The following is a 1153433-nucleotide window of genomic DNA, read 5'->3' as shown; positions in this document are numbered from 1 at the left end:
AATCTCATTGTAACCACTAATTAAGAATCTACAATAGGATTACCAGAGGCAATAAGCAAGAAATCGAAGTATTTCACTAAGAAATCATTTAACTAAGATGAAGATTGTAAAAGAAGGAGAAAGAAAGCAAGGAACTGTAATAAATACAAAACAATTATCAAAATGGTAGTTGAGGGGTCAGAAATGTGGTAGAGCGTACTAAGTCACAACTTCCCACACCAGCATCCCATAAGGGAGTGCTGATGTGAGTCCTAGCAGCTCTGCTTCTGATCCAGGTTCCCACTAAACTGTTTGGAAAGGCAGCAGAAGATAGCCCAGTGATTGGACTCTTAACACTCATATGGGAAAGTAGGATGGAGTTTCGGACCCCTGGTGTTGGCTTGCCTATGCCTGGCTCTTGCAAAATGAAGTAGCCTATGGAGGATCAGTTTTTCTCCCCCTCTCCTTGACAATCTGCCTTTCAAATAAAGAAAGAAAGAAATCTTTAATAAAATGGAAATAGCAATTCCTTACTTAATAATTGACTAAAATGTCACAGGATTAAATTCTCCAAATAAGGGAGAGGGGGTGAATAAATGGGTTAAAAAGCAGGGCCCAATTACAACTATATTGCTTACAAAAACCTCATTTCACTTCTAAGGACACATATAGACTGAAAATGAAAGGCTGGAACAAGAAAATCCATGCATATTGAGGCCAAAGAAAGAAATAGTAGTCATATTTGGATAATAAAGATTTCAAATCAAAAGGAGTGAAAGGAGACCAGAAAGGTCATTATATAATGACAAAGGATTTAATAAGGCAAGAAGGGGAAACATTTATAAATATATGTGTTCCCATTGTTGGAGCACTAGAATATACAAAGAGAGATAGACTCCGATATAATAACAGAAATAAAAGGAGAGATAGACTCTGATATAATAATACTAAGGAACTTTAACACTGCACTTTCAGAAGTGGGCAGAGGATATACAAAGAAAATCAACAAGGAAAATAGAGTTAAATCCCAACCTACAGCAACTGGACATAATGGACATCTACAGAACTTTCCTTTCAACAGTTGCAGAATAAATACTCTTCTCAATAACACATGGAATATTTTCCAGAATAGACCATAAGAGGTCATAGAACAAGTCCCAACAGATTAACAACAACAAAAAAAATGGAAATCATATCTGACCACAACGTAATAAAACTAATTATCAACAGCAAGAAAAACTTTGGAAACTATATAAATACGATGCATGGAAAATAAGCAACTTGCTTTGAGCAATCAATTAATCAAAGAAGAAGTTAAGGAGGAAGTTTAAAAAGTTCTTTGAAGGCAAGAAAATGGAAACACAACATCCCAGCAGCAAAAGTGATAGTAAGAAGGAAGTTTATAGAACTCAATACTTGTATCAAAACAACAACAGAAACAGGAGGAGGATCTCAAATAAGGAACTCATTGCTACACCTCAAGGAACTAGAAAAACAGGAGCAAACCAAATCCAAAATTGGCAGAAATAAATAAATAATAAAATACATAACACAAATAAAAGACATAGAGGCTACAAAAAGAATACCAAAAAATCAGAGAAATGAAGATATGGTTCTTAGCTAGACCAGCCAAGAGAAAAGAGAGAGAATTCAAGTATATAGAGCCAGAAGTGAGAATGTATATGTTACCACTGACACTGCAAAATAGAAGGGATTGTTATGGATTACTGTGAACAGTATTAAGATAACAATCTTGATAACCTAAGAAAAATGGAAAAATCCATACCTTACAAAATTGAATCATAAGGAGATATAATACCAATGCAGATCAATAAAAAAGTAATGAGTTATATCAATAATAATAATAATAATAATAATAATAATAATAAATTCCATCAAGGAATATTTGAGGAGCAAATGGTTTCAACAATGAATTCTACCAAACGATTTTAAAAGAATTAACAACAACCCTTCTTTTTTTAAAGATTTATTTATTTGAAAGTCTGAGAAACACAGAGAAAGAAACAGAAGCAGAGGGAGAATGAGAGAGAGAGGTCTGCCATCCACTGGTTCACTTCTCAGATTGCTGCAAGGACTGGAGCTGCACTGATCCAAAGCCAGGAGCCAGGAGCTTCCTCCAGGTCCTCCCACATGGGTGCAGGGGCCCAAGGACCTGGGCATCTTCTACTGCTTTTCCAGGCCACAGCAGAGAGCTGAATTGGAAGTGGAGCAGCCGGGACTAGAACCGGCACCCATTTGGGATGCCTGCATTGCAGGTGGTGGCTTTACCTGCTACGCCACAGCACCGGGACCAGCAATCCTCTTTAAATTAGCAGAGAAGTGAGAGAAGTGTGATTGTCTTCCTCAAACTGTACCTATGGAATGAATAAACGCTGTTCTCTTATTATTAATAATTTTTAAAAAAAACTCTTTCAAAAACTACATGTGGAAGAATTCTTCCAAATTCATTCTATGAAACCAGCATTAACTTGATTCCAAAACCAGACAAAAATGCAACATGGTCAATATCCTTGATGCACAGCTGTACAAAACACCCCCAAAATACTAGGAAATCAAATGTAATATACATTACAATATATTCATGATCAAGCAGAATTCACCCTAGGGATTTAAGGATGATTCAACAAATTCAAATCAAATATGTGATACATCACTTCAACAGAATAAAGGACATAAATCCTCTGATCATCTCAGTAGACGCAGAAAAAGCATTTGATAAAAATTTAACATCCCTTCATTATAAAAGCTCTGAATAAAGTAGGTATAGAATGAACATACCTCAACATAATGAGGTCATAAATAAAAAGCCAGCAGCTAGCATCATATTGAATGGCAAAAAGCTGAAGTGTTTCATTCTAAGATTTGGAGCAAGGCATGGAGGCCCACTATAACCACTTTTATTCAGTATAGTATTGAGATTTCTAGCAATTAGGCAAGACAAAGAGTTAAAAGACATGGACATGAAAGGAGGCAATAGAATTGGCATTGTTGTAGATGGCATCATGATCTTATATACAGACAACCCCAGAGAGTCTACCAAACACATTTTAGAACTAATAAATTCAGCGAAGTTGCAGGATATAAAATCACTATACAAAATTAATTGACATTATACACCAAAACTGAATCATCTGAAAAAGAAATTCAGAAAGCAATTCCATTTCCAATAACTACAAAATAAATAAAATATATGGGGATAAACGTAACCAAGTAAGTGAAGGATCTCTATAGTGAAAACTGTAAAATATTGATGTAATAAATTGAAATTAACACTAAAAAATCAAAAGATATTACCTGTTCATGCAGTGGAAGAACCGATATCATTAAAAATAAGTACCATATAAAGTGATTACAGATTCAATACAATTCCTATCAGAATCTCAGTGACAATTTTCACAGGACTAGAAAGAAGACTACTAAGATTTCCATGGAACTTCACATGACTCAGAAGAGTCAAAAGCAGGGGGAAATTATACTACCTGACTTTAAAATAAATTGCAAAGCTACAATGATTAAAACATGTTATTGGCATAAAAATAACCAATTCATAATTCAATGGAACAGAATAGAGACCGTAGAAATAAATCCACACAATTACAGCTAGCCAACCTTTGACAAAAGTTCTAAGAACATGCATTGGAAAATGATATTATTTTTATTACATGACTGGGAAAATTGAATAATGGCATGTAGAAAAAGGGAAATAGGCACTTATCTCTCAAAATCAATTAAAGACCTAAACTGAAACAAACTATTAGAAGCATAGTTATTGAAAACACTTCAAGACGTGTATTGGGCAGGGATTTTCTGTAACAGACACGAGAAGTTGAAAGAAAAAACAAACAAATGGATTTTTACCAAAGAGGTTTTGAACAGCAAAGGCAAAAATCAACAGAATGGGAGAAAATATTTGCAAACCACACATCTGCTGTGGACTAATGTCCAGAATATATAAATAACTCAACTTATAGCCAATAAAAAAAATTCAGTTTAAAAGTGGACCAAAAATTTAAACATTTTACATACAAATGGCCAACAGGTATCCGAAAAATTGCTTAACATGGCTAGTCCTCAGTGAAATGTAAATCAATACCACAAGGAGCAATCATTTTGTTCCAGTAAAATTGGCTGTTGTTAAAAAGACAAAAGATGAAAATTATTGGTGAGGATGTAGAAATTCTTGGGGAAAACTATGTTAGTGCAGTCATTGTAGAAATTAGTATGGAGTTTCCTCAAAAAGCTAAAAATAGAATTATCATATGATGTGGCAATCCCACTCCTGGATGTATATCCATGGAAATAAAATCCATCTGTCTAGGAGACATCTACATTCAGAATTTTATGCAGCACTATTCACAAAGCCAAGAAATGGAAATGCCTAACTGTACATCCATCAATGGACAAGGAAAATGTAGTACATATGCACAATGGAATAAAAAATATGAAATCCTGTCATTTGCAGCAACATACACAGAATCAGAGTTTTTTATGTTAAAATAAGCCAACACAGAAAGACAAATATCACAAATATCACATGATCAATCATATGTGATATGTAAAATATAGGTTATCTCTTAGATGTTAAAAATAATAATGGTGGTTATCAGAGGTGAGTGAATTTAGAAGGGAAGTTCTAGGGTTCTATCGCACAATAGGGTGACTATAAGAAATGCAAATGTACTGTATATTTCTCTATTAAATACAACCTAGAGGATAGGATCTTAGATGCTTCATTATCAGGATATGTTAAATTTTTGAAAGAATATATATGTTTTATCATGATTGTATGTTACTTGAAGCACACAAATAATAGAACATTGCATGGAGTCTCATAAATATGCACAATATTAATATGTCTATAATTTTTTGTAAGATTTATGTTATGTATTTGAAAGGCAGAGTTACACAAAGAAACCTTCCATCCATTTGTTCACTAGCCAAATGTCTTCAATGGCCAGGGCTGGGCCAAGCCAAAACCAGGAGTCTGGAACTACTCTATGTCTCCAATGTGAGTGGCATGGGCAAAAGTTCTTGGGCAAACTGTGCTGCTTTTCCAAGCACATTAGACCAGGACTTGATCAGCAGCAGAGCAGCCAGGATTTGAACCAGCACTCATGTAATATGCCAGTGTTGCAGGTGATGGCTCAATCTGCTGAGTCAGTTCTGGCCTGGGGACTGTAAAAATTTAAAGAAAAACCTGTATGACTATAGAAATCAAAACAGTATGATATGATATTGGCATATGGATAAGTACAAAGATGAATGGAATAGAACTGACAGCCCAAAAATAAATCTATTTTTAAAAATTATTTATTTGAAATGTAAAGGTACAGAGACAGAAGAAGACACACACACACACACACACTCAGATATCTTCCATCCACTCATTCACTCCTTAGCCAGGGCTGTGCCAAACTGAAGCCACCAGTTTCTTCTGGTTCTTCCATGTGGCTGCATTGGCCCAAACACTTGGGCCATCCTCTGCTACTTTCTCAGGTACATTAGCAGGGAGCTAGATTGGAAATGGAGCAGCTGAGACTATCACTAAAGCACATATGGGATCCCAGCATCATAGGGAACTGCTTAACCAGCTACTCCACAATTCTGGGGCCTCAGCAATAAATCTATATGGATAAGTTCAATTAATTTTTAATGAAGTTCCCAAAGTCATTCGAATTAGGAACAGTCCCTAACAAATGATGCTGGGGCAACCAGATGACCACAGGCAAAACATTGAATTTGCAACCTTACTTGCATCACAGAAGAAAACGTAAGAGAATGGTGACATGAATATATACTGAGTGAAAAAGAAAATATAGAAAAGATAGAATCAAACTAACTGAATCTGGTGATTGGATGTTCTCCCATGTGCTTTGGATTTTAATAAAATAGATTGGGATTCATTTCATTGACATTAGTGACAAGGACAGAGGAAAGCTCTGGAGTGAGATTCTGATGTCACTTTCACAAATAGGAAGTTGAATAATCTATTAAAAATAAAGTATATGCTAGGAATATGGCTGTCAATCTGGGATATATAAACATAATGTTGACCACTCAATTGATGTAATTGAAAGAGATTTGTCTGTAAAATAAGTAACAATGCCAATGATGGATCCCTGAGAAAACCAACAATGTAGATATTGACATAAGAAAAGTAGAAAACCATGAGTGTTATCGTGGAAGGCAAGGAAATACAGTATTCCAAGTATAAAGTAGAATTATTGGAAATGTTTACTTGTTCAAAACACCTTATTTTTTGGTTGAAAAGACTTAATATTTATTGAAATTAGTTCACTTACATAACTGAGACAGGGAATAGTGTCAACTCAATTTAAATGAAGCAGGTTTTCAAATTAATTTGATTCAGAACTTATTCATTATGAAATGGCTGTAAACACTGTAAACACACACACACACATTTATCAATTTAAAGCTTTTTTAGGGTCCAGTGCTGTGGCATAGTGGGTAAAGCCGTGGCTTGCAGTGCTGGCATCCCATATGGGCGCTAGTTCAAGTCCCGGCTGCTCCACTTCCAATCCAGCTCTCTGCGATGGTCTGGGAAAGCAGTGGAAGATGGCCCAAGTCCTTGGACCCCTGCACCCGCATGTGAGACCCAGAAGAAGCTCCTGGCTTCTGCTTTGGATCAGTGCAGCTCCAGCCGTTGCAGCCAACTGGGGAGTGAACCAGTGGATGGAAGACTTCTCTCCCTATCTCTGCCTCTCCTTCTCTCTGTGTGTAACTCTGACTTTCAAATAAATAAATAAATCTTTAAAAAAAAGTTAGATTTAAATATACAAAAGCCAGATGATATAACCAAGATAAGGAAACACTAAAAAATCATTAAATTATTTTCCCTAATGTGGGAAATTCACTTGACTATCAATATTGATCAAGTTTTAAAGGTATCACATTGACTGTATGAGTGAATATGTCATCTACTAAATGGTGGAACCAGAATGTGGACCCAGGTTTTAGATTTAAGAGCCTTTGCTAACAATCACTCTGCAACACTATCTAGACTGATCAGCAAAGAGAATATTGAGTTACTTCACTAAACATTAAAGCCTAGGGACATATAGCAGCCTGTACATCTGGATTCACATTTCTTACAATGGGATTTGATGTATGATGTTATTTAAGTTTGACTCTCAGGGAAAAGTAACTATTGTTAGGTAGCAAGTCATGCAGCAGTGTTGGAGCCACTGGTGGGCTTTCCATTTTCAGAGTCACTTCTGAAGAAGAAGCACTTGTGACTTAAGTGGCACCATACACTATATTTACCACAGCATAATTTTGTGAGATGAAGCAATTTACCATCCTTGGTGTGTACAAAAGTTATGGAATAGACCCAAACTACAGGTACTCATGCTGGAAGCCTCACCTCTGGGCTGCTTTTCCATGTTCCTTCTGTCAGCTACAAAACATGCTCTCTTCCAGAAACTCTTGTGGAAAATAAAATATTTGAAATTATTCTAGCATTATTTATTACATTGCTCTGTATACTCCCACTATAAGAATTACTTAACCTGCCACAGTTCTGTAGTGGTATCTAAACTCTGATGACAATTGTATTTTTATCAGTTGCTCTTTTCATTTGCTTTTTTTTCTTTTGGCCAGGAAAATTAGACAGTGAGAGAGAGACACACAGAGAGAGTTATAGACAGTGAGAGAGAGACAGAGAGAAAGGTCTTCCTTCTGTTGGTTCACTCCCCTAATGGCTGCTATGGCCGGAGCACCGCTGACCCAAAGCCAGGAGACGGGTACTTCCTCCTAGTCTCCCATGCGGGTGCAGGGACCCAAGCACTTGGGCCATCCTCCTCCACTGCCCTCCCGGGCCACAGCAGAGAGCTAGCTGGATTGGAAGTGGAGCAGCAGAGACTCAAACTGGCACATATGTGGAATGCTGGCACTGCAGGCAGCAGCTTTACCTGCTACACCACAGTGCTGGAAACAATGGGGTAATCTTCCTCTTTTTAGGTTAGCTGACCAATTATTGTTACTTTTGATTGAGGTTATAAATGCATGTAGTCAATTCTTTCTCCTTTTCATTTATTTTCTTTAACAAATCTTAAGATCTTTTGTAATATAATTAACTTGAGAGTTCATACTGAAGTATGTAGGTTCTCAATTATTTGGTGAATCTTGAATTTTGATTTCATTGTTTTGGAATTGATTTGAAAAATATTCTATTTTAAGCATTTTATTGTACTCAAAACATAAACATTTAATGGATACAGTACAATAGTCAGCATATATGTACACTGTAAAGAATCAAACAAGGCAACTAGCCTTTCCATTTACTTATTTTTTTTATGGATGGAATCTTTCAGTTTTTCTATAATATATAATACGTTATTCTTTTTTAAAACTTTTATATAGTAAATATAAATTTCCAAAGTATATTTTTTTGATTATAGTGGCTTTTTCCCCCCATAACCACCCTCCCACCCGCAACCATCCCATCTCCCACTCCCTCTCCCATCCCATTCAGATCAAGACTCATTTTCAATTATCTTTATATACAGAATTTAGTATATACTACCTAAAGATTTCAACAGTTTGCACCCACACAGAAACACAAAGTGTAAAGTACTGTTTGAGTACTAGTTAACTCGTAACCCATTAATTCACATTGTACAGCACATTAAGGACAGAGATCCTACATGGGGAGTAAGTGCACAGTGACTCCTTTTTGTTGATTTAACAATTGACACTCTTATTTATGATGTCAGTAATCACCCGAGGTTCTTGTCATGAGCTGCCAAGACTACAGAACCCTCTTGAGTTCACCAGCTCTGATCTTATTTAGAGAAGGCCATAGTCAAAGTGGAAGTTCACTCCTCCTTTTAGAGAAAGGTACTTCCTTCTTTGATGGCCCATTCTTTCTACTGGGATCTCACTCACAGAAAACTTAAATTTAGGTCATTTTTTTTCCACAGTGTCTTGGCTTTCCATGCCTGAAATACTCTCATGCTCTTTTCAGCCGGATCTGAATGCCTTAAGGGCTGATTCTGAGGCCAGAGTGCTGTTTAGGACATCTGCCATTCTATGAGTATGTGTATCCTGCTTCCCATGTTGGATTGTTCTCTCCTTTTTAATTCTCTCAGTTAGTGTTAGCAGACATAAGTCTTGTTTATGGGCTCCCTTTGACTCTTAATCCTATCATTGTGATCAATTGTGAACTTAAACTGATCCCTTTGACTAGTAAGATGGCATTGGTACATGCCACCTTGAAGGGATTGAATTGGAATCCCCTGGCACATTTCTAACTCTACCATTTGGGGCAAGTCTGATTGAGCATGTGCCAAACTGTACATCTCCTCCTTCTCTTATTCCCACTCTTATATTTAACAGGGATCACTGAAACTTAATAAATAACATTAATAGTGTGTTAATTAAAGAGTTCAACCAATGGTATTAACAAAAAATACTAAAAGGAATAAAGTAGTAAGTTGTTCCTTGACAGTCAGGACAAGGGCTGATCAAGTCACTGTTTCTCATAGTGTCCATTTCACTTCAAAAGGTTTCCTTTTAGGTGCTCATTTAGTTGTCACAGATCAGGGAGAACATATAATATTTATCGCTTTGGGACTGGCTTATTTCACTCAGCATGATATATTCCAGATTCCTCCATTTTGTTGCAAATGACCGGAATTCATTTTTCATTGCTGTATAGTATTCTGTAGAGTACATATCCCATAATTTCTTTATCCAGTCTTCTGTTGATGGGCATTTAGGTTGATTCCATGTCTTAGCTATTGTGATTTGAGCTGCAATAAACATTGTGGTGCAGACAGCTCTTTGATTTGGCAATTTAATTTCCTTTGAGTAATTTCCAAGGAGTGGGATGACTGGGTTGTATGACTGGGTTATATTCAGGTTTCTGAGGAATCTTCAAATTGACTTCCATAGTGGCTTTACCAGATTGCATCCCATCAACAGTGGGTTAGTGTCCCTTTTCCCCACATCCTTGCCAGCATCTGTTGTTGGGAGATTTCTTTTTTTTTTCTTTCTTTTTTTTTTTTTTTTTTGACAGGCAGAGTGGATAGTGAGAGAGAGAGACAGAGAGAAAGGTCTTCTTTTTGCCATTGGTTCACCCTCCAATGGCCGCTGCGGCCGGCGCATCACATCCTGATCTGAAGCCAGGAGCCAGGTGCTTCGCCTGGTCTCCCATGCGGGTGCAGGGCCCAAGGACTTGGGCCATCTTCCACTGCCTTCCCAGGCCATAGCAGAGAGCTGGCATGGAAAAGGGGCAATCGGGATAGAATCCGGTGCCCCAACCGGGACTAGAACCCGGTGAGCCGGCACCGCAAGGCGGAGGATTAACCTGTTAAGCCACGCTGCCGGCCTGGGAGATTTCTCTATGTAAGCCATTCTAACCAGGGTGACATGAAACCTCATTGTGGTTTTGATTTTCATTTCCCTGATTGCTAGTGATCCTGAACATTTTTTCATTTGTATGCTGGCCATTTGGATTTCCTCTTTTGAAAAAATGTCTATTGAGGGCCTTGGCCCATCTCTTTTTTTTTTTTTTTTTTTTTGACAGGCAGAGTGGATAGTAAGAGAGAGAGAGACAGAGAGAAGGGTCTTCCTTTGCCGTTGATTCACCCTCCAATGGCCGCCGCGGCCAGTGCGCTGTGGCCGGCGCACCGCGCTGATCCGATGGCAGGAGCCAGGTGCTTCTCCTGGTCTCCCATGGTGTGCAGGGCCCAAGCACTTGGGCCATCCTCCACTGCACTCCCAGGCCACAGCAGAGAGCTGGCCTGGAAGAGGGGCAACCAGGACAGAATCCAGAGCCCCAACCGGGACTAGAACCCGGTGTGCCGGCACCGACAAGGCGGAGGATTAGCCTGTTGAGCCTGGCCCATCTCTTAAGTGGGTTGTTTGTTCTGTTGTTTTGGAGATTCTTGATCTCTTTGTAGATTCTGGGTATTAATCATTTATCGGTTGCATAGTTTGTAAATAATTTTTCCCACTCTGTTGGTTACCTCTTCACTTCCTGACTGTTTCTTTTGCAGTACAGAAACTTCTCAATTTGATGCAATCCCAATTGTTAATTATGGCTTTTACTGTCTGTGCCTCTGGGGTCTTTTCCAAGAAGTCTTTACCTGTGCCTATATCTTGCAGGGTTTCTCCAATGTTCTCTAATAATTTGATGGTGTCTGGTCATAAATTGAAATCTTTAATTCATGTTAAGTGGAGTTTTGTGTAAGGTGAAAGGTAGGGGTCTTGCTTCATGCTTCTGCATATGGAAATCCAATTTTCCCAGCACCATTTATTGAATAGACTGTCCTTACTCCAGAGATTAGTTTTGGATCCTTGATCAAATATAAGTTGGCTGTAGATGTTTGGATTGATTTCTGGTGTTTCTATTCTGTTCCATTGGTCCATCCATCTGTTTCTGTAGCAGTACTATGTTGTTTTGATAACAACTGCCCTGTAGTATATCCTGAAATCTGGTATTGTGATGCCTCTGGCTTTGTTTTTGTTGTACAAGATTGCTTTATCTATTCGAGGTCTCCTGTGTCTCCATATGAATTTCAACATCATTTTTTCCAGATCTAAGAAGAATGTCTTTGGTGTTTTGATTGGTATTGTATTGAATCTATAAATTGCTTTTGGGAGAATGGACATTTTGATGATATTGATTTTCCAATGCATGAGCATGGAAGATTTTTCCATTGTTTGGTATCCTCTTCTATTTCTTTCTTTAAGATTTTCTAATTCTCATCGTAGAGATCTTTAACATCCTTGGTTAAGTTTATTCCAAGGTATTTGATTGTTTTTGTGGCTATTGTGAATGGGATGGATCTTAGAAGTTTTTTCTCAGCTCTGGCATTGCCTGTGTATACAAAGGCTGTTGATTTTTGTGCATTGATTTTATATCCTGCTACTTTGCCAAACTCTTCTATGAGTTCCAATAGTCTCTTAGAAGAGTTCTTTGGGTCCCCTAAATAAAGAATCATATCATCTACAAAGAGGGATATTTACTTCTCCCTTCCCAAATTGTATCATTTTAATTTCTTTTTCTTGCCTAATGTCTCTGGCTAAAACATCTAGTACTATATTGAATAGCAATGGTGAGAGTGGGCATTCCTGTCTGGTACCAAATCTCAGTGGAAATGCTTCCATCTTTTCCCCATTCAATAGAATGCTAGCAGTGGATTTTCCTTCTATACTCAATTTGCTTAGAGTTTTCATCATGAAAGGGTGTTGTATTTTATTGAATGCTTTCTCTGCGTCTATTGAGATAATCATATGGTTTTTCTTCTGCAGTTTGTTAATGTGGTGTATCACATTGATTGATTTGAAAACATTGAACCATCCCTGCATAGTAGGTCTAAATCATACTGTTCTGAGTGGATGATATTTCTGATCTGTTATTTTATTCTATTGGCCAGAATCTTATTGAGGATTTTTGCATCTATGTTCATCAGAGAAATTGGTCTGTAATTCTCTTTGTCTGCTGCATCTTTTTCAGTTTTAGGAATGAAGGTCATGCTGGCTTCATAGAAAGAATTTGGGAGGATTCTCTCTTTTTTTTGTTCTGAATAGTTTGAAAAGAACTGGAGTTAGTTCTTTAAACGTCTAGAAGAATACAGCAGTGAATCCATCTGGTCCTGGGCTTTTCTTTGTTGGGAGGGCCTTTATTACTGATTCAATTTCTGTCTCAGTTATGGATCTGTTTAGGTTTTCTATGTCTTCATGGTTCAATTTAGGTAGGTTGTATCTATCCATTTCTGATAGATTTCCCTGTTTGCTGGCATACAACTCTTTGTAGTAATTTCTGATGATTCTTTTTATTTCTGTGGTGTCTATTGTTACATTTACTTTTTCATCTCTGATTATTATTGAATTGAGTGTTTTATCTTTTTTTTTTTTTTTTAGTTAACTGGGCCAGTGGGGTGTCGATTTTGTTTATTTTTTTCAAAAAAGCCAGCTCTTTGTTTTGCTGATCATTTGTAATGTTTTTTGCGTTTAATTTTATTGATTTCTTCTCTGATTTTAATTATTTCTCTTCTCCTACTAGTTTTGGGTCTGGTTGCTGCAGATCAAATTCTTCTGAATTTGCTAAGACTTGATTTATGTCCTAGTATGTGGTCAATCCTAGAGTAGGTTCCATGTACTGCTCAGAAGAATGTGTATTCTGTAATTGTAGGATGAAAAGTTTTGTAAATATCTGTTAGATCCATTTGGTCTATATTGTTGATTAAATCTGCTGTTTCCTTGTTGATCTTCAGTCTGGTTGATCTGTCTATTGCTAAAAGTGGAATATTAAAGTCCCCCAATACTGTTGTATTGGAGTCTAAGTCTCCCTTTAAGTTCCTTAACCCATATTTAAAATAAACCGGTGCCCTGTAATTAAGTTCATATACGTTTATAATAGTTACATCTTCCTGTTGAATTACTCCCTTAATCATTATATAATGCCCCTCTTTGTCTCTCTTAACAGTTTTTGTGTTAATGTTTATTTTGTCTGATATTAAGATCTCTATGCCAGCTCTTTTTTTGTTTCTGTTGACATGGAATATCTTTTTCCAACCTTTCACTTTCAGTATTCATGCATCTTTGTTGGAAAGATGTGTTTCTTGGAAGCAGCAAATAAATGGGTTTTGTTTTTTAATCCATTCAGCCAGTCTGTATATTTTAACTGGAGAGTTGACACCGTTAACATTCAATGTGACTATTGATATGTAATGACTCTGCCCTGCTATTTTTCCAAAGTTATTTCTAATATATGCTTTGAATTTCCTGTGATCTTTTACTGTGAGATTTTCTTCCTTTACCGTCTTTCATATTGATGGCTGTGTTTCTGTGTGTAACACATTTTTAAGCATCTTTTCAGGGCTGGACGAGTGTTGACAAATTCCTTCAATATCTGTTTGCTATGAAAGATCTTTATTTGACCTACATTCAGAAATGATAGCTTTGCAGGATATAATATTCTGGGATGGCATTTTTTTCTCTTAGTACCTGGGCTATCTCTCGCCATTCCCTCCTAGCCTGTAGGGTTTCTAATGAGAAGTCTGCTGTGAGTCTATTTGGAGATCTTCTGAAAGTAATCTGACATTTCTCTCTTGCCCATTTAAGAATCTTTTCTTGATGGTTCACTGTGGTGAGTTTGATTACAACGTGTCATGGTAAGGATCTCTTTTGGTCATGTTTATTGGGGGTTCTATGTGCTTCCTGTACTTGGATGTTTCTTTCCTTCTCCAAACCCAGGAAGTTCTCTGCTAGTATTTCACTAAAAAGGCCTTCTAAACCTTTCTCCCTCTCTATGCCTTCAGGAACTCCTAGAACCCAAATGTTGGTTTTTTTAATAGTACCCTGTAGATTCCCACAATATTTTTTAGATTTCTAATTTCCTCTTCTTTTCTTTGGTTTGACTGTGTGCTTTCCTGTGCTCTGTCTTCTAAATCTGATATTTTCTCTTCTACCTCACTGATTCTGTTTTTAAGGCTCTCATATATGTTTTTCATTTTTTCTATTGAATTCTTCATTTCATTCTGATTTCTCATCACTATCACACTTTCCTGTTCTACTAGTTTCTGCATTTCATTTTGATTCCTCCTTAAGATTTCACTTTCATGAGAGAGATTTTCTATCCTATCCAGTATGGATTTCTATAGTTCATGCATTTGCTTTTGATAACTTCTAAAGGTTCTTATCATAATTTTTTTTTAATTCTGTATCTTGCATTTCTTCTATCTCATCATCTTCATAATCTTGTGTTGGAGTGCCATGTTCATTTGGGAGCATCATGATTTCTTCCTTGTTCTTGTTTTTCTCAGTTACTGAGTTTACTGTTTGACATTGTGGAGATATACCTTGGTTCCTTCTTCTTCTGCTGCTTCTTCTTCTTCTTCTTCTTCTTATTATTATTATTATTATTATTTTTCACTCTGGTGGTATTTCTTGTTATACTATGGCTCTAGATTAAATGGACTGTCTGCTTTTGGTGAATCTCTAGAGGCTTCTCGTGGGTGTGGCCAGAGGGCTCTGTTCAGTTCTTCAGGATTACGGGTGTGCCAAATGTGACATACCCAGGTTTGGTGTGGTAAATCCTCTCTCCCTCTTTTTTTGTTTTTAATGCAGAAGATAAGTAATTCCACTCAGCTGAGCTCTTCTCCTTGATGGCAATCAGTGCCTTCATTGACATTTTTGCCTGAAGTAGAATTGTCACTCTGTGCTATGGAGGCCAAAATCTTTCTTTTATCTGAGTGTTTTGGTACCAATATCCTCCATCCATTCATCCTCCCCCAACCATTGCCGACCTGCATCAAGTTCAGATTGGCTTCATTTTTAAACTTCTATATTCAAGGAAGACTGTATGATAATTTTTGATTTGTGTCTAGCTTATTTCATTTAAAGTAATCATCTCCAGTTCCATTGTTTTGCTGCAAACATCAGGATTTTATTTTTATTACTGACTCCATTTTGCATAAATAACACTTTTTATCCATTAACCTATTGATGGATGTCTGTTTTAATTCAAAATCTTGGCTATTGTGAAGAGTGCTACAATGAACAAGGGGGTACAAGTGTCTTTCAAATGCAGATTTCATTTCTTTCAGATATATATGCACAAGAGTGATAGCTGAGTCATGTGGTCAAACTTTAAAAAAAAAGTTTTTGAGGAAGCACCATATTGTTCTCCATAACATTCATAATTTGCATTCCCACTGAAATTATGTGAGTGTCTTTTTCTCCACATCCAAACTGGCATGTGTTATTTCTTGCCTTTTTATCATAGTTATACTAACTGGATTGAGATGACACCTGCTGTGAGTTTGAAATGAATTTCCCTGATGACTAATAACATTGAACATTTTTTCACATATGTGTTGCCAATTTTTTTTTTCAGAGAAAAGTCTATTCTGATACTTTGACCATTTCTTTTCTTCTTCTTTTTTTAATAGGGGAGAGAGCAAACACAGTCCCCCACTACCACAAATTATGCAGTCGATTTTCCCACATTTGGGAAAATCACAAGGGTCAGCACTTCTGCAATGCAATGGAAGAGCCTTGCCCTGGGAAAACCACCTGCATGATCATGGTATCTCCCCTGCCAGCTAAGTATTTACCATTTCTTAACTGGATTGAATTATTTGTTGTCAGTGTTGAGATTTTTGTGTTCTTTATATATTCTGAATATTAAATTTTGCCAGTATTTTTCCCACTGTATCAGTTGTCTTAATCTTATTGACTGTTATTTTTGCTGTGCAGAAGATTTTTAATGTGATATAAGCCATTTATCTATGTTTGCATTGTTGTCTGTGCTTTTTGTGTCTTACACAAAAATAGTTGCCTATGACACTGTCCTGAAGTGTTTACTCTAAGTTTTTTTCCTAGTAGTTTCATACTTCTATGTACTATGTTTACAGCTTTCATATATTTTATTAATATATTTTGAGTTTGTTTTTGTGTAGGATGAATGGAGGGATGAAGCAAGTATGTGATAGGCTGTACTTTCTGAATATATCTTTAAAGAGTGATACAAAAATTATATGATTATATTTTTATTGACTAGGATATTGGAGGAACCCTTCTCAGGCAAAAATCCAAGAAGGGTGTGTAACATATGTTTTAATACATCCGGAATGTCTTTAAAAAACAAATTTGTGATCTACTCTCAGGCAAAAAATGTCAATGAAGGCATGGGTCTTCAGAGGGAACGAGAGGTGAAACCTTTAACTCTGAAGACGATTGCAAAAACTAGGGAGCTTATTCAACTATTTATGTGACCTCAAGGTCTGTGGAGGAAAGAGGACAAAGTAAATGCAGTTAAATTGTGAGATGATACAGAAATGAAACTGACCTTCCCTCTGTACATGGAAGGTTAAACAAAGAAATTGCCTTGTTGCTGATTTATGCAGGAGTTAAAAATTTCCCCAATGGAATTGTAACTCTGAGATGACCCTCCCACAGATGTGTACGCATAATTCACATTAGCTGTTGGTCAATAAAAACTCAATCTTTGCTTTTAATTTAGAGTGGTCCTGGAGACCATAGTTCTCCTATGTCTCTTTGAGCTCAAACACAAATCTCTAGAAATTGCGCATTCCACTTTAGACCTCAATAATTCCTAGAAATCAGGTTCCAAGTGTAATGCATAACTGACGGTCAGAAATCACTAATTCTATAAAGATATAAGAGCATCAGAAAAGTGAAAAAAGCATAAATGATAGATGCTATGTGTCACTTCACAAAATGTATTATTTCCAACAATTATAAATTTGTATGCATCAACATAGCTGAAAATGCAAGTAAACTTTGAAGGTGTGTATAGAGACCAAGAAACAGAAGGTAATGGAATTTTTAAAAATTGAATTTAAAGATTAACTATTAATATAATAATTAACAATTTGATGGAGAAATTTTTGCTTCTAGTTATAACTGGTGCTGGACATACCCTCTGAGATTACGTACAAAACCACACAAAACTATAGATATCAAAGATGAGACAGTGCAGGACTCTATGTACCAAGAAAACAAATCAAATGGCGAAAGTTATCCTCAGATATTTCTTTTCAAATTTTTGAGAAGAGAGGCTAACACAAACAGAATAACAATGCTGCATGGCCAATTGAAGGAGACTGCGATTGCAAATTACAGATATCAGGAATTACTACAAAGAACTGTACGCCAACAAATCAGGAGCCTAGAATAAATGAATAGATTCCTGGATGCATACAACCTACCTACAATGAGCCATGAAGACACAGAATATCTAAACAGACCAATAACCAAGACGGAAACTGAATCAGTAATAAAAACCCTCCAAGCTAAGAAAAGTCCACGAAAGGTTTGCTTCAGTGCCATGAAATAGGTAAAGGATTAATATCCAGAATATGTAAAGAACTCAAGAAACTCAAAAACAACAAAACAAACATCCAAGTTAAGAAATGGACAAAGGACTTAAGCAGGCATTTTTCAAGAGAGGAAAGCCAAAGACACAAGAAAAGATGCTCAGAATCACTAACCATCTGAGCAATGCAATTCAAAACCACAATGAAGTTTCACCTCAGCCCCACTAGAATGACTTTTATTGAGAAATCAACAAACAACAAATGCTGACAAGTATGTGGGGAAAAAGGTACCCTAATCTACTGTTGATGGGAATGTAAACTGCTACAACTACTGTGGAAGACAGTATGGAGATGCCACAGGAATCTGAATATAGACCTAGCATACGACCCAGGATCCCATTCCTGGTAATTTACCCCAGGGAAATAAAATAAGCATATGAAAGAGTTATCTGTACCCCATGTTAATTGCAGCTCATTTAACAATAGCTAAATATGGAATCAACCCACATGTCTGTCAACTGAAGAGTGACATAAAGAATTATAGAATATGTAGATCATGGAATCCTGTCATTTGCAACATAATGAAATAAGCCAGTCCCAAAAGGACAAACACTGTATGTTCTCCCTGATCTGTGGTAATTAATAGAGTACTTAAAAGATAATCTATAGAAGTGAAATTGACACCTTGAGATGCAATGACTTTGAACAGCCCTTGTCTTGACTGTTGAGGAAGTTTTTTGTTGTTGCTGTTGAACTGTTTGCTTTGTATAGGGTCAACATTATGTGTAAAAAGTTAATTGAAATAGATCTTAGTTAAAAATAAGAATAGGAATTGCAAAGGGAAGAGGAAGAAGGGTGGGAGAGTGGTTTTTTGTGAGAATCACTTTGTTCCTAGAGTTTTATTTATGAAATGCATGGAGTTTGTATACCTTAAATAAACATTTTCTAGGTTAAAAAAATAAAATTATCATTATCATTATTATTATTAAACAGGGCCTGTGTATAGGACAGCAAAAATTATTATAAATAATTTTTAGGTTTTAGATGAGTGCACCTTTCTTTTTGTGGACTTTTACTGTGCGGGTTTGTGTTGCTCTGGTTAAGAGTTGAGTTGAATTTGACATTGCTATGATTAACTTCAACACACCAGAGACTTTAACTTTTCATTGATGGCTTTATTTATGGTAAGACCTAACTTTCCTGAGGATTTTTCTTAATATCTGCTCCCATCTTTGCTTTGTACTTTTCATTTTACTGTCCCACAGAAAGTAGCTATCTCATTGTATTCTGCTGTGATTCTTGATTTTATCCTTGTTAGCATGATGCTGAGCAGAAGATGGGCACGTTCTTTGACATTCAGTTTTAGTTATCTGATTTTGTTTCAATCTTAATCAGAGTTTGTGAATATATATGCCCTGAGATTGCATAGTTCAAAGGCTTTCTAATATCATCCAGATAAAATGCTGGTCCTAGCTCTTATTTCTGTTCTAGCATCAAGACATGTTTCCTATATGCCTTCTCCACCTCCAGCAGGCTTTCATCAGTCTTCTGGCTGCAGTTTTCATACCTATCATTCCTGCTGGAAGATTCCAGCAAGGTGAGTCTGGATGGATTCTCAGTGTGTGTATGTTGGGGCATAGTATTATTCCACAATTATTTCCACCTGTATTCTCAGGCTACGGTTTTAGCTGTCTTCCTTCTATACAGAGTAAGCATGCAAAGCATGCATTTAATACCAGACACAAGGGGAAAATGTTCTTGGTGGAGTTTCTAATGTAAATGCTGTTCTCCCACAACCAGGATCATAAGAAAGCTATCTCCAGATTCTTACCTGTATTACCTGTGAGTGCCTGGCAAAGTCTCTAGATCAAAAGATTTGTAAGATGACATGATATCAAATATCTTCCCCTATAGGGGCTTCAAATTCTCTTAAAATTATAGACGTGGCTTTTGAGATTTTGTTAATAATTAGCTGAATCTTATTGTCCTTGGTGAGATATATTAACATTTGTCTCAGGAAAGGAAATGCTCAATCTTGTTTTTCCCAGTAAGCACCTGTCTGTATCCAGATTTCTTATTAAATGTTTGTTCAGGATCTCAGCATTTTGATAGCTTCAATAGAAATGGTTTGTAATACATACAGTGTTGTCCTCATTGTAAATGGTGGAATGATGCTCTTTACAGTCCTGTCTCTGAAGGGAATCCTGCAGTTAATTTCCATTGTACATCCCTCAGGTATTTATATTAGTCACTCCTTTTTACATTAGCAATGCCCCCAAAATTTAGTAGCTTCAGATAATAAATATTTGCAGTCATTCATGTCATCCATGTGTCTGTTGTATATACATCCATGTGTCTGTTGTATATACATCCATGTGTCTGTTGACAGTACTCAGTAGCTTGTAGATTGTTAGACTGAGAGCATTTGGTTCTCAAAGGCTGACAAAGTGAGATGGAGGAAGAAGAAATGTGGAAGGAGAAACATATTGATAGAACGATGCACATAGAGACAGAGACAGAGACTGTGTGAGGGGATTGGGAGGAGGGGGAGAAGATCATGCACATATTGTAACAAGAAAGAAGCTACAGTCACGAATCATATTTTCTGAAGTGATATTCCATGGTGCTTATCTTATTCTATTAAAGATAATGTCATTGGATACAGTCCAAAGTGAAAAAAAATGACTACACAAAGCATGGTTATTGGGAGAGGCTAATTAGGTTGGTGTATCTGGAGCTTGATTGAGAATGACAGAAAACAAAAACAAATGATTAGAATTGGGAAGAAAAATGGAGATGTACTTTCAAATCCTACACATATTTTCAAAAGGAAGAAATAGTAGTGTGTAACTTTATGTACATTATATCACAACTTGGATGAATTGGAAAAATTATTTGATCAGCGCAAATTACAAAATTAGCCAATAAGTCATTTCATGACTAATGTTATAATCAATAGAGGGACCAGCGCTGTGACTTGGCAGGTAAAGCCACTGCCTGCAGTGCTGGCATCCCATATGGGAACCTGTTGGAAACCACTCTGTTGCACCTCTGATCCAGCTCCCTGTGAATGCACCTGGGAAAACAGTAAAATATGGCCCAAGTCCTTGGCAATGCCTACATCCTATGGTCCTGCACTAATTACAATGGGGATCATTGGTGGGATGACTGTGCCCAGAGACCAAGGACTCTGGGGTTGGGCACCCCTCCTCAGATGATCCAACAGGACTGCAAGGGCCTAGGGATTCTCCTACAAATTCCTACCAACCAGACCCTCTGCACTCAGGAGCCCCAGGCGGTCCTGTCAAAGGGAAGGAAATTGACTTCCTTCGATATTACAGAGCTGTCATTTATGTATTCCTCTCAAATCTAGGTCTCCCAGGGTGGTGCTGTAGCTTGGTGGGTAAAGCTGCCGACTGCACTGCCGCCATCCCATATGGGTGCCGGTTCAAGTCCCAGCTGCTCCACTTCTGATCCAGCTCTCTGCTATGCTCTGGGAGAGCAGTAGAAGATGTCCCGAGTCCTTGGGCCCCTGCACCAGCATGGGAGACCCAGAAGAAGCTCCTGGCTCCAGGCTTTGGATCAGCTCAGCTCTGTCCTTTGCAAGACCTCTCTCTCTTTCTCTCTCTCTCTCTCTCTCTCTGCCTCTCTTTCTCTGTAACTTTCAAATAAATAAACAAATAAATAAATTTTTTAAAAAAAGCATCAATGTAAGTGTTTAGTTGCCCTTTTTTCCTTAACTTTTCTACTTTCTATTTGAAACTTTCTGCTTCTGTGTCTTTCTGGTTTTTCAGGTTTTTATGTTTTTTTTTTTAAATATTTATTTTATTTATTTGAGAGACAAAGTTACAGGAGAGGCAGAGCCAGAGAGAGAAAGAAAGGTCTTCTATTTGTTGGTACATTCCCCAAGTGATCGCAACGGCCAGAGCTGAGTGGATCTGAAACGAGGAGCCAGGAGCTTCTTCCAGGTCTCTCACATGGGTGCAGAGGCCTAAGAACATGAGCCATCATCTATTGCTTCTCCAGGCCATAGCAGAGAGCTGGATTGGAAGTGGAGCAGCCGGGGCTCAATCAGCGCCCATATGGGATTCTGGCACTGCAGACTGGGACTTTAATCCACTGTGCAACAGGGCCTGCCCTCCTCAGTTCTTTTTAATGCTAATACTTTTTCAATATACTCACACTTGCTTAGCAATTGGAGCTCTATTTTCTCCTCTGGCTATGTGCACATTCTGCACTCAATAATTACTCTTCTGTTATTCTGTCTTTCCATATTTAAAACATAATCAAACAACCAATTTTTTTTACTTATAAAAGACAGTATGTTTAATGCAGCATTTTTGAAAATTCAGAAAATACAAATACACACACATAGAACACAAATGCATAAAAATTAAAATTCCTTCTATTGCATTTTCATTCTAATAACCTTTAGGTAAGCCCAGTTTCATTATTTAGAAGTTTATCATTATTTATTTTATTTTAAAATTATGTTTTTATTAGATAGTTCTCTCCTATTGCTAGCTTACCCCCCAAGTGAGTGGGTTTGGGGTGGGATTAGAGCCAAAACTCGATTACTTAAGTTATCATCACTGCCTCCCAAGATACATGAGCAAGAAGCTGAAGTAAGGAGCTGGAGCAAGCAATGTAACCTAAGTACTCCAATGTGGGATACAGATATCTTAATAAGTAGGTTAAAAAGCTAGTCTTACTATATTTACATATATATATATATATATAAACAAAATCTCATATGTGTCTTGATTCTTCATTTATCTATATAATAATTTTTACATAAAAGGTATCTAAAGTTAATTTTAGTGTTTCATATTGCATATTAATAGTTTTTATGATTTACATTTATGTATATGGGTAGTTTCCTACTGGTATGTTATTTTAAGTGGCATTGTAGCATGATTATAAAATATTTTCAGTCTTATAGATATCTTTACATACACATCTTTGCGGTAACTCTTCCTCATCACCGCCAGAGAATTAGGCAGGCTGCCTGCAGCTTGCCTTGGCTGAGGAGGGGAAGTGCGCCACCCGCCACCCAGCCCTCCTGAATCCCGGGAGACAATCAGACGTGGTGGGGAGCCCAGTCGAAGAAGGATCTCACTTTATTGTAAAAGGGAGGTGTTTATAGAGCTGAGGTACAGAGCAGATGCAGGTAAAGGGTGGGGTGATGTGATGCAAAAGAGTTTTAGCCAATCCTATCATATCACCTCAGCGGTTGCTAAGTAACAGCACTCTAGGGCTGGGTTGTTTACCACAAGGGAGGCAGACAGGTCCTCAAACTTGAGGCAGGCCTAGAAAGTTCTTCTAGGCCTCTCCAGATTCAGCCTCCCCCACATATCTTTATTATTCTAATTAACTTTTGGATACTTTAAATTTATATACATATTTTGTGCCCCTAACACGTGTGTGTACTCATTATATATACAAAATAACTTTTCAAATAGTGTATGGTGATTTATGCTTATTACTTTGAAAACACTAGATGATATTATTTTTATTTTAGTAATCAAAGATGTGAATTTTAATATATAATTCTAGTACACATTTACTTGATTAAAATTTAAGTAATAATATCTTTCTTTTATATGCAATAGGAAAGAGAATTTTTATTATCTATTAATATAAGCACAAATATATACATATATATTTACATGCATTCACATATGAATATGAATATATATTAGGGGTCTCCTTTTTACTTCCCTCCCCAATTTTTGTAAGGTTTGTTCTTTAACTTTTACTTAATAAATATATATTTCCAAGGTATAACTTTTGGATTATAGTGGCTTTTCCCCCCCCAAAACCTCTCTCCCACCCACAACCATCCCATCTCCCACTCCCCCTCCCATCCCATTCCTCATCAAGATTTATTTTCAATTATCTTTATATATAGAAGATCTACTTAGTATTTACTAAGTAAAGATTTCAACAGTTTGTACCCACATAGACACACCAAGTATAGAGTTCTGTTTGAGTAATAGTTTTACCATTAATTCACATATTACAACACATTAAGGACAGAGATCCTACATGGGGAGTAAGTGCACAGTGACTCCCGTTGTTGATTTAACAAGTGACACTCTTATTTATGATGTCAGTAATCACTCGAGACTCTTGTCATGAGCTGCCATGGCTATGGAAGTCTCTTGAATTCACCAACTCCAATAATATTTTTCATATGTAACTGCTTATTTGTAACTTTGAATCAATTTTTGTTCAGATTTTGAGAGTCAATTGTTAAATGAATTACTTTTTCCCCTCATTATGTGAAATGTGCTTCATATTTATTTCAGTTCTTGAATTGCAAAAGTGACATACATTCCCTGGAAATACTCAAATAATACTAAGCTTAAAAAGTACCAAAAATCTGGCCGGCGCCGTGGCTCAACAGGCTAATCCTCCGCCTTGCGGCGCTGGCACACCGGGTTCTAGTCCCGGTCGGGGCACCGATCCTGTCCCGGTTGTCCCTCTTCCAGGCCAGCTCTCTGCTGTGGCCAGGGAGTGCAGTGGAGGATGGCCCAAGTGTTTGGGCTCTGCACCCCATGGGAGACCAGGATAAGCACCTGGCTCCTGCCATCGGAACAGCGTGGTGTGCCGGCCGCAGCGCGCTACCGCGGCGGCCATTGGAGGGTGAACCAACGGCAAAAGGAAGACCTTTCTCTCTGTCTCTCTCTCACTGTCCACTCTGCCTGTCAAAAAAAAAAAAAAAAAAAAAGTACCAAAAATCTATATTTCATTAAATAGTTCAGTGTAAAGCTGAATTGCAGGGTATCTGTCTCTAATGAATTATTAGGAAAAGTGGTTTAACAGACTTTCTAATAGCAGTCAAAGCAACAGCAGTAACAACAACAAACTCTCTAACTTCATATTATAATTGTAAAAGCAGGACTTGTTCATGAGACCAATATTAGGAGTTGAAATACTACTTCTTTTTCCTCCCTTCCAAAATTGTCCAGGAAAATGAGCATTTCCTATAATATAGTGATTAGGAAAACAGAAGTCAAAGACAAAATCTCAGGAACAGAAACCAAGAAATTTTCAGAAACTGAGGAAAAATAGAAATGACTAACAAAGTTAGTTCAGTCCTGGAATCTGAGTAAATTACAGTAATGAGTCCAATATTTTATTTCTGAGTAACCTGATAGGGATTATTAAATAAAAATCTTAAGAGAAAAAAAGCAAATCTGATGCACAAAGGATACATGAATTATGACTTAACCCATCCATATATCCATACAAATGTGCAGAAATTCAAGAATGGGCAAGTATTTGAATAATTTATAAAGGAAAATATATAGATGGTACAGTGGAAAATATTTGAAGAAATATTTGTCAACATTTTTTTAATTTAATGAACACAGAAATTCACAGCTACTAGGTAATAAATGAATATCAAGAAGAGTAAATACAAAACAATCATGTCTCAAGACATAATTTAGTAAAAACGAAAGGTAAGATACAGAATGGGAGAAAATTTGCACAATGTATATTTGACAAAGGAAATGTATACAGAACGTGCAAACAGCTCTTACCCATCACCAATTAAAAAGCAAAATATTTGAGTAAACACATTACCAAAGATGTAAATCAGACAAGGCCCATGAAAAAATGTTCAATTATGTTAGTCAACCAGAAATGAAAATTAAAACAATAGAGATTCTGCTAACAACACAGAAAGCTAAGATTCTCCCTAAGAAATAAAAAGCTGTTTATAAGGCAACCAATTATCTCAAATATGAAGAAATAAGGGAGCCTCCAGGGAGATATGTGATGTAAATATTTGTTTATCTGGCACAGGTGCAAAAGCTGTATAAACTTATAAGAAAACAGAATATCCCTCTCCCCTACTACACTACTACCTCTAAAAAAAATGAATGTGATTTTGGTTTTTTTTGAGTCCTGTGGTTCTCTAACAGCCTCCATATCTGTCACAAAAGCCAAACCCTGATCTATTACTGACTCAATCCACTCCACACTAAAGACCCAGCAAGCTGGGCGGCATTGTGGCATAGCAGGTAAAGTTGCTGCCTGAGATTCTGGCATTCCATATGGACACTGGTTCATTCTCCTGCTGCTTCACCTCTGATCCTGCACCCTGCTAGTGGCCTGGGAAAAGCAGAGGGAGATGGTGTAAGTACTTGAGCTCCTGCCACCCAAGTGGGAGACCCAGATGAAGCCTCTGGCTCTTGGGTTTGACTTGGCCCACCCCAGGCCATTGTGACCATCTGGAGACTGAGCGGATGCATGTAAGATATCTCTCTCTTTCTCTCTCCCTCTGTGAGTGTGTGTGTGTGTGTATGTGTGTGTGTCCCTTCCCCTCTGGAAAAAAAAAAAAAAAAAAACCTTAGCAAGCAAAGAGTTCTGCCCATTTCCAGGTACAAATACTGTGTCCCTCCTGTAAACAATATATCTGATTTTAGATAAGGATAGGAATGCCCACAATTACAACAAGCACAGCAACAAATGACAGGTGTAGAAAGAAATAGTGAAATAATGAAAGGAAAAGTGTGAAGAGCCAAATGAATCAAGAGAATCAGAATCAGGTATGAAACTCATCTTAGGTCCCTAATGTTCTGTTTTTGAACCCAGGGTGTTATTTAAAAACATGTCATTAACATTTTCAAAAATTTTGGTATTTTAAGACGCTTGTCTTCAATTCATTTATATTCTAATTGAATTCAAATTTTATTTGACATCAATCCTTTTAGAGTTACTGGGATATATTCAATAGGCTTTGTCTTTGGAGTTCCCCATGCACTTTGAGAAGAGTATGTATTCTGTTGGCAATACTATCTGTCAATTACATCAATGTATAGCTTTGATCAATCATGTTTTACTAATTTTCTGCCCTAATATTCTTTAAATCTCTAAAAGAGTGACCAAATGCCCAACTGTTTTTCTGAAATTTAAATTGCTTTCAATTCTGAATGTTCTTCCTTCTGATATATGAAAGCTCTTTATTACATGGATATATATCAGCGCTGTGTCTTTCTGATGTTATGTTTTTATCATGGTAAAATACCTGTCTATTCATCTGGTAACATTATTTTTCTGGAGATCCATTTTTTTTTCTGTTATTTCAGAGTCACCCCAGCTTGCTTATGAGCAGTGTTTATATTATATGTGTGTGGGTGTATGTGTCACCCTTTAGTTTTTAACATAGTCCTTTATGCTTAAGATCTCTTCTTCTAGACAACACACACACACACACACACACATTTTCTATGTGCTGGATTACTCCCCAATGCCTTCAACAGCCAGGGCTAGGCCAGGCCAAAGTGAGGATCTGGGTTCTCCATCCAGATCTCCTGTAAGCATGGCAGGGGTGCAAGTACTTTAACTATTATCTGCTGCCTTCCAAGACTCATTAGTTGGAAGTTGGATTAAAAGTATAGCTGAGACTTGAACCATAAATTCCAATATGAGATGTGAGCATCCTAAGTGGTGGCTTAACTCACTGTATCACCAGGCCCATCCTGTATTGATCAATGTTAGGGAAATGGATCAGACTCTGTTGCTGTCATGACAACTGACAGACTTGAACTGGTACATTTTTTTTAGTCAGTCACCCAAAAGCTGACATAATTATGTTGTGTCCCTTCTTGATTGAGTGTCACTGTTGTATGTATGTATATGCAAGAAATTGAGGGTAGAACAGAGTAAAATGCTCTTTCCATTTTTGTCTGCTGCCATAGCATAGCAGATTTCCTGTATGTGTTCACCCACCACTGTGAGAATAAGGGAGTTTGAATCTAAGCTGTGAAAATGTTGTTTGGTCTGTCCAGATCCAGACATAATCTTTGTGGAATTGAGTCCCTGCATTACACTTGGCATAATTGGCAGGCTTCATCTCAGGCCAGTATGGAGTCTTGCACCCTGCCAGAAGGTGGGACTCATGGGTGGCAGATCACAAGTGTGTGGTTCTCAGTTGCCAGTCTTTTTTTGCCTGGATGCCCCACCACCACCAAAGAATGGGCCTAAATGGACGGCTCCCCCACTATTATAGGATAGGCATTGATAGCTTTGGAGAAATATTGGGTAAGAAGAAGGTCCGGGCAATGGCTATAGCCACAGGATGGGTCTTTAAACTGCCTTGTGAGAGGAAACTAATGCTAGATTCCAAGAATGGAGCCTATGGTACACCTTAGAGGAGATGAAAAATGATCAGAAACTAAGGAAGATAGCATTCTAACCCCAAAAGGAGGGGTTGTCACCTTCTGAGCTATACCTGATGCCAGAAACAACTGTTGATTGTGGCGGTTGATTCTACTAGTGAAAAGCACAACACCGAACTTCTGGTGTTGTTCAAGGCCCATTCAATGGTTGCCCAAAGATAAAAACCCAACAACCAAGGGTTCCCCTGCACCCTGAGGTGGTAGAGTATTTAGTGTTCCACCTTTACACTCTGGAAGTGGTGGTTCTTCTGGGTGCTAAGTTTAGGCAAATGGCCTGTGAATCCATTGCTGCTTTGTTGGTCTGATGATGGAATGCTGAGGTGGTTGGAGTTTTGCTCAAGGAGCTGAAAATGAAAAACAGGACTGCACTGACCATCCACTCATTACATAGGGAATCACTATTTTAGAATGGATTATGGCAGAAGCTCATATAGTATAGCCCAGTGCCAGAGATTTATCTGGACCATCAACAGATGACAGCTCTATGCTGAGTTACAACAAGAGTTTCAAGGTCAAACAAATGCAGTGCCATCTTTAATGATAGGACCCATGGGCAAGATGAGGATGTTTGCCCTGTTTGGACTCTTGGGAATACAAAGATATAAAATAGGGATGTTTGCCCTATGTGTGGGACAGCCTATCAATGTAATTTCCTGTAAAATTGCTGATCTGGGAAAGCCTGAGACAGAGGACACTCATAAAGCATAAAGGGGTGTAGGCCATGATGTAGGATGAGAGAGAAGGGAAAGATGAAGCTCACGTCACTCAAACCTATATGTGGGCCATCTCCTGGCAGCAGGTCCAGATAGGGTAATATTAGAAGGGCAGACTAATAAGACCTTGCTAGAATTATGGCAACAATTAAAACTGGAACAATGGCTTCAGTCATTTAAAAGATCTAATTGGAGTAAAGCACCCAAGTGGGCACCAGGGGTTTGAGTAGTACACCTACAGAATTCTTGAGTGACCCTGAGTCATCTAAACTGGAATTGACAATTGGGCATTTAAATTTGATTGGAGGGAGGGCAAGGTACCTGTTTGGCAGGAACAGATGTGACTGGAGACCTCAGGGGCTGGTTGCTACTCACTGCCCCCCTTCTAATGTTTAGAGAGTATTGGCACTGGTTGACACAGGTGTTGAATGTATCTTACTGTATTCAACTCTGAGATATTTCCCAGGCTTCCAGTAGTCATAGATGGCTATGGAGGATGAACTCTACCTATGTAAATGCAGTAACTTTTCTTGAGGCATAGGGTATCTACCACCTGAGTACATTCTGTGCATTGATATCCTGTATGACCTTTGATAAAAGACTACAGTGGGGGATTTCCACCTGTGAATTAGCATAGGTAAAACTTTACTAAGAAGGCATGTTACTGCCCACCCACCATTACAATTACCCATGTCTATGTGGGTTACAATACCAAGCAGTACAAACTTCTGGGGATTTAAGATGAAAGTACTTGAACCACTCGAGAGTTGGAGAAGGCAGACATTATTAGACCCACACATAGCCCATTTAAATCACCAGTAAGGTTGATCAAAGTCAGATAGGGGGTGCTGGCATTGTAGCATAATGGGTAAAGTTGCTGTGTGCAATGCTGTCCTCCTATTTGCGTGCCAGTTTGAAGCCCAGCTGTTCCACTTCTGATCCAGATCCCTGCTAATGTGTCTGGAAAAGCAGCAGATGGTGCATAAGTCCTTGGGGCCCTTGCAGCCCATGTGGGAGACCCAAGAGAAGCTCTTGGGTACTGGCTCAGACTGGCCCAGCTGGCTCTGGCAGTTGCAGCCATTTGGGGAGTGAACCATCAGATGAAAGATCTGTCTCTCTCTGCCATTGTGTTTTTCTCTCCCTCTCTTTCTGTAAAACACTCTGCCTTTTAAATAAATAAATAGATTTTTTATTAAAAAAAGTCAGACAGGCATTGATGGTGGATTATTGAGAGCTTAATAAAGTTGCTTCACTACATTCAATGATTCCATCATTGAGTGACATGATGGACTGCCTCAGCTATGAACTTGGAAATCATCATTATGTTATAAATATAGTTAATGCTTTCTTCATTATTGGTATATCTCCTGAGAGTCAAGACTATTTTACTCTCACTTGGGATGATCAGCAATGACCCATCACTGTTCTTCTGCAAGGCTATCTACATAGCTCCAACTTCTGTCATGATTGGGTTAACAGCAGATTTGCGTGATGGTCTATGTCTTCAACAATGTATATGTTGCATTATGAAGATGATGTTGCATTAACCTGTGACTGTCTTGTAGGCATTAACCTATGACTTTCCTGTAGATTTGGAAGCCAACATGTCTACTTTGATGAGCCATCTAATGTTATAGGGCTGGGTGGTCAGTAAGTCCAAAATTCATGGACCGGAACTCTGCTTAATTCTTAGGAATTTTCTGGTTAGATAAGACAAAGGTCAAGGCAGTCATAGATAAAATCTAGGCCTTTCCAATCCCAATGATTATAAAATAATTACAAGAGTCTGTAGGGTTTTCAATATTAGAGAGTGTTTTTCCCACCTCCAGCACAAATTCTGAGGCCCTTGTACCACTTGGTAAAAAGGGCAACAGATGGGAATGAGAGGAAGAAGACCAAGTGGCCTTCAACAGACTAAGCCAAATGTACAAGTTTCCCAAGCCCTCAACATGTTTGATCCAATCTGCTAGTGTGTGAACTTGATGTACATGTTTGGGTGAGGGCTGGTATTGTGGTGTAGCAGGTTAAAGCCACTACTTAGGAAGCGCGCATCCCACAAGGACACCAATTCATGTCCTGGATACCCTGATTCTGATCCAGCTCCCTACTAACAGCCTGGGAATGGCAATGGAGGATAGTCCAAGTGCTTGGGTCTCTGCCACCCATGTTGGAGACCTAGATGAAGCTTTGGCTCCTGGCTTCAACATGGTTAAGCCCTTGTCATTGAAGTTTCTTGTGAACCACTGGATGGAAGCTCTCTGAGGTTCCTCCCCTACCCCATAACTCTGAATTTCAATTGAATAAATAATTTTTTAAAAATTAAATAAAACTTTAAAAGAAAGCTTTGAATGGGGCATTTGGCAGTGACAAAAATGAGACATCCTATTGTCTTTTTTTAAAAGATTTTATTTTATTTATTTGAGAGACATAGTTACAGACAGTTCAGAGAGAGAGAGAGAGAAAGGTCTTTCTTTTCCGTTGGTTCACTCCCCAAATGGCCGCAAATGGCTGGAGCTGCACTGATCCGAAGACAGGAGCCGGAAGCTTCTTCCTGGTCTCCCACGTGGGTGCAGGGGCGCAAGCACTTGGGCGATCTTCTACTGCTTTCGCAGGACACAGCTGAGAGCTGGATTGGAAGGGGAGCAGCTGAGACTAGAACCAGCGCCCGTATGGGATGCTCACTTTGCAGGTGGAGGATTAACCTACTGCGCCACAGTGCCAGCCCCCCTATTGTGTTTTTTAAACTGTTATTTATTTATTTTTTTTTTTGACAGGCAGAGTGGACAGTGAGAGAGAGACAGAGAGAAAGGTCTTCCTTTTGCCGTTGGTTCACCCTCCAATGGCCGCCGCGGCTGGCGCACTGCGGCCGGCGCACCACGCTGAGCCGATGGCAGGAGCCAGGTGCTTCTCCTGGTCTCCCATGGGGTGCAGGGCCCAAGCACTTGGGCCATCCTCCACTGCACTCCCTGGCCACAGCAGAGAGCTGGCCTGGAAGAGGGGCAACCGGGACAGGATTGGTGCCCCGACCGGGACTAGAACCCGGTGTGCCGGCGCCGCAAGGCGGAGGATTAGCCTAGTGAGCCGCGGCGCCGGCCTAAACTGTTATTTTTTTAATTCTTATTTATTTATTTATTTGACAGATAGAGTTAGACAGTGAAAGAGAGAGATAGAGAGAAAGGTCTTCCTTCTGTTGGTTCACTCCTCAAATGGCCACTATGGCTGGAACTATGCTGATCCAAAGACAGGAGCCAGTTGCTTCTTCCTGGTCTCCCATGCAGGTGCAGGGGCCCACACAACTGGGCCATCCTCCACCGACTTCCTGGGTCACAGCAGAGAGCTGGCCTGGAAGAGGAGCAACCAGGACTAGAATCCGGCGCCCATACGGGATGCTGGTGCTTCAGGCAGAGGATTAACTAAGTGAACCATGGCGCTGGCCCCATGTTTTAATTTCAGTTATAGAAAGGAGAAGAAATGCCATACTCCTTAATTGAAAAGAAGATTTCTGCTTTGATTCTACTGAAAGCAAAATGATCATTGCCCATAGCATTTTGTGCACTTCTTACACTATTGTTGGTTGGATAAGAGATTGGGCAGTGAAATCACATAGCAGTACTGCATAAACACCCACACTTACAAATATGGAACAATAGATGTAAAAATGGTGTGTTCTTTTTTTTTTTTTTTTTGACAGGCAGAGTGGATAGTGAGAGAGAGAGAGAGACAGAGAGAAAGGTCTTCCTTTGCCATTGGTTCACCCTCCAATGGCCGCCACGGAGCACCGCGCTGATCTGAAGGCAGGAGCCAGGTGCTTCTCCTGGTCTCCCATGCGGGTGCAGGGCCCAAGGACTTGGGCCATCCTCCACTGCACTCCCGGGCCATAGCAGAGAGCTGGCCTGGAAGAGGGGCAACTGGGATAGAATCCGGCACCCAACCGGGACTAGAACCCCGTGTGCTAGTGCCGCAAGGCGGAGGATTAGCCTGTTGAGCCATGGCGCCGGCCGTAACTCTGCCTTTCATATAAATAAATAATTTTTTTAAAAAATAGTATATCAGATAGAGTTAGACAGTGAAAGAGAGAGATAGAGAGAAAGGTCTTCCTTCTGTTGGTTCACTCCCCAAATGGCCACTATGACTGGAACTATGCTGAACCAAAGACAGGAGCCAGGTGCTTCTCCTGGTCTCCCATGGGGTGCAGGGCCCAAGGACTTGGGCCATCCTCCACTGCACTCCCTGGCCACAGCAGAGAGCTGGCCTGGAAGAGGGGCAACCGGGATAGAATCCGGCGCCCCAACCGGGACTAGAACCCGGTGTGCCGGTGCAGCAAGGCAGAGGATTAGCCTAGTGAGCCGTGGCGCTGGCGAAATGGTGAGTTCTAAATGCAAACCCATTGCGGTCTGAATTACAGGGATTTAGGGGCCTGTAAATTATTTGACTGACAGCATGCTCCCCAAAGGTCTGTGCACCTTGGAACAAATACCTGGTTCATACCATAATGGGGCTTGACCAATCCCTGTGGAGGACTGGCACAAGGACATCACATGAAGTGGACAGTAGTAGCCTTCTAGCCTTCTACTGAGAGAATTTGGTGTTGATCAGATAATCATCAAACCAATAAATAGGTTTAACTACCAGCAGCATGGATGGTTACTATCAATGATGTCTCACTTATTGTTATTTGCACAGACAGTTGGATCATCTATTGAGGCCTAAGTGTATAGTAATATTAGTGATATACTATGCAAAAAAATGAATGGCTATGTACCAAACTTTATGGGGCCAAGCCAGTGGCAGGACCTATGTGAGATGGGGTACCAGATGAAAATCACCATATATCATGTAATGGGGCACATGCCACTTGCCCATCCAAGGAATGATGAGGTGATACCCTAGCTAAGGAAGTTGGTTAGAAAAGATCACAGAAACTGATGAGTCTTAATGATCACATCAGTGGCTGCTCTACACAGGACAAAAGATGATGTCAGCTACACTAACAGCCTGGAACCCACCTGGAACTTACCAAGAGGTTCTGGATGCTTGAAAAAGTTATATTGTCTATCCCTAGGAACATCCCCACCAAGTGCCAGTGGCCACCAGAGTTGTGATGTTATGCCCGAAGTCCGTGGTCCCCCGAAAATCACACCACCAGAGACCGAAGTTGAAGCTAATAAGCAGGGTCGTTTTTATTTCGAGTTCGAACTCAGGCCTCTCAGTGCCTCCAGGAGAGGAAGCCCCCTGAGAAGCCTCGAGCCTAATTTTTACAGAGCTTTTATTATCATGTACAAGCAAGTGTTAAGGGGATGCTGTAGATCAAATTGACACTTATGATAAGTCCCGACATCGCCGCTGACTCCGGGGTAGTGGCTGGTTATCTAAAGCTTTGAACCCTATAGGTATAGATAATTACTTTACATTCCTGGACCTGGGTCAGGGTAGGGTCACATCTGGCCAGATGGAGGGAGGAGAAGTGTGCGATAGTGAGTGCCAGGAATGGGCAGGGGTCAGCTTAATACAGTCACTGGGTTAAATATCCAAGACATCTAGCATTGCTTCTTTTTACTAATGGTTGCCTAACAAGCTAACGTGGTTACACTTTAGGTTACATTAAAATAATGATAGCACTAGTACAATGGATAATAAGGGTATAGTAAAAGCTGGTTGTGCAGGTGCCTTCTCAGTGATATGCTGGCAGGTACCTCTTGAAAGGTGGTAAATAGACTTTACTGGGTCATTGTCCAAGTATTATGCTGTCACCTGTGTAGACATGCCCATAGACTCTTTTTTTGCCACTTCTGTAAATCAGTCTGAATGGTGGGCAGTCCTACATGCTTGGAAAGATTATGTGCTATTTATGCAAGAACACAAGTTATTGAGAGTGGCTGTGGGACCCAACTTCTGGACTCCAGAGTGCAGAGTTGTGCTAAGGACCAAGGTATAGACTGGAAGCTGCAAGCACCATACCGTCCACAAGGAGCTGGATGACTCAACATAATAATGGCCTATTAAAGCAAGGCCTCAGAATGGAAGCTGACTCAGGCTCCCTGGTGGACTGTACCAAGAGGCTGTGGTCTGTCTTTTGGTTGTTGAAAGAATGGCCCAAGTTAAGAAGCACTCACTCCCATTAAATATTTGCTATTTTATGCATCATCACCCATTCAACTACATTTGTAAACCACTGACCTCCTGTTGAAACTAGGTTTTGGAAGACAAAGCACTGTGTTCTTTCCTGCTCCCCCAGCCCTTGAGCCAACAAAGCTTGTCACCTGGCAGTGGCCATGGAAAAAAACAAAAGCCAGCAAGGCCTAGCTTGCCTTACTGTTGCAGAGGGGAACAGGAATAGTGACACAATGAGTAATGGCCATTTGGCCCTCTGTGATCAAGGCACATTACACAGGCAAGGAAGTGGTCACTGACTTGCTCAGGGGCACATTTGTGTTAGTTTATGGACAATGTTAGACTCTCTAGGATCCTTATATTTAGAAGAGTACATGGTAAATCTTTGTCTCTCCAAGACTGGTATACATGGCTGCGGTGCCCCTTTTGCCAGTTGTAGTGTTGTCTCAAGATAAATCCCTTGGTTGCATATTACCTGATGGTCAGGGTTTGCCATTGTTGGGTCCAGTAATGTCTTGGTCTTCTTTAGCGTTAGCTTGTTGACTGTGGAATGGGCACACACTTTTGCCATGTTGCCTACCATTTGGATTTGGGTGTGCACTGAGTTGCTATCAGCTGTAAAACTGGACTGCTTTGAAAGGCAAGCACAGTCATTTGCCAATATTAGACTCAGCTGGAAGGATGATATTTTGGGATGGTTTTCTGCGGAGGAAATAGAATGAACCCAACAAGTGCCAAAATGCATGGAACAAACAGGGGATGGGTCCAATACCTTATGTGTGACCATACAAAAATGACTAAAGACACCAAGTGGGGAAGGAAGCATCCCAAAGTCAGAGTCATAGTGTTTACCTCTCCCATAGCCTCAGGTGCTTTGAGGGCCTGTGGATCCTATGGATGGCTTTATTTGCCTTATCACTAGTTGGGACTCTGTACATGAAGATGACCCTGTTTATCCAGGCTATAGACTCCTATAATTTCTCAATTGTCTTCCAATTAGGGAGATTTTACACTCAAAATCATGCAAAACATACAGCATTGTGGCAATATGCACCCATCCTCTTCTTGCTGATTGTAGTTACCATAAAAACTGAAGCTATTGAATTAGCCTTTAACATGAGTAACAAAGCATTAGGCCTTTTAAATTAAGAAGTATATCAAACGAGAAAGGTTATTTTACAAAATAACATGGCATTAGACATCCTTACAGCAATTCAAGGTTATAATGTAATGCAACCCATGTCCTATCTGCTTTGAAGAAAGAAGCATCACACACTGAGAAACTGACAAGTGATACCCTCTGAGACTGGAGGGTATTCCTAATGGATGGCAGGTGGACAGCCCTGTTCATTGTATGTGATGCTACAAACTCCCTCATTTTTTTTTGTTGCTATAGCCTATAATGTTGTTGCGGAATTTGGATGCCTTGTCCCATACTCCTCACACAAGGAAACTTCCAGAAGATAACATATGCATACACTGTGAAACGAGGAACCCTGAGGAGTAGAGTGTCAGGAAAATGAAGTCATTCAGGTCCCCTGGCTATCATGGCAACTAGAAAGTCTAGGAGTTGGTAAGTTTTCTGTTAGTGGACTCAAAAGCTGATCCAGTTTTGCTATGTATCTCTTTAGCTGCCTGCCACTGTTGTGGAAAGTTGATGGAAAATATAGTTTTCAAAATGGATATTTTCATGCAAAAATTTTTGAAATCATGAGCATATATTTTATAATGTTCATTTTCCATGAACTTTTTGAAAGCTTCCTATAATGGGATTACCTCATCTGTTTCATTTTTTTTTCAGAGAATATGTTTTGTGCCATCTGTTATCTTTTTGTTAAATATTTTTTCCCAGAGCCTAATTTTCAAGTGAGAGCATAACTCCAGTCCTATTCATTTTGTTATAATTGGGTATGAAAATCCGTACCACCATTTTTTTTTTGTCACAAAAGTTCTTTATTTGACCAAACTTTAGTCAGCCTCCTAAATCTTTTTTTTTTTAACTTTTATTTAATGAATATAAATTTCCAGTGTACAGTTTATGGATTACAATGGCTTCCCCCTCCCATAACTTCCCTCCCACCCACAACCCTCCCCTCTCCCGCTCCCTCTCCCCTTCCATTCACATCAAGATTCATTTTCAATTCTCTTTATATACAGAAGATCAATTTAGTATAAAGATTTCAACAGTTTGCACCGTACCACCATTTTTAAAATACTCATTCTTTTATAAAAGAATACTTAAATATAATGAATAGAAACTAGACTATTTAGCATAAATGTTTTTACAAATTCAAATGATTTAAGAAAAAAGCACAGATATGTGTTGTACTTTATTATTATTCTATGTCATACTCCATCTATAACAACAAACAAAATGATACTGTATTGAACATAGGCCATCAGAGTTTTATGCTACAGCTGGAATAATCTTTAAGCCAGAGGTTTTATAGGGATAAAACCTATCATATTCCATAAAACAATCATATTCCTATTTACTCCCTACTTTTGGTGACTCCGCATTCCCTGGGCTAATATTTGAATTTAGAGGATCTGCTGGGTAATGTGAATTTTATTGTTCTTGTTGTTGCTTACATTTTGATGGAATAAGGATCTTTTACTAACCCACAAATATAATCAAGACTAATGAAATAATTAATCCCATACTGACAATATATTACAGATTGATCCTTTTTTTTTTTTCTTTTTGAGGTACTGTTTCCTGTTTTCTAGCACTATTCCAGATACAGAAGCTCATTTTTGTATTTCTTTTGCTAAGGGAATTTAAAGGTAATTAAATGTTTTGGCTCATACATCTATCATGAAATAAAAATCTTCTTTTTTTTTTTTTTTTTTTTGACAGGCAGAGTGGACAGTGAGAGAGAGACAGAGAGAAAGGTCTTCCTTTTGCAGTTGGTTCACCCTCCAATGGCCGCCGCGGTAGCGCGCTGCGGCCGGCGCACCGTGCTGTTCCGATGGCAGGAGCCAGGTGCTTATCCTGGTCTCCCATGGGGTGCAGGGCCCAAGCACTTGGGCCATCCTCCACTGCACTCCCTGGCCACAGCAGAGAGCTGGCCTGGAAGAGGGGCAACCGGGACAGGATCGGTGCCCCGACCGGGACTAGAGCCCACTGTGCCGGCGCCGCAAGGCGGAGGATTAGCCTGTTGAGCCACGGCGCCAGCCTGAAATAAAAATCTTCTACAAATTTATTGACTGTTATAGTCAGTAAATACCAACAAAATATAGTATTAAGAATAAAATTGATAGAAAACTCATGTAACAATCTAAATTTATAATTAGTAGGTGCATTTTATGTCGTTTGTCACATAAAGAAAAAATAGGCAGTGTGGCATTCCTAGAGGGAAGTCCAATCTCAGGATCAATGATCAAGATTCAAATTAAAATAATTTTAAGGAACAATCATATTCCTATTTAGCCATCAAATACAAAGTAAAATGTAAAAGCCATATATATTGCCTTTTTGGGTACATGGCATTTGCATGTCTAGTATGACACTTTATATTTGGTATGCTTTTTGTTCCAGGATTAAATTTTGCCATAAATGAAACAATCAACACAACTATCTGCATACTTTAAATTCAACCTCCAGAAAAAAATTATAGCAATGTAATCAAATATTTTGTAGTCTCACTACTACTACAAGATAGTCAGAATAGTACAAATGTCCAAATGTGATATCATTTCTGCACAATGTGTATCCCAAGTCTAAAGATGAAAATATTTACAGGAAATCCTAATTAATGTGAGATGCAAAGGAATATTGAGCCAATTATGTTATACTATGTGTATAGCTATACAAATATTACAATGCTTGCATTGTATGTTGAAGCTAAATAGACCATGGACAATATTCATAGTATTCAGCAGTTTACACACTTTTTTAGTTTTAAAGCATTATAGTATTTTATACTAATTTTAGCATTAATTTTGCATGCCAAACTTGAAATTCTTTTTAAGCAATTTTATTTCAAATTGTTCAACATAAATTTTAAATACTATGCGTTTTTATAAAACAGTTGCCTTTTTCAAATTTGTCATTTTGAAATTAAAAAAATATTTTCCAAAAATAATCAAAAAATAAAAATAAGAATTACATCAACTTTAATGGGAGAGGGAGGAGGTATTATAAACTTGAGAATTTTTTCTACTGAGTTACTGTTTAAGGAAATTTATTATGATGTTTCAGAGACAATAGACTTTCTCTTGCAATTACCATCATTTTCTGCAGTTTCTTATTATTTGCAAAACAATAACCACTTGGGCAGTGGTTAATTGTTTCTCTTCAAACATTTGACACAGTCTTCATTACTTTTAGTGAATGTGAATCTTTTACTAAACCGCAAATATAATTAAGACTGATGAAATCATTAGGCTTGTAGTAAACACTGGGTTTTTCCAAATAGAGTTTGGCAACATTTTAAAGGTCTTCTGTCAGGTTCATTCAGTGTTTAATTATTTGTTGTTGATGTTGAATTCCTGCTCGATTGTTGTCATTTGTCATTAAGTGTTATTGGAATAAATCAACTAATTTTGTTTTTAATATATCTGAACCACATTCATTTAAAATAATGGTAAATATTATTTTTTAAAAGAGTTAATTCATCTCTTCCATTATTTTTGATGTAGTGGCTTCTAAAAATTGTTGTGATGGTCTTTATTTGCTTTTAAATAAATAGGTATTTAACATTTGCTAGGGACCAAGAGCAGTGAGACATTGAAGTGAAAAATGGTCTCTGACATCAAGGTTCTTATATTCTAGTGTACTGACCATGTCATCACACAAAGTATTGTGGATAACCTGGGAAACTGTCTAAATACCAACCAGGTTAAGGATTTCTGATTCATAGCTAGCTCCTCTGACTTGTACTATATACTGTAAGAATAGATGTTGTTTACACAATTAAACATTGTGTTTGGAAGGTTGAGTTGCAACCTATTCAATTTCTATTACTGGTTCATCTTTTTATAAACATATATATTTTTAAAGATTGGTGTTTTATTTATTTGAAAGGCAGAGTCACAGAGAGAGCAGGAGAGACAGAGAAGGAGAGATCTTCCATCTGCTGGTCCACTCCCTAAATGGCCACAACAACCAGGGCTGGGCCAGGCCAAAGCCACGATCCTGGACCCTTCTGGGTCTCCCACATAAGTGTCAGGGCCCATGGATCCAGGCCATTTTCTGCTGCTTTCTCAGGCTGGATCTGAAGTCTAACAGCAGGATCTTGTACCCACACCTATAAAGGATGCGAGTGTCACTGACTGAGGCCTAACCTGCTATGCCATAATGCCAGGCTCCCAACTTTAAGGATTCTACAAAGCTTGTGGAAATTTGTTAGGCAGTGTTCCTTCTTTGTCAATCACAAATAATAAATCAAAAGGTGCAGCTTTCACTTCAAAGGTCTTGTCCCTTAAAATACTTTTAGAGAGTTAGGCTAATCTCTTTTATGTCTACGATCTTGTTCTTGACCTTTAAATATTGAAAGGCAACACTATTTAGCTTGAAATAAAAATAAAAACAATAATGGTAAATGTGATATCAAATACTCTACTTCATCAAAATCTAAAATATTTGGTGAATCCAATTATTGATTGTCAAACTTCTCAATAGCATCCTCAGCCAGCAATTAGATATTTAAGTTAACAAAGGGAGCTAAAGTCTGAGGTTCTTCCTTAATTTTTTTTCAGTGAGTGTATGATCATATTTTAAACAAAATAAGTTTATATAAAATGGCTTAAATTTTCTTTGATGTGTTAATTCTTCCAGAGGATCTCTTGATAGAAATAATTTTGATATTTTCCAATTGCTCATGTTTTTTTCCCCAAAGATCTTTTTTTAGGAAAATTATTTTGTTACTAAGTTTATAAGGACAGGTTAAAATAAGTGTTCTATAAACATTATTGATATAGATTTTTTTTTAAACATCACAGTACTGAAATCTAAACCTTACCATGGATCAGGTAATATGCTGGCACTCAGCTGTGGTTGTACCATATAATCGATTGGATAATTTTTGAAAAACATAGATGCATTAAACAACTACACAGCAGTTAATCCAAAATTTTAGGAATAAGACCCTAACAAACATACTTTTAAATTCCTGGAGTATTGCAAATGTAGTCTGGTCTGGAAATCTCTTTGTTAAGAGTAAGTAATGCATAATAAGACTTCAAATGACCACACAAGGCCTGGGTTTATGGAGTGAATTGGGAGAAATACAGAGTCTGTGAAATGAAGTGCTATTTTTATAGAAAAATCCTATAAAAACTGTAATATTAAGTTAATAACTTCAACAACCACGGACTTCGTATCATCTTGACTATTTCCCAAAGAGGAAAATTTCTAGTTTTTATTTTGGTAAGGAATCAAGCAAATGTTGCTTTAACATAATCACATTAGAGAAATTAAGGTTTTTATTCACTTATAAATACTGAGCAGAGTATAGATGTATCAGGTTCTCAAAATAAGTTAATTGGATACTCAAAATAAGTTAATTGGATCCTTTACTTATTTTCATTCATTTTATGTACAATAAATTCTTATTATATACTGAGGATTTATTTCAATGTTCCTAATGAAGTGTCAATTCTATGACAATGGAAGAACAACAGTAAGAAATTTTTATTTATATATAATAAGTGCAAAAATGTTAGAACTGTATAGATTGTTGGAGAACAAGTAACAAAAGTATTTTACATAGGAATGATTCTTAGCAGTTGGATTATTTTATATGGTCATGCACACGATTAGTGTCCTACTCTGTTTTCACCAATTTATTTTATTGTATTTTATTATTATAGAAATAGAAAGATAAAAAACTGGAGATACACAGAGAGATATTTTCTATCTGCTGGTTCACTCTATAAATGCCAGCAACAGCCAGGGCTGTCAGGTTTCCAGAACTCAATCTGGTCTCTCGCATGGGCAGCAGGGATCCAAGTATGTGAGCTGTAACCTGCTGCCTGTGAGAGTGCACATCTACTATGGCATGTGGGCCTCCTAAATAGCATGCGAACAGTGCGCCAACCTCCACCTGTATTTCAAATGACCATTAGTGAAGATGAAAACACACTCTCTGGAGTACATAAATAATAGCAATATTTTCTTTCATTCTCTTGTTCTTATAGAATAAGAACACAATTCTCAGTAGTCCATATGGTCATTTGTAACGAGCATGAGTTTGGGAAGCATGAAGTCCTATGTTTTAATTATACCCAGATAGTTCATGTACCAAGGTTCACATGCCATAGTGCATTATTCCTCTCCCAACATTTTAAGCATCAGCATGCCTCCTCATCTGTTGTTTCCCTGCTCCCTCTCCATTTGATATCAGGACATCAAAAACGTTTACAAACTGAAGATGTCACCATAGCCTAATTGTATTCTGATGCCTTTACTGACTTAAATATCTTATTGTGTCTGAGATATATTTATTAAGTTTTCTCCAAGTATCTTATAAATTAGCAAATCTTAATTTTTTTCTCTGTTCCCTAAAAGGCTCTTTCTCATGTATTCCTAAATCAGTAAGTACTAGTTCTGAAGAGTAAGTCTGATTTAACTCAAGCCAAAAACAGAAAGACACTCAGATAGATTCCACTTCATTCACAATATCCAATCATCAATTTATGCCAGTCTTCCACTTCACATGCCTTTGATTATATCCACTCATACTCCATTCTCATTATTACTTTCTTAGTTTAGGTTAATCACGTCAGGTTAATTACTATAAAATTCTTCTAAATGACTTGCTAATCTCCATGGAGTTGGGTTCAGTGGCCATAATTATCTTTTAAATACAAGTCTCACCACAATTTTTTGAGATCATTACTTTCCAGTGACTCTCCAAGAGATTCATTTTAAGACACTTTGATCTAGTAATCTAGAACTTCATTTCATCTCTTCACATTTCTTCTTTCATGATTCCAGCACATTCAACTTCCTCACCTCTAGTCCTATTCACAGGCTACTCCAATTGCTTGACTCTCCACGTCCACATTCCAAGTTTGTGTAAACTCAGGCTCATTCATCACAACTGAAATTTCTATTTAAAGCTGAGTAAAAATTAATAGGATATATACTGCAGTTGTCCTGTCCTAGCAGTATTGCATCTTGATGTGTACATATTTTTATGTTCATATGTGTCAGTGTTCAAAGGAGACACAGCCTCATTTGGATTCAGTTTAATTCATGAGATTCTGTTTTCCAATATAATGCCACAGTTGCATGAGACTGTTTGTTCATGAAAACATGTAAGCATACTTTGCATGTTGGGGACAAGCAATTTTTAGCTACAAATATTGCCACATAAGTTGCCACTCCTTCTCTAAAAACGGGAGAATATAATTCTGTATTCCTTAAATTTGGATTTTTTTTTTTTACAATAAAATTTGGCCAACAGACTGTGGCAGACATGAAGTTATTCATTGAACTGAGTACTAACCCTAGGCTTCAAGAGACCTTGGGTCTTCTTGCTGCTTCTTGTAATAACTAGATGAACAGTGAATATAACCAGGGCCCTAGACTGGATGATTAGAGAATGTGTGAAATACAGGTAAGCCATTTAGGCTGGGATGTGCTACCTCCTCCTGCAACCAACCAACCTCAGATCTCCCAGGAACTAACTACAGACTTTTAAGTGGAGCCAATCAAGAACAGCAGAAGGAGACTCCAGCTTATCTGGACCAAGTTGTCACCCGTAGAAATACCAGCTAAATATGTGGTTATTGCTTTAACCTGCTATGTTTTGGATGGCTTGTTATGCAGCACACTCTTATAAGCTAGGTAAAACACACTGCATACCCATTTTAAATGAAAAACTGCATTGGACATATCATTGAAGAGTCTAGAACATACAGCATATGTGAAGATCTTTTTTTTTTTTTTCCAAACTCACTAATAGTTTCCATATATACTTGTCCAAAATATAGCTTCTTCTCCTTGGGGTATGAATATTTTCTTCCTGTTTTTCAAAATAATAAACTGTCTTGTTTTTCTTACAAATTACATGGAACCCCTTTTCAGTCTCCTTTGCAGATCCATCCTCTTTCCCTCTGCCTCAATAAACAAGAGGGTTCAGGACTCATCTGTGAAGCTTCCTCTCTAGCTCAAGTCTTTCCTTAGGTGACCTCAGTTAGTCTTACAAATTTTATAAATTTTGCCAATACTCTAATGCTTCTGATATATTCATCTCTAATTAGATACTTAATCAACCACTTAAATGCCATTTATTTAAAAATAAAATTTTGTTTTCCTCAAAGCTTGCTTCATAATCATCCATTCCCATTTTTGTTGATGTTAACTTAATTTTGCTAGTTAAAAAATTTAAAATTAAGGGTTGGCATTTTGGTGTCACAGGTTAAACTTCCACCCAGCTGCTCCACTTCTGATCCAGCTCTGTGCTAATATACCTGGGAAAACAGCAGAAGATAAGTTCTTACACTGATGTGGGAGACTGAAGGAGATCCAGGCTCCTGGCTTTGGCCTGGCCAACTCTGGCTATTGCAGTAATTTGGGGACTGGACAAGCAGATTGAAGATCGATTTCTCTCTCTCTCTCTTTCTCTCTCTCTCTCTCTCTCCCCTTTTTTTCGATAACTCTGTCAATTAAATAAAAAATCTTTTTCTTTTCAAAAAAAAATGGAAATCATCCTTGATTTCTCTCTTCAGATATTTGCATTGTGTTGACTTTCTTTTTTTTTTTAAGATTTATTTATTTACATGAGAGGTGGAGTTACAGTTAGAGGGAGAGACAAGAGAGAAAGGTCTCCCATCCATTGGTTCTCTCCCCAGATGGCCCCAACGGCCAGAGCTGCACCTATCCAAAGCCAGGAGCCAGGTGCTTCTTCTGGGTCTCCCATGTGGGTGCAGGGGCCCAAGGATTTAGTAAATCTTCTACTGCTTTCCCAGGCCACAGCAAAGAGCTGGATTTGAAGAGGAGCAGCCAGGACTAGAACCAATATCCATATGGGATGCAGGCACTGCAGGCGGGGGATTAACTTATTGTGCAGAGACGCTAGCCCCTCTGTTTACTTTCAATCAAAATTTATCGGAAACTTGACATTCTTTATCTCACCTATATCTCTACCCTTGCTACCATATCCTTTGCCTGGATTACTGATATAATTTTCTTGATTCTATGCTGTTTTACCTACAAAAGCAGCCAGATTAATACTTTCAAAATTAGTCATCCCACTCGCCAGTTCCAAAAATTAAAATCTTTCTCTATGTCTCTTAGCATAAAACCCATCTCACTCAAGGTCAAAGCCTGATATGATTTGGTACCCCATTACCTCTCTCTCTCTCTCTTTTTTTTTTTTTTTTTTTTTGACAGGCAAGAGTTGGATAGTGAGACAGAGAGAAAGGTCTTCCTTCCATTGGTTCACCTCCCCAAATGGCCGCTACGACCCGTGTGCTGTGCCGATCCGAAGCCAGGAGCCAGGTGCTTCCTCCTGGTCTCCCATGCGGGTGCAGGGCCCAAGCACTTGGGCCATCCTCCACTGCTTTTCCAGGCCACAGCAGAGAGCTGGCCTGGAAGAGGAGCAACCAGGACAGAATCCGGCACCCCAACTGGGACTAGAACCCTGGGTACCGGTGCCGCAGGTGGAGGATTAGCCTAGTGAGCCACGGTGCCAGCTCTTTTTTTTTTTTTTTTTTCTACTGATGTCCTTGCCCTTCAGTTCTATCCACATTAGCTTCATTGATTGTTCCTCCAACTGGCAGGCACAGTCCTTTATTGTCACAATTGAGGGTAGCCCTAATGTTCTTCCCAGCAAACCACTTGACTAACTTCCTCAACACCCTCAAACTTTGCTTGACTATCACCCATTGCGGTTTCGGTTGACATTTACATCAATCTGAAGCCTTTCAGCGTTCCTTCCTTAACTCACTTACCCCCAAAGCTTTATAACCCTACAACAAACTGTAAATAAAAAGAGATATCATGTATACAGAGATTTATTCTCTTATATTTTTCATTTAACTTTATATTCTGGACATTTCACTGAGTTTTCAAGTATGTAATTATTTGAATAAGTACAAACTGGATTTATCCAACCAGTGATTATTGAAGTTAAGCTTCACACTTTTAGATGTAATGCATGAATGAAAATCCTATTAAATGAGTTTACATATGAGAATAAAATCAATAATTAAATGTAATGGATCAGAGGATATAAACATTTTATAGTCACTTTTTTCTAAATGTAAGTGTAATGAATGCTCAATACTAGTCTGTTTGTAAAAGGTGAAAATAGCGTTTTAGTTAAGTGAATAAATACTTTTTCCTGTCTCTTAAATTCATAAACAAATACCATTCAAAAACATCAAAAACTAGACCAGTATTCTAATATCAGCATCAGTTTGCACTTAATAATACTTAAATATAACTTATGTTCCATAAAAGAGGATGCTTGGGTAAAATTGGAATTCTATGTTTTCAATAACATGTTACATGAATATATTTCAGAAAAGGAAGACCAGCACCTACTGCTGCTTACAAAGTCCTACTACTGCACTTACAAAGTCCTGATGGGATCCTGATGACCTTCCAGGGAGTCCTGACTCTTCGACCTGGCCTGATAAACATCCTTCCTCTAAGATGGGCGACACCAGCCAGGTTTCCCCTGTCCTTCAGAGGGAAAAACTCAGAAAGGAATTTTTTGTATTTACACCCAAGAAGTCCTTTGTTCAGGAGGAGGAGAGGGGGATAGAAAAGGCAAGAAGGCAAGACCCATCCCCTTTAAAACCCCAGTCTAAATGTGAACTGGACACTCTCTCTCAGGTTCTGTCTGGAGAGGTGCCCATCCATTCTTTTTTTTTCTTTTCTTTTCTTTTCTTTTTGACAGGCAGAGTGGATAGTGAGAGAGAGAGAGACAGAGAGAAAGGTCTTCCTTTTTGCCGTTGGTTCACCCTCCAATGGCCACTGCGGCTGGCACATCTCGCTGATCCGAAGCCAGGAGCCAGGTGCTTCTCCTGGTCTCCCATGCGGGTGCAGGGTCCAAGCACTTGGGCCATCCTCCACTGCCTTCCCGGGCCATAGCAGAGAGCTGGCCTGGAAGAGGGGCAACCGGGATAGAATCCGGTGCCCCGACAGGGACTAGAACCTGGTGTGCCAGTTCTGCAAGGCGGATTAGCCTGTTAAGCCACAGCGCTGGACGCCCATCCATTCTTACAGATGTCCCTACCCTAATAAGCCTTACTATTTGCTTTCTACTACTCTCTGTCTCATGCCTGAATTCTTTCTTGCATGAAGAAAAGGACCCTTTGCTTCTCCGGTAACATGTATGATGGCCACGAAGGGATTTTAAGAAGACATTGAAGGTCAGTATTCCTTCCCTCTAGTGGGACTGGATCTGTGGGAATGACTGTTGATAGTCCGACACCCCACAGCTCTCCGAGAACGTAGAGTGCCCCAGGCCATTGCTTAGTTACCCCTGGAACTCCAGAGGGATTGTAAGAAACAGGAGGGGAACCAGGAAGGGCAGTTGGCTGAGAGCCTGGAGACCCCCTGATCTTGCTTTGGCTTCCCCGAAGCTGGACTGCGACCTGAGGACCTAGCCTCTCTTGGAGGAGATACCTGGTCATGCTGCCTACTACTACGTGAGCAGGCCTTAGCTTTGGTGGAGGCTAGTATTGGCCTTCCAGGTAAACTCGGACAACTAGGTAGTGGGCAATCATGAACAATAGATTCTGAAAACCCACTCAGTCCCAAGACTTCAGGGTGAACTTGTATTGTGATATAGAGGATTTGCTAGCTCATATTGAGCTTACCCAAGGGTATAGTTCCTTACGTGCTATTAATGGGACACAGCTTCAGAGTTGACCTCATCCCCTGTGGGTTTTTATGTCAGGTCTGGCTTGCTCTGCGTATTGAATCTTGTGATAGTAAAGGCAGTGGGATGCGTGTGCCCTCCCTCCTTCTGGTGTCTGACCAGGGCCATGTTGGTACCAGGACAGGGAGTTGGCTGCCTCTCCCCACTGCACTCCTGTCTTTACTCATGGCCCTCCCCTGTCCCCTTTAGGCATCTCACTGAAAACATAGGAGTCCTGGTGGGGCACCCACTGGAAGCCTCCGCTCCTAAACTACGTACTACGTTTAGGACAGGGAGCCACCAGATAGACTTTGCTATTGGACTGCACTCTTCAAAGCAAAAAGAGCACTTCGGTTTAGTCTGAGCAGATTTGCAGGCCGGATTCTATTGTTTCAGAAGGAGGACTGCCAGGCCAAGCCAAATTAACATTAAGATAGCTAGGGGCCATCAGGCCAAGTCAGATTAAAGGATAAAACTGAGAATGGATCCCAAAAGGGAGAGATTTAGAGACGTTTGGAAACGGTTATGCAGCAGATACAAGATCTCTGTGTTCCAGGAACCCCAAGAAAGTTTGCAGGTTACACAGTGAAGCCTGGCAACCCAGACCCATAACCCACTGGCTACACAGCAAGCCAAGGTGTAAATTGGAGGTTGGCGGGGATACCTGCTCCTTCCCTAGGGAGGCGGAAACTTCTGCCATGATGTCGCCTCTATTCTCTTTCAGATGGGAAACCAGCTCTCATTACCACCATGTGACTCACTAGGATGCATTCTCAGAAAGTGGTCTCGGTTCAACCCCAGGGTCTTAAAGAAGGAATTGCTAGTTTCCTTTGGCCACAATATAAACTAGGTGATCAGAGAGTGTGGCCAGGAAACGGGACTTTAGATTCTAATACCATTTCTTGTTTGTATCTATACTGCCCTGAGCATGGTAAATGGACAGAAATCTCTTATATACAGGTCTGTATATCACTCAGAGAAAATCATGAGCTCTGAAAAGTTGCAAACTAGACTCAACAATGCTAACTTCTTTTGATTTATTACCAGGATTCCACTGTAAAGCTAAGCCAAAAGAGCTGCCATCACAAGATAGCTCTCCCATAGATGCCCCCGGAGCCACCACACCCTCAGACTCCTGTTGAGCCAACAGCGCCCCCCTTAGCCAGAGCCCAGGCAGGACCCCGAGCCCGCGCACAAGCCCAATCAGGAGCACGAGCACAGAGGGTGCAAGAATGTTTTCCTTACAGGAAGTTGTAGGACCCAATGGCCCCACCAAAATATGGGTCCCTTTAAAATGCAGGATTTAAATGAGATGAAAGCAGAAATGGGAAGCTTCACTGAGCACACCAACAGTGGTTAGAGGGATGGTATAAGATAACTGGCATGTTTGAGCTTACTTGGAAGGACGTAGTATTCCTTCTAAACACTACCCTAACTCATGGGGAAAAGCAGATGGTGTTGCAGCATGCTAATGATTATGCATACGCCTTACATAGGCAAGATGACGGACACCCCGTTGCAGAGACAGCAGTCTCAATTAAGGAATGTCCATGGAACTATAATACTCCTGAGGGAAGGAAAGGTAGAGACTACATGCTGGCTTGTATTCTAGCAGGACTAAGGGCAGCCAGTAAGACAAGATCAAAGAATTTTAATAAGCTATCAATGATAGAACAGCGGCTGCAGGAAAATCCAGCTGCCTTTCTAGAAAGGCTTAAAGAGGGCCTTGGTAAGTATATTGATTTAGATCATGACTCTGCTGTAGGAAATGCCATATTAGGGAATAGATTCCTAACTCAAGCTGCCCCTGATATTAGAAGAAAGCTTCACAAATTAGGGATGGGACCAAGCTCCCCTATGGCTGACCTTATTAAGGCTGATTCTACCATTTATCTTAACAGAGACAAGGAGGAGGAGGAATGAGACAAACAAAAGGAACAACGTAAGGATAGGCGGCAGGCCCAGTTGATAGCTGCTCTGCGTGGTAATCTGCCATCAAAGGGACACAGCAAGGCCAGCCCACCTCCATGTGGTAACTGTTTTCAATGCGTGAAGCCAGGGCACTGGGCAAGAGGCTGTCGTAGCAGCAGCTGCCTTCTGAAGAAGCCCTGTCTGCTTTGCCAAAAGTCTAGCCACCTGAAGTGACACTGCCCTGAGTCGAAGGACCCCCAGATCAGGATCGCAAAACCTGTTGGCCCTAAACTGAAGGAGCCCTTCGCTCTGTCCGGCTCCCAAAGCAACCATCGCCATTGAGGGGGCAGAGCCTAGGGTCATGGTTGATGTGGCAGGTAGGACTATCATCTTTTTCTTAGACACAGGAGCTGCCTATTCAGTACTCATTTCTTATTCCAGCCAACTCTCCTCACAGTCCAGCCAAGTAATGGGAGTCAACGGGGTGCCCTCCCTAAGGAGACTCACACCCCCCTTATGTTGCCTTTGGGGGAAGACCATTTTTCCATCAGTTCCTAGTAATGGTTGAATGTCCCACACCTCTATTGGGAAGGGACCTCCTAAGCAAGTTGGGAACTCGAGTGACTTTCTCTGCACATGACGATGGCCAAATTCATACTATTGCCATATGCTGTCCCCTGTCTTCTGACATACTATGTGAAGAGCTAGAGCTACAAGTTAACCCATAGGTTTGGGCCCCAGACATAGCTGACGGGGCCTTGAAGGCTCGCCCAATCATTATTAAATTTAAGGACCCTAATAATTTCCAAAATCGGAAACAATATTCTATAAAGCCAGAAGCTAGAGAAGGTCTACAGCCACTAATTGACAATTTCCTAAAGCATGGGTTGTTAACACCCTGCAATTCACCTTGCAATATGCCTATCCTGCCAGTTAAAAAGAAAGATGGGGAATACAGATTAGTTCAAGACTTATGGGTCATTAATTAGGCAGTAATACCCATTCATCCTATTGTGCCCAATCCCTATACAACACTGGGAGAAATACCTCTAGGGATTAAAATGGTTTTCAATCTTAGACCTTAAAGATGTTTTTTTCTGTATTCCTATAGACCCCTCCTGTCAGCTTCTATTTGCCTTCAAATGGGTCAACAAACAGAATCTAAAGCAACAGCTAATCTGGACCGTATTACTACAGGGGTTTCGGGATGTGCCACACCTATATGGACAGGCCCTTTCAGAAGACTTAAAGGACATATCTCTTGAGGGGAGTGTAAAAATACTCCATTATGTAGATGACTTGTTTATCTGTTCTCACACTTGAGACTCTGGCCTTCAGCATTTAATCAAAACCCTTAACTTCCTGGCAAAACGTGGCTACCGAGTATCCTAGAAAAAGGCACAGCTAGTTCACCAGAAGTTAACTATTTAGGGCTCATCCTCACTCCAGGGGAGAGAAGACTAAGCCCAGAGAGAATACAGGCTATACAGCAAATCCCTACCCCTACCACTTTAAGGCAACTCCGAGCATTCCTCAGACTGACTGGGTATTGCAGGTTATGGATTCTAAAATATGGAGAAGTAGCAAGGCCTCTATACCAGGCCCTAAAAGACAGCCCAGAACAAGGCCCCCTCCTTTGGGAGAAAGAGCAAACCACAGCCTTTGTTCAGCTAAAAGATGCTATGACTAAAGCCCCTGTGCTAGGACTGCCAAACTCAGAGAAACCCAGCAGCTGTATGTCACTGGGAGGCAGGAAGTCACCTTAGGAGTGTCAACTCAGGATCTGGGACCTGTTAAGTGACCTGTGGGCTACTTTTCTAAAACCTTAGACATGGTTGCACAAGGATGGCCTCACTGCCTAAGGATAATAGCAGCAGCTGCCTTGCTGACAGAGGAGACATCTAAAATTACATTAGGACAAGATATTGCCCTTTATACCTCACATCAAATAAATTAGAGTAAAAGGGCTCTCACTGGCTCACAGATAGTAGAGTACTAAAATATCAGACCCTCCTTCTAGAAAACCCTCAGGTAAAAATAATGCATTGCTCTACTTTAAATCCAGCTACCTTAATGCCAGTTCCAGGGAAAGTGGTCCCCTCCACTCCTGTACTGAGACTAGAGACTTGATCTATGCCAGAAGAAAGGACCTATAAGACGGCTTCGCCCCCCGCCCCCCCCGCCTCAGCTCTCCTGAGTTTCCACAAGGGCACCCTGTGGGATCCCTAAATAGCTCTTTTTGTAACTTTACTGTAAAGGTACCCACCAAGGACTGGGCACTCTCACTCAAGCCCCCCTTTCTTTCTCCTCTCCAGCAAACATATCTGTGGCACATCGGCTCCATTACACTGGGGGCTTCTACCAGGGAAGGCGTGTGTCATGTAAATGTTTTACTCTAACGGCTGATTCTAATTGGGGCGGCATAGGAATAGATAATTGCACCCTCATTCACGAGGATGGCAAGTTGGCCCGGACATTCATTAACACCACTAAACGGGGAATGTTCTGGGAAGTTCGGATGAGCAGTACTTCCAACAACAACACCCCATGCTTCAGTCCACTAACTGCAGCTTCCTTTGCTGCCACGTACTTCTTCAAACACACCACTACTGAAAATTCCCAACTTAGGGAATTTTCTCTCTGGATGCCTCCCTCCCACAGGGGGGATATACGTTGTGGAACTCTTGCTTATCAATGCTTACCTTCTAACTGGACAGGGCTCTGTACCCTGGCCTATGTCCTGTCTACTATATCTGTTGCTAATGCTTCAGCCCCCATACCGATTCCCTTACACACTACTTCTCAACTCTCCAAGAGAATTCTCCCTCTGATCCCTGTCCTGGTAGGGATCAGCAAGGTGGCTGGAGTGGCAGGAGCTGCTACAGGCACAACAGGGGCAGTATCAGCAAACAATATGCGTACTAGCCTCTCCTCTGAACTGGCTGGTCTTAACACCCAAATAGCAGCTTCTCTCTTCACCCTCCAAAATCAGATCAACTCTTTGGCTACAGTTTTTCTCCAAAACAGATGAGCATTGGATATACTAACTGCCGCTCAGGGAGGTGTCTGTGCCATGCTCCAGGAAGAATGTTGTTTCTGGGTCAATCAGACAGGGAAGGTACAAACCCAAATTCGTATTTTCCTGAACTAAGCCAAACAGCTCCAGGACCAGGCCAAGTAGGGCTGAGATTTCTGGCCTGACATCTGGTCATGGAAATCCTGGCTATCTCCTCTCACTTCTGTAATCTTGCTGCTTCTCTTTGGACTGTGTTTTTAATGCCCTTGTTTGTCTCTAACAAAATAAAAGCTGTTGAACTTAAATGGTCGTCAGACAAGGCTTCCAGCCCATTCCATTGGATGACCTGAGCAGCCCTCTGGACCAAGCAGGACAGTCTTTCCAAGGCCGCTGTCCACACCATAGGACTGATAGCAAGAGGAAATACCCCTATCCATCTCTATGCCCATATGTCAGCTTCGACATAGCTATAGAAAACAGAACTCCATCCATTTATCCCAAAAAGAATTATGGGTATTTCTCTCTCGAGGTGGGGAATGTTAGGTAAGAAGTCAGAAATGAGCTTATGTGTATGTAACAAGGGCCTAAGGAATTGACATCTACAGCTATCCAGCATCTGCATCTCAAAGTCATCCCAATAACCTTCCAGGTGCAGCCCAGTATCTTCACTTCAAAGTCCCGCCCAGATCCTGATGACCTTCCAGGGAGTCCTGACCCTTCTACCTGGCCTGATAAACATCCTTCCTCTAAGGCGAGGCGACACCAGCCAGGTTTCCCCTGTCTGATAACTTCAGTGGGAAAAAGTCAGAAAGGAATTTTTTGTATATACACCCAACAAGTCCTTTGTTCCGGAGGTGAAGAAGGAGAGGGGGATAGAAAAGGCAAGAAGGCAAGACCCATCCCCTTTAAAATTCCAGCCTAAATGTGAACTGGATACTCTCTCTCAGGTTCTGTCTGGAGAGGTGCCCATCCCTTCTTACAGATGTCCCTACCCTAATAAACCTTACTATTTTGCTTTCCACTGCTGTCTCATGCCTGAATTCTTTCTTGCACGAAGACAAGGACCCTTTGCTTCTCCAGTAACAAACCCGACCCTGATTTTTGAAGATTTCTTTAATGTCATCAGGGTGAGCTAGAAAACTATGGCCATGGGCAAATTTTGACAGGATTTTGGAGATTGGTCCAAGTACTTGGGCCCCTGCACCTGCATGGGAGACCAGGAGGAAACACTTGGCCCCTGGCTTTGGATCAGCATAGCTCCAGCCTTAGCAGCCATTTTGGGGGTGAATCAATGAAGGAAGACCTTTCTCTCTGTCTCTCCCTCACTGTCTAACTCTATTTGTCAAATAAATAAAAAAAAGAAAAATTTTATCATATTTTGCTATACTTACATGATTGAATGCAAATGTTATAAACTTTTCTGGTTTGAAAATAATACTATTTTGGAAGAATTTGGTACTGGAGGGAGAAGATTCTAGAAACATAGAGCAATAAGTTAACATACAAAAAACAAACAAAAACAAAAGTTTTTAGAGGCTAGCAAAATAAAGAATTACATATATTGTAATAGAAATAAGTATTGTACATAAGTTTACATACATAGAATGATTTTGGTCTGTATACAACTTTGGGAATTTGCATGCTGATTACAGATGAGGAAGGTATAAGGATCATCCTTTTCTTGCTGAAAATTATTGAGAATATGCAGCATCTATGCCACATGAGTCTCATTATTGTACAACTCTTACACTCCTTTCTGGATTCATCTGAAATCAATTTGTGCTAAAAATTTACCCTCCAGTAAGCTTGAATTTCTTTTGGCTTTCTCTCATGCATTATGGTTTCTTTTGGTTCTGTTTGTTTTTTGTTTTACACCACATGCTTTCATTAATTTGCTTTCTTTCATTATGGATTTACCTGCCTCAGAACTATTGACTTGTTGACAAGAACTCTGTCCTGCCTAACTTATGTCCCAAAGCCAGCAAAAAATAAATAGGATAAATATGGAATTCTATAGATTGGTAAATGGATAAATCAAATCTTGATTGTATATATTGGTTTGTTTATCATCAGTTTTGGGACAGCTGAACCATTTCCACTACTTGGACAATATAAATAAAGATTCTAAAATATCTGTAAGTTATTCCATTACCTTTGTGTAAAAACTGAGAAATGGGATTGCTGGATCAGTTTAAATACATTTTAAATTCCTAGGAAATCAGTAAATAGTCTTCTAGATAGGCTGCGACAATTTATATTCCTAGCAGTTTTGTTGGAGCTCCATATCCTCTTCAATAACTGGTAAAGTTGATCTTTTAAATTTCTAGCATTCTAATATGCATAATTTAGTAATTTCCATGTGTTTTTCCTTATTGACTAATGACAAAAAACCCTTCTATGTGTTAATTTGCCATATGTTTTAAGATAATATATCTGTTCAAACCTTTTCGAATTAAAAAAAAAAACTTGTTATTTTTTCCTTATACATATAAGTTGCTACCATAGTATAGCATAAATGAACTTCCAGAGCTTTATCCCAATGGAAAGAACTCAGAAATATATACACTGTGTTATTATATAAATGAAAAGACTACCTTGATAGAAAACAGATCAGTGATTGTCAGGAGCCACTTATTTTTTTAAGCTAATCTTCACTGAAAAGACCTTTGGGGAGGTAGAAATATTAGATACTATGAGTGTTGTAGATGAACAAAATCTTATAAAATCGTGCACTTACCAATGATGAATTCTATCACATCTCAGTAAAACAGATGAAATTAAGCTAAATATAAAGATGACATTAATTTTCATAGCACACTTAAATAAATATATTGAATTATTTATCACAATATAATGTGACAGGTCTAGATATTTTAAAGTGGAAATTCCACTAGACTACTGAACAACACTAAACTGTCCAGGGGTAGAGAATTTGAATTTCCTAGGTTTTTTTTTTTTAAGGCAATTTCACCTTGATATTAAAATTTGACAAATATTACACATAGCAATAAAGATCAGATTCAAATTTCACCTTAGTATATACCCAAAATTTTCTTCAAATAGGGTACATGCAAATGGAATACAGCATAGCCTTAAAATAATCACAACAAAAGTGATATTTTGGTCAAGTAAGATTAGAAATGGGACTGTAATCTCACAAAATTATAATGCTGCTGAAAAATCCCTGTTTCTTGTTGACGTTGTAGGCTATTGTACTGTCAATGCACAATGTATTATTATTATTTTCTTTTGACAGGCAGATTGGACAGTGAGAGAGAGTGATACTGCACTCCCGGGCCACAGTAGAGAGCTGGACTGGAAAAGGAGCAACTGGGGCAGAATATGGGGCCAAGACCAGGACTAGAACCCAGGGTGCTGGCGCCGCAAGCGGAGGATTAGCCTACTGAGCCGCAGCACCGGCTGCACAATGTATTATTCATGTGCTTGTGGTGCTGCTGGTTTAAACCCACCCAGAGTGCTGACAATCCTACAAACAGGATAGCATATAGAGTTAAGTACAGTATGTGATACATGATAATAAGTGACTATGTTATTTACTGGCATACACATTTACTATTCCATACATTTTAGTCATTATTTTAGACTGACTTTTATATTTAGAAATTAAAAAAAAATGTTTAGTGTAAAACAAAATGTCATTTTACTCTAGTGGCAGCCTACAACGTGTAATGTCTACTGTATCTTTTAAAAGATTTATTTATTTATTTGAAAGTAAGTGTTAGAGAGTGAAAGGCACACACACAGAGCTCTTACACCTGCTGGTTCTTTCCTCACATGGCTGCAGTGGCTGGGGTTGGGTCATACTGAAGTCAAGAGCCAAAGCTTCTTCCAGGTCTCCCAAATGAGTAGCAGGAGCTCAAGCATTGGGGTCATCTTCTGCTGCTTTTCCTTGGCTTTTAGCAGGGAGTTAAATTAGAAGTAGAGCAGCCAGGACACAAACTAGGTCCCACATGGAATGCCACATTGGGCATTATATGTGGCAGCTTTACCCATCTCTTGATTGCCCCAAAGGGCCACGTTGAGGGACTGACGTATATCACCTAGGTTTCTCTCTGTCTCTGTCTCTGTCTCTCTCTCTGTCTCTGTCTCTCTCTCTCTGTATGTGTGTGTGTGAAAATAATCTTATCTTTTAACTTCATTTTTCTCTGCCTCTACATTCACTATTTCTTACAACGCTTCCTTTGTGTTTATTTTAATTGAGTCACTTCCAGATGTCCTTCCCTGATAGCATAGAAAAGCTAGATTTTTCAAAGTATTCCTCTGGTAGACATCCAGATGTTTTTAACCTGAAGACAGTGTATTTTGTAGTCTTAAATGACAGGTAAGGTAGTCAGATGAGGCTACAGAGGAGACAGAAGAGAGACTCAGAAGCACAATGCTTATTATATTCCGAGCTTCTAGATACAGGTGTCATGACACTCCACACATGGCCATGTGGGACAGAATCAGTCAGGAGGTAGAGGGGCAGAGGCAAGGGGAGAGCTTACACCATGGCCTTATGGGGATTTCAACAGAGAGTGCAGTGTAAGGGAAACAATTGAGGACATGCTTGGTTGAATAAATTGCAGAAGGCTTTGATCTGGCTCTAGTTGTTTGGTACCTATCTTGAGAAAGACAAAGGCAGAGGATTTAGTCTTCCTGTGGTTTAATGAGAGGTGGAAGATGTGTCTTAATTGGTTAGTGGGCATATCAAAGATGATTTTGGATGAGCCCTTTGCTTCTCTAAGAATTGGCTAGACCCAAAAGAAAATCTTTTCTCAAACAGAAAGATTTTTAAGATACCCAAATAAATTAATATAAATAAAACATATAATATAAAAAGGAATCTTGTGAAATGGGGAAAAAAAATTCCTAATGGTTTCATGAATTGATGTTACAAGCTCAAGGAGATCAGTTTTAGAGAGGAATACATGGGTAAGTAGAGATGGTAGAGTGATTTGCTTCAGATGCCCCTTTGACATGTCAAATGCAGAAACAAGTTTATAAATATCTTCTATTAAAAAACATGGACTTAAAATTAAAAATACTTGGTTTTGGCTCAAATTTAAAAAGTGCCTAATTGTGCTCAGATAAACTGCTTTACTAGTCCAAAATACATTTGTCATGGGTTAGCTCCATCAAGGAGGGAATGAGGGCAAGCACTGTTTATGAATTCCCAGACCACAGATGATTAGCTGCCTACCAATTGCCTGCAAATGATCCAATTATGATAAAATTTACAATGCTGAATTTGTTTAATATGGCTATTATGTAATTTTACCAAAAATCAATTATATGTGTTTTTAAAAGTATACACACACACACAAACACACACACACCTATGCAGTAAAAGTGCATGCATGTACTTATCATATTTCCATTTTTATAAATATGTTTATTTCAGTGGCTTGATCAGCCCTTGTCCGGACTGTTGATGAACAACTTAATACTTTATCCCTTTTAGTATTTTTTTGTTCTACTTAATACTATTGGTTGAACTCTATAATTAACACACAATTATTCTTAGGTGTTTAAAGTTAACTAAAAAGTGATCTCTATTAAATATAAGAGTGGGAATAAGAAAAGGAGGAGATGTACAGTTTGGGACATGCACAATCAGACTTGACCCAAATGGTAGTTAGAAATGTGCCAGGGGATTCCAATACAATCCCATCAAGGTGGCATGTACCAATGCCATCTCACTAGTCAAAGTGATCAGTTTCAGTTCACAATTGATCATAATGATAGGACTAAGAGTCAAAGGGATCACATAAACAATACTAATGTCTGCAAATACTAACTGATAGAATAAAAAAGGCAGAGAATGATCCAACATGGGAAGCGGGATACACAGCAGACTCATAGAATGGCAGATGTCCTAAATAGCACTCTGGCCTCAGAATCAGCCCTTAAGGCATCCAGATCTGCCTGATGAGCCCATGAGAGTTTCACAGGCATGGAAAGCCAAGACACTTTGGCAAAAAAAAAAAAAAAAAAAAAAAAAAAAAAAAAAAAAACCCTAAATGAAAGATCTCTGTTAGTGAGATCCCAGTGGAAAGAACAGGCCATCAAAGAAGGAGGTACCTTTCTCTGAAGGGAGGAGAGAACTTCCACTTTGACTATGACTTTGTCTAAAGAAGATCAGAGTCAGTGAACTCAAAAGGCCTCCATAGCCTTGGCAACTCATGACAAGAGCCTAGGGTGATTATTGACACCATAAACAAGAGTGTCAATTTGTTAAGTCGACTACAGGAGTCACTGTGCACTTACTACCCATGTGGGATCTCTGTCCTTAATGTGTTGTTCAATGTGAATTAATGCTATAACTAGTACTCAAACAGTATTTTACACTTTGTGTTTCTGTGTGGATGCAAACTGTTGAAATCTTTACTTAGTATATACTAAATCGATCTTCTGTATATAAAGAGAATTGAAAATGAATCTTGATGTGAATGGGATGGGAGAGGGAGCGGGAGAGGGGAGGGTTGCGGGTGGGAGGGAAGTTATGGGGGGAAGCCATTGTAATCCATAAGCTGTACTTTGGAAATTTATATTTATTAAATAAAAGTTTAAAAAAATGTTTATTTATTTGGGACACAGGGTTACAGACAGAAGGAGAGACAGAGAGGTTGTCCATTTGTTGGTTCACTGCTCAAATGGCCTCAATGACCAGAGCTGGCTGATCTGAAGGCAGGAACCAGGAGTTTGATCTGGGTCTCTCATGTGGGTACCAGGGTCCAAGCATTTGGGCCATCTTCCACTGCTTTCCTAAGTGCATTATTGTAGTAAGCGGGACCAGAAGTGAAGCAGCTGAGTCTCAAACTGGTGCTGATATAGGATTCCATCACCGCAGTTGGAGGCTTAAATTACTATGCCACAGAGCTGGCCCTGATATTTTCATTCTTACTTTCTATATTTTCATCAGTGAGTCACCCTCATTATCACTGTGGTACATTCACTTCCAGACCCTAATCAATGTCTGTATTATCACTGTACCTTCTTTAAGAGGTCGGCACTGTGGCGTGGCAGTTAAAGCTGCCGCCTGCAGTGTTAGCACACCATATGGGCACCAGTTCTAGTCCTGGCTATTCCACTTACCATTCAGCTCTCTGCTATGGCCTGGGAAAGCAGTAGAAGATGGCCCAAGTCCTTGCACCCCTGCATCTGTGTGGGAGATCCAGTAGAGGCTCCTGGCTCCTGGCCATCTGGGGAGTGAACCGGCAGATGGAGGACCTCTTTCTCTCTGTCTTTCCTTCTCTCTCCAGGTAACTGTGATTTTTCAAATAAATAAATAAAATCTTTTAAAAAAAAGAAATAAATATTCTTTAAAGAATGTGAATTGTCAGCTCCAAAAGCCACAATTACGTTACCAACAAATGATCAGACTATAGTCAAAGAATTTGCATCAATATCAAAACTGTAACCTTAACAATAATTGCAAAAGAGCCACCTAATAAACACAACATTTTTGTTACTTCATTTTTTAAAATTCCAAATGTTAATATATTTTTTAAAATCTCTGGTTTTCTTGATTCTGATCAAAATTATGATTTGTTTTCTCAGTTTAACCATTCTTTTACATGTATTAGTTTACATTGTGAGCAGCAGCGTATTTCAGTATCTTTTGTGTTTATGTCATTTTAAACAATCTTGGAACCAAGTAGATTAATGACTATTTAGAAAAATATCGTGAAAATTATGAAATGAAATATGAACATAGTACAGTTGAGATATAATCTTGTTGAAGACAGTGCTCATATGATTCTTGTTATTATCATTTTATGATTTTCTGTTTATACATTCTATTTATCTTTCTGAAAATAAACCTTCCATTGTTGCTTAATCAAATTCAGAAGTATGCATATTTTTCTCTCATGTATTCTCATGTATTCTTTTGTAACCTTTCTTTTTAAAAGTACTATACTTCTATTAAATAATTGATTCATATTTATGACTTTCTGTTTTTTTTAATAATCAATGGAAACCTTTTAACTGGCAAATGATAATATAGTTAGTCATTATTGTAAAAGTTTGACAGTTATTTAATATAATTGAATTGGTAATTCTAGGTTTATTTGAAATTTATTGAACAATAAATTCTAAAAAGAAATTTTTACAATAAACATGTTGCTCTCTATCAAAATGTTCTTGGTGAAAGTCCATTAAACCTTTATTTTTAATAAATAAATACATAAATAAATAATTTAGAAGCACCATTTTTAATGGTGTTTTCCACATGCTCTTTGCACAGGATCTTGAACGCTACTCCATCTGCTTTGACATGGTTGGCCCAGACTGCCTTTGCTAATAATGAGTTGATAATTTATGATGACTTGTCACCAGGAAACAGGGCTATAATTCTATTTCACTAGCACCTCTATGTAGTTCAAGGAGACAACAATGCCAGGAAGTAAAAGGTAAAGAGCAACTTCTCTCATCCTATGCCCAAAAAAGTTATCAGTTTCACTGTTGTCTGCGATTTTTATCTGGAAACTGATATAAAATTTGAAAATAAAACAATCTACTAGGAGTTATTGCACTGATAAATTTTCAGTTAAACTACCTTGTAAAATACCTTAGCATCTGTTTTCTACACATATGTTCACCTACATGGTTCCGTTTATTAAATTCATTGTTATGTTAAATGAAGGTACATGAAAAGGTCACCCACACTCCAGCACTTTTCCTGACCTTGAAAGTGATGGGAAATTTGGACAACAATCTGCGCTTGGCAGTGGAGTACTTAGCATCCAAATCAGACGCGGAAGAGAAATATTAAAAGATGTATCATTATAAATCAATAAATATGAAATAATAATTACCTCTATTTCTCAAGATTGGATTTTAAAATGACCTTTTCCCATTGCTATGCTTTTAATTTTGGATAAATAGTAAGGAACACCTAAAATAAAGAAAATAAAAGGTTTACTCATTGCTTGATTGCCTCTTTTTTTAGCATGTATATTTTTCTGACAACCTTAGGAAAAAGCTGTAAGTCTCTGTAAATGCTGTCTTCACAATTTACACAGACATGTTTTGACTCTGAGAAGATTACACTTACATTGGATAATTTGATCTATTCCCACTCTTTCCCCCTCTTAAACCGTCATTATTTTTGTCCTGTTTGCCCTTCTCTCTCTTGAATAAAATCCAACCCTCACCACTCTGAAAAGCAGCAGAAGCTACTGATCTTTTCAACATTCATCTCGCTCATATTAATGATAACACTGTGGCTTTTTCCATTGTTCTCTCCTTCTCTTTCTCTCTCTCTCTCTCTCTCTCTCTCTGGAAATATGTAAGTTACACAGAGGGTGTACCTTACATCAAAACCTGAAGTGGTAGCGAGCCTCTCTGGGTTTGTGATTTATTAATCTAGCTGGAAATACTGTTTGGAAAATAACATTATAAGTGTCTTTCTATTGCTCTAAATGCTTTACCATGCAACATTATCACAGAATACTTTCTCTAATTACTATTTCACGAACGTTTTGCTTAACTAAATTTCATATGGCCATGTAATTTAACTGAAGTATTTGAAGAAATAGCAAAGTTAGATCAATTAAAAATATTGAGGTGGGGAGCAATGTGGTACAGCAAGTCAAGTCACTGCTTGGGACAAAGCATCCCATATTAGAATACCTGGGATTAAGTTCAATCCCCACTTTGGATCCAATGTCCTGCTAATGTTCCTGGAAGACAACAAATGATGGAAGAGTACTTGGGTTAATGCTATCCATATCAGAAAACCTTGATGGAGTTTCTGGCTTCTGGTTTAGGCTTAGACAGCTCTAGCTTTTGAGCACATTTGGGGAGTGTATAAGCAGATGGTAGATCACTCTCTCTCTCCCTCTCTTTCCCAATTTCTATCTCTTTCTGTCACTTTTTCAAATAAATATATAAATAAACACAACTTAAAGAAAACAATCAGAACCACTTTAGTTAAACTTGATAACCAGCTTTCTTTTTAAATATTTATTTATCTATATTTTTTAGAGATTTATTTATTTGAAAGGCAGAGTTACAAAAAGGCAGAGGCAGAGAGAGAGAGGTCTTCCAGCTGCTGGTTCACTCCAATGGCCTGAGCTGTGCTGATCTGAAGCCAGGAGCCTGGAGCCAGGAGCTTCCTCGTGGTACTCCATGCAGGTGCAGGGCCCAAGGACTTAGACCATCTTCTGCTGCCCAGGCCATAGCAGAGAGCTGAATTGGAAATGGAGCAGCCAGGACCCAAACTGGCACTCATATGGGATGCCAGCATTGGAGGCAGTGGCCTTATCCACTATGCCACAGTACCAGCCCTTCTATGTATCTATTTGAATGGTAGAGTTACAGAGAGTGAGAGATGGAGACAGAGAGAGAGCTTCCATCCACTGGTTCACTTTCCAAATGGTTGCGATAGCATAGCTCCATCTGGAGCCAGGAGCTTCTCATGGTTCTCCCATGGGGGTGCAGTTGGGTCATTCTCCACTGCTTTCCCAGGTGCATTAGCAGGGAGCTGGATTGGAAGTGGAGCAGCAGGGTCAGCAACTGGTTCCCGTATGTGATGCAGGCACCAAAGGCAGAAGCTTTACCTGATATGTGCGACAGCACTGGCCCCAACTTCTCATTTTCCTTTTAATCTTTTATGAACCACCAAATGTGACTTATTAAACATATTAAAGAGAGGCTAATTAACAGTAGTTATTTTTCCCAAAAATGCATCAAATATATTTTCTCAAAAATATATATTAATTTTAACATCTGTTCCAAAAAAAGGACTCTTGGAAATTCAAGCTATCTTATTTAAAAGATAACCAGTGATTTCCTTGAAATTATTCATTTACTCATAAATTACATTAGCTTTCTATGATATATAATTCATCACTTGTAAGATACAGTGTTTAATATTGTATTCTCTATATACTACTAAAATGTCAATCACTCTGTCTCTTCATTAGCAAATTAACTATCATACCTTGCATAAGTTGCCTAATCAATATCACTATATGGACTAAATGGCATAGAATAATAGCTGGTATATGCAATTTATTATTATTATTTTTCTTGCATTTGGCAAAATAGAGTGCCAAAGAAGGTAGATAACATTTGTGATATTACAAAGTTTATACATTATTTAACCTTATAGATAAAAATTAACTAATAAACTTATTACATAACTAAATGTGACAAGTGTAGGGAATAAAGTTGTAATATCATGAAGAAATACCTGAATAAGATACAGCCTTCCCTGAATAGAACCATTTTTAAGAAGGAAAAATACACTATCACTCAGTTAAGTTTAATATGTGATTAAAAGAAAACTAGGAAAATAATTTGGTAGCAGAGCAGGAGAGATACTATTGCTATTAAAATCTGGAACAGTTTTGTGACTATTTTAGCCATTGATCTGGGTTTTCTAGGATTGTTAAGGTTTCAGATTTACTTTGTAAATTGAAGAGAAGGAACTGCAGACAGAGGGAGCAGGGTGAGTAAAGGCATATATGTAACATAATACTATGTAAATAAATAAACCTTTGCATGATAAATGTTTTCACTTTATTTAATTTAAAAAATAAGAAACAATTTCAATGAATGATAGCCTCTGTCTTTGGTATGCCACAGCAAAGTACCATTGATTGGGGTACTTACACATAATATAAATGTATTTCTCACAATTCTGGAGAAGAGGTAAGTTCAAGGCCAAGGTGCCAACAGATTTTGCTTATGGTGCAGGCTTACTTCTTCATAGCATCTTATTATTCTGATATGAAATGGACAAAGGCAGTAGAGTGTTCTCTGGGGTCTTACTTATAAGAACACTAATCTATTTGTTCAGGCTCTGCCCCATGACCTCAACACCAAAGATATACATCTAATACCATCACCTTGGATGTGAGGGTTTCAGTATATGACTCTTGGGGGTCATAAACATTTAGACTACAGCAGTCTCCCTCTCCCATATAAAAAAAGTTCCCATGGATGTAATAAATGAAATAAAGAGTCTCACAAAATGAAATATAACATGCTAATAGGTTTTATTTTTGTTTTCTTTTTAAGTGCCATTAAAATTCTTTAACTGTTAACACATAGTAGAAATTGTTGTGCCTTCATACACTTACTTATAGGCATCCTTTGTTGGAGTTCCCTCAAGAGTGTGATCTAAGGACCAATGTTGGTCTTAAAACTGTCATCAGTCTTCAATAGGATGAGTACAGAAATTGAAAGTGAGCATGTCAGAAATTATATAAAGCTTGACAGAGCAATTTTAGGTTAAATTGTTATTTCATATTTGGCTAGTGTTTATTTTCAAATAATTTGCTTTTATTATTCATATAGATTAAAAATTAAGCAAGAAAACCAAATACTATCTTTGCCACTGAATATTTGAAAACACTGTGTTAATAAATTGTTTTTAAAAGTCTTCATGGTATAATGCATTTGTACTTGCTATGTACACTGACTTTGCCACAGATCAAACTGACTCTTAGTTGAAACATGGGGTTGGAGATGGCTCTGAAAAGATACAATAAGATTGTACGAGAATCATGATCACTAGATGTCAGGTTAGCTGTTATCCCCAAGCTCAATTTTGCAGTGAAATCAGTAAACAGATGCTAATGTCAAGTTAGAATAGCATAAACTACATTTATACATTCTAAGTATGTGTAGATTCTTTTGTTAAATTAATATGTAACATAGAATAATATGGTAATTCTCAAAATGACACAAAAATCAATTTCTGAGCATTCCTGGGTTAATTCTTTACTTGCAAGACTGAATCTAGCCAAATTACACAAAGTATAAAGATGACGCTATATTCTTTTAAAAGTTCTTCTGGCTGTTACTGGGAAGAATTTTCTTTTAGACAATAGCTTGAGGGTAAAATTAACCAGTCTTCCTCTACTGAGAGATTCTAATTATGCACTAGTTTGTCAGTGAATTTTCTGGAGGTGCAGAGAAAAACCATTAAATTTATAGCCAGAAACAGTTTGGTTGGCAGGCTCTTCCTTTCACAGCCTGGTGAGCTGCAAGTCGTGTTATTTTTCTGTGACCTTTGCAGTAAGTAGGAGATCCACTGGAAGTTTCCTGTAAAAGTCTGAATTGAGGAAGCCAGGGGTCAAAGCAACTTTCAGATATGAAGATGAATCCTTAGTTTGTTGATATTCATGTGTTATGATTTGAATATTGATTTTGCTTTCTGGAATTCATGCTGAAATTTACTCCAATTATTGGATATCAAGAGGTGGGACCAGGTTTGACTTTTGAGAGTTGCTTAAGGTTCCACTTCCATGGTTAACCTATTCATGTGACTAATGGTTTAATAGGCTATCTTGAGGGTGGATAGGCTATAATGCTAGTTCCACAAGGTGTCTCCCACACTTTGTCTCTTACCATGTGCTGTGGTAATTCTGCCGGCATGAAGGCAGTCACCAGATGTGACCTCTAGACTGGAGCAGAACAGAGAGTCAAAATAAACGTTTTTATTGAGTTTCTTTTTAGAAACATTTTTATTTAAAAAAAAACAAAAAACAAACAAACAAAAAAACTTCAAAGGTGTGAAAGAGAGAGAGAGATCTTCCCTGTGTTGGTTCACTTCCACAATGCCTGTAACGGCCGGTGGTGGGCCAGGCCGAAGCCAAGTGGCAGTGACCCAAACACTTGAGCAATTGCCTGCTAACTCCCAGCGTGCACATTAGCAGGAAGTCATATAAGAAACAGAGGGACAGGGACCTGAATTCAGGCACCCTGATATAGCATGTGGGCACCCCAAACAGTGTCTTAACTGTTGCACCAAATGGCTGCTCCAAAAACCTTTATAACTTAGCAACTATAGGGTATTGTGCTTTCAGTAATAGAAAATGGACTAAGCTACAAAATAAAAGTTTGATAGATACAACACAGTTGTTTTATAAAATGCATGTATCGCATCTTAGGATTCAACAAAAGACTTTCTTGGGAACAAATGAAATAATGATTCCTATACTATTACCTTCTGTAAATAATAAGAATAGAGAATGATTGGAGCTTTAACTACATATTAATTTACATTCTTGAGACTCAAATCATACATTACTGTACTAGAGAATATTCTATACCTTTATTAAAAATGTTTGCAGGGCCGGCGTCACGGCTCAATAGGCTAATCCTCCGCCTTGCGGCGCCAGCACACCAGGTTCTAGTCCCAGTCGGGGCGCCGGATTCTGTCCCGGTTGCCTCTCTTCCAGGCCAGCTCTCTGCTGTGTCCTGGGAGTACAGTGGAGGATGGCCCAAGTGCTTGGGCCCTGCACCTGCATGGGAGACCAGGAGAAGCACCTGGGTCCTGGCTTCGGATCAGTGCGGTGTGCTGGCCGCAGTGTGCCAGCCGTGGCGGCCATTGGAGGGTGAACCAACGACAAAGGAAGATCTTTCTCTCTGTCTCTCTCTCTCACTGTCCACTCTGCCTGTCAAAAAAAAATGTTTGCATAGATTACTTTGATCTGTGTAATAATGATAAAGGTATAGCTTGAGCATTTATAATAACCAGTCCTCTTTCTATCTGCTTATTCAGCCAAAGCCCATCAATCTTTCTTTCTTTTTTTTTTACAGATAATTTCTTTGTCTTTATTTTTTTTATCTTTTATTTAATGAATATAAATTTCCAAAGTACAGCTTATGGATTACAATGGCTTCCCCCCCCCCATAACTTCCCTCCCACCCGCAACCCTCCCCTTGCCCACTCGCTCTCCCCTTCCATTCACATCAAGATTCATTTTCAATTCTCTTTATATACAGAAAATCAGTTTAGTATATATAAAGATTTCAACAGTTTGCCCTCACATAGCAACACAAAGTGAAAAAATACTGTTGGAGTACTAGTTATAGCATTAAACAACAGTGTACAGCACATTAATGACAGAGATCCTGCATGATATATTTTAAAAAAATTGATCAATTTTCTATGTAATTTCCAATTTAACACCAAGGTTTTTTTTTTTTTCATTTTCTATTATCTTTATATACAGGAGATCGATTCAGTACATACTAAGTAAAGTTTTCATCAGTTTGCACCCACACAAATGATGGAGTTAGAAACATGCCAGGGGATTCCAATACAATCCCATCAAGGTGGCATGTACCAATGCCATCTCACTAGTCCAGGTGATCAATTTCAGTTCACAATTGATGGCTCTGATAGGTCTAAGAGTCAAAGGGATCACACAAACAAGACTAATGTCTGCTGATACTAACTGATAAAACCAAAAAGGGAGAGAAGGATCCAACATGGGAAGGGAGAGACACAGCAGACTCATAGAATGGCAGATGTCCTAAATAGCACTCTGGCCTCAGAATCAGCCCTTAAGGCATTTGGATCTGGCTCAAGAGCCCATGAGAGACACTCTGGGAAAAAAAAAAGAAGAAGAAGAAGAAGAAGACCTAAATGAAGGATCTCAGCGAGTGTGATCCCAGTAGAAAGAACAGGGCCATCAAAGAAGGAGGTACCTTTCTCTGAAGGGAGGAGAGAACTTCCACTTTGACTATGACCCTGTCGGAATAAGATTGAAGTCTGCGAAACCTAAACGCTTCCATAGCCTCGGCCACTCATGACTAGAGCCTAGGGAGATTACTGACGCCATAAACAGGAGTGTTAAATTGTAAAATCAACATCAAGAGTCACTGTGTACTTATGTCCCTTGTGGGATCTGTCCTTAATTGGTTGTCCAATGTGAAGTAATGATATAGCTAGTACTGAAACAGTATTTTTACACTTTGTGTTTTTTTTTTTTTTTTTGACAGGCAGAGTGGATAGTGAGAGAGAGAGAGAGACAGAGAGAAAGGTCTTCCTTTTTGCCCTTGGTTCACCCTCCAATGGCCGCTGCAGCCAGCGCATCTTGCTAATCCGAAGCCAGGATCCAGGTGCTTCTCCTGGTCTCCCATGGGGTGCAGGGCCCAAGCACTTGGGCCATCCTCCACTGCCTTCCCAGGCCATAGCAGGGAGCTGGCCTGGAAGAGGGGCAACTGGGTTAGAATCCAGTGCCCCAACCGGGGCTAGAACATGGTGTGCCAGTGCCGCAAGGCGGAGGATTAGCCTGTAAGCCACGGCGCCGGCCTACAAAGCCCATCAATCTTTCAAGGTTGAGACTAGAGGCAATGTGCCTAGAAATGTGCTTGAGAATCAAATATGATTTCATCAAAGAAGCTGGAAGGCAAAGAAGATAGAGAAGAAATTCACCAAGAAATCTCTGGAAATGGAATTTGGCTCTCTGGAACTAACTGAAGGAATAGTAGGAAACAGAAAGGTTGGCAGAGAAATAACCACAATTGGAAACCAATATTCTAGAAATTTCATCTAATTTGATTGATTATAGTCATTTCTGTATAATAATTTTAACTTTTGAGCACTTCTCAAGAGGCTTTCTAAAATTCTGAATGCAAGCAAAGCCAATTGGACTCAATCCTTACACATACACAGGTCAGAGATAGCCACAGGCATTGTTCTACTCTTATGCAAGAAGCCAGTACAAGGATGATTGGGTTCCTTTATAAGATTGTGGTGATTACTTCTTCATTTTGTTACACATTACTTATATTTCCAATAACCTAAAAATGGTAACATTTTTGGTGGTGTAGAGTATATCTCTTGGGTATACACATTTCCTATATAAATCAAGCAGAGAAACACACTTAAAAGAAGTAATATAATGTTGATTCTCATAAGGAAAATTTTTTATGTAAAACACATAAGTAGTCAAATGTTCTGTCTGTAAAATACTGAAGATTAATAACTTGGAGCTCTTATCTAAAGTAGAAATTATTTGACATGTTGGACTTTAGCTAACACAAGCAAATGAGATTTATTGAAGTGTACATTACTTTGTAAAAAAGTAGAAGTGCTGGGAGATATTAAACCAATCCATGTAATACTTATACTAGAGTTCTAGTCTCTGCTTAAAGACTGTTTATTTGATTCCTGAATCATAAAATCCTTTGTCACAGACAGAATTATTTCCCATCAAAGTTAGTTACTGTGGAAGTTGAAGGTGCCATCACCATTGTTTCCTAAAGGGGTATCATTATGGTTTGCAATCTTGCTCTAGCTTCTTGCATCCCATGTAGAAGGGCAAGGCCTACCATGGCTGTAATTTTGTACAGATGTAAGGATTGAACTCATGTATTTTTGCTTGCACTCAGTTTTGTAAGAACTCTTGGACAGTTTTCATAAGCCTCAATTATTACACAGAATGTCATGGTAAAGAAATCTTTACCTTTAGTACTAGAGTCTCATTTTTAAGTTAAATAAACTCAAAGCATATGTAACCAAATCAGATAGCAGCCCGTATCTTTAATACTGTCTTTTCCAGGTCTTTAAATCTTACCAAACTGTGATACCATCTCCCTTTTACAAACAAGATCCTTTGCTCAGCTCTCATTGTAAGTAGGTAATGGATGGGGAGTCAAATGTGGGAAAATTCCATATGATCTAAATCCTTGCTTGACCAGATAAAATGTTCTACCACAAAATGAAGTAAATGATTTTTTTTATCTTAAAAGTTAAATGTTTAAATTAAAATGTCAATATATCATTTGTAAAATATGACTCTTTAGAATACAAGGCAGTTTTGAAGCATTACAAATTGTATTGGAAATGAATTTTTAATGTTTATTAATATAAAGAGAACAAATATTATGTATTTCATATGTACAATTCTAAGAATATAACCATATTTCCTTCCCTTAATCCCCCTCCTTCCTGACTTTCTTTAATTTTTGCAAAAATGTAATTTCAGTGCACTCTATAATCACAGACTTAATTCACCAATAACCATAATATTCAACAAGTAATAAATAGACACCACAGTTTCACAGGAGTATAACAAGGGCTGAAAACAAGATTCAAATCACAACATGTCTATTGCATTCCTATACATTTTTCTGTTAAATGTCTTTCAACTTGTTGCAATGTCACTTTTACATTATAATCACAATGGAATTCTTTAATTTCCTATCTAGGTGATATCATGATTGAGATTCACTTGCACCTTACACTTGAATTTGCATTGCCATCAATATTTCTGAGAGAGAGAAAGAAAGAGTGAGAGAAAAAGAGAGAGAGAGAAGGAGAGAGAGAGAGAGAGAGAGAGAGAGAGAGAGAGAGAGAGAAGGAGAGAGAGAGAGAGAGAGAGAGAGAGAGAGAGAGAGAGAGAGACTCTGCTGATTAATTCTCCCAAAGGGTTGTAACTGCTAGATCTGGGCCTGTGTGAAGACAGAGTCAGGAACTCCATTCTTATCTCCCACATGGGTGGTAGGTATTCTAGTATTTGAGCCATGTTCTGCTACCTTCCTAGGCACATTAGCAGGGAAGTCATTTTGAAGCAGGATTTGAGCCAACTCTAATATGGGATGCTGGCATCACGACAGTGGCTTAACCCACTGTGCCACAATGCTGGCCCCACTGTGTTGTACTTCAAATAGAAGAGGGGAAGCTATTTTAAAAAGTATCCTTCTGTGTATATATTAAAAAAGATATGAAATTCATCTATTAAAGAGATATCTGCACTTCTATCTTCACTGATGTACTCTCCACAGTGACAAAGGACTGGGATCAAGCTAGATATCAATCAGTTGATAAATGAATAAAGAAAATGTGGTATAAATATACAATAAAATATTATTTAATCATTGAAAAGAATGCTGAAATTTTCAGTCAATCCAATTAAACTGAAAAAAGAACTAGAGAGGAGGAGCTGGTAGGCTCCAAACCCAATGAACAGAACAGGAAATGGAAATGCCAAACACTTGATTTGATCAGTTCATACTGTATACATGTGTTGAAATATTTCATAGTACCTCATAAAAATGTACAAGTATTGCATGTTAACAATAATTTATCAAAAATTCACTTTAAAATAGTAGTTTGGAGCCTTGAATTATACTCAGTAGCGTTCAAAGGAAAACCACTATTACTATTACTTCTTTTCACTATTTAAAATCGTCATGTGAACTACTCTTTTTCTTTACCCTTGAATATAATGTTAAACAATTGTCATAGTTTTTCTCATCACTCTTGACTAGCAAAAAGTCCTTCAGATAGCTTCTGTACCAAAAATACTCTTGTTTATTCAGGGAAATTATCAAAATGCAGGATACATTACAAGTTGTGTCTTTTTGGCAATCCTGCATTGAGGGGGGGAACGATAGGAGACTTCTCTTCCATGTCCCCACAATGCTTTTGTATTTCTTCTTCCCTACGTTACCGTGGTTTAGACTTACCTAAGGTTTGAGCTAGGAAAAGTTGAGTAAGGATCTCTTTTTTGGCCACTGCTGCCTTGTGTCTGACAGCTGTTTAAAGTTCACAGTCTTCTTAGAAATATTTTTGATAAACCACATTATTTACACTTATTCTTAAAGCAAAACATAGACTACTTCAAAAAGTTGACAGAAGGGACCGGTGTGTGGTGCAGCCAGTAAAGCAACCACCTGCAATGCTTTCATCCCATGTGGGCACGGGATAAGACTTCTAAGTTCTCGAGAGCTTCAAATTTTAAGATCGAAAACCACAAATTCGTACTTATTTGTACTTCACTATACTTTGCTATGTGAAATCCACCTTGGAGAGAAAGTCTCTCCTTTGGAGTTCCATAGCCCCCACAGATGGTCATGGTTGACTAAGTCTTCACTTAGATCCAACTCCCTGCTAACAGCATTAAAAAGGCAGCAGAAGATTTCCCAAGTACTTGGGCCTCTGCCACTCATGTGGGAGATCAAGAAGCTTCTGGCTCTTGACTTCATCTTGGACCAACCCCAGCCATTACAGAGAGTAAACCTGCAGATGGAAGATTTCCCTCTCTGCCTCTCCCTCTGTCTGTAGCTTTGACTTTCAAATTAATAAATCATTTCTTTAAAAATGTTGGTAGAAAATGTGATGAACATATAAGTTTATATTTTTGAAATCCATATAAAGTTTTTTTACAATATGAATATCCACAAAATTTTTGTAGTACTTTCATATTACAAACCATTATTAGCTATGTGTTCATTATCACCTTTCACTAACTGAATAAGAATTGAAAGAAATAATAAAATAATGAAATAATCTATACTAAAGCAATGAAGTAGAATCAGAGATGAAGGGCTATTAATAAGCCAGATGTGATGGAATAACTTCATGTTGAGAGTTACACAAAAAGTAATATCCCATTATTGTGTGTTTATTTTTTACACAGATAGGTCTAATTAACTCCCTTGATTGAAAATACAGACATTATTTTCACTATGTCTTTCCATAGGAGTGATGAGGAAGGGGCATGACTCAAGCTGGATAGTGTTTCCTGTGGCTGAAACTTGCAGAAAGCAAAAAGCATCACACATTTTTAACTGGTAACGCTGGCATTGTATAGCTTTGGAAATTGCCAGTGAGATCATTGTTAAAAATGCTAGTGATTTTTTATAAAGTCCATAATTACTTAACTCATCAGGAAAATACAGTATCAGAATACCAAATATTTGAAAATATAATTCTTGGGAAATAATTTTAAAAGACCTTTGAGGAGTGAAAAAATGTCAAAGGTATTTGATATATTCATTCCTCTTATAAAAATGTACCACAAACTGTGGTTTATCAACATCAAAAAATGTATCTCTCTGACATGGAGGCTAGAAGTCCTAGATAATGGCACCAATATGGCCATGTTTTGGGGCTGGAACTTTTCTCTGGGTTGTGGGTTTCCATCTTGCAGCATCATTTGGCATAAAAAGACAACAGTTCTCTTGGGACCCTATATAGGGCACTAATCCTATTTATGAAGGTTCTGTCTCCATAACTAATCTCTTATTAATTTATCAAAGACTAATCAGTAATTCATCAAAGGCCCCACCTTCTAATACCATCACATTGAAGGGTTAGAATTTCAAGTCATGAACTTTGGAAGATCACATGTATTCGATCTGTTGCAATCGACATCTCGATGGCCCTTATTTTTCTAACACCACAGAAATGATGCTGCAAAGTTGTGAATATAATATCAATTCTGAGAAATCCAAAGGAGGAGCAGTCATAAGCACTCAGAAACGACATCTGTGGAGTGAGACACAGAGGTGGAAACCAAACTGTCCATTCAGAAATGAGAATAGCCAGCTGGAATTCAATTGCCTATCAGATGAGATGCATTCTTGCAAATTTGGGAAGGTGTGCAGGCAATTTGCATTTACATTTGATTATGCCCTTTTTTAGGATCTACACAATATTCTTGGAGGCAAGATGAGGAATGATAATTCAGAGCTGCTTTCAATATATTCTTCAGTTGCTGACATATTTTGCTTTTGCTCTGATTATCTAGACAGAGGTGACTAATGGTTTTACTTGGAAATTTTGATGTATCTGTTCTGTCATTTCCATTTTAAAATAACAATTTATACAAACACATGGATTTTTGAATAAACATTAGTAGTTCAAAGTTCAAACAATTCAATTTGATGAAAAATCAAAATTTTTGACAGCTTTGAACAAAGGGCAGACTTTAATTGAAAGACTTTTAATGAATGCCCTTACATTAAGAAAAAACACAAATAAAGGTTCAGTTTAGTAAGCAGAATACATTAGAAGATTTTCTTTTAATTTTGATCCAAAGATTCCAAGGATAATAAATTATATGTTGTCATACATAAATATAAATAGGAGCCACACAGAAAATTTTTATTATTTATTTATTTATTTGAAGGTCATAATTATAAGAGAAGAAGAGAGATAGAGAGAGAGAGACAAAGAGAGAGAGAGAGATTGAGAGACAGAGAGAGAAAAGAGTAGATTTTTCATTTGTTGGTTCATTCCTGAGATGGTTGCAACTACCAGGGCTGGGCCAGACTGAAGCCAGGAGTCAGGAACTTCTTCCAAATCTCCCATGTGGGTGACAAGGGCCCAAGAAATTGGGCCATCATTTGCTGTTTTCCCAGGCACGTTAGCAGGAAGCCGGACCAGAAGTAGAACAATCAGATCTTGAACTGGCACTTATATAGGATACCAACATCACAGATGATGGCTTTACTCTACACCATAATGCCAGAGCGCACACATAAATTTCTAGAACCCAGTTAATTGTGTATTTTGCAGGACGCTTTTTTAATACAGAATTTGAAAATGTTATGTATTTTATTAAAGGACACAAATAAGTTAAAAAGAAATATAAATATTTTAAATGAAAAAAAGTCATTCAGAAAATATGTTATTGAACTCAATTTAAATTATTTTAAAGTGGATATCCAGTAGTTTTGGATTTTTCTTATAACATCTGGGATACTGCAAAGAGAATAAATATAAATAATAGTAATTAATATGAATCATTCTGATACTTAAAACATGCAAAGATTATTATCCTTGTGGATTTAAAAGATGATCAGAAATGTGAAGGTGCTGATAGTGCAATATTCATTTAGCCAATATATGTTCTCTATTTCTTGTACCATAATGAAGCTATCTAACTATCTACGGGGGATGTTATAAAGATTAATTACTTCATTTTTGTGAGAGTTCATAAAGTTTAATAATATTAAATAAAAAGACAAATGAAACATTGAAGTAAGAGCTATTAAACATTGTCACAAAGCCATCCATTCGTATTAGTTACAGGAATGAAGGTCAGAATTTTGCCTGCAACATCTATTAATGTACAGTCACAAAACATTGTAAAATTCTATTAAAAATTTGAAAAATATGCTATATACATTCTGAGCACAAAAATTTTACGAAGATTTTAAATAAGGCATGACAGTGGCTTAACAGGCTAATCCTCTGCCTTGCGGCGCCAGCACACCGGGTTCTAGTCCCGGTCGGGGCGCCGGATTCTATCCCGGTTGCCCCTCTTCCAGGCCAGCTCTCTGATATGGCCCGGGAGTGCAGTGGAGGATGGCCCAAGTGCTTGGGCCCTGCACCTGCATGGGAGACCAGGAGAAGCACCTGGCTCCTGGCTTCTGATCAGCGAGATGCGCCGGCCGCAGCGGCCATTGGAGGGTGAACCAATGGCAAAAAGGAAGACCTTTCTCTCTCTCTCTCTCTCTCTCTCCCTCTCACTATCCACTCTGCCTGTCAAAAATAAATAAATAAATAAATAAATAAATAAATAAATAAATAAGGCATGACAAGCCCCATTCTTTTTACCACCTTTCTCATTCAGGACAAGTGAATGCTTTGTCTTTTCTCTCTGGTCCTTTTCATGTCTATTCTGCATTAGTACTTCTGGAAAGAAGTTACTTCTCAGTGTTCTCTCGTGTATGCCAGTAAAACTTTATATCAGTTATCATCCTCATTTGGTGCACTTCAAAATATTTAAAGTATTAGCATTTACCATCTTTGTTATTGTAGATACAAAATTCCAATCACATTCAAAATTGTTCCACATAGCTTATGAGTTCTTGGAAATTAATATGTGAATAAGGAACTGCTTTTCTTACTTATAGAACTTACATTTTCTGGTAACAGCTTGCATAATATCAGTTAAATTCTCTGGAGCAACAACCTTTTATTATACCCCTCATTTTCCACTGACTAACTGCTTGATACTGTGCATGTAACATCCCTTCTCTGTGCCATACACTTGTTTATAAAGGAGAATGTAAAGGGCTAAGGGTTATTATTAAAGTTTAATGAATTAATAATTGTGAAATCTTTTGAATCACACTTAAATCATTGCAAGCATTAACATATAAATTATATGGTTATCATCTTCTCTATAGTGGCAAAAAATAAAGAGCTTCTTTCTGGCCACTGAAACTCAGAAAAATCCATCAAACTTAACTTCTCAATGCATTACATTTTTTTAAAAACCATCATGATCTTTTTTATTTTGATTAGTCAGGAAATGACATTAAATCTTCAAACACATGATGATGATGATGATGTTTTAATCTCTGGAATTCTCATCTCACTCTGACTCTGCATGTAATCCCGGACTATCCTTTCAACCTATGCACAGAGTCAATAGCACAGAAAAGCCTTCTTTTTCTTTTAAGCCTATCAAAACTTTCTCTCTCCTTTCCAATGACAACAATGACCACCACGATGGCTACTACTATATGCATGTATATATAATACACACACACACACACATACACATACATGTACACCTCTCTCTCTCCCTCACAACATACCCGATCTGCAAATGATTTACTAACCCTCTGCCACTACACTTGATATTGCTCTCCAGTAAGAATATGGACCAAAAGCCATTTATCACTGAATCTATAGACAATTCTGTGTTGTGTGTGTGTATGTGTGTGCATGAAGAAAGAAGTCCACCACCAGGAACTTTGGAAATTCTACCAGTTCAGCTCTGTTTACTGCATTGTAATTGATACAGTTAACAAACAACACAATTTTGAGATAAAGATACTTTATGTTTCAAGGGAATCATGGTATAGTGTTTGAGAAATGTGAACTTCATGCATGCAATCATAGGCTGTATTTTCTTCAGTGTACTCCTCCTTAAGCCATGATAGTGATAATTTCCTAATGGAGTTGTTTTAGTTCTTAAATTGAATCACATATAAGATGTAAGTGGAAAAACTGCATTAAAATGTTGATCCTAAAGAAAAAATCATGTTTGCTATGGTGATTTTTTTTCTTCTAATCAATAGATTTATAATAAATCTACTTATGTTTGTACAGCAGCATTTTTGAAAATTCATTTTCTAGCAGATATATCTGTATGTATATTTTGTGCCAAGTTAAGGGATATCCCTGAGAAAATAACAGTCAACTTATAAAGTTCTTTCTCCCATGGATGCAAGTGTCAATTGAAGAAAATATACAGTTAACACATAATGACATATAACTATACAATGATACAGTGATAAATTATAAAAAGGAATATACAAGATGTTATAGGATACTACAATAAGAAGCTTTGATATCCAATATCACAAGTGATATTTACAGTACATATATTATGGGGAGTTGATATTTAAGTTGAGACCTGAAAAATTATTAAGATTGACAATGTGATGTGAGTAATATATTACAAGGAGGAAAATCAATATATTTATGAGCTTTTTGGAATGTCTCATAAAACAAAGTGATTACAGCTTTAAATACAGTTGATTTCTATTTTCTTATTTTACTTCAATTTTGTAACATAATCAATTATCTACTATTTATGGAATTAGTAAACATGAACAACAGATGACAGCATTCTAAGAAAATGTAATGATAATGTAATCAAACCTACTCTGAGTAAAGGAGTTCAACAAATAGTATGAAGAGAAAGAAAACAGAACAGGGCAAAACAAAACACTGTTCCTCAATGGAAATGAAAAGGGCTATAAGCAATCATTGAATCTCAAAATGTCTGTTTCATTCCAATACATTACATTTCAGGTATTATATTAGTCAAATCGAATCAGGGGAACTATATGATATATGTCTTTTGGGTACTGGCTTACTGGCTTATTTCACTAAGTATAATGGTTTCCAGTTGCGTCCATCTTATTGCAATAGATATAATTTCACTTTTTTTTTTTTTATAGCTGAGTAATACTCTGTAGTGTATATATACAATAATGTCTTTATCCAGTCAACAGTTGATGGATATCTGGGTTGATTACTACCGTGGATTGTGCTGCAATGAACATGGGGCTACAGATAACACTTTCATAAACTGATTTCTTTTGATTTAGGTAAGTTCCCTGGAATAGGATGGCTGGATCATATGGTAGGTCTATATTCAGATTTCTGAGGTATCTCCACACTGTCTTCCACAGTAGTTGCACCAGATTACATTCCCACCAACAGTGCATCAGGGTACCTTTTTCCTCACCTCCTTGCCGGAATATGTTGTTTGTTGATTTCTGTATGGCAGCCATTTTAACTGGAGTGAAGTGAAACGTCATTGTGGTTTTGATTTTGCATTTCCCTTATGGCTAGTGATTCTGAGAATTTTTGCAAGTGTGTTGGCCACTAGAATTTCCTCTCTTGAAAAATGCCTGTTGAATTCCTTTGCCCATTTCTTAACTAGATCATTTGTTTTATTGTTCTCAAATTTCAGGCCAGCGCTGTGGCTCACTAGGCTAATCCTTTGCCTGCGACGCTGGCACACTGGGTTCTAGTCCCTGTCGGGGCGCCGGATTCTGTCATGGTTGCTCCTCTTCCAGTCCAGCTCTCTGCTGTGGCCCGGGAGTGCAGTGCAGGATGGCCAAGTCCTTGAGTCCTGCACCTGCATGGGAGACCAGGAGAAGCACCTGGCTCCTGGCTTTGGATCAGTGCCGTGCGCCACAGCAGCCGTTGAGGGGTGAACCAATGGAAAAAAAAAAGAAAGACCTATTGTGTTCAAATTTCTTGAGCTCTTTATCTATTCTGGATGTTAACTCTTCCTCAGTTGCATAGTTTGCAAATATTGTGTCCTATTTTGTTGGCTATCTCTTCACTTAGCTGAGTGTTTCTTTTTCAGTGTAGAAGCTTCTAAGCTTGATGTAATCCCATTTGTCCATTTTAGCTTTGGTTGCTTGTGCTTTTGAGGTCTTTTCCAAGAAGTCTTTGGCTATGCTAATGTCTTGTAGAGTTTCCCACATCTTCTCTAATGATTTGTTGGTATCGGTCATAGATTTAGATCTTTGATCCACTTTGAATGGATTTTTGTGTAAGATGTAAGGTAGGGGTCTAGTTTCATACTTCTTCACCTTTAAGACCCAGTTTTCTCAGCATCATGAAATATGTTTTCTAAAGACTTATTTATTTATTTGACACCCCCAGTATCTGTAACACCTGGAAATAAATCAATCCTTTAAGAAATATTTATAAGTAATATTGAATTTCATCTAGAATGTTTGATTGTGGATTCCAAGTGTTAAACATTAACATGTGCATTTTTCTCTATGGAGATACAGAAACAAAACCATGTTTTCAACATAAAATTTGATTAAACTATTTAAAGATGTTGTTAATACACTAGGATTGGGGCAGATAGGAGTAAATGAATTAAGATTTCATTTTTAAGAAACTGATATGGTGATGACAATAAATCTATGTATTAACAGTTGGTGATGATGTGAGGCATTGTGACTAGTGGAAAATAGAAAAAGTAGATAAATTAGGGGCACTGTTCTGGCGCAACAGGGTAAGCCACCACTTGCAGCTTTGCCATCTGGTATGGGCTTGACTTTGCATCCTGGCTGCTCTACTTCTGATCCAGCTCCCTGCTAATGTGCCTGAAAAATCAGTGGAATGTGGCACAAGTGCTTAGATCCCTGCAGCCACGTAGAACACTCGGATGAAGCTCCTGGCTTCTGGCTTTGGCCTGGCACAACCCCAACCATTGTGACAATTTGGGGAATGAACCAGCAGATGGAAGATTTTCTCTCTCTCTCTCTCTCTGTCTCTCTCTCTTTCTCTCTCTCTCTCTGTGTGTGCTTCTCTCTCTTTGTAAATGTGCCTTTCAAATATATAATTATATCTTTAAGAGCAAAAACAAAAAAAATAAATTAGACGTTCTAATATGATTATATGTTTGTTAGACTAAGAGAAAGTTAACCAGTAGAAATGAGATGATATTCAGAGGATTTGGAAGGGAACACATTATTAATGTTTTAATTACAAGTATAGGTGGTTGAGGAATGGTGGATTATTACAGTTTAATGAAGAAACAAACTGTTGCTATTGAAATTGTCTATAATACTAACGGAATTCAAGTGAAGATTAATTCCTAAAATGATCTAGTAATTATTGCAGGGACAGGAACAGAGGTTGGTAGTTGAGAGCAGCAGAATTGATAAAGTCAAATATTAGGGGGCCAATACTGTGGCATAGTGGGCAAAACCTCCACCTGCAGTGCTGGCATCCAACATGGGCACCAGCTAATTTCCTGGCTGCTCCTCTTCTGATCCAACTCTGTGCTATGTCCTCGGAAAACTGTAGAAGAAAGCCCAAGTTCTTGATCACCTGCACCCACGTGGGAGACCTAGAAGAAGCTCCTAGTTCCAGAATGGCCCAGCTCCAGCAACTGCGGTCTTTTGGGGAATGAACCACCAGGTGGAATATCTCTTTGTCTTTCCATTTCTCTGTCAGTAACTCTACCTCTTAAATAAATACATAAATCTTTTAAAAAGTTTATTAGTGGAAACATCAAAGAAGCCTTAGTATTTAAAGTAGGAGGCAGGAGAAAAGAATGGAAATGATACAAAAAGCAAAGGAGATAATATACTCATGGAGGAAATAGGTTCCTTTCTAGTTAGTGGAGCTGTCCAGGGAACTAGTCTCTAGCATCCAAGAAGCTTTACAGCCTTTTTTCCTGCAGTAGAATGAGGTGGCAGGTTGTGGATGATGTGTTTCATCACTAGGAGCAGTAGGCAATGGAATCACAAGAGAAAAAAATGTAAAAATTATCTCTTATCTAGTAAAGTGATGTGAGACTAAATGTATTTAAAAAGTTAATTGTCACTAAAGGTCATATTTAATTTGAAAAAACAAAATTGAAGTTGCTCTCTCATATTTCTGGGGTGGTGGGGAAGGCAAGTTGTTTATCGAAAGGGAATTAATTAGCAGGTGTCTCTTGAATTTTAGGAGAAGTGATGATAACTCTATCTAATGTAATACTACTAGAGAAAAGAAGTAGATAAAGATAGCACACGCATTGCTATTTACAGCTACATACAATAGATCTGGCTTAATGTTCTGCACAGAGCAGTAAGCCTATGGTTGGAGGAGCCAGCAGACAGATAACTTAGTGAGAAAATCAATCCTTGTCACTTGACAGCAATTGGGGAAATAAAAGTTTTGGGTTGCTACAAAATGTAGATTAAGGAGAATTAATGTAAATTTTCTCAAAACTTTATAATTTAGGTGTGTCCTGGAAGAAAAAAGAAAAAGTGTAATGTTATGTTGTTATGTGACCTTGTGTTTATCTATATAATCACAAACACCATATAATGCTAAACAATTTATATATTAAAAATACTATTTGTTGCCTGTACCGCGGCTCAATAGGCTAATCCTCCACCTGTGGCACCGGCGCCCTGGGGTTCTAGTCCTGGGTCGGAGCGCGGATTCTGTCCCGGTCTCTCCTCTTCCAGTCCTGCTCTCTGCTGTGGCTCGGGAGTGCAGTGGAGGATGGCCCAGGTCCTTGGGTCCTGCACCCGCATGGGCAACCAGGAGAAGCAACCTGGCTCCTGGCTTCGGATCAGCATGGTGCGCCGGCTGCAGCGCGCCAGCCGTGGTGGCCATTGGAGGGTGAACCAACGGCAAAGGAAGACCTTTTTCTCTGTCTCTCTCTCTCACTGTCCACTCTGCCTGTCAAAAAAAAATACTATTTGTTCAGAAGAGACTTTATTTTTAATCCAATCTTTAATGTATTTGATTTCATGTTTAGTTCAGTGGCAATAATTGCGATATCAACAATCTAGCTCTGAAATTCAAACTTTATAGAAATTATAGTATCATTGTTTTACCATTCTTATAAAATGTGTCATAAATTTAGGCTTTTATATTATTTTATTTTTATTTTATTAAATTTTGCTCATTTATAAATTGTATTTTATGTTTAATTTATTGAATTTAATAATTTTTAAAGTTATTTTGTATAATTACGATTTTATATAGTTCTTACTTCATGTTAGGTGTGAATACCTCTATAACTATTAATTAAATCAGATTAATTTCTGTTTATAATTCTTTCTGTGTTGACTCCTAAAACTATATTGATATATTAAAATTTATCATGCCTACTTCTCATTTTATAATGCTTTAAGTATAAATTCAGCTTCTGTACATCATGCAGAACACTATGCACTTAACTTGTTGCTATCTTGAAGGTGTTTCTCATGTGTTTGTAGTATATTTCAAAACGCAAAAAAACAATCAGTTCATTTATTTCATTTTGATATCTATGCATGAGGACTGTATTTCTTCATTTCTGGTAATAACCAAGGGTCTTAAAGAATAATTTTGAAATGTATAAGGGAAGGTAAAATGCAAAATCACAAAATATTTTTAGTATTTCCAACTCAAAATCTCAACAATTTCCATCTGGAAAAAAGTGCATGGGATAAAAGCCATTTATGATAGGGAGCTTATAATTCCTGTTAACTATGCAAATAGAATGTTCTCTATGATGATTCTGACTTTGTGATCTAAAATAGAAGATTTATTTTCCTCAAGATAAAGTCCTTTATATGAATGAATTTATTACCCAGAAATGCAAAAAGAAATAAATATGAGGTCAATCTGGATTAAAAATGTAAAAAGTCTATCAAGCAAAATGACATAATAAAATTGCCAAAACAACAAGGAAAGGGATAATTGGACAATGTTTTTTTCATATAAATTACTTAAAAGGATTGCTAAGACATGCTTTGCATTTATGACACAGTTACATCATGCACAAAATTTTCATGGAACATTCTTATGATAAAATACTCGGTGAATGTTAAAATTATGTTGTAAAAGCAACATATAAACTATTGCAATACAATTTGGTAAGTGAGAGAAAAGAAATTTCAGGAAAGAGTATATGATACAATTTTTTTAAAAAAGGTAAATCTACATACTATGTCAGTTAACACAAAGTACTGTGTTTTACCTTCAGAACGAAGGCATCATTGCCCCGCATGACACAATGGAGCTGGGTGTTGTAATAATTTTGGTAATGCCACATAAGATGCTGTAGGCACATTAACAATGAGGACGTTATGCTGATTCTGCTGTCCTTCTTTCATGTAGCTGTTGAAGGACGTAGCCAGCTGTCCAAAAGCACAGTGGTGCTCAACTTCCACTGTATGCAGTACACAGTTTTTTGCACACAGTCTTGATCTGCTAGCTGTAAACTGGTTCTATCCCAGGGTAATGCAACAAGTTTTGCACTGTCTAGGATGCTGGGGCTCTGACCCTCCAATGGCTTCCAAACGTCGTCTTTAAGAGATGGAGTTTCATTGTCCAGTGGATTCCTTCTTTGATTACTCCAGCTCTGCTCTACATTTTTATTTACAGTTCTCTTTTATTTCCTATTGGTAGCTAATCTCCTTTAAATAGTAAAACACCTGTATGGCAAGTCTCTCTTCTTCGTTTTACTGGTGTGGTTTGTCTCTTTTGACTGGTCCATGACTGATACACCTACACACACCAAATCACCCACACAGGGGACTGAAAAGGTATATATGAAATAGGTAGCAGTGATTATTACTGAATGCTTGCCTTTCAGGCCTTTTTTATTTTCTTCTGTAAATTTTCTGTACTGCATTATTTTGAAACGTGAAAACATACAACAAATTTTGCAAAACATTAGTAAACTCTCCTAAATTTACTTATTTAAAAGTTTTATTTTATTTATTTTAAAGGCAGAGTGACAGAGACAGAGGAAGAAATAGAATAAGAAGAGCTAATTCACCTGATGGTTCACTCCCTAAATGGCGGCATCAGCCAGGGCTGGGTCAGGCTGAATCCAGAATTCCGTAACTTCATCCAGGTATTCTTCATTGGTAATGGGCCAAAGTACTTGGCACATCTTCCACTGCTTTCTCAAGTACATTAGCAGGAAGCTGCATTGGAATCAGAGAAGCTGTGACTGGAATCCACACTCTGATATGGGATATCTATATTGTAAGCAGCAGCTAGCCCATTATACTACAATGCCTACCACTCCCCCATGTTTAGAAAATAAAATATATCCCCTATCTCTAAATAATACTGATAGCTAAACTCACAAGACATAGCCTGAGAGATATTTTAAATTATCCTTTTTTAAGTATAAAATAATGTTAGGATGGAGTTAGCACAATCAAATGAATTCAGTGAAAAATAAACACTTATGATACAGCAATTGTTATAAACTAATTGCTATTGCAGAAAAGAAAGCAAAAATGTGGAATTGCTTTTACAAACTTGTCTTAGATCAAAATTGCTCTATTAAGTACCCTTTAAATGGAAAGTGACAGAATATAAACCAAGCAGACAAGACAGTGCAGTGGATGTATTATCAGCATGCTGGCATGGCCTCCTTTGCTTGATCTTGCTGATTTAATACTATCAGACACAAGGTGATTTAGAACATTCTTGGTAATAATGGAGAGGTTGAAAGCAGATGTGTAGATATTTTTAGTGCCTTTTGCCTCCCTTAAGGTTTTCTCTTTAGTTAAGGCAATACTGTGGAGACAATCAGCATGTTACAGAATATAATGAAAATGAATATCAGGAGCAGTTACTCTGACAGAGGGGAAAAAAGAAGTTCCTTTTAGGTCTGCCCAGTAAAAAGTGAGCTTTCCATTGAGATTTCTCTGTATTGAGTTCCAAAAACCTGGCAATGTCTAATGTGCCACTGAAGTGAAAGAATAATGTGTAAGTTAAAAAAGGACATGAAAACTCATATTTTAGCTTTTTGTTAAGATGTTCAAACCAAGGATACATAGGGAAACTAAGAAAATCTACAAGTTTCATAGTTTTATTTTATAGTATCCTAAACCAGAAAATGTTCTAAAAACTAATTTCTTCTAAGATTTCTTGTAAGCAACCTTGAATCACATACCTTTTTGTAAATCTATGTACCAATGGGCCTTCCCATACAAAATGAGGATAGGTATTTTTCTCAATTATTGTAATAGAAAATTGAAACTTATCTAAATTTTCCCAAGGCTGGTACAGGTGACAAATTGATAAAATTGATATAAATATTTTTCAAATTTACTTTTAAAACAACATATGCTATCATACATTTTTATCAATCTGTGATGGTTTCACATATGTGTAAAGGCACAACAAAGACAAACACACTGAAACATACCCCTCATCTACAAGTCTACAGAGGTGACAAAAATTGTCAAATAAAATCATTTGCATCTAGGGCAATGAAAATTTGCTGCCTGTTTTTCATGTTATTTCATAACATTTTTAAGAGCTTGCTGTAGGCCAAATCATCATCCCCCTAACCTATACTATGTTTTGAGATGCAGCCCAGCAAACACACAAACTCTCAGAAGACATAATCTTCTGTGTTTCTATCCTTGAGCAGCAGGCTAGGCACAACTCCCACAAGACAGGAACTAGCTGTGAACTCAGCAGAAAGCAATGCAAAGCCCTATTGCTTCTTTTTTGGTGGGCTCTCAAGTGGCGTTTGTACTCTTACTCGGTGTCCTAAACACCTGAAGCCAGAGCAAGGCTACTTTTTGACTTCCTCATCCGCAGGCAAATTTGCTTTATAAAATTATCTTATTGCTTACTAGCAGCTGTGCTTGTCAATCTGTCAAAGAGACTGAGGTCTGGATAGAATTCTTCCTTCAGCTACAATTATTTAAGCTTCATATTCCCTCCAATACCCTAAACCACCGGTCTTCCAAGGGGAGAAAGGTGCCTGCAGCTATAGTAAATAGACTCAAATAGACTCTTCACTTTACAATACTGTTTCGTTATTTCAATTATCACTATCAAAGACATTTTTCATTTTTCTGATACTTCAATATTTTACTTTTTTTCCTTTCCTTTTTATTTATTTATTTGACAGTCAGAGTTAGACAGTGAGAGAGAGAGAGACAGAGAGAAAAGTCTTCCTTTTTGTTGGTTTACCCCCCAAATGGCTGCCATGGCTGGCGCACTGCGCCAATCCGAAGCCAGGAGCCAGGTGCTTCTCCTGATCTCCCATGGGATGCAGGGCCCAAGCACTTGGGCCATCCTCCACTGCCTTTCCAGGCCACAGCAGAGAGCTGGACTGGAAGAGGAGCAACCAGGACAGAATCCGGCGCCCCAATTGGGACTACAACCCAGGGTGCAGGTGCCGCAGGCGGAGGATTAGCCAAGTGAGCCGCGGCACCGGCCAATTTTTTACTCTTTAACCTACTAAAACTTCCTTTTCACTTCACAGATATATTTAAATTCAGAAAGTCTAAATTATCTTTCAAATATATGGTTATGAATCTGCTTTTATCTGTCCATAAAAATTAATTTTAGTTTTCCTGTCTGAAAAACTTGAAAGCCGTCATAATCTTGTATGTATTATCTCTAAATTATTACTTCTGCTCCAATTAGCTACCGTTTAAGATTCTGTTTATGGCTCATTTACCCACGTTGGAATCTAAAACTACATTAGGTATTTGCCTTATCCTGGTATGTTCTTGGGTATTTGCTTATGCATACTTCTATCTTTCTAGTGAAAAAAGTATCAGATAGTAAATATATTAACATAGCAATATGAAAATAGATGTCCTAACCAATATCTATTAAATATTTGACATGTATACAATCAATTATGTAGTCATTAACATAGCAAACTAGGGCAGAAATATTAATATTTGGATTTAGAATAAATAGAAGGCAAAATTAGCAACACATAGGATGAAGTTTCATCTTTTATGCCAGTGAAAGAATAACTGGAATATAAGAAAAATACCTTAATTAAATCATGTGTGTACCTCTTTGGAAGTGATTAGAGCCTTGTGCATATACATTAAAAATAACTAGTAAATGTGAAATTTTCTCAATGAGAAAGCAACTAAAATAAATAAGAAACACTTAAGGCAAGGTTTTCTTTAAAAATGGTGATTAATAATAAGCATCATAGTCGATGCCCTCACCCCCCAATAAAGCCAATATGAAGAAATGGGTGGAACACTAGTATTCCAGAGCATTATAATGAGTCAGTTCATGATTCATGTCAAACTGCATTGCTTAAAATCAGAGTGACTTGAGAGTTCATTTGAATGATCTTAACGATTTTATTTATTTCTTTGAAAGGCAGAGTTACCGAGGGGCAGAGGCAGAGAGAGAGAGAGAGAGAGAGGGAAAGAGAGAGAGAGAGAAGGAGAGAAAGAGAGATCTTCCATCTGCTGGTTCACTCCCAAATGGCCACAGTGGCCAGAGATATGCTGTTCCAAAGCCAGGAGCCAGGAGCTTATTCCAGGTCGCCCATGCAGGTGTAGGGGCCCAAGGACTGGGCCATCTTATACTGCTTTTCCAGGCCATCAGAGAGCTGGATTGGGAGTAGATTGAAGTATAGCAGTAAGGACTCAAACCAGCACCCTTATGGGATGCCAGCTCTGCAGGCGGCAACTTTTCCCTCTATGCCACAGTGCTGGCCTTGTGCAGCCTCTCTATATTTCTCCCATATATTCAATTTTTCATTCTTGAAAACAACTTTTCATCATTATTCATTCCTCTCTACTACAAACATCTGTGTCACTATCCATTCTTCCACCAAAAAGTGATGTCCTTTCTGTAAAATAATAAATGTTGAAATCCATCAACATTATGACAATAAATTTTGCACCTTACCTACATCTATGTGTATCCAATACTTAAATTAACACTCTTTTCCTCTCCTTCCACTATGTTAAATGCCCTTATAGTTAAAGCAAAGACATTCATTTTTAGCTCTGAGTGTTATCTTTTTATTTTTTATTTTTTTAATTTAATTTTTATTTAATGAATATAAATTTCCAAAGTACAGCTTATGGGTTACAATGGCTTCCCCCTCCCAAAACTTCCCTCCCACCCACAACCCTTCCCTTTCCCGCTCCCTCTCCCCTTCCAATCACATCATGATTCATTTTCAATTCTCTTTATATACAGAAGATCAGTTTAGTATATATTTGGTAAAGATTTCAACAGTTTGCCCCCATATAGCAACACAAAGTGAAAAAAAATATTGTGGAGTACTAGTTATAGCATTAAATAAGAGTGTACAGCACATTAAAGACAGAGATCCTATATAATATTTTTTTAAAAAAATAAATAATTTTCTATGCCATTTCCAATTTAACACCAGGTTTTTGTTTTTTCATTTCCAATTATCTTTATATACAGAAGATCGATTCAGTATAAAATTAGTAAAGATCTCATCAGTTTGTACCCACGCAGAACCACAAAGTGTAAAAATACTGTTTCAGTACTAGTTATAGCATCACTGCACATTAGACAACACATTAAGGACAGATCCCACATGGGATGTAAGTACCTTTTTAGTATTTGTTGTTGTTGTTGTTCTAGTACTAGTGGTTGAACTCTGTAATTAACACACAATTATTCTTAGGTGTTGAAATTTTAACTGAAAAGTGATCCCTGTTAAATTTAAGAGTGGAAAAAGAGAGGGAGGAGATGTACAATTTGGGACATGCACAATCAGACTTGCCCCAAATGATGGAGTTAGAAATGTGCCAGGGGATTCCAATACAATCCCATCAAGGTGGCATGTACCAATGCCATCTCACTAGTCCAAGTGATCAATTTCAGTTCACATTCGATGGCTCGGATAGGTCTAAGAATCAAAGGGATCACACAAACAAGACAAGTGTCTGCTAATACTAACTGATAGAATCAAAAAGGGAGAGAAAGATCCAACATGGGAAGCGGGATACACAGCAGACTCATAGAATGGCAGACGTCCTAAACAACACTCTGGCCTCAGAATCAGCCCTTAAGGCATTTGGATCTGGCTGAAGAGCCCATGAGAGTACTGTAGGCATGGAAAGCCAAGATACCATGGAAAAGAAAAAAAAAAAAGACCTAAATGAAAGATCTCTGCGAGTGAGATCCCAGTGGAAAGAATGGGGCCATCAAAGAAGGAGGTACCTTTCTCTGAAGGGAGGAGAGAACTTCCAATTTGACTATGACCCTATCGGAATAAGATCAAAGTCAGCAAACTCTAAAGGCTTCCATAGCCCTGGCAACTCATGACTAGAGCCTGGGGAGATTACTGACGCCATGAACAGGAGTGTCAAATTGTTAAGTCAGCAACAGAAGTCACTGTGTACTTATTTTTTATTTTTTTAAAGATTTATTTTATTTATTTGAAATAGTTACAGAAAAAGCTAGAGACAGAGAGAGAGGTCTTCCATCTGCTGGTGCACTCCCCAGATGGCTGCAATGGCCAGAGCTATGCCAATTTGAAGCCAGGAGCCAAGAGCTTCTTCTGGGTCTCTCACGTGGATGCAGGGGCCCAAGCCTTTAGGCCATCTTCCACTGCTTTACCAGATCATAGCAGAGAGCTGGATTGGAAGAGGAGCAGCTGGGACTATAACTGGCGCCTACATGGGATGCCAGTGCTTCAGGCCAGGACTTTAATCTGCTGTGTCACAGTGCCAGCCCTGTGTTATCTTTTTATATACTTGTACCTTTCAGTGATTAAATTACTGCATTAGCAATTTTGATTCTATAGGATATTCCTATCAGCTTAGAATCATGTATAGTATATGCTAAATTTAATAAAGATCTTCTCTAAACCATTATTTTTTTCAAGTTTTATTTATTCATTTGAAAGAGTTTCACAGAGAAAGAAAGAGATTCAGAGAGAGAGAGGGGTCATCCATCTGCTGGTTCACTCGCCAATTGGCTGCTGCAGATCTGAAGCCAGGAGGCAAGAGCTTCCTCCAGGTCTCCCATGTGGGTGCAGGGGCCCAAGCAGTTGGGCCATCTTCTACTATTTTCCTAGGCCATAGCTTGATCGAAAGTGGAGCAGCTGGTCTCCAACCATTATTCATATGGGATGCAGGCACCACAGGCAGAGGCTTTACCTGCTATGCCACAGCGCAGGCGCCCTCTGAGTCATTATTATACAGAAAGTCTGCCCTCCTTTCCATAAAAACAAACTCCTCAAATGAGTTTTCAATGCATTAAAAATCCCTTTTCTTTACTGTTTTTTTTTCTTTTTCTTTAATTTTTCTTTATTTATTTAATCTGAAAGTCAGAGTAGCAGAAAGAGACAGAAGCAGAGTGATCTTCCTTCCACTGGCTTATTCCTTAAATTCCTGCAGTAGCTGAGAATAGCGCCAGGCCAAAGTCAGGAGCTTGAAACTCAATCTGTGTGTTCTGCATGGGTAACAAGGACTCAAGCATTTAAGCAATCACCTACTATGCACCAGGGTGCACATTAAGCAGGAAATGGGCTCAGAAACAGAGCTGGGATTTGAACCCAGGGGCTCTTAACATGAGATGCAGGCATCACAGAAAATGACTTAAGTATGCCGAGCAGTTGCTCTCTTACTTGTTAATCAAGAATTTATTTCTGTATCACCATTATGAAATTTTATTATGTCCACTGAAGATATCAAATCAATGGGGCCCATTTTTGGCTATTTTATATTGAGTTTGCTTGCAGCAAAAACAATGGTGAATTTTTCTTTTCTTCCGTAACAGCTAAGATGTTCCCTGTTTTTCTTCCGCTTCATTGGCTGCTGTGATTCATTAATGTAATACATTTATCTCCTTCCTTAGGTGGAATTGGAATTTATTGACTCTATAAGTACCTTTGTACCTAGGTATCTAGGGGGGATTTGTACCATTCATTTTTCCACCAAAAAGTGATGTCCTTTCTGTAAAATAATAAATGTTGAAATCCATCAACAGTCTGACAATAAATTTTGCATCTTACTTACATCTACGTGTACCCAATACTTAAATTCACACCCTTTCCCTCTTATTCTAATACGTTAAATGCCTCTCAGTTAATGCAAAAGGCCTTCCATTTTAGTTCTGTTATCTTTTTATTTTTCATTTTTAAGATTTATTTTATTTATGTTAACACAGAGTTACAGAGAGAGGTAGAGGCAGAGAAAGTCTTCCATCTGCCTGAGAAGAGCAGAATTCTCAGGTGTTTAAGTCCTATTTATAAAGTGGCATAAACTTTGCATATAATCTACACAATATAGTCCCTTACACTTCAATCATCAGCATCCCATATGAGTGCTGGTTTGAGACCTGGCTGCTCCACTTCTGATCCAGCTCTCTAGAATGGCCTGGGAAGTCATTGGAAGATGTCCTTAGGGCCTCTGCACTGGTGGGGGAGACCTGAAGGAAGCAACAGGGTTTAGACTTCAGATTGACCCAGCTCTGGCCTTTGCTACAATTTGGGAAATGAATTGGCAGATGGAAGACCTCTCTTTCCTTCTCGGCCTCTGCCTCTTTATAACTCTGCCTTTCAAGTAAGTCTTTAAAAAAATACAATGTAAATACTATGTAAATCATCATTATACTATCTCGTTTAAAAATAATAACAAGAAAATTCAGTCTGCACATGTTCATTACAGACAAAATTTTAGTAGGCATACCTGCAGAGGACATGAAGATGTGAAGTCGTACTGCTCAAAATGAGTGTTGGAGAGGGACTGATGATTTGTGAAATGTAAAGAGGCTACAGCAGGGTGCATATGTACATCTCCTCATTCTCATGGATTAAGTGTAATGCTCAATGCATATAAAGTAGAATTTGTCTTCGTTCAAACTACCTGAATTTTTTTTTTCTGAATATTTTTGACTTACGGTTTATCAAATCTACACACAAAATCAATGGATAGGGAAGGATGACTGTGTTTATTTTAAAACTTATGGGAGATGAGATACTTCAGACATTTCAGAAAAATAAAAAGAAAAGGAGACAAATACCATTTCAGGAGCTTACATGATACCGTATAAAATACAGGAGGAGAAATCAAGTTACAAATTACATGGCACCTTAAAAGTAACAAAACGTATTTAAAAGAAAATTGGATGGAAAATAAGCATATGGAAAGATTTCTCAGTATAATTTCTCCTTAGGAAATTGAAAGTTAAAACAGCAATGAGATATTACCACATTCTTATCAGGGTGTTTAAATGGGAAAGCTTAATAATACCAACTGCTGATGAGAACATAGAAGAGCATGTTTTTCTTAACAAAGAAGATATATTCTGAGAAATGAATCTTTACATGATTTTTTCATGTACAAACAAGATAGAATGCAACTATGCAGACTTTGTCAGTGTAACATACTATACCTTTATTGCACATAATTGTATGTGCTATATCTTTATATGATTGGTTTACGCTAACATCATCCCAAACACGATTAATGCATTGAAGTACACTGCTTTGCTGTCACTAGGTGATAGGAATTTCTCCATTATCATTTATGAAACTATCATACCCACATAAGCATTCTGTCATTGACTAAAACATCATTATACAGTTCGTGAATATATATGAAACTGTACTGCTGAAGGAATGGACAAATTGGTACAAATATAAGTAACTGGAGATTGGTAGATTATGTAAGAATAAAGGCAAAATGAATTGTTCATTATATTGTAGTTTAGTTGATAAAATTGCTTTCCATTGGGAAAGATACAGGAGTATAGGTTAATAATTATGAAACTTTTATTATTGTGTAGACAACTGTGAAAAGTTAAGCAAATGTATGGCAGTTAATGTGAACCATATTTTTCACTGTTAGAATGGGAAGTTACAAATAAGAAAGGGAAAGAACTTAGAATTAAACATGTGATGATAGATTAAAGTGGGAGACATCAGTATGTACTCAGGATTAGCTTAATATAAACAAAAATGACTACGTAGAGAAAATTTATAGTTATAACTTGACCCATGGATAATTGTACACTTATATTTCCTTGTTCTGTCAGATAAGAGGGCTTAGAAACAACATCTCCCCCAAAACAAATGCATCTAGTGTCCAGATCTTGGTTTCTAATGCCATCTTTCAGTAACAGGAGCCATGATTAAATTAGATGTCCTTTGATGCACTGAGCAGAGGACCTACATGGGCTAACTGATAGAAGTGACTGTTTGCCTCTTTTGTTGAAAACAGAGTATATGTGTTGGGTGCAGTGTAGGAGGAAGAAATGGGAGCATAGAAAATAGGTGATAATTGCTGTAATCTAGCTAAAATATATTTCCAACTGGCATCAGATTTATAAAAAATCAGAGTTAATGAGAAAAGGTCAGATTTCTGTACATACTTTAAATTAGAACTAAATGCTTATTACTGGCATGTATATAGCATGATAAAAAGGGTACCTCTGTGTGTGTTTATATACATGCATATGTATTATCTTTAAAGTATATATAAATATATATATATATATATGTTTTGATCTGAATAATTTAATGTGCATATTAGGGTTGTTAATATCTATTATATCTCAAAGTGTAATTATTAAGTAAATGGTTGGATACTCATCTGAAACTCAAAGGGGCCAGCCAGACACAGGTTAGTAAGTCATAAACATATGGACAGGGTATAAAGTCATGAACATGGCTAACATCTGCAAAGAAGTAAGGGTAATGAAAAAAAAGATGAAAAAGGATGAAGCTCTGGAGAACTGCACAATGAAAAGACCAAGGAGAAGATGATAAACTACTGAAATGAGTGAGGCATTGTGGCACTGCAGGTATAAGAAAATCCAAGAGTGCATGGTATATGGGAAAATAGTCAGAGGAATAGAATCAAGGAATAGGAAGTTAATAGCTGTGTCAGATGTTGGGAGAGAATAGCATTGCTCATATATGAGAGGTTGAGACTGAAAGTTTCATATCTATTTATGTAGAGATCACTGGTGACAGTGATAAAAGAAATATGGATGAAATAATGTGGATGACAGCCTGATTCATGTAGATTTTTTAGAATGTGAGCAAAGGGCTTGGGAAGAGATTAGGTTTATTGCAAATAAGAATAAAAATGCTATTGTATTTGGTGAGAGATATTCAACAGGTATATTTAAATAAATAGCATATTTACATTTAGTGAAAATTATTTAATATGAAGGGTAAATGATGACATAGAGAAGAGAATATTTGCTCAAGTGGTGCTGTAAAACAGTTATAGTAAGTTTAGTTATTAAAACAAATGGGGAAATATTGGCTTTATATATGAAACTAATATATATATGCATATATATGTATATATATGAATGTGGATGGTTATAGTTAATAAATAGAGGTTGACAATCTCTGGATTACCTGAATTTTTTTTCACAAATAGAAAATTGAGGTCATCATCTGAGAATGAAAATTAAACAGATAATGTTGAACAGTTCAAGAAGGATTAGAAACTATTAAATTCACATTTTGCGTGCCAGGAAAATAAATGCACTTAGGGAAGGTTGCTAAAATTACCAGGAAGCATTAAAGACTCGATTGGCAACTATGAATTTATAGTGAAGTAGGCAAAGTAGTTCAGTACTTTTTTTTTTTCTTTTATATTCATGTTTCACCAATTCCATTTGAAAAGAGGACAGAGAGGTCTATAAAATAGGTTTTTATTTTGCTGGGTGAGTACAACAGGCAAAGCTAAACAGGTCAGGAGGTAGGAGTTGTGTTCATCAACACCATATTAATTGAAGATATTATTAGGAGAAAGGCCAAAATATCAACTATAGGAATAAAGAGAAAATTGGTACCGTCAGTAAGTTAGGAGAGTGAAGAAACAGAGAAAGTTGAAAACATAGAGTAAGCAAGGTGTAGTAGTGAGTGGGTTTGCATTTATTGCCGATATTAGGTTCCTGAACAAGATTATGTAAATGTGTACTAAAGGTGGAATGGTTGGCAAACTCCTCAGAAAGAAGACTAAGGTAATTAGAGATCTAGGGGTTAACATGTTCATGCAGATATATACCAAAATAATCAAGAATGAAAATGGGTGTAGTGGGGAATATGACAACAGGTCTGGAGCACATAGCGTAGGAACACACTTGGTAAAATACCTGGGATTTGAAAATGACAGCCACTACTGAAGAGTAGTAATAAAAAACAGACATGAGATCCAAGACTGGAAGTTTTAAAGAGGTATATTGCTGTTCAAAAATGAAGCAAAAAGATCAAAATCTTTATCATCATACAACACAACCCAGCCTAACAGTCACAATATCTTCTACTATCTAGGAGATATTCAGGAAAAACAGTGACCTCAGAGAGAAGCCAAGGCTTTTTGATTGTACAATAAAATAGAAATTTTCATAAGACGTTCAGAAAATTGGATATTTTGCTGTTGATGGTCTTTAAATTACACGTGACACAATAGGAGAATCCTTTTGTTTAAGAGAGATGTGAGAATGACATAGACCAGGAAATGTTCAGAAATTCTATAGCTTAAAGTGTGGGAAAGAAGCAAGTTATCAGTTGCTTGGGGTTTCTAAATTTGAATGTATAATAGGAAAACAATCATAATTAGAGTTTCTGTGGTAGAATCGAATTTGGGAATGTCACTCAAACTGAACAATGAGAGGTAGGAATTGTGTCTAGGCTACCCTTCACTCCTTTCAGACACCTTTGTCTGAACTACAATGTATGTGAGTAACTTGCTTGACCTCAAAAAGGACGTACAGCAGGTGTAATCTTTCAAGTTTGGGGACCTTAAAATTCACCTGGAACCTGCATCTGAGTTCATTTTCACACTAGGGATTCTCTTCTCCTGTCACTTATTCTGATGATTTTCAAGTTTATATTCTCAAACTTGATACTTCCTTGGGACTTTAGATTTGTTTATCAAACTACATAATCGTCATCTTTACTTTAACATATTTTAAGTATCCCAGAAAGAAACCTTGATCATTATTCGCTTCAAAGCATTATCTTATATCTTCTACATCTCAGTAAATAAACTGCCTCCCAAGTCATAGTTCAAGACAAGTATTTGTGAGCTTCCTTTGTTTCTCATTTCTTACATTCAGGATATCAACATGTGTTCTTGAATACCTATCCACTTGAGATCAATCTCCTTGCATTCATCTCATATATAATCTATGCAATCATGTCTAGATAACAGTAAGAAGTTCTGGGGGTTTGTACTGTACAGTACGGTGACAGTAGATAATGTTCTGTATATTTCTTATGAAAACAAACTGAAAGGATTTTGCATGTTTTATACATAAAGAAGAGTTTAATGTGTGGAGAAATATTTATACTGATTCACCATCATACAATGTATACATGTTTCAGAACATCACATAGTATCCTGCAAATATGTATTGTATGTATTATAAATAATCATTCAATGCCCAGACTGATTCAACATCTAAATATTCTTGATTTTGGACCTGTGGGACCCACTATACATCCATTTTATCTTAAAAAAATAAATTAGAGGGTCTGTCATTGTGGCATGGAAGGTAAAGCTGTTACCTGTGATGCTGTCACCCCATGTGGGCACCGGTTCATGTCCTGGCTACTACAGTCTCCAGCTCCCTGCTAATAGCCCGGGAAAGGAGTAGAAGATGGCCCAAGTGTTTGGATCCCTGCACCCATGTGGGAGACCTAGAAGGAGCTCCTGGTTCCTGGCTTTGGTCTGGCCCAGCCCTGGGCTGTTGTGGCCACCTGGGGAGTGAAGCAGTGGTTGGAGAATCTCTCTCCTTCTCTCTGTGTCTGTCTTCCCTTATCTCTGTATAAGTCAACTGTCAAATAAACAGATAAATTTTTAAAAATAAAATTAGATGTTATATTACTGTATTGCCTCTTCTCACATTCCATTCCTATTATCAGCACATACTCAGCAGTGGCATAATACCACACAACTAAATCTCTGACCAACACACACCTAAATCTCTGAATCCAGTCTATAAAATCCTGTGTTTTCTTTTTTTTTATTTAGTGAATATAAATTTCCAAAGTACAGCTTATGGATTACAAAGGCTTCCCCCACCCACAACTTCCCCCCCACCCGCAACCCTCCCCTTTCCCACTCGCTCTCCCCTTCCATTCACATCAAGATTCATTTTCAATTCTCTTTATACACAGAAAATGAGTTTAGTATATATAAAGATTTCAACAGTTTGCCCCCACATAGCAACACAAAGTGAAAAAATACTGTTGGAGTACCAGTTATAGCATTAAATAACAGTGCACATCACATTAATGACAGAGATTCTGCAAGATATTTTTTTAAAAAAAGATTGATTATTTTTCTATGTAATTTCCAATATAAAACCAAGGTTTTTTTTTTTTTTTCATTTTCAATTATCTTTATATACAGAAGATCACTTTAGTATATACTAAGTAAAGAGAAAATCCTGTGTTTTCTAACTCCTGCTCTTCTCTCCAGTGTGAATTCAGTCCACTTTCTCTCTTGTCCACTATGCTTTAGGCACATTTGTCTTTTTTTCTGATCTTTGAAATTAAGGTTTTTCACTTTCTCCAGGCAGTTCACCAGCTATTTCTCCGTGGGAGATGCTCTCTGTCTCTTGTTATCACAAATAACTCTTCCTTTTCTTCCCCATTAAATGTCACTTCTTCAGGAAACTTTTTTTATCACTCAGTTTCAACTAAAATTCGCTGTGCTCATCATTTTTGCCTGCTTTAACTCTATGCAAGCTATTTAATGCCATGTGGTGCTATTTTTTTTTTTTTAGAAAGTTTCAGGTTGTGCTTACTGCTGTAGTCTCAGCCTTCCAAAAGTGACTAACACCTCATTAGTTCTCAATATGTGTTCATTGAACAAAGAGAAAAATGAATGAGTAAATGAATGATCAACGATAGTCTTATGTGATTACCTCTCTCTTCACCTCCTAATCTGGCCATCATTGGAATTTCTGTTAGTACATTTTAATGTGGTAAGATGCTCTCTGTATCAGAACATTTCTGTCTCTTATAATTCTCTCCTTATCTGGTTAAATTGTCTTGAGCTTTCGAATACTGCCTCAAATCTCTTCTCCTGGGGAAAATCTTCCCTGAATTGCATGATGAAGGAGCTTTTATCAGTATGAAGTTTCATAACATCCTGTGCCACTATTTTGAAGGACTCAGACTTTTCCAATTCTTTTATTCTCTTCTTTCTCTTCAATGAAATTACAAGTTTCAATAAATATGGACCATGTCTGTAGTCCCACTTGATTGCAGCTTTACAAACTAGAGAATATTTGGTGTTTCTGAAAATTGTCCTTACTTTAATCTCTATAACACTTTTTGAGCATATGTATAAAAATGAACATTTAAAATATCATAGAAGTAATCAATAAATGCAAGCCCCATCACAGTTCATCTATTTCTCTTCCTATCAAGTGCCTGACCCAGGTCAACAGTTAGAGTATTTTGTAGCTGCTTAGTTCAGCTATCAGCTCACAAAAAAGACAAGTTGTGGGCAAACAGTAATTAAGGGGCAGAGCTATACTAACCATTTGGTAATCCTTCTCTGCACCTGGATGCTTCCAGTAACAGCAACAGTGGAAAGCTGGATGTGGCAAGACTTAGCTTACCTGCATGGTGAAGACCCCTTGTTTACACTTGGTACAGGTGGAAATTTCTAAGACATTCAGACCTTACTCCTTATGATGTGTCTTAAGTTGCCAACAGAATAGGTCAAGTATTGGTATCTCTGATTCTTATTTTATTTTAGTTTCTTGTGATTGGGGACGGGGAGCTACCATCTACTGGTTTACTCCTCAAATGCCCACAACAGCTAGGGCTTGGAAAGGCTGAAGCTAGGAGCCAGATTTTCAAAACATATCTGGCACCTGGGTGGCAAAGACTAAACCACTTGAGTCACCATTTGCTGCATACTATAGTGCACTGTAGCAGGAAACTGGAGTCAGAGTCCAGAGTTGGAACTACACCCTGGAATGTGGGGAATGTGATGTGCATATCTTAGTTGGCATCTTAACTGCTAGGATAAACTCCTATTCTGAAGCTGTATTTTAAAGAAAACCTAGATCAGCATGAAAAAGGGTGCTCTTCTGTTTTCTAGAACATGCTTTTGTGGATCCTATTTCTTCATTCTGATGGATTTTGTATTTTTTAATGAAATGTAGTAGTTGATAACTAACCAGGATTTATAAATTTGAATAGAATTAAATAAAGACTTCTTGCAACAGTATTTTTTTCCTCTTAGAATTTCTTTGAATTAGTGCAGGCCTAGAGAATAAAAAAAAAAAAAAAAAAAAAAAAAAAAAAAAAAAAAAGCTAGATGCAAAGTATTTGGTGCACCTAAGGGCCTGGAAACCTATTTGGAAATTCTGAATTATACATGCTCTTTTTGCCACAGGAAATGCCCTTAGATTGGGTCAATAAATGTTTCAGTTTGAAAACAATTAAATTGTAACTTTTCTCAGCTCAAAACAATGTAATACCTGTAAGAGGACTCCTCCAGCAGATGCCAACATTTTGGTGCACCCAGGATAGTCTACCTGCTGATGTAAGCTCTTGCTGTACATTCTCATTTAATCTTCACAATCAGTTCATATAGTTTTATTTTCCTAATAATAAATTTCAATCTGAAACAAATTTAATCTCTTGCCAAAATACGTGCCAACAGTGAAATTTGAAACTCCACCGACTTTCATTGTGAGAACATTAAAAAAAAAAACTCCCCCAAAACTAAGATTAAACAATAACCCTTGCTAACATAATTAACATCTGTTGAACAAAAAGAACAAATAAACACTGTGATAAGCAAAGGGAGGATTGGAGGATTAGAGGCTTTATTTCCAATACTCTTTTGTGTACATCTGAACATGATAATTCGCATTTAGCATTACAACAGCTAGAGGAGAATTATTGTCATTTTTCTTTGCGATTCAATAATATTTAGTAAAAAGAATATCAGATGCTGTGACTATGAAGCTTATGAACACCCTACAGTAGTCAATCAAGAACTCCTTCACAGTTGATTGCTACAGCTTCATCCATCTGTACTTGGGAAATCTCTGAAACATGAGTTATGGCCAAGTATTGTATCATATTTTGTTTATATTTACCTGTTATAATTATTGCCAGACTATATCAAGATAAATGTCAGTGCAAAAATCTTAACACAAATTTTCAATCATCATGAATTTTGTTTAGTGTTTAAGATGCTTCAGATCAAATGCACTGAGATATTTTTGTTCTCCTTATAACTGTCTTTATTTGCAATCAAAATGTGCTTTTTTTAATATCTCTTTCATTTTATTTTTTTGAAAGACCAAGTGACAGTGAAAAGAGGGAGGGACACAAAGATAGAAAGAGAGCAAGAAAGAGAGCACGCTTCCTTTCCCTTCTGCTAGTTCACTCCCCAAATGACAAATGAGTACAACAGATAGAGCTGGCTGAACCAGGCTGAAGTCAGGAGCCTAGAGATCTATCCAGTCCATCCAGGCCTCCTGTATGGGTAGCAGTAGTTCCAGCAATTGGGCCATTGTTGGCTGGTTTTCCAGAATAAGAGCAGGGAGCTGTATTGGAAGCAGAGCGGCCAGGACTTGATTCAGTGCCCTAATGTGAAATCCTAGTATGGCAATGCTTGTATATCTTAAGATGCTATACCATTGGCCGGCGCAGTGGTTCACTTGGCTAATCCTCTGCCTGTGGTGCCAGCACCCCAGGTTCTACTCCCTTTTGGGGCACCAGATTATGCCCTCATTGTTCATCTTCCAGTCCAGCTCTCTGCTGTGGCCCAGAAAGGCAGTGGAGGATGGCTGAAGTGCTTGGGCCCTGACCCGCTTAGGAGACCAGGAGGAAGCACCTGGCTCCTGGCTTCAAATCAGTACAGTGTGCCAGCCGCAGAGGCCATTTCGGGGGTGAACCAAATGAAGGAAGACCTTTCTCTCTGTCTCTCTCTCTCTCACTGTCTAACTCTGCCTGTCAAAAAAAAAAAAAAAAAAAAAGATGCTATGCCATAACACCAACACAGAAAATATAATATTGAGCCTGAATGAACTCTGGAACTGGTATAGATGTGAGGCAAGATGATTTTATGTAATTCTATGTCATGTTTATAATTTTTAGTATTACAATATGAGGTGTTACAGAGTATAACAAAATCAGTAAGCAATTGAATTATCTTTGGGATCATGCTGAAATATAACTGATGATTTTGGCAGGATAATATAGCCTAGGTGAAACAGGAACAAAATGAAGACTTCAGTTTGCTTATACCTGGGCCTCAGACAATGTAATAGTGTAACATGATTTTATATGGCTTTTGGTTATTATTATTTGTTCAAATTTATAAAAAAAGTTATTTAATTTGTTTGAAAGGCAGAGTTACAGATAAAAAGAGGGAGTGAGAGCTAAGAGAAATTTTACATCCATTGGTTCATCCCAAAATGACGACAAAAATCTAAGCCTAGACCAGCGCAAAGTCAGGATCCAGATGTTTTTTTTTTTTTAACTTTTATTTAATGAATATAAATTTCCAATGTACAGCTTATGGATTACAATGGCTCCCCCCCCCATAACTTCCCTCCCACCCGTAACCAGCCCCTTTCCCGCTCCCTCTCCCCTTCCATTCACATCAAGATTCATTTTCAATTCTCTTTATATACAGAAGATCAATTTAGTATATATAAAGTAAAGATTTCAACTGTTTGCACCCACATTGAAACATACTGTTTGAGTACTAGTTATAGCATTAAATCACAATGTACAGCACATTAAGGACAGAGATCCTACATGAGGAGCAAGTGCACAGTGACTCCTGTTGTTGACCCAACAAATTGACACTCTAGTTTATGGCACCAGTAACCACCCTAGGCTCTCATCAAGAGCTACAAAGACTATGGAAGCCTTCCAAGTTTGCCGACTCTGATCATATTTAGACAAGGTCACAAAAGACAGGGTGAGGATAGTAACCAATGATCCTAAGAGTGGCATTTACCAGGTTTGAACAATTATACAGCATTAAGTGGGGAAGAGGACCATCAGTACACACAGGTTGGGAGTAGAGCCATTGGTGGTAGAGTAGAGGTTATGATTACAAAGGAATGAGACCCAAGTGCGCAAGACAGGGTCTAGAACAAAGGACAGAGTCATTATTAGAGGAGCTAAGAAAGGTGCTGTCTAAGCTACAATTAAATTTTTTGATTGAGGGGCAAATAGAACCTGACAGAAGGGGCTTGATAATAATCTGGTGGGCTTTAGGCCTTGTAAGTGAAGAGGCCCAGACCTATCTATCTCTTCACGTGGGGTTCATCCTAAGGGAGGTGTGAACCTCCTAGGGGAAGGCACACTGTTGACTTTCATGACTTAGCTGGCCTGGGAGGAGAGCTGGCCAGGTAAAGGCAGGGGGCATCTCTAACAAGAAATTTACAGTCCTGCCTGCAATGTTGCTGACCCTACTTGGCTGTCCCCTCAGCTGCAGTGGTCACTTTGAAAATTGGGCTGAGTGAAGGGCTTTTCAGCTTAGAGCCAATAAGATCTGTGGCTCTGACCTGGGCATCCTTCGACTCCAGAGCAGATCCATTTCCAGTGATCCAACTCTTGGCATAGCTGCCAAGACTCTTCGCAAGTTGACTTCTGCTGAAGCCCAGGCTTACCACATTGAAAGCCACTGCAGTAGACTGGCTTTTTGGGTCTCCTTGAGAGCAGATCACTGTACAGATCAGCCATTAATAGGCCGCCACCCGTTGCTTCTGATGCCTAGCTTTCTTTTCCTCCTGGTTTGTGTTAAAGCAGACCAGAGGATGCAAGTCAAGGGAGTGCCCAAGTCCCATCTCTAATCTTCGGTGGCCTGAACTACGAGTCTATAGTCACAAGCATGTTCTGTAGTAGTTTTTCTAAGGTAGACAATGCCCATGAGGAAAATTATATTCTCACTTTAAAACTTTCTTTCCCTTTGGTCTGAAAGGGAGGTTTTTTCTGAAATTATTATAATCTTTACTATTACTGAAGTTATATTATTTTTATTTTTGACAGGCAGAGTTAGTGATAGAGAGAGACAGAGAGAAAGGTCTTCCTTTTCCGTTGGTTCACCCCCAAAATGGCCACTATGGCCAGCGTGCTGCGCTGATCCGAAACCAACAGCTAGATGCTTCCTCCTGGTCTCCTAAGCGGGTACAGGGCCCAAGCACTTGAGCCATCCTCCACTGCCTTCCCGGGCGATAGCAGAGAGCTGGACTGGAAGAGGAGCAACCAGGACAGAATCTGGCACCTCGACCAGGACTAGAACCTGGGGTGCCGGTGCCACAGGTGGTAATCATTACTGTTACTGAATTTATAAATTTCTTAACATGTTGTTATGTTGTTGAGTTTTTTGAGCTCCTTATATAATCTGGATATTAAACCTTCCTTGGCTCCATGGTTTGAAAATATTTTCTCCCATTCTGTTGGTTAGCTCTTCACTTCATTGGATATTTCCTTTGCTGTACAGAAGCATCTTAAACTTGATGGAATCCATTTGTCTATTTTTGTTTTTATTGCCTAAGCTATGGGGTCTTAGCCAAGAATTCTTTGACTCAGGCAATGTCTTACATCATTTTCACTATTTTTTTACTTTAGTAATTTGATGGTTTCAAGTATTAAGTTTATATCCCTGATCCAGTGTGAGATTATTTTTGGTTAGGCTTAAGGTAGGGACCTTGTTTCATATTTCTGCATGTGGATATCTACTTTTTCCAACACCATTTGTTGAAGAAACTGTCCTTTCTCCAGGGAGTAATTTAGTTTTTTGTTAAAGATTAGTTAAGTTGGGCAGGCGCCGTGGTTCAACAGGCTAATCCTCCGCCTTGCAGCGCCGGCACACCGGGTTCTAGTCCCGTTCGTGGCGCTGGATTCTGTCCCGGTTGCCCCTCTTCCAGGCAAGTTCTCTATTGTGGCCAGGGAGTGCAGTGGAGGATGGCCCAAGTGCTTGGGTCCTGCACCTAATGGAGACCAGGAGAAGCACCTGGCTCCTGCCAGCGGATCAGCGCGGTGCGCCGGCCGCAGCGTGCCAGCCGCGGTGGCCATTGGAGGGTGAACCAACAGCAAAAAAAGGAAGACCTTTCTCTCTGTCTCTCTCTCTCACTGTCCACTCTGCCTTTCAAAAAAAAAAGATTAGTTAAGTTGTAGATGTGCGAATGAATTTGTTTTTTTGTGGTTGTTGTTGTTGTTGCTGTTATAGCATATTCTATTTGTCCATGTATCTATTTATGTAACAGAACCAGATTGTTTTGATTATGGCAGTCTTGTAGTATGTCTTGAAATCTAGTATTGTGATACCTCCAGCTTTGTTTTCTTTATACTTTTTTTTTTAGTTTTATTCATTCATTTATTTGAAAGGCAGATTTACAGAGAGGCAGAGAAAGAGAAACACACACACACACAGAGGGAGAGAGAGAGAAAGAGAGAGAGAGAGAGGTCTCCATCTATAGGTTCTCTCCCCAAATGGTGGAAATGGCTGGAGTTGAGCCAATCCGGAGCCGAGAGTCAGGAGTTTCCTCCAGGTCCCCAGTGAGGATGAGGGGCCCTAGCACTTGAGCTGCATCTGCAGTGGAGTAGTTGGCACAGGAACCAGCTCTGAGGCAGTGGTTTTACATACTATGACACAGAACAGGGCCCTCCAGCTTTGTTTTCATCATTTAAGATCAGTTTGGATATTCAGAGTCTCTTGTATTTCCATATGAATCTTTGGATCATTTTTCATAGATCTAAGGAGAATGTCCTTGGTATTTTGATTGGGATCACACTAATGTGTACATTACTTGGGGTAGTATGGACATTTTGATGTTATATATCTAATACAAATTGCTAATAGTCAGATTAAAAATGCTCAGGATCATTAGTCTTCAGGAAAATGTATATATAAACCATAATTAAGTATATCCCTACTCTAGTCAGATTTCCTGCTATCCAAAATCAAATATAACAAATGAGGGTGGTGATGTAGAGAAAGAGGTACCCTAATATGTTGTGAATGTAAACTTGTATAACCACTATGAAAGACAGTATTAAGATTCTTTTGAAAACCAAAAATGTATTTCAGTATGACCCTGCTCTCTCATTCTTGGAAATGTACTCAAAGGAAATGAAATCAAATTTTAATTAATGTATGAAAATTGCCATATTTGCATTGGATCATCGTAAACAGCCCTGTCTATATTCCTGCTAAACTATGGTCTGTCTGCTTTTTACTTCTTATATTCTTTTGTTTTAAGAATTATTTTATTTATTTGAAAGAGTTACAGAGAGAGGTAGAAACAGAGATAGAGGTCTTCCTTCTGCTGGTTCACTCCTCAAATGGCCACAATGGCTGGAGCTGCACTGATCTGAAGCCAGGAGCCAGGAGCTTCTTCCAGGTCTCCCATGAGGTTGAAAGGGCCCAAGGACTTGGGCCATCTTCTACTGCTTTCCCAGGCCTACAGCAGGGAGCTGGTTCAAAACAGAGGAGCCGGGACAAGAACCGGCGCCCAATGGGATGCCAGCAATTCATGCCTGGGCTTTAACCAGTGTGCCTCAGTGCTGACCCATCTTATATACTTTATTTAGTGGAACATTAAGGCTTTGGCAAAAAAAGTGAATTAAAATATTTTATCACAAAAATTAAAAAAAAGTAATAAATAAGGAAGGTGAAGGGAAAGAGGAAGGGGAGAAGCATTATATTCTTAGAAATGTATTTATGAACTACATTAAATTATTCTTTTTATATTAATAAAATATGTAAAGGGACACTAACCCACTGTTGGTGGGAATCCAAACTGGTAAAGCCACTTTGGAAGTCAGTCTGGAGATTCCTCAGAAACCTGAATATAACCCTACCATACAACCCAGCCATCCCACACCTTGGAATTTACCCAAAGGAAATTAAATTGCCAAATCAAAGAGCTGTCTGCACCTCAATGTTTATTGCAGCTCAAATCACAATAGCTAAGACCTGGAATCAACCTAAATGCCCATCAACAAAAGACTGGATAAAGAAGTTATGGGATATGTACTCTATAGAATACTATACAGCAGTAAAAAATGAAATCCGGTCATTTGCAAGAAATAGAGGAATCTGGAAAACATCATGCTGAGTGAAATAAGCCAGTCCCAGAGGGACAAATATCATATATTCTCCCTGATTGGTGACAACTAACCGAGCACCAAAAAGGAAACCTGTTGAAGTGAAGTGGACACTATGAGAAACGGTGACTTGATCAGCCCTTGTCCTGACTGTCGATAAACAACTTACTATTTTATTCCTTTTAGTATTTTTTTGTTCTACTCAATACCATTGGTTGAACTCTGTAATTAACACACAATTATTCTTAGATGTTTAAATTTAACTGAAAGGTTATCCCTATTAAATATGAGTGGGAATAAGAGAGGGAGGAGATGTACAGTTCAGCACATGCTCACTCGGACTTACCCCAATAGTAGAGCTAGAAACGTGAAAAGGGATTCCATTTCAATCCCATCAAGGTGGCATGTACCATTGCCATCTACTAGTCAAAGTGATCAGTTTCACTTCATAATTGATCAAAAAGATAGGATTAAGTGTCAAAGGGATCACATAAACAAGACTAGTATCTGCTAATACCAACTGATAAAATTAAAAAGGAGAGAACAATCCAATGTGGGAAGTAGGATTCACAGCAGATTCATAGAATGGCAGGTGTTCTAAATAGCACTCTGGACTCAGAATCCGCCCTTAAGGCATTCGGATCTGGCTAAAAAAGCCCATGAGAGCATGGGAGTATTTCAGGCATGGAAAACCAAGACACTCTGGCAAAAAAACAAAAAACAAAAACCAAAAACAAAACAAAACAAAAAAACAACACCTAAATGAAAGGTCTCTGTAAGTGAGATCCCAGTGGAAAGAATGGGCCATCAAAGAAGGAGGTGCCTTTCTCTGAAGTGAGGAGAGAACTTCCACTTTGACTATGACCTTGTCTAAGTAAGATCAGATTTGGCAAACTCAAGAGGCTTCCATAGCCTTGGCAACTCATGACAAGAGCCTTGGGTGATTACTGACGTCATAATTAAATGTGTCAATTGTTAAATAAACAACAGGAATCACTGTGAATTTACTCCCCATGTAGGATCTCTGTCCTTAATGTATTGTACTGTGTGAATTAACGGTATAACTAGTACTCAAACAGTACTTTATACTGTGTTTCTGTGTAGGTGCAAACTGTTGAAATCTTTACTTACTATATACTAAATTGATCTCCTGTTTATAAAGATAATTGAAAATGCATTTTGATGTGAATTGGATGGGAGAGGGAATGGAACATGGGATGGTTGTGGGTGGGAGGGTGGTTATGGGGAGGAAAAGCCACTATAATCCAAAAGTTGTACTTTGGAAATTTATATTTATTAAATAAAAAAAATTTTAAATGTGCATTTTAAAAAGTACTCCAAATAATATGGTCCATTCTCAAAAGATTTCAGTGGAGAAGTCTCTCAACCATTAAAAAAAATAACACCAATTATATACTATATCTCCAGAAAATATAGGAGTTAGTTATTACCTTGTTTTCCAAAACCAAGATAATAAAAATAAGAAAACTACACATCAATGCCTTACACGAACTAAGAAAGCAAAATCCCCAACATAATATTAGTAAATAGAAACCAATGATGTATAAAAAGATTTATGTGCCATAATAAATTGGAATTTATTGATGTGCAAGCATCATACAACATAAAAATCAATCAAGACTGTTCCACTATATCAATAGAGCAAAGAAAAATTGTATGGTCATATAAACTCCAGAAAAAAGCACTTGACAATTACCAACATCCATTCATAATAAAAACTCTCAGTCAACCTGAAATAGAGTAAAACTACCTTATCTTTGACAACGAAATAGCTGCAGCTTCTGCAAAAAACATCTAGCTAATAATATATGTAATGGTTAGTTATTGAACATTTTCCCCCTAAATTAGGTAACAATGTATAGGTATTCTACTCTTACCACTGTTACTCAACATAGTACTAAAATAGGAAACAAATAAGGTGTGCAGTCTGAAAGGAAGAAATAAAAGGATCTCTATTGCCATTGGGATGATTGCTTATTGAAATTTCAAGGAATCTATAAAAATACACCATGAAATAATTAGGGAGTTCAGAAATTTTATAGAATAAAGCTCAGTAAACATAAATATCTCCTACTTCTAATGACTGACACTGAACATGTAGAAACTGAATTTTAAAACTCAGTACTATTTTCCAAGAAAATGAAATTTGCTATTCATTTAACAAAATGTGTGTATAGTCTGTATGCTGAGAATTAAATGCTGATATGAAATTTGGGACAGATTTTTGGAATGGGATTAAGATGTTGCTTGATATGTTCGCTGATTCTGACTTCGTACAAATGTACATGTTGGGAGACAGCAGGAATGGTCCAGAGATCCTCTTAGTGATGAGACTTCTCTTTATCTTTACTATGGCATTGGGTACAGTCACAGGTACACATGACATTATTGTATAAAACTAAACACACATAAAAATGAGTATAAATAAAATAGGAATTTTCTGAAATTTATAGATTTTATTAATGTGAATACCTTTTAAAGTCAATGAATTTTTATTTATTTTTAAGGCAGAGCAAGAGAGAGAGAGAGAGAGAGAGACTGGGACAGAGACAGAATGATATTTTTCCATCCATTGGTCCACAGCTTAAATTTTCATAACAGTTATGACCAGGCAAGGCTGAAGCCAGGGATCTGGAACTCCACCCAGGTCTCCCACATGAGTGGCAGGGCCCCAGGTGTTTGAGCCGTCACCTGTTGTCTCTCGAGGTACACAGTAGCAGGAAGCTGCATTGGAAGCAAAGCAATGGGGACATGAACCCTGGAATGCAGGTTTGAGATACAACTTCCCAATTGGTATTTTAATTGATGCAACATAAGCCAGTTCACATAATTGTCATTTTTTCTTGTCTTCCTGTATAAAATAACTGGTTTCTCTAAACCTATTTTTAAGTGAAACTAGTTATTAATTGTGATACTGCATCATAATATTGCAAGATAGTACCACTGGGAAAAGCTAAGAATTGAGAACATAAAACCTTTCTGAATTACACCTCACAAAGGTGTATGAATCCAGAATTACTTCAATTAAAATATTAAATGAAAAATAATGATGGCATAATAAAAAGGCACAGGAATTATTTTGAAGAGACTTCAGCTGGTCCCATCTGAGACACTTGGACATCAAAAAATAAGATAATGATTCTCAAAAACCCTTAATAATACAACTTCTCAGGAATTACACTGACACAAATAAATAAATAAGGAAATCTTTGTCTTAGAGTAAAATTACAATTAATAAATCTGAAAACTTAAGCATATATTGTTATAAGGAATGAGATATTTCCATAATCTTTTTCTGAATTCCTTTCTAGTTGCAGGAGTAAAGTGGGAACTTCATCGCAAAGAAATAAGAAGCTGCTCTGAATGAAGAAAGTTCCCAGGTATAAAATCACTAATACTGGGACAAAATTACATCATATGCTTCCATGTAAGATGGACACGGGGAAGTCTACATTTTTGTTTTTCTGCCAAAATATATAATCTAAATCGAATCATAAGGAAACAACAAATCCAGACAGAGGGACATCAAACAATTTTTTTCTCGAACTTCCAACAAGGTCAATGACAAGTAACAGGGGAATGCTGAGAACATACTCCAGAGTAATTGATGCTAATGATAACTACTCGATTTGCAAATTTGATACGGTATGGGAAAATAGTAAAACAAAATATCGGCACATTTGATAAAATTTAACTGCTGATAATAATTTAGACAATACTTTTATCTTTCTGGTATTTTTATTTTAAAAACTACATTGTTTTTTGAAGGAAATGTCTTTGTTAGGGAAAACTTAGTGAAATATTAAGGATACATACACACGTACATCAGGAGTTTTTCAAATATGTCCCTTTAAGCTGTGTTTTAAGTGTGGGGTTTCTCAAACTTCAGAGACTATATTCCATTATTCATCAGTGGCAATTGAGAATTGATTTACTGGGCCATCGGTTATCTGTTATTTTTTATTTCTAATAGCATTTAATCTTGATTCACTGGAGAGCTATGTTGGTGTGACATTAAAATTGTAAAAATGAAATAAAGAAAATTCTGCTCATTCTCACATAAATCTCTAAAACTAAACCTTAGAAAACACACACACACAGACACGCACACATATTCCTGGAATCTGTCAAAATACAGAAGCTATGTAATGGTAAGTGAAATCTCAGCACCAACTGGAAATTGAATAACATTTTTTGAAGGAAAAGTGCAATAATAATTCATACATTATTTTTATGAATAGCCTCGCAACACTTTAAGAACTGCTAACTCCCTTTTATAATGATGTGTTTTAAGTTAGATGAGTATAAGATTGGATTACAAAGAGATGTCATTGTCTTTCTTTTCCCTAAAGGTCACAGTTCATCCCCGGTGTACTATTTGTCCTTACAAATGCATTAAAAGTTGTAAGTTTTCCGGCTTTAAAGGCACTCAGCGAAGAATTTACATGTGAAAATGTAGGAGATGTCAGTTCTGTCAATGGTGCCAGAATTCTGTGACGATATGGGATGACTGAAATTATGTGTTTCTCTCTATGGAATCTGCCTAAAGCACATTTTATACAACCAGCATAATGTAACTCTCATAGCTAATTTATGTGAAATATTTATACTCTGCTAGATTTTATATTAAATTATTTGTGTCTCTACTCGGTAGTTCTTAAACCACAAAATTTCTACTGCAACAATTGATATCAAGCCTTAAAGTATCTTCCTTTTTACTGATGCTGTGGAGGACAAACCAAAACTGATACCTGCACAATCTCTGAATGAGTGCTCAATTTGTTTACTTTGACCTTCTGAAGCAACTAGGGCATGGCTTTGGAGCTGACTATCCTTTAATAAACTATATAGAAAAATGAGCCGTAGCTTTCTCCAAGTATGCAACACACACACACACACACACACACACAATAAGCCACCCTCATCGCAGTAATTGGGATATTAATCACATTATATTTTAATACATAAGTGAATGAAATTAATAACTCCAGTGAAATAAAGAAATTTTCTAAAAATTCTTATTTTTAAGTTAGACAGTAAAGTGGGAAGAAAAATTGAAAATCAAATCAAAGCTAATACATGGCTCTAAGAATGGAACTTATTTTACAAATGAATCACGTGATAACAGTACAGAATATGGAAAGAATCATTGTAATTTAATGTGATCCCTAAGTAACTTGAGGTATTGAACTCATTGTTGTCTTCCAATAGAAACAGAAAGCAAATAAACCTAGGTTATTAGAGAAGCCTTAAAAATTATCATTGTCTTATTGAACACTGTCTGTGTCATAGATTCACAATATAGTCATTGATCAAAGAAGGAATGGTAATGTTGACCTTGGAATATCTCAACATAGTGAAATAAGTTAATAAACAAGCAATGACATGTTAATTCTTTGTGTTTACTTCAAACAGGGCTTTTGTTGATGGAGTGTGGCAAAGTGAGACCAGGCAATTTTGTTTAGATGGAGAGTACTTGAGTGACACGTTTTGTGGGTGTGGGGTTACATCTAGGGTAAAACTCATGCACACTAATTTCTGATTCTGTTTTTCCCTTTTATTTTTGTCAACATCTTAGTTTATAAAGGATAACTATATTTTTATTACATTGTCATACACCTCCTGTAGTTTTCCATCAATTCCTATATTTCATTGTTTGAAAAATACTCCACCACTTGTGTCTATCTCTCCCTTAATCTGCTTTCTTTCTCATTTATGCAGCTGCTTTATTGTATAACAAAGCTTCATTTTTTCTATCAGAATAATAATATCTAAGTGTTAGAGGGTGACCTCCAATTTCTTCCATGTATATATAAGTATATTTTATAACATAATAATACTTTTTAAAATGCTGCTACACCTAGTAATTATGACCCATATTCACAGTGGCATATTAGCCCTGTCAGTATGGTGATGACAAAATGATATCCCTCTACCAAACTCAACATATCTTAATCAGACATATATTTTTAGAATAGGAATTTATAAAATACTATTATCAAATCAAGCTATATAATGCTGAAAGGCATATCATTTTTTCCAACTCAAAATTATAAACAAAATTTTGTGGTTTTCCTATTCTTTAAGGTATTTTTAGTTCTTCTACATCTTTTGAATTCCAGTAAAGTATATGTGAGATGTAAAGATCATAGGTATACTAACTCACATGTGTACTTATCAAAACTTGTGGAAAAAATTCATCTCACATATGTAAAACCCAGAAATTTTCTGTTTTTTACATATAAGTAACATCTGGATCTCTGATGGGAAGTAAAGAGATTTGCTTTTGCTTTAACCACTTCATTGCATTAGCTCATGGAGAAAAGGCCTAGCCGGAATTTTTCACTATGTTTTGTGTCCCTAATACAACTTTTAGAATATGGGCAGTGCTTGCATTTGATTCTGGCTCTAAATTCTTTCAACTGCCTACGTGTCATAATCCACAGAATCCCTAAGGCTTTTGTACTGTGAATGTCTTAGTTCTGAAAGATTGTTCCCCATGATTATGCATTTTAGCTATTGAACCATGGCAAAAATGCTAGAAAGTATTCCAGAGATAAACCTTCATTTTACAGATGAACAAATGTGAGACAGAAAAAGGAAGTAGCTTGACTAACAGAACATGGATCAGAACTGAGTACCCTCTCCAGCACTAGAACGTAAATGTATTGATTCACATCTCACTGCACATCTCATTATACCAATATTTTCAAAATATTCTTAGACAAAATTGGAAATAGTTTTCAACATGGTCTTGCTTGGTTTTACTTGTTTGAGAGATGTGTAACACTGGTTGTATAGAAATTCTTTAGTGGCCTAGGTGAAGCCTATATTTGTGGGTTGGACTCTTCCAAGTTTTGTCCAGCCCACTTATTCTTTTAGGTTTTGGAGCTTGGATTTTCTTCTAATATAAACAGCAAGGCATAAGAAATTAAAAAAGTAATGAGTAAAATCAAGACTAGGGTTTAATAGTATTGGTCTGCTTGCTGTGATGGGGAAGAAGTCTCTTAACTGCACGGGATTTCTAAATACCTAAGCCTCAGGAAATGTTAAGTTGCTACAAAAAACTTGAATAATTACCTGGGGAGCAGAGATTATGGGGAAGTTAGTTTGAGGAAGAGAACAGGGAGCTGTTAGCAAATTGTAACTCTTCCTAGGGTCAATCTCTCAAACTTTTAAGGGATGGAATTAATCACTTTGGTCACCTAGAAGATGTCTTTCTGACTCTGTAAAGATAAGGTGTATCAATACAGATGACATTTTGCACTTACACCATATAAAAATACCAATGGAATGAAGATTTATTTTAAAACTGGAATAGAGCTGCCATATTATCCTGTAATCCCACTAGTGGATCGTGAAATCATTTTATCAAAGAGATATCCGTTCCACCATATTTTATTGCAGAACTGTTCACAATAACAAAGATATTGAGTCAAACAAGGTATTCATTATCAGATGACTAGATAAGTAAAATGTAGTATATATACAAAATGGAATACTCTTAAGACATAAAATGCATGAAATCCTGGTATTGGCAGCACACCGGGAGGTACTAGAAGGCATCATGTTAATTGAAATAAGTCAGAAACAAAAAGATCAATACTGCATGTTCTCCCTCAAACGTGGGAGCTAAAAAACAAACACACAAAAAGCACACCTTAATCTGAACACAGAGTGGTGATTGCTAGAGATGGGTGGCGTGGGGGGATAGAGTGCATTTGGAAAAAAATTGGGGAAGCTGAGTGGGGTTTAGTAATTGTGACAAATATACTAAAAAAGATGCTAATGATACTAGAAGCTGTATGTGAGGTATATTGGAACTCTTTATAAGACACAATATCTGTGCTGTACATTTAAAACTTTTCTGAAATAAAATGTTTATTTAAAAATTAAAAAAATTTAAAAAATCAATGAAACTTTTTCTTTTTTACTGAAATATTTAAGGAATTTATTAATACATTAGATTCTCAGCCGGTGCCATGGCTCACTTGGCTAATCCTCCACCTGTGGCACCGACACCCCAGGATTCTAGTCCCGGTTGAGGCGCCGGATTCTGTCCCGGTTGCTCCTCTTCCAGTCCAGCTCTCTGCTATGGCCCGGGAAGGCAGTGGAGGATGGCCCAAGTGCTTGGGCCCTGCACCCACATGGGAGACCAAGAGGAAGCACCTGGCTCCTGGCTTCAGATCAGCACAGTGCGCTGGCAGTTGCGGCCTCTTGTGGGGTGAACCAACGGAAAAGGAAGACCTTTCTGTCTCTCTCACTAACTCTGCCTGTCAAAAAAAAAAAATAGATTCTCAGTGTCACAGCAAGTATATTTGCTGGTATACATTTTTAAAATCAATACAACATACAGCATCAGCATTAAACCTTACAACAATATTAGGGATTTTGGTGGGCTTATCTCAATGAAGTTTCATTGATTACAATAAGTGTTCCAATCTGCTGTTGGATGTATGAAAGTAGGGGAGACTATGTAGGGTGGTGAGGACATTTGGTATATGTAAACTCTGTACATTCCAGCGTATTTTGCTGCTAAAATAGCTCTAAAATTAAAGTCAATTAAGATTAATTGTAGACATTTATATAAAAGTGATTATAATTTTAAACTTGGAACATGAATACATTAAGTAGAAAAATATACCTTTCGTTTTTGCTGTGCCAAGATAATGGTTGAAAACTACATTTTGAGTGCTCATGGAATGAAAGGCATTGGCCTCTGAGGCTGGCTCTTGTTATATAGTAGACCTTAAGGCAAAATCTACACATTGCACTGTATAAGATAAACAATAGGCTGTGTTGTGGAAATGGAGATGCCAAGATCATTAGAGAGTGAACATTCAATATCCCTTGTCGTTGTGTGCTAAGCTTCATGTATGTTGCTGTATGTGGCATGCTGTATGTCTCAGGGTAAGAACTCTGTCTAGTATTTCTATTGCTTTCTCTAGGGCAAATATGGAAGTGGTCTTATTGGAGGAATAAATTATATGCTTAATACCAGGCAGCCTGGATCTTCTTGTGAGGATTTTCATGAGAACATGACCATTTGGAAAACCTGTTGTTCAGCATGTCAAGACTTTTGAGCATATGTGACAATTATTTTGGGGAGAGTTACAGTGAAAAGGGAGAAATTCCATCACAGAGAGGTTTTTGCTCATGCAATGAAAAATGACATATTTTCTAGGATTATCTGGGTTATACTACCTGTTACAAGTTCAGGGTCCAACCCATGTTACTTGGGAATCATTACTCATATCTACAAAGGAGTAACTGGCAAGATATTTGCATAACTTCTTTACCCTTTGTTGCCTGTAATTGAAAACTTAGGTGTCTAACAGTCAGGTGGAGTACCCTAGGTCCCTTAGGAGGTGAGCTACAATGTCTTTCTTGGAAAAGTAAGTTAAGTAGAAATCCAGGGGTTATTGTTTTATCACCATGGAGTTGTTCTGAGGGTATAAAAGCATGGTTGCAAAGGTGTAACTGTTTTTTTAAATACACTGAAATTGATCTATAAAAAGTACATGGGTATAGGGCCAGCACTTTGGCTCATTGGGTTAATGCCCTGGCCTGTGGCGCCAGCATCTCAGATGGGTGCCAGTTAGGGACCCAACTGCTCCACTTCTGATCCAGCTCTCCGCTATGGCCTGGGAAAGCAGTAGAGGAGTAGAGGATGGCCCAAGTCCTTGGGCCCCTGCACCCACGTGGGGGACCTGGGGGAAGCTCCTGGCTCCTGGCTTCTGAGTGGTGCTGCTCTGGCCATTGCAGCCAATTGGGGAGTGAACCAGTGGACGAAAGCACTCTCTCTCTCTCTCTCTCTCTCTCTCTCTGTCTCTCCTCTCTCTGTGTAACTCTGATTTTCAAATAAATAAATAAATCTTTTTTTAAAAAGTATAGGGGAATATTACTTCTCTCTGAATGCTGTGTCTGAATTTTTTCATTTAGAAAAAATTAATATAGGAATTAGTATTTAATACAGAAGTTAAAATGCTGGTTGGGATGCCCACATCCCATATTGAATGCCAGGGCTTATGTCTTGAGTTCATTGCTGACTTGAACTTTTTGCTAATGTAGATTCTGGAAGGCAGCAAGTGATGGCACATTTGGGGTGTGGAACAGCAGATGGAATTGTTTCTTTCTCTCCCCCCCCCCCACACGTACATACATATCCCCCTCTCCATCTCCCTCTGTTTCTACATCTTCCACTCTCACTCTTCTTCTATCTTTTAGAGAGGAAATTATTTATTGGATTTGCTTATTAGCCAAGTTTTCACTTAAATTTTGACTGAAAATTTCCACAAAACTATAGACATTATAACTATTTAAAGTGGGTCAAAAACTGGATATTAAGTCGTTGCATAGGAGAGAGATCTCATACCAATGAAGTAAGTTGAAAATCACCTATTTTAAATTTTAATGTAAAGAATGTGGGAAGTTTGTGTCAATGGTGACAGTATAGCTTAGGAATATTCTGAAAGCTCACAAAAAAAAAAAAACATTAAAAACAACTAATAAGTAAAAACACAGCAGTCAGCCAGCGCCGCGGCTAACTAGGCTAATCCTCTGCCTTGCGGCGCCAGCACACCGGGTTCTAGTCCCGGTTGGGGAGCCGGATTCTGTCCCGGTTGCCCCTCTTCGAGGCCAGCTCTCTGCTATGGCCTGGGAAGGCAGTGGAGGATGGCCCAAGTCCTTGGGCCCTGCACCCGCATGGGAGACCAGGAGAAGCACCTGGCTCCTGCCATCAGATCAGCGTGGTGTGCTGGCCGCAGTGCGCCGGCCCCGGTGGCCATTGGAGGGTGAACCAATGGCAAAGGAAGACCTTTCTCTCTGTCTCTCTCACTGTCCACTCTGCCTGTCAAAAAAAAAAAAAAAAAAAAAGCAGTCAAAACGTTGAAAATAGTAGTATCAAATACTTAATGAATGGTATCCTTTATGGAAACATCAGTGACCATGAATTTTTTTTTTTTTTTGACAAGCAGAGTGGACAGTGAGAGAGAGAGATAGACAGAGAGAAAGGTCTTCCTTTGCCGTTGGTTCACCCTGCAATGGCTGCTGCGGCCGGCGCGCTGTGCTGATCTGAAGCCAGGAGCCAGGTGCTTCTCCTGGTCTCCCATGCGGGTGCAGGGCCCAAGGACTTGGGCCATCCTCCACTGCCTTCCCGGGCCATAGCAGAGAGCTGGACTGGAAGAGGAGCAACCAGGACAGAATCTGGCACCCTGACTGGGACTAGAACCCCAGGTGCCGGCCCTGCAGGCAGAGGATTAGCCTATTGAGCCACAGCACCGGCCGACCATGAATTTTGAAGCATCAGCAGCTATAGTCACAAATATAGCATGTTATTGGCATGGGACCAGTGTCTAACTAATCCAGCATTATACTACGTGAAAGAAAAAGAGAAATAAAGAAAGAAAGGAAGGAAGGAAGGAAGGAAGGAAGGAAGGAAGGAAGGAAGGAAGGAAGGAAGGCCAGCGCTGTGGCGCAGTGGGTTAAAGCCTTGGCCTGAAGCACCGACATCCCATATGGACGCTGGTTCTGGTCCTGGCTGCTCCTCTTCTGTTACAGCACTGTGCTATGGCCTGGGAAAGCAGTAGAAAATGGCCCAAGTCCTTGGGCCCCTGCACCCACATGGGAGACACAGAAAGGCTCCTGGCTCCTAGCTTTGGATTGGCACAGCTCTGGTCATTTTGGTCAATTGGAAGTGAACCTGAGGATAGAAGACCTCTCTCTGTCTCTACCTCTCTCTGTAACTCTTTCAAATAAATAAAATAAATTTTAAAAAATAAAAGAAAGGAAGGAAGGGAAGAAAGGAAGGAAGGAAGGGAAGAAAGGAAGGAAGGAAGAAAGAAGGGAAGGGATGGAAGGAAGGGAGGATTGGAGGGAGAGAAAGGAAAAAAAAAAAACAAAAAACACCTTTTGGTTTTATATAGACAAGAGCCCTGAAGGAGGGAGAAACAGGGAAGGGAGACATTGACCTTCTCCGCGGTCACTTTCTGCAGAGAGGGGACATCTTCAAGGTTGTGTTTTTTTTTTCCTTATCTCAGTCCTGCTATCTCTGGAGTGTTGTCTGGAACTGCGTGGCCTTTAGCAGGATATTGTCAACATGAGTCTAAGTGTCATTTTGGACCACTGAATGAATGAACCATTTCAAAAGCTGAAAGGTACATGGCTATAGATAAACATGAAGCAAATTGTTATGAGGCGTGAGGAGGGACACAAGTCATAAACTGAAAACTCCAAGGGTGGAATCACTACTTCCTTGTTATTCTTATGATAAAACCGGAAACCTCAGTGGAGTGGGATCTGCACTTTTGTTTTCCTAAGGCAGCTTTGAAAAAAAAATTTTTTTTTGGTCTATATACCAAAGAACATTAAAATAAAGCATGATATATAGAAAAAAAAAACAATAAACAAAAAAACCTGCAGTTGTTATTCACTGGTTTCAGTTTTAAGTATATTAACAAAATCATCCATCACTTTTCTTATGAGTATAAAATTAACTGAAAATCGATCTCTGTAAAAAATAAGAATGGGAAAGGGAGAGGGAGGAGAGTATGGGTGGGAAGGAGGTAGGGGAAGAGTCAACATAGAGGCAGTTTTAGGGGGAAGTGCGCAGTGGAATTCCGCACTTTCATTCTGCTAAGCATAGCTTTTGAAGGGGAAGAAAGAATGTTGCTCCTTCTTAAAGACATTTCCCCTTTTCTCACACCAACCAGAAGGACCGTACTGCCTATTAGCCCATCTATGTCCTCACAACTCCACAGCCAGTCTCTTGGGTCTTCCTCTGTTGGAGCCCCCACCCTCCCTCCTTAACTGCTGCAGCAGGAGGTTTATGACTTAAATAAATCTTGCTTTGCTCATTGCCTTGTCTGCATGGAAATTCTTCTTCTACATGCCACACATTACATCACCTTTCTTTGTTGCAGTTTTACCTGCAACATTGTCAACCCAAGCATTCTCTGGGGCAGGTACTGTGGTGTAAGAGGAGGATAGAGGGAGACATAGTCAGCAATCCTTTGCAAGATTGGTGGTTGAGTTATTTAAAAGTGAGATGGTGAAATTGAGTGTACATGCTAAGTGAATGCAGCAAGAAAATGCTGCATGGGTCCAGACAGTAGGGAGGCAGGGCAGTGTTCAAGAGAAGCAGCATGAAAATCATCTTTTGGGTGTTAGGGCTCAAAATAAGCAGAAAAACTTGACCAGGGATAAAGTCACTCAGGAATATCAATAAAATGCATGGAGGAAACAGTCCCACAGGAAAGTGAAAAGTTGTCTGTTCATTTGTTTTGATTGAATATGGGGGTGGCAGCCTTGGGGGCAGTCAGGACAAGATAATGTGACTGCCCAAGATCTGACTTGGGGGAGTGGTCTCACGGTTTTGTGAGTAGCCATCTCTTCAGAGTTTTCTGGAACAACAGTGCAGGGAAGACATGGGTATCACGGTTTGTAATCTCCATGTCTTCAGGTTCTCACCCTAGTTATCATCTTGGGTGAGGGCAAGTTTTTAACACTATCCAAAAATAGTAGAATTAGCCGGCGCCGTGGCTCAACAGGCTAATCCTCCGCCTTGCGGCGCCGGCACACCGGGTTCTAGTCCCGGTTGGGGCACCGATCCTGTCCCGGTTGCCCCTCTTCCAGGCCAGCTCTCTGTTGTGGCTAGGGAGTGCAGTGGAAGATGGCCCAAGTCCTTGGGTCCTGCACCCCATGGGAGACCAGGAGAAGCACCTGGCTCCTGCCATCGGATCAGCGCGGTGCGCCGGCCGCAGCGCGCTACCGCGGCGGCCATTGGAGGGTGAACCAACGGCAAAAGGAAGACCTTTCTCTCTGTCTCTCTCTCTCACTGTCCACTCTGCCTGTCAAAAAAAAAAAAAAAAAAAAAGAGAGAGAAAAAAAATAGTAGAATTAGATTTCTGTGGGGTGGTAAAAACCAAGTCTCCTTAATGAGTAACAGACAAGCACAGCACACGCTATACAATGTTTCCACAGGATGAAGGAAATGAAGCAGCAGAATGACCTCAAAGCAGACAACTAGGTATGTTTATATGGGAACCAAAGCCACAATATTTAAAAAAGTTCCATAGCTAATGAAAGAGACTAAGAAAATGAAGCAAGGCATGAATGAACAGTTAGGAAAACATTTACAAATGAGGTGATTTGACTAATGAAATACTTGATATTTTAGCCATGAGGATTAAATGAGAGCAAACAATACAGTAAATCAATATAACGAATAATGCCTTAAAAGACAATCCCTACCTAAATGAGCATTGTAGAGTCTAATAAATGTACTCGGCTTAAAACGTGTTTGCTATTAAGGATATGTGCAACACAAATTAAAAATAAAAGATAACCAAGTCCTTTTTCAGTAACACATTTTCCTAGAAAAATAAGAAATGTTTAAAAACTCAAGGGAAGAAAATCTGAGGCAAAGCAAAATGCATAAAATAATATCTCATGTTCTGTTCTGTTTATTATCTCAATTATCATACCTCTTATATAAGTTTTATTCTCATATTCTGAAGAGCCCACATAATTTCTTCTTTTGTGTTTTCAATATTTTTTTCAATAACATGTAATAGTGCACCCAATTCTGGGACACAGTACAACACTTTTTTTTTTTTTTTTTTTTTTTTTTACAGGCAGAGTGGACAGTGAGAGAGAGAGAAACAGAGAGAAAGGTCTTCCTTTGCCGTTGGTTCACCCTCCAATGGCCGCTGCGGCTGGCGCATCATGCTGATCCGAAGCCAGGAGCCAGGTGCTTCTCCTGGTCTCCCATGCGGGTGCAGGGCCCAAGCACTTGGGCCATCCTCCACTGCCTTCCTGCGCCACAGCAGAGAGCTGGCCTGGAAGAGGAGCAACCGGGACAGAATCCGGCGCCCTGACCGGGACTAGAACCTGGTGTGCTGGCGCCGCTAGGCGGAGGATTAGCCTAGTGAGCCGCAGCGCCGGCACAGTACAACACTTCCAACACGTGCATCTGATCAAATATGACAATCAGCATCGCCACCTCCCCTTCTCCCCTCTACATTGCATATTGTAACCTTCCAGCTCCTCTCTCCCATTCTTTATAAAGCATGCAACTGTTATGATCTCTATCCACCCCATTGTACTGTGTACACCTAGAATCTAATCTTTCCAATTGGGTTTTAGCGTCCTTTATCCAGTATCCCTCCACCCCTTCACTTGCCACCTTTCCCAGTCTCTTCTGATTGCTATTCTAAGTTCTTATAACTTTTAAAGAAGGCTTCTAAGAACTCAGGAAAGAATGTATATATACTAGTGAGGTAACTCATTTCCAAATCAAGAAAAAAAAATGAACATGAAAGTAATTGTACTTGCTATTTCCAACAAAGTGATTTTAAATTATCTTTTCATGATTCAGTTTTAGAAATTATCTTGGCCTACTCTTAGTCTTCTGAAAAGAAATATTTTAGATTATATTTTGTTGTTAAGCATTGTCCAGTGTTAGTTAGGAATATGTAGGAAATGACCTCTATTTCAGGATACCATATTTAAATGATGAATTCTTATTGAAAATAATTTTCTCCACGGTTTTATAGTAATGGAACAGAAAATCTTTTATCCTCTTTGTTTTCACACTAGGCAGAACTATAGACTTCATTTCAAGAGAAATAATGTAACCTCTTAAAAAGGAAAGAAAAAATAAATATCACTATCTGAATCCACATTGTTCGTAAGATGCAGTTTTAGTTGAGAAGGAAAATATAGTTCTATAGAGACACACAAGGCAGTAGCATAAAGTCTATATTACAGTTTATTTCAATGCTATTATAACAAAAAAGAGTCCAAAAATTTTAGGCATACTTCACAAGCTACTAAACCTAGATTTTCATAACATTTGAAATTTAAATATAAATTAAATTAATTATTTCTATCATTTTTCTGGATCTTTTCCTTTATATATAGGAAGACAGCAACATATACAGTTGAGGGGGAATTTCTGGATTTATCCACCTCAATCTTTCATTTTTTTCAGTTCTCAAACTAAGATTCAGACACCACTTATAATATTCAGTGTGTGCTGGGATAAAGAAACTCAGTGCTAAATTGACTTATCTTCCAATAATGTGCTTTGGAATATTTATTGCCAACTAATTAAGCAATTTGCTTTATTCAACATACGATAATACTATTCTATTTTTCTATAGATTGGGAATACTCTATTCCTTAGGGACATTGAAATTATAGACATTATACTATAGAATACATGCAATTATAGATCTTATAGAGGATGATATAAATAAAATTGATAAAATAAATTACAGAGTTTTTGTTAATGCCATGAAGTCAGTGAAAGGCATGCTAATATCAAGGTTGAGTATTTTAGACAGAATACTCCTGGTATACTGACATTGAAGCTAATGTGAAAAGAGCAGCAGATCAGTCTTTTGAAGACCTGTCCAGCGAGGGCTGTAGGGAAAGCTAAGGTGAATAGGACTTTAGGTTTTGGTAGTGGAGAAGGGCACTTAATCTAGCAGTTAAAACACCTAAATTCCACATTGCAGTGCATGGCTTTAATATCTGGCTTTGGATCATGACTCCAGACCCCTGCCAATGCTGACCCTGCAATGCTCAAGTGATTGGACTCCTGCCACTCACCCACAGGAGAGACCAGATTGCATTCCTAGCTACTGGCTTGGGTCACAGTCTAGCCCTGGCCGCTGTGAGCATTTGGGCAGTTTAACAGAACATGGGAGCTCTCTCTTTTTCTCTCTCTGTAAAATTAAACAACAACAACAAAAAAGACTTTATGAACTGTAATATTAGTGCTTATCGAGCAGGCAAGAATGCTGTGATGATGAGAGAATGGCAGTTGTAAATCTGGGAATGTATGACCTTTGTTTTGGAAAGGATTCCTATCAAGGGAGTGTGGCATGTCACTATACTCACTCTACTGAACAGTAAATTACTTTATTCCTTATGACAAGATGTCACATATTTATATAATAATTTAAAATTTATTTTGGTAAGTAATTATTTTTCAAAAGGTAAATTAGAAGGCTGGCACTGTCGTGTAGAAGGTTAAGCCTCTGCCTGCAGTGCTGGCATCCCATATGGACGTGAGTTCAAGTACCCAGCTGCTCCACTTCTGGTCCAGCTCCCTGCCAATGTGCCTGGGAAAGCAGAGGAAGATGTTCCAAGTCCTTGGGTCATCACACCCATGTGGGAGACCCAGAAGTTCCTGGGATCCTGGCTTTGGCCTAGCACAGCCCCAGGTGTTGTGTGATGTGAACCAGCAATGGAAGATTTTTCTGGATCTGAAGTCAAGAGCTAGGAGCTTCTTCTGGGTTTCCCATGCGGATTCAGGGGCCCAAAGACTTGAGCTATCTTCTACTGCTTTCCCAGACTATAGCAGAGAGCTGGGGTGGAAGTGGAGCAGCTGAGACTCGAACTGGCCCTACCTGTTATGCCACAGTGCCAGCCCAAACAGTGGTTTTTGATAATATGGATCCAATTCCCTTGTCAAAATTATGAGTTATCGATTGGTATATGCTTAGAATTCCTTTGCTTTTGGATATACTATGCAAAATCAATTATATTCTTGAACAAAACTTATAAATAAAATCATAATAGATAATTTATTTACGGGGCTAGCACCATGGATCACTTGGTTAATCCTCCACCTGCGGCTCCAGCATCCCATATGGGCACTGGGTTTTAGTCCTGGTTGCTCCTCTTCCAGTCCAGTTCTCTGCTGTGGCCGGGAAGGCAGTGGAGGATGGCCCAAGTGCTTGGGCCCCTGCACCCACATGGGAGACCTGGAGGAAGCACCTGGCTCCTGGCTTTGGATCGGTGCAGTGCTGACCACTTGGGGTCCATTTGGGGTATCGGCCCATTTGGGGGGGTGGTGAACCAACGGAAGTTAGACCTTTCTCCCTGTCTCTCTCTCTGTCTATATCTCTACCTTTCAAAAAATAGTTTAATAAAAAAAATAAAGAAGATAATTTATTTACAATGTCATAAAAGTATAACCTCAGAATACACATAACAAATGAATGTATCCATGAGGACACTCAGAATAATATGATGCATTATAAACTTAGGTAAAGGAAGAGATGTACCAAGTGCACACATTGGAATCCCCTGCATTTTAAGGCTATTGCCCGGAAATTATATAGAATTAAGTTTAATCCAAATTAAAAATGCAGTTTTTTTATATAATTTAATAAATATGTTATAAAACAGACTTAGAAGCACAAACTTTTAAGAGTAGTTTTTTTTTAATTATCTCTCTTTATATATTAACTCCCCAAAATAAAAGAAAACATGATGTTTTTCTCTCTGAATCTGAAATATTTCACTTAGCATAATGTTCTCCAATTCCATTTATTTTGTTGTGAATGTCAAGATTTCATTCTTTTATGGCTGTGTAATATTCTGCCACATGTATGTGTATATATTTATGTAGTTCTATTTTTAGTTTTCTGAAGAATATCCATAGTGTTTACCGAAATGGTTGTAGCAATTTTCATTCCCACCAACAATGTATTAGGGTACTTTTTTCTCCATATCCTCACCAAAATTTATTATTACTTGATTTTTGGACAATAGCCATCCTAACTGAGATGAGTTGAGTGATCCTGAGTAGTTTTCATGTTTCTGTTGGCCATTTGTATTTCATCATAGAAAATACATATGTTCATATTCTATGACTATTTCTTAACTGGATTGTTTTGTGTTGTTGAATGTCTTAAATGCCTTGTATATTCTAGATATTAATTCTTTACCTGATGCATACTTTACAAATGTTTTCTCCCATTCTGTTGGTTGCCCTTTCATTTTGCTAATTTTTTCCTTTGTTGTGATTTGTCTAATTTTTACTCATCTTGCTTGTCTATTTTTACTTACCTTGCTTCTGCTGTTGTGGTCTTAACCCAAGAAGTCTTTGCCTAGGCCTATGTCTAGAACTTTATATCTTTATTTTTCTCTACTAACTTGATGGCTTCAAGTTTAAGTTTAGATATTTGATACATTTTGAGATGATTTTTCTGTAGGATTTAAGGTAGGAGTTTTTGTTTCAAAAAACTTCTATATGTGGAGATTAATTTTGACAACACCAATTGTCGAAGAGACTGTCTTTTCTTTTATTTTAGCCTGTTTGTCAAAGAATGGTTGATTGTAAATGTATGGGTTAATTTCTAGTGTTTCTATTCTGTCCCATAGATACACATTTCCATTTTTATGCAAGTACCAGGTTGTTTGCATTGTAAGAGCTCTCCAGTATGTCTTTAAATTTTGTATGATGATGCTTCCAGGTTTATTTTTATTGTTTAAGTTTGCCATGGCTTTTTTGCTTTCATAAGAATTTTAAGATTGTTTTTCTAGTCCTTCTATTTTCCTTGAGGTTGCATTGAAGTGTAAATTATTTCAGGTTGTATGGACATTTTGATAACACTAATTCTTCCATTTCATGAACATGGAAGATTTTTTTCCAGTTTTTGTGTCTTATTCTATTACTTTCATTAATATTTTATAGTTTTCATTGTAGAGCTCTTTGACATTCTTGGTTAAATTTATCCAAGGTATCTGTGTTTTTTATTGTTTCTGTGAATGAGACTGCTGTTATAAATTGCTTCTCAGAACATTGTTGGTGTGTAAGAATGCATTGGCTTTTCTTTGTTAACTTTATATTCAACAAATTTGCTGAATTCTCTTATGACTTCTAAGAGTCTTATGTGAAATATTTTGTTTTCTCTATGTATAAAGAACAATGCCATCAGCAAACAGGATAATTTGACTTTCTCCTCTGCAATTTGTACCCCTTTGATTTATTTTTCATGCCTAATGGCTCTGGTTAAAACCTCCAGAACTATATTTACTAGTGGTAGTGAGAATGGGCAGCATTATATGGTCTTAGATCCATTTCTTAAGTTGCCTGCACTATTCTACACATTCGCACTTGAGCAAAGAGAATTGAGACCAAAATTCATATATATATTCTCTCACATGAAATATAAAATACAATTTTGTATACATATGTCTTCATACAAAATACAAATACATTCTTGGAGAAGAAAAAATATAAAGCAGGGAAGGGATACAGGGAGCAAGATTGGTATGAGGGAGGGAGCAGTAGTATCTTTAACAAAGGCTTCACTGGCAATGTGTATGAACAAATGTATGAAGAAGTTAAGATATTCTGGAGGTGTCTATGAGTGTCAGGAAGTGTGTTCTAAGTGGAGAACATCAGCTGCAATGACAGTGACATTATATTTTTTCTGGTAAATGTGATGAAAATTAAGGTTTGGGAAAGTGAGAGTAGGAAATGCGTTCAAATAAGTGATAAGTAATACATATAAGGAAGGTATAAATTAAAGGAGTCAATATAATTGTGAAGTTCTAGGCCAAAACAATCCAAAATTGAAGAAAACATTGTTTTGTGCAGGCTTGTTTTCATTCATTCAATATTTTAAGGGTCCATCAGTTATCCAATTGAAGATATCAAATAAGCAGTCTGAAGCTCAGGGAATAGGTACAGCATGGTGTGTGTGTGTGGGTGGGTGGGTGTGTATCCTTCTCAACACAGAAATGGCATCTAAACCAAAAAACTGAATGAGATCACCTATTGAATAAGTGAGACTGGAGCATTACCAATATCTGAGAACTTGGTGATTTTGTCATTCATAAATAAGAGTAATGGGCTGAAACAGGACATGAAAATAAAAAAAGGAGCAACAAGTTTAATGGAAAAAATAAGACATTGGAAGAAAATGAGAAGAACAACTGTGTTAAATAAGTCAAAAAGATAAGGATCTTCCTTAATTGTTGAATTTAGCAACCTAGAATATACAGGAAAAACAATAATTTCTCAGTCTTTAATGATAAGGTTAAATAAAACCTGTTTATGGCCTAATCACTGCTATCAGACCCTCACTTCCCACAATCATCATAATGGAAATGTTTGTTAACTTGTGATAGGACTTTAAAGGTCTATTGCAATGCAATGATGATAATGAATTTGTTTCGTATTTCTTCAAATTGCTTAATTAATTTTACATGGCATAACAGAAACTTTGGAACTCTGATTATTCTAATTAGGTATGAACACTTTGTAAGAACTAGAACACTCTCAGGTACCGATATTTCCATCTCTGGACTTGATAATTTTCCCAGTATTGTACGATCATACCAATTACACATAAACACAGACTGGGAGTGCTTTGTAAAGGACCAAGTTTGTAGAACAGAGTGTATAGAACTGAATAAAGAGTTTAATTCTGCTTACCAGTCTTCCTGTTGCTTGTATAAATTCATTTGCTATTGCTTAACAAAACACCTGAGGTTGAGTGCTTTTTATAGGGAAGATGTTTATTTGCTTCATGATTTTGGCTACTGGAGGGTCCAAAAATTATGGCACCATTGTTCCAGTGAGGGCCCTTTGTGCCACAACATGGTGGATAAGCATAAAGGTAACTGGCCCCATACAGAAAGGGATGGGTTAGCCTTGGCTGTAACAACCCTCTCTTTGAAGAAATCATGAAATCTGCAAGACTTATATTGATCCTTTCCCAGGTTAGTTCTCCCATGATTTAATCACTTTGCACTAGGTTTTATTTCCTAAGGGTCTCACCACCTCAATATGGCCCACTGGTGACAAAACTTAAGCACATAACATACGTCCTGCAAGCCACAGTGTGTCTCATTTGTAGAGCTTGTTTATCATGAACCATATCACTGTTTATACTCCCTTCAGCCTTCTGAATTTTCCAATTCCATACCAGAGTCCCCTCCAACTTTCAAGTAAATCAATGTGTTTTTAAACCATGCCTTTTTAATGAGTTTTATATATTTATTGGGCAGTGTAATATTTCCATACATTTATACGATATATACCGATCAAATCATGGTGAGCACATTTACTCTTCTTTGATTACTATGTGATTGAGTCCTTGACGCTTCCTTTTTTTTTTCTTGCTCATAAAACACATAATAAGTAGTTCATGCTTCACAAATGTTTGCACTCATATTCCCAAGACGTCTTTTTTGGCTTTCCAAACTAACAACACAGGATAATCTATTTGTTAACTTTATTGAGAAAAGAAAACGCATCAAGGGGATCTCAACACTCTCCAATTCTTTTTAGGCCTAACAAGAGGAAAATTTTCCTTGGACAATGTTTTCCATCAACCAACTACTTCGGATTTTTGAAAGGAACAGTATTAATTTCATATTGTTATTTAGAAAATTTCAACAAACCTAATGGCTTAAAACAAGACAAACTTATTCTATCACGGAATGTAGAACTCAGCCACTGAACAGGTTCCTCTTTTTCAGATATTGCAAGACCCAAATCAAAGATCTTGCAGGGTTGTGCACTTTCTGGAGGCTCAAGGAATGACTCTATTTCCAGCTCCTTGAGTTGATGGGCAGAATTCAGATCTCTGCACCTGGAGAGAAGGGGATTTCTCAGAATCTTTTCCTTAGCATGAGACATTTTTCACTTTTGATCTTGCAACCTAACAATGGAGAAGTGGATCTTTCTCACACTTTGATATTTTAGGCTACCTTTTACCCTTATGTTTCTCACATCAGTCAGAAAAATATTTTTTTTTAAAACTGACATTTATTTTTAAAGCAATATATTGAAACATTAGATTCTAAGGGTAAGAGCAAATTTATGATAATTACTAAAATTCACACATTAATGTTATATTAACACAAAGAACAGAGTCAATGGAGTTTCTAGATACAGTTCTACTGTATATACATATATATATCCACACAAACACACACATAAATATATATACATATATATATATATATATATATATATATATAGTGAATCTTGCCATACTTCTGCCCTTCTTCTTTCCCTCCTTACTCCCACCTTTCCTTCATTCTCACTTTCTTTTTCTTTGTTTCTTTCTCTCTTTCTCTCCTCTTTCTTTTTTCTCTTTTATTTTTAGATAACATTTTAAATTTACATTATAGTGAAAGGTTTTATACTCCATTAAATAAATGTTCAACAAGAAAAAAAGACTACAGTTCAGTGGGAATATAGGAAAGGGCTATAAACAGTAATCAAGTGAATAGATGTCTACTTCAGTGATATACATTACATTATAAAGTAATCACAGATTATCAAAAAAATAGTAGAATATCACTCCAAACCTTTGGTTTGATAAAGATACAAAGCAAAGTTTGACACAACTATACTTGCAGTGGTACTACTACATGCAGACATTTCTTTTTTTAATTTTTGATTTCTTTTCTTTTAGCTCCTACATATAAGAAAGAATATGCCTCTCACCATATATAAAGAAACAACTCAAAATGGATCAAAGACCTAAATTTAAGACTTGAGATTATGAAACTGCTGGAAGAAAATGTAACAGAAAAACTTCAAGACATTGGTGTAGGTGTTGAGTTCTTGAACAGGACTGCCAAAGCATAGGCAACAAAGACAGAACTAGACAAATGTGACTATATCAAAGTCAGAAGCTCCTGCACAGCAAAGGAAACAATAGCAAATAATATATAGAGTGAAGAGGCAACCAACAGAATGGGAAAGATATTTATAAGCTGCCTATCCAACAAAGGATTAATATCTAGAATACATCTGCACCTCAAAAATCTAAACAACAAAAGCAACGAATTCAGTGAAGAAATTGGCAAAGAACCTCAACAGATAGTTCTCAAAGGAAGAAATACAGATGATTAATAAATATGTGAAAACGTGCTCAACATCACTAGCCATCAGGAATCTGCTACAAATCAAAATCACAATGAGGTGTCACCTCACCCCTGTCAGGATGGCTGTCATTCAAAAGACAGGAAATAACAAATGCTGGGCAATACATGAAGAAAGGTGAACTCTTAAACACTGTTGGTGGAGATATAAATTAATGCAGACACTGTGGAAAACAGTATGAAATTTCTTTGAAAGTAGAAGTAGACTTGCTATATGATCTAGCAATTTCACTACAGGGTATATATACAAAAGACCTGAACACACTGCATCAAGACGATACCTGCAACACCATGTTTATAACAACACTGTTCACAATAGGCAAAACATGAACTCAACCACGGTGTCCATCATCAGATAGATGAATAAAGAAAACATTTTATACACACACACAAAATACACGCACAAAATGTGCATACAATGGAATATTATTCAGGTATAAAATAATTAAATTCTACCATTTACATCAAAATGTATTCAACTGAAGGACAGCATGTTGAGGGAAATAGGCTGGGCACAGAAAAATAATTAGGAAAATATCTTTGCTTTATGGACTCATTTGTATAGATTGGTCACATGTAAAATCCAGGATAAAAGTCCTATTTTAAGATTTGAAATTTTTATTATATTTACAAAATCTTGTCACAGAAACAAACTAAATTAGTGATTAATTGAATAATCAAAGGAGAAGTATCTTGCTGGGGCATGTTTAGAATTTTGCCTGCCACAAATGCCACACCATTCATTTGCCCCTACTGTCCTGAACACTTAGAGCTAGCAGAAAGTGAAACTATGAAACCAACCTGCAGGCAGTCATACCAACTTCAACACCCAAGGGTATGCCCGGGGTGGTAGGGGGATCTTAGCAGTTTAAAGGTCTCTATCTTTGCGCAGTCTTCCATTATGTGGTGGAGTGTATCTTATCTCTAATTCTATATCATGATTAATCAACTCAACATAGTATCATGCTGAAACTAGACATTCGTCATTCATTAAATCTGAATATGGAAGGTAGATTTTAAAAGTAGATAAACCAAAGTCCCCTAGCCAAAAACAAATTAGGATATAAGCCTAAAGAAAAAGCTAAAATCTCTTATGTTTTCCAGGTGATAATATTATTTACAAGTTCCATGAACAGATATCAGGTACAGAACCTTATGAAGTGGACCCAATCATTTCTGAATGACATTAACCATCTTTACTCACCTGCAATTGATTAGATTCAAGGCTGAAAATCCTGAGACTCTGTTAGATATTTAACACTTATTTTATTATCAGGGTTGTTCTACAGAGAATTAGTTTATAATTCACACTTTTTACATTTGTGGGTCTAAGCCATTATAAATATTTACAGAAAACTTAGTGTCACTATATTGATAGAGAAACTAAAATATTTTCTCCTACTCTCATTAAAAATATTTATGTATTTGTAAGGTAGAGCCAAAGAGAGAGAGAGAGAGAAAGAGAGAGAGAATCTTTCATCTGCTAATTCACTCCTCAAAAGACTGCAAGAGCTAGGACTAGAAAAGCTGAAGCCAGGAGGCAGGAACTCCATCCAAGGTTTCTACAAGGTTCACAGGGATTCAAGTGTAGGAACCAGCATCATGTGTTGCCTCCCAAGGTGTGCATTAATATCAAGAAACATAATAGCTGGGACTCAAATGAGACCCTCTGATATGGTATGTAGGATTGTGGCTTAATTGTTGTACCACACACTTGTCCCATGATTTTATAATTTGGGTGTTTATCTTCATGGTCTTTGACTATTTTGAGTTTTTAAAAATATTCTCAGCAAGCTAACTTCACTTTATTTTTTTGCACACGGATATTCAGTTTTCCCAAGAACAATTAAAAATATTTTCCTCCCATTGAATGGTCCCCGCACTCTCATGAAAAATCACTTGACCTCATGTACAGAGTTTGTTTCTGAGTTCTTTTTTTTTCTTTTATATCGTTCTGTGCGTCTGCTTAAAAGCTTATATCATACAGCTATGATGACTGCAGCTTTGTAGTAAGCTTCGAAATCAACACTGTGATACTCTTAACCTTATTTTTTTCTAAGATAGTTTGGTTATTTGGGTAACTCTGAGATGATTTTAGCATAGATGTTTCTATTACTGACAAAAGGACTGGGACTTTGAAGTGGTAACATCCATTCTATACATTATTTTGTTTAATATTTACATCTTAACAATATTGTTTTTGTGTTTTCCATTTATTGAAGTTTTGATTTTTTTTCAACGACAGCTTATTGTTTTCAATATGCAATTTTTCCCCTGTTTGGTTAAACTTATTCGTAAGTAATTTATTCTTTTGGAGCTATTGTAACCAGAACATTTTTCTGAATTTCCTTTTCAAAATGTTAATTGTTAATGTAATGATACATAACTGTTTTTGTGGATTAATTTTTATCCTTGCTGAAGTTTTAAATTCTAATCACATTTTTGTGGAAAAATAATTTTTATTTTAAAGTAATATTACCATAATGGCATATACATATTCTTTTTTCATATTGTTAACTGATATTTTAAAAAATTATGAACAATGATTGTACAAATGTGTGGAATACCTACAATATTCCAATACATGTATGTGTATTAATCAAATCAGTGTAGTCAATGTTTCTCCTTCTTTGACATTACTTTATGATTAGAGGCTTGGAGCTCCATTCTTCTAGTTGCACATAAAATATACACTAGTTACTGTGAACTACAGTTACCCTCCTATATTGCATAGCATTAGGGAGTTATTTCTTTGATAACCCTGCTTTTGTAGCTATTATTCAAGAATCCATTTTTTAGCCAGATGTCACAGGGCAAATATCTGAGTTTAGGTCATGTATGGCTTTGATAACCCCAATTAGAAGCATATATCTATCATTTGTATAAAATGTTAGGGACAGTTAATATTGAAAATATATTTGCTGAATAAAACCACACACTCATGTTGGAATGCATTTGGCTTATTTTGATGTTTTTAATCCCATGGCAAACCTATGCCATTTGTATTTAATGTGTACTAGGTTAGGTTAAAATTATATAATCATATGCACATTGCTATTTCCAGTTTTTAAAAAAAGAATACTTTTTATGAAATCACTGTTTATTTTTTAATCAAAACATTCAGCATGCACCATAATTTCAAAATTAATTTTTAGGACATGTAATTATTATCATATTATTATCCAAGATGTACGTCTTGAGAATATTTTTGATGATTCATTTATGATTAATTCCTTCAAGCATTTCCCATAGAATTATGATGTAGCTTTCTAAGATATTTAAACCAGTCAATATAATTTTACCTCATAATACTAGTTCTATAAAATGCAAATTAACAAGTAAAGTATTAGGCAAATTGAATTTTTCATGCATATTATGTATATACATAAAATGATTCAGAATATTGGATATCATTGCCAAATCATTTCACTTATAGGCCATAATAAGGATCAAGAAGAATTTCCCATATAAAAGATATTAACAAAATGGAAATTTTTACAGACATGCAATTTGCATCCTAATCCCAGACAGGACCTGAATGTCAAAACCAATATAGCTAAGAAAATAAAGTTAAAAACATTTGTTTCAGCTTGGAAGAAGATGTCCATAGAGAATAAAATTAATGAGGTTGAATATTATCTAAATCCCCTCAAAATAACTAGAAAATACACCACTTGTTAAATTTCTAATTGAACATTTGAATAACTCACTAAAGTGAACATGTAGTACAGTAATTGAAAGGATAGGAGCATATTTTTGAAATTAGACATCTGAATGTTGAAGTGTGGATTTACTGCTTAACACTATCTTATATGCATTTCTTCATTTAAATTTCTTTCTCATAAAATCTAGAATATGTAATCATGAAGATGTTAATACAGTATATAGTAAATGCTCAGTATGCGTTACTTGTTATTTTTTCAGGTGAAACAGAAAATCACTCTCTGTCTTTTCAAATGCTTTCTGAATCAAAGCAATGCTACCATAAAATATAAATATTTAAACATTTATTTTGTTTGGTATGATCTATAAGTTAAATGTAGATAAGGTTTTCTATTCTTGTAATCTTTGAACTTAACATGTACATTTAAATTTATTTAGAAAATAAAAACTATAGTACTACTGTTCACAATAGCCAAAATTTACAGTCAACCAAGATATCCCTCATCAGATGAATGGATAAAGAAAATGTAGTATATATACTCAATGGAATATTATTCAGCTGTAGTAAAGAATGAAATTCTACCATTTGCAGCAAAAATGGATACAACTGGGGGATATCATGCTGTATGAAGTAAGCCAGATCAAGAAAGACAAATGCCGCGTGTTCTCTCTTATATTATATATATATATATATATACATATATATATTTTATTTTTAAATAAAACTTAAAAAACAAAAAAGGAAAAAAGAAAGAGATATCTGTGTGTATCAGTATTGCTGCAAATATAGTTTTGTAAACTATATTTTATGCCTTTGTCAAACCAATGGTTAAGACTGTTATACCACTATAGTTTTAATAATTTGGGATTACTTTAAAATTTACTGCATATGGCTGAAATGGTCATTTCTTCATTTGATTGCTGTTTATAGCCATTGTCTATATTCCTACTCAACTAAAGTCTTTTTGCTTTTTAGCTGACTAAGCTTCTTGGTCACTGAACTATTAAGCTACTGGGAGTTTATTTGCCCACAATCCTGCAGGCTAGAATTCAAGATCAAGTCGTCAGCAGTATTAGCATCATTCTGAAATCTCTTACTTCGATTCATAGATGACTAGATTCTCCCTCTTTCTTCATATGATGTATCCATTGCACATTTAGATGGCTATGCCATAATCTTTTGTTCTGGAAAGAACATCAGTAATATTGGATTAGAGTCACATTGGTACATAGGAACTCATTTTATCTTAAATATTTCATAAGAATTCTACCTTCAAACCCGAGGACTTTTAACATTTGAATTTTGGGGAGGAAAATATTTCAATCCATGAGTACAGGGTGCTTGGAATTAAGATTGGAGGAAAATTACTAAGTAATAGTAAGGTGTAGGCCATGACTATGCAAGAGAATGGCTGAGGTAGTGTGCATAGTAAAATCATTGGAAGGGATGGGTTGATGGGAATACTATCTTTGTACAATGAAATCACTAATATTTAATTAAAGATCATCATGGAAGAATGGCAGTAAGAAGAAAGTTAATATAAATTGGACTGTTCCATGAGTGTGGAGAAATTAACAAGTATATATATATAAATGACATAAACTCATTATTCTGTAGAAAAAATAAAAGAAATAATCTAAGATCAAGTGTGGAACTCAAAGGGAACACTTATCCCAAATTCAGGACCATTAGTTTATGAATATGGTGGAGAAATGATCCACCAGTTGAGAAGAGGAAAGTAGGAAACTACAGGAAAGACTCACCATCCAAAAGATGCCCAGAACATTCAGGGAAGAGATTGATGATTTAATGCAGTTGAGACATGGGAAAATATAGTAATATTTAAATTCTTAGGAATAGAATACACACAGACAACGTACCACAAGTGTACATCAAAATGATAATGCAAAAAAGTGATTAAAAAACAAAGATTACAGAGCTTATTTTTTAAATATTTATTATTTTATTTATTTGAAAGAGAGTTACCGAGAGAGGTAGAGACAGAAAGAGAGGTCTTCCATCCACTGGTTCACCCACAAGATGGCTGCAACGGCTGGAGCTGTGCAGATCCGAAGCCAGGAGCCAGGAGCTTCTTCCCGGTCTCCAACATGGGTGCAGGTGCCCAAGCACTTAGGCTATCTTCTACTGCTTTCCCAGGCCATAGCAGAGAGCTGGATTGGAAGAGGAGCATCAGGACTCGAACAGGCGCCCATATGCGATGCTGCCGCTTCAGGCCACGGCTTTAATGCACTGCGCCACAATACCTGCCCCAGAGCTTATTTTTCAATACAATCTTAGCCAAGTTGAAGACAGTTAGTAAGTGATGACACAAGATAATGTAAGCAATCTTCGAATAATTGAGGGTCTTCAGAATTTAACCATGTCAGTGCAGTCTTTCTTACATTATTAACTGAAGAAAAATGAGTGTATTTCAAGGATATTTTAAGATTAGGCAACAAGATGAAGCCAGAAGGAGTCAAATCAGGACTGTAAGGTGGATGCTGAGGATTTCTAATTTAACTTTTCATAATATGATGCATGATAAGAGGAACAAGCAGGAGCACTGCTGTGGTTAAGAAGGACTCTTTGGTGAAGCTTTCTCAGGCTTTATTCTGCTAATTTTTTTTTTTTGCCAACTTTTCCTAAATATTCCATAAGAAGCAGATATTATTCTTCAGCTCTCCAGAAAGCTAATAAAAATGCCATGAGCATCCTCAAACAGTCACCTTGGCTTTTGCTCTTGACTCGTGCGCTTTGGCTTTGGTTGGACCATTTCCACATCTTGGTAGTTACTGCTTTGACTATGCTTTGTCTTCAGCTTAATACTGATAAAGCAAAGTTTCATCTCCTATTACAATTTTTCCAGGAACTATTTGAAGATCTTGATTTAACTTACTTAAAATTTCCCTGAAAAGCTCCATTTTTGTCTGCAGCTGACCTGGGCACAGCAGTTTCGGCATCCATTGAAGAGTTTGCACTACTGTAATCTTTCAGTAGGAACTGTGGCGAGGCTGAACCAATGCAGACATTTATGTGGCTGCCTTTTATTTGTGCTGCTAATCATTGCTCCTTTTCAATTAGGCCTTGCACAAAATTAGTTTTTTCCTTGCTAATTGAAGTGTATGATCTGTGCTGAGAGCTTATCTTCAGCATAAAAAGTCCCTCATTAAAATGAGTACCAATTTGTAAATTGATGATTGAGAGGGACATTCTCTCCACAAAATTTCCCAAAATATCAATGATTTTAATATTCCACAAACAAAGCTTCACTATAGTTTTCATGCTTGGTCTTGCGGAAAATTTAGCAGACCTTATGTTGCTGTGATTGAGGTTCTTTTTAAATTTATGTCATTCTTCCTGACGACTCAAACTAGACCCTGTCTATAAATGTTATAATAAGTTAGTGCTACTTTATTTTGGTCCAAATGTTTTTTTAATTCAATTTTTGTTTTATTGCTTACATATGAATTGCACAGTGAATTTTTACACTTCAAAAAAAAACTACTTCATTATATTTAATACACAGATAAGACAAATTCCATTTCTAGACAGAAAGAAGAGAAATATTTCGGGAAGGGATTGGAATTTAATTGCTAGTAAAGTGTAGTATTAGTATCCTAAAAGATAATTAGTTTAGAAGTACCAAGCAAGTACATGAATATGTATGTGACAATCAAACACTACCAATGCAGTGATGGTCAATACACATATAGAAGGAACATTCAAATATTACCTGTTCAACGTCAAGGAAAAAAATAAAGTGATATAAGCAACTGTATACAGCAAAAATGAGAATGATTAACAATTTATTGAGTTTTATATACTACAAAAATAGAGCAAGACAGTGAACTTCAGCAAATCCTAGCTTTCATTGTCTGAACTGGCTACGATACAGTATGCTCTCCTAGTCTCTGGAGAACCTCCCACAGACATGGTAGGTCACCAGAAAAAAGATCCATATCTTGGGAATCCTTGTCAACAAGACCACTTCACTGACCCAAGATTTACGAAATCTTCTGTGATTCCAAAACAACATCAACAAAAATCCCAAAAAAACCAAGTCAACAGTTTACAAAGACGGAGAGAACAGTGACGAACATGAACTGTGATGGTTTTCCTATGCATGCAGTACGTGCATTTCTAAATCACTGAGAAATGGGAAATTTTATAGAGCAAAGTTTATGTTTTGCATGAAAGCAAATTAATATATATCTTTTCTTAAACTATGAAATTTATGTATCTTCATACAAAAGCACACAGTGTTGATCTATAAAATGACATCCAAGTGGATGATGATTGTTTTGTATGTCCCCCTGCTTAGATTTTTTAAATGTACAGCAGGGATTCGCATCCTTCTTTAGAAATACAAAAGATAAAAAGAAAAACCATAACATAAACTTTGACTTATTAACTGGTGACGCATTTTATCTGATCAGAGGCAGTGACAGTGACAACAGGGCCATCTAGTCCTCCAGTGGCGACTGCACTGTTGCTCTGAACACAAGTCTTGTGCACTGACATTTAATTCACCGTTTTAGCACCAGTTTCCAGCTTAAAATAACTATTCTTTTCAATCGGTTGCCCTTTGGTTTCAATATTCAACAATTTTCAAGTATTTCATTATCATTTCCTTACTTTTTTTTTCTGCTTCTACTAATGATGACCAAATAACTATAGAACGAAGTTAAAACATTCCATTATTCATGATGATTTTTCAAACAAAAACCAAAACTGAATTATATTTTAAGGTACAATTTTTGATGTGTAAGAGGAAATTGAATCTGAACTATAAACATTTTATAAAAATGTCTTAAGATAATTTTATTAGAGTTGGGAAGAGAATTGTTCATTTTTACAATGTGATGGAATTCACTAAAATGTACCTAGTTTCATGTCCATCAGTATATGTATAAGGTACACCTGTGATCCTGATAGTGGAAATCAAAAGAAGCTCACAAATTAAAAGTCCACTTGAAGAATTTTTGACCATGAATATTTAAACCAATGCACAATATGAAACTATAAATTCATGTGCTCCTAACAGAAATCAAATGTACAAACTCCTCACAGCTGAACTAGTGGCTGTTTTAAATGTCCTTTTTTTCCTATACTAAATATACATATATATATATATATATTTACATGTATTTATATATATATTTTTTGACAGGCTGAGTGGACAGTGAGAGAGAGAGACAGAAAGGTCTTCCTTTGCCATTGGTTCACCCTTCAATGGCCACCATGGCCAGTGCTCTGCAGCTGGCGCACCGCGCTGATCTGAAGCCAGGAGCCAGGTGCTGCTCCTGGTCTCCCATGGGGTGCAGGACCCAAGCACTTGGGCCATCCTCCACTGCACTCCCGGGCCACAGCAGAGAGCTGGCCTGGAAGAGGGGCAACCGGGACAGAATCCAGCGCCCTGACCAGGACTAGAACCTGGTGTGCCGGCGCCACTAGGCGGAGGATTAGCCTATTGAGCCGCGGCGCCGGCCAAGTATATATTAATATACATATATATATCATATAATTAATGAAGCCACAGCAAAATACTATTATAATTTCAAAGCATGGCCTGTAAACGAATACATCTTATGATATAAAAAAAAAAAAGTATTGCACATTTCAGTATTCCAAGAGCAAGATCTAAGCCTCTCAAGTAGAATGGTCAAACTTTTAGCAAAAACACACAGTATTACAAAAACTAGATGCTTTAATATGGCTATTCTTAGGGTCATGTTCTAGGAAACTATTCCACAAGATGTCATTACTGTAAACACATTAAGGAATAGCTACCCAATATTATCACAGTAAATGACTAGAGATGCTTGTCACAACTTACCTAAGTTAGCATGGGAATGGGAAGCCACAGGACAGTTTTGCATCCCCAGGAGTAGGAATATAATTGTATGTATTTGCTTTGGAAGATAAAAAATTAAAAGTAATTCTATTTCTAAACAGTTCTGTTGACATTTAAGAAATACAGTAGACACATCACACGTTTTCAATCCTCTGGAGGCTTACTATTTGCAAAAAAAGTTGTTTCTGAAAAGAATAAAATACACCGTTTAATAATGGAATAATGTGAGACCAATACATATTCAACTTTAAATGTCAAAAGAAACCTCAAAACAAATTACATGGTATAAATCTAACTTCAAAAGTACTCTAAATCATATATAGTTCCAAAACTTCTTATATGATATGCTAAGCATTTGGTTAAAGATAATTTCCATCATTATTTTCAACAAGTATGTTAATATGCATTAAGTAAACCCTGAAAACTCAACTTGGCCTTAATTTTAAGCTTTAAAATCCTATGCTGAGGTCTTCCTGGGCCACTCAGTACACACACAGATCTGGAAACTTCATCTCATACACTGGGACAGACTGGTATTGGGCATGCCCAGAAGTAACGGTCAGTGTTCCTGATGGACTGGGAGGAGGACTTATGGTGAGCTCCAATATTTGAGCAAGTCTATCATGAAGCAAATTTGCTTTGGATTCACACTGTGCTGCTATTTCTTCAAAAGGTGCTTTCTGGAATTTCTCTATGACAAGACGTCTCTTTTCCTTTTCTTGTTCTTCCATCCCACTGGTATCAATTGCTTTCTTCAATGTTTCAAAGGTTATTTCTTCAGTATTATTAGCCACGTCATCAGGATTAATGCCATTCAGTAAAATATCCACCTGAATGGACACAGTGTCTCCAACGCTTTTTCTTCTGGAAAGTTGATCTTCATCTGTTACCTGTGGTACATGTGGAACTGACAGCCTCTCCACGCTGTACCCACTTCCTCCCAGCGACTCTGCAATCTTGTTGGTCAGAAAATACATTTTTTTCATGTTTCTCTAAAGATTTTGGAAGCAGGCACTTACCTCTGAAAATATGCTCTGGTAGAAAATAAGGGGCTTCCATAGTTCGAATTTCAATAACCTTGCTAACATGCTGGCAAAATGTAGGGACCGCTATCATCTGACTTACAAAGTTGAGGTACGCTGCAACCAGTGCCATGATTCCACACCAATGGAACATTGGCAAATTATCCTCATTGATAATCACACTGTCCTGTAAGGCAGTGACCAGGTGGATGAGATCAATAACCACTTCTTCATTGGCCAGTTCAATGATTATAAGAGCAAGAGAAGTGTAAAGTAGCTCATAGTTTTTCTGAACGTTGTCTTCCTCTTTACAGCTCAAATATTTGTGCTGATACAGTTGTTGCCCATTCTTCTTCATGAAACTTGTATCTTGTCTACAGATTTTTTCTCTTTTTATCTTTAGGTCAGCCACATCTGGTATTATTCTGATCTCCCAGAGCTTGGCTCTATTGTCATGGAGATCCATGAGGTTGTGCATGACTGCCAGAACTAACTGTCTCAGTTCACAATCTTCCATGAGAGCTGGAGACAACAAAGGATCCAGAAAAGACCCTGGAAGTGCAGTAACAATTGTCTTTGCTTTGTATCCAAAGATTACCGTGAGTAAAGACCTCGGCAACATTATCTGAATCCACCTCGTTCCCAAATCCCCTAGTTGACTGATATACAAAGTATGGGTAGATGTTCCAAAAACTGGTACTTTCCCCATGATGAACATCATGATTCCTGACCTCTGAAAATCTGGCAGCTTACTTCCAAAAAATCCTATATTTGGATGATAGCGTTCTGCACAATCTTCTCGTCATTGTCTTTGGAACTTGTGTTTAGGTTGGCACTACCTATAGGTCCCCCCTGTAAATCATTTGCTTCAAATTCAACACTGAGATGCAGATGCTTCAATAGAGTATTGAACACTTCCAGCACGGTGGGCCCTATGGAGCCTTTAGCAGCAATGGCAACAGCCTCTAATAGAACCTGAATAATACCCGCTCGAACCCGTGGAGAATCTTTTTTACAAGCATCAAGGTGTCCTAGAATCTCCTGGATTACATGATAATACTGAGCCTGAATAGAGTACATTATAATTTTAAAGCAGTGAACCGCAAATTCATTGGGATCCCACAGTTTGCGATGATCTAAATGCGCAAAAACTGGTCTAACAGTATTATTCATATTCCCAAAAGTCGCTCTACCCAGCAGTTCTCTGAAACAGCTCTAGGCCAGCACAGCAGGATTCTCCTCTTTGTCAGCTGCAGAAAGAGAAGAAGGAGGGCCCAGGCGACTGTCAACTTCTTCTATCTTTTGCATGTTAAACAGGAGGGATGGAACAATCTTATCCATACGCTGAGGTTCCCAGATGGTCGCCCGAAGTTCATCATTAACTGTTTTGCGAACCACACCTTGAATACCCCTGATTCCAGCAATTCAGATTTCTGTTCGTATTTCTGGATCACTATGACTGGAATGACACATGGCACTAAATCAAGACACAAAAAAGTCATAACGCCTGTTTGCAAATTTCACTGAAGAATTTGTCCCAAGAACTTGCAGCTTTGCTTCCCCTGATTCCAGCAGCTTCGCCACCATATGAAGAAAGCTTTCTACAAATGCTTTGATGCTTTGAGAACGGCAAGCCATGAGAAGCTGGTCCAATGCCTCCATGGCAATTAAAACACACCAGGAGCGATGCCTGACAGCATCCCTGCTCAGTCTTTCTGCCAGGTATGCACCAATTCGATCCAACTTCTCTGGAGCAGATACTGCATAAAATGTCAATTTCTCCATATCAGCTTTAAGAAGGCCATCTTTTGGATCGTCAGGGAATATGTTGTCCACCAGGCGTTTGTAGCGAGGACGCAATGCAGAACAGCAGCAACAAGCTGGGGTAGGCATTGTGATCCCAAGCCGCGCTCGCCGCCGCACCAAGGCTTGGTGGGGCCGCGCAGTCCTCGCCATTGGCATCTTGAGGGCCGGCGGAGGCGCAGCCCAGGTGAAAGTCGAGGAAGCAAGAGCGGATAGAACAGACACGGAAACCACAGCTCCGGCAACGAAGCCAGCAACAGGGGGCCCACGGCGGCCCCGCTCCGTGCCGGACGACGCGCTCCAAATGTTTTTTGAAGTCTATCCATTTTTATTATATTAATTTTCTGTTAATGTTTTAAAGGCCCCACATATGCCCATGATTCATTTGTATGTGTGAGACAGAATGGACATTTTTCCAAAATATTCAATACATGTCCTTTTTGTAATTAGATGATATATAAAGAACTTCAAGAGGAATATCAAATATTAGGCAGTTTTATAATTCCAGAAATTATTGATGTGATATGAAGTGTATTTAAACTGTTCCAGAAAAATCTATTTTGGCTTTTTATGCTATCTCACACTTTCTCCTTAAGTCTCTGTTATTTCCCATGTATGTTACTCATCTCCTTAAATGCTCTCAACGTACATTTGCTCTTTTACTTTGGAATTTAAGAGAAATTACTTAAGTCTACATTTACTATATTTGAAAGGAAAAAGACAGGACAGATACACAATGAGATCTTTTTTTGTTGGTTTACTGCCCAAATGTCCTCAATAGCCAGGGCTGGGCCATGCCAAAGCTAAGGGCCTGTTTCTCATTCAAGGTCTTCTACTTGGATGACAGGACTCAGGTTCCTTGAGCCATCAGTACTCCAAGGTGTGCATTACCTGCAACCTGGAATTGAAGCAGAGCTTGAACCCAGGTGCTTCAAAATGACACATGGGCATCCCAAGTGGTGTCTTAACTGCTGTATCACGTGATTGCCTCTCAGGAACAAAATCCAGTATCAATAATAGAGAACAGATGAACACATTTAGATTTGGGATAAATCCCAGAACAACTCAGTACTTGCCTGAATTTTCTCATAAGAAATGAAGTGCCAGAAAACTGTGGTAGCATTTCTAAATTTGTCAAATATTTTAATTTTGTATCTCTTCTCTTTATTTTAAGGTTTTCATATCTTGGTTGGTTGTGTTGGTTTATTTGCCTCCTGGTTTCTGTTGAATTCAACTCAATAAAATTATAAATTTAATGTTCTGAAAGTATCATGAAGTAAGTTAAATGCAGTATTTAAAACCAGAAGCAAATATTCTAGATATAATTTGTATAATGCACAGAAAATAAGTTAAAAAAAAACAGAAAAAAACCCACCAAAATTTCAAATCTGCTAAAATCATCATTCATGTTCCAGCTAGAATGGTCAGGAAGCAACATTGATATTTTATAGCACCTCTCAACAATAATATTATGGCTGTGGAATTTTGTTATAATGCATCACAATATATTATCTGAGATGACCAAGAGTTAGTATTTCTATTTGTTTCTAATATCCTGTGGTATTCTGTTTTAGAAGAATTCACTGTTTTATAACTAAAATCAATAAAAATTATATTGGCCAGTGCCGCAGCTCAATAGAGTAATCCTCCACCTGCGGTGCCGGCACACCAGGTTCTAGTCCTGGTCAGGGCGCCGGATTCTGTCCTGGTTGCCCCTCTTCCAGTCCAGCTCTCTGCTATGGCCCAGGAGTGCAGTGGAGGATGGCCCAAGTGCTTGGGACCTGCACCCGCATGGGAGATCAGGAGAAGCACCTGGCTCCTGGCTTCAGATCAGCGCAGTGCACTGCCCACAGCGCACCGGCCACAGTGGCCATTGGAGGGTGAACCAACGGAAAAGGAAGACCTTTTTCTCTGTCCCTCTCTCTCTCTCACTGGCCATTCTGCCTGTCCAAAAATAAATAAATAAATAAATAAATAAATAAATAATATTTATATTTAGATCCTTAATATATTAGAATTTATTTTAAAGCACAATCATCTGACTGTAATAGATAAATGTGTTTTATGAGATTGCAAAATTTTAATTCTATTTTATGTTAAAATTATGTATATTTACAGTCCTCAGTGTGACATTTCAATACATTAAAAAAATAGTTCCATTAACAAATGAGTTACCTTTCCATTGAGTCACTTGTATTCTAAAGTTATTTTTCTTCATGTTTACCCTCTTCACATGAACCACATGAACCTGTTTGCTTAATTTTCTTGTTTTCATATCTCAACAGAGAAGCAGGCGCTAGTGAAAGTACAGATGTTCTTAGATAATCATCTTCCAGAAATGTGGAGAATGGAGAATCTCAGTGGATATGAAACATTTTCTAAAATTGGATCAGAAACTTTTTAACACATTTTGGTCCCCTGAAGTAGAAGCTTAAAGGATTGAGAGTAAATCCACTTGTCTCTTATCATATTAAAATGGCAGCATTCCTGTTGTGCTAAAATAGTTTGTTCTGTTAAGCTGAAAAACTAATTCTGTTTTGTTTTGTCTAGAAGAAAACACTTGGACTCAAGATATAGATTCTTAATCTTGATGCTTATTTGGAATTATTATCTTAGAAGAGAAGAATGTGAATAATAATTGATGTTTGGTATAAATACTATCAAATATCGTTCATTTGTTTTACTTCTTTCCAAAGATCCATCTGGTTCATATTTACTGTTCTTTAATTTCTTAACTTTGTTTCTTTCTCTTCGTAAATGCATTTCTGGTTTTGGATGAATTTTTAGTTCAAATCATATGAATGGATTTTTAAAAAAAAAATTTGCCCACATATGAGTTAAAACTTGAAAACTTATATATGTATGTTTACATGTATAGTAATCCCAAGTATTTTCCATCCCTAAATAATCAGAAATAGTATTAATCCATATGCATCTTTCTACTTATAAACATATGTCTTTCCCTTTTTTTGTAAGAGTTTTGACATGTAATATTCTTAAATAATATCTGTAAGGATCTACAAGGGATACTAATCAAATTATTTATCAGAGCCCGCTATTGGGAGAATACTTCCTATGCCAATGAAAAAAAGATATGTAGAATGAAGTCTGTATGGTTAAATCATTTGATTTAACCTTATTTCTCTTTGAACATGACTTTTCCACAGTTTACCTGATGATAAATTGTATAATTTATGCTGCTACAATTGCTCTCCAGGATTTTCCAATTGTGTATATGTTTTCACTTTCCAGCTTTTGCAGGTAATTGAAAGTAGAGACTATGTTTTTGTACCCCTAGAGTATCCACAAAGGCATTTAATAAATAGAACTGATTATAAATTTATATTTTTACTTTGACCATTAAATATTTTATTAGTTATCAATTGCTATTGGTAAGAAACCATATTAATAACTTTGGAAAGTATAAATATTGCAGTTATCTGAAAGGTAAAACTGTGACCATCAAGGAGAGCATGATAAGGAAAAACCATTTCTTTGAAGTGCTCATTTACAAGCATTAATTTTACTATTAAACATATATATCCTATGTGAGGTTAGGAAAGCAGGACAACTGTTTCTTTTCGTGTATGGGGACAATACAATGACAGTATATTTGCGCAAGGCAGGAGTCTCAATTCTATCATGCTCTCCAGTGTTTGCTGTTCTGGCAAATATATATCCTATGTTACAAGTGTGGAAGCATGGGCGAGTGTCGATAATACGTGCCAGTCCCACCTTAAACTTCAGCCCTTCTCTGTGGGCTTCACTGCAAGTCTGGATACCCTAGACAACAAGAGAGTTTGAGAGACATCGCAAACTCAGGAGATAAAAGCTGAAAGATTCTTCTGTTTTTATCCTCTTTTTCCAAATGGAAAACAAACCCACCCAGAGCAGGCACTCCCTTGATGTGCATCCTCAGATACTGAACTTACTTTGAAATGCCAGAGCTTAAAGAAAAAATAAAACAAAACAAAGCAAAAAAAAAACAAAACAAAACAAACAAAAACCTAGCTTTGCACCATAGCCTGGCCTGGTTACAAACTAGAGGAAAGAGAAAGTTAGCTTCCAGAGGGAATTACTAACTACAATGTGGCAGTTCTAGCTCCTCGGGGACCAAAACAAACTCCTTGTAATCCTCCCACTGGCCCTATTTGTCCTCTATCCCCAAGTCTTTAGCTACCCCAGAGCCTCATGCCAATTTATTAGGTAGTAAATTGAGGTCTTCAGAAAATGACTGGGTGGCCGGCGCCGCGGCTCACTAGGCTAATCCTCCGCCTTGCGGTGCCGGCACACCAGGTTCTAGTCCCGGTCGGGGTGCCGGATTCTATCCTGGTTGCCCCTCTTCCAGGCCAGCTCTCTGCTGTGGCCAGGGAGTGCAGTGGAGGATGGCCCAAGTCCTTGGGCCCTGCACCCCATGGGAGACCAGGAGAAGTACCTGGCTCCTGCCATCAGATCAGCGTGGTGCGCCAGCCACAGCACGCCTACCGCAGCGGCCATGGGAGGGTGAACCAACGGCAAAAAGGAAGACCTTTCTGTCTCTCTCTCACTGTCCACTCTGCCTGTCAAAAATTAAAAAAAAAAAAAGAAAAGAAAATGACTGGGTGGTGGGGACCTATTCAGAGCCAACTCTCTTTTACCTCTGTAAGACCTTAGACAAATTAAAGGAGGTCTGGGTAGCTTCACAGATGACCCAGATCATTACAGAGAGGTCGTCCAGAACCTAACACAGGTATATGAGCTACCCTGGAAGGATGTAGTGCTGTTCCTCAGCTAGACTCTAACAAGGTCACAAAAGCTTCCAGTCAAACAAGCAGCAGAGCAATTTGGGGATGCATTGTATGTATCCCATGGACATGACCCTAAATTTGTAATATATGATCAAGAGGTCCAACTCCCCATTGGTCAACAGGGGGTTCCAGAGAATGACTGTAATTAGGACCCTAACAATCCTGCAGACGACTGGAGAAGAAGCAATCTTGTTGTCTGTGTTGCAGAGGACCAAAAGAGAACTCGAACAAAACCGCCTAACTACTCTAAATTATCTCAGATTGATCAAGGGCCTAAGGGAAACTTTAAAGAAATATGCCCTATTGGACCACGATTCTGTAGAAGGACAGGTGATTTTTAAAGGGTGGTTCCAGATCCAGCTGGGTTCAGACATCAGTAGAAAACTTCAAAAACTTGCACTGAAACCTGAAAGCAGCCTAGATAATCTCTTCGGGGGGGGGGGGGGGGGGCACCAGAGTCTTTTATAACAGAGATGAGGATGCCATTTCAAGTCCCGACTGCTCCAATTCCTATCCAGCTCTCTGCTATGGCCTGAGAAAGCAATAGAAGATGGTCCAAGTTCTTGGGCCCCAGCACCCATGTGGGAGACCCAGTAGAAGCTCCTGGATCCTGGCTTCATATCGGTACAGCTCCGGCTACTGGGAAGTGAACCATCAAATGGAAGACCTCTCTCTCTCTCCCTCTCTCTGCCTCTTCTCTTTCTGTGTAACTCTGACTTTCAAATAAATAAATAAATCTTTAAAAAAGTAATAGAGGGTCTTGCAGTTCAGATCAAGACAAGCTTCTCTCCTAATATTGCCACATGCTTCCAGAGGTAATGGAAGGTCCAGGATACAAGTTTGAACAGGTAATCTCCCATACATTATACAGCCAGGAATATCTTAAGGAAACCCCCCAGAAAATGTAGGCTGGGTCCTCTTCACAGAAGGGAATTCCTTCATGGAGCACAGAACCTGCAGGCTGGAAAAGGGCTCAGGCCATAATGCCTGAGACCCGTCACGCTTGAGTAAAATCTGAGCCTCTGAAGCTCCAGCAGACTAGAACCTGGACGAGCACCCCGGATTTGATATGAGCAAGGGCAACCACGCATGTGAAGCCACTGAGGGACTCGAGCAGTTGTTTAAGAATATTCCACCTCCAGATAAGTAATAAATTCAAATCAGCTTTTTGCAGCTGAAATTCTGGGCCTTCCTTTAGTCCTCAGTTCTCTGATCATCTTTATTTCTTATCTTCCATCCCATAAACTATGATATCACTTTCAAAAATACTCCTACAGTTGTCTCAACTTTTACAGTATAAACACTTTTACTGCATTTGAATATGCCATAGCAAGGCCCACGCACACAACCCCGGTTGATGTTAATGTTAACACAGAAGATATGCATAGTACAATGAGCTTTGCAATGAGTAAATATAATAAGGGAAACAATGACATGTACTACTGCCACTCAATACACTTGATAAATGTTTGAAAGCAATCTGTAGCTGCGGTGATGTTCTACCTAAATGTGGAGACAGGCCACACTGCATAAACCAACTCCCAGCTTGATCTGACCAACTGTCCCAAGTCCAGCCTGACCTCCAGAGAAAGATGCTCTTTTCCTTTAAGATCTTTAACTTGCCAAGTCAGAATAAATTTCACTGGTAAAATCAAAATGTCAAGACTGTAGCTGAGAACCCCACTCCCACTACATTTATAGTATATACATGTCATTCTCTTGATTTACACTGTAAAAATGAATGTACAGCCAGTGCCGCAGCTCACTAGGCTAATCCTCCACCTATGGCAACAGCACCCCAGGTTCTAGTCCCCGCTGGGGCACGGGGTACTAGTCTTGGTTGCTCCTCTTCCAGTCCAGCTCTCTGCTGTGTCCCGGGAGGGCAGTGGAGGATGGCCCAAGTGCTTGGGCCCTGCACCCGCATGGGAGACCAGGAGGAAGCACCTGGCTCCTAGCTTTGGATCGGCGCAGCACACTGGCTGTAGCGGCCATTTGGGGGGTAGACCAACGGAAGGAAGACCTTTCTCTCTGTCTCTCTCTCTCTCACTAACTCTGCCTGTCAAAAAAAAAATGAATGCACAAAGTTAACAAGAACTGTCCTCTGGATAAGAGATGAAGCAGAAGTGTTTAGCCCAATCAGATGCCAACCTGAATGGTATAACACAGCAGATGAGAACAGACTAGGTAATAAAGACCATGGAATTGGTAGAGCAGGGGCCACGATGCATGCTATGCGCTGAAGGAGTTTCCTACTAATACCACCTACTTAATGGCAAATACCTCTGCCACTATCCTCACCAAGACTATCTTACTCCTACTAAAAATTCGTGGACTCATGTAGCTTCAAATGTGTAAAATCAAGCATTCTCTTATATGCTTGAAAGAACCTTCCCTACCATGCACAATAAACTTTCTTACATGCTTTGTATCCTTGAGGATTAACAACTAGAAGCCATCAAACTCCAGGGGCTTTTCCAGATGAAGCCCCCACGGAAATCTGCATTCTACCAGGGACCTTCAGACTTACCCTCAGAGAACTGCTCTGCTGCCATTTCTTAATGATGTCCCCTTTCAGCATGAAACAGACAGAGCAGTATTTACCCCATATCCTTGACTGCAGTTAGGTCCCATTCTTTGCTGGGAGTGAAAGAGATGTGGGTGTGAAGAGTTATGCTAAAGGGCAGTTAGTCCATTTAGAAGACAGATCAGTTGGAAGACAGTCAGTTAAGTGCACTTAGTTTTACCAAAGCTAGACAAGATTGCAATCCCCACTTTATTATTGGTTATTATTCTACTACTCCCCTGATTAGTTAAATCTGGGTTTGATTTGCAGAAAAACATCAATCAGAGGGAGTCGCTTCATGTTTATAAAGGGAAGACACTGGCAAGCTTCTTTAGCAACTTCTGTCTTGGGGCTCCACTCCCGATCGCTGCAGCAGGAAGTTTCTGACTTTCAATAAATCTTGCTTTGCTCACTGTCCCTGTCTGCATGGAAATTCTTTAACATGAGACAAGAACTGAGATTGCCTTCATCCTTGTCTTCCCACAACAACACTACAGCATGGTGTATAGGCTAGCTTTAGGTAAATAGCTTGTACAGAATTGTGTAGAGTTAAAGGAAAGTAAGCTGGATTGCCTTAGAAAAAGTCTATTAAATGCAAGTGCAGAATAAGGGCCCCAAGAAGGTAACTGGTGTTCAGATCAGTACAATCAAACTGAAGGCCAGAACGAGTAATTAAAAACAAACAAAACAAAATAAAAGGACAAACTCAGGCAGCATGAGTTATTTCACAGTCTCTGGGAGTGTTGTATAAAGGGATATATTTGGCTCCATTACCTTTTATAGGAATGGCTTTGAAGATAGGATGGATTGAAAGTGAAACCTGGGAGCTTCCCTCTGCTCATAACTTGGTAAATCCAATGTAGTACTGTGTCTGGGAGAAACACAAAAGTAACACACAATATCAAAAAAATGAGATATGCAGTAGTAGATATTTTATTGCATTCCAATTTAACTTGTCATTTATTTTCAATTTAGAAGATGAAAAAAAAAAATAGGTCCTGGCCGGCACCATGGCTCACTAGGCTAATCCTCCGCCCGCGGCACCGGCACCCTGGGTTCTAGTCCCGGCTGGGGCACCTGGTACTGGTCTCGGTTGCTCCTCTTCCAGTCCAGCTCTCTGCTGTGTCCCTGGAGGGCAGTGGAGGATGGCCCAAGTACTTGAGTCTCTGCACCCTCATGGGAGACTGGGAGGAAGTACCTGGCTCCTTGCTTCAGATCGGCGCAGTGCTGGCCATAGCGGCCATTAGGGGAGTGAACCAACGGAAGGAAGACCTTTCTCTCTGTCTCTCTCTCACTGTCTATAACTCCCTCTCTGTCTCTCTCTCTCACTAACTCTGCCTGAAAAAAAAATAGGTCCTGAGAGATGACAAGACATGTTTCATTAATTCAACGATATACATTAATCACAAACATGAAATTCATATTTTACTAGCATGTTCTAATAAGAACAGTGAGATAAATAAGAACACTATCATAAAAGTAAGTTGTTTATATATAAGAAGGTAATGAGTATGATGGGAAAAGCAACATGCAAGATGAAGAAGGGGAAGGATTAGGTAGGCCAAATGTGGGAGTTTGAGAGAAGAAATTTTACTTTAAATGAGTGGAAAGATTACATAATGTATTTTAAATGCACTTTTCATATTATAAAATTGATATGAAATCCTAACAGAACATTTACAATATACAGAAAAAAAGAAGAAAAATAAAATTGCTGCTTATTCAGATATGTTTCCTTCTTTCCTTCCTCTCCCTACCTCCCTCCTTCCCTCCTCCCTCCTTCCTTCCTTCCTTCTTTCTTTCTTCCTTTCTTTCTCTCTCTTTCTCTCATTCTTCCTTTCTACACATTTTTGTCTTTTTTGTCTCTTTACTTTGCATTGGAAAATAGAATAAATGTTCTAATTGAAAATCTTTATTTATTTATTTACTTAAGAGAAGGACAGACTGGCACAGAGATCCAATCTAATGCATCATTATGCATTTTCCAGCAAAATCTGGGCTGGGCTAGTGGAAACCAGGAGAGGGGAACTTAAGCCAGATTTTCCATATGTGTAGCAGGCATAAGCCATCCTGTACTGCCTCCCAGGTATAGGTTAGCAGGAAGCTGAAATCATGAGTTGTCCAGGTACTCCATCAGAGGATGCAAGTGTCTTAACTGGTATCTATCCTTAGCCCAGATGCTTACCCATATTCTACTTTTCATAAACTCTCTGTTTTTTTTATTGGACTTTCAACATTATACATTGATTTATAAATTTACTCTCCCTTATCAACCATAATATGAAATAAAGCAAATTACAATGATAATGCAATAACAAAGCTATTTATTTAAAACAACTTCTTCATTACTTTGTTGATAGAACTTACGGTCCTATTCCCCAGAGGTTATCAATATCTGAATTTCTATTTCTGCCTCATTTTCTGTTTTGTTCTCCTACATTGGAACATCTAAGACTGGGTAATACAAAGAACAGAAATATCACAGTTGTGGAGGTTGAGAAGTCCAGCATGAAATTTGTGGCGTCTGGCAAGGTCCTTCTTACTGCATCATCATTTGGCAGAAGATGGAGAGCCAGACAAAAGGGGGCACATCTGCCCCTGTATCACAACACTAATTCCACTCACGGGGCAGAACCCTTATGGCCAACCTTCTAACATCACCATAGCAGGAACTGAATTTCACATGAATTTTTGCAGAAGAAACATGCAAACTAGAGCATATTCTCCCAGATTATTTCTCATGCATACTCAAGCATATACATATATATTGTAAAGAAAGATTGGATATGAATTTTTTATTATAATAGAACTTTTCTAAACCTTAATTTTAGAGAATCTCATTACTATGCTTTTAAGAAAAAGATTAATTTTAAAGGTAGACAGAGAAAGCAAGAGAGACACCACAGTGAAACATAAAGAAAAGATCCTAAAATGTGCAAGAGAGAAACTTCAGATTACTCTCAGAGGATCTCCAATTAGACTCACTGGAGACTTCTCAGCAGAAACCCTACAGGATAGGTGGGAATGGTGAGACAAACCCAGGTGCTAAGAGAAAAAAACTGCCAGCCCAGAATATTATATCCTGCAAAGCTCTCATTTGTAAATGAAGGTGAAATGAAGACTTTTCATAGCAAACAGAAATTGAAAGAATTTGTCGCCATTCATCCAGCCCTGCAAAAGATGCTTAAAGATGTGTTACACACAGAAACACAGAAACACGGTCATCAATATGAAAGAAGGTAAAGGAAGGAAACCTCACAGCAAAAGATTACAGGAAGCTCAAAACGTATATTAGAAAATATCTTTGGGAAAATGGCAGGGCAAAGTCACTACTTATCAATAGTCACATTGAACGTTAATGGTCTTAACTCTCAAGTTAAAAGGCACAGATTGGCTGATTTGGTTAAGGAACAAAACCCATCTATTTGCTGCTTACAAGAAACACATCTTTCCAACAAAGATGCATGCAGACTGAAAGTGAAAGGCTGTAAAAAGATATACCAGGCCAACAGAAATGAAAAAAGAGCAGGCGTAGCCATTTTAATATCAGACAAAATAAATTTTAACACAAAAACTGTTAAGAGAGACAAAAAGGGGCACTATATAATGATTAAGGGATCCATTCAACAGGAAGATATAACGATTATCAATGTATATGCACCTAAGTACAGGGCACTGGTTCATTTAAAAGACTTGTTAAGGGACTTAAAGAGAGACTTAGACTCTAATACAATAGTACTGGGGGACTTCAATACTCAACTCTCAGAAATAGACAGATCAACTGGACAGAAGATCAACAAGGAGACAGTAGATTTAAATGACACCATTGCCCAAATGGATCTAACAGATATCTACAAAACTTTTCATCCTACACATAAAGAATTTACATTCTTCTCAGCATTACATGGAACCTTCCCTAGGATTGACCACATACTAGGCCATAAAGCAAGTCTCAGAAAATTCAAAATAATTAGAATCATATGATGCAGCTTCTCAGACCATAGTGGAATGAAGTAGGAAATTAGCAACTCAGGAATCCCTAGAGCATATGCAAACAGATGGAGATTGAACAACATGCTCCTGAATGAACAATGGGTCATAGAAGAAATCAAAAGAGAAATCAAAAACTTTATGGAAGTAAATGAGGATAACAGCACATCATACCAAAACTTATGGGATACAGCAAAAGCAGTGTTAGGAGGAAAGTTTATAGCAATAGGTGCCTACATCAAGAAATTGGAAAGGCACCAAATAAATGAGCTTTCAAGTCATCTCAAGGATCTAGAAAAACTGCAGCAAACAGGACCCAAATCTAGTAGGAGAAGAGAAATAATTAAAATCAGAGAAGAAATCAACAAGATTGAATCCAAAAAAAAATTACAAAAAATCAGCCAAAGAGGAGCTGCTTTTTTGAAAAAATAAACAAAATTGACACTCCATTGGCCTAACTAACTGAACAAAAAAGAGAAAAGACTCACATCAATAAAATCAGAGATGAAAAAGTAAATGTAATAACAGACACTACAGAAATAAAAAGAATCATCAGAAATTACTACAAGGACTTGTATGCCAGCAAACAGGGCAATCTATTAGAAATGGATAGATTCCTAGACACATACAACCTACCTAAATTGAACCAGGAAGACATAGAAAACCTAAACAGACCCATAACTGAGTCAGAAATTGAAACAGTAATAAAGGCCCTCCCAACAAAGAAAAGCCCAGGACCAGATGGATTCACTGCTGAATTCTATCAAACATTTAAAGAACCAACTCCAATTCTTCTCAAACTATTCAGAACAATCAAAAAAGAGGGAATCCTCCTAAATTCTTTCTATGAAGCCAGCATCACCTTAATTCCAAAGCCGAAGAAAGATGAAGCATTGAAACAAAATTACAGACCAATATCCCTGATGAACATAGATGCAAAAATCCTCAATAACATTCTGGCCAATACAATGCAACAACACATCAGAAAGATCATCCACCCTGACCAAGTGGGATTTATCCCTAGTATGCAGGGATGGTTCAATGTTCACAAATCAATCAATGTGATACGCAACATTAATAGAATGCAGAAGAAAAATCATATGATTATCTCAATAGATGCAGAGAAAGCTTTTGATAAAATACAATACCCTTTCATGATGAAAACTCTAAGCAAACTGGGTATGGAAGGAACATTCCTCAATACAATCAAAGCAATTTATGAAAAAACCACGGCCAACATCCTATTGAATGGGGAAAATTTGGAAGCATTTCCACTGAGATCTGGTATCAGACAGGGATGCCCACTCTCACCACTGCTATTCAATATAGTTCTGGAAGTTTTAGCCAGAGCCATCAGGCAAGAAAAAGAAATTAAAGGGATACAAATTGGGAAGGAAGAACTCAAACTATCCCTCTTGGCAGATGATAGGATTCTTTATTTAGGGGATCCAAAGAACTCTACTAAGAGACTATTGGAACTTATAGAAGAGTTTGGCAAAGTAACAGGATATAAAATCAATGCACAAAAATCAACAGCCTTTGTATACACAGGCAATGCCACAGCTGAGAAAGAACTTCTAAGATCTATCCCATTCACAATAGCCACAAAAACAATCAAATACCTTGGAATAAACTTAACCAAGGACGTTAAAGATCTCTACGATGAGAATTACAAAATCTTAAAGAAAGAAATAGAAGAGGATACCAAAAAAAATGGAAAAATCTTCCATGCTCATGGATTGGAAGATTCAATATCATCGAAATGTCCATTCTCCCAAAAGCAATTTACAGATTCAATGTGATACCAATCAAAATACCAAAGACATTCTTCTTAGATGTGGAAAAAATGATGCTTAAATTCATATGGAGAAACACGAGACCTTGAATAGCTAAAGCAATCTTATATAACAAAAACAAAGCTGGAGGCATCACGATACCAGATTTCAGGACATACTGCAGGGCAATTGTAATCAAAACAGTATGGTACTGGTACAGAAACAGATGGATAGATCAACTGAACAGAATAGAAACACCAGAAATCAATCCAAACATTTACAGCCAACTTATATTCGATCAAGGATTCAAAACCAATCCCTGGAGTAAAGACAGTCTTTTCAATAAATGGTACTGGGAAAACTGGATTTCCACATGCAGAATCATGAAGCAAGACCCCTACCTTTCACCTTACACAAAAATCCACTCAACATGGATTAAAGACTTAAATCTACGACCCGTAACCATCAAATTATTAGAGAGCATTGGAGAAACCCTGCAAGATATAGGTACAGGCAAAGAATTCTTGGAAAAGACCCCAGAAGCACAGGGAGTCAAAGCCAAAATTAACATTTGGGCTTGCATCAAGTTGAGAAGTTTCTGTACTTCAAAAGATACAGTCAGGAAAGTGAAGAGGCAAGCAACAGAATGGGAAAAAATATTTGCAAGCTATGCAACAGATAAAGGGTTAATAAACAGAATCTACAAAGAGATCAAGAAACTCCACAACATCAAACAAACAACCCACTTAAGAGATGGGCCAATGACCTCAATAGACATTTTTCCGAAGAGGAAATCCAAATGGCCAACAGACACATGAAAAAAATGTTCAGCATTACTAGCAATGAGGTAAATGCAAATCAAAACCACAATGAGGTTGCATTTCACCCAGATATAATGGCTCACATTCAGAAATCTACCAACAATGGATGCTGGCAAGGGGGTATGGAAAAGGGACACTAAACCACTATTGGTGGGAATGCAAACTGGTTAAGCCACTATGGAAGACAGTCTGGAGATTCCTCAGAAATCTGAATATAACCCTACCATTCAATCCAGCCATCCCACTCTTTGGAATTTACCCAAAGGAAATTAAACTGGCAAACACAAAAGCTGTCTGCACATTGATGTTTATTGCAGCTCAATTCACAATAGCTAAGACCTGGAACCAACCCAAATGCCCATCAACAGTAGACTGGATAAAGAAATTATGGGACATGTACTCTACAGAATACTATACAGCAGTAAAAAGCAATGAAATCCGATCATTTGCAAAAAAATGGAGGAACCTGGAAAACATCATGCTGAGTGAAATAAGCCAGTCCCAAATGGACAAATATAATATGTTTGCCCTGATTGGTGATAACTAACTGAGCATCAAAAAGGAAACCTGTTGAAGTGAAATGGACACTATGAAGAACAATGACTTGATCAGCCCTTATCATCACTGTTGATGTAAAATTTAATACTATATCCCTTTTAGTATTTTTGTTTGTTCTACTTAATACCATTGGTTGAGCTATGTAATTAACACACAATTACTATTAGGTGTTTAAAGTTAACTGAAAAGTGATCTCTGTTAAATATAAGAGTGGGAATAAGAGATGGCGGAGATGTACAATTTGGGACATGCTCAATCGGACTCGCCCCAAATGGTGAAGTTAGAAATGTGCCAGGGGATTCCAAGTCAATCCCATCAAGGTGGCATGTACCAATGCCATCTCACTAGTCCAAATGATCAATTTCAGGTCACAATAGATCATACTCATATGTCTAAGAGTCAAAGGGATCACATAAACAAGACTAGTGCCTGCTAATACTAACGGATAGAATTAAAAAGGGAGAGAATGATCCAACATGGGAAGCGGGATGCACAGCAGACTCATAGAATGGCAGTTGTCCTAATCAGTACTCTGGCCTTGGAATTGGCCCTTGAGGCATTCGGATCTGGCTGAAGAGCCCATGAGAGTATTTTAGGCATGGAAAGCCAAGACAATCTTGCAAAAAAAAAAAAAAAAAAAAAAGAGAGAGAGAGAGAGAGAGAGGAGGAAGACCTAAATGAAAGATCTCCGTGAATGAGATCCCAGTAGAAAGAACAGGCCATCGAAGAAGGAGGTACCTTTCTCTGAAAGGAGGAGAGAAACTTTCACTTTGACTATGGCCTTGTCGAAATAAGATCAAAGTCGGTGAGCTCAGAGGGCTTCCATAGCCTTGGCAACTCATGACTAGGGCCTGGGGAGATTGCTGATGCCTTAAACAAGAGTTTCAAACTGTTAAGTCAACAGCAGGAGTCACTGTGCACTTATTCCCCATGTAGGATCTCTGTCCTTAATATGTAGTTCAATGTGAATTGATGATATGACTAGTGCTCTAACAGTAGTTGGCAATTTGTGTTCCGTGTGGGGGCAAAATGATGAAATCTTTACTCAATGTGTACTAAATTGATCTTCTGTATTCAAAGATAATCAAAAATGAATCTTGATATGAATGGAATGGGAGAGGGAGCGGGAGATAGGAGGGTTGTGGGTGGGTGGGAAGTTATGGGGGGTGGAAAGCCATTGCAATCCATAAACTGTACTTTGGAAATTTATATCTACTAAATAAAAGTTTAAAAAAAAAGAAATAAAGAGAGAGAGCCTGAGTGAGATTGATCTCCCATCCACCCATGCACTTCCCAGATGCCTACAACTGCCAGGGCTGTGTCAGGCTGAAAATAGGAGCCTGGACCTCTATCCAGGTCTCCCATGAGTGTGAAAGAAATTTCCAATACTTGAATTATCATCCGTTGCCACAAGGTATATTAGCAAAAAGCTCGATTGGAAGAATGGTGGAGCTGGAAATTGAAGCAGGCACTTCAGTTAGGTTGTAGGTATCCAAAATAGGTACCTAACTTGCTCTATCAAAATGTCTACCTCTCATTATCTCTAAAATGCTTTTTATCATTGTGATTGACATACATATAGCCATGCATATTTAGTGTCTATATCATGATAAGTTTGGAGATAAACTATGCATGATACAGTAGACATAGCCAAGTATATGAAATTATCTGTTATCTCAAAAATTTTCAATAATTTATTTAACCATTTAAAATTATTATTTAGATTATTATTTTTCTTTTATGGAGAAAAAACTCCACATGAATGTGCGCTCCTAGCAACTTTTCTAATTACACAATATACTATTGTTAACTACAGATTTTATGATATATAGATCTCCAGAACTTGTTTATCTTGCATAACTGAAATTTTGTAGTCCTTGACCAACATATCCTCATTTCTCCCTCCCCTAAGTTCTTCTATCCACTGTTTTATCCTCTGATTTTATGAATTTGTCAATTTCAGATTTCTCATAAAATGGAGCCATGCAACATTTGTCCTTATTGGGGCAGCTTCTGTCTCCTTAAAACATCATGGAATTGGGCTGGCACCGGGGCTCAATAGGCTAATCCTCTGCCTTGCAGCACCGGCACCCCAGGTTCTAGTCCGGATCGGGGAACTGGATTCTGTCCCAGTTGCTCCTCTTCCTGTCCAGCTCTCTGCTGTGGCCCGGAGGTGCGGTGGAGGATGGCCCAAGTCCTTGGGCCCTGCACCCGCATGGGAGACCAGGAGAAGCACCTGGCTCCTGCCTTCGGATCAGCATGGTGCGCTGGCCGCAGCGTGCCAGTCGTGGTGGCCATTCGAGGGGGAACCAATGGTAAAGGAAGACCTTTCTTTCTGTCTCTCTCTCTCTCTCTCTCTCTCTCACTGTCCACTCTGCCTGTCCAAGAAAAAAAGAAAACATCATGGAATTGGAATGTATCTTGGGTAATTTTTTTTCAACTTCTATATTATAAATATAAATTTCTAAAGGACAATTTTTGTATTCTAGAAGCATCTTTCCCACATAACCTCCTTCACAGCTGCAACCATCCCATCTCCCGCTCCCTCTCCCATCCCATTCTTCATCAAGATTCATTTTCAATTATCTTTAAATACAGAAGATCAACTTAGTATATACTAAGTAAAGATTTCAACAGTTTGCACCCACCCAGAAACACAAAGTATAAAGTACTGTTTGAGTAGTAGGTTTTTTTTTTATTAATTAATTAAATTTTTTTGACAGGCAGAGTGGACAGTGAGAGAGAGAGACAGAGAGAAAGGTCTTCCTTTTTTTGCCGTTGGTTCACCCTCCAATGGCTGCTGCAGCCAGCGCACGGCGGCAGGTGCACCATGCTGATCCGAAGCCAGGAGCCAGGTGCTTATCTGGTCTCTCATGGGGTGCAGGTCCCAAGCACTTGGGCCATCCTCCAATGCACTCCTGGGCCACAGCAGAGAGCTGGCCTGGAAGAGGGCCAACCGGGACAGAATCTGGTGCCCCAACCGGGACAAGAACCTGGGGTGCCGGCGCCACAGGCAGAGGATTAGCCTAGTGAGCCACGGCGCTGGCCTGAGTAGTAGTTTTACCATTAATTCTCATAGTACAACACATTAAAGACAGAGATCCTACATGGGAAGTAGGTGCACAGTAACTCCCATTGTTGATTTAACAATTGACATCCTTATTTATGACACCAGTAATCACCAGAGGCTCTTGTCATGAGCTGCCAAGGCTATGGAAGCCTCTTGAGTTCACCAACTCCGATCTTATTTAGACAAGGTCATAGTCAAAGTGGAAGTTCTCTCCTTCCTTCAGAGAAAGGTACATCCTTCTTTGATGGCCCATTCTTTTTGCTAGGATCTCACTCACAGAGATCTTTCATTTAGGTCATTTTTTTTTTTTGAAAGAGTGTCTTGCCTTTCCATGCCTAAAATACTCTCATAGGCTTTTTTATCCAGATCCGAATGTCTTAAGGGCTGATTCTGAGACCTGAGTGCTGTTCAGGACACTTACCCCTCTATGAGTCTGCTGTGTATCCTTCTTCCCACATTGGATCATTCTTTCCTTTTTAATTTTATCAGTTACTATTAGCAGACAGTAGTCTTTTTTATGTGATCCCTTTGACATTTAATCCTATCATTATGATCAATTATGAACTGAAACTGATCACTTTGACTAGTAAAATGGCATTGGTATGTGCCACCTTGATGGGATTGAATTGGAATCCCCTGGCACGTTTCTAGCTCTACCATTAGGGGTAAGTCTGAGTGAGCATGTGCCAAACTGTACATCTCCTCCCTCCAAGACTGGCCTGAAGGCAGTACACAGTATTTCCATCTACATTACTCAGTGCAAAACTCAGTCGTATGTCTACACCTAAGTTTATGGTGGCTAGAATGTGCAATTCAGATGTATGATGAAATGAGATGAATACAGGTGAGTAACTTATCACCCCATGACTCATACAGTCACTTTTCTCTTACATGGAAACATATTTTCTTCCACCCAAAGGGAGATAATGCAAAATCCTCTTCAGCCCTAGTTAAGTTCAGTGTTGCCAACGATATTGACAGAGAAGGTCTTTTCTGGTCTGGTAGATTTTAATGGAAAGACAGTTCATCTTTCCTTACCTCCTAATCTTGGTATGGATCCAGGATACTTCATATGAATTCCAGCAATTATACTGCCTTATCTTTTTTTAATTAAGAGGATTTCTCTCCAACTGTTTTAAATGCATTAATTTTTATTAGAAACCCATTTATTTTCACATATATGTTTATAATATAATTGTTTCATTGCTTCATAAATATAGTAATTTTAGTGAATACATAAATATTTTAAATGTATAATTTTTATACATTTTGTCTTAAAGTTACATTTGGATTGTAAATAATTAATGTGAAGACTGTACCTTGAACAGCTATACTACCAAATTTACCTTCTATTTTATAGTGTGAAGTCTCCGGCAGGCAGACTTCAAGGGAAAGATCAAAGATTCAATGATGGAGTTGCTAATTTTGAAATTTGGGTTAAAATCCTAGAAGCTATTTTCATATGGCAGTTAAATTTGAGAAGAGAGAAATGTAGTATAAATTTGGTAGACAGAGAAAGTCAATAATATCATAAGCTACTATGCCTTCACCAACAATGGAATGAACACAGAAAATATGGTGATGAAGTAAACCGTAGCTCCCACCAGTCAGTCACATTACCAGAGGATAAAAAGCTCTTCAATGTACTGTGTTGCTAAGCAGAATTCTTGATGAGTTGGGTGTTGTAAAAACGTACATTTTAAATTCACAGCAGATTTATTGTGACAGATATAATTCCATCATAAACTGACAAGCATGTATGCCTCTTTCTGCTGAAGGAATATTTCTAAAATCCTTTAAGAATTGGGGAAAGCAGGGAGCGGCAAGATGGCGGAATAGGAAGGGAGCACACTATTTGTCCGGGAGAGAGACAGGTTAATAAAAGTGGAGATACTGCATGGTCAATGAAGAGTAGGGGAAGAAACAGCAGAGGAAACTCTTCTGGAACTAGTGATTCACTGTGGACCTGCGTGGAGAGCGTGGGAGCCCAAGTTTGGGACACCAGCAGCAGACTCAACATACCAGCGCTGGAACGCCAGGTGAGCCGAACCTCAATAGCCCAAGATACCAGCGGGCAAGCAGAAAGAGGAGACTAGAGGGAACGAGGCTTGAAACTCCGTGGGGAAAAGTTCACCAGGCTAGCTAGAAGAGAGAGAGAGGGAAAAAAAAAGTGACCAATACGGACACGAGTTTCTCTCTCTCTGCTCACTCCTCAAAGGTGAGCAAGACAAAGAACAGGCACCATTTTGGACATACATCATAAGCAGGGCGACCTCAGGTCTGCACTGGCCCTGAGCCTAGCAGAAAAACCTGGCTCTGGGGGGAGGGGTGAAATAACAGGAGATTAGGATCTAACTTGGCAACCCAGTGGGAGACTGCAGGAGAATTGGAGCCCACACTGAGGGCAGCACAGATTCCCTGCGTGGTCCTTGGGAGAGAGCTTCCAATCTCTGGCTCCTGTGGGTATATCATTTGCCTAACTACCTCCAATTACGTTCAGCTGTGTGGAATTACTTCCCATTTGAATCAAAAAAAGAAAGAAAGAAAGAGAGATTTACCACACCTAACCTGGGAGTGTCATCTTTGACACACCCTCAACACTGAGGAACCAAACACAGCTCTCAGTCCACACTCATCTCAAGCCTCTAAGGCTCCACCCAAAGCAGACAGTCCACTTAATATAGAGCCATAGTATAACAAGAAAAAACACCACAGTGAAGAAACCAAATATCTCCAACATGCCAAACAACAAACGCAAAAACTGAGGTAACAAGAACAAGGAAGACACTATGACGCCCCCAAATGAAAAAGACACCCCAATTCAAGATTATGAAGAAGATGAGATAGAGAAATGCAAGAAGCAGATCTCAAAAAATTGATAAGAACATTAAGAAGTTCTCAAAAACAAATTCTTGAACTACAGAAATCCTTAATGGACAAGATAGAAAATCTCTCTCATGAAAACGAAATATTAAGGAGGAATCAAAATGAAATGAAACAACTAGTAGAACAAGAAACTGTGATAGTGACAAGAAATCATAATGAAATGAAGAATTCAATAGATCAAATGACAAACACATTAGAGAGACTTAAAAACAGAATGGGTGAAGCAGAAGAGAGAATATCAGACTTAGAAGACAGAGAACAGGAAAGGAAACAGTCAAATCAAAGAAAAGAAGAAGAAATTAGAAATCTAAAAAATATTGTCGGGAATCTACAGGATACTATTAAAAAACCCAAAATTCGGGTTCTAGGAGTTCCTGAAGGCATGGAGAGGGAGAAAGGATTAGAAGGCCTTTTTAGTGAGATACTAGCAGAAAATTTCCCAGGTTTGGAGAAGGACAGAGGCATCTTAGTACAGGAAGCTTATAGAACCCCTAATAAACATGACCAAAAGAGATCCTCACCACGACATGTTGTAATCAACTCACCACAGTGAAACACAAAGGAAAGATCCTAAAATGTGCAAGAGAGAAATGTCAGATTACTCTTAGAGGATCTCCAATTAGACTCACAGCAGACTTCTCATCAGAAACCCTACAAGCTAGAAGGGAATGGCGAGACATAGCCCAGGTACTAAGAGAGAAAAACTGCCAGCCCAGAATATTATATCCTGCAAAGCTCTCATTTGTGAATGAAGGTGAAATTAAGACTTTTCATAGCAAACAGAAACTGAAAGAATTTGTTGCCACTCATCCTGCCCTGCAAAAGATGCTTAAAGATATGTTACACACAGAAACACAGAAACATGGTCACCAATATGAAAGAAGGTAAAAGAAGGAAACCTCACAGCAAAAGATCACAGGAAGCTCAATTTCTCTTTGACATAGAAATAAACTCTGATGCTCTGTTAAAGCAATGTGTTAAAGTAATCTATTATGTTCTCTTGATGTCTGTTAAATTCTAATTGTTCAAAAACAGCTGAATTTTTATTAAGAGCTATGGGTTATTTAAATATGTGCTTATTTTCAAAGTTTTGAATAATCAACTGTAACAATGTTCAAATTTGGTCTATGTTATGTCATGATTTTAAGGAATCTTATTTCAACCAGATATTATGGATTTTGAGCCTTCTTGGCATTCTTGACAGGCATTCAAAATATTAGAAGTACTGTCAAGATGTGATGTGGTACCAAACTTTAAGTTTCTATAATAGAAAGTGCTATTAATACAAATGTTTGAGAATTAAAAAGTCTAATGACACGATAGTTATATTAATGAGAAAGGCCCAGAGGCCTAAAGGGTTAAATACTTGTAAAATCCTACAGGTGTTTTCAAAAATACTGTGAAGTAAGCAAGTACCTCTTGTTGGTTGATGAGTTTATAATTTTAAACATGGCAACTTAATGTCTTTTGTCATCCACAGTTATATATGATTAGCTGCTCATAAAACTAAAGTGTTGTTGGTTCTGTGTTTAGCTGTCCTCCTATAGGTTCCTATGGACTTTTTTCAGCCACTCCTATTGTATTCAGTACTTTGGGATGGCTCTGTAAACAGATGAAGCCAATAATGTATTAACAGTACAAACTGAGAGAAAGTATGGTTAACTGAGGTTACTAAAAACAAAAAGCAAGTCAAATCAATTGGCAATCTACAAAAAGAGTTAAAGATTTTAAAAGCTATTATTAAAATTGCTATATTGGTCTATTATGTTATGTTGTATCTGTGTACATATTGTATGTCCACATGGGGAAATTTTATTAAGAGTTTTATTTTAAATGGCTTATAGATAAGATAGTCCATAAATTTAAGCTGCTAAAATCAATCAAAGATACATTTTAATTTGTGTGACCTAAATCTGTGTATCATATGTTTTAAACTTGTTGGTAGAAAGAAACTAAAAACATTTTATATGGTTGTGCTTAAGTTTACTGGTTAAACAAACTACACCATGTTAGATATTTAAGAGGTGTTTTCAAATACATGATTCTTAAAATTTATAGAAGGCATTGGACCTTCTGGTAAATGTTTTCTTAAGCTGTTTTCTAATGGTTGAAACTGTTTGCTAAGTATTCATGTGATATTGCTATTGTCAGCAAGCGATCTAGGACTTGCTCCCTCATTTCTCTATTCTAAGCCCAACTTGTTCTTTCATTTCTCTATTCTCTTCAAGGTAGGAAACTAATTCTATTATGAAGGAATCTGTAGGATGCACAATTTAATCTTTAGACCTTATAAAAGAGATGGCTAACATTTTTCTGTAATAGCATAGCCAAATTAAGAACTTAAATAATAATCTCATAGCTAGATTCTCTTCGCTATCAGCGAAGTATACAGTAAGTAGAAAAAACCTCCCTTTCAGACCAAAGGGAAAGAAAGTTTTAAAGTGAGAATATAATTTTCCTCATGGGCATTGTCTACCTTAGAAAAACTACTACAGAACATGCCTGTGACTATAGACTTGTAGTTCAGGCCACAGAAGAATAGAGATGGGACACGGGCACTCCCTTGACTTGCATCCTCTGGTCTGCTTTAACACAAACCAGGAGGAAAAGAAAGCTAGGCATCAGAAGCAATGGGTGGCAGGCCTATTAATGGCTGATCTGTACAGTGATCTGCCCTCAAGGAGACCCAACAGGCCAGTCCACTGCAGTGGCTTTCAAAGTGGTAAGCCTGGGCTTCAGCAGAAGTCAGCTTGTGAAGAGCCCTGGCAGCTCTGCCAAGAGTTGGATCACTGGAAATGGACCTGCCCTGGAGTCGAAGGATGCCCAGGTCAGAGCCACAGATCTTATTGGCTCTAAGCTGAAAAGCCCTTCACTCAGCCCAACTTCCAAAGTGACCACTGCAGCTGAGGGGATGGTCAAGTAGGGTCAGCAACATTGCAGGCAGAACTGTAAATTTCTTGTTAGAGATGCCCCCTGCCTTTACCTGGCCAGCTCTCCTCCCAGGCCAGCCAAGTAATGAAAGTCAACAGAGTGCCTTCCCCTAGGAGGTTCACACCTCCCTTAGGATATACCCCATGTGAAGAGATAGGTAGGTCTGGGCCTCTTAACTTACAAGGCCTAAAGCCCACCAGATTATTATCAAGCCCCTTCTATCAGGTTCTATTTGCCTCTCAATCAGAAAAATTACTTGTAGCTTAGCACCTTTCTTAGCTCCTCTAATAATGACTCTGTCCTTTTTTCTAGTCCCTGTCTAGCGTACTTGGGCCTCATTCCTTTGTAATCATAACCTCTACTCTACCACCAATGGCTCTACTCCCAACCTGTGTGTACTGATGGTTCTCTTCCCCACTTAATGCTGTATAATTGTTCAAACCTGGTAAATGCCACTCTTAGGATCATTGGTTAGTATCCTCACCCTGTCTTTTATGACCTTGTCTAAATATGATCAGAGTCGGCAAACTTGGAAGGCTTCCATAGCCTTGGCAACTCATGACGACAGCCTAGGGTGGTTACTGGCGCCATAAACTAGAGTATCAATTTGTTGGGTCAACAACAGGAGCCACTGTGCACTTGCTCCTCATGTGGGATCTCTGTCCTTGATGTGCTGTACATTTTGATTTGATGCTATAACTAGTACTCAAACAGTATGTTTCACTTTGTGTTTCTATGTGGGTGCAAACTGTTGAAATCTTTATACTAAATTGATCTTCTGTATATAAAGAGAATTGAAAATGAATCTTGATGTGAATGGAAGGGGAGAGGGAGTGGGAGAGGGGAGGGTTGTGGGTGGGAGGGAAGTTATGGGAGGGGGAAGCCATTGTAATCCATAAGCTGTACACTGGAAATTTATATTCATTAAATAAAAGTTAAAAAAAAAGAATTGGGGAAAGCAGAACTAGACCCATTATGGTAGTCTGTATAATAATAGTCTTTATAAATACTTTCAAATTCCTTTCATCATTATACAACATTAATGATTTATTTAGCATTTCTAATATAATAATATATTTTAAACATTTATTTATTTATCTGAGAGGTAGAGGCAGAGGCAGAGAGAGAGAGAGAGAGAGAGAGAGAGAGAGAGAAGATAGAGAAAGATTTCAATTTACTGGTTCATTCCCCAGATGGCAGCAAAGGATGGAGCTGAGCAGATACAAAGCTAGGAGCCAGGAGCTTCATTCAGATCTCCCACGTGGGTGCAGGGGCCCAACGACTTGGGCCCACTTCTATTGTTTCCCAGGCCATAGCAGAGAGCTGGATCAGAATTGGAGCTGCTGGGACTCAAACTGGTGACCACATGGGATGCTGGCACTGCAAGTGGCCTTACCTGCTATGTCACAGTGCTGGCCCCTAATATAATAGTATTTTACACTACAATCAATATTCAATTTTAAAAAATTCACCCTTATGAAATTACCTTTAGGTTGTGATTACATAGCTTATGTAATTAATTAAGCAGCTGCTTTGAAATCCATATCACACTACTTGATTTTATAACCTCTCATAAAAATGATCTCCTAACCTACCATTAAAAGCCTTTCCTCTAGACCTAATTTTGCCTTTATTGAAATTTACTTTAACCATTCATTATTGGATTGTAGTACAATATAAGAAGAAAAACAGAAGATCGATTTTCATTATATCTTCTAGTCACAATAAGGGTTTTCTACTTTTTGAATAATAGAGTCATATCTAGCATTTTTAATAAAGGATAAAGAGCTGCCATGTTAGTATATGATGTCATATTTAAACACCTCCCAGAGCTTCATTTCACTATCTTTTGAAGTACTGGTTTGATTATCTTTCTGAATTCTGATGTTCTTAAAACTATTAAGTGTCTTCCTAGATATTTATGTTCATCTAATAGTAACAAAGTCAAGAGCCTTGTCATATGTCTTGCATTTTGCTGCCAATTTTCTAACCTTACTCATAATAAGTTATAAAAATAATAATAAAATATCAAATAGCATTTTGTGGGTCTACCACGTATCACATGTTGTGCTGTGCAATTTGCATTTATCATATAATTATAATACTATGAAATAGATGTTAATTATACCTACACAGCTTAGGTAATTGTAGGATACTGTGGTTATGTAACTGAGACATTATGAATAGTATTACAATTTAGACATGGGTCTGTATCCAGTAATTATATCAACCTTTTATAAGTACTTGGAGATCTTGATGTCCAAGAATTCACTAATCATATATTTAAAACTAATCTTTACTTGTGACACTTAAGTACCTATCAAGCAATAAATTATACTTATTTATTTAATGATACTTATACCTATGGATACTTATAACCTATGCCTAGATAACTGGAGTGTTAAACATTTGATAATAATGAAGCTATTATTGATTTTTTTAACAACTGCCTTGTAATACATCACTTACTTATATCACAGACTACAAATTTGTATCATTGATTAAATCTAAGTTTAGGGAAAATTCCTCTAAAATCTGTCCAGACAGTTATAAGTGTAGATTCTATCACGATGGTCATATTTAAGCACATACCACACATGCATGGGAAATGTTGTAGTGAACAAGTTAGTCCCTTTTGTACAACTGTGAACTGTCTTTCTAATTTACACTTTTTGCACAAGAGTGATGGGTAGTACCTCCAAAGAATTAGTCTTGACCTCAATTTCAGTATTTCTACAAGGGTAAGGATGACTGTAACAATCAGACGTAATATAGCATGCAGAACCTTCAGGAATTCCAACGCAAAAACAATAGTTTTCCATTAATTGAAACAGAAAGCAAAAAAAGAATGAACCGCTTAATTTTACATTATTAATTTCTATCACTCTTGACCACTGCCAAAAATGAAGTCAATTTCCTTAGCTATCTTATTTCTCACTTACACTGGACAAGAAATAGTCATAGAGATGACTCATACAGATGCATAGATTATCACTTCTATATCTGGGTGAGATTCTCCAAATCTGTGTCTCTAGACAACTTTATCCCATGTTTTTAATGCCATCCTCACTTTCACTGTATATTATGAAGATATCACATTTATCATTAAACAAAATTCCCTCACATTTTTATTTTCTGGAAGAATATTTTCATTCTGTTGCCTTAATCAAATTCTGGTTCTTCTGTGTGAGTGTGGCGTCTTTAGGGCTGCTCAGAGCACTGCTACCATGTATTGGAGCCAGGATACAAACGTTCTTCTAAGACTACTCCCTAAGTTGTTTTCAAGCTACTCTGCTTAAATTCCTTGCTATTATTTACCAATCACTACATTTTTTGATCACTACCATCGACCTCGATCACTCCTGTGAGTTTTCAAGACGTTATTATTTTTTAAAGTTTTATTTATTCATTTAGAAGGCAGAGTTACAGAAAGGCAGAGGCAAAGGCAGAGGTGACAGAGGTTTTCCATCCACTGGTTCTCTCTCTAGATGGCTGCAACAGCTGGGGCTGAGCTGATCTGAAGCCAGGAGCCAGGAACTTCTTCCAGGTCTCCCATGTGGGTGCCGGGGCCCAAGGATTTGGGTCATCTTCTGCTACTTTCCCAGGGCATAGTAAATATCTAGATTGGAAGAGGAGTATCCAGGACTCGAACTGGTGCCCATATGGGATGCTGGCACTTCAAGTGGTGGCTTTACCCACTACACCACAGCTCCAGCCCCGAAGACTTTAATATGTGGTTCTTCTTCATACAAACGGACTGTGAGTATTAGTCCAAGAAACTCAGTGTGCATATGGATTTTTTTTCCAGCCATCACTCATAATGTCTGGACATTTCCAAGCCTACATTCATGATCTTATTAGAGCTGAATATGAATATTCCACACATACTCCTTATGATGAGGACAAATGCAAATTGTATTCCATTTATTCTATTCAGATTTATTATAACTACAGACATCAGAAAAAATATGAGGAATTCCTTCCCAGGTATTCTGGCTTGATGACTGTTAGAAAAAGGATAGGAGATATATTTTTAAGAAATATTTATTTATTTGAGATGTATCAACAGAGGGAAAGAATGCTCCCATTAACTGGTTTACTCCCTGGTTGATTCCAGAGCCCGTACACTAGTCAGTATCTGGGAACACAATTCGTGTATCCATATGGGTAGAAGAAACTCAATATTCAGCTATCATCACTGTCGCCTAGGCTGTGCATTTACAGGAAGGCTTGAATCAGGTGCTAGAACTAAGTATCAGACTCAGGCACTCCAATGTGACACTGTTGCTGTAATTTACTCCCTGACAGGGCAAATATCGGCTCCAGTATAGTTTTTTAAAAAATATTTAAAGATATATTTATTGATTTGAAAGGCAGAGTTATACAGACAGAGAGGGAGACATTGAGAGAGAGAGAGAGAGAGAGAGAGAGAGAGAGAGAGAGACCTTCTACTGGCTGGTTCACTTACCAAATAGCCACAATGTTTGGGGTTGGGACAGGAAGGGATTAGGAGTCTGGATCCCCATCTGGGTCTCCTACCTGGGTGGCAGAGGCCCAAGTACTTGGGTCATCTCCACTGCTTTCCAAGGCACATTAGCAGGGAGCTAAATCAGAAGTAGAGCAGCTCGAAGTTGAACTGGGGTGTTGGCATCACATGCATCAGCCTAACACACTGTGCCACAATGTTGGCACCCAGAGATAGATTTTAAGAATGAAACTGACATCTTGTGATTTGATTGTTTTTAGCCCTTATTATAGCTAGTGGAATATTGAATCTATGATTATAAAGTAAATTGAAATTATTTTATTGCAAAAATTAAAGGGAAAAAAGGGATGGAAGGAGGGGGTATTGAAGGAGAGAGGGAAGGAGAGAAGTATGGTACATATGAAATCTGGTCTCTATATTAATAAAAAAATTAAAAAAAAATAAAAAGAAAAAATAGCACTTTTCCTTCCAGAATTACAAACTGTTTTTAATTTTAGGGCTCAAAATGGTAATTAGGACACTAATATGTTAATGTTTTCTATTGTACCTACATAATGTTTTGGGTATCTGTACATTTTGTTAACTGAAATATTCTGCCTTTGAAATCTTAGACACTAATAGTCACACCTGGCAATTAGCATCTCATCTTTACATATTGTTACTCATTGACTCTTAGTTCACTATTTTAGAAGACATTTTGACACTTAGTCCCTTTCACTAGTTTTAACTACTTGATATTAGTGTGAATCTGAGTTTTTTTTTGTTGTTGTTGTTGTTTTGTTTTGTTTTGTGTTTTTTAATAGGTAGAGTTACAGAGAGGAGAAGGAGAAACAGAGAGAAAGGTCTTCCATCCAGTGGTTCACTCCCCAAATGGCCACAATGACCAGAGCTGTCAATCTGAAGCTAGAAGCTAGGGGCTTCTTTCTGGTCTCCCTCACAGGTGCAGGGGCCCAAGCACTAGGGCCATCTTCTACTGCTTTCTCAGGCCATAGCAGAGAGCTGGATCAGAAGTGGAGCAGCCAAGACTAGAACCAGCATCCATATAGGAATGCTGGTGCCTCAGGTAGAGGATTAATCCACTGAGCCACAGAGCCAGTCCGGTCCCAAGCCCGAGTTTTTTACTTAATTTTTTTTTTTGTTTCAGCTAATTGTAAAATGAGTTAATATTGACATCACCCTAATATGCTAGTTGTAAGAATTCATCAAGAACAACGAGAACAATGCCTGACACATAGTAACCATGAAATAATTATTAGCAATTCACATGAATCATCTTATTAACATCATTGGCATTATTCTATTATTATTTTATGGATTCTCTAACTTAGGTTTTCCTCAGTTCTCTTCCATCTTTCACAGGATCCGTCATGTTCTCTCCCTTGCATGTTCCATGACATTACTCATTTTACTTCATCCTGGACACATGCAGCAAAATGTCAGTTATAATATATTCCCAAAGTCACTTTCTCTGCTGTGCTTCTAAGTGCTGCTGAAGAAGCATCACATAGCAAAGATACCAGTGTCTGTAGAAACTCATAGTTTCCCACGTCAGCTGCCAGTTCAATACCATTTGGCAATTCTATTGCAGCTCATCAGTCAGAGAGTGTGGTGATCGGAAACCTTCACTGCACCCTTAATTGTCTTTTGTGCATTTTCTCCTCTTTAACTAGAGTTGATCTTGTTTCCTGAATTCCTGTATGTCTCTTGTTAACATATTCCTCTACACTTGAACTTATGAATATTCCTTTTTTTTCCATGTTTGAGGAAAAAGTAGTCTTTTGACGTCTATGTCATCACTCAGGGTTTAATTTTATCATTGTATACCCTACATCTTTTGGGGAATTACTTTATCATGCATGATTGTTACTTTCAATTGAAATAAACATGTTCTAATGTGTTACATTAAGCAAACACACACACACACACATACACACAAACACATACACTCAAACTTTAACTATTTTTCCTTCAAGCTCTATCTTGCTGTAGCCAAACTCTCAGAAAGTGAAATCTGTGGTCTTTGTCTTTATTGTTTCTGCACTTAGTCCGTAGCAATTTGGTTTATTCTATCAATGCACTGAATCAACTGTGGTAAATGAGCTTATGAAAAATTACTCTAATGATGAATAACCTATATAGTTACTATAGAATCTATTTTGGGGCCAGAGCTGTGGCATAGCATGTAAAGCCGCAGCCTGCAGTGCCAGCATCCCATATGGGTGCTGGTTCTAGTCCCAGCTGCTCCACTTATGATCCAGCTCTCTGGTATGGCCTAGGAAAGCAGTGGAAGATGGCCCCAGTCCTTGGGCCCCTGCACCAGCATGGGAGACCCAGGAGGAAGCTCCTGGCTCCTGGCTGTTGTGACCAATTGGGGATTGAACCAGTGAATGGAAAACCTCTTTCTCTCCCTGTCTCTCCTCTGTGTAACTCTGACCTTCAAATAAATAAATAAATCTTAAGAAAAAAAGTATTGTTTCTGTCTGTCAATCTATCCCCTATCTAACTCTGATGACCTCGATCACCAGAAGTTATACAAATTCATTTTTAGAAAGAAAACAAGAGCCTCTAGAGCAAGCACACACGGTGCAACCTCTTTTCACTGTGCAGAAACTTAGACTTCCAAGGGATGGCAAAATATTCTTATCTAAAGCAAATGCGGCAAATGACGCAACTGATGCTGCTTTAAGAAGTTGTGATATTTTCCTTCCTTTTTCTGTTTTAATTTTGGCAGAAATTTAAAAAATCGGATGTTAGAGGAGCTTCCTCCATCATGGTATGCTTTGGCTAAAGATTGTAGTGGTTTAGATAGTCACTGTCAGGCTCTACACTGGCTCTGGGCATTGTGCAGGGCCTTGTTATGGCTGCAGTGAGAGATAATGGCTACAGATAGAGAGACTGGTGAATATCTTCCCATAGACTCCAGAAGTAGCATCTTCAACCAAAGCTTCAACCCCATCATAGCTTATCAGTGTATTCAATTGCTCCTTAATTTTTATTCATAGAAAGCTTTCAGGAATGAAAACTAATGGATTGCACTGGGATTTTGGTGTCAGATACACCTGTGGTTTAGCTTTATATATCCCATTTTTTAGCTAAACGATTTTTGCCAAATTATTTATTTTTGGACCTCATAAAAGGGCTTATGCTTTCAAATTTCAAGGCTGTAATATATAAACCTATAATATAAATAATAGAAACTTCATTTTATTTACAAAGTTGTATTAGTATTATTGCACTATTTGTATAAACAATCATGACTTTCTGGCATAACAGAAATGCTACAGATAGAATGGAATTCAAATCAGTACCGTATGGGATCTGTCACTAATACAGCTTTACTTGGGACTCAGGATAAATGAGTGGATTTTCATTGCTCTTTCCACAAAAGCAAAACAAATAAAAGGATAATCATGAGAGATGATTGGATGTTAACATTTTTTACCTTGTAAACTTTTGAATATCCATCCCATTAAATCATAAGGTATACCTTAAGTGAAAAATGAAATTTATTTTTAAAATATTTAATTTTATTCATATTTACTTCTTAGAACCTTCAGTAAGCTAAGCCACTGTGATGCTTCAGTGTATACTCTTTATAGTTTCTGAGTATTCGCTGAATTGTAACAAAAAATGCTAACCTGTTCTTAAGGTAGAAATTGTGGTCCAAATGTTCACAGTTGAAATCTCAAAGTGGCAGGATCAGCACTGTGATGTGGCTGATAAAGCCACCGCCTGCAGTGCCAGCATCCAAAAAGGGAGCCAGTTCAAATCCAGGGTGCTCCATTTCCCATCCAGCTCCCTCCTAATGTGTCTGGGAATGTAGTAGAAGATAGTCCAAGTCCTTGGGCTTCTGCACCCATGTGGACAACCTGGATGAAGCTCCTGGCTCCTGGCTTCAGTTGGCCCAACCCTGGCCAACTGAAGTGAAGCAGCATATAGAAGATTCTCTCACCGTCCCTCTGCCTCTGCCTCTCCCTCTCCCCTTTTGTAACTCTCACTTTAAAATAAAGTAAAAAAAAAAAAATTCAGAGTGACAATACAAGCTAAAAGGAATTATTCTATAATAACATAATAATAATCACATGAAATATATTTATTAAAATGAAGACAGTTTTCTACTCTTAGATATTCTAAAGAATCAGTTCAATAATGTACAGATTTGTGATAGTAAATGCCTTCATACTGAGTTCTGCTATAACATCCTTTATGTTATTAGTTGAAAAAATATCAAATTGATTAAAAATGATAGTCAGACTTTGAAATTTACTACAGTAATTGTTGATCATTTATAGTGTGAAAATTTAGACTTGTGGAAATAATGTCCATCATATTGACATATACGACAAACAGAGGGTTTGGTAGTTATCAAACAGCTCTGCTCTGTTTTGGCATTCCATCATCTTCAAGAGCTGTTTATGGACTCATATATTCTACAACCATGAAAATTATGCCTTATTTGGAAAATGTATTATGACAGAAAAAATAATAGCAGAACATTAGTCAAGTAGTGATTTATAGCCTGAAAGTGCTTTATCGTGTAATTCAGTGTATGAATACATTGAAATAAAATACCTATATCAAATGATCAAATGGGGATTTGATTTTATTTACTTTATTTGTACCTGATCTTAATTTTTTGATTATATTATAAATTATATAAACAGATTTAAGATACATATCTGAACATTATTGAGCAATATATAAATTACAGGTCACCCAACATGATTTCATTATTTTACATAACTATATAAACAACTTCTTGCACAACAAAAATATTTTAGAGATTATTTTTATATTAAAGCAATACAAACCTTTGCTTTGTTTGTATTGCTTTCTGTAATTGTGTTGATTGTCAAATAATAATTGTATATATGTGTTAGGTACAATGTTTTACCTTATGTAAACATTGTGTAATGATAAAATAAAGATAGTTAGCATATCCTTAAATATTTATCATTTACTTTTTGTGAAAATATTCATAATCTACTTACCTCATTATTTTGTAATATGTAATTCATTATATTAAATCATAATTGTATTATTGTGCAATAAGACACCATAACTTATTTTTTTCTATTTTACCAAAACACTGGGAAATTAAAAAAAACACAACAATATATCACTGTATTCCAATTAAAATAGCTATTTTTTCAACTTTTATTTAATAAATACAAATTTCCAAAATACAGCTTTTGAATTATAGCAGCTTTCCCCCATAACTTCCCTCCCATGCACAACCATCCCATTTCTCACTCCCTCTCCCGTCCCATTCTTCATTAAGATTCATTTTCAATTATCTTTATATACAGAAGATCAACTTAGTATAAACTAAGTAAAGATTTCAACAGACTGCAACCACACAAACACAAAGTATACTGTTTGAGTAATAATTTTACCGTTAATTTGCATACTAGAGCACATTAAGGACAGAGGTCCTACAAGGGAAGTAGGTGCACAGTGACTCCCATTGTTGATTTAATAATTGACACTCTCATGTATGACACCAGTAATCACCTGAGGCTCTTGTCATGAGCTGCCAAGACTATGGAAGCCTCTTGAGTTCACCAACTCTGATCGTATTTAGACAAGGCCATAGTCAAAGTGGAAGTTCTCTCCTCTCTTCAGAGAAAGGTACCTCCTTCTTTGGTGGGATCTCACTCACAGAGATCTTTCATTAGGTCATTTTCTTGCCACAGTGACTTGACTTTCCATGCCTGAAATACTCTCATGGGATTTTTAGCCAGATCAGAATGTCTTAAGGGTTGATTCTGAGGCCAGAGTGCTGTTTAGGGCACTTACCATTCTATGTGCCTGCTGTGTATCCTGCATCCCATGGAGGATGATTCTCTCCTTTTTAATTCTATCAGTTATTATTTGTAGACACTGATTTACTGATTTTATTTATGTAATCCCTTTGACACTTAATCCTATCTGTTTGATCAATTATGAACTGAAACTGACCACTTTGACTAATAAGATGGCATTGGTACATGCCACCTTGATGGGGTTGAATTGGAATCCCTTGGCATGTTTCTAGCTCTACCATTAGTGGTAAGTCTGAGTGAGCATGTGCCAAACTGTACACCTCCTCCCTCTATTATTCCCATTCTTATATTTAACAGGGATCACTTTTCAATTAATTTTAAATGCCTAAGAATAATTGTGTGTTAATTAAAGAGTTCGACCAATGATATTAAATTATGCAACCAATAAAGATTTAATAACCAGAATCTATCAAGATATCAAGAGACTCTACAACAAGAAAACAAAGAATGCACTTAAGAGATGGGCCAAGGAGTTAAATAGACATTTTTCTTTTTTTTTTGTTTTTTTTTTTTAAATTTTTTATTTATTTATTTATTTTTTGACAGGCAGAGTGGACAGAGAGAGAGAGAGAGACAGAGAGAAAGGTCTTCCTTTGCCGTTGGTTCATCCTCCAATGGCTGCTGCGGCTGGTGCGCTGCGGCCGGCGCACCGCGCTAATCCGATGGCAGGAGCCAGGTGCCTATCCTGGTCTCCCATGGGGTGCAGGGCCCAAGCACTTGAGCCATCCTCCACTGCACTCCCTGGCCACAGCAGAGAGCTGGCCTGGAAGAGGGGCAGCCGGGACAGAACTGGCGCCCTGCCTGGGGTTAGAACCCGGTTTGCCGGCGCCGCAAGGTGGAGGATTAGGCTAGTGAGCCGCAGCGCCGGCTTAAATAGGCATTTTTCAAAAGAGGAAATCCAATTGGCCAACAAAAGCATGAAACAATGTTCAGATGTTCAGGATCGCTAGCCATCAGGGAAATGCAAATCAAAACCACAATGAGGTTTCACCTCACCCTGGTTAGAATGGCTTACATACAGAAATCTACCAACAACAGATGCTGGTGAGGATGTGAGGAAAAAGGGACATTAATCTACTGTTGGTGGGAATACAAACAGGCAAAGCCACTATGGATGTCACTTAGAAGATTGCACAGAAACATGAATATAGCCCAACATACAACCCAGGCATCACACTCCTTGGAATTTACCCAAAGGAAATTAAATTGGAAATTATAAGAGCTGTCTGCACCTCAATGTTTATTGCAGCTCAATTCACAATAGCTAAGACATGGAATCAACCCAAATGCCCATCAACAGAAGACTGGATAAAGAAATTATGGTATGTGTACTCTCTAGAATACTATACAGCAGTAAAAAATGAAATCTGGTCATTTGCAACAAAATGGAAGAATCTGGAAAACACCATGCTGAGTGAAATAAGCCAGTCCCAGAGGGACAAATATCATATGTTCTCCCTGATCGGTGATAACTAACCGAGCACCAAAAAGGAAACCTGTTGAAGTGAAATAGACACTATGAGAAACAATGTCTTTATCAGCTCTTTTCTTGACTGTTGAGGAACAACTTACTATTTTATTTCTTTTAGTATTTTTGTTCTATTTAATACCAATATACCTATTTTAAAAAGACAAAAAGCCACATATGCTGGCAGGGATGTGGATAAATGCTACCTTTTCAAGTACATTGTTATTTGGATTGCAATTTAGTACATATCCAAATAAAATCAAAATGTCACAGAGACATTTGCATTATCATGTTTTATTACAGTACTATTCATGATAGCAAACCTAAAGTCCTACATGAGGAGTAAGTGCACAGTGACTCCTGCTGTTAATTAAACAATTAACACTCTTATTTATGATGTCAGTGATCACCTGAGGCTCTTGCCATGAGCTGCCCAGGCTATGGAAGCCTTGAGTCCACAAACTCCTTCAGTATTTAGGTCATAAGCAAAGTGGAAGTTCTGTCCTCCCTTCACAGTAAGTACATCCTTCTTTGATGACCCCTTTTTGATGACCCCTTCTTTCCACCAGAGTCTCACTCAGAGATCCTTAATATAGGTGTTTTTTCTTGTTTTGTTTTGTTATTTGATCACTCTCTTGGCTTCCCATGCCACAGATGCTCTCATGGGCTTATCAGCCAGTCCAGAGTGCCTTAGAACTGATCCTGAAGTCGGAGTGCTGTATAGGGTGTTTGCCATTCCATTAGCCTGCTGTGCAGACTGTTTCCCATGTTGGAAATTCTCTCACTTTTAACACTATCTATTGTTACTACTAGACACTTGGTCTTATTTATGTGACCCATTTAACATTTAATCATATCTATATGATCATTTAAACACTTAATATGATCACTTTAACATGTAAGAAGGCATTAGTACCACCCAGCTTAATGGGATTTGGAGTCCCATTGCAAGTTTTTAGCTTTACCCTTAAGAGTAAGTCTGTAGGAATGTGTGCATAAATGTGCATCTCCTCCCTCTTTTATTCCCACTCTTATTTTTGCTGGGGTCTATTTTCAATTGACATTATATATCTATGTTTAATTCTATGTTAAGTAAAGAGTTCAACCAACAGTATTAAGTAGAAAACAAAACAAAAAAAAAAATTTTCCTCGACAGCCAAGACAAGGGTTATTCAAGTCATTGCTTCTCATAGTGTCAATTTTACTCCTACAGATTTCCTTTTAGGTACTCTATTAGTTATCACATCAGAGACAACATATGGTATTTCTCCCTTTGGGACTGTCTTATTTCATTAAGTATGATGTTTTCCATTCATCCATTTTGTTGCAAATGACCGGATTTCATTTTTTTAACAGCTATGTAGTATTCAAAGTTAAACGGATAAACAAGACTAATGTCTGCTAATACTAATTGAAAGAATTAAAAATGAGAGAACGATCCAATCTGGGAAGTAGGTTACATAGCAGACTCACAGAATCGCAGATGTCCTAAAAAGCACTCTGGCTCAGAATCAGCCTTTAAGGCATTCAGATCCGGCTAAAAAGCCCAAAAGAGTATTTCAGGCATAGAAAGCCAAGACACTCTTGCAAAAAAAAAAAATGATCTAAATGAAAGATCTCTGTGAGTGAGATCTCAGCAGGAAGAATGGGCCATCAAAGAAGGAGATACCTTTCTCTGAAGGGAGGAGAGAACTTCCACTTTGACTATGACCTTGTCTAAATAAGATCAGAGTTGGCAAACTCAAGAGGCTTCCGTAGCTTGGCAACTCATGACAAGAGCCTCGGATGATTACTGATGCCATAAATATGAGTGTCAATTGTTAAATCAACAACAGGAGTCACTGTGCGCTTACTTCCCATGTAGGAACTCTGTCCTTAATGTGTCATACTATGTGAATTAACAGTAAAACTAGTACTCAAACAGTACTTTATACTTTGTGTTTCTGGGTGGGTGCAAACTTTTGAACTCTTTACTTAGTATATACTAAATTGATCTTCTGTATATAAAGATAATTGAAAATGAATCTTGATGTGAATAGGATGGGAGAGGGAGTAGGAGATGGGATGGTTGCGGTTTAGAAGGAGCTTATGTGGGGAAAAGCTGCTATAATCTAGAGGTTGTACTTTGGAAATTTATATTTATTAAATAAAAGTTAAAAAACAAACAAAGTTAAATGGATAAATAATATATGGCATATGGATTCAGAGAATACTCTTGGTCATAAACAGGATGAAGTCTTGCCATATGTAGCAATATAGACAGATTAAAGGACATTAGGTATATTAACTTTAAAAGGCACATAAATCAAAATTGCAAGTGATAGCATTTATATACATAATCTAAAAACGTTGGGGATCCCAATACAATCCCATCAAGATTGCATGTACCAATGCCATCTCACTAGTCCAAGTGATCAATTTCTATTCATATTGATCACACTGACAGTCAAAGGGTCACAATGATAGTCTAAGACTCAAAGGGATCACACAAACAAGACTAGTGTCTGCAAATACTAAATGATAGAATAAAAAAGGGAGAGAACAATCCAACATGGGAAGTGGGATACACAGCAGACTCGTAGAATGGCAGATGTCCTAAACAGCACTCTGGCCTCAGAATCAGCCCTTAAGGCATTCAGATCTGGCTGAAGAGCCCATGAGAGTAACTTAGGCATGGAAAGCCAAGAGACTGTGGAAAAAAAACAAAAAACAAAAAACAAAAAAACCTAAATGAAAGGTCTCTGCGAGTGAGATCCCAGTGGAAAGAATGGGTCGTCAAAGAAGGAGGTACCTTTCTCTGAAGGGAGGAGAGAACTTTCACTTTGACTATGGCCTTGTCTAAATAAGATTGAAGTCAGAGTACTCAAGAGGCTTCCATAGCCTTGGCAACTCATGACTAGAGCCTAGGGAGATTTCTGATGCCATAAACAAGAGTGTCAAATTGTTAAGTCAACAACAGGAGTCACTGTGTACTTACTCCTTATGTGGGATCTCTGTCCTTAATGTGTTGTCCAATGTGATTTAATGCTATAACTAGTACTGAAACAGTATTTTACACTTAATGTTCTGTGTGGGTGCAAACTGATGAAATCTTTACTTAGTATATACTAAATTGATCTTCTGTATATAAAGATAATTGAAAATAATTCTTGATTTGATTGGAATGGGAGAGGGAGTGGTGCAGGTGAGAGGGAAGTTATGGGGGGAGGAAAGCCATCGTAATCCATAAACTGTACTTTGGAAAATTATATTTACTAAGTAAAAGTTTTAAAAAAATAAAAACGTTGTTCTTATAGTAATTGGAAATGGAATAGTGGTTATGCGAGATTGGGGAGAGTAGGAAGAAGAGAAAATGGGAACTTTTTTTAACTTAATGGTATTCACAATTTATTTTATTTATTTGAAAGGCAGAATGACAAAGAAAGAGAGACAAAGAGAGAAAGAGATCTTTCATCTATTGGTTCACTCCTCCCCCCAAATAGCCATGAAGGCTAGGACTGGGGCACAACAGAACCAGAGCCTGAAACTCCATCTGGGTTTCCCACATGGGTAGCAGGTGCCAAAGCATTTCAACCATTATCTTCTACTGCTTTCCAAGATTCATTAGCAGCAAGCCTGATTGGATGTGGAGTATCTGGAACTTGAACCTTTGCTCTGACATGGGATGCCTCTGGCATAGCAAGTCCCAGCATAACCTTCTGCATTACAATGCAAACCCAAACTTCTTATTGCATTTTATTTTGTATTTCATTTTTCAAATTTGAAAGGCAGAATGACAGACACAGACAGTCAGAGACAGAGAGATCTTCGATCCACTGGTTCACTCCCCAAATGCTTGCCACAGCTGGACCTGGGTCATGGCTAAATAGGGAGATAGGAACTCTACCTGCATCCCACAGCCCCCACTTACACGGATGGCAGGATCCCAAGTACTTGGTCCCTTCTCTGCTGCCTCCCAGGCTCATTGGAAGGAAGTTTGATGGGAAGCAGGGGTGGGGCTTGATCTCAGTCTGATATGAAAGCTTAAATACCTGTGCTGCAATGTTCATCCGTTTTGTATCTCATTATTAAAAGCCTTACCTATACTTATGAGGTGCATAACAGAAATACAATTTTGAATTCAGAGATTTACAGGCCTGATGTTTGGACTGAACCCTGTTTAGACAATTTCTTTGATCACTCCATGACATCCTGATGGTGAAGGGGAAGATGGGCAGGACATCCTGCAATCAAGAGGAAGTAAAACTTAAGTGCCATGATGGAAACACTAACTAATGTTAGGTGAGCATTACATATTATATACATTTATAATAATATCACACTGGTACCCCAAAATCATGCATAGTTATTGTGTATCAATTAAGCGGAGTATTGCAAGAATCCTTCCCAAAGGAGCCTCATCCATGCTAAGAGGGTATATATACAAAGATTTTGTCATTTTCTCTGAACAGTGGATTCATTTATACTTTATAACAAGTAATGATTTCAGGACATTATTCCTTCTTCCTGAAGTATGACACATATTATTTAATTATAGCATCTGCTTTTTAGTCAGAAGAGAAGAAAGTAATTAATAACAGCTGTTGTAAACAGTCTGCATTTGATCTTTGGTTTACCAAGGTTGAAGATTCAACTAAGTTCTGCAAAAATAGCAAATACAGATCATGTAATTTCTTTTGCTAAAATTTCATCTTAACGATGCATCATATCCTACCTTACCTACCATATACTTAGTGTCCATATGCTCACATTAAGACAACTAAAATAGTGGTGTTTTCTGAATTTGCCAGTTTTGAGGATAAACTGGGCTTAAGCAATGGCACACCTGTGTGACAATTGGGAAAACATGATTAAATTTAGTTAGTATCAATTATTACATGTTAATAAATTAAAATTAATTTAGATTAGTATTACAAATCATAAATCAATATTTGACATATTAATATTCATAATATATTTTCCATGTTTTGTCTATTGCTCTTGTCAAAATTGTGTTATTTAAAATTTTAAAAATTAATTATTCAACTTTTTTTTTTGACAGGCAGAGTGGATAGTGAGAGAGAGAGAGACAGAGAGGAAGGTTTCCTTTTTGCCGTTGGTTCACCCTACATTGGCTGTTGCTGTTGGTTCACCCTCCAATGGCCCCTTAGCTGGCGCATCTCGCTAATCCAAAGCCAGGAGCCAGGTGCTTCTCTGGTCTCCCATGTGGGTGCAGGGCCCAAGGACTTGGGCCAACCTCCACTGCCTTCCCGGGCCATAGCAGAGAGCTGGCCTGGAAGAGGGGCAACTGGGATAGAATCCGGCTCCCCAACCGGGACTAGAACCTGGTGTGCCGGCACAACAAGGCAGAGGATTAGCCTGTTAAGCCACGACGCCGGGCAATTATTCAACTTTTAACTTGCAAAAAAGTTATAATAACTATATGGATATTTTTATGCTTTTAGCCAATTCTGAAATATGTCGCATAAAAAGGTTCTATGGATCTAATGAGAGATGGATCAGTTAGTAGAATATAGAATGTTTTGTTAATTTACATTTATGTGTTGTCCATGGATTTTTGATGCATATTAATGTTCTATAAAATGTCTCTAAAACACAGAGGTAGATCCATTTCCAAAATGGATAATGAAATGTAAAATTAATGAAATATAATAACTAAAAAGTAAGTGTTACAAGAACTTCGTAAAATGCTCCTATTAAACATTACTATTGGAGCACAGTGGATTAAAACCCTAGCCTGCAGTGCCAGCATCCCATATGGGTGCCTGTTTGAGTCCTGGCTGCTCCTCTTCTGATCCAGCTCTCTGCTATGGCCTGTGAAAGCAATAGAAGATGGCCCAGGTTCTTGGAATCCTGCACCCATGTGGGAGACCCAGTAGAAGCTTCTAGATCTTTTATTTATTTAGTAAATATAAATTTAAAAAGTAAAGTTTATGGATTACAATGGCTTCCCCCCCCATAATTTCCCTCCCACTCACACCCCTCCCATCTCCCGCTCCCTCTCCCATTCCATTCACATCAAGATTCATTTTCAATTCTCTTTATATACAGAAGATCGATTTAGTATATATTAAGTAAAGATTGCATCAATTTGCACCCACCCAGAAACACAAAGTGTAAAAATACTGTTTGAGTACTAGTTATAGCATTACTTCACATTGGACAACACATTAAGGGCAGATCCCACATGAGACGTAAGTACACAGTGACTCCTGTTGCTGACTTAACAATTTGACACTCTTGTTTATGGCATCAGTAATATCCCTAGGCTCTAGTCATGAGTTGCCAAGGCTATGGAAGCCTCTTGAGTTCACCAACTTCGATCTTATTCCAACAGGGTCATAGTAAAAGTGAAAGTTCTCTCCTCCCTTCAGAGAAAGGTACCTCCTTCTTTGAGACCTGTTCTTTCCACTGGGATCTCACTAGCAGAGACCTTTCATTTAGGTCTTTTTTTTTTGCCACAGTGTCTTGGCTTTCCATGCCTAAGTTACTCTCATGGGCTCTTCAGCCAGATCTGAATGCCTTAAGGGCTGATTCTGAGGCCAGAGTGCTATTTAGGACATCTGCCATTCTACGAGTCTGCTGTGTATCCCACTTCCCATGATGGATTGTTCTCTCCTTTTTTGATTCTATGAGTTAGTATTAGCACACACTAAATTTAAATTTTAACTGAAAAGTAAGCCCTGTTAAATATAAGAGTGGGAATAAGAGACAGAGGAGATGTACAATTTGGGACATGCTCAAGTGGACTTGCCCCAAATGGTGGGGTTAGAAACGTGCCAGGGGATTCCAATACAATCCCATTAAGGCGGCATGTACCAATGCCATCTCACTAGTCCAAGTGATCAATTTCAGTTCACAATTGATCACACTGATAGGTCTAAGAGTCAAAGGGATCACACAAATAAGACTAGTGTCTGCTTCTAGCTCTTGACTTTGGATCAGCTCAGCTCTGGCCATTGCATTCATTTGGGGAGTGAACCAGCAGAATGGAAAACATCTCTCTCTCTCTCTCTAGCTCAGCCTCCCTCTATAACTCTTGAAATAAAGTAAATTTTTAAAAAACAATAAATCAAACACCAAAAAACATTACTATCATATCTGTGTGGAATATGAATTGTATTGCTGAAGTGAGAAGCACTGTCTTCTCTACTCTGCCAGTATAACCACAGGTCCTCTTACCAATCCTGTGATTAGAAGCCTTATTTCTGATGGCCAACACCTCTGTCATGGTCAGAGTATCACCCTAGGATTCCTGGAATATGCTTTGTTCACAAGTACAACAGGTTCAACTCGACTAGGATTTAGTATCTCTATAGAGGCAGTCATTAAACAATGAAAGACTGATGGATATGAAACTATCAGTTTTCCACCTCACTTGCCTGAGTGATTTTGAAGCACACATTTTAAAGTGTTGCCAAGATGTCCCCCGGAATTAAGGTTCGGTCACTCATAACCACCTTTATTGTCTGCCTTCACTCTCCTTTGGTCCATTCCCCCTCTCCTTCCTCTCCCATTAATAACATGTGTTTGTGTCTTAGAGTTTGTCTCTTGAGGCGGAGCAGGGAGATCGATCAAAGCAATACGTATCAAGGATTATGTTATTGCTTACTATGGAGACTGATACATTTTCTCCTAAAACATTCAGTTTTCCAGATTCTGGTATGATGCACTCATTACTTTTCAAACAGTGAATAGTTTAGTGACTATTCTCTCTAATGTACCTGGATTCTCTTCTAAAGGAATATTCAAAAGTCTCCAACAAAACTCTAAAAATTGAGTCTTAATGACTTATGGCTGCTGACATCTTCTAATTTAGTATATATAAACTGTCATAAAAGACTCTGAAAAATTGGAAACATTTTTCAAGCTGTTTGTCAGCTAACCAAACATCCATTGATGTGTTGAAAAACAATGTAATTCCTGTCAATGATATTAAGCATTGATAGCTACTACTGTAAAGGTATCTAAAATATTTGTTTCTGTAGTAGGCAGATTTTTTAAGCAATTCTTTTATTTGGGAGGCAGAGTTAGAGAGAGAGAGAGAGAGAGAGAGAGAGAGAGAGAAAGATCTTCCATCTGCTGTTTCATTCCTCTTGTGACTGCAAGGCCTGGAGTTGGGCCAGACCAAAGCCACTGGCCAGGAGCTTCTTCTGGTCTTCCTAGTGGATACAGGGGCCCAAGCACTTGGGTCATCTTCCACTCTTTCCCAGGTCATTAGCAGGGAGCTGGATCAGAAGAGAGGTTGCCGGAGCTCAAACCAATGCCTTATGGGATGCCAGCACCGCAGGCAGAGGCTCAATTACGCCACAGCATGGGCCTCACATATGTTTATTAAAAAGAGATCAAGTGCCCAAACTTAGGATACCTATGTGATACTCTTAACTACAACTGTCAAACAACGGAAACAAAGCTGTAGCTACTTAGGAATTCATATTCATTCGAAGAGGAAGGCAGGGTAAAAATGAGTTTTAATAAGAACAATGAAAAGAATATTTGCATCTGTCTTTATCTATCTTATTCAACCTTATAATTTATTTCCTTTTACTTTACATTTTCCTTGTTTGGAGAACAAAACAAATCTCTCAGAGGGAAATTCATCATCAGCATCAACATTAATTGTTGCAGAATTTAATTTTCACTGTGACTCATTAATGTGAATTTTTAAAATGTGCTTTGTCACTCTCTTCTTATGCTTAATCCTCAGTTTTTAGGGGTAAAAATGACATATTTTATATTAAAAAACTGGTTACCTGTTTCTGTTATCTACCAATCTCTCATTTTACCCTAATCGTCCAGCATTTAAAAACATCCCTTTTTATCATTCTTTGTTGTGAGAATTAGATTGTTATTTTCCACAGTAGCTGGTAAACAAAAAAAGACAACCTTCTCCTTGACTTTTCTCAGTAGGCCAAGATTATCAAAATTATTTTTAAATGATTAAAGTCATATGAAATTAATTTTATAACAATTCTGTATTTCCTGGTCCTGGTAAAATCAAGCTGTCATCAGACAGTATGAACTCAACAGTTATCTCAGCAGAATGTTATCCTAATGCATTGTCATAAATGGAAAAAAAAAGGATTTTACAAGTTTCTTTCACTTTCTGTTTAATATTCTATCTTTGTAAACCAGATATATTCTTAGTTGTTGATAAATGAGCTACTGAGAATCTTAAAATTCAACTTCATACTCCCCTGAATGGCTGTTGCTTAATTTATGGTAACCTGCCATTCCTTATCTAACAGCTCTGCCTTCAGTGTTTCTCTTAATGGACTCCATTTAGCTCAGGAAATTTATGTTTCACATTATCATGGGTTTTGTTTTTCTGGTAAGACGAGCATCAAAATATCATAAAGAAAGGGAGAAGAAAGAAAATTCAAAGGAAAAATTGTACTTGCAGGCCTATAAGAGATGATTGGTTTTATTTTCTACTCCATAATAAATAAAATAGCTAATATTGTCTTAACTCTAGAGGTGACCTGATGACTTTAAATAATGAAAGGGAAATGATTTATGGTGCAGCATTTTATGCTATTACATTTGGACATGTACAAATGATGTGCAGAATTTCTATAATGCATCAATTTGCCCATGTTATCTAAAGGTACAGTACCTTTCTCTTTTTGGAAGAATATGTACTTCTGCTGTATAAAAATTACCTAAAGTAATACTCAGAACAAAATATCACCAATTTAAATTGAAATATCAGTACAACCTGGGAGATATGCATTGCATTTAACTTTATGTAATGAAGCAAAACTGAGCTTCATATAAATACTTAATTAAATTTTGGAAAGAAATAAGGGTATATCTATATGAAATATTTTCTAGATATTGGTATTAACAATATGTTAATTTTCATAGTATTCATACTATTTTATATAATTTATATTTGGTAGTTCAGTTAAAAATTTTTTTACAAAGGTGACTCCTTATTAAGATTCAGACAAAATGCTTTAAAAGTCCAGACAGCTTCTTCTATTTCAAAAAATAATAATTTGTGCATATATATGTACACACATATACATATGTTGACAGAAATATACATATATTTATATATAATATATTATGTCAGGATTCCATGATTAAAATTCAAAAGAAGTTAATGTAATCTATAGCCACCTGGGAATATTTAACTTAATCAGGTAGTTTTTCTCTGTCTTTGTAAATGATAAAAAGACAATCTTCCTGGAATACTCTAGGAACAGTAAGGGTCACTAGATCAGAGGAAGCAATGGGACTTAAGAATGGTATAAAGGTTCAAATTATTATCATTGCTTTTAGTAAATAATGAGAAGTTAATTAAAACTAATTTGACATCAAGAAAATTCATTGATCTGGAAGAATCAGAAATATGGTACTGTTGGATGTGTGTTTTTCTTATTTATCTACTGACTTAAGCTCGCTAACATTTGACTTTACAGAGATTAATTTCTTTAGTTCAGAAAAGTGTTAGTTCACTTTCAGAATACTACATCAACTTTTTTCTCAAAAAGCATTGATTTATTTAATGCTTTCTTTGTAACTTTCTTGATTGAAAGAAAGTACACGGGCCAGGGCTGTGGCCTAGCAGGTAAAGCTGTAAAAAGCTGCTGCCTGCATCCCATATGGGCGTAAGTTCCAGACCTCGCTTCTCCACTTTTGATCCAGCTCTCTGCTATGGCCTGGGAAAGCGCTAGAAGGTAGTCCAAGTCCTTGGGCCCCTGCACCTGCATGGGACACCTGGAAGAAGCTCCTGGCTCCTGGCTTCAGATCTACGCAGTTCCAGCCTTTGCAGCCAACTGGGGAGTGAACCAGTGGATGGAAGACCTCTCTCTCTCCTTCTCTCTCTGTATAACTCTGACTTTCAAATAAATAAATAAATATTTTTAAAAAAGAAAGAACACAGACATAGAAATATGCTAATGTATCACACTTTTAAACATTGTCACTTGTTTTTAAGTTTCAGTAAATTTTAATTTGAATCATTCTTAAAGTGTGATGGTTACATACCTTAGAAAAATGATTGCTTGTTTTTTCTATTAAATTAGTGTCAACATTTGCTTGGATGTTCATTAGCTGATAGTCTTTGTGAGCAAAAAATAGAGATTTGTAATATTTGATCATTTAAAGAAGAGTGACAGATATTAAAATCTGGCTTTGGTTTTCAGGTGAATCAGTAGGTTTAGCAATTCAGACTGGTGTTCCTATAGGAAGAAGAGGCGGAGACAGCTCAAGTGAGTGCCCACAGAGAGAGGGTCTGTGAGGGTAAACCAAGAAGGTGAACATCTGGCAGCCAGGAAGAAAGGCTTCACAGACACTGATCTTTCCAGCAACTTGATCAGGGACTTTGAATCTCTGGAAATACAAACAAACAAGAACAAAAACCAACGTGAGCAAAACAAAAGAAAAAACTTTTTTTTAAAGCTACCTACTTAAGGGTGTTTTGTTATAGTAGCCTTAGCCAACTAATACTGAGTGCCTAGACTTGTTATTCCATGACTGTTATAACACCCTACATTGGGTGTGGGAGCAGTAGATATTTCTCTTTTAATTTTATAAGAGGAAGTGCACCTGAAGATGCCTTTCCACATGTGGGCCTGATATAGAGCATAAGTATGTCAATTTTTGGGAATCATTGAGCTAAACTTGTAATGGGCTGAGACTGTTGGTTATAGAGGGGAAATGAGTATATTTTTCACACAGAAATGATGTGAGCTGTGGCCAGTGAACAGACGGTGACAGATTTTATTTTTCATTGCTTGTAAACTCAAATTCAGACATGCCACACATTTTCTGCAATGAGATCTTTATGGTTCTCCTGTCAAGAAATGGCTGAGTGACCTGTTTTCTTGAATTTAGGCCACCTGTAACTTATTTTGTAATGAAGAGAATGAGGGAGAACTGTTGCCATATTATGAAGCTAGGTTATAAGAGGTGATGTTCTTTACCCTTGTTTGCTGATATACTTTGCTTTGGAGCCTTGGGTTACCATGTAAAAATTTCAATTATTAGGGCCGGCATTGTGATATAATGGGTAAGCCACTGCCTGTAATGCCAGCATCCCATATGGGAGGCAGTTTGAGCCACAGCTGCTCCACTTCTCATGCAGCTCCCTTTCAATGTGCATGGGAAAGTAGAGGAAAATGGCCTAAATCCTTGACTTTTGGCTTCAGCATTTGGAGAGAGAACCAGTTGAAATAAGATCTCTCTCTCTCTCTCTCTCTCTCTCTCTCTCTCTGTAACTCTGCCTTTCAAATAAATAAATCTTAAAAAAAAATCCATTTATCACTGGCCCAGGTCACTTAGAAAAAATTTCTTTTCCAAAATTTTCTACCAAGGACTCTGTGAACATAGCAAAATTATTATTTTAAGCCATAATATAACATGTTACATTAACCACAACATAGTATGTTTTCCATGAAAATTAATAGCTTAATATGTAAGTTGTATGAAGAGAACAAGATGTTTACACATTATGAGGAAAATCAAGTGCTTGTGTGCAAGTGAAAAGGGAAAAAAATCACACGATATTACATGTGGATGACTTAGACAATTATGACTGTGTCAGGAGTAGCAGAGTATTTTTGTAATTTAATTTTGCACACTAGTAGGAGTTGTAAAGGTTAGTATTTAATTGGTAGTCCTTATGTTAAAGAGTAACTTAGTAAGTCACCTGTCCGAGTAATTTTAGAAGCCATAGGATGGCTTCATAAATTTTGTTGAAAGAGTACATGTATAGGAAAGGGAAGAAAGTGTATTTATAGAATAATAAGATAAGGGCACGCTGTGAAACAAGCTGTCAAATAAGAGACATTGAAAATGCTTTAAAATGAGAACTTTTCTAACAGTAAAGAAATTTTGATATGTCCACTGGCATTGCATTTTGCATGTGTTAATTGGTATTTGGAATCAATCATTAAACTTCAACCTCTTCAAACTTGTGGTTAACAAGGCAGGGACTTATTATTGAGTAAAACTTCAAGATAATTTTTATTAAAAAACATATTTGACATTTCTGGGCATGGTATGAAGTTTGATTAAAAACTCAGAGATATCAATAAGTAGACATTTCTACAACCTGAAAAATGTTCAGTATAATATATTGCAGGTATGAAGGAGAACATTCTTCACCTAAGTGGAATTTGACCCCAGAGACTTTTGTATTGCTGTGATTATGTAGATTCTTAATTGTGCCAAAAATGCCTTAGCACCCCAAGTTGCCCAGGAACACATACTAGAATAGGGTTTTAGCTATAGAAGTTTCAGGATAATGAAACATGATGATTTAAATATGACATCCAGGAATATTTCAGGATAGGTTAAAAATTTTAGTTAGTAAAATTGCATTAATTTATTTTAGGGACAAAAAGCACAAATAAATACCTTCTTTAATTCTATCCATCCTGCACATACTATGATCTTTAATTGCATTTAAACAAAGGGTTACTATTTTCATTACTAAATGAAAGCAATTTTTTTAATTTTGGATATTTCTGGATTTTAATTCAAATGACAACTAGGCATGTGCCTGATTTTTAAAATTTTTGAATTCCTAAATGTTATATAAATTCTAGGTGACAACCATCACAGTGTAAAGTTCATAATGCATTAAAAGGAAAACCCAATCTATTTGAAAGCTTAATATAAAATAATTTTATATGTTTGTTTCTTAAATAGCATGTTTCTCATCTATTCAATTAGATTATTTTTTCTTAAAGATTTAGTTATGTATTTTTAAAGAGTTACAGAGAGAGAGACAGAGACAGAAACAGAGACAGAGAGGTATTCCTTCTGCTGATTAACTCTCCAGATAACCACAATAGAGTGGGAGCTAGATAGGAAGTGGAGCAGCCAGGTCTCAAAGTGGTGCCCATATGGGATGATAGCCTCCAAGGTAGCAGCTTTATGTGCTACACCACAATGCAGATCCCAGGTTATTTCTTATAGCAAGACTACCTTCCGTTATAAACACTTAAGATTCTTCCTTTACATGAAGTGTTCTTTTGCTTATGGCTTTGTTTTATACATTCTTTGATCACTTGACTGTGAAATCATACAGTCTGTGCTGAAGGGGGTAATAAAGTCTATTATTCAGCAAAGATATACCTAATATTCCTAGGCTAATCATACGCAGTATTTTGCTTCATTATTCTAGATAAAAGTTTTATACAAAGAAAGCTAACCTAAGGTTAGGGATTTGTTGATACAACTGTGAAGGGAAGGAAATATTTCCTAAGAAAATTGCTTGTATATTTATCTAAGAAATCAAGAATTAAAACATTGAAAACATCATCTATGCAATTATTTTTTCCAATGTAGATATTCCTTCTTCAGCAGGCCAGAAAGATAGTGACCATTTTAGGCTTGAATTCTGTTAACAATTGCACATTTTCCACTGTGTGTACCCACTTGGCATTCCTTAGAGCTGATTGATGTAGGACTTCATCCAAATGAGCCAAAACTTACATTTCTATAACTCCCAGTCATGTATCCTGTTCTTTGGGCACACATGAAATAAAACTGACTGCCACTCTCCACACCTGTCATAAAGCATCATGACATGGGGAAGATATATTTTCTTCTGATGAATAATTTTACCCAATTTCAGCAGTGTTACCTTTTTCCTAAGAAATTCTGGTTTGTACATCATTGTACAATTTATTATCCAGTGTTTCCTGGGTGGTTTTTCCCTGCTTTCATACATGTTTTACTTTCTTATTTTATTGTTTACCTGGCCTTGATATAAGACTGACTTATTTTTATATACATGTGAAATGAAAATAATTTTATACATATATCACTAAGCACACATATATATGAAGATACATATCAGAATATCTTTGCTAGTATATGATTTTTCCTTTTTTATTTAGTTTTAAAAACATCCTACAAATGAAATTTTCCAGAGCACTTATAATTTTGATCATTCTCTGAGGGCAAGTCCGTTTATGGAAGAATTATGGGAAAACAGACAAATGGATGAGTAAGAAGAAAAAAATCTTCACCATAAATGAATAAGGATTTTTTTCAGTCTTTTTAAACTCTGAGCAGTGAATTAATGGCTTCTAGTTTCATACTGGCAAAGTCTTTTACCTATCTCCATCTCAAATTGTCTACTAATTTTGTAAATGTGAGAGTTGCATATGAAATATGAAACAACTTTTTAAAACATACCTAGTGCACTGTTAAAAGGATTACATTCCATTTTCAGAGCAGCCTCATTTCTAGAAACCAAAACGTTTCATACTTAAACAGGGAATATTAGCAGTTAGGAATGGTGAAAGAATACCTGTAGGAGGTAGCAGAGTGAATTTTTAGACCTGAGTCATCTGTCTTCACAGATAATGGATATCCTCTATGTAATACATATTCTGATGATGTCCATTATTAAATTTATTTTAAAAATGAGAATTGAACATTCTTTGATGCTCCTGAGAAACAGCTGGGAAATTAATGTATTGAATCAAAGATAAATTTCTAATATTACTTTATTAAAGTGGATATAGTAGATTATAAATGTGCTTAATTAATTGATGAACTATGAACCAATGAATATGACACTTCTAGCTCTGTATTGCAAAGCTTTCTTTCCACTAAAGTGAAGATACAGTAAAAGTATAAAATACCTGATTTAAAACCAAAATAATTGCAAGTTTTAGTAAGTCCATGATGGGAATAATAGGAGATTGAAGAAAGATTTGTATTAGGTGATCTGGGACATCCTTTTGAGAATCTGACACTTAAAGCAGCTGAGGAAAGTAAAGGAATCAATTATCTAAAATGTGCAAAATGTATTCCAGGCACAATTGTTTATGTGTTGAAAATGATTAATAAAGAACAACATGTCTTGATAGATATGAGACTGAGAGTGGACAAACGATGTTTCAAATATAAGCCATAATGAATTAGTCACAGTAAAAAGTGAGATATGATTTTAAAAGTGCGATGAGGATCCACCAAAAAATTTAATTAGTAGGAAGTGGTATGACATGATTAAGGTTTGAGAACTTTGGTTTCATTAATACCAAATACTGATTAGAATAGGTGAAATGAGATCACTAGGGGAGTTGTTATGTTGTGTAGTGATACATATAAGCAGTCATGTATGAAAGAGATGGCAGGGGCTGGTGACCCCGCATTACATATGGATGCTGGTTAAATCCTGGCTGTTCCACTTTCAACCCAGTTCCGTCCTAATGTGTCTGGGAAAGCAGCAGAAAATGATCCAAATTTCTGGCCTCTGACACCCATGTGGGAGACCCAGAAGAAACTCCTGTCTCTGGCTCCTGATTTTAGCCTGACCAAACCTCAAGCATCACAGCCATTAGGGGAGTGAACCAACAGATGGAAGATCTCTCTCTCTCTCTCTCTCTCTCTCTTTCCTCTCTTTCCCTCTATCTCTCTCTTGCTTTCAAATTAATAAAATATATTTTTATAAATAAATCGGTAAACTCGTAAAAAGAAAAGGGAATAGCAGTGTTGATTAAGAGCAAAAGAGGGTAGAAATTGAAGCATGCCTTAAAATATTAACCAGCAGGCTGGCGCCACGGCTCACTAGGCTAATCCTCCGCCTTGCGGCGCCGGCACACCGGGTTCTAGTCCCGGTTGGGGCACCGATCCTGTCCTGGTTGCCCCTCTTCCAGGCCAGCTCTCTGCTGTGGCCAGGGAGTGCAGTGGAGGATGGCCCAAGTCCTTGGGCCCTGCACCCCATGGGAGACCAGGAGAAGCACCTGGCTCCTGCCATCAGAACAGCGCGGGGAGCTGGCTGCAGCGCGCCTACCGCGGCGGCCATTGGAGGGTGAACCAACGGCAAAAAGGAAGACCTTTCTCTGTCTCCCTCTACTGTCCACTCTGCCTGTCAAAAAAAAATTAAAAAAAAAATTAAAAATATTAACCAGCAAAAATGCTGCCTTTGTCAGTCATTGCTGACTTATGGAAATTTTTGTCCTAATGAACCAAACAACATCTGCTTCTCTTCAACCTCTGAGAACTGATTTTTTTTGTCTTTGTAGGTACACAAAATAAGAATAACCCATCTTTGTCCTATCTATCATAAAACTCTGATGCATTCTTTTTTTCAAGATTTATTTTAAATATAAAGTTACAGAAAGAGGTAGAGACAGAGAGAGAGGTCCTCCATCCGCTGGTTCACTCCCCAGATGGCTGCAATGGCTGCAGCTGCCCCGATCCGAAACCAGGAGCCAGGAGCTTCCACTGGGTCTTCCACACTGGTGCAGGGGCCCAAGGACTTGGGCCATATTCTACTGCTTTCCCAGGCCACAGCAGAGAGCTGGGTCAGAAGAAGAGTAGCTGGGAACAGATGCTGGGATGCTGGTGCCAGCCCGCCCCAAAATTCCGATACATTCTTGAAACTCCATTATACAGAAAAAATACTATTTATTCTGATAGATATGTGGATAGAAGTGAGAGCTCTAATAATTCTTGGGTTTCACACTTGAATGGATGCTGGTGCTACTTAATTTGATGAGAGATGTGAAGTAGAAAGCAGGTTACTGAGAATAGTCTAGATTTCTTATTCACACATCTTAAATTTGATACCAAGTTGTGAGTTCCAAGAAAATGTGATCAAAGATGAGAAGTGTCAACTTATATATAATCGTGTTTTGAGCTTGGAAGACAGGTTAAGATTGAAAGTACAAATTTTGAAATCATCCACCTGAGGATGGTATTGAAATCTTGGGGAAATGATGAATTCATTGGAATGTGTAGTGTGAAAGAAGGTTCCAGTTCGTGAAAAATAAAATTTTTAGGTACAGCCAAAAACCAAAACCCAGAATTCCATTATAGTTAAAGAGAAAGTCCTGTGTATAACGGAACTATAAAACCAGCATTTCTGAGCCACACTCTCCCATTTCTTGCTCATTCATGATCTACTTTAATGTGTATAGTCAAAATGAATGTTCATAGATTCTGGTAGAAATATTAGTGTGAAAACTGCTGGGTTGGACTAAATGGCTGTTCAGCAGGATTTTTTTAAGATTAATTAATTTATTTGAAAGGCAGAGTTACAGAAAAAGATGACAGAGAGAGAGAGAGAGAGAGAGAGAGAGAGAGATCTTGCATTAGCTGGTTCACTCCCCAGATGGTTACAACCACCAGAGCTGGGCCGATCAAAAGCCAGGAGCCAGGAGTTTCTTCCATGTCTCACAAATGGGCACAGAGGCTCAAGTACATGGGCTGTCTTATGCTGCCTTCCTTGTCACATTAGCAGGGAGCTTGATCAGAAGTGGAGCAGCTGGGACTTGAACTGCACCCATAGGGGATGCTGGCTCCACAGGCTATGCACAGCACTGGACCCAGGAATTTGTTTAAACATAAATAGTGCATAGCATACAGTTACAACTGTAAGATATCTGCCAATCAACCTCTGAATGATATACGGATCTTGGAGAAGTGGAGAAGTGTCCTCAGTGTCACTTTACTCACTCTTATGTTAACTTGGCTTGGAAACCTCAGGTGAGAAATATTGCACTTAAATAAAAGAAAAGAGAATGTAGTTCATTATGATAATGCTTAGTTTTGAGATTATTTCACGTGTATTGATTTCATGCTTGAAATCCAGAGGTAATAGTTTACTGTGAAACTAGTCTTAAGTTATTCACAGCAGGTTAAAAATAAAGATTATCAAAATAGGTTTGAAAAACCTTCTTTAGATATCAATGCTCATATATTTGAAACAGTATATTTTATTTTATCCTCAGAAATTCTTGTTACACTAATCATCCTCTTATATGTATCCAGTTATTTTGATTCCCATGGATTAAGTTTGCAAAAATTATTTGGGTAAATGCAGATATAAAATCTAGAAAATAATTATTATAAATATTAATAGAGTAATAGCATATAGCTTACAACTAAACTAACATAATAAAATATTATTAATATTAATGATGTATGATGTAAGTGAAGTAAAACTTTCAAATTCTATTTCATGTAAAATACAACCTGAGATAGGTTTTTGGATAATTTTAAATACTCTTTTTAAAATAAAGAATATTGACTTTAAACTAGATTCTCTAAAAAAATGTTGACATTGTAAAATATGAGCTATTTCATTTTAATAGCTGAAGTTGTTTATGATAAAATCTCCTTTTTGAAAATGTGCTGGGGAACAAACAGTGATTTATCAGTATAGTATTTCAGACTACAAAGGAAAAGCAGAATGCTTACAATTTAAGATAAGAGGAAATGTACTCTGAAAACTTCAACATTTTCCTGTTATTTGGAAACTTCTAACATTCTGTAACATGAGAAGCTATATTTATTTATATTATGTTTAACTTATATTATTGCAAAAAACAAGACAATAACACCTTTATTAACTAGTGCTGATTTCTCTCCATCTCCAGCAATTAACTCCTTGTATCCTCTCCTGGTACACATAAGACACTTTTAAAAATTTAAATTCAGCAATACATATGCCACTTATATTAATGTTGAAAAAATTTTATGTTTTTATAATTGTATTTTTTACTTTTTATTTTAATGTGGTGATAATACAACCAGAATGCAATGTAGTCCATTGAAACAATTTCGAGAATATAATGATATTCACTTCCTGACTCCCTACCTGTCTCTCTTTCTTTCTTTCTAAATTTTGGAGATAACATAGGGACACTATGAGAAACAGTGACTTGATCAGCCCTTGTCCTGACTGTTGATGTACAATTTAATACTTTATCCCTTTTAGTATTTTTTTTTTGTTCTAGTTAATACTATGGGTTGAACTCTGTAATTAACACACAATTATTCTTAGATGTTTAAAGTTAACTGAAAAGTGATCCATGTTAAATATAAGAGTGGGAATAAGAGAGGGAGGATATGTACAATTTGGGACATGAGCAATCGGACTCGCCCCAAATGGTGAAGTTAGAAATGTACCAGGGGATTCCAATACAATCCCATCAAGGTTGCATGTACCAATGCCATCTCACTAGTCCAAGTGATCAATTTCAGTTCACAATTGATCATACTGATAGGTCTAAGAGTCAAAGGGATCACAGAAACAAGACTAGTGTCTGCTAATACTAACTGATAGAATCATAAAGGGGAAAAATGATCCAACATGGGAAGCAGGATACACAGCAGACTCATAGAATGCCAGATGTCCTAAACAGCCTCAAAATCAGTCCCTAAGGCATTTGGATCTGGCTGAAGAGCCCATGAGAATATTTCACTTCAACAGGTTTCCTTTTTGGTGCTAGGTTAGTTGTCACCGATCAGGGAGAACATATGATATTTGTCCCTTTGGGACTGGCTTAATTCACTCAGTAAAATGGAGGAATCTGTTTTTCATTCTAATTTGGCCCATTTACAAATGTATTTACCTTATGGAGTGTCTTACTAACAAGTTTTAGCTTGGGGTAATGAAAAGAATGTATAAAGACTGAAATAATTGCAAGGTTCTCTGTAGCTGACATTATGCACCTCTTTCTGAGTGCCTCATAGCAAGAATAGGAACTTGCAAACAGAATTTTGAATATCTGCCAAGTATATTAACCTGTTCAGCTCATCATATAATTTTAATAGTCTCATAGAGAGTATACCCAAATTCTCCCTTATTTTCTTTTAGTTTTTAGACTATTTATTTCATAAGATTTCCTTCTGCTTAATGGACCCCAGACTCTCTAGTAATTTAGTCTTCCCTAGATCTTAAGAAGCAGACAAAGGTCCATTAACTTCTTCAGTTCTCCAGGGATCACTTACTTTGCTCCAGCGAGTACTAACACTGAAGAAAACACATAACTTACTTTAAAGAGCTGCTATTCATACCATCAGATACTGTAAATTTAATTTTTATATTCATCAAGGTGATATTTATGCATTTGTAAAAATGAAATAGTGTTAAAAGACTGTTAATAAGATGATTAACATCCTACTCCCTCCCTGGTTAACTCTACAATGGGTAATTACAATGAACGTCTGCCAAATTTTTAACATTTCTTTTGGTTTATGTTTTTCTATTTTAAATGCTATTGAGTTCTTAACTTGTTGAGTTTTTATGTGATATAACAATTTTATTGTATTCATTGAATGTCTCATGTTTTTTCAAAAAATGTGTCATAATTTTATAATTTTTTGTTCCTTACAGTTTCTGAATATATTCTAATGAGGTGGGGTTTGATATAAATCAATTCTCGGTGCTCTATTATTGTCATAATAGAAATATGATGAATAACGGAGCTAAATAATATATTAAAATTACATTTCACCTCCTCTGGAAATTAATTTTCCAAAGTTTGCTTTCTTATGTTTTAATGGTTTATGTCTTTCTAACCTAATGTCAAACATTTTTTGGTAATACTTGTATATTTCAGCTCATTTTTTCACAAGAAGAACATCTCTGTTCTCCATAAAGATTTAGCTTATGAGACTTGAACCTCCAGTTCAGATTTGGCCTGATAATTTCCAATTCCTCCCCATTCACATTTTGAATTGAAGCCTTAGAACTCCAATAGGATGCTATGTGCACATAGGCAGAATATTAAGTAGGTACATCAATATAGGTCAATTGTGCAATGAGGTAGTTGTTTCCTTGTGAACCTTCAAAATTTATATCGGCTTGATTTTTCTAGAGCAATTTCATTGTTCTCCAGAGTGATTGCTCACTCCTCTGCCTAAGTGATTATATTTGCTTTTTATATCTGCATTTTAAAATACCACAGATTTGGTAGCTTAAAAAAAAAAAACTTTGTTTTGCAAAACAGGAATCTGGGCATTGCTAAATTGGATCATCTGAGGAATCACAAAGCTGACATTGAGATGTTGGTTGAAATGAGTTCTCATGAAGAGCTTGAGATTGTCTTTCAAGTGCAAATTGCTGGCAGAATTTAGCTCATTGCGTTTGTGGACTGAGGATCACAGCTCTTAGAAACTCCACTTCTTCAGAAACTGGGTAAAACCGCTAATAGCCTGTATGGACTAAAGCAGTGATTTTGTGTTTAGGGAAATATTAAGCCTTTTTCCAAAGTGCTAATCTGATTGGGTGGGACTACGCAGGATAATCAGCCTTTCATTAGCGCAAAGTCAACCTATTAGGAGCCTTCATTACATCTACAAATCACGCGCACCTTTGTAAGGTAATATGGAGACAATGATACCATAGTCACAGAGCTGCATACACACAAGGTGAAAATATATATGGCTTTGATCACTGCATATCATCTTAAGAACTCTGATTACCATAGAATTCTAAGCCTGTCTGACAGTTTTCATTAGTGGAGGGATAATGAAACTCTCAATATATCCCAGTGAACCCCACTTTCTTTTTCTTTTTTAAAGATTTTATTTACTTATTTGAGAGGTAGAGTTACAGACAGTGAGAGGGAGAGACAGAGAGAAAGGTCTTCCCTCCGCTGATTCACTCCCCAGATGTCCACAGTGGCTGGAGCTGTGCTGATCCGAAGCCAAGAGCCAGGTGCTTCTTCCCAGTCTCATTATGTGGGTGCAGGAGCCCAAGCACATGGGCCATCCTCTACTGCTTTCCTAGGCCATAGCAGATAGCTGGACTGGAAGAGGGGCAGCTGGGACTAGAACAGGCGCCCATATGAGGTGCTGGCACCGCAGGCAGAGAATCAACTTACTGAACCAAGGCGCCGGCCCCATCCTCGTTTTTTTTTAGAGCAGGACTTCATCTCTGTTCTCAGCTGTCTGCTGTCACTCAAGTGGGAGAATATGCCATAACTCTCCTACAAGTGTAAATATGGAATCCTGCAATTTTCAAATCTTTCCTGGTTTCAGCAGCGTACTTATTCTGCCTTTCCATGACACCTACACCTCCAATCCATGAGCAGAGTCAGATTTCTGCAGAGTGAAATGGCTTGCCTATCATAGAAACGTCCATCTGTAGCTATTTATGTTTACACTGCTCCTGCTCTGCCAAGACAGTTAGCACCTTCTCCATCTGTTCTTCATCTTTATATATTGTTGTAAAAGGGTAGAATTTTGTTTTCAGCTTTTATTTTAAGTTGTGCTTGCTAAAAGCCATTTCTCTTAGCCCTTGTATATGATTTCTGAGAGAAAAATAGTACAGAAAGCTCTTTCATTGGTCTTAAATATTTCAAAACATATTTATGATTATAGATGTTAGAGAAGCTTGGTATTAGTATATTAGGCATTTTTAAAATATTGTAAATTTCCACTCCTTAAGATTTCTCTTTTTCTTTTGGAAAATTAATTCATTTGTTTTAAATGAAAATTACAGAGAGAGGGAAGGAAATACAGAGGGAGAAGAGAGATCTCCCAATTACTGGTTCATTCACCAAATGGCTACAATGGGTGAACTGGGTGAAGCTGATGTCAGGACCCAAGAACTCCATCCAGGTCTCCCACAATGGTGGCAGGGGAGCATGAATTGAACCAGTCTCTGTGGCTTTCCCAGGCACATTTGTAGAGAGCTGGATCTGAAGAGGAGCAGCCAGGACTTGAAAAGTCACTCAGAGGATGCTGTTGTTGTAGGCCGTGTCTTAACCCAGAGTGCCACAATACTGACTACCCTTAACAATTTTCTAAGGAAAGATCAAGGATTGGAGCACTCATTTTGGATATAATTTTCAAATAGCATTGTTGAACATAGATTTTTCTTTTGAAGTACCATATATAGAAATGTGCAACAGCCCAAAATTCATATCAAAGCAAATAAAAATAATTTAATCATTGATAAAATACAAGAATATGACATTAATTCTGCTGTTGAGATTTGCCCTGTATGCTCTGCAATGTTGTAAAAGAAAAAAAGTCGGGGCCAGTGCCATGGATCACTTGGTTAATTCTCCGCCTGTAGCGCCGGCATCCCATATGGGCGCCAGGTTCTAGTCCCAGTTGTTCCTCTTCGAGTCCAGTTCTTTGCTGTGGCCCGGGAGGGCAGTGGAGGATGGCCCAAGTGCTTTGGTGCCTGTACCCGCATGGGAGACCAGGAGGAAGCACCTGGCTCCTGGCTTTGGATAAGCACAGTGCCGGCCATAGCGGCCATTTGGGGAGTGAACCAACGAAAGGATGACCTTTCTCTCTGTCTCTCTCTTTCACTGTCTGTAACTCTACCTGTCAAATAATAAAAAAAAAAAGTTAACCCAGAATAATGTAGCGAAGATGTCATTAATTAATAAAGAAAATAGACTATTAGGAATGATGAAGACATGAAAATATAGAGTTATGATGTGGTTCGACCCACTCACCCAAATTGATTTATAAGTTAAAAATGTGTTTTTTAGGGTATACAACATGATGTTATGATATATGTGCACATTAGGGAAGAGCTAAATAAAACCACTTTATAAGTTTAAAAAAGAAACACTAAGACTTAAAACACAATGTAATTAATATGTACAATATACAGTGCAACATAGAAAAAGTAAAATGGCCTTTAAATGGAAAATAAAAGTACATGGAAGTGAAATAAAGACCTATGGGCCGGCGCCGTGGCTTAACAGGCTAATCCTCCACCTTGCAGCACCGGCACACCAGGTTCTAGTCCCGGTTGGGGCGCCAGATTCTATCCCGGTTGCCCCTCTTCCAGGCCAGGTCTCTGCTATGGCCCAGGAAGGCAGTGGAGGATGGCCCAAGTGCTTGGGCCCTGCACCCGCATGGGAGACCAGGAGAAGCACCTGGCTCCTGGCTTCGGATCAGCGAGATGCGCTGGCTGCAGCGGCCATTGGAGGGTGAACCAAGGGCAAAAAGGAAAACCTTTCTCTCTGTCTCTCTCTCTCACTATCCACTCTGCCTGTCAAAAAAAAAAAAAAAGAAAGAAATAAAGACCTATGAAATGAACAGAAATGAAAGTACTTGTCACCACACAGAGTTAACTGTGGTACTTGTTCTCAAACAGATTTTTTATGTGTGAGTTTGTATGCAAATTGTTGACTTCTTTACTGAGTATAGATTTGATCTTCTGTGTGCAAAGTTATTTGAAAATGAATCTTAATGTAGAATGGGACTGGGAAGGGGAGGAAGTATAGGAGGATAAGGAGTGGCAGTGGGAGTGGGAGGAATAACTATATACCTGAAGCTGTACGTAGGAAATTTGTATTTTCTAAAAATAAATAAATTAAAGAAATCTGCTGTAAAAAATGCTACTTAAAGATATGCTACACACAGAAACAGAAATAGTCAGCATCATGAAATAATGTGAAGGAAAAAAATCTGATAGTAAAATTACAAAGAAGATCCAAAACAAATAATAGGAATATTTATGGAACAATGACAGGATCCAATCATTACTTATAATAATCTTGAATGTAAATGGCCTACAATCTCTAATTAAAAGATACAGATTGGCTGAATGGATTAAAAAATAAGGCCCATCTATTTGGTGCCTAAAAGAAACACATCTTAACAAAGGTGCAGGCAGACTCAAAGTAAAAGGATGGAAAATTATTCCATGGTAAAGGAAATAAAAAATGAGCAGGACAAGTCGTCCTAATCATACAAAATAGACTTTAAGACAAACCTAATAAAAGATATGAAATATGCATTATGAAATAATTAAAGGATCAGATCAAAAGAAGTTGTGACTGCAATAAATATGTATATACAAATGCTAGGGCACACAGTTATTTAAAACAAATGTTAATGTATCTGAAAAGAGACATAGGTTCTGATACAATTATAAAGAGGGAATTCAATACATCACTTTCATAAATGAATAAATCAGCTGAACAAAAAGACAACAAAGAAGCAACAGAGCTAAGCTACCCTATTAACCAAATGGATCTAGTTGATATCTACTGTATGTATCATCTACCAAAAATTTGCTCTCAATATATTAATAAAATTAAAAATAAAAGAATTTAAATAATTTAAGAAAAAAAAAAACCTGGAGGCTTCACGATACCAGGTGTCAAGATGTACTATAAGGTATTTGTAATCAAACCAGACTGATATTGGCATAAAAATAGCCAAATAGACATGTGGACCAAATGAATAGATCAGAAACCCCAGAAATTAATCCGCACATCTACAACTAATTTTTGACAAATTAGCTAAAATAGTTCCCTAGAGAAAGGACACTCTCTTCAACAAATGGTGTTGGAAAATGGGAACTCTATGCACAGGTATAAAAGACCACTGCCTTATAATTTATACAAAAATTAACTCACAATAGATCAGGATCCTAACCCCAAAACTGAATTCATCATATCACTAGAGAAAAATAGTGTAAACACTGCAAGACATTGTTATAGGCAAGGACTTCTTGGATAAGACCACAGAAGTACAGGCAATAAAAGCAAAAAAACAGATAATGAGATTACATCAAGCTAAGAAGCTTCTGCACAGCTTCAACAAAATAAAGAAGCAACTAACAGAATGGGAGAAAATACTTGCAAACTATACATCTGATAAAGGATTAATATCCAGAATTTATAAATAGCCCATGAAATTGATCAAGCTAAAGAGCTAGTGACATGAACAGACATTTTTCAAATGGCAAATAGGCACATGAGATTAACCCTCTATTAAGTAGAGAATTCAACAAAAAATAAGAAAAACAAATACTGTTCCACAACAGTAGAGACAAGGGCTGTAATAATTTATATTATATTTCTTATGCTGCATAAAATAATGATCCTAAAACTGTACACTTTTGTGTTTTGTTGAAATAAGTTGTATACAATTAATTTTATGTGTTATTTCACATTATTTCACATATGTTATTGTATATTAATTATATATTATGCATTATTTTGATGTATTATGCATTAAGTATGTATTGTGTATTAGTTGTATGCATTATGCATTATTTTATTTATTTGTTTATTTTTAAGGAATTTATTTATTTGAGAGGCAAAGTTATAGACAATGAGAGACAAAGTTAGAGGTCTTCCACTTGTCAGGTGGCCACAATGGCTGGAACTGAGTTGATCTGAAGCCAGGAGCCAGGAGCTTCTTCCGTGTTTCTGATGCAGGTTCAGGAGCCCAAACACTCGGGGTATCTTCTACTGCTTTCCTAGACCATAGTAGAGAACTGGATTGGAAGAGGAGCAACTGGGTCTCGAACTGGCATCAACATGGGATGCTGGCACTGCAGGCAGGGGATGAACCTACTGTGACAATCTACCCGGTCGCATATTATTTATTTTAATTGAATTTTTTTTATTTTTTAAATTTTTAAAAATTATTTATTTATTTATTTATTTATTTTTTGACAGGCGGAGTGGATAGTGAGAGAGAGACAGAGAGAAAGGTCTTCCTTTTTGCCGTTGGTTCACCCTCCAACGGCTGCTGCGGCCAGCACATCTCGCTGATTCGAAGCCAGGAGCCAGGTACTTCTCCTGGTCTCCCATGCGGGTGCAGGGCCCAAGCACTTGGTCCATCCTCCACTGCCTTCCCGGGCCATAGCAGAGACCTGGCCTGGAAGAGGGGCAACCGGGATAGAATCTGCCGCCCCAACCGGGACTAGAACCTGGTGTGCCGGTGCCGCTAGGTAGAGGATTAGCCTGTTAAGCCATGGCACCGGCCTATTTTAATTGAAATTTAACATATTTACTAATTTATTACAGCTGTGAGTAAAGGAAAGCAAGAATATATTGGTCTTGTTAATGATTTCCCTATGTCATAGCAGTTTTAAGAATTGATACTAAAGTTTCCAGAAGGTTATACTAAAGGATTTCAGAGCTAAGACTGGATTCAGCGGAAAATATGCAAATGCTGATGGATAACATTCACATGAAGAGCAAAAGGGATAGCAGTAGTACATATATGCAGCTATGCTTTAAATTCTGCTTTACTAAACGCAGTTTTACATTGTAAAATATTTTACAATAAGCTCAGGCACATTTTCAAAATCCTCATGAGAAAAATAAGTTTATAGATTTTTGAAATAATCCTTATTTACATATTATTTGATTTATTAGTAAATACAAACAATACTTCAATATATTTTAAGCACTTATGGAATTTAAATATAGTGCATTATCAAAACAATCTGTAATAGAATTTTTTAAGATAACATAATCAAGCCAATTCTTCTCACGTAAGAGTTTGCATTTTATTTTCATGCTTTGCAGTTGCTATTTTAATGGATTACTTTAACCACATATTTGTTCCAGGACCACCTGCTCAGTTCTGCTATGTTACACCTAAACACTGGGAGTCATTGTGTTAAATCATCTATAGAATCTTCCAAAATGGTACATTGGAGAAAGAAAGCAAAGATTAGGAATGCAAATGATCCAATTGTGCTTTGGGTGGTGTTATATTAACTTTTTCTTTCTTTAATGTACTTTGTGATAGAAAATCAGATGATTTTGAATTATTCACCACATTCTCTTCCAGTGTGAACCTTTTTTTTTATTGTGATCAGACTTTTACATTAAGTGTTAATGCTTTTTACTAAGAAGCAGGTTAATTGTGCCATCTATTTTCAATTAGCCCTAATAGAGAGCATGTATAGCTGTAGAGTCTATTGTGCATGTCCTTACAGAAGTGAGGAAATGGAGTAAAAGTCATTATTTTGATGTCCTGATATATTATACTCTGTATTATTTTAGATTAACAAAATGAATGACTAATGTTCCGTGCACATTTGAGCCATGACAGCATTTTTGATTCTTAATAAATCTGAAGACTGGATGATAGTCAATCCTTTTTTTATAGTAAACTTAAATTTAATTTATATAATTTCAATACTTTCAGTCCCTTATATATAAAATTTGATTTATAGTCCTTATTGACTTTTCAGCACTAACCAGTAAATTTTAAATTATTTAGGTCCTTTGTTATTTTACAGAACATATATACTAAACTTTAATGAGAGTTACTGAAAGATACAGTTATTACTACAAATGGAATGCAAACTTTTTACTTTTGTAGTTGTTTTAAAGCACACAAGCACATGCATAATTATGAGGACATGTGTATGTGTATGTGTGTGTGTGTGTGTGTGTAAAATTTTATTCTGTGTACTCATGAAAACTTTCTAAATAACAATAAATGCTTATTTTAATGAGTGCAAAAATTAGAATATTTAATAACTGCGGATGCTTTCACTACACTTTTAAAGTGATGTGGGCATCATGGTGCAACAAGCTAAGCCACCAGACACCTGTGTTCCCCACTAGAGTGCCTGGTTTTAGCCCTGGCTACTCCTCACTTCTTTCCTTATATTAAGGAATTTATCAATACATCCGCTTCTCATGATCAGAAAAAAATGTATGGTCATTACAACAAGATGATTCTCAATGATTCTTGTGTTAATATAATATTAAAGGAATAGAATCCATGTAGTTCATAGATAGAATCTGAAGAACATAATCATATGATACTTCCCTTCTTTCCTCCCTCTTTTCCCTCTCATCTCTCTTCCTTTCTCCCTCCCTCTCTCCTTCCTTCCTTTTATTCTTTAATTTTTGAAATAACAGTGTTAACTTACTTTATAGTGAAAGGCTTACTGCTGCAATAAATAAATAGTTCAGCAAGTAAAAAATAAAATGAACATATTTCGGGGGGAGCATAGACAAAGGCTATAAATAATAATCAAATGTAAAGATGATAAAACTTTAATCACAGATCATTAAAACTAGAATTGTATTTAATTCCCTTTTAAAAAAGATTTATTTTAGTTATTTGAAAGGTAAGGTTACAGAAAGAGAGAGGGGTAGAAGGGTTGAGGGAAGGAGGGAGGGGGAGCAGAGAGAGAGTGAGAGAGAGAGAGATCTTCCATCTACTGGTTCACTTCCCAAACAGCTGTAACTTTCAGGAATGGGCCAGGCTGAAGCCAAAAGCCAGGAGCTTCATCCTGGTCTCCCACGTGGGTGCAGGAGCCCATGCACTTGGGCCATTTTCCATTGCATTTACAGATGTGTTAGCAGGGGACAAGATCAGCAATGGAGCACCTGGGACTTGGACCAGTGACACTGTAGGCAGCAGCTTAACCCGCTATGCCACAACACCAATCCCAGGAGTATTTAATTCTTCACTACTGGATTTACAAAGATATAAACCAAGTGTGACAAAACTATGAACTATATTTGCAGCAATATTGATGCAAATATATGTTTCTTGTTTTTATTTTTATTTTTTAATTTTGGCTACCACATATAAAGTAGAATATGTGGTATTAGATTTTGTGTGTCTGGCCTATTTCACTCGACATGATGTCCTCCAGTTGCATCCATTTTTATGAAAATAGTAGAATTTCTCCCTTTTTAGATCAGGATAATTGCCTGTGTGTGAGTGTGTATGTTTGTGTGTATACATACATATATATGTATATATAATTTTTAATTCATTTATTTGATGATGGACACCTTTATTGATTCTGTATTTTGGCTATTGTGAATATTGTTGCTTTAAACATGGTGGAGCTGGTATCTCTGACACAAAATGCTCATATCATTTGGATATATACCCAGAAGTGGGGCATCTGGATCATATGGCAAGTCTATTTCTAGATTTTTAAGATATATCCAGATTCTTTTCCAAAGGGGCTGCACTAATTTACATTGTTTCCAACAGTGCATAAGTGTTTTCCTTTCTCCACATTCCTACCAGCATTTGTTAGTTTCTATCTTTTAGAAAACAGCCATTCTGACAGGGGTGGCATGTTATCTCTATTTGGTATTCGTTTGCATTTCTTGATGTTAGTGATTTTGAGCATTTTATTCAAATTCTTTGCTTGCCACTTATATTTCTTCTTCCTTTTCATCCAGCTTCATGATAATGCACCCCTTGGAGGCAGTCAATTATGGCTCAAGTTTTTGGATTCCTTACACCCATACAGAACACCTGAAATAAATCCTGGGCTCCTAGGTTTGGCCTGCCCCAATCTGGGGAACCCAACACCCTCTCCCCCAAAACTCACTGCTTTTTCTGTCCTTAAATTTGGACAATTTTACTAAAATGTACTTTGGAGAAGATCTTTTTTGGTTGATCTACATGATATCCTTTGAATTTCATGCATCTGAATGATCTATTCTGCTATTGAAGTCCATTAATATTTTTTATTTCATTGATTATTTCATCTGCAAAATTTCTTTTTTGGTTCTCCTTAATAATGTTTATCTCATTAATTAATGTTTCATACATGTCACTATTGTTTTCTTTGAGTTATCTAATTGTATTCTCCCGTGTCACACTGAGTTTCTTTACAATCATTATTTTGAATTTATTTCTGGCATTTCATTAATCTTCATTTTGGGATCTATTTCTGGAGAACTATTGTGTTCTTTTGGAAGTGTTATGCTACCATGTTTCTTCATTTTTCCTGTGCTACTACCATGGCATCTGCATATCAAGTGTAATAATCCCCTCTTCCTTATAAGTTACGCTTTATTTCAAAAGAGTTTATGCTTTAAACAAAATAAGATGTTAATTAGCTTGTTATTTTGTTTTTCAGTGTAGGTGAGCCCAGAATTGTAACCTTTGGATGATTTATTTTATTTAATTCAATGTCAATGTCAACTGTCTCAACAAGTAACTTTGAAGCAGTTCATAGAGGTAGAATTGTGACTTTGAGGTGAATGTAGGTTTCTCAGGTTATGTATCCTCGATCCCTATAGAGTTGACTGTTGGTTACACTAGGAATTGTGATAGCCAGTGACATAATTGGTGCTGAGTGACACAAAGTGAATTGTCCCTTTCTGCCACTGGAAAATCTGTGTGAGACTGGGGCTTCTGCCACACTAGTTTTATGACAGCGTGTCCTGTAAGGGACCTTCACAGGTGCTTCTGGGAAAGTGAGACTGGGGCTAGGCTTATAACATGAAAAACCTGAGAACCAGTGCTGAAGGATGTGAACTGAACCTTGCTCCAGTCCTATGGGTGGCTACAAGGTATAAAGGAGATTTTGCATTGGCAGGTTTGGGTCTGCAGAGATAAAACTCAGGTTCTTCCCTACTAACTGCTTGGTAGATTCCAATGAATTTGAGGAAATTACTACTGATTGCTGTATTTCTGGTGTTTCAGGATACAGTGGGATTATTATTCAGACCTCTCTGGATGGGATCCAGGCACAACAATAGTGGTAGCCACCTACCTGGAACAGAACAAAGCAGTAGAGCACTACAAATACTGCCTGTGGGTTAGAGTACTCCAAATACTGTAATACTGACATCAACAGTACTGGTTCTACAAGGCACAGATGGAATAACCCCTATTTCTCATGAGGAATGCAAAGATGATTCTGGTTTTATGCCTGGGTTTCTCAGCACCATGAGCTATATGTTCAAAGGGAACTTCCCAGACTGGGTACTGATGTTTTATGGGCTAATGCAAGTGCTAGTCCCAAGAAGCTGAGGGGAACCACCCTGAATTATATAGAGTGAATGATCACAACTCCAGGGCTTGTGCCCTAAACTTCTGCATTCTGTGATCTGGTTCCTTTTGGTAGCAGCTTGATGACTTGCTGTCTGTTGAATCAGAGCACAATTCAACCAGGATTCTGCTACATCAAATTGGGACTGGTACTTAATGAGGTGGGATGTAGGTGGGATGGAGGCAATTTACCTTCAGAGCAAAGTAGTCACTCAGAACCTAATCAGCTTCCCTGGCTGGACTTTAAGTCAGTTCTAGTTGGTATTGTAGTGCAACAGAAACTTCTTTCTATCTTGTATGGGGAATGCAGGTTTTTCCAGGTGGTAGGCACATGCAAGTCATGTTTCTTTGAGCATTCAAATTCTATATCAGAGTGCCTATGATCGATTCCCTCCCATACTTTTGATCAAGCTTCCCACTAGTATGCACTGTGGGAGCAAGAAACAAGGACGTTGCTTCCATAAGCAAAGTACGTCTAGTCAAACCATCAAATCAACATTGAAAAAAGACTTATTCACTTTTGGTGTTAGAGCCAGTATCACATATTGCATTGGGACATTATGCCTGGAAGTATCCTTCAATGTGTAACTACTCCTCAGTCTTTGCTTTGTTGTTTTTTTATGACTTCAATATTTAAAGATCTACAGGTGGGAATAAGAGAGGGAGAATATGTACAATTTGAGACATGCTCAATCGGACTCGCCCCAAATGGTGGAATTAGAATCGTGCCAGGGGATTCCAATTCAATCCCATCAAGGTGGCAGGTACCAATGCCATCTCACTGGTCTAAGTGATCAATTTCAGTTCACAATTGATCATAATGATAGGTCTAAGAGTCAAAGGGATCACACAAACAAGACTAATGTCTGCGAATACTAACTGATAGAATCAAAAAGGGAGAGAACAATCCATCATGGGAAGCGGGATACACAGCAGACTCATAGAATGGCAGATGTCCTAAATAGCACTCTGGCCTCAGAATCAGCCCTTAAGGCATTCGGATCTGGCTGAAGAGCCCATGAGAGTATTTTAGGCATGGAAAGACAAGACACTCTGGGAAAAAAAAAACAAAAAACAAAAAACAAAAAGCAAAAACGAAGACCTAAATGAAAGATCTCTGCAAGTGAGATCCCAGTGGAAAGAACGAGGCCATCAAAGAAGGAGGTAACTTTCTCAGAAGTGAGGAGAGAACTTCCACTTTGACTATGACCCTGTCAGAATAAGATCAAAGTCGGCGAACTCAAACGGCTTCCATAGCCTTGGCAACTCATGACTAGAGCCTAGGGAGATTACTGACACCATAAACAAGAGTTTCAAATTGTTAAGTCAGCAACAGGAGTCACTGTGTACTTATGTCTCATGTGGGATCTGTCCTTAATGTGTTGTCCAATGTGAAGTAATGCTGTAAATAGTACTCAAACAGTATTTTTACACTTTGTGTTTCTGGGTGGGTGCAAACTGATGCAATCTTTACTTAATATATACTGAATCGATCTTCTGTATATAAAGATAATTGAAAATTAATCTTGATGTGAATCGAATGGGAGAGAGAGTGGGAGATGGGAAGGGTGTGAATGGGAGTGAAATTATCGGGGGGGGGGGAAGCCATTGTAATCCATAAACTGAATTTTGGAACTTTATATTTAATAAATAAATAAAAAAAGAAAGCCAAACCTCACCAAGAACATGAAAGCAAAAAAAAAAAAAAAAAGATCTACAGGTTAGTCACTATGTACAGCATGCATATTGTGTTTGCTAATAGTTCCTGGTGATTAAATTTTGATTCTATTTTGAGGGCAGTAATACCACAGGATAATGCAGTTACTGCTCTGTCAGTGAAATTTTTTCTATAGGCACACAGTGTGTCCCATTACTCATGCTGCTACTTTTTATCATACTTTTAATATGTTGTCTACAGTATGTACATTAATATTAATGGAAGTTAAAGAGTTAAAGGCACATAACACTTTTAGTTTGTATAAATAACCTGCTTCCGACAGAACAAACACCAGGTAATATTGGAAGTCATTTTGAGTTTCACTTGAATCTATTGTTGTTGTGACTATAGACTATTGGTGGCCATATTGGTTACCTGCTTGTTATTGCAATGGAAAACAACTGAGGCACCTGAGAAAAGGTTTAATGGGGTCACAGTGTTGCATATCCAAGTCTAAGATTGTATGGTAGAGTTGGTTTGGCCTCTGATGATATTAGTGAATGGTAGCTGTGGAGTGAGAGCAGAGGAAGGATCAAATGATGTGTTAGGAAGGAATGAGAATGACTTGGCACAACTCAGGCCTGTGTATGTCAACTGTCTTCCAAGGATCACCATTCAAAGGACACACCTCCCATGACCTAAAGGCTTCCCACTAGACCTATCTCCCAAACACCATAATTAATTGAATTCCCACTCTTTTGGTATCATTAACTTATCATATTGGCCGGCGCCATGACTCAACAGGCTAATTCTCCACCTTGCAGCACCGGCACACCGGGTTCTAGTCCTGGTTGGGGTGCCGGATTCTATCCCGGTTGCCCCTCTTCCAGGCCAGCTCTCTGCTATGGCCCGGGAGTGCAGTGGAGGATGGCCCAAGTCCTTGGGCCCTGCACCCCATGGGAGACCAGGAGAAGTACCTGGCTCCTGGCTTTGGATCAGCGCAATGCGCCGGCCGCAGTGGCCATTGGAGGGTGAACCAACAGCAAAAAGGAAGACCTTTCTCTGTCTCTCTCTCTCTCACTATCCACTCTGCCTGTCAAAAAAAAAAAAAAAAGTAGAGGTTAAATATGCTTGATTTTATTGTTCTTTGTTTCTTGGTTTTTCCCTCCATTGTCAGTATGAACTTCTAGACTTTTTTTTATTTTTCAGGTAACAATAAACAACAACAATAAAGCATATTACTTTCACTACATTTTTAGAATACTTGAAGTAGTCAGATTTGGTCAATTCCTATTCTGTCATTCATAGAACATTTTATTAATTTTTGAAGAACAAATATTTCAGCTTCAATTTATACTAATTTTTGTCCCAGCACTGCAAATAACCATTTATTTTCAATAATCACTGTTTCCTATTTCTGGATAATAAGTACTTTTTTTTGTTAGTGACAAATATGGATGGGATTAACAGTTTCCAAACAGTTTTCAACTGGTGTTATAATTATTGGTAAATATTTTAACTTTATAAGTTTGTAACAATGTTCTTTTTTTTTTTTTTACAGGCAGAGTGGACAGTGAGAGAGAGAGACAGAGAGAAAGGTCTTCCTTTTGCCGTTGGTTCACCCTCCAATGGCCGCCGCGGTAGCGCGCTGCGGCCGGCGCACCGCGCTGTTCTGATGGCAGGAGCCAGGTGCTTATCCTGGTCTCCCATGGGGTGCAGGGCCCAAGGACTTGGGCCATCCTCCACTGCACTCCCTGGCAATGTACAATGTTCTTTAATAAATGTCGCTGGTAGAAACTGATTTTTTGAGATACCTCCGTTTGCTATTAAAATAGATAAATTTATAATCATAATAATGGTTTATAACAAATATTCCATATGTTTGTTGTGGTGGAATTTTACATGAACAAGGAATAATTCAAGAATTGAATCTGATTATATAACATTAGTTTGGAATTATTTATAAGGAAGAAAAGCTGTTAAAATTAACCCAAATGGCCAACATTACGGTTTAAAAGAAACATGTACTTTAATTTGTTAAACTATAACCTTTCTGTATTAGAAAAATACTTTGACACAAACACTTTAGAAATGCTAGCAGAAAATCCATACTCTATTTCTTCACATTGGTTTTGTGACATTGTGTTTGCTGATATTCGACAAGGGATAAGTTGGGATTGATTTCTTCTGCCACTGCTCTTTTCTGTTGTATTATGGGAAATTAAGGAGCTAAAATGAACTGAGTCCCTCATAACCCCATAGTCACTCATGTGCGCAAAGCTATAAAAGGCAAACCCGTGTGCTTTCTTGGACTTAAAGGTCAACAGACGAGTTTAAATTGAAACAATTATGAAAATGTTAAAGTCTATGAAGAAAAGAAGTGATTTGTGCTCACTTTACGAAAATTGATTTTAAAATCTAAATTGATTTTCTATATTTTTTGTGAAATTATCTGACCCCATTTCTGGATTATCATCAGGTAAATGCCTCCACATTTGAATACTGAAGTCCAACCACTCCAACCTTGATTATTGTAGAAAATTATGGAAATTGAAGGGCACTCAAAGAATATTCAAAGATGTTTCTATGTCAGGAAAATTAGATGTAAAGGAAGAGTTATATTTAATCAATGGAAGAATAATTTAATCTAGATAGATGAAAAAGTATATTCTTTTCTTATCTCAAAGATAATTTAAATCCATTAATTTTTGATAAAAATCTAAATTGGTTTATTTTTTTGGAGAGAAATTTAGTAAACTCTTTCAAATTAAGGTTTATGTATAGTTTTTGACAGACATTTAATTACAAGAAACACACTATTTAAAAGTACTTGCAAAATTATATTTAATTATATTCCTTGGGAAATTAATTGTAATATTTTGGAGTAGATGGAAAATTATTAAATTTCCATATTATAGGATGACTTAGATACTTTTTGCTATATCTATGTAATGAAATTATATGTAACCATTTAAGTTACTTTTATAACTTTTAAAGGAAGACTCCCAAGAGTTCAATACTTAATATAAATATGGGACATGTTTATAACGATGTGTTTATTGTGTTTACTTCTCTTTGAAAAATAGATACACAGTATGAAGAGTGTATATGCATGATGTAGTTATTGTGAATAGTTGCTACCTATGGAAAGAAATATTATTACACATGGGTTGGGTAGAATTTATTTTTCATTATGGATATTTTCCCACATTGTAATTTTCTAATTAGACAAATTATAGATAAATAGATAGTACCTATTCTTACAAAATACATATTTAAGCTAGTACTACTATGATAGAACGATTTCCGTAAAAGTTTTTACTAAATATTTGAATGAGAATTGAGAGAATTAATGAATATTGTGAAGCTTCTGAAAATTGATTTGAATTGATGCATTTTTAGGGTCCTTTTTTTTTGACAGGCAAAGTTAGACAGTGAGAGAGACAGAGAGAAAGGTCTTCCTTCCATTGATTCACCCCCAAATGGCTGCTACTGCTGGTGTACTGCGCCGATCTGAAGCCAGGGGCCAGGTGCTTCCTCCTGGTCTCCCATGCAGGTGCAGGGCCCAAGGACTTGGGCCATCCTCCACTACACCCCCGGGCCATAGCAGAAAACTCAGAGAGCTGGACTGGAAGAAGAGCAACAGGGACAGAATCCATAGCCCCAAGCGGGACTAGAATCCGGGGTACCAGCGCCGCAGGCCGAGGATTAGCCTAGTGAGCTGTGGTGCCAGCCAGGGTCCATGTTTTAATAAAACAAAATTCTGGGTTAAAAACAGGAATTGTAGGGTTCAGTAATATAGCTTGTAGGGTTAAACCAGTGTCTGTAATGCCAGCATCCTATACAGACACCCATTTGATTCCTGGCTGCTCCACTTCCAGTCCAACTCCTGGTTAATATATCTGGGAAAGCGGTGGAAGACGGTGCAAGTGCTTGTGCCTCTGCATCCACTTGGGAGGCCTAGATAAAGCTCCTGGATCCTGGATTTGGTCTGGCCCACTAATGGCTGGGAGTGTATCAGTAGATGGAAGATTTCTGTAACACAGCCTTTCAAATAATCTAAAAAAAAATTAAAAATAAAAAGGAATTTTATATTAACATGCATTTTAATTAAAAATATCTTCTTTCCATTCAACATAATCAAATAAAAAATAAGTTCAAATTAAATCTACAGCAAGAATATATTTGTACTTTCACTTTTAGGTGTTTGCTTCAAATATGATCATTATCATATAATTTGCATACAAATATAAAATGGAAATATGCTCAATTATTAACAGTTTATGGCTTTGTTTATTGGACCACTTGTTCATTAAATTTAGCAACTCCATATATCTTAACTTCAACAAAAGGCAAAGAAATGCTGACTCAACTTGTAGAGAAACCATTGGTTTGTTACATGGCCTTAACATTTCACTGATACATACGCATATTCCTCTACTTCTTCTAACCCAATACATCCATATGTTTTGAACAATAAATTGACAGATATATGAAATCAGGATATATTGCGTATTTTTCAAGTAAAAGCTATTTATTTGTTGATTCTATGTTTTGACAAAGAGGATGTTTCTGGATGAGACTAGCATTTTTGTCAGCAGAGAAAAGCAGATTGCCTTCTGTAATGAGTAGTCTTTAAACAATCAACTGAAAGAATAGAAAAAAAAGTTTGACTTTCCCTTGAATAATGGAGAATTCTCCAGCAGACGTCTTTTAAGACATGGGCTTTTGTCACCTGACAGTCTTTGAACATAAAAATCAACTGTTCCTGGACTTCTTGACACCACCTTGCACATTAGACTAACCAGGCTCCATGACCACAACTGTATAAGTTAAGTCTTCATAGTGAATATATATCTGGAGATATGTCAAAATGTTTGTGAAAATGCGATCTAGTGATAATTTTCATTACATTTAATATAAATTTAATTACTTTTTTTTTGTACTCAATGTATATGAGTTTTTAGAATAGGCATTTTCTTGGGCTGGAACTCACTGCTTGCAGTGCCGACATTTCATATGGGTGCTGGTACGAGGTCCAGCTGCTCCACTTCTGATCCAGCTCTCTGCTATGGCCTTTGAAAACAGCAGAAGGTGGTCCAAGTCCTTAGGCCTCACATATATGAGGGAGACCCAGAAGAAGCTCCTGGCTCCTGGCTTCGGATCGGCTCAGCTCCAGTCATTGCAGCCATTTGGGGATTGAACCAGCAGATAGAAGACCCTCCCCCACCTCAGGCTCTCTGTAAATCTGCCGTTCAAATAAAGAAATATTTAAAAATAGAGTATGCATTTTCCATGAACTTTTTGAAGACCTCAGTATGTTTCTGTGTGTGTGTGTGTGTACGTGTGCATATGTATCTCCTACAGGTTCTGTTCCATTCTAATGATTCAGACTATTATCTGAGTTATTGGCTTGCTTAATCAAATTGATGTGGTCTTTTGTAATGATTTTTTTTGCTTAATAATATTTAAAAGATGTAGAAAACATTTGCAGAAATTTATAGATAATCCAACTTTGTACTCTGAAGGCTTTTTTCTTAATATTTTTCATATCAATCGACACAGAGTAAAGAAATAAAGAACCAGTAAGCGTGGATTAAGAAAATAAAAAGTAATGTACAATTCAAATATCAATATATATTTATTTAAATAAAGTTGCTTATTATTAGCTTATGAATGTGCATTCATATTTTTCATTGTCAGTGGGAAGCAGTAAATCTTTAATGCATTTGAACCTAATGCCTATTTTTTGAAGTTCATAGAGCAAGAGGCACGGAAAAACAATTCTTTGAAAACTGAGTCTGGGTGGCCATCAGAACTGGTATTTATGGATAACAGAAATACTCATACATTTTACAGTGATGTGTATGTGTGTGTGTGTGTGTGTATGATTTTAAAAACTACATGGGAAGCAGGATACACAGCAGACTCATAGAATGACAGATGTCCTAAATAGCACTCTGGCCTCAGAATCAGCCCTTAAGGCATTAGGATCTGGCTCAAGAGCCTATGAGAGTATTTTAGGCATGGAAAGCCAACACGCTGGGGAAAAAAAAAAAAAAGATGAAGAAGAAGACATAAATGAAGGATCTCAGTGAGTGTGATCCCAGTGGAAAGAACGGGGCCATAAGAGTAGGAGGTAACTTTCTCTGAAGGGAGGAGAGAACTTCCACTTTGACTATGACCCTGTCTGAATAGGATCAAAGTCGGTGAACCCTAAAGGCTTCCATAGCCTCGGCAACTCATGGCTAGAGCCTAGGGAGATTACTGATGCCGTAAACAAGAGTGTTAAATTGTTAAATCAACATCAGGAGTCACTGTGTACTTGCGTCCCATGTGGGATCTGTCCTTAATGTGTTGTCCAATGTGAAGTAATGCTATAAATAGTACTCAAACAGTATTTTTATACTTTGTGGTTATGTGTGGGTGCAAACTGATGAAAGCTTTGCTTAGTATATACTGAAGCGATCTTCTGTATATAAAGATAATTGAAAATGAAAAAAAAAAAAACCTTGGTTTTAAATTGGAAATTACATAGAAAAATAATCAACCTTTTTTTTAAAAAAAATATCTTGCAGAATCTCGGTCATTAATGTGATGTACACTGTTACTTAATGCTATGACTAGTACTCCAACAGTATTTTTTCACTTTGTGTTGCTATGGGAGGACAAACTGTTGAAATATATATATATATATATATATATATATATATATATATATATACTAAACTGATTTTCTATATATAAAGAGAATTGAAAATGAATCTTGATGGGAATGGAAGGGGAGAGCGAGTGGGAGGGGGGAGGGTTGCGGGTGGGGGGTAAGTTGTGTTGTGGGGAAGCCTTTATAATCCATGAGCTGTACTTTGGAAATTTATATTCACTAAATAAAAAAAAATAAAAATAAAAAAATATTTATCAATTGCAGAACTTGTAGATGAGTTCCTCTTCCCCAGGTCCAAGGACAGAGTTAACAAAATTTACATGCAGCTTGGGTATTGAGACTTGGATGTTTGTGCTTTCTTTTGTATGAATAACAAAGACTGAATTAAATAACTACACATATGCTTATTAATTTTTTATTTGATTCACATTTCAGTGTTCTGTATATTACAGCATTCATCTTACAGGCATCAGAATGAATTATTTGTATGTTGTAAATATTACTTCAAAATATATCCCCTTGCTACTTTCCAGGAAAATTATTTCTGGATTATTACCTGGCATTACTTTTTTAAATAACATGGATCAATGACCAACAAACTTAATTATTTATTTCCCTGGATATATATTATCCTATTGCTTAGTAGATGTCAATGATATGATACTTACTGCTTTCTGATTAAGTGTCTGTTGAACCTCAGATTGCAATAATCAAAGGGTTGTTCAATTTAAATTTTAGATTATTTAAGGAGCCTTCAGCAAAAAAAAGACATTATAATATGCAATGATTACTGTGATGTTTTGAAAAAGGCTGTTAAATCCAGTGGGAATGTTCATCAGCATACTGTAATCAGCAAGTACAGAAAATGTCTAATTACAGTTATTTGGGTGACAAGTTGATGTCATAGTGGCATTGAAAACAGAAAAGGATGCCTGGCTAAACACTTGTAACCATAAGAGGATTTGAAAATACATCAGTATCTAAGAGGATGTCTCATTATATGTCTGTATTAATTTGTCTTACTCTACAAATTCCAAATGCAGTCATCACCATTTCTTGGCTAAGCTTTTTCTATGGGAGAAATATTATATTTTGTAGGGAAAAACAAAATTCTTGATATTAAAAAGGCTGCCTTTATTCACTTTATTTTATTTTTAATGATTAAATCGGTGCTTATTCATTTCAAAATACCATTGATATGACAACCATCATCTTGTAAATACAGAACATACACCATTATTTCTTACTTATTAAGTAAAATGTTAATATAACCTATGTACTTAAAGGGAGACTTAATTTGAACTATTCTTTTTTGTGTCAAAGAAAGCACCTTTTAAATACTGGTTCATTAGCCTCTTATGGCTACTGTAACAAATCACTTCAATCTTGTGACACTATTTCTCTCACCATTCTGGTGGCCACAGCTTCAAAAATTACAGTGTAAGGGCCAGTGCTGTGGTGCAGTGTGTTAAAACCCCAGCCCCCAGCGCTGGCATCCCATATGGGCTCCAGTTCATGTCCTGGAGGCTCCTCTTCTGATCCAGCTCTCTGCAATGGCCTGGGAAAGCAGTAGAAGATGGCCCAAGTCCTTGGGCTCCTGTACTTGCATGGGAGACCTGGAGGAAGCTCCTGGCTTTTGGCTTCGGATCAGCTCAGCTTTGGCTGTTGCGGTCATTTGGGGAGTGAACCAGTGGAATGGACCTCCCTCCCCCACGCTCTACTTTTCTCGGTAACTCTATCTTTCAAAATAATTAAAATAAAATAATTCTTTAAAAAATTACAGTGTGGACAGGACCATATTCCTTGTAAGCCTCTGGAAGAATTTCAATTCCTTGTATATTCCAGTCTCTGTAAGCTCTAGACAAAAACCAGCATTTCTGGACTTGTGGCCATATTATTTCACTTGTGAAACAATATCTGTTCTCCTCTGTGTACCTCTCCTCTATATCTCTGATAGAACATTTGACATTAGATTTAGGGTTCACCCAGATCATCCACATTCACCTCCTCACCTCAAGATCCTTAACTGGTATATGTTTTCCAATGCTCTTTTTTCAAATAGGGTAACATTAATAGGTTACAATCATTAGGGTAAGAGCATATGCTTTTGAGCGTAGCCCTACAAAAATAGCTTAATGATAGCATAATCATTATGTTTTGTATTGGAAACAACATATAGGTTTTAAAATCAGATTTCAATAGGATTTGGCCAATCATTTAAGTTAATACAATGTACATGGAAAGACTGCATGAGGTAATGTAATATGTTTATTTAAAGTTTTTAATTAATTACTTTTTAAGGACTATAAATTTCATATGTACAACTTCAGGAATACAGTTATTCTTCCAACCATACCTGCCCTCCCACCCACACTCCTCCTCCACCTCACTCTCCCCTTTCCAGTACCATTCTCCATTAAGATTCATTTTTAATTTAACTTTGTATACAGAAGACCAACTTTATACTAAGTAAATATTTCAACAATTTGCACACACATACACACATAAACTGTTTGAGAACAAGTATTACAGTTAACTCTCATAATACAACTCATTGAGGACAGAGGTCCTACATGGGGAGTTAGTGCACAGTGACTCTTGTTGTTAATTTAAAAATTAACCTCTTATGTATGACATCAGTGATCACCGAGACTCTTGACCTGAGCTGCTAGGGAAGACTTTATTTATTTATTTATTTATTTATTTTGACAGAGTTAGACAGTGAGAGAGAGAGAGAGAGAGAGAGAGAGAGAGAGAGAGAGAGAGAGAAAGGTCTTACCTTTTTCCATTGGTTCACTCCCAAGTGGCTGCCACGGCCAGTGCGCTGTGCCAATCTGAAGCCAGGAGCCAGGTGCTTCCTCCTGCTCTCCCATGTGGGTGCAGGGCCCAAGCACTTGCACCATCCTCCACTGCCTTCCTGGGCCACAGCAGAGTGCTGGACTGGAAGAGGAGCAACCAGGACAGAATCTGGCACCCTGACTGGGACTAGAACCCCAGGTGCCAGTGCCGCAGGCGGAGGATTAACCTAGTGAGCTGCAGCACTGGCCCATGGAAGACTTTTGAATCCACAATCTCTGTCAGTATTTAGAAAAGGCCATAAGCAAAGTGGAAGCACTCTCTTCCCTTTAGAGAAAAGTGCATCCTTCTTTGATGGCCACTTCTTTCCCTTGGGATCTCATTCACAGAGATCCTTCATTTAGAATACTTTTGCCACTGTGTCTTGGTTTTCCATCCCTGGAATGCTCTCACTGTCTTTTTAGCCTGACAAGGAAGCCTTAAGGGCTGATTCTGAGGTCAGAGTGTTACTTAAAGCAATTGTCATTCTATGAATTTGCTGTGTGGACTGCTTCCCATGTTGGAACGTTCTCTCCTTTTTAATTCTCTCTATTATAATTACCTGACACTACATCTCACATGTTGTAGTTTAAGAAAAAAAAATGTACAGGAAGCAGTCATTTAGCCTAGAAGTTAAAATGACCACATCAGTGTACCTGGGTTGAGTTCCTGGCTATGGCTTCTCACTCCATTATCCTGCTTTTACAGATCATGGGAGGCAGTGGTGATGGCCTAAGCAATTGGGATGCTGCCACTTACGTTGGAGACAAAGATTACATTTCTACCTCCTGGCTTCTTGTCCGTTGTAGGCATTTGGGGACCGAACAGGTACACAGGAGCTCTCTCTTGTCTCTGTTTATTTGACTCATTTGTCTCCCTCTGTGAAACTGTAATCTTCCTACATTTTGCTTGTCGAATATCATGGCCAGTGGTGAATTAAGCCTGTGAATATAGAGCAGATTGAAACTACATTTTTGCAAAAAATTAAATTAAAAAATGACAGAAGGAAGGATATTGAGGATGGATTGGGGAAAAGAGGAATCATGGTTACCTTCTTAGAATTGTACCCATGAAATATGTGAAATCTATTCCCCTTATATTAATAACAAATAATAAAAATAAGTAAATGAAAAGAAAAATAAGTAAATTAAATTTGAAAAGGAAAGAAAACAGAGACAAACTGCACACAGCTTAGTTGCGTGTTTTCAAAGTTAAAAATCTTGAGCATGTAATATTTAAGAATGTATATTTAGATGCTACAGATACAAAAGAAAATATAAATTTATGGAAATTTCTTTGAAGTCTACATATTGGCAATTTTCATGGTAATGATGAGGTTGTACAACTAAAACAAAGTTATTTTTAGGTAGGGCACAAGTAATTCCTCTGTGATTACTGTCCTATTTGATCTGATACTGACCTATTTCTTAACATGAGTGGTTTCCATGTGGTTGATGACATTGTACTTAACAATTTATCAGTATTTTGGATATTTTATAGACTTTATGTTGATTTTATTTTGATACACAGTATTTAAAATGTATTAGCAAAATTTATTAATTTAATTTTAAATTTATAAATTATGGTTTTATATTTACAAGGTTCTGTAATTTATGAAAATAATGTGTGTTTGTGATGAGAACATGTATTCTGTTAGTAATTTTGAAGAATACATTAATACAATATTCACCATGCCTGGCAATAGATTTCAAAGTAGCTAAAAACCTTACCCCTGTGGAACTGAAAATTTGTACCCTTTGTGCACCAGTTATGATTCTCTCAAACTCCCAGTCTCTGGTAACCACACTTCTTTTACACTTCATTGAGTTTGATTGTATGCTTACTTCAACAAATACATTTTTCAGGTAACAATAAAGCATGGTGTGTTGAAATAGCATGAATTTTCAGGGGTTGCAATTTCCTTTTTCTTCAAGTAGCAAGAATGATCTTAAATATTTACTAATAAAATAGTAAAATAATCTTACAGATGTATTGGAAAATTTACCTACATTATAAGAGATCATGGGTCTTTAAAATAGTAATTGTGTTATATATTCATTTCAAAATACAACATGAACTACAAAAATAAAAATGCTGTTCTAATTTTACATACAAAAGATTAATATGTGGATTTGTTCTTTTTAAACTTTAAACTCACTATAAATCTTCAAAGCGTTTCATTTGAAAAAAATATGGTTGAACGTATTAAGTTTAGTAAAACTATACTTGAATATATAGATATACTTTGCTTTTCTGTTATGATAGTGCACAGTTTTGCATAATGTTTGAGAAAAATCCATTTCATTGACTCTTCTTTGCTTTTCTCTAAGTGTATTTTATTATTATTTAAACCTTATGTCTCTAATCCAAAGAAAAAATACACATTTACTTTATTGCCTTCTGACACAAATTCAGTGTGTAACTGGCTATTTAGGGAGAATCTTATTTTCCATAACTGTAAATGGTGTGTAACCACAGAAAAAACAGATTTGCAAGAGATTTGAAGGTCAAGAAATCCCAAATAGTCAAAAGTCAGGAAATTTGAAATGAATCAATTCCAGGTGTGTTCCTATTCCAGTATTTTCAATACCTATTCAAAAGGTTACCTGTCATCTTCTCACTTTTGATCATACTTTAATTCTGTAACACTCTAGCCCTCTTCTCTACACTGATTTATGTTTTCTTTTTCTAGCTTCACATCTTTAACCTCATTCTTCAGATCTTATTTTTCTCCAATTCATCTCATTATTAAGAAACATCTCTCAATTAAATTTTATTCTTTGCCAAATTCCCTCTTCACCTGCATATGCAAAGTAAGCAAGCATATAATAACAAACTTGACTATTCCTTAGTTTACAGATTCTCATAAAATTGACACTAAGATATCTCTTACAGAGGCTGGTGATGTGGCACACTTGGTTAAAGCCCCAGCCTGCAACATCAGTATTCCATGCTGCTGGTTCGAGTCCAACCTGTTCCACTTCACATCTAGCTCCTAGTCAATGCATCTGGGAAAGCAGTGGAGGATGGCCCAAGTATCTGGGCCCCTACACCCACATGGGAAACCTGGAAGAAACTCCTAACTCCTGGCTTTAGATCTGTTTATATTTGGTGTTGAGGCCTTTTGAGGGGTGAACCAGCAGGTGGAAGACCTCTCTCTCTCTCTACCTCTTTTTGTCACTCTGTCTTACAAATAAAGAAATCTTTAAAGGAAAATCTCCTTAAATCCCAAATACAATATCATGTCTTGTCAGTAAAATCCTTGTATTCTAACTTACCGAGTCAGACATAGGACTCTATGACCTGGAAGAAATCTTCCTCTTCTTCACTGTATTCAATCATTTGCATACAGTTTATGTAAACTATTTACCCCATATTCTCCCTACACTTACTCCATAGATTATGATTCACCACTGGTTGAAAACTCTCCATATTTCTAAACTCAGTATCTTGTCAGCTGTAATGAATGAAGCTGTGAAATTAAGTATCTCACAGTACAGCTATAAAAAGCTTCCCTTTCAGTTTCCTGTGCAAGTTTAACCAATTATTTGTTCTTTATTCATAAGACATTTATATATTTATTACAGAACAAAATATTTAATTTACCTTCTAAATAACTTACTAAACCTCAATGATTGATTTCATGAACTATGCTCCTTATAGTTTCCATTGAATTTTTGCTCAATTCAATCTATAGGATTTCTCTTTGAGTTGTCATTTTTCAACTTTTATTTAATAAATATGAATTTCAAAGTATAGCTTTTGGAATACAGGGGCTTTTTTGCCCTCCTACCAGCAACCCTCCCATCTCCCAATATCTCTTCCATCCCACTCACATCAAGATCCATTTTTAATTAATTTATATACAGCAGATCAATTTAGTATATGCTAAGTAAAGATTTCAACAGCCTGCACCCACACAGAAACACAAAGTGTAAAGTAGTGTTTCAGTACTAGTTATAGCATTAATTCACAATGTACAACACATTAAGGACAGAGATCCTACATGGGGAATAAGTGCACAGTGACTCCTGGTGTTGATTTAATAATTGACACTCATATTTATGGCATCAGTAATCTCCCTAGGCTCTTGTCATGAGTTGCCAAGGCTATGGAAGCCTTTTGGGTTCGCCAACTCCGATCTTATTTAGACAAGGTTATAGTCAGAGTGGTAGTTCTCTCCTGCCTTCAGAGAGATTCTGCTCAAATCTCACTCACAGAGATTTTTCATTTAGGTCTTTTTTTTTTTTTTCCCACAATGTCTTGGCTTTCCATACCTGTGAAACTCTCATAGGCTTTTTAGCCAGATCTGAATGCCTTAAGGGCTGATTCTGAGGCCAGAGTGATGTTTAGGGCATCTGCCATTCTATGAGTCTGCTGTGTATCCTGCTTCCCTTGATGAATTGTTCTCTCCCTTTTTGATTCTATCAGTTAGTATTCGCAGACACTTGTCTTGTTTGTGTGATCCCTTTGACTCTTAGATCTATCAGTGTGATCAATTGTAAACTGAAACTGATCACTTGGACTAATGAGATGGCATTGGTACATGCCATCTTGACGGGATTGAATGGGAATCCCTTGGCACGTTTCTAACTCTACCGTTTGGGGCAAGTCCGATTGAGCATGTCCCAAATTGTACATCTCCTCCCTCTCTTTTTCCCACTCTTATATTTAACAGGGATCACTTTTCAGTTAAAATTTAAACACCTAAGAATAATTGTGTTTTAATTAAAGAGTTCAAACAATAGTTTTAAATAGAACAAAAAAATACTAAAATGGATAAATTATTAAGTTGTTCCTCAACAGTCAGGACAAGGGCTGATCAAGTCATTGTTTCTCATAGTGTCTATTTCACTTCAACAGGTTTCCTTTTTGGTGCTCGGTTAGTTGTCACCGATCAGGGAGAACATACGATATGTGACACTTTGGGACTGGCTTAATTCACTCAGCATGTTTTCCAGATTCCTCTATTTTGTTGTCCTTGTTTAAAGAAGAAAAAAATAGTTTCCTAAAGAAACTATGCTTTTGGGCCTTCACCGTTGACTCCATAGGCTAATCCTCTGCCTGCGGCACTGGCACCTCGGGTTCTAATCCCGGTCAGGGCTCTGGATTTTGTCCCGGTTGCTCCTCTTCCAGTCCAGCTCTCTGCTATGGCCTGGGAGTGCAGTTGACGATGGCCCAAGACCCTGGGTCCTGCACCTGCATGGGAGACCAGGAGAAGCACCTGGCTCCTGGCTTCGGATCAGCCCAGTGCGCAGTGTGTTGGCCGCAGTGGCCATTGTGGGGGTGAACAAACTGAAAGGAAGAACTTTCTCTCTGTCTCTCTCTCTCATTGTCCACTCTGCCTGTCAAAAAAAAATAATAAAACAAACAAAAAAAGAGAAACTATTCTTCTATTATGGTTGTTTTGTCTAGAATCTTATCTTCCTTTAAAAAAAGTATCCTAATGCAAATAATTAGCATGTTGACAAGTGACATTTATTCTCATTTCTAATTATAACATTTTAATTGTGTAGACTCAGGGAGTATAGATTTTTCATTCTGTCTTTGGCTATTCCTCACTAAAATCTGGAAGGTGGACTATTCATATAACACAGTAGTTCATTGACTCTGTAAGATCAATTTTGTAATTGTGCCAAACATTAAAGTTCATATTGTAGCAGTTATCAATCAAAAATTTCAAAACTTCTCTAACCTTTAGGGTAATATCGCCTTGTTAGTTTAATAGCATAAATGAGTTTACCAATGGGAACACATTTAATATGTACCCACATTATTTTTTCCATCAACTTCACAGTAATGCAAGGCAATTCTTTTGTTTCTTTTTTCTTTCCAATGTGATTTTAGCATACCGTATCCACAAGTGTCACTTCTCTGAGTGTAGTAAAAGAAGGAAGAACATTTGAGTGATTTATCTATCAAGCAATCAGGATTTTTTTCTACATGTTTCTTCTACTTTTGTTCTGTCTCGTTCATGTTGTTTAGTAGGAGCAGGCAACATTGCCATGGGGTTACATTCTATTTCAGTTTTTGCTTTTATTTTAAATCCTCTATTTCTGATGTAAGGCCATTCACCAAGTGTGAGGAGAGAACTGAGTTTGCAGCTTTTTCAGGAACTATTCCTGAATGTTTTCTAAAGGTTTTATAACAAAGACTATTCCTGATACCTGAGTGAGAGATATTTTCAGACTGCATGATTTTATTTTAATTGATGTCAATTCCATTCCATCACTGAGCTAAATTACACAAGAATCTCTTCTGTTGATATATCCTTGGGAATGTCAGATTTCAAAAAGGAAAATGGGCAAACTGTCTCATATATACAATGATGTCATCTTTCTAATTTTTCTCTCTGGAATTGTGTCTTTTTATCAAATTCATATTTATAGTGAGTAGAGGTGATTTATTAATCTAGAATTGGCTAAATAATTAGAGGGTTCATTGCAAAATAAAAAAGGCTGGGGCGGGGGGGCAGGCAATTGGTACAATGGTTAAGCTTCTGCTTGGGACACCAGCATCTCATATATGAGTGTCTGTCTTGAGTTTTGTCTACTAGGATTCTGATCCAGCTCTCTACTAATGAATACACTAGAGGCAGCAGATGACTGGTCATATATTAGGGTCCTTGCCAGGCATGTGGGAAACCTTTATAGAATTGTGGACTCCTGGTTTCCACCTGTCCTAGCTCTGACTTTAGAGGTAGGAGGGGAGTGAGCCAGCAATGGAGGATATAACTTTGTCTCTGTTTCTGCCTTTGAAATAAAATAAAAATAAAGCTATATAATAAAATTTAAAAATAATCTCCTCCCTCTCTTTTTCCCACTCTTGTATTTAACAGGGATCACTTTTCAGTTAAAATTTAAACACCTAAGAATAACTGTATGTTAATTACAGAGTTCAACAAATAGTACTAGAACAAAAAAATACTAAAATGGATAAAGTATTACATTGTAGATCTAGAGTCAGGACAAGAGCTGATCAAGTCACTGTTTCTCGTAGTGTCCATTTCACTTCAACAGGTTTCCCCTTTGGTGCTCAGTTAGTTGTCGCCAATCAGGGAGAACATATGATACTTGTCCCTTTGGGACTGGCTTATTTCACTCAGCATGATGTTTTCCAGATTCCTCCATTTTGTTGCAAATGATCGGATTTCATTGTTTTTGACTGCTGTATAGCATTCTATAGAGTACATGTCCCATAATTTCTTTATCCAGTCTACTGTTGATGGGCATTTGGGTTGGTTCCAGATCTTAGCTATTGTGAATTGAGCTGCAATAAACATTAATGTGCAGACGGCTTTTTTGTTTGCAAATTTAAATTCCTTTGGGTAAATCCCAGGGAGTGGGATGGCTGGGTTGTATGGTAGGGTTATATTCAGGTTTCTGAGGAATATCCAGACTGACTTCCATAGTGGCTTAACTAGTTTGCATTCCCACCAACAGTGGGTTAGTGTCCCTTTCTCCCCACATCCTCTCCAGTATCTATTGTTGGTAGATTTCTGAATGTGAGCCATTCTGACCGGAGTGAGGTGAAACCTCATTGTGGTTTTGATTTGCATTTCCCTGATTGCTAGTGATCTTGAACATTTTTTCATGTGTCTGTTGGCCATTTGGATTTCCCCTTTTGAAAAATGTCTATTGAGGTCCTTGGCCCATCTCTTAAGTGGGTTGTTTGTTTTGATGTTGTGGGGTTTCTTGATTTCTTTGTAGATACTGGTTATCAACCCTTTATCTGTAGTATAGTTTGCAAATATTTTTTCCCATTCTATCAGTTGCCTATTCACTTTCTTTCTTTTTTTCTTTCTTTTTTTTTTTTTGACAGGCAGAGTGGATAGTGAGAGAGAGAGACAGAGGGAAAGGTCTTCCTTTTTGTCGTTGGTTCACCCTCCAATGGCCGCTGTGGCCAGCGCATCTCACTGATCCGAGGCCAGGAGCCAGGTGCTTCTCTTGATCTCCCATGCGGGTGCAAAGCCCAAAGACTTGGGCCATCCTCTACTGCCTTCCTGGGCCATAGCAGAGAGCCGGCCTGGAAGAGGGGCAACCGGGATAGAATCCGGTGCCCCGACCGGGTCTAGAACCTGGTGTGCCGGCATCACAAGGCAGAGGATTATCCTGTTAAGCCATGGCACCGGCCGCCTATTTACTTTCCTGACTGTTTCTTTTGAAGTACAGAAACTTCTCAGTTTGATGCAATCCCAAATGGAAAGCCATGACACTCTGTCAAAAAAAAAAAAAAAAAAAAAGAAGAAGAAATAAAAGACCTAAATGAAAGATTTCTGCAAGTGAGATCCCAGTGGAAAGAACGGGGCCATCAAAGAAGGAGGTACCTTCCTCTGATGGAGGAGAGAACTTCCACTTTTACTATGACTCTGTCGAAATAAGATTGAAGTCAGTGAACCTAGCCTAAAGGCTTCCATAGCCTTGGCATCTCATGACTAGAGTCTAGGGAGATTACTGATGCCATAAACAAGAGTGTCAAATTGTTAAGTCAACAACAGGAGTCACTGTGTACTTTTGTCTCATGTGGGATCTCTGTCCTTAATGTGTTGTCCAATGAGAAGTAATGCTATAACTAGTACTGAAACAGTATTTTTACACTTTGTGTTTATGTGTGGGTGCAAAATGATGAAATGCTTACCTAGTATATTCTGAATCGATCTTCTGTATATAAAGATAATAAAAAAAATTAAAAAAAACTTGGTTTTAAATTGGAAATTGCATAGAAAATTAATCAATTTTTTAAAAATATCATGTAGGATCTATGTCCTTAATGTGTTGTACAATTTGATTTAATGCTATAAGTAGTACTCCAATAGTATTTTTTCACTTTGTGTTACTATGTGGGGCAGACTCTTGAAATCTTTACTTAATATATACTAAACTGATCTTCTGTATATAAAGAGAATTGAAAATGAATCTTGATGTGAATGGAAGGGGAGAGGGAGCAGGAAAAGGGAGGGTTGTGGGTGGGAGGGAATTTTTTTTGGGGGGAAGCCATTGTAATCCATAAGCTGTACTTTGGAAATTTATATTCATTAAATAAAAGTTTAAAAAAATAAAATTTAAAAATAAAGAATTGTAATCAAAAGTTATTAATAATTTTAAGATGACAACATCAGAAGCATAAAGTAACCATGTGGTCTTTTCTGGAAGGGACTTGTGTGATTGCACAAATTGAGTATCTATGAAGTTGGCATTGAATTAATGTTTTCAAAAGCCAAACAGTTACATTAGTTTTCTAATTCACTTAATTAATTTTTCCATTCCTTAAATTTCAATTTATCTGTTCAGTGATCTATTCAGGTTCAATATCTACCCACGGTCAAAGTGATTCTTATCATGTCTTATCATTTCTTTTCTCCCTTTGGATACTAGTAACTACATCACTCAGTCTTGAATGTGTGTGTTAAATTGGCATAAACTGACATAAAATTTGTAATGCCTAGTAGGTAAACATTTATTGTAAATCTGTTGGACTGACATTCTACATTGTTTTCTGTGTATCAGTTCTTATAATAAACAACAGAGGCAAATCTAAATTGCTGCTTTTCAGCAGTGTACCATATTGCAACCATCAATCCACATCACTTCAAATATTAGAGTACTAAAAGAACATACTCCCGTGCCTGTTCTCTATCAACGCTGCAGTTAATAAAAATATTTTGTGACCATTAGCATGTGGAGTTTTCTAATCATTAGTATTGAGAGAGTTTCATTATATATTTTATACTTTTTCTTGGTTGAGAAGGCATATGACGAGTTTATTCCTAGAATTATCTTGAAAATTCTTACAACATTTAATAGTGTAGTGTTCAGATATTTTCTCTGTTGAGATTATCTAACCTTATGTTCACTTTATATCATCCACTGTTGGATCATGCTTAATGATCCTCACTAATCATCATCCATTCACTATCAAAAAAATAGTGATCCTTAATATATTCTCTCAGAGCTCTCTTACAATTATGTAATTTCTCCTTCAAAAATGTTTTCCATTAACATACTTTCAACTACACCATAACTATGAATACCAAAAGTACTTTGCACTTTGAAATTCAAATATATGTTTTTTGATGTTTAAAACTAGTAATGTCAGTATTAAACCTATAATCCTTCCAGACAAAGTGGTTCTCCATTTGCATTGTCTAATTCTGTTACTTGCAAAATTTTAAAAAAATTTTTGGAATTTTCCCAAAGGAAATTAAACTGGCAAACAAAAAAGCTGTCTGCACATTAATGTTTATTGCAGCTCAATTCACAATAGCTAAGATCTGGAACCAACCCAAATGCCCATCAACAGTAGACTGGATAAAGAAATTATGGGACATGTACTCTATAGAATGCTATACAGCAGTCAAAAACAATGAAATCCGGTCATTTGCAACAAGATGGAGGAATCTGGAAAACGTTATGCTGAGTGAATTAAGCCAGTCCAAAAGGGACAAATATCATATGTTCTCCCTAATCGGTGACAACTAACTGAGTATAAAAGGGGAAACCTGTTGAAGTGAAATGGACACTACGAGAAACAGTGACTTGAACAGCTCTTGTCCTGACTGTTGATGTGCAAAGTAATACTTTACCCATTTTAGTATTTTTTGTTGTTGTTGTTCTAGTACTATCTGTAATTAACAACACAATTATTCTTAGGTGTTTAAATTTTAACTGAAAAGTGATCTCTGTTAAATATAAGAGTGGGAATAAGAGAGGGAGGAGATGTACAATTTGGGACATGCTCCATCAGACTTGCCCCAAATGGTGGAGTTAGAAATGTGCCAGGGGATTCCAATACAATCCCATCAAGGTTGCATGTACCAATGCCGTCTCACTAGTCCAAGTGATCAGTTTCAGTTTACAATTGATCACACTGATAGATCTAAGAGTCAAAGGGATCACACAAACAAGACTAGTGTCTGCGAATACTAACTGATAGAATCAAAAAGGGAAAGAAGGATCCAACATGGGAAGCGGGATACACAGCAGACTCATAGAATGGCAGATGCCCTAAACATCACTCTGGCCTCAGAATCAGCCCTTAAGGCATTCAGATCTGGCTAAAAAGCCCATGAGAGTTTCGCAGGCATGGAAAGCCAAGACACTCTGGAAAAAAAACAATAAGTGAAGACCTAAATGAAAGATCTCTGCAAGTGAGATTCCAGTGGAAAGAACAGGGCCATCAAAGAAGAAAGTACCTTTCTCTGAAGGGAGGAGAGAACTTCCACTTTGACTATGACTCTGTCGGAATAAGATTTAAGTTGGCGGACTGAAAAGGCTTCCATAGCCTTGGCATCTCATGACTAGAGTCTAGGGAGATTACTGACGCCATAAACAAGAGTGTCAAATTGTTAAGTCAACAACAGGAGTCACTGTGTACTTTTGTCTCATGTGGGATCACTGTCCTTAATGTGTTGTCCAATGTAAAGTAATGCTATAACTAGTACTGAAACAGTACTTTACACTTTGTGTTTCTGTGTGGGTGCAAACTGATGAAATCTTTACTTAATATATACTAAATCGATCTTCTGTATATAAAGATAATTGAAAATAAAAAAAATGCATTGATTTATATGGATACAATTAGATTCACATATAAAACATGAAATAAACTTATTTTCACTGAAATTAAGATGTTGAATTAGGGATAATGTACTATCAAAGATTTCCTTTCCTTAAATTTTCTGTGCAGTTTAATCCCAATATATTTATTTGTACTAGATATGTTATCTGGCATTGATTAATTTAATTTGGGCTGAATTTGACTGTGTTTTTTTTTTCTTTTTTAACTTTTATTTAATGACTATAAATTTCCAAACTACAGCTTATGGATTAATGGCTTCCCCCTCCCATAACTTCCCTCCCACCCACAACCCTCCCCTCTCCCACTCCCTCTCCCCTTCTACTCACATCAATATTCATTTTCAATTCTCTTTATATACAGAAGATCAATTTAGTATAAAGATTTCAACAGTTTTCACCCACATAGCAACACAAAGTGAAACATACTGTTTGAGTACTAGTTATAGCATTAAATCAGATTGTACAGCACATTAAGGACAGAGATCCCACATGAGGAGCAAGTGCACAGTGGCTCCTGTTGTTGACCCAACAAATTGGCACTCTAGTTTATGGTACCAGTAACCACCCTAGGCTGTCGTCATGAGTTGCCAAGGCTATGGAAGCCTTCCAAGTTTGCCGACTCTGATCATATTTAGACAAGGTCTTAAAAGACAAGGTGAGGATACTAACCAATGATCCTAAGAGTGGCATTTACCAGGTTTGAACAATTATACAGCATTAAGTGGGGAAGAGGACCATCAGTACACACAGGTTGGGAGTAGAGCCATTGGTGGTAGAGTAGAGGTTCTGATTACAAAGGAATGAGGCCCAAGTGTGCTAGACAGGGTCTAGAACAAAGGACAATTTGACTGTGTTTAAGCTTTTGAAACGCCTCTGTTCATTTGTGTAATGGCTTACAACTTTTTTGTAATTTGCATAATAGTCTTTATTGAGTAAAACAAAAATCATTGCTTAAAACAATGCTTTTTTTCTAATAGTTTATTTATTTGAAAGGCAGAGTTACACTGAGAGAGAAGGAGAGACACAGAAAGAAATATTCCATTGACTGATTCACTCTCCAATTGGCCTCCACGGCCAGAGCTGGACTGATGCAAAGCCTGTAAATCAGGAGTATCATCCACGTTCCCATATGGGTACAGGGGCCCAAGGACCTGGGACATCCTCCACTACTGTCCCAGAGTAGTGCATCAGCAGGAAGCTAGATTTTGAAGTGGGGCGGCTAGCCAGAGCTGAACTGGCACCCACATGGGATATTAGTCCTGAGGCTGCGGCTCGACCTGTGAGGCCATCAGCCCCCTAAAACAATGTTAAGGTCAATTGTTGAATAGCACTTCAAAGAACAGACATAACTAATCAATGTTATGTTTCTCTATTTTCAAAAATATGTACAAAAATTACAATTATTGATACATTTTTTAATGTAACTAACGTAGATTTACACTATTTCAGAAAAAAATATACTTGGAGGATATTAATGAAACAAATTATAATAATTAAAGATAAATAAAACCTTAAATATTTTAATCTAGTACACTGTATATTAGCTTGTTTTGTGTTACTATAACAAAGTACTTGAAGGTGCATATATTACAAAATGAAAAATTTAAAGAGCTTGTAGTTCTGAAGGTTCAAGAGCATAGTGATGAACTTGGCTCAGCTCTGAGCAACGGTTCTGAGGACATCACAGCATGGTAGCTGGCATTTAGGCAGAATGCAGGCAAGAGGGAGATTATTGTATGGTGAGGCAGGAAGCCAGAGCAAGGGGAGGAGAGTAGGCTTTTTTTTTTTTTTTTTTTTTGCTATTTTATAACAACCTCTCATGAGCACTAACCAAGGTCTTGTAAGAAATGTAGTAATTCCTTCTGAAAGCAGCACTCCGAATGATCTAACCAATCCATACCAGGTTAAAAGTCTCAACACCATTTAAAATCACCCCACTGGGGATCAGTCTTCCAGAACATGAACTTCTCAGGGACAAACTCTTTCCAAACCTTAGTACCACACTTACATTAACTATGATTTTCATTTGTTCCAACATTATTATACTTTTAACATATGTAAAAGACAAAATGATTATAAGAATTGGAATGGTGTTTATAGTTAAGATTTTGAAGGAAAAGCTACAGGTATACTATGTTCTCTTTGGACTAAATGTGATGGATTTTATTCAAAATGTGTATTTCATTGCATAATAGATTCAGATGTTTATAAGACATTTAGCTATCGTAGTATTGGAAATCATTTCTGCTCTGCCTTTCAGTGACTATAATATTGTGAGGAGTCAGTCAGATGACTAGTAGGCAGATAGACTGAGAAAATAATGGGTTCTGAAATAAGGAATTGTCCTGTTGCCTTAGTTAACAGTAAGAGACCAGGTTCTAGCATAAACCAGACCACATACATTTTTAACTTGTCAGCAACATTTTCAACTGTGACATCTTTGAAGTTGTCAGTGAGATAACATCTTTCAAGTGTTTGTGGTCAGCAAGATAACATTTCTTTTTTCTTTTCTTTTTTTTTTTTTTGACAGGCAGAGTGGACAGTGAGAGAGAGACAGAGAGTAAGGTCTTCCTTTTGCCATTGGTTCACCCTCCAATGGCCGCCGCGGTAGGCGCGCTGTGGCCAGCGCACCGCACTGATCCGATGGCAGGAGCCAGGTGTTTCTCCTGGTCTCCCATGGGGTGCAGGGCCCAAGCACTTGGGCCATCCTCCACTGCACTCCCTGGCCACAGCAGAGAGCTGGCCTGACAGAGGGGCAACCGGGACAGGATCGGTGCCCTGACCGGGACTAGAACCCGGTGTGCCAGCGCCGCAAGGCGGAGGATTAGCCTAGTGAGCCGTGGCGCCGGCCAGCAAGATAACATTTCTTAACTGATCAGAGAACATGACCATTTCATGAGATGTGTAGAAAAAAAAAAATCCGGATCTCTGCCGCCACACTAGAGCTCAATAGTAAGATAATCTTGTCAGAGACCATGACTACTTTCCAATGTATGTATGATAAAACTTTCTCAACTGGCCAGAATCAGATCCCCGACATAAATGTATGGAAAAACCAGTTCCTTAAGTTACAGAAACTAGAGGGGGATTGATCAATTGCTAGGCACTCCCTATACAAAATCCCTTGTCTAAGACCTTGCTGGAACCCTTCCTTGGATCCTCTCCTGGTTAGCAGGAGTTTTTGTTACTCATTTAAACCTTAGTTTTACTTCTGATCACTCTATTGTCAGCATTATTTTGTCACTGTAAGATGAAGAACTGACTTGAACTCCTGAAATAATATTAAATGAACTCTTTTAAAAAGAAAATATCAAGATGTCAGTTATACAGATTATTATACTATTTGGCTAAATATTACTTTAGTCTTTAGAAAAGTCTGCAAATAGGTAGAAATATTACAAATTGAAACACTTTCTTATGTTTAATTAAAACAAAGATTGAAGTGCAGTTCTAAATACTTAGCTTGATATCCATCTCTGTTATCTTCTATTTATGTTATTTCAAGGATATTAATTACACTTTCTGAGACTGTTTATTTTTCTGGGAAGCCCTAAAATATTTATTTGGACGATGAAATAAAAACATTAATTCGTGCTCCGCATAAATAGATACATGATAACCATTATGTAATGCACTACCTTTTTTATTAGTTTACATTCTGGGTCTATGGAGGGGTGTTACTTTTGGAATGTGAGAATTTTGGATGAGAGAAAACAATTTTATCTGAATCGAGTGCAATAAATGAGAATTACTGTTGCTCATCACAAGGCATTGTGATTCACTTTTCCCTTTCCTGTAGACCAGGATTAGACTTACAAGGAAATGAATTTTGAACTCTTTTTAGGCAAAAGAGGATTGCATGATTCTTGCTTGAGGATAGATGTGAATATAGGAGCACAACTTTTAAATTGAGGAGGCATATTTACAAAGAAACCTAAGTACAAAAAGGCATGCTTTGTTTAAAAAAATAAAGTGCTACTTAATATAAAGTATCTTGTCCACAAAACAGAAATTTAGAATGTTCATAAAACTTAGCTGACTTAGTCTTAACTGGCCAGAAAGAAAGAAAGCTCATACAAATAGACATATCCCTTTATGGTTTTAACTCCTTAATTATGCATATGCATGACATTTTGATAGTGGAATATTAACATACTTGGCTGTGAATGCTGCTTCAAACATCACTGAAGATTAAATTATTTTTAAAATGCATTGTATAATGCTTCCAAAATCTGAAAATTTTCTGAACTTTCTAATTATTTGGCCTGAAATATTTTGAAAATTCAATTATAAACCATTGATATTTCATACCAACATAATATTATCACTACAGAAAAAATGTCAAACTAAAGCAGGAATGGGCAGTTGCTCCTAGCTATGCGTAGACACTTAAGGGTAAGTGAATATTGAAATAATGTTTAATGAACATTAAACATCCTATTGGCAACTCATTTCATTGGGACACAAAGAGACTTAAAGTGAAAAAATGGAAAAAAATCTCAATACAAAATATTGAAATCAAAATTGTGCAGAGGTAGCTGTGTCATTATCAGAATAATTAGAATTTGCATCAAAAACTATAAAATAGGCCAAGGGAGGTCATTGTAAATAAGTAAAAAGGAAATAACAATTGTAAATATATGTGCACAGAATATCAAAGTACTAAATAATACAGATATTATTATTAGATTTACAAGGATAGACTCCAATTCATTAACACTTAAATATTCAATACTCACTTTTCTCAATGGGAAGATAATCTAGACGAAAATTCAATGAAGAAACATTGAAGTCAAACTTCACTGTAGACCAATGTAACCCAACAAGTATTTGTAGAATTTTTCATCCAATAGATGCAGAACACACATTTTTTCACATTAGCATACGGAATTTTATCTGAGATAGACCATTTACTAGGCTATGAAATTAAGCTGAACAGCAACAAATAAAATTTAAAATCATATTACATATATTTTCTGACCACAGGGAAATTAAACCAAATATCGATAGCAAAGAATTATAAAATTTACCAATACAAGGAAAGTAAATAGCAACCTACTTAACAAACAGTATGACATTGAAGAACTCAAAAGGAAAATTGAAAATAATTTGCAATAAATGAAAATGGAATCACAAAAATCATATTTGTATAACATGATAAAAGCATAACTTGGAGGCAATTTAAGAAAAATAATTTCCCATATCACAAAGTAGACATACTTCTAACAAGCAGCTAATACTGCAAGTCCACCAGTAGAAAATTAAGAACAAACCAAACCCTAAGTTGTTAAAAGGAAAGAAACAAAGATCACAGCAGAAATAAATGAGGCCGGTGCTGGGGATCAATAGACTAGTCCTCCACCGGGTTCTAGTCCCGGGTCGGGGAGCCGGATTCTGTCCCGGTCGCTCCTCTTCCCATCCAGCTCTCTGCTGTGGCCCGGGAGTGCAGTGGAGGATGGCCCAAGTCCTAGGGTCCTGCACCCCCATGGGAGACCAGGAGAAGCACCTGACTCCTGGATTTGGATCAGCGTGGTACACCGGCCACAGCGGCCATTGGAGGGTGAACCAACGGAAAAAGGAAGACCTTTCTTTCTGTTTCTGTTTCTCTCTCACTGTCCACTCTGCCTGTCAAAAAAAAAAATGAAATGAAATAGATAAAAATATAAAACTTCAACAAAACAGAATCAGTTTTATCAAGGTAAACAAAATTAACATACCTTTTGATAGAGTAAGAAAAAAAAAGAGAAAAGACACAATTAACAGAAATAAAACCAGAAGTAAAAAAGGAGATTTTGTGGTATACTACTTATACAGCAAAAATGATGGCTGGCGCCGCAGCTCACTAGGCTAATCCTCTGCAGCACCCCAGGTTCTAGTCCCGGTTGGTACACAGGATTCTGTCCCAGTTGTTCCTCTTTCAGTCCAGCTCTCTGCTGTGGCCTGGGAAAGCAGTGGAGTATGGCCCAAGTGCACCGGGGTGGGAGACCAGGAGGAAGCACCTGGCTCCTGGCTTTGGATTGTGCAGCACACCGGCCATAGCGGTCATTTGGGGAGTGAACCAATGGAAAGAAGAACTTTCTCTCTGTCTGTCTCTTTTACTGTCTAACTCTGCCTGTCCAAAAAAAAAAAAAAATGAAAAGACTAACAATAGAGTATAATAAGCAATTATATTCCAACAAATATTGAAAACCAAGAAGAAATGGATACATTTTAACACACAATGTAGCAATATTGAAACATGACAAAACAGAAAACATGAAAAATAAGATGGCATCTTTAATAAATTACCCAACAAAGAAAAGCCCAGGATTGGATTATATTATTACTAAAATTTTATGAAATGTTTAACAAAGTAAAACTAATGTTTTAAAAAATATCCCAAAAATTTTGAAGGAATGAAATTTTTCCAAAACTTACACTATGAGACCAGCATTGCCCTAATAACCAAAATCAGACAAGGACAATACAAAAGGATTAAAAAAAACCCCAAAACTACAGAAAGAATATTTCAATATGAATCCAACATCACAACCCAATTATTTCACACCAATATTAAGTGGGGAGTATTATAAGGATGTAAGTTTGTCTTCATATTCAAATGATAAAATTTAACAGATCACAAGAATTGAGTAATAGTCACAACGCATATAATCATCTCATTTGAGACAAAAGAAGCATTTGAGAAAATTCAACATTCCTCATTCAACAAATTAGGTGTAGAGGAATGTTCCCCATGTGAATTAAAGTTATTCAAGACTAACCCATATCAACATTATACTAATGTGAGAAAGATAAAATAATTTATTCTTTTTTTAACATTTATTTAATGAATATAAATTTCCAAAGTACAGTTTATGGATTACAATGGCTTCCCCCTCCCACAATTTCCCTCCCACCCGCAACCCTCCTCTCTCCCGCTCCCTCTCCCCTTCCATTTGCATCAAGATTCATTTTCGATTCTCTTTATATACAGAAGATCAATTTAGTATATATTAAGTAAAGATTTCAACAGTTTGCCCCCACATAGCAAAACAAAGTGAAACATACTGTTTGAGTACTAGTTATAGCATTAAATCACAATGTACAGCACATTAAGGACAGAGATCCCACATGAGGAGCAAGTGCACAGTGGCTCCTGTTGTTGACCCAACAAATTGACACTCTAGTTTATGGCGCCAGTAACCACCCTAGGCTGTCGTCATGAGTTGCCAAGGCTATGGAAGCATTCCAAGTTCACCGACTCTGATCATACTTGGACAAGGTCATAAAAGACAGGGTGAGGATAGTAACCAATGACCCTAAGAGTGGCATTTACCAGGTTTGAACAATTATACAGCATTAAGTGGGGAAGAGGACCATCAGTACACACAGGCTGGCAGTAGAGCCATTGGACGTAGAGTAGAGGTTATGATTACAAAGGAATGAGGCCCAAGTGGACTAGACAGGGTCTAGAACAAAGGACAGAGTCATTATTAGGGGAGCTAAGAAAGGTGCTAAGCTACAATTAAGTTTTCTGATTTAGAGGCAAATAGAACCTGACAGAAGGGGCTTGATAATAATCTGGTGGGCTTTAGGCCTTGTAAGTTAAGAGGCCCAGACCTACCTATCTCTTCACATGGGGTATATCCTAAGGGAGGTGTGAACCTCCCAGGGGAAGGCACTCTGTTGACTTTCATGACTTAGCTGGCCTGGGAAGAGAGCTGGCCAGGTAAAGGCAGGGGGCATCTCTAACAAGAAATTTACAGTTCTGCCTGGAATGTTGCTGACCCTACTTGACCATCCCCTCAGCTGCAGTGGTCACTTTGGAAGTTGGGCTGAGTGAAGGGCTTTTCAGCTTAGAGCCAATAAGATCTGTGGCTCTGACCTGGGCATCCTTCGAATCCAGGGCAGGTCCATTTCCAGTGATCCAACTCTTGGCAGAGCTGCCAGGGCTCTTCACAAGCTGACTTCTGCTGAAGCCCAGGCTTACCACATTGAAAGCCACTGCAGTAGACTGGCCTGTTGGGTCTCCTTGAGGGCAGATCACTGTACAGATCAGCCATTAATAGGCCTGCCACCCATTGCTTCTGATGCCTAGCTTTCTTTTCCTCCTGGTTTGTGTTAAAGCAGACCAGAGGATGCAAGTCAAGGGAGTGCCCAAGTCCCATCTGTAATCTTCGGTGGCCTGAACTACAAGTCTATAGTCACAGGCATGTTCTGTAGTAGTTTTTCTAAGGTAGACAATGCCCATGAGTGTCAAAGATGACACTCCCAGGTTAGGTGTGGTAAATCTTTCTTTCATTCTTTTATTTATTTATTTATTTATTGATTCAAAAGGGAAGTAATTCCACACAGCTGAATGGAATTGGAGGTAGTTATCAGCTGAATGATATACCCACAGGAGCCAGAGATCGGAAGCTCTTTCCCAAGGACCACACAGGGAATCTGTGCTGCCCTCAGTATGGGCTCCTATTCTCCTTTAGTCTCCTACTGGGTTGCCAAGTTAGATCCTAATCTCCTGTTATTTCCCCCCCCCCCCCAGAGTCAGGTTTTTCTGCTAGGCTCAGGGCTGGTACAGACCTGAGGTCGCCCTGCTTATGACTTATGTCCAAAATGGTGCCTGCTCTTTGTCTTGCTTGCCTTTGAGGGGTGAGCGCAGAGAGAGAAACTCGTGTCCGTATTGGTCACTTTTTTTTTCTCTCTCTCTCTCTCTTCTAGTTAGCCTGGTGATCTTTTCCCCACGGAGTTATAAGCCTCGTTCCCTCTAGTCTCCTCTTTCCGCTTTCCCGCTATTGAGGTTCGGCTCACCTTGCGTTCCCTCACTGGTGTGTTGATTCTGCTGCTGGTGTCCTGAACTTGGGCTCCCACACTGTCCATGCAGGTCCACTGTGAATCAGTAGTTCCAGAAGAGTTTCCTCTGCTGTTTCTTCCCCTACTCTTCCTTGAACTTGTAGTATCTCCACTTTTATTAAACTGTCTCTTCCCTGATAAGTGTGCTCCCTTCCTATTCTGCCATCTTGCTGACGCAATCTCCCAAAATAATTTATTCTTAAACTGGAAGGAAACAAGGATACCCACTATCACCATCTTTATTCAGCATATTAATGGAAGTCGTAGTAAGATTCATAAGGCAAGAGAAATATATAAATATTTTCCAATTTGGAAAGGAATTAAAAGTACCCCTGGTTATAAATCACACTATTTTATTTAAAGTTTCCCACAAAACTGTTAGAATAAATAGTCAGGGGCTGCCGTGTGGCATAGCAGGTAAAGCTGCTGCCTACAATGTCAGCATCCCATATGGGTGCTTGTTTGAGTTCCAGGTGCTCTATTTCTAATCCAGCTCCCTGCTAACATACCTGGGAAAGCAGCAGAAAATGGCCTAAGTCCTTGGGAACTGTGACCCATGAGGGAGACCTGGTAGACGCTCCTGGCTCCTAGGTTTGGACTGGCCCAACTTCTGGGGAATGAACCAGTGGATGGAAGATTCTCTTTATCTCTTTCCCTTTGCTTTTCAAATAAGTAAATAAATCTTTTTTAAAAAAATAGGAACAGATAAGCAAATTGAATAAGATTGCACGATATAAAAATCAACCTAAAATAAGTAATGCTTCTATAACATAATTTTTTTTAAAAAAAAGTTAATCAAAATGAAATCAAGGAAGTAATTATATTCAAATATTCACAAAAGCTAAAATGAAAAATAAACCCTTTGGAACAAATTTTTGTAAAGGAGTGAAAGATTTTGTCAATGAAAAATTTAAGGCACCGGTGAAAGGCATTGAATAGGGTACACTGACACAAATGAAAGTGCACCTCTTGATCAGGATTGGAAGAGTTATTACTATTACATAGGCAAATGGGGGTATATTAAACTGAATACAGTAGAATCATCTTACCTCAGTGAAAATGGCTATTTCATATAGTCACTAAGGAAACCAGAATGGAGAAACATAAAAATGAAACCATATTTTACAATACCATCACTGAGTATACATCTGAAGTTTATCAAAGTTATTCTTGAACTCTTTATTGTAGCACTATTCACAATGGCTGAGATACTGAATTAGTTATGGTATCCCTCAATGGGTAAATTGATAAGGAGTATGTGTATTCAGTGTGTAATATTATTCATCCATAGAAAAGAAGGAAATCTGATAATTGCTAGCAGTGTTAAAGGGATTGGAATGCTAAGTGAAATAATGCAGGCACAGAAAGGCATATACCATATGTTCTCACTCTTAGGTGGAAGCCAAGAAAATTGATCTCGCAAAAGTAGAGAGTGGAATAATGCTCACTAGAGTCTTGAAAAGGTAGAGTGGATAGAGAACGGAGGTTGGAATCAGGTCCCCAAACACAGGTTTCATGTGTGTTAATTTCTAGTATCACTGACAGCAGCACTTTAGTGGGACTGTGCATAATAATTTATGCTATATCTCAAAATAACTTGATGCGAGGAATATAAGAGTTCTAAATACTAAGGGATGCTAATTATTCTGATTTGATAGTGATGCCTTATGTACATGTACTGAATTACCACATTGTAGATCATGAATATGAGTATACACAGCTATTATATGTTAAATAGAAATAAAAGTAAATGACATACCAGGTGAAGTCTTTTTTTTTCTTTTTTTTTTAACAGGCAGAGTGGACAGTGAGAGAGGGAGAGACAGAGAGAAAGGTCTTCCTTTGCCATTGGTTCACCCCTAAATGGCTTCCGCCGGCCGGCGCACCGCGCTGATCCAAAGCCAGGAGTCAGGTGCTTCTCCTGGTCTCCCATGCGGGTGCAGGGCCCAAGGACTTAGGCCATCCTCCATTGCACTCCCGGGCCACAGCAGAGAGCTGGACTGGAAGAGGAGCAACCGGGACAGAATCCGGCGCCCCGACCGGGACTAGGACCTATTGAGCCTATTGAGCCGTGGCGCCGGCCCAGGTGAAGCCTTTTAAAAATATAAGGTGGAAAATGAAGGCCAGCTAAAATTCGTTGTTAGCAAGCGATACAAGTTCAGCTCATATATGTTAAAAAGTGAAATACTGGCCACAGCGGATTTGAAATAGGCTTGTACTATTATCTTCTGCACATTACACTGTTTATCTCAAGTGACTCTTCTGGATACTGTGGGGAACCACAGGCCGGCTGCTCGTGACAACCATTCCCTGCGGCTGCAGGGCACGTAGCCTGGCTCACTTAAAAACTACGGACTGAAGTACATCCTGCTTTTCATGCAGGACTCAAACTGAAACAATAGTTTGAGGAAGAACATCCTGTTTTTCATGCCCATTTTGGGTAATCGGGCTGTGGGCTATATAAGAGACGCTTGGGGAGAACAAGGGAGGAAGGAGAGAGAGGAAGGAGAGAAGCAATAAAGAAAAGCTGAAAAGCGCATAAATGTCGTGGATTCTTGCTTGCTATACGGATCTCGGTCTTGTCGGAGACCCACTGATTTCCTACAGATACCATTTAAATATCATCATTTTTCCACAGAGATGAAACTCCAATATAATTTGCTGCTTATAATTTCTGGAATAAATTGATAATTCCTTTGCTTACAGGCATATTTGCTATCAGAGGAACAATTATTCTAATGAAAAATCCATTTTGATTGCTAAAATTTTGTATAGTACGGGCAGAGGATATGGAAGATATAGAAAAATTTGTTTATTGTATCAGGTGACTGCATCTGTTGATGTATATTTGAGTGGTTTCCAATTTCAGTAATTACAAATAAAGTGCTATAAAAAAAACTGTAGGGTAATTTGCTAACATCTAGACAGAGAAAAAAGAATATCAAAACATTAAGTTCTTTTTTCAGGAAAAGAAAAACTGGCTCTCCTCAATCCTTTGTAATGATATGAACTGGTTTTCCATTCTTTTTTGCCTATTACATTTTAATAATGCAAGAATTAATTTCTCACTATATAAATATTCTATATGTAAATAAAGGAGCAACATATTCAAAGTTCATGACCACAGAATGAAGTTTCAGTGAGATACACATGAAGAAAACTAATTTCTTACATATCCAATATCCAGAATTAGACACTGGACAATAAACCAGAAAAGAACTGAGAGATTAATAACAATATTCTATTGTAAAGCACATATGTTTAATATCCTATATTTTTGACAAAAGAAACGATTCATTTCCCATCAAATTAACCACCCACTAAATAAAATGACTATTAATGCCTTATTGGAAAATCATTCCATAGTTTCCTGACAACATAGTAATATTGCATCAGGATAAAGGAATACTGAGTACCTCTAGCAGTGCTTTGCTGACCCATAGACATTCTGAGTACAGGGGCAACACAAAACAAGGCCCACACTAGGCCACCCCAAGATTATGCCATCTGAATTCTTTATTCAAGCGGTTTGCTTAATCTATTACAGGTAAACAGCTATTCACATTTATTTTTCATCAGAGCTTCCATTTCTTTTCATTCCATTTCATTTCATTTCAGAGCTTTCCATTCTGTGTATTAATGACTGATTATTATGTTCCCTTGGGTTTTTGATGGATTCAAGCAAAGTTGCCAAGCTCACTGTTGCTCTAAGACTGGAAATGACATTCTTTCCAGCTTTCTTACTTCCTTATGTTGATACATGAAATCTTATCAGGATTGAAAGAGATTTCTTTAGAAATAAAGGCTAGATTTTCCTGCATGGGTTAAATATTATGAGCCGCTTCCTAAGGCCCTATAGAAACCAGTACTTTTCCTCATTTTTTGTGGTTTATTTTGGACTATTTCAACATGTATACAATTTTTTTTTTTAATTTTCAGACTCATCAATTTCAAAATATTCTATTTTAACTTTACTGTAGAGATATTATTCAATTTCTTTTTTTAAGAATGATTTTATTTATCTGAATGTCAGAGTTACAGAGAACAATCTTCCATCCAGTGCTTTACTCTCCAGATGGTGGCAACAACCAGGCCTGAGCCAGACTAAAGCCAGGAATCAGGAGCTTCTTCTTCCAGGTCTCCCACGTGGATTAAGGGGCTCAAACTTCAGCCATCCTCTGCTGCTTTCCCAAGCACATTTGCAGGGAGCTGGATGGGAAACGGAGCACCCAGTATCAAACTGGAGCCCATGTGTGATTCTAGCATCACAAGTGGTGCCTTTACCTGCTACACCACAATGCTGGCCCCTCTACAATCTATTAACATGTTTCAGTACAATATAAATGTACTTTTTGCATTTTCATATATGTTCTTACTGATTATGTATATTTATCATCTATCATTTTTTTATCATCTCTATCATCTATATATCTCTATCTATAATTTATCTATTTTTTTATGGTGTATACCACGGTGTTCTAAAATTAGGCTGTAGTTGTTAGCCTCAAATGCTGACTTTGTTATTTATTCAACAAATAGATAACGTTGTTTATTTCTAAAAGTTTTTTTTATTATAATTTATTTGAAAAGAGAGAGGATCTCTCTCTCTCTCTCTCTCTCTCTCTCTCTCTCTCTCTCTGTCTTAAACACACACACACACACGCAGCAGAGTCTGAACTGGACCAAAGCCAGGAGCCAGAAACTTCATCTGAATCTCTTATATGGGTGGCAGGCAGCTAAGCACTTAGACATGAAAGTGTATTGGGAATTGAGTAGCCTGGACTCTAAGCCATGTACTGCAATGTGAGATATGGGTGTCTCAATTGTTGACATTATCTGTTACAACAGAATCACATCCCACAAACATTGTTTTGAATATGAATTCAAACAGTTCTTGAAGCTTCTGTTTGTCCGTAAGATAATCATATTTTATCAGCAAACAAATTCATGTAAAATTAAAAAAAAACTAAATGTGTAACATTTTGGCTTTATTAGTACTGAATTTTAAATTGTCAATAGCTGTAGATCAACTTGTTCTAATCATGATGTTGAAAAAGTGAAGAGAAAAATGAAGATATTTGGGAGATAAGTAAGTAAAAAAATTCTCTTTCACTTTGAGTTATACTTTTTTGCAACTCATGAATATAGGGAGTATTGAATTTATTTCTTAGTGTAGCACTTAAGAAGCATGTATTACTACTGCCTCCAGAAGCATCGAATTCTTGCTTTCCAAAAGAAATTACAAGAATGAGCCAAAAACAATATTCAGAGCCTATCTCTTCTGCTGTGATAGTGTAGTGAATAAAGATGGTATTATTGCTATATTTCACATTTTTATGAAATACTGTAGGGTGTAGATGAATCTCAAAAATTCCAAGAAATCTAGGTCAAGGTCCTTTAGAAGTTTCAGAGACTTTTCTGCTTGTATCAACACTTTAATTTCCAAAATTCACAAGCAAGCTCTTTCTATTAGAGTCAAGAAAAATATTTCTCTTCACTTGTTTTTACATATTGATAGATTTTCATTTAATCTCTCTGCAAGCTTGTCATATTCTTTGGAAGATTTCTCTTATTCTTTATGCCAGATTGTCATATGGTGATCCTAAACTGCTATACTTCACTTGCAATCTTTAAAATGCTACTTGAATATAGGGTTCTATTTTAACATTCCATCATTATTCTTCATGAAAGCTTTAAATAAAATATTGACACTTTCTATATGCATTTAAAATATCATATGTACGCTCTGCAGTTCTTCACATTTTTGCATGAAATAATTTCAAACACAGGGACATATAATTTTGCAGATCATTCATATCAGTTTGAGCTCTCCATGACAGGCTATTAATCTTTGAAATATTTTGCCCAGTGCTATGATGTACTGTCAGTGAAGAAGTGGGATTCATTGCACCTAAATTCATTTGGGCAGAAATAGAACATCGTTATAGACATTTATCATTTTTCACACACTCAAAATTTTGATAAATGGAGTGCATCTGGGTCTTCTGTTGGGTCATCACAATTAGCACCTAAAAATGTTAAGTGTGGAGTCTTATTCATCAGATTTTATTAAGAATGAATGTGATTTTCCATGTCTACGGTATTTATATCTCACAAGCTGCTTCAACTTCAGTGTTTAAAATCTCCTGTCGGGGCAGATGTGAAGGGTAGCATTTAAGCCGTGACTTGAAATGTGCACCTCACATTGCAAGGTGCCTCTGTTTGAGTCCTGGCTCCAGTCCGCATTACAGCTTCCTGCTAATGTGCACCCTGGAATGGAGCAGGTAGTGAGTATATATATATAGTGAGTATTTGGGGGAGTGAGTCAGCAGATGGAGGGTCTCTGTCTCTGTCTCTGCCTTAAAATAAAATAAATGGGGGTCGACACTGTGATGGTGTGGGCAGCCTGTAGCACCAGGATCTCAAATGGGTGCCGGTTCGAGTCCTGGCTGCTCCATTTTGATCCAGTTCCCTGCTAACATGTATAGAAAAGCATTGGAAGATGACTCAAAGTCTTTGTGCCCCCGTACTGACAAATGACACCCCGAATAAGCTCCTGACTTCTGGCTTCTGGCTTCGGACCTTCCAAACTCTGGCCATTGATGACCATTTAGAGAGTAAACCAACAGATGGATGATTTATCTCTCTTTTTCTCTCTTTCTGTGTAATTCTTTGAAATAAATAATCTTTTAAAAAATTAAAAATATGATACATAATTTCATTCTACAAACAAAATCAAAATGGACATAATTACTGTGGATTAAACTATGACTGGGATATTATTGATAGCAATTTAAAAATGCAAATGATTAATATTCTTTTAATTCACTTTTACTGAACTAGTCATGATTTGCATGACAAAATTACTTTCAAGATTGTTGTTTACATGGTTATGGAAATAATTTTCTTTTCTACACTTTAAGCATCTAAGAGAAGGATAAATATATATTATGAGTTGCTAAGTAGATATTGCTGAATTAAATGTATGAATCAAAGACTGAATTGCTGGAGCTGGCACTGTGGCATAGTAGGTAAAGATTGAATTGGTTCCTATAACTTCGACGTTAATTGAATTTTTGGATGTTAATGTCCTTGTCAGGATGATGCAAATGTGTAGTTTGTTGGTTTCCATGATATCTTTTAAAAGAAATAGCTAAATAATTAATAATCTTGTTTTCAAAGTTTACTATTTTTTTACTAATTAGTGACATCATGTTGTTTTCTATGTATGTTACCTCATTGTTAATTAAAATAAAAATGTGGAAAATACAGCACAGTGCCTAATAATCTAAATTAAGCATATTTCATCAAATATGATCATTGATTCTCAGCTTGTTTTCATATTTTGAGTGATTTTTTTAGAGTACCTTTATAATTATTCTTTTTCTTCTTTCAATTAGAGATGTATTGTTTTAGATTTTGTTGACACTTGAAGTCTAGTTTTATTAAATAATTTATCTCAAAGACAATAGGATGATTATTCAATTATTCCTTAGAACTGTTGTGATATTTACCATACAGTACATAGTACACGTGACATACAGTAAACATTTAATTTTAGTGAGTACATAAAAGTAACTTAACATTTTTACCAAGTTGAACAAGATTTCTTTTTTTAAAAAATTAGATTACTGTTTCCCTTGGTTATAAATACAATTTACCATATCAATAAGTGTAGAAAATCCACTTGATAAAATTCAACATCTGCTCATTATTTTAAAAATTAGAACAAAGTAGGTATGCAAAGGCTGTAACTCAGTCTATTAAGGGGCACATATATCAGGCAAACAGCTAACATCATACGGAATGGGGAAATATTGAAGACAATCTCCCTTATATTTGGATGTCCACTTGCACCACTTTTTTTTTCAAAACCAGTACTGAGAGTCCAGAGCAAACAGGAAAGAGAGAGAAAGAGTTGATAAGGAGATAAAAGCATTTTCACTGTACGTAGATGACACAATTTTATATAGCAAAAACCTCAAAGACTGCAGTGCAAAACTTTTAGGCTGGGACTGGCACTGTGGCATGGTATGCTAAGCTTCTGCCTGTGGTGTTGGCATCCCATATAGCTACCAGTTCTTGTCCCAGCTGCTTCTCTTCTGATCCATTTCTCTGCCTATGGCAGTGGAACTTGGCCTAAATGCTTGGGTCCTTTTACCTGCATGGGAAACCCAGAGGAAGCTCCTGGCTCCTGATTTCAGATCAGCCTGACTCTGGCCATTGCAGCAATTTGGAGAGTGAACCAATGGATGGAAGACGTCTCTCTCTGTAGCTATAATTCTCAAATAAATAACTGAAATCTTAAACAAACAAACAAACAAACAAACTCTTAGGTGAATAAATGAATATAGCCAAGTTATAGGATACAAAGTCAGTGTACAAAAAATCAATAGCATTATTGCACACCAATAGAAAGTTACCTAAAAATAAATCAAGAAAGCAATCCTCTTTCCAACAACAACAACAACAACAAAATAACAACAACACTAAATAATGAATTTAACCAGCACTAAAAGAACTCTACAAAGATGACCATAAATATCAATGAAAACAACTGAAGAGAATACAGATAAATGGACAGACATTCCATGTTCATGGACAGAAACAGTGAAATATATTGAAATGTCCATTCTACTAAGGTGATTTACTGATTTAACACAATCTATATTTTAAAATGACATTTTTAAGACAGAATTAGAAGCATTGCTACTAAAATTTATGCAGAACAAAAAATATTCCAAACCGCCAATTTAATCTTCAAAAAATGAGCAAAGCAAGATATATTGTACTATCTGACTCTGAAGTATGTTATACTGGCAGGCATTTGACATAGTGGGTATTATGCTGTTTGGGATGCCTGTATCTCATATTGGAATGCATATTGGGATTGGGATTGGACCTGCTCTGTTTTCTGTACCAACTCAATGTGTAAGGTAGCAGGAGAGAGCTTAATTATTAAGGTCATTGTCACACTTATGGAAGAACCAGACTGACTGCCCAATTCTAGTTTACTCTGGCTCAGTCCTTGGTATTTCATGTATTTGGGAAATGAGCCAATGGATGTGACATCTTTCTGTTTGTCAGCACTTCAAGTAAACAATATAAATATATAAATAAAAGATCAGGTTTGGACATTTGTTACAAATGCTAAGATGCCCATATCATACTACCTGGGTTTGACTCTTTACTATGCTTTTTTTTTAAATTTATTAGACAGGTAGAGTTATAGACAGTGAGAGAGAGACAGAGAGAAAGGTCTTCCTTCCGTTGGTTCACCCCTGAAATGGCCGCTATGGCCGGCGCTGCACCGATCCAAAGCCAGGTGCAGGGTGCTTCCTCCTGGTCTCCCATGCGGATGCAGGGGCCCAAGCACTTGGACCATCCTCCACTTCCCTTCCAGGTCACAGCAGAGAGCTGGACTGGAAGAGGAGCAACTGGGACTACAAACTGGCACCCATATGGGATGCTGGTACAGCAGGCAGAGGATTAACCAAGTGAGCCAAGGCGCCGGTCCCCGGATCTGCTTTTGACTGCAGCTTCACTCTGCTGTGTACTTGGAGGCAGCTGTGGTGGCACAGGTACTTAAGTCCCTACCACTTACATGGGAGACTCTCTATCTCTCTCTGTTTTTAAATAAATACAAGTAAACTTAAAAAATAAAAGTTATATACAAATTTAGAAATAAAATATATGACAAAGCTACTGTAATTAAAACAGCAATATTTTGGCATGCAACAGACACATAGACCAAGTGAACAGAATAGAAAGTTCTTTTGTCATTGCTTATGGATAACATTATATTGTGTATAGAAAACCACAGGAATTCCATCAAAAAGCGTTTTGAACTTATAAACAAATCAATTAAACTTTCAGGGTATGGAATCAATATTCAAAAATTAATAATGTTGCTATATCCCAATGGCAAAGTTTTTGAAATGGGGTTCAAGAAAATAATTCCATTTTCTGTCAGTACAAATAAAACTAAATTCCTAGGAAAAATATAATGAAGCAAATGAAATTTCTATGATGAAAACTATAGATCATTGAGGAAAGAAATTGAAGACAACACAACGAAATGGAATGACACTCCTTTTGCTACATTGGGATAATCAATATTCATTAAAATGTCCATATACAATGCAATTCCTGTTGAAGCACCAATGATATTTTGCACAGAACTAGGTAACAGACTACTAAAATGTGTATGGATGGAGAAAATAGCACAAATAGCAAAATCAATCTTGATCAAGAATAAAAAACATGGGACTCAAGGTGGCCAAATAGTCAGAAGCCACACTAACTTCATCTGTAGAAGCGTATGAGAAATTAAAGGAAGGACTATATGTCTAGCTCATTGGCGGATGGAAATCTGCAATGCACTTCTAGAGCTGGCGATGTGGCACTGCCAGCTCCCTCCTGGGAGAAACTGTCTTCCCCAGTCAAGGTAGAGAGAAGTTGCCAGACATCCAGTACTGGCAGCTTCAGCTGAAAAACTCCACAGTGTCCCACTGATAGTAACTCCTGCAGGGGAGCTAACTTCAGTCTGAATGCTTGGCTCTGAGAAGACCACAGTGACTCCCTCCTCTCCCACACCCCACAGTCCATCAGATGGAACTGTACAAAGATCTGCAGCTTCTCTCTGTCCTGCTGCTATCAGAAGCAGCCAGAGCCAGAGTCCAGGCAACTTGTGTGGTGGTGGTGGTGGGGGGGGGGGGGCATACACCTACATCATGCAACAGTGGGAGCTTTTTAAATTAGTCCTAGGGCTGTGCGCACTTACTTTGCATGATTCAAGGTATTTGCCTCAGCTTCTTAAGGCTGGCACCAGCAGTAGCCAATGAAATATCCAGACCCCCCTGAAGAAACTTTCTCTGCTCATAGTGCTGGGAAATTCAGCCACAAACCCCACCACAGCATGCCTTGTGAGAAATAGGGGGACTTTCATCTGTGCCCTGTGGAATGGGGGCTGTTGATGTTGGTGGTATAATGTAGTAATTTAGACTCACTCACTGTATTAAGATGGCCCTACCTGTATTGCTCTTCTTCAGACAGGTGGTTACCGCTATCCCCATCATCTGATCCCCAGCCTGGTAGATCTGGGTAATGACTCCACTGTAACTTGCAATACCATGACTGTAGCAAATAGTCCTAATTTCCTCAAACCCACTTGCATCTACTCAGTGGACCTAGAGAGAACCTGACTGCATTCCCGTTTTCTGGACTCATACCTGACAGTACAAAATCTTTATAACTTATAGCCACTCAGTAGTATTGGAGCATGGCTCAATTCACATTCCCTGGTTCTGGAATGAGGGCTGTTGGTTTTATAAGATCAAGCACAAGCTGCATTCTCCTAGTGGAATCTCGGGAAGCGTCCGTTCACATCACACAGTCCTAGAGATACAGATATTCGTGCCTCAAGTCCAGTTGTCAACCAGGCTTGGCAGTAAGACAAATGGACAGCAGCCGTGGTCTCCCACAGCACCAAGAACACAGCACTGGTAATAAAATCCCCAGTGTAACTGACGTCAAGCTCTCTGTGGACTAAAAATATAAACCAATGAAGCCCACGTTCACCTAAAAGTCATGTTTCTACCCTTTACAAACTCAGCAGATTAAGCACCTGTGTCAATTATAGACACAGTTGAGATTGATTAATGTGAAAGAAATCATTTGGAAGCTATACTTCTGGGCTCATCTAGAACCAAAGCCAAAGCAAGAAGTCAAGTGATAACTTGCATCCCATCTAAACCATAAAGTGCTTTCAAAAAAAAAACTAATTTAAAATTGGCTATTACAGCAGACATGCAGATATCAATATAGGGATATAGGAAACAACGAAGAAGAAAGATAGTGTGATAACCTCAAAAAAAAAAAAAAAAGAAGAAAAATCACATAGGTCTCCAGAATTAGATCCTGATCTGAAAGATATCTATAAAATGGAATAGATAGAATTCAAAATAATGACTTTAAGGAATTTGAATGTGATGCAAAGGAATACAGATAACTTAAAATATGAAGAAATCAGTGAATTACATAAGTGAAAAATTGATTATGGGGATAGAAATCTTTAAGAAGAACTAAATAAAAATTTTGAAGATGGAATTCTCACTATTAAAATAAAGAATTTGATTGAGAGCACTAACAGCAAAAAAGACCAAGTAGAGGAAAGAGTTTCCTATCTGAAGGACAAGACTTGAAATAACCAGACTGTACACAAAAAGAGAAGAGAATTAAAAAGAATGAAGAAAGTTTATGTGAAATATGGAATATTACTAAGTGACTATTCATATTATAGGACTTTCTGAAAGAGAAGAGAATATAAAAGCATTGAGAATCTGCAAAATCAAATAACAGTTGAAATTTTCCAAGGTCCTGTAAGACACATGGAAATCCAGATACAAGAAGTTCAAAGGATCCCAAATATATTCGGTTAGAAAACAGTTTCTCCAAAGTATACTGTAGCTAAAATGTCAAAATTTAAGGAAAAAGAGAGAAACCTAAAGACAGTAGAAGTCAAGTTGTATTTCAAGTAAAGCAAATTAGCCTATTGACTGACTTCTCACCAGAAATCCCATGTGCAAAAGAGGATGGGATGATATGTTGGAAGTATTAAAGAAAAAAAAATTTCCAACCAAGGCAGGAGCCAGGAAGTTCATCTTGGTCCCCAACATGGGTGAAGATGAACTAGGTACTTGGACCAACTGCTGCTGTTTTCCCAGAATATTGTATCTGCTGAAGCTATCCTTTATAAGTGAGGAGAATTAAGGTATTTCACAGATAAGCAAAACCTCAAATAATTCATCACCTAGACCAGTCTTAAAAGAAATACTGAAGTAGTCCTGTGTTAGAAGTGAACATCATTAAAACATGGGACACTATCAAAATCACTAACATAGCAGATATAATCAGTGACCAATCAACAAAACTATAGGTGTTAGTTCTTATCTATCATTGCTATCTATTAATGTAAAAGAATTAAATTCCCCACCAAAAGATTTAAGTTAGCTGAATAGATAAAAATCTAAGACTCCACTGCTTGCTGCCTACAAGAGACTCACTTCACAAATCAAGATACACCAAGAATGAAAATGAAGGTCTGGAAAAAGATATACCAGGGAAACAGAAACTAAAAACCTCAATAGTAGCTATCCTTGTATCAGAGAAAACTGACTTTAAGTAAGAAACTATAAAAAGAGATAAAGAAGGATATTATATATACATATAAGTGATGTGGGTGAGATGGGGTTTAATTTTTATTACGGAAAGTTGTGAGGCATAAAGAAAGATTTCTTAACGCTGGCATATATAAAGTAGATTTGATTTAGAAGGTGGGAAAGCAGTATTGGTATTGTGGCATAATGGATTAAGTCACTGCCTACCATGCTGGCCACCCATATGGGCACCAGCTCAGGTCCTAGCAGCTGTACTGCTGACCAAGTTTCCTGCTTATGCACCTGGGAAAGCAGAAGCAGCAGCAGTTGGTCCAATTACCTAGGTCATCTCCACCCATGTTGGGGACCAAGATGAACTTCCTGGCTCCTGCCTTTGGCCTGGCCCAGCTCTAGCCACTGTGGCCATTGGGGAGTATAAATCAACAAATGGAAGATCTCTCCTCTCTGTCTCTCTCTCTCTCTCTCTCTCTCTCTCTCTCAGACACACACACACACACACACACACTCTTCTCTCTCTCAATCTCTCTCTCTCTCTCTCTCTCTCTCTCTGTTTCTTTCTCTTTGTAACTATGTCTTTCACAGAACAAAAGAAATCTTTTTTCTTATTTTTTTTTTACCTAGAAACCTTTAATTTAAGGTATACAAACTTCATTAATTTCATAAATAGAAATTTAGGAACAGAGAAGATGAGAAAGCAAACACATAAACATATGTGTGTAGGTGGGAGTGGGTCAGAAGGAGAAAAGAGCTGCGGAGAGATAGTGAGTGAGTAACTCACTACCTCCTCCAGTACTGGTCAGCAGAGAAAGAAAACATTTTCCAGTTGTAGTCTCTTTTGATGAGATTGGAATGCAAATAGCTATTTGCATGGCTTTCCTCCAGGTCCTGGATGAAACAGGGAATCCAATAAGCAGTAAAATAGAATTACAAGGGGCAAAGGTGGTGGCTTTTGACTTTCAGCTCCTTGATCCTAATCTAGCTAACTAGCCCATCTCATATAAAGTGATTGGTTCAGCAAGAAGTTACAACAATCATAAATAAATATTCAGCAATATAAGACCATCCATATAAATATACAGCAAATATTATTAGACCTAAAAGGAGAGATAGACTCCAATATAACAATTATGGGGTACTTCAACACCCCATTATCATCAATGGACAGATCATCAAGACAAAACAAATGAAGATACATCTGAGTTGAACCATACTATTGAATAAATGGGCTTAACAGAATAAATGGACTTAGCAGAACATTTTCCCCAAACGCTACAGAATACCCATTTTTCTCATTAGTATACACAACATTCTCTAGGATAGATCATATACAATTCACAAATCAAAACTCAGTAAATCTAAAAAGATTGACACTTTGTGTTTCTATGTGGGTGCGAACTGTTGAAATCTTTATACTAAATTGATCTTCTGTATATAAAGAGAATTGAAAATGAATATTGATGTGAGTAGAAGGGGAGAGGGAGCGGGAGAGGGGAGGGTTGCGGGTGGGAGGGAAGTTATGGGAGGGGGAAGCCATTGTAATCCATAAGCTGTACACTGGAAATTTATATATATATAAAAAAAAAGATTGAAATCATACCATGTATCTTTTCAGATAACAAAGGAAAAAAATGGAAACAAAAAGAATAGCAGACCATTCACAAATGCATGGAAATTCAACAGCATGTTACTGAATATTCAATGGGTGATTGTAGAAAATAAAAATTAAATTAAAAACTTTCTTTAAAAAACTGAAAATTAAAATACAACATACCAAAATCTGTGAGATACAGCAAAAACAGTATTAAGAGGGAAGTTTATAGCGTTAAGTGCTTACAATGAGAAAAAAAAAAAGTCTAAAATCATTGATAAAATGATGCATCCTGAAGACTTAGAATCACAAGAACAAATCAAACCCAAAATCAGCAGGATGTGAGAAATAGTAATTGGAGCAGAAATAAATAAAATTCTGCAAATCTAAGAATTGTTTCTAGGAACTTCATTGAATCTATTGTCTTTATACCAAGATCACATTAGGGCCAGCGCCATGGCTCAATAGGCTAATCCTCCACCTGCGGCACCGGCACCCCAGGTTCTAGTCCTGGTCGGGGCACCGGATTCTGTCCCGGTTGCCCCTCTTCCAGGCCAGCTCTCTGCTGTGGCCCAGGAGTGCAGTGGAGGATGGCGCAAGTGCTTGGGCCCTGCACCCACATAGGAGACCAGGAGGAAGCACCTGGCTGCTGGCCTCGGATCAGCACGGTGCGCCTGCGGCAGTGGCCATGGGGCGTGAACCAACGGAAAAAAGGAAGATCTTTCTCTCTGTCTCTCTCTCTCTCACTGTCCACTCTGCCTGTCAAAAAAAAAAAAAAAAAAAAAGAGATCACATTAATGTAGAGTTGGTGAGAATTATGTTGTAGTAATTATCATGCATTTACAGAGACCCCGAGAATCTAATATATTAATAAATTTCTTTAAAAAAAAACAAAGCAGGATGTGTTGCATAATCTGGCCTTAAAATATGTTAAAATTACAGTAATAAAAACAGCACGGTATTGGCATAAAAATAGGCAGATACATCATTGGAAAAGAATCCATTCTTGAGAAAAAGTCCACATACCTATAAGCAGATGATCTTTAACAACATGTTTGGAACAGGCAGGTCACTTTGTCACATGAAATAAAAAAGCACAGAAAGATAAATAATATATGTTTGCTCATTATCAATCTAAACTAATTTTTCTCACAGAAGTTAAGAGCATGGTGGGAGTTACCAGAGGCTAGGGAGAGGAGCATGGGGGAAGGATGAGGATCGACTGATTAACTGGTGCTAACATGTGGTTAGACGTGAACAGGGAATTTCTATATTTTATTGTATAGTAGTATGATTGTAAATTACCCTGTATGTTTCTTTGAAGAATTCTAGAGGGAGAATTATTAATGTTTTTCCAAAAATAATGCTAAATATTTAAGAAGATAAATATATTTACCTTGATTGGACACTGCATTATGTACACAGCTATCAAGACATCACATCATAACTGATACATATATACAATTTTACATGCTTGCAACATATTGAAAAATTATAAAATAAATAGTAATAAATTATATAGCAGTCATTTAAACATTAAAAAAGGGTTTGTTTTAGGAAATTATGAAATCACAGCAGAACATTTTATGAGACACTTTATTAAAGTAAATAAATAATTAAACCATGTTTGAAAACATTTTTCATTTTCTTGAATATTTATTTATGCATTTGAAAGGCAGATACACATAGAGCCAAGGAGGGAGAGAGAGAGAGAGGGAGGGAGAATCTTCCATTCATTGGATCATTCACCAAATGGCCTCAATGGCAAGAGCTGTTCCATCCCAAGCCAAGAACCAGGAGATTCTACAGGTCTCCCTTGTGGGTGCAGGGTCCCAAGCATTTGGGCCATCCTCCACTTCTTTCCCAGGCACATTAGCAACTAGTTGAATCGGAAGTGGATCATCCTGAACAGCAGCACCTATATAGGATGCTGGCAGTACAGACGGAGACTTAACCTTTTCTATGCCACAGTGCCAGCTCCAAAGTACTGAGTTACAAGAAAGATATTTGCACAAATACAATAATTGAGTACAAGAAGCATATTCTTGAAGAGTTCAACAATAAAAAAATGTATAAACACAAGCCACTATGGTTTGTAATTGTGTATATTCTGCTTTATAACAACATTCATCTGAAATACTGTGACTGGTAGTCAGTCTTTTGGCAAAATCAGTGAAACAACATGATGGGTCCTCAAAGAACCAATATCCCAAGAAATTTTATCTGCCATTAATGCCATGTACCAAAAATACATTTATTTTTTTAAAAAAATAAAGATTCATGTATTTATTTGAAAGTCAGAGCTGCAGAGAGAGGGAGACACAGAGAGAGGTCTTCCATCCACTAGTTCACTCCCCAGATTGTCACAACAGCAATGGCCTGGCCAGGCCAAAGCCAAGAGCCCAGAGCTTCCTCTGATCTCTGGCAATGGTGGCGGAGATCCGAGCACTTGGACATCTGCTATTTTTTCCACAGAGCTGGATCGGAAGTGGAGCAGCCGAGACACAAATCTGTGCCCCAGATGGGATGTCCAATCGCAGGCAGCAGCTTTCCCTGCTACACTGCAACACTGGTCCCATCACTTTATTTATTGAGGAGGTTTCAATGATGTTACACACGCAATGTTTACACATGACATCAGTGTGGTTATGTACTTTGCTGAGTATCATTTGCATAAAATGTCTAACATAAATGGAACTCTATACAATTTATACCCACAGTATTCAAAATGATTCAAAGACGAAATGCACAGAAATTACAAAAAGAATAAAATATGCTGAAATTTTAAAACAGTTAATAAAAACTAAAGTCAAACAGACAAACTAAAAAGAAAATTTCACCTATGAAAACATTTTAGTACAGGGGAGATACAAGATGGCTGAAAAAGGAAAAATTGTGACTATTTGGACCATAGGAAGACACGGGAAGAGCAAGAGATGATTGCTTTTCTAGGGGACGGATGGAGGAAATTTTTCAGTGGAAAGCATACGGAAGAGAAGAGGGCCTCCATGGAGCAGTGAAGACAATGTCCGAACATGCAGCAGCTAGCAGGACACTACAACAGCTCTTGTGGCTGGGGGCTGGAGGCAAGTTGCCATCTTACATGAGTGAGGTCAGAGTAGTCTCCATCAGCATGCGTGCAACTGATGATCATGTCTGAGGGAAAGCACTGTGCTCCCATTGACTCTGAATCTGGCTTAGAGAGCTGGCGAGGTCAGGACACATACCTACCTCTGGGGTATGGGGGTATGCTGTTTCCCTTCCCCACCCACCAAGGCATCTAGCAGGTGGTTGGGGAAACACCATATTCCCAGAGCAAGGTGACTGGAGGCTGCAGAGGCCCACCTGGTACTGGAGGAATTTGAGACAGAACTCTGTGGTCCCCACTGACTTTGAGCCCCACCTGGAGAACTGGCAGGGTACAGGGTACCCACTTTGATACAGGAAGTGAGGGAATATGCTTCCCTCCCTTGTGACGACCAAACCAGCAGACTCAGTTTGCTGAGGCAGAGTACCAATAGTCTTCTGTCACGCAGGAGGTTGGCCCTGGGAATAGCAGCTACCCCTGTGAACAAAAACTTACCAAGGTAGAGATCAGATCCTCTGCATCCCTAGACTGATGTAGCCCTGCATCCTATGACTGTGGGAATCCTATTGCTATGTGTCTATATACACCAGGAAACTGATAGTGTGTGGGATGTGGCTCAGTCTTCGAGAAATTACCCAATTCCTGAACCTCAGAACCGCCTGAACACAGGGTAGGGACCTTGCAGAGAGCTCAGCACTTAAACTGTGGAATGCATAGTCTGTGATTTTCCTGCACTGTGAGTTCACCACAGTTGGTGGGAATGTATACTTATAACCATTATGAAAGACAGTCTGAAGATTCCTCAGGAATCTGACAATGTTTGTCCCATATGACACAGCCATGCCACTCCTAGTAATTTACCTAAAGGAAATTAAATTGACCTATGAAAGTTATCTGTACCCCAATGTTTATAACAGCTAAATTCACAATAGCTAAGTATGGAATCAGCTGATGACTAGATTAAGAAAATGTGGTATACATACATGATTGACTATTACTCAGCTACAAAAAGAATGAAATTCTATCTTTTGCAACAAAATGGATGCACCTGGAGATAATTATGCTTAGTAAAATAAGCCAAACCCCCCAAAACAAATATCATGGTATCTCTGATAGGTGATAGTTAAAATAAAATATAAACAAGTGTACGAATTAAAATGAGTTGTTATTATTTGGTTTTTATTTATAACCATTCTCTGTATTCCTGCGCAACAGTGGTCTTTGTTTTTATCTGTAGAGTTCTTTGTTCAGAGGGACTTTAAATATAAAACTATTAAGTAACTTTAAATGTGTTATAACAGTAAATTAAAAGAATTTAAAGAAAGGAATGAGTATGGAATGAGGGAGCAAAGTGAAATCATGTTCTTGTAATAATACCTATGAAATTCATGAAATATGCTTTCTTATATTAATAAATAAACATTGTAAAAAAGAAAATATATTGACACTCCAGACAGTGATAGGATATGAGATGTATTTTCTCCTTTTTTGTGTAAAGTTTCTTCAAAATTTGTAGACATCTTGGAGGAAATAAATTCTAATTCATGCCACAATTTGCACTACAGAGGCTAGAATGTGGAAATTTTATAGATGTAGTTTTTAAGTGCCATGCAACTTTTCTGATCATTAATTTCAATTTGAAATCTTACATCCTTACAAATAACTTATTTTTTTCTCTTTTAGGGGATAGCTTTCCTTGGAGAATGCACTCACATTCATTTTCTATGTGGCACTGCACTTTGTGTAAAAATACTGTTTCAGTACTAGTTATAGCATCACTTCACATTAGACAACACATTAAGGACAGATCCCACATGAGATGTAAGTACACAGTGACTCCTGTTGCTGACTTAACAATTGGACACTCTTGTTTATGGCGTCAGTAACCTCCCTAGGCTCTAGTCATGAGTTGCCAAGGCTATGGAAGCCTTTAGAGTTCGCTGACTTTGATCTTATTCCGATAGGGTCATAGTCAAAGTGGAAGTTCTCTCCTCCCTTCACAGAAAGGTACCTCCTACCTTGATGGCCCCGTTCTTTCCACTGGGATCTCACTCGCAGAGATCTTTCATCTAGGTCTTGTTCTTTTTTTTTCTTTTCCATGGTGTCTTGGCTTTCCATGCCTACAATACTCTCATGGGCTCTTCAGCCAGATCTGAATGCCTTAAGGGCTGATTCTGAGGCCAGAGTGTTGTTTAGGACATCTGCCATTCTATGAGGCTGCTGTGTATCCCGCTTCCCATGTTGGATCCTTCTCTCCCATTTTGATTCTACCAGTTAGTATTAGCAGACACTAGTCTTGTTTGTGTGATCCCTTTGACTCTTAGACCTATCAGAGCCATCGATTGTGAACTGAACTTGATCACTTGGACTAGTGAGATGGCATTGGTACATGCCACCTTGATGGGATTGTATTGGAATCCCCTGGCACGTTTCTAACTCCACCATTTGGGGCAAGTCTGATTGAGCATGTCCCAAATTGTACATCTCCTCCCTCTCTTTTTCCCACTCTTATATTTAACAGGGATCACTTTTCAGTTAAAATTTAAACACCTAAGAATAATTGTGTGTTAATTACAGAGTTCAACCACTAGTACTAGAACAACAACAACAACAAAAAAATACTGAAAAGGATAAAGTATTACATTGTACATCAAGAGTCAGGACAAGAGCTAATCAGGTCATTGTTTCTTATGGTGTCCATTTCACTTCAACAGGTTTCCCCTTTGGTACTCAGTTGTCACCGATCAGGGAAAACAAATGATATTTGTCTCTCTGGGAATGGCTTAATTCACTCAGCATGATGTTTTCCAGATTCCTCCATCTTGTTGCAAATGACCAGGTTTCATTGTTTCTTACTGCTGTATAGTATTCTATGGAGTACATGTCCCATAATTTCTTTATCCAGTCCACTGTTGATGGGCATTTGGGTTGGTTCCAGGTCTTAGCTATTGTGAATTGAGCTATAATAAACATTAATATGCAGATGGCTTTTTTATTTGCCAAATTAATTTCCTTTGGGTAAATTCCAAGGAGTGGGTTTGCTGGGTTGTGTGGTAGGGTTATGTTCAGGTTTCTGAGGAATCTCCAGACTGACTTCCATAGTGGCTTAACCAGTTTGCATTGCCACTAACAGTGGGTTAGTGTCCCCATTTCCCCACATACTCTCCAGCATCTATTGTTGGTAGATTTCTGAATGTGAGCCATTCTCACCGGGGTGAGTTGAAACCTCATTGTGGTTTTGATTTGCATTTCTCTGATTGCTAGTGATCTTGAACATTTTTTCATGTGTCTGTTGGCCATTTGGATTTCCTCTTTTGAAAAATGTCTATTGAGGTCCTTGGCCCATCTCTTAAGTGGGTTGTTTGTTTTGTTGTTGTGGAGTTTCTTGATTTCTTTGTAGATTCTTGTTATCAACCCTTTATCTGTAGTATAGTTTGCAAATATTTTTTCCCATTCTGTTGGTTGCCTCTTCACTTTCCTGACTGTTTCTTTGGAAGTACAGAAACTTCTCAATTTGATGCAATCCCAAATGTTAATTTTGGTTTTGACTGCCTGTGCTCCTGGGGTCTTTTCCAAGAAGTCTTTGCCTGTACCTATATCTTGCAGGGTTTCTCCAATGCTCTCTAATAATTTGATGGTGTTGGGTCATAGATTTAAGTCTTTAATCCATGTTGAGTGAATTTTTGTGTAAGGTGAAAGGTAGGGGTCTTTCTTCATGCTTCTGCATGTAGAAATCCAATTTTCCCAGAACCATTTATTGAATAGACTATATCCTTATTCCAGGGATTAATTTTGGATCTTTGATCAAATATAAGTTGGCTGTAGATGTTTGGATTGATTTCTGGTGTTTCTATTCTGTTCCATTGTTCTATCCATCTGTTTCTTTACCAGTACCACGCTGTTTTGATAACAACTGCCCTGTAGTATGTCCTGAAATCTGGTATTGTGATGCCTCCAGCTTTGTTTTTGTTGTACAAGATTGCTTTGGCTATTCGAGGTCTTCTGTGTCTCCATATGAATTTCAGCATAATGCATTGTTTTAAAAGATTTATTTATTTATTTGAAAGTCAGATTTACACAGAGAGAGAGGGAGAGGCAAAGAGAGAGAGAGAGACAGAGAGAGAGAGAGAGAGACTCTTCCATCTGCTGGCTCACTCCTTATCTCCTTATCTGGCACCCATAGCCATAGCTATGGACCAGCTGTGCTGGTCCGAAGCCAGCAGCCAGGAGCATACTCCAGGTCTTCCCACGTGGGTGCTGGGGCCCAAGGAATTGGTCCATCTTCCATTGCTTTCCCAGGCCATAGCAGAGCTGGATCATAATTGGAACAGTCAGGACTCAAACCAGTGCCCATATGGGATACCAGCACCACAGGCGATGACTTTACCCACTATGCCACAGCACTGGCCCCAAATAATTCATTATTAATCTGAAGCTTTAACCATTATTTTATCATATTGCCAATCCCTCAGAATTCACCCTTCTACTTCTTTTTATAGTCGTCTTTTCCCCATGGCAATTTTGGTTTAAGATATCTTGGCTTTTAAATTTTGAATATTCAGGATTTTATTCTATCGGATTGAGTTTTGGAATTTTAAGTTTCAGGATTTTTATTTTTCTGGATCTCAACATTTCAGGTTATGGTATTATGGCTCATATCTTTCATGAGTATAACATGTCTCCTTACTGAATACTACTGTATGTAGTAAGTAATGTTGTAGTCTTGTTTAGAATGAGTTGTATTGGAGCTTAGTACTTAATGTGCCTACAGATTTAAATCTTTATCCAAATTTTAAAATATTTCAGTATTTATTTCTTAAATAAAAATTTTATTTATTTGAAATGCAGAGTTATACACCCACACACACGGAGAGAGAGAGAGAGAGAGAGAGAGAGAGAAGAGCGAGTGAGCAAATATTTCACCTACTGGTTCACTCCTCAAAAGGCTGCAATGCCTGAAGCCACCAGGAGCCAGGAACTTCATCCAGGTCACCCACATGGGTGCAGGGGCCCAAGGACTTGGGCCACCCTCTGCTCTTTCCTTGGTTCATTAACAGAGGGTTGGATTAGAAGTGAAGCAGCTGGGACTCAGGCAGTGGATTTACCCACTATGCTGCAACAAGGGCCCCTGAATAAAATTTATAATGTTTGTGTTCTCTTGTCCTTCACAAAACTCTGTAAATCCAACATTTTCTCCTTAGATGACATCCCACAAACTTCATTAGCTTCTTTAATTTCTTCTCATTGCTTTTCATTTTTTTCCTAACATTTATCATCAATTAGCCTATCTAATATCAAAAAATTGTTTCTTCTGTTTTATCAACCTTGTCATTCATACTCTCTATTGCATTTTCACTCCATTCATGGTAATTTTTACCTGCAGAAATTCATTGATGTCTTCTTTTAAAATAATTTCAATCTCATTGCTAAATTTCTTATTGGATCATTCATTGTTTTCCTAATTTCATTGAGTTGTTTCTCAGTGTTTTCTTGACATTCTCTGAACTTCTCTGTCTTCTTTGTCAAGCAGTTTGTTTTTCTCCATTTCTTCTCATTCAGTTACCTTGGAGATTATAATACATTAGATAGTGTTAGATTTTGGTTTTTCTTGATTCTTCTTGTCTTAATATTTGCACATTTGAAAAAATAAATACTTACTACCAGTCCTCCCATCTAGAGATCCTAAACAAACAATTTGACATGGTGGACTTGATGTTAGAGTCCTTCAGAAGGCTGAATTGTTGCAAGGTTAGTAGGTAGCTAACTCTGGATCCACTTAACTCTGGATTTGGACTTGAAGCTTGGGTTCACTGAGATGTATTTATTTATAGAGTCTTTAGGTCTGGATCCTGTGTCCATTAGGGTAAACATAATGCTTGCTACTGTGATAGTTGACCTAAAGTCTAGGTCCAAGTGATTGACTTTATACTGTGGTAGATTTTGAAAGGAGACATTGGGATGGGCATGGAAACTTTTCTTGAGTCTAGGCAATAAGATCGTGCATGGAGACTCACTTTATGAGGTGAGTATTACATCTGATTGGCCAGTGAGCAGCTCACTTGGCTAATCCTCCACCTGCGGCACCGGCACCCCTGGTTTTAGTCCTGGTTGGTGTGCCGGATTCTGTCCCAGTTGCTCCTCTTCCAGTCCAGCTCTCTGCTGTGGCCTGGGAAGGCAGTGGAGGATGGCCCAGGTGCTTGGGCCCCTGCACCTGCATGGAAGACCAGGAAGAAGCACCTGGCTCCTGGCTTCAGATCAGCGCAGTGCGCCGGCCTTAGCAGCCATTTGGGCAGTGAACCAACAGAAGGAAGACCTTTCTCTCTGTCTCTCTCTCTCTCACTGTCTATAACTCTGCCTGTCAAAAATAAATAAATAAATAAAAAGTATCTGATGGTTAGGCCTTTGTCCTGGGCCTGCAGGAGAAGGACTGGACATTTGATATTCAGGAATCTAGATCAGTAGAAATCAACCCGTAACTCAAGTTCTCAGGGGAGAGCCTGTGCTTGGTGAACCTGCAGCCTTCATCTATAGGGGCCAGCCTAGTGGCTAATCTGATGACACTGACTGGAAACTAGAGTTTGAGGCAGAAGAGGGTCAGATATATACTGCAGCATGCCTTATACTCATTGCAATGGGGACAGTCCAGAAACCAGGGCCACTGCGCTTCTCTTGATGCTGTGGAAGTCAGAGTCTGAAGTAGTTGAGGCTAGTCTGGCATAGAGAACAGTCTAGAGCCTGGGATCACTGAGAATTTCCAGGTGGAAGGGTAGTCTGGAGATCAAGTGTCCTACACAGGCTAAGATCTAGGATTTCTGAATCTATACCGCTTTAGGGGAGGCTTGGCATTCCAGTCCACAGGGGGCACCCTGAGTCAGGGACAGCTGGGCCTGAGTCTGGGCTTTAAGATAAGCTTGGTTTGGGGGTCCAGTGCTCAACTACTTTTATTTTGCATAGTTAGAGGTTATCTTTGTCTGTGCCATGCGTGAGGTCTAGGGTTAAGTGAAGGATAAAATGGGAAAAAAACAAACAAACAAACAAACAAACAAAAACCCTGCTCTTCCTAGAGTTGTCGACTCATCTTTTCTTATTTTTGTCTTGGACCCAGATGTCTGGGTCTTACCTAGTATCCTTAGTTCTTATAAAAATGTTTTTTTGTGTGTGAATAGTTGTTTGAATTGATGTTTTTGCCAAGTAATGAATGCTGGAATTTCCTATTTAGAAATCGTATTGATGCTGTTCATAAGAAACTATTAAAAAGATTGAGTAATATAGTCTACTTTAATTTAAATCAAACAGTTTGCTATATTGTATGATAGGTCTTCAAAATGTCTATGGGAAATGCATATTATTAGAAAATAATCCTAGGTCTCAGAGAAATTTTGCTTTAGAATAAACATCTTTTAATTACATTTTCCAGATTTTGGTTCGATTCCAGCTGCTCCACTTTTGATCAAACTCTCTGCTCTGGCCTTGAATATTAGTAGAGGATGGCCCAAGTCCTTGGGACCCCTGCAACCACGTGGGAAACCAGGAAGAAGCTCCTGGCTCCTTTTTCTATTGGCGCAGTTATGGCCATTGCGGTCACCTGGGAAATGAATCAGCAGATGGAAGAAACCTCACTCTCTCTTTGCCTCTCTTCTCTCTCTTTATAACTCTGACTTTCAAATAAATAAGAAAATCTTAAAAAAAATAAAGTGAAAGTGTCTTCTTTCTCTAGTGCCCACAACATATTTAGAAAATTTTGATCACAATGAAAGCAAGAATACTTTCAATGAAATAAGAACATTATAATTACCACTATCTAATAACAACATAATCAAACCATGAATTACTAGTAGAAACAAAAAGCAAATTCTCTTTTACCTGGATTCCAGGGAAACAGAACCAAGAGGAAACATACACACACACACAGAGAGCACTATTTGGGATGATGCATCTTATATCTGTAATACAGAGGATAAAATGTGGCATCCAAAAGGAAAGAGAAGGAGATTTGTTTATAAACTTCTTCAAGAAGCAATTTTTTTTCTTGAAAAATAACTATAGGCATTTTCTCTTCCTAGTCTAACTTTACTGTTGTCAGATGTGTACCATCCACCTTTATTTAAACATGGAATACAAAAGGAATTGCTTTGTTTATCAGGAAATACGCAGAACAAATACATTTTCTACCTCTGCTTAAAGTTTGAATCTCTAGTGAACAGCTTGCTCATTTCTACAGCGAGCATGTTGCAGTAGTATGAATATCACTGGAGTGATTCTGACATTTGGTTGATAAGATTTACATTAAAATATATTTACAGAAATTCTGTTTAGCTGTTATATAGCTCTTCACAACCTTTATCAATTTCAGACATGCTTGGTTTTCTCATGCATAAAACTTACTGAAATGTTTGCTAAGAAAAGCAATTCTAAATAAGAGAGAAAATAGGTAAGAATATATAACTGAATAGTTCTCCATTGGGCTGAGATAAAGCAAAGAATCCATGACAAATACTAAATTCTTGTTTTATTCATCTAAATTTATTTTACAACAATGCCAGATGCAAATGTACACCATTAGCATCATCTTTTTTGATGCAGTATTTTATATATTTCCCTCAATGGTGTTCCATAATTCTACTCTAAAGCTCTAAAAAATGAACTATCACAATTATTTTTCTCTCTTTCTAAAACATATTATCTCTTCACTTGTAAAAGAGTTAAGACGCATGGATAGCATTTACTAAGCTAGAGTGTTTTGATTTTAAACAATTTTGATCTATACATAGTGCTACATATTATGGACTACCACATCCTAGTTCAAGTACAAAGTGTAGTTTATATAGAATTTCCATGTATAAAATTTTGGATAATTTTTCCTCCAAATTAAGATGTAAATTAAGTTTTGGGTGTTAAATAAGCAATTAAATAGTTGTAATAAGGAGTATAGCCGCTGTATTTTGACATATGCATTACAGTATAGATTAAATTTTTGAAATGCAAAATAAAAGTGGTAGAAATCTTATCTTCAGAACATTGCATTGGTTTTGCAATACATGAATGTATATTACATAGATACATTAATGCAATAGCTTTCAACAATACATTCTCTTTTTTAAAATATTTATTTTATTTATTTGAAGGATAGAGTTACAGAGAGAGGTGGAGAAAGAGAGAGAGGTCTTCCATCTGCTGGTTCACTCCCCAGATGACCACAACAGCTGGAGCTGTGCCTATCTGAAGCCAGGAGCCAGGAGTTTCTTCCAGGTCTTCCATGGGGGTGCAGGGGCCCAAGGACTTGGACCATCTTCTACTGTTATCCCATGCTATATCAGAGAGCTGAATCAGAAGAGAAGCAGCTGGGACTAAAACTAGCGTCCACATGGGATGCCAGCGCTTCAGGCCAGGGCTTTAACCTGCTGCTCTACAGTGCTAGGCCCCTCAATGTTACAGTGTCACTACTTAAATTTCAATAGGAAAATGAGATTGTCTTTATCAAATAGCAGAGAGCAGTTTGAAATATTATTTATGTGAATAAGAAAGAGGTAAGGAGAGTGAGAGAAGAGAGAGAGAGAGAGAGAGAGAGAACTTCCTTCAGTTGGTTCACTTCCCAACTGCCCACACCTGCTGGTGCTGGATCAGGACAAAACCAGGAGCCCAGAATTTAATAATTTTCACACAGCTGGTGGAGACTAAACTACTTGAGTTTTAAAATATTGCTTCGTAGGGGCCACATTGGTGGAAGGTTGGAATTGGAAGTGGACTTATGAGTGGAACATACTCACTTTGACATGGTATGCAGGATGTTCAAGGGATGTCTTAATCACTGTGCCAAACACTAATCCCAGCAAGAGCAGTTTTAAAGGGCTAAAATTATATTTTCCGAAGTATAGAAATATAAAGATTCAATGCATAAAATCAAAAAACAGTTATGAAAGATTCTCAAAACTTTTCTTACTTATTAATATAATCCATTTTTAAAGTTGCTTCACTGAATATTTTGCTTACCACAATTATCATTCAAGTATTTAGAAATAATATCTGTCCTAAGCGGCATCATAATCACTTCACCAAATGCCCTGTCCTTGGAAATAATACTTCTCATCAGAAATTCCAGCTACACTGATCATAGCTGTACTTACTGCAATTGATAAATGTTTAGTTGTATTACTTCACTTCATTTTCTAAATCTGTATTACAACTGCATGCATGATTTCCCTTATTTTCTTAACTCCATGATATAATTTGAGTTTCTAATTTGTTGTGTATGCTAAAAGTGAATCAATGCTTGCTCACTGCTTGAAAACTTATGCTTACAAGTAATTCTTACAGAGTATCAGAATAGTACTAATGATAACAATGATAATGAAGATCCCGGGGTGGCATCCCTAAAACATTAATTTTGCTAAGAGAATAGCCATCCCCCATCCTCTTGAAAATTAATTTTAGGGTAACTGAGGTGAGAATATTAATAGCAAGTGTCTGTCTACCAGAAAACTAATCATCCATGATGAAATTTTAGGTAATGTGATTTGAACCATTCAAAGAATTGTCTCAAAGCAACACTCTGAATGTCCTTTTCTGTATTCCTTGATGTTTCTTTTCTAACAGATTAATATAAACTTTTGTCACAAGTTAATTGCTGCTCTTCTAGTCCAGCTATCTGCTGGACCCCCGCCCTTTCAATTGTTTTGATTAGTTTATGATGAGTTGGAGTTAGTTCTTTTTGAAAAGTCTGGCAGGCACCGAGGCTTACTTGGCTAATCCTTTACCTGCAGCACTGGCATCCCGGGTTCTAGTCCAGTTGGGGCACCAGATTCTGTCACAGTTGCCCCTTTTCCAGGCCATCTCTCTGCTGTGGCCCGGGAAGGCAGTGGAGGATGGCCTAAGTGCTTGAGCCCCTGCACCCACATGGGAGACCAGGAGGAGGCACCTGGCTCCTGGCTTCGGATCAGCACAGCACTGGCTGTGGCAGCCATTTGGGGAGTGAACCAACGGAAGGAAGACCTTTCTCTCTGTCTCTCTCTCACTGTCTAACTCTGCCTATCAAAATAAATAAATAAATAAATAATATTTGTTTCCAAACTAGGGTACTATAAATTTGTTCAGATTTCTTTTAAATACGAAGTATTTAAGTATTTAAGTGTCCCTTACAAGACTGTTTCCTGTTCCTCCATCCCTTGCTACTCCCCTCAGCCTTTGGTAGCTACCATTTCAAGCTGACCTTCTATGAGATTGCCTTTTTAGATTTCATATATTAATGAGTTCATATGCTACTTATCTTTTCTGCTCTTGGCTTATTTCACTTAACAAAACCCTGTGTTGTTACAAATGGAAAGCCTTCATCATTTTTGGGTGAATAATACGCCAGTGGACATGTGTACAACATTACTTCATTTTCTTTATTCATCAGTTGATGGTAACATGGGAGTTTTCCATTTTGTGGCTGTTGTGAATAGTGCTGCAAGAAACATGGGGGAATGAATGTTTCTTCAACAGAGTATTTTATTTCCTTTGATGTGTAGGGAGCAGTGCGACTGCTGGATCATATAAGAGTACTATTTTAAGTGTTCTGAAGAACTCCCATTCTACTTTCCATGGTGAATATAATTATTTACCTTCCCAGTGGTATTCAGTGGTTCCTTTTTCTCTACATTCTCACGAACAGTTTTTTTTTTAAATATTTTGAAAATAATTTAACTTAGGAGCATCACATCAAATTATGATTTTGATCTGCATTTCCCTGGTGGCTAGTTATGTTGAGCATTAAATACTTAAACAGCAGTGTGTTTCTATATCTTCTTCTTTATTTTTTTTTTTATTTTTGACAGAGTGGACAGTGAGAGACAGAGAGAAAGGTCTTCTTTTACCGTTGGTTCAACCCCCAGTGGCCGCTGTGGCCAACGGGCTGTGGCCAGCACACCGCGCTGATCTGAAGCCAGGAACCAGGTTTTTCTCCTGGTCTCCCACGCAGGTGCAGGGCCCAAGCACTTGGGCCATCCTCCACTGCACTCCCAGGCCACAGCAGAGAGCTGGCCTGGAAGAGGGGCAACTGGTACAGAATCTGGTGCTCCGACCGGGACTAGAACCCGGGGTGCCGGTGCCACAGGCGGAGGATTAGCCTATTGAGCCACGGTGCAGGCCCTCTATATCTTCTTTTGAAATTATTTGTAACCTACTGTTCATTTGTTATTGGCATATTTGGGAGATTTTTGCTACTGATTTTTTTTTTTTTAGTTTCTTATACATTGTAGTTATTGACCCTTTTAGAATTGTCTAGTTTTCAGATTATCTCATTCTGTAGATTATCTCTATTATGGGTTGTTCTCTTTACTATAAAGGATTACTGTAGGCTGATGACATCTCATTTTCCTGTCTCTGTTTTATTCTTGTGCTTTTGAAGTCTGAAAAAAAAATCTCTTGCAAATCCTAATTTCTTGAATAATTTCCCTTGTGTACTCCAAGAAGTTTCAAATTTTCAGGTCCTGTATTTAGATGTAGCATCTATTTTTAATTGATTTTGTATATGGCAGGGAGTGGAGAGATGGGGGTCTATTTTCATAATATCCAATTTTCAAACTTTCATGTTCTTAGATTGGATGAATTAATAGCATTAAAATATTTATATTACCATAAGCAATTTATAGATTCAATGAGTTTCCAAAGGACATTCTTCTAAGATCAAGGAAAAAATGATGCTAAAATGCATATGGAAACATGAGAGACCCTGAACAGCAAAGGAATCTTATCCAACAAAAACAAAGTCAGAGGCATCAGAATACCAGATTTCAAGATATAATGCAAGGAAGTTCTATTTATACTGCCTGGTACTTGCCAAAATTAGTCCTGTAGACCAATGGAACATAATAGAAATTCCAAAAATCAACCCAAGAATCTAAAACCAATTTTATTTGACAACAGAGCTAAAATCCATCCCTGGAACATGGACAGTATCTTCAACAAATTGTTCTGGGAAAACTGGATCTCCACATGTGGAAGTATATAACTTCACTCCTATCTAAACCTTACACAAAAATCCACTCAAAATGGATTAGAGTCATAAATATGCACCTAATATCATCAAAGTACTGGGGAACATTGGGGAAATTCTACAAGATATTGGCATAGGCAAAGATTTCTTGGAAAAGACCAGAGAAGCACAGTCAAAGCCAAAATTGACAAATGGGATTACATCAAATTTAGAAGCTTCTGTACTACAAAAGAAACACTCAGAATAGTGAAGAGGCAATTGAGAGAACTGGGGAAAATATTTGCATATTACGCAATTTATGAGGGATTAGTAGCCAGAATATAGATAGAGCTCAAGAAATTCAACAACAACAAAACAAACAATCCAGTTAAGAAAAGGGCATGAACTTGAACAGGCATTTTTCAAAAGAGGAAATTCAAAAAATGCTCAGAATCAGTAGCTATCTGGGGAATGCAAATCAATACCACACTGAGGCTTTATCTCATCCCAGTTAGAAGAACCCTCAAACAGAAATCTACAAACAACAAATGCTGAGTAGGATTTGGTGAAAAAGGTACCTCAATACACTTTTGGTGAGAATGTAAACTGATCTAGCCATTTTGAAGACAGTATGGAGATATCTCAGACATCTGAAAATAGATCTACCATATGACCCAGCAGTCCCTCTCCTGGCAATTTACCCAAGGGATATGAAATCAGCATATGAAAGGGGGCAGTACCATGTCATAGTGGGTAAACCCGCCATCTGCAGTGCCAGCAACACAGATGGGAGCCAGTTTGTGTCCTGGCTATTCCATTTATGATCCAGCTCCCTAATTTGGCCTGGGAATGCAGTGGAAGTGGGCCCAAGTCCTTGGGCCCCTACACCTGTGTGGGAGACATGGAAGAAGTTCCTGCCTCTTGGCTTTGGATCTGTGCAGCTCCAGTCGTTGCAGACATCTGGAGAGTGAACCAGTGGATGGAAGACATTCTTTCTCTTTCTCTCTCCGCCTTTGCCTCTCTGAAACTCTGCCTTTCAAATAAATAAAAAGATCTTTTAAAAAGGTATGATCTGTACCCCCATATTTATTGCAGCTCAGTTCACAATAGCTAAGATCAACCAGATGTCCAACAACTGATGACTGGATAAAGAAATTATGGTATAGATACACTATGGAATATTGACAGCTATTAAAAATGATATTTACTGAAAGTAGATCTTTTTAAAAATTAAGAGTGGGGATAGTAGAGGAAGGAAGAAGAAATGTGGGAGTGTGGGTGGGAGAGAGGGAGGGATGGGAAGTATCACTGTGTTCCTAAATCTGTGTTTATAAGAAATACATGTAAGATTTAAAAAATAATAACTAGTTTCCCAGCACGAATGATTGAAATATTTTCCTTTTTGCAGTGTATGTTTCCAACAGCTTTTTCAAAGATAATTCAGCTGTTGATGTCTCTAAGATCTCTATTTGTTTCATTGGTCTATGTGTCTATTTTATGCTATTTCTTCCTATTTATACTTACTGTAATTTTTTAATATATTTTAAATGCTAGAAGTATTACATCCTTTGCACTTTCTTTGTTGTTCAGAATTCTTTGGGCTATTTGGTATCCTTGATGAATCCACACGTATTTAGTAGTGATTTTTCTACTTCTGTAAAAATATAGTTACTATTTTCAAAAATATTGCACTATGTCTTAATTGCTTGAGTATTATGGTCATTTCAATGGCACTGATTCTTCTAACACATGAATATGGGATGACTTTCCTTTTGTGTGTGTGTGTGTCTTCTTTCTTTTATAAATATTTTATAGATTTCATTACAGAGATTTTCTCAATTTTAAGTACACTCACTGGAGAGTGAACCAGTGGATGGACGACATCTCTCTTTCTCTCTCCCTCTCTCTCTCCACCTCCGTCTCTTTGAAACTCTGCCTTTCAAATAAATAAAGAGACTAAAAAAAAGTGTGATTCGTTATTTTGCTCTTTGCATCTGTAAGAAATATAATTGATTTCTAATTTATTTTCAGATGATTTAGGATCTATGTATTACAATGATATTGACTTTCATATATTGACTAAGCATTTTAAGCATTTTCATATATCTATTTCTTAAAATAATCATATATCTTGCATTAGACATTGGTAGAAATTTAAACAAATAGATTAATTAAAATACAAAACTAGTTAAATAAAGAAAATGGTAAATGATAATAATTCCACTAAATCAAACTTCTTACCTGAAATTACCTTGAGATCCTATACACCGTCTTTGTAAAAACTCTTCTTAAGATTATTTATAAGAAAGGTAGATAAAAAACAAAGAGTAAAAGACAGTTATCTTTTCTGTAATTTCACTCCTCCACAGGTCTGCAACAATTAGGAAAGGGCCAGATTATAACTAGAAGCCAGAAACCAGGAGCTCAATTCAAGTCCCCTGTAGCTTTGTAGTGGCAGGGATCTACCGACCTGACCCATAAGTTTCTGCCTCCCAGAGTTTGCATTACCAGGAAGATAAAATTGAGAGAAAAGCCTAGACATGAATACAAGCACTCTGATATGGGATGTGGGTGTCCCAAGTGGTGTCGTAACTACTACACCAAACGCTCACACCAGAAGTTCTACTTTACTTTTATTTCAAGAATCTCAATGTCTTTCTATGACTATTCTATAATAAAACTCAAGTGAGGTTATTGCACATATAGGAATTTAGAGTTGCACATGCTTATTGAATGCTAAGAAAATATGCGTGTCAATTTTTTATCTCAGGATTCTACTGGAAAGAACATTAGTATTTGTGTTCTAGGATCTCCAAGTGAACTGTTCTTTGGCATGTCAGCCTTTACTCTGCTGCATCCTGCCTCCCTGGCGTTGATTTGTTGCATGTTAGCAGCAGTGACAGCAATAACTTTTTAAAAAAGCCTGCATTCATCATAAAGAAAAGTAGATCTGCATTATAATTTCAGTAAATTACTTACTTTTCCCCAGCTTTCAAAAGTGAGCTCCCCACTTCTGGCTTTTCCTATATTCATATTACAATTCAGCAACAATTTCCATGTCTTATTCGCTGTCACACAGAAAATAAAAATCCTACCATCTTAATACATTCTATTCCCTACTGACAGATTCTTGTGTGAATTACCTTAGTAGAAATTTTCTTAACACTCCTCTTATGGTTGGTTTAAGTATTAAGTTCTGCTGGAGATAAAAACATTTTCTTTAAAATTAAGCATGCTTTTTAAATCCTATACTTCCCAGAGGTCATCTTTCAAAAATATGCCAATTTGATTGGCATATTAATTTATTATACATTTTTAAAATGAAATTTACAAAATCAGATTTTGTAGAATGGAAAGCTTTTATTTTTATTTATTTATTTGTGACAGGCAGAGTGGATAGTGAGAGAGAGAGACAGAGAGAAAGGTCTTCTTTTTTGCCGTTGGTTCACCCTCCAATGGCTGCTGCGGCTGGCGCATCTCACTGATCCGAAGCCAGGAGCCGGGTGCTTCTCCTGGTCTCCCATGGGGTGCAGGGCCCAAGCACTTGGGCCATCCTCCACTGCCTTCCTGGGCCATAGCAGAGAGCTGGCCTGGAAGAGGGGCAACCGGGATAGAATCCAGCGCCCCAACCAGGACTAGAACCCCGTGTGCTGGCGCCGCAAGGTGGAGGATTAGCCTGTTAAGCCATGGCACCGGCCTGAATGGAAAGCTTTTAAACACCTAAATTATTTCCCCTGAAGGCTGCAATACCACTTTTAGAATTGGTGCTTCTTTCAGATTTGTGAAATATTCAAGGATACGACATTTTAGTTTATTAGTAATACAAATGTTATGCCAGAATTAGAAAAGCTTTCCTAATCACTGAAAGGTCTTTGAAAGCGTCAAAGTAATTATATCTTGTAATTATCAGAAAGTAAAGTTCCCCAATCATTCAGACAGTCAAGTATTTACTGGTTCTGAGCCTGCAGCTATGTGTGGATAAGATTAGCTGCTAATTATAGGGAGGGAAATAATTAAGGTGAAATGTATTTTCATTTTAACTAGCATATGATATTGGAAATAAAGATGTTTACTGCCCTTTTGAAGCCATTTCTAGCCTTGAAGTCTTGAAGATGGAATACGATGGCATTTTAAGAAACAATGGACAGCAAGGTAAGAAACCATGTATCAAATACCTTTTAAAATAAGTAATATGCTGAATTGGAATGTTTTGGGTGGTTTAGTTTTATTGTGTAAACTAATTTATTGAGCTGATTCAATTTGTGACATGTATAAGCACATAAACAAATGCTTGTAATTAAGGAAGATTGCCATATTGTTTGGAAGAGCAACATAAAAATATATTTTTAATGAATTATCCACTTTTATGTCCCAGAATTAGGAAGCCAATATATTTCTTTCCAAAATGTCTTCCACTGATGACAAATTTTGCTAGTAAAAACAAGTATTAAGTGCCATAAAAGCAACAGCAGTTTTGAAAATATTTGAACAAATGAGATTTTTATATTTGTTATGTATTTTTCTATGCATTGTAACTCTTCATTTGGGGATTATATAAAGAAAAATTCCCCAAATTTTCTTACTAGACTGCTAGAGTTATTTTAAAATATAGTGATCTACTTTTCATCCACTTACTTGATTTAAATATAAAGCAAATAAATTTTATTTATTGATAGAGCAAACTATTATCTATGTGATAGTAGCTCTTCAGAGTTCCACCTACTCATTTATACTTTATGATATTATTTTATTATTCTAGGTTAAATTCTTTACAACAATACTTCTCAAATGTAATATCTTAACCAATTTTATCAATGATCAAGTTGTATAAACCAAGTTATTACAGATCTTACATAATGTCAAATTATTCTTTTAATAAATATTTATTAAATTACACAAAAAAGTGCTAAAATTTTGTAACTTCAGCCATTTTACATATTCAATTTGATGGATAAAGAAATGTTTGTCAGATTCCACAATCAGTGAGTTTCTTCTGCTACATGTGTATACCTACTAAATGCAACTACAAGTATAAGTCATTAAGAATGGCATCCAGGGTTCAGATAATATGTCAGATATTTAGGCATATTCAAAAAACATTTGGAATCAGAAATTGTGATATGTTTTCTTACTGAATTTTATTTTCTGTTTCCAACAGACACAAAGATGACATTTCATCAAAAACTCTAATGTCCAATCTTTCAATTTGGCAGAATTGGTTTTTCAGAATTTCTTATCTTGCCTTGATTTCTTCATGATGTGCTGCAGTCTTTAGATTGATTTAAACATATCTTAATTATATTTAATTAGCTCTTTTCACCAATGAGTGATGGTAATTACCATGTATTGGGAAAGAAGAGCACTGTTGGCTATCTCTGCTTGAAGCTCAGTTCAATCTTCTGAAGACATTGTGTTTTTGTCTTATTAACATTAATAATGTGTCACATTTAACAGGCCTGTAGGTTCAAGGAATGTGGATAATGAAAATGTCATTGAAATTCCATTCAAGAAACACTTTATAAAAGAAATTGATTCAATGACACTACTCACATCATGAAGAGATTATTTTATCTCATTCCTTAATTTTCAATCTCACATTGGAGACCTAAAAAAAAATTTAGTGGGAGATAGTTGCAAAGAATTATAGTCATGAACAACAATTTTTGTCAGAATGCTAAAAAATTGGATAGTCAGTGACTAAGAAAGGAATACCCTTACAATATTCATTATTTCTTTCAAGACCAATGAGAAAAGAGGAAGTATATTAATAATGACCATTTTTATTATCTTTCAGAATGACTAATGTTTCTATTGGAATTCAGAGAAAATTTTTTTGTTTATTTATATTTAAAGGTTTATTGTACTTAAATGATACATAAAATATGAATAAATATATATGTACAAAAACCAAAGTTATATATACATATGCATGTATAATAGAAGTTGTTGCATGTTGGTTTTAAATAATACCTACATTTCTTTTTAAATTTTTATTTATTTGAAAGTTAGAGTGACAGAGAAAGAAAGAGACAGAAAGAGAGAGAGACAGACAGACAGAGAAAGAGATCTTCCTTCTGCTGCTTCACTCACCAAATGGCTGCAGTGACCAAGACTGGGCCATCATGAAACCAGGAGAATGGTACCCCATTCAAGTCTCCTATGTGGGTAGTAAGGGTCCAGTCACTTGGGCCATCTTCCACTTCTTTTCCAGGTGCATTAGCAGGAAGTTGACTCAGAAGCAGAGCAGCTAAGACTAGAACTGGCATTTTGATTATGGGGTGCTGGCTACACAACCAGTGGCTTACCATCCTGTTCCACCATGCTGATTCTGTAAATTGATTATTTCTCTAATATGTATGATTTTTCTTGTAGCACAAACAGAAAAAACATAATCAGGAATGATCTCAATGTACTTTTCAGTATATTTTACAACATAAAATGTGATCACTATCCAAAAACACAGATAATTTCTTGTTACTTGCATTATTATTTTCAGGCAGGTTATTTTTACCAAATATTCTTTTACTGATATTTATTTGAAAATCAGAGATATAGAGATACAGGTAGAAAGACAGAGATCCTCTATCTGCTGGTTCATTCTTCCAAATATCCACAATAACCAGGACTGTTCCAAGTAGAAGCTGGTATCCACAACTTAGTCCTAATATCCCATATCTGTGGCAGGAACTCACGTACTGAGGTCATCACCTGCTGCCTGCTGAAATGCATGTTAACAGAAAGCTAGAATCAACAGTAGACTTAGAATTTGAACCCATGTATTCTGATCTTGGATCTAGGCAGCCCAATTGGCAGCTCAACCACTAGACCAAATGCCTGCCCTTCAAGCATCATGTTATTTTGTATGCCTTTACAAAGGATTTTTGTATCAGAAGTATTTTCTCAAAACATCTAACAGGTAAGATACCTTTGGGGAGGCAACATCCTAACTGAAAATGTGGGGCTGAGTATAGCTCTACCTTCAATACTAATGCCTAATACAGCAATATATCTTTGGCATTAACAATTTATTGTGTTAACTCTTCATAGAAATTTGTAATGCACAGATTTACATGATTAAATAAAGATGAGAGAGAGAGAGAGAGAAAACAAAAGTGCTATGTAATGGCTGGGGGGCAAAACAGAACTGGAAAATCAATTCAAATCTCCAGTGTAGATTGTTATTGCCCAGTTAATTCAGCCATCACCAATGCTTCTTTGGTCTGCATTACCAGGAAGCTGGAGTCAGGAGCACAGTTGGGTATCAATTCTGCTATGTGATGTGGGCATTTTAACACCCAACTATTTTTTTTTCAAGTTAGGTTGGGGTTGATTGGGGTTGATTGTTTCATCCTTGCTTCCATAGGGTCTGGATAACTAAATTATTGGCATAAAATAAAAGGAAGCTTGAAATATGTGGATCTGGTTTATTTAACTCTAGAACATAAAATTGCAAACGAAATTGATTTGGTTAATACAGTTAAGAAATCAAAATACTTTAGCAAAAATTTTGTTTATCAAATGCAGGTGTATAATTTATTGTTTCTTATTATAATTTTCCCAGCAAAAACTATCATTGCCTGATAATAATTTGCTTATTATTTTCAATTACATATATATATGCAGTACATATAAAATTCAATTATATCATTCCTTCCATAATGTTTATCTTTGTAATTTCATAATGTGAACTATATAACATAAATTTCTATGAAAAATTAACATGATAAACTATTAACACCCAAGTTATATTTGAAATTAGAAAAATGGTTGAGATTAAAATAATTATTACTGGGTTACTTTAAAACGAAAGTAAAAGATCTTGAGGGAATGAATTTCAATAAACTTCAACTGTCTCACATTTGGCTCTTATCAGTAGAAAAGAAGAGTGCTGCCTCCAGGGAGTTTTGAAAATACTTACCTATAAAAACATGAGTTAAAAATACCTATATTAATATTTAATGTGAAACTTGAAACAAGGGTGTATATATTCAGCAATCATACCCTAAAACAATATTGATAGTTCTTATATACATATATTATTTTACATTCTATAGGAATGCAACACAATTTTTTATATCAGACTAATAATTGTACCATATTAAGGTAAGAAAATTGAAAATAAACATATTGAGAATTTTTATCATGACAAGCTTATTTTAGATTCTAAATCTGCTGTCCTTCTACAAATGTTTGCCACCTCTTTGTTTCTTAAGGAAACTTTAGGTGCCAGGAAGTTGTAAAATAAATTAAGAAATGGCACCTAGCTTGAAGGAGCTTAAAATGCAATTGGAAAAAAGGACATGTACAAGCTATGCATATGCAAATAGCCCCTAGCTACTATTGTATAGATCTAATGTGAAAAAATCATTACTACGATAAGTATTAGGTGGACTGTTCTTCCACATCAGCTGCAATGTACAACATATTAATCAAATGTCAAATAGTTTCACCTGGTATTTGTGTAAAATTTTTTAAATACATGTCCATGAATAGCCTTGGCAACTCATGACAAGGGCCTAGGGAGATTACTGATGCCATAAACAAGAGTGTCAAATTGTTAAGTCAACAACAGGAGACACTGTGCACTTACTCCTCATGTAGGATCTCTGTCCTTAATGTGTTGTTCAGTGTGAATTAATGCTATAACTAGTACTCAAACAGTATTTTACACTTTATGTTCTGTGTGGGTACAAACTGTTGAAATCTTTACTTAATATATACTAAATTGATCTTCTGTATATAAAGATAATTGAAAATGAATCTGGATGTGAATGGAATGGGAGAGGGAGCAGGAGATGGGAAGGTTGCGGGTGGGAGGGAAGTTATGGGGGGGAAAGCCATTGTAATCCATAAACTGTACTTTGGAAATTTATATTTACTAAATAAAATTTTAAAAAAGACTAAGAACATTTTCAAAGTGTTTTTCAACTTACATATTTAACTATTATGTATGCTCATATCCTGTGCATATGCAGTGAATACACGGGGCAAAATAAATAAATGGAATGTCACTTTTTCATTTGATTTTATAAAGTATAGGTGTGTACATATTTCAAATTTGTCTTTTTAATTATGAATTTCTTAATAAAATAGCCATTACTGAAAAAAAAAGAAAAAGAAAACTATTAAATTCAAAACAAAAGAAGACAAATTTTGGATACAGGGCTGTAAGAGGAAGTATGTAGCATGATTTCTGTATGGTTCCAGGAAAAGCAGAAATAATTAAAACTTTTTAATAATTAGCACTTTCCAAATGGAATTGGGCATCACTCAGTATAAATATTTTAATAAATATTTATTTAATTTCATTTTATTAGAAATGCAGAGAGATGGAGACATGTTTCATCCATCAGTTCACTCTAAAAATATATGCAACAGCCAGAACTGGGCCAGGCCACAGCCAGGGGCCTGACACTCTATCCAGGTCTCTTTCATTATTGGCATGGCTCCAAGCATTTGACCTGTCATCTGCCCCACCAGGGAGCACATTACCAGAAAGTTGAATTAGAATAAAAAAAGCCAGGGATTGAACCAGGCACTCTAACATAGGATATGGATACACCAGGGTTTGACTTAAGCCACTATGTCAAACATCCACTAAGAATTTTAAAGCAGAGGATGAGTTAAGAATTAAGAATCTTAAAGCAGAGGGTGAATTATTTCCTTAAGATTAAATATTTGAAGAATTGAACTCCTTTCATTTCAGTTTTTCTTGATTCTAAGCACCTAAATAGTACAACTAGTAACAAATCCCAACTTTTTTTTATCATAATATCTGTTAGAGTTCATATTTATACTTAAACTAAATGACCATTTATAGAATAAGATGTGCAGGTCACTGATACTGGGATTAGAAATACATATTTTTCCAGTAGAATTAAAGAAACAGAAGTAATCACAGTATGGTATGGCCAGTGCTTGTTGCAGAAAATGCTAGTTGGTTGCCTATAATGTTGCTTCATTTTCATTCCCTGATTAAAATATTTAGTGTTTTTCTTATTGCCATAGGTATGTTTTTCCTTGATCTGAAGTTCTAAAATAAACCTCTTTATCATCTCTGTGAATGAATCACAATGAAGTTAACCTCATTCATTTTTGCCAGACATCTCTCTTCCCAGTCTTCTTATGGCTCATTTGTCGATTGATAACATTGTAGCAATTGTTGTTGATGACAGAGCCACATAAATTAAAGGCCCTGATCTTCCTAACTTACTTCCTTTTCATATATAGTTCCGATTCCCTGAGTTTATACAATTATTACGTAACTATGAGGCAGCAAAAATAAGAATGAAATGCAAACGCTTTAAGAATTGTGGCTCCTATATTTAGAAAAGGCTTGGATCTTTGTTGACATCACAAAGTTGTTAACAAAGATTACTCTGCACTGCACTTGTGTTTATGAAATTAAAGAATGTGTTTATTTGTCAGCTATTCTGTCAATCACCAGTTGAATAATTCGCAATTTGTACAATAATGTGTATGTTTGAGAGAGAGATAGAAAGATGTGCACACACACACATGGCACACGGGGGAGGGGGGAGAGAGAGGGAGAGGGGGACGGAGAGGGAGAGAGAGAGACTATATCATACACCTCTGGCAACAAGAAATTAAAACTAAAGTTGCAAGAGGATATGAATTGCTGGACAAGTCATGGAAACACCAATTCCTCAAAATTTAGATCTGTTCAAAGTGCAGTACACCACATGGCATCTACTTGTCCTTAGAGGCAACCATTGACAGAGTAAGATGTTCTGTGCAAGTTGGAAGCACGGGATCTCTGTAACTTCATTGTGCAGTTGACATCACACCACTTTTGCCATATGATATGCACAAAAACAAACACTCAGGCCCACACTCAAGGAGAGGATTGAATAAGGGCACGGGGACCAGGAAGATGACATCATTAGAGCCATTTTAGCTGCTTTACACCACAGATGTTATCAGTCCAAAGGCTCATTCCTAAAAGTTGGAGCAGTGACTTTTACAGATAATATTGGCATAATATGGCTGAAAGATGGTAAATAAGCAAGAAATCTGAGATATAATGTTAGAGAATCCCATGAAATAAATCATTCAGGTACCAGTAATAGAATGACTTATAGATTATGGAAATCAGTTTGGATATTATAATACGTATTTAGCTGGAATTAATTGCAGCATTTAAAAAACACAAAATAACTACTTTATATATTGAAAATCATGCTTTACCTATGGATGGAAAATGAGTTGCAAAAAGGTAAAATTAGAAAAAGGAAAATCAGTTTGGAAGGCAATAGCATAAACTCAGGTTAGATGCAGTTTCTCTTTGGTCTAGAGTGATGATAATGATAAGTGGGTTGATTTCATAAGGAAGTGTTTCTGTGAATTGTCTTGCTGAGTTTTTAATATAGAGAAAGGAAGTACAACTCAAAATTCTATCCTAGACTTCTGGTCCTAACTTCCAAGTGACTTACATTACTAGACAAGGAGTAGAACACACTTGTTATAAAACTAGACTCCATCTATTCTAAGTTTGGCAAACTAATAAGCAACCAAAGGGTGATAATAGATCATAGGCTGAATAGAAGAGTTTGGACTTAATGCCATTCATCTGGGCTAGGGATAACTCTGAGAAACACAATAGAAAAGTGATTTAATTAATTTATTTTTTTTACATCTGCCACTTCATTTATTGTTTTTATTTGCAGGAGGAGTTGAAACAAATTTTAAGGATGTTTTTCATTTTTCCCCCCTAAACATGAATCATCCAAGTAAAACCAACTTAACTATAGAAATGTAGCAAATAAGAGGAAAGTAGCACAACAACCCAAGAGGCAAAAGCAGGGGAAGAGGTGGGTGCAGTCCGCATATAACATATGCATAAATGCCATATGACTCACCTGCTCAGGACCACCTCCCCAGAAGGCAAGCACGGGACCCATTTAAGAGGATGCTCTCCCCCCAAATATCTGAGAATGTTTCAACTTAAAGCTTACGGTTAAAAAGAGAAAGGGGAAAAAAAACTAACCAAAAACACACACCAAAAAAACCCCACGAACCACCCAGCCATAACTACCTTCCTTGATCGATCATAGGAGTTTCTTTTCATTTTATAAAAAGATTACTAAAAATATTGAAAAAGTTATTTTCTCATCTTATATTCGTAAAGATAATAGAATTCAGAAGTTTCTTAGAAAACAGATCCAGAAACTGCCCTCCAGTTTCCACCCATTGCTGAGAGGATCAGCAGGACTAGAAAGTTTAGGAACTGGAGCTGCTGGTGGAGAAGGGGAAGCCCAGCCCAGAAGAAATCAGAAAGTTCAGGGGCAGGGTGTGGGGGTGTGGCCAGGAGCAACTCCATGCGAACATGGCTGCGCAGAAAAGGGGAACACTAGGTGGTCAGACAGGCCTTAAACTCCTCCTTCACATACAAAACCAGTTTTTATAAAGATCCAAGCAGTTTGGTCCCAAACTGAGGTGAACACTTCAATATTTGTAAAATATACTGTCTTGTAAAGTCATCTGCACAGTGAAAAATCTTCAAATGTTGAGAGCTTACTTTCTGATTCTGTGGTTTTCAGTGTCTGGGACACATTAGAAATTGTATCTATATTACTTCTGTAAACTAGGTATTGGTTTTTAATTGTCATTTTTTTGTCACTGCTTGGTTGAAGATCTCTAGGGTAAACAGTAGATTCATCAATATTTTTCTTTGTATTAAAGAGATTTCTTAGTTTCTTTGGTATTTTTTGTTTAATTTTATCTTCATCAGGTCCTGCTTCAGTCTCTTGTTTTCTCTTGTTTGTCTTTTTGGCGGACTTTCCAGTGGAAGATCAACTTTTTCCATTGACCGACAGAGCTTCTCTGCCAAGCTGCGTTGGTTTATGGCCTTCAGGACTTGTTGTGTGACAGTGTTGGAGTATTCTTCCCCAGAGTACTGGATCAGTAGGTCAGCAAGTTTCACGGCTTTCGCCTGCTCAAAAGTGATTTAATTATGATAATACAGCATGTTTTGTGTAGATTATTTTTTTCCAGCAGCAAAGCTGTAAAATCTTTTGTAGTCTACACTTGAAAGTTGCATCATTTATGTTGTCCGACCGGAAAACACATTCTTTCTAAACTTCCTTTTCTCCTGACATATGTGACATCACCATTTTCTTCAAGAATGGTGTTTTCATACTTTTTTGGAAATTTAGGTAAATAAATGATGAACTAAATTACTTCATAACCTAAAGAGGCTATCTAGACCAATAATAAGGTTTCCATTCTTTCACGGCAGACTTTGTCAGGATCTCCACCTGCAGGAACTGTCCAGGTTGCTGCGAAGAAAGAGTCGAGGAGACTGAGGAAATCAAGCTAAACACAGTTTATTGGTACTCTATGGGACCAGGAGGAGAGATCGCTTAAGCCTACTCCTGCGGGTATAAGGTGCTATGGACCAGGAGCTTCTCCCCGCGAGCACAAGGCGCTACAGACCGGGGAGAGAGGCTGAGCAACCTCTGCTTTACAGCGTCTAAGGGTCCCCTTAAATACAGTTTCTAGAGATCAGCCGAACCCTCTCGCCGACCTCCCAGGGTACCGTAATCATGGCAACGAAGGTGATGATGGTTGGTTTGCGGTTTGCGGTTAGGCCATTATAACGGTTTTGCGGTTAGGCAGTTTCCTCTTTGAAACCGCGCTATAGCGCGGTTATTTTCTCCGTGAATGGGTCCCTAACAGAATTGCTTGCCAATTTGATATTAAATTAGTACAGTTTCTAGAGTTTAAATTCACAAAAACATTTAGAGCTAAGTATAAGATATCATATTAAACCTATGAGGATACAGTATTTATTAATTTTATATTTTTATCATGTTATGAAATAAAACCTTACATATTTAATTGCCTAAGTGATCATTTAGCCTCGTGTTTAAGATGCCAACATTCCATCTGGGGGTTCTTGGTTTGGATTCCCAGTCCCAGCTCCTGACTCCAAGTCATTCCCAATGCAGAATGTCAGAGGAAGCTATGATAAGCCCAGTCATTTTGTTCCTGCCACCCACACTGGTGACCTGAATTGTGTTTTCTGCACCCTACTTCAGTCCTCGCTGAAAGCCCTTTGACCGTGAACCAGATTTATGATCTCTCTATTCCTCTTTCTCTATGCTCTGAAATAAATTAAAAAGTGAATGTCATTGAAAATTTATGATGAACATAATTTTAATCAGTGTTGTAAAACAAAAAAGTATATGTATGACATTTAAAACAATAAGTAGAAAACAGGATATTTTAGGCAATAAATCATGACTTCCAGACTTATATCATCAGGAATTAGTATTAGGACATTGGACAATTTTCATGAAAAAATAATTAATTACATGCATAGTTATCCATGATATAGCAAAAACCATATTTTTGACCCTAGAGGATGCAATAATAAATAAGAAATAGTTGTTTTATTTTAAGAAATTTATATCCAAGTGGAAGATCCAGCGTGCCAAGCAGATAACCACACAGAGGCAAATATATCTCATAAATCAGCATGAATCATGACCACCTGTGTTTCTTCTCTAAAGGAAGACAAATCTCCTAGTAGAAGCACTACAAATCAGCCTTTTATAATAGAAGGGTTAGAGATATTTTTCAAACACTTTATTTTAAACATTGACATATAATATAGTTGAATATTGCACTAAAGATTATTGATAGTTTATAACTAAAGCAGGAAAGGACCCTAATTTGACTTTAAGATACCAGGAAAATTGTTTTTAAAAATGAACTTTTCCATAACTTTTCATTGTCAGAACAGAAGAGTAAATGGGATTATTGAGTCTCACACTGCTAGGCAAGTCCTTTATCCTAACTTAGACACAATTCCCCAAACAAAGACCTTAAACAGCACTTATTTTCTTCACAGTTCTTGAGGTTAGAAGCCTGTGAACCAGGTGCCAGATGGTCTCTGGCAGGAACTCTGGCTTGCAGACACTGCCTTTCTGTCTTATCCTTGCATGGCCTTTTCACTGTGCCACAGCAGAAAAAGAAGGAGGCCTTTGGTGTTTCTTCCTTTCCTCGGAAAGGTATCAGTCTTATTGGAGTAAATCCTGCTGTGATCTGAGTGTTTGTGTCCCCCTAATATTCCTATGCTGAAACTCAGTCAACAATGTGAGAGTTTCAGGAGGCAGGACCCTTGGGAGGTGAGTAATCCATGAGGGAAGAGCTCTGATAGGAGCCCCACAGATGGCCTTGTCCCTTTCACAATGTGAAGAGACACAGCCAGGACGCATCATCTGTACAGACCAGGAAACAGTCCCACTTCAGACACTGAATCTGTCAGTGATTCAGACTTGGTCTTTCCAATCTACCATATTTTCTAATAGCAGCCCCAAAAGGCAAACATGTTACCCCCAGCCATACGACCTCATTTAACCTTGATTATTTTTTTAAATTATATCACACTGGAGTTATAGGCTCAATTTATAGAACTTGAAAGCACAAAATTCAGCCTAAAGCAGCATTTAAATGAATCATTAATTAAACAAAAATACAAATGCATAGAAAGTAAGATTGATATTGTTAAGATTTGGTTCAGTAGACATAAAATTAGTTTGTCAATTTGCATTACAATATTCTAAATCTGTACTCTCAAATTCTATACTCAGTTTACTACAGAGAGGTAGAAATTTTCAGACCACCACAAGCTCATAGTACATATTTTTACTAACATTATTCTTAGTCATTTAGATAAAAACTAAATAAATACTACACAGAAATACTGACTAAAAACAAAATTCTAATCACACATACACACACACACACACAACAAAGACCTATATCCATCTGGTATAGTGAAAGGAAATGGATCATGATGGTGTTTATAAGATTTGGACTTTCAGGAGTGCCTACATATTCAAATATGTGTGTAAAGAGGTATGGCCTACTGGGGCGGGAAATAAGAATTTAAGAACTGCATTAATCAAACAAAGAATGCAATATAGAAGATCTTTCTCCTTACATTTTAAATTAATATATCATATTTTACTTTAACAACTGCAAATATTTACATAAAACTTGTTAAAGTATATTGACATTATTATTTTAGTCCATTAGTAGTAATAGTTTTGACTTTTATTTCTAAAAAAAGATATGTCAAAAACCATCATAGAAATATGTATCCAGAATATAGAATATTTCTTTAACTACTCCCCATAGGAATGAAGGGAGGAAGTATAAGGGCAGGAGGCTAAGAAGGGAAAGAAGCAAGTCTCAATTGCAGCTATCAATGGACATTCAGAGACATGAATTACCCTTAGCAATTATGAATGGTTATTTGATATTTCCCGAGAGACTCCTCCTATAAAACTGCCTATTTCTCTCATTTAATTCCTCTAGTATCAATTAGGCTTGATAAAGCATAAAAAACTGAATGTCACATTTGGTGTGTTTCTGGATGACTGCATTGATTTTTGGCTTGTGGATAAATTCAATTACATGCAGCATTCAGAGGTTTCTGTAATTGTAATTTTGTTGGATCTCCTCACTCAATAACTTCTCAATTTCCTAATCTCCTGTAAGGTCAAAGGTGGCAGAGTGTAGAGTAATTTCTTAAAAGCAATACATGAGTAAAATTCAATATCCAATAGCAGGCAAAGTAAATGCTATTGTACACATGGCATTCAGTTTAAAAATTCATATTAATTGCAAAGTACCATCTGCTCAAGTTCTGTGGTTCTGTAGTACCTGAAACCCTGGGCACTTATTTATAAAATAAGCTATTTTATGCATGAGTGGTGCGATAGTAAAAATTTGAGAGGATGAATTTTAAATTATTGGAGTTTAAATTTAAATGATGAAATTCATAATAATGGAAAACACATATTTTAAAATGTGTTAGGAATATATCACAAAATCCAAAAAAGGAGAGGAAAGATGATTTATCCTGGGGTATGAATTGGGAGAGAGGGAAGAATCAAAACAAGAGAAACTGGAGGGGAGCAAGCCTTAGGGGAGAAGGAGGAACAAGGAGTCAAGGAGGAAGGGGGTGGGGAAATAAAGAGAGGAAAGATGAAAGGGGGAAATGAGAGAGGGAGAGACATGGTGGTTGGAGGGAGGGACAGAAGAGGAGGGGGGCCCTAAGAATCAGTTATTTATGGTGTAAGGATTATAGTTATTGTTACAGACATTACATTTTTTTATTTTTAAAGATTTATTTATTTATTTGAAAGTCAGAGTTATACAGAGAGAGGGTATACAGGGAGAGAGAGAGGTCTTCCATCCGCAGGTTCACTCTCCAACTGGCAACAATGGCTAGAGCTGCACCAATGCAAAGCCAGGAGCCAGGAGCCAGGAGCTTCTTCTTCCAGGTCTCCCATGTGGTGCAGGCGCCCAAGGAATTGTGCCATCTTCTACTGCTTTCCTAGGCCATAGCAAAGAGCTGGATCAGAAGAGGAGCAGCCAGGACTAGAACCGGTGCCCATATGGGATACCGGCACTGCAGGTGGCGGCTTTACCTGCTATGCCACAGTGCAAGCCCCACACGTTGCTGTATAATATACTTATATATTTTAATGAAGGCTATTGTTAGACTACAATGAAAGCTGGTAAAGGAGGCTAACCTGGCTTTATGGGAGAAAGAGTGAGAGAGGAACATTGGTACACACCTACATATACTTGTATACACAAGTGTATCACCTATGGTGCCATACAACTGCAATTCATTTAGCTCTGATAGCTATGGTATGAGGCTGTGGCTATTCTATCTCCTAATGTCCATCTGTGTTGATGATACAATACACTTGAATGCACTGGAAAAGAATTTTGTGCATTAAGCTTCTTAAGGAATCATAAAAACTTTCTCCAATGTGGGTGTCAGGGTACAGAGAAAAGGTCACATTCCTTAGAGATGGAGACAGATATTTCAAGAACATGTGACACTCACCTGAGGAATGGTCCAGGAAAAGGTTCAGGGATCAAGAGTATGTACAGGTGATACAGTATAATTAGAAGGCAGGATGTCACCTTGTCTTAGAGGGTGTGGAGAATATCAAGAAGGCTTAGGATAATTATTCACTAATCTTGTAGTGAATCTCCTAGTGTAAAATTCATTCATTTATTAGGATAGTTTAAATTATGTTTTGGAGATGCTGGGAAAAATGTCAGTAACAGAAACCTAAAGGATAACCATGGGAATGCTTGCTTTGATTGAGATAATGACAAGATCTGAAGATGGGGATAGCCCAGATGGAAAGTTGTTGAATTAATATTTTATGTAGATACTGAAATTTGCAAAATAATAATGAGAAAAACAAGGTATATAGAAAAGGAGCCACATGTTTTACATAAATATTTTAATGTGCTTGACAGGGTTTTTTTTTTTTTTTATGCAATGGGTATATTTTTTCTCATGTATAATTTTTATATTACCTTGATATATTTCTAACATGTTTTTACTTGAAAGGGTATCAGCGAGGAGAGAAGGAGAATGAGAGTGAGAGAGAGAGAGAGAGAGAATCTTCCATCTATAGACTCACTTCCTAACTGGCCACAAAGCAAAGGCTGAGAAAGATGGAAGCCAGGAGCTAAGAATCCCATCCCAGTTTCCTCAATGGTGGCAGGGGCCTAAGACTTGGATTATCACCTACTCTCCTCACAACCACATTCACAGGAAGCTGGATGGGAACCAGTAACCAGTACTGGAACAACACTACGAAATGGAGTGTTGACATCACAAACTTCTGCCTAACCTGCTGTTGGTGCTCCTCCATTTTGTTGCAAATGACCGGATTTCATTGTCTTTTACTGCTGTATAGTATTCTATAGAGTATATGTCCCATAATTTCTTTTTCTTTTTTTGACAGGCAGAGTGGATAGTGAGAGAGAGAGAGAGAGAGAAAGGTCTTCCTTTTTTGCCGTTGGTTCACCCTCCAATGGCCGCTGCGGCAGGCACATCTCGCTGATCCGAAGCCAGGAGCCAGGTGCTTCTCCTGGTCTCCCATGCAGGTGCAGGGCCCAAGGACTTGGGCCATCCTCCACTGCCTTCCCGGGGCCATAGCAAAGAGCTGGCCTGGAAGAGGGGCAACCGGGACAGAATCCGGTGCCCCGACCGGGACTAGAACCCGGTGTGCCGGCGCCGCAAGGTGGAGGATTAGCCTGTTAAGCCACGGCGCCAGCCCCCATAATTTCTTTATCCAGTCTACTGATGATGGGAATTTAGGTTGATTCCAGGTCTTAGCTATTGTGAATTGAGCTGCAATAAACATTAAGGTGCAGACAGCTTTTTTGTTTGCCAGGAATCTGGAAAAATCATGCTGAGTGAAATAAGCCAGCCCCAAAAGGGACAAATATCATATGTTCTCCATGATCGGTGACAACTAACCAAGTACCAAAAAGGAAACCTGTTGAAGTGAAATGGACACTATGAGAAACAGTGACTTGATTAGCCCTTGTCCTGACTCTTGATATACAACTTAATACTTTATCCCTTTCAGTATTTTTTTTTTGTTCTACTTAATACTATTGGTTGAACTCTGTATTTAACACAAAATTATTCTTAGGTGTTTAAATTTAACTGAAAAGTGATCCCTGTTAAATATAAGAATGGGAATTAGAGAGGGAGGAGATGTACAGTTTGGCACATGCTCAATCTGACTTACCCCAAACAGTAGAGTTAGAAATGTGCCAGGGGGTTCTAATTCAATCCCATCAAGGTGGCATGTACCAATGCCACCTCACTAGTCAAACTGATCAGTTTCAGTTCACAATTGATCATAATGATAAGATTAAGAGTCAAGGGTATCACATACACAGGGCTAGTATCTGCTAATACTAACAGATAGAATAAAAAAGGGAGAGAACGATCCAACATGGGAAGTGGGATACACAGCAGACTCATAGAATGGCAGATGCCCTAAACAGCACTCTGGCCTCAGAATCAGCCTTTAAGGAATTTGGATCTGGCTTGAAGAGCCCATGAGAGTATTTTAGGCATGGAAAGCCAATACTCTCTGGCAAAAAACAAACAAACAAACAAACAAAAACACAAAACACAAATGAAAGGTCTCTGTGAGTGAGATCCCATGAGATCCCAGTAGAAAGAATGGGCCATCAAAGAAGGAGGTACCTTTCTCTGAAGGGAGGAGAGAACTTTCATTTTGACTATGAACTTGTCTAAATAAGATCAAAGTTGGTGATCTCAAACGGCTTCCATAGCCTTGGCATCTCATGACTAGAGCCTAGGGAGATTACCGACGCCATAAACAAGAGTGTCAAATTGTTAAGTCAACAACAGGAGTCCCTGTGCACTTACTCCTCATGTAGGATCTCTGTCCTTAATGTGTTGTACAATGTGAATAAATGCTATAACTAGTACTGAAATAGTATTTTACACTTTATGTTCTGTGTTGGTGCAAACTGTTGAAAACTTTATTTAATATATGCTAAAATGATCTGTATATAAAGATATTGAAAATGAATCTTGATGTGAATGGAATGGGAGAGGAAGCAGGAGATGGGAGGGTTGTGGGTGGGAGGGAAGTTAGGGGAGAGGGAGCCATTGTAATCCATAAACTGTACTTTGGAAATTTATATTTATTAAATAAAATTAAAAAGAAATTCATGCTGCTATACAGACCTGAAACTCCATTAAAGTGAACCAAACTTAATAAAACTGAATTGTGATGTCTGCATGTGCAATTTGATGAAATAAAATGTTTTGTTTGAATTCAATGAAAGGTATTGTGCAGTCATGACAGAATAAAAGTTAGACAAAAGATAGTTTAATATTATTATAAAGTTGTATTGAACTTCTGAACTTTGAGTGGAACTCTCTGAATTATCCATGTCTTGAGAGTTCATAACTTACAAAATCTTTCTCTCCCTCTCACTCAGTAGAACCATGGAGTATTGAAAACACTTTAGCTGAAGTAGATGCAGTTAGGTAGAAAAAGAGATAACAGAGAAAATAGAGTTGGGAGGTGTTAGTTAGATACAAGAAGTATTCTTTAAGGAAAACATGGTCCATAGCATACAAAGTATTCAAATACTATTGATTAGGGTTGTATGAAACAGAAATAACCTGTACTAACAACAGTCAGGTACAATAAGGCCTCAAAATGAATATGGTTTGGCAAACCCTGTAGGACATGGTCAGAACATATGATTAAACATTTTATCTTATTTTCTGAAAATTGAAAAATGAAAAATGAGACTCTAAATGCTCTAAAACTAGTTGTTGCACACATTACAATATACAGTAAATGATAAGTACTATCATAGTTTAATACAATAAGCAGACAGCAGGAAGCATCAAAAGGCTTCTGATCTCAGAGTTTGAAACCCCAGAACACACACACACAGACACACACACAGCTGCTTCTTGAAGGACATACAGTGCTTTCACTGTGCCTTAGCCTTTTCACTCACGATGAATACAAACTTGATCAAAATTTAAGATGACAAAATAGAATAACCATTACCATCTCATTGGTCTTACTGTCACATAAGTAGTAGCATAACAATGCTTGATTTGACATCACCTCCATATCTTCCCTCCCCCTTACCAATCAACTGTTCTTGTTGTTACTACACTTAACATGATAAGATAGGAATCTGATCAAGACAGCACTGCACAGGATCTTTCTCTGACTTATCTCAGATCCTGTGATAAACATCAAACTTCTAATGAAATTCTTATCCTGTCCAGGAACACGAGCTCACCTTCACATGTCACAGAGATTTTTTTTAATTGACTAATAATTGCTCAGAATCTTTCTCTCTCTCTCTCTCTCTCTCTCTCTCTCTCTCTCTCTCTCTCACACACACACACACACACACACACACACACGTGTCTCAGACAGGAAACAGTGGGACCTACACATCCAACTACCCATTGTTATTTTTCATTGCAAAAACAAAGAGAAACCAGAGGAACCCGCATCCCCCAACCCAATTAAATCAGAACGGAAGAAGGGACGCCAAACTTCTTCCATAAGAGTGACAAATACAATTGCTTCTCTGCCCATGAACAAAACTGCTACATGATAACAAAAGCAGAGAAGTAAATGTGCACAATAGCACTCCATAGATATTATGAACTATCAAAACTTCTGGCTTTATGGAAATGAACTGTATTGATAGATCATTCCTGAGAGGACTGACTACATGGGGGAACACAGCAAAGCAAGTTATTAAAAACCATTTGTGAGAAAGAACAAGAGATAAAGAGAAGGAGAACACTTCCATCCAGGTGTTTGCTCCTTAAAGGCTTCCAGTGGTCTATGCGGCAAAGCTGGGAGCTATCAACTCAATCCAGTTCTCCTGTGTGAGTGGCAGGCACCCAACTGCTAGAGCTATCACCAATGTCTTGCGGAGTCTGCATTAGCAGGGGCTGGAATCTAGAGCTGAGAACAGGTGTCAATCCAGGTATTCTGGTGAGATACAGTGGTCCTAACTGGGTATATTAACCACTAGCACAAATGCCCATCCCATGGCTGGTTCTACGTTTCCAATAGACGTTCTCTTAATCCTAGTACAAAAACTCCCAGATAGGAAGATTGAGAAATGAGGATAATTGCCTTTGGTTTGCTAGTAATAAAAAGTGTATAAAAAGGTCAAAGTACACTTATTTGAGTAGTTACTTATTTTGTTTCAACAGTGGATCATTAAGAGTTTATATTTCCTGATCTGGTATGTGATTAGGGAATATTGTAGGAACAAGTAGAGTTCCTGAGTAACAGGATAGTATTTTACCAAACTCTGAGAAGAGAAGAACCACAAACACTGTGATCCTAAATAAATAATACATAAATTTCTTCCTTTATCTTCCTCTTAAAAAGGAAGAAAAATAATCTACTTATTTAGGGGTAGACATGCAATATTCTATATTGTAAATATTCTTCACCAATATGAAAATATCAAACAACTATAAAAATAATAATTACTCACACCCTGCTTGAAAACACATGCTTTCAGTATGTGGTATCACTTAAATGGAAAACCAAAATTACAGCCATGATATCAATATCGAGCGTGAATATGCAGGCAGAACCAATTGCCTCACAGTGTACATTAGAGTACCTATGCAGACTCTTGAAACTATATTTTAATGGATCCAAAACACAGCTAAGAAATTTTTCATTTTATTTTATTTTTAATGTTTTTATATATATAAAGTGGACAAATTTAATTAGTTTAATATATACATATTTAGGAGCATAGTGATATTCCCTACCCTATCCTTCTTCCAACCCATATTCTCTCCCTACCTCCTTCTTCCTTTCTTATTCTTTCAATATTTACAATGACATACTTACAGTTTATTTTTAAAATGATTTATTTATTTATTTATTTGAATGTCAGAGTTACACAGAGAAAAGGGAGAGAGAGAGTAAGAGAGAGAGAGAGAGAGAGAGTTCTTCTTTCTGCTGGTTCACTCCCCAGTTGGCAGCAATAGCTGGAGCTGTGCCAATCCGAAGCCAGGAACCAGGAACTTCTTCTGGGCTTCCCACATAGTTGCAGGGTTCCAAGGACTTGGGCCATTTTCAGCTGCTCTCCCAGGCCATAGAGATAGCTGGATTGGAAGTACAGTAGCTGGGATTAGAACCAGTGCCCATATGGGATGCTGGCCCTGAAGGCAGTAGCTTTATGAACTACGCCACAGTGATGGCCCCACAATTTATTTTAAAATCAAAAGCTTAGCTGTCCATTAAGGAAATAAATCAACAACTAATAAGAAGTCAAAACAAAAAACAAAAATAATGTTACTCAACAGTATATACAAGGAATATAAACAATAATTGATTCTAAAAATGTTAAATTTTTTCATATAAATTACTTTTTTTAGTTACCACAGAACAGAAAAAACATATGATATTTGTCTTTTGGGGACTGGCTTATTTCTCTAAGTATAATGATTTCCAGATGCATCCAATTTGTGGCAGAAGACAGGTTTTCATTCTTTTTTATGGATGAGTAATATCTCATATATACCACAATTTGTTTATCCAGTCCTCAATTGATGGATATCTGGGTTGATTCCATATCTTAGCTGTTGTGAATTCAGCTGCAATACATATGGTAGTACAGATAGTCTTTCCTATGCTGATTTCATTTACTTTTAGTAAATTTCCATAGTTGGATTGCCAGGTCATGTGGTAGATCTATTTTCAGATTTCTGAGGAATCTCCATACTGTCTTCAACAATGGCTGTACTAGTTTACATTCCCACCAAAAATGGATTCAGTACCTTTTCTCCACATCCTTGCTAGAATTTACTATTTTTTTACAGTACAAATTTATTGACTCCAATCATCTCAGGTTTAAGCAAAGTAAATGGAAAACAGAATTGGGTACAAGTAAGCAATGGATTAACATCAGATAGAAATCCCACTTCACTACGAAACAGCGAGTCCATAAAAGCTTATACCTAAGTAACATTGAACGGTTCACTCTGCTAAGGCATAGGACGACAAAACAGTTATAAAACCACTCATTTGTAACAGCAAATATGTATTCGGTGGAAAACTGCAAAGTCTTGGATTAACGTCAGTAAGAAATGACAATTAGTGTTAACCACGGAGGGCTCTGTGGGGAGTCTGCGTAGCACAGAACCCGGAGCCCTGAGTTCAACTGTTACAGTAAAACACTTTGGTTCCCAAATGACTGCTTCTGAAAGGAACTGGAACACCCTGCCGTTACCGCATTTTTCTCCCTCCCCCAGAATCCAGACTCGGATTCTCCCCGTTGTGGCGGGGCGGGGCCGGGGCACACCCGGACTGGTGGGGGCGCCTGGGAATTGCACAAACACCCAAGTGTCTTAAAGTGCGGAAGCCACGGGGAGGGAAAAACCTGCTCCAAAAACTCAAGTTCAGTAGCCAGTGTTAACACTTTTAGTGTCAATCACGCCAGCACTGCCTTCTGACCTCAGAGACATCAGAACGATGGGCTGATTTGTAATATTCCAGTGATGGCTGACCAGACAATTTAAAGTGAAGTGTTAGGAATGATGAATAGTTGTTGTACTAAGAAAATTTGGGCAATTTTACTTCGTAAGAAGTTCCAGGTTATGGCGCGTGCGCACACACACACACACGCAACAAGGGCCAACTTTGGTTCTGCTGCTTGTCTGCCCCTCCCTGACCAGGCCCTCGGTCTCGCTCGCAGCCGCTGCTCTCCTTAGCACCAGTGGGGCCACGTGTGGCTCTGGAGGGTGCTGAGGACCAATTTTCACAGAGAAGGGGAAAAACAAACCCCCAGGATTCCGCTCACCTCTCCAGAAATGCAAACAAGTCACTGAACGGTTCTGGCAAAGTGACAAATGCAGGCCAACTCCAACCAGTTTAAAGGTGAACACTGGGCGACCCATCCTGAACCAGGACAGTCTAGGGCCAGCCATGCTGTTTGTTATCTCCTTTGCTTACTCGAATGATAAAAGCACGTTTCCTGTGATCCCCTCCCCCACATAAAGAAAATGACTCAATAAGATTCTTAGATTAACAAAGAATATATTAAAACATTTTACATTCTTTCCACAACGTCATAAAAAAGCAGGCATCCTCAATACTCACAAGGAACAGTGCGTTTTCTACACATCCAGATATTAATTACAGTCAGGAAAAACATCCCCAGAGTGTCTTCCCCAGCCACGGAGCTCCGGTAAGGAGAGGCCAACGCCTGCCTACAGGCGAGATGAGCACTCTCTAACTGAATAAAACAACGAATGTGTCTTTTATTATTTTACTTCGCAACATTTGAAATAGTTTACACGAGTAGAAGCATATTTTATTTTTTTTGACCACCAAAATAAACTCTCTCAACCTACTGCTTTTTAAGGTACAGTATAAAAAGTAATAGAAAACCCAGAACTGCGGTATAAATTGATTTCTATATGAGAGACATTCTAATTGGGGTGTGGTGAAACCTCATCGTGATTTTTTTTTTATTTGACAGATATAGTTACATAGTGAGAGAGAGGGAGAGAGAGAGGGAGAGAGAGAGGGAGAGAGAGAGAGAGAGAAATGTCTTCCTTCCATTGATTCACCCCTCAAATGGCCACCACAGCCGGCATGCTGTGTTGATCTGGAGCCAGAAGCCAGGTGCTTCTTCCTGGTCTCCAAAAATGGTGCAGGGATCCAAGCACTTGGGGCATCCTCCACTGCCCTCCAGGGCCACAGAAGAGAGCTGGAATGGAAGAGGAGCAACTGGGACCAGAATCCGGCGCCCATATGGGATGCCTGCACCACAGGCGGAGAATTAACCTAGTGTACCAGGGCACCAGCCCCCTCATTGTGATTTTGATTTGCATTTCCCTGATGCCTAGTGATGCTGAGCATTGTTTCATATGCTTGTTGACCATTTGTATTTCCTCTTTTGAAAAATGACTGTTCAAGCCCTTTGCCCATTTCTTAACTGGATCGTTTATTTTGTTGTTGAGTTTCTTGATATTAACCCTTTACCAGTGGCATAGTTTATGAATATTTTCTCCCATTCTGTCATTTCCTCTTAACTTTGTTAAATGTTTCCTTTGCAATGCAGAAGCTTCTTAGTTTAATGTAAGCCCATTCAACTATTTTTGCTTTGATTGCCTGTGCTTCTGAGATATATTCAAAAACGTTTTGCCTATGCCAGTGTCTGGCATAATTCTCTCAATTTTCTCCTCTAGCAGTTTGATGGTATCAGGTTGTAGATTCAGATCGTTGATCCATTTTGAGTTGAATATTGTATTAGTGGTAGGCATGTTCTTGCTTCATATTTCTGCATATGGAGATCCAATTTTCCCAGCATGATGTTTTGAAGTGATTGTCTTTCTCCAGGAATAATTTTGGCTCCTTTGTTGAAGATGAGTTAGTTGCACATGTGTAGGTTGAGTTCTGGAGTTTCTATTTTTTTCCATTCTTCTACATGGCTGTTTTTGTTTCAGTACCAGACGGTTTTGATTAAAACTACCAAGTGGTATGTCTTGAAATTTGGTGTTGTGATGCCTCTGGTTTTATTTTTGTTAAGATTGCTTCAGAGCATCAGGGTCTTTTGTGATTCTATATGAATTTTAGCATTGCTTCCTCTAGATCTGAGAATACCAGTATTTTTATTGCAAGCTGTAAATTGAATCTGTAAATTGTTTTGATTAGTATGGCTATTTTCATATTAATTCTTTCAATCCAATGAACATAGAAAACATCCAAGTTTAATGTATTATTTATTTTTTAATACTTTGACATTTTTATTGTAGAGATCATTCACCTTCTTGGTCAAATTTATTTCAATATTTTTAAATTTTTTGTAGGTATTGTGAATGGTACTGACGTTACAAGTTTTTTCTCAGCTATGACAGAGTCTAGGTATATAAAGCTGTTTATTTTATATCCTGCAACTTTACCAAACTCTCTTATGATTTCCAACATTCTCTTAGTGAAGCCTTTTGATTTCATTCTATATAGGACCATGTCATCTGCAAACATGGATAATTTAATTTCATCTTTTCCAATTTGTATCCCATTGATTTCTCTTTCTTGCCTAATGGTTCTGGCTAAAACTTCCAATATTATACTGAAAAGCAATGGTTAAAGTTGACATCTAGTCTGGTTCTGGCTCTTAGTTAAAATGATACCAGCTGTACTCCATTAAAAATGATCCTGGCTGGGGTTTGTCATATATTACCTTGATTACATTGAAGGAGTTTCCTTATATATCCAATATTCTTAATGCTATTATCATGAAAGGATGTACTTTATCAAATGCTTTCTCTGTATCTATTGAAATAATCGTATGGTTTTTGTTCTTCAATTTGTTAATGTGATGTACCCCCATTTATTGACTTCCGTATGTTAAACCATCGCTGTATACCAGGTTAAATCATACTTGGTCCAAGTGAATGAGCTTTCTAAAGTGCTGTCACTTTAGATTAGGTAACAGTTTGTTGAGGATTTTTGCATCTATGTTACTTAGTTATATTGATCAAAAGCTATCTCTTTTTGTTGTAATGGTTTTTTTTTTTGTCGTTTTGTTTTGTTTTGGTTTGGTTTGGTTTTTGGAATTAAGATGATTCTGGCCTCATACAAAGAATTTAGGAAGAGCCCCACCCTTTCAATTGTTTTGAATAGTTTATGATGAGTTGGAGTAAGTTCTTTTTGAAAAGTCTGGCAGGCACTAAGGCTCACTTGGCTAATCCTCCATTTGCAGCACCGGCACCCCAGGTTCTAGTCTGGTTGGGGCACCAGATTCTGCCCTGGTTGCCCCTCTTCCAGTCCATCTCTCTGCTGTGGCCCGGGAAGGCAGTGGAGGATGGCCCAGGTGCTTGGGCCCTCCAAGACTCTATTTTTGTAACTTCCATGTGTCCAGAAATCTATACATTTCTTCTGGATTTTCCAATTTACTGGCCTTTGGCTGTTTGTAGTAAATCTTGATGATTTTTTTTTAATTTCTGTCATATCCTTTATAACATCTCCTTTTTCTTCTCTTATTTTGTTAATTTGTTTCTTGGTTTTTTGGTTAGTTGGACTAATGATATATCAGTTTTCTTTATTTTTTTTTTCAAAACAGCATCTCTTCATTTAATGGATATTTTGCATTGCTTTTTGGTCTCAGTTTTGATTATTTCTTCTCTAATGTTAATTATTTCTTTCCTCCTGCTAATTTTGCGTTTGGTGTGTGCTTGTTTTTTATGTTCATGAGATGTATTGTTAAATCATTTTGATGACTTTCCAATTTCTTGATGTAAGCACCAATTACTCTAAACTTCTCTCTCAACACTGCTTTTGCTGTATCCCATGGTATTTTATTTTGTATGTTTGTTTCTTGTGTTTTTTTCCCTCTGGATTAATTTAGTTTTTTGAAAGGCAGAGTTACAGAGAGGAAGAGGCAGAGAGAGAGAGAGAGAGAGAGGTCTTCCATCATCTCGTTCACTCCCCAAAGGCCGCAATGGGTGGAGCTGGGGGGTTCCAAAGTCAGGATCCTGGAGCTTCTTCCAAGTACACCATGGGGGTGCAGGGCCCCAAAGACTTGGGTCATCTTTCACTGCTTTCTCAGACACATTAGCAGGGAGCTAGATCAGAAGTGGAGCACCTGGGACTTGAACCTGCACCTACATGGAATGACAACACTGCAGGCAGCAGATTTACCCACTATGCCACAATGTCCCCCCTCCACAGGTTTTAATATGAGTGTTGTCATTTTCATTCATTCTCAGGATTTTTTTTTCATTTACCTTTTGATTTAATCTATGGCCCACTGTTCATTCAGGAGCATGTTGTTCAATCTCCATGTTTTTGCATAGTTTTTTGAGTCTCTTAGGTTTTTTTTTTTCAGGTGGAGCCACATTTTTTTTTAACTTTTATTTAATGAATATAAATTTCCAGTGTACAGCTTATGGATTACAATGGCTTCCCCCTCCCATAACTTCCCTCCCACCCGCAACCCTCCCCTCTCCCACTCCCTCTCCCCTTCCATTTGCATCAAGATTCATTTTCAATTCTCTTTATATACAGAAGATCAATTTAGTATAAAGATTTCAACAGTCTGCACCCACATAGAAACACAAAGTGAAACATACTGTTTGAGTACTAGTTATAGCATTAAATCAAAATGTACAGCACATTAAGGACAGAGATCCCACATGAGGAGCAAGTGCACAGTGGCTCCTGTTGTTGACCCAACAAATTGACACTCTAGTTTATGGCACCAGTAACCACCCTAGGCTGTCATCATGAGTTGCCAAGGCTATGGAAGCCTTCCAAGTTTGCCGACTCTGATCAAATTTAGACAAGGTCATAAAAGACAGAGTGAGGATAGTAACCAATGATCCTAAGAGTGGCATTTACCAGGTTTGAACAATTATACAGCATTAAGTGGGGAAGAGGACCATCAGTACACGCAGGTTGGGAGTAGAGCCATTGGTGGTAGAGTAGAGGTTATGATTACAAAGGAATGAGGCCCAAGTGGACTAGACAGGGCCTAGAACAAAGGACAGAGTCATTATTAGAGGAGCTAAGAAAGGTGCTGTCTAAGCTACAAGTGATTTTTCTGATTGAGAGGCAAATAGAACCTGATAGAAGGGGCTTGATAATAATCTGGTGGGCTTTAGGCCTTGAAAATTCAGAGGCCCAGACCTATCTATCTCTTCACATGGGGTATATCCTAAGGGAGGTGTGAACCTCCTAGGGGAAGGCACTCTGTTGACTTTCATTACTTGGCTGGCCTGGGAGGAGAGCTGGCCAGGTAAAGGCAGGGGGCATCTCTAACAAGAAATTTACAGTCCTGCCTGCAATGTTGCTGACCCTACTTGACCATACCCTCTCTCTGCCAAGAGTTGGATCACTGGAAATGGACCTGCCCTGGAGTTGAAGGATGCCCAGGTCAGAGCCACAGATCTTATTGGCTCTAAGCTGAAAAGCCCTTCATTCAGCCCAACTTCCAAAGTGACCACTGCAGCTGAGGGTATGGTTAAGTAGGGTCAGCAACATTGCAGGCAGAACTCTTAGGTTGTTAATTCAGCTTCATTCCATAATGATCAAAAAAAAAAGAGATACACAATATGATTTCATTTTTTAAATTTGCTTAGATTTTTTATAGCATAGCATATAATCTATCCTAGAAGAGAGTTCCATACACTGATAAAAATAATGTGTATTATTCATCTGTGGTATAAAATGTTCTGTAGATATCAATTAAGTTCATTGTTACATAGTTCTGTCATTTCTTTTTGATTTTTTTTTTATCTAGTTGATCTGCCCATTGATGAAAACATGTGTTGAAGTTCCCCACTATTATTATATTGGGATCCAGATCTCCCTTTAGATCCATTAATATTGATTTTAAATAGCTAGACACTCTGGTACTGCATTTAAATACATTTACTGTAGTTACATCTTCTTGTTGAATTGATCCCTTAATCATTAGATTATGACCTTCTTTGTCTAACAATTCTTTTTGTTAATGTCTATTTTGTCTGCTATAAGGATGGCTGTTCCTACTCTTTTTTTGCTTTCCATTAGCATAAAATATTTTCCATCCTTTTCCTTTCAGTTTATATCCTTGTTGGTGAGGTGTGTTTCTTGCAGCCAACAGATAGATGGATCCTTTTTTTTTTAATTAAATCGGCCAGTCTATATCATTATTTGGAGAATTGCAGGACGCTATAACATATTTGTAAAATCTCTCTCTTCTCTTGAAGAGTGTTTGGATGAACATTGCTGAAAGTTACTTCTGATTTTTTTGTACATTTATTCCACTCTACTACAACAGTGTCAAATCGATTGTCTTTCTTTTTTTTTTTTTTTAACTTTTATTTAATGAATATAAATTTCCAGTGTACAGCTTATGGATTACAATGGCTTCCCCCCACCCAATAACTTCCCTCCCACCCGCAACCCTCCCCCCTCCCGCTCCCTCTCCCCTTCCATTTGCATCAAGATTCATTTTCAATTCTCTTTATATACAGAAGATCAATTTAGTATAAAGATTTCAACAGTTTGCACCCACATAGAAACACAAAGTGAAACATACTGTTTGAGTACTAGTTATAGCATTAAATCACAATGTACAGCACATTAAGGACAGAGATCCCACATGAGGAGCAAGTGCACAGTGGCTCCTGTTGTTGACCCAACAAATTGACACTCTAGTTTATGGCGCCAGTAACCATCCTAGGCTGTCGTCATGAGTTGCCAAGGCTATGGAAGCCTTCCAAGTTTGCCGACTCTGATCATATTTAGACAAGGTCATAAAAGACAGAGTGAGGATAGTAACCAATGATCCTAAGAGTGGCATTAACCAGGTCTGAACAATTATACAGCATTAAGTGGGGAAGAGGACCATCAGTACACACAGGTTGGGAGTAGAGCCATTGGTGGTAGAGTAGAGGTTATGATTACAAAGGAATGAGGCCCAAGTGGACTAGACAGGGCCTAGAACAAAGGACAGAGTCATTATTAGAGGAGCTAAGAAAGGTGCTGTCTAAGCTACAATTAAGTTTTCTGATTGAGAGGCAAATAGAACCTGATAGAAGGGGCTTGATAATAATCTGGTGGGCTTTAGGCCTTGTAAATTCAGAGGCCCAGACCTACTATCTCTTCACATGGGGTATATCCTAAGGGAGGTGTGAACCTCCTAGGGGAAGGCACTCTGTTGACTTTCATTACTTGGCTGGCCTGGGAGGAGAGGTGGCATCTCTAACAAGAAATTTACAGTCCTGCCTGCAATGTTGCTGACCCTACTTGACCATCCCCTCAGCTGCAGTGGTCACTTTGGAAGTTGGGCTGAGTGAAGGGCTTTTCAGCTTAGAGCCAATAAGATCTGTGGCTCTGACCTGGGCATCCTTCGACTCCAGGGCAGGTCCATTACCAGTGATCCAACTCTTGGCAGAGCTGCCAGGGCTCTTCACAAGCTGACTTCTGCTGAAGCCCAGGCTTACCACATTGAAAGCCACTGCAGTGGACTGGCCTGTTGGGTCTCCTTGAGGGCAGATCACTGTACAGATCAGCCATTAATAGGCCTGCCACCCATTGCTTCTGATGCCGAGCTTTCTTTTCCTCCTGGTTTGTGTTAAAGCAGACCAGAGGATGCAAGTCAAGGGAGTGCCCGTTTCCCATCTCTAATCTTCGGTGGCCTGAACTACAAGTCTATAGTCACAGGCATGTTCTGTAGTAGTTTTTCTAAGGTAGACAATGCCCATGAGGAAAATTATATTCTCGCTTAAAAACTTTCTTTCCCTTTTGTCTGAAAGGGAGGTTTTTTCTGCTTACTGTATACTTCGCTGATGGCGAAGTGAATCTAGCTATGAGATTATTATTTAAGTTCTTATTTTGGCTATGCTATTACAGAAAAATGTTAGCCATCTCTTTTATAAGGTCTAAAGATTAAATTGTGCATCCTACAGATTCCTTCATAATAGAATTAGTTTCCTACCTTGAAGAGAATAGAGAAATGAAAGAACAAGTTGGGCTTAGAATAGAGAAATGAGGGAGCAAGTCCTAGATCGCTTGCTGACAATAGCAATATCACATGAATACTTAGCAAACCATTTCAACCATTAGATAACAACTTAAGAAAACATTTACCAGAAGGTCCAATGCCTTCTATAAATTTTAAGAATCATGTATTTGAAAACACCTCTTAAATATCTAACATGGTGTAGTTTGTTTAGCCAGTAAACTTAAGCACAACCATCTAAAATGCTTTTAGTTTCTTTCTACCAACAAGTCTAAAACATATGATACACAGATTCAGGTCCCACAAATTAAAATGTATCTTTGATTGCTTTTAGCAGCTTAAATTTATGGACAATCTTATCTATAAGCCATTTAAAATAAAACTCTTAATAAAATTTCCCCATGTGGACATACAATATGTACACACATATAATATAGTATAATAGACCAATACATCAATTTTAATAATAGCTTTTAAAATCTTTAACTCTTTTTGTAGATTGCCAATTGATTTGAATTGCTTTTTCTTTTTAGTAACCTCAGCTAACCATACTTTCTCTCAGTTGGTACTGTTAATACATTATTGGCTTCATCTGTTTACAGAGCCATCCCAAAGTACTGAATACAATAAAAGTGGCTGGAAAAAGTCCATAGGAACCTATAGGAGGACAGCTAAACACAGAACCAACAACGCTTTAGTTTTATGAGCAGCAGATATTCAAATTTTTGAAAAAAGCACATATTTAAATAACCCATAGCTCTTAATAAAAATTCAGCTGTTTTTGAACAATTAGAATTTAACAGACATCAAGAGAACATAATAGATTACTTTAACACATTGCTTTAACAGAGCATCAAAGTTTAATTCTATGTCAAAGAGAAATTGAGCTTCCTGTGATCTTTTGCTGTGAGGTTTCCTTCCTTTACCTTCTTTCATATTGGTGACCATGTTTCTGTGTTTCTGTGTGTAACACATCTTTAAGCATCTTTTGCAGGGCAGGATGAGTGGCAACAAATTCTTTCAGTTTCTGTTTGCTGTGAAAAGTCTTAATTTCACCTTCATTCACAAATGAGAGCTTTGCAGGATATAGTATTCTGGGCTGGCAGTTTTTCTCTCTTAGTACCTGGGCTATGTCTCGCCATTCCCTTCTAGCTTGTAGGGTTTCTGATGAGAAGTCTGCTGTGAGTCTAATTGGAGATCCTCTAAGAGTGATCCGACGTTTCTCTCTTGCACCTTTTAGGATCTTTTCTTTATGTTTCACTGTGGTGAGTTTGATTACAACATGTCGTGGTGAGGATCTCTTTTGGTCATGTTTATTAGGGGTTCTATAAGCTTCCTGTACTAAGATGCCTCTGTCCTTCTCCAAACCTGGGAAATTTTCTGCTAGTATCTCACTGAAAATGCCTTCTAATCCTTTCTCCCTCTCCATGCCTTCAGGAACTCCTAGAACCCGAATGTTAGGTTTTTTAATAGTATCCTGTAGATTCCCGACAATATTTTTTATATTTCTAATTTCTTCTTCTTTTCTTTGGTTTGCCTGTTTCCTTTCCTGTTCTCTGTCTTCTAAGTCTGATATTCTCTCTTCTGCTTCGCCCATTCTGTTTTTAAGGCTCTCTAATGTGTTTGTCATTGGATCTATTGAACTCTTCATTTCATTATGATTTCTAGTCACTATCAGAGTTTCTTGTTCCACTAGTTGTTTCATTTCATTTTGATTCCTCCTTAATATTTCACTTTCACGAGAGAGATTTTCTATCTTGTCCATGAAGGATTTCTGTAGTTCAAGAATTTGTTTTTGAGAACTTCTTAATGTTCTTATCAATTTTTTGAGATCTGCTTCTTGCATTTCTTCGATCTTATCATCTTCATAATCTTGAATTGGGGTGTCTTTTTCATTTGGGGGCGTCATAGTTTCTTTCTTGTTCTTGTTAGCTTGGTTTTTGCGTTTGTTGTTTGGCATGTTGGAGATATTTGGTTTCTTCACTGTGGTGTTTTTTCTTGTTACACTATGGCTCTATATTAAGTGGACTGTCTGCTTTCAGTGGAGCCTTAGAGGCTTGAGATGAGTGTGGACTGAGAGCTGTGTTTGGTTCCTCAGGGTTGAGGGTGTGTCAAGGATGACACTCCCAGGTTAGGTGTGGTAAATCTCTCTTTCTTTTTTTGATTTAAAAGGGAAGTAATTCCGCACAGCTGAAAGTAATTGGAGGTAGTTAGCAGGCAAATGATATACCCACAGGAGCCAGAGATCGGAAGCTCTTTCCCAAGGACCACACAGGGAATCTCTGCTGCCCTCAGTGTGGGCTCCAATTCTCCTGCAGTCTCCCACTGGGTTGCCAAGTTAGATGCTAATCTCCTGTTATTTCACCCCTCCCCACAGAGTCAGGTTTTTCTGCTAGGCTCAGGGCTGGTGCAGACCTGAGGTCGCCCTGCTTATGACGTATGTCCAAAATGGCGCCTGCTCTGTCTTGCTCGCCTGTGAGAGGTGAGCGGAGAGAGAGAAACTTGTGTCCGTATCAGTCACTTTTTTTATTTTTTTTTTCTCTCTCTTCTAGTTAGCCTGGTGAACTTTTCCCCACGGAGTTTCAAGCCTCGTTCCCTCTAGCCTCCTCTTTCTGCTTGAGGAGGCGGCAAGATGGCGGAATAGGCAGGAAGCACACTTAGTCCGGGGGGAAAGAAAGTTTAATATAAGTGGAGATACTGCAGTGTCAAGGAAGAGTAGGGGATGAAACAGCAGAGGAAACTCTTCCGGAACTAGTGATTCACAGTGGACCTGCGTGGAGAGCGTGGGAGCCCAAGTTCGGGACACCAGCAGCAGACTCAACGCGCCAGCGCTGGAACGCGAGGTGAAATCGATTGTCTTTCAGGTAAATTTGCACTCCTTTTGCTAACAAAATATGCATTGATTTTAGAGTTCAATACTCTGAAAACAATCTTATGTCCCTTATATTTGTATTATTAAATGACTCTTAACAGCAACCTCCATAATAATCCTCTTCCTTTTTATTACTCTTAAGAAATGAATATAGCATATTTATCGACTGCCTAGAAGGCACTTCAAATAAATAATCACTTTGAAATCACTCAGTAACACAGAGAAACAGATATTAATATGTATACATTGATGAGGAAAGTGGAAAGCACAGCTATTGAATAACTTACGTAAGTTCATGTAGTTATTAAGAAGCAGACCTGATATGGAATTTAAGTCTGGTTCAGGACACACTCTGTACTGCTCATTCAAATTTGCTCAGTATATAATCTATACATAATTACATATGAAAGGAATTAAATTATATATTTAAAAATAAACTGAAGTCTTAAATATTGTGCATGAAATAAGTATGAAGAGATGTCATATAAGAAATATATATACACATTTAAATAATTATGGAAATAATAGAAATAAGGAGTAAGAGTCAAACTATGTCATAAATCAAAGTGATTTTGTGTGTTCCATACTATGACAATATTGTTCCTGGAAATGATTTTGTAGTTTACCTATCAGTAATTTTAATTTGAAAAGTGAAGACGGGCTTTGGCATTAGTGCAATATGATTCATGACAAGGGAGATATGGGACTTCAGTTTGAGAATGACAAAAGTTAAACTTAATTCTGTTGATGATTCATTTTGCCTAATCAACATCTTAATAACAGGTGAATAGATTAAGAGTAATAAGTAGTCTCAGTTTCTTATTGCTGATTGCTGTGATATTTTAAAGTTTCAAATCAATAATTAAGATAATTAAGTCATTCAATGTCAACCTTCTATGGAGACATTTTAAACTACTTAAATAAATATCTGTCATGCGTTCATATGATGTGTGGGTTACTATGAGAAGCATTGCTGTATACATTATTAGATATAAAGACACTAAAAATACATTTAATGGCGGGTGCCATGGCTCACTTGGCTAATCCTCTGCCTGTGGTTTCAGCACACCGGGTTCTAGTCCCGGTTAGGGCACCAGATTCTGTCCCAGTTGCTCCTCTTCCAGTCCAACTCTCTGCTGTGGCCCGGGAAGGCAGTGGAGGATGGCCCAAGTGCTTGGGCCCTGCACCTTTTCGAGAGACCAGGAGGAAGCACCTGGCTCCTGGCTTTGGATCGGCGCAATGTGCAGGCCACAGCGCGCCAGCCGTGGTGGCCACTTTGGGGGTGAACCAATGGAAAAGGAAGACCTTTCTCTCTCTCTCGGTCTAACTCTGCCTGTCAAAATATATTTAATGATTCACTAAATTCATAAGAATTTGCAGTAGGACATCTTAAACTTGACTTTGAAAGAGAAACAGGAAGATACTGTCTGACTTGGATGCAAAATGCTTTTACAGTTCCATTTTCATGAATTGTTTTATTCATATTTCTTATTTGTTATCCATCATCATTCACAGGATTGAAGACAGCTGATAGGACACCGAATGGTGTACTCAATCCATCTGTTCATCTATCAACCTTATGGTAAATGTGCAAAATGAAAGCTTCATCTTAGGTCACAAACCAAAGGCAAAATTTAGTCAGGGCAATTTCTTTTTTTTTCTTTTTTTTTTTTATTGACAGAGTGGACAGTGAGAGAGAGAGAGACAGAGAGAAAGGTCTTCCTTTTGCCATTGGTTCACCCTCCAATGGCCACCACAGCCGGCGCGCTGCGGGCAGCGCATCACGCTGATCCAAGGCCGGGAGCCAGGTGTTTCTCCTGGTCTCCCATGCAGGTGCAGGGCCCAAGCACTTGGGCCATCCTCTCAGGCCATAGCAGAGAGCTGGCCTGGAAGAGGGGCAACCGGGAAGAATCCGGTTCCCCAACCAGGACTAGAACCCGGTGTGCCAGTGCTGCAAGACGGAGGATTAGCCTATTGAACCGCAGCACCGGCCAGTCAGGGCAATTTCTAATAAAGTAAAAAATACTTTCCATCTATTTGAATTTGTGCCTACATCATCTTGTTGTCTTTATAAAGCATTCCAATAGTAATAAGAATGATGCATCTTACATGTAATTTATTTCATAAAAAATTTCCAGTCAATTGAATTCAAGTATTAAAAATATTTTAAAGACATTATATCTATATACTAATGCATTCATATGTGCTCATATAGAAGCACAGATAAATTTCTGTGGATAGTATAAAATCATACTATATCCTAGATGAATTATAAAGTAATTCAACCTACCACAAGCAGTCCATCTGGTCTCTTCTTTAAAAGAGAAAATATCCATTTACAATGATTAGTTTTCATAGCTTCAAATATCTGAAACATTATTATGCTAAACATTATTTATGTTAAACTATCAAAATATTTATACCTATGCAATTAAAGTTACATGTGCATATGTATCAAGAAAGTACTTAATTTGTCTAGCAATATAATCACTAAAGGCAGACTGGTATGTTCTGTCTTAATATTTGCTGTCAGACCAATTGGTATCCATATGATATGAATAAATTATAAATCTATGCTTTGCTCCTATTTAAACATTAATATTTCCTGATAAATTCTTTCATTTAATCCAAATATGTTATGAAACCCTTTAGTGCTGAAGAATATTTTCTCACACTGGGAAGGATATAAGAAATCAGTTGATATCTGCCCTCAAACTCCTAATAGATGAGACAGGTAAGCACATTTGCATTTTATTTACAATAAAAATGTCATCTGAGACAAAGAAAAAACAGGATTCAGAGAAGCAAAGATTTCTGTAGGTAGCAGAAATTGAATGTGTAAAACCTGAGAGGAGGTAAAGTGTGTGGTATTTTTTTTTCTTTTTTTAAATTTATTTGACAGGTAGAGTTATAGACAGAGAGAAAGAGAGAGAGAAAGGTCTTCCTTCCATTGGTTCACCCCTCAAATGCCCACACGGCCAGCGTGCTGCGCCAATCTGAAGAGCCAGGTGCTTCTTCCTGGTCTTCCATGTGGGTGCAGGGGCCCAAGCACTTGGGCCATCCTCCACTACCTTCCCGGGCCACAGCAGAGAGCTGGACTGGAAGAGGAGCAACCGGGACTAGAACCTGGTGCCCATATGGGATGCCGGCGCCGCAGGCAGAGGATTAACCAAGTGAGCCATTGCGCCAGCCACTTGTATGGTATTTTTAAAAGCCATACATTTATTAAAGTTATATATTTCTAATTTTTAGGGACTTAATTTTATTTCTTTGAAATGCAGAGTTACAGAAAGAGAGGGGGAGATAGAGAGATTTTTCATCTGCTGAATCATTACCCAAAGGACCACAACAACTGGAGCTGGAGCCTGGAATATCATCTGGGTCTCCTGCATGGCTGGTAGAGACGCAAACATTTGTGCCATCTTCCACTTCTTTCCCAGGTGCATAAACAGGGAACTGGATCAGGAGGGGAACAGCCAGGACTCCATGACTCTAATGTGTGCCAGCCTGCAGATTTTTTATTTATTTGAAAGAGAGGAGAGACAGGAGAGATGGGGGGTTTAGGGGTACACAACAAACCTGTCAGGTCATGACGAGGTCAAAGCCAGGAGCCAGGAGCCAAGAGGCAGGAGCTATATCCTAGTCTCCCACAAGAGTGGCAGGGACCTTAGTGCTTTGGTCATCTTCTGCTACCATTCCAGGTGCATTAGCAGGAAACTGGTTCATAACTGGTTCATCTAGGAGTTGAACACGCACTCCAGTTGCAGTCTAGCAAGTGGTGCACCACAATACCAGCCCTCAAAATCCACAAAGTTTCAAACATGAATAAGATGGATTATAAACTGCAAGGGCATGAGATGATACTGTGAAGGTAGTGACAGGTGAGGATGATGGACAATTCACACAAGAGATAATTACTATCTTACCAAAATAGTGATGATAAGAATGAGGAAAGTATAGAGGGATGTCAATCACAATTGTGACTGATTTTTCACAAGACTGAATGAAGGAAATTTTGGACACAGCAAATTCCAACAACCATATATTAAAAATTAATGTGGGGACGCTGGTAAGCAATGAGTGGAAAGCTCAGAAGTGAATTCATTAACACAGAGATGGTTTGGGAAGCAGAAACAAATAAGAGATGGAAAGAAATGACATTTTACATATTATGTTTCCTTCTTTTGATATTTTTCTTATTTGAGTGATTGGTGCTCTATGTCTTATGGAAGGATATGACAGGTAAATCAGAGATAAAGAAGAGGTACTTTTCTGACATTTCTAGATTCAATATGTAATTTCTAGGCAGAAAACAGAAATAACTCAATACAGATAGAAAGGTTTCAGGCAAGATATTGTGAAGAAGAAGAAATCTCCAGCTCCTATTTAACACCTAGTATTTAAGGAAAATGACCATGAGAATAAGGAGAGCATAGTTTTGTGTGTGTGCGTGTGCGTGTGTGCATGTGTAGAGGGAGAAGTTTTCACAGGAAGCAGAAATTTGGGGCAGATTAGATGTGTTTGTATAATCTGTGGCCAGTAATCTATATGCCAGATTTCTTTTTCTCAATGTAAATATAAGGTGTATTTACTCATTTACACATTTCTAAGCAATAACTCTAACAATAATTAAAAAAGATAGGATTGAGAAGGAAGACATGGGTAGAATCCTTGAATGCCCAATAAGTGAGATATGAAAGTAATATGAACACATTATTGAGCTTTATGAACAGTATGTGACCTGAAAAAATTTATTCTAAGTATGCTTAAAAGCTGTCATAGCTTTTAATTTTTCATTGTTACAGAATTTGGGGAGCAGCATTGTGGCGTAATGGGTAAAGCTGCGACTTGTGACACTGGCAACCTATATGGGCTGTGCTTTGATCCACCTCTCTGCTAATGGCCTGGGAAAAGCAGCAAAAATGGCTCAAGTGTTTGGGCCCTGACACCTACATGAGAGACTTGAAGAAGCTCCTGGCTCCTGACTACAGTTAGACCCACCCCTGGCAATTGTGACTATCTGGGGAGTGAAGTAGCAGATGGAAGATGTCTCTGGATACCTCTCTCTCTGTCTCTTTCTCTCTCTTTCCTCCACCCCTCCCACTCAATAACTGACTTTCAAATTAAAAAAAAAATCTTTAAAAAATTAGGGAGTTTCCAATTTCTTGATAAGGATTTGACAGAGCTAGAATTCTCAGAGGAAAGAAATAACCATATCTGGGAAAGAGGTGATAACCAAAAGAAATTCCTAAGATTGATCATGCCACAGAAGAGTAATTGTAGTGTTTCAAAATTGAAATTGAGCCATTGGAAACGATATTCGAAATTCGTACTTTGAAAACCAGAATTTAAATGATATTAAGAGAAAGAAATGTGGTTGATTAGTCTTATACAATTGAAAAATTTTCATTCAATGTTAAAATTATAAAAAAACTAATATATGTTTCTATGTATAGCTTAATTATATGGTTGACTTTCATATTGTATATATGGTTATATTTATTTTTACTGAGGTATAATTTACATACCAAAAAACTGCAACCTTAAATATTGTTACTTCATTTTGAAAATATTTGTAAACTTCACAACAACCAAGATAAAGAACAAATCTCCCATTCCTCCACCCAAATTTTAATATCACTTTGTATTCAAATTCTTACCTTATTTAAAACAACTCATTGGAATAGCTTTTTTTTAACTGCATTTCATAGAATGCCCTGGCTTCTTAATTTAGACAATGTTTTTTAGATTAATAATGTGTTTTCATTTATCTGTAGTTTATATTTTGTGGTTCAGTAAGATTTTTAGTAATATACTATACTTTCTTTAATATTTTGTGTTTTATAGTAATCATTATTATTGTAAATATTTGGATATTAGGAGAAAACAGTCTTCTTCATATCCTTTTATGTACAAATATTTCCTTCATTTGCTTAAATTCATGAGGGTTTAAATGCCGTAAATGTAAATGACTACTTTTGAAAGAAATGCCACAGGTATATATAATTATATCATTGTTCAATCTAATATATAATGCATAAATGGATGTATGTTCAAAGTGGCTTAACTCCTTGTAGACACTATTTTATTTTCTTTTTTTTTTAATTAAACTTTTATTTAATGAATATAAATTTCCAAAGTACAGCTTATGGGTTACAATGGCTTCCCCCTCCCAAAACTTCCCTCCCACCCACAACCCTCCCCTTTCCCGCTCCCTTTCCCCCTTCCAATCACATCATGATTCATTTTAAATTCTCTTCATATACAGAAGATCTGTTTAGTATATATTAGGTAACGATTTCAACAGTTTGCCCCCATATAGCAACACAAAGTGAAAAAAAATACTGTTGGAGTACTAGTTATAGCATTAAATAAGAGTGTACAGCACATTAAAGACAGAGATCCTACATAATATTTTTTTAAAAAATAATTAATTTTCTATGCCATTTCCAATTTAACACCAGGTTTTTTTTTTTCATTTCCAATTATCTTTATATACAGAAGATTGATTCAGTATATAATTAGTAAAGATCTCATCAGTTTGTACCCACGCAGAACCACAAAATGTAAAAATACTGTTTCAGTACTAGTTATAGCATCACTGCCCATTTTTAAGAACTTTTCAACTTGTTCTACAAGTTAAAGTTTATTGATAGATTTATTGTGGCACTGTACTTTTTAAAACTGTTGATTCAAATGTAATTGGCATACAGTCATAGCAAGTGTTTAAGTGTAAATTTTCACAAATTTTGGTATATGTGGAATTTAAGAAACCATAACTAGAATCAAGCTAATGACCATATACATTCTCAAAAATATTCATTGTGTTTCTTTGTAATCATTCACTCTTTTTCCTTCCTACCCATCATAATGCAAGCATTTGTCTATTAATGTCAATTTAGATGAGTTTTTATTTTATATAGTTTTATGTACATGGAATCTTACAGTCTATAGTCCTCATTGCCTTTTTCTCTAAATATAACATTTTTGAAAACCATCCATATTTTTGTTTGTCTCAATAATTCATTAATTTTTATTAATGATCAGAATTTTGCTGAGTGGATAACTACTTTATGCCAGACATTTTGGTTAAATCACTAGTTGATAATTTAGTGGTTTTAGATCTTTCATGTCTAACTACATTTTTAATATATGTGATAGAGATATATTGAGTATTCTAATGTCCTCATCTGCTAATACTTTATTTATGCCATTTTGAGATTAATTTTATTTTTAAATTTATAGATTCATGGTTCCTTTTTAATTATTTTTGTTATTTCAATTCAATTATTTAATTATTTCTATTTAATGATTTGTATCACAGCTTACTGCAAGTATCAAATAATAGAAAGCAAAACTTGATAAAGGATGAAATAATCTGGAAATAATTTCCTATTCCTTTTAGTGTTGAAAAGCTATTCCTTATTCATGTTAATTAAGATGTAATAGTTTTACAGCTTACTGAGTAAGGTACAATATTTCTTTATTTTTTAACTTTTTTTTAATTAAACTTTTATTTAATGAATATAAATTTCCAAAGTACAGCTTATGGGTTACAATGGCTTCCCCCTCCCAAAACTTCCCTCCCACCCACAACCCTCCCCTTTCCCGCTCCCTCTCCCCCTCCAATCACATCATGATTCATTTTAAATTCTCTTCATATACAGAAGATCAGTTTAGTATATATTAGGTAACGATTTCAACAGTTTGCCCCCATATAGCAACACAAAGTGAAAAAAAATACTGTTGGAGTACTAGTTATAGCATTAAATAAGAGTGTACAGCACATTAAAGACAGAGATCCTACATAATATTTTTTTAAAAAAATAATTAATTTTCTATGCCATTTCCAATTTAACACCAGGTTTTTTTTTTTCATTTACAGAAGATCGATTCAATATATAATTAGTAAAGATCTCATCAGTTTGTACGCACGCAGAAACACAAAGTGTAAAAATATTGTTTCAGTACTAGTTATAGCACCACTGCACATTAGACAACACATTAAGGACAGATCCCACATGGGATGTAAGTACACAGTGACTTCTGCAGCAACAAGGTACAATTTTTCAACACACACACAGATACACATAAATTGCTCAAACTAGGCCACTAGCTGTTACATTTTTTTCTTTTCTTTGTGTTTTGGGTCTACTAGTTCTCACTCCCACTTCTTTTTATAGTATATAATGCATTATTTTGACCTATAATAAATCCCTTAAAGCACTGTAGAGCACTAGAACTTATTGCTTATATCTCAATATGTTTAGGTATCCATTATGCAATCTCCTTCTACTTACACTCTTTACCCACTACCTACCTTATAATATTCACTAATATAAGTTTAGATTTAACATTGTTTTTAGCTTCCACATATTAAAAAGAACATTTGGTATTTGTCTTTCTGTGACTGCCTTATTTCACATAATATAGTGAATTCTGATTCTATTGTTTTTACTTCATATATCATGATATTATTTTATTAGCTAAATAGTTTTCATATTGATACATATACTATATATATGTATGTATGTATACAATCTTCTTTACTCATTACCTATTGATGAACCTCCAGATAGATTCTGCAGCTTAGCTATTGTATATAGTGGTTCGGTGAACCTGAGCTTGAATATCCAGACATGGAATAGCTGGGTTGTGATGTAGGTATTTAATATTACCTCTTTTTTAGACTTATATTTATTTGAAAGGCAGAGTGACAGAGAGGGTGAGAGACAGAGAGAGAAGGAGATGATCCATTTGCTAGTTCACTCCATAAATGGTCACATAATTGGGTCCAGGCTGAAGCCAGGAGCCAAGGACTTTATCTGGGCGTCCCATATGGGTGGCAAGGACTCCAAGAAATTGGGCCATCTTCTGCTGTTTTTCCAGGTACATTAGTCAGGAACTGAATCTGAGGTAGAGCAGGAAAAAAATCTTCATATTGGCTGTCTTATTGTGTCTTATCACCAACAATGTATGAATTCTGTTTCTCTGCAAATTTTCCACCACTTTTATTCATATCCATAATAATCCAAGTAAGTTACATATCCAAGGTAATCTCTGTCAAAGTGTCAATGACACTTTTTTTCCAGTCCTGACATCACTGACAGAACTGAAAATAGATCCTGAAATGCAGATTGAAGCAAAAAAATAGTAAATAGCCAAAGAAATCTTGAACTAAAAGAACAAATGCCTCATTATTCAAGACATACTACAGAGCTGTTATGACCAAAACAGCATAGTAATGGCACAAAAACTGACCTATTGACAGTTGACAGCGAGTAGAGATCTTTGAGCTCAATCCATGTGTCTGAGGGCAACTAATCTTTGAAAGTAGACATCAAAATTAAACATTGGAGAGAGAACAACATCTTCAATAAATGATACTAGGAAAACTGGATATCCATGAGTGATTGATAACCCAGTACATCCATAAAGTAAGACATTCAGCATGTCAACAAAGGAGCATTGAATCAAGTACTGGGTCTTACACGGCCCTGTGTCCATGCAGCTTCCTGAGTTCCTCTTTTTTTTTATTATCTCAAACCTGATTATTGATGTCTTTCTTTTTTCCAATTTCCTTTTTTTACCTTTTTTATAATTTTGCCACAATAACTTCAAATGTAGACACTACATATATGCATGTACTATTTTTTTAAAGCAGTGATGCTACAATTACAAGGTACGGATTCATGACAATGTGCATAAAGTGGAGAAATAATTGTACTGTAATTAATATTCAGCAAAGCAATGTTTATAACTAAATAGACAACGATGTGACATCCACACAATTTTTATACTCTCTATTCTTATTAATTTCCTCAAATAAGAGAAAGCAGTGAAATTTATCTTTCTGAGTTTAGGTTATTTCACTTAGCAAAGTGATCTCCATTTGTATCCATTTTGGTGCAAATATCAGGATTTCATTCTTTTTCATATTTTCTTTATCCAGTCATCAGTTGATGAACATCTGAGCTTATTTCATATCTTGGCTATTGTGAATTGAGCTGCAATAAAAATGGGAATGCAGGTAATCCTTTCATATGTTGATTTTATTTCCTTTGGATATATTCCCAGGAGTGGGACAGCAGAATCCTATGGTGAGTCTATTTTAGTTTTCTGAGAAATCTTCATACTATTATGCATAATTGTTATACTAGTTTGCATTCCCACAATGTATTAGTGTATTCCTTTTTCTACAACTTCACCAGCACTTGGGTTTTTTTTTTGTTGTTGTTGTTATTTTTGGATAATAGCCATCCTAATGCACTGATATGATACCTCATTGATGTTTTTCTTAGAGTCCCTGATTTCTGGTGATCCTGCCATTTTGTTATGTGTCTATTGGCAATTTGTATGTCATTCTTTGAAAGGTGACTATTCATTTCCCATTCCTTTGCGCATGTCTTCCTTTGACCCAAATACTCTTCAATGAGCATTTTCAAGTCGCACTCTTCAGACCACCTGATTTAATAGCATTTATCTCATATTTTTTTGTTTTTCTTCATGTAACTTATCCTTAGTTTCTACTTTCCAGGAGCCCAGAGATTTTTTCAGGTCTCCTACAGGGTAGCAGGGACCCAAGCACTTGAGCCATCTTCTGTTGGTTTCTCGGGTCATTAGTAGGGAGCTGGATTGGAAGTAGAGCTGCTGGGTCTCCAACTGGTGTCCATATAGGATGCTGGCGTTCCAGGTGGCCACTTAACTTACTATGCCATAATGCTAGCCATTACAGTTTCTTTTTTCAATACACTTATATAAAGGATCTCTATAAGCCTAATAAAAATTAATGTTATAAAAATGCTGGGCATGGGTGTCTAAATTTTTTGCACCAAAGTGAACTTCTTTTAAATTTCATTTTATGTGACTTTTTGAAGTACATTGGTAGTCTTAAAACCACTTGGAACATGCCTGTGACCTTAAATAGCAGTTTGTTTTAATGGTGATTTTTAATGAATTATGATTTAGGTTGAGTTATAAACAATTCAAAAATAATTTTTTCAATTGGAAATATTTATGATTTATTTGAAACTGATTTTTCCTCTTTCTGTTGTTATTAAAAGAAAATTTTCTGGATTAAAAAGCTATATTAAAAGTTGGTTTTCTACATAATAGATATTTCCTTTAAAGAAGCTATTTATTTAATGTGTTGAAATCTATTTAAGAATGCCTTTTATTTTTTAATGTGATAATTATTACTGACCAAAAAGACTCTAATTTCCCCTCTTGGCCCCTGACCTCCATTTCTCCCAATTCACTTCAGATATTTTCTAAATCATGCCTGTGCTTCTTTGGTATATAAATATGATTTTAATGCCTCTAGCCAGTTTTATAACTCAGGAACATCTTTCAGGCAGATCTGGAAACTTTTTGAGATGTAATCATCAAGGAACATAGCATTCTCATCCCCTAGTTTCTGTGGGAGCGTGAGAACCTAAGATTTGTTGGATTGTTTTGCCACATGGTGAAACTGCCTAGTATCATGAACATGCTACACACTTTTACTTTTTCTTTGTGTAAGCCAAGCTAGTAAAGTACAGGTAGCCTATGACACCCCCTGCAGACCCCAGCTCTTAAAATCCTTCCAGTCATTGTTCTGGCAAAGCTTGATATTTGGTAGCACTAAAATCAAAATAAAATTGGCTCTGTCTGTTTACCTTGTCCAAATCAATGTTCTAACACTGGTTTGCTTTTTCTTCCATATTTCAAAATCCTAAAGCAAAACAAAATAAAATATTCTTGTTTACATTAACTTATTTTTCTGTTGATCACATAGGTGTATACATATATTTGTATTTGTGTCAACCATGCAAATAAATGTATATGTATATATATATATATATTTCTGAGTTCAAAAATAATTTATTCAGAGTACAAACATCAGCATTCCTTACACACTTTCACTAATTCAACCATTTTATCAGTAGGAGATTGAAATCTAAATATTTAAAACACTGAAACCAAAATAAAATGACTCGTAATATGTTGTCATGATAGAAACATATGTATAAACTCATGATGACAGCCTAGGGTGGTTACTGGCGCCATAAACTAGAGTGTCAATTTGTTGGGTCAACAACAAGAGCCACTGTGCACTTGCTCCTCATGTGGGATCTCTGTCCTTAATGTGCTGTACATTGTGATTTAATGCTATAACTAGTACTCAAACAGTATGTTTCACTTTGTGTTTCTATGTGGGTGCAAACTGTTGAAATCTTTATACTAAATTGATCTTCTGTATATAAAGAGAATTGAAAATGAATCTTGATGCAAATGGAAGGGGAGAGGGAGCGGGAGAGGGGAGGGTTGTGGGTGGGAGGGAAGTCATGGGAGGGGGAAGCCATTGTAATCCATAAGCTGTACACTGGAAATTTATATTCATTAAATTAAAGTTAAAAAAAAAGAAACATATGTATAGCCACATCACACTGAAGGTCGGTGCATAAGGCAATGAATCTCATAATTTGAGTCATTCTTTCAAATCATTACTGATCTGCATTCAATACACAATTTTGAAAGGAGGTACTGTCTAAATTGAACTCTTCATCCCCAAGAAATGTTTGGTCTTTTGATTTTTGAAGCTACCACTTGGATAATGCATACTGACTAGAAGAGTATATAGCTATTTTCTAGTCAAATACTGTTTTTGTATATAATTATTTTTATTATCAGAGATCAGGTTCTCCTATTTGTGTGCACATAGTTATTAATATAAAACACTGCATTTACCTTCTGAGAAATAGAACATTTATTATTATCATTAATATTATTAGAAACCTGTAGAAAGAGGTTGACAATCCATTTTTCCATTCAGAAAGGGATTGGGAATTTATGGAATCAGAGTAAATGAGGCATAACTGGGTTAAACACAATGACAGATCATGATAGTTGCAATGGAATACATGGGGGGAAATCCTCCCAAGCATTTATCTTGGCAAATCATGCCATTTAATATGTTGAGTTCCAAGATGGCTGCTGAAACATCATCAGAGATGTGTCATTTAGCATCATCATGAACCATATATTAACTCAAGTCAACTGAGTGGATTTGCACAGTCTCCAGTTACAAAGTTAGCTTCAGCCAGCTCTGTCTAGTTTTAGCAGGGACCCTGGAAGCTTAGCAGATGTTTTCAGCAGAACAGCTAATATGGGATTGCAGGTTACTGTGTAACTAACAGTTAGGCAAATGAACATCATGCCCTGTTAATATGTTAGGCAGCCGAGGGAAGCTTGCTGTTAACCAAGGGCAGAGAAATATTTATTTTCCAACATTTCATGTTTATCAATTATGCATCACTGTCATGTAAAATACTCATGTCTTGCTATTTAAATGCAAGATAATTTATTTTTGTTTGTCAGAGTATTTTAAACATAAAATGTTAGTTTATTATGAGTGAAAAAAATTAATATTTATGCCATTTTTCTACATGTAAGTAAATATTATTGGTATTTTCCCACTTTATTTTTAATGTTTTAATTATTTTGATTAAAAGTCAAATTCCTTTTAAACATATTTAGTTGCATATTGTTATAGAACTTAAACTGGACATAGATATTGACTTCAAATAATGAGAAAACTATTTAAATGTTAAAGCATTCATGAAAAACATGAACACATAAAAATGATATGTAATTTGAACTTAACATTTATTACAATGATGTAAATGTAAAGTGTTTGCTTTTTTTTAAATGATTTATTAATTCTTCTGACATTCAGAGGCAGAGACAGAGAGAGAGAGAGGGAGAGAGGTCTTCCATCTGCTGGTTCACTCCCAAAATGGCCGTAACAGCCAGAGCTGTACCGATCTGAAGCCAGGAGCCAGGAGCTTCTTCTGGGTCTCCCACACAGGTACAAGAGCCCAAGGACTTGGGCCATCTTCTACTGCTTTCCCAAGCCATAGCAGAGAGCTGGATCAGAAGTGGAACGGTCTGGACTCCAGCTGGTACCCATTTAGGATGTCAGCACTGTAGTCTGCGACTTTTACCTGCTATGCCACAGAGCTGGCCTCAAGTGCCCACTTTTAACTCATGGACTCTGATTTTTTGTGCCAATGTCAAAATTCATATAATTTCTATTCTAATTTCTCAATAAGGACAAAGTGATCATAATAATTTCCATTATGATATTCTCTTCATTTTACATAATTTTGTTTCGTTAAGGTTTCTTGTATTAAGAATATCTATTCATTTATTTGAAAACCAGAGTAAGGGGGAGCTGGGCACAGAGATTGAGAGAGATCTTCCTTCCTTTGATTCATTTCCTGCCCCTCAAATGGCTGCAATGGTGGGGTTGGGCCAGGCCAAAGCCAGGAGCCTGGAACTCCACCCAGATTTCCCACTTGACTGACAGGGGCCCACTTGCTGAAGCTATCATCTGCTGTTTTTCCAGGTGCCTCAGTGGAGTCAGATAGATAATTGCATGAATGGGGAAGGGCCACCAAACCCTCTGTAAGTGGAGGATCAGGAACTCTGCCAGCTACCAGGGTGCACCCAGGACTTCTACTTTATGGTTTAAATTGTGGTTATGGTATTCTGATAAATGGGGACTCAGCTACACCAGAAATATCTAGTTTATGGCATATCTGATGTGAGACCCAGTGTGACGCTGGAGTGACCCTGATTCATTATATGATAACTCGCAGTGTTGTTTTGTGTCCGTTCCCCTCTTTCTCAGTGTACCCCACCCCCTACACACACACCAGCAGACATTCTCAGAACAGGTTCTGGAAGCCACCTATGAAGAGAGCTGGAGATATGCAATTCTAAATGTCCATCTGATATGTCAGTCCTGTGCCTCATGGATGCAACATCACCAGTCAATTTCCCTCACCCTTCAGAGATAGAATCCTAAACCAGGAAAAAAGTGTGCTATGTAGTGCCATGGAGTCTTGCCCATTCCTTCCTTGGGAGATGCTTCAGTAAAATTTGTGTTACTATCCCTACTTTCGTGTCTGAACTAAAATTCATTACTCCATGGTGTATGGAATGCAGGCAAGTCAATCATCTGAGACAGTGGGTAACTATCAGACACGGAGCAGCCAGGGTGCCAATGTCACGTCCTGTGATTTTACACACTGCACAAGACCGACCCCTTCTTTACCTTTTCTTTTATTCCAGCTTGTCTCCATTAAGGCTACTTCCCTATTCATTTCTAAGATGCAGCCTCTTCAGTTTTGTTAATGTTGAGCTCCTCTTTCAATTTCTTGATAATGGTAATTTCTATTAGAAAACACTTTAGAGTTTACAAAAATGCATTTAATTAGTTTTTTCAGCTATTTTCTTAGAAGCTTCAGGAGAGATGATGGAATTCTATTTCTACTGTGAAACTTACATGAACTTGATTGCCAACTTTTTCTCTTCCTGTCTGTTCCTAAGCAAAAATCAAATGACTAGCAGCTGCTAAGCCACAAGGAAAATTATTTCTTATTTTGAGAACTGTTTGTTCCAACTTTCAAGGAAATAAACTAGATTATTATTGCTAAGGTTCTACAAAAATTCATTTTTCCTCCTTCAAGAAAAAAATCACTGCATTATGAGTCATTTTCATGTTGCAACATTTGCAGGTTGAAGTTTTATGCCTACTGGTGCTGCAGTTATTATTATTATTGCCCTAAAATATTGAGTCACTCCATTTTCATAGGTTTTCATTGTGTCTAATGGCTTAAAATATCATTCACAATTACTTACTATACAGCTATAGAATAAACAATTTGAATCCACATTGGCATTTTCTAAACATATTTAGCAATAAATCTTAGCTTACTTATTATAAATATTAAAAATACTCTAAAAACACATAAAACTCCTGGAAAACTTCATCAATGAAATCTTTTGTGTGGATTGCATTATAATGTTCAACAGGAAGGTAACTTACACAAAAATTAACATAGGTGGGCAATATTCATGATTCACCAGCCTTTCCATTTCTTGTTTTTTTCCGTGAAGAACATATCTTACGAGCAAAGAATGAGCTCTTTCCAGACATCAGTTCTGCTGGTACCTTTATCGTAGACATCCTAGACTTCAGAACACTGAGAAATAAATTCTGTTATTCTTTAATACCCACGTCAAACCAAAGACATATGGAAATGCCTCGATTTCTCCCTAAGAGTCAAAGGACAATTTTGGAGGATATAGCTTTCTTGGATGACACATACTTGGCCTTACATTCCACTACTTTCTACTGCTCCAGGCTTTCTGATGAGTAATCTGATGATAGTCTCAGGGAAAATGATGATGAAAGATATATTCTTCTCAGCTCTGTAGATGTGAATAATATGCCTGATGGAGTCTTAAGCAACAGAACATTTTGTCACTGGGCCATTATGCCAGAGAAGTTGTAAGACCATTTTGAGACTTATCATTCAGAGGTTAAAGAGAAAAGAGTAGATATTTCAAGTGCAGACATTAGGAGTTCTTAAACTGCCACAAGTTTCTATCACTTTTTAAACTAGAAATACAAAACTATTGAAACATCCTGTAAGTTTTAATTACCAAAAAATAAACATCGTTCTCTATCACCAACCTAAGCAAATAATTTTTAGGTCCTCATTTTTGTTTAAGTGGAAAGTTCTTGAGAAAAGCCCTGTGGATTACCTGCAGCTGCAATTGCCCCATATCTTGTTCTGACTTTACAAGGAGCTGGATCGTTACATAATTCCTCAAGCCTACATAAGCCAGTGACCGGGACCAAGTTTTTGCTTCCACTTACCCAAGGAGATATTTTGGTGATCTGTGTGACTTTGACCGAGCAATTGTGCTTTCCTGTGTCCTGCTTGTTTGATTGTTTCTTGGTCTATTTGGTTTATTTTTTTCAGTTTATTTTAGTTTGCTTTTTCCACCCATTTGTTTTTTCCCATTTTGGCTTTTTTTGTTGCAGTGTTATTCACATTTTGCTAGATATTCAGTTAGATAGCACTGTTCGCTGTGTGCATATTGGTTTAGTGTATAGTGCTTTCTTGTGCAGCCATACTTTTCTGTTTTTAGTTAGCACTTAGTTTGTTTGTTTGTTTGTTTTTTTAATTTTTTTGACAGGCAGAGTGGACAGTGAGAGAGAGAGATAGAGAGAAAGGTCTTCCTTTTGCCGTTGGTTCACCCTCCAATGGCTGCCACGGCCAGCTTGCTGCGGCCGGCTTAGTTTCAGTGTAGTTCAGATGGCTGGTGTTGTACATTAGTTAGTATTCTGTTATCCGTTTGTGTCATTAGGCATTATAGTCAGGGCAGCTGATTAGTTGGCGTTGTTTCTTGATAGAGTGGTTAATAAAGAGTAGATTAGGGAGAATAGTTAGGTGGATGCCAGAAAGGAATGGTCCAAGATTTTAGTCATGAAGGGAGCACTCAGGATGAGTACCACTTCCTGTATATCTCTGGCCAGGGCAGCTTCAGGCTGGCGATGCTCCCCTGCCATGTGGCAACTGGGCAGCATCTGGCTATGAAACTGTTCCTGCAAAACCACATGAAGCTCTCCAGCTCATGCAGCTACCAGAGAAGTGGCCAACCTGGTGGGCTCAGAGGTGAGGCACAAGGCCAACCATGAGTCCCTGCCCCAGCAACTAGCTCTACCATATGATACAGAAAAGTAGCTCCTCTGTGGTCTAACTTGGCAAATCAAGAGGAGGGGTCTATAAGCTGAGTTGCCTAAGAAATTTTCATTTTCTTGATCATCTTGTGAATGCTGATGAATAAAAATCATAACTGCATGCAAAAACACATGGGGCTCCCTTTTCTTTGTAAAACCATTTACTATTAAGATTGATTATTAAAATTAAGATTTACTTTTAAAGATTTATTATTGAGGTTTCATTATTTGAAAGAACAACAGAGAGAGAGGGAGAAACAGAGAGAGAGGAAGGAAGAAAAGGAGGAAGGGAGGTAGGGAGGGAGGGAGGGAAAAGCCAGTATCTCCAGGAGACTGGTATCGCATCCTGGTCTCCTCCATAGATGACACTAATCCACATATATGTACCATCACCTGTTGCCTTCCTAGTTGTCTTGTCAGAAAACTGATTGGAAGTGGAGTAGCCTGGATTCAAACTGGCAATTCAAAATCAGATGCCAGTGTTGTAAGTGGTGGCATAACCTGCTGTGGCACAACACAGGCCTCCAAATGTCCTTTCATCACATTTCCCCATGCTGTATGTATGTTGTTTTGAAACAATAATTAACCTCTTTAGAAAGGAAATTTCAGAAACATTTTCATTTTCATAGTGATAATGAACATTCTGGCCTTGACTTTGAATTTATTTATTTGTAAGTCAGAAAGACAGAGATGTGTTGGTTCACATTCTAGATGCGCACATCTGGTTCTGGATCAGTGCAAAGCAAGTAGCCAGAAACTTGATCCGAGTCTCCCACGTGAATGTCAGCAATCTCAGAATGTGGGCCATCATTTGGCACATTAATAGGAAGCCAGATCAGAAGTGAATGTGGGACCCTCTCCCAGGCGTGCTTGTATGGGATTGTGAACATCCCAGGTAGTGCATTAATCTGCTGCAACACAATGTCTGCCCTTGATCTTGATTTTATTTCTTTATTTTTATTTATCTGAAGGCAGGTGACAAAGGAGAGGCAGTGAGATATTTTCCATCTGCTGGCTTAACTCCTGAATGCCCATAATAGTCAGAATTATGCTAGGCTGAAGCCTGGAGCCATGAATTCCTGAGTCTCCCATGTGAGTGGCAGAGACCCACATACTTAGGCCATCATCTGCTTCCTCCCCGGCACTTTTGCAGGAAGCTCCATCAGAAGCATGGAACAGCTGAGACTCTCAGTCTGATACGAATGCAGGAATCCAAAGCAGCAGCTTACCCACTGTGCCAGGATGCCTATATCTGATCTTGACTTCAAATAGGATGCTTGTTACTCAGGTTTAGCTACAAAATTCCTAATACATTGAATAAATAATTAATAATATGTACAATAAGTGTCTTTCTTATTTCCACACAATTGAATGTTTCTTATTTTTTATTTTAAGATTTTAAAAGTAAGGTGTTTTTGCTTTTCTTTCAATTTATGTTTTCAATAAAATATCTTAATAAATTATAGATTATTAAATATTTTATATTCAGAAAATAATTTGCAGGTACATTATTTAAATACCATTTTAATTATATCTCAAACGAATTGAAAAATATGTTTTAATATTAGAAACCAACCTAATGTGAATAGATCAATCAGGAATCTTTCTATATTAATTTTATTTACTAAATGCATTTTAACTTGATTTAGAGTATTACATGAAAATTTGATTTTTAAATGAGCATGATCACATCAGACATCACCTAGAGAAAGTATACAGTCCTTTTATTTGTCACAGCTAGAGACATAATTACTAAGAATGATTTGTAATCTTGCTCAGTTATTCTGTTGGATCCTATGAGATCTCAACTCCAGTCAGACATAGACATCCTTCCAGTTCTAATCAGCTATATGACAAACATTCTGGGCTTTGAATAAGTAATGTGCTTTCTTCCTTTAAACCCTATTTATGGGGTAGGTGAAAGAGGTGAAAAGATAATATCAGCTCATTGTTTGTATTAAGTAACTTCAATATGAATTTTTCAGCAGTTGTCAAGACTCAATTATTTGCATGGTAGAGACCGAGAAATATTACTCCCCACAAGTAAAAAGGTATCCGTCAGATTTGTTACTGGATAAATATGTTTGTTGGATAAATAAACAAGTAATACAATTAAAATTAACAATAAAATTAATCTAACAATACATATAAATTAATAATAAATGGCCATACTGAGTTTGTCAATTCCACTTATTAAATATTTGGGCTTTAGGTATGGTTTCCTTAGTTTTATACACCTTAAAAGAATGAGGAGAGTGGTTACACATTAAGAAATGAAGAACAAGCATAAAAGGTTATAATAATTAAGTGTCTGTATATGCATACATGTGGTAATCCATAATCTTTTGTTATGACTGTTGGAAATTCAAGTAATTTTTCATTATTAAGAAAAATATATATTTCTATTCATTTCAGCAACACACTGATGATTGTCATTAATCTTAATGGACCATTGAGGATCACTTACCCTTGTAAATGAGTTTAGAGTGTAATTTAAGTAGAAAATCAATTCCCCAAACTATTTATGCTTTACTCACATAAATATAAATGGAGTCTATTTGTCATAAAGGACTAAGAATTCAGAAATCTTATAAGCCGGGATTTTTTAAAAACTTACAATCAAGACGTAGTTAAACAATTTATTTGCGTACTTCCTGAAGTTCCTGTAAGTGTAATATCACTTCAAAACCTTTGAAATAGAAGTGAGAATTTGACCTGGCATTCAAGATGCCAAGTGGGACACCCATACCCCATACAGAAGTGCCTGGGTGTGAGTACCGTCTCTATTTCACCTTCCTGCTAATGCATACCCTGGAGGACAGCAGGTAAAGGCTCAAGTGTTCTAAAATAAGAATAAAAATAGCAATAATGATATAACTAATAAACAACTCAATACAATAACATAAATTTTGGGTAATTATTTAAAATTAGAAGGAAATTGAAATGATAATCTCTAAATAGGTAGATCAGAAAAGAGTAATAGTTCGAAATACTAGAATAGGTAAACTGAAGAGTTGGGAATAGTTTTGGATTTGTGGTCAAAGCTCAGGTGAGATGATATCAGAACTAGGGAAGGTACCTAGGAAGATCTCAATTTATTGCTTTCTAAATAAAATTTATTTATTTATTCATTTAGAAAATCAGAGTGAAATAGATAGAGGCAGGCACACACACAGAGATACAGAAAGAGAGACAGAGAGACAGAGGGAAAGAGACAGGAGAGGTTTTCCTTCCACTGCTACATTTAGAGAAGCCAGGACTCTGCCAGTTTTTTCTTTGCTTTTGTTTTCTAAGAAAACAGTTTTAGAAGATAAAACATGAAGTCCAAGAAGGCTGTGATTAGGTTATCTAGAAATTCAGGTAGCATGGAGGATAGCCTATGAGTCCTTCTGAAACAGATTATGGAAGGGTGTCCCTCATCAAAGTCCTAGCAAGTATACTAAATTTAAAAAAGTACTTAAACTGAAATCCCTTTTATTTAAACTAGTGTATGCAGATTTTTATCTTTGGATTCATGTGTCATTCAAATTGTATCCCTTAATTCTCAATAATATGGTCCCATAAGGAAAGAAGCAAATAATAGGTATATTAACAACACAAAGCAAAAAATGTGTCCTGAGTATTGGTCTGTTCCTCCCTGATATATTCAGTTGCTTTGACATGTTACTGTATATACGTTATGATGAACTACCTACCTAGTGATGCTTCTGCTATAAGAATAATAGTACACTAAATCTAACCTGTTAACATCATTCTTCCAATAATTATGGCCTTAAATGTATTTTTTGAAGTTGGTTTTTCTTTCATTCTTTTTTTTTTTTTGAAAGTCAGAGTTACACAGAGAGAGAGAGAAGAGCCGAGAGAGAGAGAGAGATAGGTCTTCCATCCAATGGTTCACTCTCCAATTGGCCGCAACGGCCGGAACTGTGCTGATCTGAAGCCAGGAGCCAGGAGCTTCTTCTTCTACGCTGGTACAGGGGCCCAAGGTCTTGGGCCATTTTCCACTTCCCTCCCAGGCCATAGCAGAGAGCTGGATCAGAAGTAGAGCAGCAGGGTCTTGAACCAGGGCCATATGGGATGTCAGCACTTTAGGCCAGGGTGTTAACATACTGCGCCACAGTGCTGGCCCCAGAAGTTGGTTTTTCTTTAAAACTAATATTATTAAGATCGTTTCAGAAAAACTTAAAGAACTATTGTGTAAAGAAGATGCCTCTTATTGAATCAGCTTCTTTTTATTTCTTTTCTCAGGGTTATTTTCCATAAATATTTACATACCCTGAGTGAATGACTCAATAAATTGTACAACATTGGATTTGCATTTGTCTTTTATTTTAAATGTTCTATTGATTAAATATTGCATATTTAATAATGCTGCTAGAATTACTCACATGCTTCTTTAGTAAATCAAATGCTAAATACATTAAAAATAAAATTTATGAAATATATAAATCTAGGATGTGACTTACATTTTACACTGCTACAATTTAGCTCAGGAGATGTATTGTGAAGTAGTTTCTTGAGTAAAAGAAATCAATGTGTTAAAATAGAAATTTTACTTATGGCAATAAAACATTCAACAATAATGACCACATTTGTATAAACAACTTCAAAAGTGCCTATAAATTACCATTGAAATTATATTCACTTAAAGATATATATTACCATCAAAAGTATGCCCACTGAACGATAGCCATAACTCTGTGTATCTGTAATTTGCTTGTTCTGCTTTTATTATTCTGGTGACTTCACGAATAATAGTTTTCAACATGAATTATGAATGGGATTTACTGATAAAGAATATATTTATTAAATACATATTAACCACCAACTATATGTGAAACATTCTGCTAGTATCTGGACATAATCTGTTAGATAAACAAACAAGGGGCAAGAAGATTTACATTTGGAATGGCGGTCAAATTGATCTATGTGTAGGTGCAATGTAAGTTAACAGAGAAGGCTGAAAAAACTATATGACTTTTATTGTGAAGAAAGCCTCCTAGGGAAAAAAAAATAGCATATTCAAAGACCCTGAACTGATGAGTCATTAGGCATCAAACAATGATTTAAAAAGTAGTACCAATCATGGAACCCCTGAAAATTTCATATGCTACACTGAACATTATGCTTTTCTTCAATGTGCACTCATTAACTAATACAATGATTACTTCCAGATAAATATTGCATAACAAAAGGAAAGAATGCAGTTCCAAGATGGATGGATGACTAGTGAAAAACCTCCATGACCTCCACTGCAGAAAGAAACCATAAGATCAGGACAAAGTTCGCAGGTGATTTATTGACAGAAATCTTCAATAGAGAAGTGCAGAACAGAACAGAGACTCCATGAGGCAGCAAGGAAAGAGGATAGATATGCTCCCTTGTCCAGCCATGGGTAAATGCAGCCACACCCTGAATCTACTGCCAGATGGGAGTCATCTTCTTCTCCAGGTGGGTGAAGTTGCTGTGCGCCCCACTGCTGGCAACTCACCTGAGAGGGAATTCCAAAATTCCCTACTGACTTCAACTCCAGCCAGAGTGGCTAACTGGACTGAGTGGCTAATTTGCTCTTAGAAGACATACTGTCGCTCTGTTATCCCCCACGCGGACAGTACCAGACACAGCTGGCTGTGTAGAGTCATTCAACTCTGCTCCAACAGCCCAAAGCAACCAGCACCAGAGGCAGGGCAGTTTACAGGAAGGAGAGCCGGCCCGTGCCTCCTTAATGTAGGAGTTTTAGGGATAAGCTTCTGAGCTGCATTCACTCACTGTATGTCATTCAAGAGCATTTTCCTCAGCTTCTTGGAACTAGCACAAACAGTACACCACAAACAATCCAGCTGGGGACTGAGGCAGTTTGCTCTGCACCTCCTAGCTCACGGTGCTGGGAGCTCTAGTCACAAACCCCAGCATCACCTTTTCATGCCTCAAGAAAACTGCTGAATTCTATCTGTGCCTTGTGGAACTGGGGCTGTTAATGTTAGAAGTTCCATAGCTGGGGTAATTTGCACACACCCATACTATATGGAGTTTTTCTTTTTGCATCATTCTGCTTCAGGCAAATGACAACTGCCATCCACAATACCTGGATCCCACTCTGGGAGAACTGTGTAATGTCATCACTGTATCCTGCAATACCCATACTGTCACAGTGACTGCATTTCTCAGATCTGCTGGAAGATACCTGGAGGGACCTAAGGAAGAAGCTGCATGCTCTCCACCTCTCCAGAACCACATACTTGCCAGGGGAAAATGTCCTGTATGCTGTGTATTCACCTTGAAAGACTGGAGCAGAGTTCAGTTCATATCCTTCAGTACCGGGACTACGATTATTGGTGTTATGAGGCCAGCAGCAGAGGCACACACGCAGCAGGTCCTGGGGAAGGGCCCGTTCACATCACAGAGTTATAAAGAGAATGCTAGTGGTGCCGTAAGCCCCAGAATCACTTGATTGCCAGTGGAATGAGGGGACAGACTCCTTTATTTTCTCATCACCTAGAACAAGGCTCTATTCAAATTTCTACCATAACTGAAACCAAAATCTCTGAGGGCTGTGATACATAACCTAAGAAGTCCACAATCACCTTAAAAAATATGGTCTGAAGGAAAGGAAATCTATGGAATGTCAGGGATGGAATTCAAAAGAATGAGTGTAAAGAAACTCAATGTATTGCAAGAGAATACAGATGGACCTCTTAAAGAAATGGGGAAGCCAAGAGTTGACATGCCTGAAAAATTCATTGAACATGACATCATTAACAAGAAAAAATGAACTTTGGAGTTGAAAACTTTATTCAGTAAAAGCTTTACATCAAACTTTTAAAATAAAGCTCACAAGAACTTTTTAAATAATGATTTTAGGAAAATGCAAAGAGCAATCCTTAAAGAAGAATTATATAAAGACATCCTTACAGGAAACCATGAGAAAATTATAACAATTCCATCAAGGTGACCATCTCACTAGTCCAAGTGATCAATTTCAGTTCACAATTGATCACACTGATAGGTCTAAGAGTCAAAGGGATCACACAAACAAGACTAACGTCTGCTAATACTAACTGATAGAATCAAAAAGGGAGAGAAGGATCCATCATGGGAAGCGGGATACACAGCAGACTCATAGAATGGCAGATGTCCTAAATAGCACTCTGGCCTCAGAATCAGCTCTTAAGGCATTCGGATCTGGCTGAAGAGCTCATGAGAGTATTTTAGGCATGGAAAGCCAAGGCACTCTGGAAAAAAAAAAAAACCTAAATGAAAGATTTCTGCGAGGGAGATCCCAGTGGAAAGAACGGGGCATCAAAGAAGGAAGTACCTTTCTCTGAAGGGAGGAGAGAACTTCCACTTTGACTATGACCCTATCAGAATAAGATCAGAGTCGGTGAACCCTAAAGGCTTCCATAGCCTCGGCAAACCATGACTAGAGCCTAGGGAGATTACTGACGCCATAAACAAGAGTGTCAAATTTTAAGTCAGCAACAGGAGTCACTGTGTACTTACACCCCATGTGGGATCTGTCCTTAATGTGTTGTCCAATGTGAAGTGATGCTATAACTAGTACTAAAACAGTATTTTTACACTTTGTGTTTCTGTGTGGGTGCAGACTGATGAAATATTTACTTAGTATATACTGAAGAGATCTTCTGTATATAAAGATAATTGAAAATGAAAAAAAAAAAAACCCTGGTGTTAAATTGGAAATTGCATAGAAAATTAATTAATTTTTTAAAAAATATAACATGTAGGATCTCTGTCTTTAAGGTGCTGTACACTGTTATTTAATGCTATAAGTAGTACTCCAATAGTATTTTTTCACTTTGTGTTGCTATGTGGGGGCAAACTGTTGAAATCTTTACTTAATATATACTAAACTGATCTTCTGTATATAAAGAGAATTGAAAATGAATCTTGTTGTGAATGGAAGGGGAGAGGGAGCAGGAAAGGGGAGGGTTGCGGGTAGGAGGGAAGTTATGGGGGGGGGAGCCATTGTAATCCATAAGCTGTACTTTGGAAAATCATATTCATTAAATAAAAGCTAAAAAAAAATTTAAAAAAAGAGTAAGATTTTTAAAAATGTTGGTGTCTCTTGGGATGAACAAACTTCACATCAACGTAACCATTTCTTCCTCTTTTGATCCAGGTTCCTTCTGAATTGCTCCCTGGAGGTGGCAAGTGATGGTTCAAGTGTGTGTGTTCCTGCCATTCGTGTGGGAGACCCAGGTTGACATTCAGGCTTGTGATTCTGGCATGGTCAAACTTTGCTATAGTGGGCATTCTGGGAGTGAGCCAATGGATGGATGATCTCTGTCTTTGAAATAAAATGAAAAATAAATTTTAAAATTTAAAATAACAAATCCTCAAAATTTACATGTATACTAAATGTTTTCACAATTAAGATGGTAGCAGATCATAGTTGAAATTAGCAATCTGACTTTGAAATATGCGTAGAAATTCAGTTTGGGATACTACCTGATAATTTGGAGAAGACAAGTACTGATCTTAGAGCAAAACTTACAGCAGAAAAATTATAATGCAAAACAATATGTTTTGAAAGTGAATTGAACAACTTGGATGTTTCAGTGAATTTGAAAATTTATCATTGTTAACTACTCCTATTTTACAGTGCTTGAGACATGAAGTGTTACAGAATTAGTTCCTTAACAGCCTTTAACATTAGAAATATTCCTGTACTCTTCTCTCTCCTGAGTTGCTAATCATAAGTTTTATTTAAATCACATAATTTCTCTGACAGTAGCAGTTTTTACTGCATGAATTAAGCCTAGAATTAAGCACATACATAATAAATAAAACAAAATATGGGTATTTAAAGGGTAGTATTTCATATATTTCCTCATATTATGTAAAATAGAAAATATTATTTGTGCTTAATCTAAGAAATGTTATTTTAAAAGCTTCATAGTTATTTTGACTTGATTTGATAAAATTGTTTTTTTCTTTTGTAGTATATTTGGAAATGATATTGTTCACTTACTGCTTGTTAAATGATGCCTCATGTTATTTCTTCCTATTCTGGAATGTCAGCTCACATACATTATTCACATGAAGCAGAGTGAACTTTAAATAGGGAGATCATATCGGAGGCAAATGAGAAAGACATACGTCTCAGCTTTACCCCATACTGCTATAAAGGTTAGAAAGGAGGTGACTTTAATTTTCCCACTTTTTAAAAGCTTTATCTTCATTCTTCTTTTCTTTCTGACTCTCTGTCTTATTCCTTTTCATCCCTCATAATATCCACATATTTCCACTTCATTTTTTATATTGTGTGAAGTGTTTGAATGAGTTATTTTAAATGATTTACCATTTCATGTTGTGAACTAGACATTTAAATAACTTGTGATGAATAAGACATTGCACTCCATATGATTTACTTCTGCTCATTGCCTAGAAAGTGAGAGAGGTACCTTAAAAACACTAAATATGACATATTTTCCTGAAGAATTTGAATGTCAAGTTTTTAAGATAAATTCCTTCACTAAAGGATGGCAACAGAGATGAAAATGATACGAGAGTTTCAATAAATTACACCATTATAGACAGTGTTTCCTGACAGTCATGTGCTTACTTATCAGCAAAATGTTATGGCTGATTTGCCTAAATAAGAAGGTAAATATAAAAAGTGTATTTGATATTTAAATACCAGTCTATGATTTATGGGGACGTCAATACATGAAGTTTATAAAACAAAATATTCAATTTATTTCTATTAAATTTTTCTCATTCATATAAAGTCATATATTAAATGATAGCCTAGATAAATGATTAGATATAATAATTAGCTTACCAATAATCACTAAATTAATTTATAGCTCTTTAATATGCTTCATATCTGAACATATTAGAAAAAGAAGAAAAAATATTTCAGTGTCAACAAGTGGTCTATCCTCTTGAAATTCTTATATATACAGGAATACACTGCTTTAGAGATGTGTTTTTTTTTCCTTTTACTTAACAAAAAAGGAAGTACTTTAACAAGACTGAAATTCATGGGGCCAGCATTATGGTTCAATTGGATTAAGCTTTCAATGCCAAGTATCCAAATTCAGAATGTAGCTTTAGTACCAGATGCTCTGCTTCCTATCTTGCTCCATATCAATGTGCCTGGGTAAACAGCAGATGAAGGCCCCTTGCCACATATGTGGGAGACCTTGATCAAGTTTCTGGCTCTCAGCTTCACCAGGGTCCAGCCCCGGTTGTTGTACCATTTGAGGAGTGAACCAGTGAACCAGTATTTGAAAGATCTCTCTCCCTCCATGTCACTCTGCCAAATAAATAAAAAAAAAAAAACTAAAATTCATTTTCTTTATTGATATTAAATGGAAATCAAACTTTTTTCCAAATGAGATAAAGAAGTGATCCTTAATTCTTCTTTGTTTTAAGATTTCTTTACTTATTTGAAGGGCAGAGTTACAGAGAGAGAAAGGAGAGACACAGAGAGATCTTCTATCCACTGGTTCACTCCCCAAATGGCTGCAATGTCCAGAGCTTAGTCGATCTGATCCTAGGAGCCTGGAGTTTCTTCCAGATCTCTCACATGGGTGCAGGGGCCCAAGCACTTGGGCCATTTTCTGCTGCTTTCTCAGTCACATTGGCAGGGAGGTGTATTAGAAGCAGAGCAGCTGGAACTTGAACTGGCCCCCATATTCGATGTTGGCACTGCAGGTGTCATTTTTATTCATACACCACAGTGATAGTCCCCCTTAAGACTTCTCAAAAATTCACTTCTCTACAAGTATCCTTAATTTTTTTTCTGGTTCCAAAACTGTTCTTCCATGTCTTTTCACTTTGTATGTATTAGAGATAACTCTTGTCTTTCTAGTTTTCTAAAACTTTTCACTTAAAGTCCTTCAAGTGTAGTATTTAGGTTTCAAATGCTTTTTGACCTTTTCAAACTTTTGAACTCTTGTGGCAAATATTTGGCTAATGAGTGGCATCTTGCCTTGGATTATCATCATCAACTGAATTTCCTAGGTTATTACAGCACCTACTTGAAAATGTGTATCCACACAAAATCTTGCAGACATATGTTATGGCTCATCTTTTCTGATGCATAGATGGGAGTATCCTCTTGAGGTTATATTGATATATACAAATGATTTAATAAATAGATCCATAAATTTGTACATATTTATATAAATGTGGGATGAATGGACAAATCTCCCATGCTGAACATTATCAAATAATTTGTACTTCACCTCCTTTTAGGAGGTGAACAACTATTCTCCATCTTTTATGGACTATGAATAGACACTTAACTCCAAACTGTATAGTACTTGTAGGTAGCAGGTGTTTAGTAATTTCATAGTAGAGAAACACTGCAGGCAGTATTTTGGCCAGATAATCAAGATTAATATCTGGGGCCAGGGTGTGGCGCAGCAGGTTAAGCCCCCGTCCACACACCCATTAGCATCTGCACATTGTGAATTGTTATTTACTTTTGTGTGCTGATTTTATGTCCTGTAATTTTGCCATACTCTCTTATGTGTTCCAATGGTTTCTTGGTGTAGTCTTTTGGTTCCCCTATATGTAGGACCATGTCGTGTATAAACAGAGATAATTTTAATTCCTCCTTTCCCATTTGTGTCCCTTTAATTTATTTTTCTTGTCTAATGGATTTGGTTTAGAATTCTAGCAATATATTGAATGGTAGCATTGACACTGGGTATAATTGCTTGTTTCTGGATTGTAGTGTAAGCTCTTCCAATTCTTCCATGTTCAATATTATGTTGCCTGTAGTTTATCATATATTGCCTTAATTGGGTTGAGAATATTTCTTCTATACCCAATTTGCTTAACTTTTTTTTTTCTCATGAAAGGTTATTGAATTTTATCAAATGCTTTATATGCATCTGTTGAGATAATCATATAATTTTTATTATTTAATTTGTTAAGGCAATATATCATGCTTATTGATTTGTATAAGTTGAACCATCCTTACATCTCAAAGATAAATCCCACTTAGTAAAGGTATATGATCTTTTTGATGTTTTGGTGAGTTTGATTAGAGAACACCTTTTTAAGGATTTTTGCATGAATGTTCAGAAGGGATATTAGTCTATATTTCTGCTTTTTCTTTATATTTTTGTCTGGTTTGGAGTTAAAGTGTTGCTGGTCTTATAGAATTAGTTTGGGAAGATCCCATTTTTTTCATTTGTCTTATATAGTTTTAGAAGACTTGGGGTTAATTATTTAAAGGCTTGGAATAATTCAGCTATGAACCCACCCTGCTCTATGCTTTTCTTTGTTGGAAAGGCACTTATAACTGAATCAGTCTTTGTCTTGGTTATTGGCCTATTTAGGTTTTCTATGTCTTCATGCCTCAATTTTGATCACATTTATCCTTAAATATTTTCATTGATAGAGTGGGATGGAAGAAACCCTCTTACAAACTATTTTTAAATTGTTTTATATGGAAACTATTTACTTATTTCATGTATGATTTCCAATGTTTCCTATATTGGTATTCAGTAATATTCTGTGAATACTTTTATAATATTTTTCTTACTACATCAAAAATATTTGTTCAGTTGACTCATAAACTCTAATCTTGTAAAAGGAGGAATATATTTGGTGAATATTTAAAACAGTGGGACATTCAAATAAACTGAGATATCTATAACTGAAGTTTTGCAACTGTATTCATGTTTCCTAAAACCTACTTCTTATTAGAATTTAATATATTTAAGAATACTTCTATTTCTATATATTATGTTTTTCTTTATAACTTTTTCAAAAATTGAATAACTTTAAACTTAGCCCTTTTACTTTTAGCTACTCCTTCTTTCAATTTTTCATAAGACATGCTGCTAGACTTTTCTATTAAGAATTACTATTCAACCATGCCAAGTATAGAGACTGTATTTTTCTCAACTATCAAGTAAGTGGTTAGAAACAACAAATAGAAAAAGTTCAAAGAAACAGGCCAGAAGGTTATTCAGCTATGGGTGAGAAGCAAAATTATTTTGTTAGTATGTCCCTGTTTTATAGTGTAACAATAAAGCAGAGTATAAACTTTGCAACTCAGGAAGCTAGATTTAGATAATGTAGTCTAAGTTGATCAGAAAATCTTTTATTTGATTTCACGAGCTAAATCTAATGGAAACTTGCACACATACACAAAAGCACATAAACACAGGCACACATAAATAAAAATATATATATGCACATATATATGTATGTATATTCTGTATTTCATCTTACAGAATTACATAATATTGATTGAACAAAATATTATCATATGTATGATAATTTTGGCATGTTGTTTTAATAAAGCTATGGATAAGAATTATGCTTTGCAACATAAATGTGTTAACTTATCTTTTTGTTGAATTACCAATATAATTCTTGTTCAAGAATAAATCACTGCCTAAATCCACTTGAGATAGATGAATAGCCTTCTACTACAATGGTTGGAAGCACTCACATGTCTATTTGCATAAAAAGAAACCAACTCTATGCTTACATATATGTTTACATATTTACATATATTATATTTGTATATTTATACATTTATATTATTTATATTTTATATGATATATATTTTATATTATATTTGTATATGCTTATTTGTATATATCCATGTGGATTTGCAGTATTTCCTAACTTTACTGGAAATTCAAGGTTCTATTCAGGAGATTATTTTAATTTGTAGAATTCTAAATTCCACCCTGCCACTCATCTCGATAAACCTCATTGACAACAAGTTTATATGGAGAAGGAGGAAAATGTCTATTCCATGAGCTTGATAAGAAAGGCTGTTGGGCTGCTTAAGAAGTCTGAAAGCGTTTGGAGTCTGGCTCTGCCACTCATTACATATGAGATTATTTGCAATTTAACTAATCATTCTGTACATAACTTTAATTCTATTAAGTTAAGCTAATTAGGAGACCACGGTCTACTTTAAAAGAGTTTTGTGAAGATTAAAGATGATTAAGAGCCCCTAATACACGAAATGTTGAATAGGAAGTACTTGGTGAGAGGGGGGTACTAGCAGTGCTCGCTTTCAGTATACTGATTTAAAGATGTATGGAATAATCAGGGCACCATGTAATTTGGCAGCATACGAGTTTCTGCTGAATTTGTGGTACAAATGTTAAATATCCACAATTTTATATGTATTTGCAGTAGAATGGAACATCTGGAATATGTGAAACCATCATTTCAACCTGGCCTAAACAAAAATTGAATAAAAATTAAATTCTCCTTTTACATACTCGTAGTACAAATTTATAATATACCAATAATAAAATAATTCACTAGTAAATTAAATTCATTAGCGAAGAGTGCAAAAATAATTGTTAGCATTCCATCAGTCTCATGTGTTAGCTATCCTCTTGCTTTGTATTTTTATAATTTTATTAATGAGTCCTCAAGTGAAGGCATCATTTGTTTACTAATTTTGTTTCAGTTATCTTTGAACGTGAAGCAGTACATCAAATGATCACATAATGTGTAACATATGAACATATATTTTTATTATGCTTCATGTTAAAATAGTTGTTAAACCAACTGGTTTTAAGATTTTGATAATGCTTCTTCCAAGTGTTGATGAAAAAAATTTTATGTTTCAGTATTAGCATTTAATAAAAGTCACACTGACTGTTTATGATCACATGACTTGTTTCTGAGCATGTTAATGATTCTTTAAATAAATGAAAAAAATTAAATATGGAAAATAATTATAAAAAATAACTGTGAAAACTCTATGAAAGTTAAGCTTTTTCTACTTTTATGTGTTTTATGTTATAGTATTAAAAGACCTAATTTGATGCAAGGGAAACATTCTAAAATAAAAATAACGACTAACATTGAATAATTCCCTTTGTTCTAAATAAATTATGATAATAGAAAACAGTGACTTAAGGAGTTATGTTTAATTGTCATTAGATTAATCCTTTCATTATTGACTAATTATTCAAATGAGCTCTGATTTGAAAAAGTCATCCTTTTTACAGACTTTTAACAAATACCACTAGGTACCATGTATCCACATCCCTAGTTCAATAATTCATGCTCGTAATTTGGTTGCCAGATGGACACTGGTGTTTCTGAGACCATTCTGAGACAAGTGATTATAATAGAAGAACTTCATGTCTGATTTGAACTTGTAACATCCCTGGGCTTTGTTAAAAGATGTTCCTATTTCAGATATCTGAAAACCAAGCCAACATTGCCAACATATTTCACCAGAACACGATACGTTTATTACATGGTGAAAGATTGAATGAGAGAGCATAGAAGTGCCAGTTCATGGAACGGTTGAAGCTGGGTCTCTGCTCCAGGGCAATGCTGCTATTGCTGAGAGCTGCACTCTGGAGGGTCCCCTTCTGTGAGCAGGCTGACAGCTGACTCGGTTCTGCTTCGTCACATAGCTGCCCAGGAGCCCAGCTGCCTCTTACTGGGGAAGTGGTCAGCAAGAGGACTGATGAGATTTCAGTTAATCAAATTTCACACAGGCCAGTACGTTGCATTCTGCTACTCCTAAGCAGAATCCTGCCAAGTCCATTTTATATAAGTCCTGAGCTGTGAACTTAAAAAGATGCAGCCCCTGCTTTCCCGGGAAAGTTCTCTGGTTATAAGCCCTTCCAGACAGGTCACTCTTTGTTAATGATTTTGCAAACACTGGAAAACATATGAGAAGTGAAATGGTGGCAAGGGGCATGTCCAATTATATTTCCCATAAATCAAGAGACTTCTCATCAGGGGCAAAAGTATCAAGAGACTCAGTACATATCAAGCAAACCTGAATGACATGATTGACTCTTTATTTTACCTTTATGTTGGCTGAAAGCTGATTTCTTGAGTATAGGAATCCCTTCACAGTAAAGCCCACAAACTAAGGCCAGGTGATGACCATTTTTAAAAGTTTTTTTTTTTTTTTACTTGAAAGGCAGCATGACAGGGAGAGGAGATATCTATCTCCCTCTATATAGAGAGATACGCATACCTATATATATATATATATATATATATATATATATATATATATATATATATAGTGATATATATAAAGATAGATGGAGATAGACATAAATAGATAAATAGAAGGATGGATGGATAGATATGTAGATAGATAGATAGATAGAGATCTTCCATCCTCCAATTCACTCTCTAAATGGTCCCAATGGTTGGAACTGGGTCAAGTTGAAGCCAGGAGTCGGGGAACCTGGATCTCCCATATAGATGTCAGGGTTCTAGGTACTTTGGTCATCTTCGGCTGCCTTTCCAGGTAAATTAGCATGGAGCTGGATCAGAAGCAGTGAGCCAAGATTCAAATCAGTACTCAGATATGGTATGATGACTATGCAAGGAATAGTTTTAAACTGCCTGCCTGGTTCCCAATTCTAGTGGAAATGCTTTCAGCTTTCCTTTATTCAATATAATGTCAGCTCTGGTTTTGTCATATATAGCTTTTTTGTAGTGAGATATGCTCCTTCTCCACCTAGTTTTATCATGAACAGTTGTTGTATTTGGTCAAATGTTTTCTTTTTTCTTTTTCTATTTGTTTTGTTGATGTAATATATTGCATTTATCTACCACCCACATGGAGACCCAAATGAGTTCTGAGTTTGGATTTGGCCTGGTGCAGCCTGCCCTGGCTTTTGTGGACAGTTGGAGAGTGAATGAATAAGTGCAATATCTCTTTCTTAATGTCTCTGTGAATATGTCTCTTTATTTAAAATAAAATAAAAATTTTAAATAAATGCTATAATAAATAAAGTATGAATTTACATTTGAGAATAGCTTTAGCTACACTAGACACATTTTAATATAATTTTAGCCATTATAACTGAAAATTTAAAAATGTACATATATATGTGTATATATGTATATATATATATATGGGTACCATGTGATATTTTGACATGTATATACACTATATAATGTTCAACCAGGATACATATAGGATTTTTCTAAAATGTGAACCTTGAGGCTGGGGTATATATTATCCTCATCAACTAGTCCTGACACATAGCCAGACATTCAATGATTTTTAGTTTCTTTCTTTCGTTCTTTTTCTTTTTTCTTTTTTTCTTTTTTTTTTTTTTTTTTTTTTTTTGACAGGCAGAGTGGACAGTGAGAGAGAAAGACAAAGAGAGAAAGGTCTTCCTTTTCCATTGGTTCACCCCCCAGTGGCCGCTACGGACAGTGCGCTGTGGCTGGCGCACTGCGCTGATCCTGATCCGAAGCCAGGAGCCAGGTGCTTCCCCCTGATCTCCCATGCGGGTACAGGGCCCAAGCACTTGGGCCATCCTCCACTGCCTTCCTGGGCCACAGCAGAAAGCTGCACTGGAAGAGGAGCAACCGGACAGAATCTGGCGCCCTGACAGGGACTAGAACCCGGGGTGCCAGCGCCACAGGTGGAGTATTAGCCTAGTGAGCTGTGGCACCGGCCTTTAGTTTCTTTTTAAAGAGTTATTTTGTTTATTTGAAAAAAAAATGGCAAAGAGGGAGGGAGGGAGGGAGGGAGGGAGGGAACAGAGAGACACTGCCTTCCTGGGCCACAGCAGAAAGCTGCACTGGAAGAGGAGCAACCTGACAGAATCTGGCGCCCTGACAGGGACTAGAACCCGGGGTGCCAGCGCCACAGGTGGAGGATTAGCCTAGTGAGCTGTGGCACCGGCCTTTAGTTTCTTTTTAAAGAGTTATTTTGTTTATTTGAAAAAAAAAATGGCAAAGAGGGAGGGAGGGAGGGAACAGAGAGACAGGGAGAGAGAGAGAGAGAGGGAGAGAGAGAAAGGGAGAATCTTCTATCTTACGGTTCACTCCACAAATTACCACAGTGGAAGGGGCTGTACCATGCTGAACACAGAATTTCATCTGTGTTTCCCACATGGGGAGCAGGGGCCCAGGCAGTTGGAACATCCTCTGTGCTTTCCCAGCCCTGCAGCAGGGAGCAGGGTGGGAAGTGGAGCACCCAGGATCACAATGGAAGCAATGGTCTAACTTGCTGCACAAAAACACTGGCCTCTAAATGGTTTACTAATGTATTTAAAAATACAATAACTAAGTGGTATTAACTATTTAGAAAAAAATAGATATGAGAAAATGCCCACTAAGGAACCCTGGAAACCTCCAACAAATAGAAGTCTGGTAGTATAAAGGGACAAGTAAGAAAACCTAGAGACCAATGAGATATATGTGGGACCATTGATAGATAGATAGATAGATATACAGATAGATATACAGATATATATATATATATATATATATACATATATATATATATACATACACACACATATATATATATATATATAAATTAGTATCATGTAACATAATAAATGAGAATTCGGGGAAAATATTCTTGTTTGCTACAAAATGCTATTGAGGGATATATAAAATTGACATAAAATAAGTGGTTACTGTCCTGTAATGAATTGCTATTTCCAGCATGAGGGAATTGTTAAAGTTAAAAATGGTAGCTTCACCAGACTATGGGGTTGTAATCATACTGATATACACTGATCATCCAATGAATAAATATAAAATATCAACTAGATTGCATCAAAGACAGAACGTAGAATGTGTGGAAGCTATGTAAAAGAGATTGCAAAAATAAAAATGAAGAAGACTAAAAAAATTAGAGAAACAAAAAATATTTATTAAGGAAATACGAGCATTTCAAGCAATTCAATATTTAGATCAAAAATAAGTCAAATACTATAAATACCAAATAATATTCTTTGGCTATGGCAACAATATTTATCAAGGATATGATAGCAAACTCCAGGAAAACAAGTAATTTTAGGAGATGGCATTCTGGCAGAGTGAGTAAAGCCACCACCTGCGATTCTGGCACTGGTTTGAGACCTGGCTGCTCCACTTCTGATCCAGCTCCCTACTTATATGCTTGATAAAGCAAAGGAAGATAGATGGCCCAAGACTTGGGGCCATGTACTCACATAGTACTTGGGGCCATGTACTCACATGTACTCTGAAGAAGTATCTGACTTCTGGTTTTAGCCTGGTCCAGCCCCGGCCATTGCAGCCATTTGGGGAGTGATCCAATGGATGGAAGACCTCTCTCTCTCTCTCTCTCTCTCTCTCTCTCTGAATGTGTGTGTAACTTTTTCAAAGAAATGTTCAAAAAAAAAAAAAAAAGACTTAGTAGGAACCAGAGCTGTGTTGTGGTGAGTTAAGCTTCTGCATGTGGTGCTGGCATCCCATATGGGCACTTGTTCGTGACCCAGCTGCTCCACTTCGGATTCAGCTCCCTGCTGATGGCCTCATATGGCAGTGGAGGATAGCCCAAGTCCTTGTACCCACGTGGGAGACCAAGAAGAATGTCCTGGCTTCATTCAGAATAAACAATGGCCCAACTCCAGCCGTTGTCACCATTTGGGTAGTGAACCTTTCTCTCTGTTTCTCCCTTTCTCTGTCTGTGACTCTGCCTTTCAAATAAATAAATTAATTAAAAATTTAAAAAAAAAACCTAGTAATTATATACCATGAAGGGATCAAGACAACAGATCTAACAGGCCTGAGAGAACTTCACCAGCAGGCATGCATGTCACCAGCATTATTCCACCTTTGCTCAAAAAGAAAAAAGCAAAAAACAATCAAACAAATAAAAAACGAAATCTTCAAGGAAAAAGAAAATCACCACAGTTTGAATGTTGTGTGAAGATCATAGTCATCACAAGTAGTTATTAAATAAGAATATAAGAATTTTACCATGCTTAAGCTTAGCTTCTGTACTTGAACTAGAGTTTCTGAGAAATTCAGGGCTCTAGCAAAACCCTCTTATTATCATGGACATATGTTTCAATTACCATCTATATTCAGTAGAAATTCAGTTTTACCTTTAGGTGAAGAATATAAATCTGGGATTTTGAAAAAATCTATTAACTGAATAGAATAATTAGAACAGAGAATACCTGCTTCCATCTAAATCAATTTTTAGCTTAGAAAATGTAACCAGCTGAGTCAACAGAATTTTTTGTTGTGAGTTCCAGGATGTTCTTGCTCAGAGGATCAGACACCAAATCAACACAAGAAATTCCCATTTGGGCAAATTAATCTATTTCCATGACAACATACTTATAAAGATTCACATCTTCCTATTCCTACATTATTAAATGATATCTTCTGAGCCCTAAAATTCTGTTTAAAATACTCTATTGAATCAGTCATAGCAAAATGTTAAGTTTAAGTAAATAGTCTTTCCTAATTTACTTTATTTGAGAAGTACTGAGACTGCCTAAGTGCTGTTTTATCCTGCTGCCGAAATTTTTATAAAAACAACTTTGCTTGATTGGTAGATATTTCCTAGTGCATCTGGATTTTGGTTGAAATGCTTGATGGTATAACATGTGAATCAAAACAAAAACCACATCAATCTATCCTGAATATCTGGAGAATCAAGATACAAGTCACTTATTTTAAAAAAAAGTAATTTTAATTTAGACTACCACAATTTATTAGGGAATATAAATAATAATACAAATGTAAATATTTATATGAAATTTACATGCAAAAATTAAAATTTTAAATGGATCCCTTGAGCTAACTTCATGATCAAAAAGCATAATGTAGCAACATTTTTCTCAAGAAGCTTACATAATGTTATATATTTTGAATACTCTTTTTTATTAGATTTGATTAGTTTTCTTTGTTATAATTTATTTGAAGAAACATAATCCCTTACTCCTTAGGAATAAAAATACAAAAAAAATTGAGGGAAAATAAAAATATTAAGGAAACTAATAATTAAAAGTGGATTTCAAATTGTTAATAATTACCTGCATGTTCTAGGAAATTTTAGTGCATTCAGTGTTGTGTAACTAAAGATTAAGTGAGTTTGAGTTAGTTGCTGTTTGATTAGCTAAGCTGCCACTAGCATTTCTATAAGCCATCCCATATTGGAGCCATTCGTTCAAGTCCTGGTTTCTCAATTTCTGATCCAATGTCCTGCTAATTCACCTGGGAAGGGGTTTGATCCACTGCCACAGGAGTGGGAGATCTGGATGGGGTTCCAGGCTCCTTTTTCAACCTGTGCCAAGCCTGGCTATCATGGCCTTTTGGGGAGTGAACCCCAGGGTGGAAGATCTCTTTCTCTCTCTGTCTTTCTTTCTCTCTCTGCTAGTTATCCTTTCAAATATATAAAGTTTAAAAAAAAGGATTGTAGCTATGATTTTAATATATGTATATATGTACATTTAAATACATACAGAAATGTATATATATATAATTTTATTTTTTCTTTACATATATTTTGTATATATATATATATATATATATATATATATATATATATATGGAACTATGGCTTTTGTATTTGGATATATTAATGTTAAAGAAACAGGCTAGTATCAGTATTTTTAAGGGTTTAATATGATATTAAAATCAAAGCCTAACATTTAATAAGCTAAATAATTGGTTAGGCTATGTGTATTTCTTTAGTAATACATGCTGGTAATGCATAAAATATTCCTGCTGGTATAAACAATGACTTAACTAACCTTGGATAGGAAAAACAAACAGGAAAATAAATCCTGTCATGTTTAGTTTCATAGTTTCATAAAATGTCAACACACCAGCTTGTATGTTAACAGTATCAAGTTCCAATAAAGTGTTTAGAGTGGAAAATTAAATTATTGGGTACTGATTTTTTAGCAGATTTGATTTTTCCCTTGAGAGATTTGATGGGACCATCAGACATAGTCATATTTTATGAATCTGAACTCTATATTTTATTTTGAAATTCCTATTCATTCATGTCTGGTTTATGAAAAAGTGTGTAAAAACCAAGAAAAAGCCAAAAATATATATTGTTATAATTGTATATTCTTATTTAATAATTATACATTGACTATGTAATAGATATCCCATGCTTTGTCCCATTTAAACTATACCCAAGGAATAACTATTTGCAATAAAAACACTTCATTAAGAAATATATGAAACATTTGTACACTAAAAGAGTAGAAATATTCTCCTATTTAAGTTTAATAAATTAATATTCAATGCAATTCATAGGCTTATAGTCTTATAAGTCAAAATAGAAATAATTATAATATAAATAATCATTAACATTTTAGAATCTCATTGTATTTGTGCTATTTTTCCACTTCATGTAGCTTATTTTACTTTGTTCATAAAAGGCTATTGACTAATATGTATTGAATAAATGACAGCATCTCATTTATAAGACTAATAAAGATGAGAATGGCAGCTACTTACTACAAAAAACAAGTCAAAAATTCATATTATTTATATTTTCAAACAAAAGGAAAATCCTTCAATGATGTTTTTGATATAGAGGTAAAAAAGATATTTGAGCAAAAGTAACTATCAGTTAAACAACATTTTTAGAGAGCTATCAAAAAAAAAAAAGTCCCTTCATCTGAATAGGTCTATCTAAAAAACATACAAAATCAAAATCCTTATGTAAATGTAATACTTTGTGCTGACATGTTAATGTTGTTCTTTAAATACTTTACAATTCTAGACTATCTTATCATTGAGAAATTAAATTGTGTTGATGGTTTATAGATATACCCTCCTAGCTCTGTCTTGTTCTAAATTGTCTTTCTAATCTTTGTTTTCTTCATTTATATATATATTCTAGAATAAAATTGTCAAATCTTTTCAAAGAAATATTATAATTTTTATTGGTTTTGAACTGGATCTTCAGTATTCTTACATTATTTTACATTTTTAAGGATTCTAATCCATGAATATGGTATTTTGCAAAAAATAAACTGATTAAATAATCACAAAATAGAGATCACAGGAACCAGGCCACTTGATATACAACAAGATTGGCTTTGTAGAACTGAGGCATTTTCTCTAAGTTATTTTCTATGAGTTACAGTCTTTTCAGTAAATTATTATTCTTAACAGTGATGTATTGGTTGGCCTTGTGTTGGTTAAGATGCCCATGTTCCACATTGAAGCACCTGGGTTCATGTTCCAGCACAGATTCCTGATCCCAGCTTCTTAATAATGCACACACAGGAGGCAGTGGTAATGGCTCAAGTAATGATGTCCCTGCCATCCATGTCACAGACCTGGATTCTGTTCCTGTATTCCAGCGTCAGCCTGACCCTACTTCAGATCTCACAGGCACTTGGTGAGTGAACCAGTACTTGATAACTCTGTCTGTCTATGTGTCTCTTAAAACAAAACAAAATATGCTGATTATCTTAGTGTTCATATGGAGGGGATACAGCCTCTACATTATACTGTAAACTAGAAATGATGACAAGGAAATTTTATATTTAAATTTAAAGGTAAAACAACAAGTTTTTTGGGGAGAGTAATTAGTTTGATTATCAATATGATCCTGGGACTGGGAACTAGCATAAAGTATATAAAGCATGCAACTTCCCCAGATGAAGATTGTTTAAGTACAGTACAATCAAACCCAATAATGAAGAAAGGACATTAAAAGACTAAAAAGGCAGGCTACCATGTTACAGAATATAAATAACCTCCGTGAAGTAATAATGTCACATAGTCCAAACACAAGTAAGAGACTCAGTTGGTATTTCACCAAAGACACACAAGTAATGATTAAAATTATGAATTGACAGTCACTTCTATTAGTCATAAAGAGAAAAAATAGTGTGATAATATTGGGTATTGGTATGATGGGATAATGGAATCTCTGATCAGTAATTGTGAGAACAGATATTAGCACTACAGGTTTGGATGTATTCACTACATTTGAATATAGATATATATTATTTAAAAACAGCAAAATACTTGCATGTATGTATAATGATATTGGTCAAAAAAAGGGTGTTTATGACCACGTGGTTTCTTAAATGGGAAAAATTATAAACATTTATCAAAAGTGTAATAGATAAATAATTGCAGTATAATAGTACCATGAAACATATTTTGTCAGAAAGAAAAGTGGACTCTATGCACAACAAGTATGACTGCAATATACACAATGCTCAGTGAAAGAAGCTAGCCATAAAAGGAGACACTAAAGGATAACCTGTATGTTAATTTAAGTTCAAAAAATGCAAAGCTAGACCAATTCTACATATTAAAACAGTGGCTTTTTTTTAATTTATTAATTTGAAAGGCAGAATTGCAGAGAGGCAGAGGCAGAGAGAGAGAGAGAGAAAGAGAGAGAGAGAGGTCTTCCATCTGATGGTTCACTCCCCAAATTGCTACAACAGTCAGCAATCTGAAGCCAGCAGCCTGGAGTTTCTTCTGGTTCTCCCACATGGGTACAGGGGCCTAAGCACTTGGGCTATTTTCTACTGTCTTTCCAAGATATAGCAGAGAGCTGGATTGAAAGTGGAGCAATTGGGACTCAAGCACGCACAAATAAGGGATGCCAGCACTACAGGCGGTGGCTTTACCTGCTATGCCATAGAGGCAGCCCCTAAAACAGTTTTTTAGCATGGTATAAAATTAGTTAAAACTCAGTACTTGGGGCTGGTTCTGTGGTGCAGTGTGTTAAAGCCCTTGCCTGAAGTGCCAGCATCCCATATGGGCATTGGTTCTAGTCCCGGCTGCTCCTCTTCTGATCCAGCTCTCTGCTGTGGCCTGGAATAGCAGTAGAAGATGGCCCAAGTCATTGGGCACCTGCACCCGTGTGAGGGACCTGGAAGAAGCCTCTGGCTTCTGGCTTCAGGAGTGAACCAGTGGATGGAAGATCTCTCTTTACCTCTCTCTGTAACCCTGTCTTTCAAATAAATAAAATGAATCTTTAAAAAAAAAAAAAGACTCAGTACCAATCTCAGCAGCGTGGAAGTTATTTTAAAATTGAGAATTTTGTACATTCTTGTTTGCATTTCATATTTGTGTATATTTTTAATTTTTTGTATTTAAGAGCGAGAGAGAAAGAAAGTCCAATCTGCTAGTTCACTCTTCAAATATCCACAAGGGACAGGGCTGGGCTTGGGCCAAAGCCAGCAGCTGGGAGTACAATCGAGGTCTCTCACATCAGTGACAGTAATCCAATTACTTGAGCTATCACCACTGGCTCTCAGTGTCTACATAGTCAAGAAACTGATTGGAAGTTGGAGCTGGGAATCGAATTAAGGTATGCCAATGTCAGATTCTGGTATCTAAACTGCTGGGTAAATATTCAGAAAATATTTCACATTTTAATATTTAAATATGAGATACCTATTCTGCTGTGTTCATTGCAGCACTGTTTACAAAAACCAAGATACAGTATAACAACCAAGGTGTCAAAAATCAGATGACTTAGGGCTGGCATTGTTGCATAGCTGGTAAAGCCTCTGCCTGTGATTCCAGCATCCCAAGATGCTGGCTGCTCCACTTTCAATCCAGCTCTCCGATAATGTGCCTGAGAAAGCAGCAGAGGATGGCCAAGTGCTTGGATCCCCACATATACCTGGGAAATCTGGATGAAGCTCTTGGCTTCTGTCTTTGGCAGGACCAGCCCCAGCCAATGTGGTCATTTGAGGAGTTAAACAACAAACAGAAGATTTTGCTCTGTCTCGCTCTGTCTCTCCTCCTCTGTAACTCTACCTTTCAAGTAATTAAAAAATATTAAAATGTGGTGTATATATATATATATATATATACGGAATGAAATATTATTCAGTCATAACAAGAATTAACTGCTTTCACTTGCAATAGAATGAAGAGAACTAAAGGACAACTTTGTTAAATGAAATAAACAAGACACAGAAAGGGTAATACCAATGTTCTCCCTCAATTTGGACCCAGAAAAGTGATTATTAGAGGGAGCGAGGGTTGGGGAGTGTAGAGGGAGTTGAGATAATCAGTACTAAACCAGAGTTAGATCTCAGGAATAAATCCCTAGTGTTACACAGCATGGTGCGGAGAATATATTCACAAAAAATTTCTCAAAATTATATTCACAAAAATTTTCTCATATTTTATGAGAAAATAGAATAAAGTAGCTCCAAGGCTTAAATAATAAAGCAATATGCATAAAGGAGAAATGCTAATTACCTAGATTTGATCAGTACACATTGAATATATATAGTGAAATATCACAATGTAACCCATAAATATATACAATTATTATTAAATTTTAAAAAATATACCAACAAACAAAAAGTACTATAATTTCATATTTTAAATGTTTTTGTATATTAATTACTGGCATTTTTATTTAAGGAAATAAAAGTAAATTTTGGTATGACACAAAGTATTTATGTTGGTTGAACACATGGGAGAAAATAATTCACATAACGTTGATATATAACAGTTTGAAAAGCATTTATTACCAGTAATGTAAACCAAATAGAAAACATTTGTATATCCCAATTGCATACAACAATAATTTTAAACAATAATACTTTGGAATATTTCTATTATCTTCCAAGTATCAGACAAAGGGTGATACCACCTCTTCCACAGTCTAAAATTTTCCAATTTGATTGAACCAAATTCTCTCCTCACAGCTTTTATGAACTCTGTTGTACCATTTGTCTGATATCCCTGTCTGCTGCATTTTCTTCTGTGCTTCCTTAATTTCTCAGGTAAAATTCATGTCTTGTGGAGTGAACATTTGGTGTTATCAATCTTGAAGCCACCTGGGATGCACACATCCAGATTAGATTGTGTGACTTTTCAAGTCCTGGCTCCAATTCTCATTCCAGTTTCCTTCTAATGCACACCCTTGGAGGTAGAAGGTGATGGACCACGTACTTGGTTCCTTGGCACCTATGTGAGGATCTCTTACTGAGTTCCAGGCATCTGGCTTTGGCCTGATCATGCCCTGGCTGTTGCAGGCATTGGCAAGTGAAAAATTGGTTGGAGTATCTATCTGTATCTCTCTCTGCCTTTCTAATACATTTTCATAATAACTTAAAATTTTAAAAAATATGTCTCCTCAACGCTGTGTATATTTGTGTGCTTTTTAGCTCTGGACTTTAATAATGCCAAATTACACTAACTGTCTTGGTTCAGGATGCTGTAACAAAATATTATTACTTAGGTAGCTAACAAACAGTAACTATTTATTTATTATAGTTTGGGTGCCTGGAAAGCCCAAAATAAAGATTGTTGCAGATTCAATGTCTGCTAAGTACTCACTTTCTCATAGACAGTACATTTTTGCTATACCTTCACAGGGTGGAAAAGATGAATATCGATGGTTTTAGTCTCTTATGAGAATACTAATTCCATTTGTAAGGTCTCTCTGCTCATGACATAATCACCTGCCCAAAACCCTAATTCTTAATACAATCACCCTGAGGTTGATATTTCAATATTTAAATTTGAAGGAAGACACACCTATGCTAATTTATATTTTCACCAACTAGATGCAATTGTTCTGTTTTCTCCATATTCTTGCCAACACTTGCTTTCTTTTATCTTTTATAACCAATCTAATTGAAGTACAATTTCATTGTAGGTTTGATTTGCATTTCCTTGATGATTTAGTGATGTTGAGCATTTTAAAATTAATGACAGTGATGTTTGTGTGAGTTAAAAATGACAGCTCCCTTAAGTACATCAGGATTTTGTATAACCTACTGTGTTATAGAGTGGACATTGTGTAACCACTAACTCTGGATAATGCTTGAATACTTTGGAAAGTTGTCAATGATTGTGACTCAGCTATGACTGTTTTCCACTCAGAGCTTTCTTAATTTTTCTTTCTTTTCATATCTCTATTTGATCTACAGGGTGTGTTCAGATTGACACTTCTTTGAGGAACAAATAGTAATTCCCCTATAGTTTGTCCATCACTGTAAATGTGGTATGGAAGATATTCTTATCTAAGGTTGCTTATCTCAGATAACTATTTGAAATCTTGGTGTCAAAGTGCACTCTAATAATGTATTAATTTATGTCACTTTATGTTATTTGTGGTTATTCCTCAGAGAGTCTTCAGTACAAGTGGTTTTTCTGGAACAAAAATCTATTGGTTGTGTGCTCCAACAATCAGTCAATATTAAGAATAGTTAGAAAATTTGGAAATAACCTACAGTAGAATATACTTTGTCTATGAATTTTATACAGTAGGCCATCCAAATTATTAACATTGTAAAGCTGCAGTCTCAAATAGCTAGAAACAAATGTGCTTATCAAAGCAAAATATTGGGAAGCAGCACAGGATTGTAGTGTCAACCACAATAAAAATACTAAAAGGAATTAATTCGCAGCCTATGTACTATATGACAAGGCTCATAAATTTCACATAGTAAATTGTACTTACCATTATTCAGGAGACACAGAAATGATAGCAAGTAGTGATCAACAATATACCTCTTTAAACTATTACTGCCTTATTTTCTCTTCTACTATAGCTTCCTCTACATGTAGATATAATTCAAATGCATCCTGGCAAGCACTGCTACCTAAACAACTCTACATAACTGTCAATTGGATCTTCTTATTCATCACAAAACATATATACTTTATCACTCAGAAGAACTCACTTTTAAAACTGATATTGGGACCCACACTGTGGCGCATCAGTTTAGCGCCTTGGCCTGAAGCGCCGACGTCTCATATGGGCGCCACTTCTAACCCTGTCTGCTCCTCTTCCAATCCCGCTTTCTGCTGTGATCTGGGAAAGCAGTAGAAGATGGCCCAAGTCCTTGGGCCCCTGCGTCCACTTGGGAGACCAAAGGAGCCTCCTGGCTCCTAGCTTTGGATCGGCGCATCTCTAGCTGTTGCGGCCAACTAGGAAGTGAACCACCAGATGGAGGACCTCTCTCTGCCTCTCCTCTCTCTGTGTAACTCTGACTTTTAAATAAATAAATAAATCTTTAAAAAATTGATATTTTGAGAGTTGTCTTTGTGGTGCAGTAGGTTCAGCTACCATCTGGCATTCCATATGGGTGTGTGTACAAGTTCCTGCTGTTTCACTTCCAATCTAGCTCCCATAATATGCATAGGAAGGCAGCAAAAGATGGCCCAAGTGTTTGGGCCACCGCAACCAAAGTGGGAGACCCAGATAGAATTCCTGACCCCTGGATTCAGCCTGGTCCATCATTATCATTGTGGTCACTTGGTAAATGAAGCAGTAGATAGAAGAACTCTCTTCATCTCTCTCTCTCTAACTCTGCCTTCCAAATAAAAAAAAAATTAAAAATGGCATATTTTATAACATCTTCTATTTTGCCACAAAATAAGTGAATACACAAAATATCTCCCCCTCTCCACCCTCAAAAGCATTTAGAATGTAATACTAAAAGTTGTGGTATTGTTTTCAGGTAAAGTATGAAACATGGTTCATTGCTTTGAATAATATTCGTATTAATAAAATACACTTTAGTACATATGTGATAGATACATAAAAATGTCTTTTTAAAAATACTTTCGGGACTGATGATGTGGCTCTGCAGGTGAGGCCGCTGCTAGGGTACCTGCATCCCATATGGGTGCAGGATCAAGTTCCAGCTGCTTCACTTCCAGCTCTCTGCTTTGGCCTGGGAAACCAGGGGAAGATGCCCAAGTCCTCCTTGGGCCCTTACCCATGTGGGAGACCTGGAAGAAGCTCCTGATTCCTGGCTCCTGGCTTCAGAGTGGCACAGCTCTGGCCATTGTGGCCATCTGGGGAGCGAACAAGCAGATGGAAGACTTCTCTCTCTTACTGCCTCTGCCTCTCTGTGACTCTGTCTTTCAAAAATAAATAAATCTTTAAACGAAAAAATATTGTCATATTCTTGGGAGTTGATTACACACTGATAATGTTATTTTCTGAGAGAAAAGCAGAAGGAGAGATGGTGGGAAGGAGAGGGAGAGGGATGAAGGAAGGGAGTATCACTGTGATATTAGAATTGTGTCTACAACTCATAGAATGGCAGATGTCCTAAACAGCACTCTGGCCTCAGAATCAGCTCTTAAGGCACTCAGATCTGGCTGAAAAGCCCATGAGAGTATTTCAGGCATGGAAAGCCAAGACACTGGGGCAAAAAAACAAACAAACAAACAAACAAACAAAAAACAACTAAATGAAAGATCTCTGTGAGTGGTGAGTGAGATCCCAGTGGAAGGAACAGGCCATCAAAGAAGGAGGTACCTTTTTCTGAAGGGAGGAGAGAACTTCCACTTTGACTATGGCCTTGTCTAAATAAGACAGGAGTTGGCAAACTCAAAAGGCTTTCATAGCCTTGGAAACTCATGATAAGAGCCTACAGTGATTACTGATGCCAGAAACAAGAGTGTCAGTTGTTAAATCAACAACAGGAGTCCCTGTGCACTTACTCCTCATGTAGGATCTCTGTCCTTAATGTGTTGTCCAATGTGAAGTAATGCTATAACTAGTACTCAAACAGTATTTCACACTTTATGTTCTGTGTGGGTGCAAACTGTTGAAATCTTTACTTAATATATACTAAATTGATCTTCTGTATATAAAGAGAATTGAAAATGAATTTTGATGTGAATGGAATGGGAGAGGGAACGAGAGATGAGATGGTTGCGGGTGGGAGGGAGGTTACTGGGGGAAAAAAGCCACTGTAATCCAAAAGCTGTACTTTGGAAATTTATATTTATTAAATAAATGTTTAAAAAACTAAAAAAGAATTGTGTCTAAAAATCACATTTGAATTGAATCTATTAGAATAATTTAAATTAAATACAAAATTTAAAAAGTTATCTGAAACAAGATTGGGTACAATATCTTTAATTTGTAGATTTGTTCATATATAGAGAGTCAGGATAAACATTTTGTTACATAAAATTAAAATGATAACTGACAAAAATAATATAGGATTTTATTTATGTTTTTCTTGGTTTTAGTTATATTGCAGTTGAATGTCTCTCTCTCTCCCTCTCTCTCTCCCCCTCTCTCTCTCTCTTCCTCTCTCTCTCTCTCTCTCTCTCTCTCTCTCTCTCTATTTTCCCATTAGTCCACACTTAAATTTAAGTCACAGCATGCAATGAGGCTTAAAAATTATGAAATCATTGAAAACACAGTATGGCTCCTTTAAAAATATTTGTGAAAATTGGAGTAATGTGCTGCTTTATCCAACAGGACATGAGATGGGTCTTTCTATTTTTGAAATGCATAATCAGGTGTTGCCATTCATCTTTAATTTCCTGGCGACTCTAAGGCAAGCCATTAATGTGTTTATTTATAGGACTCACAGTTTGTTTTGATTTCATTTGTTTTAACTGACATTTTAGAGGTCAAATACATAACTTGGTTATTTCATTGTGGACTTACACAGTAAAATGTCTCATTTCTACTTTCCACACACAAATTTAATTCATTTTATACTCTTTATTTTAGTTAACAGCTCTTCAAAATAGACCAGAAAAACAGAAAAAAGAACATTAAAATTATTATTTAGTAACAAATATCAGTTTTGTTGTGTTAAAATCTGTCATCTCTAATTGTGACTTACAGATGTAAATTTAGAAATGTTTATTATTTTAAAAGTACCATCAGCAAATGATTTTGTGATGTAAAGCAATAGCTTCCCTTTGGGAAAAAAAAAAAAAAAAAAAAAAAAGGATTGTTTTTATCTCATTCTTGCTTTTACTTGGAACCCAAATCCTATCGTAACAAAAAATTACAGAAAATATTTTACTATTCTTGAATCCTGCAGCAACTTTTTTTCTGTGTTCTAGGAGTAGGGAGCATCTAGTGTGCAGGTCGTTTATGACCTACAAAATTATTTGACCTATCCTTGCCAAGGCAAATATAAATGGGATTCAAAATTTAAAGAGACTATAGCAGTCTAATTTTTAAATTGATAATTTTGCGTGACCCATGGATGGATGATGTTATAAATATCCAATGACCCTTGGCAGAAAAAAAAAATGTCCCCCCACTCCTCTTGGTTATTATGATTATACAAGTGTATTAGTCTATTTTGTTGGTTACCCTTACTGAACCACCAGATATCCACCAATAATCCCTTTGTGGAATCCCCTCATGCAGAACCTATGATTGACAGGTGACTTGTTTCAGACATTTGAACCTAGCAAAATGTATGCTGAGCTGGTTTGGACCTTAAACTTGATAAAGATAAGTAGCCTGTCATCTTCCATGTGCAAAAGGTAGCTATCTTGCTGGAGCTTCCAAGTAGAACACACCAGATGGAGAGAATGTACATATTAGATGGTTAAAAACTACTTGGAATGACACAGAAGCCCAGAATTTACCAGCTATACACTGCTGTTTCATAACCACCATGGAGGTATGCTATGGGGATTTCTAGCTATGTCCAGAACAAATCAAAGAATGCTGATAAGTATTTATTAAGATAATATATTTTGAGGATATTTGTTACAAAGTGAACATTAACTAACTTGGAAAATGTTACTAGAAGTGGACAGACATTAGTACTTTGTGATCATGCAGTTAGTAATGGTTTTAAGACTATTAGTAAGACTGGAAAGACAATGAGAAAATTACTATAAGAACTTCAAGAAAATAGGATTCATGCCATATGCTGACACTAAACTTATGTTATTCTTTGCAGTAATATAAGCAACAGAATATTTAATAAACTTATGGCCATGGTTTATAGGAGGGCAAAAATGAGTTCAGGAAGGAAATGTTGAGTTTTCAAACAGAGTAGAGGAGAAATATAAAGAAAAATATTCTATAACATATCTTAAGAATATGCCTTGACAACCTTTGGAACACTATAATAGGATAATAGGGACTTCTAAGGACTCTGTTGGCTCATTGCACTCTGAGTGACAGAGGGAAGTAGACAGAAATATGTTTTCTTTTCCTCTTAATGGAATCCATTTTAATCAAATATATAGCAAGCCACAAAGTTTGAAAAGTATAAAACTTGTATCAAAATAGACTCAGGCATTTCAAAATTCAAAGAAGCCCTTAGCCTAAAAGACTGCTATGAATAGGAAAAAGGTAGAAATAGCATTTCAGTTGCCAAGAAAAATAATGTAAATGGGAAATTATGAATGACCCACAGGGAGGAGCTCAACTTGGAGGACATAGTCGTGAAGCACAGAAAAGCATTCCTTAGAAGAGAACTGAATATTAAACAGCTGCAACAGATTGGATTCTTTAAAGATTTATTTATTTGAGAGGCAGACTTACAGACACAGAAGGGAAAGACACAGAGAAAGATATCCCATCCTATGATTCACTCCCCAGATGGCCATAATGGCCAGAGCTGAGCAGATCTGAAGCCAAGAGCCAGGAGCTTCGTCTAGTCTCACATGTGGGTACAGGGGCCCAATCACTTGGGCCATCATCTACTGCTTTTCTAGGTGATTTTCTGCTGCTTTTCCAGGCCATTGCAGAGAGCTGGGTCAAAATTAGAGCAGCTGAGACTCGAACTGGCAAACATATGGCATGCTAGCAATGCAGGGGGAGGCTTAGTTTACTATGCTACAGTTCCATCCCCTAGGCTGGATTCTAAATGCCTAAGGAATTTGACTACTGTGCTTCCTTTCTGTTTATTTCTTTCTGATGTTAATGTGCTTTGCAGCTGACTCATCTCTCTTTTACACTTGTATGTTGACTCTGTTGAAAACAGTTTGTGTTGTATTCACAATTCATTGGATTGAGAAAAGCTATATCTAAAGAGCTTTATCCCTCCTGAAATTGACTTAGATAACTATGTCCTCATTTTTCAAGTTCAAGTGTGATGTCATAGATCATGCATATTTTCCAGATGGGAATTATATAAATCAATCAAAACAAAAGGTTGAACTCTGTTTATTATTGGTCCCTAAATGTACCATCATTTCCAATATTCAAGATTTTATACCATATTTTCCTTCAAATACTGACTATGTTTGGAACTTAGATGACAAACACATTATAGCAGAAGTAACATTGCAGCTTCTGGAGTCAGTACTTGAGGAATGCTGCCAACTTTAAGCATGGTTACATCAAAGAGAAACATAAAGGTGAGAGTTAACCATAACATTGTAAATCATACAGAAGAAAACAGAACTTCTTTTTGACTTTGGTTTTTGGCAAAGACATATTAGAAACAGCACTGTAAGCACCAGCAACAAATGAATAACTACAAATTGGAGTGCATGATCACAACTAAAAATATCTACCTTGAACTTCTGGTTTAGTTTCCAATATGCAAAGTTTAAAATCATCACTCCAATTATCACAACAAGAAACAATTCTAAGCCAATCAAAAATCAACAACTTTGCTTGTGCTCATTTGAAAAGTGAGGCTACAGGGGAAATATTATCTTTAAATTCTTAGAGACATCAAATATAGAGAAAAAGTTTATCAGCTTAACAAGATCAAAAGCCATAGGAAAAAGAATTTAATAGAATCTGAGCTCACACTGTCATATGGGCAATTACCCAGTTTCAACCCTCTGTACCTTTGCCATCTTAACTAAATGAGAGACATAGAAAAAAATCTTAGAAATAATGTAGGCATCAAAGCCAATGGTGACAGACCTTCTCAAATACTGGTTCTTTATCAGATGACTGTTCACTGTTTCCTTTCACTTACATCTACTGCCACATCAAGGGAACCCATTTATAACAGTGGATCAGAGCCAAAAGAGTTGTAAGAGGCAGACTGTTTAAGAAGACCCAAAGACAGCATGGTGAACAAAAACTCAGAAAATTGAAGCCCCTGATACTTATAGTTACAGAAATTTTTTTTTTTTAAAGTCAGCCAACACATGGGCAGATTAATATAAAACCTCCCACGAACAACCTGCTAACATCAAATCATATTTCATTCATTGTTGTCTTTCAACAACATGCTACAAGGCATACCTATGAAAAGACAGTAAAATCATAGTTTGAAGAAACAAAGCAAACACTAGAACCACAAAGAGATAGGCTGCACACTTTGAAGTTAATTTAACCAAATATTATTGAAATATTAGGGACTGAAATAGGAAAGACAAGACTCATATAAAGAACAGAAGAGTGAAGTTAAGCAGAGACATACAAACTACAAGAATTAGTACAGAAAGTTTGGTTTCAAACACAATTTTTTTTTTTTTTTTTTGGACAGGCAGAGTGGATAGTGAGAGAGAGACAGAGAGAAAGGTCTTCCTTTTTGCCGTTGGTTTACCCTCCAATGGCCGCTGCGACCGGCACATCTTGCTGATCCGAAGCCAGGAGCCAGGTGCTTATCCTGGTCTCCCATGCAGGTGCAGGGCCCAAGGACCTGGGCCATCCTCCACTGCCTTCCTGAGCCATAGCAGAGAGCTGGCCTGGAAGACGGGCAACCGGGATAGAATCTGGCGCCCCAACCGGGACTAGAACCTGGTGTGCCGGCGCCGCTAGGCAGAGGATTAGCCTGTTAAGCCACGGAGCCGGCCTCAAACACAATTTTAAAATGAATGGTATCCTGAATTCTATGAGAAATATCTGATTCTAAGGACCAGGAAGTAAATATAAAAGGTGCTTCTGGAGAACCCTTCATTGTTAATAAGAGAGTTCTAACAAACCAAGGCAAAAACAAAATAAACTGGGAGAATTACTTTAATTGGGATATATCAAATGGAAATGGGAGCCAGCTGAAAATAACTCTAATAACTACATGCTGGAACCGGGACAGATATTTGTACTGTGGTTAAGACATTGGTTGGAACCCATGTTCCCCATCAGAGTGCCTGAGCTTTATTTCCTCTGGCTTCAGGTGTCAACTTCTCACCAGTACAGACTATGAAACACAGCCGATGTTGGCTCAGATATTTGGGTCTTTGCCACTTATTTGAAATACCTGGATTAAGTCCCTAACTTCTGCCTTTGACAGAGCCTCAGTTGTTTGGGAAGCGAATCTGCATATGGATTCACTCTCTCCCCCAAAATAATGGAAAACACAAACATTGGGGTGGGGGTTTAGTCTAATGGTTAAGACACTGGTTAGACACCCTTTTTCCACGTGAGTGCCTGAGTTCTGTAATCAACTATTGACTCAATTTTCTACTAATGTAGACCCTAGAAAAAAGTGGTGATGGTAAAAGCAGTTGGGTTACTGATACCCATGTGGGAGACCTGGATTGAGTTCCCAGCTTGCAGCTTGGGCTTCAGTATATCTACACCACTTGTGGACATTTGAGGAAAGAATCAATGTATGGGAGCTCCTCTTTATTTCTCTCTCTATGTCTTTCTGTCTTTCAAATAAATAAATAATTTTAAAATATGGAATAATTTGATGAAATAAACAAAGTACTGTTGGATTATACTGTAGGATATAGAATGAATTTCCATAAATCTAGACTAATATGAATAATTGGATGAATAAATAAATGGGGAAAGATCTGTAGTTTACTTTTAGAAGAAACCTAAATAATCATATATGAGGGTACATCAAAATGTCATGAAAAATGGGGACATGTGTTTGGCACAGCAGTTAAGACTCCACTGGTGAAGCTTGCATCCCATTTCTGAGTACCTGGGTATGAGACTTGGTAGTACTCACCATTCCAGATTCCTGCTAACATACATGCTAGCATGCAGCAGATGACGTCTCAAGTCATTGAATCCCTGTCACCCACATAAGAAATGTGATCTCATGTGTCACCCACATGAGAAAATGTAGATTAAATTCCTGGCTCCTGGTTTCATCATGGCCTAGCCCTAGCTGTGGCAGGCAATTGGGCAATTGGTGAAGATATGAAATTCTCTCTCTCTCCCTCTGTCTCTCTCTCTTTCTCTATTTTTCTCTCTCTCCCTTTCACCCCTTCTCTCTCTCTCTCTTCCTCCCTTTCATATAACTAAAGTAACTAAATTAAAACATAAAATAATGAAATAAGTTGTTTAAAAATACTACATATTTTCATGAACTTTTTGAAGACTCCCACATAGCTACACCGCACTCAATGAAAGAGAGCATGTAGACTCACTTCTTATGTGTAGAATATATGTAGTAACCATATGTAGTAACTATGTCAAAGTGCAATCTATGTAAAAGAAGCAGGGACAATTTTTGAGTGAAAAATTTGAGAAATATTTGGATCTGACAAGAGGAAAATAGCACTTTATTTCCATTTCCTTCCTCCCTAATCCAATAACTCCCATCTGATCATAAAATATCTTAGGTACTAATATACTAGCCATCAATATGTTAGGTATTTTCCAATAGAGGGGAAGCTAAAAAAACTTGACCATCAGAAAAAATGAAAGTGAGAAATAATCACAGTTAAAAGTACCCTAAGGAGACTTGACAAGTACATTTTATATTGTACACTGGATGAGATCAATGTCAGCAACCATTAGGTAAAACTGAGATAATATAAATGGATTCCAATAATGTTATATATCAGATTTTAATTAATTTTAATAATTATATATTTATTTGTATTTGTATATTTAGTATTTGTTAACAATAGATTATAATGCATGCTTCCACCCTGTATTATCTTCTCAATTTTCTGTGAAACTGAAACTATCCTAAAAATAAAGTTTATTTAACATTAAACATATATGTGCATCTCCTCTTTAAAAGGCCATCTCAGAGCAACGTTAATGCTTATCTAGCTACTTTTTTCCTGTTGAATTTATGTTTCACATTGTCTATACAAACTTTCTATAGCATGGTTTTGCTTTTCAAGCGGGTCATATACATGTATTGAACACTCTGATTATTCATATGTGTTAAATACACTACTTCATGCATTTGCTCCTTTTAGTTGCAAGTTCTACCAGCTCAGTACCATATGTAATTGCAGTTTGCATTTCCATTGTTTTAGCACATAGTGAGTACAGAAAAATGTCTTTATATGAATCCCTGACTTTGTAGATAGGACTTAGTACATCCTATCTCAATGCACTTAAATCTGTACCTTTATTATTTATATCTTGGTCAAATATGGTGGTATTATTTCACAGAGAAAGTATTTTTCAGATTATATCTCTATTTTTCTCTATTTTCATTCTATGCTATTTGCTACTTGAGTATATTTAATTTAGCTATTAATATTATGTAGCTTCTTGATTACTGAAATTTATGTTGATTGTACATAGAAATGTCTATTAACTTGGCCGGCGCCCTGGCTCAACAGGCTAATCCTCCTCCTAGCGGTGCCGGCACACCGGGTTCTAGTCCCGGTTGGGGGGCCCGATTCTGTCCCGGTTGCCCCTCTTCCAGGCCAGCTCTCTGCTATGGCCCGGGAGTGCAGTGGAGGATGGCCCAAGTGCTTGGGTCCTGCACCCCATGGGAGACCAGGAGAAGGACCTGGCTCCCAACTTTGGATCATCGCAATGCGCCAGCCGAAGCACTGGCCGCGGCGGCCATTGGAGGGTGAACCAACAGCAAAAGGAAGACCTTTCTCTCTGTCTCTCTCTCTCTCACTGTCCACTCTGCCTGTCAAAAAAAAAAAAAAAAAAAAAAAAGAAATGTGTATTAACTAAAAGTTGGACCGTGGTTACTTGTGCAATTTGAGGTAAATACTGCAATCTAACTTATTTTGTAAATATCTCAAAAGTAATTAGGAGCATAAAAACAGCAGAATTTCAGTCAACAAAGAGCAGCCAAGCACCAACAACAGGAAGCCAATTCATAAAACATGACGACATAGAACAAGTGCATTATGAAGTCAATCAAGATGAATCTCAACTTTGATTTTTTATATGAGGAAGCTCACTGTCTGCACTACTGTGGAAAGCCCTCTGATCCTCTTATGGTTCTGTATCCTGCTTAATCTATGAATCCCTAGCTTAAATGCTTAAATCAATTCTTCTACATTATACTTATAGAACATTTTTCTTTTCTTTCTTTTTTTTTTTTTTTTTTTTGGACAGGCAGATTTAGACAGTGAGAGAGAGAGACAGAGAGAAAGGTCTTCATTTTCCATTGTTTCACCCCCCAAATGGCTGCTACTTCCAGCACTGTGCCGACCCGAAGCCAGGAGTCATGTGCTTCTCCTGGTCTCCCACCCGGGTGCAGGGCCCAAGCACTTGGGCCATCCTCCACTGAACTCCTGGGCCACAGCAGAGAGCTGGACTGGAAGAGGAGCAATCGGTACAGAATCCAGCACCCCAACCGGGACTAGAACCCGGTGTGCCGGCACCGCAGGCGGAGGATTAGCCAAGTGAGCAGCGGCACTGGCCAAACATTTTTCTTTTAAAGCATTTATGATCAAATAATATGTATGCTTTGCCCAAGCAATACAATGCCTCTCTGACAACCCTTCAGTACCCAATTCTGCTCTTCATTGTGTTTTATATCTTTCTAAGAAAAGATACATTATATGATTTCCTTCATAACAATACTATAATCAAATTTCTTATTTACTGTATCTGTTGTGTGGAATAGTTTCTATTCTTCTTAGAGAAGTTCTTGGGATCTTTGACTATTTCCATGCTTAGAGCTGATTTCAAAATTTTCTCCCTAATACTTAGAGAAATTTTAAAAAATCAAAATTCTTCATATATTCCACAGCTTCTGCTTTCTTGCTGCTTACCATTCTCTTTTTTACGTGTCAGGGAGATGTGCCACAGGATGTGTATGCGTGTGTGTGTGTGTATGTGTAGCTTACTGTGAAGTCCTCATTACACAATACCCAATTTCACCCTATCTTTGTAAGCAATCTTGCGTTTTTTAGCCCTAGATATCATGAACACACTATCATGGCAAGTAGGAGCATGCTCAGTACATGATGGAAGAAATGTGTATGTCTTTATCAAGAGTAAAACAACTACACATTAATTTTAAAAGTTAATCATGTTCGGGTCCATTTCTGAAACACTGTATCCCAGAAGCTTCTGTGGAAATTCCCATTCTAAATCATTTTTTGTGCTTCTGGCTTCTAAATGTATCTGTTAGATTGCATTATTTTCAAAGCAAAAAATCTTTTATTCTTATGTTAAATATATAGATTTTGTCTGTTGCTTTATATACATATATATGTGGAGGAGAGAGCTAGAGAGAAAGAGAGAGAAGGAACAGAGATATCTCATGGTAGAAAGATTCATAAAAGAGTAAAGACTCATGTTAAGAAATGGAACGTCACTGTAATGTCAACAACTACAGAGGCAGATGATGTCTTATGCTTTTGATCTTTTTTTTAAGACTGAGGACTGCCAACTATGCCAATTTTTACCCTAGTGTACATTTGACCATCCTACAGATTAGTTACTTACACAGCATATTATTTTGTTTCTTTAAGTGTAGGCAAACAAGGTATTACTATGTCTAAAGTTCTGACTGTTTGAATTTCAGATATGTTGAAGACAAAAATCAGTATTACATAGTACTGAAAACTGCATTCTGATAGGGACTCTTTTTTGTTGCTACTGTTACTTTTTTTTTTTTTTTTTTGACAGGTAGAGATACAGACAGTAAGAGAGAGAGAGACAAAGAGAAAGGTCTTCCTTCCATTGGTTCACACCCCAGGTGTCCACTACAGCCGGCGCTGTGCCGATCTGAAGCCAGGAGCCAGGTGCTTCCTCCTGGTCTCCCATGCGGGTGCAGGGCTCAAGCACTTGGGCCATCCTCCACTGTCTTACCGAGCCACAGCAGAGAGCTGGACTGCAAGAGGAGCAACCGGGATTAGAACCCGGCACCCATATGGGATGCCAGCACCGCAGGCAGAGGATTAACCAAGTGAGCCACAGTGCCGGGCCTTCTGCTATATTTGTTTGCTCACATAGTGACAATCCAGAGCAGAATCTGTAAAATATTAATTTCTCGTAGTTTGCAGTCATAGAAATCAATGTTAATATATAGCTCAGATCAAGTTTGTCAGAATTTCCTTAAATACCTTACACAATAAGCTTCTACACTTTGCTAAATGCTCTGTGTGTTGGGCTATGCCTCTTTAAAAAAAAAAAAATCTGCCTAGGGGACAGTGCTGTGGCATAGTAGGTTAAGCCTGCTCCTGTGGTGCTGGCATCCTAAATAGGCTCCATTTTCTGTCCCAGTTTCTCCACTTCTGACCCAGCTCCCTGATGATGGCTTGGGAAAGAAGAGGAAGATGGCCTAACTGCTTTTGGCCCCTGCACGCATGTGGAAGACCAGTGGAAGCTCCTGGCTCTTGGCTTTATGTCTTTCCAGCTCCAGCTGTTGGGGCCATTTGGGGAGTGAACCAGTGGATGGAAGATCTTTCTCTCTCTCTCTCTCTCTCTCTCTCTCTCTCTCTCTCTCTCTCCCTCCCCTCTCTTCCTCCTCTCTCTCTCTCTTTTTAACTCTTCCTCTCAAATAAATAAATAAATAAATCTTTAAAAAAATAAAAATCTACCTTAGCCATCCCTTCCTGCTGTGTACAATCTAAAACAATTACAAGCAAGGAGATTAGAGACCTCTCAATGTATCTGGCCATATGCATAGCTTTGCATACATGTGCTCAGTCTCCTAAATTCCTAGGAATGGTAAAGATTTTCAAGACCCTCTTTTCATGTCTCATTTTCATATCCGCCTTTTATGTTTTTGGCCAGGATCTTGTTTGAACCAACTGGTATCACAGCTTCAGTCTTATCCTTGAGGATAAACAATTGCAGCTATTTCTGTGTTGACAAATTCCCTAGAGATGCTTCTCAACTCATGGGGCTGGATTCCAGTTTGGCAAACAATCAGAGCCTGGAAATGGACATTTCCAGAAAACTGTGAGACACATCCTAATAATGATAATGCCCAGTGGTAGGAAATCTTGCAGGTTTCCAAATTCAATCTTTCTCTTCCAGAATGTGCAAAGCTATTGGTTTTCAAGGTTGCCCCAATGTTGTGGACAAGATGATGAGGATATGCCAGGTTTAAATGCCAGAAATCATGCTGTTAAGTTCTTGAGGAAACATCACTCAGAGCTTGGAAAGTTTTTTCCAAGCAGAATTTCCAGTGAAGACTGGTTTTAGCAATGTTATTTTCATTGATTTTTTAAAAATTTTTCTGGAGGAGCAGAATTTTGGAGGTTTTCACTGTGCCACTCTAGGAGTACTGCTAAGACACCTTCTTACCTAGAATAATTTTCTAGAAGCAATACCATTTGTAATCATCCCATATAGCATGCCAAATTTGTTTTAGGAAGCCTGTAATAGTTATTATTATCACCAAAAGAACAAGAGTAACCATCTTGCAACATGTAATCATCTTTTCATATTAGTAAATGTATTTCTTTATTTTTAATATAAATCATATATCTTTGTACATTGATATATATCCTATAAATATAAATAATTATTTTGTACACTTAAGTATGCATTACTTGCTTATTTAATACGGATAATAATACAAGGTTTCCATATCTTCAATGAATTCTTAGAGCATTTTCGGAAAGGCTTGGCCCGTCAAACTGTGTGTTCTGCTTGTCCAAATGATGGAAAATTCAGAAGCACTCACTCCTGTACTTAGTAAGTCACAGAAAATCAGCCTGACAAAATGGTTTAATAATAGTGATTCTACTGGTTTTCCATAGTCCCCATTTTGTGACTTTTTGGTAGTAACTTGCATGTTTATAACCTGTGTTCTTTAACTTTGCATAATTATCATGGTTTTTCTGAGACAAAGAATACCTGACAAGATCCAATAGAAGAATCTCTAAGAGAAGAAGGATTGAAAACAGAATTTGAGGGCCAACATTGTGGCACTGCTGATTAAGCTGCCATTTGTTCTGCCAGCATTCCATTTCAGAGTCCTGACTGCTCCACTTCTAATCCAATCTCCTGCTAATGTGCCTGAGAAGGGTGTTGGAAGATGGCCCACCAAGGCAACTAACACACACATAAGAGGCCAAGACGAGTTCCTGGCTTCTCACTAAGACTTAGTTGTTTCAGCTTTGTGAGGAGTGAATTGGTATATGTAAGATTTATCTCTCTGTTTCTCTCTCTCTCTCTCTCTCTCTCTCTGTTGTTCTGCTTTATAAACAAATAAATGAATACATAAATAAATACATCTTTTAAAAAGGGAATTTGTGTAGAAGTAGGCTGTGCAGAGAGAAAAAAATTATGAAAACTCTTATAAACATGTTAAGAAATTGCTTTACAAATGCATTGGAACTTTCTGTTAACTCTTAAATCTCTAAAGGTTCAGAGTTTTATACATACAGACATATCTAGTATGCACAAGCCATGAATATGAGATGCAGAGCATTTCTTTTTTCTTTCTTAAAAATTTGTATTAAGAGAGCAGATCACATGTATTTGATACAATTCTAAGATGACCATTGTGACTTCCCTTCCTCCCTCAATCTCTGTCCTTCTTTCCTTTATTTTTTTAATTTAATTTTCATAAAAACAAAGTTTCAATCTACTCTATAGTCACAGGCTTGATGCACCACTAAACATACTATTCAATAAGTAAGAAGTAGAAAGACCACATTTCCACAGGAGTATAAACAAGTGCTAAAAACAAAAATCAAATCACAAGTTGTTTGTTTCATTCCTATATATTTTTGACAGCATAATATCTCCTTGATATCAGTTGATTTGATTGGAAAGTGAGAATTGTATGAAAAGTTGACTCATAATATATTATATGAATAAACAAACTGAACTGACAACTGTGTATACATTGAATATATACAACTGGAGATTTCACCCCAGACATTTCACCCCTTTATCACCATTTTCTAAATGAGTTGAAACAAATGTGTAGTTTGAACCCTTTGAATAACAGGAATGCTTGAGTACAGCACTGTTTTAACTGTGAAGCTTTTACTCCCACCAACATTTTTGAAGAAAAATTACCTGAGTTCATTTTTTGCTTTTCTCAAAAGATATTTTGCAGCAATTTCTGAAGTAACTTGCTTTTGTCAACATACTGTAATTAGTCACTTATATTTAGAGCTGAAAGCTAATGAGTCAGTTCATGTTCTTAATTAAAAATGTTCTGGAATGGCATGGAGATATAGAACAAATGGACAAATTAAGTCCATTCTGCATGACACCTCATTTACCTCTTTAAATACATAATATATTTTAAATATTTAAATTAAGCACTAAGATTAACACTATAATAAATAAAACTAAAGAGTTTTTTCAAGAAAAATCACTGCAAGGACATACTTCTCCATCTAATAGCATTTTCAAAAATTCTAAATAAATGAATCTCAATTATCATTCCCTTTTCATCTCTCATCTTCAATCACCTAGCAACTCACATATTCCTACTGTCCTACTCACCCTTATGAAACTAAGCCATTTTATGACCATTTATTTAGTAAGCACTTAATTTAATTTAATATTCACAACCATTCTGACTAATTTACTAAGACTATTTCATTTACTGCTTATTTCTTCTTTAATTCCTACTTTTTAAAATTACAGAGGGAATAATTTTAATGATAAATTTTTTGCAAATTTAATTAGTATTATTTGTAGAACTGTTGCTTAGATTTAAGGAATGTGAAAATATGGGAACACACTATGTTGTTAGCTTCTCGAGCATCAGGCTGATTATTTCTTAATTCTAAGTTTTACCTTAAAATGCCAGAAATGGTTTATTTCTCTGCTAATGCTATTTTTGATTCACTGAGGCTTAAGGTATAACTATAAACTCAGTATTATTTCAAATTGTATTCCTGCACCTATAGCAAATGTCCTCTGTTATATCTTACATGTTGAGGATGGTGAACAAATCACGCTGGAAAATACATTTATTTGAGTATTTGTGTATGTTGAGGTGTGGCTACCAGAAAAATAATCTTATATTTGGGCACAGTGTTGTTTTAAATTAATGTTTATTTGTCACATGATATTTTCAAATGTTTATATCATAAAGCATGGCAGTTGATATGTGCATACAATGTATAATGATTGGGGCTGGTGATATGGCACAATGAGTTAAGTCACAGCTTGCTATCCCAGGATCCTCTATTAGAGCGCTGGTCTGAGTCCTAGATGTTCCTTTTATGTCTGGGAAGCAGCAGAGGATGGCTTGAGTACCTGGGGCCCTGCCATCCTCATGGGAGAGTTGAGTGGAATTCTTAGCTCCTGGCTTCAGCCTGTCCCAGACCTGGTTGTGGCAGCTATTTGGAGAGTGGACCACTGGATGGAACATACCTCTTTCTCTCACTCTCAATCTCAGTCTTTCTCTGTCTCTCCAGCCCTGTCCCATTCTTTCTCTCTTTCTCCCTTTGGCAATGCCTTTCTAATGAAGAAATACCCATTTTGAAAATCTTCAATGATCAAATTAGAGTCCTTACATTTCCATCTCTTCTAATGTTTACCACTTCTATTGTGTTGGGAAATTTCACTTTTCTAGGTATTTTGACACATGCAATAAATTATGACAAATTATACTTGTTCTACTGTAAAGTTACACCAGAACTAAATCTATTGAACCATCTTTTAAAAGCCATTTTTCAATCTCTGTATCTTTCCTACAAACTACAGTCCCTAGCTTCTATGACCATTATTATAGCCATTACTTCTATAAGATCCAGTTATTTAATTTCACCTCTGATTGAGAACATGTGGTATTTGTCCTGTGTGTGACTTATATCACTTAAAAATGGTATTAAATAGCATTCATGTTGCTACAAATGACATGAATTCATTTTTTTCTTTAAAATATTTTAAAAAGATATACAATTTTATGTAATTATGATATATGCTGTCATGTTTCATACATTTATACATAATATTATATTCAAACAAGGTAACTACTTAATAATATTGAACTCTTTAATTAACACACAATTATTCTTAGTCATTTAACTTTAAATGAAAAATGATCCTTGATAGCCGGCACCGCGGCTCACTAGGCTAATCCTCCACCTTGCGGCCCCGGCACACCGGATTCTAGTCCCGTTATGGGTGCTGGATTCTGTCCCGGTTGCCCCTCTGTCAGGCCAGCTCTCTGCTGTGGCCAGGGAGTGCAGTGGAGGATGGCCCAAGTGCTTGGGCCCTGCACCCCATGGGAGATCAGGATAATACCTGTCTCCTGCCATTGGATCAGCGCGGTGCGCCGGCTGCAGCGCGCCGGCCATGGCGGCCATTGGAGGGTGAACCAACGGCAAAAGGAAGACCTTTCTCTCTGTCACTTTCTCACTGTCCACTCTGCCTGTCAAAAAAAAAAAAAAAATGATCCCTGTTAAATATAAGAGTGGGGATAAGAGAAGGAGGAGATGTATAGTTTGGCACACGCTCATTCGGACTTACCCCTAATGGTAGAGCTAGAAACGTGCCAGGGGATTCCAAGTCAATCCCATCAAGATGGCATATGCCATCTCACTAGTCAAAGTGATCAGTTTCAGTTCGTAATTGGTCATAATGATAGGATTAAGTGTCAAAGGGATCACATAAACAAGACTAGTGTCTGTTAATACTAACTGATAGAATTAAAAGGGAGAAAACAATCCAACAAGGGAAATGGGATACACAGAAGACTCATAGAATGGCAAATGTCCTAAACAGCACTCTGGTTGGATAATGAAATTATGGGATATGCACCATGGAATACTACACAATAAAAAAAATGAAATCCTGTCATTTGCAACAAAATGGTTGCAACTGGAAAACGTTATATTTATTGAAATAAGCCAGTCCCAAAAAGACAAGTACCGTATTTTCACCCTGAACTTTGATAACTTATAAAACACCTAAAAGATAACCTGCAGAAGTGAAATTGACACTTTGAGATGCAATGACTTTGAATGGCCCATGTCTTGACTTTTGAGGAACAATTTTCTTTTTCCATGCAATGTGTGAAACACTTTACTTAGTGTAGTGTTAATCTTATGTGTATAAAGTTAATTGAAAATAGATCTTAGTAAAGAATTAGAATGGGAATAGAAGAGGGAGGAGGAAGAACAGTGGGAGTGCAGATGGGAAGAATCACTATGTCCCTGAAGTTGTAATTATGAAATGCATGAAGTTTGTATAACTTAAATAAAAGGGTAAAAAAAAATTCATACCCCATACCTACAAGTCTTGCTGGGGTAGATGTAGGTCCAGATACCCAGTGATGTGACCACTAATGAATGTCAGGATGCAAGATTATACTCATGATTGCAATTCACAGCCCACAATGACCAATGCTGCTTGGAGATAGTACCAAAGCCTACCTTTTATAAATCACTCCTGAATCTCACAGTCTTTAGATCCTCTGCAAACCTAGAGGCCTATGTGAAACCAGGCCTATGTGAAGCTGGCAGTGATACATGACAAGATGAATTTTTCTATCCTGGATATGATCTCTATTTGTTAATGAGGCAAATCTAAATATAACACAGGCATCAATCTCTTAAAGAGGCAATGAGGAACTGCACTGTGTTGGACTTTACTAGCCTGGTACTGAGTCTCAAACCATATTGTTTTTGTTTCCCTGCTGTCTGCCCAAGGATGGAGGGGAAGGGATAAAGGCAGCCCTCTGACTGCCTAGACTGATATTTTACTGGATTATACAAGAGTCTCTGAGTCATTGGACTCCACGATATCCTAGGAGTACATGCCATTCTTGCTTGAGGATGGTGGTGATACATGCTGAAATAACTTTGTTCTACAAGAACGCAGCTTCAGTTGTGATGCCAGGGACTCTAGTGTCTCTGTCTGCTTGCAATTGTCAGTAAGAGAGCCCTTTGTTCTTTGTCAGGGTAGTGGGCCAGCTCTAAATTCCAAGGCACGAGGCTAAGCTTCTTATCCTGCCTTAATCTAAAGGGGCTTGAATGTTGCTTTATTTTCTGTTGGATGGTAGTGGAGTGATAATGGAGGCCGTCTGGCTATGGAGGTTCTGTAGAGCTCCGTTTTCAGCCATGGGCATAGGGTTGGGGCTTTAGGTTCCTGTCCAACTCTGAATTTTACCTCAATAAGTTTTTATCTGGGATTCAATTAACTCTCCCTTCCTTCGTTTAGGCATTCTGTCTGTCCGCACTGCCGTACTTGTAGCTGGAGATAGGGGTTGCAGGCACCGCTATATTTCTCCATGCTTGCATAGTATTATTGTTATAATTCCAAAAGGACTTGCTGTAGCCTCTCAGCTGGTATCTGTAACTCCCCTGCTAATGACTTGTGTGAATACATGTTCAAATTGTTGTCTCTGTTGGGTAGTACTCATATGCTGTCTTGCTCTGCCTCCAGAGTCAGTGATTGTGAAAGCTTTGACTCTATTCCCTTTGATCTTGGTCCTTGTGGATATTCTGAGCCTTTTGCATTTCCACATGGATTTATTTTTTTTTCTGTTTCTGTGTTCATTCTGCTAGTATTTATATGAGCAATATACTTAATTTGTAGGTTGCTTGGATAGTATGTACATTTTAACAATATAATCCTTCCTAGTTCCTTAATACAATGTATCTTTTGATGTCTTCTCCAATTTCTATCATAAGTATTATATATATTTCATTGTAGAGACAATCATTAAGGACTGTAATAAACAATTGTGAGCAATAACACACTACAAAATTCAAAGACCCAGAAGTAATGGGTATATTCTCGGACACATACAACCTATTAAGATTGAATTAAAGGGGCCAGCACTGTGGTGTAACAGGTAAAGCCGCCACGTTGCAGTGCCAGAATCCCATATGGAGACTAATTTGAAACCTGGCTGTTCCACTTCCAATCCAGCTCTCTGCTATGGCCTGGGAAAGCAGTAGAAGATGGCCCAAGTCCTTTGGCCCCTGCAACCGTGTGGGAGACCGGGAAGAATCTCCAATCTCCTGGTTTTGGATTGACGCAGCTCCAGCCATTGCGGCCAATTGGGCAGTGAATCAGTGGATGGAAGATCTCTCTCTCTCTCTCGCTCTCTCTCTGCCTCTGCTTCTCTCTGTGTAACTGTAACTTTCAAATAAAATAAATAAATCTTTTAAAAAAGATTGAATTAAAAAGAAATAGAATCTAAACAGGCCAATAATGAGTAACAAGATTGAATCATTGATAATGTCTCCCACCAAACAAAAGTACAGGACCTGATGGATTCATGTTATATTCAACCAAATATTCAGAGTAGACCTAATTTCAATTCTTCTCAGAATATTCAAAAAAAATTGAAAAGGAGACACTTCCATTGAGCTCATTTTGAGGCTATCATTTCTCTGATACCAAACCAAAACAAGAGTTCACTCCAAAAAGGGAACTACAAGCTAATATCCTAGATAAACATAATGTAATATTTCTGAGGTAATACTATCAGAGTTAAATAATACATCAAACAGATTATACTCTGTGACAAGTGAGATTTATCATAGAGGTCCAAGAATTGTTTTACATATAGCAAATTATAAATGTGATAAATCACAACAAGAGAATGAAGACCCAAAATCATAAAATCATCTCAGTAGATGCAGAGAAAGTATTCAATGATATTATGAGTATATTTAGGATAAAACTCAACAAATTAAGCATAAAATAGATTGTACTTTAACATCATAAACACTACATATAACAAACCCGTAGCCAACATCCTACTAAATGGGGTATATCTAAGAGATTTTTTAAAAAGATTTATTTATTTTGAAAGTCAGAGTTACACAGAGAAGGAGAGGCAGAGAGAAAGAGAGAGGTCTTCCATCCACTGGGTCACTCCTCAGATGGCTGCAATGGCTGGAGCCATGCTGATCTGAAGCCAGGAGCCAGGAGCTTCTTCCTGGTCTCCTACATGGGTGTAGGAACTGAAGGACTTAGGCCATCTTCCACTGCTTTCCAAGGCATAGCAGAGAGCTGGATTGGAAATGGAGCAGCTGGGACTTGAACCAGCACCCATATGGGATGACGGCCCTGGAGGCGGGGGCTTTACCCACTACACCACAGTGTTGGCCCCCATCTTAAAGATTTTTTTTAAGACCTGGAACAAGACACTTCTCTATGGGATTTTTATTGGATGGGAAGTCATTTCATACAGCTGTAGTACAAAATGGCATGCATGCACATCTGTAGATGTTTATACACTTGCCATTCAGTGTGAGTTTATGTTTGTAATGCACTTCTTTTATACTTGTGTATGCTTGCTCTCCCTAATGAAATATGTTCCAAGTTCAGTGTCTTCTCTCTTGGAAATACTTCTCATCTTCTCTCTCTTTTGAATGACTACTCTCTTCAACTTTTCATTGCTATATATCATCATTTCATTCCTGCCTCATTCTCATAGAAACCTTGAAGTTGGACTGCAAATGATTCTGTGAGCATGGTTTACTCCTGCTTACAGAGATTATAACCCTGATACAGATTGAAATTCAGTTTTCCTGCTCACTTCCCAGCCTGTCCAACAACTTTAAGTTAAAAGTATTATGCAAATATTTTAAAATAGAATATTTTCCTTTTTTTTTAATTTTTAACAGGCAGAGTGGACAGTGAGAGAGAGACAGAGAGAAAGGTCTTCCTTTTGCCGTTGGTTCACCCTCCAATGGCCGCCGCGGTAGCACGCTGCGGCCGGCGCACCGCACTGATCCGATGGCAGGAGCCAGTGGCTTCCCCTGGTCTCCCATGGGGTGCAGGACCCAAGGACTTGGGCCATCCTCCACTGCACTCCCTGGCCACAGCAGAGAGCTGGCCTGGAAGAGGGGCAACCGGGACAGGATCGGTGCCCCGACCGGAACTAGAACCCGGTGTGCCAGCGCCGCAAGGTGGAGGATTAAGAATATTTTCTAATGGCTATAAAAGTCACCAGGGCAGAATATGACAGGACATACCAGACCCTAGCAGTTGTACACGTATTAATTCAGATTTGAATTTCACAATTTACTCCATTTGCCTATTATGAAATCTAATCAGGCTAAATTCTTGATATAACCTCTCAAATGAAAATGTCTTAGCCAAAAATCTGGCTTGTGTGACTGTGATCAGATGAAATTCATATTGGTTTTCTTTCTCTTTATAAGAAGCAACAGCAACATTTTCATCATGAGTTACAGACATATTTTGATACATATTTTCAATGAAACAATTGCAAAAGTTTGTGAGAATGAAAATTAGACAGCTGGCATACTGCATAACCAATATAATGGCCCTGTTATTATACATCTATGCCTGTAGAGCATTTTAAGTCTCATTAGTTTCCATTCACTTGTCAATTAGAAAACATTTCTTCAGCCTGTTCCTTTCTCTCTATCCTTGTCACCACTGTCGTGGTTAAAATATTAATTATTTCTGCTGTGGAGTATTATTGACTTCATATAAACTGTTCCACATCTTTCCAGTGTATAATAGAATTCCTCAGCTATTAATAAACATGTTATTTCTAAATGCCACTATCAATGCCATCATATATAATCCAGTATATTCAGTCAACAAAATTTATCTGACAACTATTATGTAGAACAAAAATAAATAGAAAAATTGCTCCTTTTAATTTGAAATACCAACATTATAGAGGACAATAAAGAGTGGCAAAATAAAAAAATCAAATAAAACAACATTATAAGAATTTCACTAAAATTTTCCATAGCATGGGCAAATGTGCTTCTTAAGGTAGTGGTCCCATGGTGCAGCAGGTTAAAGCCCTGGTTAAAACACCAGCATCCCATATCGGCACCTCTTCAAGTCTGGCTGCTCCACTTCTGATCTCGCTTCCTGCTAACGTTCCTGGGAAAGCAGTGGAGGATGACCCAAATCCTTAGGCTCTTGCACCCACATGGGAGTAAGGAGGAAGCTCCTAGCTCCTGACTTCAGATCAGCTCAGCTCTGGCCATTGCAGTCATTTGGCGCTTATACTGGTGGATGGAAGACCTCTCTGTCTCTGCCTCTCTCCACAATTCTGTCTTTCAAATGAATCAAATAAATGTTATTTTAAAGACAAAGACAGTATGGCTGTTGTGGTTGTGGGTGAATGGAGCTGAAAGAAAACTATCAGTGATTGAACATCAGGACAACAGTTTTGTGATAATGAGAACAAAAGGCTACCTGTTTGGCACAAAAACTCCTTTTTGAGTACTTAAAAAATTTGTTGAGAACTTTTTTATTTATAAAAAAAGGAATGCATATCATGTGTGTATATGAATTTAGAGCTTTTAAAAAGTTTTTTAAAATTTTTATTAATAAAACGACGACAACAAATTTAATGTATTTCACAGGTACACTTCTTTTTTTTTTTTTTTTTTTTTTTTTTTTTTTACAGGCAGAGTGGACAGTGAGAGAGAGAGACAGAGAGTCTTCCTTTGCCGTTGGTTCACCCTCCAAAGGCCGCCGCGGCCGGTGTGTTGCAGCTGGCATGTCACGCTGATCCTAAGCCAGGAACCAGATGCTTCTCCTGGTCTCCCATGTGGGTACAGGGCCCACGCACTTGGGCCATCCTCCACTGCACTTCCGGGCCACAGCAGAGAGCTGGTCTGGAAGAGGGGCAACCGGGACAGAATCCGGCACCCCGACTGGGACTAGAACCCGGTGTGCCAGCGCCGCAAGTTGGAGGATTAGCCTGTTGAGCCACGGAGTGTACACTTCTATGAGGATGAGCATACTTCTTTCCCTCCCCTTATTTCTCCCTCAGTATTCCTCCTTCTTTCTTTGTTTTCCTTTATTTTTTTTCACACAGAATTTCAATCCCCTCTGTAATCATAGGCTTAATCCATCACTAAGCATACCATTCAAAAAGTATAAAGTAGGGCGAGGACTTGAATGGAACCTGTGTGAAAGGACAGTAATGATTTGGGAACAACATATTGTTGGATGATTTCAGAATGCTAGGCAGAGACCTGACCAGGTAAGACTCACCTGTAGAAGTGAAATGGACACTATGAGAAACAATTACTTGATCAGCCCTTGTCCTGACTGTCAAGGAACAACTTATTATTTTATTCCTTTTAGTATATTTTAGTTCTACTTAATACCATTGGCTGAACTCTTTGACTAACACATAATTAATCTTAGTAATTTAACTTTAAATGAAAAATGATCCCTGTTAAATATAGGAGTGGGAAAAAGAGAGTGAAGGGATGTACAATTTGGGACATTCTCAAGCTAACTTGCCCCAAATGGTAGAGTTAGAAACATACCAGGGGATTCCAATTCAATCCCATCAAGGTGGCAAGTACCAATGCCATCTCACTAGTCCATTTGATCAATTTCAGTTCACAATTGATCATAATGATAGGACTAAGAATCAAAGGGATCACATAAACCAGACTAGTGTCTGAAAATAATAACCAATAGGACAAACAAGGGAGAGAACGATCAACATGGGAAATGGGAGACACAGCAGACTCATAGAATGGCGGATTCCTAAACAGTACTCTGGCCTCAGAATCAGCCCTTAAGGCATTTGGATCTGGCTGAAAAGCCCATGAGAGTATTTCAGGCATGGAAAGCCAAGACAATCTGGAAAAAAAATGACCTAAATGAAAGATCTCCGTGAGTGAGATCCCAATGGAAAGAACAGGTCATCAAAGAAGGAGGTACATTTCTCTGAAGGGAGGAGAGAACTTCCACTTTGTTTATGACCTTGTCGAAATATGATAAGAGTTGGAGAACTCAAAAGGCTTCCATAACCTTGGCAACTCATGACAAGAGCCTAGGGTGATTACTGATGCCATAAACAAGAGTTTCAATTTGGTAAGTCAACAACAGGAGTCACTGTGCACTTACTCCTCATGTAGGATCTCTGTCCTTAATGTGCTGTACATTGTGATTTAATGCTACAACTAGTACTCCAACAGTATTTTTCACTTTGTGTTACTATGTGGGTTCAAATTGTTGAAATCTTTACTTAATATATACTAAATTGATCTTCTGTATATAAAGAGAATTGAAAATGAATCTTGATGTGAATGGAAGGGGAGAGGGAGCGGGAAAGGGGAGGGTTGCAGGTGGGAGGGAAGTTATGGGAGGGAAAGCCATTGTAATCCATAAACTGTACTTTGGAAATTTATATTCATTAAATAAAAGTTAAAAAAATTTAAAAAAATAAAATGAATCTTGATGAAGAATGGGATGGGAGAGGGAGTGGGAGATGGGATGCTTGCAGGTGGGAGAGAGGTTATGGGGGGAAAAGCTGCTATAATCCAAAGTTTACTTTGGAAATTTATATTTATTAAATAAAAGTTAAAAAAAGAAGTAAAAAATTAAGTATTAATTCTAAATGAAATGAGAAGAATTGAAGGGTTTTAAGTAGAGAAGTGATGTGATCTGTTTTTCATTTTTAGCAAGTCATTGTGGCTGCTCTAAGGAGAACAATTAGAAGAAAGTCAGTTTCAGGGAAGAGAGACCAATTAGGAAGCCTCCTGCAATAGCTTAGGTCTGAAGTGCTGACTGCTAGGACTAGGGCTTCACTAAGAAATGGAGCAAAGTAAGCAAATTTGCAAAATATTTTATAGTTAGATGTGAGAGAATGCTGACGGCTGATGGAGAGTAGACAAAGAAGAAAAGAAAAATTAAGGATGACTCTGAAGCATATGCTGTGGGTGACTGGAGAGATGGCAAACTAATTTAGTGTGACAGAGATGCCTGAGATCGCAAGTAATTTGTGGCAGGAAGAGCCAAGTTTTATTTTGCAAATGTGAAATTTGCCATATCTTTCTGATGCCACGTACATAGTCAAGTAGGCAATATAATTCTGGACCCAAAGAAGTTAGTATCCCAAATAGAATTTTGATATTTACTAGCACAGAGGAAATGATTGATGTTTTATCCTCCCTAATGATGTTTCATGGTAGCGATGATTGTCTGCCATTATATATTTTATGTAATCTATTTATATTCTGCCTATATTCTCTAGAAAGTTAAGTCTTCTGTTTTATCATAGATGACTACTGAAGTTCCAGAAAGGTCTATAACAGTGATTACTCAAAAAATACTCACATATTCACAACGTGAAATTATGGTATAGTGGGTTAAGCTGCTGCCAATGGCACTGGCATCCCACAAGGGCACCAATTCTAGTCCCGGCTGCTCCACTTCTGATCCAGCTTTCAGACAATGCGCCTAGGAAAGCAGTAGAAGATGGCTCAAGTGCTAGGGTACTTTAACCGTCGAGAGAGATCCAGAAGAGGCTCCTGCCTCCTGGCTTTGGAGTGGTCCAGCTCTTCCTGTTGCAGCCATTTGGAGAATGAACCAGCACATGGAAGATCTCTCTCTCTCTCTCTCTCTCTCTCTCTCTCTCTAATTCTGCCTTTCAAATAAATAAAATATTAGAAAATTTTCATGGAATGAATGCCAGAAATGAGTGATTTTTCTCTTTTTTTTCCAATAGTCTAGGATGCCTTTCATGGACGAAAATGCCCATGGTGACCCATAATACAAAGCTTCTTCAAAAAGTTCATAGTAAAATTGAATTAGTTTAAGAATTTCATTTTGGTGCAAAAAAAAGAAAACCTTTGAAATTGATACATAGTTTTTTCATAGTGTACACTTTATAGGAAGTTTTTGAAGAACCCTCACATGAATGGGTTTAAAAGTTTATTGGAACCTCAATAAACATCTTTCAATTCAATTTTTCATAAACTTGCTAAATTATTCTCATAGATGTCTAAGGTATATAAGTTGAATTTTACACAACTGGCAATTGGTCTGTAACTGTAATTAACTGAGGCTTGTTTGTCTTTATGGCACAATCATCTTTTTGTGTTCTCATGCTTGTTCAATATCACCATGTATGCCTGAATATAAAATATTTCTTAGTATGAAATAGTTCCATGTGCACTTTCCAAATTATCAGAGCTCAGATTTTCAAGTTTTCCTTAATAAAAATAGCCCTGTCTTTGAAAAAAAATCATTGAAAGTGATAGTCTTTTACAAAACTATTCTTTTTCAAGGGGAAATTTTCCAATTTTCAATAGTAACATAATGTAAACGGTATGATGACTCCATTTAGAATGAAAAGGAAACTATGGATAAATTTTACTTCACTTCTTTACTTTACAGAAATGAAAAATCAGGGCTCAAAATATAACCAAACATTGCAATTTTTGTGCTAATAGTAGCTACATTTTGTAGGTAGTATACATTTCAACATTATTTGGATATTCATATTTCTATATTCTCATTCTTACCATAATACTGGGAAGTCAGTGCCACCCAACTGTGATCATTTTTAAATATCCATTAATTTTTATTTTAAAGACATGAATACAGAGGGAGACAGAGACAGATATTTTTCATCTGCTGGTTCACTCCACAAATGCCTACAAGGTATGGCTTGTCCAGGCCAAAGCCACGAGATGAGAAATCTCTCTGTATCTCCCAGAGTAGGGACAGACAGCAAGCTACTTGAGCTATCGATTGTGGCCTACCAGAGTGGGCATTATCAGTAAACTGGAATTGGAAGCAAAGCTAGGACTTGAACCCATGCACTCTGATCTAGGATATTGGAATCCCAAGAGGACATGACAACTGCTGTGCCAACGGCATGCCCCCATTATGATCAATATTTTGATGAGAAAATTGAGATAAGATAACATTTCTGAGATCACATAGTTTATCAGTGGCCAAAGTCAAGATGTTTCTGCCAAAACATTTAGCTTAGATATGTAAACATTCCTTGAAACACAGAATATGATAAATTAGATCAAAATAATATAAACAACTTTTTTGATAAACTTTTATTTACTTCAGTTATTTGAGGAGAGACAAACGAGAGAGTGAGAGTGAGAATCAGAGCAAGAGATCTCTCATCTTCAGGTACTTCCCAAATTCTCAAAACAGGTACAGCTGGGCTAGATTAAATTCGGAGATCAGGGGCGTAATCTGGGTCTCCACGTAGGCAGCTAAGATCTAACTATGTGAACCATGACCTGCTTCCTCTCAGGAAGCACATGAACAATAAACTAGAACTGTAATAGTGAATGGAGCCAGGACCCAACCCAAGCATTCTGATAGGGGATTTGATGTCCCAATTGGCATCTCAATTTCCATATCTAATATCTGCCTATGAATAACTAATTTTAGCTTAAATTTTAATTAGTAATAAATGATCATGCTCAAAATAAAATTTGAGGCTAAATTGTTAAGAAATTGTTAACAAAAATAAAGAGGAACTATTATAAAAAAGCTAATAATATAAAAAGCTCTTTTCTCAGAAAACAGAGGAGGTGATATTCTATCATAAGTTTTACAAGCCTAGCATAATCATGATATAAAAGTGACAAATAGATGCAATATACTAAAACCATAAATCTATAATAAATATAGACACAAAGTTTGTGATCAAATAGTGTCAGTTTATGTACAGCAGCATCAAAAATATTTTATGATGACAACATGATTTTTATTGCTAGGAGGCAAGTTTGTTTTATCACCTGAAAATCCATCAAAATAATCAGTCATCTTGTACAGAATAAAGGAAAATCTTCAATAAAAAATCCCTTGACATATAATAATTTTTGTATTAAAATTTTCTATAAATAAACTAAATGTAGATTCTTATATAGATCTATGAAAAACCCACTTAATGGTAAAATACAGAAGCTATGCATTATCAAAAACATTTAACTATGGTTTGATATTTGTCCAATATCAATGTCTTACATTAGTGGCATGAAATAGGCTAGAAACTTAATCTAATTATATTGCTTAGGTTGTGCTTTTGGGAAGAGACTAAGACATGTTTGATTCCTAGTGGTTTCTCTCAGGCATATAGAAATACATCCTCCTTGCTTCTTGCCAAGTGATGAACTTGCCACCTCAGAACTCTGACAGCAAAAACACCACCACCAGGGCCAGCGCTGTGGCACAGCAGGTAAAGCTGCTGCCTGCAGTGCCGACATCCCATATGGGCGCCAGTTCGAGTCCCTGCTGCTCCACTTCTGATCCAGCTTTCTGCTGTGGCCTGGGAAAACAGTGGAGGATGACTTAAATCCTTGGGCCCCTGCATTCACGTGGGAGACCTGGAAAAAGCTCCTGGCTCCTGGCTTCGGATCGGTGCAGCTCTGGCCCTTTGCAGCCAATTGGAGAGTGAGCCAGCGGATGGTAGACCTCTCTCTCTCTCTCTCTCTCTACCTCTCCTTCTCTCTCTGTGTAACTCTTTCAATAAATAAATAAATCTTTAAAAAAAAAAACAGCAGAAGATAACCCAGTGGAGCCCATCCAAACTTGTTCCATTAACCTTCGAAACCAGGATACTCCCAAATCTCTTTTCTTTATTAAGTACCCTACCTCGGGTATTTCACTCAGGTATATTTGCCATGACCACTTCTATTTAGCAATGCACTGAAGATCAGTCCCAGAAATCACAAAGCTTCTCATGAATTATAGAAATTCTCAAGAAAGATCCATAGTTGATCATCTTTTTTCAGCATTGCAATTTTATTTTTTATTTTTTTTCTGAAATGATGCAATCATTAAATATTTTTGTACGCTGTGAATATATTTTAACTGCTTAATTTGCAGAAAATCATTTTTCAGGTGAAGAATGGAGTTGTACTTGGTTTTCTTACCAATTTTTAAAAAGATTCATTTTATTTATTTGAGAGACAAAGTTAAAGAGAGAGATAGAGACAGAGAGAGAGAGGTCTTGCATGCACTGGTTCATTCCCCAAATGGCTGAACGGCTGGAACTGAGCCAATCTGAAGCCAGGAGCCAGGAGCTTCTTTCAGGTCTCCCAAATGGATACAGGGGCCCACAAACCTGGCCAATATTCTACTGCTTTCCCAGGCACATTAGCAAGGAGATGTATTGGAAGTGGAGCAGGTGGGACTTGAATTGGCACCCACATGGGGTACTGGCACAGCAGGATGTGGTTTTAACCTGCTACGTCACAGTGAACCTGTTTGAGAGATGGAGAGAAAAAAGACAGATCAACAGAGAGTGAATAGTCTTAGCCACTGGTTCACTGTCCAAATGTCTGGAAGGGCCTATCGTTAGAATTGAAATAAGTAGCCAAGATCTCAGTCCAAGTCTTCCCATTGGAAGACTTTGTCAGAGATCTGACCTCTTGTGCTATCGGTACTGTCTCCTAAGGTCTGCATTAGCAGAAAGCTGGAGTAAGGATCTGGCGCCAGGAGTGGAACTCAGGCACTCTGTGGGACATCTTAACAGGCGTCTTAACCACTAGACAAAGTGGCCACTATGTAATTTAAGAGAAGTACAATTATTTTCCCTTAATAGTGCATCCCAAAAGCACAATTAAATTTAAAAGTACATCATCATTTCATTGCATTGTTTTTCAAAAAAATTATTCGTAATTTTGTTATATAATATTTTTCTTAGAAATATGTAAGTTTATAAAGAATTACAACTCATGCTTTTATGAGGTACAAAAATAGTTAATGAAAATCTGATAAAATTTTACTATGAGGCATTTTTCCTATTTTCTGTTGTAGAAATGGATGAACTAGTTATAAAGTATATTTGAAAATGCGAAGGGTATAGAACTAAAATATTTCCCTTTAAAAATCATGCACTTTTCTTTAGTGTGGCTTATATAGTCTTATTCTCTGTGCTCAACTCCTACCCCCTCCTTTTTTTAAAGAAATGCCACTTAAAATTAAGATAGAAAGTGGTGATTTGCTTCTCAGGCTTTTAGTACTGATAACCCCGCATTAGAAGCTAAGAGGATGTTTTGTAATGCTGTAAACAAGCAAAGTCTTGATGTACACTGGAGATAAAAAGTGCCTTTTAGGTGAACATTCGATGTGTTTATTCTTAAGTAAATCTACTTCTCAGATGGGAATGTACAAATGTGGAGTCAAGTTGCGCATGTTAAGCTCAAACTTAATTTTGTGCTCATTTTTTAACCATTTTCACATATGAGACTCTGGATTTAGATTTAAACATAGATCATGGTATCAAATTAACAGTAGAAATTATTTCAAATATACTAATGGATATTTTAAAATGTTGCTTCTAAATCATAGTTTTTTAAAAAAACCTAAATGATGATAAGTGTTTTACCTTTAAAATATCCCACTTGACTTCAATATTATATATCGAGGATTTACTCTGTAGCACTAGCTGTTATTGGCTTAACTGACAGTTTCCATGAGAAATGCTGAGAATATGCCTGTTCTGAAGGAAGACTCATGGGTCAGGGTCTCACCATTGACATTCACTATTTATTGGGGCAATATTTCATTTGCTAATGGTTAACAATTCCCTTGATAATTTATGTATAGGGTATCTTTTTATTTATTCTCAAGTAAATATCACTCTAGCAAGTATAGTCATGTAATATTACATAAATAAATAAAATTTTACTATGCATGTTGCAGCTTTTAAACAATTTATTTTGGAACTAAGGAATACTGAATTATCTCTTTGTAACTGATTTAAATGTTCATTGTGTGAATAGTTCATTTGGAATAAAATGACATTATTTTATGTATTTACCTGATGTCTCTGAGAAAAGATCTTTTGATAAGCCAATAATGTAAATTTCAAAAAAGCAACTATTTTACCCTTATTAGTAGTACATTTTTGGTACTTTTAAAGGAAATTGAGTATCTGTCCATTTTATTGAAAAATCTATTTTTCCCTGTCATTCCTATAAGCTATTTGTGTCCATTGGAAATTTAGTAATAAAAATTCTTCAAAGGGAATAAATAAAGTAAGAGATAATGATTTATAATTGTGAATAGAGGCTACTATTTAAAATGTTTAAACATTATTCATTCTATTCTTTAAAATGATACTTTTCACAAAAAAAGAAGAGGGATTACTTAAATAATGAACCTTTTTAATTCCACTATCATTTTCAGAGAATGGTTATGCTTCTCACAAAAAAATAATATAAAATATGTAAAGCAACAGTAATAGTAACTACCATGTGGAATTTGTTTATGCTAGAATCTCTAGAACAAATGAGATGTGTCAATCATAATGTTGAAGGTATACTGCAAGCTCATGAATGCTTTAGGTTATTCTGTAGGGGGCAGCAAAATCTAAACAAACCACCTAGTGGAAGAGTACTGACAGGGACCATTTAACAGCTGGTTTGTACTATGAGGAGGGGAGTGGAATATACCTGAATTGCTGTAAAATTATCATCATGGCTAATTAAAATTCTTTACATTAGCAACAGGGTTGCTTGTATTCCCCTTAATCTAATCTCTTCTTTTATATACACAACTACTGAAGCTGAACAAAACCAGTGAGATAAAATTAACACACAAATTGTTTTTCCTCCCTTTGGGCTGGAAAAATCCTGTTTACAAGAAAAATAATATTATACATAAATATTTATGAAAAACAACAGAGTCAAACAGAATCATTGGGTTTATGTAAAGTAGCAAAATAACATGAGGTAGAATATTTGATATATTTTTAACAGTTCTACAGTGTCCTAAAATAAAACCTATTCAGAAAATAGAACCATTTGCTATAAATAATCAGTTTTAGCTTTTGTCAGACAAGAGAAACTGAAAGCCTTATTAACTAATATAGAAAATTTGTTCAAGTTTACTATCCATCATATAATGCTTTCATTTCAGTATTCTATCAAAAGATGAGCCCTGCATTTTCTTTAGTCTCACAAAATTTGTTTGGAAGAAATCAAGAAAGCAAAGGAATATATTATCATCATTAGGATTCCAAAGAACAGTTTAATCTAGTCAATGATGTAAGTAGAATGATTTAACAAAAGGGAAATTTCTCCATCAACCTATTAAGTCATGTGCTTTCTAAACTGCAGAATTCATTGTGTTTCAGAGGTAAATATCAGCTTTTGTAAGAAAATTTATGCAAAAAGCTCCCGGATTTTATAATTTTTTCATGTTCTTTTGCTTTCCATTTCCATTATTGATTTTGTATTATTTGTTATCATATATTATGTGCACTAATATTAGACATTAGTCATACTTCTTAAGTAGATAATACTCATAAAACATAGATGGTAAATTAAAGAAACAAAATTGTATGACAAAAAATCCAATGAATATTTTCTTTGCTTAATAATAGAACGTGAAAGATTAAATGAGCATTAAACTAAGAAAAAATTGATTCATGTTAATTCATTTCCGTAATATTAAAAACATATTCTAGATCTAATTTTCATTCTCATGATCTTAGTTCTTATAATTTCAATATGATTTACTATGATATTTTACTTAATATGAGGGCACAAGTTGTGGGTGGTATAGAGAGTACACAAATAAATTGTTTCTTTATTTACAAATTATTGTGAACTACATTGTAAAATTTATATTCCAAGAAAGTAAAAATCTCCTGTCACTAACGGAAGTAGAATTTTTACACTGATATATTTGCTGTAAGAAGCGGTTTGTAATGGCTCTAAAAAATATGATCACCTGGTATATTTTAGAAAGAATTGATCACGGAACCAGAAGAACTCTTAATTAGGAGATATGGATTAACTTTGAAACAAGTTATAGTGTTTCTGTATTTAAATTTAAATATTTTGATTTTATTTTATTCTCAGCCTGCTTTTTAGAGTAAGTTGATATATCTAATTAACCAATTTATAAAATATGTTTCCTTTGACATGTACTGGTTCAGCAATCAGAAACTGCTTGCTATAAGTTAAGATGTTTCATCGCACTCTGGTCTCAATGAGAAGAACAAAGCTGCTATAGGAACTTTTTCATTAAGCCAGATGCCAGATGTTCTTCACTCACCAGATATTGTATATTCAATATTTGGGAATTGGGATACTTAAATAAATTATTGTGATGGTATTGTTTAATAGAAATACTCTATGGCTATTTGACCTTGATGAACTAATTTAGGAGTCAAATAGATGTGTGTATATATATATATATATATATATATATATATAGACTTGAAATTATGTTCTTTCTACATCCTTAGTCATAAACAGATGCTTTATTTAATAAGTGGGAAACAAATAGTTATGTGTAGAGTCCCAGCTGCTCCACTTCTCATTCAGTTCCCTGCTAGTGTGACTGGGAAAGCAGTGGAAGTGTGCTCGTGCTCGTGTCCCTGCACCCATGTGAGAGACCCAGAAGAAGCTCCTTGCTGCTGGCTTCTGCTTGGCCCAGCCCTAGCCATTGTGGCCATTTGGGGACTGAACCAGTGCATGGTTATTTCTCTGTTCCTGCCTCTCTTTGTCTTTGTAATTGTGAGTTTCAAATAAATAAAATAAATCTTTTAAAAAGCATATGTATTGCTCTAATTGACTCCACACTGAAAGATATGTTCTCAACAGACTATCATTGGGAGTGCAAAAATATACCACTCATGATAATGAAACATTATAGATCAAATTTCGTGGAGTTTCTCAGTTACCATCTTGGCCAACTCACAGAATATTAGTTGTTAAAATAATACTCCTTATTTTCTGTTGATCTGTAATACTCCTAATGGTACAATCATTTCTTAGAGTTGGGCTAGCAAATGCCTATACCCATGTTCTGTTTTCATGCTCCTTTATTTCTGAAAGAAACAGACTTTCTGATTTCCATACTGAAGTAATTCTTGCTTAAAAGAAAAAAAAAATAATACTTGAGAACATTTTTTTTTTTTTAAATCGAGGTGGACATTTGGCTCGGTGGTTAAGTTACCAATGAGCATTTTCTTTTTTTTTTTAACTTTTATTTAATGAATATAAATTTTCAAAGTACAGCTTATGGATTACAATGGCTTCCCCCCTATAACTTCCCTCCCACCTGCAACCCTCCCCTTTCCCACTCGCTCTCCCCTTCCATTCACATCAAGATTCATTTTCAATTCTCTTTATATACAGAAGATCAGTTTAGCATATATTAAGTAAAGATTTCAACAGGTTTCACCCACATAGCAACACAAAGTGAAAAATACTGTTTGAGTCCTAGTTATAGCATTAAATTACAATGTACAGCACATTAAGGACAGAGATCCTACATGATATTTTTAAAATTGATTAATTTTCTATGCAATGTCCAATTAAAAAAAAACAAGTTTTTCTTTTTCATTTTCAATTATCTTTATATACGAATATCGATTCAGTATATACTAAGTAAAGATTTCATCAGTTTGCACCCACACAGAAACACAAAGGGTAAAAATACTGTTTCAGTACTAGTTATAGCTAAGGACAGATCCCACATGAGACCAAAGTACACAGTGACGCCTGTTGTTGATTTAACAATTTGAGACTCTTGTTTATGGTGTCAGTAATCTCCCTAGGCTCTAGTGATGAATTGCCAAGGCTATGGAAGCCTTTAGGGTTCACTGACTTCGATCTTATTCTGACAGGGTCATAGTCAAAGTGGAAATTCTCCCCTCCCTTCAGAGAAAGGTACCTCCTTCTTTGATGGCCCCATTCTTTCCACTGGGATCTCACTCACAGAGATCTTTCATTTAGGTATTCTTTTTTTTTTCTTTTTTTTCCAGTGTGTCTTGGCTTTCCATGCCTAAAATACTCTCATGGGCTCTTCAGCCAGATCCGAATGCCTTAAGGGCTGATTCTGAGGCCAGAGTGTTGTTTAGGACGTCTGCCCTTCTGAGTCTGCTGTGTATCCCACTTCCCACGTTGGATCTTTCTCTCCCTTTTTGATTCTATCAGTTAGTATTAGCAGACACTTGTCTTGTTTGTGTGATCCCTTTGACTCTTAGACCTATCAGAGCCATCAATTGTGAACTGAAATTGATCACTTTGACTAGTGAGATGGCATTGGTACATGCCACCTTGACGGAATTGTATTGGAATCCCCTGGCACATTTCTTTTTTCTTTTTTTTTTTTTGACAGGCAGAGTGGACAGTAGAGGGAGACAGAGAGAAAGGTCTTCCTTTTTGCCCTTGGTTCACCCTCCAATGGCCACCGTGGTAGGCACGCTGTGGCCAGCACACCGCGCTGTTCTGATGGCAGGAGCCAGGTGCTTCTCCTGGTCTCCCATGGGGTGCAGGGCCCAAGAAGTTGGGCCATCCTCCACTGCACTCCCTGGCCACAGCAGAGAGCTGGCCTGGAAGAGAGGCAACCGGGACAGAATCGGTACCCTGACTGGGACTAGAACCCGGTGTGCCGGCGCCGCAAGGTGGAGGATTAGCCTACTGAGCCACGGCGCCGGCCTCCCCTGGCACATTTCTAACTCCACCCTTTGGGGCAAGTCTGATTGAGCATGTCCCAAATTGTACATCTCCTCCCTCTCTTTTTCCCACTCTTATATTTAACAGGGATCACTTTTCAGTTAAAATTTAAACACCTAAGAATAATTGTGTGTTAATTACAGAGTTCAAACAATAGTACTAGAACAAAAAAATACTATAATGGATAAAGTATTGCATTGTACATCAACAGTCAGGACAAGAGTTGATCAAGTCACTATGTCCAATTCACTTCAACAGGTTTCCCCTTTGGTGCTCAGTTAGTTGTCGCCGATCAGGGAGAACATATGATATTTGTCCCTTTGGGACTGGCTTATTTCACTCAGCATAATGTTTTCCAGATCCCTCCATCTTGTTGCAAATGATCGGATTTCATTGTTTTTGACTGCTGTATAGTATTCTATAGAGTACATGTCCCATAATTTCTTTATCCAGTCTACTGTTGATGGGCATTTGGGTTGGTTCCAGGTCTTAGCTATTGTGAATTGGGCTGCAATAACATTAAGGTGCAGATGGTTTTTTTGTTTGCCAATTTAATTTCCTCTGGGTAAATTCCAAGGAGTGGGATGGCTGGGTTGTATGGTAGGGTAATATTCAGGTTTCTGAGGAATCTCCAGACTGAATTCCACAGTGGCTTAACCAGTTTGCATTCCCAACAACAGTGGGTTATTGTCCCTTTCTAGCCACATCCTCTTCAGCATCTATTGTTGGTAGATTTCTGAATGTGAGCCATTCTCACCGGGGTGGGGTGAAACCTCACTGTGGTTTTGATTTGCATTTCCCTGATTGCTAGTGATCTTGAACATTTTTTCATGTGTCTGTTGGCCATTTGGATTTCCTCTTTTGAAAAATGTCTATTGAGGTCCTTGGCTAGTCTCTTAGGTAGGTTGTTTGTTTTGATGTTGTGGAGTTTCTTGATTTCTTTGTAGATTCTGGTTATCAACCCTTTATCTGTTGCATAATTTGCAAATATTTTTTCCCATTCTGTTGGTTGCCTCTTCACTCTCCTGACTGTTTCTTTTGCAGTACAGAAGCTTCTCAATTTGATGCAATCCCAACTGTTAATTTTGGCTTTCACTGCCTGTGCTTCTGGAGTCTTTTCCAAGAAGTCTTTGCCTGTGCCTATATCTTGCAGGGTTTCTCCAATGCTCTCTAATAATTTGATGGTGTTCGGTCGTAGATTTAAGTGTTTAATCCATGTTGATTGAATTTTTGTGTAAGATGAAAGGTAGGGGTTTCGCTTAAGGTTTCTTTTTCTTTTTCTTTTTCTTTTTTGACAGGCAGAGTAGACAGTGAGAGAGACAGAGAGAAAGGTCTTCCTTTTTGCCGTTGGTTCACCCGCCAATGGCCGCTGCGGCCAGCGCATCTCGCTGATCCGAAGCCAGGAGCTAGGTGCTTCTCCTAGTCTCCCATGTGGGTGCAGGTCCCAAGGACTTGGGCCATCCTCCACTGCCTTCCCTGGCCATAGCAGAGAGCTGGCCTGGAAGAGGGGCAACCAGGATAGAATCCGGCAGCCCGACTGGGACTAGAACCCGGTGTGCCAGTGCCACAATGCGGAAGATTAGCCTGTTAAGCCACGGTGCCGGCCTTACTTCATGTTTCTACATGTGGAAATCCTATTTTCCCAGCACCATTTATTGAATAGACTCTCCTTACTCCAGGGATTGGTTTTGTGTCCTTGATCAAATATAAGTTGGCTGTAGATGTTTGGATTGATTTCTGGTGTTTCTTCTATTCCATTGGTCTATCCATTTGTTTCTGTAGCAGTACTATGCTGTTTTGATAACAACTGCCCTGTAATATGTCCTGAAATCTGGTATTGTGATGCCTCAGGCTTTGTTTTTGTTGTACAAGATTGCTTTAGCTATTCGAGGTCTCCTGCATCTCCATATGAATTTCAGCATCATTTTTTTAGATCAAAGAAGAATGTCTTTGGTATCTTGAATGTTAATTCATTGAATGTATAAATTACTTTTGGGAGAATGGACATTTTGATGATATTGATTCTTCCAATCCATGAGCATGGAAGCTTTTTCCATTTTTTCGTATCTTCTTCTATTTCTTTCTTTAAGGTTTTGTAATTTCACCGTAGAGATCTTTAACGTCCTTGGTTAAGGTTATTCAGAGGTATTTGATTGTTTTTGTAGCTACTGTGAATGGGATTGATCATAGAAGTTCTTCCTCATCTGTGGCATTGCCTGCATATACAAAGGCTGTTGATTTTTCTGCATTGATTTTATATCCTGCTACTTTTCCAAACTCTTCTATAAGTTCCAATAGTCTCTTAGTAGAGTTCTTTGAGTCCCCTAAATAAAGAATCATATCATCTGCAAAGAGGGATAGTTTGAGTTCTTCCTTCCCAATTTGTATCCCTTTAACTTCTTTTTCTTGCCTAATAGCTCAGGCTAAAACTTCGGAAACTACATTGAATAGCAGTGGTGAGAGTGGGCATCCCTGTCTGGTACGAGATCTCAGTGGAAATGCTTCCAACTTTTCCCCATTCATAGGATGTTGGCCGTGGGTTTTTCATAAATTGCTTTGATTGTATTGAGGAATGTTCCTTCCATACCCAGTTTGGTTAGAGTTTTCATCATGAAAGGGTGTTGTATTTTATCAAATGCTTTCTCTGTGTCTAATGAAATAATCATATGGTTTTTTTGTTTTGTTTTGTTTTTTTTTTTTTTTTGTTTTTGTTTTCAGTCTGATAACTGGTGTATCACATTGATTGTTTTGCAAACATGGAACCATCCCTGCATACCAAGGATAAATCCCACTTGTTCTGGGTGGATGATCTTTCTGATGTGTTGTTGCATTTTATAGGCCAGAATTTTATTGAGTATTTTTGCATCTATGTTCATCAGGGATATTGTTCTGTAATTCTCTTTCAATGCTGCATCTTTTTCTGGCTTAAGAATTAAAGTAGTGCTGGCTTTATAGAAAGAATTTGAGAGGATTCCCTCTTTTTCGACTTTTCTGAATAGTTTGAGAACAGTTGGAGTTAGTTCTTCTTTAAATGTCTGGTAGAATTCAGCAGTGAATTCATCTGGTCCTGGGCTTTTCTTTGTTGGGAGGGCCTTTATTATTGTTTCAATTTCTGTCTCAGTTATGGATCTGTTTAGGTCTTCTATGTCTTCCTGGTTCAATTTAGGTAGGTTGCATGTGTCCAGGAATCTATCCATTTCTGATAGATTTCGCTGTTTGCTGGCATACAAGTCCTTGTAGTAATTTCTGGTGATTCATTCTATTTCTGTGGTGTCTGTTGTTACGTTTCCGTTTTCACCTCTGATCCTATTGATTTGGGTCTTTTCTCTTCAATGGGGTGTCAATTTTGTTTATTTTTTCAAAAAACCAGCTCCTCCTTCAGCTCATTATTGTAATTTTTTTTTCAAACCTGTTGATTTCTTCTCTAATTTTAATTATTTCTCTTCTCCTACTAGATTTGGGTCTGGTTTGCTGCAGATTTTCTAGATCCTTGAGATGAATTGAAAGCTCATCTATTTGGTGCCTTTCTGATTTCTTGATGTAGGCACCTATTGATATAAACTTTCCTCTTAACACTGCTTTTGCTGTATCCCATAGGTTTTGGTATGTTGTGCTGTTATCCTCATTTACTTCCAGAAAATTTTTGATTTCTCTTTTAATTTCTTCTATGACCCATTGTTCATTCAGGAGCATGTTGTTCAATCTCCATGTGTTTGCATATGCTCTAGGGATTCATGAGTTGCTAATTTCGAACTTCATTCCTTTATGGTCTGAGAAGCTGCATGGGATGATTCTAATTCTTTTGAATTTGCTGACACTTGCTTTATGGCCTAGTATGTGGTCAATACTAGAGAAGGTTCCATGTATTGCTGAGAAGAATGTAAATTCTTTATGTGTAGGATAAAAAGTTCTGTAGATATATGTTACATCCATTTGGGCTATAGTGTCATTTAAATCTACTGTCTCCTTGTTGATCTTCTGTCCTGTTGATCTGTCTCTTTCTGAGAGTGGAGTATTGAAGTTCCCCAGTACTATTGTATTGGGGTCTAAATCTCCCTTTAAGTCCCTTAACAAATCTTTTAAATAAATCGGTGCCCTGTAATTAGGTGCATATACATTGATAATCATTATATCTTCCTGTTGAATTGATCCCTTAATCATTATATACTGCCCCTCTTTGTCTCTCTTAAAAGTTTTTATGTTAAAGTTTATGTTTTCTGATATTAAGTTGGCTATGCCCACTCTTTTTTCATTTCTGTTGGCCTGGTATGTCTTTTTCCAGCCTTTCACTTTCAGTCTGTATGCATCTTTGTTGGAAAGATGTGTTTCTTGTAAGCAGAAAATAGATGGGCTTTGTTCCTTAACCCAATCAGCCAATCTGTGTCTTAACTGGGGTGGAGCCAAGATGGTAGAATAGTGAGGGTGCACACCAATAGTCCAGGAAAAGATAGGTTAATAAAAGTGGAGTTACTGTAGTCTCAGGAAAAGCCTCAGGAAAAAACTGTAGAGGAAACTCTTCCGGATCTAGTGGATGTGACACGAAGGACCTATGGGGAGATCAAGGTTGCCCACCACATGGAAGCTGAGCCACAGAGTCTGTGCACCAACGCTGGAAGTGGAGGTGAGACAAAAACCTCAGTAACCTGAGACATTGGCGGGGAAAGGCAGAACGAGGCCTGAGGCCCCACTTGGGAAAGTTCACCAGGCTGACTGGAGGAGATACAAAAATGAATAAATAAGGGGAACCGGCATGGACACTAGCCTCTCTCTCCACTCACCTTACAAAGCCGAGCAAGACAAAGAGCAGGCACCATTTTACATATGTAAAGCGGTGCCCACCATTAGCAAAGCAGAAAAACCTGACTCTGGTGGGGAGAAATAACAGAAAGTTAGGATCTAGTCAAAGTGTGGAGCTAACAGACTGAGACTGTGAAAATCTGAATGGGCGCGAGAGAACTCACCAAGTACACAAACTTGGTAACCTTGGCAACCTGGTGAGAGACTGCGGAGAAATTTCAGACAACACTGAGGGCTTCATCAACTCTTTGTGTGGTCCCAGGGGTAGATCAGACGAATACCCACAGGGCCCAGACTTCATACATCAAGTACCCTCAATTCCACTCAGCTGTGCGGAATTACTTCCCAACTGAATAAAAGAGAGAGAGAGAGAGAGAGAGAGAGAGAGAGAGAGAGAGATCTGGGTGAGTCACCTTTGGCACACCCTTAACCCTGTAGAACCAAACAGAGCTCTCTGGCCACACCCATCACAGCCTCTAAGGATCCATCAAAAGCAGACAGTCCACTTAATCTAGAGTCACAGTATTATGAGAAAAAGCACCACTGTGAAGAAACCAAAGAATATCCTCAATATGCCAAACAAACGCAGAAACCAAGGTAACAAGAACAAGGAAGACACTACAATGCCCTCAAATGAAAAAGACACCCCAATTCAAGATAATGAAGATGATGAGATAGAAGAATTGCAAGAAGCAGGTTTCAAAAAATTGATAAGAACATTAAGAAGTTCTCAAAAACAAATTCTTGAACTACAGAAATCCTTAATGGACAAGATAGAAAATCTCTCTTGCGAAAATGAAATATTAAGGAGGAATCAAAATGAAATGAAACAACTAGTAGAACATGAAACTGTGATAGTGATGAGAAATCAAAATGAAATGAAGAATTCAATAGATCAAATGACAAACACATTAGAGAGCCTTAAAAACAGAATGGGCAAAGCAGAAGAGATAATATTGGACTTAGAAGACAGAGCACAGGAAAGTATACAGTGAAACCAAAGAAAAGAAGAGGAAATTAGAAATCTAACAAATATGGGCTGGTGCCATGGCTTAACAGGCTAATCCTCCACCTTGCAGTGCCGGCACACCGGGTTCTAGTCCCAGTTGGGGGGCCCGATTCTGTCCCGGTTGCCCCTCTTCCAGGCCAGCTCTCTGCTATGGCTCGGGAGTGCAGTGGAGGATGGCCCAAGTGCTTGGGTCCTGCACCCCATGGGAGACCAGGAGAAGCACCTGGCTCCTGGCTTCAGATCAGCAAGATGTGCTGGCTGCAGCGGCCATTGGAGGGTGAACCAATGGCAAAAAGGAAAACCTTTCTCTTTGTCTCTCTCTCTCTCACTATCACTCTCCTGTCAAAAAAAAAAAAAAGAAATCTAAAAAATATTGTCGGGAATCTACAGGATACTATTAAAAAAACAAACATTCGGGTTCTAGGAGTTCCTGAAGGCATGGAGAGGGAGAAAGGATTAGAAGGCCTTTTTAGTGAAATACTAGTAGAGAATTTCCCAGGTTTGGAGAAGGACGGAGACATCCTAGTACAGGAAGCTTATAGAACCCCTAATAAACATGACCAAAAGAGATCCTCACCACGACATGTTGTAATCAAACTCACCACAGTTAAACATAAAGAAAAGATTCTAAAATGTGCAAGAGAGAAACGTCAGATTACTCTCAGAGGATCTCCAATTAGACTCAGAGCAGACTTCTCATCAGAAACCATACAAGCTAGGAGGGAATGGCAGATATATCCCAGGTACTAAGAGAGGAAAACTGCCAGCCCAAAATATTATATCCTGCAAGGCTCTCATTTGTGAATGAAGGTGAAATAAAGACTTTTCATAGCAAACAGAAATTGAAAGAATTTGTTGCCACTTGTCCAGCCCTGAAAAAGTTGCTTAAAGATGTGTTACACACAGAAACACAGAATCATGGTCATCACTATGAAAGAAGGTAAAGGAAGGAAACCTCACAGCCAAAGATCACAGGGAATTCAAAGCATATACTAGAAAATATCTTTGGGAAATGGCAGGGCAAAGTTACTCCTTCTCAATAGTCACATTGAAGGTTAATGGCCTGAACTGTCCAGTTAAAAGACCAATGAGCATTTTCACATTCAATTTTGGAGTGCCAGTTTCAATCAAGACCCAAATATTCTTTTGATGAATCTTCCTGCTAGTTCACAGTCTGGGAAGCAGGGGTACTCAAGTGTATGGCCCCCATCTACTCACTTGGGAGAAGTGATTGGACTTCTGGGAACACCAGGAAACTTCAGCTGGGCACCTGTGGAGCAAATAAACTCTCTCTCTCTCTCTCTCTCCTCTCTCTTTTTCTGTCTTCTCCTTTCAAATAATTAAAAATAACTTCATTTTAAAAGTGCTTAAATGTAATACAATTGCTTATATTATCACATAACATCTCAAATCACCAATAAGTAATTCTGATACACTGAGATTAAACACATTATTTGGAAGGTAGCATATATGTAACAATTTGCCTTTTGTTGATATAAATGTAACTAAAGTACCCTTTTGGGAGACATGAATTGTCAGTCAATTTCTAGTGATACTGGGTAATGAAGTGCACCCTTTTATTTTTTGATTGAAATCAGAGATTTTAAAGGTGAAGGCAAGGATGCAAAGGATGCAGTAGGTAAGATAAACATATGCTAATAATGCTAAAGCGCTTTTATGAATAGATTGCTGGTACAGTGTGGCCTTTGGAAACTAACTAGAGCCACCTCTTTTTAGCAGATAGAAAGTGAAAGCCTTACAGAGATAGTGGATTACTTAAGATAAGAAAGCCATCTAATTCATGAACAAGAATCTCATCTGAAGTCTCCTTTATCGTACCTATTGCAGGTCACCTAGGCTGCAATATCCTTATCCTCTTTTTCTTATCTCTTAAGAAAGTATAATAATAGTATCTACCTGATAATAAAGTTAATACTTTCACCAAAAGGCTGTTCACTTGCTAAATACACCAAGAATTTTTATTAAAATTATTAACGAATCAGTATTTTTTCTATTTTAGTTCAGTTTACATGCTCTTTCTTTTTGGAATATTTACTACCTATAAGTAAAACACTTATCAATAGCACTTTAAATATAAATATAAATAATCACCTATATATACATGTATTCTCTACTATGTATAATATGACTATGTAATGACTGAGTATATGTGTAAGAAAATAATCCCACACTCACATTTTATAGTTAACTTTATTGTCAGGATTTCATTTTGATTTCTTTTGATTTTGAACAAGTTGATTACTTGCTCTACAGAGTTTCCCATGAAAATTTTGGAATGACTAGCTTAAAATATCTCCATTATATGTATTGCCCCATAAATTCTCACATACAACATTAGATGTGTTCAGGTAAGGTGGTCACTATATGTGATGCTGGTTTGAAAACAAAACTTTCATAAGTGACATTTCAGTGATCATTAGTAGGCATTAAAGATTGATAAGTCAGATATATGTCACTGTTCTACTTTTGGATTTTCTCACATCATTGGATAATTTAACTTTTTTATTTGCAATATCTAGAGATCTGTAAAACTTCACTTGTTTTACAACCTGTCAAATTATTAAATCTGTCAAGAATTCAAATTCCTTGTAATTCAATACTAAATTTTACTTGTCATTTAAAAAATACTGAAGACAATTTTCCCCAAATCAAGGTGGAAATGTCAAAAAATTCTCAGCTCTAACATTTTAAATATTATATTAATAAATGTCAATCAATAATATTCTATCAGGTCATCTTCTTTTATGAAGTGTCATTTAAAAATAAAAGTGTTCTGATACACTGGAGATTACTCCTGTATATATTTGCATCTGAGACAAGATCTATTCTTGGAGTAGAGGGCTGAAAAGGTCATTCTTGTTGGACAATATTCTAACATCAAAAGAAATAAAGGTTAAGTCAGGAAAGGAGCAAGTAATAGCTTATTTAAGAATATGAAGTGCTATTTTAGAAAACTCAAAATAGCATTGCTTCAAAATTTTCTGTTATGAAAACCTGGATATAATGGGCCTTATTTTCTAATCTTAGATTCAAAAATTTTGCTTTTGGCTTTTGACTTTATCTACTCTATATTCCAATAAAGATTTATCTCCACCTAGTAAATGTAGACAATCTCTCAGCATCGGCTACATAAAGGTTTTTCTCTAGGTTATTCATCTAGTAGAAAGTTCTTTTATGTGTTGGCTTCAGTTTTAAACCACTACATCACACTTATACCTCCTGATTATATCTGTAATTCAGAGTTGTTGCTCATTTTTCAATCATATTTCCAACTGCCCTTGGTTAGTGAGGAAATAATTATTTCTTTCTTGTGTGGAATTTTGAATACAATGTTATTCATACTACTTCCTAAAGCAGATTATGTCTGTGAGCTTTTTGTCATCATTTACTATAATGGCACCAATGCACAATAGCATTTTGTTTTGTTTTGTTTTTGTTTTTTTTTGATATTTTTTATTTAGTAAATATAAATTTCCAAAGTACAGTTTATGGGTTTCAATGGCTCCCCCCATAATTTCCCTCCCACTCGCACCCCCCCATCTCCCGCTCCTTCTCCCATTTCATTCACATCAAGATTTATTTTCAATTATCTTTATATACATAAGATCGATTTAGTATATATTAAGTAAAGATTTCATCAGTTTGCACCCACACAGAAACACAAAGGGTAAAAATACTGTTTCAGTACTAGTTATAGCATTATTTCACATTGGACAACACATTAAGGACAGATCCCACATGAGAAGTAAGTGCACAGTGACTCCTGTTGTTGATTTAACAATTTGACACTCTTTATTATGGCATCAGTAATCTCCCTAGGATCTAGTCATGAGTTGCCAAGGCTATGGAAGCCTTTTGAGTTCATCAACTTCGAACTTATTCCGACAGGGTCATAGTCAAAGTGGAAGTTCTCTTCTCCCTTCAGAGAAAGGTACCTCCTTCTTTGATGGCCCCATTCTTTCCACTGGGATCTCACTCACAGAGATCTTTCATTTAGGTCTTCTTCTTTTTTTTCTTTTCCATGGTGTCTTGGCTTTTCATGCCTAAAATACTCTCATGGGCTCTTCAGCCAGATCCGAATGCTTTAAAGGCTGATTCTGAGGCCAGATTGCTATTTAGGACATTTGCCATTCTACGAGTCTGCTGTGTATCCAGCTTCCCCTGTTGGATCATTTTTTTCCCCTTTTTGATTCTATCAGTTAGTATTAGCAGACACTAGTCTTGTTTATGTGATCCCTTTGACTCTTAGACTTATCAGTGTGGTCCGACTAAAGCAAGGTTTCCCAGCATTCTCTCTCTCTCTCTCTCTCTCTCTCTCTCTCTCTCTCTCTCTGTCTGTCTTTCAGTAATAACTGTAAATGAAAGACAGGGAAACTTTGAATACTTGTTCCAGTGTAAATTGGGAAAATGCAGTTTGTAATTTCTATTTTTTAATGACTCTCTTTATCTTATTTAAATGATCATCTGCATTATATTCACATAATAAGATATCTAAAGTTCTCCTTAAGAGGGAGATACTATTGTGTTTTATTGACCTATATTTATCAATGAGTAAATAATATAATCCATTTAAAAATATCAATGAACAAAATACTTCAACACAAAATAAGGATACCAGATGAGATATTTTGCTATGTTAATGGATTGCAGGTTTGCACGGAAAACTAGATCTCCAATTCCCACGGTTTTTGAAAGTATGTGAGTGAGATTTATGTGCTGGTGCCATGTTTTCGAAACTCCTCTCTGCAGGTGGTTCTCAGTGGTTCTTGGTTTTGGGTATGCTTCAGCACAGTATTAAACACAGAAGGTTGGGATTTGCACTGGGTCCTAGTGCCACAATCACTCAAGTGACACCAGGATTAGGGACCAGACATTCTGCCTAGAATTCCTAGATGGGTCAGTTTTTGCAAGGCATAAAGCCAGTGTTCAATGTTTAGAATAGCATCTACTACTTCAATCGTGCAGAGTTCAATGAATATGACATTAATCAAGCAAATTCTGGGACATGATTATAAGTGGAGCAAAATGAGTACCAGTGATGCATCACAAAACAATGCAGGTATATGAAGTTCCTTGGAAAAACTCCAAGTATCAGTTAACTTAACATCAGTAAACTTCAAGAAACAAAGAGAAACAACTCATCAAAATGAGGAAAATGATAAAAGTAGAATTACAAATTTAATAAAAATTCAAAATAATTTAAAAACTCACACAGAAAACTAGGCATTGAAATGCAGTGAAAAATGTGAAAAATGTTATGATTAAACAGAAGAAATAATTTGTGAAAAAAGCTTACAATACTGGGAAAGAGCATCAAAAGAATGAATTTAAATTCCTAAAGATTCTAAAGAAAAAGAGATAAAAAGGTAAAAAATATTTAGAGGAGTAGTAATAGAAAATTTTCTAAATATGGAGAAAGAGGTATTTATGTACAGGAATGTCACAGCTCACCTATCAAAACCATTCTAAACAAACCTACATCCAAAATCCTATCCCCAAACTGTTGAAATCAAAGACATGAAGAGATACCAGAAGTAGGAAATGAAACAAATTAAATATGAATGAGTTCTTTTTTTTTTTTTTTTTTTGACAGGCATAGTAGACAGTGAGAGAGAGAGACAGAGAGAAAGGTCTTCCTTTACTGTTGGTTTACCCTCCAATGGCCGCAGTGGCCAGCGCGCTCGGCCGTTGCATTGCACTGATCCGAAGCCAGAAGCCAGGTACTTCTCCTGGTCTCCCATATAGGTGCAGGGCCCAAGGACTTGGGCCATCCTCCGCTGCCTTCCTGGGCCACAGCAGAGAGCTGGACTGGAAGAGGAGCAACCGGGACAGAATTCGGCGTCCTGACTGGAACTAGAACCCTGTGTGCTGGAGCCAGAGGCAGAGGATTAGCCTATTGAGCCACAGTGCTGGCCTGAGTGAGTTCTAATATGTCTAGCCATAGATTTTTCAGCAGAAACTGTGGAGATGAAGACAGATGTGATGATATATTCAAATTATTTAAGGCGAAAAGGTAAGCAGCCAACTCAAAATACTGAAGGTCAAAATTGTCCTTCAGAAAAAAGAGCATATAAACAAAACTGAAGGAGTTCATTGTCTCCAGACCTAAACCATCACCACCAACAGCAACAACAACTAAAGGGGTTTCTTCATGAGGAAAGAACAAAGACACCTACCAGTAATACAATAACCTCAGCAAGTATAAAACTGTCTTATAAGAGAAATAAGCCAAATTCAGAATACTCAAATGTAGCACATCAATAATTTATATTTTCAGCTTACTAAGTGATAAACAGTAAAGGATGTAAATTAGGGTACTAAAGATGGAAATACAGGAGGATGTGTGAAAGTGTAGAGTTATTTTGTTTGTGCGACCCTATTTATCAGCTTCAGATAACTTGCTATACCTGTAAGTTTTTTTAAGCTTCATGGTAATCACAGAAACATATCATAGAGAATGCACAATAAATAGAAATCAAGGATTAAAAACACACCAGTAGAAAAAAAATCACTTAATCATGAAGGAATACATTAAGAGAGAGAAATGCACAAGAAAGGATCTACAAAATAAGTCTGAAACAATGTATGTAACAGAGAGGGAGAAACACATAGTGAGAAAAAGAGAGAGAGAGAAGGAGAAAATCTTCCATCTGCTGATTCACTCTCCATATGGCTGCAACAGAAAAGGTCTGGGCTAAGCCAAAGCCAGAAGACTTCCTTAGGGTCTCCTACATGGGTATAGGGCCCAAGGATATAGTTCATCCTCCACTGCTTTCCCAGGCACATTAGCAGGGAGCTGGATGAGAAGTGAAACAGATAGGCCTCCAACTGGCACCCATAAAGGATGCTGGCACTGCAGAAGGCAGTCAAATCCGTGGTACCACAGTGCCAGCCCCCAAAATAAATTTTTACCTAATAATAATCTCACCGAAAGTAAGTTAACTTCTCCAATGAAAAGATATAGAGTGGCTTAAGGAATTGAAAAAAAATATATATGCAGTTATATGTTACTTAAAGAGACTCACATCAATCTCCAAGGAGACACACAGACACATAGACACTCATATGCAAGTGGATGGAAAATGATTTTTTTCATGGTAGTGGGAAGCAAAAGGTAGTAGGAGTAATTACATTAATATTGTATAAAAGAGAGTTTCAATTATAAACTGTAGAAAGGGACAGGATAGTTGTATTGATAAAGGTGTCCATGTATCAAGAGGTTACAACAGTAAACGTGCATGAATGCAACATCAGATCACCTAAATCTTTGAAGAAAATGTTAATAGAGTAGGATGGAGAGATGGACTCCAAATTTATTGCTTCACTCTGTTATCAGCAATGTATAGATGATCCAGACAGATTGTCAACAAGAAAGTATTGAACTTAAACTACTATTTTGAGTGAATGGACCCAACGTGCATATATAGAATATGCCATTTTACAGATGAAGAACAAACATTCTTCTCAAATACAGACCACATGTTAAGTCACAAGACAGGTCTTAACAGTTTAACAATAGTACAATGATATCAAGTATGTTTCTGACCACAGTGGAATAAAATTAGAATTCAGTAACAGGAAAAACATTAGATGAAATTACAACTACATGGAAATTAAACAACATATGCCTGAACAATCAACATGGATTATCTTCCATGAAGATATTTGTTTATCAGTTTTGCTGAAAATTTCTGTTTGTTTAAATTTGTGTTAATCATTGTCAAATTGCAGTATACTTTTATAGTTTTAACAATTACGTACCTTAAACTTTATAAGAGAGAAATTGAACATCTTATCATTTGATTATTTTTTACACCTCTTGCATATTCCCATGTTGAGCTATGGTATTTTTATTGTTATTTTTTTGACAGGCAGAGTGGACAGTGAGAGAGAGAAAGACAAAGAGAGAAAGGTCTTCCTTTTGCCATTGGTTCACCCTCCAATGCCGCCGCGGCTGGCGCGCAGCGGCCAGTGCACCGCGCTGATCCGATGGCAGGAGCCAGTGGCTTATCCTGGTCTCCCATGGGGTGCAGGGCCCAAGCACTTGGGCCATCCTCCACTGTACTCCCTGGCCACAGCAGAGAGCTGGCCTGGAAGAGGGGCAACTGGGATAGAATCCGGCGCCCCGACTGGGACTAGAACCCGGTGTGCCGGCGCCGCAAGGCAGAGGATTAGCCTAATGAGCCGCGGTGCCAGCCGGTATTTTTACTTTTTATTTGCTGAATTCTTTTTAATTTTTGGAACATTAGATCTTTGACTATAATTTAAATTAGAAATACATTATCTCAAAATAATTATAACCTAATTATATTCAGCATTGTGTTCATTAAAATATAAATAAAATAATAAATTAATGAGAAGCTAAAAAATGTCTAGAGATGACAAAATGAAAACAGTGCATCAAACCTGTGGGATACATCAAAAATATTTGTAAACAGAACTTATAGTAAAGAATCCTTATATCAGAACAGAAGAAAGCCTCAAGCTAAGAAAATAAATTGCACATTAAGGATTATAAAAATAAAACAAAGCACAAAGTAATGTCCTTATTTGGCTTTAGTTATTAGAGTAAAGGAAGAGTACATCAGAAACAAATGAAATAAATACTATAGAAGCAGTAACTGAAATTGACAACCTGAGTTGCTGGTTTTTTTTTTTTTTTCCTTAAAGGCATGCAAATTCAACAAACCTTTAGGTGGCCTAATGAAGAAATTAAAAAAAAAAATCACAATTAAAGAGATATTGTAGTTGATAACAGGGAAATACACAGAACCAAAATAACTATGCTGAGTAATAATATGCCAATACATTGGATAACCCAGAAGAAATGGATAATTTCCTACACACAAAGAATCAATAAAGACTAAATCAGAGAGAAACAGTAAATCAGATCAAATCAATAACAAGTAAGGAGATGGATTCAGTTATCAAGACTGCAACCAAATAAACTATAGAATCTGATTTTTCACTATAGTCTCTTAGACGTTGACAGAGAAACTAGCACAAATCCTTTCCAAATTCTTTTTACAAGTTGAAAGAGGAACGAATTCCAAACTCATTTTATAAAGTGAGCAGGATCATGATGCCAAAGCTAGACAAGGACACAACAAGAAAAAAAAAAATTAAAGGTCAATATCCTCAATGCAAAGAGATGCAAAAACACCACAAAAGTAGTAGCAAGCTGAATCAAACAATATATTTACAGGATCTTTCAGCATGACCAAATGGGATTTACCACAGGGATGCAAGCATGGCTGAACACATGCAATTCAATCATAAATTAATACAATGACAGAAAAAAAAAACCAATATGATCATCCCATCAAATTTAAAAGAATGAAAAATTCAAAAACCTTTCATAATACATGCTCAATGAATTGAGTATAAAAGGAATGTATTACCACAAAGTAAGGTCAAACTGGATAAACCAACAGTTAACAACATACTTACTGTTAAAAATTGGAAGATTTTGTAAGATCAAGAACAGGACAAGAATGCTTATTCATTCAAAATGATTCCAAAATCCCAGTTAAATAAATTAAGCAAGCAAACATGAAAAAAAGCATTCAAATTGAAAAAGAAGAAATTAAATTCCTTCTGTTTGCAGACATCATGATGTTATATATTGAAAATCCTGAAGATACTAGGAAAAGTATTTGAACTAATACATAAATTCAGTAAAATTTCAATTTCAGAATGTACAGTCAACATTAAAAATTAATAGCATTTCTTTACACTAACAGTGAACTATCTGAAATACTCATAAACAAATTAATACAGACAGTCATGCTTTCTGAATTGAAAATTATAAAATACTGATGAAAGAAAATAAACAAAAACTAACAAAAATATTTTTCAAGGTCAAAGAGAGAAAAATCAATATTGTTAAAGTGTCTATACTATACTTATCAATTTATATATTCAGAGTATGCCCTATCAATATGCTACTTCATAGGCTTCCCAGTACTAGGAAAAAAAAATCTTAAAATTTGCATGCTATATGGGGGCAAACTGTTGAAATCTCTACTTAATATATACTAAACTGATCTTCTGTATATAAAGAGAATTGAAAATGAATCTTGATGTGAATGGAAGGGGAGAGGGAGCGGGAAAGGGGAGGGTTGCGGGTGGGAGGGAAGTTATGGGAGGGGGAAGCCATTGTAAATAAAAATAAAAAATTGCATGGAATCACAGAAGATCTCAAATAGGAACTGAGGAATAAAGAACAAATTTTAACACTATCTGACTTTAATATATACTTCAATTTTGTAGTAGCAAAATAAGCACAGTATTAACTGCAAATACAAAGCCTCACAGAACAGATTGAGAACACAAATCTATTTATTTATAGCTACTGATTTTTGTTGAAGATGCTAAAAAAATGGAATGAAGAAAGCATAGACAAATAGAAAAATAGAGAAATTAAATTACAAGAGAACTAAAAAGTTCTGTAGAGCAAAGAAAGCAACTAAGAGGATAAGACAACCTTTAAGATAAAAGCAAATATTTGAAACTGAACATCTGTTAATGGTTTTATTTCCTAAAATTTAAAAGCAATTCTACTCAATTACAAAAATAACCCAAATACATACAGAAATATATATACATATATATCAAAAGAAGAAAAATAAATAACCAAAAAAGTATACTTAAATGGCCTACAGTTACTAATTATCAGGAAAATGTAAATGTAAACCATGAAATACAGCTACAAAATTTTTAGAGTGGCTATCATCCAAAAAAAAAAAAAAGCAAGTGTAAAACAGGATGTTGAAAGAAGGAAATGTTTTCACACTGCTGTATGGAATGTAATCAGTATAGACACTTGGAAAAATAACATAGAGGTCCCCCCAAAATTGGGAATAGAACTTACACATTATTCAGCGATCTCACAACTATGTGTATTGCCAAAGGAAATGGAATCACTACATTGAAGAGATAATTGTGGTTCTATTTATTGCAGCATTATTCAAAACAGCCAAGACTGAATCAACCTGTGTCTATCAACTGTTGAATGTTTGCTAGAATATTAGCCAGTCATAAGAATGGAGATGTGTAATATGTGTAATATGGGTGGAATGGGAGGACACTATGTTTAATAAATTAAGGCAGGCATAGAAAGATAAATGTAACATAGTCTCATTCATATGTGAGATATAAAGAAATTGACCCTGTAATGGACATTTGGCAAGCAGCTCAGGTACCATTTGAGACAACCATATCCCACGACACAGTGTCTGAGTTTGAGTCTAGTCACTGTTCCTGATTCTTACAACCTGCTGATGTACACCCAGGGTGGCAGCTGTCACCCATGTAGGGCACCTCGATTGAGTCCCCAAGTTCTGGTTTCAGCCTGACCCACTCTTGTCTGTTTCAGGCATTTGGGGAGTAAACTAGTGGATTGAAGATCTTTCTCTCTTTCTCTCTTTCAATGAAGTAAGTACATAAATAAAAATAAATAAAAATTTTAACAAAATAAATTAAGAATATATCATAAAAATAGAGAGTTGTGGTTAACAGGGGCTGAGTTAGTGCATAAGAGAGTTGTTGGTCAAAGGATACAAAATCAGTTCTATTAAGAAGGAGTGTCCAAGAAATAAAATATGGGGCAGGCATTATGGTTATGTGATTAAGCTGCCACTTGTGATATCAGTATCTCAGTCTTTGCTGGATTGTATTCTAGTACAGCTTACTGTTAATGAACTTAGAGGCAGCAGATGGTGGCCTAAGTGCTTGGGCCCATGCCACTTCTGTAGGAGACCCAGATGGAGTTCCAGGTTTTGGGATTACAAAGGGCTTCCTTTCCTGTTTTGCAAAGATATTGGCAGACACTTGTAAACCTTAAACATAGGCTTTGGTGAACTGTTTTAGTTCCATGTCATATTATTGGTCTAGATAGTTTTGGCAAATAGCATGTAGTATCAGGGAATTTAGGATTCATCTGATTTAGCTTTAAGTGTCATTACTCCACAGAAAAGCCAGTGTAGATCATTTCCCAGATGCAAATATGCATGCATATGTATGTACTCACATGGTGGGACAGTTTTGTTTCACTGAGCCAAACCTAGGGTTGCTGATTTTCCCTAAGGATGGAATCTGCATGTATTCATATGTTTGTCTATGTAAAATAAGCCAGACTTCCACATGAAGTATGAGCATTCATATACTTTTAAACTATCTATAAGCGAAAACTAGTGTTAAGTCAGAGTGAAGAAAGTAAATAACAAAGTATGCTTCCTGAAATTTTCTTTCCTAGAGGCTTGTACCACAGAAGTCCTATAATAGGTAGTCTTGGTTTGCTGGGTTGAGCGATGTTAGTAACAGAGAAGTAGTAATCTATCTAGTGTTCTGTTAATTGATGATGAATATTGTAGTGAATTTATGAGAAGGACTGTGACGGAAATGTGCACAGTAACTAATGAGACTGTTGCTGTATTAGGATGTGCATAGAGGAAGGAACACTGAACTCAGGACTTGTAAGAAACCAAAATTTGTCAAATAGTAAAGGGAAGAGAGTAAACTCTTAAGGATATAGCAGTATCATTCATAATATTAAAGACACATAAATATATAAAATATATTTATTTTTTAAGTTTTTACCTATTATTTTGAGAAGAGGGCTGAGAGACAGAGAGAAAGTCTTCCATCTGTAGATTCACTTCCCAGATGACCACAATGGTTGGAGCTGGGCCGATCTAAAGCCAGGAGCCAGGGACTTCTTCTTCATTGTGGAAACAGGTATTCAGCATGTTGAGATGAAGCTTGCTATATAGTGCTTATTTCCAATAAAATTATACATTGACAATTTTCTTTCAATGTATGAAATACAATTCTGTATGCCCTATGTGTATATGATTATATCCATATAATACTTATAATTATTTATAGATCATTAATAAATGTACGTGAAAATACAACTATGTAAGAGTATCAAATAGACTTTACTTTAATGGAAACTGAATTGTTGAGCCATCTTTATTTGATTGCTGGGGATTTCAAAGTGTTATATTCTTCAAGTAGTAAAGTTAATCAAGTTAAACTGAAGCATGAGCACTGGATACTATAACAAAAGAACCTCATGTAAAGTAAGGAAGTAGTTATTTCTATGAAAGAAGACACATGACACATGTGTTAGTTATTTGGTAAAGGAAGTTAATTCCAAAATGTTTCTATATATGCACATTCCTATATGAACACACACATCAATAGCCTCATCTAGAGTGTTGTGAATATTCTCAAATTACATTTCAGTACCAGTAGAGTGACTGTTCATAATGTGCACTATAATTATTTATTAAAAACAAGAAAATATGATTTTGGATGTTTTACCATGAAGTAATTTTCGATTATTTTACTAAAATTAATAATAATGTAACAGTGTACAAAAACTTTAATAAAATTTGGAAAAATATTTTATTTATGATTTTCATAAATTAAGAAGAATGAATATATTAAATGGTCATTCAATGTATTCTATGTATGTATGTATTCTATGTATTCAATTCATTCTGTTTAGTGGTAAAAATGAGAAAAAATTGGTATGAAAGAATTTGGAAGTCAAGAGTAAGATTCTGGATAGTGAATTATGCTATGTTATATCAGAGCATATTAAGGACAATATGGTCTAACCAAAGACAATATGCACACAAACACATACATCCAGCTAAATTGAAGAATGACATTGTATATTAGGATCCAATTTGCCAAAATGCACTTTTGTTGTTGTTTTCAAATGTAAAATTTTAACTTGTCACACTGTAGTACATATAAGTGGGTTGTTTATTATTTAATCAAATCTTAAATATATTTTTGCTTAACTTATTGTCTGAAATCTTTCCTGTTAAGGTGAAAAAAGAGTTGAAAGGGTAAAAAACCATGTGTGTGTGTGTGTGTGTCATATATAAGAAGAGATATACATACACAATGGGATATTTTTTAGCCACAGAAGAAAAGTGAAATTTTGTCATTCGCAGTAACATTGACATAAGAGGAGGACATTATATTAAGCGAAATAAGCCAGACACAAACATACAAATGCTACCTGTTCACCCTCATATGTGAAAGCTAAACAAGACAAAACAAAACATCTCAATCTGAATACTGAATAGTAATTAATATTAGCTGAAAGGGGTGGAGATGATAGAGAGCTTGAATAGTGAGTATAATATAAGAGTCAGATCAAGGAATGAGATCCCAGTGTTACACAGCATAATGGAAAAGACTACGGTTCACAATAACCTAGTATTTACTGTATGAATAAGTACGAGAGAGGCTCTAAGCATCCAGTCATAAAGTAATGTTAAAAACTGCAAATTTGGATTGCCCTGTTTTGATCAATACATGTTATTTGTATATTTTTGTTGATGTATTCATTTTGCTATATCCAATCTAGATTTATGTATTTCCTTTTAATTATTTAAAATTTCTTTATAGTGAAAGCATCTAATATTTTATGATTACTTGAAACTAGAAAGGGTGTAGCTGGGGATGCCGAGGAGGAGAGATAGAGGGCAGTTGGAGAATAGGTCCCACAGCACAGTTAGAAAGAATGACTGCTATTGTTCTTCAGCATGGTGTGATGCCCACAAATCACAATAACCCATTTTGTATTTATGAGCAAGTAAAAGAGAGGAACTCAACACCATTAAATAAAAGTAATGAAAATGAGAGAAAATGAGAAGGAAATATTAATTGCCATGATTTAGTAAGTATCCACTGTATACATTCATACACTGTATTTCACTGATATGCACAAGTTTATTAACCAAAATACTTTTGAAGAATGTGGAGATGGAAATCCTCAATAACCATACATGATCACCACACTTTGAATATTTATATGAAGTTATTATATTAAGCCCCACAAATAATTAAAATTAAAATGATAATAAAAGATAAATCAAACTTTAACGAAGATAATTGATGATGACTTGACCCAAATTGTGGAATATTTTAAAATTTGGAAGGTTTAAAAATGCTACCTTAAAATCAAAGCAAACATAAAATATTGAACCTTTATAGTTTAAGTATTTCAATTAAGAATCCTTGAATACAAGCTACACTAAACTCACGTGAGTGGATGCATATAGTAACCTCATCTATAAAGAGCAAGTTATCATTGTGCGAGCATATGTGTAAAGAGAGTAATGAATTTATTTTATAATACCATATATGAGTGTATATATACATACATACACATTCAAACAATGCACACACACACAGAGTATGTAAGTTGATTTTTATATCACATGTAAGATGAAAGTACGTTTTTTCTTCCATCTTTGGAGCCCTCTTCCAATGCTTTCCTTATGAAACAATCATTTATTTTTCAAATTCCTGGTCAAGTGACCTTTTCAGAGAGTCCTTCCCTAAGTAAAGTATTGTGCTTATTCCCTTATCAGCTTTGTTTCTCTGCACCATTACTGCCACCTACAATAATATTCTAGTCATGTCTCAGTATCTGTAAGCTGGTGGTTCCCAGATATCCCAAGGATACCAAATTCTGTGGGATATTCAAGTCTCTATAAAACATGGCTTGGTGTTTGCATATAACTTACGCATGACCTCATATATATTTTAAATCATCTCTAGATTGTTTATAATTCATAATTTGTTATGTAAATGCTATGTAAGTATTTGTTATTCTGTATTGTTTAGGAAATAACAAAGAACAAAAGGTCTGAACAGGTTCAACATATATGGTTTATATATCAAATGCTTTTGATTCGTGATGGTTGTATCCACAGATGCAGAACCCACAGCTCTGAGGACTTTACTGTGTTTAACTTACTTTTACTCAGTTTCTCCCCACTTAAATTGAAAGCACAAGGTAGACAGAATTTGGCCTTTTACAAACCGTAATGTCAAGAGCTTTGCAAGTGGTAGATGTTCAATTAATATTAGATACTGAGCAGAATACTCAATTAGTTGAGGATTTGTCTGCAGAGAGTACACTAGCCAGGATGTTTAATGGACACCAGGACAGAGTTATTTGGAGAGTAAGGAAATATGCATTTTGTTTTAGCTAGTTATGTAACCTTTATAGAATTACTTTCTTTGCTCTGGCTTTCTCATGTCCAACATGAGGATTGAGATATATTATTATTTTTACTCTCTCAGGGAATATTTCTAAAATAAGTGAGGTATATAAATCTAACTTTTCGAAAGCCTGAATTTTATACTCTGATGTATAAAATTATGATGACTAAACCCAATTAATTTTATTACAAAAGCACATAACTATAAAAAACCTATTTTTTCCACACACAGATTTACCTTTGTTGTTACTTGTATTTCCAAACAATTAATAATTTATTTATATAACCCTAGTTCTAATTTAGGCATTAGGAAACTGAATATTATCACATCAAGACATTTTGGAAACTTTATTTTTCTTCATGTGGATCCTGGACAGTATTCAATACTCCACAGACCAAGTTAAAGTTTCAAATAATGAAATTACTATACACAGATATACCTCTGTGCATTACTCATTACAACTTTTTAAAATCAAACTTGTTAGTGACTTACATCTCTGGGGAATACTAATCCAGAGTAAGTCTGAGCTTGACTCTAACTCTAATGCTGACTCTAACTCAGAATGACTAGGGAAAGACAGCATTGGATTATATTGGCTTCTAGCATGTGACTACTGTCATTGCGTTGACAGTGAGGTGCACTGACAGGTGTATTGGAGCTGTGAGCAGTATCAAATATATCTAGGACATTATGCAATAATAAAGAAGTAAAACAGTCTTTTCTCTGAGTGTAATATTCCCTTCTGCCTAAAATCAGAAAATACACACATGTAGATTTCAGGATACTGACTATGACACGGCGGAAGTTGGTTAAATTTATGCTGAATCAGCCTGTAGCCGAACTCTAAATTTAGTCATCTCTGACTGCAAGATACTGCTGATGCAGCTTTCAACTTATTTTATGCAACACTCTAAATATTATCTCAAGGCAATTTCTAAATAGACACTTAAATCGGGATTCACTAACATATCATCTAGCCTATTGTCATCAACTGTAAATATAGTTAACATGCTTAAATTTGAAATAAATATATACACTTTTATTTTATATGTTGGGGTAAGGAATAAAGTTACAAAAAGCAGTTAAGTTTAAGGTAATTGACTTTGCCAATAGTTTTGAAAGAACAATTTGAAGTAGCATATAATTCTTTCTTCCTCTAACTTTTATAAACCATTTTAGGTCCCATATTTTCCCTCTTCTTAATGTTTGCTGTTTCAGTTATTATTATTGAGTTTTAACCTAGCATAATGTTAATTTTATGTGACTGACTGCAAAGTGTACAATGAAACATTATTTCTGGGTGTTTCTGTGAGATTGTTTCTAGATAATATCAGAAATTGTATTGGTAGACTTAGTCAAGTTGATTGCTCTCTCCAGTGTTAGTAGATATCATCAGATCATCTACAGGCATGACTAGAAGTAACAACCAAGGAAAGAAGTATATATCCCATTTTGCCTGCCTCACTGTTTAAACTGCAACATCTCATCTCATTTTCTAAGCCCTTAAACAGGGATTTATATTTTGTAGCTATTCAAATACAACATTGCTTTTCTTACCTATGAATTCCAGATTTTAAATGATCAGTCAAATTCAATATATTTCAAATTTTTTTAAAACAGTGATATTAATAAGAAAAATGCTACTCTGTAGTCTACCTCTAATGTTAAAGGAATTAAGTAGCCATTGAAAGAATTTGTTCATGTATGCATTGTTTGAATTAATATTTTTCAAAGCTTTAGGACAAAATAATGCTCTGTAACATCCAAGAATAAATGGAATAAAGATTTTCCATTTCTTCAGTTTATTTAGGCACTCAGATTGTTGTTTTATAGTCCTTAGCACCTTTGTGTAACATTGTATCTAAATACCGAGTGAAAGACTTAAAGAAACTTGGGTCTTTCATAATTTAAATACTATATATTCATTATTAATGTTTTGCTATAATTTCACAATGAGCCACAAATTAAGCTCTTGCTAAAGGTTTTGGCTGATTTGAGTGAATTTTGGTTTGTGTGACTTTTCATGCTCCTGTATATGTTAAAATATAGTATCACATTACCCTTGCATTTCTGAATCACGACTTTTAGCCAGGGAGAAACAATAAGTTGTCTGTTAATATTTAACTGTCACTGCAGATAGTAAGCAGGCATCAAATCTGCAATGCTGCTAGTGTTACATATATTGGTCTTTAGAATTCCTCTTTCTCCTTGAATCACTCTGTTGTTAATTATACAGAATGTAACTTGTACTTTTTTCTATTAAATTTGTCTACTATAATAATTTCCCTGTTCTTCAATATTTCTTCAAATCTCAAGCTTAACTCACAAAATACAGTAGCTAGAGATTTGAATTACTTATTATACTCATTTGAAAAGAACGTATCTTGTGTTTTTTCTTGTAGATTAGGCAGACACAAATCACATATTGAGACTAATATTTTGGATTTACCTAGCTCAATGAAATGCCGCATGTGTACTTAATGACAACACCTTCATGGTTATTATGACACACTGTGTGTGAATAAATATACAACCATAGTTAATTATTTCATAATTTATCTCCAAAAATTTTATATGAATGGCATGGTTTTTTGTTTTTGTTTTTTAGGTTTTGTATTGTGAACTTAGGAGCCAGTGCTGTGGCGTAGCAGGTAAAGCCATTGCCTTCAGCCATGGCATCCCATATGTGAACCGGTTAGAGTGCCAGCTGCTCTACTTCTGATCTAGCTCCCTGCTAATGTGCCTGGGAAAACAGTTAAAATAGCCCAAATGCTTAGGCCCCTGCATGGGAAACCAGCAAAAAGCTCCTGGCTCCTGGCTATGAATCTGACCTGCTTTGACTGGTGCAACCATTTAGTGAGTGAACCAGTGGATGGAAGGTCTCTCTCTCTCTCTCTCTCTCTCTCTCTTTTGGCCTCTGCCTCTCTGTAACTCTGACTTGCAAATAAATAAATAAACAAATATTTTTCTAAAAAATGTGTTTCTAATTGATTAATAATAATGTGGCTGACATCATATTATTGAAATTTATTTGCCCTTGAAGCAATATTTTTAACTTTTATTTAATAGATATGAATTTACAAAGTACAGTTTATGGATTGCAATGGTTCCCCCCCCCCATAACTTCCCTCCCACCTGCAACCCTCCCATCTCCCACTCCCTCTCCTATCCCATTAACATCAAAATTCATTTTCAATTCTCTTTATATGTAGAAGATCGATTTAGTATACAATAAATAAAGATTTCAACAGTTTGCACCCACACCAAAACACAAAGTGTAAAATACTGTTTAAGTACTAGTTATAGCATTTATTCACATTGTACAACACATTAAGGACAGAGATCCTACATGAGGAGTAAGTGCACAGGGACTCCTGTTGTTGACTTAACAATTTGACACTCTTGTTTATGGCGTCAGTAATCTCCCTAGGCTCTAGTCACGAGTTGACAAGGATATGGAAGCCTTTTGAGTTTGCCAACTCCGATCTTATTTAGAGAAGGTCATAAACAAAGTGGAAGTTCTCTCCTCCCTTCAGAGTAATGTACCTCCTTCTTTGATGGCCTGTTCTTTCTGCTGGGATCTCACTCACAGAGATCTTTCATTTAGGTGTTTTTTTTTTTTTTTTTCCCACAGTGTATTGGCTTTCCATGCTTGAGAAACTCTTGTGGGCTTTTTAGCCATATCTGAATGCCTTAAGGGCTGAAACTGAGGCCAGAGTGCTGTTCAGGACATCTGCCATTCTATGAGTCTGCTGTGTATCCTGTTTCCCATGTTGGATCATTCTCTCCTTCTTAATTCTATCAGTTAATATTAGCAGACACTAGTCTTGTTAATGTGATCTCTTTGACTCTTAGACCTATCATTATGATCCATTGTGAACTGAAATTGATCGCTTGGACTAGTGAGGTGGCATTGGTACATACCACCTTGATGGGATTGAATTGGAATCCCCTGGCACTTTTCTAACTCTACCATTTGGGGCAATTCCAATTGAGCATGTCCCAATCTGTACCTCTCAATATTTTATAACAATTCTATAGGTGAGCGTATACCATTTTGTCAGTTCTACTCTCTGCTACCACTTGGAAAGAAATGTGATTTTTAAAAACCTAGAATACAGGGGAGAGTGTTGTTGTACAACAGATTAAGCAGCAGCCAGCCATTCCACAATCCCATTTCAGAGCTCCAGTTTGAGTTCCAGCTGCTTTGCTTCTGATCTAGCTCCCTGATAATACAACTGGAAATGGAGCAGGAGATGGCCAAGTCATGTGGGAGTCCCATGTGGAGTTCCAGGCTCCTGGTTTCAGCCTGGACCTGCATTGGCCAATGTGGCCATCTGGCAAGTGAATCAACAGGGGGATCATTTCCCCTCCCAGCCGCTTGTCTTCCCAATAAATAAAATATGTATAAATAAATATATAAAATATATTACAAACCAAAGATACAGTAGGAAACATGATAGCTAATTGTTAAGAAATATATTCCTTGATTTTTCAAATTTCAGGAACTCATCTCAAAACTCTAATTATTTCTACCTTTTTCCTAAATGTCAAAACAAGTGGTAAAAAACTCACATTCTGTATTAACAATCTGAATGTTTCATTTTATCAGCTAGTAAGATATATCTCATGATGGAATATAGTGTTCAATTTTCAATACTTTATATCCTTATCTTTCATATTCATGTCTGTGTCACTCCAGTTCTTGATCTTTGTTAATAACATCGTCATCATTTCTGTCACTGAAATCAAATCTTCAAGTCATCTTTGGCCTCTCTTCAACCCCTAGCCTCTGTGTAATCCAGAGCAAATTTCTGGCAATTTCACATCTTCACCTTCTTTAATCTCAATGTCTTATATTTATTTCTATCATTGTAGTCATATACCCAGGTGTTGATACCTCTTTCCTCAACTGTTGATGTTGTTTCCTAAAGATTTTCTGATTTAAAACTATGTGTTTCTTATTCTGTAGACTGTGCTTTCTTCTTAAATCATATCAATCATTAAGTAGTTCTCCTTTTCAAGAATGAATAATTATTCTTTGCATTGTGTAACAAGCAGCACAGCTTTTAACCTCTCACTAAATGTAACCACTACCCAAATTTCACAGTTGTTATTTGTTAAGTACATTTACTGGATATTTTATTGTAAATTAAGAAATAGAAGACACATACTTGATTTAAAATTCCTCTATGATGAGATACCATAACTCATATTGATCTCTAGTATTTTATGAAGAAATATACATATATTTCTTGATTTTCTCATACTCATTGTATTGTTTTTCCTAAAAAACAAAATTTAGTGAAAGAATACTAGAGTTGGCATAATGATCAAATTGATAGTAGGATAGTGTGTCTGTATCTTTTGTCTCCTCTCACTGTCTTTCTAATTAATAATATATTATAAATACATATATTTCTAAACTACTAGTGAATCAAAAGACAGAAAGTGAAATTAATAATTTTCAGAAAACCAATAAACATTTTAAACATTACAATATATGCAGAACCCCTACTCATAGGACAACTTACAGATTTTTTTCTCTTAAAGACAGATTAAAGAATAAAATGCTACAGTAAAATGTTTAAATAATTTTAACTTTTTCATTTAAGAATGCAAAAAAATGATAGTAAAAGTAAATATAGCACATGAAAGGCAGTGTAAACTAAATTTTAAAAGATTAAAAAAGAGCTGGCTTAAGATTGAATTCACATATCATAAAATTCCCTCTTGTAAAATATACAATTCAATTATTTTCATATATTTACAAGACTATGCAAATACTGTCACCTTCATATTTTAGAACATTTCATTCACTCCCAAAACAACTCCATGTAGGCTAACAGTTACCTCATCCTCTTGCTCTTTCTCCAGGCTTAACCACTAATCCACTTTCGAAATCTATAGATTTTATTGTCCTGTAAATGTAATAAAAATTTAATTTATGTAACATTTATGAATATATTATTCCACTTAATAATATGTTCAAAATTAATCTATTAATATGATCACTTGACTTTATTCCTAATAGCCTATTGATATAATGGAGTACCTTAATTGGTTTTGAAATAGTGGACTGAATTTGCCTTTCTATGCTGAATGTGATGTGCAATTCTTTCCATAAATTCTTGGATTCAATTATTCACTATTTTGCATTGAGTATTTTTGCATTTCTGCTCAAGTATTATTGGTCTCAGGTTTTCCTTCCTTCAAATGTCTTTGTCAGATTTTAATATCAGGGCCGGAGCTGAGGAGTAGCAAGTAAGACCACCACCTGTGGTGCCAGAATCCCATATGGGTGCCTGTTCGAAACCTGGCAGCTCCACTTCCGATCTAGTTCTCTGCTATGGCCTGGGAAAGCAGTAAAGATGGCCCAAGTACTTGGGCCCCTACACCTGTATGGGAGACCTGGAAGAAGCTCCTGGCTCTTGGCTTCATATTGGCCCAGCTCTGGTCTTTGCAGCCATCTAGGGGGTGAACCAGCAGCTGGAAAGTCATTCTCTCTCTCTCCCTCTCCCTCTCCCTCTCCCTATCCCTCTCCCTCTCTCCCTCTCTCCCTCTCTCCCTCTCTCCCTCTCTCTCCCTCTGTGTTTGTGTGTATGGGTCTCTGTCTCTCTCCCTCTCTTTCTCTCTCTCTGCATCTACCTTCCTCTCTCTGTCTCTGGCTCTTTGTAACTCTGCCTTTCAAATAAATAAATAAATCTTTTATAAAAAGATTTTAATATCGGGGAAATGCAAGCCTGATAAAATGATTTAGGGACTGTTTCTAACAGTACATTCTGGAATGAAAGATAGTTAAACATTCTGTAGCAATTGGCTGTTTGAATAGCAACAATGATCCATGGAGGCTGCAGCAGCGCTTAGTAGAATATTAGGCAAGGAAATGAAGAAAAGCACAGAGGGCAGCTTGTAAGCTATGGTTATGATGTTAACTTCTGCTGTAAATGAAAAAAAAATGAAAAACCATGGATGATTTCATTAGATGAGAAAAAATAATAAAGATATATAATAGGGACTTCAAGAAGCTCATAGAAAAATACATTAAAAGATAAAAAATAATTTTATTTCTTAGCATCAATGTTAATAAGCTCTATATAATTTTGTAAGACATAATATCGCCCACATATTTAGTAGGTAGATTTCTTATTTTTTTTTTTTTTTTTTTGACAGGCAGAGTGGATAGTGAGAGAGAGAGACAGAGAGAAAGGTCTTCCTTTGCCATTGGTTCACCTTCCAATGGCCGCTGCGGCCAGCACATCGTGCTGATCTGAAGCCAGGAGCCAGGTTCTTTTCCTCGTCTCCCATGCGAGTGCAGGGCCCAAGGACTTGGGCCATCCTCCACTGCCTTCCCGGGCCATAGCAGAGAGCTGGCCTGGAAGAGGGGCAACCGGGATAGAATCCGGCACCCCAACCGGGACTAGAACCCAGTGTGCCGGCGCCGCAAGGCGGAGGATTAGCCTGTTAAGCTACAGCGCCGGCCAGTATGTAGATTTCTAAACTAGATATTACACATTTAGTAAGTAGATCCATGAAAAACTAAAGATCCTGGAAATTTAATGATGCCAATGTAGTTTATGGCATTATTAATGACATGACTGAGAAAGAACATGTATTACCAGTCCCATTCACAATACCTATGGAAAATTTAAATACCTTGATTTAAGCAAATAAGTGAAATATCTCCATGATGAAAATTATAAAACATTAAAGAAGAAACAGAGGAAGACACACACAGAAAATGGAAAAATCTTCCATGTTTGTGGGTTGGAACAATTAATATCATCAAAATGCTCATACTGTACCAAAAACAATTTACAGATTCAATGTTATTCCAATCAAGATGCTAATGACATTCTTTTTAGATCTAGAAAAAGTAGTGCTAAAGTTCATATGGAAACACAAGAGATCATGAATATCTAAAGCAATATTAAATAACAAAAACAAAACCAGAAGAATCACAGTATCAGATTACAAGATATATTACACGACAGTTATAATAAAACAATCTGATACTGGCACGGAAATAAACACTTATACCTATATATTAGAGTAGAATTTCCAGAAATCAATCCACACATCTACAACAACAATCTTTGACAAAGGAGCTAAAATAAATCCCTGGAGAAAGGATTACCTTTTCAACAAATGGTGCTGGATAAATAGGATCTCCATAAGCAGAAGTACGAAATAAGACCCCCAAATTATACCTTATACAGAAGTCAGCTCCCAAACTGACAATGTTGTAAATCTTCGATCTGATACCAACAAATTACTAGGAGAACATTGGGGAAACACTGCAACACATTAGACTAGACAAAGACTTCTTGTAAAAGACCTCAGCAGCACAGGCAATCAAAGCCAGAATTGACAAATGGGATTGCATCAAGTTAATAAACTTCTGCACTCTAAAGGAAAAGTAGTTCTAATCTATGCAACTGATAAAAGATTAATATACATAATCTTTAAGCAGCTCGAACAACTCAACAACTGCAAAACAGAGAATTCAATTAAGAAATGGGCAAAAAAAATTGATTAGACATTTTTTAAGAGAGGAAATTCAAATGCCCAACAGACTCAGGAAAAAAATGCTAGGATCACTAGCCATCAGGGAATTACAAATCAAAATCACAATGAGGTTTCACTTCATGCAAGTTAGAATGACTCTCATACAGAAATCAAAAAACAAAAATGCTGGTGAGGATTGGAATGGAGGTTTTCCTAATCCACTATTAGTGGAAATGCAAGCTAGTGCAGCCACTGTGGAAGACCGTATGGAGAATCTACAGAAAACTGAAAATACATCTACAATATTTCCCAGCAATCTTACTCCTGGGAATGTATCCAAACAAAATAAAATGAAATCAGCATATAAAATAATTATTTGTAATTCCGTGTTTATTGTAGCTCAATTCACTATAGCTAAAATATGGAATCAGGGGAAAGCACTGTGGCACAGCTGGTTAATGCCCTGAACTGAAGTGCCAGCATCCCATATGGGTGTCGGTTTGAGACCCAGCTGCCCCACTTCCAGTTCAGCTCTCTGCTATGGCCTGGGAAAGAAGTAGCAGATAGCCCAAGTCCTTGGGCCCCTGCACCCACATGAGAGACCCAGAAGAAGCTCCTAGCTCCTGGCTTCAGATCTGCTCTGGCAGTTGCAGCCAACTGGGAAGTGAACCATCTCATGGAAGGCCTCTCTCTCTCTGCCTCTCCTCTCTCTGTGTAACTCTGAATTTCAAATAAATAAATAAATAAAATCTTTTAAAATTTAAAAAAAATTATAAAAATAGAATACAATAAAATATGGAATCAACACAGATTCCCATTAACCAGTGGTTGGATTAAGAAAATGTGATATATATATATATATATATAATGTTATATATATGTATATATATATGAATATATGATGTGGTATATATATATATACATAGTATATATACTATATATATACTATATATATACTATATATATATACTATGTATTATTACTTAGTGATAACAAATAATGAAATTCTATCTTTCACAACAAAATAGATGCAACTGGAAACAATTTTACTTAAGGAATTAAACCAGTCCCAAAACGACAAATATATTTTTCCATGATGTGGTAACTAATAGAGTGCAAAAAATGTACTGTATAATTATTTGCTTTGTCATATGTGTATAATTATTCTTGTGTATAAAGTGTTGAGAAGAAATGGCTTAAAGCCTAAATGAATTTAATTATTGTCTTATAATCACACAAGAAATATTTAGATATGTGAGTGTCATTGTTTGTATTTCTTTGAAAGAAATTATGAATGACTAATTGACTAAAAATTTTAAATGGGTGAAATGGTCATTTGTACATTTAATTCAATTATTACAACTGTATTTGTGTGAAATGGTCATTTATACAGTCAATTACTATTTATAGCTATCGTTTATATTCCCACTAAACTAAGATCTCTTTTTGCTTTTTACTTGTTAAACTTCTTATTTGGTGAATTATTAAGCCCTTTTTCTGTAATACAAATGTAAAATGTTATTTCAGAGACAAAAGAAAGAAAGAAAGGTAAAAGGAAGTACAATGGGAGAGAGGAAGGAAATTCTTAGGAATGCTCTTAGACTTCTATCTACAAATCTTATTGAATCTATTAAAATTATTTAAAAGAAAATAAAAATTAAAAATAGCAGATATATTTTTTAACTCTGAGCAAAAAGAAACAAAAGAAAACCAGGAGCTAACTTAAAACTGTAAGTTGGAGACCTAATGATTTTCAAAAAAATACTCAGAATTTCCCATTTGATGAGTATAACAAATGAAAACATGATGGTGAGACTCCCTGGTAAGTTCGTCCAGACATGTTTATGCCAAGGGTTTATGTCACTTTCTCAACACACTCTAATAATAAGTAGATATTATCTTTCTTTGACTCTTCACAAATTCAGTCAGCAATATGTTTACAGCATTCAATAATACAGTTACGCTGACCTCTGCTTTGACTGGTTCATGTTAGCTGTGACTTTCATCTTCAGGAGCAAATGCTTTGATTGTTCTTTGTCCTTGTGATTGTACTGATAAAGATACATTTCATCTCCTGTTACAAGACTTTGAAGAAATGCTTCAGGATCTTTGTCTCATTTGTTTCACATTTCCATTGAAAGTTTTGTTCTTGACTATAGTTGATCAGTAGAGTTTGCTCCATTTGAATTTTCATTGAGAATTGTATAAGTTGAACCAATTGAGAAGTCTTTGCTATTGGCTATTGTGGTTAATCACTGGTCTTCTTTAAGTGGGGCATGAACAAGATTATTTTTCCATCATATATGTATGGGGGTAGTTTATTGCTGAGAGCTTCATTTTCAATATTGTTGTGTCCATTCTTAAAATCAGTTATCTATTTACAAACTTGTGGTTTCTTTGGTATGTTGTCCCATAAACTTTCCATAAAGCATGAATGATTCAGCATTTTTTCACACAAAGTCACAATCAATTTTATATTACTGCTTGCTTCAATTTTAGCAGAATTCACTTTGTTGTGATGGGGGCAATTTTTGAATTGGATCCTAGTAATCTTATTGCTTCAAGTAGATCCTACTCATGCATTCTAGAATAAGCTAATACCAGATTATTTGTGTTGCTGTGGATTTGTTCTGAGAGGAGGAATGTGGTGGGGGCAAGAGGCACCAGAGTCACCACAGAGAACCTGGGAGTTGGGTGAAAGTGGGCCAGAGGTGAGCAGCCCGCAGACTCGTTTATTTCACTTGGTACAGCAGCTTATATAGCCAAGGCAGCAATCCGGTCAAGGAACAGTTTATGCCCTAACCAATCACAGCCTGTTGCCAGGCAGGCTCCATTGCCATGTGGGTTTTGAAGCCATTTGTGAATAACACGCTTGCTTGCCAGAGGCCATCTTGGCATGGCCTTCTCATTCCACCACAGATTTGGATGCAAAAAAGATCTTGAAAGTTATGAGTACTTTTATTAATATTTATTTATGTATTTCTGAAAGTCAGATTTACAGAAAGAGAATATCTTCCACCTTTTGAGTCACTACCCAAATGGCCACAACACCTACAACCAGGCCAGGCCAATGCCAAGAAGTAGGAGATTCAGCTGGGTCTCTCACATAGGTGGCAGGGACCCAAACAATTGGGCTGTCTTCAGCTGCTTCTCCCAGGTGATTATCAGGGAGCTGAATGACAAGTGGAGTAGGCCAGACATGAACTGTTGTCTATATGAGATGCCCATATTGCCAGGGGCAGCTTTATTTGGTACACCAGGATACCAGCATTAATACTTGTTTTTTTTTTTTTTTAAATACACATTTGCCATGTTTTTTGAGCATAGCATAGAAATGTGATGATGATAATAAGAAGGATGAAGGCAATGAAAACAATGATCATGATGATTTAGTTGTTGGCTTTAAATTTCTAAACAACTCATTTCATCTGGTGTACCTCTGGCTGTAGAATCTTTTTTTTTTTTTCTTTTAAGTTGAGACTATATTGACTTTCTCAGGCTTCTCTTAAACCTACCTTCTTTACAGTCACAGATATAAAAGTGAATATTTCATCAACATGCTAATTTTCCAACTAGTTGAAGAAACTATTTTACTATCCTGTTTTTTGGATCAAATGTCTACATTTTACTTTCAATAACTAATGGTAACTTCAAAAGTACCTACTAACTTAATTAACTTTCCAAGGTCACTTCTGATATTAGTAAACTGGTACATATTATATTTAGGGAGAAATAATGCATCTGAATTTTTATGGAATGATCCCAATGTGCATATTATTGTGCTTGAAGGCATCAATAATGAGGACATGGACCCTGGGATCATAGACTTGACATTCACATAAAAATACATATATTGATATATAAGTGAATATGTTACTGTGTCCATATATGCTTATATATATGGGTGTATACATCACTCTACCTTCCAGTTTTGAGAAATATATGTATATTTACTTGGGTGTTCATATATATGTATATATATGCATACACACATGCGCAATATATGACATGCACATATATGACAATATTTCAAAAATTCATTGAAATGCAATTAAAAGATCAGCTTAAGGGCAAACAGTGTCACTTGGTGGATTAAGCTTCAGCTTGTGACACAAGCATCCCATATAAGAACGCTGGTTCATACCTTGGATGCTCTTTTTCCTTCTTCCAATCCTGCTTTCCGCTAATGTGCTTAGGAAGGCAGTAGAAGAGTGCACAACGTTTTGGGCCCCTGATACCCTTGTGGATGACTACCATGGAGTTTCTGGCTCCTGGCTTCAGCTTGGCCCACGCTTGGCTGCTTTGTCCAGACTTGGCTGTTGCAGCTATTTGGTGAGTGAATCACCAATGGAAGATATCTTTCTCTCTCCCTCTCTTAATGATATTTTGCCTTTCACATAAATGGATTTTTTAAAAGATAAGTTTATTTTGGTGAATAAATTCAGAAATCCATGCATAATAGGGGTCTTGAAGAATTTATATAAAAATGTGTTATTCAAAAACTATGCATGACTTTTGAAAAGTTTGTATTAAAACTTACTTTTTAATTCAATTTTCTATAAATGTTTGAAGTACTCTTCTATGTATTACTCTCTCATAAATTTTTGTTCATACCTACAATACACACACACACATACAAACACAAATAATTCTCTTTCTGTCACCTGAACATATAATTAATGTCAATTTTATACATAGTCTTTTACTTATTATTCAATGTTTATATATTCTACGTTTTTGTCTTATCTGTACTGCACGTTCTTTTTTTTGCTTTTTTCTATGTTTATCTATATATGCATTATTTATTTATTTTAGTGCTGACACTTATATAAATTACCCTGTTCTACCTCTTTCATTTCAGCTGTTTCAGCTCTTTGGCATTCTGTTTTCCATTTTCCTGCCTTACAGATTTGACCTCTCACATCTGCCTTATTAGTTGGCATGCCTTTGCTTTTTTCTATATCAGTGAGCATTTAAGAGATGGGAAATGTCTAGAATGGCAATTTTACCTTGCTTTCACTAGCTTTTAGTAGGTCATGAATCATAAATTGGCCATCTTTCTGAGGACATGAAGTTTTTGGACATGTTTTCTGCAGCCCTTCCCCTGGTCTTCCTGTTCCCCCTGTAAAATGCATTGATTTGCTTAGTACATTTCCACTGTGTCTATTTTAGCATCTAATTCTGCAGTCTGGATATCATTAGGTGAATAATTTTTATTAACAAGTTAAGAACCCTGTCTCCTGATAGCCTATGTTTAAATAGATAGCTATTTATATCAAGCAATACTTTACTTTTAGTAAATAAATGATATCCATATTTTTTAAAATATCATATGCATGCTCCCAGTAGTTTAAGTATATCTTACATATATACATATATATATATATATACATGTGTGTATATATATATATATATATATATAACTTGTTGAACTCTTTGTTTATTGGAGCTTTACGCAGTTGACAGTAAATTAAAGATGTTTTCTAAAAATAAAAAAATACCTTAAAAACCTTATTATAACAATGATCTATTTATTTTTCTCCTCCTCTTTATAGACAGATTACCAGATAGATCCAGGGGCCCCTCTCACCATCTGGGGATAGGTCTTGGAAGACCTTAGCCAAGAAGCAGGCTTCTGTGAATGATACTGATATAATGTGATAGTCCTTGTAATCAAAGTTTTTGAAGATTTTTATGTTTTCTGTTGTCTCCATTGAGTTTTGAATGGAACTTGCACCCAATTAGCCAATCAGAGTTGTCTCTTTCCCAGACCAGTCACAAGAACTCTCCCTTTTATATCTTATAAAAACCCCTAGACAATCAATGCTCAATGGCTGCATTCTTTAGGTAGCCCTTATAGTGCTGTTGGGAGTGTTCTCTTTCACTTTCGCTTTCTCTGCTTTCTTTCAATAAACCACTCCTGATTTACAAAATTTTCCTTGTCTATGCTCCTCATTCTTGGTAATGCAAGACATGATCCCAGCAAAGAAAAAGAATTGTAACAATCTTGGTTCAAATTATTCATTAAGTAAATTCCAATTGACTCAATTAATGTCACTGATTACTCCTAGTGGAATGTATGGAAATGCCAATGATATTCCAAATAACATATCAGACATTTATAAGGTATGCTATTTTGATTGTATTGAGGAATGTTCCTTCCATACCCAGTTTGCTTAGAGTTTTCATTATGAAAGGGTGTTGTATTTTATCAAATGCTTTCTCTGCGTCTATTGAGAGAATCATATGGTTTTTCTTCTGCAGTCTGTTAATGTGGTGTATCACGTTGATTGTTTTGCGAACATTGAACCATCCCTGCATACCAGGGATAATCCCACTTGGTCTGGGTGGATGATCTTTCTGATGTGTTGTTGCATTTTGTCTTTAGGTTAAATTTTATAACTAATAAAGATAAAATTCTTTATTTAACTACACTATAAAAACCACAACATATTTTAAATGGCAATTATTCCTTTTCCCCTTCAATCTATACTAGTATAATCCTTAATTTTATACTATACAATATCATATAGATACCATTTAGAAAAAAGATAAAAGTATGTCTTCTATAAATTAGTTATAATATTGGTATTGTTAATCTCATCTGAAGCTGCTTATATCAATAATCTTAGTAAAGTTAAATTTTAAAGATTTTTTTTATTCATCAGTTTATTATAAGGCAAAGTGCCAGAAGCAGAGAGATTTTCCATCTAATGTTTCATTACCAAAATATCTGAAATAGCCAACCTCAGAAGCCTGAAACTCAATTCATACCTCCTCCATGGGTGGTACAGCCCCAAATCTTAAAGCCATCACCTACTCCCTTCTAAGGTGTGCATTACCAGGAATCTAGAACTGAGAAAGATATTCTATAAAGTTTTAAACATGATTCTCAAGATCTGTTCTAGCAAATACGTTGTTTTCTTCTCATAATATTGTAACTTCTTTCACCTATAAAGTAAGATGTTATCAACCCAAAGGACCTAATCAGTGTGCATAGGTCTGAATTACTATATGGGATTTTATTCAATGCTTAGTATTGACACAAAGAAATACTTGTATTATAGAATCCTTAACATCTGATGGTATCCAAGCCATGCAACAAACTGGCAAAGCAGTTTTGATCATTGCTCATCTATAGACTTTTTGACACCAACTGTAATAAACCTTCAGAAATTAGATCTCTTGATTTTGATATAGGTAAATCATAAAGAAATGTACCTCCTAGTGTTAATAAAAAATGAAAAAGTGATTTTTGAATATGCAAAATACCTCTTAAGTAAAAGTATATGTTAATGGATAAATAATAAATTAAGAAAATGATTGTATCCCCTGAGAATTTAAGGTTAAAAGCATATTAACTCAACCATATAATATTTTAAATAACATTTGGCATTAAATTTTACCCATAAAATAAAATAAAATTTCTCTTATAGAGCTCTTTAATATTTGTAAACAAGTATTTTGACCTGATAAAGTGCTCTCTCACATGGATATCCAGTCTATAAACTATATCTTAACATTTGTTACTACTGCAGAAAATGAATTAAATTTTCCTCATTTAGTGAAGAGTACTTTTGCAAGTATTATGTGTTTTCTCTGTTAATAAATAATTCATAAAAGTATAAAATTAATCTGACATTTTATAATTTAAATATTATTTATAGCATTTGTCTATTTTCTGTGTTTTTCTACTTTGTACTTGTGAATATATGGCTAGTAGTACATTAAGAATGTAATTAAAAATTATATTGAAGGCATGTTATTGCAAAAAATAAAGGAAAAATAAAGAAGGGAAGGATGAGGTATTATGGGATGGAGAAAGAGGGAGGGAAATATGGTTACCTTCTTAGAATTATATCTAATAATTACATGAAATCCATTCTTTTTATATTAATATTAAAAAGTCAAAATGGAAGTAATTAAATGATATGAAAGATTGTGTTCATTTGAAATGAAGAATATATGGAACCACAATCACATGAGATAGTTTTGCATTCTAACTGAGTGAATTTAGCACTGAAAATCAGTGAATCTCCGTGACTATTAATATCAAAACGATCTTGAGAAAAAGAAATAGGCTGGAGGCATTACAATACCTGACTTCAAAGTATATTATAAAGCTATAGTAAATAAGACAGACTGGTATGTGTTGCCATTGATTTCTCAACAATGTTGCAGTGGATTCATTTCTGAGAGGAGCAGCGTGGTGGGGGCAAGAGGTGCGGAGTCACCACACAGACCCCAGGAGTCGGGTGAAAGCAGGCTTGAGGCGAGCAGCCGGCAGACTCGTTTATTACAGTTGGTACAACAGCTTATATAGCCAAGACCAGCCAATCTGGTCAAGGGGCGGTCTATGCCCCAACCAGTCACAGCCTGTTGCCAGGCAGTTTCAAATCTATCCAATCACAGCCTGTCATCAGGCAGTTTCCAAAGCCATCCAATCACAACCTGTTGCCAGGCAGTTTCAAATCCATCCAATCACAACCTGTTGCCAGGCAGTTTCCAAAATCATCCAATCACAGCCTGTTGTCAGGCAGGCTCCATTGCCAGGTGGGTTTCAAAGCCATTCCTGAGTAACTGATGCTCGCTTGCCAGTGGCCACCTTGGCATGGCCTTCTGATTCCACTACAGGTATGGACAGAAAACCCCACACATTCTTCAATGGAAGAGATTAGAGAGTACAGAAATTAATTCATGTATGTATGGTGTATTAATTTTTGACAAAAGTTCCCAGACAATACACTGGAGAAAAGATAACCTACAGTGCCGGCATCTCTTGAACTTGAAGTTCAAGTCCTGGCTGCTCCTCTTCCGATCCAGTTCTCTGCTATGGCCTGGGAAAGCAGTAGAAGATGGCCCAAGTCCTTGGGCCCCTGCACACTTGTGGGAGACCTGGAGGTAGCTCCTGGTTTCAGATCAGCTCAACTCCAGCCCTTGCTGTCATTGGGGAGTGAGCCAGCCAAATGGAAGAGCTCTCTCTGGCTCTACCTCTCTCTGTAACTCTGTCTTTCAAATAAATGAAATATTTTTAAAAAGAAAGGTTAGCGGAAACAGTTTGAAGACATTTGTAAGTGATGAGTGATTCCCTAAGTACAAGTAACAAAGGCAAAATTAGAAAAAAAGGATTAAGTCAAACTCCAGAAACTTTTGCACAGCAAAAGAAACAACAAATAGAATTAAAAAGCAGCCAACAGAATAGGAAAGAATATTCACAAGCTACTAACCCAATATAAGGTTTAATAATCACAATATATCAACAACCCAAAAAACTGAACAATAACAACAAACAATCCTGTTAACAAATGGGCAAAGGACCTTGATAGACAGTTGTCAAAAGAAGAATTACAAATGGCCAAAAATATGAAAAAAAAATTCTATTGATTACCAGTTATCATGGAAATGCAAAACAATACCACAATGAGAAATCACCTCACCCCTGTAAGAATGGCTAAAATCCAAATCCCAGAGTAACAGATGTTAGTGAAGATGTTGAAAAAGGGTAACACTTATGCATTGTTGGTCAGAATGTAAATTGGCGCAGCCACTGCAGAAAACAGTAATGAGATTTTTTCAAAAATACTGGAAATATAATCCAGCAATCCCACTACCAGATATATGGCAGGGACCACCACATGGCCTAAATTCTATTAAAGGCCTAGATTTCGGGGACGACCACATGGCCTGAATTCTACTGACGGCTGGGCCAGATTGCAAAGGTAATTGGTCAAGTTATGTGAACGATGGCAAAGATCATTTAACAGATATGAGGAAATGCTGTGCACGCTGGTGAAGAGCAAGTGGGATGTCCACCCCAGTTAATAACTAGTCCCCCTCAAGGTTCCTCCACATTGTGTGTCTTAATCCCAGCTTCCAATCAGACATGTTCTCATAAACACCAAAACTCTCCACTGTCCCCTGTTCCATTGAGTCTAAATTCCTTCATCGGAAAATCCTGAAATTTGTATACCTTAAATAAAAGGTTTCTGGCTGAAGCAAACAAAAAACTAGCTATTTGGTAACACAAAATAGAATTCTGCACATTTTTTATGATTAATTAATCACATCACTGTTACCACGCAGTAACGAGATATCTAGGCCTCTGGCTCCACCTCTACCTTTGTCAGTGGACCGAGTGCCCCCTAATTTCCCCACCTTAAAACCTTTAATCTGAGTCTGCTTCCTCCTTCTATGCCACATCGTTCCTTTTTCAGACTTACCTGACACAGGTATATACCTGACAGCAGGTGTATACCCAAAAGACATGAACACAGTGCTGTTTTTTTTTTTTTTGTCTTGTTTTGTTTTGTTCTTGTATGTCGAGATATATTGTATCTGTGGTACAGTCAATATATCTGCAACTTTTCTACTTAAATTCTCTGTAAAAAGTCATTGCCTATTGATAATGCTCACTGATAGCAAAGGGCTTTGAATAACCAAAAGTATAAAAAAGTTTGCAGCCTTGCCCCAAGATAGAACACGTTGTTTCTAAGAGTTACTACACCATATTTATAGCATCATGAATCACACTAGCCAAATTTGGAATCAAACAAAGTGTGTATCATTAGATGACTGGATAAAGGAAATTGAGCGAGGGGTTATTATTTAGCAACCACAACATGAAATTCTGTATTTGCGTTAAGTGGAGAACTGGAGGACATCACGTTAAGTGAAATAAGTCAGACACAGGAAAAATATCACATGTTCTCTCTTACACATAGGGATTAAAATTAAAAACAAATAAAAAATGCCTGTGTGTAACAGTATTGCTGCCTATATCATTTTGTCAAGTTTTGTTTTGTATCTTTGTTGAACAAATTGTTAAGAATGATATACTCTAGGGCCAGTGCTGCCCTGCGCTGGGTAAAGCTACTTCTTGAGGTGCTGGCATCCCATCTGGGTGCCAATTCAGGTCCTGGCTGCTACCCTTTCCTATCCATATCCCTGTTAATGTACCTGGGAAAGCAGCAAAAGATGGACCATGTCCTTGTGGCCCTGCACCCATGAGGGAGACCTGGAAGAAGCTCCTGGCTCCTGGTTTTGGACCTGCTCAGCTCTGACCATTGCAGCCACTTGGGGAGTGAACCAGCGGATCAAAGACTCTCTCTCTCTCTTTCTGCCTCTGCCTCTAATGTACCTCTGCCATTCTGTATCTCTGCCTTTCAAATAAATAAATAAATCTTTTCAAATAAAAGAATTATATATCCCTATAGTTTTAATCATCTGTGTATATTTTAAAATTAAAATATATAAATGAATGAAATTCATATATCTTCATTTGATTACCATTTATAGTTCTTGCCTATATTCATGCTGATCTATGATGTTTATACTTGTTGAACTCTTTGTGTAGTGGAACGCTAACCTAGACTATAATGTAAAAAAATTGTCTTAGAAATAATAAAATAAAATTTAAAAAGTATAGTTGAGTTTCAGATACATTAATTTTAATTGCATGAGTCTGTCACAATGGAGTAATAAGAATCATGGAAAATATTTAACAAACGAGGTGTACATAAGAATAAGAATATATTTAATAGGAAAAAAATAAAGCAGTCAACTTTGTTTCCTGATATGAATAGAATAAAAGTAGTGATTTTGTAAATAACTTTTTCCAGTTTTTAGTTGGAGGAGGATGCTTTTCCCTCAGTAGAAGCTGTCTGAACCCAGTACATTTGCTGATGATACTTTAGTAATATTCATTTCTAGAAGCTATAATCATAAATCTAATCATTGCATCCAAGTATACATAAATGTTTGTTATCATAAGTTATCCATTTAAGCATATTATTGAAAAACTTTTCCCCCATGAAATAAATTTTATGCTTGACAAGAAATATTTCTTTAATTCTGAGTTACAGAGAAAAACATTTGAGCAATGTAACTCTAACATGAAATGAAATTTTTATTAGTAACAGCAATATTTTATAGTTCTCATCTTTGAATTATTCATCGTTCCTAGAATTTAGGGGTTGGGAAGGGCATTAGATATTATCTATTCCTGTAAAGTATTTAATGCAAATTATGCAACTCTAGAAAAAAGAATCTTAATACTTCAATGCTGGGGCCAGTGTTGTGGGATAGCAGGTAAAGTTGCCACCTGCAGTGCCTGCATCCCATATGGGTGCCAGTTCAAGTCCCAGCTACTCCACTTCCTATCCAGCTCTCTGCTGTGGCCTGGGAAGGCAATAGAAGATGGCACAAGTCTTTGGGCCCCTGTATCCATGTGGGAGATCGGGAAGAAGCTCCTGGCTTCTGGCTTCAGATTGGCCCAGCTCTGGCTGTTGTGGCCAATTACAGAGTGGATCAGCAGGTGGAAGATCTCTCTCTCTCTCTCTCTCTCTCTCTCTGCCTCTCTGTCTCTCTCTGTGTAACTCTGACTTTCAAATAAAGTTCTAATTTATATCAGAAAAAAAAAAACCTTCAATTCTGTTGTAAAAATCAACAATAAGAAAACTGTTGGAGTAATGTACTATTATTACTAAATAATATAGACATTGTATAGTATACATTTTGTACATGCTGAACTAATTCCAGGTGTCCGATGTGGATTGCAGGATCTCTGTATGTTGGGAAATCAATGATGTCTCCCAGCGTGTGCATTAGCAGGAAAATGTAGTTCAGAGTTTGAGCCAGTCAACACATCTAAGTACTCCTAAGAAGTGTACAGGCCTTTTAGTAGTGTCTGAACTGGTTAAGGCTACATATCTGCTCCTTGAGTTGTACTTCTGATTGGCATAAACACCTTCTTGGTTTTTGAAAATTCCTTAGTATAGAACTCTTTAATCTTACAGGTGCTATATCTTTAGGCACTTAATATATTAATTATGTCACTGAAAGTTTTTGCTTATGGTGACAGATTCATCTGAAATCTTTTTGTCTCTGTCTTTATAGAGAATTTCACTCATTTCAGGTTTATCCTTGCGTATCCTTTCATCATTTTTTGTTACATTCCAGAAAGTAAACCTGATATATTTACATATTTTTAAAAAGAGCAAAGTAATCTGGTAGAGCAGGAGAGTCTGTGATGTGGGAACAAAAGGCTCCTGAGAGAGTCTTCAAGCTCTTGTTCTTTAACCCTCTTCATTCAATCCTATCTGTCTTTCTTTAAACTGATGCATTTTTTTCTTATTTTTCCCAGTGTTCTAAATTAATTATGAGTGGAACATTTAATAGACTTCTCAAAATCTTAATTAGACTTGTTTCTCTCTCTCTCTCTCTCTCTCTCTCTCTCTCTCTCTCTCTCTTTTTTTTTTGAAAAGCAGATTTAGACAGTGAGAGAGAGAGAGAGGGAGAAAGGTCTTCATTTTCCATTGTTTCACCCCCCAAATGGCTCCTACAGCAGGCGCATTGTGACTGGCACGCTGCAACGATCCGAAGCCAGGAGCCAGGTGCTTCCTCCCAGTCTCCCATGCAGGTGCAGGGGACCAAGGACTCGGGTCATCCTCCACTGCACTCCTGGGCTACAGCAGAGAGCTGGACTGGAAGACGAGCAACCGGGACAGAATCTGGTGCCACAACCGGGACTAGAACCTGGGGTGCCGGTGCCGCAGACGGAGGATTAGCCAAGTGAGCTGCGGCACCGGCCTAGACTTGTTTCTCTTAATAACTGTTGACTGATTTATTTCTCTCTTGTGTGGCTCTTAATGGGAAGAAAAAAATAATCCAAGTCTGTGGGACCCAAGTCTGACATTACTAAAAATAGTTTGAATCACAGTATCTTTTTACTATCAATTCATGAAAATCAGTAATAGTCAACCATAAACAGTTTTCAGACACAAATGAAACACTAATAAAGCACACAAATCAGGGACTAGTGCTGTGGCATAGTGGGTAAAACAGCTGCCTGAAATGCCAGCATCCTATATTGGTGGCAGTGTGAGACCTGGCTGCCCTACTTCCACTCTCCTAGATGAAGTAATCTTGGTAGTATTAGCTTAAGCATGGGAGTGTTGCCATGAATCTCACTATTCATCAATACTTTTTCATTCGATTTGCTCAGATTTACATTTTTGCCTGAATTTCTGCATCTGGTTTCCTTTCTGGACCTCATTTGTAATAACAGAATTGCCTCTGTCCAGCTTTGACAGAGACACATATTTGCCTGATGGTTGAAACCTGTTTAATGGGAAATAAGTGTAATTTAACTCCATTGAACAGATTTAAACCACTCCTCCTTATTTTATGCATAATTCTGCTTTTATTCCAAGTACTAAACTTTTTGTAGTCACAAGAAATAAACAGTATATTGCTTGTTTGTTTCTCCATATGAAGAAGCTTTCATTTATTGGTTATTAACAAAACTTTCATCTAGTCAGCTTCCATTTTACATAATTGTTTTACATAATTGATATCTCTAGAATCTTGATAATTTGCAATTCTTCATGCTTTTAATTTTAATAGGAATTGAATAAGAAACAGAGATAAATGTGAGCATTCAATATCTGCTTTCTATCTTACATAAAGGACAGATAATAAATAATATTGCATTGATAGTAAATGTAATGAAAAAACCTTAGTGATAGCATTACTCTTCAGAGCAAATGAAGGGTACTAATAAGTTTCTAGCATTTATAAAGCAAGTTTGTATATGGTTACTTCATTCAAAAAGTCCATACAAGATTTCAATTGTAATACTCATCTTCTAATCACATTTACATGTGAAGATTGTTGAAGTCTTACTAGAAATTGACTAATTTATTTTGCAATAAATCATCACTTCATAATTACTATAGAATTAAGAATAAAACAAATATTATCCTATTTGTTACTCCTTTAATCTAACATATTTTCCCAGAAGAATGCATACTCTGTGGGTAGCCAAAACATGTGATCTATAAGGTTATATTTTATTCTACCGGGCAGCCTGTTTTCATAGCACACTTTCTCGTGATAGATTTGTTTTTTTCTAAGAATTACTAGAGATAGAATGTTGTTCATTGTCTACCAAAGAGGCAGTCAGATAATTGACACATTCTACATTTACTTTTAGAACTATTAAAATTAGTATTATTGGTCACATGTTTAAACAGCAGTAAGACTTTTTTGCTGTATTAGTTTTGAAGGTGGGAGAAAATTTATTGGACCACAGGTATGATTAGTGTATGATAATAAGTGTAGAGATTAGAAATGCAAAGATGAATTAATTTGAAAATACAGCTTGATTATTTGAGAAAATAATTGAAGCATGACTTTCCAAAACATGGATTTCTATATTCACCTAAGGAATTCTCATAATATCACTGAAATTTAGTGTAGGTAGTTTACAGAAGTGGAAACAATATTAACATGTTCAGGCTTTCTAAAAATGTCACTCTAATATTTAATGTAGTTTTTGAAGAAGTAATTTAATGCTGTTTTGGGTAACAGGTTAATACTCATGTGTAAATTCCTCTTTAAATTTTGAGAACATGATTGTATCAGAGTGCTAAGACAAAATTTTGATTAAATCAGACTTAAGCCAATATTGGATATGAAGATATTTCAAAACTTCTTGGAAAAAGTTGAATTAAGACATTTGTTTTAGTGTAAAAAAAAACACTGAAATTCCTCCATAGCTTTTCTATAATATACATGTGCAATAAACTTCTAGGAAATCATTTTTAAATGTTGCCAATATTTCAACACATATACACAGTGTAAATTGGTCAAAACGGGCAACTGACTGCAATTTTCTTATATTTCCTATGTATTTAAAGGTCATCAGCTCCTGCCTTGCAAACCTAAAATTATTTAACTACCAGAACAGAAGATTTTAAGACACTTTAAGACATTGGCAAAAGGAGTGGTTATTTTCAAACGTTTGTAACCAGAAGCAGGCAACAAAGTGATACTAGACAAATAGAATTATATCAAACCCAGGAACTTCAGCAACCTAAAGGAAATATAATCAACAGAGGGATGAGACAGCTGGCACAATGGGAGGAACAATTTGCAAATTATTCATCTGAAAAAGATTCATATTCAGAGTCAGTAAGGAATCCAAAATTTGAACAACAACAAAAAACATGTGAACACTCTAGTTAAGAAATGGACACAGAAATTTTACAGACATTTCCAAAAATAAGAAATAGAAATGGTCAAAAAACCCATAAAGTTTTGGAAGATCCCTCCTACAGATAGCAAGAATATCAGTCTTGCCACACACTATTGGAAGTTTTGCTTTTGATGGTAACAGAACTCATTCTACCTGGGTACTAGCAGGATGTCTTTTCATCCAAGGCTTTGGAGGTAAGTTTCAGAGCTACTGAATATTCCGAGGCGTGGGAAAGTCAAATGAGAGATGCTCTTGAGTATTTTGAGTACTGGAAGTATAGCTAGCAGATGTATTTAAATCATAAAGGCTCTCATTTTTGACATTTATCTAATTTTGTAATTGTGAATATGATATTTTTCACTCTTGCACATTAAAATGTCAAATACTTACACACGTGGTTTTCAGGCAGTGTAAAGGTCCCACTCCCTGAATCTATGGAAAGTAGGGTTTGTTCAGTACACCTGGAATTTATCTGATACTAGGCCCTTATAGTCATTAGATACTCAATGTGGCATCTATCCTAAAAATTATTTAAAAATGAGCTTGATGATACCACTGATAAGAAGTAAAGCTAGTGAGTTTTATGAAATGGGATGTTAAACTGTTTTTGAGAATTGAATCAGACTTCCATAAACTAGAAGTACTGAATAACAGACTAGTAGTTATATCTATGCTGATAGGTATACAACTATTTCAGTATATAATTAAATATATATTGCTAATGCAAAGAAAATAATCCAAATACCAACTCAAGGCAGAAGTTGCTCTTACAGCAAGTTTCATTTTCAGCAGTATTTTACAAATTTCCCTTAATTGTTTTAATGTTAGAAATACAGCAGGATAGGAAAAGACACAAACATCAAGATGGACAGAGATCCTATCTGCTGGTTCACTCCACAAATGCCTGCAACATCCAGGGATGAACCAGAATGAATAGTGGAGCTGGGAACTTGAACTTGATCTCTCACTTAGGTGTCAGGAAATCAACCACGTGAGCCATACCTTCTGCTTCTCAGGATCTGCATCAACAGAAGCTATACTTAGGAGCCAGAGAGGGGGCTCAGACTCTTACCAGTACGCCTTTGTAGGAAGTGGGAATACCAACCAGCTTCCTATCAACTAGGACAAACTCCTGCTCCTCATTTTAATTTTAATGATATTTCTCTCTACATGAATTTATATCTTGTGAGGATCTGGTGATCTCTAAACACACAGAAAATATAAGGAAGTGACAAACTCAGTTGCCTGTTTTGACCAGTTTACACTGAGTATATGTGTTGAAATATTGCACTGGACTTCACAAAATTTAATCAAATTATATGGATACTTGAAAATGCATGACAGGTTTAAATGCACCTTCAGACAGAAGATTAATTTCATGTGATGATTTTGTAATCAATAAGATGATATACAGTGATCAGGATTTAAAAAGTAGTTAGTTTTTTTATTTAATAGAGATTAAAAATATAGGTTACCTATATTTATTATGTATTTCCTATTACTTAATGAAATGTTACAATTTTGAAAAATGCCTTATAAATAGCAGGACCTTTCCAAACAACAGTTTATATAAATATTGCTAATGATCTGCAAGCAAGAAATTTGAATCTGTTTTCAGGATCTCAGTTTGAAAGGAACAATTCTGGAAAAGTTAACATGTTTTAGGCTCCTATATTTTCCCCTTGCAGATCTTGATATTGCTTATAAGTGGAACCCATGTAATTTGTCTCAAAGTGATGATATAGCTCTGTGACAGCAGGTAATATATTATATTAACATCTTTTATCTCCTTTAAGTCTGTAAAGAAGTGTTTTGTAAAGGACAAAGTCAAGAGATAAGTAACACAAAAGCAAAGTATTCTTATTGCATCATAGTATGAGCAAATTGTCCTTGAGAAAACTTTATTATTCCTTGTAATTGGAACATTTATTTTGATAGCACTTAATGAAAGATGACAAACAGAAAAAAAATCAGTTTTTCAACATTAAGTGGAAAATAAAAGCAAAGCTTTCTTCCCAACAGAGTGTTTACAAATATCTAAGGAAAATGTATTTAAATATACCTGTAAATTGTAGATTGAAGAAAAAGCCAAAAATATCTTACTATTAGAATCAATACAATGAAAAGCAGTTATTCCGTGTTACATAATTCCAACTTACACCTTTTTTCAAAGACATCTTCACATTCATATGCACAACAAAAATAAGTAAATTTTATTATTCCAATTTCACATATATAGAAGCAAACTTAAAGGTGTGATAGGTACAAAATAACACATGATAAGAGTAGACTCATCATTGATACTATTCTCTCAAAATTCTCATCATGTTTTTGAACATAATTACATATATCCATCTTGAAAACATATGTAAATATATTGAATATATATATATTAATTATATATTAAAATATATTGAAGTGACACCAGGACAGTGGGGACTCCATTTTAGAGACAGAAGAGATTCCATCTTTTAAAAGTCCCTCCAACATGAAACCATGGTCAAAACTAAAAACTAAGACCATAGCACTGCAAACTACAACCTGCCTAGCAGAACATAAAAATCCCCTATCATGGTTGCTCAAGTTTAAAACAGATAGACTGTACCTAGATTAATGTCAAGATCGTTATTGATATTAGTTTTGCATATACTTTAGCTCAGCTTGATCCTAACAACCAGGTATTCTGCGACCCTAGCAACCATATATTCCCCCTCCTACCTTGTGGTTTTTGCCTTTATAAACCCCAATGCATTAAGCTTCAGGATGAGGAGTTCTTTAAGACATAAGCCTACCCTTGACCTCCAAGTAAAATAAAGGATTCATTCCAAATTTCATTGGGTGGTATTTCTCCTGTGACTTGCTTTGGGTATAACAATATGAAAGATGCAATTACAAATTAAAGTATAATAATTACAGAATGTAATTATTATAAAATGCGCTTTGTTAAAACTCTACAATATACATTCAAGTAAAGCCTAAACTTCCAATTTTAACTATATTGAGACAAAAAAATAAACATTAAAGAAATCAGTTTCCTGAAATTGCTATTTTTAAGTGCTTTTGTTCCACCCAAACATTTTACAGGTCTTCGTTTTTGCGTTGGTTCACCCCCAAGTGGCTGCTACGGCCGGTGTGTTATGACTGGCGTGCTGCACCAATCTGAAGCCAGGAGCCAGGTGCTTCTTCCTGGTCTCCCATGTGGGTGCAAGGCCCAAGGACCCGAGTCATCCTCCTCTGCACTCCTGGGCCACAGCAGAGAGCTGGCCTGGAAGAGGAGCAACCAGGACAGAATCCGGTGCCCCAACCGGGACTAGAACCCGGGGTGCCAGCACTGCAGGCGGAGGATTAGCCTAGTGAGCTGTGGCACTGGCCATATCCAAAGCTTTTATTATCTTTTAAATTGATCTGGGGGGACATAAGGGAACCCAAACAGGTACACCTGAAACCATCTGAAATCATTAAAGATGATCAACTTTTTGACAAATGCTATACCCTATTTAAACTTAGATGTGAAATTTATTAAACAGATTAAAGAAGACATACCAGTTGACAAATCTGTGATAAGTCACCTTTCTCTACAAGAGAATTTGTATAGGGCAAGGAATATCCACTGTATCCACCTCCCTGTGACTGGGTCTTGACACCATACTCCAGTTTTGATTTGTACATTTTCTTTCCACCTGAAGTTATATTCAATACATTGACTGATCTATATTCAGACACTCAGGAACATGCCTGGTGAAAGTCTGAAGTGGAAGATGAAGCAGGAAGAAATTGAATCAACTTAGATGTGCAAACCAGAGACCCATTGAACACACTGATTTGCCTTGGCCTTGAGTGGATTATGATTGTCCTGATCAGAACTTGCTAAGAAGGTATTCAAAAGTTTCATGTTTTCTGAGTTCTGATGGTCAAAGTTAGTTGTATTTATTTATTTATTTAATTAATTAGTTAGTTAATTGTATTTAAAAACTGCTCCTTTAACCAACCAGCTCCCTCTTCTTCAAAAACCTTTCACTCAAATTCCTAGGCCATTATAAAAGGATTCTGGCATAATTGTCTTTAAAAGAATACATAAAAAACTAATAAATGTTTCCTGAAATGTTTTAATTTAACCTTTTGGCAGAGTCAATTCAGAGATGAAGGTCAGCGTGTTATGAAGTTTTAATTACTAGATATGCAATGAAATGTAATAAATTAAATGTTCCTGTTATTGTTTTGAATATAAAAAGACAAAGTAAATATATATATATATATATATATATATATATATATATATATATATTTCCAAAGGGAAAGGTAAATAAAATACAAGCCATTTTGATAACTTGTGCATGAAAGAGTTAAGGTAGATTGCTTTGTTTAATGTATTGAAGTTCTAATTTAATCTTATAATAATACACCTCACTATTATATACAGAGTCCAGTTAAGTGTACTAAATCCTAGATAGCATAATAAATTCTAGTCTTTAAACACCTGACATCTAAATTAGAAACTAAAATGGCATATTGTGGTTAGTTAATCAAAATTAATTGTTGTAGCTGGAGAAAATATGCCTATCTGTGATAGTTTCTTGACAAATATAATCCAGGAAATAACCAAGACCAATACACTTTACACTGTAGTAACAGCAATTTTAGAGGTGCCACCATTTTTTTTTTTCAATTTGAACTGCCAATCATCCTATAAGTAAAATTAGATAACAGTTGGATTTGGTTATGTAACAAATTTTGGAATATATTTAAATGAAAGGATTACTAAATTTTATTCATTTATCAAATCCAACAGTAGCTTGGGCACTTTTCTATAAGCCATCTAAAAATTTTCATTGAAGATTCATACTGTGAAAAAATATGCATGGCTTTTGCAGTTTTTTCACCAAAATAAACTTATCTCAATTTTGTTTTTACACAAATTTTTAAAGTAATCTCATATTTACTGCCCTCAACTAAATAAGCATTTAATTCACATTATATTTTGCAAATTAATACAGAAGCAGAAGTGCACATTCAAGTGTGTACACACAAAAGCAAATGATTTATTAGTCTCTCTACTTGATAGATGTTGATTAACTTTCTTCAAGACTGGGTATTGGTCATAAGGTTGTTCTCATATGATTTATGCCCACTCATCATTGATGAAAATAACAAATCTCGGGGGTGGGAATCTGGCGCAGTAGTTAAGACACTGCATGAGATGCTTGCCTCTCATTTCAAAGTGTGTGCTTCAAATCCTAGCTTTGATTCCAATTCCAGCTTCTTTCTACTGGGACCCATGGGAAGCAGTAGGCAATGGCTCAGTTATGCCATCCACGTGAGAAACTCAGATTGAGTTCCCAGTTCCTGGCTTCAGTGTAGCCCAACCCTTGCTGTTGCAGACAGTTGGAGGAATGAATCACCAGCTGAGAGATCTCTCTATTACTCTTCATCATTCAAATGAAATGAAAACTAATAGAATAAATGAAATAATCAATTGTGCCCTGAAATTTTTATAAACAGTATCAACATGATAACCACTTAACTTTAAATTCAAAATAACCACTCTGTTAAATATATATATATATATATATATATATATATATACACATATATATATATATGGCACATTTATTCTGAATCTTCTCAGAGAGTTTAACATCTGATCTTTAAAACAACTATTTGCAGATACTCGCTGTTATCCCCAATTTATAGGATACTCAGGCATCAAAAAGAAAATAAGGATGTCTATATTATACCATTTACCATCATAGCCATTTTGACTATTTTATGAAATCAGAAATCATAAGCACAATTTACTCTTCAATAATACATTTGAAATAATTTTAAATTACCAAGGTGTTTTAATCTCCTTTAGAAAGAAATCTACAAAAATTTTCTCAAAGTTATAGTCTGACAGTCAAATATTAAAAGATGATATACTGTCCTCAATGAGTTATATTTTGAGTTAAAAGTAATACTTATTCTCAGTTTGTGTGTGTGTGTGCAAATTGTTAAAATCTTTAGTATAGAGTTGATCTTCTACATACAAAGTTAATTGAAAATGAATCTTAATGGAGAATGGGACTGGGAAGGAGAGATGGAGGAGGATGAGGGATGGGAGTGGGGGTGGGAGGGCGGGTATGGTGAGAATAACTATATTCCTAAAGTTGTACATATGAAATTTGTATTCCTTAAATAATAAATAAATGAATTTTTAAAAAGAAGAAAAAAATTTAAAAAGATGGTATAAAGTAAAACAGATTTACAGCCAAGTGATTCACCTAAAGGTATTTCCTAGGAAAATAATTGTTTTAAAAAAAATCTCGAGATTTTCAGAAGGCTGTCAGGCCATTTAAATGCAACAAGCACATACCCTGGACTCTATATTAATTTGCATTTTCACACCAAAAGAGCTCTTTGAGGTAGATATATAAAGTATTAAATTTTGCAAAAGAACATTCCTGGAAAACTGCTTCCCACTGAACAGAAAGATCCCAGTTTTAAGATGAAGTCTTTCAAAATTATATTAAAGCTCCTCCCACAATTTTTATGTTGGGACAAGGCAAGACTTTCTACATCTCTATCTACCTTGCAAATTTATTCCAAATCCACTGAGCCATGACAATAATCACCAAAGGTATAGGGTAATCCCTTACTTTTATTTTATTTTTATTTTTTTAAAGATACATTTATTTATTTGAAAGAGTTTCGGAGAAGAGAAGGAGAGACAGAGGCAGAGAGAGAGAGAGAGGTCTTCCATCCACTGATTCACTCTCCAACTGGCCACAACAGCTGGAGCTGTGCTAACTCAAAGCCAGGAGTCAGGAGCTTCCTCTGGATCTCTCATGTGGGTGCAGGGGCCCAAGCATTTGGGCCATCTTCTACTGCTTTCCCAGGCTGTAGCTGAGCTGGATCAGAATTGGAGCAGCCAGGACTTGAATCGGCGTCCACAAGGGATGCCTGTGCCATAGGCAACACCCTTACACACTGACACATCACTGGCCCCAGGTAATCTTTTACTAGTTTGTTTGTTTGTTTGTTTGTTTTTGGTGCCATGTTGTGGTAGGCTTATCCTTTGCCTGCAGAGCCAGCATCCAACATGGGCACCAACTCTAGTCCAGCTCTCTGCAGTGGTCTAGGAAAGCAGTAGAAGATGGCCCAAGTCCTTGGGCCGTGTACCTACATTGGGAACCCAGAAGAAGCCCTTGGCTCCTGGCTTCGGATAGGCTCAGCTCCAGCCATTGTGACCATTTGATAGTGAACCAGCAGATGGAAAATCTTTCTCTCTGTCTCTCCTTACTTTCTCTAGTGCTACTGCTCAAATAAAAAAAGATCTTCTAAAAATTAAAAGAAAAAAAGAAAGAGAGAGGAAGAGCGAGAGAGGAAAGAAGGAAAGAAGGAATGAAGGAAGAAGAGAAAGCCTTTTTCCCCAGAATCTCCTACTGCCTTTGCGCTGAATATGATGAGTACAGCTTCAGAAAACCCATTTGTTTGGAACAGTATTTTTCCTCCAAATTAGAAATTATGATTTTGCATATGAAAGGAAGGAAGGAAAGAAATAAGACAAGGAAGGAAGGGCGAGAAGGAAGGAATCAGGTAACGGAAGCCGAAACTCCTACGCGAATAAATACCAAGAACTTTTTAGTCAGTACACTAAAATATTACATCACTACAAATATACTCATATCCCATTTCAGACAAAATTATTATGTAACAAAATCTCAAAGGCATATCAATCAGCTTTGTAAATCAACTTTGAGAATGATGTAGTGCTTGTTTTTTTAAAATCAAAATCTTCATGAAGGCAGAAAAATCTAAAAATAAGATATGTTAGTGTTAAGAAAACTTAAAAAAAGTTGAAATAAACTAATTGTTTAGTGTAATTTAAAAGCAAGTTCTTAATCTACACTTTACTCATATTGCATATTTTAAAGGAATAAAGCTATTTTATAGCATAGTTTCTTTTGTTACTAAATTACATATATATAGTATGATATACATATACACCATTAATTAAGTAAATACCATCTCCTTGCCTGTGGCATACAATTGGTTTGATTAATTTTAGACTTTATATGGTGTGTAAATAGTTAAAAAATAAATTTCCTGGGGGCCGGTGCAGTGGGTTAAAGCTCCAGCCTGCAGCACTAGCATCCCATGTAGGCTTTGGTTTGAGTCCTGGCTGCTCCATTTCTGACCCAGCTCCCTGCCAATGTGCCTTGGAAAGCAGTGGAGGATGGCCAGAGTACTTGAGTTCCTGCACCCATGTGCAGACCGGGAGGAGGCCCCTGGCTTCAGATCTGCTCAGCTCTGGCTGTCGTGGCCATTTGGGGAGTGAACCAGCAGATGGAATAATTCTCTTTCTCTGTCTCTCCCTCTCTCTGTAACTCTTTCAAATAAATAAAATATTTTAAAAAGTAAATTTCCTGCACCTCAGTTAGCAAGTCCTTTCCACTTTCATGGCCTAATTTATATTCACTACCTTAAGTATAATATTTTGTGAGGAATATAATATAATATAATATAATATAATATAATATAATAACTACTCTAATAGTGAATTGTAGAGATAATTAGTATATGGAATAATATATATTATGAGGGAAAGGGAACACCCATCCTCTGTCAGATAGAACTGTGATTGAATCTAAAATGTATAACTTAATGTGACTGTGGAAAATATTCTAAACCTCTCTTAGTCTCAAATTCCCAACTGTGTAAAATCGGAATAATAATACCTATGTTGAAAAGTATTTAGAAAAATTTGAAATTGTATTTTTAATGCATCAGAAGATACGTGGTATTCTAAATCTCTAGTAGGGTAGCCTCCAACTACATGTTGATATTAAGGGAATAAAATGAAGCCAGTGCCATTGAGGTATGGAATTTAGAAAATTTTGTTTAATTTGCTAATATACAATTAAGTGTTGCTTAAGAGAAATGTATTAGACTATTTCTTCATTGTGCAAACATCATAGGGTATACTTCATTACATTACAAGATATGATCAGTTAATAGACAATCTTCTTGATGCAATCTAGAAATGCACTAAACCTGGGATAAACTCAGATGAAGCTGATGATGGGATAGTGTAGCATCCTGTTTTACAGTACACATTTTATAAGTAGGAGAACTCTAGTGATAGTGATAAGATTATGGTATAGTAAATAGGCAATCCAATAACATAGTTGCTTATTTTTATTATCAATTATTGTGTTATACATAACTGTATTGTGATACTTTTATGTGGCTGGCATCATAATAGGTTTGCTTACACCAGCATCACCAGACACATGCAATAATGCCTTTTGCCATGATGCTAGGACATTGATGGTGCCACTAGCCAATAGGAATTGGTCAGCTCTATTATAATCTTATGGAACCATTGTCATAAACTTGTTCCTTCTGTGACTAAAACATTATAAAGCACATTACTGTCCATTAAAATTTAAATACAAACTAACAATACTTCAATATATAATCAACATGAAAACTTTTTAATGAGGCTTTAATGGAGAATCTGTGTATAATATTTGTGTGCTTGAACAAGTTGGGAATGTAACTCTTTCTATAATTTTAAATTTAATGAAGCAAAGACCAAGCATTGTCCATAAAAATTATTAAAACATTAGAGATTTACTATAAGTGTATAGTATGCTGGAATTCAAAAAGGTTTTAAATATCTTATTAAAAATGTTGTAGAGCCTGGAGTTCTGATGCAGTGGGTTAGGCTGCGGTTTTCAGTGCTGGAATCATATTGGCTTTGCTTTAAGTCCAACCGCTCTACTTCCAATCCAGCTCCCAGCTAATGTACCAGGGGAATCAGCTAGGCACGGCTCAAGTGCTTGGACCCCTGAACCCATGGGGGAGACCTGGAAGAAGGTCCTGGTTCCTAATTTCAGCCTGGTCTAGTGCTAGCCAAGTGCGCCTTTGGGGGAGTGATGCAGTAGATGGAAAATTCTCTCTCTCTCTCTCTCTCTCTCTCTCTAACTATGGATTCAAATAAATCAATAAATCTTTGAAAAGATTTTTATATGCTTGTAACATTGATTTTGATTATATTTGTTGTAGCAAGTTCAATTATATATCTTATTATAATTATTTTCACCTCATTCTCTACATTTTAAATTGTAACTACTAGAAAATTACATATTACAAATGTGTTACAATGCTCTATATTACTATACAGATGATAATTATTATTAAAACTACTGGGGAAAAAAAGAAAGGTTTAATTCTGCAAGAAGCAAAGATACCTGCTTTGTATTTGCCCAACCACTGGTTCTTTATTTTGGCTCTGTATTAGGCTTACTTGGAGAGTTCAATGATCTATACCTGAGTTTCACCCTAAAATGACAGGTGGAGAACTCAGGTTCTAGACATAGAAATGCATAGTCTTTGGCTTGAGAGGGCCTTATCAAATAATTTCATGTAAGGGAATTTTTTAAACTTTAATTTAATAAATATAAATTTCCAAAGTACAGCTTATGGATTACAATGGCTTTTTCCCCCGTATAACTTTCCTTCCACCCACAACCCTCCCATCTCCCGCGCCCTCTCCCCTTCCATTCAAATCAAGATTCATTTTCAATTATCTTTATATACAGAAGATAAATTTTGTATACAATAAGTAAATATTTCAACAGTTTGCACTCACACAGAAATACAAAGTGTAAAGTACTGTTTGAGTACTAGTTATAGCATTTATTCACATTGTACAACACATTAATGTCAAGGATCCTACACGAGGAGTAAGTGCACAGTGACTCCTGTTGTTGACTTAACAAATTGACACTCTTGTTTATGGCAGCAGTAATCACCCAAGGCTCTTGTCATGAGTTGCCAAGGCTATGGAAGCCTTTTGAGTTCACCAACTCTGATCGTTTTTAGACAAGGTCATAGTCAAAGTGGAAGTTCTCTCCTCCCTTCAGAGAAAGGTACCACCTTCTTGATGTCCCGTTCTTTCCGTTGGGATCTCATTCACAGAGATCTTTCATTTAGTTTTTTTTTTTTTTTCCCCAGAGTGTCTTGGCTTTCTATGCCTAAAATACTGTCATGGGCTCTTCAGCCAGATCCGAATGCCTTAAGGGCTGATTCTGAGGCCAGAGTTCTGTTTAGGACATGAGTCTGCTGTGTATCCTGCTTCCCATGTTGGATTGTTCTCTCCTTTTTTTATTCTATCAGTTAGTACTAGCAGAAACTAGTCTTGTTTGTGTGATCCCTTTGACTCTTAGACCTATCATTATAGTCAGTTGTGAAGTGAAATTGATCAAATGGACTAGTGAGATGGCATTGGTACATGCCACCTTGATGGGATTGAATTGGAATCTCCTGGCATGTTTCTAACTCTACCATTTGTGGCAAGTTTGAGTGAACATGTGCCAAACTGTATATCTCCTCCATCTCTTATTCCCATTCGTATATTTAACAGGAATCACTTTTCAGTTAAATTTCAACACCTAAGAATAATTGTGTGTTAATTATAGAGTTCAACCAATAGTATTAATTGGAACAAAAAAATATCAAAAGAGATAATAGTATTAAGTTGTTCATCAATAGTCTGGACAAGGGCTGATCAAGTCATTTTTTCTCATAGTGTCCATTTCACTTCAATAGGTTTCCTTTTTGGTGCTTGGTTAGTTGTCACTGATCAGGGAGAACATATGATATTTATCCCTTTGGGACTGGCTTAGTTCACTCAGCATGATGTTTTCCAGATTCCTACATTTTGTTGCAAATGACTGGATTTTATTGTGTGGTTTTTTTTTTTTTTCTGCTGCATAGTATTTTTTTTTTTTGACAGGCAGAGTGGACAGTGACAGAGAGAAAGAGAGAAAGGTCTTCCTTTAACGTTGATTCACCCTCCAATGGCTGCTGTGGCCAGCTCATTGCACTGATCCAAAGCCAGGAGCCAGGTGCTTCTCCTTGTCTCCCATGTGGGTGCAGGGCCCAAGGACTGGGGCCATCCTCCACTGCACTCCCGGACCACAGCAGAGAGCTGAACTGAAAGAGGGGCAACTGGGATAGAATCCAGCACCCTGACCAGGTGTGCCGGCACCTCAGGCAGAGGATTAGCCTATTGAGCCGTGGTGATTGCCACTGTACAGTATTCTATAGAGTACATGCCCCATAGTTTCTTTGTCCAGTCTACTGTTGATGGGCATTTGGGTTGGTTCCAGGTCTTAGCTATTGTGAATTGAGCTGCAATAAACTTTGAGGTGCAGACAGCTTTTTTGTTTGCCAATTTAATTTCCTTTGGGTAAATTCCAAGGAGTGGGATGGCTGGGTTGTATGGTAGGGTTGTATTCAGGCTTCTGAGGAATCTCCAGACAGACTTCCATAGTGGCTTTACCAGTTTGCATTCCCACCAACAGTGGGTTAGTGTCCCTATTTCCCCACATCCTCGCCAGCATCTTTTGTTGGTAGATGTCTGAATGTGAGCCATTCTCACTGGGTTGAGGTGAAACCTCATTGTGGTTTTGATTTGCATTTCCCTGATTGTTAGTGATCCTGAACATTTTTTCATGTGTCTGTTGGCCATTTGGATTTCCTCTTTGGAAAAATGTCTATTGAGGTCCTTGGCCCATCTCTTAGGTGGGTTGTTTGTTTTGTTGTTGTGGATTTTCTTGATCTCTTTGTAGATTATGGTTATTAACCCTTTATCTGTTGCATAGTTTGCAAATACTTTTTCCCATTCTGTTTGTTGCCTCTTCACTTTCCTGACTGTTTCTTTTGCAGTACAGACACTTCTCAATTTGATGCAATCCCAAATGTTAATTTTGGTTTTGACTGCCTGTGCCTCTGGGGTCTTTTCCAGGAAGTCTTTGCTGGTGCTTATATCTTTCAGAGTTTCTCCAATGTTCTCTAATAATTTGATGGTGTCTGTTCATAGATTTAGGTCTTTAATCCATGTTAGTGGATTTTTGTGTAAAGTGAATGGTATGGGTCTTGCTTCATGCTTCTGTATGTGTAAATCCAGTTTTCCCAGCACCATTTGTTGAATAGACTGTCCTTACTCCAGGGATTGGTTTTGGATCCTTGATCAAATATAAGTTGGCTGTAGATGTTTGGATTGATTTCTGGTGTTTCTATTCTGTTCCATTGGTCTATACATCTGTTTCTGTACCAGTACCATGCTGTTTTGATAACAACTTCCTGTAGTATGTCCTGAAATCTGGTATTGTGATGCCTCCGGCTTTGTTTTTTGTTGTACAAGATTGCTTTAGCTATTCGAGGTCTCCTGCATCTCCATATGAATTTCAGCATCATTTTTTCCAGATCTGAGAAAAAGGTCTTTGGTATCTTGATTGGTATTGCATTGAATCTATAAATTGCTTTTGGGAGAATGGACATTTTGATGAAGTTGATTCTTCCAATCCATGAGCATGGAAGATTTTTCCATTTTTTGGTATCCTCTTCTATTTCTTTCTTTTTGAGATTTTGTAATTCTCTTTTTTTTCTTTTTTTTAACTTTTATTTAATGAATATAAATTTCCAGTGTACACCTTATGGATTACAATGGCTTCCCCCTCCCATAACTTCCCTCCCACCCACAACCCTCCCCTTTCCCGCTCCCTCTCCCCTTCCATTCACATCAAGATTCATTTTCAATTCTCTTTATATACAGAAGATCAATTTAGTATAAAGATTTCAACAGTTTGCACCCACATAGAAACACAAAGTGAAACATACTGTTTGAGTACTAGTTATAGCATTAAATAAAAATGTACAGCACATTAAGGACAGAGATCCCATATGAGGAGCAAGTGCACAGTGGCTCCTGTTGTTGACCCAACAAATTGACACTCTAGTTTATGGCACCAGTAACCACCCTAGGCTGTCGTCATGAGTTGCCAAGGCTATGGAAGCCTTCCAAGTTTGCCGACTCTGATCATATTTAGACAAGGTCATAAAAGACAGAGTGAGGATAGTAACCAATGATCCCAAGAGTGGCATTTACCAGGTTTGAACAATTATACAGCATTAAGTGGGGAAGAGGACCATCAGTACACACATGTTGGGAGTAGAGCCATTGGTGGTAGAGGAGAGGTTATGATTACAAAGGAATGAGGCCCAAGTACGCTAGACAGGGTCTAGAACAAAGGACAGAGTCATTATTAGAGGAGCTAAGAAAGGTGCTGTCTAAGCTACAATTAAGTTTTCTGATTGAGAGGCAAATAGAACCTGATAGAAGGGGCTTGATAATAATCTGGTGGGCGTTAGGCCTTGTAAGTTCAGAGGCCCAGACCTATCTATCTCTTCACATGGGGTATATCCTAAGGGAGGTGTGAACCTCCTAGGGGAAGTCACTCTGTTGACTTTCATGACTTGGCTGGCCTGGGAGGAGAGCTGGCCAGGTAAAGGCAGGGGGCATCTCTAAGGAGAAATTTACAGTTCTGCCTGCAATGTTGCTGACCCCACTTGACCATCCCCTCAGCTGCAGTGGTCACTTTGGAAGTTGGGCTGAGTGAAGGGCTTTTCAGCTTAGAGCCAATAAGATCTGTGGCTCTGACCTGGGCATCCTTCGACTCCAGGGCAGGTCCATTTCCAGCGATGCAACTCTTGGTAGAGCTGCCAGGGCTCTTCGTAGAGGTCTTTAACATCCTTGCTTATGTTTATTCCAAGGTATTTTATTGTTTTTGTGGATATTGTGAATGGGATTCTTTTAACATTTTTTAGAGAACACAGTAAATCAGTATTCAAATGAATCGAATATTCATCTCCATTCTCTTTCCTCCATTGCTTCTTAGTTTCTGCATGGTGAAAAGACCCTTTCAGAATCATGCTCCATTAAAGTTGGAAAAGACTTTGAGGTCAACCATGATAACTTTGGAACCACTGTAGCTGCCTTTAATAACCTGCCTATTGTATTTACCCAGACTCAGTCTGGATCCTTGTGATAGGAATAATTTGAATTATTTTATTCATGGATGGTGGGTGAAGGTCATGGCTTATGATAACTGAGACAAATGAAATCACCTGACTTTCTGCTATGATTTTTGGCCACATTCAGATATCAATTTTCAAGGAATGACATCATTCACTATCCAATTAGAAAAGGTATAAAGTAGGATACATATTGGCTGCCTCATCTTCCTCAATTAACACCAAATCTCTGTTCTTGACACTTCTGTCAATTTCTAGTCCATCAACATACTCAAAGCTATCATGGTTTGTGACCTGGGATTGTAGAGAAGGGTTGTTCCAAAAGTTAATGGCAAACGCATCTTATGAAGAAAGCTGCATGTGTTCAACATTTTTGCTCCAAAACACACTTATCTTGTAATTTCATTTTTTTCTGGAACTTCTTGAAGTACTTTCATTTACACTAACACTGCTGATTCCAAATCTGTTTAGACATATTTAAAAAAAAAAATCAATCCTTCGCAATCAAGCTGAGCTTCTCAGAATACACCAAATCTTGTCACCTTGGTGCTTAAAATCCTTTAATTGCTTCTCATTTTTTATGGATAATGCCTAGACATTGAATCATCTGAATCATCCAGGCTCATTCTTATCATTTCAAGAACTTCCCCTGCCTACAATCTAGCTTCTCACAGTCTCATGCTCCCATGCTCCCATGCTCCTTTAAGGCACACAGATTTCCAGTGAGATTTTGCTCAATGAACATTTTTTAAAAATATTTATTTATTTGAAAGGAAGAGTTACAAAGAGGCAGAGGCAGAGAGAGAGAGAGAGAGAATCGCAGATGGCCACAATGACTAGAGCTGGGCCAATCCGAAGCCAGGATCCAGAAGCTTCCTCCGGGTCTCCCACGTGGGTGCAGGGGCCCAAAAACTTGGGCCATCTTCTACTGCTTTCCCAGGCTATAGCAGAGGAGTGGATCAGAAGTGGAGCATCCAGGACTAGAACTGGCCCCCACACGGAATGCTGGCACTGCAGGCAGTGGCTTTACCCGCTACACCACAGCACCGGCCCGCCCTGAGCATTTTTTGGTGAAGATAAATATGCTTTGTTTTCAGATTTTATGTCAAGGTCACTACTCAAGTCTTTCTGCCTGATGTATAGTCAGCCTCCAGCCATTCTCCGGACTGCTCTGAAGGGTTAGAGCACTGACCTGTCCGGACCTTCTCCTCACCTGGCCATCCAGTGCTATCTCCCCTCCTCCCTCCTCTTCAGGCCCCAGCATGTCTTTATCAGTGATGCCATCCTGTATCTTTAATCACCTGATGTGCTCTTCCATAGTATTTTATATCTTCTTAATTCTCTAGTCCCAAATATTTTTTATTTGTGATATTTCTTCATTTGTTTTCTTGATTGGAAGTATTTTATATTTTTTAACTCAGTAGTATTTTTTTCAAATCATATCACCCAGTACTATTTGCAAGTGAGTATTTGCAAAATTAGTAAGTTAAGGTGGCAGGTGTTGTGGTACATCAGGTTAAAGCTGCTGCTTACTATGTTGAAGTTCTGTTCTGAGTCCTAACTTCACTTCCTGTCCAGCATCCTGCTAGTGCACCAGGGAAGGCAGCAAAGGATGACTCAAGTACTTGAGTTTCTGACACCCACGTGGGAGACTCAGATTTGAGTTCCTGGCTGTTGGCTTCACCATGGCCCAGCCTCAGCTTTTAAAGGCCATTTGGAGAGTGAACCAGTTCTGTCTCTTTCATTCTGCTTTTCAAATAAATAGATACAACTTTCAAACTATTTTAAAAGATAATGTGTTAATATGCTAATGCATAAAGAATATACATTAGAATAATATATAAATTTACAACTTTGTTCTTTTTAAGAAATATGAATAATTCACAATCATATATTGTCAGACCACTAATCCTATACTTCAAATAAAATCTGTTTTTGTGTGATTTTTGGCCATTCACATCTCTGCATCTTTTCCTACTATGGCAAAGATATGAGGATTTTTTTTAATCATGAATCATCAGGAATTTTAGAGATACTTTAATTTCTGTCTTTCCTCAAATGTAGATCTGAGACAGAAGGGCAACTTATTTTTCAACAAAATGAACTGAAACAAACTTCATGACATTTTTATGAGTCACATAAAAGTGATACTTTTCCCCATGTCAAGGGTATCCTAAAACGCACCATCTGCTCTAAAAATTCTATGCTCTTGGTCAGTTTTCTGTCATCCTAAGTTTTTTTTTTTCTCTTGAAAATATGCTGAGTTCTTTCCATATTTGAAGAGCTATCTAAATTGGATTTAGCTAGAATGTTAGAGCATTTTATATACATGTAATAAATGGCCTCATTTATGGTAATATATTAGTATTTAAGAAATTGAAATCCAATGACATATGTCTAATTAGTAGTAGCCAATTATTTTCCCCAATTTTGGCTGATATCCTTAAGAAAATTAATCTAATATTAAAAATTATATTAGAAAATGACAAAGTTTTATGCTGTTCTTTTGGCACAGTGGGTTAAGCTGCTGCTCATGACAGTGCCATCCCATATCAAGGTTCCAGTTCAAGTCCTGGCTGCTCCAGTTACTGTCAATGCACCTGGGTAGGCAATGGACAATGGTCCAAGTGATTAGGACCCTGCCACCCTAATGGGAAATTTAGATGCAGTTTCAGTCTCCTGAATTTAACCATACCCAGTCCTGGCCATCACACCATCTGTGGATTGAACAAACAGTTGGAAGATATCTCTGTCTCTCCCTTTTTTCTCTCTGTCACTCTGCCATTCAAATACATAAATGAATCTTAAAAGGAAAATGATTAAGTCTAGTACCTTGTTTTCAACTTCTAGCACATACCATTCATGCTTGCTTTTCTAGTTGTGAGCCCATTTGTCTTTCTAAATCATGACTTGTTCTGACATCTTAACTATGTTCTAACTGAAAATCAAAAAAAAAATGTTGTAGTTATCAATTAATAAAAATATTGCTAAATCAATAAATTTGAAAACAACAAACCTTGCCCCCATGATATGTCCTTTCACAAAAGTTTCTATAACGCTTTCATACTCATGAAATCAATGTAATATTGAACACCAAACATTGAATTAAGGAAAAAACACTGGAATATAGTAGCTTGTCCAGTGGATTAGTATCTAATTAGTAACATTCACCAATAGCTAGTGTCCATAAAGGAGTACCAACTGATAGTGTTATAAACCAAGCTCCAACAATAGAACACGGGAGTGCTAATGGAGTTGAAAGGATAAGAAAAGACTACAGTGCAATCAGATGAAACTATTAGGAGAGAGGACATTCTAGAAGGGAGATTTTTTAAAGATTTATTTATTTTATTTGAAATTCAGAGTTACACACAGAGAGAAGGAAAGGCAGAGGCAGAGAGATCTTCCATCTGTTGGTTCACTCCCCAACTGGCCACAATGGCCTGAGTTGTGCCTATCTGAAACCAGGAGCCAGGAGCTTCTTCCCTGTCTCTCACATGGGTGCAGGGGCCCAAGCACTTTGGCCTTCTTCTACTTCTTTCCCAGGCCATAGCAGAGAGCTGGATCATTAGTGGGGCAGCTGTGACTCGAACCTGAGCCCATATGGAATGACAGCACTGCAGAAAGCAGCTTTGCTGGCTACTCCACAGTGCCGGCCCCTAGATAGGAGATATTTTATGATTAGCTATGGGAAAGAGAGATATGTTCAATAAAGGATGCTGGAAATAAAACTATTTTAATTGAATGATGCTTTGATAGAATGACTAGTTGATTTATTTATTCAGATAATTAAGTTGACTTTTGGAATATACTTACTCAATTCCTTCTCTGTGTCAGGGCTGTTTGTAACACTTAAAGAAAAAAGAAATGTGGCCCCAGTTTTCATACTAGTGGCAGAGGCACACAGCGAATGGAACATTTAAGTGAAAATAAGGGAGGAACCTTAGTTTCCATTTGAAACAGTGTCATAGGTCAGAGATTTACTCTGAATTCTTAAAATAAACTAATAAAAATAATAATAATCAAAAAATTAATGAAATTCTATACCTAAGGAATTAGTAAAGAAAGGCAAACTTAAACTTTCTTGCCAAAAGAAGCAATGACATGGATGTTATTTTGTTGTCCATTATTTTAAAAAAAAAGACATACAAAAAAGGACAGATACTTGGTTACAGCTTTATGGCATCCCACAAATTGAATACATTGCATTCAAAGTAACTGGATTGCAAACTATAAGGTCATAAGTGTGCTTAATGTATTTCTTTAGTCTTTCCCAGATTTGACATATGCAATGATAGACAGACTTCTGATTTCTAACACACCTAATGGGTTTTGCATGTTTTTAAATTGTATATGTCCTTAGCCTTGGACTCCCACGCCCTCCACGCACGTCCACCATGAATCACTAGTTCCGAAAGAGATTCCTCTGCAGTTTCTTCCCCAACTCTTCCTTGAACCTGCAGTATCTCCACTTTTATTAAAATGTCTCTTTCAGGACTTTCAGTCTGCTCCCTCCTATTCCACCATGCTTGATCAGCCCTTGTCTTAACTGTTGATGTACAATGTAATACTTTATCCATTTTAGTATTTTTTTTCTACTTAATACTATTGGTTGTACTCTGTAATTAACACACAATTATTCTTAGGTGTTGAAATTTAACTGAAAAGTGATCCTTGTTAAATATAAGAGTGGAAATAAGACAGGGAGGAGATGTACAATTTGGGACATGCTCAATTGGGTTTACCCCAAATGGTGGAGTTAGAAACATGCCAGGGGATTCCAATACAATCCCATCAAGGTGGCATGTGCCAATGCCATCTCACTAGTCCATTTGATCAATTTCAGTTCTCAATTGACCATAACGATAGGTCTAAGAGTCAAAGGGATCACATAAACAAGACTAGTGTCTGCTAATACTAACTGATAGAATCAAAAAGGGAGAGAAAGATCCAACATGGGAAGCGGGATACACAGCAGACTCATAGAATGGCAGATGTCCTAAACAGCACTCTAGCCTCAGAATCAGCCCTTAAGGCATTCGGATCTGGCTGAAGAGCCTATTAGAATATTTTAGGCATGGAAAACCAAGACACTTTGGCAAAAAAAAAAAAAAAAAAAAAAAAAAAAAAAAAAAAAAAAAAAAAAAAACAACAACAAAAAAAAAAACCAAAAACTAAATGAAAGATCTCTGTGAATGAGATCCCGATAGAAAGAACGGGCCATCAAAGAAGGAGGTACCTTTCTCTGAAGGGAGGAGAGAACTTCCACTTTGACTATGACCTTGTCTAAATAAGATCAAAGTCGGCGAACTCAAAAGGCTTCCATAGCCTTGGCAACTCATGACTAGAGCCTAGGGAGATTATTGACGCCATAAACGAGAATGTCAAATTGTTAAGTCAACAACAAGAGTCACTTTGTACTTACTCCTCATGTAGAATCTCTGTCCTTACTGTATTGTTCAATGTGAATTAATGCTATAACTAGTACTGAAACAATATTTTACACTTTATGTTCTGTGTGGGTGAAAATTGTTGAAATCTTTACTTAATATATACTAAATTGATCTTCTGTATATAAAGATAATTGAAAGTGAATCTTGATGTGAACAGAATGGGAGAGAGAGAGGGAGATGGGAGGGTTGCGGGTGGGATGGAAGTTATGGTTGGGAAAAAGCCATTGTAATCCATAAACTGTACTTTGGAAATTTATATTTACTAAATAAAAGTTAAAAAACTTGTATATGTATGAAATCAACCATGGGCATTGTTCAATTTCAGATTGTCTTTACATTTGTATGTGACATCCATCTATGTGTTGCATGTATCACTTTTTATTTTAATTGCTGTATATATTTTTCAATTACATGAATGAAAATGGTGTACTTATTCATCATATGTATTATGTATATTTGCCTTGATTTCAATTTTAATTCCTATAGCTACTGCTAATATGAATATTATTTTCTTTGCATTTTTATATAAATATGTACAGACATAATAGGTGAAAACAAGAAGTATAATTTCTGGGTCATATAATTGGCATATGATTGGCTAGGTAGATATTGCTGGTTCTTCAATTTTCTATTTATATTCTATCAGAAATGTTTGTCTTCTGGTTGTTAAATATCCTCACCAGTATATTTTCTTATCTAATATTTATTCATTTTAGCTATTCTGGTGAAATTATAATGGCACATCACTGTGATTTTAAATTTCATTTCCATTTGAACTAGAAATTAAATACCATTCTATATGTTTATTGACCTTTAGATATCTTTATCTATTAAGTAATATTTAGTACTTTGTTCCCTTTTTGTAATTTATTATACACTAAGTTTTATTGATGGATATTGTCTATCCAAATATGAACTGTCAAATATGTGTATATCATAAATTTTTCTTATCTTTTCCTTGCTACTTAGTTATATTAACATTTAGGTATCTGAAAGCTATAACAAAATTGAAAAACTGTCAATTGAACTGAATATTCTATAAATATGTACACAAAACACACACAATGCTATATAAAATGAAATTTTACCTTAAAGATTATTTGATCTAACATAAATACAGCTTTGCCACTTTCTCTTCATTAGTATCTCCTTGTCACATATAATTTTCATGCATTCAACTTTGAAATTAAAAGCCATATATATTAGTTATCTTTCATTTTAAATTATGTTGCTGGATTTTTTTATTTATTTGACAGGTAGATTTACAGACAGTGAGAGAGACAGTGAGAAAGGTTTTCCTTCCGTTGATTCACTCCCCAAATGGCTGCTATGGCTGGCACTGATGCCAATCTGAAGCCAGGAGTCAGGTGCGTCTTCCTGGTCTCCCATGTGGGTGCAGGGGCCCAAGCACTTGGGCCACCCTCCACTGCTCTCCCCCGGGTCACAGCAGAGAGCTGGCCTAGAAGAGGAGCAGCTGGGACTAGAACCCGGTGCCCATATGGGATGCCTGTGCCACAGGCAGAGGATTAATCAAGTGAGCCATGTTGCTTGCTGCTGGATTTTTTTTTAATTTCACTATGGTTCATTCCTCACAATTTAACATGATATAGCCCACTAATATTTTAATAATTAATAATAAAATTATGTTGATTTCTGACATCACACTTAGAACTTTATATTTATCCATTTGTCTATGAATTTTTTTGTTTGTTTTTGTTTTTTGTGTTTTTTTTTTTTGTTTGTTTGTTTTTGACAGGCAGAGTGGACAGTGAGAGAGAGAGACAGAGAGAAAGGTCTTCCTTTGCCGTTGGTTCACCCTCCAATGGCTGCCGCGGCTGGTCCGATAGCAGGAGCCAGGTGCTTACCCTGGTCTCCCACAGGGTGCAGGGCCCAAGGACTTGGGCCATCCTCCACTGCACTCCTGGGCCACAGAAGAGAGCTGGCCTGGAAGAGGGGCAACCGGGACAGAATCCGACGCCTCTACTGGGACTAGAACCGGGTGTGCCGGCGCCGCAAGTGGAGAATTAGCCTATTGAGCTGCGGTGCAGGCTGTCTATGAATTTTATAACAATTTCTTTTCCTGCTGCACTTTCTATGTGCATAACCTTCTTAGATACTCCCCTATAGTTACTTATATCCCCTTGTTGATTATGTATCCTAATTTATTTGGAAACTACAGCTTTTACTTTTATTTGCTTATAAAATTCACGTTCATATATAACTGAATAAATTCAAAACTTACATCTTCAATGCTCTTTGTGAACCAAAGAACTTTAAAATATTTACACTTATAATTTCAATCTTATATTCATACCACCTTATTAAATACATGAGTTATAACCAAGTTTTAAACATCAAAAATATTTATTTCTTAAAATGAGGTAAGTGCAAATCAATGATGTAACCGGAAGTAGCATAACGTTTTCTTTTTCTAATCTGTTTGGAGAACCTAATATCTCTTCTGTTATGTTTTTCTTCCTTCTGAGAATTTTTGAGAGAGAGAAAGTGTTATATCCATTGGCCTACTCCCTAAATATTATAAACAGCTGTGGGTTAGTGAGGTTGAAACCAGGAGCCCAGGACTCAAACTGGGTCGCTTATATGGCTGGGAGAGACCCAAGTTCTTGAGCCATCACTTTCTGGCCCTCCCCCAAGTTGCACATTAGATAGAAGCCAGACAGAAGCCAGACTCAAAAGCAGAAGTAGGACTCAAACTCAGATAGGGGATGTGGACATTCCAAGTGGTATATTATCCCATCCACCAAAATGTCCACACCACATTTTTTGAATTATTTGTATGTAATTCATTATTATTACATGTACTCACTGTGCCGTGCATTAAAGTGAAGCCTATTTTTTCTGTGTGATAGAATTCGCACTGTTTTGTCAGCCTCCCCCTAATTCCTAGCGCTTATCATCTGCTAAAAATCATTCTATCCTCTATGTCTATTGGCCGAATTCCTTAAAATTCTCCAAAGAAATGAGATCAAGTAGTGTTTGTCTTTCTGTGCCTGGTTTGTTTCATTCAGTAGCATGTCCTCCAGATTCATCCATGTTGTCACAAATCACCAATTTTCTTTTAAGATTGAATAGCATTCCATATAAATATGAATATGAATATGAATATAAATATAAATATAAATATCACATGTTCTTTACCCACTCATCCGTTGATGGATACTTAGGTTGACTGATTATAGATCTTGAAAATTTGAATAATGCTGCAATGGACTTAGTACGAATGTCTTTTCAGCATACTGATCTTGCATCCTTTGAATGCAGATGCTCCTTGACTTACATTGTAATAAACTCATCATAAGCTGGAGTACACCCACAGGTGTCCTTCTCTCAAACACAGCATCAATTTTCTTCCTCAAATCCAATATAGTTATACATTGATGACTTCAACATATTTATGTTTAGAGAGCTGTTATACGCACTTTCACTCTGTATTGCCCATCAGCATACTTCAGAGAAACACTCTAACTATGCCTACACATCAAATCAATTGTGTTCAATTAAAGATCTATTCTTTTAACTAAAATTTTCATTTATCAGATTGTACCAACATTATTCTCTTAGAGTTAATAATTGTTGTAAGTTTCTGCTTCGGGTTTCTTTATATGCTTTTTCCCAGACACATAATGTATGTTCAGGAAGTTTGCATACATCATCTCCTTCTCTTGGTTCCTCTATACATGATGCCATATCTTCTTTATTTCAACACCTTCTAACTGTCTCGTAATTGCTGCTGTTAAGAGAACAAAATATATTTTATATGAAGTTAGTTTGAAAACTTCATGAAACATGAAATTTAAAAAATTAATTCTATGATAAATGTTTTGAAATCCATGTACCTTTTCTATAATGTGCGTTTTCATGAACTTTACACAGATCCCACATATGTGCAACTTTCCAGTTTCTTTTTTTTACTACACTCATCTGTTAATTCCATATTCCACAAGCATTTTGAAGAATGCTTATAATTCACTATGGCATCAACTAAAGTCAAATTTAACTGTTATAGTTGCATAATAATATACATACCACACTATAAAAACATAATTTAATTTTAATTATATAGCACTCATATTGTAAACTGCACTTTATAAAAGTTCCTTGCTTTTACATATTATATTACTCCATGTACAATAAAATGATCCCTTGAATGGATCACTTTGTAGAGTTAAGTTTCCCTTGTCTGTTTTCTTAAAATCTTTATATATATATATATATATATATTTTTTTTTTTACTTTTACACCAATAATCTTTTATAATGAACAGCCGTTTATGTGTCTCAAGGTATGATAGCCTCAAGGGCAGAGACAACGTCTTTGTCATCCTTATTTCCTAGGACATAATACTGTAGACACTACCTAGTACCTGTATGCTAACAGTTTGTCAATTAGGCTGAAATTGGTTCACAAGTGCTTCTCAAAATTAAAACTCCAATAAACATGTAGTTCTCAAATTATTCTAGTAATTGAAACTGAATATATCATATAACTTTTCTTAGATTAATATCTATTGTAACACAAATATTGACTTTTATTATATTTTAATAGATACTTAGAAAGTACATGCTACTATACTTTTAACTGATAGTAATCAGACATTTTACATAAATAAAAGTGCCATTAAGTTACAATTTACTATTACATAATGTTATTTTAAGAATTGGACACAATGTTGCATTAAGTTTCTAATTATTTTGATTAAAGGTATATGAGTTCTCATTACTCCGCAACATTCTCAGGAAATATTCCTAATAAGTTTTTTCTTACTCTATTAACTTCTACAATTTAAGGACAGAATTTAAGAGAGTATAAACACTCAACTCAAGTAATCAGGACTGATGAATAAGAACATGTTTGTGCCTGATACTTCAGCAGATATTAGCAAATTCACATAATTAACAAAGAAATTGTTTTTTTAGTTGTTTCTGAAGGCTGGTAAAGACTTCCAGATATTATGGTCCCTGTGCCATTCAAATGAGTTTAAATAAAATATAAAACTTTTTTTTTTCTAAATGAAGTACAAAAATAAACATTGGGCCAAATATTAAGAGTATCTAATTAGTTCCACCTCAACATTTTTAGCATATTTCTGAATATCCTCCCTCACTTACTTCCCTCACCTCTTTTTCAGTTGTGTTGAGCCTTGAATAAGGTACCAAAATATAACAGACTGTCATAGGCTCTGTGGTGCCGGCATGCCATAAGGACAAAGTTCGAGTACTGGCCACCCCACTTCCGATCCAGAGCCCTACTAATGTGCCTGGAAAAGCAGCAGAGATGGCCCAAGCCCTTGGGCCCCTGCATCCACATGGGAGACCTGGAAGAAGCTCCTGGCTCCTGGCTTTGGCCTGGTCCAGCCCTGGTTGTTGCGGACATTTGGGGAGTGAACCTTCAGATGGAAAATCTCTCTCACTCTCTTTGACTCTCATTCTCTCTCTGTGTAACCCTGCCTTTCAAATAAATAAGATAAATTTTTTAAAAAAGAAGATAATAGACTATCAGCAGAATAGTTTGGTTTCTAAATGTCCATATGATTGTAAAGAGCTGTTTCCTTCCTATTGTTTCCAAATTATGGACAAAAATACTTAAATTAAATTAGAGTAGTTAATGATTTTCCTCCAATGCTTTCAGTCTTATTTCTGTTTTACTGTCTTTGAATATGTTGTTCACTTACACTCCAATATCATATCCTATGATATGCACCTCTGAACAGATATAGATGTAGGTAAAAATAGATATAGGTGTAGAGTAATTGACTTGGACAGAAAGTTATAAGATTTAATGATTACAAATTGTCCAACTGTAGAGAACAAAGTAGATACAATTTGCATTAGTTCAGGATATGATCCCCTGAAGTTTGCAATATGTAATCTGCATATCAGCAGGGGCTATTCAGCTCTATGGACAACTGCTTTTTTTTTTTCCCCTTTGTCTAGCTCATTTCAGAGAAGTAAATATTTTGCATTATTTTTGACACAAATCTTCTGTGTTTAGAGGTAGGCATATATAACAGAAGATAGTCAAACATATTTTTGTTTTAATGCCCTATTTGTATTTTCTGTCAAAGTATTTAACAACTTATTAAATATATGCATGATTATTATATATTTTTAAATTGTTAGGGTGAATTTCAAATGACTTTACCATAAAAGATGAATATGTGAGGTGATAGATATATTATTTTCTCTGGTTTAATCATTCCACAATGTATACATATATCAGAACATCAAATAGTGCATAAATATATATATATGTTATTTTTAAATAAAACTTTATGGAGCAGACATTTCGTTTAGCAGTTAAGATGCTCGTGTCTCTTATTGCATGGTTTCAGTATCCAGCTGCTTCTCCTGACTGCAGCTTCTTGCTAATGCAGACCACGGTATGCAGAGGTGATGACTATCAGGCAATAGGGTGTGTGCCACCCATATGGAGACCTAAACTACATTCTTCGCTCCCAGCTTTGACCTTAGGCTGGCCAGGTCATTGAAGGCATTTGGAGTGTAAGTCAGTCAGTGAATGGGAGATTTTTCTCTCCATTTCGCTCTCTCAAATAGATATGTACACTTTCAAAAAGAAAAAGAATGTTTTCCATTAGCAATCTATTTGTTGAATGTGTTCCCTAAATTGTATTTTCAATGGCTATACCAATTTAATTGTATATCCCATATTGTTTTTGAAGCCATTTCTTTTAGCCTTAATTTTACATTCACTTTGCATTGCATATTAATTCATTAATTTTTATTTTTCTTCCTGAGCATTTCAACTTACACAGTAAGCAGAGAGTGCAAGATGGCCAAATAGAGAAGCCCAGCATTCGCCTGCACTTCAGCTGAGAACTCAATGCATTTATGTCTCAAAGTGAGTGTGGAAGGGAGAACACTTGAAGGTAAGAAGGGAATATGAGAACAACATAGAACACTAAGACCAGGCAGAGCAGCACATATCCAGGAAGAAGTCTACTGGCGGTTGAATCTCTGGCCCCTTGGCCAGAGCTGACTCTGTTGCAGGAGAAGGAGTAGGCAGGGAGCCACAGCAGAGCCATCTGCACATTTACCTTTCGCAGGCAGTCCTCACCAGAGAGGAGTCTGTCACTACAGACTAGCAGCTCAGTGAGCAGTGCTCCCTGCAGAACTCACTGCTGTTTGCTTCAGAGAAGGAACTCCCATCTTCCCCTTCCCTCAAACTTCAGAGCACAGGCTGTGGCAGTCTGGCACCATTTTGAGAAAGGAGTTACTGTGGGAATCCACACTGCAGTAGGGGACAGAAACTCTTGCACATCGCCTTCCTCAGGACCCCAAGGACATCCTTGCAACTCCAGCAGGAAAGGCTTAGTTTCAAAGTTGCGCCTGGGCTCAACACAGCAAGCAGAATCCCAGGACTATTTTCTACCCAGTGCTCTGTCATCCAGGAGACAGTAGGAGCAGGGAAACTGCTGAAACATGTGTGTACACTGGAATTCAGGTTTTCCAAGGCCTTGTCTCTGCCCACGAGGCTTAGAGCCCACCGAAGCTCAGAGCTGCCTGAACATTGGAGGCAGTTCTTGCAGTAGGGTCTGAACGTGCAATAGGCAGTGAGCCCATGCCCTGCACAGTGTGCAGATTTGAGAGGGTAAATACACTCAGGATAATACACTCATTTAGGACAATGCACCTAGATGCTTCCTAACATCAGAACAGTGATCTGCAGACTGAATTCACCACTGCTCAGCTTCAGGCTTTTCCACTAATAGCAGCAGAGTTCCTGTGCCCTATCTATCATAGGTGTTACTCTTGGCTCTTGCTTCCCCCGTGAATAACTCCCTGTGTTATCCAGCCCCGCCCAGCATGTTCACTCAGGGTGCTGGGCTGGATATTCCCTGCCCTCCAGCACAGCATGCAGTTCACTCATTCAGGACTGTGGCCTGGGCTTTCGGTGTCACACACAGCAAAATGTGATGCTAGCTCACTGTTTAGGGTTCTAGCACAAGTTTGGGCTATCTGTGCACTGCCCAGTGCAGCGTGCATCATGCTGTCTCAGGGCTTTGGCCCAGACTTTCTGGGCTCGACCCAGTCCCATGTTTTGCTCACTCAGGGCCCTGACCTGGGTTTTCTATGCCATACTCATTCCAGCACTGCTGGCGGGGGAATCTGCCCTAAAGTTTCTGTGATCTACCCAAGCCCAGTGTGAGGCTCAAGGATCAAGCTCCTCCCACAGAGCCGTCCAGTTTTCTATGCCCCTCCAAAGCCAGTGCAGTGATGTTTGTGGTGGTGTCCTGGTGTTCCTACACCCCAACCGGCTAAGAAAACAGCTCAGGGAGAGTGGTGTAGGACAGATTTCCCTGCACTGCCAGAGCTAAAGGCGAGTTCGTGGACACAGTCGCTGTCAGACAACATCTGGAGGACTGCCTCTTCTACTTGCATTAGTGCTACACTCGGTGCTCTGTAGTCAGGCACCTCCTGTGAGTCTATGAGCTAAGCTGCTCTGAGGCCTGTGCGGATCTTGTAACTCCAGCTTCTGACGTGGATATTGCTAGGGAGTCCATGTATTAAGCCATCCATAAGCAGCAGCAAGGCATGCCAAAATACCTGAGAAGCTGCTGACCCCAGTCTGTGCCCTAGAACTGTAGCTTGAGATCCGTATAAAAAGGATCTCAGCAATTGTACTGGGCCACAGGAGCACATCGAATCATTACTACTGCTACAATCAACTTAAGCAAAAATTTATGGGAAGGCTATCCTATGGAATCCAACCGGAACTAAGACCAAATTACTCCGTAAAACAAATATCCAAAGGCATGTATGCAGGAAAAATCCTTCAAAATGTGAAAATCACCCTCTAAAAGTGATAGAAACAGCTGATTCCCCAAATACACAAAAATCATTATAGGATCAGACATATGACTAAGCAAGATGTTTGGCATTCCCAAAGAAATATAATAATGCTTTAGTATCAGCCTATGAAGGAAGAGAGATTGATGAAAGCATAAGATTCAAAGAATGATTATAAGGTAATCCAAAGATATACAAGAAAATATGGATAAACAGTTCAACAAAATTAGAAAATCAGTGCATGATAAAAATGAGAAATTCAGCAAAGAGAGACACTGAAGAATAGAAATATTAGAAATGAAGTATTCAATATGTATAATAGATAATACTGCTGAAAGCAACAGAGTGGATCAAGCAGAATCATATTCCACATCCGTCAGAGTCAATATTGGATATGACCCCACAAAAATATAACTATCATTCATTTTATTTTTAAATTTTTAATTTATTAAAAAAACACAACAGAGTCAGAGTCACATTATGAGAGCAAAAGCTTCTATTGGCAGGTTCACTCCCCAGATATCTACAAGTACCTGGGTTGACCACGTTGAATCTCAAGCCTAGACCTTCCAAATGGATCGCAGGGACCTAATTACCTCAGCCAGAACCTGCTGTCTCCCAGAATGCGCATTAGCAGGAACCTGAATTCAAAAGAAGACCAAGAACTCAAATCCAGACACTGTGACAGAGGATGCAGGCATCCCAAGTGGTCTCTTTTTTTTTTTTTTTTTTTTTTTTTAATTTGATGGGTAGAGTTATAGACAGTGAGAGAGAGAAAAACAGAGAGAAAAGTCTTCCTTCCATTGGTTCACTCCACAAATGGCTGCCACGGCCGGTGCTCCGCTGATCCGAAGCCAGGAGTCAGGTGCTTCTTCCTGGTCTCCTATGCGGGTGCAGGGGCCCAAGCACTTGAGCCATCCTCCACTACCCTCCTGGGACACAGCAGAGAGCTGGCCAGGAAGAGGAGCAGTTCTAGAGTTCTAGACTAGACTAGACTAGTTCTAGACTAGAACCCGGTGCCTATATGGGATGCCGGCGCCACAGGTGGAGGATTAACCAAGTGAGCCACGGCGCTGGCCCCACCAAGTGGTGTCTTTTAATGGTCATTCTGAACTCCTGTCCTTTATTTTTATTTTTGCTTTCATCTCTTGTGAATTTCCTAGATGGATAAGTTTGTGCACGTTAGAAGTTAAATTTCCTAATTCCCTACTGTTGCTGAACAGACTGAATTATTGGTGTAATATTACCACTGAATTCCATTGCTTTCCATGAAATATGGATGTTTTTCAACTTTACCTGCTATTGCCAATGTAACCAGCACTTACAAGATATAAGTACACCATCTATATTTCCGGAGGATTCCCTAGTGTATTTCTTACTTTTTGGTTACTTTGAAATTTTCTGAAATACAGCCATACCACCTTTAGTGAGCCTGATCCTGTCTGAAATTGGCTGAATACATCACATAGATTTAATTATATAAAAATAATAAAAATATTTTATTGATAACAGTCATTTCAACCTATGTTATGAAAAATTTCTTGACTTTTTATGGTTTATTAACTTAAATAAATTTAATCTATACGAGTTTTTCAGTTGCATTATAAAAAGAAGGAAAGAAGAGAGTATGCTCTGAACCTGTACATTTTGTTTCTGGACAAGAAAAAATGTTTTATTTGTAATCACTGCCACTTGAGATCTGGCACTCATCAGTGGAGCAGCATGACATATAACTTAAAACCCAGTCTTCAAGGGGTCAATTATGAAATCATCTTCATATTTCTAGACATATGTTTATACTACGAAAGAATAATGCAATCAAACATTATAGAGATTTTGAATCTGGCATTATTGACTGACACAAGTACAGGGAGAATTCCAAGGATAAGGGTGCGCAGTTGGCAATAAAAATAATTACTCTGTCAAACAGTTCCCATCAAATATCATGAATGCAGATTTCTTGCTTAATAAATTACTGTTGTATAATTTTCTAATAAAGCAAAATGTGAATTTTATTACATTTCTTAATGTTTCAACCCAATGTTTCAAAGGGGTGGCTGAATGAAAAATATTGAAAAGACAAACATAGCATCTGAGGAATAATTTGAATAATAAATAATTAGGATTACTTTTGAAATTTATGTGGATAAGTCAAGAATTAACAGGTATAAAGGATTTTTTTTTTTTTTTGCATTGGAACCTCTAAGGACTTTAAATATCAGAATTTGTATCTTAAAATCTTTCAATGTTTTCATGACACATACACATTATGTGTATATAATTAAGGTATATAACAAGATGGTTCAAATACTTATTATGATTATATATGATCAGCACAATCAAATCAATTAGCACATCAACTGCCACATATATTAACCATCTGTGGGTAGGGAGCAAGCAAGAAATTTAAAACCATTCTATTTTCAAATTTTAAGTAGATAATAGAGTGTCATTAAGTAGAGTCCTTGCTCTACATTTAATTTCCACAACTTATTCATATAACTGACCAACACCTCCCTATTTTCCAGAACCTCTATCCTCTGCTACTACCCTTTTACTCTCTGCTTTTGTATTTTCAACAACTTTAGATTCCATATGTAAATCAGACCATGTAGCATTTTTATTATTATTTCTGGTTTTTTTGCAGTTCATTATTGTCCTCTGTATTCATTTATATTACCACAAATGGTAAGATATTCTTTTTACAGTTGAATAATATTACACCTTATAAATTTTATATCTGTCATCCATCTATCATCTATCATATATACATATGAGGTATTTTCTTTATTTATTCATCTGTTGCTGGACACATTTGTTTCCATGCCTTTACTATTGTGGATAATATTGCAATGAACATGGGATGGAGGTATTTCTTTGAGTTGCTGATATCTTTTCCTTTGAATATACCAGCATATCCAGAAAGGAATTGCTAGGTGACATTGCATGTTTATTTTTAAATTTTTGAGAAGCCTCTATAATATTTTCCATAATAGCCATACCAACCTTCATTGCCACTAAACTGAAAGGATTAGCTTTTCTTCCTATCTTTGATAACATCTGTTTCACTTGCTTTTTTGATAACATCCAACCTGTGTGAGATGATATATAATGGGGTATTAATATATTTTCCCTGACAATTAATTACACTGAGCGCTGTTTCCTATATCTGCTTGTTATTATGTCTTATTTGGAAAAATGTGTATTCATATCCTTTTCCATTTTTACATAAAGTTATTTGTATTATTTCCTTTGTTTTGCAATTAATTTGTGAGAGTCTCACCTATTTTGGATATTGATCTTATATTTACATATATCTATATATATAACTATATAACATATATATATATATATATGTTCGCAAATATTTGCTCCCATTCCTTGAATTACATTTTTGTTTTGTTACCTGTTTCTTTTCATATCAAGAATTGTTCTAGTTGTATGTAGTCCTATTCGTTTAGTTTTGCTTTTATTCCCTGTGGATTTAGTGTTATTTAATACATTTTCCATGTCAAAATGGTTTTTCACTATGAGATTTAGGGCTCCTCATCTTATAATTATCTTTAATTTATTTGAATATAGTTTTTGCATTTGGTGTAAGACATTTCATTCCACTTTTATAAATACAATGAAGATACATGTTAATGTTTTTAATAAATATTGAAAATTTTAAATGCAAATATCTTAAAAATTATCATTCAGATTTTAATTCAAATACCAACTAATTATACTTTATCTCTTAATTTTATTGCGTAAAATATAATAATATAAAACACTATTTAAATTATTAGAATACTTTAAATCTACTGATTTCTCTCCTTTGTATAATTCACATTTGTTTTTAACTAAATAGTGTATTTTGATTTTGGACATTTTAGTGCAGTTTTGTATATTTTTAGGGATGCACTATTTCCTAATTCCAATATTATCTACATTCTTCAAGTTAAAAACCTAATAATATAATTTTCTTACCACTAAACATGACTATTATTTTGGTAGAAGTAACTTTGAAACCTAACAGAAGCTGTACTGGTTCATAATAAATAACAGTAAATTTTCTTAACTAAATTTACATACTAATTTTGTCCAGTTTTATTATTATTATTATATTAAACAGATAACAATCTCTTTCAAAAATATTTCCAGTTATTTAGCATCTATACCCTACAATGTAATTATAATCCACCAGGTTTTGGTCTATTTGGAAAACATAAGGGAGCCTGCATTGTGGCATAGAGTGTTATGCAGCCACATGCAACACCAACATCCCATATGGGTACTCAAGTCCCAGCTGTTCCACTTCCGTTCTAACACCCTGGGAAGGCAGCAGCAGGTGGCCCAAGAGTTTGGGCCCCTGCCATCCAAATAGGAAACCCAGAAGACGCTTCTGGCTCCTGGCTTTGGCCTATCCCAGTCCCTGCCACTGAGGTCATGTAAGGAGTGAACCAGCAACTGGAAGGTGTTCTTTCTCTCTGTCTCTGTCTCTGTCTCTGTCTCTTTCTCTCTCTGACTTTAAAACAAATAAATAAAGCTTTCAAAAAATAAGGAGTCTCAGGGCCGGTGCTTTGGTGTAGCAGGTAAAGCCTCCGCCTGCAGTGCCAGCATCCCATATAACCGCCGGTTCTAGTCCCCACTGTTCCACTTCCTATCCAGCTCTCTGCTGTGGCCTGGGAAAGCAGTAGAAGATGGCCCAAGCACTTGGACCCCTGCACCCATGTGAGAGACCCGGAAGAAGTTCCTGGCTCCTGGCTTCGGATTGGCACAGTTCCAGCCGTTGCGGCCAACTGGGGAGTGAACCAGCGGATGGAAGACCTCTCTCTCTCTCTCTGCCTCTCCTTCTCTCTCTGTGTAACTCTGACTTTCAAGTAAAATAAATAAATCTTTAAAAAAAAAATAAGGAGTCTCAAATCTTAATATTCAGAACATCATATTCTAGACTGATGAATATTTTCTAATTTCTTAATTTCTAATTTCTTTAAATTGCTCTTGAAATCCTAACCTAATTGCTTTGAATTTGAATTCTGATTCTTATCTCTAATCTAGTTTATAATTTTTCAATAAATCTGTCCACTATTAATGTGACAGAGTATTAAATACAAGTTAGGGAAAAAAATTACATTCACACAAAGTGTTCTGACAATTCCTAATTTCCCTTGATCACACAAAAAGCTTCTAAACCTTCTCAATCCAAGATTATATTTATTCATCCTTAACCTAAAGTCTTTGCCTAATAAAGTTCCTATTCATTTAGTTAACTGAATAGTAAAACATAAAATTGTATAAATGAATAATAATTCTTTCCATAAAATTATAAAAATATTATAAAATTATTAAAAATACATAAAATTATAAAAGGTTGTGAAGCAAGAATCTTGAGGAAGTGTGTGATCAATAGATGACTGATGATTCTCCACTAGCAACATTATAAAGTTGTCTTGTTACTATTTTGTGATGAACGTCTATATTCATAAAACTTCTGATATCACTCCCAATGGGTCTCCATTGCTCAATCACAATTTATATGGTGTCATATAGGCTTCAACTATGAATTTTAGTTTACAATATATGTTTTGCCATTGTATTTTGATAACCATTTCCTTATTTGTGGGACATTTTCTGAATCATGCCCGATATCTACTGAACAAGATTTGTTTAAAGATATTATGCATCTGTTCTTTTTTACTATTGAGTAAAATAATTGGAGAGCTTACATCTTATTTCTCATTCAAGTCAGGATATTTTCAATATATTATTTTTAGAGAGAGCGAATTCTATAACTATTATGACATTGTCTTAAATAATGCTTTACTTAAATTCCTTGTTTTCTGTGAAAAATTTTTATTATTGAATAACATAATACCAAGTATTAATTATATATGTAAATAATACTATTAATTTAATTTTATAAATAATTATAAAAATGTGTAAAATAAATCACACGCACATACACACATCTCACACACCCCCACATGCACACACACACACTACAGTGGAGAAGGAAATCACTGTCCTTTAAACACTTAAATTAAAAATGAATATGAAAACACTGTATGATTTTCAACTTCCTGTGTTAAATCAATTATAATCCCTAAGGAACATCACAATTATTGTTCTTCAAATTGTGTTTTATACTGTGGTAGACGTAGTTTTGTAGTTTAACATGAGGGAAAACTGCTCATTTTGCATTTTCTGAAAGTGCAAGCTAAATTATGCTAAAGAAGATGTAAAGTTGTGTCATCTACATCTAAATTGGTTTTGGAACCTGAGGGAGGGCTGAATTTTGCATATATTATTTTAAGATCCTATCATAGAATCTAATGGAATAGATTTTATTAAGTATAGTAAAACAACATGCTTTTTGAGGAAATTAAATTGAACTACATAATTAATTGCCAAAACTCTTTAGTTCCCTCACAATACAACACAGTTATAAAACACAGTAAAAGTGTAATGTTTTATGAACTTTAAAGTATACACTTGCCTAATGAAAGTTTTAACCCTCTAGCTACTAAATAAATGAGAGTTTTAAATTAAATTATGTCTTAAACGATTTTCAAACTTACAACAGCTAATGAAACAAAATTGTTTTTACTGCCTTTCTGTGCAATCAGAGCATTGCCATTGATAATTTCTTGAGGAAGTCTCCCTGTGAGAAGTCTTTAGAATATCAACTATAAAACCTTTTGCAAATGTAGGAGCAACCTGCTAAATTTCGAATGCTTTAAGACGGATTTTAGGCAAAGTGTTTCAAATAAACTTACACAATATATTGTGTCCTTGAGCAAAAAACATTTTATAAATATTTGTCATTCGACCAAGATTTCAATTGCAAAAACATTTATGTTTTAGAATGTCATCATAATGATATGTGTAATAGGTTCTAAAATAAGTTTGCCTTATTTTTAACCAACTTTGTGGTTAGTGCAATACTTGGTGGTTAAAATATGCACATAGTTAATTGGAATGTATGCTTTAAAATGCATATACATGATTTGAAAAAATAATTAAAATGAAAAAAATAACTATAAAAACTAGGAGATTAGTTTAACATTTTCTTATCTACAGATTAGATTACTGAGGCCAAGATCAACTAAAAAATTTCATAGGGTTTTTGTAGCAAGTTGATGTCAGGCTGGGATTACAACTCTTGAGTGATACCAATGTAGCAACATATTCTGTTTATTCCATAAACACCTGGTCACCAAGATTTCTGTCCCCTCTCCATAGTATTGAACTACTCACTATGTAGGTGTTCAAATCATCCAGAGGTGCTCATTTGACTTGTTCTAGAAACCTAATGAATGTGTTAGTAGAGGATTATTTTCAGGTCAATTAAAAAAATAAAAAGACTGGATATGCCTTAACCCCTCTTTTATGCCAGTTGCATATGAACAACAAAAATAGAAAGATGTGAAGTTAGGGGGCCAGCGCCTTGGCTCACTTGGTTAATCCTCCGCCTGCAGCACTGGTATCCCATATGGGTACCGGGTTCTAGTCCCGGTTGCTCCTCTTCCAGTCCAGCTCTCTGCTGTGGCTCAGAGAGCAGTGGAGGATGGCTCAAGTGCTTGGTCCCCTGCACCCACGTGGGAGAACAGAAAGAAGCACCTGGCTCCTGGCTTCAAATTGGCACAGCGCCAGCCATGGTGGCCATTTGGGGAGTGAACCAACGGAAGGAAGACCTTTCTCTCTGTCTCTCTCTCTTACTGTCTATAACTCTACCTGTCAAATAAATTTTAAAAAAATTTAAAAAAATATGTGAAGTCCACAAAACCAAAGATGGGGCCTCTGAATCACACTAGGGGATTGGAGAATTGTCTTCCACCTTAAGACTTCAACCTTTTTATTGTGAGTGAGAAATTAACTTCTATAGTATAAGTCACTGAAGATGGGGGCCCTTGTTTGACACTGCAGCCTTGTAACTTAATACAATACTTTTTCATATGCAAAATGATATGTTTAAATAGAACTGACTCAACTCTTTCTGATTTTACTTTTGTTTTTAATTTATTTCATGAGTTTAATATAAAATAATAGATTTTGATAATTTTAATAATTAATATTTGCTATTTATTTTATAAATATTTTATTGAAAGAGTACAAATGAGAAATTTATATAAATTTTTTTCATTTTATAACAGGCATTAGAAAAAGATTTGATTTAACAACATCTTCTGTTTTGATAATTTTCTTGATAAGTATATCTGTATTTAAAATATGATTCTTACTGATAGAATAAAGATTTATATATCCATTTTAGACTAATATTTCCTTCAGAATTCAGACTTTATATTATTATTGATATGATAAAATATGTATCATATTTAAATAAATGACACATAAAATCAATTTATAAAATACGGTTATATCCAAATACATTATTTTCCTTAAAATGCTAAAATATAGAAATGTTAATATTAGATCACTTAATATAGATATTTCTACTTACTTAAGTAGCAATCATTTCAAATTACTATACTGAAATAAGAGATGATTTGATTGTTAAATCAAAATAAGAACTTTAACCATTATCAAGCTTTCATAATAATTGCAACTATGCTAACAATCACAAATTAGGTTTAAATAGGAAAAGATCTGAAATATTGAGGACAGCTCAGGGGTCTTCTTTCCCCAAATCTGATGAGTAATTCTTTGGCCTAATTTAACATCTGAGATCTGCAATCAAATTTTATCAGATCAATTCTCATAACCAAGATGTTTCTGACTATGAAATAAATTTACTTTCTTCCAAAGATTCTTGCCTGGCTTATGTGATACTCTCAGGTAAACTATACACACAAATCCATAAATTGTAAATTTGTTTACCACAAACAAATCTAAATGAATTCTTCCATGTTAAAGTTTTCTATAGCTAAGGAATATCCTCTTAAAATATAACCCATCTGTAGTTATTAGCGTATTTATAGGGGGGCTATACATATCTTGTTTGCTTGCCTTCTTACTCTACCCCATTCCTAGGAATTTCTAGGAAATATATGAAGAGATAGACCACACATTCTACACCAAATGCAGCTTCTTTTAGATAAGCTATATGTTTCCCATAAACATAATTTACTTAACTGTGCAGTAGAGGTATATATAGTTCTAGGCTATCAAATTGTGTTTCTATTCATCTTGCTTAAGTCTGTCTGCTTTCAATATACTCTTTAAAATTGTTTCCATTCACTATCATATTTTACTCTCTACGCAGTATTAAAGAAAGGCGTTGAGTGAGAGTCTTAGCTCCCACCTTCTGCCATCTATATACTTACTAGTTCTGTCCTGATATACATGTGTGGCAAAATCAGAATTATCTACATAAATTTTGCTTTTAATTTGTAGAAGTTAAGGCTCACACTCTGATGTAAATTCTCTGGGTTTTGTCAAATGCATGATATCATGATATTTTATTTTTCACTTAGAAATATTTATTTAAGATATGCACCTTCTTTTATGGATTGATAGCTTATTTCTTTTTTTGTTTTTGCTAAACAATAGACCATTGTACATATATACCTCAATTTGTTAATAGATTCAGATACCACAAAATAATTTTACGTTCCAGTTTTTATGATTATGACAAATTTGCCATAAATATGTATATAAAAGTTTTTGTTTTGATATAAATGTTCAAGTCAATTGGATATTTACTTAGGCATACAATTGCTAAATGCTATGGTGTAAAAACATGTTCTTACTTCTAAAGAACTGCCAAAGTAATTTTAAAATAACTCATGTCTTTTGACATTCCCAACAGTCATGAATAACAGTCCGTTTGGTGCACCATCTAGTGAGTATCATTTCTAGAATTTTTGGATTTTAATCACTGAAAAGGAATGTAGTAATGCATCATTTTTGTTTTGGTTTGAAATTCCCTAATGATAAATTATGATGACAACATCTCCATATGCTTGTATGCCAACTACATAACTTCCTTGTAGGCCTACTCAAATATTTTGCCTCTTCTAGGGTTGTTTATCATTGAGATTTAAGAGCTCTTTAAACACCTTTGATAAAACTCCTTTATCTGATATGTATTTCATCTGTGATTAAATATTTTACCACAGTGTTTGACTTAACTTTTCATTCACTAGACCATGTCTTTTCACAATGGAAATTTTCCTTTCAAAATATTAAATATCAAGTTTGATGGACCATATGAGTATTTTAACTATGTATTTAAAATTAATTTCCAAATTTGTGGTCACCTAGATTTTATCATATTTTTCTAGAGGTTTTATAATTTGGCAGTTTACTTTTAGGTGTAACTGAAGTTGATTTTTTTTTCCGTGAAGGAGTAATTGCATATCTATGATTATTCATTCTTAACATGAATATAAATTTTTCTAATGTCACTATTTAAAAGGCTTTATTTTTCTGCCCTTCATCCACTTTCAAGGATCAGCTAATTCTCTTTGTGTGATTCTATTTCAGGGTCTTCTGTTCTATTCCAGTAACCTATGTCTTCATCCTCTCACTAATGCATTATTATATTGATTACTAGAGATTTACAGTAAGTCTTGAAATCAATTAATGTGTCATCCAATCTTATTCTTCACTGTTTTACAAGGGGACTTCAAAATGATCATGAAAAACATATATTATGAAAAAATGTGCATGAGCATAAAAACTTCTACTAAAATAAACCAAACAACTTCTTATAAAATGTTGATATAGGATTTATTTTGAAGAATTAAGAAAGATATACATTGGTTTGAAAAGAGACTCTAGAGTGTAATATGAACTATACTGACATTTAAACAAAAATAAATACCAATTAAATACCACGGTAAAATTAAGGTGAAGGAATTATGAAATCATTGAGGCTTTACAGAAAGTTTATTTTGAAAAAACTTCACATACATCAGCAGTGTATATGGTGGGCATTAGATGCAGTACTAAAGATGCAACTTGGAATGCCCACATTCCATATCAGAGTGGCTGAGTTCAATTCCTAGCCTTAGTTTATTATTCAAGTTTCCTGCTAATGCATATTTTAGAAGGCATCAGGTGATGACACAAGTACTTGGAACCATGAATCAACATGGGGACCTGGAATGAGTTCGAGTCTCCTAGTTTTGGCCTGGCCAAGTCTTGGCTTCTGTGGGCATTTGGGTAGTGAATGAACTAGATGGAAGATTCTCTCTCTCTCTCTCTCTCTCTCTCTCTCTCTCTCCCCCTCTCCCTCTCCCTCTCTCTCCCTCCCCTTACCTCTCAAAAAAATATCAGCACTATACAAATAGATAGCTTTTTTAAGAAGGAATAACATACTGTTAAAGATTAATCCCATGGCAATTGGTGGTCTATATGTTTGTGAGGAAAAAAAATAAATATTTTTTATTCCCTAATTGAATAGGAGTTATAATTAACACCAGAAACAATAGCCAGTATCTCAATTGGTTCAGATTAAATAATTCTGAATGAAGAATTAAAGTGGAGCAAATTTTCTGATCCATGAGTATCACAACTGTTATTCCAAGATAAACTGCAGACAAAAACACATCTCTTAATATAAATTTGAAACTAGTGAACTAAAGATCTTGTAGCATTTCTTTCAGGAATTTTAACAGGAGAGAAAAGACAACATTACTGGGATGATCCTGAAGGTAAAACACAATCACAGCAATAACGTCAAGAGGTGAAAGTGGTCCAGTCAAAGCCAAAGCACAATGATCAAAAACAAAGGTCATGGCAACAGGTATGGGGGAAACTCAAGTCATTTTCCTTGTTGATTTTCCAGTGGAATACACATGATAACATCTACTTATTATGATGGCATTTTGCGGAAGTTGCCCAAAACTCTAGTAGAAAAATAAAATACAAAGGAAATCTTCACAGGAGAATCCTTCTCAATCACAATAGTGTTTCTATTTATTCATCTCCTTTAAGAATGGCAAATTGGGGAGAGTTATGATGGGAAATCATTAGATAACTACATTATAGTACGGATTTGACTCCTTCTGACTTATTTTTTTTCCTCGTCTACAAATAGCTGCTATCACTACTTACATAAGCATCAAAAGCTTGATAGAAAATTGTATATATTATATATTCCTTAATGAGATGCAAGGAGAAAAGCACTTCTTCTTTATGGTATTCTTCTCCAAAATTCATAACCCTCATATACTCAGGAAAACAACAGACAAATCCAAATTAAACACATTACACAAAATATATGACCTTTATTGTTCCAAACTGTCAAGGCCATGAATAACAAAGACTCAAAAATAAACTTTAAATCTTCCTGTCAAAACAGCCCTTTATTTTCCAACTTGAATAAATTCACTTCTAATTATGAGGATTGAAATTTATAATGGAAAATATATCCAAAAAAAAGTTGTAAACGTTATCTCAGAAGTTAAAACATAGTATTTCAACAAATTTGAAAATGAAAAAAAAAAAAAAAGGATAGGATCCATTTTTCTGAAACTTGAATCATAGGAGATCAAAAAACAGCCTGAGATTAGTGTGTAATTTTTTCAAAAAAAGTTATGTTATGTGTAGAGACATAGAGAGGGAGAGAGAAAGAGAGAGGGAGAGAACGAAAGAGAGACAGACTGACAGATAGAGTTCCTTTCTGCTGCTTCACTCCTAACATGAATAGTTGGCAAGGCCAGAAGTTGGTAATCAAACCCAGGTCACCCATATAAGTGGCAGAAACCCCAAAACTTGAGCCACCACCTTCTGCATACCAGGTTGCACATTAGCAGGAAGTTGCAATAGGAAGTACAGCTGATTCTCAAACCCAGGCACACCAGCATAGGCTGTGGATGTCCCAATTGATGTCTTAACTGATACGCAAAACACCTGCCTCCAGTATGCAGAATTGTTTTTAATACATTTGTGTACTGTAATTTTGCAAAGGTTGATACTAGAAGATGTCATAGTGATGAATGAAATAATAAATTATGCATGACTTAAAAACTGACATACACAATCCTCTTGGTTATACCACAATTATTGGGATGCATAATTAGAAACAATATTTTGTGAAAATGGAATTCCCTGTCTTTTCAGTTCTTATATGGAATTTTAAATTAAGAATACATTTTGCCAAAGTTTTATGTATATTTTAAAGGCAGACATGTGAGTCTCAAGAAAGAGTTGGGGAGAAAACAGAAGAAACTACGTAAACTGGAGGAACACAGTGAACCTATGTAGAGGATGAAGACATGTGCAATTTAGGACCCCACTAGCCAAGAGCCTCCACACCATCATTGGAGAGCAAGGTGAGACCAGAATGCAGCAGCCCAAGCCACTGGTGAAAAATGCTGCAGGGAGAGCCTAGAGAGAATCTGGCTTGGAGCCCCATGGGTGATAGTGTACCCACCAAACTAGAGGAGAAAAAACAAAGGTGGGGGCACATTTACCGTCTCCCTGATCATCCTACAAAGGCATCCTGTAATAAGCTGACAGAGAGCAGGTGCCATTTTGTATATACAAAACAACTGTGCCAGCTCATTTCTGCACCTAGCAACCAGCTAAGTGGAGACTCCTAAGTCTGATGGGGAGAATAGACAGGGGGCTGGTGCTCATGAATGTGGGACTGTGAATACACTGAGGCTGTATTGGAGAACTCAGACTGTGGCTGGGACTTTGGGCAGTCAATATAAGAGGCTCTACCTGATCAGGGCTCCCTGGGTAGTTGGCGAGGGACATTGCTGGGGAATCTGAGCTTAGACTGAGGACTGCACAGATCCTTTGTGTGGCCCTTGTGGAAGAGTAGATGAATAACAGACACACTGGGGCTAGTGCCTGGGCACAGGTCTCCTTTGAGGAGAGGAGCTCAGCTGAGTCTGTCAACTGACAAGAAGAAACCTCCCCTCTGATAAAAAGAAAAAACAAAAACAAAAACAAAAGCAAAAACAAACAGCCGACCGGCACCGTGGCTCAGTAGGCTAATTCTCCACCTTGCGGCGCTGGCACACCGGGTTCTAGTCCTGGTCAAGGCGCCGGATTCTGTCCGGGTTGCCCCTCTTCCAGGCCAGCTCTCTGCTATGGCCTGGGAGTGCAGTGGAGAATGGCCCAAGTCCTTGGGCCCTGCACCCCATGGGAGACCAGGAGAAGCACCTGGCTCCTGGCTTCGGATCAGAGTGGTGTGCCGGCCGCAGCACGCAGGCTGCGGTGGCCATTGGAGGGTGGACCATCGGTAAAGGAAGACCTTTCTCTCTGTCTCTCTCTCTCTCTCACTGTCCACTCTGCCTGTAAAAAACAAAAACAAAAACAAATAAACAAACAAAAAAACAACTGAGAGGGGATTTACCACAAGAAACCTGGGTGTGTTACCTCAGACACAGCCTTCGTCCTGGAGCACTGAACAGAGCTCCCTGGCACCTCCCTCCACATGCCTCTAGCTATTCCCTGAAAGCAGACACTCCACTAATTCAACCTGAAGTAGTCCAAGGATAAAAGCTGTCACAACAACGATAACAAAAAAATTGAAGAAACCAATGAGTATCCCCACAAATGCTGAATAACAAACATATCAACCCAATAAACAAGAACAAGAAAGGCAACACGACACTCTCAAAAGAACAAACCACCTCAATACTAGATTGTGAAGATGATACATTGAAGAAATGCCAGAAATAGAATTCAAAAATTTGATCATAGGATTACTTAGAAGTAATCAGAAGGATATGCATGAACTAATGAAATCCATATATGACATGACAGCTCATATTTGACAAAGCGTCTAAAACCAATCCCTGGAGCAAGGACAAACTCTCCAACAAATGGTGCTGGGAAAACTAGATTTCCACATGCAGGAGTATGAAACAGGACCACTACCTTACACCTTACACAAAAATCCATACAAAATGGATTGAAGACCTAAATCTACTACCTAATTCCATCAAATTAGTAGAGAGCATTGGGGAAGCACTGCAAGACATTGGCACAGGCAAAGAGTTCTTGGAAAAGACCCCAGAGGCACAGGCAGTCAAAGCTAAAATGGACAAATGGGATTATTTCAAGCTGAGAAGATACTGTACTGAAAAAGAAACACTTAGGAAAGTGAAGAGGCAACTGAAAGAATGGAAGAAATTATTTGCAAACAATGCAAATGATAAAGGATTGATAACCAGAATAAAGATATCAAGAAATTCAACAACAAAAAACAAACAACCCAGTTAAAAAATGGGCAAAGGACTTAAGCAGACATTTTTCAAAAGATGAAATCCAAATGGCTAACAGACATATGAAAAAATGTTCAGGATCACTAGCCATCATGGAAATGCAAATTAAAACCACAATGTGGTTTCACCTCACCCTCTTTAGAATGGTTTTCATACAGAAATCAATAGGCCAGCCTTGGGATGCTCCCCTTTGCATAGACTCCAGCCTGGCCATCTAAGGAGTTCAATGTGGGTGTTATTATTCTCCCCTAGTCATAGGAAATATAATACTCACAGATGTGCTTTTCAGTGCTTGTGACATCTGACCATTGCAGGCATTTGGGGAGTGAAACAGCGAATGGAAGATTTCTCCCTCTTCCTCTTTCTCTTGTTAAACTTCAAAAGTGTTTAGTATCCTTGTTATGGTTTGAACAGGATTTGACTTCCCAAAGTCATGCAGAAATTCAAAATCCAAAATCTTAAATTAATGGTTATGGGTTGATGTGAATTATTGATGAATTTAGGGTTTAAACGTAATAGAATTGTAGCCAGGAGCTAAATGTAATTAGATCTTTAGGCCACTGGGAGCTGCCCTCATAATGTAGTTCTGGCTTTGTAAGTGCATCCTCTCAATATCTCTCTCTCCTCCCTAGATCACAACATGGTCATTCCTCAACACATACTCACCATTTTCAGTCTCTACCAGAAGTCAGACTGTACAGGACAGCCTGATCCTGGATTGTGAATCTCCAAATTGTGAGGTTAAATAGATCTACTTCCCCGTAGGCTGATCCTTTTGGATATTTTAATTACAATAATGCAAACATATGTAGATTCTGATTAATACAGTGTGGAAATGCTGATATAAAAATTCCTTAGAAAAAGGAACAGAAATTTAAGAACTTAGTCATTCATATGGTCAATAATGAATGAGTGGCATGCATGCCCTATTAAATTCAAGGTACTACCAAGTTTATAAAATGTTTGTCAACCACAAGGACAGGAGTAACCAAGAACATGTATTGAACTTTTTTTTTTTTAATTTTTTGACAGACAGAGTTAGACAATGAGAGAGAGAGACAGAGAGAGAGGTCTTCCTTCCGTTGGTCACCCCAATGGCTGCTACGGCCGGCGCACCAAGAACCAGGTGCTTCCTCCTGGCCTCCCATGTGGATGCAGGGCCCAAGCACTTGGGCCATCCTCCACTGCCTTCCCAGGCCACAGCAGAGAGCTGGACTGGAAGAGGAGCAACTGGGACAGGATCCGGCGCCCCGACTGGTACTAGAACCCAGAGTGCCAGCGCCGCAGGCAGAGGATTAGTCTAGTGAGCCATGGCACCTGCCCACATGTATTGAACTTTAAGAAATAATTGTTTCATACTGACAAAATCATATACAGGAAGTTTGGAATTGATGAGTCTATTTGTGTTTGGACAAAATAGCATTGCATACTTATGCACATATCTGATCCCCAATTCATTCACAAATTCACCAGTAATAAATGAGAATTGGAATGAGACTTCAAGCAGAATCCAACAATAAATGTTTCACAAAGGTTTATGGCCCAGGCATTCCCAATGGTATCTTATGATCTGACTACTCAGGTGCTTTCAACAGTGACTGCAACTAGAAAGCTCAACAGGAGCTTTCGGCAGAAAATGAATACTCTGGCTCAGCACGCACCACTGGGATTTTAGATTCAAAAAATGCCTAATGCAGCCATTCATTATAGTCCTTTGAAGGGCAATTGTGAGTTTTTCATTGAACATTTATCGAAAATGTCCTCACTATTGAAGTACTTATAACAGTTCTTAGATAGGTAATAAACACATGGAACACTTTGAGTAATTTAAGAGAAACATTCAAATACAGAAGTTGCTACTCGGGAGAACTCATTGACAAAATGGATATGTTGTATTTAAGATAATGAACATGGAGATCAAGGTGAATTTACCACATAGAGAAAAGATTGCCTGAAGGGTCACAAGTTTCTCTCTCTAAGGATCTCCCTGCTCATTGTTCTATTTTTGAATCCTGTAATCATCTCCTAGCCAAGACAACACAAGCTGCCTGATTCTCTGATGGTTGTTCCCAGATGGAGGTTTGTCTCTCTTTGTGCAATTGGCTTTGATATACTCTACAGATCATAACAATCTTCCAGAAAAAAAAATAAAGTCAAAATTCTACACTGCGCAGAGTTGCAGGCTATTTGTGTAGGGAAGTAGGATATATTATATCTGTATCCTCAGAGAAGTATTTGGTTATTTTTATAATCTTGCTTCCATTCAGTGATATTGTGGAGAGGTGAAAAGGTCAGGCAAATGACACCAAGATAATAAGATAGTTTTTCTTTTCTTTTTTTTTTCTTGAATAAATCCTTTATCTGGAAATCTTGTTATAGAATGTACAGGATGTTGAATTGAATGAAAATACTAAAAGTAGACCTTGAAAATAGACTTCAGAGAATATCTGTACTGGAATTCTCAGTGATTTTATACAGGCGTCACTTATCAAATGTCAGAAGGAACCATAGAGAATATAGGTAAAGTTAGGAAATTTTAAATTGCTTATCATTTTGGTCTACTTAATATACTTCATCCGATAAAGCATGTCACTGCATAATTTTCCTTGGTTTACTTTACCATTTCATTGCAACTGACATACAAAACAGCATGAAAGCATTGTTTTACATGGACATATCACATTCCTTCTCACTGCAAGAACAGAAGTCACATATAAAGTTGATATGGATAATGAAAATATCTACTTTTAATTGGAGGGAAAAATTTTGGGAAAGTTGAGCATGTTGATTAAAAAGTACCATTTCACACTGAATAAAAAAGGAGATGACATGTGTTGGAAAATATTCTGAAAAATTTTCTCAGATGATCACGTTGAAATGAGACTTTAAGGATGTTGCTGCACATAACTTTGTGCTTGTACCATCTCACATGTTTTTCTCCAGTCCTTCTTGATCTGGTTTCCCAGAAACTGGTTGTGATTGCATACATTACTAGAGAGGACTGTCAACACACAAAGGCAAACATAAGATGTTTGTGTGTATTTTTCCTAAGGAACTTCACAATGAGCAAAAATTTTACCCTATATAACTCTATTAGGATTAACTGAATGTAGACATTTTTTTTTTGTTCTACTTAATACTATCGGTTGAACTCTGTAATTAACACACATTTATTCTTAAGTGTTTAAATTTAACTGAAAAGTGATCCCTGTTAAATATAAGGGTGGAATGAGAGAGGGAGGAGATGTACAATTTGGGACATGCTCAATCAGACTTGCCCCCAAATGGTGGAGTTAGAATTGTGCCAGGGGATTCCAATACAATCCCATCAAGATAGCATGTACTAATGCCATCTCACTAGTCCATGTGATCAATTTCAGTTCACAATTGAACACTCTGATAGGTCTAAAAGTCAAAGGGATCACACAAACAAGACTAGTGTCTGCTAATACTAACTGATAGAATCAAAAAAGGAGAGAAGGATCCAACATGGGAAGCGGGATACACAGCAGACTCATAGAATGGCAGATGTCCTAAACAGCACTCTGGCCTCAGAATCAGCCCTTAAGGCATTCGGATATGGCTGAAGAAACCATGAGAGTATTTTAGGCATGGAATGCCAAGACACTTTGGCAAAAAAAAAAAAAAACCGACCTAAATGAAAGATCTCTGCGAGTGAGACCCCAGTGGAAAGAACAGGGCCATCAAAGAAGGAGGTTCCTTTCTCTGAAGGGAGGAGAGAACTTCCACTTTGACTATGACCTTGTCTAAATAAGATCAAAGTCAGCGAACTCAAGAGGCTTCCATAGCCTTGGAAACTCATGACTGGAGCCTAGGGTGATTTCTGACTCCATAAACAAGAGTGTCAAATTGTTAAGTCAACAACAGGAGTCACTGTGTACTTACTCCTCATGTGGGATCTCTGTCCTTAATGTGTTGTTCAATGTGAATTAATGCTATAACTAGTACTAAAACAGTATTTTACACTTTATGTGCTGTGTGGGTGCAAACTGATGAAATCTTTACTTAATATATACTAAATTGATCTTCTGTATATAAAGATAATTGAAAATGAATCTTGATGTGAACAGAATGGGAGAGGGAGTGGGAGATGGGAGGGGTTTGGGTGGGATGGAAGTTATGGTTGGGGAAAAAGCCATTGTAATCCATAAATTGTACTTTGGAAAATTATATTTACTAAATAAAAGTTTAAAAAAATAAGAAAAACAAAAAAGACAAAAAAATTAAAATGAGGGAACTGTGTAATTGAAATTAATTTTTTAAAAATGATTTATTTATGTACTTGAAAGGCCGAGTGACAGAGAGAGAAGACCAGACAAAGACATGGAAAGAGAGAGAGAGAGAAAGGGAAAAAAGGTGGGGGGGGAGAGAATCTTCCATCTATTGCCTCATGTCCCATGTTCCTGTCTGCAATGCCAGGTCTGAGCCAAGTGATAGGAGCCTGGACCTCCATCCAGGTCTCCCATGTGGGTGGTAGGGACCCAAGTACAAGGGCCACTCTCTGCTGCCTTTCCAGACTCATTAGCAGGGAGCTGGATCAGAAGTGGAGCAGCCGAGATAAACTGGTACTCTTTTAGGCTGCTGGCATCTCAGGCAGCAGCTTTGGAATGCTGTGCACAACATCAGCTTTTCAATGTACTCAAATATGATTACATTGTTTTATCTCAAAATATCTATAATCATTCTGTCATTCAGCCATAGAATGATTTTTTGAAAAATGTTGTATGTAGATACAAATTCATAATGTTAGCCTCTATGTATGTATCATACAAATGCACAATTTTTATAATTAAACAAACATTAATTGTCCTCAAAAGAAGTAGACAAGAAACAAAGTAGATGTTGCTGAGTCATGAGGTAATAGCTCCAGCAGCAAACAATTTACCTCATTTCATTGCAAACATTTCCTCCAGCTCACCAAATTCTGTGCTTTGTAGTGCTTTATGGTGTATTTTATCTTCTGACAATTTGTAATATTCCTTTAATGTTTTCTTTATCTACTTATTTAATTAGAGCTTTGTTCCTTGTGACTAGTTTCTGTGTTGCTAGTAAAGAAATCCACCTACTGATAGATTCTGAATGCTTAAAATAGTATCTAGCATGTAGTTTGTGCACTAAAAACATTTCTTGAATCAAAGAGGTGACTGAACACGACTAGAACATAATCAGCACAATTAATATGTGAATAAAGTCAGGGAATATGAGATATAATCTATGAACATTCATTTACCACCGAAGATATGGGTACTTCAAACACTTCTTGCCAAATAGAATTCACAAATAAATTCATTTTGTTACGACAATGTTTTCATGCATAGTTTTATTCTCATAATATACACTTTCCATGAACTTTTTTTGGAGATCCATGCATTTTAATTTTTTGCACTGAAACATAATCATTGTATCTATTTTCTATATACTTTTTTAAGTTATTTAGGAAAAATTCTCTTGCAGTAAGCAGTTACTGTCTCAAATGAATTAACAGGGAATGAATGCTAGTACTAGAGGTTAGAATGGCTACCTCAATAAGCACCAATCATATAAAATGTGAAAACAAAATTCCATTTCATATAATAAATGATATCCAAATGCTCTTGACAAGATAATTCTTTACCATTTGTATCTGAGTGCTCAAAATTAAGCTCAAAATTCAATCTTTGTGATACTGAATTTCAGCTTTAGCTGGATACGTGATATTATGTCTTTTATGTGCAGTACATTCATTGCAAGAGGATGAAGAAATATGAAAAATGCAACTGGGAAAACTGAGGGATTTGAAAAGTTACCTGATTAAAATCCCCAATATGTTTGAATATTTTTTCTACATATCCCAATTTTCTGGAGGAGGTAGTTATTTTTCTTTGCAGGAGAATGTGATAACATATTACATTGTTCTATATCTCATTGATTGAAACTGTAGACCCAGCTTGATGGTATGAAGTGCTATTAATATAGGGAAGGTTCATATTATACTCAAATAGAATTACAAAGAAGTACTAAGTTGTATACATGAAAATTTAGAAAAAAAATATAGGAATAGATTTTGGAATGCATAGGCAAGGAGAATGGAATAAAGTCTAATTAAAACTGAGCATATAAAAATATGAGTCACATTCTGATCCTTTATCACTAAGAAAGGTCAGAAAGTCTCATAACACAATACAGATGACAAAAATTAATGTTTTTATATTACCTTCTTTTCACTCACTCACTCATACATGTTTTCACAGAGTTCCTGTGGTTTTGCTTCTCTCCTGCCATGAACTACCAGGATTCTAAAGCAACCACAGATTCTATATGTTTTCTCCAGACTTGGAGAACTAATGGAAAGAGGTGTAAGTGAAATATGACCTTGAAATTAGCAAGAATCTCAATGTTACCCAGACCAAATCACAAAACAAGCATCCAATGTAAAGAAGGAATATGTATGAGAATAAGTATCAATTGACCAGGAAATAATCCCCAACACAATGGTGCTACTCATTTGCTTAATGGATAAGTGAATCATCTGATTATAAAGATAAAACATTGACTCAGATTGAGTGATTGTGGGATGGGGTCTCAGACTCTGCATTTCTGCCAACTGCCATCTGCTTGTTTATGGGACTACAGTTTTGAATACCTGGGTCTTTGTCAAACAGATAGATCTCAGAAACTACCGGAAAATAACACAAAAATTTTTCTGAGGATAGTAAATCAAAGCCTTACTTTGTTTATATAATAAAATCTTTAAAGACTACCTTTTGGATCCAGTGAACAAAATTAACCTGGTATTATTCTCCATTCAATTGCTAATATGCCCAATTTTCTATTGGATAACACTGACCTCATCTATTTTCTAGAATCTATTTTTAAACGAATGACATTTTGAATGAAAGAAAAGCAGATTTCCAATTACAATCTCCAAAATCCATAGTATATATTTTCTTACTCTCCACCGTGTATATCCGTAGCCATTTACTGTGAAAAGGGAAATCTCCAACTTGCATGAAGCTTCTAGACCCCTATGTGACATTTAATCTCTAAGGACATAGAAGCACTATAGTACAGCATTCAGTGTGACAGCCAGAAATGCAGGTGATAAATGTATTTTGATTTGAATTGACTTCACAGAAGGTCCAGTGGGTCCCTGAACTCATCATGCAGTTATTTCCCTAGTTCCTGGGTATATGATTAGAATTGCGAACTTCAGCAACTGGAAAAATTCCCACAAGGCCATTGTAGGAAGACCCAACTGAAAAACATCCATCCCCCCTCTCCTTGCCAAAGAGTACAACAAATCCATGACTGAGTCCCTTTAGAAACAGCAAAGAACAGAGCCACCATAAAATATATGAAATAAGGTTCACAGCTGATATTTGTGCAAAAAATCAATAATTTGACTTACATAATGACATAGCATTATCATAAATCAACTTTGAAGTTGAATTTAATAGATATACTATCCTAAATGCAATATGCATACTAGACAAATCAACACAAGCTTACAACTTATATATTCACCTATTGATATGACAAAGGCACTTTTCTCCATGCTGATTTGGAAAAAAAATTAAAAATATGTCTCCTTGGCTTACTATAGTGTGTATTCCTTCAGTGGATATTCAGAAGCATGAGCTGGGTGGGGACAGGGAGCCCTGGTCAGTGTTTAGGTAAGGTACAATGGTCCAGGGTGACACCCATATTCAGCGTGGTAGATCTCCTTTATTGTCAGCAGCAGGGAGGGTAAGATCATATGGACTGTTGTGAACACTGCCTCACCTCCTCTCTGCCAAGGTGATCAGTGCCCAGGGCAAGTACAAAGAGCCTACACACTCCACCCACACATTCAGGCCCTCCAGGCCAGACTCGAAATCGGTGTGGATTGTAGATTTATCCCTCAGAAAAAAATACCCTACTCACATATGTGAGAGCCATGGCAGCCTGTAATTGTTTTTTAAGACAGTACTTCTTCAGCCGGCGCCGTGGCTCACTTAGCTAATCCTCCGCCTGCAGCGCCGGCACCCCGGGTTCTAGTCCCGGTTGGGGCGCCGGGTACTAGTCCCAGTTGCTCCTCTTCCAGTCCAGGTCTCTGCTGTGGACCGAGAAGGCAGTGGAGAATGGCCCAAGTGCTTCGGATTGGTGCAGCGCCGGCTGTGGCGGCCATTAGGGGAATGAACCAAGGGAAGGAAGACCTTTCTCTCTGTTTCTCTCTCAACTCTACCTGTCAAATAAAAACAATAAAAAAAAAAAGATAGTACTTCTTCTCTGGAAGCCCTTGTGGGTGGGATGAGAATCAGACAATGTTTTTTTGTTTGTTTGTTTTTAAGATTTTTACTTTTTTTTTTTTTTTTTTTTGACAGGCAGAGTGGACAGTGAGAGAGAGAGAGAGACAGAGAGAAAGGTCTTCCTTTTGCCGTTGGTTCACCCTCCAATGGCCGCCGCGGTAGCGCGCTGCGGCCGGTGCACCGCGCTGATCCGATGGCAGGAGCCAGGTGCTTCTCCTGGTCTCCCATGGGGTGCAGGGCCCAAGCACTTGGGCCATTCTCCACTGCACTCCCTGGCCACAGCAGAGAGCTGGCCTGGAAGAGGGGCAACCGGGACAGAATCCGGTGCCCTGACTGGGACTAGAACCCGGTGTGCCGGTGCCGCAAGGCGGAGGATTAGCCTAGTGAGCTACGGCGCAGGCCCAAGATTTTTACTTATTTAATGAGAGGTAGAGTTACAGAAAGAAAGAGGAAGAAACAGAGAGAGGTCTTCCATACACTGGCTACAGTGGCCTGAGCTGAGCTGATCCAGGAGTTAGGAGCTTCTTCCAGGTCTCACATGTGGACGCAGGGGCCCAAGCACTTGGACTGTCTTCCACTGCCTTCCCAGGCCGTTGGCAGAGAGATGGATCTGAAGAGCAGTAGCTGAGACTCGAACTGGTGCCCATCTGGGATACCAGCACCACAAGCAGAAGCTTAGCATCCTATGCCACAGCACCAGCCCCAGGCAATGAGCTTTCATTTTTTAAAATTTTCATTAAGTTATAAAAATGTCATGTATTTCATATATGCAGATTTAGGAACATAGTGATATTTCCCATTGGAACTCCAACACCTCTTCCTCTTCCCTCTCTACTCCCACTCGATTTTTACAAAGATCTATTTTCAGTATACTTAATACTCATAAGGTTAACCCTAGACTAAGCACAGTTCAATACATAATATTAAAAAAAAAAAAAACAGAAAGCACTTTTTCTCAACAGAAGAGACAAGGGCTGTAAACAATCATCAAATTGCAACATGTCTATTTCACTCTAATACATTACATTTTCGGTACTCTACTAGTTACCCTAGATCAGGGAAACATATCATATCTGTCTCTTTGGAACTGGCTTATTTCACTAAGTATAATCGTTTCCAGTTGTACCCATTTTGTTGCAAAAGACAGAATTTTATTAATTATTTTTATATCTGAGTAGTAGCCCATAGTTTATACATATATATCATAATTTTTTATCCAGTCACTAGTTGATGGACATCTGATTTTTTTAAAGATTTATTTTATTTATTTGAAAGACAGAGTTAGAGAGAGAGGTAGAGACAGAGAGAGAGGTCTCCCATCCATTGATTCACTCCCCAGACGGCTGCAACAGCTGGAGCTGCATCCATCTGAAGCCAGGAGCCAGGAGCTTCCTCCAGGTCTCCCACGTAGGGGCAGGGGCCCAAGGACTTGAGCCATCTTCTATTACTTTCCCGGGCCATAGCAGAGAGCTGGATCAGAAGAGGAGCAGCTGGGACTAGAAGCGGCGCCCATATGGGATGCCGGCGCTTCAGGCCAGGGCTTTAACCCAGTGCACCACAGCGCCAACCCCTTGACAAATGATTTGATTCCATGTCAGCTATTGTGAATTGAAATGCAATGAACATGGACAATGTGCTTGCTCTTGCTTCCCTGTTTTAGGTGGGCACTCTGCTCTCTGCTAGCACTCCAGGGTGCACAGAAAAAGTCCCTATGGTCCTCAAGGTTATCCCTTAGGCAATATTAGCAGTAACACTGGCTACTTGCAGTCTCCTCTCATTTCTTTTTGAATAGTTTGCATCCCTTCCTGATGCTCATTCTGGCACTGGTAATTGCACAATAGGTGGGCACAGCCCAACTTTTATTTGTGGAGTATGGTGCTCTATGTGAGTTAAGGAGAGGGAGAAGCAGGTTGACTTCTCTGCTCCAAGCCTGATAGTTGCTCAGACCCCATCAGCTCCCAAGGCAAGTAAAAGTCAGTGGGTGACTATGGAATTCCCTCTTAGCTAAAATAGCAAACAGCAGGGAGTGCAGAATGTGCAGAGATTTCTTCCTGCCTTGTTGTGGTAGCTTGGCAGCTCACAGCTGGTACGCTGCTGGTTGCAGGGGTATCCCTGTCCTCTCTACTTCTGTCCCACAGAGTCTTTGCTGTTTTTTTTTCAGTTCTTGGGTGAATATTTGCTTCAGTTTGGTCCCTGGAAACATGGTCAACCCTTTGTTCTTTTCATATCCCAGAGCAGCTTAAGTTAGTGTGGCTACATCCTATTCAGTCATTTTGGATCTTGCAAGCATCTATCTTCTAAACGTGTTCAGTGATTATTTTGGGACTCATCACGGTTTTCAATGTGTCAAGGATGGAAATTATGCCTTAATTTAACAGTGAAGTTCTCCTTGTGAATCTATTCAGTGCTAATACTTTTCAGACCTCAGTTTGCCTGTGAAAGCATTCTTGTCTAAACTTTCAAATGATACCTCACCAGGAAAAGAGTAGTGATTTCTCATTTGCTACATTATTTATAATTTATTATATTTTAAGGATGATTCTTTCAATTGCAGCTCACAATTGCATATCTACGAAATATAATTTATCAGGTCATGATTTTAAAATTGTACAATGAACATAATTTCAAGTATATCTGGTTCTAGGTGATTATGCAATGTTATTAGATACGTATGCTTTCATCTCACATCCCTTTGTTGATTTCCTTCTCAGGCATCTTTTCCAGTAGAGCTAAAAATGGTCACCAGCTGTTTATCCACAGATAAAATTGAAGATTGTGGGGAAAGTGTAGATTATTAATTTCTGTAGCTCAATTTACTTGCTTTTCTCAAGACTATCCCCCCTCAGTATAACGCTATCCAGGGAAATGAGATTCTAGAAAAGAAACATCTAAGAGGATCCGTCTTGTGACAGTGAATGTGAGTTAACTGATTAATAAGCTTGGGAAAGCATCAATGAACTTGGGTTGCAGTAATTTCTAAAAGGAAAACTCACAAACAAAAATAAAATAAACTTATAAACTTTAAACACATAGAGAGCCATGATTTGTCCAAAATGGGACAGAAATTTTCTCTTTATTTAGATTTTCATTCACAATATATTCTTCCTCAAAAATTACTTAAAGATTACTAGAGTCTTATAATAATTTTGTATTTTATATAATATTGCTTGACAGTGAGAAATCAGTTTAGACTAATAGAAATCAAAAGTCAATAAATAATACACGGATATCAATGAGTCTGTCATAAAAATTAGCACATCTCTTAGAACAGGAATGCCTGGTTGGGTGTGATCCCTGTGCACTTAAGGAAACTTTTGAAAGATGCAATTTAGTAGTTGAACCAATGATCAATATGTTCTATTTTCCCTGCTAGTTAGAATGGAATGGAAAGCCTGGAAAAATAGACTTATGGGTACAGTTGGACCTAGTTGTGATGGCACTTAGGTACTTAGGTACACTAAATATTTTGTTTCTCTCTACCTTACCTCCAATGAATTAAATCACAGGTCTAGACTGAACATTTAGCATGTCATTGAAGATCCTGGTTAAGACATCTGTGCCCAAGATTACTTGTGTTATGGTTCTGGCTCTGTCTCCCAGTTCTAGCTTCCTGCAGATGCAGACCTTTTGATCCAGCATATGACAGCATAAGTAGTTGGGCCTCTACCATCCAAATGGGAGACCTGGATTGAATTCTTGACTCCAAGCTTTGGGTCAGAACTATAACCGAGGAATGGAAGAAGTTCTATGTGTCTGTCTGCTTGCCTGTCTTTTTGTCTTATTATCTCAGAAATAACTTAGAAAGAAATTTTAAATCATGGGTCAGCAAATCACATTTCACAGCAAAAATCTAACTTTGTGCCTATTTCCAAAGAAAAGGAAGGAAAAGGCTGGAATCTAATGGTGTGCTCTGGAATATGGCCCATTCATTCTTGTGGCTCTAACCCACAAAGCTAAACTGTTCCTTGTTTACAATTAGAATTTTGGCCCAGTTTTCCCTACAGGTTTATGAAATTTGCACTTTTGTGTCTTAAATAAGTCTGCCAAATATAATTTCTGCTACTTACAACTGTAATTGAACCATAAAAATACATGCACGAATAAGGCAATGCCCTTGTCCTTGAGGAGGTCACATTTTAATTGTGAAACAAATATTTATAAATTTCATAATAATAGTAATTGATAAATTCTGTCACATAATCTAATGATTAGGAACTGTTTGTTTACTCATTCATTAATAATTTCATCCCATAACTTTAATCTACTAGTTAATTATTTTAAATTTAAAAAATTTTTGACTTTCCAAATTTATGCTTATTGATAATATAAACATGAAATATATAGTATAAAGAATCTATAAATAGAACTGATCATTATCTTTTAAATTTTTATATTTATAAAATAAAAAATAGTTTTGTAATTCCAAAACCATGCTGAAGTGTGATAAATGTTATATAACAAATACGAGCTCTTAAGTGTGTAATAGTACTATGGAGTACTGGGAATGTCATGTGACTCTTAAGAAGGATTTCCCTTAGAAGAAATTATGATCAGTTCTCAAAGAATGCATAAAATTTAGCTAAGTGGAAAAGTAGTAAGCATCAGAATCCAAGACAAACCAATTTTATTATGAAAGAAGTTGATATAATTATAAAATAACAAGCAGGATGAAATATATTGAACCTACTCATTACATTTAACAAACATATGCATAGCACAAAATCTTTCAAAGGCATGCTTAAAAGATTTACTCATCTGAGTTTCATAAGTTCTAAACTTATTTTCTATTATAATTTAAGTTGCTTTGTAATATATTTCTTTACTTTTACATGAATAAAAATGACTAAGTGAATATAAAATATGCTTAACAAACTATAATTCAAGTAATCATTTATTTCATCAAGTTACATCAACCTTGTATTAAAAGTTCAACCTGAAAGTTATGTTAATTGATATCATAAATTATTCATACTATTAGAAAATGTTTCTTCTATTATTTTTTAATTCTGCACCAATTTATTGATCCAAGTTGCATAGTCATGTCTTTGAATATCTTTATTGAAAATGATTTGCCTATTTTTATGTTTTTATTTAATATACATAATAGAGCTCTGCAAGAGATTTTTATACTTTTTTCTCAACGTTATATATTTAAAGTCTCATTTTGTTTAGGTATTGTTTTGAGTGTCAATAAAAAAAGCATTTATACTATTTCTAAAAACAAATTGCTTTTAAAATGTCATTTCTCTAATCCTTTAAAAATAATAACTACTATGTTTGTCTTTAACAAGGAATGGCTTCCTATTTTTATTAGATCAGAAATTAAAGTTTTCTGTCATTCTGATGTCATATTGAAAACTGTGTGAAACAATAATGAACTACCTATTCACCTGACAATTTCAGATATCCATGACTATCACAGTCATTAGATTCACTTCGCCATCAGCGAAGTATACAGTAAGTAGAAGAAACCTCCCTTTCAGACCAAAGGGAATGAAAGTTTTTAAGTGAGAATATAATTTTCCTCATGGGCATTGTCTACCTTAGAAAAACTACTACAGAACATGCCTGTGACTATAGACTTGTAGTTCAGGCCACTGAAGATTAGAGATGGGACTTGGGCACTCCCTTGACTTGCATCCTCTGGTCTGCTTTAACACAAACCAGGAGGAAAAGAAAGCTAGGCATCAGAAGCAATGGGTGGCAGGCCTATTAATGGCTGATCTGTACAGTGATCTGCCCTCAAGGAGACCCAACAGGCCAGTCCACTGCAGTGGATTTCAATGTGGTAAGCCTGGGCTTCAGCAGAAGTCAGCTTGTGAAGAGCCCTGGCAGCTCTGCCAAGAGTTGGATCACTGGAAATGGACCTGCCCTGGAGTCGAAGGATGCCCAGGTCAGAGCCACAGATCTTACTGGCTCTAAGCTGAAAAGCCCTTCACTCAGCCCAACTTCCAAAGTGACCACTGCAGCTGAGGGGATGGTCAAGTAGGGTCAGCAACATTCCAGGCAGAACTGTAAATTTCTTGTTAGAGATGCCCCCTGCCTTTACCTGGCCAGCTCTCCTCCCAGGCCAGCCAAGTAATGAAAGTCAACAGAGTGCCTTCCCCTAGGAGGTTCACACCTCCCTTAGGATATACCCCATGTGAAGAGATAGATAGGTCTGGGCCTCTGAATTTACAAGGCCTAAAGCCCACCAGATTATTATCAAGCCCCTTCTATCAGGTTCTATTTGCCTCTCAATCAGAAAACTTAATTGTACCTCAGACAGCACCTTTCTTAGCTCCTCTAATAATGACTCTGTCCTTTGTTCTAGGCCCTGTCTAGTGCACTTGGGCCTCATTCCTTTGTAATCATAACCTCTACTCTACCACCAATGGCTCTACTCCCAACCTGTGTGTACTGATGGTCCTCTTCCCCACTTAATGCTGTATAATTGTTCAAACCTGGTAAATGCCACTCTTAGGATCATTGGTTACTATCCTCACTCTGTCTTTTATGACCTTGTCTAAATATGATCAGAGTCGGCAAACTTGGAAGGCTTCCATAGCCTTGGCAACTCATGACGACAGCCTAGGATGGTTACTGGCGCCATAAACTAGAGTGTCAATTTGTTGGGTCAACAACAGGAGCCACTGTGCACTTGCTCCTCATGTGGGATCTCTGTCCTTAATGTGCTGTATTTGTGATTTAATGCTATAACTAGTACTCCAACAGTATGTTTCACTTTGTGTTTCTATGTGGGTGCAAACTGTTGAAATCTTTATACTTAATTGATCTTCTGTATATAAAGAGAATTGAAAATGAATCTTGATGCAAATGGAAGGGGAGAGGGAGCAGGAAAGGGGAGGGTTGCGGGTGGGAGGGAAGTTATGGGAGGGGGAAGCCATTGTAATCCATAAGCTGTACACTGGAAATTTATATTCATTAAATAAAAGTTAAAAAAATTAAAAAAAAAGAAAAAGAAAACTGTGTGAAACACTAATGAACTGCCTGTTCACCTGACAATTTCAGATATCCATGACTATCACAGTCATTTTAGAAAATTTTACTGTTTTTGGCTCTACATTAAAAAAGGTTGATACAAAAGCATCTATAAGTATTTTGATTTAATATCTACCAGTTGATGAATTTTATTATTTCTTTTTTTAGATTTACCATTTCAAACTTAATATTAGAAATCCTGAAATGAATTGAATTAATATGCTTGATGAAAATGAGAACACCTGTAATTTCCATGCCATGCCACAGCAGAGTACTTGAATCTGTGGACAGCCAATCATCATCCATTGAAGGACTAATTAAATAATTTTGATGATCTCTCTTCATCTACACTATTTAGATCCCCATTGAATCTTAACTCTCAGGAGCTACTCTCTGTAGACTTTAAATGGACAAGTGACTGATTTTGTAACAGGTTCAGTTGTCTAAATTAATATAAAAAGAGAAATAAAAACGTACCTACATCCTGGCAGCACCTACTCTGATTAGTTTATGTTACTAATTAATTGTTCATGGTTTGAAAGACTTTTGTTTCTTCTCCTGCAGTCATGTTCTCTGCCAGTATACATTAACCTTTCTTTAGATGGTTTATCAATTAAAAGCACTAGTACCTATCCTAGTTTTAACAGTCTTAAATTTCTGAGGAAGAATCATCTTGTAGTACAGATCACTGCTTAAATGAACTAGTCAGTTGGACTACTTACTAAATTTGACCTCTTCTTCCGTTTGATGACCAGGGTTGAGTTTCATTTCTCTTAGGTCTTGAATCTTTACAATTTTTATCAAGTTTAATGGAAAGAAAACAACCTTCTTGTAATCCCATTGGTCCTGGAGAACAAATGCCTTAAGGAAGATATGAAGCAAATGTTGGATATTTTGTTTAAATTGTTTCCTAGGTTAGCAGTTTTCAAAATATTGTTTAGAGACCTCCAGGGCGGTCTGGGATTTTTCAGATTCTGTAAGGTCAAAACTCTTTTCATAATAATACTAAGTTTTATTTAGCTTTTTCACTTTCATACTCTCATGGGTGTATAGTTGAGCTTTCTGGAGGCTATCGGGTGGATGAATTCACAGCAAATTGAATGTGGAAGCTAATAGGAGATTCCAGACACCTTCTATTAAGCCACACATTGAAGAAAGTTGTGGAAGAATAAAACAATGCAAACCGTCTAACATTTTTCTGGAAATTATTTCCACTTTTCAGTACATAATTTTGAAATAATATTTAATTAAAATCATAATTATAAACAGGTATGGGGTACAATATGATGTTTTGATATAGTGTACATATTTTAGAATGATTAACCAAGTTAGCTCACAAATAAATCATTTCATAATCGTTTTCTGAAAAGACATTTGCAGTTTGCACTTATTTATTTTTGAAATAAACAGTATAGAGTATGCTCACTGTGCTGTGCAATAGATCTCAAAGTATCTTTGTCTTACCTATTGGAAACTTTGTACTCACCAACAATTGATGACTTCCCCCTCACCAATTTCTGTGACATCAAGTACTTTAGAATCTACTTGTAAGTGACATCAGAAGGTATTTGTAATCCACGCCACTGCTTTCTCAGGCCAAAGCAAGAACTGGATTGGGAGAAGAGCAGCTGGGACTTGAACCGGTGTCCATGTGGGATTCCAGCACCACAGGCAGAGGTTGAGCTCACTACACCACAGCGCCGGCCCCTCCACTTCTGATTAGCTCCCTACTAATGTCCTCAGAAAGCAGTGGAACACGGCCTAAGTTCTTGGGCCTCTGTTCTCATGTGGGATACCTGGAGGAAGCTTCTGGCTCATGGCTTTGGATTGTTCCAACGCCAGTTGCAGCCATTTGGTCAGTGAATCAGAAGGTGGAAGACCTTTCTCCTTCTGTCTCTCCCTCTCTCCTTCTGTAACTCTGCTTGTCAAATAAGCAAGTCTTTAACAAATGGCAACTGTTTATCTAGCTGGAACATACAGTATGAGATTGTCATGTTAACAAAATGACCAATTTTGCATATATTACTGGAGAATAAACATGCTGAAATACCATGTGAGATTATCATATATCATTTCAATGCTGCTTACTTAGATTAGACAATACAATGTACTAATGAGATAATAATGATTTTTGAATGTGTTTTGCTAGCACTAATATGAAGGTAGTCTCAATATTATTTATACATCTTCTAAAATTTTTAAAGCAAAAAGAACTCTAGCATAACTATTTCAGCAGCATTCAAGTGTCTCTTAATTTCCTTTTAGAGCATGGGATAGAACTGTACAACAATGGGACCACACTACACCTAGCAAAAATTCATAGAACCTTTTTTTTAAAGATTTTATTTGTTTTATTTGAGAGTTAGAGTTACAGTCAGTGAGAGGGAGAGACAGAGAGAAAGGTCTCCCTTCCATTGGTTCACTCCCCAAATGACTGCAATGGCTGGAGCTGTGCCAATCCGAAGCCAGGAGCCAGGTGCTTCTTCCTGGTCTCTCACATGGATACAGGGGCCCAAGGACTTGGGTCATCTTCTACTGCTTTGCCAGGCCATAGCAGAGAGCTGGACAGGAAGAGAGGCAGCCGGGACTGGAACCGGTGCCCATATGGGATGCTGGTGCCGCAGGTGGAGGATTAACCTACTGTGCCATGGCATCGGCCCCCATAGAGACTTTTATGTGAAGAACACTCACTGTAGCTATGGACTGAAAGCTAAACTACCATATTCAACAGCCAAAACTTTTCTTCCTTTGTTGTATATGTGTGTGTGTGAACCTATTAACATATGTGGGTATTGATATGTAATATAGTATTACATAAAATATTGTATATTTACTTTTGTACACATTTGTATATTTAGATTTGTACAATATGTACACATATTATTCTGTGCTGGTCATATTGTTCTGTACTGATTTTATCAGAGAGTCTAAATTCTCTCCCATTTCAATTCTCCATGATTCAGAATTTGGCTACTATTATGTGTTGACTATATCAATTGATATTTCTCATAAGGAAGGAAACAATGCAATCATTTAAAATATGTCATTATTTTTCACAACTGGAGACACTTGTGCCATAGTCGTCATGAAGAATTCATTCAAGATCTCTCTAGCACCATGATATTAATTTACCTACACTAAAACTTGAATCATATTAACCTCTGGGGAATTTAATCCTATGACTGCATCTCATTATGATAGCTATTGTAAGATCAACATTCCCTGAAATATTTTGTTCTAAATTAAAATTATTCTTTTACTGAACAATATAGTCAAGAAAGAAAAACAAATCTCTATATAACCACTTCTGGATTAAGTTGAAATATTAAATTGATGGTGAGTTGATATAATAAAAATAAATAAATACTAAATAAATAAAACTACTTCATTTATTAATAGTTAAATCATAAGTGAAACCTTTGTTGAATTAGTCAATGGTAAAGACTCTGAGAATGATTTGCTGGCTATTTACTTCCCTTAAAAATGTGTTTGCTTGTTTATTTAAAACTTCATCTCACGATGAGGCAAGTGATAGAAGACTAAAGGCAATGACTTCATCTTAAAATTTTCTCAAAATTTGGGGCTGTGTTATAGAGTGAATTGGAAATCAGCAGACAATTATTTGAACTGATCCCCAGGGATCAGCCATAAACATGGTCTGTTTCACAAACAAACAACTTCTCCTACAGTGCCATGATAAGGGATGATCCCATGAAGACAGCGATTGTTGAAAGGCTGTTCAGTGTCCTAGGTAGAATGAGAAACTGCTCAAGTTATAAATAGCTCTGATGACTAGGACACAGAGACTCAGCTTTTTCCTTTATCTGCATGTATAGAAGTAAAATAATAGCTTTTTAATTTATTTTACAAACTATAATTACTTTCTCATGCAATATATCATAATTAAAATTAATTCTCTTTTAGCAATTAAGCTTTATTGCATAAAACTGAGTATAATTTGTAAATAAGTATTGGAAACATCTCAGTATAAATTCTTGCTTTATTGTTCACAAGTGATATGATGAGGCTCAATTTTCTCACTTTTGAAGAACAAGAATAATATCTATTACTAGTGGATTTTTATGAGTATTGCCTGACTAGAATATATAATAAAGAAGAAGAAACTGTCATAACAATAGCATAGTAGAAATATTTTTTAAAAATTTATTTTATTGGGCAGGCGCCATGGCACATTTGGTTAATCCTCCGCCTGTAGTACTTGCATCCCATATGGGTGCTGGGTTCTAAACCTGGTTGCCCCTCTTCCAGTCCAGCTTTCTGTTATGGCCCGGGAGGGCAGTGGAGGATGGCCCAAGTGCTTGGGCCTCTGCATGCACATGGGAGACTGGTGGGGAAAGCACATGGCTTCTGGCTTCGGATCGGCACAGCACCGGCTATAGCGGCCATTTGGGGAGTGAACCAATGGAAGGAGGACCTTTCTCTCTGTCTCTCTCTCTCTCACTGTCTGTAATTTTTCCTATTAAATAAATTAAAAAAACAAATATTTATTTTATTTATTTAAAATGCAGAGTTACAGAGAAAGAAATAGAAAGAGAGAGACAGAGAGATCTCCCATCCTATTTTCCATTCTGCATATGGCTGCAACAGCCAAGGATTTGTCAGACTGAAGCCAGAAGCCAAGAGCCTCATCTGGGTCTCTTACATGGGTAGCAGGGGCTCAAGCACTTGGACTATTCTCTGCTGCTTTCCCAGGCGCATTAGCTCTGAGGAGGATTGGAAATGGAGCAACAAGAGCTTGAAGCTGTGCATATATATATATATATATATATATACAAATATATAAACACACACAAATGTAGGAATGTATATGCATATATTTGTATGTATATCTAGATATATTTTGAGTCCCAAGTATATAAATTTAGAGGGATCCATATGTAGATTTTACTCAGAGTATTTGAGTATGTATATACATATATAATGTAATTTCACTGCATTTTGTAATAATAATCCCATTAACAATTATATCATTTGCAATAAAGCTGGTCAGAATTAAAATGTGGAGTTGTTTTGTCATTATATGCTTTTTTTTAGAAAATTTTATTTATTTACTTGAGAGTCAGAGTTACAGACAGAGAGGGAGAGACAGAGAGAAAAAGGTCTTCCATCCACTGGTTTACTCCCCAAATTGCAGGAGCTTCTTCTGGGTCTCCCACGTGAGTGCAGGGGCCCAAGCATTGGGGACATCTTTCACTGCTTCATAGGCCATGCAGGCAGCTGAATCAGAAGTGGAGCAGCTAGGACATGAACCAGTCTCCATACAGAATTTTGCCACCATTTGCAGAGACTTAACCTCCTATGCCACAGTGCAAGCCCCCATTATAAGCTTTTTGGAAAGGGAAGCAAACGTTGACTTAATAGAATAATATTAGAGGGGGTCAAGATGGCTGAATAGAAATTCCCAGCTTTCACTTCTTCCTTCACAGGGAGGAGTGACAGGAGAATAGCTATATTGTGAAGTGAGTGGTGGAGAGTACCAGAACTCTCTAGGCAGAAATCTTGCAGGACAAGGAAAACATGAATTGAAGCATACAGCAGGAAGCAAAAACGGGTAACTGAATCCCTAAACCCACAGCTGGGGGTCATTGCTATTGCCTGGAAAAGAGTGAGCAGGAAAGCCACAGAAGAGCCCTTCTGAATGAATTTATTAGATGGATAATCTTCAGTGGAGAGGGATCCAGTTAGCACTGACCATGAGCTCAGTAAGGAGGGCTACCTGAGGAACTCACAGCAGCTTTGCCTCAGAGATGGAACTTATGGTATGTCCTCTGTCCTGCACCCCGAGCATTATCTGTGGCCATGTGGCACTATTTTGAGAAGGGAGTCACTATTGAAATTATACTATGTTAGGAGGCAGAATGCCTCTATCCCAACACTCTAGCAAGGAAATTGGAAGCCTCACAAGTCCAATTGGGCCCAGCATTACAGCTCACAGAGCTCTATGACTCAAGACCCAGTGGGTGTAGAGCAGCTTGGAAATCTGGCCCCCAGGACACTCAAAGTAGAAAATGCCTGACTTCTCAGAATTGGAGACTATCCTCCATCATCCCCCCCCCCTATATTTCAGCAACCAAGGTCAACGTATGCTGTACTGTAACCCATGCATACCATTACTTCAAGTCATCATTGCCTTGACTCCTTCCAGTCTATCCCTAATTGCTCAAAGATGTGCACAAACTCTTGACCATGTATCTATTCAGAATTGTACATACACCAAGCCCTTTCACAAGGTTAGATCATCAAAGGATTGGAAGACCAGGCTCATGTAGTATTCAGGGCTCTGACCCTTCCCTCTGACACTGGCTGACTTGCTGAGTCCTGCCCACTCCATTAGATGACTTCAGGTTCCTTCCTCTTCCACAGATTACTGCCAGGTGTCTGCACCCTGCTCAGATTCCATGGGGCTCCAGCTCTTCGTACAAAATCTCCCTGGATTTCTACAACCCACCCAGCCAAAGTAGAGCTCAAAATTCAATGTCCCTCCCAAGGAAATGACTTGGAATTTGCTTGCTATTCTTATCAGATGTATATTTAGCCTTTCCATAATGCAGAAAGTGAGTGACCTGTCTTCCTCATCCACAGTTATTGCTGCTTCTGGGGATTCAGACTCAGACAGAGGCTGGCTCAATCTGCACAGGCCACTTGCAGTACCAGTCCAGCCTTCCTTTGGCACCAATGCTGTTCTTGTAACTGTAGCTCCTGTCTTGGCTGGAATTCAGCATATCAGATTTGTTGGCAGCAGATTAGAGACCACAGAAATTTATGTACACATCCACCACCAATGAGCTAAGATCACTCCCTGCAGATAGGACACTCTCTTCAATAAATGTTGTTTGGAAAATTAGATTTCTGCATACAGAAGTATGAAAAAAGACCCCTACCTTACACGCTATAAAAAAAAAATCAACTCACAATGGATCAGGGATCTTATCTAATGCCTGAAACCCTCAAATTACTAGAGGAAAACATAAGGGAAACACTGAAAGCCACTGGCATAGACAAAGACTTCCCGAATAAAACCCCAGATGCAAAGGCAATAAAGTAAAAAATAGGCAATAAGGATTACATCAAGCAAAGAAGCATCAGCACAACAATGTAAATGGTTACCAAAGAGAAGAGGCAACAACAGAATGGGAGGAAATATTTGCAAACTATACATCTGATAAAGGACTAATATCCAGTTTTTGTAAGGAGTTCAAAATACTCAACTACAACAAAACAAGAATTCCAACTAAGAAGTGGGCTAAGGACTTAAACGGGCATCTGTCAAAGGATGAAATACAATGTCCATCAGAGACAAGAATAGATGCTCAAGATCACCAGCCCTAAGGGAAATGCAAATATAAACAACAGTGGGGTTTCACCACACTTTAGTTAGAATGATTATCATCCAACAACCAAAAAATAACAAATGCTGATGAGAATGTGGGGAAAAAGTTGCCCTTATACACTACTGGTGGGAATGTAAACTAATACAACCATTATGGAAGACAGTATGAAAATTCCTCCGAAATCTGAAAATAGACCTGTCTTGTGACTCAGCCATTTTACTTGTGAGAATTTACTCAAAGGAAATGAAATCAGCATATGAATGCATTACCTGTGTCCCCATGTTTACTGCAACACAGCTCACTAGCTAAGATATGGAATCAACGCAGATGTCCATCAACTGATGACTGGATAGATAGATAGATCTCAGATATATCTATATCTATATCTATATCTATATCTATATCTATATCTATATCTATATATGTATATATATTTCTCAGATATATATATATGTATTGAGTAAATTCTCATATATATATATATATCTATATCTATCTATCTATCTATCTATCTATATATATAAAATGAAATGGAATACTACTCAGCCATAAAAAGAATGAAATCTTGTTTTTCACAACAAAACACGTGCAACAAGTAACCATTATGCTTAGTGACATAAGACATTCCCAAAAAGACAAATGTGATTTTCTTTGATTTGTGCTAACTACTACGCAGAGTAGAAAAAAATGTAATGCATATGAGTGAAAATGACTTAGTAAGATTTGATTGTTGTTTATATATCTGCCCTATAATCTTGAGCAATAGTTATTTTTCTACTATTCGTAATTTTTTTATTTAGTTGGAAGTTAAGCTTGTGATTATATAGTAAATTGAAATTACATTGCTGTGAAAATTAAAAGAGGGGCTAGCTCTATGGCATATCCAATAAAATTGCTGCCTGCTTTCCACATGGGTACTGGTTCAAGTACTGGCCATACCACTTCTGATCCAGGCCTCTGCTAGTGGGACTGGGAGCAACAGAAGCTGGTCCAAGTACTTGGGCCCCTGAACCCAATTGGGAGACCTGGAGGAAGTTCCTGGCTCCTGGCTTCGGATTGGCCCAGCTCTGGCTGTTGTGGCCATTTAGGTGAGTGAATCAGCAGTTAGAATGTTGGTTTCTCTCTCTCTCTCTTTATCTCTCTCTCTCTCTCTCTCTCTAACTCTGCCTTGCCTTCCAACTAAATAAATGAATATTTTTAAAGAAATTTAAAAGATAAAAAAGAAAGTAAGGAGGAGGGAGGGTTGGAGTCAGCGAGGGTAGTGTGACAAGTATCAGTGTACTTTTTTTTTTTTTTCAGATTTATTTATTTAGTCAGTTACACCAAGAGAGAAGGAGAGGGAGAGAGAGAGAGAGAGAGTCTTCCATTCCGTTGGTTCACTCCCTAAATGACTGCATCCAGAGCTCCATGGATCCGAAGCCAGGAGCCAGGAGCTTCTTCGAGGTCTCCCACATGGGTGCAGGGGCCAAGGACTTGGGCCATCTTCCACTGCCTTCCCAGGCCATAGCAGAGAGCTGGATCAGAAGAGGAGCAGCCGGCACTCAAATTGGTGCCCATCTGTGGTACCAGCACTGCAGCATTACAGCAGCTTTACCTGCTACACCACAGCATCTGCCCCCAGTATCAGTATACTCTTAAAACTGTACATGAAATTTGTTCCCCTTATATAATTTTTTAAAATAGTTTTTTACCTTTCTTTGAATACTACACCATGCATACATGTACTGAAATATCAGTACCTCATATGTATGTATAATTGATTTGTAACAGTTAAAAATAAATAAAAGTGAACTCACTGTATCCTAATGTTACCCATTCTCAAATTTATTTCTCCTATGTTCTCTACAGAGTACATGATCATCACTGCAGTTATCAAACCAGGAACATGAATCATATCCATAACATCTTTCTTCTTATTTTCTTGAAGAGCTTCACAATACTTCAACAAATCCCAAGATATTTACATCTTAGATATTTGCTAAATGCATTTGTTTTCTTTTTATTTCTATTCAATATTCTAAATGATTGTAATCTTTCCTACTGATCTCACATTTTGACTAGCTTATTTTAAATGTTTGTTCTGTAAGCTGCTATCAGAACATCCCTTTGTTATATAAATCTGTTTATATCGTCTTCTCACAATAAGATCAAAATTAATATATGATTTTTTAACTTAGCCTAACTTTAAGTCTCCAGCCTTCATTTTGTCTCTCTCTCAAGCTGACTTCCCAACAGATTGCATTTGTTCCTCTTGTATAGTAAGACTAATTTTCAGAGCTTTAATAATTTGGAAATATGTTAATACTTTCATTCTACGCAAACTATGAGAACAATGAAAACATTATACATGGTGCATTATACATTAAAATAATTATTTTTCTTCATTCATCATCTGCCAATTTTTCCACAGGACTTAACTGGAGTAAGGTGAATATTTTTCATATTATCAAATAAAGGAGAGAGTATAACTGATACTGTTTAAATATCCATATCTAGAATCAATTTGTGTAAATTGCAGACCCTCGAAGCTTCTGTGTTCATCTAACTAATATTTGATACCTGGTTCTATAAATCTGATAATATAGTGAGAATAGATCCTGTTTTAGTACAGTAAGTAATATACCATTTACATATCTAACGAGATCCCAATGATCAGCAGGACAACTATTTTCTTAAATATCTACATTTTGGAATTTTAATTTAAATACTTTTTGTTTACAAAGTTTTAGCAGCAGTAAGCACAGGGTGAAAAAAAATTGTGTTACTATCATGTTTCTTTGTATTTTGTACATGTAAGGCCATATCCAATATCCAATATTTAATACCCATGTATCTAGGAAACTATGATACTTTCTGTTATACAATTAAGTTTATTCTCTCACTTTTATATGTCAACTCAATACTTAATTATCCAATAACAGATCAAAGTGTAAAACTTATTGCCCTTAAATGAATTAGTCACCCTCTTCCTCATTCCTAATGCTCCTCTAAAACTGTGTTACTATGGTGTAATTCAATGAAAATTCCCAGAATATTGTTATGAGGTGGTATCCATGGCTAGACTGGGTCCCAGGTTCTTTTCTCCACACATGAAGGAGTTTATAAAGCGATGTAGCTAAACATCAGCAGAGGTGCAAGATCTATTTAATAAAATGTGCCCTCAGGAATGAGTGCAGGAAAGCTAGACAATGAGCTATAATCAACCATGATCAGGGTTATCTTTTTATACCATCCTGTAGGCATGAATGGTGCTCTCTGTGGCAGAGTTTAACTAAGTATTCCAGGAGGGTGGAGTTCAGGATGGTCTTGAGTGCCATTCATGCCCTTGTCATTTTTTTTTTTTTTTTTTTTTTTTTTTTTTTTTTATTAAACTTTTATTTAATGAATATAGATTTCCAAAGTATAGCTTACACAAAAATCCACTCAACATGGATTAAAGACTTAAATCTACGACCCGAAACCATCAAATTATTAGAGAGCATTGGAGAAACCCTGCAAGATATAGGCACAGGCAAAGACTTCCTGGAAAATACTCCAACAGCACAGGCAGTCAAAACCAAAATTAACATTTGGGATTGCATCAAATTGAGAAGTTTCTGTACTTCAAAAGAAACAGTCAGGAAAGTGAAGAGGCAACCAACAGAATGGGAAAAAATATTTGCAAACTATACTACAGATAAAGGATTGATAACCAGAATCTACAAAGAAATCAAGAAAATCCACAACAACAAAACAAACAACCCACTAAAGAGATGGGCCAAAGACCTCAATAGACATTTTTCGAAAGAGGAAATACAAATGGCCAACAGACACATGAAAAAATGTTCAAGATCACTAGCAATCAGAGAAATGCAAATCAAAACCACAATGAGGTTCCATCTCACCCCGGTGAGAATGGCTCACATTCAGAAATCTACCAACAACAGATGCTGGAGAGGATGTGGGGAAAAAGGGACACTAACCCACTGTTGGTGGGAATGCAAACTGGTTAAGCCACTATGGAAGTCTGTCTGGAGATTCCTCAGAAACCTGAACATAACCCTACCATACAACCCAGCCATCCCACTCCTTGGAATTTACCCAAAGGAAATTAATTTGGCTAATAAAAAAGCCATCTGCACGTTAATGTTTATTGCAGCTCAATTCACAATAGCTAAGACCTGGAACCAACCCAAATGCCCATCAACAGTAGACTGGATAAAGAAATTATGGGACATGTACTCCATAGAATACTATACAGCAGTAAGAAACAACGAAACCCAGTCATTTGCAACAAGATGGAGCAATCTGGAAAACATCATGCTGAGTGAATTAAGCCAGACCCAAAGAGAAAAATATCATTTGTTTTCCCTGATCGGTGACAACTGAGCACCAAAGGGGAAACCTGTTAAGTGAAACGGACACTATAAGCAACAATGAACTGATCAGCTCCTGTCCTGACTTTAGATGTACAATGTAATACTTTATCCATTTTAGTATTTGTTGTTATTGTTGTTGTTCTAGTACTATTGGTTGAACTCAGTAATTAACACACAATTATTCTTAGGTGTTTAAATTTTAACTGAAAAGTGATCCCTGTTAAATCTAAGAGTGGAAAAAGAGAGGGAGGAGATGAACAATTTGGAACATGCCCTTGTCATTTTTTGGAAAACTTGACGTGTCATGTTATCAGGTGCATGAAGGCTGTGAGAATGCTGGCCTTGGTAATTGTATTGTAATTAGATAATAATGAAATAAAGGTCATCACAGGTGTGTAATTGGATAGTCTTAGCTGGAGCCAATTTTATGTGACAAAATCATTGAAGTTGTGGTTTTCTGCTATACTGAAGAAAAGGTTTGGCAATGAATTAAAAGAATTGACTGCACCAAAAGGGCCTTTGGGTGGTGATGGAAAGGGGATTTGGCTGGTGCACTGAAGGGGGTGGTTTGGGGTGAGGCAGGGAAGTGGTGTGGTTTGAGCAGATGGGCCAGGGCAAGTGTACTGATGAGCCTGTGCTAGCAAACCTCAGCTTCTCCTTTCTAGTGCTGTCTCCATGCCTACATCAACGTTACTACTCGTTTAAGTATACCAAACCTTTTGGGAGATTGGCAAAATGATTTGGGCATCAACCTGGAGGTAAGTTACAGGGCACACATACAGGAAATATTATTATGAATGCACAGTGTCTGGTCATCTCAATGATGTTATTGGAAAAAAAAAAGAAAACTTTTGGTAACTGCTCACCATTACTGTTATGTACATCAGGCAATTTGCAAAGATCAATTTTCGAATTTGTTTTGTTTCAGCAGAAAGGAAACGAAAACAATAATTGACAATACTAGCATATTTGGTTCTAAATGTTGTTTTGTAAGCTTCAATCATAAACTGCATTCACATTACTTTTAAATCGCACAACATGATCATCCAAACTGCAGATCTGGATTGCCGCCCAAGATAAGTGATTCCTGTCACAACACAACTCGGCTTCAGCAGATATGCAGAGGGTGGATGACAGCAAGATGTCCAACAGCAGCTGGGTGCTGAACTGACGTGATGATGCAGGGCTGGCAGGCAGAATAAATTCTTTTAAAGATACACTGAAATGAAGCACGACTACAGGTAGGTGAAAAAAAAACAGGAAATAATAAAAGACCAACTTACAACTGAGGTTATTCTTAAAATCATAGAAGTCGGAAAGCAAGTATGACTACACTACATATCAGTAAGGTCTGCAGGTAAAACAGACAGGATTCATGTGTTTGCAGAAGACAAGTTTTCAGGAGCTGATGTCTATTCCGAACATGGACATAAATATGCTCTGTTTTGAGTATATAAAATGGCTTGAAGTTTTATGATATTTTTGATAACATTTTTAAGCAGGTTTACTCTATTTTCTGGTAAAGTATATAATACTGAGTTAAGCTTGCTTTTTAGACAAAAACATACAACATTCCTACAAACCATCTTAGAACACTGGTGTTTTAGTATCTTTTCATGATTAATCTCAGTAAGCCTGTCTTCTTTATCTGACAGTTACAGTTTATCTTTGCAGTAAATGCTCTTTCTCTTCTGGAAAATTGACAAGGAACACATCCACAGTTCTTACAGTTAATGGCTGTTATCATTCTATGTTTACAGATGATAGATTTTTCTTCTCAGTGCCCTCAAAGGTGGTCTTGATTTTCATTGTATATATTACTGCTGTCCCCTACATTTGTATATATTTGATGGAATTAGAGTAGAAGAGTAGCAGTAAAATTTCTTCAAACTATTTTAAGCATGTCCATATTTAACATGTTTCACATTGATAATATTATCAAGGACATTATTTTATTGTACCAAATGATGCATAAATGCTACATAAATATGCAAACCTATAAAAAGATTATAAAACAAATACTGTAAAATATTTTTCATGGAATTATGTAAAATAGGGATTCAACAAAAGAAATAGCAAATCACATAAAAATTACATTTACAATGATTACTTTTTAATTTATTTTCATTGAATTGAAAATAAAAGTAGAAGAGAGGACATAAAGTTCAATGTTTAAATTTTAATTTTAGAAAAAAATTATAGAATTTTTAAATTCTATAGAGTACATATCCCATAATTTGTTTATCCAGTCCACTGTTGATGGGCATTTAGGCTGAATCCAAGTCTTAGCTATTGTGAATTGAGCTGCAATAAGCATTAAGGTGCAATATCCCTGATGAACATAGACACAAAAATCTTCAATAAAATTCTGACCAATAAGATGCAACAACACATCAGAAAGATCATCCACCCAGACCAGGTGGGATTTATCCCTGGTATGCAGGGGTGGTTCAATGTTTGCAAATCAATCAATGTTGATACATCACATTAACAAACTGCAGAAGAAAAACCATATGATTATCTCAATAGATGCAGAGAAAGCATTTGATAAAATTCAACACCCTTTCATGATGAAAACTCTAAGCAAATTGGGTATAGAAGGAACATTCCTCAATACAATCAAAGCAATTTATGAAAAACCCATGGCCAGAATCTTATTAAATAGGGAAAAGTTGAAAGCATTTTCACTAAGATCTGGTACCAGACAGAGATGCCCACTCTCACCACTGCTATTCAATATAGTTCTGGAAGTTTTACCCAAAGCCATTAGGCAAGGAAAAAAAAAATTAAAGGGATATAAATTGGGAAGGAAGAACTCAAACTATCCCTCTTTGTATATATGATTTTTTATTTAGGGGATCCAAAGAACTTTGCTAAGAGACTATTGGAACTCATAGAAGAGTTTGGAAAAGTAGCAGGATATAAAATCAATGCACAAAAATCAACAGCCTTTGTATACACAGGCAATGCCACGGCTGAGGAAGAACTTCTACGATCAATCCCATTCACAATAGCTATGAAAACAATCAAATACCTTGGAATAAACTTAACCAAGGACGTTAAAGATCTCTACGATGACAATTACAAAATCTTAAAGAAAGAAATAGAAGAGGATACCAAAAAATGGAGAAATCTTCCATGCTCATGGATTGGAAGAATCAACATCATCAAAATGTCCATTCTTTCAAAAGCAATTTATAGATTCAATGTGATACCAATCAAAATACCAAAGACATTCATCTCAGATCTGGAAAAAATGATGCTGAAATTCATATGGAGACACAGGAGACCTTGAATAGCTAAAGCAATCTTGTACAATAAAAACAAAGCCGGAGGCATCACAATACCAGATTTCAGGACATATTACAGGGCAGTTGTTATCAAAACAGCATGGTACTGCTACAGAAACAGATAGATAGACCAATGGAACAGAAGAGAAACACCAGAAATCAACCCAAACATCTATAGCCAACTTATATTTGACCAAGGAGCTAAAACCATTTCCTTGAGCAAGGACAGTCTATTCAACAAATGGTGCTGGGAAAACTGGATTTCCACGTGCAGAAGCATGAAGCAAGACCCCTACCTTACACCTTACACAAAAATCCACTCAACATGGATTAAAGATCTAATTCTACAGCCCAGCACCATCAAATTATAGAGAACATTGGAGAAACCCTGCAAGAAACAGGCACAGGCAAACACTTTTTGGAAAAGACCCCAGAGTCACAGGCAATCAAACCCGAAATTAACAACTGGGATTACATCAAATTGAGAAGCTTCTGTACTGCAAAAGAAACAGTCAGGAAAGTGAAAATACAAGTTTTGAGCAGATCTTCTTTGGTATTTTTATTGGTATCGCATTGAATCTACAAATTTTTTTTCAGAAAAATGGACATTTTGATGATATTGATTCTTTCAATACACAAACATGGAAGATTTTTATATTTTTTGTATCTTCTATTTATTTATTTGAAGTTTAGTAATTCTCATTGTAGAGAACTTTGACATCCTTGGTTAAATTTACTCAAAGGTATTTGATTTTTTGTAGCTATTGTGAACAGGATTGATTTTAGAAGTTCTATCTCAGTCCCAGTAGAAAGAATGGGCCATCAAAGAAGGAGGTACCTTTCTCTGAAAGGAGGAGAAAACTTCCACTTTGACTATGACCCTGTCAGAATAAGATCAAAGTCAGCGAACTCTAAAGGCTTCCATAGCCTTGGCAACTCATGACTGGAGCCTAGGGAGATTACTGACGCCATAAACAAGAGTGTCAAATTGTTAAGTCAACAACAGGAGTCACTTTGTACTTACTCCTCATGTGGGATCTCTGTCCTTACTGTGTTGTTCAATGTGAAGTAATGCTATAACTAGTACTGAAACAGTATTTTACCCTTTATGTGCTGTGTGGGTGCAAACTGATGAAATCTTTACTTAATATATACTAAATTGATCTTCTGTATGTAAATATAATTGAAAATGAATCTTGATATGAATGGAATGGGAGAGGGAGCAGGAGATGGGAGGGTTGTGGGTGGAGGGAAGTTATGAGCGGGAAAGCCATTGTAATCCATAAACTGTACTTTGGAAATTTATATTTACTAAATAAAAGTTCAAAAAAAAGAAGCTCTATCTCAGCTATGGCATTGTCTGTGTATACAAAGTATATTGTTTTTTTGTGTTTTTATTTTATACCCTGCTACTTTGCCAAAGTCTTCTATGAGTTCCAATTGTCTCTTGATGGAGTCTTTTGGATCTCCTAAAAATAAAATAATGTCATCTCCAAATAGGAATAATTTGACTTCCTCTTTCCCAATTTGTGTCCCTTTAAGTTATTTTTCTTGCCTAATGGTTCTAGCTAATACTTCCAGGATATTCTGAATAGCAATGGTGAAAGTAGGCATCTTTGTCTGGTTCTAGAACTCACTGGGACTGCTTCTAACTTTTCCCCATTCAACAGGATGCTTGTCATGTGTTTCTCATAAATTGCCTTGATTGTGTTGAGGAATGTTCCTTCTATACCCAATTTGCTTAGAGTTTTCATCATGAAAGGGTTTTGTATTTTAAGAAATGCTTTCTCTGCATCTGTTGAGATAATCATATGGTTTTTGTTTAGTAATTTGTTAATGTTGAATCATCCAAGCATACTAGGGATATATCCCACTTCTTCCGGGTGAATGGTCTTTCTGATGTGTTGTTCAATTAGCTAGAATTTTGTTGAGGATTTTTGCATATATCTTCATCAAGGGAATTGGCCCACAGTTCTCTTTCTCTTTTGATCTTTTCTGGGTTTAGGAATTAAGGTGATGCTGGCTTCATTGAAAGACTTTGGAAGGATTCCTTCTCTTTCAATTGTTTTTGAATAACTTGAGAAGAATTTGGAGTTAGTTGTTCTTTAAATGTCTGGCAGAATTCAGTGACGCCATCCAGTCCTGGGCTTTTCTTTGTTGGAGAGTCTTTATTACTGATTCAATTCCATTTTGGTATTGAATATGTCTAGGTTTTCTATGTCTCCATGGCTCAATTGAGGTAAGTTGTATGTGTCCAGGAATTTCTCCATTTCTTCCAGGTTTCCCAGTTTGTTGGCATATTGCTCTTTGTAGTAATTTATAATGATTCTTTTTATTTATGTGATGAGTTGTATCATGAGAATTAAGTGTAAAATTTGGTCTCAGTTTGTGTGTGTGCAAATTGTTGAAATCTTTACTTAGTAAACAGTTGGTCTTCTGTGTATAAAGTTAATTGAAAATGAATGATAATGGAGAATGGGACTGGGAATGCAAGACAGAGGAAGACATGGGGTGTAAATGTGGGTGGGAATGTGGGTATGGTGGGATGAATCACTATATTCCTAATTTGTACTTATGAAATTTGTACTTATTAAATAAAAGTTTTTTGGGAAATAAACACATGTGCAATTAAAAAATGAAAATACAAGTTTTTTTTTTTTTAAGATTTATCTATTTATTTGAAAGTTAGAGTTACATAGAGTAAGAGAGAGAGAGAGAGAGAAAGAGAGAGATCCATCATCTGCTGGTTCACTACCCAAATGACCACAATACCTGGGACTTGGCCAAGCTGAAGCTAGGAGCTAGGAGCTTAATCCATGTCTCTCTCGTGGGTGACAGGGACCCATCACTTGGTCCATCCTCTGCTTTTCTTAGGCCAGCAGCATGGAGCTGGATTGGAAATGAAGCAATCAGGACATGAAATTGCCTATACGGTATGTGGGCATCACAAGTGATTGTTTTAGCCTCTATGCCACAATGCCAGCCCTAAATCACAAATTTAGAAATAAGTATTAAGACCGAATTGGAGTTCTTACTTATGACATACTTTATTTGACAATATGAATGTCATTTGTGTAACACAAAATGAAATATTCAGCATGGCAATCATTCAAAATAAGTAACAGGTTTACTATATAAAGAAACATGTCCATTTTACTATGTTAAAACATTTAATTTCTAGATTTTTGCACAGTACTGAAATAAAAATGGAATATATAGGGACTCATAAACATTAAGTAAATTCTATCCTTTATAGTTGAAAATTTCTATTTTTATTGATTGATATGGATTAAAAATATATTACCAAAGGAGAACACATACCTAAAAATAAAATCTTTATATGTCCACATATATGCCCACATACAACTATTTAAAATTTAAAATATTTAACATATAAGATGCAAGATATTATTTCACAAATATCCAAAATTATAATGAATAAAATATCTCTGCTCAGTCTAATTTAATGGTCATTAAGTTTTTTGTTATGAGAAATATAAACTTGTTTTCGCTAATTTAGTTAGGAATTCAAATTACTCTGTCTTTTGACAGGGCAGCTTATGATTATAATTGCTGAAATTTTTAAATTGATATAAACCTAGTACATTATTGTCATCTATCACACACAAATAGGAGCTAGAACACACCCAGTTCTGAATGAAGATTGGAAAGCTGTGAAACAAGCTTCTTAATGATTCAAACACTGATAAGCACCACTAGTCTCAAGGAAACTGTTGTTGTCTACTGAGTAAAACCCAAATTGTTAAGAGGCATGACTGGGGCCAGTCATTCAAGATAGTTGGCTGAAAATCATACAGTGAAAGGAATCTTGTAGTTGTGTAGTCAAACCTGACCATATAAAAGGAAGAGTCAGTATATGCTGCCTTGTTATAGACTCTGTAGTCCTTTTGCCTACATTGATTATAATGGGAGACTTGCAGAAACATTCAGTGCATTTACTCAGGATCATCCTTTTGTAGCAGCTAACAGAAGACAGAACAGACAATGAACTCCACTGCTGAATTTCTGTAGTTTCTATTACTAGGTGGAAATGAAACTCTAGAAAGTGCAAATATAATCATCTTTATTATATTTTATATAGTTATAATTTAATTTTTAAAAAATTTAAGAAATTATAGCACATCATATACTTACCTTGTAAAATATAATGTTGTGTAGTATATATACAATGTGGAAGGAATATTCATTCATGCAATATTGGATGATTATCTTCACAATGGAACTTTAGACGTCATGTATTAGCATGGTGGTGATAGTGGTGCTCGTGATGCTGTATGTGTGTCTGAGAGAGAGAGCTAAGGAGAAAGAAGGGGAGTTGCACTTTCTCACTTTCTAAACTGAAATAATTTGGAGGGATTCTAGAAACCCTAAAGTCTACCATATTCTAAACTTTTATATATCTGATAAAGCCTTTTATAAGACAACTGCTAAATGCATATAAAATATTTTGGTGTTATATTTCCATTAGTTGTTTTGTTTAACTGTTAATGGAGCTCTGTAATGGACTTCTATGTGTGTGTGTATTCTAATTCTATAATTATTATGAATAAACGTTTAGATTTCAAGATAAGGATACAGCCATCTAGAAAAGTTTTCACATGTATTACAATGTTTATCATCCAGCTTAGCCACTCTCTCCAACCAGAAACTGAGGAAAAGACACAATAACATTTTTACAAGTATCCTAATAGGAATTTATCTTTTTTGCTGAAGGCAAATAAAGATTTGATATCATCAATTTGGAAGTAAAGACATTCGTAACTTAGATTTAAGAAAGTTTTTTTTTTTTTAAATCTGAAAGAGATCTTAGATTTTAGTTAGTTACTATCATATTGAGGATAATTAATAGGGGTTAAAAAAATTACATCACCAGACTGATAAAGAGTAATCTTTATATTTTTTGCTTACTTTACAAAGTCACATTGCAACTATTCTCTATTGATCTGAGATTTCTTTGCATGATTTGATGATCTGGCTCCAGGGTTAATTGCCTGCCTCTTATCTTCAGAAAGTTATTGCTTTGGCCATCTAGCTTTGTGATTGTTGCCTTTTTGAATACTGAATTGTTGACATTTATTTCCTCATGGAAAGTAATTGCATTTATATTTGATTTTGACATGTGAACAAAAAATGGAAGAAAACAGCAGGATACTAAAATCCAATTCTAAGTTAATTGTTGCACTATACTTAATTTGTATACATAAATTATGTTTTAGCTTGTAATTTCATCTTAAGCTTCCCTAAATATAACAAGGAGTTTCATGGAAATATCATTGCATCCATTTATTTATGTATACATTTAGATTTTTGAAGGGAATTGGGCAAACATATCAGAATTAACATTATAAAATTGAAGTAAATTAAACAAGTAAAATTTAAAATTATTTATTGAGACAGCAACAAAGGCTAAGTTTATCATTCAGACTAACATCAAAATTCTTTCAGTAAATTAAATGGGTTAAAAATGTACATTAGATTTTATCAACTCCTTCTCTCTTGCAAAGTTAAATATCTAAAAGTATACAGCCCTAAAATATGCCTTTTATGTATTTATAATACCCACTTCACTTATTTGCTGCATTATTAGCAATTACATATTTTCTTATATTCAAAAAGTAAATAAATAAATGTATCAAATTAGCTATATCAGAAATTGTTATTCTATGCTCATTTCATAAAATACTTGAATTATAAGAACTTGCATAAGTAAGTATCAGTGACCATCATCTGCCTTAAATTGTGAGTCTGTGAAATTGAAGAAGCAAGCTCATAAATTGAGAACAGGAAAACTTACACCTTAAAACTTGGATGCTGATCACCCTAACTACTTCATCTTGGATTATTTAATTTTCAGAATCTCAACTTTATAATCTATAAATTTTCATTGAGGTTGTTATGTGAATTATAAATAGGGACAGTATTTGGATTAGATAAAATGCTTAGTGCAACACAAATTGCTCCAAATGCAACTTTGTATGATTTTCTATCTATCTATTTATCTATCTATCTTTCTATCTATCTATCTATCTATCTGTCTGTCTTTCTATCTATCTACCAATATATCTACCATCACCTGTTTATATCTGCTGGTCAAATAAAAATATACAAATTTGAGTAGAATTTGGTCATTATACATTGTATCTTTATACTTAACATTTAAAGGAAAACAATGAAGCAAAAACAATTTAGTATATCCACTGGACTTTAGAACAGTGCATGATTAAAATTTTTTTGAAGAAGATCAAATTGATATTTGCAGATGAAACCAATAATGTTCTACAGGTTCCAACTTAAAATATGGTTAACTCAGATTACTAAGAGTAGAAAGTAATTCTAATTGGCTGATGGTAATAAAAAAAAAAACAGCTAAAGATCTTAGGAAACTGTTACTGAAGCTGCTTTATTGTTCTATCATATATGTTATGTTACATGTATACACATACTGTATGTATACATGGGAAATTTATTAAGAGCTTTGTTAATTGGCTTATAGATAAAATATCGCTCATAAATCCAACTGCTAAGTTAATCAAAGATGCCCTTTTGGTTTGTGTGACCTAAATTTCTGCAGCAGATGTTATAAATTTGTTGACATGTTTGCACTTGTGTTTGCTGGTCAAACAAGTTACACTTGTGTTATATATTTAAACAATGTTTCTAAATATATTGTCTTAATTTATAGAAGGCATTGGACCTTCAGGTAAATGTTTTCATAAGTTGTTATTTAAAAGTTAAAATTGTTGGTTTTCATTTGATATTATTGTCAGTAAGCGATCTGGGAAGCCTAACTTGTTCCCTCATTTCTCTATTTTCTTCAAGATAGGAAACTAATTCTATTCTGAAGAACTCTCTAGAATGTACAATTTGATCTTTAGACCTTATAAAAGGGATGACTAATACTTTTTTGTAATAATAGCATAGCCAAAATGAGAGCTTAAATTATGATTCCGCAGCTAGATTTACTTGCAATGGGCACAGTAAATAGGCAAAATATCCCTTTTTAAAACCAAAGAGAGAGAGTTTTACTAATGACTTAAAATGTAATAAATAAGGTGGACGTCATTTGTGACATAGCTTTCCTCTTGGGCATTGTCTGCCTCAAAGGAGAACCACTATCAGAACATGGCTGTGACTACAAATTTCTAGTGTAGGCCACCAAAGATTATGTTCAGAGCACCCCCTTGACTTGCATTCTCTTAAAGGCTGCCTCTGGTCTGTGTTTACAAAAACCAGAAGGAGGAGGAAGCTAGGCAGCAGAAGCAATATAAAGATAGGTGACAGGCCAATTAATGGCTGCTTTACACAGTGATCTGCTATCAAAGAGATACAGTGGGCCAGTCCACTGCATTGGTTTTCGATGTGGAAAGCCAGAGCTTCAAGTCAGCTTATGAAGAGCCCTGGCAGCTATGCCAACCAGGAGTTGGGTCACTGGAAATGGACCTGACCTGGAGTCGAAGGGCTCCAGGTCAGAGCGCCAGACCTTGTTCACTCTAAGCTGTAAAGCCAAGCCCTTCACTTGTCCCAGCTTCCAAAGTAACCACTGCTGTCAAGTAGGGTCAACAACATTGTAAGCAGAACTGTATATTAACTGATAAATGTTTTCCTTTTAAAAATGCAACCTACGTTCTCTTCCATCCAACTCTTCTCCCAGGCCAGCTAAGTAATGGAAGTCAACAGGGTGTCTCCCTTATGATGTACCACATGTAAAGAGACATAGGTCTGAGCCTCATAATTGACAAGACCTTAAATCCACCTGATTATTTTCAAGCCCTTTTTGTCAGTTTTTATCTGTCTCTCCATGAAAAAACTGGCTCATGATTTAGACACTTTTCTTAGGGCCTCTAATAATGACTCTGTCCTTGATCCTGTGATTTTTAAATTCTGTGAGTTTAAACTTCTTGTTAGATTCATTTTCTATGGACTTAAAAAAGTAAAATTCTAGGTGGCCATGTACATGAAACCTCCAAGGAAAGCAGTTTCTGCAAGCTGGCACTGCATCCCCCTGGAGAAGTCACCTTCTGCTGAGAAGCCACCTCCTGCTGCAACCCTGACTTGACTCCCCTTCCCAAAGACACCCCTTTTCAGCATGAAGCAGCCAGAGTGATCATCGCCCAGTTCCCCCTAACAGATGTTAGGGTTTCCATCTTCCGGAGGAGGGAATGTGAGGAGTCAGATGGGTTAATAGATAGTCAGGGATCCCAAAGCAATTTGGGGTGTGAAATATTTGCTTCCTTCTCCAAAACATTATCTTCAACAAGAACTAATAGGCCACCCCCCTTCCTTTGGAATCTCCAAATTTACCATGAGAATAGCAAGGGAGCTGTCCAGAGCTCACAGCTTATTGTGAAAACAAGTTATCTACCCAACCTTTAGCAGCCAAACTGGATGGAGTATTGTAAATGGGGTCTTTGGATTTTTTTTCCCCCATAAGTTATTTTTTTTTCTTTCAAAATTGTACTTAAAGCTGACTGCCACCAGTCCCCTTCGGGTTTTTCCTCTCTTGGAAGCCCCCCTACACGCTGCTCTGACTGGAGGTCCTTGATTCTAATAAATACTTTTAAATATTAAAAAACAAAACAAAACAAAAAAAACAAATTTTTTGGCCTGCACCACAGTTCACTTGGCTAAGCCTCAGCCTGCGGCACCAGCACCCCAGGTTCTAGTCTCTGTTGGGGCGCCGGATTCTGTCCCGGTTGCTCCTCTTCCAGTCCAGCTCACTGCTGTGGCCCGGGGACTGCAGTGGAGGATGGCCCAAGTGCTTGGGCTCCTGAACCCGCCTAGGAGACCAGAAGGAAGCACCTGGTTCCTGGCTTCAGATCAGCACAGTGCCGGCCATGCTGGACATTTGGGGGGTGAACCAATGGAAAAAGGAAGACCTTTAGCTCTCTCTCTCTCTCTCTCTCTCTCTCACTGTCTAACTCTGCTTGTCCCCCCCCCCCCAAAAAAAAGAAAAGAAAGCTAAATTTATGATATTTGCTTCAAAACATAAATATTCTAATTACCAAAATCTTTGCCATTAATGATAACTTCCAGTACTGTACACTAGAAAATGGATGAAGGTGATTTATGTTGAGTGGAAATCCCTTGTTCAGGTTATAACTATTCCAAAATTAAGATTGACAAGTTTTCTTTCACTTCTGAATACAACAAAGTTAAACACGAAAACTTAGAAAGTTTTTGGCCCCTTTATTTCTTCAGAGTGTGCATATGTGAACTAAAATAGAGTAAAAGTATAAAAATAATAAGGTATAGGCAAATCTTTGTTGACACAACATTAATTTATAAGACCTTGGAACTTTAAGACACTTGCTTATAGAAGGGTTAAAGAAAATTTGCAATGATGTGTTATACAAATTTCTGAATAAATATTTATGTATTTGGCTGTCTTTTACCTTTCAAGAGTGATATCATATTAGGATCATATATGGATAAAATTTGTACCACTTTCTTTATTCTAATTACTTTCTCCAAAATGTACTGAGTCTCTTTCTATTTTTGTTAACATCTTTGTCAGATCAATTGGAACACACAGTGCAATGAGCTGTAAGAGTATAAAGTTCTTTAATAATGCATTCTTCTGAAGAAAGAAAGGAAAACTACAGAGAATTAATTTATTCTCCTGGCAATTGTGAAATCACAGTGTAATGGAAACAGAATAAGGGACAAAATCTATTAGGCCCCTGAAATGAAATGAGAAAATGGTTAGAAATTAATCTGTACTTGGATCTCCAATGTTTTCATTTTATAACTCCTCTTTAATGCCATTCAGTTAAAAAATAATTGTAAGTTGTAGTCTATGTATTGATTCTGTGGGTAAAATTCTTGTCCTTTTAATTGAATAATCCAATTGAATTTAATTAATTTAGGTTTATCACTGGTAAATATGAACAGAGATAAAGTTATTTATATTGATTTGCTTAGGATATTTTAATATGACATTGTTCATTGAGAATAAAACTTGATTGCTATAAACAAAAATATAATATACAGTCAGATGATTTTTTAGTTGATAGAAGATAGGTTTATAGATAGATGATATATCAATGCTTTCATTTTTCAACAGTGTTGCAGATAATCTGAGAGATTAGTGATTTTAAAACTAGGAATAGATGCCCTAAATATAAAAATTAAATAACTTAAAACTTATGGATTTTTATGATTCAGAGAAAATAATTATTATGTGAAGTAACAATGAATTAAGAGTTAATTTCCATATACTCACAGAAATGCACATACATATATGTCTGTCAAGACTTCTACCATTGTATCTCAATTATTCGAATGAGGAATTCTGTTAGTTGAAATTTTTCCAATTTTCAGTGTAGGGTTTTTTTTTTTTTTTTTGAAAGTCAAAGAGAGTGAGAGAGAGAGAGACACTTACACTCTTAATTCACTTCCGAAATGACAACACTATCCAGGCCTAGACTAGGCTAAGCAAGTATCACAAACTCAATCCAGGCCTCCCATGTGGGTGGTAGGGAGCAATGTACTTAAACCATTACCTGCTGCTTTTGCAAAATGAACCCTAGAGAAAGCTAGAATCAGAAGTAGGGTTGGGATTCAAACCTATGTTCTTTGATATGGGATGCAGGCCTCTCAAGCAGCAACTTAACCACTGCATCAAATATCTTTCTGAAAATTATATTTAACATTGAAGTATGTTAGAGTTTTTTTTAATGTGAACCTTTGTTTTTAAGTGGCTACTTCCATTTTCATAAAATGGATTATTACATCTATTTATGTGCCATAAATTACGAAATACAAATATTATTATTACAAACAATTCTATTCTAAGCATTGTTATTTCTGCCTTTGGTTATTGTAAGCAACATTTCAATGAATAATTTTATTATTGTATTTGTGTTTTCATGTGACCATGTTTATAAAATAGAATCATAGAATTGTAAATGCTGGCTCAATGAACACACACACTAAATTGTTTATTTGTTTGATCTTTTTAAGTTACTCCCCTAAATGTGATATTAATACCCATTCTCAATAACAAAATATATTTATTTCACAAGTTTATTTTGAAAACAGAGTAGCATTTAATTTTTGTGTTAATCCCTATGTGTTTTTCTGATTTGCAGGATACTTGAGTATCATAATCTCATTTTTTAAAAGCTAAGTGTATGCCTTATCTGGATGCCTTTCTTAATCATTTATAATAACTCAAGTAAATGGGATTTGCACTGTCAAGCAGGACAAAATTCGTTTTAGCAATAAAGAGAAAAGGGAGGCAAAATGATTCAATTGTTTTCAGGAAAACTAGTGTGAATCAATGCAAGCTGGTCAGAAGGGCACTACTTCAACCCAGAACCAATTTGTGCTGAATGTAGATAAAGTGTGCTTGTGTCTGAGTAATTAATTCAATATAGATAACTTTTATGTGTCCTAGAGGAGGTCTTCAACTAGTAAATTTATAAACATATTTGACAGCTTATTTTTGCTGTGGGCAAGGGCATTTTAAGTCATGATAACCATAAGAGAAGGACAAGATCTTGAGTCAACTCATAAATGATGTGCAGAGAGTTTCCATATTTTATAATATAATCATAACCTGGCTTAAACTCTATGCAAGGCATTCACATTTAAAAACTCTGGATTAAGGCATGCTAATGTAATCATAGATATCAGAACAATGTTAATACAGGCGCAATTACAGAGGCACTTGAGAAGTTCATCTTTCCAGAGAAAGCTAAAATTACTTTTGTGTATTTAAAGTTATTAGCCATAGTTTCAAACTTATCTTATTTTATAATTTTCTCAGGAGACAGATAATATGATATTTTCACAGCATGAATATATTATAGTCCTTCCCAATCCTATTGCCAGTAATAGGAATTATACTTGAACCTCACATTAACCTGAGATTTAAAAACGCCATTATACATATGTTTTCTTTTCTTATATTTTTTCAAAGATTTATTTGTTTATTTGAAAGGTGGAGTTACAGAGAGGGAGACAGAGAGGCAGAGAGTAAGAAGTCATCCAGCCACTGGTTAACTTCCCAAATGGCCTCAATGGCCAGGGCTGGGTCAGGCCGAAACATCAAGCCAGAAGCTTCATCCGGATCTCCCAGGTGGGTGCAGGGGTCCAACTACTTGGGCCATCCAGTGCTGCTTTCCCAGACACAGTAGCAAGGACCTGGGTTCCAACAGGTGCTCATATGGGATGCTGGGGCTGTAGGCTGCCACTTAACTGACTATGCCACAGCGCCAACCTACTATAAATATGATAGTGGCTCACTAGGCTGATCCTCCGTCTGCAGTGCTGGCACCCTGGGTTCTAGTCCCGGTCCGGGCGCCGGATTCTGTCCTGGTTGCTTCTCTTCCAGTCTAGCTCTCTTCTGTGGCCCAGGAAGGCAGTGGAGAATGGCCCAGGTCTTTGGGCCCTGCATCTGCATGGGAGACCAGGAGAAGCGCCTGGCTCCTGGCTTCGGATAGCTCAGTGCGCCAGCCACAATGTGCCGGCCATGGCGGCCACTTGGGGGGTGAACCAACGGTAAAGGAAGACCTTTCTCTCTGTCTCTATCTCTCTGTCTCTATCTCTCACTGTCTAACTGCCTGTCCAAAAAAAAAAAAAAAAAAAGCCAATGGAATAAACCCAAAGTTTCAAAATAGTAACTGCCTGTCCTGTGCATCCAAAGTCTGTTTTCTCTGAATGTCATGACCAGTAGAATGAAACCTATGAAGGTCAAGGTTCAATGGATATACTTTCCTAGAAGGAACTTAACATCAAATTACTATACAAACTATTGCCATCTGAAGGAATGATACATATATTTTCCGTAACATTTGTATATTTAAATCAATATACACATAAATCAGAGTGTAGCCAGTTTTAGAAATCACAGGAGCACTTATACAGGTGTTATCATATTATAATTTCTGTATCTTCACAACTTCTTTGTTTTAACCATAGAGCTAAAATCTTATGCTTTAAAACATACGTGTGTGTGTGTGTGTGTGCGTTTTGTTTTTTAACAACTTCACTACTGTTCTTTTGGCTAAGATTCTCCTGCTTATTAGTGATAGTTTCGTAAAGAATTCCCCACGTAGGATCTCTGTCCTTAATGTGTTTTACTATGAGAGTTAATGACAACACTACTAGTCGAACAGTACTCTATATCTTGTACGGTTCTGTGGGTGCAGTATGTTGAAATCTTTGCTTAATATATACTAAGTTGATCTTCTGTATATAAAGATAATTGAAAATGAATCCTGAGGAAGAATGGGATGAGGGAGTGGGAGATGGGATGGCTGCTGGTGGGAGGGAGGTTATGGGGGAAAAATCCACAACAATGCAAAAGTTGCACTTTGTAAATTTGCATTTATTAAATAAAAAAATCTTGCATATTTTGAAGTATTTTTCACTTTATAAGTGAATGAAACTTTGGCAGAATGTAAACTTAATGGATTACACCATAGCTTTTGATGACTTGGTAGCTGTTGTTTTGTTTTCTTCTCTATTCTAATCTTGCTTTGAAGAAGGCTGAAAACATACCAATGTTTTTCCCCTGTCTCTGACTCTTACTCTTTTATTGCCTTTTTCTTCAAAAATGCATTTCTCAGTAGCTTCACTAACTACTCTACTAGCTTCACTCGGGATTAATATTTTTTAATATTCTAGCTTATAATGTGCAATTTTCATCACTGAATTCTAGTTTTATTTACTCAGAAAAATTAAGTTCTCTTTTACAAAGTTTTATTTTATTTATTCTTGAAGGTTTCAATAACATAGTTACCTTTATAGCACATTTCTTTTAGCAGTTTGATATCTCTGTTATTTGTCTATGAACATTTAAAATTTTAAGTTAATTTTAAAGTTTTATTTATTTATTTGAAAGATAGAGTTACAATGAGAGGAAGAGACAGAGAGAAAGAGACAGAGAGATCTTCCATTAGCTGGTTCATTCTCTACATGGACGGGGCTGGGACAGGCTGAAGCAAGAGCCAGGAATTCCATGCAAGTCTCTTCTGTGGGTGGCAGGTGTTCATGCATTTGCTATGTCAGAAGTAGAGCTGCAGGACATAATGCAGGTCCTGCTTTTTACCCCACCCTCTTTTTTTCTTTTTTCTGTGTGAAAAGCCTTTCTTGGTTACCAAGTGAAATACTCCTGGGAAAGTGTCTGAAGATTTGCTCACTGCCTTCTGAAAGCTCACTTTTAAGTTATTTTGCTCAATATCCTTAAGACTCATTCATATTTCCTCAACAGTGCCACTTGTCTTTTATTTGTTCTAATGAATACTTTATTGCCGTGAGTGATCTTATGTTTCTTCTGCACATTTTTAAGTCTAAAATCACCATTGTTCACTTAGAGCCATGGAAATTTTATCATTTTTGCATATTTTTTCCATTGATCTAACAGATTTTTCTTGTGTTTTTGTACATGTTATATTTTATCTCTTTACAGATTTTTCTCCCTATCTCTTAGTTTTCTGAATCCTTTTAAACTAATATTTACATTTCAATGTAGTGACCTTTCCTGAAAATGCTCAGGTGGAGGGAGTGTTTGACAGAGGTGATGGCCGAAGTCTCAGGGCTCCAAGTTTTACTGACTTAAGGCATAAATAAATCCCTATGATGTTTGTGAAAGTTTTGGCAATGTGAATATTTTTTGGTTTGGGAGAGTTCTCTTGACTTTGCTTAACTTTAAAGAATTGAGAGTAACTGCTACCTGATATATTTCTTTTTGCAAATACAATGCTTCTGGAACCTGCCTTGTTTTCCCCATGCTATTTTACCATTCTGTGATATTAATAAATTTCTTTCTGAGAGACTTCAGCAATTCATGTTCCCAACAAATGTTTCCTGACTTTGTCTGTCAGGATACACTCTTTTATTTTTGAGAATTTTGTGTTTTACTGATTTGCTTATAAATATCACCACTAGCATTTTGTTTCTGCTGGATTCTGAGCAGGATCCTGAATAGGAGTGCTGTTATTTTACAGTTGCAGTAGGAATACCATTGTCTTAGAGAGGCACCACCAACTTAGGAGACAGCCCAGCCCAAAGCTTGAAAAAACGAGTGCCTGCCAAGTTTGCAAAGCCTCCCCTGCCTAAAGCCACACACCCAGAACCAAAAGCAGCTCTGATTATGTAAACCCATCGTATGTACAAGAATGGCGCTCTCTACCCTTTCCATTAATGTGTCCCTCTCAGCTTTGTCTCTGGATAAACCTATTCTGGCTGTTCAGTTTGTGTTCTGTCTCCTTTTTATTTTTTCTTCTATTCCTAACTGTTTCATCCTATTCAATTTTGTCAACTTTTATCAAATTTCTCCATTTGTATACTGTTGTCACAGTTTAACTTACAAGTGATTTCTAATTGCATTGAATATTGTTTCTGTTTCCTGAGTGTTTTACTTGTGTTTGGTTTCAGAGAAGAGAAGGAAAAGAATGATAGTTTTCCATGAAGAAGTGTATTTTGAATTGAAATAAATAGAAATAAAAGGACAATGATTGGGAGAATGGGACTGAATGTCTTAAAACATTGAAACCATAATAATAAAAATATTTTGGATAAAACCAGTCTGGGTTTTTAATTTTAAAACAATGCTTTAGAGTTTTATGGTGAACAACATAAATATTTCTTGAAAAGGAAATTGGGAAATAGATTTGATAATAACAGATCAATAAAAGCATAAATAGGAATATGTTTATATTTATGGACTTTACCAAGTTTTCAGAATGAATTATAGAAGTAAATTGTGATTTGAAGCAAATGAGTTCCTAACCTCTGAATGGAGTATTTGGAGACAAGCATGGATAATGAGTAAGTCATTAGCAGTTGAAGATCTGATAACTTTATTGGAAACAAAATATTCAGTGTACTTTGATGTTTTTCATTCAGTATCATTAAAACTTTTGCTAATTTAAGATTTTTTATAGAAAATAAAAGATGTCAAATTGGCTAGTCTAACAAGTCCCATTTATAATTCCCACTGATCAGCATGCTTTGACCTTTTTAATTTTATAGAAATGCAGACTGATTCTAATTGCTGTACCTAAGTCAACCTAATGAGACACCTGGTGAGAGAATCAAAATGAAAGGAAAAAATGAGGAAAAGTTACATCATTCAGTCATTCTTACACAAATGCTTTAGCATCATTTAAGTAAGTGATATGCCAGTAGATTTCTGAAAATAACACTGCTAGACCTTTTGAAAATCCTCAAATATTTCTTTCTCTCTTCATTATGCCTTATTAATTGCAAAATTATTATTTTTTGGCTATATGAAATTCAGTTGGATTTTTCTCCTTTTATTATATTTGTGCATGTTAATCAATGTAGATGAGTAACTTTAGAAACAAATCTTCAATGGTCAATATTGTGGCATAATGGGTAAATTCATGGCCTATGATGTCAGCATTCCGTATGGGCACCAGTTCAATTCTGTTCTGCTCCAATTCTGATCCAGCTCTCTGCTAATGGCCTGGAAAAGCACCGGAAGATGGCCCAAGTGCTTTGGTCTCTACCTGGATGTGGATAACCTGGCTGAAGCTCCTAAATCTTGGCTTTAGCCTGCTCAGCCATGGCTATTGCAGCCTCTTGTGGAGTGAACCAGTGGAGAGAAAAAAAATGTTCTCTTTCTGTCTCCCTCTTTCTCTGTAACTCTTACATGTAAATAAATAAATATTTTTTTAAATAAATCTTCAACAAAATAAAGTTCTTTTTTTTTTTTTTTTGACAGGATGAGTGGACAGTGAGAGAGAAAGAGACAGAGAGAAAGGTCTTCCTTTACCGTTGGTTCACCCCTCAGTGGCCACTGCGGCTGGCACGCTGTGGCCAGCGCACCACGTTGATCCGAAGCCAGGAGCCAGGTGCTTCCTCCTGGTCTCCCATGGGGTGCAGGGCCCAAGGACTTGGGCCGTCCTCCACTGCACTCCCGGGCCACAGCAGAGAGCTGGACTGGAAGAGGGGCAACCGGGACAGAACCGGCGCCCCAACCAGGACTAGAGCTCTTATTTACTACAAAGAATCCAGAAGCATAGACACCTGGGATCTTATTATCTAGTGAGCTGGCTCAGTGTTCATGGAAATCCACAAAAAATTGGGATAAAAGTAACACTGTAACATGCTATTTGGATGACAGAGAAATAGCTACTTAATCCCCTTTGATCTTATTAACACCATTAAAGCAAGATTAATTTATTTATACCTTGATTGTAAAACCTGTTGACAGTATACTCAGATATAATTAAAATAGAAAAATCTGCACATATTTAATATGTATGCTTAGGTGGGTTTGCATACGTTCAGACAAGTTGATACCATCACCACAATAAAGGTAATAAATATGCTACTCTTTTCCCTTCATCCCTTCTCTCTTTCATTTTCTCTCTCCCTTCCATGTCTTTCTGGTGTGTGACAAAAACCCTTAAGAAGAGATTTTCCTTTTGAACAGAGTTTTAAATGTAAGACACTGAATTAACTGTGAGTTCTATCTTGTACAGCTAATATCTAGGATTTACACAAGTTGTAAAACAGTGACTTTATATTTACTACAGAAAAATCCCTAGAAGATGGTGATGAAGGGGTAACGGGGGTCGTGGTTTGGGGGTTTAACATATTTTTGAGCAAGTTCTTTATTTTGGATAAAATTCCAGGCTATGGAGATACGGTTGTGAACACAAACACCATAGCTAAGAGCTCTGTTCTTATGACTCATCTATCAGGGAGAGGAGAATAGCAAGAAGGTGACAAGATTAATAATATAATTACCAGGGAATGAGAAGTGGTAGAAAGACAACAAAAGCAAGTGGTGGGAGACAATGAGTGAAAAGAGAAGTGTTAATCTAGATTTAGTTTAAAAGAACTCTATGACAAATGGTACTTAAACTGAGACCTGAAACATAATTAGAGTGAACCGTGTAAAAAATCCAAAAGATAGTAGCATCCTGAAAAATAAAGTTGTTCCAGGAGAATGAAGGAAGTGCACAGCGAGTGGTAACAAGAAAGATTAAATTATAACCATTGATGGATTTTAGTGAGTTCAGTGTGGCTGTACAAGTAATGCGTGTGAGATAGTGCAGAAAAAGACATGTCTTAAGAGGAAGGTATGTATTAGGACATACGGGGGTGACCTGCTAGGCCACAGAAATGATTTGAAACTTTGTGTTGTTTGCAGCAGGAGTGCTATCTGTTTTAATATGATCACTTTAATGTTAAAAGAGAAATGTGAACATAAGGGAAATTTTTAAATATATTTTTTCACATAGTAATTTTGACTTTATACATGATAATTTGTAAACACCACTTGGCATAATATTTCTGCCTTCATTATCCCTAGTGCCTCTATTTTTGGTTCCCGCATTGAAAACATAGGGCTTTGTAAAGAAGAAATCAAAGACTAGAATGATGTATGAGTCAACTATTGCTATGGAAAAGAAAAGAAAAAATATTACCTGAATATTCCAATGTCATGTATTTTTCCTATCACTGTGGATAAGCTGGAGAGATTCTATTGTTTCACCAGGATGAGTGTCTATGAAAGAACATGTTAGGACAGAGTCATCTGCATGAGTTACTAGTACTCATTAGACCACTGGGTTAGCAAGGACAATTACTCCACATGACAGTGGCACAGATGCAAGACGATGTTGGAATATGGAGGTCACTTTTAGCTTTGGTGCAAAATGGACACAATTTATTTCACATATATTTTGTAAGGAAGAGAAATTCACATAGCCAAGAATGAAACAAGAAACAAGGGAGTGTACTTTGAATTTAAAGGGAGAAAATGCAAACTTACAAGACAATGGTATTGGGTGAAAGAAGAAGGAAAAGCTGAACAACAATTCACTATACCAGGTAAAGAAAGATTCTCTTTTCTAGATTAGAATAAGAATACCGAAACTGAAGTGGATAAAATAAAGCAAAACAAAATGAAAAGTTTAGTAAGCAAACCTTTTTTTTTTTAGTCTTTAGTTTCAAACATACTCCAGGTAATATTATTTACCGTGGCATTCAAATTCAAAAATCAAGACAACTGTGTTCATCATTTTACATCTCAAAAATTCATACTCCACACCCACTGGCTAAAATCCCTTAATGACTTTTTCTTTAATTAAATGGAAACATTATTTCTCACGTCAATAGCAGCCTTTTGGTGGCTTTATACATTGGCGTTTAACCATGTCACTTATTCCTCTCCACAATTTGTTCCTCATTCCCCTACTGAGAATTATTTTTCAAATAGTAGATATTTAATGCATGTTGTGAAAATAAGCACTAAAAAGATAACATGAGAATAGAATATTATTTCATATAGTAAACAGAAGTAACTGAAACAATATCAACTTGTACATGATTGATATCCCCAACTTTAGTACTCTATAAATATTTGAAACAATTTCAATAAAACAAGTACATATCACTTGAGTTTTCTTTCGCAAAAAATAATTCTGAGGAGTACAGAATTAGGATAGAATTCTGGTAAATGTGGTATAAAATAGTTTAAATCTTTCAAAGTGTTAAGGGAGTGTAAAATGTGTTATTCCCTAAACGTAAGGAATAGAATATGAAAGAGCCAAATTGCATAGACTGCAAATAAGAACAACTTAAAGAACAAATAGACAGATGTCGACGACTTGCGAACACTTGTTGATATGCTAGGATCAACATTAAAGGATCAGTTATTTCTAAATTAGGTTTGGATTTATGATGTTTAATAGTAATACAAAAGAATGCATAATTACTTATCAACCCAGAGGTAATGACTCCATCATCTGGTAACCATGATGGCATAAAATATATAACTCTACATAATGTAAGATATACACAAAATACTTTTGAAGATTTGGTTATTTATTTGAAAGACAGAGGCACAAAGAGAGAGAGAAAGAAACAGAGAAAGAGATATATAGAAAGAGATTTTCCATTAACTGGCTTACTCCCCAGTGGCTGCAATGGCTGGAGCTGGGCCAGCACAAAATCAGGAGCCAAGAGTTTCATCTGGGTCTCCCATGTGGGTGCAGTGGTCCAAGTATTGCGTCATCTTCTGCTGTTTTCCTAGGCTCATTAGCAGGGAAAACAGAAGTTGAACAGCCTGTACTGGAATGAGCACCCATATGGAATGCTGGCACTGCAGGCAGCATAGCTTAACCCATTTTGCCATGACACCAGATCCCACAAAAATATTTTATAATGTGAAGATATACTCTAGTCAAATACCTTCTGGAATGTATTGCTACCCATGAAGGATGCAAAGAAAAGAAAATGTTTTACTATCTATGCAAGCCAAGAAATACACTGATTAATAATTCTTTTTTTGGCCAGCGCCGTGGCTCAACAGGCTAATCATCCACCTAGCGGCGCCGGCACACCGGGTTCTAGTCCTGGTCGGGGCACCGGATTCTGTCCCGGTTGCCCCTCTTCCAGGCCAGCTTTCTGCTGTGGCCAGGGAGTGCAGTGGAGGATGGCCCAAGTGCTTGGGCCCTGCACCCCATGGGAGACCAGGATAAGCAACTGGCTCCTGCCTTCGGAACAGCGCAGTGCGCCGGCCGCAGCGCGCCAGCCGTGGCGGCCAATGGAGGGTGAACCAATGGAAAAGGAAGACCTTTCTCTCTGTCTCTCTCTCTCACTGTCCACTCTGCCTGTCAAAAAGTTAAAAAAAAATTCTTTTTTTGTGATAATGTATCCAAAGCAAATTTGGACAATTGAACTAACTCATAAACATCTTAATGGAATATCAATCTATTTATCTACCTATTTAGACAGATATATTAAAATTTTGAACATAGTTTCAGTGAGAACATTAGAGTTCCACTGGGACTGATCACATAGCAAAAATGTACAGAATTGAGTAGCAGAGTATAAAAAGCCTTCAATGAAAACCCATTTTGTATCATGAGGTCCTGGGGTGTTTGATACACATTTAACTTGCTTCCAGGTTCTTTATGACTCAATAGAAGGAAGATTAGAGAATCTGACTGATGGTTTTGGATCCTTTGTGAGGAGGTTGCTTTTAACTACAAGGAATACACTTCCTTTAATGCTACTACAAACCCATTGGCCTGGCTCTCCAAAGTTCTCATTAAAAACTAAGTTCAAATCACAAATATGAATACTATAAATAAAAAATTTCATAAGCTAATGCAAGCTGTTCAGAAATTTGCCTTGGATGCATGATTGCAGAATAAAAATTATTGCATAGGTTCTTTGGTGTCAACAACTTGTCAGTACATCTTTTATATCAACAGTGCTATTTCAGAACCTCTAATGAGTTTGTTTTGTGTTCGCCTCCTACAATAAAATGTAGTTTCAGAGGCATTCTTATTTGAAGTTCTGTTAGTCTTCTTTAGGAATCAAATTTGTTTGGATGCCACTCTATTTCAATTAAAATTTCATTTTAATTACTTGTGTGCTTTTTTTTGTGTGTGTGTGAGTGTGTACTAGTTTAGTGAAGTCAAGAATCAAGCAAAAGATTTATATAATGAGAAATTTGTGGCTTACATTAACATTGACTGTGTTAGCTGTCTAGCCTATCATTAGCTGGAGTTTAGAATGTATTTGGAGGAATTCTGGACATATATCTTGGCCCCTAAATGTGTAGTAGAACTTACAGTATTGCAAAGACTGAATTCTGGCCGGCGTCGCGGCTCACTAGGCTAATCCTCCGCCTTGCGGCGCCGGCACACCGGGTTCTAGTCCCAGTGGGGCACCGATCCTGTCCCGGTTGCCCCTCTTCCAGGCCAGCTCTCTGCTGTGGCTAGGGAGTGCAGTGGAGGATGGCCCAAGTCCTTGGGCTCTGTACCCCATGGGAGACCAGGAGAAGCACCTGGCTCCTGCCATTGGATCAGCGCAGTGCGCCGGCCAAAGTGCGCTACCATGGCGGCCATTGGAGGGTGAACCAACGGCAAAAGGAAGACCTTTCTCTCTGTCTCTCTCTCACTGTCCACTCCGCCTGTCAAAAATAAAAAATAAATAAATAAAGACTGAATTCTTCGTTTATGAAACAGTAATAAACAGTTAAAGTTAATTCACCATTACAAATGAATTTTCTTGCTCTCAGAATTTGCAATGGCATTTCTTAGAAAAAATTGGCACATGTCAAGTTCATTTAAAATGCTTAGATTTTTTTTATTGTTACAATTTGATATGGGCTTATCGTTTAGTTTTTTTATTACCTAAATACATTCATGATCAAACCTCACCATGATTCCTCTAATTTTATCTAAAACAGATCTTTCCATTTTCTAAAGAGCTCTAAAGTTGAGTTATATGGATGGACTTGAGATCTGGGTGATTTTGTGAACATACACAATTAACGTGTTCTTTTACATCCCTATATCATTGAGATTCCCAAAAAATTTCAAAAAGTAATTTTGTAATCCAAACAATTACCTTAGACATTTATTCATGGAAATCAGGATATACTTGGATTTCCAAACCAAACACTAAACAAATAAAAAGCATACCTATTTTATTATACATCTATTTTGTTGTGATTTCATAACAACTCTCTGGGAAAATTGAGACTAAAATAATTAGCATTAGTTCACTCATTTTCATGCTAAAATAGGCCTCTAAGGGATGTCATCTTTTTTAAAAAATTAATATTAAGAGAATAGATTTCATGCATTTCATAGATATAATTCTTTCCTTCCTTCCCTTCCTCAACCCCACCTCCTCCTTCCTTTCTTTATTTTTCTTTTAATTTTTGCACTAAGATATTTTGAATTTACTTTATAATCACAGGCAAGGTATGTAATCCTTGCTGCTTTTTCAATTTTACCAACAGCATATGCCACATCAAAAAAATCACAGGCTTAAAAATAAGCTGGATCCTTTTATATACATGCTACAATCAAGTATTTGTAAATGCAAGAGAATAGATTAAAGAAATCTCAAGAGTTTAAATTCCTATTTCCTGCTTCAATTGTTTTGCTAGGTTATTAATGATAGTGAGTTATTAATGGTATTGTGATTCCACAAATGTTTGCCTTGTTCCAACCATCTTTATCAGAAATAATAGATTTCTGGGGCCGGTGCCGTGGCGAAGCAGGTTAAAGCCCTGGCCTGAAGCGCTGGCATCCCATATGGATGCCAGTTGTCCCAGCTGCTCCTCTTCCAATCCAACTCTCTGCTGTGGCCTGTGAAAGCAGTGGAGGATGGCCCACATGCTTGGGCCCCTGCACCCACATGGGAGACCCAGAAGAAACTCCGGATTCCTGGCTTTGGATCAGCACAGCTCCAGCCATTGCAGCCATCTGGGGAATGAACCAGCAGATGGAAGACTCCTCTCTCTGTCTCTACCTTTCTCTGTAACTTTGTCTTTCAAATAAATAAAATAAATCTTTAAAAAAAATGGATTTCTTTGGAACCCTCTGTCCTCATATTTTTGATTATATCAATTTGGTTTGTTACAATTGCCAATGTCACCCATATGCATATCTTTAATTCTAATTTACATGTTAGAAGTCAATCTTTGAACACATCTGTAGGTTCTAAACACATTTATTGCACATTCAATTTCTTCTCCGTTACTACCAGTTTTAGAGTTTGCTAAAGTTTTGGGCAGTTATTTGACACTGCTTGGGAGGCCTGCTTCACACAGTAGAATTTCTGGCTTGAGTCTCAGACCCTCTGTTTTCAATCAAACCTCCTGCCTTTGTGCATCCTGAGAGGCAGCAGGTGATGGCTCAACCACATGAGTTTCTACTACTTCGCTAGATCCAGATGGAATTCTGTGCTTCTGTATTCAGTCCACCCAGCCCTGGCAGCTGTGAGCATTTGGAGATGAAACCAGTGGAAGAAAGATATCTGTGTCTCCCCATTTCGAATGATAAATAAATAAATATTTTTCAAAGTTTGCTTAAATTCATATAATAGAGCAAAACTAAACCTATTATCCTTTGATAAACTGATAATGATTAAGTATCATTTCATAGCTTCTAATGGAACTTTTCAATTTCCTTATGTACAATAAGTCATAATTATTCTAGAATATTTTATTATTTGATGTTTATCATTCCAATGATTATAAACTCCACTAGGGCAGCAGGCATATCTCTTCTTGGTCAGCATTTTATCTGCCTTTCACTAGCATAAGATACACATTTGAATGTTTGTTGAATGTTGAATGAGTTACTTCTAGAGGATGGATAGCAGGACCAAAAATTGCTGCAAAATACACCAAAGCTGTTATGACATTAGTAAGTCTAGCAAGGAAAAATTAAAACTTTTATCAGATGATGTCAAAGTTTCAAATTTTAAAAAATAACAGCCTTATTTCAAGTAAATAATTCCACAACATACAATTTATCTTCAGTATAATTTTCATTATATATATATATATATATATATATATATATATATATATATATGAGAAGTAGATGCATGGGGTCTCCAAAAAGTTCATCGAAGTTTCACATTATGAAAATCTTCTCATGATTTTTCAGACTTTCATATATGTACATAACATGTATATTTCCACTTTTCCAAAGAATTTCTCTCATATATACCTGATACACAAAAGATTATGGAGTGATAGATTAGTACATCATATATACAAACCTATATACATTTTGCAAGAAGACTCTGGAAGCAGGTAGTAAATTTAGGAGAGTACCAAAACTTGTGAGGTTTAGAAAATGCATTGAGAATTTTAATACTCATTTTGCTTTTTCTTTTTTCACTAGTTTAAAAAAGGATGTGATCATTCCAAATACATGAAGCAGGATAAAATGATGCAATGGGTGATCAATCCTTGATATTTTGAGTTTTAGCTCTACTCTTGACATATACTTTTCAAATAAGATTAGCAAATAATCTTTGATAAGGCCATGTTTGTGTCTTTTAAGGACAGGAAAAGAAAACTTAAATCAATAGGCCTATAGAGCTGTAAAGACTTTAATTCTCACATGTTACTAAACTCTTTATCCCTAAAGACTTTATTCCCCTGGTTTTAAAATGGAAAAAGACTGAATTTGGAACTATGAGGAATATAAGCACTAGGCTAAATTTTTTAAAGTAATGCATCATCATTGTTTAAAATTTGTTTTATTTATTTATTGGAAAAACACAATGACACACACACACACACAGATAGCTTCCATTCTCTGGTTCACTCCTCAAATGACTGCAAGAGCCAGGACTGGCTGGGATTCAAGCCAGGAGCCATGAACAACAGTTAGGTCTTCCAAGTGGGTGGCAGGACCCTAAGCATTTGAACCATCAAGCGTTGCCTTCCAGGTGCATTAGAAGGAAGTTGGATTGAAAGCAGAAGTGGCATTTGATAACAGGCACCCCTACATAGGGAGAAGGAAACCGAAGTGGAATCTTAATCTGTTGCATCAGAACATTCAACACTGAATAATCAGGCTGAAGAAGCAATAGCAGGGGCTGGCACTGTGGCATAATGGGTAAAGCCACTGCCTGTGGTGCTCGTGTTCAAAATGGACATAGGTTTGGGTCCCAGCTGCTCCACTTCCAATCCAGCTCTCTGCTATGGCACAACCCTCTCTTAAGAGCAGCAAAACCCATTATTTTTGATAGGTTACCAAGGTCAGATTCTGTGATGAACAGAAGCAGATCAGAGCTTTTCTCTTCTCTGCTCGATATCCAACATGTCTCCACTTACTGGTCCTCCTAAACAACAACAGTCCCCTCATCACAACCAAGCACTGCTGAGGCCCACAGATGCAACAATTATGCAGATGAAACAGGCATTTTTCACTGGTCTTTCCAGGAGCTTCCATGTGATAGTTCACTTCCCAGTTAGATTGGTTTCTTGATATTTCTGTAAATGGTGAGTTGTCCATGTATACCATGGATGCTGGCAGAAAGTAAGTGCTTTTTCTCTGATCCTCCAACTTAGCTTTCTCCAGTTTTTAACCTTGTTAGCATCTCTTGAGTTTTCGTTATCTCATTTCTATCATAAATATGTAATCCCCAACATGTTAGTGATAACTGTGCATTCTTGATAGTAAGAATATCATATCTGCTGTTAACAGAATAAACATCATGCTGTAGCTCTTAGATATACTTCATACTGAATCTATACCTGTTATATTGTCATTAACATACACATTAAAAAATCTAGGACTAGCCGGCGCCGCGGCTCACTAGGCTAATCCTCCGCCTTGCGGCGCCGGCACACCGGGTTCTAGTCCCGGTCGGGGCACCGATCCTGTCCTGGTTGCCCCTCTTCCAGGCCAGCTCTCTGCTGTGGCCAGGGAGTGCAGTGGAGGATGGCCCAAGTCCTTGGGTCCTGCACCCCATGGGAGACCAGGAGAAGCACCTGGCTCCTGCCATCGGAACAGCGCAGTGCGCCGGCCGCAGCGCGCTACCGCGGCGGCCATTGGAGGGTGAACCAACGGCAAAAGGAAGACCTTTCTCTCTGTCTCTCTCTCTCTCACTGTCCACTCTGCCTGTCAAAAAAAAAAAAAAAAAAAAAGGAAAAAAAAATCTAGGACTAACAGATGTAAATAATTCTCAAACATAACAAGATCATAAGTCTTGGGTTCGGAGAAGTCTGACTATCTAGAATAACAAATCTTCATGTAAAAATGTGAAATGACAAAAGGCAAATTAACCTAAAAGTCAGATACTTTGTAACTAGGTGTGGTGGATGAGTGCCTGACAAAACTACATCTAATGCAGAATAAAATTGACAGTCATTCTGCTACAAAAATTGAGTGTCTCAAAATGCATTAGGCAAATTATCTAAGTAAAACAGCAATTTCTACTCTATGTATACCCTGTCCACTGTAGCAAACAAAATAGAGTACAAAACTCATTTGTTTTCTCTAACATTTTGGATAGCAGGCTCTTACAAATGTGCTGTAATCCTCACTATAACAGCGTTTACCATCCATAGATATTTAGAAAATGTTTTTACTCCAAGGACACTGAAGTTTTAAGTTACTAACCTTTGTCCTGATGCAGAATCAAAAGTGTTTCCATACTATTGTCTCCTTGACTCATCTCAATTATAACAAAACAAAATAAATCTTTAAGACAGACATGCACTTTGGAAGGCTGATTTACTATTGTTCTGAGCTAACAAAAGTCTTTTTCTTTCTTCCTAGTACATTTCAGGTGTGATAATAACAAAATAAATCTCTTAGAAACAAACAAATCTCTTTGAGAGCAAGAGAAAAGCTTTTAAAAGAGTCATTTTGAGGTGCCCAATTTCCTCTCTTCCACATTTGGATGTTCAGATATGTTTTGGAGAAAAGGAGATAAAAAGACTAGATGCCAGACACCTCGTCTACCCTTCGGGACACTGTGGAAAACAAACTACTTAAACAATCTGCCTGGTAGTTGATTTTGTTTTTCTCTTTCTCATTCCATCCACATTATCAAACATGTTCTAATGGATGCATGCTTATACTAGCCTTTATATATAATATAAAAAAATTGAAAAATAAACTGTAATACCATGTGTAGTTCATAAACCTCTCCACACTACCTAGGTTTTGATTGAATATTTACATTACTCATCATCACCTTTACACTGTTGTTATCACTGCCCAGCAGACAATTTCCGTTTATTGTGAAGAAACAAAACTCAGTTTCCCCACCTCAAACACTCTCACACACACACACACACAGTGCTTCATCAACTCTCAGTGAATTCCTTGCACCTCCTTGTTAATTCCTGTACATCCCAAACAGGGCTCTGAAGATTGGCTGCCCTGATCTACTAACATGAAGAAACAAAATGCTTCAACGGTTAAGCCAAACGAATAGGGAAAATACAGCATAGCAATAAACAACCTCAGCTCTTCCTGATTTGTTTTGTCATGCTACAAAATAGTTTGCTAACATCCGAGTTGAGAAATGATCACAGAATTGTAAAATAGATTTTGCTTAAAATATGAATTTTCATGGTACCAATTACCTGCTTATATTTGAAAATTTCTTGTATATTTTAATGAAAATGAGACAATGATCAACAATAAAAATGAAGACAAAATATATTGTTGGCATTATTTCTGAAGTATATGAAATGTGGAGTGTGTTGGCCAACCAAATATGGATCCCTAATAAGGAGATAAAATGTCCTCTAATGACAACTATGCATTAAAATGAGAAAGGTAGTCATAGGTAAAACTTATTCAGTTGAAATTTGTGTGCAAAGGGGCCATTGAATAAAATGATTATCTTATTCTAAAAATTAAAATAAATCAAATAGTCATTATGAAACAAAAAGAAAACAAAATAGAGATAATTAGATGTAAAAATGAAAAATTTTAAAGATCCAAGCCTACCTATCTCAAGATTTTATTTATAAAATGCTTCTAGATTAGTCAAAGTTCTCCAGATACAAAACCAATATGACATAGATACATAGATGAGGAATGTTTTAACATGAGAATTGAGTCATGGGGTTCTGGAGGCCAAGAAGTCCAATGACATACTTTCCATCTGCTGCATAAATAGGAAAGTGGTGGTGTAAGTCAGCCAGAGCCTTAAGACCTAAGATCCAGGGAAACACATGATATCACTCATTCCAGGGGTGAAAGGTCAGGATCGAGAACTTTGAGGGTAGGATCCTGATGTAAATTTCAGAATCTAAAGGTCTGAGAATCAGGAGCTCATGTCCAGTAGAAAGGGAGGACTCAAGTCCCAGCTTGGCAAGAAAGAGTAAATTGATGCATCCTCTGCCACTTTCTTTTATCCAGGGCCCCAGCAGACTGTGGACTACTCCCTCATATTGGAGGGGATGATTTGTACTCAGTCTAATAATTCAAATGCTAATCTCCACAGGAAACACTCTCCTGCATACACCCAGAAACAACATTTTATCAGCTATGTTGGCATCCCTTACCTCACTCATTCATTCATTTATTTATTTGCGTTTGAAATGCAAAGGAAGGGTGGAGAGAAAGAGAGAGACAGAAACAGAGAGAGAGAGAAAAGAGAGTAAGATCTTCCATTCACAGCTTCACTCCGCAAATGTCTATAACAGCCAATGTCATTCCAGAATGAAGCCTAGAACCTTCATCCCCATGTGAGTGGCAGGGATCCAAGTATTTCAGATATGTCTGCTTCCAAGGAAGCTGAATTGAAAATACAGTAGTGAGGACTGGAACCAGCATTCTGATATTGAATGTTAGCATTCCAGTCAGTGGCTTAATCCATGGCAACAAAACAGCCACCCCAGTCTCAATCAAATTTACACATAAAATTACCAATCATACCATTTCTCCTTATTAAGCAGAAGATCTTCATATGTAGCTCTGTTGGCTTTTGTGTATTATGCAGAAGGAAGGAATTAATCTCACTGTTTCCCTTTCAACAAGAACAGCAAAAAATCATATTTTCCAAACCATCTGAAAAGTCACAGATTTTATTAAATCTATAAGGAATCTGAGGCTACAAAGCAATGAATTAACACAAAATTTAATAAAAGATAGTGGCCTCAAAGAAAAGATAAATAGGCAATTGATTATTTGAAGCAGACACCATTGGAGGTTGACTGAAACAACTCTATTTGAAATAATACATTGTTGAAGGTCATATCTACTCAGGAATATTGAATCACTGGCAGTGACAGACACAAAGAATATGAGCAGTCACTCACAGGCCCTTCTGCACAGACATAAGCATGCTCATTTATAGATTCTGGGTAATATGGGATCTCCAAGTAACAACCCAAGTTGTCCCAAGGCTGGGAGGAAAGGACAGTAGCCACTAGACAAAAGGAAGGAATCCTGCTTAGACCCTTTCTCCTAGGTCTCATATGGAATAAAAACCCTAAGCCATTTGGAGGAGGACAAACAAATCAAGGTACTCTTGGGGGGAAGTACAGGAAAAAAAATCCATTTCAAAGACAAGAGGCAATCTATCTGGGCATGGATCTCTAGATGAACACAGTGAAGTACTCAGAAAACACAGGAAGAGAAGGGTTGCTTAAGACTGAGACAACATGGAAATGATACAAGGAAAAAAGAAGATATAACCGTCAAAATGGAGAATCCAGGCACTGAAAGAGACTATGAAAGTCTCCAAATTTCAGTAATTTGGGAAGCTAAAAGAGGGACACAATAGGGTGGAGATATATTAGAAGAAATAATGCCTATCTTTTCCCAAATTAATGAAATATCCTTCCAGATAAGAAATTCAGAAAATAGAAAGCAGGATAAATATCAAAAACAAAAATGCACATTTACCCATTTATAGTAAGATCCTATGAAACTGGAAATACAGGTCTTCAAGAGGATGGAATATGATGCTAGATAAATGACACAGCTCTACATAAAGAAATAACATGATGGAAACTGATTAAAGGTAAATATAATGGTAAGAATCACTATATTCTTAAAGTTTTACTTATGAAATGCATGAAGTTTGTATTCCTTAAATAAAAGATTTCTTTGGGAAAAAGAAGAAAATTAAAAAAAAATCAATTGCATTTTTGCATTTTCATCTCACTTTTAATCACATTAAAAGGTAACTGATTATATTACATAGTGGTAGTAGCAAAATGCTGTGAGTTTCTAATATATAAAATTTTTATATATTTTTAGTTTTTTAAATTTATTTTTTATTTAGTAAATATAAATTTCCAAAGTACAGTTTATGGGTTACAAAGGCTTCGCCCTCCCCATAATTTTCCTCCCACTCACACCCCTCCCATCTCCCACTCCCTCTCCCATTCCATTCATATCAAGATTCATTTTCAATTATCTTTATACACAGAAGATCGATTTAGTATATATTAAGTAAAGATTTCATCAGTTTGCATTCACACAGAAACACAAAGTGTAAAATACTGTTTCAGTACTAGTTATAGCATTACTTCACATTAGACAACACATTAAGGACAGATTCCACATGAGAAGTAAGTACACAATGACTCCTGTTGTTGACTTAACAATTTGACACTCTTGGTTATGGTGTCAGTAATCTCCCTAGGCTCTAGTCATGAGTTGCCAAGGCTATGGAAGCCTTTTGAGTTCGCTGACTTTGATCTTATTCTGACAGGGTCATAGTCAAAGTGGAAATTCTCTGCTCCCTTCAGAGAAAGGTACCTCCTTCTTTGATGGCCCCGTTCTTTCCACTGGGATCTCACTCGCAGAGATCATAAAATTTATTCAATTTGTAGCAATGGGAGAAATAAAATGGAAGAGATCAATGTAAGCTTCTTTGACAATAGAAAATCACTAGAATCAATAATTAAACACAGCAAGATAGTAGGATACAAAAATCAATATGCAAAATAAATTATTTTATTTTTGTTTCTTAAATTAAAAATTATTTATTTATTTGGAGTTAGAGAGAGAGAGAGAGAGAGAGAGAGTCAATCTGTTGGTTCATTCCCCAGATGGCCACAATGCCTCGAGCTGGGACAGGCCAAAGTCAGGAGCCAGAAGCTTCTTCCAGGTCTCCCACGTCAGTGTAGCTACCTGAGTACTAAGGCCATTTTCCACTGCTTCCCCAGGTGCATTAGCAGGGAGTTGGATAAGAGATGGATCTGCCAGGACTCAAAGTGACACTGCAGGTGGAGGCTTAACCTCCTATGTCACAGCACTAGAACCAACTCTTTCATTTTTTAAATATATACTTATTGACAGTCATTTGCTTTAAAGGCAGAGGGAGAAAGAGAGAGAGAATGAGAATGATTGAGTTAGAGGGATCTTATATCCACTTTTACCTATTTCTGTCTTCTGTTTCACTCCCTAAACATGTGCAACAGCCAGGATTGGACCAGGCCAAAATCAGGAGCTTGAAATTACCTTTGGATTCCCCGCATGGGTGAGCAGGGCCCAAGAACCTGAACTCTCATTCATTCCCTCACAGGATGCACAGCCAGAACTCTAACCAGCAGTCCAGCATGGGAAGTGTGGGTGTTCCAAATTCAGTTTATCTTGCTTCACTGCAATGCCCAACCATACTCTTCCATTAAAAAAAAATGAGTTGTCCTTATTTATGGAGTACAAGGTGATAATTTAATATATATAATTCATATGTGATGATCAAATCTTTGCCATCTCTTCATGCTTGGAGCTTTGGTGTTCCTCTCTATCCCACTGTGCTGTAGAATTTACATTACAATGAATTTTTAACATTCATATTGGTATTTGTAATTTTTGTCTCCTTGATAATATTCTAACATGAGATAGGTGATATCTCTGTGGTTTTGATTCAAATTTTCCTGATGATTAGAGATATTGAGCTTTTTAATATGCTTTTTGTCCATTTATATGTCTTCTTTTGGGGTAAAAATCAATTTATATATTTATATGTATATATATATATATGTACAATTGATGAAAAAGTAGATTTTGAATTTCTTGAAAAACATTATTTATCTTAGCACCAAACTTAGCAATTTTAACTGTAAGGGTAGGAAATGTTTTTTTTTTTTTTTTTCCTAACAATTCCTAAAATGAAGGCAAGATCTTGTCTCATTCTTTCCTGAGCATATGTTTATTTTACTTTTAAGCTTAGGTAGAGAACGGTTCTTTCTGAATTTTTGATAAGGATGTACAAAACTAGATGTTAGGGATGAAAACAAAATAACCGCACATTATGGAATTGGAGATGCCTATGTTTCAGGTTTTTCAGAAAACCTTAATACTCTGAAGTTTCATATGTCAATTTGCATAGCACATCAGTTTTCAGACTTTTGAGGTTCACTTATTCCACATATTGAACTCTAAAAGCAGTATGCACATTTTTATATGAATTGTATAATCTTGGAATGGTATTTGAAGTACAAAATGGGTTTAATGAACTAAAATGATTCTAGAAGAACATATTGCACTACAACACTTACACTCAATGCTGTGGGCTTCTAAGGAGAGGTGGGTGTGATGCTGTGAAGAAAAGCAATTCCATTCTCAGTAGGTTATCACAGTGTATTTTCAGAAGTTTCTAATTGAAGACATGCTTCATTTGCCTTGGCTATAAAAAAAAAAAACTTACATTTGTTCATGATTATATCTGTAAATGCCCTCATAAAATGTACTCTAGCAAACACACCCACACACTTACATATGCACACTTGCATGCACACACATAAACATTTTACAACTTCCTTAGAGAGTTTTTCAAATAGATTACTTCTTATTCACTGCATGTCTTTTTTCCTGAGATTCCTAGGAAAATTGAAACGAATTGTGCTATAGATTAATTTAAAATATTGCAAATTATAACAAGCTAGTCCTATAGTCTTGCTTATGGAATTTAATTTTAAAATATCAGAAAGTAAAATAGGATTTTCAATATTTTGTATCACATACCTTGACATATTTTTAGACTAATGATCCAATTTGTTTTTAGAGTTACTTTTTTTTTTTAAATGAAGAGCTACAGAGAGGGAAGAAGGGAAGGAAGGGGAGGGGGAGAAACAGAGAGAGAGAGAGAGAGAGAGAGAGAGAGAGATCTTCCATTTGCTGTTTCACACATCAGATGGCTATAATGGCTGGGGCTGGGCCACCCTGAAGCCAAGAGCCTAGAATTCTTATCAGAATCTCCCGTATGAGTGGCAGGGCCCAAGCGCTTGGACCATCCTTTGCTGCTTTCCCAAGTGCATTACCTGGATCATAATTGGAACAGGAGGACGCAAATCAGTCGCTGGCAGTGACTGAACCAGCTATGCCACAATGCCAGCCCAAACTGAATACTAATTATGCCTTTAAGAATAGAGATCATCAGGTCAGGAGCTGGTGATAGGTTCTTTCTTTAAGCCATGGGAGATGACAGGGCCCTGAACACTAATGTGGTCTCCACTCTGGAACTCATCATCATCACATGGTCTATAATTACCAAGCATCTCTCTATAATAAACTCCACTTTTAGAAATTCCACCAACTATGAGATGCAATAAGCTATTTTAAGACTTAGAAGTTGTTTCAGGATTGTTGGTCAAAAACTCCTACTTTAAGACTGAGTCTTCCACTTAATATGCTATGTAACTTTTGACAAATTACTCCGGGATAGATTATCCAATTCTGAATTTCAAAGTCATCAAATAGAGTGGGAAGACGGAGTAAAAATCGTGGTGCATGGTCAAAGCTAAAGAATAGGTATACCATGAATGCTATTATCATGAAAATATATATACATATACTTTTTAAAAAAGGCCTGTGTTAGAACATGAGTTTCATTTATGTATTGCAGTTAATTTCACAGAATATTAGTTCTACTTTTTCAAGATACAAAAGTGTCCAAAATCAAGTCCAAAAAAGTCGTGAACCCTTATTAACTGAAGGCAGTGAGACAGTTGGAGACCTTTTAAATCTACCAGAGATAGAAGAAGAGGGGAATGTACACAGTACAGGAATAAAACCAAAAGTGAATTTTTCAGATTGAAACATAAGACAAGAATGGTATACAACAACCTCTTAACATTCATTTCTTTCTTTCTTGATTCAATAATTATTTATTATATTTTTACTGTGGTCATCACATCATTCTTCATTTCAACATATAAAACTGAGTAAGAGGGGCCAACGCTGTGGCTTAATGGGTAAGGCCACCATCTGCAGTGCTGGAATCCGATACCAGTTGGAGTCCTGGCTACTCCACTTCCAATCCAGCTCTCTGTTATGGCCTGAGAAAGCAGTGGAGGATGGCCCAAGTGCTTGGGCCCCTGCACCCATGTGGAGAACCAGAAGAATTTCCTGTCTCCTGGCTTCGGATCAGTGCAGGTCTGGTCCTTGCAGCCAATTGGGGAGTGAACCAGCGGAGGGAAGACCTCTCTCTCTCTCTCTCTCTCCCTCTCTTTCTCTGCCTCTCCTTCTCTCTCTGTGTAACTCTGACTTTCAAATAAACAAATAAATCTTTTTTTTTTAAGAAAAAGGAGTAAGAAAAGATGACTATGCTCTATGAAATGCATGTAAATGAACCTACAGATAATTATTTTGCTGAAATGATTTCTTTTTTATTGATTACTGTTATTCTAGGCAATAGATAAATATAAAAATTTCAGGTAATCATAAAGACAATGAGATAAATGAGACAGTCATAGCTACTGTGAGTAGGATCAATTTTAGTTTTGATAGTCAAGGAATTCAACACTCATTTTAGAATGTACGAAGATCAATTGTATGTTGGGAGGAAGCCCTTGTAGATAGGAAATAACTCTAGTCCTAATCTAGATCTAGTCCTAATCCACCAAAGATGTGTGGCTATGATGTGGGAAATTCAAATTAGCAGACAGAGTAAAAGCATATGAAAGTCAAATAGACGGTAAACTGAACAAAAGGAATTGGAGATCAAAAATACAAGAGACGTGAATATATTATGAATATGAAGACCAAGGGGAAAGTAGAATGGAATAACAAGGGCCAGAGTTTATTAATACATGTTTTAATTAATGTAGGGATGTTTCCATTTTAATCCCTATATTTCACATGTGTGGCATTAATGACAATATTAATTCAAGAGAAAGAAACAGAGGATTATGAAAACAGCTTTACAGCTGCATACTTGGTATTAGCTATATGTGACTGTAAAAATTAAAATTAAATTAAATTAAAATGCAGTTTCCAAGTCTTAATAGCAATGTTTCACATGCTCACTATTCACATGCTGCTAGTAGGTACTGAGATGCACAACAAAATACATAATATTTGCATCTCCACAATAAGTTCTGCTGGACAGTGCTACTTTAAAGTTTTAAGCATCAATAAGACCTGTCGGTGATATTTTAAGTGTTCTGAATCTCAGAAATAAAACTGTAGCTAGTGATAAGAAATTCAAAATAATAAATATGATAAGACATCTAAGAAGAAAATACTGAATTTAAGACAATACTTAAAGTACAAAAGACTACAATTTGCTAAATACACTAGGAAAAGCTACAAATCATAGAAGAGATAAGAGGAAACACAAAATCTTTTCCCATAGAGAACAAAGGAAAGAATTTCTGCTAAGGATTAAGTAGTCTAAAAGCTAAACAACTAAGTTTTTGGAGACTGAAGATTAGGAAAGTTGAATTTGTGTACTGATAGCTCAAATATGTCTTTATATGAAGTTTCGCCATCTTGCCGCTCCTCTCCCAAAGTTTCAACACTTTTCTTAAAGGGGTTGAAGCTGAGAGTTGGAAGAAACTCCAATGTTTGGATTTAAAAAAATGACTGATATGCAATAATAATATATATGTTATATAGTTATGAGTTACAGAATTATATCTCAACACATATACATAAACGACTACTGATCAAATCTGTGTAATCTGTATTCTCACATTCTCTATATGTGAAGAAATTTCATGATTCTCTCTTCTCATTCTTCATAAAACATATATGATTGTGAACCATAGTTACCCCATTATGCTGTGTTTTGGAAGCTGTTATCTATCCTATGTTGATAACCCCCTCTACTTTCCCTTCCCAGCCTTCACCATTAACCACTATTCCACAATGAGAATAACTGTTTTTTAACATTTTAAATTCTTTTGGCCCATAATTGGCATAGGAAAATGAAATCATTTTGAAATACATAATGGGGCATGATTCTGACAATACATTTAATGGAAAATAAAGCACCATCTTTAGGTACAGTTTAATTCTGTCACCTGTGTTTACTACTATGCACTACCTCCAACCCCCACATATCCAAGTACGTTTTTGAAGTTTAAGATATAAATTCTGACTTTCTGGAGCCTTAAATCATCTCTAGGGTATTAGTAAGAAGTAATAATCATCTCAACATATCATCTCAAAGCATGTGTCTGCAAGGTACAACCTTTAAAATATAAGTTCACTACTTTTATCAGAACTATAACATGAAAAGCTTCACTGAAAATTCCTGTTAAGAGATTGCTTGTAAATTCTTGGGAAGGAGTCATTGCTGATTAAGCTTTAGGGTTGCTAGAGTATTTATTCTGCACCAAAAAACAGGTAGGATCTTCTCAGGATCACTAATAATTATACTGGAAAAATGCCCATGTGCAGACTATGACATCCTAGATTGTCTCGTCTTTTGCAAACCAGTCATTATTATCAGGCAAAGATGACTTAGAATTTTTGTCTATAGTTTGGTTTAGTGGAGCGATTTTTTTCTAATGTTTTGCTTGAGCCTTACTGAACTTTGATTTTATTGAACTAGTCTGTCTCTTGTCACTGATAGAGTTAGTCATAGCTTTCTTCCCATGACTCCTGGAGAAGAAGGACATGATATCTTTTGCCCCGCCTACAGTTCACATTATTATAGCATTTATGACAATCTACGTGTCTTGCTGGTCTGACAGACCAAACCAACAGCACTATTGTGAAAATATTTGATTTCCTAGTGAAATTTCGTGTAAATTTCAAGCATTCAGTTCAGTGTCTAAGGAGGAAAGTTTGTAACTGTACTTTAGAGTCTATCGTTTGCTGTGTGAAGCAGATGCCACCAGATTGCAGCCATCCAGCTGAAGACAGGGATCTGCCCTTTGTAGAAGTGAAGCTGACACTCTGAGATACAATGATTTTCAACAGCTCTTGTCTCATGTCTCAACTGTTAAGGAAAAGTTTTTTTTGTTTGTTTGTTTGTTTGTTTGTTTTTGTCCATATTACTTGTTGAACTCTTTACTTAGTGTAGGGTTAATCTTATGATTATAAATTTATCTGAAAATAGATCTTTGTAAAAAGTAAGAATGGGAATAGGAGACGGAAGAGGAAGAAAGGTGGGAATGCGTGTGGGAGAGAGGGTAGGGTAAGAAGAATCACTGTGTTCCTTAATTTGTATATATGAAATACATAAAGTTTGTACACCTTAAATAAAAGGTTTCTAGTTAAAAAGCCAACTACTTCTCAAAACTTCTCTCTTCCTGGCCTATCTAGACACCTCAAATCTTCTTTGCTTCTGTCCATACTTCTTTCAATTGTTTTTAGTCTTCTGCATTTATCTCCACTATATATATATATATATATATATATATATATACGTGTGTGTATAATATATATATATGTATGTATATATGTATATATATATATATATATATATATTTGATTCTCGCTTCTATGAGTATCATATCTTGAAACAGAACTTTAGCCTTAAATGTAAGATTCTCTTCCATTCCAGTGGAAGACTCCCTCAAGGGAAAATTCGCTCCAATCCATGAGGTGAGATAATTGCAAGGGTCCACTCTAGTTTAAACTTCCTACAAGAAAGCCATGCCTGTTTTCTTTATAGATCACAAAGAAATAAACATAAACAGAGCCATGAAATGGTTGGCTTTTTACCACAGTAGAAGATCATTTCACTAAATGCTAAGTGAAGTGCATAAATTTTTATTTTTAAGTTGGTCATACAAAATAAAACCATGTTACATAGAAATAGCTTTATTTTTGTATATAAGATATTGCCAGCAATATCAGATTGTATAAAACATCACAATATGATGTAGATGGAGTAGCAACATTAGTGATATCACTCAAAGAAACTCTAACATTAAATGCAAATGCTCATGACACATAATAGAGAGTTTATAAAAATATGATAAAGGCATTAAATATACACATACATGACAATTTATAAATTCCTTACACTTCAAATTTATATTTTAAACTTTATGGCATTGCTTGTAAGAGTAGGGACATTGATTTTCAGAACTAACTTTTCTATACACCCTTTTATTGGATAGCCTGTGGCATTTTAAAATATGAAAATAATAAATAACAGCTGAAGTCACATTTCTATTTTCTAAAAAGTCTATTACTTGATGACTTTAATATCCATTGTCACATTTTTATTTAATTATAGGATACAACTTTTTTACCTGAACATATGGTTTCCCAAAATAAACAACAGAGCAACCTAAATCACCTGTGACTACTTGTTGTCATTTGCATAAGTTGTGGGGTATTATGCAGAAATTTCATGTACTGTTGCTCAGAAATGTCTTAAGTGGAGACTATGTGCTCTTCTTTGATCCAGTGGCATTCTTAGTGGATGGAATATGCATTTGATGGGTGGAATGAGAATAGCCATTGTGGTGCATGATGCTTACTGTGAGGACTGTAAGACAGCTAATAGTAAGCTAAGTCTATCTTGACTGTACAACTATTCCATAAATGCTGAGTTATCTAGGTTAGTGATGCTTTGTAGAAGAGAGATCATTTGTCTTGCTTAAGCCAATGTTGTTTGTTATTTTCTGTTAGGTACAGCACAACTAATACTGGAATAATTATAATATGTAACCACACGTTCACTAAGAACTTTGATGTCAATAAGCATAATATTACACAAATGATCCAAATTTTTTTCAGGAATAATATATGCCATTTCATTATATTTTTGAAAAGATAACATGGATTTTAGAGTACCATATAAGGCACTTGCTTTCTTGCTCTTTTTATGTTCATAAACTAAATATATTCACATTTGGAAAGTTTTTTTTTTTTTCTTATTCTAACAACAGGTTACTTAGCAAATGCAAGATTTCATTGCTTATGATATTTTGTTGAGTTGGTTTCTTAGTAAGGCTTTTCTGTCTCTGAACAGTGGTCCAGACCTTACTAGCTGTATCATCAGTATGTAGCATATTACTTTGCTCTGCAAAACTCAGTTGTCTCAGAAGTAGAATGAAGGTAATATTACTTGAGAAAGCTGTTGTGAGGACTAAGTATGATATGAAATTAACATTGTGTTAGGCATCAAGACAATATTTTGTTTTATTTTTTATTTTTTGACAGGCAGAGTGGATAGTGAGAGAGAGACAGAGACAGAGAGAAAGGTCTTCCTTTGCTGTTGGTTCACCCTCCAATGGCCGGCGCGGCCGGCGCGCTGTGGCCAGCACACTGCACTGATCCGAAGGCAGGAGCCAGGTGCTTATCCTGCTCTCCCATGGGGTACAGGGCTCAAGCACTTGGGCCATCCTCCACTGCACTCCCGGGCCACAGCAGAGAGCTGGCCTAGAAGAGGGGCAACCGGGACAGAATCCGGCACCCCAACTGGGACTAGAACCCAGTGTGCTGGTGCCGCTAGGCGGAGGATTAGCCTGTTGAGCCATGGCGCCGGCCTCAAGACAATATTTAAAGCTGTTGTTATTACTGTAATGATGAAAATGGTGATGTAAATGATCAATAAATGGGATAGAAGATTATATTAGGAAAGTGTTACATTTATAGTTATAGTTCATGCTGATTTATTAAATATTTACTTCATATAAACTTCAAAGCAGAACAAAAGTAAGAATATCTTGGTTCTATGCACTAAAATAAAGGAAAAGCACATGAGTTGAGCATCTCTTATCCAGAAATATAAAATTCAAAATGCTCCCAAATCTGACATTTTTTGAGAACCAAAATCATGTTTTAAGTAGAACATTCTACAAATTACTTGGCATGATGGGGTTACCATCTAAACAATGGGTTCCTAAAATATCATGTAAAAATCGCTTCACAATTGGTGTATAAAGTATATATGAAAAGAGATTGAATTTAATGTTCAGACTTTGGTCCCATCCCCAATATAATGTCATATTCTTTTTTTTTAAAGATTTATTTATTTGAAAGTCAGAGTTACACAGAGATAAGAGAGGCAGAAAGAGAGAGATGTCTTCCATCCACTGGTTCACTTCCCAATTGGCTGCAACAGCTGGAGCTGTGCCCATCTGGAGCCAGGAGCCAGGAGCTTCTTCTGGGTCTCCCACGAAGGTGGAGGGGCCCAAGGATTGGGCCGTCTTCTACTGCTTCCCCAGGCCATAGCAGAGAGCTGAATGGGAAGTGGAGCAGCCTGGACTAGCACAGGCACCCATATGGGATGCCGGCACTTCAGGTCAGGGCGTTTACCAGCTGTGCCACAGCGCTGGCCCCTAAATATTCTAAAAGTTGCAAAATTATCAGAAGCCTATAAAACTTCTGATACCAAGCATTTGGATAATGAATATGCATTTTTTTTTCAAGAAATGCTAGAAATGATAAAATAGTCTCAAGTAAAATCTAATCTAATCTCTGTGTAATGAATGCTTCTGAAAAATTATTTTCATCCCAACTTTCTTCACAATTCCATCCAAAATTGAATGGTTTAGGAGTAATTTAATTATTTTAGTATAATTTAAGAAAGCTAGGATTCCTAGAGTTATTTTTACCATAGAACTGGACTGTACCCACACTACATTATTTACCATGAATTAATTAGCAGGAATCAAAATAAAATTGGCTATTTCACATAACTTATTTCTGTATTTTATAATATAATTAATCAAGTGATTTCAAAAGCAAATAAACCACATTAATAATATCTGGAAGTTTATTTCTGATTTAACTTCAAGGAAAATTAAGTTTGGCAAGTCATAGAGTTTGTCAACATTTAGACTAATCCAGGCCATCATGAATATCAAGAGTACAACATATGTGACTCAACAACGCAATGGACCAAAAATGAAAAATGATGGAATCCCTGCTGTGCAATTTTAAGTGGGGTTCTTATATTCAAATGCTATTCCTTTGCATAATGGCTTCCCACATGAAATGACATAGTAAAAAGAGCAGGAAAGACACACTAGTAATGCTTCAATAATTCCAACTGTTTGTGAATTAAAAGCAGCTGCGGACAGTAGGAGGTTGGTCCTTCCTTAAACACAGTGTTAGCAACATGGCTAATGATATTATCTCTTAATTTGAAACAGGAAGTAAAGAATCATCAACAGGGAAGCAAATGGCTTGTAATTATTGAGCACTTTCAGTGAGGTAGCTATATTTCAGGGGTATGTTAAATACTTTCAGTAGCTTGATTTTATTCTTTTTATTAGTAATCTTTTTGAAAACTATTGAAACATAAATATCAAACAACTGAGCTTGTCTTGCAATTAAAAATTTGAATCATGATTAGTATAAATAATATTGTATCATTAGAAAATAATAGACTATTTGTGGGCTAATTTTTATGGCATCAATAGTTTCAGAAATAGGGTTTTAATTGTAATACAATGGTATATTATGATTGCCTTCACTACTTACTTTTTAAAGGTTTCCTTCTGTTTTTGGCAGCTTTTTACTTATCAATATTATTAATAGTATTCATATTTTTTGACAGGCACAGTTAGACAGTGAGAGAGAGAGACAGAGAGAAAAGTCTTCCCTAACACATAAAGAATTTTTCAAAAAATTAATAATAGTAGCAAGTTTGATCATTTAATACTTGGTGTCTGTGAAGCAAAAATATGATTCTCCATCTGTTACTTTCCCCCCTTAGTTGTTAAGCATGTATTCAGTTAAAAAATCTTTTAGAACATTTATTTTTTAAATTTGAATATGTGTACTGGGAAATTTTATTCCCAAGAGATAAAGGCTACACTGTAATCAACAAAATATATGTTATCTATTTACTGATTTCACATTTAATTTAATGTTTAATATTGATTGATTGATTGATTTGAAAGTCAGAATTACATCGAGAGAGGAAGAGACACAGAGAGCTATCTTCCATCTGCTGGTTCATTCCCCAACTGGACATGACTGCCAGGAGCTAGTAGGTTCATCCAGCTCTCCCATGTGGGTAGCAGGGGCCGAAGCACTTGGGCCATATTCCACTGCTTTTCTCAAGCCTTGATTGGGGAGCTGGATTGGAAGTGGAGCAACTGGGACAAGAATCCAGTGCCTATATAATATATCGGTTCCAAAGGTGGCAGCTTTACCCACTATGCCACAAAGCCAGCTTCTCACAATTTTTTAAAAAAATATTTTATTGATTTGTTTGACAGGTAGAGTAGCAGACAGCTGAGAGAGAGATACAGAGAAAAAGGTCTTCCATATGCTGTTTCACTCACCAAATGGCTATAATGGCCGTAGCTGGGCTGATCAAAAGCCAAGGAGCCAGGAGCTTCCTCTGGGTCTCCCACGCAGGTGCAGGGGCCTAAGCACTTGGGTCACCTTGAACTGCTTTCCTAGGCCATAACAGAGAGCTGGATCAGAAGAGGAGCAGCCAGGACTAGAATCGGAGTCCTTTAGGGATATCAGTGCCACAGAGGATGAAGTAACCTACTGTGCCATGGTGGGGCCCCCTCACATTCAATTTTAAAAGAGGCTGAATTGTAGAGAGAGAACTGGATATTTTAGGTATAGTTAGTAATATGCCATTATCTTTCAGATCTTTAAAAATCTTATGATTTTATCCTCAATATGATTTTAACATGAAAACAAGGAATTAAAAATTTAATAGTCCATAAGGATTTAAAATATTCAAAATAATCCATAAGGAAAGTTTATGAACAAATAATGTTTTTATTTCAGGAAGATTATGTCAACTAATTTCAGCACTGCTGTTTACATGTATATTATTCTGAAATTAAGGTTTAATTGACTATATGCACTTATTCATACAAACCTATTTGCATATGTATTTTTGTATGTGCACGCATATGAATATGTATATGTGTGCATGCATGTCTTTGATTAATACAAAATGAGTTATTTCTGCATGCTTGTACAGTAGAATTTCATATCCTGGAATGTATGAGGCAGGAAGTGGAGAAAATGATTTTTTCATAAGGAATTAGAGAATGAACATTTGAAAGAATGATCATTCTGTTCCGAACATATTTCACTTCGGAAACCTCTTCTCTGAAGCCACTGCTTGATTTCAATTATCAGCTCAAGGCTAACATGCCCTAAATATAACTCTCCAAAGTTCTGATAATATTTCAAACTGTGTACTGAACATCTTAAAAATGTAAATTTATTATCATTCTTGGCTAAGATCAAGTGTAAAAATATAAATTTATTACCACCTCAACTATGTCACTTGTGGTTTATTTATTTATTTATTTATTTTTTATTTGACAGGCAGAGTTAGACAGTGAGAGAGAGACAGAGAGAAAGGTCTTCCTTTTGTTGGTCACCCCTCAAATGACCTCTATGGTCGGCGCTGCGCCGCTCTGAATCCAGGAGCCAGGTGCTTCTTCCTGGTCTCCCATGTGGATGCAGGGGCCCAGGGACCCAGGCCATCCTCTACTGCTCTCCCATGCCACAGCCGAGAGCTGGGCTGGAAAAGGAGCAACCGGGACTAGAACCCAGTGCCCATATGGGATGCTGGCTCCTCAGGCGGAGGGTTAACCTGGTGAACTATGGTGCCAGCCCCTATTTATTTATTTTTTTAGTTATTTGAAAGGCAGAGTTACAGAGAGAGAGAGAGAGAAAGAGAGAGAGAGGGAGGGAGAGAGGAAGGTCTTCCATCTGCTGATTCACTTCCCGAATGGCTGCAATAGCCAGAGCTGAACAAGGAGCTGAATCAGAGGCAATGCAGCCAGGATTTGAGCAGGTGCCTATATGGTTGCTGGCATTGCAAGCAGTCCTATAATATTTTTTTCTACAACACTGTCCCTTCAATTCTGTTTCTTTGCCCAATTTCCCTTTTTTTTTCTAGAAAAAAAAGTTTTTTTTTCTTTTTTCACTTTTAAAAATTTTGAAGTCAATATATATGTATTATTTTTGAGATAACATTTTAATTTGTATTGCAGTAAAATGCTTACTCAATCAGTTGCTTTGCCTGGAAATCTGAAAATTTTTAAAAAATGTTTTTGATGGAAGTTAATCATACAGCTACTTGATAGTAAAACTTGATTAATTTATCTAAAGTGAAAGAAGCACAATTGTCACCCAATTCAACAAACACAAACTAAAGAGATTTATGAAGGCCTTGAGAACCAGAGAATTTGGAAATTGAACTATTAACAAATGGCCCCCACATTGAAAAGTCTTCACTATGCAGGGAAAGCTTAGCTGTCTTGTCAGTCTGAGAACAGCAGAGGAAATTGGGAGGAGACTTAAAAGTTCAAAGTTTATTCCCACATTAAAGGTTGGCAAAAGGTAACTTGGGTTAGAAGTGGGCTGGGAGTTGTTACCAGCTATGCAAAACTTTTCCAGGACAAAGGAGGGCATAAATGAGAAACTGCTGAGAACAATGTTAAGGTGATGGTGAAACTGGAGATGACCCCCTAAAATTTATACAGAAATGTGGCCCCTTAATGTTCCCCAGAAGTGCTATCTGGGGTGCCACATATGCTACTGGAATTTGGGGTGCCATACGATTTCACCATATGCTTATTAATAAATCCCCAATATAAATAAGCCCAAGAGGGTTCTTGCCTAAATTTTAGAGAATTCTATTTTTTAAGAAAAACTTTTATTTAATAAATTTAAATTTCCAAAGTACAACTTTTGAATTATAGCGGCTTTTCCCCCATAACCTCTCACCCACCGGCAACCATCCCATCTCCCACTCCCTCTCCCATCCCATTCACATCAAGATTCATTTTCAATTATCTTTATACATAGAAGAAGATCAATTTAGCATATACTAAGTAAAGATTTCAGCAGTTTGCATCCACACAGAAACACAAAGCATAAAGTACTATTTGAGTACTAGTTATGTCATTAATTCACATTGTACAACACATTAAGGACAGAGATCCTACATGGGGTGTAAGTGCGCAGTGACTCCTGTTGTTGATTTAACAATTGACACTCTTATTTATGACGTCAGTAATCACCCGAGGCTCTTGTCATGAGCTGCCAAGGCTATGGAAGCCTCTTGAGTTCACCAACTCTGATCATATTTAGACCAAGCCATGATCAAAGTGGAAGTTCTCTCCTCCCTTCGGAGAAAGGTACCCCTTTGATGCCGGTTCTTTCCGCTTGGATCTCACTCACAAAGAATTCTAAATACCGGCATAGATAAATGCTGCAGCATGGTACATTTTAAGCCTTTATTTAGTGAGAAAGATGCATAGGAGAGTGAGAGCTTTATGAAGAGAGGTGAATATGGGTTCATACGGAGCACAAGGAACCAGCCATGTGGAGGAGCATCTAGGCCAGGAAGCCTAGGCACAGGGCTACAGCAAGCCTCCTCCCGGCAAGAGGCCAAGGAAGAAGAGAAGGGCCCAGACACACCAGACACACCGTATCCCACGTTTTTAACCCACTTCCAAAGGGGAGTGGTTAATTAACCTGATTGGCTGGTGGGTACCCAGGTGTGGCTAGGTAGGGGGATGAGGTCACACAGGGGTGTGGTGAAGGTATCAGGTAGAGCATGAAGTCACACAGGGGTGTGGCTAAGGTGTGGTCTTCCAGCTCACAAGCCTAATTGATTTTAACCTGTTTGCTTGCCTACTTCGAGGGTAACATGAAGAGAACATGTTCAATGTAATTCCTGATAACAAAGGAATAGGGACTCTTCATGTCTGCATGATTCAAATAACACTACATTAGAAATGAAAGCATATCAAATAAAAATGCCGATACAAGTACAGATTTATCCTACCAGTTCAATATGAAATCAAAATGAATTTAGGAAAATGGTAGAAAACACAATGAAAGTACAGTATATGAGTTATTTACTGTGGACTTTCAGCTTCACCCCCACCCTCCATACATATTCTTATTTATAATGCTGGAGGAGAGTAACGTGCATACCATATTTCTTCATTACCCAGTGTCTGCATATTACGCATGAGCAATAGAAGTCAAGGAGGTTAAAGGGGACAGAAGAGACAGTGCCTTTTATTTATTTATTTATTTTTGCCTGATGTTCCAAGTTTAGTCCTTTTGTTTTCTGTTAATAGGACTCCAGCAATGTATCTACATTCTGCTGGATGAAGCCTTTCCAGTAGCAGCTGGCTATTCTTGCTTGTAGAATTTTTAAAATTTGCAGCACTAGATTTATTATGCTGAGAAATAGAATTAGCCCACCAGTGCCCTCCTAGGACTACGTCCTAGTCCCTTAGAGTCCCAATCTGAATTCTGAGAAATTGACACAAACCAGGCAATACCTCCTGCTTTGAAATATGAGCTTCAACTCTATAGGAGTCTTTTTCAGTTTTTAAATCTTTATTTATTTCACTCTCTCCTTTCTGCAATTTCTAGGTCTGGGATAGCTCAGCACTCTCTTTTTCAAATGTTTAGTTAGCACATGCCTAGTTACCAAGCCTTGTATGAAATCATTTTCTTAAAACAACTTGTATGTTTCTATCTCATACTGGAACTACACAGACAGAAATTCAAGAAATCAATTAGAGAAATTCAGAAACCAAAACTATAAGAAGAGACGTGATGTGAATAAAATGATGATAAATTTAGAAGGGAAAGATTATGTATTTTCAGAGTAGGAACACAAATCATTGTAAAGATCATCTTCCCAAACTGGAGACTACTAAAATGTTTAGAATAACTGGAAGGATACACCTCCCATACAACATAATACCACAACAATAACACTATGTAATACCACTGCGCTAAGGCTGCAAGAGCCACAAAACCAAGACCCTTTTTGGAGGTAAAAATTAAGCACCAAAATCAGGTAGGCAGGCAAAGTCAAGAGCATTACTGGACTCCAAATCCCCTGGCATCCCTGGTATAACATATACTAAATGTAGTTTAACTTCTAGCCAGATTAACATATATCTTTCACTAAAGACCTACCTAACTTTGTATCAATTATATGATATGACATATACAAATTTCACTCAAGTCTAATGATAAGCTGAAAAGCAGAAAAAGGTAAATAAAAGGAACATCAGAACTGTACACATTTGGATGTAAATGTTGAAATTAATAGGGACAGAAATCAAAATCACACTTTGAATATCTCTCATCTGAAATACCCTGGAACAGAAATTTTCCATATGTCCTATTTTAGAATATTTCCATAGAAGTTAATGGTTGAATATCCCTAATCTGAAAGTCCAAGATGCTTAACTAGTAGATTTAAAAATAAATGCAATTTGTGTCCAAGTGACAGAAAAGAGAGGGTAGTACCAAACGCAGTAGGTTAAGAGGTAGAAGATACAATTTTTCCAAAATAAAAAATAATATTCAGAAAAAAATCTCAAGAAGCATACAAGAAGAATAAAGGCAATGGGAGTCACACCTATACATATTATATTGAAACTCATAAAATATAAAGCCAAAATTATTAAATGTGGTTGAAGTGGGGATTAGGAGAGACCCATTCAATGAAAATTATAAGAAACCAGTACAGAGTAAAAGTATCTTTAAAATGCTTTCAAAAATACATGTCAATATAGAATTTAAAATTTTGCTGTATTATTCCATTGCAGCAAAATTAGGCAAATGTATTTCATGAACAAAAGTTTTATGCTATCCCATAGAAGACATTATAAACAATTTTAACCAAGCAACAGTTTTTACAAATTATTATAAGAGCAAATGGACATACCTGAAAGAATAAAAGTATAGATAAATCTAAATAAATACTTTTGTTAAGTCATAGTGAGCAATGCTGATTATGCTTTATAAATAATTAACAGAGGTGCATGCCTTCCTCTGAAATTGATGGAACAAGCAGAAAATTAAATTCAATAAAAATTTAAGAATGGTAAATAACATGGTTAACATTATTTACATTGTATACTTCAGGGTAACATTCTCTTGTTCACACAGACTTTATATGAAAACAAACTTATGCTTGAGTAAAAAACCAAAAAGAAGCCTCACAAGGCAGTTGATGATGGCTCATGAACCTGGACTCCTGCCACCATGTATGTGGGAGTCCCAGATGGGGTTCCTGGTTCCATGCTTTGGCCTGGCCCAGACCCGGTAGCTGTGGCCATTCATGGTGTGAACCAATGGGTGGAAGGTCCCTCTCTTAGCTCTCTCTCTCTCTCTCTACTCTCTCTCTCTCTTTCTCCTTCTTGCTACCTCTCTCTTTTTTTCAAAATAAATAAATAATTCTTAATAAAACCCACAAATGTCAAAATAAAGTAGCACAGACATGAATAAAAGAAAGACTGCCTTTGAAAAATCCTTTCAAATGAAAAAATGAACAAATGAACAGTGTTATACATATAGTTACAAATATACTTCACAAACTATTAACAAAGGTAAGGTATATTTCCCAAAAATCAGGAAAGTGGTTCTCAAAGGAATTATTGTCAAATCATAGATGGATCCATGTGGGTTTCCTAGGGTTTTGGTAATATTGATAATGTGTTTTAAGTGAGAGGACTGGACACAAAACTTAGTCTTATTTGTCCTTAAATTGTAGCTACTTTATATATCACGTTTAGCTATTTGTTATATTTCTCAATAAATTGTTTTTAACATGACTGTTGTTATGGGTGGGCATTGTGTTGCACTTGGTTCAGCCCTGCTACGGGATGTCGGGATGTCAGCATTCCTTATCAGAGTGTCTGGGTTTGAGTCAGCCTCTACTTCAACCCAGTGTCCCAGTAAATCTGCCCCGGGGGGTAGCAGATAATGGCTCAGGTTGACAGATCCTTGCCACCCACATGGGAGACCTAGGTTTGAGATCTAGGCTGATTCTAGCCCAGGCTATCAGCAGTTGTGACCAGTGGAGGAGTGAACCAGCAGACGGAAGATTCTCACACTTGCTGTCTCTTTCTTTTTTTGATTCTGTTTTGACATAAGTAAGGAAACATTTAAAAATAAATAAATAACTCTAATTCCTATAATTAAATGAATCTAAGTTTTAGAAATTTAAAAATCTAACATATACAATAGAATGAGAAATGAGAGCGTGTAATTTTCAGAATAAACAGAAGAGTAGGCAATAAATATCAGTTGATTATTCTTTCAGGCTTATACATAGTACCATTAAAACAGTTTTCTTTTTACTTTTTCTTATATGATTAAGCTAAAATTACCATTTTTTTGGGAAACAAAATCAATAAATTGAGAAGTCTGAATTTAATCAGTTGAGCCCAAAATCTTTCATTATATATGTAGTTGAATGTATTCCATGTTAAATACTACAACAATTATTTGATATGTTCTTTGATATTTTTTAAAATCTTTATATTTAATATTTAAATTAATCATATACAAATGAGGTACAGGTTAGAGTTAATTGAGATTTCTGTTAAAAGTTCTTGAGTCTTTTTTTTTTTTTTTTTTTTTTTTTTTGACAGGCAGAGTGGATAGTGAGAGAGAGAGAGACAGAGAGAAAGGTCTTCCTTTGCCGTTGGTTCACCCTCCAATGGCCGCCATGGCCGGCATGCTGTGGATGGCACACCGCACTGATCCGAATCCAGGAGCCAGGTGCTTCTCCTGGTCTCCCATGAGGTGCAGGGCCCAAGCACTTGGGCCATCCTCCACTGCACTCCCGGGCCACAGCAGAGAGCTGGACTGTAAGAGGGGCAACCGGGACAGAATTGGCGCCCCGACCGGGATTAGAACCCAGTGTGCCGGTGCCGCTAGGCGGAGGATTAGCCTATTGAGCCATGGCGCCGGCCCTAGTTCTTGAGTCTTTGAAAAATAACTTTATATTATTTTATAATATTCATTGATAAGAGTGTTATGAGAAAATAACTCAAATTGCTTTACAAATCATAGCAGAAGTATTTTCTTACTAGCCTTAAAAGAAAGTATCTCAAAAAATTCAATGGAAAATGAAAATAAAAGATAAATTTATTGTGGTGAAATTTTTAGACTCCATAATTTTCTCATAATATACATCTTTCCATGAATTTTACGATGCATTCTCAAATGCCCAGCATTTTGAAGTTTCTAACACACAGATCAGAAAAATCATGAAGTCTCTGTAAAACATTTACAGAAATTCATTTTTCCCTCTGTAAGCTTTTTCTGTAAAGAGCAAGTGATATATTTTGTGTCATGTTGTCTTTGCCTCAACCACTCAACTTTGCCCTTGTCACTCAAAAGCACCACAATTAACATCTGAACTAAGGGGTACAACCATTAGTGTTTTAATAAAATTTTTCAATGACTAGTGGCTACCTGCTCTTGAAGGACTTGTTTGATCAAACTCTATTCTAGACTTTAACTAACAGGTTCAGTCCTTCAGAAAACCATAAAGAGGATAAAGATTTTGTCTCAAATATCATTTCCTTCATTTTTTTCTGATTCTCAAAATTAGTTTCTCCATTTAATGAAAACTCTTCTGTTTAGGTTGTGTTAGTTTTCAGCATAATTACTTACCTCATAAGCCCTTCATACACTGCTCCTGACTCCTACCCTATGCTTTTTCTGCATATTCTCTTTATTGCAACCAGAGAAATATTTTCAAAACACAAGGGTGATTTTATCTCTTTGTATCTTAGTAAACTTGAAATGTGTCTCATTGCCTTTATTAAAACTGTCCTGGTCTTCTTTGATTTAAAAATAATATTAATGTCTAAAATCAATGTCATGCAAATCTTAATATTAAAATAAAATTTACTATTTGCATTAATGGGCAAAGATTTAAACTAAATAACTAATACATTATTGGAGTTTAATACATTTGTAATTGCTTTGAAGTAATGGTTTTGAATATTATTCAAAACATGTTGTCTAATGATATATCTTCATTAATGGTAAAAAAGCAAATTGGGATTTCGAAAAATGTGCAGTTGAAATTGTTCTTCTACTTTATATTGTGAATGCATAATTCAACATTTATTGTATGCACACATTTAATAATTTCCCATAGCTTCAACATACAAAAGATGAGTTATATAAAATAACCACAAGTTTCCTTTACAAGAAGCAGTATGATGTCAAGGTTTAGATGAGAGGGGCTGGCACATGGCGCAATAGGGTAATCCTCCTCCTGTGGCGCCAGCAATTCATATGGGCACCGGTTCTAGTCCCGACTGCTCCTCTTCCAGTCCAGCTCTCTGCTGTGGCCTGCGAGGGCAGAGGAAGATGGCCCAAGTCCATAGGCCCCTGCACCAGCATGGGAGACCTGGAAGAAGCACCTGGCTCCTGGCTTTGAATTGGCGCAGCTCCAGCCGTTGAGGCCATTTGGAGAGTGAACCAACAGAAGAAAGACCTTTCTCTCTGTCTCTCCCTCTCACTATCTGTAACTTCTGTAACTTTAACTCTCAAATAAATAAAATCTTTTTTTTTTTTTTTGACAGGCAGAGTGGACAGTGAGAGAGAGAGACAGAGAGAAAGGTCTTCCTTTTGCCGTTGGTTCACCCTCCAATGGCCGCCGCGGTAGCGCACTGCGGCCGGCGCACCGCGCTGTTCCGGTGGCAGGAGCCAGGTGCTTATCCTGGTCTCCCATGGGGTGCAGGGCCCAAGCACTTGGGCCATCCTCCACTGCACTCCCTGGCCACAGCAGAGAGCTGGCCTGGAAGAGGGGCAACCGGGACAGGATCGGTGCCCCGACCGGGACTAGAACCCGGTGTGCCGGCGCCGCAAGGCGGAGGATTAACCTAGTGAGCCGCGGCGCCGGCCAATAAATAAAATCTTAAAAAAAAAAAAGATTTAGGTGAGATTGGGATCCACCAGGTACCTGCATTTGTTTTATTGCTACTCCAAATGGAATATAAGTAACTATAAAATAAATGAGCATTCTCACAATTCATGAATATTTTGGATTGTCCCTCAGGCATAATGCTTACTTCATAAAATATAATTTTTATTTTTTGAAGGAGTACTCTATGGGAACACAGAAATTACCTCTTTTTTAAAAAAAACAAAAATATGTATTTATTTATTGAAAGCAGAATGAGAGGAAGAGACAGAGAGAGAGAAGGAGAGAGTGAGAGGGAGGGAAGGAGAAAGAGTATCTTCCATCTGCTCATTCAGTCCCCAAATGGACTCAATAGCCAGAGTTGGGGCTTTCTGAAGCCAGGAGCCAGGAGCTTCTTCCAGGTCTCCCACGTGGGTGCAGTTGCTCAAGCACCTGGGCCATTCTCCAATGCTTTCCCAGGCACATCAGCAGGGAGCTGGATCGGCGGTGGTACAGCTGGGACTCCAATTGGTGCCCACATGGATGTGGGCATTGCAGGTGACAGCTTTACCTGCTATGCCATGGTGTTGGCCCCCAAATCATCTCTTTTAGACAGTAACAAATCATTCTGATTGGTAATGTGATTTCATTTAGAAATTGTAAATAATTAAAGATACATCTAGAGTTAGACATCTAGTTCAAATAGCTGGCAAAATATTATTATTTATTTATCATTTTCTGAGCTTATCACACAGTAATACAAAAATGTAAAGTCTGTTTTATCTTAGCCAAAGGATTGTCATTCCTGATAAATAGTACATCCAAGGCAGGTGTTTTATAAACAGAAAACAATTGATCTTCACTTTCTGAAGTTATGATAGAAGCTGCTGAATTTTAAAATAAATTGAGTTTAACAAGAAACATATTGCTCCTGTGACAAACTGGAGTTTAACTGATGATCCCGCAACTGATTTTGATGCAATCTTGTCTCATGTCTCCTTAATTTGGGAGTATAATGTATGTTGGATGCTAAGAATGGCCTTGCTTGCTAAGAACATGTGAATTCCATATTTTTAAATCAAAAAAGTATTTGATCAAAATCCCATTATTACAATGTCTAACAATAAATAAAAAATTATATGGTAAGCTTTATATCCAGAATATAAGGTATTCCACTTATGTATCCCCCCTAAATATATTTTATGACTGTCTCAACTTCAGATAAATATTTCAGAGACAATTTATAAGGATGTAGAATAAATAGAAATAGCCACTATTATGAATATTTTAAGAATATTGCTGGGCCGGCGCCGTGGCTCAACAGGCTAATCCTCCACCTAGCGGCACTGGCACACTGGGTTCTAGTCCCGGTTGGGGCGCCAGATTCTGTCCCGGTTGTCCCTCTTCCAGTCCAGCTCTCTGCTGTGGCCAGGGAGTGCAGTGGAGGATGGCCCAAGTGCTTGGGCCCTTCACCCCATGGGAGACCAGGAGAAGCACCTGGCTCCAGCCTTAGGATCAGCGTGGTGCACTGGCCGCGGCAGCCATTGGAGGGTGAACCAACGGCAAAAGGAATACCTTTCTCTCTGTCTCTCTCTCTCACTATCCACTCTGCCTGTCAAAAAAAAAAAAAAAAAAAAAGAATATTGCTAATAAGTGTCTTTCATTTTTCTAATTCATATTAATTTTCAGGTTCACTTCAGTAAAATCAGTTGTGTTGTATTAAATTAGTAGCCATAATTATGTAGTGTTTATAGCATCAAATTTCATAATATTTTATATTGTAGCTAATTCTTATGTGTCAATTTTATATGTATGTAAAGTTGTATGCAAAAAAGTTGATTGATCTCACTTCACGTAAATATTGCTTACAAATTATTTATTGAATCTCTATGTATTTACTAATATGGAGGTTGCGAGTTGAGTGATTTATGATTTATTACAAACTAAATGCACCTGTTTTCCCACCAACAGCTCAACATACAACCTTCCCAACAATCCTGTGGTCATGTATCCTCCCAGTTACTCTCAACATCTTTTTCCAAAATGTAACTAAATATATCTACTACCTTACTTATTTTTATTGTTTTTGTGTTTTCAACTCTTAATGATGGTATCTTTTTATAAATAAAAATGTGAATTTTAATGTAGTTAAATTTATTAACATTCTTCAATTACTTGTATTACTTAAAAGTATATAAATTTTAATTGTACAAAGAAAATAAATAAATCTACAATAATTTCTTTCACTAAAATCATTACTTGTTTCCCTTTTTTAGAATACAAAATACTCATTTCCTGATTTTAGACATATTTATTTTAGAAAAGATAGAAAAAGCATATGATTATTTGGGATTTATAGACACTAAAATTTCAAGTGTGATGCTTTATGTGTAATTTTTATGCCAATGATCAATTTGTTACAAAAAATTTCTTCAGAAAGTTACATAAGCTTAAGTAAGTTGTGAAGTAAATGTGCTTTATATCAAACTTTTGAACAAATGCTTGAACTGATTATGAAAAATTCCATCTAATATAAGTTTTCATCAAGGTTTTATTATTTCAAATTCTAACTGTGTCTTTAAACTTCATTGAAGCATAAAAGAAATCTTGGGTGTGTTTGTGTCACAGTAATCAACACTGAGGAATTTAAATTTGGCATAAAAATGTAACAATTATACAATGCAAAATAATTAGGCTAACAAAGATCTCTCTAGACAACTGGATTTAAATGGATCCTCACTTCTCATTTATGGAAATATCATAACATTGCTTATCAAATTTGTTGACTTAAGCTGATCAACCACAATCACAATTTGAAGGTAGGTTGTGGTTTGATTATAATCATCTGCTTTCTGGTGTTTTTAATTTGCTTCATGAGAGGGCATTTGAAGTTCTATTTATTTGCTTTCTACTTTTGTGCATTGGGATTTCATTTTGTATTCACAAAGAGGGAAACACATTTATCCTGGAAAATAAATTGTTTCTTTAATATTGAAAGTCTTACAAGGATTTGATTTGCCTCCCTAGAGAATATTGGAGTCCATTCCCTTTCCTTAAAGCAGCATGGTAATGATTTGGAACAGTAATCACACACTGAATTCCTGTGGAATAAAATAAATTGAATATACCTAAGCCCTTTGATTCAGGTGAGTATATACCATATTTTAAGTTTCTAAAGGACATTACAATATGAGAATCTCTGGAGAAACTGATCCTATTCATATTTCTCCGAAAAAAAAAAAAAAAAACACGATATTTCCTCCAGATAAATTAAGATGCATCTTCATGTTCAGAAAATAATTCAGTTGCATCATGGTTTATCATAGGCAGGTAAAAATATGTTTTTATCTGAACTAATGGAAACTCATTTATTTAGTGAGTTTCACATTATAGATGCACAATACCGGAAAATATGACTGTACCTAATTAAATGTTTGTTAGGTGTTTTTTTAGAAAAGTCTTTGATGCTACTATTGCATATGTATATATTTATTTCCAGCTACATTCAGAGTTATGTGTGTTGTAATTATTCAAAGATGTAAAATGTTGTCCCTGACCTATAGAAGTAGTCTTTGATTTATTGATAATTTTTCTATAGAGTGATTTTGAATGTTATGATAGTCTTTTACTTTTAGTATTAAGCAATCCTATATATTTGTGCTAAATCCTTGACCCACAAAATAGATGTAAGAGATGGAACAAGCCATATATTTTGAGAAGAGCAAGCCATGTATTTTGCACCTGGGAGGAAGACATGGTGCTGGTTCACTGCCCAATGGCTGCAATGGCCGGAGATGGGCCGATCCAAAGCCAGGAGCCAGGAGCTTCTTTCCAGTTTCCCACACGGGTGCAGGGGACCAAGCACTTGTGCCATCTTCTACTGCTTTCCCAGGCCATAGCAGAGAGCTGGATCAGAAGTGGAGCAGCCGGGACTTGAACTGGCGCCCAAATCAGATGCCGGTACTGCAGGTAGTGGCCTCACCCACTACGCCAAAAAACAGGCCCTAGAACTTGGTTTGATAGTTCAGGAAAAAATAACAACAGCAGCAAGGATATAGGGGAAGAAGTCCAGTAGCAAGATTGTAAGGTGATGTTTTACTATTTTTTTTTGAAGCTTTATTTTATTTATTTGAAAGACAGTGATACAAAGAGAGGTAGAGACAGAGAAAGAGGTCTTTCATCTGCTGGTCGACGCCCCAGATGGCCACAATGGCTGGAGCTGAGCCATTCCAAAGCCAGGAGCCAGGAGCTTCTTCCAGGTTTCCCACGTGGGTGCAGGGCCCCAAGTACTTGGGTCATTTTCTACTGCTATCCCAGGCCATAGCAGAGAGCCAGATTGAAAGAGGAGAAGTCGGAGAAGTCGGGAATAGAACTGGTGCCCATTTGGGATGCAGGTACTTTAGGCCAGGGCTTTAACCCGCTGCGCCACAACGCTGGTCCCAAAATGATGTTTTACTAAAATTACATAACTTATTATGTCAAACTCAAGTTGTTACTGCAGATCATTTTGTACTTTTAAAAACCCACCTCTCTGTTTTTGTTTTGTCATTAGTGTTAGACCCAGAGGACTGAAAGGGTCTGTACTGCTTGGATATATTTTAACTAGCCATGCCAGTACTAATTATATTCAAAACACATACCATACAAATAACAATAGAATTTACATTTACTCTACAAACTTAACTCTTTCAAAGCTAAAAAAAATTAACAAAATGCATTTATTCTATGATGGTTTTGGTTACAAGAATCCAGAAACAGTCCCACACGTACTTCTAGCTAAACAAAATACAAGAGCAAAGTCTCCACAAAGCCAGGTGGCCTTGCAGCCTTCAATCTAGATGGAACTCCCTGCAAACAAATTTGTTTAAGATTTTTAGACCCTACAGATTTGAGTTTGCCTTGATCACACGGTTTGGAGACAAAATGGTTATTAAACGAATATCCGCACCACAAGATTTAAAGATTTTTTTTCAATGAAAATATTTCTTAGAGAAAATGGAATTAAATACCTCTCAGTAGACATAACATCTGATCCTAATTTCATATGAGTGCATATTAGTCACATGAGATTCACTATTCAAAATTGTATAAAATGACACACCTCTAAGTAAGTCTGATACAAATGTAAGTAAATATAATATGAAACATGTAACCTATAATTTTGAAAATGCACCTGCAACATTATACCAAATTCAATTCATATTGCAGATGTTTTGTATAAATGCTATTTTTTCTTAAGGATTACTATCTATTTTCTAAGTAGGGGAATCAAAGAATATCACAGACAAGGGTGAGAGAAACTTGTTTCAGACAAACCACAACAAACCAAATTGCACTTGACACACAAACCTAAACTATTTTTTGATTAATCTCCTTGGTAGATACTCTAATTCAGAGCATATAAATCTCCAAGTCAGAATATATAAAATGAACACAGGAGGTTACTAGGTTTCTACAATTGAGCATTTCTAAATCAAGCAAATAAACAAAACAAAGCTAAAAAAAACCCTTAAATTTGAACGAAAATCTGACACCAAGTGTATCTTGAAAAAATGCTTCTCTTTTTCTTCAGGCTTTCCTTTAAATCTCTGAAAAATAAACTGCCCTCTGGAAGATATACAAAGAAAACTAGCCACTTTTCTAGATCAAAAAGTGAGGGCAATATTGTCTTCTGTTTATATATATGCATTTACTTTTAATTTCAAATATTTTAGACATTATAGGAGAGCATACAAAATATATTATTAAATTCAGATGGTTTCTATACACTTACATCAATTATTTTGGACATGTTTCACTCCATGGTGTGTACTGCTTCTGTTTTCTTATAGCATTAACACTATTTAGGGATTTTTACCAAAAGCTTAGAAATTTTTAAATGAATATGTATGTACATGTAAAGAACAAATTACATAAAAATAAGAATCTAATTATTCAGAAAACGGCATTAAGTATGAAAAACTTCCAGGCTACAATAATGAAATAAACATATTCACTCCCCCAGAAAAGCTTACTTTTTATAAGGCCACAGGGAAATTCATGAGGAATTATAATATGGACTCCACGAACCTGTAGGGATAGGTAGGATTTAGCTCAATTAAGGGGAAGGGACCTGTGAAGAGTTTCTAGAGAGAGAGAGAGAGAGAGACATAACATATATATATATATATATATATATATGTATATATATATGTACATATGTATGTATGTATATATGGGCAAGAGGGAGACACAGAGAATTTATTTTTATTTATTATTTTCTTTTATTATTATATTTAAATATTTATATATATTATTTTATTTATTATTACTTAGAATGACAAGAGGTAGAGTATAAGTGTAGAATAATCAAAACAAATCAATTTGGAAAGAAAACATAAAGCAGATTGGAAATATTTCATAGGTTTTTAGTTTAAGAGTTCTCTGTTTTTTAATTATATTCTTATTTGAGAGACAAAGAAACAACCGAATTGCAGAAGACTCCCATAAGGTGGGTCACACTCAAACTCCCAAGGGAACTGAGCTTTGGCCTAACCAAACCCCACAGGCAGAAATTCATTTCAGGTCTCCTTCATGGGTGGTGGAAACTACGTGAGCTATAACCACTGCCTCCCACTTCTGCATTACCAGAAAGCTGGGGTTGAGGCTAGAGATGGTCATCAATCCCAGACATTCCAGGGTGCTAGGTGGGCATCCTGACTGAGGTTTTAATTGCCATGATAAATATGCACCCCAGGTTTCAGTTCTGATATAGAGTGCTGGCAATGCAGGCAGAGGCTTAACCTGCTGTGCCTCAACACTGGCCCCTTAAAATATATTTTGTTTAATTAATTAGTTTTCATTTATCAAGGTTAGCATATTTTACATATTTAGGAACATAGTGAAACTTATTCTACTCTCCCTCCCACCCACACCCCTATCCTTTTTTTCCTTCCTCTCTTATTCCCTCTCGTATTAAAAAGTATTCTTAAACACATTGTTGATCCACATTTAGAAGACACTAAGCATTTGCTGCCAAACTCAGTCCAGTTCTATAAAAAATTTCCACATTTTTGCTTGTTAAGGGGAAAGCCCTAGTTCCTAGGATTTCTGTTGGCTGCAATGCTTAATTAGCAGCACTTAATTTGTTAATATTAGAGTAGCTTCTGATATTGCCTCAGGGAGAAATAAAACGGTGTCTAAATAGGCTGATTCAATTAGTTGTGCCAATCATATTCTCTATGCCCTAAAACATCTGAATTAGTGATATTGCATAATTTTTTTCATTGTAGTACATAAATTGTCTATTCAAGGTAGCAGAAGTAAGCCAGAACACACATAGCTACTGTGTGTGTGTGTGTGTTTGTGTAGAGGCAAATACAGCAATATGAATGTTTATCCAATAGAATATTAGGTTTTGGTATGGAACCTACAGGGGAGGTAAAATTAGAGAAAGTTTGAAATGGAATGATGTAACAGTGGTTGATCTAGAAATCCCCGATGTTGAGGTTTCAAAAGATTCTTCCTGCAGTCAGTATATAACACCCACCACCTCCTGGGACCAATTACTGAATTATTGTTCTTTTTGTGAGGCCTGATTGTGTAGCTTGCATCCCGTCCAGGTAGCTGTAATTTCAGTTTGTCTTGTACATAAATATTTATTATAAAACTCCATTACTAGGACAATCCTGAATTAACCTCTATTTTTTAAAGCTAAAACATAATTAGGTTTCCTGCCATCCTTTATTCCTCCATTAATTGAATCAAAAGTCCATTATGGTATTTCACTTTTTCATTGAGGGTAGGACAGGGTTGTGGTTTATGAAGAGCAGTGCCCTTAATATTACAAGAAAAGCCAGGCACAAGGCAAGTTCATGACACTTCTCACTCCTGTCAGAATATTGAGGTCACAGGGCAACTGACTTGCCAAAAAGCCAATGAGAGACAATTACCCATAGGGAATGACTAGACATGAGGCTGAGATTTGTTGGGAAAAGTAATTGGAAAAAAGAATCTCCTGCCAAACCAGAAATCTTCTCCACAAATGTAAAAGAGAAATAAAACAAATTTGCTGTTCTATCAACTTGAAGTCAGAATTTGATATGTACCACAGGATATCTGTCCAGAGAGTGCAAATATAGAAATACATTTCAATCTTATATAAAACCAAGCCTTTGTTTCAACATTCTTAGGATAAGGCGATAGATAGTTGTGGTGACATCTGTATTTACTACCTCTATCAAAAGAGAAAAATAAACTTGTCTTTATGACAGGAAGTAGTTTTACAACTTGACAGAAGCATCATCTGAAGTAGCATCCTGCCCTGCCAGAACTAATAGGAGATGTGGACTCTACTTTCCTCAATGATTACATTTCAAAGCAATGGTTCTCAAGGGATCGGCACTGTGGTGTAGCTGGTAAAAGCTGCTGCCTGCGATGTTGCATCCCAAATGGGTGCTGGTTCTAGTCCCGGCTGCTCCACTTCCAATCCAGCTCTCTGCTGTGGCCTGGGAAAGCAGTACAAGATGGCCCAAGTGCTTGCATCCCTTCCCCGACTTGGGAGACCCAGAGGAAGTTCCTCGCTCCTGGCTTCAGATTGGCGCATCTCTGGCCATTGCCACCAATTGGGGAGTGAACCAGCAGATGAAAGACCTCTCTCTCTCCTCCTCTCCTTCTCTCTCTGTGTAACTCTGACTTTCAAGTAAATAAATAAATATTAAAAAAAGCAATGGTTTTCAGGGCCCTGAGAAAGATGTTCCAAGAAGTCTGAAAGCCAAAAAGAGACTTATTAGATTTTGTAAAGATGAACACACTTTTAAGACTCACAGAAATAATTGAGAATTAAAGCTTTTTCAAGTAAAGACTCACAGAAAAAGGGTAGGAGAGTCTCTGCCTTGTTTTTTTTTTTTTCTTTTTTTGACAGACAGAGTGGACAGTGAGAGAGAGAGACAGAGAGAAAGGTCTTCCTTTTCCTTTGGTTCACCCTCTAATGGCCGCTGCGGCCAGCAAACCACGCTGATCCGAATCCAGGAGCCAGGTGCTTCTCCTGGTCTCCCATGCGGGTGCAGGGCCCAAGCACTTGGGCCATCCTCCACTGCTCTCCCAGGCCACAGCAGAGAGCTGGGCTAGAAGAGGAGCAGCCGGGACAGACTCCGGTGCCCCGACCGGGACTAGAACCTGGTGTGCTGGCGCCACAGGCGGAGGATTAGCCTAGTGAGCAGCGGTGCTGGCCGCTGCCTTGTTTTTAACATGGAGAATTAAGCTTCTTGTTAAACTGAATTTACTAGTATACTTTCTTGGGCAAAACACGGTTATATTTAACTTGATTAGATGCTAATTTGATGGACACCAAATGTCCACTCCCAAGATAGGATTGTCTTTGGGTTCCTCAAATAGAGGGAAATTTGGCTCCTCCTTGAGACTGCTTTCCTGAGTCCTGCTGACCACCCCCACAAAAGATCCCATGAGTGCTGGGAAGGCCTGATTCTGCTGCAGTAAATTAGGAGAGAAAGCAATACCACTTTAGGAGTAGCAGAACTCTCTCCTGGAATCCCCACCCCTTCTATCCTTGTAGAATAAAATCTTTAATCTGCAAAGAAAATTGCAGGAAAAACTGTTGGCCTTAGTACAATGCTGAAAATCACTGAAAGTAGAGAAAGGAGCAGAAAAGCAAAACTAAGATCAGGGACTTTGGCTGGGGAAAGAAAGGGGGGGAAGCTGTTACCAAGAACCGCACAGAGCTCAGAACTTGAACCAGGGGAAGAAAACTAAGAAGACCCAAATCCTCTCACCCAGGAACGTGTGTATAGCTATGAAAAATTTTATAATTAGAACATCTGAGAATGACCATCTGTGCCCTCTAACCATTCTCCAAGAAGTGTGCAGGAGCATCACCAGATCTACGTAAAGTCTCAGGACAACATGGAGACCTAAATCTCAGGGCAGGATACACAATGGTAAAAAAATTACTTCTTCTTTATTAGTCTTTTAAATACAAAGAACCACCAGAGGAATTTATGCCTGTTGTATGCTGAGATCAGCCATTGAAATATTAAACTAGAAACCAAACTCAGCCCCTGAATAAGTCCTAACTGAAGAATGACATAACTATTTCAAGGCATAAAATATCTGTTTCTCCAATCTCCTTTATCATACCTAAGAAGTTTGGCTTTCATCAAAACTTTCATATATATTAAGTTAAAAATAAAATGATTTATTCCTAAAAGGCAAACGAATCATCAGAACCAGACTCGGATTTGAAGTAGTTGTCGGAATTGTCAGGCAATTTAAAGTAACTATGTTTCACACGTTAAAGATTATAGTAGAAAAGGGGACCACATACAAAATTGATTGGGTAATTCCAGAAAGGGTATGGAAACTATAACAAAGACTCAAATGGAAATGACAGAAATTTAAAAAACTGACTTCAGTGGACATAATACTAGGCAAATGCAGCTGAACAAGAATAAGTGGACATGGCAATAGAGCTATAGAAATTACCTGAAAATGAAAGAGAAAGCGGAGTAAAAAAAAAAAAAATCGGATCAACCTAAGCCAGTGGAACAATATCAAACCATCGAGCTTAAGTGTAATTTGAAATAGGAATCATATAATCTAAATAGCTATGTAACATGCAATAGAAAATACTCTCTTAAAGTGGGTATTCAAGACACTTTTTGTGAGTCCTATATCCTGTATCCCATTTCAGAGTCCCTGAGTTCAAGCTCCTGTTCTACTTTCAATTCGGATTCCAACTAACACACACCTTGGGAGACAGCAGGTGATGACAAGTACTTGGGTCCCTTCCATCCATGAAAAAAGGCCCAGATTGGATAGGAGCTTATGGCTTTCATGTGGCCTAACCATGGTTCTTGCAGGCACTTGGGGAGTGAACCAGTGGATGGAATATCTCTCTGTCTCAGTGTATCTTGGACTTTGAATTTTTAAATTTTCTTTTGATATTATTGCTTTATTCTAATATTTACCTTTATAAAAACATATAAATACATTTTAATTTTTTCTTTTAAAAAGATTTATTTATTCATTTGAAAGTCTGAGTAATAGAGGGAGCTACAGAAAGAGGTTTTCCATCAGCTGGTCTACCCCAAGGGCCTGCAAAGGCCAGGGCTTAGCCAGGCTGAAACCAGAAGCCAGGAGCTTCTGCATCTCCACATGAGTGGCAGGGGCACAAGCACTTGGGCCATCTTCAATCTCCTGCTGCATTTCCCAAGCCATTAGCTAGGAGCTGGATTGGAAGTGGAACAGCTGGAACAGGAATCAAGGCCCATATGGAATCAGACCTTACAGGCAGTAACTTTATCTACTATACCACAACACCAGCCCATTTTCTTTATTTCTTTTAATTTAAAAATGCAATTTACTGCTTCTAAATGATGTGTGTAATTGGAATCTCACCTATTATGTATACCATCAAGTATCTATGATTTCATTTTACTTTCTCTTTTTCTATGCTTTCCATGACATATTTGTGTATTTCTAATTTTTCACAACATAAAATATTTACATATTATTTCTCTACCTATAACTTCATACCTGTTTAATTTCACAAAGAAACAGATTGTTTACTCAATATATAAGGTTGGAAGAAGGAACATGGGGAGGAAGCGGTGTAAGCAGAAGAAAAATAGGAAAGAAAGGAATTTATGTGGCGTACAAAGCCTAACATATTTATTATCTGAACTTTTACAGAAAAGCTTGCCGACCCCTACTGCAAGATTCCTCAGATAGGACACCTCTGTGGAATCCCTCGAGCCCCTGAATTTCTAGGAAGTTGTTTATGGTCTTGTCACTTGAAAAGCCATGTGCATAAATATATCTACAGTTCACATTTTCTTAAATATTTTAAGCGTATGTATCACTTTTCTCTTGCTCATGTTTTTGGGTTTTTGTTGAGAAGTGTGATTTTATACCAAATCTCTTGCTTGGAAAGTTACTTCATCTGTTGGTCAGGATCCCTGAAGAATGATTTTTTCAGTTCTTTTATTTTCATTTTATTAATTGGCAATCATTATATTTATGGACTACAGTGCAATATTTCTTTTTTTTTAACTTTCATTTAATGAATATAAATTTCCAGTGTACAGCTTATGGATTACAATGGCTTCCCCCCCCATAACTTCCCTCCCACCCGCAACCCTCCCCTCTCCCGCTCCCTCTCCCCTTCCATTTGCATCAAGATTCATTTTCAATTCTCTTTATATACAGAAGATCAATTAAGTATAAAGATTTCAACAGTTTGCACCCACATAGAAACACAAAGTGAAACATACTGTTTGAGTACTAGTTATAGCATTAAATCACAATGTACAGTACATTAAGGACAGAGATCCCACATGAGGAGCAAGTGCACAGTGGCTCCTGTTGTTGACCCAACAAATTGACACTCTAGTTTATGGTGCCAGTAACCACCCTAGGCTGTCGTCATGAGTTGACAAGGCTATGGAAGCCTTCCAAGTTTGCCGACTCTGATCATATTTAGACAAGGTCATAAAAGACAGAGTGAGGATAGTAACCAATGATCCTAAGAGTGGCATTTACCAGGCTTAAACAATTATACAGCATTAAGTGGGGAAGAGGACCATCAGTACACACATGTTGGGAGTAGAGCCATTGGTGGTAGAGTAGAGGTTATGATTACACAGGAATGAGGCCCAAGTACGTTAGACAGGGTCTAGAACAAAGGACAGAGTCATTATTAGAGGAGCTAAGAAAGGTGCTGTCTAAGCTACAATTAAGTTTTCTGATTTAGAGGCAAATAGAACCTGATAGAAGGGGCTTGATAATAATCTGTTGGGCTTTAGGCCTTGTAAGTTAAGAGGCCCAGACCTATCTATCTCTTCACATGGGGTATATCCCATGTTTTCAAAATACATGATTCTTAAAATTTATAGAAGGAATCAGATCTTCTGGTAAATGTTTTCTTAAGTTGTTATCTAATGGTTGAAACTGTTTGCTAAGTATTCATGTGATATTGCTATTGTCAGCAAGCGATCTAGGACTTGCTCCCTCATTTCTCTATTCTAAGCCCAACTTGTTCTTTCATTTCTCTATTCTCTTCAAGGTAGGAAACTAATTCTATTATGAAGGAATCTGTAGGATGCACAATTTAATCTTTAGACCTTATAAAAGAGATGGCTAACAATTTTCTGTAATAGCATAGCCAAAATAAGAACTTAAATAATAATCTCATAGCTAGATTCACTTTGCCATCAGTGAAGTATACAGTAAGTAGAAAAAACCTCCCTTTCAGACCAAAGGGAAAGAAAGTTTTAAAGTGGGAATATAAATTTCCTCATGGGCATTGTCTGCCTTAGAAAAACTACTACAGAACGTGCCTGTGACTATAGACTTGTAGTTCAGGCCACAGAAGATTAGAGATGAGACACGGGCACTCCCTTGACTTGCATCCTCTGGTCTGCTTTAACACAAACCAGGAGGAAAAGAAAGCTCGGCATCAGAAGCAATGGGTGGCAGGCCTATTAATGGCTGATCTGTACAGTGATCTGCCCTCAAGGAGACCCAACAGGCCAGTCCACTGCAGTGGCTTTCAATGTGGTAAGCCTGGGCTTCAGCAGAAGTCAGCTTGTGAAGAGCCCTGGCAGCTCTGCCAAGAGTTGGATCACTGGAAATGGACCTGCCCTGGAGTCGAAGGATGCCCAGGTCAGAGCCACAGATCTTATTGGCTCTAAGCTGAAAAGCCCTTCACTCAGCCCAACTTCCAAAGTGACCACTGCAGCTGAGGGGATGGTCAAGTAGGGTCAGCAACATTGCAGGCAGAACTGTAAATTTCTTGTTAGAGATGCCCCCTGCCTTTACCTGGCCAGCTCTCCTCCCAGGCCAGCCAAGTAATGAAAGTCAACAGAGTGCCTTCCCCTAGGAGGTTCACACCTCCATTAGGATGAGTTCCAACAATTTTAAGAGCTTTCCCCAAAATAGCACCCTTTCATATATTTGAGTCTCAATTTTGATTCCTCAATGTCCGTGATAGCACTTACAGAACAATTCATCTTATCAGTGCTTCAGGAGCCTTTTTCCACTCACCCTTTCAGCCTCTCCGCCACCTGACTGTGAATGTTTCATTTTTGTTTTACTGTAGAGATGCTGCATATGTGCTTCAGGGGGGCACCTCCCCCTGAAATTAGTGGCAAAGCCACAGTTTCTGCTCAGGCCCAAACAGGCTAGGGATGGGCACACCTGCTCCCAAAGGAATGTGGCTAAGTGACCTTAATTGGTACCTGGAATATTTTCTGGAAATTTGTAAATTTGCATGAGCATGCAAATGGGCTTGTATCTTAAGATTTACAACACAGTCTAATCCCTATCTTAGATCATCAGGACGGATTTCTTTTCCCAAATCTTTAAGTTGATCTATAACCTTGCCTATGTGCCTGCTGACTTGTAGACTTGCTGGTACCCTCTAAATAGAAATGGGAGCATATAGCTATCCAGTGGCACACTTTTAAAATGGGCATTCCTGTGTCCTGTCTACTTATTTGAAAAAACCCACACACTACTATGGTGCATCTTATTCACTTTCATACATTTTCTTTTCCTTTAGAAATCCTGACTCACTTGATAATTTTTTTATTGCCTAGTTAAAAATTTACTTCTATTTGAGATTTTCCAGGTTTTCTAATTGCAGTCTTGGTTTTCAAGTTAGTTACATATTCTGAAGCAGAATCACTTGTAACTTTTTAAAAACTACTATTTTGGCTATTTTATTGGACCATTTTCAGTGGGCTGTTAAAGTATTTGATATTTCTACTATGTATACAGAACTTAAAACTAATTTATATTGTGTCTCTGATGTCATTCTTCACACTGAGTTATACACACTTGCTTGGTCCTTCCCTCCAGTTTTTCTCCAGCTAAAAAGTTGTTTCCCATAACTAAATTATTCACCTCTATGTTTTTTTTTTTTTTGGAATTTTATTATTTTTTTTTATTAAACTTTTATTTAATGAATATAAATTTCCAAAGTATAGCTTATGGGTTACAATGGTTTCCCCCCTCCCATAACTTCCCTCCCGCCCGCAACCCACCCCCCTCCCGCTCCCTCTCCCCTTCCATTCATGTAAAGATTCATTTTCAATTCTCTTTGTATACAGAAGATCAGTTTAGTATATACTAGGTAAAGATTTCAACATTTTGCCCATATAGCAACATCAAGTGAAAAAACTACCATTGGATTACTAATTATAGCATTAAATAGCAATGTACAGCACATTAAAGACAGAGATCCTACATAATTTTTTTTTCAAAATAATTAATTTTCTATGCCATTTCCATTTTAACACCAGGTTGTTTTTTTTTTTCATTTCCAATTCTCTTTATATACAGAAGATCACTTCAGTATATAATTAGCAAAGACCTCATCAGTCTGCGCCCACACAGAAACGCAAAGTATAAAAATACTGTTTCAGTACCAGTCCTAGCATCACTTGACTTTAGACGACACATTAGGGACAGATCCCGCATGGGGTGTAAGTACACAGTGACTCCTGTTGCTGACTTAACAATTTGACACTCCTGTTCATGGCGTCAGTAATCTCCCTGGGCTCTAGTCATGAGTTGCCAGGGCTATGGAAGCCTTTAGAGTTCACTGACTTTGATATTGTTCCGATAGGGTCATAGTCAAAGTGGAGGTTCTCTCCTCCCTTCGGAGAAGGGTACCTCCTTCTTTGAAGGCCCCGTTCTTTCCACTGGGATCTCACTCACAGAGATCATTCATTTAGGTCTTTTTTTTTTTTTTCCATGATATCTTGGCTTTCCATGCCTGCTATACTCTCATGGGCTCTTCAGCCAGATCTGAATGCCTTGAGGGCTGATTCTGAGGCCGGAGTGCTGTCTAGGACATCTGCCATCCTATGAGTCTGCTGTGTATCCCACTTCCCATGTTGGATCTTTCTCTCCCTTTTTGATTCTATCAGTTAGTATTAGGAGATACTTGTCTTGTTTGTGTGATCTCTTTGACTCTTAGACCTATCGGAGCTATCAATTGTGAGCTGAAATTGATTACTTGGACTAGTGCGATGGCATTGGTACATGCCATCTTGATGGAATTGTGTTGGAATCCCCTGCACATTTCTGACTCCACCATTTACGGCCAGTCCGATTGAGCATGTTCCTAATTGTTCATTTCCTCCCTCTCTTTTTCCACTCTTAGATTTAACAGGGATCACTTTTCAGTTAAAATTTAAACACCTGAGAATAATTGTGTGTTAATTACTGAGTTCAACCAATAGTACTAGAACAACAACAACAACAACAAATACTAAAAAGGATAGAGTATTACATTGTACATCTAAAGTCAGGGCAGGAGCTGATCAGTTCATTGTTGCTTATAGTGTCCATTTCACTTAACAGGTTTTCTCTTTGGCGCTCAGTTGTCACCGATCAGGGAAAACAAATGATATTTCTCTCTTTGGGACTGGCTCAATTCACTCAGCATGATGTTTTCCAGATTGCTCCATCTTGTTGCAAATGACTGGGTTTCATTGTTTCTTACTGCTGTATAGTATTCTATGGAGTACATGTCCCACAATTTCTTTATCCAGTCTACTGTTGATGGGCATTTGGGTTGGTTCCAGGTCTTAGCTATTGTGAATTGAGCTGCAATAAACATTAAGGTGCAGATGGCTTTTTTATTTGCCAAATTAAATTCCTTTGGGTAAATTCCAAGGAGTGGGATGGCTGGGTTGTATGGTAGGGTTATGTTCAGGTTTCTGAGGAATCTCCAGACAGACTTCCATAGTGGCTTAACCAGTTTGCATTCCCACCAACAGTGGGTTAGTGTCCCTTTTTCCCCACATCCTCTCCAGCATCTGTTGTTGGTAGATTTCTGAATGTGAGCCATTCTCACCGGGGTGAGATGGAACCTCATTGTGGTTTTGATTTGCATTTCTCTGATTGCTAGTGATCTTGAACATTTTTTCATGTGTCTGTTGGCCATTTGGATTTCCTCTTTCGAAAAATGTCTATTGAGGTCCTTGGCCCATCTCTTAAGTGGGTTGTTTGTTTTGTTGTTGTGGATTTTCTTGATTTCTTTGTAGATTCTGGTTATCAATCCTTTATCTGTAGTGTAGTTTGCGAATATTTTTTCCCATTCTGTTGGTTGCCTCTTCACTTTCCTGACTGTTTCTTTTGAAGTACAGAAACTTCTCAATTTGATGCAATCCCAAATGTTAATTTTGGTTTTGACTGCCTGTGCTGTTGGAGTATTTTCCAGGAAGTCTTTGCCTGTGCCTATATCTTGCAGGGTTTCTCCAATGCTCTCTAATAATTTGATGGTTTTGGGTCGTAGATTTAAGTCTTTAATCCATGTTGAGTGAATTTTTGTGTAAGGTGATAGGTATGGGTCTTGCTTCAAGCTTCTGCATGTGGAAATCCAATTTTCCCAGCACCATTTATTGAATAGACTGTCCTTATTCCAGGGATTAGATTTGGATCTTTGGTCAAATATAAGTTGGCTGTAGATGTTTGGATTGATTTCTGGTGTTTCTATTCTGTTCCATTGGTCTATCCATCTGTTTCTGTACCAGTACCATGCTGTTTTGATAACAACTGCCCTGTAGTATGTCCTAAAATCAGGTATTGTGATTCCTCCGGCTTTGTTTTTGTTGTACAGGATTGCTTTGGCTATTCGAGGTCTTCTGTGTCTCCATATGAATTTCAGCATCATTTTTTCTATATCTGAGAAGAAGGTCTTCGGGATCTTGATGGGTATTGCATTGAATGTATAAATTGCTTTTGGGAGGATAGACATTTTGATGATATTGATTCTTCCAATCCATGAGCATGGAAGATTTCTCCATTTTTTGGTATCCTCTTCTATTTCTTTCTTTAAGGTTTTGTAGTTTTCATCGTAGAGATCTTTAACGTCTTTGGTTAAGTTTATTCCAAGGTATTTGATTGTTTTTGTAGCTATTGTGAATGGGATTGATTTTAGAAGTTCTTCCTCAGCCGTGGCATTGCCTGTGTATACAAAGGCTGTTGATTTTTGTGGATTGATTTTATATCCTGCTACTTTGCCAAACTCTTCGATGAGTTCCAGCAGTCTCTTAGTAGAGTTCTTTGGGTCCCCTAAATAAAGAATCATATCATCTGCAAAGAGGGATAGTTTGAGTTCTTCCTTCCCGATTTGTATCCCTTTAATTTCTTTTTCTTGCCTAATAGCTCTGGCCAAAACTTCCAGAACTATATTGAATAGCAGTGGTGAGAGAGGGCATCCCTGTCTGGTACCAGATTTCAGTGGAAATGCTTCCAACTTTTCCCCATTCAATAGGATGTTGGCCGTGGGTTTTTCATATATTGCTTTGATTGTATTAAGGAATGTTCCTTCCATGCCCAGTTTGCTTAGAGTTTTCATCATGAAAGGGTGTTGTATTTTATCAAATGCTTTCTCTGCGTCTATTGAGAGAATCATATGGTTTTTCTTCTGCAGTCTGTTAATGTAGTGTATTACATTGATTGTTTTGCGAATGTTGAACCATCCCTGCATACCAGGGATGAATCCCACTTGGTCTGGGTGGATGATCTTTCTGATGTGTTGTTGCATTCTATTGGCCAGAATTTTATTGAGAATTTTTGCATCTATGTTCATCAGGGATATTGGTCTGTAATTTTCTTTCAATGTTGCGTCTCTTTCTGGCTTAGGAATTAAGGTGATGGTTGCGTCATAGAAAGAATTTGGGAGGATTCCCTCTTTTTCGATTGCTCTGAATAGTTTGAGAAGAATTGGAGTTAGTTCTTCTCTAAATGTCTGGTAGAACTCAGCAGTGAATCCGTCTGGCCCTGGGCTTTTCTTTGTTGGGAGGGCCTTTATTACTGTTTCAATTTCTGTGTCAGTTATTGGTCTGTTTAGGTTTTCTATGTCTTCCTGGCTCAATTTAGGGAGGTTGTATGTGTCCAAGAATCTGTCCATTTCTGATAGATTTCCCTGTTTGCTGGCATACAAGTCCTTGTAGTAATTTCTGATGATTCTTTTTATTTCTGTGGCGTCTGTTGTTACGTTTCCCATTTCATCTCTGATCCTATTGATTTGGGTCTTTTCTCTTCTTTTTTTAGTTAGTTGGGCCAATGGGGTGTCAATTTTGTTTATTTTTTCAAAAAACCAGCTCCTCGTTTGGCTGATTTTTTGTAATTTTTTTTGGATTCAATCCTGTTGATTTCTTCTCTGATTTTAATTATTTCTCTTCTCCTACTGGGTTTGGGTTTGGTTTGCTGCAGATTTTCTAGATCCTTGAGATGGCTTGAAAGCTCATCTATTTGGTGCCTTTCCAATTTCTTGATGTAGGCACCTATTGATATAAACTTTCCTCTTAACACTGCTTTTGTTGTATCCCATAGGTTTTGGTATGTTGTGCTGTTATCCTCATTTACTTCCAGAAAATTTTTGATTTCTCTTTTAATTTCTTCTATGACCCATTGTTCATTCAGGAGCATGTTGTTCAATCTCCATGTGTTTGCACGTGCTCTAGGGATTCCTGAGTTGCCAATTTCCAATTTCATTCCTTTGTGGTCTGAGAAGCTGCATGGTATGATTCTAATTCTTTTGAATTTGCTGAGACTTGCTTTATGGCCTAGTATGTGGTCAATCCTAGAGAGGGTTCCATGTACTGCTGAGAAGAATGTAAAGTCCTTAGATGTAGGATGAAATGTTCTGTAGATGTCTGTTAGATCCATTTGGGCTATAGTGTCATTTAAAGCTACTGTCTCCTTGTTGATCTTCTGTACTGTTGATCTGTCTATCTCTGAGAGTGGAGTATTGAAGTCCCCCAGTACTATTGTATTGGGGTCTAAGTCTCCCTTTAAGTCCCTTAACAAGTCTTTTAAATAAGCTGGTGCCCTGTAATTAGGTGCATATACGTTGAGAATCGTTATATCTTCCTGTTGAATGGATCCCTTAATCATTATATAGTGCCCCTCTTTGTCTCTCCTAACAGTTTTTGTGGTAAAGTTTATGTTGTCCGATATTAAGATGGCTACGCCCGCTCTCTTTTCATTTCTGTTGGCATGGTATATCTTTTTCCAGCCTTTCACTCTCAGCCTGTATGGATCATTGTTGGATAGATGGGTTTCTTGTAAGCAGCAAAAGGATGGGTTTTGTTCCTTAACCCAATCGGCCAATCGGTGTCTTTTAACTGGACAGTTCAAGCCATTAACATTCAATGTGACTATTGAGAAGGAGTAACTTTGCCCTGCCATTTGCCAAAGATATTTTCTAATATCTGGTTTGAGATTCCTGTGATCTTTTGCTCTGAGGTTTCCTTCCTTTACTTTCTTTCATATTGGTGACCGTGTTTCTGTGTTTCTGTATGTAACACATCTTTAAGCATCGTTTGCAGGGCTGGACGAGTGGCGACAAATTCTTTCAATTTCTGTTTGCTGTGAAAGGTCTTAATTTCACCTTCATTCACAAATGAGAGCTTTGCAGGATATAATATTCTGGGCTGGCAGTTTTTCTCTCTTAGTACCTGGGCTATATCTCGCCATTCTCTCCTGGCTTGTAGGGTTTCTGATGAGAAATCAGCTGTAAGTCTAATTGGAGATCCTCTGAGAGTAATCTGGCGTTTCTCTCTTGCACATTTTAGGATCTTTTCTTTGTGTTTCACTGTGGTGAGTTTGATTACGACGTGTCGTGGTGAGGATCTCTTTTGATCATGTTTATTAGGGGTTCTCTGAGCTTCCTGTACTAGGATGTCTCTGTCCTTCTCCAAACCTGGGAAATTTTCTGCTAGTATCTCACTAAAAAGGCCTTCTAATCCTTTCTCCCTTTCCATGCCTTCAGGAACACCTAGAACCCGAATGTTGGGTTTTTTAATAGTATCCTGTAGATTCCTGACAGTATTTTTTAGATTTCTGATTTCTTCTTCTTTTCTTTGATTTGACTGTTTCCTTTCCTGTTCTCTGTCTTCTAATTCCGATATTCTCTCTTCTTCTTCATCCATTCTGTTTTTAAGGCTCTCTAATGTGTTTGCCATTTGATCTATTGAGTTCTTCATTTCATTGATGTTTTTTGCCAGTATCGCAGTTTCCTGTTCCACTAATTTTTTCATTTCATTTTGATTCCTCCTTAATATTTCATTTTCACGGGAGAGATTTTCTATCTTGTCCATTAAGGATTTCTGTAGTTCAAGAATTTGTTTTTGAGAACTTCTTAATGTTCTTGTGAAATTTTTGCAATCTGCTTCGTGCATTTGCTCTAACTCTTTATCTTCATAATCTTGCATTGGCGTGTCTTGTTCACTTGGGGGCGTCATAGTGCTATCCTTATCTTTGGTACCTCCGCTTCTATGTTTCTTGCTTGGCATGTTAGAGATAATTTGTGGTGTTTTTGTTTTTGTTTTTTTTGTTTTTTTTTTTTTCTCTCGTTATACTATGCCTCTAAGTGAGCTGTCTGTTTTGTTGGAGCCTTAGGGGCTGTGATGGGTGTGGCCAGAGAGCTATGCTTGTTTCTTGAGGTTTAAGGCTGTGTAAAGAGCGACTCTCCCAGATTACTTGCTCCTTGCTGGGATGCTCTCTCTCTCTTTTTTTTTTTTTTCTTTTGACTCAGTTGGGAGTGGAGTTGAGGGTAGTTGAAATCTAGCCTCTGTGAGTATTCGTTTGATCTACCCCTGGGACCATACACAGACTTTATGCAGCCCTCAATGTGTTCTCCAGTTTCGCTAAAGATACTGAGTTTGGCTGAGCTTTACATATGTAAAATCGCGGTGCTCTTTGTTTTGCTTGGTGAGTGAAGGGAGAGGCCTCTGTTCCCCCTCCCCCCAATGTCTCGGACTTCTCAGGTCTTTGTCTTACCGTCCTCCGTTCCCGCGCTGGCGAGATTCTGTGGCTCTGGCTCCGCTCCCGCAGCTGCCGCTCGGCTTGTCTCGGTTGGTTTTCCACGCGGTGGGTTCCCTGTAAGTCCTGTGTCTCATCCACAAGACCAGGAAGCGTTTCCTCTGCAGTTTTTTTTCTTGAGTCTTTTCCTGAGGCTACAGTAGTTCCACTTTTATGAAAGTTTATTTTCCCAAACTAAGGCACACGTCCTCACTATCCGCCATCTTGGCTCCGCCCCTCACCTCTATGTTGAACCCTATCTCACATCCCATATCCTATTTCTGTTAGATCTCTCTCTCTCTCTCTCTCTCTCTCTCTTTTTTTTTTTTTTTTTTTTTTGGACAGGCAGAGTGGATAGTGAGAGAGAGAGACAGAGAGAAAGGTCTTCCTTTTTGCCCTTGGTTCACCCTCCAATGGCCGCTGCGGCCAGCGCATTGTGCTGATCTGAAGCCAGGAGCCAGGTGCTTCTCCTGGTCTCCCATGGGGTGCAGGGCCCAAGCACTTGGGCCATCCTCCACTGCCTTCCCGGGCCATAGCAGAGAGCTGGCCTGGAAGAGGGGCAACTGGGATAGAATCCGGTGCCCCAACCAGGACTAGAACCCTGTGTGCCGGTGCCACAAGGCAGAGGATTAGCCTGTTAAGCCACGGCGGGCGCCGGCCACTCTCTCTCTTTCTCTCTCTCTCTCTCCCACACACACCTATGAATCTCTCTCTCTCTCTCTCTCTCTCTCTCTCTCTCTACTTTCAAATTGTTTTCTATCTCTCCACAATTTCAGATTGTTTTATTATTTATATGCACAAATATCTCTCCATTTATACTACTATCTCCTGAGATTGAAATCAGTTTTCAACCAACATAAAAAAACTGATATAACCAAAACTACAAGTGTTAGATTTGTTTTTGAATACAGGCAAATTTGACTTCATGTGTTTTTCACCTCTACCATATTGAGTTCTCACTCCTTCATTAAAGGTTATATTGCTCAGTCCTTTAATGATCAAATTCTTATTTTTTTTCCACTATTTTTCGACCTCTCAGGTAGCTGCTCTCAAGTCTCCTGTTTAGTTTGGTTTTCCTCTTAAAACATTTCAAAGGTAGGTTATTTCAGGTTTCTGTTTTAGGTTTTCTCCTCTTATTTACATGTCCACTGTCACAAGGAGAAGTCATATATCTTCTTATATTCAAGTGATTTATTAATTCTGCAATTCACAAATCTATGCCACTAGTTGATCACTTTAGCTAAGTGTTATACTTGTTGATAAAGTGTCCACTGTACATTACCAGAGATAATCTCAACATTCCCTTCCATCAATCCATTCCTGTTTATTTCCTAAACAGAACTCTTATTATTTATCCTTCCACTTGACAAGCATAGAAACCTGAGAAATACATTGCGTTCTTACTCTACTAATACACAATTAATCCCTATGCCTAATATTTAAGCTGCTATATTTTATCATAATAGTAGTGTTTCCATATCCCCAGTGTCTCAATCTTGGATAGTCTGACCCACTGGATCATAAATAATAAGAAATTCTAGGAACTGCAAGATGCAGATCAAACATCTTGGGTTATGTGCAAAAATGATGGCATATTTGTGCAGGAGTGGACTAAGCCAGTGCAATACAGTTTGAGAGTGTGACAAATATGGAAACCTTTTCTGGATGCCATAAGAAGGCTTTGAAATTGTTCACAACCAATTCCTGCCCAGTCTTTGGTCTGTAACTCCAAAATAGCCAGAAGTATCAGTTCCATAAGCATCAGAATTTTTCCTTGAATGTAACTAACAATCAGAAATTTTGAAAGAATAAGAAGATACAACTGGAAAAAACAGAAGCCAGTCTTATATTGCAATCCTGTGTAACCGTAAAACCTCCCTGATTGAGTATCAACCTTGTCTCACTCCATTCTGGCATTATCATGTCTCAAAATACATATGTTCAGGCCGGCGCCGCGGCTCACTAGGCTAATCCTCCGCCTTGTGGCACCGGCACACCGGGTTCTGGTCCCAGTCAGGGCTCCGGATTCTGACCCGGTTGCCCCTCTCCCAGGCCAGCTCTCTGCTGTGAGCAAGGAGTGCAGTGGAGAATGGCCCAAGTGCTTGGGCCCTGCACCCCATGGGAGACCAGGAGAAGCACCTGGCTCCTGCCATCAGATCAGCACGGTGCGCGGCCGCAGCGCGCCAGCCACGGCGGCCATTGGAGGGTGAACCAAGGGCAAAAAGGAAGACCTTTCTCTCTGTCTCTCTCTCTCTCACTATCCACTCTGCCAGTCAAAAACAAACAAACAAACAAACAAACAAACAAACAAAAAAAACCCACATATGTTCATTAAACAAATGCAAAAATCTTCAGAATGTCTAAATATTTTTTTAGGAATTGGAGATAACGTAAGACACAAAATATACCAAATACCTATTATTGAGGGATTATCAGTAAGGAAGAAAGAAAAGAAAATTATAAATAATTAAATTGTGTAGTGAGTTCAATTGTAGTAAATAATAAGGGAATAAAACAAACTATGAAAGATATGAGAAGGAAGAGTCACAAATTTAAATCTCATGTAACTTGAATTGAACTCAAGAACATTTAAGACATAAATAAAGTAGGAGATGTCCAAGTGGATATCTAAGAGATGAGAATTCCAGATAAAAGGTACATAGATGTACAAAGAATGAGTGCAGAGCATGTTGGGCACCTTCAAGGATGAGTACAGATGAATAAAATGAGAGGAAGTATAACCAGATGTGAGTCCTAAGAGATGACATCAGAATCTGTCATGGGAAACCAGCTCAAGTAAGAGCTGATGCAATACCGCAACAATTTTTATTTCATTTTGCTCCAAATGAAGTGAGAACCCATTGGAAGATTCTGATCAGATGGGAAAGTATAATCTAATTTCTGATTTAGCATCATCACGAGATATGTTATCAAATTTTCAGGCAGGAGCAACAGCAGATCAATCAGCTAAGAAATTAATGTGAGAAAATATAGTACCGTGGGTCAGAGTGTTGGTCAAAGAGATGATGTAAAAATGCCAAATTTGGAGTACAAAGTTTGTTGAACAATTGAGCATAATATATAAGAAAATAATAAACTTGAAGACAATACTATAAGATTGTAATGCTGTGTGCATGGATGCATGGTGTTTCTAAAATCTTAGAAAGAAAAGTGCAGTTTAAGATTTGGGGGCCGGCGCTGGGGCTCAATAGGCTAATCCTCTACCTTGTGGCGCCAGCACACCTGGTTCTAGTCCCAGTCAAGGCACCAGATTCTTTCCCGGTTGACCCTCTTCCGGGCCAGCTCTCTGCTGTGGCCCGGGAGTACAGTGGAGGATGGCCCAAGTGCTTGAGCCCTGCACCCGTATGGGAGACCAGGAGAAGCACCTGGCTCCTGCCTTCAGATCAGCACGGTGTGCCAGCCACAGTGCGCCGGCTGCGGTGTCCATTGGAGAGTGAACCAACGGCAAAAGGAAGAACTTGCTTGCTCTCTGTCACTCTCTCTCTCACTGTCCACTCTGCCTGTCAAAAAAAACAAAAAAGATTTGGGGAACTGTATACGGAATTAAACCCAACTGAGTGTTTGCAGAACACTACTGTGCTTTCAAACATGAAGTTGGACATGTAATTGAAATAAAATTTTCAATTGTATATTTCTGGTGAAAATGTAAGTTGATGGAGTATCAGTATTACAATAATAATTAAGTCCATGGAAATAGATGAGAAAACCTAGGCTGAGTATTGTTAGAAAAGAAAATTTCAGTGTCAAAACTTTGAAACCTTGAACAATTTAAGGTCAAAAATTTGAGAAAGTGTTAGCCAAAGAAGACAGACATATTAGATTAAGGTAGCAAACAATAGACAAATGCAAAATTTGGAATCCAGAGTCTTTTTAGTACAATTAAAAGCCAAGGTAAGAAATTTGTTTTCATATAGCTTATTTTAAGGGTAGTTTTTTAAAATTATTAATATAAAAAGAATAGATATTGTGCATTCCATAAGTACAGTTCCAATAAGACAACCACACTTTCCTCACTGCCTTGCTGTACCTCAATCCTCCAACCTAACTCACCTCTTTTTTTCAGTTCTACAAAGCCATAATTTTAATCCACTCTGTATTCACAAGCTGAAATCATCACAGATCATAATATTCAACAAGAAAATGGTAGGAAAGCCACAATTCCACAGACACATACACATATGAATATTACTATCCTGTCATATGTCTTGTTGTCTGGTATTATGATGTTTCCATCTTTATTTTGCTTAAATTTGCTTTAGGTATTTGGGGTCTCTTGGGTTTCCTTATGAATTGTACATATGGCTTATTTTACCTAGGGGGAAAAGAAAGGGAGATGGAATATGAAAAATGTGTTTAATTAGTGTAAAGCTTCATTTAGTAACATATTTGATTAAGAACCTTCCCTTCCTTAAGACTTTGGAGTTTAAATTCCTATATGGTGAATGTATTTCATATTGATAACTCTTCATTTTCTTTTTTCGCTCCATACTTCCCCTTCTCCCCATCAGTATGACTTGAACTGGCATTCTACAAACTTTTGTCAATCTTTTGTTTAAGGTCTTGATATAAATTTCTGCCTTTTAGTGTTACTTGTCAAAAATAAAAGAAAAAAAAAACACAAAGAGGTTCATGCAATACAGTGATGTTATTAGCTCCTGATTCCTTCTGATGTGGCGGTAGGAGTGGCTAGATTCCAGAAACTCAGCCAAAGTTCACTCTTTACTCAGTGATTTCAACGTCAGAAATGAGGCTGTGTTTCTAAGTCCCCTATTATGGTGCAGGCTCAAAATCCCTGTCATGGGCGTACTGGGACTGCCAATCTCTGGCTCTGTACCTATTCGCACTTGCTCTTTTCTGCCCTTGTATTAAAGTATTGTAACTCAGGTATTCTTTTGTAGATCCTCAGATGTTGACTGTTGGACTCATGTTTCAGATGTATTCTTGAACTATTGGGTCTGTCACATAAGACTTTATAGTTATTTTATATTAATTTATTTCTCTTTTATCTTGAAAACCACTTGGGTCAGGGCATGCATTTGTTATGTTTATCTATGTACAATTAATGAATATGTAAGGAAAATATATAAATGATACATTTATACGTAAGCATAATTTTACCTTCCAATTACATACGCACTGTGAGAAAGTCCAAGTCACAAGGAAAGCCCGTAAGGGAAATATTTGTGGACAGTTTCATAAAGTCCACCCTTTGAAATCATCCTAATTCACATGCCAGATGTGTGACAGAAGATAATCTACTTGATTCTAACCTCAGTTGTGAAAGTCTTTCTTACTTCAATGTTCCCAACTGGGTTTAGAATAGAAGTATGTCATCCCTCTTTTTCTATATGAACTTCTAATTTAGATTATAGAAACATTGTAACATGTTGATTTGCTTTTTTTTTTTAAATACAGCTAGTTTCCATAGAAGTTGTTATATCAAAATATAACTAGACAAATGATTTACCACTTTTGACACTATTTGTTTTTTAAATAACCTAAACACATACCTGGATATTATATAAAGCAATATTTTGATATTTCAATTTTAAGTAAGCAAGGATTTGCCACCAGATATTTTTTTCAAAGAAATATTTAAAATTTTATACTCTGTAAAATCAGCGATGTAGAAACAAAACCGACTCCATTTATACAATCTTATTCATGGACAGGGCATTCAGATGCATCCTGTTTAAATATTGAAATATATGTTTTGTTCTCCTGATTTTAGACCTATCATACTAGTAATTTCTCCTCCACCTCTTTGTTTCTTCCCAATCATCATCATATTTACACACTGGAGTACCTTAAGTCAAGGCTCAGAACTTACAACTCACAACTCAGAACTAAGAAAACTGCTATCTCCAAAATTTGCAAACTGATGAAGAAAACTATGGTCCATGAAAATAATGCATTTACAAAGAATACATCGCTGAGACTCCTGTTCCATCAGTTACCACTCACTCTTAAATCTTCATTATTCTTTTTGGCAAATACAAAAAAAATCATTATAAAGTTTTACCTGTTTTATTGTATATATTCACTTTCAAATGATTGTTGTTCATTGTCAAATATACATGTCACTGTATGCAAAAACAAAAAGCAAACCATTTTCTCCATTAGAATTAGTGAAAAGATAACCTTTTCATTTAACAACTTTTTATTAATATCAGAGTTTCAGGAGGAGTTAAAGTAATTGAGAAAAAACAAGTATACCACATGGTAGGAGTTTATAAAGTACTAGGCCCATGGATCATCTTGAAAAGTTGAACCTTGAGACAAATCTGTAGAGAGTAAAATACAAACTGTATTTGGGCTCAGTGACTGCATTAAAATTGTTATAGCACACAGGTCCTAAAACATATTGTGGCAGGCACAGAGGGCAGGCATTATGGCATAGCAGATTGAACTGCCACTTGTGATACCAGCATTCCATGTTGCAATGCTGTCTTATCTATTTCTGATCCAGTTTCCAGCTAATATGTTTAGAAGGCAACCAATGATGGTCCAAGGTTTGAGCCCCAGACACTGATGTAGGAGACTTAGATGGAGTTCCAAACTCCTGGCCTTGGACTGGTCCAGCTCCAGCAGTTGTAGTCATTTGTGGAGTGAACCAACAGATGGAAGATTTCTCTTTCCCTCTGCCATTTTGACTTACATATAAGTAAATAAATATTTTTTTTAAAAAATAATGACAGAATTAAGTATACTCTAGCAATTTAGAATTGTGAGAATTATAAAAACTAGCATATGAAATATTAATTTTGCTTTATAATCAACTGGATGATATCACAAATTTAGAACATAGCAAATGGTTTTTTTTTGAAATTTATTTTTAAGGAATATAAATTTCATAAGTACAACTTATTTGTTTTGAAAGAGTTACAGAGAGAGGGAGGAACACATACACAAAAAGACACAGACAGACACAGAGAGAGAGACAGACAGAGAGAGAGAGAGAGACAGACAGACAGAGAGAGAGAGAAAGACATCATCCATCAGCTGGTTCACTCTCCAGATGTCCACAATAGCAAGCATTATGTGAGACCAAAGCCAGGAACCAGGAGCTTCATCCTTGTACACATGGGTGGCAGGGGCTCACACACTTGGGTTATTTTCTGCTGCTTTCCTCAGGCCGTTGGCAGGGATCTCAAGCAGAAGTGGGACAACCAGATGTGAACAGGTGTTCATTAGGTTTCCAGGATTTTAGACAGCTGCTTTAACCCACTGCGCCAAAATGCCAGCCATGTAAATATGTTTATAAATATGTTCAGTATGAGTTGGAATTGACCATATTTTATTGTTCTTACTTTAATAAACTTCTAGTGTGTTTTCCTTTTTCCTACTTTGATCTTTTGCATTGATTCTTTTTACAAGCTACTTAATTAAATACAGCTTTTCTATTGATTGATTATATGCTAGGAATAAGTTTTGGCTATTCTTTATCTTGATATTATCTTCAATGTAACTTTTCTAAAAATCTGAAATTCAAAGGGAGATGTTTTACTCTCTCTCTTTCTCAAATGTAATTAAATAGTTTTATTTTCAGCAGGGGCTCAAGTTAAATGTTCTTCTACACAATTGACAAAGCAAGTATGGTGCCAACTCCTTATTCCTTCAAAGAATCTGCTAAATTACCCTTAGCATCTCTTTGTTTAACTACATTCCTTGTATCCTATAGAGTTTATTTTCAAGGAACATTTGACAAGAAGTATTCTTTAATGTTTTGCTTGCCTGCTCTTTTAGTAGTCTTGAACTCCCACTGCCTCCAAATTGTATTTCTTCAGGCAAAGTGACTTTTTCAACTATTTCTCTTTTATAATGAAATAATTCAGGTAAGCAGAGATAGCACATAGGATTCTACACTGGGTAGTGGTTAATCAAACACAGATCTGCATATATTTGAAAGAAGTATTTGAAAGACAAGAACAAATAAATTTGGAAACATTTGACCATGTCATCTGAGACTAAATTTTTTTTTTTAATTTACTTATTTTGTTTGAAAGGCATAGATACACAGAATGAGGGAGAGACAGAGACTGAGATACAGAGAGAAGTCTTCCATCTGCTGGTTCACTTCCCAAACGGTTACAAAGGCCAGGGCTGGACTGGGCCAGATGAAGACTGGATCCAGGAGTTTCTTCTGGGTCTCCCATGAGGGTACAGAAGCCCAAGGAGTTAGGTTATCTTCCACTAGCTATTCCATGCCATAGCAGAGAGCTGGATTGGAAGTGAAGCAGCTGGGATTTGAACCTGCACCAATATGGGATGCCGGCATAGCAGGTGATGGCCTTAACCATATGCCACAGCACTGGCCCCTAGATTTGGACTTTAAAGTCTGTGTATGTTCCTTGATTCACAATACAAAATTTGTAGAAATTGATTAGGTACACTTTTGCTAAATACTGGTATTATTAAAAAAATGATAATGTGTCTTGTTAAGACTCATCACTGCCCGTTTCCTAGCAATAAAAGATATGAAAAGTATACCAGTACCATAGTTGAATTAATGATAACAATTCTAACAAGCAAATCTTTTTTATGTTGCTTAAATACAAATATTTGAACTCCAATAAGCACTTCAACTTGACTTTCTTTGAAGGAATGTCACATACTTCTAAGTCTTCCATCAAGTGATTCTACTATGTTGGTGCATTATTCCAATCAATCACCAAGTATTGAAGAATGAACTGAATATTTTAGTGTTAGGTGTTCAGAATAATGTATATAAATGGCCATAAGTAAAACTGTACAGATATGTAGTTTCCTTTTATGTAAATTGAAAAAATAGCAGTATTACATGATGTGATAAACTATATATGGAATATATAATTCTAAGTTGGTGGCAAACATATTTTTGTAATTGCCTTGATTTAAAATTTAAAATAAACACAAAGCTATTTTCAGAGTGGAGAAGATATTTGTGGGTTAAATATGTAAAAATTTATTTCTTCTCGAGGAAGAAAATTTGAATGTTGATTAATTTATATTTTCTAGGAAAAACATAGTTCAACATGTTCATTAACATAGAAAATTTGATACAAAATATAAATCAATAATCAATAAATCAAGAATCAGCACAGTAAAATAAGAATGGAAAATAACAAAAATCAGAAAAAAAAATGTTTGTTTTACAGATATAACATTCTAAAGATCAAGAGCAATTAGGGAGAAGAAAGAAACAAAGGGGCTAAAACTTGGAAAATTGGAGTTAAAATTATCCATGTTTATTGATGATGTGATGTTATACATGGAAAAATCTAAACTGTACCAAAAAGCTCTTAGATTGATAGACTAATTCAGAGAAGTTTCAGGTTGCAAAATAAACATACAAAAGTCAATAGCAATTTTGTATGCTAATTATGAACTCACAGAAAGAGAAATCAAGAAAGAAATCCCATTCACAACACCACAAAAAATACAAAGCCCAAATATTTAGGGATATATTTAAGCAAAGAAATGAAAGATCTCTACAATGTCAAATGTTGATGAAAGAAATCATCAAGAACATAAAAAATGGAAAGATATTCTGTGCTCATGGGTTAGAAGAATCAATATCATTAAAATTTCTACAGTAACTAAAGCAATCTATGGATTCAATGCAATCCCTACCAAAAAACCATTGACATTCTTACAGACCTAGAACAATCAATTTTTAATTCATATGGAATCACAAAAACCCCAAATAGCCAAAATGATAAAGCACAAGAAATTTCAAACTAGAGGCGTCATAATACCTGACTTCAAAGCATGCCACAGAACTGTAAGAATTCAGATAGCACATTACGGGCAAACAAACAAACAAACAAAAACATAAATCAGGACAACACAAGAGAGAGTATAGAAATTAATCAACTTACATATAGCCAACTGTATTTTTAGAAAGTGTTAAGACCATACAGTGGAGTAAGAATAATTTATTCAACAAATGGTGCTGACAAAACCGGATTGATATATGTAGAAGAACGAATTGAGATCCATACCACTCACCATGTTAAAAATTAACTCAAGATAGATCAGAGACCTAAATTTAAGACCTGAGATTATGAAGTTGCTTTAAGAAAACCTAGGGGAAACACATCAAGGCATTGGTGTAGGATGGGGCCAGTGCTGTGGTGTAGCAGGTAAAGCTGCTGCCTGCAGTGCAGGCATCCCATATGGGCGCCAGTTTGAGTCCCAGTTGCACCACTTCCAATCCACTCTCAGTTATGGCCTGGGAAAGCAGTGGAATATGGTCCAAGTCCTTGGGCCTCTGCAGCCAATGGGAGACCCAGAAGAAGGTCCTGGCTCCTGGCTTTGGATTGAAGTAGCTCCACCCTTTGTGGCCAATTGGGGAGTGAACCAGTGAATTGAAGACCCCCCTCTCTCTTCTTCTTCTTCTTCTTCTTCTTCTTCTTCTTCTTCTTCTTCTCTCTCTCTCTCTCTCTCTCTCTCTCTCCCTCAGCATCTCTATAACTCTGGCTTTCAAATAAAATTTTAAAAATCTTAAAAAAAAGACATTGGTGTAGGGGACAACCTCTTGGACAAGATCCACAAATCATAGACAACAAAAGAAAACTAAACACATGGAACTATATCCAACTTAGAAGATTTTGCACAGCAATGAAAACTATTGATAGAGTGAAGAGACAGCCAAAGAATGAAAAAAAATATTTTCAAAGTACCTATCTAACAAAAGATTAATATCTTGAATATATCAGAAGCTTAAAAAAACTCATAAAAAACGACCAATCCAATGGAGAAATGGGCAGAGGCCTTAAATAGTTCTCAAAAGCAGTAATGCAAGTGGCCAACAAATATATGAAAAAATGCTCAGTATCACTATCAAAATCATAGAAATGCGAATCAAAACCACAATGAGATTTTGTCTCAACCCTGTCAGAATTGCTAAAATCCAAAACACAGAGAGTAATAAATGCTGGTGAGGAAGTGGACAAAGGGGAACACTTATACATTGTTGGTGGGAATATAAATTAGTGTAGCCACGTGTAATATATATAGTATGGAGATTTCTTTAAAAAAATGGAAGCAGGGCCGGCGCTGCGGCTCAATAGGCTAATCCTCCGCCTTGTGGCACCGGCACACTGGGTTCTAGTCCTGGCCGGGACACCGATCCTGTCCAGGTTGCCCCTCTTCCAGGCCAGCTCTCTGCTGTGACCAGGGAGTGCAGTGGAGGATGGCCCAAGTACTTGGGCCCTGCACCCCATGGGAGACCAGGATAAGCACCTGGCTCCTGTCATCGGAACAGCGTGGTGTGCCGGCAGCAGCGTGCCTACCGTGGCGGCCATTGGAGGGTGAACCAAGGGCAAAAAGGAAGACCTTTCTCTCTATCTCTCTCTCTCACTATCCACTCTGCCTGTCAAAAAATTTAAAAAAAATTTAAAAAATGGAAGCAGACTAGCCAGATGATCCAGCAATCCCACTATTGGGTATATACCCAAAAAACTTGAATAGAATGCACCAAAGAGACACCCTTACCACCATGTTTACAGCAGTACTGTTCACAATAGCCAAACTTTGTAATCAATCAAGGTGTTCATCATCAGATGAATGGATAAAGAAAATGTGGTATATATACACAATGGAATATTATTCGGCTATAAAAATATTAACATTCTACCATCTGCAGCAACATTGGACAACTTTTTTGCAACCAGAGATCATGATGAGTGATATCAGCGAGACTCAGAAAGAAAAATACTGCACATTCTCCCTTATATGTGGGATTTAAAATGTACAAAACAAACAAAAAAAGAATGAAAAAGAAATGTTTGTGTGTATCAGTATTGCTGCAAATACTCAGAACCCTGTGTTCAAGAGTATTTCGTGTTTCTCATACAGTTGCAGATGGCTTTTGCCCCTAATCCTTCCCCCGAAGCTGTATCTTTCTTATTCTTTTTTTTTTTTGAGCCATGAGAGTAAAATTACTGTACTTATATCCTTGATCCAGATAGAATTTTATATGGTTTTCATCATCTTCTCATAATCTTTTTTTAATGTACCTGATTTAGACCTATTTGAAAGAAAGAGCATTATGTAAAAATTCCCCTTTGTCTGGGCTCCAATTTATTAAAAAGTAACACATTACTACATCCTCATCCATATTCATTAATAGTGAAATAAGCCAGGCCAGAAAAGACAAACATCGTATAGTTTCCTATGATCTGTGGTAACTAATAGAGTGCAAAATATGTAATGCATACGAACAAAATTCACATTTTGAGATTTGATTATTGTTTACAGCCTTTATCTCAACTGTTGAGGAATATGATTTTTTCTTTTTACTATGTGTGTAGGGTTAAGCTTATGATTATAAAATAAACTGAAAGCATGTCATTGTAAAATTAAAATAAAGTATCAGAAAAGAGGAGGAGGGAGAGTGGAAGCAATGGTGGGAAGGTAGTTATGGTGGGAAGTATTGCCATGCTCCTAAAAAATGTACTTATGAAACACATGCAATTTGTTCACCATATATAAATTTAAAAAATGAAAAAATCCATGTTTATTCTTATATGCTTATATGATGTCCATCAGTTCCTCTTATGTCACATCAAAAGTGAGTTTATATAATCTGTGTTTTCTTGAAGAGATTTGTAATCCTTTAGAAATCATGGCTGTGTCAGAATTTGGGTCATTTGATAAGCTTAAGAGATATTTTGATTTTCTTAGGTGATCAAACGTGCACATGTTTGGGGAAATGTATGAATTTCTCCAGTGTATTAAAATCAGAACTACTCTGTTTTCTTTTGACTGAATAATAAGCAAAAGTAATTTAGTATTTCAGTGGAAACAATGATTATTTTTTAACTGTAATCAGCAATAATCCTAAATAAGCAGTCCTAGTGTTTATGCCTCTTTCAGCATTTAGGGTCAGTGCAAAATAACATGACTTTTGTTACAATTCCTCCTGCCCTCTGAGAGACACTGAAGACATACTGAGAAAGCAAAGACAAAAAGGACTTTCACCTCTCACAGCTTCAGGGAGAATCGATTTCAATAAAGATGGGAAAATGTAGCATTTGATTTGATTTAAAGTAGAGCCTGAGGGGACTAAATTCAAGTCCAGTTTGAAGACTCAAGTGATAAGGATTTATAGGAAAAAAAGTAAGGTTATGAATACACATACATGCTCTGACGAATAGAACAGAATCTTTCAAAGTTTATCAGCCATTGTCATACTGGAATGGGCCAAACATTCTACAAAAGCACAGCAGGACATTAGACAGTACCTTGCATGAGCAATATCTTAAGTCAGGGAAAGATTTAAAATTTCAATAATTTGTTTGTAAGGTGATTCAGAAACTCCCTGAACTTAATGGAATTAATAAAATGAATCAGTGCTTAAAGCTACTTGTAGAAGGAACTCAAATATTTCTGCCTAGAATATCTGTTAAATGCCCAGAATTTCCGTTCCCATAACCTTTGTTATGATTTAATGTTTATATGCATTCATTCTAGAGGCATTGTACTGCAAATGCATTTGCTATATTAGTAATAGTATTTAGAATGGAGTCCCTATATAAACAGTTGTTTAGTTTCCTCATCTAGTCAAAATATGCATCACAATACAAATTTTTTTTTTTTTTGACAGGCAGAGTGGACAATGAGAGAGAGAGACAGAGAGAAAGGTCTTCCTTTGCCGTTGGTTCACCCTCCAATGGCCGCCGCGGCCAGCGCATCTCGCTGATCCAAAGCCAGGAGCCAGGTGCTTCTCCTGGTCTCCCATGCAGATGCAGGGCCCAAGCACTTGGGCCATCCTCCACTGCACTCCCAGGCCACAGCAGAGAGCTGGCCTGGAAGAGGGACAACCGGGACAGAATCCAGGGCCCCAACCAGGACTAGAACCCCGTGTGCCAGCACCGCAGGCGGAGGATTAGCCTAGTGAGCCGCGGCGCCGGCCGAAAATGTTTTTAAAAACAATTTGTGTATTTTTTGAAAGTCTGAGTTACAGAGAAAGAGGGAAAGAAATCCCCAGATGCTCCCAATGGCTGGGGCTTGCCCAGCCAGAAGCTAGGAGCCAAGAACATTTTTCAGGTCTCCCATGAGGGTGGCAGGGGCCTAAGCACTTGGGCCACCATTCGCTGCTTTCCCAGGCTATTAACAAGAAACTGGATCGGAAGTGGAGCATCTGGGCCTCGATCCATATGGGATGCCAGCGTTTCAGGCAGCAGCTTTCCCGGATATGCCACAGTGCTGGCCCCCAGAATAGGAGACTTTGAAGACAAGATTTGTGTACTCTAAATCTCCCATCTGAGGAAGAATATTAAAATGCTGATGGAAAGTTCGAGGTGAAGAAGTCACATCGCTCCATTATTGTCTACGTGATTCTCTAAAACATTAGGTTGTGTAGAAATAAGAACAGGGGTGGGGCAGGTCAGTGAAGAATAGTCACCAAAGGCCAACGGTGCACCGATCCCCGGTGATGAGAGGGCCTCGCATCCATGCAGGATGGCATGAGATGAGGCTTCCAGCAACCTAACCAAGACCAGTGCAACAGGAGCTTGACAGGGCAGGGACTTGTTGAAGTATGTGTTCATACTTGTGACATTGTCAAAATCTCCTCACTTCCTTATTCAGCTCCACACAGGGGAATCCCTCCAACTGGACTACATACTGGGGCTTGAGAACTTTGAACTTCGATTTTAAATAACATCCTTTAGAACCATCAAGAAACACAACTATATGTTGCCTAAATAAATGAATAAGAAAGGATTATTCTGGAGATGGAAATGAAAATCAGAAAGCGAAGGGGCAGTGAAATAATCAGGTTGTGAAAATTCTGAAAAAATTGAAAACCTGCTGTGTCACAAATGTAGTGTGTGTTTTACATGATTTCTTTTTTTTAAAAAGATGTATTTATTTATTTGAAAGTCAAACACAGAGGGAGAAATCTTCCATCCACTAGTTCAATCCCCAGATAACAGCAACAGCCAGGGCTGGGCCAGGCTGAAGCCAGGATTCAGCAACTTATCTGGGTTTCACACATGGGTGCATGGGACCAAGCAATTGGGCCTTCTAGGGTTGCTTTCCCAGACATGCTGGCAGAGAGTTAGATCAGAAGTGGAGCATCCAGGACTTGAATCATCACCCATATGGGGTGCTGGCATTGCACGCAGCAGTTTAACTAACTACAACACAAATTCAGCCCCTCTTGTACAGCTTTAGAGACCTGTGTGCCACACACAGTTTTTGGCAGAGGTGAACAATTTAGTCTTTTTGGTTTTTGCTGTACTGATATCCAAAGCACAATCAAAAAAGGCACAAAGGGCCCACATTATCAGCAGAAATACGATTTGCAATTTTCTCCAAAACCATTTATTTTGATTCCTCCAGAATATTTATAAATACTCACTAAGTTGTTAGTTATTTTTTAGTTATGAAAGTGCTTTTAGGGGCTGGCAGTATGGTTTAGCAGCAGGTAAAGACGCCGCCAACAGTGCTGGAATCCCAAACGGGAGCCAATTCGAGTCCCAGCTGCTCCACTCTCGAACCAGCTCTCTGCTGTGGCCTGGGAAAGCAGTAGAATATGCTCCAAGTACTTGGACCCATGAACCAACATGGGAAACCTGAAGAAGCTCCTGGCTCCTGGCTTCGGATCTGCTCAGTTCCAGCCTTTGAGGCCACTTGGGGAGTGAACCAATGGATGAAAGACCTCTCACACTCTCTCTCCCTCTCTCTCTCTTTCCCTGACTCTGCCTCTACCTCTCTGTAACTCTGCCCTTCAAATAAATAAATAAATACATTTTAAAAAGATTTATTATGATGTGATTGGAAGGGGAGAGGGAGCGGGAAAGGGGAGGGTTGTGGGCGGGAGGGAAGTTTTGGGAGGGGGAAGCCATTGTAACCCATAAGCTGTACTTTGGAAATTTATATTCATTAAATAAAAGTTTAATAATAATAAAAAAGATTTATTACAAAAAATTGCTCTTAATCAGTCCTTCAATGAATTCATAGTGTGAGAATGCATGATTTACCAGCAAAGTAGAGACAGAAAAAGAAAATTAATATGCTATTATAAACGCCTAAATTCTCCAAAATAAGAATATGAAAGAGAAGTAGATATTTTTTAAATTGCCTTACATCACTGCAAATAGTAATTAACATGAAGCGTTAGATGCATCAAGACAATAACAGTTAAATCTCCCTTAGAAGAAATAAGAAGCTGAGATTTATTATTTTATTGCTGTTTTGCTTTTCATAATAAATTTGAAAAAAAAATATTGCTATTGGGACCAAATGGAAAGGGTAAAACTAGTTGGACCAAAATAGCTAACTGTCTTGTAGTGCCTCTGTGCTATATGTGGCTCTACTACTTTGATTCTAGCTAAATCCATACTCAAGACATTGAATTTATTGAAAAACTGCTCTCACATGCCAACAGTAACCATACAAATCAGCATAGTGTGTTTTCTCGAAGACATAGATAAGACACAATATGCCATGTATTCGCCAGTTGTAAGATACAGGTAGAAAAACCATCCAGTAAGGTTCATTAAAATAACTAGAATATAACAGAATAGATGTCCCAAAGAAAGAATCAGCTTCCACTACAATAGCAAATAGTCCAAATTAATGCAACAAACACCATTTGGTGTTGCCATGTGGTGTTTTTCCATTGGTGTTTCTAAGACTTAGAATTTTTTACCAAGGAACAAAATGCAACAAAATTGCATTTGTATTGTCATCATTTCTGCAGAATAGCCAAAGATGCTCCAGCTGTTTCCAAGCTGATTGGAGTAGAAAATTGACTGCTATGGCAGAGAAGAGAGAGGTTGACTGACTATTAAACTACATGAAAGCCAGCAAGTTCATTGAATTGGGCATGATTCCTCGTTTAATGAATACTGGCTTTGGTGATTCCCTTTCATGGCCTGGCTGAGAAAATGCTAAAACACATTATAAGTGAGTCATGTAGTGCTGTTGTTCTCCAGAATTAAGACTTATTAAGTATGGCTTAGTGTGAAATAGATATTGTTGGAGATGCTTTGAAGTACATTGCTGCATGGAACTAAACCAAAAACCAGTTATAGATCTTTGGTTCAGAAGGAAAAACTGTCTGCAAATTCCTTCAAATAATGTCCTCTTTGTTGAAGAAAAGGAGGAGACTAATCAGAAGCTATAAAAATAGACACTGTTAAGACTTCTATCCTTAAGTTTGGCATGTCATCAGTGTAATGGAATACTATGTCTGTAATATAAGATTAAAATGATTGGCTCTCTCTTGACTCACAAATATGGTCTGAAGCCATTTGAATTAAAATTGAATCATATATGCTTCTACAACATCATTCTTATTTGTAAAGATGATATCATATGGACTTTAAAGTACGATGTTCAAATACAAAAGCACATTAATTTGTTTCAATTATTTTAATGTTTTTGAGTTGAATCATTTTGGAGTTTTGAAAATAAGTTTTAATGACATTCTTAGAATTGTTTCAAGCAATGAAAATGTTGATGGAAACTACTGCTTTTAAAATAACGATACTTTACAGATAGCAAAATATAAATTACTTTATATTAAAAGTTATTAAGACTTTAAAACTATTTGTGATGGCTTTCACATGTTTCATAAATGTGTCTGGAATTTAGAACTGAAAGACATATTTGCTGAAATTCAGCCTTTCACATATTCATTTTTCTTCTTTTTATAGATCTGGTTGTTTGAAAGGCAAAGCTACAAGGAGAGAAGGAGAGCCAGGGAGAGATATCTTCCTTTTGCTGTTTCACTGCCCGAATGGCCTCAATGGCAGGCCAGGAACCTGGAAATACTTTCAGGTGGCAGGAATCCAAGCACTTGGGCAGACTTCTGCTACTTTCCCAGGCATGTCATTAGGGAGTTGGGTCATAAGCTGAGCAGCTAGAACTTGAATGGGTTCTCACATGCAATACAAGCTTCACAGGCAATATCTTCACCCATTGCACTATAATACTGGCCCAACACATACTCATTTTCTAAGACTACAGTAGAATTAAAATAATAATTTATGCTTTTGGGTATTTATATATTTATTTGTATTGGCAAAATTTCTCCAAATCATTCTATAATCCTACATTTGGTTTTCTTTTTTTCTTTCTTTTTTTTTTTTTTTGACAGGTAGAGTTAGACAGTGATAGAGAGACAGGGAAAGGTCTTCCTTCTGTTGATTCACCTCCCAAATGGCCTCTACAGCCAGTGCACCGTGCCAATCCAAAGCCAGGAGCCAGGTGCTTTCTCCTGGTCTCCCATGCGGGTGCAGGGCCCAAGCACTTGGGCCATCCTCCACTGCCTTCCCGGGCCACAGTAGAGAGCTGGACAGGAAGAGGAGCAACAGGGGTGGGCGCCACAGCTCGATAGGCTAATCCTCCGCCTTGTGGCACAGGCACACCGGGTTCTAATCCCGGTCGGGTCACCGGATTCTGTCCCGGTTGCCCCTCTTCCAGGCCAGCTCTCTGCTGTGGCCCGGGAGTGCAGTGGAGGATGGCCCAAGTGCTTGGGCCTTGCACCCCATGGGAGACCAGGATAAGCACCTGGCTCCTGGCTTCAGATCAGCGTGGTGCTGGCTGTGGCTGCCATTGGAGGGTGAACCAACAGCAAAGGAAGACCTTTCTCTCTGTTTCTCTCTCTCACTGTCCACTCTGCCTGAAAAAAAAAAAAAAAAAAAAAAAAAAAAAAAAAAAAAGCATCCAGGACAGATTCCAGAGCCCCGACAGGGACTAGAACCTAGAGTTCTGGCGCCGCAGGTGGAGGATTAGCCTACTGAGCTGCAGCGCTGGCCTACATTTGCTTTCTTTTATATACTTCTATTTTATAAACTGACTGGTCAAAGAGAAATAGATCAATGGGTAGAGTTAATAAAATAAAATTTTGTTCTCGTTTTCTGATTGTGGGAAAAATCAATTGCTGCTGTCATGATATTTCTGGGAGCCAGGGAAACAGAAAGAACAATAACAGCAAAGAATCTCATATGATGAAGTACATCCAATCATGCCAACTAAATTATGTTCAGATTACATTGAGTAATCAGAAATGTCTCATCTCTATATCCTTTTATTTCTCGTATTTTGTGCTACAGATTAATTTTTTCAAGAATTCAAAGATCTTATTTAAAATCTCAATAGATTTAATTAAATGTTATTTGTGACAACAATATATAATACATCATAGCTCTAATTTTAGTGTACTTAGGGCCACTGCTGACAAAGCTAGTGTAGCTTGTGATTTCTCTGAGACAAATGTGACACACATACTGTATGACACTATTATACCTAGTTTAAAATAGATACACCAGATGACTTGTGTCACATTTGTTTTCTGTAGTTTGTTGGTAAAAAAAATTAATTTTTAACTTATTTTATTTTAATTTTAATTAATTTTAATAGACTCAATATGATTTATACATACAAGTCTAAGAACATAATGATAGCCCCATCCTCTGTCCCACATACCCTCTTTCTACCTTTTTTCCTTTTTTTTTTTTTAGTTTTTGAGATAACATGTTTTAAATTTGCATTACAATATAAAGGCTTAACACTTCACTGAATAAGAAGCTTAACAAGTAAAAAGCAAAAATACCCTAGTTTAGTGGGAATATACACAATCACTATAGAAAATAATTGAATGGAAAAATGACCATTTAACCCATATTTTAAATAAATTAGTGTGTAATAGATATATTTTACACAGGATTTTGATGTAATTTTTTAAAATAGGTTTATGCCTAAAATAACAATGGCATTTTAAAATATCAAATATGATTTGAAAAATTTCTCAGCAATTTTCAATTCAATATTTGTGACTTGATGCTGAAGAAGTTACAGGTTATTAAGCAGGATTTTAGGGCCTACTGTTACCACTGAATAAAAGGTATAAAATATACAGTTACAGTGCAATTCATTATCCAAACTGAGAGTGAAGTATTACTAAGGCAGATATATTTAAGCAATTATCAACCCCCATAAAACCTTACACTCAAAATTTTACTATAAAGGTATTAAGTAAGAAAACAAACCCCAAGGAGCATAAATATTGCCTCTATGCTAGTGATAAAGATAAAATACTCAAAAAAGACCCTTTTCTCTTTTATTGAGGCACCTAAATATAGTTAATAGGAGCCTGCCTATCCATAAGAGGACCTCTAACATTTTATCCTCATTAACTTCTCAGTAAAATCTGCTTTTGGTGTATTCACTTTCTAACCCAAATTCTCTTCATAATCCATATCAGCTCATCTCTGCACTAGTCCACTAAGCCGAATTACTTTGAGCAAGCTTAACAGCAACTGACTTCAACCAAAACCTATGGCTACATTTCAAGCCTCTATTTCACTTCTCCGAACTTTAAATGTGATTTCACACTCCTCCCTGGTTTCAATACTGTGTTAATTGACTTTGTAGCTTCACAATTTCAAGGCAGTCTTTTCCCCATCTCAATAGCTACTTTTTGTCAGACTCTTTGGATGATTTCTTCTCTAAGTTTTAAGTGTGGGGTTCCCAAAGATTTACCCAGTGCCATCTTTCTTTTTCCATGTATATTTTCTCTCTTAAAAGTCCACATTGACCACTCTGGTATAAATAAAATATAAATGATGATGATGCCTGAAATTTTATATCCAGGACTGAGTATTTCTCTAAACTCTAGTGATCTATATGCTATTACTAATATTCATCTCAGATTCAACAAATCTCAAGTGATTTCTTGATAGTTATCACTCTAATATTTTATCAATTAGTTTCCCCATCATATTAAATCACATAAATATTAACTAAGAAGAAAGATACATTTCTAGGGGTTATATTTGTTTCTTTGTCTTTATTCCATAATCAATTCATTGCGATTTCTGTTTCATCTATTCTTCAAACTATCTTCCAATATTGTCCAATTTTCCCCAGCCTCACTGTACATATCCCCCTAAATTTCTCTTTTTATGGACTATGGTCATAATCTTTTAATTGACACAATGGATCACTCTTTCCTCTTTTCTTTAACCCATGATATAGTCTTTAAATGAATAGAATACATCTGAAGATACATTATCAAGGATGATAAGTTAGGCTTAGCTGTTTAAATATTGTTTGGAATACCCATATCCAATATCAGAATCTCTGGGTTCAAGTATCAGCAATGTTCTCAATTTTCGTTAACTGTTAATATACACTCCAAGAAGCAGTTGTTGATAGCTCAAGCATGCGAGTCAATATCTCCCATGTGAGGAACACCGATTTAGTTCTTGGCTTCCAACTTTGTCCTGGATTGCCCCCCCCCCTTTTCTGTCTCTACACTATATGGGATAAAAATTATTTTAAAAAGGCACTTTAAGATACCAAATAGCTCATGAGAAAAGTGCAGTGAATCCAGTAGGTAGAGAATTCTCAATTACAGAGCTGGCTGAGAACTAAGAGGATGGAGGGTAGTGAGAGAAAGATGTTGAACTATTTCACTCCTGGCCAGCTGAATGGTTACAGGAATTAGGACTTTGATTTATACCTATATGTATTGCTTACTAAAGCACATTGAATTATATGCTGGGACCAACTGTAGCTCTTTATTTTTTTTCTTGGTCTTCCTAGTTTCCTTTTAGTTTTAGAGAGTTTTTTTGGTATTGATAAACAATATGGTATTTAATAAAATAGAAATAAACAAAACATAATTCTACGTTAAAGCTAGACATAGTAAGTTTTTAGACTTCATATTATTTTCCTTTGGTCTGAAAGAAGCGTTTAATTTCAATTGACAGATGCAGCCAGCCTGAAGCAACACTACAGGGAAAGAGCCAAGAGAACAAACTCTAGATATTTCATTCTCCTCCTTCTCTCTTCTCTCCTCCCGAGCCTCCGTATTTGGCCAAGCCAACCCAAAATGAAATGGAAAGAGAACTGTTATAGTCTGTGCAGGTCCTCCTCTTGGATTAGGGGTCAAGTGTAAACAGATGGAGAGCAGAGTCAGAGAACTTCTGGAATGGGCCTTTGTGTTGTTTAGAAGGGAGTTATCCACGAACATGGGGTATTGATGCAGAAAACGACACAGGTTGAATCAAATAAATACTTGCTATGCAGATGGACATTGGGGATTTATTTAATACCATTTATAGTATGGGAGAATTATCCATATTGAGTTATGCCTGTCCAAAATGGAAGTCATAAAATTGCTTTCTCCTCATCCCTAACAGAGAACAGACATGTGAAATAAGCATTGATATATAGATGTTCTTATGCTGCATGGGAGATTTCCAGAAAAGAAATTAAAGCAATGTTTTGTGGAAGCAGGATTTAGCCAAAGAGCCTTGGCAAAACCGTGTGGATTCCAGGGCTAGCCAGGTTCCACTCCGGTGCATTGTGTGTCCAGCATGTGCACTGTAATCAATTGTGTTTAGACTTGTGTTCTAACCAAAGGAATAATCACCAAGAGCAGTTGGATGCTACCATTCGACACTGCTTCTTGCTATTTAGCTTCCTGGTCTTACTTTTGGTTTCTGCTAGAAATTCTGGATCTCTCTCTCTCTGCTTAACTATTTACCATATTGCCATATATAGTATTGTTTGCAATAAAATACAGTTTACACATCATAATCTCCTGTAATAATTTGCATATGAACAAAACTAGTTTTAAAATAACATAAATGTCTGTTGATGACAAATTGGTTAGTTAAATAATAGCAGACATACGCTGAAATATTATGGAAAGTTAAGGAAAATTATGTTCACATTTTAAAATGAGTTGATGAAACACAGTGGAGATAAAATATTGTCATAGAAAAAAACAAAGGAAAAAATTGAATTGTTGAGAAAAATACACTTTTATGTTTGTGTACACATTTTTCAGAACAAGTAGTTCATCAAAAAAGTTAGTAGTATTTATTATTGGTTGAGTGCTTTCAAGTATGTTCTTTTTATTTAGTATCACTGTTTGATTTCTATTTTGCAATGAAAAGTTTAGAAAATTACTTATGCCATTTAAAATAGAATATAAAATGAAGAAGATTGTCATAGTTAACTTTTATTGACTGGGACACGAAGTGCCCAGGCATTTGGTCAAACATTATTCTGGGGGTGTCCATGCAGGGGTTTCTGGATGAGATTCACATCTGAGTTTCTAGACCAAGTAAAGCAAACAGCCCTGCCTAATAGGGGAGGCATCATCTAATACATGGAAAACCTCAGTGGTACAAAAAGCCTGAGTCAGAGGGAACTCCTGCCTCCTGGTTGCCCTGAACTCTTTCTTTCATCACTTTTTCCCTCCCTTCCTTCCTTCCTTCCTTCCTTCCTTCCTTCCTTCCTTCCTTCCTTCCTTCCTCTTTCTCTATTCCTCTCACTCTCTCTCTCTTTTTTTCTCAAGCTTGTCAGTTTTCAGACTGGAATTTAGACATCAGTTACCCTGGTTCTTGTGCCTTGGATAAACACTGAAAATATGTACCATTGGCTCTCCTGGTAATGTTAATTGCCAACCATAAATCATGGTGCTAATTCTTATATTATCTCTCCTCTCCATTCCTCTCTTCATATATATATATATATATATATATATATAGAATGAGGCTAATACAAAGAAGCTTTCATTTTGAATTCAATGAAATTAAATTACAATAATCACAAACTGACAAGCTATATATAACACAAAGCATTTATATTTATTAGAAATTCTCATTTATATTTTGATTTTTTTACCATGCATACAAGAAAATTATAGTCTGAAATGGCGGTTACATCCAAGGTCATAGTGTACAATTAGCCCTGTAAATGTGATCATGCTCAATTAAATGTAGCACATATATTCACTGAAGTGCAACACATACCATCTAATGACATAGTTCACTGTGTTTCCCTATATTCACATCTAAGTATATTGCTTTTAAATTTGATTTAAATTAGAAAGAAAATATTCCAATGCTTCTTATATAAAATGGGTTTATTTTCACTTTTTAAATTTTTTTACAGGCAGAGTTAGTGAGAGAGAGAGAGACAGAGAGAAAGGTCTTCCTTCCGTTGGTTCGCCCCCCAAATGGCCGCTACAGCCGGTGCACTGCGCCAATCCGAAGCCAGGAGCCAGGTGCTTCCTCTTGGTCTCGCATGTGGGTGCAGGGCCCAAACACTTGGGCCATCCTCCACTGCCTTCCTGGGTCACAGCAGAGAGCTGGACTGGAAGAGGGGCAGCCGGGACAGAACTGGCGCCCTAACTGGGACTAGAACCCGGAGTGCCCACGCCGCAGGTGGAGGATTAGCCTAGTGAGCCACGGCACCAGCCTATTTTCACTCATTTTAAGAGAAGATCAAAGAGAAAGACCAATTAATACATTTTAAATATAATATAATATATATAATATGACATATAATATATTGTATATATAATATGTCATATTATTATATATTATATGTAATGTAATATATAATAGGGCCGGTAAGGTGATGTAGTGGATAAGGCCCCCGCCTGCAGTGCCAGCCTCACATGTGGGCACTGGTTCATGTCCTGGATGCTCTGCTATGGCCTAGGAAAGCAGTAGAAGATAGCCCAAGTGCTTGGGCCCTGCATTGACATGGGAGACCTGGAAAGAGTCTCTTGGTTACTGGCTTCAGATTGGAGCAGCTCCAGCCATTGTGGCAATTTGGAGAGTGAACCAGCAGACGGAAGATCTCTCTTTCTCTCTCTCTCTGGCTCTGCCTCTCTGTAATTCTGCCTTTCAAATAAATAAATAAATCTTAAAGAAATATAAGTAATGTAAAAATAAATGAAAAAACCCAGAAACACCTGTAATGGACCAATTATAGGGTTCATCACCCCTAGTATATTTTTAACATTCTCATTATAACTAGGAAATCTACTTACCTATAATAAAATTAAAAGATATGTGTGTTCATATATATATATATATATATATATATATATATATATATGTTGATGCATGGAATTGTGACACTAACTCTGTCAACTAGGTAAATCTATTGTGAATTTCAATTGGAAGAGAGTAATGTGAAAAGAGGCTGCTAGAATATCATCTTGAAAAAGGTCACGGTGTTTCATTTAGTTCCAAGAGACAGGAGGGTTGATGTTTCACAGTATGTATACTTTTGTGCCTGTGTTGGAAGTGCCAGCAATATATTCACACATAAGTGAAATAGCCTGGCAGAGTATTTTGGGACTTGTTCCTGGCTGAGCAGCCTGCAAGCTGGTTCTCTGACCCTGCAACAGAAGGTGCTATGAATCAGGTATATTATTAAACACATTTTGTTTAAATGTGTCTCTTTCTGTATTAGCTAGAATGCTGCACTCTCTAAAATTGGAAACCTTACATAATATTACCTGTATATTATCCATCAAGATATAACAAAACATTTATTGTGTTCATTTTAAAATAATTGTTTTATTAACTTTAAAATTCATTTTTAAAACTTAATTTAAGTCCTCTTTGTTCTCTAACATATCTCTTCCAGCAATATTGACATGGTAGCATTAGACACATACACACACACCCCTTCTCAGAAACATGCCAGTGTTTTCTGCATGTTTTAATCCACAAAGAAGTGATATAATATTTTGTTGTAAAACCTGATTTAAACATATTATCATTTTTGAAATCTACCTATTATTTCAAGCATAAATCAACTTATTTCAGTTTAGCTCCTTCTTTCTGTTTTTGTCACATGAATATACAATATTTTTCTGGTAGTAGTCATTTTGGCTATTTTTCAGGGATGCAGAAAAGATAATTGCTACATCAGAAGGTATGCTAATTTTTAACATCCCATTTCCATTCTTTGTAGAAGTACTTATACCAATTTACATTTCTACCATCTGTGCATAAAAGTTCCTACTTCCTTACAATTTCTTGTCAACTGGTAGTTTCATACCTTATTTTTGTGTTATAGCAAAGATATCAAACATTATATTTTTGTTTGCATTTTATATTCTCCTTGTTGTTTTAATATACTCTTTCATTATTTGATAGTCATCTTGTGAAAAGTGGTCCTTTGTATCTTTACTGGTAACATCTAGTTAGTTCATCTCAGATTTCATCCGAGGCAGGTTTATTGTACAGTTCTGTGAAAACTCATACAACCAACAGCCAGCCCCAAGCTTGCATGCGAGATGCTCCGCAATCCACCTCAGGGCCTTCCATAAGGCCAGAGGAGATTTCTCAGCCCGTTCTGAAGCATTGGCTGAAGTGTTAGATAACCCTCTAGGCCAATCAGACAGTGGAGTTTAGGAACAAGTGCTAGACATAGAAATCCCTCAGCTTTCTATCCTTCTGATAGAAAAAATATTGGTAGGCACTTTGTTTGCTTCTCAGAGTTCCCAGTTGTATTGTGCCTTTGTCTAAACATCAACGTGCACAGCAGACCTGGATACTGACTTTCCCTCCTTCCCTGAATCACTCTCTTTGCTCCCTTGTTCCTCCTAGCTGCATTTATATCCCAAATCATTGGCTCTGGCTTTTCTTTTAGGGGAAATGAAGAAAGTAAGCACCACTTAGTTATCTCGTCTGTTTTTTATTCTTACTTATTTCATAAGTTTTTAAAAATGTATTACAATGACTAATACTTGTCACATATTTGACAAATATTTTCTAATTGGTAGTTTAGATAAGAACTGTTATTGGCCGGCGCCGTGGCTCAATAGGCTAATCCTCTGCCTTGCGGCGCTGGCACACCGGGTTCTAGTCCCGGTCAGGGCACCGGATCCTGTCCCGGTTGCCCCTCTTCCAGGCCAGCTCTCTGCTGTGGCCAGGGAGTGCAGTGGAGGATGGCCCAAGTCCTTGGACCCTGCACCCCATGGGAGACCAGGAGAAGCACCTGGCTCCTGGCTTTGGATCAGCGTGGTGTGCGCCCCGGCCGTGGCGGCCATTGGAGAGTGAACCAACGGCAAAGGAAGACCTTTCTCTCTGTCTCTCTCTCTCTCACTGTCCACTCTGCCTGTCTAAAATAAAATAAAATAAAAAATTAAAAAAGAACTGTTATTAATGATTCTATGGGAAGTTATTTGTTTTATGTTTGTATTATGTACCATATATTCACATGTATTATATTTGTATTTTTATGGATTTATCTTATTTTTATGGGGATGTTGTTGTTGCATAGCAGATTAAACCACTCTCTATGATGCCAGCATCCCATATGGGCACCAGTTCAAATCCCTGCTGAACCACTTCCATTCCAACTCCCTGCCAATGCACCTGAGAAAGCAGCAGAATATGGCCCAAGTGCTGGGCCCCTGTCACCCACATGAAAAACCAGGATGAAGCTTCTGGCTCCTGAATGCAACTGGGACCAGCCAATGATATGGCGTCCATCTTGAGAGTGAACCAACGGATGGAAGACTTCTCTCTCTATCTCTCCCTCTCTGTAAATCTGCTCTTCAAATAAATAAAATATTTTTAAAACATGAATTATTTTTCCCCATGAGATCAAAATAATGCTGTTCTAAAGTTTATAGTATATTTAAGAATGTTGCTTTTCATTTATCTGGGATGCATTTCTAATATACATCTAATATTTCATCATTTCAAGTATTACATGTCATACTAGCTGAAAAATATTTTCTCTAACAGCCAGTTGTCTTATGCTACCTGTAAGCACTGTTATGATTTTATATTTTAAAGTTGCATACACTAGGATGGGTAAGACAGAATTATCTTTAGGCCATCAAGGTAGAAAAAGATTCTGAGCAGATAAAAAAGAAATCACTTTATAGAATAGAAATAAAGAAACATATAGTCATGCATTTGTTTTTCCTCAGGCACAAAATACACTTTTAAGCCCTGTATTTGATGTTCCCTTCCCTGAATTAGTGGCACCTTAATCTTTTCAGTTTGTAATGACGGTTCATCAGTAATGGAGTGACTGGCAAAGATGTTATTTTTATTTATACCAAAGAATCATCACAACAATAGTCACTGTACCCTAAAGTCTGGTAATACATCTCCCAGACTGCTTATAGTCCCCTTGCTCTCCAGCATCGAATACATCACATATCTGGGAGGGGCTCAGCATTGCTCCTCAGTTTGCTGGATTCTCTGTTTGAAAGTTTGCCTATTGTATTTCTGGGAAACAGATCCTGTTTCCTATTTTTCATGTCTCATTTAAATGGTCCTTGAAATTATCTCTTGACACATGAATGTATCGAAAATTTAACTCTGAGCTACTGAAGGTTCTGCCTGTCTTTATCATATCATCTTTCTCACACTAGTATGAACTACTGATTATTTATACTTTCACAACTATGGCATACACATCAGTACAATACAGCTCGTATCATTACAGATTATACCGAAGGTGAGAAATCTAAAGGAGCTAAGATCCATTTGCTTGATCAACCAAATTTAATCAAGCCAATAAATCTGCTCAGGTAAAAAATTAAATCTCAAAGGGAATCAGTTTATTGTAATAGAAAAATCAAGTAATATATGCTATGCATAAACACTGATGCTATCTCTTAGTTTTTTTCTGTTTTCTTTTATAAACCCTTTAATGTGTGTCTCATAGTGACATTAGAACTCAAAATAATGTCATACCTCTTAATCCTTTGAGATGATGTTCAGAATATTCCCTCTACTACCACAGATCCTGAAAATTCATAAGAAACGTAATGCCTTTCTAATGTCTTCTTAAGCATATTAAACAGATGTCCATTCTGCATTCTAGATCATCTTTCATATCAGTCATCACATAATAATCAATCACATATTTCCTTGTTCTCACTAATCTATGATACTTTAAACTCTGAAGCTCTTTAAGAGTAGGGGCTGCTTATTCAACTCTATCATATCTATAGGCTATGTTTTTTGAATGAATAAATAAATAGTAATTAAAAATCTAAAATTTGGAATGTAAGTGTCAAAAACAGGTATTAACAGGAAAGACTAAAATAGAATCCATAATTGAGGCAGAAATTATTTCATTTCACATAAATACATGTCTGGAAATTCTGATGTAATGAGATAACTTCCTGCCTGTAATAAACAGCAAAAACCCAATTAGTAATTTTATATTTTATATAAAATAGATGATCTTTAAATGTGATGAAATGCAGATTTTATCTCTTAAATCTATGTAGTAATATGTATTACATATAAGTGTATCTTTATCGTATTTCTTATATTGTGTTTACTATTAAATTTTCAATATTGTGATCACAGCGATACAAATTTATTTGAAATTCACTCAAGAGAAATTCCTGAACTATGTAGAAGTACTCTAATTCCAAAAACCCTGCCATGAGCCTGCCTATAATATCTCTGTTATGTATTATAAGATATGCTGTGCGCCGTGGCTTAACAGGCTAATCCTCCGCCTTGAGGCGCCAGCACACAGGGTTCTAGTACCGGTTGGGGCACCGGATTCTATCCCGGTTGCCCCTCTTCCAGGCCAGCTCTCTGCTATGGCCCGGGAAGGCAGTGGAGGATGGCCTAAGTCCTTGGGACCTGCACCCGCATGGGAGACCAGGAGAAGCACCTGGCTCCTGGCTTCGGATCAGCACGATGCGCCGGCTGCAGCGACCATTGGAGGATGAACCAACGGCAAAAAGGAGGACCTTCCTCTCTGTCTCTCTCTCACTATCCACTCTGCCTGTCAAAACAACAACAACAACAACAAGATATGCTTGTGGACTGAATTGTGTGCACAAAAATTGCTATGTTGGAAGCCCCAACATCTAAACTGAATCTATTTGGACAGTTGACTTTTAAGACAGTTGTAAGGGTGAGTGCTGCCTTACATGAAGAAACTAGAAATCTCTCTTTCATCATGTGAGGATACAGCAAGAAGGTAGACCTCCCAAGCCAGGAAGATAGCCTTTGCTAGAAACTACATCACCCTGAAAGTTTGACCTTGGACTTTTCAAATTCCAGAACTATGTGAAAATCAGTTTTTGTTGCCTGAGTCAACCGTTCCTTGGTATTTTGTTATGGCAACCCAAAATAAGATGAGGTAGCATGAATTATGTAAAAAAGTATAGTCATTCGCTACTCTGTCTGGAGTTTGAGTGAAGAACCTTTGTCCTTGCCTTTTCCAGCTTCTACTGACTGCCAGCTTGCCTTTGTTTATATTCTCTTTGCGCACCTTCAGGGTCAGCAGCATAGCACCATCTCTCTGACACTGCTCCCTACCACTTCTGCAAATGGCCATTTGTTACACTGTGTTTTAATCTCCCTGTGCCTCCTCCCTTCAGAACAAATTCAATTTAAGGATGATACAAATGACCATGTAAGATCCTTAACTTAGTCATATCTGTAAAATGCCTTCCTAAATTCTTTGAATGGACACTGGATATCTTTGAGGGACATTATTCAGTCTTTGGCAAAGGTTGCAGTAACTGCAGGCTGCTGAGATATGGTGTTCAGGAAACAAAACGTGAAATGGACACTGTGAGAGACAATGACAGGATCAGCCCTTGTCTAGACTGTTGAGGAACAACTTACTATTTTATTCCTTTTAGTATTTTTGTTGTGGTGGTGGTTGTTGTTGTTGCTCTGTTTGTTCTACATAAGACCACTGGTTGAACTCTGTAATCAATGCACAATCATTCCTAGGCGTTTAAAATTAACAGAAAAGTGATCTATGTTAAACATAGGAGTGGGAATAAGAGAGGGAGGAGATATATAGGTTGGCACATGCTCACTTGGACTTACCTCAAATGGTGGAACTAGAAATGTGCCAGGGGATTTCAAATCAATCTTACCAAGGAGGCAGGTACCAATGCCAGCATACTTGGTAAAGTGATAAGTATAAATGCACAACTGATCAAAAAGATAGGGTATGTGTCAAAGAGATTTCACAAATAAGACCAGTGTAAGCAAATAATGAAGGATAGAATTTAAAGGGAGACAATGATCCTGCGGGGGAAGCAGGACACATAGCAGACTCATAGAATGGCAAATGCCCAAAACACTCCTGCCTCAGAATCAACCCTTGGGACATTCGGATCTGGCTAAAAGGTCCATGAGAGTCTCACAGGCATGGAAAGCCATGACACGGTGGCAAAAAAACAATCTAAATGAAAGACCCTAGTGAACAAGACGCCAGCAGAAGGAACAGGTCATCAAGGAGAGAGGCGCCTTTCTCTGAAGGGAGGAAGGAACCTCCACTGTGACACGGCCTTGACTAAACAAGTTCAGAGTCGGTGAACTCAAGGGACTTTCATAGCTTAGACAGCTCATAGCAAGAGTCTCAGGTGATTGCTGACATCATAAATAAGAATGCCAATTGTTAAATCAACAACGGGAGTCACTGGGTACATGCTCCCCACATAGGATCTCTGTCCTTAATGTGTTTTACTATGAAACTTAAAAACACTACTAGTGGAACAAAACCCTATACCTTGTGCGGTTGTGTGAGTGCAGCCTGTTGAAATCCTTGCTTAGGACATACTAAGTTGATCTTTAGTATATGAAGGTAATTGAAAATGAAACTCGATAAAGGGCGGGATGGGAGAGGGAGAGGGGAAGGCCACGGGAGGGAGGGAGGTTGGGGGTGGGGAGCCACAACAATACAAAAGTTGCACTTTGTAAATTCACATTTATGAAATAAAAACTAAAAAAATAAAAAAGGATAATGCAAGAGTCATCCCCCTCTCAAATAAAATATATAACTAACTGAAAGAGGTGAAATACAAGAAATGATGGAGAGTCTACCTATAAGAGATCACCTTCTGTAGGCAAGTTAGTGTATACTGATATATCTCACAAGGTTAGTGAGGAATGATGAAACATTTTATTAGTTAACCATCTAATCAATACTTTATAAATTTATAAACTTAGCAAAATGAAAAATTAATACTTTTAAGTATTTGAAAAACATGTTTAAATATTCCAAACCTCACCATAATTTTGTGTTACCTCAATATACATATATTTTAACAATACAAAATTAATACTTTTCAACTCTATGACAAAAACTTTTAATAAGATGTGACTTTAATGTGATTCATTGCAGCCATTTAAAGTTGTGTAAACCTGTCTTTCTTTTGTACATGCAAAATAGCTTATTTACTATTATAAAAATTATTTATGTTTTAAAAGCTTTTGGATGTCTAACTGTAGAAAGAATTTATTCTTACATTAGAAATTTCACATTATACTAAAACAACTTTACACTTACATGACAAAATAAGGTGTCCTGAACTGAATATTAACTATCCTAAATATAAACACGTTGATGGGTTTATCTTGTTGTACATTGTCATTTTTCATCTTCCCATGGCTTACATTTTTACTGTTATCTTTAGGACCTTTGACATCATTGTGAAAAATGCTATTTTTGATTTTAAGCAAAGCACCTTATTAAAATAAGTACAATCATGTAGCCACAAGACAAAGAATGTCAGAATTGTTTAATGAAATATGTGATTTATGACTTGATCACATTTTCCTCTTGGATTAAAATATCTAACATGTTATCACTATTAATTTCTTATTATCTCTGTATTCAAATATTTTGTGTATATGATACCAATTTATAAATGCATGGCCAGTTCTTTTAAATAATCTCTATAAAAGAAAGAAAAATTTTGCAAGAAATTCTCAGCATATTTATCACATGATTAGCAAAGGAAGGATTAGAAATGTCTCTAACTCCTTGACACTTCATATTCATACCAAATGAGTTGACAAACCTGAGAGCATTTTTTCTCCAATTATACCCATCACCAAAATACTTGCCCATTTTAATTTAGGAGAATGAGTATGACTTAAATTCATAGGTGCCAAGAACAGATTACCTATTGGAAAACACAATGCCTGTTTATCTTATAAACCAATCCTCCCTAAGAAGACACTAAAACACATCAAGAAATAAAGGGACATTCAACCGATGCTTGTGCTTGGAATCTAGAAGTCATAGAGCAGAGACAAAGGTAAGTGCATTCAGCAGTAGTTGAGAAAAATAACACGATGTGAGAACTCAGATGATGAAGGACTTGAATTTTCCACGAGGAATAATACATTTAAATTCAGTTAGCTTCATTCCTAAAGAGTTCATTTTTAAAATTTCTTTTTGATGCATAGTAACATTAATGTCCTATAGAGAAAAAATGCTTATAGCATAATTTGAATACTAAACTATTAGTATCAGTAGGGGCATGTCTTTCCATCTTCTCTACTAATTTTTTTCTCTTGGGCATAACAAATATAAACCATCTGCTATGCCAGATGCTTGCTTTTCTCTTTACACAAAGTGTAGGTGGAAGGTCTCCAAAATCCCAGACACGATTATCCGTTTTGTTTATCATCATCATCATTACCATCTTCCCAGCATTTTAATAAATGGTGCCGTTTCTTCAGATTGTAGTGAGTAAAATCTGTAGATACTATTTACTTTGTTTTTCCCTACAAGCTGTCAGTGAAATTTCAATGGGCTGGAAATCTGGTATAAGGCTTGTTTTGACTATTTCTTGTAAGCTGTAACTGTATGGAGTATGTTCCATTTTAAACTAAGTATTGACTTAAATTCCACTGTTGTATTTATCGACCCGTGTCTGCAGTGGGGCTTACTTTTCTAAATGAAAAACCTTTTGAACTTAACAATGTGTACTTTCAAGTGCTTGCCAAGTTTTACCTAAAGAAGACAACATTTTTCACAATCCAGTTCACCATATCTATTTTTTATAAAGTCAAATGTCTATGTGTGTGTGTGTATGTCGGTGTGTGTGTTCACATGCATGCTCTTTCATGTATGACTGTATCTGCATACATTAAAAGGAAATAATTTCCATGTATGATGAGAATGTAATAATTAACAAGGCAATCTAATAGAGTTGTTTTGAAAGGAGATGCTAGTAACTCCCAACATAGCTGATCAGCATAGTGCTGATATTAGGAATTAAGATAGCCCCAGCTATGCAGTTCAAAAAAGAACTTGTCACAAAAGCTATATTCCTACTACAAAAAATGCTAAATTTTTAAGCTGATGGATACCTTAATTATTCCAATTTGGTCATTATATAATGTATGCCTTTATAGACAGAAGACAATGTACTCCATACACAAGTGTAATCACTATATGCCATCCAAAAGTAAAATAAAACTCAATATGTAAACAAATAAATGAATATAATAGGCTATTTTCTATAATTATTTGTTGCTTAGGTATATTGAATCACATAAAATTAATTCCAATATAGAGTATGAATTATGATTTTATAAATAACATATAAAATATGTATATGATATTAAAAAACAACAATTCTAGGATGAAAATTCTAGTAATTAAGTAGTTATTATCTTAACAGTGGCTAGAGTAAGAAATCCCTCTTATGAAGCTACATAAATATATCATTGTAGTGAATACTAACGAATGTTCAGATTTAAAACTACTGGGCAGTAGTATGGTACATGATATGATAAATAGGGTTTCAATAATTTTTCCAGAGTATTATGAAGTTTAAAAATGATATACAGGAAGAAACTATGCTCCATGGATAGCAATTATGTTTTGAATTTGAAATGTCTCCTGAAATTGTTCTTTCAAAGATTTGAAAAATATCTTACATTAGTAATTAAAATAGCTATCATATGAGAAGTATAATTATGAAGATGTATTGCAACACATGATACTTGCACTTCAAATACAAATTATTTATTTTCATCTACTTGAAAGGCAGAGTGACAAAGACAAGGAGAGATTGTCCATCCTGCTGTTCACTCTCCAAATGCCTATAGCATCCAGGAATGGCCAGATTGAAGCTGGATGCTGGGAACTTCATCTGGGTCTGCCACATGGCTGGCAGGAGTCCAGATGCTTGATCCATCATCTTTTGCCTCCCAGTATGTATTAAAAGGAAATGGCTTCAGAAGTAGAGTAGCCAGAACTTGAACCAGCCCTCCAGTAGAATGTAGGCCTTGCAAGGAACAGCTTAAGTTGTTGCATCACAACACCAATTCCAATGTCTATAATTTAGAGATTAATCTGTGAATTGTTATATATGTAGATTGAATAGTGCAAAATGTTATCAATAATGTCAGAAAACAAATCTAAATGGAACTAAAAGGAAATACAATTAATGTGAACCTTTTTGAGAGAAAAATAATTTTAATTAGAATAAGGAGCCAGATACTGGCTACACATATCTGTAGTATATGAACAATAGGTGGTTTTAGGTGGTGCTGGGGTGTAGTGTTGCTTATGTAGTGTGTTTTATATAATGGAGTTGGACCATCTCTCCTATTCTATAGTTACTTCAAATATACAATCTTATTAAAAATTCAGTGTGTGCTGCACAATCACCATTTTCCTTCTGAGTCTTCCGTCCACATTAACTGATTCCCTACATAGGTGATATGGAGTCACCAGAGGCAGTGTGGCAGAGGGTATTACCATTGCATTTTGAAAATAGTCTTCATAATTGAAAGAGCCACTCATTCTGTTTAGAAACTCACACCTACTGTAATTTACTAAATATGTAGATGCATATGCAAAAACATATGCTTAATTCGCCATTAGTAAATACTATATTTTAATTATGCAATGTTTCCTCAGTATTTTTAACATTTCATGTCAAATTACATGTACAAAACATCGGCAACAATTATATGTACATAGATGATACAAGCTATCAGCAAGCTAGAAATATTAGAATTCTAAATACAATAAAGGGCATGTATGCAACATCTACCATCAAATACAAATGGTGAAATAAGAAATACTTTCCCTTAACTTCCGGTCTAGATAAGCATGGCCACCCTGAACACTCATATTTACCATTTGTACCTGTGGTATACACTCCTGCAATAAACAAGAAAAAGAGTAAAAGATTCAAATATTTGAAATAAAGAAGTAAAGGGGCCTGTGCTATGGTGTGGCGGGTGAAGCTGCCATCTCCAGTCCTGACATCCTATATGGTCGCCAGTTCGAGTCCTGGCTGCTCCACTTCTGATCCACCTCTCTGCTGTGGCCCCGGAAAGCAGTAGAAGATGGCCCAAGTCCTTGGGCCCCTGCATCCCTGTAGGAGACCTGGAAGAAGCTCCAGGCTCCTGGCTCTCCAGGCTCCTGGCTTTGGATCAGTGCAACTCTGGCCATTGAGGCCAATTGGAGAGTGAACCAGAGGATGGAGGACCTCTCTCTCTCTCTCTCTCTCTCTCTCTCTCTCTCTACCTCTCCTTGTCTCTCTGTGTAACTCTGACTTTCCAATAAATAAATAAATCTTAAAAAAGAGAGAAGTGAAACCATGTTTATTAAAAATTGTGATTGCTTATATGGAAACTCCTAAGACCTCCACAGCCCTAGGTTAAAGCCCTAACCTGAAGGGCCGGCATCCCAAATGGGCGACTGTTAGAGTCCTGGCTGCTCCTCTACTGAAACAGCTCTCTGCTATGGCCAGAGAAAGCAGAAGAAGATGGCCCAAGTCCACCCGCATGGGAGATTCGAAGAATCTCCTTGCTTCGGATCTGCACAGCTCTAGCCATTGCGGCCAACTGGGGACCCCTCTCTCTGTCTCTACCTCTCTCTGAAGCTCTGTCTTTCAAATAAATAAATCTTTAAAAAATTATACAGAACAAGTTGTATTAGAAATGAACTCATGGCCGGCACCGCGGGTCAATAGGCTAATCCTCTGCCTGTGGTGCCGGCACACCGGGTTCTAGTCCCTGTTGGGGCACCGAATTCTGTCCCAGTTGCCCCTCTTTCAGGCCAGCTCTCTGCTATGGCCAGGGAGTGCAGTGGAGGATGGCCCAAGTACTTGGGCCCTGCACCCCATGGGAGACCAAGAGAAGCACCTGGCTCCTGCCATCGGATCAGCACGGTGTGCCGGCTGCGGCGTGCCAGCCACGGCGGCCATTGGAGGGTGAACCAACGGCAAAGGAAGACCTTTCCCTCTGTCTCTCTCTCTCACTGTCCACTCTGCCTGTCAAAAAAGAAAGAAAGAAAGAAAGAAAGAAAGAAAGAAAGAAAGAAACAAAGAAAGAAAGAGAGAGAGAGAGAGAGAGAAAGAAAGAAAGAAAGAAAGAAAGAAAGAAAGAAAGAAAGAAAGAAAGAAAGAAAGAAAGAAAGAAAGAAAGAAAGAGAGAGAAAGAAAGAGAGAAAGAAAGAAACTCATGACTTACCTGGAAGATTTTCTTTTTTCAGGAAGTATTGATTTTGAATTTTCTTTGTCTGTGTGTGTGTATGTGTGTGTGAGTGTGTTATAAACTTTTACAATAGTGAAGTGATTATGGTTTGGACATTTTAGCCAAATTGCAATAGAGCAAACTTTCCTATATAAGTCCCCTTAGGGGAGTCAGTAAACTCTCTGTCTCTATTTCTAATCTGTACAATATGATAATTATGGCACCTACCTTGGGAATTTCTGGTGGGGATTAAACGAATTCATGAGGACAAGGATAGAACAATTTCACCATGTAAGTGGTATTGGTATACAAAAATGGATTAATAATTTGATGTATTTTTTGAAATGTAATAGAAAAATATCTATTTGGAGAGCTTAACACGTTTCTAGAAGATTTTACTTCTTAATTAAAACTAGTAATAAAGATAATTAAATTCCTAGATTTAATTATTTATGCAGAGAAACTTAATATATTTACAAAAAGTAAGTCATTATGATTATACATCAAAAGGTTCAAGGAAAATCAAAAGAATAGTTTATTTTGGTGCAAAACATTGTTAAAAATTCATACTAGTGTTTTTATAATATATATATTACAAGAATATTTTGGAGGCTACCATGCTTTTAGATAAATAAAAAATAATTAAATATTGGTATCTTCATCTAATAATTATTGCACAAAGTTAAAACTGACCCATAAATTTAATGATATATCATTACAGAGAGCATCATTTTAATTTTAATTTTAGATGTTGATTTTATCATATGAATAATTTTAATACCTTTACCAAATTTACCAAGATACAATAACATTATATTTTATGAAACAAACATAATCATATATTTCAAGGTATTTCTATGTAGATTTATAAAACAGATACTAATGTAGTAACTATCTCATATCTGAAAGAAATTATGGAGAGAAGATAATTAATCACAGGAGGCATAGGTATTGATGGAAATTTGTCAAATTCTTTCACTCCAGGAGACATTATATGATTTTCCCCAAGAAATTCATTACTGCAAGCTTCAAAGAGTTGAGGTATAGCAAGGATCAATGAATGAATAATATTTAAAGGGAGATGGATATCAGTTTAATCGAAGATGGAACAATATTAAAAGGACAACAGCTACTTCAGCAGATATTTTACTGGTCTTCTTCATTATTCAATGAAAGATTTTTAAATAACTTGCTGGAAAATTTTGTATGGTTTTACATACCTAGGAACGACAAAGGTTTACTTAGATACCACTAATATTCTTTTAAGCATTTCATTATAATAGTTTGATATTTCAAAGATTTATTTTATTTATTTGAAAGAATTAGAGAGAGATGGAGACAGAGAGAAAGAGCCTCCTTTGGCTGATTCACTTCCAAAATGGCCACAGGACCAAGGCTGACCCATACTGAAGCCAGGAACCAGGAGCTTCTTCTAGGTTTCCCACATGGATGCAGGTCTTCTGTCATCTTCTGCTGCTTTCCTGGACACACTAGCAGGGATCTGGATCAGAAATGAAACAGCCAGGACTCCAAACAGTCTCTTACAGGAGATGCCGATGTCACAGGCACGGATTTACATCCTATACTGCGGCACTGGCCCCTGAAAATTTCATTAAATAACTTACGTGATTGCAATTTTATCACAGAGACAAAACTGTGCCTGAGTATTGAGACTATGCCTCCCATGATGAATAAGAAATATAAGGTTTTATGATTATTCCTGCCATCAGTTTTATAAAATAGTTTAAACAGATGTTACTGAGTTGCTTCTAATAATGAAGTGTACTTGTATATTAATCACTACCACAAAAGCTACCCAATAACAGAATACATAGTCTCTACAAAATATAAACATGAACTAAAATGCACAATTGGTTCTCTTAGTCAATTGCTAGCTTCGTATAAATTTTGTTTTATTTGCCTCTCTATCTCTGCTCCACCCTAAAGTTTTATTCTCCATTTATTATTGAACATGCAAATTGTTTAAGAAAAGCAATAATATGAACTGAAGGCACAAAATAAATAGAATTTGATTTAATCAACAATTTAAGCTTTTACATAGCACGTAACAATCTTGTCATGTGGTCATCATAACTACACCCTTATAACATATTCCTGGAGTAAGAGACAACTCTAACAACTTAAAAGCCCTATAGCAACAAACTATCCAAGGAGACTGTCATCAGAATGCTCCCAGATTCTCTCTTTAAGCATCAAGCCTTGAAAACCTGTTATTTTCTTAAAACGTTATTTCTGGTAAATGTTGCAGAAATAAAAAAAAATGCACTATTTCCTTTGTCTTCTACCCTTTATTACTGCCATGAGAAAAGTAGAGCAGGTTGCTGTAGAAAATTTACAACTGTTTGAGAAGTACAAATAAGCAATGTGAAATAATTCCAAGATCCAATTTTTTTTTTTTTTTTTGACAGTCAGAGTGGATAGTGAAAGAGAGAGAGACAGAAAGGTCTTCCTTTTTTTGCCGTTGGTTCACCCTCCAATGGCCGCTGCGACCAGCACATCATGCTGATCCGAAGCCAGGTGCTTCTTCTGGTCTCCCATGCGGGTGCAGGGCCCAAGGACTTGGGCCATCCTCCACTGCCTTCCCTGGTCATAGCAGAGAGCTGGCCTGGAAGAGGGGCAACCGGGATAGAATCCGGTGCCCCAACCGGTACTAGAACCCGGTGTGCCGGCGCCGAAAGGGGGAGGATTAGCCTGTGAAGCCACAGTGCTGGCCTAAGATCCAAAATTTTATCATGGTCACATTGAATTGCTTTTATCAATTCCTTCCATAAATATTATTCTGTATATTTAAGTGTTGAGGTTATCACTACCAACATTTTTGATTGTTTTCCTTTTCTTTAAATTTAAATAGTCATTGGAAATATTTGGAAAATAAAATGGAAATAAACCATTTGAAATTTACTACAATTATACTGCATTTACATAATGCTTGTGTTATAATGGATTTTATATGTTTTTTGTTTATTCATTTTACCAGTATTTACTTGAAATTGAGTAGATGCTAATATGGCACTAAGTTTACTAATTGGTGCTAATTAATAAAATCGTTACTGTCATGGAACTCAACTGATTTAAAAAAAGACAAGTTAATAGGTAACTTCAGGGGCTGGCATTGTGGTACAGTGGTAAAACCATGGCTTGTTTCAACATTCCATATCAGAGTCCAGTTTAAGTCCAGTTTACCGACTTCCAATCCGACTACCTGCTACTGTACCTGGGAAGGCACCAGAAGTCTTGGGCTCCTGCTGCCCATATGGAAGATCCAAATAGAGTTCCTGGCTCCTGCCTTCAGGCAGGCCAAGACCTGAAGTCATCTGAGGAGTGATTGGACTCTCTCTCTCTCTCTTTCTCTCTCTCTCTCTCTCTGCCTTTTAAATAAATAAATAAATAGATCTTTAGGAAATTGTATCAAAGTGATAGGCACAATGAAAGGAATAAGAGTAGAAATGTGCTGATATTGACTGCCCAATTTGATCAGTTCACACTGTGAACATATATTGGAAGAAAATTCAACTCATGATATGTCAGGGATCTAACCCTAAGACCAACAGATGATCAAATTATTAGGGGAAAACATAGAGGACAATGGAATAGACAAAGACTTCTGGGATAAGAACCCAGAAGCACTGAAAATAAAATAAAAAATAGGAAAATAGGATTGTATCAAGCTAAGAAGCTTGTGCACATAAAGAAAACATTCAACAGACTAACAAGGTAATCAAGCAAAAGGAAGGAAAAATTTTCAAACTATACATCTGATAAAGGATTAATATCCAGAATATATAAGGAACTCAGGATACTCAACAACAAAACAAAGAATCTAGTTAAGGAATGTGCTAATCGTATTGAACCAGTGTTTTTTAAAGAATGGAATACCAATGACTTAGAGGCATTTGAAAAAAATGCTCAGAAGAGTCAGCTCTGTGGTGCAGTAGGTTAATGCCCTGGCGTGAAGTGCCGACATCCCAAATGGGCACTGGTTCGAGACCCAGCTGCTCCACTTCCAATCCAGCTCTCTGCTATGGCCTGAGAAAGCAGTAGAAAATGGCCCAAGTCCTTGGGCCCTTGCACCCATGAGGGAGACCAGATGAAGCTCCTGGCTCCTGGCTTCAGATTGGCACAGCTCCAGACATTGCAGCCAATTGGGGAGTGAACCAGCAGATGGAAGACCTCTCTCTGCCTCTCCTCTCTCTGTGTAACTCTGACTTTCAAATAAATAAATAAATCTTAAAAAAAAAGAAAAAATGCTCAGAAACATTAGCTATAAGTGAGATGCAAAACAAAAATCACAATGAAGTTTCACCTTACACCAGTTATAATGGCTATCATCCAAAATTAAAAAGTAAAAAAAAAAAAAATAGAAAAATGGGAGAGAGGTTGTTGGAAAAAATGTACCCTAATATACTGTTGGTGGGGGGTCGGTGCCGTGGCTCAACAGGCTAATCCTCCACCTTGCGACGCCGGCACACCAGGTTCTAGTTCCAGTCGGGGCACCGGATTCTGTCCCAATTGCCCCTCTTCCAGGCCAGCTCTCTGCTGTGGCCCTGGAGTGCAGTGGAGGATGGCCCAAGTGCTTGGGCCCTGCACCCCGTGGGAGACCAGGAGAAGCACCTGGCTCCTGCCTTCGGATCAGCGCGGTGGACCAGCCACAGCGCACCGGTCACAGCGGCCATTGGAGGGTGAACCAAGGGCAAAAAGGAAGACCTTTCTCTCTGTCTCTCTCTCTCTCACTACCTACTCGGCCTGTCAAAAATAATATATATATATATATATATATATATATATATACACACACTGTTGGTGGGAATATAAAATAGTTTCATCATTATGAAGATCGTCTTCAAACTCCTCATAAATCTGAAGATAGATCTACCATATGACTCAGCTATACCACTCACGGGAACATAGTCAAAAGAAATGAAATTCAATGCATACACAATGCTACCTATGTTTACAGCAGCTCAGTTCAGAATAGCTAAGAAATGGAATCAACCCAGATGCCCATCAACTGATGACTGAAAAAGCAATTATGATATATATGCATGATGGACAACTACTTAGCCAGAAAAATAATGAAATCCTGTTTTTCACAACAAAATTGGAGACTGTTATGCTTAGCAAAATAAGTCAGTCCCCAAAAGACAAACATCATATGTGTTCCTTGATTTATTTTAACTAATATAGGGAGTATAACATAGATACTACATATGAGCAAAATAAACATTTTGAGATTTCATTTTTGTTTATAACCCTATCTATACGCTTGAGTTTGGTTTTTCTATTTACTACTTGAAGAATTCATTATTTAGTGGCGGGTTAAGCTTGTGATTATAAAATAAATTTAAAGCGTGTCATTAAAATTATAAGAAAAATAAGAAATTGAGCAGGAGGGAGGTTGGGAGCAAGGGGAGAAGTATGGTAGGTTGAGAAGTATCAATATGCTCTTTAAAGTACATGTGTTCCCTTTATATGAATAAACTTCTAAAAACATTACACAGTTTCCCACTACTAGGACTACATGTTAATAAAAAATTTTAAAGATTCATTTATTTGTCTGAAAGACAGAGTTTCAGAGAGAGAGGGAGAGAAAGAGGGGGGGGGGAGAGACAGAGACACACAGAGAGAGAGAGAGAGAGAGAGAGCTAAAGATTTTACCTGATATGCCACATTGCTGGCCCATTTATCAAACATGCTTATAAAATAAAAATTGAAAAGCAAGTAGAATACATTTTTTTAGAATTTTTTTAAACACACAACTCAAATTCCACAAAAATGTGAAAAATGCATTAAAACACATATGGGCATCAGAAATGATCATATGCTGCCATCAGTATCTAAACAAGTGAAGATATTTGTGGAAAATAATGATATATTAGAGTAGAAGGGAAAGAAGTGCTGGGTCTTAGTCCACCCGTACAGGATGGACTGGGTCGGAGGAAAGGTAAGTGCGCCGCTCGCCCGTTCCCCAGCCTCCTGGTCCCGGAGACAATCAGACGCAGCGGGGAGCCAAGTCTAGTAGCAAGGACTCACTCACCTTTTGCATAATAGTACCTTTTATAGCACAAAACTGCAGAGTCATTGGGGCAGGGCTAAGGACCAACCAATCACTTAAAAAATCACCTTATGGGGGGATTTCTATAGGACTAGCCCTATGTCTATACACTTGTTACCTTTTGTTACCTCCCCTGATGTTGCGCAGCCAATTAGTTTTAGTGGTAAACAACTTTGGATTCCGCCCATCTTACTTCCTCTGGGCGCCATCTTACTTGGCTCCACGTGGCTTCGTTCCGCGCAGCTCGGGCTGGGGCACCCAGGCCTGGCCTGGCCTGGCCTGGCCAGGCTCATGCCCCACAAGAAGAACCAAAGACAAAAACAAACAAACAAACAAACAAAAAACTGAAGACCAATTGAAATTTGAAAAGGTGTCCAAGGAATTAAGTATCCATGTGAAGAACTAAAGAAAAAATCCAAGTTAACAGAAACTACAGCAAGATAAATTATGAAGTAAATTGGAAGAATGTAATTACAAAAACTTAAAGGGAAAATAAGAGGAAGGAAGGAGGGAGTATTTGGGGAGGGGGAATGAATGGGAGTATGGTTATGTTCTCTCTTTATATTGATAAAAATACAAACGTTGTTTTTAAGCTATTTTAAAAAGTGAACACAAATTACACAATCCTAAAAATAAAGAAGTGTACAATTACAGCAATCATATCAAGGTGGAAAATTAAACTTATAGGACAAACAGCATGCTAACTTAAACTATTACCTGAAAAGCAGCAGGTCCATTCTATTCTACCTGCTTTACGAACATATGTTCCTATAAGAGGAGTTTAAAAAGTTTGTGGAAAATGATATTAATAATTTTATTTTGGTGCAAAATAATTTGAAATACATACAAAGGCCTTAAAACTTCATAGGAAATATCCAACTTTCCAAATATTTGGAGACCAAATAGATAATGCTGAAAAATCCACACAAAGGAAATGCTTTTGAACCATAATCAGAGCAAACTATGAATACAGGTAACAAAACTATTAGTCTCAAAATATATTGAGATAATGAAAAATAAAAAAGACTAAAGTTACTATGAAGTCATAGACAGGTAAATGATGTTGGAAACCATTGGGAGAGGGGTCACTCTGTGGTGACGAAGAGACTGAGAACTTGCTCTGGGGAAAATTCCTTCTTTTTTTTTTTTTTTTTACAGTAACACAGGTATATGCCTTTGTAAAATCTCATTGTTAATTTAATATCTATGAATTTGATCAAATATCAAACTGAAAATAGAACTGACATTAACATAAATGGGTATCAACACAAATTGGATACCTATCTATCTAATCATGGTATCTGAAGAATTGTAGTCCTATGTTGAATAAAAATGAATTTTATAAAAAGGAAAGAAGGGTAGTCATTTGGCACAGCAGATAACATTCTGCTTGCGGTGCTCAGATTCCACATGGAGAATATCGGATTTCCATTCCTCCTACATTTCCGATTCAAGCTTCGTGACAATGAGCATTTTAAGAGACAGCAGGTAACAATTCAAATACTTTGGTCTCTGTCTCCCACATGGGAGTCCTGGATTGAGTTCCTGATTCCTCGTTTCAGCCTATCCCAGCACCCATTGTTGCAGGTATCTGGGACATGAACTAGGGGACACACTATCTCTTCATGTCTGTCCTCCATTTCAAATACAGCAATAATATCTAAGTAACTAGCTAAATAAAATGACATCAAGCTGAAAATATAAGAAACGAAATAAATTCTAGTTTACGTTGAGTGAATTTATACTTCTTACATAAAATTATGTTCAATATGTAGTGACATATGGAAAAAGAAAACTGCAGTCATTAGTTTTTAATATACTGAATAGTTTGGCTTAGCAAATAAAAAGCAAAAATTGTATGTAATGATTTTTTTTCACATAAGTCAAGAGAAGGCATTAAAATAAGTCAATATAATATATAAAAACACACTTAATATTTTCCAAGACCTAAGATAATTGCTTTTATCAACCCCCTAATTAAGCCAAAATCATATTAACTTCCAAAATCATCTGCATAAGCATTATATAGTGTAAAGTGGGAATTTTTTCTCAAAGTAAGTGAAAAACCCACCAGAGTGTTAAAGGAAGATTAACACCATCTGCACAGGAAAGACATAGTAAATTAAATGACAAACAATGATATAGAAGGAAATACACAATCTGCATGTAACCCAAAATATATTAATGATGATATATGAGTAATTTCTAGATTCTAGTATAAAATACAACAAGTAGAATGTAAATAAATGGAAACATCCAAAAATGTAAAGCAGAAAAAATAAATCTGAGTATATTTTCATGAAATCTCTTAAAATATATTAAGGTACAAAATAACTTCATGTTAAATTGATATCTTCTTCAAATCTGTCATGACTCTTCTTAGCTCATTAATGTCCCACATTGAATTTAGAATTAAATTATCCAGTCACACAAATTATATAATTGTGTTTGTTCAATTCAATTTGTGAACAGTTTAGAATAATGTGAAAATAATTGTCTTCAGTACAGTATTAAAGTTTCATATTCTTTTGAATTTTCACTGATGACTATGAAGAAATATTTTCCATTTAATTCATATATGCTTTGCTGAGTTTTTTAATGATTATTTGTATTGATTTTTTTAAGTTGCCACTTATAGATTGTTTCATTATTTAAAATATTTGGTTAATTGATTCTATTCTGATTTACTGCTGGATAATCATCTCTTATATAACCTGTAAACAATGACAACTCAGCATCTTCTTTCCTATTTTTTACCTCATTTACTTATCTTACTGCCTTAACATTTCAGTACAACAATGAATAATAATGGTGGTAAGGGATCCTTGCCAACATCTTAACATTAACAGGCATGCATTACATATTTGATGCTATAGTATTATAAATTAATAATAATTAATTTATAACTTCATAAATACTTATTTTTCTTTTTAATTATGAAACTTCTTAATTGGTGAAACATTAAGCCTTTTTATTTTCATGTTAATTTTCAATGTTTTTTTTTTAATTAAGAGAAGAAAGAGAAATGGATAGAGGGCAAGAGGAAGAGTGAGAAAGGGAGGGGGAAGGAAATATTATATTATTGGAATTATACCCATTAACTATATTGAATCTGTTAAAAGGTAATTGAAATTTTAAAAAGAATGAAAAGAAAAATAATTTAAAATAAATAAAACAATCTGAGTATCATCCTAATATTATAATATTTATATCAGTATTCTCTATATGTATTATTTCAAGAGTTAGGCAAATATTATTTAATTTACACATTGCAACAGATACATGCTATATTTTGTTTTAATGTTCTTGGGATTTAAAACACTGTAATGGTGACATGATATATGTACCAACAAATATTTGAGGAGATGCTGGAAACATATATTCTCAAGTTGTCTAGTCATCCAAAATGTTTTAGATGATCTTTTCTCTAAGAAATGTGGCTCTAATGACATTGGGAAATAATAAGTATCTGCAAAGCAAAAGAGATAATAAAGAAGTCTGATTATAAACAATAAAGTACAATTACAATGTTATTTTTAATGTATCTCTGTATTTACTAAACTTTCAATCCTTCATATTAAAATAGGCATTTATCATAATAAATTTTATGTTTAATGACCACATATATTTATTTATTTGGAAATCAATGTTCCCCTGCCAGTATAAAATTGTTGAGGTGGATACTTTTCTGTTGAATTAGAATGTAAAATGAAGGGCCAGTACTGTGGCATAGTGGGTAAGGGCGCCACCTGCAGTGCAGGCATCCCATATAGGCACCAGTTCCAGTCCTGGCTACTCCACTTCCAATCTGGCTCTCTGCAACAGCCCAGGAATACAGTAAAAGATGGTCTAAGTCCTTGGGCCCTTGCACTGCATGGGAGACAGGGAAGAAGATCATGGCTTTGGATCGGCCCATCTCCAGCTCTTGCAGGCATTTGGGGAGTGAATCTATGGATGGAAGACTCCCTCAGCATCTGCCTCATTAAAACTCAACCTTTCAAATAATTAAATAAATCTTTTTAAAAAAAGAATGCAAAAGGGAAAGGGCGTAGAGAAGTGAATTGAGAAATATCATGGGATACCGCTTCAAGGGCTCCACAGAGAGTTTGTCAGCTCCAAATTCTACTGAAAAATGAGCAACAATATGGCATGTTTATCTTTAAATATGGAGGTATATTTTCATTTATAATTGTCAAATGCCCTTTACATATGAAGCACTAAAATATATTTAGATGTCTTTGCTAGTAATATTTAATAGCTTTCTTTGACTTACAGAATTTATAGAAAAACCAAAACAAACACAACAACTATTATTGATAAATTAGTTTAAATCAGTGGAAGGTGAATATCCAGGAAAATAATAATGACTAAATCAATTTATTTTTAATTCAATGTAGCAAATTTCAACAGAAAAAAAGATAAAATATTTTTAACCAATGAAAGATAAAGGTTTCTTCAAATGTTAGAGATCCATGGTTGAAACTGCCACTTTTCCCTTTAAATAATAAACATACATTTCTGAAGACATTTCAGTTCTTAAATACTTTCTCCATAAATTGTTTGAATATTAAATAAAGAACTATGAAGAAATGCTAATCTCCTATCAGTGGGTGACCTAAATGTCAATATTCAGTTTGAACTCTCTTTTAATATGTAAACTTCAGGGACTAGAGTTTTAGTGAAAATGGTGCCATCTTATCTGAGTTGCCACTTTAAGCCTCAGGCACCATATTGGGCTCTAGCCCAGTTGCCATTCTTTGAAATAAGTTTTGGTTTCTCCAAGATAAGTTTCAGTTTCCTAAGCCCTGCCTAGTTTACCAGAAATCAGGTGACCAAATGGCCCAACCATACGTGTTGCCTTTAACCTACCCTGTGGAATTTGCTGCACTTCCTTATCTCTGCTAAGCTATAATAAGACCTGTCCTCCTAGTATAGGCTGCTCTTCTCTCATGCACTGGGAGGCAGCCTTTCTCCACCACCTGCCCCTCAACCCCAGCAAGAAACCTTATCCCTTGCTCTGGTATCTGGTGTGTTTTGTGGTAGCCTTCCAAATAGAGTTTCAGGCCTATATCTGAAAGTGAAGATTGTTAGATAAGGAAATTAGAAATACTGTACTCTCAGCCGTTAAAAAGAATGAAATCAAATGACTGGGTTTCATTGTTTCTTACTGCTGTGTAGTATTCTATGGAGTACATGTCCCATAATTTCTTTATCCATTCTACTGTTGATGGGCATTTGGGTTGGTTTCAGGTCTTAGCTATTGTGAATTGAGCTGCAATAAACATTAATGTACAGATGGCCTTTTTATTTGCCAAATTAATTTCCTTTGGGTAAATTCCAAGGAGTGGGATAGCTGGGTTGTATGGTAGGGTTATGTTCAGGTTTCTGAGGATTCTCCAGATTGACTTCCATAGTGGCCTAACCAGTTTTCATTCCCACCAACAGTGGGTTAGTGTCCCTTTTTCCCCACATCCTCTCCAGCATCTATTGTTGGTAGATTTCTGAATGTGAGCCATTCTCAGCGGGGTGAGGTGAAACCTCATTGTGGTTTTGATTTGTATTTCTCTGATTGCTAGTGATCTTGAACATTTTTTCATGTGTCTGTTGGCCATTTGGATTTCCTCTTTCGAAAAATGTCTATTGAGGTCTTTGGCCCATCTCTTAAGTGGGTTGTTTGTTTTGTTGTTGTGGATTTTCTTAATTTCTTTGTAGATTCTGGTTATCGACCCTTTATCTGTAGTATAGTTGCAAATATTTTTTCCCATTCTGTCGGTTGCCTCTTCACTTTCCTGACTGTTTCTTTTGATGGAAGAATCTGGAAAACATCATGCTGAGTGAATTAAGCCAGTCCCAAAGAGACAAATATCATTTGTTTTCCCTGATCGGTGACAACTGAGCGCCAAAGGGGAAACCTGTTGAAGTGAAATGGACATTATAAGAAACAATGACCTGATCAGCTCTTGTCCTGACTCTAGATGTACAATGTAACACTTTATCCTTTTTAGTATTTGTTGTTGTTGTTGTTGTTCTAGTACTAGTGGTTGAACTCTGTAATTAACACACAATTATTCTTAGGTGTTTAAATTTTAACTGAAAAGTGATCCCTGTTAAATATAAGAGTGGGGAAAAGAGAGGGAGGAGATGAACAATTTGGAACATGCTCAATCAGTCTTGCCCCAAATGGTGGAGTTAGAAATGTGCCAGGGCATTCCAATACAATCCCATTAAGGTGGCATGTACAAATGCCATCTCACTAGTCCAAGTGATCAATTTCAGTTCACAATTGATGGCTCTGATAGGTCTACGAGTCAAAGGGATCACACAAACAAGACAAGTGTCTGCTAATACTAACTGATAGAATCAAAAAGGGAGAGAAGGATCTAACATGGGAAGCAGGATACACAGCAGACTCATAGAATGGCAGATGTCCTAAACAACACTCTGGCCTCAGAATCAGCCCTTAAGGCATTCGGATCTGGCTGAAGAGCCCATGAGAGTATTGTAGGCATGGAAAGCCAAGATACCATGGAAAAGAAAAAAAAAGAAGAAGACCTAAATGAAAGATCTCTGTGAGTGAGATCCCAGTGGAAAGAATGGGGCCATCAAAGAAGGAGGTACCTTTCTCTGAAGGGAGGAGAGAACTTCCACTTTGACTATGACCCTATTGGAATAAGATCGAAGTCAGTGAACCCCAAAGGCTTCCATATCCCTGGAAACTCATGACTAGAGCCTAGGTAGATTACTGACGCCATGAATATGAGTGTCAAATTGTTAAGTCAGCAACAGGAGTCACTGTGTACTTACATCCCATTTGGGATCTGCCCTTAATCTGTTGTCTAATGTGCAGTGATGCTATAACTAGTACTGAAACAGTATTTTTACACTTTGTGTTTCTGCGTGGGTATAAACTGATGAGATCTTTACTAATTATATACTGAATCGATCTTCTGTATATAAAGATAATTGGAAATGAAAAAAAAAACCTGGTGTTAAATTGGAAATGGCATAGAAAATTAATTAATTTTTTAAAAAAATATTATGTAGGATCTCTGTCTTTAATGTGCTGTACACTGTTATTTAATGCTATAACTAGTACTCCAACAGTATTTTTTTCACTTTGTGTTGCTATATGGGGGCAAACTGTTGAAATTTTTACCTAATATATACTAAACTAATCTTTTGTATATAAAGAAAATTGAAAATGAATCTTGATGTGAATGGAAGGGGAGAGGGAGCAGGAAAGGGGAGGGATACGGGTGGGAGGGAAATTATGGGAGGGGGGAAGCCATTGTAACCCATAAGCTGTGCTTTGGAAATTTATATTCATTAAATAAAAGTTTAATAAATGAAAAAAAAAGAATGAAATCAACTTTCACAGCAAAAAGGATGCACCCAGCCGAGATTATACTTAGTGACTTAACCATTTCGAAAATCCAAATATCATATATATTCCCTGATTTGTCTTAACTAATATATATATTATACAAAATGTAATGTAAATGAATGAAATTGACATGTTGAAATTTGATTATTGCTCATATCTCTTGCCTATACTCTTGAAGAACAGTGATTTTCAAGTTACTACTTGTTGAATTCTGTATTTAGTAGTGGATTAAACTTGTGATTACAAAGAAAATTTAATCTACGTTATTATAAAAGTTAAAAGAAAAATGAAAATGCAAGAAGCAGGGTGGGAGTGAGGGTAGGGAGGGAAGTATTATGCTCTTAAAATTGTATATATGAAATAGATAAAGTTTGTTTTCTTTTATGAATAAAAATCACTTTAAAAAAGGAATAATAAACTTATATACCTATTGTAGCCTAAAAATAAGAAACTGATGAACATAGGAAATGATTATTTTTTTTAAATTCACCACTTTTATGGTGTGCTAACAAGTAGTTTTATTAACTTAGTTCTTATTTGCATGTAGTTTCCATGTGTATCAAAACAAACGATTAACATTAAAAATATTTTCTAGTGTATTCATATAAAATAGCATAATATATGCTGTTTTAAGTTTTTTAGAAAACCATTTGGAGAATCTGTTTCTCAGTGAAAGATTTAAAAAGAAAAACTGGGCTTATCAGTAGAGAGCAAATAGTAGATAAAATTTCATCATACTACTACTTAGTATTGCATTAGTATAATGGGAAACATGATATTTATTCTACAACAAGATTAATACATGTTTTCCTTGATCAAAAATGAGTCACCTGCAGGCGCTGTAGCTCACTTGGCTAATCCTCTGCCTGCGGCACTGGCATCCCGGTTTCTAGTCCTGGTTGGGGTGCCGGGTACTAGTCCCCGTTGCTCCTCTTCCAGTCCAGCTCTCTGCTGTGGCCCAAGTGCTTGGGTCCCTGCACCCTCATGGGAGACTTGGAGGAAGCACCCGGCTCCTGGCTTCGGATTGTCTCAACGCCGATCATAGCGGCCATTTGGGCAGTGAACCAACGGAAGGAAGATCTTTCTCTGTCTCTCTCTCACTGTCTAACTCTGCCTCCCCCCCCCCGCCACAAAAAAAAAAATGAGTCACCTGAAAATAATGACAAATTATAGGATTAAATTAACTTAAATGTATAAATAACAGAAAAGAGTGAAGATGGTGTGGATTGAAAATGTATATTTCAGCCAGGGCCGCAGCTTACTTGGCTAATCCTCCACCTGCGGCACCAGCATCCAGGGTTCTAGTCCCGGTTGGGGTGCCAGATTCTGTCCTGGTTGCTTCTCTTCCAGTCCAGCTCTCTGCTGTGGCCTGGAAGGCAGTGGAGGATGGCCCAAGTTCTTGGGCCCTGCACCCACATGGGAGACCAGGAGGAAGCACCTGGCTCCTGGTTTCGGATCGGCGCAGCACACCAGCCGCAGTGCACTGGCAGTAGCGGCCATTTGGGGGGTGAACCAATGGAAGGAAGACCTTGCTCTATGTCTTTCTCTCTCACTGTCTAACACTGCTTGTCAAAAAATTTTTAAAAAATTTAAAAAAAGAAAAAGAAAATGTATGTTTCTCTAAAGCAGCTCTTCTACGGATAATTATATGATATTCTAAATCAGGGTGGACTTTTGCAAGATCCTGAATGATGCCTTTTTCTTTGTGTTTGGTATCTCAGTTTTGGGATATTTCTTTCAATGAAAAAGGAATTATAGGAAAATGTTGCAGGGAGAAAGGAAACACTGAGGAGAGAAGCTGTAGATTCTGAGTGTTCATGTTGTATCTGGGGTTCCTATCTTATCTCCAAAGGATCATGTTTCATTTGTTGAATATTACATTCTGAAGTTTAGAATAACCTGTAATGCAAATGTAGTTTAGGAAAGAGTGAGAAAACATGAAAATGGAAGCCAAGGAAATCAGTGAGACAGTCTAGGAAAAGCATTTATTATTGAGAGATGATTACCTTGGAAACAAATTTAAAGAAAATCAACAAAGGTGGGACAAGAAGAAGACTTTAAAAATGCACGCATGAGTGGCCAAATATGTAAGAAGAAAAGTGTGTGCATGTGTGTGTGTGTTCACCTAAAGAAAGAGAATATAGCATTTAGTCTGTAACATCCTATTAAATGCAACTACTAAATGATGGAGGAAAGTATTGATTGTTAGGTTAGCAACTGAGATTTGGAGGTGGGGGGTTGTGATGGGGAGGAACATTATTTTTAAATACTAAAAGAAGCTGTATATTATTTTTAGTTGTTATGGAAAAAAACAGGAGAAAGGAAGTGAATAAAAATGAAAGCTTATAAGCATATAAATCCCCAGGGAGACATAATATAGGAGTAAGGACTAGGACATGATGAGGAAATTAGACTGTGGTTTCAAGAGAAATGTTGACCCATTTATGTTTTCTTTTTCTTTTCTTTCATCTTTTTCCTTTTTCTATATTGCAGTGGTAGTTTGCTCAGTTCCAACCCAGTGAATTTTTATTTTCTCTCTGAAGTAGGAAGAATGGTCATCAGAAAATGAGAGGATTAGTTGGCATGTAATAGGATTGGAAAAGAAGTGAAATAGTTGGTGTGGTGAATGGAAATGGAACCTAAATGGGAAAGTTGAAAGGATTTCCAAGTGAGGGTTAAATGTGGTTTGAAAGGATGATCTCTCATATATAATGAGGAAAGACAGATATCAAATTTATGCCCTGCACATAAATAAACAATGAGTAGTGAAAGCACAGTTAGAGCAGGGAACACTTTTTATTGAGTTGGAATAGAGTTCTACATTGAACTTTACTGTTATTTTTATTAACAACAAATATTCATAATGATAAAATGATACTACCATCACAAATGCCAAAAATACAAATAAATTAATAAAGTCATTTATATCAATGGTGAGGTACATACATGACTTAACCTTTTCATGTTTTATAGTTTATAAATGTAGAATTGATATAAAAGAACTTCATATATAGTGTGTACAATGTAGTGAGTTTGAATACATGTATCAATGATATTATCACCATCTTCAAGGTAATTATCATATCATGACATCTTTTCTAAAAATTTTATTTAAGCTATCTAAACTTCATGTATTTCAAATATACATATTTATGAGCATAGTGATTCTTCCTACCCTGCCCTCCCTCTCACCCAAACTCTCACTCTTCTTCCTCTCTTCTTCTTCCCTCTCCTATTCTCATTTTTACAAAGATCTATTTTAGTTTTCTTTGTACTCATAAGAGTAACCCTACATTTACGTAGAGTTCAACAAATAGTATGAAAAGGAAAAAAAAAATGTTCCTTAACAGTGGAAAGGAGGACGGTTCATCACATCTCAAAGTGTCAATTTCAGTCTTGTAGTTTATCTTTTAGTTACTCTATGAGTTACCACAGATCAGGGAGAACATACGGTATTTGTCTTTCTGAGACTGGCAGGATTTCATTTTTTTTTTTACCACTATGTACTATTCCATAGTGTGTGTATAACATAGTTTCTTTATTAAGTCTGCAGTTGATGGACATCTGCATGAGTTACATATTTTAGCTACTGTGAATTGAACTGCAGTAAATATGGGATACATATCACTCTTTCTAATGTTGATTTCATTTTTGATTGGGTAAAATCCCAGGAGTGGAGTGAGATTGAGATTTCTGAGGTATATCCCTGTTGTCTTCCACTGTGGCTACACCAGTTTACATACCCATCAACACTGAATTAGGATACCTTTCCCCCTACATCCTTGCCAGCATTTGTTGTTTGTTGATTTCAATATGATAGGTATTCCAACTGGGGTTAGGTGAAACCTCATTGTGATTTTGATTTGCATTTCCCTGATGGCTACTGACCTGAGCATTATTTCGTGTGTCTGTTGGGCATTTGAATCTCCTCTGTAATTTATTCAAGCCTATTCAAGTCCTTTGCCCATTTTTGGGGGGGAATTATAAACATTTAATTAATTAATTAATTAATTATTCCCCCAGAAACCTTTTATTTAAGGAATACAGACTTCATGCATTTCATACTTGCAACTTTAGGAACATAGTGATTCTTTCCATCATACCCACCTTCCCACCTACTCTCCCACCTGTCTTCCTCCTCCTTCTCCTACACCCATTCTTATTTTTTACTAAGATCTACTTTCAATTAACTTTATACACATATGATTAATTCTATGTTAAGTAAAGAGTTCAATAAATAGTATGAAGAAGGAAAACTGTTCCTCAACAGTCAAGACAAGGGCTGTTCAAAGTCATTGCTCTCACAGCGTCAATTTTACTTCTATAGATTGCTTTTTAGGTGCTCTATTAGTTATCCCAGGTCAGGGAGAATATATAGTATTCGTCCTTTGGGGACTGGCTTATTTCACTAAGTATGACATTTTTCAGTTTCATCAATTTTGTTGCAAATGACTGGATTTCATTTATTTCACTGTTGTGTAGTATTCCATGGTGCACATATCCCATAATTTCTTTATCCAGTCTTCAGTTGTTGGGTATTTAGATTGATTTCATATCTTAGCTCTTGTGAATTGAGCTGCAATAAACATGGGGGTACAGGTAACTCTTTCATATGCTGTTTTCATTTCCCTTGGGTAAATTCCCAAGGTTGGCATGGCTGGGTCATATGGTAGGTCTATATTCAGATTTCTGAGGTATTTCCATACCGTCTTCCATAGTGGCTTTACCAGTTTACATTCTCACCAACAGTGAATAGGGGTACCTTTTCCCCCACATCTTTGCATGCATTTGTTGTTTGTTAATTTCTGTATGAAAGCCATTCTAATGGAGGTGAGATAAAACCTCATTGTGGTTTTGATTTGCATTTCCCTGATGGCTAGTGATTCTGAGCATTTTTTCATGTGTCTGTTGGCCATCTGGATTTCCTCTTTTGAAAAATGGCTGTTCAAGTCCTTTTTCTATCTCTTAACTGGACTGTTTGTTTTGTCATTGTGGAATTTCTTGATGGCTTTATGTATCCTGGTTATTAATCCTTTATCAGTTGCATAGTTTGCAAATAATTTCTCCCATGCTGTTAGTTGCCTCTTTGCTGAGTGTAAACTTTTATTTTTATTATATCTCTTTCTCAAATATATAATAGATTTCCATAAAGTCATTATTAGTATTTATTTATAATCCAGAGTGTGATGAATCCACATGCAACCCTTCCTTATTTCCTAAAGTTTTTTTTTTTTTATGTCTATGGTCAAATTTATTCCAAGATATTTAATTCTTTGTAGCTATTGTGAATGGTATTGGTCTTAGAATTTCTCTCTCAGCCATGACATTGTCTATGTATTTGTGTATTAATCTTATATATCCTGCCATGTTATCATTTTTTATGCATTCCAATAGTCTCTTAGTGGAGTATTTTACATACGTATATATAGAATCATTTCATTTGCAAATAGGAATAGTTTGACTTCCTCCTTCAAATTTGGAGATTCCTAAAAATCTAAAAATAAAACTACCATGTTATGCATCAGTCCTAGTACTGGATATATAGCCAAGTACCATACTGTTTTAATGAGTAGTTTTGTAATCTATTTTGAAATCACAAAGCATGATGAATCCCATTTGCTCCTTTTTTGCAACATTATTTTCACTGTTCAAGATATTTGTTGTCCTGTATTATTTTTTCTATTTCTATAAAATACCATTGAAATTTAATGAGAATAGAATTTATTCTGTATAGATTTCTTGGGGTACTGGGGATTTTGCCAAATACCTGGGCTGCTTGAGATCCAGGAGTTCTATGCCTGATGCAGTCTTTGCAAAGCACTTGAGATCAGAGTTGCCAATTGCATTCCACTCAACAACTGGGATCCTCGCCATCAGCTATGATCCCCATCAGCTGCTAGGTGCCATGCCAACTGTTTAGAGCCATCTATTCCTCATTGCAGCTGATAACTGCTCCCAGATATTCTGACTATGCCAGATTCCACCGCACTCTTGACAAAGCAAGACAGGAGCAGGTCCAGCAGGAAATACCTGAAAGGCAGGGAACATTAGTTGTGCTTCTCTGTCTCTTTGCCTCGCAGGACTGAAAAGACAGCTCATTCTGGGGTGTGCTTACCTGGGCTGGGGGAAGTGCAAAACGAAACCGCTCTTCTTACAACTCTTTCAATGTAACTGTTCTGGGTTATGGGTTCTTCTGGGTTACAGATCCTTCTTACCTGGACTGGGGATTTCCTCTGGAGAGTATATAGTTATTAAATCAGTGGTCATGTCAGAAAACAATACCAGTTTCTCCTATTCATCACCTCCCTATTGTTAACCTCTTTGTCACTTTTTATAACTCAATGCCTCCGTGAACAGCTTGCATCGTTCCCAGAAGCTTGCTTTCCTGGTTGTTATATTTTTAAATACTTACTACCCACTTAAAATTATATACCTTAGGATAGCTTGGAATAGTCCAAACTTTTATTTTTAGGCATTTCGATATGCATAGGCTTCCCTGCTTTTCAACAGCCATTGTTATAGGCTCTATATTCATAGTCCCTGTTTTTCCTAAATATTTTACTAATAGCAAGTTTAGTAATCTTAACATCTGTTCAATTAAAAAAAAAAGACTCTTCTGTGTTACAATTGTCTGTACCTGTTCATCAAAACTACAGGATGTAAAAAGGAATTTGCATAATTAGAAACAAATTACCTTTTATATTAAACTACTGGAATGTGAAATGTAGACAGATAATAAAAAGAACATCTTGCTATATAAACATTTCCAGAAAACAAAGTATCCACTTTCTCTAATTCAAGCAAAGATATGGAAATGAAGAATTAGAAGCTCACAAAGCTTTTAACTCAATTTTCCCTTTATCGTCTACAAATTTAAATTTAAAATTCCCAGGAGATAGAATTACACAAAATTAACAGTAAACAGAATCAGTGAATTGTGTGTTTTGAATTCATTCCTTTCTGGTCAGGATTTTCTGCGAAGGGATTTGCACAGATGGACTCTGCTGAGTCTATCCTCCTCACCTTTTCTCCTGCAAAAGGGAATCACTCTTGCTGAGGGACCAGGGAGTCAGGCTTTGCTCCTGTCTATGCCTTTATGTCTGGTATGGAGGCCCTGCTACATTCCTAAGTTGTTTTCCTGGACTCAGGCGCTTTTCCTCTGGCGACCACCTGAAGATTCAGACTCAGTTGGTCTTTTTATTAGAATCATTTTAGATGAGGTGGTGTTTTAAATCTTGATTTCCACGATCATTGCTAGTATAAAGGAATGGAATTCTTGTATATCCATCTTGTATCCTGTGAATTTGTTGACTATATTTATTAGTTCCAGATTGAAGCTTCCTCAAGATTTTCTTCTATACTTCAGCTACATATATGATATGATTAGGTCATTTTTGTAGTTGATTATTTTGATTGATTTTTTAATATTTAGATAATCTTGCAAATGTGAAATAAAATATATTTTGCCAGGTTAGATAACATTTGTATACATATATGTATATATATATTTTGGATGTACCAAAATAATAACTTTTTAAAAACCCATTAACATAAAAGTATTCTTAATATTATTTTGACAGAAGAACTTTAGTGAAATTTGTTTCAGTCAGTGAGGCTTTGCTTATGTTTGGACAAATGGAGTTCAGTAAGTTTTTCCAAAGGAAATTAGGTATTATGGCTTACATTGTCCTTTAAAATATAATCCATTTTATTTATTTCTATGAATTAAATATAAAATATATAACTCCAGTATTTAATCTCTTCTTAAAGGGACTATTGAAAAAATTCCCACTTCCTTAGTTTCCAAACTTCTGCTTGGACTTATTAGTTAATGATGTTCATAACATTTAAGTAATATTTCAATAATATTTTTGTAACACATTTAAGCTGAGTGCTAGATTCTTAACATATGTTAGTTCATAAAATTTCCTTGAAAGTCCATGACTAAAGCATAGAGAAACATACTCTTTTGCTTTACTTAGTTTTTTTTTTAACAGCTTTTTGCAAATAAAGATATATATACTTGAAAACACAAAAAGGGGTAGACATCACTAGGCTCAATTTACAGATGAGATAAATAACGTACACAAGCATCAATTAATTATAATTTCACTAGAAGTAATTTTTAGTAATTGAATCCACATTTTTCCAAACTCACTTTACTTTCTACTTCTTATACTAATAAAATTATACTTCCATTGAAATTACTGCAAAAAAAGTTAGTATATTTTTTAGTAATTCAGAATAATATAATCATTTTAAGCTGGTTTATCTGTTGTTACCATAATTATTTCTAAATAACAACAAACTTCAAAACTGAGTGATTTAAAATAATAATTCAATGATCTTGACATATGAAGTTGGACTGAAGGGAAGGTTTCCTGTTGTCTCTGATGGTCTTTGCCAAGTGGCTACTAATCAGCCAATGGCTTTTCATTTACTGGATTATATGGTTCTTGGCTGGGAAGACTCTTTCTCCTCCCCAGGGAATTTGGTATTCATAACATATTACTGGATTGTACTCTCAGTGAGAAAAAGGAGTTCCAGCAAAGAGCTTGAAGTTTGTAAGTCACATCCCTCTACTTGAAGAGTAAAGTCCTTGAAGCATAAGTTCAGGAAGTTCACATAGACAATAAAAATAAAATTAAAATTAATATTAAATCATTTGTGTATATCAAATTCAAGGAGTAAACAAATAGACTGTTCTTTCATGGAGTCCTGATCAAAATCACATTGTGATAGACAGGTGGCAGGATTGTGTGGAGACTCGGGGCTACCAGGTGCTCATAGCTAAGACTTTTCATACTTAATTGTTTTTAGGTATTTACTTCCAAATTAATGTCTTAAAATTATAATGTGATATTCACTTTTATTAAAAATTAGTCACTTTTTTTTTGATTGGCAGAGTGGACAGTGAGAGAGAGACAGAGAGAAAAGTCTCCCTTCCCTTGGTTCACTCCCCTAATGGCCACTACGGCCTGCGCTGCGCCGATCCGAAGCCAGGAGCCAGGTGCCTCTCCTGGTCTCCCATGCGGGTGCAGGGCCCAAGGACTTGGGCCATCCTCCACTGCCCTCCTGGGCCACAGCAGAGAGCTGGACTGGAAGAGGAGCAACCGGGACAGAATCCTGCGCCCCAACTGGGACTAGAACCTGGGATGCTGGCGCCGCAGGTGGAGGATTAGCCTAATGAGCTATGGCGCCAGCCTAAAATTAGTCACTTTTTAATAAAAAACAAAGATCATGAAATCAGTAAAGACTTTAAGATTCTGTTTTAGAAATTTTTTATAAAATTTATTTTATACATTTTATGTATAAATTTTTACAAATTTAAATACTTATAACCTTTTTATATCATGATATTCTGTTGAAGAAATGGTAGTGTTTCTGTCTCTAATTGTTCTGTAATTATCATCCTCTTGTTCCTCATCCTTAACAACGTTTCCCTCCATGAAATCATTTGCTATTTTGTGGTAGACAATATTTTATTAAGTAATATCAAACATATGTGTTATAATTATTAAATCTCTTCATCTTTAATCTGTGCCAAAAATAAATAAAATTTAAAAAGGTTGACATCAGAGACCTTTTAGACCTTTGAATGAAATGAAGCTTTTTTACTAGTTTTGATATTGAGTAAAACGTTTACCTCTTTGAGAATCACAAAGAAAAACAAAAAAATAATTCCTGGGATTTTGTTTATACATTTCTATGTTTGAAAAATGCAAATGCCTAGGATTTTTATACTCTGTAATACAGTGCTGGAAATATTTCTGTGGCTCTGTCTTTACTGTTCTGAAGAATATGGAGTGGTCCGCCACTCTGACACAGTGGGTTAAGCTGCCATCTGTCATACCAGCACCTCATATGGGTCCTAGCTGCTCCACTTCTAAACCAGCTCCCTGATAATGTGCCTGGGAATGCACCAGAAGATGATTCAAAATCCTAAGGCCCCTACACCTATGTGGAAAACCCAAAAAGTGCTCCATGATCCTGGCATTTTCCAGCCCCATCCATGATCGTTGTGGCCATTTGGGGACTGAACTATCAGATGGAAGATCTCTGTCTTTCTCTGTCTCTCCTCCTCTCTCTGTAACTCTGCCTTTCAAGTAAATGAATAAACCTTTTTAAAAAATGAATTTCCAAATGCTGAGTATGTTTATTACCTTAAATTTTGTTATTAATTTCCATTTTTGAAGATTTATTTTTAATTTTTATTTGAAACAGTTGCAGAGAGAGAAGGAGAGACAGAGAGAGAGAGAGAGAGAGATCTTCCAACAGCTGTTTCACTCCCCAAACGGCTATCAGGGTCCAGTCTGAGCCAGGTGGAAGCCAGGAACTAGGAGCTTTATCTCAGTCTTCCACATCAATGATAAGGCCCAAGCACTAGAGATATCTTACATTGCTTTTCCAGGAGCATACACAGGGCATTGCATTGGAAGTGGAACAGCCAGGCCATGAACAGGTACCCATATGGAATGCCATCATCTTGGGTGGCAGCTTATCCCACTATGCCACAGTGCTGAGCCGCTAACTTCCTTTTGTAATGATTAACTATATTGATCAATATCTGATTCATTTAAATAAATATAAAGTCAAACTTACTTTTAATTTCCCTGTAGTGAAGTCTGTCATGGGTGAAACAAAAATGACATATCGGTATTCTAGCAGATTATAAACAGTGCATTAGAAATAGAAGATGAAACTTTGGAAGTTCAACTAGTTTTGTAGACGATAAATCTGAGACGTGGCTCGGTACTGAAACTGTTAGATATTTCAAGAAAAAATAGAAAAGCAGACCTAGTCTTCAAATATTTGCCCCTAGGAAATTTATAACATACCTATACATGTAAGAAACTTAACACACACACAGACACACACACACATACCCATATGCACACACTTGCAGTCACATACAATTCCTATCATTATAAGTCACGTGTGTCCTAAAATTTGCTTGTTAGGGGTTCAACTTGTGTCTTGGATCTCGGTTAAAGTTTGAGATTTCTGATGGTTGAGATTTTTGCTGTGAATGTCATATTCTGCATGTCTTGTATCACAAAAAGTTAACTCCAGCTTACTGTGCTGTATTTCTGCTTCTGATCGGCTCTTTCATAGTGAGCATTCACACTGAGCAGTGAAATCAAGGACTGAATTTGCTTTTAATTATCTGTCTTTTTTATTTATTCTTCTAAGAGATATCTAGTCTAGTGGTTCCCTGTAGATGTTTTCTGTAATCATTAAACATTTCAAGGAGCAGTTGGTTTATATTAAAAGTTCAACAGGGCGTAACTATTTCTCTTTATCTTCTGAGGTAAAATAATTCACTCTTGATCAGCTGTTATATGAGACTCCATTTCATTGAAGAACACAGAAAAGTAATGAGTTTAAAGGCAGTTGAGCTTTGTTTTCTAACAGTAAAGCAATAGACTAGACCTACAAAGCTTATATTCTGCTCCAAGGAAATTATTGTGGTGCTGCATATTAATCTGTAGAGAAATCAAATCACATTATGGGGATCCCCCCAAGGTTTAAAAACCCATTCAGATCACCAAAAATTGGTTCCACCAGAGTTGGTCAAGCATGACTAGACCAGAATTCAAAGGTCAATTACAGAGGGAACTAACATATCAGATTTCCAAAGAATTGTAATGATAATTAACGATACAGCAGAATAGACAGTTAACTCAGTAGTTATGAATCTGTCTTCATTACTCTGACATATTTCTTGCAATTAACGAGTCAGCAGAAATACATTATTATGAATTAATATCCATTGTTTACATTAGGGTTTACATTAGGGTTTACATTAGGGTTTACTCTGTGTTGTACATTTTAGGGGATTTGATAAATACATAATAATGGAATGTGTCTCCCATTTCAGTTTCACATACAATAGACTTACTGTTCTAAAAATCTCTTATGTTGGGGCTGGCACTGTGACATAGAAGGTAAAGCCACCGCCTGCAGTGCCATCATCACATAGGCGTATGGGTTCAAGTCCCAGCTGCTCCACTTCTGATCCAGCTCTATGCTATGGCCTAGGATAGCTGTAGAAGATGGCCCAAGACCTTGGGCCCCTGCATCTGTGTAGGAGGCTCCTGGCTTCGGATTGGCACAGCTCTGACCATTGTGGCCATCTGGAGAGTGAACCCACAGATAGAAGACCTCTCTCTCTCAGCCTCTCCTTCTCTCTCTGTGTAACTCTGCCTTTCAAATAAATAAATAAATCTTTAAAAAATAAAAAAAATAAAAATCCTCTATGCTTCCTGCCTCCTCTCCAAAATATGGCAACCACTAATCTTATTGTCTTCATAGTTTTATTTTTGCTAGATTATTTTTTTGTAAGTCAGTTTATTAAATCTGTGCATTTTGTAAAAACACTGATTCAGAAACATCAGTCAGTATAAAATGTATCCAAGTTTTTTTTAACTAAAAATATATATAATAATGAAAACTCTGAAGCAACTTAAGTCTCAATGTTAAATCTAATGTCAATGTTAATCTAAATGTTGGAGAGACATATGAAAATGAAGGTGATAATGTCAAGGGTAATATTTATAGCATACATTTTGGTTGTGGGGATTTTAATTATACTATCTAAACTTCTCTTTTGGTGTAAATTGTAAAATCAAAGGAGAATGGATGATAGAAATGGTATTATGTGAGCAAATAGAAAATAAAAAGGAACTGTAAAGAAGTATATAATGTAAATACTTAGAAAAATAAGCATTCAGATTCTATTATGAAAATCATTCCTTACTGTATCCATGGCGATAAACTCCTCTAGGTGTTCAAATAACTTGAAATTCAGTATTAAGCAGAGAATAGAACAAATGCAAAGGAATTCTCTGTAACTCTATTAGATGTCAAACCTGGGTATTGCAGCATGGGCAATCATCAAAGAAAAGTGTCTTCAAAATAAATTGAGGCAACATCGCATTGCTCTTTTTATTTATAGATGAAACTCTTCTCAACCGTCTTCCCTGAGCTCTTAGCTTTATCTTGAACTCATTTCACTCTTTTTTCCCTAGTGAAAGTCTGTGATTCAGCTGCAAGAATTTTCCTCCTTCTTTTCACTGAGTCTGCTGACTTCAGCAGAGACCTCAGGACAGGAAGGGCAGTGTACCTGTGGCCAGCTCCTATGGCAAATTCATAAGCTAAGATATTAAGTTGTACATTCTACCCTGATACATAAGATAGTCACCATCAATATTACTTTAACATCACTTTCAATTCTTCCCAAAACCTTAGTTTTTGGTTTCCTTTTATTGTTTGTCATTATTACAGCTAAAACATTTTATTATATGATATCTAAATAACGATTTTGGTCATTTTATTTTGGTTACATTTTAAGTTAAGGTGATATTACCTTTGATAGGCTTTGTTTATTATCATTTCTTAAGGTAAAAATTTCGTGCAGCAAAATGTGAAGTGTTCTTTAAGCAACATCTGTTTAGCACATGAAAAAAAAAACCAGAAATTTCAATATTATTTGACATACCCAATTAGTCAATCCTTAATAATAATTGCAATCTTTTTTTCATGAACTCTGAGATTTTGGCTATTTATCAAGTAGAGTCCTCAAGGCCCTGACTCTATGTCTCACTGTTTTTTCTCAGCTTGTCAGTCAGGCATGATAGTTCCTGCAGGTGCTCTTGTAGGCCCAACAGATCACCATCACAGCTGACATTTATTGACTGCCAGATAAATACTTTGCAGAGCCGGGTGTGAACTGCTTCTCTGGGAAATCTAGCTGTACATATAAATGCATCTTTCTTTCCTAAAGTGGTGCTCCAGTATGTGCTACTAAACAACAGCTACCTGTCCGACAGATCTATGTTAAATCTAATGTCAATGTTAATCTAAATGTTAGAGAGTGTTCTTTCAGGTGCTTTTCTCATGATATTAAAATTTGGAACTTTTTTTATTTTATTCAATAAAAGATTCTTCTAATGGACACACAAAATTAAATCTCAGAAAAGTAAAAAATTGGGGGGCTTTAAAAGAAGAAAATGTAGAATATTACTTGCTTTTTTGAAAAAATAGTATTTATTAATTTAAAAGAGAGACACAAGTAAACACACACACACACACACACAAACATGGGGGAGAGAGAGAGAAAGAGAGAGAGAGAGAGGGAGAGAGAGAGAGATTGATTCACATTTCAAATTTCACTTCTCAAATGCTCACAACAGCCAAGACTAGGGCAGGCAGAAGCTGAGAGCGGAATTCAATGTGAGTCTCCCATGTTGGTGACAGATACAAGTACTTGAGCCATCACCAACCACCTTCCAAAGTGTGCATCATGAGGACTGTAGATTCATAAATGAAGCCAGACTTGAACCTAGTCACTAGATAAGGAATGTAGGGATCCCTAGGGACATCTTTTACTTGCTTCTTGAGCAGCCTAGTACATACACAATAATAGGGAGACAGTGTAAACCTGCTTAAGTGCCATAAGCTTCATATGAAGATATTGACTTATTTTTCATACTGTAAATTTCTGTTTCCTCTATGTGAATATTACTAGATCCCTCCAGGAAATGTGCCAATAGTAAATTGTTCTGTAACTCTTTTTACCATTTTGTTTTAGCCACTTTTTTCCATTCTTGGTATGTTCTCAAAAATCTCAGCCTTGTGTACCAATTTGACCCATGAGCACAGTCAGCTTCATCCTTGTAACAGCGCAGGCTCATAAGATGTAAACTGTTATCAACATTTACGATAGGGACACTTCACATTTATAGTGATAATTCATGTAGGAAGAAAATAACAACCAATAATTGCAAATTTAGCTATCCACTTTGGATGAAGCATGATCTTTACTCTTATGTTAATAATATAGTTGTCTATTGTTACCCATATTAAGATTTGTTTCTCCTTAAGAAATACTCAGAAGAAAATGAAATATTTCCTTTACTTATGAGTATATCCAAAGAGAAAAAGCAGACATGCAAAACAGATTGAAAATGTTGCTGTTTAAACAAACTTATTATAATTAGTAATTTATGAAAATAGGAATTCTATGCTTTTAATATTTCAAGTACACAACATTCCATTTATTATTACATGTGTTTCAAATCAAGTTTGAATGGGGGCAATTCCAGAATTTTCTGTACTCTAGTATTAGACTCCACCTATTAGAGTCTATTAATCATTTGATGTACAGCTTTTATACCTTAATCTACAGCTTTATAAACATAAAAATAAACAAATTGCCCATCTCTCCATTGCAAGGACACAAAAGAAAAGATCATTTGCACATTGTTGAAACTGTAAGAAAATCCAGCTAAATGGGTTGACTACTAGTGTTAGGATGGCATGTCACTATGCCTTACCTATGGCTCCATGGCAACCAGGCAGGTCTCAGGGATAGATATATTTTCTACTGATCAGCAGAGCTTGTGAGGTTGATACATTTTCTGCTGGGTGACTTCTTGGCTAATGTCCACTGTTGTGTAACTCTCTGTAAAACGAACCCATCCTTGTGGGATGCTACTGCTGTGTTCTGGTCACCAGTGCGGCTGGTGCTGCTGCTGCCTGAATACAGAATGACCCATCTGCCTAGAGTTCTAAGATGTTCTTCCCTTCTTAGCCCTGCGTGCCTCCCTGTCCTTGACTACCGAGTATATGTCTGACATATCTACCTCACTTGTGTTCTTTTCAAGATTATACTGAACAGATCTATTCCTAGAACATGATGTTTCTGGTTTGCACCCACATTTTGGACCTGTTCTATGTATCAGTATGGATAGAATTAAAACACTATTAAAATGAGACTCCAAACTCAGTGGATAAAGGTGTTATAGATTCATTTTCCTCATGTGCTCACCTCAAGGAAAACAGTTTGAGTGGGGAGTCTCTGTTCCACAGGATCAAATGATGCTCCTCTTTCCTTCATTATATTACATGACTATTTTCAGGATATTTGTCTCCATCGTTATGGATATGGTGTTCAGCATCTAAATAACAGGAACATAAAAAAGAATGAAATCAGTCCATATCCAGCATCAGGCCACAACAAGCAGTGGAACAATGTACTTCTGGCTACATTTCAATGAGAATACTCAAAACTGCTGAAGAGAAAAAAAGATTCATAACTGAACGAATTATACCTTTCTTGGCCTTTTTGGGTAGCAGTCCATCTAGACAAATTTTCTTCTACTCTTTGAAGCTCTTCATTATTGCCTGGGAGTAGTAGGGTAGAAATTTCAGGAGGAAAACACTTCATAAAATTATATTCTTACATCTTAATTTGAATTTTAAGCATATTTTAAAACTTCATTGGAGGCAATTCACATAACATATGGACGCTTCTCTTTTTAAACCAAATTACTACTCTATAATAACCCTCTGATGAGATAATTTTCCTGTTATTTTATAAGTGGATAATTCTATGAATGCAATGACATTGGAAAACCCTGAGAAAGCAAGTAAAGAGTTTTTGATTTTGACAAAAGCAATTCTTTTCAATGTTAAAGAATCACCATTTTCTCAAAAGAATTAGAAAGATTTACCACAAAGCCTCTGTAATTTCATTTACTTTTTAACTAAATAGCATAGAAAATGGAAAATTAATGTCTTATCTATGAACGTTAACAAAATTGGTTACTAAATAGTTATGGTAATCTATCTAACACAGATTTTATCCATACTGAAAGAATAAAATGGTGCATTTAAGTAATTATATGTGTAATTCATTCTCATCTCATTTCAATTGAAATGAGTGATTGGAATTTGTCTGACAGCAGGTAGTACAAAAAAAAAAAAAGTCTATGAAACAGATTTTGTGATTTTTTCACTCCAGCAACAGATTTGTCACCTTAATTAAACTTTGCTAATGGGTATTTTAAAATTAATTTTATTACCCCAAATACTTGCCAACTGATTAGGGGCGAATTAAAGGTCAAAAATCACATATGGTATGGTCTTAAATCAAAACTATTTTTACTTTTATAACACAGCTCTGAAATTGGATGAATCACATATAGGAACTTTTTAATACAAGTTAGTCATGTAATTATTTAATAATGATGCACCACTTTAAATAATTAAAGCTTTATTAACATCCCAACCCATATAAGTTATCGATGAGAATGACCAGCTGATTTAGGGAAAGATAATCTCACTGGGTCTGAACCCAGTGTTTGAATGCGGAAAAGTAGAAAGTTCAAATCAAAATGGTAAAAGGGGAACCAGATTATAAATCACATCAGGAATCATGGAATTTTTCCTCTGAATAAGTCAGGGTCCTACTGGAGAGTTTTGCACAGAGGCATGACATAGTCTGACAGGTAGTAAGGTCTCTAGGTAAGTGTGGAACAAGAACAGGAGCAGGGAGATTAGTTAAAGGAGTTTTATACTAGTTTAGGTAAAGTCAAACATGCTAGATCAGACCTTTCCAGTAGTAGTTAAAGTATAAAAGGAAGTTCAACTCTACTATCCACTTGATTTGTTGATAGAGTATGGCACATTTTCTTTTTCTTGGACTCACACTTCTTCTGAAATGAACTCAACAGCAGTAATATTAGGACCCAGAGTTGGTAAAGTTCATCAGTAGACACACATTGACAGTAGCAGGAAAATTAGACTTAACAGTGAGCAATAGGAAGGCACATGGCTTTCTTCGATGCTATGAAATTTGGGAAAATGTTAAAAGCAATTTTTCACATCACTTGTATAAAATGTTTGAGTAAATTGACAATGGAAATACAAGGCATGAAAAATGTGTTCAGGAGATTATTTTAAAAAGTAGGCCAAGAACAAGTATCATGGCATGGAAGTTTAAGACATTGATTGGGATGCCTGCATTCCATATCAGAGTACAGGATTGAGTCCCAGTTCCTCTGCAAGCAATCCCCTTAAATGCTTGTGTATCTGGGAAGGCAACAGATACTGGCCCAAATAATTGGGTTCCTGAAACCCATATTGGAAACTCCAATGGAATACTGGGCTCCTGACTTCAGTATGGCTCATCTCTGGCTATTGCACAAATCTGGAGAGTGAACCAGTAAATGGAAGATGGATTCCTTTCTCCCTCTCTCTCTCTCCCTCTCCCTCTTTCTCTCTCTCTCCCCCTGTCCTCTCCTCTTCTTTCCCCTTCTCCTCCTTCTCTTATTTCTCTCTCCTTTCCCTCTTTCTCTTCTCCATTTGCTCCTGCTCCTTCTCCCACTCCCCCATCAGTGTGCCTTTCAAATAAGACTTTTTGTTAAAAAAAAAAGAAGAAGAAGAAGCTAACGGGTCCAGTGCTTTGGTGCAGCAGGTAAAGCTGCTAACTACAAAGCTGTCATCACATATGGGAATTCACTTTTGTCCTGGATGCTCCATTTCAGATCTAGCTACCTGATAATTCTAACTTGGAAATCAGCAGAAGATGAACTTGGTGTTTGGGCCTATACACTCACATGGGAGACCTGGAAGAAGTTACTGGCTCTGGGCTTATAACTTTCTAACTGGGCCAGCCTTGACACTTGCAGCCATTTGGGGAGTGAACTAGCAGATGAAGGGTCTCTCTCTCTTCCTCTCTCTCTCTCTCTCTCTCTCTCTCTCTCTCTCTAATTCTGTCTTTCAAATGCATCAGATAAAAATCTCCAAAAAACGATCCACGGTTAAAAAGAGTAAGCTAATAACTGGAGAGAAAGAATTTGCACCTGGAGAGTCTGGAAGCTAAATCAAGAGATATAAGACAGAACTACAGGCCTGCACTGTGGTGTAGAAGGCTAAGCCTCTTTCTGCTGTGCCAGCATACTGTTTGGGCCAGGGCTAGAGTTCCTGCTTCTCCACGTCTGACACAGCTCCTTGCTGATGCACCTGGGCAAGCAGCTGAGGATGGCCCAAGTCTTGGGCCCCTGCATCCATATGGGAGACCCGAATGAAGCTCTGGGCTCCAGGATTCAGACTGGTCCAGCACCAGCTGTTATGACAATCTGGGGAGTAAACCAGCAGATTGGAGATCCTTGTATCTCCTTTCTCTGTATCTCTGCCTTTGAAATAAACAGATAAATCTTATAAAAGAGACAGACCTAGAGAATCACTTGCTCAGTATCACATGGCAAGCAATCTAATGATTGCAAGTGTATGATGATATGAATTAGCCATTTTTCCAGGACCCACTTAAAAACATGTAATTCAGTACCAATAGCCCTTCTCAACTGAGTAGTAGGACATCTTTGGTGATTAGGCAACTAGAAAGATACTGAAGTTTTTTAGTATCTTGGTAAAAAATCATAATGATTAAGACAAGCGGCCAATGCAGTGGGGAAGCAGGTTAAACTACTGCTTGAGACACCATCATCTCATTATCATAAGGTGAGCTTGAGTTTTGGGCACTGTGCTTCTCATCAAGCTTTCCTGCTAATGCAACTGAGAAGGCAGCACAAGATGGCCCAGGCACGTGGGTTCCTGCCACTCATGGTGGGAGCCAAGATAGAGTTATTGACTTCAGTATGGCCCAGACCAGGCTGTTGAGGCCATTTGGGGATTGAGCTAGAAGGTAGATGATATCTTTCCCCATCTCCTCTCTCTGTCTCCTGGCCCCCACTTTTTTTCACTCTGTCATTTGAATAAATAATTTTGGTCTTCTGAAAAAAGACAAAGGCAAAGGCAAGGACTTCATGGACTTGAGATAAAATGCAAAAAAAAAAAAAAAAAGCAAAAACAAATGCAGAAAAGAGGTAGAAATCCTGGGGAAATAACATTACCAATCTAGAGCATCTCAATTTTTGACACAGAATAGAGTAGATCCCAGAAATGAAAGCTAAAGACATCTTACAGGCAAGAACAAGAAACTGCTTAATGATAGTGTGTGCAAAATATGGGCATGTTTGAGGCACAGAAGCTTTACAATGCACTTACATAAGAAAGTAGATTTTTAAAAATCTGAAAATAGAAGGAGATATATAATGAGTTACTCTCACATTACCTACCAAATTTTATGTTATATGCATAAATTTTTTAAAAAGTTTAAAAATTGTTCATTTTGGATGGAGCCAAGATGGCGGAATAGTGTGGGTGCACACTGATAGTCTGGGAAAAGATAGTTTAATAAAAGTGGAGTTACTTCAGTCTCAGGGAAAGGCTTGGGAAAAAAATTGCAGAGGAAACTTCTGGATCTAGTGGATGTGACATGGAGGACCTAAGGGAGAGCAAGGATGCCCACAGTTCAGAAGCCCAGCCACAGAGTCTACGCACCAGCGCTGGAAGGGGAGGTGAGGCAAAACCGCAATAGCCTGAGACATTGTCGGGGAAACGGCAGAAAGAGCCTAGAGGGAACGAGGCTTGAAGCCCCATGGGGGAAAGTTCACCAAGCTAACTAGAGGAGAGGAAAAAAATAAATAAATAAAAGGGACAAGCACGGACACAAACCTCTCTCTCCACCCACCTTACAAAGCCCAGCAAGACAAAGAGCATGCGCCATTTTGGACATACATAAAGCAGCACCTGCCATCAGCCAAGTGGTAAAACCTGACTCTGGTGGGGAGAAATAACAGAAGGTTAGGACCTAGTGAAGGTGTGCATCTAATGAACTGAGACTGTGAAAATCTGAGGGTGGGCGAGAGAACTCATGAATACACAAACTCGGTAACCTTGGCAACCTGATGGGAGACTGCAGAGAAATTCGAGACCACACTGAGCACTGCATAGACCCTTTTTGTGGTCCTTGGGGCAGATCAGATGAATATTATACCCAAAGGGGCCAGATATCATCCATTGACTACCCTCAATTCCACTCAGCTGTGCGAATTACTTCCCTTCTGAGTTAAAAAGAGAGAGAGAGAGAGAGAGAGAGAGATCAAGCAAGAGAGAGAGAGAGAGAACAACCTGGGTGAGTCACCTCTGGCACACCCTTAACCCTGAAGAACCAAACAGAGCTCTCTGCCCACAACCATCACAGCCTGTAAGGATCCATCAAAAGCAGATAGTCCACTTAATCTAGAGACCCACTACAGTGAAGAAACCAAAGAATATCTCCACAATGCCAAACAACAAACGCAGAAACTGAGGAAATGAGAACAAGAAAGACAATATGATGCCCCCAAATGAACAAGAACACAATTCAAAATTATGAAGATGATGAGATAGAAGAAATGCAAGAAATGAATTTCAAAAAATTGATAAGAACAATAAGAAGTTCTCAAAAACAAATGCTTGAGCTACATAGATCCTTACTGGAGAGGATAAAAAATCTAACTCATCAAAATGAAATCTTAAGGAGGAATCAAAATGAAACGCAGAAACTAGTAGAACAGGAAAGTGTGATAGTGAAGAGAAATCATAATGAAGTGAAGAACTCAATAGATCAAATGACAAACACATTAGAGAGCCTTAAAAACAGAGTCAGTGAAGCAGAAGAGAGAATATCAAACTTAGAAGGCAGAGCACAGGAAAGTATACAGTCAAACCAAAGAAAAGAAGAGGAAATTAGAAATCTAAAAAAAAAATATTGTTGGGGATCTACAGGATACTATTAAAAACAACAACATTTGGTTTCTAAGAGTTCCTGAAGGCATGGAGAGAAAGGATTCAAAGGCCTTTTTAGTGAGATACTAGCAGAAAATCCCCTGGGTTTGGAGAAGGACAGAGACATCCTGGTACAGGAAGCTCATAGAACCCCTAATAAACATGACCAAAAGAGATCCTCACCCTGACACATTGTAATCAAACTCACCACAGTGAAAGATAAAGAAAAGTTCCTAAAATGTGCAAGAGAGAAAGGTCAGATTACTCTCAGAGGATCTCCAATTAGACTCACAGCTGACTTCTCATCACTAACCCTACAGTCTAGGAGGGAATGGCGAGATATAGCCCAGGTGCTATGAGAGAAAAACTGCCAGACCAGAATATTATATCTTGCAAAGCTCTCATTTGTGAATAAAAGTGAAATTAAGACGTTTCATAACAAACAGAAATAGAAAGAATTTGTCACCACTTGTCCAGCCCTGCAAAAGTTTCTTAAAGATGTATAATACACAGAAACACAGAAACATGGCCATCAATATGAAAGAGGTAAAGGAAGAAAACCAACCAGTAAAAGATCATAAGAAGCTCTAACCATATACTAGAAAATTCTTTGGGAAAATGGCAGGGCAATGTTAATACTTATCAATAGTCACACTGAATGTTAATGGCCTAAACTGTCCAGTTAAAAGACACAGACTGGATGAGTGGATTAAGGAACAAAACCCATCAATCTTCTGCTTACAAGAAACACAACTTTCCAACAAAGATGCATGTGGACTGAAAGTGAAAAGTTGGAAAAAGATATTCCATGCCAACAGAAACAAAAAAAAGCAGGTGAAGCCATATTAGTATCAGACAAAATAAACTTTAACACAAAAACTGTTAAGAGAGACAAAGAGGGGCACTATATAATGATTAACAGTTCAATTCAACAGGAAGATGTAACTATTATAAACGCATCTAATTACAGGGCACCTATTTATTTAAAAGATATGTTAAGGGACTTAAAGGTAGACTTAGATTCTAATGCAATATTATTGGCGGACTTCAATACTCCACTCTCAGAAATAGGCAGATCAACAGAACAGTAGATAAACAAGGAAACAGCAGATTTAATCAAGACTATTGCCCAAATGGATCTAACAGATATCTACAGAACTTTCAATCCTACATTTAAATAATTTACATTCTTCTCAGTAGTATATGGAACTTTCCCTAGGATTGACCACATTCTAGGCCATAAAGCAAGTTTCAGCAAATTCAAAAGAATTAGAATCATACCATGAGCTTCTCAGACCATAGAGGAATGAAGGTGGAAATTGGCAACTCAGGAATCCCTAGAGAGTATGCAAACACATGGAGATTGAACAACATGCTCCTGAATGAACACTGGGTCATAGAGGAAATCAAAAGAGAACTCAAAAACTTTCTGGAAGGAATTCCAGAAGAAGAAATAAATTTATTTGGTACCTTTCCAATGTCTTGATGTAGGCACCTCTTGCTATAAACTTTCCTCTCAACACTGCTTTTGCCATATCCCATAAGTTTTGATATGTTGTGTTGTTATCCTCATTTCTTTCCAGAAAGAAGAGCTGGTTTTACAGATTCAATGTGATACCAATCCAAATACCAAAGACATTCTTCTCAGATCTGGAAAAAATGATGCTGAAATTCATATGGAGACACAGGAGACCTTGAATAGCTAAATCAATATTGTACAACAAAAACAAAGCCTGAGGCATCACAATACCAGATTTCAGGACATACTACAGGGCAGTTGTAATCAAAACAGCATGGTATTGGTACAGAAACAGATGAATAGACCAATGGAACAAAATAGAAACACAAGAAATCAAATCAAACATCAACAGCCAACTTATATTTGACCAAGGATCTAAAACCAATTCCCGGAGCAAGGACAGTCTATTCAATAAATGTTGCTGGGAAACTGCATTTTCATGTGCAGAAGCATGAAGCAAAAACCCTACCTTTCACTTTACACAAAAATCTGCTCAACATGGATTAAAGACTTAAATCTACGAACCGACACCATCAAATTACTAGAGAACATTGGAGAAACCCTGCAAGATATTGGCACTGGCAAAGACTTCGTGGAAAATATCCGAGAGTCTCAAGCAGTCAAAGCCAAAATTAAGTATTGGGATTACATCAAATTGAGAAGTTTCTGTAGTGCAAAAGAAACAGTCAGGAAAGTGAAGAGGCAACTGACAGAATGGGAAAAATATTTCCAAACTATACTACAGATAAAGGATTAATAACCAGAATCTACAAAGAGATCAAGAAACTCCACAAAGAAAAAAAAAAAAAACACTTAAGAGATGGGCCAAGGACCTCAGTAGACATTTTGCAAAAGAGGAAATCCAAATGGCAAACAGACACATGAAAAAATGTTCAAGATCACTAGCAATAAAGGAAATGCAAATCAAAACCACAATGAGGTTTCACCTCACCCCAGTTAGAATGGCTCACATACAGAAATCTACCAACTACAGATGCTGGTGAGGATGTGGGGAAAAAGGGACACCTACCCACTTTTTGTGGGAATGCAAACTGGTTGAGCCACTATGGAAGTCAGTCTGGAGATTCCTCAGAAAATTGAATATAACCCTACCATACAACCCAACCATCTCAATCCTAGGAATTTACCCAAAGGAAATTAAATTGGCCAATAAAAGAGATGTCTGTGCCTAAATGTTTACTGCAGCTCAATTCACAATAGCTAAGACCTGGAATCAACCTAAATGCCCATCAACAGTAGACTGGATAAAGAAATTATGGGATACATACTTTATAGAATACTATACCGCAATAAAAAAACAATAAAATCCAGTCATTTGCAACAAAATGGAGGAATCTGGAAAACATCATGCTGAGTTAAATAAGCCAGTCCCAAAGGGACAAATATCATATGTTCTCCCTGATTGGTGACAACTAACGGAGTACCAAAAAGGAAACCTGTTGAAGTGAAACGGACATTATGAGAAACGTTGACTTGATCACTCGTGCCCTGACTGTTGATGAACAACTTAATATGTTATCCCTCTTAGTATTTTTGTTTGTTTGTTGTACCTAATACTATTGGTTGAACTCTATAATTAATACACAATTATTCTTAAGTGTTGAAACTTAACTGAAAAGTGATCCCTGTTAAATGTAAGAGTGGGAATAAGAGAGGGAGGAGATGTACAATTTGGGACATGTTCAATCGGACTTCCCCAAACAGCAGAGTTAGAAACATGCCAGGGGATTTCAACTCAATCCCATTAGGGTGGCATGTATCAATTTCATCTCACTAGTTCAAGTGATCAATTTCTGTTCACAGTTGATCATAATGATAGGATTAAGAGTCAAAGGGATCACAGAAACAAGACTAGTGTCTGCACGTACGAACTGATAGACTAAAAAGGAGAGAGAACGATCCAACATGGGAAGCGGGATACACAGCATACTCATAGAAGGGCAGATGTCCTAAACAGCACTCTGGCCTCAGAATCAGCCCTTAAGTCATCCAGATTGGCTGATGAGCCCATGAGAGTATTTTAGCCATGGAAAGCCGAGACACTGTGGCAAAAAATAAAAATGAAATGACCTAAATGAAAGATCTCTGTGAGTGAGATCCTAGTGGAAAGAACAGGTCATCAAAGAAGGAGGTACCTTTCTCTGAAGGGAGGAGAGAACTTCCACTTTGACTATGACCTTGTCTAAATATGATCAGAGTCGGTGAAATCAAAAGGCCTCCATAGCCTTGGCAACTCATGACAAGAGCCTAGGGTGATTACTGATTCCATAAACAAGAGTGTCAATTTGTTAAGTCAACAACAGGAGTCACTGTGCACTTACTCCTCATGTAGGATCTCTGTCCTTAATGTGCTGTACATGTGATTTAATGCTATAACTAGTACTCAAACAGTATTTTATACTTGGTGTTTCTGTGTGGGTGCAAACTGTTGAAATCTGTACTTAATATATGCTAAATTGATCTTCTGTATATAAAGAGAATTGAAAATGAATCTTGATTTGAATGGAAGGGGAGAAGGTGCGGGAGAGGGGAGGGTTGTGGGTGGGAGGGAAGTTATGGTTGGGGAAAAAGCCATTGTAATCCATAAACTGTACTTTGAAAATTTATATTCATTAAATAAAAGTTAAAAAATGTTCATTTCTAAATAGAAAGAAATGGCTAGAAAACTTTATGTTTAAGACAATTTGAATACAGAAAAACAGTCCTCCTTAAATATCTAATGTTTTCCCCTTCACAATTTCTAAATGTAGAAATATCTTTTGAAATATAAAATCATAAAATTTTGCAAAAAATGGTTGCAATTGTTAACCATTATCCATACTAAAGTAATCCAGTCCCCAAAAGACAAATACCATGTTTTCCATGATCAATTATAATCTTGGTCTCTATTTTTGAGGAACAGAGTTTTTTTAATACTATTTTTGAGCTCTTTATTTAGTGTAGGGTTAATCTTATGAGTATAAAGTAAATGGAAAATAGAACTTTGTAAAAATTAAGAGTGGGGATAACTGAGGGGAGAGGAAAAAGTGTTGGGTCATGAGCAGGAGGGAGTTTCAGGTGGGAAGTATCATTATATTCTTAAATCTGTATACATGAAATACATGAAATTTATATACCTTCAATAGTATAAAAAACATACATTCTAATTTAGGCAGGAAAACACAGAAAATTATGAAGCAAAACGTCTATGACAGTATCTTTCAGAATTCTTGAAATACACATGAAAGGTACAATATATTATGCAGCTTATAGTATGATCAACTGATATTGCTTGAATACTGTTTCAGTCTTAAACTGGTAACTCTATTGCAGAATGCAAAGAAAAAGGGGACATGAAATAAAGGTTTAATCTATCCCCATTGCAGATTTTGGTGTCACTTTTGTGGTAGTTATTAACTACTAAAATAAGATATGATTAAAATTATAATGTTTCTTTGAGAAATGGTTGAGTGTCTTTTATTAAAAAAGACAAATTCATTTTTATAAGATATTTTGCCACCTTTTTAGGATTAGTATAATAATGAGTTTTTATGGAATTTATTAACACATGAGATTCTCAGGATCACAGTAAATGCATGATAATTACTGTAACACAATTTTCATCAATTCTCAAGTTAATGTGATTTTAACACAAAAAGAAAAGATCTAATGTAGTTTACAGAAATAACTCTAAGAATATAATACTACTTCACTTCCTGTCTCCCTGGGTCTTCCTTCCTTCTTTCCTTCCTTCCTATATTTCCACAAAAATTTAGAAACCACAATTTTCAACATAGGACAGTAGTAGAGGGACAAAGCAAAGTCAACATGGGAAAGTAGTAGAGGGGCAAAGCAAGTGAGACCAAAATGAAACGTGGCCATGATAGAATTCATCTGAAAGTACACTTACTGAAATAAATACAAACGGGAATCTCACATACTATATAAAATAGTATCTCTTTATGTGCATAGTTATATTTGTCTAATATATATTACTAGTATATATATATATATAAACACTAATGTCTAAATACTATATATGATATATAGTATAATATAGTATATATGATAGTATGATAGTATATAATATATATATAGTATATAATTTGTATATCTACATACGAATGTCTAAATAAAATGACCTTATTGTATATGAGCTGTTTAGTTTAGGTAATTCTGATAAACTATAAAGTGAATGATTATTTTATTCATAAGTTCCTTCTTTATACATCTATTACCAGTAACACGAGACCCTGACATTGATCAATATGTCTAGAACTCTTTTGTTAATTTTTATGTACTTATTTTCATTTTTATTAGAGAGAGAGAGAGAAAGAGAGAAAGAGAGATATCTTTCATCCACTGGTTCATTCCCCAGGTGCCTGCAATAGCTAGAGCTCCTTGACCAGGCTGAAGCCAGGAGTCAGGGCCTACATTCGGGTCTCCCACATGGCTAGTATGGACCCAACTACCACTGTGCACCGCCTCCCATGACTCACATTAGCAGGAAGTTTGCTCAGAAGTGGAGTAACAGGACTGAAACAAAGGACTCTGATACGGGGTTCAGTCATCAAATTAGAATAAATCAGGCAACAAATATACACTCATCTAGAGCTCTTTAAATATGTGTGTGCAGGTGTTCACACGTGTGTATACACATTTACTTCAAAGTCTCAGTGAATAAGAAATTCTTGATGAAAGAACTAAAGATTTAATGTAAGTTAAATGACTAGGAATTCATAAAATGAGTCCTTCAAAATGAGGACTATGTTGTGTCAGAATAGGGAAATAACAAATAGCTGATTTCTAATTATCACCTCTCCAGTATAATCTTCTTTTACAGATTAATTTTAATGACTCCCTATATTTAAAACAACACTTTGATCAAATAAGCTCTGCTTTGTTCTATTTTTTCTCTACTTTTAAAGGTTTGTTTACTTATTTGAGAGTAAGAGTTACACAGAGAGAGAAGGAGAGGCAGAGAGAAAGAGGGAGAGAGGCTTCGATCCACTGTTTCACTCCCCAAGTGGCTGCAATAGCTGGAACTGCGCTAATCCAAAGCCACGAGCCAGTAGCTTCTTCCGGGTCTCCCACGTGGGTGCAGAGCCCCAAGGGCTTGAGCTGTCTTCTACTGCTTTCCCAGGCCATAGCAGAGAGCTGGATCAGAAGTGGAGCAGCTGGGACTCAAACCAGTGCCCATATGGGATGAGAGCATTGCAGGCAGCAGCTTTATCCGCTACACCACAGCACCAGCCCCATATTTTTTCTCTACTTTTATGAATCGAATTATTCCCAGACCTATTTTCATCATTTTCATTATTTCTTCTAAGCTTTCATTCTTCTTTATTCCTTTTAGCTGCATAGTAACTTGTATTCCATAGCTTCTTTTCTTATGACTTTTTATCACTCAACAACAGCTTGAGTCAAAACTTAAGCTATCTTTCTATCCCTTGCTCTTTGTAAGTCTCTTCATTTTTATTCTTCCATTTGTATAAGAATACCCTATTGTGATTTTTGTTGGAACTTCAAAATCTTTAAATCTACGCAAATTGTTCTACTAACAAAGGTTAGCAACAGCGTTCATTGAAACAACACTTTTCTGAAGTTGCAAATACAGTAAGTAGTACATACTTTGTACATACTCTAGTTTATACCATGTCTGAAAAGTCATTTAGAAGTCTGATTTTTGTAGTCATATACTCTCATGCACTCTCAAATATACATATAAATACATACATACATACATTTACAGACACATTTAAAAGAGAATTAAATTTATGTGTATTATTTTGGCTTTAAAAACATGTAAAGACAAAAGTCTTCCTTAAACCAAAGCTTCAGACTTCCCTTTAATTTGAGGTTACTCCTTGCAGACTAGTAATTTAATTTTTGATATGTTCATTGACACTAAGTCTTTCTCAGACCCTCTATCTTGCAGCTACAGATAAAACATTTTCAACAGATTATTTCTCTTTATTTAGCAGTTCGGCTCCAGATATTCAACCTAAGATATTTCACTTCCCAGGGGTCCTCATTATTGAATCCAAGTTGTCTTCTCCTTTCTCTTATTACAAGGTGCTTCCTGTCCTCTGACTCACACTTTAGACCTTTCCTTTTTGCCCTGTGTTCAGCAATAAATAAAATTGCTACTTCTTCAAATGTTTACACAGTCTAGGTTCCTTAATTTAACCAAAATCTGGGGCCAGCGCTGTGACATAGTAGGTTAAGCCTCTGCCTGCAGCACCAGCATCCCATATGGGTTCAGGTTAGTGTCCTGGCTACTCCTCTTCTGATCTAGCTCTCTGCTATAGCCTGGAAAAGCAGTGGGAGATGACCCAATTGCTTGGGTCCCTGCACCCATGTGGGAGACCAAGAAGAAGCTCCTGGCTCCTGGCTTTGAATTGGCTCAGCTCTAGCCATTTTGGTCATTTGGGGATTGAACAAGTGTATCAAAGACCTGTTTCTCTGTCTTTCCCTCTCTCTATCTGTAACACTACCTCTGAAATAAATAAATACATTTTTTAAAATTTAGAAAAAATATTTTTATAAGAAAAAGAAAGGGAGAGTAGAGAGGGAAAGAGAGAGAGAGAGAGAGAGAGCGCAAGAGTGAGCTAGGGATTTCTCACATCTGCTGGTTAATTCTCCAACTGCATGCAAGAGCCAGGTGTGGACCAGGTCCAAGCCAAGAATCACAAACTCAATTTAGGGCTCCCATGTGGGTGACAGAAGGATATCAAATACTTGAGTGAACACCTGCTCTGTCTCAAGGTATGCGTTAGCAGGAAGTTGGAATTTGTAGTAGAGCTGGGACTTGAACTTAAACACTTCCATGAGGGATGTTTTTTGTCCAAAATGACTTCTTAAACAGCAGACCAAATATCATTCTCCAGAATTGGGGTTTTAATGAAGTGTTACTTTCCCCACAATTCACATTTGTTTCTCATTACCCTTCCCCCAAATGCTGTCTCTCTCTTCTTGAAACCTTATTTTGGTTGAGACTAGTTACATTCACTTTTCAAAACTTCCTGCAGTGACTACAAACTATACATTTCCAATATAACTTCTCATTTTCTGATGATTCTAAAATTGTCTCATGTGCTTCTGAATCAGGTTTTCCATTTTCCATCTTCTTTGGTGAAAACAGGGTTCTTACTTTTATTCCTCTTAGTGTTTCAAATTATCTGTCCTATGTGGTGGCTCTCTTTGTTGTTGTCCTGAATTCAAATATTCCATAGCTAGTTTCATCAAAACCATTTGCTGGTAGCCCATAAGTGATAGTAATTCTGATTATGCATTCTCAAGTTAAACAGCTCATCCATTTTTTAATACAATTCCCAATCCTCCCAGCCCACCAATTTCATATGTAACTTCTTGATTTACACACTGAAGGCTACAACTAACTATGGCCAGGATGCTAATTCTCCCTCATGTTGATCTGTAGAAACAATTCAACTCATTCAAAACAGAAACCTCAACAGTTTTTTTAAATGAAAACACATATTTGATTTAAAAATACTAAGATAATATTAAAGAAAGCATGGTGTTAGCACATACATACAAAGTAACAAGTGATGAAAATGAGAAACTAAAAACAGATAATTGAATATATGGACATATTATTTATAATAAAACAAAACTATAGAGTAATTGTCAAACTGAAATATAGTGAGACAAATAGGCATTCAATTGGAAAATAAAGTCTTCATTCACATTATGTGAAAAAAATCAATATAGCATTAATGATAATATTTTAAACATTTTAAGCTAGATTAGAAAAAGTGAATTCACTAAACAAAACACATAAGAGACTTATATGGAAACTGACAACTTTAAAGCATTAGTTTTAAAAAAATTATGTTTATCAAGTTACCAATAAATTTTTATTTTATAAAGATTGGCATTTGGTTTGGTAGTTAAGACACCACTTCAGACACCTGCATCTTGAGGACCCTGATAATTCACACCCAGGGCAGCATCATGTGATGACTCAATTATTTGTATTCCTGCTACCAAGCTGGAAGACACAAATGGAATTTCCAGTGCCTGGCCTCGGCCTGGTCTGCCTATTGTAGATGAACATTTAGAGAATGAAGCAGCAAATGAGATATCCCACTCTCTTTCAAATAATGAAAAAACAAAATTTACCTTATTAATTTATTAATAAATTGTATTTTATCCAGATTTTATATTCATTGTGTATGAAGGCATCAGTGTAGAACAAAGTTATTCAAGTATTCTGGAAATACTGTTTCTTAACATAATTATTCTGCATCATTCTTACTTATTTACATTTTTGTTTTTTTTCTTTTCTTCTCCAATGAGACATATGCTTGATCACTTGATATTCTTCTTTAAAAAGAGTTTTATTTATTTTAAAAATCAGAATTACAGAGAGAGAAAGAGAGAAAACTTCCATCTGATGGTTCACTCCCCAAAAGGCCACAACAGCCAGGATTTGGCTAGGCAGAAGCCAGTAGTCAGGAACTGCATCCAATTCATGCATGTATATGACAGGGGCCCAAGCACTAGGACCATCATCAGCTATCATCCCAGCATATTAGTAGGGAGCTGAACTAGAACTGCTGAGACTCCAACTAGCCCCCTGATATGGGATTTAAGTCTTTAATCCATGTTGAGCGGATTTTTGTGTAAGGTGAAAGGTAGGGGTCTTGCTACATGCTTCTGCACGTGGAAATCCAATTTTCCCAGCAGCGTTTATTGAATAGACTGTCCTTGCTACAGGAATTGGATCTGAATCCTTGATCAAATATAAGTTGGCTGTAGATGTTTGGATTGATTTCTGGTGTTTCTGTTATGTTCCATTGGTCTATCCATCTGTTTCTGTACCAGTATCATGCTGTTTTGATAACAGCTTCCCTGTGGTATGTCCTGAAATCTGGTATTGTGATGCCTCTGGCTTTGTTTTTGTTGTACAAGATTGCTTTAGCTATTTGAGGTCTCCTGTGTCTCCATATGAATTTCAGCATCATTTTTTCCAGATCTGAGAAGAATGTCTTGGGTATCTTGGTTGGTATAGCATTGAATCTTTAAATTGCTTTTGGGAGAATGAACATTTTGATGATACTGATTCTTCCAATCCATGAGCATGGAAGATTTTTCCATTTTGTGGTATCTTCTTCTATTTCTTTCTTTAAGATTTTGTAATTCTCATCATAGAGGTCTTTAACGTCCTTGGTTAAGATTATTCCAAGGTATTTTATTGTTTTTGTAGCTATTGTGAATGGGATTGATCTTAGCAGTTCTCCCTCAGCCGTGGCATTGCCTGTGTATACAAAGGCTGTTGATTTTTGTGCATTGATTTTATATCCTGCTACTTTGCCAAACTCTTCTATGAGTTCCAATAGTCTCTTAGTAGAGTTCTTTGGATCCCCTAAATAAAGAATCAAATCATCTGCAAAGGGATAGTTTGACTTCTTCCTTCCCGATTTGTATCCCTTTAATTTCTTTTTCTTGCCTAATAGCTCTGGCTAAAACTCCCAGAACTATATTGAATAGCAGTGGTAAGAGTGGGCATCCCTATCTGGTACCAGATCCCAGAGGAAATGCTTCAAACTTTTCCCCATTCAAAAGGATGTTGGCCGTGGGTTTTTCATAAATTGATTTGACTGTATTGAGGAAAGTTCTTCTATACCCAGTTTGCTTAGAGTTTTCATAATGAAAGGGTGTTGTATTTTATCAAATGCTTTCTCTGCATCTATTGAGAGAATCATATGGTTTTTCTTCTGCAGTCTGTTAATGTGGTGTGTCACACTGATTGATTTGTGAACATTGAACCATCCCTGCATACCAGGGATATATCCCACTTGGTCTGGGTGGATGATCTTTGTGATGTGTTGCTGCATTTTGTTGGCCAGAATTTTATTGAGGATTTTTGCATCTATGTTCATCAGGGATATTGGTCTCTAATTCTCCTTCAATGCCGCATCTTTTTCTGGCTTAGGAATTAAGGTGATGCTGGCTTCATAGGAAGAATTTGGGAGGATTCCCTCTTTTTCGATTGTTCTGAATAGTTTTGAAGAATTGGAGTTAGTTCTTCTTTAAATGTCTGGTAGAATTCAGCAGTAAATCCATCTGGTCCTGGGCTTTTCTTCTTTGGGAGGGCCTTTATTACTGTTTCAATTTCTGTGTCAGTTATGGGTCTGTTTAGGAATTCTATGTCATTCTGGTTCAAATTAGGTAGGTTGCATGTGTCCAGGAATCTATCCATTTCTGATAGATTTACCTATTTGCTGGCATACAAGTCCTTGTTATAATTTCTGAGGATTCTGTTTATTTCTGTGGTGTCTGTTGTCATGTTTCCTTTTTCATCTCTGATCCTATTGATTTGGGTCTTTTCTCTTCTTTTTTTAGTTAGTTGGGCTAATGGGGTGTCAATTTTGTTTATTTTTTTGAAAAGCCAGCACCTCATGTGGCTGATTTTTTGTAATGTTTTTTGGATTCAATCCTGTTGATTTCTTCTCTGATTTTAATTATTTCTCTCCTCCTACTGGGTTTGGGTTTGGTTTGCTGCAGATTTTCTAGATCCTTGAGATGACTTGAAAGCTCATCTATTTGGTGCCTTTCCAATTTCTTGATGTAGGCACCTATTGATATAAACTTTCCTCTTAACACTGCTTTTGTTGTATCCCATAGGTTTTGGTATGTTGTGCTGTTATCCTCATTTACTTCCAGAAAATTTTTGATTTCTCTTTTGATTTCTTCTATGACCCAGTGTTCATTTAGGAGCATGTTGTTCAATCTCCATGTGTTTGCACGTGCTCTAGGGATTCCTGAGTTGTTAATTTCCAAGCTCATTCCTCTATGGTCTAAGAAGCTGCATCGTATGATTCTAATTCTTTTGAATTTGCTGAGATTTGCTTTATGGCCTAGGATGTGGTAAATCCTAGAGAAGGTTCCATATACTACTGAGAAGAATACAAATTCTTTATATGTAGGATGAAAAGTTCTGTAGATATCTGTTAGATCCATTTGTGCTATAGTGTCATTTAAATCTACTGTCTCCTTGTTGATCTTCTGTCCTGTTCATCTGTCTATTTCTGAGAGAGGAGTGTTGAAGTCCCCCAGTACTATTGTATTGGGGTCTAAGTCTCCTGTTAAGTCCCTTAACAGATCCTTTGAATAAACCAGTGCCCTGTAATTAGGTGCATATATATTGATAATCGTTATATCTTCCTGTTGAATTGATCCCTTAATCACTATATAGTGTACCTCTTTGTCTCTCTTAACAGTTTTTGTGTTAAAGTTCATTTTATCTGATATTAAGATGGCTATACCCACTCTTTTTTTCATTTCAGTGGGCAGGGAATATCTTTTTCCAGGCTTTCATTTTCAGTCTGTATGCTTCTTTGTTGGAAAGATGAGTTTCTTGTAAGCAGCAAATAGATAGGTTTTGTTCCTTAACCCAATCAGCCAAACTGTGTCTTTTAACTGGACAGTTTAGGCCATTAATGTTCAATGTGACTATGGATAAGTAGTAACTTTGCCCTGCCATTTGCCAAAGATATTTTCTAATATATGCTTTGAATTCCCTGTGATCATTTGCTTTGACGTTTCCTTCCTTTACCTTCTTTCTTGTTGATGACCATGTTTTTGTGTTTCTGTGTGTAACACATCTTTAAGTATCTTTTGCAGGGCTGGATGAGTGGCGACAAATTATTTCAATTTCTGTTTGCTATGACAGGTCTTTATTTCACTTTCATTCACAAATTAGAACTTTGCAGGATATAATAGTCTGGGCTGGTAGTTTTTCTCTCTTAGTACCTGGGCTATGTCTTGCCATTCCCTTCTAGCCAGTAGGGTTTCTGGTGAGAAGTCAGCTGTGAGTCTAATTGGAGATCCTCTGAGAGTAATCTGACCTTTCTCTCTTGCACATTTTAGGATCTTTTCTTTATCTTTCACTGTGGCGAGTTTGATTACTACATGTTGTGGTGATGATCTCTTTTGGTCATGTTTACTAGGGGTTCTATGAGCTTCCTGTACCAGGATGTCTCTGTCCTTCTCCAAACCCAGGAAGTTCTCTGCAAGTATCTCACTAAAAAGGCCTTTGAATCCTTTCTTTCTCTTCATGCCTTCAGGAACTCCTGGAACCGAATGTTGGGTTTTTTAATAGTATCCTGTAGATCCCCAACAATATTTTTTTTTTTAGATTTCTAATTTCCTCTTCTTTTCTTTGGTTTGACTGTATACTTTCCTGTGCTCTGTCTTTTAAGTCTGATATTCTCTCTTCTGTTTCACTGACTCTGTTTTTAAGGCTCTCTAACGTGTTTGTCATTTGATCTATTGAGTTCTTCATTTCATTTTGATTTCTCTTCACTATCACACTTTCCTGTTCTACTAGTTTCTGTGTTTCATTTTGATTCCTCCTTAAGATTTCATTTTCCTGAAGGAGATTTTCTATCCTGTCCAGTAAGGATTTCTGTAGCTCAAGAATTTGGTTTTGAAAACTTCTAATTGTTCTTATCATAAATTTTTTGAGATCCGCTTCTTGCATTTCTTCCATCTCATCATCTTCATTATCTTGGCTTGGGGTGTCTTGTTCATTTGGGGGTGTCATAATGTCTTCCTTGTTCTTGGTTCCTTGGTTTCTGCATTTGTTGCTTGGCATTGTGAGATATTCTTTGGATTCTTCTTCCCTCGCTGTTATGTTTTTTTTTTTTCTTGTTATACTATGACTGTATTAAGTGGACTGTCTGCTTTTGATGGAGCCTTAGAGGCTTGAGATGGGTGTAGCCTGAGAATTCTGTTTGGTTCGTCAGGGCTAAGTGTGTGCCAAAGGTGACACTCCCAGGTTAGGCGTCCTAAATCTCTCTCTCTCTCTCTCTCTTTCTTTCTTTCTTTCTTTCTTTCTTTCTTTCTTTCTTTCTTTCTTTCTTTCTTTCTTTCTTTCTTTCTTTCTCTTTCTTTCTTTCTTTCTTTCTTTCTTTCTTTCTTTCTTTCTTTCTTTCTTTCTTTCTTTCTATTCAGAAGGAAATAATTCCACACAGCTGAGTGGAATTGAAGGTAGTTAGCAGGCGAATGATATACCCACAGGAGCCAGAGATCAGAATCTCTTTCCCAAGGACCACACAGGGAATCTGTGCAGCCCTCAGTGTGTGCTCAAATTCTGCAGTCTCCCATTGGGTTGTCAAGGTTACTGAATTGTAGCGTCTTTGGAGTGTACTCACATGAATTCCGTGAGTTCTCTCACCCACCACCTCTTTTTGCACAGTCTCAATTCATTAGCACCACACATTCACTAGGTCCTAATCTCCTGTTATTTCACTCCCCCCCCCCAGAGTCAGGATTTTCTGCTTGGGCTGAGGGCGGGTGCAGCCTGAGGTCATGCCGCTTATGATGTATGTCCAAAATGGTGCCTGCTCTTTGTCTTTCTTACCTTTGAGAGGTGAGCGGAGAGAGAGAAATTTGTGTCCGTGCCGGTCACTTTTTTTCCCTCTCTCTTCTAGTTAGCCTGGTGAACTCTTCCCCATGGGGTTTCAAGCCTCATTCCCTCTAGTCTCCTCTTTCTGCTTTCCCGCCAATGTCTCTGGCTATTGAGATTTGGCTCACCTCGCGTTCCAGCGCTGGTGTGTTGATTCTGCTGCTGGTGTCCCGAGCCGTGGTCTCCCATGCCCTCCACGCAGGTCTACCATGAATCACTAGTTCCGGAAGTGTTTCCTCTGCTGTTTCTTCCCCTACTCTTCCTTGAACCTGCAGTATCTCCACTTTTATTAAACTGTCTCTTCCCGAACTGTCAGTGTGCTCCCTTTCTATTCTGCCATCTTGCCACCTCTATTTCTCATTATGAATTAATACAGTCACTTAAACTAGCAAAATGATTGTGTTTGCAAATTACTAGAGAGTTTGCTATGTTGAAAGGTAGAAGGATTGGGCACAATTATATGTATTATATATATATATATATATATATATATATATATGTATCTTACAAATGATGCCATAGATTAAAGAAATTGTGTGACTTTATACAGGTGGTTTATTTTAGAAGATATTGAATGATGTTGAATATATATGTTCTACATACAATTGCAATGCAGACTACCAAATCAAATTCACAAATCCACTATTTCCTAAAATTTAATTATATATTCTAAAAACACATGCAATTAAAGGTTTATCACAATATAATTATATTTTCTTTTTTCTTACTATTTGTATATAATGAGATAATAATATTGTAGTTTACAAGAAATAAGGTGTATATGATGTTTTTCTGCATCATTTATCTAGGACTTTGATATTTTTATTATGTAGACTCTTGATGAATTTGATATTAAATAATTTAAAATAATTCGAAGAGTCATAGACATTCGAATTTGTAATTAAGGCAACACTTAGAATGTCCATATCCCTTATCAGATTTTCTGGTTCATGTCCTAGATCCTCTGCTGTTTCCAGCATTTTTATATTGTGGACACTGGAGAACACACTGTATTGATTACAGTTGGGTTCCAGCCACCCATGTGAGGGAACCACATTATGTTTCTGGCTCCCCATTTCTTTTTTTTTTTCTTAACATTTATTTAATGAACATACATTTCCAAAGTACAGGATATGGATTACAATGGCTTCACGCCCCCCATAACTTCCCTCCCACCCGCAACCATCCCCTTTCCCGCTCCCTCTCCCCTTCCATTCACATCAAGATTCATTTTCAATTCTCTTTGTATACAGAAGATCAATTTAGTATATATTAAGTAAGATTTCAACAGTTTACACCCATATAGAAACACAAAGTGAAAAATACTGTTTGAGTACTAGTTATAGCATTAAATCACAATGTACAGCACATTAAGGACATAGATCCTACATGAGGAGTAAGTGCACAGTGACTCCTGTTGTTGACTTAACAAATTGACACTCTTGTTTATGGCATCAGTGATCACCCTAGGTTCTTGTCGTGAGTTGCAAGGCTATGGAAGCCTTTTGAGTTCACTGACTCTGATAATATTTAGACAAGGTCATAGTCAAAGTGGAAGTTCTCTCCTCCCTTCAGAGAAAGCTACCTCCTTCTTTGATGACCTGTTCTTTCCACTGGTATCTCACTCGCCGAGATCATTCTTTTAGGTTTTTGTTTTTGTTTTTGTTTTGTTTTGTTTTGTTTTGCCACAGTGTCTCGGCTTTCCATGCCTGAAATACTCTCATGGGCTTTTCAGCCAGATCCAAATGCCTTAAGGGCTGATTCTGAGGCCAGAGTGCTGTTTAGGACATCTGGCATTCTATGAGTCTGCTGTGTATCCCGCTTCCCATGTTGGATGGTTCTATCCATTTTTTATTCTATTGGATAGTATTTGCAGACAGTAGTTTTGTTTATGTGATCCCTTTGACTTAGACCTATCAGTATGATCAATTGTGAACTGAAATTGATCACTTGGACTAGTGAGATGGTATTGGTATATGCCACGTTGATGGGATTGAATTGGAATCCCTGGTATGTTTCTAACTCTACCATTTGGAGCAAGTCAGCTTGAGCATGTCCCAAATTGTACATATCTTCCCTCTCTTATTCCCACTCTTATATTTAACAGGGATCACTTTATCACTTTTCAGTTAAGTTTTAACACTTAAGAATAACCATGTATTAATTACAGAATTGACCAATAGTATTAAGTACAACAAACAAACAAACAAAAAATACTAAGAGGGATAGCATATTAAGTTGTTCATCAACTGTCAGGGCAAGAGTGATCAAGTCAACGTTTCTCATAGTGTCTTCAACAGGTTTCCTTTTTGGTACTCCGTTAGTTGTCACCAATCAGGGAGAACATATGATATTTGTCCCTTTGGGACTGGCTTATTTAACTCAGCATGATGTTTTCCAGATTCCTCCATTTTGTTGCAAATGACCGGATTTTTGACTGCTGGTTAGTATTCTATAGAGTACATGTCCCATAATTTCTTTATCCAGTCTACTGTTGATGGGCATTTAGGTTGATTCCAGGTCTTAGCTATTGTGAATTGAGCTGCAATAAACATTAATGTGCAGGCGGCTTTTTTGTTTGCCAATTTAATTTTCGTTGTGTAAATTCCAAGGAGTGGGATGGTAGGGTTGAATGGTAGGGTCATATTCAGGTTTCTGAGGAATCTCTAGACTGACTTCCATAGTGGCTCAACCAGTTTGCATTCCCACCAACAGTGTCCCTTTTTCCCCACATCCTCGCCAGCATCTGTAGTTGGTAGATGTGAGCCATTCTCAGCGGGGTGAGGTGAAACCTCATTGTGGTTTTGATTGGCATTTCCTGGATGGCTAGTGATCCTGAACATTTTTTCATGTACCTGTTGGCCATTTGGAAATCCTCTTTTGAAAAATTAGAGTCATTGTAACTGGGTTGAGGTGAAACCTCATGGTAGTTTTGATTTGCATGCCCCTGGTAACTAATTTTCCTGACCATTTTTCACAGATTAATTTATTTTGTTTATATTATGTTCTATTGTTCTACATATCTATGTTTGTGCAAGTATCAGTTCTTTAGCTTAGCTTCCACTATTTAAGATTTTTTGTTTTTACTATCTGAGGGTATTTTGTGTTTCCCTTTGAATTCCAGACTTTTTTTTTAATATAGACTGTGAAGAATATGATTGATATTTTGATTTGGATATCATTGAATAGATATTGCATTGAGCATTTTAATTATATTAATTTTTCCAAATATGGAATTTTTTTTCATGTTTTATATCAGCTTGTGTTTATTTTATTGATTTTGATTATTTCACTGTAGATATCTTTTCCATACTTTGCTAAATTTATCCTAAGGTATTTAAAATTTTTGTAGCTACAGTGAATGTGACTGATCTTACAATTGATTTCTCAGCCAGAGCATACATGGTATGCAATAGTGCTATCGATTTTTTTTGTGTGTTAATATTATTACATGCAACTATGCTAGATTCTCCTATGATTTCGAACAGTCTCTTTGTGCAGTCTTTTGGTTCTTCCACACAAAGTGTCATTCATCTGCAAAGGGATATATAGCTATTGATACTGATATTGCTATATTTTTTCTCTCACTTAATGTCTTTTTTAAAACTTCTACAACTACATTAAATAATAATGATGAGTGTGGACATCATTTTCTGGTTTTGTGTCTTATAAAGCTTCTGGTTTTTCCCCATTCAGTATGCCATGACTATGAATTTGTCACGTATTTCCTTGAATGTGTTGATCTATGTTCCCTGCATTTTATCATACACTTTCTCTGTACCTATTGAGATAATCATAAGATTTTTATCCTATGTTTTGTTGATATGATGTATCATTATTGATTTGAGTACATTGAACCATCTCTCCACCCCTAAAATAAATCCCACTTGGCCTGGGTGCATGATCCTTTTGTTATATTGTTTGATTTGATTTGCTACCATTTTGATGAGGATTTTTCATCTATGCTCTTCAAAGATATTGGTTTATAGTTATTTGTCCTATGTTTCTCTGGCTTTAGAATTGAAGAGATGCTGGCCATATAGAACAGATTTGGAAGGATTACCTCAATTCCAATTGATTTTGAATATTTCAGGAAGAAATTGAATTAGATATTCCTTAAAGTCTTGGTAGGATACATCATTGAGGCCATCCAGTAGTGAACTTTTCTTTGTTGAAAGGCTCATTATTACTGGTTCATACTCAGCCTTGGTTATTAGTCACTTCATGTTCTCTGTGTCTTTGTTCTTCAAATTTGGTAAATTTTATTTGCTACCAAATCAATTATTTTCTTCTAGATTTTCCAATTTGTTGTTGTATAACTGTTTGTAGTAATTCCTAATTATTTTTTTATATTTTTTGATATCAGTTGAAATACTAAATTTTTCATTTCCAATTTTGTTAATTTGGGTCTTCTTCCCTTTTTTGGTTACCTTGGCCAATTCTCTAGTAGTTTTGTAAATTCCTTTCAAAAACCCAACTCTTCATTTCACTAATCTTTTGTATAAGTTTTAATTTCTATTTTCCTTATTTCTTTTCTAATTTTTATCATTTATTTTCTCCTACAAGTTGGGTTTGGTTTGTTTCTGTTTTTCTAGGTATTTTAGATGCATTGTTAGATCTTTTATCTGATAATTTTTTCTTAATCTAGGCACTTATTGCTATAAACACTCCTTTTGCTGTATCCCATTTTTTGATATATTTTGTTCTCATTTTCATTTGCTTCAAGGATGTTTTTAGTTCCCTTTTGATTTCTTCATTGGTCCACTGTTCCTTTAGGAGCTTGTTTATATGTGATTTTATATTTTCTAATTAGTTTTACTTTGAATTTTCAGCTTCATTCTATTGTGATCAAAAAAGATGCATGATATTTTTTCCATTTTTTTTTTGAATTTTTTGAGACTTATTTTATGCTCTAGTGTATGGTCTATCTTAGAGAAAGTTCCATTCACTGATGAAAAGAATGTACATTCAGCAGCTATGGGATGAAATGTTTAGCAGGTATCTGTGAGATCCATTTGATCAATAGTATAGATTAGTTCTGTTGTTTATTTATTTATTGTTTAGTTGATCTATCCATTGATGAAATTTCTACCCTGAAGTCTCCCATTTTTACTATATTAATTTTCATGTATTCTATAGTCTCTTAATCATTATAAAGTGACACTCTTTTTCTCTTTTAACACCTTTTGTCTTAAATTCATTGTATGATATGAAAGTACCTACTTCTCTTTTTTTTAAATTTCCATTTGTATTGAATATTATTTTTCAACATTTTACCTTCAGATTGTGTATCTATACTGGTAAAATGTGTTTTTTGTAAGCAACATATAGACACATCATTTTAAATCCATTCAGCCAGTATGTATGTTTTAATTAGAGACTTTATTGATTTAGTTCTTTTATATTCAAGGTTATAATGATAAGTAATGACTTTGCCCTGCCGTTTTTCCATGGATTGTCTTATTGTTTGTTTTGAGTCTACTTTGTTCTTTTACTAGGATATTTTTTTACCTTCACAGTATTTTCTGTTGCTACATGTCATCTGTGTTTCTGTGTAGTACATCCTTAAGTATCATTTGTAATGATGGCCATATGGTGACAAATTCTTCCATTTTTTATTGTTTTTAAAGGTCTTAATTTTACTTTCATTTATGTATAAAAGCTAAGCTGGGTAAAGTATTCTGAGTTGTCATTTTTGTTTTCTTTTAGGACTTGGACTGTGTTTCTCCCTTTTCTACTGGCCTGTAAGGATTCTATTCAAAAATCTGTTGTCAATGTGATAGGAGTTCCTTTAAAAGTGATGTGGCGCATGTTTTATCAATGTTTTAGGTTATTCTATTTATATTTTACTTCTGAGAGTTTGACAATAATATGTCATAGTGAGAATGTTTTTCTGATCATGTGTATTTAGGTTTCTTCTGTTTCCTGTATTTTGATATCCATATTTTTCTCTAATCTCACTGAATAATTTTTCTATGTCATTCTTCATTTCAATACCTTCAGGAACTCCTGAGACTCATAGATTTGGTAATTTGATTACATCCAATAGATACCAACCCTGTTTTTCATCTTTTAAATTTCTTCTTTTCTTTTTCTCTCATCAAGGCATTTCAGAAGACGTGTCTTCTAGATCAGCTATTCTTTCTTCTGCCTCATGAAGTCTGTTATTAAGGCTTTCAACTGTATTCTTTATTTGACTTATTGAATACTTCATTTCTAACACTTGTCTTATTTCTCTTCAGCATTTCTATCTCTGTGCAGAATTTCTCATCCATGTCGTGTATCAATTTCTTTATTTCATGCCACTGTTTCTCCGCATTATTGAATATCCTTACATTCTTTTGAATTCATTTTCAGATATTTTTTGTCAATGTCTCCTTCTTCGCAATCAAATATTAATGGATTATTGTGGTATTTTTTTTTTGGAGGGGGGAGTCATATGGCCTTCTTTATTCATATCTCTTGTGTTCTGATGTGGGTTTTTACAAATCTAAGAGTTCAATTGTTGTTAGCTCCACAAAGGAAAGTTTTGTTTACCAAACCTGCTAATCCTTCTGCTGCGATCAAATCTAGTGATTACCTTAGAACTCTCTCACAGTCAAATGTGCCAGTGGGCATAGGCTAACACAGCCTCCTTTCAACTTGTTTGGGTAGGTGACGCTTCCCAGCTGGGCACCAGCCTTGTATATGCAGGAGTCACTGGCAGAGTATTCCTGGCTGTTGCCTGTCTGTCTATTATCACTTCCCATTATTCCTTGGAGTCTTTGTTCTGTTCTGTCCATTCTGCACTGAAAGTTTTCATGAGTCAGTTGCCATGAAATGTGATCCTTCATTTGTTTTTCTGTTATCTGTATTTGACTGATGTCTACACAGCTTTTCCATATTCAGCTATTTTGAATCTCAGTGAAAATAAGTGTTCATTAAAATTCCTATAATTCATAATGCTCAAAATAAGTGTTAGAATTAGAATTTGACTGTTGTAGATTATTTTAAAATAATTTAGAGTATAGCTCCCATGGAGGTACTTGTTAGGGAAATGTAATTACAAATAAAACTAATTCCCTCTCAACCAAGAAAAATTATTTAAAAATGTGTAAAGAAAATATTTTATTATTGAATAAGTACTTAACAAAAAACTGATATGTAGGATAAGCAGCCAACTAAAAGTTTGCAGAGCCAGAAATATTGCCCAGCATTTTACAGAATCAAATAAGAATCAGCCTATTTCATGTATGGTGTCATGATTAACAGTAATTAGTGCTCTAGTAAATAAGCAAAGCACCATTTCTTACACATGGCTCACCAAACTCACTCAATCATTGTAGATATAGCTATATCCATATGAAAAATAAAATTTATAAGATGTTTACAACTTAGAGATAGACTGTGTCAAATTAGCATCCTTTCTTTGAACAGACAGCAGCACTTTAGTCCTTGATGATTACCTTTCAAAGAGCTGGTTCTTAAGTATTTGAGAAAGATATTGCCATTGCCGGGTCTCAAAGCTAAGCAGAGGTTTATGAAGATATAAAATATTCAGTGCACATTTCAAAGAAACAGAATCTAGAAATGTAAGTTTTCTGAAAAATTCTTAGAAAAGACTATAAATTTTTTTCTATTATTTTCAGCACAATTGAGCCTCTTTTTTTCAATATGTATTAGTAATTACACTATTGAAGCCCAAGTCATTTAGTATATCTCTAAAATTACTTTCACAGCTAACATTCAAATTTTTTAAGAATACACACACAGAAATTTGATTCTAAAGTCACCATTTTTTAATGTTATGTCTAATATGAATTTATCAGTTAGAATGAAGCCATTTACCCTTTTTCCTATTCAATTGTACACAACTGTGTAAACGGTACTTTTTATCTCTATTTTTTCTTGTGATTGCCTATCATGAAAAAGAAAAGCCACAGTGCAGCACGTGCTTGTGAATGCATTGCTGCAAACCTTTGGTTCTGTGACATCAAGAAGTTGTATTCCAATCCTGTTGCATCACAGAGTTCTATAAAGGTAGCAAAAGCCATAACTGTAGGTCAGCACTCATTTTAAAACATACCATTTCAAATGCATTCGGGAAGAACAATATTATTTGATCCTTTGTACTATCATCTTAGGTAATCATGCATGAGTTTGGATATTTTTTCCATTTTAAAACTGCTTTTATATTTTTAAAGATGTTTATTTTTATTTATTTTTTTTTCAGGAGTACTTTAATGGAGTTTTCAAAGCCAAAATAGGTTGTGTGCAATGGTCCTTTTAGTTTTTCCTTGGCACTAATTTCCCATTCCATTGCTCCTGAATAACAATCTTTGTATAATGGTCTACTACCATACCATTTCACTATCTTACAGCTAAGAAATTTAACTTTAGCTCTGCAATTTTGGTCCTGTCAAGATTGCAACTGTTACATCTCCTTACATCGATTCTGGCAATTCCAATTAAACATGTTTGTTTCATGCAAGACTTCTCTTAAGGAAATCCTTTCAAGTAGTAAATTGTCTTTTTCTATCCCTAATGAGAAGGACGCTATTGCCTAACCCCTCCATATTATTTCTCCTCTTTCTCTCTCTTATTCCTCCCAACTCATTTGTTTTTGCATACTTTTGATGTCTGATATCTATATTTCATTTTCTTTTTTTATTTGTTAGACTTGAATTGAAGTTAAGCCAATCTATATGACAAGAAACACAGCAGAACTAATAGTATTCATTGAAAAACATAGTTTATAATACTTATGATATGCATAAGACATAAAGAATAATATAAAAGCACATATCCAATAGCCATTGTAAGGAAAAATATCAGCAATCCTATGTACAAATTTTAATCAATATTACTCTTCTAGATTCCCAGAGATAGTATTTATAAACAGATTATCATTCTTCAGTTTCTTTACATTTTCCTTTGAATAATTCTAGAAACGATTATCAAACTATGTGTGTAATTATTCTGCTTCTTGAGTTTAAAATATTTTATACTTAACTCTGTGAGATTCATCCAAGTATAAATGTGCAAAATAAGTTACTCTAATTGATTTCTCTTTACTGCTCAATAGGATTCCATTACATGAATAAAGTGCATACAATTGGCTTTGCAGTAGACACTTCACATCCTTTTATTGTTTGCTAATAAATATAATGTTAGTATTAACAACACTGTACAAAATGTTCTGTATATATTTAAGAATTTTGATATAAAATCTCTAAATTGAAGAAATAAGATCTTAATTCTAGAATGTAAGTCAGCCCAATAATTTTCTCTAATTCTTTAATATGAAAACTAATTTGAGGAAACTGTCTTCTCAATGTAAAGAATATTATAAAATGTTTTCATAATATAGCATACATTTTGGTAAATAAAATAAGTTCCAGGACTTTTTGATCATAGTAAGAGTTTTCCTCTTTTCATTATAATTACAGCTATTCTTAACCATCAACTAGTTAATAATGGCAGATCAACTCAATTACAAATCCCAGGTTGGTTTCACATGAGAAGTTTTCTAAACAGTTAATATTTTTAAGGAATTCATTGCTGTTTTATCAGGACTGGATGATGCTATCACATTCACATATTGATAAATTTATTTTTAAATTTTCCTGAAATAAAGAACTAACAAAAAAGAAAACAAAAATAAACAGCTGGAGATATCTTCTGATAAATATAAATTATCATTGTAAAATGATAAACATTTTCCTTCTTTAAGGAATGCAGCTAATTTAGATACAGAAAACTCCCCTCAATAACTCTACACATAAGAGAATTATTATAACTGTTTTAAATCATTTCATTACTCTTATAAATTTTCTCTTCTTCTAGACACACATATAATCTGCTAACAGGAGATTCTTCTGTTTTCATTCCAAGCTGTCGAATGAACATTACTCATCTCAAAACAATAAAGTAGGGAAAGCAAACAATGCTTGGAATGCTGGCATCCCATGTTAGAGTGACTGAGTTCAAGTCCCTGGCTCTGCTCCTGATCCCAGCCTCATGCTTTTGCAAACCCGGGAAGGTAGCAAGTAATGACTGAAGTAGGATGGTCCCAGTCACCCATGCAGGAGGCAAGGACTGACTTCCTCACTCCTGGCTTTGGCCTAGCCCAGCTCTGATTGCTTCAGCCATGTGGGGAGTGTGCTGGCATGTGGAAAATACTCAATCTGTCTCAATCTCTCTCTCTCTCTCTCTCTCTCTCTCTCTCTTTCACCTTCCATCTTTCAAATAACTTGATCAATTTTTAAATATTAAGAAAAAACCTAAGGAAGGTTGCTAAATACCAAATTAACATAAAATAATTAGTGGCTGTATGCTATGGAAATCACAGTCTGTACATTGGAATCTTCTTATAGCTGGGTGTGTGACCATCAATCAAAAGAGTAGGGGCTGTATCTGTAAAATCAATGGCCATATCCAACTTTTCAACAACTCATCATTTACACTTTCTAGTTAAAGCTGTTTTGAAACAGTGAACCCTTAACCATTAGGAAACCAAGATGCACGAGCATTGTTCAATGATTACTGCTTGTCATAACTGCAAACATGTCAAAATGAAGCAGCCGATGTTGTTCAAAACCAGAAGATATTGCTATTTATAACTGTTATGTGACGTAGGAGCTTTTAAGCTTTCATATTAAAATGCAATGGTGTAAGAAGAATTTGGCACTTTATGAATACTGGCAGTCTTTGAAGCAAGAGCATACCAGAGGGAGACAAAGAGAAGAGAAAAATTCTTCTATGATAATACATTGTAACTAGTTCACCTACATATCTGCTTGTTTTTTATTATTAAATTGTATGTTTGGAGAGGGAGTGAAGCCACTTAGGAAATTGCATGTCCTCTCTTCTTTATAACAGATAATGCCCTTGTGTACCTTGGAAACTAAAATTATTAATGCACTACAAATTGCAGCTATTTGTCAAATATAAGCCAGGTTTAGTGAAATGTGCAAAATGACGTATTGAGACAAAATTAAAACTGGCAAGTACACACTCTTTTCCAAAAGTATTATGTGTACATCTTCTTTAAACATTTAGTCATATTAGTAGCTACATTTTTGTACTTTCATTTATAACTTTATTTTCTACTGATTATGAGTACTTTGATCATTAAACAGTAGATTGAACACTCAGGGCTTTCAGGTTGTGCTGAAGGGAACTTGAGACTTACTTTAACGACCACCCTGACTTTCCAGAGGAAGTGTTTCATGGAGAGTACTCGGTTTAATCTCTTTACATCTTCTGATTCTTTCTCGAGGCTGCACAGGACTGTCAAGATGTGATGTGGTACCAGACTTTAAGTTTCTATAATGGAAAATGCTATTAATACAAATGTTTGAGAATTAAAAAGTCTAATGATTTTGTGTTACTAGACATGATAGTTAGCTTAATAAGAAAGCCCCAGAGGCCTAAAGGGTTAAATACTTGGAAAATCCTACAGGTGCTTTCAAAAATACTGTGAAGTAAGCAAGTGCCTCTTGTTGGTTGATGAGTTTATAATTTTAAACATGGCGACTTAAAGTCTTTTGTCATCCACAGTTATATATGATGTGCTGCTCATAAAACTAAAGTGTTGTTGGTTCTGTGTTTAGCTGTCCTCCTGTAGGTTCCTATGGACTTTTTCCAGCCACTCCTATTGTATTCAGTACTTTGGGATGGCTCTGTAAACAGATGAAGCCAATAATGTATTAACAGTACCAACTGAGAGAAAGTATGGTTAACTGAGGTTACTAAAAACAAAAAGCAATTCAAATCAATTGGCAATCTACAAAAAGAGTTAAAGATTTTAAAAGCTGTTATTAAAATTGCTATATTGGTCTATTATGCTATGTTATATGTGTGTACATATTGTATGTCCACATGGGGAAAATTTTATTAAGAGTTTTATTTTAAATGGCTTATAGATAAGATTGTCCATAAATTTAAGCTGCTAAAATCAATCAAAGATACATTTTAATTTGTGGGACCTGAATCTGTGTATCATATGTTTTAGACTTGTTGGTAGAAAGAAACTAAAAACATTTTATATGGTTGTGCTTAAGTTTACTGGCTAAACAAACCACACCATGTTAGATATTTAAGAGGTGTTTTCAAATACATGATTCTTAAAATTTATAGAAGGCATTGGACCTTCTGGTAAATGTTTTCTTAAGTTGTTATCTAATGGTTGAAACTGTTTGCTAAGTATTCATGTGATATTGCTATTGTCAGCAAGCGATCTAGGACTTGCTCCCTCATTTCTCTATTCTAAGCCCAACTTGTTCTTTCATTTCTCTATTCTCTTCAAGGTAGGAAACTAATTCTATTATGAAGGAATCTGTAGGACGCACAATTTAATCTTTAGACCTTATAAAAGAGATGGCTAACATTTTTCTGCAATAGCATAGCCAAAATAAGAACTTAAATAATAATCTCATAGCTAGATTCACTTTGCCATCAGCGAAGTATACAGTAAGTAGAAAAAACCTCCCTTTCAGACCAAAGGGAAAGAAAGTTTTAAAGTGAGAATATAATTGTCCTCATGGGCATTGTCTACCTTAGAAAAACTACTACAGAACATGCCTGTGACTATAGACTTGTAGTTCAGGCCACCGAAGATTAGAGATGGGACACGGGCACTCCCTTGACTTGCATCGTCTGGTCTGCTTGAACACAAACCAGGAGGAAAAGAAAGCTCGGCATCAGAAGCAATGGGTGGCAGGCCTATTACTGGCTGATCTGTACAGTGATCTGCCCTCAAGGAGACCCAACAGGCCAGTCCACTGCAGTGGCTTTCAATGTGGTAAGCCTGGGCTTCAGCAGAAGTCAGCTTGTGAAGAGCCCTGGCAGCTCTGCCAAGAGTTGGATCACTGGAAATGGCCCTGCCCTGGAGTCGAAGGATGCCCAGGTCAGAGCCACAGATCTTATTGGCTCTAAGCTGAAAAGCCCTTCACTCAGCCCAACTTCCAAAGTGACCACTGCAGCTGAGGGTATGGTCAAGTAGGGTCAGCAACACTGCAGGCAGAACTGTAAATTTCTTGTTAGAGATGCCACCTGCCTTTACCTGGCCAGCTCTCCTCCCAGGCCAGCCAAGTAATGAAAGTCAACAGAGTGCCTTCCCCTAGGAGGTTCACACCTCCCTTAGGATATACCCCATGTGAAGAGGTAGATAGGTCTGGGCCTCTGAATTTACAAGCCCCAAAGCCCACCAGATTATTATCACGCCCCTTCTATCAGGTTCTATTTGCCTCTCAATCAGAAAAATTACTTGTAGCTTAGACAGCACCTTTCTTAGCTCCTCTAGTAATGACTCTGTTCTTTGTTCTAGGCCCTGTCTAGTGCACTTGGGCCTCATTCCTTTGTAATCATAACCTCTACTCTACCACCAATGGCTCTACTCCCAACCTGTGTGTACTGATGGTCCTCTTCCCCACTTAATGCTGTATAATTGTTCAAACCTGGTAAATGCCACTCTTAGGATCATTGGTTACTATCCTCACTCTGTCTTTTATGACCTTGTCTAAATATGATCAGAGTCGGCAAACTTGGAAGGCTTCCATAGCCTTGGCAACTCATGACGACAGCCTAGGGTGGTTACTGGCGCCATAAACTAGAGTGTCAATTTGTTGGGTCAACAGCAGGAGCCACTGTGCACTTGCTCCTCATGTGGGATCTCTGTCCTTAATGTGCTGTACATTGTGATTTAATGCTATAACTAGTACTCAAACAGTATGTTTCACTTTGTGTTTCTATGTGGGTGCAAACTGTTGAAATCTTTATACTCAATTGATCTTCTGTATATAAAGAGAATTGAAAATGAATCTTGATGCAAATGGGAGGGGAGAGGGAGCGGGAGAGGGGAGGGCTGCAGGTGGGAGGGAAGTTATGGGAGGGGGAAGCCATTGTAATCCATAAGCTGTACACTGGAAATTTATATTCATTAAATAAAAGTTAAAAAAAATAAAAAAAAGTTTAATGACTACCTTTGTAATTAGACTTATGCTTACTATTTTTAAAATATATATTTTGAATTAAGTTTTGTAAACTATATTTGCAAAAACAGAAACCATTTCATATTATATAGGTTATAACACTCCTATACAGAACTGATTGCTATATATTCCCTGGTATGAAATATGCAGCAGTTCTGGGGCTGGTCCTGTACTATACTAGGCTAAGCCTCTGCTTGCCGTGCAGGCATCTCATAGGGGTGCTGGTTTGTGTCCCAGCTGCTCCTCTTCTGATGCAGCTCTCTGCTGTGTACCTGGAAAGCAGTAGAAGATGGCACAAGTGCTTGAGCCCCTGCACCTGTGTGGGAGATAACAGGAAAACCTCCTGGCTCTGGGCTTCAGGTCTGCCCAGCTTCACTAATTGTGACCACTTAGGGAATGAATTAGCAGATGCACAAACATTGTCTTTGTCTCTTTCTCTCTGAATGTAACTCTATATCTCAAATAAACAAAATATTTTAAAAAAGAAATATATATATATATTTATCAGTTTAAGGCTAAAAAAAGTGTTATCTCTATCCATCAGATAACTTTATATGTACTTTCTCTGCACAGAATTATAATTGAATCACCTAGTTTCTATGAAATTCTGTCAAGATACTCTCTTGTTCTGAACGAATGGATACGTTTAAATCTACACACAAATTTGACTATTAGACTTCTAATTCCATTCAATAGAGTCATTGAAATTGATCTTTTTAAATGTATGGGTCTTTTAAAGGTTTATTTATTTATTTGAAAGGCAGAGCTACAGAGAGGCAGAGACAGAGTTAGAGATGAGAGAGAGAGAGAGCGCGCGAGAGAGAAAGAGAGAGAGAAATAGAAAGAGATCTTCCATCTGCTGGTTCACTTCTAAAATGACCTTAAGGACTGGAGCTGGGCTAATCTGAAGCCAGGATCCAGAAGCTTCTTCCTGGTTTCCCACGCGAGTTCAGGGACCTGATGACTTGGGCCATCTTCTACTGCTTTCCCAGACCATAGCAGAAAGAAGAATTGGAATCAGAGCAACTGGGACACAAACTGCTGCCCATATGGGATACTGGCACCGCAGGCAGTGGCTTTCCCTGCTATGCCACAGTGCCAGCCCTTAAACGTTGAGTTTTGATGCTGGTACTCTCTTGTTTGAAACCTTCCGATGGCTACTGCTGCTGATTCCTTCTCTCTTCCTCTCCTTTCTTCAGTTTTTGGATATCTCCAACAGCATTAGTTTGACCTTTGCAGCATCCCAAGACTACAACCCAACCTAGTTCTCCAAACCCATCCATAATTCTCATATTTGTTTGTTAGGATCTGTATCCTAGCCAGTCTTACATTCTGAGTCTCTGAAACAAACCAAATGCTTTATGTATTTTAAATTATTTACCATTGCTAAACTTTACTGGCTCTCTTCATTTGTGCTTCAATAGCCCTCTTTATTTAGGAAAATTGTTCTGACTCATTCCTTAGAGAATCATTCAACCATTGATGAGTAATTTAATTAAGTAATTTAATGTATTGTGGTTGGCTTTTAAACTTCATAGTTTTCTGGAGAATGAAACAGAAAATTTCAGTGTTAAAATACAACTAAATGATTTTAGATGTATATCAACTTTCCACATGTAAGTCAACAGCACAAAAGATATATCAAAAATACTTTAAATTTGAAAATATGCATCTAGATGGAGAGTTAATTATCCCAGTAAACTAGAATACTGAATTTTGTTGAATATAAAATTTATATGCATTCTTCAAGTAATGCAAGACTAAAGCAAAGTAATTGATTGCATGTCTTGTTATCTAGTAGAATAAACCAAATATTTTCCATAGGAAGACATTTTCATTAACATTTATTTCTAACTGGAATTTAACATGTATGTATCTTTGAAGGAACATTTGAGAATACATGAAATGAAATCACTTTAGTCCCACTATAATAAGAACTATAATCATTTAATTTTAGCATGAATTTACCTTTTTATACAAACAGATAAGCTATTTTAGGATTACCATATAGATTTTGCCTTTAAATCTTAGTAGCGTGTGTAATGACTTCTCTATAGTTTTATAGAAACAAATTATTTAATAAATCCTTTTGCTAAATGACTCAACTTTGCATTTTGTTAAAATTTAGATTACTAACTTTATAAAATGTCATTTATTCTATGAGTAATGCAGCAATAGAGTATAATTACAGGGAAATTCATTCACTTATGCTTATATCTATCAGTTGCGAAAAGAAATTTCAAGAGAGATAATGTATAAAACCCAAAAATACATAAGTAAAAGACAAAAAAGAGGATGTGTCTCATTCAATTTAGTATTTCATGTTTAGAGTTTTTGTTAAAACTGTATTTCATCTGAGTCATGCAGAGTATTGCAGGCAAATTTTGTTTAATTTCCCTTTAATATTTTGCTTTAATCTCTCAAAATTCACATATAGCTGTCAATCCTAAGAAAACATACATAAAATGACTACATGGGTGATATGTTACTTAATAAGTAATGTCTTTACAAATAAACAATTTGCTTATATTATAGTATTTATTGTTAACTTTTAAGATTAACTTCTCCAGGACTAGTCACAAGAACTGCCCCATTTATAGTCTATAAAATCTTGTAGACAATCAACCCTGAATGGTTCCTTTCTTTAGGGACTCATTTGGCACTCTCAGGAGCATTTTCCTTTTCTTTCCCTTTTTCTTCTTTTTCTTTTTCTGCTTTCTTTCAATAAACTATCTCTGCTTTACACACTTCTTTTTTCTTTCCCTTTATTCTTCATGGATAGGAGACTCAAACCCAGTGGAAAAAAATAATTGTCAAAACCACAGACTCCTATAAGATTTCTTGGGGGCTTATTCGGGATCTCAGAAGAGATCTGGGCTTGTCAGAGGGAGGAGTAAAGATTAACTGCTTTTACTTATTTTTATTAAAAGATGCTTCTTCTTTACCTAAACTCAGAAGGAAGTGTTGCTAGGATAGACCTGACTAACCCCCTCTGTCCATTGGCTCTGGAATGGTGGTCTTATTCTGCCTTGGTTTCCTTTCTCAGATATTCATTCAGTATGTGAAAATGCAGTAGGAATAAAGTCTTGGAGTAATAGATGGTATCTGATCATGGCAGCTTTCCGCTGTTGTCTCAAGGCTCCCTGGTTAAATCAAGTAACTTGACTAAAATCTGCACTCCTCACTACTTCTTCTTCATGTTTGCTACTCTCCTTCAGTCTCAAATGTAATGAAGGAAGGGGGATAGACAGGTTTCCCCCATATGGTGGCAAGAGAGAGAGAGACCTTAATTCATTAACCCTTTGGAACCTGAGGATTCTTTTCTCCCTTGTTTGCAGTTTACATTTTGTTGATGACTTTATTTCTTCAGCTCTTGACAACATGATTATCTGATCTTCTATTGTTTGGGAGAGCTGAGTCTTGAGTTAGCATTATCTATTTTTAATTGCTTAAGGGATTGCATATATATGGTTATATCTGTCCAACAGCTTGAGTTAAAATACTCAGTTTAAATGGATTACTACTGCTTTTACTTGGACTAAAATGGCTTATACCTCTAAGAATTCTTTAGATTTAAAGCTCTAAACTAGGTCTTATGATCTTGAGGCTTCTAGTTGGATCTCTGGAACTCTCCAAAGATTAAGCTCTCAATTGGAGAGAAAATAACTGAGTTAATTTAAAATGATGCCAAACTTATGTTTTATTTATAAAGGTCTGATGTTTACACAACAAGGTCTCCAGAACTTTTGGAGCAAAGAGGTTCATAGAGCAATTAGGTCAAGGTATATGGTGTAGGACATCTAAGTCTAGCATACAAAATATAATCCTAAGGAGTATCATCTATGGGTTTCTCCAGAAAGCCCACTTTCAGATATGGCGTATGCTGACTGGACGCAGGTAAGGTGTCTTCATCAAGGTCTAGAGGAAACACAGAGACACAGATGGTAAAGACAGCTATTCCTTCCAGCCTAACCCTCCATGATCCTGAGGGCCAGGTCACACACATACCCACGATCTACAGTATCAAAGATCCCAGGGAATTAAAGGCAAAAGTGAGAGCACAGGTAAGAGTGTCTACCATTCTCCGATTTATCCCTTCTGGAGGCTCCAGGATGCTACACTCCCACAGCCTAGAGACTCGAAGAACACCTCAAATGTGTAGAGGCAAAAACTCAGAGATTGGTTTGTTTCTTGTTCTATTATATATCACATGGGTAAAACTTCAGCATTCACTCTTTTTGGGTACAATTGGGCACTGAGGTTTTTTTGACCCTAAGACCTTAATGAAAAACAGTTTACCTGCCAAAAAATTCCAGTGTAGAAAACAACTAGTTTGAAGACAGCCTTCTGTCATGCATGAGATGAAGACCAAACTCTTAAAATCACTCCAAGATATCCATGATGGAGTTCACTTCAGAGGAGAATCCCTCTGCCTTCCCAGAAATATTAAGGAAGGCATTAGTCAATCGTATTTCCCTATCTCCCAATTTTATAGAACAGGCAATCTTGAAGGATGAGTACATTACTCAATTAGCTGCAGATCTTAGGAGAAAGCTTTAAAAACTGGATAAAAGATCTGAGAGTTTTCCACTTCAGAAGTTGACAGTCAACATCAGGAGGAAACCAAACAAGAGCAAAGGGATAAGAAAAGATCACAGCTCTGATAGCAGATTTAAGGCCACAACAACCTAAGGGTCCACAGTTGTCTCCAAAGTGTTACGGCTCTGGTCAGGTGTGACACTTCAAGAAGAAATGCCGGCATTCCTGTCAACAGGGAAAACCCACATATCCTGTTCTATTTGCAGTGGTTTCATTGTAGGGTTTACTTCTCCTGAAACCAAGGCCTCTAGGGTGATGCCTCCTTTGTAGGATAACCTGAAAGTACCCAAAGTATACAGAACTTCTCATTAGTTTCCCAATGCCCAGATCATCAGTACTCAGGAGCTCTGGGTGTGCAAAGGGAAGGAAGTTGACTACCTCATAGAAACCGGAGTCACCATTTCTGTCATTATCCCCCTAATAGTTTACCACTCTTCCTTTGAAACAGTTGTTAACACAGAATTCAGGACAACCAGGGAATGGATGGTGAACCAATTTCTGTCCAACCAGAACAGATTCATCTTAACGATCTTTCCTCTTTTTCCTAACAAAAGCAATAGACCTTAAAGCCGGAGACCTGACAAAGGTCAAAAGCCATAGTAGACAATTTAAAGTCATAGGTAATTTTAAGCCATACAATACTTCCATAACACTCCAGTCCTGGAAGTCATAGGATTCTGTCAAATCCATATCCCCATATATGGGGAGTAGCCCTTCATTTGTGCGGACTGACCAAAGATACCCAGATATCCAGGGCACATATTTTGGCATGGGGCCCAGATGCCCAACAGGGCTTATTCAAGGATCTGGCTTTAATTCTCCCAATGAGCAAAGCTTTCAATATCTTTGTAACAGGGAGAAAAGGGATGGCTTTAAGGGTGCTGACTCAGTTTAAAGGACCAACTCAGAAGCCTGCATGGCATCTTAGCAAGGAACTTGACCAGGTGGCCAACATGTGGCCAGTCTGCTACTGAATGATGGCAGTTTCAACCTCCTAATATTTGTAGCCACCAAAATGACGCTGGGACAAGATCTAATAATATATGCACTCCCATAATATGACAGGGTTGCCAGCCTCAAAAAAAAAAAAAAAAACCTCTAGTTAAATATCACCTTTTTAAATACCAGGCATTAGTGCCAGGTGCCCCTGAAATCCAGCTGAAGGTTTATTCTTTTTCTAATCCTGCTAGTTTTCTCCCAGAAGAGATGGAGAACCCAGAATGTGACTGTGAAGAGGTAGTTCTACATACCTATAAAGTCAGAGACAACATCACAAAGACACTTTAGAGTTCCTTGACTGAGTTCTATTTATACATGGTATTTCATTTGTCGAACAAGGTTCCTGACATATTGGATAAAGCATTAAAAGCTCTCACTTTCATCCTGGTTTGAGTGCTAATTGGCAGCACTGGCAAGAGCCCTTGAACTGAGCAATAACAAAAGGGCAAACATTTATACTGATTCTAAGTACAATGTGACCTCATATGTACAAGATCATATCCATCACAACAGTTGCCAAGTAGACCATTCCAGAAATCTTGAAGACATAGTCCTGGGGATTGAGAAGCCTTAAGTATACCACAGAAGACTCAGTGATAGTCAAGTCCCTTCAAACTCTCTCTCTGCCTCTCTCTCTCTCACTCTGTCTCTCTCTCTCTCTCAGAGGAGAGAGACCCTACTGTGATTATTTCTACTCTTACTGCAGTAAAATGTCCAGATTGGATTCCTGGATCAACCATTCTCAAGTGAAGGCCTGTGCTTGCTAACCTGCTAACCAATTTCAGATTCAATCACAGAGGAAGAATTCCACACCTTCAAGGAAGATGAACACTCCTGCTAAGACCTGTTAGGACTCACACTCCACTTTGAAGAAGATAAGCCAATCGGCTGTGCACAATCTTCCCTAGTCTTCATCCATCAATACCATCATCATACTATAGATGAATTCTGGGCTACATATTTGTTTAGGTGTAAACTATATTTTGTTTTATTCTTTAGCACAAATCCTAGTGAATATACTAAGAACATAATGTATGGAAATCCTGCTTTCATTTAAGTGACTGTTTTTGTTTCTTTAGCTATTTCCTGTAAGACAAAAAAATCATCAAAACATAAACATTTTTTCCCTGAAAGAATGCATTTTAACTTTGTTAGGAATTTTTATCTAAGAAATCCAGTCAGATAAAATGGAATATTGCAATTGCAAACTTAAATGGTCATCTTAAACACTAAAAAGCAACAATACAAATCAAAGGAAAATGAAATACTTGAGGGAAAAGAAATTTTAAGTAATTTTCAAAAACTACTTAAAGTGTGAGTATTTCAAGAACCAGATCTTGGTGATAACATTGACACATCATTATATTACTTTCTTAGAGGGAAATGTGGCAGTATTTTAGTTTCAATTTCATGACCAATATAATATAATTAAATACAGATTTCCAGTAAACTCTAATATGTTTGTCTTCATTAAAAAAAAAAAGAAAGAAAAAGAAAAAGAAGAGAAGAAAGGAAAAGAAAAGAGAAGAGAAAAAAATATTTTCTCTTTCACACCCTTGCAAATAGATTTTGGCCTTTTCACAATCCACTCACCATTTTGTAGCTTTTAGAGAAAAATGTTCTCATTGCGCTACTGTGACTATTCTGATATTAAAACAATTTTAGTTGCTGAAAAGATGAAGTGTCAGAACGTGTGGGCTACTACAGTTCTCTACCTCCTAATGATGACTAGTATAATTTTCCTGATCTTTCTTTTCCCTGATGAGTATGACCATGATATCAAATTGTGACAAAGATAAAAGGAGGTGCAGTGTTAAAAGAATAGATACTTTACACTTTCCAACACCAATTTTGTTCTTTGTGTAATTCTATTAAATAAATTATGACTCTAAGTGATACGTATTTTTGAGGAATACTAATAAAATTTTGTTCACCCTCTGTTTCCCAAGGGCAACCTCTTGGTGACTCTATAAACATGAAATGAGACAATATAAAAGATATTCAAACCCTCAGGTTGAAAATGGGAATACCACATGATGTTTATTCTTTCCTAAAGAAAAATAGAGTTTTTCTAGTTATCACATTATTTTAAAATGTCCTCCATCAAAATTGTTCAAAAATGTTTTTAAACAAAAATAATCATGAAAATTATTCTTATATATTATGAATTCATCATTTACTTTATGTGTGAAGAAGACCAAAAAAAGAGATTTCCTCAATATTTTGACAAAATATGGTTTTAAACTGAAAAGCAATACTAATCAGTTCACTGTAAAACAGACTTTGATAAATAGGTATTTTTTCAAGCCTATATAATTTTATCATATAATACATACATATTATATATTATATCATTTTATATATTTTATTTTAAATATATAATTAGTCTAAATATTTATTATCTAGTGTACTTTCAATGCCTGAATTCTGTTTTCATATGTAAATTACTATACATATGTGATATTTCCATCACAAAATACAATATATCTGAATTAAATGTTATGATCGCCTTATTATTATTTTGTATCTCTCCATATTAAAGCAAAATGCTCAATGGAAACTTATATTGGCATAACTTGGAGTGTAAAATAGGGCATAGGAGGATGTCTATAAGAAACTTAGATCTAAGCCATAGGGATTGTACATCAACTTACTCCCCAATTCATTAAGGCATTTGGTTTATGCTCATGTTTGGTAGAAAAGCACAGGACAATTCTTTAGTAATTATAACTCATCTTAAAATTATTTTACTTTAAATCTTAATGAAATTTCTATTTCATATAATGATCTTGTAATTAGATTGATTGTAATGAAGGCGATAATAACCTCAATGATCAAATTACTGAGAGATTGCATTAAAACCTTTTCATAACCCTCTTCCTATGAAGTTGATTGACCAGAAGAGAAATTACATTTACTTAACAACCAGTCAAACATTGTCAGGTTGGAGAACTAATAAGAGTCTACTGGACATGCATCAATGCTTCTGGATGAAGAAACATGCCAAACAGTATGTGCAAAATTCTGTAAGATTGAAATAAGTAGTCTAGCTTTGTGACCTAAGCATTTATTACCTAAAGCTTTAGGTTGTTGAACATTATAATAATAGCACAATAGCTGAATCCTTATCTGCAGGGGCAACATAAATTTGTGTCTGTGTCCAATAATCACAGCTTTTGAAGATTATTAATAAATGCATATTGTAGGTCTTATAGGAGGCAAATGAAAATGGGTAGATCAGTGTAAATGCATCAATAAGTCTCAAAATGTATTCTTCAATAACAGTAAGTAAGAATTACTTTCTGCAAGGAAAAAAGAATAAATCCAATATTTCTTAGGGTCTGGACAAATGAAAAGTCACTCTTTATTAGTTGCAATGTAGCAGAGAGGACAAATTCCTCAGGTATTGTTTCACTGTAAATAAGCAGAGAAGAGATCTTATAGGGCTTAATGGAGGAGATATTCTGAGAACATAGAAAATATTCTAAGAACAATAGGAATTATTTTGTAAAAGTTTCAGGCTCTTATGTACATATATGTATATATATATATATTTATGCTATAAATGTAGCAATTTATGTATATATGTATACTATATATAGATACAGCAATAGAAGAATATAGAATATCTGTTGGCAAGTGCAACAAAACAAAATAAGCAATGAAGGAGGAGGGGGAGAACTCTGTAGCTTTGACAAAGGAGTGTGTAGTTATTTCCTAGGAACTCAACTTTCACATGAGGCCAAATAGAATTTTCTGTTAAGGTGAATGAAGCCTAGAGAAAATGTCTTATGGACAGGAGAATTTACAACTATGCAACATTCTTAACAATTGTTTTCACTAATGTATAAAACAAAGTTTTATAAAACTATATTTGCAGCAATATTTATAGACACAGATATTTCTTTCATTTTTTTGGTTTGTTTCTTAAGGATTGTTGAAATAGTCTATGAACATACACTTTGATGGTCAACTATATAAAGAAAAAATGCGTTTCCAAACTATGAATTATAAAAATATGTTTATACATTCACAGCTATATTGTTTTCTTATAATGATATTTTCAACATTTTATAAAAGCATTATTTGAAAAAAATATATATAAGCTTTTGCTTAACAAGAGCTGCATCCAAATTTGGAAAACTTCAGATGATCTGACTTATTTGCTTATATTCAAGGTAGTTAAGGATCAGATTTTGACAGGATTAAGTTGAATTTTCTCTTGTTTGTCTTGTATTCCTAATATGATTTTCTTTGATCCTTGTCTTTATTGGAATTCTTTCCTTGTTCTATTTCTTTAGGTTTTTGTAAAGGACACATGGTCCTTCTTTTTTTTTTTTTTTTTTTTACTTTTCAACAATGCCTTCCTGTACATGTTTGTTGTCATATTTCTTTTGTATGTGGTTTATTTCTCATCAATGCATTCTATTCCATTTAGCTTTTAATCTTTTAAACCTGTTCTACCAATACTGTCTCTTTTCATCTTCTCATGATGTCCTGTTTTCTAAGGCTCTTGATCTTTTCGTTTAGTTTCCCACTTTGTCAAAAATGATTCACCGTCTTTGTTTTGTGATTAAGAATCCTGAGTGAAAATTATTTTTCATAACTTGAAAAAACTCATCAAAGATTTAACACTTTTTAACAACATGCAAATTCATTAGTTTAATGTCAGATCCAACTTAATGATGTAGCGTTCTGTGGTGTTCACTGAAGTGCTTTACATGAAAGCAGACCTACTTCAATTATGTTATGCCTTCCATAGGAAACAATACAGACTCTCCAAAACCACACACTCAGAGGGAGGACAATCCTATAATATGAATGCAAAAGGGAAGATTTATTCTCCTTGTTCATATAACAATTACTTTACATTTCCTCAAAATCTTAAATCTATATATTTTATAAGAAGTAGGTATGATAGCAATATGTCTTAAAAATTCATAAATTTCTGGAAGAATGATGCTAAGCTATGGCCATGAGTATAACAGTCAAGTCAAAATAGTTTGTTGTGCACAGATCTCAAATATTCCTAGAAATAGAGAGAACAAGGCTAGAGAATATTAAAGTATAATTTGCAAGAGAGAAAATCTACAAGTTACTCCCTTTTGATACTAAATGTTTTGAAATCCTGGTCAAAGAATTAGATTATCAAGCAGGCATTTTTTCTACATATGAAATTTTATAAATAAGTATATACATATATATGTATATAGCTAGTGTGTGATTATACATGTTTTCAAAATTTTCATTAAGTATATATTATGAAAAATGCATGTATTACAAAATATTTTTGCACCAAGTTAAATTTAGCTTTAATTTGATTTTTTTCTTCATACTTTCTGAAGTACTACAGTACATTAAAAGGACAATTTTCTCTTCGTTTATATTTTTTGTCTGCATTAATTATTTCATGAGAAAGTTATTTTAGAAACTGCTTGAGATGCCCACGTCCTCATTGGAATATCTGAGTTCAAGTCTCCGCTCTATTTCTAATTTAGTTTCTGGCTAATATACACCATGGGGGTCAGTAAGTGATAGTTCAAGAGCTTGAGTCCCTGCCACACACATGAGGGACCTGGCTGAAGTTCTGGGCTTCTGGCTTCTGTCTGGCCCATCTGTGTCTGTTGTGGTAATTTGGGAAGTGAACCAGTTGATAAATGACATCTCTCTCTCTCTCTCTCTCTCTCTCTCTTCCCTTCACATCTTTCTTTCAGTTGCTCTTTCAAGTAAAGACAAGAAAATTAAATTTAAGGAAAATTAAATAATATAATTATATCTTTGTCACATTTTTTGAGCCAAAATAAATTTTTATCTTTTAAGTCTGCTTATCAATGAATTTTTGAAATACCGTAAACAAATATTGCATATTATATAATTCTACATTACATATATATAGCATAGTATTTGCTAACCACTTTGACAGATACTATTAATATACAATAGTTTGATAAACAACTTTTACTTTAGTTTCTCAGTCTCACCTTCATATTTAAACCCGTATTCACACCTTTGCTGAAAACCTCCTATGAGAAAAGTTTTGTGCTGCCACCTGATGCTGTCAGTTGAATAAGGCGTAGCCTTTGTTGTTATGATATAGGGAGTCGAAGGGAAAGGGAGGCACAGAACCATAATGTACCAATGAGCAGTGCTATAAACAGGGAGGCATGAAATGTTTAAAGGAATACAGGTCATGGGGAACATAAATTGATATGTCTGTGATGGCTTATTTACTAAAGACTGAATAATAAAGCAGATTATGTAATTCATATCTGCCTATTCAAAGTTGTTTTCAAAGAAAGAATTATTTGGAAAGGATCTGTGATGGGTTAAATTGTGTCTCCCCACGAATTCATGTCGTGAAGTCTGAACTCTGTAATTCTGAATGTCATTCTATCTGGACACAGGGCTTTTAATGTGGTAATTAAATAACAATAAGATCTATAGATTGGGTCCAATATGACCGGTGTTCTTATAAGAAGATATTAGAACACAGTGATATCACACACAAACACACACACACACAAAATACTTATGAAAAAGAGAGTAAAGAGGTCATCTGAAAACCAAGGAGTGAAGCCCCAGAATAATTCAACTCTGCTGACACCTTAATTCCGTATGCCTGTCTTCAGAACTGTGAGAAAATAGGTTTCTGTTGTTTAAATCATGAATTCTTGGGTTTTTTAAAATCATAATCCTAGCAAACTAAAATAGGATCATATATAATCTTTTCAAAAATATTTTTTGATATTTGTTTAATATTTTAACATTTACTTGCACTTATTTTGATTCATATTATTATGCAGTTATTGGTAAGTGCAAAGAAATATTTTAATATTTAGGAGCTATGGGTTATTTAACTATGTGCTTATTTTCAAAGACTTGAATAATCACCTTGTAACAATGATCAGATTTGGTCTATGTTATGTCATGATTTTAAGGAATCTTATTTCAACCAGATATTTTGGATTTTGATATTGGTCTATTATGCTATGTTATATGTGCGTACATATTGTATGTCCACATGGGGAAATTTTATTAAGAGTTTTATTTTAAATGGCTTTTAGATAAGATTGTCCATAAATTTAAGCTGCTAAAATCAATCAAAGATACATTTTAATTTGTATGACCTGAATCTGTGTATCATATGTTTTAAACTTGTTGGTAGAAAGAAACTAAAAACATTTTATATGGTTGTGCTTAAGTTTACTGGTTAAACAAACTACACCATATTAGATATTTAAGAGGTGTTTTCAAATACATGATTCTTAAAATTTATAGAAGGCATTGGACCTTCCGGTAAATGTTTTGTTAAGTTCTTATCTAAGGGTTGAAACTGTTTGCTAAGTATTCATGTAATATTGCTATTGTCAGCAAGTGATCTAGGACTTGCTCCCTCATTTCTCTATTCTAAGCCCAACTTGTTCTTTCACTTCTCTATTCTCTTCAAGGTAGGAAACTAATTCTATTATGAAGGAATCTGTAGGATACACAATTTAATCTTTAGACCTTATAAGAGATGGCTAACATTTTTCTGCAATAGCATAGCCAAAATAGGAACTTAAATAATAATCTCATAGCTAGATTCACATCGCCATCAGCGAAGTATACAGTAAGTAGAAAAAAAAAAAAAAAAAAAAAAACCTCCCTTTCAGACCAAAGGGAAAGAAAGTTTTCAAGTGAGAATATAATTTTCCTCATGGGCATTGTCTACCTTAGAAAAACTACTACAGAACATGCCTGTGACTATAGACTTGTAGTTCAGGCCACCGAAGATTAGAGATGGGACACGGGCACTCCCTTGACTTGCATCGTCTGGTCTGCTTGAACACAAACCAGGAGGAAAAGAAAGCTAGGCATCAGAAGCAATGGGTGGCAGGCCTATTAATGGCTGATCTGTACAGTGATCTGCCCTAAAGGAGACCCAACAGGCCAGTCCACTGCAGTGGCTTTCAAAGTGGTAAGCCTGGGCTTCAGCAGAAGTCAGCTTGCGAAGAGCCCTGGCAGCTCTGCCAAGAGTTGGATCACTGGAAATGGACCTGCCCTGGAGTCGAAGGATGCCCAGGTCAGAGCCACAGATCTTATTGGCTCTAAGCTGAAAAGCCCTTCACTCAGCCCAACTTCCAAAGTGACCACTGCAGTTGAGGGGACAGCCAAGTAGGGTCAGCAACATTGCAGGCAGAACTGTAAATTTCTTGTTAGAGATGTCACCTGCCTTTACCTGGCCAGCTCTCCTCCCAGGCCAGCCAAGTAATGAAAGTCAACAGAGTGCCTTCCCCTAGGAGGTTCACAGCTCCCTTAGGATGTACCCCATGTGAAGAGATAGATAGGTCTGGGCCTCTGAATTTACAAGGCCTAAAGCCCACCAGATTATTATCAAGCCCCTTCTATCAGGTTCTATTTGCCTCTCAATCAGAAAACTTAATTGTAGCTTAGACAGCACCTTTCTTAGCTCCTCTAATAATGACTCTGTCCTTTGTTCTAGGCCCTGTCTAGTGCACTTGGGCCTCATTCCTTTGTAATCATAACCTCTACTCTACCACCAATGGCTCTACTCCCAACCTGTGTGTACTGATGGTCCTCTTCCCCACTTAATGCTGTATAATTGTTCAAACCTGGTAAATGCCACTCTTAGGATCATTGGTTACTATCCTCACTCTGTCTTTTATGACCTTGTCTAAATATGATCAGAGTCGGCAAACTTGGAAGGCTTCCATAGCCTTGGCAACTCATGACGACAGCCTAGGGTGGTTACTGGCGCCATAAACTAGAGTGTCAATTTGTTGGGTCAACAGCAGAAGCCACTGTGCGCTTGCTCCTGATGTGGGATCTCTGTCCTTAATGTGCTGTACATTTTGATTTAATGCTATAACTAGTACTCAAACAGTATGCTTCACTTTGTGTTTCTATGTGGGTGCAAACTGTTGAAGTATTTATACTAAATTGATCTTCTGTATATAAATAGAATTGAAAATGAATCTTGATGTGAATGGAAAGGGAGAGGGAGCGGGAGAGGGGAGGGTTGCGGGTGGGAGGGAAATTATGGGAAGGGGAAGCCATTGTAATCCATAAGCTGTATACTGGAAATTTATATTCATTAAATAAAAGTTAAAAAAATATTTAGTAATATTTTTAGTGTACTGCCACCATCATGATATTTAAATATCTTTCCCTATAAATACAAGTTCAAATTCTCTTGTTTGAAAGAGATTTCCAGTACTATTATATTAGCTTGAGATATATCACTAGCAACACTGGGATAAAAATATATTGTGTTCAAAGATAATTATATCAGGAAGATTTCTGCTTCATGTTCAGCAGAGCCTACTAATGTTGATCCAACTTTGGTTCAGCAGTTTAAAACCCAAGTTTCTGTCTTGTACCTTTTAAGGTTCAGTTAGAAATAATTAGTGCTCCACTCCTGAGGTTGGATGCTGCATCTTACTTATTAAGCAATATCCACAGAACCTGGCATAAGGCTTGACAAGGCACATGCACATTCTGCACTAAATTTGAAGGAGCATGTATAGTAAGTGTGTTATGTATCCCCTTTACTGCTCTTTTTCTTTATTTTTTTCTATTTATCATTAAAATTTTAAAGCATACATGGGTAGATTAAATCACATTGCAGTAATTTTATCACTGTAGTGCTTAAATATAAGCTTGAAAATGTCTTGATTAATGCTCTAAAATTGATACTTCTTTTTTTTAACTTTTATTTAATGAATATAAATTTCTAAAGTACAGCTTATGGATTACAATGGCTTCCCCCTCTCATAACTTCCCTCCCACCCACAACCCTCCCCTTTCCAACTCCCTCTCCCCTTCCAATCACATCAAGATTAATTTTCAATTCTCTTTATATACAGAAGATCAGTTTAGTATATATTAAGTAAAGATTTCAACAGTTTGCCCCCACATAGCAACACAAAGTGAAAAAATACTGTTGGAGTACTAGTTATAGCATTAAATCACAATGTACAGCACGTTAAAGACAGAGATCGTACATGATATTTTTTTAAAAATTAATTAATGTTCTATGCCATTTCCAATTTAACACCATTTTTTTCCATTTCCAATTATCTTTATATACAGAAGATCGATTCTGTATATACTTAGTAAAGATTTCATCAGTTTGCATCCACACAGAAACACAAAGTGTAGAAATACTGTTTCAGTACTAGTTATAGCATCACTGCACATTAGACAACACATTAAGGACAGATCCCACATGAGATGTAAGTACACAGTGACTCCCATTGCTGACTTAACAATTTGACATGCTTGTTTATGGCATCAGTAATTTCCCTAGGCTCTAGTCATGAGTTGCCAAGGCTATGGAGGCCTTTTGATTCCACCGACTCTGATCATATTTAGACAACATCATAGTCAAAGTGGAAGTTCTCTCCTCCCTTCAGAGAAAGGTACCTCCATCTTTGATGACCCCGTTCTTTCCACTGGGATCTCACTCACTGAGATCTTTCATTTAGGTCTTCTTCTTCCTCTTCTTCTTTTTTTTTTTTTTTCATGCTGTCTTGGCTTTCCATGCCTACAATACTCTCATGGGCTCTTCAGCCAGATCTGAATGCCTTAAGGGCTGATTCTGAGGCCAGAGTGCTGTTTAGGATATCTGCCATTCTATGAGTCTGATGTGTCTCCCGCTTCCCATGTTGGATCGTTCTCTCCCTTTTTGATTCTATCAGTTAGTATTAGCAGACACTTGTCTTGTTTGTGTGATCCCTTTGACTCTTAGACCTATCAGTGTCATCAGTTGTGAACTGAAGATGATCACTTGGACTAGTGAGATGGCATTGGTACATGTCACCTTGATGGGATTGTGTTGGAATGCCCTGGCACATTTCTAACTCCACCATTTGGGGCCAGTCCAATTGAGCATGTCCCAAATTGTACATCTCCTCCCTCTCTTTTTCCCACTCTTAAATTTAACAGGGATCACTTTTCAGTTAAAATTCAACACCTAAGAATAATTGTGTGTTAATTACAGAGTTCAACCACTAGTACTAGAACAACAACAACAACAAAAATACTTCTATTGAGCATATACTATATGCCAGTACTTGTCCTGAGTGCTATACATACATAAATTCACAAAATCCACATCCTTACTTTCCGAATGCCTGCTTTTGAATTTCTGGTAAACATTTTCATTATAATATATGTGCAAATTCTTTTTTCAAGATTTTACTTATTGAAAGGCAGAAAGAGAGGAATGTGCAATGGTAAGGGAAGAGGGAGAGAGAGATTCATGTTCAGGCTCATTCCCCAAATACTTGAAACAACTTGGTCTAGGGCCAGGCTGAAGTCAGGAGACAGAATCTCCATCTGGGCTTCTCATGTGATAGCAGGGACCCAGATACTTGGACCATCACCTGCTGCCTTCACAGGTACATTGATTGGAAGTTGGATCAGACGCCTGGAGTAGCAGAGACTTGAACTAACACTATGATATGAAATGCTGGAGCCCCAAGTGGCAGCCCAGTCTGCTATGGCACAATCCCTGCTCCAGATTCGTTTTATCTATAAAGCAGCTACAGAATAGTTATAGAAAGTATTTGCATAAAGGGATCTTATTTTAAATATCCTGAAGATATCTAATGTTAGTGGTGATGAGGGATTATTTTAAAACCTGTCTAGGGCCATTTCTATCTTAACTGAAGTGTTACGTTTTATGCTGATCAGCAGTAACTCTCACCTAATTCCTTTAATCTATCCTAGCTTCTAGGATAGATTAAGATGGTGACAGTAGAAATTGTGCTACTTTCCATTTCTTAACAAATGGGTTCCTGAGGGAGAGTAATTTTATTTCAGTGACTTTTCTCTATGCCACGCATGCTAAGAACTAAAGAAAATGTGCTGATATTTGTTGCACTGAATTATCATCAGCAGATACATGAATATCAGGAGAGCTCCATGTGTTTGCTCCATAAAACTCTATTAAAGGAAAAAGAAACTCCTGAGTGTCAGAGAGACTAGAAGAGACATGGTGGGAGGCAGTGTTTAGAGAAACTCTTAAGGACATGGATTACTTGCTTTTTTGTCCATTTTCATAAAATTCAAATGTCTCCATTGCCTCTGAATTTTCAGTAGAACCCGTTATCTAACCTGCTCCACAATCTGTATTCATTTGTCTACAAGGGGAGATAAGAAAGAATGTCTGTTGCCCTACACCTGAAGTAGCATTACACAGAATGGTTAAGTGTCACTTCATATCCAGACAGAATACAAAAAATTCATATTTTCATACAAAAAGTTCATATTTCAGTGCAAGTTCTCATGTAACTATAAGAAAACAAACAAAAAGCATTACATCCTCAATATCTTCCATTTTTGTAATGTGATCAGATTTGAATTTTTCACTGATGACAAAATGGAACACTGATTGAAAGGAAAGACAGAGTGGATTCTTAGCACTCAGCAAAGTGATGTTCCATTACGGAAATTATGGGGGAAGATGCACGTTGTGGCAAAGAGGGTTAAACTGCCATCTGTGATGCCGGCATTCTGTATAGAGGCTGGTTTGTGTCCTGGCTGCTCCACTTCCAATTTAGCTCCCTCTTAATAGCCTAGGAAAGCAGCAAAAGATGACCCAAGAGCTGGGTTCCTTCCATCCATGTGGGGAGAAGGAGTTTGGGGGTGGCCTGATTCAGCCAAGGCCATTGTGATCATTTGGGGAGTGAACCAGCAGATAGAAGATTCTCTCTCTCTCTCTCTATCTCTCTCCCTCTTTCTCTCTCTCTTTCTCTCTCTGTGACACTACCTTTCAAATAAATAAATATATGAAAAATAATGGGGGCTTGGAAAATATTAATGGAATTACCAATTTCCCATTACAGATAAATGTGCATGTGTGTGTGTGTGTGTGTATGTGGGGGGGATGGGAAGACTGATAGATTCAAAAGACTAATAACAGATACTGAGAAAATATCTGCTTGGAAATAAAATTTCTGGCATAGCTATAGACTTCTGTTTTCAGCTCTGACAACCAAATAGCTTGGAAAACATCCTTTTTTTTTCCTTTTAAATAAGAAAAAAAATGTATATAACCTGAAAATTTATAACTTTTCTTGCACCAGTGAGAGCTCTGGTTGTAATTGGTAAAATACCATCACAAAGTGGGGTGGGGGAAGCAAATCCAGGTATTCACTGCTTAGGTCTCCCTACCGCAGCAGAAGTTTCTGGAGCCATAAATCAGTAGGTACATTTAAATAGTATTTGAGAGATAAGGATAAAGTTGGATAAAGGCTAAAGTTGTACTAGTACACCAGTAAAGAACTCCTAGTACAACATCCTTAGAGGTTCTTACAACATCCATGAGCCTGCCTTCAAGAATCCCATCATGCTGAAGAACTGAGAAGTCTGCGTTTGTGATTTCTCAGACGAGTGGGAAGAGTAATCATGTATGCTCAACTTTATTTGTATAACACAGGCATACTATTCCGGAGAATGGTACACTTCACCATAGCCTTATCATTGCCAGGGGAAGGGAATTACTCCAGTCCAGTCTTCTTCGGACTGCTTGTCTCACCTGATACTGAGTGGGGTTTAGTGGTGGGGAAAGCAGAGGGGGATATGATTGTATTCACTAGAGTGTACAGCAGCAAGAATTCTCACATTCATTGCTGGCCAGAACACAAAATGATATAGACACATTGAAGATAGTTTGCTAGTTACTTGTAAAGCTAAATGTAATGTTACCTTAACTGTGATGATCACTTTCCTAGATAATTAATCAAATAATTTGAAAAACTATGTCCACAGAAAATCTGTATGCAAATGTTCACAGAAATTTTATCTATAATCATAAAAAATGGAAGCAATTGAGATAATGTTCCATAAATAAGTATAAAGTAACAGCAATGTATCCATATAGTGGAATGTCATAAATTTATAAAAAATGAGCTATAACAAACTGCATAAAAACTTCAGTAAATCTTAAATATATATTGCTAAGTGAAATAAGTGTTTGTAGGGCTACATTCTCTATGATACAATTTATATGACATGCTAGAAAAAGCTAAGTCTATAGAAATAAAAAACAAATAAGTGGTTGTCAGGGGTTTTGGAGAAGATGAGTTGAACAACTGAAACATACAAACATTTTAGGAAAATGAACCTATTTTGTGTGACATACAAATAGCAATGTAAAGTGCAAACTTTATTTTCTCAAGGCAAATACAAATTTTACACAGTGTATGGTGTATATGATGTTATACATTTTTCCAAATCCTTGTAACCCTACAAAACGTAGAGACTTAATGTATGCAAATTTAAAAATATATATATTAAGCAATGAGGAGATCAACAATGGTCTTCAAGTTGTAAAACATAAACTAAATGCATTTATAAACATGTTAAAAAATCTCACCAACGGGAATGGACAAAAAGGTGCTGATCTAAGTCACTTTGGAAATGAGTATAATCTGAAGCACTAAGTGCAAAAGGAATTGTACATAAGCAGTGTACTCTAATTGAAAAAGCAGTTTCTTATGGGGATAGTGTCTTCTAATTGAAACCACTACACATGTTTACTGAATCTGAACAGTTAAGCAAATGAATGACAAACTCTGTGTGTGTGTGTGTGTGTGTGGAGCAGGGGGGAGGGCTCTAGATATTAGAATAGGTTGGTAGTGATAAAAAGGAGAGGAGGCCTGAATGATCCAGGTGGTAATGGAGTATAGGAGTCATCAGTGTGAACTCATATTGATTAAATGCAGATGCAAATTATTACATTTATAAATATAGTTAAATACCCATTTACGCACAGGTTAGAACACATACATGTTTCCTTGTTCTCTCACATTAAGTTTGGAAACTATGGCATTCGAAGAGCAGAGTATACCCAGTGCCTGTATCTTGATTTCTAAGACCATTCCCCAATATAACAAACAGGAATGCTTGGAGAAATTGCTGCTTAACTATCCTGGAGAGAATGCAAGAAGACTTGTTTTGTTCCAAAAAGTAGGGAGGTTCCAAACAACCAAGCAAAGAAGCTTCATTTCAATGATAGACATAGGCCAAACAGATACAGGTTCAAACTGTAAAAGCTTCAACAATTTGAACAAGAGTAAATACATTTGTATTGGATTGTAACCCAGAGTATATTGTAAATATCCATGATTCTATAATGATATAAACAAATGATTAAATAAACTAAAATTAACAAAGAAAAGACATATCTCCCAAACAAAATATAAATTTCAAATAATTTGTTCTCTTATTCTAGGAGATTAATCATAACACCCCAATCAACTGTGGACCACACATTGAAATCTCCGCCTAAGACACAGAGTATGAAAATGGAAGTAAAAGAGCCATGTTATAGTGAAGAAATCTGAGAAACACTACTTCAGCCATATGACTAAGTTTAACATCAATAGAGATAAATCAAGTTTGTCTTTTTTTTTAAGATTCATTTTATTTATTTGTAAGATAGAGTTACAGAGAGAGGTAGAGACACAGAGAGAGGTCTTCCATCTGCTGGTTCACTCCCCAAATGGCTGCAACGGCTGGAGCTGCACCGATCCAGAGCCAGGAGCCAGGAGATTTTCCAGGTCTCCTACATGGGTGCAGGGGCGAAAGGACTTGGGCCATCTTCTACTGCTTTCCCAGGACATAGCAGAGACCTGGATTGGAAGAGGAGCAGCCGGGACAAAGAACAGGTGCCTATATGGGATGCTGGCACTTCAGGCCAGGGTTTTAACCCACTGCCACAGCGCTGGCCCCTCAAGTTTGTCTTATGTAAAATTTATATGAAGTACCATTGATATATATTAATTGATAAAATGGGAGTGTGAAGTCTTTTGGATGCATCTATATTCTATAAATTTTATATTCTAAAAGTATTAAAATAATAGTGAAGATAAGAGATTTAATATCCAAGTATTTACCTTCATCAAATTTCCCATGGACTATATCATTCTGTTATATGAAAAATGCATGTACTAGAACACATCCTGACTTTCTTCTTTTTTAAAAAAGATACATTTATTCATTTGAAAGTCAGAGGTACAGACAGAGAGGGACAGATAGAGAAAGAGAGATTTCTCATTCCTCACATGGCTGCAACCACCTGTGCTGGGGAAGGCTGAAGCCAGGAGACAAGGGCTTCATCTTGCATTCTCACATGTGTGGCAGAATGGCAAGCACTCAGGCCACTTGTGCTGCTTTTCCCAGGTCATTAGCAGGGAGCTGGATCATAAGTGTAGATGCTTGGACTAGAACGGGTGCTCATATGGGATGCTGGCATCACAGGCAGTGGCTTTAACTGCTACGCCACAATGCCAGCACCTCTGACATTTTTACTCCTAGCTACTGCACACTAAGATGTTTAACTTCTTTCTCTTGATCTTCTACAATGCTCTTTGCTTTGTAAAGCAAAAACTATGAATCAACATCTCAATCCTCCTTCTCTTTTCTATACCTTTCTATAAAAAAATGCAGGAGCAAGATGATAAATAATATATTATGACTTCTGTAAATAATTGGAAACCTAAAATAACTTTGTAAAACATTCATACTTAATCTTCAGAAATATCTTCAGAAGATGTTTATCAGATAAAAACCAGGCACCCAAGTGTGTGTGGGTGGGGATAGTGACAATAGATTGCATGCCCTCCTCTTTCCTTTTTATTGATTTTCCTAGTGCAGTTTGCCTTTCTTGGAGAGTACTCTGCTTACTTGTTGTAAATTTTGTCATCATTGACCTCCAAAGTTCTAAGATCAGTACCTATTGAATTACTTATTTTAGTCGACTGAGACATAGGACATTGATTACTTTCCCTGCTTTAAACTCTTTCCCGTCTTGTCTCTGACATTATTCATCATTTCACTTCTACTTTATGAGTGTCTATGTTTGTACTTTATTGTAGCTGATGAAGCACACACTACTGCTTAGCAGGGAATACCAATGATAAACTTTATATGTATTTCAGGTAGTGATCATTGTTATGGTGGTAAAGCTGGACAGGATAATAGTAAGTGGACGAGTGGTATTTCAGCAAAAATATCAAAAGTAATTCAGAGATAAAGGAAGAAAAGAAATGTATATAATATGTTTAGGTCATAGAGTGCCAAAATGTCGACTCAAGAACAAACTTGGAGTAATCCAGCAACAAACAAGAAGAAGGTGAGAGCTGTCAGGGTCACTGAGCTGGAAAGCCCAGCACAGGGCAGCTGGAGATCAGAGAGACTGAGCACCATGATTGATGGGACCTCAGCAGAAACATGACGATATACGATACTGTGAATGCAGTGAGAGTGAAGTGAAGTGATATAATTATTTGAAAGATTGTCCTGGTTATATACAAATTGGACTCATGGTGAGATACCACGGAAACATACAGATCAGTTTGGAAGCTGATGCCACAGCCTAAGAAAAAGAGATAGTTAGTCCAGGAGGAGGGACTAAGATATTTCAAGGTTATAATTTAAAGGTTTATACTAAATCATATTAGTTGGTACAATAATAAAATTTGAGATGCAACAAAACATATGACTATATTACACTTTACTGCTGTAAATTATAATTAAAATGTGAGAATGAATTTAATGAAACTGATTTGGAAATATTGTCAAACCCATCACTTTCCAAAAATTCAATGATATCCAAAAATAAACAGAACAAATTCTGTTTCTAAAATATAAACTAACCGGGGCAGATGTTGTGCTATCGTGGGTTAATACACCCATTGGTGCCTGCAACCCAGACTAGACTGCAGGTTCTGATCACAGCTACTCATGATTCAACTTCCTGCTAATGCATCCTGGAAGCCAGCAGTTGATGGCTCAATTGCTTGGGATCCTTCCATCAAGGTGGAAGACTCAGATCAAGTTCTGGGCTCCTGGCTTCAGCCTAACCCAGCCCTGGCTTTCTTTAGGCATTGAAGAAATGAACCAGGAATGGAGGATCTCTCTCTCTCTCTCTCTCTCTCTCTCTCTCTCTCCCTCCATTCCTTCTTCCCCAAGTGTGCCTTATAAGAGGATGTGACATAGGGGATAAAGCCACCACCTGCAATGCTGGCATCCCATATTGTTCTGTTTCATGGCTCCTCCACTTCTGATCCAGCTCCCTGCTAATGAGCTTGGGAAAGCAGCAGAGGATGGCCCAAATCATGGGCTCCAACACCCATGTATGAAACCTGGAAGAAGCTCCTGGCTCCTGGCTTTGGTCTGGCCCAGTCCTGTCCATTGTGGCCATATGGGAAGTGAAGCAGTGGATGGAAGATTTCTCTTTTTCTCTCTTCCTCTTTCTATAATTCTGCTTTTCAAATAAATAAAGTAAATCATATATATATATATATATATATATACACACACACATATATAAGCTAATAAAATGCCCTAAAGAAAACAATGCAGATATCATTCACATGTTGTCTATTTGTACCCAATTAATTACTATTTATAATTAAATGGGAGTAAGAAATTATCTTTGGATAAAAATAATTAACACATTATGAAATTGTCATTTTATGTCAAGTGTAAAATGTTTTTCTATACGTATCTCTACCATATTTGCACATATAGCATACATTATAAAATTGAGAGGTGGGGCCACCCCCATGGCACACTAGGTTAGTCCTCTGCCTGCGGCACTAGCATCCCATATGAGAGTTGGGTTCTAGTCCTGGTTGCTCTTCTACCAGGCCAGCTCTCTGCTGTGGCCTGGGATGGCAGTGGAGGATGGCCCAAGTGCTTGGGCCCCTGCAACCCGCATGGGAGACCAGGAAGAGGTGACTGGCTCCTGGCTTCCGATCAGCGCAGTGTCGGCTGTTGCGGCCTTTTGGAGAGTGAAGGGACGAAGCGAAGACCTTTCTCTCTGTCTCTCTCTCTCACGGTCTGTAACTGTACCTGTCAAATAAATAAATAAAATCTTAAAAAAAAAATAAAATTGAAAGACATTCCTTTTTCTAAAACAGTAATAAAACTGTGAAGAAAATACATTAATATATTACTAAACTAGTGGTAAAATAAATAGAATATGAGAATTTTTTTCTATTTTAGTTTTTTTAAAAATATATTTATTTATCTATTTGAAATGCATAGTTACAGAGAGAGAAGAGACACAGAAAGAGAACATCCATCTGTTGGCTCACTCCCCAAACAACCATGACTGCCAGGGCTGGGTGAGGTTGAAGTCAGGAGCCTGGAACTTCTGGATCTCTTATGATTGTGGCAGCAACCCAAGCACTTGGGCCAGCTTTCATTGCCTTCCCAGGCACATTGGCAGGGAGCTGGATTAGAAGCAGGGCAGCCAAAACTCGAACCAGTGCCCACATGGGATGCTGATGTTGCACATGCAGCTTAGCACAATGTCAGACCTGAGAGTAATTTTAGATTCATACTGCTGTAAAAATAAATATTAAAGAACATCATTTCCATTCAGGAATCTTTATGCTGGGGAAATTATGTAACAAATACTTTTATTTCTGCTAAAGTTAAATAGTCTGATCATGATAAAATTATTTTTCACTTGGCTTTACCATTACTATAATAAGGAAGCTAACAACACTATAAACTTTCAGATAAGTATATGAGCAATTAAATGTTTTTAGAATTTTTCTCCATCAAAATATTGTCCTAATGAGAAACTTCCATGACCTTTCAGATAAATCTTTTCTGAATCACATCATTTCTCCATTTCAATACTTTCCTTGCCATGTAATTTTCAAGAAATATGAAAAATATTTTATTAAATGTTAGCTTTATATTATACAACAGAGCTGTATGAATATATCTGCTATTTATTTGATCTTTGAACCTCATAAGTAATCTAGCTAATTGAGAATTTTTGTAGGTTGCATGAAGTCAGAAAAGCTAGAAAAATTAAGTAAGCCTTTATAATGTTTTTCTATATTGACTCAGAAAATAAAAATTCCATTTGGTTATTCTCAAAATATTTTCTCTTTTGTTTTTACTATTCATACCTGTATACATGTGAGGATTCTCCCAAATGTCTGAGAAAATTGGAATTAAAAAATGCTTAACTTACTGCAAATTTTTGAAATCATAACATATTTTATATACTTATTCATAATATACATTTTATATGAACTTTCTCTTCCAAGATCTCTTGCAATATGTAGAGATAAACACACACGCATGCACACATGCAAATGTTTTTAAATACAAAGAAAGATAGCAATGCTAGAAAAGAAAAAAGAAATTCTATTATCACTGTATTTACTGCATCCTTCTTGTGAGCACTCCACCAGACAGAACACTCTTGACTAATTAGTCACTGATCCATCAAAATACCATGTATATCGCTAGGCTGAGTATTTTTGAGAGTTTTTGCCTTGTAGGAATTTAGCTAATGAAAATCATTAAAACAAATGCTTAGAATTGATTCAAAAAGTATTTGCTTTATGAAAAGGAAAAATCTCTATAGCAAAGTCTCTTAAAATTCTAAGTATTTTAAACATTTTAAGCTCCTTTTATCATTAATAAATACGCTACTTGGTTGTTATCAATAGTGCTTCATTTTATGCAGCTCTACTTGAAACACAAATATTCATCAAAATAAATGTGAAGATGTGTTACTAAAATGTCTATTTGTCTTTATGTCTCTATATACACGCACATACACACACACACATATATATATAATTCAAATGTGTTCATTGAAATACAAATTGTGAGTTTGTATCTGAGCCCTGTTGAAAAACACTTTCTGCATAAATGCCTGGAGAAGCAATCTGTTCATGTTCAAAATAGCATCCCTGTTACTTGCCCTGTGGTTCTATGTATAAGACATATGGATTCAATTTCTATGTATAACTGCAGCTGTAACTCAAATCAAAATAACAGTATTTCTCTCTCCTGTTTATCATATCAATAAGAAAGAAAAAGTATACTCTTAATTTTTCAAAAATAATTCCATTTTGTTTTGTAAGTACAATGGTTATTTGGCATTTTATTTCACTCATTATAATCAAAAGATGTCATTGGTCAATATATAAAGAACTTACTTAGATAGTGAGAGAGAGAGTCAGAGAGAAAGGTCTTCCTTCCATTAGTTCACCCCCCAAATGGCCGCTGCGCTGATCCAAAGCCAGGAGCTGGGTGCCTCCTCCTGGTCTACCATGCGGGTGCAGGGCCCAAGCACTTGGGCCATCCTCCACTGCCTTCCCAGGCCACAGCAGAGAGCTGGCCTGGAAGAGGAGCAACCAGGACAGAATCCGGTGCCCGAACCAGGACTAGAACCCGGGGTGCCAGTGCCACAGGCGGAGGATTAGCCAACTGAGCCGCAGCGCCAGCCAAAGAACTTACTTTTCTTGGCAATATTTGAAATTATCGATTGAAATTTTTGAACATATATAATTATAGGGTAATATTTAAACAATTGAGCAATTCAACAGTTTTAATGCTATTTACTTTGAGGAATCAAATATACATGTTTGGCTATTTTAAAATTTGGAAAATCTAAAGCACTGAAGCCTATACTTAGACTTATCAAGATACGAAGAAAAAGGCAAGCAAATAATTGTAAGGCTATGGAAAAACTGTAAACATTCAACATTTGCATCTTATCTACAAAACTTGTATATTAATCTCTAATTTGGCATTCCATGAATAATATCTGCTAATTTTTCTTTTGACAGGCAGAGTTAGACAGTGAGAGAGAGAGAGAGAGACAGAGAGAGAGAGTTATAGTCAGTAAGAGAGAGACAGAGAGAAAGGTCTTCCTTCCTTTTTTTTCACTCCCCTAATGGCCTCCAGGGCCGGTGCTGCGCCGATCCAAAGCCAGGAGCTGGGTGCCTTCTCCTGGTCTCCCATGGGGTGCAGGACCCAAGCACTTGGGCCATCCTCCACTGCACTCCAGGGCAACAGCAGAGAGCTGGAGTGGAAGAGGAGCAACCGGGACTAGTACCCGGCGCCCCAACCGGGACTAGGACCCTGGGTGCCAGTGCCGCAGGCAGAGGATTATCCAAGTGAGCCAAGGCCATGCCATGACATCTGCTAATTTAATCATATGGAGAGTTTACATTTTGTTTTTCAAAAATTGTAGAATAAATTAGAGAATTTACTTTATTGTAGGTAATCTTCACATTGAACAGCTAATGAAATCCCATGTATTAATGTTGTAATTAAACCAAAGAGAACTTGGTGAGAATTGAAAGGCTTTTATGTTTCCAATTAATTTTAGACTCCTATTAAATGGTGATGCCAAGGGTGCCTAACAAGGGTGTATCAGCTGTAATGGGAAGGAAAGCTCAGGAAAGCACTATTTTGAGGTTCCCTTTTAATATCTTCTAATACAACTTTCTGAAGTTTTGCTTGTTTCTCTGTCTAATGGATTTTTAATATCCTGATGTTCTTTCATTCTTTTTTTCATTTTCTTGATTTCCTACATATTTTGTGTTATATTAGTCTGAGTATCATCCATCAAAATTATAAACATTATCTTGTGATTCTGTAAAGAATTTCTTCAACATTTTTAATATTTTCACTATTTCTGTTTTCTATATTATCTCCTTTTATAATCCATCTTACCATTTTCTTACTTCAAGAATATGAATTTTAACCTTAGATTTTACCAGAGAAATGTTTTATCTGGGAATATATTTATTAGGCTCTTGATCTATGTCATAAATTCATAATGTTACTTTGAGGATGTTATTTTCATTAATGCTCTAGCACATATATATGTTCTATCATATATAATATATACATATATATATATATATAAATATATATATATAATTAGTACTATCTATAAGCTAGGATTTGATGATTTACCTAGTTAAGAAATAAAATCATAAGTCCTCAGGTGAAATAAAAATAAATATTTGTCTGACCATAAAGGATATGCTGGCTTTCTGGTTTTCACTTCTGCATATAAGGAGCTTAAAAGTTAGTGCCCCATCCTAAAAAGAACAAAAAAATAATCTGACAGAAAAATCAACTACTCTTCTCAGATCTGTAAGAAAGGTAAGAATTGGTTCAAACAATTAAAAGAAAAACAAATAAGTGAAATAATCTGGAGCATAGTTATGTATAACTATGAGGAATCCTTTCTTATTGTGTACTGGACATAGAAATAAACAGTTGAAAATATTCTAAATTGAAATTTCACTTAATCCAACTAACCTACCAAATATCATAGCTTAGCAATACAGTATACTGTAAGGTATTGGTTATTTACCCTTATTATCAAATGGCTGTGAGTGTCAATTTATTGTCACTGCCCAACTTGGAAAGAGTATCACACTGCATATACCATCTGGGAAAAAATGACAATTCAAAATTCAAAGAGTGGTTTTCAGTGAGTGTTCATTGGAAATCAAACCACCATAAGTCAGAAATTATCTGTATGTGCATGTTTTCAAAAAATTCCCAGAAAAAAATAAAATTAAAGATGCATTCAAGTAGTAGACATTTAGTTTGGCAGGAAGGCATCTTCAGTTTGGAGTGGTTGGCCCTGGTTTCAACTTCCCATTGACACATACTCTGGAAGGTAGCAGTGATGGCTCAAGTAATTGGGTGCAGTCACAATTGGAAGTCCTGAATTTCATTATCAGTTCTGGTCCCATCCTGGCCCCAATCTAGCCTTAATCATTGAGAACAACTGGCAGCAAATAAGTGGATGGGATTTCTGATTCTCTCAAATACATTTAAAAAAATAAATGTAAAAAAGGACATATGGACAACACATTAAGGACAGATCCCACATGAGATGTAAGTACACAGTACTCTTGTTGTTGACTTAACAATTTGACACACTTGTTTATGGCGTCAGTAATCTCCCTAGGCTCTAGTCATGAGCTGCCAAGGCTGTGGAAGCCTTTAGGGTTCATCGTTTTCGATCTTATTCCGACAGGGTCATAGTCAAAGTGGAAGTTCTCTCCTCCCTTTAGAGAAAGGTGCCTCCTTCTTTGGTGGCCCTGTTCTTTCCACTGGGATCTCACTTGCAGAGATCTTTCATTTAGGTCTTTTTTTTTTTCCCCAGGGTGTCTTGGCTTTCCATGCCTACAATACTCTCATGGGCTCTTCAGCCAGATCTGAATGCCTTGAGGGCTGATTCTGAGGCCAGAGTGTTGTTTAGGATATCTGCCATTCTATGAGTCTGCTGCGTCTCCCGCTTCCCATGTTGGATCATTCTCTCCCTTTTTGATTCTATCAGTTAGTATTAGCGGACACTAGTCTTGTTTGTGTGATCCCTTTGACTCTTAGACCTATCAGTGTGATCAATTGTGAACTGAAATTGATCACTTGGACTAGTGAGATGGCATTGGTACATGGCACTTTGATGGGATGGTATTGGAATCCCCTGGCACGTATCTAACTCCACCATTTGGGGCAAGTCCGATTGAGCATTTCCCAAATTGTACATCTCCTCCCTCTCTTTTTCCCACTCTTAAATTTAACAGGGATCACTTTTCAGTTAAAATTTAAACACCTAAGAATAATTGTGTGTTAATTACAGAGTTCAACCACTAGTACTGGAACAAAAAAATACTAAAATGGATAAAGTATTACATTGTACATCTAGAGTCAGGACAAGAGCTGATCAGGTCATTGTTTCTTATAGTGTCCATTTCACTTCAACAGGTTTCCCCTTTGGTGCTCAGTTAGTTGTCGCCAATCAGGGAAAACAATTGATATTTGTCTCTTTGGGGCTGGCTTAATTCACTCAGCATGATGTTTTCCAGATTGCTCCATCTTGTTGCAAATGACCGGATTTCATTGTTTTTGACTGCTGTATAGTATTCTATAGAGTACATGTCCCATAATTTCTTTATCCAGTCTACTGTTGATGGGCATTTGGGTTGGTTCCAGGTCTTAGCTATTGTGAATTGAGCTGCAATAAACATTAATGTGCTGTTGGCTTTTTTGTTTGCCAATTTAATTTCCTTTGGGTAAATTCCAAGGAGTGTGATGGTAGCTTTGAATGGTAGGGTTATATTCAGGTTTCTGCGGAATCTCCAGACTGAAGTAATGCTATAACTAGTACTGAAACAGTATTTTTACACTTTGTGTTTCTGTGTGGGTGCAATATGATGAAATCTTTACTTAGTATATACTGAATCGATCTTCTATATATAAAGATAATTGAATATGAAAAAAAATTGGTGTTAAATTGGAAATAGCATAGAAAATTAATTAATTTTTAAAAAATATCATGTAGGATCTTTGTCCTTAATGTGCTGTACATTGTGATTTAATGCTATAACTAGTACTCCAACAGTATTCTTCACTTTGTGTTTCTAAGTGGATGCAAACTGTTGAAATCTTTACTTAACATATACTAAACTGATCTTCTGTATATAAAGAGAATTGAAAATGAATCTTGATGTGAATGGAAGGGGAGAGGGAGTGGGAAAGGGGAGAGTGGGTGGAAGGGAAGTTATGGTGGGGGAAGCCATTGTAATCTATAAGCTGTACTTTGGAAATTTATATTCATTAAATAAAAGTTTAAAAAAACTAAAAAAGGACATATGTTTATTTTGCAAGAAAAATTATAAATTCTATGCATAGTTTTTTTCATAATATGCATTTTTCTGAAAAAAAAAAAAAAAGTCCCCGCCAACTACTACCTACTTACTTAAATCCTTGATAAGAACTCTTTCAAACTGAGGCATCTCATTTTGGTAAATTTTGCTATTTTCTTACATTTGATCACTTAAGATCACTTTTCCATTATAAATAATCATCACACTCTCTACCAAACACATAAACAATCAATACCACTATCATTATTATGTTCATCAAGTGGTCAAGTTTACTCTCTCTCATATTACCATACAGATAGAAATTACCATTTTCTTTCTTTCTTTCTTTCTTTCTTTCTTTCTTTCTTTCTTTCTTTCTTTCTTTCTTTTTTTCTTTCTTTCTTTCTTTTTATTTTTGACAGACATAGTGGACAGTGAAAGAGAGAGACAGAGAGAAAGGTCTTCTTTTTCCATTGGTTCACCGCACAATGGCCGGCTGCGGCCAGCTACAGCCGGTGCGCTATATCCGGCGCACTGCGTTGATCCAAAGCCAGGAGCCAGGTGCTTCTCCTGGTCTCCCATGGGGTGCAGGGTCCAAGCACTTGGGCCATCATCCACTGCACTCCTGGGCCATAGCAGAGAGCTGGCCTGGAAGAGGGGCAACCGGGACAGAATCCTGCGCCCTGACAGGGACTAGAACCCGGTGTGCCAGTGCCGCAGGCGAGGATTAGCCCATTGATCTACAGTAGTGCTGGCCAGAAATTACCATTTTCTTCCATCAAATCTTTGCAAGGTGCTTCTGATTGGTCTTTCATCCTGTGATGTTGCTGAGCTGCCGAGCAATCTCCAAATATTAGCCAGAGTGATCCCTCACACTAAAATTGCAAATTTTCAGAAGGTGCTTGCTTACATATCAGTTCTTTTCTCAAACATGAACAAGAAGATGTCTTCCTTTGCTGCTCAATTTAAATTAATTTTATCTTCTATTTAATTTATTTTTGTATCAAAACACATTTTTCTAATCTTTCATAAACAATTCCAGGTGTTAAAAAAAATAATGTTTCATAAATGTTTAAATCATTAGCTTCCTACAAGCTATAAAAATACTTTCTTAAACATTTTCTTTTAATCATAAATATACAAAGGAAATAGACAAAAATAACAATCAATTCAAAAGGATCAGAAAAAATACTACATTTATAGTTATTAATATTAAAGCAAATAAGGGAGTAGGGAAAAACTTCTGCAGTTGAGAAAGAAAACTGTAAGACAGAACAGAATTAGAGGCTTAGCCTAATAAACCACAGCACCAGCCTCAGTCTCATGAATTTTTGAGACACTTTTAAAGGATAGTTGAAATTTTGGTCAAATTTGCAAATACTCAAAATAAATTTTGGCTATTCATAATCGTAATAGTCTGCATTTAAAGTCATCTTTCCATTTTAAATTTCTATAAAGAAATAGAACATGTTTCAAAATAATTTTATATGAAGTTTGATCTACATTGAATTATTTAGAGGCAGAAATAACTTTAAGAGTAATCTAGCACAATTGTTCTTTTTTTGATAATGTGGATTTAGTGAGAACTGTAGTAACTTGAAACTTATTCAGGTGTTAAATATAGGTTCACACTGAATGGGTTCTATAAAATGAGTAACTAAATGGTTATTTAACTAATAAATAACACTTCAAGTTTTGATGAGCTGTTATGCTTACACTATTAAATAGCTATCTAGAATTTACATAATTAATTTATTCTATATAGTTACAAAACATTTCCCTAAGCATCATGCACTTCAGCTACTATATTAACCAATTATGGAAATCTCTTATTTCTGAATTAGTTATGTGAGAAAATAAAGTTTCATAATGTTTTTGCTCACTGAGGTTTTAGTTTATATGTAAAATAATGCTATGGACTATACTGGGTGGTAATGTAGGTGGATTGGAATCAAATATTGGCATAAACAAATGAATAATAATTTCTGATAAATTGTTGGAAGCTCAGTGTGGAGTATGATGAAAATGGGGAAATTTTTGAGCCACATACAAAGGTGGACTACCACACTTTCATAAATTTTGTCTATGGAACTTAATCACCAAATTTTCATATTAAAGAACTAAAAATAGGGACAGGAAGGAAGTCATTATCAGGCAGATTCAAAGAATTCTCTACAGAATGACAAATTTTTTAGGAAAAAGACTTAGCCAGAGGATTAGCCAACCTGGGGTAAAGCTGTGCATCCTATTCCAATCCCCTCTGACCTTCCAGTCTCCCATAAGAGAAGAATTTGATAGCATTAAATCATTGATCCCAGAGTACCTCCATACTTTCACATTATGATTTCAGAAAGAAGTCTCCAGGTCACAAAGAATGTCTCAAGTGAAAGAGTGAAAAATGCAGACTATTAGCTACAGAAGCATTATTAGGGAAGCCTAAAGACAAGGGAGGAACATTGTGCAGAAAATGTAACGCATATGAACAAAAGTGATATTTTGAGATTTGATTATTGTTTACAGCACTTATCTAGACCCTTCTATTTAAAAAGAAGAAGAAGAGGTGGATGAAGAGGAAGAGGAGGCAGTGGAAGAGGTGTAGGAGGAGAAGAGAAGAAAAAGAAATGGGCTAAGGACATGAACAGGCATCTTTCCAAGGATCAAATACAAATGTCAGGATCCCTAGACATCAGGGAAATGTTAAAAAAAGAAAGAAAAAACAAAAATCAAAAACAAAACAAGGCAAAAAGAAAAAAAAAACACTGAGATTTCACCTCACCCCAATTAGAATAACTTAATCAAAATAATCCACAAATCAGGGGGAGCAGCAAGATTAGAGATGGGACTTGAGCACTCCCTTGACTTGCATCCTCTGGTCTGCTTTAACACAAACCAGGAGGAAAAGAAAGCTAGGCATCAGAAGCAATGGGTGGCAGGCCTATTAATGGCTGATCTGTACAGTGATCTGCCCTCAAGGAGACCCAACAGGCCAGTCCACTGCAGTGGCTTTCCATGTGGTAAGCCTGGGCTTCAGCAGAAGTCAGCTTGTGAAGAGCCCTGGCAGCTCTGCCAAGAGTTGGATCACTGGAAATGGACCTGCCCTGGAGTCGAAGGATGCCCAGGTCAGAGCCACAGATCTTATTGGCTCTAAGCTGAAAAGCCCTTCACTCAGCCCAACTTCCAAAGGGACCACTGCAGCTGAGGGGATGGTCAAGTAGGGTCAGCCACATTGCAGGCAGAACTGTAAATTTCTTGTTAGAGATGTCCCCTGCCTTTACCTGGCCAGCTCTCCTCCCAGCCCAGCGAAGTAATGAAAGTCAACAGAGTGCCTTCCCCTAGGAGGTTCACACCTCCCTTAGGATGTACCCCATGTGAAGAGATAGATAGGTCTGGGCCTCTGTACTTACAAGGCCTAAAGCCCACCAGATTATTATCAAGCCCCTTCTATCAGGTTCTATTTGCCTCTCAATCAGAAAACTTAATTGTAGCTTAGACAGCACCTTTCTTAGCTCCTCTAATAATGACTCTGTCCTTTGTTCTAGACCCTGTCTAGCACACTTGGGCCTCATTCCTTTGTAATCATAACCTCTCCTCTACCACCAATGGCTCTACTCCCAACCTGTGTGTACTGATGGTCCTCTTCCCCACTTAATGCTGTATAATTGTTTAAACCTGGTAAATGCCACTCTTAGGATCATTGGTTACTATCCCCACTCTGTCTTTTATGACCTTGTCTAAATATGATCAGAGTCGGCAAACTTGGAAGGCTTCCATAGCCTTGGCAACTCATGACGACAGCCTAGGGTGGTTACTGGCGCCATGAACTAGAGTGTCAATTTGTTGGGTCAACAACAGGAGCCACTGTGCACTTGCTCCTCATGTGGGATCTCTGTCCTTAATGTGCTGTACATTTTGATTTAATGCTATAACTAGTACTCAAACAGTATGTTTCACTTTGTGTTTCTATGTGGGTGCAAACTGTTGAAATCTTTATACTAAATTGAACTTCTGTATATAAAGAGAATTGAAAATGAATCTTGATGTGAATGGAAGGGGAGAGGGAGCGGTAGAGGGGAGGGTTGTGGGTGGGAGGGAAATTATGGGAGGGGGAAGCCATTGTAATCCATAAGTTGTACACTGGAAATTTATATTCATTAAATAAAAGTTTAAAAAAAAATAATCCACAAATCAAAAACCAGCAAATGCTGATCAGAAAGTTGGGAAAAATGTACCTTAATACACTGGGAATTTACCCAAAGGAAATGACAACAGCTTATGGAAGAGCTATCTGTACCCTCATGTTCATAGCAGCTCAAGTCACAATAAGATATGGAATCATCCCAGGTGCCCATCAATTGATGACTGGATTAAGATTTTGGTAAATATACACTATGGAGCACTACTCAGCCTATGGCTGGAATTGTAGTTTATCAGGTACATACAGTGCCAGCATCCTATGTGGGAGCCAGTTCAAGTCCTGGCTGCTCCACTTCTGATCCAGTTCACTACTAATGCACTTGGAAAAATAGCAGAGGATGGCCCAAGTGCTTGGGCCCTGAACTCATGTGGGAGACCATAAAGAAGCTCATAGATCCTGGCTACAGGTTTTGGCCTGGCCCCATCCCCAGCTGTTGTGGCCATTTTGGTACTGAATCAGTGAATGGAAGACCTCTCTCTCTATGTCTCTCCTCTTCTTCTCTGCATCTCTGACTTTCAAAATAAGCAGAATAAATATTTTTTAAAAGACTGAAATCCCGCAATTTGCAATTGCAACAGAAAGGGTGCAATTAGACACAACTATGCCTTATAAAGTAAGCTAGTCCAAAAAAAAAAAAAAGAGAGAAATATATTTTCCTGATTTGTACAAAAAACATAATGTATGAGAATGAAATAGACATTTTGACATTTGATTATTGTTTATAACCCTTTCTATACTTCTGAGAACAGTGGTTCTTCTATTTACTACTTGTTGCATTCTGTATTTAGTGGAGAGTTAAACTTGTGATTATAAAGCAAATTGAAAATATTTCACTGCAGGGCCGATGCTGTGACATAGTAGATTAAGCCTCCACCTGCAGCACTGGCATCCCATATGGGCACAAGTTTGAGTCTCAAATGCCTCACTTCTGATACAGCTCTCTGCTAGTTCACAATTGATGGCTCTGATAGGTCTACGAGTCAAAGGGATCACACAAACAAGACAAGTGTCTGCTAATACTAACTGATAGAATCAAAAAGGGAGAGAAGGATCTAACATGGGAAGCAGGATACACAGCAGACTCATAGAATGGCAGATGTCCTAAACAACACTCTGGCCTCAGAATCAGCCCTTAAGGCATTCGGATCTGGCTGAAGAGCCCATGAGAGTATTGTAGGCATGGAAAGCCAAGATACCATGGAAAAGAAAAAAAAAAAAAAAAAAAAGAAGAAGAAGACTTAAATGAAAGATCTCAGTGAGTGAGATCCCAGTGGAAAGAACGGGGCCATCAAAGAAGGAGGTACCTTTCTCTGAAGGGAGGAGAGAACTTCCACTTTGACTATGACCCTATTGGAATAAGATCAAAGTCAGCGAACTCTAAAGGCTTCCATAGCCCTGGCAAATCATGACTAGAGCCTAGGGAGATTACTGACGCCATGAACAGGAGTGTCAAATTGTTAAGTCAGCAACAGAAGTCACTGTGTACTTACATCCCATCTGGGATCTGTCCTTAATGTGTTGTCTAATGTGCAGTGATGCTATAACTAGTACTGAAACAGTATTTTTACACTTTGTGTTTCTGCGTGGGTACAAACTGATGAGATCTTTACTAATTATATACTGAATCGATCTTCTGTATATAAAGATAATTGGAAATGAAAAAAAATACAAAACTGGTGTTAAATTGTAAATGGCATAGAAAATTAATTAATTTAAAAAATATTATTTAGGATCTCTGTCTTTAATGTGCTGTACACTCTTATTTAATGCTATAACTAGTGCTTCAACAGTATTTTTTTTCACTTTGTGTTGCTATATGGGGGAAAACTGTTGAAATCGTTACTTAATATATACTAAACTGATCTTCTGTATATAAAGAGAATTGAAAATGAATCATGATGTGATTGGGGGGGGAGAGGGAGTGGGAAAGGGGAAGGTTGCAGGTGGGAGGGATGTTATGGGAGGGGGAAGCCATTGTAACCTATAAGCTGTACTTTATAAATTTATATTCATTAAATAAAAGTTTAACAAAAAAAAATCATGTTCTTAAAATTGTATATCTGAAATAAATGAATTTTTTTTCCTTTTATGAATAAAATTTTAAATAGTATTTCAAGATTTCAATAAAAATTAAAAGATGTTAAAACAAGCAAAATTAGAAGCCTGAAGTGACAGAAAATAGAACTATAATCAGATATAATATTAATTTTGAAATTATTAAATGAAGGACTTGAAATAATATAATTTATATATGTCAGAAAGTTACATACTATCTGATTTCATTTAAATTTAATTTTTTTTATTTGACAGATAGAGTTAGAAAGTGAGAGAGAGAGACAGAGAGAAAGGTCTTCCTTCTGTTGGCTCACTCCCCAAATGGCCGCTACAGCCGGAGCTATGCCAATCCAAAGCCAGGAGCCAGGTGCTTCCTCCTGGTCTCCCATGAGGGTTCAGGTGCCCAAGCACTTGGGCCATCCTCCACTGCCTTCTCGGGCCAAAGCAGAGAGTTGGACTGGAAGAGAAGCAACTGGAACTAGAACCAGTGCCTATATGGGATGCTGGCTTCGCAGGATTAACCAGGTGTGGCATGGTGCCGGCCCCTGATTTCATTTAATTCATGCTCTTAAAAAAAAACGAAGTATAGAGATAGAAAATAGATTGCTGGTTTCTTGTGCTTAGTATTGGATTTGAATTGGTTTGTATAAAAAGGACAATATATGACAAACTTGTGGTTGTGGTATAGCTCTGTATTTTAACTGTGGTATAATATTGTGTAGATTTGCATACAAATACAAATGACTACATGACAAAGATGTAAAATTTGCATCCGTTGCATTTATTACACAAAGCTCTTTTTCTGGGTTTAATCTTGTAACATAATTCTATAAAATAAGCATTGGGTAAAACTAAATGAACTCACAAAGTGAGCTTACTGTATATTTTTTGAGATTTTTCGGAATAATTTTTTTGTGAGGAACCACAGGCCAGCTGCTAGTGACAACCATTCTCTGCGGCTGGAGGGCACATAGCCTGGCTCACTTAAAAACAAAGGACTGAAGTACATCCTGTTTTTCATGCAGGACTCAAACTGAAACAATAGTTTGAGGAAGCACATCCTGTTTTTCATGCCCATTTTTAGTAATCAGGCTGTGGACTATATAAGAGGGACGCCTGGGGAGAACGGGGAAGGAAGGAGAGAAGCAATAAAGAAAAGCTGAAAAGCGCATAAATGCTGTGGATTCTTGCTTGCTATATGGATCTCGGTCTTGTTGGGGACCCACTGATTTCCGACATCTGGTGCCGTGATTCGGATGCGAATCACTGATGGGAGAAGGTAAGAAAATTCAAATTTGAAACATCTATAGTTGGGAGTCTAGGGGTAAACCTAGGAGATATCTGCAGAAACTCAAAAATGGGAAATGCATCATTGGTGGTAAAAATGAGGGTGCTAATAAACCGCCTGCTGAAATCCACAGGGACGCCTGTGAAAGCAGCAGCAATTGTACGCTTTACTAAAACAGTGGAAAAACACTGTAAGTGGTTTATCGAAGCGGGAGAATTGTCAGGAAGAGCATGGAGACAAGTAGGACAAGAGTTACGAGAGGCTAAGTGTGAGGAAGACATTCTCTGTTTGTGGTTCCTGATAGACACAGCCCTGCGCACGGAGGATCTGCGTGTGGCAGAGCTGCTAGATGAAGGAGTAGAGCTAATGGAAGAGATCAGCAGACAGTCACAGAAGGATAGCGAGGGAGAAGAGGAGGAAGAAAAGGCAAGGGACTTGGATGGAAGTGAATCTAGGAAACAACCACTTTATCCCATGTTGCCGTCAGCTCCTCCATATGAGCCTCCGGAGGAAAGTCGGAGCAACAATGCCCGAGGCTGCTATTTAGTGACAGGATCAGCCTCGGAATTTAAACCAATAACTTTAGGTAGAGGAAAAGGAAAGCCACCACGATTCCAACCGATAGAGGAAGGGGATGATTTATCAGATATTGAGACAACAACCCAGTCAGAGAAGGCATTTCCCGCCATTACAAGAATAAACGGACCCGTGCAGACAACCAGATCCAAGCCCGACTGGGGAGCCTGTTATATTCTGTTCCAGATCTTTCCAGTGACTGAGGATGCACAGGGAAACAGGGGCTGGACTCCAGTTGATTTTGCCGCCCTTAAAGAACTTCAGAAGGCGGTCAATCTATACGGACTCCAAGCGAATTTCACTCACGCCGTCTTAGGCACACTGGGGACGCAAGGGCTAATTCCCAATGACTGGAAAAATGTTTGCAAGGCAGTCCTGGGAGGCGGAGATTTTCTCCTCTGGATGTCGGCTTATCGGGAGTTAGCCCATGCCCCGGCTACTAAGAATCCCTTGGATGGCCAGCCGGCATGGAATGAGGATATGCTATTGGGAGAAGGACGCTTTGACATGGAAGACAGGTAATGCAGGGTGCCAAGAGAGGTGTTAATTCAAATAAGGGAAATTGTGCTTAAAGCATGGAGGGTAGTGCCAAAACGCGGAGAGATAAAGCATAGTCTTACAAAAATCTTGCAAGGACCCTCCAAGCCCTATGCAGACTTCATTCATCGGCTTAATGAGGCAGCAGGCGCCTTATTTAACTCTGTTGATGAGGCCATGCCTTTAGTAAGACGACTGGCCTATGAAAATGCTAATAAAACTTGTCGTGAGGCCTTAGACCCTGGCAACACAAGGATATTCCTACCTTCCTAAAGATTTGCAGGGATGTTATGGACGACATTGCCTCTGGTTCACATGCGGCAGTTGCCATGGCAAAATTATTACGAAGGAGTTCCCCCGTGTTGCTGCCAACTGGCCACTCTCATTCTCTGCCGCTTTGTTTCAAATGTGTTTCCCTGTCCTAAGCAATGGGCTCCTATGCTGATGACCAGCTCTTTTCTGTGCTGCTGTAGTTAACTTATCTGAGAGTTTGCACGTGTCTTGAAGGTTTCGTGTTTTATTGGATTTGTCTGTCTTTAATGTTTGAGTGACTATCTAACTCTAATCAGATCTAGCCCACAGCCTTGGTTACTAGTTTTTGGCTGAGCGGCTTGACTCTCTAACAGTTTAAATTCTCAAGTGGAGTCTAACAACTTTGGGACTTCTAGTAGGATCCCTGGAACTCTCAAAGAATGAGACTCTGAATTTGTTAAAGTAACAACTGTTTGAGTCAATTCAAATTATACAAAATGTATTAACATGTTGTAAGTAATGTCAGACCTATGTTGTATTCATGTTTTTGCTTTCCAGCTAAAGTGGTCTTACAAGAATTACATGTCCTGAATATGCTTTAAACTTGTTTCTTTCACAGATCTGTTTTTGCAAAAACTATAGTGTCTCTTTTTAACAGTGTCTACTTAATTGGTTACTCTGCTGCTACTAAAGTTCTCTTTTTAGCTCTGTTAAATAGTTCTGAGTTATGTGAGGATTTTGTGTGCTAACTCTTATGTTCAATGTTTTTATTTCTGGTTTCCAAGGTAATCTAGTGTGTACTCTACTGTCTCTGTTAAGTTCAGATTGATGAAAAGCATTGTTAAATATCATTATGATTAGACCTGGTCTAAAAGTGTTAAGATCACCCTGTCTAATGAAGGGCTATCATTTCAGGATGTTAAAAAATTCTAGTCTGACCAGATACTCTAAGTTCTCTTGGCACCTTTAACAAAGTTTCTAAAAATCAAAGTTCTAACTCTAAACTTTTGGTATCTCCAAAAGGGCCCCTGGAGATGTCAAAAGATATATCTCTCATCTTACAGAGATAATAACCAATTGGGATGTTTAAAAGTGCTGCCAAGACGTAAAATGATTCAACACTCTACTAAAATTCCTCACAACCCACAGGAAATTTTTCAAAAGGGTCAAGGGAATCAAGGTTCCAAAAACATTGGGGACATTTAACCCCTAAACCTCAGATGCTCCTTAGATGGAGAGACCCTCTCACCTGACTCTGGAGAGGGCCTGACCCACTGATTGCATTGGGAAGAGGATTTGGCTGTGTGTTCCCCATAGGGGAGTTGACTCCAATTTGAATACTGGCCAAAAATATCGGGTCTATGCCTGATGCAAGTAACAACCCACCCAGCGAGCAGTTTGCCCCCGAGGGAGATCCCCTTGTCTTTCCTCTTCCAGAAACGGATGGAGATCCAGAGGCAGGTGATGATGCAGACGCTGTGATCCTGACAAGAAGTGCCCAGCCCAGTGATGGGGTTTGATGACCCAAACGTGATCATCAAAACACTTCAGGAAGGAGCACCCGTGGCATTCACAGATGGGGTAAAGGAGGAACTGGAGTAGCCCTCCTAGGGGATAAAATCTTTCGAGTAGTTACCGCCTCTCCATCTCCACAGCATGCTAAGCTAGCAGCTGTATCAAAAATTATTAGTTGTGTTTCAGGACCATGAAATATTTTTTTCAGACAGTGCTTATGTAGTTAATACAGTAACTAAATTAGGTTCACCATCCTTAATTTCCAAACATTCTACAGTCCATGCCTATTTTGAGCTAGTACAACAAGCCCTATTTCACTGTATCGAGCCCATATGTATTGGCTTTATCAGGGCTCATACAGGCTTGCCTGGACCCTTATCCAATGGAAATGCAACAGCAGATTCACAATCTCGTTTTTTTTTTTTTTTTTTTTTTTTTGTAATTGGTGCCGTAGTAGATCAGGCCAAGAGTTTTCACAACCTATGGCATATTAATAGTAAAACTTTATCTTTAAAATTTAAAATCCCTATTCGCATTGCAAAAGAAATTGTATGCAATTGTCCCAAATGCGTCACTTTCCAACCTGTTAAAACACCCACTGGGACTAATCCCTGTGGCCTATTTCCTTGCCACATATGGCAAATGGATGTTACCCATCACCCCGAGTTTGGTAAATTGGCATGCATTCATGTCACAGTGGATACCTTTTCTGGCGTACTCATGGCGTCAGCCATGGCCAAGGAAACAGTGACACATGTTAAACAACACTTGTTGCAATGTTTTGCCACCTGGTGCATTCCTAAACTCATAAAAACTGATAATGGGCCAGCATACACTTCTCAAGAAATGAAGCACTTTGTTCAACAATTTGGTATTACCCACATTACTGGCATTCCCTATAATCCACAAGGACAAGCCGTTGTGGAGCGAGCAAATTTATATCTTAAAACTATCATATTAAAACAAAAAGGGGAAGTAGGGGCACTCACCCGTTCCCCTAAGGATATACTTATTTATGCCCTATTTACCATTATTTTTTTAAACAAAACATCAAACAGCAAGACCCCAGCAGAACGTCACATGTTCCGATATGACAAACAGTCCTCTGAACACTCAGCTGAGAATGATAACGTTCCAGTTGACACAAAACAAATGATCCTATGGAGGGACCCCCAAGATAACCAATGGAAGGGCCCATTCCCTTTGCTAGGATGGGTAGGAGGTGCGGTTTGTTTTTCTCCACAGGGAGCCTCACAACCGGTTTGGGCCCCAGAGAGAAGGATCTGGCTGCTTGAGAAAGACCCAGAGGAGCAACCCTCGGAACTGTCCGCCGAACCGGCTGCAGAGATGGATGAATGAAAAGACTGTTGTGTGTCCTTTTGATAGCCTTGCTGTTAATCTGCCTTGCTGCAGTTTTGGGAATTATTATTGATTGTGCTTTAGATGTATTTGTTAGAGCTCAAAATGCTTCATGGGTATAAGAGATTTGCCTTAATGCTGATGGTGGCGGGGGTTGCTTAGGGCACTTCCCTGGCCTATGCCTCTGTCCAATACCTCAGCCTACTTGCCTGTTATTATTGCTGGAAAGGCAACAGCACACCAACTTGGTGATCCGACAGGCTATGTTGGCCATCCAGCGGGACGACCCTCATGATGAAGTGATTTGGCTCAGCATGCTGGAGCGGTAGTCAATGACGGGTAACCACTGGCAAGCACACGGAGCAACCTAAGACAGAACAGGGAGACAAGCCGCTCCCTGTTTCCATGACGGGTAAGCCCATGGTGCAATGCTGGGGACCTAAGACAGGCACGCTCTTTTGCTAGAAAACTAAAAAGGGGGAGCTGTGGGGAACCACAGGCCAGCCGCTCGTGACAACCATTCCCTGTGGCTGAAGGGCACATAGCCTGGCTCACTTAAAAACAACGGACTGAAGTACATCCTGTTTTTCATGCAGGACTCAAACTGAAACAATAGTTTGAGGAAGCACATCCTGTTTTTCATGCCCATTTTTAGTAATCAGGCTGTGGACTATATAAGAGGGACGCCTGGGGAGAACGGGGAAGGAAGGAGAGAAGCAATAAAGAAAAGCTGAAAAGCGCATAAGCGTCATGGATTCTTGCTTGCTATATGGATCTCGGTCTTGTTGGGGACCCACTGATTTCCGACATTTTTTAAAAAACTTTTTTTTAAGTTCAGAAAAATGTACATGACAGTTTGGTGTGCTTGTTTTTTTAGCATCTTTCTTTGCAATATTAGAACAGAATCTAAACTTTGTGAAAAATAGAAATTACTCATATTTATATTGCTAATTTTATTTTTTATGATTTAATTATTTGAAAGGCAGAGTTATCCAGAGAGGAAGAGAGAGAGAGAGAGAGAGAGAGAGAGAGAGAGAGAGAGAGAGAATCTTCCATCTGCTGGTTAACTCCAAATGGCCACAATGGCAAGGGCTGGGCTAGGCTGAAGCCAAGAGACAGGTTCTTCTTCTGGGTCTCCTACATGCATGCAGGGGCCCAAGTGCGTGGGACATCTTGTGGTGATTTCCCAGGTGCATTATCAGGGACCTGGATCAGCAGTAGAGCAGCTGGGCCAACAACACGCACCCTTATGAGATGTTGGCATTACCAATGGCAGCTTAACTCTCTACACCAGAATGCTAGCTCCCTATTTTCATTGTTAAATGCAAATTTTAACCAGTGACATTGTAACTATATCTCTGCTTTGTAAATTATGAATTTTAAAGGATTTCGTACTTTATGAAATGACATTGTCAAGACTAATTTTTATTTTTGTTTTGTAAAATTAGGCAGAAAACTATGCAATCATCTTTTGAATATTTCCTATGAGTTCAGTTTTTTATTTTTAGAGTTTAGATTTCATTTTTGAAGAAGGCAATAGACAACTTCATTCAAAGGTGTGGAATAATATAGTTTAAAACATGTTGAAGTTAATCCCAGAAAACAAACAATAAAACAAACCCAAATCATTTGGAAATGTAATATTTTTAACAAATATAGAATATCTAAGTGTGATTCTTTTGAATTGCAGTATTGTTTTGCAGTAAAGATACTGCTGCATCTAATTAGAATCTTCTTGAAACACTATGTAAATATAAACTGTTAAAGTTTCATAAACTGCACATAGTTAGTTCTAACACTATTATTTTGTGGTTAACTTCCTGAGATTCTAAGTACTATAAGAATAGCTCAATGATAGGCACATGTAAATACCCTTATATTCTGGTCTTAATTTACTCCTTCAGGCTTCCTATAGCTTCCCTTCTCTTAAACTTCATACCCTCTACACTGAAAGTTTTAAGCATCAAAATATATGCAATATTTCCAAGTTTTGTACTGTAACATTTTTTTCTGTTCATGATGTGCTAATAGGTCAAGGAAAAGTCATATTGACACACAAACTTAAAAACTAATATTTTGTAGATTATTTAAAATTAAGTTGATATATTTCCCTTTCTACTCTAATATAGTCAAGTATGCATGGCAAAGAAAATCATATTATCTTTACTTCTCAGCTTCAACAAATTTATTGGTATAAAGAAGAGACAAAATTCTGATCAATTAATTGATAATGTACAAAGTTACCACAAATATGTAACTTTACTTAGAAATTTAAACTTTAGCACTGAGAAATATTAATCTATGTAGCTTTAGTCCAGTGATTATTTTCAGGACTGTCTGCACAGCACTATGCTGTTAAGTAATAAGGCAAATGTCCTACACTTTTTCAATTGAAAAAATGATCTGTAATTGAGCTGCTTTTTCTAATGTCATATATTTTATTATTTCATTTCATAGTATCTGTGGAGAAAATGAACCAGACCCATTTTGCCATATGCTTTGGTTTTTCAGGATAAAGTAGGGCAGGATGGTAATAGTCCCTGTTTTAAAGACAGAGTAATCTTGAGTAAATGGGACCTGATTTAACAAAATGGACTCAAATTTTATATGTGATCTTGAACAACGTTCTGCATTCTTATTGAGATCATTTTACCAAAAAAAAAGTAAGAAAATAGATGAAGTAGTCTATATATATATATATATATATATATATATATAATTTTTTACTATCAAAAATGTGTCCTGCAGGTGGGAGAAGTTAAGCCAAAAAGCTAATCACTTCACAATTTTGAAATCTTTTTTTTTTTTTTTTTTACCAAAAATGAATGTTCTGTTGGTTCAGGTCACTTCATTTTATTCAGTTTTACCTTTAAAATTTTAAATGAATTTCATAGGAATAAGAAATGATGACATTTTTTCATTAAGTTATTTTTTTCTTTTCAACTTTTATTTAATAAATATAAATTTCCAAAGTACAACTTTTCAATTATAGCAGCTTTTCCCCCATAACCTCCCTCCCACCCGCAACCATTGAATCTCCCACTCCCCCTCCAATGCCATTCTTCATCCTGATTCATTTTTAATTATCTTTATATAAAGAAGATCAATTTAGTATATACTAAGTAAAGATTTCAACAGTTTACACCCAAAAAGACACACAAAGTATAGAGAACTGTTTGAGTAATAGTTTTACCATTAATTCTCATAGTACAACACATTAAGGGCAGAGGTCCTACATTGGGAGCAGGTGCACAGTGACTTCTGTTATTGATTTAACAATTGACACTCTCATTTTTGACGTCAGTAATCACCAGATGCTCTTGTCATGACCTGCCAAGGATATGGAAACCTCTTCAGTTCACCAACTCCAATCTTATTTAAACAAGGCCATATTTAAGGTGGAAGTTATCTCCTCCCTTCAAAAGAAGGTACTGCCTTCTTTGATGGTCTGTTCTTTCCACTGGGATCTCACTCACAGAGATCTTTCCTTTAGGGCAATTTTTTTTGCCACAATGTTTTGGCTTTCAATGCCTGCAAAACTCTAATGGGCTTTTTAGCCAGATCTGAATGCCTCCAGGGCTGATTCTGAGGCCAGAGTGCTGTTTAGGGCTTTTGGCATTCTATGAGTCTGCTATGTATCCTGCTTCCCATGTAGGATCATTCTCTCTTTTTTAATTCTATCAATTGTTAGCAGACAATGGTCTTATTTATGTAATCCCTTTGCCACTTAATCCTATCTTTTTGATCAATTATGAATTTAAACTGATCACTTTTTTTTTTTTTTTTTTTGACAGGCAGAGTGGACAGTGAGAGAGAGTTCACCCTCCAATGGCTGCCGTGGCTGCCGCGCTGCGGCCAGCGCACTGCGCTGATCCAATGGCAGGAGCCAGGTGCTTATCCTGGTCTCCCATGCGGGTGCAGGGCCCAAGCACTTGGGCCATCCTCCACTGCACTCCCTGGCCACAGCAGAGAGCTGGCCTGGAAGAGGGGCAGCCGGGACAGAACCGGCGCCCCAACCGGGACTAGAACCCGGTGTGCCGGCGCCGCAAGGCGGAGGATTAGCCTAGTGAGCCGCAGTGCTGGCTTAAACTGATCACTTTAACAAGTAAGATGACATTGGTACATGCCAACTTGATGGTATTGAATTGGAATCCCCTGGCACGTTTCTAACTCTACCATAAGGGGTAAGTCTGAATGAGCATGTACCAAACTGTACATCTCCTCCCTCTCTTATTCCCACTCTTATATTTAACAGGGATCACTTTTCAGTTAAATTTAAAAGACGAGGAATAATTGTATGTTAATTAAAGATTTCAACCAATGGTGCTAAGTAGAACAAAAAATACTAAAAGGAATAAAGTAGTAAGTTGTTCATTGACAGTCAGGACAAGGGCTGATCAAGACATTGTTTCTCATAGTACCATTTCAAAACGTTAACAGGTTTCCTTTTAAGTGCTCTGGTAGAACATATGATATTTGTCCCTTTGGGGCTGACTTATTTCACTCAGTATGATGTTTTCCAGATTCCTACATTTTGTTGCAAATGACTGGATATCATTTTTTCTGCTGTATAGTCTACTATAGAGTACATATCCCGTAAATTCTTCATACATTCATCTGTTGATGGGCATTTAGGTTGATTCCAGGTCTTATCTACTGTGAATTGAGCTGCAATAAACTTGGGCGTACAGATAACTCTTTCATATTTGAATTTCATTTGCTTTGGATACATTCTCAGGAGTGGAATGGCTGGGTCATATTGTAGGACTCTATTCAGATTTCTGAGATATCTCCATACAGTCTTCCACAGTGGCTTTACCAGTTTACATTCCCACCAACAGTGGGTTAGTGTCTATTTTTCCCAACATTGTCACCAGCATCTGTTCTTAGATGATTTCTGTATGTAAGCCATTCTAACCGGGGTCAGGTGAAACCTCATTGTGGTTTTGATTTCATTTCCCGGATGGCTAGTGATCCTGAACATTTTTTCGTGTGTCTGTTGACCATTTAGATTACCTCTTGAAAAATGTCTATTGAGGTCCTTGGCCCATCTCTTAAGTGGGATTTTTTTTTTTTTGTGGAGTTTCTTGATCTCTTTGTAGATTCTGTTTATTAATCCTTTATCAGTTGCATAATTTGCAAATATTTTTTTCCCATTCTGTCAGTTGCCTCTTCACTTTCCTGACTGTTTCTTTTGCAGTACAGAAACTTCTCATTTTGATGCAATCCCAATTGTTAATTTTGGCTTTGACTGCCTGAGCCTCTGGAGTCTTTTACAATAAGCCTTTGCCTGTGTCTATATCTTACAGGATTTCTCCAATGGTCTCCAATAATTTGATGTTGTTGGGTAGTAAATTTAGATTTTTAATCCATCTTGAGTGGATTTTTGTGTTAGGTGTAAGCTAAGGGCCTTGGTTCACGCTTCTGCACGTGGAAATCCAGTTTTTCCAGCCCCATTTGTTGACTGTCCTTGCTCCAGGAATTGCTTTTAGATCCTTATAGATATTTGGATTGATTTCTGGTGTTTCTATTCTGTTCTATTGGTCTATCCATCTGTTTCTGTACCAGTACCATGCTGTTTTGATTACAACTTCCATGTAGCATGTCCTGAAATCTGGTATTGTGATGCCTCCGGCTTTGTTTTTGTTGTACAAGATTGCTTTGGCTATTCGAGGTCTTCTGTGTCTCCATATGAATTTCAGCATCATTTTTTCCAGATCTGAGAACAATGTCTTCGGTATCTTGATTGGTATTGCATTGAATGTATAAATTGCTTTTGGGAGAATAGACATTTTGATGATGTTGATTCTTCCAATCCATGAGCATGAAAGATTTCTCCATTTTTTGGTATCCTCTTCTATTTCTTTCTTTAAGGTTTTGTAATTCTCATCGTAGATATCTTTGATATCCTTGGTTAAGTTTATGCCAAGGTATTTGATTGTTTTTGTAGCTATTGTGAATGGGACTGATCTTAGCAGTTCATTCTCAGCCATGTCTTTGCTTGTGTATACAAATGCTGTTGATATTTGTGCATTGATTTTATAACCTATTACTTTTCCAAACTCTTCTATGGGTTCCAATAGTCTCTTAGTAGAGTTCTTTGGATTCCCTAAATAAAGAATCATATCATCTGCAAAGAGGGATTGTTTGAGTTCTTCCCTCCTAATTTGTATCCCTTTAATTTCTTTTACTTGCCTGATGGCTCTGGCTGAAACTTTCAGTATTATATTGAATAACAGTGGTGAGAGTGGGCATCTGTCTGGTACCAGATCTCTGTGGAAATGCTTCCAACTTTTCCCCTCAATAGGATATTGGCCATGGGTTTTCAAAAATTGCTTTGATTGTATTGAGGAATGTTCCTTCCATACCCAACTTGCTTAGAGTTTTCATCATGAAAGTGCGTTGTATTTTACTGAATGCTTTCTCTGCATCTATTGAGAGAATCATATGGTTTTTCTTCTGCAGTCTGTTAATGTGGTGTATCACATTGATTGTTTTGCGAACATTGAACCTTCCCTACATACCAGGGATAAATCCGACTTGGCCAGGGTGGATGATCTTTCTGATGTGTTGTTGCATTCTATTGGCCAGAATTTTATTGAGGATTTTTGCAACTATGTTCATCAATGAAATTTGTATGTAATTTTCTCTCTCTGCTGCATCTTTTTCAGGTTTAGGAATTAAGGTGATGCTGGCTTCATAGAAAAAATTTGGGAGAATTGTTATGAAAAGTTTGAGAAGTATTGTAGTTAGTTCTTTTTTAAATGTCTGGTAGAATTCAGCAGTGAATCCATCTGGTCCTGGGCTTTTTTTGTTGGGAGGAACTTTATTACTGTTTCAATTTCTATCTTAGTTATGGGTCTATTTAGGTTTTCTATGTCTTCCTGGTTCAATTTAGGTAGGTTGCATGTGTCCAGGAATCTATCCATTTCTGATAATTTCCCTGTTTGCTGGCATACAAGTCCTTGTAGTAATTTCTGAGGATTCTTTTTATTTCTGTGGTGTCTGTTGTTATGTTTCCTTTTTCATCTCTGATTTTATTGATTTGGGTCTTTTCTTTTCTTTTTTTAGTTAGTTTGGCCAATGGGGTGTCAATTTTGTTTATTTTTTCAAAAAAAAAGCTCCTTGTTTGGCTGATTTTTTGTAATTTTTTTAATTCAATCCTATTGATTTCTTCTCTGATTTTAATTATTTCTGTTCTCCTACTAGATTTGGGTCTGGTTTGCTGCAGTTTCTCTAGATCCTTGAGATGCGTTGGAAGCTCATCTATTTGGTGCCTTTCCAATTTCTTGATGTAGTCACCTATTGCTATAAACTTTCCTCTTAACACTGCTTTTGCTGTATCCTCATTTACTTCCATAAAGTTTTTGATTTCTCTTTTGATTTCTTCTATGACCCAGTGTTCATTTAGGAGCATGTAGTTCAATCTCCATGTGTTTGCATGTGCTCTATGGATTCCTGAGTTGCTAATTTCCAACTTCATTCCCCTATGGTCTGAGAAGCTGCATGGTATGATTCTAATTCTTTTGAATTTGCTGAGACTTGCTTTATGGCCTAGTATGTGGTCAATCCTAGAGTAGGTTCCATGTACTGCTGAAAAGAATGTGTATCCGTTAAGTGTAGGATGAAATGTTCTCTAGATATCTATTAGATCCATTTGGGCTGTAGTGTCGATTAAATCTTCTGTTTCCTTGTTGATTTTCTGTCCTGTTGATCTGTCTATTGCTGGAAGTGGAGTATTGAAGTCCCCCAAAACTATTTGAGTCTAAGTCTCCCTTTAAGTTCCTTAACATATCTTGACATAAACCGGTGCCCTGTAATTAGTTGCATATACATTTATTGATAATCATTATATCTTCCTGTTGAATTTATCTCTTAATCATTATGTAGTCGGTCGGCGCTGTGACTCAATAGGCTAATCCTCTGCCTAGCGGCGCTGGCACACCACGTTCTAGTCCCAGTTGGGGCACCGGATTCTGTCCCGGTTGCTCCTCTTCCAGTCCAGCTCTCTGCTATGGCCCAGGAGTGCAGTGGAGGATGGCCCAAGTGCTTGGGCCCTGCACCCCGTGGAAGACCAGGAGAAGCACCTGGCTCCTGGCTTCAGATCAATGCGGTGCGCTAGCCGCAGCGCACTGGCCGCGGTGGCCATTGGAGGGTGAACCAATGGCAAAAGAAAGACTTTTCTCTCTGTATCTCTCTCTCACTGTCCACTCTGCCTGTTTTAAAAAAATCATTATATAGTGCCCTCTTTGTCTCTTCTAACTGTTTTTGTGTTAAAGTTTATTTTGTCTGATATTAAGATGGCTATGCCCACTCTTTTTTGGTTTCTGTCAGCATGGTATATCTTTTTCTAGTCTTTTACTTTCAGTCTGCATGCATCTTTGTTGGAATGATGTGTTTCTTCTAAGCAGAAAATAGAGAGTTTTGTTTTTTAATCCATTCAACCAGTCTGTGCCTTTTAACTGGAGAGTTGAAGCCATTTATGTTCAATGTGACTACTGATAAGCAGTGACCTTGCCCTGCCATTTTCACAAAGATATTTGTAATATATGCTTTGAACTTTCTGTGATCTTTTACTGGCAGATTTTCTTCCTTTACCTTCTTTCATATTGATGGTCATGTTTTTGTGTTTCTGTGCGTAACACATCTTTAAGCATCTTTTGCAGGGCTTGATGAGTGGTGACAAATTCTTTCAATTTCTGTTTGTTATGAAAGGTCTTTATTTCACTTTCATTCACAAATGAGAGCTTTGCAGGATATAATATTCTTCAATGGCAGTTTTTTTTTTCTCTTAGTACCTGGGCTATATCTCACCATTCCCTCCTAGCCTGTAGAGTTTCTGATGAGAAGTCTGCTGTGCATCTAGTTGGAGATCCTCTAAGAGTAATCTGACATTTCTCTCTTGCACATTTTAGAATCTTTTCTTTATGTTTCATGGTGGTGAGTTTGATTACAATGTGTTGTGGTGAGGATCTTTTTTGGTCATGTTTATTGGGGGTTCTATATACTTCCTGTACTTGGATGTCTCTTTCCTTCTCCAAACCCGAGAAGTTTTCTGCTAGTATCTCACTAAAAATGCCTTCTAATCTTTCTCTCTCCATGCCTTCAGGAACTCCTAGAACCAAATGTTGGGTTTTTTAATAGTAGCCTGTAGATTCCCAACATATTTTTTAGATTTCTAATTTCTTCTTCTTTTCTATGGCTTGACTATATACTTTCCTGTGCTCTGTCTTCTATGTCCGATATTTTCTCTTCTACCTCACTGATTCTGTTTTTAACACTCTAAAATGTGTTTTTTCATTTGTTCTATTGAATTCTTCATTTCATTTTTGTTTCTCTTCAATATCTCAATTTCATGTTCTACTAGTTGTTTCATTTCATTTTGATTCCCCTTAAAATTTCATTTTCACAAGAGAGATTTTCTGTCCTATCCTGTAAGCATCTCTGTAGTTCATGCATATTTTGTGATAACTTCTAAATGTTCTTATCATAAATTTTTTGAAATCCATATTTCACATTTCTTCTATCTCATCATCTTTATAATTTTGTCTTGGAGTGTCATTTTCATTTGGGAGCATCATAATGTCTTCCTTTTTCTTGTTTCCTCAGTTTCTGCATATGTTGTTTGGCATTGTGGAAATATTCTTTGGTTTCTTCTTTTTTTTTTTCTTGCTGTAGTGGCTTTTCTTGTTATACTATGACTCTAGATTAAGTGGACTGTCTGCTTTTGGTGAACCTAGAGGTTTGTGGTGGGTGTGATCAGAGAGCTCTGTTCAGTTCTTCATGTTTAAAGGTGTACCAAAGGTTACACACCCAGGTTTGGCATGGGAAATCAATCAATCTCTCTCTCTCTCTCTCTCTCTCTTTTCAGAAAGGAAGTAATTTCTCTACTGATCTCCTTCTTTTGATGGCAGTCAGTGCCTAAGCACTAGCCCCTGTAGGTATAATATTTTCTGTTCTGTCCCAAGATCCACACAAAAGATCTGTGCAGTTTTGTCTCACCTCCATTTCCAGCGCTGGAGTGGAGACTCTCTCAGTAGCTGGGTTCTCAAACCATGGGCGCCTGTGCCCTCCACGTAGGTCCACCATGTCACTGTAATTCTGGAAGAGTTTCCTCTGCAGTTTTTTCCCTAACTCTTTCCTAAGACTACAGTATCTCCACTTTTATTGAACTATCTTTTCCTTGACTGTCAGTGAGCTCCTTCCCTATTCCACCATCTCATTAAGTTATTTTTACATGGAAAAAATAATATATTATGGGCCTATAAATATTGAAAGCATCTATCTTCCAGTTGTGTCTAAAACCACTTTTATTTCACGGGTGTACATCCAGTTGTATATTGTTTGCTATATTTGCAGAAGTGATTCATTTTCAATAGTGTTGTAAAGTGTATTGTGTTTTTAATTTTAATTTCTCTCTTGTCAGTTTCTTACTTCTGGAATATAGCAAAGAAATTTTTATTTTAGTCATTTATTACCCTCAATTATTTCTACTTTATTTTTAAAGTTCACTTGACTATATTTCTCTGGGTGTATGTCTAGCTCTGTATAATATTCCAATACATATTTCAGCCTCCACAATATGAATATGGAATCCTCTCCATGAACATGCCATATCTACTTTAAGATCTTCTTTGAGTCCTTCCACCATGGCTTTATAAATCTCTTTAAAAAGGTATGGTATGTTTTTGTTCTTTTTATATAAAAATCAGATGCTAAGATAAAGAAATATGTTTTTCATTTAGGTTCCTAGTTTTTTCACTGCTTGCATGTAGGAAAACAACTGACTTTAGTATTTTTTTAAGATTTATTTTTATTTATTTGAGAGACAGTGTTACAGAGAGAGGTAGTAACAGAAAGAGAGAGGTCTTCCATCCGCTGGTTCATGCCCCAGATGGCCTAAATGGCCATAGCTGAGCTGATCTGAAGCTAGAAGTCAGGAGCCTCCTCCTGGTCCCCTACGTGGGTCCAGGGGTCCAAGCACCTGGGCCATCCTCTACCCCTTTCCCAGGCTATAGCAGAGAGCTGGATCAGAAGTGGAGCAGCCGGGTCTCAAACCATCGCCCATATGGGATGCCAGCGTTTCAGGCCAGGGCTTTAATTTGCTGCACAACAGCACTGTCCTGACTTTAGTATGTTAATCTCAGGCACTGAAACATGTTATGGCAACTCTTAGTACAGGAGATTTAAAAAAAAAATTTATTTATTATTTATGTATTTATTTTAAAGGCAAAGTGATAGAGGGGTAGGGAGAGACATGCTGAGAGAGCGAGAGCAAGAGAGAGAAAGAGAGAGAGAGAGAGAGAGAGGATGATTTCATCCATCTCCTGGTTTATTTTTCAAATGCTTGCAACAGCCAGACCTGGGTTAGACCTCAGCCAGGAGCCAAAAAGTACAAATGTGTCACCTGCATGAATGACAGGGACTCAAGTACTTGGGACATCTTCTTCCTAGACTTCCCACTTTTTCCTAGACTCAACAGCAGGAAGTTGAGCCAGAAGCAGAGTAGCTGGCACTTGAACTGGCTCTCCTTTAGGGGACACCAAAATTCCATGCAGCATCGTAACCAGCTGAGCTACAATTCTGTTCCTCCAGGAGCTTTTAATTGATTTTTTGGGCTTATCTACATAGGCAAGTATGTAATCTGTGAATGGAGACTGTTTTTATCCCTTTTGTGCCAATGGGTATACTTTTAATTTCTCTTTCTGCTTTGTATCACCTGGGACTTTTTGCACAATATTGAATGAGAATGATGAGTGAGAACAGCTTTGCATTATCATCAGTTTTAGGGATAAAGTATCTACTGTCTCAGTATTAAAGTCAATGTTCACTACAGGTGTTCTTGTATGTTTTCTTTGTCATACTGAAGAACTGCCTGTTTAATTTTAGCTTGGGGAGAACTTTGTTTATAAATGGTGGATGATTTTTTTCAAATGTCTTTTCTTACATATATTGATCTGCTCAAATCATTTTTGGCTTTTGGGCTGATGATATAATGGGTTTCATCAATAAATTTTCAAATGTCAAAACTGCATGGAATATATACCACTTAGTCATTTTAAATAATTAATTTTATATACTGTTGGATTAAATTTGTTAGCACACCCGTGAGAATTCTTAGTTACTTTTATGAGAGAATTGGGATTGGGATTTTACAGTTTTGAAATATATTTGTGTGGCTTAGAGTTTAGGTTAATGCTGACCTAGAATGATAGGAGATGTTCCCTCTGCTTCCATTTCTATGTACTTGTTTATTTGAAAGGCAGATGACTAGAGAAAAAAACGACAGAGACAAAGAGAGAGATCTCACTTGTTGATTCACTCCCCCAAATGCCTGCAATAACCAAGAAAACACTGGGAGTCCAGAGTCTTTCAAACTGGTGACAGAAATCTAATTTCCTAAATCATTACCTGCTGCCTCTCAGAATGTGCATTAGCGGAAGTAGGAGCCAGAACTTGTTCTTAGGCACCCCAACATGGGGTGAGATATTCCCAGGTGGCAGGTCATACACCTTCTCTGCTTCTATTTTCTGGAAGCTGTTATAGAGACTGCTGTCTCTCACTGGAAGTTAATATAATAACACACAAGATGGCTTATTTCCATTTGCAACTGTTAGCATATTTGTGTTCTTTTTTTCTTTTTGTCTTGTTTGTGGGCTATACATACAAGAAGATAATTTCCTGGTCATGACTCTAACCAAGAATGGAGAAAATCCAATATCAAATTACAGAATGAGAGGTTAAGCATATATGTTTAATACTCAGGATTCACAGAAAAAATATTCATAAAATTTGGGATATGGATGGGCACATGAATTATAATGAGGTGCAAAAGTCACAGTAAAGTGAACAAGAAACTAAGAGGGGGAACTCATACCAGATCTTGAAGGACCAGGTACTGGAGAACACATGTAGTAGAGAATGAGCTGAAAATAGGAAGATTAAGAAATTGTAATTTTTCCTCTTCTCGTAGGATTAATTGGTTAAAGGCTCTCAGGATTAATCGGTTATTAGTATTTTGCTATATCTATGCTAATATTTCAAAGCACAGTGGATAGCATTGGAGAGAGTCCTGATCAAGATGATTTGGTGCTGGGATTATAAACACTTGGAAGTTTTCACGGTCTGGCTCTCCTTCATTAAAGATCTAATTTGGGAAGCAAACTACTTCATCCCTTGAATGCTGGCTAGAATTTTTGCTACATACCAAGCTAGGTTTCACTTAAAGAGAAAATTATATACTTTTAGTCTAGAAAAACCTACAATTTTATTTTGAAATTAACATTAGGAAACAAAAAGCAAAACTATTTGTTAAATGAAGTAGCAGAAATTTGGAGTTTTCCCAAGAGATTAAAAGGAGTGCACAAAGAGAAGAAACAGTAATGTGGAAGCTATCAAATGAGAATTCTGCCATGAAGTAAAACATTCAGGAATATATATTCCCTAATGACTAATGGTGACTTTTAAATTAGATACTGTTCAGTGAAGCTATGTTGATTTCCAATAAATTACCTTATTAATGACTACTTGAACGAAGATAGAAAGATAGAAAGGCAAGCATAGAACTAAGCAGATATGAGGAGATGGAAAAAAAATCTCATCATTGGATAAGGATTTATTTAAGAGTGGAGTGTTGGTTAACAAGGATGTTTTTAACACTCACCTTCTCAAAATAATTCTATACTGCATTTAATCAACAATATAAAATGGAGGAAGATTTTGTAATGTGGACACAATAATGTTATTTGAGTGTTGTTTTAGTACATTTGCATTGCTATGATAATGTCACAAACTGGATAAATTACTAAGCAAATAAATTTATTCACTGCCCTTAATAGGAGTAGGAAGTTAAAAATTGAGTTTGGCATCTTGCGAGTTTCAACCTGCATCGTTACATGGTAAAAAGATGGCATCACATAGACAAGACAAGGCAACAGGACCAGATTGCAGCATCAAGCCTTTTTATAATCTGCGTGAATTCATTCATGAGTTTCAAATTATAATGACTTTGAAACCTCCTAGTAGGTCCTGCCTTATAATAAAGTTACATTATGGATTAAAATACTAATAGACACTTTTGGGGACATAAATTTGAATCATATATTCATTAAAGGAAAGGGTGCCTACAGAGTGCAAGAAGACATAGAGAAAGCAGAATAACTATCTCCAATATAATAATTATCAAGAATTCTGGCGATCTTTAATGAGATTTCAGTATTTTTCAGAAACTAAATGGCTATTGGCAAGTAACTATTGGAAACTATATTTCAACACAAAAGGCTGATAAATATCGAGACTATAATAGTCAATTTGATTATACAATTCAGTTAAGACAAAAATGATACACTTCATTATTAATATCTCTATAGCACTCAGAGAATCTGTGAAGCAAATGTGTAAGACAGTGGATCAATATTACTAAGCTTAGAAATATTTAAATCAGAGATATCCAGATCCTCTTATCATAGGTATAAAATTTTCTTTGAAAGAAAAGAAAATTATAATAATTTTTTTTGGAAATTACCCCAGAATACATTGATATGAGGATCAGTGACATGAAGTTAGCAAGTTTACAAATATTTCAAGGAAAAATGCTGTTGAAAAACATATTTAAAAATAAATGAAATAAAATTTAGTAATTTATCTTGGCATAAAAGTAATATGTATATAATTTTGAAGTCACACCAAGGAACTAATGGAACACAAAATAAAACTAGAGGTCCTCAAAACAGTGTCTAAAAACTGAATATCATAGTACATGGTTTTATTTGAGTTTTTTGCATCTGAATGGAGATTATATGAATAGATAGATAATGGAAATATATATGCACACATGCATATATACACATATATGAATACATTTGCAAGTATACATGATGTATAAACATACGTACAAGAATGTATAATGACTATAACATGATAGGAAAACTTGAGTAGACTATAAGTGAAAAGCACAAAAACTGTTAATGATCTAAAACTATAACCTTTGAAAAGCAATACTTTTGGATATGCTCATAATGGTGAAAAATAAAAACCATAGCTATCTTGTTAAAAAGTATCATTATTTTGATACATTATTCCAAAACTCTCCGGACATGTGTTTAAGTGCGTTTTAATGATACCTTTTACTTTGTTTGTGAAAGTCGCTAGAAAGTGAAAATTTCAGCTTAAAGTTTTTTTTTTCATTTTTCATAATCTTTATTTATTTCCATGTACTTGAAAGTTAGAGTGATAGAGAAAGAGAGAAAGAAGAGAAACTGATATTCAATGCACTAATTCACTTCCCAAATGCCCACGACAGCTAGGCTTGAGCCAAGCCCAATCTAGAAGCCTATAAGTCCATTTAGCTCTCCCACAAGGGTGGCAGGGCCCAAGCAGTTGAGCCACTCTGCTGCTTTTCAGGATGCATTAACAGACAGCTGGGTCAGAAATGGGGTATCTAGGACTCAAGGCTCACTGTCTTAGGGAATGTGAAACACAACGGCCACTTAAAGCTCTTTACATAACTTAGAGAGCTTTGTCAATTTCATTCCTCATAATCACACGTATGGTTAAATTATGTATTAGAAAACTGTTTTTATAGTGGTGGATTTTAAAAATCTAAAGAATTTTAAAGCCAAATACATAGCTCAGGTTCTATCCAATAAAAAATGTACTTGTTGGGCCAGCATAGTGGCACAATTAGTTAAAACCCAGTCTGAAGCACCTGTATTCATACAGGGACCCATTTAAGTCCTGGTTGCTCCACTTCTGATCCAGCTCCCTGCTAATGAACCTGGGAAAGCAGCAGAGGATGGCCAAGTTCTTAGGCCCTTTCACCCACAAGGGAGACCTGGAAGAAGCTCCTGGCTCCTGGCTTAGGATTAGCTCATGGCCGGCCATTGTGGCCATTTGATGAGTGAAGAATTGCATGAAAGCCATCTTTCTCTCCCTCTCTGTACTTCTCGTTGTAACTCTGTCTTTCAAAGAAATAAAATAAACTTTTTTTTAAGTGTACTTAACATGTGCCTTTGCTATTATTGTCTTTGAGAATGTCATAGAAATGAGGAAAACTAATTAGTGAAAGGTTAGTTCAGAATTTCACAGACTGCCTTTTCATTAATCTCTTCTAAATACTCAATGCGTGCTCAGATTATTCAATGAAAAGTGCATAAAAGTTTGCTGTTTAAATTCTGGCAGTCTCAAATTCTATATAATATGTACAATGAGGTATATGATATTAGTTAGTGAAAGCATTTAATTAACTCCCGATATCAGTTATTAAAAGCAACAAAAAAGCACACTGAATGCTAAAGCTCTAGTTTCATTCATGTTAATTTTACCAACAAAACAAATTCCATAGCTAGAAAATGAGCTTTTAATTCCATACAAGAACTATAATCAAAATGTTATATTATGTTTTAGTCTTACTTCTATCATTAGATTAATGCTACTAATAACCTCTCCAAAAGGAAAGGTTAAAGTTTTTATATTTGTGAAATAGTATGTATGATGCTGTAACTCAAATGCACATACTTTAGAGGGTGTGGAAAAACAAAGAACATATTTTATAGCTCATGTCTATGTTTCCTAGTTCAAATAATTAGAATTTCAACAGTGATGTTTTCTAAAGTGATAATCACTCATGGGAATTTGTAATTAACTTGTTTTCCATTTTCTTCATAATGTACTATAAAAGTTTTTTTTTTTTTTGCTGTAAATACAGTTTTTTGTAAAACTTTGTTTTAAATATTTGTCAAACAAATTGATGAGAATTATATATTGCTAAAGCTGTTAAACTGCAATCATGCAAAATAGCTGCAAATTCTTTAGGATCTTCTCTAGATATTAGCAACTATGCTTAGAATAAATTCTTGCTTTCAGTTTCTGGATTTATCTAGATTCCATTCAAAGTACATGCTTGCATGAACATTTTCTTTGCACTGGAATATATGCTCTGTGTCAAATGACATTATTGTGCATAAATTAAAACACAATAAAAGCCAAATAAGATCCACACACCATACTTGTTTTGCAGTCACCATTTTAAAGACTTATTTATTTGAAAGTCAGAGTTACAGAGAAGGAGAAGCAGAGACAAGAGAGAGAGAGGTCCTCCATCCTGGTGGTGCACTCTCCAGATGGCCACAATGCCTATTGCTGGGCCCATCCAAAGCCAGAAGCCAGGAGCTTCTTCCAGGTCTCCCACAAGGGTGTAGCATCCCAAGCACTAGAGCCATCTTCTACTGTTTTCCCAGGCCATCAGCAGGCAGCTGAGTATGAAGTGGAAGAGTGCCAATATGAACTGGTGTTCATATGGGATTCTGGTGCCTCAAGCAGCAGCTTTACCCACTAAGCCATGGTGCAGACCCCTACAATCTTTCTTTTATTCTTTTAAGTTTTATTGATTTATTTGAAAGTCAGGGTTACAGAGAGGCAGAGAGAGAAAGAGGTCCTCTATCCAATGGTTCACTCCCCAAATGGCTGCAATGGCGGGAGCTGCACCGATCTGAAGCTAAGAGCCAGGAGCTTCTTCTGGGTCTCCCACGTGGGTGCAGGGGCCCAAGGACTTGGACCATCTTCTACTGCTTTCCCAGACCACAGCAGAGAGCTGGATTGGAAATGGAGCAGTTGGGACTCCAAACAGTGCCCAGCATCCATAACAGATGCCGGCACTGTGGTTGGCAGCTTTACCTACTAAGCCACAGTGCCAGCCCCCACCCCCATAGTCTTTAAACAACTTAATTGCTTTCACTACTTAGGTAGTTAAGGGATTTATTTTGCAAAACCACAATGTGAGCTGTAAAGTCTGTGGTATTTATATATTGGACTCTATACTCCACAACAATGGTATTAATATATGAGACCACTGGGAGAAGAATAGCCCATGAAAGCTCTTCTATCCCAAATGGTATTAATGTCCTCACACAGGGGCTTAAGGGAGGAAGTTCAAACATTTTGCCCTTTTTTACTCTTCTACCATGCAAGTGTATAGCAAAAGAAGATACCTCAGAAGCAGAGGGCACTCCTTTTCCAAGCCCTTGGTTCTGACCTGTCCAGCTCCAGAAATCTGAGAAATGCATCTGTATTACTTATAAATTGCCCCACCTAAAGTATTAGAGCAGCCCTAATGGAATAAGACACTGTCATTGACTCTAAATTAGGCATGCTTAACAATAAACTTCAAATTTACTCTAATCAGAGTCTTTGAGAAATATTTCTATTAAGCAAAGTCAAACTTTTCCTCCCCAGATAATGAGAAAACAATCATGCTGAATTAAATGAACTAAAACAGTAAAAGGAATAATAGAAATAAACAACATTAACAATAATTTAGCTATTTAAAAAATCATTAAAGGCTCCAAGAGGAATATTTGTAATATTTATTTTATTTTTTTGATAAAGATTTATTTACTTACTTGAAAGGCAGAGTTATAGAGATAGAGTGGGAGAGGCTGAAAGAGAAAGAGCACTTTCATCCATTGGTTCACTGCCTAAATAGCCACAACAGCCAGGGTGAGGTCTAGACCAAAGCCATTAGCTAGAGCTGCTTTCAGATCTCCCATGTAGGTGACCAGGGCCCAAGCTCATGAGCCATCACTGTTGCTTTGCCAGGCACATTAGCAGGAAGCTGGATTAAAAGTAGAGCAGCCAGGATAGTAACCAACTTCCATAAGGGATGCCAGCTCACCAGCAGTAGCTTAACACATTATGCCACAATGCTATTTAAATTTCTTAAATATTTACTTATTTGAAAAAAATAATGACACACACACACACACACCCACCCACACACACACTCAGAGAAAGAGAAAGAGAAAGAGAGACAAACAGAGAGGTGGGGAGAGAGATCTTCTGTCCACTGAAACAATGGCCTGAAACAGCAGCTAGGGACTGTGTTGCCCAAAGCTGGGTACCTGGAACATCATCTTGGTCTCTCACCTGGGTGGCAGAGAACTTGGATTGAAAGCAGAGTAGCTGAGACTCATACTGGTGCTCTGATATAGCATGCAGGTGTCCCAGACAACGACTTAACCTGCTGTGTCACAGTGCTCCCTTCCCTTATATCTATTTTAAATGAAGTGTGCAATTCTTTTATAGGCAGGAGTAGCTGCTGCATTTGATTTTGACTTGACCTATATTTCCATTCTCTAACAGAGGCACCCTGTCCTATTTCTTCCATCTCCATGTTGAACAAATCATGTTTCTTTATAAATTTAAAAACAAAAATTGAACTTTTAAATTTTAAAACCATTGTATGTAATATTATTGGCATAAAAAAGATAAGGCAGAAAACTAAATAGAGATTCAAGGGATGTATCACTCAGTTCTCCTTGTTATAACAAAATATCTCAAAAGAGGTTTGTTTTGGCTCATAGTTGTAGAAATTCACAGTTCAGGATTGAGCATGGGCCATTAATTTAGTCTCTGATGATGGCATTATTTCCATGACTGTCCAGAAGTGGCACAAGATATCAGATGGCAAGAGAGGGAATAGGGGCCAGCTTTGTGGTGTAGCAGGTAAAGCTGCCATCTGTGACACAGGCATTCCATATGCGTTCCAGTTCAAGTCCTGGATACTCTTCTTCAGATCAAGCTCCCTGTTAATGTGCCTGTTAAGATAGCCTAAGTATTTGGGACCCTGTCATCCATATGGGTGACCTGAAAGAAACTCCTCACTTCTGGTTTCCATCTGGCCTCGCCTTGATTGTTGTGTTCATTTGGGTAGTAAACCAGCAGATGAAACATATTTCTCTCTGTGTCTGATTCTGTCTCTCTGTTTCTCTTTCGCTCTCTCTGTCTGTCTCTCTCTGGCTCTGTAACTCTATCTTTCAAATACATACATACATAGATGGAGTATACATTTTTGTTTATATCATCTCCCTCATTCTTCTTAAAAAGTCACCAGAATGCAATCTTGCATATGCCACATAAAGAACTTACTTCTAAATACTATAATTGAATTCCACTGTTTTAGTGCTATGGACATAAGGATTTGGGGACTAAACCCTTGTATAAGTTTGAGGGCCATATTATATTCAAGCCATAGCAAGTGGTCACTTGCTCTTTTATAACACTCATTCCTGCAGGAACTAATTATCCCATGAGAGTTACCTTAATCTTTTCTGAATGCAGTGCGCCTAGTGACCTAACCTTTAGTTCTTAGAGATAAGAAGGATTCCTCTGCTCCAACATGGCTACTCTGAGGTTGCAATGTCTATCACAATCATACGGAACACAAACTACATCAAAGCCCTGTACTTCTTTATATATTTTGGAGATTAACCATTCATTAGATATATGCTTTGCAAATATTTTCTCTCATCTCACTTTTCATTTTGCTGATGATTTTCTTTGCTATGAAAAGCATTTTTGTTTGGAGTAATGCTATTTCTCTATATTTTCATTAGTGGTCTACAATTTTGGTGGTAAATTCAATAAATTACTACCAAATTCAATATCAAGGGAATTTTCCTGTATGATTTTTCAAGACATTTTACAGTACTGGGTTCTATATATAAGACTTTAATACATTTAGAGTTTGTTTATGTGCGATGCATGATAAGGGTCATATTTTGTTTTTGGTTTTGCATATGGGTATCCAGTTTTTCCAACATCATCTATGGAATAGACTATTATTTACTCATTGTTTATTTTTTAACATTTTATGAAAAGTCAATTGACTAAAAACCTGGTATTATTGCTGGGCTCTGTATTTTGCTCCATTGTTTGATATGTTCATTTTTTAGCATTGCATAAATATATTTAATCCTCACAATAATTTCATGAGACAATACTATTAATATCATTGACATTTTACACATGAAGTCTCTCAGTTGTGGATTAGGTTGATCTTTTCATACATGAAAATGTAACCATATTATAATATTTTTAGTACAGTAGCTTTTTACTATATTTTAATTTGAGAAATGGAAAGGCCCTCAGGATTTTCATCTTGGTCAACATTGCTTTTTCTTTTTCTTTTATATTTTATTTAAGTTATACAAATTTCATGTATTCCATAGGTACAGATTTTTCTAATCATCACTTTTTATGGTTTCATATTAATTTCAATATTATTTTGTATTTTCCAAAACATATCTTTGAATTTTTTTTAGAAGGTCATTGTAAAAAAAAGGGGGGAGGGGGAAATGATCCAACATGGGAAGTGGGTTACACAGCAGACACATAGAATGGCAGTTATCCTAAACAGCACTCTGGCCTCAGAATCAGCCCTTAAGAAATTCGGATCTTGCTGAAAAGCCCATGAGAGTATTTCAGGCATGGAAAGCCAAGACACTCTGTCAAAAAAAAAAATGACCTAAATGAAAGATCTCTGTGAGTGAGATCCCACTTTAAAGAACAGGTCATCAAAGAAGGAGGAACCTTGGCTGATGCCGTGGCTTAACAGCCTAATCCTCCACCTTGTGGCACCGGCACACAGGTTCTAGTCCCAGTTGGGGAGCAGAATTCTATCCCGGTTGCTCCTCTTCCAGACCAGCTCTCTGCTATGGCCCTGGAAGGCAGTGGAGGATGGCCCAAGTGCTTGGGCCCTGCACCCGCATGGGAGACCAGGAGAAGCACCTGGCTCCTGGCTTCAGATCAGCACGATGCACTGGCTGCAGCGGCCATTGGAGGGTGAACCAACGGCAAAAAAAGGAAGACCTTTCTCTCTGTCTCTCTCTCTCACTATCCACTCTGCCTGTTTAAAAAAAAAAAAAAGAAGGAGGAACCTTTCTCTGAAGGGAGGAGAGAACATCAACTTTGACTATGACCTTGTCTAAATATGATCAGAATCGTTGAACACAAAAGGCTTCCATAGCCTTGGCAACTCATGACAAGAGCCTAGGATGATTATTGATGCCATAAACAAAAGTGTCAAATTGTTAAGTCAACAACAGGAATCACTGTGCACTCACTTCTCATGTAGGATCTCTGTCCTTAATGTGCTGTACATTGTGATTGAAGGCTATAACTAGTACTCAAACAGTATTTTTCACTTTGTGTTTCTATGTGGGTGTAAACTCTTGAAATCTTAATATATACTAAATCAATCTTCTGTATATAAAAAGACTTGAAAATGAATCTTGATGTGAAAGGAAGCGGAGAGGGAGCGGGAGATGGGAGGGTTGTGGGTGGGAGGGAAATTATGGGGGGGGAGCCATTATAATCCATAAGCTGTACTTTGGAAATTGATATTCATTAAATAAAAGTTAAAAAAAAGAAGGTCATTGTGATCCCTTTGACCCTTAGTCCTTTCATTATGGTTAATTGTGAACTAAAACTGATCACTTTGACTAGTGAGATGGCATTGATACATGCCACCTTGATGGGATTCAATTGGAATCCCCTGGCAAGCTTCTATCTCTATCGTTGGGGAAAGTCCAATTGAGCATGTCCCAAACTGTACATAAACAAGACTAGTGTCTGCTAACTATAGAATTACAAAGGGAGAGAATGATCCAACATAGGAAGTGGGATACACAGCAGACTCATAGAATGGCAGATGTCCTAAACAGCACTCTGGCCTCAGAATCAGCCCTTAAGGCATTCAGATATGGCTGATGAGCCCATGAAAGTACTTTAGGCATGGAAAGCCAAGACACTCTGCAAAAAAAAAAAAAAGAAAAACCAAATGAAAGATCTCTGCTAGTGAGATCCCAGCAGAAAGAATGGACCATCAAATAAAGAGGTACCTTTCTCTGAAGGGAGGAGAGAACTTCCACTTTGACTATGACCTTGTCTAAATAAGATTGGAGTTGGCAAACTCAAAAGACTTCCATAGCCTTGGCATCTCATGACAAGAGCCTAGGGTGATTACTGACGCCATAAACATGAATGTCAATAGTTAAGTCAACAACAGAAGTCACTGTACACTTACTCCTCATGTAGGATCTCTGTCCTTCATGTGTTGTACTATATGAATTAACGATATAACTATTACTCAAACAGTACTTTACACTTTGTGTTTCTGTGTGGGTGTAAAATATTTGAAATTTCTACTTAATATGTACTAAATTAATCTTCTGTATATAAGGATAATTGAAAATAAATCTTCATGTGAATGAAATGAGAGAGGAAACAGGAGATGGTAGGGTTGTAGGTTGGAAGGAAGTTATGGGGGGTGGGAAGCCACTATAATCCAAAAGCTGAACATTGGAAATTCATATTTATTAAATGAAAGTTTAAAAATGACATTGTGGTTATTCATTTTATTGCAAACATATCTTTTTTTTGGACAGAGACTTGTTGTTTCCAGTTTGTAATTGTTTTTTATTTTGTGATTATTTTGTTCTTGCTTCCTTGACAGTCTGTTCTAAATATTATTGGTTGTTTTTGCATTGATGCAATTTCATCATTTTTTGGTCTTTTGTACAACTAGAGAGGATTCTTTTTTCTTTGTTATTATCTGATATCTTTTGCATAAATTTTACACTTATAAAAAATCTGCTTTAAGATGATAAAACGTAATCAAATATTTTACAATTTTCCTATCCTCCCCTCACATTTATGTTACTGATGCTAAAAGTTGTATATCTGGATATTGTATAACTATTAAAATTTGTTTTCAGTTGTACCTATACTTTTTTTTAACTTTTATTTAATGAATTTAAATTTCTAAAGTACAGCTTATGGATTATGGATTACAATGGCTTTCCCCCCCCCAGAACTTTCCTCCCACCTGCAACCCTCCCCTCTCCCACTTCCTCTCCCCTACCATTCACATCAAGATTCATTTTCAATTCTCTTTATATACAGAAGATCAATTTAGTATATATTAAGTAAAGATTTCATTGGTTTGCACCCAGACAAAAACACAAAGTAAAAAATACTGTTTGAGTACTAGTTATAGCATTAAATCACAATGTACAGTACATTAAGGACAGAGATCCTACATGATGAGTAAGTGCATAGTGACTCCTGTTGTTGACTTAACAAATTGACACTCTTGTTTATGGCATCAGTAATCACCCTAGGCTCTTGTCATGAAGTTATATCTGTTCTTAATAACTTTAAAATTTATTTGGACTTACAGTTATTTATACATTGGCATTATTATATTGATTCTGTATTTGTCTACAGATTTTTCTTAGCAAGGTGGACTATAGTTTTATACATGCTTATGTTGTTGTTTAGTTTTCCATTGTTTCAACTTCAAGAACCCTATTCATTGCTTCTATGGTTAGTTTGATTAGTACGTGTTGTGGTGAGGATCTCTTTTGGTCATGTTTACTAGGGGTTCTATAAGCTTCTGGCACTAGGATGTCTCTGTCCTCTCCAAACCCAGAAAGTTCTCTGCTAGTATGTCACTAAAAAGGCTTTCTAATCCTTTCTCTCTCTCCATGCCTTCAGGAACTCCTAGAACCCCAACATTGGTTTTTTTTGTTGTTGTTTATTAATAATATCCTGCAGATCCCCAACAATATTTTTTAGGTTTCTAATTTCCTCTTCTTTTCTTTGGTTTGACTGTGTACTTTCCTGTGCTCTGTCTTCTAAGTCCGATATTCTCTCTCCTGCTTCACTGATTCTGTTTTTAAGGCTCTCTAATATGTTTTTCATTTGATCTATTGAGTTCTTCATTTCATTTTGATTTTTCTTCACTATCACACTTTCCTGTTCTACTAGCTTCTACATTTCATTTTGATTCCTCATTTAGATTTCATTTTCATGGGAGAGATTTTCTATCCTGTCCAGTAAGGTTTTCTTAGCTCAAGAATTTGTTTTGAAAACTTCTAATTGTTCTTATCGTAATTTTTTTGAATCCATATCTTCAATTTCTTCCATCTCATCATCTTCATAATCTTGACTTGGGGTGTCTTGTTCATTTGGGGGTGTCATAATGTCTTCCTTGTTCTTGTTTCCTTGGTTTCTGCATTTATTGCTTGGCATTGTGGAGATATTCTTTGCATTCTTCTTCCCCCACTGTGGTGCTTTTTTCTTGTTATACTCTGACTGTATTAAGTTGACTCTCTACTTTTTTGGCGCCTTAGAGGCTTGAGATGAGTATGGCCTGAGAGCTCTCTGTTTGGTTCCTCAGGTTAAGGGTGTACCAAAGGTGACACTCCCAGGTTAGGCATGGTAAATCCATCCCTTTTTTTTTTTTTTTTTTTTTTTTTGATTCAGAAGGGAAGTAATTCTGCACAGCTAAGTGGAATTCAAGGTAGTCAGCTTCAGATCTCTGGCTCCTGTGGGTATAACATTCGCCTGCTCTTTTCCAAGGACCACACAATGAATCTGTGAAGCCCTCAGTGTGGGCTCAAATTCTCCTGTTGTCTCCCACTGGGTTGCCAAGGTTACCGAATTGTAGCATCTCTAGAGAGTACTCATGTGAAGTCTGTGAGTTCTCTCACCCACCGTCTCTTTTTTTCACAGTCTCAGTTCATTAGCTCCACACATTCACTAGGTGCCAATCTCCTTCATTGCTTCTTATAAGGGAGATCTTTTTTTTACAGGAAATCTATCTCTTTTTTATTTGCAAAGAACACTTTTGCAGGTAAAGTTATTTAGGATAGCAGAGTTGTTTTTTTTTTTTTCCCCTCTTTCTGTCAGCACTTTGAATATATCACCCTGTGTTCTGAGTCCTAGTCATGTTTCTGCTGAGAAAATTGTTCAAAGTCTTATGTCTGCCCTTTTATATGTGGTAAGTCAATTTTGCTGCTTTCAAAATTCTGTTTTGCTTTGATAGCTTTGCCATTTTAATTATAAAATACCTCAGCATGTTATCTATTTAGATACAACTTGTTTGGGATTCTTTTTTTTATTTATTTTTTTATTTTTTATTTTTTATTTTTGACAGGCAGAGTGGACAGTGAGAGAGAGAGAGAGACAGAGAGAAAGGTCTTCCTTTGCCGTTGGTTCACCCTCTAATGGCTGCCGCGGTTGGCGCGCTGCGGCCGGCGCACCGCGCCGATCCGATGGCAGGAGCCAGGTACTTATCCTGGTCTCCCATGGGGTGCAGGACCCAAGGACTTGGGCCATCCTCCACTGCACTCCCTGGCCACAGCAGAGAGCTGGCCTGGAAGAGGGGCAACCGGGACAGGATCGGTGCCCCGACCGGGACTAGAACCCGGTGTGCCGGCGCCGCAAGGCGGAGGATTAGCCTGTTGAGCCATGGCGCCGGCCTGTTTGGGATTCTTTGAGCTTCACAAATCTTAATGTTAACAGCTCACCACAGATTTGTTCTGGCCTTTGTTTATTTATTTATTTATTTATTTCAAATGCAGAATTGCAGAGAGAAAGAGAGAGGAGGGGAAAGAGATCTTCCATTCACTGCTTCCTTATCCAAATGGTCACAACAGCCAGGGCTGGGCTGGGCCTAAGTCAGCAGCCAGGAGCCAGGGTTTTAGGGTCCCAAGCATTTGTGAAGTAGGCAGGCATACAGGTTAAAATCGATTAGGTTTGTGAGCTGGAAGACCACACCTTCACCATGCCCCTGTGTGACCTCATCCCCTACCTGACCACACCTGGGTGCCCACCAGCCAATCAGGTTAATTAGTCACTCCACTTTGGAAGTGGGTTAAAAGCCTGGGACACAGTGTGTCCATCCTTCTCTTCTTCCCTGGGCTCTTGCCAGGAGGGGTCTTGCTATAGCCCTGCGCCTCCAGGGCGCATGGCCTTCAGGCCACCACCCTAGGCTTCCTGGCCTAGATGCTCCTCCACATGGCTAGTTCCTGGTGCTCAGTATGAACCAGATTTACCCCTCTCTCTTATTAAAACTCTCACTTTCCTATGCATCTTTTGCCCTAAGTAAAGCTTTAAATGTACCATGCTGCCTTGTTTATCTGTGCCAGTATTTAGAATTCTTCTCTAAATATTAGGCAAGAACACTCTTGGGCTTATTAATATTGGGAATTTATTAATAAGCATGTGGTGAAATCGTATGGCACCCCAAATTCTGGTCGCATATGTGGCACCCCAGATAGAACTTCTGGGGAATTTTAAGAGGCCACATTTGTGTATGAATTTTAGGGGGTCATCTCCAACTTCACTTGGGTCATCTGCCGCTGCTTTCCCAGTGGCAGTAATACAGAGTTGGATCAGAAGTGGAGCAGCTGGACCTTGAACAAGTGCCCTTATGGGAGTCTAGCACTGCAGGCGGTAGCTTTACCCATTCACTATACTACAGCACCAAGCCCAGTTTTATTGTTTCTAAATTCTTTGTTTAATTTCTCATTTTTTGATGTCTGATTTTCACTCAGTTATCTGATTGTTCTTTTTAAACTCACTGAACTTATTTAAGATTATTATTTTGAATTATTTGTTAGGTAATTTGTAGATATCCAATTTGGGGACTCAACTGTAGCTTTCTTTTGTTTTTATGCTGGTGTCATATTTCTCTGATTCTTCATGTTCTTTGTAGAGGAACATGCCAGGTGCTGAAAGCCATCTGTCTTTTTCCTTTTGGCGTTTTCTCAGATGATAAAGTGTTGGGTGCAAGCTATACTCTTTCTCTTGTTCCTAAAGAAGGGTCATAGAATTTTGAGCCTTCTACCTATTCTACAGGTCTGTGTCATGTACTGAGATTTACTCCTCCATTTTATCTGGCATAATGCAATGAGATACTGAGATGAAGGGTGTGGTCTTCCCTTCTCTCTGCTTTCCCTGTGGAGGACTTCTCAGTGTTCCAAAGGGAGCCAGCTAATGAGATTCATGCTGCTTCCTCTTGTTACCGGAGAAATTGCAGGGTTCTTGTCTTCGCGCAAGAAAGAATTCAGGCGTGAGACAGAGAGTAGTGGAAGGTAAAAGTAGCAAAGTTTATTAGGGTAGGGACATCCGTAAAAACGGATGGGCACCTCTCCAGACAGGACCTGAGAGAGAGTGCCCAGCCTGCATTTAGGCTGGGGTTTTTAAAGAAGTAGGTCTTTGTCTTCACATGCTTCAACCTGGAAAGAAAGACTTAATGGATGTAAATGTTAAGAAGCTTCTTCCTGTGGAAGGTCTGAAACAAAGGACTTTATGGATGCAAATGTTATCCGACCTGAGGAAAGGGCAGGGTGTTTGAGATGCAGATGCTGAGCTGCACCTGGGAGATTGTGGAAGATTTAGCAGGAGGGGTGAGGGCCTCCACCTGGCAGGTTACCAGGTAGAAGGGGGCAGGGAGGCAGGATGCGAAAATCTGGGCTTCCCCTGGAACATTGTTAGGATGACTTTGAGATGCAGATGCATATAGATGTCTTCTCTTTAGGCCTGTCACACACACATAAGCTCATAACTGACTTCCTACCTAACATTCCCCCCTCAAGAGGTTAATACCCAAAATTCTTTTTGGGATTATGGATGAAGTTCCGTCTTCTGTAACTTCTTCAAAGCTGACATGTGGGCGTCGAGGGAGATTTGGGTATCACCTCTTGCTATCTGTCTTATGGTGTGTGACAGTAGCCTTGGAAAGACTGTGCTGCTCGGTCCAGGGAGGGGGCTGCTCAGGTCGTCCAGTGGGATGGGCTGGAAGCCTTGTCTGACGACCATTTGGAGTTCAACAGCTCTTAGTCTGCTAGAGACAAAACGAACACGGGCATTAAAAACACACGGTCCAAAGAGAAGCAGCAAGATTACAGAAGTTATTGGGCCAAGGAGAGGAAATAGCCAAGATTTCCATGACCAGATGTTAGGCCAGAAATCCCAGCCCTGCTTGGCCTGCTCCTGGAGCTGTTTGGAATTGTCCAGGAAAGTACGAATTTGGGTTTGTACCTGTCCAGTCTGATTGACCCAGAAACAACATTCTTCCTGGAGCATGGCACAGACACCTCCCTGAGCGGCAGTTAACATGTCTAACGCTCGTCTGTTTTGGAGAACAACTGCAGCCAAAGAGTTGATCTGATTTTGGAGAGTGAAGAGGGATGCTGCTATTTGGGTGTTAAGACCAGCCAGCTCGGAGGAGAGGCTAGTATACATATTGTTTGCTGATACTGCCCCTGTTGTGCCTGTAGCAACTCCCGCCACTCCAGCCACCGTGCTGATCCCTACCAGGATGGGGATCAGAGGGGGGATCCTCTTGGAAAGTCGAGAAGTAGTGTGTAAGGGAATCGGTATAGGGGCTGAAGCATTAGCAACAGATATAGTAGACAGGACATAGGCCAGGGTACAGACCCCTGTCCAGTTAGAAGGTAAGCATTGGTAAGCAAGAGTCCCACAGACAAAGTACATTCCCCCTGTGGGAGGGAGGCACCCAGAGAGGTGATGTACGCTAAGTGGGGGATTTTCAGTAGTGGGACGTTTGAAGAGGTACGTGGCAGCAAAGGAAGCTGCAGTCAGTGGACTAAAACATGGGGTGTTGTTGTGGGAAGTACTGCTCGTCAGATCTTCCCAGAACATTACCCGTCTAGTAGTGTCAATGAAAGTCCGGGCTAACTTGCCATCCTCATGAATGAGGGAGCAATTATCTATTCCTATGCTGCCCCAATTAGAATCAGCCATTAGAGCAAAATGCTTACATGACAGAGGCCTTCCCTGGCAGAAGCCCCCTGTATATTGGAGTCGATGTGCCACAGATATGTTTGGTGGAGAGGAGAAGAGCAAGGGGGGCTTGATGAGGAGTGCCCGGTCCTTGGTATGCACTGTCACAGTAAAGTTACAAAAGGAGCTATTTAAGGATCCCACAGGGGAACCCTGTGGAAACTCAGGAGAGCTGAGGCACAGGGGGGCTTTTGCCCTCAATACAACCTTAGTATAGATAGGTCCTATAACAGGGTGTGAGAGGCTGTCCTTTTTAACTGATGCATGAACACCCTGGTGCCCAGTAGAAGTTGAGTAGTACATAAATCCCTCTGTCTGAGCCCATTCCTTTAGAGAGGTTGGCCATGCTTCCCCAGACGAGCCCTGTGCCTCCAGGCAAATCCAGCAGGAGCGGCCATAGGATGTGTTGGCCAATAGATTAACTGCAGCCTGGAGTGGCCTGATAAAGGGTGAGGCATCAGTTAGGAGTCCAGGTGGGAAGTACGCCAGTAGGAGGAAGAAGGGAAGGCTTTGGGAGGGCATCTTTACTTATCTGGGCTCCTCCTAAAGAGTAGGCGCAAATCTTCCAGAGGCTCCGCTGACCAAGTTTCTTTAGGTCCGGGGTCTTGCTGGTCTTCAGGGCAGTACGGCTTCACCCTGGTGTGGTGGATCCAGCTGGGGATGCCAGGCACTTTGATCGCTGTAGGTGTGGAAAGTAAGACAGTGTATGGCCCTTTCCACGTGGGAGCAAGCTGGGACTTGGGAGAGCCGTCTTTCCAGGTTTTAAGCAGGACCTGCGTTCCTGGCTCATATAAGTGGGATGGGCTGGCACCCTGGTCTGTGCGGAGCCCGAGATCCTGAATTGCCTTTTGGAATTGAGTCAAGGAAATAAAATATTTGATGGCATTATTGGCTTCTGTATCTACCAGGATATCTGAATGTAGAAAAGGCCTCCCATAAAGAGCCTCAAAGGGGCTTAGGGAGAGCTGGGAGGTGGGTCCTGTCCTAATTCTGAGTAGAGCAATGGGAAGGATAGAAATCCAGTTTTGACTAGTTTCCTGGCAGAGTTTCCCTATGTTCTTCTTTAGAGTCTGGTTGGCTCTCTCTACCTGACCGGAAGACTGGGGTCTCCACGCAGAGTGAAGGTGCCAGGTTATTCCTAGGGCCTTACAAATCCCTTGTGTAATCTGGGAAATGAAGGAAGGCCCATTGTCACTTTGTAAAGATTTTGGGAGACCAAAGCGTGGAATAACTTCCTTTAGGAGAATTTTGGCCACTTCCTGAGCTCTCTCAGTTCTGGTTGGGAAGGCTTCTACCCATCCAGTAAAGGTGTCTATAAGTACAAGCAGGTACCTATAGCCTTGACAGGGTGGCATCTGTGTAAAATCTATTTGCCAGTCTTCCCCAGGGTAAGTTCCCTTTCGCTGCATCGGTTTAATTAAAGGTGGGGGTCGAGACCCCTGGGAGTTATTTATGGCGCACAGAGTGCAATTCTGACAGACTCTGTGAATGGTTTTGGCTAGGCCCTTTCCACAAAATAGTTTATCACACAGCTTCTTAAGTTTATCTCTCCCAAAATGACAAGAGTCATGAAGCCCTTTTATGACTTTCCATTGTAATGCCTGGGGAAGATATGTTATTTCTTCCCGCTGGTACCATCCTTCTATTGTCCTGGCATATCCCTGTTCTTTGGCCCTGGCCTCTTCCTCTGGGGTGTAATAGGGAGTCAGGGCCTCTCCGGAGACTGCCGGGATTAGAGGACCTAGGAGGTCAGGCTGAGCAGTGGCAGCCTTTTTAGCTACTGAGTCTGCAAAAGAGTTACCTCGGGAAATCTCGTCAGAGCCTCTTTGGTGGCCTCTGCAGTGCATGACTGCAATCTCTCTGGGCAGATTTACAGCCTCAAGGAGCTTGAGGATCTGAGGTCCATACTTGATGGGGGTGTCTCTCGCTGTCAGGTATCCCCTTTCCTTCCATATTGCTGCATGAGCATGCAAGACTAAAAAGGCATATTTTGAATCTGTATATACATTAATTTTCTTGTCCTTACCCAGTTCTAGAGCCCTGGTTAAGGCGATCAGTTCTGCTAGCTGAGCAGAAGTTCCTGGGGGCAGGGCACGAGCTTCAATAACGTGCTGTGCCGTGACTACTGCATATCCTGAGAAGCGGGTTCCGTCCCTGACAAAGCTGCTTCCATCTGTGAACCAAACTTCATCTGCGTTAGTCAGGGGGCTGTCTTTTAGGTCCCTTCTGCTGGCATAGATCAGGTCTATAGTCTCAGTACAGGAGTGGAGGGGACCAATTTCCCCTGGAACTGGCATTAAGGTAGCTGGGTTTAGGGTAGAGCAATGCCTTATTTTTACCTGAGGGTTTTCTAGAAGGAGGACCTGATAGTTTAGTATCCTACTATCTGTGAGCCAGTGAGAGCCCTTTTGCTCTAATAGAGAATTTATCTGATGCGAGGTATAAAGGGTAATATTTTGCCCCAATGTAATCTTAGAAGCCTCCTTTGCCAGCAAGGCTGCTGCTGCTATTATCTTTAGGCAGTGAGGCCATCCTTGTGCAATCATGTCCAAGGTTTTAGAAAAGTAACCCACAGGTTGCTTAACAGGTCCCAGATCCTGAGTTAGCACTCCTAAGGCGACTCCCTGCCTCTCAGCGACATACAGCTGATAGGGTTTCTCTGGGTTTGGCAGTCCTAGCGCAGGGGCTTTAGCCATAGCATCCTTTAGCTGAACAAAGGCTGTAGTTTGCTCTCTTTCCCAGAGGAGGGGGCCTTGCTCTGGGCTATCCTTTAGAGCCTGGTATAGAGGCCTTGCTATTTCTCCATATTTTGGAATCCATAGCCGGCAGTACCCAGTCAGTCCGAGGAATGCTCGGAGTTGCCTTAAGGTGGTAGGGGCAGGGATTTGCCGTATGGCCTGTATTCTCTCTGGGGCTAGTCTCCTCTCCCCAGGAGTGAGGATGAGCCCTAAATAGTTAACTTCCTGGCGGACTAGCTGTGCCTTTTTCTTGGATACTCGGTAGCCACGTTCTGCCAGGAAGTTAAGGGTTTTGATTAAATGCTTAAGGCCAGAGTCTCGGGTGGGAGAACAGATAAGCAAGTCATCTACATATTGGAGTATCCTCCCACCCCCCTCAAGAGATAGGTCCCTGAGGTCCTCTGAAAGGGCCTGCCCGAATAGGTGTGGCGCATCTCGGAACCCCTGTGGTAATACAGTCCAGGTTAGCTGTTGCTTTAAGTTTTGTCTATTGACCCATTCAAAGGCAAACAAAAACTGACAAGAGGGGTCTAAAGGGATACAGAAAAAGGCATCCTTAAGGTCTAAGACTGAAAACCACTTAGTCCCTGGAGGTATTTCTCCCAGTATTGTATAGGGATTGGGCACAATAGGGTGAATGGGTATTACTGCCTCATTAATGACCCGTAAGTCTTGAACTAATCTGTACCCCCCATCTTTCTTTCTAACAGGCAGGATGGGCGTATTGCAAGGGGAATTGCAGGGTGTCAACAACCCATGCTTCAGGAACTTGTCAATTAGTGGCTGAAGGCCTTCTCTAGCTTCCGGCTTTATAGGATATTGCTTCCGATTTGGAAAATTATTAGGGTCCTTAAGTCTAATAACGATTGGGCGGGCCTTCAAGGCCCGGCCAGGTATGTCCGAGGCCCATACCTGTGGGTTAACTCGTAGCTCTATCTCTTCACATGGTATGTCAGAAGACAGGGGACGGCACATGGCAATAATAGGAATCTGGCCATCCTCATGTGCAGAGAAAGTCACTCGAGTTCCCAGCTTGCTTAGGAGGTCCCTTCCCAATAGGGGAGTGGGACACTCAGCCATTACTAAGAACTGGTGGGAAAATATGGTCTTCCCCCAAAGGCAACATAAAGGGGGTGTGAATCTCCTTAGGGAAGGCACCCCGTTGACTCCCATTACTTGGCTGGACTGTGAGGAGAGTTGCCCGGAATATGAGACAAGTACAGAGTAGGCGGCCCCCGTGTCTAAGAGAAAATTTACGGTCCTACCTGCCACATCAACTGTGACCCTAGGCTCTGCCCCCTCGATGGCGATGGTTGCTTCGGGAGCCGGACAGAGCGAAGGGCTCCTTCAGTTTAGGGCCAACAGGTTTTGCGATCCTGACCCGGGAGTCCTTCGACTCTCGGGGCAGTCTCGCTTCCAGTGGCCAGGCTTTTTGCAAAGCGGGCAGGGCTTCTTCGGAAGCCGGCCGCAGCTTCTAGCCCAGTGCCCTGGCTTCCCGCAGTGAAAGCAGTTACCACTTGGAGGTGGGCCGGCCTTGCTGGGTCCCTTTGATGGCAGATTACCGCGCAAAGCAGCTATCAACTGGGCCTGCCGCCTATCCTTACGCTGTTCCTTCTGCTTGTCTCGCTCCTCCTCCTCCTGATCTCTGTTAAAATAAACAGTAGAGGCAGCCTTGATAATGTCAGCCAAGGGGGTGCTTGGTCCCATCCCTAATTTTTGGAGCTTTCTCCTAATATCAGGGGCGGCTTGAGTTAGAAACCTATCCCCCAATATGGCATTTCCTACAGCAGAGTCAGGATCTAGATCAGTATACTTATCAAGACCCTCTTTGAGCCTTTCTAGAAAGGCAGCTGGATTTTCCTGTAGTCCCTGTTCTATCGTTGATAGCTTATTAAAGTTCTTCGGTCTTGCCCTACTGGCTGCCCTTAGACCTGCTAAGAGACAAGCCAGCATGTGGTCCCTACTTTTTCTTCCCTCAGGGGTATTATAGTTCCATGAGGGTTCCTTAACTGGGATCGCTGCCTCCGCGATTGGGTGTCCCTCATCCTGCCTATGCAAGGCGTTTGCATAGTCGTTGGCATGCTGCGACACCATTTGCTTTTCTCCATGAGTTAGGGTAGTGTTTAGCAGAAATACTACATCCTTCCAAGTAAGCTCAAACATACCGGTAATTTTATACCATCCCTCTAGCCACCTGTTGGGATCTTCGGTGAAGCTTCCCATTTCCGCTTTCATCTCGTTTAAATCCTGCATTTTAAAGGGGACCCGTATCTTGGTGGGGCCATTGGGTCCCATCACTTCCTGTAGGGGAAACATTCCTACACCCTCCGCCCCAGCGCTCGAGCTCCCGCCTGCGCTGGGGTTCCCGCTTATACTCGGCCTGGGGCTGGGGCTCCGGGGAGGCCTCGGCCTCGCCTCCGGGCTGGGGCTCCGGGGAGGCCTTGGCCTCGCCTCCGGGCTGGGGCTCCGGGGAGGCCTCGGCCTCGCCTCCGGGCTGGGGCTCCGGGGCCTCACCTCCGGGCTAGGTGGGGCGGTTGGCTCCACAGGAGGCTGAGGGCGTGGTGGCTCCGGGGCATCTAGGGGAGCGCTAGATGGTGGCTCCTTTGGCTTAGCTTTACAGTGGGCTCCTGATAATAACTCAAATGAAGTTAGCATTGCTAAGTCTGGTCTGCATCTCTGACAGAGCTCATGATTTCTCCTAAGTGCCATAAAGACCTGCACATAAGGGATTTCTGTCCATTTACCGCGCTCACGGCAGTATAGGTATAAACAAGAAATGGTATTAGAATCTAAAGTCCCATTTCCTGGCCACACTCTCTGATCATTTAGTTTGTATTGTGGCCACACGTTGTTACAGAGAGAAACTAGCAATTTCTTCTTTAAGACCCTTGGGTCGAACCGAGACCAATTTCTGAGAATGCATCCTAGCGGTGAGTCACGTGGTGGTAAGGAGAACTGGTTTCCCAACACACATAAGCTCATAACTGACTTCCTACCTAACACTCTGATCTACCAGTGGTCTTTGGAATGCATTCTTACTGTATATGGGAATGTATGCACAGCACTTGAGGGCACCTTTTGGGAAAGTGCTTTGGGTGAATATGGGGAACTGGTTAGAGGCATTTATATATATGTATCTATACATATAATATATGTATATATATATGTGTGTGTGTGTGTGTCTGTGTGTGTATGTATATAGATAGGTAGATAATACTGTCTAAAGTAGCAAATGCACTACAAATATAATTCCATCCAATCATAGAAAGGGTAGAAACAGATCTAAAAATTGCCTTCAGACCTTCACACTGAACATATATATGGTCCTTTATTTTTCATGTAAACTGTGGTATAGAGCACATTTTTTTAAGTACTGCTCTAAATAATTGATATGCATGATTTAATGTTTTATTTAGTAATGACAAAAATTTCTTTGAGAAATAGACTCTTATTTTTCTATCTTACAGATGCAAGAAGGCACAAGAAGATTAAATTACCTGGTAAGCCATACATTTGGCTTTATTTACTTTTGTAGTATGATCCTGGTCACTGCAATTTGACAATTCTCTTCTCACTGCAAAAATAAATGACTATCCAGGGACACTGGGAGCAAAAAGCTGTGAATTCCAATCTCCTCTGGGTGAAACCTAAACAAGAGTGAAAGAAGTAAATTAATAATTGATGGAAGAAGAGAGAGAAACAAAAACAAAATTCTCCAATTTCATCACTTTATTTAGGTATATTTTTATATGTCCCTGCACTGTTTCTAATATTTCCTGAGAATTGTTTTACTTCATGTTTTTTTAAAGAATTTTAGACAGCTTCCAGGGAAACAGATTTGGGATATCAGCTCATGAACAATTGTTTTCTTTTTTTGTGTTAATGATTTATTAGCTACAATGAATAAAATGTTTTCTTGTAGTACTACACATTTACTTCAAAGAGATTACCCTCTCTCATTTTATAAAGTTGTTCTGCCTAGGGTTGTTTTTTTTTTTTTTCAGTATTGTTGTATACTTTGTTTTTACTGTAGGTATGTATAATATAAACATAGCTACATATGATTGCATTAAGAGTTTTTAGAGCAATATTGATAACAATTGCTCTATCAACAATGAGAATTCAATGAAACATACTGTAAAAAAAAAACAAAAGAAACTGTACACAGGATTTTAATTCCTATCTAGATACATTATCTTAACCCCTCTGATACAAACCAATTTGTAATCAGAAATGATCATATAGTTACAATAGAAAGATCATTAGGAAGTAACAAAATGCTTGAGAAATCTGTTTCCTGGTATCTTTTGGCAAGATTCAAATACAGAAAACTAATAGGAGGTAAGACAATGAGTCTTGACTGCTTAGCTGTTACTTGATAAAGCAATAGAGTCAAATTTACATTTGTATTCAATGATGCTTATTGGTGAGGATATTAGTAACAGTAAACAATTTACCCAGTGACAAAGACTTGATTATTTAGAATTTTAACAACCCCTGACTTGCTATGCTCTTCACAGGGCATCACACTACTCTACAATGACTGACACTGATTGTTTTCTCTGCTCATACATCATTATTCTAATGTTGAAACGGAAAGGTAGAACAACTTCTAGTATATATCATTGTGAAATTATAAAGTGTAATAAAATAATGATTAATTATTTTTTTAACTTTTATTTAATGAATATAAAATTTCCAAAGTACGGCTTATGGGTTACAATGGCTTCCCCCCTCCCATAACTTCCCTCCCACCCGCAACCCTCCCCTTTCCCACTCCCTCTCCCCTTCCATTCACATCAAAATTCATTTTCAATTCTCTTTATATACAAAAGATCAGTTTAGTATATATTAGGTAAAGATTTCAACAGTTTGACCCATATAGCAACACAAAGTGAAAAAAATACTGTTTGGAGTACTAGTTATAGCATTAAATAACAGTGTACAGCACATTAAAGGCAGAGATCCTACATAATATTTTTTTAAAAAATTAAATAATTTTCTATGCCATTTCCAATTTAACACCAGTGTTTTTTTTTTTGTTTTGTTTTGTTTTTTTTTTTTTTGTTTTTTTTTTTTGTTTTTTTTTTTTCAGCTCAATTCACAATAGCTAAGACCTGGAACCAACCCAAATGCCCATCAACAGTAGACTGGATAAAGAAATTATGGGACATGTACTCCATAGAATACTATACAGCAGTAAGAAACAATGAAACCCGGTCATTTGCAACAAGATGGAGGAATCTGGAAAACATCATCCTGAGTGAATTAAGCCAGTCCCAAAGAGACAAATATCATTTGTTTTCCCTGATCGGTGACAACTGAGCACCAAAGGGGAAACCTGTTGAAGTGAAATGGACACTATAAGAAACAATGACCTGATCAGCTCTTGTCCTGACTCTAGATGTACAATGTAATACTTTATCCATTTTAGTATTTGTCATTGTCATTGTTGTTGTTGTTGTTCTAGTACTAGTGGTTGAACTCTGTAATTAACACACAATTATTCTTAGGTGTTTAAATTTTAACTGAAAGGTGATCCCTGTTAAATTTAAGAGTGGAAAAAGAGAGGGAGGAGATGTACAATCTGGGACATGCTCAATCAGACTTGCCCCAAATGGTGGAGTTAGAAATGTGCCAGGGAATTCCAATACAATCCCATCAAGGTGGCATGTACCAATGCCATCTCACTAGTCCAAGTGATCAATTTCAGTTCACATTCGATGGCTCTGATAGGTCTAAGAGTCAAAGGGATCACACAAACAAGACTAGTGTCTGCGAATACTAACTGATAGAATCAAAAAGGGAGAGAACGATCCAACATGGGAAGCAGGATATACAGCAGACTCATAGAATGGCAGATGTCCTAAAGAGCACTCTGGCCTCAGAATCAGCCCTTAAGGCATTCGGATCTGGCTGAAGAGCCCATGAGAGTATTGTAGGCATGGAAAGCCAAGATATCATGGAAAAGAAAAAAAAGAAGAAGACCTAAATGAAAGATTTCTGTGAGTGAGATCCCAGTGGAAAGAACGGGGCCATCAAAGAAGGAGGTACCTTTCTCTGAAGGGAGGAGAGAACTTCCACTTTGACTATGACCCTATTGGAATAAGATCAAAATCGGCAAACTCTAAAGGCTTCCATAGCCTTGGCAACTCATGACTAGAGCCTAGGGAGATTACTGACGCCATGAACAGGAGTGTCAAATTGTTAAGTCAGCAACAGAAGTCACTGTGTACTTACATCCCATGTGGGATCTGTCCTTAATGTGTTGTCTAATGTGCAGTGATGCTATAACTAGTACTGAAACAGTATTTTTACACTTTGTGTTTCTGTGTTTGTACAAACTGATGAAATCTTTACTAATTATATACTGAATCGATCTTCCGTATATAAAGATAATTGGAAATGAAAAAATAAATAAATAAAATGATTAATTCTAAACACCAGGGCAATCTGAAAAGCATCTAGTGTATAACTAGTTCTTCTTGCTGAGAAATATGCTTTCTAATGTGATGCCACCACACTCTACCCAGTTTATTTGCAATTAATGGTTGAATGTCAGTGCAGTCTGATTGATTGGAGATGTGTAACATCAACATAACACCTTCTGTTGTAAAGGTAAATTAAAAGATTTAAGCACACAGAGGGACAGAACAATATTACACAATCGATCTTTTCAAATGTTTTCAAATTTATTATATAAATTGCTTTTTGAAATACATCTCTGAGGCTGAAAGGAAAATCACTTTTATCCTCATTTTTCAGAAGAAAAAAACAGTGTGATGTAGACAGCTTAGAATGTTTGCCCCAACAGCATTAATGTTTGATCTGTGACTGAGACCCACGTTTCTAAGTTCACATCAGGTGCTGATTGCCCTCTACTCTTGCTCTCAAAGTAGACTGAGTTATTGATATATGATGGCATATACTCTATGTACTCGATACATTATTAAGAAGTACAATAAGCACATGTTGAATGTATTCCAGACAGACTTAAAAGTTTTATGATTATTCAAAAGATAAAACACAACACTGATTCTCATAGAACTGCAAATCTTATGTGGCAGGCAAGTAACAAATTAATGAAATGGCAACAAAATTTAGTATTGCAAGTACTAAGGAGAAAAAGAATATCACACAAACTGGTTCTTATATTTAATATTCTTAAAAAGGTGCCCTTTTGATAATTTTCCCTTATAGCCAATACTCTATTTTTCCTCATTTTTATAGAAAAATTCCATAAAGAATGAATTTATAGAATGAAAAATGATCGTTACTTTTTCTGAGACATTGTTTTTCTAAAAGGAATTTTCCATTAGTGTAACTTCTGAAAGTTCTTTTATTTTTCTTTTTAAAGATTTATTTATTTATTTGAAAGTCAGAGTTACACAGAGAGAGGAAAGGCAGAGAGAGAGAGAGAGAGAGAGAGAGAGAGAGACAGAGAGAGAGAGGTCCTCCATCAGATGGTTCACCCTCCAACTGGCCCTAATGGCCTTTGCTGTGCAAATCTGAAGCCAGGAGCCTGGAGCTTCTTCTGGGTCTCCCACGTGAATGCTGGGGCCCAAGGACGTGGGCCATCTTCTACTGCTTTCCCAGGCCCAGTAGAGAGCTGGATTGGAAGTGAAGCATCTGGGTCTCCAACTGGCGCCCATGTGAGATGCTGGCGCTTCAGCCCAGGTGTTAACCTGCTGCACCACAGTGCTGGCCCCTTGAATCTTCTATGCTTCATTTACTCCATCTCAGAAGACATCTTCTGATTTATCTCACTTAGGAAGGGCCATCAACATTAACTGCCTTCTCTCCCACTTTCAGTTTAGTGGTCAACAGAGTGCTTGCATTCCACCAGTCATCCCAGGAATATCTTCTAGAATAACTTAGGACTGAGTGACTATGTCTGCATGATTCTGAGATTCAGTTAGGAAACTCACATGGCCAACAAATATCAAATATCATGCAACCCAATTTAGTATCCAAACTCATGAAAGAAGCTATTTTGCATGTATATAACGTAACAGTTACAGTCTTTGTTTTGTTTGCCTGCATTTTTCAGAATCCAAATGAGAAATATAATGTTCACAGATGGCAATACTTATTTGTCTTTGTTTCCTTTTATCCTATTACCTTTATCTTACCTCCCTAGGGTTTTCATTACTATTAACTTCTTAATTCTTTCTTTTTCAAAGTCAAAAATCCATTTCACAATGCAAATATTTGTTCCATTATAATATTGAACTATACTGTCTCATCTCTATGGATCAGGATTGCTTATTTCCCATTTCTTGTTAAATGCTATTTATAAGAAAAGGGGGGGGGGAGGGTACTCCATCCACTGGTTTCTCCCTAAATGCCTGATAATTGGAATTGGATCAGGACTGAAGCTGGGATCCAGGAACACAAATTGGATCTCCTAGACATGTGGCAGACACTCAATTATTTAAACCATTACCATGTTCTTCTAGGGACTATATTGGTAGAAAGGTGATTTTAGGATTCAGAACTGGTAATTGCCAGGTACTCTAATGTGAGAAACAGGCATTTTAACCACTAGGCAAAATACCATATAGTCTACTTTTTTAAAACATGGTCTCTATTTTATGTCTTGGGCACAACCCTCATCTGGTTTTTTCTACCTCCACAAGGCACTTTTTCTCAGTTTCCTTTGCTGATCCTTTGAAGCATGGAGTGCCTTATGTTAAGTCTTTGTCCCTGTTCTCTTCTCTAGCTACCATTACTCTACAGTAGATGCTACTTAGCTATATTTTTTTCAATTTTAATTAAGTTATACAAGTTTAATGCACTTAATATATACAGGTTTAGGAACATAGTGACACTCCCCATCTTACCTCCTTCCCACCCATGCCCCAATACCTCTTGCTCATCCTGATCCAACATGGGAAGCAGGATACACAGCAGACTCATAGAATGGCAGATGTCCTAAAGAGCACTCTGGCCTCAGAATCAGCCCTTAAGGCATTCAGATCTGGCTGAAGAGCCCATGAGAGTATTGTAGGCATGGAAAGCCAAGGCACTCTGGAAAAAAAAAAAAAAAAGAAGAAGACCTAAATGAAAGATCTCTGTGAGTGAGATCCCAGTGGAAAGAACGGGGCCATCAAAGAAGGAGGTACCTTTCTCTGAAGGGAGGAGAGAACTTCCACTTTGACTATGACCCTGTCGGAATAAGATCGACATTGGCGAACCCTAGAGGCTTCCATAGCCTTGGCAACTCATGACTAGAGCCTAGGTAGATTACTGACACCATAAACAAGAGTGTCAAATTGTTAAGTCCACAACAGGAGTCACTGTGTACTTACATCCCATGTGGGATCTGCCCTTAACATGTTGTCCAATGTGAAGTAATGTTATAATTATTACTGAAACAGTATTTTTACACTTTGTGTTTCTGTGTGGGTACAAACTGATGAAATCTTTACTTAATATATACTAAATCAATCTTCTGTATATAAAGATAACTGAAAATGAAAAAAAAAACTTGGTTTTAAATTGGAAATAGCATAGAAAATTAATCAATTTTTTAAAAATATCATATAGGATCTCTGTCCTTAATGTGCTGTACATTGTTTTTTAATGGTATAACTAGTACAGCATTTTTCACTTTGTGTTGCTATGTGGGTGCAAACTGTTGAAATCTTTACTTACTAGATACTAAACTGATCTTCTGTATATAAAGAGAATTGAAAATTAATCTGGATGTGAATGGAAGGGGAGAGGGAGCGGGAAAGGGGAGGGTTGAGGGTGGGAGGGAAGTTATGGGGCGGGGAAGCCATTGTAATCCATAAGCTGTACTTTGGAAATTTATATTCATTAAATAAAAGTTTTTAAAAAAAAAGTGGATGCTGACCCTCAAAAAAAAAAAAAAAAAAAAAAGGAAAGGAAAGTCACCAAAGATCTTTCCCTGAGAGACCTTGGTAATACTGCCCCAGGCTTAGCCTCTGACCTTCTTAAGTATTTACCATTTTTTTTAATTGTTTTATGTCCGTATGACCTTCTTTGATGCTACTTAAATAAGAAAAACACTTTTGGGGCTGGCTCTGTGGCTCACTTGGTTAATTTTCCACCTGTGGTTCCAGCATTCCACATGAGTGTCAGGTTTTAGTCCCAGTTGCTCCTCTTCCAGTCCAGCTCTCTGCTGTGGCCCAGGAAGGCAGTGGAGGATGGCCCAAGTGCTTGAGCCCCTGCACCCACATGGGAGACCAGGAGAAGCACCTGGCTCCTGGCTTTGGATTGGTGCAGCACGCCGGCCGTGGCGGCCATTTGGGCGGTGAACCAACAGAAGGAAGACCTTTCTCTCTGTGTCTCTCTCTCTCACTGTCTAACTCTGCTTGTCTAATAAAATAACAAAAAATAAAAAAAAAATTAAAAAAAGAAAAACACTTTCTCATCCCCTGGCTTTGGAAAAGGGGAATGTTCTTCCACTCCACAGCTGCCTCGTTCACTAAATGTCTGCCTAAATGTGACCTGCTCAGACACATCATCTCAGACATATTCATACTGCTATATAATTTGGCATATTTATCTGTTAGTGGGGTGGGTGGATGAGCGTATGTGTGTAATGTGTGTAATCTGTAACTCCTACTATAGTATATGGGTATAAGTACTATGTTTTTTCTTTCATGTGGTTCCAGGCTCTAAACAATGACCAGGACATAGAAGGTATGTGATAACTACTTACTGAAAAAGCAAATTAGTTGGATCTTCAATTGTGAAACCCATAACGAATGTGAAAGGGGACATATATATGACAATGTGAATAAGATTAAATTAACAAGGAATAGATGGCAGACATAGCCTTCAGATATTGGAGGCCCAAAGTATTCTTATATATTTATGAAGCACACCCAGAGATTTTTGCTTTTCTTAAAATTATGTCAATTCAATAATATTTCTATACCTTAAAATCTTGTTATAATGCAAGCACCACTCCCTAAGCTCAGTCCCAAAATGTTGTCATGACCACTCAAATTGAGTTTATCAAAAATTGAAGAGAGAACTGGGATACATTTATTTGAAATATATGTTAGAATAAAGATCTGGAGAACAGCTTTGTGCATTTTATAAAAATATAAGTTTGTCTAGTTATTAAATAGTACAAATGAGAAAATTATAGCTATTAGCTATGCTGACAAGTACAAACATAAAGGTGGAGGGGGAGCAAAAGCTATTAAAAAGGTATTGATGTAATGGTAAATAGAATAAAATATTCAAGCTTTGGAGAATGACAAGTCAGACAATGGTCATGTGACTTTGAATTAAACAGATTTTGATCAACCAATTCTTTCTTCATAAACATCTGCCTCTTATTTAAGTTTAAAGAATTCACAGCCTTTGAGACAGGGACAACAGCAACAACTAAGAGCACAAGCATGTCCTGCTTTGTGAACAGTCTGATACAATAAAGGGTAATACAAAGTAGAAGCGGATTTTTTGTTTGTTTGTTTCAGTAGACTGAGAATATGGCTGACAATGATGGGGTAATAGTCAGCCAATAAGGCCAAACTTGCCAAATACACATATATAAAATTAACCCTTATATAAAATAATATAAAACCCATAGTTAAAACAGTAACAGGGGCTAGTGTTCTAGTGCAGCATGTTGTGTCTCTGCCTTTGATGTAGGCATCCCATATAGGCAACAGATCAGAGTCCTAACTGCACCTCTTTCCATCCAGCTCCCTGCTAATGTGCCTGGGAAAGCAGCAGCAGATGGAATAGACCTGACCTGCAGCCATTTGGGGGACCCAGAAAATGCTTTCCTGTCTCCTGGCTTCAGTGTGCTTCAGCCTTGGCAGCTAGGACATTGAGGGAATGAGTCAGCTGATGGGAGATCTCTCTCTCTCTCTCTCTCTCTCTCTCTCTCTCTGCTTTCTCCATAACTCAGCCTTTCAAATAAATTTTAAAAACAATGACAATAACAAGCATACATTAGAATTAAACTACACCACAGACTGAATCAGGTACAGAAAGAAAATATCTGAACATAATAAAGGTTGCATGTGAGAAGCTCATAGTCAACATTATACTAAATGGGAAAATACTGAAATAATTTCCTTTAAGATCTGGAACAAAACAAGGATTTCTACACTCACTGTTTTTACTCAGTATAGGACAGAAATGGTAGCCAGAACAATTAGATACTCAACAATAATGAAAGGCAAGCATATAGCATGGGAAAAAAGTAAAATGGTCTCTATAAGCAAATGACATAAATCTATATCTAAATAAAACAAAAATAAAAGACTCCTACTAAAGACGATTAGAAGTGATAATTTTGCAGAATGCAAAATAATCATAGAAAAGTAGTAACATTTTAAATACCAATTAAAAAATTTCTCAGAAATAATCATGAAAGCAATTCCACTCACAATAATTGCAAAAAGGCTATCTAGGAATAAATGTATCAAAGGAAGTGGAACACCACTACAATACAAATTATGAAACAGTGATGAAAGAAGTTGTAGAGGCTAATAAAAGAGTAAAGGAACTCATGTTCTTGGATTGGAAGGAATAGTATTGCTTGATGGAAAACTACCTAAAGGCACTTAAAGAATCAATACGATCCCCATCATAATACCAATTAAATTCTTCACAAAACTAGAAAAACAATCTGAAAAGTCAAAGTGAAGCACATGAAACCTCAGCCAGCCAGAGCAATCCTGACTCAGAACAGTTAGAGGCATCAAAATACCTAATTTCAAGAAATGCTATAGGACTATAGTAATCAGAAAATATCAGTTACATAAAAACAGGTTTGTGCAAAAAGACACATACACTTATAGATCAAAATAATATCCTGGAAATAGTCCAGGACATACAACCAGTCTGATTTACAGCAAAGATACTAGAATTAACTTTGGAAAAAAGAAAGCCTCTTTAATATTTGGTGCTGAAAAACTGGATCCTGGAAGAGTGAATGTTAACCCCTTCCCTTCTCTCACCTATATAAAAAACAATTCAGAATGTATTAAAGATGTAATATAACACCTAAAACTATGAAATCACTAGAATAAAACTTTCAGAAAACACTTCAAAACATTAGCACAAAATTATTTTACCCTAGACCTCAAAAGCACAGGCAACCAAAACAGATATAAACAAGTGGGATTATATCAAACCAAGAAACTGCTTCATAGCAAAAGAAACAATTAACAGATTGAAGAGACAGCCTATGGAATGGAATAAAATATTTACCAATGGTTCACTTGACAAAGTATTAACACACAGAATATATAAGTAACTAAGCAACAGCAACAATTCAGCTAAAAAAAAATGAGTAAGTGGGGGATAGATGTTTGGTGCAATCATTGAGAAGCTACTTGAGAAGTCCACATCTCAGATTTCTTGGGTCCAAGTCCCAGTTCTGCTAATAATTCCAATCAGGTGATGGCTTAAGTACTTGTGTTCCTGCCAGCTCACGAGGAGCAAGTTTCTTAGTACCTGAGGGCCGTGTGGTGGTGGGGTTACTTTAGCACATGCATTGCAGTGCATGAGGTACATGTCTGTGAATCTCTGCTGGATGCCTGTACATGGGGCCACTCCAGCAGCCTGGGTGGTGGGGGGTACTGTGCAAACTGGGTGTTCTTGTGAAGCATCACAATGGTTGCTAATCTCCAACAGCTCCCTAAGCAGACTGTAGGCCAGGACACCAGCATCAAAACTTTCAGGTGTCCACAGTGGTGATACGGTTGTTGGGAAATATCCAATTTAATTTTCTTCCTCAAGGGAACACATCCCTGGGTTGCAGCTTTGTACCGACAGGGATGAGAGGGCAGTGGCTAGAAGACACTCTGTCTCTTCTTTAGTAGACAAATCAGAATCACCATATTCCACAACTTCTGTTTCATCTGCACTATATTCCAATACATTCCAATATGTTCTCCTGAGTATTGGAGCTGAACAGTAGCTGTTTGTCTTTGTCTTTCACCATTCTATGTGGGAGACAAGTGTGCACTGTGCCCCTAGTCAGCAGTCTTGCTGGAATTTACCCGTGACTTTTCAACTGCTTTTTTGAGTATTTGAGAAAGATTCAGGTAGAAAAACTTAATAACTGATTTTGTTAATGTTTCAATTCTATTAAATCACAATATTAATTTACTTGAGAAAACATGCCTCAAACAGCATTGTTTCTTTTTTTTTTATTAAACTTTTATTTAATGAATATAAATTGCATATGTTTACACACACATATATACATGGGTTTTCTCGGTAAGTTTTCAAATGTTTTCATAAGACTCATTCATCTGACCGAAATTCCTGTGGTTACATACATACATACACACACACACACAGGAGGAGTCTTCAAAAAGTGTACAGAATATACATACCATGAAAATGCATGAATTGAATTAAAATTTTTATGTCCAAATAAGCTTGTCATTTAATTCCATTTTGCATGAAATTTAGGAATCTCCTGATATATCAGTTTCCTTCTAGCTGATTTACACTGCTCATCAAAATTTAAACTTACTCTATATGTACACTTGCAGTGTTAAGAATATTCTACTATTCTATAAATCTAAGGAAACCAAACAGACTAGAATGATAGATGAAACTATGTATATGAGCTAGAAACTTAATACATGTGCTAGACATGAATAATGTGAACTGAGTAAATGTGTACTGAACATTGATAGAGATGGAAGGATCGAGATGGAACAAATACTCATTATATGCATATGTGGATGCAATGGAACTCAGGATGATAATGGCACTAGAAACATGTGAATGACATGAAACGGTCAATAGTTCTGTCTCCTTCTTGTGACCTTTATTCTAGTCCTATCAATTCTGGCCACAAGTACTCTTTGTCTCATAATGCACAGAGCCGGCCAGCATACATTTTGGGTCCCTCTCAGTCTCATTGATGTAGAAAGCATATACTGGATAAGAGTGAAAAGTTCTCTTTTCCTTTTTTTTTAACAAATATAGACCTTTTTAAAAAGATTTATTTATTTATTTGAGAGATAGAGTTACACAGAGAGAGAGGAGAGGCAGAGAGATAGAGAGGTATTCCATCCGTAATGGCCCGAGCTGCACCCATCCAAAGCCAGGAACCAGGAGCTTCTTCCGGGTCTCTCATGCGGGTGCAGGGGCCCAAGGGTTTTGGCCATCCTCCACTGCTTTCCCTGACCATATCAGAGAGCTGGATCAGAAGTGGAGCAGCCGGTTTTAGAACTGGAACCTATATGGGGTGCCAGCACTGCAGGTGGCGGCTTTACCCACTATGCCACAGCACCAGGCCCAAAAGTTCCCTTTTTCAACTTAATTTATGAATAGAGAAGATCAGTGATGTGTTGGAGTCAGAGAGAAAGCATATGAATATGGCCAGCAGACAAAGATTTCAGAACAAGGACCTTCTAGGGCACGTGCCCTGTCCTGGTTATCTTTTCTCGATTCCTCTATGATTTTTGCACTCCCTTTTAAGTTTATCCCATATACTATGATTCATGTATCTTACTTTGCTCAGTGAGACCTTTGTGTTCCACGTCCTTTGGGGTGGTTGATCAGGAGGGAATGTGGATTCCGCCATTGGGCTAGTATAATTTCTAACATAACAGACCCTCCCATATGATCATCAACTGCTAATTCTCCTTTAATTTACCGACAGAATATGGTAGCTTTGTTACTATAACTTTGGTGGTGCCCTCTACACAATAAGAATATAACAAAGCTAAAGCTAATAGAATAAAACTTATCATTTAAAACACCCAGTAAATTGGTCCAAGGAAGATTTTTTCAATACAAAAATGAAATGTCTTTCCTTTGAGAAGTATATATTTTCTTTCCAATTAAATAGCATTCTTATTGTAGCATACGACCCTTTAATAGCTCAATATCTAGGAAAACTAATAAATGTAAGAGAAGGAGAGATTAGAGCATACTGTGAGAGAAAGGCAATCACAAGTGGCCCAAGGCACTAAGTTTACTAACTGAATTTACCAACCAAGAACAGGTTTAAAAATAGAGTTGAGAAACCTTTCGTTCTCTACTGATCTTTGCAAAATGAAATAAGAATGACAAAAACAAAACTGTGTGTGTGTATTTGTTCACACACTTATGCATATGATACATGAGTGTGATTCTCATATCTCTAATTATATCCGGATTTACATTAAAAGCTACTTGTTATTATTTAGCTAAAAGGTTGTGGCACAGCAGAATGAACCACTGTTTATGATGCTGGCATTCTACAACAAAGTGTCTGTACAAGTCTCAACTACTTAGCTTCTGATCCAGTTTTCTGTGAATGCACTTAGGACGGCATGATCCAAGTGTTTGGGCCCCTGCCACCTGTGTGAGACACCAGGAAGGATTTCCTGACTCATCGCTTTGGACTGGCCCAAACCTAGCTGTTGCAGCCCTTTGAGGAAAACTAGCAGATATCCTCTCTCTCCTCTCTGCATTTCAAATAAATAAATATTTTTTAAAATAAGATTTACCTCAAAGGCTTCTTATGGGTAGTTTCAGAGTCCTTATTCATTTGGGAGTAACCTTCAGGTGTACGCATATCATACCAATTCTAAAAATGTCTGAGAACTCTATATATACTAGCAATAGTCGTTTCTAAAATATTTAGCTATTTTGCCCAAAATGTTATGAATTTCACAAACTCAATATAAAGAGTATCAAGCACTTCTTTGTCATGTTAAGAGAGGTGACACAGGAAACATTTGGAAGTGTTTAGAATATTGAGAAATTTTAGTGAGTAATTTCCCGTATTTATTATACAGAGTAACATGCCATATACCACATAGGTTTAATCTGAGTTCACTGTTTTAAAAACAAAGGGTATTTTCCTATGGGAAACAATTAAGCAGACATTACATGTGTTCTAACTCATCTTATTTCATCGTGTTAAAAGGAAACGTGTTCATGTTTTTCCACATGACACTTTAAGAGCGTTGCTTCACATTAAAATGACACAGCCCTTCTTTGTGTTCTAAAAAGTAACTCTGATCCTCTCAAGATATTGAGTAATAGATTACATTTTCTTGTTGAAACTCATCAGCTCAATCACTTAATCACAATTTTATAATGAAATCAGGAATTATTTCTACATTTGAGTTCTGAAGATGACCATAATTACTTTTGTTGAAGAAAATTTACCATAATTAAATTATGTAATCCTATGTTTATAGAAAAATAGTGTGTACTATTTTAATCCATTTGCTTAAATCTTGACTTAGAAGAAATATAAAGCTAAGGCCAAGTGAAATATAAGTTTTTGGTATTTCTACTATTTATAAATAATTCTATAATAAAATATGCTATGTATTAACTTATTTTAAAAATAAACATGTCTAGTTATAATATTCCATGGTGATTGACATGTATTATATTCAATATTCTGAAAGGCAGTGTCATTCCAATAAAAATTATTCTGGGCTCCCTACCATGACCTTGGAAAATACACTAATATTAGTTTTTGCTTCCAAAATATTTCCAAATGTGACAATTTCTATTTCTTGTGACAATTTAAGAAGCACTGTCCAATTAGTTATCAGTCTGCCTATAAAATGTCACTGCCCAAATGACAATTCCATTTTCTATTTTCCTTGGTAAACAGATACTGAATATTTGAAGGTGGTGGTTGTTTCAAAAGTCTAAAAGTTGATTATATTATATTTGCTGCAACTCTTTTTACTATGATGGACAACCAAAATGTTGCAAAAGTTATTTTGATGTTATTTCAGACTCCAAGTATATTAACAAGGAGATTATGTCAAAGAAGGTTTCAAAAACAAAATTAAGACAACGAAAAATATTGTTTATTACATTATTTTAAAAACAGAGCAAGACTGAGTCTGCAGGTCCAGCATCCCATTTGGGCACCAGTTTGAGTCCTGATTGCTCCACTTCTGATCCAGCTCCATGCCTAATTCCTTGGGACCCTGCAGCCGTGTGAGAGGGCTGAAAGAAACCCCTTGCTCCTGGCTTCGGATCAACTCAGCTCGGCTCTGGTCATTGCAATCATTGGGGGAGTGAATCACAGATAGAAAACTTCTCTCTCTCTCTCTCTCTCTCTCTCTGTATTGCTCTACCTCTCTCTCTAACTCTGTCTCTCAAATAAATAATATAAATCTTAAAAATAATATTTAAATTTAAATTTAAAACTGTTAGATAATGTAGTATCTACAATTGAAACTTTTAAGAGTTTCACTCATCTTTTTTTTTTTATTTTTCCTTTCTCAGAAGAACTAAGTATCATCAAATAACATTACAAAAATAGTTGTAAAAAATAGTTTTGCCTTCCAATAATCCATTATATTATTTTCCAACCGATTCAATCATCAAGAACAGAAACTGCCATGTATTTGCAAAGTTTAGAACTCATCTGGGGGCTGGTGCTGTGGCATAGCAGATGAAGCCGCCTCCTGCAATGCTGGCATCCCATATGGGTATCCCATATTGGCCCCGGTTCAAATTCCAGCTGCTCCACTTCCGATCTAGCTCTCTGCTGTGACCTCAGAAGGCAGAAGAAAATAACCCAAGTCCTTGGGCCCCTTCACCCGTGTGGGAGACCTGGAAGAAGCTTCTGGCTCCTGGCTTCAGATCGGCACAGCTCCAGCCTTTGCAGCCAATCGGGGAGTGAACCAGTGGATGGAAGGACTTACTCTCCTTTTCTCTCTCTGTTTCTCCTTCTCTCTCTGGGTAATTCTGACATTCAAATAAACAAAACTTTTTTTTTAAAAAAGTCATATGAACTATATTCAACAATCTCATTTAGATAGTAAGTGTTGAAGTGGCTTAGCATGGATGCTCTAATAGGATACTAACATGTTAAAAATGTGTGGAATATGTAAGGTACCAGACTCTATTTGTGCTAATTTTTCACTCTTCACTCCTGTAATGTAATGGGTAGTATTATAAACCGAATGCTTGTGCTCCCATAAAATTCATATCTGGAGTCCCCAACTTCTAATGTGTGCCATATTTAGAGATAAGACCTTTGGTAAGGTAGTAAAGGTTAAATGAAGACACAAGGGTGGAAACATGACAGAAAAAAAACTGTAAGCCAAAAGGTAGCCCTTACAAGAAACTAATCATGGTGGTGCTCTGTTCTTGGAATTTCAGCTCTAATTATTGAGAGAAAATAAATTTCTATTTTAATCTATATAATCTATGGTATTTGGTTATGGCAGCCTGAGCTAATCAGATGTGTGCTCTGACTCCCCCCCCCCCCCAACTTCAGCAGTGACTTGTTCACAGTGTTAAATAAGGCCACATAAAATAGGCAGATTGAATTCCTATGAACCTCCCTAATGGAAAACAAGCAAAAGAGTATGGCATGTTATTAAAGCCAAAATCTAAAGACATATAAATGCTATTAAGTTTAACTTGGATCTAAGAATTAACAACAGATGCCCCTTGTAAAATCATTTCAAATTCAAATATTAGATTGAAAATGCATTTGGTATGCCTAATCTACCCAACATCTTTGCTCATCAACAGTACACTGTAGAGTTTACATTGTTATCTGTGATCCCATGGCTGACTGTAAGCTGTGGTTTACTGCTCTTACTCAGCACATGACTGGTCCCAAAAAAGACCAAAACTCCAATATTATAAGTATAATTTATACTAAATATATTTTACTTACTCAGCATTATAAAGTAGAACCATCACAGACCATCTATACTTCAACCCCAACGGTTTTGACAGAAGACAAAGTAAATTCTGGACTTATGACTATGGCTTAAACTTTTCATCCTATAATATTCCACTCTGAATTCCTGATTTTAATCCTCACTACAGGATGGCTTTCCTTGCTTTTCATTTCTGATTTAACAAGTGTGACTGCTGTTCATGCCAAAACATTTCCATCTCTACAAAATTGAGATCTCTCTCAAGAGACATTGAAAATAAATTTATTATTTAAATGTTTGCTAGCTTATTTATTTTACTAATTTTGTAGATATTTTAAGGGGATTTATACAAAAACACTATAGAAATAATGACAGCAATACTTAAATTACAGTAGAAAAATATAAATACATGGGCTGGGAAGGAAGAGCATTGGCTACAGATGAAATAAGGTTAAGGCAGTTACTCACGTGCTCTCCAAATGGATTCTTTTTCCACTGGCCACACAGAGTAATTGATCCAGTGTTGGACAGCTGATTAACTTTGAGCTTTCAAATTATTTGTACTAAATAGATGTTGTGAATGCAATGGCACAGAGGCTTATAGTTTTAGGACCTCAAGTACAGACGGAGTTCTAGAAAGAAGATCAGGAAACTTTGACTGCTGGGTTTCTCACCTCTGGCCAAGAATTTTCTCCACATGAGATCTGATTTTTAAGCTCATGTTCTGATACTTTCCCCCTTGTATTGGTGAAGATAAGTCAGCCATTAAAATAAAAAACCCACAGATCAGAGGCTTACCACTGTATAGATATATCTTGGTAACTGCCCTGTTTTGATTTTCATTTTCTTCAGTTTCTATTCTCATTCCTGATCATACTCATAATTGTCCAGTATGTTCTAATTATACAAGAAAAAAGGAAAATTAGATTTAGTCTGTATACTATTTCAATTTGACTTACTTTAATATTTATAGGCTACTGGCCCCTCAGGATTTTTTTTTCCTCCAACCATTGCTGTTTCTGGATGTAGAAATGACTGGGAGATTGATAAAAATGAGTAATTGCTGTTAAAATGAACCTCATTGACTCTGAATCATTCCCCAGTTTCAATCGTTGGCAGCTTATAATGTATGTTCCTCAAACTCTATCAAATAGGAGAATCAGGTGATTCTCTCCCAAATTTATTTCAGCACTTACTGATTTTATTTAGGATTTGACTATCATGGATAGAGATGATGTGAATTAAGGAGGACCCAAAAATATTTGTGGACTTACACAGACAAAAATACTAGTGAGAAATCAGGTGCTGAATTGTGTGCATGTGGGGAAGAGAGAAAGTATTTCAATTTTAATATTTTGAATTTAAGATGTTTATTGGGTATCAAAGGCATACATCAGATAGTAAATTGGACATGTGAATTTCTGGTCAGAGAAAATAAAGGGAAAATTAAAATATGGAAGTCATCATTGTTCTGATGGAATTTTTAGGCCAGTAAATAAATGTTAAAATTTTGGAGAAAAGTATAAAGAGTTGAACAAGAAAGACCAAGAATGATGGTACTTGAACCAAACTTTTTGTCATTAATTGAAGAAATAATTACTGAATGGCTAAGAAAGATGAGGATTCAGTCCACTGGGGGTGGGAGGAGTGAAGGTTAGTGTTGATCTTGGTATAAGCTATCTGGTGAAGTGTTGAGATACTTCTTTAAGGAGAAAATGTGCTGAATAAAGTACACATGAAGTTCAAAGTAAAAACATTTTAGAGTCAGATAAAAAAATAAGAAAAAAAATAGCAAACTAAAAAACATCATTGGAGATCTATGGGATGCTATCAAATGACCCAACATATGGGTCTTAGGAGTTCCTGAAGGTGTAGAAAGAGAGAATGGATTAGAAGGCTTTCTTAGTCTAATAGTTACAGAAAACATCCCTAATTTGGAGAAAGAGACATCCAAGTACAGAAAGCACATAGAACTCCTAACAGACATTACCAGAAAAGAGCTTCAACACAAAGCATTGTAGTCAAATTCTCCATGGTAAACCATAAAGAAAAGATTCTAAAATGTGCACAAGAGAAGCACTAGATCACATTCAGAGGGTCTCCAATTAGACTCACAGCTGACTTCTCATAAAGGAATGAATCTGTCTTAATGACTGCCTCAAGTACTAGGAAACTAGAATTAGCAACTGGAACCAGACCCAATGTGGGATGCATGTATCTTACTTGCATTTTAACCAATGAGCTAAATGTCCACATGTGTCAACATAATTCACATTCCTACAATAATTTAGAAGCCTTTTATCTTTGTATAAGTTTATGTGATTACTTTCTGTTTTTATGCCACTTTCCCTGTTCTTTCTGTCATTTAATTACATCATAATTATATTTTTATTGAGCCCATTTTTCCAATGAGAGTATGCAGAAATATTTTAGGATTATTTATTTATTTAAGAAACAGAGAGACAGAGAAAGAACCTTCTTCCCAATGCTTACAATGGCTGAGACTGGATCAGTAAGAAGTCATGAGCTGGGAACCTAATCTAGGTCTCGCATGTGAATGGCAGGAACCAAATAACATGAGACATCACTGCTGGCTCACTGTATCCGCATTATCAGGAAGCTGGATTCTGGAGCTGGAGCTGGGAATCACACCCAGATTTTCTGATATGGATTATCATTGGTTTCTTTCCTTTTTACCACTGGGTTGAATAGTCACTTGTGGACATATTTTATCTTGTTTATGTATTTTTTTCTTTTTGTAAAATATTTATTTTCTTTATTTATTTGAAAGTCCGAGATATACAGGGAGAGAAAAAGAGGGAAGAAAGACAGAGAGAGAGGTCTTTCACGCACTGACTCACTTGCCAAATGGCCACAACAGCTGGAGTTGGGCCAATTTGAAGTCAGGAGCGTCCTACAGATCTCCCACATGGGTGCAAGGGCCCAAGGGCCATCTTATGCTGCATTCCCAGGCATAATAACATGGAGCTGGATCAGAAGTGTAGCAACCAGAAGTCGAACTGGCACCCAAGTGATATGCTGGCACTGCGGAGAGCGGCTTAACATGCCGCGCCACATTGCAAGCCTGTATTTATTTTTCTTTTAGTTTGTATTTGGTTGATCTTTATTCTCTTCATCCATTTTAATGACTCTCCTGTGCTTTTAAGAATAAAGTAAAAAAGGCTTTGGAGTAGAATGGAAACACTGCTGCTCTATTTTCATGTTACCTCAAGAAAACTCTCATTGAAAATTTTTGTATTTCTGACATCTACATATATCTCTTCCATTATTACTGGTTAACAAACCCAAAACTTAGTAACATCGAGCAATCATGATTTTATTAGACCTGATAAATTCATGGGTCATTAATTCAGGGAAGTTGTTTCTTCTTCATTCCACATGTGAACAAAACGGTTTTCATTTGGCAGAACATATGATCTGGAGTATAAAATATAGTCTGACTTATGTATTTTGTGCGTTGGAAGGGATAGTTGGAAAGCTGGGCTCAACTGGGACTGTCATCAGAGTACCTGCTAGAACTGCCAATAGTGTTGCTATCAGATTTCTCACATGGCTGCTTAGAGATTCTTGAGTGTTCTAAAATATCTGAATGGAAGCTCACTAGATTATGGTTTCCTTTGCTTTTGATGTCACGGAAAGTTGCTGTAATTGATTAATAAAATAATTAAGGCCGATTCAGATTCTAAGGGGGATAATTCACTGCCCCTCACAATGGGAGGAGTAGCAAACACTCTGTGGCCATTCTGACCATGCCACAGTGTTAGTCCTCAGATTTCATTATTCGCCTGCTACACACCTCTCCAATACCCTCTCCCTGCAGGGAGAGCAGGTTAAGAAGATGAGCATATGAAATAGCTCAGAGTAATGTTCAATAAGTCAATTATTAGATAATTGAGTGCTTAATTGTCGATGCTTAACCTAGTCCCTCTGCATCTATAAAAGCATATGTTGTCTTTACTTTGTCATACATTGAACCATAAAGTATGGACATTTTCTCAAGTTTAGAGTCCTCACTAGGGTTTGAAGTTACGTGTCTTGTGTGTGCTTACTGTGAAGCTATTTGATTGGTTTATTTAAAACTATGGGTGTGGAGACTGCAATCTCCAATTCTTTGTCATGTGGATTCTCAGGATATTCCAATACAGGCATTGGATGAATTGGAAGGCAGGAGGGTGAAAGAGGTTGCTGTTTATTTCACTTTCCCTGTTTTCTTCCTAGTGTAACTTCAACAACGGCCAATGATTTTGCTTCTTCTATAACTGTGTCATCAACTTCACCTCCTTCTCATGGAGAGTTACCAAGACTAGGTTGAATTTTGTTTCACAAGCTCAGACTCCTATTCTGTACGAGCTGACACCAGCACCATCAGATGGTAGCATTTCCTGAGAGATCTCAGCCCTGATTCTGAGGGACCCTTTCTATGAGCTCCTGCAGTCGGAAATGGAATTCCTTTCCCTGAGGTCTGAGTTATAGCTTAAAAGACCCCATCTTCCTAATCCACATTACCAGAATACTTGCGTCACACTTCGTCCTAAAATAACTGGTTCTCAAATAGATCTATGCTGGACCTCTACTTTTGAGAACCCTGCACTTCCCCCCTTTTTTTCTGTCTTTAATGGCAACCCCATATCATCAATTATTATCTCAGCTTCCTTCATTGCTTCGCATTTTTCTTTTCTTTTTTTTTTTTTTTTTTTTTTGGACAGGCAGAGTGGATAGTGAGAGAGAGAGAGACAGAGAGAAAGGTCTTCCTTTGACGTTGGTTCACCCTCCAATGGCCGCTGCGGCCGGCGCATCTCGCTGATCTGAAGGCAGGAGCCAGGTGCTTCTCCTGGTCTCCCATGCAGGTGCAGGGCCCAAGGACTTGGGCCATCCTCCACTGCCTTCCCGGGCCATAGCAGAGAGCTGGCCTGGAAGAGGAGCAACCGGGATAGAATCCGGCACCCCAACCGGGACTAGAACCTGGTGTGCTGGTGCCGCAAGGTGGAGGACTAGCCTGTTAAGCTATGGCGCCTGCCGAATTTTTCTTTTAATGCCACCAAATATATATATTTAATCATTTTCATACATGAAATGTTTTCTGTTAAAATTGCTATTGCAGCTTCTGGTTTCTTAACTGAGCTCTCACTAATACTTTCCTGCCTTATACAAGATCAAATTCTTAGATATTTGTGGTGGCTCAATTTTCTTTGATTTGTTTAACAATTCTGAAATAGCCCATGAATGCACAATATCCCATTGTACTCTGAAGAATTTCAGTATCTTCATCTTCCTGAAACTAAGCCCTGTCTAGTGCATAACTTGATCTAGAGAACACAGAAAAAATAAATAAATAAAACGTGACTGACATCAGTTTCTAAGAGGGAAAATTTAAAATACAAAATGCAAACAAAGCCCTTCCCATCATTTTCATGTTTGCTGTATGGTTGTTTTCTTTCATAGTAATAATACAAAGTTTCAGAAATACTTGCATAAATTTTTGAGTCTTTTAGAAAACATTCTTAATTCCTGACCTGGGCTACTTAACTCCAACGCTGGTCTAAACTTATTTTAGCTGCCTTCCTTTCACTCTCTTCTGGTTGAAATCACCACTGCAAGAGACCAGGCACTAAGTGCTATAAATGTATTATTGTAATGTCAAAAAACTGCTGCACAATTCCACTTGAGTGGCTTAGGACATGTCTTCAGTGGTTTGAAAATAATTCATTGGAGAGGCATGTTGTAATTGTCACAGTTAAAAGTATAGAGAAACAGATGAGCTGAAATAACTATGTGAACATTATATTCATTGATCAATCACTGATTGTATATGGGATTTGAGGAGTTTTATATCAGAAAATCATAAATTCAGTCTCTAATTAGATTAAATCAAATTTATCATTTTACTCTTTCGTTGGAAACTAAATTGCTCCTTGCCAAATATTCTATTCTATTTGCTTAGCCCACACATTATCTTCTTATTTAAAAACTAGTGATTCTCTTGCAGTCTCAAATACATTATCTTCTCCTTAGTTCTACCTCATTATTCACTTCCCCACCAAATATATTAATTCCACATCCATATGTTCTGAATGGCTCAGAACCTCTCAAAGTTCTCTCAAGGACATGTGATTGGTTCAAGTCATGAATTTCTAACTTCCATCTGCAGCTACCCTTGTCTTTAAAAGAAAAAATTCTCCTGCTGGCTTGTTGAGCAGAAATAACATACTTTTGATCAAGAGGTTTCACTTTTCCCAAGATACCAACGTCTTGAAGTAAACTCCTCTTTAAAACAAACAAACAAACAAAAAAACCAAAACACAACTACAACAAAAAAGCTCTCAAAAATGACTTCACAACCTATGTGTCCTCAGAAATTTCCAATCTGTACTGTAACTTCCCGTTGATGGTTCTCATTCCAAGAGCTGAATGGCTTTCTGCTGCTAGAATTACTTCATTGTCTTTTTACCAGGAGACAAGTGTGTATTGCTAACTGCTGAGACTCCTGTACTTCCTGCTGGGTTACCTCAATTTTTGTGTATGGGTGTTACTGATTTAATATAAAGTAAAATGATGAGTAATAAGAAGCATAGAAATAGAAATGTGAAAATCACTTGATAAAGAAAAAATTCTGGATATAGTGAGAACAACATCTAAGAAAAATGAGGATTCAGAATAGAGTCCTGCAGGTTGCTAATGGCTGCACATAATAAAAAAGCTGCCTGTGAGTTTTATTACTTGGTCAAAGAAGAAGACTGACAAAATAAAAGTACTGTATTGCAAGTGCTACTTTCTAAAAGGCAGTAGCTATTCAGGGCATTGGTATTTTAATCTCCTATATGAATATAAATTATTGGCACATTGCAGGGACTACATTAGCACTATGTATAAATTCTTCTAATTTCACATTTAAGGTGGAATCCTTAAAATGTTCTTCTAAGTTTGTAAAACATGCATTAGAGTTAAAACTGTGCTGATCTGGCTGTGAGAATAGAGTCAATTGAGCCTTGGTATACCTATGTGCCAAATCCTGAGATGTATTTCCTAAATTCTATTTAAGAGAGTTTGTAGAGGCACAATCATATTTTAAGAATATTCTAGATGAGAGAAAATAAAAATATTACTCAGAACTCAGATAAATTCCAGTTTATTTCCTAAGGCAAATATATCTGCTTATTTAGATATCTCAATTCATTTTTATTCAATTCACAATGCAAGGACATGAAAAAGGAAAAAAAAAAGTTAATATCATCACTGATCTGGCTTCATCACTAGAGACCAGATTTCTTACTAATTTAGTAATCTCTTACTAGACAAATTTGTGCAGCCACTTAGCCTTTTACATTAATTGAAAAAAATGCTGATTTTGTGCACTGTTGGACTACAAAACTTCATTGGAGACTTTCTGTGATCATAAGTACATTTGATCATTTTAAATGGAGCTCAGGGACTAGATAGCAAAGAGATTAATTCATCTCTGTAAAGTCTGGACCCAGCACAAAGAAATATTTTTAATTCTACTCATTACTTCTCCTGTGAAAGAGAATTTTAATAATTTCTTTCACAGTTATAACCAGAAAATTCACTTTAATAATGCAATCCAAAATCTATATATAATTTGGAAATATTGTAATTATAATAGAAAGAAAAATTCAGTGAATACAATTATTAATGAATTCTAAAATTATGTTCTTTTTATTAAAATTAGGTAACAATGCTATTTTTCTAGGCATACAAGTCATGTCTGCAGTCGCGAGGTTTTGAATATAAATAATTCTAACTTGTTTATATCACTAGCTAATTTCCTATCTTTTCAGCTGTAATTTAGCCTACAGATTCTTGTACACTTTGCCACTTACAGGAGAATCACTGTCAGAAACTAAGAACATTAATGGTTTCTGATGCTCCTAAAACAGACAGCACTTGATTAGTTTATCCATAAAAAGGTATGCACAGATTCGGAATAATTGCTTTTCTTCAAATACTTTATTTACTTGAATCCTGAAGCAATATTACATTTTAAATATTTTATTTTTAAATGTACATAATATTTGTACTTATTTACAAGGTATAGTGTTATAATTCAATACAAGCATGTGATGTAAAATGATAAAATCAGGTAAATTACCATTTCAGACTTCTTAAATATAATTCTATGTACTGAGAGTAATCAAATTCTCTTTCTCTGGTTGCTTTCAAATGTATAATTAAGTGTTCTAAACCATAGTTGCCCTAGTGTGTTATGTAACCATAGTACTACTTCTCCTCATATCTGCATCTTGGTACCCGTTACCCTCCCTTTTGCTTTCTCCCTCTCCTTCCTAATTTCTAATGACCTCTATTTTATGGCTTACTTGTATGTGATCAGCAATTTTAGCTTCCATAAATAAGTAGAACCTGTGGTATTTTTGATAAGTGATGACATGGTAAACACTATATTTTAGGTAATAGAAATTTAAATAATCAATAAGAAACTCAAGGACTCTAATAACCTGAACTATTCTCTTGTGGGAGATTATGAGACACAAACAAACAAACAAACAAACAAAAAAACATGGAGGCATAAAACAAAAAGGAAGGAAATAAACAATGAGCAGTAAGGGGAAAAATCAGCTAGATGTACTAGAATGGGACAAAAATATATGCTTTTTATCTTTATGTACTATCATAATTATTACTATCCCTATTATTATAAAAGACAGAGAGACAGATACAATAGAGAAAAAGAGTTCTTTTCTGCTGGTTCATTTCCCAAATGTCCCCAGTGGCTGGGGTTGGGCCAGACTGAAGCCAGGAGCTAGGAACTCAATCTGGGTCTCTTCTGTGGGTGGCAGGAAACCAGCCACATAGATTATCACCACAGCCTCCAAGGGTGTGCATTAGCAGGAATCTGGAATTGAAAATGTAGCTAATCTCAAGCCAGGCACTCTAATAGGGCAAAAGTCTACCCTGAGCTGCTTCTATATATGGAAGAATCAGGAAACACCATCCTGAGAAAGTGACATGACCTGAAACATAAGGAATCAAGGAGAGTCAGTTATAAAAAGCACTAGAGAAAAAGAGACTGGGGCCAGCATTGTGGCATAGCAGGTAAAGACACTGCCTGTTACACCAGCATCCCGTTTGGGTATCAATTTATGTCCCTGCTGCTTCACTTCTGGTCTAGCTCCCTGCTAATGGCTGGGAAAAAGCAGTAGAAGAAAGCCCAACTGATTGAGCACTTGCCACCCACATGGGAGACCTGGATGAAACTCCTGACTCCTAGTTTCAGCCTGGCCACCTCTGGTTGTTTTAGTCATCAAGGGAGTGAACCACTTGATGGAAGATATCTCTTTCTCTCTCTCTCTCTCTCTCTCTCTCTCTCTCTCTCTCTCTCTCTCTCTTTGATTTTCAAATAAATAAATATTAAAGAGAAGGTGCTAGAAAAACTAGCTGAGGTAGAAAAAAGAGCTAAGATGAATTCCCTGAAGAGCAAGTAAATGGATTGAGTTAAAAAAACAGTTGAAAAGGGGCCAGTGTTGGCCAGCGCCGTGGCTCACTTGGCTAATCCTTTGCCTGCAGCACCCGCACCCCGGGTTCTAGTCCCGGTCAGGGTGCCAGATTCTGTCCCGGTTGCTCCTCTTCCAGTCCAGCTCTCTGCTGTGGCCCGGGAGTGCAGTGGAGGATGGTCCAAGTGCTTGAGCCCTGCACCCACATGGGAGACCAGGAGAAGCACCTGGCTCCTGGCTTCAGATCAGCGCAGTGCGCTGGCTGTAGCCGCCATTTGGGAGGTGAACCAACGGAAGGAAGACATTTCTCTCTGTCTCTCTCTCTCACTGTCTAACTCTGCCTGTCAAAAAAAAAGGGGGGGGGGCACTGTTGTGGTGCAGCAGGCTAAAGCCCTGGCCTGAAGCACCAGCATCCCATATGGGTGCTGGTTCAATTCCCGTCTGTTCCTCTTCCAATTCAGCTTTCTGCTGTGGCCTAGGAAAGCAGTAGAGGATGGCCCAAGTCCTTGGGCCCCTGCACCAGAGTGGGGAACCCAGAAGAAGCTCCTGGCTTCAGATTGGTGCAGCTTCAGCCATTGCGGCCATCTGGGGAGTTGATGGAAGACCTCTCTCTCTGTCTCTACTTCTCTGTAACTCTGTCTTTCAAATAAATAAAATAAATCTTTAAAAATAAAAAGTTGAAAAAAAGTGAGTAAAGATTGTAGTCACAAACATGTAATCATGTAAAGAAACAGCTAACTATGGTACTTGGTACAGAGTCCATTTCTAACTCTACTAAAACTAACCAGATGAGGAGATTTACGTTTTTCTAACTCTTCTAAATATAGAATCTTACATGATATATATGCATCTGTAAGTCTTTCATTAGAAAATAGAACAGGATACAAAGTACAGTGAAGAGAGTACAGTGAAGGTGAAACATTCACATGGGCTATCCAACACAGAAAATAAAGAATATCTGGACATCGTTATACTAGCAATCACTGGAGGTCATTGTCATAAAGTGATTATATGAGAAATTATATTTTGGTAATGTACGGAGAGCTGGAAACATTGATTATCCCCATTGTAATAATAAACAGTCAAGCATTTTCAGCCACTGTCTAAACTTGGCATAAAGCAGAGAATGAAGGGAAAAAAATGCTCCAATCCCTCTCTTGTTTTTTTTAAGATCTATTTCTTTTTATTTGTTATTTGATAGAGAGAGAGAAAGAGAGAAAGAAGGGTAAGATAGAAGGAGGAGAGAGAGTGAGGAGGGTGGGAGAGAAGGGGGAGAGAGAGGGAGAGAAAGAAGAGGAAGAGAGTTCTTTCTATTTTGGTCACTCCCCAAATGGTCACGCCTTTTCTACCTCCTTTTTTAAATATTTATTTATTTGCTTGAGAGTCAGAGCTACAGAGAGGAAGAGGAAACAGGCCAAGAGGAAGTCATGACTCTGAAACTCCATAATGTCTTCTATGTGGCCCATGATCTGTTGCACTTCCATGCATATTACTGGGACTCTGGACTCTAATTGCTCTTCATATCTTACCTTCCTGCCGGTATATCACATTGGATAAGCACAGTAGTATACCAGTTGACATAAAAGCATAGTAAATTTTTCTTAAAGAAGATGGGTGCCACTGAATATAATAATGTTATATTCACTAAATTATACCCCTTACGAAATCATATATCTTTCTTTTCTCATTTTATGGCCTTTGTCTTTATTTCACTTTATGTGTTATGAATATTTCTTCTGCTTTCTCTGAGTTTGTATTATCCTGGTGTATATTTAATTCTCAAAATTTCCAATTTTTTTTTCTTTGGATACATATCCTATAGGTAGCATATAACTACATTTTGTTTTTTTAAAAAAAGATGTGTCTTTTTTTAAAAAAAATATTTTGTTTATTTGAAGGGCAGAGTGATAGAGGCAGAGACAAAGAGAGAGAGAGATCTTCCATCTGTTGATTAACTCCCCAAGTAGCCGTGATGGTCCAGCCTGGGCCAGTTCAAAGTCAGGAGCCAAGAGCTCCATCTGGGTCTCCCATGTGGGTGCAGGGGCATAATCACTTGAGAAGTCCTGCACTATTTTTGCACAACATATAGATAAATACCTGTGGATAAAGTAAAGAAAGATAAGATCCAGGCTGGTGCTGCAGCTTACTAGGCTAATCCTCCGCCTGTGGCACTGTCACCCAGGGTTCTAGTCCCGGTCGGGGCACCGGATTCTGTCCCGCTTGCTCCTCTTCCAGTCCAGCTCTCTGCTGTGGCCTGGGAAGGCAGTGGAGGATGGCCCAAGTGCTTGGGCCCTGCACCCGCATGGGAGACCAGGAGGAGGCACCTGGCTCCTGGCTTCGGATCAGCACAGTGCACCAGCAGACGGCCATTTAGGGGGTGAACCAACAGAAAATAGACCTCTCTCTCTGTCTCTCTCTCTCTCTCTCTAACTCTGCCTGCCAAAAAAAAAAGAAAAGATAAGATCCAAAGCTGCAACCTATGATGACCAAGTTTAGAGAAGCAAATTTTCTTTATACACATTAATAAAGTCAACAAAAATGGGCTAAATATATGTCTTGTTTTAGAAATATGTAAGGAAAATTGTTTCAAAATGTAAAATTATAAAACCATCCTTTTGATTCAAATTAACAATTAGTCTAAATCGAACGTAATTGACAATTGGCACTATTTGAAGCATGCATTAAGAAGACTTTAATTTACCTTCAGAAAGAAAACATAGACATGGGAACTAAGAAAAAAATGCATTATATAATGGTGGATGAATAGTAGTTTATTTGAGAATGAGAATAAATCTGTTACTGCAAATACTTTGCACACTCCTGGGGCAAATCCTACCTGATTGTGTGTATCAGTATATTATAACTTAAAGTAAAAGGCACTAGGTCCTTTAAGTATCTACTTGCAATTAAGTTTTTCATTTGTTAATTCAGTTTTGCTTGAGTCTCATACTAAGACACAGAAAATGAATGTGAAGGCTTTGGTTCATTCCATTACCCCCTCCTGTATACAGCTAAACAGCCAACATAGTATAAAAGCCAGGGTGAGAATGGCAACCAACGGTCCTAGAATCGGCATAACCAAGTGGTGAGAGGGCTCCCTAGGGAGGGAGGCAGGAGGGGTTCTTTCAACCCTAAGGCAGATTGTTTAATAGATACAGCAATTTGTTGGAGCAATTTATCGTTTAGTTCTACCTGGCCCAATTAATATAATAGCAACATTGTTTTTCCAGAAAAACACAAGTTTCCCCCTTTTCAGCTATTATAAGGTCCAGAGCTAATCTATTTTGTAGTGCTACATCTGCTCGTGAGGTGATCTGATTTTGAAGACCCCGAATAACATCTGCCGAAGTTTCAATAGATCTGGTGACCTCCTCTTGTAGTTATTGTCATTGTTCTTGGAGCCCGTTAATAGAGTAACACTGTGGTCTAGGGCAGTTCCTGAGATCACCACTGAAGAGATGGAAGCTGCAAAGCTAATCCAAATAAATACTGGAAGAAAGATCGCTGGTCACCTGCAGGTATACAGATTGGGCTGTAAAAAGAACTCTGAGTAGGCATATAATGTTAAGTGGGGGGAAAAACCACCAATAAACATGGACCAGGACTATTGATACAGGTGTATAAGATATGTTTACAAAAAATGAGGCTCAGGTGAGCTAGAGAAGTAAGCGCTGGAGGTGACAGTCATATTAGCAACACAGGAAATGTTATGTGTCATAGTTCATTGCATTGCTCTTTTATGTTGGTAACCCAACACAATGCATCTCGTCCTCCAGAATGTATAGGAAAGTGACTGACAATTTTATGAAGATTGGGGGTACCGGAGTTTGTAGAAGCAGAAACATTAGTGAGTAGAGTTGCCATGATGGGAGGTTCCTGGAGGGGAGCACATACCAAGCATTTTTGTTGATAAAGGGCAGAGAGTAAAGTAGAATTGGGTAGCTGATAAAGTAGGGTGAAGGACAGATTGATGAGTTGTAACCACATTAATGGGGGTGTGACTTGACTAATAGCCAGGATAGGCATTTAGAAGACTCCTTTACTATATCAGCTACCATATCTATGGGAGTTCTCAGAAGATGAGTGTAGGCCCTGATAATTTTTTATAGTTTTGTGGGGATCGTCCATATTGGAGACCATATATAAAGTGATGGATTCCTCCACTTCATCTTGCCAAACCTGATGGTAGGGGTCAGTTGTAGGGAAAGTCAAGAAGGGCTGTGCCTGTGATGTCCAACATAGAGTGTCTTCATCTTGGGGCAAGACCTTAGAGAGTTGTTTCCCCAGAGGCCATACCTATGATGGGTATAGTAGTACTTACAGGACCATGATGAACAACCTTTCCAGTAAACATCAATACAAGAGCCTGTGTTATCCTTAGTTAGGCGGAGATAATATGGATTTCTTTCCAGTTGAGATAAAGTGTATCTAGTCCAGTCAACACAATTATGTGAGGAAGCCTGAGCGAAATCTAAGTACAGAATGATGGGGCTGCACAGCCTGTGATGGGGCAGAAGGTAGAGTTAAGTAATTTAGCAGGAGTGGAAGTGGTATAAATCTGAAATTGCCATATATAATATATTTCTTGGGCCAGTTTGGATACAGTATAGACACAAAAGAGCAGAAGGTATGAGATTATCAGGAAATTTACCATGGTATATGGAAAAGGGTGTGAGGAGGCTACCAGAAGTTCCATCTTGGCATGTGGAAGAGGAACGAGATAGGAAGAGGAGATAGGGAAAAGTGTAGATCTCAAAGGGAGTGAAGTCTGAGAAAGTTCCCTGGAGATGTAAATCTTCAATATATGAAAGGAGCCAGGAGGGGTGGATGGACAAGGAGGGTTTTTTGATATTCCTCCCACAGAAGTTGTAGGAAGAGTTGGTAGCGGATCAACACTTACGAGGTGTTGGAAAAGGCAGGTGGCTTGGGGGGGGGGTCATCGTTTTCTGGAGGTGGGTTCATTAAGCACAGGTGAAGCTTAAGGGAGAGTTTGATTAGAGTATTTTTTAGTGTGCAATTTGTCCCTTCCAGCTTTCCTGAGGAATGGGGGTGATAAGGAATATGGAAATGACGTGGGATGCTGAGTGTGTTACCCAGTAGTTGAGATATTTGTGATGTAAATTCAGGATCATTTCTGACTAAAGGGAGGCTGAGGCCAAAATCTAGGGATGATCTCCTGAAGTAAGATGTTGGATACTGAGGCCTGTGCTATGGCACAGGAGGTTAATGCCCTGGCCTGAAGTGCAGGAATCCCATAAGGGCATCAGTTTGAGACCCGGCTGCTCCACTTCCGATCCAGCTCTCTGCTGTGGCCTGGGAAAGCAATAGAAGATGGCCCAAGTCCTTGAGCCCCTGTACCCACGTGGGAAACCCGGAAGAAGCTCCTGGCTCCTAGCTTCAGATCAGCACAGCTATGGCCATTGCAGCCAATTGGGGAGTGAACCATCAGATAGAAGACCTCTCTCTTTCTCTCTCTCTCTCTCTCTCTCTCTCTCTCTCTCTCTCTCTCTGCCTCTCCTCTCTCTGTGTAACTCTGGTCTCAAATAAATAAATAAATGAATAGATAAATCTTTTTTAAAGATGTTGGATACTGTCAGTGCTAATTTGATTAACAAATGTACTGTCAGGAACTCTTCTAGCTCTAGAGATGGTATCTACCAGCACCAAGAGATGCTGAAAATGTCATATTCAGGGCATATGGGTGAAGTAAATTTGTAGTCAGATGCTGGTAGGTGTCCTCTGGCTTGATGAAAAGGGAAGGGTGAAGGGCAGAGGTTAGAATTAAGATTCACTTCCTGACATGTAGAACATGAAGAGATGAGTCGTTAATGATACTTGGTATCTTGTGGCATGGGAGGGAGAGTATTTGACAAATGATAGTAAGGAAGTGATGTTGGGAAGAAAGAAATGATGGAGATAAAATATAATGGCCTGAGTGAAGGGCTGTCGGGGTTGTTAGTCTTGAGAGTAACTTGCCAGCATAGTGCATGGAGCAACAGATGATCTGAAACAGAAGGGAGACATTGCTGCCTGGTGGGCTGCTTCATCTGCCTTATTGTTACCAGTGGTGACAATGGAGTTATCAGTCCGATGAGCTTTGTGGTGGACCATTCCAATTAGTTTTAGTAGACAAGCCACTTTTAAGAGAGAACTTATTGAAGTTGCATTGGAGATGGCTGTTCCTTTTGTGGTGAGAAGATTTCTTTGCAGACCACCAAGTGGGAGAGGAGGATGTGGAGTGCATATTTGGGGTCAGTATAAAATGTGATTGATTTATTTTTGCCACCATGAAAGCATGTGTTAGGGAATAAAGTTCAGCTTTTTGATTAATGGTGTTAGGAGGGAGTGGTCCAGTATCGATTGTGTTGATGGTCAACACCACAGCATACCCTGCCTTTCTGATCCCTTGATGGTAGATAGAGCTGCCATCTGTAACACATACCAGGGTGGGGTTAATGAAGGGACCTCCCTTAATGCTTGAGGGTTGGAGTAAAAGGTGCTCAATGGTCTCAATGCAGGAGTGAGAAAGATCTAAAGATGATAAGGAAGGAGGAAGAAGAGTAACTGATTTAAGGAGAGGACAAGGTTTAAAAGTGAGGGTAAGGTCTTCAATTAGTGCCACAGTGAGGGCTAGTATGCAGGATGGCAGAAGACACTGGAGGCCTTTATAGGTTAGAAGCTCTGACAGGTGATGAGAGGAGAGGGTATTAAGCTGACCTGACAGTCAATTTTTTGTATGAAAACTGTGGTTGAGGTTATAACCCATAAACAGGACATTCAACCCTCAACTGTTGGATCTAGTGTTTTTGAGAAATAGGCTACAAGTGTAAAAGAGGGACTGATTTGATGGCCAAGAATTCCCAAGGATATTTCTTCGTTTTCGGTGACATAGGTGAGGAAGGGCCATGTGATATATCATAAGAGTAAGGCAGGGTTCTGTTGAATACCTTATTAGAGCTTATAATATTGGGAGGTGACTGGGGTTATTAGCGGCTATTGGAGGGATCCCTTTGCGGCTTCGTAGGGTGGTCGGACTAGAAGGGAGAAGTTTGGAATCCATCATCTATGGTGATAGCCTTAGAGTGGGAGTGAGGTGTACAGAGTCGTCTTGAGAGAAAAGTAGTAAAATATGAGGCAATGGCATTTGAGATCCAGGAGCAATCAGAGAGGAACAAGATAATTTAAAAGACAACTAATGAGACATTTGGATGGAACATGGTATGAGAAATTTCTCATGGTGAACTGTAGAGGTTGAACAAGTGGATAGTAGGCATCCCTGAGGCCAAGACAGTCTGATGAAGAGAGTGAGGGGCCAGAGGGTGTTGGTCGTCACCCACCCCCACAGGAGTCTGGGGCGTAAAGCCCATAGAAAGGAAACAGGGATTTGAGACTTCACCCACACCTGCTCTTGCCCAGGACACAAAGTCTGTAGAGAAGCACGAGGCCATAGGAATCATAGTGCCTGGTACCAGGACTTTGGGCAAATTCACGTAGAACCATGACCCATAGAAAGTCGCAATGAAAGAATCCTCCACCCATTCCATCCAACCTCAGGATTTTGAAGGACCTGTGTGTCAATGGAGATCACAGATCACTTTGTGGCAGAGAAGGAGGTCTAGGGGTGTGTTTTGTTGACAGGAATCCAGGATCTTGAAGCAGCTCAGATCCCTGAAGGAAGAGCAGGGTCGAAGCGAGAGCCTGGATCCAAGTCATGGCACTTATGAAAGGACAACAAAAAACATACCAAACCCTGGAGTAAAAGAAAAGTTTATTGCTGGCCAACAAAGCTGTCTCTTTGTGCAAAAGAGAAACAGTAGCCTGTAGAGGAGAACAGGTGTTATATAGCTTAACAGAGATAAGGAAGTAAGAAAAGTAAGTTCCATTGGGTGGGGTGAGGGCAATCAATGCATATGGACCAAATTGAGCCATATTGTCACCTGATTTCTGGTACACCTGTCTGGACTAAGGCAACTGAGACTTATATCAGAGAAACTGAAACTTATTGTACAAGATGGCAACTGGAACAGAGCCTAAGATGGTGCCTGAGGCTTAAGATGACACTTCAGATAAGACAGCACCAGTTTCACTAACAATGACCAAGGCTCTCTTACCATCTCCCTTGATATGATATGCTAACCCATCCAATATGATCCATAAGTACTCATGTTAACTTTGGAATTTTAAAAATGGATTTATATGGTGATACATAATAAACATATTAACTGTATAACTAGTCAACCTACTCCACTTCCACTCATCCAAAAATATAAACATATATCTTAAATATATGACAAGGACATAGTGACAAATTAAATGAACTGGTTCAATGTGTTTCAAATATATCAAAACTTTTTAAAAAATATTTATTTATTTGAAAGTCAGAGTTACTGGGCTGGTGCTTCGGCTCACTAGGCTAATCCTCTGCCTTGTGGCGTGGGCACACCAGGTTCTAGTCCCGGTCGGGGCACCGATCCTGTCCCGGTTGCCCCTCTTCCAGGCCAGCTCTCTGCTGTGGCCAGGGAGTGCAGTGGAGGATGGCCCAAGTGCTTGGGTCCTGCACCCCATGGGAGACCAGGAGAAGCGCCTGGCTCCTGCCATCGGATCAGCGCGGTGCGCTGGCCGCAGCGCACCAACCGCGGCGGTCATTGGAGGGTGAACCAACGGCAAAAGGAAGACCTTTCTCTCTGTCTCTCTCTCACTGTCCACTCTGCCTGTCAAAAAAAAAAAAAAAAAAGTCAGAGTTACAGAGAGCTAAGACTCAGAGAGACAGAAAGTGAGAGATCTTCCATCTGCTGTTTCACTCCCCAAATGGCCACAATGACTGGAGCTGGGCTGATCTGCAGCCAGGAACAAAGAGGTTCTCCTGGGTCTCCCTTGTAAGTTCAAGGACCAAGCACTTGGGCCATCTCCTACTACTTTTCCAGGCCATAGCAGAGAGCAGATCAGAAGAGGAGCAGTCATGACTTGAACAAGTGCCATTATGGGGTGCCAGCACTGCAGAAGGCAGTTTTACCTGGTACACCACAGCACTGGCACCTAAACATAACAATACATCTTATGTTAAGTAATACTTTGTTAATTTTATATTAATAATTTTGTGTGCGAATATGTTAGTTATTATATAAAAGAAATATTATTGTTTAAATCTTTCAGTTACACACACCCATATATACAGGCATGCACATGGACATATGTACCTTCACATACATACTATTTTATTAAGGCTATGTGCATTTTATATGTATAGATTGCTATATGACATCATACATTAAAACATATATACATGTGTATTATAACAAAAGTGTGCATTAAATATTGTCCATAATTATTCTGGGACTTGTTCATAGCTAGAGAACTGCTACTACAGTTGCAATTATATAGTCTTAATTCCCTACCATGTTCATCTATTTGATCTTTCATCTCCTTTGTCTTACTACTGTGTCTCAGAAATGATAAGATGTTTACCCTGCAATGATGCACTGATAAGTAGCAATCCTACTGGATCACTTCTGACCTCTCTGTAAATTCTTACAATTCTTTTTTACACTACATTCTGCAAGGTTTTATGGCATAAAGCCTAAGATTTCAGGCTCTAGAAAGAGAAATAATGTGATAAGACCTCAGATCCAACCATTTATTAACTTTGACATTCTGCCACTAATATACTAGAAGACAAATGAAACACAGATTATAATATATATATATATATGTATATATATAAATATTAGGTAGATTAGATACATGAGGATGATGAAGAGATAGGATAAATGAAGAAATAAGTGTGTTCACAACAGTAAGAGAATATCATATGATTTATAAGGACAATGTGTTGTGGTAGTTTTCTGTAAGTTTGTTTTGCCTTTTGTTGCACAGATAATGAAATTACTGAATGAAACCATTAGCATTTCTTCTGATCTGAATTTGTACCAGAAACTGATCTTAAACAAAGTAAGATTACCTCCTTACTCAAATTAAAGTTTACATTCTAAAATTTTAAAATTTAAATGTGTTTTGAAATAAAAAATCCTAAAACATTATAATTTGTCTTTCATTCCTGAACTACAGTTTGATCCTTTCACATTGTACACTATAGAACATGAAGTTCTATAGTGCTGCTATTAATTTAGATTGGTTACCTTGGAAACAGGAGCTATTTCTTTTTAACCAAACACTGGGGTCATCCATTTCTATAAAACCAAAAAAAAAAAAAAAAGTGAAATAAACTTTCAAAAATGTAAATTCCATATTTTTTTTTCTATTTTGTATTTGGAAGGATAAGTACAGCATATTATGTTTAAAGAAAAATAACAGTCACTGATAACTTTGGGTACACCAAACAACATAGTCCTCTCAGTGTTACTCATTTTTCCTTCAGATCTCTGAAAGACAATAGCTGATTTCACTTAAAAAAGGTGTATGTTTTCTTTTTTTTTTTTTTTTTTTGGACAGACAGAGTGGACAGTGAGAGAGAGAGACAGAGAGAAAGGTCTTCCTTTTTTACCATTGGTTCACCCTCCAATGGCTGTCACGACTGGCACGCTGCGGCCGGTGCACTGCGCTGATCTGAAGCCGGGAGCCAGGTGCTTCTCCTGGTCTCCCATGGGGTGCAGGGCTTCTGTCGGGGTCAGGGTTAAGGGTCAAGAATTTCAGTTTTATGACACATATTGATCACAATTTTCATTGATAATGGAAATTGATTATTTAAACATGACATCCCAACATGCAATTTTTTGAATCCCATGATGCTATTATTCTATTTTAAGTAGTAATTATTTTTATTTATTTGAGAGGAATAGGGAAAGAGAAAGTGAAAAATCTTCTATACGCTTGTTCAACTCCCAAGTAAAAATGCCCACCCAACCACAGCTGGGTGAAGCCAAAGCCGAGAGCCTGGAACTCAGTCTGGGTCTCCCACATGGGTAGCCAGGACCCAGACATTTGAATCACCAAATGCTGCCTCTGAGGATATGTATTAACAGGAAGTTGTATCAGAAGCTGACAGGGTTCTTGGATGTTGATGTCGCAAGCTGAATCTTAACTGTTGTTAAGACAAACATCTACACCGGAATACTTTTAAATATGAAAAGGCAGTTTCTTCCTGCCATGAATTTGAGTGAAGATATAAATTTTAATTAAGCTTATGTATATTTTACTTGCTATAGGACCTGATGCACTATTGTAGATTAAATTATCACAGCAATTAAAGATACAAAAGTAAATACAAATTGTTTGGTAAGATTTTATTAATAAAATGATGAGTTCATATTTTTCTTATATAAGAATACGTGGAACTAAAACCATCAATGTAATTTATACTATACTTTTTATGAAGGATTTTTCTTTGAAAGATTTATCAATAGTAATACATCTTTTTTCTCTTTATGTTTTAGATTAGGTTATATTTTAGTTAAATATTTATTTGGTTTTTAACAGATTCAATGTGATTTGTAGATACAATTGTAAGAACAATTGCTGTTATTCCTTTCCTCCTTCCCATCCTCCTTCCTTCTCTCTTTCTGTGTTTTTTTTTTTTAGTTTATGAGATAGCATATTTTACATTTATATTGCAGTTAAAAGGCTTAATAATACACCAAATAAGAAGTTTAACAAGTAAAAACTGAAAAGACTTTAGTTCATGAGAATATAGATAATGACTATAAACAATACTAGAATAGAAAAATGATGATTTCACCCATATACAACAAATTTGAAAGTAATCACAGATCATAAAATCTGTACTAGTATAACATTCTTAATCGCTGGTTTGACAAAGATATAAAACAACGTTTTTCTTCAAAAAACTGTATTTATGGTGCTGGCACTGTGGCATAGTGGGTAAAGCCACTGGCTGCAGAGCTGGCATCCCATATGGGTGCCAGTTCATGTCCGGGCTGCTTCACTTCACATTCAGCTCTCTGCTGTGGCCTGGGAAAGCAGTAGAAGATGGCCCAAGTGACTGGGCCTCTGCACCCACATGGGAGACCTTGAAGAAGGTCCAGGCTCCTGGCTTCGGATCAGCTCAACTCCGGCCTTTGTGGCCAACTGGAGAGTGAAGCAATGGATGGAAGACCTCTCTCTCTCTCTTTCTCTGGCTCTCTTTCCCTGCTTCTCCTTCTCTCTCTTTATAACTATGACTTTCAAGTAAATAAATAAATATTTTTAAAAAATCTATATTTGTAGTGATACTTACATACATAGACCTTTTTTTGTTTTTTAAAAATGTTTGCCTTATTACATTTATGGTTATATAAAATAAGATATAAATCTATTTCATTCATAATTGTTCAAGAAAATTCCATGTCTAAATATACTCATGTGTTTCCAAAGTAACATTTACTGTTTGGAAAACATTTTGGCTAGAAAATGATATTTTTTCTTTGAATGATTTATCAATAGTAATACATCTTTTTTCTCTTTATGTTTTAGATTAGGTTAGATATATATCTATATATCTATATATAGTTATATATAGATATATAGTTATATCCATGTTTATATCCATGACTGTTCATAAAGTTCCTATAAATATATCATTTAAATATATTATTGATATAATAGTAATTTTTAAAGTAATTTCTATTGCAAAATGAATTCCATGGTCTAGCTCAGAACCTAGGAAATCCATTTTACTTTGCCTCATCAATGATAGAGGAAAGGTAGAGACAGTTATTGTACTGCTACAGTATTTACTGGTTTCTAAACTGAATACAAGTCATTGAGAAAATCAGTTCTGTCATAACTTGATTGATCCATAATGCAGAATTTTCTAAGTATGGAATAATTATTGGACTAAGTAGAAGTTTAATTGATACATGCATTTACATATATGAATATTTATTAATTTTAAGTAAAAAAACATAAAATGTATACCTAAAAAGTTCATGATTAATTAGAAGCATTACTCATACAATAGAACAAATAGGATCCCTACAATGTTGTGAATTAATTATTCTCTAGGTCCCTCCTAGAATTAAAATAGCTAGATATGTATATAGAATAAGACAGGGAAAGAATAAGAGAAATCTATTAATGTTCTTTCTACAGGAATATACATAAATCGAACAACCAATAACTTCCAGGACTTTGATTAAAATCTTCAGGAGTAAATTCTTGTGCTGGAGAGATAAATTGAATTCTGTGCATGGAATGTATTCAAAATTTGAAATCAGCATTTCCCTATAGTAAATTTCATATAGAATTTTCTATAGTACATTTTCCTAAGTATTCCAACTCTTAGAGACCTAGGAGAAAATAGAAACTGATACAGATCTCTAAGAAATTCAGATGTTTAAATTATCAGGTATAGAACTAAAAATAAATATGTATTGGTGCTTAAAGAAATAAAGAACAGAATAAAAATAGCAAGAAGGGGACACATAAAATTGTATACCTGGTTGAGGAAAAATACACAACATATGAAATTATTGTTATTTATACCAACAGTTATTTAGGTTTACCAAGAAGTGATCCATCAAAAAATTAGAGTTAGAGATAGATATTCAGCTGGAAGATAATTCTTATAATACTACTCTATAAAACAGAGTGGCAGAAAATACATGAAAGACTAAAAATAACATTTATTGTCATATAATTCTGAAGCTCAGTAAGTCCAAAATCAAGAAATTATTAACAATGCCAAATTCCCAGAAAAGGTCACTGGGAAGAAATCATGTATCTTTAAGTTCCTCCTGGTACTTCCAGACTTTCTTTGCTTAAATCAGCTCAAGTCAGCTCTACTTCTGTCTTTATATGTCTTCTTCCTTCCTGTCAATGTGACAAATCCTGTTTTAAGGATTCTAGTCTCTGGATTCAGGATCTACCATCTCAATGCCCTTATCTAGTTACATCAGTAACTACATATTTGTAAATAATTCTGAGATTACAGCAGAACATGAATTTCAGAAGAACAATATTCCACTCACTACAGAAAACAAACAAATAAGTAACATAAGAAGAAAGAGATGGACTTCCGAGATAGCAGATAGGGGAAGGATATTCTGCTTTAGGTTAGAGGAAAATAGTAGTAAAATCATGGTGGAGGAAGTGCATTCCCAAGGAGGAGCTGAAGAGAAATCTGCACTGGAAATTCTACAGAATAAGGATGCTGTGGATCAGCTTTGCAGGTATGGATGTAAAACAATAGGCATGGATACAACACACCATCCTAGCAGCTAGAGGAAGCACCAACCTGGGAGAGCAGCCTGCAGCATTCTGCATTATTGGTGATATTAATGGAGGGAAAGCCTAGCATAGTACATTTTTCTTTTTGACAGGCAGTTAGACACTGACAGAGAGACAGAGAGAAAGGTTTTCTTTTTCCCTTGGTTCACCCCCCAAATGGCCGCTATGGCTGGCGTGCTGTGGCCAGCGTGCCTTGCCGATCTGAAGCCAAGAGCCAGGTGCTTCCTCCTGGCCTCCCATGTGGGTGCATGGCCCAAGCATTTGGGCCATCCTCCACTGCCTTCCCAGGCCACCACAGAGAGCTGGACTGGAAGAGGAGCAACTGGGACAGAATTTGGTGCCCTAACCAGGATTAGAACCTGGGGTGCCAGTGCCACAGGCAGAGGATTAACCACTGAGCCACTATGCTGGCCTGAGTACATTGTTTTTGAGTCCAACCTGGAGCAGCAGTTCTTATGCACATGCCCAGGGCAGTTATAATCAAAAGAGCCTGGTACTGGCAAAGAAAGAGAAGAAAACGAAACAAAACAAAAAACAGATGTGTAGAACAATGGAATGGAATAGAAACTCCAGAAATCAATCCACACATCTACAACCAACTTATCTTTGACATTTGAACTGGAATCACTCCCTGGAGAAAGGAGAGTCTCTTCAACAAATGATATTGGGAAATTGGATGTCCACATGCAGAAGTCTGAAACAAGACTCCTACCTTACACTTTTTACAAAAATCACCTCAAAATGAATTAAGGATCTAAAGCTATGACAAGATACCATCAAATTACTAGAGGAGAATATTGGGGAAACTTTGCAAGACATTGGCCTAGTTAAAGACTTCTTGGAAAATATTCCAGGAACACAGGTAATAAAAGCCAAAAGACAAATGGGATTGTGCCAAGCTGAGAAGCTTCAGTACTGCAAAGGAAGGACTCATAAGTGAAGAGGCGGGGCTGGCTCCAAAGTGGGGGATTAGGGAGGGAGCACACTGATAGTCCGGGAAAAGATAGTTTAATAAAAGAAGATATACTGTAGTCTCAGGGAAGAGTTAGGGAAAAAACTTCAGAGGAAACTCTTCCTGAACCAGTGGGACACGGTGGACCTATGTTGAGAGCATGGGCGCCCATGGCTGGGTACCACAGCTGCTGAGTCTACACACCAGCGTTGGGGAGGAAGGTGAGGTGAAACCACAGTAACACGAGACACTGGCAGAAAAGCTGTAGGAAGAGCCTAGAGGGAATGAGGCTTGAACACCCGTGGGGGAAATTTCACCAAGATAACTAGAGGAGAAAAAAATACGTAATACGAGATTGTGAAGATGATGAGATAGAAGAAATGCAAGATACAGATTTCTAAAAAATTATGATAAGAACATCATAGAAGTTATCAAAAACAAATTCATGAACTACAGAAATCCATACTGGATAGCATAGAAACTCTCTCTCATGAAAATGAAATCTTAAGGAGGATTCAAAATTAAACGAGGAATTTAGTAGAACATGAAATTGAGACATTGAAGAGAAATCAAAAAAATTAAGAATTCAATGGAACAAATGGCAAATGCATTTGAAAGCTTTAAAAACAGAATCAGTGAAGCAGAAGAGAGAATATCAGACTTAGAAGACAGAGCACAGGAAAGTATACAGTCAAACAAAAGAAGAAGAAATTAGAAATCTAAAAAATATTGTCGAGAATCTAGAGGATACTGTTAAAAAAACCAACATTCGGGTTCTAGGAGTTCCTGAAAGCATGGAGAGAGAGAAAAGATTAGAAGGCCTTTTTAGTGAGATACAGCAGAAAACTTCCCGGGTTTGGAGAAGGAAAGAGACATCCAAGTACAGGAAGCACATAGGACCCCCAATAAACATGACCAAAAGAGATCCTCACCACAACACCTTATAAATAAACTCACCACAGTGAAACATAAAGAAAAGTCCCTGAACTGTGCAAGATTGAAATGTCAGATTACTCTCAGAGGATCTCCAATTAGATTCACAGAAGTTTTCTCATCAGAAACCCTACAGACTAGGAGGGAACGGCAAAATATAGCCCAGGTACTAAGAGATAAAAAACAAACAAACAAACAAACAAACAAACAAAACCTGCCAGCCCAGAATATTATATCCTGCAAAGCTCTCATTTGTGAATGAAGGTGAAATAAAAACCTTTCATAGCAAACAGAAATTGAAAGAATTTGTCACCACTCATCCAGCTCTACAAAAGATTCTTAAAGATGTGTTGCACACAGATACACAGAAACACAGCCATCAATATGAAAGAAGGTAAAGGAAGAAAACCTCCCAGTAAAAGATCATAGGAAGCTCAAAGCATATACTAGAAAACATCTTTGGGAAAATGGCAGAGAAAAGTTACTATTTATCAATAGTCACATTGAATGTTAATGGCCACAAGTCTCCAGTAAAAAAACACAGACTGGTTGAATGGATTAAGGAACAAAACCCATCTATTTGCTGCTTACAAGAAACACATCTTTCCAACAAATATGCATGCAGACTGAAAGTGAAAGGTTGGAAAAAGATATCCCATGCCAACAGAAACCAAAAAAGAGTGGGCATAGCCATCTTAATATCAGACAAAATAAACTTTAACACAAAAATTGTAAAGAGAGACAAAGAAGGGCACTATATACTGATTAAGGGGTCAATTCAACAGGAATATGTAAATATTATAAAGGTATATTCAGCTAACTAGAGGGCACCAGTTTATTTAAAAGATATGTTAAAGGGAGACTTATACTCCAATACAATAGTATTGCAGGACTTCAATACTATACTTTCAGAAATAGACAGATCAACAGGACAGAAAATCAACAAGGAAACAGCAGATTTAATCGACACTATAGCCCAAATGGACCTAACAGATATCTACAGAACTTTTCAACCTACACTTAAAGAATACACATTCTTTTCAGCAGTACATGGAACCTACTTTAGGATTGACCACGTACTAGGCCATAAAGCAAGTCTCAGCAAATTCAAAAGAAGTAGAATCATATGATGCAGCTTCTCAGACCACAGTGGAATGAAGCTGGGAATTAGCAACTCAGGAAGCCCTAGAGCAGATGCAATCACATGGAGATTGAACAACAAGCGTCTGATTGAACAAAGGGTCATAGAGGAAATCAAAAGAGAAATCAAAAACTTTATGGAAGTAAATGAAGATAACACATCATTTCAAAACTTATGGGATACAGCAAAACCAGTGTTAAGAGGAAAGTTTATATCAATAGGTGGCGACATCAAGAAAATGGATAGGCAACAACTAAATGAACTTTCAATGAATCTCATGAATCTAGAAAAACTGCAGCAAACTAGACACAAATCTAGTAGGAGAAGAGAAATAGTTAAGATTAGAAAAGAAATCAACAGAACTGAATACAAAACAATTACAAAAGATCAGCAAAACAGAGAGCTGGTTTTTTGAAGAAATAAGCAAAATTGACACCCCATTGTCACAACTAACTACAAAAAGAAGATAAAAAAGCAAATCAATAAAATCAGAGATGAAAAAGGGAATGTAACAACAGAAACCACAGAAATATGAAGAGTCATAAGAAATTACTGCAAAGAGTTGTATGCTAGCAAACAGGGTAATCTATCAGAAATGGATAGATTCCTGGACACATGCAACCTACCTAAATAGAACCATAAAGACATAGAAAACCTAAACAGACCCATAACTGAGTCAGAAATAGAATCAGTAATAAAGGCCCTCCTAAGAAAGCAAGCCCAGGACAAGATGGATTCACTGCTGAATTCTACCAGACATTTAAAGAACTAACTCCAGTTCTTCTCAAACTATTAAGAACAATTGAAATTCTTTATATAAAACCAAAATCACCTTAATCCCTAAGCCAGAGAAAGATTCAGCATTGAAAGAAAATTACAGATCAATATCCATGATGAACAATACAATTCTGGCCAATACAATGCAACAACACATCAGAAAGATCATCCACCCTGACTAAGTCGGATTTATCCCTGGTATGCAGGTTCAATGTTCACAAATCAATCAATGTGACACACCACATTAACAAACTGCAGAAGATTAAACTCAATAGATGCAGAGAAAGCATTAGATAAAATTCAACACCCTTTCATGATGAAAACTCTAAGCAAATTGGGTATAGAAGGAACATTCCTCAATACAATCAAAGCAATTTGTGAAAAACCCATGGCCAGCGTCCTATTGAATGGGGAAAAGTTGGAAGCATTTCCACTGAGATCTGGTACCAGACAGGGATGCCCACTCTCACCACTGCTATTCAACATAGTTCTGGAAGTTTTAGCCAGAGCCATTAGGCAAGAAAAAGAAATTAAGGGGATACAAATTGGGAAGGAAGAACTCAAACTATCCATCTTTGCAGATGATATGATTCTTTATTTAGGGGATCCAAAGAGCTCTACTTAGAGACTATTGGAACTCAAAGAAGAGTTGGGCAAAGTAGCAGGATATAAAATCAATGCAAAAATATCAACAGCATTTGTATACACAAGCAAAGCCATGGCTTAGGAAGATCAATCCCATTCACAATAGCTACAAAAACAATCAAATACCTTGGAATAATCTTAACCAAGGACATTAAAGACCTCTACGATGAGAATTACAAAACCTTAAAGTAAGAAATAGAAGAGGATACCACAAAATGGAAAATTCTTCCAAGCTCATGGATTGGAAGAATCAATATCATCAAAATGTTCATTTTCCCAAAAGCAATTTGTAGATTCAATGCAATACCAATCGAAATACCAAACACATTCTTCTCAGATCTGTAAAAAATGATGCTGAAATTCATATGGAGACACAGGAGACCTTGAATAGCTAAAGCAACCTTGTACAACAAAAACAAAGAAGGAGGCATCACAATTCCTGATCTCACGACATATTCCAGGGCAGTTGCAATCAAAACAGCATGGTACAGGTAGAGAAACAGATGGATAGACCAATGGAACAGAATAGAACACCAGAAATCAACCCCAACATCTACAGACAACTTATATTTGATCAAGGATCTAAAACCAACTCCTATAGTAAGGACAGTCTATTCAATAAATGGTGCTGGGAAAACTGGATTTCCACATGCAGAAGCATGAAGCAAGACCCCTACCTTATACCTTACACAAAAATCCACTCAACATGGATTAAAGATCTAAATCTATGACCTGACACCATCAAATTATTAGAGAACATTGGAGAAACCCTGCAAGATATAGATACCGGCAAATACTTCTTGAAAAAGACCCCGGAAGCACAGGCATTCAAAACCAAAATTAACAGTTGGGATTACATCAAATTGAGAAGTTTCTGTACTACAAAAGAAACAGTCAGGAAAGTGAAGAGGCAAGCAACAGAATTGGAAAAAATATTTGTAAACTATGCAAGAGATAAAGGGTTGATAACCAGAATCTACAAAGAGATCAAGAAACTCCACAACAACAAACAACTCACTTAAGAGATTGGCCAAGGACCTCAGTAGACATTTTTCAAAAGAGGAAATCCAAATAGCCAATAGGCACATGAAAAAATGTTCAGGATCACTAGCCATCAGGGAAATGAAAATCAAAACCACAATGAGGTTTCACCTGACCCTGGTTAGAATGGGTCACATATAGAAATCTACCAACAATAGATGCTGGCAAGGATGTGGGGAAAAAGTGACACTAAGCCACTGTTGGTGGGAATGCAAACTTCTTAAGCCACTATGGAAGTCAGTATGGAGATTCCTCAGAAACCTGAACATAACCCTATCATACAACTCAGCCATGCCACTCCCTGGAATTTACCCAAAGGAAATTAAATTGACAAATAAAAGAGCTGTGTACACCTCAATGTTTATTGAAGCTCAATTTACAATAGCTAAGACCTGGAATCAACCTAAATGCCCATCAACAGTGGACTGGATAGGAAATTATGGGATATGTGCTCTATAGAATACTATACAGCAGCAAAAAAAAAAAAATTGAAATCCAATCATTTGCAACAAAATGGATGAATCTGGAAAACGTCATGCTGAGTGGAATAAGCGAGTCCCAAAGGGACAAATATCGTATGTTCTCCTGATTGGTTTCAACTAACCAAGCACCAAAAAGGAAAACTGTTGAAGTGAAATGGACACTATGAGAAACAATGGCTTGATCAGCCCTTGCCCTGACTGTCAAGGAACAATTTAATACTTTATCCCTTTTAGTATTTTTTTTTGTTCTACTTAATACTATTTTTTGATCTCTTTAATTAACACACAATTATTCTTAGGTGTTTAAGTTTAACTGAAAAGTGATCTGTGTTAAATATAAGAGTGGGGATAAGAGAGGGAGGATATGTACAGTTCTGCACATGATCAATTCGACTTGCCCCAAAATGTAGAGTAAACAAGAGTGTCAATTGTTAAATCAACAACAGGAGTCACTGTGCACTTATTCCTCATGTAGGATCTTTGTCCTTAATGTGTTGTACTATGTGAATTAACGGTATAACTACTACTCAAACAGTACTTTACACTTTGTGTTTCTGTTGGGTGCAAACTGTTGAAATCTTAGTTATACTAAATTGATCTTCTGTATCTAAAGATAATTGAAAATGAATCTTGATGCGAATGGAATGGGAGAGGGAGCAGGAGATTGGTGGGTTGTGGGTGGGAGGGAGGTTCTGGAGTGGAAAAGCCACTGTAATTCGAAAGCTGTACTTTGGAATTTTATATTCATTAAATGAAAGTTAAAAAAAATTAAAAAAAATAAGTGAAGAGGCAACCAGAAGAATTGTAGAAAATATTTGTAGTGGCTGGCTCTGTCGTGCAATGGGGTAAAGTCCTGCCCTGAAGTGCAGGCATCCCATATGGGCTCCAGTTATAGTCCTGGCTACTCCTTTTCTGATCCAGCTCTGCTGTGGCCTCGGAAACCAGAAGATGGCCCAAGTTCCTGGGCCCCTGCACCCATGTGGGAGACTTGGAAGAAGCTCCTGGCTCCTTACTTCTGATCGGCACAGTTGCAGCCATTGCAGCCATCTGGGGAGTGAATCAACAGATGGAAGACCTTTGTCTCTGTCTCTACCTCTCTCTGAAACTCTGTCTTTCAAATAAATAAAATAAATCTTTTTTAAAAAAGAAAATATTTGTAAATCATGCAACTGATAAAGGATTAATATCCAGAATCCTTAAAGAGCTCAAGAAATTAAACAACAATGCAATCTAATTAAGAAATGGGCAAGGACTTGAACAAGTATTTCTCAAAGAGGAAATTCATTTTGCCAGCAGACACATGAAAAAAAAAATGCTCAGATCACTAGCCACCAGGGAAATGCAGATCAAAACCAGAATGAAGCTTCACCTCACTCAAGTTAGAATGATTCTCATACAGAAATCAACAAACAACAAATGCTGGTGATGATGTGGGGATAAAGGTACCCTAATCCATTCTTGGTGGGAATGTAAACTAGTACAGCCATTGTGGGAGACAGTATGGAGATACCTCAGAAAGCTGAAAATAGATCTACCATGGACCCAAAAATCCCACTCCTGGGAATTCACTGAGTGGAAACTGAATCAGCATCTGAAAGCATTATCTGTATCACCATGTTCATTGCACCTCCATTCACAATAGCAAACATATGTAATCAACCAGGTATCCATCAACTGATGATTGGATAAAGAAATTATAGTATATATACACTATGGAATATTATTAAACTATAAAAATAATGAAATACTGTCTTTTGAAATAAAATGGATGCAACTGCAAACCATTATCCTTACTGAAATAAAACAGCTGCAAAAACAAAAATACCATGTATTTTTGCTGATTTGTGGTAACAGAGTGCCAAAATTGTTATTGTAGTGGTGAGATTGACTTTTTGAGACTTGATTTACTGCCTTTGTCTTTACTATTGAGGAACAGTGTTTTTGTTTTTGTTTTTGTTTTTCTTACTATTTGTTGAACTCCTTACTTAGTGTAGGGTTAATCTTATGAGTTTAAAGTAAAATGAAAATAATTATTGTAAAAATTAAGATATGGAATAAGGCAGAGATTATGAGAAGGATAGAAGCATGTGTAGGATGGAAGGTAGGGTGGGGAATATCAATATGGTCTCAAATCTATATATATGAAATACAAGAAATTTGTTTACCTTAAATCAATAATAAGAATAAAAAGTTAAAAACAAAATAAAATAACAAAGTAAAAAGTAAGGAAATCAGAAGATTTGATTCACTCACAAAGCAGAATTCTAGTTCTTCTACCATGCCTAATCCTTTTCATTGTTTCAGTCATCATAATAGCTTTTGACTTAAAGAAATTTTCAAACACATATTTAAATAATCATTAATTTTCCCTTTTGATTAATTTTCAGTTATTTTTTCAAGATTTCCCCAATGAGTTGTTTCAAAGCTGTGTTCACATTTGGCTTGCTCTCTGATGAATTTGATCCTCTCTTCTCTCTTACTGTAATGCACATGTTAAAAGCAGTAGCAAATGCCCCTCGCATCATCTTTAAAACCTGCTGATGAATTCAGGCAGTGAATTTTGTGCTCCAAAATACCAACTGTTTATATGCCTTTTATTTTCCTCACTCCTTCTCTAGAGAAAATATACACATAGATAAGGGAACAAACCCCTATTTGAATTTTCTTCACATTCATGTCTTTCTTTCTTGGTGTCATGCCCATGTAAAACTAGCATCGCTCTTCTGTGGAAGTTTATGCACGATCTAATCCTGACCTGGGTAAAACAACTCTGGGATAGTTCGCAGAAAACACTCTGGAAGTAGAATATTACCTCTGATATCTTTCTGTAATGTCATACACTGAAGAAATTGATTGAATTGCTGTGAAGAATAAATTAGATTTAATTTTTTTTACTTACTCATTAGAATTCTATGTTTATGAGGATCATATGCTGTTTTGATATCAATAGTAATTGTGTGATGTACAGTTAGAATAAACATATATATGTCCTAAAGATGGGCTGTTTCATCATTACACTTTTTAACAAAATATGCAGTGCATTGTCTGTAGTTACCCTACTGTGCAATAAAGCATAAGCAATTCCTTCTCCTACCTAACAGTATTTTAGTACTGGTTAATCAACTGTTCCACATTCCTCTGTCCCCCTTACTCTCCCCAGTCTCTGGAAATCATCGTTACATTCTTAACTTCTATGAAACTAATGTAATCCTGATTTGTTACAACAGTGAAATTTATTTTAACATTAGCATAAAATTTTCCTTTAGAAAACACCAATATTTCTGATTAGCACAATGTTTCAAGATTTTTTTTATATTTTATGGAACTAGATAATGTATTCTTCTTACTCTTAGTTTCCAGGTTAATGAGGAAGACAGTTTGTTTCCTTTATACAGTTATGTTTCCTTTATACAGATTTGGTAAAGTACAAAGTACCAAGCTCTATTAACCCGAATCTCTTTATAAACTTTAAAATTACTCCTTCTATTCCCTTTTAAAAGAAGTTAATCATAAAAATAAAGGCCTTACCAATAATTACATACCATTTTGTTTTCATAATGTACTTAAATATTTATACTTCTACCCTTACATTAAACTAATCAAATGAGAAATGCTGCTCAGGGAATTGCCTTATAAATAAAGGCTGCCTCGAAAGATGATAATCTACTTTTCTATGCCTCTGTAATTTTCTACCCAAATAGGTTTTCATTGTGTTGCAAAATACTAGCAGATTACCAGTGACATGAAAAATGTGTCAGCACATATAAATATAGGATGATACTAATGACTAGTATTCATTATGTTATTGACTTCCAAGAGATTCTGTTTATGGAAGAAAATGTTTGAAACAAGGGTAAATAATATGCTTTAAAACTATAAATTATTTTCTTAATAATTTCATCAATTATAGTTTTTTTATTAAAAACAATTTTACTGAAACCATTTATTATTGGCTTGGATTTGTACAGATAATTATGGTCAAGTGTGAAAACATCAGATAATTTTGGACAACATTAACTTTTCTCAAATTTTATATAATCATAAAAAGTAATATTGTTATATAGAAACTTATTTTAGGATCCATTTAATTCTAGAATACTCAGAATCCAGAGAGGATAAATAAATATTTACAAAAATATTTTAGTGCTTTTAGTATTGAAATATTTTGAGTAACTTTGGAATAACTTATTTTTGTTTCTTCTCTGTCTCTGTCTCTCCTTCTCTCTCTGTATCTGTTCTTTTCAAATAAATAAATCTTTACAAAGGAGAAAAGTCTCATAAAAAACAATTTTCAAAATAATGACAAAATCCAACATAAAAGTAGCAACAAGAGTGATTACAAAGAGGGCGGTAAATAAGGTTTACTAAGCCAGTGGAAATGATAAGTTCAGGTGAACTATGGGATAGGAGGATATGGGGACCACGTAGAGGATTAAGGCCAGAGGATACAACATAGAATTAAACTCAAATATTGGGCCTTAGTAATGTACAAATATGGGTAAAAGTGATAAATATAATACAAAATTTCTTAAAGCATAAATCATGTCTTTTAGGCAGTGAGACATTCCCATCTGAAACTCACTGAAGACATGAAATCTGAATGAGCAGTTTTAAAGAAAGGGTAAGGATCATAACCGAAAATCAATGTTTGAAGAGAGGAAGATTGTTAAGGATGAAACCCTGAGAAAAAGTAGCTTACGAATAATTATGTGGTTGGCTGGCAGTGTGGTGTAGCGAGTAAAGCTGCATTGCTGGCATCCCATATGGGACCAAGTTTGAGTTCTGTCTGCTCCACTTGTGTTCCAGCTCTCTGCTATGGCCTGGGAAAACACTAGATGACTCAAGTCCTTGGGCTCCAGCACCCATTTGGGAGACCTGGAAGAAGCCCTGGCTCCTTGCTTTAGATCAGTGCAGCTCCAGCCTTTGCGACCAGTTGAGGAATGAACCAACAGAAAGAAAATCCCTCTCTCTTTCTCTTTCTCTCTCTCTCTCTCTGCCTCTGCTTCTGTGTGTAACTCTTTCAATTAAATAAATGACTCTTTAAAAAGAAAAATTGTGTGGTGAGAGCTTAACCATGTGTTTAAGACACATTCATCCCACATCTGAGTGCTGGGTCTTGATTCCTGGCTCCAACTTTGGCTATGGGGGCCTGATTCCAGTTTCTTGCTAATACAAACCCTTGGAGGGAAGAATTGGATTTCATTACCAGCTCACAGCTTCAGCATTGGTTCAAACCCACCATTTCCACTGAAGTCGTTTTTGAAATGAACCAGCAAATTGCAGCTCTCTGTCTCTGTCCCTTTATTTTCCAGGCAAATAGAAACGAATTTTTTTTTTTTTTTTTACAATTTTGATCAGAAGAAGAAAAGGAAATTATCAAGGGGGGTGTAAAATCATCAAAGAACTGAGATTGAGAGTCAAATTTATATCATTTTCCAAAGGTAAATTGTTCATTCAAAATTCTTAGAATTGCCTCTAATAATTACACTGATTTTATTCTTTTGTATTAATATCACATTAAGATGAGAATTGACAGGAATTGTGTTGCAGTAATTATTATGCATTTGCTATGACCCTGATTCTCTAACATAAGAATAAGTTACTTTAAAAAATAAAAAGGAAAAGAGAAAATGTTAAAAAGTTAAACATAATAGAGCCCAAAGAAGAATGAAATATTGTAGAAAATGTAAATGCCTTTGTAAAAGGTTAGATACATTTATCAGTAAGAAGACTTTTAAGCAACTTAATTTTAAAATGTTTCATTTAGGAAGTAGATTGAAAATTAGATTTTAACTAAGAAGCAAAGGTGAAAAAAAGAGTGAAAACTAATACAATTCTTTCTAAAAATCTAATAATCAGAGGAAACAGAGACAGAACTTCATTCTTTGAATACTTGATTCAACAAATCAACTATACTTTCTTTTTATTTTTTTATTTATTTGACAGGCAGAGTTATAAACAGTGAGAGAGAGAGAGAGAGACAAAGAGAAAGGTCTTCCTTCCGTTGGTTCACTCCCCAAATGGCTGCTACAGCAGGCGCTGCGCCAATATGAAGCCAGGAACCAGGTGCCTCTTCCCGGTCTCCCTTGTGGGTGCAAGGGCCCAAACACTTGGGCCATCCTCCACTGCCTTCCCGGGGCCACAGCAGAGAGCTAGACTGGAAGAGGAGCAAACAGGACTAGAAACTGGCTCCCATATGGGATGCCAGCACCGCATGCGGAGTATTAACCAAGTCAACCATGGCGCCAGTCCCATCAACTATACATTGTTAAAAAGCTTTATGGATGGTGATGAAAATGAATTACAAAAAGAAAATGAATTACACTTAACAAGTATTTGTATCAGAAAAGGTGAAATAACCTAGATGGTAGCAATAAAATATCTACAAATCTAATGGCTTGAAAAATACAAATGGAATTACCAGACAGAATACAAATCTCGTAGAAGTGTGGACTGACAATGATTCTCTCTCTACACACACTTTCAGAGCTTTTAATGCTCACTAGAATGATGGGTGAACAAGGCAGGCTCTTAGCTCTTGCCTTATTCTGAATTTCTATCGGCCAAATTAAGTAATGTATCCTTGCATAAGTTTTAAAGAATATACATATAGAGGGCAACCAGATTTAAAAGAAGACTACAAACAGTTGAGGATAGTGAAACTAAAAGATAAATTTATTTGGGGGCAAAAATAAATAAAATCCACACATATTTTTAATTTTCCATGTACTTTTTGAAGACCTCTCATATGCTCAGATGTTAAATTTGTTTCTATCAAAATAAACATTAGATTTCATTTCTACAAATTTTGAAGTAAGCTTTTGCTGAATGATGTCCAAAATTTATAGACACATCTTCTACTTTACATGAGTAATGTTAACAGAGGTGTCAATATCTTCCTTAGCTGACTCTTAAACTCCACATTACAAAAGGCAAACAGGCAATAGTAACAACAAATACCAACTAATTTTAACTGAAATGATTCCAAGTGAGTGTAAATCTGCCTTGTCAAGGTGGAGTTTATAGACTGCATAAGAGAACGGTCAGTTCACACTCTGCCATGCATGCTAGTCTCCATATCACATTATAACTGTTGTGATTCCAGTGACAGAAATCAACGTTGGCCTGTTGAGCTGATTATGTTTTCTACTTTCCCTAAATTATAAATCTTAAACTTTGAATGAATTTTGATATTCAGATTTTAATAAAGATATCTATGACTATTTTGAAATGTGAAGGAGTAGGCCATAAAAGAAGTCCACAGATATCTCTAACATTTACTCCATATTACTTCCCAATAATTACATCAATAATAGAATCTTCCATAAAATTGAACATTTCAATAGTCATTAAGCTTGGAAATGGGTGGGCATGGAATTTTCTTGGTTTAAATTTGGGCTAGGAAATAGACTGATACACGGTTAAATTGATGAAAGTCTTTAAAAATCAATAGAACAACAGATAAATGAAATCTACTTTCTTAGCCACACAAATACCTCAAGTCCATCATCATGATTTTAGAGTAAGCTTCCTTTTATATGTGTGTGTGTATATATATATATATATATATATATATATATATATATATATTTAAAAGGCTGGTCCACTGTTCACTCTCCAAGTGGCCATAATGGCCAGGGTAAGCTATGCAGGAACCAAGAGCCAGGAGCTTCATTTGGGTCTCCAACGTTGGTTCAGGAGCCAAAGTACTATAGAAATTGCCTGCTGCTTTTCCCAGCATGTTAGAAGGGAGCTGGATTGGAAGTGGAGCAGACAGAACATGAACCAACACCCATATGAGAAGCCAGTGTTGGCATCGGAAGCAGTAGCTTAATCTACTATGCCACGATATTAGCCCACTAATGAGTAACTGTCTTCAAAAGGGATTGAATTATATAATGTAATTTATATGAAAGATAGAAACCCATAATATAGTGAAATTGGTAACATCTAATTTATATATATAATAATTTATAGTTTTCCAAATTTTCAAATTTAAATTTTTATATGCACATATTGAAATAAATAACAAAATTTTAAACAATATATAATTACTAATAATGATATTATAAATATATAAAACTGGTAAATTATTAATTAAAATAGCATTGAAATCATTTGAAAGAATCCAAAATAAACTCTGATTAAATTAGTTTGCGCTATTAGAGTTGATAGTTAATTCATGAACTATATTGAAAGAGAGATTTATTGTAATGAACATGCTTGTTATAAGATGTTCAAAGAAATAAATTACAGAGTAAAGCAAAGGCCAAATCCAGCACATCAAATGAAAGGATAAAAAGAAAATAGATGGAGAAATGCAGTAAGGTTGGCAGCATAACAATAGCCTTAGGGACTGTGCAATTTCAGAAAAGTGTTGCCAGTATTCATAAATTTTGAACACGAATACAAGCTGGTCAGCGTTTGGATCATCGTTCACTATGCAGAACAGACTTAGAATTCTCCAGAATGCAGTATGAAATGAAAATATATGGAAATAGTTACAAATTTATTTGGACTTCTTGACTAGTGAATTAGATTCTTAACTTTAGAGCAGGAAGAATAGAGTTGATCTTACTAAGAAGGAGAAAATGGGAAACAATAGATTGTGTGTGACTTATTTAGATATATATTTTTGTTGAAATGTCCAAGTGGAAATACTGTCAATTAACAGAATGTACATACAAGTCTAGCTTGGAATGTGAAGTCTTGAAATGGAAATGTAAATTCAGAATTCAATGTTATACATGTGGTAGTAAAAGCATTAGGGTGTGAAAAAATAATGAAGAAAAAGGTGTAGATAGAAAAGATGATTTGTGTACAATTGATTTCTGTCTCCTTAAAAGTGACCTTGAGAGAATCTCCATTGTAGCTTTGTTGTTTCAATTGCTCTGAACATTCTTGTGATTTCTTTGTTAGGCTGCACTTTTCACTTCAAAGTTTTGAATAACTTCTATAGTGGCAAATAATTGTCGCTAGGATAAATTCAATTTTATGGAATATCTATAAATTATGCCCATCCAAAAGTAGATTTTTGTAAGACAGATAATAAGCCTGGTTAATGTACTTTATCTAAGTGAAAATGACTGAATAAATAAAGCTAAAATATATAAAAATCATTCACATGTAATAGAAGGAATGATTTTCTCTTTTTTTAAGATTTATTTATTCATTTGAAGGTCAGAGTTACACAGAGCGAGGAGAGGCAGAGAGACAAAGAAAAGTCTTCCATCTGCTGGTTCACTTCCCAATTGGCTGCCATGGCCGGAGCTGAGCTGATCTGAAGCCAGGAGCCAGGAGCTTCTTCCAGGTCTCTCTCCAATAAGGGTACAGGGGCCCAAGAACCTGGGCCATCTTCTACTGCTTTCCCAAGCCACAGAGGAGAGCTGGATCAGAAGTGGAGCAGCCAGGACTCCAACTATAACACCTGAACCTGGTTCACAAAACCATATAAATAGTGTGTCATAAATTGTGATGAGAAAAAAAAAAACAAAAATTTCTTTCAAGTTTTATTATCCATAAAAATGGCAAATTCAATATATTCCACTCAGCTTCATAATCTGCTCAAAGATTTGTGGAACAATTTGAAAACATTAGAGAATTTAATTTTTTGGATTGATTAACATATATAATATTTCAAATCTGGATTTCTAAAAAAATATTCAGAATGACAGTAGCAAGAGAAAATGTGAAGGCTATTGAATAGGTTTAAGCTTCTGATTTTTTATTCTAATAATATTTTAACTTCTCATAACTGTTATGTTTGTCAGGATCATGTGTGGAGTTTCTGAAACTCACTGTACCAACTCCAGAAGTGTCATATTTTCTTGTTCTTCCTTGGAAGACAATTATTTCATCATTCAAAGTACAGTGATGGCATAGTAATAAAAAAGATCCTCAAGAATACATATTTGAGCATGATAATATTTTCAAATATTAAAATAAATATTGTGATTAAATTTTACTGTTGGTTTCCGAATCAGAAACCAGCAATGCTAAACTTTAATCAATTGAATTGATCCCATCTCTAGTCTAATTACCTGAATAATAGAGCATTTTTATTTTCTGGTTGCTTAGGCTATGAAATTGCCATGTAAAATATCACTTTGAGGCTGAACTATTCATAAAAGCAGAGCATTTCTTAAAGGAAATTAATACCAAAAGGAGATGAGTTTTCTTTCAGGAAGAAGAAACTCTACTTAAACCTGGTTCAGTTATACGATTTAGCCAAATCTTAAGCAAAATTCAACAGGTATTATATTATGACCAAAAATGTCAAGATACACATAAAATTTGTATTGACACAAAATCATTGTACATATATCGAGCATATTTGTCACAATTTTGACATGTGTATAGCCCTTGTAATGATAAGATTGGATAAATTTGAATGTATGAAGTCCTGTTATTTATTGTTTATTTGTGACAAAAACACTCACAATATTTTCTTCTAGCTATTTAGAAACACCTCACTATTAGTTATAGTTACCCTATTGTGTAACAGAATAAGAGAACTTACTCTACCTAATTGTAACTTTTTACCCATTGATCAACTTCTCCCCATTTTCCTCTTCTGCTTATCCTGACAGGCTCTGATAACTATCATTCCATTCTCTTCCTACATAAGGTCAACATTTTTTTCAATTCCATGTGTGAGATCATGCAGTGCCTGTCTTTCTGTGCCTGGCTTATTTCACTTGATTCCTCCAATTCTAACCACGTTGCTCCAAAAGACAGAACTTCACGGTTTCCTGGTTTAATAATATCATACTGTATATATTACCACATTTTCTTTATCCATTAATCCATTATTGGACACAAGAATTTTTCTCATCTTGGCTATTGTGAATGATGCTGCAGTAAAAATAGGCATGTAAATCACTTATTTGATATACTTACTTCATTTCCTTTGGATTTAATACCACGATTAGAACAGTGGAAATAAAAGGCAGATGAATGTTGAGTTCTCTGTATGACTGGGTGAGTTGGGGCATGGATCTTCTAAAACTGGTCATTTCTTCATTTCATTTTGTTAATATTCTAAATTTCATCCAGACTTTCCTCTGGATTTTAAATGTCTTTCTTCCTTCTGATTCTTTATTTTCTGTGTGACATTTGGAAAGTGCTTTTAACTCATTCCCTTGTAATGATTTTTCTGATGTTTCCTTTCCAAGCAAAAATCTACTAAGTTGTTCTATATTTCTGTTAAGAACTTATCAGGACTCGTGTCCCCAAAATCATTTATATGTTTAAATTCTGAAATCATATGTTAAGTGTTGTGTTAGAGTGGAGAGTTGATCTAACTATGCTGTCAGAGGGTGGATCTGATGGTTCATAATCAGGTTATTGGGGGCTTGCCCACAGAAGACAATTCTCGGAAGAGGGTCAGTTATTTAAGCTTAGTTTGGCTTAACTTCACTCTCTGCTTCCTGGCTTTCCACGGGATCATTTATCAGTGCCCACAGCACCATTGGCAGCCTGTATCAGATGCCAAGGTAATGGGGACACTTGATCCTGAACTACGAATTTACAAACTGTATGTTTAAATAAACTTTTTTTTTTCTCTTCCAAGAAGCCATTCCTGGGGCTTATTTTGTTATTTAAGTAACAAAATGTTCACTAATACAGAAAACTGATACCGCAAACTCAGGCAGATCTTTAAACTCTTACGTTAAGCATTGAGGGAGTAGGGTGCAGATTGATGTACTAATGATGTGTGAAAGGTAGATCTGCTGGTTTCTCTTCAGATAATTTTGGGCTTACCCTCAGAAGGTAGTCCTGCAGAAAGGGTTGATTATTTAAGCTGAGTTCATCCTAGCTTCGTCTCTGCTTCCTGTTCACCAACTGATTCTTATCCCATTCCTTTGAGCCATAGCCTACCTCACAGAGTTGCCATACTAGTGGGGCATCTAGTCCAAGCTGCGAACCTCTAAACTATTAGCTGGAATAAACATTTTTTTTTTCTTTCTAAAAAAGTAAGCTTGGAAATCTATTTAAAGTAAAAGAAATCTAATAAAATTTTCTTAACAATATTATTGTTTTTATAACCACTCATTTGAGGCCTCATACTAACTATGATAGGTTATGCAAAGAGAATAAACAATTTGGGGAATCAAGTTGGGTATAAATAAATGATTATTAATATAAAGTTGTAAGATAATTTAACTAAATTATAGAAACATGTGTTGTAGGGGTACACCTTTGGTACGATTATGACTATGTTTGGGACACTTTAATTTTATGTCATAGAACCTGGATTCAAGCCTCATTTCCACTTCTGAAAAAAATAGTACAACTCCTGAGAATCCTTTTATTATTTTTATAAGAGTAAGTATTTGATTATGATAATGTGATCTACACATTTCAAAAAGCAAAATAACAATATATGTCCCACAAAGTCTTACGTAAGAAAGTTCCTAATATTGCAATCATCATAGCCCAAACTATAAACAACTTTTTCGATTGAGAGATAAATGAAAAAAACAAATTAAAATACATTCATACAATGGAAGTCTAGTTATCAATAAAAATGAACTGATGATGAAAGTTAAACCATTGACAAATATTCTTAAAATTATTTTGACAAAAAGTAGTTTGCACTGAGTTGTGACTGTAGAAGCTTAACTTATAAGGGCATTGAAGTGAGATTTTTCAGTGAAGATAATAATCTACTTCTTGTCTTGTTTGGTAATTACATGGGGCAAGTAATCACCAAATATTGTTAAGTTGAGCACTCACTTCTGTGGATTTTTATGTTATTTAATTATACTTCAACTAAAAATGACATTGACAATTTCATTATTATGACTTTCAAAACTTTTCAGAGAATATATATTAGTTGATGTATATTGAGATGTTTTTAGGATCACATTTTAAATTTGTTCTCATCAAATATCATATTGTCATATTAATACAAACAGAAGAGATTCAATGTAGTTCATAGGTAATGATTCTAAGAATATCATATTTCCTTTCTTCCCTCCTTCTTTTCCTCTCTCTCTCTCTCTCTCTCTCTATTTCTCTCTCTCTCTTTTATTTCCCTGTCTGTCTTTTTTTTCTTTCTCTCTTCCTGTTTTTTGAGCTAATATTTTAATTTACATTACAGACAAAGGCTGACTGCTCTAAAAACAGAATTCAACAACTAAAAAGTAAAGCAATCCTAGTTCAACAGAAGCAAGTGTTATAAATAATAATCAAATGAGAACATTTCCATTACACTCATATAAAGTAAATTTTAAAATAAAAGAGAGGGGAATATGGAGTGTGTGGGGAGAGAAAGAGAGAGAATCATTCATCTGCTGTTTTACTCCTCAAATGGCTGTAATATCCATGGCTGAGCCAAACTGAAGCCAGAAACCAGGGGCTTCAACCAGGTTTCCTGCATGGGTGGTAGGCACACAAATTCTTTGGTCATCTTCCATTGCTTTCCCCAGGCCATTAACAGGGAGCTGGACTGGAAGTGGAGCAACTAGGACTCAAATCATCCCACATGGGGAAGGCAGTGGCTTTACTCTAATATACATTGAGCAATTTCTGTCTATCATTATGAAATGACCTTATTCATTTTATTTATTTACTTTTAAAGTTTTATTTGTTTATTTGAAAAGCATAGGCACAGAGAGCCAAAGAGAGAGAAAGAGAGAGAGGGAGAGAAAGAGGGAGAGAGACAGAGAGACTTTAAAAGGAAGAAATTATGTTTCATCAAACTCTTGAGGTATGCTACACGTGTCTGTGTCATGAGTTTTATGCATTACAAGTATAGGAAATCCTCTACATCAAATAAAACATACAAAAGATTCACAGAATTTGACTAATTTATTTCATAAAATATTATAAATTTTATGTAATATAACAATTAATATATTCTAAAACAGCAGGGAATCTAACATATATCTTTTTATTACTTTTTTATTACAGTATCTAATGCACCAGGTATTTACTGAAGGGTGGAAAATTTAATATGATTAAATTCCTAAAAGGAAAAAGTTAAAATACATAGATATTATACAAAAGCTGGCACTCCATAGAAGATTTCCATATGCAGTCAATGAAAATACAATATGAAAAATATTCTTTTTATGTATCTGTGTCTTAGCTTAAGCTGTTTTCAGATAGCTGCTTTCTTAGTCTCCTGATTGTAACTGTCAACAAATGAAAATAAATAGCAGTTTAATTCTTGATGGTCTTCTGTCTGTTTCATATTCTTAGCCTATTATCCTAATCCTTTCTTTGTAACTTTATTATTATTTTTCAGAAGTCAATTGTGATAGGAGGCATAGCATTTTGGATTCAGGTGGGGGAAAAGATTAACTGTAACATAGAGAAAGCTTTCATGTGAATAATCTGAAGAAGAGGGACTATGTGAAGAGAAAACAAAGATAGAACATCTAAATGTGATTGTGACAGTCTTGTTTAAAGTTATCCTGATTATTACAATGCATTTCAGGGAAAGCAAATATTTTCCTTTGTTCAACACATTTATCATAAATAGCTTTGAGAAACTTTGTTTATCAAGTCTATTCCCTAAAAGTTTTGTCTCATTTAAATGTGCTAGAGAAATAGAGGAGAATTAAATCTGAGAGAATTATGTATGTCTCTTAAGAAAGCATATTTTACTTTTGCAATGGTAAGAGGCTCCAAAATGATTTCATCAGGTTTTAGGATGTCAACTAACAGTGAACTCTGTTTGAACAAACTTGACTAGATAAAAATACTTTTAAAATACTACTTTTAAGACTTTATAAATAAGTATGCTTTATTATTTGATGAGGGTAGCCTGCATTCATAAAAGACCTAAAATGATGAGGGAAAATTATAAATCATGTTTTGTGAGCCATGAGTAAAATAGAAGAGAACTAAAAGAGATTACATGAATGCTGATTCTTAATAAGATAAGTGATTGGCCTCTCCCTTAGAGTACTGTTATGGCAATAGCAAGTATGTTAATCAATATAAAAATATCAAGAATTACTCATGAATTACTTATTACATGCTGGACATTTTCCTATATTACACACATTCAATTTTTCTAAAGAAAACATCACAATAATCCATGAACTAATGTTGTATATAACACATTTTAAAGAGATGAAAAATCAGAGGTAGGGAATTTAAACCATTGGGCTAAGATATTAATGATAGCTGGGGTGCACTAGAACAAGATTTTGAGAACAGGGGTTTGGTGCCAAAGTCTCACTCTAATCATCGTAATACATCTATTCCCATTTCTGGGAACCATAATTTCTTTAGGAGGATTACTTGCTTATTTTATTGGGCAGACTTTTCCACCCTAATATTTTTCTTTATGAATAAATTCTCTCCCTCTTTATCATGAAAGTCACATAACAATGCATTCACCTCTAATGGTTTTTAACACTTACATCCAAATATGTTCACATTTGTACTATAATGTATATTTCATATGCTTCTACATATATCATACTCCAGCTGTTTTGGATGATTCTTGGTTCCAACAAGTAGACAAATATGATTAGTAACCACTCAAAACATTAATTTATAATGTTCTTTGCTTGTCATTACTATTCATCAAAATAACCCAGTATTACTACTTAATTTAGCAAAAAAAACCAATGTCCTGTATTTTTTTCTTAAAAAAAGTCAGATTTAATTATTTCTCTTCCTAGTCTACTTTATCATTGGGCCTATATCCTTACCTTTAGCACTGGTTTTTCTTTGCTCACAGTTTAATCTTTATACTTTATCTATCTATATATTTATCTATATATCCTTGGATTTTGCAACTTAAAAATCATTGAATGAAGGTAACAAAATCAAACTCTCAGAGTGAGTTGTATGCTTTCTAAGGTCATCTTCAGAACCCCTCAATTATTATGTAGGGGTTGTGGGAAGGAGATGGCAAGAAGCAGTTACTTTCTCTTTAACACAACACATAGTATTTCCTCAGGTACATTCTAGAGTTGTATATTTCTGTATCTCAAGCTAATAATACAATAAATGAAAATTGTCCCAAATTTGTATATAATTATGCTCCCTAGAGTAAATCTATGTTTCACACTGTGCCTCAAAGTTAGTATGATAAATTAAGACTGAAGACTTTATTGTGGAAAGTGTCAAGGCCAGAGTAGCTGTATCATGGTGTCATAAAACTGTATTTTCTCACTTAATAAAATCAATATTATTTAATTAAAAAGCATCAGGACTCTATAGAAATTGAAAAAATATACAAAGATTATGAAGTAAAAACATACAAAAATAAGTAGGAATGTACTAAAAATAAGATATTTGCAAAATTATATATCAATATTGACTATACAACTTCTCCAAGAAACAAAAAGATCAGAGTATCAAATATATCTAGAAAACACAGGATGCTCTTGCATGTATAAAGATACAGGCAATGACTTGCGTCACATTTCTAATTATAATCAGTTTTGCTATAAAACTTGTTTACATGAGTTTTTTTTTTTCCAATGTGATATATTACGGAACAATTTAATCATAATGCAAATTTCCGGTTTGCTTATGTGTAATTTCATCTCAGGGAAGCATGAAATGAATGCATTAGCCTGAATTCAGCTGCACAGACCCTTGCAGAAATGTGTAAAACATATTACACACACACATTTCAAATTTTAATTAGTTAGATCCATCATGTATGATATGTCACATCCATCCACATGCGTTAATGTAACTTTCCTTGTAATTTCAGATACTCCTTTTTCCACTTTAAAGTAAGTTACCATCCTCTCAATGCCTACTTTCTTTTTCTTTTTTTAAAGATTTATTTATTTTATTTGAAAGAATTACACAAAAAGAGGAGAGACAGAGAAAGGAGGGGGTCTTCCATCTGCTAGTTCACTCCTCAGTTGCCCGTCGTGGGGCCAGGAGATTCTTCCAGGTCTCCCATGTGGGTGCAGAGGCCCAAGGACTTGGGTCATCTTCTACTGCTTTCCCACGCCATAGCAGAGAGCTGAATAAGAAGCGAGCAGCCGGGACTCAAACCAGCACCCATATGGGATGCCAGCACTGGAGGTGGCAGCTTTACCCACTACCAGCGCCTAAAAGCACTTACGTAACTAAAAAATAAGTAACAACTTAATTAGTGAATATTTGTAAATAAACAGTGGTGGCCCCCCAATGCCTACTTTCACAAAATACAAGTCTTTTTTCTAAGTAATCTGTCATAGTTATACCATTTATTTTGTGAGCCATTTAATGTGAATAAAACTTAGTTTTTCATTAGTTTCCAAATATCTGTTTTCCATGTCTCATCTATGATTTTTAGTGTGTTTCTTATAATTACATCTTCCCACAAAGCTTCATATTTTTTATTGAACAATTCCACATAGCACAATGATATTTTAGGAAAGCATCTGTCGCATTATAGCAGAACTGTATATGTATGGTTCAGGAAATCAGTTATCAATTCTAAAATGTCATGCTCTAAATAATGCTCTAGATACCACCATTCAAAGAACATCATTGAGTAAAAATCAAACATGTGAAGTAAACAAACACAGGCAAAACAAAATAATTGATTGATAAAGGGAAATATTTTTTAGCCTTTAAGTAGAAAAAAAAAAAAGCAATAGCAACCAAACACACACATGAACAGACACACAACACTCCTGAGGAAGTTATAAAACCTGAAAGGCCCTGACAGGTCAGAGCCACAGATCTTATTGGCTCTAAGCTGAAAAGCCCTTCACTCAGCCCAACTTCCAAAGTGACTACTGCAGCTGAGGGGATGGTCAAGTAGGGTCAGCAACATTGCAGGCAGAACTGCAAATTTCTTGTTAGAGATGCCACCTGCCTTTACCTGGCCAGCTCCCCTCCCAGGCCAGCCAAGTAATGAAAGTCAACAGAGTGCCTTCCCCTAGGAGGTTCACACCTCCCTTAGGATATACCCCATGTGAATAGATAGATAGGTCTGGGCCTCTGAATTTACAAGGCCTAAAGCCCACCAGATTATTATCAAGCCCCTTCTATCAGGTTCTATTTGCCTCTCAATCAGAAAAATTACTTGTAGCTTAGACAGCACCTTTCTTAGCTCCTCTAATAATGACTCTGTCCTTTGTTCTAGGCCCTGTCTAGTGCACTTGGGCCTCATTCCTTTGTAATCATAACCTCTACTCTACCACCAATGGCTCTACTCCCAACCTGTGTGTACTGATGGTCCTCTTCCCCACTTAATGCTGTATAATTGTTCAAACCTGGTAAATGCCACTCTTAGGATCATTGGTTACTATCCTCACTCTCTCTTTTATGACCTTGTCTAAATATGATCAGAGTCGGCAAACTTGGAAGGCTTCCATAGCCTTGGCAACTCATGACGACAGCCTAGGACAGTTACTGGCGCCATAAACTAGAGTGTCAATTTGTTGGGTCAACAACAGGAGCCACTGTGCACTTGCTCCTCATGTGGGATCTCTGTCCTTAATGTGCTGTCCATTGTGATTTAATGCTATAACTATTACTCAAACAGTATGTTTCACTTTGTGTGTCTATGTGGGTGCAAACTGTTGAAATCTTTATACTAAATTGATCTTCTGTATATAAAGAGAATTGAAAATGAATCTTGATGCAAATGGAAGGGGAGAGGGAGCTGGAGAGGGGAGGGTTGCGGGTGGAAGGGAAGTTATGGGGGGGGGGGAAGCCATTGTAATCCATAAGCTGTACACTGGAAATTTATATTCATTAAATAAAAGTTAAAAAAATGTAAATAAATAAAAAAAAAAACTGAAAGGCCTAAAATATACAGACTGAGTTGGGAACCTAAAAAAAATAAAGCTGTACATAAGACAAAAGCATCCATAATCAAAATACAATGGGGATCGTTCTACATGGGAAACAGGATACACAGCAGACTCATAGAATGCCGGATGTCCTCAACAGCACTCTGGCCTCAGAATCAGATCCGGCTGAAAAGCCCATGAGAGTATTTCAGGCATGGAAAGCCAAGACACTCTGTCAAAAAAAAAAAAAAAAATGACCTAAATGAAAAGGTCTCCACGAGTGAGATCCCAGTGGAAAGAACAGGTCATCAAAGAAGGAGGTACCTTTCTCTGAAGGGAGGAGAGAACTTCCACTTTGACTATGACCTTGTCTAAATATGATCAGAGTCAGTGAACTCAAAAGGCTTCCAAAGCTTTGGTGACTCATGACAAGAGCCTAGGGTGACTACTGATGCCATAAACAAGAGTGTCAATTTGTTAAGTCAACAACAGGAGTCACTGTGCACTTACTCCTCATGTATGTGCTGTACATTGTGATTTAATGCTATAACTAGCACTTAAACAGTATTTTTCACTTTGTGTTTTTATGTGGGTGCAAACTGTTGAAATCTTTACTTAATATATACTAAACTGATCTTCTGTATATAAAGAGAATTGAAAATGAATCTGGATGTGAATGGAAGGGAAGAGGGAGCGGGAAAGGGGAGGGTTGTGGGTGGGAAGGAAGTTATGGGGGGGGGGAGCCATTGTAGTCCATAAGCTGTACTTTGGAAATTTATATGCATTAAATAAAAGTTAAAAAAAAATACAATGGGGAGTCTGAAAGAAATGAATCACAATAAATGATCAATGTAATCTAAAATAATTCTGTCACATATGAGCTACTTAACATTGTAATTACCATTTATCATCCAAATGATTACAAATGGCTAATAAACATATAATAAAATCTTTATCATAGTAGATATGAATGGAAATCCCCACATATTAGTAGAAAAGAGAAACAAAAAACTTGTTTAAAGCCACTCAAGTAAACAGTTATTAAATAATTCCTCATAATTACTTATAGAAATGTTTGTAATACAAATATTCTCTCATAATTATCAGTTTAAATATTAGTTTAATCAATTTTACGAAACTTGGTAGTGACACAATCTGCTATATATATGGTTTATATATATATGAAAATATAGATAAAAAGGTTGATGAGTAGTCATTTCTAATAACAGTAAGTTCTATTAAAAACAAATATCAAGAAGCAAATGCAAATTTGATTAGTCTGTAGTTATACCCTGGAATATTATCAGCTTTTTATTATTATAAATAACATTACCCATAGAAATTGTAAGTAGTGGATTAAATCTAGAAGACCTGGATGTGATTTAAATAATGATGTTTTGATCTTTGAGCTGATGATAAATCGTGATGAGAATCAGGGAAACAGACTAATAGGAAATGATAGATAGATAGATAGATAGATAGATAGATGTAGGTACATAGATAATTATGGGAAGTAATTGGTTTATGTGACTGAGGTCTCTCTAGACAAATAAAAAGTCCATGGGACCAGCAAGAAATCTCAGGCAACAGCTGAAGCTGCAATAAAAGGTTATAATTTATCAGGGAAATTCTGCTTTTAAAGCCCTTATCTAATAAATCTGGCCCACTCAAAGTATCTACAATAATCTGTATTAATTAACGTCAACTGATTTTACATGCGAGTCATTTACAAAATGTTTTCATGTGATACCTAGATTGGTACTTTATTGAGTAACTGAGGACCATGTATTGGTTAACTTGACACATTAAATTGACCATTGCACTTTCAAATCTTGGGAGGAAAATAATACATTTGCTTGTGAAATGGACTTTATTCTTTCAGGGTGAAAATTGTAACACATATGTGAATGTGATCCTAAAACTTCTGATTTTCTGGTATTCTTAAGCTCATTTAATTTTCTCTCCTGGAACCTATGCTGTGGCTCTTCAGATTAATCCTCTGTCTGTTGTGTCTATATCACGTATAGGCCCTGGTTCTAGTCTCTGCTCTCCTCATCCAGTCCATCTCTCTGCTATGGCCTGGGAAGGCAGTGTAAGACGGCCCAAGTGCTTAGGCCCCTGCACCTGTGAGGGAAACAAGAAGCTCCTGGACCCTAGCTTCAGATTGGCTCAGCTCTGGCCATTGTGGACATTTGGAGAGTGACCCAGCAGATAGAAGATCTCTCTCTCTCTCTCTCCCTCTCTCTCTCTCTCTATCTCTCCCTTTCACTGTCTATAACTCTCAAATAAACAAACTAAAAATCTTAAAAAAATTCCTCTCCTGCGTTTTTCTTCTATGAATTAATTGCTTATACGAAATAGAGTATGGTGAAAGCAATGAAATGTCACAAATACAACTGCATTATCTAAGACTAGGATCATCTAATTTTCAAAACTGGCATTTCTTTTTTGCTTTAAATTGTATTTCTGTTGCCTGCCACTGTTAAAAATCCTGATAAAAATGTTTTAATTGTTATGATCCTGCAGGCCAATGCCTCATTGCTCACATTCACCCTTATAGTCTTCCTATTACTTTTCCTATTTGGGGTTTAGGTTTATTACAACAAAATCATGTTACTAGTCATACAAATTTCTAATAGGGGCCTCCACTGAATCAACCCATCCCCACACAGCAGTGCCTTTAACTTGGCTACCTAGGGAGCTAGTATGGGCTGAAAAATGGCCACTTCCTTAAAAAAAAAAAAAAAAGTCATGATGGAGGCCCTAGTTCAACAAAAATTATATTTAGGTCATAGTAAATATTCTAGCAGCACCAGAATACAATATTTTCACCATTAAAAAATATATCTGGCAAGTGGAGACTACTCCATTATTTATAGGAAGTTACTAAGCACATACAGCCCATGTGACCTCTTTGTATTACCTAACCCTAATTTATCTCCTTTAAAATATGCTTTATTTGCTATTGATTTAAAGGATCACTTTTTTTTTAACCATTCCTTTGGTTAACAGAGACCAGAAAAAATTTACATTTACAGTGCCAGTTTCCAACCATGCTCAGGCCACAATGCAGTATCAATGAAAAGTACTTCCTCAAGGAATGCTAAATAGTCCTACATTATGTCAATATTATGTTCATCAAGTTTTAACTCATTTCACATCTTAATTTCCAGATCTTACGGTAATTTGTAATATGGATGATATTTTAATAGTAGGCCCAGCTATTAATTCTTCACATTTACAACAGCTTAGCACTGATTTGTTACAATAAGGTCTACAAATTGCACCAGAAAAAATCCAACCTGAACCTACATTCTCTTATTTAGGTTATAAATTACTTATGACCAAATCTATTCCTTCTCTTCCCCTGTTGCATTTGCCTCAGCCTTTAACCTTGGTAATAATTACAACAGTATTTAGGTCACCTTAATTGGGCTCACTCTTATCTCAGACTAACTAACAAAAAGTCACAACTGCTTTTTGAAGCATTAAAGGAAAAAACACATCCAGCCAACAACATTGAAATTTCTTTTCAAATTCAACAATCTCTAAAAGATATTAATCTAATCCTACAACAAATTTTTGTTGATTACATTCCTAAAAATGCCCCTTGACAATTAGCAATATTTCCCAACCCTGTTAATCCTATTGTTTGCAAAGGTTTCTGAAAATATTTACATCATTGAAAGGCTTCATTGCCTCCTACCTTTTTTTAACTTTTATTTAGTAAATATAAAATTCCAAAGTACAGCTTATGGATTACAATGGCTTCCCCCCCACCCCATAACTTCCCTCTCACCCGTAACCCTCCCATCTCCCACTCCCTCTCCCATTCCACTCACATCAAGATTCATTTTCAATTATCTATAAATACAGAAGATCAATTTAGTATATATTAAGTAAAGATTTCATCAATTTGCACCCACACAGAACATAAAGTGTAAAATACTGTTTCAGTACTAGTTATAGGGATTGGTTTTGGATCCTTGATCAAATATAAGTTGGCTGTAGATGTTTGGGTTGATTTCTGGTGTTTCTATTCTGTTCCATTGGTCTATCCATCTGTTTCTGTACCAGTACCATGCTGTTTTGATTACAACTGCCCTGTAGTATGTCCTGAAATCTGGTATTGTGATGCCTCAGGCTTTGTGTTTGTTGTACAAGATTGCTTTAGCTATTCAAGGTCTCCTGTGTCTCCATATGAATTTCAGCATCATTTTTTCCAGATCTGAGAAGAATGCCTTTGGTATTTGGATTGGTATCACACTGAATCTATAAATTGCTTTTGGGAGAATAGACATTTTGATGATACTGATTCTTCCAATCCATGAGCATGGAAGATTTTTCCATTTTTTTTGTGTGCCTTTTACTGTACTGTAAAATAACAATTATATTGTTATAAATTAATTCCTGGATCAACTGTTAATTGTTGAAGCTTAATTATCATCAATCAGTACTTACTAGGTTGTGTTGGTGTGAAGTTGAGGCTGTTGCTTGTCCTTATGGTGTCTGAGATGCTGTCCTTTAATAAGCTATGCCTGTGCACGCCCTTCTTTCCTGCAGGTCAACTAACGAGTAGTTAGCATGGTATTGATGTGAAATTGATATGAATTGTTTATCCCACTAGAAGTATCTGCCAACAATAATTATTACAGTTACCCTTATTGCAAGCTGAAATTTCCTGTGTATTAATTTGCAGTTCTGTGATTTTCTTTAACAAATATAACGCTTATATTTTGTGATCTCTAATAAAATTCAAATGCTTGCTTACTTCGAAAGAAAATCATTTGCTTTAACAGTCTTTTGTGTAAAGATTTCATTTAATAGATATTCCAACTAAACCCTTTCATCTAAGTGTATGCTATTATTAAAATCACATATTTATGCTCTTCCCTAAGTATATCATGGAACATGCTTGTGTTGATGGACTGGAATTCAGTCAAGTGGTTTACACACCTTTCCACATTCCGTACTGGAGTGTGTGGGTTTCAATCTTGGCTCAGCTACAGATTCAGCTAATGTGAACTCTAGGAGCAGGTGGTAGTTCACCCACGTGGCTGACCTGGATTAAATTCCTTGCTTCCATTACTCCATGCCTTTACATTTGTGGAATGACCAGCAAATTGGATTCATTCTTCTCTCTCTCTCTCTCTCTCTCTCTCTCTCTCTCTCTCTCTTTCTCTCTAATACATAAAATAAATAAATATACTAAAATAAATAATACATAATATTGAATTCTGTTTTATACTGTATAAATTTCTTTGGTGATTTATTGTTTATAACACTAATAGCATGACTATGCAGGAAAAAACACAATACATTTGAAACAGTTAAGTAATGAGACATTTTTGAAAGAAATCTCTTTTTTAAAGATTTATTTATTTTTATTTGACAACATAGAAAGGGAGAGAGGCACACAGTGGGATCTTCCATCTGCTGCTTCACTCCCCAGATAGCCACAATGCCCAGGCCTGGGCCAGGCCAAAGCCAGGAGCCAGAAGCCAGGAACTCACGTGGGTGCAGGGTCACAGCCATTTGGGCCATCATCAGTTGCTTTTTCCATGCGATTGACAGGGGGTTCAATCAGAAGTGGAGCAGCCAGGACGTCACTAGCACCCATATGAATACTGACATTACAGGCTGTGGCTTTACCCCCCTACACCACAATGCTGGTTCTTACGAAGGAAATGTTCAATATTTCCTATTACTAACAGTATGTAATGATTATTCTTTTTTGTTTGTGAGTTACTATATGTCACTGTAGTTTTGGTTGACCAGGGAAAATAAGCAAATAATAACAGCAATAATGCAGACATTAAATAATATCAATTGTAATTAAGAGCAAAACATTAGTAGATGGCATTAGTTCAGTACTTATAGTTTGCCAGATTAAATTCCAAATCCTGTATGGGAGTTTGCTGATTCAACTCTCACAACAACTGCGTGAAATCAGTACTAGCGATGCCATCATTTAACAAATGCATTGAGAAACAAGAATCTTGCCCAATACAATCCATCTGGTAAGTAAAGAGGTGATAGTGAAATGCAGAGTACTTAACCCAATATTTTACCATAAAGTAGTTTCTTTCATGGTGTTCATTTAGCAAAATGAAATCATGGTCGTTTTAATATGTTAAATGATCTGTGTTTATGAGTGGGAATGATAGTCTTGTGTTGCTACGAAGATGTAGGTCACGACACTATCATTCATTTGTCTCTGATTATTTTTTGTTTTCCAGTATTTCAACGTAAGATGTCTCATATGGCATAAATGCTTTCATTCCATCATGCATATTCCAATTATCTTGTAGCTAGTCAGTGAAATAAAACTAATTTGAGAATACTCCACCTAATTAGCAGTTTTTGCCCTGGTGCCATATTCAGTAAGTGATGTTGCCATTGATTCTAAACTATAAATATTGAAAACTGTGATTATCTCCCATGCAGTAATATATATTTAATATATATGTAAATGAACTCTGAGTAAACCATGTTGCATTGAGCTTGTTTCTCTCCCTTATGTGCAATAGCAGTGGCTTTGATTATGAGCCTCCATAGGACGCTTAACTTGTCCCATTCGCAGCCCTCAGTAATTCTACTCACTAAAAATCTCTCTTAAATGTTTTCAAGAATTCTTACAAGAATTCACAGGCATCAAAGGGATGAGAAGCCTGTCTTGGCTAGAATATATTCTGCCTCACTGTAAAGAACAAAGGAATGTAAGCAACACGGCTGTTTTTTTGCTTTGTTTTTGTTTTTGTTTGTGTGGTGGTTTTTGGTTGTAGGATTTCTCCATACATATCTGCTAAACCATACTGCGGCATGTTGTTATTTTTGTTATTGTATAAGAAGGAAAGACCTTATTGTCTGTTTTTTATGTTAAATATACAGCAGGAGATAAACATTTAGCAATGCATGTTCTTGATTTACTGGGGCAATTCTGATTCAAAAGGACAAGGATAGATCCATGGATTCCACACATTTCTGAGACATGCTGGACTTGCTAAGTATGAGTACAATGTCCTCCTTTATAGAAGACAAGCAGACTTAACGCTCACACATTTATTTCTCATGCTTAGGAGGCAAAGAAAATATTTCTGTAGTTGTTAAATATTGGTAGAAAAGTGATCATGTTTTTAAACAGTGGAAAAGATTTTTTATTTCTTTATCCATATTTCTTCTATCACATATTTCAGGAAATCCTTTTGGCTAAGCAAAGCATGTTTGGTCATTCAAATGTACCTTCCATTGACACGCTTTCTGTAATCAAAGTTGGCCATTTCTTAAATATACTAATTTTCTACAACACTGGTCTTAAAAATAAATTATAGAATATATACATGTATCTCTTTGATGGAATTAATTACAATTGCAAGAGTTTTCATGAATTTATGAGCCAGTAGTAAGAAAACATTTCTCTACAAAATGATAAAATTATAATTGAAATTCTACTGCATAGACCTTTCTAATTAATATTTTAGATGATTATTTTTAATATCTTATATAAGTATGTTTAGTATAGTTTTTTACAAAGTAAGAAATGAGTTACATGCCTCTACACATTTCTATGTTTTCTTCCATTGCTAAAACTAATTTTTTGTTCAGAAACCTTTTATTTAAGTTGTACAAACTTCATATATTTCATAAATACAAATTTAGGAACATCGTGATTCTTCCTACCCTATATGCCCTTCCACCGGCACTCCCACACTTCTTCCATCTGCATCCCCTATTCTCATTTCTATTTTTTACTAAGACCTAATTTCAATTAACTTTATACACAATAAGATTAACCCTATACTAGTTCAACAAATAGTATGAAAACAACAACAACAAAAAACTGTTCCTCAAGTCGAGACATGTTTTGTTTAACATCATTGTATATCAAAGTGTCAATTGTACATCTATAGATTACATTTAGGTACTTTATTAGTTACCACAAATTAGAGAGAACATATGGTAATTGTCCTAGTTGGACTGGCTTATTTCATTAAGTATAATGTTTTCCATTTGCATCCATTTTGTTGTAAGCAATAGGATTTTTTTTTTATTTTTACCACTGTGTAGTATTCCATGGTGTACATATTCCATAATTTCTTTATCCTGTTGTCAGTTGACGGACATTTGGGTTGATTCCATATCTTAGCTATTGCGAATTGAGCTGCAATAAACATGGAGGTACAGGTAACTCTTTCACCTGTTTATTTTGTTTCCCTTGGGCAAATTCCCAGGAGTGGAATGGCTGGGTCATATTGTAGGTCTATATTCAGATATCTGAGGTATCTCCATACTGTATCTGCAGTGGCTGTAACAGTTTACATTCCCACCAATAGTGGATTAAGAAGGTAACTTTTTTCCCCACATCCTCATCACAATTTCTTGTTTGTTCATTTTAAAGATTTATTTTTACTTATTTGAAAGGCTGAGTTACAGAGACAGAAGGAGAGACATAGAAAGAATTCTTCTATCTGCTGGTGTATTCCCCAAATGGCTGTAATGGCAGGGGCTGGGCCAGACCAAATCCTGGAGCCAGGATTTTCTTTAAAGTCTCCCACATAGGTGCAGGGGGCCAAGCACTTGGGTCATCTTCTGCTGCTTTTCCAGGCATATCAGCAGGGAGTTAGATTGAAAGGGGAGCTGCTGGATCTCAAACTGATGCCCATTTAGGATGCCAGCAATGCAGGCAACAGCTTAACCTACTATGCCACAACTGCCCTCATGCTCCCTACTCTTAAGAGTGTGAGGGGTAGAACACATATCTGCTATAAAGACTGAATGACTGACTACTAAATCAATGCATCAGTTGATTGTCTAACCACTATAGATAAGTTACTATGAAAACAGAACATTGCTTTGAAAAAAATTTGTTCAAGAATAAAAATCATACATGTGGAATTACTGGGTTTTAAAGACAAATTATTCCTCATATTTATCATTTATGTCCTACAACAGAGTGTATTGTTATCATTATATTGTATCTCTCACTTATATACTTACTTGAGTTAAGTATTTGGGCCAACTAAAATCGACTGATAATTATGAATCCAAAGTTACTGGCTGCCCAAATAGTAAGAAGTATTGTCATATAAGTGAATGTTGTATTGGAATATTATATTTGCGATAAATTGATTAATTAAAACACAATGACAACAGTAAATTGTGTATATATTTAAAACAAATCCAAATGTTGTTGTAAGTGTAATATGTCAACATTCCTGGAGGTTTCATAAAGTGTCTTTTTATTCATAAGATTTCCATATAATTAATAAATATTTTGATTCATCTTGGATACCTCACTTTTACTTCTTTCAGGATGAATTTAAATAGCTCTAATTTATGGTCTTAATCTACACTCATCTCTCTTGCCTATCTTACCTCTCAGTTCACACAAATATATATTCTGACATGCAAAAACCTTTACCTTCTCAAGTATAAATGTTGTTGGATTGTTGTTAAGTATGTAATCTGAAAATATGTAATCATCCACTTCTATTTATTGAAATACAATTCGGAATTCACCTCAAACATCAATGGTAGTTTAATAAATCTCATATGTTGTGGAATGAAAGTTTCTTCTTTATTATGTAGCAATTTTTAAATGCAACTCTTTTGTAGCTAATTATATTTTATTGACAGCATTATTATTTTCTAAATATAATATTATATATTTTATTATACACACAAATTAAGAGACTGCAAATTAAAGCAAATGATATTATTGCATCTGGGGTCAAATGTACATTTTTAAAAATATAATCTATATTAAAATAATCTTTTTACTAACCATGACATTAAATGTTCATATTTAGTCCCACAGTAATTAAAATAATACCTTGTGTAAAGTAACCTTTCAACATATGTGCTATGAACAAACTTGAGTATAGAAGAAATTGACACATGGGTTGGATTTTTAAAAGAAAGAAATTAGAAATAATTTATCCAAATATAATAATGTCAATTAATATTCTATGTCTATATAACCTCCAAAATACAATGGTATTTAAAGCTGTTTATGTAAACTGGATCAGTAGTAAAGAAACCATTATATATAAAATGTTTATTTAAAAAGTAAGTACGATTGAATTTAGTCACCATAAGACAATCACACTGATATGTTTAATAATCTTGTGCATACATAATTTTGTACAAATAAGTTTGTAGATAATGATATATTCAAATGATGGGGAAACTTGTTCCTTTTTAGTCATTTCTTTTATTTTTAAAATATTCTTTATGTTTTATCTTAAACTGACATAAAGAACTGGACATATCTTCTTACATAATTTCTTCATATATATATATATATATATATATATATGTATCCATTTAATTGTCACTTACTTTACAAAAGTGGATTATATTATTAAAAGTTTCTGTATATTTTTTCATGAAATTTTGTCATGGAAACACTTCTAAGATAGTTAATATACACTAAATTTATCCATTCCTTTTGCTGCATAACATATGGAATGGTATTTCACATACAATCATTCTCCTGTGATGAGAACTGAATATATTCACAGATGTCTTTTAAAAATAACAAAAATAACTGCTAAAAGAAAAAAATAAAAAATAACAAAAACAATGTAAGTTATCCAAAAGTTAGTAAAAAGACTTGACAATTTTCATATATTTTTTCCTGTTGTTAGTTTGTTTCACTTGGCATTTCTTTTCCTTTCAAGCATATTTTTGTAGTTGAATGAATTCAATTTTTGGAATAAACCACTTTGATTAGACATTTTAACAAGAATATCAGTATTTCTAGATCTGATTGATGCCTATGCCATGGAGTTCAAAATCACTATAAATCCTGTAATTTTGGACTTCAGGTATATATTATGATAAGGAAAAGTGAACCAGTAATAATAATTAGTAACATTTATGTTCTTATTTTCTAGGTAATTTTACAATAATATCAATTGTTAATAAATATTGCTCAGTATGCAAGTAGTATGATGAAAGAAGAGGAGAGAATGAGGGGATGAGAAGTGATAACAAATGCAATGCAGCTGGACAACTGTTTTTCTTGAAGGAAAAGACCTCAAGCTGGAGGAATTCTGAACAATACCAACAAATACATAACAAACCCTTTTAAGAAAATAACATAGTGAGGTGCACTTTAATTAGACAAAAGTTTACCATTGGGTAGATGAATGTCACTAGGGTATATAAGAGTTATCTGTACTGTCATGTCAATTTATCTGGCTTAGTTTAAAAAAAATGTTACTTATGTTTCCTAGATGAAATGATTTCTTGAAATTGGCTTTTAATAAACTTCATTGCTATTGTATGACATCTAGTGTGTAGGATTATAGGGAAAATGTCCTCTTCAGTTGGGCTTCTGAAACAAGAAATTTATAAAGAAATTTTTAATGGAATAAACATACTTTGAAGAAATTAAGAGATGGCAAACACTAAACTATTTTTGTAAAATATGAGATTTGAAGACAGCAGGGCAAATTTTCATTATGAACAGCCACACTCCTACAGTCTCCATACTTACTGAACTTAATTGCCTTTTTATAAGAAATGGAGGTTGGCAAACGAGCTTTGCTGCTCCATCGAATTTCTGAAAATACATAAAAATAAGAGGTGAAAGATAAGTGCTGTGCTAATAGGATAGGGTTAAACTTGGCTAGGGAAATTAAGAATAAAGGTGTAATAGGTCGCTGCTTTTGAAGTTAGGGTTACTTAAAATGGGAAAGACAGAAACATAAAGAGTAATTATGTGGCCCGTCCACACGACTCCCTAACACTCACTCTCAGCAGTTCCCGTTAAAATGTTAAACTTTTAACTTTTCAGATGCCTTTCTTCAGAACTAGTTCCAGAGTCAGGTGGAACCTGTAGTGCCCTTTAAATGCTAGAAATGACATAAACTCATAGTTATAGTAATCATTGTGACCTCACATCTTTGGGATTTTTATAGTAAAAGCAGTCACATCACAATCCAGCTGATTCAAGGAGGTAGCAAATGAGCCAGGAGCCAGAAACTTTATCACCATTTACCACATAGCTGGCTAGGACTCAAGTATTTGGGCCATCATCCACTGCCATCCAAGGCACATTAGCAGGATGCTGGATAGGAAGCAAGACTCTGGGAACTCAAGCTAGCACTCTGAGATGCAGGTGTCACAGTGGTGGCTTGACCACTGCCCCATAATGCCTATCCCCTCAAATGCAGTAATTAAGAAGGAAGGTATCAATGTTGATCATCTCAGTGATAAGCTAACAAATGTAGACCCAAACATCTGTCTCCATGTTTTGCCATTTTGGTGTAATTGTAACAACAAAAGAGTCAACACTTTCAAATCAATAAGGTTATCTCTGAATGTATTTTCAAAATAGAATAATGACCATGATAATGGACCATCACCTAAAATCATTTATCCATTTATTTATCTATGAAAACTTGCTATGATTTTAGGCATCCATTTCCAATCCTCTCATTGTAGTTTCCCCTTCCCTGTAATTTCATTTTTTTATGATTTACTTATTCATTTATTTGAAACTCACTTACAGAGAGGGAAGAGCGAGAACGAGAGCAAGAAAGAGATGTTCCATCCACTGGTTCTCTTCCCAGATGACCACAATGGCCAGGACTGGGTCAGGGCAAAATCAGGAGCCAGGAACTTCATCCAGGTCTCCCATGTCAGTGGCAGGAATTCGAACACTTGAGCCATGGTCCACTGCTTTTCCCAGACCATTTGCAGGGAGCTGAATCACAAATGGAGCAGCTAGGACCATTAGCTGGTGCCCATATGAATGCCATTCTGTCATAGTCTAAAAATATTAAATGAAAAATTCTAAAAAAAAATTCATAAGCTTTAAACAACTAGCTGTTCTCAGACACATGACAAAATCCTGCAAGACACTTGCTCCTTCTAAAGCCGAATATGAATCATCCCTTTACCAAATATATCCTCACTGTAAATCCTCCGTGCCTGTTAGTCACCCAAGGGATTGGCTCAGTTACCAGATCAACTGTCTTGAAATCACAGTGCTTGTATTCAAGTAATCCTTATTTACTTGATAATTCTCCCCAACTGCAATAGTGGTGCCACCGACAATTCAGACACAGCAAAGAGAATCTTTAACTGAAAATCCCAAAGTTCTTACTTTAAGGAATTTAAGGAAAATGGTCCTAAGTGTAATTTACCAAGATTTACAATAAGAACAAATCTGTTATCTTTGAAATTGTGAAGAACAATGAAATTTGTTCCATTTTTGGTGCATCACCTCAAACTTCAAAAGTTGCTGACATAGTGTAGGAAAACACTTTGTATATAAAGATTTTGGTAAAAATTTTGGTTGCAATCATCCAGTAGGAGTCTTGACACGTATTTCACATAAATAAAGGGGAGTAATATATTTAGCAGCAGATACATAGTAGCAACAAAGCTAATCTATATTATTTGAAACATGTAATAGCCTATTTATGGTAGTAAGTATTCTATTTATGTTAAATTTTACATAAATTTTTATATGTTTATTGCGTTCAAGGAAAGGTTTTTCCTAAATCATGAAATTAACCTACAGAATGTACAGAATGTATTTTCAGCTTTCTAAAGAGACAAATTTCAATTTCAGTGTAATTTCTATCTGATCATCTTTCCTCTATTTTTTTTTTTTTTTTGGACAGGCAGAGTGGACAGTGAGAGAGAGACAGAGAGAAAGGTCTTCCTTTGCCTTTGGTTCACCCTCCAATGGCCTCTGCTGCCGGCGTGCTGCGGCCAGCGCACAGTGCTGATCTGAAGGCGGGAGCCAGGTGCTTATCCTGGTCTTCCATGGGGTGCAGGGCCCAAGCACTTGAGCCATCCTCCACTGCACTCCCTGGCAACAGCAGAGAACTGGCCTGGAAAAGGGGCAACAGGGACAGAATCCGGTGCCCCGACCAGGACTAGAATCCGGTGTGCTGGCACTGCTAGGTGGAGGATTAGCCTGTTGAGCCACGGTGCTGGCCATCTTTCCTCTATTTTCAAGAACAATGCTAGTTCTTCAATTTATACCATCACCAGGCTTTCTTTACTTCTTTCACTCTTTCTCTTTCTCTCTCTCAATTTTTACCTTGCAAACAAAACTATCATAAAGTCTGAATGATGGTAAGTTTTATGTATCTTAAAAATATAGTCTGTCTCGTGCTGATTTGTACATTAGGTGTTGCTACAAAAACTCTATTATATTTTTACTTCCATAATTGCCTAATTTTAACAAATAGATGTCAGAATGATCATTCAGAACAGCAAGTGTGAACATTTTACTATTTTATTTAAAGATATGTATTTATAACTTTAATAAAATATCTTATCAGTTCTAATAGTTTCTTGGAGTATTGTGGTTTTCTATGTATAGAATCATGCCATCTGCAACAGCAAGATTTGACTTCCAACTTTCTAGCATATTTAAAATAATCTCTGGATTATTAGCTCTGGATAAATCTTCCAGGTCTGTATTGAATGAGAGTGGTAAGAATGGACATCCTTGTCTGGTTCTAGTTCTTAGTGGAAAAACTTTCAGAATTCCCCCATCCAATATAATGTTGAAGGAAGCTTGTCCTATACAGTAGTCATTATTGTGTTGATGAATGTCCCTTCTATAATTAATTTGTTTAAAATTTTTATAATGAGATGTGTTAGATTTTATCAAATGCTTGCTATGTACCTAATGAGACAATCATACAATTTTATCCTTCACTCTGTTAACATAATGCGTCACATTTATTGATTTGCATGTGATGAAATGACTCTGCATCCATGGAGTAAACCTCACTTGAACAATATGGATTTTTTTGATGCTTTATTGAATTCATTTGGATAATATTTTGTTAATTATTTATGTATTTATATGAATATAGGATATTGGTCCATATTTTCTTTTTGTTTTTCTTATCTGGGTTTGGAATTAGGTTAATTATGACCTTATAAAGGGAATTTAGAAGGGTCCCATCTCTAATTGTTTAGAATACTTTGAGAGAAACTGAAATTATTTTCTTCTTAATTGTTTGGCAGAATTCAACTGTGAAGTCATCAATCCTTAGCATTATGTTGTTTGGAAACTCTTTGTTACTGATCCAGTCTTATCCACGGTTATTCATTCTGTAATTTCCAATTCATTGTCATATAGTTGATCATAATAGCTCTTAACAACTCTTTGTCTTTTTATAGTATCAGTTGTAATATCTCTTTTTTTCATCTGATTTTTATTGGTTTGAGTCATCTCTGTTTACTTTGATGATCTAAATAATGGCTTATTAATTTTGTCTATATTTTCCAAATGACATTATTTTATTTTGCTCCTAGCTTCTCTGTTATGTATTATTTCTTTCCTTCTAGTAGGTTCTGGAATGATTCGTTATTGTTTATGTTCTTGGGATGAACTTTTAGCTTATTTATTTTTTTCAACTTTTATTTAATAAATATAAATTTCCAAAGTACAACTTTTGGATTATAGCGGCTTTTCCCCCATAACCTTCCTCCCACCCGCAACCATCCCATCTCTCACTCCCTCTCCCATCCCATTCTTCATCAAGATGCATTAACAATTATCTTTATATACAGATCAACTTAGTATATACTAAGTAAAGATTTCAGCAGTTTGCACCCACACAGATACACAAAGTATAAAGTACTGTTTGAGTAGTAGTTTTACTGTTAATTAGCATAGTACAACACATTAATTTATTTGATACATTTCCATTATTTTGATTAGACACATATTGCTATAAACATTTCTCTTAACCCTGCTTTTGCTTTATACCATGAGTTCAGTATGATTTTACACACCAACAATAGTCTTTCCAAGATAAGAGCTAATGATCAACTTCATCCACAATAGCTACAAAAATTAAAATCATGGGGTAAATTTAATCAAATGTGAACAATATAACCTGTACTCTCATGTTAATTGAAGCACAATTTATTATAGCAAAAGCATAGAATCAACCTAGATGCCAATCAACTGATGACTAGAGAAGGAAAATGTAACATATTATTAATATTCATATAAATCCTGATAGCCTTACATTTGCAACAAATTAAATGAAACTGGGGGGTCATTATGATAAATGAATTATGTCAGAAAGAGAAAATCTGTATGCTTTCTCTCATATGTTGAAGTTATACACACATAAATATGAGAAATAGCATAACAATGTCTGGAAGTCATATTATTCAGTATATAGATATCTATAAGAGTTGTCTTCCTGAATTATATCACTCATATAATAATAATGTATTATATAATACTTACTTATATACATAATATAATAATATACTGCTTACTCACTTCATGATCATTGTTATGAATCCCGTGGTATGTGATATAGCAATATCCATTCCTGATTTCAAAAAATAGTGTATATATTTATATATATATAAATAAAATATATTTACATATGAAGTACATATTAAGACATATTTAAAATAACTAAATCTAGGAGTTTTCATATTTCTTTATATTTTTCTGTATTATTTGAAAATTTTTAAAATATGAAAGTCACAAATTTATTTATTTGTAAATATCCTAGAATATCATCAATTTATTTGGTTGTCTTGAAATCATATGTCATATCAATCAGCACAGACTCCTTTTCAGTTCCAATACACATGCTTTCTATGTAAAAAAACCACAAAAAACAAAAAAAGTATGAAATTTATCTGTCTTGCCTGAACTTTGAACTTTTTAAGTCTTCTGTCCACAATATCATGTTATCATCTGAATGTGCAAGAATTTTATTGTATCTTATTTGTTCTGTTTCAGTTTTTTTGCTCTTCATTTTCTACAATTTTAATCCCTTCCATATTCTAATATATAAGAAACCCAGTTGAAGTGTATTTAATTGCTTTGTGTCTAATCATGATCTCTTATTTTATTTGATATTTAGGGAAACATTTTATTTATTTCAAAAACCTTCTAATTGAATTAAATTATCTGATAATTCTTGGAAAATGATGTTGCACGTCAGGATATTTTCTCTTTGTTTTCTTTTTATAAACAATTCAGTAAGTTCAGGCAGGATGTCTTGTTTGCTTTCCCTAGCAGTAAAGCAATTAAAAAGTGTTTCCATTCCCAGGAGTATGAACATGTTACATTACAAAGCTCGTCAGATTCAGAGACAGAAGGCTATAGTAAAACAGATTTCACCTATGAAAAATTGAAATGCTCCACTGGGACAAAATAAAGCTGGAAAATAGTGTCATAGAAATGTAACAGTGCCAGATTGAGTAACATTTCTTTGTCTTGGCATGTAGGGGAGTACATTACAAATTTAAAAATAGTGATATTGGAAAAGTATATTGAAAATGCCTTCAAAATTTTATTACTAGTTATATGTAATGTCATTAACTTATTTAATAAAATATTTTGAAATCTTAATGTAATATTTTCTTAAATATAATATTTTTGAAAATAATATTAAAATAAGATCAGATAACTTACATTTTTCCTAATTGGGAAACATTTGTGAGAAATGACCTATTCTCTTAGCACAGTGTTCTTTTTCCCTAACACATTGAGGCTATGTAGTTCAATAAGAGTTTGTACCTGCAAGACCATTACCACAATCAGGATCGTGAATAGCCATTGCCCACAACGGTTTCCTTGTGTCCCTTTATAGCCCTTTTGTACCATTTCCACTTAGTATAGACACTAAGCAACCACCAATCTTTTTTCCATGGCTTATTTTGATTTCCCTAAAACTGTATTTAACTGGAATCATATAGTATGGACTCATCTTTGTATGGCTTCTTCTCACTCTATCTAATAACTTTTGAGAGTCATCTAAATTGTTCATGTGTCACTCTTTCTGTACTGCTAAATAATAATTTATTGTAGAAGTATACTGTGACTTGACTGTCTCTAGTTCTTGGCTCTTAAAGTTGCTCTGAAAATCCATGCATAAGACTTTGTGTGTATTTGTGTTTTTATTTCTTGTGGGATAGTTGGCAGAGGAATGGCTGGATCATATGTTAGACAGTATATGTTGTACTTTTTAAGAAAGTAGCATACTAATTTTCAATACAGCTGTAATGCACATTCTCACAAGTGGTGCATGGTGAAGATTTTGATTTCCACCATTGCTTTGCAGATACTTGGTATGGGGTTAACGGGGTCTTCCAGTCTTTTTAATTTTAACTGTTTTCATAGATGTGCAGCTTACTTTATTGTTGCTTTAAGATTGTGATAAAGTACACAAAATATCAAGTTTACCAGTTTAATGATTTTAAACTGCAGTTAGTACCTTCATAGTATTGTGAGACCATCACCACTATAATTTCAGAATATTCTTATTACCCCCAAGGAAATCTCATTTTCATTAATAGTCACTCCTCATTTTCTCATCACTCAGCCCCTGATATACATTAATCTTTTTTTCTGACTCTGCGGAATTGTCTATTCTGGCTATTTTACTATGGAATGTGGAATAGAAGGAATAACATAATATATACATTGATTCATGTTATATAACATAATCATTTTGAAGTTAATTCATGCTGTGGCATGTTTCTGTAATTTATTCCTTTTTGTGTGGCTGAGTAATATTACATTGTATGTATATATATATATATATATATATATATATATCACATTTTATTCTTAAATCAGTTAATGGACTATTGGGTTGTTTCTACATTCTTACTATCATAAAGAGTGCCATTATACATATTTGTGTATTTCTTTTGGCAATAGCTCTTTTGTATTATTTGGGAGAAATATATTCGAGTATAATTGTTAGATAATGTGATGATTTTATGATTTTTTTGAAGAACCACCAAACTGCTTTCCACTGTGACTTTTATCATTTGACATTCCAAACAGCAAGGTATACAGGTTCTAATATTGCCACAGTTTTATCAACCTTTGTTTCTTGCATTTCATGGAAAATAGGTAACCTAAAAGTGTGAAATACTAGTTGTGTTGATTTTGTTTCTGAAACATAATTTCACCTGGCTAGATTCCTAGGTTTAGAGTTTTCCTTTTGTACATTAAAATTTTTGCCCTACTGTCTTCTAGCTTGCATTGCTTTCAATAACAATGTTCATTTTTAGTATTGATTTTGAACAACATTTTTTAGGGTGCATGTTTATTTTTGAAATTTATTTTAAGTACATAATACACAGACATTTAAGGAGTACAATACAACTTTTCAACACAAATGCATAACTTAATCCGACCATACCAAGTGTCTAGCCTTTTAAATGCCTTATATTTTCCTGTGTGGACCTTACCAGCTCCTCAACTTTATAAAGACTGTTATATATCATAATGATCCATAGTTCACCCTCACAGTACTAAAAAACACCAGAACCTGCTTTGTTCACACAAACATGCTTCAAATCTCCATCCCCTTCTCACCATTTTTCTTACTTTTTAATCTCATGTTCTTTTATTTTTTACAGCTTGTGATTCAGTTATCTCTGTCATTTTCAAAGGGCAGCTTTCATTTATTGGAAGCTTTTCCCGTGGGATACACAGCAGACTCATAGAATGGCAGAAAAAAAAAAAAAAAAAGAATGGTAAATGCCCTAAACAGCACTCTGGCCTCAGAATAAGCCCTTAAGGCATTAGGATCTGGCTAAAAAGCCCATGAGAGTTTCTCTGGCATGGAAATCCAAGACACTGTCGCAAAAAAATTACCTAAATGAAAGATCTCTGCAAGTGAGATCCCAGTGAAAAGAAGGGGCCATCAAAGGAGAGACCTTTTGCTGAAGTGAGGAGAGAACTTCCACTTTGATTATGGCCTTGTCTAAATAAGGTTGGGCCAGGTGGGGCTGCAATCTGTGTGCTCATCAAGACCACGGTGAACTTTAAAAGAGTTTGTGTGCAACCAACTCTGCCAATCAGAGTTGAGATAGATTCACCAAGGTGGAGCTGGTGTCTGGGTAACTTACTTAAGTTGAGACAGATAGGAGAAGTGAGTAAAGCATCCCAGGCCTGTGTGGCTTACGACCCACATCCACCAAAGCCAGAGCAGGTGGAGGCCACATGAGTCTGAAGTCTGTGGTGCTCACAAAAGCAGAAATGTGCTGGTGAATGCAGCTTCTGAGCCCGAGTGGTTATGCACCAACCACACTCACCAAAGTTGTGATAGACTCAAGTTGTATCAGGATTAGAATCAGGGGCACTCATCAAAGCTGAGGTCTTCTGTGGAAGGGATTTGTACAGAGTAGGTGTGTGCCACCAAAGTCAGGCCAAGGTAGCTCTGGCTAGAGCAAGACTGGAGTATAGGTTACTCACCAAAGCCAGGGAGCACTAAAGAAGGGAGCAGACAGTGCAGACTTGTATCTGTGATCATATATGCTCATCAAAATGTGGAAGTGCTAAATCTGAGCTGGGGCTGAAGTCAGGAGTGAGTTCACATAGGCCAACAAGGGTTGGGAATGAGATATGACAGCTTAAGAAGGTACACAGGACCAAATGTGCCCAGCAAAGCCAGGCATGCTCAAGCGTCACTAAAGCCTGAATTAGGGACTTTCACCAAATCTGAGGTCTGCTGTGGAATATTTGTGCATTATAAAACAAGACTATTAAAGCTGGGACAGGCAGAGACTGGAGGGAGTAGTGCAACTCATGTTGGTGTGTACGTACAGCTATGCTCCCCAAGGCTAAAAAAAGTCTTGAAGAAAGCTGTGGTTTTTTGGGGTGGGCCCATTTTCTGGTTAACATGCACTGAAATGAGGAAGGGAGGGAGTACAGGTAAGAGGCCCAAGTATGCAGAGGCAGATATTTTGGCTTCTAAGGTCTTGGAAGCAGGACCTGCTATACTGAAAAATCTGACCCTTGTAGTGCAGAATGCTGTTTGGGTTAAGGTGATTGGTCCAGTCTCTGTTTGGTCTATTTGGCTTTATAGGGCTTTCTTATTTGATAATGTGAGCTCCCCAAGCCAAGGGGGTAAAACGACGAGGTTTCTGTGTTCTAGGGTGTTGGTAGATTCTGAAAGTGACTTGTTTCTCAAGATGGTGTCACACTTCAGCCAGCTGTGCTCTGGGGTTGTCGGTGAGAGTCTCTGAGTTCGTTCTCTGAAACAAAGCTTTCTGGCTCATCCCATATACCTCCTCTGTGAGGATTGTGTGCTCTTTCCTTCCTTTCTTTTATTCATTTCTAAGGCTGCTGAGGTTCATTGTCATTGGAAATAAGAGTCTTCTGGGACCCTTCAATCTAGCCTTCCACATACAGGGGGCTTCTCCATGGCTGTCAAGAAAGGGTCTCCACTGATGGCAGGTCTGTCTCCCTCCCCTCCCCCCTCTCTCCCACCCTCCTTCTCTCTCTCCTATCCTTCTATCCTTCCTCCCTCCCTCCCTTCCTTCCTTCCTTCCTTCCTTCCTTCCTTCCTTCCTTCCTTCCTTCCTTCCTTCTTTTATTCATTTGAAAAGTGGAGTTAGAGAGAGAGAGAGAGAAGGGTAAAGAGAGAGAGGTTTTCCATCCTCTGGTTCACTCCCCAGATGACTAGGCCAAAGCCAAGAACCTGGAACTCCATGATTCCACTAATTAAATTAATACAGCAATCAACACTCATAGCTATGATTGTGTGTGTTTGTGTGTGGGGCAACACTTATACTAGATTTTCTTAGTATCAAATCTCAGGCAAACAATATGTGTGTTATTAGCTATAGTCACCATGCTATAATTTAGTTGCCCAGAATTTATTCATCTTGTTATAAATGTGTATATGCTATGACCTTCTCCCCCTAACTCTCCTCTCTATATTCAGCCCCTGACAACCAACACGCTACTCTCTATTTCTGTGATTCAACTATGTTGAATGGCATACTGGATAGTCACGATTTATCTTGATTAATTTACTTAAATTAATATCCTCTAGCTTCACTCATGTTGATACAAAAGGAAAGATTTGCTTTTCTTTATGATGGAATTATATCTATTTATTTAAGTAAATGGGAAAAGAGACTGCTTACTCCCTATACAACGTTTGTTTTGTGGGATAAATAGCAAATACAATTTAAAACCCACCCCATGGATTATGATTAAAAATAAATACTATTTACCAAAAATTTACAAGAACATTTTTGGCAGCCCATACTGTGGTATATATGGTAAAGCTGCTATCTGTTACATAAGCATCCAGTCTCTGCCAGTTTGTGTCCCATCTGTTCCATCTCTGATCGATATCTTGCTAATGCACATGGGAAGAGCAGTGGAGGATGGGCTAAGTGATTAGACTCCTGCCACCCATGTGGGAGACCTGGATGAAGTTTTGGGCTTTGGCCTGGCTCAGCATTGGCCATGGCAGCCATCTGGAGATTGAATCAATGGGTAGAAAAATCTGTCTCTCTCTCTCTCCCTCTCTCTCTCTCTCCCTCTCTCTCTCTCTCTCTCTTTCTCCTCTCTCTGTAACTCTGACTTTCCAATGAATAAATATTTAAAAAAAACTCTTTATTTCACATATTTTCTTTTATACACTGTTTATGGTTCCTTGAGTGAAAGACAGAGTTACAGAGGGAGAGAGAGAAAGAGAGGGAGAGACAGAGAGAGATCGTCCAGCTACTAGCTCACTCCATGAGACCTGGAGCTGAACCAGGTTGGTGCTGTGAACCAGGAGGTTCTTCCTGGTCTCTAATGTGGGTGACAGGGGCCCAAATACTTGGGTCATCTTCCACTGCTTTCTACAGGAGCATTATTATAGCGCTGCACCAGAAGTGGAACATCCAGAGTAGAGTCAGTGCCCATATGGGATGCAGGCAACATACAGGCAGCTTAACATGATGTGCTACAATGCTGGCCCTCATTTTGCTGTCCTATCTCTCTGTGTCCTGTGGGCTTCCTGTAGATTCCCTGCTGAGGTCCAGTTTTCTCTCTTGGGCTCTCATCTTGGGATGTGTTTTTTAACTTGTTATTTTGCTGCTTCTCTATAGAGAAGAGAAATGGTACACACCTGTATTTGGCAGTCTTGAGCCTGTTTTTCACAAGGTGTTAATCTCCTTTTTAGTTTTCTGCCTGGAAAAAAACAGTTTACTCTCCAGTCTGCACTCAAAACCCTCATTTTACTATTATTGCCTATCTAAAGGTATTTCATCATAATATCTATCTAATTCCAAATAGTTTTACCTTACAATCGAGGATACTATGGGATATGATTAACCTTCAAGATGAAGAGCAGAAGTCAAATATATTTATAGGAAATAATTATATTTGCTATAAATTTCTTATGTATTACATTTTACAAAGAATAAGGAATATGCACTCAGTGAAATTATTTACATTTACCATTTGCAACTGGTGATTATGCTTAGTGTGTTCAAGAATACATCTATTAATTAATCTCTGGGACATATTTAAATCTTATGGAGCTATGAGATTTTTATCTGTATATGAAATTATCAAGCTACCCTCATCCATGACCCTCTTCTTCTTTATTTCTATCAAGCATATCATGGAAATATTCCATTCCCCATTATTTTCTGTGGTGTTCTGTCCTCCTGCAATAAGTAACTTGACACTTAGGTGTTATGTGCATATCTTTGCCATTTGACATGTTTTTCACTCAGAACTTGCACAAAGGCTGTGTGACAAGACTGAGTCAGTCTGATGACTCAAAGGGCTTACTCTAGCAAGCTGAGAAAATTTATCTGTAATAGGACAAGGCAGCTGACAGGTCTCAAGCAGCTTAACTTACTTAACTCACCTGTGTCTTTTAAATATCACAGCATATTTTGGAAGATATAAACATAGTTTGAGTATCAGCATGGCATAATTTTCTGTATAACTTAACTTTTTATTTACTAATTTACTAAGTGGAATCCCAAAGGAAGATTATTGAATATTATCATCCTTTAATTAATCAGTGTTTCATTGAAAGTTCAAGCAAGGTGTATACCATAACAATATGCCAGAATATCCAATGCCTCTATACAAAAGAAATAGAAGAAATTTTATCACTGTGAAGAAACTTCCAAATTATATAATTTGAAAAATGAAGGAAGGAGCATTATTAAGCAATATTTAATTATTAAGAAGGGGATACAAAAAGGTCTATAGGAGATAAGGGTAAAGTACAAAGAAACTACGACAACAGAAGTTGAGTATAAGATTCTATACAGTGGAGATTTTCAGCAACATGGAAGGAATAAATAAAATAGTACCTGAGATGTGAAAAGATGAGTTAGTGTTTGTATTTTAGTAAGAAAATGAGATTATATTCTTTAACTGAATGGAAAACAAATAATACAGCATATAAATAAGATTCATTTTAGGGTGTTAAGGAGTGGAAGTTACATTTCATTATAATTTTTCAATTGATATATAAAATTCTACGTATTTTAGGGCACCATGTGATGTATATATGAAAGGTTGTGTTATGTACAAATTGGTATAAACCTATCTTCACAAATATTAATCTTTTTTAGCAATAAAATTTTACTCTAGTTTCTTTTAAAATTACATATTATTGAAAATACATATTATTGGGGGTAGGAATTCTCACATAACAAGCAAAGCAGCTGCCTGTGGTGCCAGCATCCCATATGGGTGCTGATTTGTGTTCAGTCTGCTCTACTTTTTTTTTTTTGACAGATGAGTTAGACAGTGAGAGAGAGAGAGAGACAGAGAGGAAGATCCTTCCATTGGTTCACCCCAGAAATGGCTGCTACGGCTGTCGCTGCGCCCATCCGAAGCCTGGAGCCAGGTGCCTCCTCCTGGTCTCCCATGTGGGTGCAGGGGCCCAAGGACTTGGACCACCCTCACTGCACTCCTGGGCCACAGCAGAAAGCTGGACTGGAAGAGGAGCAACTGGGACTAGGAACTGGCGCCCATATGGGATGCCAGCACCGCAGGCAAAGGATTAACCAAGTGAGCCATGGCATTGGCCCCTGCTCTACTTTCAATCCTACTTCCAGTTATCAGTTATTTGCGGGATAAAGCAACAGAACAAGGCCCAAATGTTCAGGCCCTTGTCACCCACACAGAAGATCCAAAGGCAGCTTTTGGCTTCAGGTTTCAACCTGGTGCAGTGCTGGTCATTGCAGGGATATGGGAAGTGAACCGGCAGATAAAAGATCTCTGTCTTTCCCTCTGTCTCTATAACTCTTTCAAAATAAAGAAATAAATCTTTTTTTTAAAAAAAGTATATATTATTTTAAATTATTTATTTAATGTTCTACAAGTTGATTTTATTATTTGAATGCATTAAAATGTTCATAGTATATTTAAAATTGTCTTAAAACTAAAATTACTTGAAAATCAAGTACATAGGTGTTAAATTAAATACACTTTATTCTTATTCTCTAAACATTAAAATCTATATAAACATAAACATTACACTTAGTTTATGTTTGGGATTATGATGGGATTTTTATTTCCATCCCAATTACTTTTTCAAAGAGTTAAGTTGAAAACTCATTCAAAATTTCATTTAATATATACAATTATGATGCCAATGACATTATTTTTGAGCTTTTCTAAGAGCTCTAGCAATTTTTTAAAAGATTTATTTATTTATTTATTTGAAAGTCAGAATTACATAGAGAAAAGGAGAGGCAGAGAGAGAGAGAGAGAGAGAGAGAGAGAGAGGACTTCCATCCATTGGTTCACTCCCCAGTTGACTGCAATGGCAGGAGCTGGAACAATCTGAAGCCAGGATCCAGGAGATTCTTCCAGGTCTCCCACGTGGGTGCAGGGGCCCAAAGACTTGGGCCATCTTCTACTGGTTTCCCTGGTAATAGTAGTGAGCTGGATCAGAAGTGGAGCAGCTGGGACTCGAACGAGTGCCCATATGGGATGCTGGCACTGCAGGCAGCAGAATTACCCTCTATGACAGAGTGCCGGCTCCTTTTTTTTTTTTTTTTATTAATTCACTGTTTGGTGTACAAACTATGAATTTTTACACATGTATAGACCAAGTGAGACTGTTCAACAACTACAGTACAGAATTTATCCATTTTCCCAAAATACTGCAACATAATATCCTTTTATCTAGTAACAAAGGTCTTCTACTATCAGATATGGAAACCAGGCCCTGTCACTATAAATTTGTCTTGAGAATATTATATTAATTAACACAATACATGATATTTTGATATTTATTTTTTCACAAGTGTAACTCTTTTGAGACTATAACAGTTGTATATTAGGATTATTTAGGGGTTTATTTTTTATTATGAGTTATGTAAATATTATTGTATGTTTTTGTTTGGAAGTGTTATTTGGTGAAATTGTCATTTATATATTAAATTATTGTTTATAGCCATAAATATGTCATCTTAGAAACTAACACAAAAGGGGAAAGAAAGGTAGAAGGAGATGGGAGGGAGGAAGGAAGGGACTATCATTATGTTCTTAGACTTGTATCCACAAATAATATTAAATTTGTTAAAATTAATTTAAATTAAAATAAATTGAAAAAAAAATTATGTGGGTTGTGTTTGCCTTAGAGTTTAAAATGCAACGTAGGATGCCTGAAGTTCAAATTGGAATATTGGGATTTGAGCCTATGCTCTAAATTCCTGCTTCCTACTGGGGTGTTCTCTGGGGTATAACTGCTGTTACCTCAAAGATCTAGTCCCCTGCCACCTATGTGTGAGATCTGTATTGTGTCTCTGACTCCAGAGATCAGCCTGGCTCAATCTCAAGATGTCACAGCCCTTGGGGAGTAAATTGTTTAAGGTTTATTTCCTTTGTTTTAAAGGCAGAGTTATGGAGGGGGCAGTGCTGACAGAGAGAGAGAGAGAGAGAGAGAGAATCTTCCATCTCTGATTTACTACCCAAATGGCTGCAATGGCTGGGGTTGGGCCAGGCCAAAGCTAGGAGACAAGAGTGTCTTCTGGATCTCCCACGTGGGTTTAGGGGCCCAAGCCCTTGAGCCATCCTCTGCTACTTTCCCAGGTGTATTAGAAGGGAGCTGGATAGGAAGTGGAGCAGCCAGGATTTGGATTGGTACCCATATGGGATACTTGCATTGCAAGAGACAACTTAGCCTGATAAAACACAATTCCAGACCCAGGAATAAACTGTTGGATGAGAGAGCTCTTTTTTCTGTCTCTGTGACTCTTGACTTTTCAAATAAATAAAAAGTAAATAAATAAACAGTTGAAAATTGGAGTTGCTTCTTTGAGGACAGATATAAAGGTTTATCAGTAGGCATTGTAGTAAATATGCATCTATCTTTTTTTTTTTTTTTTTTACAGGCAGTGTGGAGAGAGAGAGAGAGAGAGAGAGAGAGAGAGAGAGAGAAAGGTCTTCCTTTTTGCCGTTGGTACACCCTCCAATGGCCACTGCAGCCCGCGCATCTCCCTAATCCGAAGCTTGGAGCCAGGAGCCAGGTGCTTCTCCTGGTCTCCCTTGCGGGTGCAGGGCCCAAGCACTTGGGCCATCCTCCACTGCCTTCCCGGGCCATAGCAGAGAGCTGGCCTGGAAGAGGGGCAACCGGGACAGAATCCGGTGCCCTGACCGGGACTAGAACCCGGTGTGCCGGTGCCGCAAGGCGGAGGATTAGCCTAGTGAGCCACGGCCTGCATCTATCTTTATACGAAATTAATTAACTCTGTTCACAGTATTTATACCATTTTCCAGATTGATTCTCAACTTATCCCAGTTACATTTGGTTTGAGTTTTTTCTATTCCTTGAAATTATCAGTAATTTTTATTTTATCCATGCTAAAATATGTTACAATAGATTCTCGTCTTGTATATTTGAATTTCCTTATGCAATGTTTTTTGCAATTTTTATTTTGTTTTTAGCTTTCCTGTAATCTCTGTTAAGGCCTCTATCTATTTTTTTTTTGAGTATTTGTTTTCCTTCTGTGGAGTATTGTGAGTTCATTATATTTTCTGAATACAAGTGTTTTACCAGATATGTGAATTTCAAATAACTATTCATTGCCTGTAGCCTCTTGTCACATTTAAGAATTTTTTTCAACAGCAGGCTGCACAAATATGTCTCCTATTATTCTCACAGGGTTTATAATTTATACTAATTTTATGATCCATAAAATTTGATTTTGAATAAATCCAGTGTAGAATAGTGATACTAATGAGGAAAGGTAGGGGAAAATTTAGCCATAAGTTATAGTTAGATAAGGAAAATTAATTTTCGTGTTCTATCACACAATAAGGACACTACAGATAATAATGAACTGTATTTTTTTAAAAGCCATAAGAAAGAATTTGGAAAGTTTTCACTGCAAAAACGTTGCTATTTTCAGACATACATATTTACCCATATTTGAATACTATACAATCTATGTATGTGTGTAAACATCACAAGACACTCATATTATGTGTAGTGTTTTTTTTTTTTTTTTTTACAGGCAGAGTTAGACAGTGAGAGAGAGAGAAAGTTGTTCCTTTTCCATTGGTTTATCCCCCAAATGGCCACTATGGCTGGTGCGCTGCCGCCGACATGCTATGCTGATCTGAAGCCAGGAGCCAGGTGCTTCCTGCTAGTCTCCCATGTGGGTGCAGGGCCCAAGCACTTAGGCCATCCTCCACTGCCTTTCCAAGCCACCGCAGAGAGCTGGACTGGAAGAGGAGTAACAGGGACAGAATCCGGCACCCCAACTGGGACTAGAACCCAGTGTGCCAGCGCCAGAGGCGGAGGATTAGCCAAGTGTTCCGTGGCATCAGCTCTATGTGTAGTTTTATATATCAATTAAAGTGAGTTAAAAATATAACCAGATTTGACTTGTATAAGATGTTTAATTTGAGTGACCAGCGTTGTAGCATAATGGGTTAAGCCTCTGCCTGTGACACCAGCATCCCATATGGGTGCCAACCGATGTCCTGGCTGCTCCCCTTCATTTCCAGCTCCCTGCTAACTTCCTGAGAAATTCAGTGGAAGATAGGCCAAGTGCTTGGTCCCCTGAACCCATGTGGGAGACATGGATGAAGCTGCTGGCTCATGGCTTCAGCTTGGCCCAGCCCTGGCTGTTGTGGCCATTTGGGAAGTGAATCAGTGGATGGAACAAATCTCTCTCTGTAACTCTTACTTTCAAATAAATAAATCAGCTTTTTTAAAAAAGTTGTTTATGTTTAGTATCCTTATTAGCTTCTGTATATTTTACTGTTCCATTATCAGTTATTGTCTCTTTGTCAAAAATCTAGTAGCTATGTATGTGTAGGCCTAGTTCTGGATTGTGTATTATTTTTACCACACTTCCATGTCTCTAGGTCTTTGAGAATATAACTTCTATAACACTTCAAACTACACAAATAGGATATTTCTAGAAGTACTGGAATTTTATATAGATTTCTTCTGTTTCATTAATATTCTAAGTATCAAGGTATAGAAAATGCCATGTAAACATGTTGTTTAATCTGTGTTATTTTATTTAACAGATGAATTATGGCTTTTAATAGCTACATAAATGATTTAGCTACCATTTACTAATATGTAAAATTGACATAATGATCTAAATTATAGAGGTAATGTAGATATTAATTGAAATGAATTCAAGCAGATACTACTTAGCATATGTTCTCAATAAATGTAACTTCCTGTTGCTCTTTGTTCTATACAACCTGTATTTCATGGCTTTATTAAATAAGGTTTCAATGCAGTAACTTCAAATATCGATAAAACAGGGAAAAAACCAAACTAATAAAAAGATCTATTTTCTGCATGAGTGTTCTAAAAGCAATTAATATAAAAATAGCATAACTATAGTAAAATTTACCTTCTCAGAGACTGAAGCTTTCAGAGGGGTATTTTCCAGTTATGACCTTGAGCTAGGAACAGAAACAAAAGAGAACATTTCATGCAGCTCAGTACTTTTTAGATTTAGGGCACAGAGAACCAATCCATCTGTTTATTGTTCCCTTTTGTGTCCCTGGATAACATTTAGTTAAAAGACACATGCTTCAACCTTCAAGATAAATTATCCTTTCAATTCTTAATGGTTGTAAGTGATAAAATCCAAGAACAAATCAGTGTGTGCATTAAAACTCCTGACATCTACGCCTTGGGCTTATTGAGTGATTATCCTGATATTTAAAGGTTAAATGGTTATTTATACATTTATATATAGATGAAGTTCATGAATATAGTTGTCATTGCTCTCAACATTTGGGTGCCATATATGAATAAGGAGGAAAATGAGGCCAAGGAAAGGTTCAAATGAGAAATAAAAATGAATAAATGTGCAAACCCAATGAATTTGATGTCTACAATTAATGCAGCCGTCATTTTTGCAAGAGATATTTTGTTTAATACCCAGTGGTTATGTGAATGGGAAACAAAATGTTACCTTGGGTTAATATTTCTAAATATGGCCATATTGTAATGTATCATATTATAATATAGTATAACAACATAATATAGTCTATAATTAATATAATGATTGTCTCCAAAGCTGATGAAGAAGGCTTTAGAAAAACTGAAAGCCTATTCCTCATAAGAATATACTTTGATTGACCTTCCTTAACATGATAAAAACAAATAAATTATTTAGAAAACCAGCATTTAATGGGGAAAGAGTTATTTCTGTTTAAACCAGGAAAGAATAATAATGGCCAAAACTGCTAACATTTAACATTGAACTGAGGATATCATCAAATATTCAGTTAAAAATAAAAACCTCAAACCATAAAGTAGGATGTACAACTGTCTTTATTTGCAAAGAATCAATTACAAATGTAACTGAAAATACAATAATTCAAAGAAGTGGCAAAATAAAGTCAATACACAGAAAGCAGGAGCCTTCTTTAAGAGAAACAGCAGCTAGTTTAAAAGCATATTGGTGGGACTGGCACTGTGGCACAGCAGGTTAATGTGCTAGCCTGAAGCGAGAACATCCCAGTTTGAGCTCCAGCTGCTCCACTTCCGGTCCAGCTCTCTGCTGTGGCCTGGGAAAGCAGTAGAAGATGGCCCAAGTCCTTGGGCCCCTGCACCCACAAGGGAGACCCAGAAGAAGCTCCTGGCTCCTGGCTTCAGATTGGCATAGCTCTGGCGCTTACAGCCAACTGGGGAGTGAACCAGCGGATGGAAGACCCCTCTCTCTCTCTCTCTCTCTCTCACTGCCTCTCTTCTCTCTGTGTAACTCTGACTTTCAAATAAATAAGTAAATCTTTTTTAAAAAAGCATATTAGTAGGAAAAACTTTATTATATCAACTTCAAATTTTTTTAAGTTAAAAAATTTTTAAAGTTAAATATAAAAGCTTGTTATGAAGAAACTTTGAAGTACCTCTGAGAGACATGAATACATAAAGTTTAAGACTCACAATCATTACGGTGACTTTTCTCCTTAATTTTATAAATTTATTGCAATATCAGTACAATTCCTCCAAACTTTATAAACCCAAATAAGCTGGTTATGATGTTTAAAACTTTATTTTAATTGACTATAATATTTGTTTTTCTTTATAGAGAACAGTATAATAATCTGATGTATGCATATAATGTATATTGATCAAATCAGAGTAATTAGCATTTCTATACATTGAAGATCTCAAAATTCTTCTCTTACATTACTCCAAAATTAGAATTAATTGTAAATTATGGTTATTCTATTGTGCAATTGTATATTGGAAATAATATTCCCAACTATATTTTAGTATTTCTTACCCAACTTCTCTTGTTTGTCTCTACTGGCCTATAGTTAAGCCCAGTAGTGAGATTGCTTCTTCATATTAATTTAATTTTTAGTTTTTAGAGTAAATTCCATGTTTGCCATGGAGGTTCTATTAATTTATATTCTCGCTAACATTACATAATATCTATTGCCAATTTTAAAACATTTTATGCAGATTTATTTTATTAATTTAAAAGTCAGAGTTATGGACACAGAGAGAGGACATACACACACACACACACACACACAGATCTGCTGTTTCACTTCCCACATACTGTAATAGCTGGGGCTGGGTGAGGTCAAGCCAGGAGCCAGAAACCAGGAGCTTCATCTGTGCCTCTCATGCAGTGGTCCAAGGATTTGGTAATCTTTAGCTGCTTTTCTAGGTGCATTACCAGGGAAATAGACAGGAAGTGGAGCAACTGGATCTAGAACTGGCAGCACAAAGGATGCTGGCATCATAGGCAGAGGCTTAACTTGTTATGCCACAATGCCAGACCCAATTTTAAATATTTTACAACTTATTTTTATTTATTTGAAAGATAGACACAAAGAGAAATCTATTATCTGCTGGTTCACTTCCCAAGCACTTGCAACAGCTGAATCAGGCCATATCTAGGACTCCAGAATTCAATCTAGGTTTCAGATGAGAGTAGAGGGACCCTGGTACTATAGCCATTACCTGATAACTTCCAAGGTACACACTAACAAGAAGCTGGAATCAGGATTGGAGCCATGACTTGAACCTGGGCACTGAAGTATGAGATAAAGATATCCTAAACAATGTCTAACCACTCTATTAAACATTCACCCTGCTATTTACTTTATAATTAAAATTTATTATTATTATTATTACTTGAGGTGCCTTCATTCTTTATGTATTCTGAGTACTAACCTATTATAAGATGAACTGTTTACGAGCATTTTCTCCCATTTTGTATGCTGTTACATTACTTTGTCAATTGTTTCTTTTTCTGGTTAAGAGTTTTTAATTTGACATAACTACATGAAATCAATTTTCTCTTTGGCTAAATCAACTAGTTTTTGCTTTCATTAGCACTGAATAACTTTTTCCACCCTTTCACATTCAGTTTTGTGTATCTTTGTGGTGATGTGTGTCTCATGTAGGTATAAAATAGATGGGTCTTGGTTTTTAGTGCTTGCAGACAGTCTGTGTCTTATAATTGGAGAATTTAGGCTATTTACATTCAAAGTTATTATTGATAAGTAAAAATGAGTCCCTGTCATATTTCAGTAAATATTGCTTAGTTTGCTGTGAATTTATTCATGCTTTTACTAGATTTTATGCCTTCACATTCATTCATAATGATGACTTTCATTCTCTGTTTCTGTGTGCAGTGTATTCTTAAAAATCATTTGTAAGGCTGGAAGAGTGGTGACAAATTCTTTGAATTTCTGTTTGCTGTGGAAGGTCTTTATTTAACCTTCATTCATAAATGAGAGCTTCGCTGGTACAGAATTTTCGGTTCACATTTTTTTTTCTTTTCTTTAAGACTTGGATGATGTCTCTCCATTCTCTCCTGCATGTAGTTTCTGATGAGAAATCAGCTGTCAGTGTAATTGGAGATCCTCTGAGGGTAATCTGATGTTTCTCTTGTATACTTGTTAGATCTGCTATTTCTCCTGTATATCTTTTAGAATCTTTTCTTTTTGTTTTACTGTTGAAAATTTGACCTTTCTGGCCATGTCTATAAGGAGTTCTATGTGCTATCTGTACTTGGACATCCCCTTCTTTCTCCAAATTAGGGAAGTTTTCTATTATTATTTCACTGAATAGGTCTTCTAATCTATCTCTCTTTCCATACCTGCAGGAACTCCTAATACACATGTTAAATCATTTGACAGTATTCCATAAATCTCAAACACTATTTTCAGTTTATCTCATTTTTATTCTTCTTCTTCTTTTTTTGTCTAACAGAGATATTTCCAAACATTTGCCTTTTATCTCAGACATTTTTTCAGAAGCGTGTGTGTAGGACACTCTCCAGCAATCTGAAATGGGATGTCAGCATCAAAAGCAGTAGAAACGCTATGGACAGAAGAGAGACTCCATGGAGCAATGTGAAGATACAGACACAGAGCAATGGGTGGGGATGCCACCCATGACTCCTGCAATGGGGAGCTGGTGGAAATGTCATTTTCTGAGAGTGAGGTGAGGACAGACTGTAGCAGCCCATGTCACTGGTGATTTTGCCTGAAAGAGAACCCTGGGGACCACACTGACTTTGAGTCTGTCCTGGAGCACTAGCATGGGAAGGGTACCCACCTGACCCCTTGCAGTATTAGCATTTTTTCTCTCCATCCCCCACAAGGGCTTTCAGCAACCAGCAGGAAGAAAACATCATATTAATACAAGTAGAGGTTGTGACAGTTCACATGAACATAGTAATAAGGGATTTTATCAGAGGGATAAATCCACATTGCCACTTACATTTGGTCAAGCCTGTAGGGATGGCAAGGGGCAGAATACTCACTTAGAATTGAGAGGTACTTTCATCCCCCCACTCTATAGCAGGCTCCAGAAATCAATAAGATGGAGCATGTACAGGAAGCTGCTCCCTGTGAACCTTGCAGTCTTCCAGAGCTAAGAATAGATTCACTGCAGCTTGTGACTGTAGGACCCTTTCACACTATGACTGTGGGTATTCTGACTATATGATAGGGTATGGGCAGCAACTGGGTCTCTAGGCAATCAGTGTCTGGTTTCAGAGGCTCGGAGTTCCCTGATTGCCTGTGGTGGGTCATTGCAGAGGGCTCTGTGCTCACAATACAATGAGAACCAGGCAGATTGTTTCAGTGATTCATGCACCTGTGGGAGTGGGGGTTGAAGACACTGAAGAGAAGATTTGAGCCTGTGATTATGTCAGCAGATGTGATTAAAAAGCAACATTGTCCAAGTCCTACAATAAAGAAGCTGTCAATCCAAAATACTGTACCCAACAAAATGCTCATTCATAAGTGAAGGTGAAATAAAGGTCTTCCATAGCAAACAGATATTTAAAGAATTTGTCACCACTCTTCCAGCCTTGCAAATGATCCTTAAGGATTAGCTACACATGGATACAGAGAATGATGGTCATCATGATGAAAAACTAAAAAGGCAGAAAATATAGTAAAAGGATGAAGGAAATTCAAAGCAAACAATAGGAATATTTATGGAAAAATGGAATGGTCAAGTTGCTACCTATCAATAATAACCTTGAACATAAATGGTTTAAATTCTCTAATAAAAAGAAAAAGACTGCCTGAAAGCATTAAAAAAAATCTATTTGCTGCCTACAAGAAAAAAAAAGATACATACAGATTGAAAGTGAAAGGTTAGAAAATGATGTTCCATGCTAACAGAAAGAAAAAGAGTAGGTATAGGCATCCCAATATCAAAAAATAGACTTTAACCCAAATACATTTAAAACAGACAATGCAAAACATTATACAATGATTAAGTGGTCAATTCAATAGAAATATGTGACTATAATAAATTTATACACACCCAATACCAGGGTGCCTGGCTATTTAAAACAAAACAATTTTAATGGACTAAAAGGAGATTTAGACTCCAATGCAATAGTAATGCGTGACTTGAACAACACATTTTCATCAACAGAGTGATCAACTAAACCAAAAATCAACAAAGAAACAGTAGATTTAATCTAACTTTGGTATAATGCATAAATTGTTTTCTATATAACATTTCATCCCACAGATGCAGAATATACATTCTTTTCATCAGCACATGGAATTTTCTCTAGGATAGACAATATGCAAGAGCATAAAGCAAGTCTCAGCAAATTCAAAAAACTCTAATTATATTATGTATCTTTTCTGATGACAATAGAATGAAACTGAAACATTAAAACTTAAGAACTCCAGAAAATATGCAGGCACATGGAGACTGAACGACGCATTCCTAAATGAAAAGTGGGTCATAGAAGTAATCAAAAAAGAAATTAAAAAAATTTTAGAAATTATTGAAAATGAAAAAACAATGTACTGAAACTTATGGGATAACGCAAAAGTGGTATTAAGAGGAAAGTTTATAGCAATTAGAGCCTACATCAAGAAATTGGAAAGGCATCAAATAAATGTGGTGTCAATGCAAATCAAGGTCCTAAACAAACAAATGAAAAAAAAAAATAAAACACAAAATTAGTAGGAGAAAATAAATAATAATTAAATTTAGAGAAGAACCTTGACAACCCAGTGGGAGACTGCAGGAGAATTTGAGCCCACACTGAGGGCAGCACAGATTCTCTGTGTGGTCCTTGGGAAAGAGCTTCTGATCTCTGGCTCCTGTGGGTATATCTTTGGCTGCTAACTACCTCCAATTCCATTCAGCTGTGCGGAATTACTTCCCTTCTGAATCAAAAAAAGGAAAGAAAGAAAGAGAGAGAGATTTACCATGCCTAACCTGGGAGTGTCACCTTTGGCACACCCTTAACCCTGAGGAACCAAACAGAGCTCTCAGGCCACACCCATCTCAAGCCTCTAAGGCTCCATCAAAATCAGACAGTCCACTTAATACAGTCAGAGTATAATAAGAAAAAAGCACCACAGCGAGGGAAGAAGAATCCAAAGATATCTCCACAATGCCAAGCAACAAATGCAAAAACTTAGGAAACAAGAACAAGGAAGACATTATGACACCCCCAAATGAACAAGACACCACAAGCCAAGATTATGAAGATGATGAGATGTAAGAAATGCAAGACACAGATTTCTAAAAATTTATGATAAAACCAATTAGAAGTTTTCAAAAACAAATGCTTGAGGTATGGAATTCCTTACTGGACAGGATAGAAAATCTCCTTCGAGAAAATGAAATCTTAAGGAGGAATCAAAATGAAACACAGAAACTAGTAGAAGAGGAAAGTGTGATAGTGAAGAGAAATCAAAATGAAATGAAGAACTCAATAGATCAAATGATAAACACATTAGAGAGCCTTAAAAACAGAGTCAGTGAAACAGAAGCGAGAATATCGGACTTAGAAGACAGAGCACATGAAATTATACAGTCAAACCAAAGAAAACATTTTTTGGAAATCTAAAAAATATTATTGGGAATCTACAGGATACTATTAAAAAACCAACATTCAGGTTCTAGGAGTTCCTGAAGGCATGGAGAGAGAGAAAGGATTAAAAGGCCTTTTTAGTGAGATACTTGCAGAGAACTTCTTGGGTTTGGAGAAGGACAGAAACATCCTAGTACAGGAAGCTCATAGAAACCCTAGTAAACTGACCAAAAGAGATCCTCACCACGACACGTCGTAAACAAACTCACCACAGTGAAACATAAAGAAAAGATCCTAAAATGTGCAAGAGAGAAACGTCAGATTACTCTCAGAGGATCTCCAATTAGACTCACAGCAGAATTCTCATCAGAAACCCTACAAGTGAGGAGGGAATGGCAAGACATAGCCCAGGTACTAAGAGAGATAAACTGCCAGCCCAGAATATTATATCCTGTAAAGTTCTCATTTGTGAATTAAAGTGAAATAAAGACCTTTCATAGCAAACAGAAATTGAGAGAATTTGTCGCCACTCGTCCAGCCCTGCAAACGATGCTTAAAGATGTGTTACACACAGAAACACAGAAACACAGTCATCAATATGAAAGAAGGTAAATGAAGGAAACATCTTTGGAAAATGGCAGGGCAAAGTTACTACTTATCAATAGTCACATTGAACAGTAATGGCCTGAATTGTCCAGTTAAAAGACACAGATTTGCTGATCGGGTTAAAGAACAAATTCATCTATTTGCTGCTTACAAGAAACACATCTTTACAACAAAGATGCATACAGACTAAAAGTGAAAGGCTAGAAAAAGATACACCATGCCAACAGAAATGAAAAAAGAGCAGGCATTGCCATCTTAATATCAGACAAAATAAACTTTAACACAAAAACTGTTAAGATAGACAAAGAGGGGCACTATATAATGATTAAGGGATCAATTCAACAGGAAGATATAACGATTATCAATATATATGCACCTAATTACAGGGCACCAATATATTTAAAAGACTTGTTAAGGGACTTAAAGGGAGACTTAGATTCCAATACAATAGTACTGGGGTACTTCAATACTCCATTCTCAGACAGATCAACAGGACAGAAGATCAACAAGGAGACAGTAGATTTAAACGACACTATAGCCCAAATGGATCTAACAGATATCTACAGAACTTTGCATCCTACACATAAAGAATTTACATTCTTCTCAGCAGTACATGGAACCTTCTCTAGGACTGACCACATACTAGGACATAAAGCAAGTCTCAGAAAATTCAAAAGAATTAGAATCATCCCATGCAGCTTCTCAGACCAGAAAGGAATGAAGTTGGAAATTAGCAACTCAGGAATCCCTAGAGCATATGCAAACACATGGAGATTGAACAACATGCTCCTGAATGAACAATGGGTCATGGAAGAAATTAAAAGAGAAATCAAAAATTTTCTGGAAGTAAATGAGGATAACAGCACAACATACCAAAACCTATGGGATACAACAAAAGCAGTGTTAAGAGGAAAGTTTATATCAATAGGTGCCTACATCAAGAAATTGGAAAGGCACCAAATAGATGAGCTTTCAGCACATCTCAAGGATCCAGAAAATCAGCAGCAAACCAGACCCAAAGCTAGTAGGAGAAGAGAAATAATTAAAATCAGAGAAGAAATCAACAGGATTGAATGCAAAAAAAAAATTACAAAAAATCAGCCAAACGAGGAGCTGGTTTTTTGAAAAAAATAAACAAAAATTACACCCCATTGGCCCAACTAACTAAAAAAAGAAGAGAAAAGACCCAAATCAATAAAATCAGAGATGAAAAAGGAAACATAACAGACACTACAGAAATAAAAAGAATCACCAGAAATTACTACAAGGACTTGTATGCCAGCAAACAGGGAAATCTATCAGAAATGGATGGATTCCTGGAGACATGCAACCTACCTAAATTGAACCAGGAAGACATAGAAAGCATAAACAGACCCATAACTGAGACAGCAATTGAAACAGTAATAATGGCCCTCCCAACAAAGAAAAGCCCAGGGCCAGATGGATTCACTGCTGAATTCTACCAGACATTTAAAGAACTAACACCAATTCTTCCCAAACTATTCAGAACAATCAAAAAAAGAGGGAATCCTCCCAAATTCTTTTTATGAAGCCAGCATCACCTTAGTTCCTAAGCTGGAAGAAGATGCAGCATTGAAAGAGAATTACAGACCAATATCACTGATGAACATAGACGCAAAAATCCTCAATAAAATTCTGGCCAATAGAAAGCAACAATACATCAGAAAGATCATCCACCCAGACCAAATGGGATTTATCCCTGGTATGCAGGGATGGCTCAATATTCACAAAACAATCAATGTGATACACCACATTAACAGACAGCAGAAGAAAAACCATGTGATTATCTCAATAGACGCAAAGAAAGCATTTAATAAAATACAACACCCTTTCATGATGAAAACTCTAAGCAAACTGGGTATGGAAGGAACATTCCTCAATACAATCAAAGCAATTTATGAAAAACCCACGGCCAACATCCTATTGAATGGGGAAAAATTGGAAACATTTCCACTGAGATCTGGTACCAGACACTCTCACCACTCTCACCACTGTTATTCAATATAATTCTGGAATTTTTAGCCAGTGCTATTAGGCAAGAAAAAGTAATTAAAAGGATACAAATTGGGAAGGAAGAACTCAAACTATCCCTCTTTGCAGATGATATGATTCTTTTTTAGGGGACCCAAAGAACTCTACTAAGAGACTATTGGAACTCACGGAAGAGTTTGGCAAAGTAGCAGGATATAAAATCAATGCACAAAAATCAACAGCCTTTGTATACGCAGGCAATGCCACGGCTGAGGAAGAACTTCTAAGATCAATCTCATTCACAATAGCTACAAAAACAATAAAATACCTTGGAATAAACTTAATCAAGGACGTTGATAATCTCTATGATGAGAATTACAAAACCTTAAAGAAAGAAATAGAAGAGGATACCAAAAATGGAAAAATTGTTCATGCTCATGCATTAAAAAAATCAATATCATCAAAATGTCCATTCTCCCAAAAGCAATTTACAGATTCAATGCCATACCAATCAAAATACCAAAGACCTTTCTCTCAGATCTGGAAAAAATGATGCTGAAATTCATATGGAGACACAGGAGACCTTGAATAGCTAAAGCAATCTTGTACAACAAAAACAAAGCCGGAGGCATAACAATACCAGATTTCAGGACATACTACAGGGCAGTTTATCAAAACAGCATGGTACTGGTACAGAAACAGATGGATATACCAATGGAACAGAATAGAAACACCAGAAATCAATCCAAGCATCTACAGCCAACTTATATTTGATCAAGTATCTAAAACCAATCCCTGGAGTAAGGACCGTCTATTCAATAAATTTTGCTGGGAAATTTGGATTTCCACATGCAGAAGAATGAAGCAAGATCTCAACATGGATTAAAGACTTAAATCTATGACCTGACAAAATCAAATTTTTAGAGAGCTTTGGAGAAACCCTGCAAGATTTAGGTACTGGCAATGACTTCTTGGAAAAGACCCCAGAAGCACAGGCAGTGAAAGCCAAAACTAACTATTTGGATTGCATTGAATTGAGAAGTTTCTGTACTGCAAAAGAAACAGTCGGGAAAGTGAAGAGGCAACCGATAGAATGGGAAAAAATATTTGCAAACTATGCAACAGAAAAAGGGTTGATAACCAGAATCTACAAAGAAATCAAGAAACTCCACAACATCAAAACAAACAACCCACATAAGAGATTGGCCAAGGACCTCAATAGACATTTTTCCCAAGAGGAAATCCAAATGGCCAACAGACACATGAAAAAATCTTCAAGATCACTAGCAATCAGGGAAATGCAAAGCAAAACCAAAATGAGGTTTCACCTCACCCCAGTGAGAATGTCTCACATTCAGAAATCTACCAACCATAGATGCTGGAGAGGATGTGGGGAAAAAGAGACACTAACCCACTGTTGGTGGGAATGCAAACTGATTAAGCCACTATGGAAGTCAGTCTGAGATTCCTCAGAAAATTGAATATAGCTGTACCATACAGCTCAACCATCCCACTCCTTGGAATTTACCCAAAGGAAATTAAATTGGTTGGCCAGCGCTGTGGCTTAACAGGCTAATCCTCTGCCTCGTGGCGCAGGCTCACCAGGTTCTAGTCCTTGTCAGGACGCCAGATTCTATCCCGGTTGCCCCTATTCCAGGCCAGCTCTCTGCTATGGCCCGGGAAGGCAGTGGAGGATGGCCCAAGTCCTTGGGCCCTGCACCTTCATAGGAAACCAGGAGAGGCACCTGGCTCCTGGCTTCGGATCAGTGTGATGCGTTGCCCGCAGCGGCCATTGGAGGGTGAACCAACGGCAAAGAGGAAGACCTTTCTCTCTGTCTCTCTCTCTCTCACTATCCACTCTGCCTGTTTAAAAAAAAAGGAAATTAAATTGTCAAACAAAAAAGCTGTCCTCACATTAATGTTTACTGTAGCTCAATTCGCAATAGCTAAGACCTGGAACCAACCCAAATGCCCATCAAGAGAAGACTGAATAAAGAGATTATGGGACATGTACTCTATAGAATACTATACAGCAGTCAAAAACAATGAAATCCGGTCGTTTGCAACAAGATGGAGGAACCTGGAAAACTTTATGCTGAGTGAATTAAGCCAGTCCCAATGACAAATATCATATGTTCTCCCTGATCAGTGATAACTAACTGAGCACCAAAGGGGAAACCTGTTGAAGTGAAATGGGCACTATGAGAAACAGTGACTGGATCAGCTCTTGTCCTGACTGTTGATGTACAATGTAATACTTTATCCTTTTTAGTATTTTGTTTTGTTTTGTTCTAGTACTATGGGTTGAACTCTGTAATTAACACACAGTTATTCTTAGGTGTTTAAATTTTTAACTGAAAAGTGATCCCTGTTAAATATAAGAGTGGGAAAAAGAGAGGACATGCTCAATCCAACTTCCCCCAAATGGTGGCTTTAGAAACGCGCTAGGGGATTTCCATACAATCCCATCAAGGTGGCATGTACCAATGCCATCTCACTAGTCCAAGTGATCATCTTCAGTTCACAATTGATCACACTGATAGGTCTAAGAGTCAAATGGATCAAACAAACAAGACTAGTGTCTGCTAATACTGATAGAATGAAAAAGGGAGAGAACGATCCATCATGGGAAACAGGATACACAGCAGACTCATAGAATGGCAGATGTCCTAAATAACATTCTGACCTCAGAATCAGCCCTTAAGGCATTCGGATCTGGCTGAAGAGCCCATGAGAATATTTTAAACATGGAAAGCCAAGACACCCTGGGGGGGGAAAAAAAAAAGAGGACCCAAATGAAAGATCTCTGTGAGTGAGATCCCAGTGGAAAGAACTGGCCCTCAAAGAAGGAGTTACCTTTCTCTGAAGGGAGGAGAGAACTTCCACTTTGACTATGACCTTGTCTATATATGATAAGAGTCGGTGAACTCAAAAGGCTTCCATAGCCTTGACAACTCATGACCAGAGCCTAGGAAGATTACTGATGCCATAAACAAGAGTGTCAAATTGTTAAGTCATCAACAGGAGTCACTATGTACTTACTTCTCATGTGGGATCTGTCCTTAATGTGTTGTCCAATGTGAAGTAATGCTATAACTAGTACTGAAACAGTATTTTACACTTTGTGTTTCTGTGTGGGTGCAAACTGATGAAATCTTTACTTAATATATGCTAAATTGATCTTCTGTATATAAAGATAATTGAAAATTAATCTTGATGTGAATGGAATGGGAGAGGGAGTGGGAGATAGGAGGGGTGTGAGTGGGAGGGAAATTATGTGGGGGAGGAAGCCATTGTAATCCATAAACTGTACTTTGGAAATTTATATTTACTTAATAAAAAATAAATAAATAAATAGCTAAAGAAAAAGAAAAAGAAAGAATTCAGTCATGAAGGCCTAAAACATCTAAACAAAGAATTAAACAATATGTAAATTTAATCAGTAATAATGAATCTCCCAAGAAAGGGAAGTCCAGCAATGGATGGCTTTACTGCTGAACTCTACCAAACATTTAAAGAAAAACTAATTCTTATTCTCATCAAATTATTCAAAACAATTGATAGGTTGGGAATCCCCCCAAACTCCTTTTATGAGGGCAGAATCACCTTAATTCCAAAATGAGAAAAAGATATAACAGAGAAAGAGAACTATGGACCAATATCCTTAATAAACATAGATGCAAAAGTCTTCCAAGAAATACTAGAAAGTAGAATTAATCAACATATCAGAAGGGTCATTTATCCACATCAAGTGGGATATATCCATGGTATGTAAGGATGGTTCAACATATGCAAATCAATAAATGCAATAAATCACACTAACTGATTGAAGAATAAAAGCCATATCATGATCTAAATAGATGCAGATAAACATTTGATAAAGTGCAAATTTCTTTCATGATAAAAACCTTAAACAAATTGGATATAGAATGAACATTCCTCTAACAATCTACAAAATATATGGCAGAACTACAGTCAGCATTATATTTAATTGGGACAATTTGGAATCATGTCCACTAAAATCTAAAACCACACAAGAATGCCCATGTTCACCTTTTCTATTAAATATAGTTCTTGATATTTAGCCAGAGCCATTAAACAAGAAAAAGAAACTGAAGTGATACAAATTGGAGAGGAATTATTCAAATTATTACTGTTTCCACATGACTTGATTCTATATATAAAGAACCAAAAGACTCCACTAAGAGACACTAGAAACTCATAAGAGAGTTTGGTAAAGTAGCAGGATATAACATCAACACATAAAAATCAATAGCCTTTACTGTAAGGTCAGTTCATGTATAGTAGTTACAAAAATCCTTAAATACTTTGGAATAAATTTAACTTAAGGATGTGAAGGATCCCTATGATGAAAATTACAAAACATTAAAGAAAGAAATAAAGTAGACATAAAACATATAAAAATGGAAATGAAAGTTAATGGAATGAAAGAATTAATAAAATCAAAATGTCCACATGGCACAAATCAATTAATAGATTCAATGGGATCTATATCAAAATACCAATGACATTATACTCAGTTGTAGAAAAAAACTATGCTAAAATTCATTTGGAAACACAACATATCCTATAAAGCTTAAGATATCTTAAACCACTAAAGCAAAGCTGAAGGAATCACAATATTAGACCTCAAAACATACTACAGGCCAGATACTGGCACAAAAATAGACATGTATATGTATGGGACAGAATAGAAACCACATAAACCAATCCACATATCTACCGTCACCTAATCATTGAAAAATGGTAAAAGGATAGTCTCCTACACAAATGATGCTGGGAAAATTTGATCTTTACATGCAGAAATATGAATCAAGATGTATACCTCGCACCTTATCAAAAATCAATTAAAAATGAATTAAGGATCTCAATCTATGACCTGATAACACAAAATTACTATAGTAAAAGATTGGTGAAACTCTGAAAAATATTGACATCAGCAAAGACTTCATGGAAAAGACCCCAGAAGCACAGTAAATAAACACAAAAATAGAGAAATGTGATTATATCAAACCAAGAAGCTTCTGCAACTCAAACAAAGCACTCAACAAGGTTAAGGCATCACTGACAATTGGAAAAAAAATATTTGCAAACTATGCATCTGATAATCAGACATTGGTAATAATCAATATTATTCTTAATACATACATATAATCAATTAATTATCCCAATAAATTAATCACCACCTTTTGTCATAGCCTTTTTTCAACAATAATAATAAAATGTTTTTCTTTCTGGAGTGAGCTTATTGCTTTTCTTCTATCTTTTCACATTATATTTCTTTGGACATTTATTTTGCTTCTGTTTTTTCTATGCTGACTTATACTTATAGACACACACACACATAATACTTAGGTCAGTCGAATAATTTTTAGTGAAATTTGACTTTTAACTGAAAAATTAATTTTAACATGTGATTATTATACAACATAACAAAAATTTTTCTACATTTCACATACAATCAGTACTTAAGCCTTTGACATGATTTTTAGCATTCACAATGTTGCTAAAGCAATATGCATGTAATAATAACCATACTTCAAAGGTAGAGTTTTGAATTTTATTCTCTAGGCATACAATTCACAGCACAATAAATAATTTGATTTTGGGTGGTGGCAGAGAGCCACAGCTCCCAGTTAGTCACGTGATCAAGAAGCTCAAGAACCCATACTTCACCTTATACTATGCTGCTAAGCTGTAACGTTCAGTATGGTACATATATTAAATGTAATTTGGACTTACAATGACTTCAACATAATGACTTATTTCATAATGTAATCTCATCAAAAAATTCTAAATTTTCAATTTATATTATAGTTTTGTGCCAGTGACAAAATTAGAAATTCTGTCTTTGTATTTTTCTATTGGAACTTAAAAAGAATGACATTTTGAGGTAACAAGGGAAGCCTTTTAGTGTGATTTTATTCATTACACAGAAATATGACTTAGATATATAAAGCTTTCCAAAAGTGAACTTAGTAAATTTATACATGTAATTTTCTAATTTGCATGTTACCAATAACATATTCTTTTTATTTTCCCCAAATTTAGATAGAGATTGTAATGTGTACTAAAAGTCTGTTATGCTAGTTGGAATAATCTTTTGAAAGATACCCAGTCTTCACTCCTGAAGGCTGTGAATATGCAACATGACATGAAAAAAGTGACTTCCCAAGTGTCATCAATGTTATAGAAATTTCAGCAAAAGGTTTTAATGGATTTTCCAGGGAAGACTCAAGCTTTTCCTACTGCTCTTTAAATACAGATTTGGCGAAGAGGAAAGACAATGTGATGCTGAAAGAAGTGAACTCAGAGAGATCTAAACACGAGAGAATTCAGTGTGCTTTAAATGGAATTGGAATGATGGAATCCATGTGCAACCCATGAAGAAGGCCTGGAAGAGCTGGGAATAGTCCACAGTCAACAGCTGATAATGAACCCTCTGCTCTCCCACCACGAAGAATTCACTATATGAATATGTATGGGATTGGATTACCTGCCAAATCTTCTATTAAGACAGGCACTGCTGCCAGTACCTTGATAATAGTCCCGTGAGACTCATTCTGGACTTCTGGCATGCAGTACTATGAGATAATATACAATTGCTTTTTAAGCTGCTAAATTTTTGATGATTTGCAATGACAACGATAGAAAACTAATACAGGTATGCAAGACTATAGAGAGAAAAAGAAATTACCCCTTGTTTTCCTGTTCAAGAACTAGAAAGAGAGCAATTAAGAAAAATGATTATTAAACTGCTCCAGAAAATTTTGGCTATGATGCACTTTGAAAAACATGATCCAGAACTTGAGCTAGAGAAAGATTTGCTAAAGTCTCAGAGCAGCAAGCCAAAGTATTATCGATTGTTATGATAGGATTTGTGGAAACATCATTTTTTAAAAATTGTGTTTCTTTTCTATTTTATTTGAAAAGCAGAGACAAAAGAGAAACAGATTGAGAGAGAGCCAGAGCCTGGGGACGGCAGAAAGAGAGAGAGAATCTTAGAGCCATTGGTTCACTCCCTGTGGGGGATAAGGAGAAGTTGCTTGGGCCTAACGGCCTATTGAGACACCATTTGAGGCCTAACAGCCTATTAAGCCGCTGCTTGAGTTTGACACACTTCCGCATCAAAATGACTAAGCAATCTCCGAGACAAGATGGCCCTCAGAGGAAGTGAGGGAGGAGCCCAAAGGCTAAGGACAGGAGAGTTCCGTGCTTGTGATCAGTGGGTGATCTTTACAGTAACTGGCTTTTAGATACAAGCTTAATGTATGTTTACTCAACCTATAACCCAACTGGCTTTCACTTTTGTGCCCTGGACAGAGCCCCTCCCTGTGCCTATATAAATGCTTTCGGTTTCAATAAAGCTGAGACCCCTGCTGCGCTCTCCACATTGACTGATCTCCCAGCTTTGGGCTTTGGTGTGGTTCCTTTGCCTTGGATACTCATTATCCCATCGACCCCAGGGTCCTCAGGCTGGCCCTGAGGAACCCTATCGGACCTTGCTGCAAAAGAGAGCAGCAACTCCCCAAATGCCTGCAGCAGACGGTGCTGATCCTGGAACTCAACCAGGCTTTTCTATGTGTTTAGCAGGAACCCACAGCATCATTTTCTAACTCCCTTTCCATGCATTGGTAGGAAAATGGTTTGGAGGTAGAATAGCTGGAAATCTAAGCAGGTTCTGTGATATAGGTTGCAGGCATCCCAAACAATGACCTAAATGCTGTGTAAGATATCTACAACATCTTGCATCTAAGTTTTCTGGCTTTTCTTAATCATATCCAGTGGTTGCCCCATCTACTTTAAAACGCATCAGATACTAATGAAAACTGCATGTTGCCAGGGCAATTTGGACCTCACCAAAGAGATAAAACTAAAAATAAGCTTGGTGGATGCTGGGAAGAAAGTACTTTGAAAATGAGCCTTCAGACTTCATTTAGTGTGTGTTTGATATTAAGTATATATTTAGCATGTTTATGTAGTTTTTTCTATTAATTGTATAAAATCCCTTATCAAGTATGAAATAGTGCTTAAAAATGTAATTAAATATAAATACAATGCCATGAAGATTTCATTATAAGATGCAAACATGGAGCAATTCAAATGATGAAATGTGTGATTAGTGAAATCATCCTTTATATGAGAATAGTTATTGAAAGATCAGCAGGCATTTACAAAGAATGCAATTGCTCAATTGACAGAATAAAATTAAGGAATGATCTCTACAAAGCACAATGTGGAAACATTGAGTGCTTCACATTTTATTGGAATTCTAATAAAAATTATTCCCTTGTATTCCTCTGATAAAATATTTGATAATATCATGAATCTTAATTTATTATTCATTCACTGCTGGATTTATTATAATATTTGATATAGTCTGGAATGTAAAAACCAGCAGTATATCAGTGTTACATAATTTTAAGTCCAGAGTCCCTGGTTTTATTAGTTTTAATGTCTGTTGTTATTTATCACCATAATCTAGTAGACTCTTAGTTATTTCGTAATCTAGACAATCAGAGCTTTCTTTTCAAGGGTTCAATTTTGTATTAAATCTTCAAGTAAATATGAGCATATATACAGCAAAACATAGAGAAACACCAAAAGATAAGTATCACATGATCTCACTCAGGTACAGAATAAAAAAGGTGATATTAAATATTGAAAAAAAGACTAATCACATTGTTCAGAGGCTGAGGAGGTCAATAGGAAGAGAGGGAAAGGGAAAAGTTAATTAACCAGGGAAAGGTCCGTAGTTCTACTGCACAGTATAGTAACTAAAGATACCATGTGTTTTCCCTGATCTGACATAACTAATAGAGTACCTAAAATATAATATATTGGAGTGAAATGGACATTTTGAGATTCCATAATTGTTACAATTCTTGTCTATTCTGTTGAGGAACAATTTTTTTCTTCACACTATTTTATTTAATGTAGGGTTTCATTAAGGAAGCTGGAAATAGACCTTTGTAAAAATTGAGGGTGGAAATAAGAAAGGGAGGATGAAGAAGGGTTGGAACAAGATTGGGTGGGAGGGAGGGTAGCTCCTTAAACTATATATTTTCATTTAGCTTTATTTTTTATAAGTTTATATCTGGGACTTATCCAAACACACTAAAACACATGGGCACATACACAGGTACACTTGTTACATGCATGTGTTGACAGTAGGTGAAATTTTTATTAGTGTGTATTGTTCATACCATTATTATTAATTTTTTAAAAAATAAACTAATAAGGGAACCCCAATAAAGAAGATCTCTTAGATGTCTCAAATACAAGTTATCACCACTGATAAATATAGTCAAGTATCCATGCATTCCCCACATCTGAACTCAAAGAAACAGTAGTATCTTTCTTTATAAAATGTAAACTTATTTATACACTCCCAACCTTAGCTTCATCCAGTTTAGACTCTTACTAACACATTTGCTGTATCCTTGTTTGTTTAGATAGTATCTATAAATTTCTGTGGGATTGTATACACATTTAAGGACGCTTCCAAAGTTGCCAGAAAAGTGAAATAAGAAATTATTTTCATTGTTCATTTTCCATAACTTTTATGTAGACCACTCTCACATATATATTTATTCCTATGATTCCAAATAAATTTGTATTTTGATGGGAAATGCATTATAATTATAAATCCCTTTGGGTAGTATGGAGAGTAAAATATTATAATTACCATTGCACTAAGTCTATAAGCTAATTTGGGCAATATGGATATTTTAGCAATATTTACTCTTCCAGTCCATGAATAGATGAAAAGATGAAAATGTGTACATACACACAATGGAATGGAATATTATTCATCTATTAAGGAATGAAATCCTGTCCTTTGGCAGCAAAATGGTAGATCTTGAAGACAATATATGAAGTGAAATATGTCAAACACAGAAAGACAAATATTACATATTCTTTCCCATGAAAGGAAAAGACAAAAGTCAATCTGAATGCATAATAGTGATTACTAGAGAATGAAAAGTGTGAAGAGAGGAAGAATAAAGGAAAATGGGTACAACATCACGGGTAGAAGGAACAATTCCACTGTTCAACAGCACAGAAGGAATGACCATAATACACAGTAAATTTTCATATTTCTAAATAACATTTTATTTATACAAAGGGAACGTACTTCATGTATATCAAATATACAGTTTTTGAGTGCATATTCATACTTCTCACTCTACCCTCTCTCACTCCCACCCTCCCTTCTCTTTTTTTCATGTTTCTTTTACATTTTACAATGACAAAATTTCAATATTTGCTAGAATCACAAGCTTAACACTATACTAAATAAATAATTCAACAAGTAGTAAGTAGAAAAAGCAATATACCTCAAGAGTACAGCCAAGGTTTACAAAAAACAATCAACTCACAAAATGTCAGTTTTGCTCATATACATCACATTTTTCTAATTTGTATGTTAATAAAAATCTGGGAAAACACATAATATTTGTCATTTTGGACTGCCTTATTTGACTAAGCATAATTCTCTCCAATTGTATATATTTTGTTTTGAAACACAGGATTTCATTCTTTTTATGGCTGAGTAGTATTCCATCTTGTGTATTTACCACAATTTCTTCATCCAGTCATCAGTTGGTGAGCATCTGGATTGATTCCATACCTTAGCTATTGTCAATTGAGCTTCAATAATCATGGGGTTACAAATAACTCTTCCATATGGTGATTTCATTCTTGGGTAAATTTCTAGGAGTGGAATTGCTGGGTCATATTTTCAGATCCCTAATGAATTATCATACTGTCTTCCATACTGGCTGTACTAGTTTACAATTCTCTCCAAAAGTGTATTAAGGTGCCTTTTTCCCCCATCCTCACCAACATTTGTTAATTTTGATATTTGGATGATACTATTCTAACTGGGTGAGATGTAACCTCATTGTGGTTTTTATTTGTGTTTCCCTGATGGCTAGTGATCCTGAGAATCTTTTTTATTTATTTGACAGATAGAGTTAGATAGTGAGAAAGATGACAGAGAGAAAGGTCTTCCTTCTGTTGGTTCATCCCCCAAATAGTCGCTATGGCCAGTGCTGCGCCAATCTGAAGCCAGGAGTTAGGTGCTTCTACCTGGTCTCCCATGCAGGTGTAGGGGCCCAAGCACTTGGGCCATCCTCCACTGCCTTCCCAGGCCACAGCAGAGAGCTGGACTGGAAGAGGAGTAACTGGGACTAGAACCCGGCACCCATATGGGATGCTGGCACCACAAGGCGGAGGATTAACCAAGTGAGCCACAACGCCAGCTCCCAATCGTGAGTATCTTTTCATGAGTTCATTGGCAATTTGCATTTCATCCTTAGAAAAATGCCTGTTAGTGTCCTTTGCCCTTTTCTTTACTGGATTGTTTGTTTCATTGTTGTTGAGTTTCTTGAGCTTCTTATAAATCCTGGCTGTGAATCCTTCATCAGATGTATAGTTTTCAAATAGTTTCTCCCATTCTATTGGTCGCCTCTTCAGTTTGTTGAGTATTTTCTTTGCTGTGCAGAATCATCTTAGCTTGATACAATCACATTTGTCTATTTTTTCCTTTATTCCCCATGCCACTGAGGTCTTACCCAAGAAGTCCTTGCAGAGGTCAATGTCTTGCAGTGGAGAACTAGAATACAGGAGTTCAAAGCCTTGAAACATAAAGAAATGACAAGGATATGAAAATGTAATCACCTTAGTTTGCACACACATACGAAAATATGTACGTGTCTTACTATAGCTGATAGAAATTATTATATATTAACTAATGACAATGTAATACATTTAAACTTAGCAAGACTTGGGAATTAGTCTATTTGTGGGTAAATTATAAGAAGCAACTTTGTTATTGTAGTTAGACAAATTTTCCTTTAGCTAAGCCTGAAGACAGGCCCAGTTTATAGACCTCATATGATTTTCCAATTTAGTTTGAGCAACTTGGTGTCTAATTGCAGGTAAATTTATTTACGTGGTATAAAAAATATTGAGGGCATAAAACTCTATTATCTATGTATCAGCATATTTATTATGGATGAATACCTGTTTTGGGCTAAAAAGTTATTTTTGTAAACCAATGAAAATAAGACTGGAAAACCATGAGATTTAATCCCTTTTCCCCATTCAAATACAAAAACTGAGCTATTCAGTCAATTTTGATATATAAAATGATTCTTTGGGTCTCTGTCACTATTGTAATACATGAGCAGTTATAAAGTTTGTTATAGGGTTATATTAAAATAATATCCTCATAAAGAAAAAAGTGATGTAAAACATACTTCAAATTTAATAAGCATACTAACATAAGTTTGTTATCCAATATGTTTCCAAGCAGATTTTCAAGGAAAGCGAAGGATTATCTGATTATCTGATGTTTTAACTGAAAATTTTATTTATATACATTTTTATGTTATTTTTCAGAAATTCTTCAGTTTAAACCACCTTATAGTATGCATTTATATGCCTGTGTTATATTTTCTCAAACAGTGTATTCCAATATTTTATTATTGCTAAACTTTCAAGAAAAATCTATCTGTATTTCTCTATCTATCTACTTATCTGCCACCTAACACTCATATTCTGTCATCTTTTGGGAATTGAGGGTTAGCACATTTTGAAAGACAGCAATTTTTCACAATTTGCCTGTTGCTCAGAGTAGTAGAATATTCTTATTTTACTTAAATACCTAGAGGATATTTAGTGTCTGACTACTATTAGAAATGGTATTCTCTCAACAGATTTAGAGAGTCTGTTCTAGTTGTCTTGTCCTATGTTATGCTAATACAATTTTTTAAACTTTCAATTTCAAAATAGTTTTAAATCTATGAAATAAAAATAGAGAAATAGTATAATGAGCTCCTATTTTCTCCATATCCAGACTCCCCTGTTGCAGATTTGTTTCCAACAGATTTCTAGAAATGTTACATGTCTTTTACATGATAGCTCTTTCTATCTGCAGGGTACTTAAGCTCTTTCTCTCCATCTGGTTCTTTGTGTTGTGTCCACACAGTATCAGCAACCTGAAGGTTTATTGAATGAAAGAGAAAACTACCAGCAGCAGTGGGAGGGGCCCAAATGTTGCCAAAGAAGAGTTCATGGCTAGGAATTTTTATGGTTTAAAATGGGGAACTTTCCTGATTGGTGGCTATCTATGCTAATAAAGTGGAAACCTATGAGCCACTCAGGGAGCACCTGCCAGAATCACCTTATTTTAACATAGATGTGCTAAGGAGGTGAAACAGAAATGTTTATAGCTGCTCATGAGCCGCTCATAGGTCAGGGCCATTCAGAAGTCAGAGCCTAAGTAAGTCATTTTTGCATGGTGGAGTTGACAGAGTGTTCAGAAAGGTCTGCAGTGGTCAGGGCCTTTGGCTATGTAAACTTGTCCAGTGATTCAGTGGCTTGATATTCTTCCATGGAGCCCCTTATAACTCTCTACCTGCCTGTATTAAGAATCCCTCTGGGGCCAGAGCTGTGGCACAGGGGATAAAGCCGCCACCTGCAGTGCAGGCACACTGTAGGGGTGCTGGTTTGAATTCCTATTACTGCACTTCCAAACCAGCTCTCTGCTATAGCCTGGGAAAGCAGTAGAAAATGGCCCAAGTCCTTGGGCCCCTGCACCTTCATGGGAGACCCAGAAGAAGCTCCTGGTTCCTGGCTTCACAGTGGCACAGCTGTGGCCCAGGTGGACATTGGGGGAGTGAACTAGTGGATGGAAGATTTCTCTCTTTCTCTCTCTCTGTAACTCTGTGGAGGATGGCCCAAAGTCCTTGGGCCCTGCACCCCATGGGAGACCAGGATAAGCACCTGGCTCCTGCCATCGGATCAGCGTGGTGCGCCGGTCGCAGCGCGTATACCGCGGCGGCCATTGGAGGGTGAACCAACGGCAAAAGCAAGACCTTTCTCTCTGTCTCTCTCTCACTGTCCACTCTGCCTGTCAAAAAATAAAAAAAAAAAGAAAAATCTGTCTGTCACTTGTCTCTATCACACCCATTTGTTAATATCTTGTATTATCAAGATGCATTTTTCACACTCTAAAAACCACACCCACAGAAGTACTTCAAACCCAAGCTGTGCCTTAGAACACTTAAATAAGAAGTTTTCTCGTTTTTCTATAAAAGTCTTTCTTTAATCTTATTTTCTTTTTTTTTCTTTTTTTTAAACTTTTATTTAATGAATATAAATTTCCAATGTACAGCTTATGGATTACAATGGCTTCCCCCCCTTAACTTCCCTCCCACACGCAACCCTCCCCTCTCCCGCTCCCTCTCCCCTTCCATTCACATCAAGATTCATTTTCAATTCTCTTTATATACAGAAGATCAATTTAATATACATTAAGTAAAGATTTCAACAGTTTGCACCCACATAGAAACACAAAGTGAAACATACTGTTTGAGTACTAGTTATAGCATAAATCAAAATGTAGCACATTAAGGACAGAGATGCCACATGAGGAGCAAGTGCACAGTGACTCCTGTTGTTGACCCAACAAATTGACACTCTAGTTTATGGCGCCAGTAACCACCCTAGGCTTTCATCATGAGTTGCCAAGGTTATGGAAGCCTTCCAAGTTCGCCGACTCTGATCATATTTAGACAAGGTCATAAAAGACAGGGTGAGGATAGTAAACAATGTTCCTAAGAGTGGCATTTACCAGGTTTGAACAATTATACAGCATTAAGTGGGGAAGAGGACCATCAGTACACACAGGTTGGGAGTAGAGCCATTGGAGGTAGAGTAGAGGTTATGATTACAAAGGAATGAGACCCAAGTGCGCTAGACAGGGTCTAGAACAAAGGACAGAGTCATTATTAGAGGAGCTAAGAAAGGTGCTGTCTAAGCTACAATTAAGTTTTCTGATTGAGAGGCAAATAGAACCTGATAGAAGGGGCTTGATAATAATCTGGTGGGCTTTAGGCCTTGTAAATTCAGAGGCCCAGACCTATCTATCTCTTCACATGGGGTATATCCTAAGGGAGGTGTGAACCACCTGAGGGAAGGCACCCTGTTGACTTTCATTACTTGGCTGGCCTGGGAGGAGAGCTGGCCAGGAAAAGGCAAGTGGCATCTCTAATAAGAAATTTACAGTTCTGCCTGCAATGTTGCTGACCCTACTTGATCATCCCCTCTTCTGCAGTGGTCACTTTGGAAGTTGGGCTGAGTGAAGGGCTTTTCAGCTTAGAGCCAATAAGATCTGTGGCTCTGACCTGGGCATCCCTTGACTCCAGGGCAGGTCCATTTCCAGTGATCCAACTCTTGGCAGAGCTGCCAGGGCTCTTCACAAGCTGACTTTTGCTGAAGCCCAGGCTTACCACATTGAAAGCCACTGCAGTGGACTGGCCTGTTGGGTCTCCTTGAGGGCAGATCACTGTACAGATCAGCCAGTAATAGGCCTGCCACCCATTGCTTCTGATGCCGAGCTTTCTTTTCCTCCTGGTTTGTGTTAAAGCAGACCAGAGGATGCAAGTCAAGGGAGTGCCCATGTCTCATCTCTAATCTTCGGTGGCCTGAACTACAAGTCTATAGTCACAGGCATGTTCTGTAGTACTTTTTCTAAGGTAGACAATGCCCATGAGGAAAATTATATTCTCACTTTAAAACTTTCTTTCCCTTTGGTCTGAAAGAGAGGTTTTAATCTCATCTCATTTTCTATAATTTAAGACATTTACTTACTCATATTTTAATAATAAAAACATTAAAATTCCACATTACTTCCAATGGTTTTTACTCCTATGTAAAATCTGATTAATCCATTCTTCAGTTCATCTCTTTTCTAACCTTCCAAACTCCATCTAACAGTAGACAACATCTACTTCTTATTTTCTTGCTTCAAATCCTTTTACTCAGTTTACAGCCATACTGGTCAGCATTCTAAGTCCTAGCAGATGAAATATTAGCATATGTTTTAGCTCCAGTGACACGAATATACAGCCTCTAATGGTCTTCTCTCCACCTGCTTACCAATGTCGAAACTGATGCCACTTCCTGTGGAATTGTTTTGGCAGCACACCATTTCAGGTACTGATGTCTAACATAGTTAGAGTCCATATGCTCAAAAGATAATGTCCATGCTGTGGATGTGGTTTGCCTGCTTCCAGATTCATGCCAGATGCTCATTCTCTCAGCTGGCAGGTGTGTTGTTGGCTGGGACTCTTCTTAAGAACTGACCTTTTCCAAAGGGAACTGCCTTTTCTTTTCTTTTCTTTCTTTTTTTTTTTTTTTTTTTTTTTTTGACAGGCAGAGTGGACAGTGAGAGAGAGAGACAGAGAGAAAGGTCTTCCTTTGCCGTTGGTTCACCCTCCAATGGCCGCCGCGGTAGGCGTGCTGCGGCCGGCGCACCACGCTGTCCCGATGGCAGGAGCCAGGTGCTTCTCCTGGTCTCCCATGGGGTACAGGGCCCAAGCACTTGGGCCATCCTCCACTGCACTCCCTGGCCACAGCAGAGAGCTGGCCTAGAAGAGGGGCAACCGGGACAGAATCCGGTGCCCCGACCGGGTGTGAACCTGGTGTGCCGGCGCCGCAAGGCGGAGGATTAGCCTAGTGAGCCGCGGCGACGGCCAGGGAACTGTCTTTTCAAGGTTGCATGCCTCTCACCTTGGAGAGCCTACATTCAATGCCTACTCAACATGGAGCAGTGGTGCTAAAAAGCCAGAATGCTTTCCTCAGTCTTAGATAACCCTAGAGAACATTCATAGCTTCATTCCTCCTCCTGTGATTGAGGGCTTACTTGTGGATTAGATTTTCATTTCTGTTATATAGAAAATAGCAACACTATGTAAGTAGTGTGTTATATTATGATATACCTGCCTTGAGAACATTGCAAAACAAGGATTTCTTCTTCTCCACATGCATGAACAGGGAGCTGTATCAGAAGTAAAGCACTCCAATGTAGCGTTTTGGCAGTGAAAGCAGTGACTTAACTCACTGTGCCAATATGTTAGTCCAAAGGAGAATTACATTAATCACAATCTCTCTGGAAGTAGGTTACTGCACACTGTAATGAAAGCATAAAAACTAGAAAAAATGCTAAGTATTCCACTTATACAAAATTTGGAATTCTCACATAACTATAAAGTAAAATTTTCTGTGCAGAAAGAATATAGTAGCAATATTAATAAATCTATGCCTAATCAAATTTTATATAAAAATACTTATTAATAAATTGTATTATACAAAACTACTAGGTTATTGATGTTGGACTGCATCATTATCATTCCCTATTAGTAGACCTGAACTTGGAAGAATATTTCTTTAGCATTTTCAGATAAATATTTTGAGTAATAACATTGATAATATTTATAATATCAACCATACCGGCCGGCACCGTGGCTCAACAGGCTAATCCTCGGCCTTGCAGCGCTGGCACACCAGGTTCTAGTCCCAGTTGGGGTGCCGGATTCTATCCCAGTTGCCCCTCTTCAAGGCCAGCTCTCTGCTATGGCCTGGGAAGGCAGTGGAGGATGGCCCAAGTCCTTGGGCCCTGCACCCGCATGGGAGACCAGGAGAAGCACCTGGCTCCTGGCTTTGGATCAGCGCGATGTGTTGGCCGCAGTGCGCAGGTTACAGTGCATTGGAGGGTGAACCAATGGCAAAAAGGAAGACCTTTCTCTCTCTCTCTCACTATCCACTCCACCTGTCCAAAAAAAAAAACCAATATCAACCATACCTTTTCTTTAGAAAGTTGTTTTTACAAATTCTATTCTTTCTGCATTTCCTTTACTTTGTATATATTAAAATGTACATTAAGCATCATAATAATTTTGTTCTTAAGTTTTAGCAAGAAGTCTTAAATAATTTAAAAAGTTAAAATTTGTCAGTAATTGGAAATATTTCTGTGTGCTTACTGCAGAATGTAAATGTCAAAGCTTTCAATCAAATTTAGATAGAATAGAAATGCTAAGTGAAAATGTAATACTATACCTTAAGTTAGGATAATAGATGGCTATCAATTAAGACTTAAATGAGTCACAAATTGCTTTATTTACTTGTGTGTATGTGTACTTGTGTGTGTACATGTATTGTCATTTAATTATTTGATCATTTCTAAGAGGCATATGTCATCACTGTACCTCTAATATAAAAAATAATCTGAGAAAAAGACTAACCAACTAGACCACAGTAACACAATTCATAAGCAATAAATCAAGAGTTTGAACTCAGCTAGTCCAAGGACAGAGTACATGTTTATCTATCTATCTGTCATTTTTGAAAGCTTGTAATACGACAGCTAGTCTCTTAAAAAGACTATACATTATATCACTTAATTCTCATTGTCACAACATGTGGTACACATAATTATTCTTATTTTACAGAGATTACTTTGGATTAGAAAGTGTTGGCAGTTTTTGAAGTAACTCACACCTACACACTGCACAGTTGGAAGAAAACCATACAGGCAGGTTGATCTCCTGCCTAATGTAGTCAAGGAGGCTAATGAACACATTGGCAGATTTCCCTACTAAAAGAGAACAGGACAGTCAACAATATTTAACTCGAGCTGAATTATTGTTGTACAATTTAGGAGAAGAAAATTAAAATGCGTGTGCTATTAATTCCATTAGTTTCCATCATTTATACTTGTGGCACCTGTAGGTTCATCGTCATGAAGATATTCTAAAGACACGCAGCATTCTTCCTCATCATATGACAGAACATACAAAGAAGGAATATGTGCTTTGCCGTGTTTTATTTTTGTCAGAAAGCTATTGACAGGTCCTGCTGCCTACAACTGTCACTAACCTGAAGCCTGCAGACTTCAGAAACATGATAGTTGGAGACATTTACATAACCTTCAGCTACACTGTCTGCTATCATCAACCGCCTAATACATAGTTGATGTGGACTTTAAAAAGTTCCTAGGTCACTTACTCAATTTGAATATGTCTGGTATATAAGTTGTCTGGTCCTTATTTAAGTTATATCAACGTGACTCTGGCTTGCAGGAAGTACTTGGACATTTTTTTAAATATCTGAATTGAAATGATTTACCTCATAGTTTGCCATGATTGAAGCAAGTCTTTTCTAAAAATGGAGAAGAGTCCCTATGTTTTCATTAGTGCTTTGTTTTACTTTGATGACGTCTTAAAGAGAGAACTGTTGAATATTTTACAAAATGCAAAAGAAATAAAGATACACATTGAATGTAAGACTTGTCCTCTCTGGTGCCCCGGTAACCACATTCGTGCACTTCCTCTGAGACATACACGTATATGTATATATTATAAATACATACGTACATGGGAATATATGTATGAGCATATACATGAATGAGTACATTCAGATCATTATTTTTATACAGTTGGTAGCATATTTACATAAATACATTTACAATGAATATATTTACATATGAGTATATTTATATGTAAATATATATATGCATTTTACACATGCAAGTATATATTATATATATGTGTCATGGCACTAGCCCACATTTATTTTGGTTTTAAAACTAATTTCAATGAATGATCATTTTATTGATTTTTTAATCAAAATTTAATTGTATGATATGTGTATAAACATATTTGTAATGCAATAGTGCATACATCTATTATGCTTTCATGAGATAATTTAATCATCTTAAAGAATATAGAAAAATAGCAATATAGACAAAAACAATAATTGAATGGCTTAGCAAGACAAAAAGTGGAAGTGTGTTTCTTGTGTAGGCCAAGGACAGTGAAAAGTTTAGCTACAATATTCCCATCTAAATATGAAAACATTTATATAGGAACACATCCATACAAATCACGGAAGAAGGATGAACACAAAGTAATTTCATCTCATTTTGTTTTTAGCTGTTGAAATTTTTTATTCTCCTTTCCATTATTGTGTTTTAAGATTTTTTTTTCTTCGTGTTACTTTCATTCTTTCTAGGCATGTAGTTGTTCAGCTACACCTTCTCAAATCCTCTCACTCATACACACACACACTCACTCACACACACATGCATGTGTGTGCCTCAGTATATTCTGCCAGGACCATTTCTCTTTGTTTTACATTGCTTTTTCTTTTTCTTTTTTTATTTTTTTTTATTTTTTTTTTATTTTTGACAGGCAGAGTGGACAGTGAGAGAGAGAGAGACAGAGAGAAAGGTCTTCCTTTGCCGTTGGTTCACCCTCTAATGGCCGCCGCGGTAGCGCGCTGCGGCCAGCGCACCGCGCTGATCCGATGGCAGGAGCCAGGTGCTTATCCTGGTCTCCCATGGGGTGCAGAGCCCAGACACTTGGGCCATCCTCCACTGCACTCCCTGGCCACAGCAGAGAGCTGGCCTTGAAGAGGGGCAACCGGGACAGGATCGGTGCCCCGACCGGGACTAGAACCCGGTGTGCCGGCGCCACAAGGCGGAGGATTAGCCTGTTGAGCCACGGCGCCGGCCTTACATTGCTTTTTAGTATAAGAGATTCTTTCAAGGAGATTTATGAATTGGTGGCAATACATTTAGTCAAAATTTCCACTTCTGCTCTGGCACATTTCCTCGTGTTCTTCAAGAAATTTCTAGTTGGTTACTATGAAATTAGTGCTTGCTGAACAAGTTATATTTGCATATTCATATCAAATTAGGAACAAGGTTATCGTCCAGAATAAACGATCTTGCAGCCTTCTAGTAAATATGAGCTCTTTTACTTTGTATGACTTCCCAGGGAACAAATATTTAGACTATTCAAGCTATTGACTGTCTCTTCACCCTTATCTCTGTCTAATCAAAGTTGCTAGCAAATACTCTTGTTTTTAATATTGTCTTCAACTCTGACTTTCCTGCTTCTCCAGAATTAATAAGAAGCTTCCATAAGGAAATACATGCAATGTTCCTGCATATTCCACATTACCATACATAGTTAATTAGATTTTAATCCCAGGCTAAGCTACTAAATCTAAAACATGCTGTTTTGTTGGTATTGCATTATGCATTTAGTCTTGAACTTCTGTGGGACTTTAGTTCTGCATCTTTAAATTATACATACATACACATAAGTATACACATACACATACAAAAATGGATAAGTATGTGTGTGTGTGTGCATGAATTTCGGGATACAGATGTCTCCTACTTGTATAGATGATGATTTTCCATTTTTCCTTTTTTTATGTACTGTATTGCTTTGGGTGGCTTTTAGAGAAGTGAAAAAGTTGCACTTTATCTTTGGAAGCTGGTATTAAAGTTATATTTCTAGTGTAATATTCTACTTTTCAAAGACAGAATTATATTATTATAATCAACAGGTTTGTAAAATATTACATTGCCAAGGAAATTTCTGTAAAGCAGCATAGAAAGCAACACAGGTAGTTTGAAAGAAAGTCTGTAGCTCGATGCTGCTTCTGATAATTAGGTTTTGTCATCCAGGCCACATTTTTATTTGACTTCACACATTTTCATTTGAACACCAACTGTTACAAAGCATATGGACTTCCTTTGGAACCCCATATGCTTCCTAATGGCTGACTGCTATCTATTTAATTTCAAACAATGATGAGATTCCATAATGACTGTTGAGTAGTACAATTTTCAACTCTTTATCTGGATTAGCAGATAACTTACAAAGTATAAAGAAAAGAATCATGCTGTCTTGCTGGGTTCTTTCCTCAAATGGACATTTGAAAGTCAAGGAGGCAAGTTTTATAAAATATTATATCGTATAGTACTTTATGTAAAACATTTTGCAACGTGACCTGACTTCTGCCGAAGGCATGCTTGGCCAGATTGCAAGGTGATCAGTGAAGTTATGCTAACAATGGCAAAGCTCATTTGACATGGTACTGAAGCAGTTAAGGAAATGCTGTGGCCTCTGGTAAACAGCAAGTAGAATGTTAGCCCAAGTTAACAATTAGTCCCCCTCCCTCAACATTGTGATTGTTCTCTTAATTCTAGCTTCCAAGCAAAGACATCTCTTCTGTAAATGCTGAAACATTGTTTCCTGTTTCACTGTTTAAACCCTCATCATGAAATCTGGTTTTCATGAAACTGCATATCTATCAGTCACAACACCATTGATTAAAAAAAAAACAAAAACAAAAACAAAAAAAAAAAAACTTAGTAACCAGATAGCAAGGTTTCCGCTTCTGCATCCATCTTTGTAGTGGACAGAGTATCCCCTCGTTCCCCACATTAAACTCTCTAATCCGAGTCTGCTTCCTTAATCCAAACAAGGTCGACACCTTGCTGTGTAATATGCAAGAGTATCACATGCTGGCCAGCACCGGGGCTCAACAGGCTAATCCTCCGCCTTGCAGCGCCGGCACACCCTGTTCTAGTCCCGGTTGGGGCGCCGGATTCTGTCCCGGTTGCCCCTCTTCCAGGCCAGCTCTCTGCTATGGCCCAGGAAGGCAGTGGAGGATGGCCCAAGTCCTTGGGTCCTGCACCCCATGGGAGACCAGGAGAAGCACCTGGCTCCTGGCTTCGGATCAGCAAGATGTGCCGGCTGCAGCAGCCATTGGAGGGTGAACCAACGGCAAAAAGGAAGACCTTTCTTTCTGTCTCTCTCTCTCACTATCCACTCTGCCTGTCAAAAAAAAAAAAAAAAAAGGTATCATATGCTAATAATTTGAATATCCAGTCACATTCTCATCTATGAATAGAAGTATCAATGTTCATGTCTATGACATAGGATTTGAAGGAGATATTAGATAATCTTAGCAAGTTAACACCAAAAAATACACATATAAATTACATATATGTAAAACTGTCTCTATTAACATCATTAATATTACTCCTATGATTATCTGAGGGGAATGTTCAATATGAAGAGTGCCTATCAGGAGGGAAATTCTAATATTAACAAAATAGTTTGAATATCTGTCTTTAAACACCTCAACTGTTTACATCTTTGAGAATGATTGTTAACATGAAATACAACACTTTTGGATGGAAACTTGGAGTTTATAATTAATGCATTGATTATTTTAAAACATTGGGGCATGGTAGCATGACTTCTTACATAATTTTCCAGGATATTCACAGACCTATGGAAATCTATCTTCCACTGCTGAAAATACCATTTGCAGAAAAGCCACAGATTTCCTTGTCATTATTTACAAATCAGCTTTTGTAATTGTATAAATGGTACAATTCAAATGTGGCATGCATTTCTTTTACACTATGCCATAAAATTGCCACAAGTCATTTTCTACTAAAACATTTTTATTTTGAAAATTTTAAGAATTTTTAATAAACAGAATGAACTTTCAGAAAGATTATTTCTCCATAGCAAGAGAAGGAGCACATAGACAAAAGTAACTAGAAACTACAAAGTTGACAATTTTATTTTGTTTACTTCTCAGAAAATAATTAAACTAGGAAAGTATTTTTTTAAAATGCTATATTTTCACAGGTGTTTTAAATCAATACTAAGAACCATATTTAAGAATGCGGAAACAATTGAATGTGTCTTTTAAATATAAAAGCAACACTATATATTTTTATCTTTTTTTTATTTTTTATTTTTTTTAATTTTTGACAGGCAGAGTGGACAGTGAGAGAGAGAGAGAGACAGAGAGAAAGGTCTTCCTTTGCCGTTGGTTCACTATATATTTTTAAATGGTATCTATATTGACTAACAAAAAATTCTTAAAGTCAATGTGTATGTTCACATACAGTCAGGCAAACTAAAATTCTCCTTAGTGTGTTCCTTTCTTCAATTTCTAGATCATAATTCACATTTGTTTGCCTTTTTACAAAAAGCAATTAACATTATTTCATTTTTTTTGCCTTAAAAGTGCTCATATGTCGTCAACATGTTCCCATATCATTAGTTTTTAATTCCTAAGAACATATAATTTTGTTTTAAATATACACTGTGCCTGTTTTGGAGACTAGCAGTGATCATAAATATCCAATAAATAATTTCAAAACAAATAATAGAGAACCTCACTTTTCTTTGAATTGGCCTTAAGTTATAGTATATAGAATTATTAAATAAATTTGTTTATGAAAAAATGGATAGATGGACATTTGAGTACATGAGGCATTAAAAGAATGAAGTGAGAAATTAGCTCAGACTGGGATTTTGTGATAGTTCCTGGCATTAAATCTCTGTGAAATACTGTATAAAACTCACCCTTTTCTAAGGGAATTCCTTGGTTCTACAGTTTCATGTTATGTATTTTAGCATATTTGTGAGATTCATAGATCATAGATGTTTAGAGTTGTTATAATAATTACTCCATCTTATTAGAGTTAAATGTCCTTTAATTGTTATGTTTAGATAAATCAAAGGTAAAGTGATTATTGATATACCTAGATTAATATTAACCATATTTATGACAATTTTCTATTATTGCATTTTGTCTTTGAGTCAATGCTATTTTTTTTATTCCTTCTCTTGTTTCAATGAACATTTTATAATATGATTCAGGGGGCACTGTGGCATAGCAGCTTAAATCCCTGCCTATGACACCAGCATCCTATATGTGCTGACTTTTGGTTTCCCTGCTGGTCTATTTCCAAACCAGCTCACTGCAAATGGCCTCAGAAAATCAGTTGTAGATGGCCCAATTCCTTGTGCCTCTGAATTCACAAGAGAGACCAGCAAGAAGCTCCTGGCTCCTGGCTTCAGCCTAACTGAGCCGTAGCCTTTGCAGCCATTGGGGAGTGAACCACTGAATGGATGTTTTATGTATGTACGTGTGTGTGTGTGCCCCTCTCTTTCTGCAACTCTGCCTTTCCAAAAAAATAAGTATATCTTTAAAAAACAAAACAGAATATATTTTAAAAAATATAATATGATTGAGTTTTATGACCTTTCTAAGTGAATCAATTATATATTTTAAATATTTCAGAGTATGCAATACAATAATCATTTTTGCAATTGAATTCCACTTTCAGATAATACTCCATCACTTCATATGCAGTGCTAATACCTAATAACAGAGTATGACCAATTCCTTAATACCTCATATTTTGAAATTCTTTTTTAATACACACACTGAAATTATGTAGAACGTTGTTACTGCTATTGCTTTATACAAGTATTTAGGAACAATAAAAAGAAAGCATTTCATTTTACCTCACTTTATTTCTTCTTTGACATGTTTTCCAGGTAGATCGTACTGTGTCACTTTCATTCTACCTAAGATTTTAATTTATCATTTTTTTTGGGGGGGGGGGTGGCTGGGAATGTCCACTGCTGATGAACACACTACAAGTTTTATTATCTGAGAAGTCTTTAGACTCTACATTTCCAAAGGAAAATTCAGCTTGGCAAAATGCTTAACTGCTTTTGTTACTTTTCTTTCAATGCTCTAAATATTTCATTAAATTCCTTGCTTGCTTGGATGTGGGTGAGAATTGTGCTGTCATTTTTACATAGTACTTGTCCTTCAGGGAACAAGATGTTTCCTCTTTAGATAACTATTTAAAATCTAAACATTCATCTGATATTATTTTCCTCTGCCTGAAAGCACATCCTGGAAAATTTTGCGTGAGTGGTTATGTTTGCAATGTAATCTCCCAGTTTTTACTTGTTTGAAAATAGTGTGTATTTTACCCTCAGTGTAGTGATAGATAAAAGTAGGAGCCAGATCTTCTTTGTTTCATGTTGATATCAGGTTGACTTAACTCCATTATTTGAAATACATTTTTGTTTGCTACTTGATCTGAAGTATGCATTTGTAACAATTTATAACAAATATTTTATTCTGCTTCTCCTGTTGGATATATTCTTTAGAGCTATCTTGTCATGAGAGACAGGAAGGAAGAGAGAAAATCTTCCTTCTGGTGGTTTACACCTCAAACACCCTCAACATGTGGGACTGGGCCAGGAGAAGCCAGGAGCCTGGAACTGTCCCTAGGCCTCCCATGTGGGTGACATGCGCTCCAGCTTTTGATGCATCCATCATCTACTGTCTTTCATGATGCATTAGCAAGAAGCCAGAAGAGGAAGCAGAACTGCAACTCAAATCTGATGCAGGCACTCTGATATGGGTGCAGGCATCCCTAGTGATATCCTAACTGGGACACCAAATATGTGTCCCCCTGAATTTTGATTTTTGCCATGTAAAAGAACCATTACAATTAAAAGTATTACCTTTATATATAAATGTAACTTAATTTTCAGGAATTTGTGGAAATTGATATCATGCATTCTTTAGAGTTAAGCATATGCAACTGTTGCTAAAATGTTTCAAATTATATTTAAGTTAAATATGCACTTAGTTTAAATACTCAATAAATAAACAAGTAAATAATAGATGCTAAATAGCCAGTGAATGATTTTATAAAATCTCGTATAGAAATAATCCTTTTTAAATTATTACTTATGTCATACTATTTAGTTCATAAATATAAAAGATGATGTCCACCTAGGACTATAACATATAGTATATTGAAACATCAATTGGATTATTTTTAAAATAATATGATCTAGATTTATCTTAGAGTCATAAAATATTTCTTATTTGTCTTCATTTAAGTATCAAATTATTTTCCTGTAGCTTCATAATTATGAAAGTAAATTTCCATATAAGTTATTAACAGAAATATAATTTATTTGAATTATATTATATATGGAAGTAGGATTTTTGCTTTTATTTGTATTATTTACCTGAAAATGAAAATTACCTTAAAATAATTTTATGAATTACTCAGATTAAAATGCTTTATATTTAAGAACTATTTAAATTTGATATAATATTCAATTAAGTTACTAATTCATGCATCTAATCCAATAAATCAGGTCACCTATAAAATATGTAATCGAAATGTGGTTACATGTTATCAATTATAAGCTATAAAAATCACGAAATTCATTATTTATAGCAGCAGTTATCAACAGGCAAGATGATCAAGCATAGTATTTTAAAATGTGTGGAAACTGCATCATCCCTCAAATGTATTAAGTTTCTTATCATTCAATTTTAGAAATAAATTTTTGTATAAACATATTTAATTCAGATCTGGAATCCAGTGTATCCTAAAATATTTCTTGTTTCTTAACAAACATGTTCATACATAATTGATCTTTCCCTCCCTCTCTCCCTCCCTTCCTTCCTTCCTTCCTTCTTTCTCTTTCTCTCTCTCTCTCTCTCTTTACTCATTGAAAGCTTATATATACTAAGCAATATATAAATGTTGGGGATAACTATTTGTAAATGGAATAAGAAAAACAGTCTTAATTCTCATGAGGCTTATTCTCAATGGTTGAAGGTAGAAAGAAGATAGAAAGTAAATCAATATACTCCAATATGTATAACTTTGGGTGGTAATGATTCATAGGAAACACAATAAACCAAAGAAATATTTTCAAAAGTGGAATGAGAGTAAAGCTGAGGGGTGTATTGCAGGGATGCCTGAGTGGAAAAACTTTCGGAAGAGATACGAATTGGGAAAGGTCTGCAGAGATGGATGCATACCTTTTTCAAGGAGCAAAGAGGTGGCCAGGGTGACTGGTACGCACAGAAATAAATGAAAACAGTGGTACAAAAATTAGGTAATAGAGATAGGGGTGGGAGTAGGAGCAGGGACAGGCCATTTAGGATCTTTGAATTTTATTCTAAAACACACAAGAAGCTATTAGATTATTTTAGTCAAAGGCATGCTTTGACATAAAATGTTAAAGAGTCACACTGGTTGCTATCTGGAGATCATACTTTAGGAAATAAAATAGCAAATGATAAAACAAGTAGAAGCTTTAAATCAATCCAAATGAGTGGTAATAGTAACTTGAATGAATACAGCAAAGTTATAGATGGTAAGAAGCAGTCCTTTTTGTGACATATTTTAATCATAGAGCCAAGAGCGTTTGAAGACAGATAGAATCTTGACAGGTTTTTGGATAGAGGAATAGTGAAATTGCAGCTAGAATTCCATGGCATCACTCTTTTTTTATTATTTTTTAATTTTTTTAATTTTTTTTTATTTTTGACAGGCAGAGTGGACAGTGAGAGAGAGAGACAGAGAGAAAGGTCTTCCTTTTTGCCGTTGGTTCACCCTCCAATGGCCGCTGCGGCTGGCGCATCGAGCTGATCCGAAGCCAGGAGCCAGGTGCATGTCCTGGTCTCCCATGGGGTGCAGGACCCAAGCACTTGGGCCATCCTCCACTGCACTCCCTGGCCACAGCAGAGAGCTGGCCTGGAAGAGGGGCAACTGGGACAGAATCCGGTGCCCCGACCGGAACTAGAACCCGGTGTGCTGGCGCCGCAAGGCGGAGGATTAGCCTAGTGAGCCGCGACGCCGGCTGGCATCACTCTTTTTCAGAAGTAATCTGACGAGGGACTGGCCTTGTGGAGTAGTGGGCTAAATATGCCTCAGCCTGTGGTGCCAGCATCCCATATGGGCACTGGCTCATGTCCTGCCTGCTCTTCTTCCAATCCAGCTCTCTGCTATGGCCTGAGAAAGCAGTAGAAGATGGCCCAAGTGCTTGGGCCCCTGTACTCACATGGAGACCAGAAAATGCTCCTGTCTCCTGGCTTCGGATCCGCTAAGCTCCAATCATTGTGGTCATCTGGGGAGTGAGCTATTGTATGGAAGACCTCTCTCTCTCTCTCTCTCTCTCTCTCTCCCCGTCTCTAATTCTACCTCTCAAATAAATAAATAAAAATCTTAAAAAAAGAAATGATCTTACCTAAGTAGAAGAATATTGGAACTGTTTCTTCTTATTTTGATCTTCCTATAAGGTATGTTCATAGTTTTATTTTGTAATATATTCTACCACAGAGTTAAATGCAAAGTAAGCATGTGTAAATTCCTGAAGACAGAAAGTGAAGATCAGGTCAAGTGAAACTATAGTAATAAGATGGGTCTTCCAAATCCGTTACAGAAGTGTTCTGTTTAGAAACAAAATAGGGTTCCTACTGATTCACTTTGGCATTTTCTGCTGATCATGCTGGTTGTCTGAAATTGAAAGCAATAGCTGAGACAGTTGGCATAAGCAAGAGCAAATGGAAATGCACATAAGCAGTGACATAATTGTATCACAACATGAACAGCTTTAGGAAGATATTCAAACTGGAGACATTTACCAGTGTAGTATCCGTTTTGTATGTGAATTCTAAAACCTGATCTAATCTCTTCCTGTTTATTTTCCTTTCATTTAAATTTTATACTGCATACCAGTATTCATGATTAACAACTCGCAACATCTTAGTAGTTTTCATTGTCTCATTCACACTTTGAGGGTCTTGGCTGAAAAACTTTAACTATCTCTGTAGGTATCCTTGCACAGTAAATCATAGCATACCTAGTTTATTACTACCATGGAAATACATTTGAAATTGTCAGTCACCTTTCATTTTATTTTATTAATTTCTGATGCTAGATGTTACTATAAATTCCGGTCATTTTGACCAGGAAACTTACCATATTCAGTGTCCCTTACTAAATATATACAAAAGAATTTTAAAAATAATTGAATATGTGAAATATATTATATAAAAGACACAATCTAATTAAATTATTTTGAACCTTCAAGTGAATTCCTTTGCAAGATTGTATTTTCTAAACAGAAAAATAGTGAATTTTGTGTAAATTGGAGCTGTCTTCTTTTCTGTTAGCACAGTGCATTTGAGTTTCACCTGCACTGTTGAATGTGCACGAAAATGTGTTATTGGTGAGAAGTATTCCCCTTAATGGCCAAGGACCAAATTTTTAACCCTATGTGCTGAAATAATTGTCAGTGTCTATGTGCTGTACTGTGAGGACATTCATGAAAGAGAGAAGCAAATGCATCTCCCAATGTTTCCCTAAACATCCTTTTTAGCTGCTGATTTTCCATCTTTTCACTTGTCTGTGTCTGAAAGAGAACAGTGCAACAAGCAATATAATATAAATAATATTAACTGAACTCAAATTTCTTTCTTTGGTTGAAATATTCTTAATTAATGAAAGCCTGAAATCACAAGGCATCTTTTATTTCATTCTTTAAATGTGCCAGTTAACTTTTCCTTCTTTTTTATATATCATATTATTGTATTTATCATTCCTATATCAGGACTAGCACTGCAAAGAATTTTGTCCCATTTAAACTTTCCCTAATAGAAAAACATTTTTAAAGTAAATTTATGACAAATTTCTATTTATATTTTTCTGAAATTTTATATCTGATGGACTTGCCATGATACACAGAAAATAATATGGACTTGAGAGCCAAGTATTTTTGTGCCTTATACAATTTATGCTATGTAAGCAAGAAAAATTTGGGAATGACTACACTTACAAATATCATCCTCTGGTTTCAGAATAATAATAATAAATTTAATTGTTTTGAGAAATAGATGACAAGCCACAAATTGATCAAAAATGTTACTTCTGTCCAGATAATGACTGAGTTCTCCCTCATATGTACATGTCTGTGTGTATGTGTATGTGTGTGTGCTTATTTATTGAGAGAGGGAGAAGAGAGAAAGAGAGAGAGAGTGTGTGTGTGTGTGTGTGTTTTGTTTTCACCCACTGTTTTACTTTCCAAATGTTTCCAACAGTTGAGGCTGGGCGAGACTGAAACTGGGATCTGGGAACTCAATCTAGATGTTGCACTCAGGCAACAAGAACCCAAGCAATAAAGCCAACACCTGCTGCCTCCTAGGGTCTGCATTAGTAGGAAGCAGAAATTGGGTGCAGAGCTGTGGCTCAAACTCAGGGACTCTGATATGGATCATGGCATCAAAAATGATGTCTTAACCTCTAGGCTAAGTGTCGACCAGGTTGGGAATTTGTAACATAATTATTACTTCATTTCCAACCCCTTTCTGAATACGTTGGTTAGCGGTTGCTTTCCTTTTTCTTTCTTTTGTTAAGATCTATTTTATTTATCTGAAAGGTGGAGTTACAGAGAGAGAGAGAGAAAGAGAGAGAGAGAGAGAGAGAGAGAGAGAGAGCGAAACTTCCATCTGCAGGTTTGCTCCCTTAATGGCTGCAATGGGTAGGGTTAGGCCAGGCTGCAGCCATAAGCCAGGGGCTTCAGGGGTATCCCTTTTGGGTGCACGAGTACAAGCACTTGGTTCTTCTTCTACTGCATTCCCAGGTGCATTAAAAGGAGATGGATCAGAAGAGGGAGGCTGGGACTCGAATTGGAGTCCATATGGGATACTGGCATTGCAGACATTTTAACCCATTATGCCAAACTGTGGCCCCAACTTCCCTTTTTTAAAAAAATAATTTTGTTAATGCAATTGTATTTATTTTCCCTAGTTTCTTCTGTTCAAACTTCTAGTGTTGAACACATAAGTAATTTGGTTTATTCTTTCTAGTCTTATTTAGATATAATTGACAAAAGTTTATATATGCAGGGTGTATAATGTTATGATGTGTGATATACACATGTGTTGTGTTATGATTCCCATAATGAAATTGATACATCCATCAACATTCATAGCTTGGACTTTGTGTGTGTGTATGATACAACATCTGTACTCTGCTTTCTTAGTATCAAACCTCAAGAAAACAATATGAATGCTATTAACTATAGTTACCATGCTACACTATACTTTTTTAAGATTTATTTATTTTATATGAAAGGCAGAGTTGAGAGAGAGAAAGAAAGATCTTCCATCTGCTGGCTCTCTCCTCAGATGGCTGCAAGGGCCAGAACTGGGTTGATTTGAAGCCAGGGGCCAGGAAGTTCTTCCTGGTAGGGGCCCAAATACTTAGGCCATCTTCTGTTGCTTTCCCATGCACATCAGCAGGGAGCAGGATCAGAAGTAGAGCAGCCAGGATTAGAATTGGCACCCATATGGGATGTTGTTGCTGCAGGCGGAGGGTTAGCTCCCTATGCCACAGTGCCAGCCCCCATCAGGCTTTACTTTAAATCCCCAGAATTTATTCATCTTATCACAAAAGTTTAAACCAACTGACCGACTCCCTCCCTCTTTCCCCTCTTTCTTTAGACATGACAATTGCCACTATACTCTTTACTTCAATAAAGTAAACATGTTGAATTTCAGATCATATAGTCATTGTATATCTTGCTTATTCAACTTAGCTCAATAGCCTCACAGGCAGGATTTGGGTTTTTTTTTTTTTTTTTGGTAGTTGAATGATATATATCAATATATTAAATACACAATAGATTTGGAAAAAAGAGACATTTTACTCTTTATAAAATGCTTAAATTGTTAATATTTTGTGGAATAAATATTAAACAGAATTGAAAACTCATACCATGATTTATAATCAAGAACAAATACTGTTTACTAAGAATAACAAGAAAGCTTTCACTTTGTATGCTGTCTTCCATGTGTTGTACTTGGTTCCTAGGGTGTGTGTTTCTAAAAAAGAAGCTGAGGACATTCTCTGGCTCACAGAGAAGGTAGGGTGTGATTGACTAACAATTTCTGCTATAGGATAGGACAAGTATCTCATTTATGCTATCGTTCTTGTTATGATAGATTGTAGTCAAGCTGTAGTATGTATTCCAAGGACAATTTGATTCATTTGGATGATAATAAGCAATGGATTATCTTTATCACTTAAAATATTCGTGTATTTGAAAGACATACACACACTCACACACACATACACACACACAAAGAGAGAGAGGAGGGAGGAGAGAAGAGAGGAGAGAGAGAGAGGGAGAGAGAGAAAGAACCAGGATCTAGGAACTCAATCTGGGTACCCTTTGAGGGTGGTAAGGATTGAGACATTTAACTCATCTTCCACTGTCCTCCCAGGCGCATTAGTAGGGAGCTGAATAGGAAACAGAATAACCAGGATCTGCACCATCACTTTTACAGGATTCTGACATGACAGCTAGCAGCTTAACACAGGGTACTACAATGCTTGCCCCACAGTGGACACTTTTTCACATCTTTGTGCCTTTTGCACTGTACATTCACCAAGTAGATGTTAAATCAGTTCCTTCTTTTCAGTTACTTGAATTTCACTTCTGAATTACATTTTGTTTTTGGTCATGAAAAGAACTGTCGACTGGTTTGAAGAAGATTCTTTTTAACCAGTAACTATAATCAATGGAAACAGATTTCATATGATCCCAGATGTAACAATAAATCACTATACTTCATTTCTCCCCAATTCTAACTCTATTTGCTAACAATAACCTACATGTTTTCTTTGAAAAATAAAATTTTGGTAGTATTTGGGAGGACTACAGCTCAATTTCGACAAACTAGGGATTGGGGAAGAAGAATCAACTGTGCATAAAGAAAGATATCATATAAATGCTAAAATTAATCTCACATCTTTTAACAGCATGCCAGTATTCTACCACATCTTTTATTATTTTATCCCAAAAGAAAAGATGTCTATCTGCACTGCTTGTGATGTTCAGAATAATTGACAAAACACCATACATATGTATCTTTAACTTCAAAATAGGTAAACTTCATGTTTCTTATTCTGTTTTTTGTTAAGCACATATGACTGTTTTGAAGAGTAACTAAAACAAGCTTCACAGGTGATATATGAAATAAACAACTTCTGCCTGGTGTTCAAAATGAACTATAGTTATAGCTATAATTGCATCTCCATTATTTTTTTCCTATCAATCATACTTGCAAATTAAATGCAAAAGTAAACCAAAGTAACACTATAATGGCACATTTAGAGGACAATATATTGTAAACAAATTTAATATAATATATATTAAATTAAATATAATGTGTATATATTTGCAATTAATATTCCCCTTTATAGAATAATGATTACACAGCTTAATGTGTTTGGACAATAATGGAATACTTCGATCTGGTGAAGAAATTTCTATAAGATTAGATTTGCAATTGTTTTATAAATAAAGGCTATTAATGTAGTTTTATTCAATATATTGATAAAGGTATGCACCAGAGGAAGAAATATAATCTTAACCAATATAAAGATTTCCTCTTTCATCCCAGTCCTCTTTGCTAAATTCTGGAATGTGAGCTGTATTATGTGAAAAATTAGAGCATTTAAACTTAACTTGTATCATTATTTAAAACATAATTTTCAGCCAGCACTGTGGTATAGAAGGCTAAGCCTCTGCCTATGGTGTCAGCATCCCATAGGTCCTGGCTGCTCCTCTTCTGAACCAGATCCCTTCTGACAGTATGGGAAAGCACTAGAGGGTGACCCAGGTGGTTGGGTCATGAGAGTCCCAGAAGAATGGCTTGCCTCCTGGCTTCAGATTTGTGGGATGAACCAGCATATGGAAGATCTTTAAAAAAATCTTTATCTGCACAATAGACAACACATTAAGGACAGATCTCACATGGGATGTAAGTACACAGTGACTCCTGTTGCTGATTTAACAATTTGACACTCCTGTTCATGGTGTCAGTAATCTCCCTAGGCTCTAGTCATGAGTTGCCAGGGATATGGAAGCCTTTAGAGTTCGCTGACTTTGATCTTATTCCGATAGGGTCATAGTCAGAGTGGAAGTTCTCCCCTCCTTTCGGAGAAAGGTACCTCCTTCTTTGATGGCCCCGTTCTTTCCACTAGGATCTCACTCACAGAGATCTTTCATTTAGGTCTTCTTCTTTTTTTTTTCTTTTTCATGGTGTCTTGGCTTTCCATGCCTACAATACTCTCATGGGCTCTTCAGCCAGATCTGAATGCCTTAGGGGCTGATTCTGAGGCCAGAGCGCTGTTTAAGACATCTGCCATTCTATGAGTCTGCTGGGTATCCTGCTTCCCATGTTGGATCTTTCTCTCCCTTTTTGATTCTATCAGTTAGTATTAGCAGACACTTGTCTTGTTTGTGTGATCCCTTTGACTCTTAGACCTATCAGAGCCATCAATTGTGAACTGAAATTGATCACTTGGACTAGTGAGATGGCATTGGTACATGTCACCTTGATGGGATTGTATTGGAATCCCCTGGCACATTTCTAACTCCATCATTTGTGGCAAGTCTGATTGTGCATGTCCCAAATAGTACATCTCCTCCCTCTCTTTTTCCATTCTTATATTTAACAGGGATCACTTTTCAGTTAAAATTTAAACACCTAGGAATAATTGTGTGTTAATTACAGAGTTCAATCACTAGTACTAGAACAACAACAACAACAACAAATACTAAAAAGGATAAAGTGTTACATTGTACATCTAGAGTCAGGACAAAAGCTGATCAGGTCGTTGTTTTTTATAGTGTCCATTTCACTTCAACAGGTTTCCCCTTTGGTGCTCAGTTAGTTGTCACCGATCAGGGAAAACAAATGATATTTTTCTCTTTGGGACTGGCTTAATTCACTCAGCATGATGTTTTCCAGATTCCTCCATCTTGTTGCAAATGACCGGGTTTCATGTGGGATCTGTCCTTAATGTGTTGTCTAATGTGCAGTGATGCTATAACTAGTACTGAAATAGTATTTTTACACTTTGTGTTTCTGTGTGAGTACAAACTGATGAGATCTTTACTAATTATAAACTGAATCGACTTCTGTATATAAAGATAATTGGAAATGAAAAAAAAAAAAAACCTGGTGTTAAATTGGAAATAACATAGAAAATTAATGAATTTTTAAAAAAAATATTATGTGGGATCTCTGTCTTTAATGTGCTGTACACTGTTATTTAGTGTTATGACTAGTACTCCAACAGTATTTTTTTCACTTTGTGTTGCTATATGGGGGCAAACTGTTGAAATCTTTACCTAATATATACTAAACTGATCTTCTGTATATAAAGAGAATTGAAAATGAATCTTGAAGTGAATGGAAGGGGAGATGGAGCAGGAAAGGGGAGGGTTGCAGGTGGGAGGGAAGTTAAGGGAGGAGGGAGGCCATTGTAACCCATAAGCTGTGCTTTGGAAATTTATATTCATCAAATAAAATTTTAATAAATGAAAAAAAATAAAAAAAAATTTATCTTTAAAAAAATACGTTAGAGTTTTAAAATTGTAACTTTGATGCAGTGAATCAAAACCCACAATATCCTTGGCACTTTAGCTTGAAATTCCCTCCATAAAAATATTTCACACAATAAGTATGTGTTCTATAATTCTGAACAGTACTTGAACTTGTACTCAGACAATTTATTTTTAACAATCATCATATGATTCTTAAAAGACTGTGGGAACAAAATCCTTGCCTTTGGTCAAAAGAGTTCACAAGTGTCCCCCGGACTATGCCATTTTGTACCTCTGTCCCTCTGCTTTTTTTTTTTTTTTTTTTTTTCGCTTTTCATTTTAGAATCCTTTGTTGCAGTTGCTGTTTGCTTAAGAGGTGGAGAGGAAACAGAGAGAAGATGTTATAAAGTAAGAAGGATGGATTGGTATTAATGAGAGTTAATTTCCAGAGGTTTCATTTTAATCAATAGAAAAAAAGAAGATGATAGATATTTCCTTATATATGGCCTCTAGAAAGTATTGATGTGATATTAAACTATCATATTGGACAGAAAAATAAGCTTAAAAGAAAATTTAAAACATATATTCTCTAACCAGGGGAAACGTGGAATCTGCCCAGAAATGACTAAACACATAAAACACTGATGAACTTTGTGTCACAGAACAATTTGGCAAGCAACAGCTCTTTGCACTGATGAAACTTTTGGAGTTGAATTCATTTAAAAAACATGGAAAATTATCCAAGAAGTAATGTGAGACACAAAATACAGAGTGAATAAAGAGATTGATAAATTTTGGTTACTATTAAAATCTTGAGAGTTGAGGGGCACCAATCCTGTCCCGGTTGCCCCTCTTCCAGGCCAGCTCTCTGCTGTGGCCAGGGAGTGCAGTGGAGGATGGCCCAAGTCCTTGGGCCCTGCACCCCATGGGAGACCAGGAGAAGCACCTGGCTCCTGCCTTCCGGTGTGCCGGCTGCAGCACACTACCGCGGCGGCCATTGGAGGGTGAACCAACGGCAAAAAGGAAGACCTTTCTCTCTGTCTCTCTCTCACTGTCCACTCTGCCTGTCAAAAAAAATAAAAAATAAAATAAAATAAAAAATAAAAAAATAAAAAATAAAAGAAAATCTTGAGAGTTGAAGCAATATCAGATATTTTTCATTGCTAGACATTTTATTTTAACCTTTTTAAATCTATATGCTTCACTTGTCTCTGTGGCAAAATCCAATTGTATGTTAAGGAGGGAAACATATAAAATATATGGACAAATAAACTTTAGAAGAATAGTGGTGTTGAACAAACACCAGCCAGAACAAAGAAACAATTCTGATAGCCTCTTAAGCAAATTCCTCAAGAGATCACCAACACTGGATGTCTTTGACGGATATCACCAAAAGAACAGTATAAAAGGTAGAATAATGCTTCCTTCAAACATGTTTACATCCTTATATCACTATGTCCAATGGCTATATCATGCTGCATGGTGAACATAAGTTTAGATTACAGATAAAATTAAGATCATTCATCTGCTGAATGTTAAACTTAGAGAATATTCTGGAATGTCTGGGTGGAACAAACATAATCACAAAAATTGTAAGGGTCCTGAGAAGTGTAGAAAGAGGAGACAAGAAAAAGTACAAAGGGTTGTGAGAATGCTAATGGGGTGTGAGGGAATTAATGTGGCTAATTTTTAAGACAGAGGATGGGAACTATACCAAAAGAAATGTGGGCTGCCACTAAAAGATGGAAAAGACAACAAAATATTTCCCCATAGTTTCTAGAAATAAACAATCCAGAAGACATTTTGATTTACTCCTTTGATATCTATATTGCACTTTGAACCTTCAGAACAATGTGATAATAAATTTGTGCTTTTTATGCCACTAAGTCTATGACATTTACATCAACAACATGAAACTAATACAGCAGAATCAAAGTATAAGATTTAGAGAGTAAATGTCACATAAATGTACCAACAAAACGACAAGACTCCTAATCATGGTGAAGGAATTCAACATTTATAACCCAATTAGTCAGATACATATGTCAAAGATATAGGGGATCTTCAAAATTCAAGTATATAATTATCTGAACAAAATCTGTAGTACTGTTATGTAACCATCAAAAATAAGATCTAGAATAAGATTACGATTCCCATTATCACTTCTTTTTAACAAAATACTGGGTGTCCTACCTAGACCAATTAAACAAAAGAAAGAAAGGACATGTAAATTGTAAAGAAGGAAGCAAAACTGTCATGGTTTTCAGATGACATGATCTCATATATAAAAAGCACTAGACTCCACCTAAAAGTTACTGGAACTAATAAAATTAGTAAACTTTCAGAATAAGAGTTAATATACAAAAATAAGTAGCACTGTTTTACACCAGAAGTGAATAACTGAAAAATAAGTCAAAAAAAGCAATTTTATTTCAAATATCTCCAAAATGCAAAATAGCTTGGATAAGTTCAGCCAAGGAGACAAAACATATATACAATGAAAATTACAAATCACTGATGAAAGAAAGTGATAAGGAAATGGAAAGATTTCTCATGTTTTTGGCTTGGAAAAATAAATATCATTCAAATGTGCATACCAGAGCCAGTAGTGTGACTCAGCAAATTAAGATGCTGCATGCAATGGCGACATCCCATATCAGACCACTGGTTCCAGTCCCATCTGCCCCACTCCTGATCCAGCTCCATGATAGTGTGCCTGTGAAAGCATTGGATGATGACCCAAGTGCTGAGGCTCTTGCTACCCATGTGAGTGATAAAGTTCCTGGCTCCCAGATTTTGCCCAGCACAGACCTGGATATTGTAGACACTTGGAGAGTGAACCAAAGATGGGAACGCTCTCTCTGTCTCTCTATATATATCCCCTTCTCACTCTCTGTCATTCTGTCTCTCAAATAAATAAAATAAATTTTTAAATGTGCATATTACCCAAATTAATTCACAGAATCAATGCAATCCTTTTCAAAATCTCAATGACATATTTCACAGAACTAGGAAAAAAAAATACAAAATTTGTAAGGAACCAAAAAAGATCCCAAATAATCAAAGTGATTTTAAGCCTAAAGAACAAAGTAGGAGACATTGCACTATCTGACTTTAAAATAAATTACAAAGTTACAGTAAGTTAAACAGTATGATGTTAGCATAAAAACAGATCTACAGACCAATGGACAGAATAGAGATCCAGGATGTAAATCCATGCATCTATAGCCAATTCATCATTGACAAATGTACTAAGAACATGCACTGGGAAAGGATATATTTTTAAATAAATGTTTTTGGTAATTGCATATACACATGTGGAATAATGAAATTAGACCTATATGTCTCACCATTTATAACAATCAACTAAACAAAACAAACGGAAGAATTAACTGTGAGTCTTGAAACCTAAACATAGACAAGACGTCAGGACATTGAAATGGGCAAGGATTTTTTGAATCAGGCTCCAAAAATACTTTACATAAAAAAAAATAGTTAAATGGATTTCAACAATTTAAAGAACTTTTGCACGGCAAGAGAAACAACAGAGCAAAAAACAACCTGCCAGGTGGGAGAAAATATTTGCAAGCTTCACATCTTTCAGTATCTAACAGGGAGTTGGGCACAGTTAACTCTGAAATCTGGTGGAATTTTGCTGCCTCAGTAATAACTTTTACAGTCCTACAAAAGGGACATTCCTAATGGCCAGAATGATATATAGTGAATGAGTGACTTCAGTCAACTTTACTGATGAACTTTTCTCCCTTCCATTTTTTCTGTATCAAGGTCAGCACTTACTGACAAAGCTTTCTGAACATTCTGCTCCCCATAATCACACTCCATAGTGACTCACATAACCTGTTGCACTTGTAGGTTAAAAGGGCCCCCACCTTTTACCCCAGTGGCCTAAAGTCTTACTTCAGACTCCCATCCAATGCCTCAGGCAGTCTAAAAGCTTATTTCAGATTTCACTATTCTGTTCCTTCTAAAATAAAAGTTTCCTGACTAGTCATCACTTTGCCTTCTACAGAGTAATATCCTAAATCTTACACATCTGACAAGGGGTTAGTATTCAGAATATATTCAAAAAAACTTAGTAGCAAAAAAGTCAAATAATACAAATTTTAACAATAAATGGTAAACGAATATGCACAGACATTTTTAAGGGAATTCTTGCAAATGGCCAAGAGGTACATGAAAAAATGGTTAACATCACTCATCATTAGGTAGACACAAAGCAAAACTACAAGGAGATATCACCACACTCAAGTAAGACTGACTGTTATAAAAATCTCAGTTGTTGCCAAGAACATTAAGAAAAGGAACAGTTGAACACTGTTGGTGGGCATGTAGATTAATACAGCCATTGTGGAAAATGGTATGGGCCTTCCTCAACAAAACTGAAAACAGAACTGCTACATGAAGCAGCAGTCACACTTCTGGGTATGAAATCCATCTGTCGAAAAAACATGCACACTCTGGTGTTTATTGCAGTTCTGTTCACAATATCCAGGGAATGAAAGCAACCTGTTTCCATAAAAATGAACACTTCAGTGGGGAGTGCTTCAGATGTAGAAAACCAGATCATTACTACAAGTGCTCCTCTGCAAGCGAGCCCCTGATCCATTCCCCTGGTCCATGCAAGCAAGCTGGTCATTGGAAAAGAAATTGCCCTCTTTTCCAAAGGGAACAACAGATCCCCACTCCACTTACGGCATTCTCTGAAGACTGATGAGGCCTGATTATTCAGGAGGCTCCTGAGGAAACAAACATCTCCTCAAAGAGCCCCAGTGACTATGGTTTTGAGTAAATCTGTTAACATCCTAATTGACAAGAGACGCATTTACTCTGTGTTAACTTTTCATCTGGACTCTATCCTCAGAGAGATATATTATTATGGGAGTTGATGACAAATCTCACCCTAGGAAATATACTTTAAACCTGATTTTTCAAATAGAAGATATCCTTATCTTTTGCCAGTTCTTGGTAATGTCTGAATTTCAGGTTCTTTACTTGGAAGGGGTTTGTTATTTTCCCTGGGTGCTTCCCTCAAAATCCTTGCTCTTAAGTTCAAGTCATTTGTTACGATGTTAGCAAATACTGAAGCAGACCCCAATTTGGATATTCTTTTCGAGTTCACCTTCATGTCATGTGTCAGAAAATACTTGAATGGGCTACACATGCTGTACCTGTAAGGATCTTTATAAAAGACAAACTGCATTTCTTCATCAGTGTCAATATCCTATAAAACCAGAAGCTGGATGGAGGCTTCAAACTTTGATCAAAAAGTTTCTCAAACATTGACCCTTAGCCCACGTCAGTCTGGGTGCAATACTCCACTATGCCTATCTTGAAGCCAAATTGAGAACACAGAATTGTTCAGACCTCAGAACTGTTAATGAGGAAGTCATTCTAATCCATCCTATCGCCCAAAACCTTATAGGGTATTGATACAGATACCCAAGGGCACTTCATGATGTACAGTCCCAGACCTAAAGAATACCTTATTCTATATTCCTTTAAACCCAGAATTCCAGTTTTGGTTTTCCCTTGAATGTAATGGCCCATTTTCAAATATTCAATAATACACATAGATGATCCTTCCTCAAGACTCAGAGAGAGCCCTCATTTGTTTGGCAATGCTCTTGCAAAGGAGCAGAGTGCTCCAAATAAAGAATGGAGAAATTCTGCAATGTTTAGAAGACATTCTCATTTTCAACACCTCCAAGAGGAACTCAGATGAAAATAGTATCAATGTCTTGAACTTTTTTTAGGAAAATGAGGATAGAGAGTTTCCCCATTCAAAGCTCAGATTTCTAAACAGAGGTAAATGACAGGCAAACAAAAGGATATATTCTGACTCCAGAAAAGTGTGCTATTTTGATGAACAGACAGGAGGCTATATTATGTGCAGGGCCATCACAGACAAAGAAACAACAAATAACATCCCTGGGAATGGCAGGATTTTGTAGATTATGGATTCCAAGGTTTGGGTTTGATAATCAAACATTTTTTGTGAGAGTTTAAAGGGTTTGACTCAGGCCAATATTACTGAACAGGAAAACAACAAGGAGCTTTCCAAAGAATTAAAGATTTATTAACAGAAACTTCAGCACTAGGAATCACTAACTTGGATAAACCATTTACTATGTTTGTAATGGAGAAATGAATGATAACTCTATGTGTACTGATGCACTAATTAGCTCCACTTCCACAACTTGTAGCCTATTTTTCTAAACAGGTAAATTCATTGGTTGCAGGATGGGCTGTACTCTTTAGGGCTGCTGCTGGGACAGCACTTTTGGTGGAGGAAACCACTAAGCTGACTTTGGGCCAGCTACTCGAAGTTCAAACTCTACACCAGGTGCACGGTATCCTAGGGATTAAAGAATATCAATGATTAACAAGAGGATGCCTTATAAAATATCATGATCTTTTGTTTGACTCATTTGAGTTATCTCTCAAGGTATACCAAGTCCTAAATCCAGCTAATTTATTGCCATCTGAAACCATCGAAGAACTCACTCCTGTGCAGAGACCATGACACAAGGTTGTTCCAGTAGACCTGATCTATGAGCTGAATCTCTGTAAAATTCAGAAGCTGAGTGGCTTTGCAGGGTATTAGTCCACCCGTACAAGGATGGACTGGGTCCGAGGAAAGTTAAGTGCACCACTTGCCTGTTCCCCAGCCTCCCAATCCCAGAGACAGTCAGACACAGCGGGGAGCCAAGTCTAGTAGCAAGAACTCATTTACCTCGTGTGTAACAGAACCTTTTATAGCACAAAACTGCAGAGTCATTGGGGCAGGGCTAAGGACCAACCAATCACTTAAAAGATCACCTTACGGGGGGATTTCTATAGGATTAGCCATATGTCTATACACTTGTTAGTAGTTTTGTTACCTCCCCTGATATTGCACAGCCAATTAGTTTTAGTGGTAAACAACTTTGGATTCCGCCCGTCTTACTTTCTCTGGGCACCATATTTGAATTGCTTCATGCAACTAATTTCCCCACATGGCTTAATTATGGCAGTAGCTTTATGAAATAAAGAGTCAAGGTTGTAGTATATGACATAGTGGATCTTATACAGATGATAGAAATGAGGTATTGCCATCTAACCATTATTATGAAAGCTGAAATACTGCATTAACTTACAGCCTTGCAATTAAGAAAACCCAATGAGTTAATACATATACAGACCCCAAATATGCTTTCCTTTTGATGAGAAATTTGGAAAGAAAGACACCTACTGAAAGCAATGAACTCCTTAGTAGTGGTTATCATTTACTTTAGGGGACTCCAGAAGAAATACATGCACATTAGTAGAGGAAATGCTTAAAAATACATCAACGAGAACTGCTTCATGGGATGTTCTAGAAATGATTTTGATATCTGACCTTATGAAGGTGACTAAAAGATCCCCACAGTACTGAGCTTGGAAAGAATGGTCTCAATGACAAGATTATACTAAAGATGCCAGTGGATGGCAGATTTAAAATTATGAGGTCATGCTCCCAAAGGCCTCTCATTGGAAAATTATTAAGTAAATGCACAAGTCTACCAATCTAGGAAAAGGAGCCCTAATGCAGATGATTCTCAAGTATTTGGAAAGAAAGGACTACATATTGTTGCAAGGGAAGTATTTTGTTCCCGTCATCTCTGTTGAAACATAAGTATGGTAATCACATCAAGTCAACAACTTTGCTTACTCCTGTGCAATGGAGAAGAAACGACCCAAGTAAAGACTTTACTAAGATGCCTCCAGTAGATTTCAAAAGTCTATTGGCTTTTACTGACACTTTCACAGGGTGGATAGAAACTTTTCCAACTCAATAAGACAAGGCTCAAAAATGTCCAAAGCTCCAGTAAAGGAAATAATTCCTTGCTTTGGCCTGCCAAGTTCATTCCAGCATTATAATGAACTCTCATTAAAGTCTAAGATAACTCAGTAGGTAGATACTAATAGTTGCCTATTGCCCTCCTCAGGGTGAGAATGGTGCCTAAGGCTGCTTTAAAGCTCAGTCCAATGTAGATGTTCTACAGAAGTCTCTTCATTACTTCTGTCACCCTCTTTGATTCAGAAACTCTAAATCAGATGAAGCTAATTATTAATCTAGGTTGGGGACAAAAATCTCTCACGGAGAATAGTTACAAAATTCTCACAGTGCCAGATCCTGAAAGTGACCAACAGCCTATCTCCCTAGGAGATCTGGACTTATTAAAGAATTGGAAGGAAGGATCTTTTTCTGATCAATTTCAGCCTATATGGAAGGGAGCTTACCATGTGCTACTTAATACTCTTGCTGCAATTACATTACAAGGCATTCCAAGCAGGGCACATTTTCCAGTATTAGAATTCTTCCTTTTGAGTCTTCATAGCTGCATGCAAAGTCTAATTCATTTACATTTGTGAACAAATTGAAGACCTTAAACACCCCCTTTAAATGACAAAAAGTTAAAGCTTTTATTCACATCAAGGCTGTTGCACATTATGACCAACATGTTTTACCTAATTTCCCCCAGATTCTTCTTGGAAGTTTCCATTGGCAGGAAAACTCCTTAGTAAGTTATTCTTTCATCAGAGTTGAAGATCTTGCTACAATTCATAAATACATGTCTACTGCATGAGTTAACCTAGCTTACACTTCAGGTAAGCTTTTGCAGCAAATGCTAAAATGGTCTGCTGTAGCTAAATTAATCATGAACAACCAATCACCCTTAGAATATATATTATCAGAACAAGGAGGAGCATGTGCAGTGGAGAGTAGACTCTGTCACATCCACTCTGACAGCAGTGTGTTCACTAAAAAAGGTAATACAAATCATGATACCCAGACTAGATAGTTTTGTAATCTTTGTAGATATAATCCATCTGGGTCTACTAATCTGGATACAATAGAATATATATTTCCTTTCTTAACATGGGTTCCGTCTGAGACATCTTTTTCCAATTACATTTATTCTGATTGATACACTTGGATGTTTCAGAATTCAACAACTTTTAAGACCTATTTTCCTCATGGAGGCCAGTGCCATTAGCAGTGACTGATGAAAATCTTCCTGCTTGTGAGATGGATTCATTTGATGAGACAGGTGGAGGTTTCTGAATTAAGGATAGGCAAGAACAATTCCCTTGACCAGCAAGAAATAGATACAGAACATGGAATTTCATCCTTAGCACTCCCTTAATATTAAGAGTTGGAAATCTCTGGGTGGGAGGGAATGATATGGGGTGTAGGCAACTGGATTGGCATTTGGATCTGGATAGGGAAGCAGATAGTTAGGCCCTTGGAGTTGGAAACCTCCACTGCTTACATGTCAAACAAAATGCACAATTTCCCACAATGCACCATACATTCAGGACCTGTGCCATAGTCCATAAAAAGAGAGAAAGATGGGAGAGTGGTCTCTTTGATGTGGACATTTTTGTCAAGCCACTGTGCCCATCTCCTACATACTTTTTTTCTGTTTTTGTTCAGTGTTTCAATGGAAACGTTTGCCACTCCCAACTTTCTATTACTGGAAAGATACTTGCTATTGCAAATCTTGCCTTGACTTCCCTATCCTCCCTGGTTTGTGGACCATTCTTTGGCCTGTTCAGTTGGAATTCTTTGTGTAGGGTGACCCATATTCATGAGTTAATGAGCTTATTCCCTCATTCCCAAACAAGCTGTTATTTTTCACATAATCTCTGTCTTTACTTAGTATTTCTATCTTTGCAGGACACAAGATCCTGGATGAAAAACTGATCAATTAATTGCACAAATCAAGATTGTTTCCCACTACAAGAAAGCAAAGGTGTACTGGGAGAGACAAGTATCTAATTTAATTTTCTTCCATGTAGATATCCAATTTTCCCAGCAACACTTTTTGAAGAAACTATCTTTTCTCCACAGTGTATTCCCAATACCTTTGTTGATAAATTAGTTGACTAGAAGTGTACAGATTAATTTCTGAATTTTCTTTCTCTTCCATTGGCATTTACATTTATTTGTATGCCAGGAGATAGGATGTCTGTAGTTAACAAGAATGCATTCCATATTTCAAATAAAAGATGTTCTTGCTTCAACAGAAAATGTACTAAAATAGTTATACAAGATTATGTTAAATGTTCTCACCACAAGGAAATGATAAATAAACTGGCAAACATGCTACTTACCCTGATTTGATGACTACACAATACACACATGTATTGAAACATAACATTGTACTCCATTACTGCAACATTTAACATATATTTAACATCTCCAGAGTAAGGAACACAGCTGCTTACTAAACAATATAAATATTTGGGTTTCCTCTATTCAAGTTTACTCTCCTACAGAGCAACTCAGTGGATGTGCAGGTATCCAGCAACTTGGACCACTTCTGTGATTAAGGTACAAAGGAAACTTACATAAATATGCCGATATTGCCAGTGCCGTGGCTCAATAGGCTAATCCTCCGCCGGCGGCGCCAGCACCCCGGGTTCTAGCCCTAGTCGGGGTGCTGGATTCTGTCCCGGTTGCCCCTCTTCCAGGCAAGCTCTCTGCTATAGCCTGGGAGTGCAGTGGAGGATGGTCCAAGTCCTTGGGCCCTGCACCCACATGGGAGATCAGGAGAAGCACCTGGCTCCTGGCTTCGGATCAGCGCAATGCGCCGGCCGCAGCAGCCATTGGAGGGTGAACCAACGGCAAAAAGGAAGACCTTTCTCTCTGTCTCTCTCTCTCACACTGTCTACTCTGCCTGTAAAAAAAAAAAAAAAAAAAAAAAAAAGCCGATATTATGTTTGCTGTGACACGAGAATAAAGTCTTTAATTTTTAAGACTAAAATATCCTATTCTTAGTCATGACGTAAGAAACTGATTTACTAAATGTTTAAATTTCAAAATGATGAAATCTCAAATCATCACATTTCTTCATGATGTACTGGAGATAATTTGTACTGATTCTCAGCAGCTTATTATGTGCAATTCTTTCTAACTCATTATTCTATGACATCACATATGTAGCTTAAATTTGCTTGTGTTGTGAAAATTGACAAACTCCACAAATCATGAATTTTCTACCTCTGGGGAGTTGCTGTTACAAATTTACCAGCACTGGGCCTGTGCTGAAACCATTGGTTTAAGCCATCTCCTGCAACACCAACTTCATATATGTGAGCGTTTGTGATTCACTTGCACTGCTTCCATTCAAGCTCCCTGCTAATGGACCTGGGAAAACAGCAGATGATGGCTCAAGGTCCTGGGCCCCTGCCACCCATATGGGAGACCTCAATGGATTTCCTGATTCCTGGGTTCTGCCTGCTCTAGCCCTGTGCATTCTGGCCATTTGGGGAGTAACCAATATATGCAAGACTGACTCTCTCTCTCCTCTCTCTCTCCCTCTGTCTTTCTCTCCCCAGTCTCTCTATAACTCCACTATGAAATATGTAAAATAAATCTTTTTTTATTTTTAAAAAATTGCCAGTTCTTTTTTTTTCAAGCAGAGAGAAGTGTTTATTAAGAAATTGCATTTCACTTTCTTCTACACAACATTTAGAAGTCTACAACAGATACGAATTTGCAGATTTACTAAAATATGTTTTTTTTTCCATTTATTAAACTTTTATTTAATGAATATAAATTTCCAAAGTACAGCCCATGGATTACTATGGCCTCCCCCCTCCCACAACCTCCCTCCCACCCACAACCCTCCCCTTTCCCAATCCCTCTCCCCTTCAATTCACATCAAGATTCATTTTCAATTCTCTTTATATACAGAAGATCAGTTTAGTATATATTAGGTAAAGATTTCAACAGTTTGTCCCCATATAGCAACACAAAGTGAAAAAAATACTGTTGGAGTACTAGTTATAGCATTAAATAACAGTGTACAGCACATTAAAGACAGAGATACTACATAATATTTTGTTAATTAATTAATTTTCTATGTCATTTCCAAATTAACACAAGTTTTTTTTTTTTTTTAAACTTTTATTTAATGAATATAAATTTCCAGTGTACAGCTTATGGATTACAGTGGCTTTCCCCTCCCATAACTTCCCTCCCACCCGCAACCCTCCCCTCTCCCGCTCCCTCTCCCCTTCCATTTGCATCAAGATTCATTTTCAATTCTCTTTATATACAGAAGATCAATTTAGTATAAAGGTTTCAACAGTTTGCACCCACATAGACACACAAAGTGAAACATACTGTTTGAGTACTAGTTATAGCATCAAATCAAAAGTACAGCACATTAAGGACAGAGATCCCACATGAGGAGCAAGTGCACAGTGGCTCCTGTTGTTGACCCAACAAATTGACACTCTAGTTTATGGCACCAGTAACCACCCTAGGCTGTCGTCATGAGTTGCCAAGGCTATGGAAGCCTTCCAAGTTTGCCGACTCTGATCATATTTAGACAAGGTCATAAAAGACAGAGTGAGAATAGTAACCAATGATCCTAAGAGTGGCATTAACCAGGTTTGAACAATTATACAGCATTAAGTGGGGAAGAGGACCATCAGTACACACATGTTGGGAGTAGAGCCATTGGTGGTAGAGTAGAGGTTATGATTACAAAGGAATGAGGCCCAAGTACGCTAGACAGCGTCTAGAACAAAGGACAGAGTCATTCTTAGAGGAGCTAAGAAAGGTGCTGTCTAAGCTACAATTAAGTTTTCTGATTGAGAGGCAAATAGAACCTGATAGAAGGGGCTTGATAATAATCTGGTGGGCTTTAGGCCTTGTAAGTTAAGAGGCCCAGACCTATCTATCTCTTCACATGGGGTATATCCTAAGGGAGGTGTGAACCTCCTAGGGGAAGGCACTCTGTTGACTTTCATTACTTGGCTGGCCTGGGAGGAGAGCTGGCCAGGTAAAGGCAGGTGGCAACTCTAACAAGAAATTTACAGTTCTGCCTGCAATGTTGCTGACCCTACTTGACCACACCCTCAGCTGCAGTGGTCACTTTGGAAGTTGGGCTGAGTGAAGGGCTTTTCAGCTTAGAGCCAATAAGATCTGTGGCTCTGACCTGGGCATCCTTCGATTCCAGGGCAGGTCCATTTCCAGTGATCCAACTCTCGGCAGAGCTGCCAGGGCTCTTCACAAGCTGACTTCTGCTGAAGCCCAGGCTTACCTCATTGAAAGCCACTGCAGTGGACTGGCCTGTTGGGTCTCCTTGAGGGCAGATCACTGTACAGATCAGCCATTAATACACAAGTTTTTTTTTTTTTATTTTTCATTTCCAATTACCTATATATACAGAAGATCGATTCAGTATATAATTAGTAAAGATTTCATCAGTTTGCACCCACACAGAAACACAAAGTGTAAAAATACTGCCCATGAGAGTATTGTAGGCATGGAAAACCAAGATACCATGGAAAAGAAAAAAAAGAAGAAGACCTAAATGAAAGATCACTGCGAGTGAGATCCCAGTGGAAATAACAGGGCCATCAAAGAAGGAGGTGCCTTTTTCTGAAGGGAGGAGAGAACTTCCACTTTGACTATGACCCTATCGGAATAAGATCAAAGTCAGCGAACTCTAAAGGCTTCCATAGCCTTGGCAACTCATGACTAGAGCCTAGGGAGATTACTGATGCCATGAACAGGAGTGTCAAATTGTTAAGTCAGCAACAGGAGTCACTGTGTACTTACATCTCATGTGGGAACTGTCCTTACTGTGTTGTCTAATGTGCAGTGATGCTATAACTAGTACTGAAACAGTATTTTTACACTTTGTGTTTCTGTGTGGGTGCAAACTGATGAAATCTTTACTAAAAAATTGCCAGTTCTACACAGGTCTAGGGACAAAAAGAAACTTGACTGGTACCAGAGCTTTATGTCATTAAATCAATATTTAAATTTTTTGACATGCAGAATAATCAATGGGTAATTTTACAGTTGAATCTGTCACATAATCAAGGTTTGAAAAATTCTGGTTTGTAAAACTTTTAGATAATAGTGCAAAGGATGACTCACCAAATATTCTGAGATTAATGTCAACCTAATATTAAACATTACATGTAACATGATAAAAATGAATCTCACTCACTCATAAATGCACATATAAATATCTTGAACTCAAGTAAATCATTTTAACAGCATAACAAAGCATAATAATTGTACAGCATGACTATAATTGTATAATGCTATTTTAACACTTGAAGTAACACTGGGGTGCAGTGAGTTAATGCCCTGGCCTGAAGCACCAGCATCCCATACGGGTGCCGGTTTGAGACCCAGCTGCTGCACTTCCCATCCAGCTCTCTGTTGTGGCCTGGGAAAGCAGTAGAAGATGGCCCAAGTCCTTGGGCCCCTGCACCCAAGTGGGAGACCTGGAAGAAGCTTCTGGCTCCTGGCTTCGGATCAGCACAGCTCCGGCCAATGCAGCCAATTGGGGAGTGAACCATGATAGGTCTAAGAGTCAAAGGGATCACACAAACAAGACAAGTGTCTGCTAATACTAACTGATAGAATCAAAAAGGGAGAGAAGGATCCAACCTGGGAAGTGGGATACACAGCAGACTCATAGAATGGCAGATATCATAAACAACACTCTGGCCTCAGAATCAGCCCTTAAGGCATTCGGTTCTGGCTCAAGAGCCCATGAGAGTATTGTAGGCATGGAAAGCCAAGATACCATGAAAAAGAAAAAAAAAGAAGAAGACCTAAATGAAGGATCTCTGCGAGTGAGATCCCAGTGGAAAGAACGGGGCCATCAAAGAAGGAGGTACCTTTCTCTGAAGGGAGGAGAGAACTTCCACTTTGACTATGACCCTATCGGAATAAGATCAAAGTCAGCAACTCTAAAGGCTTCCATAGCCTTGGCAACTCATGACTAGAGCCTAGGGAGATTACTGATGCCATAAACAAGAGTGTCAAATTGTTAAATCAGCAACAGGAGTCACTGTGTACTTACATCCCATGTGGGATCTGTCCTTAATGTGTTGTCTAATGTGCAGTGATGCTATAACTAGTACTGAAACAGTATTTTTACATTTTGTATTTCTGTGTGGGTGCAAACTGATGAAATCTTTACTAATTATATACTGAATCGACCTTCTGTATATAAAGATAATTGGAAATAAAAAAAACTGGTGTTAAATTGGAAATAACATAGAAAATTAATTAATTTTTACAAAATATTATGTAGGATCTCTGTCTTTAATGTGCTGTACACTGTTATTTAATGCTATAACTAGTACTCCAACAGCATTTTTTTCACTTTGTGTTGCTATATGGGGACAAACTGTTGAAATCTTTACCTAATATATACTAAACTGATCTTCCGTATTTAAAGAGAATTGAAAATGAATCTTGATGTGAATGGAAGAGGAGAGGGAGCGAGAAAGGGGAGGGTTGTGGGTGGGAGGGACGTTATGGGTGGGGGAAGCCATTGTAACCCATAAGCTGTACTTTGGAAATTTATATTCATTAAATAAAAGTTTAATAAATGAAAAAAAAAAAAGATGGAAGACCTCTCTCTCTCTCTGCCTCTTCTCTCTCTGTGTAATGCTGACTTTCAAATAAATAAATAAACATTTTTTTCTTTTTTTAATTTTTATCTTTTATTTAATGAATATAAATTTCCAGTGTACAGCTTATGGATTACAATGGCTTCCCCCTCCCATAACTTCCCTCCCACCCGCAACCCTCCCCTCTCCCGCTCCCTCTCCCCTTCCATTTGCATCAAGATTCATTTTCAATTCTCTTTATATACAGAAGATCAATTTAGTATAAAGGTTTCAACAGTTTGCACCCACATAGAAACACAAAGTGAAACATACTGTTTGAGTACTAGTTATAGCATTAAATCAAAATGTACAGCACATTTAGGACAGAGATCCCACATGGGAAGCAAGAGCACAGTGGCTCCTGTTGCTGACCCAACAAATTGACACTCTAGTTTATGGTGCCAGTAACCACCCTAGGCTGTCGTCATGAGTTGCCAAGGCTATGGAAGCCTTCCAAGTTTGCCGACTCTGATCATATTTAGACAAGGTCATAAAAGACAGAGTGAGGATAGTAACCAATGTTCCTAAGAGTGGCATTTACCAGGTTTGAACAATTGTACAGCATTAAGTGGGGAAGAGGACCATCAGTACACACAGGTTGGGAGTAGAGCCATTGGAGGTAGAGTAGAGGTTATGATTACGAAGGAATGAGGCCCAAGTGCACTAGACAGGGTCTAGAACAAAGGACAGAGTCATTCTTAGAGGAGCTAAGAAAGGTGCTGTCTAAGCTACAATTAAGTTTTCTGATTTAGAGGCAAATAGAACCTGACAGAAGGGGCTTGATAATAATCTGTTGGGCTTTAGGCCTTATAAGTTAAGAGGCCCAGACCTATCTATCTCTTCACATGGGGTATATCCTAAGGGAGGTGTGAACCTCCTAGGGGAAGGCACTCTGTTGACTTTCATTACTTGGCTGGCCTGGGAGGAGAGCTGGCCAGGTAAAGGCAGGTGGCATCTCTAACAAGAAATTTACAGTTCTGCCTGCAATGTTGCTGACCCTACTTGACCATACCCTCTTCTGCAGTGGTCACTTTGGAAGTTGGGCTGAGTGAAGGGCTTTTCAGCTTAGAGCCAATAAGATCTGTGGCTCTGACCTGGGCATCCTTCGACTCCAGGGCAGGTCCATTTCCAGTGATCCAACTCTTGGCAGAGCTGCCAGGGCTCTTCACAAGCTGACTTCTGCTGAAGCCCAGGCTTACCACTTTGAAAGCCACTGCAGTGGACTGGCCTGTTGGGTCTCCTTGAGGGCAGATCACTGTACAGATCAGCCATTAATAGGCCTGCCACCCATTGCTTCTGATGCCTAGCTTTCTTTTCCTTCTGGTTTTTGTTAAAGCAGACCAGAGGATGCAAGTCAAGGGAGTGCCCGTGTCCCATCTCTAATCTTCAGTGGCCTGAACTGCAAGTCTATAGTCACAGGCATGTTCTGTAGTAGTTTTTCTAAGGTAGACAATGCCCATGAGGAAAATTATATTCTCACTTTAAAACTTTCTTTCCCTTTGGTCTGAAAGGGGGGTTTTTTCTACTTACTGTATACTTCGCTGATGGCGAAGTGAATCTAGCTATGAGATTATTATTTAAGTTCTTATTTTGGCTATGCTGTTACAGAAAAATAAATAAATAAATCTTTTTAAAAATACATCATATTAATTATGAAAATGTAAGAATAGAATTGATGCAGAAATATATCTACTAGAATTTTATTAAATCACGATTTTTAAAGGTAGATAATGTGGAGCAAAGTGTAATTTCTTTAAATAATACATAATTAATGCAGACTATTACAGCAAACACCATTTTTATAGCTGTATATTAAAATAAAGGTCAGAAAAATTTTGAATGTGATGCTTATTATCACTGTGATATTTAACACTTTATAAAAGTTTTAATTAAAGTAATTTGAAGACTGGAAAAAAAAGTGATAGGGATTTAGATTGGAAGAAATTCGATTGTTTATAAATGCTACGATTACCTATATAGAGTATCCCAAGAATCTACAGACAAATGACTCAAGACACTAAGATAGCACGCCAAATTTTCCAGGCATATAATCAACATCCAGTGTTTGGTGTATTTGTATATACTAGTTACAATGATAAAGTAATTTTAGCTACTATCTAAAATAGGATGACAATTTTATGTATAATCCTAACAGAAGCAATTATAAGAGGGAAAAATGCTAAAGAAACAGGAAATACTACCATCATGATGAACCACAAATGATGAAGTGTACTTAATCCCTAACTCCACCATAGAGACAATCATGTAAGTAGGAAAAAGAGAGTGTTCTTGAAACCTTGCACAGGTTGTATTATGGTGGTAACAATGAAATGAAGAAGCTATCAGATACTCAACATCTTTTGAAGATAGAGTCAAGAGGATTAGCAATAGGACATTCTATTTTCAAGATAGGGTAAAAAGACACTGAAAATATAACCAGGATTTAGAATATTGGCAAAACGAAGGCACAAGAAAAATGGCACAGGATCTGAAGCAATTTGCTTTATCAATTATTCTCCAGGAAACAATACCGTGGTACATTGTATTCACAGTGGGCCAGACCAGCACAAACAAGGAAAGTCACAAGAAAAATGTCTGAGGCAAATTTGGGGTTATAGGTGAATGAAGATGTCTGTGGCTTGAGCATTGCAGGCATACTGAGTGGTTCTCCTTTTCTGCATCCTGAGCATTCCCTTAATCCTTGCTGTAAACTGCCTAGCAGACTGCTTCTCAGGGTGGTGGTTTCTTTAGGAAACTAAGCTTCCCATCACGTGCTTTACCTATCTCATATAACTAAAGCTTTTCTTTGAGCAGCTCCAATTTGGTGCTGAGTATCTAACAACTCCCAAACAAGTAAACAGACCCCTCTTGTCTGATAACAAAAATGTGAGACGTGTTTGTAACAATAAAAATATAGACCTTTGTCCAAATGTATAAATAAAACTAAGCACATTTATAAAGATAGAACACGATCCAGGGAAAATGAAATAACAGATGTTATATGGAAGCATAAATTCTTATGTACAAAATATTGTATATAAATATTTTATAGGAAATATATTCAATTTCATTAGCATTACAGAGACATCCATTTGAATTTGGTTGAGATGGATTTTCACCATCCTACTCTCAAGGTTGTAAGCTTTGAGAAAAGTGAAGCTAAAAATTAGTTCCAGCGCTTCCCTGCTTTCTACTCAAAGGTATTTATCAGTGTTTCAGGAGATAAGGGGCATCCATGTAGGGCACAGGGTTCTCACTGATGCTGGAAGACCAAGTGAGAATTTACAGAGACTGAGACCCCTGGATTTGTGGGCCAGAATGTCTGAGGAGATGGGAAATACACAAGAGTTTCAGAAATCTGCATAGGAGTTTTTGTGATTCTGGGACTAAATTCTAAGCTGCACCTGAAGCTATTAAGATGTTGGAACTTTCTTAAATTCAGGAGAATAAAATAAAACTGACAACTAATTTCTTATCATGAAACTATTGCCATGGTGTCTTTAAAGTTCTAGAGAAAAAATATATCAACCTAGAACTTTACATTAAAACACACATGCAAACACATAAATACATACTCTAAAACCTAAACCAATTATAGATAACAGCCCCAAACTGCAAACAAGTGGTCAAATTGGTTAACAAATTGTGATATGTGTATATAATGGAATATATCTCAGCAATAAAAATGAATGGACTGATACTACTATCACTAGTATAAACAAATCTAAAAATCATGGTGAGTGAAATAAGTCAATCAAAGAAGAACACAAGAGCACCAAGTCATTATATGACTTATGCGGATACTAGATAATCAAATGCATTTATTTTAATTTGAGCCATCCCAAAATAATGCACAGACTACATCTCTATATCTCAAACACAATTAGTTATTTCCCTAAGAATTTCTTTGGTTGGGCAACAGATCATCCAGTACAGCAATGCTTTTTCTGTTTGTATTTGTTTTTATTTTTAAAGATTTATTTATTTTACTTGAAAAGAGGCTTTAGAGAGAAGAGGAGCAGAGAGAGATAGGGAGATATATATATATATATATATATATATATATATATATATATATATATATCCATCTGTTGGTACCTTCTCCAATGTCTGCAGAGGCTGGAGCTGAAGTTAGAATCCAGGAACTCCATCCACAAGGGTTCAGGGACCCAAGCCCCTGGGTCATCCTCCTTTGCTTTCGCAGGTGCATTGGCAGGCACAAATGTGATGCAGAATTTAGAGGGTACAGCTGAACGCACTGTGTCACAATGCTGGCCCCGGTAATGTTTTTTTGCTTTGTTTTGCCTTGCCATGATGTTTTTATTTTTTATTGATTTATTTATTTTGGTATGGAGAGGCTGCAGGCTCTGAGTTATTTCTATTTTTATTTTTATTTATTTATTTTTTGACAGGCAGAGTGGACAGTGAGAGAGAGAGACAGAGAGAAAGGTCTTCCTTTGCCATTGGTTCACCCTCCAATGGGCGTGGCAGTCTGCACACTGTGGCTGGCGCACCACACTTATCTGAAGTCAGCAGCCAGGTGCCTCTCCTGGTCTCCCATGCAGGTGCAGGGCCCAAGCACTTGGGCCATCCTCCACTGCACTCCCAGGCCACAGCAGAGAGCTGGCCTGAAAGAGGAGCAACCGGGACAGAATCCGGCGCCCCGACCGGGACTAGAACCTGGGGTGCCGGTGCCGTAGGCAGAGAATTAGCCTATTGAGCCACGGTGACGGCCCTGAGTTATTTCTTATCTTCCATTGTATTCCTTGCGTTTATCAACTGTTCATAATTTTTTTAAATCTTACCATCCAAATCAATATTATATAGACTAAATAAAATCAGAGTTCATAAAATGAAATGTCATTGTCCCATGACCTGAAATATAATAAAGTAGGATACATTGGGTAAATGATTTATAGCCATAAATGCATATTCATAAATCTGAAATTAGGTACATGAAATATGAAATACTAATCTGCATAGAATTAAAAAAATAATGACAAAATTAACATCTTTTAACTCAATTTTTGAAGTACACGTATATGAGGGTTTATATGTGAAACAATAGAAACAAACCATATTAAAAAAACATCTTACAAGTGCAATGATAAGTGAGAATTTCTATACATTATTGAATAATAATTTGCACTGATAACTCTACATGTTATTGTGTGAGAACCCTAACCTCCATGGCTCACAGCATCTTTTGAAAACCTCTGTCAGGCAGATATCCTCAAAGACTTACAGGGAAGTGTTATAATTTGTTTTAAAGACTGACGTTTTGAAATCCCATGAACTTTAAGATGATACTTGCTAATAAAGATACTTAGCTTAATTAAGGATGGGTAGAGTACATAGAAGTGCTAGGAATGAAGTATGAAATGCCTGTGAATTTTTAATAAGCATTTTTTCATCTGTTGAAGAAGGGACAATCATGGTTTACACTGTGCTAACAGCCATGGTACATGTGGCTATTACTCTGTTATTTTATTCTTAAATGTGGATTTGAAATATTCTCACATTTGTGTTATGTAAGGTATGTGCTTGAAGTTATATAGCATGATTAGAGAAAAATTAGACTGTAAAGTTGTAAATTTATTGTTTCCTTTTATAAAGCTACTAAATGCTTTAAAGAAAATGATACATTTTTAAATTTACATAGTATCAACCTGAAGACTATACAATAAATGAAAAGATAATCAATAATAATAGAACATTATGATACTAAAATAAAGGAGGCAATATTTATTTGTTTTTATTACTTTAAATTAGGCAATTTAAAAGGTAATAAGGACACAAATACAAAAATAAATGATTTGTAAGTAAAATGTCATTTTTTGGCCCTTCATGCACTACTAATTTTTATATTTTCCCCTAGAAATATAAGATGCATATTCACAGGATAATATGCATATAAGAAACCTGTTCCTTTCCTCCTTGAGACATCAAAAAATTATAAGTAATGACTACAAGACAATTATAGGTCTTTGAGTAGATAGGAACAATATCTAGAAATGAAAAAAGGAATAATTAAATCTAAGAAAAAAAGAAGTGGAACTACACTTCACTGTTGCATCAGATTATTGTTTAACTATTATTTTTTTTATCTGACAGGTAGTGTTATAGACAGTGAGAGAGAGAGACAGAGAGAAAGTCTTCCTTTCGTTGGTTCACTCCCCAAACGGACGCCACAGCCTTCACTGCACCAATCCAAAGCCAGGAGCCAGGCCCATCCTCCTGGTCTCCCATGCGGATGCAGGCACCCAAGCGCTTGGGCCATCCTCCACTGCATTCCCTGGCCACAGCAGAGAGATGGACTGGAAGAGGAGCAGCCGGGACTAGAGTCCAGCGCCAATATGGGATGCCGGCACAGCAAGGCTGAGGATTAACCAAGTGAGCCACGGCGCCAGCTCCAATGACTACAAGAAAAAAAGAAGTTAAAGTATACTTCTCTGTTGCATCAGATTATTTTTTTTAACTATTATTAACAAGTAGTATCACTGTAAGAGCCAAAAAAACAGGCTCCAATTGCATACCTCTGCCTGTATGGCCATTCCTCACAAGCTATCATATTCTAATATTTCTAGTTTTATTTCTTCTGATGTCTAAACTCTAAAACTCAATGTCTATGGATAATAACTATTGATCGCATAAAATAAAAAAATGAGTATTTAAGAAACTAGCTATGACCTCCTCTCTATGTCCATTCTCTGAGATTTATAACTATATTGTTATTTTCATATCTCACATAGGGAATATTACTTTTTACTTTTTATTTCTGTATGACTTAAGCTGCCCTTCTATTTATTTCATACATTTATCTTGCTATCTCATTGATATATATGTATCTATATATATATATATGTATTTATACATATATATATATGTATTTATACATATATATATAGGTTCATTGAGAATAAGGAACTCATTTTTAAGTATAATTCCCTACTTAAATTAATATATTAATTGCAAAAAGAGCCAGAGGAACATTAAAAGCTTCTTTATTCAAACCCAGTTTTCTGAAAAAAACACACACCTACTAGGGTATTTCTAAATATTTGATACATGCACAAATAGATGCATAGATGCACTGTTATATAACTAAGCAGTATTACATCACTAAACATTGAATTCATTCTTGTTATTTTTCTGTTACAATAAATGTAACAATATGGGGCAGGTGCTGTGCCACACCTAAAGTTAACGCCCCGGCCTGAAGCGCCAGCATCCCATATGGCAGCCATTTCAAGACCCGGCTGCTCCACTTCTAATCCAGCTCTCTGCGGTTGTCTGGGAAAGCAGTAGAAGATGGTCCAACTCCTTGGGCCCCTGTACCCACGTGGGAGACCTGGAAGAAGCTCCTGGCTCCTGGTTTCAGGCAGGCGCAGCTCCAGCCATTGCGGCCAATTTGGGAGTGAACCAATTGATGAAAGACCTCTCTCTCTTTCTGTCTCTATCTCGCTCTGCCTCTCCTCTGTCTGTGTAACTGACTTTCAAATAAATAAATAAATGTTTTTAAAAATAAATGTAACAATAGACTTCTTTCAAATCTATGTACACTTTGCAAATGTAATTTTAGGCTAAACTTAGGAGCACAGATTATAAATTAAGATATGTAGGCCAGTGCCATGGCTCAATAGGCTAATCCTCCACCTGCGGCACCGGCACCCCAGGTTCTAGTCCCGTTCAGGGTGCCAGATTCTGTCCCAGTTGCCCCTCTTCCAGGCCAGCTCTCTGCTATGGCCAGGGAGTGCAGTGGAGGAGTCCTTGGGCCCTGCACCCCATGGGAGACTAGGAGAAGCACCTGGCTCCTGACTTCAGATCAGCACGGTGCACCGGCCGCAGTACAGCAGCCGCGGCTGCCATTGGAGGGTGAACCAACGGCAAAGGAAGTCTCTCTGTCTCTCTCTCTCACTGTCCACTCTGCCTGTCAAAAAATATATAAAAAATAAGTTAAGATATGTGTGATATTTATATTTTAATAAATGTTTTTAAATTACCTCTAAAATGTGTGCATTGATTTACAACATCATGACTTACATTTTCATGTCTTATAATTAATTATTTAATTCTTTTTCAATCTGAGAAGCTAAGCAGTTTCAATATGCTTAATTGATAGCATATTTTTATTGCAGTTCCCATATGCTTAATTGCTAGTATGGCTACATAGCTTTTCATGTCCTTATTGCTTACTTGTCCTTCTTTTCTTATGGACTCCTTCAGTTAAGCTGTTTTTGAGTTGTATATTTTAGTAATACATATTAATATTTAGTTTTATATTCAATAATTACCTTTTGTGCAATGCATTTAACAATAATTTCCTAGATTATGATATTTCTGCTTATCACAATCTGAAAGATTTGTTTTGATATTTTCAGCAGTTTCTGTTAATCACTTTTTGTCATTTCTATTTATTTGAGAGAAAGATAAAGTTTGTACTCCCAACTACTTATTCACAACTAAATGCCTGGAACAGCCTGGAATTGCGCTGCCCACAAGACACAAGAGAAAAGCTGGGAACTTGAGCTAACAAACAGCTGGCAAGAATGCCAAAATGGCAGTCACTTGAGCTGTCACTGATGCCTCCCAGAATCTGCATTAGCAGGAAGCTGGAGTAAGGAGCCAAGATGAGAACTCAAATCCTTTCACTTCCATGTGGATATGTAAATCCTTACCACTAGACTACACACCTCCCTTTATTATTGTTGTTGTTGTTATTGTTTATTTCATTTTTCCAATGTCCTGATGGTTTTTTTTTTTTTTTTTTTTTTGTCAGGCAGAGTGGATAGTGGAGAGAGAAAGACAGAGAGAAAGGTCTTCCTTTTTGCCGTTCGTTCACCCTCCAATGGCCGCTGCGGCCGGCGCACCGCGCTGATCCGAAGCCAGGAGCCAGGTGCTTCTCCTGGTCTCCCATGCGGGTGTAGGGCCCAAGGACTTGGGCCATCCTCCACTGCCTTCCTGGGCCATAGCAGAGAGCTGGACTGGAAGAGGGGCAACCGGGATAGAATCTGGCGCCCATACCGGGACTAGAACCCGGTGTGCTGGCGCTGCAAGGCGGAGGATTAGCCTGTTAAGCCACGGCGCCGGCCATCCTGATGGTTTTAAAACTGAATTCTGCAAAACATTCAAAGAAGTGGTAACTCCAATACTGATCAAAATGTTCTAAAATATTGAACACTATGGAACTCTGCCAAATTCTTTTTAAGAGGCATACATTACTTTGATACCAAAACGAAGGACATGACACAAAAGAAATTTACAGATCTAGATCCTTAATGAACACATATGCAAAGTTTCTCAACAAAATGGTAGCAAATCGAATCCAAAATCATATCAAAAAGATCATACATCACAATCAAGCAGGATTTATCCCAGAAATGCAAGGTGGTTTAACATTTGCCAATTAATGAATCACATCAATAGAATGAAGAACAAAAACCATAAGGCAGCTCAATGGATGAAGAGAAAGCATTTGCTAAGATTCAATATACCTTTGTGATAAAAACCTTCCACAAATTAGGAATAGAAGGAAAATTTCTCAAATGTATAAAGGCTATATATCACAAACCAAAAGTCAATATCATATTGAATAGGAGAAATCTGAAAACATTCCCCTGAGATCTGGAATAAGACAAGAATGTCCACTTTTACCACTTCTACTCTATGTAATACTAGAAGTTTTAGCAGGAGCAATAAGGGAAGTAAAAGAAATAAAAATTTGGCTGGCGCCGTGGCTCAAAAGGCTAATCCTCCGCCTTGCGGCACCGGCACACCGGGTTCTAGTCCTGGTTGGGGAAGCGGATTCTGTCCCGGTTTCCCCTCTTCCAGGCCAGCTCTCTGCTGTGGCCAGGGAGTGCAGTGGAGGATGGCCCAAGTCCTTGGGCCCTGCACCCCATGGGAGACCAGGAGAAGCACCTGGCTCCTGCCATCGGATCAGCACGGTGCGCTGGCCGCAGCGTGCCGGCCGCGGCGGCCATTGGAGGGTGAACCAACGTCAAAGGAAGACCTTTCTCTCTCTGTCTCTCTCTCTCACTGTCCACTCTGCCTGTCAAAAAAAAAAGAAAGAAAGAAAAATTTGATGTCAGCACTGTGGCATAGCAGGTCAAGCCACCGCCAGCAGTGCTGGCATCCCATATGGGCACCAGTTTCGCTCCTGGCTGGTCACTTCTGATCCAGCTCTCTGCTATGATCTGGGAAACTAGTAGGAGATGGCCTAAGTCCTTGGGTCCCTGCACCTGCATGGAAGACCCTTAGGAAGCTCCTGGCTCCTGGCTTTGAGTCAGCACAGCTCTGGCAATTGCGGTCAATGGGGAGTGAACCAGCAGATGGAAGATCTCTCTCTCTCTCTCTCTCTCTCTCACCTCTCCTTCTCTTTCTCTGTGTAAATGAATCTTTAAAAAAAGAAAAAAAAGGCATCAAAATTGGAAAACAGGTAATTCAATTATCCATGCTTACAGATTACATAGTGTGGTACATAAAAAACTTAAATACAAGGCCAAAAAGCTGGTAAAACTAATTCAATAAATTTGCAGGTTCCAAAATAAACATGTAAAATGTGGTACTTTCTTATGTTAATGATGAACTCAAAGAAAGAGAAATAAATAAAGAAATCCCATTCACAATAGCCACCAAAAAAATCAAATATTTAGGAGAAATTTAACCAAAGAAGTGAAAAATCTCTACAATGCAAATTATCAAACATTGATGAAAGAATTCATCATAGACATCAAAAATGGAAATGTATTCTTTGCCCACAGATCAGAAAGTCAATATCATTAAAATGTCTATGCTACATAAAGCAATGTATAGATTGAATGTAATTCCTATTAAAATACCAATGGCATTCTTTATAGAATTAGATAAAACAGTCCTAAAATTCATATAGAATCATAGAAGACCCCAAATAGCCATAGCAATCATAAACAAGAAAATCCAAGCTGGAGGCATCACAATACCTGTTTTTAGACATAGTGCAAAGCTATAGTAATTAACATAGCTTGATACTGGCACAAAAACTGATACAAACATGAGAGGAAAATAATAGAGAGCTCAGAAATTAATCCACATGCATACTGCTAACTGATTTTTGACCTAATTTCTTAAGACCCTACAGTGGAGCGGGGATAATCTCTTCCATAAAGAGTATGGGAAAACTGGAGATAAAGATATACATATGAACAAAATTAGATCCATACCTCTCAACATATATGAAAGGCAACTCAAAACTGATGGAGGCTGGCGCTGTGGCTTAACAGGCTAAGCCTCCGCCTTGCGGCGCCCACACACCGGGTTCTAGTCCCGGTTAGGGCGCCGGATTCTATCCCGGTTGCCCCTCTTCCAGGCGAGCTCTCTGCTATGGCCCAGGAAGGCAGTGGAGGATGGCCCAAGTGCTTGGGCCCTGCACCCCATGGGAGACCAGGAGAAGCACCTGCCTCCTGGCTTCGGATCAGCGAGATGTGCCGGCCGCAGCGGCCATTGGAGGGTGAACCAACAGCAAAAAGGAAGACCTTTCTCTCTGTCTCTCTCTCACTATCCACTCCATCTGTAAAAAAAAAAAAAAAAAAAAAAAAAAAAAACTGATGGCAGTCCTAAATTTAAGAGCTGAGATCATGAAGTTGCTAGAAGAAAATGTGGGGGAAACATTCCAAAATACTGGTGTAGGGGACGACTTCTTGAACAACACCCTGAAGCACAGGCAACAAAAGCAAACTAAACAAATGGAACTGTATCAAACTCAGAAGCTTTTGCTGAGCAAAGAAATTGATCAATAAAGTGAAGAGACATCCAATAGGATGGAAAATATTTGCATACTACCTACCCAACAACAGATTTATAACCTGAATATATCAGCAACTTAACAAACTCAAGAACAAAAAAACCAATCCAGATGAGAAATGCACAGAAAGCTTCAATAGACAGTTCTCAAAAGAAGAAAGGCAAATGGCCAACAAATATATGAAAAAAAGTGTATAACGCTATTAGATATCATGGAAATGCAAATCAAAACCACAATGAGATACCATCTCACCCTATCAGAATGGCTAAAATTCAAAACACAGAGAGGATGAAGACACAGAGGAACACATATACATTCTTGGTGGGAATGTAAATTAGTGCAACCACTGTGGAAAACATTGTGGAGAAATCTTAAAATTCTAGAAATTGACTTGCCATATGATCCAGCAATCTCACTACTGGGCATACAGCCAAAAGGCTGGAACATACTGTATCAAAGAGATAATTGCACCACCACATTTACAGCAGAACTGTTCACAGTAGCCAAAATTTGGAATCAACCAAGCTGTTCTTCATCAAATGAATGGATAAAGAAAGTGTGGTATATATACACAATGGAATATTATTCAACTATAGAAAATAATGAAATTTGACAATTTACAGCAAATGGATGCAACTGAATGACATAATTTTGAGTGAAATAAGATGTACCCAGAAAGACAAATGCCCATGTGCTCCCTTGTATATGGGAGATAAAATTTAAAAAGATATATATATATATATATATATATATATATATATATATAGAGAGAGAGAGAGAGAGAGAGAGAGAGAGAATAAAGAAAGAAATGTCTGAGTGTCTCTGTACTGCTGTAAATATAGTTTTGTAAAGCACTGTTTTGTATCTTTGTCAAACCAATGGTTAAGAATGTTATATTACTATCAAAATCATCAACAAAATGACAGTTATATGAGGCAATTAATACATTAACCAGCCAGATTTATATACAATGTGCATTAACCCAATAAATAATATTGTATACTCTGGTCTGTTAAAAAACATATAGATCCAAAAAACTAGCAATTTCTTGGTGCATTTGCTACCTGAGGTATAATGCAAAAATATAATAGATGTGAAATGTGAGAATTTTAATTGGCATTTGCTACTTGTGAAAGCATATCTAAGGTTCACTGTTTTAATACACCCATGTTAACATGAATTGCTGATTACTGTCAGAATTTTCAAGTTTTTTCTCTTTAAATGACCATCCATTAGATCTACGATGTAAGTTAATTGTGCCAATTGACTGATATCAGTTCATCAAATATTAAGCAGCAAAATCTAATCACATTCTTATAAGGCTTTCAGATAGACTCCCTTGCGGTAGAACTAGCATTAGCAATCTCAACTCCACTTCCCAAAAATATTTCCTTCCATAACTGAAGTCCATTGTTGATACAAGGGGAAGAATGAAGAATCAGTTTCTGAGCCTGCAGCTGCATATGCGCTTTCAAAACTGGAGACACGTTAATCTCTCCCATCTTACAACCTCCTTCTCACAAGAGTCCTCACTAAAACTGAGACTGGCGATTTTCTTGTCTAAAAGTAGGGAAATGAGTGACCCAAGACAGACTTGCTTTGTTTTGGAGAATGATCAAGGAGAGAGTTGCTGTAGTTGAGAAAGAAATATGAGGAATACAGTGGGAGACAACTCCCAAGTCTCTACTCACTTTTTGCAATTTACAGGCTTTTCCTGAAAGTTCCATGGACAAATAAGACTTCAATTATGCTGCTTATGCTAAGAAGGTTGCATGACAGGCAAAAGTAATTCCAGGAACGTTGTGTACCATATAAGCTGAAATCTAAAGTAAAACAAAGAGAAAAGCCTCAATAAGGGGTCCCCTATAAGCAAACTGAGCTTTGCAGGAAAACAACTTTAAATCCCTCAATGAGCCATTGTTTGTGTGGCTGTCTCACAGCTGGACCTGGTGGTATTTAGATTCTTTTGTCATCATGGAAGGAATGAATGAAGGAGACAATATAAACTTGCTTTTGAAGTATTTGTGAAACAAAAGATAAAAAATAAAAAAAAACAAACTAGTATCCACATCCATTTTCAATCTAGTTCGTCACTTGAAATATCCCCTGGTAAAAAGATAGCAATTCTCAGAGGAATACAATTTCAGTGTCCTGGGTTGAAATTGAATCAGAGTTAGCTAACCTTTAAATCAAACATGCTAATACTTAACTATTTTCATATATGTGTTGTACTATAATCCACAGCTGAAATCCATATTTTGGAAGAAAAAAATAATGATAGTAAATGTAAAATAAAATGTTATACCAGAATAAGCCAAAGTTTGTAGAAAAATAGTAGTAAATGATAATGCACATTTTCTACAAACTTTAAAAAATACCCTTGTATTACTGTTTCTCTGAGAGATCAGGTTATATCCAGTTACGACTGTAGTATTGCTCCAGATATAATACCTGCCAAATCATGAAAATATATATCTATCTAGTTCATCCAGATTTAGATAAGAATAGTTCCATTGTATGAATGCCACACTATATTGCTTTGTCCTAGAAAACTTTTCCCAGGTTTCTTTATGCACTAGACAATGAAAGTAAACAATTAATGTTTATTGAGTAGGATTTATGAAGCTGTCAATGAACTGACACATGGCAATAAAATGTATTGTGACTGGAGCCTAGATAATCTGCAGCTGAATGAATCACATTAATTCTGGTGCTTGCATATTCATGCTATGGAAATAGTTCTTGTAACAGATTTCTTCATTGTCTGCAGGTGCCACAGCATGGTTAGAAGTAGAGTTAATTGCACTCTAGGACTTGTGGGAATTCATACATAGGTAGAATTGGCTTGTTCTCTGGAAGAGTATTCATGATCTGTGTAAGAAATCAAACACACATAATTAAATTATCACAACTGCAAACACTTAATATTTGAGAAGACATTCAAAGTACAGATTGGAATTTCTTAGTATTTCATTAATTTCAGAGTTTTATCTTCATCCACCTTCCAGTCATTAATTTCAGAGTTTTATCTTCATCCACCTTCCAGTTAACATATGCATTTATATCCCAAATGTAGGGTTACTTGATAAAATGAAAGTGTTGGTTACATTCCCTACACTCAAGCTGAATGCATACTTTCTGTACCTTCCAGTTAAATGAAATTACCTTATTCTGTAAGCATAATTAGAAGAAATGTCTTCCTGTATAGGGCATATCAAACACAAATACTCAAGCCAAAAGTACATTACAGGATTTACTGGGAAAGGCAGAGAAATTGAACACAAGAAGATGCACATACTCTTTCTTGTGACTCAATATACACAGCAGCATTACAGGATTGATTTGGAAAACTGTCAATTTTTTGGATTTTACCTTGGTCAATGATATTGGGATTATTGATTTTTAAATTATCTTATATCACAGTAATTACAAAGATGAATTTTAAACCCAAATGTATGATTATTTTCATGTAGGCCCATTTTATTTCTTTGTTGTAGCTTTTCCTTGATTTTTATATGCTTATCATTTTCTCTGGTAGAATATAACTTAAACTTTTTGTTCAGTGGAAATATTGAGATACCATTAGTAGATATTGGGGAAACAGACAATATGGCTTATCATAATATTATTAATAGAATAAATGTCATAAGGTACATAAAATTGAGCATAGGGATTATAGGAAAATGTAAACCCAATACCTTATGTTATCTTGGAAAATAAAATGATGGTTTTCAGGAAAATAAATTGAACTTTGAAGTGAGGATAAAGATACAATAACCTCTGTCTACATCAAGAAAATGTTATATTTATATAAAAGAAGATTATTGTTAAAATGATGGAGATTTAAGTTGCTTAATTAGGAAAAGCATGTTAATGTGGTGCTGATGAGGGTTAATGTAGGGAATATTATAGAACAAAGATCAGAAATATGGGGGCTAGATCTCATACCATTGATGCAAACAATAACCTCAAAAGACTTTAAAAAGAAATCTGTAAGCCTCCTACATCTGCAAATCTCCTCAAACACTATGTGGAGAATAAATTAAGTAAAAATAGGGAATAGAATCAATGTTCCAACCAGAATATTTAAAATTTTATAAATTTGAACTGCATCAAGAATGAAAATTTACAGTTACTGTCATATAACGTTTTATATATAAGTACATATATATTGTTACAGTTATTAATGCATCATAGTAATACAATTAATGCCTCTAATTAGTGTTACTTTGTTTCCTAAGTATAGAAATGATAGAATATATATCTAAGTGCTAAGTGTAGACAGTTGGCCTCCCAGTTAATACATTGATTAGCACGTCTTTGCCCAATGTTGCAGTTGCTGACTTTTATATACAGCTATGAAGACTACTAATAGCTTCCTTCTAATGTAGACTATTGGAGACAGTGATGATGGCTTGTGTAATGTGGTTCCTGTCACCCAACTGGAAACCTATATCAAATAAATAAGTTCTCCAAAAAATTGAAGTGAAGTTTTCAATTTTTTTAACAAGATTTACTTATCATTTACTTGATTGTGTGAGCTTATTCAATAAAGCTGTAGATGTTCATAATTTTTTTAAGAATAATTTGAATGTGTTTAGGTTTTGAAACAATATTCTTTGTAATACATTTTTCATCAGTTACTCTAAGGGTCTAAGTAGACAAACCAACAAACCACTTAAAAGACATCATAATAAATCTTTAAGCATTATTACTGAATACAGAAGCTTTACTTCAGTTTTTGTATTGAATGCTTAAAATATTCAGTTTTTAATCTATATTTATTTATCAAAGATCACTATTAGGTTTCAGGAACTGTTTTTGTTCTTAAGATGCATCAATATTTAAACTTACGGAAATACCTACTCATTTTGAGAATGTGATCCTAGATTTGTACAATTCTCTTACATTTGTATAAGAGACATTTTGTAATTGTTTGCTGCAATTTATAGGGCATCTTAGATGTTTATTGTTCATTTTGCTTTTGTAATGTTCTACTTGTTTGTCTTTGAAGCCCTCTAGACTTTGAAAAATCCATAATGCCATTGCAGCATCAATTTTTCTTTGTGATTACAAAGACATATATCTCCTTTGGACATTTTGTAATTTAATACAGACATTTTAATTTTATCACATTATTTTTGTAATAAACTTTTATTGAGTTCAGTTTCATCATGCTAGTTAAGGTTGTTTAATTAAAATATTTGTTTGACTCATTAAAGCAAATTAGAAACAGACAATGAAAATGTTCATTTTATCCTACCACTCATAGTTAGTGACTCAATTAAAGGTTGGTCAATCTGATGTTAAGGCCAACTTTATAGGGAAATTTAGCATACAATGTTTATTAATATATTTAAATCATTTCATGTTAAAATTTTGCAATATTTTACTTACTGTTTGAACCTTAATACTTAAAAATATGTTGCTCATATCCAGATGGAGATTTTTGCATTTATAATCATATTCAATAACCCTACCTTTTCTTCAAATTCATTCTTTGAAATTAAGTGTTGATTTTATATTTGACAACAACTAAAAGTTAGATGCTAAATATTACTTCAAAATGATATTTTCAATAACTACAAAAATCATGTATTTTAAAAAATGTGAATATTTTGATTGTACCAAATTACTCTATCTGTACCATTTTACAACTGATTTATTTCAGAAATTATTTCATCCACTAGAGTTTTAAATTATTTGTATTTTGTTCTGTGTTTTCCATGTATGCATACATAAAAGATATATGATATGGGTTTGATGATTGTTTCTTTTTAATGACGTGATAGGGGAGGATATTATAGCACTGTGGGTTAAATACCACTTGGGATGCCCAACCCCTCTAATGGAGTGCCTGCAATTGAGTTCCACCTCGGCTTCCTATGCAGCTTCCTGCTAATTCACAGAAAGGTAGCAAATGATGGCCCAAGTAATTGGTGTCCTAGCTCTGGACTTTGGTCTGACCTAACTCTGTTGCAGGATTTTGGAAAAATAACCAACAATTGGAAAAATTTTTCCACTCTATCACTCTGACTTTCAAATATTTAAATAAATCTTTAAAATATAACAAAGTGATCAAAGTTTTATGAATTTAGTAGATACCCAATTTCCCCCTCACATTGCCAACTGGAATTGTAACACCCCATTTATCTTGGGAAATTCAATTTTACTGTTTCCCATAAAATAGTCTTTTACTTGGCTTCTGGGATGCCACATATTCTGCAATTTCTTTTCATTTTTGTGATGGCCACTAAAAGTATGCCTCAGAAGGATATCCTATAGTTCAGTGTGACAAGGTCTAAGAAGTCTAGAAATGCAAAACGGTGCAGCTCTGAGTCATTTGTTGCAGTGAGTTACACTCTGAGCTCCATTGTGACTCTGCCTCTCACCTAACGCTGTAAAATCCAGAACTCTTGGTTCCTTTGCTCCTGTACCCTGGGAAGTTTCATATCCCATGGGAATCTTTGTGTGTGTGTGTGTGTGTGTGTCTGTGTCTGTGCGCGTAAATACACATATGCTGTCAGGAAGCAATGCAAAACAACTGATAAGGTCCTATGGCAAATGAATCGCATCATTTTGTATTTTCTTTGCCTTAATCTTCCTTGGTTTGGAAGAAAACTGAAGTGAAAGCAACAGTAAATCAAATCTTAACCAAATATCAATAATCTGTTCTGGATTGGCTATTCTTTGCCAGCATGCAGCTTACTCTCACATTACTCTACTAGACCTTTCTCATGTTTCAGACACAGTGCAGGGTTGTAGCAGTGATCTACATAATTTGTGAATGACAGTGTCTAACCTGATGATTTTAAATAGCGTCTATACACAAGCTATTCTCAAATTTTATGTTTAATCCAAAATTTGACATGGAAATCTTGCTTTGCCTGTTCAATTGACTCTTTGACACTTCCACAAAGATAAAGATGGCTCAAACAATATATTTAAAGCCCTAACTTGATTCCTTTCTTATTTTAGTCCTATTCCTCCCTCCATGTTCCTAAATCAGTAAGCAAGAATACTTTAGAGCATATACTTGACCTTTTCTCACCTTTATATTTTATACTCATACATTTAACTTAATGCATTTTAGGATTATTGTAACCAATAAAACATGTAATTCAAATTGTTGTCACCAATGTCTAAAACACTCTAGCACAATTTTCCTTCACATGCATTCAGATCTACTCTAGTGTTTACCTGGACATGCTTGTTGTTTCAATCCTGGAGCTGATATCCATTGAATCTGATAATCAGACTGTTTTTGAAAAATATATATTTCGTCATGTTGCATTGAACAAAATCTTACAAAAATTGAATTACATTTAGAGTTTAATCTGAAGTGCTTATTCTGACACAGGGTCCACCTCAGCTGGCTCCTGGCTAATTTCTCTGTGGCTCATTGCCTTCTTAGTCACACTGAACTATTTTCTGAGCCTACAATTAACAACAAACACTGTTCCACCCCAGTACTTGTTTTTATTTTTATTATTTTCTTAGAATACTCTCTTTCTGTATATATAAACATCTTCTAACTCACTGTATTTAATCATTCTGTATTCCAAAGACAATATCTCAGAGATGTTGTTTTCTAATAATGGTATCCAAAATAGCATACTTCTATTGTCTTCTGTCTTTCTGCTTGTTTTCTTTGTCTTAATACTAGAATTATATAAGCAAACTTATATGTATTAAAATTATGATAAAAGTAGGCTTGTATTTCAACAATTACAGGAATATAATTGTAACTTTTAATTTCTTTTTGTCCTGAACTTCTTGAAGTATCCTTGGACAATAACCTTTTCATCATCTGTTGTTTCTGACATAATGAAGGCTGCACATAATATATATGGAAAAATACAATGCATGAAGTTATATTTTATAATTATAGATCAGTGTAGGTAATTATTAAAGATTACTATTTCTATAACATTTTCAATAACCATCTGGTTTTCCTAATTCTATAATGTGTCACAGAAAATCACATTTATAACATGATTGCATCAAATATAATAAAGAGAAGATAATATCATTAATCTCGAAGCCTAGAAAATATATTTACTTTTCCTTTACCAAAGGATATGTTTTATTTATATCTTACTGACTTTTTTAAGGAAAGATTCTTTTTAAATATTATTTTTAAAAGATTTATATACTTGTTTGTCAATTTAAAGAGAAGAGAAAGAGAGAGGCATCTTTCATCCACTGATTTGCCCCCCAAATGGCCAAAACAAAAGCATCTGGGCAACTCTGAAGCTAGGAGCCAGGAACTACCTCCAGGACTCCCATGTGAGTGCACGACCCCAAGAACTTGGGCGTCTTCTTCTCCTTTCCCAGGAACATGAGCAGGAGCTAGATTGGAAGATGTGCAGCCAATTAATGAACCGTTGCTCCAGTATGGGTTATCAGTATTGCAGGTGACAGCTTATCCAGACACACCACAACACTGGCCATTACCTATCCCAGTAATTGAATAACTTCTGTGCTTTTATTAATCCTTTCTGTCTTGTAATAATGAAATGAACAGAAGTTAAAACTAGTCATTTCATATGAAGTAGAGTCATCTTTCAATCCCTCATACATCCAGAAACTTATCACCAGGAACTTTTAGATTTAATGGAAGCAAGTAGATTTTTCAGAAACATATGCAAGCAAAAAAATGAGGAAGAAATGGAACTGTAGACTGTAATACATAATCTACTTTCTGGTCCCTTAGTTTAAAAATGTGCTCAGAAAGGAGAAGCCTAAGAAAATAACTATGGTTTACTGTAGAGCACCTATGGCACACAAATACAATCGATATGTTTGAACTTAATGCAAATGGGGAGTGCCTATTTGCAATTTTTTTTCCCTCAGACTTGATTTAGAACATAACATGATTTAGCTAAATTGAGAACTGAAAGGAGAGGTGTTGGGTTTTATAATTGCCCACAGTACAGCAATGGCAACCAACGGATGCAGCTATAAGGAAAAAAAATCTAATATTAAACAGCCAGAAATATATGTTAGACCCAGAAGTACTGCTGCGGTAGTAGCAGAAACTAGAAGGACACATGGATGTACTACTTGTCTAAAATTGAGGCTTAGCTACAATGAAGTAGAAATCTTCTGTACACCCAGCCTTGACAGGCTAATAAACAGAGAACAATAACAGGGAAATAATTCTTGGAGTGTTATAAATGTTACAGGAGAGAAGGCCCTTTACCATAGGGTGGAGCAGGAATGCAGAAAAACCCTTGACTGGCCAGCCTCCACCCCATCCTATGTTTGGAATTCGAGGTCTGTGGTATACCAAGGTAACTTCAGCAACAGCAAAGGCCAAGCCCCTAAGCTGCAGAGCAGACCGTTTCAGTGCCTACAGCCAAGAGACAGAAAATGTATGTCCATTTGTTGGCATGCAAGCTATCTCAGTCTCTAGGGTCCTACGTAAGATGTCTGGCATTCAAAACAAGAAACCAGGAGCCAGCACTGTGCTGCACAGTGGGTTAAAACCCTGGGCTGCAGAGCCAGCATCCCATAGGGACTCTGGTTCAAGTCACTTCCTATCCAGCTCCCTGCTAATGTGCCTGGGAAAGTAGTAGAAGATTGCCCAAGTCCTTGGGCCCCTGCAGCCACAGGGGTGACTCTGAGGAAGCCCCTGGCTCCTGGCCTCAGATCGCCTCAGTTCCAGCTGTTGGGACCATTTGAGGAGTGAACCAGCAGATGGAGGAACTCTCCTTCTCTCTATCTGTCTGTCTCTCTGTCTCTCTATCTCTCTCTCTTTCTACCTCTCTGTAACTCTTTCAAATAAATAAAGTTAACCTTAAAAAAAAAAGAAAGCAATAAACTGAAAAAGTAACACATCAATGACAGAAACACCAGTGGATAGGACCCAGATACAGACAGAACTAGGACATTTAATTGGATATTTTTCACCTTAAATAGTTTTTGCACTAGTTAAATTTAATTATGCTCATTGTAATTTGGATGGTTTAAACATGTCTAACATAAAACACATAATATTAGACCTGGGTCATACTTTAAAACAACCTAATCATTGTGGATAAAATGAAACTGAAGAAAATTACACTGCTTAGAGTTAGGTAATGTCATTGCAAAATATATCAAAATGTGCAACAACCATTGTCTCTCCTTTTTTCTACTTCATTACCTGTGTTTCCCATTTGACCCCTAAGATCAATTTTCAATTCAAATATTCCTGTTCTAGGGCTATATATTTTCAAAGTGTATATCCCAAAAATCTAATACTTAGAAGCAAACATAAATATTCTTAACCTCTTTGTTGAGTTAGCTTAATATACTTAAACCTTTCATTATCTCCAAGGTCATCTATTCTTGTCTTTTTCTTTTTTTAAGGAAAGCAGATTTATTAGAAAGACTAAAATTATTGTCTTAAGGATTTGAAAATTTCATTTCTGACATCCTCCAATACTTGGGAGTCCATTTATTCGTACCTGTTCTTTCTTCAGACCAGTAACTTCAGCAGAAATACAGGTTAGGTTCCCTGGAATCACATCCTGGGCTCCAGGGACCTTTGAACCAACAAGCAGGCCACTGGTGATAGCACCTCTTCACTCTGAAGAGGTCTCAGTGGAGCATAAGAACAAGACGCTAGTGAAATAATCAAAGAAATTTAATTGGCAAAATATCCAGAATGGCTTAAAGCTAGCCTAATGTAGCTGTGGTTGGATGGCCAAGGAAAACCAAGTCACTGCTACCTCTAAGCATTTGTTGCACGTTAGACCATTCCTCACAGAACCAGTGCTCATCCCATTTCCCAGTCACCCCAGTGGGTTCACCATTACTGGCTCTGGGATTAAAACAGGAAGACAGGATGCCTGGTCTTAATTGGCAATTTTTGTCCTTTTAAAAAACTTTGAAACTAATTATTTTAGCTGGCTACTGCATCTGGATTTTCACATTCTTCAAACTCAAAATTGTCATTGGGTTTTTTTTATATTTATTTATTCATTTATTTGAAAGAGTTACACAGAGAGAGAAGGAGAGGCAGCGAGAGAGAGAGAGGTCTTCCATTGGCTGGTTCACTCTCCAACTAGTCACAATCAATGGCAGGAGCTCTGTGATCTGAAGCCAGGAGCCAGGAGCTTTTTCCTGGTCTCCCACGTGGGTTCAGGGGCCCAAGGATTTGGGCCATCTTCTACTGCTTTCCCAGGCCATAGCAGAGAGCTGGATTAGAAGTGGTGCAAGGCTGGCACCGTGGCTCAACAGGCTAATCCTCCGCCTTGCGGCGTCGGATTCTGTCCCGGTTGCCCCTCTTCCAGGCCAGCTCTCTGCTATGGCCAGGGAGTGCAGTGGAGGATGGCCCAAGTGCTTGGGCCCTGCACCCCATAGGAGACCAAGGTAAGCACCTGGCTCCTGCCATCGGATCAGCGGCAGCCATTGGAGGGTGAACCAATGACAAAAGGAAGACCTCTCTCTCTCTCTCTCTCTCTTACTGTCCACTCTGCCTGTCAAAAAAAAAAAAAAAAAAAAAAAGTGGTGCAGCCAGTACTGGAACCAGCGCCCATATGGGATACCAGCACCTTAGCCATGGCCCTTGTCATTGGGTATTTTTATCTACTTTTCACATACTTTCTGTATTGACAAGGTGAAAATAATGCATTTTAAGTAAAATCTGGAGCCTTCCTGCATTACCTGGTAAAAACAGCACAAACTTCTTAGAAAACAGGTGTATGCACACACACACACACAAACTTGCCTTCCCAAAATTTCAGCTTATATCTGGTTACATGGTTTTACAGAGAGTATTATTCAAGTACTCTGAATTATCTTTTCTTCCTGATTTGGTTTGTGTTTTCATTTCTCATAATTTCCTGTCAATCTTCATGCTGTTCCCAATCATTGAAATCCCTGACATAATCCTCCTGATGAATTACATCCTACTCCTTTTTTTTGAGTACTTAGTACACTGAGTTTTATTGATTTTTTTTTCTTTTTTGACAGGCAGAGTGGATAGTGAGAGAGAGACAGAGAGAAAGGTCTTCCTTTTTGCCGTTGGTTCACCCTCCAATGGCCGCTGCAGCCGGCACATCGTGCTGATCTGAAGCCAGGAGCCAGGTGCTTCTCCTGGTCTCCCATGCGGGTGCAGGGCCCAAGCACTTGGGCCATCCTCCACTGCCTTCCCGGGCCATAGCAGAGAGCTGGACTGGAAGAGGGGCAACCGGGATAGAATCCGGCGCCCCAACTGGGACTAGAACCCGGTGTGCTGGCGCTGCAAGGCGGAGGATTAGCCTGTTAAGCCACGGCGCCGGCCCGAGTTTTATTGATTTTTATATAAATAGATTGCATTAAACCTATATAACCCAGAGAATGAGCATAATATATTCATTAGTCCCCTAACATGTTTTATTATTAGCTGCTTGTGTAAAATGAAGATATTATTTATCCAAAACCATTATCAACAGAGTACTATGTTTTATTTTGCAAATTTTACCAGTATTATTTTGATAAAACAATTTCATAAACTGTGTATAACCAATTACATAAAGAGTTAGATATCAGTTTTTTGTGATTCCCTAAAAATCCTGCATTTTTGCTAGATGAATTATTATGCTTTTGAAGAAATTGAGAGCAGGAGCACAATTATCTAGTTTCAATGGAAAAGAGAGAGAGCCATCAACAAAATCATAAAAAAAAGATGGGAACATTCCAGTCTGGCATTCCCCATCCAGGGGCCATTCCTAACAGATACCACACACTTACCATTGATATCAAAGATTGCTTCTTTTCCATTCCCACTGCAGAGGAAGATAAGACCTACTTCACCTTTGCAGTATGGGAGTCCAATTTCCAGCTCCCCACAAAAATATTTCAGTGGACAGTACTTCCACAAGGCATGAAAAATAGCCCTGCCATTTGCCAAAGGTATGTTTCTCATGTGACCAGCACATTTAAAGATCAGTGCTTGGTCATACATTATGTGGATGATATCTTACAGGCAATCATTGAAAGAACTCATATGACAATTAAAGGTCTCTTACAAAGACAGAAAAACAATCATATGCCCCCAGACCCACAGCATGCTTTGAGGTCCTATTCGCTACCAATTTTCTTACTTTTGATTCCCAAGGAGTCAATCCATCTTATAAACACTGGGGATCCTTTCCATCCCAGACCCCAGCCCCTATGGTTAAGTGGAAAGTCTCCCTGACAGGAGAATGGAAGTGACCACACCCTCTGCTAACCATGGGCCAAGGATATGCTTGTGTCTTTCCAGAGAATGCGGGACAGACCATTTGGGTACCAGCCAGAAACATCAAGTCTGCAGCTGACAGTCAACTAGAACCAGCTGAACAAGACTGAGAGTCTGCCTTGTTAGTGGATGCACCTGCTACCGATTGTCAAGCTGCTGCCCTATCAGCCTACCCTGAGGAACTACCCATAGCCACATCTGCTACTGCTTTATACCCCACTAGCTCTGGTCAGCAACTCAAATGGCCCACAGCCTGTGTACCGTCACGCCATTCCCAATTCCATTGTTCCTCATTCCTACCCCCATCTGAGCAAGCACTCCTGTGGTCTCCCGTTTTGAGGGCTGGCTAGTTAACCATGGGTAAGATCCCCTGAGGGACAACCTAAGACAGGCACAGCCTCATACAGAGACCACATGAAAATGAGGTCAACAATGGTATGGCCAAGTATCAAACCTCCCATTGCTCAAAAATAAATGAAAAGTGGGAAATGTGGTGGAATGAGAAGGCCATGCCAAGATGGCTGCTGGCAAGTGAGCATCAGTTACTTAGGAATGGCTTTGAAACCCACCTGGAAACAGAGCCTGTCTGGCAACAGGCAGGTTAGGGCATAAACTACCCCTTAACCAGATTGGCTGCCTCGGCTATATAAGCTGCTATAACAACTGAAATAAACGAGTCTGCGGGCTGCTAGCCTCTGGCCCACTTTCACCCGACTCCCATTGTCTGTGTCGTGACTCCACTCCTCTTGCCCCTACTGTGCTTTGCCTGTCAGAACAAATCCATAGCAACAGAATATAATCCTATATTATAAAAATGTGTAATGTTGGGTTAAACTTTTAATAAAATAAACAAGTTTCAGTGATCCACAGTAACAAATACTTCTGCCATGAAGTAGGGACACCACTAACACTAGAGAAATTACTTTGTAAAACAATGATTTTGATGCCTCATTCTTGAATTTTTTTTCTCCTTCTAGGTTCCTGTACTTCTTGATCTCTCTGCCTTATCAAAAGTTAACTACTCAATCCATCCTCTTTAAATTAATCTGCTACAGTGATTTTCCTTTTGTGGATAACCATATTAATTTGTCTAGGTCACTCAGATCACAACAATTTATTTTTGAAATTTAGATTACCTAATTTTATTTTTAGTACTGTGTGTTATATGGATAATCAGATTGTCAGTCAAAACTTAAAGGTAGGAGTTAAAAGCAGGGTCTGCATAGCATGAAGTTTTCTATGCAGCTGAATGTTCAGTGTAGCTTGTCTCAAAACATACAGTAAGTTCTTTCATAATAATTATTCTGTTTTTTTATCTCAATTGTTCCCAGTAACAATTTAAGTAAATTTCCAAATCAGAGAAGAATAATAACATACATTGATGTATAACCTGTGACTTTGAAGTGTATTTTTCTTTCTTTGCCAGTATACCTGGGACTAGCTAAACAAGATTATGTCAATCATGTGTTTTTAGTCTCTTTTTTATAATACAAGAGAGAAGGAAAAGTAAAGGTGAATATGCTTTCCTTGACAATCATTAGAGTAATGATTTTGTAGTAGTAATTTATGTAAAATGTATAGAGCTGGGTCCGGTGGTGTGGTGTGGTGAATAAAACCACTGCCAATGACACCAGCATCCCATATGGGTGCCGGTTCGTGTCTTGGATGCTCCACTTTTAATCCAGCTCCCTGCTAATGACTTGTGAAAAGCAAAGGAAGTTGGCCTAATTGTATAGGCCCCTGCCACTCATGTGGGAAACCCCAGATGGAGCTCCTAGCCTTTAACTTCTATCTCCTGGCTTTGACCTGGCCCAGCTCTGTAAATTGCATCCATCTGGAGAATGAACCAACAGATGGAAGATCCCTTCTGTCTTTCCTTCTGTAACTCTGACATTCAGATAAATAAATAAAAATTTAAAAAATATAGATATGTAAAATGAATTGTAAATTTATTTCCTTATTAAAGCTTACAAAATGATGTGAATATTTAAGAATTTAAAGGAAACAAATTAAATTATATCACATCATATTGCAGTGAAATCTCTCATGTTTACCCTTAATTGCATGTTTACCCTTAGTTGTTAAATATAAAATTGCAATAATGAAGAAAATATTGATGATGATTAAAGGAGAGACCTTATAATGGTTACTTGAAGTGAACTTTTATTTGTGAGTTAGGGATCAACTTTCTTCATATTTTTAAATTCAGTTCTCACAAAAGTGCCTAAACTCAGCACTATATTTAATCCTCATTTTTAGGTGAAGAAATTAGCCTCAAATAACTTAAGCAAAAAAGGCTAGTGCCAAAATTTAAAGATGCATTATAGCTCCACAGCATACAGTTTTAAATACTAATTTTATTGAATCCTGAGAAGAAGATGTGAAAGGATTCCAAAATCAGAATACATAGGTTTAAGTCTTCACTGAGTTATTTAAACTAGGTCAGTTTTATTCTTTGTAGAGCATATTATATAATTTGTATCTTCTTTCTTTGCAGATTCTAGTAAAAATGTAATGAAATTATAGTTGGAGAATGTGTTTTATAAGCTAGTAGGCTAATATGCATATGACCTTGTATCAGTTTACTTTCTAATGTCAGTTATTGTTTTAATTGTGTTATCAGTTATGCTTGGCTTAAATATTGAAGATTTATGCCCACACAGAAACGCAAAGTATAAAAATATTTAATATATAAAAAGTATTTTTATACTTTGCGTTTCTGTGTGGGCACAAACTGATGAGGTCTTTACTAATTATATACTGAATTGATCTTCTGTATATAAAGAGAATTGGAAATGAAAAAAAAAAAAACAACCTGGTGTTAAAATGGAAATGGCATAGAAAATTAATTAATTTGAAAAAAAAATTATGTAGGATCTCTGTCTTTAATGTGCTGTACATTGCTATTTAATGCTATAATTAGTAATCCAATGGTAGTTTTTTCACTTTGTGTTGCTATATGGGCAAAATGTTGAAATCTTTACCTAATATATACTAAACTGATCTTCTGTATACAAAGAGAATTGAAAATGAATCTTTACATGAATGGAAGGGGAAAGGGAGCGGGAAGGGGGAGGATTGCGGGTGGGAGGGAAGTTATGGGAGGGGGGAAGCCATTGTAACCTATGGGCTATACTTTGGAAATTTATATTCATTAAATAAAAGTTAAAAAAAAATAAAATAAAATACTGAGAATTTAATTAGAAAAAAAAATATTGAAGATTTATAGTGATAACAAGTAATTTTAGAAACTGACTATCATTAAATATTTAATTTTTTAAAAAGATTTATTCGTTTATTTGAAAGTAGAGTTACATAGAGAGAGAGCAGAGAGAGAGGTCTTCCATCTGTTGGTTCACTCCCCAATCAGACAGAGCTGCATTGTTCTGAAGCTAGGAGCCAGGAGTTTTTTCCAGGTCTCCCATGTGGGTGTAAGGTCCCAATTACTTGGGTCATCTTCTACTGCTTTTCCAGGCCATAGTGAAGAGCAGGATCAGAGGTGAGGCAGCCAGGTCTCGAACTAGCACCCATATGGGATGCTGGCAGTGCAGGCAGTGGCTTAACCTGTTACACCACAGTGCCAGCCCTTCATTATTTCATTTATATATATATATATATATATATATATATATATATATATATATATACTCTCTAGTTTTTTCAAACTGTATTTTTGAAATATACAATCTATATCAGATTTTCCTAATTACTATGCACAATTTCATATTCTAGATATTTTGAAATCACATTGTTAAAAATGTAGAGATAATAAAGATGCATTATCTTTCAAGTATTTTTATTGTTAATTAAAAAGAGTGAATCAGTTAAAATATGTTAACTCATTCTTATCCATTAAGAATTGAAAGAGAATCACATTGAAGAGTTCCTTATTATTAAAAAAGTTTTAATTTATGGTGACAAAAAGTGTACCAATTTAAAATATACTTCAATATAATTTCATTGCATATCATATTCTGTAATTTTCTTATTTGTAAATGCATTAGATTTTCTCTAGTATGTAAACTGGGAAATCCAAATTTAGCCCATTATTTGGTTTTTCTGTCTCCAAATTTCTTCAGCAATGAATGTATCAAAAGTAAAAATATGAAGTCATACACTAGACTTTATATGCAATCGTTGTCACAAACTAGAGAAGAGAAATATTATGTAAAAGCATTTGTGAGGAACTCTACCTTAAAGTGGTAAACACAGGGCCAGCATTGTGTTGTAGCAGGTAAAGCTGCTGCCTGCAGTGCCAGCATCCCATATGGCTGCCTGTTTGAGTCCTGGCTATTCCACTTCTGATCCAGCTCTGTGCTGTGGTCTGGGAAGGCAGTAAAGAATGGCTCAAATCCTTGGGCCCCTGTGGAAGACCTCAAAGAAGATCCAGGCTGCTGGCTTAAGAATGACCCAGCCCCAACCCTTGCAGCCATTTGGGGAGTGAATCTGAGGAGGGAAGACCTCTCTCTCCCTTTGTGTCTCTGCCTCTGTAACTCTACCTTTCAAATAAATTAATCTTAAAAAAATGGTAAAGACATGGAGATGTTGTGTAGAAACAAGGAAATATCACAGATACATAGATAATGATGAAAAGTTGGGTTGGTTAAGGGTGCCTGAGTGGTCAGCAGAAATTCCTGGGATGTTTGTTTCCAAATTGCTTATTAAATCAATAAAATGCATGTACATAAAATTCAAATAATTTTATTTGGGTATTTGTTATTTTCTATATTTATGACTATCTATTCAATTCTTTCTTTAATATTCATTTGGTAATTTTCAAAACAGAAGTGTAGTCCATTATCATCCAAGGGTAACTGGTATGTAATAATGACTTACTGAGAAAAAGAACTGTGCTTGTGGAGAGGAAGTGGGTGCACACACAAGGATACCACACACACACACACACACATATTTGTTCAGCTGTGTGAGTACCCCAGAAAGAGAACACAGTATATAAAAACATCCAGATACGGAAAGAAATATAGATCCAAGGAAAGGATATAACATAATGACAGATTCATATGATGTTACTAGGGAGACATATTGGGGCCAACTTATGGGGGACAGTGTGGATAATTTTATGGAACTTGTATTCCAGAGAACAATGGTATGACGTGGTGAAGGTGGCAGCATCTGTAACACTTGAATAAAAGCATTTGCAGATTTTTAAAATGCTGTATGGAACAGAATTCAAAGGTGAAGCAAAAAACAAATGAGTACATTATCCAGGTAGTACAATTTTTATTCAGACAAAAAATTGGGATAATAATTCTTAATGACTGAAGATTTTCATGCAAGGAAAAAAGACATATCTTTTTAACCAACATTTTCCTGGTAGGAAGAGCTGAGTGTTCCAAAAATTAAAGACTGGAGAAAGATGAGTCTTTTCCTCCTTCCCTTCTCTCCTTTCTTGTCCACTCCTTCCTTCCTTCCTTCCTTCCTTCCTTCCTTCCTTCCTTCCTTCCTTCCTTCCTTCCCGCCTTCCCTTCTTCCCTCCTTCCCTCCTTGCTCCCTCTACTTCTATCATTTTTCTTTCAATTTTTCAGGATGGTGGGAATGAGCTAGTATGGTGCTTGCTTGAAAATTCTGTTTTTCCTTGGACTCAAGGGCAGTTCCATTTCCAGTGATCCAATTCTTGGCTGGCAGAGCCACCAGGGCTCTTCATAAGCTGACTTTTGCTGAAGCCTGGGCTTTCCACATTGAAAACCACTGCAGTGGACTGGCCTGGTCTCTTTGAGGCAGATCACTGTACAGAGCACCTTTAATAGGACTACCAACTATCTTTACATTGATTCTGATGCCTAGCTTTCTTTTCCTCCTGGTTTTTGTTAAAGCAGACCAGAGGATGCAAGTCAAGGGGATGCTCAAGTCCCATCTCTAATGTTTGGGGGCTGAAACTAAAAGTCTATTCACAGGCATGTTCTGTTAGTGGTTTATTTTGAGGTAGACAATGCATTTGAGGAAAGCTATGCCCTCACTTTAAAACTTTCTCTCCCTTTGTTTTGTCTGAAAGGGAGAATTTTCCTGTTTACTGTGCCCATAGCAAAGTAATCCTAGCTGGGAAATTATAATTTCTCATTTTGGCTATGCTATTACAGAAAATGTTAGCCATCCCTTTGATAAGTTGCCCCTCTTCCAGGCCAGCTCTCTGCTGTGGCCAGGGAGTGCAGTGGAGGATGGCCCAAGTCCTTGGGTCCTGCACCCCATGGGAGACCAGGATAAGCATCTGGCTTCTGCCATCGGATCGGCGCGGTGCGCCGGCCGCAGCGCACCTACCGCGGCGGCCATTGGAGGGTGAGCCAACGGCAAAAGGAAGACCTTTCTCTCTGTCTCTCTCTCTCTGTCCACTCTGCCTGTCAAAAAAAAAAAAAAAAAGATTTAAAGATCAAATTGTGCATCCGAGAGAGTCCTTCAGTAGTCACAGATCTTTCTGGCTCCAAGCTGAAGAGCCCTTCACTTGGCCCAGCTCTCAAAGTAACCACTGCTGCTGAAGGGACAGCCAAGCAGAGTCAGTGACATTGCAGGCAGAGTAGTAAACTTCCTATGAGAGATACCACCTGCCTTTACCTGGCCAACTCTCCTCCCAGACCAGCTAGGTAATGGAAGTCAACAGGTGCCTTTCCAAGGAGGTTCATACCTCCATTAGGATGTACCCCATGTGAAGAGATAGGTAGATCTGGGCCTCATAACTGGCAAGACCTTAAAGTCCACCAGATTATTATCAAACCCCTTCTGTCAGGTTCTATTTGTCTCTGAATCAGAGAACTTATTCGTGACTTAGCACCTTTCTTAGGTCCTCTAATAATGACTCTATCTTTTGTTCTAGACCCTATCTGACCCATCTGGGGCCTCATTCCTTTGTAACCATAGCCTCTATTCTATCAATGTCTCTACTGCTGACCTGTATGTATTGATGGTCCTCTTCCCCAATTAATGTTGTATGATTGTTCAGAATTTCTCTACAGACAAACCCTCTACCTGCAAAAAGATGAGTGGCTTTTCTCCCAGTCTTGGTTGGGATGAGCTTTAAACTACATCCATCAAACAGTCTTCACAAGGGTCTAGAGACCCTCCTCATTTTCTTTCCTTTATTAAATCCTCTCATTACTTGGTTAATGCCACTCTTGGGATCATTAGTTGCTATTCTAATCTTGTCTTTTATACTACAGTGTCTGTTTAAGTGTTTACAGGAGGTGATAATGGAACGAACCAAGGCCTTCAGCAACCAGGCGGTCAACCGAATGCTGTTACAGAGACATACTCGGCTCCCCACCCAGGAGACAGTGGCTTGAGACATCACTCCGTGCCAGCAAAGAGTACCTTGCCACTTCATGACAACAGGAAGTAGCTCTAAAGACAAATCATCATCCCTCTACTCCTCCTGGACTTTTGGGACTAATGCTATCCCACACAACTCCTGTTTTATAAAAAACAAAAGGGGGGAATGTTAGTAAAATGGTGCAGTCTTAACTATGGCACAATCTACACCCTGACACCATTCTAGGCTCTAGCCTCCACCTCCATTGCTGGAAGCCAAGTGGCTACATGGCCCAACCACTGGTGTCAGCTCCTCTCCCATCCTAATGGAATCTGATGCTCCCCTGGCAAAGTTTTAAAAGGACCTGTTTCTGAACACATGGCTCTCTTTTCTCTTGCTCACTCTCTTTCTCTCCGTCTCCTGATCTGTCTGTCTCTCTCTCTCTCTGGATCTCTCTCCTACACTCTACTTCTCTCTCTTTTCCCTTTGCTTCTTCCCTCTGTTCTGTCGTGTTCCCCCCAGTAAACCCTTTCATTTATTCTGGAAAAATTTTTTTTTTGTTTTTTACATTACACACAATTGATACCCTTCTGTGGTTTGAATAAGAAAGTATTGATGTGCAGTGCGCAGTTATGAAACTATTGAAATACTTGGAATGGAAACAGCAACATTTTATGATATTTATAAGTATAAGAACAGTTGCAACAAATGAAATAGATTATAGCTTGAAGCATTGAAACAAGTCTAAAATGAAGACTGAGTTGAATGACAGAGACTGTGGTGTGAAAGAAGTCAGCTATTTCAAGAAGGAAAGGGTCATTTGCACTGATGGCTGCTGGCATTTAAAATGAGGACAGAAACTACACAATCATCATTTAAAACTCAGTCATCATTAACCAGCTTAGAATCAGTTCTCTATAGCAGGGTAGCCAGAAGCCAGATCAGAGTAGATCAGAATGGTCTGAAGAAGAGAACCTGAAAATGTACTAAGGTACTCAGAAAGGTAGGGAAATAGTCCTAGTAATTTTCTTTAAGGGCAAATTAGGGTAATGTAATATCATAGTGCTGGGAGCTTAGTGCACCACAATATTGCAATATGAGGCTTTTCTCTTTCACTTTTTATTAAAAGGGAGAAACTAGAGAAAGGTCATAATGGTCATGAGAAATGAACAGTGAGTTAGGATCATTGGTAAAAACAGAAGGAAAAAAAAAAAGAGAGTGCATTCAACATTTTACTAGTCCCATGAGTGTTTGGTTGGTATGTTAGGATGTGAACAACAGATGAGGACTGGAAAGAAGAGGGAAACTTTCCTTTTTTAAAGAGGTATAGATTATGAATGTTGCTTGCTGTATGGTGTGTCTTGATTTGGAGACATAATATTGAGAGTTTCCTTTCTCAGGCTGTTATGTATGCAAAGTCATTCATAAGAATGAAAGAATCAGAGGTATACAGATTTGTGAAGAGTACAGTTGGGAAAATACATAATTACTATTTCAGGGAAGTTATAGAAAACATACCAAAAATAAGAGATGTTTGTATGTGCGTGTGTGTGTGTGTATTGGGGTAGGTAGTGGATGTTAAAGAAGAAATCGAGGGGGCTGGTACTGTGGTATAATGGGTGAAGCCACCACATGCAGTTCTGGCATCCCATATGGGCGCCGGTTTGAGTCCCAGCTGCTCCACTTCCAATCCAGCTCTTTGCTAAGGCCTGGGAAAGCAATAGAAGATGGCCCAAGTCCTTGAGCCCCTGCATCCGTGTGAGGTGGTGAGAGGGAAACAAACAGATGATGAGGAAGTACTAGCACCATGCTCAGCATTTTGCTGATTTGTCTATTGAATCCCCTCAACATTATTAGATGCTTGTCCTATTTCCAGTTTCATTACAGATATCAAAGTGAAGTATATAGAGGTCAAATGAAATGTTAGGATTCTCACAGCTCATAAGTGGTCAAGCCTGACTTGAACTCTGAAAGTCAGGCATAAGATCTGAGATTTTAGCAATAGATATTATAGCCACCTATAAAACCCATGATGTGCATTGTGCATTTGGGAAAAAGCTGTTTTCTTCAGTCTGAAATTGTGGTTCATTGCAGAAGTGATGGATTATGTGATTGGAAATACAGAAAACAAAAATGCTTTATAGGTTAAGTAAAATCAAGTTGATGAGTTCTGAAGCTTAATTTTGAGTAACTATAATCTGGGTTTGGATAGGACATCAGGGCATTTAGTCCAAAAAAAAACAAAAAACAAAAAACAAAAAAGGAGAGAGACGAGAGACGGTGAAACCAGTCTAGTGTTAGCGAAAGAATTTACCCATAATGCCTGTCAAAAACTGTAATATACAAGTGTTAGGCATAAATGATGCTAAAATGGTAAAAAAGAACAACATGGGAAGCTGGTTTTTCTTTGCCTAATTTAAAATGCATGCATATCAATTTATTTGACTACAAAATTCATCTTTGAAATCTTCTCCCGTGTTAAACTACTTAGTCCTCAGTTAGCCAAACTCAAGATGGCTTGACATAAGGATGCAAAGAAAAAACCAATCCATGAAAGATAATAAAAATATATTAAATATTTTAAGTCAATTTAAGTTACTGATTGGAAGCATTGAGGGAACACTGGTCTTAACAACTGTTCTGTGTAGTTAAAGTTACACATATATAATTTTATGTTATATACTATATATTCTTTTTAAAAAAATTATTTATTTATTTGAAAGAGTTAGAGACAGAGAGAGAGAGAGAGACAGAGAGAGAGAGAGATCTTCCATCCACTGGTTCACTCCCCAATTGGCCGCAACGGACCAAGCTGCGCCAATCCGAAGCCAGGAGCCAGGAGCCAGGAGCCAGGAGCCAGGAACTTCCTCCAGGTCTTTCACGCGGGTCAAAGGGCCCAAGCACTTGGGCCATCTTCTACTGCTTTCCTAGGCCACAGCAGAGAGCTGGATTGGAAGTGGAGGAGCTGGATCTCGAACCAGTGCCCATATGGGATGCCAGCGCTTCGGGCGTGGGTGTTAATCCCCTGCGCCACAATGCCAGCCCCTATATACTATATGTTTCAAATTGTATGTTAACATTAAAGATTTCAAAGAAAATACACAGGTAAAATATCTTAATAATAATAATACTATGTGGCCAGTACTGCAGCTCACTAGGATAATCCTCCGCCTGCGACGCCAGCACCCGGGGTTCTACTCCTGGTTGGGGTGCCAGATTCTGTCCCGGTTGCTCCTCTTCCAGTCCAGCTCTCTGCTGTGGCCCGGGAAGGCAGTGGAGGATGGCGTAGCTCCAGCTGTGGCGGCCATTTAGGGGGTGAACCAACGGAAGGAAGACCTTTCTCTCTGTCTCTCTCTCTCTCACTGTCTAACTCTTACTGTCAAAAAAAAATAAATAATAATAATAATACTATGTATCAGTTTAAAGTCAGAAAATTTGTTTTGAAAATGGAAAGACTGCATCATTCAAAGACATTTTTATCTGAGGCATCATATATGAAAATGAAGATCTCTATATGTTTAGCCCATCACATTTATGGAGTTCTTGCAGCAGTCTTGCTCAGTGTACCAAACATATCCTACACTCCCACGTCATATTCAGAGCTCCAGACTGAGCTAAGTGTTTATATGTCGCTCTGCTTCCTTGTTCCTAGTGATTAGCCCAGTGGTTTACATTTTATTTAACTTAGGTTGATAAGTCACATTTAAAAGGATCTTGACAATATGCCAAGACTACAAATGACAAGACTAAAAAATCAAAAACAAAACAAAAGACCCACCAGGAGAATAACTATGACTTGCAATGAAAATTTCAACAAGGGAAAGAAAAGTTCTGGTTTAACTCAGTCTTCATCCCAGCCGTTTTCTGTGAGCTGCTACAAATCTGCTCTTCATTTGCTTTGGCTATTGCCCTCCATGAGGATTTTGCCAATTAGTGGAGGGCCCATTTTTGTAAACTTAGATAAACATTCTTCTGTCATTTGAAACATGAAATTAATGGAAACACCTTGGGTGTACTGGTGCGTATGTTAACAAAGGAGTTAGTCAAAGATTGCTTAATGTTATCTTGGAGAGTAATAGTTATAAAGTAATAAACAACAAAATACACGTACCTTTTAAAATGTATTCTAAGTGGGATTGTTAAAATTCTTTCAGCTTATTTCAGAGCACCCCAGGTTACAAAACACTAATGTTACAAAGTAAATGGAGCTCATCTCTAATGAATAGATGTCAATGGATTAGCATTTTAAGTATAGGATGACAGCATGATTGCAATAAACATCTGTAAAATTATTGCTTTTCATCTACATTAATTTGCTAAATTACTGCCACACAAATAGCCCCAAACCATAAATAAAAAAAAGCATTCAGGAATCATTAGTAAATTAGACCTTGGTTACCTAATTCAAAAATCAAAAAGAAATTAAGTGTGTTGATGCATAACCTACAATTCTAGAATGTAATGAGGAGGTACAGGTTAGTAGAAACCAAGGTACTTTTGTATCTAAACAGAATTGCAAAGAACAAGTGCATGCTGTTTTTAGTGGTTACTGTTGGCTATTTAAGAAGAGATTGATGCATATCACTGTGTTGTAAAAGAATGTTTCACATGCTGTGACACAGTAGTTACCTTGGAATTTCTGCCTATGGATATGAGATTGTGTTTTGAGGTTGTTGTACTATACTGAGTTTATACAGGCACCATAGTTACTGCAATCATCTTGCTGAGAAGTCGATGTCAAAAAGGAGAAAAGAGAAGTAACAAACATAGGAAACTTGGAAAGTAAATACCAGTATGGCTCTATTACTATGCATCAAACACGTCTGTCCAATTTTTTTAAAACAAATCACATATAAATGTATCTTTTGAACCTTGCTTCACCTTAAACTATCTATTTTATTAAACTATAATTGTGTTCACACTCTTTATTAAAAAGAGCTTCAATTCAGGAAAATATTAATTGCATTGCCTAATTGAGAAATTTTAAAATGTCTTTGAGAGTGTGAATGCGGTCCAAAATATTACATGCAAATTTTTTCTAATTGGATCTTAAGATGAACATAATGCAGTGTATAAAAAAGTAACATTAGTAACAACCATGACTCACAGGATGGGCACTGTACCAAGCCCTTTGCCATACTCATTAAACCTATTACCACATTAATTTAATTTTCTAACAATCATATGAAGAAAATATTATGATTATTCCATTTTATACAAAAGGATTTAAGGTTTTTAGTAATTTTTCTGAGCTAACAATGTTATAAGAATTAGTACTAGCATTTACCTGGGATCTAACACTGGTGACCTCACCTGTACTCTTAAGCAGTCTGTAATATTACATAAGGAAAGATACTCTATTTAACCAGCTCCCTCCCAACTGAAGATATCCTGTGCTCAATACACGACGTCCCTGTAAGTATACTCTCAAACATGAATACCCTGATTCATGCTGTTCCTGTTCCTGCTTCCTGACATGCATTCTCATGTATTGTCATGATTTTTTTTAGAATTTTTTATTTATTTTTTAAGGACAGTGAGAGACACAGAGACAGACAGAGACAGGGGCAGCTGGAACAGCCAGGGATGAGCCAGGCTGAGTCTGCAGACAGGAAGTCAATTCATGCCTCCAATGTAGATGAAAGGAATCCAGATACCTTTTTCTAGAGTGTGCATTATCAGGAAGTCGGAATCAGGAGTGGATACTGAAACTCAAATCCAGACACAGCAACATGAGATGTGGTAATCTGGACCATTGTGCCAATTCCTGCCCCCTCCATGTATTAATCTTAAGGTTCACCTTCAGTCATTCTAAGAAAACATTTCACCTTTATGCCCAGAAAATGAAGCAAAAGCAATTAAATGATATCTCTTAAATACGACAGTGATACTTTTCCCCACCTCTGTCCTGTTACCATCACATTAACTTACAACCTCTCAACTATGTACTAGCATGTCTCAAGACAGCAAGGTGACCAATACACAGAGCCAAGAGCTTTTGTCTGGTGTCCTTATTACTTGCTGACTGGCACAATGAACTCTCAAGAATGTTTAAGTGAATGAATGAACAGATCATATGTTTGACTTGCCTACTATGTTGATTATCACACTGTATCATTTTCACATTGCTGGAAACTATGCCATGGGGCTGAATTATTTTCTTGTCATCTCAGAGTGGGATCATATTCACTTGCTATTAACTATTTCAGATATATATGGTCATGTAATTGTTTTAATTGAAGTACTCAGGCATTTTTCTAAACTCTGTTCCTTTCTTTATAGCTATCAACATTGTATCTTCAGGGACAGGTGCTGTGGCGAGGCATGTAAAGTGCTCTCTGCCATGCCGGCATCCCATATGGGCACCAGTTCGAGACCTGACTGCTCCACTTCTGAATCAGATCTCTGCTATGGCCTAGGAAAGCAGTACAAGATGGCCCAAGTCCTTGGGCCCCTGCACCCGCATGGGAGATCTGGAAGAAGCTCCTGGCTCCTGGCTTCGGATCAGCCCAGCTGGAGACCATTGCGGCCATATAGGGAGTGAAACAACGGATAGAAGGTCTCTTTCTCTCTGTGTTTTTTTTTTTTTTTTTTTTTTTTCCGCTCTTCTGCCTCCGCCTCTCTGTAACCCTGTCTTTCAAATAAATAATCTTTATTCTTAAATATCATACCTTGAAAGAATTATATAATTTATTTTAAGAGAAATCAGTCAATTGATACCTATATGCTAATCTGAGTCATTTTGATTGATGTTGTCTTACCCTAAATTCTGTATACTCCATGAAAGAAATTTCAGGATTGACAAAAATTTTCTGTGTAGGGTCCAGTGCTATGGCGTTGCAGGACATGGCCTGTGACAACAGGATATATATGGGAACTGATTTGGGTCCCTGCTTCTTCATTTACTATTAAGCTCCTTACTAATGGCCTGGAAAGAACAATGAAAGATGTTCAGGTTTTTGGGAACTTGCCACCCACATGAGAGAAACATGGAGCTCCTGGCTCCTGGCTTCGTCCTTATCCAGCAATGGCCATTACAACCATTTTGGGGGTTCAAAGCAGACACTAGCAGATGGAAGATTTCTCTCTGTCTCTCCCTCTCTCTTTGAATCTCTGTCTCTCTGTAACTTTGACTTTCAAATAAATAAATACATCTTTTTTAAAAACAGGAAATTTTTTCTCTGGAAATTATCATAGATAATGACATGAAATTAGCACTCTACATAAATAGGTGAATAAGTCATTGTTTTAATTTTGAGTGTGAAAAAACAAGCTAAGAGTTTTGTTTTGGATCAATGAATAGTAACTTAATATAAAATATTGTGAATTTTCCAGAATTTCCACATGATAAATAATATATATATATATATATATATATATATATAAATCAGGGTTAAATACTAAAAATACTTATAAATCAATAAACTGTATTGGCTGTAGATAATAGAGACTCATCTATGCTACCAACTGTATTTAATGAAATTTCTGGTATAAGGAATAAAAAAATAAGATTGAATTATGAAAGATATGCTTTCAATATGGCAAATATTCTAAAATTCAGAGATGAATTGAGACAATCAAATACACAGGGGGATCAGGCATGGTTCTATTGCAATGGTATGTGTCATTTAAGTTATAAAAACAAAACACACACAATACACAATACACAATACCTACAGATCACTAGAATATCTTGTGAAGAGTATGGTAGTGGGCAAATTAATATACTCTTCATGGAACTCATATGATAACCACTCAAGAAGTCACAGTAACAATAGAAGAGGAGATTTGGTAATGCCAACTGAAATAACACTTGCTCAAAACAACATATTAGATCTCCATTTCTTTGTGTAAGCAGTAAAATAAATGCCAAAACCAGAGAAGGGGCTACATTCTAGTGTCCCCCATGACATAAAGACTTTAGTTCCAGTTACTACTTAGCAAATTATTTTACATTGGTAGCAATCTTAGTACCTGGAAAAGAAGAAGCCTAAAATACATGGCTTTCTAAGTTTATGAAATTTCTGTTTTCAAGTAATACATATATATTTTTTCAAGTGATATATATGTAATATATACATTTATATTTGAGAGAAATTTAGAAACTCAGAGAGAATATATTTGCTAGTGAGTAAAAAACCTTAATTTTAAATAATTAGGGCATTACAAATGTGTCTATTCTTGTCTCTGTGAGAAATGTATGTGAATATTGAAACTTATATTTTCATGATCATGGACACATAAAACACACACAAGTGAAAACAAAATGTTTAGATTTCATTTGTCTAAGCAAAACCAATATGATAAGAACATAAAGAAAAAACACTAAGATTTGATATTTTCTTTTTCTGTGTGGAGTTAAAGGATACTGCTAACCAATGAAACTCCTAAAAATTATACTCTCCTTGTTAATTGAAAAAAAATTTTGTAACAATCTGAGTACTTCATCCAGAAAATTCCTATTACTGAAAAATGCTTATTTGAAGTGAAGAATTATTTATGATGGTTCAATTTACCGCATCACAGAATATTAAGTCTTTTAATGAAGAAGTGGAGAAAACAGAAAATCTGAGGCAGAGTCAAAGAAAATAGAGGAAACATCAAGGTGTCTTCTTCAGGCATCACTCTTGCCTGCTAGTCAGTGCCTCTATGGGCTACTAAGCCCTACAGGTTGTTTGGAAAAAGAGAATCAGGCCGGAGTTTGCTCTTGAAGCAATCTATGCCACAACCGAGACAGGAGGTCACTACCTTACACCACTTCTTTCAAGTGTCTCCCTTGGGGGAAGGAGAATAACTGGAGTCATTTTGTTTTTTTTTTTTCTTAATAATACAATCACATTTTACTGTTGTACTGAAAACACAGGGTATATTAATATATATTCCGTATAAATAAATATTATATTAGTTTTTAAATAATTAATTTATAATAATATATACTTACAAACATATACTGTGATGATTAATTTTATAAGTATCTTAGACTGTATAAATATATTTATATAGGCACATATATTTATAAGAAAAGTATTGAGACATATTCATTTTTATTTTCATAATTAATATAAAAATTGTACATTAGAATAAGAATGTTTATAGCTAAATACATACACAGACTTCTGAGTTCTGCAAATAATGGTTAATATATTCTTAGGGAATAACTGGATAGTTTTTGAAAATGTTATAATTTACATTATATTTTACAGGTTATATATCACACTATATATAGATTATCTTTAGCTATCACAATTCTACATATTCCACAATATTATTAGTGAAATAAAATTCTTATTTTGATAAGTGAATGCTTATATTATCTAGAATAAGACATTTACACAGGTAATTGACATTCAAGAAAATATTATTGGATTATAAATTAAATTTTAAATAGTATATTTGGGAATAAATAGTGGTAAGATAAGAGTACAAATATTAATTGATGACACTTATGTGGTCCTTTTTTCTAGCACTCTCACCTAAGAAATCAGAGATGTCAAGAGATAATATGATTGTTGTTACCAACAAACATTTCATCCCATAACCACATTTAGTTTCAATTACTGTAGTTGTTTAACAAAAAAAGTGTTCTTTAGAAGGGCCTAATATCACATCTCTGATTAGAGGAAACATACTGACAGAGATGGCAATATAGCTAGTGCACAATAAGCTTTCAAAATATCTAAATATTACTAAAAGGAAAGTTGAACCACTTTAAATATATCTAGTCAAATGTGAAAAGTGTAAGACTTAGAATAAGAATAATTATATCCAGTTGTTGTAAATTAAGTATAATAAAATATAATATGTCCATCATATTTCAGAATGGGAGTTAGTAGCATGTCTAGAAATAGGTACAAACAGTTTGTAATATGGGAAAGAGATGTATTTAACAAGCCATTGATTTGTAAATTACTTTTTGACGAAAGGATGCTAATATATATTAGTATTTGTACTGCACTTTGATGTTAGCAATGGAAAATGGAAATGGGGAACGGTGTATATCACCAATAGTTTTGGAAATATCAGGAAGTTAAAAAAAAGTTATTGCTAATTCTTATGTCTGCAGATCAGATAGAAAACTGTTGTTTTCTAACTGTTGAGTATTACAAGACAACAGAATAATTGTCATAAGAGAAGTGTTGAAAATACAGGCTCAATTTATCTGATTTTAAAAGAAAAATATCTCAAAGGTACATGTCAATATTAATGATATTACAAAAGGCACACTACTCTGAAGTCCCCATTAATGTACCCAGATGGGGTCAATATCAAATAGTGGCTGTACAAGGGGCTATGTATGTATCACTGAGTAAGTGAAATTTTAATCACAGATTATGTGAATTTTAAGGAACTGGATCTTTTAGAAACAAACAGATTAAAGCAGCATATTGTCCCTTCTTGTTGAATATGATTAAATATTTCAGTAAGTTTTTCTGAAAAGATAACTCAAAAAAGGTTTGATAATTATGTATATATTCATCTGCACATATATCATTCATGTATGTGTATACATAAATTTATCTACATATCCATTACTATTTATAGATTCCAAAGTCTGTGTAAAGTATCATAAACTACTGATATCACATAGACATAGACAAAGACGGAGCTGGAGAGAATAATGAGAGGAAATCTGATAACAAGGAAAAGCAGACCTGTTGGTGAGATCAAAAATGGGAAGGAGTCAGGTATGACTCTGCATAGCATGCCAGCAACCCGTATCGAAATGTCTGGGTCTGAGTCCCAGTACTGCTCTCCATTGCAGCTTCCTGCTAATGCGCACCCTGAAAAGCATCAGGGGTGACTCAAGTAATTGAGTTCCTACCACCAGCTTGGAAAACAGGATTTAATTCCAGGCTCCTGGCTTTGGCTTGTCCCTACCCCAGCTGTTGCAGACACTTGATAAATGAACCAGAGGATGGAGCACCTTTTTTCTGTGTGTCTCTATTCCTGCTTTAGAAACAAAAGTAAAATAAATTCATTTATAAAAGGCCAACAGCAATAAAAATTCTTCAAAAGGAGAGCTACAACTTGAGTTATGAAAGTTACTTTTTTTTTTCACAACAGGAAGTCAGAAAAGCAAGCTGCTAGAAGACTTAATCAATAGAAGCAGAGGCATGGCTCACAGAGATGGTCTGAATTTTCAAGAAACAGTATCTTTAGCAGTTGCAAACAGAATATTTAAATTGCAAAACCTGATTATACTGAAACAACACGATGGACCTTTTCCCACTATGGGAACCTATTAAAAATCCTGTAACTTTCCTAATTTCAGAGCCCTTCTTAAATTTGTTTATTGCTCCTAGCTGAAGATTTTTCATACTCTGCTCAAATGTACCATTGCAAAATGTAATCTCTCTCTCTCTCTCATTCTACTATATCATGTATTTCTTTTTACATTAATCCTATTATTATATTTTTCATCATGGTGTCTACTCCTATAATGCTTTCCTTGGACACTTTATCCCTCCATATTCTATCTTTGAGCATTCCACGAAAACATCATTTTTTCTTTAAAGACATCCAGCTGCCAGAGCAAACTAAATAAAGTGTAGTACATGGAGTGGTTTATGTAAACCTGTTTGTGTGTATAGTTACCATTGTCAGTTCTCTTCTGACAATCCTGGGGCTCCTTTTGTAAAGCTGATATGGCCCACAGTCATATCTAGATGAATGGCTAGACTTGGAGCCAGAGAGTGAGAGGACAGACTGGAACTCGCTGCCATCTTGGATCATCAATATTTCTGGCCTCAGTAGAGATTTGCGGCCACTGTTTTACTTCCAGTTCTCTGATTTCATGTGATTATTCTCTGGCCATCTTTACTCTGATACTATGAAGGAAGAGAAGAGATTCCCAAATTTGCTAAGTTTATTATAGACTTCCAACAGCAGATCAAATAGTTATAAATCTGAATTGTCACAACACTTGAAAATAATAGACATTGCTGTCTCTTTGCATTTACTTATTATTTACCGATTGATTTTGCACATACTTATTTGTGCTATTGTTGAAGTAGAAATAAGCAATACTTTTGAAAACATCTGTTGTACAGGTTGAATTGGTGTAAGCACACACACAAAAAACAAATCATTAATGTCTCAGCTTGTATAATAATAGACATGGCATATTTTAACCTCCAATATTCATAGAAAATTAAGTAGTCAATAATATTTTTCATTTATTAGGAACAATATCTTATTTATTTTTCCTTTTTTAAAGTTAAGTGTGAACACTAAAGTAGTAATTTTAAATACAGGGAAAATATTAGCCATGTCTCGGTTTTACCAAATTGTTATTCCAAATGATCTACTTATATAGTAAATAATTCCAGTGTATTGAATCATCAGTTCATATTCTGTTGTTGTCAAAAAATAATCACAAATAGAAGCAATCAAACACGGTATATTTATTTTCATTAGTAAGCTTTTCAATTGTGATTCTATTTTACTTCCTAGTCTTCTTGTAAGTAACCTCTAGGAACTGCAAGATGATAAGAGGCACACAGATTGCTGGTCTGCTTATTTCCTCCCCTGGGATTTTTCAGCTCCTTCCAGCAAGCTTAAAATAATCTCTACATAAACAAACCTATTCTTTTGTACTTCTTAGCCTTATCTATCAAGTCCATTTCAAGAGTGTGGATATGAACAAAATAATGATATGGATTGAGAGCTTCACTAAGACTTATACCAGACATGAATATTAATATACCAAGTGCTTGGCTTTTGTGGGGACAAAACATGCAAGAGTCATATTTGTATTTATTACAATGATTATAAATACTATTCCCTATATTAATATCATTAAATAAACAAATGAGACAAAGTAGATCAAATTTTATATTAAATATAACAAAGTTACTCAGAGTTGCAGTGTACCTGATAGTATTTTCTGTATCTATGATATTAAGATTCTGAGAAATAGTTATTTAGTTCCTACAAATTATACTGGGTCAAAAGCAAGCAAGATATTGAGACATAGCTTTACCATATACCCCTGTGTTCAATAGCATATACAAGACCAGAAAACTTGAGTTGGCCAAATTAGGTATCGGAATAATCTTGAAGATATAATTAGCATTTCTTGACATATACATGAGTGCGCACACACACATACACACCCAGAAAAATGCACGCACAAAGGTACTTCAAAAAGTCTGTGAAAATGGAATTAAAAATAAGTTTATTTTAGAGCAAAAGATTTTGAATCCATATAGTTGTCTTTCTTTTTCTTAATAATTATTTATGATTTTGAAAGGCAATTTTACAGAAAGAAAGATAGAGAGTCAGAGAGGAGGAAATCTTCCATCCACTGATTCACTCCCCAAGTGGCCACAATGGCCAGGGCTGGGCCAAGCTAAAGTCATGAACCAGAAACTCCATCTGGGTCTCCCACTTGGGAGCAGGGGCATAAGCACTTGGGCCAACTTCTTTTGCTTTAACAGGCACATTATTAGGAAGCTGAAGTACAGCAACTGAGACTCAAACTGATGCTCTTATGGGATGCTGGCATGGCAGGCGGTAGTTCAACACACTGCACCACAATGCCAGTCACCATGTACAATTTTTTCTATCACACATGCCCCATTTCAGAATTCAAGGTTCAAACTAGGATGTGGGAATCCTAGGACAGATGCCCAGATCTGCACAGTGTTTTCTTGATACATCTTTGAAATTTATTGTACATATATGTGGTGGTGGATTGGTTGGGTTGTTGATCAAAATCTATTCAGCTTTAGAAAATATCAGCTTTAGGAGCTATTACCAGTTTTCCAAAATGTTTGTTTGAATTTCAACACAATAGAAGCTCTTAAATTAAAAAACAATATTGTTTGACAAGTATCCCTTTATAGATAATATTTTGGACTGTTAAGTTGTTTTTCTTGGGTTGGGGATTTGACCTGGTAGTTAAGAAGCTGTTTGGGATGCCTGCATTCCATGTCAGAGTGTGTGAGTTCACGTGCAAGCTCTACTTCCAGTTTCAAATTCTTGCTAATGTAAATCATGGGAGTCAGCAGGTAATGGATCTAGTGATCAGATCCCTGATATGACATAGAGTGTCTAGATTGAGTTGCCTACAGATTCAGCTAGTGCATTCCCAGCTACTACAGGCATTTGAGGAGTGGAGCCATTTATTGAAACTCTGACAGTCTCCTTTTCTCTCTCTCTCTCAGACCCTAAAACCAAATAAATAATGTGTCTTTTTCTTTTTAAAAAGATTTATTTATTTATTTGAAAGGCAGAATTACAGAAAGGCAGAGGCAGAGAGACAGAGAGAGATCTTCCATCTGCTGGTTCACATCCCAGATGGCCACAATGGCTGGAGCTGCGCCGATCCGAAGCCAGGAGCCAGGTGCCTCCTCCTGGTCTCCCATACAAGTGCAGAGGCCCAAGGACTTGGTCCATCTTCTATTGCTTTCCCAGGCCATAACAGAGAGCTGGATTAGAAATGGAGAAGCCGACTTTGATCTTATTCCGATAGCCCTGGCAACTCATGACTAGAGCCTAGGGAGATTACTGACGCCATGAACAGGAGTGTCAAATTGTTAAGTCAGCAACAGAAGTCACTGTGTACTTACATCCCATGAGAGATCTGTCCTTAATGTGTTGTCTAATGTGCAGTGATGCTATATCTAGTACTGAAACAGTATTTTTACACTTTGTGTTTCTGCGTGGGTACAAACTGATGAGATCTTTACTAATTATATACTGAATCGATCTTCTGTATATAAAGATAATTGGAAATGAAAAAAAACCTGGTGTTAAATTGGAAATGGCATAGAAAATTAATTAATTTTTTTTAAAAAATATTATGTAGGATCTCTGTCTTTAATGTGCTGTACACTCTTATTTAATGCTATAACTAGTACTCCAACAGTATTTTTTTTTCACTTTGTGTTGCTATATGGGGGCAAACTGTTGAAATCATTACCTAATATATACTAAACTGATCTTTTGTATATAAAGAGAATTGAAAATGAATCATGATGTGATTGGAAGGGGAGAGGGAGCGGGAAAGGGGAGGGTTGTGGGTGGGAGGGAAGTTTTGGGAGGGGGAAGCCATTGTAACCCATAAGCTGTACTTTGGAAATTTATATTCATTAAATAAAAGTTTAATAATAAGAAAAAAAGAAATGGAGAAGCCGAGACACAAACCGGCGCCCACATGGGATGTTGGCATTACAGGTGGTGGCTTTACCTACTATGCCACAGCGCCAGCCCCAATAATGTTTTTTTTGATAATTTTTTAACAAAACACTTGGCATGTGATAGACACATTCAGGGTAATTTGGCCATTCCTGAAGAAATATTCAACATCACTAATGATGGTAGGAATGTAAATGAAAACCAAAATGAAATATCACTTTACATCAGACTGGATATTATCAGAAACAAAAGACAAGTGCTGGCATAGATTTGGAAAAAAAGGTACACTGGTACACCGTTGACAATAATGTAACTTTTCCAGCTATTGTCGAAAACAGTGAGGAGATTTCTCAAAAAGTAAAAACAGAACTACTGTGTTGGCCTGTTAGAGTGCTTCTTGGAACAGTAACTTGTGATCATTTTCATCTGAAGGCCTCTCAGCTCTATTTTAGATGGGTATAACAGGAATGTTGGTTTTATATGTTCACATTCTATAGAACTAAAAATATGATGATACATACAGAAGTAAAAATTAAGGTGCAAATATCATTTATGCATATATAAGAAATAGGCAAATTTAAAGTAATTCAGACATTAAAATTAAACAGTTTGATAAACATTGTTTAATGAAGGAAAAAAATGCACTTTCACTTAATATGTAAGAATATTTTCTCACATATAGAGAAAAAGCAAACATACCATTCTTCTACCGAACCTATTTTTTGGACTTACAAACATCAATATAAAGTTTCCATATCTGAGTTTGTGTTTCACAGTGCATATGTTGAAATATAATAAAGGAAATTTATTTTTAATGAGCATTGCAGTTTCAACTGTTTCTAGGTTTAATCAAACAATTATGATCAATTAGATAAGCATAGCGGTCTAACATACAGCATAAATGCTAGAGTTAATAATATTATATTATACAGTAGAAATTTACTAATAGAGTTAATTTAAGGTGACCTTATCAAAAATACAAGTCATAATGTGAGGTAATAGAAATGTTACTTGACTTGACTGCAGTAATAATGTCCCCATTATATGTATATCAAAATATGTTATACAGGAGACAGAGTAAGATGGCAGCTGAGTAAGATGCTCCAAGGATCACCTCCTTAAAGAAAGAACCATTTGAAATACCTAGTCATGAATGAAAATCTCTTCATGAATCCAGACAAGACAAATAGAACAACACAGTGCTGGTTTTAGTATAAATGTAAGAAAATGCATATTGAAAAAGGCAGGAAGGAAAGAATTGCTTGGCTCACACTGCCCAAAACTCCAAGTAGTATAGTGTGAGGATTGGCAATTTGCCTCCTGCTTTGGAGAGAGAGGGAAGTAAGCACAGACCAAAGACTTGAAACCTACTCCCAGGCGACTACAGTCAAACCTAGAGCTGGACAGATCAAAGGCTTGAAATCCTGCTCTAGTTCTGCATTGACATATTGAGCCTTTGGAGCCCCCCTAAGCCAGGTGGCCAAGGGCCATCTTCCAACATTGCCTCCCCACCCGCAACCACTGCCATGCAATGGAGAAAGATTATAGTTGTTATGATGTAGGGTAAGACATACTATTTTCACTGCCAGTCTTGCTGGCATTTAACAGTGGTACTTAGTGACTGTGAAACCCATCTACATCACAGCTTAGTGTCACCCTGAGTGACTCTGGGACTGTCTTACTCATTCTGGGAGTGATGCAATCTGGGGCAAACCACGAAACAAAATTCCACCCACTGGAGAGAAGTAGTCTTGGGAGTACACTTAGGACTTTGTCTTGAGGCTCAGTACCTGGACTGCCACAGTGAGATCAGCACATCATAAAATTTCAAGACTTCTTCCCTCAGGCTAGGACTAGCAGACACCACTGTAGATTTATCCTTGAATCAGGTGGAGATGTGAATGTTAGTAGAATGTAGAACAGATTCATCTTGCATCCCCCCCAACATTTTTCAGGTTTGGAGAACATCTGGAAGATGGTGTGGGGCCTTGGGACTAAAGTGCAACTCAGCTTAGAGCCAACCTGTCAAGCCAAGGAATTGCCTTAACCACCCACCCTCCAATCATGAGCAGACAGCAAAGAGATAAGATTTTAGCCAATGGGAAATAAAGCAACTAAGTGAACACAGGTCTCCATATTGGAAGTAGTAAAGCTGTCACTTCATAGATACTAATGCTCCCTGTCTACAGGCCAATGACTGTGGTCTTTACTCTGGACTCAAAAATGGAGACTCATAACTCCAGTTAGCAAGTAGATTTATATCTTCACCAACATTATTTGGTGTGGTTAGCAGAGGCCTTGAACTGCAAGTACTTCCCAGAAGCAGGCTGTCTATAGCAATGACAGACTTGACCTTATCTCATGTTGCACTGCTCTTGGGAGACCATGGACTCTGTGTGAGATTTAGCATTGAAGTGTAGATGGCCAGAGGCTTACTCACTGAATTACTGACTCCAATCTCAGGCATCAGAACATATAGATAGCAAATGTCTGCCTGGGGGAAGAAAGGTCAATGGGATGCCAAGACATAGTATAGCAACTGGGGACTAGCTCTGACTTATCTTTATTGGGTTTAATTTGACCTCTGGCCATGTCCAGTCAATACAGAGACCTGAGGGACCCTTACAGGAATCCAGGAAGATGTTACCATGACCAAATTCATTGCAGAATGTGGATAGGCATTCTTGTGAAGACTGATACCATCCCATAGGCCACCAATGAAACCCACACATCTCTATTGGGATTCAGAAGAGTGCTCCACATCCCCACTGGCATCAATTACTATGGAAGGGGCTGCCATTGTGACTCGGTGGTTTAAACTGCTGCCTGCAATTCCAGCATTCCTTTTGAGTGCTGGTTTGTGTTCTGGCTGCTCCACTTCTGATTTAGCTCCCTGCTAATGCATCTGGGAAAGCATTGGAAGATGGTCAAAATACCTGGGGTCCTATACCCACATGAGACACTGGGATGAAGCTCCTGGACTCTAACCTTGGCCTAACCAATGCCTGGCCATTGCATTCATTTAGGAGTGGACCAGAGGATAGAAAATCTCTCTCCCCTGCACCCTGTCTTTGACTAACTATAGCTCTCAATCTGTCCTTCCTTCTCTTTCTCTCAAATAAATAAACAAATCTTAAAATAAGAAGCCAATTTCAATCTCCACTTTTGTTATAAATACATATATAAACTTAAAAACATTACTATGGAAGAAAATATATAGGAAGACTATGCTACAGCATCCAACTAGAAATAACATCAAAATAACCTACCATACCAACTTCATGAAATGTCCTGTCACTACAAAAGCCACTGATTAAAAGTGATGAAAATAATACACCAGATGCACAAATATGAACATAGTGACACAAGAAATATGAAAGATCAAGGTAATTTCATGACCCAAAGAAATGTAGTAATGCACTAGTAGAAGACTGAAAAAAATAAGAGATGTTGAGATGAATGTTAAAGAATTCTAAAGGCTTCCATAGCCCTGGCAACTCATGACTAGAGCCTAGGGAGATTACTGACGCCATGAACAGGAGTGTCAAATTGTTAAGTCAGCAACAGGAGTCACTGTGTACTTACATCCCATGTGGGATCTGTCCTTAATGTGTTGTCTAATGTGCAGTGATGCTATAACTAGTACTGAAACAGTATTTTTACACTTTGTGTTTCTGCGTGGGTACAAACTGATGAGATCTTTACTAATTATATACTGAATCAATCTTCTGTATATAAAGATAATTGGAAATGAAAAAAAAAAACCTGGTGTTAAATTGGAAATGGCATAGAAAATTAATTAATTTTTTAAAAAAATAATATGTAGGATCTCTGCCTTTAATGTGCTGTACACTCTTATTTAATGCTATAACTAGTACTCCAACAGTATTTTTTTTTTCTTCACTTTGTGTTGCTATATGGGGGCAAACTGTTGAAATCGTTGCCTAATTTATACTAAACTGATCTTTTGTATATAAAGAGAATTGAAAATGAATCATGATGTGATTGGAAGGGGAGAGGGAGCGGGAAAGGGGAGGGTTGTGGGTGGGAGGGAAGTTTTGGGAGGGGGAAGCCATTGTAACCCATAAGCTGTACTTTGGAAATTTATATTCATTAAATAAAAGTTTAATAAAAAAAAGAATTCTAGAGGATGATTTTAAGGATAATCAGAGTTTCAAGAGAACAAGAACAGAAGAATGAAATAAAAAATATTGCATGATAGAAATGAGAAATTTAAGAAAGAGATAAAGGTTTTGAAAAGGAACTAAATAGATGTGGATAATTAACCTAGCAATTACGGTACCAATTAAATGTCCATGTATTTTTTTTTAAGCACTTCAATACTTTAATACAGTTCCAGAAATTGTTAAGTCAGCAACAGGAGTCACTGTGTACTTACATCCCATGTGGGATCTGTCCTTAATGTGTTGTCTAATGTGCCGTGATGCTATAACTAGTACTGAAACAGTATTTTTACACTTTGTGTTTCTGTGTGGGTACAAACTGATGAAATCTTTACTAATTATATACTGAATCAATCTTCTGTATATAAAGATAATTGAAAATGAAAAGAAAACCTGGTGTTAAATTGGAAATGGCATAGAAAATTAATTAATTTTTTAAAAATATCATGTAGGATCTCTGTCTTTAATGTGCTATACACTGTTATTTAATGCTATAACTAGTACTCCAACAGTATTTTTTTCACTTTGTGTTACTATGTGGGGGCAAACTGTTGAAATCTTTACTTAATATATACTAAACTGATCTTCTATATATAAAGAGAATTGAAAATCAATCTTGATGTGAATGGAAGAGGAGAGGGAGCGGGAAAGGGGAGGGCTGCAGGTGGGAGGGAAGTTGTGGGAGGAGGGAAGCCATTGTAATCCATAAGCTGTACTTTGGAAATTTATATTCCTTAAATAAAAGTTTAAAAAAAAATGTCCATGTACTATGTCAGAGTGCTTGCGTTCAATTCCCAGCTCTAGCTCCTGATTTCTACTTTCTGGCAGTATAGCTTCTGAAGGGCAGCAGGTTATGGCTTAATAATCTGGACATGTGCAACCCATGATCGGAGATATACATTGAATTCTCTGCTTCTAGCTTAGGTCTAGCCTGGTCCTATCCACTGTGGGAATTTGTGGACTGAACCTGTGGCTGGGTTTTCTCTCTCTCTCTCTCTCTCTCTCTCTCTCTCTCTCTTTTTCTCTCTATCTCTCTTTCTTTCTCTTGAATAAGTAAAAAGTATCACACAAAAATCTTAGACACAAATAACTCAATACATCAAATAAACATATAATCAAAAGCATTAATAGCAGACTAGAACAAACAGAAAAAGTAATATCTAAACTTGTAGCCATGTATTTTGAAATCCAGGACTCCAGGAAGCTATCATGACCCCAGCCACAATAGAGTGACATCTCGCATTCCTGTGACCCAAGACAAAAAGGAAAAGAAAAAAAAATTCTAAAAAAGCAAGACACTTTCAAAGACATTTGGGACACTACTGAATGAAGAAATATTAGAGCAGTGGAAATTCTTGAGGGAAAAGAGAGGAGGCATAGAAAATCTAATCAGAAAGATAATAGCAAAAATGTTTTCCAATGTAGAGAAAGATAAGAACATTCAAGTATAAATACAAGGGCAGAAAAAGAAACTCAGCAAAAAGATTATAGTCAAAATTGCAAAAGTGTGACACCAAGAATTCTAAAATCTATAAAATTGTCAAGTCACACTTACAGAAGCAGAAATTTTACAGGCCAGAAGGGAATTAAATAATGTGTTCCAAGTTCTGAAAGGAAAAAAAAAAAAACAATAGTACAAAGTCAGAATATGTCACTCAATGAATACATCTTTCAAAAATGAAGAAAAGCCAAAGACTTTCTACAACAAGCAAGAACTGATGAATTCATACCTATCAGACCAACCTTACAAGAGATGCTTAAGGGAGTCCTATATACAGAAACAGAAGTATGGTAACTACTTTTCACATGAAAGCATGCAAAAGTTGAAAATACAGTACAAGAACAAAATATATTGAAAGTTAGCACAAGATTCTTTTAACGATAGATCAAAACCACTACTTATCAATTACCTTCAATGAAAGTGGACTAAAATCCCAAATGAAAAGATACACAGTGTTTGAGTGAATATACAACCAAGATTCAATGATATCCTCTCAACAAGAAACTCACTTCACAAGTAATGGCATGGAAAGAATAAGGTTGGATAAAGACATTCCAGGCAAATAAAATCTAAAATTGATTGAAAGTAACAATATCTCTGTTATACAACACAGATTTTAGGATAAACACTGAAAAAAAAGACAAACAGTGCAATTACATACTGATCGAGGAAGAAGTTCAGAAATTCAGAAAAAAAAAAAGATGTAATTTTTTCAACTATACTTATATCTAATGCAAAGACATTTGGTCTTATAAAACAAACATTAGTATATCAAAAGAGAGAAGTAAGCTTCTACACAACAATAGTTTGGGTCTTCCCATTCCAACTTTCATCAATTATGGATCATTGAGACAATGAATACATTTTTTAAAAATTTAAGTTAAACTGAACTTTCAAAAAAGTATCTAATAATAATTTATAATACATAGCATCCAATGGGTACAGAGTTACTTTTCTTTTTGTGGAACATTCTATGGTTAGATGATATTAAAAGCCATAAAGTAAGCACCCAAAGTTTTAAAAAAAAAAATGTGTCTTCTGCCTACAATGGAATAAAACTAGAGGGAAAAAAAAAAAAAACCTTGTAGGAATTATACAATTATGTGGAGATTATGATTCTGAATGCAAAATGGAGCTGGCGCCCTGGCTCAATATGCTAATCCTCTGCCTGTCACGCAGGCACACTGGGTTCTAGTCCTGGTCGGGGTGCCGGATCCTGTCCCGGTTGCCCCTCTTCCAGGCCAGCTCTCCGCTGTGGCCAGGGAGTGCAGTGGAGGATGGCCTAAGTTCTTGGGCCCTGCACCCCATGGGAGACTAGGAGAAGCACCTGGCTCCTGCCTTCGGATCAGCGTGATGCACCAGCCGCAGAGCACCAGCCGCGGTGGCCATTGGAGGGTGAACCAATGGCAAAGGAAGACCTTCCTCTCTGTCTCTCTCTCTCACTGTCCACTCTGCCTGTAAAAAAAATAAATAAATAAAACTGAATGCAAAATGCATTACTGAATAAATCTAAAGGGAGATTTTTTTTAAAGTCCTGAAACTAGTTAAAATGAAAATATACTACAGATAATCTGATAAGATACAGAAAAAGCTGTAATAAAAATTATGTTCATAGCAATATGTACCAACAAAAATGAAAAGAAAGATCTCCAATGAGCAACTTAAGGTTGTTATCTGAAGTACCTAGAAAAGCAAGAGCAAATAAAATCCAAAATTGATAGTGCTAAATAACATGACCCAGAGCAGAATTAAATGAAATAGGGACTCAAAGAATTTCAGTGAAGAATTTTTCTTAAAAGCATGAACTCAATCAAAAACCTTTACCTAGGCTAACTAAGGAAGAAAAAGTGGAAGACTCAAATAAAATCAGAGATAAAAAAAGACATTAAAACTGATATCATGCAAATATACAGATCACCAGAGACTAGTTTGAACAACTATTTACTAAAGAATTGGAGGATCTAGGGGACAGCGCCGTGGCTCACTTGGTTAATCATCCGCCTGCAGTGCCGGCATCCCATATGCGTGCCGGTTTCTAGTCCTGTTTGCTCCTCTTCCAGTCCAGCTCTCTGCTGTGGCCCGGGAAGGCAGTGGAGGATGGCCCAGGTGCTTGGGCACCTGCACTTGCATGGGAGACAAGGAAAGTACCTGGCTCCTGGCTTAGGATCTGCATAGCTCCAGCCGTAGCGGCCATTTGGAGGGTGAATCTACGGAACGAAGACTTTTCTACCTGTCAAATTAAAAAAAAAAAAAAAAAAAAGAATTGGAGGATCTAGAAAAAAATGACATGTTCTAGAAAAAAATTAACACAACCGAATCATGAAAGCAGATCAATAATGTGATATTGAGTCATATAGTTGCACTGATGAATTCTGCCAAACTTTTGAGAATCAATGAGTATCAGCTCTCACACTATTCAAGAAAGTGAAAGAGAGGGGGTCTTTCCAAATTCTATTTCAGAACCAGACAAGGGCATAACACAGAAAGGAAACAATTGACTAATATTTCTAATGAACACAGATGCAAACATTATCAACAACATATTAGAAAAGAGAATCGAACAACACATCATAGACATCATCAATAATGATCAAGAGGGATTTATTTATGAGATGTAGAAATGGTTCAATATTCACAAATCATCATATTTAATTCTTCACATCAATAGACTGAAGGATTAAAACATACAATCATATCAATAGATGCAAAGAAAATAATTTGATAAAATTCAGCATCCATTTGTGATAAAAATTTTGCATAAATTAGGCACAGAAGGAATATACTTCAATATAAAAAGACATATTTTACTATCCCACACCCAACTACATATTGGACAGCAAAAAGCTGAAATCATTTCCTCTAAGATATATAAAGAGATAAGGATGTCCACTCTCCATTCATTCACTATCATAATGAAAGTTTTAGCCAAAGTGTGGGAAGGTGTAGTGAATGAAATAAAAGGCATAGAAAAGTAAAGGAGTTCAATTATGTATGCATGTTTGCAGATGACATGATTCTGTATATAGAAAAGTCTAAAGTCTCTATTAAAATTGTATTAGGGAGGCAGTGCTGCAGCGTAGCAGGTAAAGCCACCGTCTGCAATGCCAGCATATCATAATGCTGCCGGTTCGAGTCCTTGCAGCTCCACTTCTGATCCAGCTCTCTGCTAAAGCATAGGAAGACAATAGAAGATGGCCCATGTCTTTGGGCCCCTGCACCCACATAGGAAATCATGAAAAAGCTCCTGGTTTCTGGCTTTTGATCAGCCTAACTTCGGCCATCACAGCCATTTAGGGAGTGAACAAGAAGGTGGAAAACCTCTCTCTGTCTCTCTGCCTCTGCCTCTTTATAACTCCACCTTTCAAATAAATAAATAAATCTTTAAAAATATATTAGAATTGATACATTTAATAAAGTTCATAATAAAATTCATCATGCAAAATTAGTAAAGATTTTATATATTTATTTGATAATTAGCTGCACAGAAATTATTAGAGAAAACCCACTCAGAATCACTATCAAAAATAAAATATCTAGGAATAAATTTAACCAAGGATGTGATAGACCTCTACAAGGAAAAATACAAAACACTAATGATGTAATTAAAGAAGAATCCCTAAAATTGAAAGACCTCCCATATTCATGACTAGGAAAATTAATATAATTCTAATATCCAAGTAGCCAAGGTAATTTACCATTTCAACATAATTCACATGAAAATACCAGAGAATATTTACTAAAATTAGGGGAAAAAAACAATTTTAAAGTTCACATGGAAGGAAAAATTCCCAGAGTAGTCAAAGTGATCTTGAACAATAAACCTAGAGGCATCACAATATCACTTTTAAGACATATTGTGGGACTATTAAATCAAAACTGCACGGTGCTGGAACAAAAACAGATACATAAGCCAAAGGAACAGAATACAGACCTTTGAAGCAAATCTGCTTATCTATACCTGATCCATGACAAAGTCAACAAAGTACATATTTTACATCTTAAAAACAAGCAATTGAAAAGAAATCATTGCAATGAATATTCCACAGCCTATCCAAATATGGTCCATGACTAACATGTGTGTTTGATCCTTAGATATAAAAATAATTATTGAATAAATCCTGTATGTTAGTTTCTGCGCTGAATCCTCAAAATGAAATAGCAAGGAAAATTCCCTGGATCTTAATAGTCTCGAATTTGTCTCTCAATTGACAGAGATTTGTGTAGATAATCACAAAAATATAGGAATAGAATTTTTGAGAGTTGTTATGGTGGGAAAAGGAATGTATATGTATCTTTTGATGTGTAAAGACAAAGTGATAACATCAGAAATCTTGAGTTATTGGAAATGGGTCAAAAAAAAGAAAAAAAAATGGCATTGATGATGAAATTGAACTGGTATTTCTAAATTAAGATCATTTGTCGAACTTTTAATAAACCAATGTGAGAGAAGTTAAAATTTGTGTAATTTGAATAAAACATTGTAATTGTCACAGGTTATTGTTCATAACAAGTATGTGTAATCCCTACTAAATATAGTCTGTAGAGCAAACATGACCAATGCTCTTCTAATGTGAGGCCAGAGAACACAAATGTCACAGAAGGTAGACCTTGTGGAGAAATAAGATGGATAAAAAGGAAAAAACAACAGCACTAAAGGGAAAGGTGGTGTTGGGCTGTGTAGAATTTTATTTGTTTTTGTATGGTGAAGTCAATGTATATGGGGAAATTAGTAAATAATTGCTAAATAACAGGAAAATAGTATTTCAGTCAGTATAACAACATGATTTTTATATATCAGTGAAATATCTACCGCTTTATGCCACTTTTCATTATTTTAGGGTAAAAATTATTTATTTTTATGATGTCCTTGGCACCAATATCCACTATGTATTAGTAGCTTATGCTTTTGAATATTTTTATTTTAATAAATTCCTTTATATTTGGTAGGAACACTATTTTTCATGATTGCATGTACTGATTCCTTAAGAATATGTTATTTTTAAAATAAATTATTTTACATCACATGAAAGTATTTCATCTGCAAAGAATTTGAACGGTCTAACATGGTTGACACTATTGATTTCTTAATTAATACAGCAGACTAATAAACATCTGTTCTTGAACTACCACCTGTCACCAATTTATGGAGTTAACATGAAAGTATACCAAAATATGTAAAGAGAAACTTCAAACATGTCAAGTGATAAAGTATTCACAATGATTTGTAGGTTGAATTCTCCTATTTTATATATAATTTTGGATTATCTTGGTTCTTTTCTTAGACACATAAAACACATGAAAAAATCCATTATTTGCTATAATTTTCTATTTTTTCACTGTGATCTTATCACAGTTATATAGAATGCCTATGTAATTTGGTTTAATAAAGCATATAGATATGATAACATTTTTGTATAATTTTGTGTAAAAAGTAAAGTTTTGGCAGTAATAAGTAACATTGTTAATTTACTATCTTTTATAAGCCTGATAATCACCACCACTCAATGGTGGATATTAATGCATATAAACAAACCATTTAATAATTTCCAGCACCTTTAGAGATTCACCTAGGCCTACTTAACAACAATTCTCCCACCAATCAACTATTTTCATAAAATTCATGAAGGCAAAAAAGTAAGTGACAAAAGCTAACTATATATAACTTACTGTGTTTTTTTGACATATTTCCATCTCCCAAACTGGTGGAATTATTTATACAGCACTAATATACCTAGACATCAGGAATAATATAAAAACCAACTGTTTAGGGCCAATGTTGTAGCATAGCAGGTAAAGCTGCCATCTGTGATGGTCCTCATTCCCTACGGGTGCTGGTTTCAGTCCAGGCTGCTCACTTCCAATTTAGCTCCCTGCTAATTACCTGGGAAAGCAGTCAAAGATGGCCCAAGTACTTGGACCCTTACACCCACGTGGGAAACCCAGAAGAAGATCCTTGCTCCAGGCTTTCTATCAGCCCATCTTGGCCGTTGCGATATTTTGGGAGTGAACCAGCAGAATGAAGATCCCTTTCTCTGTCTTTTTCTTTCTCTCTGTAGCTCTCTGTTCTCCTTGTAACTCAGACTTTCACATAAATAAATAATCCTTAAGAAGAAAACCCAATTGTTTGAAGATATTGAGGACAACCATGCCACCAGGACCTGTGGGGCACGAGAGAAAAGGGTAATGAACTGAGAGAAAGCCCATAAAAGCATCTTATTTTTCATAAAATTATGTGAATAAAGAATTTTCAAATATTTTACTCCTTCTCTGTGGAAAAATTGATGAAGTTAATCTTTCATATCTGTTTTGTTCTAAATGTAAAGATAGAATATCACTTGTTCTACTGTGCAAGAATGCTTATGCAATTAACACAATAACTCAAATTATGAACTGCATCTTGACTTGAAATAACCTAACATAATTATACATAACACCTTGGACATCACAGTTTGGGTCTTCACTAAGTATACTGTAATTTTTCAATATGGTTTTACCTTCCTGGGTCCATAAACCTATGCCCAAAGAACTATTAAAAGAGAGAATAGCTCCCAGATGGTGTCTAATGTACTGGCCCGTCAAGTCTCATTCTCCACATGGAACTTACATTTGGAGTCCAGCTGAAATGGTATGAATGACGCAATTCATCTGGCACTCTTTCTTGTGCTATATACAAAGAAAACTTGGTGTTGGGGTGATATACTATAGTTGTTTGAGTTTAATTGTCCAGTTAGTTCTAAGCGGCATGTTATAGGAAAGTGGCAATTTCAGGACATTTATCAATACTTGACTCCACTGATAGAGTATAAAATATAAAGGAGAATTTGGGAATATATGAAAGTATCACCAGGCAAGGGAGATACAAAGTTGGATATTGAAGTTCTCAAAGTAATCTGGAATCAAAGGGCCAAGATTCTACATTTTCTGCCTGCTATTATGTCCCAAGATTTAATCATCATTCAAGTCTCCTAAAAACTGGTAGAGAGACCTATAAACCAATCAGAAAACAAAACAAAACAAAAAAAAAAATCAAGCAAAGATTTCAGCTTCCTCACATTACTTGGAGGATTTGTTGAAGACCATGTGCTTATCCCAATAATTCTGTAGAATCCTCAGAAAAGCAACCTTAGGACTAAGAACTGCATCTAAAGCATAAATGCAAATCATAAACATATCAGCCTTAAAACCTAAAACACATACTCAATTGCATAAGATGTTCTTTTCTTGTATATCTCCCTAATGGAAGTAAAATAAATTTTCATGTTTGGATTAAAATAATCAGCAGGTACACCAGCAACTGGGAGTTTGTGACTTAAAAATTAGGAATGTGCAAAAGAAGAAATTGACACATATTTTCAATAAAATTTATTTTATAAATAACACATACTTAAAATGATTACAATTTATAGCCTCAATAAGTTACATGACAGAAAATTGGAAATTAAGAACTTTAATTAATATATCCATGGAAGAATTATTACCAAAACTTTTAAAAGGAGAATTAAACAGAAATTCTAGTAAAGCACTTTAAATTAAATTGCAGATTCAATAAATTGATTCATAGCATATTACAAGCAACAAAAATGGACAATTAATATGGACATAAGTTTAATTTACTTTAAGTACAATTAGAGAAAAAGAAAAATAACACAATAGTGAAACACTGTTCACAGTGGAATTATTTAAAAATTACTGTGATCACAAGAAAAAAACAAGAGAAAGTAGGTACACATATGATATTTGTCTGAAAAATAAAAGAAAAAAAAATAAACGAAAGATGGTGGAAAGTATCATTATGTGTTTAAAATTATGTACATGAAATATATGAAATCTGTTCTCTTTATATAAATAAAATAGTGATATTGGAATCGAATTGGCTTAGATCTCTAAAGTTGACTGATTCTAAGTAAGATAAAATCAAAGCAAACTGCAAATAGCCTTATTACAGTAAAACAAAGTGAAAATCTTAAGAGGTCATAAAATGCACATATGCATACCATTATTTTTAAATATTTATTTATTTATTTTCATTTTTATTTAAAATGGTCAGAGGGATAGAGAGAAAGAAAGAGACAGAGTGAGTATCCCCCATCCTCAGGTTCATTCCTTTCATGCGTGCAACAACCAGGTCTGGACTGGCCTGTCAAGTAAGCTTAACTGACCAGTTAGGCTCCTGGAGCCTAGAACTCCATGCATATCTTCTATGATGGTTGCTGAGACTCAGGTACTTGAGTATCATCTGCTGCCTTCCAAGGCACACATTAGCAAGACCCTGACATTAGGAGCAGAGTCCGGTTCAGAACACAGGTCCTCTTCCACCTGATGTGGGCATTCTAAGTTGTGTCTTAATTGCTTCACTAAACACCTCCTTGCCATTCCCCACCACATAATAATCTTGAAGTAAATGTAAGATTGACCACAGTCTTTTCAAAACTAACAATGGAAACATATTTAGATTCTTAAGGGAAAATAACTACTTATTTAAATTCATTTTTTGTTATCTTTAAATTGTTGGTCAATATGTAATACTTCATATTGTTACACACACAATGCAACATTTCAACACCTACTTAAAAAGCTTTTATATTTCCTTACATACAGGAGTGCAGATATTTCTGAATATGCTGATTTCTGGAGCCAGCATGATAGCATAATGGGTGGTGTCCCTGCTGCTCCACTTCTAATCAAGCTCCCTGTTAATGCCTGGGAAATGCAATAGAACATGGCCCAAGTGTTTGGGTTTCTGCCACCAATGCGGGATACCCAGATGAAGCCCCTGGCTCCTGGCTATGGCCTAGCCTGGTGTTGGCTATTGGGGCCCTCTGGGGAGTAATCAGTGGATGGAAGATCTCTCCTCTCTCTCAGTTTCTCTTTCTCTCTCTGTAACTCTGCATTTCAAAATAAATAAATTTTAAAACCATTTGCTAATTCTCTCCTTTAATTCTACACCTAGAAGTTAGATAACTGGAACATATTACAGATCTATACACAGTAACCTACTTTAATAAATACAGAATCTTTGCCTAAGCCAATGTCTTGCAGCACTTCATTTAAATTTACTACTAATAGTTTGATGGTATGAGGACTTAAATTTACATCCTTCCTTTTCCTCTGATTTTTGTATAGGGTATACAGTATGGGTCTTTAATACTATTGAATATGGAAATCCAATTTTCCAATGTGATGTGTTGAAGAGACTGTCTTTCTTCAGAGAATTATTTTAGCTCATTTATCAAAGATTAATTGGTTGTAGGTACATGGATCAGTTTCTAGGATTTTATTATATTCCAAAGCCTACACGTCTACTTTTATTATAGTACAAGCCCGTTTTGATTATAACAGCCCTGTAGAGTGTATTATTATTATTATTATTACTATTGACAGGCAGAGTGGACAGTGAGAGAGAGACAGAGAGAAAGGTCTTCCTTTTGCCATTGGTTCACCCTCCAATGGCCGCCCCAGTAGGCGCTCTGCGGCCGGCGCACAGCGCTGATCCGATGGCAGGAGCCAGGTGCTTATCCTGGTCTCCCATGAGGTGCAGGGCCCAAGCACTTGGGCCATCCTCCACTGCACTCCCTGGCCACAGCAGAGAGCTGGCCTGGAAGAGGGGCAACCAGGACAGGATCGGTGCCCCGACCGGGACTAGAACCCGGTGTGCCGGCGCCGCAAGGCGAAGGATTAGCCTAGTGAGCCGTGGCGCCGGCTGTAGAGTGTATTATAGTCTCATTTTGTGATACCTCTAGTTTTGTTTTAATTGCTTAAGATTGCTTCCACTATTCAGTGTCTTTTGTATTTCTACATGAATTTCAGGATGCTTTGTTCTAGTTCTTTTACGAATGTTTTTAGAATTTTGATTAAATTTTCATTGTGCAAATTTCTTTGGTGGCATGGACATTTTGATTACATTATTTTTTTTTAAGATTTAGTTTTATTTATTTGAAAGACAGAGTTAAAGAGAGAGGTAGACACAGAGAGAGAGGTCTTCCATCTGCTGGTTCACTCCCTAGATGGCTGCAATGGCCAGAGCCAGGTGCCTCTTCCCAGTTACCCACATTGATGCAGGGGTCCAAGGACTTGGGTCATCTTCTAACTGCTATCCCAGGCCATAGCAGAGAGCTGGATCAGAAGAGGAGCAGCCAGTACTAAAACAGCACATCAGGCCAGGGTTTTAACCTGCTGAGCCAAAGTGATGGCCCCCTATAATAATTCTTTGAATCCATGGAAAGTTTTTCCACCTTTTTATCACCTTCTATAAGATGATGACCTAGGCAATGTCTTCCTCAGTAAGACATGGAGACACAGGTAAAAATAGACAAATGGGATTACATAAAGCTAAGAAGCTTCTGTAGAGCAAAAGAAATAGTTAAATTGAAAAGGCAACTGACAGAATGGAAGAAAATATTTGCAAACACTTTACCTGATAAAGGATTAATATCCACATATATCAATATATATATATTAATATCCATAATATATAAGGAGCTCAGAAACTCAACAACAAGCACATAATCTAAGAAAAAGGCGAAGGAATGAACAAGCATTTTTAAAGATTTATTTATTTATTTATTTGAAAGTCAGAGTTAAACAGAGAGAGAAGAAGAGGCAGAGAGAGAGCGAGAGAGAGCTTCCATCTGCTGGTTCACTCCCCAGATGGCTGCAACAGCCAGAGCTGTGCTGATCCGAAACCAGGAGCCAGGAGCTTCTTCCAGGTCTCCCACTTGGGTACAGAGGCCCAAGGACATGAGCCATCTTCTACTACTTTCCCAGGCCATAGCAGAGAGCTGGAGGGGAAGTGGAGCAGCTGGGACTGGATCAGGCACCCATAAAGGATGCTGGCACTGTAGGCCTGCAGGCGGCAGCTTACCAGCAGCGCTGGCCCCAAATAAGCTTTTTTTCAAAGGATGAAATACAAATGGTCAACAGACACTTGAATAAAAAATGCTTATGGTTACCAGACATGATGGAAATGCAAATGAAAACCACAATGAAGAACTAAGTCACAATAAGAAATGGTGATGAGCATGTGAAGAAGAAGCTATCCTAATAAGCTAATAAACTGTCAGTGGGGATGCAAATGGTACATCCATTATGGACAACAAGAGAGACTCCTCAGAAAACTACAAGTAGGTCTATCAGAGGATCCAGGCATTTCAAATCTGGGAACAGATCCAAAAGATATCAGCATATGAAAAGTTACCTGTGCCACCACGTTAATAGCAGATCAATTCACAATAGCATAATCACAGAATCAACTTTGATGTCATTCAACTAATGATTAGGTAAAGAATGTAGTATACATACATGGCCATTATGCTCAATGAATTAAGCCAAACAAACAAATATCACATATTCTCTGATTTGTGTAACTAATTTATACAGTACAAAATTATTTCACATGAGTGAAAATGACATCTTAGAATTTGATTACTTTTTTTAAAAAAACTTTTATTTAATGAATATAAATTTCCAAAGTACAGCTTATGGATTACAATGGCTTCCCTCCTCCCACAACTTCCCTCCCACCTGCAACCCTCCCCTTTCCCGCTCCCTCTCCCCTTCCATTCACATCAAGATTCACTTTCATTTCTCTTTATATACAGAAGATCAGTTTAGTATATATTAAGTAAAGATTTCAACAGTTTGCCCCCACATAGTAACACAAAGTGAAAAATACTGTTGGAGTACTAGTTATAGCATTAAATCACAATGTACAGCATATTAAGGACAGAGATCCTACATATTTTTTAAAAATTGATTAATTTTCTATGCAATTTCCAATTTAACACCAAGTTGTTTTTTTTTTCATTTTCAATTATCCTTATATAGGGAATATCAATTCAGTATATACTAAGTAAGGATTTCATCAGTTTGCACCCACACAGAAACACAAAGTGTAAAAATACTGTTTCAGTACTAGTTATAGCATTACTTCACATCGGACAACACATTAAGGACAGATCCCACATGAGAGGAAAGTGCACAGTGACAGCTGTTGTTGATTTAACATTTTTTTTTTGACAGGCAGAGTGGATGGTGAGAGAGAGAGACAGAGAGAAAGGTCTTCCTTTGCCGTTGGTTCACCCTCCAATGGCCCCCACGGCTGGTGCGCTGCGGCTGGCACACTGCGCTTATCCGATATCAGGAGCCAGGTGCTTCTCCTGGTCTCCCATGGGGTGCAGGACCCAAGCACTTGGGCCATCCTCCACTGCACTCCCTGGCCACAGCAGAGAGCTGGCCTGAAAGAGGGGCAACCGGGACAGAATCCGGTGCCCCGACCGGGACTAGAACCCGGTGTGCCGGCGCCACAAGGCGGAGGATTAGCATAGAGAGCCACAGCGCCGGCCTGATTTAACAATTTGACACTCTTATTTATGGCATCAGTAATATTCCTAGGCTCTAGTCATGAGTTACCAAGGCTATGGAAGCTTTTTGGGTTCACTGACTTCGATCATAATCAAAAGTGGAAGTTCTCTCCTCCCTTCACAGAAAGGTACCTCCTTCATTGATGGCCCCATTCTTTCCACTGGGATCTCACTCGCAGAGATCTTTCATTTAGGTGGTTTTTTTTTGTTGTTTTTTGTTGTTGTTGTTGTTTGTTTGTTTTTGCCAGAGTGTCTTGGCTTTCCATGCCTAAAATACTCTCATGGGCTCTTGAGCCAGATCCGAATGCCTTAAGGGATGATTCTGAGGCCAGAGTGCTGTTTAGGACGTCTGCCATTCTATGAGTCTGCTGTGTCTCCCGCTTCTCATGTTGCATTGTTCTCTCCCTTTTAGATTCTATCAGTTAGTATTCGCAGACACTAGTCTTGCTTGTGTGATCCCTTTGACTCTTAGACCTATCAGTGTGATCAGTTGTGAACTGAAGATGATCACTTGGACTAGTGAGATGGCATTGGTACATGCCACCTTGATGGGATTGTTTTGGAATCCCCTGGCATGTTTCTAACTCCACCATTTGGGGCAAGTCCAATTGAGCATGTCCCAAATTGTACATCTCCTCCCTCTCTTTTTCCCACTCTTATATTTAACAGGCATCAGTTTTCAGTTAAAATTTAAACACCTAAGAATAATTGTATGTTAATTACAAAGTTCAACCACCAGTACTAGAACAAAAAAAATACTAAAATGGATAAAGTATTACATTGTACATCAACAGTCAGAACAAGAGCTGATCAAGTCACTGTTTCTCCTAGTCTCCATTTCACTTCAACAGGTTTCGCCTTTGGTGCTCACTTAGTTGTCACTGATCAGGGAAAACATATGGTATTTGTCCCTTTGGGACTGGCTTAATTCACTCAGCATGATGTTTTCCAGATTGCTCCATCTTGTTGCAAATGACTGGATTTCATTGTTTTTGACTGCTGTATAGTATTCTGTAGAGTACATGTCCCACAATTTCTTTATCCAATCTACTGTTGATGGGCATTTGGGTTGGTTCCAGGTCTTAGCTATTGTGAATTGAGCTGCAATAAACATTAATGTGCAGATGACTTTTTTGTTTGCCAATTTAATTTCCTTTGGGTAAATTCCAAGGAGTAGTATGGCTGGGTTGTATGGTAGGGTTATATTCAGGTTTCTGAATTCCCTAGTGGCTTAACCAGTTTGCATTCCCACCAACAGTGGGTTAGTGTCCCTTTCTCCCCACATCCTAGCCAGCATCTATTGTTGGTAGATTTCTGAATGTGAGCCATTCTCACTGGGGTGAGTGAAAACCTCATTGTGGTTTTGATTTGCATTTCCCTAATGGCAAGTGATCTTGATCATTTTTACATTCAATACAATACCAATCAAGATACCAAAGACCTTCTCAGATCTGGAAAAAATGATGCTGAAATTCATATGGAGATACAGGAGACCTCGAATATCTAAAGCAATCTTGGACAACAAAAACAAAGCCAGAGGCATCACAATACCAGATTTCAGGACATACTACAGGGCAGTTGTTATCAAAACAGCATGGTACTAGTACAGGAACAGATGGATAGACCAATGGAACAGAATTAAAACACCAGAAATCAATCCAAACATCTACAGCCAAGCTATATTTGATCAAAGATCCAAAATCAATCCCTGGAGTAAGGACAGTCTATTCCACAAATGGTGCTGGGAAAATTGGATTTCCACGTGCAGAAGCATGAAGCAATACCCCTACCTTTCACCTTACACAAAAATTCACTCAACATGGATTAAAGACTTAAATCTATGACCCGACACCATCAAATTATTAGAGAGCATTGGAGAAACCCTGCAAGATATAGGTACTGGCAAAGACTTCTTGGAAAATACCCCAGAAGCACAGGCAGTCAAAGCTAAAATTAACATTTGGGATTGAATCAAATTGAGACGTTTCTGTACTTAAAGAAACAGTCAGGAAAGTGAATAAGCAACCGACAGAATGGGAAGAAAATATTTGCAAACTATGCAACAGATAAAGGGTTGATAACCAGAATCTACAAAGAAATCAAGAACTCTACAACATCAAACAAACAACCCACATATGAAATGGGCCAAGGACCTCAATAGACATTTTTCAAAAGAGGAAATCCAAATGGCCAACAGACACATGATTACTTTTTTTTATTAAACTTTTATTTAATGAATATAAATTTCCAAAGTACAGCTTATGGGTTACAATGGCTTCCCCCCTCCCATAACTTCCCTCCAACCCGCATCCCTCCCCTTTCCTGCTCCCTCTCCCCTTCCATTCACATCAAGATTCATTTTCAATTCTCTTTATATACAGAAGATTAGTTTAGTATATATTAGGTAAAGATTTCAACAGTTTGCCCCCATATAGCAACACAAAGTGAAAAAAATACTGTTGGATTAGTAGTTATAGCATTAAATAACAGTGTCCAGCACATTAAAGACAGAGATCCTACATAATATTTTTTTTAAAAATTAATTAATTTTCTATGCCATTTCCAATTTAACACCAGGTTTTTTTTTTTTCATTTCCATATAATCTTTATATACAGAAGATCGATTCAGCATATAATTAGTAAAGATCTCATCAGTTTGTACCCACGCAGAAACACAAAGTGTAAAAATACTGTTTCAGTACTAGTTATAGCATCACTGCACATTAGACAACACATTAAGGACTGATTCCACATGGGATGTAAGTACACAGTGACTCCTGTTGCTGACTTAACAATTTGACACTCCTGTTCATGGCGTCAGTAATCTCCCTAGGCTCTAGTCATGAGTTGCCAGGGCTATGGAAGCCTTTAGAGTTTGCTGACTTTGATCTTATTCCGATAGGGTCACAGTCAAAGTGGAAGTTCTCTCCTCCCTTCAGAGAAAGGTACCTCCTTCTTTGATGGCCCCGTTCTTTCCACTGGGATCTCACTCGCAGAGATCTTTCATTTAGGTCTTCTTTTTTTTTTTTTTCTTTTCCATGGTATCTTGGTTTTCCATGCCTACAATACTCTCATGGGCTCTTTGGCCAGATATGAATGCCTAGGGGCTGATTCTGAGGCCAGAGTGTTGTTTAGGACATCTGCCATAATATGAGTCTGCTGTGCATCCTGCTTCCCGTGTTGGATCCTTATTTGCTTCCCTTGAAAGACAGAGTTACAAAGAGATGGAGATTCAGACAGAGATTTTCTGTCCATTGGTTTACTCCCCTAGATGGTTGCAATAGGTGGGGTTGGACAAGTCCAAAGCCAGGATTATGGAGCTTCATCCAAGTCTCCTGTGTTGATGACCAGAGCCCAAACTCATGGGCCTTCTTCCATTATTTTTCCAGCAGCATTAACAGAGAGATGGATCAGAAGTGGTGTAGCTGGGACTTGGACCAGTTCCAATATGGATACTGGCGTTGCAGGCTGTGGTACATTGCTGTACCCCAATGCTGGCCCCAGAATTGGGTTATTTTGAAGAACTTGTCAATATTCCTGTTGAACAGTTGTCTTTGTACTTTCTGCCTGTTGAATTCTTCATTTAGTGGAGTATTAAGCCTTTCACTATAAAGTAAATTAAAAAAAAAATCTCAAAGTTAGGAAGAAAGGAGAAAAGAAAGAAAAAGGGATAATTGAGAGGAAAGGAAAGAGGGAGAGATGAAGGGAACAGTCATATAATTCTTAGAACTGTATCTATGGATTTATGAAATCTGTTCTTTTTATATTAATAAAAATAAATTGTAAAAAGCTAAAAGAAATGAAATCCTGGTATTTACAATAAAATATATGAAACTGGAGATCATTATACTAAGTGAAATAAGCTGGTCTGTGAAAGAGAGACATCATATGTTTTCTCATTTATGGATGTTAATTTATTGAGGGCATAAAATTGTGTAGCTGTAGTATAATTTCATATATGGTTACAAATATTGCTACAATGAGTCATACCATGTACACTACAATATACCCTTCTTTCTCTGTGTTACATCATTGTCGTGAATGTTATATACTTTGTTATACTAATATCTGTTTACTAGAAAAATAGTACATATGTGTATATATACAATGTCTACACTTGAAGTGAATATGCTAAAATATTGAAAATTGTTACATTTTTAAAACTAGGAAAAATGAATATAATAAAAATTCAGAAAAAAATTAAAAGTTTCCAACACAAGAAAAACTGAAGGACTTCATCACCAGCAGATCAGTCTTGAATATCTATCCCACACAAACATTTGTTAAATTAAAGGGTGAAATAATGACGTTCTCAACCAAACAAAACTGAGAAAATGTAAAATCACTAGCGGAAGTTCAGCACAGAGAAAACTAGTGCAGGTTCTCCACTCAAAAAGAAAATTAATTCATGTGCAAGCATGGAACTGAAAATTATTGAAAAGGGTAACTGTGTAAATCTAAATGTATATTGTTTAAAAAATATGGGCCAGAGCTTTGGCGTAGCTGGTAAAGCCTCTGCCTGCAGTGCCAGAATTCCATGTTTACACCAGTTCGAATCCCTGCTGCCCCACTTCCAATTCCTCTGCTACTTCAAGGGGAAGCAGTAGAAGATGTCCTAAGTCCTTGGGCCTCTGCCCCTGTGTGGGAGACCTAGAAGAAGCTCCTGGCTCCTGGCATTGGATTGGCCCAGCTCTGGCCATTGCAGCCAATTGGGGAGTGAACCAGCAGATGGAAGACATCTCTCCCTCTCTGCCTCTCCTCCTCTCTCTGTGTAACTCTTTTAAATAAATAAATAAATATGTTTTTAAAATAAAAATAAATAAATAAATAAAACATGTGTGTTGCCTTAAATTTTTGTATAATTAAAAGATCTGAAAATGATAGCACAATGAATAATGAGATTAAAATGTTTTTAGTTCTCATAGTGTCCAGTAATAATTAAAGTACTAATTTACAGGAGACTGTATAATAAATGTCAAAAAATGATGTTTTCCAAGGTAATACTACAAGATTTAAGGAAGAATGAAAAATTAATAGAATATGAGGGTTTAAATGATAATTATACTGTCTGAGTAACCAAAGAAAGAAATATTATATTTTAAATAATTTTAAGTCCCTCATAATTTTAAAGCAAATGAATTCAACAAAAGACAACATTTTTCTCATACAGATGCCAAAACCATAAACTAAGTATCAGGAAATTAATTTCTGCAATATGTAAAAATGATGCACATTACATTAACAACAAAGAGGCATTATTCCATAAATTTTCAAAGTATTTACAAAAGCACAGCCTACATTTGCATAAATAATCACTTAGAAAATGCCATTTAAAATAACAATGATATATTGACATATATTTATGAGAACAGCTGAAAACGCTAAGGAATAGTTGTTGAAATTCAAGTGCCACTGGCAATGTGGAACAAGAAACCCCATAAACCTCAAGTGAGAAAATAAACACACTTCGGAAAATGGTTTGATAATACTTATAATCCTTAATATATGTACATTTGTACCTTGTCCCAGCAATTCCTAGACATATACTGAACTAATTTGTGTGTGTATTTCATGGGCACACATGTATTATTCATAACAGCCATACACTTGAACACACTATGGGCTCATCAAGACTAGAAAAGGTAAATGTAGGTCAGACCTCCAAAGAGCCTTGGACAACCCATTTCTTCCTTCTTTCTTATTAATAATTCTCAATAATAACTGTTCAATGTGCTGAGAATACCAAATCCCAAAATAAGATTGTGTTGGCCAGAAACACTTGAGCTCTCTTCCAGTTACACACTTTAGCCAGTGTGTAATGTCACCCTTAGTGCATAAAATATAGATGAACACTTTTCCAAGTTCCTTAGTTGCAATGCAAGGGGAGAATCATGCATTCACGAATCTGCTTTTCTCAGGTATCTTTTCTGGATCTTGGGAGCTACCTTACTAAGAATCCCACACTTCTATTGTTTATTGCTGCTTAGCTGTAACAAAAAATCCACTTCACGTTATGTGTGCGAGGGTGTTCTGTCTAATCAAACTTGGTAAGTTATAAAAACAAATACCAAGATACAGTGGGTTGAGCTAATAACTATTTTATAGTTAACTTGATATACAATCAATATCATATGGAATATTTGTAAAATGAAGTACTACAGTCAATGAAAGAAAATGAACCACTACCAAAAGCAATAAGAATTATAAATTTCATAAAACATTTTTAATGAAAAAAGCTAGGCACAAAATGCATATTTTATTATTTCATTTTATATTAATTTAAGAAACAGTAATAAATATTTATATACATACATATATGAAATGATGCTATTGACTGGGAAAGTACAAGAAGGAACTTTCTTCTTTGCTATAATTATTCCTTATTTCATTTTTAAAGATTAATTAGCTGCATATTTAAAGCATATCATTTATTTACAGTTATATTTTATTTAAACATAGTACATGTTACATTATACAAAGAAGAGCTATAAAATATATGCTGATTTCTTGTAATTTCAGAAGTTATATTTTCAGAGAGATGCTTGAAAGTTACTGTTATATTGAGCTCACACCTGGCTTCGGATTGGCTCAGTGCGCTGGCTGTAGCAGCCATCTGGGGGGTGAACCAACGGAAAAGGAAGACCTTTCTCTCTCTCTCTCTCTCTCACTGTCTAACTCTGCTTGTCCAAAAAAAAAAAATTAATTAATTAATTAATTAAAAATATATTGAGCTCCCAATTACGAGTGGGAATTAAGCATTTTTAAAACATACAGAGGTAGGCTTTTGGCCCAGTGTATAATACACAACCTAAGATACTTGTGTCCTTTTCCAGAATATCTGGAATTGATATCCAGCTCCAGCTCCGAGTTCTGGCTTCTTGTTAATGTGGACCCTGGGAGGCAACAGGAAAGCAACTTTTCAAACAGTTGGATTCCTGTTCCACACGTCGGATACCTGATTGAATTCCCAGTTCATAGCTTTGTGTTCACAGTCATTGTAGGCATTTGGGGAGTGAACAAGTGTATGGAGTAGATGGGAGCCAGTGTGCTCCATTCTCTCTCTCACATTTCACCCCAAAATAAATTCAAAGGTTTTAAAAATATATATTATTGAGGCCAGTGCTGTGACGCAGTGGATTAATCCTCCGCCTGCGGTGCCGGCATCCCATATGGGCACCGGTTCTAGTCCCGGCTGCTCCTCTTCCAATCCAGCTCTCTGCTATGGCCTGGGAAAGCAGTAAAAGACAACCCAAGTCCTTGGGCCCCTGCACCCGCGTGGGAGACCAGGAAGAAGCTCCTGGCTCCTGGCTTCAGATCGGCGCAGTTCCGGCCATTGCAGCCAACTGGGGAGTGAACCATCATCGGATGGAAGACCTCTCTCTCTCTCTGACTCTCCTCTCTCTGTGTAACATTGACTTTAAAATAAACGAATAAATCTTTAAAAAAAAAAAGTCTATTATATTGAAATGTATTGAATTAGGTATTTTTATTGAAATAACCTTTTAGGAAAATATAAATGAAAAATAATACTTTCAAAATGAAATCTAGTGATGTCCGTGGAGTCCAAGTTAAACTTGTAATTATAGAAAACTTGGAATTTCAGTACGTAGTAGGAAACTGATAGGATTAGTTCAAACCTACACAGTAATCTTAACAAAGCATGTTAAACTATAAAACTGCAAGCTGTTTAAGCCAGACAAATTATGCTTTTTCTGAAACAAACATTATTATCATATAATCAGTGACATTTCATACAGCAGTGGTGACTGTGACATTTCTAAACCTGGACGTTTTTGTTTTTCTAGCCAAAATAAGACCAGTTCCTGAATAACCTTTACAATTCACAGCAGAGCTCACAGAAAGAGGAAAATGATCAGAACACTGCAACAGAAAGTGCAGAGGGAGAAACCATTCTTGGATCACCATGGAGGCAAGCATTTCTGTTTCTTTTAATTTTTTTGGGGGGAGGAGGGAGAAATCATTAGAAAGGCAGCAACATGTTTTATATCCCAGTACTGCATTGGGTTTTGGTGAATATTAGCAAAAATATAATGTTTTTAACTTTAAAATACCCTGAAAGAAAAGACAGGGAAAGTGTGAACATTGAGCATTTGCAGCTAGAGGATCTGAGAAGTCTCTGCAGTCATTATAGAATCTCTGATACACCAAAAGTGACACTTCTGCCACAGAGCAGAGTGTGATGCAGATAGCATTGAGCACAAAAGACTGCTGGATAACGTAGCATCTGGACATTTTTCTCACCATGTCTGTAAAATGTCTAATCATAAGTGGTAACATGGTGTTTAGATGAATTCTTTTTAGTTATCCTTAAAAATTTCAGTTTATTCTATCATGTAGGTTAAGAAAGTCTTGGGGCTGGCGCTGTAGCACAAAGGGTTGAAACCCCAGCCAGCAGCGACAGCATCCCATATGGATGCCGGTTCTTTGGGCCCCTGCACCCATGTGGGAGACCTGTAAGAAGCTCCTGGCTCCTGGCTTCAGATCAGCTCAACTCTAACTGTTGTAGTCATTTGGAGAGTGAACCACGAGAATGGAATACCTCTCTCTCTCTCTCTGCTTCTCCTTCTCTCTCTTTGTAACTCTGACTTTCAAATAAATAGTAATTATTAAAAAAACTCAAGAAACAAACTTTTGGTACAGTAAAAAGTACTGATTTTGAAGAATGAGGAAAAATCCATTTATGATGTCATAAACCTTGAGGAAAGTCCATTTTTAAGGCATTTCATTTATTTATTTTTTTGATTAGGAAATTTCCTGTATTTCATATATACAGATTTAGGAGCATATAGTGATACTTATCACCCTACCCTTCCTCCTGCCCATGCTCCTACCTTTCTTCCTTCTTCTGTTCTTATTCTTTATTTTAATTTTTACAATGACATACTTTCATTTTATCTTATAATCATAGGCTTAACCTTTGCTAAGAAAAGAATTCAATGGGGCCTGCGCTGTGGCACAGCGGGTTAGAGCCCTGGCCTAAAGGGCCGGCATCCCATGTGGGCTCCAGTTCGAGACCCAGCTCCACTTCCTATTCAGCTTTCTGCTATGGCCTGGAAGGGCAGTGGAAGATGGCCCAAGTCCTTGGGCTCCTGCACCCACATGGGAGACTGGGAAGAAGCTCCTAGCTCCTGGCCTCGGATCACAGCAGTTCCGGCCGTTGAGGTCATCTGGGTAGTGAACCATCAGATGGAAGACCTCTATCTCTCTCTCTCTGCCTCTTCTTCTCTCCCTGTTCAACTCTGACTTTCAAATAAATAAATAAATCTTAAAAAAAAAAAGAAAGAATTCAGCAAATAATAAGAATAAAACACTGCTCCCCAAGAGTAGAGACAAAGATCATAAACACTAATCAAATCTCAAAATGTCAATTTCACTCATGTACATTGCATTTGTGTGTGTATGTCTTAATATAAGATCTCTCCACCCATACTTGCACCTATCATGAATGTTTACATCAAGCAATCAAGAAAAGTAGCATAGCCAGTTTACAGATACTTCAATCTCACAGTTCAGTTAATGGATGAGTGAGAACTCAGTTTCTAAAGGCAGATAGATTCTACCCTGGATCCTACCCACTTAGAGTTCTTCGGAGTTTAGTTATCATAGGTTTGAATTAACACAGAGAAAAATAAATCGTTTTCTATCATGGAAAGATAAAAGGACTCCAATCTTGAGGTGCTGGTCAGAATAAAAGCCAAGAAGCTGCATGAGTAGGAATATTTGATAGCTCTAGAGCAAGCACTTTGCCAACACCTGTGGAGGGATATTCTAGGTTACTGACTGCCTGATGGTAAGAGGATTAAAGTAAATCTATTTTTGTAATAGGATTAGAGTGTGTGTATAGAGCAAAAGTCCTGAGAGTCAAGCACTGACAAAACCCTTGCTCCTGAGAAAGAGTGTAAGTCTTGAGGAAGTCAGGGATAGAGGGGTTGTATTCTTGTAGATTGACTGAGACCATTTAGAACTTGACAGTGGTGTAATGTTCAAAATAAAGAAGTGCATAAATGTACCAATAATCAGTAAACATATTTCCTTTACAAAGAAATGACAACTTATTTATTTTCAGTCTGTATTTATTTAGAATATTTACTTATTTGGAAGGCAGAGCAACAAAGAGAGAGAGATAGAGACATACAGAGAAAGATCTTTCATCTCTTGTTTTATTCCCCAAATGTCCACAACAGTCTTGGCTGGACCAGTTGGCCCAGAGCCAAGAATTCCACATAGGTTTCCCATGTGAAATGCAGGGGCCCAAATATCTATGCCATCTTCTGTTGCCTTTTTTTTTATTTGACAACTAGAGTTATAGAGAGTGAGAGAGAGAAAGACAGAGGGAAATGTCTTCTTTCCGTTGGTTCACTCCCCAAATGGCTGCCATGGCCTGTGCTGCGCCGATCTGAAGCCAGGAGCCAGGTGCTTCTTCCTGGTCTCCCATGTGGGTACAGGGGCCCAAGGGCTTGAGCCATCCTCCACTGCCCTCCGGGGCCACAGCAGAGAGCTGGACTGGAAGAGGAGCAACTGGGACTAGAACCTGGAACCCATATGGGGTGCTGGCGCCGCAGGCTGAGGATTAACCGGCCCCTTTCTGTTGCCTTTCTATGTGCTTTAGCAGGAAGCTGTATGGGAAAATGAGAAGCCAGGACTTCAATCAGCACTCCCATATTGGTTGCTAACCTCACAAGCTGCACCTTAACCCACCTTGCCATAGTATCCCTCCTGTATGTACATTTAAAAATCTATGCATTCTCCTCCACAGATAGTTATATTTAATAAAGTCAGTCTCCTAAGAACAGTTACTCTACCACTGACAAGTGCATTTTTAGTCTCAGAGGAATTTACTAACATGATCTTAGATTATACTGTGTGTGATAATTTCATTCCTGTTACTAAATAATACCAATTTGTCTCCAAATTGACTATACTAATTCTCCCCATCATCATAGTATTATAGAAACTATTTTAACTTATGCTTACAACAATTGACATTTGTCATTTTAAACTATTTCTCAAAATATGAGACACACCTTGGGAAAGAGCTTCCAATCTCTGGCTCCTGTGGGTATATCATTCGCCTGCTAACAACCTCCAATTCAGTTCAGCTGTGCAGAATTACTTCCCTTTTGAATCAAAAAAAAAAAAAAAAGAAAGAAAGAGAGATTTACCACACCTAACCTGGGAGTGTCATCTTTGACACACCCTCAACCCTGAGGAAGCAAACACAGCTCTCAGTCCACACTTATCTCAAGCCTCTAAGGCTCCACCGAAAGCAGACAGTCCACTTAATATAGAGCCATAGTGTAACAAGAAAAAACACCAAAGTGAAGAAACCAAATATCTCCAACATGCCATACAACAAACGCAAAAACCGAGATAACAAGAACAAGGAAGACACTATGACGCCCCCAAATGAAAAAGACACCCCAATTCAAGATTATGAAGATGATGAGATAGAAGAAATGCAAGAAGCAGATCTCAAAAAATTGATAAGAACATTAAGAAGTTCTCAAAAACAAATTCTTGAACTACAGAAATCCTTAATGGACAATATAGAAAATCTCTCTCGTGAAAATGAAATATTAAGGAGGAATCAAAATGAAATGAAACAACTAGTAGAACAAGAAACTGTGATAGTGACAAAAAAACACAATGAAATGAAGAACTCAATAGATCAAATGACAAACACATTAGAGAGCCTTAAAAACAGAATGGGCGAAGCAGAAGAGAGAATATCAGACTTAGAAGACAGAGAAAAGGAAAGGAAACAGGCAAACCAACGAAAAGAAGAAATTAGAAATCTAAAAAATATTGTCGGGAATCTACAGGATACTATTAAAAAACCTAATATTCGGGTTCTAGGAGTTCCTGAAGGCATGGAGAGGAAGAAAGGATTAGAAGGCATTTTCAGTGAGATACTAGCAGAAAATTTCCCAGGTTTGGAGAAGGACAGAGGCATCTTAGTACAGGAAGCTTATAGAACCCCTAATAAACATGACTAAAAGAGATCCTCACCACGACACATTGTAATCAAACTCACCACAGTGAAACATAAAGAAAAGATTCTAAAAGGTGCAAGAGAGAAACGTCAGATTACTCTCAGAGGATCTCCAATTAGACTCACAGCAGACTTCTCATCAGAAACCCTACAAGCTAGAAGGGAATGGCGAGATATAGCCCAGGTACTAAGAGAGATAAACTGCCAGCCCAGAATATTATACCCTGCAAAGCTCTCATTTGTGAATGAAGGTGAAATTAACACATTTCATAGCAAACAGAAACTGAAAGAATTTGTTGCCACTCATCCTGCCCTGCAAAAGATGCTTAAAGATGTGTTATACACAGAAACACAGAAACACGGTCACCAATATGAAAGAAGGTAAAGGAAGGAAACCTCACAGCAAAAGATCACAGGAAGCTCAATTTCTCTTTGACATAGAATTAAACTCTGATGCTCTGTTAAAGCAATGTGTTAAAGTAATCTAAAAACAAAAAGCAATTCAAATCAATTGGCAATCTACAAAAAGAGTTAAAGATTTTAAAAACTATTATTAAAATTGCTATATTGGTCTATTATGCTATGTTATATGTGTGTACATATTGTATGTCCACATAGGAAATTTTATTAAGAGTTTTATTTTAAATGGCTTATAGATAAGATTGTCCATAAATTTAAGCTGCTAAAATCAATCAAAGATACATTTTAATTTGTGTGACCTGAATCTGTGTATCATATGTTTTAGACTTGTTGGTAGAAAGAAACTAAAAACATTTTAGATGGTTGTGCTTAAGTTTACTGGATAAACAAACTACACCATGTTAGATATTTAAGAGGTGTTGTCAAATGCATGATTCTTAAAATTTATAGAAGGCATTGGACCTTCTGGTAAATGTTTTCTTAAGTTGTTATCTAATGGTTGAAACGGTTTGCTAAGTATTCATGTGATATTGCTATTGTCAGCAAGCGATCTAGGACTTGCTCCCTCATTTCTCTATTCAAAGCCCAACTTGTTCTTTCATTTCTCTATTCTCTTCAAGGTAGGAAACTAATTCTATTATGAAGGAATCTGTAGGACGCACAATTTAATCTTTAGACCTTATAAAAGAGATGGCTAACATTTTTCTGTAATAGCATAGCCAAAATAAGAACTTAAATAATAATCTCATAGCTAGATTCACTTCACCATCAGCGAAGTATACAGTAAGTAGAAAAAACCTCCCTTTCAGACCAAAGGGAAAGAAAGTTTTCAAGTGAGAATATAATTTTCCTCATGGGCATTGTCTACCTTAGAAAAACTACTACAGAACATGCCTGTGACTATAGACTTGTAGTTCAGGCCACCGAAGATTAGAGATGGGACACGGGCACTCCCTTGACTTGCATCCTCTGGTCTGCTTTAACACAAACCAGGAGGAAAAGAAAGCTAGGCATCAGAAGCAATGGATGGCAGGCCTATTACTGGATGATCTGTACAGTGATCTACCCTCAAGGAGACCCAACAGGCCAGTCCACTGCAATGGCTTTCAATGTGGTAAGCCTGGGCTTCAGCAGAAGTCAGCTTGTGAAGAGCCCTGGCAGCTCTGCCAAGAGTTGGATCATTGGAAATGGACCTGCCCTGGAGTCGAAGGATGCCCAGGTCAGAGCCACAGATCTTATTGGCTCTAAGCTGAAAAGCCCTTCACTCAGCCCAACTTCCAAAGTGACCACTGCAGCTGAGGGGATGGTCAAGTAGGGTCAGCAACATTGCAGGCAGAACTGCAAATTTCTTGTTAGAGATGCCACCTGCCTTTACCTGGCTAGCTCTCCTCCCAGCCCAGCAATGAAAGTCAACAGAGTGCCTTCCCCTAGGAGGTTCACACCTCCCTTAGGATGTACCCCATCTGAAGAGATAGATAGGTCTGGGCCTCTTAACTTACAAGGCCTAAAGCCCACCAGATTATTATCAAGCCCCTTCTGTCAGGTTCTATTTGCCTCTCAATCAGAAAAATTACTTGTAGCTTAGACAGCACCTTTCTTAGCTCCTCTAATAATGACTCTGTCCTTTGTTCTAGACCCTGTCTAGCGCACTTGGGCCTCATTCCTTTGTAATCAGAACCTCTACTCTACCACCAATGGCTCTACTCCCAACCTGTGTGTACTGATGGTCCTCTTCCCCACTTAATGCTGTATAATTGTTCAAACCTGGTAAATGCCACTCTTAGGATCATTGGTTACTATCCTCAAGCTGTCTTTTATGACCTTGTCTAAATATGATCAGAGTCGGCAAACTTGGAAGGCTTCCATAGCCTTGGCAACTCATGACGACAGCCTAGGGTGGTTACTGGCGCCATAAACTAGAGTGTCAATTTGTTTGGTCAACAACAGGAGTCACTGTGCACTTGCTCCTCATGTGGGATCTCTGTCCTTAATGTGCTGTACATTTTGATTTAATGCTATAACTAGTACTCAAACAGTATGTTTCACTTTGTGTTTCTATGTGGGTGCAAACTGTTGAAATCTTTATACTCAATTGATCTTCTGTATATAAAGAGAATTGAAAATGAATCTTGATGTGAATGGAAGGGGAGAGGGAGCGGGAGAGGGGAGGGTTGTGGGTGGGAGGGAAGTTATGGGAGGGGGAAGCCATTTTAATCCATAAGCTGTACACTGGAAATTTATATTCATTAATAAAAGTAAAAAAAAATTAAAAAAAAATATTAGACACACAAGTCCAAATGAAACCTCTCTCTTTTCATGTGCATATTGCTTTGTTGCCTCTAATAAAAGTCAAGCAGCTGTAAGTATGTGTCTATTTCTGATCTCTATGTTGTTCTGTTGATCTCTTTGTCGTTCTTATGACAATATCACATTGTTTGTTCACTATAGGCTTATGTTAAATCTTAAAATTCACCCAACTTTGCTTCCTTTTTAATATTGCCTGTTTGACTCTTTTTTACATTTCCTTCTAAAATTTAGGTTCAAGTTTCCATGTTGCTTATTAAATTTTCTAAAATTTTCCCAGGAGTTTCAATGAGAATAGATTGACTCGTTAAATGAGTCTGGGGAGAATTAACACATTCAGAATCCTGAGCATTTTAATCTAAAATTATGATAGATCTCTTCTTTTACTTACTGTTGTCTTATATAATTTCTCTTAGCAATGTTTTACAGTTTCAGCATGAACATTGAATATCTTTTGTTAAATTTATTTCTATATTGTTGGATGATGGTATTTTGATACAATTAATATAATTTTTAATTTTTAACTTCTGATAAATATGTTTTTTAAAAAAATTAGCTTTGCATTCTGCAATCTAGTGAAATGTTAACTCCAATAGCTATACAAATTGCTTAAAGATTTCTTATAAAACCTCATAATGTCACCAACAAATTAAGATAGTTTTACATTTTCATGTTTAATTTTCTGTTTATTTTATTTCCTTGCAATTACTTTAGTACATTATTTTAGTAGCCCTACAGATGTAATGCAAAGTTGAGAAGAAGTGGGATCTTTGCCTTATTCCCAATCTGAGAAGAGCTTTTGTTATCCAATTTGGTATCCCCTTTAAGGCCTTGTTTTTTTTTGTTTGTTTGTTTGTTTTTTGTTTTTTTTTTTAAAGGTGTGTAAGTTCTTGATGCATTTATTTATTTATTTGAATGTCAGAATTAGAGAGAGAGAGGTCTTCCTCCACTAGTTCACTCTCCAATTGGTCACAACCACTGAAGCTGCACCAATCCAGAGCCAGGAGCTTCCTCCAGGTCTCCCATGCGGGTGCAGGGGTCCAAGGACTCGGGCCATCTTCTACTGCTTTCCCAGGCAATAGCAGAGAGCTGGATCAGAAGTGGAGCAGTCAGGACTTGAACCGGCGCCCATATGGGATGCCAGCATTGCAGGCAGCGGCTTTACTCGCTGTGCCACAGTGGTGGCCCCCCCCTTTAAGGGCTTGTATATGTCCTATATAAATTCAACATTTGATAATGAAACATAACAGTTGCACATATTAGGCTGGTTTTGTGGCACAGCAATTTAAGCTGCCACCTGTAGTATCAGCACCTTATATGAGCACTTGTCCAAGTCCTAACTGCTCTACTTCTAATCCTGCTCCCTGCTGATATACATGGGAAAGCAACTGAATATGACCCAAGTATTTAGGCCCATGCCACCTACATGAGTGACCTGGAGGAAGATCCTGGCTTCTGGTTTCATCATGACCCAGCCTTGGCCTTTACACCAAATTGGTAGTGAACAAGAAGGTGGAAGATTTCTCTCTGCCTCCTCCCCTATAACTCTTTTTAAAGTAAATATTTATTTATTTATTTATTTATTTATTGGAGAGGTAGAGTTATAGAGATAGAGACAGAAAGAAAGGTCTTCCATCTGTTGATTCACTCCCCAAGTCGCCACAACAGCCGCAGCTGGGCTGATCCAAAGACAGGAACCAGGAAACTTCTCCAGCTCTCCCACAAGGGTACAGCGGCCCAAGCACATGGGCCATCTTCCACTGCTTTCCCAAGCCATTAGCAGAGAGCTGGATCAGAAGAAGTGCAGCCAGGACACAAATCAGTGCCCATATGGGATGCTGGCGCCATAGGTTGATGTTTAGCCTGCCACAGCACTGGCCCCATAAATATTTTTTTTTAAAAATCACTTGTTTAGAGTGTTAAATTGTTAAATAAACATCAAGAGTCACTGTGTACTTACATCTCATGTGGGATCTGTCCTTAATGGGTTGTCCAATGTGAAGTAATGCTATAGCTAGTACTGAAACAGTATTTTTACACTTTGTGTTTCTGTGTGGGTGCAAACTGATGAAATCCTTACTTAGTATATACTGAATCGATTTTGTGTATATAAAGATAATTGAAAATGGAAAAAAAAACTTGGTGTTAAATTGGAAATTGCATAGAAAATTAATCATTTTTTTTAAAAAAATATCATGTAGGATCTCTGTCCTTAATGTGCTGTACACTGTGATTTAATGCTATAACTGGTACTCCAACAGATTTTTCACTTTGTGTTGCTATGTGAGGGCAAACTGTTGAAATCTTTACCTAATATATACTAAACTGAATTTCTGTATATAAAGAGAATTGAAAATGAATCTGGATGTGAATGGAAGGGGAGAGGGAGCAAGAAAGGGGAGGGTTGCGGGTGGGAGGGAAGTTATGGGCGGGGGGAGTCATTGTAAGCCATGGGCTGTACTTTGGAAATTTATATTCATTAAATAAAAGATAAAAAAAATCACTTGTTTACATGGTACTACATGATATTTTTATGCAAATATATGCTACTTAATAAGAGAATCACAGAATGCATATATTTCCTGAAACATATTTTTCGGTGGTGAAAACATTTTTCTAGATATTTTGAAGCATATATGTTATCTATAGTCACCATAATGCATAACAAAACACCAGAACTTATTTTTCATATCCAATATTTCCCTATTCACAGCCCCCACCTCTGATATAAATTATTCTACTTTTAACTTTCATGACGTCAGCTAAATTAAATTCCACATACAAGTGAAATCATATAGCACTTTTATTTTTGTGCATAGCTTATTTCACATTAAACAATGACCTCTGGTTGCATTCATATTATGCCAAATAACAGGATTTCACCTCTTTTTAAGGCTGAATAGTGTTTACATTGCATGTGTCCTCCACATTTTCTTTTTTTCAGGTATATGTACTTAAACACGGAAATTAATTCTATGTTTTGGATATTGTAGAAAATACTGCAATGAACACAGGGGTGAAAATACTTCTTTGACATATTGTTTTACTTTCCCTTATAAGTATACACAAAGAAGCAGGAGTCCTAGATGATATGATGGTTCTATTTTCAATTTTTAATGAATTTACATGCTGTTTTCCATAATGGCTCTACTATGTCCTCACAGGCTTTTTTTGTTTTGTCCTTTGAGTAATAACCATTCTAATGGGAGTGAGGCAATACTACATTGGGGTTTGGGTTTGCATTTCCACAATGATTAGAGATGTTGAACATTTTTTCTTATGCCTGTTGGGCATTTGTATGTCTCCTTTTAGGTCTATTGCTATTGATTTTCCTAATTTTGGATAATAATCTCTAGCCAGATACACAGTTTGCAAACATTTTCTCTCATTTGATTGTCTCATCAGTCTATTGATTGTTTTCTTTGATATGCAAAAACCTTATTTATCATGTAACCCCATCTTTCCATTTTTTTATTGTTTTATTCTGGGCTGTTGGAGTATGATCTAAAGCATCCTTACCAATTACAATATTGTGAAGTGTCTTCATCTAGTAGCTTCATAGTTCAGGTCTTACATTTATGTCTTAATACATTTTGAATAGATTTTCACATAGATTGAGAAATAGGGATCAACCTTTGTTCTTCCCAATGTGAATATACAATTTTACCAGCACTATTTAAGTGTATTGTTCATTTTATGTTCTTTGTGCCTTTATTAAAAATCAGTTATTTCAAATGCTTTTGTTGGTTTGACTGATCATGATTTTTGATCACTCACCATACAGATTTTAGGATTTTTTTCTAATTCTATAAAGAATTGAAGTATAAATATTTTAAGTTTATTTTATTTATTTGAAAGGCAAAATTACGCAGAGAGTGGGAGAGACAGAGAGAGATAAACTGAACTTCCTCCAGCTGCTTCATCCCCCAAATGACTGCAATAGCCAATTCTGTGCCAAGCTGAATCCAGCAGCCTGGAAATCCATTCAGGACTCCCACAGAGGTGATAGGGGCCCAAGTTCTTGGCCATCTTCTGCTGCTTTTCCAAGTGTGTTAGCTGCGAGCTGGATCAGTGAAGTTCCTGGCACTCAAACCAGAGCTCCAATATGGGATATTAGCATAGCAGGCTGTGGCTTAAACTACAGTGCCACACTGTGTCCCTAAAACTGTAAATTTCTTAGCATTGACATTTTAACAAAATCAATTCTACAAATACTTGAAAATAAGAAGTTTGGCTTTCTTGTACTGAGGAATATCCCATTTCAATATAATTATTCAAAGTTTGCTCACAAAAGATATTAATTTTTTAAGTGACTTTTCTGCATCTCTTGATAATATCATATGGATTTGTTTCCTTCACTCTGTTAAAATAGTATACAGTGTCTTTTGATATGCATATAATGAATTATCTTCACATCCCTGATTTGAATCTTACTTGGTCATAGTGTGTAAGAGTTTTCAATGCTATTAGTGTCACTTTGCTAGCTTTTGTTGGGGTATTTGTACATGTAGATTGATGAAAGCTACTGCAAAGCTATTTCTGTCATGCCCAACTTGTTTTCTGTTAAGGGAATATTAGCCTCATACATTGAGTTGGGAATTTTCTTCATTTTTTGAAATGATTTTAAAAGTCTTGGTATTGGTTCTTCTATAAAAGTTTGGTAGAAGTCCTCAGTGAATCTGCAATTTCCTTGACTTTCCATTAATAGAAAAAAAAATTTTTGACAGGCAGAATTAGACAGTGAGAGAGAGAGAGAGACAGAGAGAAAGGTCTTCCTTTTCTGTTGGTTCACCCCCCAAATGGCTGCTATAGCCAGCGCGCTGCGCCGATCTGAAGCCAGGAGCCAGGTGCTTCCTCCTGGTCTCCCATGCGGGTACAGGGACCAAGCACTTGGGCCATCCTCCACTGCACTTCTGGGCCACAGCAGAGAGCTGGCCTGGAAGAGGAGCAACCAGGACAAAATTCGGTGCCCCAACCAGGACTAGAACCCGGGCTGCTGGTACCACAGGCTGAGGATTAGCCAAATGAGCCACGGCGCTGGTCGAGAAATTTTAAAATAAGTTAATTATTTTTTTTTTGAGAGAGAGAAAGTATCTTCTATCTACCAATTCAGTCCCCAAATGCTCTCAACAGCAGTGTCAGACCAAGCTGAAACCAGGAGCCTGAAACTCAATCCATATCTCCCATAGAGGTTACAGGGGACACATTCTACTGCTTTTCCAGGCACATTATTAGGGAACTGGATGGTAAGTGGGGCAGTCAAGACATTAAGTGTTGACTATATGAGATGCTGGAGTTGCAAGTGGCAGCTATACCTGCTACCCCACAATGCTGGTCCCTGCCCATTGTTGATTTTCTCTCTGGATGATTTTTCCATAGATGTATGTAGATATATTTCCTATAGTATCTGGGTCTACTAATATTTGATTTATATATTTGAACATGTACATTATATAAACTTATAATTTCCTGGTGTTGAGTTGACTTATTTTATAGTGGCCTTCCTGTCTCCTTTGCTACTTTTTATTTAAAGTTTATTTTATTAGATGTTATTATTGACACTTCTGCTTTCTTTTAGATTACACTAGCATGGCATGCCTTATGCAAATTCTTCAATTTTGGTTAACATGTGTCCTTAGCGGTAAAGTCAATTTCCTATAAATAGCATACACTTGGGTCTTATTTCTTTAATTCACTAACTCTAGGTCTTTTAATTGCAGAAAATAACCTATTTGTGTTTAATGTAATTATTTATAGGTAAGATCTTACTACTTCCATTATTTGTTACTTATTTTCTAGCTTTATATTTGCCCCTTTCTTTTTTGCTGAAATTAAAATGATTTTTCCTTAGTTGTGTGCCTTGTTTCCTTGTTTGTTAAGTTTGGTGACTATTTTAGGTTTGTGTTTTTGGTTTATCATGAAGTTTACAAAAGAACATGTTTCGCTTATAGTTAATTGTTATAAAAATAATAACAAATTAACCTAGGCTATAAAGATAAGAAAAGAAACATGTGGCTGTCATTGTGATGTAGTTGGTCAAGCCACTGCTTGAATTGCAGGCATCCTATATGGTGCCATGTCAACTTCCAGCTACTAATCTACAGATCCAAATCCCTGATAACATGCCTGCAAAAGCAACAGAAGGTGAACCAAGTTCTTGGGTCCCTGACACTCCTGTGGGAGACCAGATGGTGTTCTAGTTTTCTAGTTTCAGGCTACTGAGATCTGGGTGTGGTGGCCATATGGGGAGTGAAACAGCTGATGGAAGGTTTCTCTTTCTCTCTCTTTCTCTCTCTCTCTTTCCCTTCTCTCTCTGTAACTCTGAATTTCAAATCAATATGTATAATTTTTTTAAAAAGAAAAGAAACAAAAATATGAATAAAAATTTTTATATTTGCATTTCATTTTCTCCTTATTTTGTAACTGTGATATTTTACATCATTAATTATTACCTATCACTGGACATATTAATAACCATAATTCTATTTTCACTCATTGTTCTACAGATATGAATGATTTGCACACATGTATACAGTATTATAGCATCTGGGTTTGCTTATTTAGTTAATCTCTCCTACCAATTTTATACCTTCTCATGTTTTCTTCTTACTCATTAGGGCATTTTTCTTGCAGTTTCAAGAAGTCGGTAGCATTTCTTGTGGGACAGCTCTGATCATGATACATTTTTCTCAGTTTTTACTTTTCTGGAAATATCTTTCTTAAATGTATTCCTTAAAGGCAAGTACAGAAGCATACCTCTGAAATCGTACCAACATAATCATCTTTTACATCCATATACGTGTCCATTGGTTCAATCACACAAATACATGTATTAATAACTACATTAGCAGCTGAAAAATATAAATATTCTATCTCACATTAGTTTTTCTTAGGTAAACTTCAGGGTTTGGAAATAAGTTAATTGTCTTCCTTCCATACCTAGATATCTCTTCTCTTTATTCAGTGTGTATATCTCACTTTGTTGCTTCTGTAGATAAGCAGATTAAGATCAACCATACAGAATGCAAATGTTAGCTCAGTTATTTTGGACACTATAGGGAGACTGCAGTCAGTAAAGGTTCTGGATGAGGGTGGACACTTAGTAAATATTTGCCAAAGAAAAATGTTAAATGAATGATGAAAATGTTCTACATCCTTGTTTTATCTCTCACAGATGTAAAGCTTTGTGTAAGGATTTTTTTTTTTTTGAGAAAGCTATAAGCATCACAAAGGAAATGAAGTTCAAGAATATTGAAAAGTATATTTTAGGTATTGAAATGCTGAGTAAAGCTTTGCACTAAAGGGAATAATGTTTGACTAACATTGAGAGGCTGGATTTCATTTTACTTGAATGCACTTGTAATTTAAACAAAAATGCCATTTGTAGTGCAGAAAAACAACAAGTGTCATTTTCCCAGAACTAACAAAGACTTGTCCAGAATGACCACAGGCCTGATCTTCATTGAACAGCCTTGTTTGTATCCAACTAACTTTTTTTTAACTCTAGTACACAATAATATCACTTTATTTATGAATGCACAAGTGTGTATTTCTTATTCATTTATATATAGATACATTTCTTTCTTTAAGATATATTTATTTATTTGAAAAGAAGAGTTACAGAGAGACAGAGTCCAACATCTGCTGGTTCACACCCAAGTCGTGGCAATAGCCAGGGCAGAACCAGGCTGAAGCCAGGAGTCTGGAGATTCTTCTGGGTCTCCCACATGGGTGACAGGGGCGCAAACACTTGGGCCAGCTTTCATCACTTTTCTCAGGCCATTATCGGGGAACTGGATTGGAAGTGGAGCAGCCAGAAGATGAACAGGAGGACACTGGATGTTGGTGCTGTAAGTCACACCTTTTAACTGCCATGCTACAACACAGACTCTAAATCCATTTCTTCTTCTTTTTCTTTTTTCTTTTTACGATGTATATATTTATTTGAAAGTCAGAGTTAGAGAGAGAAAGAGAGGAGAGAGATACAGAGAGGGAGAGAGAGCTTCCATCCACTGGTTCACTCCGAAATGCCTGGGATTGGGCCAGGCCAAAGCCAGGAGCAAGGCTCCAGGAACTCCATCCGAGTCTCCCACATGGGTGGAAGGGATTCAAGTACTGGGACCACCTTCTTCTGCCCTCGCCAGGCCATTAGCAAGGAGCTGAATTTGAAGCAAATCAGTCAGGATGTGAAGCAGAACCCATATGGGATGCCCACACACCAAGAAGTGCTTTACTGGCTTTGCCAACAACCCTGACCCCCCATTTCCACATCTGTATTATTGGCTCTAAATTGGATTGAGTTTCTCAGTTCCCTTTATCTCTCTGTAATGGAAAAGCTGTAAGGCTAAAGCTACCTCCAGACTTCTTTACTGGTATAATTCTGGGTAAGATTTAGGAATGGTAGTTCATTCCACTAACTAGAGATTTGGTGTGCAGAAGAACAGAGGTGATTCTCTTTGAGATACCTGCTGATGACCAGAGTAAAAAGCTTACAGCTTTATTGCAACAATGGTCATTACCCATTGCAACACAGTTTCATGGAGGAAGCATATCTCCTGAGACTCAAAATAGAAAACTGGTTCAAATTTGTTAAAAACTCAGTTTAAAAAAAAAAGCGTGGGAAAAAGAGCAAGTACAAATGCCATGAAACAAGGTTAGGACGAAGTTCAAAGAGGATATACTTCATAAATCAGGGAAAAGATACAGGATGGGAATCAGGATCACATAGTTTGTGGCCTTGCTGGCTGTGGTAATAAATACACTATGTAGTTTGTGTGAGAAGCCAAGAGAACATCCAAACACAAGTGATATGATGTGATGTACATAATAAAAAATGAAATGCTGATAAAATGTTGTCTGTGGGTGGCCAAGATGGGACACAGGGAGCAAGTTACAGTCATATAGATGACTTGAATATCCATAAATTCTATATGTTACAGGCATATAAACAAACAGATATGGTGGTCAGGTTCAGGTTGGTCAGGTTCAGGTTATATTGACATAAATGCCAAAATGTTACTAATTCAGAAAGCATTTTTATTTTTTATTTTGTGTTTGTCAGTTTGAGACATGGTTGTTCCCTGTATCTGAACTTATTCAAATTGCCCGATAAATATTTTAGAATTTTCTCATAGCAGAGTATCTTTAGCAAAAATACAGGTAATTTACATTAGTAAAATTTATGACATTTTTATTTTTAAATATTTTTATTTACATATGGTGAACAAGTTCCATGTATTTCATATATAGAAATTTAAGAGCATAGTATACTTCCCACTCTACCCTACCTCCAACCCATGCTCCCACCCTCTCTCCTTCTTCTTTTAATTTTTACAATTATATACTTTAGTTTATTTTATCATCATAAGCTTAACCCTCCACTAAGTAAAGAATTCAACAAATTGTAAGAAGAAGAAAAAAACCGTTCCTCAACAGTAGAGACAATAGCCATAAACAAAAATCAAATCTCAAAATGTCAATTTCACTCAGGTACATTTGTACATTTCTTTTTTTTTTTTTTTTTGCACTCCATTAGTTACCACAGAGCAGGCAATGGAAAGCCAAGCACATGTTCACAGTGATTAACACAGGCTTATAAGCATTAGATGTGGGACACCTACATCTGTATTTTTTTTAATTTGATTTCAAATTTAGGGAAGAAAATATTTTCATATGAATTTCAAAACAAAACCTTATCCATGTGGAAATCAGAATTAATGTTAGAGAGAGAGCAAATCAAAATGGTGGTAAAACATCCATTGCATTACAACAGTAAGTGAAATTGTAACAATGATTTCTCCTAACAATATCATGACATGAATGAATGTCTAAAATGCTAAATATTGAAAATTGGACAAGTTGTCAATTGCAATTCACAGGATTTTTTAGAGTTTGATGTTTGCTAACTATGTTGAAGATGTACCTTACCTTCTTTCCTTTAAAATATAAAGGAAAACTCACCTTAAATACATGACATGACATGAATGACATACTGTAACAAGATATACTGCTGCACATAAAACAAAAATACCAAAAGTAAAAAGGAAGCTGATTTGAAGTGCTGTTCTTTGGCATTTTCTGTACTGTAGCATGTTGAAGAGGGTTGAAAAATGAAGTTAAATGATGTGGCGTGACAAAGCAAGCAGTTAAATACCCTCCTTCTCTGGGAATAGGCTGCCAGTCAAGTTATTGATTGCAAATGAGAATAATGCATATTGCAAGCACAGCTGACAGAAACATTCTCACACATCATTCAGTAATGAATAATATGGACTTGTCAAAACAAGAAAATCTCTTCTTGAGACATTAGTCCAATAGAGTTTAATGACTATCATCAGTGCAATTGACTCTAATTGTCTGGTTTTTGAAAGCAGAAAATATATTTTCTTATCTAAATTTTCTCTGCATTGTGCAAATATATGCATTAAATCTGCTTTGTAAGGTTGTAAAGTATCTACTCATATTAGGATATTGGAAGGGATATAGTCATAGTTATCATACAAATATACCATTTAAATGAATTCCAAATCTTCTTTTGTTTTAGTTTCTATCTTTTTGAGATAATCCCTCTATATGTGAGGATTCTAGGTATTTTTTCCTAGTTATAAATGTGGCAATAAAAACTAAGCTCAACTTTCTGGACAGAGTTTTTCTACTGATGAACATTTATATCCTCTACACACAATAAGAACCGGCTGCTTCATGTGAAGTAATCCATTTCCATCTGTAGGCTTTTTCTCTTAGACCAACTAGTTTCCCAAAGAGGAATCTTGGTTTTGCCTGGCATGGTTAATTAGTTTGGGACATAGAAAGGAAGTTCCACAAAAAGGAGTCACCTTTCATTATGATCATCAGGGTTTAGTGGACCCCAGAACAGAGACTCTTGTATTTACTTTTCCGTGGGAGCCAACTTCCATTAATGCACAGCCCTGGAGGATGCAGGTTCTTAGTGGCTAGTGATATGGTTGGTACTTCCTTCATTCAATTGTAAACATGTCTCTTCTCTTTTCAGATTCTCTCTCCTGACACATATCTCTCTGGAGGAAAACTGTCTTCAAAACATCAACAAAGTTTAGGGAATTTAGAATAAAAGATCTATAGAATCCCTGCAAATTTTCAAACCCACTCCTGATCATGCACTTAGCCACTAGTCATATAAAGGTCCATGAAAAAACCTTGTCACTTATTACTTACACATCTACTTTCTTTCTAGCAAATCTTTTGCTATTTCTCAACCGTGGTTATCTCTGCTTCATATCTCTATGCCTTGTTGGATGCATTCATTTTTATATCCATTCAGTTCTGATTTATTTTAATTGTGGAATGACTAGAGATAAATGTATATGTACAAATAAAGAATTTAATAAAACAGAAGTTACAACATTTATGTTACAAAAATTCTCTAAATAGCTACTTTTCCTTTCCTCCTCAATTTACATATTATGTCAAAATATCAGTTAAACATTTATCATTGTTATACAAATTACTGTATATAATTTAGTCAAAATCTGTCTCAAGTTCCATACAGAAATCAAAGAAATGCTTTGGTATGATGTTGTGAGTGTTTTTATTTGGATTTTCATCTTATATAAACATGAATTCTATAGTAATCCCAAGCTAATGTTAACTTGATTCTATTATTTCACTGTATCCTTTAGCTTTGCCTGTTCTTGCACTTAATTTATTATGACTTTTTAGTTTTCTCATTGTTTCATTTTCCATTTACTCACTTACTTAAATGAAAAATGTCAGGAAATATTCACATCCAAAGTATACTCATCTGTCATTTATATCCAGAAGTTTGCTATTAAAAAAAAAAGTTAAGCAAATATAACCTAATTAGGTCTAAAAATATCAATTTATTACATGGAATTACAATAAAGATTATGATATATTTTATTATTTTTCAGTTATATTTGCTTCCCAGTTTTATCTAAATAAGATTTATAATAAAAAATGCATTTGGTGGTGGGGAGTAACCAACTTTTAAATATTTGCTTGACAACTACTAGATTAGCTCTTTCATGCTTGGTTTAGTCTACCAGTTAATTGTGTATGCTTTGAAGTTTTCCTGCATTTTCTCGTTTCAATATCAGGGGACAAGATTTTAGTGTTTCTTTTTTTTTTTTTTTTACTTTATTATATTTTGCAGTGTGGACAGTGAGAGAGAGAGACAGAGAGAAAGGTCTTCCTTTGCCGTTGGTTCACCCTCCAATGGCCACCGCGGCCAGCGCGCTGAGGCCAGCGCGCTGAGGCCGGTGCACCACGCTGATCCGATGGCAGGAGCCAGGTGCTTCTCCTGGTCTCCCATGGGGTGCAGGGCCCAAGCACTTGGGCCATCCTCCACTGCACTCCCTGGCCACAGCAGAGAGCTGGTCTGGAAGAGGGGCAACCGGGACAGAATCCGGCGCCCCGACCGGGACTAGAACCTGGTATGCCGGCGTCGCAAGGTGGAGGATTAGCCTGTTGAGCCACGGCACCGGCCATTTTAGTGTTTCTTAACTAATTTAATGATGTGTTGTTAATATTTCTATTATTAGCTCTTTGAAAATTCTTAAAATTCTAGGAATTACTATTATAGTTTAGATATTTTTCATTCAAGTTTTGTAAAAGATAATCCAGCTTTGCTCTTGTTTCCTTAACTGCTTTCAGTCTTCCTTTGCTGTAAGCTTTGGTGTGATTTGCAGCCAATTATTTCATTTAGTTAGAATTTGAGTTTTGAGTCAGAACTTGAGTGCCAAGGTTGGGCTCAGTTCTAGACTAAACACTGGATCAGCATCTTTTCCATTGTTAGAGGGCAGCCCCAATTCTGAGAAAGCTGCATTGTCCATTCTTTGATACTACAGAAACCTGCTGGAATTTAAGTAAGTGTGAATGTACCACTGTAACTAGAAAACTCAGTTTGTGATGCTCAATAGTCTGTACACAGACCAGAGTCACACAGGATGTACCCAATCAAAAATAATCCATCCACTATGTCTTTTCAACACAGTGATGGCAAGTATTTTTGTCTTGGGGTTCAAAAAGAAGTTTGAAACACTGTGTCTCTTTTTTCCCCCTCTCTTGGAAATTAAAGTTTATTATGAGCTTGGCAGTCATTGTCATCAGCATTAGCTAATATACACAAACCACTGAAAGAGTTCTGTCATTAAATTGGGCTCTATAAAATTCATAATATTAGGCACCGTGGGGCCGGCACCATGGCACACTAGGTTAACCCTCCACCTGCGGCACCGGCATCCCATATGGGTGCCCGTTCTAGTCTTGGTTGCTCCTCTTCCAGTCCAGCTCTCTGCTGTGGCTTGGGAAGGCAGTGGAGGATCGCCCAAGTGCTTGGGCCCCTGCACCTGCGTGGGAGACTGGGAGGAGGCACCTGGCTCCTGGCTTTGGCTCGGCGCAGCTCCGGCCATTGTAGCCACTTGGGGAGTGAACCAACAGAAGGAAGACCTTTCTCTGTCTCTCTCTCTCTCTCAATGTCTGTAACTCTGCCTGTCAAATAAATAAATAAAATATTAAAAAAAAATTAGGCACCCATTCTAATGAGGAGTCTCTCTGATTAGAACAGACTGTAGGGTTTAGGGATTTTTGAGCTTTCAAAGGCATACGTGATACATCATCTGTAGAAACATAATTACTTAGATGCGATTATTGTGGAATGGCTGGCACTGATTTTTATCAGTTAAGATGAATCTGTTTGTGACAGATTCAGCTTTGATCAACAAGGTGCTATAATTGATTGGATGGTGTCCAAGATCATGCTCAGTGAGGAAACTTTATTTATTAAGTAGATTTCAGACTGGTTAGCAATACTGCTTGTATGGCAATTAATCTTTCTTTGAGAAGTGTAGAAACTAATTTTTTTTCAGAAATATGTGAACAAACTAAATGGAGAATTTCTACAGAGAAAAATGTATATTATTTGTTTCATTTTACTGCTAAATATATTATAAGTACTGTTATCAACATTATTTTTAGTTTTCAATAAAAATATGAAATTTAGGAACCTTTTACCCTGCTTGAATATTATGAAATTATCCTCTCTGTGGAATTTCTACTATGATAGCTTCTGTCCAGTTCATATTACATTCCACTGCTATACTACATAAAGCATTAATATCCCTAGGTTTTCTGTCTGCAGTGTACTTGACTTCCAATGTATCCACAAAAAAAAAAAAATTCATTGAGTGACAACAATGTGATCATGTGTCTTGTATTTTTCCATGTGCTGACATAGAAATATTTGTGTATAAAGATTTAGGAGAACAGATAATTAGGGAGAGAAAGTGACAGGTAGAGAAAAAGAGAGAGAATTGTCCAAAAATGAAGTTGTTTGATGTGAAAAAATCATGCAAAAATTAATTATTTAATACTAGGATGAATGTCTTTTTTAAGAAAATATTTGAAAGGCAGAGTTACAGAGAGGCAGAGGCAAGGGGAGAGGGAGAGAGAGAGAGAGAGAGAGAGATCTGCTAGTTTACTGCCCAAATGGCTGCAAGTGCCAGAGCTGGGCCGATCCAAAGCCAGGAGCCCGGAGCTTCTTCCAGGTCTCCCATGGTGGTGCGGGGGCCCAAAAACTTGGGCCATCTTCTGCTGATTTCCAGGGCATAGCAGAGAGCTGGATCGGAAGTGGAGCAGCCAGGATTCGAACTGGTGCCCATATGGGATCCCGGCACTGCAGATGGCGGCTTTATCAGCCCCAATGAATGTCTTTTGAGTAGGAATAAGGTAAGCAAGAGGAGGATGGGTGGAGAGAAGTAATTATTCCAGTAAGTAAAATGGTGTGTGCAAATACTCTGATATCCAAAGAAACGTGTATGGTACTAAAAAGCAGCTACTCTGAACGCATAATGAGGGGGTGAAAATTACAGAGAAAAAAATGTTGGGATAATAGAAATGCCTCCAAATTTAGCCTAAGTCAATGCAGTGACACTACAGTATATAGCCTGAGAATTAATTCAGTAAAACATAAACTCCAAATATGGGGATTCTGCTATGCTGATGAACAAATAAGGAAACAGAAGAGGAACAGTGGCCAGTGCAGAGGCTAATTTCCAAGTTGCTGTAAGAATAGATGTATTGTTTGTGGTGTTGTGAACAGAGATGTTCAAATTTAGTCATATTCCAGGTCTAATTTGAAGGCAGCTTTCATAGGATTTAGTGATCAATTGCATGTGAAATTTGCTATTCAAATGAAGTCCACACTTGTGAGTAGAAAGTTTAAAGAGCCTGACTTATCCAGTAATTATAGCTGCAAGCAAGATGTGATAGTAATTTCCATTAAGAGAGTTTTCTGCAAGAGAATAATCAAGCTGATCTATTGAAAAGCTTTCACTAATTCCACCCCCCCCCCATGTTTTAACTGCAAATCAAGATAATAGTTTAAGCTATTTCTTTAAAACTGTCTTTTTTGGGAAAACTGATTTTGTTGTTGAGAAACCAATGAATTCACTTGAAGCATTTTTATCCCTTTCTTGCCCCTGCAGACAACTTTTGCCCTTGCATCAAAATAGCATCTTACAAAATAGAAATAAGCTTTCAACCATTCTTTCCTTCATCTCAAAATCTGATTATTGATGAAAGGACAAAAGGTAGGAAGCAAGCACTGAGGCCATACAAAACAAAAAAACAATCAAAAAATAAGCTACGAACATCTACTGTGTATGTCTCAATCTTTCAGTGGGTCCTTCAGCAGAAAGTGTGAATTTAGCCTTTGCAAAGCTTATGATCATCAGTCTTTGTTATGGGAATTAAAGACATTTTGAACAATTTCATTGTAAATTCATGGAAGTGGAAATGATGATAGAATGAGTTTTATTCAGAAGTTTAATCCTAAGTTTTTATTTTGGAAATTACTGTTCTGCTTTGTTTAAATCGCTTATAATCAAGCATTTTTATAAACTATTGTTTAAACAGAATTACACGTCTCAAATGTAGACATATCATAAAAATCTTCAACGAGCACCATCTGAGTCGCCCATGACAGCAGTGCTGATCATTAGTTTCATGCTAGAGAGTATTCCTTGACTCCATAATGTTTTGACCATAAATTTCTCTCTGTTGATTAATACATAGTCTCTAAGAAAGATAATTAAATTATAAGTACTAGAGAGTTTTTATAGGAGGGTAAATCATACAAGGAACTAAAAATGACAACAATATAATAGTTACAGTGTTAAAAGTTTTAAATTTTTTGTCTTAATATATACGTCTATGTGTGTGTGTGTGTGGTGTGTGTTGAATATAATTCAATAACTGAACAGTGGTAAGAGATTGAGTGGGAGAGAAAGAATACTACTAATCCCCTCCTCTATCAATGAACATACTTATTGCGAAATATGTTTTAATCAATCTATCCCATATGAGAAGAAGTTGTTCTTTGAGCATCTCGTGGTCACATAATATCATTCCTGAAGGCCCTCCTTTTTATATATCCAATTAGGAACGCTGATGGTAGAAGAGACCTAATGAACCATTAGTTAAGAGTATCTATTAATATAAAACTCAAATACAAATGAACTTCCTAGACAGTGCTGGTAATTTTCCCAACCTCCACTTCATAATTTAGTTGGATACTGGAGAAAATGTGGACTTTTCAAAGCAGTAAATTGAGAATGATATCAAAGTATATTATACAAAAAATATTTAAACACAATGAAGTGAAGAATCAGCTAGGAAAATGTATTCTTTTTTTTTTTTTTTTGAAAGGCAGAGTTAGTCAGTGAGAGAGACAGAGAGAAAGGTCTTCCTTCCATTGGTTCACCGCCAAAATGGTCACTACAGCTGGTCCACTGTGCCAACCCGAAGCCAGGAGCCAGGTGTTTCCTCCTGGTCTCCCATGTGGCTGCAGGGCCCAAGCACTTGGGCCATCCTCCATTGCCTTCCTGGACCACAGCAGAGAGCTGGACTGGAAGAGGAGCAACCAGGAGGGACAGAATCCGGTGCTTCAACCGGAACTAGAACACGGGGTGCTGGCGCTGCAGGTGGAAGATTAACCAAGTGAGCCATGGCGCGGCCAGAAAATATATTCTTAAAAATATTATATTTATGTATGTGAGAGGCCGAGAAACAGAGGTAGAGTGATGTCTTCCCCACTGTCACTCTCCACATTCTCACAGTGGCCAAAATCAGGAGCCTAGTGTCAATCTAGATCTAGATCTCCCACATGTAGCAGGAACCCCATTATATCATACATCACTGCTGCCTCCCAGTGCATGGATTAGCAGACAGCTGGAGTAAGCAGCCAAAATTGGGTAGCATACTTGGGTACACTGATGTGAGATAAAGGCATCTTAACTACTAGAATAAACTCTTCATGCTAATAATGTGTGAATGTATGTATGAGTGTATTTATAGATACGTATGAGTTGCATATATTTATATATACCAACTTTTCTTTATAATGAGTTCTTCTAATAGAATTCTTATGGGTAAGTCCTTTCATTTTACCATGCTCTTGTTTCAGATTAATAATCATCAAATCAAGGATTTCTAGAAGAAATTTCACACAATTTCATTTCATAGCTTTTTATAAGATAGTCTGTAGGGAAAAATGTAATGTAAAATATATCCTGGGCAAAATCAATTCTATAACCAAAAATCTTTAGCCTGTATTTAGAAATGCTGCTGTAATGTGTAAAACTTATTATTATTTATCATTTTCTGTAGCCACACAAAAGTCAGGAAGAATACAAACTCTTGCCCTGGAGGCCTACAATTTTAGGAAGGCAAGTTTAGCAAGTAAAGTAGTTGAAAAGCAAATTGCTGCATATGAAACTTTTATCAGCATTCCCCCTTTATCTTAACCATTTGTTAAAACAGCAATTTTAAATGTAGCCTTGCTTTAGAGGAATGACCATTTAGCCAGAGACCTTGCTGCTCTAGGTATTAGAATTTCTTATTCAAGCAAAAGAGTACCCTGGGGCTACAAAACACATTGGTGAGCCATTCTGTCTGAAAGCAAGATTTTATGGTATTAATTTATGTTCTGTGACTTTGAATGACTCTGAAATATAGAACTGATCACTGTGGTTACAATATTTCAGTTTCAGTGGAGACATTTGCTTCACAATATGAAAATTGAATACAACTGCACAGGTTGCACTTGCAGTAAAAAGTATTGAAAATTGCAGGTGAGACCAGAAGTCAGTACGAAATGTAAAACAGGGGAAAAATTGTGGATAGAGTGGCTTTTAAGGAAGAGGGACTGGTATAGAAATGAGCGTTGGGGGTTTGTGGAAAAGTGAGAAGACTAGCTACAGCATAATGAAAGGTTGATTTGAGGGAGAAGTAGGAAACAAACTTGGAATGTCAACTAGCATGAGTTTAGAGAACCTTAGTATTAGCACAGTGAGATTAAGAGAAACTCTTCTAACCACTATTATTCTCAGGAGAATGGGTAAGTCGTGTAATTAATGTAGCAATTCTGAGACAGCCTCATAGTAAAATAATAGATTCTTCTCTGAGTGTCAGGTTTCTTGTTTTTAATATCCTTGGAGATTTTTTAGGTTAATTAGATCTGAGTTAGAAGAGTCATTTTTTTAGCACAATTTTAATTGGTAGATCAGGAACATATCTGTGACTATAACAGGGTGCTAGAGAGCTTGGATCCAAATAGAATCAAATGTGCACACACGAATGCACAGAGACACACATATATTTATGTGATGGTATGCTTTATTTATTTTAATATTTATTTACTTAGTTATTCATACTTGACAGGCAGAGAGAAAGAGACAGAGAGGGAAAGACCTGCTATCCACTGCATTACTTCCCTAATGTCCTCTATAGATGGAGGCTTGCCAGCCTGAAGCCAGAGTTCAGAACTCAGTCCAGGTCTCCCATGTGGGTGGTGGGGAAACAAATATTTGAGTCATCACCTGCCGCCTTCCCAGGTATGCATTAGCAGGAAGCTGAAATTGGAGGTGAAGCATTGATTTAAACAAAAGAGAAATAGACAAGAACAAAAAATATATTTATATTTTTATGTAAGTTGATTGTAGAGATAATTTTAACCACGCAAATTTGGTTTAGGGTATAAAAAGAAAAATTAAAATTCGTGGTAAATTGTGAAAAATTCATGGTAAGCTTGAGTGATGGACATCTACATTGTTAAGATGGCTATAAAATCCATATTACTTAGTGAATTAATGCTGTAATGGCATATTATATGATGCTCCACTTCAGTCCTCATTAATTATTTGCTTTGAATTTATTTTTATATAACCCTTGCTTTCTGCATTACTTTGGCTTTATTTTTACCACTTTGTAGTGTGTTTTTTCTCCTATTTCTCTCTGAAAGAACATATACCTGAACTTTTGAAACACTTATGAATAGATGTTTATTTTTTTAAAGTATCTAAAACTTTCAGGCTTATGGTCATTCTGTATAAATGTACACTTAGTTACACACGTTATTTTTTTTTAGTAGGACTTTTAAATTTTTATTTATATGTGTTGTTTGAGCAATCAAGATTTCATATATTATTTTCAGTTTCAGTTTATATATTAAACATAAGTTTTCCTAATTTTAATATAAATGTTTTTATCACTTCAAAATCTTTTGATAGATATATTCTTTATGCTAGTTGGAAAATACTGTATTTTTATATTATTTGCAAAAATAACACTATGAAGCATCAATACATAGAAAATTAAAATTCCAACTAAAACATTATGAAAACTAAGAAATTCATATGTAACACAATGAAATGCTAAATAAGGCCAAATTTGGCATTGTACCATGAAGTCATAATGTACTGTCCTTTTAACTTACATATGGTGCCATTTGTTCATTACACTGTGGCATAGTAGGTAAAGCCTCTGCCTGAGGCACCAGCATTCCATATGGGAACTGATTTGAGCTCCAGATGCTCCACTTCCAATCCAGCTCCTTGTTGATGGCCTGGGAAAGCAGTGGAAGATGGCCCAAGTGCTTGGGCCCCTGCACCCACATGGGAGACCTGGAAGAAGCTCCTGGTTCCTGGCTTCAGATGGGCCCAGCTCTGGCCATTTCAGTCATTTGGGGAGCAACCCAGCAGATGGAAGACTTCTTTCTGTCTATCTCTCTTTCTGTCTGTAACTCTGCCTCTCAAATAAATAAATGGATCTTTATAAAAAAGATTATTTTATGTTTGCTGAACTACACATGAAGTTTATTCAAGTTGTCAGCAAAACTTAGCTCTCATTTTAGTTTTAGGATATTGTATAATCTAAGTACATGACTTAATCTGATATAGTATGGATGTATATGTATCCCCTATACTTTTGTTCAAAGCTGTTTTCTGCATGATTCATATTAGTTTATGAAAACATGAGAAAGGGGCCAGTATTTTGGCTTAGTGGAGTACAGGCACTGCCTGCAATGCTGAATCCTATATGGGCACCAGTTCCTGTCCCAGCTGCTCCACTTCTGATCCAGCTCCCTGTGAATGGCTGGGAAAAGCAGCAAAGGATGGCCCAAGTGTGTGGGCCTGTGTCAGCCATGGGAGTCCTGGGCAAAGTTTCTGGCTCCTGGCTTCAACCTGGCCCAGGCCTGGCCTTTATTGCCATCTGGTGAGTGGAACATTGGTTGAATGATCTCTTTCTATCTCTTCCTCTCTCTGTGTATCTTTGACTTCCAAATAAATAAATGCATCTGTTTTAAAGAAAACTTTAGAGAATGTCATAACAAGAAAGAAGAATGAAAGAATTTTTGAAAAATCAGTGTTTAGAGGGCTGGTGCTGCAGTGTAGCGGGTTGAGCTGCTCTGCTTCTAATCCAGTTCCATGCGGTGGCATGGGAAAGCAGTGGAAGATGACCTAAGTCTTTAGGCCTCTGCATCCATGTGGGAGACCCAGAAGAAGCTCTTGGTTCCTAGCTTCAGATGTGTCCAGCTCCAGCCATTGTTGTCATTTGGGGAGTGAACCAACAGATGGAAGATCTCCTTGCCACTTCTCTCTCTCTGTAACTCTGACTTGCAAATAAATAAGATTTTTTTTAAAGAAAATCAATATTTTTGATGTCTCCAAATATTAATCAATATAAAAGAAATAATTGAGTTAGATATGTGTTAGATATTTGGCATAACAGTTAAGACACCTATATCCTCCAAAGTAATACCTGGATTTGATTCCTGGCTCTGCTCTCAATTCCAGATTCCTGCTGACTTTGACTCTGGGAGGCGGCAGGAGATGAATAAAGTGTTTGGGTTCTGGCCACCCATAATAGAGATCTGGATTGAGTTTCTTGCTCCCAGATTCATCCTGACAATGTCACTGCCATTGAAAACATTTGAGTAATAAGCCAATGATGAGAATTAACTTTCTCTCTTTCTCTCACTCTCTCGCTCCTGAAAATGAAGGGAATAAATACAGTAACAATGGAACAAAGAAACAGATCCCTAACTTAAAAATATAAAGAATTAGAAATTTATCACATACATAGTCACATAGATATGAAGAAACCCACAGATACATGCACATAAACATATTCAACAAAAAAGAAGTACACCTAGCAGAAGAAAAATTATGAAAATATCTTCAGAAGAAGACATGATTCAGGAAGAATTGAAAAGATTGGAGATTTATTCAGTTTTCTGTCTGTTTGGAACTTGCAGATCTGGGAAACTGCTGGTCCAAATGAACAATACTAACATAATGCAGTAGTCTAGAGGAGGTGAGGATTGTTATAATTCTCTAGAAATCTCAAATAAAACATAGGAATGAGAAGGCTTGGTATGACTTTGATTTATGTATTTTTTTCACTGAAACCGTAAACTTCTCTGCCTCTGGACAGACTTGCCCAATTTTGCAGAACAGCCTTATGTGGACTGTTACTCAAATAGTATCCATTTGATATAATAGGTTTTCTCTCTTTTAAAATCAATTGCCTTGACTTTGCAGAGGAAAAGGAGCCTTGATAGAGTCTAATGAATGTGTCCATAAAAAGCATTACTTCCTAGTTCATGATAGATTATTACAAACTTTCTGATTCAGATGGAAATTTCATTAAATCAGAGGATGCTTCTTATGCCCATTCTGTGTGTTTCTTTTGTTCTCAGTCACAGACTGAAGTGAAAAACAAAATGTTTAGCTACACAGGTGAAGTATTTCATGCTTCCAAAGATTGGTTGGGTCTTTCAAGTGTGCATGTATTAACATATGCAATGTCAGAACTTGTGCAATCATTTTGGTATCCTGAGGGATATTTCACCATAACACAGCCCTTGTATTTCCATACTCTCTCCTCATGCCAAACACTGGATTTCAGAAATATCATTAACGCTTATTAACACTATGGTGTAAACTTTTGCATGTGTTCCAAATTTGTGTATTAAGCCCTAACTTTCAATGTGTATGTGTTATGAGGTAGGAATTGTAGGAGGTGATTACGTCATAAAGTGAAAGCCCTGATAAATAAAATCAATGCCCCTGTAAAATTGTCCCATAATGAACAAATGAATGGATTCAAAACAGCTTCACATGTTTTCAAATTATTTCATAAGGTATATGAATAAAAGTGAAGATCTGCACAAGGGCATGGTGGAAGAAAGAATATTTAAGTCAATATAGAAGAAAAACCCTGTCTAGATAGTTTAGCTTAATATGATAATGGAATATGTTAATGTTTTATTGCTTGTTGTGTTTTTATGATCATTGAAATCATGAGCTTGTCAAATATATTGCTTATTAAATGAACTTAAGAATAATATATATTTGTTCAAATTTCAATGTGACATGAAGTTCTTAATCTTGTTCATAGGGAAGACAACTTTGATTTTTATTATAAGGAAGGAACTATTCTTAGTTGCCACATTAAAAATAAAAGTTGACAGCATTTTTCATTACTAGTAGTTTATGAAGTTAACAAATCCAATTTTTGGAATTCTACAGCATTTTGACTTTTATTTTATTTAGGTATATTTTTATTTAGGATTTAAATTATCTCTGAACATAAATCCAACACACCTCTGCACACAATTGAGGTTTTCATGTTGACACTTTATTAATGTATTTTAAGTTATAAATACATATGATTGTTTTCAAATTTATTTTCCTTAGTAAATGGTGAATAGCACAGTTTTTAAACTCTTTCTCTGATACAATCGATGAAATGAGCACTTATTCCAAAAATATTGAAAGTTTCAAATTCATATACAGAAACTAGTTTCTGTGTTTTCATTTTCATTTTCATTTCAATTAACATGATAATGTACGAAGTTGTCTATTCCATTGAAGTATCCACTAAATAAGTTTAGAAAACTAAGAAAGAATGAAATATTATTTAAATAAAATAATTCAGAGAAACTCAAGCCATGCAACATAGTATAGTTCCTATTTTTCCCAAATTAATAGAAATACTTTTATCACCAAAACAATTAAACATAATGGATGATTTCTTTTTATACTCTGATATTTAATAAGACTTAATTTTAATGGCTATTAAAAACTAAAGATGTAGCCACTCAAAAATAAAAAAAAACTATAAAGTACTGCTAATTTTATTCAATATTGTAACAGCATAAAATTCAAATTATCAGATATAAGCATTCATATTTATGCAATGTAAGATAAGCTTTAAATAATTATTTCTAACAGTATCTCCTTATTACACATAGTAGTGTGTCATTTCAATTTCTGATCATTCCAAAATATGCAAAAGCATCAATATAATTCAACATAATAGATGGAAGAGGAAACTCACATGAAATTGCTAAAACACAAATAGAGCTTATGAGTACAAAATCAAAATCTATACATGGTTTAAAAATAAAAAAGCCCTATAGAGAGGAGTATAAAACAATTGCCTTAATCAAAAAAAGATACACCAACAAAATGCCTACACTTAATATTTCATAGTTAATTATTTGAGACAATGCTTTCCTACCAGCACTAGGGGAAAAGCCAAAAATTAAACACTACTACTAATGTTGTCTTAGAACATATAACGTGACAAGAAAATTAAACAAAATTCACACATATTTGGAAATAGAAACAAAATTATATATTTCTTATAAAAATGCAGATATCAGGAGCAGGCATTGTAGCACAGCCTTCCACTTCCAATTCAACTCCCTACTCATACACCTAGGACCCAACAGATGATGGTTCAAGTACCTGAGTTCCTGGTACTCACGTTGGAAACACAAATGGGTTTCCTGGCTCCTGGATTCATCCCGGACCAGCTCCAGCTGTTGTGGCCATTGAGGAGTGAACAGATGGAATGTCTTTCTCTCTCTCTCTCTCTTTCTCTCTCATCCTCTTGTTCTGCCATCCTTTTAAATACACATATATGTTTCAAAAATCAATGTTTCTTCAAATTTACCAGTAAAACCATTAACTCTTGTGTTTTTCTCTCTTGGGAGTTTTTGGATTACTGAATAGGTATTTCACTTGTTATTGATGTTTTCACATTTTCTTTCCTCTAGATTCACTATCAAGATTGCATGATTCTAGATTTTTATCTATTTATTCAGGGTGATCCAAATGGTTGGCATATAATTGTTCATACTAATCTCTTTGTTTTCACTGGTACCAGTTGTAATGCTTCCTGTTTTATTTCTAACTTTATCTGAGTCCACTGTTTTGTTTTTTTTTTTTTTTAATTGTAGCTGAAATGTTGACAGTTGTGGTTATCTTTTTAAAAAATGAACTCTTGATATTTGGTACACCTAAATCACATATTTAAGCACTTGCATTAGATTCCTGGCTGTGTTCCCCATTCTAATTTTCAGCTAATATGCACCACCCTGACAGAAAGCAGTTAAACACTAATGTAGTTGTGTCCTTGCTACCCTTAAGGGAGAAGCAGAGTGAGTTCCTGGCTCATGCTTTTGGCTTGGCCCAGTGACATTTTGGGAGTAACCAGATGCAAGATCGCTCTACATATCTGCCCATTCTATGTCTCTCTGTCTTTCAAATAAATAAATAACATGTGACTCTTAATTACATTATTCTTTTCTATTTTTGTTCTTCCTTCCATTTCATTCATTTTTTTTTTTTTTTTGGACAGGTAGAGTTAGACAGAAAAAGAGAGAGACAGAGAGAAAGGTCTTCCTTTTCTGTTGGTGCACCCCCAAAATGGCCTCTGTGGCAGGTGCGCTGCACCAATCTGAAGCCAGGAGCCATGAGCTTCCTCCCAGGCTTCCATGCGGGTGCAGGGTACAAGCACTTGGGCCATCCTCCACTGCCTTCCTGGGCCACAGCAGAGAGCTGCACACATTTTCTCCATGATGATAACTTTGGGCTTACTTTGTTCTTTTTTCTTTTTCTTTTTTTTTTTTTTTTTGACAGGCAGAGTGGACAGTGAGAGAGAGACAGAGAGAAAGGTCTTCCTTTTGCCATTGGTTCACCCTCCAATGGCCGCTGCGGTAGCGCACTGCGACCGGCGCACCACGCTGATCTGATGGCAGGAGCCAGGTGCTTCTCCTGGTCTCCCATGGGGTGCAGGGCCAAGGACTTGGGCCATCCTCCACTGCACTCCCTGGCCACAGCAGAGAGCTGGCCTGGAATAGGGGCAACTGGGACAGGATTGGTGCCCCGACCGGGACTAGAACCCGGTGTGCCGGTGCCGCAAGGCGGAGGATTAGCCTAGTGAGCCACGGCACCGGCCTACTTTGTTCTTTCATTTCTAGTTCCTTTAGGTGTGATTATTTGCTGCTCATTTGAAATGCGCTGATCCAAAGCCAGGAGCCAGGTGTTTCTCCTGGTCTCCCATGCGGGTGCAGGGCCCAAGGACTTGGGTCATCCTCCACTGCACTCCCGGGCCACAGCAGAGAGCTGGCCTGGAAGAGGAGCAACTGAGACAGAATCCAGTGTGCCGGCGCTGCAGGTGGAGGATTAGCCTATTGAGCCGCGGCATCGGCCTCTTTTTTTCTTCATGTAGGAATTTTTTTCTGAAAGTTTCCAAAAGTATGTATTTTACTGCATAATGTACTCTTTTGTGTCTGTTTTCACTTTCATTTGTATCAATATACATTTTTATTTTTATTTTATTTTTGATTCTTTAATTTTTTACCTTTTTTAAAGATTGTTATTTATTTGAAAGAGTTATACAGAGAAAGAAGGTGGGAGCGGAGAGAGAGAGAGAGAGAGAGAGAGAGAGAGAGAGAAGAGAGAGAGAGGCACTTTCCATCAGCTGGTTCACTTCCCAATTGGCCGCCATGGCCGGAGCTGGGTGGATCTGAAACCAGGAGCCAGAAGCTTCTTCTAAGTCTCCCATGTGGGTGCAGGGACCCAAGGACTTGGGCCATCTTCTACTGCTTTCCCAGGCCATAGCAGAGAGCTGAATTGGAAGTGGAGCAGTCTGGACTTGAACTGGCACCCATATGGGATGTTGGCACTGCATGCAGTAGTTTTAGCAGCTACACCACAGTGTAGCTGGTTACTTGATTGTTTTATTTAAGGTAAATGAATTTCATTTATTTCCTGTATACAGATTTAGTAACATAGTAATACTTCCAACCCTAGCTTCACTCCCACACATGCTCCCAAACTTCCTCTGCCATTTATCTTATTATCTCTCTTAATTTTTCAATGATCTGTTTTAAGTTTATTTTATACTCACTTATAAGAATAACCCTAAACTAAGTAAGAGTAAGAAGAAAGAAATACTGTTTCTCAACAATAAACATAAGGGCTATAAACAATCATTGAATCTCAAAATGTTACTTTCACTCCTATAAATTAATTTTTGATACAGAACAAAGAAAACATATTGTATTTGTGTAATTGGGAATGGTTTATTGCACTAAGTGTAATGGTTTCCAGTTGAATCCATTTTGCTATAAAAAACAAGATTTCATTCTTTCTTTCATAGCCGAGTAGTATTACATACTACACATATACCACAATTTCTTTTTCAATCTGTTGATGGACATCTGGGTTGATTTCAATATTAATTATTGTGAACCGAACTACAATAAACATGGGGGTACAGATCACTCTTTCCTTAGGTAATTTCCTGAGAGTGTAATTTCTAGGTCATATTGGAAATCTATTTTCAGCTTTCAGATGTATCTCCACACTGTCTTCCACAATGGCTGTTCTAGTTCACATTCCCACTGACAATAGATTAGGGTACATTTTCCTCACATCCTTGACAATATTTATTGATTTCTGGAAGAGAACCATTCTAACCGGGGTGAAGTGAAACCTCATTGTGGTTTTGATTTACATTTCCCTGATGGCTAGTGATCCAGAGCATTTGTTCTATCTGTGGCCATTTGAATTTCCTCTCTTGAAAAGTGTCTGTTCACACCCTTTGCCCATTTCTTAACTGGATTGTTTGTTTTGTTGTTGTTGAGTTTTTTGAACTATTTATATATTCTGAATATTAATCCTTTATCAAGTTGCATAGTTTACAAATATTTTTCCAGTTCTATCAGTTGCCTCTTCATTTTGCTGAGTGTTTCCTTTGCAGTGCTGAAGCTTCTTAGTTTGATGTAATATCATCTGTTAATTTTGATTTTCATTGCCTGTGCTTCTGAGGTCTTTTCCAAGAAATCTTTGCCTTTGCCCATGTTTTGCAGAGATTCTCTAATGTTCTCCTTTAGTAATTTGGTGGTATCGCATTGTAGATTAAGATCTTTGATAAGTTTTGAGTTAATTTTTCTATAAGTTATAAGGTAGGTGTCTTGTTTCATACATCTGAAGACAGCGAAGCACTATTTGGTAGAGTCTGTCCTTTCTCCAGCGATTGATTTTACCTCCTTTGTCAAAGATAAATTGGTTTTAGTTGCATGGATTGATTTCTGGATTTTATATTCTGTTCCATTTCTCTACATGTCTATGTTTGCACCAGTACCAGGCAGTTTGATTATAATTGGACTGTAATATTATTTGAAAATCTTGTATTTTGGGGCCTCCAGCTTTGTTTTTTTTGTTGTTGTTGTGTAATATTGCTTTAACTCTCCAGGGTGTCTTGTGATGCCATATGGATTTTAACATCATTTTACTAGTGCTGAGAAGAATGTCCTTGGTATTTTGATTGGGATCATATTCAATCAGTCAATTGATTTTAATAGTATTGACATCTTGATGATATTGGAGATTCCATGCTCATGATTTAAAATTGGTGTCCATGATCCATTGGTTGGTTGATTGATTTGAACTGTGTTGTCTAAAATCCACACTTTGTGAATCTTCAGTATATAACTGGTTTCTGGTTTCATTTCATCATATATAGATAAAATTCTTGCACCCTAACTTCTCACATGAAGCTTCTGGCTCAAGCCTGGCTGTTGCAGCCATCTGGTTAGTGATCCACCAGAGGGAAGATTTTCTCTTTATCTCTCTCTCTCTCTCTCTCTCTCTCTCTCTCTCTCTCTCTCTCACTAATTCCCTCTCTATAGCTCTGAATTTCACATAAAAATAAATCTTTAAAATATTCTTGATATTATTTTAAACTTCTTGAATTTTCTTGAGGTTTTTTCTTGGTTCAATATATTACCTATTGTGGAGCATGTTCCTTTTTTATTTGTAAGGAATATGTATTCTGCTATTTTTGGATTGAATGCTCTGAATAAGTTTTCTAGGTCTATTTGTTCTATAGTGATGTTTTGTCAGGGACCATGCAGTAGGTGGCCTTACCTCTTGGTAATAGAAAAACCTGGCGTGTCAGATAAAATGTACTATAAGCCATGCGCCTGTAACCGCCCTGCCCCCCTCCCTAATCTTGTAGAAGCCATGCGCCTGTAACCGCCCTACCCCCCTTCCCTAATCTTGTAGCTTCCCGTAACAGGGCCCCTTCCCGTAATAGGGCCCCGCGGGTTTTTCTTGATTGCGTCAGCACTGCAGTAGCGAAGACAAGCCCTTCCTCTTTCCCATGCCTCAATGATATATAGTGAGCAGTTCAAAAAATAAAGTTGCAGCTTGATCAGCACTTGTCTTGCTGCCATCCTTGTGTCTCCTGCCCCTCTCATTTCTCCTTCTAGGTACTCGACCCCAGTTGCTGTCCCGCGGGTCGGGACATCTGGCGCCCAACGTGGGGCTCGAGTGTGGCCCTTGGGGCTCGAAGTGCCTGTAAGATTGGAGAAACGCCGCCTTCCAGGAGGAAAACTTGGATCCAAGTGATTGTGCGACCAGCTCGGAACTGCCCACCCGAGATCATCAGCATCGGTCGACGCTGAGGAGCGAAGACGGCGCAAGGTAAGTGACAGCCATGGGGCAGGCATTATCGTCACGGGAAATGTTCATTAAAAGCCTCAAAGATACTCTCAAGACACGAGGAGTTCGGGTTAAAAAGAAAGATTTAAAAGTGTTTTTTGATCATATAGAAAGACTGTGTCCCTGGTTTCCCAAGGAAGGCACAATCGACGAGGTTAAGTGGAATAGAGTTGGAAGTTGTCTAAAAGATTTCCATGAGACTTTTGGCCCTGCCAAGGTGCCTATTACCATCTTTTCATATTGGAATCTAATTAATGATATTATAAAAACCCGGCATACAGATAAAGCTGTCGACGCCCTGGTGAGGGAAGGCGAGGAGACGCTACGGCGATGCTCCCAACCCCCCTCTAGATGCCCTTCTGTCATTCTAGATATGCCCCCTGTTTCTGATAATGGCACCCCAGATGACCCCCCAGATGTGATCGAGGAGCCCACCCCTTCCCTCTCCAACAAGACGGGCCAATTATATCCTGTTATTCGAGACCGGTCAGCCTTTGAAGAGAGAGAGGAGACTGCCCATAGTGCCCCAGATCCCCCTAAACCCCCGCCATATAATCCTCACCTACCCCTTACCGTTTGCGCCCCCTCCTTCCACGATCTTAACCCACCTATACCTGACTTGTCGGCTCTGCGGCAGTCACTTCAAGCCAGGCGGGAGCACATCCAGCTCCTTAAAGAACTAAGAACCCTCGATGATGAGCTCCGCCATCTCGCCTTGGAACGACCCCTTCCACGATCTAAGCAAAATAACACCAAGCCCAAAACCCAACCCCTTCTGGCTTTCCCTGTAACCAGGAGACAAGCCCAAGGCCAGTCCGACCCTACCACTGATGGGGAAGATGAGGATGAGGATAATTCACCCCACCAACATGAGGAAGACAGTGAGGATCCGGGGTCAGAGGGAGAGGATCAGGCCCCCCATCAGGGACCGGGAGATGGACAACCGTCATCTTACAAAAGGCTTAGTCTCAAATTTATTGAAAAACTTAAAACAGCTTGCACCCAATACGGCCCCACCGCCCCGTACACTCAGGCCTTATTAGAAAACCAAAAAACCCGCTGGTTCACGCCTAATGATTGGGATTTTCTTGCCCGAGCCACTCTCAGCGGGGGTGATTACGTCCTGTGGAGGGCTGATTATGTTCAAATTTGTAAAGAATTAGCTCAACAAAACCTTACTAAAGTCTCATCAAAACATTGGACCCTCAAAAAACTTTTGGGAGATCCCCCGTATAACTCCAATAATTTACAAGCCCAATTCCCTACTGGGTTACTAACACAAATTAGCACTGCCGGCATGGGGGCATGGAGAAAACTCCCTCAGAGAGGAGCGGTCACCGCCTCTTTAGCTAAAGTTCAACAAGGGCCCGACGAGCCTTATAGTGATTTCGTTTCGCGCCTTAATATGGCAGCTGAGAGACTCGTCGGCCCGGGAGAGAGTGGAAGCGCGTTCGTTACACACCTTGCCTTTGAAAACGCCAATCCAGTTTGTAAGGACGTTCTTCGGCCTCATAAACATAAAAATGACCTTTCAGAATTCGTGAGGCTCTGCGCTGGCGTGGGATCAGCCCACGCTATGGGTCTGGCTATCGGAGCTGCATTTAAATCGGCTCACAACCCCTCCGCAAAAACCTCCACTTGCTATGCTTGTAAACAGCCTGGACATTTTGCCCGTGATTGTCCCACTGCCTCATCAACCAGGCCTATGGCACAAAATATAACCCCATCCCCTCCAGGTAGGCCACTTCCTTCCACCCTGTGCCCTCGATGCCATAGGGGTTATCACTGGGCAAATGAATGTAGGTCAAAGACTAATTCTTCAGGCCAGCCCCTCCCTCCTAGGCTGCCGGGAAACTCCCAGAGGGGCCAGCCCCTGGCCCCAAATTATCCAAGGACAAACCCTGGGGCGATACGGTTTGTCCCTCCTCAGGCCCAAGCCCAACAACAAGTTCCTCAAATGCCTCAACAATTACTTCCCTCCAACGAGCAACCCCAGGTAGCGCAGGACTGGACCTCTGTGCCGCCTCCGATACAATATTAGATTCCACCCAGGGCCCACAAATTATCCCTACAGGGGTGTGGGGCCCTCTGCCTTCGGGTACCTGTGCTCTTATTCTTGGTAGAGCATCAGCCACCCTTAAGGGCATTCAAGTTTTTCCTGGCATTATTGACGGTGATTTTACCGGACAAATAAAGATTCTAGCAGCCGCTATTAACGGAGTGGCTGCCGTTCCACAGGGCACCCGCCTAGCACAACTAATTCTTATGCCTTTAATTACTAAAAATACATCCTCAATTTCCTCCAGGCCCCGAGGCATTACCCCTTTGGGCTCCTCGGATGCCTATTGGGTCCAGCCAATCACAAAAAATAGACCTACACTAACCCTTACTATTGAAGGAAAGGATTTTAAGGGCATTCTAGATACGGGGGCGGATGCCACGGTCATATCTCAAGATCATTGGCCCACCCACTGGCCGCTGACCGCATCTTTTACTGACTTACAAGGTATAGGCCAATCTAATAACCCCCAAGTCAGCTCAAAGGTATTACACTGGAAGGATAGTGAAGGCAATCAGGGCACTGTAACTCCTTTTGTATTACCAGGCCTTCCTGTTAATCTGTGGGGACGTGACATTCTCTCCCAAATGGAAGTTATCCTGTGCAGCCCTAGTAACGTGGTCACACAACAAATGCTGCGCATGGATTATGTGCCTGGCACGGGACTTGGAAAAACAAGACAGGGCATAACTCAACCCATTACAACTCCCTCTAAAACAGATAAACACGGGCTCGGATATTCGGATTTTTAGCAACGGCCACTGGCCTTCCTGTACCCCATGCAGATAAAATCACATGGAATACTCAAACTCCTGTTTGGGTGGACCAGTGGCCGCTTACTCAAGAAAAACTAAATGCCGCTACAGCGCTTGTACAGGAGCAGCTCGAGGCTGGACACTTAGAGCCTTCTAATTCTCCCTGGAATACACCCATTTTTGTCATAAAGAAAAAATCTGGCAAATGGCGCCTTTTACAGGACTTGCGTGCCGTTAATAAGGTCATGGCACCCATGGGTGCCCTCCAACCTGGCATCCCCACCCCTGTAGCCATTCCAAATGGTTATTTTAAAATAATTATAGATCTTAAGGATTGCTTTTTTACTATTCCTTTACACCCTGATGACCGTCCTTTCTTCGCCTTTAGCCTTCCCCGTGTTAACTTCCAGGGACCAATGCAAAGATTTCAATGGAAGGTCTTACCCCAAGGAATGGCCAATAGCCCCACCCTTTGTCAAAAATTTGTGGCACAAGCAGTAGACCCAATTCGTTTACGCTGGCCACATCTTTATATTTTACATTATATGGATGATATTCTATTGGCAGCCCAAAATAAATCAAACCTACTTCGTTGCTTCACGGACCTTACTAAAACCCTTCTCGCCCTTGGTTTACAAATTGCCCCTGATAAGGTTCAGTTACAAGACCCCTTTACCTATTTAGGCTTAAAATTACAACAAAACGAGGTTTTCGTGCCTCGCATCCAGTTTCGCTTAGACTGCCTCCATACCCTTAACGACTTTCAAAAACTTTTAGGAGATATTCAGTGGCTCAGGCCCTATATAAAGGTCCCTAACAACACTCTCTTGCCCCTTTACGACATCCTTCGAGGAAACTCAGATCCCTCTTCCCCCCGTGAACTCACCCCGGCTGCGAGAGAGGCGTTAAACCAAGTAACACAAGCCATCAGCCAACAATTTGTCTCTCAAATTTCGTATACCCTCCCTTTAACTTTTATTGTCTTAGCCACGCCACACACGCCCACTGGAGTGTTTTGGCAAAAGGCCCTCACACCTGGTAAAAAGGGTCAACCTCTTTTCTGGGTCCATCTCCCCACCTCCTCGTCTAAGGTAATTTCTGTATACTCTTCCCAAACCACTTCATTAATCATTAAGGCTCGCTCCCTTTCCCGCCAGTATTTTGGAAAGGATCCCGATATAATAATAGTGCCATATACTCAAGAACAGACCCAGTTCCTTCTTCAAACATCTGACGACTGGGGAATAGCCATGTCAGGCTTTATGGGGATTCTTGACAATCACCTCCCTGATGACCCGGTACTACAGTTTGCCCAGTCCTATTCCTTCATTTTCCCAAAAATTACAAAAAGTAACCCCATTCCAAAGGCTGTCACGGTGTTTACAGATGGATCTTCCAATGGGATGGCCGCCTTCGTGGCAAATAACCGTTCTCATGTATTTAAAACATCTTATCAGTCAACTCAGTTGGTTGAACTGTATGCCGTACTTCAAGTCTTTACACAATTTTTCGATCAGCCTGTAAATATCTTTACTGATAGTGCATATGTGGCTCAATCTATCCCGTTACTCGAAACTTCCCCTTTTCTTAAGACAACTTCTAACGCTACGCCCTTATTTGCACAAATTCAAAAGTTAATTCACAAGAGACAACAGCCTTTCTACTTGGGACATATCAGGGCACACACAAACCTACCAGGGCCACTATCAGAAGGTAACGCCCAGGCAGATGCAGCTACGAGGCTTGCCTTCCCCATAATTATGGGATCAGTACAAGAAGCTCAAAAATTACATAAGTTACATCACCTAAATGCTCAATCCCTCCGTTTACTTTGTAAGATTTCACAAGATCAGGCTCGTGAAATAGTAAAACAATGTCCCACATGCATCACAAGCCTCCCTGTACCGCATTTAGGAGTCAATCCGCGTGGTCTTCTCCCTAATCAGTTGTGGCAAATGGATGTCACGCATTTCCCAGAATTTGGCAAATTAAAGTATCTCCATGTGTCTATAGACACGTATAGTGGTTTTATCTTTGCTTCCCCCCATTCAGGAGAAGCTGCTAGGGATGTCATCTCACACTTTGTCACTGCCCTTTCTGTCCTGGGAAAACCTGCTAAAATTAAAACAGACAATGGTCCTGCTTATGTCAGCACTAAGTTTAAACAATTCTGTGAAGCGCTCCATGTTAGCCATGCTACAGGCATTCCCTATAACCCACAGGGACAAGGAATAGTTGAGAGAGCCCACCAAACATTAAAAACTTGGCTCACTCGGCTTAAAGCCACTTCCTTCTCTTTTACCTCTCCCCGCGATCGCTTAAATCATGCGCTTTTTGTGACAAATTTTTTAACTTTGGATAATAATGGTCATTCCGCTGCTGACCGTCACTGGCACCCTTCCCCTAATACGGCTCCACCTATGGTGATGTGGCGAGACCCCCTCACCAACAGCTGGCATGGCCCAGATCCAGTACTTATCTGGGGCCGCGGCTCAGCCTGCATCCTGGATCAAAAGCAATCGGCACCCAGATGGCTGCCTGAAAGATTAGTTAAACAAGTTAATTCGTCAAACTCTTCTAATATTAACCCTACACCAGAGCCTACATCTGGCCCTGAGGATATTTTCCCCTTGTGTTTACAGGAATAAAAAGACCCGGCTGGACTCTACTGGGACTCATTACAGGACTCCTTGTTATTGTCGGTATTGTTGCCATTGTTGCTATTTGTGTATCTTATCTTCTCTCTATTCGCTCTTCCCCTACCACATTTCCTGAGGGCTCACTGATTAACCCCTCTGAAGGGCCCTAACAAAATGTCCCTCTTCCTTGCTCTCCTGATAATGGCAATCTACACCATCCATTGGGCTCCACCAGTCTTTGCAGGGTTTGACAACCCTCAGGCCATTCAAAAACTCCTTCAACAGCATAACCCTTGTACCTGCTCGGGGGGCATAACAGTATTACTCCCACAAACATCAACCTCCTATGGATCCCGAGTCCTCAATCGTAAGCCTCATTTTACACATGACTGTGGAGATAAAACTGCATATCGGGCTGCCACAGATTCCAAATGGCAGTGTACTCTCAAACCTAAACTAGACTCTTCCCGCCCTGAGGATCAATGCCCATCAGAATGCAATAGTACTATCCACTACTCTGTGCACTCCTCCTGTTATACTCAGTATCAAACCTGTAATGAGGGGAGTAAACATTTATTGTTTGCCACTATAACAGGAGATCATGGGGGAATATTTGGAGGAGACTTATCGTCTTCACGCCTCAGCTCTCCTCCCTGCCCCCCTAAGGGACAAGTGGCCTGCTGGTACCCTGCAGCCCCTGTGGGAGTGTCTGATGGTGGTGGCCCTCAGGACACACTTACCAGGTTAAAAACACAAAAGATGCTCGAAACCGCATTCGAAAGCCTTTATCCTTCTCTCCAATACCACCCTCTGGCTAACATCCGATCTCGAGGAATGGAAGGCTTAGATGCCAACACCGCCGATATCCTCACCGAGTCCCATAAATTACTTAATATCTCTAACCCCTCCCTTGCAAACAGCTGTTGGCTCTGTCTGCGCCAGGGACCCCCCCTTCCTCTTGCCGTATTTTTACCGCTTAATAGTACCTCTATGTTTAATGATTCCTCTAACGCTCAGCCTACACATCCCTTTCCTGTTCTTCCTTACCCAGCTGAAAACATCACTTGCCTTTATAAACCTCCCCTTAATAATTCCTTTAATATTGATGTAGGCCTCGCTCCCTTTTGTACAGATAATGAAACAATAGATTTCCCTCTTTACGCCCCCAATTCCACCGTATTTGTATGCAAGGATAATTTAGCCTATACTGTCCTACCAGCAAATTGGAGCGGTAATTGCGCACATGCTACGCTTTTCCCCAATATTGAAATCATTTCGGGAGATACCCCTGTTCCCATCCCCTCCTTTGATTATATTGCGGGGCGACCGAAACGAGCTGTTCAATTTATTCCTTTAATAGCTACATTGGGAATCTCCTCAGCGATGGTTACAGGTTCAACAGGACTAGGAATTGCGGTCCACAAATATAGACAATTGTCCCAACAGCTTATTAATGATGTACAAACCCTATCCACCACCATTCAGGACCTTCAGGATCAAATTGACTCCCTAGCGGAAGTCGTTCTCCAAAACCGTAGAGGCTTAGACTTGCTTACTGCCGAACAGGGAGGTATTTGTTTGGCTTTACAGGAAACATGCTGCTTCTACGCCAACAAGTCCGGCATTGTTCGTGATAAAATCAAAACACTTCAAGAAGACCTGGAACGTCGTCGACGTGCCCTGGCTGAAAACCCCTTCTGGACTGGATGGAATGGACTGCTTCCCTATTTGTTGCCACTTCTAGGCCCCTTTGCTGGAATACTTATTATACTATCTGTAGGTCCTTGTCTCTTCAATAGACTCGTGGCCTTCATCAAACAACAAGTAGACAATTTGGCAGCCAGGCCAATTCAAATACATTACCAGAGTCTAGCCATGCAAGATCCCATGGAAACTTATCATCCCCTCTCCGGCCAATAAAGTATAGCCAATAAGGTCACGGTCCTTTCAACAGCTAACCTTCCCCCGTTCATTGCTGTCCAGTCGGGAGCCCAGGAAGGGCCCCAGGCCTATCAATAAAATGAGCAGTAAGCCAATGACGGGCACCTTCCCGTACCCACACCCGCCTAAGACAGGAGTCCTTGGGGACTGGCAAGGATATCCAGCGACGGGTAAGAGGTGTTAGGGTTTCGGGTCGATTCCTAAGACAGGCACTGCTCGTTCGTCAAACTTGGCCTAAACCACAGCTATCCTTCTTAAATTGATAAAGAAGGGGGATATGTCAGGGACCATGCAGTAGGTGGCCTTACCTCTTGGTAATAGAAAAACCTGGCGTGTCAGATAAAATGTACTATAAGCCATGCGCCTGTAACCGCCCTGCCCCCCTCCCTAATCTTGTAGAAGCCATGCGCCTGTAACCGCCCTACCCCCCTTCCCTAATCTTGTAGCTTCCCGTAACAGGGCCCCTTCCCGTAATAGGGCCCCGCGGGTTTTTCTTGATTGCGTCAGCACTGCAGTAGCGAAGACAAGCCCTTCCTCTTTCCCATGCCTCAATGATATATAGTGAGCAGTTCAAAAAATAAAGTTGCAGCTTGATCAGCACTTGTCTTGCTGCCATCCTTGTGTCTCCTGCCCCTCTCATTTCTCCTTCTAGGTACTCGACCCCAGTTGCTGTCCCGCGGGTCGGGACAATGTTTTAAGTCCACTACTTTGTTACTGGCTTTCTGTCTGGAATATCCATCCATTGGCCAAAGTTGGACATTGAAGCCCCCATTAATATTTTATTGCTTTCTGATTCTTCTTTCAGTTATGTCAACATTCGTCTTTTATTTTAGGTGATCTGATATTAGGTGCAGATACATGTGCAATTTATATATCCTCTTGATGAAGTGACTGCTTATCATCATATAGTAATTCTTTTTATACTTTGTGACTCAATGTTTATTGTGTCTACAATCATTACAGCCAATTATTGCTGGTAAATGTAAATATAGATATTTTCAGAATATTAGCTTTTTCATTATTTTTAAAAAGCATCATTAGAAAATCTTGTGGGGTTTCTTGCAGTCTAGAAAAATAACTGGAGGTTGACCATGTAAAATTTTTAAGATTCAAGCTGTGCATTGCTATTCTAATATTTTTCTTGTTTTTATTGACTTCATAGATAATCTGTTTTCCAATTGTTCTTATTTCAGTAGTCACTGAATAATATGAAAACACTGCAAGGTTTTAAGCAAGTCCTAACACTTGAAATCTTGGCAATGAATTTAAACCATAAAGTCATAAAAGTACAATCCTTTGATTCAGGTCCATAGGTAGGAAAATTAAAAGAACTCATAAGACTCCGCCAGTTATAATCCTGGAAGATTTTATAAAGATAAAATACAGGAAGCTAAACAAAATATGAGCAACCTTCTCTGCCTGGGACTTGTACCAGTCCCCAGGATTCTTGAACAGTTGTATATGATGTTTCTTTTTTGTATTAACAATCACCAAGTACTATTTGTTTGAAAAGAACACTGACAAACATTTAATGTCAATCCTTCATACACTATTGTTCACATAGCTATGCTAGACTGTGCAAACCATATGTTAAACCTTCAATCTATGTAACATAGGCAAGCTAATGCTGAACATCATCAGGGGTGTTTCAAAATTGAAGCTGCTTATTACAAGTTAGCCATTAAGTTGTCCTTATTGTAGACATATGAAGATTTAAAGGGGGCTTCAGAGACAAATACAAATATGTTCCAGTCCAGTTTTAGATAATCCTATACAATGCAATCTTTAATTGTTTTCATCTAAAGGACCTATGCTTTATCAATGAAAGAAATGAAGCCATGGCCAGTGCTGTGGCTTAACAGGCTAATCCTCCGCCTTGCGGCGCCGGCACACTGGGTTCTAGTCCCGGTTGGGGCGTCGGATTCTATCCCGGTTGCCCCTCTTCCAGGACAGCTCTCTGCTATGGCCAGGAAGGCAGTGGAGGATGGCCCAAGTGCTTGGGCCCTGCACCCGCATGGGAGACCAGGAGAGCACCTGGCTCTTGGCATCAGCGAGATGCGCCAGCTGCAGCGGCCATTGGAGGTTGAACCAATGGCAAAAAGGAAGACCTTTCTCTCTGTCTCTCTCTCTCACTATCCACTCTGCCTGTAAAAAAAAAGAAAGAAGGAAGGAGGGAAGGAAGGAAGGAAGGAAGGAAGGAAGGAAGGAAGGAAGGAAGGAAGGAAGGAAAGGGAAGGAAGCCTAGAAAGCTGGAGTGAATTGCCAAAAGAACTCCACTATTCAGTAACCAACAAAATATCTAGACTCAGTCAGTGTTCCTGTCATGCCATGATCTTCAGTATGTCATTTTAGATAATGGTTAGCTAGCATAAGTGAAGCAAGGTTCCTTTATTTCCTGAACTGAAAACAATATGCCATTTCATGACATTTGCTTTCCTTTCCTTCTCAAACAGTTTCAAGATAGCTTTATAAACAAAAATCTAAGGAATCTCCAAAGAATAGAATTTATTTGTCTTTTTCTTATTGTAGCAAGCTGATAATGATAAAATGTCTTCACAATTACCTATTTTAGTAAAATAATATGGTTCTACACTTATCTGTATTTTAATAAATATACCATGTCATAAATCTGCCATTATAATATTTCACAATGTAGTTTTACATATATTTTTCTCAATCTGTTTTCTGCTTCCTTGGGAAACCTGGCAACTACTGATTTTTTAAATATTACTACAAGGCAATTGGTATGTACTGTTAGGTTATTTAACTTACACATTTCCATTTTGCATGTTGGCATTTGTAACTACCTACTTTCTTCTAACACTGCTCTTTCTACATACCATAAATTTTGATGCTTTGCTTTTTTTCATTTTCATTGCTTGCAAGAATTATTTTATTTTCCTTTTCTTCTATGAACAACTGCTAGCTAAGGATCATTTTGTTCAGTTTCCATGTGCTTGTATAATTTCTTGAGTTTCTTTTCCATTATTAATATCAACCTTTATTCCATTAAGGTCAGAAAAGACATAAGATGTATTTCAATTTTTTTAATTTCTTGAGGATTGTTTTATGGCCATGTGTATGGTCTATCCTAGAAAGCATTCCATATACTTGTGAACAGAATTTGTATTCTTAATCTGTAGAATGGATTAGTCAGTAGGTGTCTATTAGGTCTCTTTGTTCAAAATACTAGATTATCTGCATTGTATCTTTTTTGATATTTTGTCTGATTTGTCTGCCTATTGTTGAAAATAAAGTGTTTAATTGTCATGATGTTATTCTATTAGAACTTATGCTTCACTTTAGACCCATCATCATTTAACATTTCTTTTTTTTTTAATTTATTTATTTATTTGAAAAACAGAGTTAGAGCAAAGGAGAGGCAGAGTGAGAGAGAGGACTGCCATCTGCTAGTTTACTCCAGAGATGGTGGCCAAGTCAGGGTTGGGTTAGGCCAAAGCCAGGAAGCAAGAACTTTATCTGCATCTCCCAAATGAGTTACATGGGCCCAGACACTTGAGTTTTCTTTCTTTTCTTTTCCCAGGACAATAGCAAGGTGCTGGGTAAGAAATGGAGTAGCCAGAGCACGAAATGGTGCCCATAAGGAACGTTAGTGTTGCAGGAGGCTGCTTTTCCCACTACACCACAATGCCTGCCTCAAACATTTATTTTATATACCTTGGTGCCCTAGCATATATATTTATAATTATCATCCTCTTGTTGATACTTTAATCATTCCATAGTGACCTTCTTTATCTCTTTTATCAATTATTTTTTCTTAAAGTCTACTTTATCTGATATGAGTGTAGCTACTATTCTTTATTTTGAGTTCCATTTGCATGTGCATGGAATATCTTTTTCTGTCTTTCATTTTCAGTCTGTTTATCTTCATTGGTGAACTGTGTATCTTGTAAGAAGCATATAGTTAGGTCTTGTTTACTTTATCTGTTTAGTCAATCTGTAACTTTTAATTGGGGAGATTAGGCCATTTAAATGTTTTTTTTAAAAAAAAAAAAACAAAAACATTTAATCGGTAGAGTTACACAGAGAGAAGAGAGGCAGAGAGAAAGAGAGAGAGAGGTCTTCCATTAGATGGTTTATTCCCCAATTGGCCACACTGGCTGGAGCTGTGCTGATCTGAAGCCAGGAGGCAGGAGTTTCTTCCAGGTCTCCCATGCAGGTGCAGGGGCCCAAGCACTTAGGCCATCTTCTACTGCTTTTCCGGGCCATAGCAGAGAGCAGGATCAGAAGAGGAGCAGCTGGGACTAGAACCGGCGCCCATATTTTATGCCGGCTCTTCAGGTTAGGGTATTAACCACTGTGCCACAGCGCCTGCCCCATTCCATTTATATCCAGTGTTATTTTTGGTAAATAATAATTTTGTCCTATCATTTTCCATATGTATTACTCTTAGCCACTGCCTAGATCCAGAGCTGCACTAAAGCAATGTGGAGGAGGTAGGACAGACAGATGCTTTCTGAGATTGGCTGGGTCTGTGACTGTGACTCTGGCTCTGTGACAGCAGGACAAGCTGTCTTGTTCTGCTCTCTTTTTGCTGCTTAGTGAGTTCTATTGAGTGTAGCTATTCAGGCCTGAGCATTAAGTCAGCAATAATACCCAAATCTGTCAGTTTCTGTGAGAGGAATTGGAGCCTGGAACCCTGAGCTCTATGCTTTGCCTAAGTTGAATGTACATGCTCTCGACTGCAACCCCAGCAAGGCATACTGATTGTAATCTTGGAGCTATAGAAAATACTAAAAGATGATGACCATTATGTACTCTAAATATATAGCCTAATAATGAATATTTATTAATGGGGTTCATTTTATATGTATAATTATAGATATACAAATATATCTATTATATAGCATATATAAAACATATTTTTAAAAATTTATATATATACCTACACAAATAAATCAGAATATTTTGTTTTGAAATCTCTAAAGATAAAAATCCAATGTGTAAAATATGTACATTATCGGTTTATCAATATACTTATTGATGGTTGTTAGGTGATTGTCATGTAGAACTTGTTTACCTACTTGAGATTCTTCATCTTCCAAAAACAGGCTACTCTATACTGTCTGACCAACCTTTCTGAAAATTGGGAATGATCAAAGCTATATAAAAGTTGCCAAGCTGAGTTCTGAAATTGTGAATTATTATATGTCTTCAAGGTCAGGTTTCCTGTATCCTTGAGTTTTAACATATACTGCAGCTCCAATGTGCACATACCATGTTACATCCATTATGAGGTATAAGTTCTTCCACACAGCTAATTCAAATTTTTAAGACATCGTTTGTAATTGCCAATATTTCCAAAATGTTTTTGGGACAAAAATACAATAAGACCAATTAATAATTTAATTGATCTCTTACTATACTCTAAATAAAAATGTCCTTCTTCAGCAAGCTAAAACATTGTTAGCAGATCTTAAAATTATGTAGATAAATTTCATAATGTGTGACTGAAAGGACCTCTTTTAATTTCTATTTCTTGGTTCTAGACAAATAAAGTTAAAAAACAACTTAAATTTATACCAATTATGCTATTTCAACCTAGTCAGTAAATGAACCTGGGATTTTTCCTTCTTTATGGCTGATCTTAGGGAACCATCTATAATGTGTAAAGGAGAAATCTAAATGTGATAGTATGTGGCATGTAGGTCTAGGACACCTCCTCATATGTTTTTGCCATTTCTAACTGCCTAACCTATAAACTAGAAGTGATTTTCCTGTTCACAATATATATTCATTAAATTGTAAAAATATATGATCTAATTTTTCAGAAAATATATCATCTCATCAATATTTCAAAATTAGTTGTTTACTCTCTATTAAGTTCATGAACTATATTTCAATAGATAATTTTCTTTTTTTTAATAAAAAAGACAATCAACAATATTTTTATTTTGGGCACTTAGCATTTCACAGAGCCTCATCAAGTTCTGAGGTAGGTTAAATATTAGCATTGCATTTTACAAAGTAAAAGCCAGGCAGATGTCATGTCACTTGTTGCAAACGTCAGGAGTCCTATCATGGCCCGTAATAACATGGACTCATCTTGTCTCGTGTGTGAATTTAATGGTAACTTGTAACTACTCATGACAAAATAAAAACATTGATATATAATAGGAATTCTAGTCTGGAATATTTTAGAATTCTTGAGTCGATCCTAGAGATACATATATTGCAGGATAACCTACTTGTTGTCATTACAAATATATTTATACAGAACTGATCTTTAAAATTACAATGAACACAGTATTGATTTTGCTGCTTTCTGCCTTTTAAATAGATAATTTTCAACAGAACATTGCTTAAGAAATTCATGTTGGGATGGCCAGTGATTCAAAACACATGCTTATCTTCAAAGATAAGTCTACTATCATGGCACCAGCAGAGTAACACAGCTCAAGAGATAATACAGTACCACTTAGTGCCAAAGTTTCAAATTGTTATAGAATCCTCTCTTGTTCTTGGCCTTATTCAGAGTTCAAAAGGCAGTTCAGGGGTGGGTATTTTGTCTAGAAGTTGGGATGTTGCTTGGCCCACCAACATACCATGTTAGAGCACCAGGGTTCAAATTTTGGCTACACTCTTGATTCCAGCTTCCAGCTAACCCATACCTGAGAAGGCAACAAATGGTGAATCTACTGGTCATGTCCTTGTAAACCATATGGGAGACCTAGGTTGAGTTCTCAGCTTCTAGTTTCACCCTGTCCCAGCCCTTACATTAGCATGCATTTAGGAAGTGAACTAGCAGATGGAGTTTCTCTCTCCATCACTCTGCTTCCCAAAATAAATAAAAATATTTTTAAATAATTGATTCAAATGCTTTCAGTTTAAGACTTCATAATGATATCTGTATGCTGTCCATCGAATATACACTCCTTCAAATGTATGGTTACTGAGAACAGGAGAATTAGTGTGTTTTTTTTCATCTGCTGCATTTTGTTGTTAAAGAAAAGCATATGATTTTTACAAACTTTATGCATTTCATAAATATGAATTTACAGATATAGTAAATTTGTTGCTCCCTCCCTCCCTCTGCACTCCCATCCTGAATCCTCCTCCCTCTCCTATTCCCATTCTTCTTTTATTTTTTTTAAGATTTTTATTTATTTGTTTGAAAGGAAGAGCTACAGAGAGGCAGAGGCAGGGGGAGAAAGAGAGAGAGGGAGAGGAAAAGAGAGAAAGAGAGAGAGAGGTCTTCTATCTGCTAGTTCACTAATCAGATGGCCGCAACCACTGGAGATGTGCTGATCCAAAGCCAGCAGCCAGGAGTTTCTTCCCAGGACTTAGGCCATCTTCTATTGCTTTCCCAGGCCATAGCAGAAAGCTGGGTGGGAAGTGGAGCAGCCGGGACTCAAATCAGTGCCCATGTGGAATGCCGGCCCTGCGGGCTGAGGCTTTACCCACTATGCCACAGTGCCATCCCCTTATTTTTTTTAATAAGATCTATTTTCAATTAACTTTATGCACATGAGATTAACCCTACACTAAGTAAAGAGTTCAACAAATAGTATGGAAAAAAAAAAATAATGTACCTCAACAGTTGAGACAAGGACTGTTCAAAATCACCACATCATAAAGTGTCAATTTCACTTCTATAGATTACCTTTTAGGTACTCTGTTAGTTGCCATATATCAGGGAGAACATGTGAGATTAATGTAGTTTTGAAAGTTATTGATAAGCATATACTGCTGTCTGTCTATTAATTCAGAATGTTTTTTATCCTGTTATGACTGGGCTGGGATCAACAAGATACATAAATAAACACATGCCAGGTAGTACGAATTGTGTGATGTATTTTAGAAAGATATTACATTCATGAGGGAAGCTATGATCCCATAAAAAAAGGTTAGAAAAGATCTCTATCATCTCCTATGATCTATCTGGCTTTGAACTGCTCAAAGTACAGAATAAAAATGTAGATATTTTGGATATTAATATCATTGCATCTTCTCATGTCTGTGAATTTTGCCCTGTACTAAGTCATTCTACCAGATGTTGCAACTGACAGAGTATTTTGATAAGCGACTGCTATGAGTCTTTATGAATTATACTTACTTTTAAATACATAGTTCATGTAATCAGAGTTCTGATAACTCTGGGTATACACATCTTGATCTTGAACTAAGAGAATATACAGCATTATTGGCTGTACAACTATTGTAAACACTATGAAAGGAATTTGTTCTGGGATTTCATTATTGCTCTAACGAGGAGTTAAGGATTCAGGACACTTGATGGCTTTTTGATTTCCTGGTATCAATACACTGTCGGCTCAGAGTATCTATCAAATAGTTCTGTTCTCTAAAGGTCTGAATATTCTATTTTCTAAGCATTAGTGAACAAGAGAAATAGCTGTAGATTCCTTTGGAGAAAAAAATATTGTGGTAAACACTGGTGTAGTCAGGCAGTTCCTTCTCAAGGAAACTCCTTGTCTACTTATGTCAACGCATTTTAGGCCTAAGCAGTGATTTATATTTGGGAACTGAGCAAAGATCTCTGTTTTTTAAAACGTCATAATTGATACAAGAGTGTTGATCCTTTATGGTAATATATATTAGAAATATTTGAACTAAGCCTTCATTTTTCTTTTCTTTTCAAATACAACGGTTGAATTAAATTCACTGAAGAAAGATCCTGATAAGTCAGGCCCTGATGGTTTATTATTTTGGTCGTGCTGTCAGTTTTATCCAGTGTATTTCTTTTGCAAGTGTTTACTTACAAATCCAAACAGTTCTTAGAATAAATATATTCATTACCCAATGGCCCCAAATATTCTGGAATCCTCTCATTTCCAACTTCATAAAAACACAACACATCAGCTCTGACAAACAGCAAGCCCTTTAATGGTTCTGGTGATTTTCTCACTATCTCATGACTTAGGTAAAGGAGTGTGCAACAACTGCCAAAAAAAATTTTTAAATTCTCAATGAGCAATTAATTCTGAACAGCCATGCACTGTATTGATTTAGTTAGTGTATCCCCTTACATTTGTGCCCCATCTCAATTAACCATGAATTATTTTTATAACTACATAGAAACTTACACAAAATTTAATGAAATAAAATTACAGTGATTATTTATCATATCTGACAATTCATATACTGCAAAAATTGAAATCTATATCTGCTGGTATTATTCATAAGAAGGCACTCAAAAGACACCCAGGATTAACTAAAGTCAGGATATCTGCCTTCATGGTGGCTTACCCCCATGGCTATAAATTTGTGTTAATTGCTGTTCAAGGATTCAGATCCTCTCCATACAGGCTTCCCTACAGAGATGCATGAATAAATTCACAACAAAATATTCGGCTTCTACCAGAGTAAAAATATCAAGAACTCAACTAAAAAGAAATTTGTTTAATCTTATGGAATTTAACATTTCTAAACTGTTATATATAATTTATATTTATTTTATAAGCAGCCCAATTTATAGAAAATGAGATATATTTGCCTCAGGGTAAAAGTTAGTAAACATTTTTGTCATAATTACTCTACAACCTTGTATTTGTTATGTAGATTTTCTTCTTAATCAGAAAATTTAGACTCTCTAAATGCACTTTTTCCTTGAAGACAGATTAAAGTAGAATGATTCAATTAGATTAAAATGCAAGCAAGTATTACTCAAAGGCTTATAATTCTCCATCAGTTCCTTCATCTACTCTTTCATCTGTCCTTTATTAGTCTCCAGGCTGATGCTTTAGTCATATTTGTAATATAAAATTTTATATCGATCTTCAGCATAAAGTATTTCAATGGTTCAGTACTTTTAGGATGAACTTAAATTTCAACTTGGTATTTAAGCCATTGAAATCAAGAAAACTAATTTTGTATCTCAAACTTTTACAAAAACTTAGATAGAAGTGCTTTTTCATTGCCTTTGCATGGCCCTTTTCATTGTGATTGGCACTTTCCTGCTATTTCATACTTTTCCTACCTTTCTTTTCTTCTGCCTTCATAACTCCCAAGGATGCTTTCTTCTTGTGTGAAACATGGCCATCAATTTCCAGGATGAGTTCAAAATCATATTTAATAATACTTACAAGTTTTCTGTTATTGCTACCAATTCCTCCTTTTAGTGTTGAACTTAAATATTGCCTAATATGGAGGAAATTTATAAATAGTTTAGGGCATAATAATAATGTGAGTTTTTCAATAGAACTAAAGAAATAAATATGAGGAAGAGTTTGAGATTGAAGGAACAAAAAAGAGCTAACTCCAACAGATGGAGAGAGTTTATGGTTAGGTAATTCATGTAAAGCTTCAGATATTGGTGGCTTCTGAAATAATAAGCAATAAACGAAGGACTTTAAAGAGAAGCTACTTACCTAATGGCATATTTTATGGGTAAACAAATGGAATGGGCAATAGTAAGTCTGTTTCTTTTTCAGTTTCTATTACTGGTTTCTTTTCCTTAGTCTATCCCTAAACATTAGAATTGTATCTTTCAGCATTCTGTTTTTGGCCTATTTCTCTGTCTCAACCTAGTACAAGTAGGCAACTTTAGATAATTTCATGTACCTTTTGTTTTCTACCATTTCTTTTTGCATATAGCCTCAAATTTGTATTAGCCAATTCCATAGTGAGTTCCAATAAAATAAATTTAGCCAAACAGTGGTCTTCTATCTTGGTTCTTAATTAGGATTTCCAATTCAATACAAAAATGAGTTCAGTACTTATTCTCCAAATGTACTATTCCTTCAATATTTTTTTGTCTTGCTACATAGAAATAGGAATTATTTAGAATGAGGAAAGAACAGGTGTTAGACATTCATGCTTTACTGAGAGTGCTACAAAAATTCAAGCATTAATATATCCACAGAATCTGAGTTCTTACCAAATTTGTATCTATCTGGTTTTATGCATAATAATATTTTAATATGATATCAACCTCTCAGATATTATCCACTATGTTCACCATCTTTCTCATTAGATGTTAGACATTTCCATTTATACAGTGTTCCTATGCTATACTTTTTACTCTACACAATATCCATTTCAATTGTATTACTCGCTTCTCTTCCCAAATAAAAACAGTGCAGAGAATTCACATTATGTGTCAGATTGTTGTATACATGTATATTCTTTATTAAAAATGTTCATGCATGACTTTTTTCCAAAAAATTCCTTATTTTTCAGTGTTTTAAATACTTTATTTGACTTTTTTTAAAAAAAAAATTCTTCCCACATAGCAGCTTAAGTGTGCTGTACATTGTGATTTAATGCTATAACTAGTACTCAAACAGTATGTTTCACTTTGTGTTTCTATGTGGGTGCAAACTGTTGAAATCTTTATACTAAATTGATCTTCTGTATATAAAAAGAATTGAAAATGAATCTTGATGCAAATGGAAGGGGAGAGGGAGCGGGAGAGGGGAGGGTTGCTGGTGGGAGGGAAGTTATGGGAGGGGGAAGCCATTGTAATCCATAAGCTGTACACTGGAAATTTATATTCATTAAATAAAAGTTAAAAAAAAAAAAGAAACAGTCAGGAAAGTGAAGAGGCAACCGACAGAATGGGAAAAATATTTGCAAACTATACTACAGATAAAGGGTTGATAACCAGAATCTACAAAGAAATCAAGAAACTCCACAACATCAGAACAAACAACCCACTTAAGAGATGGGCCAAAGACCTCAAGAGACATTTTTCGAAAGAGGAAATCCAAATGGCCAACAGACATGTGAAAAAATGTTCAAGATCACTAGCAGAGAAATGCAAATCAAAACAACAATGAGGTTTCACCTCACCCCGCTGAGAATGGCTCACATTCAGAAATCTACCAACAACAGATGCTGGAGAGGATGTGGGGAAAAAGGGACACTAACCCACTGTTGGTGGGAATGCAAACTGGTTAAGCCACTATGGAAGTCTGTCTGGAGATTCCTCAGAAACCTGAATATAACCCTACTATACAACCCAGCCATCCCACTCCTTGGATTTTACCCAAAGGAAATTAATAAAAAAAAAAAAAAAGAAGAAGAAGAAGCTTAAGTGGGCAAAGCTTTCTTGTAGTACGTAACAATGTTGCCCTACTGTCTCATAGCTTGCATTAATTCTGAGGAGAAATCTGCACTCATATCTAAAACATGCTTCTCCGGAGACTTTTTTTTTTTTTTTTTTTGAAAGGCAGAGATAGACAGTGAGAAAGAGAGACAGAGAGAAAGGTCTTCCTTCCATTGGTTCACCCCCCAAAATGACTGCTACGGCTGGCACACATTGCCGATCCGAAGCCAGGAACCAGGTGCTTCCTCCTGATCTCCCATGTGGGTGCAGGGCCCAAGGACTTGAGCCATCCTCCAGTGCCTTCCTGGTCCATAGCAGAGAGCTGGACTTGGAGAGGAGCAAACGAGAGTAGTACCCGACGCCTCAACTGGACTAGAACCCGGGGTGCCAGTGCCACAGGCAAAGGATTAGCCAAGTAAGTCGCGCTACTGGCTGAGACTTTTAAGATATTTTCTTCGCCATAGCTTCTGACAAATATAATTATTATGTGTGTTTGTGTAGTTTTATTCATGTTTCTTTCTTTTTTATAATTGTAGAATTTCCTTTTTTTAAGATTTATTTATTTGTTTGAAAGTTAGAGTTACACAAAAAGTGAAAGAGAGGCAGCAAGAGAGTTCCTCCACCTGCCGGTTCATTACCCAGATGGCCGCAACAGCTGGAACTAGGCCAATCCAAAGCCAGGAGCCAGGAGTTTCTTTTGGGTCTCTCACATGAGTACAGGGGCCCAAGGACTTGGGTCATCTTCTACTGCTTTCCAAGGCCATAGCAGAGAGCTGGATTGAAAGTGGAGAAGCGTGGACTAGACCTGGTGACCATAAGGGATTCTGGCACTGCAGGCAGTGTTTTTACCTGCTATGCCACAACACCGGCCCTCTTCATGTTTCTTGCGCTAGAGTTTTGTTGAGCATTTCAGATCTACCGGTTTATAATTTTCATAATAACTTGAAAAATTTCAAAATTTTTTCATAGTTTAAAAAAAACCACAGACACAGATTGTATATGTTTAACATGGCTGTAGTTAGTGACATATTCTGTAAGTCTTCTACCACTCATGGTACCATTGTTACAATCTTCAAAATATACCTTGTCCCAATCTCTGTAAATGACTCATATTCATCCTCAGATTGTTTGATATTTCCCCTTTCAACTTTAGCATTAGAATGTGAACTGCTTGGTAGCCTGAATGTAACATCTATGAGTTTCACCCCATGCATTTTTTGTTGAGTCCCATCCTAGGTGAGGTCCATGAATCCTTTAAAAGCGCTGAATCTTCTGGGTTACAGAATCTGAAGAGGTACACTTATCCCTGTGAATTAATGTAATTGTAGGCATAGTCATTTTATACTCTCTAGGGTATTTTGCCAAGCTACAATGACATCATATAATTCTGAGTTAGCAACAGAGCTAAAAAGGTTTGGCTAATTATCATTGTTGACAATGAATAAAGTGCAAATGTCAGTAACTTTGTAATTAAGCTACCTTATAAAATAAATCATCTACATATTAACTAATATGTTTCTTTGTTAATAAATGAAAATTTATGAAGGACTTTCTATATAAGGAAATCAGAACACTGAATATATGCTATAGCTGATAATTATCCTCTGTTGTGGCTTTTTCTTGATTATCATTTTATTCAAGGGAAATTTTGGTTTGAGTATTCTCGTAATTTCTCTTCTTAAAAATTTGATACATAAAAGTTTTGGTTTGTGAAGATTTTTCTACCACTGCTCATACACTGAGCCAAAACTGAAACTGACAGCTAAGAGAAATATTTCAGCCATCAATAAAGAATATTTAGATGCTTTTTTCTTAGGAATTTTTTAAAAGATAATAATTTATATGATTACTTGAATTATCTAAGAAAAGTAAGTATATAACATTTTCTTAATGTTTTATTTCAGTTATTTTCATTGAGAGGACAAATAAAATATGTTTTGGAACAAGATAGTCACATACTTTAACTTGCTAAAGTATATATATATTTATTTTGAAGTTCTTGCTCTGAAAAACATCCATGTAATATTAAAGTTGGATGTGGTTCCTTAACTATATACATATATCACAAACCATAGTAAATGACAAACAATGTTTAAAGAAAATATATTATCTCATTCCAAAGCTATGAATCTCATAATATTTAAGCCAATACAGTATATGTTCCATTTTAGTACCCTTAAATAATTCACTAAAATGAATTTGATTTAATACATTGTTTTTTGCTTTGTGAAAATTTATCATAACTACTATTCACGTAGCAATAAAAATTACTCTAATGAGATGTACGAGTAATTCTGAAAGTTTGCAATGATATTTCACTGCTGGTTGTGTTCTAGTTATAAGTTTTTTCTTATTCTAGGATGGATCATACCAAAAAAAGAGATTTCTCAGAAATGGCATCAAAGCCTCCTATGACTTATTTGGTATCATATATTCCACAGAATCTTTTTGTCTTGATACCCAGCTTTAGAAAAGTCAAAAGTGTCTAAAATGCTAAAAGATAAACCTCTAAGAAGACACTTTAAAGAAATTTCAAGTCTTCCAAAGGTTTAAAACAAAATGTTTATTACAATATTTTCTTAGACATCCCATGACTTTTTCATTTTATCTACTCACAGAATTATAAGAAAATATTGATGGCTCACTTGCATATAAAAACTAGGTTATTTAAATAACTGAAGTTACAGCTATACTAAATTAAATAAGACCAAACATAAAAAGAATTACTTTTGAAATGAAGTTTTCTCAAACAATATAATCTTCTCATATCCAAACAATGAGCTTCAATAGAAAATAAATCTTAATCTCATAGTAAATATTTATAAACCTGTTTGAATCCAGAGCTGTATAAAAGAAAGATTTGCCAAAGTTTCAATGAGAATATATTTAAAATCTCCTGTGTATCTATGAGAAAACTATATCCCAATTAGTAAATCTCTCTAAAATATACTTGACCTTCCTTCAGGATTACATAAATTGATATTTAAACATACACAATTATGCATTATTAAAAGCAAGTCAGTAAATGTTCAAACTAAGTTGTATTATCAACATTCAAGGCAGATAGAAATATATTAAAGGAGAATAATAATGGAAAATGGCAAAAAGAATTGTACTTATTCCCCCAATTATAAAAAATGTGATCATTTTCCACATTGGCTATAATTCTAATTAAACATCAACGAGGTAATTCTATAGTCAAAACCTGTAGATGATGCTCGTCAGTGTCTTTCTGTCCTTCCTCCACCAGATGCAATATGTATCTGAATACAGTGTTTATAGCAGCCATGGACTTCCATGCGTCTCATACAGGGTATCAATAGTATGTGTTATACACTAAAAATATTTGATATTGCTTTTCATGACTTCAAACTATATATTAAAGTGACATCCCCAAATGGCCGCCATGGCTGGCACTGAGCTGATCCGAAGCCAGGGGCCAGGTGCTTCTTCCTGGTCTCCCATGCGGATGTAGGTGCTCAAGCACTTGGGTCATCCTCCACTGCCCTCCCAGGCCACAACAAAGAGCTGGACTGGGAGAGGAGCAACTGGGACTAGAACCCAGTGCCCATATGGGTCTGGTCCTTGCCAGTATCCCGTTAGTGGGTTTTTCCATTTTACCCTAACCGAGAGGTAGGGTACTTGGAGGGGCCAATGTTTGTGAAAGGCTGACAAGGGCTGATGTCTTGGAAAATTTAAAATATTTAAGGTGAGCATGGCCATTTGCAGCTGGTCTTGTGGGGGTATGACTTCCCCTTTTTGTTCTATAAGTTGTTTTTTTTTTTAATTTTATTTTATATTTTTTTGATGATTGTCCTTATGGGTTGTGAGGAATTTTAGTAGAGTGTTGAATCATTTTACATCTTGGCAGCACTTTTAATCTAAACATTCAGATTGGTTATTATCTCTGAAAGATGAGAGATATATCTTTTGACATATCCAGGGTCCCTCTGGAGATACCAAATTTTAGAGAATTTAGAACTTTGATTTTTAGTAAGTCTTTTAAAGGTGCCAAGAGAACTTAGAGTATCTGGTTAAAATAGAATTTCTTAACATCTTGAAGTGACAGCCATTTATTTAATTAGGGCGATTTTAACACTTTTAGACCAGACATAATCATAATGATATTTACCATAACTTTTTAAGACTTAATGTTTTTTTTTCTTTTTTATCAATTTAAACTTACCAGAGACAGTAAAATACACAATAGATTACTTCAGAAGAACATGAATTTTATGTATCTTGTTGTTAAATAAACCAGAAATAAAAAAACCTTGAACATAAGATTTAGCACAAGAAATCATCACGTAACTCAGAACTATTTAATAGAGTCAAAAAGAGCTTACAGGACCTAAATCTAGAAATGGCAGAGTAACCAATTTAGCAGACACTGTTAAAAAGAGACATTACAGTTTTTGTAAAAACAGATATATAAAAGAAACAAGTTTAAAGCATATCAAAGACATGTAAAAGCTTGTATACTCAGAATTTACTCTCATTTTCATAAGACTACTTTAGCTGGAATACAACATAGGTCTGACATCATTTACAACATTTTAATGTACTACCCATAATCTGAATTGACTCAAACAGCTGTTACTTTAACAAATTTAGAGTCTCATCCTTTGAGAATTCCAGGGATCCAACTGGAAGCCTCAAAGTTGGAAGACTCAGTTTAGAATTTAAACTGTAAGAGAGTCAAACCGTTTAGCCAAAAATTAGTACATTTAACCTGAGCATTTTAACCAAGGCTCTGGGCTAGATCTGATTAGATTTAAGGTAATCACTGAAACATTAAAAACAGGCAAATAGATATAATATAGACCAAGTTTGATCATTGTTACAAAGTGATTAAAATTAAAATTGCATTTATCTAAAACAAGTACTAATAACTCATGGCTGTTTTCACTGAGTACTGATTACCTGGAAACTTGTCAAAATAAATTGCAAAATAAGTTCAGCAAGTTACAAAGCAATATTTCTAAGGGTAACGAACTTCCTAGATTAAAATAAAAATTATTTTATAATAATGAATAAGAAACAATGACCTGATCAGCTCTTGTCCTGACTCTAGATGTACAATGTAATACTTTATCCTTTTTAGTATTTGTTGTTGTTGTTGTTGTTGTTGTTGTTGTTCTAGTACTAGTGGTTGAACTCTGGAATTAACACACAATTATTCTTAGGTGTTTAAATTTTAACTGAAAAGTGATCCCTGTTAAATGTAAGAGTGGAAAAAGAGAGGGAGGAGATGTACAATTTGGGACATGCTCAATCAGACTTGCCCCAAATGGTGGAGTTAGAAATGTGCCAGGGGATTCCAACACGATAACATCAAGGTGGCATGTACCAATGCCATCTCACTAGTCCAAGTGATCAATTTCAGCTCACAATTGATGGCTCTGATAGGTCTAAGAGTCAAAGGGATCACACAAACAAGACAAGTGGCTGCTAATACTAACTGATAGAATCAAAAAGGGAGAGAAGGATCCAACATGGGAAGCGGGATACACAGCAGACTCATAGAATGGCAGATGTCCTAAACAACACTCTGGCCTCAGAACCAGCCCTTAAGGCATTTGGATCTGGCTGAAGAGCCCATGAGAGTATTGTAGGCAGGGAAAGCCAAGAAACCATGGAAAAAAAAAAAAAGACCTAAATGAAAGATCTCTGTTAGTGAGATCCCAGTGGAAAGAAAAGAACAGGGCCATCAAAGAAGGAGGTACCTTTCTCTGAAGGGAGGAGAGAACTTCCACTTTGACTATGACCCTATCGGAATAAGATCAAAGTCAGCGAACTCTAAAGGCTTCCATAGCCCTGACAACTCATGACTAGAGCCTAGGGAGATTACTGACGCCATGAACAGGAGTGTCAAATTGTTAAGTCAGCAACAGGAGTCACTGTGTACTTACACCCCATGTGGGATCTGTCCCTAATGTGTTGTCTAATGTGCAGTGATGCTATAACTAGTACTGAACCAGTATTTTTATACTTTGTGTTTCTGTGTGGGTACAAACTGATGAGGTCTTTACTAATTATATACTGAATTGATCTTCTGTATATAAAGATAATTGGAAATGAAAAAAAACAACCTGGTGTTAAATTGGAAATGGCATAGAAAATCAATTAATTTTAAAAAAATATTATGTATTATCTCTGTCTTTAAAGTGCTGTGCACTGTTATTTAATGCTATAACTAGTACTCCAATGGTAGTTTTTTCACTTTGTATTGCTATATGGGGCAAACTGTTGAAATCTTTACTTAATATATACTAAACTGATCTTCTGTATATAAAGAGAATTGAAAATGAATCTTGATGTGAATGGAAGGGGAGAGGGAGCAGGAAAGGGGAGGGTTGTGGGTGGGAGGGAAATTATGGGAGGGGGGAAGCCATTGTAATCCATAAGCTGTACTTTGGAAATTTATATTCATTAAATAAAAGTTTAATAAATGAAAAAAAAAAAACAAAAAAAAAATAAAATAAAAATTAGTTACAGTTGCCTTTTTTTTCCCCTAAGAATACTTAGGCCCCATGACATCATAGTCTATTAGCCAGGTGGGGCTGTTTCTGAAGCAAAGGTTCAGGCAGCTGTCACAGTTCCCAAACCTGATTTTCCTGTCTGCCTTGCTTAAGATAAAACAAAAGAGCCATCAGAAGAGTGGGATACCTAATTTGTTTCTCAATATGCAGGGAGCCCAAAAGGATGGGATTACCACTCTCTTGCCATTTTTATGGTAAAATTGGAACAAGAGAGGGACAACAGACCAGTTGGAAACCATGGAGACAGCCATTTGCAAACTTGCTTGGGAGAGGATCATTGATAAGACAAGGAGAGTAGACTTTGGACCAACCTGGTTCTAAGAAAAACTCCAAATTCCTGGGTAGGAGGGGGAGGTATAGTAAGCTGAGATAGTGACGTTGGGGCTGCAAACATGGATGGCTGAGGTTTTGTCTTAAACTTTGGTGTCCAATAGGACCTTGAACAGAGAGCAGTACACATAGAAGGTTTAGATCAAAGACAGAAAATCTTGAGCATATGGGATCTCCTTCCATTTTCCCAAATGTTCACAGAAATGATAAAGATCTTGAATATTATCAGGGTCAAACTACTCTGATTTTGAGCAGATCCCTCAGGACCAAGTGCCACAATTGAGGGGCCGCATTAAAGATGAGGCATTGGTGTTTGAGGGCTGGTCATCAGCATAGGAGCCCATTGCTTAGGACAGGGAAACACATCTCGAAACAAAGTGGCAGAGAATGAGAGACTCCTGTAGGGCTGGAGGAAAAGTTTCATTAACTGCAAAGAGAAAGACACATCAGGTTGCAAAGGGCTAATGGATTAAGGTTCTCACTCCCTTAGGTAAGACCAGCAGTAGCCAGAGGCATTTCCCTTAAATGGGGAGAAAAAAAAAAAAGCAGCCCTAGGGAGTACTCTCCCTAGAGATATCTGGCCATGCCTGCATGGGTGCGGCAGGCCATGTTGACTGGAAAAGTGCAGAGAAAGGCCATGGTCCCCCATTTACAGAGAAGACTGCGCACACCAGGGCCTAGCAGGACTGGCTGTGGGGTTGGGTAGGTGCACTGTTTACAAGATTGCGGTGGGCGATCCAAGGGAGGGGAATACTGATAAAGGGGTGGCCAAATGGGTAGAATTGGAGGCACAGTGGGTTGAGGCAGTTCTGGGTCTTTAGGGGTTGCCACCACACCTGAAGTCTCCACCTTAGTTTTAACTGCCTCTGGGGATTTATGAGCCTCCCTCAGGCCAGCAAAGGTCATGCAATGATCAGCTATCATTCCTTCCCAAACAAGCATCTTAACAAACTGATCCCGAAGGTTCCCAGCCGGCTACTTATGATGGACACTGTGTTGGACCCTGGCTATAAAATCCGGCAATGACTTTCCCAGTTTTTGTCGAAACCCTGCGATGGGAGATTTAGTGGGTCCCTCATCCAACTTGTACCAAGCATTATGTCCTGCCTGTCTCACTTGTTCATGGTATGGAGATGGTAGCACGGCTTGCTGGTTCCCTGTAGAGAATCCATCCCCCGCCCCAGCCAGCATAGTGTATGTAATAGGGATAGCCAGCTGGGCTGCTTGTTTAGCTTCGGCCCTCACCCGGCACTCCTCCTTAAAGAAGGTGCACCACTTTATAAGCTGGGAACTTGAGAGGACTGCCTTGGCCACATCCAACCAGTCTTTGGGGACACATGGGTAATAAGCTATGTCTTGCAGAAGGGTTTGGGCCCAGGGGAAGTTTGGCCTGTCTTCCACCATTGCCTTGCGAAGCTCCTTTAAGTCCTTTGCTTCCCAGGGATACCACTCCAGAGTTCTATTGCTGCCCGGAGCTAAATTAACAGGGTAGGACTGAGGTGGCAGAGTTCCCAGGCCCAGAGTTCACTTCCCTATGCTGCTTTATGCCCACTGGATAAGCTTCCACATAGGTCACCTCATTTCTCCTCCCTCCTCCCAGGCAATCATAAGGGTCCAGATCACGCAACTCCCTCTTCAGCTCCATATAGGGGGAGGCCAGCTCTGCCCCTAGGAGATATGGGGAGGTTTTGGTCCTTCTGGGGCTAGGCAGGGTGATTTTTACTTTCATTTTTACTTTAACAGTGTGCACCTCCATGGGGTCTCTGTGTTCCTGATCAAACTTAGTCTATTCTCTTTCCCTGACATCTTTCTCTGAGTCTCTGGGCTTTCCCAAGTCCTGTATGGCCTTTAAGGCTGGGTCATCTTTGAATGAAACTGCATTACCCATACTGAGGGTTTCATTTACCCTGAGAGACTGCTTAGCCTCAGCCAAAAAGTTACTGTTCATGCCCCATGTTGGGCGCCAGATGCAGGGTCTTAGTCCACCTGAATGAGGATGGACTGGGTCAGAGGAAATGTAAGTGCACCGCTCGCCCGTTTCCCATCCTCCCTATCCCAGAGACAGTCAGACGCAGCCGGGAATCAAGTCAAGCAAGAACTCATTTATTGCGCGTGTAGCAAAGCCTTTTAAAACACAAGACTGCAGGATTATTGGGGCAGGGCATAAGGACCAACCAATTACTTAAAAGGTCATTTTAGGGGTCAGTTTTTTACATGGCCAGCCATATGTCTGTACACGCCTCATCAATTATTGTCAACTCCACTGACGCTGTGTGGCCAATCAGCTTTGGTGGTAAACAACTTTGGGTACCGCTCACCTTACTTCCTTTGGGCACCATCTTTGAATTGCCTCATGTGCATAATTTCCCCACAACATTTTATTATTTTGGTTATTATACCATCAATACATTTAAAAATCAGGTACAATAAACAACGATTTTACATTTGTTATATTTATTTACTCTTTTTTAAGGTTTATTTATGAGTGGCAGAGCTAAAGAGAGGCTGAGAGACAGAGAGAAAAATCTTTCATCTGCTGCTTAACTCCACAAATATTTGGTCAAAAAGGCCAGAGTGGGCTGATCTGAAGCCAGGAGCCAGGAGCTTCTTCCAGGTCTCCCACGTGGTTGAAGGGGCCCAAGAACTTGGGCCATCTTCTACTGCTTTTCCAGGCCATAGCAGAGGGATGGATTGGAAATGGATCAGTTGGGACTGGAACCAGCACCCCTGTGAGATGCTGGCACTGTAGGGGGCAGCTTTATCCATTAAGCTACAGGCCTAGACTCTAGTTCCTCTTGATATATACTATTCCAAGTAATTCTATATTATTGAACTCATGTCCATGTGGATATTTTTGCATTTCTGAAGGGCAAATCAGTCAGAAAAGTAATGATAAATTTTCCCTAGGAAGCTGTGAAAACTGACAACTCACAGGATAGTATCCTCTTCCCTCTATCTTCACACAACATTTGTTGACTTACACTGTAATTTTTGAGAACATAAAGACTTGGAAAGCATTATTTTGAATTTTTGTTCAGTCTCTCAGAGAGGATGGACATGTTTTCAAATGTTCATTGGTCTTTCAACTGATCTTTATCAATCATTATTTTAATTTCCTTTGGTCCTTTATTTCCTTCAGATAGTTTATAAATTTTCTGAATACAAACTTCTGTTGTTTAATGAACTACAAATATATTTTTGAGATTGTATTATATTTTATAGATTCTTAAAGATTTATTTATATTACACAGAGAGAAGAGAGTCAGAGAGAAAGAGAGAGAGAGAGAGAGAGGTCTTCCTTCTGAATGTTCACTCCCCAGTTGGCCGCAATGGCTGGAGCTGTGCCAATCAGAAGCCAGGAGCCAAGAGCCTCCTCCAGGTCTCCCATGTGGGTGCAGGGGTCCATGGACTTGAGCCATCCTCCACTGCTTTCCTAGTTCACAGCCGAGAGCTGGATCAGAAGTAGAGCAGCTGGTTTTTTAACTGGCACCCATACGGGATGCCGGCACTTCAGGCCAGGGCAATAACCCACTGCGCCATAGCGCTGTTCCCTATGTTTTTATATTTTAATGACTTCTAACAATATTAACATTCATTTATATATTAGTATTATTTATTTGCCTTTTTAAAAGTGTTGCTGATTACATATTATCATATATAAATACTTACATGTTACTGTCTATGTTGTGTTTGACCGAACCGTTTTTTTTGTTTGTTTGTTTGTTTTGTTTTGTTTTGTTTTGTTTTGCTTATGGATAGAAGTCCAATTTTATTTTGTTTCCATGTAACATTAAATATTAGACACCTAACATTTTCTTTCTTTTCTAATGTCTTTTCTGTAATATATCAATTTTCCAAATACATGTGGAACTATAGCCCTTTATTTTTCAGTCTATAGTACAGAATACTCTATATAAGATATATTTTGTATTCTGTAGCACTGATATTTTTCACTGTGTAAAGTTATACCTAATTTTAGTTGTGATTTAAAAATGTGAGGAAACTTTGATTTCTTTTCTTCAAAGCTGTGATTTATACTTTACAGCATTGAGGGTAAATGCAATTAAATACATTGAAATAAAATGGATGAAGCTCACAAATGCAGTATTGTGTAAAGAAGCCAGATGCAGAAAAGTGTATACCATATGATTTCATTTAAATAAAATTCAAGAGCTGGAAAAATAGTCTGTGGTATTAGAACTCAGGATTGTGGTTATTTTGGGCAGAGAAATATGACTTGAATATAGCAAGGAATGGGTGGGAGGGTGCTAGTTCCGGCTTTTTTTATTCTGGATGTAAGTTAGATGAGTGCTCACTTTGAAGGAAAGTATTGCACAATGTATTTTTGTGGGTTTTTTTTTACGTAAAATAGAATAGTTTATGTGAAATTGTTATTAGCCAAGAGTTCTTCTCTCAGGAAACTGCTAGTGATGTTACTCCTGAATTTACTAGATTTTTTTGCTATGAAAACATACACTGGAAACTACAGATATAGTTGGCTAGTATCTCAGCAGCAGAAACCATGGTTGATTATCTTTCTTAGTAAAATTCCAACTTCCTTTAAATTTTAGTATAACATAATCTCTTCTCTTTCTACTTATATATCATACCACTGTTTCTCATTAACTATATTTGGCCTTTCACTCCCCAGCTATATGTGAATGGCCTTTTCCTCCACCATTTCTTCCTGGGCCCCTTTATCTGCTCCATCTCCCCAGTGTATTTGAACGTTGGCTTTCATTGCCAGACGTTCAGTTGTCATCCACACAATGTGTGAATAAGTAATTCTAAAGACTACTAAACTGAGCTCCAAGCCCATATATTATGTATATTTATTTGATTGTCTGAAAGTTATACATATATTTGATTTCATTGTTGTGCCATTTTCCTTTTCAAAATTCAAGAGGTAAAATCTTGACAATTGCCATGGTTTTCTATCACCGGGTTTTTAATCAGCTCTCAACAAATCAATAACAATAGTGGGAGCAGTGAATTAAAAATGGCAAAAAAAATATCCTTTGACCTGCTCTCCAGAAAGAGTGAGGTCATTGGTCCTCTCTGCAGATAGGCTTGACATCTGCTATGAAGCAGAATATTCAAGAAGTGGTGATGTACCATTTTCTAGGTCCCATAGTAAAGTAATCTCCATTATATATCTATTGTAACATTTACTCTGGGGAAATACAGTTTACATGCAAGAAACGCAACTGCTATGCTGCCCAGAACACTATTAGCCTGTGGAGAATAATTACATAGAAAGATGTCTGAAATGCTCTCATTCCAGTCATCTTAGCCAAGCAGCAGTCTTAGACACAAAAAGCATTCAGTTCTGAATTGTTTCCACTGTAAACCACCCTCTCATAGTCGTGTACTTTGAATTAGGTACAGAAAGAAGATACAGAAGGAAAGTACATCAATATAATATATGTCACACAGTACAACTCACAGGTAACATCATATTGAATGGCAGAAAAGTTGAAAATATTCTAACATCTGTCACAAGATGAGGATTCCCACTTTAGCTTCTTTTATTTATCACAGAAGGGGAGGTACTCACCAAGGTGTTCAGATAAGAGAAAGAAAAAAAGGGAGATAGGGCATACAGGGGTAGAATTTGGCATAGTGGGCAAAGCCACCACTTCAGATGGCAAGAATACATATCACAGGTCCTGCTTTTGCCACTGATTCCAGACTGCTGATAACATATACTGGTAGCTGATACATGATGGCTCATGGGCCACCCACATGGGAAAACTAGACTGAAGTCCAGGCTCCTGGCTTTAGTCTAACCCCGCCCTGGTTGTTTCTGGTATTTGGGAAATGGATCAGCAGATGGAGATCTCTCCATCATCTGTATGTATCTCTCTTTCTCACTCTTTCAAATAAAATTAAATAAATAAATAAATAATTGAGATCTAAAAGGCACCCATATCAGAAAGTAAAAAGTCAAATTTTCATTGTTTGCAGAGGGAATGATATATGCAGAAACTCCGAAATACTTCACTAACAAAGCTAATAGAACTAATACAGAAATTTAGCTAATTCAGAGAATATGATCTCACCATAAAAATCAGTAGCAGGTACATATATCAATAACAAATTTCTGAAAAATAAAGAAAGAAAAATTCCATTTGGACTTAGAAAAAAGAGTGCATTTTCCAAATACACATAAAACCTGAAGCAATCAACATATTCAATGTGTTCAGTATGAAAACACTAATGATATCCTTCATATAGTCAGAAAAAAAATTCTAAATCAAAATGGAAATAATAATAACCCAAAAGAGCTACATACAGGAATCGTGACAAAAAACAAGCAACAGCAACAAAAAGAAACCCAGATGTATCACACCACCTGACTTCAAATGTACTACAATCTTATAATAAATAGACTATTACCATAAAAATAGACACATAGACCAATGAAACAGAACAGAGAATCCAGAAATAAGTACATAAATTTATAGCCAACTGATTACCCAACAAAGAAGCTACAAACTCATGTTGATGTGAAGTCCAATCTCTTCAGTAAAGGATGCTAGAAAAAATGGACATAGCAACATACAGAAATTCTATTCCTCATTACATGAAAATCAAATCAAAATGATTAAAATATTAAAAATGGACTCTGAACAATATGCTACTGTAGTATAAGAAAAACATTGCAGAAATACTAAATGATATTTGACTGAGTAAACATTTTGGGGTAAGAAAACACAAAACTACAGACAGCAGAAGAAAAATAGAAAATGGTTTATGTCAAACTTAAAAACTTCCATCACAACAAAGGAAACAATCAGCAATTAATCATTAACAGTAGAAAATATTTGCAAACCATACATCAAATAAGGTGTTAATATCCAGACTATATGAGGATATTTAGGAAAGTCTGTGGGAGGGGAATGAAATGTGTACATACAATTTTGGACATGCTCAATCAGACTTGCACCAAATGGTGGAGTTAGAAATGTGCCAGGGGATTCCAGTATAATCCCATCAAGATTGCATGTGCTAATGCCATCTCACTAGTCCAAGTGATCAATTTCAGTTCACAATTTATCACACTGATAGGTCTAAGAGTCAAAGGGATCACACAAACAAGACTAGTGTCTGCAAATACTAACTGATAGAATCAAAAAGGAAGAGAAGGATCCAGCATGGGAAGTGGGATACACAGCAGACTCATAGAATGGCATATGTCCTAAATAGCACTCTGGCCTCAGAATCAGCCCTTAAGGCATTCGGATATGGCTGAAGAGCCCATGAGAGTATGTTAGGCATGGAATGCTAAGACACTCTGGGAAAAAAAAAAAAAAAAAAAGGACCTAAATGAAAGATTTCTGCGAGTGAGATCCCAGTAGAAAGAACAGGCCATCAAAGAAGGAGGTACCTTTCTCTGAAGGGAGGAGAGAACTTGCACTTTGACTATGACCTTGTCTAAATAAGATCGAAGTCAACAACTCAAGAGGCTTCCATAGCCTTGGCAACTCATGACTAGAGCCTCGGGAGATTTCTGATGCCATAAACAAGAGTGTCAAATTGTTAAGTCAACAATAAGAGTCACTGTGCACTTACTCCCCACATAGCAATTCTGTCCTTAATGTGTTGTCCAATGTGAAGTAATGCTATAACTAGTACTGAAACAGTATTTTACACTTTATGTTCTGTGTGGGTGCAAACTGATGAAATCTTTACTTAATATATACTAAATCGATCTTCTATATATAAAAATAATTGAAAATGAAACTTGATGTGAATGGAATGGGACAGGGAACGGGAGATGGGAGGGGTGTGGTTGGGAGGGAAGTTATGGGGGGAAAAAGCCATTGTAATCTATAAACTGTACTTTGGAAAATTATATTTACTAAATAAAAGTTTTAAAACAATGGGAAAAATAGAAAAAAAAGAAATGTGTACATAGATTTTATAATATGTAGTTTTCATGAAATTTTGCACAACCCCTCATAAGCATGGGTTTTAACTTTCTTGTACCAAAATAACCATATATTTTAATTTTCTTGAATATTATACAATTAAGAAATCTAACAAGTGCTATTGAGGATGTAGAAAAAAATATAATGCTTGACATTTTTGATGGTAATATACATTGGTCTGTTCACTATAAAAAACAGTATAAAGATTTCCCCCAAAATTAAAAATAGTACTATTTTATGACACTACCAGACAGCTACCTAAAGAAACAAAATTAGTATGGTAAAGCTACATATGCCCTTCATGCTTGTTGCCACATTGCTACAATAGCCAAGATATGAATAGAACACAAATGTTAATAGTTTATGATAATGTAATATATATTTCCAAATAGCAGGACGAATGCATTTGGAATGTTTCTTCACAAAGAAATGCTAAACATTTGATATGCCAATTTTCCTGATTTTATTGTTAATAAATGCAAGAATCATAATACACAAAATGCACATTGTACACACTATTACTATGTATCAGTTAAAATTTAAAAGTAGAAAAATATGCTCAAACTATGCCAATTTTCATGTTCACAATATATAGTTGAATTTTCAAATGATATAGAAAACTCTCCTTGTAAACTATTTATATTTTAATATCATCTCTCACTGTTCTGTCTCCTTTTATTTGTTTCTATTTTCCTGGAAATTTTCATTTATTCCCATAATTTACTTCTTTACACAATATTTCTTTTCTAAAATTCATTTCTTTTAGTATTAATGTTCTTATGAATCACTTCCTCTAACAAGACTTTAAAGTCCCAAGAGGCAGAGTTCCTGGCATAGGTCCCAGAGCCTTCTGTGTGTAGGGCTGTCAAACATTCCATCATCCTGTGTTCAGTGAGAACTTTAATTTGTTTATCTTCCCTATTATACTAAGAGCTCCCAAAGGGAAGACATTGTAAACTTCCTATATGTCCAACATCATGTAACTGTTTCTCATATTTTATGTACTGCAAAAATAGAGAAGAAATAAGTAAAAAAGATGAATACTAAACCTGAAAATTTTCCAATGTAAGCATACTAAAAATGTAACTTTATAAACAAATGAACTAAAAGAATCATAGATTTATTTTTAAAATTATATTGCATTATTTTATAAGACATGTTCTAATCTATAATTGGTTCAAAATTAGCACTTAACATTAAGTAACTGTTCATTGTTTACCAGTACAACTGTCCTAGTAAAGTTAATCACAGCTATTTATAAGGTAAGGCTCTTCTGTCTCCATTTTATAAATGAGGAAATTGAAATTGAACGGATTTAGAGAGTCTGCATAAGTTTACAATGCTGTACACAGGAAAATCTAGGAGTAACTCAAGGTAGTATTAAAGAACCAGTTTTGCACAAAGTCTCTGAACTACTTGCTCAAAGATTTTCTTACTTAAGTTGGGAAAAATCTTTTGTAATACATTTTATTATTTGAGCTTCTAGATACATTGTTCTTTCAAGACATGTCATTTATAAAGCAAAAGTATGACTTTAGGAAGAAATAGAATCTTTTATCACTTGTTTGTAAGTGACATAATAACTGAATAAAAAGTCAGTGTTACATGTGCATTTTGCTACATTTTATTTCTAATAGTTGATAATTTTAAAATGTATATAAGTGCAAATTTGATATCACATATAGTTAGTAGTGAATATTCTTCCTAAATCCCTAAAAAGCTAGGTATTTCTCAGGATATTAAAAAAAAATTTGTAACTTGTAGATCATTTCTGAAGTTCACAAGCCCTGTCATGCCTATATTCACCCTTTGCTTCAACTCTCAGTTTTCTTCAATTATTCTTAATTATGGTTTAAATGGATAGAAAATTTTCAGAATATCCTCTTGCAAGCTTTTAAAATCATTTATAGACCATAATTGTATAGAAAAACAGTGGACAGTTATTTGATTCTAGTTCGAATCTTTGTATATTCCTTTCTTGTTATTTATTTGGTAATTCTCAAAAATATTGATAAATTTTAAAGGAATTTATTGAAACTATAGCTAGATTCAGTTAATCTCAACTTGTAGTGTAGTATATAGAATATAAATATATAATATTTTATTTTAATTCTGATGAAACATTTTAATTCAATGGCTTTTTAAATTTTTTGAAATTTTATTTAAAGTATACAAATTACACTTATTTCATATACACAGATTTAGGATCATAGTGATACTTCCTATCCTACCCTCCCTCCCTCCCATGATCCAACTCTTCTTGCCCCTCCCTCTACTACTCCCATTCTTAGTTTGTAAAAAGGTCTATTTTCAGTTTACTTTCTACTTCTTGAGTTAACCCTAAGTTGAGTTCAACAAATAGTTTGAAGAAAAAACACTGGTGCTTAAGAGTAGAGACAAGGGCTTTAAATAATTATCAAATCTCCAAATGTCCATATCACTCTGATATATTACATTTCAGGAACATATTTGTTACACTAGATAAGTAAAAACATGGTATCTATATTTTGGGAATGGCTTATTTCACTAAATATAATGGTTTCCAGTCTTAGACACTTTGTTGCAAAAGACAAGATTTCATTTTTTTTTTTCCAGAGTGTCTTGGCTTTCCATGCCTGAACTACTCTCTTGGGCTTTTTAGCCAGATCTAAATGCCTTAAGGGCTTATTCTGAGGCCAGAGTGCTGTTTAGGGCATCTGCCATTCTATGAGTCTGTTGGGTATCCCACTTCCCATGTTGGATCATTCTCTGCTTCTTAATTCTATAAGATAGTATTAGCAGACACTGGTCTTGTTTGTGTGATCCCTTTGACTCTTAGACCTCTCATTTTGATCAACTGTGAACAGAAATCGATCACTTGGGCCAGCACCATGGCTCAATAGGCTAATCCTCTGCCTTGTGGCGCCGGCACACCTGGTTTTAGTCCCAGTCGGGGCACCGGATCCTGTCCCGGTTGCCCCTCTTCCAGGCCAGCTCACTGCTGTGGCCAGGGAGTGCAATGGAGGATGGCCCAAGTGCTTGGGCCCTGCACCCCATGGGAGACCAGGAGAAGCACCTGGCTCCTGCCTTCGGATCAGCGCGGTGCACCGGCCGCAGCGCACTGGCTGCGGCTGCCATTGGAGGGTGAACCAACGGCGAAGAAGACCTTTCTCTCTCTCTCACTGTCTACTCTGCCTGTCAAAAAAATAAATTAAAAAAAAAAAAAAGAAATCGATCACTTGGACTAGTGAGATGGCATTGGTACATACCACCTTGATGGGATTGAATTGGAATCCCCTGGCACATTTCTAACTCTACCATTAGAGGTAAGTCCGATTGAGCATATCTCAAACTATACATCTCCTCCCTCTCTTATCCCCGCTCTTATATTTTAACATGGATCACTTTTAAGTTAAATTTAAATACTTAAGAATAATTGTGTGTTAGTTAAAGAGTTCAACCAATAGTATTAAGTAAAACAAAATAATACTGAAACGAATAAAGTATTAAGTTTTTCCTCAACGGTCAGGACAAGGGCTGATCAAGTCATTGTTTCACATAGTGTCCATTTCCCTTCCACAGGTTTCCTTTTTGGTGCTAGGTTCGTTGTCACCAATCAGGGAGAACATATGATATGTTTCCTTTTGGGACTGGCTTATTTCACTCAGCATGATGTTTTCCAGATTCTTCCATTTTGTTGCAAATGACCAGATTTCATTTTTTTTTTTTTACTGCTGTATAGCATTCTATAGAGTACATGTCCCATAATTTCTTTATCCAGTCTTCTCTTGATGGGCATTTGGGTTGATTCCAGGTCTTAGCTATTGTGAATTGAGCTACAATAAACATTGAGGTTCAGACAGCTCTTTTATTTGCCAATTTAGTTTCCTTTGGGTAAATTCCAAGGAGTGGGATGGCTGGGTTGTATGGTAGGGTTATATTCAGGTTTCTGAGGAATCTCCAAACTGACTTCCATGGTGGCTTTTCCAGTTTACATTCTCACCAACAGTGTGTTAGTGTCCCTTTTTCCCCACATCATCGCCAGCATCTGTTGTTGGAAGTTTTCTATATGTGAGCCATTCTAACTGAGGTGAAGTGAAACCTCATTGTGGTTTTGATTTGCATTTTCCTGATGGCTATTGATCCTGAACATTTTTCATGTGTCTGTTGGCCATTTGGATTTACTCTTTTGAAAAATGTCTATTGATGTCTTTGGCCCATCTCTTAAGTGGGTTGTTTGTTTTGTTTTTGTGGAGTTACTTGATATCTTTGTAGATTCTGGTTATTAATCCTTTATCGGTTGCATAGTTTGCAAATATTTTTCCCATTCTGTTGGTAGCCTCTTACTTTCCTGACTGTTTCTTTTGCAGTACAGAAACCTCTCAATTTGATGCAATCCTAATTGTTAATTTTGCCTTTGACTGCCTGTGCCTCTGAGGTCTTTTCCAATAAGTCTTTGCATGTGACTATATCTTGCAGGGTTTCTCCAATGTTCTCCAATAATTTGATGGTGTTGGGGCATAGATTTAGATCTTTAATCCATGTAGAGTGGATTTTTGTGTAAGATGTAAGTTAGGGGGTCTTGCTTCATGCTTCTGCATGTGGAAATCCAGTTTTCCCAGCACCATTTGTTGAATACACCGTCCTTGTACCAGGCATTGGTTTAAGATCCTTGATCAAATATAAGTTGGTTATAGATGTTTGGATTGATTTCTGGTGTTTTTTGTAGTGAAGAAGCTTCTCAGCTTGATTTACTACAATTTGTCAATTTTGATTTTGATTGACTGTGTTTCTGGGGTGTTTTTCAAGATGTCTTTTACTTTGCCGATGTCTTTTACTTTGCCAATGTCTAGAGAGTTTTTCCAATGTTTGCTAGTAATTTGATGGAATCAGATTGTAGATTTAGGTCTTTGCTCGATTTTAAGTTGAGTTTTTTTGTGAGGAAAAGGTTTTATTTTATAATTCTGAATGCAGAGATCCAGGTTTCCAGCACCATTTGCTGAAGAGACTTGCCTTGCTCCATGGATTGAGTTTAGTTCGTCTGTCAATGAAAAGTTGATTGAAGATGTGTGGGTTGGTTTTTGGAGTTTTTATTCTGTTCCAGTGGTCTATACATCTGTTTTTGTGCCAGTAACAAGCTGTTTTGTATTATATCTTGAAATCTGGTATTATAATTTATCTGGCTTTGTTTTTGTTGTATAAGACTGCTTTAGGTATTTGGGTTTCTTTTATTTCCATACAAACTTGAGCATCATTTTTCCTAGATCTGAGAATAATGTCATTTGGGATCACCTTCAATCTAAATTACTTTAGGTAGTTTGGACATTTTGATGATATTGAATTTTCCAATCCATGAACATGGAAATTTTCTGGTATTTCTATTCTGTTCCTTTGTTCTATCCATCTGTTTCTGTACCAGTACCATGCTGTTTGATTATAACTGCCCTGTACTATGTCCTGAAATTGTGATGCTTCCTGCTTTGTTTTTTCCTTTTTTTTTTGTTTTCTTCAATATGTCTTTGGTTTTTGTAATTTTTGAGATCTTCACCATCCTTAGTTAAATTTATTCCAAGGTATTTAATTTTTTGTAGCTATCGTTAATGGATTGATGTTAGAAATTCATTCTCAGCCACAACATTGTCTGTGTGTACAGTCTATTGATTTTCCTGTGCTAATTATATTATGTTATGCCCTATATCAATCTCTTATTTATTTATTTATTTATTTATTTATTATTTATTTGACAGATAGAGTTATAGGCAGTGAGACAAAGATAGAGAGAAAGGTCTTCCTTCTGTTAGTTCACTCTCCAAATGGCCACTACGGCCAGCACTGCACCGATCTGAAGCTAGAAGCCAGGTGCTTCCTCCTGGTCTCCCATGTGGGTGAAGGGCCCAAGCACTTGGGCCATTCTCCACTGCCTTCCCAGGCCACAGCAGAGAGCTGTATTGGAAGATGAGCAGCAGGGTCTAGAACTGGTACCCATTTGGTATGCTGTCACTGCAGGTTTAGGATTAACCAACTGAGCCATAGCACCAGCCCCTATAACAACCTTGTTTATGAGTTCCAATAATCTCTTAAAGTCTTTTGGATCTTCTCTGTATAGAATCATGTCATCTGCAGATAGTTTGATGTCTTTCTTTCCAGTTTGTATCTCTTTGAGTTCTTTTTCTTGCCTAATGGTGATAATTAAAAAAATCCACAACTATATTAAATAGCAAGGATGAAAATGGGCATCCTTGTTTGGTTCTGGATCTCAGTGGGAATACTTCCAATATTTCCCCATTCAATAGGATGCAGGCCATGGATTTGTCATAAATCGCCTTGATTGTGTTGAGAAATGTTCCTTCTATACCCAATTTGCTTTGAGTTTTCATCATGAAAGTTTTTAACATGTCAAGTGCTTTCTCTGTGTTTATTCAGATAATTATGTGGCTTTTGTACTTCAGTTTGCTTATGTGATATATCACATTAATTGATTTGTGAATGTTGAACCATCCCTATATATCAGGGGTAAATCCCACTTGGTCTGGGTGAATGATCTTTCTGGTGTGTTGTTGGATTCTGTTGGCTAGTATTTTGTTGAAAATTTTTGCATCTATGTTCATCAGGGAAATTGGTCTATAGTTCTCTTTCTCTATTGTATCATTTTCAGGTTTAGATTTTAAAATTCTACTGGCTTCATTGAAAGAATCTGGGAGGATTCCTCCCCTTTCATTTGTTTTGTATAGCTTAAGAAGAATTAGACTAAGTTCTTTTTTAAAACTGTTAGAATTCAGTGGTGAAGCCATCTGGTCCTGGTGTTTTGTTTTTTTTTGTTTGTTTGTTTATTTGTTTGTTTTTGTTTTGTTTTGTTTTTTTTTTTTGGAGGGTCATTATTACTGATTAGATTGCTGATTTGGTTATTGGGCTGTTTAGGTTTCCTATGCCTTCATGGCTCAATTTATGTAGGGCATATGTGTCCAGTAATCTATCCATTTCTTCTAGGTTTCTCAGTTTTTGGCATACAGCTCTTTGTAGTAATTTCTGATGATTTTTTTTTCCTATGGTGTCCATTGTTTCTTTTTTTCTTTTCTTTTTTTTTTTTTTTTACAGGCATAGTGGATAGTGAGAGAGAGAGAGAGACAGAGAGAAAGGTCTTCCTTTGCTGTTGGTTCACTCTCCAATGGACACTGTGGCCAGTGCGCTGCAGCCGGCACACCGCGCTGATCCGAAGGCAGGAGCCAGGTGCTTCTCCTGGTCTCCCATGGGGTGCAGGGCCCAAGCACTTGGGCCATCCTCCACTGCACTCCCGGGCCATAGCAGAGAGCTGGCCTGGAAGAGGGGCAACCAGGACAGGATGCAGCACCCTGACCGGGACTAGAACCCAGTGTGCCGGTGCTTCTAGGCGGAGGATTAGCCTATTGAGCCACGGTGCCGGCCTCATTTTATTTTTCATCTCTGATTTTGTTGATTTGGGTCTTCTTCCCCCCTCTTTGTTTTTTGTTAGTTGGATTTATCATTTATCAAATTTTTTTCAAAAAACTAGTACTTCATTTCATTGACTTTTGTAACTTTTGTTTCAATTTAGTTTATTTCTTGTCTATATTTATTTTCTCCTATTAATTTGGTATTTGGTTTGTTGTTTTTCTAGGCCCCTGAGATGCATTGATAGTTTATTTATTTGTTGCCTTTCCAATTTCTTGATGTTGGCATCAATAGTTATAAATTTCCCTCTTAAAACTGCTTTTGCTGTAACCTATAAATTTTGATATGTCATATTGTTCCCTTCATTTGTTTCCAGAATCTAAGTATATTACAGAATTAATAACTTTCTATCAAAGGATTGAAGCTCCCATTATAAAATTTCAGGAAAATATATTACTCTGATATACAGCTTAAAGTCTTAAAAAATTCTGAATATTAATGATATTTCCCTAATAGTATTAGGCTTACCTTCTTGAAAAAAATTGTCATTGAAATTTCATATCTCTCAATGTGATAGATACAAAACCAGATGCAAAAATTGAGATATGAAATATGAAAATTATGTTTTCTTCCTATGAGAATTCTATAGAAACAATTATTTACTGAGCAATAGAAATTTAGAGATTTGCTTATTTTTTGATATTTTCTTAAAACATTAAAAAATTTGTTAATAAAAAAGTGGTACTTTGGTTCCACTCTAATTTTATCAGTGTAGAAAGATTTTTATTATTGGTATCATGAAGATATTTAAAAAGATTTGTGGAAAATAAATTTAATTTGTTTAAAAATATTTAATGAAAATAAATTTACCTTTTAATTCTTCTCCATGATCTTTTTGAAATACCCTTATATGGCTACAATTCATTTCAATTAGAACTTCACAAAAACTATAACATGGTGATTGATTCAGGAGAAACAATATACATGTATGTATGCAGTGAGCTTATAGTAAACTATTGATTCATCAAATTATTTGCCACTTTTCTTATTCAACTATTTTTAGATTTAACTTTAGGGGCTACGGCTATGATGTGTCATATAAAGCCATCATGTGCTGCACAGCCATCCCATATTGGCACCAGGATACTCCACTTCAGATCCAGCTCCCTGCTAATGGGCTGGGAAGATGACCCAAGTACATGGGCACCTATAACCATGTTGGAGACCTAGAAGATGCTGCTGGTTCTTGGCTTTGGCCTGGCCTAGCCTTGGCTGTTGTGGTCATTTGTGGCATGAACTAGTGGATGGAAGATCTCATTCTCTCTCTCTCTCTTTCTGTGTGTGTGTGCTGTGTGTGTATGTGCGTGTGTGTAACTCTGCCTTTCAAATAAGTAAATACATATTCAAAAAAAAAAGAATTGACACTAAATTTAAAAGATCTAAAAATGTATAATATAGTTATTACTAGAGTTACAATAGTTTAAGCTACTCAGCATAATTTTAATAAAGTAATGATTTTAATTATTGTAGGGCTTGGTTATAAAAATAAAAAGAAATGTCACGTCAGATTCTATTAAAGATAGTAAAATAACTGTATGCAAATATGTTAGAGATAAAATGATAGAAATTTAAAATTATGCCAATTTTTAGTGGGAAAAGTTAACAAAAGTTTATTTAACATGTATATAAGCACAAATCAAAAATATAGAGCTCCTAAAGGGATAATATAGCTATAAGATTTGTAGGAAATGACTGCCAATGCAAAAGGTAGAGACAGGGTTTCTAAAGTGGGGAAAATTCAGGATGGCTCTGCCATTTAAGGTCGTATGTTTGAGAGGGTCCTGCTGCTCTACACCTCCAGTGTCTCATTGTCCCTACACTCATAGGAAGGTCCCTGTAGAGCTGAGATAAAGACTGTCAAGAAATCAGCACCTGGTGACAGGCATTAAGCATTTTAAGGTGCAAATATAAGATTAATTCTAAAACACGGAAAAATTACAAAATGGGTTCAATTGCTGTAATAGGAACAGACTGCCGGGTTCAGGATGAAGAAAATCTGTCAGAATGATTCATACAAAGACAGACAACAAACCAGAGACAGGAAGAAAACCGAAGAGGCAATTTCCTTCTTCCCCCAGTTTACCAATTAGTGGATACTAAATAACAGCAGCTGGCAAAGCAGAAACTGATTGGAGAGTAGCAAATATCACCGCAGCTGTGAATGGTGGGGTTTATTTGAAGTTTAGAAAGACGATAACTTAGACAGTGGTAAAAAAGATAAGGAAGACAAAGATCTTCTAATCACTGGTTCACTGTTGAGATGGCCACAACAGTCAAGGCAGGGCTAGACCTAAGTGATGTCTTAGAATGTGTACATGTACACACATGGATGACTAACAGCATACAGAAAATATTCATGTATTATCAACATACAAACAAATGCATATTTATGTGTATATATTCTATGTACACATTATATGTGTAGTAGGACTTACCTGTGAGATCCAATGGTGACTTAGCTAACAGCATTGGTGGGCACATGACTAGAAATCTGGGCCAACACCAGTTCCTGGAAGACTGGTGTGTGTACTGACTGCTCCTTTTAAGGAAATTCCCCAGTCCAATCTTAACAATGCAGTAACTATGGAATTTGGACAAATATGAGCATGGGCCATACTATAGGACAGAAACTGTGAAAAAAAGTCAATAACATACTGGCAGAAAATCTTAACGTATGGTGCTTTCTAGTGCTGAAATATAATTGTCCAACAGATTAAGAGAAAATTAAATGGATGCTTAAAATTTCGAAAAGGACAATCATAAATTAAGCCAAATTGTTATAACAAACCTTACAATGCAGATGGCATCATATGCCCTTAAGCATTAAGAACTTCTGGGGAACTATTTCCTCACCCTAATGAGCAAAATAAGATGCCATAAACCAACCATCTAAGATTAAAATTTGAAGACTGAAGATTTCAGAACAACTGTTCTTATTTATTTTTTTTAAGATTTATTCATTTATTTGAAAGTCAGAGTTACACAGAGAGAAGGAAGACAAAGATCATCTAATCACTGGTTCATTGCTGAGATGGCCACAACAGTCAAGGCAGGGCTAGAGCTAAGCAAGGACCCTGGATCTTCTCTCAGTCTTTCATGTGGGTGGCAGGGGCCCAAGTACTTTCTCCATCATCTACTGTTTTACTCAGGCCACTAGCATGGAGCTGGATAGGAAGTAGGCCTTTCGGAACACAAACCGGCACCCATATGGGATGTTGGCATCATAGGCTGTGGCTTTATCGGCTATGTGACAACGTTGGCTCCAAGATAGCTGTTCAAAGGAAACTCAACAAGAATAACAACAACAGCAACAAAAAAGAGCAAAGGCATGATTTATTTGTATAACACAGAGACTTGATAGAAATTTGGAAATAACTGAAGAAAACAAGTCAGAAATTCTTGAATTGAAAAGTGCAGGTTGGCGCCGTGGCTCAATAGGCTAATCCTCCACCTGTGGCACCGGGACACAGGGTTTTAGTCCCAGTTGGGGCGCTGGATTCTGTCCAGGTTGCCCCTCTTCCTGTCCAGCTCTCTGCTGTGGCCCGGGAGTGAAGTGGAGGATGGCCCAAGTCCTTGGGGCCTGCACCCCATGGGAGACCAGGAGAAGTACCTGGCTCCTGGCTTCGGATCAGCACAGTGTGCCGGTCACAGCGTGCTGGCTGCGGCAGCCACTGGGGGGTGAACCAACAGAAAAGGAAGACCTTCCTCTCTGTCTCTCTCTCTCTCACTGTCCATTCTGCCTTTCAAAAAATTAAAATTAAAATTAAAAAATTAATAAAGAAAATTGCAGACAATGAAGTTTAAAATATGATGGATCATTGATAGAACAGATCATACAGAAGAAAAAATCAGCAATCATGAAGACAAGCTAGTACTAAATACTCAATCGAAAGAGAAAAAAGAAAAAAGAACTGAGAAAAGTGAAGAAATCTTGTGAGAACTTCTAATCAGCATAAAAAGATCAAAAAGAACAATTATCCTCGTCAACATTGTCAAAATGGACTTGAAAGCACCAAACATGGAAAAAAATATTCAATAAGAGAATAAAAGAAAATTTCTCAAAACAAAGAAAGAACCACCATTCAGGTAGCAAGGTCAGAGGTCACCAGATTCAATCAAACCAAGTCAACTCAAAATATGTATCAACCAAGTTCACCAAGGTTAACTATAAAAAGAGAATTCCCAAGTTTATAAGAGAAAAAGAAGTAAATAGCACAAATAGATGTCCTAACTAGCCTGACTGTAGATTTCTCAGCAGAAACCTTACATGCCAAGGAGTAAGATTAGACTTTCACAGCAGTGAAGAGAAAAAAAAAATTGTCATTCAAGAATACTGTTCCCAGAAAAACTATGCTTCAGATATGAGAGAACAAAAAAGATACATTCTCAAATAAGAGACAAGAGACTATTACCATGAAATCTGTCTTACAATAAATGCTAAAGAGGGTTCTTTAACTGAAAAGAATTAATACTAATGAGTGGGAAGGTAGAAAATTTACTGCCAAGAGTAACCGTGCAAAAAGCTCTAATATTACAAAGGGTAAATAAACAGTTCTTATATTTAGTGTCAAGATTAAAAAAGCAGACAAAAATAAATACAACATAAAATACAAATACATGGGCAGCATAGATGTAAATTCAGACATCAAATATTAAAAAATGTGTAGAGGAAATAAGTGAAAGTGTAGAGTCGCTTATTTGTATTGCAGGTCTCTGTATGTTTTCTCATTTATTTTTAATTAATTAATTTGATATCAATTTTAAATAATTTGTTATAATGGTTGCAGTAAAATAAAAATACACAATGGAATTCTCCAAGATAAAAAGTAATCACAGTACACAACCAGAGGAAATCAACTAACTGCAAAGGAAAATTGAAGAGATGGAGGAAGAAGTAGAAGAACTATAAAACTAGTATCAAAATGGTGGTAGTAAGTCCTAACCTATCAATGATTAGCTTAGATATAAATGAATTACCTTCTGTCACTAAAAGACGCTGCAAGACAAAATGGATTTTAAAAAAGAAAATAAGACTCATTCATATGCTGCTTATAAGAAATCACTTCATCTCTAAGGACAAGCATATGTTAAAAGTGAAAGATTGAAATCAGATATTTCACATGAATGAAACCCAAAAGAAAACAAAGCTAGCCATTCTTCTATTAGATAAAGTACATATTCACTCAAAAGAAGCCAGGGAGGCCAGGAGTGATAGGAGCATTTTTGTCCCCGTGGGTTCATATGTAGTTTCTGGATGGTGTGTTAATAAAGATCAAGAGATGCCCCACCCCCATTCTCTTGGGAGGAGAAAAGAACAGAAGATTGAGTTAGCAATTGATCATTTCTCCATGGTAAAGTCTTCTCTGAATCTAGAATTCAGAGAACTTCTTGTTGGTAAACAAATTCTTTAAGTTGTTGAAAGGCTGATGTGCCCAGAGAGGGTATGGAAGATGATTGCCACTTCCCACGTATCTCATTCTTCGCACTTCATCATGTAGCTGTTCATCTGTATTCTTTGTAAGATTCTTTATAATAAAGCAGACATTGTTAGTAAGTGCTCCACTGAGTTTGACAACCATGATAGTAAATTATGATACCTGAGAAAGGGGTGGAGGAAACCTAATTTATAACCATTTAGGCAGAAGTTTAAGAGGTCTGGGTTGTGATTTGACCTCAGACATGGGGGACAGTCAGCGGTGGAATGAGAAGGCCGTGCCAAGATGGCTGCTGGCAAGCAAGCGTCAGTTACTCAGGAATGGCTTCGGAACCAACCAGGCAAAGGAGCCTGCCTGGCAACAGGCAGTGAATGGTTACCGCATAAACCACCCCTTGACTGGATTGGCTGCCTCAGCTATATAAGCTGTTGTACCAACTGAAATAAATGAGTCTGTGGGCTGCTCGCCTCTGGTCCATTTTCACCTGACTCCCGGTATCAGTGGTGACCCCGTGCCTCTTTCCCCCACCACACTCCTCCTCTCAGAACAAATCCACAGCAATATCAGTTTTTGATATTGAGCCCTCAACTTGTGGGTTCCAATTTTAACATTAAGTGCATAGTTTAAAAAGTATACAAATTATAAGATACCCAATTGGTGTCAAATAAAAAGTAGAGAATTTGTGTGGAAACCTCATATATTGCCATCAGAAGTATTCTATGTTAAGAAAAAAAGGTATCCCATTTAGTATGTATAAAGCATTTAACAACATTCAATTCACAATGTTCTCAGAAAACTAGGAATAGAGAGGTTTCAAAAACTTAGATGTTTCTGAAAAATCTGCAGGTAAAAACATACATAATGGTGAGAAAGTGACTACTTCTCTGTACATCAATAAAATTGCTGTGATGTACATTCTACTGTATCAAAACAAGATTTTACTGGTTATCTTAGCCAACACTGACACAATTTAAAAATGCCACACTGTTAAGAAAAAATGAAGTAAGTCAATATTCATTCTTAAATGATACAATTATTTTATTTTTTATTAATATAAAGGGAACTGATTACATGTATTCCATAGGCACAATTCTAAGAAGATAACCATACAATATCCCTTCTTCGCTCTCTGTCCCATTGCCCTCTTTCTCTCTCCTATTTTCTTTTCAGAATTTTTTTGCAGACACATAATTTTAATCTAATTTGTAATCATATGTTTAACTCATCACAAACCATAATATGAAACATGTAAACTGTAGAAAGACCAGTTCTACTACTCAGCTATAAAAAAAAAAAAAAAGAAAAAAGAAATCCTGTACTTTACAATAAAATGGAAGCAAATGGAAACTACTATACTTAGTGAAACAAACAAGGGACAAAAAGACAAATAACATGTTTTCTCTGATATGTGGCATTCGATATAGAATACAAAAAAAGTATCAGAATGAAACACACATCTTGATATGATTTCTGATACAGAAGATCTCGGAGGCTCTACCAATGAGTAACTGTTAATACAAGGTGAATTTAGGAAAATGATAGATAATAACATGTATATATGAAATAATTGTTTTTGTTGGATGCACTACCAACAATGAAAAACTTCATTTTAAAATCCAATTTAAAAAGACTAAAATGTGGAGGAATAAGTTTAACAAAAACTTCAAACCATCCACATTTAAAATTGTAAAATGTGAACAAAAATAAGAAAGCCTAAGAAAAAGAGCAATGATTATGAACTAGGCATTGTTAAGATGCCACTGTTAAATATTTATTCTATATTCTTTACAAGGTAGAAATTGATCAGATGAGTCTGTGCAGAGGGTTGAAAATATTTCACATGCAAGTATTTTTGAAAGTGGTTGTTTATAAGTTTAACAGGAAGTTATAGTGAAGTATTCTACTACTAAGTATATTCAATATATAGCTATGTTTACATGTTTACAAAAATAGCTATGTTTAAAAATGTTTTAATATAGTGATCATAGCACACTCATTAATGATAAGCAAAATATTAAAAGAAAAGGAGTGCATCTCTGACAGCTGGAAAGTGTACATGGACTTTCAAATGTTGTGGAATTATCAAATATGCTGTCCCCCAAAAGAGAGTATGTTATAGAAATGATGGTGTTATAACCTATCAAAAAATAAAATGAAGTGTGCACAAATAGATTTTCATGCACAGGATTAATTGATCTTCTTAACAATGTAGTCATTTAAAGAAGATATGAAAATAATTTCTGTACTGAAGAACTGGATTATTATATGGCAAAATCCATCATCATCACCATCTAAGCTCTAGATCATGCCATACAGCAAAACCACTTTGAAATGGGTTACATATTTAAATGTAAGAGATACAATGATAAAACTCTAATAGGCTGATTTTAAAGGCAAATACATGTATAACTTTATGGTTAACAGTAATCTCTAAGACAGGGAAAAGTCAATAACCATACAATGAAACTATCTTGAAAATTATGTTGAAATCTTCTTTGTCAAAAGAAATAATAAAAAAAAACCACTTGTGTTTAAAATATATTATTATAAAAACAAAAGATGACCTCACAAATAAGAAATAGAGAAAACATATGTATCTGAAAATCATAAAAACTCTTAACTAGAAAAACAGTCAAATTTTAAAATAGGTAACTACTAAGTATATTCAAGATAACTTAGTATCTATGTTTACCAAAATGTCATAAGTAGTGATTACAGTAGACTCATTAATAACCAAAATATATAAAAGAAGCACATATCTGGCAACTAGAAAATAGAAAATGAAGATTGAACACATATAACAAAGCAGAAGGGTACCAAATGTTTCATAAATTTAGAGTTATAGTCATTGTGGGCTATGGTAAAGTAAATTAAACAGATGGACTTTTTGACATCTCTGGGAGGTATTGTGTGAGAGTGCAGTTCAAATTGGTTATAATCATTACATTTTCAGTGACATTCCACCATTATCCCAAGATCCTTAGATAAATGAAACATAGAGAAAGCAAATAGTGGGATTTATTTATTTTTTTTGGGGGGGGATTTATCAAAACTTGAAGTTATGCTATCCTAGATAGATGCAACCAACTTTTAGAGGATCAAAGGAATTTAGGATACCAGTGACGTGTGTTACTGAAATGATTGTTATTGTGATATCCGATTAGATAACAGGGTAATGAAGAAAATAGGTGATGGGTTGGGAGAAAGTACTTTTGTGATCCCTCACTATATTTTGCTATGGAGTGGTTATAAAAGTAGAGAAAAAGAGGTCAATTGAAAGGGAATTGTGAAATCTTAGGATTTTACATTTAAGTAGTTGCTGGAGTCTCTTGAGGAAATGGCAGACCTTGAGTAAAGAAGAAAATGGAGAAGCAGAGCCAGTGGATGTGTTGGAAATGGGCACATGGCAAGGAAGAAGGGAGAAAACAGCAACATAAGAGGCAAGATGTTGGTGTATGGAAGGACAGACCATGCAACTTAGAAATGACTTTGATATTTAAGACAGTTTGGCATGGCATATTAAACAGTATTATTTCATTAAGTTGAAAATATGTAGGTGACAAAGTTGTGAATAAACATTCATGTAGCAGTAACACTTTCAAAGAGAAAGAATTTCTCAAGCCAAGTTAATATTTCAAGCTTCAGAAATGATATCATTTATCTTTCCATAGCATCTATGCTTAAACAGGTAGCATTACTCTTTTTTATTCTTTTTGTATTTAACCCATTGTCAGTCTTTGATATTTCAGCTGCAATTCATGCTATTTCTTTCCCACTACTATAAACTCCTTTATATCTACAGCCCTTGAAAAGTCAATTTAAGAATGTACCTTGGTTTTCAGTCATCCACTTCTCATCTTGATTTCTTATAACCTACTTTCAGCCAGGTATTTTCATCTAATACTCCCTTCATAAAATAGATACTATTCTTAGAAAACTAACTGATTCTATAAATTCCCAATCTCTCAGTATTCACACATACTTATTAATAAACTCCTTGAGTGTCAAAACTTTGTTATCGTCATCATATGTTTATATATTTCATGCTTGAGAATTCTAACTGTTCTCTTACTCAATAAAGTATCTTTCAGGTATGTTTTCACAATTAAATGATCTTCTTTCTCTTTCCAATTATAATACCAGTTATAATATTAGCAGCTTTTCAGTGATTTCTAAATTTTACTCATATCACAGATTATATGCACTATGTATTACCTTTTTATGTTGTCTTCCATTCTCTTTCCACTTCTCTATATTCTTTCCCATATATTCAATTATCATCCAATCAATTCCAATTCCATGAGTCTGTCCACCTTTACATGTTCTGCTTTATTCAATTAACTGTTGCTACCTTTATCTGTGACATCTTCTTGTATGTTCTATTTCCATCTAAAACCTATTGTGACAAGGTCAGACTCTTGAAATTTCTGACTAAGCACCTTAGCACTCTTCCTAACTCCATTACTCTCTCAATCTTACCAAAGTGCGACGTAAGCAATAACTTTAATATTTTTTAATCTCTTTCTCATGACCTTGTTAGCTGCTTTCCTTTATATAATCTCTAGATTTAAATCAACTGAAATTTGTAAATGACAAATAACCATTTTGTCTGGAATTTGTAGTTAGATTTGGAATCACCTAATCTAAAATGTCACTAAAAGTAAAGCTTAATATATACAACATAAAGTGTTTGATATTCAAATTATATGAACTATATCTCCATATGTCTTTCATAATTTTGCCAAGCCTGGTATATTTATTAACGCACCTATGTTTTCAAACATTTCTTTTTAAAAGAAAACGCAGTCTTTCTAAAAGGAAATATTAACTTATTAATTTAAGGCCAAAGAATAAGAGAGAGAGAGAGAGAAAGAGAAAGAGCCCCTTCAGTGATTAATTGCAAAAATAGAAACTTGGCCAAGTGGAAGCCAGGAGCTGTGTGTGGAAGCTGTGTGTAGCAATGCCTCCCAGGGTGTGCATTCGCAGAGAGGTTGAATTGGAAGCAGAGCCAGAAACCGAACCAAAACTTTCTGACGTGGGATGCTAACATCCCGCGTGTCATTTAATCACTAAATATGCATCCCAGACCCTCTCATTTTATTTTTTTAATAAAAATCGGTCATAGCCTAAATAACATGATGAATGAATCTACTGTGACTCTAAAACTATACCTGCCCCTTTGTTGTTGTTGTTGTTGTTGTTGTTTTTAACTTTTATTTAATGAATATAAACTTCCAGTGTACAGCTTATGGATTAAAATGGCTTCCCCCTCCCATAACTTCCCTCCCACCCACAACCCTCCCCTCTCCCACTCCCTCTCCCCTTCCATTCACATCAAGATTCATTTTCAATTCTCTTTATATACAGAAGATCAATTTAGTATAAATATTGCAACAGTTTGCACCCACATAGAAACACAAAGTGAAACATACTGTTTGAGTACTAGTTATAGCATTAAATCAAAATGTACAGTACATTAAGGACAGAGATCCCACATGAGGAGCAAGTGCACAGTGGCTCTTGTTGTTGACCCAACAAATTGACACTCTAGTTTATGGCGCCAGTAACCACCCTAGGCTGTCGTCATGAGTTGCCAAGGCTATGGAAGCCTTCCAAGTTTGCCGACTCTGATCATATTTAGACAAGGTCATAAAAGACAGAGTGAGGATAGTAACCAATGATCCTAAGAGTGGCATTTACCAGGTTTGAACAATTATACAGCATTAAGTGGGGAAGAGGACCATCAGTACACACAGGTTGGGAGTAGAGCCATTGGTGGTAGAGTAGAGGTTATGATTACAAAGGAATGAGGCCCAAGTGTGCTAGACAGGGTCTAGAACAAAGGACAGAGTCATTATTAGATGTGCTAAGAAAGGTGCTGTCTAAGCTACAATTAAGTTTTCTGATTGAGAGGCAAATAGAACCTGATAGAAGGGGCTTGATAATAATCTGGTGGGCTTTAGGCCTTGTAAATTCAGAGGCCCAGACCTATCTATCTATTCACATGGGGTATATCCTAAGGGAGGTGTGAACCTCCTAGCGGAAGGCACTCTGTTGACTTTCATTACTTGGCTGGGCTGGGAGGAGAGCTGGCCAGGTAAAGGCAGGGGGCATCTCTAACAAGAAATTTACAGTTCTGCCTGCAATGTTGCTGACCCTACTTGACCATCCCCTCAGCTGCAGTGGTCACTTTGGAAGTTGGGCTGAGTGAAGGGCTTTTCAGCTTAGAGCCAATAAGATCTGTGGCTCTGACCTGGGCATCCTTCGGTTTGTTGTTTTTTAAATTTTTATTTAATAGATATAAATTTTGAAAGTTGCATTACAGTGGTCCCCCCCCATAACCACCCTTCCACCTGCAAACCATCCCAATTCCTACTCCCTCTGCATCCCATTCTTAATTAAAATTCATTTTTAATTATCTTTATATACAGAAGATCAACTTAGTATATTCTAAGTAAAGATTTCAACAGATTGCACCCACACAGACACACAAAGTATAAAGTACTGTTTGAATACTAGTTTTAACATTAATTCACATAGTAAAACACATTAAGGACAAAGATCCTGTGTGGGGAGTAAGTACACAGTAACTCCTGTTGTTGATTTACCAATTGAAACTCTTATTTATGATTGTCAGTAATCACCCAAGGCTCTTGTCATGAGTTGCCAAGGCTAAGGAAGCCTCTTGAGTTCACGAACTCCGACCTTATTTAGACAAGGCCATATTCAAAGTGGAAGTTCTCTCTTCCCTTCAGAGAAAGGTACCTTCTTCTTTGCTGGCCTGTTCTTTCCACTGGGATCTCACTCACAAAGGTCTTTCATTTAGGTCATTTTTTTTTTTTTTTTTTTTTTTTTTGGCCAGAGTGTCTTGGCTTTCCACACCAGAGAAACTATCATAGGCTTTTTAGCCAGATCTGAATGCCTTAAAGGCTGATTCTGAGGCCAGAGTGCTGTTTATATATCTGCCCCTTTAACAGAGCCTTTTATAAACTGTCACAGCACTTCCTGTTGCCCAGTTGTAGCTCACCTTTCTGGGATGCTACTACAAAAAAAAAAGGGAGGGTACACATATCTCTTACTGACTTTTCATCTATATTCAGTATTAGTGCAGGATTTAGTGGATCAAACATTAACATTTCCAAAAATGATAGAATTTATTACAATGTGCAATATGTCTCAAAGTAAAAATCTGATAGCTTTGGCTAAGAAAATAAATCTGGGATTGGTGCTGTGGTACAATTTGTTAAAGCCCTGGCCTGACTGCCAGCATCATTGCCATTCATCCAAAGATCCATTCTGTGATCATGTTCTGTGTGTCTTACTTTATTCCTCAGAAATTTGAAAATAGATCTGTTGTATGACCTAGGCATATAACTCCTGGGAATTTACCCAAGGGATATTAAATCAACATATGAATGAGTTATTTGTGCCCACCAGACTTATTACAGTTCACTTTACAATAGCTGAGATATGGAATCAACTCAGATGTCCAACTGATGACTAGATAAAAAAAAATGGTATATATAAACTATGGAATACTACTCAGCTGTGAGCTAGAATGAAATCTTGTCATCTGCAACAAAATAGATTCAATTGGAGAACATTATGTTTAGGGAAATAAGCCTGTCCCAAAAAACAAATACCATATATTTTCTCTGATATGTGGTAGTTAACACAGAATACAAAAAATGTGTAAGAATGAAGCTGACAGCTTATGATTTGGTTATTGTTTTTAGCTCTTATCTACACTTTGGTGGAACAGTGGTCTTTCTACTTTTTAGTTTTGTACATTATGGTTAGTGGTACATTAAGCAAGTGGTTATAAAATAAATTGAACTTGTGTTATTGCAAAACTTAAAGTGAAACTAGGAAGGAATTATGGAGGAGAGATTCAGAGACAGAGAGGTAGGGAAGGAATATGGTTATATTCTTAGAATTGTATCTATGAAATACTTAAATATGTTCCCTTTATATTAGTAAAAATAGAAAAAGAAAAAAAATGAAATCCATAATCACAGACATAAATAATCAGATGATTAATAATTATATAAAATAGAAACACTCAATATGTCATCATTCACTAATCTATCCTAAAGCCACTTTAATTTAAAACATTTTTATACAGTAACATTGTCAAATTCAAAAAGAAAATGCATTCTCAAATGTAAGAAGACATTTAAAATTATAAGTAAACAGAATATTATACATTAAAGAAAGAACTCAGTGTGTTTTATTTTGGAACGCCTAGAGATTCTCTGAAGGGGATTGACTTTTCCTTCCCAGAGAACGTCCTGCCCTCTAGACTCTGGGGAACATCTAACCTCTTAAGAAGCCCCTGATATTTGCCCAGGCCTAGTTTCTTGTCCCTCCCCCAGTAAGGGTCCTTCAGAGACAGATACAAAACAAATCAACAGGACTTTTCAGCAAATTAATAAATTTCAGTTTTGTATTATTTAAGTACTTGCTATTTTTTGGATATTTCATGACAAAACATTTATTTACCTAAAAAATATTTACCTAAAAACATTTACTTACCTAAAAAATTCTTTTTCCCATTTAACAATATATACAGAATGTTTTAAGCTTCCATATGTGTGTACAGTCCTCTTTTTTACATATTCCCTTTATAGTGTCATCAAAAAATATTGAGCAATGATTTATGTGGTGGAATGAGAAGGTGAGAAGATCATGCCCAGTTGGCCACTGACAACAGAAACTGCCTGGCAACAGGCCATGATTGATTGGCTTCGGAAACCACATGACAACAGAACCTGACTGACAACAGGCTGTGATTCGATGGTTTCAGACATTAAAAAAAAAAAAAAAAAAAAAGTAAAGTACAGTTGTGGTCTGTGCATTTCTATGTGTGTAATTTCACATCAAAAAATAAAAATTAACAATATTAAAAAAAAAGAAGAAAAAAGAAACTGCCTGGCAACAGAGCCTGACTGTCAACAGGCTGTGCTTGGATGGCTTTGGAGACTGCCTGGCAACAGGCTGTGATTGGTTAGGGCACAGACCGCCCCTTGTCCGAATTGGCTGCCTTGGTTATATAAGCAGCTGTAGCAACTGAAATAAATGAGTCTGCAGGCTGCTTGCCTCAGGCCTGCTTTCACCCGACTCCCGGGGTCTGTGTGGTGACTCCACGCCTCTTGCCCCCACCACGTTCTTCCTCACAGAAACAAATCCACTGCAACAAATTTATGCACAGAAAATGACCTAATAATGGAGATCCAGAAAATATACTTTTTTTGGACTTTTAAAGATTCATCTTACCTTGTTATAAATCTATGTAATCATACTCTTTTTTAATAGTGTTCTGAAAATATCGCATTTGACACATGGTTCATCTCTCATCACAAGGAAATTGGGATATCTAGAACAAAAGTTTATAAAAATAAGCCACAAATATGTACTTATCTAAAAGTTATTTCTATTTTGATGACTTAAAATTAATGTTTTTAAAATGTATGTAGAACTCAAACAACATACTTCTTTGCTTTCAGTATATCGTTCTCCAGATGCTTTTGAATGAAAGGATATGTCAGTTTGCGAAGCTCACATGTGCATAAAATCACTCAGAGGAAGAATTGGTAGAGAATAACTATAGATTTAAAATTAATGTTTAAAGAAGTTAAATACTTAATTTTTATAAAATATTTCCAAATAAAATGTACTTCTTATCTTTATCATACTTATTATCAAAATTATATTCTAATTTAATCCTTAACATTTTCATTCATACATGAATATAGCAAACTATCAAAATTCACTTAATGCATGGTTGCTGATGAAAGGCCTAGTCTTAACTAAAAGGTACAGTACACAAAAAAATATAGAACATAAAAATAATGCCAAAATTAAATCATGTATACTTAACTTTAAAAATACTATAATTAAGGATACATGAGTATACATACAAAAATTTTCCAGATAAATTTCCAATTTTATTGTGACAGGTTTTGCTAAAAGGCAATTTTCTCAAATATTTATTGATAATATATACCTTTAATATTTTGCTGTGGTTTTCATGTTTATTTATGAAAATGTGTTTTTAAAACAATCACATATATTTTAAAACTGATATTATTCTATTTTAACATGCAGATGGCAAATAGTAAAAAAATGAAATCATTAATACATTAAGAAATAAATTCATTAAATAACAAGCAAATTAAATAGCTGGCTAGTGAATTGACATTTTTTCACCGGTAATATGCAGTATCAGAAAGCTTAGCAAAAAATATATTAAATTAATATTGAGAAAAATGCAAAACCAACAGCTAGATATTAGATTTACAAGTAATCTATGTCTCAAACAGAGGCTGTGATTATATTATTTCAAAACAGCACATTAATATTGCATTTATTTTAATTATGAATGAAATGCTATAGGTTTTGAATACACAGAGTTAACAAGCTTCAAGTTAACATTCACATTATCAGTAACACAGTTAAAATACAAGAAATGGGTAGGCACTTGGCACATTAGATAAGTAACCATTTGGAATGCCCACATCACACACTGGAGTGCCTGGTGTGAGTCCTGCATCCTCTTATTCAGATCTAGCTTTCTGTTAATACACATTTTCAGCAGAAGCAGATGATGGATCCAAGCACCCTGTCACCCACCTGGGAGACCCAGATTGATTTCTGTGCGCCAGGCTTTGTCTGGCCCAGACCTAGCTCTGGCTGGCATTTGGGAAATAAACTAGCAGATGGAGATCTTTTGTCTCAATGTTCTTCTGTCTTTTCAAATAAAGGAAAAAAATAGAACAGAGGAAAATATGAACTCAATTCTTTGAATGCTTTTAAATTAATTTTAAGGATGATTTGCTTCACTATTTAGCTTCACTATTTACCACTTATAGGTAAATAGTGAAAAAAAGAAAAAAAGAGATAAATTCCAAACACAACATATCATCGACCTCCAACAATAACTATCATTTTCATAAAGTAAAAACACTTAGAATAAAATCAACTGAAAGAGTGCAGACAAGCCAGGGATAAAGTGATGGTATGTTTTAACCTTGGTTTTTTTTTCTATGCATTATAGATTTAGTCATTTGGAAATCCAAATCTAGAGAGCTTTAAAAGCATAGTATGCCTAATGAAAACTTTTGCTGCAAGGTTTATTTTCTGATTTACAAGGACCTGGAATTATGCACATTTCAAATAAGGAGAGAATGAAGCCTCTGTACTCCCCAAATGAATAGGTGCTTGTTAATCCCATAATTTAAGCTCACAGATGTCAAACAAGTTCTCGTGTATCCTATATGACTGAACATTATTTGTGAAATTGTCAACCTTCATCAATACATTTTTTTCCTTCCTCCCCATTTGTCATTCCCTGCCTCTTCAATTCCCAAATTCAAAGTGGGAATTAGCATCTTCCAACAGAAGAACATTAAATATGTACTAGCTTCATTTGGCTCACTCTTGTCTGAAAAATTTTATAAAAGCTATGTGGCTTCTCAAAATTGGGTGAGTATAGTGTGAGCTACAACTGATAAAGCAGTCTTTATTAACCAACATCTGTACAAACCTATACAGCCACACATGAATAATAACTAACTAATATTTAATAATTAAAAGACCACCGAGGGCCAGCTCCATGGCTCATTTGGCTAATCCTCCGCCTGTGGCGCTAGCATCCCATATAGTCACCGGATTCTAGTCCCGGTTGCTCCTCTTCCAGTCCAGCTCTCTGCTGTGGCCCGGGAAGGCAGTGGAGGATGGCCCAAGTGCTTGGGCCCCTGCACCTGCATGGGAGACCAGGAGGAAGCACCTGGCTCCCGGCTTCAGATTGGCGCAGTGCCAGCCATAGCGACCATTTAGGGGGTGAACCAACAGAAGGAAGACCTTTCTCTCTGTCTTTCTCTCTAACTCTATCTGTCAAATAAAAAATAAATAAATAAATAACCACTGAAAGCACTTCTAATAAAAATAGAAAGAAATTTACATGGCTATCGTGCTTTGATGAATTCTAATTCCTTATTAAGTTTGATGAAATAAACTTTTTTTAAGATTTAGTTATATATTTGAATGTCAGAGTTACAGAGAGTGACACAGAGGGAGAATCTTCCATATGCTGGTTTACTTGCCAGATGGCCGCAATGGCCAGGGCTGGGCCAGGCTGAATCCAGGAGCTAGGAGCTCCATGTGGGTCTCCCAAGTGGGTGGCAGGGACACAAGCACTTGGTCCAACCTTGGCTGCTTTCCCAGGCACATCAGCAGGGAGCTGGATTGGAACTTGTACTGCCAGGACTCTAACCAGCACGCATAAAGGATGCTGGCATTGCATGTAGTGGCTTTACCTGCTACGCCACAATACTGGCCCCATGAAATAAACTATTAAGCTGTTTGAGCAGGCAGAATAATGGTCCCACACAATTGTCTGAATTCCAGTTCCAAACACCTATTAATGTATTACCTTTCACATCAAAAGAGACTTTATAGATATGATTAAATTAAATATCCTGAAATGTGATGGTCTACTGGGGTCAATGTACACAAAGGAGCTCTTAAATGGTGCCAGAGTAGTCTAAGATTGAGAAGTAAATGGGAGGAAAGAAGCAGAGAGAGAGAGAGAGAGATTGGATGATGTCATGATGTAGGTTTTGAAGTCTGTAAAAGTGATAACCAGTCAAGGCTTGCAGACAGCTTCTAAAAGGTGTCAAAAGTACTGAGAAGTGGGGCCAGAGCTGCAGCATTGATGCTGACACCACATATGGGTGCTGGTTAGAGTCCAGCTGCTCCAGTTACAATGCAGCTCCCTGATAACATGCCTGGGAAAGCAACCCAAGATGGCCTGGGTGCCTGGATCCCTGCACCCACATGGAAGACCAAGAAGAAAATTCTGGCTCCTGGCTCCTGGCTTCGTCTTGGCCCAGTCCTGGTTCAGCCCTGGCCATTGCTGCCATCTGGGGAGTGAAAGAGCAGAGGAAGACTCCTCTTTCTCTCTCCCTCTCTCTGCGTTCTCCAATGAGGGATTATGACTTGATTCAGAGGACAAGAGGATAAGAAATGTGACAGTGAACTTCCTACTTCTGCTGTTTTCCCAAATATTTTAGGGTAGTGTGTCATGCACTTCATCATTTTGAAGGATTCAAGTTGGGTATGTTAGTATAAACTCATTTTAGCAAAAATTTGAGTTACAACTTATAATGGTTCCACTTATGAGGCATCATTTCATGATGGTAACAAAATGATGTGAAATCAGTAGTAACTATGCTATCATGTTTGTTAGCTGTATTAAACACATTTGTAACTCTTGATATTTTCAACTTGCGGTGGTTTAATCAGGATATAACCTCATCATAGATTTTTAAAGAAATTTTCATTTATTTTTGTCTAATTAAAAGGTAGTGTGATGCAGAGATAGGCATACACACACATGTGGAGATAGAGAGAGAGAGAGAGAGAGAGAGAGAGAATCTTCCATCTGCAGGTCTACTCCCCAAATGGCTGCAACTGCTAGAGGTGGGGTATGCTGAAGCCAGGATCCCAGAACTCCACCTGGGTCTCCTTTATTGGTGGCAGGGACCTAGCCATTTGATCCATTATCTGCTGCCTCCCAGGATGTATTAATAGGAAGCTGGACCAAAAGCATAGAAGCTGGGACTCAAACTGGCCTCTGATATAGGATGCAGGCCTCTCACTTGGCAGCATTAACCCACAATGTTCGTCCCACCTCCATTCCTAAATTGAAGAACATCTATATTGGTAGAGTTTTAGACACTCCACTACAACATATGACACATTGGCATTTTGAATATATGAAGCTGAAATAATTTTTGAAAAACAGCATTGCAGGAAGAGATTTATGACATTCCTCTGATGCAGATCATAAAATCTCATGTGACAGTTTGATGAAAAAAGAATCTTTATCTCTAAATGCACGGAGATATGATACAGAAAATAATCTAAGCAAATAGTGCTTGTTAAGTTTCACACTATTTACCATACTTTCATGATAACTTTGGGCTGTCACATGATTCCATGATTCTCCACACATTATCAAAGTTAGCACAAAAGCATTAAAGTTCACTTAATTCTTTATATCTCCATTTTCTTATTAAGGATCCTTCTATAAAATTTATTTGAAAGAAATTTATATACTTTTTTTTATAAATCTTTTACTACAGGGTTCCAACAACATCTCAGAAAGGTGGAAGAAAATTATATTTTCCTTCTCCTAAAGTATACAGAGATAGATAGCTACAGAAATGATCACATAAATATTTTCTTATACATACAGAGTTCTCAACTCTGTCTTCTCAGAAGGCCTAGAAAAAATGCCACCACAGCAACTATGAGTGCATCTAGCACCAGACCTTGCTTTCTAAACAGCATTCTCTAAACACAGACCCAGACCATAGAAAAATTTTTAATACCATAGATAGATCAGGAAAATGCAAATTAGGCCTGGTCTGCTTGGTAGTAGTATAAAATAAGAAAGCATTAAAAAAATTATACATATCAGAAGGACACAGGAACTCATGGTAATTTTCAGAAGCATAGAGTAGCAAAAACTGGACAATGAAAGGTGAGTATTGGTTTATAACTCGAAAGGGGAAAAGTACACATCATAAGTATGCAATGATAGAAATATGGTGCTGAATACATAAATCAAATTAATGTATGTAGGATAAATCTTTCTTACAGGAGAAGTTTAACTTAAAAGAGTAGAAGAAATGAGGAAAAATAAAATCACTGTTAGAACTGAAATTACTAATTACTACCTCCACTGATGAATGACAAAAATACTGAACAAACATAAAACAGAAATTATATATTTGCATACCTTCACATAGCTTACTCTACATTTTCCGCTTTGGTGATTTTAACAAATCATCACAAATTCTCTATTGCTTGTCCATCAAGGAGGGGGAACTCAATCATGCTACCTTTGACTGAGGGCTGGACTTAGTAAGTGGCTTCCTAAGATAGACATAAATAAAGGAAAAACAAGTAGACTGAAGAGATTAAGTAAATGTAACAACAAAATGTAATGTGGAATACTGAAGTGGATCTAGAAACTGAAAAAAATATATGTTTGTAAATAAAGTCTGTAATTTTAGTGTAGAGAGATGGAGTGAATGTTATATATGCCCAGTTTTCTAAAACAGTTTTGAAATATAAATTATATGCCATGAATTCACCGATATATCTTTTCACAACTTTTAGTACATTCCCAGAATTATGTTAACAATCATAAAAATCTAAATTTAGAACATTTCAACACCCTTAGAAGAAAATCTGCATTCATTAGCAGTCTCTCTTCATCTCTTTGTGCTACCAAGGCTTCCCAATCCAAGGTAAACATTAACGTTAGCTTCTGTTTCTAAGATTTGCTTAGATATTTCATATAAATGGAAAAATTCAATCTGCAGTCTTTTTTGACTGGTTACTCTTATGAGAATGTTCTCAAGCATCATCCAGGTTGGTACCTACATCAGTATTCCTTTAAAAATATTTATTTGGATGAGACTAATTTGCTTTTGAGACTAATTTGTTCTTATTTGGGGGCTATCATGGATAATGCTGTTATGTTATGAGTGTACAAGCCTTTTTTGTTGGAACATGTGTTATTTCTCTAGCAGGAATAGCTGAGTCACATGGTAACACCATTTTTAACATTTCGCAGAACTGCCACACTTTTGGAGCAGTGATCCTGCAGAGAAGGAGCCTTTTTGTTCATCTCAAAAACTAAGGGATCTTCAGCACTAATTAGGGAGGGCCAGATTAATTCTGCAGGCTCAGGGCTTGCAGCTCTATCTAAGGACTTAATATTTGCATGGCAAATGCCAAGCTAGGTTTCCATATTTGCCCAAAAATGAACCTTACCTAGGCAGAGTAAACCTGATCTGGTTGGATTTTTCATCTCCTCTAGTCCTCAACTATTGTGTTAAATCCTTAGCCTGGTCTCAGATTGCCAATCTCCAGATGCAGGATGGGAGCCACTTTACCTACTGTTAAAGGGGACCTCTGTTGCCTTTCACATTTGCTTTGTAATTCTCTACTAATCCTCTTTTTGTTGTCTTTTGTCAGAGTACCCATGGTGCTTAGGAATAGCTATCCTATCCCTTTGCCTATATTTACAATTTCCCCTGTGCCTTTCAAATGTTCATAAATGAGTCAAATCTGCACTGTTTTATGATGTCAATCCACTGTCCATGACTACAATCTTGGGTCAAGAACCATCAGTGCCTCACTTGACACCAGTGAAATGTTTCTCATTACTAATAAAGTAGAGGGAAATCCTGTATTAACACCTTTTTACTTGCACCACCCCAGAGGATTACTGTGACTAACTTTTTTCTTTTTTCTTTTTTTTTTTTTTTTTTGACAGGCAGAGTGGACAGTGAGAGAGAGAGACAGAGAGAAAGGTCTTCCTTTTGCCGTTGGTTCACCCTCCAGTGGCCGCCGCGGCCGGCGTGCTGCGGCCAGCAGACGACGCTGATCCGATGGCAGGAGCCAGGTGCTTCTCCTGGTCTCCCATGGGGTGCAGGGCCCAAGCACTTGGGCCATCCTCCACTGCCTTCCCTGGCCACAGCAGTGAGCTGGCCTGGAAGAGGGGCAACCGGGACAGAATCCGGCACCCCGACCGGGACTTGAACCCGTGTGCAGGCGCTGCTAGGCGGAGGATTAACCTGTTGAGCCTCGGCGCCAGCCGTGACTAACTTTTTCTAAGGATTCAGGAACTGAGACAGAGTTTCCCCTTCTTAGTGCTAAGTAGGAATCAACACCTGCAGAAGGGCAAGTGGGAGACAGCCTTGGGTAGAGGGGTCAAATGGATGCAGACTTGAAAAATCATGGTTGAACTCATGAGATAACAGCACTGTCTGACCTTGAGATTGACTGTGTTTTATCTGTCATTGGTTTAGATCACTTAGGAAAAGCATGTGAGGTAGCTGTCTATTCCTCACTTAAACTGTAAAAGATATCATTGGGGGTGATAAGTCCTTCTTTGAAAATAAATCTGGGGCTGGCACTGTGCATCCCATATGGGTGCCGGTTCTAGTCCCAGCTGCTCCTCTTCCAACCCAGCTCTTGCTATGGTCTGGGAAAGCACTAGAAGATGGATCAAGTCCTTGGGCCCCTGCACCAACGTGGGAGACCCGGAAGAAGCTCCTGGCTCCTGGCTTTGGATTGGTGCAGCTCCAGCCGTTGCAGCCATCTGGGGAGTGAACCATTAGATGGAAGACCTCTCTGCCTCTCCTCTCTCTGTGTAGTTCTGACTTTTAAGTAAATAAATAAATCTTAAAAAAAAGTATAAATGAAAATAAATCTACCTATATCAATATTATCTATTTGTCTATATTTATCTATATATCTATAATATATCTATTTTATGTATTTCATATATCATTATATTAAATATATATATATATATACATATATACACACACATATACACACACATAAACATACCATTTTCCAGAAAGACTGGTATAACATAATTTCAAAAGTAGAATCAAAAAAAGTTTATCTCAGGGGCCTGCTTTGTGGCGTAGTGGGTAGGGCTGCCGCCTACAGTACCAGCGTCTGATATCAGTGCCAGTTGGAGTCCCAGCTGTTCCACTTCAGATCCAGCTTTATGCTATGGCCTGGGAAAGCAGTAGAAGATGCCAAAGTCCTTGGGCCACTGTACATGTGTGGGAGACCCAGAAGAAGCTCCTGGCTCCTGGCTTCGGATTGGCCCAGCTCCGGCCTTTGTGGCCACTTGGGGAGTGAACCAGTGGATGGAAGACCTCTCTCTCTCTCTCTCTCCCCCCACCCCGCTACCTCTCTGTGACTCTGCCTTTCGAATAAATAGATAAATCTTTAAAAAAAGTTGATCTCAGAATTCAAGAGTTTAATAATGAGGAGAGGTTGGCACAGTAGGGACAAAAGAGTGATGGAATTAAATTATTTAACATGTACTAAGTTATGGCTAGAGAGGAGTACGAATTTCTAGTTTTTTATTGCATAGTAGGGTTACTATAGATAATGTTAAAAATTTATGATATAGTTTTCAAAAATGCTGAATGAAGGATTTTGAACATTTTCACCATAGAGAATTGATAAAGTTTGAAAAGACATTTATGTTTATACTTGTGGACATTGCACAATGTATACATGTTTTGAAACATCACATGGTATCCTATATGTATATACAACACTTATGTTTCAGTTAAAAATAGAAATAACCATAGAGTATTCTCTCTCAAGCCAACAGTTTTTTTATTGTTGTTCAGTTTAAAAATAATAATACTTATAATTCTCAACAATTGAGACCTAGTAGAGAACGGGGTTTAATTTTTTCTATGAAACTCTTCTTAAACCATTTTTTCTGTCAATGGCTCTTTTATAAGTGATTATGTAAGTAGGATTATTATCATACAATTTGAATGTGTTTGTACATGAATGCCTTTTCCAGCTATGTTCCTTTCACAGTCCTAAGGTTTAACTCTGCACAGATTAAATTATCCATTCTAAATTGTCAAATAAATCAGGTAGAAGAATGAATTTAAAATCATATTTACATTTTCTCTTTCTATGATAAAGTAGGCATATTTGTAATAATTTAATATTTTGTTTAATTTGAGAAATAAATTTTAATATTTTAAAGTAATAATTCTACCGATAAAAAATACCAGCTCTGCTTCTCATGTATCACTGACATTTTGTGTGTGTGTGTATTTTTTGCTTTCCTAAAAGTATTTCTCTCTTTCCTTATATGCAATAATGCACAAGTCACTTAAGCAAGTTGACCTTATTATTTTACTATTTTCTGGTTAAGAAATTAGCATGCTACTGAACATGTAACTGCAGATGGTAAGATATTTAGAATTGAAGATTGAATGTTTAAGGAATAAAGGATACTTATAAAATACAAAATATTCTTGCTAAACACAAGATAAAAGCCTGATTTTCTTGCTATTTCTACTTTTTAACATTGTGATATATGAAGAAAATGAATATACATGATATGTATGCAAACTTAGATCAAAACAGATGAGTGAAGTGTTTTTTATGTGACTATATTTATCATTGTAAGTGTTCTCAAACAAATGCAATTCATTGGATAATATTTCATTATCTGTTGTTTTACAGCCTCTGTAATGTCAATTTGATACATGTTGTAAATTTTTGTTCAAGTTGAATGATATTCCTATGTATATGTAGCAGATGTTTTTCTATACAAAATGATTGTTATTCCTTGCAATTAAATACATAAAGTCATTTTGGAATTGCATGAATGGAAATGAGGATTACAGGCATATGAATTTGCATTTGAAATGACTAAATTATTTTTCAATTTCTGTTCTTTATTCTCAAAGGCAACTATGCATATTTTTCATATATTAAAAGAAAATAGTGGTTCTAACTCAGGATGTTAATAACATGCAAGTCAAAAAAGATAATTATATCCAATTAATAGGGTGAGACTATTTGCTGTTTTAATGACTTATTTGGTGTTAAACTGAAAATCAAATGTTTAATTTACTTTAGGATCAATGGTATAAACCTCCATAGACAGTATGTTTACCTGGATTTTTTTTATAAAGAAAGATAATGGCCCCTAACATATTTAACCATAGGTGTTTTAAAAACCCATTGTATTTTTAACAAAAATTTTCCTTAAATTTTATGAAACCAAAAAGCTCAGGGACTTTGACCGTTACCAAGAAATGTATCTTTAATGCTCTAAATTAGTGACAAGCATGTTCTTATTTAAGTTGGGAAATTTCTGGTTAAATACTTTAGATTAAGAAAATAACTCACATGGAAATACCTAGTAACTCATAACATCTTTAAGAATTTTTATCACTCTATTCCTAAGCATTTAGAAGTTTTTCTTTATATTGAATGAGATTTACTTTCCATTATATATAATAATTTTTAAATGATGAAATTGAAAAGAAAGAAGACTAATTAGTGATGAAAAGAAAGATGCTATTTTGTGTACTCATATTTTATCACAACTACTTGCTAATGGGGCTTCCTGTGGGTGATCCTGTGTTTGGCTGGAAGATTGCCTGCCTGCCTAGCCTATGCAAGTCAAGAGGCCATGGCACACTATGTCCCCCGGGAAGAACCCTGGTTGATGACTCAGCACACTGAGACCAAAATGTGACCTGACTGCTGGCAGGCAGCAGGGGCCCAAGGCACATGTCCCCCTGCCCCACTTCCTGTTGAGGGGCCTTGTAACTGTCAATAGCATAAACAGCTCCCGAATGTGGCCCAGACCCATAAGACAACCAAGAAGGCTACATGGGCTATGTGAAATTCAAGCTGATTGGAGAAGCATAGCATTGTCAGTATCTGCTTTATCCTATAGAATTAGTACTGCTACCCTGAGCTAGCTACTCCCCTTTGCCTACCCTATAAAAGTGTGTGCCTAACTCCTAATAAACGGACATGTTCAACAAAACTGTCTCCAGTGCTTCTTGTCAAAGAACACCGTTGCCCCACATCCCGACATTGTAGGCCTCACAGGATGAGCCCACAGTTTTCCAAGGTGATGTTTCTTTTGCATCACTATCCAGAAGCACATTGCAGGGATTATCAGAAGGATATGGCCCAAAGTTAGAGGATAATTCCTTTTTTAAATTTTTTTTTTTAATTTATTTGACAGAGTAAGACAGTAAGAGAAAGAGACAGAGAGAAATGTCTTCCTCCCATTGGTTCACTCCCCTAATGGCCGCTGCTTCCTCTTGGTCTCCCATGTGGGTGCAAGGGCCCAAGCACTTGGGCCATCCTCCACTGCCTTCCCTGGCCACAGCAGAGCGCTGGACTGGGAGAGGATCAACTGGGATTAGAACCCAGCACCCATATGGGATGCCAGCACCACAGGTGGAGGATTAACCAAGTGAACCATGGCGCCGGCCCTGAGGATAATTTTATTTTTGGCTAACTATACTATACATAGACTGAAATTTAATATAACAATAAAAGCAACCTTAGAACTGGGGCTGCAGTTGTTAACCTTGAATGAAGTATTGATATAGTGATTCCTATAACTTAATTTTTATAAGCTGTTTGGGTCAGTGGGGAGGAACAGCTTTCCAAGAAAAATGAAGTAGAAAATAAGAAAGCTTAGAAATGGAGCAGACCAAAACCTGAATATCAATGCAAAGGTGGATTGCTGACATAATGGAATGGTTAAACTAAAGATGGTTTATAAAAACAAAGCACAAAAGTGTTTGCAAATACATGTGTTCAGTTTTCTAGCTTTATTCCTAAATCTAATTTAGTGTTTCATAATTGGAATATGAATATTCAAATGTTCTAGCACCATTTGTTGGAAAGACTATCATTCTCCACTGAATTGCCTTTGTATATTTCTAAAAATATTAGTTCTGCACACCAAAAATTTATGGAAAATGAAATTAGAGGATAATTTTATTTTGGCATAAAAATGATTTTGTATAGTTTTGTCATAATGTGCATTTCCATTATCTCTTTGAATATTCTTGGTGTATGTGATTCTATTTGTGGCTTTGTATTCTGTTCATTGATATGTATGTTTATCTTAAGTACAGTACCAAGCTATTTTCTCCCTAATAGTGCTATGTTATGGATATCTCCACAAAAATTCATTTGGAGATTTAATCCCCATTATGAGGTATTAAGAAATAGACCTAGGTGAGACTTTTTTTTTGACAGGCATAGTGGACAGTGAGAGAGAGACAGAGAGAAAGGTCTTCCTTTGCCGTTGGTTCACCCTCCAATGGCCACCACGGTAGGCGCGCTGCGGCCGGCGCACTGCGCTGATCCGATGGCAGGAGCCAGGTGCTTCTCCTGGTTTCCCATGGGGTGCAGGGCCCAAGCACTCGGGCCATCCTCCACTGCACTCCCTGGCCACAGCAGAGAGCTGGCCTGGAAGAGGGGCAACCGGGACAGGATAGGTGCCCCGACCGGGACTAGAACCCGGTGTGCCGGCGCCGCAAGGCGGAGGATTAGCCTAGTGAGCCGCGGCGCCGGCCCTAGGTGAGACTTTTAAGATGTGATTAATTCATGAAGTCTCTATGCTTTTGCAGATTAATGGATTAATAAACTCTTGGTTGTTGGATGCGTTAGAAAAGCCAGTTTCACTGTCTACCAGATATGGTTTTTCTTTCTCTGGCTGGGCCTTCTGCCATGTAATGACCCTGCAAGAATGTCCACACCAGATGTTAAGGAGTTGCTGGCTCTATGCTGCTGAATTCCCAGCCTAAAGAACAGTAAGCTAAATAAATCTCTATTTATAAATTATTCCAGTATGCAACATTTAGTTACAGCAACTGGAAACAAACTAACATAAGTAGTTTCACAAGTTTTGAAATCAAATAATGATTATCTAACTTCATTTACATGAGCTGTTTTGGCTATTATAGAGGTTTCTTATTTCCAGACTAACTTACAACTCCATGAGAAAGCAAATCCTTTCTTCCCCAGTCTATTCTTATAATGACTGCAGTCTAAGCTGACACCCTGACTGAAGTCTATGAGAAGTGCTGACAATGAAAACCATAAGATAATAAATTTTAGACAAGCTCAAAAGTCTAGGGATGCTTTATTATGCAGAAAAAGACAGCTCAAACTTGGACAGAGAACATGACTTATGTGAAAAATACTTTCTGAATCTGTGTTAAAGGCCCAAAATATTGTCTATATTGGCAAGTGTTTCGTATACTTTGAAAACAACTTCTACTCTGCTATTGTTAGAGTGTTTTGTAAAAATAATTAAGGCAAAGTTACTTAATAATATTGTTCAGGAAATATATTCTTTCTATTTTTTCACTTACTCTCTCAGTTATTGAGAGAGAATTATTAAAATCTCCACTATAGTTGTAGATTTACATATTTCTTTTTGTAGTTCCAACAGGTCCTCATATCCCTTGAATCTCTTTAATTAATGTGATAAGCATGTGGGATTCTGATGTACACTTGAGCAATTTCTATCTTTATCATTACAAAATGATCTTACTCATTTGTCTTTCTCCAACTATTTAATAGTTATGTTTACAGTGTTGTATTGAAAGTGAGTTTTGTGGACCAGTGTTGTGTAATGGGTAAAGCTGCTGCCTTTGACACTAGCATCCATTGTGGGCATTGGTTCCTATCCTGCTACTCCATTTCTGATCCACATCCCTGCTAATGTACATGGGATAGCAACAGAAGACTGCTCAACTGCGTAGCTCCTTGACATCCATGTGGGAAACCAGGAAGAAGCTCCTGGTTCCTGGCTTCAGAAAAGCCCAGCTCCAGCCATTGTGGCCATTTAGGAATGAACCAGTGGATGCAAGCTTTCTCTCTCTCTCTTTCTCTCTCTCTCTCTCTCCCCTTCTGTTTCTGTTATTAACTAAAAAATAAAAAAAAAATTTAAGTGAGGGTTTTTAAAAATAAGAAATGCATTGTTTTTGTCTGCTTTTTCTGCAATATCTGAATTTCATTGAAAAATTGAGACTATCTGCATTTGATGTGATGTTTGGAATGGTTTGGTTTACAATGGAGATGTTCTGCAATGACCAAATGCTTTTTTTCATTTTTTGAAACTCATTTTTTTGCTTTTTCATTTGGGATAGTATTTACTGCTATCTCTTCTAGTTCAATAGTTTCTAATTGTTGTTCTGTTATTAGATAAATCTAGTAAATTTTAAAATAATGTATTGGAAATTGAAATGATACTTTTTATATATTTTATATAACTTTTCATTTAGTATATATGTAGGAATACATTTATAATTATGGATTAAGTATTGTTGTCTGCTAACTTTAATAATAACTCTGCCACTATCAGTTTATTGATTTTTCTCTTTCACTATGGGTTTTCTTTTTCTCCTTCCTTACCTAACAATAATTGATTGAATGTCCAACATTTTAAATTTTTATTGTCCAGTGCTGGATGTTTTTGTACTTCTGCACTTTGTTATTTTTTCATTCATATACAATAAATATTAATATAGTCAGTTAATTAAAACTAAAGTAGTATAACATTCTAAATCATTGGTTTGACAAAGACATAAAACAAAGTTTGACAAAAATATATTTACAGCAATACTGATGCACAGAGGCATATCTCTCTTTTGTTGTTGTTGTTGTTCTTTATACAGTTAACTTACTGGGAAATAGTTTCCCAGTAAGTTTCTCCAGGATTAATGAGTTTCTTCTTATGGAAGCAAGAAATCCCTAAGCATTCATCCCAACCACCTACAATTATTAGTTTTTCCACTGTAGGTGGTGGAAAGAGACAATGTTTTCAGCTTTATGTGAGTCCAAATAGTCTTTGTTCCTCCTACATTTCTTTCTTTTCTTGGGTCTGTATAGTTTTCTCATGTGCTGGTGGTACCAATCAGCGGTCTTCTGATTGCAGGGCAGTATCATTCTTTGGACGCCCAGCATTCTCTATAATAACCTTCCCTTCTCTAATACTCTGTCCAAAGAACAATTTTCCTTTTGCTATCACACTGGCTAGCTCCTTTAATTTCTCTGTACTCCTGGCTATGTCTCCTCAGTTAATGGAGCCTACTGGGATCCACAAGAATTCCCCTCTCTGTGCCATGTCTTCTAAAGGACACTAGTGGGATAATAATAGCACTAATTTTGGTTGTTTCTCCACCACAGAGATCATTGTTTGACCTGATACCCAAGTTTTTGAAAAAAACATTGTTTCAAATATGATGTCTTCTCGTGGAACATTATAATTTAGAATTGAAATAATGATTCACATAGTAGTCATTGTTGCTATCTCTTATTAAAATTTTTGTTTGGAAAATGTAAACAAGCATTGGAATAGAGCATTTACTATAAAGTTATTCCTGTTACTGCTCTACTCCAAAATACCCTTGCAATATTTGTGTTCATACTTTCTGGCATGATGCAGAATTTTCCCATATGTGTAATTGGCTTTATGATCTCTAAAACTTATTTCTGTCAGTGAGCTAATATTATTTTCTAAATAAATTAAGTATTCAAAAATTAAATAAATCAAACCTATTTTAACTGAAATGAAGTGTGAAGATATATACTCCTAATTTTATTTTGAAAGATTTATTTATTAGAAAGAGTGCCAGAGAGACAGACAACACATACAGAGGGACTCAGAGAGAAAGAGAGACCATCCATTCACTGACTTACTCCCCAGATGGCCATAAGACAAGGCCTGGCACACACCAACACCAGGACCCAGGAATTCCACCTGAATCTCGTATGTGGGTAACAGAGACTCTATTTCAATCATTTTCTGTTCCTCCCAGGCACGTTAGCAGCAAGTTTGATTGGAAGTGGAGCAGCCAGTACCTAAATCCAACACTCCAGTACGGGATGTGGACTTCCTAAGCAATTTAAACTGCTGTTACACAATACTGCCTAAAAAGTGAATTAAGTTTTAAGTAGATTTGGTGACAAATACTGAAAGTTATGATAAAAACCCTCATCTCTCTACCCTTCACTCAAAGGTGAGAATGAATATGTTTGAGCATTACATAGAAAATATGATTTGTTTTCCTCCTAAAACCAAAAGGGATAAACGGGAAGTAGTAAAGTAAAATGAATGGTTGCATTCTGGTGTCTGTAAAAGCTAAATATTCTTAATAAATGGAATGTAGGAACATCTTATCTAAGAAAATTGAATTATTAAAAAGCAATGTTAATTGTGTTCAAATAGACCTTAAGCAATCTATTTTTACATTTATAATAGCCAATATTTATAATGTGGAGTTTGTACAGAGTTTGTATTAGCACTATTTTCCAATGACTCTGTCCACTGAACAAGAAAGCTGAAGTTGAAGAGAAATAATGAGGCAATAATCTTGATTATATGAGAAGAAAATGCACAGATATTTTGTTAAAATTTAGGCTACATTATTCTATTATTTATCTAACACATTTCAGTCACTATTTTTTAAAATACAGACATTATCACTGACAGTTGCTTACCTGAAAATCAAATATAATCAATGACCATATGACAAAATAGGACTTTTTTCAGAGACAAAACATATTGTTTGAAGAGCCACATCACTAAAATTTTAAATTAGTAACAGTACTATCTGAATACATCTTTATCCTGATCTCTAGCTTACATTACACTTTTAAAAGTGATTTTTCCCATGCAGAATGTAACAGACGTTGTTTAAATTCATTTCTGAAAACTTTTTAGATTAGTGTTACATTTTACATTCTAAAAAGCATTATGTTTTGGGATATATAATTCTAATTCAAAGAAATAGGAAAGCCAAAGCCACTTAGAAAATTCATGCAGAGATAAAATGATATTTAAAATTTGGGCTAGGAAATGAGTTCTGGAAATATTCGTTAAACTCAATATATCTTTAGAATTTGCAGAATCTAATTGAAACTACCGGTTTGCATTTATCTTGCATTAAATTCTGATGGCATATCACAGTGAGATAAAAAAATTACAGAAAATACTTGTGTGCCATTCAAGTTTGAGAATATCATACAAAAATTCATGCTTAAAATGTTGGACTGTGAATAATTATGGACAATTTATTTTTGTGTACAGTGTTATTATATCACTTTTACAGTTGAAAATATGCATCCAAATCAACAGTGATCCTTACATTACATTCCTGTTTACATATTTGACAATTTTGAAAGAAATAGTCCAAGTGAAATTGTTTATTGTATGCTTGAATAGCCTTTCTCTCTCTCTCTCTCTCTCTCTCTCTCTCTCTCTCTATCTCTCTCACACACACACACACACACCACTATAAAGCTAACAATACAGGAAATGTACCACGAAGAACTTCAAAAACCAGGATTTTTGTTGACTAATGTACAATGCTTACAAGTTACCTTTTAAAAAATTATATTGTACTTTATTGGTTTTAAACAATACAGTTAGTTTCAAGCTTAATTAATTTAAATTTTTATTCATTATTTTCCTAAATATCCTACTTTATCCATGGTGCAAAAAGTCCAAATATAGATGAGATTTTAAAGATTTCTAACTGAATGAGAGACTTGTCAAACTTCAATGAAACAAACATTGAGATTGTGAAATAAAGCCCAGAGAATCATATGGTTCATTTATCATTGTTCATAAAAAAGAAGATAAAAATCTTCCTTCAAGTACTTGCCTAGATCTAGCTCCTGAACCTCACAGAATTGCTAGGTTACATAGCTTTTCTTCATTAGTGGAAGTGGATTGTGTGGAAATTAGAGAGTCATAATGTTTATTTTAAAAATAATCTGACTCATTTTACCTACTTTACCACAGCGAGAATTCATTTTGTTCATTTAAAATGGTCTCAATTCAATAAATATATAGCAATGTTCTATTTTGGCCAAAAAGTAGTTTTAGGTATTGTGGAACACAAACATGAACATCTACTGGCTCATAATTTGTAGATAGAAGGCCAATTATTACTACAACCCTTTTAATACAAGTGAGTAAAAGTGTTATGAACCTTCAGTGATGACAGTAACTGTTTTCTCTGGGATGCAAAGAGATCTTTAACTAATTTGCACTTTGGATGATTCTTTAAAGATGTGTAAAATTTCACTTTAAAGCATAAACAGCATTTTCTTATCTTAAATTCTACTAAAGTATAATGAGAATTCAAGGACTTGTAAGCACATAAAATTTTTGATATCTTCTTCCAGATACAGGTTGCCTGATTGAGATGCAAATAAAAAGTGTTATCAATATATGTTCAAAGAATAGGTTACTGACTTATAATGGATCCCAAATATACTTTTATGGATTTTTTAATTAGAGCAGATACAGAAAATAATCAATACAATAGTGTGAAATGACAATGTAGCAGGACAGAAATACACATACTGAAAATCAGTATTTGTTTGATTTTTAATATAGTGAAGCAGTTAATGGCAGGAGACAAAGAAATCATGATCTCGTATTTGTTAAATACTCTTGTATGATTCTGAAAAAGATAATCCTTTTTGAATATCTAGTCTGTCGATTGTAATAATGACCATATCAATGACTCATTTAGTAAATAAATTTAAGTTAAAAATCTTACTACATATTGCTTTAGGCATCAGTGAACAGAAAAATAAAAAAAAAACATAAGCACATGGAATTTATATTCTAGTGGGAGAATATGAACATTAAACAATGAGTAGAGTAAATAGTTAAATTATATAGCATGCTAGAAGTGCTAAATGTTGTGGAAAATAAGTAACCTAAAGGAGTTTGACATAATGGATATGGCGCTTGGATCACATTCCACTGTTTTCCCAGACCATTAGCAGTGAGCTGGATAGGAAATGGAGCAGCAGGGACATGAACTAGCAAGCTATAAGGATGCCGGCACTGGAGATGGTGGCTTGAACCATCACACCACAACATCAGCCATCAAATTTTTATTGAGAAGTCCAGATTTCATCTAAGATTTGGAAGATGGATTGGAGAAAGCAATGCTGATGTTAGAGTTAAGAATACTCCAATCAGAGGTAAAATTTTGTTCTGCTTGAAGAGGAACAAGGAGGCAGTTTAGCTAGGACAGACAGAGGGATTGCAAAAGGAAAAGGAAGTTAGATGATGTCAGGCTCTGGAGTAAAAATAGACTAAGTTTTAGGGGGAGACATGTAATAGCCTATGCCTGAAGTAGTTTGAACTATAATTTAGCAGGACAGCTGATGAGTATAATCAGGTTCTTGAGGTAAAGTCAGTGAAGGGTTTTATAAGTTGAATACAGAATATGAAGCAGTAAATAATGGAGAGTAAATGGGCTAAAAATGAGGACCAGAGGAAATGGAAATATAGATTTGTGATTGAGACAGGGACGACTGTCCTTGGATTTGGAAAGGAAGCTCAAAAACTTTCTTTGGGATATTTTCAGTGTCAAAACGATGTAGAGATATTAAGCAGGAAACATGACATTAGACATGCGTGGCTAGAATCCAGGACAGGTACTGTCATTCAGCAAGAGATGTGAATTTGGAAGCTGCAAGTAAAGAACTAATAGTGAAAGCCATGAGAATTTAAATAATAAAAGATGATTTCATTAAACTAGTGAGTATAGGTAGGATATAGATTTTCACAGACTGTCATGAGGTGCTGTAATGTTGAGAGAATTTGATATAGAGGAGAAATAAACAAAGGGGATTGAAATGAAGAAACCAATTAAGTAAAACAAAAACCAGTGAGTATTAAATCTTAGAGTACAGATGATGAAACTACAACAGACTAAAGAAATCATTTCCAAGTCGGGGTAATAAAATATACCAAATGTTGCTTATAGCTAAAGAGAATTGAAGACTAAGATCGAACCACTGTATTCAACATTAGGTCAACAATGATCTTTACAAAATTGATTTAAATAAAACAAAAGAAAAAAATGTAGAGTTAAGTGTGTTTAAATAGAATAGGGGGGTAGTGGTGTAGTGTAGCCAGTAAAGTTTTCACCTGCAGTACCAGCATCCCATAAGGGGCACCAGTTCAAGCCCCGGCTGCTCCACTTCTGATCCAGCTCTCTGCTATGGCCTTAGAAAGCAATGGAAGATGGCCCAAGTCCTTGGGCCCCTACACCCATGCGGGAGACCCAGCAGAAGCTCCTGGCTCCTGGCTTCGGATCAGCAGGGCTCCAGCCACTGTGGCCAATTGGGGAGTGAATCAGCAGATGGAAGACCTCTCTCTCTCTCTCTCTCTCTTTCTCTCTCTCTCTCTCTCTCTCCCTCTCCTTCTCTCTGTGTGTAAATCTAACTTTCAAATAAATAAATAAATTTAAAAAAAGAAAAGAATGGGAGTAAAAGAATTAGACATTCAATTCAGAAATATTTTCAAGAAACTTTCTGTGAAGTGCAAAAAAATGACAACAGCTACAGAGAAAAGAAAGACTTTTTATAAAATTGGAGCAGTACAGCATATTTGATCAGTGAAGGGAATAATTATTAAAAAAGGAGTCACTGATATATAAGAACTAAAGGAGAAATGTCTAGCTAGCCAGGTCACTGAGTAAGAGGGAACAGGAACTAAAGGACAGTGGAGGGAATATTTTAAACCATAGAAAGGTATGCACACAATTCAAGCTCAATAACAAGATAGGTAGCAGTGATAATGAATCACTATGATACAGTCAGTTCTTTTGAAATACATTTCTCATTATGTCAAATTTCTCAAAGTCCCAGCACTATTTGTTGTGGGCATTTGAAAAATGAACCAGAGGATGGAAGATTCTTTTTTTTTCTCTCTCTTTTTCACTTTGTGTTTCAAATAAATGAAAATAAATAAATGAACATTTTAAATAGTCACAATTTTCCTCATTTCAATATTTACAACAAGAATAAAAGATGAAGAAATATGTAAAAGCCCATACTTGTGTATAATAAAGCCAAGTCTGAAATATGTTGATTTTATAGAAAGCAATGTTATTACTCTTTAAACAGATTTCTTGTCTATTATAACACTATTCTCAAAATACAGCTTATGGATAGCAAATAACAGAATATTTAAAATAATTCCATGCATCTCTTAATATGACTTAGAATTTCAATAAACTTGAATTTATTTACACCACAAAAGTTTATTATTTCATCTACCAGATAAAGTTCAAGCACTGGTGTGATTATTTGATTGATTTGCACTACTATGCAATTTAGAAAATGTTATTTCTCTTTATCTATAATAATAAGCATATAATAAGGAAAATATAATTAACATTTCTATTACTACCGATAATAATATGTCATTAATTAATTTTGTACAGTAAATATTCAAGCACAGGATGATGTTCCATGGGACAATATTTTGGTTCATGATACATAAAACAAGTTTCTTGAAAAAATTGAAAATAAGTAAAACAGAAAATAGGGATTTTTCAAGCCACATGCTTTTTATGTTTCCTAATTAAGACTTTTAAGAACCCTGCTAAAATACCAATAGAAACAATGTTGAAAATGCTTTTGCACAGTCTTATTTAATGAAAATGGAGAAGTAGCATTATTGCTAAGTGAATGTTGTATTTCATACATTCTTTTAAAATTTATATGTAAAATATTATAAATTAAATATTACAAGTAGATATTAAGTACACTTATGAATTATAGGTTCATTTTTTGAATTTTTAAATATTGTTTGAAAATTATTTAATATAAAAATAAAAAATATATTACAATCTTTCTGAGATATATGGACATGTAAGAATGCTAAAGATAGGAAAATACTGCCATTGAAAAAAATGTGACAGATACCTTAAAAAAAGAAATCCTATAAATTAATGAAAAATGTAGTAAAAGCACAACCGCTTCAGATTCTGTTGTCTTAATGAAAAAGATTACTATATTTAAAAGTTCCTTTTTTTGATTCCAGGGGAACTTACCGGCATGGTATTTACTTGTTACTATAGAACCTGAATAAATATGTACATATGTTGTATGCTATATTTTGTGATCTCTGTGTGTACATTTTTGTGTGTATTATATTCAGAGCATATATATATATATGTATATATATATATATATATATATATATATATATATTATGTGGCCTTGAATCTTGATCCTTCTCTTTTTCTATCAACATTCACTTGGTGAACTCAACTAGTCTTCTAATTCTAAACTGCATTTCTGTGTTAGTGTTGCCTACAAAATATCTCCAGTTCTATACCAATTTCAATGCACATAATTGAAATCTGTTGTTTCCTCAAAATCATCTCCACTTGTAGACATTTCTATCTTATTTGTTGAAAACACTAGTTTCTCTGGAATTGGTACAAAATCTTTGGATTCATTTTTGAATTCTCTCTCTAAATCTCAAACTGTACCGTCAGTTTCACAGAATATTCTGTAGTGCATACAGTATCTTCAGTCCAGTTACTTCTCACCATCTTTGTTCCTGATACAATTTACTACTGTCTTGCATTTACTTACTTATTAAAAGGTATTTAATGTTTACATCTTCACATTAGAATTTAAAATGAGAAAGAATAAGAGTTTTCTGTAAGTTTTCTCTTTAGACAGCTAGATACTATAGACTGAACAATTTATAAAGAAGAGGATTTCTGTTCTTAGAGTTCTAGAAGTTAGGAAGTCCAAGTTGAAGGGGTAATGATTCGTGAGAGCCTTCTTGCTGGTTGCGACTAACATGTCTCCAGGTAGCAGACTTGGCAAACCAGAGCAAGCTCCCACAGAGGCGTTGTACACCCTCAATAATGCATTATTTCATGAAAGGATGAAATTATTTATGAGCTCAGAATCCCCATGATCTAATCTCTCTTAAAGATCCTAATAGTCCTACCTCTTAAAATCTTACACTGAGGATTCAATTTGTACATGAGTTTTGATGGAAACATGTATACTGTAGCCTACCCAATTAAAGTGATCCTTCTTCACATTCTAAGTCATATGACCTGTCTCTTCTCTCTTCCTTCTATTAGTGTTTAGTTTTCTCTTCCACTCCATTTTACTTGTTTAAGCAAAAATTGTTAATTATAAAACAATATACACAGAGAGAATTATCTTGCCAAGCCTCACATTTCTAATCACCATACTCAGCATCTTGTTCAGATTCTATTTTCTTACAGAACACTGTTCTTAATTTGCTGGTTGTGAACAGTCGGAACAAAAATTGACTTTTTGATTATAATTTTAAAAAGTTTAATTGGTATCTACTTAATTTGAAATGGCACATAGGTTATAATGCAAAAGATTCAGAAAATTTTATAAAAATTATTTAAAATACCACAGATACAAGCTGATGCAAATACAAATATGAGTGTAGATGTGCATTCTTTGCTCAAACACTCCTGAAATCTAAGTCATAAAGTATTCTTTAGTCTGTTTTGTTCAATAATATTTTAGTCAGAATTTAATACATACTGACAGAATACTAGTGACTTCAGTATTTCAATGCTGTTAAAATGAAATATACAACATTCAGAATTTACGGAAGTTTGAATGATTTTATCAAAGAGAATATTTTCAAATTAAAACTTATAGAAGAAGTCACAAAAAGCTATTTGTATTAACATAATCAGCTTAAAGCTATAAGAAATGTTTACAGAATTTCTGTACATTTTTCAGTGAATTACATCAAAAGTCAAAGTTCTTTTATTATGTGGATGTCTCTTGTCAATGAGTAAAATAAGTAGGTCTAATGATTGGCAACACACTTGTCAGAAATAGGCCACATGACTTTGCCACCTAAACCAGATACCATGGCAACACCTGGTTAGTGGAAGTTGAAGAAATATTTCATAGTTTTGCATTTGTTAGAGCTGCTGGACTGTAACAGATATGTATTAATTGAAAGTAGATGTGACAGCTTGCAGCAGTTCCCGAGACAGGAAGCAAACCATCAGCACCTGCCAAGGCTAAGGACTGAAAAAAGATGAATCAATTGCTGTGATGTGTGACTTCAAACACAGTGTCACTTTTGTGTACTCCTCATTTGTAAGAAGTGTGGGGAAATGTGGGATTTTGTTAATATATAAATATTTTCATCAATGTCTTAAAGATATGAAAAAGAATCATCACCTGTCAAGTTAAAAAGGGGTAAATTAGAAATTCAAAGAACACATACAACTTTGACAGTTCTAATCATGTACCATCACCATGATTTCACAGCACAAGATGCATGGATGCATGAAAGATATTCCAAATCAGGATTGGCAGTTTTAGTTTACAAAACAACATTGCCCTTTTTCTGACAGGTTAAATATGATTAGACAGCTTTAAATATAAAAGCCCTCAAAAATTAAAATCACATTTTCATACTCTTCAATGATGGACAGTAAACTAATTTTATCTATAGGGACTAATTTTCAAATTGCTGGAACACCTGAAGAGACTGTTTCCATTCTTTTACCAATGCATACTCAATAGATATATTTAACAATTTAGTAATGATAATGTTTAGGAGGCTCTGAAATTTATAAGGCAATGCTCAAATACATTCTTATGTATTTAGTGGCTTGTTATTTCTCTACCCCTGTATTTTTATTCTGATAAAGTAACAGTTTTCTCTTCAACTGAATCATGCCATTAAGTCTCAATATTATTAAAAACGGTTGAAAAGGTAATGACGTAAATGATGGGGCAGAGTTCTAGATGTAAAATACAAATTGAAAATCTTTTAAACCAATTAAGTAGAAATTATAAATACATTAATTCTAATTTTAAAATATTTATCTATATTTGAAAGTCAGTGTTAGAGAGAGACAGGCAGACAGAAAGATCCTTCATCCACTGGTTTACTTCTCATGTGACTGTAATGGCTGGGGCTGGACCAGGCTGAAGCCAGAAGCTAGAAGCTTCAGCCAGGTCTCCAACATGGGTGGCAAAGGCCCAGGTGCTTGAGCCATCTTCCACTGTTATTTCCTGACCATTCGCAGGGAGCTGGGTGGAAGTGGACCAGCCAGGACACCAACCAGCCACCCAAATGGGAGTCAGGTGGCACAGGTATGCCACAATGATTGCCCTAAGGCAATGTTATATTTTAACTGAGCCAAGGGGAACTGCAAAAAGCAAATATGAAAAGTACACTGAGATATCATATTATTTAGGGATTAACATATACAGTTTAAAAGGAATTATTTAAAAAATTTGGTCTTAGCATCTTTAGCAATATGCCACTTTGGGGATGACTATGCATCTGACAAAGGGAAATATTTCCATTCATATTGAGGACAAGATTAACAGCTGGCTTATATTGTTAAAGATGCTACAGTTTCTTTATCCAACGTTAATTGGTGGACACTTAATTCTGCTTCTTGGCTGTTGCAAATTGTGCTGCAATAAACATGGGAGGGGAGATGACTTTTTGAAGAATAATTCCATTTTCTTGGATATATACCCAGTATATATACTTGGATATATACCCAGTAGTGGCATTACTCAGTTATATAGCATATCTAGTTTTAGTTTTCCACAAAGGTTGTATTAATTTACCTTCCCATTAACATTTTTTAAACATTTTAAAAGGATATATTATATTTATTTAAATTATTTAGATGCATTTAAATTTTTTAAATCAAATTTATTTAAAAATTTTAAAAGATATATTTTATTTATTTGAAAGGCAGAGTTACAGAGAAAGAGAGAGGAAGACAGAGAGAGATTGATCTTCCATCTGTTGGCTGACTCCCTAGATGGACACAAATGCCAGGTATAGGCCAGGCTGAAGCCAGGAGCCAAGAGCTCCATCCTGGTCTCACACATGGGTACAGGAGACCAAGCACTTAGGTCACTCTTTGCTGTTCTCCCTAGCCATCAGCAGACAGCTAGATAAGAAGTAGAGCAACTGGGACTCGAACTGGCTGTTATATATGATGCTGATGTCAAAAGTGGTGCCTGAACCTGCTAGGCCAAAATGACCACACCCCAACATTTTTCAGGGGTTTCTTTTTCTCATCATTTTTACCAAACTTGTTATGTTTTGTCTTTTTGATAATAGTCAATCTAATGGAAGTGAAGTGATGTTTCATTTCAGGTTTGCATTTCTCTGATGGTTAGTGACATAAAGCATGTTCTTCTTATATCTGTTGGCCATTTGTAGATCTTCCTTATAAACTGTTCATTTTTTGAAATATGCACAAAGATATGATAAAATACCCTTAACAAACCCAGAACAAATCAAAATTGAACTCCAAGTTCCTTATAGAAAATAATCATATCTGTTTCCTCAGTACCATATACTTACCACCTAAAAAAATTAATTAGTATATATCACCCTCTGGAAGTCTAACCATATCACAAAAGTATTAAATATTGTCTTTTTAGTTATCCAATTTATACTTAAGATAAATTTTGCTATCAAGCAATTTTTTATATTAGTATGTTTTCCAAGGCAGATATTTACAGCTATTATTATGTAATATGTTTTATTTTATAATTTTGAAAATGAATTACTCAGGACTGGCACTGTGGCATAGTGGGCTAAATCTCTGCCTGTGGCACCAGCATCCCTTATGGATGCCCATTTTAGTCCCTGATGCTCCTGTTCTGATCCAGCTCTATGGTATGGCCTGGATAAGCAATAGAAGATGGCCCAAGTGCTTGGGCCCTAAACCCTTGTAGGAAACCCAGAAAATGTTCCTGAGTCCTGGTTTTGGATCAGCCCAGTTCCAGATGTTGTAGCCATTTGGTAAGTGAACCAGTGGATGGAAGATCTTTCTCTCTGTCTCTCCCTCTATCTGTAACTCTCTCTCTCTCAAATAAATAAATAAAATATTTTTTAAAAAAAGAATCATTCTTTTTCAAAGTGTGCACATATTTTAATCTATATACTTTAAAATAATTATAAAGTGGCCGGCGCCACGGCTCACTAGGCTAATCCTCCACCTTGCGGCGCCGGCACACCGGGTTCTAGTCCCGGTCAGGGCACCAATCCTGTCCCGGTTGCCCCTCTTCCAGGCCAGCTCTCTGCTGTGGCCAGGGAGTGCAGTGGAGGATCGCCCAAGTCCTTGGGCCCTGAACCCCATGGGAGACCAGGAGAAGCACCTGGCTCCTGCCATCGGATCAGCGCGGTGCGCTGGCCACAGCGCGCCTACCGCAGCGGCCATTGGAGGGTGAATCAACGGCAAAGGAAGACCTTTCTCACTGTCTCTCTCTCACTGTCCACTCTGCCTGTCAAAAATAAATAAATAAATAAATAAATAATTAGAAAGTACAGCAAAAAGAAAGCATTTTAATGTCCAGTTTATTAATATGCAATGACAAATTGCTTTTCTTCACTTTCTCATTTTTGGAATGCTTTGTATGATAAGGCTATGCCAGATGTTGACAGGAGAATTCCAAAGGAAATAAAGTCATGGTTCAGTAAATATTTACTTTCAATCAAGTTGACTTCACTAGAAATGTTATTTTTAGAAATAAGTGCTCTCAAATAAGTTTATCAGAATCTAATAGGAAAAATAAAATTTTTACATTTTATTTTCCACATAAAAGGTAACTTGAAGGAATGACTACTCTGTCTTCCATCAGTTAGAAGATTTGTTGAAAATATTTATCTTACTTATTTGAAAGTTGGAGGGGATGTACAGAGAGAGCAATAGTGAGAGAAAGAGAGATCTTCCACCCACTGGTTCATTCACCAAATGACTGTACCAGTCAGGTCTGGGCCAAACCAAAGACATGAGCCAGGAACTCCATTCAGGTTTTCCTCCTGCTTGAAAGCTGATATTTGAACCAGCACTCTGATATGGAAGGCTAGAATCAGAGGCTGTTACTTAAACTACTGTGCCAAAATGTTAGTCCCAGTTAGTAGATGTGTTTTATGTTACAAGCCCTTAAATTTATACTTAAAAATGAAAATAAAAAATAAGAATGTCAAAGAGATCCCTCTTCTACCGTATTGATAGCAGCACTGTTCACAATAGCCAAGATGTTCAATGAACCCAGGTGTCCATTATTAGATACATAAACAAAGAAAATACTGTATATGCGTGATGGAATATGATTCAACCCTAAAAATAAAGTTATGTTATTTGACCTAAAATGTATGGAACTGTAAAATGACTCACAGACATGTATCAAATATCTTCATGTAAGGGAGCTAAAATAATAAAATAAAGATCAATATGAATACAGAATTTGATTTCTAGAGCCTGGGCTCTAGAATATAATTTTTGTATTGTAAATTTGAAACCATTCTAAGATAAAAATCAGAAAATATAAAAATAAGAAACAGAAATATCAGATGGGGATTTATAAGAAAACAATTAACATTTTGCTGATTGATTGCCAAATTCATTTTTTGACATTATTTTATTGGACAAAGTAAATTTTTCTTTCTTTCTTTTTTTAAAAATGTCTACTGGTATAAAGAGAACAGATTCAAGTATTTCACAGATACAATTCTAAGAAGATAATAGGAGCATACCGGTGAATAAATCTGAGAGAATAAAGCTCTTGATTTTATCAAGAAAAATGGATCTACACTGGTTTGTGTTTTGTGATTGTTTGTACCACATGCATTGAAAATGTGTTATATGCTTTTCTGTCTCTTCACCTGCTAATATGTTTTTTAGTACTTCCATTTATACAAATCTATACCACTCAGATTTCTTGTGAATGTGTGATGTTTGCAGTCTTCATCATAATGATAAGATGTCTTTCAGATTATTGATGTCATTTGCTGAATAAGTGGCTAGAAAAAAAATACTTGAAAATGATCTTTACAGAATTGAGTAAAATTATGTGAAAAATAAAACAATAAAAAACATTGTATGAATAGAAGTATTCATACAATTCTCACTATTAACAATCATCTGTAACTTCCAAAAATATTCAGGAAAAAATCAGCTAGATGTTAACAAGCTTGAAAATTTTCTGTCACATGAGAGAGAATGACTATTAAGTACTTGAATGACGTGAGTTACTTAATAAGGTAGACATTTTAAATAGTAGCTAAAATTTAATGACATTTAAAAAGACCACATATGCCTGTTTAACACCAAAAGTGTGTTTTTATTCTTACTCAAAGTATTGTGTCAGAAGTTATATTCTTCACAATGTATTGAGACAGAAAATGCCTCAAAGGGAGATGGGTCAGTTGCTAAAGCCATCGGTTTTATATTCTCCTAATGTAACTGGTAGTGTGTGTGTACTTCTGTATGTTTAACTGACATGCTCAGATTTACTCTGGGAGCAGTAGATGATGAAAGAATGAGATCGACCTCAGTAGCCTCTGAAGGAATGTTTTATAACCAAGTAGATTACTTCTGTGTTTTGGCTAGATCATGTGTGAATTTTAGGCAGGACTTTTCTGAGTATCAGCTAGGCAAAACATAAGGACAACATTTAAAGTATCACATTGTGTGAAAGCCAGAGATCTTTGTAAGCAATGATTGGGTTCAAAATCTAAGCAAGAGGTAATTAGAGTGAATAAACAGATAAGTGATTATCTTTTCTTATCACCTTTGGCAGAAACTCTCTCTTCTGTTTTGTCATTTGCTTAATCCAAAGATCTTGAAATAGTAAAATTCTTCTGAGGACCTCTGCTCCTAGAGGATTCTTACACATCCCTAACTTGATATTTCCAGCAGATTCTGTTTACTTTGCAGTAAGAAATGATTGCATGTTTTTATTTGAAGCATAAACCAGAAGATAAATTCTATGGAGTTTTCCAGCAGTGGATATTGGTTATAAATTGTCTTCATAGTAATCAAAGAGGCCCATTATAAAACGGCCTTACAATAGTTTTTCTTTTCCAATCTATGAAAAGTGTAAAGTCAAAAGAGGGCTCTCAGGAGCTCTGATGACAATGTGTTTTGTTATGCTCTATGTCCTTTATGATGGTTGTTCATGTTAGTTTGTAATGCATCTCAGTCTAGGGGTTACTCCAAAGGCATGTGCAATCCACAATTAACCTCCAGGTTGATAAACTTTGTTTAATCAAAGATAGCAAATACATACCTATGAGACCCAAAGAATCTTGGAAGGGAAAATTTGTCCTTAGATAATTCAGCCAGTTTTAGTTTGCTAATAATATTAACTTCCTAATTTTCCTTATAGGTCTGTGTGGTAGCTTTGGAGTTACCTATGGTAAATCTTTAATTGGATAGATCTTGAGAGCTGGTTCTATTCTATATTCAAATTTTACAGATTTTAAGGTGTATGATGTTAACAAAAAAGACATTCCAGTAATATTTGCAGAAATCTGGATCTAAATCCCTTATTAAATTTGACTTAATATTGGCCAATTTATCTGTCATGATGATAAGATTAAAGCACTCTATCAATTATAAAATGTTAATTAGCAATGTTAGAATGCATAAAAGTGAAATTAATCTTGAGGTTTAAAACTAATTTGTATATAAAGTCAACAGTAACGTTACAAATTAGAACTTCTTTTCAAACATAGAGGATATGGAAAACCATCAGAGGTTTTTACATGTATATTATAACATAATTTCTGTATGTCCATGATTGATAACAGCATCAAAAGCAATAAATCATTATTGAAATAGCCTTATCTTTTATTATGCATATTTTATTAATCCTGAATTGTAAGTATACACTAAACAATTGAACCAATAGTTTTGAATAACATAAAATTTGGAAATATTCAAATAAATTATACCATTTTTCTCATCATTCTTTTAACAAGTAAGGGGAGAAAATCATAATTTTATTTAACAGCTAAACCCTAATATATAGTTTAAGGTATAAAGGCACATTAGCAGGGGGTTCTATTGGAAGTGGAGCAGCCAGGACTTGAACTCGTGCCCATATGGGATGCTGGTACTACAGGCAATGGCTTAACCTGCTGTGCCACTGTGCCACCCTGTTAATATTATTTCTAGATTTAACAAAATATACTATATTTATTATATTAATGCAGGGCATGAGCGTGGCCATGGCGTGGCCAGGCCAGGCCCGGGAGTTCCGCATGCACAGCTGCCCCCGGGTGCCCCAGCCCGAGCTGCAAGGAATGAAGCCGCATGGAACAGAGCTGCACGGAGCCAAGTAAGATGGCGCCCAGAGGAAGTAAGAAGGGCGGAATCCAAAGTTGTTTACCACCAAAACTAATTGGCTGCGCAACATCAGGGGAGGTAACAAAACTAGTAACAAGTGTATAGAAATATGGTTGGTCCTATAGAAACCCCCCTGTAAGGTGATTTTTTAAGTGATTGGTTTGGTCCTTAGCCCTGCCCCAATGACTCTGCAGTTTTGTGCTATAAAAGGTATTGTTATGCACAAAGTAAAGGAGTTCTTGCTACTAGACTTGGCTCCCCACTGTGTCTGACTGTCTCCGGATAGGATCCGGATCGGGAGGCTGGGGGATGGGCGAGCGGCGCACTCACCTTTCCTTGGACCCAGTCCATCCTGTATGGGTGGACTAAGACCCTGCATACTAACGCTTATAAAGTGTGACTACACACAAGGCTGCCTCTTAGTGATTCATTTTATGAAGAATTTATGTTGCAAGATTCATCTTCCAAATTAAACTGTAATTGATGAAACTGCATAAGAAAAAATTTGTTAAAATATTTAGACAATTTCTTATCATTTCTTGATTGTAATTTTCATGACATTTATCATATGTAAAATGCATATTATTTTCCCCAAAAATGGATGTAATCTAGTATCTAGTAATAAGTATCATGATTCAATATCAAAATATATGAAATCATCCAGAAGATATTATGTTTAATATATAAAGATTATTTTAAAATATATTTTCTGCATTGCTGATAAATTTTCACGCATGTTTTTGGTAATAGGCGTTCTATCTTCAATAAGATAATACATCAATGTGATTTTTATCTTCTTTTCCTTAGTGACTAATAATATGGGACATTTTTTCTTGTGTTTCTTGACATTCACCTCATCAAAGGTAGTGAAAAATGGTGAGAATGTGTAGAAAAGAGGAATTAATATGTTTGTGGGAATATAAATTAGCACAGCCATTATGGAATGTGGTAGAGAAACTCTTTAAAACATAAGATAAATCTACCATATGATCTAAGTATCCCACATTTGGAATGTATCCAGATGAAAGTGATGAAGTCTACATAAGAAAGAGATAGGGGCACACCATATCTCTTGTGGTATAATCACAATAGCAAAGATATAGAACCAAACTAGTGTCCAACAACTGCTGACTAAGTAAAGAACTCTCTACTGTATATACATGATGGAATACTACTCTGTCATAAAAAGAATGAGATAATAGTATTTTTACAAAATGGATGGAATTGAAGACTGTTAGGCTAATGAAGTAAGCCATATGTGTAAAGACAAATTTTTATCTTTTGTTCTCTTATGTGAAAGTTAATACACATATATAGTAAAAATATTTAGATGCTATATTATTTGGTGTATAGCTAAATATAAATGTCCTCTTCACTAAATTATTATTAAATTATGGAATAATATACCCTTCTTTCCTCATTGTATGGTATGTCATTAATCCCATATTAAGTGATAATAATATATTTTTGACTGCTTTCAAAAAAAGATTATATGGATATGTATACATTTAGTATTTAGAAATGAAGCAAATATGACAAAAATGAAAGAAAAGTGCTTATGTATTATCTAATACCACTGATTTGGCTTGAGGTAATAACACATTTGAAATTACATTTCATTTATATGAAATGAAAAATCAATGATAAATTTAAAAACCCAAAACCCAAATTTAAGCTATTGCATTAAAATTCTATGTTATAGAGTTGGGTTATAGATCTGAGACTTTTCCCAATTAACTCACAAAAGACAATCACAAAAAGGCAAGAGGATTTATTGTTTTATTGCCAGCCAGCTGAGGCACCCACCGACATATACAACATAGTCCAGTGTGAGGGTGAGAAGGCCCGCCTCTCTCCTTCTCAACGCTTTTATATGCTTGAGTAAACAAGTACATCTGTCATTGCACACGTATGCTAGTTCTTTATTCTTTATATGGCAATTAGCTAAATTTGGGCATTTTATTGGTGTATCTCAGCAGTCTGGGAACTATGCATCACATAAGGAAGTGGCCACACAAGGAAGTGGGAGACCATTAATTTCAGGAAGTATTTACTAAGTTTCCTTTTCTGAGAATTGGGCCTTCCCATCTTCCTGGAGTTTGTGAAGCCTGCAGTAGAGGTACAATTCCCCCCCCCCCCTTTTTTTTACACTGAGCATCCTGCATTAAGTCATTGAGCAAACAGCGCAATACAGAAGTAAAAAGCAATTGATATTCAGCAGCAGTTAGTCCTAGATATTCTTTCATTTCAACAGTAGCAGATCAAAAATGGCAGATTAGGGAATGGCAGGCTTTGCAGAGCTAGAGATAAACAGGGAGGAGAAAAAGTGTAGGCAGTATAAGCTCAGTGGAGAATTGGAGAGAAAAAAGCCTGGAAATTCAACAGGAGGAGGTGAAATGGTGTGAACTTGTGTGGTGAGTGCTAACGCACAGCCTAACAGCTGCAGCAGCAGAGAGCCAGAGCCTGTGACATTTTAGAGACAGAGAGGATTGTCTGCAGCAATCCATGGGGACAGAGCCAGAGAGGGAGCATGGTGTGTGTCCAGACAGGAGGTCAGGGGGCTGGTGGCTGCTGGCGGTCACCTGTGGTCCCACTGGAAGGAGGGGACATTTGCTTCAAACCAATCTCTCCAAAACAGAACCCATGGTCTGGCTGAGAAAGGGTGGGTGCCATTTTGCAATAGTGCACACCTACAGAAGCCTGCAGGAATGCAAATAACAGCCCAATGAGACAGGGCATCTGAATGCAGTGCTGGTGGCAATGGTGGGTGTGTGTGATACAGAGATTAGAGCAGAGGGAATGGCCTGCACCCCCGCCCCCCGACTCAGAACTTGGCTGGGAGGTGGCTAGGCAGCTAAAGGGTCAAGAGGGGCCCTGAGCCATCAGCACTCCCTGGACTCAGCAACTCTGGAAGTGCTGAGACCTTGGGCACTCAGTGGCTACATGAGAAGGTGAAGGGTGTAGCTAGGTATTGATTTCTATCATGCCCAATTTGGGTATTACCCTGGAAACTCGTCTCACCCTTGAGCATGGACCAGAGCCCCCTGGCCACACACAACACAACCTCCTAGTATTCACGGAAAGTACAGACATTCCACTAAGCCACGAAAGCAGAGCCCCCAAAATAAAAGCTATCAGAAGAAAAAAATAAAAATCAATTCCATAAATGCTGAAAAATAAGACTAAATCCAACAACAACAACAAAAAAAGGAAGTCATCATGACCTTCTCCAAGGGGAACACAATTACATTTCAATATTAGAATGCAAAGATTAGGACTGACGCTGTGGTATAGCAGGTGATGTCACTGCCTGCAGTGCTGCCATCTCATATGGGCACCAGTTCAAGTCCCAGCTGCTCTACTTCTGATCTGGCTCTCTGCTGTGGCCTGGGAAAGCAGTGGAAGATGGCCCAAGTCCTTGGGCACCAGCACCTGCATCCTGGCTCCTGGCTTTGGATGGGTGCAGCTTTGGCTATAGTGGCAATCTGGGGAGTGAACCAGTAGATGGAATACCTCTCTCGCTCTCTCTACCTCTGCCTCTCTGTGACTCTGCCTTTCAAATAAATAAATAAGTCTTAAAAAAACTGTCAGCCCAGAATACTGTACCCAACAAAGCTTGCATTTATGAATGAAAGTGCAATAAAAAGATCTTTGATAACAAACAGAAAATGAAAGAATTTATCAATACTCATTCAACATGACAAAATATGCTTAAGGATGTGCTACACACAGAAACACAGAATGATATCCATCATTATGAAAGAATGAGAAGGCAGAAAACCCTCCAGTAGAAGTATAAAAGAAATCCAAAGTAAACAAAAGGAATATTTACTTGTCAATAGTCACCTTGAATTTAAATGGACTCAGTTCTCCATTTAAAAGATACAGATTGGCTAAATGGATTGAAAAATAAGACCTATCTATTTGCTGCTTACAAAAAAATACATCTTACCAACAAAGAAACACACTGACTGAAAGTGAAAGTATGGAAAAAGATATTACATGCTAACAGAAACCAAAAAGCAGCTATGTATCCATCCGAATATTAGACAAATAGATTTTAACATAAAAACTGTTAAAAGCAACAAAAAAGGGGTACTAGGTACTATGTAATGATTAAGGTATCAATCCAACAGGAAGATATGACTATAATAAATGTATATGCACCCAATTACAGGGTGCCTGATGTTGTGAGCACCACCTGTCACTCAGCTCGACAGTAGCAAGTGCGACGTACGACTTGTCAGGCGCAGGGAAGAAAGGAACACCAAGACACAAGACTGTCTTTCCAATGAGAGATTTTATTGCTTACACACTAGGGGTTTTTAATCACACTACTCATTAGTATGCACCTTGAGGTCAATATACTTAACAGTAACAATATACTTATCACCTATACTATTTAATACACTTATCAATAAACCTAACACCACTGCTTAATCATGACTTAACTACTTAACGTAACTACTTAGCTTAACTACTTAGCTTAACATAACTACTTATCTTCTACTTAACTTACTTACTATATTAACACTTAACTATCAGATTAACACTATTTCCTTAAGGACTAGAGGACTACTGGAATCACTACCATTAATATCAATATCAATAATACTACTTGAACTTATTGATTAATCCACAGACCACAGTATACAGTGTTAAAGTAATTTTGAGGGCTATCCAATTATGATAGTATATGTACATCAAGGTCTCCAGCATTGTTTGCAGATACCTCACATGGGGTCAAAACATAGGGTCAAAGCACAGTTATATTATACATGACTAATGTTATTTGTGAAAGCTGCATTTTCAATGCTCGTATCATGGTCACAAAAAAGAGTGTCAGTGTTCAAGGTCCAGAGCTCCATGTCTCAGCAGAGACGGATCTCGGATCAGTCACTTATAGGCAGGAAGTCATGGGAAGGCTGTCACTCTGGGCAGTAGGCTGGACATTATCAGGCAGACGGCCAGGTGAGAAGTTGGAGAGGTCTCCTGCTGAGAGGCCTAGTCCAGCTCTGTGGTCAACTCTGGCAACAGGCTGATAAGGACTCCAGGCAAGGCGGTGAGGCGGCATTTCAGCTGGAGTTTTGATCACATAGTCGCTTTGTATCACTTAGCAAGGGGGCTAGCGAGCTGGCTCTTTAGCTCCAAGTGCGAGGAGATCCAGAGGCTCAAACACACTGGGCCCACGCACACACACACACACTCACACACAGACAGTGGGGTTACAGCTCAGGGACAGCTCTGCAGGTCGGCTTGTGCCACTATCTGCCCCATGCAGAGTAGCTGCCTCTTCAGCGCCGGATGTGTGGAAATCCAGAGGTTCACATACCAGGCCATGATCCCCGAGAAGATGGAGAGTGGTGCAAGAACTCCCTTTTTATCCTCATTTTCTGGCAGTCCTCCAGCTTGCCATCCTCCGACTTGTCCAATCAATGCTGTTTCCTCCTTGCTTGCAGTTGAACAGCCCAGTCAATACTGTTCCCACCTTACTTGTGTTTGAATGGTCCAGTCAGTGTGTGTAGGAGGGTATTGTCCTTAGCACACTGTTATCTGACTGACCAGAGATGTCTGCTTGGTACGATTAGAGGAGTTTCCCTAACAGCCATTAGGTATTGCCTCAGCTCCTGACTTATAACTCCACTTTACTTTTATTTTGTGGCTAGTGGTAACTTTTTAACTCAATGTTTTACTGTGTTTCGACAGTTCATCTCCTTTCTAGGTAAGCGGTGATCCATGACTCTTTCGAGACTCCTGTGAGATTCTCCATATCTGACTACTTAAAAGAAATATTAATGGACCAAAAGGGAGACATAGACTCCAATACACAAATAACAGAGGAGTTCAATAACCTACATAGAGCAATGAGCAGATAAACAGACATAAAATCAGCAAAGAAATAACGGAGTTAAAGAATAATATAGAACAAATGGACCTAATGGATATCTACAGAACTTACACCCCACGGGGGCAGAATACAGATTCTTCTCATCAGCACATGGCACTTTCTCTAGAACAGACAACATACTAGGCTACAAAACAAGTCTCAGCAAATTCAAAATAATAGAAATCATACCATGAATCTTCTTTGAATACAATGGAATGAAGCAGGAAATCAACAACTCGATGATCTATAGAACGTTTGTAAGAACATGATGGCTGAGAAACATGCTCCTGAATGAAAGGGGTCAGAGAAGAAACCAAAGATAAATCAAACAAATTCTGGAAACAGATGAAGATGACAACACAGATCATACCTATGTGATACAGCAAAAGCGGTGTTAAGAGGGAATTTTGTAGCAATTGATGCTTACAGAAAGAAACTGGAAAGGTACCAAATAAATGAACTATCAGTGCATCTCAAGGACCCATAATATCAACAACAAACCAAACCCAAGACGTGTAGGAGGAAAGAAATAATTAACATTAGAAAAAAAAAATTGAAGCAAAAATACAATCAGTGAAATGAAGAGCTGTTTTTTTCTGAGAAAGTAAACAAAATTGATCCACCATTGGTGCAACTAACCAAAAAAGAAAGAAAACACCCAAGTCAATAAAATCAGAAATGGAAAAGGATAAATAAAAACAGATATCACAAAAATAAAAAGCATCCTTAAAAATTATTATGAAGAGTAGTATGCCAAAAAATTAGGAAATGTAGAAGAAATGGATAGATTCCAAAAATATACAAACTATCAATATTGATTCATGAAGATATAGAAAACCTAAACAGACAGTATAACCAAGATGGAGATCAACATCATCAAAATGTCCACACTACGAAAAGCAATTTACAGATTCAATTTAATACCAACCAAAACACCAAAGACATTTTTTGCAGATCTAGAGAAAACATGCTGAAATTTGTATGGAAACACAAGAGACCCTGAATTGCTAAAGCAATCTTATACAATAAAGCTGGAGGCATCACAATACCAGATTTCAAGACATATTACAGGACAGTATAATTAAAACAGCCTGATAATAAGCACAAAAACATATTTTTAGACCAACAGAACAGGATAAAAACTCCATAAATCAATCCATACATCTATAGCCAACTTATATTTGATAAAGTAGCTAAAAGTAATCTATGGAGCAGTGATAGTCTATTTAACAAATGGTGCTGGAAAAACTGGTTCTCCACATGCAGAAATATGAAATTAGACCCCTATCTTACCCCCACACAAAAATCCACTGAAAATATATCAAAAACCTAAATCCACGACCTGATATCAGCAAATTATTAGACAACATGGGGGAAACTCTATAAGACATTGGAAAAGACATCAGAAGCACAGGCATTCTAAGCTAAAATTGACAAATGGAATCACATCAAGCTGAGAAGCTTCTGCACTGCATAAGAAACACTCAGCAAAATCAAGAGACAATTGACAGAATGAGAGAAAATGTTTGCAAACTTCCCAACTGATAAAGGGTTAACAACCAGAATATATAAACAGCTCAAGAAATTCAACAACAAAACAATAATCCAGTAAAGAAATGGGCAAAGGACTTTAACAGCCATTGTTCAGGAGAGGAAATTCAAATGGCTAACATACACTTGCAAAAATGTTGAAGATCAGTAGCCATTAGGGAACTGAAAATCAAAAGTACAATGAGGTATCTCCTCACTCCTGCTAGAATAGCTTGTGTACATTAACCAACAAATTACAAATGCTGGCAAGGATGTGGGGAAAAAAGGTACCCTGATCCACTGCTGGTGGGAATGTAAACTGGTACAACCATTAAGGAATACAGTCTGGATATACCTCAGAAATCTTAATATAGACCTATCATATGATCCAACCATCCTATTCCTGGGAATTTACCTAAACCAAAAGAAATCAGTACATGAAAGAGGTATCTGTATCCCCATGTTCCTTGCAGCACAATTCACAACAGCTAAGATATGGAATCAGCCCAGATGTCCATCAAGTCTTGTCTGGATGAAGAAAGTATGTTAATCCTCCACCAGCACTCCAGATTCTAGTCCCGGTTGGGGTGCCAGATTCTGTCCTGGTTTCTCCTCTTCCAGTCCAGCTCTCTGCTGTGGCCCAGGAAGGCAGTGGAGGATGGCCCAAGTGCTTGGGAACTGCATCTGCATGGGAGACCAGGAGGAAGCACCTGACTTCTAGATTCAGATCGGTGCAGCGCACAGGCTATGGCAGCCATTTGGGGGGTGAACCCATGGAAGGAAGACCTTTCTCTCCGTCTCTCTTTCTCACTGTCTAACTCTGCCTGTCCAAACAAAAAAAAAAAAAAAATCAGCTGTTAAAAAAAAAATCCTGTCTTTTGCAACAAGGTAATCACAACCAGAAACCATTATACTTAGTGAAATAAGCCAGTCCCAGAAAGACAAATATTGTATGTTTTCATTGATCTAATGTGACTAATGAATACCCAAAATGTAATGTATTGGGGTGAGATAGACAGTTTCAGAATGGATGATTGTTTATAGCCCTTGTCTCTTCCATTGAAGAACATTGTTCAGTTTTGCTTTACTTTGTTTTATTTTCTTTCTTTTCATACTATTTGCTGAACTCCTTTACTTAGAGTAGGATTAACTATATGATCACTTAAGTATTCTAATAGATCATTGTACAAATTAAGAATGGGAATCTGAGGTGGGAAGGAAAGGTTGGAATGTCAGAGGGAGTAAAGGGAAGTCCCACTATGTTCCTAAATCTGCATGCATGAATTATATGAAACTTGTATAACATAAATAAAATTCAAAAATAAATTCTATGTCATATATCAAAGTAAATTCATTCAAATACAATGCTATTTTATTAAATTCTTCTCAATATAAACTGAAACAATTAATTGTATATGTATATATAATCTCATCTGCATAAATATACAAATACAGGCGTATTCATTCTTGTATTCTTAAAAAAAGTGTTCTTTAGTGGTTAATACTGTAGTGTAAGGAAATCTAACACAATTAAATTACAACAGTGTGTTATGAATATATATCTTAATAATGGAATTCAATATCAAAATTCCAAGTTTTTAGCAAATAAATAGGCAAAGTATATTTTAGCCACTATATTTGTTCCATTCAAGGTATTTTTAAAATATTCATCTTTTTTAATGAAAACATTTTTTATATCTTTGATGATTGAAGAATCTTTTATTTCATATTATACTGGAAATCTTACAACACGCAGGGTAAAATGAACTTGCTCTAGAAAACAAATACAATCTATTTAGACATGAAGTTACTTTGTTACTATCTCCATGGTATCCTTTTATTCTGTTCAAAATCATGCCTCCGGTTTTCTGCACTCCAGTAGTTATGGTTGCTTAGTGGATAGCTTTGCTCATGAAGACTCAGCATTTCACATTGCCAGAGGCAGAAAGAAGTAAAGCTAATGGTAATTGGGATCCTGTGGATTTCATGTCAGAATAAAGCCAAAATATCTGGAAATTCAACATCATTTTATACACTTAAAAGTTAGAACAATTCATTCCAAAGAAGTAATACTACAACTCTATTTTCCCATTAAATCATCCTTTTAGCTTTGTAAAATGATAAATCTCAATACTATTTTAAATTCCAAACAACCCATGTCATGTAATCAGGGAGGTAGCAAAAGCAAGTGCACCTCAGATTTGACAGCACCACGCGGCTACCCTGCCTGGCCTGCTGCATCACTGCACAACCCTAGGGCTGGCCAGAGGCCTAGCTGCAGTGCAGTGCTTGGGCCTCCAGCCTGATAATCATGGGTGACCCCATGACAGCCAACCTGCTTGACAATTCCTTTCAGTCTGGACAGCAGCCTCAACTGGGTGGCGTGGCAACTGCCACCAGCCCATATTCAGCCAGACACAGCCTATATGACGGCCAGATCTGCACCATCAAAACTATATTTATGTGCCCTGACTAAACCACTTTTCCATTCACTGTCCAAAATCTGCCTCTGTGCATTGTCCAAATGTCCATTTCCGTGCATCTCCAAACACCTCCCCCTTCCATGTAGCAGAAAGCAGCAACTCCAGCAATGTTGCAAACCTAGAACAAGAGCTAGTGAGAAATATGCAATGTAACTCCAGGCTGTTTCCCTTCAATGACTTTATATCATTCTAATAAAAAATCCACTCCTGTATACACCCCATGCAAAGAACTTCAGATATCAAAATGGTAAGAGGCACAAAAATGGACAGTACTCAAACCTGACTCTCATCTCTTCCCCTTTGAATATTGAATTAATTCCCTTTTCAGACACCATCCCCTATACCTCCAGTTCATATAAACCCAGCAGTCCAAGCCTTGTTGATTTGAGCTTATACTCTTTTGAGCTTTCCTGCACTTTTTCCTTGAATGTGTACTTTCACTTTAGATAAATCATCTGTTCCTGCTCACCTTTCTCATATGGAGATAAGAACCTGGAATAGCCTAGTCAGGGACTACCCTACAGCACATGCCTATAAAATTTTCATTTTGATTAAAAAGGTTTACATTTGCATCATTTTTTAAGTTGATAAGAAAAATAACACGTGCTGAGGTTTGAATCAAGCTTATATGAGATGAATATCCAAGTAACTCTTCCCCAAGACACAATTTGTATGTGTATGGTTAGAATAGTTTGAATATCACCTGAATTAGAACAGGATTTGACCACAAAAGGAGACGTTTTAGTGCTATATATACAAATAGTATTTGATGTTGTGATAAGAAGACCCCCTTGAGCATGTGCTTTTCTTGTGAACTAGCCCTAAGGAAGCCTAGAGAATATTCATGAGATTGTCTCATTTATGGTACAAGGGACTGTATGATGCACTAAAACAGGGACACAGGCGATTAAAAGGATTAGGAGTTAAAAGACAGTGTAAGGAATAATAACTGCTACAATTTTGCAGAATTCTAAGATGGCTGTTTAAGAATAAAATTAATAAAGATGGATATGCATGGGGATCCTATTATGAAGTTGATGGTAGATGATAAAACTTGAGAAGAAATCAAGTTGATCTACCAGCACTACTCAATGAACATGTCAGGAAAATTTGTTCTATCTATTCTGATGAGGATATTTTCCAATGAAATGATAAGAACTAAAATTTAGTATGAAAATGCCAAACAAATACTTTTGATTTCAACACCAAAATGTAATGGACTTGGGAGTATTAATTTTCATCCTAGCCAGATGTAGCCAACGAAGCTGAAATCAATTATTTCCTGTGATTCATCAAAGAACTGAAATTACACAGCAAACCATCACCAAGAAAACTAGGAAGATTGAAAATTAAAACTCACAACATAGATTATTGGAACTATGAACTTGTAGGGATATGTAAATAGTGTTAAATGTTTGGAATCTGAGTGTGGACTATTTTGAGGTTTGTGGGTCTTGCATCCAGAATTCTACAAAATAATCATCTTGATGAACCCAGAGAAATCTCTTCATGTCTCTGGAAGAAGAGAGGATGAATAGACACCGGGAAAAAAGACAGTCCTGACAGAAGGATGTTTCTCCAAATACAGTTCACTTCAGACTTCCTTTCACATCTAATGGGAATAAAGACTCTAAGAAATACACAGCTCAAGGTCCACTGAAATTTTGAGATTTTATTAAAATATTATACAACATTTTCTCTCCCTCTCCCTACATTGCTGCCATATCAACAGAGAGCCAGGGTACGTGTGCATTACAGCTAAAAGATCTGCAAGAGACACAGTACTTCTGAGGAGATTTTCCTAAGTAAGTCCAAAGACGACAAGAACAGATGAATGATGTCATCAGAGAGAGGGAAACTTTAAGAAACAATAATTTAAAAGAATCCCTAGAGCATTAGAAGGATAAATGTTTAAAGCTTCTAGCATGTAGCATATAGCATATTAAACAAATCTTGAATGATATTCACATTTACATAAAATCTCTTGCTAAAGGACAGTTCACCTCAATTCCTCTCACTTATACATCATATCTGGCTCTCAATGAAAAATTATAAGGCAGAAAACACGTCTTAAATATCTAACATGGTGTAGTTTGTTTAACCAGTAAACTTAAGCACAACCATATAAAATGTTTTTAGTTTCTTTCTACCAACAAGTTTAAAACATATGATACACAGATTCAGGTCATACAAATTAAAATGTATCTTTGATTGATTTTAGCAGCTTAAATTTATGGACAATCTTATCTAAAAGCCATTTAAAATAAAACTCTTAATAAAATTTCCCCATGTGGACATACAATATGTACGCACATATAACATAGCATAATAGACCAATATCAAAATCCAATATATCTGGTTGATATAAGATTCCTTAAAATCATGACATAACATAGACCAAATCTGATCATTGTTACAAGGTGGTTATTCAAGTCTTTGAAAATAAGCACATAGTTAAATAACCCATAGCTCTTCATCTCCTCCCTCTCTTTTTCCACTCTTAGATTTAACAGGGATCACTTTTCAGTTAAAATTTAAATACCTAAGAATAATTGTGTGTTAATTACTGAGTTCAACCAATAGTACTAGAACCACAACAACAACAACAAATACTAAAAAGGATAAAGTATTACATTGTACATCTAAAGTCAGGACAGGAGCTGATCAGTTCATTGTTGCTTATAGTGTCCATTTCACTTAACAGGTTTCCAGTACTATGTCACAACACCTGAAGATAATATCTTTAAAAACACATTATCTAAGACATAGTTATGGTTAAGGTCAAGCCAGGTAGCTACATTAAGTTCATGAGCTGGAATACACAGCCCCCTTGCACTGAGTAATATTATCCACTCACCTTTCAATTAGATGACTCCTTCCTCAGGACCTTGAGGCAGTACCTGGTAAAAACTTCTATTTCTAAGCTTATAAGCAGCCAGGTAAAGTGAAAATTTGCTCTTTCTTCTCTCTCTCTCTCTCTCTCTCTCTCTCTCTCTCTCTCTCTCTCTCTCTCTCTCTCTCTCCCTCTCTCCCGCATGCCCCAAAGACCCAGAGCAAGCAGGGTATGAAAATCTTTCTTTACTTTCTGCAGCCCACTCTCCCTAAATAAAGCCCACATAAACGTGTGTGTTTTCCTCACTTTCCAAGTAAGTGTTGGCTCATTGCATGTCATGCTTGTACCTGTATTTCGAATGATTCCGTAAGTAAAAGGCAAGAGTCTAGAATAGAAATTTAGGCCCAAGCTAGCCCACAACAGTTACATCTCATCAAACAAATTTCATCCTGTTTTACTGATCTCTGGTCTCTAGTAACAATCTGTCATTGGGAATATGCAGATTTTAACTGACTTATTGTGACTCAAACTATAACTTCTATATTGAAATAATTTGCAATTGTTCTGTGATAAAATTAATTTAAAAGTAAAGTCAATTTTAAAGTTGAATGATATGGCACTGCATGTGTATACACCATGTTTTCTTCATTCATTCATCTTTTGACGGACACTTTTGTTGATTCCATGTTGTGGCATTGTGAACAGTGCTGCTATAAATGAACATGTTAGTGCAGGTGTCTCCTATATGCAATGTGTTCACGTCTTTTGAGAATATGCCCATAATGGATTGCTGAATCACATGCCAAGTTTATTTCTAAATTTTAAAGAAATCTCCGTACTGTTTTCCACTGTGGCTACACAATTTACATCCTCATCAACAGTGTGTCAGAATTCCCTTTTCTCCACATCCTTGCCAGTATTTGCTATCTCTGTCTTTGGATATTAGCCATTCTGACATGTGTGGAGTGATATCTCATTGTGATTTTGATTTGTATTTTCCTGTTGGATAGTATTAAGTATTTTTTTCACATAATTGTTGGTCGTTTGCATTTCTTCTTTTGAGAACTGACCATTGAGATCCTTTACCCATTTCCTAACTGGATGGTTTGTTTTCATCAAAATGGTCACAAGTAGGGGACAGTATGTTGAGTGAAATAAGCAAAAAATAGCAAGACAAATACATGTTCTCCTTATACGTGGGAGTTACTTTTTTTAATCAAAAAATAAAAACAAATGAATGTCTGTGTGTCAGGTTTGCCGCATATATAGCATTTTATGAAATTTTGTTTTAAATTTCTGTCAAATTGCTAAGAATGATATGCTACTATAATTTTAATGATTTGTGATAATATTAAAATTAATATACATATTGAGATCTTTTCACTTGGTTATTTTTCTTAGATCTTGCCTTTATTTCTACATTTTAGTTATTGAAGTTTTTATTTAGTGGAGCATTAAGCCATTAAAAGTAATTTAAATTAAAAATACATTATCTCTCGTGGGCCAGCACTGTGACATAGATGGTAAAGCCGCCCTTTGTAGTACCAGCATCCCATATGGGCGTCAGTTCTAGTCCCTGCTGCTCCTCTTCTGATCCAGCTCTCTGCTATGTCCTGAGAAAGCTGTGGAGGATGGTCCAAGTCCTTGGGCCCCTGTACTCGTGTGGGAGATCTGAAGAAATTCCTGGCTCCTAGCTTTGGATGGGCTCAGTTCTGGCTGTTACAGTCATCTGAGGAGTGAACCAGCAACTCTTGCATGCTATCATTCGTACTCGGAATTTTATTAAGTTGATTTCATGGAAATTGAGAGTAGAATAGTGGTGGCCAGAGGTTGAAATGAATAGGGAGGAGAGTGGGAGGTGGGGAAGGATTGATTAAAGGGCACTAAGTTAAGTTACATAGGAAAAAGAAGTTTCTGTGTTCTATTGTGCTGTAGAATGCTATAGATAATGATGATTACTAGAGGTTCTTAAGAAGCTATATTCAAAAATTGTAAAGATTTTATCATGAAGAAATTATATATTTCTTAATGTTTTAGTTTTTACATATTAGCTAAAAATGAAAAATAAATAAATACAGTGTTGTAATATCCTGTGGGAGCACATGTAGGAAATGTGAAAGTTCCGGTTGTTAGGAGGTAAACACACATTGAGATTGAGGTTTTTTTTTTTTTTTTTTTTTTTTTTTGACAGGCAGACTTAGACAGTGAGAGAGAGAGAGACAGAGTAAGGTCTTCCTTCCATTGGTTCACCCTAAATGGTCGCCACGGCCAGCGCGCTGCGCTGATCCAAAGCCAGAAGCCAGGTGCTTCTTCCTGGTCTCCCATGTGGTTGCAGGGCCCAAGCACTTGGGCCATCCTCCACTGCCTTCCCAGGCCACAGCAGAGAGCTGGACTGGAAGAGGAACAACCGGACCAGAATTCAGCGCCCCAACTGGGGCTAGAACCCGGTGTGCCGGCTCCGCAGGTGGAGGATTAGGCTATTGAGCCGCGGCGCCGGCCAAGAGCTATTCCTAGCCCAAGTGGCCCTGCTGCTTTATTACCTGCTGCTGCCACCCAGGCCTTGAGCCTTCAGTGTCAACTTGTATCTCAGGCACCGGCCTGAGATTGAGTTTTAATAGACACACAAAACATACCAGTCAGTCATTTAAAAAAAAAAAATTGCACAAGTCTGCAAGGTAGAAATAATAGTATGCAGGGGACCAGTGGTGTGGTGCAGCAGGTTAATGCCCTGGCCTGAAGCGCCGGCTTCCCATATGGGCGCTGGTTCTAGTCCTTGCTGTTCCTCTTTCGATCCATCTCCCTGCTATGGCCTGGGAAAGCAGTAGAAGATGGCCCAGGACCTTGGACCCCTGCACTCGCATGGGAGACCTGGAAGAAGCTCCTGGCTCCTGGCTTCGGATCAGCACAGCTCCGGCCGATGCAGCCATTTGGGGAGTGAACCAGCGGATGGAAGACCTCTCTCTGTCTCTACCTCTCTTTATAACTATATCTTTCAAATAAATGAAACAAATCTTAAAAAAAAAAAAGAAATAATAGTATACATTAATGCAGTAACACTTCAAGTACAGATATGTCTGAAATGTTTACGGGGGCCAGAAAGACTTGGATATACATTTTTAAGACTAATTCATGCAGAATAGCTAAGGTAATATCATATGAGTCATTAAAGGATTTATTAAGAATTTCAGATATTTTACTTAATTCAGTCAGGAATCATTTATTTTTATCATCGTAAACTTCAAGCATTACATGGTTGAATTTTATATTTACAATGCCACTTAAACTTATATATGGAGAAGTGAATGCAAGCATATTGAATTTGTAGAGACAATTAAGAGGCTAAAATAATGAACAAAAGATACTAATAAAATTTTGGAAACAAACGTACTTTAAAACATTCATGTAAAATTTAATTAAAAGATAAGTTTATTTTGGTGCAAAAATTTTAATTCATATATAACTGTTTCATGATATGTGTTTTTCATGAACTTTTTGAAGGCCTTCCATATACAGAAAGGAATAGCCAAATGTAATGTGAATGGGATATAGTAAAACTGGTTTTTGGGGAAAAAAAAGGAGACTTACCAATAAAATTTTTCAGTAATCTGAATAAATAAATGATTGTTTCTAGAATTTTTTAAAATAGTAAACATTAAGAAATACATTTTGGAGAGGAGTTATCTTTTTTTTTTTTGCTTCAATTCCTATGTTGGTGCTTAAAGCATTGTAAATGTCGACACACAATTGTGTATTTTCTGGTCTTGCCTTTTCATCTGAGTTTTGATATGTGCATCAAAGTTAATATTCAAAGTTTCAATTTGGATGAATCAAAGAACCTCAGTACACTGTATTCAAAACTGATGTCAAATCATTACATGATAACTCCTCTCCCCCGCAATGGCCGCTATGCTGGCGCACCGCACTGATCCGAAGCCAGGAGCCAGGTGCCTCTCCTGGTCTCCCATGCGGGTGCAGGGCCCAAGGACTTGGGCCATCTTCCACTGTACTCCTGGGCCACAGCAGAGAGCTGGACTGGAAGAGGAGCAACCGGGACAGAATCCGGAGCCCTGACTGGGACTAGAACCCGGGGTGCCAGCGCTGCAGGTGGAGGATTAGCTTATTGAGCTGTGGCACCAACCATGAATCCCATATTTTTGGATGTCAATATCCTTTTTTCAAGAAAAAAATAGTGTATATGTGTGTATGTAATATCAACATATGAAATGAATGACAAAATATTAAATTATAAATGAAAATTTGAAAAGAAAAAACTTAAAAAACAGCTGAAGAAGAGGAAAGTGTTAAGTCCTGATTTGTAGTCAAGCATTTTGCAGAATGAAATCTGCCAATCTGATTTTTTCACATAGACCCTACTGGCTGTCTTCCTTGAGGATGTTGTTTATAAGATAGAGATAGTCTTGATAAGAAAATGCCTTATCCCACTCCATGCAGCTTTTGTAGTGACCTATAAAGGCATAGTGCTGTAACACAAAAAGCACAAGCAATGCAAACTGCTACATTTATTTAACTCATAAACAAGCAAATACTATCAAAACAGATAAACTACAACAAACTAAATAATAAATATCACTGACTCTTCCTTTGTTTCACTTTTTTAAAAAAAGAAACATCTCAATTTATATATGTACATAAAGAACTAGACCCTCAGTAAAATAAAATAAAGGCTTCCCTATCGGAATATTTACCAGAAATCAGCATTGTACAATACTTGCCTCATAGTGTTACAAATATATTTGCAGTAGAATTCATGAAGAATTGGTGCAAGCAAATGATAAAAGTCTCTTTCAATGGGTTAGAATGTGTTTCGTTGATGCATAAAGAAATCATTTCAATAAAATAGGTAAACACTTTGGAATATATTATTTTTTCAGCTATCCCTGGGGCATCATTTTAGTGGATGATTACAGCCAAATGAATATTATCTTATAATTTTCTCATGAGCAGCAGAAGCTTTTCTGTGAGCTCCAGATTGCTATTTGTTCTGTAATGATATTTTACAGAATCCCATCACTTTGGAGGGAAAGCTCAAGGGATCCCCAATGATAGCTAGGAGGTTCTTTTTGTTTTCTTCTGTTTTAAATCTGAATATCTAAAATGCAAATATTCAATTGAATTAATGAGTTATTATCTTCTGTTAATAAGTGAAAAAAGAAGTTAATTTGGGACAGCAGACCTATCTTCAATTTTCAGGAAGGACTGGTTTTAGATGATTTTCTGCCACTACTCCACATAAAGGAAAGCCTACCTTTTTAAAGTACAGATTTTGCTTTGGAATATCTGCAATCTAATTATTACTGTTTAACAACACTCAGAGCAAAGTTTTCACCAAAATTAGTAATTCTTCCCGAATGCACAAGGAAGTCTGATTCTTTTGAGTGATATATTAAACATATCATACAGACATTGATCTTTGTAGTTTCACTGGTAATTTCTATCCTTTCTTTGAAAATTAAATAAATTTTTGTACTTCTGTTCTTTGCTTGTGTTTTGGTAAATTCTCCCATAACCTCTCATCACTTTCTGTAGACCTGTTTAGTAGTATGTTTCAAATTGAAGCCTGCTTCAGTACTCAAGTATTTATTCCTGTTAAAAACAATTCAAAATTTAAAGAAAGAATAAGAAAGGAAGGAGGGAGGAGAGTGGGAACATAGGTAGGAAGGAGGGTAGGATGGGAAATCTCACTATGCTCCTAAGTTTGTATATATGAAATACATGAAATTTGTTCACCTTACATAAACAAAAAATGTAAAAAAAAAACATAAAAACCAGCAAACAAGCAAAAAGACATAAACAACTCAAATAGGAAGGACTTTAATTCTATCCTGTATACAGAGTTCTGTATACATTTCATCTTACTTAAATCTAATATTGTTAACCTATTATTTTTAACCAAAATGCATAACTATTTAAAATTTTATCTAAAGAAATTACCCTAATAATCACAAACTATGTTTCTCCAAAATATGAAGCACAATTCTAAAATATCACGTTATGTTTTTCCTTAGATAAATTTTATATTGACAATATAGAGAATACTTTGTGTCAAAATGCACACAATATCGTTTTAATAAAGGAGGAAAAGGAGAGACAGAGAGAATGGAAGGGAGGGATGGAGAAAGGGAATACTGTTATAGACTCAGACTGTATCTATGAACTATGTGGAACCTGTTATAAAAACTAAAAAAAAAATTAAAACAAAAAGAAAATTTATCCTGTAAATTTCCTATGCTTAACATGATTGTGGTAATCTCATTCTTTTTGCACATTATAATCAGGATTTAGTTGAATTGCATGCTATTTAACAGACTTCACACCACCAATTCTTGGCAACACAGCTGGATTCATTTTTCAGGATGAAAGATCACCCGCTATAAACTTGCACTGCTGGTGAAACTGAAAAATGCTCAAATGTAAGCTTTAATTGGCTACAAGGACAGATATTTCTTTTCAACCCCTGTGTAGAATATTAAGCAAAACTGAAACATTTAATTTAATTTGAATATTGAATTAGATTCTAAGTCAAATCTAGGACAGAGTTACAAAGTTAGCTGTCTCATTTTAGTTAAAAGTGTTAAAACTGAAATCCTGCACCCCAAATAGAACATTCATAGAATTTCAACAAGAAAGCTATGATGGAAAGTGACTGATAAAAGATGCGAGAAGTTGCCCCCACAGGCAGAAAAATATGAGATTGTAATGTTCCAAAAATAATAGAAATAAGCAAATAGATAACAATTTCCATATAAATAAAAACAGTTTTTAATCTTGGTATTAAAATATTATTCTTCAAGTAACCTTAATAATATAATCTATATTATGGTTAATAGCTTTGATTAATCAAGTTATCAAATGCATTAGTAAGCACAATGATCTTATTGATTGCACTGGACAGCTTTTGCAATCATTCTCAATCCTGTCACTACCATTCCCTACACCTGATGTTGCTGCAGCCTCAAAACAGCTGAACAATTTTCTGCTTTTAGGACAAAGCCATGAAACTTCTATGATTTTCTGAGATACAGAAGTTGGATGCCTGAGGGAACCTCCTCAAAACTAACATATGGAGAATTGGAAAGTTCATGGAACTTCTAAAGCTTCCCTATTCAATAATAAATGGAGGTCAAAGGGTGCTGCATTCCTGAGAAGGTTTTTGGATGCTTACAAGGTTTCTAGGTGTGTTGCACTGGTCTGAGAACAGTTGGCAATCACCATAAGGATTCTTGAACTGTCTCTGTCTTTCTTGTTTTATATCCTCTCCCACTTACTACTGCTTCTTGGAGTAATTTTCCAAGTAAATTATTTCCTTTATTTATTTATTTATTTATTTATTTATTTATTATTTTTTGACAGGCAGAGTGGACACTGAGAGAGAGAGAGACAGAGAGAAAGGTCTTCCTTTGCCGTTGGTTCACCCTCCAATGGCTGCCGCAGCTGGCGTGCTGCGGCCAGCGCACTGCACTGATCCAAAGCCAAGAGCCAGGTGCTTCTCCTTGGTCTCCCATGCAGGTGCAGGGCCCAAGGACTTGGGCCATCCTCCACTGCACTCCTGGGCCATAGCAGGGAGCTGGACTGGAAGAGGGGCAACTGGGACAGAATCTGGTGCCCCAACCAGGACTAGAACCCGGGGTGCCGGCGCCGCAGGCGGAGGATTAGCCTATTGAGCTGCGGCGCTGGCCCAAATAAATTATTTCCATCCAACTTAATCAGGAGTAATTTTCAGAGACCATAATGAATTATATTTCAGAAAATAAGCCAATAATTGAAATAAATTGTTAAATTTATAATCATTGCAAATCTTTATTGATATTCAGAATTTCTGGTTCATACTGTTAAAAGTCTAAGAGATTTGTGTATTGTCTTTCCATATGATAACTTCTACACTTATCAAATTTATAAATATTCAAGAGTGGTTTGCATGTTGACTGTAATCATAGTTTATGATTAAGTCATTAAGCAGTTTATTTTTTTGAGAGTCACCACAAATAAGAAGATGTTTATGAAAATTGAAAATCAATGAAATCAATATGGTAATATGGGTATGAAACAAAATAATTCCCTATTGATAAATTCTGAGACTAATGAGGATAAGGTAGTGGGATGTCACCATTGCATTATGCTGTTTATGAAATCGGATCCTTCCTTTTCTGGTTGAGTTGATTGTGTTTATTGTGGCTATAACTGAAGGTATGGTGGTTGCTATTGATATACACTATGATTTAGAAGAACATAATTATAATGGGTGATACAATATTTTGTTTGTAGTGTTTACTGAGAAATCAGAATCCTGAATATACTGTAATCCACACCACTTTATATTTCCATAACAATATGGTAGGTAGATTCCAATTTTGTATTAGGAGAATACAAAAGGAAAAGAAAGTGAAATAATGTACCCACTACATATTTTAGGAAACAGCTAGCGGAGGCTCTAACTTATTTTTATCATCTCTAACTCAAGAGATCTTTCTTTCCTATTTGTTCTTGCATTAGCTGGATGTCGATATATTTCTTCTTGAGGTATCTTTGATTGTCCAGAGAAATGCATTCTTTGGTAAACTGTAATCCCATTTCATAGATTTCTTCCACAATTACTGATGGAAAATATCTTGTTTATGTAAGGAACCTCTGGATCAGCTAAAGGTAGAAGGATTTAATGATTTAGTATTCCACTTAACTTTGAACTTTAACATAACTCAAATTTAATATAAATATAAAAGTAAGAATGGTATCCTTTATTTACAATAGGCAATCATAACTTTTTCATAATGGCTTCTATGGCTTTTATTAACAAATAAAATTTCAGATGATGATTGTTAATTCTGCGAAATTTCTTTCTTTGGTGTTTGTCTGGAGAAAGTTTTTTAATTAACCAATTCATTTCGTAGAGACAGAAACACACACGCCTACAAAGAGAGAGAGAGAGAGAGAGAGAGAGAGAGAGAGAGCCAGAGAGAGGGAAAAGGAGAGAGGAAGAATCATCCATCGACTGAAACGATTGGGATTGTACAAGGTAAATGGAAAGAATCTGAAACACAGTCTGAGTCTCCCATGTGTGTAGCAGATGCCAAGTACTTTAGTCATTACCTGCTGCTTTCCGGGGTATGCTTTAGCAGGAACTGGAATCAGGAGCATGGTTGATACTCAAACGTAGGCACTCTGGTATGGAATGTACAAATGCACCAGGCCTTAACAACTAAGCCAAATGGAAATCCCTGAAGACAGTTTAATTTTCCTATAAAGATTTACCTGTTTGTCTGAAAGGTAATGTGAGAGCAAAAGCAAGGGTGAGAGCAAGATATCTTCCATTTGCTGGTTCATTCCCCAAATGACCACAATATATAGGCTCAGGACAAACTTAAGCCAAGAGCCTAGAACTCCAACTCTTTTCTCACATGGATGCCAGGGGTCCAAGCACTTGGTTTATCATTTGCTACCTTTCCAGGCACATTAGCAGGGAGCTGGGTCAGAAGCAGAGCAATCAAGACTAAATGGCACTCTGATTTGGGCACTCACTCATAGGTGGTATGCTAGAGTTGCAAACATCTAACCAGATACACAAAAGTACCAGGTCTCGTAGAGACAGTTTTGATCTTATTTTAAATTCAGAATCATTATTTTTTTTCTGGAATCAGATATTTTCTTCTCAATTAATTGTCTTGACACAGATTCTGAATGCATTTTCATGATGACTAATTTTCTTCCATGAGTGATCCTCTCGGGAACACTATTCACATAAACAATGAGAATGACCCCTCTACTTGGGAAACATAATATCCCATATGTTTTCTGAGTATTGGAAATACCTTCTGGGATTATGTGTTGATAATATTAGAATAATCACGTACTAGTTAATGACACCAGTTTTCTGGCGTGGGAGTAGAATATGACTATTAATGTATTATTTCAATCTAATCCAATTTATATGCTCTCTTACACTATGAAGTTTCACAAAAATTGTTAATAACTTTTGGGTTACAGTTTTACTTAGTTTGCACCATCTATGCATTTCTGAAGATATAGGAGGAAATAATAAAGAATTGTACTAGCAGTGGAATTTACCCAAGGTAATTTTTTCAGGCATACTTTTGTCAAACTACTTATAATCATTGTTCATTAGGCTTTTTATGAACTCAATGATTTCTGACATTTCTCTGGACAATATAGTATTCTGTTATGTTTTTACTCTCTTGGAGCCAACCTAAATTGGACAGAGATTTCAATTATCAATTTCAATTAATGTGTTTTTAAATTTTTAATATGTGTTTTTATTTTTTGAAAGAGAGAGAGAGAGAGACCTTCTATGTACTGATTCATTCTCCAAATGTCCTCAGCATCCACGAACTCAGAACTCAATCTGAGAGTCCAACATTGGTAGCAGTCACCTAAGTACTTGAATCATCACTTGCTGCCTCCCAGGATATGCATTAGCAGGAAGGTGGAATAGGAAATTGACTGAGACTCACATCCAGACAGTGTAACATGGAATGCAAGCGTCAGTGTTATAGCTACTATGCCAAGTGTATATGCTTTTAATATTGTTTTAAGAATTGAAATCCAGCTGTGGGCATTCGGTGGTACAGGGACTGGAGATGCCCACTTTCCTTACTGGAGTTCCTTGGTCAATGCCAGCTGGGCTTCCTACCCAGCTTCCAGCTAATGAATGGCTCAAATACTAGAATCTCTGTCCCACATGTGGGAGATCTAAATGGACTTCTGGATTCCAGGCTTTATCCTTGCCCATCCTTAGCTATTGCTGCCATCTGGGGAGTGAACCAGTGGGTGGAAGATCTTTTCTTTGTTTCTGTTTTCTCTTTGCTTTTCAAGTAAAATAACAATAAAGAAATAAAAATACAAAAGAAGATTCTCAAAAAAATGTTGTCACCAAGAATTTCAACTGGAAAGATATTGATTTAAGAAGAGTTTAACATAAATCTGCATAGAAATTCCTAATGAAAGGCAAAACAGAGGCCAGTTTTGTGGCACAGTGAGTTAAGCCACTGCCAGCAATATTGGCATCCCATACTGGAGTACCAATTTAAGTACCTGCTGCTCCTCTTCTGATCCAGATCCCTGCTAATGTACCTAAGGAAACAGCAGAAGATGCCATATTTACATGGTTTCCTGCAGCTCACATGCGAGACCTAGTGGGATTGTTGGCTCCTGGCTAAGGCCTGGCCCAGCCTCCGCTCTTACAGCCATTCAAGGAGTAATCCAGCAAATGGAGGACCCCCTTCCCCCTCTCTCAATCTCTCTCTCTTTTCCCTCCACCTCCTCTTTCTCCCTCAACTCACTTTCTGCCTTTCAATAAATAAATAAATAAATAAATAAATAAATAAATAAAACAAAACAGAAATGACAAAACACATAGGGCCAAGGTAGAAGCTTTAAGAAAAATGAAGTTTTTTCAGTCATTAATCAAACTCAGGAGGCTATCTGCTAAACACAGATTTTTTAAAGATTTATTTGGATTCCTCCACCCACTCCACAGAGAGGAGAATTTTCTATTTGGTTAGTGAAATTGTTAAAAATGGTGAATTGTAATCTTGGGTGCACCCACGTGAAATGGAAGAGCAAACGACAGAGAGGTGGGGTGATAACAGGGGAAATCTTGACACTTCTCATGTTACTTTATATTATCAAATAACATATGGAAAAGTATGGAAACAGTGAGAGGAAAATACAGAAGCATTCAATACATAACTAAAGCTCGCTAACAAAGCAGGTCAAAGCATATAAGAGCAATACAGATGAGGCCCATTCACCTGTTGCTAATACCCTGGATCCTGAATTCCCACCAATGAAGATGCATTCCCCCAAGCTGGGATACAACCTAGAAACACAACATCTCTGTCAGGTTTCAGTGATCAGTAGGCCACTTCAATGAGCAATATCTACATTATTTTGAAAGAGAAGTTCCAAAACTTGTACAGAAAAAGACACTATTTTAAACAGGAAACTTGAAATTATATTTTATGGAAGACTAATTTTAATGGTAGAAAATTCTTACAGGATAAAATTATTAGCTACACGTTTTTAAAAACGATACTAACTTTGGAAACATTTCAACACTGATAAATATTTGAATACTTAGTCTACCTTCTATACAACACAGACTTCTTTCTGCCTCTTCCCCAACGTGTGTGCGTGTTTTGATATTCTTAAAATTATAAGAAAGGTACTTTGATTGATAAAATTATAAAAACAAATATTAGAACTGTAGGTGTAAAAAGTGTCACAGGTTTAAAGACTATAGTGATCAAAAGTAGTCTGTAAAATAGTGCGTACAGATTCTAAAAAAATAATTATATAACATGAAAAATGTCATGTATTTCATATATATACAAATTTAATTGCATAACTATAGTTCCCCCTGTGCCCTCCCTTCCACACACCTTCCATTCTTATTTTTTCTTATTTTTACAATTACATGGTTTCAGTTTATTTTATAACCACAGGTTTAGCCCTCAACTAAATAAAGGTTTTAACAAGTAATTTGCATTATTGACTAGGGTAGAGTCTCATTAAAAATACTTTTTCTTTGTGTCAGAGAGCATTCTAGAACTCTATGAAGGTAGAAGGAAGATGTACAAGCCTGGTCAAGATGTTCAGATGGAATAGGAGCACTGAAATTTGGTAAGAAACCAAATCAGAGAACCAGACTAACAGCAGGATTATATTGCACAAGAGCAGAGGCCAGATTTCTACAGCTTTGGCATGCAGAACATTTTAAATGCTAGGATGACAGAGCTGCTCCTGAAACCATCTGTTATTTGCTGATCCATCTGTTGGTCAGCACAGAGATATCTGAACCAAAAGAATTATTTGGTTTCACAAACAGCACAATTTCCGTTTTTAAAAAACTGAGAAGTAACAATAATGAGTTACAAAGGCAGTATGTCATTGCATCAAACCAGAAACTATCAATTTTTACTGCAACTACTATTATTATCATCATTATAATTATTACCATGATTTAAAATTAAGAAAATCTAGCAATGTATTTAAGCCTGTATTTGTAAAAAATATGTATCTAAAGGCATATTACATTGATAGTTTACTCATGATTAATTATTAAAAACATTATGCCTGAATTCATCAACTCTGAGCAATTTCAGGGTATATGACTAGGTAACCTGACAGTCAATTTTCTAGCAGTTTAGATATATAAATAAAATATTTCAAAAGGGAATCCTCAACAACCTTTCAATTTTTTACATGTCTTAACACTGTTAGCATTGATGAAGGATTTGCAGTGAAAGCAATGAAGTGTCTCTATTTTTAGTAACTTCTATGAATATGGGCTATTTGCTTTTTGCTTTTGACTTTTTCAATACAGAAAATAGTCTAATTTGATTCTATGATGAGACAAACATAGAATAAAAATACCTTTTAATTGAGTTACTGCTTTGATAGTACAATCAGTAACAGAATCTTCTGCTTCCATTTATAACATGATGAATAATGGCAAGACAATGCTTTGCTGGATAATCTAAAAACTATATAAATCATTTATACATATAAATTATATAATTTATAAATACATATATAGTCTATTATATATAACATTATATTATATAGTATATAATATTATATACAATATTATATTTTATAAATACATAATATATATCATAATTTATATAAACTCATTTATATATATATAAATCATTTCAAATATTCATCAGTGTTGTGAATCAATCTGAACTAAAATTTTAGAGAAGGGAGCACCCTCTGAGGTGAACCAAGTTGTGCCATTCACTTGTATGATTCAGTTTACCAATTATCTGGGCCAGCTGATGTGGAGATTGGTTCAGAGGAAATCCATTGGAGAAAATAAAACCTGAAAAGCTTTCAACAATCATCCATTCGTGGCATGAAATAAAATTGGAAACTTGAAAAGCTCAAATCCATGGTTGTTCCATCTTGAGATATTTGCTGTATTTCAAAGCTACAAAAAGCAGGAAGATTGAAGAGCTGACCTGGGGATTTCTGAAGTGTTTCCTGCAAACTTTCAGACTTTAAGTAGTAGCCATCTGTATTAGTTAGTTTTCCATTGCTATAACGAAATACTTGAGGCTGAGTAGTTTCTAAAGAAAAAAAGTTCTATTTAGCTCACCATTTTTGAGGTTGAAAATCCAAAAAAGATGGGGCCGGCTATGATGAGAGTCCACTTGTAATGGTCACATCAAGGACTGTGGCACCACAGTGGCAGGGGTGCTTGCAAGAATCACGTGATAAGAAATGAAGCCATTAGATCAGGAAGGGAATAGTCTTGTGACACCCAAATAGATCCTTACCCTTTAAAGTTCTTACCACCTCGTAATATTACTGTACTTTGATGAGTATTCTAACAGATTAATCCTTAGAAAACACATTCAAATCACAATCTAATCATAGCATTGTATTTTGCCCCTTGAGTTTACATCATTTTTCCTGCTTTCTACATTATGCTATTCACATTTTTGCAGTAAAAATTATGGGCTGGCACTGTGGCATAATAGGTTGTTTCTGTCTGCAGCATTGGCATCCCATAGGGGTGCCAGTTCTAGGCTTGGCTGTTCCATTTGTGATCCAGCTCCCTGTTGGTGGCCTGGGAAAGCAGTGGTGAATGGCTCCAATGCTTGGTCCACTGCACACTTGTGGGAGAACCAGAGGAAGTTCCTGCCTTCTGGCTTTGGATTGGCCCGGCTCAGTGTAGCCATTTGGGGAGTGAATCAGTGGATGGAAGATCTCTCTCTGTCTCTTTATTTCTCTCTCTCTCTCTCTCTCTCTCTCTCTCTCTGTGTGTGTGTGTTTCTCTCTGTAAATCTGCCTCTCAAATAAATAAATCTTTAAAAAATTAAACTAAAAATGATTTAGTCATTTTATCTATTTGCATGTTTTGTGCCTCTTTCATGACATACATGCTCTGGTGAATGCTAAGAGGTGATACTAAGATGTTCGCATTTTCATCTCATTGTCACATGTTGCATCCTACAATTCTATGCTTGCAACTTTCCTAATCCTCTGGTCTTTTTATTTGTAGTCTGTGACTATCTAAACAAGCCATTTAAAAATGATTGTAAAACCATATATGGGGCCAGTGCTATAGCATAGTGGGTAAAACCACCACCTGCAGTCCTGGCAACAAATATGGGTCCAATTCAAGACCTGGCTGCTCCACTTCTGATCCAGCTCTCTGCTATGTCCTTGGAAAGCAGTAGAAGATGGCTCTAGTCCTTGGGCCCCTGCATCAATGTGGGAGACTTGGAAGAACCCCCTGTCTCCAGATCAGCCCAGCTCCAGCCATTGCAGCCATTTGGGAAATGAACCAGTGGATAGAAGACTTTCTCTCTCTCTCTCTCTCTCTCTCTCCCTCTCTCTCCTTCTCTCTCTTTCTCCCTCTGTCTCTCTGCTGTAACTCTGCCTTTCAAATAAATAAATAAATTTTCCAAAAGACATATATGCAATCTGAATTATAGTAGCAGCTCTTTCTATGAAAATCTGATGATCATACCCATTGGGAATATAGGAATATATTTCCTTCCACCTGTCAGTAATTTCACCCTTAAGGGCAGGGATTGTGCACTTCTATTTGTGTCTATTTTTATTTTTATATAAATACATCTAGATCATCTGTGAAATAGGCTTGAGCTTTTCCTACTCTATTAGTGGTTATAGATGATTCCCCATTTACTTTATGGGTGAGTTGAAAGAAGAGCATTGATATAACCTTCATGGCTGACCTGAGGCTGTGCTACTGAGCTTACTTGTGTTCTTCAGGACTTTAATCTCTGAATTTGTCATTTCTAATTTACAACAGACAGCCACTGGGTCTGGCTAATATTTCAGTGTGGTAAGCTTGACATAGGTCAACGAGATGAATGTGGTCATAGGTCACTTGATGCTATGTGGTCAAAAACTTCATCTTTATTAGGACTCACTAGCAATATTTGGAGTAGTTTTTCAAAAGCAGTGTGATTCTCCGTTGTTCATGCTAAGACTTCCTCTGGACATATAGATATCTGTGTTGTGATTTCCCTTGGAGATTTTCCAAGGGTATCATATAGTAACTTTGACATCACTGATACAGCTAATATCCCAGGATCTGCTCTGGATAATGGCTCAAGTGCAAGGCTGCTTTCACTGAGGCCTGAGTGTTCTGTAGAACACCTAGCAATTCTGCATCCTATACAATTCAGGCATGATTTTATCTTACATGAGTCAGAGCATTACCCCCAAAGTTGGGATACGTTGCCTGTAAGAGTCAGGCAGGGCCACTCAGCATTTTGCTTTCTCCAACATGTAGACAGCCTCAACATGCCATAACTTATGCCCTTTAGTTTTTCCTGGAATACTTATAAAAATAAACAATACTAAATGAATTAATATTCCTGGGGGGTCTATCTGATTTACATAAAAGAGTGCCAATTTCTAATAAACCTGTCTACATATAGCAACATTCTATCCTGTACTAAATTTGATGTCACTTATTATCATATTGTGATACTTTATCCTTTAATGTTGTCACTTATTAATATGTTGTGCTCACATGCTCACGTTTATGCACAAGAAGTCTACATGCCTGCCTGTGTTCAAATTCTTATGAAGTAACAAGCATTCAATTTTTTGGCTCCCCCCTGGAGATTTAATATCATTTCACCACTCCCCAAAGGTCTCTCCTCTGAACACCACAGTTGGACTAAGTTTTCACCTCTTAATGCTATTAACCTATGATTTTGGAGTTTAAACGTAAGCATGTCATGAGGAAAATTCAAATAGAAGGAGGCATTATGGCACAATAGGTTAATCTGCCAGGTGGGACACTCACATCCCATATTGGAGTTTATAGGATGATTTTCCCCTCTATTTCTGATCTAGTACCTGCTAATGCGTCTGAGAGACAGAAAGCCCAAATCCTTGAGTCCCTGTCAACAGTATGGGAGACCTGGATGGAGTTCTTGGCTGTTTGCTTTGGACTTAGCCTAGCCCCAGCTGTTGCAGGCATTTGAGGAGTGAACTGGCAGATGGAAAATCAACTCCTTTCTTTTTCTCCCCGTTACTGCACCTTTCAAATAAAAAAATACATATTTTTAAATGGAAAATCACATTGAGACAGATATCCTCTAGAATGGTTAAATTTGAAAGAAAAATCCCCCACAAAAAGTACTTATGTTAATTATTGTCAAGGATAAGTATACATATCAAATGTTGCTCATTAGTGTGGGAACTGGTATATCACCTATAAGTATGCAATTTGACTATTCTTTAAGAGAAGTAGACATCCACTCACTGTGTTCATCAATTTCATGTCTAAAAATAAAATCTATACAAAAATTGGAATGAATATTCATACTAGTTTTCTTGGTAATCTTTTTTTTTAAACTTTTAAAGATTTATTTATTTACTTGAAAGGCAAAGTTACTGAGAAGCAGAGGCGGAAGCAGAGGCAGAGAGAGAAATCTTCCATCCACCGGTTCACTACACAGATGGCTGCAATGGCTGGAACTGTGCCAAACCGAAGCCAGGAACCAGGAGCTTCTTCTGGGTCTCTCCCGTGGGAGCAGGGGCCTAAGCACTTAGGCCATTTTCTACCGCTTTCTCAGGCCATTGCAGAGAGCTGGATCGGAAGTGGAGCAACTGAGACAGGAACCATGCCCACATGGGGTGCCAGCACTGCAGGTGGCAGCTTTACAGGATACACCACAGCACCAGCTCCATAATATCTTAAAAACTGATAGTGAAGAAAGCAATACCCAAAATAAGTATTTAGATAAATAAATCCGAGTGCTTTAATACCATTGCTTAATATCAAAAAGAAAATGGGGTACACTATTGATACATCCAAAAACATGAAGTACATTAGAATTTGTCTTTAGAAAAGAATAAGGTATGTAAGAGTATTATTATAGGATTTAATTTATGCAAAATCAAGGAACTGTAAAATATAATCTGTGGTAATACATAGCAGAAGAGATGATTTCAAGGGCAGAAATTGTGACACAGCAGGTCAAGCTGCCAGTTGTGATATTGATATTCCATATCAGAGAGCTGGTTCAAGTTCTAGCTGCTCTGCTTCCATTCCATCTCCCTGCCAATGAACATGCAGAAGTGGTGGCGGATGTCTCAAGTGCTTGGCCCATGTGGGAGTTCAGGATGGAGTTCCTGGCTCACAGCTTGGATCTCACCCAGCCCTGGCTGTTGTTGGAATTTGCAAAATAAGCCAGTGAATGGAAGATTTTCTCTCTCTCTCTCTCTCTCTCTCTCTCTCTCTCTCTCCCCCTCTTTTCTCTCTATGTCACTCTGGGTTCCATAGAAATATAAATTTAAAGAGAGGGAGAGAGAGAAGGGTTTCTGTGGTTCTGAGGGGATACTATGAGAACAGAAATTGACTAAAAAAGAGCATAAATGATGTTATGGAAATATATTGATTAGGGTAGGTTATTTCAGTGTATATGTTCATCAAAACATAGCTGATAATTAAAACTGTATAAAAGCTAAATCATTTATAAGCTCTCATTTTTATTGATCTCAAAACTACCTGAAAAGAAAAGACTCCTGTGCACAAAGCAAAAAGCTAATCTTTCCTATGTCAAAGAATAAAAAGCATTTTGAGAAACATGCATTAGAAGAGAAAATGTTACTCTTAGTAACCAAAATCTAAAATAACACTATTGTAATAAATGTGTATTTGTCACTAATGCAGCAAAACATGAATGCAGTTGCCTCTTCTAAGGGTTTTTATTCCAAACTCCATTTTGTGTGTCCTGGATTCTTCCACTGTCTAGCTATGGAGTCTGTTTCTTTCCAGTGCATGTAAAATAGAGTGACAAATCAGCATTTCATTGGCTAGTTCCAAAATACTTTCTGAACATTACAAAGGATAAATTAATTCTAAAGCATATAGACTGTGATATATATTTAAATATACAAGTGCTTGTACAGATAAAGTTACATATGATACTCATATAGATGGCTCGAAATGAGAAGTTAGGTATGCACTTTTATGCATACACAGGAAAGAGGAAATCATAGTTTAGTGTTTAACTCCTTCCAGAGGAAATATTACTGCTATTTTACAGTGATCATATTAGACAGCAGTGAAGCACACATGTAGCCTTACACAAACAATGAGAGGTCTTTTCTACAAATGTATAATCAGTAGCAAATATTTTGATCAGCATATTTTAAAAAAAACAAATGTGTAAACCTTGCTTATGAAGAATTGGCAACAAAGTGGTATTTAATGTGAATTTAAAAGTATTAAGAATGTAGAATTAATTTTAAAATAATAATGAAATTCGTTTTTGCTAGTCATTAAAAGTCTCTGTGTGGTAAGGATTTAATATGAATATTTATATCCTAAATCAGAAGCAGGTGGCCACTGCTGTTTTGCTGCCAATCTTCTGATGGTTATCTATTCCATATCCTGAACACGTTTCCACAGCGACTTTGTTATTACTTCTTGGTAAAAAATGATACTGTTGAAAATACCTACTCTGAGGAACAACATCCAAAGTATTTGGAGATGTGAGAACAGTATTCCATTCCTTTCAATTCTGAAAGCGCAGAGGTTACTCAGATTTCATTTAAAATATGTCAGGTTATTACCTCTACATAGCTCAAAACAATTAATATCATGCCAAAGTTAACATGTCAGGATAATATTTGCATATTATATGATTTCCTGTATCATTCTAAGAATATCTGAATTAAACTTTTCCTCTAAGATTTGTTCAACACATGCAAACTAGTCATGCAAATAGTTGCTGGTGAATTAATAATTAATGTTAATTTAGGATCAGTCATAACTACCCCACTAGATTAATGAAATCTCTTTCATAAGACATATAGAAGGAGTAAAAGACACAAAAGGAGACTTATAAAGTAAAAGTAATCTGGGTTAAAGCCCCAGCCTGCAGCACCGGCATCCCATATGGGTGCTGGGGCTGCTCCTCTTCCAATCCAGCTCTCTGCTATGGCCTGGGAAAGCAGTAGAAGATGGCCCAACTATTTGGACCCCTGCACCCGGAGGAAACTCCTGCATCTTGGCTTCAGATCAGTTCAGCTCTGGCCATTGTGGTCATTTGGAAAGTGAATCAGCAGAATGGAAGACCTCTCTCTCTCTCTGGCCCTACCTCTCTGTGTAACTCTCTTTCAAATAAATAAAAAATTCTTAAAAAATAAATTGTAAAAGTAATCTGTATTCAAGCAGCAAATATTATTTTAGTCATATGATTTCAGCTTTTGACATTATAGAGAATAAATGGAATCTTTCACCATTATCCAACTTTTTGTTATGCATTTGTTATTGTGAATAATTGTTGTGGACGTACATATTAAATAGTATTTAAAGTATGTATTGGGGCTGGCACCGTGGCTCACTTGGTTAATCCCCCACCTGTGGTGCCAGCATCCCATATGGTGCTGGGTTCTAGTTCTGGTTGCTCCTCTTCCAGTCCAGTTCTCTGCTGTGGCCCGGGAAGGCAGTGGAAGATGGCCCAAGTGCTTGGGCCCCTGCACCCGCATATGAGACCAGGTGGAAGCACCTAGCTCCTGGCTTCGGATAGGCATAGCTCCGACCATGGTGGCCATTTGGGGAATAAACCAATGGAAGGAAGACCTTACTCTCTGTCTCTCTCTCTCACTAACTCTATATGTCAAATAAATAAGAAAAAATAAAGTATATATTAATGTGTAAGTGAGTTATACTGAAAAATTTGCTATGCATAAAGGGTCATCAAAAACTTTATGGAAAATCTATATTATGAAAAACTATGCATGCATTTCAAAAATTTTGCATCAAAATAATCTTGTACTAGAATCTTATGCAAACCAAAATATTTCATATTATAAGCTTGTTATAACATGTCTGAACAGGATCTCATTTGAGACACTCAGAAAGGTAAGATATCAGTTTGAAAAGTGCTCCTATGAGAGTAACATGAATTCTGCTAAACCGGAAGCAAAAACATGAAATTGATGGTGATGCCCAGGTTGAAATGACTGATGCTATACCAAAAAGGTGTGAGGGCAATGTTCCAAAGAAATCAGCAGCATACCAATAGATAACTTTTTAAAGAAGGGATACGATGATGAAAACAAAGCCTGCAGTGGCATACCACTCACATAAATTTGGAAGGATAAACTGAAGGAAACCAACAATTAACAGCATAAATAATAACCAACACCACAGTCATATGAATCAGTTAAGTTTGTACAACTACAGCTTAAGAATTAAAGTTCAGTAAATTTCTGGCTTGATGCATTCTAAAATTACTCTATCCGTATTAGTTGTAATAAAATTGAGAATTCAATAAAAATTTTAAATAAGTTGGATAAAAATCAGGAAATATTTCTTCAAGGAATTTTAACTGGAAATAAAATATGGCTTCACTAGTATAGTCCTGGAATCAAAAAGCAACCAACAGGTGAAAATGGTTCAAAGACAAAGTAGACTAGTCAAGATTTGTGTTAACTAACATACAATGTATAAAAAGGCAATATAGGCCGGCGCTGCGGCTCACTAGGCTAATCCTCTGCCTTGCGGCGCCGGCACACTGAGTTCTAGTCCCGGTTGGGGCACCGATCCTGTCCCGGTTGCCCCTCTTCCAGGCCAGCTCTCTGCTGTGGCCCCGGAGTGCAGTGGAGGATGGCCCAAGTCCATGGGCCCTGCACCCCATGGGAGACCAGGAGAAGCACCTGGCTCCTGCCATCGGATCAGCGCGGTGCGCTGGCCGCAGCGCGCTACCGCGGCGGCCATTGGAGGGTGAACCAACGGCAAAAGGAAGACCTTTCTCTCTGTCTCTCTCTCTCTCACTGTCCACTCTGCCTGTCAAAAAAAAAAAATAAAAAAAAAAAGGCAATATATAAGAGTGGAATTGACATTTTGAAATAATTCGATTATTATTTATAGTTCTTATCTATATTCAAGGAAAACATTGGTTTTTTCTACTCATTACTTATTGAATTCTTTATATAGTGGAAGGATAACCTGGGGATTATAAAGTAAACAGAAGGTATGTCATTCCAAAAGTGAAAAGCAAAATTACGGAAGGAGGAAAGAGAGTGGGAGCAATGGAAGGTAAGGTAGGGTGGGAACTATCATTACATTCTTAGAACTATATATATATATATATACACATACATACATATACATATATATACATATATGCATATACATATGTAATGAATGAAATTTTTCCTTTATATAAATGAAAATAATTTTAAAATAGAAATGACCTTGGCAATAGGGTTTGGGGATGCTCAAGATACACTGGCTGTTGATTTTCTGGGTGTATTAGGATAGGATTTTAAGAAAACTTTCCTAATCTTCAGCAGAAAACATCAGGACAAATTCACCGGAGTCCCTCTCCATCAAGCCAACGCTAATGCCCATTGTTCTCTTCAAATGAGAGCAATTTTGTGAGAGTTATGATGGAGAATCATCGGAAATCCCCATTAGATTATTTCCTAATCTTACAAAGCATTCAAAATGACCCACTTTTTCCAGTTAATAACATAAAAAGACTCTACTGACAAGGTTAAACCCTCAGTTCTTTAGTAATAGAATAAGTGACTGGTAGTATTGCATACTAAAATGTCTTGAACCTAATGGAGCTTCTGAATAATGAAACTGATACTTTTATCTTTTTAAAAGACAGATTTCATTATTTATTTATTTATTTAATTATTTATTTATTTGAAAGGTACTGTGAGTGGAGAGAAAGAGAGAGAGCGAGCTCAAGATAAAGAGTGCTTCTATTTGATGATTCACTTTCCAAATGGCCAGAAAAGCTACATGTAGGCCAGTCCAAAGTCAGGAGCATGGAACAACTATATCCATTTCTGCAACTTTTGTGGCAAGAATCCACGAACCTGGGTCTCCATCTGCTGTCTCCTATGCACATAAGCAAAAAAGAATGGATCAGATGTGGCGTAACCAGGACAAAACATGCACTCTGATACGGGATACAAGCACCCAAGTGGCGATTTAACACACTGCACCACAATGCACACCACTATTTTTATCTTTTAATTTTTTTATTTTTCAGAAAAGGCTTTGAAGTTGTCTATGAGATATCACATAGATTAAACAAACAGATTCAGATTAGAGATTTTAATTTAGGGAAACCAGGGAACACCTTGTCTATTTCCAAAGCTGGAGGTGGAGGCAGCAGAACAGACCCAGATGTCTTGTTATTAAAAATGATGAAGTGCTTGATTAAATTATGATTAGGAATGTGCACTTTTGTGAAAAGAGGATTGCATGATGAGTGAGTTAAAACAGTGAAATAGGGAACAATGGGGAGTTTCAGCATTTACAGAAAAGACATGGTTGCTTGCAAGGATTAAGAGAACAATCACAATACGGAGGAGCCTGGAGGGAGACTACTTATTAACTGGGGTGAATCTCCCACCTACTGTTTACTGGAAGTCCACAGCATTTCTTTAGCTGCTTCAGCATTACATAAAATGACCTTTGCCATTATTTATTAACATAACTTGACCAGTCACCTTGGCAATCTGGATAAGGATGCCTTCAGCAGAATTCAGGTCATGCAGTGGGCTTCAAAAACTAGGCCTTTAGCAGAAGCCCATATGTTGGTTCCCAACAATTATTTCACTGAATAAGCCTTATAAACCATTTTCTCTTTCTTTCCAATCCTTTTTTTGTTTTGTTTTGTTTTCTTTTTTTGAAAGACAGAGGTACAGAGTGAGGTATAGACAGAGATTTTCCATCCATTGGTTCATCCCCAGATGGCTGCAAGGACCAGAGCTGAGCCAATCCAAAGCCAGGAGCCAGGAGCTTCTTCCGGGTCTCCCAAGTGGGAGCAGGGGCCCAAGGAAATGGGCCATATTCCACTGCTTTCCCAGGCTATAGCAGAGAGCTAGATGGGAAGTGGAGCAGCCAGGACTCAAACCAGAGCCCATATGGGATGCCAGCGCTTCCAGCCAGGGCTTTAGCCTGCTGCACCGCAGCGCCGATCCCTCCGATCCTTTCATTGACCCCTAAGACCTATTTGTTTGATAGTAATCCGTAAATCTCCCAGAATGATTTTAATTTCTCTAATTTCTTCTCTGTTTTTTGGGGTCGGGGGGGAGAGTCTGACTGAGATATTTCCAAAGATTTATCTTCTAGCTCTGGTATTCTTTTTCTCACTCAGTCTGTTGTTAAGGTTTTCCACTGTATTTTTTTTTATTTAACATACTGAATTCCTCATTTATAGTATTTCAGTTTGATTTCTCTTCAAAATCTCTGTCATATGGAAAAATTATTCATCCAAGTCATGTATAGATTTATGTAACTCATGAATTTGTTTCTCATTGATTCTGAGTGATTTTATGACCATTCTTTCGAATTCTTTTTCAGGATTTCATCAACTTCTTCATTTTCTTTTTTTTTTTTCTTAAAGATTTATTTTATTTATTTGAAAGACAGAGTTAAAAAGAGAGGTAGAGACAGAGAGAGGTCTTCCATCCACTAGTTCACTCTCCAGATGGCCTCAATGGCCGGAGCTGCGCTGATCTGAAGCCAGGAATCAGGAGCTTCTTCCAGTTCTCCCACATGGGTGCAGGGGCTCAAGGACTTGGGCCATCTTCCACTGCTTTCCCAAGCCATAGCAGAGAGCTGGGTTGAAAGAGGAGCAGCTGGGACTAGAACCCGGTGCCCATATGGGATGCTGGTGCCCTAGGCCAGAGCTTTAACTGGCTGCACCATAGCGCCATCCCCATTCATTTTCACATCCTAATATTTAACTGTTATTGTGCCTTTTAGGGGGAGTCATGTTGCCTTCCTTATTTATTTTTTGCTTTTCTGCATTTGGAGAAAACACTTGGATTTCTCCACTAATGGATTTTATCTTTGAACTATGTCTCTCTTGCTTAGAGGAATGTCTCTTCCTTTAGTGAATACTCAGATGCATGTGTTGGGTGTGACCAAGGTGCTGTGTTCTGTGCTCAAGTGTAGGAGAGAATCCAGGGTGACATACAAGTTGGGTTTGGTAGATCTCTACTGTCATTTGGGTGGAGAGTATGATTGCGCCTGTTGGTGTAATCACAACCTCACTTCCTCTTCACTCATCCTGGTGCATGAACCACACAAACGATCTATGCAATCCTGAGTGAGCCCAGAACCATGTCAATGACTCACCCAGGCAGTCAGGGAGTTCTGAGCCTCTGACATCAGGCACATTGT

General features: G+C 36.9%; 2 non-coding genes and 1 pseudogene across 2 annotated transcripts; all 3 read right to left on the bottom strand.

Moving 5' to 3' along the window:
- Positions 1-15920: 15920 nt before the first annotated feature.
- Positions 15921-16084, bottom strand: LOC133757277 (U1 spliceosomal RNA). Its single transcript, XR_009865648.1, has one exon. It is a non-coding gene; the product is annotated as a U1 spliceosomal RNA (small nuclear RNA).
- A 123500-nt stretch (positions 16085-139584) lies between these two features.
- Positions 139585-142092, bottom strand: LOC133757030 (protein EFR3 homolog A-like; annotated as a pseudogene).
- A 799124-nt stretch (positions 142093-941216) lies between these two features.
- Positions 941217-941337, bottom strand: LOC133757240 (small nucleolar RNA SNORD22). Its single transcript, XR_009865614.1, has one exon. It is a non-coding gene; the product is annotated as a small nucleolar RNA SNORD22 (small nucleolar RNA).
- Positions 941338-1153433: the final 212096 nt, after the last annotated feature.

This window comes from Lepus europaeus, chromosome 3 (assembly GCF_033115175.1).
Source record: "Lepus europaeus isolate LE1 chromosome 3, mLepTim1.pri, whole genome shotgun sequence".
Classification (NCBI taxonomy): domain Eukaryota; kingdom Metazoa; phylum Chordata; class Mammalia; order Lagomorpha; family Leporidae; genus Lepus; species Lepus europaeus.
Note: the sequence above shows the minus strand (reverse complement) of the source record. Positions and strands in the feature narration are given on the sequence as shown.